At 45.7% G+C, this 1078836-nt stretch overlaps 1 protein-coding gene across 2 annotated transcripts; it reads left to right on the top strand.

Moving 5' to 3' along the window:
* The first annotated feature begins 224981 nt into the window (after positions 1-224981).
* LOC146812807 (alpha-2-macroglobulin-like protein 1) lies at positions 224982-972097 on the top strand. Of its 2 annotated transcripts, XM_085619917.1 has the most exons (40): positions 224984-225243; positions 250612-250795; positions 264718-264877; positions 308175-308227; positions 329649-329669; positions 333141-333300; positions 379134-379218; positions 433265-433385; positions 448832-448946; positions 451320-451429; positions 521125-521280; positions 521864-522094; positions 547006-547087; positions 609842-609984; positions 611751-611900; positions 643320-643445; positions 683965-684100; positions 699143-699230; positions 711313-711538; positions 715360-715489; positions 731191-731303; positions 744104-744155; positions 748344-748424; positions 748616-748792; positions 796949-797030; positions 828326-828482; positions 834479-834553; positions 835185-835356; positions 838264-838475; positions 880004-880219; positions 903371-903483; positions 910448-910538; positions 912086-912154; positions 922445-922547; positions 926037-926075; positions 949374-949406; positions 951232-951267; positions 953756-953788; positions 954317-954340; positions 970974-972097. In XM_085619917.1, the coding sequence occupies exons 1-38, from the start codon at positions 225161-225163 to the stop codon at positions 953767-953769; spliced, it is 4395 nt and encodes a 1464-aa protein (XP_085476043.1). In that variant the 5' UTR covers positions 224984-225160; the 3' UTR covers positions 953770-953788; positions 954317-954340; positions 970974-972097. The 2 variants fall into 2 exon arrangements, with proteins under 2 accessions (XP_085476044.1, XP_085476043.1); XM_085619918.1 differs by lacking the exons at positions 951232-951267; positions 953756-953788; positions 954317-954340; positions 970974-972097 and adding an exon at positions 949935-949987 and having other exon boundaries at positions 224982-225243.
* The last annotated feature ends 106739 nt before the right edge of the window (positions 972098-1078836 follow it).

The following is a 1078836-nucleotide window of genomic DNA, read 5'->3' as shown; positions in this document are numbered from 1 at the left end:
CCTTGACGAGACTATCACGTCATGAACCCCGCCCGCTAATGCAACGCCCGGCACAGAGCGGGGAAAGGGCGGGGCACTGAAGGGGTTAATGGGCTGGCCCACAAACTGGGAATGACTCCTCCTCCCCCTTGGTAAAAAGGAGGTCAAAGAGGCCCAACTGCCCAGCCACGGTTTGTGCAGGGAACAGCGGTGGGGGGATTTCGAGGGACGATGCAGAGGGAAAATTGATTATTTAATTTCCCCTCGGTATCGTCTCTCAAAACCCCCCACGCGAACCCACCACCCCACCGCTGTTACCTGCATGGACCGCAGCTGCATCTGCCTCCTGTAAGGCTGCTTAGGACCCCCCTGTGCCGCTGGCAGCATCTGAACAGCACAGACACGGCCCAAATGGGCCTCCATGCCAGGCGCGGCTCCTCGAGGGAGTGCTGTGGGGCGGTGTGGTGGGGGAGGGGGAGGGGCAGGGTGGGGGGTAGTAAACTCCGGCATACGGCCGACCGGAGTTAGGTACATAAATAAAGAAATAAAATGAATTACATTGCGCGCACTGCATCGCCATTTGCGTTGCAGCACGCACAATGTAATTCGTTTTATTTATTTATTTATGCACTTAACTCCGGTCAGTCGTATGCCGGAGTTTACTACCCCCCACCCTGCCCCTCCCCCGCCCCGCCCCACCGCACACCCACTAGGAGCCGCGACTGCTCCATGCATGCTCAGAAAAGCGGCCCACACCCGCGACTCAGATAACAGCACATTGCCCGACTTCATGCTTTACCAATCCGACCTTGGGCAGTGGTATTACATTTCTATGGTAAAAGATTGTACCCTGAACATTTTTTAGACAGGACCTGGTTAAATGCTTGTTGCCATAGGTTCATCCTTCGTTCCTCTAACTTGCACATTCTTAGGCCAGGTGTTCTCACTCTTGCTGAGGATTGTGTAGCAAGCCAAATTATGCTTCATCGATTGATTAGTGAGATGGCTGGAAGGCTTCTATTCGTTAATAAAAAACATATACTGTACAGTAAATGAAACACCCTCCATGGCAATATATGAATGGTAAATAACAGTTTGAGCAACACAACTCTCCCCTCATAAGTTGTGCAGAGTAGCATGATATGCTGAGGTGCTCAAACACCAGCCAATGGCATTTTGGTGACAACCCCGTCCACAAAGAAGACACCTATGGGAATACAGTCCCTTCACTTGAATAGTTAACTCTCTCACTGGGGTTAGAAGCCCAGAGGACATGTTTATAAATGGCACTAGTAGGAGCTTTTAAGAGGGTAGCAGAACCTGAAGGGTGACTTCAGTGTTGTTGATAAATGGCAACACAGAATGTCATAAATGTGAGCGAGCAATATAATGAGGTAGCTAATTGAAGGGTCAAAACAAATAACCTGAAGAACTGACGCTGGCTGTCAAAGTTGGGAATGCACAGCAAACCTGAAGGAAGGCGACTGACTATATCCACCACATACATGTATAGTACATGGGAAAATTGTTACCTACTCAATACACCAGATATCTGAGCTCCAAAAAGCACACAAATTGTCTGTCTTAAAGTGTTTTGTCGCCCTGTTGATTGCATCTCTTCTCTGATTTTTCACGCATGCCACTCCAGACCTGCTGCAGAGCATTGCATGACTGCATATCTGTATTGCATGTGGTGCACCCCAGCAAGGGGGGACCTGATCGACCAGCTATGTGTTCTATGTATAGCAAAAGCTTTGGACTGCTGATAAGAGTGCAAACACAATACACCATTATACGTTTTTTTGGAATACATTCAATGTTTTGCTTCATTGAATTCGTTGTCCAAACAAACCCAACCCAACTGACTGAAATTGTTTTACAGTAATGAGATAAGATGAAAAGTGGAAATGATATGCTGGAAGAAGAAAACCTATTCTCACAGTTACAGAAACTAAGGACAGTTGGCAATCTTCATGGCCCAGCCAAACAGAAAAAATAACATAACAAATTCAACATTGAAGAGACAACTCCATATTTTCTGACGTTCAACATTAAAGTAGAGCCTTTCTGGTTACGGAGCGCACCTAAAGTGCATGCCCAGCTCTGGTCAAGGGAAGCTTCCGTAATCCAGTACCAGGCCACGAGTCCACTAATGGTTATGTGTCTGAGTGGAGTTTCAAGTGTACAGGCCTTTTTACCTGTACACAAGAGTTGAGGGGACCTACCAGTCTCTCCACTACAGAACCAATCCCTCCTAACTAGGCCGTCCCATCAGCCATCGTATGTGGTGTACCATATGCCCCGTTACATATATGTGTGGTACAGGAACAGCCTGAATGCTGACGATTCGGTACTCAGTGTGTGGGCCTATACAAAATGTTTTTTTTCTGTTTCAGGCTGTCTTCATCCCCTGTGGAATTGACTGCCTACTGGCCCTGATTTCATCTTTCACATCACTGTAGCCGAAGCTTTCTGTACGGCATGGGGAAGTTCAAACTCTAGAAACTGTAGTGTGTTGTGCTTCATCCTCGCGCTGCACTCTGGCGTGAGGATGCCTCACGAGGTCAATGTATTTATTTAAATGAGGTTCCGGGATCGGATGCTGCTCAATTCGTTGCAGGGTTATGACAACGTTAAGTCAGTTGTCTGGATTCCTGTTGCGCAGCGGGAGCATCTGGTTGTGGGTGCTTACTAAAATTGGAATAAACTTCAAGCTCTCAGCCTGAAGAAGTCTCAGTACCTTTTATTTCATTACATTGACAACAAGCGGACGAAGAATCCACCCCAGCACCCACCAGCCAAGCTGTCCTTACTTTGCCACCTCCTGAATTGCTCTCGCTCCTGCCTTGCTGGCCTAATCCTGCTTCTTCGAGTTCCTGTCCTCAACTTGGATTTGGGTTCGACTCCTCCTCTTCGTCTTCAGCGTGTCTCCGCTGATTTGGCTTTTCGCGGACCCCCTGATGACGTCAGCTGCACTTCGGTGGTTGCCATAACCACGGGATCACACTTCGCGGCTTGCTCGACACGGATTGGAGCGTCGAGAGAACACCACACCTTTGTCTCTGCGCAAGCGTCGAGCGGCCATTTTGAACACTCCTGTTACTTAGCAACGCGTGTAAACACTTCCTTTAAGTTTACCAGAGCAGTAAGATACGCATTCCTATGCGGCTTCATTCCTTTGCATCTCCATGAAGGTAGGATCTAGCCTGCATTCTTCTGCGGTGACAGGCACACCTTTTACATTATATTTCAAAGGAATTTAAACCAGGTTACTTCATTCAGTCTGTGCAATATAACGGTGACAGGCACACCTTTCATTTTAATTTTTTATTTTTTAAGCCTGCACCTTTCACCCTTATGGATTATCACTCATCAACAGTTTGCACTTATTTATTTATTTCTTTTCACATTGTACTGCATTGGCATTCATAAGAAAGCGTTATTTTCGATTTTTAATGCTGTTAAACTTACCCAAATTTCCAACTCCGACTGGAGAGGCTGGTGATGCAGATCATTGGAATTCTTATAATGAGGCATTATCTCGTCTTGCAAATCATTATGATGAAGAGTCAAATATAATGCTAGAAAGACACAATCTTTTTAGGGGAAAACAACTTGAAGATGAGACAGTAGAAGAATATATTGCACAATTGAGAGTTTTAGCTTCAACTTGCGAATTTGAAGCAAATCCAGACATTTACATACGGGATCAATTTGTTTTTGCTTGCCACTCAAGAAAAATTCAAGAACACTTACTGAGTTGTAGGAAACCTACACTTCAAGAAACTATAGATATCGCCAAGAGCATCGAGAGGTCTATTACTACTTCCAAAGTTCTTCAAAATGATCAATCTTGCAGCTCTTTTAAAACGCCGTTACAAGATGTTACCAATTCAGTTAATGCTGTTAGCGCTAACAAACCTTTTAAACAAGTATTTAGAAAAACTAAAACTGTTTGTTATAGATGCGGATCTAAATCACACCTGGGAAATAATCCCATGTGTCCTGCCATTGGAAAGAGATGTGTATTATGTAAGAAAATAGGTCATTTTCAAACTTCATGTAGATCTGTTAAAAGACCTACCAGTATCAACAGTATTGAATACTCAGAAACTGTTGATGATTGTATAAATCATTTCCAGGATATGGATATGGTTGTCTCAATTGAATGTAAATCTATTTTTACCCCACATTTGGTGAAAGGTCCTTTAGGTATGGCATTCTTTGGTGACATAGAGATTCCTATCATGGCTGATTCTGGATCTCCAATTACTATATTGTCAGGCGTTATATTTTTGGAAAAATGGCAAGGATCAGTATCCTTATTTCAAACGGACGTCAACCCAAAAGCCTTTGGTGAGTTTGACATTGACATGCTGGGCTACTTTAATTCTAGGTTAGAATGTTTAGGAAGGTCTATTTTCACAAAAGTATATGTTGCAGTCATAGGACGCAACATCATTGGGTGGCAAGACCTTGCAAAAATGGGTCTTTATTTGATTCCAGGTTCCGAAAACCCAATCGCCCTTGGTGAACCCCCACAAGGTTATTCGCCTGCTGGTCTTAGAAATGTTCCACATCCCAGTACTGACTGTTTAAGTCTCACTGCCCACACTTCTGACATTAGGAAAATGTTGGATACATTTCCCAAACTGTTTTCAGATAAGTTGGGAACTGTTAAAGGTTTTCAACACCAAATCAGACTCAAGCCACAAGCCCAACCTGTCATTCACAAGGTGGGTCCTGTGCCCCTTAGTGCGAAGGATGAACTCAAGTCAGTTCTCAATTCTCTGTGTAATGATGGTGTTATTGCCCCTTCTGACTCTTCGGAGTGGGTTTCTCCCATCGTTATTGTCCGGAAAAAATCTGGAGAGGTCAGGTTATGTGCGGACTTGCGCACATTAAAGAAGAACATTTTGATCGACCGCCACCCTCTCCCCAAAATTCATGATCTTCTTGCCAACTTGAGGGGAGCAAAATGTTTTCAATCATTGACCTGCGCTCAGCCTACCATCAGGTACCATTAACGAAGGACTCACAAGAATTCACCATGTTTATTACACCTTTTGGGTTTTACAAGTACCTCAAATGTTCCTTTGGCCTGGCCTCCGCGGCCAGTGTTTTTCAGAAGATCATGGACAATCTTTTTCAGAACATGCCCGGAGTCCAGGCCTACCAAGATGACATTTTGGTCTTTTCAGATAAATGGGAATCACATTTGTCAAAGTTATCTTCAGTCTTATCCAAATTAGATGAGGCAGGTATGACTATCAGAGCTGACAAGTGTACATTTGGCACACAATTATTGGATTATTTGGGTCTTACCTTGTCCCCGGAAGGAATCATACCCAAAGTATCTCTTATTAAAGCCATCAGTCATGCTACCCCTCCAAAGGACAAAGATTTACTTTGATCCTTCTTGGGCCTAGCAGAATACTATGCCCGTTTTGTCAAAGGATATGCTCAAACAGTTGAGCCATTACGTGCCCTTTTAGGAAAAGGCTCCAAGTTTGATTGGTCTGAAGAAATTGCTTCTTCATTTGATCAAGTCAAAAAACTCATAATTGATGGGCCGGCTCTACATCCCTTTCATGACTCCTCTAGATGTTTCATAATGGTGAATGCCAGTCTAACGGGTCTGGGGGCTGTCTTGGGCCAATGGGTATCAGGAAAGGAGCACACCATAGCTTTTTCGTCAAGAATGCTCAAACCTTCCAAAACACATTATAGTACCATAGAACGCGAGTCCCTCGCATACGTCTGGGCTATCGATAAATTCAAAAATTACATTTGGGATTGCGAGTTTGATTTGTTCACGGATCATAAACCCCTCACACAATTGCTCAATGGTAATGGGCTTGGTAAAGCCTCAGCCAGACTTGTCAGACTTCTGTCCAAGTTACATGAATTTCATTTTTCTATTAAACATATTTCAGGGGGAAACAATTTCAGAGCGGAATGTCTTTCGCGCATGGCGTTTCAGAATCCCTCCGAAGTTGAGGCTGTTGAAGACATTGAATGTGTGGTCGCTGCTCTTGATGCCACCAAATTATGCCCCTGCATTTCTGAACAGTCGAGGTTTGAAGCTCATAATCAGGATGAAAATTTAAAATTAGTAACTGAATATATTGTCAAGGGTTGTCCAGAAAATAGGAAACTTTCTAATGAGTTGAGAGCATTTGCCATGGTTGCATCAGAATTATCTTTGGTTAATGGTTTAGTAATGAGACATGATTCTTTTGTACCTCCCTCCAGTCTCAGAAATTATATTAATCAATTTGAACACCAGGGTCATTTTGGAATTTCAAAGACTTCACAACTTATTAAGTCTCACTATTGGAGGCCATCTCTTGAATCTCAGGTCAAGTTTCACATTGACTCGTGCCCTGAATGTCTGTTATCTGACAAAAAATGGAAAGTTATGAACACGCCCTTACATCCTGTTCCTTTTCCCGAAAAACCTTGGGAGAAAGTTGGGCTAGACTTCTCTGGACCTTATGATGTTCTTTCCCATGACCTAAAATAGCTCATCTTGCTAATTGACTATCACTCTAAGTGGGTTTACCATATGTTCTGTGATTCAGCCAATTCCACTAATGCTGTTAAGTTTTTAAAAAATATATTTTTGGTAGAAGGTTCACCGTCCGTCATTGTTACAGACAATGGCACCCATTTCATTTCTGAGAAGTTTAGTTCATTCTTGGCTGAACGAGATGTTAAACATTTTAAAGTCGCTCTATATTCACTGACCTCAAATGGTTTAGTAGAAAGAGCGAACAGGCTGGTTAAAGATGCCATTCAAGCGGCCATTTCTTCTCATCAAGATGTACAAGATTTTCTTGAAGCTAAGTTGTGGTCTTATAACATTTCTCCGCATTGCACCACAGGTGTTTCTCCGTTTTCCCTATTAAGAAACAGGACTGCTCACACCAGTTTATGTCCCAATTGGTTACTTAGAAAGAACAACAAGAGGAGTGTTGGAAATCAAGAATTGGCATCCAAACTCTTAAAAAAACAAGATCTAATGAAGTCAGTGTTTGATTCTGCAAAAAAATTGATTTACTTGAATTAAAAATTGGTGATTGGGTTCTCATCAAAAATCCTAAAAAAGTAACTAAGGGTTTGTGGAAATGTTCCCCTCCAGTACAAGTCACCGGTGTCAGCAGAGGTTCAGCCTTACTTGGTGTTAAAGGATGGTGGAACAAAAGATCTCTGGTACATCTTTCTGTCTCACAGGCTCGCTTCTTACTTAATTTGAGCAAAAAGGAGTTTGAAAATTGTGACTGGTCTTTTTGGTTAAAAACCCCAACATCCGAATTTGCAAGTTCCTCCACATCCTGCATCCCAATTACACATTCCAACTTTAAAACCCCAACATTTGAAATTATAAGTTCTCCCACATCCTGTACTTTAGGTACACGTTCCAACTTGTCTGGTCCGTCCACTTCTGACACTGATGTGGTCAATGCTGACACCTATTCTTTACCACCGGAATTAGGTATTCGTTGCAGAAAATTACCTGCCAAATTGAACGATTACGTGTTATCTGATATGTCATTTGATGTTATTGCATTTCTCTTGTTTTACTTCCTGCATTATTTCTTGTTACATTTTTAATTGTCTTTATCTCCTTAAGTTATTGCTCTTCTTCCTTGTGAGGAGGGAGAAATTGTAGTGTGTTGTGCTTCATCCTCGCGCTGCACTCCGGCGCAAGGATGCCTCACGAGGTTAATGTATTTATTTAAATGAGGTTCCGGCATCGGATGCTGCTCAATGCGTTCCAGGGTTCTGACAACATTAAGTCAGTTGTCTGGAATCCTGGTGCGCAGCGGGAGCGTCTGGTTGTGGGTGCTTACTGAAATTGGAATAAACTTCAAGCTCTCAGCCTTAAGAAGTCTCAGTACCTTTTATTTCATTACAGAAACACAGTTATAACTCGATTGCAATAAATAACGCACCAACAGTCTATACCCCAGATGACACATTTGACAGCAGCACAAACCTGTGCAAGAGTTAATCTCGTCATCTCACTTGCATTGGGACACATGCAATGCACTGAATTTATTCTGGCATCTGAGTGACGTTTTGTCAAGAACTGTTTGACCCACATTAGAATTGCCCATCGTTTCTGCGGTTGTTTCTTCCAGGTAGGTGTCATTTTCCAACCTGACCTACTCAACTACATCTCCCATCGATTTCAGACTCTCCGGGGCTTCAGGGCGCATCCACAACTTAGATGTTCTGCTTTTCACGAGTAGGAATGTTAGCTGTGATAATCTCTATAACTGTCCACTCGTCTTGATTTTGGGAATTTGAACACATATATAGTGCTTCACTGTACATTCCAGCTGAAGGCCTGTGAACATTTCCAAAGCTCTTCCATGTAGGCAAGGACTATATACCCCAAATCCGTAACATATGTGTAAATATTCGCCTTCCCGTGGGTCAATTTGCGAGCCATAGAAATCACATGGAATCATTTTGAGTTTATCATTTGTCGAGCGTTCACTAGTGAACTCTCAACAATTGTCCCACTGCTCTTGTGATAGCCGTATGCCAACATCTGCATGTTATCACCTGCTTCCCTGAGTCCTGTGCATGAATATATTGGGTTTGCTCAGTATGGACGTGATTCAGCCTACATTAATGTGTGATCAGATTTTTCTGGATCCAGACATTCCACATTTACTTCAAAGCTTGAATAGATTGTTGGCAAATCTCTAACTAGGGGCCCGATTTGCACATTTGAAATATAGTGGTTGTTAATTTGCTAAACTTACAAAATTGCAATTAACGAATTTCAAAGTGGTAGACATGAATGTGCATTATGGCCATTTACCAGTTCCTTATGGTTTGCAATAGCTAATTTAGGATTCTCAAATTGCGAAGTGTGTCAAATTGTCGATCCTTAGTTCCAAATTGTCGATCCTTAGTTCCAAATTGTGAATGCTACATTGGAAGTGACTGATGACATCACAACCAGGAAATCCCGTTGGAGATGCACATTGCTGACCAGAAGAGCTGTGTGAGGGAGCCCTCAGGAGCATTTGGAACCCATTTTAAAATGGTGACGCAGGAGACAGCGAAAGAGGAGATGGTCCGAAAGTGAAAGCAGAATTTTTATGATGCAGAAGTGGAGATTTTTTCAAAGGATTGTGCCTTGCACAATGATCAGTGGTCTGGAAAGTAGCCCATCTCTTTGCAAGAGGCTACCAAGAAAATAATTTGTCTGGGAATTCAAGATAAAAATCGGTACTGTTGGGGTAACCCATTGCAGTATAGGGGAGATCAGGACGTGGTGGTATCACTTGAGTGGAACACAAAGGAGATGTTAGCCACCCCGCTCAGAGAAACAGTTGGCCCAGAAGGACCGAACAGGAGGATGACCTTCAACTGTGACACAATCAACACCACTAGAGGAACTTGTGGAATCCACAATAACACCTTATGGACTCATAGGAGTCAATAACATAGACACGTCAGCGGAACATCTGACAGATACAGTTCAGTGACATGCTCCTTCCCCTTTTTTTGTTAGGTATCTATATGTATACAGCAGGAACTTGCATGCAATACAATCATGTCTCAAGCATCTTGACAAGACAACATAGCTTCTTATTTCAATCCGGCCCGTACCTATATATGGACAGACACCAGATATCTTTATCCTTTTGGAAGTGTCAGAAATCATGAGGTGCTAGAGGAAGGTTCTCTGTTGGTGGCACTCTGCGCAGACATCTCTGCTCTACTGAGGTTTGCAAATCTATTGGTGACTCATCTAAGGTTCTCTCTTGGTGTCAGTGTGACAGACATCTCTGCTCTACTGAGGGTATGCAATCTATTGGGGACTCATCTAAGGTTTTCTCTCATTGTCAGAGTGACAGACATCTCTGCTGTACTAAGGGTATGCAAATCTATTGAGGACTCATTTAAGGTTCCCTCTTTGTGTCAGTGTGACAGACATCTCTGTTCTACTGAGGGTATCCAAATTATCAGAGTTGGTGTTACGGACATTTCTGCTCTACTGAGGGTATGCAAATCTATCAGGGCCTCATCTAAGGTTCTCTGTCAGTGTGACAGACATATCTGCTCTACTGAGGGTATGCAAATCTATTGGGGACTCATCTAAGGTTCTCTCTCGGTGTCAGTGTGACAGACATCTCTGCTCTACTGAGGGTATGTAAATCTATCAGGGACTCATCTAAGGTTCTTTCTTGGTGTCAGTGTGACAGACATCTCTGCTCTAGTGAGGGTATGCAAATCTATCAGGGACTCATCTAAGGTTCTCTCTCAGTGTCAGTGTGACAGACATCTCTGCTCTACTGAGGGTATGCAAATTTATCAGGGGCTCATCTAAGGTTCTTTCTCGGTGTCAGTGTGACAGACATCTCTGCTCTACTGAGGGTTTGCAAATCTATCAGTGACTCATCTAAGGTTCTCTCTCATTGTCAGTGTGACAGACATCTCTGCTCTACTGAGGGTATGCAAAACTATCGAGGACTCATCTAGGGTTCCCTCTTGGTGTCAGTGTTATAGACATCTCTGCTCTACTGAGGGTATGCAGGTCTATAGGGGACTAATCTAAGGTTCTCTCTCGGTGTCAGTGTGACAGACATCTCTGCTTTACTGAGGGTATGTGAGTCTATCGGGCCTCATCTAAGGTTCTCTGTCAGTGTGACAGACATCTCTGCTCTACTGAGGGTATGCAAATCTATCGAGACTCATCTAAGGTTCTCTCTCAGTGTCAGTGTGACAGACATCTCTGCTCTACTGAGGGTATGCAAATCTATTGGGGACTCATCTAAGGTTCCCACTCGGAGTCAGTGTGCCAAACATCTCTGCTCTACTGAGGGTATGCAAATCTATCGGGACTCATGTAAGGTTCTCTCTCAGGGTCAGTGCGACAGATATCTCTGCTCTATTGAGGGTATGCAAATCTTTCGGGGACTCATCTAAGGTTCCCACTCGGAGTCAGTGTGCCAAACATCTCTGCTCTACTGAGGGTATGCGAATCTATCGGGACTCATCTAAGGTTCTCTCTCAGTGTCAGTGTGACAGACATCTCTGCTCTACTGAGGGTATGCAAATCTATTGGGGACTCATCTAAGGTTCCCACGCGGAGTCAGTGCGACAGATATCTCTGCTCTATTGAGGATATGCAAATCTATTGGGGACTCATCTAAGGTTCCCACTCGGAGTCAGTGTGCCAAACATCTCTGCTCTACTGAGGGTATGCGAATCTATCGGGGACTCATCTAAGGTTCTCTCTCAGGGTCAGTGCGACAGATATCTCTGCTATATTGAGGGTATGCAAATCTATCGGGGACTCATCTAAGGTTCCCACTCAGAGTCAGTGTGCCAAACATCTCTGCTCTACTGAGGGTATGCGAATCTATCGGGGACTCATCTAAGGTTCTCCCTAAGGGTCAGTGCGACAGATATCTCTGCTCTATTGAGGGTATGCAAATCTATTGGGGACTCATCTAAGGTTCCCACTCGGAGTCAGTGTGCCAAACATCTCTGCTCTACTGAGGGTATGCAAATCTATCGGGACTCATCTAAGGTCCCTCCTCAGTATCAGTGTGACAGACATCTCTGCTCTACTGAGGGTATGTGAATCTATCAGGGACTCATCTAAGTTTCTCCCTCATTGTCAGTGTGACAGACATCTCTGCTCTATTGAGGGTATGCAAATCTATTGGGGACTTATCTAAGGTTCTTTCTCAGTGTCAGTGTTACAGAGTCAGACATCTCTGCTCTACTGAGGGTATGCAAATCTATTGGGGACTCATCGAAGGTTCCCACTCGGAGTCAGTGTTACAGACATCTCTGCTCTACTGAGGGTGTGCAAATCTATCAGGGACTCATCTAATGTTCTCTCTCACAGTCAATGTTACAGACATCTCTGCTCTACTGAGGGTAGGTGAATGTATCAGGACTCATCTAAGGTTCTCTATCAGTGTCAGTGTGACAGACATCTCTGCTCTACTGAGGGTATGCAAATCTATCGGGACTCATCTAAGGTTCTCTCTCAGTGTCAGTGTGACAGACATCTACGCTCTACTGAGGGTATGCGAATCTATCAGGGACCCATCTAAGGTTCTCTCTGAGTGTCAGTGTGACAGACAACTGTGCTCTACTGAGGGTATGGAAATCTATGAACGACTAATTAAAGTAATTCTCTCAGTGTCAGTGTGACAGACATCTCCACTCTACTGAGGGTATGCAAATCTAGGGGGGGTGGGTAATCAAAGTTTCACTCTCAGTGTCAGTGTGGCAGACATCTCTGCTCTATTGTTGGTATACGGATCTGGAGGTTACTAACCTAAGGTTCTCTTTCAGGGTCACTGTGGACAGACACCTCTGCTCTTTTGAGGGTATCTGAATGTTTGAGCACTAGTAGAAGGTTCTCTGTCGGTGGCAATGAGGTCAGACAGACTTTCTTTTTTAACTGTATCCAAGCCTGAGGGGCTCTCCCAGGAAGCTCCCACAAGGAGGCAGAGTGGTCAGACATCTCCTTATTTTAGGGTATCTGAATTTACCTGGCAGTAGTGTAAGGTTGTGCCACACAGGAATGTAGGCAGTCGTCTCTGCTCTTTCAAACATTATCCACATTTTTAGCACTTCCTAGTGGAATGTTCTTCCGTGTTAGGGATGGTGGGTCCCTGCTCGCCACTAAGTGTTCTATTCTATGAGAATTCACTTTGCACCTACAGTCTTGAGTGTATTTAATACGTAAAGGGGCGACTTGTTTTTTAATCGATTATCACAGACGTTGGATGTTGTGTGCATGTATAGCACCTCTGTCCTCGTGTTCCACCTGTCTTCATGTCCCCCCACCCCTTGTCCTGTAGCCCCCCCTCTGTCCTGACCTGGCTAGGTAGGAATGGAAGCACCTGTCGGCTGTCAAGGCAGCCTGCAGCAGGTGTAAGGCAGCTCTGATTGGTCGACGACTCCCTGGAGGATGGGAGGGAAGTATGTATTCGTCAGAAAGACTGCTGCGCGTGACGCCTGGAATGTAACAAAATATAGGTGCGGTACGAGAAGTATTTTTGCACAGGGAAGAATGTGGTGCACGAAGATGACAAGTGCCGGGTGTAACACTCAAAAGGACAGTAAGGTAGCTTAGGCGGTTGAGCAATTGCTGCAGAGGTCTGGCTGTCAACTGCAGTTCATGGCTTCGAATCTCTGCCTTTCACCCTCTCCAGGTCATAAACTCAGTATCATTCTGTGGGAAATACCACCTGCATTGGAAGCACCAAGCACTAATTCAGTTTGTGGGTAGTAAGTGGGCAGTTCTAATGACAGTAGGGGGTGGGGAAGGAGGTAGCAATATCTAGCGTGCACGGGAAGTGGTGAGGCCAATGTTGCTGGACATCAAGACGGAGGACAGGGGTAAGTAAAACTGTAAGGGACATTTTGTGAGGCATTGTCTGAGACCTACCTACCCTTTGGCAAATGCAGAAAGTAGGAAGTAGAATAGGTGCTCGTTATCAAATTATCTGCCTCCTAATGCAATTGCGACAGAAAAAAAGTGCAACTTTCACATTTTGGTATATCCCTAATTCACAACGCTGACTACGTGTACATTTCCCTCTGACGCGTAGGAAAAGCTTTTTTTGGATGCCTTATATCTTTAGCGCCGTTTGACAAATCTTCAAGAAACTTTCCCCCCCAAAAACTTTTTTTACATCTCAGCTTCTTCCTGGAAAGTTTCAGGGTGATTTGTCAAGCGGGGGCTGAGAAAAAGCGGGGGCCCAAAACATGTTTTCCCTTTTAATTTTTTTATAGGAACTTTAGCTACAGCTGCAGCACAAACAGCTAAACGGATTTACACCAAATTCGACAGAAAGCTAGAGCGTGGCCAAGAAAGGGTCCTTTTTGTGATTTTGTTGAAAAATCTTCAGTAGTTTTTGAGCAATTAAGGCTCAAAACCTTTGTATATTTCACACTGCAGAAGATCAGCGGGCAGACAGATCTTACGGTGATATCTGATTGGCTGCCACCACATCAACAAGGGTGTGGCGGCATCCATTTCAGTACTCTGGACTCAGTCCCGAGTCCTAAGAAAAAGGTTAAAAAAGATGTAAAGGTCCAGGTAGGCATCCCCTGAACTTCTAGGCCTGGTGGTGTGGTGCCAGAAAGACACCACCTAGAACCAAAACACTTTTTTTAAAACAATTTGCCGAAAATTCACGTAGGATCCACAAATTCAAGGAGGATCTGAAAATTAGCAAAGGATTTGCAAATCTGTAGCAAAATGTTAATAAAAGCATTGGCTCCCATGCTCTAAAGAATCACCCCCTTGGGTGGGCCAGGGCCTGGGGTGGGGCTGGAAAATATTCCTTTTGGGGAGGATGGGGCATGGGCCCCCTACCCAAGTCTCGAGGAAGACCTGGGGACCTCAATTTCCGAGGTTGTATTGTGAAATAAGGGGAGGGAGATATTCAGCCCCGCCTCCCCAAGCCTCAGTAGGCCCCAGGGACTCCATTTCATGGACAAATGGCAGTAATATGGAGAGAGGGCGCATGGCCTCACCTCCTCAAGCCTTTATAGGCCCAGCAGACCCCATCTCCTGGGGCTGAAGGTCACAAAAAAGGGAGAGGGGGCTGTGAGACCCCCTTCCCTGAGTCAGTAAAGGACCTGGGGACACGATCTTCCGGGGCCAGCTCAATGACAACGTCCCAGGGAGCCCACCCACGGGATAAAGTAGGTTCTCTGCATGCAGGAGCGCGGGCAGGAAAACTTATGTCTGCTCCTGCTCGGCTGGAGCATTTGTAAGTTCCAGCAGGGTGAAAGCAGACATGCCTTCCCTATCCACAGGACTGTGGGAAGGGAAGGCATATCTGCTCTTACTCAGCGTTAGCTGCTGGGTAGAAGCAGACATTTGTTTCCCTGCCCACCCTCCTGCGGGCAGGGAAACAAACATATACTCCCGCCCAGGGGGTGCAAACACAAACAGTTACTTCTGCCCAGCGGGAGCAATGCCAACTTCTGCAGCATGCAGGGAGCAGGCTAGCGCTGCGGGGGTCCCTGAAGCTCCCCCGCGGCTCCCATTGCATTGCTTAATGGGTGCTCTTGGTGGGCACCGGGGCACCCACCCAGAATGTGCAGAAACCTCAGGGGTGGAGTCCCTGGGGCTTAGTAAGGCTCAGGGAGGGAGCCTGTGCACCCCCTCCCTTTATTAAAGGAATTCAACCACAGGGCATTAGGTCCTTGGGGCATATTAAGGCTCGGGGAGGGTGCTTGCTCTTTCCTCCCCTTAATAAAGGAATCTGGCCCCAGGGAATGGGATACATGGGGCCTATTAAGACTTGGTGAGGGGAAATGTGTATCCCTCTCTCCTTAATAAAAAATAAATGTCCTGGGATGGGGTTCCCCGGGGGCCCGAAGTGGCTCACAAAGTGGGGTGGCGTGCCCTCCTCCCCTTTTAACAAAAAAAGGACCCAGGCTCGAAGTGGCTTGGGAGGTGGGCTGCACCAATGAGTTGGATGCAAAGCCTGGTTGCAGGCAGGGGCGCGAGTTATACTTACCTTAGAGGGTGCAAGTTATAGTTACCTTAGGGCATAAATTATAGTTTCTATAACTGGTGAATTTCAGTGTTCAGTAATAAGACACAATTTTGAGTAAAAAAGTGTGATGTTTATGAAAATCATGATTATATTTACACAATTTCTGTTAAGTAAAATTTTTATTCCCTTCATGCACAGCCAAAGTATGTGCACAGTGGGGGTATGGCATGTCAGGGGGCTAGTCCCTCCCGCCAACCTGAGCTGTGCTCGGCCTTTGGCTGTGTCCAGTTTGCATTTACTGGACTGGGAGAAGGGTTGTGCACAGGCTCTGGACATGGTCTTATGGCCGTGCTCAGTGAGGGTTGATTGGACTCCTGCAGCACTTGGCTGAAGGCCATGCACAGTGGGAACTGGACTTATGGTGGGTTGAATGCAGGGCCTCGCCACGGGTCAATCCCTGCAGTCAAACCCTGCGGTGCACGGCTGAACGCCTTGAGCAGAGGGGTTGCCCGTCCTCGGTGGGGTAGATGCAGGGCCTGGCTGGACACAGGGCCTGGCCAAAAGACATTACATATTATCTTACCGTTTACATTATGGATGACATCACAATGGATACAGTATCATTTGTTTTGTTTTGATAAGTGTTGTTATCTAAAAGTATGAGGGAGACAAGACACTTTCTCGCTACCCATGTTCATATAAAGCACCCTACAATCATAGCTGGGGGGATCCATACTTGAGCTCCCTACCCCCCCTTGATCAAAAGGAGAGAGAAAGTTGCCTAACGGCTAGAGTGGTTGACCCCAAAGCTAGGGAAAGGGGTTTGAGTCTCGGCAGGTGCGCTCAACATCCTGTGATTCTGGACAAATCACTTGGGTCCAGATGAACGACCATATTTTGCATGTGCAAACGGGTTTTCGACCCGTTTGAGCATGCAAAATGTCACAGGGCCATGAACAATTCCTAAATAGCGAGTCACAATTCATTTGTGACTTGCTATTTAGGAATTGCGAGTCGCTATTAGGAAGGGGCGTTCCCTTCCTAATAGCGACCCCAAAGCCATGTATGAATGTTTTGCAACCGTAATTACCGTTGCAAAACACTCGCAAATTACCACCCTCTTTAAGAGGGTGGAAATGCACTCGCAAAATGGAAGGGGTCCCCAGGGGACCCCTTGGCAAATGCAGGGGAAACATTTTTTTTAGGGGCAGGCAGTGGTCCCAGGAACCACTGTCTGCCTTTAAAAAATGAAACGAAAACGTTTCATTTTTTCTTTTTAAATGTATCCCATTTTCCTTTCAGGAAAATGGGCTGCATTTAAAAAAAAAAACTGCTTTAGTGAAAAGCGGTCCCAGAGATGTTGGTTTGCTCAGCCCAGCAGGCCACCATCCCTGGGAGGGCCAGCCATCCCCAATGGGGTCGCAAATTGCGAGTAGCTCATTAATATTCATGGGCCTTGCATTTTGCGACCCCATTGGGAATCACAGTCAGTGTCTCGGTCACTGTAGTACATTGTAAATTGCGCCTCGCAATTTGCGACTCGCAATCGAGCGCAAATTGCGAGACTTAATTTACAAGGGCCGTACATCTGCCCCAATATCTCTCTGTGCCTAACAAAATTAAGGTGTTCGCCTGTAACGCAACTGGTGCTCATGTAAAGCGCTCTGATACCTTCGGGTCGAGTTCGTGCTATATAAAAAATAAAACACAAAAAGCAAACCTTACACATACTTCTTACAATCAGAGGGAAGTTGGGGGCATTGTCATGACACACTATAATGATGAGCTGAAACGTTATAACCCCAACTTGTGGTGCAGGTTAAAAGGCCTCTACTCTAAGATGATAGATATGTGGCTACCAACCATCTGTTTTGTCTTGGATCGGTGGACACCAGGTTAAAAGGAATTCCCCTTTGGAGAGTCCCTACACTCCAGTAAAGGTCTAGAACTCTCCCTTGGTGCAACACCAACATTATAAACTAATGGCATTGGTCACATCTGCAGGACAGTGGAATTATGAAGTGGAAAACAGGGCAGCACATGGCTACTGTGCTAGGGACTTTCAATATGAGAGCCATGCTGTCCCCCATGAACCACCAGAGAACTCTGAAGGATGGGAGCTCTGGGGCCCACTAGCGACACAACTAAGAGTCCAGAAGAAAGAGCAAGCTGGGTCACCCCTGCAGGACCACCAACCCTTTTGGTAAGTTTGGGCATCTGTCAGTCCCCTACCAAACCCTGGGTGACTGCGGCTACTTCTTCTGCTTAATGTCTTAAGTTTAGAGATGCCATCTAGGAAGTCAGGTCCAGCCTGCTCCCACTGTCCTAAGTTTAGACATGCCATCTAGGAAGTCAGGTCCAGCCTGCTCCCACTGTCCTAAGTTTAGAGAAGCCATCTAGGAAGTCAGGTAAGGCCACGCCCCCTGTCCTAAGCTTAGAGAAGCCATCTAGGAAGTCAGGTACAGCCCAAGCCCACTGTCCTAAGCTTAGAGAAGCCATCTAGGAAGTCAGGTACAGCCCAAGCCCACTTTCCTAAGTTTAGAGAAGCCATCTAGGAAGTCAGGTAAGCCCACACCCCCTGTCGTAAGCTTAGAGAAGCCATCTAGGAAGTCAGGTAAGCCCACGCCCCCTGTCCTAAGCTTAGAGAAGCCATCTAGGAAGTCAGGTACAGCCCAAGCCCAATGTCCTAAGCTTAGACAAGCCATCTTGGAAGTCAGGCGCAGCCTGCTCCCACTGTCCTAAGTGCAGTGAAGTTTCTATGGCTGAATGCTAAATGGATATATTACCCACATGGCTGTAGATGTGCTATGACCCTACGCCTAGCCTTAGTGTGCTTTACCCCCGAAACGGATCTCACATTAGTTTCTCTTTAATTACAGTGCAATCGACACCCATATTGTATCACCTCAAATACGGGAACTTGGAATATCTGTGCCAGTGCTGAGTTGGAGGGAGTGGGTGTTGATACACCTCTCATGGACAGCTGAAGCTCTCTAGGTATGGCTTGTGCCTTAGAGGAAAAGCTGCACGGGGCAAAGCACCCTGGCACAGTCATCCCAATGGGTGGGATACACAGTGGAGCAGGACCAGTGAAGAGCATGTATATTATGGCACAATTTAAAACATCTTGCACCAGGAGTTATAATGATGGTTTCTGATATGGTTGACAATATCAGCTAAGGGTTCCCTAAGGCTGAAGACAGATATATTGGAGTGGGACAGAAAAACAAATCAATAAAGGACAGAACAACCCACCTCCAATACACGCCCTACATATAGAGTCAAAGGCAACAAATTTCTTTTATCAGGAATACATTTCTGTTTCTTGTCTTTATTTTTAAATACATAAATAATGTTTTGGAACAGTAACCTAAACAAATAATGCAACAGAAGCAACTGTCTCACCCTCATCAACTAAAACACTTCACACTCACAAGTTTTATACATACCATTCACCTCATGCACAACATCCTATAGCACAATAAAATGATGTTGTACAGTGCCTCTTCAATGTATCCAACATAAATCATAAGAAAAATGTCAAAGGAAAAAATATACTTATAAAAGAAATTTCCTCCAATCAATCAATCAATCAGGATTTATAAAGCACAGCAATCACCCGACAGGGCATCCAGGCACTTGCAGGTCCCGGAGGCTTATTCGAACAGTGAGGTCTTGAGGGCAAATCAGGATTCCGGAAGTGAAGTGATGGTCTGGAGCTGCGTGGGGAGGCTGTTCCAGGTCTTTGCTGCAATGTGCGAGAAGGAGCGCCCTCCACATCTGCATCAGTAGAGGCGGCGAGTATGGGCAAGTCAAAGGGAGGGAGAGCGTAATGCACTTGGCAATTGGCGTAAGTTCCAACTCAACTGCCCAGTGCGGAACTAATACATATAGAGATATTATTGGGCCTTATATACAATTACAGGACCATATAGGGCATCTTATTTATACAGTTTAGTACATATACTGTTTTTATATCTTACCAAACTGTATTCTACTCTCATGTCGAGGAGGCAGAAACACGGGTACTTATAGGGTTGACCCTAAAGTTTTAGAACATTTCAAATTTGAAACAATGCAAACCACTAAGGTGATCACCAATATATCAATAACGCCATATCTCGTCCTCTTCCAGGCTGAGACCAGCGCTAGACTAAGATGGAGCCTGCTTTCTGCAGGGACAAGGTCATTCAGGAAGAGTTTAGCATACACCAGGAATTACCTGAAAACTTGGAAGGGAAAAGACATTACAGAAGCCGAGGATGGGAGCAGGTTGGAACAGACAGCGATTGGAACACAGATCTAGCAAGAAAGACATTCAGCATCTCTTACCGAAGAAGAGTGCTGAGCTAGTCTCTATGCAAGAGGAACCAAGCCTCGGAACTCACCGGCACCCTCTGTAACAATCAGTGCTTAATTTGAGCTATGGTTTCCAGTGCTCAGCACCGGCACTTAATTATCAACACAGGTGCTTTCCATGAGCACCAGTTAAGGACACATTCATGTACAGGGAAAATAAGTGATTTGCCCAGCACCACAGAATGATGAGCCAGCACCGAGACTTGAACCTGGTTCTCCAGCTCTGAAGTCGGCAGCTCTGGCCATTATGCCACATACTGTCCCCACTTTCTAGACACATGTTTCCGGATATTATCCATCATCAGTAGACATAAAAAACAAAATGTATCTGGGGTTGCTGAGATAGCTGCCACAATCCTTTCAGGTCTCAGTACCTCTCACATGCGCACAGGTGCATCTCCAAAAGCTCGTCAGCTCAATGGCTCAAGGGAGCCTTTTCAAACAGAAGGGGGATGGGAGCACACTGCTTCACCTCCCAGCACAGTTCACCCCTTAGCATTATGGGAAATGCAACTGGTAACAATAGCTAAGAATTCAACATAAATCCAAAAAGGGGATGGAGCAAGTAGGTCACAGAACCTGAGCTCAAAGAAAAGAGGGCAGTGTCCCAAGAAACAAGAACAGGACTGGACATTAGGTATGCAGCTACATGAACACAGGACAGGAACTACACAAACCACAATGCATCAGGGCTGTCGTGTCGGAACCCAGTATAATCTGAAGCAAGGCGTGCAATGTGCTGGAAAGTTGTCATCTGTGAACAGGTCATAATGCAGGCCCCACAGGACCTTCCTGAGCAGCACCTGTTGCAGGATGGCAGAATCTTGACACAATTCAACAGGATGTGTGTAATGTCAGACTGGTCTTAAACTTCTGTGTCATCATTAACAACCACAAAATACAAAAAGACATGACTTTTTGGGCAAATTGCTCTTCATCTAAACCACCTGTTATAGGTTTCTTCAAGTAAAGTACACTAAAATTAATGATGCTAGACAGGTTCTACTGCTCGCATACATAAACCGTCTTCTCTTTTACGCCTGCCAAGTGTTCATCTTGCTTATGTGTGACATTCCATTGTTTGAATTTGTTTATGTGTGACATTTCATATCATGTGCGTGGCACTGTAAGTCACACTTCATCGCAAACTGATCAAGGGCTGTCTATATGGTTTTCTTAAAGATGAAACTGATTCCCTTTTCATGTTTACAGCTCCTCCATTGTTAGCATATAATGTTACGGTGTTCTCACCCATGAATTATGCTGTTGTTCTTTCATCCCTTTCACTTAACACTCTTTGCCATTCCTCCTCAGACAATGTCTCTTTTCACTTCCTTCAGTGTATGCTGTTTTCCATTTCTTCTCAGGCAGCTCTGTTTTTTTTATCTTTTTGTCTCCTCTTATACCTTTAGGTGATTTCTGTCCTGATCCCTCTCTGGTACTCTCTTTCCTCAATCATCTTTAGCCACGTTCTCTAGTCTCCATTTCTTGAGGTACCCATGGCCTCCCTCGGCTACCATAATTTGAATCAAGTGCCTTTCATCTCTACCAGACATGTTTTCTCGTATTCACCTTCAGTATCTCCCAGCCCCTCAGATACATTTACCCACCATCCTATAAAGGAACCCTCCAACTTCTAAAGGTTCTCTTTTCCATCATCTTCTACCCATCTCTGAGTATTCTTTTCCAGCTCCACAAGGCACTCGTCTCTTCCATACCCCCTGAAGAATGCTACTTGCCCCTCCTGCACTCCCCGCCTCCACCCTAATCATGTACTTCCTTCTCCGCCCCAGTCACGTGGCCTCTGTGGTCTTCTGGTTCCTTCTCCCTTACACCCTCATACACTCTGCCACCGCCCGCAGCATACTCTTCCGAGTACTCATGCTTAGGTAATGTTCCTCACCTTCGCTCACCCTCTGTCTAAATCTGGAATTGTAATTCACTACCCCCATCAGGTACATTTTCCACCATCCTCTATTGTACTGTTTCTGCTACCTTATAAATACAAACCTTTTTCCCTCTTCTATCCTTCTGCTATCCTTCCGAATCCAAATAACTGACTAACCTATCCGCCACTTAACATTTACTTGCATGTTTCACTATACTAATTCAACACTAGTCCTCTGTGGGTCCCGGAGTAGCGTGCTACTCGCCGAAAAAGCGCTTCGAGGCCTCGTCAGGGGTAGTAAGCACTATACAAATGCAATTACAATACAATACAATACCTCCTTGGGTACCTGCATCTCATTTGGTTACTCTGCATCCCACAGGGTGTCATCCACCTTCTCCTGGTACATTGTTCACATCACACCTCCCTTACCTCCCCTCCACAGCGCGGAGGACCACTTCTCCATCATCCCCTCACTTACCATCCATCCACCGGAAGTGTCCCCCCCTCAAACCCAACCCCTCTTCCTCTTTTCCTCCCGAGCTACCATGGCACTGCTTCTGTGCATCTGACACTGCTCTATGCATGCAGAATCCCTCTCCAGAGCTCCTCGCCCTTTTCTCTCTCTTCCTCTTCCGTTTCCTCTTTCTGTTCCTCTTCCTCTGTCTCATTCTCTTTCTTTGTATCTGTCCTAAATACATTACACCTTAGTATTACATGGAAATGCATGGTAAGCTGCCCCTCTGCAGAAAGCATTACACACCCATATAACCACAGCCAAATAAAGATTGGGGTGGATGAAAGTGGAAGCTGACATTAAGGGCTAAAGCTCGCGCATCTCTGCTTCTCTTTTGCTCTGTCCTCTTGGCTGTGCACTGACACTACTTGGGACCTCACTGTGGAAAGCTTCAACAGGCAAATTACATGCCCTTGATCTGATTTCACCCCCCGAGACTCGAGCCACAACAAGTAATAGCAGTCTGAGGGAGTGCAGCGAGGAAAGGGTCAGCCATTATCTCACATCCAGGCAGCAGAAAATGCAATTGTAAAACCATCAGCGTTTGGAAGCGGAGTCCCACGAATTATCCCCACCAGGAGTGAGTGTTACAGGCTGCCAGGGTGCACAGCAGCAGAGCTCTCATCATCTGCAGCGGGTCAGAGAAGTCTGATATATGCACGACTTCCTGCAGCTCCGTGCACAATTCACACGATGGAGATTTCCTGACCATAAATCAGACACTAGTACATGATTGTGGCAGCAGTTTTGCATCTCAACGCCACCTCTCCTTGGCCAGGGTTTCTAGGTATGTGCACCGGGCAGCTGAATGCTTGACCGCTTGTGCAGTTACATCTTGGCACTGATAACACCTCGAGCAATTCCTTAGGGGCAGAGAGGAGCTCTCAATGCGTGAGAATACATGTCTAACCCGAGATGCGTAGCACTTGTCAGGGCTAACCTACACATGTTCTTTTGTTTCCAGTATAGGAGTGAAGCGAAATGTATACCAAGAAGAGTGAGCCAAGTCTTACTTGTGTTGGAAAAGCTTACAATTGCCAGTGAGCTATTTAAGGCGCTTCCCTTTCCAACTCCCTATAAAGCCTCAGCCTTTGTAGAAAATATACTAGGGACCATGTTCTGTAAAGTTCACGGTTTGACTTCATTGTATAACACATTCCCTTTCTCCCTCCCTTCTGTTGTTAACCTCTGGTGTCATGAAGACACAGGCGCTATTGCACTCCAATGGATAAGTTTCTTGTACAATTGACTCTATAATGCTTCTGCGATTAGCAGTGATGGTTTACTCCTGGAGGAGGTGGGGGATTTGGAAAACAGATACCGTATGACACATGTAATTATAGTCAACTGTGTAGATTTACTGCAAGAATATTTCTTTTATTTACTTAGGTCACTTAGAATTGGTTTGTAAGCAACACACAAGATGTTCCTAGTCACTTTGAGCGATTAGGAGATTAGATACTACCCCAAACGCTATTACAGTGTTTGTGCTTTATGGCGCTATACTTAATGGGTACCTATAGCTAAGGTTCTTTTTTTTTTTTTTTTTTTGTGTCCTCATATTCAGCCCATTTGGAGCCACCCAGGCATTGGAGCGAGAAGAGAAGAGTAACACCGCCTCAGTGCACTGGATTTGTAAACTTTATCAACAGACAAGCTTACCGGTGCATCTCCTTCTCAAACACTAGCCGAGGGCGATATCCACTGTGGGACCCAATTGCTAGGCCAGAGAGGCAATAGCAACTCATCCATCCCCTGTATTTGGGAAAGAGGAAATCTGTCTAGGCAGGAAGGGCAATGAAATCATTGGACAGGGGGGGGGGGGGGGGGGAAATAAATAAAAACCCCGTCACCACTTCATAAGTTTCCAGAATTCCTGCTTCTTCTTACTTCCTGGTCTTATAAGGTCCATCCTGGATATCCTTAAGAAAGAAACCTACCAGTCTAAAAATTCCGGAGGCTTGGGGTCTTTCCATTTAATACAAATCTCTCTTCTTGCTATTAAGATGGCATAAAATAGCAGATGCTTGGGTGGACCAGCCAGATTGGGTATTAATCCAAAGAAAATCAGAGGAAAGTCAAGGGTAATAGATATCCCTAAAGAGCTAGACAAAACTTTCCCCACTTGGTACCAAAAGCTCGATAGAAGAGGGCAAGTCAGAAACATATGGACGTCTGATGCCGCTTCTTCACCGCATCTAGCACAGCACACAGGAAGATCTGCTGCAAATTTAGTTAGCCTCTGTGGTGAAAAATAGGCTCTATGGATCGTGAAGATGTGATTCCTTCTTAACCAAGCAGGTTTTACAATATCCCATAGTGTCTTGCACGAATTAAGCCACAGCAGCTCAAGGTCAACCTGTGGGATGCAGCTATTCCACAGTGAAGTTGGAAGTTTAAAGTCTCCGTCGATCTCTTCAAGAATAGTGCGATACCAAAAACCAACCTCTTTTCTAAATGGAGGTTTCTGCGTAGCCTGTGTCTCCAATTGTGTATCCCTACCTAAGATGTAGTTGCTTCTAATAGCATGATTTGTGGTGGCCCAGCTAGAGAGCTGGAGAAATTTGAACCTAGAGATAGAAAAGCCAGTATTTTCCCAGAGGGCCTCCCAAGGGATCAGTGAGCCCTCCACGAAAAGTTCACCCCACCTCGCTATACCGGCCACCCTCAGTGGTAAGGACAAACTATCCTTTAGGAACTCAGGTGTCCCAGGCGAGTCCCAGATTGGAGCTAGGTTCGAGAAGTACCCCATCTTCATTGCGGTTCGCATTTTAACCCAAGTTTTTAACAAACCCCATAAAACCTTTAGTCTAACTTTTTTTAAAAACTTGGGATCTCCATATTTAAATAGAAAGCCATCTTCGGAAAAACCACTCACTCTTAGCATAGACAGGAACATCAAACCCATACCGCTACTTGTTGGAACCTTTAGTAGCATCCGTGAATGGGCGAATTGGAAGGCCCAAGCATATATTTGCAGGTCTGGGGCTGCCAGGCCGCCCTTCTCTCTACGTCTTCTTATTTTCTTCCAGGCGATCCTGGACCCTCTAGAAGCCCAAATAAAGGTGTTAAGTTCACTCTGTATTTTTGCTAGAGGAGCACTCTCAAAAAATAAGGGGATACAATCAAAAAGAAAAGTAAACCTTGGTAAAATTGACATTTTGATCAAATTAACCCGACCCAACATAGACAGAGGTAAATTGGCCCACTTTTTCAATAGTTTTCTGGTTTCCTTTATAATTAATAATAAATTGTGAGAGGGGATCTTATCGATTTCATGAAGAACATGGACACCCAGATATCTCATATCAGTTTTTAAGGAAGGAAGATGGGAGTCTACATACATATTCCAGGCCATAATTTCCGTCTTCAAGGTGTTAATCTTATAGCCTGAAACAAATCCAAATTTCTGGGCTAGTTCGATAACAGCTGGGAACGCCGTATTTAAGTTGTCTGTCAAAATAAGGATGTCATCGGCATATAGCTAAGGTTCGACTAAGGTGCAAGGTCTGAGTGTCATATACACCATTTGTGAGTTCTTGGGTTTTGTTAGACCTGTCAGACGAAGTGTGGCCTTCCCCCAAACTTTTTGTCTCCCACCTCTATCGTTTCGGACCTTGTTTTTGCTGGCCTAAGGACTCTGAGCATTTTACCTCTGCTAAGCAGTGCTAAAGTGCATGTGCTCTCTCCTCTAAACATGGTAATAGTGGCTCATACCCAATGGCATATTTAATTTACTCATCAGTCCCTAGTAAAGTGGTACTATAAGGACCCAGGGCCTGTACAATATATGCTACTGATGGGCCTGCAACACTGATTGTGCCACCCACTGAAGTATTCCTTTAAACATGCCTCGGGCCTGCCATTGCAAAGCCTGTGTGTGCAGTTTAAACTGCCATTTCGAGATGGCAAAATAAATCTTTTGCCTGGCCCAAACCTTCCTTTTTCATACATGTAAGTCACCCCTAGGGTAGGCCCTAGATAGCCCAGAGGGCAGGGTGCAATGTTTTTAAAAACACAGGACCTGTACTTTTACATGTCCTAGTAGTGAAACACGCTTTCATTTGTTTTTCACTACTGCAAGGTCTATATCTCCCACAGGAAGATATAACTGATTCAAGATTGGTGTCTCTGGAATCCTAATTTGAAATTATAACTCCTGGTGAAGTCGGATTTTAAATTACAATTGTGAAAATCCCACTTTTAGAATGTTGGCATTTCCTTGCCTTAGCTATTTGGTGCATGCAGCCTGTCTTTGATCACATGACTGGTTGTAGTTGGCAGTTGTGCTTTGTGTATTACTCCTCGACAGCCACAAACAACGGGAGCTTACGTGTGACTGAGTGGGCCATCACTGTCAGGATGGGTGGGAGGAGCTAGGACCAGTCTCACTTACACCTAAATAGGCTGTGTCCTGTCTCCACACAAAGTGCTGCAAACCCCCTGCAGTTAGTCTGGAGCCAGGGCAGGGAATGCAGGGCACCAGTGCACTTCAAAGACATGCCTCTAGAAGCTTCTCCCCACTTCAAAGACACTACTGAGTATAATAGTATGACTCCAGACTCCACCACCAGTACACTTTTGGTCCTGTGGATACTCTGCTGGAAAGGACTGCTGTGCTGCTGAAGGACTGCTACTCTGCTGGACAGTACAAGCTCTGCTGACCTGCTTCTTGCTGCCTTTTTGCCTGGGTGAGAAGGACTTGACCTGCATCTGTTGAGCCCAGAACCCAGTGTGACTTTAAGGGCTAGATGGCTGGCCTCCTGAGTCAAAGCCTCATGGACATAGGGTTCCAACCACCTTGCATGTGCACCTGGGCTCTGCCATCTGCGAGTCTACCCTCCAAAGTGGTGCCACCCCAATGCTTTTTGGTGCTATCTCCAGCACAAACTTTATAATTTAATATCTCCATTTCTTCTATTTGCATGTTTGTCATTTTCGTCTTGTTTTATTTATTTAAAATGGCTCTATTGTTATAGATCAGCTGCGGGCACCTTCTTTTTTGTGGTGTGTTTTCACTTTCTTACTGTTTGAAGTGTTGCACTCACTTTATACATTGCCTCTGAGTTAAGTATGACTGCTCTGTGCCAAGCTACCAAGGGGGTGAGCACAGGCTAATTTGGGGTACCCTGAAAAGGACTGTGGTTGCTGCTTGACCAGGGCTTACACCCCAGTCAACCAACAACCCAATTTCTTACGCTGGTGTTCGGTAGTGAGGAGTTCGACTTGTGGTTGTGCAGAGTCATACAGTTATTTTGTGTTACATCACCACCCCACATAAATACGTAATACCAATTCATTTTTCAGTTCTTCTTGATTGGCTCCTCTCGTTTGTTTCATATGTACCCTCATTCCTACTACTGGCCTGTCTGAGACCATACCTGCAGCAATGGAGTTTGCTCTGGCCAACTTGGAAAGCTACACAGTGGCTGAGCTTAAACAGTTGTGCCAGGAAAGGAGACTACCAATGATGAGGGGCACAAAAACGTTGGAGCTTCAGAAAGCCCTGAGGGCCTGGACAGAGGTCCACCAGTTGATGGCAGCCACACAGGAGCAAGAGGATGAGGATGATATGGAGGATCAGGATCAAGACCAGGCTCATTCCCTGAATTGAATCCCTCTGCCAGAGCAGAAAGCAGTGTTTTATCACATGGCCTGTCCACCGAGGAGCTGGCAGACAGGAAGGCATAGAGGGAGTTTCAGTGGCAAATGGACAAATTAAAAATGGAAGAGAAACTTGCTTGGGGCAGCTGGTGGCTCATGAAAGGACCCTGAAAGAGCTGGAACTGAGGGCAAAACAAGCAGATTCCGGCAATGGTGGAAGCAATTCAATGGCGTCAGAAGGAGACAAAAAGGAAGGCATCCCCAAGGATTTGGAGCCCACTTATGTGGTGGGAGACGACATTGACAAGTGGTTTTCTGCCTATGAGGTAGCCCTGAGAGTGGACAAGATCCTAGAAGAGCATTGGTGGGGTAGTTTGTGGAACCACATTTCTACCTTAGGGTGGGACACGTTTCTTACTTTAGAGGTTGGCGACCAACCAGGTACACTCCCATGAAAGACATCTTGATTGCTTGGTTTGGACTGAACCCTGAAAAATACTGTGCAAGTTTCAGGAACAATCAGAAGCTACCCAGCCAGTCCTAGGTAGATTTTCTGGATTACTCCAGATAGACACTGAATAGTTGGGTGCGGGGCAGCAAAGTTAATTATTACAATGGGCTGTACAATCTGATTATGAGAGAGCACCTGCACAGTATTTGTTCTCCAGAGCTGAGCCAGCACCTAGTTGACCCCAGGAAGCTTGCTGAGGAGGTGTACTTCTGGGCTAGCACCAGAGTGTCAAAAAAGATATCTGGGGGACCCCCACAAGGGTGCTCAGGGGTCCCACCAGAAAGAAGAGTGGGGGGAGGACTTAAACATAAGGTGCTCTTTAATGGCAAAATAACTTTCAAAGGAATAGTGGTAACCAGTCCCAGTCCCAGTCCCAGTCTAAGAGGAAGGAGTTCTTTGATAAGCAGACAGGGAGGTTTGTACCCCAATGCCCGGTGTGCTATAAGTATGGGCATTCCAAGGGTGACTCCAAATGCCCCAAGAGACCACAGCCCCCACTGGTGGGCAGACACCTGGGTTGGTGAATGTAGCACTTGTTGAGGATGTAGTCCCAGTTAGCTTTGGGGAGCATAGCTTTGGGGAGCATCCAGAGGTGACCCTAGTTTCCCCGGGTAATAAGGAAAGGGTCCAAAAGCCCATATGCCTAAAAACACTTCTGTGTACAGGCAGTGGGTCATCATCAATGGGCAACGGGTGGAGGCTCTGAGAGACACAGGAGCCAGCAGGACTACTGTAAAGTGTCATCTGGTGTCCTCAGAGTAGGTTCTCTCTAACACATTCCACCAAGTCATAGTCACTGACAATCCTGAGAGCCATCTACTGGTGGCTCTTGTTCCCTTTCAGTGGGGGGTTCTCAGGTTCTCCAAAAGTAGCTGTTAGCCCTGCCATGCATGCAGATTGTCTGTTGGGTAACGACCTGGAGCACACTATCTAGAGAGAGGTAGAGCTCAGGTCACACTTGGAGATGTTGGGGTTGCCTGAATGGGTCTGTATGACCACACAGTCCATGGCTACCCAGAAAAGAAGTCAAGGGCGTCTGGAGCCTAGAACAATGACCAAGATCGCTGCCAAGAAAGAGAGTGGCAAGGGGCATGGGAAATCGGCTCCTGAAGTTCCCATGGTCTAGGTTGACAGGACACCTGGGAAGGATGCCCCCAAGCTAACCAGGGAGGAAATTTCCGCCATGAGTGACCTGCCTTAGCTTGCTGGTTGGAAAGTTAAGGGTGGGCCCACCAGGGAGGAATTCTGTAAGGCGCAGAAAGAGTAGCCCACTCTAGATGGCTTTAGGCGGCAAGCTGAGGCCCAGGCAACAGGTGAAACCTCTGGAGATCACCTGATCTTTTGGGAGCATGAACTCCTATACATAGTGAGCCTAAGGCTCCCCGATTTGGGGCACCCCTTGTGCTGATGGCCCCCCAGTGTTACAGGACCTTCCCACTGGGTTTGGCACATGACACACCCCTGGCAGGACATCTAGAGCAAGACAGGAATTTTACTAGGCTTGCTGCCCACTTCTATTGGCCCCGGATGAAGATGGTATCAGATGCACTCTGTAGGTCCTGTCCCACCTGCCAGGCCAGTGGAAAGTCAAAGAAAAAAAACTCAAGGTTCCCCTGTCCCTATTACCTGTCGTTGACACTCCATTTGAGAGGGTAGGCATCAACATTGTTGGACATTGGACCCCAAGACAGCTTTAGGTAACAGGTTCATCCTGGTCTTGGTGGACTATTTCACTATCTACTCACAGGCCAGCCCTCTGAGGTCGGTGACTGCTCCTGCAGTGGCCAGTGCCCTGACGGGGTCTTTTACCCATATGGGGCCCCAAAGAGGTAGTGCCTGACAGAGGTACTAACTTCATGGCAGGGAAAATGAAGTCCATGTGGGATGACTGTGGGGTTACTTATAAGTTCCCCACACCCCATTACCCTACGAAACCAACAGTCTTGTGGAGAGATTCAACAAAACCTTGAAGGGCATGATAATGGGAGTACCTGAGTCCATGAGGCATCAGTGGAATGTGCTCCTTCCGTGCCTTTTCTTTTCCTACAGGGTGGTGCCAAAGAAAAGAGTGAGGTTTAGTCCCTTTTGACTCCTCTATGGCCACCCTGTTAGGGGACCTCTTAGTATTGTAAAAGAGAGGTGGCAGCATGCTCCTAGGAAACCCCCTCAAAATGTAGTCAGCTACATGCTGGCCCTCCACAACCAGATGCACCACTTCTGGAAAAAGGCAAAAAGCAATCTTGAATTTGTTCAAGAAGTTATGAAACTCTATTAGTACTAGAAGGCCACTCTGGTAGACTTTCAGCCTGGCCAGAAGGTGTGGATTATGGAGTCTGTGGAACCCAGAGCTTGCCCGGATCGCTGGAGAGGTCCCTTCGAGGTGAAGGAGCAGAAGGGGGAATCCACCTGCTTGGTGGATCTCAAGACTCCTAGAAACTTCTTAAGGGTGCTCCATGTCGACTGCCTCACACCCTATTTTGAGAGGTCCAAAATGAGCATGTTCCTGGTGACAGATGAGGGACTGGAAGAGGAGAGCAAGCCTTTTGTCTGCCCTGGAACACGATGGGTCACTGACTTCTCTGTGCCAAGCTACCAGGGGAGTGAGCACAGACTAAACTGGGGTTTACTTACCCTGACAAGTTATGTGGTTGCTGATTGACCAGGGCTTACACCTCAGTCTACCAGCAACCCATTTTCTTAGTCTTATAATAATGTTTGTTTATTCCCACCAGTCAACAGGGCAGAGGTCTCAAACATGAGAATCAAATATGGCAAGTTTGCGCCAAAAGATCAGCTTTCTACAATTTTTTCTTGATGGCCATGGATACAAGGTTCAGTAATTCAGTAGGCGTGAGGACAGGTGACATTTTAAAAGTGTATAAGATGTGAAAAACCACACAATCCAATTTATAACATGAACCTAAAACGTTATATAGGGAATGCAAGGGCAATTCTCAAATACACAGCATCAATTTGATGGGGGCTCTAGGGGTTCCGCGGATCCTATAAACACATGAAACAGTTCAACGGGGAGACTAGTTAATGTACCAACTAGTCTCAAGTTAATGCGGGTGAACTAGATGCTGAGAGCACACACAAGGAAGGTCACTGGAGCTACAAAACTTTGTGTACCTATATGTTTTCACATTGGCAGGTTTTGGTCAAAAATGTTGGCTGGCAATTCAGTCATGGACTGAGGGCACCCACTCAACCCCCTGTGTCTACCAGTTGAGACTGACAACTTGTACTCAGACCTAAGGAGCCAACTGTGAATTGAAACAGTGATGTCTCTGGAAGCACATACATGTTGTCACGTTCACAGTGAAGAAGCATACAGCCTAAGGGAGAAATACACCCTGTTCACTGTGTACCCCATGGACACCTTAGACTCTGAACATGGACTCAATTACTCAAAATATGTCACACTACATACCTTTGGATAATAGGAAATACAAAACGTTATGGTATACTTCACAGGCGAGAGACCAGCAGACCGTCTTCTCTTCTGTGGTACAGGTAAAAAGGCCTGCAATCCTGAAAGTAGAAGGACTTGCTGCTAGTCATCATCTGTACCTGAGTCAGTTGCCATTCTCAACTGTTGATGGCAGAAGAGCCTCAACATCTGTCAAAAATCTCTGAAACTCCTGGAGCACCTCCTTTGAACTGGCAGTCTACTGGAGGGAGAAGAGGGAAGGAGAGGAAACACGAATAGGGGCTTGATGACCCGGCTTTCCACACCACATGAGGATTTCTGTGCCTACACTAAACACTCAGTAACTCATACACTGTTATAATGTGTTTCATATTGTGCCTGTGGGTTAATGAGGTGAGGGCATATGTTGTACGAGGTTCCTGTATTCCACTTATGTGGCACCGTGCACAGGTGTTGCACTCTGTCCATTTACCTATCCTGACACCTCTGCCACCTTCAAATGGTTGCCTGTCACTCTATCAAGATTTACTTTATTGACCTATCATAATATATTGTGTTTCCTTCATAGTCTACCACTACATTGTCATGCAGCAATATACTCACAATTCTTAACTCCACCCGTAATTACCTTGGGAAATAGTGGTTAGGTCAACTTAGTGGTTAGGTTGATGTGTCGATGCAGTACTATTGTCATGGGATATAATGTATGCGATATACTTGGGGTAAACCCCTTAACTTACTAAAGAGAGGGAACTGTCAGAGATGTTGCACAAACTACAAAAACAGGATGGTAGGGGAAGCTGGAGGAGAAACTTGAAGGCAAACTGCCTTCCTCTGTAACAAAGACTTGTCTTGCAAAAAACCTTTCCCTAAAAAGGGTTTCAAATCTGGAAGGTAACCCTAACTCTTGTAGGACTATCCCTGAATCAGAAACTGCTGAAATCTTTTAGCATACTCAGCTTTTCAACAGCAAATCACTTACAGAATTAGACACTTGTTTAGACTCGAAACCTAGAACCTGTAGCTCTGCTCTATTGTCGTAGCCTGGTTGTGGTGGTCTGCTTTAAAGGCTTTCTTGGCTGAATGACTACCCATCTGTCACCTCCATAGATGAATGATAGAGAGGAAGGCTTTGTCTGGAGTCCCCCAATTAATGTCCCCACTAATAAGATTAGTTTTGCCCCTAATAAAGCCTGACTCTTGAGAACTTCTGATGGATCAAGCCAAGGAGGGGGCTTCAGTGTCAGAAGGACAGTGGATGCTCTGGGTTATGCACCAGTTAAGAAATGAAGATTCAGGGATAATTGTAACTCTGTTTTCTTGGGTTTAGTGCCTTTCTGAAAGTAAAGTTGCACTAAGAACTAATATCTCTCCACCAATTCTCCAGCATGCACAGCAAGGAAGCTCAGCGCTCCCCACAACATTTTCGAAAACATGGTGGACATTCTTCCTAAAGTATCTTTAAAACTATTAATTTTCCTGCACAGTTTTCCAAATATGTCAGGCTCAAAAAACCCAAGGACTTTTAAAAGAGAAACATACAAATTCTTACTTTATTTCGGGAGCTAGCACTGTAACGTGGATTTTGTTTCCTTTTCAGCAGGAAATTACGTATGTGCCTAAAATCAAACTGTGGCGCTTCCTCAATATTACTTTTAGGGTGGGATGGGCTGAGGATGACACTGCCGGTCTAGCCATGATTTAGTTCCCCATCAGCCACAATTACTAGCCTATGCAGCAATAAGTCAGTAGCCCATCCAGCCATGCGTTAATCGCTTATCCGGACATGTGTCAGTTGCCCATCTAGTCATGAGTCAATCGCCCATCCAGCCATGCGTCAGTCGCCCATCTAGCCATTTCCTCAATCACCCATCCGGCCATGCGTGAGTTTCCCATCTAGCTATGTGTCAATCACCCATCGGGCCATTCGTGAGTTGCTCATCTAGCCATGCGTCAATTCCCCATGCAGCCGTGAGTCGGTCCCTCCAGCCTACCAGGAGTTGCCCTGAGTCCTGTATGGCCAATCCAGCTTGGCGACACTGATTTCTGTTGATGCTATTCCCAGTAGACCTGCAGTAGAATTCCTTTCTGAAGAGTTGGATAGGAGTGAGGTCAGCTGCATGGATAAACAAGTGTCTTACTGCCAGCTGGGCATCAGTGCATCTGTGGGCAAGTGCGTTCCATCGACAGTCTGACGGCACGCTCTGTCTTGAACACTATCTTATAGAGAGTTTCAGTTCTGCGACTGTAGAGCATCTCTATTTTGCTTGTACATTTTCTCATCAAATATGTGACGTGAATTCATTCTTTGCATTCCTCGGTTGCCTACTGTAAACAACATGAAATGTCTTATGTAATGAACTAGTGAGGTCACCTCCCACAATCTGTCAACTCTAGCTGAACAAGACTGCCCTTGGGGTGGGTCACATCATCCGTGTGGTGAGAGAAGAAATCAACACTCCCTACACAAGAATGCCTACATTTCTAATGGTTGTAATCACATCCTTAGTATGATGGATTTAAACAAACACCAGCCAAGGTAATAAGCTTGGGCTTTGTATAGCGAATGCACAAAGAGAGACTTAAAAATACTCTTCGCGTTGTTAGATTGTTGCTCCAAGTAGGAGTTACCTCCTAGACCAGTAGAAACGTGAAGGTCAACAAGTGACCGTTGCATTTTCAAATAAAAAGTCAAAATACAATTTGGATGATTTTATTACATTTTGACTAAAACAATTAAGATTTTCTTCAGCTATCAGCTGATAACTCTAGAGAATGTGATGTGGAAAATAGGAGAGGAAGCATTATATTTTTATTTCTGAACCGGAGACCTACATTCAATTTCCCAGCTTCTAAACTGCACTGTTTAAAAAACATATTTGTATTCATTTTTGTCATCTTAAACAGCACAGAAGAAGAACAGGTCACAACACGTTCCCAGCAGTAGGATACAATTTGTTAACAGCTTGTTGTCATATGGCATTATACATTTCGAGTTATCTATATGGGCTAAGCATTAGATTGATGCCGTATAATTGCTTTCGTGTTCTTAAAGATCACTGAGGTCTGATTGCTCTATCACCCCCCCCCCCCCCCCCTTCCCCTTTCAGGTTTAAAGTGCAATGTTATTAGTTTAATTTGTTTTTACACATACGAAACATATTGATTAACATGTTTCAACCGAGCAAAACACGCCAGGCACACATATAAATAAATGTCCTGTCTGAGCACATTACTGCACACGTGGGGGAAATTCATAGCTCCATGAGAAGTTACTAAGTTTTAAATGGGTAAAGAGAAGCACAGGTATTTTATCTTGGGTGCGAGTGAAAGGAAGCAGGAAGCAATGTTCTCACAGTGTGGGTGATTTAAAAGGACCAACACTGGCAGGTAAAGTCATGCCTCCATATTAGGTAAATCATGTATATCAGGCAGTCGCCCACACTAGGCCATTCACCCCATCAGGCACATTTACCCACATCAAGCACAAACACCTCTATGATGCTCAGCCACCTAGCTAGGTAGGTGCAGTCAGTTTATCAGCCCCAGACATACCTTTCAGGAAGTTATCCGCATTCACTGTCATAAACTCCATTAGGCACTTCTGTCAAAAACAAAATCCCTTTGGTCTCCTTTTAAAAACAGTACACTCAGTCACTAAGCATACACCATTCAAATCATCAGCGTTCATATGAAACCAAAAAGAAATTATATAAAAATTCTTTATTTTAGTATATAATTCTCCCGTAAACCTTTTTTACACGTAAGTGCAAATTCATAAAATCCACATAATCAATGTACATCAAATGATCACAAATAGATAAAAAAAAAAATTAAAAACAACACAATCTGAAAGACTGTGGTAATTAATTGGCAACATAAACACCAATCTTGTACAATCAGCACCCCAACTCTTGCAGTTAGATAAATGAAGGTCAACACTTTTTCATAGTTTCCTTTTCCTTAATGACCCATGAAGATGCTTAGATGCTAGATCAAAACACAGCGATGTGTTTCTGTGGAACAGTTTGATTCACCACCTTCTTCAGGCTTAATGTAACAAATCAATGTCTCCCCATATATCCGTTGTCAAAGTTACCACTGAGCAAAAGGGGGAATTGTATCTTCCTCTAATGTGGTGGTTTGACACCTCCAAATCACACCACACAGCCATTAGGGGTATAGCATATGCGTCCACCCTTAATTTTTCTTCCTTTTGTTGTTGGGTTTAAAGAGTTCGAGATTAAACAACCGTCGTCTGTTCCCTTCTTAAAAAACTTTTTTCATACACCGCCACTGGAGCTATGGTGAATGATTTCCTGCTTGGTAAGTACACCTCTTTATGGGCCCAAACGCTTCTCTAACACAGCTCATGGCATAGAGTATTGATAGATAACATGATAGAGCGCCATGTTATTCTGAAATTTGTAGGGGTGCATCATAATCACTTATTAGTTCGCACCCACATATTTAGTGGAGCCATATTAACGTGTGCCTTAGAATTGTATTACTAAAGTAGCCTTTATTAGAATAAATTCGAAACGTAACCATGTCATTTATGAAGCTTAATGAGGTAGTTAATTGAAATGTATTTTAGTTAATGCATAATGATTGGTTTTCGTGTAATGTGATGCATTAGGTTTAAACGTGCACCATATTAATGTCTGCACGTGTAGTTTGCTTATTCATATATGAAGTATAACGAAATCAATGCTTATGGAGTGACTATAGAAATGTGTGTTTACATTTTGTAAAGGCCTGATCGTGTATACGTTTAAGAGAAAGGCCTGTTCGTTTCTTATGTTAGCTAAATATTGTAGGCCGAAATGTTTCCCTTGGTAAGGCTTTGAGTTTCAGAGATGTAAGAAAATCTCAGAGAAGTGGAAAGTTTCTCATTCCCATGTTTCTGTTGCGGGTGCAATGACACCTGGCTCGTTAGAGAAACTAACCCTTTGTTTCAGGAGTTAGGATGGTATGAGAAGCCAATATGGGAGTATACTGGAACTCAGGGATGATACTTTTGGCGGAGAAGATGCCTGGGACCCAAGGACGAGTAAACCGTTGTTGGAAGGGAGACAAGTTTCACTGGAAAATCACTGGGAGAAGACCTGGCTGGAGAGGTGTGCCAGAGGGCGTGTTCTATGTTTTTGGGATTTTGAATTAGGGACAGTGTCCTGTGGGTTGAGCAGTTGAGGTCTAGATGGGAAGCTAGAAGGAGCATCTTAGAACGAGCTCTGACAAGTGAGTGTACTTCTGAGGAAGTCTTCACTTCTGACACCTTTTATCCTCTTGCCTGGGGAAGGGAAATGCTAAGTAGGGATGTCACCTTAGAGATAGAGTAGGGATATATTAACTGATTTTCTTTTAGGTTAATGACTTCTAAAATAGAGATTGGAGCAGTTATTGCCTGTCAAATGCTTCTTGAACTGACTATTCTCCTGTTTCTGACTCGTATGATACTCCTGCATAGGATATTTTTTGTATTAGTGCCCATTTATTTCCTTAACCTCGTGTTGAGGTGTTTGTATGTGCAGTTATTTTTGGCTTTATAATAAATCCATAAAATTTGAGATTTGGAGTCAGTGGTCCTTTAGAGTTTAAATTTTATTCTGTTGATTATGTACTAAAGGTTGGATTTCCAGAATAGAGTAGGTTGAGAGACCAGAGCTGGGAGGGGAATGAACGCAACGGAACACCTTGTCGAGAACCATTGAGAGGTGCCGTGAGGGCACGAATGTTAGATGTAGTGAGGTTGAAAGCAGAAGTGGATGAGATAATCAATGGGAATTTGCCTTTGGACAGGATCGAGACCTACGAACAAGAGGAGTTGCTCTTTTTAGCCAAGGATGTGACTCGTAAGGCAAGGACTGCACATGAGAAACTGACTGATTTGGCCAAGAAGTACGAGGTAGATCTATCTAAGACGAAGTAATTGCAAGGGAGCCATAGGTTACAGTAAAGTGACCAAGAACAGGAAGAGAAAAGGGTCATAGGACTGAGGACACACATCAGAGACCTAATTGTAGGGATGCGTGCATGGATCATGCTTGACAAATGGGAGGAAAGGTGGTCCAAGAAGATGAGTTCAAAAAGGACCGTAGGAGAGACGCCGCCTCCAGGCGGAGGGACGCTAGGCGTAGGGAATTACCCTTTACGAGAGGTACAAAATTGAGGGTATGTACATGTGCCTTGGAGTACGGGGGATTTGGCTGCATTTACGAACGATTTTCCTCGGCTGAGGGAGAAGCCTGTAGAATGGTACAAGCAGGGTGATCGCTTTGTCAAAATCTTAAAAGTATTGTGGATTGATTTGAACACGTTGTTCGACATCGTGGTTCCGGAAGACTTATGGTCTGCATGTAAGTTTGCTGTTGAATGGCCGACTTCTGAGCCAGAAAGAGATGCTGTCACGAATGGTCCGTCACCTATAGTCATGAAAAAGTTTGAGCAGGTGATTACATGGTGTTAGACCTGGCACCATTGGCGTGGGTCACCCTTCCATTTTTGTCTGTGCCTTAATGTGTTTTGTGTTGGTGTTAGCTGCTCAGGGCACTGTGCCACTGCCATCCAGTGCCACAGTGCAAGTGCTCCCTATGGTAAAATGTATTATGTGAATTGACTTCCACGTTTAGTTTATTTGGTTTACTATCAGTCCCTAGTAGAGTGCACCAGGGGTGCCAAGGGCTTGTATATCCAAATGCTGCTAGAGGGCTTGCAGCACTGGTTGTGCCACCCACCGAAGCAGCGGGGTAAAATGTGTCTAGGGTCTGCCACTGCAGAACCTGCGCGCGGTCTGGTACCGTCGCGCTGACTGAGCCAGTGTCCCCACTTGCCAGTCCCTAAACCTTCCCTTAACTACATGTTAGTCACCCCTCTGGTAGGCCTAAGCGCAGGGTGCATTGTAGGCATAAGGTAGGACATGCCCTGATGTGTGTGGCATGTCTTAATAGTGAATTACAGCCATTTTCGTTTTTCACTATTGAAGGCTACCTGCTCTCCATAGGCCAGAATGGGCTGCTGGGATCGCTACACGCTGTGACCCCAGTGGACTCAGAGAGCATGGTAGAAAGTCATGTTTAGTATGCCTGAACTCGGGATAATAAAATACATCTTTTAGTAAAGGTTATTTTAATATCCTGGGTTTGCAAATGCTACTTTTAGAAAGTTAGCCATTGCGTGCCTGACCATCTCAGTCCGCCTCTGCTGGGGGTGTGTGTTCTGCCTAGCAACAGTACAGGAGCAGGGCTGGGGGATTCCAGGAGACAGGTTGGCTGCCAGGTGGTGGGTAGAGAGATTACACCAGGATGGGTGGGAGGAGTACACCCTGACTCTTGAATAGACCTGTGCTCTGCCACCACAAAGCCGGCGCCGCCCTCTGTGGAGCGGCTGATGTCTCTGCCCTGCTGCTGAAAGGAACAAGCCGAGTCACCACAACAGAGTGCTCCAAAACTGGACTGAGCCAGGCCCAGGCCCCCTGGCGCTAAAGAACAAAAGAATCCCTGTATAAAAGTAGGAGCCTGGCTCCTAAGAAATCAGATCCAGATTGAACCACGAAGGAACTCTGCCCGACTAGAAGGACCTGGAAGAAGCTGAAGGAGGAGTAACTTTCCCTGACCTGAGGGACTGGCCTGCAGTAGGTGCCTTGCTGAGGAAGGAGAGGAAAAAGACTGAAAGAGACTTTTGCACTTTGTTCTTCAATTATCTCCAAGGGCTTGGAAGAAGAGCTTGCCCCCTGAACTGAACCCCAGGACCAGTGGGTTCACCGTGTCTCCGCTCGTCTGAGAACTCGAGCCGTGTGCTTTCTCCCGCCGGAATGCTCTGCGCACCTTGCCACCCCTCCTAGGGCCGTGACACCCAGAAGCCTGGCCGCCTCCCCTCGCCGAGAGCCCCGCTCTACCTGAGTCGCTCTGGACCCATCGAGGCTGGCCGCCCCGCTTCCCTGTCACCTGCCTGCCACTGGAGCGTGCCTGGTGCCCTCTCGCTCTCCCGCCGGATTTCTAACTGGGAAGTGAAATCAAGCCTCGGACGGCCGCCCGTACGTCGTAACGTATCCGGCCGCCCCGCTTCACCTCCCAGCCGGAGTCTGACCGTGCCGCCCTCCGCAGTGACCCCCCGCACAGTCCGTGTCGGAGGACCTGGGCCGCACCTGTCTACCGAGAGCCGCCCGCTGAATTCTTGATCCAGAAGACCCGTGAGTTGCAGAACCAGCATCTCCCCTGAAGACTCGTCCAAGCACATCGCACGTTCCCAGGTACAGTGAACTCTCTATCGGACTCGGGGTCCGCAACGTTCTGATTTCCCCGTATCACTGTACCCCGGGTGCACTGCGCATCATTGTGACTGGACCGACTCAACCGAGCCCTGTGAAGCGCTCGTGATCGAATAAGTTACCAAAGACAAGAACAGTGCCTAATTATCATCTTGTGGCTTCCATTTCGCAACCGTTATTGATGGTCTTGTACATGCCTGCGTAACAAAGAACCTTTTATATAAAGCATCCGTATTTTTGATACAACTTACGCCTGGTGTCCGTTTGTGGGGGATCGTTGTTATTTACTGTGTGTTATTATAAATGCTTAACCGACAGCGCCCTGAAGTTTAGCCCTGACTGCTCACGCCACACTACCTATAGGGTGAGCAGGGGTTGTTCTGAAGGGGTAATTCTCTCGCCCTGAATAGAAGAAGGGACCACTGCTTGTCACAAGTACCTACCTGTGCCAACTAGAGGTTCCCCATTCTAACATTGGTGGCAGCGGTGGGATCTCGAATTTGCATTTATGATTTACATACAGTGAATTATTGATCACCACATAGAGCAGACCTATAACGCAGCCACAGATTGATTGACAGTTGTTGCTAAAGAAGAATCTCCACCTTAAGGAACCATGCCTAGCTCAGTCAATTGAGGCGGAGCGTCCTCTGTATTCTCTGGAGTGGATGACATCGATTGGGAGCCCGAGGCACTGAGGAAGTGCACAAATGATGTCCTGAAGGGATATCTCTCCAAGTACAGAATCAAGCAAAGTGGACTAAGCAACAAGGATCAGTACGTGACAGCGCTGAGAGCCTGGCACGAATCAAAGTTCCCAGAGAATGCACGGGAGGTGATACCCCCCGAAGGTGTTTTTGAGCCTAGCAGAGGCCTGTCGCCCGAGGAGATGGCCGACAGGAGTGCTGCACGAGCACATGAGGTGGAGATGGCAAAACTGCAAATGGAGATGGAAAGGCAGAAACTGGCCATGGAGCATGAGGTAAAAATGAGGGAGTTGGATCTCAAGGCCAGGAGTTTAGACAACTCACCCTCTGGTGGCAGCAATTCAACAGAGTCAAGGGTGCACATTCCTAAAGATGTAGTCAAAGAATATTATAAGCAGGATGATATTGGGCAGTGGTTCAGGGCCTATGAAGTAGCCATGTCCTCCCACCGGGTCCCTGAGAAGGATTGGGGAGCGGGGTTGTGGGGAAGGTTCCTGAGTGAGGGGCGGGACACACTGCTAGACCTTCCCTCTGATGTCCACACATCCTATCCACACATGAAGGAGGCTCTTATGACAAGGTATGGGTTAACTCCTGAATTGTACAGGCAGAGGTTTAGGGATTGCACCAAGAAACCTGGTACCACTTATGTAGAATATGTGACCTTTTTTTGCAGAGCGCTGGATGGTTGGGTGAAGGGTAGCAAAGTGAATGATTACCAAGGGCTGTTTGATTTAATTGCATGGGAGCACTTGTCGGATAATTGTTTTCCTGAGCTACGCCAGCACCTGATCGATAGCAAGCTGTCCAACCCGAGGAAGCTTGCTGAGGAGGCGGACCGCTGGATCAGCACCAGGGTCCACTAGGGTCCCATGGGAGGCCCCGCCAAAGGTATTCAGGGTCCCCAGAAGAAGAGTGGGGGGGACAAGGGTAAGCAGAGGGAGTTCTACAGAGGGCCCCAAAGTAATTCCCAAGGGAACCAAGGGAAAGGTTCTCAGCCACCCCCACCCCCGAAGCAGACCGGGGCCCCGACAGGTAACCCTGTTCAAAGAGGGCCCCTCAGATGTTACAAGTGTAATAACCTGGGGCACATTTCCGTGGATCCCAAGTGCCCCCTGTATGGTAAACCAGCACCCTCTGGTGCTCCACCCCCCAAGCAGGTGAATAGTGTAGCCTTGGGGAGGGAGATAGATGTCCAAGGGGCGGGGGATCCCGTACAGATGACCCTAGTCTCATTAGGAGACAGTGAGATGGTCGCTGAGGCCCAGCTGCCCCCCAATACTCAAAAGTATGGGCAGTGGGTGACCATAAATGGCAAGAGGGTGGGGGCTCTTAGAGATACAGGAGCCAGTGTGACTGCTGTCAAGCAACACCTGGTGTCTCAAGAGCAGGTTGTCCCGCACGCATTCTGCCGTGTTGTCAACGCCGACAACACAGAGAGTCAGTGTCCAATGGCTCAGGTTCCCTTTGAGTGGGGGGGGTCTCTGGTACTCTGCAAGTGGCTGTGAGAGAGGCCATGCCTGTTGATTGTCTCCTAGGTAACGATTTGGAGAGCTCCCCTTGGGAAAAGGTGGAGAAGACAACTCACCTGCGGATGGTGGGCTTGCCTGATTGGGCGTGCGTGACCACCCGGTCGATGGCAGCCGGTAGGGGTGTTGAAGGAACCCTGGAGCCTGAGGGAGAGGCCCAGGAACCGGCCTTAGAGAGAGGGCAAAGGAGGCACGGGAATCCGGCTCCTGAAGTTCCCACGGCCCAGGAGGAAGCAGACCTTGAGGGGGATGCCCTGGAGCCTACCGGGGAACAGATAGCCGAACTGGGGGACCTGCCTGAGCTGACCCATTGGCAGCAAGAAGGAGGCCCCACCAGGGAGGAGTTCTGCAGGGAGCAGAAAGAGTGCCCCTCTCTAGAGGGTATGCGGCAGCAGGCTGCAGCCCAGGCCAATGGTGATCAGTCCGGAACTCACTTGATCTACTGGGAGAACGACCTCCTATACTCCGAGCCTAAGGTTGCTGAACCTGGGTCAGCCCATGCGCTGGTGGTACCCCAGAAGTTCAGAGCCTTCCTACTGGGGCTGGCTCACGACGTACCGTTAGCAGGACATTTGGGGCAGGACAAGACCTTTGAAAGGCTTGTCACCCACTTTTATTGGCCCCAAATGCGCAGGAGTTCTGACACTCACTGCAGGACATGCCAGACTTGCCAGGCAAGTGGCAAGAGTGGAAGGAAGCTGAGAGCTCCACTCCAACCTTTCCCTGTGGTCAGTACCCCATTCCAGCGGGTGGGGATTGACATTGTGGGGCCACTGGACCCCAAGACAGCCATGGGCAACAGGTTTATCCTGGTCTTGGTGGACCATGCCACCCGGTACCCTGAAGCCATCCCTCTGAGGACAGTGACGGCCCCCGTGGTGGGACGGGCACTGATGGGAATTTTCTCACGAGTAGGATTCCCTCTAGAGGTGGTGTCTGACAGGGGGACCAACTTCATATCGAAATATATGAAGTCCCTTTGGCAAGAGTGTGGTGTAACCTACAAGTTCACCACCCCTTACCATCCCCAAGGAAACGGGTTGGTTGAGCGCTTCAACCGAACCCTGAAGGGCATGATTATGGGTCTCGAGGAACCCATGAGGCGTAAGTGGGACGTCCTCTTACCATGCCTTCTCTTTGCGTACCGCGAGGTGCCACAAAAGTCTCTAGGGTTCAGTCCCTTTGAGCTTTTGTATGGCCACCCAGTACGAGGACCTCTTAGTCTGGTCAAGGAAGGCTGGGAGCAATCTCCCAGGAAACCTCCCCATAATGTATACAGTTACATGCTGGCTTTCCGGAACCAGACTAGGCGTTTCAGGCAACTTGCTGAGGCAAACCTGGAAGCCAGCCAGGAGGAAATGAAGCGGTGGTACGACCAGAACGCCACTCTGGTTGAGCTTCAACCTGGCCAAAAAGTGTGGGTCCTGGCCCCTGTGGAGCCTTTTGCACTCCAGGACAAGTGGACAGGACCCTTTGAGATTGTGGAGCGCAAGAGTTCTGTCACCTACTTGGTGAACTTGCGGTCTCCTAGGAACCCCTTAAGGGTCCTACATGTCAATCGACTGAAGCCCCACTTGGAGAGGTCCGAAGTGGGCATGCTCTTGGCCACCGATGATGGGACGGAAGAGGAGTCCGAGCCTCTTCCTGACCTCTTGGTAGCCTCAGAGCGAGACGGGTCAGTGGATGGAGTTAACCTCTCACCCACCCTGACCCCTGAGCAACGGGGTGACTGCCGCCAGCTGCTGGGGCAGTTCCCTGACCTGTTCTCCCTGGTTCCTGGTATCACAAATTGGTGCGTCCATGATGTAGATACAGGAGATAGCTTACCTGTGAAGCACAAGGCCTACCGGGTAACTGACAGGGTCAGAGCCTGCATCAAAGAGGAGGTCTCGAAGATGCTTGCTCTAGGGGTGGTTGAGTCCTCCAGCAGTCCTTGGGCCAGCCCAGTGGTCTTGGTCCCAAAGGCTGCAGCGCCGGGTGCCACGCCCGAACTCCGGTTCTGTGTGGACTACCGAGGACTCAACTCAGTCACGAAGACTGACGCGCACCCCATCCCCAGAGCTGATGAGCTCATCGATCGGTTAGGGGTTGCACGGTACCTCAGCACGTTTGATTTAACGTCTGGGTACTGGCAGATCGCCTTAACTGATGGGGCCAAAGAGAGGTCCGCATTCTCTACACCAGATGGGCATTACCAGTTCCGGGTGATGCCCTTTGGGATGAAGAATGCCCCTGCCACCTTCCAGAGGTTGGTCAACCAGGTGTTGGCTGGGCTGACCGAGTTCAGCACCGCCTACCTGGATGACATCGCAGTGTTCAGCGGCACATGGGAAGAGCACCTGCAACATCTCTGGGAAGTGTTGATGGCGCTGCGCAAGGCAGGCCTCACGATCAAGGCAAGCAAGTGTCAGGTCGGGCAGGGTTCAGTGGTGTACTTGGGACACCAAGTGGGGAGCGGCCAGGTGGCGCCCCTCCAACCCAAAGTGGAAACCATCCTGGCTTGGGAGCCCCCAAAGACCCAGACGGAGGTGAGGGCCTTTTTAGGACTCACAGGGTACTACAGGAGGTTTGTCAAGGGGTATGGCAGCATCGTTGCCCCCTTGACAGAGCTGACTTCGAAGAAGAAGCCCAGGAAAGTGATATGGACTGACACCTGTCAGAAAGCCTTCGACATCCTGAAAACTGCCATGTGCACGGCGCCCGTGCTCTTGGCTCCTGACTTCTCCAAAGAGTTCCTGGTGCAGACGGATGCATCAGAGCATGGTGTAGGGGCTGTTCTCTCACAGATCACTGAGGAGGGCTTTGACCAACCCGTAGCCTTTATTAGCAGGAGGCTACTTCCCCGGGAACAAAGGTGGAGTGCAATAGAACGAGAAGCATTTGCTGTGGTCTGGGCGCTGAAGAAGCTAAGACCCTACTTGTTTGGGTCTCACTTCCGGGTTCAGACTGACCACAGGCCCCTCAGATGGTTGATGCAAATGAGGGGTGAGAACCCAAAACTGTTGAGGTGGTCCATCTCCCTACAGGGTATGGACTTTACGGTGGAGCATCGCCCTGGCACAGATCACGCCAATGCTGACGGTCTGTCCAGGTTTTTCCGCCTTAGGGATGCAGAACTCCCTGGGGTAGGGTAGTTCTCCCCACTTTTCAGCTGGAGGGGACACGTGTTAGACCTGGCACCATTGGCGTGGGTCACCCTTCCATTTTTGTCTGTGCCTCAATGTGTTTTGTGTTGGTGTTAGCTGCTCAGGACACTGTGCCACTGCCATCCAGTGCCACAGTGCAAGTGCTCCCTATGGTAAAATGTATTATGTGAATTGACTTCCACGTTTAGTTTATTTGGTTTACTATCAGTCCCTAGTAGAGTGCACCAGGGGTGCCAAGGGCTTGTATATCCAAATGCTGCTAGAGGGCTTGCAGCACTGGTTGTGCCACCCACCGAAGCAGCGGGGTAAAATGTGTCTAGGGTCTGCCACTGCAGAACCTGCGCGCGGTCTGGTACCGTCGCGCTGACTGAGCCAGTGTCCCCACTTGTCAGTCCCTAAACCTTCCCTTAACTACATGTTAGTCACCCCTCTGGTAGGCCTAAGCGCAGGGTGCATTGTAGGCATAAGGTAGGACATGCCCTGATGTGTGTGGCATGTCTTAATAGTGAATTACAGCCATTTTCGTTTTTCACTATTGAAGGCTACCTGCTCTCCATAGGCCAGAATGGGCTGCTGGGATCGCTACACGCTGTGACCCCAGTGGACTCAGAGAGCATGGTAGAAAGTCATGTTTAGTATGCCTGAACTCGGGATAATAAAATACATCTTTTAGTAAAGGTTATTTTAATATCCTGGGTTTGCAAATGCTACTTTTAGAAAGTTAGCCTTTGCGTGCTGACCATCTCAGTCCGCCTCTGCTGGGGGTGTGTGTTCTGCCTAGCAACAGTACAGGAGCAGGGCTGGGGGATTCCAGGAGACAGGTTGGCTGCCAGGTGGTGGGTAGAGAGATTACACCAGGATGGGTGGGAGGAGTACACCCTGACTCTTGAATAGACCTGTGCTCTGCCACCACAAAGCCGGCGCCGCCCCCTGTGGAGCGGCTGATGTCTCTGCCCTGCTGCTGAAAGGAACAAGCCGAGTCACCACAACAGAGTGCTCCAAAACTGGACTGAGCCAGGCCCAGGCCCCCTGGCGCTAAAGAACAAAAGAATCCCTGTATAAAAGTAGGAGCCTGGCTCCTAAGAAATCAGATCCAGATTGAACCACGAAGGAACTCTGCCCGACTAGAAGGACCTGGAAGAAGCTGAAGGAGGAGTAACTTTCCCTGACCTGAGGGACTGGCCTGCAGTAGGTGCCTTGCTGAGGAAGGAGAGGAAAAAGACTGAAAGAGACTTTTGCACTTTGTTCTTCAACTATCTCCAAGGGCTTGGAAGAAGAGCTTGCCCCCTGAACTGAACCCCAGGACCAGTGGGTTCACCGTGTCTCCGCTCGTCTGAGAACTCGAGCCGTGTGCTTTCTCCCGCCGGAGTGCTCTGCGCACCTTGCCACCCCTCCTAGGGCCGTGACACCCAGAAGCCTGGCCGCCTCCCCTCGCCGAGAGCCCGGCTCTACCTGAGTCGCTCTGGACCCATCGAGGCTGGCCGCCCCGCTTCCCTGTCACCTGCCTGCCACTGGAGCGTGCCTGGTGCCCTCTCGCTCTCCCGCCGGATTTCTAACTGGGAAGTGAAATCAAGCCTCGGACGGCCGCCCGTACGTCGTAACGTATCCGGCCGCCCCGCTTCACCTCCCAGCCGGAGTCTGACCGTGCCGCCCTCCGCAGTGACCCCCCGCACAGTCCGTGTCGGAGGCCCTGGGCCGCACCTGTCTACCGAGAGCCGCCCGCTGAATTCTTGATCCGGAAGACCCGCGAGGTGCAGAACCAGCAATCTCCCCTGAAGACTCGTCCAAGCACATCGCACGTTCCCAGGTACAGTGAACTCTCTATCGGACTCGGGGTCCGCAACGTTCTGATTTCCCCGTATCACTGTACCCCGGGTGCACTGCGCATCATTGTGACTGGACCGACTCAACCGAGCCCTGTGAAGCGCTCGTGATCGAATAAGTTACCAAAGACAAGAACAGTGCCTAATTATCATCTTGTGGCTTCCATTTCGCAACCGTTATTGATGGTCTTGTACATGCCTGCGTAACAAAGAACCTTTTATATAAAGCATCCGTATTTTTGATACAACTTACGCCTGGTGTCCGTTTGTGGGGGATCGTTGTGATTTACTGTGTGTTATTATAAATGCTTAACCGACAGCGCCCTGAAGTTTAGCCCTGACTGCTCGCGCCACACTACCTATAGGGTGAGCAGGGGTTGTTCTGAAGGGGTAATTCTCTCGCCCTGAATAGAAGAAGGGACCACTGCTTGTCACAAGTACCTACCTGTGCCAACCAGAGGTTCCCCATTCTAACACATGGCTAAAATTGAAAATCTCGCCTCAGGATATTGATTGGGTTAAGATAGATTGGACAGTTCAAGAACCAAAAGAGATGGTGCACGAGTACTATGGACGCCTTTTGCAGGCCTTCAAACAGTACAGTACAGTGGATTAGAGGCCTTAGATTCGAAGGACATGGGACAGTTTGATTTGAAGTTTGTGTTGGGACTGAGGCCGGAGGTTAGTCTCATGATACAGCAACATTTGATCTGTTGGCAGAACAAACCGGTAGATGAAATCTTGCGGTATGCCAGATACTGCAGTGATGAGGTAGATTCGAAACATAGGAAGTTGAAAGATAAACTGATGCTTGTCCAAATGCAAACGGCCCAAGCTCAGCCTAATGGAGGGACGCTAGGAAGGAGACAGGGAAATAACCAAGGAGGAAACCAGAATGTGCAAGGTCAGGGAAAGGTAAAGTCTGTTGATCCCAAGACAGGGGTGGATGTGGTGACGTTGAAGAAGACCACTGCGTGTCATCTTTGTCACCAGATTGGACATTGGAAGCGCGAGTGTCCTTTGAACCTGATTAACCAAGTGCAGCAGTAAGTAGAGATAGTTCAGGTACCTGTACCTGAAGCGGTCCCTACAGTGACTAGACCAAGGTCGATGAAAGGGGGGACGTTCATTCCGCAGATACAAGTTCCACAGCCACCGAGGGTTCAGCAGGGAGCACGGACTTACCAACTGATGCCTCTGTTTGAAGGGTATGATGAGTTCAGCCCTGACCCGTTGGCATGACGGTGCCTGAGGGGGGAGGAAGACTGCACACTTGGAGCAGTCTTAGAGGTAGACCAGAGGGGACCATTTGTGGAAGCAGAGGTCGATGGTCACCTTACCACCTTTTTGGTTGATACTGGTGCTACCCGTTCTACTGTAAGATCAGCAGTAGTCCCTAACCTAACCCTCTCGGGACAATCGATCCAAGTTGTTGGAGTAGCGGACAAGAAAATGACTAGTCCTTTAACAGAGCCGATTCCTGTAAGAATAGGAACTTTCCGAGATTGACACTCGAGTCCAGTTTGCCTGTTAGGGAGAGATCTACTGTGCAAGTTAAACTGTGCCATCTATTGCACACCTAAGGGAGTTAAAGTACAAACAAAGGATGATGATGATGCAACCTTTAAAGTTGCTAATCAGCACTTGTGCATAGAAATGTACCCAGCGCTGACAGTGGAAGAGCTTACACTTGATCTGAGAGATTCTGTGTCACACGAGGTGTGGGACTTAACCGAAGAGGAAATTGGGTTGATCAAAGGTGTAGAGCCAGTGAAGATTCAGGTCAAGCAGAATGTAGAATTCCCTAGGACACCCCAGGACAATTTATCACCCAAGACTATTGCAGGGATCAAACCTGTAATCAAGTCCATAATCAAGCAGGGAATTTTGAAAGAGATTATGGGTAGTCTATGTAATTCACCTATCATGGGACTACAGAACCCGAGTGGGGAAATTCAGGATCATGCAGGACCTGCGAAAGGTCAACACGATAGTTGTTCCATGCTGTCCAGTGGTACCGAATCCATCTGTGATCCTGTTTCAGATTCCATGTGAAGCTGAGTGGTTTACGGTAATTGATCTTTGTCAATCATTCTTCTCGATTCCGCTCCATGAGGAAAGCCAATTTCTTTTTGCTTTCCGCCTGGAAAATTGTGTGTTAACGTGGTGTCGTGTCCCTCAAGGGTATACAGAGAGTCCATCGATCTTTAATCAGATCTTGAAAAAGAATCTTGAGAGTCTTGTGTTGCCGCAGAACTCAGTTCTCGTGCAATATATCCACGACTTGCTTATTGCGTCAGAAACGGAAGACGCTTGCAGGATCGATACTATCGCTCTACTGAATCATTTGGCAGAGAATGGACACAAAGTGTCTCCAAACAAATTGCAGTACTGTCTGTGTGAAGTGCAGTATTTGGGTCACAGGATTGAGAAGGGCAAGAGGAAGGTGTCACCAGATCGCATTGAGGCAATTAGGAACATGCCTGTGCCTACCACACAGAGGGAAGTCAGAATGTTCCTGGGGATGGTTGGCTATTGTCGCCAATGGATTCCCAACTTCTCCTTTGAAGCAAAGCCTTTGCAGCGGCTGATTCAGAAGGATGTGAGTTATCCTGTACCATGGGACAATGACTGTTTGATGTCGTTTCTAAAGTTGAGAGAGGCCATGTGTCGCACTCCAGCTTTGGGAATGCCTGATTACAACAAGGCTTTCTCGTTGGTCTGTTGCGAGAGAGAAGGTTGTGCATTGTCAGTTTTGACTCAGAATCATGGAGGTGTCCGTAGACCAGTTGCCTACTTTTCAGCTGCTTTAGATCCAGTAGCTTTTGCGTTGCCCGGATGTCTGAAATCCGTTGCTGCAACAGGTGTCAGCATTGAAAGGTGTGAGAGTATTGTCATGGGACATCCACTTACAGTTTATGTGCCACATTCAGTTAGGACCAAAACACAGCACCTCACGAACAACAGATTAACAGGCTATGAGCAAGTTATACTTGGTGCAGAAAATGTGACTTTGAAGAGGTGTTCTGTTTTGAATCCTGCGACATTGATGCCCACTCCAAATGCAGATGGTGAAGATTGTGAGGACCATGATGTGACTGAATTATGCACCAAACCGAGACCGGACATTGTTGATGAACCACTCCCTGACCCCGATGACATTTTTTTGGGGGAAGGTTCATGCTTAAGGGACAATGTTGGTCGACTGAGAGCAGCGTTTGCTGTATGTACCATCACTGGAGTGGTTGAAGCTGCTTGTCTAGAAGGAGTACACTCCGCACAGGTAGCTGAAATCATTGCTTTGACCCGTGCCTGTTTGGCTGCTGATCAGATTCGAATAACGATCTACACTGACAGTCAGTATGGGTTTGGTGTGGTTCATGATTTCGGGCAGTTATGGTCACAGAGAGGTTTCATGACATCTTCAGGTTCGCCCATCAGAAATGGGGAATATTTGAGACAGTTGTTGGAGGCATTACAGTGTCCTAAGGAAATTGTCAAATATTCTGCTCATGGGAAGGGGACTGATTTTGTTTCATTGGGTAATAACTATGCAGATGAAGTTGCCCGTTTATGTGCAGAACAGGGATGTATATTCACTGGAGGTTACACTGGAGAGAGCCAAGAAAGAACCAAGCTCAGCATGATGTTAGCCATGGCAGACACTTGGGAGGAATTAAAGCGATTGCAGGATTATGTTACCGATCAAGAACGAGATGGCTGGATAAGGTCAGAATGTGAGAAAGGAGATGTGGACGTGTGGGTCTCAAGTGATGGTCGAGCTGTGTTACCGGAAAGTTTGTTGAGCCCAATGACAAGGTTGATACATGGTGCAGTACATCTTGGCAGAGATGCGAAGGTGCGAGTGTTTAGACAGACATGGTACAATCCAAAGTTCCGTGCAGTTGCTGAAGCTGTATGTCAGAGGTGTGTTACGTGTCAACAGATGAATGCAGGAAAGAAGACTGCCGTTACTTTGAGTCACATTGGGAGGTCAGGAGGGCCTTTCAATAGGATGCCGTTGGATTTCATTGAGATGCCAAAATGTAATGGGTTGAGGTACATTCTAGTTGTGGTATGTGTTTTCTCAAGATGCGTGGAGGCTTACCCAACACGCAGATGTGACACACTCATTGTAGCTAAGCTATTGTTGAGGTAGCTTATCCCGAGGTTTGGCTTTCCAACCTCTTTGGAATCAGATAGAGGGACACATTTCCACAGTGAGATTATGAAGTTGCTCTGTGCTGCATTGAATGTGGATCAGAGGTTACATTGCAACTATCAACCAGAGGCTTCTGGGATTGTGGAGCAGGTTAATGGAACACTGAGAGCACGGATGGCAAAGGTGTGTACATCGACATCCCTGAAATGGCCTGATGCATTGCCTTTGGTTCTTATGAGTCTTCGCAGTGTTCCAGACAGGAGAACTGGCTTATCACCCCACGAGATTCTGATGGGGAGGGCAATGCGACTGCCAGCAATACCTGCTACCGCTTTAATTAGCATCACTGATGACTTGATTCTCGATTACTGCAAAGGACTGGCTGATGTGGTCCGTTCTGTGTCTCAGCAGGTGTAAGCAGCAACTGTTCCAGCCTCGAGTGACCTGTGCCACGACCTGTGTCCGGGAGATTGGGTGCTTGTTCGTAAGCACGTGAGAAAGAGTTGCCTAGATGTTCCGTGGCGTGGCCCGTACCAGGTAATACTGGTCACAAACACGGCAGTGAAGTGTGGAGGGTTGCCGAACTGGGTTCATGCCTCCCATACCTGCAGAGTTCCAGCACCCTTGGAAGAAACAGCCCCTCTTGTGAATGAAAATCCAGCTGAGGTGGCAGGGCTTTCTGAGAGGGCAAGTCAAGCTGTGAGGGTTGCTGACGCAGCTGGTTGTGCACCGGATCGAGCTGAAAGGGCTTGTGTCAATCAGAGTCCCGAATTTGACTCGGACAGAGAAAGTATTGCTGAGGGTGGAGTAGAGTCAAATTCAGCTGAAGAAGGAAGTGGTGCACAGGGTACCCAGAGGGAGAGCAGAAGTGCCGCGAGAGCAGAAGAGGTTTGTCCCACAAGTCAGAGGCGGCTGAACCTGAGGTTGGCACCTGAAAGAGATCTTGCCCTAGTTTCTGAGACGTTTGAATCCGAACAGAGTGACGAAGAATAAGCTTGAGGAGGTCTGAGAAGATCCAGGAGAGCAAGAGTGCCGTGTCAGAGATATGCCACCCCGGAGTGGACGTACGTTGTGACTGATGCCAGGAGTTCTGATTTCGGGGAGGTTGAGGTTCGTGACTGTGGTCAGCAAGACCTCGAATGTGAAAATAGACGTGGGATTGGTGGTCCCAGGTCTCAAAATCGAAGGAGTGCTGACCCTGACGGTTCCGAATCCCCCACTTCTGAGTAAAGTACGTGAACCGATACTGCAAAGATTGGTCTTTTCAACGTTTGGATTTAAGGCACCGACCCATTAGGTGATCATTCTTCATCTTGAACTTTTGCAGCATGTTTTAGAGATTCTGGGAGCTGGTCTTAATTTAGACTAAAGGTGAACTTTGTTGTAAATAAAAGTCTATAAAGAAGATAACCTAGGCCCGAGTGGAAGAAGAATAAACTTAGGGACTTTCCACAGAAAAGACAAGAGAAGGCTAGGGAAGTCTTTTTGTGGACTGTGTAAATAAGGAACTGAGATTGTCAGGGGATTTCCAGCTTCTCGAAGTATCATTCGAACTGGCTAGCAAGCGACATTCAGAGGAAAAAAGAGACTCTTAATTGTTTGCTGCTGAAACCAAGAACTTTTGAGAACTTTGAGAGATCATGGATGCTGGAAATACCCATCATAGATCCAAATTAGTAGTAGGTACACTTGTAGGTGGAGTGATAGTCTTTATAATCATCGTAGTTGTAGTTTCGTATATTGTTCCACATGAGCAGGGAGCTGAGGTACAGGGGACACCTACACCTACCTCTTTTAGCCAAAAGTAGGTCACCATAGGAGCTGAAAGAGCTTTACTAATCGAAGAGAGTCGTAGATTTCACATAGATTTGTCTAAAGGTGATTTTAAGCTTAATGCATATGCAAGGCTGCTATATGAGTACGTGGATGCGATGGATGCGAAGGACTGCTATGTATGTATGCAGTTACCTGCCTCAGTTGACGAGGGTATCAGATATCACCATCTTCCACTGACATCTGGAATTTCATGAAGTCTATTGCTTAGTATCTTTTACGAAAGAGGTAAGTTTGAGTATTTCTTTTCCAATTATGATGCAGTGCTTCCTGAAGTTCCAGCTTATAAGGACCTGAATAAGTATGACTATTATAAGTCAGAGGACAGACTTTGGAAATATTTCATACCGTCTTTGGAACTGGATACGGCTTATGCTCATCGGCATAACTTGACCTGTTCATTATCAGAGGTAGAAAAGAAATTTGTAGATCAAGTAGAAGATAGATATAGAAAACTAACACAGACACGAGACACAGGAGACAGTCCAGTAAATTGGACTGAAGAGGAAAGATCTCACAGAGCTAGAGGGAGTTATGGTCCTATAGCGTTGGACAAGGAGCAGAGAGGAAAGTTGTGTGTGAGAAGTTATCAGACCTACTATGAAAAAGTCCCGGTGGGTCAGAGTACATGTGATCATATTTTCATCATAGAAGATTCTGCTAAGAACTTTCTGCAAGGTTCTGTGCAAGTGATTCCAACTGTTTATTATGTGTGTGGAAAGAATGCCTATGTCAGGTTACCTGCGAATTGGTATGGTACGTGCTGTTTGGGAATTATTTTTCCGAAGATTTACCATGCAGAGGATTTGGAGCTTTTGGAGGATGGACATCATTCGAGAGGGAAGAGAGCCAAGAGTGCAGGAGCGGTGATTGGAGACATTTTTGGAGCAATGATACCGAGTTTGGATGTGGTTTTGAATGATGTGAAGATCAGACGATTGGCGACTGTAGTTGATGAGTTGTCAATGAATACGGCGAAGTCATTGATACTTGTGGATGGAGAGATGCTATCGATAAGGACAATGGTTTTAGATGTATTATTAGCAAAAGAGGGTGGAGTCTGTAAATTACTGAAGATCTAGGAATGTTGTACATATATTCCAGATAACAGCAAGGATCTGGAGAGATATATAAGCAACATTACTATGATCCACCATGATATAGAGGGTTTGGCTGAAGAGGGTGTGTGGGAGAAGGTTGGTAAAGGATTTAGTCAGGTGGGAAGGTGGTTTGCCAATCTGGGGAAAGGGTTCCTTGGCTTTGTGCTAAGACCACTCATCATTGTTGTGGTTTGTGGGGTTCATCAGAGCCTATAAGTGGTATAAGGGAAACAGAGTTGAGAGAGCTCTCAGAGCAAGTGAAATGCGAATGGCCAGAGCGCAGGACAGTCAATATCAGAATCTTAAGAATATGGAGAGACTCCGACGGGGGAGGATGGCAACAAGTACTGTTTAGGTCGGTTCTTTCTCCAAGGGAATTGTGAAATGGTGTGATGACACTAGTCATCAAAGGGGGGAACTGATAGAGCGCCATGTTATTCTGAAATTTGTAGGGGTTCATCATAATCACTGTTAGTTCGCACCCACATATTTAATGGAGCCATATTAACGTGTGCCTTAGAATTGTATTACTAAAGTAGCCTTTATTAGAACGAATTAGAAATGTAACCATGTCATTTATGAAGCTTAATGTGGTAGTTAATTGAAATGTATTTTAGTTAATGCATAATGATTGGTTTTCGTGTAATGTGATGCATTAGGTTTAAACGTGCACCATATTAAAGTCTGCATGAGGAGTTTGCTTATCCATATATGAAGTATAACAAAATCAATGCTTATGGAGTGACTATAGAAATGGGTGTTTAAATTGTGTAAAGGCCTGATCGTGTATACGTTTAAGAGAAAGGCCTGTTTGTTTCTTATGTTAGCTAAATATTGTAGGCCGAAATGTTTGCCTTGGTAAGGCTTTGAGTTTCAGAGATGTTAGAAAATCTCAGAGAAGTGGAAAGTTTCTCGTTCGCATGCTTCTGTTGCAGGTGCAAGGACACCTAGCTCGTTAGAGAAATTAACCCTTTGTTTCAGGAGTTAGGATGGTATGAGAAGCCAATATGGGAGTATACTGGAATGCAGGGATGATACTTTCGGCGGAGAAGGTGCCTGGGACCCAAGGAAGAGTAAACCGTCGTTGGAAGGGAGACAAGCTTCACTGGAAAATCACTGGGAGCAGACCTGTCTGGAGAGGTGTGCCGGAGGGCATGTTCTATGTTTTGGGGATTTTGAATTAGGGACAGTGCCCCGTGGGTTGAGCAGTTGAGGTCTAGATGGGAAGCTAGAAGGAGCATCTTAGAACGAGCTCTGACAAGTGAGTGTACTTCTGAGGAAGTCTTCACTTCTGACACCTTTTATCCTTTTGCCTGGGGAAGGGAAATGCTAAGTAGGGATGTCACCTTAGAGGTAGAGTAGGGATAGATTAGCTGATTTTCTTTTAGGTTAATGACTTCTAATATAGAGATTGGAGCTGTTATTGTCTGTCTAATGCTTCTTGAACTGACTATTCTCCTTATTCTGAGTCGGATGAGACTCCTGCGTAGGATCTTTTTTGTATTAGTGCCCATTTATTTCCTGAACCTCGTGCTGAGGTGCTTGTACGTGCAGTTATTTTTGGCTTTATAATAAATCCATAAAATTTGAGATTTGGAGTCAGTGGTCCTTTAGAGTTCAAATTGTATTCTGTTGATTATGTACTAAAGGTTGGATTTCCTCCCCTCTACACTATTTAGCAGATAAAAAGATCCTGGTGACCTGAGAGGATTCTTGGTGATGGTAAGGTAGATAAGAATCTGGCTTTATCAAACATATGGACTTCCTTGTGCGTCCAGCAGTTTTCAGGCAACAATAAAAATGTCAAGATAACTCTGGTGATTATTGCTATTGCGAGATCGTGTTTTGTCAAGTGGCAGTTTTGACTCACCATAAAGTAGTGCAGATGGATAATGTGCCTGCTGCCATGAACGTGTTACCATGCAGATCACAAAACTGAGTGTGCGTTACCTATGAGTAGCGCTATTAAACAAATGGGGAGCTATGGAGAAATGAGGGGCACTGGTGGAGAGTGGTAGTGATGGAAATTTCTGGAGAAGAAGATCATGGGGGGGCGCCTATAAAGACTGTCGCATGGGCGTCACCAGCGCTAATGCCGGCCCTGAGAGCAAGGCATTAGGTGTGTGAGAATGAATGAAAGTGATAGTGAGCATGTGGAAATGAGTGAATGACTGAATGTAAGTGACAATGAGTGAGAACGTGTTGTTAAGCTTTGGAATCTGTCATAGCCTGTAATTCCTGGCTTATAGAGACATCCATTGTTAAATGCTGTTGCTTGCAAACTGGAAACAAATTGTAGTAAGACAAGCACCAAAGGCCAAATACAGTGACAGGCATGCATAAGGTGATACTTGGTAATGGCACACCAGATCTAATACAGATTGGACACCCGTGGCAAAATGCTGCCGCTTGCATACTGGAGGACGTTTTTGGCATGGGGCACCAGTCTAAAACTCTGGCACATTGGAGTTAATTCTTGGCATATCAGAGGGCAACCTTGTGTATGCTAGAGGGCATTTATTACATTCATTACAAAACGCTGGCCCTGATTACTAGAGGTAGTTTTGTAACTTAAGGGTTACCCATATTATGTAGATGGCACAAATGGCAACATTACAGCACTGGCATAATGTATGTAATTTTTGCCTGGGGCACCAATGGTGTACGAGGGCACCCATGACAACACACTAGCACTGGCAAAATGTAGGTGATATTTCACATATCCAGGCATGTATAGGACATTTTGGAAAAAATGGGGTCAACTCTTGGATCATCAGATTTTATTAGCTGAGCCCATAATTAAAGGACCTGCATATTTATTGAGTACATTCTCAGAGCCATGGCTTTTGAGCAAATATAAGTGAAAGCTGTATTTTAGAATGCGCTTTTGACTAGGCTAAGGTGAAATGTATTAAACTGGAGTGTTCTCTTGTCATTTCAGTAACTGTTATGCAAAATTACACTATTACACCCCATTGGGTAATTATGCAACGTTTGCAGCAAAATATAATGGGAGCGATTTGAAATAATACAAATGGGCCAGAACTCAAATGGCTGTTTTTCACAGCAGTTCTGTTTTTTGCTTTATATTTTTTATATATTTTTTTTAGTTGCAAAATGGATGCAAGGATGCATTTTATGCTGAAGTACAGCACTAAATGCTGCATTTGGTTTTTGCAAAATTGTGTGTAATTCTGCATAATTTTGCATAATTCCCTAAAATGTCATATAATTACGCAAAATCAAATTATGCAAATTTCACACACACCTACTATTGACCCCATTGTTTTCAAAATATTCTCTGGGGGAGACCCAGCCCCCTCTCCCCCACCCCTAAAGGGTGGAAGAGGTGTGGCGCAGCGGCCAGGGCCTCTGACTCCGGAACCCAGGGGCTCACAGTTCGATCCCCGGCACCAGTGACAGATCAGCCCAGCACCATGTGACTCTGGTCAATAGTTTGCTTAATCTTTCAGAGGGCCCCCAGCACCTTGACACCTTTGGGTAATTGTTCACGCTTTACAAATTCTGGGCATTTAAACCTTCCTGAGAAGACATTAGTGCTGATTTCTTCGCTCACTTTCTGCAAGTCAGGGCAGGGTTTACGTCCCATCACTTACAAAGTTTACCAGCTGCCACTGTAAAAACAGAAGGTAAATAGTGCCTTGATGAGCCCTGGTTGTTTTTCTGCAGCTTAGACTGGGCCCAAGCAATATACTATAGGTTTTGTGAAATAACTAAAGTCAGCACTCTTCTGGTGAAATGTTTCATTGTTGCAAACCCATAAAAAATACGAATTAAAAAAAAACTTCCCCTCTGTGCTTTGCACGAGTGACACCCAGATCTCTTGACTGGGGGAGAATGTCTGCATTGTCAGCATTCCGTCCATCATTTGTTTGTTGTAATGCTTTTCGCCCTAAGTGGGATGGGTATTCCCAGACGTGGGACCCGTGCTCACTACGCCACTGGAGTCAAGCTATCCTGGCTGATGACGGCTGATAGCCAGAAACCAGTCCTAGGATGCTTGATTCCGGTCCAGGGAAGACATGGCTTGGCAGTTCGGGCTGGACTGTTCCCATGAGGCACAGGGTCAAGACTGATTTGCATATGGCCATGTCTAAACTGGGGTGGTGTAGTTGGCAAAAGAACGATGGATTTAACCCAGATCTCTTGACTGGGGGAGAATGTCTGCATTGTCAGCATTCCGTCCATCATTTGGTTGTTGTAATGCTTTTCGCCCTAAGTGGGATGGGTATTCCCAGACGTGGGACCCGTGCTCACTACGCCACTGGAGTCAAGCTATCCTGGCTGATGACGGCTGATAGCCAGAAACCGGTCCTAGGATGCTTGATTCCGGTCCAGGGAAGACATGGCTTGGCAGTTCGGGCTGGACTGTTCCCATGAGGCACAGGGTCAAGACTGATTTGCATATGGCCATGTCTAAACTGGGGTGTTGTAGTGGGCAAAAGAACGATGGATTTAACCCAGATCTCTTGACTGGGGGAGAATGTCTGCATTGTCAGCATTCCGTCCATCATTTGTTTGTTGTAATGCTTTTCGCCCTAAGTGGGATGGGTATTCCCAGACGTGGGACCCGTGCTCACTACGCCACTGGAGTCAAGCTATCCTGGCTGATGACGGCTGATAGCCAGAAACCGGTCCTAGGATGCTTGATTCCGGTCCAGGGAAGACATGGCTTGGCAGTTCGGGCTGGACTGTTCCCATGAGGCACAGGGTCAAGACTGATTTGCATATGGCCATGTCTAAACTGGGGTGGTGTAGTGGGCAAAAGAACGATGGATTTAACCCAGATCTCTTGACTGGGGGAGAATGTCTGCATTGTCAGCATTCCGTCCATCATTTGTTTGTTGTAATGCTTTGCACGAGTGACAGGGCCTTGCAAATGATCACAAATCAACAATACGGAACATTGCTACTTGCTACTTAGAGGCGCAAGACAGGGTTGCTCCCTATTCTCTCTCTTGCTTAATTTCTACATAGAGCCCCTACCACCTAAACAGCAGCCAATATTCCTCCTTTCTCTCATGAGGGTTGGGTAAAGAAGGTAGCATTATAGGCAGACAATCTTATGGTCTTCTCCTCAGATCTTGCAGTGGCCTTGCCGGCCATCTTACTGATAGCTTCAGAGTTTGGCAACGCGTCCGACTATTAAGGGAAAACAGTGGTCATGGTATGGAACCAGAGAAAGGAAAACCCACTAATCAAGAAGGAAATGAGATACTTGGGTGTAAAAATTGTGCAGGATATTAATGAAATTCCAGAAATAAACCTGTGTAAAATATTAAGAGAAACTGTACAGTTAATGAAGGGATGGGTACACCTAACCCTAACAATTCTTGGGCGGGTCAATCTGGTCAAGATAGTGATATTGCCAAAAATCCCTTTCCTATTCAATACGATTCCCCTGCATTTTGAGAAATCTTTGATTGATAAAATTCAACACGCAATAAACCAGTGGCGGCCAGTAAGTTTTAGGGGGTGGGGGACGGCCGGGTCACACTCACTTTCACACATACACATAACACTCGCAGCAATGCATTCACACACACACACTCACGCACGCACAGACACACACACAAACACATCCATTCACAACACTCTTCACCAAACATTCATACATAAATGCACACATTCACCAAACATTAATTTAAAAGAAAACAATCCCTTACCGTCAGCCAGCTCTGCCTTGGAGGTTCCAGGTGGCCTGAGACCGCTGCCTTCCCTCGAGGGAAGGCAGCAGTCCCAACCGCATCACAGAGTGGGATGGGGGTCAGTGAGACTGGTGACCCCACCCCACTCTGTGATGAAGTGTCACAGATTGACACTCGACCCTGGGCGCTTCATGGCTTAAAACAGAAGCACCCAGGTGAGAGGCAATCAGTGACGCTACCCCTCTTCACTGAGGAGAGGGCCTCAGGGACATTTGCTGAGCTGAGGACGTCACGCCCATAGGAGCTGTGACTTCCTCAGCCCAGCAAAGATCAGCTCAGGTAGCCAGGAGCCAGCACATTAGTGCATGCCTGGCTCCTGGTTGCCTGACCTGAAAATGAACAGTGTCTGTCAGCCTGACCTTTGTTCAGCCTGACAGTCACTGTTCCTGAGGGGCAAAAGGTGGAGGGGCGTGGCCCCTTAGCCCCAATGGACCGGCCGTGGCTGCAATAAACGCCTGTGTTTGAGCATATAAGGGATCAGGATTTCATGGAAAAAGCTGCAAAGAAGAAGTGAGATAGTCAATATTATGCTTGGCTTTTAAACTGACTAACTCCAGAATGCTTTTTAATACGCTGGATGGATCAGACATCGGGACCATGCTTATGGCAATGATAAAAGAAAGTAATATGGGTGTAGACAGGTTCCTTGTCAAATTTGGAGATCCAAAAATCTTCAACAAAAATCAAATTAAAAGTACTACAAGCACTGGCTAGAATGTGGTATACTATTAGACAATGGTAAAAATTAGACTATTATTCTTATTCAGCCCCTATTTTGGAATCTCCATGGACCCCGGAATGTCTTAAAAACAAGTTAGTGCTACCGATAAGGAATGCGGGTGTGCGTTAATGGGGAGATTTTACTCGAGACGGTAACTTTATACCATGGGATAAGTTAAATGAGTTGTTGGGGGCAAATTCTCCAAATTTTAATATTTGCAATTGAAAAGTTGTGAACAAAGCCGGAAGCTGCACTTGGGTATTCCTTGGAAGAACAGCTTGTGGCGAAACCCACAGGAAACAAGTAACTCTCTTTTAGGTTTTGGGAATTACAAGAGACCACGAAAAGCAGAAGAATTGTGTGGAAGATGCTTGCTGAGGGAGCAGGGGTTACAAAATACGTGGCAAGTATTGATGCATACATAACATTCCATTGTCAAGCCCGCTTCTTTAAGGAGAAATCACCTCTTTTCACTCCACAGGGCATACATAACACCTGAGAACCTGTCAAAGATGGGGAAAGGAAGACCTACTAATTGCCCAAAGTGTGTTCTAGAAAAGGCGACAGACGTTCACATGTTTCTGCAATGCCCTGGAATCATGACGTTTTGAGATGTATTGCGAAAGACCATTTCAGGTATTTTGGGTCTACATATTGAGGTAAGCCTTTCACTGATCATCTTTGGAGTGATTGAAGGCATTTCAGGACATTTAGAGATTTTCAGTTTTACTCTATTTTACTGGCAAGAAGAGATATCTGCTGGAAATGGGTTGGAGGTACCCCCCTCAAGTATGTAAGTAAGTAATTCATTTATAGAGTGCGCGAATGCCAAGGCGTCTCGTTGCTGAAAAGTAACGTGTAACAAGAACTGTTCCAGAGAGGGAAATATTTCATGTATGTTAGATGGGAATATCCAGGTCTTGAGCACTTTCCTGAACAGGAGTCTATTTGGTTGTAACCTAGTTACGACCGGCAGCGAATTCCAGAGCCTAGCTACCCGGTGGGAAAGGCTTCGCCCCCCCCCCCCATCTAGGCGTTTTAATTTTTGGGACCTGAACTGGTCCTTTTTTGGCTGATCTAAGGTCCCGCCGCAGGATGTGCTATAGAAAAAGGTTCTGTAAGTCCAACGATCCACCTCCGTATTATGCTTAAAACACCAGACACAGAGCTTTAAGTTGAATACGTTGATGGACTGGAAGCCAGTGAAGCTCCCCAATACTGTTGGAGATAGGATGGTATTTCAGGATGTTGAGCAGCACCTGCGCTGCGGCTTTCTGCAGAGAGTGAAGTTTTAATAGTTGCCGTTTGTCAATGCCAATAAAAAGCGCATTGCAGTAATCAATTCTAGAAAGAATTAAAGCGACTGCCACAGTTTTTCTGAGATCTAGAGGAATGAACGGAATAATTTTACGCAAAATCTTTAGGAGGAACAAACACGAGGAAGTCAGGAGATTAAACTGACCTGCGAAGTTATGCTGATCATCAAACATGACTCCTAAGTTTCTAACCTTATCAGTGGAGTCAGGACACCGCCCTGCCTCTGCTGGTTACCACAAGTGATTCCAAAGTGATGGTCCCTGACGAACTCCACAACCTCCATTTTATCTGTATTCAGTTTAAGATAATTTAGATGCATCAGCCCAATGAGTGTCATCGGCATAATAGACCAACGAGAAACTGTGTGCTTTGATCAGCTTAGCCAGAGGAGTAACGTAGATGTTAAACAGGGTCAGTGACAGAGTTGATCCTTGCGGAACTCAACACGGGAGAGAGAAAGCCTCAGATGTAAAGTTACCCCAGCAAACCTCTGTTCCCTGGATGTAAGAAAAGAGGACAGTAGGGTTAGAGCTATACCCTTGATTCCTATTGACTTCAGCCTCTGTGTTAGTACCCGATGTGTCACAGTATCAAACGCTTCTGAGAGGTCAAGTAAGATAAGGACGGCTCTTCCCCCACTGTCCAGCTGTTTACGTATCTGGATCCTTTTTGTTGATTTTGTGCCAGGTTTGGGTCATAGCAGGCGGCAATAAGCTGTGGGATGGTGCTTTTCTCTCCATATAGAGGAGTTTGAAGTAAACAGCCTTATGATTTGTCCATGTTAGGGGCAGGTTTTTGTCCAAGATATTATTAGGGTTATTCGTAATAATGCCATCCAATGTATGACAGGCCTTATGATTGGGGTCTGTGATAATCTGGGTCAGCCCAAAGCCCAAAGCCCGCCATATTGTCTAACAGAATGGATGTATCTGCACTGTTTTCATATTCCAGGTGAAAGTTAAAATCACAAAGTACTGTGAAGGTGGGGGAATCTAAAGATGATTCCATAAATATTTGCAGTGATTGTGTGAACAGGGCTCTAGGCCCTGGCGGCCTGTAGAGGAGTAGACCAGGCAATGACAGGGTTTTACAGATTTTAATATTAAAAGTCATAGGTTCTACTCCAAGATGCTGAATAGGGTCAAAAGTAGCCTTAAAGCAGGAGTGATATATGATAGCTATGCCGCCTCCCCTTTTACCTTCCCTGTCTACGTCAGCAAGTTCATTGCCTGCTGCTAGCGCTACACTTGGAGGGGTTAGGCTCCCTTTTTTAGATGTCTAGAATGGACTTACTAGGGAAAGATTCTAAGAAGAAAAGATTCTGGTCTCTGCTATTGAACTGGGCTAGGGTGTAGCGGAAAGTCATGGTTATCGAAGATGCAATGGATTTCATACCTTGCCTGGTGATTACACCTGTATAGCTCTCTTTTTGCTACGATGGCCCCCCTCCTCATTTGGTGCAGCTGCCGTTAATCGGAAAATCTGAGAGATGTACCCGCAGGGAGGTAATGTCTATTTCTGATGCCAGGCTGTTGGTCAGTTTTTCGCACTACTGGGCAAAGATACTAGACATTGGAACCTGAGATGAATGAGGACAAAAAAAAACAATACGGAACATTTTAAGCCATAACATAGTTCATATTCAGCATATGGCCTCTATCGATTGATACATGTGGCCATACATATTAGTCTTTTTTAAATCTCATCCTTGCGATTTATCAATACATTTCCTGCTCTGGTATGCAGTAGAGGAACTATTAGATTATGACAGTTATGGTATAAATGATTTTGGTTTGCTATTCTGTGTTGCGTGGCACTATATCTTATTCAGACAAACACTTAGGTCCTGATTGCGATGGCAGTCGGTCGGACTGCTGACTGCCATTGCAGCGGGCAGTAGACTGCCCGATAATGAATCGGCGGTCCCATCTGCCCAATTAGGATAAGACAGCCGTGCAGGCGGTTGGAATGTGCTTTTTTCTACTGCGGCTTGTGCTGCGACCCAGGAAAAGTGCCGCAGCACAAGCCTCAGTAGAAACAAGCATTTGCAATGCAATGGGTCTCGCATTACTGAAAGTTTAAGCTATTGGCGTTGCAAATAATGCAACGTCAGTAGCTCAAACTTTCAGTAATGGGAGACCTATTGCATTGCAAATGCTTGTTCTTTTTTTGTCCCTCTTGCCAGGTTATACCATTCCACCATCTACTCTAAATGCTGTGGATGGTCAGATGGCTTAAATCCGATGTCTCCTATTGCACCAGGCAGACAGAGAAAGTTTTACACCAACAGAGTACATTTTACTCTGTCGGCGTAAAATGTGCAGTCCATCCAACTTACGATTGGGTGGACGGACCTGGAGTTTGGCAGATGGGGTACTCTGTCTACATTGCAAAGGAGTGCCTGTCTGCCAAACTCACAATCAGCCCCAGAGGCCCACTTAATTTGAACAATTACCAACCCTGTTCCTCATGGGAGCAGTGCATCACAGACCTTGGTCATCTCATTCATTCACCCTGCGGCCCACTGCATTTGTATTTGTGAATTCTTTGATTCACACCTTCCGAATCTCACAGACTATACCACGCCCCTGGCAGTGAGAAGGCAGTCAGCAGGCAGTGCATCGACATCAGTGCTTATATGTGTGAAAAAATAAGTGCCAGCGCCCTCTTCAGGAGGCCACCGCAACTGCACCACCCATTCCCCATCAGTGCTGCCAATGGCAATACCAATACACTACTAACCATCACACTCCTACAAGTGTGACAATTCAAACAATTCCAAGCCCCCAAAGCTATAGTAATTGCTAGGGTATTAGTCATTTTTAATATATACTTAATTAATAAACAAGTATTGTGAGCTCAACTCTGAAGTACACAAACAGCACCACCATGTGGCAGACTGTCATAAATGCTGTGTTGACAATTAATTTCACGGACAGTCCGTAATTTCGTCCGTCTGTCCGTTGTCCGTGAAGGATTCTTTAACGGACGCCATTTGTCCGTAATTTTAACCGGGCACTGGTCGCACCACCCTAAAGCCGTCACAGCTTCCACCCACCTCCCCGCTTGACTCCGATGCTGGTGAGGTCTGGTGTAACAGACTCCGATGCAGTACCAAAGCTCAGATACCCAGAAGCACTGGAGAGGCACAGCAGGATGGCAACCCTCACACCTTCAGCCCTTGATGAGCTGTTAAGAGGTGCTTGAAGGTGACTGAGAGGGAGGGGCTGCAGCTTAGGAGAAGGGGCATCTATTCAGATGCAAACAGCCCTGAATGTGGCATGTCTCTGCAATTTAGAGGGGCTTCACACATTCCCTTTCTGCCCAGGGCCCCAAAAATCGTAGAACCGGCCCTGATTACACCGAGGCAGCACGTGGTTCTCTTCACAGAGCTTAATTACGGTTACTAAATTGTAAGCAAACCTTGGCTCTTCAAACATGCAGTCTATAATGTAATAAAATACAGAAATGGCACAATCGCACCCATACTGATTAACAAAGTATGGAGGACAATCAGTTAAATCAGTTCTCTTGGAGCATCTCCTGTAAGTACTGTACATCACAGTGGGGGATGGCAAAATGAACCTTTTAGAAAGAGAGCCTGTCATCTCGTTGACTTGTCCAGGAGGGGGTGAGGAGCCCTACCCCACCCTGGAAGAGACCAAGATGATACTAGAATACTGCATGCCCACCCCTGTGCCCACCCTGGTGGATCCTATTCCCCCTCCTGTAATGGCTCCTGCCCCCCCCCCCAGTAATGGCTCCTGTCCCCCCATGTGGTGGCTCCTGTCCCCCCTCCCCCGCCTGTGATGGCTCCTGTCCCCCCCCCCCACCCCCTCCCCCCGTGGTGGATCCTGTCTCCGCCCTGGGTGGCTTCTGTCCCAGCCCTGGAATGGCTCCTGCAGCGAGGGTGAAGTTCTTGATGGGCCTCTTCTCAAAAAGGCTCAGCTCAAAATTAATATGAAAGGGTGAGTGAGTAAGTGAAGAGATGGGTGGATGGCTGGATGAATTAGTGAAAGGGTGAATAGATGAATGAAAGAATGAATAGATGGATAATGAGAGAGGATGGATTGATGAGTGAGTGGAAGGATGGATGAGAGAAAAAGGTAAATAGCTGGATGTATGGGTGGAAGGGTAGCTGGATGGGTAAAAGGGTGGATGGATGAGTGAAAGGATGGATGAGTGAAAAGGTGGATGATGAGTGAGTGAGTGGGTGGATGGATGAGTGAAATGATGGATGGATTTATGAATTGATAAGTGCAAAGGTGAATGGATGGACGGATTAGTGAACGGGTGGATGTAAGGATGGATGAGTGAGTGAAAGGGAGGGTAGGTGGACAAAAGGATGAATAGATGAGTGAAGGAGTGAAAGGATAAATGGATGAGAGAAAGGATGGATGAGTGATAGGGTCAATGGATGGATTCATGAGTGGATGAGTAGATGGATGGGTGGGTGGATGGATGGATGGATGGATGGAAGGAAGGATGACTAAGTATAAGGGTCGATGGAGAGAGAAAGGGAGGATGGATGGATGACTGAAAGGGTGGAAGGATGAGTGACTGGGTGGATGGATGAGTAAGTGAAAGGATGGCTGGATGGGTGAACGGGTAAATGGCTGGATGGATGGGTAGAAGAGTGGATGGATGAGTGTACAGATGGATAGGGTGAAAGGTTGGATGGATGGATAATGGATGGATGAGTGAAAGGATGGATGAAGATATGGATGAGTGAAATGATAGATGGAAGGATACATGATGGATAGGTTTGCAAATGGTTAAATATGTTTGGATATGGCTGGGTTACTTATATACTATTGCGCAACCTCCTCTAATGTGTCTGTAAAACTTACCTATTGTCCTGAAGTTTTGTCCTGAATTTTGACCTCCTGTCCTGAATTTGTGTCCTGAATTTTGACCCTTTGTCCTGAATGTTTACACTCACTGTCCTGAATTTGCACCAAGGCCAGTTGGTCACCCTAGCGAGAACAGGGTGTTGAGAATGGATGTTAATCAAGCAGTGAAAGTGATGCTGCGTTCCGCAGTGAGCAGACAGACTCTCACGAGACAGTGTATGGATGCCCGTAGCCCTGTTAGATCAACAAGACAGAAGCTCTGTGTTAAAAGTAGTGGCTCGTGCAGCAAGCAATTAAAGGCATTCAGTAGCATTCTAAGTAAGATCTAAGTGCTATAAGAGTATAGCACTTCCAACATAATATTTCCAATGCATTATTCTACAGTTCACTTGTTTTCCTTCTTCCATACTTCTACAACGCATTATCATTTGGCTGGGGCTTTGCTGTCACATGACTTCATTTCGCAATTCATAACATGGAAAATGGAGAGCAAAAAGTATTCATATATTCATAGACAACAGCTTTGGTGCTGTGGAAGTGTACATGTAGATGCCCCTTTACAGAATACATGCTACAGACATATTGATTTATGTAGTATCTACGTGAAAGTGTGTGTGTTTAAAAAACATTAATGGCTGCTATTCAGTCTCTCAGCATCCACAATTAGGCAAATGAAGCAGAGCAGATAAAGCAGTGTCCACGCGGAAGCTGGGGTTACAGCTGGAGCCCTGTAATTCCACAGACATCAATATAGCTCCCAGCTCGTATGTCAGCGCTAGATAACTCCAAGGTAGTGCAGCACATGCATTCATCCATGCTGCTTATTACGCATCTTGTCACATAAGGCCACATGCCAGGGTCACTCACAAAATGTCCCGGGCCATGTCTTGAAGAAACGATGGGCAGGAAGCCCCAACCACTGCTGCCAATGTAGATGCCCAGGGTGGCGGCAAGGCTCCATGACCAGGACAGTCCCATGAGGTGCATGAGACCCTCGGAGCCGAGGAAGGCCATGCTGGCCCCCATGGCCAGCATCCTGACCCCGAAGGGAGAGGCGGCAAAGTTTAGTGCCAATGTTTGTCATGCCCTTGGAGCACCCTGAGAGAGAGAGTTGCTACCCACAGCCAATCACCGGAAGGGAGGCGATACTGCTGTCAAGGGAGCCCAGCAATGCAGCCCTGGAATGTGGGCCGTGATGCCTCCTCACATAGCTCATGGGACCACCACCTTCCCTGGTTAGGCAACCATTCTTACAACTAGTCACTCTCTGGCCAAACTGAGGAGAACCGCTACCAGCACCAACAAGAAGTAGGAGCAGCACGCCAAGGCGTGATATTGGTGTGAAAACAAATAAAGGAAAGCTTGAGTGGAGAAAGGAGGAGCTAGTTTAAAAGGGGAGGAACAGCTGACAAAAATATAATTGGGTGGGAGAAGTCCAGAGAAGCTATAGGTGTGGGTGTGAGGGTCTGTTGGCAAAGGAAAAAAGATAAAGGCACGCAAGCAGTGCACGAGTCCCTGCTCACTCCCGTGGCAATACTCCATGAGAGTGAACTTGCACCCACCATTAGCCATTTGCAGGCTCCAATTTTTAAAGGACACACACAACAGCCAATCCAAAGCATGGGAGGGGTCAGAACCCACAAAGTACAGACAACAGATCACCTAACAGCGCAAGCGCTGTTTAGACTCAACCTGAAAAGCACTTCGTGCACATACATGAATTGTGTGCCAGGGACAATGTGGTGCCTGGCACATGGTGCATGGATGTGTGGGGGGCACTACATATGCCCCCAAAGCCACTTAGCAGTTGCCCATGGGGTACGGGGGCCCAGCTTGGGGCCCCCAAAGTGCGTTTCTGTCTGCCTTTTCATGGCAGTCAGACTGCCATGAAAATGCAGTTGGGAAGGGACATCCTAATCCCTCTGGTGGCGCCTGAACAGGCACCACCTCTATTGAAGGGCTAGGATTCCAACCGCCGCTGCAATGAGATATTGGATCCTGTCAGAGGCGATGGTCTTTCCCCTTGACCTCTGCTTCCAAACAACTGCCTCCAAATGCGGTGGTTGGACCGATGGCCTGTATGTCGGTGGGACGGCCCCAGACGGCCCCACGGTGGCGATCCCACTGACATCGTAATTAGGCCCTTAATGTTTCATGTAATGCAAATAGAAATGAGTAGTGGTCCCCTGACATTTCATATGAGCACCCTAATATACGTGACATCAAAAACAGACATTTGTCTATGTTGTGTTATCATATTAATCATGCAGTCATTATGGAACTTAAGCGAGTTCAATAATTATAATGTAATCAGGGTTACGGTCATGTGATATCACTTACTGAGAAATTTTGGGTCAAAGGGCATGTCATGGCACTTCCTGTGATGTCATTAAAGTCAAAGGGTGTATGATGTCACTTCCCATACCCCTAATATTTTCGTGAATCGATGTCAATGCGGGAGTGATGCATACCAGGTGCAGGAGGAACATGTCTGTATGACCTTTGTCATCTTTGATACCTTGAGCCATTTCTGGTGTTTTTTTGGTGAGCCGCAGCAAAACTGGAAGCCCCAAAATGCTAACTTTTATTTGCTAAAAACAATACTTTATGAAGCTGAGTGCATGACATGGGGCATTTCTCAGTTTTGCACAAAGATGGATATTTAAAAACAAAATAAATACATAATTTTCCTCTTAACCTCTTCAGTGCCCATGACGAGCTGGACTCGTCATGGGCCGCGGTAGCGCTGTGCCCATGACGAGTCCAGCTCGTCATAGACCCCGCCCGCTAATGCAACGGCCGGCACAGGGCGGGGAAAGGGGCGGGCACTGAAGGGGTTAAGGAGAGGTGACATGTTTTGTTGTGGTCAAAATATACATTTCTTCTTTATGATATTTTGCCATTTTTGGGGTGTTTTATAGTTTTCTTTGATTGTTGGTGTCCTATGTTCAGAACAAAAAAAGTGTAAATTGGCAACATTTTCACATAATTATATTTAAAATGCTCCTCTGACCTCTATTCACTACAGTCGCAAAGGGTCTGTTGGGCATTTAAAAGATATCCAACGCCTTTTGTCTGACCCCAAGACCGAAATTATTTTGCACCGATACCAAAACAACAAAAACCGCAAGAATACAATCTAGAAATAATAGCCCATCTCATGTCGCTTATCATAGGCTACCTTGCATATTACATCCAATCTGCTTTAAAATATTCAACTGCTATTTTACAATATTGATAAAGCTAAACCATAAAAGGCTGTTCTTTCCACATGAGCCAGATGTATGAAATACTGGTCACAAATTGCCTGTGTTCAAACCGACCTAAGTACTAATGGGCTGGTTCACAAAATACCAAATTGTTTTGGGTCACAATCTGATCTGATGCATAAATATTCATGAGATAAGTTGCAAATTGCAACTCACTACGATTGGTGGCCATCACAGGGATGTTTGTCTCCTGGGTCTGCAGAGCCCCCATGATTGTGACTGCTTTTTATATCGGGTGTTTTAATATGCAGCCAACTTTCCTTAAAAGGAAACAGGGATGCATTCAAGATAGAAAGTTTTAAACTTTTTAATAGCTTGTTTGAGAGTAGACAGAGGTCCCCCAGACTTCTTCCTCCACTCCAACAAACGTGTCTTTTACATTCATAAAGTGGAAGAGTCCCGAGGGGGTCCTTTTGTTTTTGAGAATGGTGGTTGGGAGTCGCAAAAAAGTCATTGTCTGTCACAAATTATTGATACATATAGTGAATCGTTAGTTGGAAGGGATGGCCTACACATGCTCCATTTCAAATAGCTTCCTTGTCAACCAGTGTGTGATTTGGTAACCTGTTACTGAATCGCAAAATGGATTTAGGACATTCCAAAAAGCCGTTTAGCGTTAAAAAAAAACTCAGTGATTTGGCAAATCCCAGTGTTTGTGACCGCTAAATGGCTTTGCACACCTGCCACGAGTTCCTAAAATACAAGGTTTTCATGCATTTTACTGAAGGTATTGTTTTTGAAAAGGTGTTTCATGGGTAGAGCACTACACCTCTGTGAGAGCCAGAAATCTTTTCCAAATTCAAGGGCACCATAGGCGTGTAGATCATATCTTTCAATCAATCAATCAATCAATCATAGCATTTATATAGCGCACTACTCACCCCTGAGGGTCTCAAGGCACTGGGGGGTGGGGAATGCTGCTACTGCTCGAAGGGCCAGGTCTTGAGGAGTCGTCTGAAGTTTAGGAGGTCTTGGGTCTGCAGTAGTTGGGTCTTTCCGAACACTGTGGAGGGAGGTGCTGCCTGAACAAACTGAAGCAAAATTACTTTTTTTGGACTTTGACGTCATTAAATTTAGTGGTCACTCTGTTGTACAGAACGGCATTAACACAAAGGTCTTGCTAGTTAGGGGCCGTCTGAACCCCAGCAGAAGACTGTAATACTTGTGTTTGCATGCATTAGTGCATTAAAACCTGTTTTATTGGCTTTGCCAATGCTTGTTTTCATACATGATGAGAACACTTGTCCCTTCTTTCTTAAGAACAAAAAAACAATGGGTGTCAGGACCCAGTCCTGGAACACTTCTATTTCCACGTATTTCATTCAGTGAGCTGCTCTCTCTTCAAAGAGCAAAGGGGGTAATTTGTTTCCTGAATAGAGCTTTGGTAGGACTTTGTGTTTTGTAGTAACGTTTGGCGAATTTGACAATCTTTCCAACTGAAATAAAGTCTGAGGTTTGTCCCCTTGGTAACAACACGCCGTTATGGGTGCAATTTCCAACAAAAATTGATTTTTATTATAAATTTCCAAGAAATATATATAGCCTGCTTATTTTCCCTTTACAAAAAAAACTTTTGGCCGCATTTACCACTGGTTATGTTTCTTAAAACTTTAGCTAATCTGTGCTGCTTGTAAATGTTAACAAAATAAACCCCATGAAATGGATGAAGTTCAGCTTCCGACCCCTCTTAGATAGCGCCTACTGAGACAAGCTCCTCCCATATCAGAGCAGTGGTGAGGAGGGACACTTCATGCCACAGGCACAGCACTTCACTGGCAGGTGGGTGTCTGACGTAGGGTGACCAACTGGCCTTGGTGCAAATTCAGGACAGTGAGTGTAAAAATTTAGGACAAAGGGTCAAAATTCAGGACACAAATTCAGGACAGGAGGTCAAAATTCAGGACAAAACTTCAGGACAATAGGTAAGTTTTACAGACACATTAGAGGAGGTCGCGCAATAGTATATAAGTAACCCAGCCATATCCAAACATATTTAACCATTTGCAAACCTATCCATCATGTATCCTTCCATCTATCATTTCACTCATCCATATCTTCATCCATCCTTTCACTCATCCATCCATTATCCATCCATCCAACCTTTCACCCTATCCATCTGTACACTCATCCATCCACTCTTCTACCCATCCATCCAGCCATTTACCCGTTCACCCATCCAGCCATCCTTTCACTTACTCATCCATCCACCCAGTCACTCATCCTTCCACCCTTTCAGTCATCCATCCATCCTCCCTTTCTCTCTCCATCGACCCTTATACTTAGTCATCCTTCCTTCCATCCATCCATCCATCCATCCACCCACCCATCCATCTACTCATCCACTCATGAATCCATCCATTGACCCTATCACTCATCCATCCTTTCTCTCATCCATTTATCCTTTCACTCCTTCACTCATCTATTCATCCTTTTGTCCACCTACCCTCCCTTTCACTCACTCATCCATCCTTACATCCACCCGTTCACTAATCCGTCCATCCATTCACCTTTGCACTTATCAATTCATAAATCCATCCATCATTTCACTCATCCATCCACCCACTCACTCACTCATCATCCACCTTTTCACTCATCCATCCTTTCACTCATCCATCCACCCTTTTACCCATCCAGCTACCCTTCCACCCATACATCCAGCTATTTACCTTTTTCTCTCATCCATCCTTCCACTCACTCATCAATCCATCCTCTCTCATTATCCATCTATTCATTCTTTCATTCATCTATTCACCCTTTCACTAATTCATCCAGCCATCCACCCATCCCTTCACTTACTCACTCACCCTTTCATATTAATTTTGAGCTGAGCCTTTTTGAGAAGAGGCCCATCAAGAACTTCACCCTCGCTGCAGGAGCCATTCCAGGGCTGGGACAGAAGCCACCCAGGGCGGAGACAGGATCCACCACGGGGGGAGGGGGTGGGGGGGGGGGACAGGAGCCATCACAGGCGGGGGAGGGGGGACAGGAGCCACCACATGGGGGGACAGGAGCCATTACTGGGGGGGGCAGGAGCCATTACAGGAGGGGGAATAGGATCCACCAGGGTGGGCACAGGGGTGGGCATGCAGTATTCTAGTATCATCTTGGTCTCTTCCAGGGTGGGGTAGGGCTCCTCACCCCCTCCTGGACAAGTCAACGAGATGACAGGCTCTCTTTCTAAAAGGTTCATTTTGCCATCCCCCACTGTGATGTACAGTACTTACAGGAGATGCTCCAAGAGAACTGATTTAACTGATTGTCCTCCATACTTTGTTAATCAGTATGGGTGCGATTGTGCCATTTCTGTATTTTATTACATTATAGACTGCATGTTTGAAGAGCCAAGGTTTGCTTACAATTTAGTAACCGTAATTAAGCTCTGTGAAGAGAACCACGTGCTGCCTCGGTGTAATCAGGGCCGGTTCTACGATTTTTGGGGCCCTGGGCAGAAAGGGAATGTGTGAAGCCCCTCTAAATTGCAGAGACATGCCACATTCAGGGCTGTTTGCATCTGAATAGATGCCCCTTCTCCTAAGCTGCAGCCCCTCCCTCTCAGTCACCTTCAAGCACCTCTTAACAGCTCATCAAGGGCTGAAGGTGTGAGGGTTGCCATCCTGCTGTGCCTCTCCAGTGCTTCTGGGTATCTGAGCTTTGGTACTGCATCGGAGTCTGTTACACCAGACCTCACCAGCATCGGAGTCAAGCGGGGAGGTGGGTGGAAGCTGTGACGGCTTAGGGTGGTGCGACCGGTGCCGGTTAAAATGACGGACAAATGGCGTCCGTTAAAGAATCCTTCACGGACAACGGACACACGGACGAAATTACGGACTGTCCGTGAAATTTACGGACGGTTGGTCACCCTAGTCACTCTGACGTCACAGGCAAAGCATGGCTTTTCAACTCTTCTTATGCTGTCTCTTCACGCCTGCAGTTCTAGTGAGGAAACAAATACTTTAAAAGTCTCAGAATGCGACTATTATTTCTTGAAAAACTCAAACAAAGGTGAAAGTGTCTAAAAAGGCCTAGGGCCACTTAACAGCTATGAGCCGTGACTGCCCAACGCCGCCCAGAGCCTCGCCCTCCCCATGAGGCTTCTAGGCAGCTCTACCGGCCCAGCTATATGGCTGCAGTTTCCTCGTTCCGGGCCTTCCACCCATAGCTTTTCAATGATAAAAGGCCCGAAAAATAGGCCAGTAAGTGAGCAATGAGCTGCTAATGCTGCAGGACAGGGTTTGGCGTTCACCCACCCCAGAGGTCGAAGTCCTTTGAGCAGAGAGCCGAAGAACCCAAACCACCTCGCCCCTTTCTTTGAATAAACAAGGAAATTGAAGGAGAGTTAATTCGACTCTTGCAAAGTGTAAGGAATGAAGATCACAAGCCAAATGAAGTGAGGCAAAATGGAGCCCGCACCAATCTGAACCATTCTTCTGCTTGTGTGACAGTGAAGGTGGAAACAAGGTTTGAAAGCGAGCACATTGACTAAAATAGATTTTTTCGCCAGAGCAAAGCATGAAAAAAACATGTATTTGCTCTATTTTGTTGTTTTTACCTACTAAGGGAAATGCGGGCTGCCCCGGGTCCACGAAGGGGACCATCCTAAGAGGGCGGCCCCCCCTTAGTGCCACAAGATGGCACACGAGGCAGCCGCCCAGTATTTGCGACCCCATAAGGGTCCGCATGCCCGCGTCACTTCCGGGCAGGAGTAGGCGGGGGCGAGGTACATATATCTCTCCCGCCCACTGGGCGCCCTCTTTTCCCGCTGCCCTGACGCCGTTTAGACGTGCTGCGTTTGGCCCCCATGAGCTGTTCGTTGGTGAGTGCAGTTCCCCCCCCCCCCTTTTGTGGTTAGCGAGGCTGGGGCCGCGGTTCGCCATGGGGGGGAGAGGGCAGCTCCCGGGGTGCTTGGGCAGCGGCCCTCTCCCTTGGTCGTCTGGACAGAGAGGAGGCAAAGGGGGTACGGAGGCCCGAGGGTCACCTCTGCACACCCGGGCGTTTGCCGGGCCCAGGGGTAACCCCATGGGTTTCCAGGGTTGCAGGGTGGGGGAGGAGAGCGACGAGCCTCTCCGGTCCGCCTCCAAGTATGACTGAGCCTGTGTAGCGCTAGGCCAGGTACCTACCATGCGGGGTTCAGTGTGTGGGTAGGCCTGTGGTTTCTCAGTCAGGTGAGCCCTCTCCTCTCCAGTCTCACTGCCGGTAGCAGCCCTGATCTTCTCTCGGCTGGTCGCCTACGCCCGACGGGTATTGTAGGCTGCTGCCTGTCTGTCCAAGTGGGCCCCTTGACTAATAGGGCACGGCAGAGCACAGGCGGCACGAGTCTCAGCGCCGGTACATGTCCCGAAGCGGCAGTGGGTGATGTCTGCTAGCGTTGCTCAGTGCCGGTGTTTGAATGTAATGAGAGACAAAGGCGAGATTAGACCCACAGTCTTCACCGACTGAGCGGAGCTGATGGTGCCTTGCACTGTAATGTCACTCCCGCGTAGCACCCGCAGATCCTCTAGGGGCGCAGATTCAAGCTTAAAACCCCCAGGGCGGCACATGAGATCACACAACGGTGCCTTAGATGGCAGTCAGAGCTACCTTTCTTTGATGCCTGCTGATGCCCCCCCGCTGCACTCTCCAGGGTCCCAGTGGTGAACAACCCCCCTCTTATTTGCACGTGTTTGGGACGCAAATTTTATTAAGTTGAGGGGTACTCATCTTCATTTGGAAAGCATGATGGGCTCTTCTCATTGCGTATATTGATCGCCACTTAAATCAATCCGCCTTTTGCTGCCGATTTCTCCTTTCGTTGCATGTGTTGGACTGGAGGTGGGGCACTTGACCAGTGAGTGTGGCGGGTGGTGCTGCATTTAGGGTTAATATTACCATGGCCGTCTAGTAGGTTTAACTCGGGTACTGGGGAAACAAGTACAGGTCCATTAGGAGCCTGATCGGGCAGCACCGTCTGGTTACACCAGACTGCAATGCTGCATGTAGTCTTTGTCCCTCCCTGGAGTGGTTGCTCTGAGTGTTTGGCGCTTTCGTTGGGGGGCAGGAGAGCCTGGCGGCTTTGGCCCGGCTACACTTTGTGGGTCGGCGTCAACGGACATTGGTAAAAGGGATGCAGTGGAGCGCTTGGTATTGTGCTCCGTGCTCGGGTGACTCCTGAATCACCAGAGGAACCCCTTTTTGCTGCCTATGTTTGTGTTTGCCTCTGTTGGGGCCGAGGGGAATGCTGGTCTTGCAGGGCTCGCTCTCACATCCCTTGGGAGCCCTAGTAGTGGTCACGGTTGGCAGCGGGAGAGGCCGCCCCGAGTAGCCTCCACCGTGCTGTGGGGGAGGTGGCCAGTGCGGGAGTGGTCCCAAACGGCACGTGCTCCCTGGTGGGACAGGCTCGCGGACCAGTTGCCTGGCAGTATTAATTTTACCCTAGAGGGACTACCTCGTCCTTGGGAGGTGTTCGAGTGCCGGCGGAGTAGGGGGCTTTTGGCGTTGCATGCCTGGCAGGGTGTGCGCTTCGTCAGCGTGGCGCTGGAATGGATGTTGGAGTTGGTACCAGCTGGTTTCCGGTGGGTGGCCGGGGAACTGGGGTGAGGCCCAACATCTTGTGATCCTGTCTTGCTTTGGGGGGACTCGCCGGAGTGAGGCTTGGTGCGGTGGCTCATCGGCTTTCATTTTGATTGAGTTTCAGATGCGGAGTCGATCATCGCTCTGACGTTTAACGCAGTTGTTGATTTTCGAGATATAAGAGGTGCGACGCGTTCCCTTAATTCATTTAGGATCGCTGTCTATAGTTCACCAACTGATGGAGTCGTTAGCTGAGCTTAGAGCACAAATGCACCTCAGGACACAAGGGTTTCATCCAAGGGTCAAGCGCAATGGTGCAGCGGGGCACTGCATTAGTCGATCGCACCGGCGATGCATGTGAGTTCACGCTGGCATACAGAGGATGGCGTGCAGCCAGTGCTGCCGTCATTGGTGCTGTGGGTCACACCGGAGTCCCATCCTCGCCGTTATTGGGAGATAAAGGGGGGAGGGGGGGGCAAGCCGACCCAAGACCACTTTATTGTGTGTGAAAAAGGCCGCTTTATTGAAACAGGTGCATATCACAATGTCATCCCTTGGCCACTGCCTTACAGAACTAAAAACCTCACTATACAAGAATTTCCTGACCCCTTGTTCCTCCCCCCACCCCTACGATCCCCACATCATTTCCCTCATCCCACAAAATACAACATAACATTCCATAACCATAATATAACCCAATCCTACACAATCTAGCCTTTCCAAATCCTAAACTCCCCTGACCGTAATCCCTACCTGCCTTTGTGCTACTGTAACTAACCAACCTCTAATCTAAACTTATCCTACCTGGTTATCCTTTCCCTGTTCCTGCTCACAAACTACCTAACATATAACAACAAACTCCAGCCAATCCCGGCCAACTGTCAACCACCCCGCCACCCAGAAAAACGCGGGAGTGTAGGCGGATACGCCGCCTCCCCCCATTTTCTGCCCCCCCAATCCCCCTGCTGTTCTGCCTCTAACGGCGATAAACCCCCAACAACCGTGCTAACACCAACCGCAATTCCAACAGATACAGGTCCATGCCGAGCCTAGACAAGTGTACCCCATCATCCCTGAAAAAATCCTGCGAGTCGTAACGAATTTCCCTATGGGCAATCCTATCAATCCCTAAGTGCCGACAGAACCTCGCCATCTCCGTATTCAACTTTCTCCTAGCTTTGTCAACTGCCCCCGGATTGACCGCCCCTCTCCACATTCTCCGAGGGACAAACTCCATCCATACAACGGAACACCCTGCCCACTGAGCTTTGATGAAAGACAAATCCCTCTTCATTGCCCGCATCGGCTCCAAACCAGTCTCCCTAACCATATAGTTTTCCCCCAGATGTAACACCAACACATCCGGGCACCTGCCCGCCACCAACAGCCCGTTCAGCACCGACAACAACTCTTTCCACCGCATACCGCCCCGGCCCCGCCAAGCCACCGCGAATAAGTCTTTATTGAACCCCAAACTGGCTCCAAAGTAACTGGATCAGGCCTGGACCTGTGCCCGTTTCACAAATGAATGCCCCACAATCCAGCTGGACATCTCCCTGGCGAGGGGGACCCATAACCGAACCTGGAAAGAGAAACAAGGGTGAGACACAAGAAAAACACTGAATAACATGTTTTTTTTTTTTTTTTTTTTACTGAACACCTCCCCCAGCAACGCTGCACACATAACGCTGATAGCAATCCGATGACCACCTTCCCAGCTTCATAATGTCCCCTCGACCCCAACCCCTAGCATGAGCCTCTGATGCCGCCCCAATCCGAAAGGAATGCGTGCCAAACCCCTTCCCGTCGATCCCCATCCTACCCAGCGCTTTCCGCAGCACCGCTAACAGCTGGGAAGCCTTCACTCCCCGCCCATCCCCATGAGCAAAGACCAGACCTCCCAGATCCCCTGACCAGGATTTCCACCACAGCCCCCACCGAAAAGGACACACTGGCGATGAGCGCCCCCTTTTTAAAACCACCCATTTCCCTTTACCTTTCTGATCTGTTTTTACCTTTCGAAGCCAGATGCTAACCTCCTCTGTACTGAAAGAAACCTCCCCCCAAGACAAACCCCTCTAACCTTTGGACCCCAACAACTCTGAAACCCTAAATGCCCCGAAAAACATCCAAGACATGAGTGTAAAGAAAAGCATTGCTTCCCCTTCATCAAAACACACTCCAGGCAATACCATAAACACCCCTTCCAACAGTTCCCACGACAACGGTCTCCGCACACGAGAGGTACGCCCACACTCCCGCGCCCAGCCCTCCAAAATCTGTGCCCCCAGTTCACCCGCAGAGGGGGCGTAGCCCCACAACAGTTTCCCGACGAAGGAAATGCCCGCCAACCTCCCCACGATCGTGACTTCGTAAGCCCCTTCTCCACCAAGTCCAAGATAAACTGTATGACATCCTCCTGTCTAGCCTCCCCGGGTGCCCGCCGCCGTGCCCCTGAACGTAAAAACTCTTTCCATGCCGCTCGATACGCCGACCTCGTGGACTGTGCTAACGAGCCTAAAACCAGTTGCAACATCCGGTGTTGCCTACGTACCACAGCTGGTGCGGCATTCTAGTCGGGGTCACGTCCGTGTCTTCAGTGAGCCCACGGAATCTCCCCCACTGCGAACGAGACAAAGCATCCGCAATGTCATTGTCCACACCTGGAACATGCACCGCGCGAAAAGCAATATCATGCTTCAAACACCCCAACACGAACACTCTCAACAGCTTTAGAACCTGCTCATCTCTTGCCGACTGTCGATTGACCACATGCACCACTGCCATGTTGTCAATACTGAAGCTGACCTTCTTGTGGGCCAACAGCGCCCCCCACAGCGTTACGGCCACCACTAGGGGAAAACATTCCAAAAAGGCAATACTCCTGCCCCCATCCACCCATTCCGCGGGCCAGGGCTCCGCACACCACCTCCCCTGCCAGTACAGTCCAAAACCAGTGCTCCCTGCTGCGTCTGAGAAAATCTGTACGTCCCACACCATGTCCGCCTCCCTCAACAGAGGTATCCCGTTGAACTGATGCAAGAAAAACTGCCACATCCTCAAGTCCTCCCTCACCCCGGCTGACAGACGTACATGATGATGTGGGGGCCTCTGCCCCGCCAGTGCCCGCCCCAGTCGCCTACAGAACGTCCGCCCTACTCTGACCACCCTACAGGCAAAATTGAGATGGCCCAGCAGTACTTGAATGTCTCTAACCGTCACTTTTTGTTTTCCCAACACACTTGCCAGCAGCTCCAACATTTGCTGCTTTTTATCCGCAGGAAGGCGTGACTCCATCAAGCCTGAATCCAACTCAATGCCTAAAAACACCAGGGCCATGCCAGGTCCCATCGTTTTCTCTGGGGCCAGCGGCACACCCAGTTCCCTCATGATCTCATTGAAGCTGTCCAGAGCCTTCTGGCACTCCGTGGAGTCTGAGGTGCCCACAAAAAAGAAGTCATCCAGGTAGTGTGTAACTCCTTGGTGACCTGTCCGTTCCGTAAACAACCATTGTAGGAACGTGCTGAAACATTCAAAAAGTGCGCAAGACATTGAGCAGCCCATCTGCAAAGCTTTGTCCACGTACCAGTGACCGCCGAATTGTATTACCAACAAATCCCAGTCATCAGGGTGAACTGGAAGCAGCCGGAAAGCAGACTTTATGTCGCACTTTGCCATCTGCGCTGTTGCGCCCGCGGTCACCACCAGTGACATGGCAACGTCAACAGAAAAGTAAGATACAGTGGCCGCTCGTTCATCAATAAAATCATTGACCGATCCTCCTTTCGGCCAGGACAAATGTTGGATGAGGCGAAACTGCCCCTGCTCTTTTTTAGGCACCACTCCAATGGGTGACACAATCAAATTAGGCAACGGCCATTCCTGAAAGGGGCCCGCCATGCGGCCCTCCCGTAACTCCTTGTCAAGTTTAACCTGCACTACCTGAGAGTGCTCCCGCGCCGATTTCAAATTGTCTGCCCATCGCCGCACTCGAGGGCCCTCAAACCCCAATCTAAAACCCTCAACAAATCCCAAACTTAACCGTTCCGCAGCCTCCCTCACTGGGTACCCCTGTAAGGCCGCCAGCAAGTTCCCCACGTTAACTGGAGCACGAGCCCTTTGACCCAGGCCCCTTAGACCCCCGCCCCCCTCCCGACTGCTGTTGCTGTTGCTGGCCCCCAGCCTTAAAGGCTCCCGACTGCCACTGCTGACCTCCCTGCGACTGACCCTGGTCCCCCCAACAGTTAACCAGGGCATGTCGTTTCCCACATCTGGAGCATTCGTGCCTGAAACGGCAGTACTACCGTGTGCACAATCCTTTATTGTAATCCCAGCACGGGCCTTTCTCCCCTGCCTGTCCCCTGCCTGCTCCCCCCACCCCCACGCGGTGGAACCTCCTAGAAAGAGCCGATAAACGAGCGGGAGCCCGCTGGCCGTAAAAATAGTTTTTCCAGACCCCGCTAGACCCATAGTATGCTGCCACAAATCTGTATCCAGCTCGCCCCACTTCGCCTCCGTGTCCCAAGCCATGCGCGCCTGGAACTCCTCATCATACTGTGCCCAGGCATATCCACCCCCCGTAATCTGCGCCTTCCGTATGACATCCATGTATTTAAACATGGCCACTGACCTCTCTGGGAATTTCTCACAATACACACTAGCATATATAAGGAAAGCCGCTGTCCAGTTTTCAATTGTCAAGGGCACCTTAGGCCGCTTCGCCAATTCAAATTCCTCCTCCTTGGAACCCTCCTTCGCCCGCACTTCCCTGTGCAGTAGCTTAAGCATCTCCACGTACTCCCCTTTCCAAATCCGCTCCTTGGTAGCCAACATCAAATGTGCGCCCAAAGGCTTCGTAACCCCCATATACGGCAAACGTTTGATCTTCAGTTCTTTGCTTTCCAATTTTGTCTCTCCCTCTACCGTCTGCATCTCAACTGTCCCCTTCGTGTCCGTCACACACTCCCCGTCTTTGCCTTTCCCTCCCTTACCTGCTTCTTCCGTGCCAACCGCTACATCCACCACATACGCACCCTTGCGCAACCTTCCTCCCACCCCCCCCTCTTTGTCAGACCCCCCACCCCCACGGATACCATCACTGGACGCCTGAGCAAAGACCTATTACCTGGCATCCATCGCTCCTCCCTGTGTCCTGGCCAAGGGGCCGAGCTGGTCTCCCACCTCGATGTCCGACCTGTGGGCCTCGCCTGGCGTCGTGACACCTGCAAAACACTGGACACAGCATTACTCGGCCCCCCCGCCCCATCCTCTTCCACATCTCGCAACTCTCCCTCCTCCATACTATCCTCCTCATAATCAAGCTCTTCCTGCCTTGCCCCCCCAGCGCTCCCTGCTGGCGGGGCAGACTGAACCCTGCGTGAGAAAAACACATCCTCTCCGGCGCCGCTCTGTCGTTGTTGTCCCCCGGGGCGCTGCGACCCCGTGGGTGTTGGGGCCGGCGAGCCCGTCCCGGGCCTACTTGTGCCAGCCGTGCCGGGATCCCCCGCCAGTACTGGGCACGCCGCCCAAGGCTCCACCCTCCCTTCTCCTTGGTGCCTCCGGGCTGCTCCCAGCCCTACCAAGTCTTACAACAAACAAATGATGAACGGAATGCTGACAATGCATACATTCTCCCCCAGTCAAGAGATCTGGGTTAAATCCATCGTTCTTTTGCCCACTACACCACCCCAGTTTAGACATGGCCATATGCAAATCAGTCTTGACCCTGTGCCTCATGGGAACAGTCCAGCCCGAACTGCCAAGCCATGTCTTCCCTGGACCGGAATCAAGCATCCTAGGACCGGTTTCTGGCTATCAGCCGTCATCAGCCAGGATAGCTTGACTCCAGTGGCGTAGTGAGCACGGGTCCCACGTCTGGGAATACCCATCCCACTTAGGGCGAAAAGTTTTACAACAAACAAATGATGGACGGAATGCTGACAATGCAGACATTCTTCCCCAGTCAAGAGATCTGGGTTAAATCCATCGTTCTTTTGCCCACTACGCCACCCCAGTTCAGACATGGCCATATGCAAATCAGTCTTGACCCTGTGCCTCATGGGAACAGTCCAGAGAAGGTCTTCCCCGCCCCAGGACTCCCTGTAAACCCGCGTCACACGCTACCACACCCGCCGCCCTTACACCCCCACGGGCCGCGCTCCTGACATACGCGCGGCCCCCAACACTCACCTGCCCTCTAATCGCTTTCCGGGGGGGCGAACAAGCCGCGACGGCGGCCGCCACCCCAGCCGACGCGCGCCTCACCGGGCGCGCAGCCGCCACTGCCTCCGGGACAACCAGGTCCAGCCTCCCCGCCTCACTGAGCAGCCTCAGGGCTTCCACCACGCGATAATCACCACTCGCCATGTTCCTCGATCGCTGCTTGGCCTAACAACCACCTAATAAAACCTGACAAAGCATAAGACAAAAAACCCTCACAGGACAATGCGCTCCCAGCCACCAGGTCACCAAACCTAAAATCGTGGCTGGGTTAGCGCGAAACTACGATATATAATGCTTTTGGGCTATAACTTCAAAATTGGGCTACATTTGGGCTATTCCCCAAAATGGCAGCTCCGGCCACTTCCCCCCTCCCCCCTCCCAATCTGCCCGGGGGGCAGACCTCGCTGTGCTCGGCTGCCCCCCAAGCTCCCAGTCTGAGGAGGAGCTGGCGTGGTATACGTTTTGGGTGATTGCACGGGAGTGTGGCTGCAAGCATGTTGTAATGTTAAAGAGTCTGGTGTTTGTGATGTAACTTCAAAGGGGCGAGTTATAGATCCGGCACTGTCCGACCAGTTCACAACGGTAGTCGGGACTTCTGATAGTGGTGAGGTGAGCTTTCGCAGACCCGCTTTTTTTAGTCTAGTCAGGTGACTTTGGAATCTTTTGCCCTCTTTCAAATTCCTGTTGGTGATCTCCTCCTTGACTCAGGCCCACAGCGCAGCATTACTTAAGTGCTCGCTCTGGCAGTACAGTTGAGCAGGGTTGCAGTAAAGCCCAATATTACTTTATCAGCATCCCTTGCCCCGGGACGGTTGTAAGTGAGGGAGGTGGATAGGAAGGTTAACGTGAGGTGCTGTGAAGGACTTGAGGGTTGGGTGCTTGGGCATAACCATCCAATTTAGAGCTCACCCCCCCTTGTCACTGGTGGTATCTAACGGGCCAGCGGAGATTCTTCCCTATTCTCCTTGGCCTTTAGGTTGCCAGGGGCTATTCATGGCAGTGCATCAGTCTAGTCATGGTTGACTCAGGCCAGCGCAATTGCTTTCATGTGGGTGTCCTGCGGAAAAGTACAAGCACGCTGTAAATTGTATCTGTGCAGAGAAGAGATGAGGCCGGCACATGATGCGCTTCAATAAAGTTCTGCCTCCCTGGTTTGCTAAATAATTTTGGTTTGCGGTTAGCAGGCAAACAGACTCCTTCTCCTCTGTGGTAGCATCTTCGAAGGTTATGCAACAGAGGAATGCATCCCTTCACGCTGCATTCATTGGGCTGCGGCTCTTTGCTCAATCATTCTGTGTTAATTAGAAGCGTAAGGGGTCCTGACTGGACTACCTGATGATCGGGGACCAAATGGGATTAACCAGGGTTAGAATTGGTGAAGTTTAACCTGTGAGCACATGCTGCGTTAGCCTGTTACGTTAGTAGACTGAGAGCTAACGCCCAGGTGCGGAGCATTGCCGTCCGCTGCAAGTGAAATTTTGGGAAAGTACAACCTTACAGTTTTTACTGGGCTTAGAGGCTTAGTTAGTTGCTCGATATTTACTGAAAGTAATCAGGGAGCAGCGAATGAGCTTTTGCTCAGAGGCAGGCAGGCTTACAGGGGGCTTGGGAAGTTCCCAGGAGGGTCTCTGTCATGGAAGGCCAGGGTGACGCACCTAGGGGGTGACAGGACTGAAGCTGGGTCCGGCAACAAGTTGCCTCTATTCTGTGTAGTCATTGAGCATGGGTTGTCATACGATGCAGCAGCGATCCAAGAGGAACCATTAGAACGTGAGCGGCATCGAAATAACAATCTGCGGACATTGGATTTTCACATTTAGGTGACCAAACTACACACAGGGTTGGCAGTGAGCAGCCGGTTAGGTTTGTGAGTAAAACATCACAGCATTGGGTGGTGCACGTGTAGAATTCTTGGAGAAGGGTGGGCCATTGCAGGGAGTGAAAGCCAAATACTCATTGGGGCCAAACTCTCAGCAAACAAGGGGGAAGTTACCTTGACTGCAGCTTCAACTGGTTTGGCTCAATTAAAGTTTCTGGGGCTGAGTGGTTCCCACGGTGGTCAGATGCAATAGAGGGATACAGGACGAAGAGCCAGAACGGTGTGGCACACTAAGCCAGGAAAAGATTGCAGCTTCTTGTTTTAATCCATTGCCATGATAGTCTAACCATTCAGGCTAGAACTTTGGGACCACTGGGTGGCTCGACTAGGTACGTGTTAGTGTACAGAGGGGGACATGTGCGATTGGTGCAAGATAATTCCTCTCACTTCACCACGTGTCAGCCAGAGGTGGATGACTGGTACTTAGAGGAATATACTTTACTTAATCTATACTTTATTTAATCTATACTTCGTGTAATTTTGAAGGGACTATTGGCCTATTTTCTGACATACCCTTGTCCATTATTCATTCCCGCTCCCTCAGAGTTGAGTGTAACAGATTGTACCCTTCCCTGAAAGCACTGCGCTGAGCTGGCCCTAGGGTCCCTCTTAGGACTCAGCTGGCTATCTTACTACAGGATTGGTTATATCAATCATTTGGCATCATCGTATCCGACTCACATTTTACGTCTGGCCTTTGAGACCGTGTGACAGGGGGGAAGGGTCTTTCAAACTGTGCCTTTATTTTAGTTTATATATGGTATCTTTAAAAGAGGTCCTTTCATTTTGCTGTACTTCATGTGCCCAGTTAAATGCCACTTGATTTTCCGTCTCTTAAGGGACATTGTAGCTGCCTGCAATCCAAGTGCTTCATCGTGTGATGCTTTTCCGTACCAATCGGTCTGCAGATTTCCACACTAGGAACATGAACTCTCTATGCTACCTTAATAGCATTATCTGTTCGACAAATTCTTCTTTTAGTAAGAGAGCTCAGAGTGTTAAGGCGTGCACTGCAAGAATCTGTGGGTAACCATCAAATGTTTGCTTCCAAGGATTGTAAAGTTTATGAGATGGGTCATGATCTGCTGCAAAGCACTGTGCGTAATCTATAGGTCACAGATTTGAATACTAGTACATTTCCTAATGTGTTCTTGAATTTGGCATAGGGATCGAGGTGTTATCCTCAGGTCAAAGATCCTTTCCTAACAAGATAGCTCACTGGGGTATGTGCCTGCTGCAAACCCCATCTGTAAGGTTCAGTGCGTAAGTAGCTAGCTCAATCTTTCTTTCTTTGAGTGGGATAAAATTGGTACCAGTAAGATGCATTGCAATTAACAGATTTTATTAAGCATCAAGACAAAATTACGATTGTGCTGGGTGTGCTATGCACAGCTATTAGAGTAATGATTCCTCGACACCTGCACAACATCACACATATTGTGCATTCAAGGAGATGAAGGGTAAATAAGACTGGCAGGTCCCGCTGGGTGCCTGCCACCTGGCCACTTGCAGGTTGTTAATAGTGATCTCTAAGGGCATAGACGGGGTCTTGGCAAAGTAAACCTGGACCGATTCACCTTCGAGGGGGGTGTTTCCTACCTCATTTCACAGGATCACTCTTGGTTGGGTCTATCCAACGATCATCCCAATTAGTATGTAGTACTTCAAGATTTTGAACAGAGTCAAACAGGCAGGGGATTGACTTGGGGAGGCACAAAAGACAATTCCCCATGGGTACTGGACCATGTCGCAACATTGTTTCAATACAGTTGTATCAACAGTCCAGGGGAGGGGCCAACCTGTGGCCAGTAAATGGGATCGTACCTCAGCATAACCAGGGTGTGCACCGGTACCGCTACGCATCATCAGTCATAACCCTTAGTAGGATGGGGATTGGAGTCTGTTCAGTCTGTCCCCCTGTGCTCACCACCCCCTTGCCGGCTTCCTGGTATACACTAACAGAGCTTTGGCAGAGGGCCACTCACACCAAGGTTGGGTCAGAAGGAGGGTGACATAGCAGCGATAGATCGCTATCAGATGCGGAGGAACCTGCAGGCATTTGGAAAATAAAGGGCAGGCTAGTTGTGCTTATGATTTTCTCCATGGTCCCAATAGCCAAAGCATGGCCCCTGTTTGACACACCGGGATACCTCTAACAACCGCTGGCTTAGGAGCTACATCGCTAGCTTTAAAAGTCAGCCTGGCGGGTTGCGCTAGTTTGTCATGCCATATGAAGCAGAACACGGGGGTCAGGTGCGATGCCATGGCCTTACTGAGCCATGCAAGGGTAGATGGGTACAGTGCCAGGAACCGCGTGATCTCTGAAGCTAGCTATGGGCTATCAGCAGCGGAGTGCATCAGGCAGGGGGGCGAAGGGAATCCCAAGGTTTTTAAAGGTACAGCCGTCCACAGCAACCCCGGGGAGTGGCCGGAAGACAGGTTAAGGTATCATGTGCAGGCAAACCGGGAGTATTCCAAAGGCACACTGTGAGGCACCAGAGGTTTGATTAGGTGCAGTGGTATTGTGCAACTATATGCCAGCTGGAGTAGGTGTTTATACTGGTGTGCAGCGTTCAATAAAGGGTGTTAGCAACCTAGCATGCCTTTATTCTGCCAGGATCAAAGGTCTGGGTGAAGGGCTGCGCTAGAAACTGCAGCAAGCTACTGAGATAATTTGGTTGGGGGTCCCAGGCATGCGCTGGGACAGCTTGCTGTAGAAGCTGCAGCACGGACTGGGGGGGGGGGTGTCTCCCCTCCCAACAGTTTGGTCATACACCGGGGAGGCATGATTCTATTTTCCCGGGTAGGAGGGCACTGCGGCCAGTAATGAAATCCTCCTGGTGTAAGTTAGGCAACCTATGGTGGGCATGGGTGTTATGATGGGCAGAGATAACCCCACTGGGAGTGTGGCAAGGGGCTCGGTCAGAGGTTGCCAGGGATTCCTCACGCAGGAGAGTTTACAATGCCAGGCGCAGATTCGATGAACAGGGGGGTTTTGTCCATCATGGCCTGCTGCATGTTAAGTCCACTGGGAGTTTGAAAGAGGATGGGGCGCACCTGCCACAGTGGGAATAGACTTGTTTTGCTGGACCTGGGAGAGGCCCTGGAATCAGCAAGATGGAGGTGAAGACGCCTACCTTGGTGGAAAGCTCAGGCTGTGACGGTAGCCACATCCAGAGCTGTGGCAGAGTTACAGGGTGATCCAGAGGCTGTAAGGTACAGAAGGGTACCCTCTGCAGGAGCACAGTAAGGGTGCTAAAGCCAACTATCCCCAGGGAGGACCTCGCATTGGACCCTGGAACGCTCCGCCCCCCCCCCTTCTGAGGGGCGTGAGTAATGGGGTAGACTGGCGGTCCACCGGTGGGAGGGGTTAGCCCCTCCCCCAATCTGACAAACACCGATTGGATTGGCCACGGTGTAATTTGGCTCATCAGGTATCAGGCGGCGAGGGGCTGCCTGCCTTGGGATCGCCCGTAAGATAACCCACCATGTTGGCATTTGTTATACAAATAAACCTGTAGCAATTATCTCCACAAAAAAGGTGTCTTCTCTGTTTATTTCTCCAGGATACTGCTGTGGGGGGATGGGGAGTGTTGCCGATATTGGCACTAAGAGTGAATAGATTTTACACTTGAATAAGATGGAACAGTGTGCGAGTTTCAGTCAGTTAGCTCTTTGGAGTACCAATGCAGCACTAACAGTGCCGCTTGCTTCGCGTGGTTAACAATATTAACGGATCAGCTTTTCTGTTAAAAATGGCATAAGACGATGCGCTGGGCACGATGGCGGCTCAGAGGTAAGCCCCGCCGATTCACAGAACATAGGGAAAAAGTTTCTGACCGCTTTACGGCTTCATACTGCTTCCTTTTGGCTGGATTCCAGCTTCTATATACGGCGGCTCAACTTTTGTGAGGAGGGTGAGTTTTTCATCTCACTCCTCGGCTCCATATACAGCGATTTTGTTTTCCTGACGCGAGTGGCTGCCATTTTGTATGCGCGCCGCAAGTCTTGTGAGGGAAACACTTCATTTGTGGAAAACGAGTCATATGACAGTGTCTGGCAAGACACTGTTCTGTTTATGGCGGTTCTGCAGTAATGCCATATTGCCCCTCTACTCAACATTTATTTTACTTTATTTCCTCTTTTTTTAATATCTGAGACAAGCAAAGTACTGTGAAATAAGTTCATACTTTGCATTCTTCTTGCCCAAGTCTCAGTCCTGCTTCACATACTGCTTTAGTCTAAGGATGTTCACTGGCGCCTCACCTATTTCAAAGTCAATTGCTGTTAGTATTTTTTGCGCCTAGTTTGTTTCCTCTGCATTCTGCTCTTCTTCAATGATCATATATGGAAGAGGTGTGGCGCAGCGGCCAGGGTGCCTGACTCCGGACTAAGGGGTTCACGGTTCGATCACCGGCGGCAGGTTAGCCCAGCACCATGTGACTCTGGGCAATAGCTCGCTTAATCTTCCTGACGGCCCCCAGCGCTGGGACACCCCTTCGGAGGTAGCTGTGCGCTTTACAAATGCTGGTATTTCATTTCATATGTGACTCAACAAGCAGCCCTGTATGTATGTGTGGTCAATTTTTCAATCTTCCTTGATATAATGTTTAAAGTTTGAAGGAACATGAGATGTCGTCACCACCATCATTCCTTTGCTCAGCTTGTGTCTAATGGTGCAGCACTTCCTCAAGGGTGGTATTGTTAACCTTTTTGTATATTGCTTTCACTTTTACTACTCTGGTTCCTACTGAGGCTGAATAGCATTGGTCTTTTCATAAATGATTGGAACCTGAGAAAATGTAAATGGTCACACATTCACTGTGAGCTTGCTTTATACTAGAATTTTTTGTCTTCTGGGTTCTGGCTGCGTCATCCACCAATATTGTTCTTGAAACAGCTTCATATCCTCGTTGTGTCATACAACACTGAGCATCCCTTTTATGGGACGGACCTCTTTTATTACAAATCATCCTCGTCGACAAGTACATTTCGTCGAGATGGCTAGCGACTCACTTTCTCTTACGAAAGCTTCTTCATCTGGAGCTAAACCAAAAAGAGCCAAAAATGACCCTCCATCTCCGGTCCAGTCATCTTCTAATCCTGTCTTGGATTCAATTTTAGAATTAAATCGATTTTTATTGGCAGAACCCATGACAAGAAAATACAGTGCGTCATTACCTACAACCCACTGAGCCGGCGACCTCACGAACAAAGGACAGGATACAGAGCTTATGATTCATGAATCAACTAAATAGCTTATTAATACAGCATGTCGCCTACAACCCATCTTGGGCCGGCCGTGTTCAACATCGTAGAGCAAGAAATACTCTAATCACTATATGAAGGGAACAAGAGAAGGTTCTGTAGCGCCATTCGTGTGGAGATGACAGTGCTGCAAGGGGGCACCGTGGCTCATTTGAAGCGAGTAAGTCTGCTATTAACAAAAAAGGAATGGAACAAACCAAATTTCAAAACATATAAAACCACAGCCCTCCCCCACCCCCACTCCTCCTCTCTCCCAGTGAGCCCCCAGCAAGCGCAGATATCTACATATGGTCCAAAATGAAGGTTGCTAGTCCCCCAGGGAGTAAGTGAATTAGGTAGGGGTTGCACGTACTAGCCACCCTCCTTACTCTCAGGGATCAGCTTTAGAAGCCGTAAATAGGCGGGGCATGTTCGCTCCCGGAATTCCGAGGATAGGATTGTGATGAAGGTGGCCCAGACCTTAGGGTATTCCAGTTTGTCCCCAAGCATAGCCACAGACAATCGCTCCATGCACATGAGGGTCCCCAATTGGAGCAGCCATTGAGAATGGTATGGGATCCTGTCGGTCTTCCAGCCCGCTAGTATAACCCGGTGCGCGGCATTTAAAGCCAAGGCTATTTGCTTGCCTTTGACTGAGCGCACAGGGAAGGTCAGAGCATTGGGGAGTCCCAAGATAGTGTAGGCGGGGAATCTCGGGATAGTAGTGTCAAAGGCCCTGTCAATTTCGTCAAGGGTTTTGTCCCAGTATCGTGTAAGCTTTGGGCAATTCCACAGCAAATGAAGGAGGGTGCCCGGACTCCCGCAGCCACGCCAGCAGGGGCCATCGCTCTAAGAGTTCCATTTGATTAATCGAACCGGAGTATAATACCAGTAGGGTACAATTTTAAATGCGGTCTCTGTGTGACCCATGGAGTGTGCAAAATGGTGTGATCTATAAAAAATATCCTCCCACTCCTTATCTGAAAGGGTGCGGCCTATTTTTGCCTCCCACCACCTCTGTCCCGCGGAATGAGCCTCTTTAACTCCTTGTGCGAGGAAGGTGTAGAATTCTGAGATGAGCTTGCGGTCATTCTTTTTCAAAAGAAGCCACTTCTCAAATGGTAGCATCAGTCTGCTAACCAGGGTACACAAAAGGGGGCTAGATGTCCAATGCAACATTTGTGTGTGAAAAAAAAGATCCGACCCTGCAAGGCCATAGTCCTCCCGGAGCTCCTGAAAGGGAATATGGCCCCTCTGGTCGAACAACTGTCCCAGACGATTGCACCCGCCATCCACCCAAAGCGCCTATGCCCTTATGCATCCCGGGGGGAAATCAGGGTTAGAAAATATTGGAGACATGGGAGAGGGGAAAGTGGTAAGGTTTGCTGCTTTAACCACCCTGTCCCAGGCTAGCATGGTGGGGCGGGTGACTGGCAAAGAATAGAGTCCCCAGGAGCGTGCCGACCGAGGAAGCCAAACCTCCCTCCAGATATGTTGACCAGCCACTGTCTGATCCATGAATACCCAGTGCTTCTCCATCATGGGACGATTCCATTCTACAAGATATCGCAACAGCGAGGCCTGGAAGTAGGGTGTGAGGTTGGGCAAAGCCAAACTTTCTTTCTTACTTTGGGCGCTGTAGTAAAGATTTCTGTAGTCTGGGCGAGATGGGGCCCCAAATGAAGCATTCAATCTCCGTTTAGATGTGTGAGAGCACATTTGGCGTGGCCAGTAGTGGAAGGGTCTGGAAAAGATATAGGGCCCGAGGTAAGACATTCATTTTTATCCCAGCCAATCTACCCATCCATGACAGGGGTAGGTGCCGCCAATGGGCGAGATCTTTCCGGACAGAAAGTAGAATAGAATAGTTCGCTTCTGCGGTCTTATTCAGACTACTGTGCAGAACCAACCCCAGATACGTAATGCCCCCTGACACCCAGTCAAAGTCGAATTGGGCCTGCAAAGCATCCACGGTAGTGCGCTTCACAGTGAGGCTCAGCACTTGCGATTTCTGCAAGTTTATTTTAAACCAAGAGACCAGGCTGAAGGCTTGTAGATCTGCCACGATGGCGGCATAGAAGTTAAGGGATGTGCCAGAGAGAAAATTACATAGTCGACGAAGAGGCTAATTAAATGGCGATCAGCCCCAAATGGAACACCCTGCGCCTGCGGGTTGTCCCGGATCTGCTGAGCAAAGGGCTCCACATATAAGGTGAAGAGCAGTGGGGAGAGAGGACAGCTTTGTCTGGTGCCCCTCTCCACCGCAAAGTCCCACGAGAGTACGACATTGACCTGGACCTGTGTAGTAAGAGCACTGTAAATGCTTGCCACCTACCTGCGAAACAGGCCCTATGCCGAAGCGCTCTAGCGTGGCAAACAAATACGGCCAGTGCACCCAGTCAAAGGCCTTCTCTGCATCCACTGCCAGCAGAAGAGCCTCCTCCTTTGACCTATGCACCTTATCAATTAGGTGGCATATCCTTTTGGTGTTGTCCCCACACTGCCTACTCGGTATGAAACCCGACTGATCCGGATCGATCAAACCGGGCATGAGAGAATTTCATCTATGGACCAGGATACTCGAGAATAATCTATATTTAGCAGGGAAATCGGGCGGAATGAGCTGCAGAACACCGGGTCTTTCCCTGGTTTGGGGATGACGGATATCGTGACCTGGAGCATGGAAGTGGAGAGTGTGCCTGTGTCTGTAAATGACTTAAATGAGTTAAATAGTCAGGTGAGCAATGGTGCCAACTCTGCACAATAAGTCTTATAGAAAAGGGCACTAAAGCCATCCGGACCAGGTGCTTTCATGAGCTTCAGTCAAGGAATGGCAGAGACCACCTCTTCAATCCGAATGGGGGCCTCCAATCCGTCCGCCTTGGAAGCTGAAAGAGGGGTACCGCCGTGCCGTGTAGGCACTCAAGTGAATCCACAAGGGTGGGGGACTCGGCGGAGTAGAGGTTCGCATGAAAGGCCCGAAAGGCCGCAGCAATACCAGAATTATCCATTAGCTCCGACCCCTGGGCCTCCCAAACCACCTTCACTGCATAGGCCTGCTGCCGACTGCAGAGGCAATGCATAGCATATAACCGCCTCTGTTAGAGCCTACGTAATATTTATGTTTCAGCCGTAGCACTGCATATTCGGCTCTGTCCAGGTCCAAATGTTTCAGCTGGAGCCGCTTCCTCTCCAACTGACGCCATACTCAGGGACCACAAGTTTTTGGATGGCCTCAAGTTTCTTAACCCGATCTTCGAGTTCTTGATGCTTGTCCTATCTGATTTTATTATCATAGGCCGCCTTAGTGATGAGAGCCCCCCTCGCAACTAACTTAAGTGCCTCCCAAACAGAGGCCAAGGGTGTGGAGCCATCGTCGTTAAGTGCTAAATAGTCAGTCAGTGTGTGTCGGAGATCCTCCACCACTTGCGGGGGCTGCAAGAGTGAGTCTCATAGGTGCCAATGTGGAGGGGACAATTGTGCTGGCGAAAGGTGCAGCGTTAGGGAGATATGAGCATGATCCGATAGGGAGCGGGCCTCTATGGTAGAGGCCTGGGCACAGGCCCACACTGCTGGGAGACAAGAAAGTAGTCCAGACGGGCATATGTCTTATGGGCCGCAGAATAGAAGGAGTAATTGCTTTCGGCAGGGTGTTAGAAGCGCCATGCATCTTGAATTCCACAATCATCAAGCCATGCTCTCCCAGTCCCTTATATGGCTCCTGCGCTGCCTGTTCTGGAGCAAGAGCGATCTTCCCCTGCATCCATAACCAAGTTCAAATCCCCCCCCCACCACCACCAGGGAGTCCGGCGTGTGCAGCACCTCTGCCAAGGCATTCGGCAGGAATTTCTCTTGGTGGTCACTGGGGCAGTAGAGTGAAGCTTTTGTGATATTGGTGGACCCTATGTGTAATCACAGCGCAAGGAGGCGCCCCTTAATCACTGCCACTGTACCCACCACGGAGCCCCTGAAATGTTTGGAAAACAGAATGGCCACTCCCATTCTTATTTTACCCTGAGGACCAAAAATTCATGGGAAACCGTCTATGTTGCATGCGGTGTGTATAGCTGTGGAGAAGGTGAGTTTCTTGGAGTAGGCACACATCCCCTTGTGTATTTTCAAGCAAGGAGAGCACAGCTTTCCTTTAAGTGGGGTTGTTGAGGCCCTTGACAATAAAACTAACTACCTGGATTGCCATCAAAGGAAGAAAGGCCAACGGACGCTATGGTTAAGGCGGTGAGACCAGCAATGGGGGGGTGAAACCCATAGGGGACTGAGTGTAGACGTGCATGTGGACGAGCCATGTGAAAGGGACCCTGGATAGAAAGTTCACCGGAGAGAGGACCCACCCCACCCTACAACAAAAAAACAAACCCCATAACAGCAAAACAACACAAAGTCCAACATGGAAGCTGGGCAGATATCGAAGAGGACTGCCAGAGGAATGAGGGACATCCCCAGAAGGAAACGTAGCAACCCCCCTGTTCCCGCAGGACCCACAGAAACTGCTTTGGCCCAAAGGCACATTACCCTCAATCATTAGTGTCTAAAGATCCCCCTTCTGCGTCTGTCAAAGTCCGGAAAACAGCAGACCGTTCTTTGATGAGGGTGGCCGTGGCAGGGCGCAGGTGATCCAGATTTCGGCCACCTCGGGTCCTGGACCCCGGAGGCCGCCGTGTGCCCCGCTCCGCACATCTGGATGAGAAGGTAGGTCGTCAAGGGACAACTGCAATACCTTGCAGGCTTCGGACAGGGAACGGACCTGGTGCAACTTCCCCTCCAGACGGAAGATGAGGCGAAGGGGGTGGCCCCAAGCATATGATACACTCAGCGAGCGAAGATGGTTAGTAATGGGGCGGAAGTCCTTTCTCTTCTGGAGAGTGCTGGCCGCCAAGTTCTGGAAGAGCTGCGCTGTATGGTACCTGAAGTGGAGCGGTTGACTGGCATGGGCTGCTTTAAGGTTCTCCTTCACCGTATAGTTTTGGACACATTTCAGGCTGTCGGCAGGAAGGTGGTTCGACTGTCGAGATGGGCCAACTTGGTGGCAGCAGTCTATCTTAACTGAGGACTCCGCTGGGTTGCCCAAAACCGTGTGGAAGAGGTCCTGCACATAACCTACAAGGTCTTCCCCTTCTGCCCCCGTAGGGACCGCATGAATACGAATATTATTCTTCCGTGACCTATTCTCTAGGTCCTCGGAGTGTGTTTGAAGATCCAGCTGCTGATCCCGTAGCTGCAGGACTTCTTGTTGGAGCGCTTCGATCTCTTCATCCCTCGCAGTCGCAGAGCCCTCCAGGGCAGCAACATCGCTCTCCCACCACATCCACATCTCTCGGAACCTGCCGGAGATCCGCCTGTAAGTCTGTTTTGATGGCCAAAATATCCTCCCTTTGTGAGGCAAACAGGGACTCCAAGAAATCCCTAGTGACTGCACTGTCCGGGCCCTCCCCGCCGTGCGCTGCACCAGAGCCTGAGGCGTCCCCGTCACCCTCAGCAGGAGGTCCCGCACGGATCAGTCCTTTTGTTTTTGGCCGTAGCCATCGTGGGGTGAACAGGCAAGTCCAAAAAAGCGATGCGGAGGACCTTTAGAGAAGGGAGACGCAGGCGCTAGGTGGTTGTTGTTGAAGTGGGTGAACGCACCGGCCCACAAAAGGATTGCTGCAGTGTCTTAGTGCTGCGCAGGCTGCACCTCGCCCTTGCTGCTGGGAGGATCCGCACCACAACCCTCACTGCAGGCAGCGGCAGAAGCCAGTAGACTACAAACGAGTCCCAGGGCCGGCCGGCCCACCTCTGGGAGATGGCGGAGAAAGCTCTGCGGGACACCTATGTTACGGCTCCATCCGTCACTCCGCCACTCCACAGCACTGCGGGTAGATAGCTCCACCAGGGCGGCCGCTGCTCCGGACAATGTCCAACATGCCGCAAAGGCTCACCCCGGGCCAACCAGCGAAGCATGCAAAGGGGATCAATCGGGGACAGGAGGCTCCGGTAGGTTCCCGGTACAGCAGGCCTCACCTGTAATTAGGCCCCATGCAACTCTACCAGTTCTTGTGCATCCAGATGGCTAGTTTCGCGGACCCAGCACTCACAGTATCAGGGGACCTCCAAACCATCCCCAAAGGGTGCTGTTACCCGCCGAAAGCGCTGGTGTCCGCTGGTGAGACAGGTCTACGGGGGCCCTCCTTCAACCCACCGGCCTCAAGTATGCCACAACCGGATGTCTGGCAATTCAGGGTCCCTGGCAGGGCCGCAGGCAGGGTCGGGGGTCGTCGGATCTCTGCAGGGCACCCTCTCTGCGCCACAGTGGTCTGGGCTAGGCCCCTCTCACCGCAGAATGCCCAATCGATCTTCTCCAGTGGACCCGTGGGCTCGCGTACATGCCAGGCAATAGCGACCGCACCTCTGGTCCAGAGCTGAGTCCCTGCTCCTGCCCAGAGATGGCGTGGTGGGCAGGATGCAGGTGTGGGGTATTGCTCTTGGGCTCACAGTTGGTTTTGCGGTGAGAAGCCCTCCAGGGGACCGGCAACAGGAGCAGTTCAAAGTCGCCGTAGGCCCGAGGCTCCCCCTCAAGCTGCGTGACAGGTCCAGCCTCTCCCTTACTCTGGCACCGGAGCTGCAGGCCAATCAGAGATCATCCAAATGGGCAGCTACAGGTGAACAAGATGGCCCGCTGCTCACCACTTCATGCGCTCCGCCGAAACAAAGCCGCCGAGGAGTGCCATTGTTAATGCTGTAGGCCCAGCGGGAGTGGAGCTCAGGGAAAATACTTCCGCTCACTCCGCCATCTTGGCCACGCCCTCTTGGATTCAATTTTAGATGAACTTCGTGCATTAAAACCATTCATGACTGCCACCAATGAAAAACTGCAACTGATTGAGGACCGTTGGATCAACATGAAAGGTAAAATGTCCGAAATGGAACAGCATATAAGTAATCTTCAAGATGTGTCTACTAAAGTACCCTTACTGGAACAAGAAATTCATAAGCTCATGCTCCATACTGTGGATTTAGAAAATCGTAACAGAAGGAACAACCTTCGGCCGTATGGACTACCTGAAAATGTTGAGGGTCCAGATCTTCTTTCTTTCTTGAAGAAATGTTTGTCTGACCTTCTCAGCCTTCAATCTTCTACTACTCTCAATATCCAACGAGCACATCGTTTTGGTCGTCTTCAACCTCATTCTAACAAGCCGCGTGGCATTATAATGCTATTTCTTGAATTTCCTGACCTGATTCATGTATTAAAAGTTGTCAGGGAAAAACGCCATCTTGTCTGGTCTGGCCATAATATCTTCATCTCACAAGACCTTTCTAATGCTACCAATGCTAGACGCAAGGAATTTCTAGCTCTCCACCCACAACTAAGGTCTATGAACATTCGTTATGGCATCTTACATCCTTCTCTTTGTAAAATTACTTATGAAGGTGTATCTCGTTCATTTGAAGATCCTCTCAAACTAAAACAGTTTTAGCATTCTATTACCAGAATTCCTATGGACACAAATGCTCTGTGTTCTTGAAATGTTCAATGTTTCTTAATTTATTATATTGTTAATGCTTCACAATTCATTATTACTTCCTGTTCAGGTCTTTGTTGTACTTTATATTTTTATGATGGTTTATGCGGTTTAACTATCGTATCGTATAATATCTTACTTTTTCTTTTTACTACATTATCTTATTTTCTATATTTCTCTCACCTTTTTCTGTTCCATCTTTCTCCGTTGTTGCTCTTTTCTTTACATGCTGACATGCCCGATTCTTGCTTCTTCCTCTTTATAGTACAGATCTGGCTTTCTGTCCTTGATCTGTCCTTACTCTTCCTTTCTTCTTTTATTCTCTTTTCCTTTCCTCTCACTTTGTATCCTCTTTTTCATTTCCCCTTATTCATTTCTTTCTTCTCCCTATATATTTGTTTGTTTATTTTTTTTTATTCGTTTCCATATGTTCTTATTAATTTTATCATGTTGCCTATCATGACTAACGTCTTTTGTCTTCATGTTGTTTTTTTGCAGTTTGTCATCATTGTGATTATCCCCACGTCTCTTAAACATTGATATGTTTAATGTTGTAACGTGGAACCTTCGTGGTCTGGGTCACCCCGTTAAGTGTCAAAGCTTATTTTCTCACTTATCAAAGCTTAATTGCCAGATTGCTTTTTTGCAAGAAACCCATAGTTATGATGTTGAATCTCTCAAAATTAGGCGTCAATGGGTGGGTCATGTTGTTTTTTCTCCTGCTGTTAATCGTAAAGGTGGTGTTGCCATCCTCTGTCATAAATCTTTGAAATTGCAAATTATATCAACTGAAAATGATGTGAGTGGAAGATTGGTAATACTTCACGCCATGATTTATAATAAACTTTTCACCTTCTTTATTATCTACCGGCCGGCTAAATCTGACCGCTATTTTTGGCATGATATCAAACTAAATTATTTTCATTTTCTAACCCCAATATTATTGGTGCTGGAGATTTTAATAATTGTCTCGACCCCTTTTCTGACAGAAAATCTGATTGTAAGTTTAAATCAGATAAATCTCATAAAACTTTCCAATCTGCTATTGCCTCTCGTCCACTCTATGATGCTTGGAGGACTAGAAATCCTGAGAATTATGAATTTATATTCTATTCTAATGTTCATCACACTATGTCCCGTACTGATTATGTTTTAATTTTAAAACCTTTACTACCCTCGCTCCAATCCTCTGAGATTGGCTCAATTTTTATTTCTGACCACGCCCCAGTCTCAGTTTCGCTCGATTTGTCCCTTGCCACTTTCAAACAGGCTAGATGGAGATTTAATAACTCCCTATTATCCGATCAGACTTTTATTCTAAATGCTACTTCCTTTATACAACAACTTTTTCAATTACAAATCATGTAACACTTCTGTGCATAACAACTGGGTTGCCTTCAAAGCCTTGTTCAGAGCTTTTATCATCGCATGTACTGCTAATAAGAAAAAGCTATTGAACTCTTAGTACCTAACCTCCCTCAGTCATATTAGGACCCTTGAACATGCTTACTGCACTTCCAAATCCCCTGTTCATCTTCATGATTTCATTAAAGCTAATTCCAACTTAAACAAATTGGCTACAACTGATACCTGTAACATTCTACTCAAAATAAAATCTAAAATACCATGGGGGACAAAACAAAGCAGGCAAAATGATGGCTAATTATTTGAAAGTCAAATGAGAAAAGAAATCCATTGGCCGCATTCCTAATACTCTTACCAATACCCTACTATACTCTGATTCAGACATTGTTGAGGCCCTCATCCCGCTGATATAGATATTCAGTCATTTTTTGATGGTCTTCCCTCTCCATGTACTATTCCGGTTGCCACGTGTTAGACCTGGTACCATTGACATGGGTCTGCCTTCCTTTTTTTTTTGACGGATTGCCTCCTCTGTTTTTTTTATGTTTGCTGGTTTTGACGCTTTTGGCACTGCGCCACTGCTATCCAGTGCGCAGTGCAAGTGCTCCCTGAGAAAAGTAATGTTGAATTTGGGATTCCATGATTGGTATTTTGATTTACTGTCAGACCCTCGTATCATGCACAGGGGTGCCCTGGGCTTGTAATTCAAAAGCTACTGGTGGTCTCGCAGCACCGATTGTGCCACCTGCCGGAGTAGCCCGTAAAGTATGACTTGGGCCTGACAGCGCAGAGCGCCGTATGCAGCCTCTGCCGCTGTGTGACTCGGCGAGTGCAACCACTCGCCGGTCTGTGATCCTTCCCTTTGCAATATGTTAGTCACCCCTCCAGAAGGCCTGTGGGCAGGGTGTGTTGTATGTAGAAGGCAGGTCATGCCTTGGAGTGTGTGCCATGACCTGGTAGTGAATTACCCACGAGCGCGTTTTTCACTATTGCAAGGCTACCTGTTGCCCGTAGGCCAGACTGGGCAGTTTTGATTATAGCATCCTATAATCCTAACTGGCTCAGGGAACCCGGTAGAGAGTCGAGTTTAGTATGCCTGAACCCAGAATGGGAAGATGCATCTTTTAGGAAAGATGATTTTAACATTCTGTGTTTGAAAATACCTCTTTTAGAAAGACGGTATTTTCTTGCCTAACCATCCAACCTGCTTCTGCTAGAGTGTGTATTGTATTTCTGGGTTTGTGAATGACAGGGCTGGGGGGACCCCAGGAGGTAGGGCACGACGGCAATAGGCATGTCGTTGTGAGAGTGGTGGGATGAGCAGGCGCCTAGGTCTGAATAGAGCAGGGCCCTCTCTCCCGGTGCTGGCTCCACTTCCGGTGGAGCGTCTCAAGACCTTAGCCCGCCCGACAAAGGAGAAGAGCACACATGGTCGAAGGCACACGAAACTCATTTTGGTCTGGGCACAGGACCCTCTACCCTCGAGGACAAAGGGATGTATGAGTATAAATACTGGGGCCCTGACCCCAGAACTTTAGGATCACTTTGGGAACGAACAAGACGACCCTTTGCCGAGGAAGAGCACCCAGAGACCGCAGGAGTTGTACTGCCCCACTGCCAGAGCGCTGTAGTGGGTTGGCCTGTGCTGGTGTCTCTCATGCCAAGGAGAGCTAGAAAGGACCAAGGAGGAAAACTTTCATCATCTTGCTGAATATTCTCCAAGGGCTAGAGTCGAGCTAGCCTCCTGTTTGAAGACACCGGGATACCAATGAATTCACCTCTTCTGTTTGAGGGAGGGCTGGAACTGTGGTTTCAGCTGCTACAGAGGAACTCTACAACTCAAGCCAGCCAACGACGCCGCTTTCTGCAATGAGACCGTGGGCGCTGCTCCGACTCGCCCCGTAGACCGACGCCTGCCGCTGTGCTGCACCGGCTCTGAGATCACCATCTGGGCGGAGCCGACCATTGACAAGAGTAAACCAACATTTCACTGACTCGACGACATCAGCAACGACCTGTGGTGCCTGCACTGCCGTAACGTCACCTCCTCTCGGGTAAGGACCAAAACTGCCCCCCCCTGCCTGCATCCACATCCAGGGCCCCACCGCATTGCTTTCCCCTGAAGCAAGGAACTGACACTACTACGTGCCACACGACATCACAGCTCCCTGACGGCGAGAAGAGCCTTTGTCTGTTTTTCTGGAGGTACTGTCCCGAGAGAGTCTAGTTGTGCCTCCGGGCCCGACGCTGCACTCCTCGCAGGCAGGCTGTACCCCGAGAACTCTTTTGGGCATTGGAGCGATAACTCCTGTTGGGGTTATCTGTTGCAAGAGACAAAGAGACACTTGAAGCTAAAGCCTATTTTTGAGTAACCGTAAAGCATATTCGTACTGTGGAATCTTTTGCCTTTAAGGTCCTGTGTTAATTATATAAAGCTTCCTTATTTTTGATACATCCCGGTGTAGTGTCCGTTTGTAGTGATTCATCTATAATATCGTATGTGTTCACCAATGCTTAACACACTGCCTCTGAGATAAACCTGCCTGCTCCTGCCAAGCTACCAAGGGAGTGAGCAGGGATTATCTACAGCGTGTAACTCCCTTGCCCTGACATAGACGAAGGGTCCCTATTTGACAAAGGTGCATACTGTTGCCAATTAGAGACTCCGGGTTCTAACACCATAGCCCTCCCGGAAAAAGATATAACTCTTCAGGAGATTTTCAGATGCAATTAAATCCTTAAAAAGAGCTAAAGCTTCTGGCCCTGACGGCTTCTCTTTTAAACTTATATCCTCTTTTTCATCCATTTTTGCTCCACACTCACTCAAGCTCTTTACTTCCTTTCCATTACATTCTAAGCCTGAAGGTTCGTTTCTTGATGCTCTTATTGTTATCCTCCCTAAACCTGATAAAGATCTCTCCCTCTGTCATAATTATCGCCCAATCTCATTAATTAATTATGATTGTAAATTGTTTGCAAAACTTCTTGCCTCTAGGCTGGAAGGGGTTATTCCCCTACTCATTAAACCCGATCCGTCTGGCTTTGTAAAAGGCAGATAACACTAGAATGTTTTCAAATATTCTCACTTTGGGGAAATGTTCTCTTGGTCCTTTAGCTGCATTGATGCTAAAAAAAGCCTTTGACCGCATAAATTGGCAATTCATGTTTAAAACTCTTCAGCGGTTCGGATTTGGCCCCAAATTTATTTAATTCATGAAATTATTGTATTCTGATCCCCATGTATGTATATATGTTAATGGTTCTTTATCCCCTTATTTTAACTGTCACAGAGGAACTCGGCAAGGTTGTCCCCTCTCTCCGATCTTATTTCTTCTATGTCTTGAACCCCTTCTTGAACGTATTCGATAACTGGTTTTCACCACAATTTTCAAGAAATCAATTGTACCTGCTTATGCAGATGATATACTGATATACCTCTCTAAACCTTTAATTTCCTTACCTTCCCTCCTTCAGGAAATTGACTTATAATCTACAATATCAGGTTATAAACTAAATTGTTCTAAAACTGAAATCTTACCCTTAAATTCAATATGCTACCAATTCATGTTTCCTAATACTAACTTTAAATGGTGCCCATCTAAAATTAAGTATCTTGGCATGTGGTTTTCTTCTGCCATTTTCCAAACCCTTACCCATAACTTTAATAATTTGAAAATTCAAATTCAAAACTCACTCTCCTCATGGTCCCCCCTCCATCTATCTTGGTGGGGCAGACTAGATACCATTGAATTGATGATTGCACCGCTTATTCTATTTCTACTCTCTATGTTGCTCTTTAAAATTCCTAATAACTACTTTAATCAAATCAATTCCATTTGTACTAAATTTCTATGGAATAACAAGCCTGCCCGTATTGCTTTACTCAAATTAGTCAAATCAAAAAATGAAGGTGGTGTACGATTTCCCTATTTTAAACTGCACCACACTGCTTTTTTACTCAGACAAGTGTATGCACTTAACAGACAATACCACAATGTTCCGATACCTAGCTGGATCAATTTTGAACGTTCAACATTACATGACTTTATTTAATGATATTTGTTTCATGTCCAATTGTACCTTTATATCTAAACATCCATTTTAAAATATTCCCACCACTTGCTACCTTCACTATTTACGGATGGCTCTGATTTTTATCAAGCCCTCCTTGCATCTTCAATTTGGTACAATACATTTAATAATTCTGCCATTAATTCTTCTATTTCAAACACTGGAAATAAAAGAATATTTTGTATGTCCACCAACTTGTATCCAATAATTCTGTTGTATCTTTTAATATATTACAAGATTGTTACGATCTACCTTCTTCTTGTTTTTTTTAAAATTCTCAACTATCACAGGCACTTCAATCATTCATTTAAACCAAAAACGTTACTACCAATTGCACCCCATTTACTCAGTTAACTCCTTTACACAACATCTTCCCTGACTCTAATCCTAAAGCTTTCTCCATATACAAATGTTTATCCACCTCTATCTCTGTGAGACCTAAATCCCCATTTGAACTAGCTTGGGAACTAGGTCTTTCCATCACTCTCACATCTAAAAAATGGGCTAAATTATGGCATAAACTCTTTTCTACCTCTATAGCCGCTAACAGTACTCAATCTCTATTCTTTCTATACAACAGAGCTGAATGAAGCCATCTCCCATGGCAAGGGGGTCAATTTTAGTTTTTTACTGTCCCTTACAGCTGGGTTGTGCACGGGGGTTACAAACAGTAAAAAAAGGCTATATGACGGCCCATCCTAATTGGGCGGATGGACATATGGCTCATTCTCCAACTCTGTTGGACTGGGCCAGTAACAAGATTATGAAGCATAACATTACTTATCAACTTTTACATGCGTTCAGAAATCCCTCTCAAGACATTTTAGCAGGATGAATCACAATTGATGGATTTTAATACACTTTGGGCCAATCGATCTGAAAAGATGCAGAACTTTTGGCTCTAGTTTCTGAAAAAATCAGCAACAACTGCTGTACTCTAATAATACTGACCCAGTTGCATTGGTCTTAACCTAATAGCACTATTTGGGTGCCCACTTTTCCACCCCACAAGAGAATGTTGGAAAACGTTGCAATTGAGTTATATTTCTTTAGTCTGTTCCTACAGCATTTTCCAGTTCACAATACTGGTGTTAAACCACACTGAGCCAAATGAGTTCGGCTCAACCTAATAGACCTATTTGGTTGCCCTCTTTTCACCGCCCCCCCAAAAGAAAGTGTTGGAATTCCATGCAGTTTAAGCATATTTCTTTAGTTACTTAAGCTGTGGAATGTTTTACTTAAGATGGCATTGGAAGTGTATTTAACTAACAATCTTGTGCAACATGAATGAGTCACAAAATGGACATTTGGGGAAAAGCGTTCATTTCATAACAAGGGTTTTGCAGAAGGAGTGTCGAAAAAATGAGAAAAAGAACTCGAAAGGCTTAGACCAAATGGGAGCAATGATCGTGAAGAAAAGACAGAGCTGCAGACACACTAGGATCTTATGTGTTGCTGCAAGCAGGAATAGATAGACAATAGATAGGCCTGACAACCTGAATCCCCACCACATTTCCTTTTTTAGAAGCTCTTTCAGGCAAGAAGAAGGTACTCTTGGTCATAAATACCTACACTTAGTAATTTTAGTTTCTTGTGGACCCCTCCTGATAATTTAGCCCTATTCCATCCATTTCTTAAAGTATTAGAACGACCTGACTTCTCTACCCTTAATGGTCTGGGTCCTTCCAGGAGCGCAGTAATTGCTCCTTCAGATAAATTTACTTAGGAAGAATCTCAGAAGTCTAACTGTAAGCAGGGTGGAGATGAACAGTCTGATGCCTCACAGTGGCTCTCTCCGGCCTGTACATATATATTTTGAAGAGTGCACCATATGCCTAGCAGACATCACTGTTTGCTCTCAAAATACCTTGGTCCTGGGAAAGACCACTCCATCAACAAGGGTCTTTCTTCTTTCCTTCGACCTTGTCTTATTTTCTCTCTCATGGTCCCTGTTTTCTAACTCTCCTGTCCCTTCACCTACATTCACCATTCTGGAATTAACCATTTCTGGAGACTCCAGATCACAAAGAAGCACAGAAGTCTTCTCCTCTTCAACTAAACATGCACAGTTTCTCAGAAAACACTCCAAAAGATCTGGAACTTTGCCCCACCACCCATTAGGATGAACCCATTTTATGTCATTTCTAAGAAAGACTTTAAAGCACTGCTGTCTGAGCAACACTTCCTATTGTGATCACATCCAAGCCAGCCTCCAAAGATTGCTGAGAGTTGAGAGAATCAAAAGCCATGCACAGATGGGACTATTGCAGAAACATTGAGACTGTCTTTTACCAGTCATCAGTTTGACCTCCCTGTACTTATGCATCTGTACAACTCCTTCTTCTTTCATTTATAACACCAGTCCATACAAATGGACTTTGCTCTACCTTCCTGCACACAAGGGTGTTTTGAGTAGTTACTGATTTTAATGTATGTGTAGTATGTTACTGTACTCTGTTGTATGTACAGTTCTATTTACTATGTAGTATTGTGTAAAACACTCTGATAACCCTGGTTTGAGAATATGGGTTTGGTTCACACCAGTGGCTGCCAGCATGGCTCGTGGATGGGAGGGCGGGAGCTGGGGTCACGGGGGTGTCGTGCACAGGGGGGTGGGTGGGAGGATTGCACTTGTGCGAGGGAGTTTCACACAAAAAAAACAATAACTTTTTGTTGCCAGGTCCCTCGTCTCTGGTCCTGCTCTTCTGTTTTGACTTCAGGAACAGGAAGCAGGCAGCCAGGCTTCCTCCCCTATGCCAATTACAATGCTGCAATGAAGTGTTTTGATTGGTCTGAGCGCCGGCTGTAGGGATGGGCATGTTCGCCATGCAGGCTGTAGTGCGCATGACTGGTTTGGGCGGCCCGAGAGGGCAGACCAAACAGTCACTGCACACTTAGGAATGGGCAAACCACTCCTCCCCTGCCCTACTCAGTGAGCAGAGCAGCCCGCCCACCCGCAAAGGAAACATAAAATGATAATAACTTAAAGTTATTATCATTTTATATATTTCCTTTCCTTTCCACTGCAGATAAACAGTGGGGCAATGCTCCTCCGCCATAGCGGAGGGGCCGCCACTGGTTCACACTACAACAAACCACAAATAACCAAGTATTTTGGAATTGTTCACAAATACTCCACGAATGACATAGCTCCATGCATTATTCAGAAAGTGTTAAGCTATTTTGATAAAACTTCTATTTTTGTTAACAAAAAAGTCCATTAAGTGATATGTTTTAAAAGACTGAGACCTTCGTTTCTCACATGTTGTAATTTGTAGTTATTGTGACCTCAACTTTCACTGAAAGCTGTGTTTCATGATGTAATAAATATATAACTTGTATTTCACTTAGCGCACGCTGCAGGAGTTTTTGTGAATCTTCACCTCTGTAAATAATGAGTGCTCCATAGACAATTTGATGATACTCATTTTAGCAGTCACAGAGGATGAAATGTTGAAGTGGCATTGCTTCATTGCCTTAAAGATTACAAACAAATCCGTGCAGAAAGCACACTCCTAACACACATACCACTTTTAAACACATGCAAGTATTAGGAATTCTAAGTAGAATGATAAATGTAGTTGCAATCAGTGAGCGGATTCCTTTGCAGCATCCTTCAAACTCAATTGCCACTAACCTTTTTGGCCATCTGCAGACAGCCTTCCCCCCACCCCCCAACCCCCTTCCCCTGCAGCCTCAACCAAGCCGAAAGAACTATTGCCTAGTTGATAAAGATCTTCTGTCTCTGACAGAGAAAGGTTTTCTGCCCGACGGAGAAAGGAAATAGGTCTAGGCATTTCACCTCTTGCTGCTTCCTTGACAGAATTTGTGAATTAACATTGTAAAGGAGAATGAATGAATTTTCAGCCAAAAAAACAGCCAGTATTGTGGAGGTGCAACAGTGCTTAATTTGAGCCAGTGGTTTCTGGTGCTGCGTACGGCACTCAATTGTCAACACCGGCACTAATGAAGTCTGGCACATGGTGGCACAACAAAAGTTGTTTTTCAGTTAAATTTACATTGGAAATTACTAATAACTGATGCCCAAACCATTCTTATAGCTTTGGGGGCCCGTAATAGTCTGAAGTGTGACACTTGTGGGAGTGTGGTGGTTAGTAGTAGTGTTGGTACTGTCACCTGCAGCGCTGGCCAGGGAAATGGGTGGTGCAAGCTGCAGTGGCCTCCCGATGAGGGCCCCGGCACTTCATTTTTCACAAATTAAGCATTGAAAAGGAACAAGGCTTCCAGGCAGTGTTCTAGTTTTTGGTGCATGTCATTACTTAAAAAGTAGTGCATTTGCACCCATTTTCATGCAAGTGATAAGGGTGCAGATTTATGACACTTGTGAATTCACTAACATTCACAGTGGTAAGCTTGGAAGGACACGCCAGTCTCAGGTTTCCAAGCATACCTCAGAGAATGCCATGTAACATTTTTTGCACGCTACAATTTCCCTAGTGAAGAACAGCACCTAGCGTTCAATTCCAAACTGTGTAATGGCAGGAAACTGCAAAAGTACATATTTATTCCTATTTTTCTCCATGGGGAAACCATTTGATACTGTGAAGAAAACTCTTTCTGTAGCTTCCCTTTCCCACCCAAGAAAGAAGTCACTCCAGCCATTTGATGGAGTAAACCTCTGATGGTTTCTAGGGTGGGGAAGGTTGGAAATGCAGGCAAACTCAAAGATGTGAGTTTGTGAAGGCAGACAAGCTCAAAGTTTGTGGGTGTCAACAAACATTCTACAGGGAGTGGGAAGAACTCTGTGTTCTTCCCACTCCCTGTAGAATGTTTGTTGACACCACTTTTGAGTGGTACTTAATACTTTGGAACTATCTGCAATAGTGGTGGATAATTCTACAGTAGTAAATCTATTTACATTTGCCAGGTAGCCTTTGACAGAATCTGACAGTATTTGATGGAGCCATGACCGACCACAAATACAAGATTATGGATGTACATGGGTTTGTGAATCTAATCTAGATCAAGATGTTTACACTTTTGATGAAGCTGATTTGAAGGTTTTCAATAAAACTAGTTACTTATTGTCTTCCACTATTTTCTCATTGACTCTAAATTATGATAGGGATTCATGTACGACTGCACTTTCTGCGTCAGCTATAGTGCAAGCAATATCTGCTTTTGTCCTGTGACACCTGGCATCTCTCTTCCCAATGTGCAAAGTAGGTGTTCCAAGTAAGAGAGACTTCCTGCAACCCCTTTTAGTTGGCAGAAGAACAATATGCACTATCACTGCTTTTTCTCAGACATAAATTCTACACCTACAAAATAAAGGTATAAAATCTACCTGTTTCTGAATGTTTAAATATTTTATTGCCCATTAGACTAATCAGGGCACTAGCTGGGTAAGCGTTTTGGGATAAGAGAGATATATTTTGAAGTATTCCTAAGCTTAGAAGAGTAAGGAGTAAAACCAAACACAGACTGTTTTTCTTAATCAAGGGATAAGCGGGTTGGGGAAAATTCTTTTCCCAACCAACAGGAACTGTCGATCAAGATAATGGGATATGATTGCTGCAGTACATAGGTGTGTGGTTTTAAAGGTAGTTTAATACATGTCCTATGTAATGTAAACTCATCCAAATAGTCATAACGCCTAAGGCTTGGTATCAGGATACTAGCAAATTTTGTATTCAACACTACATCTGAATTTGCCCTCACTAATGCAAATAAAATATTTGTGTTACACAGGATATGCATATTAGAAAACTGACTTGGATATGGACAAGGGCGGTACCATGAGTAAAGCCTGTTCTCAAAGTAAAGAGCAAGATGTACTGAAAGAGAAAGCTAGAAAACACATGCTCTCGAGGGAGTGCTTGAATAAAAAGAAAAAAATAGTTCCCTGATGTCGAGCAAGGTGTGAAAAGATACAAGTCATTCAGTCTAAGGAATGATAAATAAGCTTTGCTCTAGGGGAGGGAACCCAAGAAAAGTAAGGAAGGCCAGAAAAAAAGATGCAAGCAAATGATATTGACAAGAAAGCCCACCTATGGTAATTAATGGACTGACACAAAGATAAATGTAGTATTGGTATTGTCCACAACAGATCTTCAACAACAGCTAAACGCTGTTTGGTCATGAGATCTAAAAAGGGTGAGGCCAAAGGGTATGCTAGTAGGATAACAGCAGGCTTCACCCCTGCTGTTTTTACTCCAATATCCAGCATACGAATAGTAGTTAGGAGGATAGGCCAGAACAATTGTTGACAAACAACTGAACCCATTAAACTGACAAAGCACGGAGACAGAAGATCCAATGAAAACTTTAAATGTGCTCTGGAACACAAGCAGGATACTTTGGAAGAGGATACTGAGGTTGTGGGAGGGGCTGAAGCGCATTCAGCTCAATGGGTGTTGTGTGCTTGGTAGGAGTTCATCATCTCCTTTATTTAATTATTGTTTATTTTTAAGCAGCTGAGTGTAGCAAGTGTGCGGCTTCAGAACGCCCAAGGACAAAGAGGGGTTGTTGAAAGGAAAGGACGTTTGGCTACAGAGGATATCATTTAGCAAATCAGTCAGGTACTGCCCCTGCTTGGTGCGTCTCACTTCAATAAATGGTTTAGAAGTAGTAGTGGTCTTACCTCTGTTCAATGGGCCATCATTGGCCTTTTATGGATCTTTCTGATTTTAGCCTATGTTTATGGGAGCTAACAGATTCCCTACAAGTGTCTTATACCCTGCCATGGAATATCTTTTGGAAGTGTGGCTGGATCTGGTTTTATAGAGGAGCTGAAACCATGACCTACTGTAACCAAATCTTTAAAATATGAAGAGTGGGTTTTGGCTTTGCAAATGCTATTGAACGTTTGATGTAGCAGTCAACTTCCAAAGTAGTGCTTGCATTGCTATGCATTATGGACAATTTTAAATCTCAAAAGTACTCTCAAGCATCACACATCAAATTATGTACCCTATTGATGCAGTGTATGCAAAAAGCTACTCTTCTAATTGTAGAAGACTTTTTAAAAGGTTTTAGTTAGAACTGAAAATGCAGGCCAGAACTGCCAGAACTGTTGGCTTTGCCTACTAAACCATTAGTAGCCTTGCTGCTTTTTGGTGCAGGGTTTTGCTTGCCTCTCATTCTCCATCCTTAAGGGTTTATCTCCAACGCTAATTTGTTCAATTCTGGGATGATGATCTTGATGTCTGTTTCTGATCTTAGGCTGATATGAGTCAGTCTATATTGGTCAATTAAGGTTTTCACGATTGTATGACCCCCCTCACCTTGAAGGTTTTCTGAGTTATGCTCAGCATCTTGAAGAAGACACTTTCTTCCAATGGAAGTCTATGCAAGGATAAACATGAGGGAGTTATGTGGCCTGAACTTTTCATACCAAAGCACTAGTCTCACTGGGGGATCTTCAATAAGTTAAAGTTGTTTCTTTACATTTTTGGTAAGCCTCTACCTCTCTGCAGCAGTCCTCGAGGCAATGTGCCCCTACAATATTGGCATTTAAATATCAATCTGCAACAATGTTGAGTGCAAGATATCGACTTATACAATATCGTCAAGTTTATATGAGTTACAATAGTAAATCTTCAGTCTCCTATGGTTGCTTACCTTCCCAATATTTTGTGCAAACCAATATCTTGCAGGCTGATATTTTTGATTCCATATTCTGGTATACAACCACTACAGGTTGATAAGACTAAGGCTTCTATTATGTCTATGATGTAGAGCATGGGTATAACTATTTGATGGATCATTTGCCTACCCTGATGCCCTACATACTGATGTATACTGAGAAGTTCCACACTGGGGATAATCATCCCTTCACTGACTATGATTGAAGCACAGGCATTACTTGCCCCTCCTCTACCCCAGAAAAGATAATCACCAGAAACAAAAGTAATGGAATGAAGAAGATAAAGAAACCACAAGTTAAAGCTGGTAAACTCAAGAAGGCCTACATCACCCACTACACTTTAGGATCCAACTGATTAAGTGCGGGATTATCGGCAGGCCCATCCACAGTCACCTCTAATCCAGCCGCCTGTACCCCTTGCCCGGAAAAACTGGCAGGGGGCTTCCTCCAGCTTAGATTTCCTTGGCAAGTGAAATATAAGTTCTGCTGGCTTCCCTCCTCATGACAAACATAGATATTACCATATCAGATCACCTTGAGGCAAGCCGGTTCCTAGAGAAACACCTGCACCCCTAGCTCTCTCAAGGACGTGATTATCTTCAAAAGTTTCCATTGGTGTTGAACAGTAGAATGACAAAAGGCTGGCCGCACAAAGAACTTAACAGAGTCAACAGTGACTGGGGTGGAGGACATAGCTCTAGAGTATACCTCTTTCCGGAGTATGAAATTATCTATGTGCAGGATGTGCAAGGTTATGAAGCTGGGTTGGCAGATGATGCGCCCACTGGATCTAGGAGTCCCAATCCCAATCTGAAAGTTCTAGGAAAGCTTTCTGGAAGAGCTCCACCAAGAACATCCTTGGATCTGGGAAAAGTAAACAGAATGTAAATCACTTGACTGGGGAAAGTTGCCATCCGGTGGGATAAAACTGTGATGTTTCACCGCTTAAATACTAATGTGCTATGTAGCGACTGGTGATATCATTGTTTGGGTGGGAGGAGCAGTAGTGGGTAGCTCAGCATCGAGCCACCATTTTTCCCCTCTTCTGAGGGTTTCCTGTTGCCATGTAATTTGTGTTTGATGCTTTTATCAGCAACATTATGGATGTTACTGTTCATATGTCAAGTGCCCTTTGAACGCTGCTGTTTGCTCTTTAAGATCCATGGAGTGACCTTTCTTTTTTTTTTTTTTTACAAACATCACAGTGACAACAAGGCTCTTTCAAGGGTGTTAAGTACTCATGAACCAATCAGTTCCCAAGATCTTTGCCCCATTTGAATGCATACACTGTGGCCACTTAAGTGCTAATCCCCATGTTTGGAATAACCCAATTATTGGGCAAACTTCTTTTGATTATGTGAAAAAGTGACGTGAAAGTGGTTATTAAAGTCAGCCTGTTGGTCTTCCCTAAATAATGCTTTCCATTTGCTGATCTTAGATCTTTTTTGGCATAATTGAAGACCCACTAGAGATATCCATGTGTCACTAGTTTCTTATCACATTACCCTGGTCATCATAACCAAGAGGATCTGAGAAAATATTTCTCACTCTGACTTAGTATTCAAAAGGTAGTTTTTCCACCAGGAGTTAGGGTGAAAACATCAGAAGTCGAACAAAGAGTTGTATAAAATGCATTAACTTTCCACACCCTTCAAGAACTGCAAGGGCAGTTGTTACTTTATTAGTTTATCATTTAATGAACGAATCAAAAGTCACCGATTCACAAATCTTTGTAAAGTACACATGGGATCAGGTTTGAAGGCGGGTACATAGTAATTATAAGATGCTACTCTCTTTTCACCCAGGGGAAAGTATTTCTCCAGGATCCAGAGTTCCATGAATCACCAGCATAAATGTGTGCCATTGAGCTGTCTGTCAGGATTGGCCAGGTGACATCCTCTAGATTGTTTAATGATTGTCAGGCAGGTTATAAGATACGCAGGTACCCTTACTCCACACTCCACAGAGCCCTTTCTCCTAAATTAGTTGCTTTATGGCTCCGATTTCTGTGTTCCCCGCAGTTGCGTAATCCCAAGATGGCCGCCTGAGATTAGTTTGCCAGTCTAGTGTTGGGGCTGTAATTCCACCGCAACTGTGCTTACGCTCGCTCACATTGTGCGCGGCACACTTCAACTGAAGTTTTCTGAGGGCTGGAAGTGCGTTCGGGTTTCGCTTCCACTCAGTTACAGAAAATCCCGTTTTTCGCCTGCATTTCTAGAGAACAGAATCCCTGAAGTAAGGCAGGCGTCAGAATTTTCCCTACCTGGAGTTTTGGTGAGAGAATTATTTTCTTTTGTGGTGGGAGTTGTTCGTGAGAGGAATTCTAACACCAGTTCGTAGTACAGTAAAGTTCAGGGGTATACAGAAGTTGCATTTCCTTGGAATTATGCTACCAGTAGGAGTAAACATTCAGCATTTATTCAGAGACAATAATAGACTTGCAATGCGACGTGGAGAGGAAGCTAATTAGAGAATTCCAAGTTAGCCTTCCATCATACAGAGCATTTCAATAGGACTACAGCATTTTGAGACACAAAACAAGAAGTCACAAGAGTTAGAAAACAGCATTACCAGTGAATAATTAATAGAGAAGAGACTATGGACATTTTAACATTGAAATTGAGTTTTTTGACTGGAGAGCCCGAACAATTCTTCAGCCAGTACAAGAATAACAGTTCATACTCAAGGAATAAGATTCAAGTAGATATAATTATATCTATATTCACTGAAAAAACCATAGGTTTCAGGGGCGTTATAGTTAGCTGGACATTTCCCTCGTACAAAACCCTAGAAATTCCCCTGTTAGCAGTGATGTCATTTGAGATGTCATCAGTGATGTCATCAGTGATGTCACTGTCCATGTCATGAGTGATGTAATATGTGACGTCATCAGCAGTGCATTGCGGGGGCGCGAGTTATAGTTAGCTGAACTAACTATAACAGGGGAATTTCTAGGGTTTTGTACGAGGGAAATGTCCAGCTAACTATAACACCCCTGAAACCTATGGTTTTTTCAGTGAATTTCTAAGGTTTTTTAAATGCCAATTCCTAAGTATAACGCCCCTGAAACCTTTGGTTTTTTCAGTGAATTTCAAAGGTTTTTTAAATGCTAATTCCTATCTATAACGTATCTCTAAAAGTATCATGTTTAATGATTTTCATTGGATTTCCATATTTTTCAAATTCAGTGTGTCAACTTCATTAATTATGTTTTTTGAAATTCTTTTTTATCACCATTTTTTTAAACTTATTTTTTCAATTAATTCTTTTAAAAAGTAAAAAATATCATTCGTTTTTATTGCGTTTTTCAAACATATTTTTTTATATTTTTAAAAATATTTTTTTAACTATATGTTCAAAACTTTATTTTATATATATTTTTTCCATGTTTTTGGATCCGCGCACCCTATGCGCACCGTTCTCGATCCCTACGCGATAGCATCCGCGCATGGTATGCATTGGGTATGTGTTTAGTGCGCGATCGCAATGCGACCGGTACGCGACTCCCAGCCTATACGCGACACGTTCGATGTACGTAACGCGACGTTTATGCGCTTCCGCGATGCGTCATCTGCTTCTATGACGCAGTAGGTGCGCGGATCCCGTGAAATATTTATCATTTAAAAAACACATATATATATGTATTTCATGTGAATATTAATTGAAGACAAACTCTAAACTAGTCTTAAAACGAATATATTTTTACATCTAATCCTATAATTTTTTTTAATTCAATTTCGCGGATGCGTGCTGGGTGCGTGCTGCCTAAGCGCAGGGTGCGCGGATCCCATGTGACCTGCAAAAAAAGAGAATTGATTGCTTCATTACACTTCCTCTTCTAACTATTGAAAGACCCCACCCAATTCAATCATTCTTCTTTGACCTTCTTTGGAGGAGCATCTCTTTGCAGAGAAGAAGATTTTTTTAGACTAAGTTTACACTTAGCTCTAACTTTTTTCAACTAAAAATGGCTTCAGGGCAGCAGGCATCACCTGCATCTCCTCATACATCTGAGGATGAATTTTTAGAGGAGGCACCACGCAAAGAATGTTTTTCTTCAGTGGTGTGGACATTTTTTACTTTTCCAGAGGGGCAGAATAAGACCAATGCCACCTTGGTCACATGCAAGATTTGCAAAAGAGTGCTGTCGCGAGGGGATCCTAACAAGAAATACTCGTGCGGCACGGCTAGTATGATGAAGCACCTAAGGACCCTTCATACAAACAATCTTGCACGAGAAGAGTGCACACGGATGAGAAACACTCCTGCTCCTGCGCCTTCCACCTCATCGCAGCCGAGCACTTCAAGAGTGCATCCATCAGCCCAAAATTTGGACATCCGTCCTCAATTTCATTATTTAAAAATGCTCTGCACTAAGTGCAATGCGACTTTGTGCTACGGTGAGCAGTCGATCGATCTGATCTGCCGCCGGCAAGAAAGTCACATTTGCTAGTTTAAAAAAATAAATAAATTATTGTTCCCTGGAGTTCATTGTTTGGTTCCTCCTGTTTTTTTTTTTGCAGAAAAACCAAAAAAATTTACAAATTGTTCAGAAAACCCCCCAAAAAATATAAAAGAAGAAAGTAGAAAAAAAAAGTTTTTGTAAGAACTAACTTTCCTGGTTTAAAAAAAGAGCTACATTTGTTAACTGCAGTGTGCTGTAGTACTTCCGAAGCACAGGGATGCAACATATGTACATAAATATGTTGCAAATCTATGCTTCTCGCTGCACGGCTGCTTAAACTGCAGCCATGTGGTGACAGAGGCACCCTTGCACCATAGTGCAAGGATATCTGTGTCATGTGCTGTTTGTTTTTGTGCAGGAAGACACACCTTCCTGCACAAAAACAATCAGTAAAGGCATTTTTCTCCTTCAATGTATGCTGAGCATTGTAGCATGCATTGAAGATATAAAAATGTGGAGAAATGAAAACAATTCTCCTTGTTGTGCTTTCCTACACCAATTTTAGAATGGTGCAGCATTCACACACATATCGAAATTTATAATTTCTCACAAATCTAGACATGTAACTTGTTCTATGAGTATTCAGTGCAATCATGCACAACAACACTTATAGAACACCCTTTCAACGCAAACTGGTGTGCATAATGAGGTTGTATTTACATGGAGTATAAAAAGTGCACAGAGTGCCTTTTCCTCTCTTTGTAAATATAAAAGAGTGTCTTGCGCAATAACTATGTTACAAAAAGTGACATATTTCCAGTTTTAAAATTCCTTGTGAATGATAGAAGGTAAGCACAAAGTTTTTTCTGCAAAGATGTTCAAAGAAGAATGATTGAAATGATTGCGGTCCTTCAATAGCTACGATGGGAAATATTATGAACCCCTCAAATCTCTTTTTTTGCAGGTCACATGATATCTGATTATGGTCAGATTTCAAAACTACAAAGGTATAAACAGAGTGTTTTTAGAAACGTGTTTCAACTTTGTAGCTTCTTGCAGACCTCCTCCTTCTGCATATTGAGACTTAGTTAAACTTACCTTCACAGTAATAGCAATAAAAAATGGTATACATTTTTTCCAGATTTTCATTGCAATCTAAATTTATATAAATTGCTTATTTTTAAATTTGGATCTATGAAAGAAAAGGAAAAAAAAATTATAACATGTAATAATAATTTTTTTGCAACACAGCATAATTTCCACAAAGTAATTTGTTTGCCTTTTTTGCTGTTCTCAGAATATATTGAATTTCACTAAAAATTGTGATTTCAATCGTACTCATCACTTAACAGCGGGAAAAAAAAAAACAATCAGAAAGATTGTTAAAAAAAAACCAACATGCTATTCTCAGCAAAATACCACAAGATACAAATCACAGATATATAAAATGCTTACGGCTAACAAAATTTTATAAGTTTAACTTACAAAAACTGTAAATGTTGTCGCTTTAAAATATTCACCGAATTGAAGGATGAATTTTTAGAGGAGGCACCACGCCCACAACCTTTTTCTTCAGTGCTGTGGAAATTTGTTACTTTTCCCGAGGGGCAAACAAAGATCAATGCCACCTTGGTCACGTGCAAGATTTGCAAAAGAGTTCTGTTGCGAGGGGATCCTAACAAGAAATACTCGTACGGCACGGCAAGTATGATGAAACACCTAAGGACCCTTCATCCAAACAATCTTGCACGAGAAGAGTGCAAACGGAAGAGAAACACTCCTGTTCTGTATCTGTAAAAAAGAATCACAAATAAATGTATATTAATAACTTTCAAATTTATACTATTCCATTACTGTACAAACACATTTTATATAAAAACTGACTAAGAAACTATAGCCCTGAACCACAAGTGTGACGATGGTTAAAACACTACATGCATAGTGCATACTACTTTGAAGCAGTTCATGCCCTAAAGCCTAACTCACTAAAAGACTGCATGCTAACTGACTGAATGATTACAGTACTATAAGGAGACACACTGGGTGAGTAACAGGGTGTTTGCTAGAAGTGTATGAATACTGACTGGGGAATTGAAGGTGTGAAAGACAACTGTGTAGGTGGTTAGAGGCCTGCATGCATAGTGAATAGGCATTTGCAGCAGTCTATGTGCTAAGTCCTGGCTCACTGCATGAGTACTTGGGAACTGACGGAATGATTAGAGTCCTGCAAAGAGAGTGCCTGGGTGAATTTTTAAGTGGTTGGCTTTTGACACAGAGAATGGATTAGTACTTGGTACTGAATGGGTCACTAGCGGAGTGCAGAGGGAGTGACAGGATGTTTGCTGGACTGTATGGATACTGACTAGGGAATTGAAGATGTGAAAGTGTATAGTATGTTAGAAGACTGCATGCATACTGCATAGACATTTGAAGCAGTCTATGTGGTAATGTATGGTTCACAACATGAGTACTTGAAAACTGACTAAATCATCAGACTACTGCTAGGACAGTGCTTGGGTAAAACTTTTAAATTTTTAGTTCTGGCACAGTGAAGAGAATAGTACATGGTACTGCACTTTAGTGTCAAACCCTGAATCATTTTATCAATGCATAAGCAAAGAATAGCTTCTAAAGCTACTAAAACTTGACAACATGACCGTTTTTAAAACAGTTATCTGTCAGAAAATACACGATGTTACCAAATGCTTCTATCACAATCCTTACCTAAATGCACACAGACTCACAGTGTGATTTTAGACAAGCAACACTATCCTAGGAGTTTACCAAAACTCATTCAGTAATCTAGAAGAGGTAAGGGTACTGCACACAATCTGCATATTTAAGTACAGCACATTAGTGTCAAAGCATGACTCATTTAATCAATGCAAAAGACTGGCTTCTAATGCTACTAAAACTTGACAACATGACAGGTTTTAAAAGAGTTATCTGCCAGAAAATATACGATGTTACCAAATGCTTCTCTCACAGTGGTTCCCAAATGCACACAGACTCACAGTGTGATTCTAGATAACAACCACTATACATAGGAGTTTACCAAAAATCATTCACTACTGTGGAAGTGATAAGGGAACTGCACACAATCTACATATTTCAGGACTGCACTTTTGTGTCAAATCCTGACTCATTTATTCAAAGCATAAGCAAAAACTGGCTTCTAATGCTGCTAAAACTTGACAACAAGACAGGTTTTAAAACAATTATCTCTCAGCAAATACACGATGTTACCAAATGCTTCTCTTACAGTGGTTCCCAAATGCACACAGACTCACAGTGTGATTCTAGACAAGCAACACTATCCCTAGCAGCTTACCAAAACTCCTTCACTACTGTGCAAGGGGTAAGGAGACTACACACAATCTACATATTAAAGTACCGCACATTAGTGTCAAAGCATGAATCATTTTATCAATGCATAAGCAAAGACGGGCTTTTAATGCTCCTAAAACTTGACAACATGACATGTTTTAAAAGAGTTATCTGTCACCAAATACACAATCTTACCAAATGCTTCTCTCACAGTGGTTCCCAAATGCACACAGACTCACAGTGTGATTCTAGACAACAACCACTATACCTAGGGGTTTACCAAAAATCATTCACTACTGTGGAAGTGGTAAGGGAACTGCACACAATCTTCATATTTCAGGACTGCACTTTTGTGTCAAAGCCTAACTCATTTAATCAACGCATAAGCAAAGATTGGCTTCTAATGCTACTAAAACTTGACAACATGACAGGTTTTAAAAAATGTTATCTGTCAGAAAATACACAATGTTACCAAATGCTTCTCTCACAGTGGTTCCCAAATGCACACAGACTCACAGTGTGATTCTAGACAAACAACACTATCCATTGCACTATACCAAAACACATTTCTTCATCTAGAAGGAGTACTACATTTTAGTATAGAAACATAACTCATTTCACAAATTCATAAACAATGACTGGTTTCTAATTCTACCAAAATATACAAACAGCACAGTTATCTGTCTGCAAACATATGAAAAACACAAATGCTTATCACAGAATGGTTTCTACATGCACAAACACCGTCAATAAGATTGTAGAGAAAAAAAGTACTCCCTACACTTTAGCAGGAGAAATACATTAGTCTGATAAAATCAAACTAGTCTACATACATCCCCTCACAATTAAATAACTCACCTTTCAAGTTGTTTTGTAGATTAAGAAGTATATCAGTCACACACCAGATTTATTTTACAGAATCTCTGCACTGTGCACCTCTCAGCAAAAACAAAGAATGGAAAAGTTTCCCTTTCATTTTCCACACATATACATGTAAACATCAAATCACAATCCTTCACATAAATTCAAAAGCAAACACATATATTTCTATTGGTTAAACATTTCAACCCTTTCCAAAGGAAATACATTTCAACCCTTCCCCCAATCTGCCTTCTGCCTGTTACCATAGAAACAGGTCATGGAACACTGCACTGAGCACACAGGTCACAAGTTCAGCACACAATGTTGCTAAACAAGACAGCAAGTGTGCTTGACTTTTCAACATATCAGCTTATCATATATAATGTTCCTTACAATCAGTTTTTGTTAACCAATAAGAATCATGCCTTTAAAAAACAGAAATATACACCCTACCTTTCAGTGTAGAAAGTTGTCATACAACCAATGATTTCTTGTCTTGTTTCAAAAAAAAATTCCTTGGATCCGCGCACCCATCGCGAGAGGATCCGTGCAGCAAACGCGATAGGATGCCCCAGGGGGTCCTTCTGGGACCCCCTAAGTACCTCTAGAGGGTCAGAGTATTTCCACTCTGCCCCCTTTATATGTTTTACACACTTATTCCCCTTGCTTCTTCAGCCTCGCTTCTACCGAGGCAGAAAATGGCCGCCAACAGTTCCTGGTTTCGAATGTAGACAGACACTCGACAGCCAATTAGCATTCAGCGTGCGATCAGGAGGGTGCGCGCTCGGTTCGGGGAGGGTGCTCTTACGGTGCAGGTAGGGTCCGCGGATCCTCCCCGGCCATAGATATCACAAACTTTTTTACCCTAATTTTCTCAGGAACTACTGAACAGAATCACACCATTTATGCAAAAGGCACGAGTCTGAACTGAGGACTACCTCTTAGCCAAATTTGTTGTCATTCCGTTCAGCGGTTCGGGCTGTAGCTGCGACAACAGATCCTACGGGAAATTGCATGGGGAAAAAACGTTTTGGGACCCCCCTTTTTTCTCGTCCCCTGCTTTGCGGATCACCGCGAAACTTTCAGGGTAAGAGCGGAGCGGAGCTGGCCAAAAGTTTGGAAAATTTCGCGAGGATTCATCAACCAGCGCCAGACTTATTGGGAATAGAATGTTGCTGATTTCCCATGGAAAACATGGAAAATAGGTCCTAACTAACTATATATATATATATATATATATATATATATATATATATATAATTGTACTTACCATCAACTGCATCAGTGTTCGTGTCTGAAAGACAAAGGAAGAAGAGTAAGAGGCAAAGAACAGAGGACCCTTCCGCTTGGGGTCGTGACTACATGGGCAACTGACTTTGTTTATTTTCCGAGGGATCGGATGTCCGCGACCCGCCACCCGGATGCTGAATCGAGTTGCTGCTGTCGGAATGAGGTCCAAGACTTCTTGGAGAGGCACAGGCACTGTCCTTATGTCTCCAGCATTGGTTCGGCTGGATGGGTTGGTTGGAGGTAGGGGGCCTAAGGTCGTTTATTCCCCGTAAGTCTGCTGAGCCTACCCTGCTGCATCGTAATACCTACCAGTTTGCTGCATTCTGGGAACTGCAGTTTTGACAATGGACTGTAACAACGCCCTGCAGGCAAACGTGATGCAGGTGTGCCCTTCACTATTTTGGTAGGGAGGAGTCTATGTAAATACACCTATCAGGAGTCTCAGCACTGAACTGTGGCATTTGAAGAAGGCGCTCAGCCGAAACCGGTCATGCCGTCCAGTCTTTAATAAACGACCAAAGGAAACCCCGCTGTGTCCTCTGATCTTTTCCCGAATGGAGGAGGTTTGGTGGCATATATATATATATATGTATATATATATAATATATATATATATATATGCAAAGAACTTCGTCTTCGAACTCCCATCCACGAGGAAAGACGACCACGGACCCAGAGAAATAAAGTGCAAGGTGTAATTTTATTTCATACGTGCACCTTGAACCACCATGACGCGTTTCGGCCTCAGCAAGGAGGCCTTGATCACATGACGCTTAGGGCGGAAGCCAGAGAATTTAAAGTGCAAGTGCAGTTAGACACGTGACCCACAGGCCAACAGACATAGAAAAAATACATGTGTAAGTAACATATCCCAAATATAAAAACCAGTACTGCGATTAGATTAACACTTGCATAAAAGCACATTATGACAAGTCCTGCAATTTATATTGGAAATGATCGTTACAAGCCCTGCCACTTCTTGCTAGAAGTTAAAGAAATCAATTTGCACAAATGCCTGGCGCAATCTGAAATTGTAAACGCCCCCCTCATTCTATTTTTAAAAGAAACAGCGGGGGGGGGGAAGAAAACTTTACAACTGTGCAAATTAATACATAATGCAACATTCAAACACAAGCTAATCCACTGGGTATTGATTAAAACATTCAGAGGAAATAATGATATTCAACGAACCCAATTGGTTTAAGTACAGAATGCGCTGGTTACATCACAATGTTTCCCTGAGTGAAAACAAAGGTGCAAAGCTTGGTAATGTGCAGACTATATTAAATGCGCTTTTCGGGCATAAGCAGGAAAAATAATCCTCATGGTGAGGTAACGTCATTTTTAGAAAAAAAACTATTCTCATAATAAAGTGCAAGTGCATAGTACAACCTGTGCAAAATATGCAAAATCAAAGCAATCGCAAATACCATATTTTCAGACAACGGAGGGAAAAGACAGCCCCATAATGTGGAAACTGTCACGAACAGGTTCCCGAGCCCGGAAATCCTAATATATTCCTTGTCTGATCTGCCTGTAGCTGGGTACTGTGTTGGTGAATTAATATAAATATAAATAAAAACGGGGGGGGGAAGAGGAGAATGATAGATAACTATCATAGGGCAGCTAAAGGTTTGAGATGCATTGTGAAAAGACCTTTACTGTGTACCTATAGAGTCCGCTAGAATCATTATCGCTAGACCCTCTTTTTAAGGGAAGACAAATCTACGATACTCCACTTGTCAACCCTATACCTCATTGACAGCTTGCACTGTCTAACTAAGGTACCAGTAAGTATCATAGGCAGGTGAATAAGTCTTCGCTAGAGTTGAGACCGTTCGGAGTTTTGGAGTCCAGCTCAAGAATGTACCTTGTTTCTAATTGTCTGAGCATGGACTCACGGTCACCACCTCGGCGGAGATGCGGGACAGCATCAATCACATAGTAGCTTAAGGATTCCAAGTTGTTACCATGGAAATCCTTGATGTGCCTCGCAACAGGATAAGTTGGATCACTGTTGCCTATTGCCCGTATGTGTTGGAGAATGCGCTTGTGGACCTGCAGCTTGGTGCTGCCCACATACTGCAGGCCACACACGCACTCCAACACATATACAGCAAATTCCGTCCTGCATGACAATTTCTTGGAAATTGGGGTTGGAACATCACAAAAAGGTGTAATATATGATGACTTGTTTTTTCCAAATTTGCAAGCTTTACAGCTTGCACATTTTAAAAACCCCTTGAAGCTCTGAAGCCAAGTACCGCTTGTTCTCACTTCCGGACTACTTTTGACCAGCATGTCATTCATAGACCGACATCTACGAAAGGTGATTGCTGGAAGTTTAGGCATCAGCTCCCCTAGAATTGGATCATTTTGGACCAGCGGCCAGTTTTTGTAAAAGATTGATCGCACCTTATTATGTTGACGATTAAATGTGGTGATCAATCTTGGTGGCTCTAAACTGGGGCCATCACGTTCAGGTGTTTGGGAGGAGGCCGGACGGTTACTGAGTGTCGCTGAGCGTGTGACCGAGTTGGCTTTATGAATTGCCAAATCAAGCACTTTGATAGAGTACCCTCTATTCAAGAACCGTTTCCTGCTTTCCAATTGAGCTGATGCACAGTCAACATCCCTGCTGCATATTCTTCTGATACGCAGCATTTCCCCATAGGGAATACTGCGTATCAGATGTTCGGGATGGTGACTGGAGGCGTGTAAGATGGTATTGCCTGCCGTTGCCTTGCGGTGTAACCTGGTCTCCAAGTGACTATCTCTAATGAAAACTTCTGTATCCAAGAAGTTGACGGAAACATTGCTTACGGAATCTGTAAAAATCAAGTTTAGACCATTCACATTGATGTTGTTGACAAACAGATGAGCTGAGATTTCAGAACCTTTCCATATTATAAACAAATCGTCAATATAACGATACCAGGCTATGATGTTATTCTTCATGATATGGTTATAGTGTACTTTGAGGACCTGCTCCTCCCACAGTCCCATATGTAAACAGGCATAACTGGGGGAGAAGCAGGCCCCCATCGCCACACCGCGCATCTGTTGGTAAACCTGGTTCTGGAATAAGAAAAAGTTATTATTTAAACACATCTGAATCATCTCACTAAGCATTTTACTATGCTGCGTCATGTGAACTGATTTAGTCCGTAAGAAATGTTCCACTGCCCTGATTCCATCCAAGTGATGGATACTGGTATACAGGGCTGTGACATCTAATGTCATCAAGAGATAGTCATCTTGCCAATCCACATTGCCAATTTTCCTCAAAAAATCCCCAGTGTCCTGCAGGTATGAAGGAAGACTCTTTACATGATCTTGGAGAAAGAAGTCGATGTAACAGGAAATGTTCTCCATCATGCTGGATCTTGCGGAGATAAGTGGTCTACCTGGGGGCTTAGCTGGATCTTTGTGCACCTTGGGAATTAGATAGAATATTGGGATCACCGGGTAGTTGGTTTTCAGAAACTTGAATTCATCGCCACTGAGTAGGCCAATACTTTTCCAGGACAGCAATTTGGCGTTCAATTCCTTCCAGGCACGGTTGACAACTTGCCAATCGCCCCGCTGATAGCAATTTCGATCGCTTAAGTGTTGGAGAGCTTCTGCCATATACATCGGTCTGGGCCAAAGGACAATGTTGCCCCCCTTGTCGGATTGCCGGATCACAGCATTGTCATTACTTTGGAGTTTCTTCATTAAACTACCAAAGCAGTTATTCTGTCTCTGACGTTGTTTTTGTGCCTGCAAAGTTGAAACATGCAATTTTTTGAGTTGTGAAGTAACCAGGTCGTTGTACACATCGATGTTATCATGTGTATATATATTATCTACTGGCGGTCGCCAGTAGATAGTTATAGTTAGGACCGAGTTTCCATAGGAAATCTCAAAATTCTATTTTGAATAACTTTGGCGCCGATTGACGAATCTTCGCGAAATTTTCAAAACTAATGGGGCGCTCCGCTCCTACCCTGAAAGTCTCGGGGTGATTCGTCAAGCGGGGGCCGAGAAAAAGGGGGGGTCCCAAAACGCGTTTTCCCCATGGATTTTTCCATAGGGACTTTAGTCGCAGCTACAGCCCGAACGGCTGAACAGAATTACGTGAAATTTGGCAGAGAGGTAGCCATAAGGTCCATGAAGTGCCTTTTGCAGGTTTGGTGTAAATCTGTTCAGTATTTTCTGAGAAAATAGCATTTAAATCAATATATATATCTATACGCGCGCAGCGTGCGCGCTGGGTGCGCGCACCTTGCCGTGCGTGAGCGCAATTCTGATTGGTTGTTAGATCTTAGTAAACATTCGAATCGGTCGAAACCAGGCAGTGTCGGCCGCCATTTTGTCTCTCGCACTCTGAGGGGGTGAAAAACTAATGTGGAGAACGTGAAAAGGGGGCAGCGTGGACACATCCCGACCCCCTAGCCGTGGTCAGGGGGTCCCAGAAGGACCCCCAAGGGCAAAAAAAAAAATTATATTTTTTTCGAAAAATCGCCGAGTGCGCGCACCCAGCGCGTACCATCCAAACGTAAAAAATTCTGTGAAGTTCGCGCAGCGTGCGCGCACTCCGCGTTTTTGTGGGAAAAAAAAGCACAGCACGAACTGCGTAAAGTGGGCGCACGGCCTGAACTGCGTAAAGAGGGCGCGCGATGCGTGAAGCGCACCGCGTGCCCACCGCGCGCGTACGGTGCGCGCGCCATGAAAAAGTTTTGTTTAAAAAAATATATTAATAAATACATAACTTAGCATTTAAAAAACCGTACAAATTCACTGAAAAAACCATAGGTTTCACACACGTTATAGTTAGGAATTAGCATTTAAAAAACCTTGCAAATTCACTTAAAAAACCATAGGTTTCACACATGTTATAGTTAGCTGGGCATTTCCTTCGAAAAAAAACAATGAAATTCCCCCGTTATAGTTAGTGCAGGCAACTATAACTCACGCGACCGCAATCCGCTGCTGATGACGTCAGATATTACATCACTGATGACATATGTGTCTTTCTGAAAAAAAAAAATTGTAATATAGGTATAGCTAAAAATTAATGGAAGAAGACATGGGTAAATAAGTGTCTAAATACAGTGATGTAATATCTGACGTCATCAGCAGCGGATTGCGGTCGCGTGAGTTATAGTTGCCTGCACTAACTATAACGGGGGAATTTCATTGTTTTTTTTCGAAGGAAATGCCCAGCTAACTATAACATGTGTGAAACCTATGTTTTTTTTTAAGTGAATATATATATATATCATCTGAGCGTACTGCTTCATCTAAATGATGCATTAAGACAACATACCAAATTCAATTATTTTTATAAAAATAATTTAATAACTAACTACAGTTGACCTAGTTTGAAACATGACAATAATGTGCAATTTAAGTTTTCATTGTTATTCTTTGTTCTTTACGAGAGTCAACCATCAGTTTTTCACTTACCTTAAGAACTCTTCTATGTCCTTTACTAACCTTGTGTCGCCAAGGCAACCACTTGTGCTTGATATGAGTGTTGAAAACTGAGATAGGACCGCAATTGAGTAAAATTAGGCAAGTGAGCAAGGCGGACTCGTCCGCCGAAACGCGTCTTGGTGTTGGAGCGTTGTTGTTGGAATAAACATCTTTGAAAGTATCCCACGGTGTCAGTGCCTGTTCTTAACGAAGACAAGCAGGATTGGACTCAAAATATATATATATATATATATATAATTGTACTTACCATCAACTGCATCAGTTTTCGTGTCTGAAAGACAAAGGAAGAAGAATAAGAGGCAAAGAACAGTTTAATCTTTCGCGAATAAAAGGAAAAACATAACATAAGTTTACAAGTGAGCTGAACACAGGTGAAATACAGGTAACTGAGGTTAGATAAGGGAGGTAGCAAAGTAAGTGCATATCATAGAAATTACATGAGTTCTCTTTTGCAGGAGTCTATAAGAGTGTTACATCACATTCAGTAGTGACAGGTCAAGACTGTAGATCACATAGTCACCCCAGAGAGCAGCACACCATTGTGGAAGGACAGGCAACAAAGGGAAAAGTAGTTCACAGTGAGTTTCAGTGTGTAGTTATAGTGTTTTCATAGTGTACTTTGTTACAGGAGTCAAAAAGGAGCGTAACTCGAGTCCGGTCCAGAAGAAGTGAAGCAGTGGCAGTCTCTCTTTTCTTCCCAATCCCCTTTCTCCCTCTTTGCTGCATGTGAGCATTGAAAGTTCCCAGTAGTGGAGTTGGTGATTGAGGAAATAATCATCTGCTCCTGTGGAAAATCAAAGTTCAGGTGTTTGGTACTTGACAGATTGAAGTGCCACTTACTCAAACTTCCTCCCGAGCAGAATGGCAGAGGGCAAAGATGTTAAGGCGTTGGTATCGGTATTAGATGGGATACAAAAGCAATTGAGTGATACCATGACGGAATAAGTCCCTTAGAGAAGAAGTTAGAAAGTCTAGTCAAGAAGCTCTCTAATTGCGTCAAAGATTTGAAGAATTTTCAGCTGGATCGAACCCAGTTTCTAAGGAAAATTTGTCACAGTCATTTACTCCGGCCCTCTCTGCTACTGAGTTGACTACTCAGGTTAGTCATGCAATCTCTCCAACTATTCCGTTAGCAGCTCCAGAGAGATTTAGTGGGGATCCCCATAAGGCTCAGATATTCCTCACCCAATGGTCTTTCCACTTTCTGTGTAGACCCATTATTTTTAAGGAGTATCAATCCAAGGTGGCCTTCATATTGTCCTACCTGAGTGGTGATGCATCAGCCTGGTCTATGCCTGTATTAAAGAACAATGATCACATTTTATATGAATTTGACAAATTCAAGAGAGAATTTTTGCGCATTTTCGACAGACTATCTAGCTCACAAACAACCGATAATGAGCTTTTAGACCTTAAGCAAAGTAATCGTGATTTGGTTGCTTATTTGGCCCAATTTAATAAATTAATTGTTGAGACTAATTGGCTGGGAGCCAAAAGGGCCGCTATCTTCTACAGAGGACTTAAAGATGAGTTAAAGGATGGGTTGGCTCAAATTCCAAAACGACCTACTGATGTCTCTGAGTTAATTGACCTAGTCTTGCAAGTAGACCAACGTCAATGCGAAAGAAGAAGTGAACGACTAAAAGATGTGAGCTATTTTCATCTGATTATTTCTGGTTTGATAAAATTTGGAAAATTGGAAGTGGATAAAATTTCAGTTAGGATCGATTCAGGAGCAACTGGTAACTTCTGTGATATTAGATTTGCCAAATCCTTAGGAATCCAATTTCACAAGAAGGAAAGGCCTGAATCTGTTTGTGCAGTTGATGGAACCAACCTTTCCTCGGGTCACTATGACACTGAGGAAATTACTTTGCAGGGGCCTGGTCATCATTTAAGTAGCTCAACTAACTATAACGTCCGATTTTCCCTGGTTTTGTATGAGTCAAATGTCCAACTAACTATAACACCCCTGAAAAGTAGGGTTTTTTCAGTAAACTTCTAAGGTTTTTTAAATGCTCATTTCTAACTATAACGTCCCTGAAACCTATTTTTTTTCAGTGAATTCCAAAGGTTTTTAAAATGCTAATTTCTAACTATAACGTCCTTGAAACCCATGGATTTATCAGTAAATTTCAAAGTACTATTGTGCTATTCATCATAAAAACTCTTTTCAAAGTTTAGCACTATGTACAATAAAATAAACCAAAAAACTGTTATGCAATGCAATGTATTACACAAATTACACTGTTACTTTTCTAAGACGACAACATAATTTAAGATTTACATAACATTTAATTTTTCCTTTATTTGCTGTTCTCAGATTCCACTTAACTTCACTATACAACGTGATGTCAATGTAGTATCATCACGAAACAGCGGGGAAAAAAACAATCAACTAAATTGTTGAAAAAAAACTCAGAATACATTATTTTCAATATCTGTACCTATAAGTGTTCCGCCTAACAATTTTTACATTGCATCCTTCTTCTACAGGATATCTTTCATTTATCTCAAGAACATTTTCAAAACGTACACTCATTTACTTCTCCTACAATATACAGAACAAATATGTAAACTATTTGCATTTCAATGCAATTATTTCCCAATGTACTATCAACCAGCACAAATAATAGTCCCAACACTAGTTATAATTAGTAATTGCTTCCAGTGCTCTCTGCTTTCTGTTCACATCTTCCCAATAGGCCGAATAATGTATTCAAAACTTTGGTTTGCAAAATATCCAATATGAATTAGCTAAAGCATGTTTACATCTTCCCAATAGGCCGACTTTCTAAAGCTTGTTTACCATGTTTCGTTAGCACACCAATTCTTATACCTTTGAGAATATTTCCATAATTTTCATCACTTGCTTGCCGCATATTCTTTATAAGTTGTTTATACTCAAAATTTACCACATGTTCACATTTACAATATTTCCCAAACATTTCCTAGTGTCTTCATGCACAAGTGTTTTAAGAACTGGTTGTCCTTTTACAGAAGTTAGTTGTAGTAGATCTCCAAATACAATAACATGTTTTCCTTCAAACAGAACATCTTAATCTGTTTTTAAAATCTGTTGCATTCTCAAGTGTACAAAGGAAAACATTAAGTTTGAGACCATGCTCACCTCATCAATGATTTAAAGTTCCATTTTCTTCAACACTCTTGACACTTCATAACAAGCATCTCCATACAGCTTCTGATATCAAATATGAATTAGCTAAAGCATGTTTACATCTTCCTAATAGGCCGAATGATGCGTTCAAAACTTTGGCTTCAAAAATATCAAATATGAATTTTGTTATTCGTAAGGCAATCTGGTTTTTTTTTCCAAGTGTGCATCATTGCAATATGTCCATCCTTTCTAACACTTTAAATACACGTTATAGTGTCCAGATGTTGTAGTAGGTCCAGCATGGAAGATAATAGCCACTGTTGTAAAAGTTCTTCCAGAAATAGATATTTGACTGGCAACAAAATGTTTAATTCTGGTTTTCAGTTTTCTTCCATTTGCTCTACAGCGTTGTAGCATTAAAATCAGATATTTTCCATATCTTTGAATGTGTAATGTAGATAACATATCTGATTTGCAATGAGAACATTTCTTCTCATAATTTGCTGCTTTTACTAATTTGTTAAAAGCTACAGATTTGCAGTCGGGTATTGTTAAGTTAATGAACACTGTTCACACTTATGATCCCATTTGTAACTTAGTTCAAATAAGTTTTCAATCTGTATTCCTTCATCTTCTAATACTCGAAGCACAAGCATTAGAAATTCCTGTGCATCTTGCTGTATATTAAGACTGAAGGTCAAAGAACCAGTACATATATCCAAGAGATGGCGACTACCACAAGCAGTATGGATTTTACTTCTGTCAGTTGTCAATTGTTGAAATACATTATGTAGTGCAGAACATGATCTTTTTTTGTGATTTCCCAAGATTTCATGATGAAGATCTTGTAAATGAAATACAACATTCAGAACTACATTAGCGTAACAGTTGATACCTGAACTATTTTCCAATTGGTATCCCACAACGTCAGCGACACGTTCCATTTTCTGTCTCTTTACACCTTTCCCTTTCTTTTCACTTTTTTTCAACCACACCTCACGTTTCTCATAAATGGAATATTCACCTAAATTTGGTGTATAAAATCTTCTCAAACAATTATATTCTCTTACACAATTTACATCAGCACTAATCTTGTTGTCATCAAAATCAATCAAATACAAACCAGACAATCTTCTTACTCAAGATAATGCAACATATGTCATTCCATCTTTGAACACAGTACTTCCAATATTTACCAAAGCACTGTCTATACTTAAACCTTGAGACTTATGAATAGTTACTGCATATGCTAAAGACAAAGGAAACTGTTTTCTGCAAACATACAAGTCTTTTCAAAGCAAAAAACGTACAGCACAACGCCCAATCTGTCTTACGTCTGTAATCTGATCAAATTATATTTTCAAGAATTCTATTCCATCTCTGTTCTGATACTTTACATAATCAACAACGTTCCCCATTGCTCCATTTACTAAACCTTCTTCTACATTCAAATTACGCCACAAAATCACCCAACAGTTTATACATACATCTAAAGTTTTTTCTAAGCCAGCAGTTTTAGATACAGACTTTTCAGACTTTAGTCTGTAGTTTCTTTGAAAGAAGAAGGGTAACTCCTTGGTGATCTATTTTATCAATAGCTTCAATGTGAATTATTTTTTGTTTTTCCAACTTCAGAAGCTCTTGATTAAATGAACAACACTCTTGCAATGTAGGCATTAGGCAAACTATGGACTTCTTTTGTCCAATGCTCTTATACATTACTTCATCTGCCGTGTTTTCAGTTGTAAACAAGTTTCATAGTAGCCGACTTTCTAAAGCTTGTTTACCATCTTTCGTTAGCACACCAATTCTTATATCTTTGAGAATATTTCCATAATTTTCATCACTTGCTTGCCGCATATTCTTTATAAGTTCTTTATACTCAAAACTTAACCACATGTTCACATTTACAATACTTCCCAAACATTTCCTAGTGTCTTCATGCACAATTGTTTTAAAAACTGGTTGTCCTTTTACAGAAGTTAGTTGTAGTAGATCTCCAAATACAATTAAATGTTTTCCTTCAAACAGAACATCGTAATCTGTTTTTAAAATCTGTCGCATTCTCAAGTGCACAAAGGAAAACATTAAGTTTGAGACCATGCTCACCTCATCAATGATTTAAAGTTCCATTTTCTTCAACACTCTTGACACTTCATAACAAGCATCTCCAGGCAGCTTCTGATATTCCAATTTATTATCATGTTCAACTGGTAGCATATATAATCTATGTAAAGTAATTCCTTTAATATTGTGTGCTGCTAATTCAGTGGGTGCTGTTACAATACAAGATACATGTGAATCTGTCATTTTTTGCAGATAACTGGTCAAAACTTTAATAAAAAAACTTTTACCTGTTCTAGCTTGACCATTGATGTACACAATATTAGGTTTAAATGATGAACATACACATTCTTTTTTTTCATGTAAAAAACCATGTTGTATCTGTTCTGTCACTTGTAGATATATTTCTTTCTGTTCAATATTTAGTTGATCTTGACTAGGTGGACCACATCTTTGCCTATCTTGAGAACTGTTGTTGGCTATTTCAGCTGCAATAGTCTTTTCTTGTTCAGTTTCATTTAACATTTGTATATATGTAGGGAAAATAATACATGCAAATATATCTTTACATGCATTAAATGAATCTTAATAGCAGTCCAAATGTCCAAGTAATTCACTTTTGCTACGCCAGGGCTTTAACAGTTGCAGATGTGCTAAATAGAAAAATTCTGTCTTATCTGGAGTTTCGCAACTGAGTTTTCTGTGGTTAATAAGATTTCCTTTGGCATGTTTTACTAAACAACCGTCACATCCAATTGCTGCATAATTTCCTTGTTTTATATTTGGTGTAACATTTTTTTTAAAGCTGCAATGTTGATGTATTTCAAACTAACCCTGGGCGTAGTTCGCGTAGCCGCGCTTCGCGAAGCTTCGCGAAGATGTCATTGCACTACGCGACCTTCGCGTAGCTTCGCGAACTTGCGTAGTTGCTTGTGGCAACCTGTTCGCGATGGCTTTTTCTTGTTCGCGAGCGCAGTAAGCATGTTCGGGGCGCTGTTTGCATGCTCGGGGGATATATCTCGCGATCTTACCAATGCGGTCGCCAATGGGCGTGGCCATCTTGTTTTTCTATTGTCCCGCCTGCTCGCGAGGCCTTATTTCCTGTTCCGGGTCGCGGATAGCGTGTTCGCGATGTGCATTGACGTGTTCAGGAGCGCATTTTACTTGTTTGCGATGAATAGTACATGTTCGCGAGAAATATCGTGCAAACTTACCCACGCGGTCGCGAATGGGCGCACCATCTTGTTTTTCACTATATGCTATGGTTCTGGGCCTACTTTGGTATCCTCCCTTTATCTTTGCCATCCTTTGTCTTTAAAACATTTTTTCTGACTTTTTTTAATTATTATCTATCTATCTCTTTCTTTGCCTAAGTTTATATTTTCCATTTTATTTCTACTTTTACTGTGTTTTTGTTACTTTTATAAAGTTCTTTCTATCTTCTTCCCCCTAACTTTTTTTCCCCTTCTAACTTTTCTTTTCCGTCTCCAACCCACCCCAGAGCCATGGCCAAGGGCACAGCAAGTCCCAGTGGCAAGGGCAAGGGACCTATAGGAGCACAGAAGGCCCGCCTGCCTTGCGGCAGAATGCGTCCTGCAGGGGTGCAGGCCCGGTAACTACTTGGGGAGGAGGAGGTGGCCGCCCTTGTTTTTTTTATCCAGCGCCACCTCCCCTTTGAACTTGGCAGCAGGCAGCAGGCCCGGCTCCGGCTACGCTACCCAGGAGCGGCACCGTCGGTGGGCGAAGGTGCGCCGGGCCGTGTTCCGGTGCTCTGGGGTCCGGCGCACCCACAATCAACTAGCCCACCGGTGGTCCGACATCCTGGACCGGGAGCAGGACCTGTTGGACCTGCTAGGTGTCAAGGTCGTCGGGCTTGGTGAGTAACTTATTGTGTATATTAAATTTGATGAACAACAAGATTACTGCTGCGTTGTGGAAATATGGATTTTTATAATCAGTTATGTCCCCTATCTTGGACCCCAACGGTTTCATGTATAAATCACAAATACATGTATGTTCCCTCCAGTTCCAGTTATGAAGACGCAAACACATGTGCGTCCACCGCCAACATGTCCTCTTTCAGATCCGCCATGAATGGGCCGGATACTCTATTCCTAAGTATGAAAGGCCACCGGCTTTATATGGTTCACTTCCCACATTTCTTACAGTCCAGGCGAGTAGGCCCTGATTCTGCCATCAAGCCTTTTCTGCCTTCTGCCTCTGAAAGCTCCAGTCTGAGCTCGCATCTGTATCCATGAACTTTGTCCTACTCCCTGTGCGGCTAACGGTGCCTGACTCGACCTGTCTGCTTGCCAAAAACTGTATTTCACCTTCAAGATTATCTGCTCTGCTCCGCTCTTCACCCAATGCATTCCTGTCTAGTAGTTTAAGTAAACATTCTTTCAGCTACCGAGCAAAAGGCCCGGCTTCTCTGTCTTTATGCAAGTAATTCATAGCCCTGTTACTATGGAAGATTTCTGCCCTCGCATCTAGTGTAGACACTTAGACGCTTGTACACGCACTAACAGTCAGTATAGTCAGTATAGAATAAGATTCTATCCTAAGAGACCTTTCTTTTTTGGATAACACAGTTCTTTAAACATAGGATGTTAGATATGATTTGGGATTAGGTTGACATAACCCCAGACTTCTGTCTCCACATGTAGAGCTAAATGTCAAGTCCCCTTCACCCCCTAGTTGCACGTCAATCACACGTCATGCTGCTGCGCGCGCATCTCTGCCAAATATTTCTGCTGACATTGCGAAATTCTTCCGTGGAACCACCCATTTATGACATCATATCCAATGACGTTCTTTAAGTTACGCCCAGTTACACCTATTTTAGTTACGCATGTATGTTCTTATCTTTATTATCAACTGTTACACCCCCTGCATCTGTTTCACTGTAATGCCTATTGTATAAAAATGATTACTTGTCAATAAAGTTTGTCCTTCACTTCCTGAACCTTCGTGGTGATGGAATATGGAGTCCATCAATTCGAATTGATTTTGGAATAAAGCCCGTTCCGAACCTCTAATACCACGGATTCTGCCTCTTATTTTACTGAGTTATTATTATAGATTTTCCGCATCAAATTAAGTTCCGGTAATTAAATTATTTACCACATAAATGGCGCCCGAACAGGGACACTTTCTCATCTCACGCGCCGGAGGTGCGTTGCAGGCCCGGTCTCCTGTCACAGCTGGACGGACAACAACGCGTACCCACAGGATTTCCTGTATCTCCCTCCTGCCCAGCGGGGGTAACTGAGGCTGCGATCAACACCCAGACGAGGCGGTGAGAAGTGCGAAGTATCCCGACCAGAGCCTAGCTGAGAGAGCAAGATCCGAGGTATACAGAGGCCCACCAGGTTCCGAAGTTCCGAAGTTCCGAAGTTCCGAAGTTTCGAGTCGAGTCCAGTCTGGTCCGAGTCCAGTTCAGTTCAGTTCCGAGGCCTTCCGTTCCGAGCTACCCGGTGAGTACCATTGTCGGGGAGGCGTTCTGACGTGCACATAGGTTGTGCCGGTCAAGACGGGTTTGGGTACACAAATCCGGTCTGCACTGTTTCAACAGTGTATCTGTACTGTTTAGCAGTATATCAAGTATGTCTAGTATATAATCCAGAATTACCTAGTTAGTGCCGAGTATCATGTTTAGTGACTAGTTCCCTAAATGGCCATCAGTGTTGTTCATTAAAGGTTAAATGTTAAAATGTTTTAAATACGTTCTGCATATTGTGGTGTGAATGACTGTTCATTATTGTGTTTTGTTGTATTAAACGTGTTCAGAATTAGGTATCAGATCAGAGCAGTTCTCAAAAATGCCGCTCTTTTCGAAATTAAGACAGATCAAAACTAGAAAAGGGGTACTCGAAGAAGCTGTTCCCATTCCTCCTAGGGACACTCCAGGGTACTTCATGTATCATAAACATGGCCTAGACGCCATATTATTTCTTGATTTATGGGTAGACTACACCAAGGAACTACCAGAAAGTCAGAGGTGGCCCGCAGCTGGGACCTGGGATGCAGATTGCATCGTGAAAGTAGAGGAAGAATTATGGAAAAAGAAAGCTAGACAATCACAGAAAGATGCCATTGAATTATGGCGTAAAGAATCGTATAGACGTACAGAAAAAGCACGTAGACAGGAAGAGAAGAGTAAGGAGAATTCAAATAAAGTTCGAGAAAATCTATTAATTGAAGAAGGTACTCGAGTAAAATCAGAACAAGTAGACAGACAACGAAATGCCCTTATGAATGGTATGTATCCTCTTCTGGCCGAAGGGTTACCTAAGGCTACTCCAGAGATACCAAAAGACTTGCCACCCCCATTGTTCCCGATAAAAGTACATCCCAAAGGGCATCCCAGAACCGCAGAAGATGTTTTTCTTTCCTCTTATTTAGACGACGCAGATCCCGAGTATGCTAATGCTGCGCCACATAGACCGCCTGCCGAGGGGGTTCAACGCCAAGACCCTCCTCCGTCTGTACCGCCGCAACAACAAACTCCGACACAAGTTCCGGCAAGCACATCTGTTTCTACAGCTGTACCCACATCTATGGTTGCTATATCACGTTCAACGAATCCTTTCACATCCAGCACCCCAGGTGGTGCTACAGGAGGTACAACAAACATTTTTTCCACGCCACCCAGAGTAAATAAACTTTCCTTTCAAGAATTAGCCCACCAACGTACGCCCAAACTAGTAACTCCCGACGCGCTTAAGGAACTTCTAATAGATTGTAGATATGACCCGGTGCCCGGAAAAGGGGACGAAATGCTGCTGGCATCATTACGTATCCGACGAGCTGCAATATATTTAGGAAGGCTACCAGGAATGACTACACATTTAGAAAATATATATCACTTTGTCCAGTCAGGACGAGATTCTGAAAGTATTAATAGAGCCTTGGAGTACCAGAAAGTGGAGATACAGGGGGAACTGTTACGTTTCCTCATAAATTGTGTGATCAGAAATCAAGACCGACCAGGGGTAAATCCGGAAGAAATGCAAATTCTTACCACATGGAGTCGGAATATATCAGAGGGGAGACATGATAAACGATCATGTATAGTAGCTATGTGCCGCAAGATCCGCAAAGAAGTAGAACGAATACACGAAGAAAGATTAGCAGTAGACGAGCCTGAACAAACCGAGGAGGAGGAAGAATTAGAACTACCCACAGGACAGTTAGAAACAATGGCCTATGTAGGTAGAGGGAAATATTGTAATAATACTAGATGCTTTACTGATCCGATACGTCCGATACGTCCAGATAATAACAGAAATTTCCAAAACCCTATAATAAATATACAGTCCCCCGAACATTCGTTCCAAGCCGCTGACAAATTACTCCGGGAACGAAGGGGTTATCATCTACTCGATTCTATGGACGAACAAGAATTAGCCAGGTCAGCCGTTCATTGGGTTGACAGTCCCGGAAAATATAGTGATGATACATTAGCGCACACGTTTTTGAACCTCAACCCCGATGAACAGCGTTTAGCTGGTATCTACATGATTCAACAACTCCTCGTACTATATAAAAGCCAACACTCCGATCCTGGTCCATTACCTAATATATTGACTGAATTACTCACGAATAAATGGAGAGGTTCAGGTACTGAGTTAATTAGAGAAATACTAGAATCCAGAAAGCAGTACATTCTTTTTGTATGTCCCGAACATGTCTCACTGCCCATAAAAGAAAGAACGACGTATTATATGGATCGACAGAATCCCTTACGCGAAGTGCACCCGATAAAAGGTGATGACAATCAGTTTAAACGTGTGTTTGTATACACACCCATATCTAAAATAGAACTATTAGAAATGAAGAAAGTGGTACCCAGTCATGACAAGGACCCAGCGGGTTTCCACCGTGAAATTAAAGACATGTTGCTCATGGGAGAATATACCTATCCCGACATTATGACAATATTGAAGGTATTAATGCCTGCGGGCATTTACGAAAAACTCAAGGAAAAGGACTGGGAGGTGGGAGACCAGAAGATAGATTGGACAGCATTAGAAAACGAAGAAAAAGCTCGAGGTCCAGGTTCAGGGCTTGGGGAAAAGACCAAAACACTACCAGGTTTACTAGTACAGGTACTGCCACGTTTATTAACTACGAAAAAGGAAGACTGGGGTGCAATCTCAGCCTGTAAACAAAAGCAAGATGAAGACACTAGTGATTTCTATGCCCGATTCGAAAAATGTTTTGGTATAAATAGTGGAATAAAAGCAAGTAGCGAATCGTATCCACATCTGTTTGTGACAAAATTAGTTGAAAATGCCCTGCCCCAAGTTAAGAATAGAGTATTGAAATTCGAGAGTACCTGGCAAGGTAACTCTCCGTCACAAATGTTACAAATGCTACAGTACCATCACAATAGAATTAGAGAAGAACAAGAACATGAACAAAGACGCATGAAAGACACAAAAATGAAAATGCTAGTTTCTCAGACAGTTCCAGCTGACGGTCATAAAAAGGGTATGACACAGTCTAATGTTTCAGCAGGTCCTGTAAAAGGGACATGCAACTACACGACACGACAGATGTACCAGACTGCACAGTATGACTATCCTGATTATCAACGATACTCATGAAACAGCCTAGAGAGGGAAGTTGGCTTACCCCTTATCGAGGTCCCTGTAGATCAAGAAGGACCTTATGTACACAGTGAACTATTAGGCCAAGATAGAAAATTTTTACTTGATACAGGGGCAAGCCGAACAACCATAAAACGTAGTGAAGTTCCAGGGGCACCCCTCTCAGGCTCACAGAATATTTCCCTTGGGTTTTCAGGAAAACCTATCATTAACGAAGTATCACAGCCTCTTCCCCTTACGATTGGTCCTTTGACACGAACTACAGATTTATTGCTTACTAAATCATGTCCAGAAAACCTGTTAGGTATAAAAACATTGAAAGCTCTAGGAGCTATAATATGTTGTTCTCCGGAAGGAGTAAGATTGTTTTTACGTGATTTCAAAGGGCACTATGTGTCCCGAGACATGGATCACCGACTGCAGACTTTACCCACATACTTATGGGCACAAGGCCCTACAGATGTTGGTTGCATGAACATTACACCATATCGAGTCACACTAAAGACAGGAGTGGTACTACCACGAATGCGACAATACAAGTTACCCCCAGATGCTGTAGTGGCTTTACTGCAAATCATTGACGAGCTTATTACCCAAGGAGTGGTTGTGGAAACCGACTCCAATATATGTAATTCCCCGATAATTCCGATTCTTAAACGAACTGATCCAAAAGCCCCGCCAGTATATCGATTGGTTATTGATCTGCGCGAATTAAATAAATGTATTGTACCACAATACCCCGTAGTTCCAGACATTTCTTCATTACTGACAGCCATTGATTCCGAAGCAACATTCTTTACTGTAATTGATCTCAAGAATGCCTTTTTCAGCGTCCCAATAGATCCGGAAAGCCAATACTTGTTCGGATTTAGTTTAAATGGACGAAGCTTTAAATTCACACGCGCACCTCAAGGATTCACAGAAAGCCCCAGCATCTATAGCCAAGCACTGAAACGAGAACTTGACAGTATCCACATGCCAGTCAACACTGCCCTGCTTCAATATGTCGATGATCTGCTGATCACCGCCCGAAGCGAACCTGAATGTGAAAAAGCCTCACTGACGGTTTTACATTTTTTGGCCGAAAAGGGGCACAAGGTGTCCCCTTCTAAGCTGCAATTCTGTGTCCAGCGAGTTGTTTACCTTGGTCACTCGCTGTCCAAGGAGGGAAGGCAGCTTACACCCGACCGCATACAGTTAATTGATAACATGTCAGTACCCAAGACACAAAAGGAGGTGCGGGCTTTTATAGGCCTCACTTCATATTGTAGGCAGTGGATCCCTCAGTATGCATTTCTAGCAAAACCACTCATTCAGTTGACAACACAGGAGGCAGCCACATCGACTGTCCTCCCTTGGACTCAGGAACATACACAAGCTTTTGAAAGCCTAAAGAAGGCTTTATGTCAAGCACCTGTCCTAGCAACACCATGTTACAGCAAACAGTTTACGCTCTTTGTTACAGAACGCGAAGGTACTGCTTTGTCAGTACTCACACAGGAACAAGCAGGATCACACAAACCATGTGCTTATTTTTCTAGTACATTAGATCCCGTAGCTCAGGCTCTGCCTGCGTGCCTGAAGTCAGTGGCAGCGACAGCTTTAGCAATCAGACAAAGCGATGCCATAGTGTTAGGACATCCATTGACAGTACAAGTACCACACGCAGTAGAGGTTCTCTTGAACCGCACACAAACACAACACTTGACTATAGCGAGACTCACCGGTTACGAACTAACATTGTTTCAGCCACACATAGAAATCAGACGTTGTAGTACATTGAATCCTGCCACACTTTTGCCAGTAAACGGAACAGACCCACTAGCACATGATTGTATTGAAGTTATTACTATCACGACGAAACCCAGACAAGACTTGACAGATATCCCATTGTCAGACCCAGACCTGACGTTGTATGTAGATGGTTCATGTATGAGAACAAGTACAGGAGAGCTAGTGGCCGCGTATGCCGTCACAACAGACACTGAAATCGTTGAAACAAATCGTATTAATACCTTGTCAGCTCAAGCAGCAGAGCTCATCGCTCTGACACAAGCCTGTATTCAAGCCACAAATAAGAATGTCAACACATACACAGATTCACGTTATGCATTCGGAGTCGTCCATGACTTCGGCGTGCTGTGGCGAGAGAGAGGTTATTTAACTTCTCACGGTGCCCACATTCAGCACGGACCCCTCATTCATGCCTTATTAGAAGCAATACATCTACCCGCTGCAATATCAATTATGAAATGTGAAGCTCATACGAAAGTTACTGATATCATTTCCCAAGGCAATGATCTAGCTGACAAAACAGCTAAACAGACTGCTCAAACTCACACATCTGACATGACAAAGACAATAGTTCCGACACCAACACATTGCATGATGGTTAAGGATCCCGCTCTTGACGTAATTGACATACAGACACATGCTACACCAGAAGAAATAAAGAAATGGACTGAATTAGGAGGGATCCAAACTGATCAGGGATGGATGACGAAGGAAAAATCTATATGGTTTCTTCCCGACTCAATGGTCCAAGTTATCATAAATACAATACATAGTCCAGCACACCTAGGAGAAAAGGCTATGCTAGACAGCATTCAACACATTTGGTTCAACAAACATTTACGAGCAGCAGCTAAACAAAAAGTCCGTACCTGTATGATCTGTTGTCAGTTTAACCCAGGTAAAAGCATTCCCGTAGAACAAGGTGGATTTCAGCCTCCTGATCACCCTTTTGAAGTCCTCCAGATGGATTATATCCAGATGGAACGATGTCGAGGATTCAAATATGTTCTTGTAGTTGTTTGTGCTCTTTCCCGTTGGACAGAGGCATACCCGGTTTCAGATTACACTGCCCCGACTACTGCCAAACAGTTAGTTCGAGAATTCTTCCCACGGTACGGTTTACCACGTGCTGTCTACTCAGACAACGGCCAGCCGTTCTCATCCGAACTAATGAAACACGTTTCACTTTTGTTAGGTTATCAATGGAGATTTCACTGTGTCCGACACCCCGAGGCAGCAGGTCTCGTGGAACGACATAATCAAACTCTGAAAATTAGATTGTCCAAAATATGTAGAGAGAAAGGTGTCGACTGGGTAGTAGCCTTACCAGTTGCACTCTTTTATATGAGAATGGTAGCACATTCTCGAACAGGGCTATCCCCGTATGAGGTGATCTTCGGTAGACCACCAAATATGTGGGGGACGCCTATACCTCGTAAAATAACTGACGTTGACTGTAATATGCTGACAGATTACCTGGCTTCCTTGATGTCTGCACTACAATCTTGTCGTTCACAGGTAGCTGCAGCCTTTCCCGACAACACCGAGGTGAAACCCCACGACGTAGTTCCGGGGGACCTGGTGTTAGTGAGGAACTTTGACCGGAAGTCTCAGCTGGATCCTAGGTGGAAATCGCCTCAACTCGTACTGTTAACCACGAGGACAGCCGTGAAGATCGAAGGTCGAAAAGGCTGGATACATTCAAGTCATATCAAGAAATTTCATGGACTACCATCCGATATAGAGACTAAACCCTGTATTTCCTCAAAGACAGACTCAAAGCTTCCTTTGGTTGAACAAACGAGCTCAGAACTATATAGACTAAAACTACGGTCCAATAAGTCAGACAATTTGATTGTTTAAGTCCTCTCCAAGGTGAATCGGTTGAATTTGTCTCTGACATGTATCCTCTGGACCGGAATAGAGAAAGAGATAATCAAATCCAGTTGAAAAAACATGCGTACTGTAAATCACTGCGTAGTCATTGCACAGTGACGTTATTAATTCTGTTTTTCTTATGTCTTTTAATAATTGCTACAAGTATATTATTGCACATATATTATCCTATTTTTAAACATGTTTATAATGTTACTGCTGAACATTCTTTTAGTGAATTTCCCCCGCATGAGTTGTCATATAGATTTGCGCTGCGCAATAACACTTTTATTAGTATGTTACATCATTCCCATCAGGCTAGCAATGCTACAAATTGTTGGATATGTGGCCGACTCCCTCCCTATCAGAACTATAAGGGAATTCTGCCTCTCTTTCCATATCCGTTCACACACAATGGCTCCTGTGGAGCATGGTTTAGTTTAATTAATTCCCTAGATTCGAATTCCGCAGTTTATCAAGACAACTGGGTTTGGGGAAACCTGAACTTAGTCTTGCTTAAAGTCTGTTACCCTAACAAGGAGGGACTTCCCAAAAGAACAGGAACTGATCTAGAAAATGAAGTATATGGATTAGGCAATTTCACGCTTAATCTCATGATCCTGAACGTTGAATCCGAAGCTGCACCAATTTTACCCGCTATGTCAGTATTTCCAGTTAAAGGTGAATTATGTATAAAAAAGAATGGCTCCATACACATGGGCCATAGTAAATGCATCACTGTAATAGAATTCAGTGATCAAGGCAAATCTACATTTAGAGCTTCTCGCCATTCCTACTTTGTATGTGGTCAGACTGCATATATACGTCTGCCTCTAGATTGGGATGGTACCTGTTACATCGGATTCCTTTTGCCACCTGTTTTCTTAGCTCCTCCTGATTATCACAGAAATACTCATTTAGTACACAATAGAGAACGGAGAGATCTCCCAATAGTCGACTACACTGAAACAGCATGGGAAAAATACACAGATTTCAATAAAGGTCTCTTTCCCTATATAGGTACAGTCACTAATAGTAAGCTGATACGTAGATTAACCAGAACCCTTGAAGCAGTAGTAAACGAAACTATTTCCGCCTTAGGCAATTTAACAGAAGAACAGTCTGCTATGCGGATTGTTGTGCTTCAAAATCGTCTTGTCCTTGACGTCATCCTGGCCGATAGGGGCGGAGCTTGTAGGGTCATCGGATCAAATTGTTGCATTTTCATACCAGAAAATTCGCCGTCAGTATATAAAGCCATAACTCGCCTTCATAAGATTGTAAGCCAGATACACCAGAATCCAGGCACCTGGACTTGGTCCGGTTGGTTTTGGAGTGTATTATCTACCTTTGGATGGAGGGTCCTATCCTTCCTAGGTATTGGTTTTCTCATACTATTCAGTTGCTGCTTATGCCTACAATGTGGACCAGCGATTTGTGGTCTGTGTGCCACATCGTGTATTCCACCACCAAGATTTCATTCATCCCGGAAGAAGAAAGAAGAACAAATGATGCTATATGAACAAATCAACGGATTGATGAAGATTGATATCTCTTAAGGGCAAGTAGGGGACAAGGAGGGAATGTGGAAATATGGATTTTTATGATCAGTTATGTCCCCTATCTTGGACCCCAACGGTTTCATGTATAAATCACAAATACATGTATGTTCCCTCCAGTTCCAGTTATGAAGACGCAAACACATGTGCGTCCACCGCCAACATGTCCTCTTTCAGATCCGCCATGAATGGGCCGGATACTCTATTCCTAAGTATGAAAGGCCACCGGCTTTATATGGTTCACTTCCCACATTTCTTACAGTCCAGGCGAGTAGGCCCTGATTCTGCCATCAAGCCTTTTCTGCCTTCTGCCTCTGAAAGCTCCAGTCTGAGCTCGCATCTGTATCCATGAACTTTGTCCTACTCCCTGTGCGGCTAACGGTGCCTGACTCGACCTGTCTGCTTGCCAAAAACTGTATTTCACCTTCAAGATTATCTGCTCTGCTCCGCTCTTCACCCAATGCATTCCTGTCTAGTAGTTTAAGTAAACATTCTTTCAGCTACCGAGCAAAAGGCCCGGCTTCTCTGTCTTTATGCAAGTAATTCATAGCCCTGTTACTATGGAAGATTTCTGCCCTCGCATCTAGTGTAGACACTTAGACGCTTGTACACGCACTAACAGTCAGTATAGTCAGTATAGAATAAGATTCAATCCTAAGAGACCTTTCTTTTTTGGATAACACAGTTCTTTAAACATAGGATGTTAGATATGATTTGGGATTAGGTTGACATAACCCCAGACTTCTGTCTCCACATGTAGAGCTAAATGTCAAGTCCCCTTCACCCCCTAGTTGCACGTCAATCACACGTCATGCTGCTGCGCGCGCATCTCTGCCAAATATTTCTGCTGACATTGCGAAATTCTTCCGTGGAACCACCCATTTATGACATCATATCCAATGACGTTCTTTAAGTTACGCCCAGTTACACCTATTTTAGTTACGCATGTATGTTCTTATCTTTATTATCAACTGTTACACCCCCTGCATCTGTTTCACTGTAATGCCTATTGTATAAAAATGATTACTTGTCAATAAAGTTTGTCCTTCACTTCCTGAACCTTCGTGGTGATGGAATATGGAGTCCATCAATTCGAATTGATTTTGGAATAAAGCCCGTTCCGAACCTCTAATACCACGGATTCTGCCTCTTATTTTACTGAGTTATTATTATAGATTTTCCGCATCAAATTAAGTTCCGGTAATTAAATTATTTACCACAGCGTGCCAAGTGTTGCTGGTAAATTAAGTTCCAAAAAGCAAAATGTTCTTTGATTTAAGGACCCAGGTGCTCGGTGGTACTCTTACTTGTTTGCAACTTAGTTTGCGCTAGCTTGTGCTGATGCTGAATATATAAGAGTTTATTTTACAGAACTGAAGTTAGGTAATGCGATTTATTAGAGAGACTCTAGTCCTTCCATTGTCCTACTGTGAAATAGTGGTGGATGGATATTGGATACTAGGTTTCGTTTGTTAGTATTAGTTAATAATTGTTTTATGCGGTCTGCGTGACGCCTCCTCTGTCACTGAGTGCTGCTTACCCCAGTCCTCCGTCGAACCTTTTGTACTTTGTTTAGTGAGTGGTAGGCTTAGCATGGTCAGTCAGTAGCAGAACTAGATCAGAATCATGCAACCAACCCACAATTTGTTGTATCTTCTATGTATGTATGCACTAATGTATGCATGTGTCCTCCATCTCATATATGCATTTGATGGCTGAAAAAAAATGGAAATGCAGACTTAGTGAACAATTGGCCCGTCTGGAATAGGTGGTGTAGGTCAGGTGGTACTTACTAGGCTTCATAGTATTTGTAATCAGAATGATTATGGAACACTGGAGTGTTCATAAATAAGTAGACGATCCGTGAATGCAGGAAGAAGCCAGTAGTTGATCCATCTGATTAGATAGTTCAATTTTATTGCAATAGTTGTTTCCTAAAATCTTGTTTGACTTATTTTTCCAAATGATTTATTATTATTTCTTTCACAGCACTCCTTAATGTTTGTCTCTTTCTTTATTATATTTTACATGATCATCAGCACCACCCAGGGGCAAGAAGACGGGGTCGGAGTCGGCGGGGGACCCACAGGAGGACCGCTCCTCTACCGAGGCTCCTGCTGCTGGCCCCAGTAAGTTCTCCAGTGGTTATATTGGCATTTATATTTCCCTAACTTTTACTGCGTCTTTTTTTTCCTAACTATAAATTATGGTTACACTTTCTAATTCCATTTTTACAAAAGCTTACTTCTTTGACCTTGACTATCTGTTTCCAAATTCTGTTTATCCCTGCCTCTAACTAAGTTGCTTCTAACTGCCTCTGCTATGACTCTCTGTACTACTACTACTATTACTATTATATTACTCTGTCTGTAGCGAAGCTTGCACAGCTGCCCACTCTTTATAGAAGGTTTTCTTTGGAATAATAAAACTCTGATTGACCAATAGCTCTAGCCACTGTGTCCTGTCCTTTGGGTTGTCCTCTTCAAGTCTTCTCAATGTTGAGGTTTTGACAATTACCACAAACAAAATGGCCAACCAGATATTTGACTAGTATTTTTGATCGGATAGTACATGATACTACTATTGTTTAGTGATTCTGCAGAGCCACATACAGAACTATGCACAACAAAATAGGATGTTGCTGATGGGAGGTTGGACCTTACTGATCACACCTCAGTCCAAAGAACCCAGGATCCCCTGACCAACTAGCTATAGTGTCTCACATTAGGGTCCCACTCCCGAACCCCCCCACGAATAAGGTACAAAATGTTGATGACGACTGAGACAGACAACCCAGAACATAATAATACCATTTTGCACACTCACTTGTGTTAGTCCACCCCACCACACCAAATACCACAGAGTCTATGTGTAAGTTCAAAAGGTTTATTTGAAACAAGTATCAAACTTTTTACATCGTTAATATGAAATTTATTTTACTACAGCCATAGTCAATCAGCCAGCAAAATGCCTAACATTAAAACAGTAAACATTTACAAGTGCATGACAACAAGAACAAGAGCCAAGATCTTTAGAATTCTGGAAGACCCCTCAACGTAGAACGTAGAAATACTGGTTACATAATCTTGCATCATAATATGTTCTGTAAATCTCTGGTTTGTAGAAGGGAATCATCCGCCTATTATATGAGAACAATGCTGCGAGTTAGCCGTTAGATAGGATACTGGTGAATGGAAGCATTTTGCAGTCATGGCAAAAATTGTAACATGTATGTGATGGCTGAGCAATATGAACTAAACAAACTCAATAAGTGTGATTTTTCCTACCTCGTCACTTGTACGCAACAGTCAACTGGCCTCAAAGGCATCTACTCTACTGCACATCTCACTAAGCTCGCAGGTATAATTAAATATGCGCCAAAAGAGTAGTAGTCGACAAGATGAATCTAAAACGGTTACACATGGCTCAGGCTAACTTTCAAAAGAGTAGAGTAGGACTAGATGACCCTAGGAAGTGGAACCATATCACCACTAGTGTCTGTCTACTGACTGTACATACTGTCTAGTGCTGATGTATGTTGTATTAACTTTTTTTCAATGTTCCAAGTGAACAACACTTAAAATAGGGGGAGGTTTCCAGGCATCTGAAAATTTGTGATGTTTTTTTATAGGCACACTACCATCCACCAGTGCCGTCAGGGCCAGCGATGCAGCCATTCCGGAGGGGGCAGGCGAAGTGGCGGCACCTGCAGACGAGACAGGGGGGGATGCAGCAGCAGTGGCTGGCGGCGGTAAGTTATATTCATTAATTCTTGACATTACTACTAGATGGAAGTGTGTTCACTATTTCACTGTACTGTACGACTTATTATTATACAACGGTTGAAGAAGACACCCTTTACTTAGCATTAGCAGCGTGATTAGAGTAACCAATGGCCTCTTCGATTTGACTCCAAAATCAGCTGTGTGAAGGTTTTATGGAGAAGACAAACTCAGATCAGATGACCTTGATGGATGTGTTGAACAAAGAGGGAAACAACTAAGGGTGGAAGGACGGGCGAGATAAATAATATGACTGACTGGAAGAGAAGGATATGTTGTTGGAAGCATGCATAGGTGGCTGATAGTAATCAGTTCAGATGCAAGGGTTGTTGAAGGATGGATAGAAGGTGAAAGAATACCTGCCTGGGTGGGCGACAAAGTATGGGTGGATAGTGCTAGATAGCAAAAATCAGCGTTGTTTTGGTTCAAATTCAAACTCAAAGCCAAGGCAAGCAAGGAAGGAGCGGATGCATGGGTGGTTGTTGGTGAAACCAACTAAGTATGAGAGATATAAAAAAGAAGGATAAACGTTTACTTGAATGGATGTATTCCTGGATGTACTATAGACAGTATAGGATTGGAAAGTTTCACTGGAGATTCTTACTTTGAAGAAAATGTAAAAGAAACTGCGCGACAGTAGCAAAGCCTAGGGGAATATAGGTAGTATTATCAGAATACAGTACACTTGCAGTAGTTTGCAAGCACGTCATATATATTTATATATATATACATTATCAAGCGGAAGCCCCTTCCTCCTACTCTGGGGACCACTCCCTACCTATTATTATTAATGTATTTTCGAATTGGGGCAGCCAGCCTGCAAAGGGTGGCCTATCTGTTGTTTATGGTTATGGTAAAGTACCCTCTGCAGTAGCGGTTGGTGGTGGGAGTGTTTGCGGGCGGTGACATGGGGAGGGGACGGGTGGGTGGCACTGGCGAGTAAACTGTGTATTACGGCCAAATACAGGTAATCAACATAAAAATAAATAACATTATTTTCAATGTGCGCGCTGCACCGCTGAATGCGATGCAGTGCATGCAACAATTTTATTTTATGTATTGTTTAATTACCTGTGATTGTCCTTAATCCATAGTTTACTATCCCCACCCTGCACCTTCCCACGCCACCGACTCACCGCCCGGCAGCACTCCCACCGACCGCTACTGGCCTGATGTCGTATCATATTAGCATCTATAATATGAATTTAAGCAATGATCTTTGGATCAGATAAATAATCAGCCTTTTTGTAGTACCCATGGCAGGGTGTAAGTGAAATTGTGCATGCCATTTGCCCCCATGTAACAGAGTATGGGCAGTGCCAACGGCCGTAAGGCGTCATACAAAAATATGAGCTTCCCCACCTGCAGACAGTAGTGGTAAATAAAACTAACGTGAGTCTGCATCATGTGGCTCATATCTATTTCTCTTGGGTGCAAGCTTAGCTGACTGAGCTGGCATGCCGTCTACAACAAGGTTGTGTAATTGGGCTAAACTACAGATAACACGACTGGTGTACCGGAGTACATAGTACGATTATATTTATAATGTCGGAAACTCCCACAAATGTTAGAGTCCAAGGAAGTAGGAGTAGAGATACTTACCACCAAATCACAAATGTTATGAACTGTGTTTGCTAGTGATACTGTGACACTATGTGTTGAATGATTTCAGTGTTAAGAGTATTGGCTACAACATGTTATTTTTCTTTCTTGATTCTAGATACTCCTTCCACACCAACAAAACCATCTCGGAAGGAGTTGGCCGCTAGGGCCCGGCGCCGTAAACTGGAAGCCATCTGTGAACATTATCGCCGGCTGGTGGCTCAGGTGGAGGAGGAGGAGGAGGCGGCTGCAGCTGCAGCCTCCTCCAATGCCCCGGGCCCCAGTCAGGCCCTGCCTCCACTTTCACGGCGCCGTGGTCCGGCAGCCGGCCGCCAGCGCCCATCTATTTCAAGCACTGCTGCCCCCCACCCTGCATGTAACTGCAGGGCATTTCGCTGCCAGCTGCTCCGCCGGGTGGCCCGCTTGGAGGAGAACCTGGAGGAGCGGGTAAAGATCCTGGTGGATAAACACCTCAAGGCCCGCCGACGATAGAGGACCTCGTCATTTGCCCCCTTTTTTAATTCCTTTTGTTGGTGGGTGGGTTTGTGGGTGTTGGGGATTTTTCCGGACATTTGGGACTTGCAACTATCGTTTTGGACATTGGTTGGGGTTAGGGAGGGGGGTGGGTTAGGTCAGGTCAGAGTGGGATAGTTTATTTTTGTTAGGGGTATTAAATATATACTATTATTTACTTATACGATGTTAATGTTTTGTGGTGGGTTACAGTTTTCCGAATTCAATCTAAGTTACATGGTTGTTTACTTTGTTTCCGTGCTGCTGCATGCCCACAGCCAGTGTTTGATTTAAAAGATCTGCCGATTTTGTAACACACAAACCGATAGATGCAGTACCCCTCACTGAGTTATTTTAATTGTCATAATAGTACTGTCAGTCTCTCCTCCTAGTCCATACCTCCCACAAAACGTATCTTACCTGCCATTGATGATGAAGTTCGGCACACTGATGGCTGCATGGTTGGTTTCCCAAATTAACGGACAAGATGCCATTATTGTGGTGGTAGTAGTAGACACTGGCAATAGCATTTGACAAAAGAAAGAAAAAGTCACTTGACTGAGAGACTGTGGGAGGAGTAGTAGAACAGAACACAAAGTAAACTACAGCATGGGTGGGCTAGCAGAAGAAGATCCTTGCACAGCCTCAGTTGAAATTCAATTAGTGTTGCTATCACCACATCTGCCCCAGCAAGCGTGTGATCAATTGGTGTACATAATGTAGTCATCACATCACACCTCAATATAAATCACACAGCCCGGGGGAAGAGGGTTAGGGATTGATGAATGGATGGGAAGTGGGGTTTTGGGAAAGGTTTGAGAAAGAAAAACAGACAGTATGCATGGACACAACAAAAGTAAAACACAATCTTGTAAGACGACCATGATCCATTATCAAAGAAATCAAAGTATAAAGTGAGAAAAAGCAAATGCATGCATGCTGAGGAAGAGAACTTGATGGTAACGATAATGAGTTGTACTTACTATACCTATTACCCAATGAGACAGTACAGTCAGGGAAGAAATTGAAATTTGCCTTGCCTGTCTGCCGCCCTCAGAGCTCAGACCGAACCCAATTACATGCTGTACCGGGCTTACTTTTATTTTTCAAGCAAGCAAAGGAAATTAAAAAATAGTTGTAGGGATCAATTACCAAACAAACCATAAGACACAGTCGTAATGATTGAAGAGAAAAAAGCAATCAAATAAATTTAAAGACGAATGATGAATGATACTAAAGTTACTGTATTATCCTGGTCCAAATGTGGAGTTGCATCATTATCGTCATTCCTCTTGGTCCTCCCTTCCATGGACACTCCGCACATCAATCTTGGGTACCACTGCCTGCCTGATGCGGATTGGTAAGGTAAGTGTGAGTCGTTTCTCCCACAATAGCACAGGTTAAAGGCCGGCCTGTAAGTGTAGATGGAAAAACAAACGGGGTATTAAAAAATTACTGCATTTAAAACAATAAACTCAATTACAGTGGAGTGCAAGACGAGAAGACAACACTCTGGAGAGAACACTTTCAGACTGAGGCAGATTGGATAGGATACATAAGTGTCTACTCTACAGCATTAAGGTACAACTACAACGGGACAGTACTCAGGAGCCAGCACAGCCACAGAACAGGAGAACCGCGGCACAGGCCAGGCACCCTACCCCTTACTTCCATTTTGAGCGAGCCAGAGAAATGTCATATGCACTGCAGCAACCGAGCATTTTCCAAATGAAGTGACTAAATCAATGCGCCACTGTCCCTCATACCACTACACTGTACTCCAGTCCACACCACTACACGTACATCTAGCCTAGGTCTGTGCTGTGGTTCTTGTTCAAACTGTTTACCTTTTAAGCCAGCCCATGAAACGCAGTTATTCCATCAATTTTCTCCGATCCAACTGACTGTGTGCAAAGATAGTATGCTCAGCAGCATCATGATGATGACCGTGTGGTACGTCTTCTCCAACACCAACTCAGTCTGTAGTGACTGATTAAGTTTAGAATATATTCCATATTACTAAATTGCAACAGATATTGGCCGGCACCTGCAATGGTAGGAGTACAATGTGGCTATTATTAAACAACAAGGAAACATTAACTGTCACCACACCAGAGTCACTTTTACTTTGTCTATAATATAAACTAGTTTAGTTCTACTTCATGCACAATTATTCGTAGTCAGCCAGCATCCAATGCAATGCATGCCACCATCATTCACAATAATCACTCATTACCTGTCTTGGTGTTCTCTTTGGCTGTCTGATCTGATGCCTGCCTAGCCTTCTGCCAGTCAGTGATGAGTTTCTTGCGGCTTGGAAACAAAATGGAATATAGATAGAGTCACGTTTCACTTCTTATGGAGGGACTGTTAGAGGCAACATGTATTGTACTATTCTCCATCTCCATCCAATGTCTGGCTTGCTTGAAATGTACTTAGGGAGAGTAAGGAAGATGGAGCAGGACCCTGAGGAGTGGAGTGGACAGTTATGCACAGATGTGCAACTCCAATAGGGAAATAAATAGAGGAGACTGTTGATGGATTTGTTGTGATTAGATTTTGAACCAGAAAAACAGATACACACAGTCACACACAAATAAAGGACGGGAAAACAATTTGTAAGCCTAGTTGTCAGGGAAGAGGAGCTCGTCCTCAAACTCTGGTGGTTCAGACAGTAGTACGTCTAACAATCCACTACTTATGTCATCGAAGTAGCTCTCCTCTTCCTGCTGTGATTCACGTATTTTGTACTCCGGTGGTATAAAGTGTTGATTCATTTTGATCATGGTTAACCTCTCAACGCTTTTGGGCGAGAGACTGGTCCTTTTGACAGTAACAATGGCCCCAGCAGCACTGAAAACACGCTCTGAAGAGACACTTGCAACAGGGCAATCCACATACATTATCGCCAGCCTGCTGAGCACTGGCCATTGGCTTCTTTTCCCATACCAATACACCAATGGGCTTTGCTCCATGAAGACCTCTGTTGTGTCATCTAGATAGGCCTGAACCATCTGCTCAATGTTCAGGGGTGCTCCGATTTCCTGGGCCTCTTTTGCCTTTGCATCAGTCATGGACGTACAATACCCTTTCCGTAGAAACCAATCACCTGCCGTTTTTTTTAATGTGCCTGATGATCCTGTTGGTGCTGTTGATGTTATTGCTGGCAGTGTTGTTGACTGCTGGGAGCCAAACGCACTGCTCTTGGCCTCTGAAGTAGAACTTGGCTCTGGGTGCCCTGCAGTACTTTTTATGCCCTGGGGGGGCGGGCCTCTAATTAAGATCCTTTCGTTTTCAAACTCAGTGGCTTCCTCAGCTATCAAAGTTTTGTACTGGGCAACATTCACTTCTGAAAAAGGAATTACTTCATTACTGCGCAGCAATAATTTGTAACGTGGATCCAAAATTGAGGCAGTAATGTAATGTGGATGTGACACAATGTTATTTTGAATCCATGTAATGTGAGATAAGTGAGCGGATAAGGTGTCTGCCAAATGATATGCGTCTACTTTGTCATCCAGACCTGCATACATTTCTGACACCTCCTTCAGCTCTTGCTCTAGCATGTACAACAATGGGATAGCTTGGCCCATAGTACAGTCCTCCCTGCTCACTTCACGCGTGAAGACCTCAAAAGGAAGTAGCATCTCTGTCAGGCATTTGACAAGGTCCCGTTGGGCCATCTCAACTCTCATGCCTTTCACAGTAGGATTCCCTGACCTTTTCATGACATAAGCATTAAGTGGTAATGTACTGCTCAAACAGACGCTCAAGCATGAATACGTTGAGTTCCAACGTGTTCGCACCTCCTGGATGAGTGCTTTGACTGGCATTTTATGCTCACGCTGAATGACCCTCAGCTGCTTCCGGGCTTTAAAAGAATGGTTGAAATGTGTGCATATTCTTCTGCAGGTGGTCAGTAAGCTGCTGACTTTGCTTTCATTTTTCAGAAAGTCTTGAACAACAATGTTAATGCAGTGTGCCAAACATGGCACCCTGAAATAGCCACCATCTTTCATGGCCCTAACTACATTACTGCCATTGTCCGTGGCAACAAAACCAATGGTAAGCCCGCTTGGTTGCAGCCACTCGAACACCTTGCTGTTAAACTCATCCAAAATGTTTGCAGCAGTATGAGATTTCTCCATAGCAAACATGGCTACAGTTGCATGTTTGCGAGTGTCTTTAAAAATCTCAGCGGTGTCAACAACACCGTCAGATATCTTATCTTTAACACCCGAAAAAGAGACCCAGTGTGCAGTGATGCACATGTAATCAGTGGCTTGGCAACTGGTCCACATGTTTGTTGTCAGGTGTATACTCTGAACAGCACTCTTTTTTAAGGCTTTTCCAAGCAATTCCAGCACGTCGTGATGTAGTGCTGGAACAGCAACTCTGGCGAAATAGTAGCGGCTGGGAACTTTCCATTTTGGGCAGATGGTGGTCACAAACTCAAGAAAACCCACCCCTTCAACAAAAGAAAAAGGGAGAAGGTCCAGTGCTAACATTTTTGCCAGCTTTGCATTGTACAAACGTGCTATTGGGTGGTTGCGTTCGTACTGCCCCTCCGGCCTACTAAACATGCTAAGAATGGTAGGCTGCATGGTATTCCTTCCTGTGGTCAACGTCGCACTTTTTGGGCCAGCAGTACTCCTTGGTGTCTCAGGCTGACTCTTACTCTTGTGCCAATGAGATGTGGCTGAGGATGTGGGCGTTTCCACTGCAGTGCTGGGGACAGGGCTACTTTGTGTACCACTACCACAGAGAATGTCTCCCTCTTCTTCCTGTTCCACCGGGAGCGGACTTTCTACTCGTTTATGCCCAACAGCAATGGTTCCAGTTTTGAAGCGACTAAGGTGCTCCTCCCACTGGATTGCGTGGTGTTTTTTCAGACGGGTCATTTGGCCTCCGGTACCATAGTTTGTACCAAGCTTACCACGACTAACAGAGGTATGACAAACGGAGCATATAGCAATGTTCTCCTCCTTTCCGCTAACCGTAAAGAAGTCCCACACTGGGGAGCTTAACTTTTGTCACCTGCTGGAGGTGCCACTCCCACTTCCAATGGCGGATGAACTGGAGGGTGTGTGTTGAATTTGACTCTGTGCAGGAGCACTACCTACTTCTGCTGAGGTGGTGCTTGTGCTGGATGTAGGACGCTGCCGGCCCTTTGCTAATGTAAATATGGAAGCTGGAGGTCGTGTTGGTGTTACCTGTGTTGGAGGTATGCGTGCTACATCCCTCGCAGCCATTTTGGATAGTGTAAAAATGTTGGTCTCCATCTCCTCAGGCCCGGGAGTGATGTTTGTGATGACTGGCTCATCATCATCATCATCATCATCCTGCTCTTCTACATCAACATCCATAAGTGTAAGGCTTTCTGGAACCTTCCTTTTCCCATGCCTGCTCTTGTGATGTGTTTCCCTCTCAGACTCAGTTTGTGGCTTCCAAGTGGCATCTAGATCATCAGAAGGGGGGCTTGGTGAAGAACTTGATGTACTACGAACCCTCCTTTTCCTTGCTGGGGATTTGGAAGCCAATGGAACTTCTAAAGGAGTGGCTTCCTCTTCTTCCTCTGCATGAGGCTCAATTTCCTGAACTGCCCCTACTTCGGGAGGAACAACAGCTACTATTGCGGGCGGTGGCTGCGGCTGTTGACCACTTATCTGCTGTGTTGATGATGTTCCCTCCTGCGTTGATTGTGTACTACTTTGAGATAGCGATAAGTTTAGTTCAGGCTCAGCATCACTGCTTTCCACCATAAGGCTGGCTACCTCTTCCACACTCATCTGCTTGGGCCTGAGTTGGTGGGTTGGGCCCACTGATGTGGAGGTGCTGCCCCCAGCTTGGCCCCCCGACACCGCTGCTGCAGGCGTCATTTTTGGTGTACCAAAAAAGGTTTTGGGAGGCACACCAGACTTAAGTAACACTTCCTTCTTCTTCTGTTCCTTCTTCTCCATGGCAACTTTCTTAGAACCGGAGGACCTGCTACCTGCTTTCTTTGGGGGCATCTTCAACAGATGTCAAAACAGCACTCAGTAGCACAAGTTGCAGAGATGCCTGGTCAGGTCACTCACACGTCACGTTGTGTACAGCAGCAGGACGTCGGTCTGGCACCACAACAGTGGATGATGATGACACACCTCCTCTGTCTTTTGTGCACCTAAAAGCAAAAAAGCCAGAAGAACATCAGTCAAAAGATCCATAATATAATATATAACTTATTAGTGTCTGGTGGGTGGTCATCACAATTATTAAACTAGTCCACAAGCTTGGAGGCCTATGCAAAAAGCACAATCCCTGCCTTCCTAAAATGGCCGCCACACACATGCACAGGCCACCCACCACAAATAACCAAAAAGTGATTACAAAGGACAGGAACGGGAAGTTTTAGTGTCTGTGGAACTTACCTCCTCTCATAAAAATATTTTGAAAAAAATAAAAGCTTCTCCGTGCTCCAAACCTACATCTCGAAGACAACCTGAGGAGTTTTTTTAGCAGAAATGCACAAACAAGCGTTTTCGAGAAGGATCTATGTTGCTCGCGAGATATTGTTTGCCAGATTGCAAAAGCTGCGTGTTCGGGATCGCGAACTGTACAAAAAGGCTTTATCGCGTGCGCGAACAAGCATATTGCGAGCATATTGCGAGCGCGAAAATGACGAAAACTGTAAGTCCGCGTTGTCGCGCTGTGCAGAGTTACCAAAAGTACGCGAGCTGAAGACCTAGGCTTACATACTGGCTAAAAAGCCCTATTTCTTTAACACACACCCAAAAAATGCTATTCCACCCCAAAAAACACCTTTTGCAATCAAATCCAAAGCCATCCATGGTGTAAAAGAAAATCAACAGACAACACAAACTGTAAATTTAAATAACGCACCAAAGATTTGAGGCTGACTACCTCTGGGCCTACTGACAGACTAGGCCACAAGCTTGGAACACTCAATGTAAGCCTATGGCAAAAGCACAATGCCAGCCTTAACAAAATGGCCGCAACACACATGGCCAGGAGGACACAACAACAAGCATAATCCAAGGGGAACAAAGAAAAGAAATACAGGCCTTTATGGAAAAAGAAGCACACACTACTAAACTACCACCACAAAATTGCCACAAGCCACATGGGCACTCACAGTCACAACAGGCCATGGAAAACAATGAACTGAAGCAGGCCTATAATATATGACCGGACAAAGGAGGCCTGCTAAACAACACAGCTTTAATACACAAATGAAAATGAACAGGGCTACGAAAGGATTGGAAAGAAGTTACACATCAAGCACACACATCCCACAAAGGTATTTCACACACACACCAACAGAGAAATACACCACAGCCACATTTAGCATTTCAAATAATCCTTTGCCATCCATGCCCTACATGATGTTGAAAATTCTACAGACACCATGAAACATGAACCCATGGGTACCCTACTGGCTGAAATTGCAGAGAAAAACAACTAGGCCCCTATTGAAAGCACAGGCCACCCGCCACAACAATAATTTTAAAAAACAATGAAAAAACCCAGAAAAATGTAGGTAATACAAATACAAGCCCCAATGAAACAAACACACCAATTCTCCAACTTACTTGTAGTAAATTAAATCTCAAATCAAAAAGTCCTCAAATAAATCCAATCCAATGGTATGAGCAGACAGACACAAAAAGTGATCCTTCCAGCTCCAAATCCAAATGAAAGTGAACAGCACATGCACAAAGCACTGGGAGGAGCCTGCTGGACAGGAACAGGAAGTTGTAGACTCAGGGGCACTTCCTTCCTCTTGAAAAAAAGAGCTAAAAAAATTAAAGGACTCCTCCTTACACAAAAGACTACAGCAAAATCACAATCTGAGGAGTTTTATGAGCTAAATGATCATTTTAGAGAAGGTTTTATGAAGATCGCGAGATATTCTTCGCCAGATTGTAGTTTTTGCATGTTCGGGATCGCGATCTTACCAAGACAGCCGCCGGAAGTCAGCTCGCGCTCCCGAATGACGTGTTCGCGTTCGCACACTCTCGCGGGATTGGGCAGCCATAGCACAAATCTCGTGGCGCTCGCGAACGGACAGAAAACCAAGTTGGCGATCGCAGAATCACGGTAAGACGTTACCGCTCGTGCGAGAATGAATATTGAGTGCGCGAGGAAGCAAAACTACTACGCTACACGCTAGATTGCGTAGCAATCTGCAACTTCGCGCTCTATGCGAATCGCGAAGTTGCCTAAACTTCGCAAGCTCCGCGAACGGAGCGTAGTTCAATGCCCAGGCTTATTTCATACAGCATAGCTCTTCCAGATGTGGACTCCTTTTGTGATAGTATGTATCCAACATATTAGTTTTCAGAATTTCTGTACTTTCTGGTTTATTCACTGCTAAGTATTCAATTTCTTCTAATGTTTTCAACACTCTATTTTGGATGCATGCAAGACCTAAACTTACCCAAATGATTCCTCGTGACTTTGAATAAAAACTGCAAGAGCACAAGCTATCCGAACATTCATAGGATCCAATTTCTCAGTGGGAAAGCATTTTCAAGATAAGGCTGTATAATTTTTTGCTAATGATCTTCTCTTGTGAAATTTCTTCCCACATTTCTTTCATCTCTGTCTTATCTGATTTTGTTATATATGATGTAATATAGTGTGCAACGGCAATTGAGTTGTCTGCCACATATTGCATTCCACATTTTCAAAATAACTGGAGTGTAGTCATTAATATACTTTGACTGTTCTGTTCTTTGTAAGTTGTACGTATTCTTCAGAGATTTCCGAGTTATTGTATGCCTTACAGCAGATAAAAAATGTTTTACTCTTCCTTTAGAAATTACTGGACATGGGAATCTAAAGTGACACTTGGTATAAAATTTTCCTTTAGACTTGTATTTGTGTCAACAGTACTTTCCACTGCGGTGACTTTGGAAATGTAAAACTTGTTATCTCAAGCTTTTTTCTCCTCCTTATCTTGGAATCTCACAGGTAACATACTGTTTGATGAAAGACAATACTGTTTCATCAGTATCCGTTCCAAATTTCAGAGCATTCCTTATCCATAATAGCGTGTGTATATGTGGAGCACCTCTCGCTTGATACTCTTTTGGCCAAAAAAAATCAATAACTTTTCCAAGAGGACAATTATTTTTATTGCAGAAAAAAGAAATCATAGTTTGAAACCTATGATTAAAATACCTGCACACATTTACAGGATCCAATGAACACAATTCTCCAGGTGTGTTCTTTTCAATATTTTTATATTAGAATTTGCTTCTCATAGAAATTCAAGTAAATCTTCCCATGCATACTCAGCACAGCTAAGTGTTACAAACCATGTTGGTGTACCTAAGTTTCTTAACATACCCTTAGGTTCACCATGAGGATGAAACCAATACTCATTGGTTCCACGTTGACATGCCATCAAATTAATTAACTGTGCTTCTAAATTTTCATCCGTTCAGTGAACTTTGTCCATTAATTCTTTGGCTGAAACAAGTGATTGATGAACTCTCATTTTAAGTATGTGGTTCACTGCATACAAAAGAGAAGACAAATCACTTTCAAACAAAAGATGAAATATATATGGAATGCACTGTCGAAATCTGTACTCTTCAGAGCATAATCTTGTTGAGCGATATTCTAAAGCTGGAATGCGTTCAGGTCGCTCATCAAAGCGTCTACCATTTCCAGTGGGGAACAGCTGTGGAAAACAACGATCCTCTAAGCTTTTCTCCCATACACTCATTGGAGTTCCCTTTGCTTTTTTCATTTGAAATAATTCAATACTGTTTCCTATTACTTCTTTTGAATGTAGAGGACATATTGTGTAATGTTCATAAATCTCTTCACTCCTCGACTTGTCCACTTTCTCTATTTGACCACTTGAAATTTCTGATTCATCTTCTAAACATATTACCTGTTCATCAACATTTACACTTTTATAATAAATATTGTTCTCTACAAGATATAACGTTGCTTTTTGAAGTTTATTAACATCTACAAACTCTTGCCATATTTTCCGACTCTTTGTTGGCACACGGTTTACTAGAATAACTACTGGCACATTTTCCTCTCTGTCTCCACCAACAGTTTCAATATTTTTCTTAAAATCTAAAGGTAAGTACACAACTCTTCCTTTCAGACCTCTTTGTAAATCTGTTGGTGGCAGTTTACCTGTTTTAGCCTTCATACGAATTATAGCTTGAAATAGGTGTACAGATTGAATAAGAACTGACTCATATGTATTCAAATCTGCCAGTTCCAATGGAATAGCTACTAATTCGAAATTGTTATGTACTCCTCTAGCTGGCATTTTGTTCTCTTCTAATTTGTTGTAACAATATTTACAAATTTGTTGATCAGTACCCAACTCCAATCAACCTTCCAACTAGTAAGCTCCAAATTGCTGCCACCTATCATTGTTCTCCTTTTCACTTTTTAAATGAACATTCCTAGTTTGACTTTTATGATGACTACGTTGACAACAAATGCAAACATAGTTTGGTTTTTCGGAACACACTGTCTTAAACGTTCTAATTTCTTCTCCTAACTGATCAATGCTAATCTCTTTCCCATATTGTTTAACATCTGCACATATCAAGCTTTCACTTTCTACACACTGCTGTTCTGAACCCAAAAAAACGAAACTCATTTACATTACACATTTTTTCTACATCTGATAAACAACCGTGTAAAAGAGCTCTGTTCAATTCACTTAAACATAATGCTGAAGTTTTTACATAGTACACTTTCCTTACAAACTTCCGCATTCCTGAGTGGTGTACTGCTAACATTCTTAAGTGATGAAAAGTACTTTTTACACATTTTTCTTGGAAAGACAAATCAGAGAATGTCCGTGCTTCTTAGTATATTGTCTTACCTTACATGGATCTAGTCCTTGGAACAACCTAATCTTCTGTTTAGCACTTTTATTTGCATATTGTCATAAAACATTTCACATTATGTCAATAGATTCCTGTCGAATACTGCAAATACTGCTACAAACCCTCTTATACACAGGAGCTTGTATGCGATTTCCTTGCACTTCTTCAGCTATTAATTCTTCTGCACTTCTAACAACTATTTCTTTAAGCTTTCTGTAAACCAAAATCTCCATCCTGGGAAGTGCATTATAAAAAATATGGTAATCTCTCCTAAGGTCATGAATTTATTGACCCTGGAGACTTACTGTTTTTATTTTCTAATGTTCCTGTGGGGCTGCAGAACTCACTGCAGCTCCTCACAACATTAAAAAAAATGTCAGACGTGCCCCTGCCAATTCTAGATACATTACCATAAAAATAGCCCTCAAAGGGCATTATGGGGCGTTCCTTGAAGAAGCAATAAATTATAAATTGGCAGCTGTGGCTGCTCATTTATTATTCACTTTTGCCCTTGTTTTGTATTTTTATTGTTTAGCAGGGTGCGGGGTAAGTCTCAAGGCCCCTGTGGGCCTGCCGGCTTACTGCTCTTGCAGGAGCCAGCACTTTGTTTTTTATTGGGTTTACCCGATGCACACCCGATGCACTCACGGCAGGTCCCTAGTTGAGGGCTGCAAGGGAGGCATAGGAACCCGCAGATCCCCCGGCTCCCCACATGCACCCAGATGGGGTTACCACATTTGGGGAGGGGACCATATGGCTCTTCACCTCTTTATAAAAATATCGGCCCGGGGATGAGGTTCCCAGGACATCTTAGAGGGTTGTGGAGCGTGGCCATGAACCCACTACCCTTACCATTGACTTAATCCCTACCTGACGCCCCACCTAGTCATGCTCCCTCAGTATCCCATAGCTCAAATACACCCACCCCAGGCCTATCCGATACACCACTAAATGTTATACATATCTATTATGACCCCCCAGCACCAACACAACTTCTACAACTTCTACTATACCCACCTCTCGAGACGTCAAACGGCGCGACCGCGGTATTAATATGCGCAGCCGTGTCTCTTCCAGGATTGAAACCCTTTCATGAAGCTTTTGCATTTGACTCATGAGGGACATCTAGTAACAACGAGTAGAACTGCAGCTTGATGTAATAATAATTTCAATGCTTTTGCATTTGACTTGTGAGGAACATCTAGTAACGACTAGTTGAACTGCAGCTCTTTGTAGAATTATTTTGATATTGGACACTATAATATTCACTGCCCGCTGCTAATCTCGTCCCACAATGCTTTGCAGGGCCTTTGGTTGGGATTGTATTTTTGCCAATAACTGTGCTTGGGGTGGTCCTAAGAGGATGGGACTACCACAGAATCGTTCAAGAAAATGTGCTTTTTGTTTTCAAGGCATCTGCTTGGTTCTCCCACTAGGTTAAGGAGGATCCCAAAATCATCAGCTCTCTCACTGCTTGCTAATTTATCATTTTCACTTTTGTGAAATGACTATATGTATTTTAGCATATAAAGACAGAAATACTTATTTTATCATAACGTGCACTGTGCAAGAAGCTGTTTGCAATTATTGTTCAGAGCAGACAAGCACACAGTGCTATCAGCTACGCACTACGCAGTTTGAGGAGTAGCTGAGCGTAGTTCAAGGGTGTACTTCGCATAGCTACGTGTAGTGCTACTACGCATACTATGCCCAGGGTTAGTTATAGTTAGTAACTAGTTTCCATAGGTAATGCAGTTTTTGGTTTGCTCATAACTTTGGCACGGTTTAATTAATTTTCATGACATTTTTCCGAAAAAGGTGCACTCTCGTTTCTAACTGTGCATGAAAAGTTTTGAGGTGACCTGTCAAGCGGGGACCATGAAAAAGGTGGAGATCAAACAAAGTGCTTTTCCCATGCAATCCCCCATAGGGATTTTGAATATGACTATAGCCCGAACTGCTGGACGGAATTGCACCAAATTTGGCAGAGAGGTAGCTGTTGGTACAGAGAGAGCCCTTTTTGTAATCTGGTGTAAATACATTCACTATTTGTGGAGTTATTAAAGAAAAAAGAAATACAGCTATCTAGGGATGCAGACCCTCCGCAGATCCTCGTGGTGGCTCTGCAAAGTTGTGCAACACCAGCAATGCCATGATTGGCTGCCCACAACCTGGCTGGGAGGTTTCAGCCACCATTTTAAGTATCGGTGAATGGTTCTGGGGCCTCAAAATGATTCTGCAACATGATTAAAGGGGTCAGGGTAGAGCTAGCCTGACACCATGGGTGTGTTAGAGGAGTGTCAGAGGGACCTATGTTACATACAAAATTGAGTATAGTGTGGTTTTCTTTCCCTTTGGGAATCCGTGGATCCCCTGTGTGGCTCAGTACAGCTCCCATGTAAATTCACAATGGATTCATGAATCTTGATGCACTTTGAAAGAAAAACCCTTTCAGACACCCACACAGGTACTCTCACATCCATTTACAGATCTGCCCAGACACGTAGGCACTCACACACCCACTAACACACCTACCCACTTTCAGACCCATTCACAAACCCCGATAGGCACTCACTCACTTGAAACACCTGCTCCTAGACCCACACAGACACTCACACACCCACTGACACACCCACTCAGACACTCACACACCCACTCATAGAGACTCTCACACCAACTCACAGATCCACTCAGACACTCACACACCCATGTAGGCACTCGTACAGCCACTCACAGAGCCAAACAGACCTACTTAGAGATTCACACTGGCACTCACACAACCACTCACATACTCACACAGGCACTCACACACCCACTGACTGGCCCACACAGATACTCACACACCCACTCACAGACCCAGATACTCACCCACCCACTCACAGACACCCACTCACAGACCCACTCACAGTGATGTTATCAGTAATGTCACTGACTATGTCATGAGTGATGTAATAAGTGAGGTAATAAACAGTGCATTGCTGGGCATTAGTTATAGTTAGCTCGGGTACCTATAACTGCTGAATTGCTATGGTTTTGTACATGTATAATCTGAGCCTAATTATAAAGTCCATGTGACTTTTGTTTTTTTCAGTGAATATATATATAAATATATAAATATATAAATGCACAGGAGGTTCAGCACTATGTACTATGGTTAGATCTCCAAGTACCTAATACTTTTGTATCGTTAACAGTTAACGAGTAAAATTCTGATAAAGCACACGACACATTAAACATATAAGTTTTTTTTCCTTTTTTCTTCTTTATTGATTTTGTATGAAGATTTCTTCCATGTCATATTTCATATTTTCATAGCCAACGCGTTTCGTCTCCCATGAGACTTCTTCAGGGCTATCAAAAGAGCATACACGAAAGAGTTTTAGAATTCAATGTTAGCATTCCTAAGCATTGTTTAAAAACATATTTTGATTCCTTCACATACAAATCTTTGCTTATAAAAGCATAGCAGCTCTATATAATTCTTCACTGACCATATCATTCATAAAGCATTTTGCATACACAGACAAAGGACCTGGTCTATAAAAACATTGGACAGCATTAGTATTATTATTTTTTAGTATTCAGTTGTTGTCTGAATTGATAATTTCCTCAATACATATCACGTCTTCCTTAGCACCTAAGTTTCTTAACTTGCAAGTATATAGCATCCTATTTACCTAAAGACCACATAGTGGTCAAGAGCTTTAGGGTTACAAAAAGCTTCACTTAAAAGTATAAAATACATAGTTTTGTTGTAATACAAATTCACATCCTCATTGTCAATATTCTGTACTCGATTTATATCTTGATTAACAATCATGAGAAAACCTTTGCATCACTATTGCATAATATTCTTTAAAATCATATTTGCTTGGCATACCTCAATGATATGGTGAATCTAATTCCTTTTTATCGTGTCGTTCTTTAGGGTATGGTTTCCAAAATTCAAGTATTATCTAAATCATAAAATAATCTGTAATGAGTATATCTATAGAGTCTTTCAATATTCAAGTCATATTTAGTGATACACTGAATTCATTTAGAGAATAAAAACATACCACATAATCATGTAGTTCTATTATTTAGAAAATATAAAAACATCAATTCTGTCTAAAAAGCTATAATACATAGCCTGTTATGATAAGCGATGCCATCATCACATTGTGGACTCATAATATTGTCAGACTGTCTTTAGCGAAATGACAATGAGATAGACACGTTACACAATAATCATGGAGACATCTCTCCTTAATCCCACTTGTTTACAAAATGAGCAAGAAGGGGGGACATTTTTCATATCCTCACTCCATACGAAATCATATTCGCATGCGCTAGACAATACCATCATTTTTTTCATGTATTCAAGAATAGAGTATAGTAGCGTGTTACGGGGAGTCATGAGCGCACAATCAAACATAAAAATCGTGCCTCTAGTGTCTACACCCCGCCCAACGTCGTGTAGGTTTAGAATACTCACAGCATTAGTCGCATTTACTTAAAAACAACAGAAACCGTATATGTATAAGCGGTTCTAATATTTAAAGCCTACAATTATATCGAGTCCATGTTTACATTTAAATTAAACAAACATATTTAGAAATGGACTGTGACTGCATACAGTCAGACATAGAGATCGTGTCTCATCCGTTTACATCCCACCTCATCCATATTTGTATAGGACGCTTGTGGGATCGGTTGAGTCTATTTCAAAGGACAGATACCGCATATATACGTTCGAACAAGTGCAGGAGAGTGTCTCCTCTTTTTAACCTACAACTATCCCAAGCCCATATAGCATTACAGTTTAAATGGAGAATCTCTATCTAATTAACTTACTTGCGACGATCTAGTAATCACCGACTTCGGACATGATTTCAGCGAAGGCCGTGTACATGTTAGCTACGGCTTTTTAAACCCGGCGCCAGGTGATATCGATGTCACATGACCTATGTCTCATTCAGAATGTTTGTTAAAGGTGTTGTTACAAATCCGTCGGCCATCTTGGAATGGTTAAAAGCACATAAGTTGTAAACACGATCATTTAGAGTTTATCGGTGAAAACTAAGCACAAAAAGAGGAGACACTCTCCTGCACTTGTTCGAACGTATATATGCGGTATCTGTCCTTTGAAATAGACTCAACCGATCCCACAAGCGTCCTATACAAATATGGATGAGGTGGGATGTAAACAGATGAGACACGATCTCTATGTCTGACTGTATGCAGTCACAGTCAATTTCTAAATATGTTTGTTTAATTTAAATGTAAACATGGACTCGATATAATTGTAGGCTTTAAATATTAGAACCGCTTATACATATACGGTTTCTGTTGTTTTTAAGTAAATGCGACTAATGCTGTGAGTATTCTAAACCTACACGACGTCGGGCGGGGTGTAGACACTAGAGGCACGATTTTTATGTTTGATTGTGCGCTCATGACTCCCCGTAACACGCTACTATACTCTATTCTTGAATACATGAAAAAAATGATGGTATTGTCTAGCGCATGCGAATATGATTTCGTATGGAGTGAGGATATGAAAAATGTCCCCCCTTCTTGCTCATTTTGTAAACAAGTGGGATTAAGGAGAGATGTCTCCATGATAATTGTGTAACGTGTCTATCTCATTGTCATTTCGCTAAAGACAGTCTGACAATATTATGAGTCCACAATGTGATGATGGCATCGCTTATCATAACAGGCTATGTATTATAGCTTTTTAGACAGAATTGATGTTTTTATATTTTCTAAATAATAGAACTACATGATTATGTGGTATGTTTTTATTCTCTAAATGAATTCAGTGTATCACTAAATATGACTTGAATATTGAAAGACTCTATAGATATACTCATTACAGATTATTTTATGATTTAGATAATACTTGAATTTTGGAAACCATACCCTAAAGAACGACACGATAAAAAGGAATTAGATTCACCATATCATTGAGGTATGCCAAGCAAATATGATTTTAAAGAATATTATGCAATAGTGATGCAAAGGTTTACTCATGATTGTTAATCAAGATATAAATCGAGTACAGAATATTGACAATGAGGATGTGAATTTGTATTACAACAAAACTATGTATTTTATACTTTTAAGTGAAGCTTTTTGTAACCCTAAAGCTCTTGACCACTATGTGGTCTTTAGGTAAATAGGATGCTATATACTTGCAAGTTAAGAAACTTAGGTGCTAAGGAAGACGTGATATGTATTGAGGAAATTATCAATTCAGACAACAACTGAATACTAAAAAATAATAATACTAATGCTGTCCAATGTTTTTATAGACCAGGTCCTTTGTCTGTGTATGCAAAATGCTTTATGAATGATATGGTCAGTGAAGAATTATATAGAGCTGCTATGCTTTTATAAGCAAAGATTTGTATGTGAAGGAATCAAAATATGTTTTTAAACAATGCTTAGGAATGCTAACATTGAATTCTAAAACTCTTTCGTGTATGCTCTTTTGATAGCCCTGAAGAAGTCTCATGGGAGACGAAACGCGTTGGCTATGAAAATATGAAATATGACATGGAAGAAATCTTCATACAAAATCAATAAAGAAGAAAAAAGGAAAAAAAACTTATATGTTTAATGTGTCGTGTGCTTTATCAGAATTTTACTCGTTAACTGTTAACGATACAAAAGTATTAGGTACTTGGAGATCTAACCATAGTACATAGTGCTGAACCTCCTGTGCATTTATATGTTGTTGTAGGACTTTGTCCTACATTATTGAGAGTAAAGAGGGTAGTACTCTCGGGTTTCGTGCACTATTTGAATTGTTTACGTTAACCACTAATATTTGTTTGGTGCGGTCCTAATCAGCCTCAACCCTCTCCCCTTGTATATATAAAATATATAAATATATATTGTACCAATCCTGAATTTCGGGCATGCAAAGACAGGCGCTGACACCGTGGGACGATGCATCAAAGAAATGTTTATTTCGAAAGGACGCCCAGACGCGTTGCGACGGGTAAAACCGCCTTGTTCACTACATCTGGTCCCTCTGTAGTGTTTACTTATATTTACAAATGCGAGGCACGAACCACCATGGTTGTCACAGCAAATCTCATCCTAGACATAAAAGAAATATCAGGTATGTCTAAACAATGTAACGAAAATTATGAATGCAATAGTTAAATAAGATACACTTTGCATGCATTGACAAATTGTATAAAATAGTAAAAAATGAAAAACGAAAAGTCCTATATGGAGAAACACCAATGCGTTTTGGCACTATTAGATATACCGTGTGTTAATTTGGATCTACATGGGATAGTGGAATGGTACACCAGTTTGAATTATGTAAGTACATACAAAGATGATTTAACACTTGGGTATACAGAAACCGGCTAACAAATGTTAAGCCAAATAAAGTTTCTAATATATCATGCTGAATTGGTGTTCATTATTATTGAAGCCCAAGTGGGCAGATAAGCAAGGTGTTCATAAGGTACTACGACTTGTCAAAACGAAAGAGAGACTTGGAAGGGTGTGTGCCAGAAAAATAAAGAGTGTTATAATAAAAGAGAAAGATCCACATGTTGCGGATCGGAACTCAGGAGCGAGATAAGCACACAGCTAGTAGACATTTGCGAGACTTTTCAAAGATGTACATTTAGCGCTTCGTCAGCATTCATCCCATTAGGGATCTTGCTGTCCAGAAGTATGATATATCTGGATTCAAGTCTTCTCAGATTCAATTGTCTGTTCCCTCCCCTTCTGTTTTTGGCAATGCTGTCAATTACAAAATAGGAAAGTTCTTCAATTCTGCCCTCATGATGTAAATTGATATGTCTCGCTACCGGATATGTCGGGTCGTCATTAGTGATGGCCCTTAGGTGCTGCAGTATCCGGACATGTACAGGATGTATCATACTACCTACATACATCTTATTGCAGGTACAGCGAAGGACATATACTGCGAAATCCGTTTTGCAAGAATAACTTCCCCGGATTTCAAAAGGGGTTTTTCTAAGGGGAAGAGGAATGGTTCTCGTGTTCACACCATGTTTACAGGCCTTACATTTTGAGCATTTCTGAAAGCCCCTCTGTGGTTTAAGCCAGGTACCCCCCTTGGGAAGTGCAGGTGCATTAGTTACCAGTTCTTGTTGCATACTCTTTGCCCTTCTGAACGTCAGTTGAGGGAATTTTGTACATGTTGGTCCTATTATAGGATCATTGCGCACTAAGGGCCAGTGTCTGTATAGGATCTTTCTTAAATTCATGTGGTAGGTGTTGTAACCAGTGATGAGTCTAGGTGTGTTGTCTATTGTCTTCGGTGTTTGTTGTTTACTATCCTTAAAGATTAATTCATCCCTTTTAAGTTTATCGCATTTCTGTTTCGCCAATCTCAATGTTTTATCCTTGTAACCCCTGTTCTTTAATCGTGTAAAGAGACTGTCCGTAGAGGTATTAAGACTGTCTTGGGTGCTACAATTGCGTTTCATCCTTAAACATTCAGCATAAGGAATGCTTTCTATAAGATTGCGGGGATGGAAACTGCTGGCGTGGAGGATAGTATTACCTGACGTAGGTTTCCTAAACGACCTTGATTGTATCTTTTGATTTTCTATGTACAATTCTAGATCCAAAAAGACAATGGACTCTTTGCTGGTGGCACATGTGAAATTAAGATTGAGAGAATTGTCGTTGATAACAGACACAAAGTCAATTGCGCTCTGTTCAGTGCCTTGCCACAAGATAAAGATGTCATCTATATATCTTTTATATAGAATGACATTGTTCATGAAGTAGCTTTCATGTCTCTTCATGAGTACCTGCTCCTCCCACCAGCCCATATGCAAATTAGCATAGCTGGGGGCGAAGCAGGTACCCATGGCAGTTCCCTGCATTTGCTTGTACAGTAGCCTATCAAAGATGAAGATATTATTTTCCAGACACCACTCCGCCATATGCAAAAGCATGAGTGCGTGATGATGTAACTCTATGTGTCTGGTGCCTAAGGAGTGGTTGAGTGCATTTAGGCCATCTTTGTGTCTGATACTTGTGTACATAAATATATATATATATATATATATATATATATATATATATATATATATATATATATATATATATATATTCACTTAAAAAACCATATGTTATAGTTAGGTGGATATTTCACTCGTAAAAAACCAATGAAATTCCCCCGTTATAGTTAGTTCAGATAACTATAACTCGCGCGCCCGCACTCCACTGCTCATGACGTCACATATTACATCACTCATGACATGGTCAGTGGCATCACTCATGACATCACTGATGACATCATCCTTGTGATAGAGTGGCGGTCGCGCGAGTTATAGTTATCTGAACTAACTATAACGGGGGAATTTCATTGGTTTTTTACGAGTGAAATATCCACCTAACTATAACATGTGTGAAACCTATGGTTTTTTAAGAGAATTTGCAAGGTTTTTTAAATGCTAATTCCTAACTATAACGGGTGTGAAACCTATGGTTTTTTCAGTAAATTTGTACGGTTTTTTAAATGCTAATTTATTTATGTATTATTATTTTTGTATATATTTATTTTGCAATAAACTACGTATTAAAATGTATTATTATTTTTTTTTTGGTTTTTCACCGTGTGCGCACAGTGCGCGCACCCCGCGATTTTTTTACAAATTTTTTTTTAAAAAATGTTCTGCCTTCGGGGTCCTTCAGGGACCCCCTGACAAAGGCTAGGGGGTCAGGAACTCTCTACCCTGCCCCCTTTTCACATTCGCCACCTTCCTTTTTCACTCTCGCACTGAAAACAAACAAAATGACGGCCGACACTTCCTGATTTCGACCGTTTAGAATGTTGACTAACATGTAACCACCAATCAGAATTACACTCGCGCACGTTAGGGTGCTCGCACGGTGCGCGCACGGTGTGCGCACGGTGCGTGCTTACAGATATTTATATGCTTTTAAATGCTATTTTCTCAGGAACTACTGAATAGATTGACACCAGACCTGCAAAAGGCACTTCCCTGACCTGAGGACTACCTCTCTGCCAAACTTCAAGTAATTCTGTTCAGCCGTTTGGGCTGTACCTTCGACTAAAGGTCCTATGGAAAAATGCATGGGGAAAATGCGTTTTGGGACCCCCCTTTTTTCTCGGCCCCGCTTGACGAATCACCCCGAGACTTTCAGGGTAGGAGCTGAACGGAGCGCCCCATTAGTTTTGAAAATTTCGCGAGCATTCGTCTACCGGCGCCAAAGTTATTCAAAATAGAATTTTCAGATTTCCTATGGAAACTCGGTCCTAACTATAACTATCTACTGGCGACCGCCAGTAGATAATATATGTATATATATATATATATATATATATATTACCTACTGGCGATAGCCAGTAGGTAGTTATAGTTAGGACCACGTTTCCATAGGAAAACCTCAACATTCTATTTTGAATAACTTTGGCGCCGGTCGACGAATCCTCGCAAATTTTTCAAAATAGGTGGGGCGCTACGCTCCGCTCCTACCCTGAAAGTCTCGGGGGGATCCGTCAAGCGGGGGCTGAGATAAAAGGGGGGTCCCAAAACGCGTTTTTCCCATGCATTTTTCCATAGGACCTTTAGAACGAGCTACAGCCCGAACGGCTGAACAGAATTACTCAAAATTTGGCAGAGAGGTAGTCCCTAGGTCAAGGAAGTGCCTTTTGTAGGTTTGGTGTAAATCTGTTCAGTAGATTCTGAGAAAATAGCCTTTAAATCAATATATATATCTGAGCCAGCTTACGGTACGCTTACCGTACGCTTACGGTAAGCGTACGGTGGCGTGCGCGAGCGCGATTCTGATTGGCTCTTAGATCTTAGTAAACATTCGAATCGGCCGAAACCAGGAAGCGGCGGCCGCCATTTTGTCTCTCGCACTGAGAGTGATTTTTAAAATATCAAGCCCAAAAACATGTAAAGGGGCTGTTTTGACAACTCCCTCCCACATAGTCATGTTGAGGGAGTCCCCAAACATCCCCCAAGTGCAAAAACGGTTTTATATTTTTTTTCGGCAATTTCGCGGGGTACGCTTACCGTACGCTTACCGTAAGCGTACGGTAAAAAAATAAAAATAAAAAAAACACTATCCACACTTACCCCACCCCCTGTGCTTTTGGTGGCCGAAGGCCACCAAATGTACAGGGCTTATGTTAAGGGCAAAAAACACTATCCACACTTACCCCACCCCCTGTGCTTTTGGTGGCCGAAGGCCACCAAATGTACAGGGCTTATTATAAGGGAAAAAAACTTAGCATTTAAAAAACCTTGCAAATTCACTGAAAAAACCATAGGTTTCACACATGTTATAGTTAGCGGAAATTTTACTGATAAAAAACCAGTGAAATTCCCCCGTTATAGTTAGCGCAGGCAACTATAACTCACGCGACTGCAATCTTCTGCTGATGACATATGTGTCTTTATGAAAAAAAAATATTTGTAATATATGTATAGCTAAAAATGTATGGAAGAAGACATGGGCAAATAAGTGTCTAAATACAGTATTAGCATCAGCAGAGGATTGCAGTCGCGTGAGTTATAGTTGCCTGCGCTAACTATAACGGGGGAATTTCACTGGTTTTTTATCAGTAAAATTTCCGCTAACTATAACATGTGTGAAACCTATGGTTTTTTCAGTGAATATATATATATATATCAACTTCCAAAATGTTCGCTTAGAAACCAGAGCCGCTTTCACAAAAACGATGCCACGGCCACAAAATCCTTCTCAGCGTGTTTTTATTCTTTAAAGCCTTATCACTCTACGCGTTTCGGAGAAACACCTCCTTGTTCACGAGTAAGAGCGAAGTGTAAAACACCTTCTTTTAACCATATCATGTGACACACCCAAAAATCATAGAAAGTGAAAACAGATTCTTTCGTGTTTAGACGTTCTTGGAGCTAGGAAGACAATTATTCAAAAAGCTCACAAGGTGTTTAGGGAATCGAAAAAGAGCATTATGGGGAGGAGCCTAGCGCTTGACCAAGATGGCCGCGTGAGCTTTGAGCTCCCGAGACCCTCGTGCCCTCCGTCGTCTATCCTGTATATAATCCTGTTTGTATGCATGGCATCGTGTAGATGACTTGTCAGGGAGGCGATCGATGCCACCCGAGGTCGAATCGCCCACCGGGAACCGGAGTTATGCATGGCGGAAGATTGAGGCCCATCTCCGAGGGATGCCAGGGGCTCGAGTTGGCAGGATGCCCGACCTCTAATTGAACAACAGCGGCCAGGCGAGGTGTGAACTGCCGGACGGAGGTCCCTATCCTTTCACTTTCACTTTCTCGCCCTTTGTCTGCCCAGCCCAGGGAGTGCTCGCGTCTGCTTTATTATCATTTGGACGCTCTGCATGCCACGCTGGCGACCCATCGTAAGACGAAGCACTCCTGCTCTCTCTCGCTGAGAGTGGGCAGTCCTGTTTGACCCGACTTGCTCGAGCCCACCATGTCGGGCAAAGCAGAGGTGGATCGGCCGAAGCCCAAGGCCACCAGGCGGGGAGCCTACACTCAAGCCAATAACATGGACCGCTATGCCCAGCAGAAGGGGTCACCGGGTGCACCGAGCCAGTCCCCGGATACACAGAAGACTGCTTCACCCTTGGCCCCGGAGCTCTCACTGCAGGATGTCATGGGTGCACTTGACGGGCTGCAGACTTCGATTGGGAGACAGTTTGATGCCCTGGCGCACAAAGTGGATACCATCTTGGTGGATGTTAATCTGATCCGCGCGGATTTGGGCAAAACAAATGAACGGGTCAAATCCCTGGACATCAAGACCACGGGCCTCGCCGATGATGTCTCGGACCTGCAGACCGAGGTCCGTAAGCTGCGGACCGAGCATGATCTCGCAGCCCGTCGGCTGGAGGACTTCGAGAGCTGGGCCAGGCGCAACAACGTGCGCGTTATCGGGGTCCCGGAGTCCTCGGACGAGATTTCAGTGGACCTGCTCGTGGAGGACTTGGTGCTCAATCATCTGCAGCCTAAGGGTCTAGGGAAGTTCTTCGCAGTTGAGCGGGCCCATAGAGTGCCTGGTGGGTGGCCCAAGGTGGGAGCCACACCGAGGCCGATCGTCGCCCGGCTCTTTCATTTTCGAGACCGGGACGCTATCCTGCAGGCCTCGAGGGTAACGGGCCCGGTCCCCTTCCAGAACGCGTCGGTGAATTTCTATCCTGACTTCACCCAGCAGGTACAGAGGCAGCGGCAGGGCTTCCTGGGGGTGAAGAGGAGGCTTCGGGAGAGGGATCTGAAATACGCCATGCTCTTCCCTGCCAGACTACGTGTGGTGTTTGAAGACCGAACATTCTTCTTTGAGTCGCCTGCCATGGCGGATGAATGGCTGGACGCTCTGCCTCGACGACGCACGGAAGAGGACACTGCCGTAGACGGGGACAGTGGCCGGGATGAACAAGGTTGATGTACTCGGAACCGGACTGACTCGGACTGACTTTAGATAATGACTTGCAGTAAATACGGAGGTTGTGGGAGGACGAGGGGAGCTCTTTCCTCCCTTAGGGTACTTTTTGTAGATTTTGGGTTTGGTAGGGCGACAGGCACACTGCAAGTTGGGGGGGCTTTGTAAGCTGCAGCAGGGGTGCAGGGTGGGGGGGGGTTCCGGGATTTTGGGGTTGTTGTTGGGGGGTTTGTTTCAGCAAGGCATAGTGATTATTTCCAGGACTGTTCCATGGGGGCTCTTCGGGTGTGGGGTGGGCCTCTTTACGTTTGGGGATGGGGGTAGGGGTTTAAGTGTTATAAGCTGGAATGTGAATGGTTTGGGGGATCGCATTAAGCGTGGGATTGTTTTGCAATTCTTGAAACGGTCATTGCCGGATGTCGCCCTGCTGCAGGAGACGCATCTTATAGGTAATACGTGCTATGCCCTGAATAGGAAGGGTTATAAATTCATAGCTCATTCGGGATTCTCCTCTGGGTCCAGGGGTGTGGGCATCCTAGTCAGAGCCTCGCTACCATTTGAGGTGGACTCCACCATTGTTGATGATAGGGGGAGGTTTGTGGCGGTGGCGGGGCGGTGGGAAGGAAGAACTTTGGTTTTAGTTTCGGTTTATGTCCCGCCGGCCCTGCAGGCCTCCACTTTCACAGATCTGGGTAGGGCCCTGCTGGATCTCCCGGGGGGTATGCTTGTAGTGGGAGGTGATTTCAACGCTGTTGGCTCCGGCCTACTGGATAGATACCCGCCCAGAGACACGGGGGGGGCTCAGAAGTGGCTTCCAGACTTTCTAGATACGCTTGGCCTGATAGACTGCTGGAGGCTCCGGCACCCCACACAGAGCCAATACACTTTCCACTCCGGGGCGCATGGTAGCCTTTCTAGGATTGACTACCTACTCACTCTGGCTGCGCATGCCTCATTGGTGTCTGAGGCCAGGCACATGGCGCGTGGTATATCTGACCATTCACCGGTGTGGGTCAGGCTGGATCTGGGTCGAGAGGGAGGGGGAAGGGTGGCCCCTATCAACCCTTGGTATTTCCGAGACCCCAAGATGCGCAGCGCGCTGGTAAAGACAGTAGATAATTTTTTCAAGGACAATCAGGGATCCGTGGACTCGGCAGTGTCGCTGTGGGAAGCATTTAAGACCATGCTGCGAGGGGAAGCCCTCTCCCTTGTAGTGGCTGCCAAGCGGCGGAGAGATGGCGAGGTTTTGCAGGTTGAGGAGGAGATCGCGGCTTTGGAGGGAGCGCTGGAGGAGGAGGTTACAGAGGCCTGACTGCATGAGCTGTGCTTGAAGCAATCCGAGTATAAGGACCTGGTGACGAATGCCGCTAAGACCCTCGGTAGGGAACAGCAGGGCCGTCTGTATGATGTTGGTGACAAGGCCGGGAAACTCCTGGCTTGGCTGGACAAAAAAGAACGGGTCAATAGAGTAGTGCCGGAGTTGACGGGAGAGGGGGGAGAGGTGATTGTGGAACCTGAGAGGATTGTGCAGTGTTTCTCGGACTATTTCCGTATGGTTTATGCCTCAGTGTCGGACAGGCCGCCCGAGGACTCGCGTGACCTCCTGCGTGATATTGCATTGCCCTGTCTCTCTGATATAGATAGGGACGATCTAGATGGTGACATAACGGTCGATGAGGTGGCGGGGGCTATCCGCGTGTTGAACTCGGGCAAGGCCTCGGGTCCGAACGGCTTGCCGGTCGACCTGTACAAGCTATTTCCGGATAGGGTTGCCCCTCACCTGCGCGCCATGTTCGTGGAGGCGCGGGGGAGTGGGGCCCTCCCGTTGGATCAGCGACTGGCGACGATTGTGGTTATACACAAAGAGGGCAAACCCCGAGATAAGTGCGCCTCATATAGGCCTATCTCACTCCTTAACGCAGAGCCGAAAATTCTGGCTAAAATCCTGGCGGCCCGGTTGATTAGGGTACTCGGTGACTTGGTCCATCCGGATCAATCCGGATTCATCCCGCACCGTAACACAGCGTTAAATCTTCGGCGCCTTCATGGTGTAATCGCCAGGGCGGGCACGCTGCGTGAACCAGCTATTGTGGCGTCTCTCGATGCCACGATGGCCTTTGACACGGTGGAATGGGCATATTTGTGGGCCGTGTTGACCAAGTTCGGCTTTGGCCACGGTTTTGTGAGCTGGGTGAGGTTGCTGTATGAGGGCCCTCTTGCGAGTGTGGTGGTAAATGGCCGGGCGTCGACTCCATTTCAGCTTGGGAAGGGTACTCGGCAAGGTTGTCCCCTGTCGCCATTGTTGTTCGCCCTCGCCCTTGAGCCGCTGGCTGCGTGGATACGCTGGCACCCGGATATACGGGGACTTAGATGGTCCCCTGAGCACGAGGACCTTATATCGCTCTATGCTGATGACATCCTGTTGTATCTTGCCTCACCCAAGAAATCACTTATAGTGGTCTGTGACGTACTCACATCTTTCGGTAGGAACTCGGGTCTCGTTATCAACTGGAGTAAATCGTATTTATATGTTCTTAGTGGCGAGGTTCCACCGATCCCTCGAACTTGTTCGATCCAGGTTGCTCAGCAGGGCTTCGTGTATCTGGGGATCTTTATCTCCATGGATTCTGCCGTGCGATATGAGAGGAACCTGCTCCCCCCCCTAGCGCGCCTGAGGCGGGATGTGGAGGGCTGGCGGAGGCTGCGGCTCTCCCTCGTTGGGCGTGCGGCCCTGTTCAAAATGATGTCTCTTCCCCGGTTCCTCTACGCACTGCAGAATACTTTGGATTGGGTACCGGCCAACTACTTTCGGGAGGTCGAAGGCCTCCAACGAGCGTTGCTGTGGGACGGGCGGCCGCGAATAGCTATTGCAAAGTTGACGCTCCCATGGTACGACGGGGGTATTGCGCTTCCAGACATCTGACGGTACTATTGGGCCACCCAGCTGAGTGCGATTAATCATGGGTTTTATGGCCCGGGCCTCAGCCCTGGGTATGCCATGGACAGGTGGTTGCTGCGTGGTGGTAACTATTACAGGGCGTTGTATTCGCGGTCCCTGGACTCGTCCCTCACGGGGCCCACTGGTGTGGCGGTGCGTGTGTGGTAGATGGCAACTGACTCGCTGGGCTGGAAGGATAGGCTCACCCTCGCTACCCCGCTGTTTGAATCTGAGAGATTGGGTAGGCTTTGGCACACAAAAGGCTTTGACAAATGGGACTTGATCGGCATCTCCAGGGTCGGAGATGTCCTGATTAAGGGGAGGGTGAAGTCCTTTGAAGAGTTGCAGAAGGAGTATGAGCTGGGGCCATCTGAGTTTTTCCGCTATATTCAGGTGCGTCACGCCCTCCGATCAGTCCTCATAGAGGGTGAGAAGGTGCCTGAGTCCTCTCCTTTGGAGGACCGGGTCCTTGATGGTCATATGCCCGAGAGCACGATCTCGCTCATCTATAAGAAACTGATCAACGTCCGGGCGGATATGCTTCTGGGGTTGAGGGACCAGTGGTCTAGGGATGGCCTCGAGTTGGATGACGAGGATTGGCAGTCTGCTGTTTCCTCTCCTAAGGAGGTTGCGATCCCGTCGCGTCTGAGGCTGGTGCAGCTTAAAATACTGCATTGAGTGTACGTGACGGGGCCAAGGCTGGTTCACATGGGATTCTCGGAGGACGGCCTATGCAGGAGGAGATGTGGTATGGTGGGTACTTTCCTGCATATCATTTGGGAATGTGGTGTCATCACGGAATTCTGGCGGAGAGTCCATGCAGTGATGGGGGAGGTGACGGGCTTGTCTCCTGAATGTCTGGGGGCCCACTGATCACAATGCGGCGCAGACCCAATGGGTGACTCTGGGTAACATGGTCGCTAAGAGAGATATAGCGCGATTGTGGGGATCCGTGGGCCCCCCCACATTGACCGCGTGGAAAGAAAATATGGACTGGAGTATGCTAAGGGAGAAGACGGTATATTGCGCTAGAGGCCGCCCTCGGAAGTGGCACGCCATCTGGGGGCGGTGGAACCAATACAGGGGGGGAATTTGTCTTGCCCCTGATCTGGATCCCCCCGAGGAACAGCTTTCCTCCTAACCTTCTTTCCAGCTCAGTATGGTTAATGGACTTCTTTGGCCTCTGCTGTCCCCCTTCTTCCTCTTTTCACGGTACTGTAAATGGTAGATGATTGGGGTCCTGCCTCCCCTGGGGGGCTATCACCATGGGCATTCAGTGTTCTTGCCTTGCTGGGGGTTGTTGTGTGTTTTGTGTTTATTTAAAAAATGGAATCTTTGCACTCCTCCTTCACTGTACTGTGGACGCGTCTCTGTTCCTCTTTACCGAAGCTGCCGAACCTCCGGGTTGTCGGCTGAATAGCTGTGTCCAGACTTTTGAAAATAAAGGTTTAAAAAAAAAAAAAAAAAAAAAAAAGAGCATTACATTTGTATTTTCATGCAATGATAAATCATTAATTAAATTATAATCTCAATCCGTGACTGTAATTTCATCTATTACAAAAATAAATGAATGTTAACTGCAAGTGCTAATGACTCAACGTTATATATTCATGATTACAGAATGTATCACATTGGCAATTCATTATGCCCAACCTCTTCAGTTCAGTGGAAGCAATCAAAATTTATCTCCAGCGTATATGATCGTAGAATTGATCGGGCTCATCAATCGGGATATGGTTAAAAGAAGGTGTTTTACAATTCGCTCTTATTCGTGAACAAGGAGGTGTTTCTCCGAAATGCATAGAGTGGTAAGGCTGTAAAGAAAAAAAACATGCTGAGAGGGATTTTGTGGCCACTATGTCCACCACCACCATGTCCACCACCTCCACCAACACCACATCCTCCCCCACCACCATGTCCACCACCACCACATCCACCACCACATCCACCACCACGTTCACCACCACCACATCCACCACCACCACCATGTCCACCACCACGTCCACCACCACCACGTCCACCACCACCACACCCACCACCATGTCCACAACCACCACCACATCCACCACATCCACCACCATGTCTACCACCACCAAATTCACCACCACCACATCCACCACTACTACATCCACCACCACCACGTCCACTTCCACCACCACCACAATGTCCACCACCACCACCACATCTACCACCACCACATCCACCACCACCATGTCCACCACCACCACCAAGTCCTCCATCCCCACATCTACCACCACCACCACGTCTGCCACCACCATGTCCACCACCACCACGTCCACCACCATGTCCACCACCACCACATCCTCCACCACCATGTCCTCCACATCCACCACCACGTCCACCACCACATCCACCACCACCAGGTCCACCACGTCCACCACCATATCTACCACCACCACCACATCCACCTCGTCCACCACATCCACTGCCATGTCCACCATCACCACCATGTCCACCACATCCACCACCACCACCACCATGTCCACCATGACCACATCCACCACCACCACGTCCACTACATGTCCACCACCACCACGTCCTCCACCACCACCATGTCCACCACCACCACCACTTCCACCCCACGATGTCCAGCACCACTACCATGTCCACCACCACCATGTCCACCACATCCACCACCACATCCACCACTTCTACCACTTCCACCACCATGTTCACCACCACCACCACATCCTCCACCACCTTGTCCACTACCACGTCCACCACCATGTCCACCACCGCCACCACATCCACCACCATGTCCACCACCACGTTCATCACCATGTCCACCCCCACCATTTCCATCACCACATCCACTACCACCACGTCCTCCTCCACCACCACCACATCCACCACCACCACCACATCCACCACATCTACCACATCCACCACCATGTCCACCACCACCATGTCCACCATCACATCTACCACCACCACATCCACCACCACCACATCCACCACCACCACCATGTCTACCACCACCACGTCCTCCTCCACCAGCATGTCCACCACCAGCACATCCACTACCACGTCCACCACTTCCACCACATCCACCACATCCACCAACCCCACATCCACCACCACCATGTCAACCACCACCACCATGTCCACCACCTCCACCACATCCACCACCACGTGCACCACCATGACATCCACCACCACCACATCCACCACCACGATGTCCATCACCTCCACCACGTCTACCTCCACCATGTGCAGCACCACCACCACCATGTCCACCACCACATCCACCACCCCCACCACATCCACCACATCCACCAACATGACATCCACCACCACCAACACGTCCACCACCACCATGTCCACCTCCTTCACCACCATGTCCACCACCTCCACTTACACCACCACCACCATGTCCACCACTACCACATCCACCACCACCATGTCCACTACCACCACGTCCACATCACCACGTCCAACACCATGTCCACCACCACCACATCCACCACCACCACCACGTCCACCACAACCACCATGTCCACCAACACATCCACCACCACAACCAAGTCCACCACCATATCCACCACCACCATGTCAACCACCACCAGCATGTCCACCACCACATCCACCACCACGTCCACCACCACCATGTCCACCACCACGTCCACCATGTCCACCACCATGTCCACCACCCCCACCATCACCACGTCCATCCCACCATATCCACCACCACCACGTCCTCTACCACCATGTCCTCCACCACCACATCCACCACCAGCACTTCCACCACCACCACATCCACCACCACCATTTCTAACACATCCACCACCACACCCACCACCACCCCATCCACCACCACCATGTCCACCACCACCACATCCACCATCACCACCATGTCCATGACCACTACCATGTCTACTATCACCACGTCCACTACCACTACATCCACCGCCATGTCCACCACATCCACCACCACTATATCCACCACTACCACCACGTCCACCACCACGTCCACCACCACCACATCGTCCACCACCACCACATCCTCCACTACCACCATGTCCACCACCACCACGTCCACCACCACTATATCCACCACCACCACCATGTCCACCACCATCACGTCCCCCACATCCACCACCACCACTTCCACCACCACTACACATCACCATCATGTTCACCACCACCACGTCCACCACCACCATGTCCACCACCACCACCATGTGCACTAGCAAGACGTCCACCACCACATCCACCACCACGTCCACCACCACCACCATGTCCACCTCCACCACATCTACCACCACCATGACGTCCAACACCACCACATCCACCACCACCATGTCCACCACATCCCCCACCACGACCACCATCACCACGTCCACTACCACATCCACCACCATGTCCACCACCACCATGTCCACCACCTCCACCTCCACCTCCACCACCACCACATCCTCCCCCACCACCATGTCCACCACCACCACATCCACCACCACATCCACCACCACCATGTCCACCACATCTACCACCACGTTCACCACCACCACATCCACCACCACCACCATGTCCACCACCACATCCACCACCACCACAATGTCCACCACCACCACACCCACCACCATGTCCACAACCACCACCACATCCATCACATCCACCACATCCACCACCATGTCCACCACCACCAAATTCACCACCACCACATCCACAACCACCACCACTACTACATCCACCACCACCACGTCCACTTCCACCACCACCACAATGTCCACCACCACCACCACATCTACCACCACCACATCCACCACCACCATGTCCACCACCACCACCAAGTCCTCCATCCCCACATCTACCACCACCATCACGTCTGCCACCACCACGTCCACCACCACCACGTCCACCACCATGTCCACCACCACCACATCCTCCACCACCATGTCCTCCACATCCACCACCACGTCCACCACCACATACACCACCACCAGGTCCACCACGTCCACCACCATATCTACCACCACCACCACATCCACCTCGTCCACCACATCCACTGCCATGTCCACCATCACCACCATGTCCACCACATCTACCACCACCACCACCATGTCCACCATGACCACATCCACCACCACCACGTCCACTACATGTCCACCACCACCACGTCCTCCACCACCACCATGTCCACCACCACCACCACTTCCACCCCACGATGTCCAGCACCACCACCATGTCCACCACCACCATGTCCACCACATCCACCACCACATCCACCACTTCTACCACTTCCACCACCATGTTCACCACCACCACCACATCCTCCACCACCTTGTCCACTACCACTTCCACCACCATGTCCACCACCGCCACCACATCCACCACCATGTCCACCACCACGTTCATCACCATGTCCACCCCCACCATTTCCATCACCACATGCACTACCACCACGTCCTCCACCACTACCACATCCACCACCACCACCACATCCACCACATCTACCACATCCACCACCATGTCTACCACCACCATGTCCACCATCACATCTACCACCACCACATCCACCACCACCACATCCACCACCACCACCATGTCTACCACCACCATGTCCTCCTCCACCAGCATGTCCACCACCAGCACATCCACTACCACGTCCACCACTTCCACCACATCCACCACATCCACCAACCCCACATCCACCACCACCATGTCAACCACCACCCCCATGTCCACCACCTCCACCACATCCACCACCACGTGCACCACCATGACATCCACCACCACCACATCTACCACCACGATGTCCATCACCTCCACCACGTCCACCTCCACCATGTGCAGCACCACCACCACCATGTCCACCACCACATCCACCACCCCCACCACAGCCACCACATCCACCAACATGACATCCACCACCACCAACACGTCCACCACCACCATGTCCACCTCCTTCACTACCACGTCCACCACCTCCACTTACACCACCACCACCATGTCCACCACTACCACATCCACCACCACCATGTCCACTACCACCACGTCCACATCACCACGTCCAACACCATGTCCACCACCACCACATCCACCACCACCACCACGTCCACCACAACCACCATGTCCACCAACACATCCACCACCACATCCACCACCACAACCAAGTCCACCACCATGTCCACCACCACCATGTCAACCACCACCACCATGTCCACCACCACATCCACCACCACCACCACGTCCACCACCACCATGTCCACCACCACGTCCACCATGTCCACCACCATGTCCACCACCCCCGCCATCACCACATCCACCCCACCACATCCACCACCACCACGTCCTCTACCACCATGTCCTCCACCACCACCACATCCACCACCAGCACTTCCACCACCACCACATCCACCACCACCATTTCTAACACATCCACCACCACACCCACCACCACCCCATCCACCACCACCATGTCCACCACATCACATCCACCATCACCACCATGTCTATGACCACTACCATGTCTACTACCACCACGTCCACCACCACTACATCCACCGCCATGTCCACCACATCCACCACCACTATATCCACCACTACCACCACGTCCACCACCACGTCCACCACCACCACATCGTCCACCACCACCACATCCTCTACTACCATCATGTCCACCACCACCACGTCCACCACCACTATATCCACCACCACCACCATGTCCACCACCATCACATCCCCCACATCCACCACCACCACTTCCACCACCACTACACATCACCATCATGTTCACCACCACCACGTCCACCACCACCATGTCCTCCACCACCACCATGTGCACTAGCAAGATGTCCACCACCACATCCACCACCACGTCCACCACCACCACCATGTCCACCTCCACCACATCTACCACCACCATGATGTCCAACACCACCACATCCACCACCACCATGTCCACCACATCCCCCACCACGACCACCACCACCACGTCCACTACCACATCCACCACCATGTCCACCACCACCATGTCCACCACCTCCACCTCCACCTCCACCACCACCACATCCTCCCCCACCACCATGTCCACCACCACCACATCCACCACCACATCCACCACCACCATGTCCACCACATCTACTACCACGTTCACCACCACCACATCCACCACCACCATGTCCACCACCACATCCACCACCACCACAATGTCCACCACCACCACACCCACCACCATGTCCACAACCACCACCACATCCATCACATCCACCACATCCACCACCATGTCCACCACCACCAAATTCACCACCACCACATCCACCACATCCACCACCACCACTACATCCACAACCACCACCACTACTACATCCACCACCACCATGTCCACCACCACCACTTCCACCACCACCACAATGTCCACCACCACCACCACATCTACCACCACCCCGTCCACCACCACCACCAAGTCCTCCATCACCACATCTACCACCACCACCACGTCTGCCACCATCCCATCCATCACCACCACGTCCACCACCATGTCCACCACCACCACATCCTCTACCATCATGTCCTCCACATCCACCACCATGTCCACCACCACATCCACCACCACCATATCCACCAACACCAGGTCCACCACGTCCACCACCATATCCACCACCACATCCAGCTCGTCCACCACCACCACATCCACCGCCATGTCCACCATCACCACCATGTCCACCACATCCACCACAACCACCATGTCCACCATGACCACGTCCACCACCACCACGTCCACTACATGTCCACCACCACCCCATCCTCAACCACCACCATGTCTACCACCACCACTTCCACCCCACCACGTCCAGCACCACCACCATGTCCACCACCACCATGTCCACCACATCCACCACCACATCCACCACTTCCACTGCCACCACATTCACCACCACCATGCTCACCACCACATCCACCACCACCTTGTCCACCACCACGTCCACCACCATGTCCACCACCACCATGTCTTCCACGACGTCCACTATCACATCCACCACCACCACATCCACTACCACCATATCCTCCACCACCACCACATCCACATACCACCATCATGTCCACCACATCTACCATATCCACCACCATGTCCGCCATCACATCCACCACCACCACATCCACTACCACCATGTCCTCCACCACCACCACATCCACACACCACCACCACGTCCACCACCACCACCACTTCTACCACCACCACGTCCTCCACCACCAGCATGTCCACCACTTCCTCCACATCCACCACCCCCACATCCACCACTACCACATCAACCACCACCACCATGTCCACCACCTCCACCACATTCACCACCATGTCATCCACCACCACCACATCCACAACCACGACGTCCATCACCTCCACCATGTCCACCACCACCATGTGCAGCACCACCACCACCATGTCCACCACCAAATCCACCACCAAAACCATGTCCACCATATCTACCAACATGACGTCCACCACCACTATATCCACCACAACCATGTCCACCTCCTTGTCCACCACCACCACCACCTCCACCACCACCACCATGTCCACCACCGCCACATCCACCACCACCATGTCCACTACCACCACCACCATGTCCACCACCACCACATCCACCACCACCACATCAACCATCACAACCATGTCCACCACCAACACGTCCACCACCACCACGTCCATCATCACCACGTACAACACCATGTCTACCACCACCACATCCACCACCACCACGTCCACCAACACCACCATGTCCACCAACACATCCACCACCACGTCCACCACCATCACTAAGTCTGCCACCATGTCCTCCACCACCACCACCACCACATCCACCACCACATCCACCACCATCATGTCCACCACCAGCATGTCCACCATGTCCACCACCATGTCCACCACCACCAACACCACCACATCCACCCCACCACATCCACCACCACCACGTCCTTCACCACCATGTTCTCCACCACCACCAAATCCACCACCACCACGTCTAATACATCCACCACCACACCCACCACCACCACATCGACCAACCCTGTTCATGACCACCACCACCATATCCAGCATCACCGCCATGTCCACAACCACTACCATGTCCACCACCACCATGTCCACCACAACTACATCCACCACCATGTCCACCACCATGTCCACCACATCCACCACCAACATTTCCACCACCACCACGTCCACCATCACCACATCCACCACCACATCGTCCACTACCACCACATCCTCCACTACCACCATGTCCACCACCACCATGTCCACCTCCTTCACCACCATGTCCATCACCACCACCACGTACACCACCACCACCATGTCCACCACTACCACATCCACCACCACCATGTCCACTACCACCACCACCACATCCACATCACCACGTCCAACACCATGTCCACCACCACCACGTCCACCACCACCACATCCACCACCACCACCATGTCCACCAACACATCCACCACCACCACCATGTCCACCACCACCACCAAGTCCACCACCATGTCCACCACCATGTCCACCACCACCATGTCAACCACCACCACCATGTCCACCACCACATCCACCACCACCACCATGTCCACTACCACCATGTCTACCATTTCCACCACCATGTCCACCACCACCGCCATCACCACATCCGCCCCACCACATCCACCATCACCACGTCCTCCACCACCATGTCCTCCACCACCACCACATCCACCACCACCACTTCCACCACCACCACATCCACCACCACCATGTCCATGACCACTACCATGTCCACCACCACCACGTCCACCACCACTACATCCACCGCCATGTCCACCACATCCACCACCACTATATCCACCACTACCACCATGTCCACCACCACATCCACCACATCGTCCACCACCACCACATCCTCCACTACCACCATGTCCACCACCACCACGTCCACCACAACTATATCCACCACCACCACCATGTCCACCACCATTACGTCCCCCACATCCACCACCAGATCCACCACCACCACTTCCACCACCACTACATCCATCACCATCATGTTCACCACCACCACGTCCACCACCACCATGTCCACCACCACCATCATGTGCACTAGCAAGACGTCCACCACATCCACCACCACCATAACGTCCAACACCACCACATCCACTGCCACCATATCCACCACATCCCCCATCACCACCACCACGTCCACCACCACCACGTCTACCACCACATCCACCACCACCACATCCACCAGCACCATCATCGCATCCACCACCAACACTACGTCTACCACTGCCATGTCCACCAACACCACATCCACCACCAAGTCCACCACCAACATGTCCACCACCTCCACATCCACCTCAACATCCACCACCAACATGTCCACCACCTCCACATCCACCTCAACATCCACCACCACCACCACATCCACCACCACATCAACCACCACCACCACATCCACCACCACCACCACATCCACCACCACGTCCACCACCACCATGTCCACCACCACCATGTCCACCACCACACCAACATCCACCACCATGTCCACCACCACCATGTCCACCACCACCACGTCCACCACATCCACCACCACCACCATGTCCACCACCATCATGTCCACCACCTCCACCTCCTCCACCACCACATCCTCCACCACCACCATGTCTACCACCAACACATCCACCACCACATCCACCACCACCATGTCCACCATATCCACCACCACGTTCACCACCACCATGTCCACCACCACCACCACCACCATGTCCACCACCACATCCACCACCACCACCATGTCCACCATCACCACACCCACCACCATGTCCACAACCACCACCACATCCACCACATCCACCACCATGTTCACCACCACCAAATTCACCACCACCACATCCACCACCACCACCACATCCACAACCACCACCACTACTACATCCACCACCACCACGTCCACCACCACTTCCACCACCACCACAATGTCCACCACCACCACCACATCTACCACCACCATGTCCACCACCACCATGTCCACCACCACCATGTCCACCACCACCATGTCCACCTTCACCACATCCATATCCACCACCACATCAACCACCACCACTACCACCACGTCCACCACCACCACCACATCCACCACCACGTCCACCACCACCATGTCTATCACCAACATGTTCACCACCACACCAACATCCACCACCATGTCTACCACCACCACGTCCACCACCACCACATCCACCACATCCACCACATCCACCACCACCACCATGTCCACCACCACCATGTCCACCACCTCCACCTCTACCACCACCACATCCTCCACCACCACCATGTCCACCACCACCACATCCACCACCACCATGTCTACCACATCCACCACCACGTTCACCACCACCACATCCACCACCACCACCATGTCCACCACCACATCCACCACCACCACAACGTCCACCACCACCACACCCACCACCATGTCCACAACCACCACCACATCCATCACATCCACCACATCCACCACCTTGTCCACCACCACCAAATTCACCACCACCACATCCATCACATCCACCACATCCACCACCACCACATCCACAACCACCACCACTACTACATCCACCATCACCATGTCCACCACCACCACTTCCACCACCACCACAATGTCCACCACCACCACATCTACCACCACCCCGTCCACCACCACCACCAAGTCCTCCATCACCATATCTACCACCACCACCACGTCTGTCACCACCACGTCCACCACAACCACGTCCACCACCACCACATCCTCCACCATCATGTCCTCCACATCCACCACCACCATGTCTACCATATCCACCACCAAGCCTGCCACCCCCACATCCACCAGCACTATCACCACGTCCACCACCACGTCTACCACCACCATGTCCACCAACACCACGTCCACCATCACCACCTCGTCCACCACCAACATGTCCACCATGTCCACCATATCCACCACCACGTTCACCACCACCATGTCCACCACCACCACCACCACCATGTCCATCACCATGTCCACCACCACCACCATGTCCATCTCCATGTCCACCATCACCACCACGTCCACCACCACCACACCCACCACCATGTTCACAACCACCACCACATCCACCACATCCACCACCATGTTCACCACCACCAAATTCACCACCACCACATCCACCACCACCACCACTTCCACCACCACCACCACATCTGCCACCACCGCGTCCACCACGTCCACCACCACCACGTCCACCACCACCATGTCCACCACCACCACATCCTCCACCACCATGTCCTCCACATCCACCACCACGTCCACCACCACATCCTCCACCACCAGGTCCACCACGTCCACCACCATATCCACCACCACCACCACATCCACCTCGTACACCACCACCACATCCACCGCCATGTCCATCACCACCATGTCTACCACATCCACCACCACGTCCACCATGACCACATCTACCACCATCACGTCCACTACATGTCCACCACCACTACGTCCTCCACCACCACCATGTCCACCACCACCACTTCTACCCCACCACGTCCAGCACCACCACCATGTCCACCACCACCATGTCCACCACATCCACCACCACATCCACCACTTCCATCACCACCACATCCACCACCACCATGTTCACCACCACCACCACATCCACCACCACCTTGTCCACCACCACGTCCACCACCATGTCCACAACCACCATGTCCACCACCACCAAGTCCACTATCACATCCACCACCATGTCCTCCACCGCCACCACATCCACCACCACCACCATGTCCACCACATCTACAATATCCACCACCGTGTCCACCATCACATCTACCACCACCACATCCACCACGTTCACCACCACCACGTCCACCACCACCACCATGTCTACCACCACCACATCCTCCACCACCAGCATGTCCACCACTTCCACCACATCCACCACCCCCACATCCACCACCACCACATCCATCACCTCCACCACGTCCACCACCACCATGTGCAATACCACCACCACCATGTCCACCACCACATCCACCACCACCACCATGTCTACCACATCCACCAACATGACATCCACCACCACCACGTCCACTACCACCATGTCCACCTCCTTGTCCACCACCACCAGCACATCCACCACCATGACCATGTCCACCACCACCACATCCACCACCACCATGTCCACTACCCCCACCACCACATCCACCACCACCACGTCCACCACCACCACATCAACCACCACAACCATGTCCACCACCAACACGTCCACCACCACCACATCCACCATCACCATGTACAACACCATGTCTATCACCACCACGTCCACCACCACTACATCCACCAATACCACCATGTCCATCAACACATCCACCACCACCACCACCACATCTACCACCACCACCACCAAGTCCACCACCATGTCCACCACCACCATGTCCACCACCACCACATCCATCACCACCACCACATCCACCACCACCATGTCCACCACCTCCACCATGTCCACCACCATGTCCATCACCACCACCACCACCATATCCACCCCACCACATCCACCACCACCACGTCCTCCACCACCATGTCCTCCACCACCACCACATCCACCACCACCACATCTAACACATCCACCACCACACCCACCACCACCACATCTACCACCACCATGTCCACCACCACCACCACCACATCCACCATCACCACCATGTCCACGACCACTACCATGTCCACCACCACTACGTCCACCACCACTTCCTCCACCACCATGTCCACTACCATGTCCACCACATCCACCACCACCACTTCCACCACCACCACCATGTCTACCACCACCACATCCACCACCACATCCACCACCACATCGTCCACCACCACCATGTCCACCACCACTATATCCACTACCACCACCATGTCCACCACCATCTTGTCCACCACATCCACCACCCCATCCACCACCACCACTTCCAACACCACTCCATCTATCACCATCATGTTCACCACCACCACCATGTCCACCACCATGTCCACCACCACCATGTCCACCACCACCACATCCATCACCACCACCACATCCACCACCACCATGTCCACCATATCCACCACCACGTTCACCACCACCATGTCCACCACCACCACCACCACCATGTCCACCACCACATCCACCACCACCACCATGTCCACCATCACCACACCCACCACCATGTCCACAACCACCACCACATCCACCACATCCACCACCATGTTCACCACCACCAAATTCACCACCACCACATCCACCACCACCACCACATCCACAACCACCACCACTACTACATCCACCACCACCACGTCCACCACCACTTCCACCACCACCACAATGTCCACCACCACCACCACATCTACCACCACCATGTCCACCACCACCATGTCCACCACCACCATGTCCACCACCACCATGTCCACCTTCACCACATCCATATCCACCACCACATCAACCACCACCACTACCACCACGTCCACCACCACCACCACATCCACCACCACGTCCACCACCACCATGTCTATCACCAACATGTTCACCACCACACCAACATCCACCACCATGTCTACCACCACCACGTCCACCACCACCACATCCACCACATCCACCACATCCACCACCACCACCATGTCCACCACCACCATGTCCACCACCTCCACCTCTACCACCACCACATCCTCCACCACCACCATGTCCACCACCACCACATCCACCACCACCATGTCTACCACATCCACCACCACGTTCACCACCACCACATCCACCACCACCACCATGTCCACCACCACATCCACCACCACCACAACGTCCACCACCACCACACCCACCACCATGTCCACAACCACCACCACATCCATCACATCCACCACATCCACCACCTTGTCCACCACCACCAAATTCACCACCACCACATCCATCACATCCACCACATCCACCACCACCACATCCACCACCACCACCACTACTACATCCACCATCACCATGTCCACCACCACCACTTCCACCACCACCACAATGTCCACCACCACCACATCTACCACCACCCCGTCCACCACCACCACCAAGTCCTCCATCACCATATCTACCACCACCACCACGTCTGTCACCACCACGTCCACCACAACCACGTCCACCACCACCACATCCTCCACCATCATGTCCTCCACATCCACCACCACCATGTCTACCATATCCACCACCAAGCCTGCCACCCCCACATCCACCAGCACTATCACCACGTCCACCACCACGTCTACCACCACCATGTCCACCAACACCACGTCCACCATCACCACCTCGTCCACCACCAACATGTCCACCATGTCCACCATATCCACCACCACGTTCACCACCACCATGTCCACCACCACCACCACCACCATGTCCATCACCATGTCCACCACCACCACCATGTCCATCTCCATGTCCACCATCACCACCACGTCCACCACCACCACACCCACCACCATGTTCACAACCACCACCACATCCACCACATCCACCACCATGTTCACCACCACCAAATTCACCACCACCACATCCACCACCACCACCACTTCCACCACCACCACCACATCTGCCACCACCGCGTCCACCACGTCCACCACCACCACGTCCACCACCACCATGTCCACCACCACCACATCCTCCACCACCATGTCCTCCACATCCACCACCACGTCCACCACCACATCCTCCACCACCAGGTCCACCACGTCCACCACCATATCCACCACCACCACCACATCCACCTCGTACACCACCACCACATCCACCGCCATGTCCATCACCACCATGTCTACCACATCCACCACCACGTCCACCATGACCACATCTACCACCATCACGTCCACTACATGTCCACCACCACTACGTCCTCCACCACCACCATGTCCACCACCACCACTTCTACCCCACCACGTCCAGCACCACCACCATGTCCACCACCACCATGTCCACCACATCCACCACCACATCCACCACTTCCATCACCACCACATCCACCACCACCATGTTCACCACCACCACCACATCCACCACCACCTTGTCCACCACCACGTCCACCACCATGTCCACAACCACCATGTCCACCACCACCAAGTCCACTATCACATCCACCACCATGTCCTCCACCGCCACCACATCCACCACCACCACCATGTCCACCACATCTACAATATCCACCACCGTGTCCACCATCACATCTACCACCACCACATCCACCACGTTCACCACCACCACGTCCACCACCACCACCATGTCTACCACCACCACATCCTCCACCACCAGCATGTCCACCACTTCCACCACATCCACCACCCCCACATCCACCACCACCACATCCATCACCTCCACCACGTCCACCACCACCATGTGCAATACCACCACCACCATGTCCACCACCACATCCACCACCACCACCATGTCTACCACATCCACCAACATGACATCCACCACCACCACGTCCACTACCACCATGTCCACCTCCTTGTCCACCACCACCAGCACATCCACCACCATGACCATGTCCACCACCACCACATCCACCACCACCATGTCCACTACCCCCACCACCACATCCACCACCACCACGTCCACCACCACCACATCAACCACCACAACCATGTCCACCACCAACACGTCCACCACCACCACATCCACCATCACCATGTACAACACCATGTCTATCACCACCACGTCCACCACCACCACATCCACCAATACCACCATGTCCATCAACACATCCACCACCACCACCACCACATCTACCACCACCACCACCAAGTCCACCACCATGTCCACCACCATGTCCACCACCACCATGTCCACCACCACCACATCCATCACCACCACCACATCCACCACCACCATGTCCACCACCTCCACCATGTCCACCACCATGTCCATCACCACCACCACCACCATATCCACCCCACCACATCCACCACCACCACGTCCTCCACCACCATGTCCTCCACCACCACCACATCCACCACCACCACATCTAACACATCCACCACCACACCCACCACCACCACATCTACCACCACCATGTCCACCACCACCACCACCACATCCACCATCACCACCATGTCCACGACCACTACCATGTCCACCACCACTACGTCCACCACCACTACCTCCACCACCATGTCCACTACCATGTCCACCACATCCACCACCACCACTTCCACCACCACCACCATGTCTACCACCACCACATCCACCACCACATCCACCACCACATCGTCCACCACCACCATGTCCACCACCACTATATCCACTACCACCACCATGTCCACCACCATCTTGTCCACCACATCCACCACCCCATCCACCACCACCACTTCCAACACCACTCCATCTATCACCATCATGTTCACCACCACCACCATGTCCACCACATGTCCACCACCACCATGTCCACCACCACCACATCCATCACCACCACCACATCCACCACCACCATGTCCACCACCTCCACCATGTCCACCACCATGTCCATCACCACCACCACCACCATATCCACCCCACCACATCCACCACCACCACGTCCTCCACCACCATGTCCTCCACCACCACCACATCCACCACCACCACATCTAACACATCCACCACCACACCCACCACCACCACATCTACCACCACCATGTCCACCACCACCACCACCACATCCACCATCACCACCATGTCCACGACCACTACCATGTCCACCACCACTACGTCCACCACCACTACCTCCACCACCATGTCCACTACCATGTCCACCACATCCACCACCACCACTTCCACCACCACCACCATGTCTACCACCACCACATCCACCACCACATCCACCACCACATCGTCCACCACCACCATGTCCACCACCACTATATCCACTACCACCACCATGTCCACCACCATCTTGTCCACCACATCCACCACCCCATCCACCACCACCACTTCCAACACCACTCCATCTATCACCATCATGTTCACCACCATCACCATGTCCACCACCACCATGTCCACCACCACCACCATGTGCACTAGCAAGACGTCCACCACCACCACCACATCCACCACCACGTCCACCACCACCACCATGTCCACCTCCACCACATCCACCACCACCACAACATCCAACACCACCACATCCACCACAAGCATGTCCACCACATCCACCACCACCACCACCACGTCCACCACCATCACGTCCGCCACCCCCACATCCACCAGCACTATCACCACGTCCACCACCACGTCTACCACCACCATGTCCACCAACACCATCTCCACCACCACCACCTCGTCCACCACCAACATGTCCACCACCTCCACATCCACCACCACATCCACCACCACCACATCCACCACCACATCAACCACCACCATGTCCACCACCACGTCCACCACCACCACCATGTCCACCACCACGTCCACCATCACCATGTCCACCACCACCATGTCCATCACCACACCAACATCCACCACCACGCCCACCACCATCACTTCCACCACCACCACCACATCCACCACCACCATGTCCACCACATCTACCACCATGTTCACCACCACCACATCCATCACCACCACATCCACTGCCATGTCCACCATCACCACCATGTCCACCACATCCACCACCAATACCACATCCACCATGACCACGTCTACCACATCCACTACATGTCCACCACCACGTACTCCACCACCACCATGTCCACCACCACCACTTCCACCCAACCACGTCCAGCACCACCACATGTCCACCACCACCATGTCCACCACATCCACCACTTCCACCGCCACAACATCCACCACCACCATGTCCACCACCACCACCACATCCACCACCACCTTTTCCACCACCACATCCACCACCATGTCCACCACCACCACGTCCACCACCACGTCCACTACCACAACCACCACCACCACGTCCACCACCACCACATCCTCCACCACCACCACATCCACCACCACCACCATGTCCACCATCACATCTACCACCACCACATCCACCACGTCCACCTCCACCACATCCACCACCACCATGTGCAGCACCACCACCACCATGTCCACCACCACATCCACCACCATGTCCACCACATCCACCAACATGATGTCCACCACCACCACCACATCCACCACCACCATGCCCACCTCCTTCACCACCACATCCACCACCACCACCACCACCACATCCACCACCACCACCATGTCCACCACCACCACATCCACCAACACCATGTCCACTACCACACCACCATGTCCACCACCACCACGTCCACCACCACGACATCAACCACTACAACCATGTCCACCACCAACACGTCCACCACCACCACATCCACCATCACCACATCCAACATCATGTCCACCAACACCACGTCCACCACCACCACGTCCACCACCACCACCATGTCTTCCAACATATCCACCACCACCACGTCCACCACCACCACCAAGTCCACCACCATGTCCACGACCACGTCCACCATCACTACGTCCACCACCACCATGTCCACCACCACCACCACATCCACCACCGCGTCCACCACCACCACCACGTCCACCACTACCATGTCTACCACCACCATGTCCACCATGTCCACCACCATGTCCACCACCACCACCACATCCACCCCACCACATCCACCACCACCATGTCCTCCACCACCATGTCCTCCACCACCACCACGTCCACCACACCACGTCCAACACCACATCCACCACCACCACGTCTAACACATCCACCACCACACCCACCACCACCACCATGTCCACCACCACCACATTCACCATCACCACCATGTCCACCACCACTACCATGTCCACCACCACCACGTCCACCATCACTACATCCACCACCATGTCCACCACCATGTCCACCACATCCACCACCACCATACCCACCACCACCACATCCACCACCACCACATCCACCACCACATCCACCACCACATTGTCCACCACCACCACATCCTCCACTACCACCATGTCCACCACCACCATGTCCACCACCACTATATCTACCACCAACACCATGTCCACCACCATCACGTCCACCACATCCACCACCACATCTACCATCACTACTTCCACCACCACTACATCCATCACCATCATGTTCACCACCATCACCACGTCCACCACCACCATGTCCACCACCACCACCATGTGCACTAGCAAGACATCCACCACCACCACCAAATCCACCACCATGTCCACCACCACCACCATGTCCACCTCCACCACATCCACCACCACCACATCCAACACCACCACATCCACCACCACCATGTCCACCACAACCACCACGTCCACCACCACCACGTCCACCACCACCACATCCACCAGCACCATCACCATGTCCACCACCACCACCACCATGTCCACCTACACCACCACCACCACCACCACCACGTCCACCAACATGTCCACCACCTCCACATCCACCACCACATCCACCCCACCACATCCACCACCACATCAACCACCACCATGTCCACCACCACCACATCCACCACGTCCACCACCACCATGTCCACCACCACACTAACATCCACCACCATGTCCACCACCACCACATCCACCACCACCACGTCTACCACATCCACCACCACCACCATGTCCACCACCATGTCCACCACAATGTCCACCACCACCATGTCCACCACCTTCACCTCCACCACCACCACATCCTCTACTACCACCATGTCCACCACCACCACATCCACCACTACCACATCCACCACCACCACGTTCACCGCCACCACTTCCACCACCCCCACCACCATGTCTACTTTCATGTCCACCACCACAACCACTTCCACCACCACCACATCCACCACTATGTCTATAACCACCACCATATCCACCACATCCACCACCACCATGTCCACTACCACTACGTCCTCCACCACCACCATTTCCACCACCACCACGTCCACCACCACCACATCTACCACCACCACTACATCCACCACCACCATGTCCACCACATCCACCACCATGTCCACCACCACCACATCCTCCACGACCACCACATCCACCACCACCATGTCCACCACCACCACCATGTCCTCCACCACCACAATGTCCACCACCTCCACGTCCACCACCACCACCACCACTGCATCCACCACCACATCCTTCACCACCACCATGTCCACCACATCCACCACCACCACCACATCCACCACCACCATGTCCACCACCATGTCCACCACCACCATGTCCATCACCTCCACCTCCACCACCACCACATCCTCCACCACCACCATGTCCACCACCACCACATCCACCACTACCACATCCACCACCACGTTCACCACCACCACTATCACCACCACCACCATGTCCACCTTCATGTCCACCACCACAACCACTTCCACCACCACCACATCCACCACCATGTCTATAACCACCACCACATCCACCACATCCACCACCACCATGTCCACCACCACTACGTCCTCCACCACCATCATTTCCACCACCACCACATCTACCACGTCTACCACCACTACATCCACCACCACCATGTCCACCACCACCATGTCCTCCACCACCACCATGTCCACCACGTCCACCACCACCACCACCGCATCCACCACCACGTCCTTCACCACCACCATGTCCACCACATCCACCACCACCACCACATCCACCACCACCATGTTCATCACCACCACCACATCCACCACCACCACCACCATATCTACCACCACCATCACATCTACCACCACCAAGTCCACAACCACAATAATTCACCACCACCACCACATCCACAACCAACACGTCCACCACCATGTCCGCCACCCCCATGTCCACCACCACCACATCCACCACTACCATCATGTCCACCAATACCACATCCACCACCACCACCACCAAGGCCACCACCATGTCCACCACCACCAACATTGTCCACCACCACCATGTCCAACACCATCCACCACCCGATCCCCCACCACATCAACCACCAGCACCATGTCCACCACCCCCATATCCACCACCACCACCATGTCCACCACCACCATGTCCACCCCTACCACCATGTCCACCACCACGGCCATGTTCACCACCACATCCACCACCACCATGTCCACCACATACACCATCATTTTCACCACCACCAAGTCCACCACCACCACATCTACCACCACCATGTCCTCCACCACCTCCATGGCCTCCATGTCTACCATCACCATGTCCACCACCATGTCCACCACCACATCCTCCACCACCACCATGTCCACCACCACCACATCCACCACCACCACCACATCCCCCACCACCATGTCCACCACCACCACCATGTCCATCACCACCACATCCTCCACCCCCACCACATCCACCACCACCACATCCACCACCACCACATCCACCACCTCCACCACATCCACAACCAACACATCCACTACCACCACGTCTGCCACCACCACCACCACATCTACCACCTCCACCACATCCACCACCACCACCACATCCAACACTACCACATCCACCACCACCATGTCCACCATATCCACCACGTCCACCACCACCACATCCACCACATCCACCAGCACCATCACCACATCCACCACCACCACCACCACGTCTACCACCACCATGTCCACCTACACCACACCCACCACCACGTCCACCAACATGTCCACCACCTCCACATCCACCACCGCATCCACCCCCACCACATCCACCACCACATCACCCACCACCATGTCCACCACCACCACATCCACCACGTCCACCACCACCATGTCCACCACCACCATGTCCACCACCACACTAACATCCACCACCATGTCTACTACCACCACATCCACCACCACCACGTCTACCACATCCACCACCACTACCATGTCCACCACCATGTCCACCACAATGTCCACCACCTCCACCACCACCACATCCTCCACCACCACCATGTCCACCACCACCACATCCACCACTACCACATCCACTACCACCACCACATCCAGCACCACCATGTCCACCACATCCACCGCCACGTTCACCACCACCACTTCCACCACCACCACATCCACCACCATGTCTATAACCACCACCTCATCCACCACATCCACCACCACCATGTCCACCACCACTACGTCCTCCACCACCACCATTTCCACCACCACCACGTCCACCACCACCACGTCTACCACCACCACTACATCCACCACCACCATGTCCACCACATCCACCACCATGTCCACCACCACCACATCCTCCACGACCACCACATCCACCACCACCATGTCCACCACCACCATGTCCTCCACCACCACCATGTCCACCACCTCCACGTCTACCACCACTGCATCCACCACCACGTCCTTCACCACCACCATGTCCACCACATCCACCACCACCACCACATCCACCACCACCATGTCCACCACCATGTCCAACACCACCATGTCTACCACCTCCACCTCCACCACCACCACATCCTCCACCACCACCATGTCCATCACCACCACATCCACCACTACCACATCCACCACCACCACCACATCCAGCACCACCATGTCTACCACATCCACCACCACATCCACCACCACCACGTCCACCACCACCACCATGTCCACCTTCATGTCCACCACCACAACCACTTCCACCACCACCACATCCACCACCATGTCTATAACCAACACCACATCCACCACATCCACCACCACCATGTCCGCCACCACTACGTCCTCCACCATCACCATTTCCACCACCACCATGTCCACCACCACCACGTCCACCACCACCACATCTACCACCACCACTACATCCACCACCACCATGTCCACCACATCCACCACCATGTCCACCACCACCACATCCTCCATGACCACCACATCCACCACCACCATGTCCACCACCACCATGTCCTCCACCACCACCATGTCCACCACCTCCACGTCCACCACCACCAACACCGCATCTACCACCACGTCCTTCACCACCACCTTGTCCACCACATCCACCACCACCACCATGTCCACCACCACCATGTCCACCACCATGTCCACCACTGCCATGTCCACCACCTCCACCTCCACCACCACCACATCCTCCACCACCACCATGTCCACCACCACCACATCCACCACATCCACCACCACATCCAGCACCACCATGTCCACCACATCCACTACCACGTTCACCACCACCTCATCCACCACCACCACCACCACCATGTCCACCTTCATGTCCACCACCACAACCACTTCCACCACCACCACATCCACCACCATGTCTATAACCACCACCACATCCACCACCACCATGTCCACCACCACTACGTCCTCCACCACCACCATTTCCACCACCACCACATCCACCACCACCACGTCTACCACCACCACTACATCCACCACCACCATGTCCACCACATCCACCACCATGTCCACCACCACCACATCCTCCACCACCACCACATCCACCACCACCATGTCCACCACCACCATGTCCTCCACCACCACCATGTCCACCACGTCCACCACCACCACCACTGCATCCACCACCACGTCCTTCACCACCACCATGTACACCACATCCACCACCACCACCACATCCATCACCACCATATCCACCACCACCACCACATCCACCACCACCACCACCACATCTACCACCACCATCACATCCACCACCACCACGTCCACCACCACAATAATTCACCACCACCACCACCTCCACAACCAACACGTCCACCACCACCACCATGTCTGCCACCCCCACGTCCACCACCACCACGTCCACCACTACCACCATGTCCACCAACACCACATCCACCACCACCACCACCATGGCCACCACCATGTCCACCACCACCAACATTGTCCACCACCACCATGTCCAACACCATCCACCACCCGATCCCCCACCACATCAACCACCAGCACCATGTCACCACCACCATATCCACCACCACCACCATGTCCACCACTACCAAGTCCACCACCACCACCATGTCCACCACCACGGCCATGTTCACCACCACATCTACCACCACCATGTCCACCACATACACCATCATGTTCACCACCACCAAGTCCACCACCACCACATCCACCACCACCATGTCCATCACCACCACCTCCACGGCCTCCATGTCTACCACCACCACCATGTCCACCACCATGTCCACCACCACATCCTCCACCACCACCATGTCCACCACCACTACATCCACCACCACCACCACCACATCCACCACCACCATGTCCACCACCTCCACCATATCCATCACCACCACATCCTCCACTCCCACCACATCCACCACCACCACATCCACCACCACCACATCCACCACCTCCACCACATCCACCACCACCACATCCACCACCACCACATCCACCACCACCACATCTACCACCACCACCATGTCCACCACCACTACCACATCCACCATCACCACCAAGGCTACCACCACGTCCCCCACCACCACCATGTCCACCACCATGTCCAACACCACCACATCCACCACCATGTCCACCACCACCACGTCCACCACCACCACATCCACCACCACAATGTCTACCACCACCACTATGTCCACACCACCACATCCACCACGTCCACCACCACCACCACATCCACCACCACCACATACACCACCACATCCTCCACCACCACGTCCACCACCACCACGTCCATCACCATCACCACCACATCCACCACCACCACCATCACGTCCACCACTACCACCACCTTCGACAGGTAAAGTGTCACTTGAGGGCAGGGGTAATAGGAGTGTGAACCCTGGCTGTAAATGGGACATTTAAGGATGCATTGGGTGCAAGAAGACGGGAATAGGGGCTAAAAGTATCACACCAGACCCAAGATACATTTTGAAGAGGCACAATGTCACAGGGGCGCCTGTAAAAGCACTCACAGCATTTCTACCTCACAGTGGCATACCTACACAAGCCATTCACTCGAAACAAGCATTGGCATAGCCAATAGGTCTCGCCTTTGGGACCTTATAAGTGTTTAGCCATGCAAGACTTGATGTTGTTGCACCAAGGATATTGTGCTAGATAACTAAACACTTAATAAGGTCCCAAAGATGAGACCTGTTGGCTATGCCAATGCTTGTTTTTTAGCATGGTGGCGTGTCGGGCACTGTGCAGTAGCTCTGGCTCCATTAACAAGATTTAATGACGCCCTGTGCCTGCCCCGGCCCACGGTACACTTAAAATATTTGATTTATTTGTATCACAATAGGCCGGCCGGCCACCCGCGGGCGCCTGGGGTTAAGTTGAAAGAAGGCCCTGCCCCTTGATGTATCACAATAGGGCTTGCGGCTGGCCCTGTTTGAAGTTAAAGGCCTTGCCCAGGGCCTCCCTTTTTTTTAAACTTAGTATATATCCTCCCTACTGCTAGTCACTGCTTAACAGTGGTGGGCTTTACTGGCTTCATAGTGGCTGAATAAATTCCATGTAAAGCAGGATGTTGTGTAGGGCAGGCAGGCAGCGCAGAGCGCGCAGATTTCTTTTCGATTGCCACGGCCATGCACACTCGCATCCCAGGAGCCATCATCAGCCCGAGGACGTTTTGAGTTTGAGAGGGCAGGCCAGGCACGCAGGCAGTAGCAGCACCAGGCAGGCCTACCTAGCTATATACGGCCCAGTCAGTTTAATAAATAAGGCAGTGCCTCGTAGCCCCGGACGCCCAGTTCATCACTAGGATAAATAACTGTAAGTACTAGGCAGGTCATTCCATGCGCTGCTTTTTTTTTTTGTTTGAGCCGAGTGTTGGCATGTTGGGCCCTGTGGTAGCTCCGGCAGCGTCTCCACAGATTTGATGACGCCAGTAATGTATGATGCACTCCACTGTGCCTGCTGCCCTCCCTGGCCTAGTAGCGGCTGCAGCTGGCCCACATACACATTTACTCACAAGAGGACCGGCCGGGGGTTAAAATAAGTTAAATAAAGGCTCTGCCCTTGAAGTATCCTCCCGCTGCATTCCTTTCCTAACAGTTCCTCTCAAGAGCGGCCAGTAAATAAAATGCCATGGTAAGATGTTAAATAAACTGGTTCATTGCCTTATTTTCTACCAGTCAGTAAGTAGTTGTGCACACCCCCGGCCGGCACACCACCTAATAAACTAGCCCAGAGACGTAAAGCTCTTTAATCGTGCCATTTGTGCTTGTAAATAAGTAGTTGTAATCGTGCCTTAATATATATTAAAGAAGACGATGTGCAAAAACAACTGACCAGAGTAGGTCTGTCAGCCTGCAGTGTCCTTCATTAATTTAATTTGTTATATTGCGCGACGTAGTGGCTTCCAACCCTAGTCTTGGTGGCGGGAGGGGCTGTGGGGTATGCTGGGGAACTAATGAATACCGCACGCCACCTGAGCATAATAGTATTTGATTTAACAGGAGGCCCCATAGATAGTGGACTCTTTGTGCCACTGGCTTGCTTGGATTCTTTATTTTTGGAGGAGACTGGCAAAGCTGGATTGTCTACAAAAGAAAAACCGGGGGCTTCATTAAGTTTATTTATGCGTCTTTTTTCTTCACTTTATTATTACTACCAGCCTAGTAGAAATAATAAACAGTGCAGAAAGAGTACCAGAAGCATGGTAGCAACAGGGAGGTCGGAGGTGAGGTGAAGAATAACTTAAGTTAGAAGAGGGTACTGAGGTAGGATAGGAAGCAGAGAAAGACAGAGGTAAAGAGGGGTGAGGTCAGATACAGAGAGAGAGATGACGAAGCAAGAGATGGGCAAGGAGAGAAGGGACAGGGTGTTGAGGGTGGGATAGGTAGAGAAAGACAATCAGAGTTAAAGGTAGGCAGGGGGGTGGGGTTGAGAGATTTACAGAGAAAAATAGAAGCAAGTAAGACAGAAGGAATACCGAGGAGGGCCTTGGGAAGTGGGGGCCAGATTAATTGCCCACTTTGCCTTAAAGAATCTGTGGGTAACATTGACAAACTACCCCAATTACATATACAATGTTGTGATCCTCATCCTCTCTTCGAATGCAAATGCCCTCCAGCCCAGTTGATGAGTTGATGAAATTTAAACCCTAGTAGCATCAGCCATGCATGAGTGCATTTGTAGTCTGTCAAGAGAAGGCTGCAGTGTTGTTTAGTGCTGTGCAGCAAGCAGCAGTATTTATGTACACACCTGTATGTTCATTATTGATTTATGACTTTTAAAGGTTTGCAAGCGCAGGTAATGCACATAAGGAGATGGCAGCACATGGCAGTGGTGGCAGGCTGGCCACAGCTTGTGATTCACACTTGAGAATCTTGCACTGCAGTCACTGCTTCATATATGTCATATAACTTCTAAGTGTTAGGGAAACTTGCACTCCTGTTCTCAAAGCTATACCTGTGTTATATGCTGCTAAAGCCAAAACGATTGTCTCTATGAGGGAGGGAGAGGGCCAAGGGGTGAGCCAGTGCCGGGTGCAAACAGGTGGAGCACGTGTGCAAATATGGGTAGGTTTCCCTCACACACACACACAGCTGTGTGTACAGGTGGCTGTGTGCATGTTGTCTGTGTGTGTTGGTTTGTGTCTGGCTCGGGTACTTTGAAGCTGAAATTTGAAAGAGAGCGTATGGCAAAAGCTATTAAAGCCTATATCTAATTCCCACAAGCCCAGCGGTTCTGCTGCCTCAAATTTCCATAGAGCCCTTTTTTTTACACTGTAACATTTAACATTTTCTGTATATGTGATACAATGTTTTTCTTCCAATCCTGACCCATCTTGCACTTGATACAATGAAATTCCACGTACTGGAATGCCGGGAGCTCCTTTTAGGACAATTGAATGCTGATGACTAGTAATGACTTGTATAGATTTACAGCATTCCAATATTTCCACTATTCCGGTGTTTGCCTATTGTTCCTTCCTTTGGTTTATGTTGTCACATAAGCTATGCCAAAGTTGTATCTTTGCTCTCATAGACTCTATTAAAAAGGGCTTACCCTACCCCAGTATTGTCCTTTCCCCAAATCGGCCCATACAGCACTTGAATTGTCCCTTTTTAATGCATTAGTGATTTTAGCTTAATTATTCCAAAATTGTGCTTTAAATGCACTTTTGATTTAATCTTTTTAGAAATGTTCACAGGGCAGGGGAACCTACTATCAAAACCTTACTATGTGGAAGGCTCCCTTGCTGAAATTCATCTGAATTTTCGCAATGCCAGTTAAGGATGTGGTTGGAGCTAATAGAGTAAGTGGGTGGAGCCAGTGGAGGAAGTGGGTGGAGCCAGAGAAAAGTAGATGTGGTCTCCGACAAACATTGGAGCACCTGCACTTCATATTTTATGAATTAAGCACTGCTGCCACTGTTTCCTTGTTCACAAATCAGCTGCTATCCAGGGAATATGGGGGTCTCCTCCCCCTGGTCCCACACCTGCCCGGCCTCCCAACACAGACCTGGGGGGACCGCTCCCCTCCTCACTGCCTACACTCCTTCATTCTGCCAATTTTCAAACAAAAAGCCACTTCGTCGGCGAACAGCTCGTTTTAGGGAGTAACGGAGCAGCTCCCTGCACAGAGCTTCTTCGGAGTGCAAACTTCAATTGGGTTATGCAGCAACCAGCAAGAAAGTCACTCATTCACTCTTGTGTTCACTTCAGAGCACGTGAAAACACCTTGGATTTGGGTATTATCTTAAACACTTGAAAACGAACACGGGCATTGCATCCTCCAGTCTTTCATTCGGGTCTTAACTTTGAGCCACACAGATCCAGTATCAAATTGTTGCATTTTTAATAGTAACACACTGTTTGTGGTGCCTAGAAGCAACAGCAATGGGCTATCTAATAAAAACTACATAATATTAGGGAACTGCGAATAACATTTGAGGGCTCCTAAAATCGGGCAGAGTTTACTTTTCTCAATGCTGTGCCTTCCTTCGCTACGGGTTTGGTTACATGTGTTGCAGTTTCAGTGCAGAACCCATTGCCCACACCTTGCAGGGTCGCTCTCTTACCGTTCACCTCCGGCGTGCAGCACAAAACACTATCCCTACAGTGAGCGGTGGGGTTACCAGGGGGTAGATTGTGTGATGGAGAGAGTGTGAATGCTGTGGTTTGTGTAAGTGTGTGAGTGAGTCAGAGAAAGTGTTTGTATGAGAGAGTGTGTTGTGTGTTTGTGAGTGAAAAAGAGCGTATGTGTGTGTGTTATAGTCATCTTACAAGCCTCACCATTGTTTATTACACATACCACTACTGTCTCTACTGGTGTCTGCACATGTTCATTTTGTATGTTAAAGGTCACTTCGGTGCTACTGGCAGCTGGAATAGATGACACTAGCCCTGTCCCATTTAACACTAACACCGTCTGGTCCTTGAGAGATGGGTGGGGTTTCACTTACAGCTGGTAGGGGAGGGGTCCTGGGGTCGCCGGGCGCTCGGTGCAGGGCAAGGGGAGCTGGAATATACCCAGGTGTGTCTGTGGCACCTTACACCGGTGGAAAAGGAGGGGAATAAATAATAAAGAGCCGGGGACAGGGGGGTGTAGGGGGTGTCCCGCCGTGCACATAGTAGCCTAGGAGCCCACCAGCTCACTTTGAAAGTCTGCCCCTCCTGTCCCAGAGTCTGATGCAAGGAAGTAAGGGCTGAGACTGGACCATGGGGCGATGAAGGCTCAGACTGAAGAGAGGCAGTGAGGGGCTGAGTATGGAGCGGGGCAGTGAGGGGATGAGAATAAAGAGGGACAGTGAGAAGGCTGAGTATTGAGAGGGGCAGTGAGGGGATGAGAATGGAAAGGAGCAGTGAGGAGCCGAGTATGGAGAGGGGCAGTGAGAGGGCTGAGATTGGAGCAGGGCAGGAGGGGTTGAGTCTGGACCAGGGGAGCGAGGAGGGCTCAGACTGGGGAGGGACAGTGAGGGATTGAGTGTGGAGTGAAGCTGTGAGGGTGTTGAATATAGAGCAGGGCAGTGTGGGGGTGAGTTTGGAGCGGGGCATTGATGGAGCTGAGTATGGTGCATGGATGTGAGGGGGCTGGGTATAGAGAGGGGCAGTGTGAGTGCTGAGATCGGAGCAGGGCAGGAGGGGCTGAGACTGGACCAGGGGGCGAGGAAGGCTCATATTGAGGAGGGACAGTCAAGAGTTAAGTGTGGACCCGAGCTGAGCTGTGAGGGGCTGAGTATGGAGCCGGACAGTGAGAAGGCAGTGAGGGCTCTGAGGCTGGACCAGGAGCAAGGAATGCTCAGACTGAAGAGTAGGAAAGTGGGGGGGCTGAATATGGCACAGGGCAGTGACTGGGCTGAGTATGGGTCAGGTCAGTGAGAGGCAGAGCCTGGACCAGTGGAGCAAGGAGGGCTTAGACTCAAGAGGGGCAGTAGTGAGGTTGGGAGTGTGGAGTTCAGTTGTAAGTGGTGAGTGTGCAGCAGGGCAGTAAGGGGCACAGTCTCGAATATGGCAGTGAAGGGTCAGAGTATGAAACAAGGCAGTGATGGGTGAGCGAGGAGCAGGGCGATAGTTTCAAAGTGGCTTGAAAGTGAGGGGGCAAAGCTCCAGTTAGTCACTGACAGGCACTCAGGTTATGTCGGTACAGTGAGGGTGAACTCACAGCAGGACAGTGAATAGGCGCTTGCATAGTCAACGAGGGCAGTGAGGACAGTGGCTGGGCCCAATGCAAATGTGCTTAAACCAGTTAAATCATTCGGCACAGTGTGTACAGAGGGTTTGGAGCACAAGAACAGGATTGAAGGGGGCCTGAAGCAGGGGTGAGAGAGCGGAGTGTAGAACAGGGCAGTTTTTTTCTGCAGATCTGTTGCCTCTTTCTGTACCCCTCTACCCTCTTTGTGCACCTCTCTTGCCTCTTTCTGCACCTCTCTTGCCTCTGTCTGCACACCTGTTCCCTCTTTCTGTACCCCTTTCACCTGTTTCTGCAACTCTCTTGCCTTTTTATGCACCTCACCTGCCTCTTTCTGCACTTCTATTGCCTTTTTCTGCACCTCTTGCTTCTTTCTGCACCTCTGTTGTCTTTTTCTGCACCCCTGTTGTCTCTTTCTGCACTCGTCTTCTCTCTTTCTGCACCTCTCTTGCTACATTCCGCACTTCTCGTGCTTCTTTCTGCACCTCTCTTGCTTCTTTCTGTACCCTTCATCCCTTTTTTGCATCCCTCTTGCCTCTTTCTGCTGTTCTCTTGACATTTTCTGTACCTCTCTTGCCTCTTTCTGCACCTCACTTGCCTTTGTGCACTTCTCTTGCTTCTTTCCACACCTCTGTTGCTTCTTTCAGCAATTCTCTTGCCTCTTTCTGCACTTCCCTTGCTTGTTTCTACACCTCTCTTGTATCTTTCTGCACCTCTGTTGCCTCTTTCTTCACCTCACTTGCTTCTTTCTGTAACCCTCTTGCCTATTTTTGCACTCCACTTTTCTCTTTCTGTACCTCTCTTGTGTCTGTCTGCACCCCTGTTCCCTCTTTCTGCACCTCACTTGCCTCTTTCTGCACATTTCCTGCCTGTTTCTGTACTTCTCTTGCGTCTTTATGTACCCATATTCCCTCTTTTTGCACCTCAATTGCTTCTTTCTGCTCCCCTCTTGCCTATTTTTGCACCCCTTTTTTCTCTTTCTGCACCTCTCTTGCTTCTTTCTGCACCCCTGTTGTGTCTTTCTGTACTCGTCTTCCCTCTTTCCGCACCTCTCTTGTTTCTTTCTGCACTTCTTTTGCTTCTTTCTGCACATCTCTTGCTTCTTTTTGTACCCTTCTTCCCTTTTTTGCATCCCTCTTGCCTCTTTCTGCTGTTTTCTTGCCATTTTCTGCACCTCTCTTGCCTCTTTCTGCACCTCACTTTCCTCTTTCTGCACTTCTCTTGCTTCTTTCAGCAATTCTCTTGCCTCTTTCTGCACTTTTCTTGCTAGTTTCTGCACCTCTGTTGCCTCTTTCTGCACTTCACTTGATTCTTTCTGCACCCCTCTTGCCTCTTTTTTGTGCCCCTTTTTTGTCTTCCTGCATCTCTCTTGCATCTTTCTGTACCCCTGTTCCCTCTTTCTGTACCTTTCCTGCCTGTTTCTGCACCTTTCTTGCCTCTTTCTGTACCTCTGTTGCTTCTTTCTGCACTTCTCTTGCTCTTTCTGCACTATTTGCGCCTCTTTCAGCACCTCTGTTGCTTCTTTTTGAACTTCTCTTTATTCTTTCTGCACCCCTCCTGCCTCTTTCTGTACTTGTCTTGCCTCTTTGTGCACCTCTCCTACTTTTTTCTGCACCCCTCTTGTCTCTTTTTGCACCTCTGTTGATTCTTTCTGCACTGCTCTTGCTTCTATCTACACCTCTTTTGAAAATTTCTGCATCCCTCTTGCCTCTTTCTGTACCCCTCTTCCGTCTTTCTGCACCTCTCTTGCCTCTGTCTGCACACCTGTTCCCTCTTTCTGCACCCCTTTTGCCTGTTTCTGCAACTCTCTTGCCTCTTTCTGCAGTTCTCTTGCCTCTTTCTGCAGCTCACTTGCCTCTTTCTGCACCCCTCTTCCCTCTTTCTGTACCTCTCTTGCCTCTTTATGCACCCGTGTTCATTTATGCACCTTTCCTACCTCTTTCTGCACCTCTCTTGCCTCTTTCTTCACCTCTGTTGATTCTTTCTGCATATCTCTTACTTCTTTCTGCACCTTTCTTCGTCTTTCTGGACTTCTGTTGCATCTTTCTGCATTTCTCTTGCTTCTTTCTCCGATTTTCTTCCTGTTTCTGCACATGTCCTACCTCTGTAGGAATAGTTAGAAATCAGAATTTGAAAAACCTTTGCAAAATTCACTGAAAAAAACATAGTTTTCAGGGGCGTTATAGTTAGGAATTAGCATTTAAAAAACCTTAGAACTTCACTGAAAAAAACATAGGTTTCAGGGACGTTATAGTTAGAAATAACTTTTTTAAAACCTTTGAAATTCACTGAAAAAACCATAGGTTTCAGGGACGTTATAGTTAGTTGGACATTTCACTCGAACAAAACCAGAGAAATTCATCTGTCATATTTAGGTGAGCTAGCTATAACTCGCGCCCCTGCAATGCACTGCTGATGACGTCACATATTACATCACTCATGACAGGGTCAGTGACATCACTGATGACATCACTGATGACATCTCAAATGACATCAATATATATTTTGCTCCACTTGCACTTTCAGTTCCACACTCAAGGGTGGGTGCTCGGTCCACGAGGGTGCTCTCGTATAACTTCTCCAGGCTTCCTCAACAAAAGACCAGCACTCACGGGGGCACGATATCCAATACTTTATTGGATCAGAAGTACGCTCAGACGCCTTTCAGCAATCTACCTTTGTCAATGTCAGTGAAACGCCGTTTTTGCTCTCTACATCAGTTTCAATTGCATCAGCATTATCAATAGAAAAAACTGACTTTCGTATCAATTTTGGGTGCCATTTATAAACATCCTTCCAAGTCAGTTTTGTTGACAATATATATATATATATATACACTTGTAAATGATTCAGCAGTGGAAATATAACCACCATACTTTGCACTCGCATTTTGGACTTGCTCCTTATGTAATGTTCATTGGTCTTGTTCCACTGCTTATTTTCACCATTGGCATGTGCTGTGAGGTCTTTTTTCTTCATGTGTTTATGAGCATTTACATTATGTTTGGGACAATATATATATATATATATATGTTTTTGATACAGTGCTAGGTATCTATATGTTGATTATTTTTTGTGCAGCATGATGACCTTAATATGCATATTATGAATATCGTTGCTATTTGCAAACATCTGCGGTTCATTTTTACTGATATGGGAACTTATGTGATTACTAATTGTGCATCTTTGACATTTTGTTTATTTACAAATATGGTTAGATATTATGCCATTTTTTGAATATTTATGACAAGGTTTTTTAGCATACTTATTGTATTTAAATTAATACTTAAATGCTTCATGTGTTTGCAGTGAAAAAGTATTTGACTTTACATGATTCCAAACAGAATTTACAATTCGATTTTGATTTATATATTTATATATTTTCTTCTTGAGCTATTAGTACTGTCGGTAGTTTCACGGCAATTTACCATGTGTTTTGAAGTCTGTTGTCCAGTTTTATGCACATAGTAGTTTTTTTCCAAAGGAATTTGTGCATGTGCTACAATTTAACTATGGTTGTCCCTGAGCACGTCATGTGATCAAGCTCGCGGATGCGAGCGAAACGCATCATGGCGGACACTATGTCCGATGAATATGTTGGATATATTTCATGCCGAATAAACTAATTTTTGCACTGAATCCGGATTCCTGTTGGTTCCTGATAGCCTGAGTGCATTGAAGAGGTCCTTGCCAGCTTTTCCCCGCCTGTGCTTGCTAGTGGCGGGGCTGGATTAGTTTTCTGATATATATATATCTACACACCACACACACACACATATATATATATATGTGTGTGTGTGTGGTGTGTATATATATATATATATATATATATATATATATATATATTCACTTAAAAAACCATAGGTTTCACACATGTTATAGTTAGCTTGACATTTCCCTCGTAAAAAAACAATGAAATTCCCCCGGTATAGTTAGTGCAGGCAACTATAACTCACGCGACCGCAATCCTCTGCTGATGACGTCAGATATTACATCACTGTATTTAGACACCTATTTACCCATGTCTTCTTCCATTAATCTTTAGTTATACATATATTACAAATATTTTTTTTCCAGAAAGACATATGTAATCAGTGATGTAATATCTGACGTCATCAGCAGAGGATTGCGGTCGCGTGAGTTATAGTTGCCTGCACTAACTATAACGGGGGAATTGCATTGGTTTTTTACGAGGGAAATGTCCAGCTAACTATAACATGTGTGAAACCTATGGTTTTTAAGTGAATTTGCAAGGTTTTTTAAATGCTAATTCCTAACTATAACGTGTGTGAAACCTGTGGTTTTTTAAGTGAATTTGTACGTTTTTTTAAATGCTAAGTTATGTATTTATTTATTCACGCACCGAGCACCCACGATGCGTTGTTCGTGCCGTGCGCGCACGGTTCCCGCACCACGCGCTTTTTCAAAAAAAAAAAATGTTTTTTTCAGCCTTGGGGGTCCTTCAGTGACCCCCCGACAAAGTCTAGGGGGTCAGGAACTGTCCACCCTGCCCCCTTTTCACGTTCTCCACCTTTGTTTTTCACTGCCTCAGACTGCGAGAGACAAAATGGCGGCCGACACTTCCTGATTTCGACCGATTCGAATGTTTACTGACATCTAACAACCAATCAGAATTGCGCTCGCGCACGTCACCGTGCGCGCACCGTGCGCGCACGGTGCGAGGCTATAGATATGTATGTACTTTTAACTGCAATTTTCTCAGGAACTAATGAACAGATTGACTCCAGATATGCAAAAGGCACATCCCTGACCTGAGGACTACCTCTTTGCCAAATTTAAAGTAATTCTGTTCAGCCGTTTGGGCTGTACCTTGGACTAAAGGTCCCTATGGAAAATTGCATGGGAAAAATGTGTTTTGGGACCCCCCTTTTTTCTCAGCCCCCACTTGACGAATCCCCCCGAGACTTTCAGGGTAGGAGCGGAGCAGAGTGCCCCACCTATTTTGAAAATTTCGCGAGGATTCATCACTCGGCGCCAAAGTTATTCCAAATAGAATGTTGCGGATTTCCTATGGAAACACGGTCCTAACTATAACTATCTACTGGCGACCGCCAGTAGATAATATATATATATATATATATATATATATATATATATATATATATATATATATATATATATATATATATATATATATATGTATTTATATTTTCCATTAAACCAAAGTTTGAAGATAAGTTATACTTAGAAAAACATAATTATTTATTTGTGTATAAAACTAAACTACACAAAACCTACAAATTCAAAAGTTGTAGTTATAACTTAAAGTTAAAATTTGTGCACCACCCAAAACGTAAAATAGCTTGCGCCCCTCCCTACACAATGCTGTGAACTCACTACACAGACTAAATTAACTAAAACTTGGCCCTCTGCCATGCACAGTATTTTCAGAATTGGTGTAATTTGAGATATCAGGAGTGTTGCTATGAATACCATGATTTAACGTAGTATAAGTGATGTAATATGAACGGGTACAAGCTGTGCATAGGGAAGGTGCAAATTATAGTTCATTAGTCTGTGTAACAAGTTCACAACACTGTGTTCGGAGGTTCTTGAGGTTCTCCTCTGCAAACCCTCTCTCCCTTTTCTGGGCTGAGCAGGAGCCCGCATTTAATCTTGGCCTTCTCAATGCTCTAGCAGTCAGGGATGGCTGCTCTGGAAGTGCTGGATCTCCCAAGGCTGGTCCAGAGGGTGCTCGGCACAGCCCGACTTGGGCTGATCACATCAAGATTGGTGCAGCAAAGCACAGAATGGGGTCAAGCAGGAGCTAAGCACTTGCATAGGTTGGATGGGAACCAAGACTTGAGGTTATGCTGCAGCTTCTCGATTCAGATGCAGCAGCTCAGGTCATGCTGCAGTGTCACGATGCAGGCATAGGCATTCAGGTCATGCCACAGCTTCACAATTTGGGCTTGGCTAATCAGGTCACACAAGATTCTCACCAGGAACCATTGTGGAGAATCTGACATCTGGACATGCAGATCACTATCCGTGGTCTTCCCCGTCTGCAGACACACCGCTTCAAGGGTCACACTGTACCTCACTCCTTCTCGATAGTCACTACTTCTGCAGGGTTGGCTGGCTCCTTCCCTCTATCAGCAGGCAGGCTGGTTTCTAGGTGCCCTGGATAGGTGAACAGCTCTTCAGGAAGTGGCAGACTCGAGTGATGTCCCCTCACCTCTGGAAAGCTGACTGTCAGGGAGAAACCATCTCTGGTTGTGCATCAGACCTTTGTGAATGCTCTGTAGACCACTCCCATTCTAGGTCATAGATAACCTGGAGCTGGAACTACAAGTGGGCCAATGGGTCCCATTTTTATACAGTGAAAGCAGACAGAAGATATATATCCCATGTCTGCATTTTCATAAATTTTTTTAAGTGGTTCTCCTTTCAAATGTGTCCTTTCCAGACTGCTCACTAGACACTGCCTTTGTGTAGGGTGATACTTCTCATGGCAGGGTGGTTTCCAGCCTAGTGAACTCACAACAGAGGCATTAAGAGGTCTGAAATTCAACACCCGGCTTTCACCAGTCAGACTGAAAGAGTGTGCAGGGAAAGACAAAAAACGGGATGTAAGAAATTGGGTATTGGTTGAGGGGGTGAAAATGCTATGAAGCAACAACCACAATGCTTATCAGGTTCAACCACATAGGTCACCAAATAAACCTGTGCTTAACTCTCTGAGAAGCTTGGAACAAAAGCAGTTAGCCTTAACTTAGAGGCAATGTGTAAAGTATTTATGCAATACATAAACAGTAATAAAGTAAAGCACAACAAAATTACACCAAAATGAATTAAATCTAATCAGTGAAACTGGAGTTATGTATTTTTGTACGTTTTTAGTGAAATTAAGTGCCTAAACGATCAAACCACCAACCCCGGGTATCTGGCCACACGAGACTGGCGCAAAGTCAAAAGTTAAGGCCAACTGTGTTGGAGCGCAGGTTTGATACATGAGGTGGATTGAGCCTGGTCTTGGCTTAGCTTTGGACTTCGATGAAATTTTGAAGAAAAGTCCAGGAGAAGGTGGAGTTCAGTGGTGCAAGGCAGCAGGCCTATCCGAGGAGGAGTGGTCGTAGTCGGGGAGTGCTGGATGAGATCTAGGTGAAGCCATCAACAATGGGATATCTAAGGGGTGAGTGATATGCATTAAAAAGGTAGGGTTAGGCCTGCAAAATGGTTAATTTGCTAGATTGAATTTGGAGTTTAAAACTGCACTGTAGACTGGCAGACCTGAGACATGTGCTACTTTAGTGAGTGGCACAATGAGTGCTACTGGCCCATTAGTAGCATTTAATGTACAGGGCCTAGAAACATAGAGTATCACTTTACTACGGATTTACAATTACATTAAATAAGCCAATCAGGTGTAGGCAATTTCACCATATTTAAGGGAGAACACAAGCACTTCAGGGCATGTTAGCGATGGTAAAGTGCACAGAGTCCTAATGTCAACAAAACAAATTCAGAAAACAGGAGGGGTGAAGGCAAAATGTATGAGGGGAGACACAGCAGAGAGGGCCAAGTCCAACACTGGGCCTCACCCAAAAGGTCCTCTTCACCTTGCGTAGCAGAGCCTGCAGTCCCCTCCTTGACCCCACCATCTACCAAATGAGTGTGACCCAGTGACACTAATCAGCAGCTCCTTGCTTAGCTAAACACTAATCATATTTCTAAAAGATCCTTTGCTACTTCCCCCTCCTTTCAGGTTCTCTGCCTCCGCCCTTCAGCTCCATGGACGTCAGCAAAACAATTCTACTGCCTGGGAGAACAGCACCACCCGCATCTTGTGCAAAAGGCCAGCATGAATGTAATTTAGGGATCGTGGCTGTGACCCCTGGCTTGCCACTTGCAACCCCTGGTGCTGCCTTTGCAACCCCTGTTTCAGAGGTCGCAAAGGCCGTGCTAAGCGCAGAATGTAAACAGCGTCCTGATTGGCACTGTTTACTTTCTGCAGCAGCTACAGGGAGCCAGGACAGGAAACTTTATTATATGGCACACATACATTCAGTGGTTTAATTCACACTCATAAGATAACAGAATAAAATAGGAAACAAGTAAAAAAAACATATTTTTAAACAGATTGTTGCCATGTTCTATTATGGCTACATGAAAAAGATGTTGTAACACAATATTACCCTTTGTGCTTCTTCTGTGCTAGTTTGTTGCAAATGATCATTTGCCAAAAGTATAGTTCACATTGAATATTGAGGGGGGTGGGGGGGGGCAGCGAGTCACACAAAAAATGTAGTAAAACTACACTCTGTTTTTTAAATCTACGATCAATAATAGTTTTACTACTATTTGGAACTCAAAAATTCTGTTTGGCATCCACATAAAAAGCTGCCGGTGTGGGTTTCCTTGGGAATTTATTCGGAACTCATGAAACCCATGTGCACTGTACAGAGGTCTCTGAGTCAGAGAATTTTAAAGAGATAGAATGGATTACCCTGTAAATGCACATTTTTTTTGTTTAATTTTTTGTACTGGGTAAAATATTTTTCCCCGTAGAGAAACCTCTTCCTCTACACCACCGTCAAATTTTGCAGTGATCCATTTCCACTCCCACCGTGCAAAGGGATTTATGCCAGCATTTGCCTGGAGTAAAAATATGACTTTTCCAGGCTGGAAAGGGTAATGATAGGAGTTGGAGAACACCTACAAATGTTTGTGAGTGTTCACAAACTTCCAAGGCAAACCACAATTTAGAACGCCAAGGAACAGTCTCAATTCCACCCCAGGTGGGATTTGCGGGTGTGGAGAGCTCCGCGCTCACAGTGTAGATCTCGCACCCATCAAAGAGCTTACATTTGCCAGGAATCCTTTTGTGAATTCCAGGCAGGCGTGAGGTACAATTGCAACCAAATTTACTTATGTGAATAGGGCAATGGTTCATAACAATTAATATAGGTGACAAGTGCTTTTGTTATTTTTTTATCTCTTTTTTTGCCTCTCCCTATGACTCATCATTACATTTCTCACATTGAGGAATACACTTGGCAAACCATTCTATCATGACAGTTTGTGGCAGAAATAATTTAGGTTCCTACCCTTGTGTGTTTTGTAGCCCTGTATTCTCCTCTTCAAACCAACATATCATTTTTCACATAAGGCAAAGAGGAATGGGTAATATTATATTCAAACATAATGTCAGCTCCTGAATTAAAATATAGGATATATCAAAAATGGGAATGTAGCTGTGTTGTGTTGGTATATTGATCCTGCAGTTATTATGGAACTTTAGCAATGTTAATTATTGTGATGTCATCTGCTTTTAGGTCATGTGACCGCTTCTTGGGAAGATTGAGGGTCAAAGGCCATGACATTGCTTCCTGTGATGTCAATGAGGTCAAAGGGTTTGTGATGTCACTTCTGCTACGACTAACATTTGGTGACAATGACGGTCATGCAGGGCAGGTCTGGAGCATCCAAAGGACAGGCCAAGGTCTTGGTACACAACCACTAGTTCAGTTAGAGAATAAGGCCAAAGCAAAAACCAGGATATCGGATACACACAGCCAGGCACTCAGGGCAAGGGAGCATGACTGTACACCACGCAGGGGACATTCCTACCCCAACAAGTGTCCTTTTTAAATAAACTAATACATGTAACTGGATCTGAATACTTCAGAGCAGCAGCAAATACCCACCATGAAGAAGCAAGATCAATGTGGACTAATGGATTATTAATGGAATGACAGTCGTTTAATATGATATCTGTTGCAATGGCCTATTGTGTCTCATTACTTTTGATGTACCTGTCTATGCCTATCATTTCGTTCATTCAACCCTATGTACAGCACTCTGATACACTTGGGTCATGTCCGCGCTTTAAAAAACACTAAAATAAAAAATAAAAAAAAAGTTACGTTTGTACTTTGTTTAAACAAATATTTGTATTTATATAAAACCTACATTTAATTCCTATAATATATATAGCATATATATATATATATATATAAATTCGCACCGGAGGGTGGGTCTTGTGATAGTTTCCCTGTCCGGTTTCCCTGATTTTGCTGACGCTACCGGAATAGTAACAAATTGGAAGCAGACGCAGCACCCGCGTGGATTAGTCGCGTTGGATGTCGTGGGACACGTTGTGCATTGACTTTCTATCTATTTAAATATGAACGAGTGGGAGACACAAAGAAGGAATGAGGCGCTATCCCTATTTGATGAAGGTCTAGATGATATCACTATCCCATCCACAACAAGCATTGGTGGTAACACAGCGGAATTCACTTTAAAGCAGAAATTATTTCAACTTGAAAAATTATCGAAAAGAGAAATAAACAAATGGTGGGAAATTACCTCATGAACTAACTACATAGAAGTGAATAGAGTGCCTAGAGGACTCAGAATTGCCATAATTCCAACCTATGAGAACCCGAATCCGGAACTATTGAAGGAATGGTCGTCGTTTATGGCAAAAACGTGCAAAGGCATGTTAGAGATGCTGGTCAAGTACGCCAAAATTGATTTGGAGACTACAAGAAAAGAATTATTAGAACTCAGAAAAGATCTTGAGAAATTGAACACTGATAAAGCAGTTATTGATTTTCAAAAACAACTGGTTGATAAATTAAAGACCTACGAAGACACCATAAAAGCCAAAAAACAGAGAAAATTCCTACGTGACAAAAAAGATTATGCTGAAGGTCGTATCCTAACATATGCGAAACGCTTTGATTGGGCACAAAGGAACTTACATACTATCCAACGGCAAAGGCAACAAGAACTGGTATCAACGGGTTCCAGCTCAGAACTAAGTTCGGATACAGAAGCTCAAAACATCCCTTTAGGAGCACGTCCCCTAACCTTCTTGCACGAGTTTCAAATTCTGAAACAGAGGAAGGATCAGGAAGAAAGACCACAAACCAAGAGAGGAAGGGGAAGAGGAAGAGGCGCAAAAAGAGGGAGAGGAGCAGGAACAAGAAAAGACTACGAGTAAAGAACAGACGTGGAGGTAGAAATAAATCAATATTTTTACCCTCAATCGTAGATGAGCAGACCAATAAATCAGTAATTAATCTGTCTTCAAAAAATATCACAGCGGAAGAAGTGGTGTTATTACAATTAGGGCTGTCTTTCTGCCCCACAACGGACATAAATTTTGTCAATACACGGATTGACCTGTTCCTATACATCCGTAAGCTAAAGCTAATGAAAATCTACAAAACAAATACCAAATCGAAAACACTGAAAATGGGCTGTACTTTAGATGAAGAAGATGTCAATCTCAATGTTGAAGATGCTAATCTTATTCTGAATATACATCAAATGGAAGAAGATGTTACAGACCTATCAGTAAAAGAGAAAAGCAAGATACTTATGAATGCAGGTTGTAGGCCAGATGCCACACACTGTACAGACCTAAGACCAAAGTCTAAATTCAATCCTAATGTCCCACACGATAACATTGAAACTTTTAACCAAACAATGATTTGGGAAATAAACAAACTGAGGGAACAAGGGAAAAAGAGAAAAGGTGACAATTTAACAATAACTCAAAGGAAGGCCCTAAGAGCTCTCTCGAATGACACCAGTATAATAATCAAACCCTCGGATAAGGGTGGCAACGTAGTCGTAATGGACATCGCCCAGTATAACCAAGAAGCGTTTAGACAATTAAACGATACCTCGTGCTATTAGGAGATAAACTGGGGGATTTATAAGGCATCAATTACGGATTACCATCGACTATTAGAGGGCTGGCGGAGGGATGGGCTCCTATCTACGGATGAGTTGGCATTTTTGAAAACGGAAAACCCACGTATTCCTTGCTTTTATCTGTTACCTAAGGTCCACAAGCATCCTACTAGACCACCGGGAAGACCGATCGTTTCATCAAATGGAGGACTATTGGAGAACACCGCAATTTACCTAGATCTCTTTCTTGCACCACATGTCATCAAATTACGATCATACTGCAGGGACAGTACGGATTTTCTACGCAGAATACATGACATTACATGGGAAAGTAACTATCATATGATAGCACTTGATGTGTGTTCCCTCTACACATCTATAGATCAACAGAAGGGTGTGGAGGCGTGCATGTATTTTTTGAAACAAAGACACATATCACTATGGGAACACACCCAAATGTTGGAAAAAATGATGCTTTTCTGTTTGGAGAAAAATATGTTTATTTTTGGTAAAACATTGTTTCGCCAAAAGTCGGGTACAGCGATGGGAACATCTTTCGCGCCCAGCCTAGCGAATCTTTTCCTAGGGTGGTGGGAGGAATGTATTGTATGGGTAGACGAGAATGAGCAGTATGTACAACACATCCCAATCTGGATCAGGTATATTGATGACCTGCTCCTGATTTGGGTGGTCCCCTAGATTTGGCTAAGGAATTCATAAATAAATTGGGGGACAATAATCTCAATTTGTCCTTTACACATTCCATCAGTACCTCACACTGTGAATTTCTGGATGTAGCCATCAACATAGAAAACAATCGAATAGTAACTACTCTTTTCCGCAAAGAAACCTCAGGGAACACCCTACTTCATGCAAACAGCAACCACCCCACACCACTCCGTAACAGCATTCCATTTGGAGAGTTCCTTCGGGCTCGAAGGAATTGTAACACCGAAAGTGGTTTTGCTAAAGAAAAACACACTATGGAAGTGAGATTCGAACAAAGAGGCTATCTGCCCAAAGTGATCTCAACAGCTGTTAAAAAAGTTGAGAATATTTCACGCAATGAGGCACTGTTCTCTTTACGAAAGAAAGGGGAGAAAGAGAAAGGGACAGTTATACCCAGGCTGATTACCACTTACAATAGCAGGTCGAACACTCTAAGATATCTCATGAAGAAACACTGGGGATTACTTGAATCTGACCCAATTATTGGTACTGAGATAGGTCCTGCTCCCTAAATAACATATAAAAAATCCAAGTCGCTTAAAGACCAACTTGTGCACAGCTATCAGAACACTCCAGAGAACATCACATGGCTAGGAACTGCCAGGGGTTTCAAGAAATGCGGCTCGTGCAAAGCATGTGAGCACAGCAAAAATTGTGACAGTTACATCGCAGGAAAAAAGAGAAAAATGATCAATAAATTTATAACCTGCACCAGTGACTATACCATCTATGTCCTGGAATGCCCCTGCGGTTTGAACTATGTGGGCAGCACGAAACTACAGCTTAAGACCCGCATTCTACAACACATGAGAGCTGTGACCAATATTGACCTCAATTACCCCGTAACGAGGCATTATCAAGAGAAACATCAGAGTAATGCCAAGTGGGTCAAATTCTATGGCATTGACAGGATCTTACCCCTCCAAAGAGGGGGAGATTGCGAGAAACTTCTAAGAATTACTGAGTCAAAGTACATCATTGAACTCAACACTAAGATCCCCAATGGGATGAATTATGGTGAAGAACTGGCCACCCATATAGGGATTTAGACTTTTCCTCTAATGTGTTCTCCTCATATTCATATGACATTTTTACACCTTTTCTTTTAATACCGGAGTCAAGGGCACAGTATAATAATGACCAGTGATGGTATTAGGTTGATATATTATTGTCTATCTCTAGCTAGGTTTAGCAGAATGATATGTTGCCCCAACCCTCCGGTGACATTTAGTTTTATCGCACTTAATTTCACTTTCTATTTTCACTGGGTGTATACATTGATATAGATTTTATTCTCACGATTCTCATCACGAACAGCTGATGGCCCCAGCCCCGTAATATCCCCTCTTCCTTCTTTTTTGTAAGCGGTAGAAGAATTTATCGCTGTAATATATTATCCATCCATTTAATTGGTTATTCAAATATATCCTTTCTATTATGAAATAATGCCGACATGATGTTGAGGCATTGGTCAATTATATGAATCTGTCACTTGAATAGAGTTGGGGTACATTACCCGGTGATCATTTAATTTATTTTAGCACAATGGTACTATGTGGGTACATTACCCTAGCACCCTAGGACTTCCCATTTTTTGTTTGGTTAATTATAAGGACAACAATTAATAAGTTGTGTCACATCCAGAAGATATTGCACCTTAATATGGATAACTTGTACTGTGACTTGTATTATTCCTGTCCTTTTCTATTGTAATTATTGTATATTCAGATGATTAGTGTATGATGTGACCAAATCTAAATGTTTATGATTTATAAGGAAAGTCTATGTAGTGAATCATTATATGTCACAATGTGAGTACGTTATTCCATGTACTCCGGGTACTTTTACCAGATTCATACATGAATTTGTGCTATTAGTGAGACATTGCATTAGGATGTCAATAGACAGTAATATAATTTTCGTTCTTCTAGAAAATTTCTGGTGGACTTGTAAATAATTGTATGAACATTATTATAATTATGAGTATGCTTTGAACATTATCATGGATTGTTTCAAATTACGAAAACGTACACAAATGAAATGTTTGACCGCGATAGTATTTCTTCACTGTCTATCAACCTTGACCTGTATTTCTAGGGGAATTGGGGCACGGGTCACTAACTTGACAAAGGCTTCGCCGTAACGCGTAGTTCTGTTCGTTTGAAACAATAATAAATTTATTGTTTTGTCCTGGGTGTGCCGCTGGATTATTTGCTGAGAATTCTCGGATTATATCCACACAAAGATATATATATATATATATATATATATATATATATATATATATATATATATATATATATATATATATATATATATATATATATATATATATATATATATATATATATATATATGTTATTATTTGTTAAATGTTAATTTATTATGAATGTATTTTTAAAAACGATCGGTTATTTAAATGTCTGTAAAAAGCATACATATTGTATTTAATCCTGCATTTATTTTTAAACTACAAAACACGTTTTAAAAACAAGTTTAACTTTTATTTTAAATTCAAATAATGTTATTTACACGTACATTTATATATTTGCTAATAATTTTGTAGTAATGAAGCCAATCCAAGTAGTGTTGAGTTGGTAGTTTATTAGCTACATACAGAGCAGAGAGACAGGACACACTCTGCCAACAGCTCCAGTCTGAATGTAATCACACATTCCCTGGTAACCATGTAAACATTCTAGAATACTAATACATCAGAGTGCAGGTAGGCTGCAGTATTAACAAATTACACATGTTACAATACAACATATCTTCTCTTCCTATAAAAAAAACAAAAAAAAAAATAAAATAAAATCACAACACAAATTCATACAAAGTTCATGACCTAAATCTAGCGGGCTTAAGAACTTTCCTTGAGCTCTTCCTCAATTGAATTTGATCACACACAGGAACAGAGCTACTTGACGGACAAGGAACCACAGCAGAATCCCGAACTTTAACCACTCTATTGAGGTTCCACCAATGTCCCCCGTCAACCATAACGGCATTACCAAGAATTTTGATGACTTTAACAGGACGACTAAATTTGCTGACACCCTTCTTAGCATGAATACCGCTTTTGATCTTAACAAAATCTCCTACTTCTAAAGAAGTCACTTTAACACCCTTGCGGGAATCAAACCAAACTTTTTGTTTGGACTGTGAAGCAGACAGATTCTCACTCACCATAGATAGTAAATGAGCAACATCTGATTCAGACCTAACCCATTTATTCATCCAAGCAGGTCTGAAACTGGAGTTGGGTTTACGTCCTCTTAACACCTCAAAGGGTGATATTTTTGTAGCAGAATGGGGCGTGGTTCTGTAAAACCAAACCATGGCATTAAGTGCTTTGCAAACATCATATCCACCAGCTCTAGCCCATTTAACACATTCTCCTACTACTCGATTCATCCTCTCCACCAAACCATTGCTCTGTGGGTGATAGAGTGAGCTCTTATGATGTTTTATCCCACAGTCTTTTAGAAAAGACGCCAATATTTTGTAGTAATGAAGCCAATCCAAGTAGTGTTGAGTTGGTAGTTTATTAGCTACATACAGAGCAGAGAGACAGGACACACTCTGCCAACAGCTCCAGTCTGAATGTAATCACACATTCCCTGGTAACCATGTAAACATTCTAGAATACTAATACATCAGAGTGCAGGTAGGCTGCAGTATTAACAAATTACACATGTTACAATACAACATAATCACAATATTTTAAGCCACAATATTTTTGCAAACAATATTTTGACATTGATAGTATGGTCCCACGATATTTTTCTAGTCGCTATAATAAATATAACCCCCCCTGGTTGAGCTGAAGGAACCACGTTTGAGTTGAGTGAGGTACACTCTGATTAAAACCCGTGAGGGTGGGGAGGGGCTCGAGAGTGCAGACTGTCTGTGGGCATCTGTGATACCTTGAAGGACATTGGGGCATATCAACAACAACCGGCGATAATTATCTCTAAGCGCACTTAGCGCTAGGATAATTATCGCCGGCTAGCGTGAATTTTTATCGCTGAGATAGCGTGCTATTAGCAACGCTTATCTCAATAGCGATAAAAATCCTCACGCTAACAGGCTAACGTGAGATTATCGCTGGAAACCCAGCGATAATCTCACGTTACCTTGTTGATAGGGACAGGCAAACTTAGCCATGATATCCTCCTTCCACAGGATATCATGGCTAAGTCAGAAAAATACCAGACGTAAAAAAGCAGCGTTAACCGCGGTTAGCGCTGCTTTTTTTGTCTCTAACAGGGTTAGCGATATTCTTGATAATAGGAGAAATGTCGCTTAGCGACATTTCTCCTATTATTTTACTCTGGAACGCCCCCTTTGCATCTCATTAGAGATGCAAGGGGAAGCGTAGAGTAAAAGGGTGCTAACATGCGAATTTGCATGTTAGCACCCTGTTGTTGATAGGGCGCTAGTTTTATCTCTGCTTTTTGGGCTTTTAAAGCCAAAAAAGCAGAGATAAAGCCCTTTTTGATATGCCCCATTGCTTTAGTAGCATTGAGTAATAGGGCAGGGATGGAAAACTCCATTCTCTTGGTCCGACCCAGCACCTCAAAAAGTACGCTAAGATTTCATAAAACCCCGCAGGCCAGGAATGCTGCCCTGGCTCTACAGAAAAAAAAAGGTGTGGGCTCTATTTATAGAAGTCAAGGCCAGGGGTTGTCAATCACTGTAAACTTTGTAAAGGATACCGAGGCAGGGGATGGGGTGAGGCGTCAGGGGTGGATGGAGGAATGCTGCTCGGGGATGATATAAGGGTGGTTTGGGGCAGTCATTCACAGAGACTAGCGAGTGGATTGGTGTTGTGCAAAAGGGATTCTGTGAAAGAGGGCAAGGAGATAGCGGGAGAAGAAAGAAAGACAGCCCTGGTCTGGAGTTCGAGCCCGCACACCTGCCTTTCAACGTGCTGAAGAGGGGCGCCCTCTAGAAAAACATGTGGGGGGTGGTGCCCCTGAAAGGCCTCCTCCTCCTCGTCTGCATGACGTTGGTCCTGGCGATTCAGCTACCCGACATCCCGTAAGTGACCCCCGATGTTATTGCACCCCGCTTCTCGTGCCTCCCGGGCGCCCCCACATTGTGTGTCAGAGAGAGAGAGAGAGAAATAGAGAGAGAAATAGAGAGAGAAATAGAAAGTGAGAGAGAAAGAGAGAGAAATAGGGAGAGAGAGAGAAAGAGAAAGAGAGAGAGAGGGAGAAAAGAGAGAGAGAGAGAGAGAGAGTGAAAGATAGAGAGAGAGCTCCCCTTGCCTAGGGGTCTCTTGTTACGTTGGAGCTGTGGGCAATTGTCCCCGATGCCCATGCATTAATATGTCTGTGTGTGTGACAAAGCTTCTATGTTACCTTTTCAGTTTTTTAACCTTGTCATCGCCACTGCACCTCAAGGGTATCTAGGAGTGGAGAGCGCCTAGGAAGGTTTCACACATTCACTCACGTCATGCCATGCTATACTATGCTGCTTTGAGCAGACGCTTGGTATGATACAGTCTGAATGGCTTGCTATAAAATAATACAGTGCAGTGTCACGGCATGTAGCGTTCCCTTTGCGTGTTATTTCACGGTATGCTATTGCTCTAGCCCCTCATTACGTCCCACAGCTGACAGTTTTTAGGTCGCGCGAGCCAAAGGCTCGAAGAGACATTTTATAACTGGGCTTTTCAAAGTGCTGCCGTGGCCTAAAGCTACAGTGCACGTGAACATGCACGCGCGCAGCCCCATGTGTCTTTCCTCCGTAGCGATCGTAATCACGATCACTTTCACTTTCGCGGGCTCCTCTGTTGCTGGTTTGTTGTTGTTTCCTTTCCTCTCAGAGGAGGTGAAAGATTCTGGGTGTTCGGGATGGGGTTGGGCAAATTTCAAAGCACGAACCAAACCAAAGCGTGTACTCACAATGCCGCAAATCGTGCGTGCAGGTACTTATAGGAACTACTGCGAAAAAGTCCATGTGCAATTCATGAATGATGTGGCTGCAAGGCTTCCATTACATATGACCCTGATAAATGCCAAGCATATTAAATATCAATACCATGAGCGGCATACGTGTTGATAGTTCATGGCGTCATGTAAAGCAACCAAGCCCCCTGCTGGGCACTGCTCGGCTGATCCTCTTTCCATAGCTCCTTAATCTGTATTCCCTTTCCATCAGCGCCATGAGTCTGGCATCTGCTGTGCCGCCACTGGCGCACTGTGCGTCTTTATTTGTTTGGTTTTAGCTCCCAATAATTGCTGCCGTTTCCACGGAGGATTTAAGCCGTGTTTGAAGCTGAAGTGTGATATGGAGTGTGCCCATGCTGCTGCGCTGCATGTGTCAGGAAATTCCTAGCATAAACTGACACTGCCTGTGAGTAAACATCTGCCATTGATTGACATTGGTTTGCCGGCTTCTCTCAGTTTGCTCACCCAAAAGTGACGATAACTTCTAAATACTTCCTCTGTAATAATCGCTCTGTTTTTCGCTGGGTTGAGTTAATGCTGCTGTCACCATAGAAGAGACAGGTCAGCATAAAATGTGGATGGTGGATGGCCATTTTGGTTTCACACAGTCAGTGAAGCAAACGGAGACAAATAGCCTGTGCTTATGGGGGCTGCACCGGGAGCCTACAGCAACATTCAAATCCGTGTTAAAGAAAAGGCAATGGAAGTCAGTCTTAATTTGTCTCCTTCCGTCATGTAACCTGAAAGAAATAGGACACCAATTTATAACCAGCATTTGCAATGCAATACGTCTCGCAGTTACACAAGTTAAGTATTGGCATTGTAAATGACAATGCCTTTTATTTGTTTTTAAAACGAAAACAAATATAAAAGGCATTGTTATTTGCAATGTCAATGGCTCAAACTCGCGTAAATGCGAGACCTATTGCATTGCAAATGCTTGTTCTGTTTAGGCTTATTCTATGTTGTCATCATTTTATGCTCAGCTGCATGTTGAAGAGGTGCAGCACTCTGATCTAAGGCGACTCTTAATCAATTTATGGGTTTTCCTGCCACCTAGTGACACGAGTAGAAAGTGCTCCCAAAAAACGGAAACGTCCGGCTTTGCTCGAAGATAGCGAGTGAAGAGAGCTGGGGCCTGACAGTGGCTCAGCTCAGGTACGGCACAGGAAAGAGACACAGGCACACAGGCTTGCTGTTCGCCGGTAACGTCACGTGCGACCTTGGCCCCTTTATTTTATACCCTCGGACCGAGGCCGGTCACGAGGGGTGCCGTGCGTATGCATAGCTAGGTAGAGGCCGGTGACACTCTACATCCCTCCTTTCCTTTAGCTGTAACTGATCTAACAGGGAAAGTGGAGATAAGTGGTGATAGAGAGGAGAGAAAAGAAAAGAAAGAAGATGGTGTAAAGTGGTGGGGGCGCTAGGCCCACATCCTTTATGAATGAGCACACAGACACCCAGGGCCGGACTGGGAACCAAAACCGGCCCTGGCAAAGTGCTTGGCTGCCCCCCCCCCCCCCCCCTATCCCCCCGGGGGTTGGGGGTGCCGCCGAGCTCTTTGCCAGGGCCGGTTTTCGGACGATTTTGTTTCAGGGCCGATTTTGTAGCTATGCTGCAAAAACGGCCCTGTAACAAAAACGGCCCCCAGGGGCCCAAAACCGGCCTCCACCCGTGTGGCGCACCGGGGGATTGCCCGGTGCCCGCTACGGCCAGTCCGGCCCTGCAGACACCAGATGTATAGTAGTTACTGGCTAGGAGCACGTGCGCTCGGCCCCTTTTATTATCAGGGTCACCTGACTGGTGACGCCTGTGGTGGGTGGGTGTTTAGTGTGTGTGACCAGCATCTAAAACACTAGACTGTATCCAGCAGGATACTACATCCCTCCCAACTTTGGATAAAAGGAAATACACGAAGTCCAACCTGTAAAGAAAACAGACACCCCAAAATAAATCACACGTGGCCTTATTTTCAGGCCGCAGTCCGTCGGTGTTGGTTTTCTTGGACCACCATTGTTCATGAATGTTCGGGTTCGTCTTGGCCAACTATTTGAGACCGACCAGGTCTATCAGTAACAATGTCTATGTACACGAGTCCTTCATCAGGATACTGGTAGCTGTGATGTGATCCACTCTGATGATTCTTGGCATGAGGTTTCCGCCTGGAGGTGAAGTGCTAGCTGTTCCAGTATCTTGACGGCCAAGATACTTCCGATTTGCCTCTCTCACTTGGGCACCTCTCTCACCGGCGCCTCCGTGTGGGCTTTCCTGCTGGGCGGTCATGAGACCGTGTGGACCGTGCGGGCTCCGCGTGGACCGCGCTAAGGCGTCGCTTCCGAACTGCCAACGGGACTCACCGCCTAGTCGCTCATGTGTCCGCCAGGGTGATGTTCCATCTCGGTGTCTTCACCTTCAGGCATCCGGTTCTGTGTCTTCCTCTCAGGGTTGCAGGGCAACAAGTCTCCGGCTGTGGCCTCAGTGTATCCTGCGCATGTCGAGGAGCTGCTGCCGATCATCTCTCCCACTCGGACTCCATTTCACTGGAATTCCGCTGAGGCCCCTTGCCCCTGGATTTCCACTTGACTGCGTGGGCTGTGCGGGCCTTCGTGTAGGCTGCGCGTAGGGGTCGCTTCAGAACTCCAAACAGGGCCACGGCCTAGTCTTACTTTATCCCAAGGGGTAGATCTACTAACGTCCGGTTGTGCTCTACTTCCGTATGCTGCAGGCTGACAGGGGTGCTCAGACGGTTCCTGGGCGGTCTGCCTTCTTGGACTCCGGTTGCCTGGAGTGTGTGGATTCCCTTAGGTGTTGTGCTGCTCCTTGATGGTGTTGATGACTTCACCATTCTTCTTTGATGGGGCAGTAGGTGGCGGTCCGATGTCTCGGGGCGTTCTCTTCTGTGATGATGCGAGTACTCTGCCCGATCACTTCGCCTCATTGTCCCTCGCACGCCTGTGTTGGTTGTCTGCCCGTGGCGCGGTGCCACTGTACCTTCCACCTTTGTAGGCTGACATCCTGTCATCCTCTTCTTTCTTCATGGCGTCTTGCCACTCACTCTCCTTCTCTTCTTTCCTTCCTTTGCGACGCGGTCTGGTCCTCTCGCATTCTTTCTCCTCCTAACCAGGCTTCTCCGTGTAGCGTGCACTCTACACGTTTCGCTCTGGTCTTGTCCCAGCAATGGGACACTGTCTTCTTTCCACTATGTGACTGGACCTGTCGTCGCGACCTTCTTCCTTTGATTCCTTCTAGCTACTAGTGACTGATATTTAATTTCTCGTCCGTCTCTTTCTGGTCCTCTTCGAGGACATCCTCTTCATCACTCACATCACTGACTTCTTCTCCATTCTTATGATCAGACCTCTTGTCAGGCCTCTCCTCTCTGACAACCATCGGCTGGTCGGCTTCTCTCCTTTGGCGACCATCTGGCTGGTCGGCTTCTTTTTTCCTTGGCGACCATCTGGCTGGTCGGCTTCTTCTCTTCACTGGCGACCATCTGTCTGGTCGGCTTCTTCTCTCCACTGGCAACCATTTGGCTGGTTGGCATCTTCTCTCCTCTGGTGACCATCTGGCTTTTCAGCTTCTTCTCTCCACTGGCGACCAGCTGGCTGGTCGGCTCCTTCTCCCTTTCCCGGGTCTTCATGCTTCTGGTGGCTCTCTCAACTACCTCTTCTTCTCCGCAATCACGTTGCTGTGGCGCGCTTCTGATGACGCTCATCCATTACCTTCCTAGGTGCACTCGCTGTGCGTTCCTCTACCTCCTTTGTTCCTGGAGCAGTGTCTGCTGTGCTTGCATGTCTTCGCACTTGCCGGGTGCTGAGCTCCTGAATCCTCGTTCGTTTGTCTGGTGGTGCTCCTTCTTCTTACTGCTGCAGCGACAACCTGTGGTCACTAGGTACCGCTGCGCTCCCTCTCGGCCTCAGCTCCGTGCTTCTGGTGGTCTGCGCCACCACTCCGTCGACCTGCTCCTGGTTACTCCCTTTTGCGCGCTCGTGTCTTCGCTCTGCTTTTCTTCTTAGGGTTCCTGTCGCTGTATCCCGTTAACTGCGGGGTACTTGCTTGCTGCAACTCTTGCAATGGCCCTGCTACGTTGTGGGGCTGTCTGTCTCTTGCCATCCTTCTGCGCTGTTTCTCCCTCGTACCATTAGCGCGTTCTTCTCAGTCGCCGCTTGTGGCTCTCCTCAGGCACTTGTGTACTCTCTTCCAATGCACCTCCTGTTCCTCATGTTAGCCTTCCATGCTCTGACATTTCCCCGAGAATTATAGCAGCCTGGAACAGCCTCTGAGCACTCTCAGTGCTCTCCTGTCACTGTTCTTGTTTAGCTGCACTTCCCTCGATCAGCAGGTGCAGTTCCACCAGTTTGTTACTAGGTGGCAGTGCTGCCTCTGCTGTCCTCTTTCCACTTTATTCGGCAGTTTCTACCAGGTTGCAGGCTCTGTGCTCCCTGTCCTCATGGGGGAGCACCTTCACCGATGGCTGCTGCTCACCACCCTCACCAGGACCCCTCCAGACTGCGGACCAGTTCACCTCGATGGGGTAAGTTTCTTGTGTACTTTGGCTGGGTGCTGCTCTCCGCGGGCCGGATGCTTCTTTAACTCTTGTGATCCCGGCTTGTGCTCATGTTGTCCCCACTGCACTCGGGTGAGCCTCAGCAGCTTTTGGGGGCACACGCAGGCGGTCAGGCATGACCGGAGGGTCTGGTGTGCTGCAGTGAGCCGCTTTGCATACATGTATATGTTAAATCCTTTCCGCCCCCCGCAGCAGGCCTTTCCTTCACGGGCCGCGCGAGGGGGGCTGGTGCTCACTTCGGCCGCCTGGGGGCACCTCGCGCTCATCTATTAATTAGCGCTACAATTCGCCTCCGATGCGCCTTTGATATGCCGCCTGCCACTGATTGGGGCACACGCATGCAGGCACCACTGGGGGGGCTGAGTGGCCTTGCCGGTGCATTTTATTTTACATCTTGGCGGCGCTGGCCGCCTGCAGTCACCTTCCGTGCTCGGCCCCTCGCAGCAGGCTCACTCATGCTACGGGCTGCGCGGGGCTGGAGCGGATACCAGTGTGTCACTTTACTCGGCCGGGGGCCACGCGCTGTCTCCTGCTGTCGCTCTCTGCCGCGGGTGGCATGCAGTCTTCTCGCTTCCTCACCCGCCGTCGCAGCTTCATATTCCTCACGCTGCGCGGCGTTGGGGAAGTGTCGGCGCTTCACCAATCTACTCGGCCACACCTTGGGGCTGCCCGCTCGCTTTCTCAGCTCTTCACGTACTTTCACCCCCCCCCCCGCTGCAGCCTTACATTACACGCTGCACTGCAGTGGGGAAAGGTCACTGCATGCTTTCTGCCGTCGCGGCGAGGTGGGCTCCCGTTCGCCTCGATGCACACTCGGGGCATGTCTCGCTTCCTCGTGGGGCTGAAGGTGCGGGGTGGGCTCCCGCTGACTTCCGACTGTGCAGGGTCACGTCCCTCGCGTTCCCCTTCGCACGGCTCCTCACCTTCGGCCGACGGGCCTTCTCATCCAAGCGGGTGGGCCCCGAGTGTTTCGCTTCACTTGCGGGGGTCACCTCGTCACGGCCGATGTGGGTGGCCTCCGATTGGCTTGCACTAATCTGGGGCCCTTCCCCACTGGGGGCACAGCGGCAGGCTCAACGGGGTCGGGGTGGGCACCCGACTTCCTCGCTTTCACCCTGGGGCACTTTGCACGCCCGCAGGTCTTCGCGGCTGTTAGACCTGGCACCTTGGCGTGAGTCTCCCTTCCACTTTTTGTCGCTGTGCCTCATGTGTTTTTATGGTGTTGGCCACTCAGAGCACTGTGCCACTGCCAACCAGTGCTGCAGTGCAAGTGCTCCCTATGTAAAATGTATATGTTGGTTGGATTCCATGATTGGCTTATTTGGTTTACTATCAGACCCCAGTAAAGTACACCAGCAGTGCCAGGGCGTGTAAATATAAATACCGCTGGTGGGCTTGCAGCACCGGTTGTGCCACCCACAGACGCGGCCTGGTAAAATATGACTAAGGTCTGCCATTGCAGAACCTGCGTGCAGTCTGGTACTGACATGCCGACTGGGCAAGTGCACACACTGGTCAGTCCCTAAACCTTCCCTTAATTTCATGTTAGTCACCCCTATGGTAGGCCCAAGGGCAGGGTGCATTGTAAGCATAAGGTAGGACAAGCCCTGATGTGTGTGGCATGTCCTAATAGTGAATTACAGCCATTTTCGTTTTTCACTATTGTAAGGCTACCCTGTTCTCATAGGCCAGAATGGGCTGTTAAGATTGTTACATCCTATGATCCTAACACGCCCAGGGAACATGGTAGAAACTCGAGTTTAGTATGCCTGAACTCAGAATAATAAGGTAATCTTTTAGTAAGGTTTATTTTAATATTCTGCGTTTGCAAATGCCACTTTTAGAAAGTTGGCATTTGCTTGCCTAACCATTTCAGCCCGCCTCTGCGTGATGTGTATCTGCTGTCTGGCTTGTGTGCGTGACAGGACTGGGGAGACCCAGATGGGCAGGGCTAGGTAGCCCGGTGGTGAATAGGAAGATTGACATATAGATGGGTGGAGGAGTACACCTGGACTCTGAATAGGACTGTGCTCTGCCACCACAATGCCGGCTCCGCCCCCTGTGGAGCGTCTGATGACTCTGCCCTGCACCCTGAAAGAAGAAGCCTGCATCGCGTCAACAAAGTGCTCCAGAACTGGACTGAACTAGGCAAGGGCCCCCCTGGCGTGGGAGAACAAAAGAAATGTAGTATAAATGTAGGAGCCCTGCTTCTAAGAAACTAGATCCTGTCCTGCCAAGAAGGAACCTCTGTCCGACGAGGAGGGACCAGGAAAGCTGCATGGAGGAGTACTGTCCCTGACCTGGGGGATTGGCCTGCAGTGGTTGCCTTGCTGCTGAATAAGAGGAAGAAAAGACTAAAGAAACTTTCATTTGACTTGTGCAAAAGATCTCCAAGGGCTTGTGAGTGAGCTTGCCCCCTGAACGAAGTCCCAGGACTAGTGGACTTCCCCGCATCTTCGACTCGAACTGCTGTGCACGTCTCGCGGATCGCAGCGAACCCCCTGCAAGCTGGTATCTCACTGTCTGGCCAGAACAAAGCGTCTGAGGCCCCTCTACGAGCTGTAGCTCGCACCACGAAGGAAGGTAACCCCGGCCTAAGTATCGCGACTCACAGGCCCCTATGAGCCCCAGTGCGCACCGTGACTGAAGGACATCGTCCCGTACCCCTTGCACCCCCCTCCGGACCGTACTGCCAACGTGCGCGCCTCTCCCCTGCTTTGGGAAGGGCTACGGTGCGTATGGTGGTCGCGTACGTCTCCTTGTCCGGTGCGTACTGTTCGTCTGTTGCCAGCAATTCTCCGAGTCAAGAGCCGCGATCCCGGTACGATGCGTACACAGCACCTGGAAGGAGAGAACCGTACCTTCGCACCGTCCCTGGAAGCCGCGCCCGCCCAAGGTCTAACGTACTGTAGTACGCGCCGCCCCCCCCCCGAGGACATCGCGTTGTACAGTCCGCTTGTTATCCGTTAAGTGTCCGTGTCAACCCAAAGATTCAAGGTACTGTGCCCGTTCGCACCGTAGGGTGGACGCTTCCTTTCCGAAGCACCTGCGGTGCGTATCTAAGACCCGTTCCCAAGCCTATGTCAGCCACGTACGAAGCGTACACTGAGGAACGAAGCGCAGAGACTATCTCGAACAAACGTTAAGCAAGAACTCTTTGTAAACAAGTATTGTGGTCTTTTTAAACGTAACTTTGGTCTTGTGCTAAGCCTGATAAGAGATTATAAATCATTATTTTTTATATATATCCCGGTGTGGAGTCCATTTGTGGAGGGTCACTGGATTACTGTGTGTGTGTTCACAAACGCTTAACCTAAACGCTCTGAGACAGGCCTTGTCAGCTCACGCCAAGCTACCTAGAGGGTGAGCAGGGGTTGGTGTTGGAGTGTGCCCCCGTTTCCCTGACTGGAAGAAGGACTCTCTGCTTGTCCCAAGTACCTAACTGTGCCAACCAGAGAATCCGGATTCTAACAGCGGCAGTGCGGGGTGGGCTCCCAGTCACCGTCTTTATCGGCTCACACTTCCCCCACCAGGAACCGGGGAAGTGAAGCCTCTGCACACGTGGGATAAGACCCACTCGTCTCCATTGTAAAGTGGTGGGGGCGCTAGGCCCACATACTTTATGAATGAGCACACAGACACCAGATGTATAGTAGTTAACTGGCCAGGAGCACGTGCGCTTGACCCCTTTTATTATCAGGGTCACCTGACTGATGACGCCTGTGGTGGGTGGGTGTTTAGTGTGCGTGACCAGCATCTAAAACACTAGACTGTATCCAGCAGGATAATACAGATGGTTTAAATGTGGAAGTGCTAAATGTTCACATAGTCTCTGACCTGAACTCCCAGCACTCTTCTCGCAAGTACAGTCACTTGACACGCATGGTCTCACAGCTTCTGGCTGGGTGCGGGGCTAGGCCTCAGCTGGTATCATTGACTGCGGGATAATATCTCGCCCTGGCTCGAGGTGACGCTGCTTCGACGCCCACCGGGGTCGTTGTCCTTGACTGGACTGGGCTGGCCTTCCCCTTGGCTGTCCTCTGTCTCCTGACAGGGTGACGGTGTTGGATGCTCCCGTGAACTGGGGATGGTTACTGCAGATAAGTCGGGGAGGACTTCTTCTTCCTCGGTTGTTGCCTGTTCCGTTCTTGGGCTGCCTGAGATCTCCTTGAACCACAATACGTTCCTCACCACAGTGTGCCATCCCCGTTGCGCGGTGACAATTGTGTCATTGACCTGTGTGACGACCAACTCCTCTGGTTCATATGGCGTACGGAACTTCCACCCTGGATGGTGATCCTTTAGGACCACTCGAGAGCCGACTCGTATTGAGGGTATTTTGGATCCTCGGGTGAGGGTGGCTTTGTCGTTGGTCTGTTGGCGTTTCTGTTGAGCTCGTTCCTGGTCGAGGTCTTGTGGTGTCCAGTTGGGGTCTTCAGGGATAAGATCCCTGGGTGGCCGCTTTAGAAGGAGCGATGCGGGAGCACACCCCGTGGTTGAGTGGGGTGTTTGCCGGTAGGTGAAGAGGAATTGGTGGAGGCAGGTCTCCGGGCTTGGTGCCAGTCCACCCCTATGCGTAATGCTCTGTTCAGAGTCCTCATGAACCGCTCAACCTCACCATTGGCTTGAGGCCACTGCGATGTGATCCACCGGTGTTGGATAGCCCGTTTCTGTAGAAAGTTCTGAAACTCCTGACCCTGGAAGGGTGGGCCATTGTCCGATTTAATTTCTTCCGTCAACCCAAAGATTGCGAAGATCTTCTCGAGCGCTGGCTGCACGTGTGTAAATGCTGTGGACAGCACTATGTCGACTACAGGAAACTTAGAGCATGAGTCGATGACCACTAGGGTGTGACGCCCATCAGGGAAGCTGCCAAAGTCAACATTCACCTTGGTCCATGGTGTGTCACAGGGTCCTTCCATGATGACCGGTGCAGGAGCCGGGTCCGCACCCATGATGGTGCAGGGGTGACAGGTCCTGACCTCTTCATCGACCATGCTGTCCATCCCTGGGAACCACACTTTGGTCCTGAGTCTGGCTTTCGTCTTTGCCACCTCTTGGTGTCCTTGATGTGCTAGGGTTACTAGTCGACGTTGCAGGTCCCTTGGGACGACGATCTTCTGGCCTCTGAGCACTAGCCCGGATCCCCCGATGCTGAGTTCATGCCTCACTCTCCAGATCTGTCTCCGGGCGTTCTGCTCTTCCTCAGTGAGTTCTGCCACCCCATCCAGGAATCAATGCCATCTTCCTGTTGTTAGGGCTTCCTTGACTGGTTGGAGAGTGGAGTCCAACTCTGTGGCGCCGCTCAGTTCCTCTTTAGTGACAGTCAGTGGGCAGGCATTGTCTTCAATCATTTGCACAAAAGCTTCAGTGCTCGGGCTGTCATCCTGTGCCTGACCAGTCTCTGCCCTTAGGGGATGCCTCAACAAGAAGTCAGCAGGGTTGTCCTACCCAGGGGCGGTACAGTAGTTGGAAGGAATATGCCTGCAGCTGCACTGCCCACTGCTCGATCCTCGGAGGTGCCAGCCTGTTGGATCCGCTGAACAATGGTATGAGAGGTTTGTGGTCCGTGATGACCCTGAAAGAGTGGCCACACAGGTAGAGGTGGAAATGTTGGAATGCCCAGCGGATGGCCAGGGCTTCGCGCTCTATCTGAGCGTATCTTATCTCTGTTGGCGACAGTGCACGGCTGGCGCATATATTCCATGTCGGTCTTCTTGTAGTAGCACTGCGCCTAGCCCCACCGGGCTCGCATTGACAACCACCTCTGTGTTTCGCTTGGGGTGAAAATAGGCCATTGTCGTTTGGTCAAGCAGGGCCTTTTTGATACTTTGGAACGCTGTCTCTTTCCGGGGTGTCCAGACCCATGGTGCCCCCGTTTTTGTTAGTTGTCTTAATGGTTCGGAGATTGTGGTGAGATTCGGGAGGAAGCGGCCACAGTAAGTTGCCATCCCTAGGAAACTCCTTATCGCAGTCGGGTTTTGAGGCACGGGTGCGTTCCTGATCGCTGCTGCCTTCCTGGGGTCCACTCGAAGTTCTTCTCTGGAGGAACACATTCCCTTAAAAAGTCTATGGATCCTTGGTAGAAGGCAAATTTCTTCCAGTGCCGGGTGAGGCCACAGTCGGCTAACCTTTGCAGTGTGGCCCTCAGCAGAATGTGGTGTTCTTCGAGGCTTTAAGGGTAGATCAGGATGTCGTCACTGAGATTTTTTACTCCGACGAGGCCAGACAGGGTTTCTTGAACTGCGTTATGAAATACCTCGGCCATGGACAACACCCGAAACTGAAGCAGCGTGTATCTTCTCAGGCCCACGTGCGTAGAAAAGGTGGTTATATATCTGCTTTCGGGAGCCAACTCTAGCTGATGGTAAGTTTCGAAAACCATTGGGCGCCATTCAAATCCGCCACAATGTCATCCAGCCGCTCCCTGCGAATGGCCTGATTGGGGAGTCTCATGTCTACGCATAAGCGAATGGCACCGGGTTGTTTCGGATTCAGCGCCACCACCAGCGGGGATACCCACGGACTGGGTCCAGACACTTTCTCAATCACTCCCATGTCTTCGAGATTCTGTAGTTTTTATTCCACCAGAGGGCGGAGGTGGATCGGTATCTGCCGGTGTCGAAGGGCACGCGGCTGGACGCTTTGGTCGATATGCAGTTTAACTTGGTAGTCCTTTAACTTGTCCAAACCCGTGAAGAGTTGAGGGAATTCTTTCAGCATGTCTTCAGCATGGTGTTCGTGTACTTGCTTGGCAAAGAACACAAGTTCTAGGTCTTCCGCCATGTAACAGCTTATCAGCGTGCCTTTTTCCCCTTCTGTGACATGGAACGTTGTCGTCACTGTGTTAGTGTCACTCGAGACTTCAACTTCCATCATGCCTCTCAGTGGTATGGGTTCAGTGCCACCATACGTGAAGATCCTGGCCTTGCTTGGAACCAGAGGTGGCTTGGGTCTGAGTTGGTCATATTGTTTAGAGTCCATTACATTCACCGATGCTCCGGTGTTGATGAGGGCTTGTATCGGGTATCCGTTAACACTGACGTGACACAGTGGGGGTGGGTGACCTTCCCTGCCGGGTCGGCCTGCGAATCAAATGACAAATATGTTGTCGTCGTCTTCATAGTACGCCATGCTAGTGGTGTTGGCTGTGGTGTCAGACTCCTCATGATCTTCCTGCGTGTGATTCCTGAGGCTCGCCTGGCACCCTCTGGGTGCGCCACCATGTGGTCTTTCACCACGCCCTTGACAGACGCTGGCATAGTGGTTGGCCTTGCCGCATTTTGCACACGCTTGTCCTCTAGCAGGGCACCTGTCTTGGTCTCTGTGGTCGAATAATCAGTACCCACACTTGCCACTGGGCCTGTTTACAGTGCCCCGTCGTTGATTTCCCATGGGCCGTCTTTGGATGATATCCACGGTCTCCTCCTTCACCCGCACCTGCTTCGTTGTGGTGGCCGCCAACGTGTTCCTTATCCGGACTGCCTCCATTTCTTCGGCGCACTGATCTGATAGCTCATGAGATCGGGCCAGTATCAGGATTTCATATATAGCGAGATCCCTGGCTGTCGCAAGATGAGGCGCCTCAGGGCGACAGACTTACAACCTGAAATCAGCTGAGCTCTGATTTCGTCGTTGTGATCTATTCCTGTGCATGTGGCCGCAAGTTTCCGAAGTCTGGCATAGAACATGTCCATCGTTTCTGTTTCTGTCTGTCGAGCCTGTCGTAACTTGAAGCGCTCATAATCGGAGTTCATCTGGGGATCGAAGTACATGTTTAGAGCTGTAATCGCGGCTTCATAATCATCATCAGTGCCGGTGTTAGGCAGGGACTCAAACAGTTCCTATAGTTCATCCTCTCCGAAATGCATGAGGAAGGAACGCTTCACTTTCCCATCATTCTCGCGGGTTCCGGTGAAGTAGTGATTCAGGCGTCCCACCCAGCGCTTCCATCGTGGTGCCGCTGTGGCTGGGTCTGTTAGCTGGCTGAATGGTGGCAGAGGTGTCACTGATGCATGCGAATGAGGAGCTGTGGGTGCCGGTACCTGCGCTGCTGGATCATCTCCCATGATGCTTCCCTGGTTTGTGCCAACACTCTCTGCTGAACAATGCCCCTGCCATTGAGAGTACCTTCTTTCATGTGTCTGCGCACCGATCCTCTCTCCTTCACAGCACGGCCTGTGACTTTGCAGAATGTCCTGGCCTGACTTGCGCTGCGTGAGGGCCGAGAGTCGCAGGGCAGTCTCTCACCTCCTTCCGTGTCTTCCACTCTGACTGTGTGCTCTTCTGCCCCCTGTTGAGAATCTCCCTCTTCTGTCCCTCAGGCAGCAGTGCTGGCGCTGTGCAGTGGCTGTGGTGGGGTACTCTAGGGCCTGTGAGGTGCTGAAGCGAGTCACGTGGCCTGTGAAGGTTGCTGTCTGGGCCCACACTGGGAGTCACGTGCACATGATGAGGGGCGCTCCTCCAGCTGCAGGAAACACATGTGGGGCCTCTGGGGTGAGCAGAGGCCTCACACTCAAAGCTGGTCCGTGTTGGACGCGGGATGCTATCTCCGTGGTGGCTACCTTGGAGGACGCCCGCTCGGGCATGTAACCACAGAGACGCTGGGCCAGCCCAGCACGCGTACGATGAGCGGCTCTGCGGATGCCCTGCCGCGGGCTGTGCGGCAGGGGCGCTGTCACTCACCAGTCCTCCCTCTGCCGATGCCGGGGATAGACGGAAGCACGGCCCATCTTAGGCAGCGCTGCCAGAGACAGGCGAGGGGTCAGCTGCAGAGCGTACACACCTCCCGGCCCTGGTGGGCTGTGTGTGAGCCACGGGACCAGGGCAGGGTTGCAGGCGAGGGTTCGGTACACACGCCCTCGTCGCCAGTGTAGAGAGCTGGGGCCTGACAGTGGCACAGCTCAGGTTCGGCCGTAAGTTCACGTACGACCTTGGCCCCTTTATTTTATACCCTTGGACCGCGCCCGGTCAAGAGGGGTGCCGTGCGTACGCATAGCTACGTAGAGGCCGGGTGGCACAGATAGGACGCACACATATGAGCCTCAGAGCATACGAGCACTCTCGCCAATTCCTTACATTAAACAACCACTGGCAAAGTAAATCGGTGTGGCTTTAATGTGCCAACATATAAACACATTCACGATTTCTGTCTACATGTGTGACATGCAGCAATGCACTTTATCTCAGTAAAGTCTGCTGAATTGACTTTGTCAAAGCTGGTAAAAATGGCAAAAAAGGATTGCTTTCTGTGGAGGAGATGACAAACTGAACGTGATAAACAGCGTGATGAAGGAGTGCACTTTTCAGATATAAAACCGTCTATTATGCCTTCCAAGGGCAGCACTTTCTGGAAGTCAAAATAATACAGCAAATAGCAAAAAGCATGAGATGGGAGAATATGACTCTCCTGGGCGGAGCTAAAGCACTATATATTTAGATTTTAAAGAATTGGTAATAACAGGTCGCAGAGTGTTTTGCGTTGTCAAGCCAGACCTAAAACAGAGCGAACTCTATGTGTTTTATGACCAATTGTTAAGGGGTGCTGGGAGGTTTCTGATAGTGGTAAGTGTCTATTGACTGAGACTAGCATTCCTGTGAAGGTAACTGTGTTTCCCTCTTACATCTTGGTACTTCCCAACCTCATCTTCTGGGCAGGGCCATGTATTGCACTACATTGGTATCTCATTTACATAATTCTACAAGCCTCTGATACGATGCAGAAGAGGCTGGTAGCATGCTAGTATCAGTGAATACTAGTCCCTAAAGACCCCCACCCCCCCTTCCAGGGCCATGTATTGTATTACATTGCAGTTTCATTTACATAATGCTGCAAGCCCTGATAAGATGCAGAAGAGGCTGGTAGCATGCTACTACCTGTCAGTACTACAGTCCCTAAAGACCTCCCCCAGGACCCTGTGGTATTGTTTTGATGTTGTGTGTGAAGACCAGAGTTGTTTTCGTTTCATGTTTTGTCCCTGTCCCTCTGCTTGCAATAGGAGGCAAAAGGACAGAGTGAATCAGGGCGCTTAAGCAGTAGATGGTGGTGTGTAGATGAACAGAAGGTTTTTGAGGGCCTTTGGGCCGAGGTGGGAAGTGCTTTGGTGTCTTGCTTCCTGCTTCTATGGCAGAGACTGCTTAAACCATGTTTCAGTAGGGTGGAACTGCTCCTTTGCCTGGGTGTGGGAGAAAAGCATTGGAAAAGATGCAAATGTGCATTAATGCAGATACATACCAAATTTAAACCACACTGGAAGTGCTCGGAGGTGAAGGACCTAACCCCTTCAGGGGAGGGTGGGTGCAGTCTTGCATCAACTATAGAATATGCACGGAATTCTACGCAGGAGTGGCCAAAAGCAAGCTATAGGAACTGGCATTACACAACCAGCCATAATACATTCCCCACAAGTCCACAGAGGAGAACCAAAAGAGTAGACAATATGGGATCAGACATAGTATGTTGTCAAAGATGTGTACCTAGGACTGGCACCGGAGCAACCCATTGGATTGGGTATTTTACAAATAGCCATGCTATGTGGTCTGACTCCACTCAGGGTTATTTCCTGAACCAGAGCTGAGCCTCCTGGGCGGCATTAGCAAAGGTAGAGGGTAAAGTCTCCTTTGGGGTTTTGAGAGTTTTATACCCCGAGCTGCAAACTGCTGGCTCTGGCTCACGATCATCATTGAAGATGCAAACTACTCTGTTCTCCATGTGGAGAGTGTTTGTTCCATTTGCTTAATGTCCTCATGAGGAATACATTTAATTGATAACAAGTCTGAAGATGTGAGGTGTTTCAATGTAGGGATATCCTTAATCAACCTCATTATGTTTCCTCTATTGAGGAGATCCTGCTGGCCCTGCGAAGTATGCTTAGGTGTTAATATAATCTGCCTATTTGGACTCTCTATTTGCTCTAAGTCTATTATAGATGATGGGGGGCGTTCTCCGCCTCTCTTAGTATAAGACTAGATCTTTGGGCTGCCGCCTTATCCTTTTGGAAGTTGGCATTTATAATTACCTGTTCAATTTCTACATGAATTGTTTGAGGGCGCCTTGGCTAGGCCATTTCTTGTGAATTCTTATAAAGATTATTACTTTCCGGGCAATACCTGGTCCTCCATGTAGGTGGCCTTCTGTTGTATGATTATCACTTTCATTGTTTATCGTCTGGTCAGCGTTGATTTTATCCGAGGCTGAATCGATGTATAGTTTCTCCTGTTTTGCCAAGGTGGTGCTCATGTCTATTTCTAGAGCCTGTGCCTGTTGCCCGGAAAGTTTTCTTTTTCTCATTCCCGGAATCTGGGCAGAACCAGTTTGTGTTTGTACATTACCCCGTACCTTCTACGGGGTGGTTATTGCTTCATTAATTGGTTGTGCGATATCTAGTGAGTCTAGCAGCGTAGACCTTTTCCTGTATTTCCTTATTATCCTTGTTCTGTATTTGATTTATTAAAATACCTTTACTGGATCTTGTTTCTCAAATGTAGATTAAAAAATTGGATACAATCCACTCAGTGGTGTAACTAGATGTTGTGCTGCCTGTGGCGGTCCCTGAGTTTGCCACCTGGCGGACACATTTAAAGGCGGGAGGGGGGGGTGGTGGTGCTGGCAATTCCTGCGACAGCCGCCCCACACAGCCACAGGTAAGAGCGGGGGGGGCCAACCCCCAAAAATCGTGCCGCCTGGGGTGCACCATTCCCCCGCCCCCACCTTGCTACTCCACTGAATGTACTACCAAGTTGGGTATCCTTTTGTTAGAAATGGGATTTCTGGTTGGCTAGGGCTTGCGCCAAAGCCAGACAGAAACCACCACTCTAGTCAGGGCTGGGGAGTTACACGCCAAAGATAACCCCTGCTCACCCCCTTGGTAGCTTGGCACGAGCAGACAGGCTTATCCCTGAGGCGATGTGTAAAGCGTTTGCGCGCGCACCCAGCAACAACACCCAAGGCCCACCACAAAGGAAACTCCACACAAGGTATTCTATAAAAATAGCCTTTGTATTATACACAACACATTAGATAAAAACACACACTTTACAAGGTGCCAACAGGCACGGGCAGAATTTACAAGGGATTATATATACAGGGGACAGGGCCACATGGACCACTGTCCGGAATCAGCACTTTGTAGAAATTAGCACTTAGAACATAGGAATAATATCACAGTAGCACAAAATAACATGTAGCACACAACCGGTAACTACTGGTATCAGAAAGTACCACCTACGCAACCCTAACCACCTTAGGAGAAATATTGCGCAGGGAATCAGGACCTCACTAGCACCACCTGTACTAGGAGAAAGCAAACAACCACCTAAGTATCACAATACCTGTAGGGGTAATAGAACGTTACACATGATGCATGAAAACATTCAGAGGTGTAGAGCAAAGGAAACACATGATGCATGAAAACATTCAGAGGTGTAGAGCAAAAGGAACACATGATTCATGAAAACATTCAGAGGTGTAGAGCAAAAGGAACACATGATGCATGAAAACATTCAGAGGTGTAGAGCAAAAGGAAACACATAAGCCACCACCTGTGGCAGTCCCTAGGCCAACTGGCCTTTGTCCAAGCTTAGGACGCTGTCTCAGGCAAGCTGCGCCAGCTGCGCCAGCCAAAGAGCAATTTCTTCCCAACCTAAACGTTGCAGCTGCCCACTAAGTGCTGGGCAGCTGTAGAATGAATCTCAGGCACTTTGCGTGCCTCTGGAGCCCTCTCTGGGCGCTGGCTATCAACAATGCCTTCGAGAGCCTTCGTGGCTGTGTACCCCCGATGCCCCACAACGTTGGAGCCTCGCTGGGCTCGAGAACAATGTGCCAACTTTTGGAGCCTCACTGGGCTCTCGCGAAGTACCCCCCCGGTCGTTGGAGCGTCAGCGCTCTAATATGGGCAAGCCCCCTCTCGTTGGAGCCTCACGGGGCTCGTGAGCACAGCCCCCTGCACCCCCCAGCACATGCGCGGAGTCCCCCAGCCCTCTCGACACTCACCGGCTGTTCGGGGGACTCCCGCGTCGTCTCCGATCCGATGGGGAGGCTCCGAGGCTTCTGGACACCGCGGAAGGGGCAGGCACCGACAACGTGCCTCGCGCCCCCTCCACACAAGCTCCGACCGTGCTCCTCCCTTCCTCTGGTCACCCGGGGCTCTCCCTCGCTCTCGGGAGCCCCGGTGGGAGACACACGCTTCCTCCGCTTCCAGACTCGCGCCGCGGCTTCGTTCTCGAGGCCCCGATCACGTGGGCCACACCCCCTCCCGCTGGACCAATCACAGCGCGGCAGGGGGATGACGCGACCGGGAACTCCGGGCTGCAGCGGTGATCGTTTCCGTGATAAGAGGGGTAGGCTCCCTCGATAAAGGCAATCTTTGGCGGGGCAAATGCCGGGTGGGCACCGGCCCTTAAAATACGAAAATAAGCGGGGTGGCACCCGTAAGCTGAAAAGCGCTCACAGCGCTATAAAGTCACGCACAGCGCTCCCAGCGCTGAAAAGCCCCACAAGCGCTCCCAGGCGCTACAAAGAGAGCCAGTCCAGCAAAACAGCGTTCTAAAGCCCATAAAGCGCTCCCAGGCGCTGCAGGTCAAAAAAAAGGTCCAGTAAGTCCATCTGGCATCCAGGGGCTGGGCAGGGCCCAGGGAGGCAAGCCTTCCCCTGGGCCCCAGCAGCAGCATGCCCCTGGTAGATTCGAGTTTGGAACAAGAACAAGAACATTTTGTAAGGGGACACAGCCCCTTTTTATACACGAAATCCCTTTGTTCTGGGTTCAGGGTGAGGGGGAAAACCAGTCGCAGCTGGTTGGAGAGCACCCTTGATGTGCTCAGCCCCTCACTCTATTCACTGGCAGGGCTAGGGTCATTAGACGCACCACAGGGGCCGGCGCCAGCATTGTGTGGGGGAAGCCCTGTCCTATTCAGGACCCAGGTACACTCCTCCCCAGCCATCAACATGCTACCTCCCCATTCACCACTGGGTGACTCCTCCTGACTCTGGGGAATTCCCTAGTCCGTCACCTGACCTCACCAGCCAATCATCAGACAAGCCACACATTTCAGACTGCACACTGAAGTGCCCACTTCTAGAAGTGGCACTTCCACACCAGGTACATGCACGCCGCACACATCATCGCGCAGCATTCACTCCCACGAGTCCGCACATACCAAACTCGGGCCTGCACACCCCACGCATCAGGAACTACTAGGGACACATACATTCCCCATGCATTCCTATGGGAGGGCAGGCCTATCTCACCACATGCACTCAGAGCACGCACGCACTTTACCCTGGGACACAGGGAAAGTGCGCAGGAACCAAACAAATCACCACACCAAGTCACCAATAAAAAGCAAAAAAGTTCAGGGGTGAACCTGCCAGAAGGGCCAAGTCCAACACAACCCCCTTCCAGCCAAAACGCAGGGCAGACCAATCACCACCGTGATGGTCTTCCCTGCTTGGGGCGATAGAACATGGACGCAGGCCCGCACTGCAGGGACACTCTCCGGTTCTACGCCATTCTCAATCAACATGGTTCCATCTGAAAAAAAAACAACCGCAAAGAACTCAGGCCCAACTAGGCTACCCCACTGGTACTGCCTAGTTGTCCACGGCCAGGACCAGGCCCTAGGCCACCCAGATACCACTGGGCCTTGCCAAACCCAGAGTGGGGGGTAGTAACCCCTGGCATACAAGCCATTCTCCACTCTCCCTCTCAGTGTAGTTCCCAACTACCACTGATCCTTCAACCTAGGGTCCGCACCCTCAGGCTGACCAGAGGTCACGGGCAAGAATGCCCCACCCTACCTCTACTTCTGTGGTTCCGCACCCTCCCAGGGAAGCACCCACCAGAACACAACTCTCCCACCAGTTTAGGACCTCTCTCCACCAACTGGTCTACCACCTGGGATCCAAGGGGTCAGAGGCGAGGACTCCCTCCCTCTGCACCCCCTTCCACTGTAGAGCAGGGTCTCTTCACTTAAGATGAGCCCCACCTGCCCTCAGGACTACAGCTGCCCTTACGTCCAGATCCGGAAACACCGACTACTGGCTCCCCAACCGAGGGACGTACCCTTTGGTCAGATGCCTGGCGAACCAGGACTTAACGAGGGTGACACATAACTAATGGGTCGTGTGACAGTCTGCCTGGCGCTGATCTCACTACCTCCTGTCCATCTGACAGTGCGTGCAGACCCCCCAGGACAGAAGTGGCGACACCACGGTCACTCAGTGGCGACACAGCCCTCCCGGCTGGTCCCTGACCTACTGGTTCCCACTGGGGAATCCCTCCCCCTCTCACCCCTCCCTCTGGACTTCTGCACCCTCCCAACTGGAGCGGTACCGCCAGACACCAGGACTACTGGAGCTCTGATTACAGACGCTCCACGTCCTCTAGACACTGGGAGATCCTCCTCAAGTGACCTATTGGTACAGCCTAGGCCCCCGACCTGATGTTCCCTAAAGAAACCATCCAGGCCCTGACACTGGGTTTCGGGCACCTGGAGACACGCAGTCCCACCCACTCCTTCTCCGCAGAGACAGGCCGTGAGCCCCTACACCGAGACCTAGCTGGGCTACTCTGAACCTCTTCCACCACGCTGGGCTGGAAGACACCTCAGCCACTACTTTTGGAATCACTCCCCAATGCAAGTTCCCTATCCCAGAGAACTCACACCCAATCAACCAGCAAGCTCCTTATTTCAGAGAACTCACATCATTCATCCACATACACACACCCCCCAGACTAGTAAGACAGTTTCTACCGCCCCTGATTTCTCAACCTGACCACCACGTGACACAGGTACTATTACTCTGGGAACTGGGAATGGGACTTCACATTCATCCAGCGCATTACACATTCATCCCCAAACCCCTCCCAAGACTGGTAAGACAGTTTCTACCGCCCCTGATTTCTCAACCTGACCACCACGTGACACAGGTACCACTACCCCGGGAACTGGAAATGGGAATACAAACACTGGACACACATCTGCTGCCACCACTGGATCCCACCCTCTGGTGAATCCAGAAAACACAATGCACTAAGGGGGATTATCTACCCTCCCGAGCTAGGGACACCTAACTCACAGTGCACAAGAACACATTTCCAAAGAAATGACATTTAAAAGCAAACTTTAAAACAATAATCCCTATACCATGTGATTTATCTAAATGCAGAGTTTTGTAGTGCGGCCAGTTGCCGCTGCGGTACAGCGCAAACGCAAGTCCAAATCCCACCGCTGATCACCAATGTTAGAAATGGGATTTCTGGTTGGCTAGGGCTTGCGCCAAAGCCAGACAGAAACCACCACTCTAGTCAGGGCTGGGGAGTTACACGCCAAAGATAACCCCTGCTCACCCCCTTGGTAGCTTGGCACGAGCAGACAGGCTTATCCCTGAGGCGATGTGTAAAGCGTTTGCGCGCGCACCCAGCAACAACACCCAAGGCCCACCACAAAGGAAACTCCACACAAGGTATTCTATAAAAATAGCCTTTGTATTATACACAACACATTAGATAAAAACACACAATTTACAAGGTGCCAACAGGCACGGGCAGAATTTACAAGGGATTATATATACAGGGGACAGGGCCACATGGACCACTGTCCGGAATCAGCACTTTGTAGAAATTAGCACTTAGAACATAGGAATAATATCACAGTAGCACAAAATAACATGTAGCACACAACCGGTAACTACTGGTATCAGAAAGTACCACCTACGCAACCCTAACCACCTTAGGAGAAATATTGCGCAGGGAATCAGGACCTCACTAGCACCACCTGTACTAGGAGAAAGCAAACAACCACCTAAGTATCACAATACCTGTAGGGGTAATAGAACGTTACACATGATGCATGAAAACATTCAGAGGTGTAGAGCAAAGGAAACACATGATGCATGAAAACATTCAGAGGTGTAGAGCAAAAGGAACACATGATGCATGAAAACATTCAGAGGTGTAGAGCAAAAGGAACACATGATGCATGAAAACATTCAGAGGTGTAGAGCAAAAGGAAACACATAAGCCACCACCTGTGGCAGTCCCTAGGCCAACTGGCCTTTGTCCAAGCTTAGGATGCTGTCTCAGGCAAGCTGCGCCAGCTGCGCCAGCCAAAGAGCAATTTCTTCCCAACCTAAACGTTGCAGCTGCCCACTAAGTGCTGGGCAGCTGTAGAATGAATCTCAGGCACTTTGCGTGCCTCTGGAGCCCTCTCTGGGCGCTGGCTATCAACAATGCCTTCGAGAGCCTTCGTGGCTCTGTACCCCCGATGCCCCACAACGTTGGAGCCTCGCTGGGCTCGAGAACAATGTGCCAACTTTTGGAGCCTCACTGGGCTCTCCCGAAGTACCCCCCCGGTCGTTGGAGCGTCAGCGCTCTAATATGGGCAAGCCCCCTCTCGTTGGAGCCTCACGGGGCTCGTGAGCACAGCCCCCTGCACCCCCCAGCACATGCGCGGAGTCCCCCAGCCCTCTCGACACTCACCGGCTGTTCGGGGGACTCCCGCGTCGTCTCCGATCCGATGGGGAGGCTCCGAGGCTTCTGGACACCGCGGAAGGGGCAGGCACCGACAACGTGCCTCGCGCCCCCTCCACACAAGCTCCGACCGTGCTCCTCCCTTCCTCTGGTCACCCGGGGCTCTCCCTCGCTCTCGGGAGCCCCGGTGGGAGACACACGCTTCCTCCGCTTCCAGACTCGCGCCGCGGCTTCGTTCTCGAGGCCCCGATCACGTGGGCCACACCCCCTCCCGCTGGACCAATCACAGCGCGGCAGGGGGATGACGCGACCGGGAACTCCGGGCTGCAGCGGTGATCGTTTCCGTGATAAGAGGGGTAGGCTCCCTCGATAAAGGCAATCTTTGGCGGGGCAAATGCCGGGTGGGCACCGGCCCTTAAAATACGAAAATAAGCGGGGTGGCACCCGTAAGCTGAAAAGCGCTCACAGCGCTATAAAGTCACGCACAGCGCTCCCAGCGCTGAAAAGCCCCACAAGCGCTCCCAGGCGCTACAAAGAGAGCCAGTCCAGCAAAACAGCGTTCTAAAGCCCATAAAGCGCTCCCAGGCGCTGCAGGTCAAAAAAAAGGTCCAGTAAGTCCATCTGGCATCCAGGGGCTGGGCAGGGCCCAGGGAGGCAAGCCTTCCCCTGGGCCCCAGCAGCAGCATGCCCCTGGTAGATTCGAGTTTGGAACAAGAACAAGAACATTTTGTAAGGGGACACAGCCCCTTTTTATACACGAAATCCCTTTGTTCTGGGTTCAGGGTGAGGGGGAAAACCAGTCGCAGCTGGTTGGAGAGCACCCTTGATGTGCTCAGCCCCTCACTCTATTCACTGGCAGGGCTAGGGTCATTAGACGCACCACAGGGGCCGGCGCCAGCATTGTGTGGGGGAAGCCCTGTCCTATTCAGGACCCAGGTACACTCCTCCCCAGCCATCAACATGCTACCTCCCCATTCACCACTGGGTGACTCCTCCTGACTCTGGGGAATTCCCTAGTCCGTCACCTGACCTCACCAGCCAATCATCAGACAAGCCACACATTTCAGACTGCACACTGAAGTGCCCACTTCTAGAAGTGGCACTTCCACACCAGGTACATGCACGCCGCACACATCATCGCGCAGCATTCACTCCCACGAGTCCGCACATACCAAACTCGGGCCTGCACACCCCACGCATCAGGAACTACTAGGGACACATACATTCCCCATGCATTCCTATGGGAGGGCAGGCCTATCTCACCACATGCACTCAGAGCACGCACGCACTTTACCCTGGGACACAGGGAAAGTGCGCAGGAACCAAACAAATCACCACACCAAGTCACCAATAAAAAGCAAAAAAGTTCAGGGGTGAACCTGCCAGAAGGGCCAAGTCCAACACCTTTCCTATGCACTGTAGATTTTTTCCAGCTTTTCTGGCACGTTTGTTCTGCCTCTTGGTCTGGAAAGGAATCATGAGCTTGTCTTTTTTGTTAGGTTGATTAATGGGTTGCAGCATTTGTTCATTAGTAATGGACATGCCTTCTAGGTGGCTGGTTGATTTGCTTATCGCCAACATTTGCAATGGCAGTGTTGTCAACTTTTGTTGGTTAGCATTCTGTTCAGTGGCAAGTCCAATGGGCATGATTATCGGAGTTTGACGTTTACTTTCTTTCAGGATACTCATTAAAATTGTTTGTACTGTACTAAATTTGTCAATAATTGAGCCACATACACACTCTGTTTGTGTTACTGCTCCGTACTCTCTTTTTTCCCTCTATCATTTGCTCCCTACGCCTTCTCCACTTGCTGTTCCTCTCCCATGCTTCATCTGTTTTCTAGAATACTTAATACTCACACTTTCCCTTCAAATTCCTTCTCGTTCCTTTTTACGTTCCCTCTTTGCAGAGTTTTATATAGTGCAAACTTGACCCGTATTGGGTATCAGAGCGGGTATCTCTTTCTCTGGGTCTCTGTCTGGGTCTCTGTCCATCGTTGTATTCATAACTTGGGTTAGCATGTGGTAATGGTAGGCTCCATTAGGAATGTTTGGGCTGTGGGGGTTCTTTGTGCTGTCAGTTGAGAGTTGTGGCTGGCATTGGGAGGTCACGCCGATGCAGGTTGAGTGAAGCTCATCTTAATATACAACATTTGTTTTCTTTACCACCTCATTACTACATCCATCTATCTTTATTTACTTCTTCCATTATGCTCCCTGTTCATCTCTAGTAACATCTCTCATTCCAGTCTCTATAAAACAGCCTGCCTCCCTTCCAAACTCCCTGTAAACCTCCACGAGTCCCCACATGTTGGCTCTCATGGTCCCCGGTTCATCTGTTCCAAACCATGGAGGTCAAGCTTGATCCGGTAGTAAAACGCCTTAAACACTGCTTGCCTCTCTCTCTCTCCCTTCATAGGACCTATGTAGTGGTCATCCCTGCAGCCCTCGACTACCCTTCCTCACAGGCAGTGTGTGTGAATGCCCGAGATGTCCACCAGCCCATGAATCTGACCGTCCAACTGAGCACACAACGTGGCAACTACAGGCTACTCAAGACTGAGCTCCAACCAGGCAAGCAGCTAGGCTGCACCAGGTTCACGGTGAGTGGTGCAGAGTGAGGAGCCCAGAAGAAAGTCCTTTCGGATTCTTTTTGCTATACAGAGAAGAACTCCATGTGGAGAGCGTTTGTTCCATTTGCTTCTTGTACTCATGAGGAATACATTTAATTGATAACAAGTCAGAATAAGTGATTTGTTTCAATGTAGGGATCTCCTTAATCAGTCTTTTTATGTTTCCTCTATTGAGGGGACTTAAGGTTTTAGGACTCCAGGGAGGTTTAATTGCCTGTGCGCCATTTTGGGTGACTGCATGTGGAGAGGGTTCCAGAAGATTGAAGGACCAGAATCTTGATGTGTCCAGGGGGTTTCGGGGTGATGAGCAGGCTGTGGTTGGCAGATGGTGAGTTTGTCTTGGGGTTTAGCAAAAACATGTTTGAGGTATATAGGAGAGGTTTTTGTGCAGGACTCTGTTTCTGCTAGATAGCTAGTCAGCCAGCCTGGTGTTGGTGAGGGAATATGGGTGTCCATCTAGGGAGGTTAAAGAGTGGAAATAAAGCAAAATGGATTACCTTGTAAATGGGGGAGAGTATGTTCTGTTGTGGGCTGGCTATGAGGCTGATACAATAGCTGACATTGCTCATAACCTGTGTGTTGCTTAGGGTTATGGAATGGGAGGTGAGGGCAGATCTTGAATATATTCATTGTTTGTTATCTGGCAGCTTTGGATGTAGTGCATAAGAAGGTTTATAGACTTGCATGAAGGTCAAGCAAGCTTTCTTATTATTTCCAGCAGAGTAGACTGCATAAGACAGCATAACTGGAAGAGAATGAGGTCAGAGAGTGGATTGTTGTAGTGTATAGGCAGAGCAAAGTAGGAGTTCAATTTTGGAGCAGTCCAGTGAATTCAAGCCACCCAATCATGTCTAGCTGTTAAACAAAGCAAGGTGCAAGACTGGAGTTAAGGAAATGTAAAAAGATATTTGAGTATCATTCAAAAAAAGTTACAGGGAAAGTCAAATGGATATATTGTGCTACCTGAATAATTGATGTGCAGGAATCAGAGACGTGGGACCCGAAGTGAGCCCCACGGGGACACCAACAGTTCCAACTGTTGAAGGTGTGGTGATGGCATACAAGGCTTGGTTGAAGAAGTAGGAAGAGAACTAGTGGAGTGCACCCCCTGTGGTGCCTCAGATGTGAAGTAATACAAGGAGGATGGGGCTATTGAATGCTGTCAAGGGTCTAGTACAATAGGGTTGAAGACGTTAGTACAATGTTAGTGGCGTAGATATAAATTCTATTATCAAATATTGAGAGGTACCCTTATACACGTAGGGGACAGGGTGCACTGCAGTAAGAACAAGAGGATGTCCCCTACTAATCAAAATCTAATTCTAATCACTGCATTCATGCGTCACTTAGAGACTCCCATATATTCACTATTCTCATCACACTGAACCCAAATATATGCAAAACATTTCTGATATTTATTTTAGTAATTCAATGTACATATACAAAAAGCAATTAAAATCATTAGAACGTTTTTTTTCTAAAAAAGTCATTCAGTTAAATTCCACTTTGCACATGATCTCCTATATCCCCTTCTTTTTATATCAATGTGCCGAATCAGTATAATAGGAGAAAACATACAGAACAGTCAATTTTCTTTGAAAAAGGCCTTTGACTTTTTCCAAGTCCAAATGAGCAAGAAAGAATAAACATGATTTCATAAAGAAATCACAAGTGCTATTCCAAAAGTTTATACAATAAAAAGTTGTCGACGCGGCATTTCGGTGGGCAGAAATCGATATACCACCTTCTTCAGAACTTTAGTAAATGACAACAATCATCTGTAAAAGATGTACATGAAACATAGTTACAAATAAAATATGTACACATAACATCTTTACATATACAAAGTTCAGTGACAAGGTTTATACTCGCACACAGATATAACTTCCCATTCAACCCAAAGTGCTAGATCTATTTTTTTATTTTTTATTTTTTGTAAGCCAATAACAGAAAGCAAGCAATTACAAACACACATGCACTAGAGGATAGGACACAATCAACCAAGCATACATATAGCCTCTATGATATCCTACTAACACTAGGGTCAGATATTCCCACATATCTATAACAAACCTAACTAGATACATTTTACTACATAAAAACCAAAGACATAGAGGGATAGGTACATAGATAATTCAGCATACCAAAACAAACAGCACGGAGATCATCTCTAAGCCGTTGTAGGTGCTAAATGATCGGCTAGAGCGCCTCAGATCTTAAGGCCCAATCTCCGTTTCTGTGGCCATTTAATAGCGCATAAACTAGATTCCAGCTTGCATATAGCATATAATCTTCCTCTCCACATTTCGAAGGTCGGTGGTTCTTTCTGCCGCCAAAGTGATGCAATGCATAATCTTGCCACAGCTATAAATCCTAAATACCTAAATGTATACATCTCCTGGGCAGGCATAGCATCTCCCATGACACCCAAGAGCATAACTGTTGGTGTAATCACAATCACAATCTGTGCCCCTGTAACCTCCGTCAAGAAAAGCTGCATCCTGTCTATCAGGTGTCTCAACTCAGGGAATGCAAAGAACATATGAACACTGTCAGCCTGAGCCATCCCACAACGAGTGCATTTGCCCTCATTTAAGCCACCCCATCGTGAAATTCTTGTGGGAGTATAGTATAAGTTAAACATAGTTTTATATTGTTGCGCTTTCAGGCTGGAGGAGATCAAAAGTTTATCAGCCAATGCAATAGAGTCATGTAAAATATTCCCTCCCTCAGACAGTGTGGTGTTCCATTTTGAATTCTGTGCCTCCAGATCATCATTTTGTATTTCAATAAAAGTTTGAAATAAAATACCAATCTTTCCACGCCTCCTAACTACTTCTAACAGATTCATTTTCTGAGCCAGTTGCGCAGCATCCCCTCTTTTTAGCAAATAGTCCCGGATCTGCAGATATTTAAAAAAGTTGGTTCTAAGAAGGTCAAATTCAGACATCAACGAAGAGTAGGGCCTAACACCCCTGCTATCCACTAAATCTCCCGAAGTCTGAATACCCTTTCGTCTCCATCCAGTCATAATGGCCTTGGAGAAGATAGAGGGAAGCAATACTGAAGAGGAGGTAGGTGTGTAAAAACGAAACCTGTCAATCTGCAAGTATCTCTGAATCTGGATCCATGCATTATGTGCAGCTTGAACTATCTTGAAACAGGTTTTTTTTTATAATAGCTGGGCTCAAGAATTTGAAAGTATCTCCTCTCTACTTCGGGGCCAAATAATATTTGGAAAATATGGGGGGATTCGTCTAGCTTAACCTCTCCTTTCCCAACCAGTAAGAATCACATTTGTTGAAGTAGACATGCCCAATAATAAAATGGGAAGTTAGGGACTGCCCAGCCCCCTCGAGATCGTGGAAGGGTCATGTACTTCATAGCTCACCGGGGTTTACCCTGAGCCCACAGAAAGCTACTACATATAGACTAATTTCTGAAGTTGGTTCCCTTTGAGCTCCAGGGGGACTGCCCTAAAATAATACAGGATCCTGGGTAAAATATTCATCTTTAAGACGTTACACTTTCTCACCATCGACAGGTGTAGACCTTCCATTCTGTATAACTTCCTTTTAATTTTCCGCACCATGGGGTCCCAGTTAAACAATACCATCTTATCCAGACATGCATTGATGCGCACCCCTAAGTATAACTCAAGAATCATTAAAGAGTGCTTGGTCTGTGCATATTACCTGTGTCTTGGTTAAATTTAACTTATAGCTGGATCTTTTCCCAAATAAAACTGCTAGCCGTTCAATCTCTGTCAGAGTCTTGGCTGGATCCGGCGTAGCTATCGCTATATCATCTGCATACGCTAGTATATTAACCCGCTCCTGCCCAGGCTGCATACTTAAGCTATTCTCCCGTAGGTTCAAGAACGTCGACAACTCCCTCTCTCTCAAAATATCACATTCCTTCCTCCTGTTTGCTTTAGAACATTTATTGGCTTATATACATTTTTTACCCCCAGCATCCCTCCCCCTGTTGCAGCCTTCCCCAGCCCAAACACACCGCCAACACCCTCACCAACACCTCCTCTGCCAACGGAGGCCCCCCCTGCCCACCCCAACATAGAGGCAAAAAGACCCATAGGTCTAAAGTGATGGAGAGCCCCCTAGACACACCTAACACTCCCCTCCGAATTCACCCAAACAGTGCAATATGAAAAGAAACTTATATTAAAGCACAACATAGATTAAAGCTAAGAAGCTAAGATCATATATGGACAGCTACTTCCATCTAACACTGACAATAACAAGTGTTGACCACTTTCCTTGTAAAAATTCCTTCGTTTTTATCTCAGATGTGAAGAATTTTGTCTTGTCCTTATATATTATCTTGAGTTTAGCTGGGTTTAAGAGGAATGCTTGAGCACCTTTGCCCTGAAAAGGATTAATTAACTGCCGAAGCTGCCATCTTTTTTCCACTGTTGCATGACAGTAATCGAAGTGAACAAAAAACTCAAACCCATCCTCCTTTCTCTGTCTATCTGGCCATGCCAAATCATACAAAGCCTGCCTAGAAAGATAATTTAAAGGGTAGATCAGTATTGCTCTAGGTCTCGGGGTAGAATGATTAGGTCCAGAGTAGTTGCTTTGCCAAAATGGGAACCGGTGGGCGCGTTGTACTTCTATGACCCATGATCACTGTGCTACTTCCGGGAAAGCTTCTGTAAAAAGTTCCACCACAAACTTTCGTGGATCCAAGCCTTCAACACCTTCAGGCACACCCAGAATTCTTAAATTGTTGCAGTGGAGACGGTTTTCCATATCCTCAAGCTTCCAAGCAATATCACCCTTCTGCATAGCCAGTGCATCTTTAGCCGCTTTCTGTACCATCATCTCATCCTCAACTGTAGAGATTCTGTTCTCTGCTTCAGAGATCCTTTCTGTGAATTTTGAACAGGACTTTGCTACCCGCCGGAGTGAATTCTGAAGCTTTCTGCAGGCACCTTGAGTTTTTTGGACTCTCCGTCCGGCTTTCATCTCTATGTGACATAATTGTCTTGTAGATAACAGCCAACGGGATATCACCTGAATGTTCTGGTGAGTTGCGCTATTCTTGTCTCAGTGTCCCCCCTGAACCTGTGCCTATTCCCTGATTAGTGAGGTTTGGCTTCTCCTGACCAGGAGAAATAACTGGTTCCATAGGTGCTCAAGATATCGATGATAAAAAAAATTCCGTACTGTCCCAGAGCCAGATGCCCTGATACGATTTCCCAGGGTCTCCTCCTCTGGATGAGTACTGCTGGTTTCGCTCCATCTACTGTTTGGAGACCCTGAGGGGCCATCGGACAGCTGCATAAACTCATCCCCCGATGAGTTTGGATGGTCTGACAGAGAAAAAAGTGGTCGCCTATATCTGTCTCCGGCAGCTCTAAGGCATTATTCCCATCCATTATTTGCGTTTTGCCACCAAGTGCATTAATAACCTCTGTCTCTGACCTAGTGAGACCAAAGTCTAGGGGTGCAGCCCCCAATATTGTCTTTCTCTGAATCTGTGATTCTCGCCCCCCAAGCCCATCCGTCCCTGAGGTCGACAGTGGGGGACCACACAGTGTATTTTCCTGCCCCCCCTGGGTCATTGTAGTCTCGACACTGAGTCCCGAGACCCCTACGCTCCCAGGGCTCACCTCATCTGGACATGTAGAAAGAGCAGCCTTTTCATATGAGCCTCCTTCCTGTCCAGTGTTCTGTCCCTTCCTTGCCACAAGGAAGATAGACGGGATAGTTCTTTTTCCGAGACCCGCGGATCCTGAAGCATTGCTGCTATCCATGACCGCTCCACGTCATTGTTTGACCTGGGCGGTTTCTGGGGCTTTGATCGGGGCAGTGGATTCCCCTACGACGCACGTCTTTCCCCCCTAGCATTCCTTGGCGGCATCCTGAGCCAAGCTGCTCCACGCCAGTTCCCAAACAAGAGTCGGTAAGGTCCCTGAGGGAGACGACACACCAGTCGTATACACGGGTCAGCAGTTTGAAGACCACACGCTGCTGAGCTATATACAGTAAGTAGGTCCCACAGCATTTCTTACAACATTTCTTACTGTCTATTTAGTTTTTTCTAAAGCATTTTTCCATAAGCCTCACTGCTGTGCTTTTCGTATGGGAGGTGAGGAGGTGATCAGTTACGGTGCTCTCTCAGCCAGCATATGGCTGCCATCTTGCCAGATCTATTTTTAAATGAGTTATCAACAAATTCAATCTTGCCTTCAATTATAGTTTAAATGTTTTTATTTTATTTTTTTAAAAATCAGAATTTTCTATGAGAAGAAGATGATTAATTACAGTTTATTATGATTGTCCAGGGTTAGCTCTTAATTACGTTCATGCTCCTTATCAGTGGTTGACTCTATAACAGTAAACCCTTTTCAGTATTCTACATTTTTTAGAAATGCATCAATTCTTAGACGTACCTATATCAACTTACCTCCTAATTGGTCTTTAGATCTTTGACCACAGGTGTATATGTAAATTAATCCCTCTACGGTCAACAGGGCCTGTAAAGTTTAACAAATCATGTCAGAAGGGCTAATTCCCTCTTGTCAATTATATGGATGTGCCCTCTTTTAAAAAAAACCCAGATCTAATGCTCACCTTCAATTAAAAGAACCTTTTCCAATTTTTTTGTTCTGATGTGGAAATGGTTAAGGATCACTTTAAAAGCAATTGCGTTGCAAAATCGCCAATTTTCTTTACTTTCTTGGCAGGTTGCACCGTTTTATAATCTAAGGAGATAGGCAAGTCCATATGTAATTTTAAGTCCAGACCCAAACGAGACTAGCCACTCATAATGACGTTAAATATATATTATTAAGAATATCACTATAGGTATGAAATTATTGCTTCATTGGACAAATACAAAAGCAAGGTTACCACCCATTTTGGCCTCTAGCATGATCTCACTTATATAAAATGTAGTTCATACCGCTGCTTCTGCCTCTATGGACCAAGATTATCAATACCTCTCTGATTCAAGAAATCATTCCTGAAAGCCTTAAATCTGGGCAGGTGTCACCCATCCTAAAGAAACCAACAGCAGACCATATGGACCTAAATAACGACCGCCTGATCTCTAATATCCCAACTCTAGCCAAACTCCTAGAAAAATGTGTACACAGCCAGCTGGGAAACCACATTGACCATTTCAACCTGCTCAACCAATACCAATCCGGCTTTCAAGCTGGGCACAGTACTGAATTGGCCATGACTCACATAATCGATGACGCACTAAAAAACCTTGATCAAACGAAGCCTGTCTGCTAATCCTTCTTGATCTCTCTTCGGCATTCGATACCGTCAAACATGACAATCTTCTGGACCTTCTAAAATATAGAATGGGCCTATCAGGATCAGTTCTAAATTGGTTCACCTCGTTCCTCCAAAATAGATCCCAAAGATTCAAGGTCAATCAATCCTTGTCTATGGCCGTCCCAGTCACTTTAGGCGTACCGCAGGGCTCATCTCTCTCGCCCACACTTTTCAACCTTTTCATGGAACCACTCACCAAAATTCTCAGTTCCTCAAACATCCACTATCACATTTACGCTGATGATACACAACTATACTTAAAGATCACCTCTCTGGACGATATCACAACTCTCAATTCAACTCTTCAAAAAACCCAGACTTGGCTGGCGGACAACCACTTGAAATTAAACACCCTCAAGACTGAATTCCTCCTCATCGCTCCTCCCAACCAAACTACCAACATCGAAGAATGGCTTAAACAACTATCAACGCTCAACTGTCAACCTCATATTGTTGACTCAGCAAAATCTCTGGATTAACACTTGACAGAAATCTAAATGTGCAGAAACATATTAGTGCTGCAACAAAAGGCACAAACATTCAGATAAACAGCTTCAGAAAATTAAAACCATTCCTTCCCGCACATGACTTCAAACTGGCAGCTCATGCATTAGTAATCCCAAGACTAGACTATGTGATTGCAACGCTTTGCGGTTTTCCCAGAACATCAACGGCCCCTCTAAGAGCCTCGCTCAACTCAGCGGCTAGGCTCATCATAGACTCACAAAGCCCTACATCACAATACTCCACGCTACTTGGCCCAGATGCTCTCCTGTCGCAACAGATCCTCCAGAAGTACCAGCAATCTTCTTCTGAACCCACAACGCTTTGCCAAAAAGAAAACACACAACCACACCTTATCTGGAATCGCTCCTAGGATTTGGAACGCACTGCCTCCGAAAACCAGACGGAATCCTTCTTTTACCTCTTTTAAAGAAGAAGTAAAATCCTCACTTTTAAGGAAATTCTCATGAAACATAGTACATATGGCCCTCAACTGATGTTTGTATCACAAGATTTAATTATGTAATCCTTTGTTCTTTTTGCTTCCTGCTTTGTACCCATGTAAATCGCTCTGATACCCGCAAGGGTCATATTCGCGCTACATAAAACCTTCAAAATAAATAAATTAATAAAAAATGTGTGCAGTTTAAAAATGATATGCAAATACTATACTAGGGCCCCCAAAGGTTTGCATACATTTGCATAATGCACAATTCCATCTTCATAGCCCCCTCGCTCTTAATCATGCCTGTAGTTTCTATGCATGGCTGCAGACACCTGGTAGAACTAACCCCTCGCTCGCTCCTATATTCTTAGTGACAATAAGGATTCAATATCGACTTCAAAAAAGCTACGTTTATAAATGTATCTCAGTTCGCTCCCCACATTTTTCTAGTGTGAATGGTGGCTTTATTTTTAAACCCACCGAGAGACAGACATATAAACAAAATACTCCAGTTAGTTATTTTTCTAAAAACTTGTTATCGAGGGCAGGATGCTAATTAAACGTAATCTCTGTCCCTCAGAACACAGTATATTATCTGAGCCTCCATTAATCATAAATAGCCCACGTATTTCATGAACATTCTTCACATTTTAGGTACAGACCCTGATAGTAATTTCTTAAAAAACACTCCCGGACTTACCTCGAGTGCTTGTTTAAACAGGACGCCCGTTCCCGCTCGTGTAATTCAATCGAGTGAAACCGAGTCTCACTCGTCATGCTCCCTTTATACGCGCGATCATCATTGCGGAAATAATGATCGATTATATATCACAGGTCACATTTAACTATACATGCAAATCCGCTTGTCTTTTTAGCAATTTAGGTAGCAATATTTGAATTGTGATACTAATTATTGTAATAAAATATGTAGGTTGCAAAAACATTCTTACATTTATGGACGTTATTATTCATATAAGTACAATTAATGAAATAAATATAGATAACAAAAAAGAGTTTATGACCATAATCTAATACCCCTTGCTGGCAGAAGTGATGTACATCCTCCTAATAATATAAGATTTTTTTAAGTCGCTAGCCATTAAAGTGGGTGACAATATTGGTTTGAAAATACCAAGTGTAATGAATAAGATAGCTAATATGGGTCCAAAAGGCAGAGACATGCTCACTATGTGACAATCTGAGATGAGCTGTTTTTAATATGTTAAAGAATGAGTATAAGTTTCAATAAAGTTTTGAATAAACTGGTCATAGTAAAACCTCTGTATTACGGCAGTGATTAGATAGCTGCGGACTTAGGTGATGAGAACTATAAAAGATAAGAATGATAAAATCGGCTTTATTAAAAAAATCCTTCTAAATTACCGTATATTTGCGATGTGTAAAATAATAAAGTATTAAAGTCACAAGAAAGTCCAATGTATGTAATATATGCCTTGTAATATGGCTTTTCTACCACTGGTGGTGTATATAAATACATTTTACAACGAATTTAAAGAAGCAACACACTCAGGGCCGGCTTTCGTGCTGGTGGTGCCCTGTGCGACAATGTCTTTTGGCAGCCCCCAATGACCACCTCTGCCACGGATTCCCTCACTAGCTCCCTTGAACAGTGCCTCTCAAGTCTCCATAATCACTGTCTCTCAGATTAATTTAGTGTTATAGCACCACTCATACCAGTGTAAGGTGTCAGAGCACTTTACACCACACACACACATTGCACAGAGACAATCATATGTGTGTAAATAAGTGTATAGGAAATGTTACATCAGACAGGACTACAAGGTGTGGTGTTAGAGCTACATGTCATCGATACTGGTGGCAATATAGTTTGAGTCCTTATCCTGGAAAAGCACAAATTTGGAATTTAAAACGTAAGATTATTGTTAGGGGTTCTCTTTCATAATAAGAGTTGTTTTCTACCCAAATGAACCTTTTTCACAAGATTAGAATGATGAAAGACTGGGCAAAAAAAAAATACATCTCGAACATATACCTTGCAGTTTGCATGCAGCTCTAGGATGACAGTTAATAGCTCAATGTTCTATATTAGGATTTTGACTTATAAATGACAAGTAACAAAAGGAGGTCTCTTCTAGAAGCGGTAACCCACTGACATTATTTGCTATTGTTTATTAGCATGGTACATGTTCTTAGCAGCAGGCATTTTAACCATCTGCACTACCCAAGGATGAGTCAAAACTTGCACTAGACAAACCTCCAGTCTCTTTCCAGGAAGACAATTAATCACCGGAGTTATCTTGGCATTTTAATTGATGTCTGAAAATTGCTGTAGGCCAGGAATACGGCAGCAGGTGCTTTTAAGATGATAGTATGCATTTTCAAAAACGACGCCCCCACCCCAAGTCAACGCCCGTTGTGATCGCACCGATCGCACCGCCCTAGAGCTGACTCTGAACCCGGCCCACACTACATTATGCCCTTTCCTTCACCCAGCGTGTTTAAATAAAGTTTCAATTGAATTTAAATTAGCAACACGTGATCAGACACGATCGGGCCCCCGCACGTATAAAGGGAGCATGAAGAGTGAGACTCGGTTTCATTCTATTGAATTACACAAGCGGGAACGGGCGTCCTGTTTAAACAAGCACTCGCTGTAAGTTTGGGAGTGTTTTTGAAGAAATTACTATTGGGGTCTGTACCTAAAATGTGAAGAATGTTCATGAAATACGTGGGCTATTTATGAGTAATGGAGGCTCAGATAATATACTGTGTTCTGAGGGACAGAGATGATGTTCAATTAGCATGAGTGTTGTAATTTACTAAAGTCCTGAAGAAGGTGGCATTTCAATTTCCGTCCACCGAAACGCCGCGTTGACAACTTTTTATTGAATAATCTTTTGGAATAGGACTTGTGATTTCTTTATGAAATCATGTTTATTCTTTCTTGCTCATTTGCACTTGGAAAAAGTCATAGGCCTTTTTCAAAGAAAATTGACTGTTCTGTATGTTTTCTCCTATTATACTGATTCAGCACATTGATGTAAAAAGAAGGGGATATAGGAGATCATGTGTCAAGTGGAATTTAACTGTATGACTTTTTAGAAAAAAATGTTATAATGTTGCATATATTTGGGCTCAGTGTGATGAGAATAGTGAATATATGGGAGTCTGTAAGTGATGCATGAATGCAGTGATTAGAATTAGATTTTGATTAGTAGGGGATATCCTCCTGTTTATAGACGTCAATTTTCCAAAATGCCAGAGGTAGCGGAAGTTGGAAAAACAAAGGTAGGACAGTAGACATGTGTCAAAAAATGAGTCAGTGTCCGCCTAGTGTACCAATTTGAACCTAGGACTGGTTATATTTTTGGCTTGTATATATTTGTTCGTTTTCACTGAGGTGTTGTATTTCTTTCACAAAAATGTTTTTATTATGTGCTGTATTTTTGTTTAAAATATGTTTTCAAATGTGATGACAAAGTGTGACTTAATAATGTGTCATTCCTTTTAAAGACATGTGTAATTGACTTGAAATGTCTTTTCAAAAAAACTAAATTAAGCTGAATAAAGCTTAAAAACGTTAGAATTAATAGTCTAAGGTTTATTGAGATTCAAATTGAATAACCTCCCTCGACACCTTATTTGTTTTTCCAATATATGGGTGGTCCAGTCCAGGGAGTCACGGACCTAAGCCTTGCTTGATCTTAACAGAGGTAGCGGAAGTGACATTGCATGCCATTTGACCTTTACTTTGATTCACACACACATGCTTACACATACTAACACATACTAACACATTCACACACCCCCGCGCACACAAATACACCCTCACCTGCAAGCATGCATTCAGCATACATTCAACACCATCTTTTACTTATCTTAGCTGCCAGACAGGGTCATATTCCAGCGAATGTACTCTATTTTTTATTACACTAATAGTGAATATTATTCACTATTTGTATAGTAAAAAAAAATTGACAGGTAAGTGGAGGTCCAACCAGCGTCAATTAGGAAAAGCTGCCTTTGTGTTCTAGGCACTGATTTTGCCACCTATGAGGCCAGTGGTCTCATCTGCCACCCCTGGTGGCCTCTAAGTACGTCCATTGTTAGTGGATCCGAGCTTTGGTCTACACAAGGGTGAGGGCAGTGTCAAGAACTTAAGCACCCATGGCATAGACACTCATCGGCTAGGCTGTAGTGCAAACAGCAAGGTGTGTTTGGGCACTGTATACCTCAGTTGAACATAAGATGCTGCAGGGTTTTTGAAAAGAACAATATATAGGGACATAGCTAGCGGGAGAGAAGACGGTCTGCACTTGGGTTTTTGAGAACTTCCACAACCACAGTTTTGAAACTTTGGGGGTAAGAGGTGGAGAGCAGAGAGTGGTTGACTAGTGAGGCCAGGCAGGCGAGAAAGGGAGTTTGATTTTTGGGGGCCGGAGGGGTTCTGTGGTGTACAAGGAAGCCTACTGTCTTGAGTATGCGAAAGGGATCAGGGAGGTCTGTAGGAGTGAGGAAACCACCTGACCACGTGGAAGGTGGATGGAGGAAGGGATCAGGGAGGTCTGTAGGAGTGAGGAAACCACCTGACCACGTGGAAGGTGGATGGAGGAAGGGAGCAGGGAGGTCTGTAGGAGTGAGGAAACCACCTGACCACGTGGAAGGTGGATGGAGGAAGGGATCAGGGAGGTCTGTAGGAGTGAGGAAACCACCTGACCACGTGGAAGGTGGATGGAGGAAGGGAGCAGGGAGGTCTGTAGGAGTGAGGAAACCACCTGACCACGTGGAAGGTGGATGGAGGAAGGGAGCAGGGAGGTCTGTAGGAGTGAGGAAACCACCTGACCACGTGGAAGGTGGATGGAGGAAGGGAGCAGGGAGGTCTGTAGGAGTGAGGAAACCACCTGACCACGTGGAAGGTGGATGGAGGAAGGGAGCAGGGAGGTCTGTAGGAGTGAGGAAACCACCTGACCACGTGGAAGGCGGATGGAGGAAGGGAGCAGGGAGGGGGTGCAGAGACAGTGTGGAGGCTTGTGCAAGTGGGGCAAACTGTGGGCAAGAAGTGGCAAAGGCAATGGTAGAAAAGCATGAGTCTGTTGTGGCAGTGTGTGGGGGTAATATTGTGGGCAAGGTGTTGGGGTATGAAGCAGGGGCATAGCTCCAGGGGGGGTGTTTAGAGTGTTACACCCCCCCTTAAAAATGCACTTTAACAAGATGTCCCAGCGTCATCGTTGGGAAATCTGAAGCTTACACCCCCCAATCATACTGACCAGCTACGCCCCTGGATGCAAACTGGGGGAATGGATATGTTTTTGAAAGCGTGTTGCTTTAGATGTCAGATTGCTGCTGCGAATACTTTGAGGGCAGCCTATGGGTTGCTCCAAAGCCTCATTTTACCCCCATGTGCGAAGGAGGAAGGTTTATAACTTTTCAAAGACTGGATGTTACTATGACTTGTACATATTGTTGACAGTGGAAGGATGAATGCTCACTGAGCCCCCCATGGGAATAGTACCTGTAAACCATGAATCACACACACCCCTCTGAAGCACATGCTGTGAACGGTCCACAGATCTATTGAGGCTTTCAGTATTTTGCCCCCATGTGCCCCACTAACCTCTGGCCACCCTTGTCATTCTTCCCCCGACCAGGTGCCAGAACCTCTGGGTGCGGAGGAGGTTGCCACAGTCCTGGTTCGGGTCGCCGATGTAATCCGACCCTTTGAGGAGAGTAAAAATGTTCTGATCCAGAGAAGGCAGAAAGGGACTTTCTTGCAGACTGACAAGCCTGCCTACAAGGCTGGACAGACAGGTGAGTGCACCCGACAGAGGCAATAATGATTTTTTATAATTCAAATCCAATGACACCAGTGGTCAGTGTGTTTCCATCCCTCCATTCCTCACCTCCATGCTGAGTGCACAGAGTTGGCACACAGTAACAAAAAAAATCTCCATATGAGCTAAAACAATGTGATAAAAAAAAGTAGAGATTCCCAATTTTCAGGAGGAATTATGACCTGCCTTTTAAATCACTCTGACATGCTTGATATTGACAAACAAGCGTAGATGGAGTGACAGTCTTGTACAAAGTAAACAATTGACAATCAATACAATTTTTATAACTGTAGGTGGAATGAAAGTATAACGACTGCATAAAATCCAGCATTCACTTCACCCGAAATCTTCTTTATTGGTTGCAATGTAAGGACAACAGCCTCAGTGTGGACTGTGACGTCACTTTCAATGTACTGGCCCTATTTGAGATTTTCATAGGGACTTCACATCTACAGCACCAGGGGAGCAGTTCCACACAGATTGTTTGCTGCCCCCGCAGTATAGTTTACTCTGCGGGATTGGAGGTTGCTTCAAAGTTTATTCCCACCCTTGATGGAGCGTGGTTCTTACTTCTTTACCATGTGGCTGTTCCTGGTAGTTTGAGGGTACAGGCCTCCTTACTTGCACCAGTAGGTGGTTAGTGTACTGACTCCCTCTATCAGCCTTCCTTACAAGTGTACATTTTTCTCTGTTTGTATGCTAAGATCCTGATTACAACCTGCTCGTTAAATTCAAACCGACGCTTAACTCCTGTTTGCACATGAGTCGGAATTACGTGTTTGGTTTTATTTAGTCCATCCGATAGTTATCGGATACGTTAATGACTTGAGGGGGCATATTTACAACAAACCGGCAGAGTGACGTGTTATGCCATAATTGGTAACGCCGCGCGCCAAACAGTTTCAAAATGCAAGGATGCGCCGTATTCACAAGAATGAGGCGAACCCTTGCGTTACCCCTAGCGCTAAAAAAGATACCTAGCGCCAGCGCAGACACTCTAGCGTCAGTTTGCTAAGGTGCCGGCGCTGCAGGAGCAATTGTTTATGTGCAGGAAAGGACACCATCCTGCATACAAACAATCTTTTCAGGCGATATTGCTCTATCTATGTGTGCTTTCTGCAGCCCATGTGGAAAGAGCAAAATAGGAGGAGAAATTAAATATTCCTCCTCGTATCGCCTGTTTAAGACCAGGTCTTCCCTGTGGGTATTTTTGGCACTGTCCCATACCTTGTAAATATGGTCAGCATAAAAAAGCAATGGGTATTGCTGCGTGTAGGACTTGGCCCTTTTTGGCTAAAGTACCTAAACGTTTTGCTTTCACCCTAGACCTTTTTTCTGACATGGTGTTGCCAACTTAGATGCTTTGGGCATTTTGCCACTGCTAACCAGTGTCAACGTGTAAGTGTTCCCTGTATAAAGTAATGGTAATTGGTTGTCCATGATTGGTATGTTTGCCTTACTAGTAAAGTCCCTAGTAAAGTGCACTATGTGTGCCTGGGCTGGTAATGCAAATGCTACTAGTGGGCCTGCAGCACTATTTGTGCCACCCACACAAGTAGCCTTAAAAGGGAACTCAGGCCTGCCATTGCGGAGTCTGCCTGCAGTTTGTGAAACTGCCATGTTGTTCTGTCAAGTGCACTCACTTGCCAGACCTTATCCTTCCCTATCTGTGCACCTCAGACACCCCTATGGTAGGTCTGGGGTACCCCCTGGACAGGGTGTAGTGCATGTGAAAGGTAGGACATTTACTAAGGTGTGTGTCATGTCCTGACAGTGAAATAATCTCCATTTAGTTTTTCACTGTGGAAAGGCCATCTTGCCCATAGGACAGAATCGGAAGGATGGGTAATATGTTTTCCAGCCTATCTTCCCAAAGGCTTAAGATGGAAAGGTGGAGTTTAGTATGCCTGAACTCACAATGTAATAACACATCTTTTTATGTAGGTGGTTTTTGCATTGTGTGTTCAGAAGCCACTGCGTTTTTGTGCTCTGACATTTCTGTGTGTCTCTGCCTGGCTGTGGATTGACTGTCTGGATTTGAAAGCGAAAGGATCTGGGGAATGTCTTGACCCAGGGGAGGAGGTGAGACAGCAACAGGATGACCTTCGTCTGGAGTGTAGGGGGAGGAGAAGCCCCTAGAGGTGAAGAGGCCTGGGTTGCTGCTATAAAACAATTGGGCCACCTCCTGCTGAGTGATTGAAGATCCGGACCCCCACTAATCAAAGGAAGAAAGGTGTCACTGGCAGGGAGGCACCCCGAACTGGTTTGAACAGTGGTCAGTACCCCCTGAAGCACAAAGACTTCAAAGCCATTGAGGGGTATAACTATGAGAGCTGAAGCTTTTGTGCTCTGACATTTCTGTGTGTCTCTGCCTGGCTGTGGATTGACTGTCTGGATTTGAAAGCGATAGGATCTGGGGAATGTCTTGACCCAGGGGAGGAGGTGAGACAGCAACAGGGTGACCTGCGTCTGGAGTGTAGGTGGAGGAGAAGCCCCTAGAGGTGAAGAGGCCTGGGTTGCTGCTATAAAACAATTGGGCCATCTCCTGCTGAGCGATTGAGGATCCGGACCCCCACTAATCAAAGGAAGAAAGGTGTCACTGGCAGGGAGGCACCCCGAACTGGTGTGAACAGTGGTCAGTGCCCCCTGAAGCACAAATACCTCAAAGCCATTGAGGGGTATAACTATGAGAGCTGAAGCCCCTGAACTTTGGAGAATGGCTTGATCAAGTGTGAACAAGACTGGAGCTACTTCGTGGTCAAAAGGATCTTTGCCAAGGAAGAAACAACTGAAGAGTCTGTGTGATCTGGGGCTGGCCTGCAGTTTGCTGTTTCAACCAAGGAAAGGCTAAAGGGACTTTGCTGTGTGCTGTGTCCCCCTGCTTGAAGCACTTTGCTGTGTGCTGTGTCCTGAAGTAACTATCCCCAGGGGCCTGAGGTGAGCTGGCTCCCTGTTCGGAAACACAGGAACACAAAAGTTTCCAAAGAAGACTCTCAGAGACACTGTGTGCGTGTGCTCTGTCTAGCCTGAGATCTCCGTAAGGCGTACCCTGTGATCATGGCACCTGGAGTCATAGTGTGTCTCAGAGAAGCTCTGTGCGTGTGCTCTGTCTAGCCAGAGACCCTCGAAGGAGTCGTCTTGTGATTGTGTGCACCGGAATCCAAGTGAGTCTCCTCGACGCTGTGTGCGTGTGCGTTGTGCACCGTGAGACCTTCGTGAAGATTTGCCTTGTTATCGTGTGCACTGGAATCTAAGTGAGTCTCATCGATGCTGTGTGCGTGTGCGTTGTGCACCGTGAGATTTTCGTGAGGATTTGCCTTGTTATCGTGTGCACCGGAATCCAAGTGAGTCTCATCACCGCTGTGTGCGGGTGCGTTGTGCACCGGGAAACCTTTGTGAGGATTTGCCTTGTTATCGTGTGCACCGGAGTAAAGTGAGTCTCGGCGACGCTGTGCGCGTGATCTTCGTGCAGCCGGAGACTTGTGTGTGGAGTGCCCAGTGATCGTGCAACCGGAGTGAAGGAAGATTCAGCGATGCTGAGTGCATGTGCTTTGTGGCAGCCTGAGATCTTCGTGGTTGAAGCGGCCCGAACCGGCAATCCCGGAGGAGATGAGTTGCCGGCCCGAGCCACCGTTGCCATTTCACAAAGCTGCATTGGAGGCCCAGCCACTGGACGAGGAGAGGAGAGTGAGTTCGTGTCCCCCACGTAACGTGTGTCGACTCCTGGGGCGGGGCACAGGCTCGGAGGGAGACGTTCTTGGCCGCTCTCTCGTGTTGAAAGCACGAGCCTTTGTTTCGGCTTGCGTCGTGGTCCGTATCGCCAAAGGAGTGGTGGTACACATCGTACTGCGTGGGGGGGCAACTGTGAGAGGCAGAGAGACCGCCTAAGGCCCGGTAATCGGGGCCTGAGTGTATTACACATTATTCCATTTCTGAAGAACGGAGCACCTGACTGTGGTATTACACATTGCATCATTTCTGTATAACGGAGAACCTGATTAGAGTATTACGCCTTGCATTATTCCTGCATACCGAACTACCTGATTAGTGTATGACACAGGGCATTTCTATCTGCATAACAAACTACCTGCTTGTCATATGACGCATTGCATTGTTTCTGAATACCGATCTACCTGATTAGCGTATTGCGCATTGCATTTCTCCTGTATAACAAATTACCTTATTAGAGTATACACATTGCCTTATTTTTGCAGAACGACATATCTGGTGGTTGTGTTACGCATCGCATTATTTGATCTTGCAAAGTTCCTGATTGTTGCGTTATGCATTGTATTCTTTTCATTGCAGAGTGTCTGATTGCTGCGTTATGCATTACAGTATTGTTACATTGCAAACATATCTGATTCGAGCATTACGACTGTATGATATGATTTTAGGAGTACAGGAGAATGTTTAGAAGTGCTCAGTGACATTGCCAGAACTTACAAGGGCTGGCTGGCCTAACAACCGGCCAGGAGGAATATTACACAAACTCATATGTTGGTTTTATATCGTGTGGTCTTATCGTATATCTTTTTACATAAAGTTTAAACTCGTTTTTACAAAAATTGTGTGGAGTCTGTTTGTGGAGTCATCATTGGATTATTGTGAGCATGGTTGCGAATACTTTACACATTTGCCTTGACGATATAGCTGGCTGCTCGTGCCGAGCTACCAAGGGGGTGAGCGGGGCTATCTAAAAAGGTGACCTTCCTTTCCCTGACGTTGGAACATGGGTCCCTACTTGGCCTAAGGTACCTACCTCAGTCAACCAGGGATCTCGGGTCTAACACCGAGGAACACCCACTGCAACACCCATTGCATCCCCTTTCACGATAAGTGCTGCATGAGCAGGGGAATTATTTACAAGACGGGGTAAAGCCACGTTAAGTGGCTTAACGCTGCCTTTTAAATAAGGTGAAGAAGTTAACGCCACCAGAACGTCACAAAAAGTGACATTCTGATGGCGTTAACTCCTTGTAAATTTGCCCCATCATTTCTTTAATTTTGGAAGGTCAATCTGCCAAAATTTAACAGGCAGAAGCGTTCGGTATTTATCGCATCATGCGGATTTTGTGCGTTAATCACCGAAGTCACCTGCTATTCCCCAGAAACTTCATAATAGGCGCCATCTATCACACCCGATAAATAATGAACCAAAAGGTATTGTTATTAACCAGGTGCAATAAATAGCACCTATACTTGTAATGGGACCCTATGTGTATGTGTTACTTGCTGTCTCAATGGCGCACATATGCTGTGCAAATGTTGACATCTGTGAGGAACTATTACTGTCGCACAAGATAGTGGTCCCCAATGTGAGGGAAAGGTCTGCCTGGCTTCTTCTGTCTTTGGATCCTGTCTGGCTTAGGGGATGGAATCCACATTCTGGGGCCGATTCCGATCGCAAAACATACCGACCGACACGGACCCGGAACGTAGACCGACCGACACGGACCGGTGGCGTACGACCCGTGCAGTACGATGCAACGCGTGTGAATTACAACTGACACGTCCGGAATATAAGCCGTATGACCGAGCCGGAGGGAAAATAGTGATCCGGCCGGAAAACCGACATGAGTTTCACCGACCGACATGATCCCGGAATGAACCCGACCGACACGTACCCGCGATGTCCGACCCACGCAGTACGATGCAATGCGTGTAAAACCAGACCGACTCGCACGGAGCCCAAGCCGCATGACCGACACGCACAGAAAACCGGGCCCACAAGTAATAGAGATCTCCGCGACCGACGCATATGAAACACAGAAGACAGGCAGCGTGAACGAGCTGGAGAATCCTGCACGAGCCAACATCAGCGTCCGTCTCGGTCAGAAGAACGTCTCCTTCATGCCTAGAAAACACAAAAGAAAAAAGAAAAAAAAGGACCAAACAAGCAATGACAAAGCCAATAAATATCACCAAAAAAAACCTGGGACAAAGACACACCCACAATTCCACCTATATAAAGGACATCAATCACTACCATGATCCTTTGCAAATAGGAAACACAGCCAGCAGCAAACACCATCACACAGCAACCACAGACACACTCACAAGTCACAACTCACCCATCACACAACTCACACACCATCAGAACCTCACCAAAAGCACTCACACATACAGCTAGATAAACCAACACTAACACACCCTCACTTGCACCCTCACACACACATCACTCACCACCACCACCCATCACCATGCCCCCAAAGAAGAATCCAAAGTTCACAGATAGTGAGTTAGAAGTGCTGGTAGACGAGATCATCCGAGTAGAGCCACATTTGTTTGGTACATTGGTCCAAAGAACCCCCGTGTCACAGAAAACAAAGATGTGGGCGAGGATTGTGTACAAGGTGAACGCAAAAGCACCAGCAAGGCGCACAAAGGACAATATCCAGAACAGGTGGTATGACGTGCGCAGGAGGGTCAAGAAACTCATTGAAAAAAATCACGCCTTGAGTCAGTGCACTGGCGGTGGCCCTCCTGCCAAACCAGTCTACTTCAGGACCTGGGAGGAGAAGGTGCGGGACATCCTACCACCAGAGAGCGTCCATGGTCTAACAGACATACCAGAGCCTGGTGAGTACACAAACAACATACCCAATATTGTGTGGCAAGGCGACAGTGAAACCATGCACCGCAAGCAAAGCCACAGTAACCAATAGATAATCATCCCAAAATGTGTATGCCAGTCAGACAAACACAATACCTGCCATCTCATGGTGACTTTGAATTGTGTTATGACATGTACCAACCTACAAACAAATAGAGCAAGGCAGTGGCAAAAAGCCAAATAAACACTGCCAGACAGTTTGCCACCACAAATTCGCTACCTCACAGTGCAGCTGACTGACAGGAAGGAATAGTGGAGATGCAGGTGAAGTGAGTGTATCCAAAAGCATGATGGGGTTTTTTAGTCACAGATAATGCTCCCCCTCAAAATTGGCCCATCAAGACCTCTCAGAAACATGCCCACATCACAGGGAGTGGAAAATGACTGAGAAGATGGCTGACACTGGGTCCTGCTGTGGGGAGCACAAGGCCCTGGTAGGGGTTGTGTGCAAATCAGAAGCAGGACACCACTGACTGTCATCCTGAAAGACAACTTACACACCCTCCAATGGAAGCACGTTTCATGGTGAGCTGTCTGGCCGGGTGGGAAGGCGGACTGACAGCTCTGACTATACTTACCAGCATGTGGAGACATCCCCCCCCTCAACACAAACTCCACACAACTCACCAGGTAGAATGCATTGACCCACACCTCAGTGAAATATCAGCAAAAGATACCCCGTACTGGGTGTTGCTGTGTGAAGCACAAGGGCTCTCTTTGGACTTGTAGGCAAACAAACACCAGGATTTCACAGTCAGCCATCTTGCCATTGCTGTCACACTCCCTCACAGGGAAGCAGAGTCAAGAGGAAGGAAGTATGGGCATGCTGGGAAGGGGGGTGTAGCCAAGAGCATGATGGGAGTTGCAGTCACAGACAATCCACACCCACTCACATGGCCCAGCAAGCTCACACTGACACATGCTCGCCCCACAGGGAGTGGGAAGGGACTGTCAAGATGTCTGACACTGGGCTCTGTTGTGGGGAGCACAAGGCCATGCTGGGAACTTGGCAACAACAAACACCAGGACTTCACAGTCAGCCATCTTGCCATTGCTGTCACACCCCCTCACAGGGAAGCAGAGTCAAGAGGGAGGAAGTATGGGCATGCTGGGAAGGGAGGTGTAGCTAAGAGCATGATGGGAGTTGCAGTCACAGATAATCCCCACCCACCCATATGGCCCAGCAAGCTCACACTGAAACATGCTCGACCCACAGGGAGTGGGAAGGGACTGAAAAGATGTCTGACACTGGGCCTGAGAAATGATGTGGCTGACAATCACACATATGCACTGACCAAACAAAACCCGGTTGCACACACAGCCATTGCAACCATATGTTCAAAATCATTGTCTCGGGATGCAGTGTCCAGGGGTGCCCCCTGGCCGGGCAGGGGAGGTGTGTCTTGCAGATGACAAATGAGCCATATATATGGTACATTGTACAAAACACACAGGAACTCACATATACATCATTGACAGGGGACATCTGACAGTGAATGGAATGGACACACCAATATAGCCGACACTATAGCATGGTCTCATTCACACTCGGTGCTGTTGTGAGCTGCATTCCACCCCTACATCATGCTGAAACATAGGCATCCTTCACACAACACACCACTCACTGACATAGACACTGTAGACACAAGGTCACACCTGGACAGCATTGGAGGAGACATGCTACTCACAGCAGCCAAACTGCAACACACACACCAATGGCCCTCACTGTCATGAACATTGAAAAGCCAGAGTGCTACCTTGCCCAATCCATGTCAACATGGGGAACATTGACAAGTCAAATCACATATGCACGTACAAAACTCAGCACCAGACTCGTTAACGATGGTGACATCATCACTTGTATGAAATGAGATGGGAAATAGGAACACTGGAAGAAAACACTTCCTCCAAAGAGATCACAGGCATACCGGACTGTGACCAGGTCGTACCAATACACCAATGTGGCACACAAACACTGGCAAACTCTGCTATCACACATGCCCCAATAGTACAACATATCTCCAGTGGAATAGCACGTATGTCCTTGTTAAAGCTCACATGTGTACAGGGATGACACACCTGTGTCAGCAACATGATGTCCCTTGAGTAGTAATGGTCATGTACAGACAAATCTATCCATGAGCTGGGTATGCACACACTTTGACATGCACATTGAAATGTTTCTTTATGCCTGGGCAATGTGCAACAACAATATCAATCTCTGTCCGTGACAAGCAGGAAAAAAGCAGTGTTCAGGCAGGCATCTGTTCGTACAGTAGAATATGTCATGTTTGTGAACCATTGATGCCTGTAGAAACATAACTTAAATTGTGTGTCTCTTCCAAACACAGGTGGTGCTGGGGACACAGCACCAAATGAAGAGGCTTCCCAGTCCCAGGCTCTGGTGGACACTGAGCTCTCTGGTTTGACTCTGTCTCTGTCCTCTTCGGATGACGACGAACAACCTGGCCCCTCCGGTGTGAGTCATCATGCAGCACCAGCAGCATCAACATCTGCACCCCCTGTACCCATGCCTCCAGCATTGGAAACCAACAGGGCACCCCCGCCAACACGGACAGACCAAGGCCACTGAACACCCACAGCACAGGTACACAGGACCCCCCGGAAGCTACAGGCAACACCACCAGCAACACCACCCAAGGGGTCCCAGTGTCACCTGTGTGGCTGCCGCTGGTCCTGCCCGTGTGGCTAGGGGTGCTGGGAGGGGTGGGAGGCAGAGGGCGCGCCTTACAGAGGGGTCTGGACTGCATGATGACCCCCAACTGGCAAGCATGATAGATGCGTACAAGGATAGCACTGGAGGATTCGGCCAGGTAGTGGGGATCCTCAAGGACATACAACAGAAACAGGCTGCCCACCATGCCCATATGGAGGTAAAGTGGGATGCCCTTACTGTGGTGCATCGGGACATACTCCAATGCCTCTTCCAGATCACCACAAACATGTCCACACCTCCCTGTGTGGCCACAACGTCTGTTGCAACACCATCTTCCAGTGCCACAGGGAGGGAGGAGGACTCTGGCGGAGAGTCCCCTGCACCGCAGAGGCCTGCACCTGAGGATCCCCCCCCCCAAGAGGAAGAGGGGTCGTCCGAAGAAGGACATGTGAGAGGCAGATGTCCCAGCACATCCCCCAGGGCCTCTAAACCTGTTCTGGACAATGTTCTTTGTGCGCAACCCGTTCACCTTGTCCAATCGCACACATCTCGCCCACATGACATGGAGGGTTCATATTGGTCCAATGTAGCAGATGACTCTGGACTTTACTCTGGACATTTCATCTACCAACACTTCCAACTCTAATGTGAACTTTGGATTAAAAAACCAATGAACAGCACCCACCATCCTGTGCACTTTCCCCACACATGTTCGAAAATAAACTCACCAGTACACCATACTTGCCTCTGTTGTGTTTCCAACTTGTCATGTGTCATGGAGATGTCGATCTGCTAAACAACACAGTGAATGCCAAATACTACAACAATGTGACCACCGTTAGGTGAGTCATGGTGATGTGACACATGTGAGGGAGACACACCACTATGGCAACACAACACATACTCACCATGGCCATGTTACTCATCCCACACAATGATGTTGACCTGCAACACATAGGTATGCACAGACACAACACCCATCCACAGTCAGTGGTAACAAGTCCACAGGTGAGGTAAGCAAATGTCACTCAGATGTGGGAAGACAGACAACGCACCCTAACAAAGCATAGAACAGGTTCATTACACATCAGCAACATGTTTATTCAAAAATAGTTGCAAGGCAATTGTACGTTACGGTGGACACACGGTCACACAGTGTCTGAGAATTTAAGTCCAGGGGTGTGTGGCACATCACTTGATGGCAATTGACTACTCCCACACTGGTGTTGGATTCTGGGTGTTGGGGGTCAGTGTTGACCAAACAACAGGCAAAGTACCCTGGGAAGGACAGACACAAGACACAGTCAAAAGCACAGCAGAACAGGAGAGAAATGCAATACACATGCACAAAACATGTCACAAGAAACCTACACAGAAACAAGTTAGCAGTACTACCCTATTGTGGAGTACACACCACCTGAATGGACACATCACTGCACGCATCCAGTCAAGTGGCACACAGACACACTCAGACAGCAACAGAGCAGCCACAACACACTCCAGGCTAACTCCATACATTGACATGACAACCCTGTAAACTCACATTCAGGTGAAGTTGTTGATGAGCTGTGAGCGGACGTCACCCTCATCTTCAGCATCACTGGCATTGTGGCCCAGGCTGGGATCCTCCACAGGTGGCAGTGGGCGGTCATCGTCATCCTGGATGAGAGGCACCTTCTACCGCATTGCCATGTTGTGTAGCATGCAGCATACAAGGATAATTTTGTACACCTTTGCAGGCTCATATGGGAGGGCCGCGAAAGCGGCTTTTCAGGAGGCCAAATGTCCGCTCACTCACCCTCCTGCTCCGACCATGTGCCTCATTGTAGCGCATCTTGGCTGGTGTCACAGGGTTCCTGAGAGGTGTCAGCAACCACGGCATGTTGGGGTATCCGGAGTCACCTACACACAAAAAATGAACAATTAGCTGAGTTTTGTAGGAGTGCAGAATACAACATTTCCAAACACACAATGGCAAACAGTCAGTACACACCGACAAGCTAGGCACGCTGATCTGGCATACGTGACATCAGCGTTGCAATGTGATTAATCCTCATTATGTAGGCATCATGCGCAGAACCAGGGAACCGTGCACACACATGTGTGATACACATGTCTGCAAGACATACCACCAGAGCATTGATCGAGTGGAAATGTTTCCTGTTCCGGTATGCCTGCTCATGTGCCTGTGGTGGTATCAGGGCCACATGTGTACCATCAATAGATCCGATGACGTTCGGCATGCTCCCCAGTGTATAAAAGGCATCCTTTATTTCAGGGAGTTCAGCTGGGCTAGGGAACTTGATGTACAGGTCAAGGAAATGCAACATCTCCTCCAAGACATTGCGTAGCACACGACTAAACATAGTTTGTGACATCCCACCTGCTGTAGCCACAGTGTACTGGAAGGTACCGGTAGCAAAGAAGTGCAGGGCTGCCATCACCTTCACCTCTGGGGTCAGTGCTGTAGGGTATGTCCGGCCAGGTAGCAGATGTGGCGCCAACTGCTCCGCCAACTCCTCAATCAGTGGCCTGGTGAAGTGGTACCGTCAGATGCAGTCGAGTTCCTGCATGGTTCCAAGGTCTGGGAATGGTCGATGGACAGCTGGTGCCCTGTAGAACAGAGATGCACAAAGGAAGATTGTCGGTTCATCCACCCATGTGGCCATGACCAGGCTCAATATCACATGATACATCATGACATTACACAATGTACTGAGGTGTATGCTGTAGGGCATGGAAACATATGTCACCTACATGACAATCACCTCACATCTCAATTCCACATGTCCACATAAGTCACATGTAGTACAATGGCCAATCATTGGGCTGTGTCACCCTACCTATGTACTGCTGTGACGTTACAAACACACACCACAGTGACAAGTGAGGCCTGATGTCTCCCAGGCATCACAGATCTTTGCCATGTACATACTCAGGGTCCCTGTATTGCCACATCAACACGGGCATGACATGGCGTATCACGTACATGCCACAAGGTAAGCGTGAGTCCCACAGTTAGTGACCACTGTTGTCACTGCAGGCCCTACATTTACGTCTCTTAGCTACACACACACCATCAAGGTTGCTGCACATACCACATGGATGTGGAGACTGTCTCCCATTGGGCACATTTGATCATCCACATCTGAGACACAACATGCACAAAGACTGTGAGTGCACATCAGAATTGTGGCAACAGGTCTCACTGTGACGTACATGCCATCACCCCCAGGACTCAGGGTGTATGTGACCTGTCCTAAACATATCCAACCTGCAACTGTGTCCATGACTCATGCCCATTACTGTACAGTTGCACATCACAGTGGTAATGTGCACAACACACAAAGGATTCTGCCCCCATGAACACGTGCACAGCCTGGGAGTGGCTGAACAAAAGTGCCACACAACAAACCAAATGTTGCCCCCCCAACACACAGGGAATGCAGCCTAACATGCCATGGGACACTGTGTGGCCAGTGCTGTAGTGTGGTAGGTGTGCCCATGTGTCCCTGGCAAGTAATTGTGTGTTGAAGCCATCAAATAGTCACACCAATGAGGTCCGACGCGGATGACAATGCGTACGCATTGCACGGTTCACGACCGAGACGTGCGTACGCTTTGCCAATGACTGCAATGAGATCTGACGCGGGTGACAATGCGAACGCATTGCACGGTTCATGACCGCCCCTGCGTACGCTTTGCCATTGACTGCAAAGAGGTCCGACGCGGGTGACAATGCATACGCATTGCACGGTTCATGACCGAGCCGTGCGTACGCTTTGCCATTGACTGCAATGAGGTCCGACGTGGGTGACTATCATGCATGCGCGTCAGGCAGGCATGTTCCGAGACAGGCGTACGCCTTGGCCATTGGATCGTAAGGAGACGGGTGCATTTGTATTTTCAAAATACGCGTTGTACAGTCAGTTGACCGATCCGTGCACACCCAATGGCTCTGGACTGTCATGGAGACGGATGCGGATTCAAAACTTGTACGAGTTGTGCGCTGGAAATTCAGTTGGATGCGTACAACAATGTTACAATTCCTAGGGTTTTATGAAGGTGAAGATTTGAACGATGCAGAAGACGTGTACGAGTCGTACATTTCCATGGATTGGCCAGATTCATAGAATGCAACCATGTTGGACCTATCACTGGGGACACATGGTACAGAGTCTGCCTCTGCAGCACAGATATAAAGCTGGCTGGCCCCCAGGGAGCTCACTTGCCTGCACTACATGCTACTGGACCACATCCCTGCTACCACTGCTGCTGTCTCTGCATCCTCTGGCTCCTGCTATGGCACGTACGCTGGAGAGGGCCCCAGCCTTCACTGAGTAGGAGAACCAGGCCCTGCTGGATGGGCTCCTTCCACAGTACAGCAAGCTGTATGGGAAACCAGGGAGCAGGTGAGTATGCAGTCCACTGCCTTCCTAATTATGCATGTTGTCTGACTAGCAGTACTAGCAGTGTATACACCAGTGGCAAGCATTCTCACTTTCATCCCCCAATGTGTGTAGGTACATGTAATGAACAGGTGTTCTGCTGCTAAAGTGCATTTGTGCTTGCTTAAACTTCCCAGGCATTGTTAACATGTCAGACATGCAGGGCATTTTCCTTTTCCATGGGTGCACTACCTGTGTCACTCATCTCCCTTTGTGATGATGACATGCATATCCCAATGCGTGCAACACAAATATGGGGCTTGTGTGTTAATGGACTTTTAACTTTGTCATCCTCACAGGTTGATGCCCACCAGAAGCAGGAGATATGGCTGACCATCGCCTGGGCAGTTCGTTCGGTGGGGGACTACAAGCGCCAGATCCACAACTGCCAGAAGAGGTGGCAGGACCTTCGGGGCTGGACCCGGAGGATCGCAAGAGTCCAACTGAAACTGTCACCTCCTCGCAGGAGGTGCGGACACCGGACCCTGAACCCCACATGCACAGGATCCTGGTTGTTGTCTTCCCGGACCTGGATAGGCAGCTGAAGGCCAGACAGCAGCAAGGAGGGGGGTAAGTCCATGCCTAATCTGTGTACTATGTCTGACATGCTAATTGCAGTCTTTTGGCCTGGTCACACTTCCACATTACCTAGGTCTTGTAGTCCAATACTCAGGTCCCTCAATTGTGTGATGCACCCTCCTCATCTGTTCCACAGGTGTGGTCCCTACAGTCTGTTGCTTGTGTCACTAGGGCACTGTGTCCCTGCAGTCAGCTATGCTTCAGCTTCCGGACAGCATCAGTTCCCGTGACTCTGTTGTGTGTTTCATGGGTGGGTCAATTGTTTACCCACTGCCTGGGATCCTACATGTGATCTGTGTGTGCCCTTGATATGTGTTCCAATTGCTGGTCTGACTCGCCACATGTGGCTGGGGTATTTCAAACAAACCCATGCAGCAGGGGACTCCAATTTGTGGGCCTCAGGAGTATGTATATCAAGTATGTCACACTTGCTTAGTCACCTGACTACTGTCCAGGGCCAAACACTGTTTCACGTAGACCTGGGCAGTCTTGCCTACTCAAGGGCATTCAGAAACACTCTGTTATGCCACTCCTGTGTATCAACTTACAGGTTGTGCTTAGTGACATGTGCTTTCAGGTGTCTGCCTCTGTGTCATTATGGTGTGGCTTCCTGTTACGTACAACTGGGGTGTTAATGATTTTGAGGGTCAGCAGGACATCTGAGATGTGACTGTGAGAGACAAGACCTGTGTGACATATAGGTGTGTGATCATTTGACAGCGCACAATGGTGTATGCAACTCTGCCCTTCAGGCAGATGGGTTACATGCACAGCAGACTGTGATGTGCTAATGTACAGGGAGTTGTGTTCGCAGAGACTCATATATCTCATTTGCATGATGTGGGGTCTTCTGGGTCCTGGATATGTTGTTTGCAGGGGATGGGCAAGTGCACTTGTCATCTGCAGAGTTTGCTTTACCCCTGAGCTATGATTGTGACACAGTGCAACTGTTGTTGTCTGGATGCCCTGCCCCTGTGACAGGAGACAGTGTTGAATGACTTTCCATGCATGCCAGTGCCATGGCATTTAACTTGCTATGAGTGATCCTGCATTGTGTTCAAGTGTGCTCCATGCACCCCCGTGTGGCATTGACTATCAGGACATGAGAACATCATAGTGTGTGTTGCTGGCATGCATCACAAGCATGTGAAATGAGTCTCTGCCCATCCCTTCATCCGGACACCTGTACTGAGTCAGTGGCAAGAGATGTGTTGTGTATATAGTGACATACTCCTACATGTTCACTTGCATGTCCAACTGATGTGTGGGTGGTGCATGTCAGCACATTGGGGTATTAGCATCCAGTGCTTTAAATGGGCCGGTACTCACCGGTACTGAGTACCGGCACCTACGATTTTTTTTGCCGTCAGTACCGGCACTTCTCTGTAGCCAGGGAAAGTACCGGTACCATGATCAGCACGGCAGGCGCAGATTACGTTTCTCTTTCAGTGCAGGGCAGATGCAGTTCTGCTTCCGAGGCGCTTGTAATGAGTTAATCTGTTTTAGTGACATAAATGCATTTGTCGTGTGCTTTGATATGTGCTGCAAATGGTACAGAAGTCATTATGTATGATCATATCTTGCTTTTAGACCCACCCCTAGCCCCGCCCACTTGCCACACCTCTATTTTAGTGAGTACCTGCATTTATTTTTTCCCATTTAAAGCACTGTTAGCATTCAACATGCAACAGACATATGGGTGCAAGTCCAGGAGGGATATGTGTGCCGTGGTTGATGGTGAGAATGACAATTGGCTTATTCTAAACAGTGTTGGCACTTTGAGCAGTGTTCAGCTGATGATGTCAGGCCTTGCCCTGTGATGTGATGTACTCACTGTGGTGTGTGAAGTCAGTGCAGGTGACTGATGTTGTTCTCTTTCTTCCTATTTCTATCCAGATACATCCACGGCCACAGGAGGGGACAGCTCCACGGACCAGGAGGAGCCACAGAGCCTGACTGGGACAGAAGGAGAGGAGTCGGGGGGACCCAGTGGCACGGAGGGCGAGTGGAGCCACACCGAGGAGTCCTCAGCACCATCCACCCCAGCTGAGGGCCACAGCAGCTCTGAGGATGACTCCCTTGTGGAGGCGGGTGTCAGCAGCCACCAAACGCAAGCTAGTGAGGCTGTCCCTGCCACCGCCCCCTCCACCACCATCACCACCCTCCCATTGGCTCCCATCCCAGAGGTCCGTGGAGGCTCCCGTGTTCGGGAGCATGTCTCCTTTGTGCCAGGCACCGCACCCCCTGCCCCTGTGTCCCCTGCTGCCCTGAGTGAGGATCTGTGGACTTACTTAGACAGATCCATGTAGGGCAGACATCAATGCTGAGTGTCCTCCATGCACACACCAGTCTGTTGATCCAACTGGTGTCGTTCATGGAGGGCATTTCATCGGGCATGTCTGCCCTATAGAGGACCAATCAGTCCGTGGCCTCCTCCCTGATGGCAGCAGTGTCCCTCCTCCAAAAGTCCCACACCCCTCCTACCCCTGCACCACCCACGATTCCTAGCACCCTACCTGTCCCAAGCACACACACACCTGCACATTCTCACAAAGCCACAGACACGGGCAGCACACAAACACCCAAACCAAGGTCTAGACGTACACACAAGCAAGCCCAGGGGACTGATACCACACTCACTGGGGATGGTTTGCAGACACACACACAGTCATCCACAACCACTCTGCAGTGCTCTGAAACCTCTCCCTCCCAGCCCCCTTCCCTTGCCTTGCCTCACCTGCAACCCCATCTCCACAGAAGCTCTTCCTCTGTGACCTTGGTCTCTTCCCCACTGATCCAGCAGATCCAGATTACAAGTGGAAGAGGAAGTCCCCACACACTGAGGGGAGTGCCCCTCACACCCGGACACCCTCCCCCAGGCGCAGTCAGACTGAGGTCCCCACCCGCAAGTCCCCCCGGAGCCGGAAGAGCAAGACCCCACCCCCGCCCCGCAGCTCCACGACGAAGTCTCCGTCCTCCATCCCCAAGGCCACCACTCCAGAGGTTCCCCCGCCACACCCTGCCCCGGGTTCCCCCACCCACAGATTTACCATCCCCAAAATGCTGAGGCCCTCCCCCCTACCACTTGCTCCTCCACACCTGGTCAGACGGTTAGTGCCATTGATGTGGGGACCGTATCCCCCCTCTGTCCAGCTGACCTCACCTGCACCCCATTCCGCTCACATGGATTTAGGCACTGCAGTGGAGTCCATGACCAGCCCCTCTGACTTTGGCACTGCAGTGGGGACCCAATCCACTCCATCTGACCTGCCCGCTGAATTTGTGCCGGCACCCACCCCATCTGACTTGTGCCCCACAGTTGTGACTGCACCCACCACTTCAGTCAGCTCCACTGCAGTTGCAAGTGACTCTCCTGCTTCCACCACCCCTTCACTGCCTCCTTCTGCTGTGCCCTGATCCTGTCCCTGCAGTGCCTGGCCTGCCCCCATGTATGCCCCTCCAAGGGGATGTCCCCTGTCCTTAGCAGTGCAGGCAAGCAATGTGTGACAGTTGTCACTCAAGTTCACTCCTTGTCATTTGATAATGGACTGGCCATTGTCCTTTGTTTTGAACGGACGTTTAAATTTTCATATGCTGACTAAAGCTGTTTTCTTTATCCTTGTGAACTTGATTTAGCTGTACATTAGGTTGATGATGTTTAGCATGACCTTGCACCTGTAATGCTTGATTTCCAATGTTGAATAATGAGGTGTTGATATGAGGTACTCCATGTGGTCCATGAGATATGTATCCTATTCTGGTCGGTATCCATGTCATCCTTTGCAGCTAACTGGGTGTGACATGATCAACAATTTGTGGACATTTTTGTGAACATTTCATTTGCATGGTCACATCAGTGGCTTGCACATATGCACTAATGATGTGCCTCCCATTGTCCAATTTGTCTATTTCCCTGACTTTGGGCGCATCACCACTGGACCTACAGGTGTGGGCATCATTGGTGTAGGAGCAACTGGGTCCTCGGTGCAACTTGCTGTACATATGTGTTGAGTATGTGCAGATGACTTAAGGGACACTCCCGTACCCAGGCTGTTGTGACCAGAGCCTTCATTGTGTGGTAAATGATGGCTGAATGACCAAGTGTTCTGCTGACATGACTGAGACGTGCTGTGACTATGTTTGGCACAGCTGGGCTTACACAGGAGTTGGGTCCCCTCAAGTGTGTTGGCAGTGTTCCCTTGATATGTTCCTGTTGTTTATGCTTGCTGTGTTCATCCCACAACTTTGCCATGGGCTACCAGATGTGTGGGTGCATGACACACTACTGTTAATTGGTGTTTCATCATTGGGATTTGTCAGTTCTGAGTGGTGATGATGTTGTCAGATGCAGATGGGACACAGTCAGGGGTCCCCAAGGCACTTGTTTGTTCGCAATATCATGTAGTTGTCCCTAGGTGATACCTTTCAGTGACTGAGAAATGTGTATGTGTGTGTGACTGCTCCCACTTGTCAGGTTCAGGGCTGCAATGTTTGCAGGTGTCAGCATGTGTGCCTTGTGGTTCGCCTCGGCTTCTGCATTGTCCTGGGACTGTGGCAGGTATTCTAAAGGTTACATGAGCTTTGACATCATGGCCATGTACCGCATACTGTGCAGTATGTCTGTCATTCACCAGGGTTGTGAACTGTCCTTGTGTGATGAGTCTGTGCACCTTAGTTCTTCCCAACAATCCTGTGTTTGTCATGGGTGCATGTGCAATGTCACCTGTCCATGTGGGCTTCACAGATGCACATTGGTGCAGTTCAGGGTGTGTGGTGTTGAGGGTGGACTGATGTAAATGTTTGCATGGATGGGCCCCTAGTTCCCGTTTGTCCATGGATGAGGGGCCATGCTGAGTGATTTGTGTTTGTGTAGATGTGATGTACGTTTGTGGCACAGGACACATGTCTGGGTTTCACAGTTTGTACGACATCTACCTTTCTCATCACAGTGGAGGTGTCATGCATGTTTGTGTCAACCCAATGTCTGGTCCCTGGGGGTAGTGCTGTTGTGTGTCAGTCTCTTGCTGTGTTAGTTTGTGTTCATTCCAGCTTGTGTCACATGTGTCTGTTGTGCTCCCTATCATCTCACAATGCCTGATTGCCCACTAAGGGGGTCCCAGTGATGGGTTACTTTTGTATGGCACTGTGTCCACATCTGTGTCACTGTGGTTCAGCCCCCCTCATGTGTTGTGTAGTTGCCTGGGGACACTGAGACACACACACACGTTGTGTCAGATGTGCAGTGTGAGGTTGCCTGTTTTTGCATCTGCACCAGTGCATTGGTATTGCTGTTGTGGGCCATTGTCTAGATGCTGTTTTTGTGATTTACCCTGCTGTCCCCGTGAGTCATATCACATCATTCTGCACATTCATCCTGGTTGTTAGGTGCCATTGCTGGCATGGAATGGGAGTTTGTGACCTGACACCTACAGTCTACACAGGCTGTTTTGATTTGTGTGTCTAGTTTTGAGATGTGTGTATGCTTTGTGATGATCAGTTCTGCTTTTGTGTCATTGTACACTGTATGCATTGTCAGCCCCCATGTGTGGTGCTTGTCTGCACATGGCCGAGAGTATGTTATGTTTTCACAGCACTGTTAGCCTCACCACATCTCTGTGGGTATGGGACACAACCACTAGTTTGCCACAAAAGTGTTTCATGTGTTGGGACCGGGAATCATACATAATGTTTGGCATTTGCAGCTTTGACCATGATGACACTTACCTTTTGGTCACTGTGATGAGGGGGGGTTTAGACCCCATCACCACAATGCTCGAAATTTGCTGCAGTTTGGAACCCCACACTTAACTTTTGTTCTACACATTGAGGGGGTGTTATTTTTACATTGACACAGTGCTATAGTGATGCTTGCCTTGTGTAGGCCACACTCATTTTTGGTCACACATGTGATGGTAGTTACATTGTATGTTCAAAGTCATAATCACTGTTGTGGGCATTTGTCACAGACTACACACTGTTGTCATGTTAGGGGGGTGTATTTTGCTGACATACCTAATGTTGGAGTATGATGGATGTGTGGCGTATCACCCATCCTATGGGTCGGGGTGGCAGTAGTGATGGGCAACAGGTCCAATATGGGTGGGGGTGGCAGGGGTGATGGCCAACAGGTCCCCTATGAGTGGGGGTGGCAGGGGTAATGGGCAACAGGTCCCCTATGGGTGGGGGTGGCAGTAGTGATGGGCAACAGGTCCACTATGGGTGGGGTGGCAGGGGTGATGGGCAACATAAGCCCTATGGGTGGGGGTGGCAGTAGTGCTGGGCAACAGGTCCCCTATGAGTGGGGGTGGCAGGGGTGATGGGCAACAGGTCCACTATGGGTGGGGGTGTCTGGCGCGTAGGAAGTACGCATCGTACTTGTCAGGGCCGAAACTGCTATGGACACTACTTCTGGATGATTCGGTACGGCGTTAGGAGTTACAGCTCGGACGGAGAATGGAGCTTGAGTCACAGCCTACGTGTCGGTCGGGATTTTGGCAGTTATGCACATCGTACTTCATCAACAGGACAGATCGGCTCCGTGTACTGGTCGGTCGCACGGTAAGGCTACGAACAGCTCTCGGAGAGCTGTCTGACCCGGATCGGAATCGACCCCTCTGACTCTGAATCTGTCCACAAAGAGACATGTGCGATTGCCTTGTCCAGAATACACTCTGTTCTGCCTGGCTAGAATTGCTTTTAAGTATTCACAAATTGTTGGGATGTATGTTTGTGATATCGCAATTCACTTCCCCCTTTACTGTTCGCCTCTCTATCCAGTTAAGATTGCACACAAAGATGATTCCTGCTCAGTTTCCCTGCAGATTCTAAAGGGGCATAACTTTAGGCTAGGTGCCTGCTCCCTCTCTGTGCCACTGGTATTGAATAGGTACTGGCCTAGTGGAGCCAGAACATTGAACTTTGGGAAGGACATTAGTACCATCAGATGAAGGAAAATAACACGACAGGAACAGAATCGTGTTGCTGTTCTCCTTGAGCCTGGGACTAAGCCTAATGCCACATGAAAAGACCAACGCTGATGCCCAGCACTTAGAACAGCAGGGGCAAGTACGCATTGTTCCTCATCAGACATTTACCGAGAATAATAGAGGAAAAAACACACAAAGGGGAAATGGGAATGGAGCAGGAGGAGAAACACTGAAAAACTGTTTCAAAGGGATAAAGCAGGACCCTGCAAGAGTGAGATAAAGGGACAGTGAGTGTCTGGTAGTGGATTGAGGAGGCATGCGGGCAACATTGTTATTTGGGTCATGACATTTAATATCACCTGCCACGTGCTGCTAGGCAGAGCTTGGGGCACCCCAAGTTCCTCGGGTTTCTTCCTTCAAGATTGGGGAGCTTTGGCTGTTTGGGCCAACATGTTATGGATGGATGAAAGCCCTCACAGTGCTAGGGAAGCTGTACCCACTGCCCAATTATCCTTTTCTGTACTTTCCATGCAGAGTACACAAGATCTTCCAGCTCAAAGAGGATACTCCACGTTTCTGTTTTGCTCTTACCACAGGAAGGGAATTAAGACAAAGTAAAAGTAATCAGGGAGACAGGGGAAAAGTTTGAGAAAACTGAGGCACAGCCCCAATGTAACTGTTTCCTATTCTGCCCAGCACAAACTCAAGCCATTTTGAGATATCTGGCCACCACATGTGCCCGAGACCCTCACAGGTGATTTGCCACGCTTTATATATGTTTGATTGATTAAATGCACACCCCTGTGACATCTTGCAATATCTCTTTCCCTTCCCCTGTGGTTGTCAGTGTTTAATTAGCGCCTGTAGTTCCCAGTGCTGGGCACCGGCACTTAATTGTCAGCACCGGGGCCTGTGACAGTCTTCTACAAAGTGGCACTGTCTTGCTAATTTAGAAATGACCACAACAACAGTTACTTATTAACTTAATATACACAAAAAAATGAATATTATCTGCCAGCCAAGCCATTCTTATAGCTTTAGGGGCCTAAAATAGTCAGAACTGTCACACTTGTAGGAGTGTGAATGTTAGTACTTGTGTTGTTACTATCATTGCTGGCACTGGCTGATGCAAAGTGTGGTGCAAGGTGCAGTAGCCTTCTGACAAGAGACCTGGCACTTATATTTGTGCAAATTAAGCACTGGTGGTTGTGCTCAAAGTTGCCTAATCAGAGGGGATCTTGCTCAGGAGGCCTGACCTGTCTTTACAATACACATCTTTCTGAGACCAGTTGTCGTTTCTTCCTTCCTCTTCAATGAAAAAATGGGCAGGGAATTGTGCTCTGCATTCGTTGTCTGAAGTTAGAATTTTGGAAGGTTGAAGTAGCATTGCAAGTAAGTAATTTAATAATTACTATAGTACTGATATGGAAGCAACACCGGAATTGCAAGCAGTCAGACCCAGTTTGCTGGAAGTTGTGACACCACGACCCTCCTTCCAAAGAACCCTGGGTAATTCCAGAGGGGCAGATGCCTTCTGTTACTGGGACCATCAGGATTACAAGATATAGGCCCCGATTCCAAAGGATATCTTACAATTTTGGAGTAAATCTACACTCGGATTTTGGGAAAAGACAACAAGTAGTAAACATACTCAAAAGTGTAAGTTACGTACAAGTGTAACTTCCACCTATATTTTGTGAAAAGAAAATGTAGTAAACTTACTCAAAAGTATAAATTACTTAAATGTGTATCCAACAGGCACTTTGATTAGGCGGAGACATGTCCATTACACTTTTTTGACTTGCATTGATATGAATGATGTTCTAAGTGGAACATATTTAAATCAATGTGGAGGGAGATAGAAGGAGCTGTGATCCATTCGGCTTCCAGCTAATCGTTCATAATCAAAGAGAATGGATCACTGGTACCTGTCACCAGGGTTCAGGTAGTTGTTTCCAATATTTGATAAAAAACCCTCATTCACGTAGAGCGGTTCGGTGGCGGTATATCTCGATTCTCCGCCTTGATTTAACTACGTGACAGCATAATCATAGGGTTTTCTCTCACGCTTCCTCCGCCCGGAGGGAACCACTGGATGTTACAGTAGTGATCAGAGAAAAAAATAAAAATACAAAATTAGTGAAGTGCTCATGTGATGTGAAAAATTGTCATGTTAAAAAGTTCCTCTTGCTGCCTGGTCTTAATTTTATTCCGTTCGGTGCAAGGGATCGGAGTACAATCTGGAGATGTGCAGATAGGGCATGTAAAGAGTCCACTGCACTTTTTAGTCTGAATAGTTGGTCGACATGTTTCAGCCCGTAAATTGCCCAGAAGGGTCAGGGGGCTTTCTTCAGGACCTCAGAAAAGAGTGATATGTGAAGGAAATGGGGAATATCCAGATCCGAGTTGGAAGTTCGAGTACTACTCGATTGAACTTTGAGAAGGATAATACCTATAGGGAGGAGAAAGAAAATAGCTGCACGGGTCCTCATTAGTCCAGGGAGGCTGAGGTCTTAGTATGAAGAAGCTATGTTAATTATACAAAAGCAAATAAAGATGGCAAATCTTTAAATACATTCTTTGTTGTTTGTATTTGCAAGTGAGGATTCGAACACACAGCAGTGTAGGGGTTTAAAAGGGGGTTTGAAATGGCTCGTCTTAGGCACATAAAGAAAGTAAAAAGGTTAACAAACATGCTGTTAACAACAACAATGGGAGACACGGCTAGGTTAGTTACGTGCACACTTACAAACAATTCTGCTTAATGCACAATCATAGATCTGTCAGGTCTGTCGTTAGTAATAATGAATCGAGTAAGTATTGTTAGGACAAATAGAACCTACAGGTAATCTATTATCATTCTTAACGGGTGTGCCGTGTTTGTTAAGAAGAAGACCTATCAAGACCAAATAGTAACCCATGAAATAAGCACAGTTTGTAAGTTATGCGTTAATGGTGTTGCATATGCCGATATTTGTCATGCGGCTATCAAGGAAGAACGTGCACATATAAAGTCCAGGTGCCGAAAGGCATATTGCTGGTTAATGCGGCAAAAAATTAAAAAAGTGTGTGCGTACCTTCGGAAGCTCCAGTTCAAAGCTTCGTCGGGAGGACAAGGGTGCGTATTACTGTGTGGGTAAATGGTGAGAGAATAGGGAAAAAGAAACAATATTTATCAAAAAAATATATAAAGGAAGGGGAATACAACGTTACGTGTCTTCTCCATAAGCTCCGGGTAGCAGCTTCTTCCTACCGCGAATCAGTAGCTAGCACGACTTGTGCTGACGCTGTCTTCCTGTTCCCGAGAAAGACTCGGAAGGCGGGGTTAAATGTCGGTATGTGTTCCGAAAACAGACTAGTAATGAGTGCATTACGGAGGATGTGTACTTAGAAAAGTTCAACAATTCCAATTTGAAAATTAAAAAATAGGATAAAAGTAGAAGTGAAAAAACAGATAGAGAGAGAAACTCATACCCACAGTGGTGCCACTGTTTAAGCACTCAATGGGGATTCGAGTCGTATCAGCTGTAGACAGAAGATCAGTATCACATTGGTGAAGTGATGCTTGTTGAGAAAGAAAAAGGGACTGATAATCTGAACACCAGATGTATAAACTGAATGACAGTATGTGCAGTGTATGCTGCATGTGAAGAAAAACCATCTGTTGTTCCAAGGGGAGGGGTGGAAGGGGGGGCAGCTGGGCAATTGCGGAGTTTCTGGCTCATGCTCGTATATCATTGTGATATGATGTCGGTTTTTTACTGGACATTCAACCACGGAATATCATCGTTAAGTCCCTTTTGATTGGTCTTTAGATGGTGCACCCATCTTTGTTCCTTTTCAAAGAGTAACTTCTCTGCCTTAGATGATGTTCAATCAATCAATCATGGAACTTATATCGCGCACTACTCACCCGTAAGGGTCTCAAGGCGCTTGGGGAAGGGGGTCTGCTACTGCTCGAACAGCCAGGTCTTGAGCTGTTTCCTGAAGGCCAGGTGGTCCTGGGTCATCCGCAGGTGGACGGGTAGGGAGTTCCAAGTCTTAGCTGCCAGGTAGGAGAATGACCTTCCTCCAGCGGTGGCTCTCTGGATGCGAGGGACGACGGCGAGGGCGAGGTTAGCGGAACGTAGCCGGCGGGTGGGCGTGTAGAAGGTGAGGCGGCTGTTGAGGTACCCTGGGCCTAGGTCGTGGAGGGACTTGTGTGCGTGGGTGAGGAGTCTGAACGTGATCCTCTTGTTGACAGGGAGCCAGTGCAGGTCTCTCAGGTGGCACGAGATGTGGCTGCGTCGGGGGACGTCCAGGATGAGTCGGGCGGAGGCGTTCTGGATACGCTGAAGTCTTTTCTGAAGCTTGGCTGTAGTACCGGCGTAGAGGGTGTTTCCGTAGTCTAGTCTGCTGGTGACGAGAGCGTGGGTGACCGTCTTCCTGGTCTCGGTCGGGATCCATCGGAAGATCTTTCGGAGCAAGCGGAGGTTGTGGAAGCAAGCTGAGGAGACGGCGTTGACTTGTCTGGTCATCGATAGGGAGGAATCCAGTATGACGCCCAAGTTGCGTGCGTGGTCCGTCGGTTCAGGTGCGGTGCCTAGTGCCGGGGGCCACCAGGAGTCGTCCCATGCGGAGGGTGATGGTCCCAGAATGAGGACTTCTGTCTTGTCCGTGTTCAGTTTCAGGCGGCTGATGTTCATCCATTCAGCGACGTCTGTCATCCCTTCGTGCAGGCTGGCTTTGGCGGTGTCGGGGTCTCTGGAGAGGGAGAGAATCAGCTGGGTGTCATCGGCGTAGGAAATGATGTTGAGGTTGTGTTGGCGTGCGATGGCAGCGAGGGGTTTCATGTAGATGTTGAAGAGAGTAGGGCTGAGCGACGATCCTTGCGGGACGCCGCAGATGACTTCGGTGGCCTCGGAGCGGAACGGAGGGAGGCGTACTCTCTGTGTTCTGCCGGAGAGGTATGAGATGATCCATTCCAGAGCCTTCCCTTGGATGCCGGTGTCGTTGAGGCGTTGGACTAGTGTGCGGTGGCAGACAGTGTCAAATGCTGCGGAGAGGTCTAGGAGGATGAGTGCCGCTGTTTCGCCGTTGTCGAGCAGGGCTCGGATGTCGTCGGTGGCTGCGATGAGGGCTGTCTCGGTGCTGTGGTTGGCTCTGAATCCGGACTGTGATGGGTCGAGGGATCCGTTCGTCTCGAGGAAGGCTGCCAGTTGCTTGTTGACGACCTTCTCGATGACTTTGGCCGGGAAAGGAAGGAGCGAGATGGGGCGGTAGTTCTTGAGGTCGGTCGGGTCCGCTGTTGGTTTCTTCAGCAGAGCGCTGAGTTCGGCGTGCTTCCAGCTCTCCGGGAAGGTTGCTGTGTTGAAGGAGGTGTTGATGATGTCTCGGAGGTGGGGTGCGATGGTAGAGGCTGCCTTGTTGAAGACATGATGGGGGCACGGGTCGGTCGGAGATCCGGAGTGGATGGTGTTCATCATGCGTGACGTGTCTTCGGGGGTCACCTCGGTCCATGTCTGGAGGGTGGCGGCGGGGCGCGAAGGTACAACCGATGGGTGCGGGGGTGAAATATCGAAGCTGTTGTGGATGTCGGCGATCTTGCGGTGGAAGTACGAGGCGAGGGAGTCGCAGAGGTCCTGTGAGGGAGTGATGTCGTTGTTGCCGGTGCTGGGGTTGGAGAACTCCTTGACGATGTTGAAGAGCTCCTTGCTGTCATGGGCGTTCTTGTCCAGTCGTTCCCGCAGAGATTTCTTCTTGGTGGTGCGGATGAGCTGGTGATGTCTGCGAGTGGCGAGTTTGAGTGCTGTTCTGTTGTCGGCGGTCTTGTTGAGGAGCCAGGCCTTCTCGAGGGTGCGGCAGGCCTTCTTGGAGTCCTTGAGTTCGTCGGTGAACCAGGGGGCCTTCTTGCTTCTGGGTCTGGAGGGGGGGTTCTTCAGTGGGGCGAGGTCGTCGGCACAGGAGGTCAGCCACTGCGTGAGGTCGAGGGCAGCTGTGTTAGGGTCCGTGGTCCTGGCAGGTGGGCTCTGGCTGAGGGAGGTGGCGAGCTGGTCGGCGGTGATCTTGCTCCAGTTTCTGTGGGGAGCCTGCTTCGGGTGATTGTGGACCGTGTTCTTTCTGAAGCTGAAATGGACGCAGCTGTGGTCGGTCCAGTGAAGTCCGGTGGAGTGGCTAAAGGTGACGTGCTTGCTGGACGAGAAGAGTGGGTCGAGCGTGTGGCCGGCGAAGTGGGTGGGGGTGTTGACCAGTTGCTGAAGTCCGAGGTTGGCGAGGTTATCCAGCAGGGCGGTGGTGTTGTGGTCATTGTTGTTCTCCAGGTGGAAGTTGAGGTCCCCGAGGAGGATGTAGTCGGCGGAGGGGAGGGCGTGAGGGCTGATGAAGTCGGCGATGTCTTCGCAGAACTGTGCGCGTGGTCCCGGGGGTCTGTAGATGAGGGTGCCTCTGAGGGTAGTCTTGGGGTCGGTGTGGATCTGGAAGTGCAGGTATTCGGCGGCGTTGAATACGTCGATGGAGTCAGTCGAGATGCGAATGGTGCTCTTGTGTACGATGGCGATGCCTCCTCCGGTCTGGTTGACGCGATCCTTCCTGATGATCTTGTAGCCGTCCGGGATGGCTATGGCGATGTCGGGGGCTGAAGAGTCGTTCATCCAGGTTTCCGTGAGGAAGGCGACGTCCGGAGATGCGGTGTCGAGGAGGTTCCAGAGTTCCACGGCGTGTCTGTGGACGGAGCGGGTGTTGAGCAGGATGCACTTGAGGTGGTTGCTGTTGTCCGTCTTGGTGGGCGTGGTGCTTGTTTGGAGGCAAGAGAAGTTGCAGGATCGGCAGGTGAAGGGTCCATGGGTGCGTCGCGGGGACGCTCGGTAGCATCCGGGGGCTCGGGCGGTTTTGAGTGCGATGAGCGTAGCGAAGTCGTAGATCCTGCGGGGGGGCTGGCGGGCGCGGGGACCAGGGAGTCTGGCGCTGGGCGCGGTCCAGGCGCGGACGGGCGCAGACGGGCTTACCTTTGGCGCACCTTCGGCGCTCAATCGGCGCTCCCGCTGCGCGCGTCCGCTGCGCGGTCGCGGAAGGGGCGTCATAAGTAGGAGCCCGGAGGGAGGGTCAGCAGGGAGGCGGGAGGCTGGGTAGCCAATGGGCAGTGAGGGGAGGCGGGACTGCGGGGACCGGAACAGGGAAGCGGGAGGAGGGGAAAGAGTGACCGGGGCAGTGGCGGCGGAAACGGCGAAAAAGAAGAAAAACAAGCAGGCAGCGAGCGGAGGCCGGTACCTGAGAGCGGCGGAAGGAGGTAAGTGGCGCCAACGGGGGTTGCAGTGGGTGAAAGGCAGCGGCAGGCGTAGGCAGCGGCAGGCGTAGGCAGCAGCAGGCGTAGGCAGCAGCAGGGGATAGGAGCGACCGCCTGTGGGTCACAGGGGGGTCACACTGACCAGCGCGGTGAGGATCCCTAAGTAGGAGCCCGGAGGGAGGGTCAGCAGGGAGGCGGGAGGCTGGGTAGCCAATGGGCAGTGAGGGGAGGCGGGACTGCGGGGACCGGAACAGGGAAGCGGGAGGAGGGGAAAGAGTGACCGGGGCAGTGGCGGCGGAAACGGCGAAAAAGAAGAAAAACAAGCAGGCAGCGAGCGGAGGCCGGTACCTGAGAGCGGCGGAAGGAGGTAAGTGGCGCCAACGGGGGTTGCAGTGGGTGAAAGGCAGCGGCAGGCGTAGGCAGCGGCAGGCGTAGGCAGCAGCAGGCGTAGGCAGCAGCAGGGGATAGGAGCGACCGCCTGTGGGTCACAGGGGGGTCACACTGACCAGCGCGGTGAGGATCCCTAAGTAGGAGCCCGGAGGGAGGGTCAGCAGGGAGGCGGGAGGCTGGGTAGCCAATGGGCAGTGAGGGGAGGCGGGACTGCGGGGACCGGAACAGGGAAGCGGGAGGAGGGGAAAGAGTGACCGGGGCAGTGGCGGCGGAAACGGCGAAAAAGAAGAAAAACAAGCAGGCAGCGAGCGGAGGCCGGTACCTGAGAGCGGCGGAAGGAGGTAAGTGGCGCCAACGGGGGTTGCAGTGGGTGAAAGGCAGCGGCAGGCGTAGGCAGCGGCAGGCGTAGGCAGCAGCAGGCGTAGGCAGCAGCAGGGGATAGGAGCGACCGCCTGTGGGTCACAGGGGGGTCAAGGTTTCAAGTATGATCCATTTGAGATCATTCACAGTATGTGGGTGGTCAATATAGTGACTGCTCATTTTCGTTGTTCCTCGTTTGCACTTCACGTTACTCCTGTGTTCGCAAATTCTTTGCTTGACTTTGCGACAAGTCATGCCGATGTATCTGAGATTACATGGGCAAGTGATCATGTAGATAGCGTTGGTCGTATTACAATTTGTGTGTTGTTTCATTGTCCAGATGAGTTTGGGTGTAAGTTCAATGGTTTTGGTAATTTCAGTCAAATTAGAAACGGAGCAATGTCCACACGGGAAATGACCGACCACTGGAGGTAAAGCCCATAGGGTATTAGTTACTGGACTGGACCTTGGTTCTGGTGGCCGTGTATGCACCAACATGTCTTTGTAGTTTCTTGTTTTTTTGTTGGCGAACTGTGGTTTTGGCCAGTCCAGGGAGCCTGATGTCAATATACGCCAATTTTTATTGATGATCTTCTTGACCGTGTTACTAACGATCCTATATGTAGTAACACAGGTCAGTTTGTCAGGTGCTGTGGTCTTAGGTGTCAAATCTAGAAGGCTCTCTCTCGGTTGATTTCTTGCCCTCTTCTGGCATTTGTTGATTGTTTTATCAGGGTAATCGCGTTTGGAAAGTTTTGTGCAAAGGTCCTGTGCTTGTATCTTGTATTCTTTGAGTTCACTGCAGTTCCGTTTTAAACGCAGGAACTGGCTATATGGCAGGTTTTCTCTCAGGGGACAGGGGTGGAAACTGTTATAAGAAAGGAGACTGTTTTTGGCAGTCGATTTGAAAAAGGTTTTGGTTTTAATGACGCTGTTTTCTACATAGATATTCAGGTCCATAAAGTCTAGTTGTTCCCTGTTGGCATTGTAAGTGAATTTGAGACATTGGTCTTGTGTATTCATCCAATTGTAGAAGTCTTGCAGGTTCTCTTCTGAGCCTTCCCAGAACATGATGACATCATCTATGTATCTTTTCCAAAAGCGGATCTTGGAAAGAAATGGGTTCCTGTCATTTTGTATGTGAGTGCTTTCAAAACTGCTCACCTAGAGGCCCGCCACACTCGGAGCAAAGGTACTTCCCATGGAAGTACCGTGGCATGGTTGGTAGAGTGTGCTGTCATATTCAAAATGGTACAAAAGGGGGTGGTGATGGACGGAGCATCAGAACCAATCAAACACTCACACCCAGTCAACAGATCTGGGTTTGATCCATCACCGTTCTTTAGCCCACTCTACCACCCCAGTTCAGACATGGCCATATGCAAATCAGTCTGACCCTGTGCCTCATGGGAACAGTCCAGCCCGAACTGCCAAGCCATGCCTTCCCTGGACCGGAAACAAGCTTCCTAGGACCGGTTTCTGGCATTTCAGCCGTCTTCAGCCAGGCTTGCTTGAATCCAGTGGCAAAGTGAGCAAGGGACTCACGTCTGAGCATACCCTGCCAACTTATGGCGAACAAAGCGGTACAAAAGGGGGTGGTGATGGACGGAGCATCAGAACCAATCAAACACTCACACCCAGTCAACAGATCTGGGTTTGATCCATCACCGTTCTTTAGCCCACTCTGCCACCCCAGTTCAGACATGGCCATATGCAAATCAGTCTGACCCTGTGCCTCATGGGAACAGTCCAGCCCGAACTGCCAAGCCATGCCTTCCCTGGACCGGAAACAAGCTTCCTAGGACCGGTTTCTGGCATTTCAGCCGTCTTCAGCCAGGCTTGCTTGTACCGCTTTGTTCGCCATAAGTTGGCAGGGTATGCTCAGACGTTGAGTCCCTTGCTCACCTTGCCACTGGATTCAAGCAAGCCTGGCTGAAGACGGCTGATATGCCAGAAACCGGTCCTAGGAAGCTTGTTTCCGGTCCAGGGAAGGCATGGCTTGGCAGTTCGGGCTGGACTGTTCCCATGAGGCACAGGGTCAGACTGATTTGCATATGGCCATGTCTGAACTGGGGTGGCATAGTGGGCTAAAGAACGGTGATGGATCAAACCCAGATCTGTTGACTGGGTGTGAGTGTTTGATTGGTTCTGATACTCCGTCCATCACCACCCCCTTTTGTACCGCTTTGTTCGCCATAAGTTGGCAGGGTATGCTCAGACGTTGAGTCCCTTGCTCACCTTGCCACTGGATTCAAGCAAGCCTGGCTGAAGACGGCTGAAATGCCAGAAACCGGTCCTAGGAAGCTTGTTTCCGGTCCAGGGAAGGCATGGCTTGGCAGTTCGGGCTGGACTGTTCCCATGAGGCACAGGGTCAGACTGATTTGCATATGGCCATGTCTGAACTGGGGTGGCATAGTGGGCTAAAGAACGGTGATGGATCAAACCCAGATCTGTTGACTGGGTGTGAGTGTTTGATTGGTTCTGATACTCCGTCCATCACCACCCCCTTTTGTACCGCTTTGTTCGCCATAAGTTGGCAGGGTATGCTCAGACGTTGAGTCCCTTGCTCACCTTGCCACTGGATTCAAGCAAGCCTGGCTGAAGACGGCTGATATGCCAGAAACTGGTCCTAGGAAGCTTGTTTCCGGTCCAGGGAAGGCATGGCTTGGCAGTTCGGGCTGGACTGTTCCCATGAGGCACAGGGTCAGACTGATTTGCATATGGCCATGTCTGAACTGGGGTGGCATAGTGGGCTAAAGAACGGTGATGGATCAAACCCAGATCTGTTGACTGGGTGTGAGTGTTTGATTGGTTCTGATACTCCGTCCATCACCACCCCCTTTTGTACCGCTTTGTTCGCCATAAGTTGGCAGGGTATGCTCAGACGTTGAGTCCCTTGCTCACCTTGCCACTGGATTCAAGCAAGCCTGGCTGAAGACGGCTGAAATGCCAGAAACCGGTCCTAGGAAGCTTGTTTCCGGTCCAGGGAAGGCATGGCTTGGCAGTTCGGGCTGGACTGTTCCCATGAGGCACAGGGTCAGACTGATTTGCATATGGCCATGTCTGAACTGGGGTGGCATAGTGGGCTAAAGAACGGTGATGGATCAAACCCAGATCTGTTGACTGGGTGTGAGTGTTTGATTGGTTCTGATACTCCGTCCATCACCACCCCCTTTTGTACCGTCATATTCAAAATAGTTTTCGGTGAGGGCCAGTCTGCAGCATTCCAACACAAAGTGTCTAGGTGTGTGGTATGGCCAGTATTGTTCAAAGAGTAGGTCTTCGAGGGTATTTAGAGTGGCTTCTTGTGGTAGACTCGTGTACAGACTTTCCACATCTAGTCCCACAAGTAACATGGTCTCGCTGGTGAAAGTCTGATCTTTCAGAAGATTAAGAAGATCACGGGTGTCTTTCAAATAGGTAGGCGTGCGTTGTACCATTGGTCTCAGGTATTGGTCAGCAAACTGAGAAAGGGGTTCAAGGACTGACCCAATGCCTGATACTATAGGGCGACCTGGTGGAGGATGTCTGGCCTTGTGTACCTTTGAGAGAGAGTAGAAGTAGGGTATTCGTGGGGAGTCAGTACGTAAGAAAGAGGCTTCATTCTTGGAGATCCAACTGTTGATCTCTGCTTCCTCTACCATTAGGTTGATGGTTCTTTGTAGTCTCAATGTAGGGTCTTCTTTTATTACTCTGTAGAATTATTTCCTGTCAGATAATAATTCGAGGCATTGTACGTTGTAACTTTCTTTATTTAGTATAACTATGCTTCCACCCTTATCCGCAGCTTTGATAATAATGTCCTTGTGTGATTTGAGTTCTTCCATGGCTTTCCTTTCTGTGGTGGTAGTATTCATAAAGGGTTTTTTGACTGGATTCTCAAGGTCGCTGATTTCCTTCATGATTGCTTGTTCAAAGGCCTGGATCTCTACAGGAATTTGATGGTTCATAGGGCAAAAGGTGGACTTAGGTCTCAAAGAAGTATCGCCTGTGTTGGGATTATCTTCTTTATTTTGGAAGAAGGCCTTCAATTTAAGAGTTCTGCAAAATTGGGCAACTTCACATTGTAATTTAAAAATATCAAGAGGTGGAGTGGGTACAAAGCCTAGTCCTTTATTGAGGACAGGTTCTTGTTCTTTTGAGAGGGTGATGTTGGAGAGGTTAAATATTAACGAGTCGTGCTGGTGCTTGGTTTTTCTTTGGTCATGTTGGACATGCTTCTGGTTAGTATTTGTCTCTCTTGGTCTGTCCACGTTACGCCTCTCCTTCTCCCTCTCTGGTTGGTTCGGCCTCTCTCTAAAAAAGGCGGCTGAGGTGTATAGGGTCCCATGTAAGGTCCTAGTTGTGGCGGTACTGTTTGGTATGGATTGATCCATCCTTGGTAGGCCGAACCAACCAGAGAGGGAGAAGGAGAGGCGTAACATGGACAGACCAAGAGAGACAAATACTAACCAGAAGCATGTCCAACATGACCAAAGAAAAAACAAGCACCAGCACGATTCGTTAATATTTAACCTCTCCAACATCACCCTCTCAAAAGAACAAGAATCTGTCCTCAATAAAGGACTAGGCTTTGAACCTACTCCACCTCTTGATATTTTTAAATTACAATGTGAAGTTGCCCAATTTTGCAGAACTCTTAAATTGGAGGCCTTCTTCCAAAATAAAGAAGATAATCCCAACACAGGCGATACTTCTTTGAGACCTAAGTCCACCTTTTGCCCTATGAACCATCAAATTCCTGTAGAGATCCAGGCCTTTGAACAAGCAATCATGAAGGAAATCAACGACCTTGAGAATCAAGTCAAAAAACCCTTTATGAATACTACCACCACAGAAAAGAAAGCCCTGGAAGAACTCAAATCACACAAGGTCATTATTATCAAACCTGCGGATAAGGGTGGAGGCATAGTTATACTAAATAAAGAAAGTTACAACGTACAATGCCTCGAGTTTTTATCTGACAGGAAATTCTACAGAGTAATAACAGAAGACCCTACATTGAGATTACAAAGAACCATCAACCTAATGGTAGAGGAAGCAGAGATCAACAGTTGGATCTCCAAGAATGAAGCCTCTTTCTTATGTACTGACTCCCCACGAATACCCTACTTCTACACTCTCCCGAAGGTACACAAGACCAGACATCCTCCACCAGGTCGCCCTATAGTATCAGGCATTGGGTCAGTCCTTGAACCCCTTTCTCAGTTTACTGACCAATACCTGAGACCAATGGTACAACGCACGCCTACCTATTTGAAAGACACCCGTGATCTTCTTAATCTTCTGAAAGATCAGACTTTCACCAGCGAGACCATGCTACTTGTGGGACTAGATGTGGAAAGTCTGTACACGAGTCTACCACAAGAAGCCACTCTAAATACCCTCGAAGAACTACTCTTTGAACAATACTGGCCATACCACACACCTCGACACTTTGTGTTGGAATGCTGCAGACTGGCCCTCACCGAAAACTATTTTGAATATGACGGCACACTCTACCAACAATGCCACGGTACTTCCATGGGAAGTACCTTTGCTCTGAGTGTGGCGGGCCTCTATGTGAGCAATTTTGAAAGCACTCACATACAAAATGACAGGAACCCATTTCTTTCCAAGATCCGCTTTTGGAAAAGATACATAGATGATGTCATCATGTTCTGGGAAGGCTCAGAAGAGAACCTGCAATCAATCAATCAATCATCGCATTTATATAGCGCACTACTCACCCAGAGGGTCTCAAGGCGCTGGGGGGTCCGCTACTGCTCGAACAGCCAAGTCTTGAGTTGCTTCCTGAAGGCGAAGTGGTCCTGGGTCTGGCGGGGGTGGGTGGGGAGGGAGTTCCATGTCTTGGCGGCGAGGTAGGAGAAGGATCGTCCCCCTGTGGTGGCTCTTCGGATGCGGGGGACGGCGGCGAGGGCGTGGCTGGTCGATCGAAGCTGGCGTTTGGGAGCGTAGAAGTTGAGGCGGCTGTTGAGGTATCCTGGGCCTTGGTTGTGTAGGGCTTTGTGTGCGTGGGTGAGGAGACGGAAGGTGATTCTCTTGTTGACCGGGAGCCAGTGCAGGTCTCTCAAGTGTCTGGAGATGTGGCTGCGACGGGGGATGTCCAGGATGAGTCGTGCTGAGGCGTTCTGGATCCGCTGGAGTCGCTTCTGGAGTTTGGCGGTGGTTCCAGCGTAGAGGGAGTTGCCGTAGTCCAGACGGCTGGTGACGAGGGCCTGGGCGACCGTCTTCCTGGTTTTGGTGGGGATCCACCGGAAGATCTTGCGTAGCATGCGCAAGATGTTGAAGCACGACGAGGAGACAGCGTTGACTTGTCTGGTCATGGAGAGGGAGGAGTCCAGGATGAAGCCCAGGTTGCGTGCGTGGTCTGTTGGTTTGGGTGCGCTGCCTAGGGTGGGGGGCCACCAGGAGTCGTCCCAAGCGGCGGGTGAGGATCCCAGGATGAGGACTTCCGTCTTGTCCGAGTTCAGTTTCAGGCGGCTGTTCTTCATCCATTCGGCTACCTCTTTCATCCCTTCGTGAAGGTTGGCTCTGGCGGTGGCGGGGTCGTTGGTGTGGGAGAGGATCAACTGGGTGTCGTCGGCGTAGGAGATGATGTTGAGGTTGTGCTGGCGTGCGATGTCTGTGAGGGGGCTCATGTAGACGTTGAAGAGAGTAGGACTGAGCGAGGAGCCTTGAGGAACGCCGCAGATGACTTCGGTGGCTTCAGATCTGAACGGAGGGAGGCGGACTCTCTGTGTCCTTCCGGCGAGGAAGGAGATGATCCACTCCAGTGCCTTTTCTTGGACTCCGACGTTGCTGAGGCGTTGTACTAGGGTACGGTGGCAGACAGTGTCGAAGGCCGCGGAGAGGTCGAGGAGGATGAGGGCCGCTGTTTCGCCGTTGTCGAGTAGCGCTCGGATGTCATCGGTGGCTGCGATCAGGGCGGTCTCGGTGCTGTGGTTGGCCCGGAAGCCAGACTGCGAGGGGTCGAGGGATCCGTTCGTCTCGAGGAAGGCGGCCAGCTGCTTGTTGACGGTCTTCTCGATGACTTTTGCGGGTAATGGGAGCAGCGAGATGGGGCGGTAGTTCTTGAGGTCGGTGGGGTCGGCCGATGGCTTCTTGAGTAGGGCGCTGAGTTCGGCGTGCTTCCAGCTCTCCGGGAAGGTAGCGGTGTCAAAGGAGGTGTTGATGATGTTCCGCAGGTGGGGTGCGATGACAGCGTCGGCCTTGTTGAAAACGTGATGAGGGCAGGGATCGGTCGGAGATCCGGAGTGTATGGAGTTCATCGTGCGGACGGTGTCTTCGGTGCTGATCGGGGTCCAGGCGCGGAGGGTGGTGGTGGGGGGTGGTGGTTCGGTCATGGCGTTCGTCGGTTGAGTGCTGAAGCTGTTGTGTATGTCCGCGATCTTGTTGTGGAAGTAGGAGGCGAGGGAGTTGCAGAGGTCTTGCGAAGGGGTGATGTCGATGTTACCGGCGTTGGGGTTGGAGAGCTCTTTGACGATGTTGAAGAGTTCCTTGCTGTTGTGTGCGCTGTTGTCCAGTCGTTCCTTGAATGCGGTTTTCTTGGTGGCGTGGATGAGTTGGTGGTGTTTTCGGGTGGCGAGCTTGAGGGCAGTCATGTTGTCCGGTGTTGGGTCTCTGCGCCAGGTTTTCTCGAGGGCTCGGCAGTTCTTCTTGGAGCTTTTGAGTTCGTCGGTGAACCAAGGGGCTCTCTTGCTACCGGGTCTGCTAGGCGGGTTCCTCAGGGGGGCGAGCTCGTCTGCGCAATCGCTGATCCACTTCGTGAGGTTGGTGGCCGCCTGGCTGGGGTTCATTGTGCTGGTGGACGGGTTCATGCTCAGGGAGGTCGCGAGCTGGTCGGCTGTGATCTTGTTCCAGCTCCTGTGTGCAACCTGTTGCTGGTGGTGGTGGATCGTGGTCCTGCCGAAGCGGAAGTGGACGCAGCTGTGGTCGGTCCAGTGGAGTCCGGTGGCGTGGCTGTAAGCGATGTCCTTGCTGGATGAGAAGACGGGGTCGAGTGTGTGTCCGGCGTAGTGGGTGGGGGTGGTGACCAGCTGCTTGAGTCCCAGGTCGGCGAGGTTGTCCAGCAGGGTGGTGGTGTCGCGGTCGTTGTTGTTCTCCAGGTGGAAGTTGAGGTCCCCTAGGAGGATGTAGTCAGCGGAGCAGAGGGCGTGTGGGCTGATGAAGTCGGCGATGTCTTCGCTTAATTGTGTGCGTTGTCCCGGGGGTCTGTAGATGAGGGTGCCTCTGAGGGTGGTCTTGGGGTTGATGTGGACTTGGAAGTGCAGGTGCTCGGCGGTTGCGAGGGTGTCGTCGGTGTTGGTCGTGATGCGGATGGTGTTCCTGTGGACGATGGCGATGCCTCCTCCGGTGTGGTTGATGCGGTCCCTTCGGATGATCTTGTAGCCGTCTGGGATGGCGATGGCGATGTCAGGCGCTGAGGAGGCGTTCATCCAGGTTTCCGTGAAGAAGGCGACGTCTGGGGCTGTGGTGTCGAGTAGGTTCCAGATCTCGATGGCGTGCCTGTGGACGGAGCGGGTGTTGAGCAGGATGCATTTCAGGTGGCTGCTGCTGTTGCTCGTCTTGGTCTTGGTTGGTGCAGGTGTAGTGCAGGTCCGGAAGCAGGTGAACTTGCAGGAGTTGTAGCAGAAGGGTCCGTGGGTGCGTCTCGGGCTGGCACGGTAGCAGCCCGGGAATCGGCCGGCGTTGAGTGCGTTGAGGGTGGCGGCGTCGTACGTCCAGCGGGCAGGCTGGGGTCTGCGGGGGCCAGGGGTCCTGGCACTGGGCACGGTCCAGGCGCGGACGGGCGTAGACGGGCTTACCTTTGGCGCACCTTCGGCGCTCAATCGGCGCTCCCGCTGCGTGCGTCCGCTGTGCGGTCGCTCTGGGGGAGTCATAAATCTGGAGCCTGGAGGGCGGGTCAGCTGGGAGGCGGGAGCGGGGCGGCCAATGGGCTGGAGGTGGGCGGGGCCGCAGGGAGGCAGCGGCGGGAATCGGCGATGACGGGCGGCTCAGCGGCGGCTGGGTCGCTCTGGCAGGCAGGCAGACAGGAAGGCGTTTGGCAGCAGGAGGGGTGACCCGGCCTCGTAGAAGGCACAGTGGTCACTCCTGAATCGCCAGCAGCGCTTCACTTAAATCTGGAGCCGGGAGGGCGGGTCAGCTGGGAGGCGGGAGCGGGGCGGCCAATGGGCTGGAGGTGGGCGGGGCCGCAGGGAGGCAGCGGCGGGAATCGGCGATGACGGGCGGCTCAGCGGCGGCTGGGTCGCTCTGGCAGGCAGGCAGACAGGAAGGCGTTTGGCAGCAGGAGGAGTGACCCGGCCTCGTAGAAGGCACAGTGGTCACTCCTGAATCGCCAGCAGCGCTTCACTTAAATCTGGAGCCGGGAGGGCGGGTCAGCTGGGAGGCAGGAGCGGGCGGCCAATGGGCTGGAGGTGGGCGGGGCCGCAGGGAGGCAGCGGGGGGAATCGGCGATGACGGGCGGCTCAGTGGCCGCTGGGTCGCTCTGGCAGGCAGGCAGACAGGAAGGCGTTTGGCAGCATGAGGGGTGACCCGGCCTCGTAGAAGGCACAGTGGTCACTGCAAGACTTCTACAATTGGATGAATACACAAGACCAATGTCTCAAATTCACTTACAATGCCAACAGGGAACAACTAGACTTTCTGGACCTGAATATCTATGTAGAAAACAACGTCATTAAAACCAAAGCCTTTTCAAACCGACTGCCAAAAACAGTCTCCTTTCTTATAACAGCTTCCAAGCCCGTCCCCTGAGAGAAAACCTGCCATATAGCCAGTTCCTGCGTTTAAAACGTAACTGCAGTGAACTCAAAGAATACAAGATACAAGCACAGGACCTTTGCATAAAACTTTCCAAACGCGATTACCCTCATAAAACAATCAACAAATGCCAGAAGAGGGCAAGAAATCAACCGAGAGAGAGCCTTCTAGATTTGACACCTAAGACCACAGCACCTGACAAACTGACCTGTGTTACTACATATAGCATCGTTAGTAACACGGTCAAGAAGATCATCAATAAAAATTGGCGTATATTGACATCAGGCTCCCTGGACTGGCCAAAACCACAGTTCGCCTACAAAGGAACAAGAAACTACAAAGACATGTTGGTCCATACACGGCCACCAGAACCAAGGTCCAGTCCAGTAACTAATACCCTATGGGCTTTACCTCCAGTGGTCGGTCATTTCCCGTGTGGACATTGCTCCGTTTCTAATTTGACTGAAATTACCAAAACCATTGAACTTACACCCAAACTCATCTGGACAATGAAACAACACACGAATTGTAATACGACCAACGCTATCTACATGATCACTTGCCCATGTAATCTCAGATACATCGGCATGACTTGTCGCAAAGTCAAGTAAAGAATTTGCGAACACAGGAGTAACGTGAAGTGCAAACGAGGAACAACGAAAATGAGCAGTCACTATATTGACCACCCACATACTCTGAATGATCTCAAATGGATCATACTTGAAACCTTGACCTCAACATCATCTAAGGCAGAGAAGTTACTCTTTGAAAAGGAACAAAGATGGGTGCACCATCTAAAGACCAATCAAAAGGGACTTAATGATGATATTCCGTGGTTGAATGTCCAGTAAAAAACCGACATCATATCACAATGATATACGAGCATGAGCCAGAAACTCCGCAATAGCCCAGCTGCCCCCCCTTCCACCCCTCCCCTTGGAACAACAGATGGTTTTTCTTCACATGCAGCATACACTGCACATACTGTCATTCAGTTTATACATCTGGTGTTCAGATTATCAGTCCCTTTTTCTTTCTGAACAAGCATCACTTCACCAATGTGATACTGATCTTCTGTCTACAGCTGATACGACTCGAATCCCCATTGAGTGCTTAAACAGTGGCACAACTGTGGGTATGAGTTTCTCTCTCTATCTGTTTTTTCACTTCTACTTTTATCCTATTTTTTAATTTTCAAATTGGAATTGTTGAACTTTTCGAAGTACACATCCTCCGTAATGCACTCATTACTAGTCTGTTTTCGGAACACATACCGACATTTAACCCCGCCTTCCGATTCTTTCTCGGGAACAGGAAGACAGCGTCAGCACAAGTCGAGCACAAGTCGTGCTAGCTACTGATTCGCGGTAGGAAGAAGCTGCTACCCGGAGCTAATGGAGAAGGCACGTAACGTTGCATTCCCCTTCCTTTATATATATTTTTTATAAATATTGTTTCTTTTTCCCTATTCTCTCACCATTTACCCCCACAGTAATACGCACCCTTGTCCTCCCGACGAAGCTTTGAACTGGAGCTTCCGAAGGTACGCACACTCGCGTTATTTTTTGCCGCATTAGCAAGCAATATGCTTTTCGGCAACCGGACTTTTTATGTGCACGTTCTTCCTTGATAGCCGCATGACAAATATCGGCATATGCAACACCATTAACGCATAACTTACAAACTGTGCTTATTTCGTGGGTTACTATTTGGTCTTGATACGTCTTCTTCTTAACAAACACGGCACACCCGTTAAGAATGATAATAGATTACCTGTAGGTTCTATTTGTCCTAACAATACTTACTCGATTCATTATTACTAATGACAGACCTGACAGATCTATGATTGTGCATTAAGCAGAACTGTTTGTAATTGTGCACGTAACTAACCTAGCCGGGTCTCCCATTTTTGTCGTTAACAGCATGTTTGTTAACCTTTTTATTTTCTTTATGTGCCTAAGATGAGCCATTTCAAACCCCCTTTTAAACCCCTACACTGCGGTGTGTTCGAATCCTCACTTGCAAATACAAACAACAAAGAATGTATTTAAAGATTTGCCATCTTTATTTGCTTTTGTATAATTAACATAGCTTCTTCATACTAAGCCCTCGGCCTCCCTGGACTAATGAGGACCCGTGCGTCTATTTTCTTTCTCCTCCCTATAGTTATTATCCTTCTCAAAGTTCAATCGAGTAGTACTCGAACTTCCAACTCGGATCTGGACATTCCCCATTTCCTTCACATAGCACTCTTTTCTGAGGTCCTGAAGAAAGCCCCCTGACCCTTCTGGGCAATTTACGGGCTGAAACATGTTGACCAACAATTCAGACTAAAAAGTGCATTGGACTCTTTACATGCCCTATCTGCACTTCTCCAGATTTTACTCCTATCCCTTGCACCGAACGGAATAAAATTAAAACCAGGCAGCAAGAGGAACTTTTTAACATAACAATTTTTCACATCACATGAGCACTTCACTAATTTTGTATTTTTATTTTTTTCTCTGATCACTACTGTAACATCCAGTGGTTCCCTCCAGGCGGAGGAAGCATGAGAGAAAACCCTATGATTATGCTGTCACGTAGTTAAATCAAGGCGGAGAATCAAGATATACCGCCACCGAACTGCTCTACGTGAATGAGGGTTTTTTATCAAATATTGGAAACAACTACCTGAACCCTGGTGATAGGTACCAGTGATCCATTCTCTTTGATTATGAAAGTTCTAAGTGGAACAACTACAAAATAAAGCCATCTTTGACTTCAAAATCAAGAGTCTCCATACGAAATAGGAAGCGTTGGCACGTCGGAGATACAGACACTGCTGCTTTCCAGTCGTAGTTATTCTATCAATTACTGCCCATCTCAGTACATATGTCAGCCACCAGATAAGTACACATGCTTTTGTGGTATACGGCACTGTAGAAAGGTAAATAAATGAAAGGTAAATGCAGAACCCTCCAAAGACATGGCTGAGTCTCTTTCTCCACTCGTTGAAGTGATGCCTCTGGAAGAGGCCAAAGACTGAATGGGCACAGACCAGTGCTGGAAAGCAGGGGGCTCCCTCCGGATCCGATTTTACTGGCTATTTATGAAGAAGGTCTGGGATTCTTTCCCTACTCATCCCAGTGTAGGGTGTCAGAGTGCTTTAATAAAACCTACAAGTGTGTAAATCAATGTACAGGAAATGATACATGAAACAATTGGGGTTATAATGTGTAGGAAATACATATTGTCCATACTTGTAGATATTGTCTGTTAAGAGTAAATGGTCGGGACAAACACAAAAGCCACAATATAAAACATAACCCAGTGATTGGGCTGTCTACACAAACAAGACGTTTTACTTCCCAAAGGAACCCTTCTTTGCAATCTCCGAATAACAGATTGAGAAATAAAACAATAAGGATCTAAACCCACAGCCTACAGTTTGCATGCAGCTCCTTGAAGTTGGTAAATAGATCATTGTGCTATATTAGAAGAACTAGAAGTAACAAAATCTAGGTGCCAAAAGCAGTGGCCCACTTACCTATCTACATAAAATAAAAATCTCTGATTTGCATGTTACACAGTGTTCTTTGCAGAAGGCACATGAGCCTTTTATGCTACTTTATGAATCATAACTTTAACTAGATAAAACACAGAACTCTCCCCGAACTGCCTCAACTAGACTTCTTACCTACAATCGCTTCAAAATTGCTGAGCACACAAACTTCTCTGCAGCAAGTGTCTTAACCTTGTAAAATATTTTTAAAAGCCCCCTCTTTGTGTCCGATTCACTAAACTAGAATAGATGTACTCTCACATGTGTCCTTGTTGCTGATTTCTTTGCAGCAGATTAAAAAAAAATGTATATGTTGACTATCAGACTCTACTTCTCAAGCTCCGCCCCTTGTGACTCCACCCTTTCCTCAGCCACACCACGACCCCCAGTTTATGGGTTGCTAGAGTAAATGCATACATGCCAACATTTCAGAAGAGGAAAGTGGAAGATTAAAAATAAATCAGGAGAACCAATCAACATCGGTAGTCTCCTGCACGAATCGGGTCTATTGGCATGCATGTAAATGTTTTCCAATTCCAGCACTGGCACAGACACTAAGCCGACCATGCATATAATATTGCACAGGCTAAACAACTGGCTCTGCCTAGAAAAGCTATAACCTGTGACTGCCAACAGACACGAACATTGAGATTGTCGTATCCTCTGAAGCGAGATCTAACTTTGCTCTCCCCTTCTTTCTCCAAACTGCAGTGAACTTCCGGTTGGTGACGCTAAATGATGACTTCATCCCTCAGGACGACAAGGTAAGGCCCTCGCGCATGCGCTCGTGGGCTGCTGAAGAAGCCTGCAAAGTGCTTCCTTCACAGTTGGGTTTATCGCTGTGCGGCTGAGCCTGATATAACATACTGCGTGACAACCCAACAGACATTACAGAGCATGGCAGGAGATGACACACAATAAGATGGCATGACACATAAAAGCTATAGAATTACACCAAACATTACTGCCAGCTGTCAAGTTTCCCAGGCCCATGCTTGACCAGTCAGACCAGTCCCACCTTTATCTTAGAATTTTTAGACTTGTAGTCTTATTTAAACCAGTGAAAAACCAGGACTAAAAGTCTCAGCTTTCAAAGAAAGAAACAGAGCTGGACTAACTCGTCACACATGCAACTGATACACTTGTCAGCCATAATAATGACATCACCTGTGTGGACAAGTTACCTGCAGCTCACATCTTGGTGGCAAAGAGATGCCACCTAGACTCCGCTCTCCATGAAGTGCTCTTAAAGAAAAGTGGGTGCTAAAACTTCCTAAATTTAGGTTTTTGGAGAAAAGAGCTGCAAACCCCTACTTCAAGCTGGAAAATTCTATCTCAAAACACTTTTTTTTCTAGAAACTGTGTCCACAGGTGATGAGGTGTCATGTTCTTCAACATGGCAGGATCACAATGTACTCAAGTGTAGAACCTCACAAAATTTCACCAACAGAATTTTAATTGTGTACATTCCTTGTTTGGATAGCCACAAATGATACAGACATTCAGAACATAATAGAGATGGACCAGTGTCTCGCTCTTTAACAACCTGAGACCCATGTCTGAAATCCGATATAAGCAACTCACTCTCATTTAATATCTAGAGACACCTCAACCATGAAAGCTTACTCATGGCCTGGGCACATTTGTCAGAGAGGCAACCATGAAGCCTTTCTTGGAATCCTGGGGCAGTCTGTGGCTATGCAGGGTCACGCTGGTGCTTATAGTCACCAAATTCTAGGGGCAGAGAAGAACAGCAATTTAAAGATGTGGATCATGTTCATATCAGTGTACTTGTAGACTGTCTTGTTCATGGAAGGAAAACATAGGACAGACCAGACTTCCTGTCTAGGCTAATAACCCACTGCCCCTCATAAATTAGTAGAATTTAAATGAATAAAGCGACTATTTAAGTGTCTCGTCTCCGAGAGGAGGAGTCTAAGTACCAAACTGAGGATAATTCAAAAACACTTTGCCAAATCTCTTGAAAAATGAACTTGCAAATCACAGAAAATGTTTTTGAAAAGCTATAATTCAAGAGCGATTTCTGTTCATTCTCAAAATGCTGTACTAAGGAGATCAGGGGCATTTAAAAAGTCCTCAAATTGTTTGAGTAACTTAGATTCGTCTCCCTTCAACATCATGACAGGGCAATAACTCTCCTTTGGTTTTAAAAGACAAGATGGTACAATTTCATGTGCACTGAAAGACTCATCTCTGAGAGTGGTAACATATCTAGTTGCTTTTAGAGCCATATAACATCAGATGATGAGTCAGACAAGTCACCTGAATCTAAATTTTCCATGATCACGGATGAGTATCTGATTATTGCGGCCCATTCCCTCAACGCCGCAGTTGCTCGTACCCAACAAAATAATATCACGGTTCTACTGTAAAAAGACTGCTTGTAATGCTGGGTCCTGTACCCAAGGAGCTTCTGAACTGCTCTTTTCTTTCAATTAGAGGTAAGAACAGAGAAGAAGGCTGGATCACTTGGTTGAGAAAATTACCAAGACCCTGTAGAGTTATCCAACTACAAGCCTAAATCTAAATCTTTTTTCTTCTAACGATCGTCGTCAGAGGGGCTACCTTTCCGTTGGTGGCCCACCTTGAACTTCATTGCCTATCTAATGCTAAAAGTCTAGTTTTTGTCAAGGAAGTAAGAATTGCTTTGTAGACACATGAATTTTTGGATGACGAAGAGGCCCCATGTTGATGTTGTTGAATCATTATCACCCTATACCACATCATTCTATTAGTTCAAATGGTGGACAAGGGCACCTCACATAGTGAGAATGTGGGTTGCCACCTTTCTGTCTGGTCACAGAAGGTTGTAGAACAGGGTAAAGGCATAAATGGAGGTCCACGAAGAACATTGCGTAGACACATTTTCAGAATATCCTCAAGACATACATTTATATACCTTGGGGCCTATTACTCTAAGTTTAATTTACACATGAGTAAATCTACATGTGTAGTTAATTTTACCACTTTGTAGTAATTTTACTGCTTTTGGCTATTCGTCATTTCCTAGTGTAAAGTTATTACAAAGTGTAGACTGACATGTCTCCATCCCCTGAGGTGGAGAATAATTTCCTTGTGTTAAGTTTCTATTAGTAACTTTTCATATGTAGGGGGGCTTAGCAAAGGTTTCCTCCACATCAGTGGAGATATCTCTGTAGTAAATTGGGGGAATTTTTAAAAGTTCATTAAACTTAACAAAATGGTAACATTATTTAAATTAATTCTGAATCCTATGCACATGCATGTATCAACATTACATTCCATTTTCAGTAATTGCACAAACAAAAAGAAGCGTCAATCGTGATTTTCCGTTCTTTGGGGCAGATTTACGTTCCCTGGCGCATCCCTGCAAATCAGCAGGGATGCGCCAGGGAAGATGAGTCACGCAAGTTTGTCCTTGCACCACCGCAGATGCGCCGCATTTACAATGCGGTGCATCGTGGCGCAAGAAGAAGCAGATGCGTGACGCATTTGCCGGCGTAAGGTTGGCGCAGTGCTGAAGTTGTGTCGCAAGCGCAACGCAACTCCAGCACTGTTTCAACCTGGCCTATCCCTAACATGGTGCATCACGCCTTACGCCTGCTTGAAGCAGGCGTAAGGATTTGACGCACCAGCGTCAGAAAAGTGACTGTGTGAAATCTTGTAGATTTCACTGCGTCACTTTTCCGAGGCTTTTTCCGATGTAACGCCCTCCCTGCATACATTAAACCTGACACAGGTTTAATGAGGCGCAGGGCTTTACAACGTGACTAGATGCGTCACGTTGTAAATCTGTCGCAGCATGGCGCTAGCTTTGCGCCGCCGCTGCGTCACAAAAGTGATGCAATGGCGGCGCAAAAGTGGCGAACGGGGCTTGTAAATCTGCCCCTCAGTGTTTTTACTTTTCGACAGCTAGCCAACACGTTTTCCGTTGATAGGGGATTACCCCATGACTTCTTCAGGACTAAAGAAACATTATAATACCGATATCAACAAAGGATTGTGTTCACATTGGTTCCAAACATGGTGAATTGACATTTCACCATTGTTTGGTCACCCATTCTGAAAATGTATACTGACAGAAAAATTTTGTGTCCCTTCCTGCAAGTTTAAACACAACCAACAACAATATTTTAATTCGTCCGTAGTATTCCAACCAAACCCCTAGCCTCCAATCAGCTGCCGCGAACACAGTCCTGTACATACCTGTCAGGAAGTACGCTGTTGTATTCACTACCTCCCGCGACCGTGTGGTAATCTGAAAGACCGTAAATGGAAGAGACGCCTTCAGCCCCAGTATTTATCTCCTATAATCCCGAAGCAGCTAGAGCGCTGACCTCTGACCTGCACAACTGCATGTACACAGTCTCTGACGTAAAAGCTCCCACTGTGTATCTTCTGTGTCCACCACAATAATGTATTCTTATGTCTGGCACCACACTTGGGGCCTCATGTAGGTAGCCAAATACCGGTCGGTAACGGCCGATTTTCGGTAATTATACCGTTACCGACCGGTATTTTGGCTATTGGTATGTAGGGGGTCAATTTCTGGAATCGGAATTTACCGATTTGGTAAAACTACCGAATCGGTAAAATTACCGAATCGGTAACGTTACCGATGTGGTAATTTTACCGATTCGGTAATTTTACCGAATCGGTAAATTCCGATTCCAGAAATGATATGTAGGGGGAGTGTGTGGGTGTGTTTAGGAGTCGGTATTTACCACCAACTTATAGTTGGTGGTAAATAATTAATGTATGTGTGTATGCATTTTGAAGCGCGTAGCAGTGTGCAATGTGGCATACATACATGCCCTTAGGGCATGTATGTGTGCCACATGTGCACACATGGCCGAATCAGGGGTGCAACAGGGTGTCAATGTGACACCCTGCCACCCTTGCATTTTCTCCACCATTACCGAATCGGTATTTACCGATTCGGTAATGAGGCATACCTTCCCATCAATGGGAAGGTATGCCTCATTACCGAATCGGTAAATACCGATTCGGTAATTACCGAATTGTAACGAATCGGTAAAAAATACCGACTCATTACCTACATACGAGTTACCACTTCTAAAATACCGATTCGGTAACGTTCGGTGTTTTAGAAGTGGTAACTGGTATGCTACCTACATGAGGCCCTTGCTATCTAAATCGATACGAAAATGTGCTCGGACCGTGTGAAATATATATATTTTTTTTAATAATTTTTGTTAGCATTTTGATATTTGAAAGCAAATCCACAGTTCACGACACATTATACATTGTTCGCAATCAGCTTGGTGCATAGGAGCATCACATATCTAGCATCATATACATTACAATTCCCAATCGACAGTGCAACCTATTGTCTGAATACGTTTTCTCTGTTTCTAGGATTATTTTAGTTTAATTATTATACTTGTGGTTATAACTGTGTCGTTTATATTGCTTTCATTTTCCAGGTCCGTACAGAATCCTGGTGCGCAGTCAGCAGTGTTCACTGATCATGTCCCACATATTTTCACTATGTGCTTAACAACTATGTAACAAACAGTTATATCAATTCCATGCCACTCATTCCTTGTCCGGGGTCCCCCTTACACCAGCCAGCATATGCCAGTCTTTACATCTATTCGCATCTGTCCGATCAGCTGAAGGCTGGGGAAAGAAGAAGGTGGCGCGAGGACGCTTGCAATCTCCAAAATATTAATAATTCCGGGCAGGGTCTTGCCTCCTCCACACTGCATGCCTTTCACATTGACTCTTAGAGGCTCGGTTGACTTTCCCTTGCTGCACCAAGAGGGGGAATAGGGAAGTGCTCAATCTAGTCTAACATTTGGAGTCCTTCACTATTGCTCCCTGCCTCATTGGAGTCTCTAGATTCCCAATTTCTCAGTATTTCTGCCCAGGGTTCAGCCAGGGGTTTACGCCATTTTGTTATCTTGTCTTCTCTTATCAGAGCCCTCTCCTCTGTCCTGGCCCAACTCGAGAGTTCCTGTTCCCAAATGTCTACCCTAGAGTTTCTCTTTGAATTCCATTTGTGAGCTATTTGTGCCCTTGCTAGCACTAAAGATAGGTCTATAAACCCATGCCCAAGCTCCAGGCCTTGGGAAGAGCCCAAGGAGGCATATCTCCGGATTGCATACAAGCTTGCGGGCGTGGACCCCGTTCAGAGTCTCTATTATCTTTAGCCAGTACTCTCGAACTCCTGTGCAGTTCCACATCATGTGTATCAAATTGGCATCTACTTCGTCACAGCGGGGAGCATGCCTTATCAATACTCCCATATATGACGTTAAGCCTGTGAGTTGTGAGATATGTCATATATAGAATGTTAAACTGTATACATTTAAAATTAGAATTCCGGGATATCTTTCCAATATGTTCTAGGGATTTTTTCCACTCTACATTCTCAACCTTTCCCAGGTTTCATTGTAAGTGCTTTTTAAGTCCAATAAGCCTTTCCTAGTCTCCACGTCATTTTCTGTAATTCTGTCTAGTGCCTGTATTTGTGTTTCTAGCTTCTGTAGTTCGTTATTTATTTCTCATCGGGCGCCTACTGTCTGCCCCATGCATTGTCTGCTGATCACCACCTTAAAAGAGTCCCACTCAATCAGTGAGGTAATAGCGGTGTCCTGATTGATCTAAAAATATTTTGAGATGGTGGTTGAAAGCTTCTTTTTAAAGCAATAATCCTCAAGTAGACCAGAGTCTAGTCCCCACAGGGGGATGGCTGCTCTCTCCAAGGTAGGAGCAAATCTCAATAGGATAGGGCTGTGGTCAGATATGGACCTCCCTAGATATTCTTTTTGTGTTTGAAATGCTTTATTGAAGAAAAAGTATAGTGAACAACAAAATACAGATCATATAAAGAACATTGTCATACAGAATCAAAAAGAGAAAAAATAGAGGATCATCATGTGTTAACATAAGAAGCCTGAGGGAAAATTAAAAAGCATTTTGTAACATTTTAAAGGCAACCAGGAGGAAAAGGGGGGAAGAGGAGAAAAAAGGAGGAGAAGGGAAGGAAGGGAAAGGAGAAAGAGAAAGGTAAATATGAGGCGTTAGGAGAAGAATAGATAAAGAGATCAGAGAAAAACTAGGTAGAATAGAAAGAGCAAATAAGCCAAGGGTAGGGAATAGTTGAAAGGCAGGAAAGAGAAATGCAAATGTAAAAGATATAAGAGGGGTAGAGGAAGAAGAAGAAGAAGAAGGACAGAGAAAGAGTCACTTATGGGGGTTTGAAATTCTCAGAGGATAAAGGAGAGATAGATTTCAGAGCCATGCGGTCAAGATATGCTGTGAGAGGTAACCAGAATAAATCTCTATTGAGGGTAGGAGTGGAGGCAGCAGCAAAACGAACATCAAGCCTGTGATAGTGACAGAGAGAATTCCACCAACATTGTATAGAGAGCTTAGAGAGATCCTTCCAATTAGAAGAAATATGTTGGAAAGCCAGAGCCAACATAAGATCTAATAGACCAGAGGAGCGAGAAGGAATATCAAGAGTGTCAGAGATACTACCTAAAAAAAGAAGAGGGATAGAGTATGGAATAGAGATAGAAAATAGTCGAGAGATATGAGACCACACCTGATCCCAAAGTGCTAGAACAGAAGGGCACAGAAAAAGTAAATGAAAAAGATCAGCATTAGGGGCAGAGCAGGTCCAACAGGTAGAGTCCTTATCAGGAGAAAAACGAGAAATAGAAACAGGAGAGAGATAAAGTCTATGATATAGAAAGAACATAGATTGAGTTAGTGAGGCGGAACGGGAAATTTTTAAGGACCTGGCCCAAACTTTGTCCCAAACAGCTATAGACCAGTCACAGCCCAAATCAAGCTCCCAAGCAAGTTCCAATTTAGATTTCGGGTGGGTCGGATTGGGGGAGGAGAAGAATTTATAAATAAGAGAGGCTTTAGGGAGAGTAGACAGGATCTGAAGAAGTGGGGAATGGGATACGGAAGAGGATGACAAGGGAAGTGAATAATAAACATCAAGTATGATGGCCATGAGGACAGTGAATCTGCGGAAAAAAGACTGGGGGCAGTGAAACAGAAGTCGGAATCGAGGAAAAGAACATGGGAGAAAACCATCGAAAAGTTGGTTAACCCACATCGGACCCTTTGATCTCCACACAGTCCAACAAATAGGACGATTATTGAGGAGAATAAGCGAATTGTACCAGATAGGGGAGGCCAAAGAGGAGTCACGAGAGACCGGGTCAGGACGGACCAGAGCGTGTAGAAGAGAAGAAGTGTGCTTGAACAGGGGTAGAGGAGTGGTTAAGTTCTTAGCAGAGAAATGTACAATTTCAGATAGAGAGAAAGGAGAGAGGAGTGAGCGTTCAATAGAGAGCCAAAGAGGAGCAAGAGGGGAGGGTGCAAGAACAAGCCAATTAGAAGCCTGACGGAGAGAAAAAGATTTATGATAGAGACGGAAATCCGGAAAGTTGACTCCGCCATTGGATTTCGGTTTACGAAGAGCAACTAGAGCAACTCTCGATTTTTTATGATTCCAGAGAAACTTAGAGAGACAGGAATCAATGCGTTTGAAATAGATATCAGGGATATGAATGGGGAGCATGGAAAGGATGTATATAAGAATGGGAGATATCATCATTTTGATCGAATCCAGCCGACCCCACCATGAGAGAAAGAGAGGATTCCAAGAAGAGAACAACTTATCGATACGGGATAATACAGCAGACATGTTCAACCGAATAGATGAAGGGATGGAGTTAGAGAACCAAATTCCAAGGTACTTAATTTTAGAGGAATTCCATGCAAAACCAGTGGTCGAAAACTGATGAGGGAGACAAAATTTAGTAAGAGGAAGAATCTCAGTTTTATCAGAGTTAATCTTGTAACCAGAAACTTGGGAAAAGGAGTTAAACTCAAGTAGTAAGGCCGGAATGGAATGGTCAGGGTCAGAAATAAACAAAAGAATGTCATCTGCATACGCAGAGAGTTTCAAATGAGTCTTGTCATAAGGGAAGCCAGAAATAGAAATGTTGTTTCTAATAGACGTAAGAAATGGCTCTAAAGCTAGAACAAAAAGTAGAGGGGACAAAGGGCAGCCCTGACGGACGCCACGCTGCAAGGGAAAATAGGGGGATAGCTGGCCATTAACTAAAACAGACGCTTTAGGGGAGGAATAAAGTAAAGAAACAAGAGAAATAAAATTAGGACCAAAACCGTGCCAACGCAAGGAGGCAAACAGAAAGGACCAATCTACTCTATCAAAAGCCTTCTCAGCATCAACCGAGATGGCAGCTAGAGAAATGTTGAGAGAAGGTCCCTTATTTAGAACATTGAGAAAAAGGCGGGAGTTATCCGAAGTGAGTCTGCCCTTTACAAATCCACACTGTTCCTTACCTATGAGATGTGGGAGGAAAGGATCTAAGCGCCGGGCAAGAAGTTTAGCAAATAATTTATAGTCTACATTAACAAGGGATATTGGGCGATAATTTTTACAGAATTGGGGGTCGCGACCCTCTTTAGGTATAAGGCAGATTGTAGCCTCGTGAAAAGTACCGGCAGCTGTGCCAGAGGTAAAGAAGGATTGGAAGAGGGAGAGAAGTTTAGGAAGCAGAAGATCTGAGAAATGCAGGTAGAACTCCACAGAGAAACCGTCCGGACCCGGAGATTTACCTTTGGTTAGAGATGTTAAGGCGCTATCCAGTTCGGTAATAGAAAGATCAAGTTCAAGATCAGGGAAGTTAAGATGAGAAGTGGAGGGGGCAGGAATTTTATCCAAGTAGGATTGAATAAGAGAGGCCGAAGGGGGGGACTCAGGAGTATAAAGAGATTGGTAGAACTGTTGAAATTGGGCGAGTATATCCTGCTCCTTATGCAAGAGAAGATTATCGGTGGAATATATCGAATCAATCAGATTACGCTCCTTGCGAGACTTAAGGTAGTTGGCCAAAAGTTTACCTGACCTGTTGCGACCTCCGTAGTAGCGGGCGCTGCTGCGAAGTAATATTGAGGAAGCGTTATCAGTAGTGATTTTGTTAAAATCGAGTTTGGCGCGTATAAGGTCTGGTAAAACCGTTTTAGTAGAAGAGGTGTAGAATTTATGCTCCAGGGATTTAATATGGGAGAGAAGGTCTTTCTGTTTCTTAAGGTAAGACTTCTTTTTCTTTGAGACAAAATCAATCACAAAACCGCGAGCGGTAGCCTTAAAAGAGTCCCAAATAACATGAGGGGGTAAAGAGGGATCAGAATTGAGTAGAAAAAATTCCGTAGCAAAGGAAAGAAAAGAAGAGGAAAAGAGGGGATCCAGGAGGAGAGAGTTATTGAAACGCCAGCGAGAAGATTTGGGATGAGGAGGGAGAAGATCAAGAACTGTGACAATGGGAGCATGGTCTGAGATAACTATCGGCTCTATAGACGAGGAAAGAAGATTTTGAGAAAGAGACTGAGAAAGGAAGATGTAGTCAATCCGAGAGAAAGAGGCATGAGGAGGTGAAAAGAAGGAATAGTCCAGAGAGTCAGGATGGGACAGTCTCCATGAGTCAAGAAGGTGAGATTTAGAAATGGTGTCAAGGAATTGTGTATGTGATTTGTGGGGGGTAAAGCGGGCAGAGGATTTGCGATCAAGAAACGGGTCAACAATTTGATTACAATCCCCCCCCAGAATGAACAGGGAATCACTGTATTGAAAACACTTAGAAGTTATTAGAGGCCAAAAATTACAATCAGGATGAGTGGGGCCATATACATTAAAAACAGTCAAGGACACAGAATTGATTAACAGCTTAACTAAGACCCAACGACCATCAGTATCATTCTCTTGAGAAAGAACTTTACATTTGAGCTTCTTGTGACACAAAATGGCCACCCCATTCTTTTTATTAGATGTAGGAGAAAATAAAACCGTTCCCACCCAGCCTCTCTTTAATTTAAGAGACTCCGCCTCAGAAAGATGAGTTTCTTGTAAAAGAACTAAATCAGGAGTATAAGAGGCTAGATGGGAAAGCACTCTCTGTCGTTTAATAGGGCTAACAAAACCTTTCACATTCCATGAGATAACTTTGAATTAAATAACAATAAAATGTGCAAGGAACAGAGAAAAGGCATAAAACCAAGAACGCCATAAAGGACAACAACAAATGAATGAGAGAAAAGAGCAAGACAAAAGAAAGTCAGGAGATACAGTAAGAGAAGAACAAAGAAAAGGGAAAGAGAAGAAAAGGGAGGAAAAAAGAAGTAGAAGAAGAGACAGTACATATCCAAAACGGATGACTGAGGAAAACATACCTGAAGGGGGAAGGGAGATGACAAGATGACGATGGGGTATGGGAGGATTCGACAAGAACGGCCTCCTAAGCCGGAGAGCAACACACCGCACCAGGACGGAATATGAGGAAGACGAATCGTATGATACGAAGAGGGATACAAGAGGGTTTATTGAATAATAATCTAAGGGAGGGAAAAAGAAACGTGTTATGCAAAAGTCATGGTGAGATAAACAGCACAAAAGCAGACATTATATGCAAAACAAAAAACCCAAACAACAACCATTATATAATCACATCAAGCAGAAGAAGAATCAAACCAAGGAGAGAAAAATTTCAGCAAAAACCTGTAAGGAGAAAAAACCAAACAGATAAATAATCAACCAGTAGGGGGATTGGATGTGTCCATGCCAGCATTGGTCTGAATGTGAATACAATTCTTAAGTTCAGCCGGATCTTGGAAAGTCCAGGTGTTGTTTTGATGAGTTACCTTGAAGGTACAGGGGTGAAAGAGGCCATATCTAGCTCCAATAGAGCGCAGAGGAGCACGAAGAGATAAGAATTCTTTTCTTCTGGCAGCAGTGACATTAGAGACATCCTGAGAGAGAAAAACTCTCTGACCCATCCAGGACACTTGGCGCTTCGCTCGAGCTGAAGAGAGGACCAGAAGGAGATCAGTAAACTTGAGGAAGAGGATGATGACCCCTCGCGGTTTGGTTGAGGAGGAGGAGCGAGGGCCAAGTCTATGGGTTCGTTGGATACTGAGAGAGGTAGTAGCGGGAAGGTCCAGGAGTTTCAGGAGGAAAGAGGAGAAAAACGTGACAGGATCATCTCCTTCCAGGGATTACGGCAGGCCGTAAACGCGTAGGTTGTTCCTCCTATTCCTGTTTTCCAAGTCTTCAGTGTGCTGTTGAAGGGCGAGAAGAGACTTTTCCAGAGAGGAGATGCGTTGAGAGTTTGACTGAATTTCTGGAACCTGCTGCTCCACAGAAGAAACACGAGCCTCCATAGTTGACCATTTAGCCTCAAAAAGCTGCATCTTAGTATTAGTCTCCTCCACGAACGGGCGCAAAGCGCGAATCTCCTCAAGTATCAACTCCATAGATATAGGGGGTGGAGATGACTCGGATGGAGGAGGAGAGGAGTCCTGCTTCAAGCGCTTAGGCAAGGAGGCAGGAGGAGAAGACTTGCTGGAGGTAAGTTGTGATGGAGAAGAACGGGTGGAGGATATTGTCGCCATTTGATCTGTGGAAGGAGGATGAGGAGAATGACCTGTTGATGAGGAAGAGGCGGAGGAAGGTGGAGTCTTCGAGGGCACAAAGACAAACTTTGGGTTGCGTAGCTTGCCCATAGAAGCCTAAACGTGCCAGTGACAGGAAGGCAAAGAAGCAAACCAACACAACGACCTGCACTCAAAAAGCAGAGAATGTCAATATGTCTGGTCTGAAGAGCCCAGCGGTCAGCAGAAGTAGTGAAGGACACCAGAAAAAATCATGAAGAAACCCCGGACCCAGAGGTAATGCAAGCAGATGTCAAAGAGTGTTTCCAGTAATAACAAGGAGGTCACCAGTGGGCGCGAAAGCCATGCGCACTAAGACTTGGTGAACATAATTGCAACAAAAAGGAACCAGCATAAAGACGCAATGATGATGGTATGAGTCTTACGCCTTGAAACTGAAGAAAGTTATCATTGAAGAGCACAGCGCATGTGGTAGGCTGCGAGGGGAGCATGAAGGCAGAGATCCCACAGGAAGGAGCGTCAACATGAGGAGTAAGTTGGAAGCATAGCGCACTGACAGGGCGCAAAACCCAAAGGAGAGGTCCTTAGTTGCTTAGAGTAAAGTCCAGTGACTGGAGGGAGAGCAGGAAGAGCATGTCTGTAGTCACCTCAGCGACGCGCGCACATCGCGCATATTACAAAATGGCGGTCGCGCTGAGGGACTTACATCGAGAGGCATGAATGGGCGAATAACTGCAGGAAAACGAAGTCTGGCAGTCACATCTTCAGCACAAAGTCATCCGGTTACAGGAGCCACAAAAAATCTGCCGAAATGATCGCGGATAACGGCAAAGAGATGAAAAGTCCTCCGCGGTACGGGAGAGCTCCGGTCTCAGGCGGCCATCTTGTTCGGCGTCCAAGCCACGTTCCCCCTCCCTAGATATTCTGAACCCTTCATGTTAGCCGTTAGTTTTCTGGGACAGAGAAACATGTCTAGTCTGGTGTGAGCCCATATAATGGTGATTAGTATGAGTATTCCCTACTTTGATTGTTTTGTAACCACCAAATATCTAGCAGTTCCCATCTGGACATTCAGTTACGCAGACTCATAGCCGTCGCAGCCGCTGTCGTATCTTTCAAGGGAGGCCTAGATCTGTCCATGGAGAGATCTATTACACAATTATAGTCTCCCCCCAGGATTATCTCATCTACCGCCAGCTCCGACAGCGGCCCAGACAATCGCTGGAGGAACTGCGTCTGATCCTGATTCGGGGCATATATACTTCCAATCGTGACCTCTCCCCCTCAATCTCCCTTTCACTAGGACAAAATCACCCTCTTTGTCTATGATTGTGTGTGTGGCCTGGAAGGGAGTTCCCGGCTTAATCCAGACAAGTGCTTCTCTGACATATGCTGAGTAAGTTGTCGCAAATAGCTGGCCACGCCATCTGCGCTCAAACCTATTGGTTTATTTTGTGGTCAGGTGCATTTCCTGGAGCCTCACTACCTGAGCCCCCCTTCGTCTAAGATAACTTATAATGTTATATCGTTTGGTGGAAGAACCCATGCCTCTAATATTCCAGGAAATCAACTTAAAGTCTTCTGCACCCGCCATTTGTAAAACCACATCCCGGTCACCCCCCTCCCCGCACCCCCAGCCCCCATCACATTACTTGAAAGAAGGGCCCCAGTGTAGCAAAGAGCAGCCCCAGAAACTATAAACTCCACAACCGAAGAGCGGACCGGCAATGGCCAGCTGCCCAAACCTGGAATCAAACATTAACACTCGTAGAACGCCGCAATCAGCTCCTCAGGCGGAACACTCTGATGAGGAAGGGGGGGGGTGAGACTTCACAGGAATACTGAGAACAGTAGTTATTGAGAGTAAAAAAAACAAAAAAACAAAGAGAGAGGACGTCGCTCCCGTCCCGGCTCTTCCATTCGCACTGGAGGCCGGTCATTGCCCGCCCCAGGAGGTTGTTGTAGCCGAGATGAGGTTAAGTCTAATCTCCCAGCCCCAATGACGATATTCCTCAGACTAATTCCCTGTCATATAATATCGCCTGCCGACCTTGGAGTGATATCCGGCAGTTCCGTGTCTGTCCCTGCGTTTACCTCCAAAGTCCGACGACCTCTTGAGCTGCTCCTATGACGAGCCCATATGCTTTCCCGAGGTCTGTGATTTCATCAGTGATGCAACAGCTTGTAGTGCGGCCTTCCTGTCTTGCTGTGTCTGCGATATCGTGGGGTTCTTTAGTGCACTCGGTTTCTTGGGTCGTTTGCATTTTAGGCCGTCTGTGTGTTTCGGCCTCCGAGGGTCCCGCTGTGGTTTAGGCAAGGGTGCACCCTTCCCATATGCCTCCAACCAAGTCCAGGTTTCCTCCGGGCTTTGGCAGAAGTGTGAGGATCAGTCTAATATGATGTGAAACTTCGCCGGGAAGATCAGAGTATTTTAGGCCCTCCTCTCACAGAGCCTTTTTTACTTCAATGAAGAATGCTCGCTGCACCTGCACAGGTGCTGTGAAATCTGGAAGCATTGATATCTTGCTGTTGTTTAGGATAAAGGGCCCATTGGTTCTAGACTGCTGTAGAATGGAGTCTCTGTCTTTAAAGTGTAGCAGTTTGGACACTACTGTTCTCAGAGGGCATCCCAGCGAGGGAAGGTGACCTGGCCCCTGGCGGGCCCTTTCTGTGGCAAAGAACTTGGAGAGGGAGTCCGGTGGCAGGACCTCTTTCAGCCATGTTTCTAAGAACGCAGTCATGTCTGCACCCTCAGTTCCTTCAGGAATTCCTACTATCCGTCTGTTACTCCTCCTATTCCTACCTTCTGCATCCTCAGCTTTACGTTCCAGTTCGGTCACTCTGGCTGTAAGCTCATTCAGCTGGATCTCTCCTGTTTTTTTGTTCTGGGACGAGTTCCTCCACTGTGTTCAGCCAGTTTCTTGTGTTCTGCGCGTAGTAGACCCAGACCCACTGATACTGCCCCTATATCTTGTTGGAGGACTCCCTTAGTGTCCGCTATGGCAGCAAGGACTTTGTCAAAGTGCAGGTGCAGCGCTTAGTCTGTGGTCGTTGGGTCTCTGCCATTGGTGTCGGGCGGGGCCAGAGAAGGCTCCCGCGTAGGAAGCTGTGTTGCTCCCGTCTTGCCCTTTTGTTTCAGTCTCACTGTGCTATGTTTCAGCGTGTTCCTGAGTCACAGGGGAGCTATCTCACTTGGCTCGCCAACAGCTGTATCTTCTCTTCGGCTGGTGTGTAGCCCTGTAGCACCTGGTTCCCCTGCCGTTCTACTTTTGGGGCCCTTTAAGCAGTTCACTTTGCGATTGCTCCTCTCATGCAGGTGGGCCAGGTCTAAAGGGTGGTTCCCTTGTCAGCGTACGCGGGCCTGCCTGGTGTCTCTCCTCAATAATAAGCATCCACTGATCTCAACTAGTGTGTCATATGGCTCCCTTTAGGCTCGTCTCATGCACAGCCCCAGTCTCTTAAGTCTCTTAAGTCTCTTGGCCCAGGCCTTCTATTGCTGTTACTTCCTTTCCCTTGCGCGTCCTGGGGGCTCAGTGTTTCTCGCTACTCTCGGACCCCTCAAAAGGCCAGAGCAATTGTTTGTGGCATTTCCCACCTCCACAGCTTCAGGGAAGCGGCCCTCCGTGTCCGAATCGGTTTGGCGTGTGCTCCAGTCGCCCCTGTACTGCGCTGTTTCTTGCCTTCCGAGTGCCCACTACACCCATGCCCCGAGTCCGCAGAGCCTGATTGCGTACCTCTCCTTCGTTTCAGGAGGAAGAGATTGCCTCCACTATGTCCCAGGCTCTCCTCACCATCCCTGCATCATCATGTCTTCAGGCCTTTGCTCACTGGGGATCTCCCTCTCCACTCAGAGGGAGTGCGTTTTCTGAAATTTCGGCCCCGGCACGCGGCCCTGTGCGTCCTTCCACTTGTTATTCTGATGTGTCACAGTTTCCCCAGGCAGGGTCCAGTGTCAGCCCGCTGCAGGATTCTGAAAGCCCCCGCTCCCGGCCAGGAACACCGCTGTCTCCAACCTCGCGGTCCGCCAGTGCGTCACTCAGGTCTTCTTGATGTGGGTCACACCGTTCACTCCCTCGGCCCTTCCTCCAGGGGTTCTGCTGTTGGCCCAGGAGTGGATTCCCCGTGGCTCCGGTCCGGTCCCGGAGTGTCTCCTCAGCCATGGGCGTAGGAAGTGTGGGGGACGCGGGGGATATATCCCCCCCAGATTTTGGAGTGGGGGGGACACGGGGGACAAGGGTGGGGGGGGCGAGGGGACAAAGGAATTTCCCCTCTCCCTTCTGTTATCGCAGGGCCATTAGCACGCGAAAGCGCTACCTAATGGCCCTGCACTTGACCTGCCTGGAGTCAGAGGCCACCCGCCCTCTGCCTTTTGTTATGCTGCAGGGAGGCTCAGCTGTTCTGGGAAGGGCAGAGAACGGAGAAAAAATAAACGCTGTCTCTTTTCCTTCATGGCAAGGACCGTGTCCACTACTCCTGATCTGCCTCTGGCGGCTGCCCTCCTCTCTTTATTCCTCCATCTCTTTCTGTCTCTGTGTCGCTCCTGCTTACGTGCTGATTTCAAGAGGCAGCTCTTAAGGTACTCTCTCTTGCCTCTCCTTTTCTTTATTTGTTCCCCTGTGAAATTGATCCAAAAAAGGCTGAACACTTTGGCTGTAAATGTCCTCATTTTCTGACCGTTTTCTATTGAAAAGAAAAACCTCGGAATGGAGAGAAAAAATAGTTAAATACCTAAATAAAGCAATACAGAGTGGACAGCAGACAGGCCAGACTGTTATTTACACCCACACACATTAGCGCCACTTTACAGAGTTTGCCAGTGAAAGCGCTACTTTCTTTTTATCTTCTTTCTTTGAACAACATTGTTTTCCCAGGGTGGGTAAGTGCGCCATTCCTAAAGGGACTGCAATACCTGGTTGATGGGTAGAGTGGAAACGTTTAATATGATCGTTTTCAACTTTTTAATTATTTTAGCTTATAATATGCGGCTCTGTGTTTGGGGATGTGGTCATTTTTAAACCAAAGTGTATACATTTTGAAAGGATATAAGCAATGGACATTGAAAGGGGTCCTTTCCTGGTCCTGTAGCCATGTCTTGAACTTTTCAGGCAAAATCACTTACTGATTTCTGAATAATGAGTTTAAAACCGTTAAGGTAACCATGTTTTTTTCTGATTACAGTTCACATGCTTTGCTTATTCTTGCATTCCCTATGAGTGTTTGCTTTTTCCAGGGTGTTATTCATTTTTTTCAGGCAGCATTTTACTGTTGTCTAGTGCATAATTTGAATTTAGTTGCAGCACAATTGAGTTGTGCTGAAGGCAGTGCGAGTTTCTCTCAGTGGGGCAGTATGGTGTTCAGTGTGGGAGAGAATGTGGCACTCTGGCCAGAGCTGCTGAATTTGGAACTGGAGAACCATGTTCAGACCTTCATGACCAGTTCACCATACCACACTCCTGACAGAGCTCATTCCGATGCTACACCTTAGAAGGCCCGATAGACCTTAGAAGCCCAGGTGTCTTAGCACCCGCAGGTGGACCTGTCCACCACAATCCATACTGCAGTTCACTTCCAGTCTTACGGGCAGGCATATGAAGAAGCACATCCTAGATCGACAGTGAATCTGTCACTGAGGTCACAAGACCCTTGAGGCCAGTCCACCTCACCCATTGGTACCTCCATTGGCCTTTTTCCAGCACTAGCAGTGCAACTTGCCAGGGGTTGGCAATGTAGGATTTGCATGCACATCAAACTTAGGGGGTGATTATAATGGCAGTGGGACCGCCACGTCACCCTGTCGGTGTGGCGGTCCCACCACCATTGGTGACTGCATCACAGCCCGCCATATTACAATGGCGGGTGGTTACCTGGCGGTCGGAAAAACCAACCACCACGCATCCGACGGGCTTCTTGAGCCCGCCGGTGTGGTGGAGGGGCTCGTGGTTCCTACAATGCTGGTGTTGCCTACCATGCACCGCAGCAGGGATTACGATGTCCCTTACCTGCCAGCTTATCAATGGCGGTTCACCTGCCATGGAAATGCTGGCGAAAGGGAAATTGGGGGCCTGTAGCAGGCCCCTTTACCCCTGGCCCCCAGATATGGGTCCTGGGGGGCATCTAAGATGCCCCACAACATATCACTGCACCATGTGGCAGGCACCGATATAATTACCATGTTCCTTTTTTTTTACTTTGCGGCGGATGATGCAGCCAGCAGCACCTGCTGCAATGTAAAAGATAGGCACTGCGAACACCGTAGTGGCAGTCGCATTGTAATGCCTTTAGTGGGGGCTCCACCTTGAAGGCCAGCGGTCCCATTCCCCGATTCGATGGCGGTGGTACTGAAGTCCGCCTGCCATCGTAGTCAGCCCCTAAGTTTGCATTTTATGAATATGATTCAGCGGGATATAAATTGATGTTTGCAATTTAATTGACTTTGGTTGGCCTCTTATCTATGAGATTTCCCTGTTGAATGTGCCTTTACATTATACATTTTCGGTTGTATGAATTGATTGCATACTACACTCTCCTAGAGGTATTAATTTGAGTGTCATTAGGAGTGTCTGGGACCAATTGTTTTCTTAGGAATTGTTTTCTTTACTAACCTTTGCAAAGGGCCCTAAACTTCACAGCAACACAAGTAGTAATTTGGGATCCGTTTGAGCTACAAAATTGTTTTGGAGGAAACCGTTAGATTATGCAGCAGATGATGTATTATGTGGCAAATATGATACAGCCATAGTTAAGTGGAAAACATTTTTCCACTTAATTTTGCCCCAACATTGTAGTTGATCAATTTGTAAGTTCCCCAAACCCAAAAGTCGAGTTTGGGCACAATTTGCACAGGGCTACTTTTAAACTGACCTCAGGCTTCAGCAGTGCACACATGCAAGCGTGGAAAGGGCTGCTGGTCTCTAAACTGCCATGCCTTATTATATTCTAGGGACTTAAAAGTAGTTCTAATCCCCCTGCCCTATTATGTACTAGGGCCTTATAGGAGAGGTCATGCCAATCATAGGGGTACCCTAACCCATAGTGCACCCTAGTGTATGTAGGTGTTTTCACTGTATTTTTAAGTGCCTCTTTCAGAATAGCACTGGCTGTTTAGGCAGAGGCCAGGGTCAGTCAGTCAGGTACCACCAGTACCAGTCAGCAAAAAGTTGAGGAGTGCCCAGGGCGGCTTTGCAACACTAGAGAAACACAAACTCAGAATGTAAAACATAACACCATGGTTGGGGGGTTCTCTTCAATATCAGAATTGATTTCTATCCTAATGAACCCATTTTCCAACATTAGGATAGGGAAAGACTGGGGAAAAATCATAACGTTCTAATCTATACATTGAAGTTTTTATGCAGCTCTTTGATGACGGTTAATAGCTCACTGTTCAATGTTAGGATTTTAACCTATAAACTTATAAACTTCAAATACCAAAATAATATCTCAGACAAAAGCAGTAACTCACTGACCTTTTGAATTAAAACTTTCACTAGACAAGCCTTCGATCCCTCTCAAAAAAAGAACATTAATCACCAAAGATATCTTCACATTTTTATTGTTGCCTGAAAATTGCTGGAGACCAAGAATGCAGCAGCAGGTACTTTTCAAACCATAATGCACTTGCAAACACGACGCCCCCACCCTAAGTCAGCGGCCTTTGTTTGCTTTGTGCATTAAGATGCAAGATTCATATATATGTTTTTTTTAAACATTTGGTCTCATTACTATATGAATGTAAATAACAATAAAGCATACATGCAAACTGTGACTACATGCCTGCTTTTCTCAATATTTCACTTCGAAAGTATGCAATTGTATTTGTTTAACGGGCGGTGATTTGTATAGGGTCACTGGAAAGTGCACAAGGTTGTCCCTGTCCCCCCCAGAATTTTAGTGTCTCCTACGCCCCTGTCCTCAGCTCCCGTTGATGCACCTCGGCTGGACCAGGCTTGCTTCTCAAGCAGCGGCGTCACCTCTCAGGGTCCCCAGCTCCCCGGACCACGTCCTCAAAATTCAGTCTTTCTTTGGCTGGAGAGATTTCTAGGGGACCGCAGCTGTGCTTTCAGCAGCACCAGATTCACAAACTTCTCCCTGGCTGTTGCGTTCGTTTTTGGGCTCTCGCGGCCCACTGTTCTTTCGGCCTCAGCAGGGCCTACCGTCGCTCCAGGTCACCTCCAGCTCCGATTTCCAAATTTCTTCGGTCCCTATCAGGCAGGGAGCTTTGGAGAGTGTACTTTGTCCCCTCTGGCAGGCAATTTTGCTCCGTGCCAGGGATAATTCCAGGATTATTGTCGGGCCGGGACGGGGCTCAAGGACTACACGTCCGCCATGCTGTTGCTCCCGGTCACGCCCCCCCTTCCGTGTGAAATATTTTAACACATTCTCCATTCATGTAATCCATTAAAAAGAACTTCATCAACTCCCACTGAAGTAAATCTTTTAGTGAGATCGTCCCTATATTTCCACAGCAACTGGAATGCTAACCTGCACCACCACGTGTCACAGTCTCCGACTGTGTCTCTTCTGTGTTCATTACTGTAATATTTTCCTAGGTCCTGCACCACACGTCATATCTAAATCAATGTGAAAGTGTGCTCGGTCTGTGTGATGCAATACATGCCATGGAATGTGTGGCACAGGGACAACACAAACAGTTTACTGCTCCAAGGTCAGGGATTTACACTCAGTGAGCCTGTGGTTGAAGGTCTAGGATTCACACTCAGTCAGTGAGACTATGCTCGAAGGTCTGAGATTCACACTCAGTCAGTGAGACGGTTCTTCAATGTCTTGGATTTATACTCACAGATTCACACTTAGTCAGTGAGTCTGTGCCAGAGGTCAGGGATTCACACTCATTTAGCGAGACTGCTTCAAGGTCAGGGAATCACACTCAGTGAGTGAGATGGTGCTCAAACGTATGGATTTACACTTAGTCAGTGAGATTGCGTTCAAAGATCTGGGATTCACACTTAGTCAATGAGGCTGCGCTTATTGGTCTGGGATTCATACTCAGTGAGTGAAACTGTGATTGAAGGTCAGGGATTCACACTCAGTGAGGTAGACTTTATCCAAAGATCTGGGATTCACACTCAGTCAGTGAGTTAGTGCTCGAAGGTCTGGGATTCACACTCAGTCAGTGATACTTCACTCAAAGATCTGGGATTCACACTCAGTCAGTGAGATAGTGCTCGAAGGTCTGGGATTCACACTCAGTCAGTGATACTGCACTCAAAGGCCTGGGATTCACACTTAGTCAGTGAGATGGTGCTCGAAGGTCTTGGATTCACACTCAGCCAGTGAGACTGTGCTCCAAGATGTAGGGCTCAAACAAGATAAGTGACTCTGTTGTTCAAGAAGTGAGACTTCCAGTGAGTGAAATTGGGCTTCAACAAGAGAGCCACACCCAATAAGTGAGACTGTGTTCCAAGACATAAGACTCACATCCATAGAGTCTGACCTTGATCAATTCTGCTGCTGCTCTGTCCTGCTCCACTCTTCCCCTCCCCCCTTGTGTTTCCCTCTTGTGCTTGCTTTCTGTTGCTTGCTGTTGTCGTACACACTGACTTGCTGCCCCTCTGCTCCCTGAGCTCTCAAATATTGAACTAGCATTACTTACTATAAAATTGCGAGAGGAGGGAGTTTGGTAAATGTAATAAGGAATGAGTATGGGGTGGAGTTCTGTTGTTTGATCTGCATTAACTGGTGCTCTCTTTTCCCTTGCAGTATCCCCTGATTATAGTAGAGGTATGTAGCAGAATCCTGTCTCATTCCAGCCTTTAGACTACAGGTAAGTATGTCACACCTTGTGTTTGTGCACTCTGGGCTACAACTAAGTGGTTATGGAGTCTCTCCTTGTGGTTTCTGATTCAACGGTAAGGGCTGTCTAATCCCATTCTCACAGTCCCTGGGATGCAAACAAGTGCCAGCAGTTTCTCCTCTACGAGTCGTATGGTTACGGGTAAGACTCATAAGGTCTTCTCTCTCAAGCGCTAGCTCAGGAGGACCCACTATGACAAAAATAGATGTGCTGTGGAATTTCAAAAGCTCTATAAAATCACATTCTGCTTCAATTACAATAGCTGAAAGTCCCTCTCTAGAGTTAACGTTATTCTCCTTTAAACCAAATGTCTGGAGAACAGATTTATTCACAAATAACATAAGTGAATGATATAGAATCTAAGAGAAGATGACTAGTTTTACTCTGTATACTCACAGGTAGGCAGAGAGCAATAGATAATTTGCCTAGCTTCGTTTGGAACTGACCCTTCCAAAGCCAAACTGAGAAAAAGGTCAATAGCGGCTGAAGAAATATAAGGATGAGTCACCACCACATGCCTTAAGTGTTAGATAGTCTTCATAAACACCTTGCAGACCATGGCATGGATATGTTAGGTATCTGTCTGTCTATCTATCTATCTATCTATCTATCTATCTATCTATCTATCTATCTATCTATCTATCTATCTATCTATCTATCTATCTATCTGTCTGTCTGTCTGTCTGTCTGTCTGTCTGTCTGTCTGTCTGTCTGTCTGTCTGTCTGTCTGTCTGTCTGTCTGTCTGTCTGTCTGTCTGTCTGCCTGCCTGCCTGCCTGCCTGCCTGCCTGCCTGCCTGCCTGTCTGTCTATTGTGGTTAGGACCACGTTTCCTTAGGAAAATAGGAGAAGCATTTTTTGTTTGCTTATGACTTTGCCACTGTTTGACGAATCTTCAAAACACTTTCCAAACAGTGTCTCATCCACCTCAGCTCCTTCCTGTAAAGTTTTGGGGTGATCCGAGAGAAAGGAGGGGACCCAAAATAAGTTTTCCCTATTAATTTTTCAATATAAAATAATAAGACATAGCTACAGCCTAAACAGCTCAACCATTGGATACCAAATTTGATAGAAAGCCATATCTTCGTCCAGAAAGTTTGTTCTATGTGATTTTGTGTAATTTCATTCAGTAGTTTTGGAGGCATTAAGCTTCAGCAAATACAGGTATTTAATGCCACAGAGGATCGGATCCCACAACAGACAGGCCTCAAAATAAGATCTGGTTGGCTATCACCACACAAATAAACATGTGGAGGTAGCCATTGTATGACTTGGGGCCTCTGTTCTGAAAAAAAATGAGCATTAAGAATGCTGTTTCCTGCTGTGGGCTTCCTGTATAGCGTTGCTATCAATCTCTGTGCATCTTTCCTTAATGATATGTCAGGGAATTCCAACTGTCTTTCACTTATCTTGTTGGTAAAAGCCAAATTAAAAGTATTGTTTATCTCATCCACAAAGAAGACTACTTCTGCCTTGCTGCCTTTCCATATCACAAATGAGCCGTCCATGAAAACGCACCCTTAATGTAATGTGCTGTGTCTCCTTTTCTATTGTTTTACCTCCAATCATCAGCTCCTCCTTCCAGCAGCCCATATGGAAATTTGCATAGCTGGGGGTGAAGCAGGGGCTCATTGCTGATCTTACTTGCTAAAAAATTTCTCCATTAAATAAAAAGATGTTTCTTGTCAGACCCCATTCTACCATTTCCAAAAGTATTTTATTGTACTCATATAGCTTATTAGGCCTAGCGCTCACAAAATGTTTTATTGTCTTCAACACATCTTTATATCTAACACTTGTGTATAATGATGTCACATCTAGTGTCATCAGCAGGATAGCATCTTCCCACTTTCTATCAAAACGTCTACGTAAAAAATCTGCACAATCCTTCATATAAGATGGTCGATTAACTACTAATGGGTTTAATAAGTAGTCTGGATATTTGGAAATGTTCTCAAACATACTGCCTTGGACGGCAATTATAGGGTAACTAGGTGGATTATTGACATTTTTGTGCACGTTAGGGATTAGGTAGAAAATAGGTAAATTAGGGTGGTCCTGCTTGAGGAATCTATATTCATCCCAGCTGAAAGGACCCTGATCTTTCCACTCATTTAGCTCTTTTTCAGAATCTTGTTTTTCCTCTGAGTATTCAGCCATGGTAATCTCTTTGGATCATTGCAGATCATTCACTTCTCATTTGCTTCTTTCATATGTCTATCCTTAGGCCATATGACAACATTTCAGCCTTTTTCTGAACCTCTAATACACAATTATGTCTGAGTTCTCAACTTTCTCAAAGTTTTAATATATTCTACTTGTTGTTTACTGTAATTCAACTTCTTCCTCAGAGAAACACACTGAATAGTTCTGAACTCTTTACTCATTATCTCTGAAAATATGTTAATAGTGTCCTTCGAGGTCTGTGGGATGCACCTCGATGTAGGTATAAACTTTATACCATCATCTGTATTCAGTGTTAAGAATTTAGACTTCAAAACCTCATCCACATCATGTATATTTTTGTCATGTTCCATTTCCAATTCATTCAAATCTTTTTAGAAATCAATATCTGAGACATGCATTTTACTTTTATTAACACTATGTGTATGTCCCATCAAACCTGTGTCTGCATTTTCTCTCTCTTTATGCATGTTCATAAGTTTAATTTTCTTTTTAACTTATAAAGATCCACCCTACTCTAGACATAATCAAAAGTGGGTTCCTGGCATAAGAACAGGCCTAGAGACAAAATCTGTGCTTTGCTGCCGTACACGTTTCTTCAGTTAAATTCAACTTCGTCCTTATAGCAGGAATTATTTTTGCTGTTACGTGTTATTTTCCCACTCTATTCTCCTCAGCTCCTTTTTTTACTTGGCATCTCCTTCTTTTGCTGTTGTGTGGGCTTTCCTCTGTCTGTGATTTGTTCTCTGGTCCTGCCTTAAAAAACGAAATTCATAATCTGTTGTGGTACACGTTGTTGTTCTAGATGCACCTCTACCGTGATCCTCTGACTCCCCTTCTGATCCTGTATCTGAACTCATGTCATTGATTAAGCTGCCAACTGGGGCCAAACATGGTGCTTTTTGACTAGACGGTATATGAATTGAAAAGGGACACCGTCAAGCATGACACTCCAGCAACTTGTCCAGCAATTTATGAAAGCCAGAAATGGAATAATATTGTATTGATTACAATATAATTGATTAAGAAATATTTTGGTTTATATATATGTATGTGTGTGTTTGTGCTCTCATCATCATTTCCTGTTGTAGGTTGCCCAACCAGTTTCCTCTGTGTCCCCTGGTTTGATTTATATGGCATATTTGTCATGTAGACCTCCCACTGGAAACTAGCATTCTCTTACTTCCTGTCTCTTTCTCATCATTCCTCTCTGCAGGACCCCAATGGGAACAGGATTGTGCAGTGGGTGAACGCGACCCCTCAACTAGGCATCACCGATCTCTCGTTCCCTCTGTCCTCAGAGCCAGCACTGGGCACCTACAACATCATGGTTTACCCTAACACAATTGCCTCCACTTTCACGGTGGAAGAATATGGTAAGCCGCTTGTGGCATACAATGTGGTCCACATGAGCCATTTGTCTGTGTGCTCATGCACAATGGTGAAATTCACTCTATGACCAACTGGATTATATACCTTTCTGTTCTGACACAGCCTTTAATTTGTATGTGTAATTAGCTCAAGGTAGATAAGAAGTATGCCTCAAAAGGCACTGTTTAATACAGTATAAACTTCATAGCACTACTCGTGAGAGGCACGCTATTGGTCAAAGAGCTATAGCTGCCTGCTCTCAGCTATCTCTGTTTATATATTTGATATACTGCACAATCCACTGATGCAGATTAACCACCATTGTTCAATTACAATTTGTTCATTGTTGCTGTCATGTTAACTGTCGTGGGCCCTATCTAACAAGAATTGTGAAAAGCAAAAATTGTTTTTGGTCCTAGATTTTTAGCTAGACCAACAACATTTTTATATGTAAAAAATGATAATTATGCATATCATAAAGTATACGTGTTTGTCAAAAAAATGCTGCATTGATGTTGGAACAGGATTTTTGTATATATGTGTGTATATATATATATATATATTACCTACTGGCGGTCGCCAGTAGGTAGTTATAGTTAGGACCCCTTTTCCATAGGAAATCCGCAACATTCTATTTTGAATAACTTTGGCGCCGGTCGATGAATCCTCGCGAATTTCTCAAAATAGGTGGGGCGCTACGCTCCGCTCCTACCCTGAAAGTCTCGGGGGGATTCGTCAAGCGGGGGCTGAGATAAAAGGGGGTCCCAAAACGCGTTTTTCCCATGCATTTTTCCAAAGGACCTTTAGACAGAGCTACAGCCCGAACGGCTGAACAGAATTACTAGAAATTTGGCAGAGAGGTAGTCCCTATGTCAAGGAAGTGCCTTTTGTAGGTTTGGTGTAAATCTGTTCAGTAGATTCTGAGAAAATAGCCTTTAAATCAATATATATATCTGAGCCCGCTTACGGTACGCTTACCGTACGCTTACCGTACGCGTACGGTGGCGTGCGCGAGCGCGATTCTGATTGGCTCTTAGATCTTAGTAAACATTCGAATCGGCCGAAACCAGGAAGCGGCGTCCGCCATTTTGTCTCTCGCACTGAGTGTTATTTATCAAACATGATGCCCAAAAACATGTTACGGGGCTGTTTTGACAACTCCCTCCCACATAGTCATGTTGAGGGAGTCCCCAAACATCCCCCAAGAGCAAAAACGGTTTTATTTTTTTTCCGGCAATTTCGCCGAGTACGCTTACCGTACGCTTACCGTAAGCGTACGGTAAAAAATAGAAATAAAAAAAACACTATCCACACTCACCCCACCCCCTGTGCTTTTGTTGGCCGTAGACCACCAAATGTACAGGGCTTATTACATCAGTAAAAAAACTATATTTTGGCAACATGAAATTATAAAATCGAAATAAAAAAAACACTATCCACATTGACCCCACCCCCTGTGCTTTTGGTGGCCGAAGGCCACCAAATGTACAGGGCTTATTAAAGTTGATAAAAACCGTGCACGGAACGCACTGCGTTAAGTGGGCGCGCACGCCTCGAATGGCGTAAAGTAACTTAGCATTTAAAAAACCGTACAAATTCACTGAAAAAACCATAGGTTTCACACACGTTATAGTTAGGAATTAGCATTTAAAAAACCTTGCAAATTCACTGAAAAAACCATAGGTTTCACACATGTTATAGTTAGCGGAAATTTTACTGCTAAAAAACCAATGAAATTGCCCCGTTATAGTTAGTGCTGGCAACTATAACTCACGCGACCGCAATCTTCTGCTGATGACATATGTGTCTTTTTAAAAAAAAATATTTGTAATATATGTATAGCTAAAAATGTATGGAAGAAGACATGGGCAAATAAGTGTCTAAATACAGTATTAGCATCAGCAGAGGATTGCGGTCGCGTGAGTTATAGTTGCCAGCACTAACTATAACGGGGCAATTTCATTGGTTTTTTATCAGTAAAATTTCCGCTAACTATAACATGTGTGAAACCTATGGTTTTTTCAGTGAATATATATATATATATATATATATATATATATATATATATTACAATCACCGTCACACTCCAATCCTGGCAGAAAAACACGGACACGGACCACAGGTTTCGCTGAGATGTTTTTAATCAGCAGTCGCCATTACGCATTTCAACTCCCACGGAGTCTTGTTCACATGACAATGCTGCGATAGTTTCTTTGCCTTTTAAAGTGACAGTGCATGAAAGGTGCATAGCGTGAAACAACGACAGTCATAGACACAGATAACATCTTTCATTTAGCAGTTCATTCTATGTTTGAAAAGTGCAGTTAGTTTGTAAAAACTTATGTCAAGCCACCATTGAGAACAGACGTAAACATTTATATAAATTAATAAATAAATAAATATATATATAAATATATAAATACAATGGCAACAGGTTAAAACCAAATATAAATCAATTGGCAATAAATTATAGCAGCAATTAGACCTCTGGGTAAAAAATGCAATTTGTTGATTTCTGTTGCATTTAATCCTATATATGGTATTCAAATGATAGAAGTAGGCACTTCAATGTGGAATCATTGAACTAGGTTATTAAATACATCTATTGGTCTTTATATTACGGTTTTCATTTCCTGTCAATGTAAAACATTACATCTTATTGTCTGTTGTATTTAAAACAGCAATAGGTTGAATACTAGATATTGATATTTATCAAAAACCCAAATATCTTGTATATCATTAATGTGGCTTAATGTGCCATTGTTGAATCATAGAGACTGTCTAATTAATGTGCTGTGAATAAATAAAAGTGTAAAAAAGGAAGGTAAAACATTTTTTTGTTTAAAAATCTATTATCTTGTTTTGACATCACCAATAGTTTTAAGAGAGGAATACCAATAAACTAGAGGTGCTGAGCAATATTTTGTACATTCAGATTAAAGACATATCTAGAAGATAGTCTTATGCTTAGTCTGAGAGAGTTAAATTGATTCAACATTGACTGTTCAAAAAAAGCTCAAATTGTTGAGGTGGTAGATCAAAGGAAGTTTAGACGGGGAAGTAGGTCATTGTGCATCTAGGGTATTTGTCAATATGTTCATTGGAAAATGTCAGGCAATGGATCAATTCAAAAAATATTCATAAACATTTAAAAAACAGGGATTATGTCCATCATATAAATAAATAAATACATAAAAAGTCATATAAATATCCAATTATATATACAGTTAAATATAGGTCCCCATGTCTTTAAAATGCTAAAAAAAGGAGAACAATTTGGTTCATCAAGTATTGAAAGGCGGTAACTGAAGTTTCATCCATGTAACAGTACAACAAAGTTATTAAAAATTGCAGTTAGTGGTAATCATATGCAAGTGTAAAGATCCTCAGTCACGTTTAACCCATTAGTCTCTTTAGAATCCATTAACAGAATATATTTGGTTTCAAGCTTACGTAGTGTTTCTTCTCTGTTTCCACCCCTGTGACTGGCTGGAACTGAATCTATAAGATAGTATTTTAGATGAACATTGTTGGAATTATGTTTGTCCCTAAAGTGTCTGGCCACAGGATAGGTGTTGTCCTGATTACTGATTGCTCGCAAGTGTTGTAAGATGCGTTTATGGGCCTGGAGTTTGGTGCTTCCAATGTATTGGAGGCCACATGGACAGACAAGAGCATACACTACAAATTCTGTTTTGCATGTAAGAAGTTTGTTGATTTTAAACTGCCTAGGGCCAAAGGGAGTTACATAAGTTGAAATGTTTGTTGCATGTTGGCAGGCTTTGCACACTTTACAATTAAAAAAAACTCTGTGTGTCGATAACCAGTTGCAATTGTCTAAGACATCGGAGTTAGTGTTAACTAGAATGTCTCTCATTGATTTAGCCCTACTGTAAGTGATGGTTATGTTGTTAGGTAAGACAGCTCCTATGATTGGATCATCTCAAACTAGTGGCCAGTTTCGTTGGAGGATGTTACGAATCTCTCTGTGCTGCTTGTTAAATTCCAGGATTACTCTGAAATTAGATTGTTCAGGCTATTGAGTGGCTAATTGTTGAGTGCCACTGGAATTGACTGCCTGTTTGCCGCATAGTAGATCTAGTCTTTCTACTTTCATTGGCTTAGCAATAGCGCTGTCAATTATTTTGGCTGTATAGCCTCTTGATAAAAAATCTGGCCTTACTTTCAGTTTGAGCTTGTTTAAGAGTCACAAGGTCACTGTTGACTCTTCTGAGTCTGAGCATTTCCCCATAGGGGATGCTATTGATAAGATGACGGGGGTGTGCACTACTAGCATGCAAGGTGGCATTGCCTGCTGTTTCTTTTCGATGCAGTTTTGTTTCTATTTTGTTGTTCTTGAAAATATTATTGTCTAAGCAAAAGGTTACCATATCAATAAGCATTTTGCTGTGTAGTGTCAAAAAATCGGATCTCTTGGATAGGTAATATTGGAGGGCATTCAGTCCATTTCTATGTTGTATACTTGTGTAAAGAGAGGTTACATCAAGAGTTATCAATAGGTAATTTTCCGGCCAGTTACACTTGTTCAGTTTGGTTAAAAAGTCATTAGTTTCCCGCACATATGATGGCAATGACTGGACATGTCCTTGCAAAAAGTAATCAACATATTGTGACGTATGTTGTAAAATACCATTGCGTGCTGAGATAATAGGTCTTCCTGGCGGATGTTCTGCATTTTTGTGTATTTTGGGGATAAAATAAATTGTAGGTATCACAGGATGTTCATTTTTCAGGAAGTTGTATTCATCACTGGTTATCAGGTTATGGGTTTTCCATGCATTGAGTTGAATATTGTAGTTTTTATATGTTTGCTTTAATTCCGCTCCATTGCTTTTAGAATAACAAGTGCGGTCTGATAGTTGTGACAATGCTTCCTTGGTGTACTCTTTTTATCCCAAATTACTATATTACCGCCTTTGTTCGCACTTCTGATTACAATAGAATTGTCACTTTCTAATCGAGTCGTTAATTTGTGATAGTTCATAATACGTTGGTTGACTTTATTCTTGGGATTTTCAACCATATAGTGTAGTTTTTTTATTTGCGTTGTAATTTGTTCATTGAAAATGTCAAGAGTCTCTGCCCATGATGGGATTAAAGGTCGATTTTTCCCGAAAGGGAGTTGGTTGGGGGGGCTCAGGATGTATACTGGTATTGGCTTGGGTTGTAGTTGTCTGTGTAACCTCAGTATTGCCCTCTTCCCATAAATCTTCAAGGTCTGATAATAACAATCTGTCGGTATCTGGAGCAACAGATACTATTTATTGTGGCTGACTTGAATATTGTGAGGTTTTGTTGGTGCTATCATTTTTGTTATTCATCATAAAGTATTTCTTGAGTTTCAACTTCCTGATGTATCGATATACATCCATTCTAGTTTTTACGTAGTTGAAATTGCTTTCTGGGCAATGTGATAGGCCCAATTTAAGAATTGTTCCTCTGCAAGAGTAAGATTGATTTTTGCCAAGTTAATAACAGTTTTGCTTTCAGTGTCAGTAAGATGATTGTTTAACGCCGGTTCCAACGACCCGTGGCCCTTCTTTTGGGTCTGGATGTGTAGCCTCCTCACGTTCCTCCTCTGTATGCGTTTGTGGGTTCTGTTCCCGATGCTTGTGTTTGTTGATTCCGTGGACGTAGAGTTGCCCTGCGGTCCATTACTAAAAAATGAAGTTCCTCACCGGGTGTTTTTATGTTTCCTGGGTTGGTTTGATTAAGATCCCTTAATTCAGAATCAGACCCACTCTCCGGGGCAGAACTTAAATCAGAGTTGGAAGTTTGCAAAGGCTGTTCGTCTATTCTAGACGTACTTGGCATTGGTTTATCACTTTTTTTTGTTGTATTCCTTCATGTTCCGAATGGCATCATATCTTTTGGAAAAAGTAAATATTTGGCCAAGTTCATAGTCTGTTTTGTCGCGTTGAAATTTGTATGCTTTGCGATCTTTGATTTTGTCCTCTTCCTTCTTTAAAAGGACAAGCATTTCTTTATGCAACTTTGCACTTTCATCACTCAAGCCAAGTTTCTGTATTTCATCATTGATTTTGTCAATCTGTTCAAGCAGAGCTGTTCTGTCAATGTCCGCATATTTAATTAATATCAAAATGAGTTTTCTTGATGACTCTAAATTACAATTGGCCCAATCTTGCATCATGGGGGGATTAGGATTGTCATAACTCGGTGCAATGAATATTCTCAATCCTTTCGGTACACGTCCCACATCAACATATCCTTGTAGTGATTTTGATTCCCACCATTTACTTTGTTCTTGGCGCATGCATTTCTCTAGCTGTTTAAATTTGTCTCTGATGTTGCTGGTATCGTTAATTTGGCTGCTTTATACCTTCTCTGTAGTCAAATGGACTGTTATTGAGTCACTGAATAGCTCACTTGCCGCTGCTTTGAGGTTGTGCATCGTGTTGTGTGACATGCTGTGATTTAGAATTAGGCTGGCGCTGATTACTCCTCGTGTGTTTGTTTTACGAGGGAGGGAGCACTAAGCCTTGAGCGAAATACCGTTCACTCCACTCTCTACCATATGTTGCCTACCTGAACTGCGGCCGGCGTCTTCCGGATCCTCCGATTCGGCGTCGCCGGCTGGGGTTGAGGCTTTACGGCTGTTGTTGGTGCCACGGGAGGGCCGACAGACATAACCCTCCTGGATTTCCAAAGGAATGCTCCCAGCCGTGACCGGAGAGCGTTGGGTTCTGTGTTTCGGCATCGGCCACTTGACGAACGGGGGTCCGTGTAGATCCAGGCAAAAACCTCTTGGATCATATATTACAATCACCATCACACTCCAATGCTGGCGGGAAAACACGGACACGGACCACAGGTTTCGCTGAGATGTTTTTAATCCAGCAGTCGCCATTACACGTTTCAACTAGCATCCTTTGATAAACTACAAAGGATCCAAAATGCCGCGGCACGGATTCTCACCAACACTCCGGCCAGATCATCGGCAAAGTTAGCCCTGAAGCACCTTCACTGGCTCCCAGTGAGAGAGCGAGTCAAATTTCAGGCTCTTTGCCTGTCCCATAAACTCTTGCAGGATAAAGGACCCCCATCCTTAAGAAATTCATTAGGCCCTACAAAGCTACACGCTCCCTTCGCTCTGACAATGAACACCTTATCACCACTTTCAGAGTGAAGAGGGCACGCAATGGCGGAAGGCGTTTCTCTGTAAACGCAGCCCGTCTGTGGAATGCCCTCCCCGTAATCTTAAGGTTGAACCAGATTACCTCCGTTTCAGAAAACTTCTAAAAACTCATTTGTTTCCTTAACTCTCTCCCTTACTTCAACCCCTTGATTGTCATGATCTTAGCGCTGGGATGCTTACGGGTTACTACGCGCTTTACAAAACCTCAAAACAAACAAAACAAACTACCACTGAGTCTTGTTCACATGACAACGCTGTGATAGTTTCTTTGCCTATTAAAGTGACAGTGCATGAAAGGTGCATAGCAAGAAACACCGACAGTCATAGCCATAGATAACATCTTTCATTTAGTAGTTCATTCTATGTTTGAAAAGTTCAGTTAGTTCGTAAACACTTATGTCAAGCCACCATTGAGAACAGATGTAAAAATGTATATAAATAAATAAATATCAAACCACAACTGCTCAGCAGACGAGGGTGCACTCTGGGGGTCGTGATCCTCCATGGGCGCCACCAGCACCTCGACCGGCGAGTATGCCTGACGCGTTTCGGAAAATATCCTTAATCATAGGCAAGACACTCTGCAGATTGAGCAGCTGCAAACTTTATTTGAAAATAGTTGCCCGCCAATGGGCTTCTGAATAGAAAGTCCCGCTCCCTTCTGGGACTCGTAGTATTGCAGCCAGTCTCTTTACCCCAATGGGCGGTATGAATCCATCACATCAGCCCTTCGTGGGCTGCGGGGCGTTAGTGGTGTCCACAATCCATGGTTCGACCTCCCTGCAACAGCGACGATGACATTCATCTCGCATCCTGCCCCCTTTCCATCTACGGGTGGTGCGACCCTCCGCGCCCGAAGCCGGCGCGTATTAACATCAAACCACAACTGCTCAGCAGACGAGGGTGCACTCTGGGGGTCGTGATCCTCCATGGGCGCCACTAACGCCCCGCAGCCCACGAAGGGCTGATGTGATGGATTCATACCGCTCATTGGGGTAAAGAGACTGGCTGCAATACTACGAGTCCCAGAAGGGAGCGGGACTTTCTATTCAGAAGCCCATTGGCGGGCAACTATTTTCAAATAAAGTTTGCAGCTGTTCAATCTGCAGAGTGTCTTGCCTATGATTAAGGATATTTTCCGAAACGTGTCAGGCATACTCGCCGGTCGAGGTGCTGGTGGCGCCCATGGAGGATCACGACCCCCAGAGTGCACCCTCGTCTGCTGAGCAGTTGTGGTTTGATGTTAATATGCGCCGGCTTCGGGCGCGGAGGGTCGCACCACCCGTAGATGGAAAGGGGGCAGGATGCGAGATGAATGTCATCGTCGCTGTTGCAGGGAGGTCGAACCATGGATTGTGGACGCCACTAACGCCCCGCAGCCCACGAAGGGCTGATGTGATGGATTCATACCGCCCATTGGGGTAAAGAGACTGGCTGCAATACTACGAGTCCCAGAACGGAGCGGGACTTTCTATTCAGAAGCCCATTGGCGGGCAACTATTTTCAAATAAAGTTTGCAGCTGTTCAATCTGCAGAGTGTCTTGCCTATGATTAAGGATATTTTCCGAAACGCGTCAGGCATACTCGCCGGTCGAGGTGCTGGTGGCGCCCATGGAGGATCACGACCCCCAGAGTGCACCCTCGTCTGCTGAGCAGTTGTGGTTTGATGTTAATACGCGCCGGCTTCGGGCGCGGAGGGTCGCACCACCCGTAGATGGAAAGGGGGCAGGATGCGAGATGAATGTCATCGTCGCTGTTGCAGGGAGGTCGAACCATGGATTGTGGACACCACTAACGCCCCGCAGCCCACGAAGGGCTGATGTGATGGATTCATACCGCCCATTGGGGTAAAGAGACTGGCTGCAATACTACGAGTCCCAGAAGGGAGCGGGACTTTCTATTCAGAAGCCCATTGGCGGGCAACTATTTTCAAATAAAGTTTGCAGCTGTTCAATCTGCAGAGTGTCTTGCCTATGATTAAGGATATTTTCCGAAATGCGTCAGGCATACTCGCCGGTCGAGGTGCTGGTGGCGCCCATGGAGGATCACGACCCCCAGAGTGCACCCTCGTCTGCTGAGCAGTTGTGGTTTGATGTTAATACGCGCCGGCTTCGGGCGCGGAGGTTCGCACCACCCGTAGATGGAAAGGGGGCAGGATGCGAGATGAATGTCATAGTCGCTGTTGCAGGGAGGTCGAACCATGGATTGTGGACGCCACTAACACCCCGCAGCCCACGAAGGGCTGATGTGATGGATTCATACCACCCATTGGGGTAAAGAGACTGGCTGCAATACTACGAGTCCCAGAAGGGAGCGGGACTTTCTATTCAGAAGCCCATTGGCGGGCAACTATTTTCAAATAAAGTTTGCAGCTGTTCAATCTGCAGAGTGTCTTGCCTATGATTAAGGATATTTTCCGAAACGCGTCAGGCATACTCACCGGTCGAGGTGCTGGTGGCGCCCATGGAGGATCACGACCCCCAGAGTGCACCCTCGTCTGCTGAGCAGTTGTGGTTTGATGTTAATACGCGCCGGCTTCAGGCGCGGAGGGTCGCACCACCCGTAGATGGAAAGGGGGCAGGATGCGAGATGAATGTCATCGTCGCTGTTGCAGGGAGGTCGAACCATGGATTGTGGACGCCACTAACGCCCCGCAGCCCACGAAGGGCTGATGTGATGGATTCATACCGCCCATTGGGGTAAAGAGACTGGCTGCAATACTACGAGTCCCAGAAGGGAGCGGGACTTTCTATTCAGAAGCCCATTGGCGGGCAACTATTTTCAAATAAAGTTTGCAGCTGTTCAATCTGCAGAGTGTCTTGCCTATGATTAAGGATATTTTCCGAAACCCGTCAGGCATACTCGCCGGTCGAGGTGCTGGTGGCGCCCATGGAGGATCACGACCCCCAGAGTGCACCCTCATCTGCTGAGCAGTTGTGGTTTGATGTTAATACGCGCCGGCTTCGGGCGCGGAGGGTCGCACCACCCGTAGATGGAAAGGGGGCAGGATGCGAGATGAATGTCATCGTCGCTGTTGCAGGGAGGTCGAACCATGGATTGTGGACGCCACTAACGCCCCGCAGCCCACGAAGGGCTGATGTGATGGATTCATACCGCCCATTGGGGTAAAGAGACTGGCTGCAATACTACGAGTCCCAGAAGGGAGCGGGACTTTCTATTCAGAAGCCCATTGGCGGGCAACTATTTTCAAATAAAGTTTGCAGCTGTTCAATCTGCAGAGTGTCTTGCCTATGATTAAGGATATTTTCCGAAACGCGTCAGGCATACTCGCCGGTCGAGGTGCTGGTGGCGCCCATGGAGGATCACGACCCCCAGAGTGCACCCTCGTCTGCTGAGCAGTTGTGGTTTGAAATAAATAAATATATATATATATAAATATATAAATACAATGGCAACAAGTTAAAACCAAATATAAATCAATTGGCAATAAATCATAGAAGCAATTAGACCTTTGGGTAAAAAATGCAATTTGTTGATTTCTGTTGCATTTAATCCTATATATGGTATTCAATTGATAGAAGTAGGCACTTAAATGTGGAATCATTGAACCAGGTTATTAAATACATCTATTGGTCTTTATATTACGATTTTCATTTCCTGTCGATGTAAAACTTGCCATCTTATTGTCTGTTGTATTTATCAAAAACCCAGATATCTTGTATCTCATTAATGTGGCTTAATGTGGCATAGTTGAATCATAGAGACTGTCTAATTATTAAGCTTTGTGCAAATGTGCTGTGAATAAATAAAAGTGTAAAAAGGAAGGAAAAACATTTTTTTGTTTAAAAATCTATTATCTTGTTTTGACATCACCAATAGTCTTAAGAGAGGAATACCTATAAACTAGAGGCGCTGAGCAATATTTCGTACATTCAGATTAAAGACATATCTAGAAGATAGTCTTATGCTTAGTCTGAGAAAGTTCAATTGATTCAACATTGGGTGTTCAAAAAAAGCTCAAATTTTTGAGGTGGTAGATCAAAGGAAGTTTAGACGGGGAAGTAGGTCATTGTGCCTCTAGGGGATTTGTCAATATGTTCATTGCAAAATGTCAGGCAATGGATCAATTCAAAAATTATTCATAAACATTTCAAAAACAGGGATTATGTCCATCATATAAATAAATACATAAAAAGTCATATAAATATGCAATTATATATATAGTTAAATATAGGTCCCCATATCTTTAAAATGTTAAAAAAAGGAGAACAATTCGGTTCATCAAGTATTGAAAGGCGGTAACTGAAGTTTCATCCATGTAACAGTACAACAAAGTTATTAAAAAGTGCAGTTAGTGGTAATCATATGCAAGTGTAAAGATCCTCAGTCACGTTTAACCCATTAGGCTGTTTAGAATCCATTAACAGAATATATTTGGTTTCAAGCTTACGTAGTGTTTCTTCTCTGTTTCCACCCCTGCGACTGGCTGGAACTGAATCTATAAGATAGTATTTTAGATTAACATTGTTGGATTTATGTTTGTCCCTAAAGTGTCTGGCCACAGGATAGGTGTTGTCCTGATTACTGATTGCTCGCAAGTGTTGTAAGATGCGTTTATGGGCCTGGAGTTTGGTGCTTCCAATGTATTGGAGGCCACATGGACAGACAAGAGCATACACTACAAATTCTGTTTTGCATGTAAGAAGTTTGTTAATTTTAAACTGCCTAGGGCCAAAGGGAGTTACATAAGTTGAAGTGTTTGTTGCATGTTGGCAGGCTTTGCACACTTTACATTTAAAAAAAACCCTGTGTGTCGAGAACCAGTTGCAATTGTCTAAGACATCGAGTTAGTGTTAACTAGAATGTCTCTCATTGACTTAGCCCTACTGTAAGTGATGGTTATGTTGTTAGGTAAGACAGCTCCTATGATTGGATCATCTAAAAACTAGTGGCCAGTTTCGTTGGAGGATGTTACGAATCTCTCTGTGCTGCTTGTTAAATTCCAGGATTACTCTGAAATTAGATTGTTCAGGCTTTTGAGTGGCTAATTGTTGAGTGCCACTGGAATTGACTGCCTGTTTGCCGCATAGTAGATCTAGTCTTTCTACTTTCATTGGCCTTGCAATAGCGCTGTCAATTATTTTGGCTGTATAGCCTCTTGATAAAAATCTGGCCTTACTTTCAGTTTGAGCTTGTTTAAGAGTCACAAGGTCACTGTTGACTCTTCTGAGTCTGAGCATTTCCCCATAGGGGATGCTATTGACAAGATGAGGGGGATGTGCGCCACTAGCATGCAAGGTGGCATTGCCTGCTGTTTCTTTTCGATGCAGTTTTGTTTCTATTTTGTTGTTCTTGATATAGACTTGCATATCCAAAAAGTTGACCGTCTCAGCACTGATTGTTGCTGTTAATTGTGCATTCAAAGAGTTGTCATTAAGGGCATTAATGAAATTAAGTGCGGACTGTTCTGATCCTGACCAGATAACAAAAAGATCATCAATATAATGTAGCCATACGATAATATTGTTTTGACATTCAAACTGAAAATTTATGTGGACTACCAGCTCCTCCCACCAGCCCATGTGCAGACATGCATAGCTGGGGGAGAAGCTGGCACCCATGGCTACGCCCCTGATTTGTTTAAAAAACATGTTATTAAACATAAAAATATTATTGTCTAAGCAAAAGGTTACCATATGAATAAGCATTTTGCTGTGTAGAGTTAAAAAATCTGATCTCTTGGATAGGTAATATTGGAGGGCATTCAGTCCATCTCTATGTTGTATACTTGTGTAAAGAGAGGTTACATCAAGAGTTATCAATAGGTAATTTTCCGGCCAGTCGCACTTGTTCAGTTTGGTTAAAAAGTCATTAGTGTCCCGCATATATGATGGCAATGACTGGACATGTCCTTGCAAAAAGTAATCAACATATTGTGACGTATGTTCTAAAATACCATTGCGTGCTGAGATAATAGATCTTCCTGGCGGATGTTCTGCTTTTTTGTGTATTTTGGGGATAAAATAAATTGTAGGTATCACAGGATGTTCATTTTTCAGGAAGTTGTATGCATCACTGGTTATCAGGTTATGGGTTTTCCATGCATTGAGTTGAATATTGTAGTTTTTATATGTTTGCTTTAATTCCGCTCCATTGCTTTTAGAATAACAAGTGCGGTCTGATAGTTGTGACAATGCTTCCTTGGTGTACTCTTTTTTATCCCAAATTACTATATTACCGCCTTTGTCCGCACTTCTGATTACAATAGAATTGTCACTTTCTAATCGAGTCGTTGATTTGTGATAGTTCATAATACGTTGGTTGACTTTATTCTTGGAATTTTCAACCTTATAGTGTAGTTTTTTTATTTGCGTTGTAATTTGTTCATTGAAAATGTCAAGAGTCTCTGCCCATGATGGGATTAAAGGTTGATTTTTCCCGAAAGGGAGTTGGTTGGGGGAGCTCAGGATGTATACTGGTATTGGCTTGGGTTGTTGTTGTCTGTGTAACCTCAGTATTGCCCTCTTCCCATAAATCTTCAAGATCTGATAATAACAATCTGTCGGTATCTGGAGCAACAGATACTATTTGTTGTGGCTGACTTGAATCTTGTGAGGTTTTGTTGGTGCTATCATTTTTGTTATTCATCATAAAGTACTTCTTGAGTTTCAACTTCCTGATGCATCGATATACATCCATTCTAGTTTTTACGTAGTTGAAATTGCTTTCTGGGCAATGTGATAGGGCCAATTTAAGAATTGTTCCTCTGCAAGAGTAAGACTGATTTTTGCCAAGTTAATAACAGTTTTGCTTTCAGTGTCAGTAAGATGATTGTTTAACGCCGGTTCCAACGACCCGTGGCCCTTCTTTTGGGTCTGGATGTGTAGCCTCCTCACGTTCCTCCTCTGTCTGCATTTGTGGGTTCTGGTCCCGATGCTTGTGTTTGTTGATTTCGTGGACGTAGAGTTGCCCTGCCGTCCATTACTAAAAAATGAAGTTCCTCACCGAGTGTTTTTTTGTTTCGTGGGTTGGTTTGATTAAGATCCCTTAATTCAGAATCAGACCCGCTCTCCGGGGCAGAACTTAAATCAGAGTTGGAAGTTTGCAAAGGCTGTTCGTCTATTCTAGACGCACTTGGCATTGGTTTATCACTTTTTTTTTAAATGTATTCCTTCATGTTACGAATGGCATCATATCTTTTGGAAAATGTAACTATTTGGTCGAGTTCATAGTCTGTTTTGTCGCGTTGAAATTTGTACGCTTTGCGATCTTTGATTTTGTCCTCTTCCTTCTTAAAAAGGACACGCATTTCTTTAAGCAACTTTGCACTTTCATCACTCAAGCCAAGTTTCTGTATTTCATCATTGATTTTGTCAGTCTGTTCAAGCAGAGCTGTTTTGTCAACGTCCGCATATTTAATTAATATCAAAATGAGTTTTCTTGATGACTCTAAATTACAATTGGCCCAATCTTGCATCATGAGGGGATTAGGATTGTCATAACTCGGGGCAATGAATATTCTCAATCCTTTCGGTACACGTCCCACATCAACATATCCTTGTAGCGATTTTGATTCCCACCATTTACTTTGTTCTTGGCGCATGCATTTCTCTAGCTGTTTAAATTTATCTCTGATGTTGCTGGTATCGTTAATTTGGCTGCTTTATACCTTCTCTGTAGTCAAATGGGCTGTTATTGAGTCACTGAATAGCTCACTTGCCGCTGCTTTGCGGTCGCGCATCGTGTCGTGCGACATGCTGTGATTTAGAATTAGGCTGGCGCTGATTACTCCTCGTGTGTTTGTTTTACAAGCGAGGGAGCACTAAGCCTTGAGCGAAATACCGTTCACCCCACTCTCTACCATATGTTGCATACCTGAACTGCGGCCGGCGTCTTCCGGATCCTCCGATTCGGTGTCGCCGGCTGGGGTTGAGGCTTTACGGCTGTTGTTGGTGCCAGGGGAGGGCCGACACACATAACCCTCCCGGATTTCCAAAGGAATGCTCCCAGCCGTGACCGGAGAGCGTTGGTTTTTGTGTTTCGGCGCCGGACACTTGACGAACGGGTGTCCGTGTAGATCCAGGCAAAAACCTCTTGGATCATTTATTACAATCACCGTCACACTCCAATGCTGGCGGGAAAACACGGACACGGACCACAGGTTTCGCTGAGATGTTTTTAATCAGCAGTCGCCATTACGCGTTTCAACTACCACTGAGTCTTGTTCACATGGCAACGCTGCGATAGTTTCTTTGCCTTTTAAAGTGACAGTGCATGAAAGATGCATAGCAAGAAACAACGACAGTCATAGACATAGATAACATCTTTCATTTAGTAGTTCATTCTATGTTTGAAAAGTGCAGTTAGTTTGTAAACACTTATGTCAAGCCACCATTGAGAACAGATGTAAAAATGTATATTAATAAATAAATATATATATATATATACATATTTAAAGACAATGGCAACAGGTTAAAACCAAATATAAATCAATTGGCAATAAATCATAGCAGCAATTAGACCTCTGGGTAAAAAATGCAATTTGTTATTTCTGTGGCATTTAATCCTATATATGGTATTCAATTGATAGAAGTAGGCACTTAAATGAGGAATCATTGAACCAGGTTATTAAATACATCTATTGGTCTTTATATTACGATTTTCATTTCCTGTCGATGTAAAACTTGACATCTTATTGTCTGTTGTATTTATCAAAAACCCAGATATCTTGTATTTCATTAATGTGGCTTAATGTGGCATAGTTGAATCATAGACACTGTCTAATTATTAAGCTTTGTGCAAATGACTGTGAATAAATAAAAGTGTAAAAAAGGAAGTAAAAGCATTTTTTTGTTTAAAAATCTATTATCTTGTTTTGACATCACCAATAGTCTTAAGAGAGGAATACCTATAAATTAGAGGCGCTGAGCAATTTTTCGTACATTCAGATTAAAGACATATCTAGAAGATAGTCTTATGCTTAGTCTGAGAAAGTTCAATTGATTCAACATTGGCTGTTCAAAAAAAGCTCAAATTGTTGAGGTGGTAGATCAAAGGAAGTTTAGACGGGGAAGTAGGTCATTGTGCCTCTAGGGGATTTGTCAATATGTTCAATGCAAAATGTCAGGCAATGGATCAATTCAAAAATTATTGATAAACATTTCAAAAACAGGGATTATGTCCATCATATAAATAAATACATAAAAAGTCATATAAATATGCAATTATATATATAGTTAAATATAGGTCCCCATATCTTTAAAATGTTAAAAAAAGGAGAACAATTCGGTTCATCAAGTATTAAAAGGCGGTAACTGAAGTTTCATCCATGTAACAGTACAACAAAGTTATTAAAACGTGCAGTTAATGGTAATGATATATCCACTCATACACCCATACAGCCACTCACATACTGTCAGTCACCCACAGAGCTACTCACACACCTACTCAGTCATCCATAGAGTCAATCACACAGCCACTTACTCACCTATAAAGTTATAAATACACACACTCACATATTCATACAGATACTAACACATACTTACTCACACATACAGTCACTCAAACAAACACACACTCGCCCATACAGGCACTATCACAATCCCGCACTCACACTTACAGTCATTCATATACTCCAACACTCACCTATACTGCCTTTCACATATACAGTTACTCACCCATATACCACTGATGCATCCATTCACTCACCGACACACACTCAGTCACCTATACAGCCCTTCACTTACACACTCACTAACCTATACAGCCACTGACTCACACACATACTCATCCTTGCAGGCAGTCATACACCCTCTCACCCAACCACACAGACACTCATACAGGTACTCACACAACAATCAATCACCCATACAGCCACTCACATACCCACTCACCAACCCATACTGCCACTTAGATATCAACTGACAGACTGATACAGACATTCACACAACTTAGTCACTCACCCATATATTCACTGAGACACCTAATCACTCAATTATTCAGTTATTTACCCACTGATTCACCAGCACACCTTGGTATATATATTTAACAGTAGTGAGTTTGTCAGAGGTGGAAATCCGCTCCCTGGCTCCAGGTCGCACTTAGCTGGAAAACACATATGTTTTCTTATCACAATCGTATCAACAGGTTCTTCATTGATTCAAAATTCAATCATCTGTAATCAATTATATTGACACCAATTTTTTTATTGGCTGATGAAATTCATGTAAACTTCTAAACTTGTATGAATACGACACACCTCTGACAGTTTGAACGTCTGACTGTCTGTGTTGTAGTTTGATCTGAGAGGTTAAAGGAACCTGGGGGACGCCAGAATTGGAGCGCTTGGACGCACACTTTAGATACCACTTTGGTCTGCTGTAGATGCGTGGAGGTATATTGGTTTATCGGCATTATTTCTATTTTTAAGGCGTATAGGAATGCGGTGTGGGCTGGTTTAATAGAAGAGTGCACAGTAGATCTCAGCACTTCCCGACTTCGGTGTTTCATTATTATCACTTTTATTAGTAATTTTGCTGGACGGTGGTGTGGCACTTTTCTTTATTATCTTTCTACACTGGTGGTACTTCTTGGTCGGCTGTCATACTACTTGATCTTTCAATTAACATTACTTAACATCTTTCCCGGACCTTAAGGGCTGGCTTTTGTTTTACGTAGAAGTGTTTGTTTGAATAACAACTATTTATTGCGTATATGATTTGCTTGTAGATTTCCCCTGACAAAGGGTGTCAGATACACCTGAAATGCATTGGGAATGACTTAACCCACGTTCACCAGAAATTGTGCATTATTGTTGAAACTGCACATTACTTTCAACTTTGCTTCAGGAATAAAGAAGCACAATGGAAATGATGGATGAAGTCATGGTTTCTTCTTTTTCTTTTTAAAAACATTGAAAGTATTTTTTGTTTGAACTGAGTGCATTGATTAATTTGGAGTTGAATGTTCATTTTGATAAGAGTTTGAACTAGAGGGCATCATAGCTGTTTTTCCGCAAGACTTTTAGAAAGTTGCCATTTTCTTAATTTTACCATTCTGTGCCTCTGCCTGTCTTTTCAATACACATCTGGGGTGGGTGACAGCTGGGATTTGTGCATTCCCTCTAGACAGTCACACACAAAGAGAGCAGTGGTGTGCCATTTACTTCCTGATGGCCCATCACCAGGCTGATGAGACTTACTGGGCTTAATGAATGGGAGGGAGGAGTTGATACTTGCACCTGAATAGGACTGTTTCTGTCCCCACACAGAGAACTTCATACACCCCTGTAGTGAGTCTTGAGCCAGGGAAGGAAGTGCACTTCATTTGAAGTCCTCCCCACTCCAGATGCGCAACTGGGTATAAGTACTGAACCCCTGACACCACCAACTCAGTACACTTCTGGACCTGTGGATACTCTGCCAGGAAAAAGAATTACTGTGCTGCCAGGAAGGACAGCCCGAGTGCTGAACTGCTTTGCTGTGTTGACCTGCTGACCTCTTGCATGGTAGTGAGAAGGACTGGACCTGCATCTCTACATCATATAACCAAAGTGACTCCAAGGGCTTGCTGGCTTGCAGTGGTGGCTGGTGGAATCTGAAACCAATAGGATTTAAGAGCAATTAATGAACTTTGGAACACATGCGAGCGAGCTGCAAATTTCGGAAGGTTTTTTCCCCGTGAGAACTTTTTTGAAAAGTGGTGTACAATTTTGCATTTTCCAGCAAAAAGTCTATAATAAATTAACCAGAAAGCACTTTTTTATAGGCATTTTTAAAGGAAAACATCAAACATATTGTACAGAATATCTAACTTTTCAATCTGCTAATTTGAGCGGTAGAGGTGGGAGAGACATTAAGAGGTCAAGCCAACAGCCTAGCTCTGGCTAAATTTGGAGTCCTTTTGGACTCTTGAGCCAAAATGAGCAATGCCCTCATGTGGCACCTGCCTACTACCCATGCTCTAATCTCATGTGCCAAGAGAGGGAGACAAAAAAAATAACTTTCAGTGTAAAATGGGGCAGTGAGAGAAAAATCCATCTAGTGGGTTACTGCTCAATGTAACACAAGAAAACCAAGGCTTCCCACTTAACCAAATAAGTTTGATCCTAGGCATTCGAGTCTGGCTGCAGCACTCAACTAGATCAGGAGGTCCCTGAAACCTCTCTATGCATGCATACAGAGCTGAGTGCAGTAATTACAAGGCACTACAATAAAAGTATAATGAAAAAATATGAAGAGAAGGCAGAGCAAAAGAGAAAAAGAAAATTGGCAGGAAATAAAAAGAAAGGACCTGCTAACAGAGAAAGAAGGAAATGGAGAGAAAGGATAAGAAAGGCATCTAGAAAGAAAAAAAATATGGAAGACTGAAGGTGGAAACAAGCACAAGAAAGCTAGAACAGGGACATGAAAAGAAAATTATTAAAAAAACACTAAAGAAGGCTCAACAGTGAAGAACTCCTCGCATCGTTGATAGCTGCCTGTACCTCATTAAATCCCCTCCACCATTTGGGCCTCCTGCTCCAAACTTCCACTCTCCCCTTAGGCCTGGCACACCGATTTACAGCAACCCAGCCAGCACAGACTCCAATTTAATCTGTAAATCCACCCTTTCCCATGTTGTCACAGGGTGCAATGGGATGAATGATGTTTGATGACCCCTCCCTACCTTGTGACGACATGGAAAAGAGAGGGACATCGGGTGCAAGGCAGCAATGAGTGGCACGCAGCCCCAGTCAGTAAAGGGATGAGGACCAAACTACCCGACTGCTTGGAAAACAATATGCTGCTGCACGTGATCCCTGGCCAGCTAGACAATATAGTTTACTGGCAGAGTGGCTCAATCCACCTCTCAATCCCATCCGGAACTCCTCACTCAGGCTAGGTATTTTTCCCTCTGCCTGGAAAAATACTTTTTGGCTCCAAATTCTGAAGAAACACAACGCTGACCCTGAAGTTGCCAGTAACTTCAGGCCTATTTCTCTTCTCTCAGCCCCGCTAAAATCTTGGAGAAACTGGCCCATCAGCAGTTGGCTGCCTTTATCGAAACCAATGAGCCTTTTGCATGACTCTCAGTCTGGCTTTCACATTGGCTACAGCACTAAATCTGCACTGATTGAGATGGCTGATTACATCCTCTGGGCGGAGGATGGAGGTCTGCGACCATGCTAGTAGTTCTCGACTTGTAGGCAGCGTTTGACACAGTGTCCCACACCATCTTGCTTGATAGAATTAAGCAAATAGGCATCCGTGAAATGGCGCTGGATTGGATCAACTCCTACCTCCACGGCTCCAATTGCTCCCTATCGAAGCTAGAGTCACCTTAAAGATCTCACCCATGCCCACAAGGCCCTCCATGACACCGTACCAGCATACCTGAACAGCTGAGTCAAATTACACGTACCCCAGAGGACCCTACTATCAGCCCAGGTCTCCTACGCCGTGGTTCCCCGCACCAGAAAGACCTGATTGGGAGGCCGCTCCTTCTCCTTCCTCGCAGCCCGAGCCTGGAACGCCCTTCCGCTCCACCTCAGACAAACAACAATCGCTCCCCATCTTCGTAAGAAACCTCAAAACCACTCTCTTCGATAGACCCCCCCTTGAGGGACTGGAGCCTGCTACCCCCCCCCAGTGCCTTGAGACCATTACAGGTGAGTAGTCGCGCTTAACAAATGCTTGATTTGATTTGATTTTGACGGCTGAGACCAACAAGTTTTTCTCCACCCTTTCATCTCTGATGTGAAACCACTCAGATGGGGGGTGCCTCAGGGCTCGGCCCTAAGCCCACTACTCTTTAACATCTATCTGACACCATTGGCAGAGCTCATCACAAAAATGGAGGCTAAGGTGATATCCTACGCGGATGACACCCTACTGATGTTCTCCTTCAGAGATGTGTTGTCATCAGTCTTTGACTCTTTCAGAGACTGTCTCAAAAGCATTGCAGTCTGCATGAGCAATTTTTTTTAAAGCTTAATGCCGATAAAATGGAGGTCTTCCTGTGCCGAAGGACTCGGTTAAGAACCTCGGGGTCCGGTGGGACAAAGACTTGTCCCTCTCCAATCATGTCCAGCATGTGTCTGCGTGCTGCTTTGGTAAGATGAAAACTATTAGAAAATTCATCCACTTCTTGCCAGAGGAATCCTGTAAAACGGTGGTGCTTGCCTTAGTCACATCGCACCTTGACTACCCCAACAGTCTTTACCTAGGCTTGCCTAGCGGCTTGATCCGAAGGCTGCAGATAGTGCAGAACGCGGCTGCAAGGATTGTCTGTAAGGTTCCACTCCGCCAGCATGTCTCTCCCCACCTCAGACAACTTCATTGGCTTCCCATTGCCAAGAGAATTGAATTCAAGACCCTTACGTTTGCATTTCGGGCCTACCAGGGCAGAGGACCTAACTATCTGAGGGAGAGACTTCGCCCTTACCAGCAGGGCAGATCTCTGAGGTCCAACCGTAAACGCTACCTCACCATTCCTCGTTTTGTTAAAGCGAGGGTGGGGGGTAGAACGTTTGAGGTGAGAGCTTCCAAATGCTGGAATGACTTGCCTCTTCATCTACGTGTGCTGCACTCTGAACTGGAGTTCAGAAAGGCCTTGAAGACCTAGCTGTTCAGGCATAGGGACTAGCACTTCACCTGCTCTGCTATGTTGTTTTCCACTTTAGCGCCGGGACATCTCAGCCGAGGTAGCTGTGCGCTCTATAAATGTCTTTATTATTATTATTATTACCAGGAGTTTGATGCCAAGGCAAACTGAATGACTTGGAACCGACGTATCGCCTACAGTCCTTCTGATCGACGTCTACGCATTGCCTTCAACCATTCTGCGCAGCTGCTTCTTGACGGTGACACTTCCTCCAAGAAGGTACTGTTTTCAGCAAGGCCAATGTGTGTCCTGTATCCGTCCCATGCTCCATCGCGTTTGGCTTGGCTTTTCAGATTTGACCCAGTCTAGCACGACCAGATAGCCCCAGTTAGCACTTTATGACTTTAAGCAGTATATTTTAAGACATTCTTTCAAAATTCATAATTCCGATTCAACGTATTGGAGTTTTGTCATTCTGGTCTTGTGTTGTTCATTAAATTAGGTGCACATTTTCTAACCTGGTGCAGATTCTTCTTGTGTGGTGTTGCACTGTTTTAAGTGTTGTACAAACACTTTACACATTGGTGCCGATTACGATCCGGTAAAAACCGGGTACGAACCGTCGGTCGGAGCGTATTCTCCGTCCGACTCGTACCCTGTTGTAAAACATTACAAACATGGAATTACGATTCGCACGGAAACACCATTTCCGTACGAATCGTAAAAAACACCGACCGACGAAAAAATGCATACGAATGTGATCCGGGAATGCTGCGACGTGACGTCGGGACGCTTCCAGGCAGCGTTTCACGACCCAGGAAGTACGATTCGAACCGACAGCAGTCCGGACGGCAATATTTTTACGGCACCCAAAAAGTGCTGGAAATGCGAAGTACGGCGTGAAACGACCAGAGTAGGTGGCCCGGTAAGCGCCGTACCCCCCCCAGCCCCCGCATGTACGCACCGTACCCCCCGTGTATGTACACCCGAGTACGTGTCGAACCCCCGTGTATGTACACCCGAGTACGTGTCGAACCCCCGTGTATGTACACCCGAGTACGTGTCGAACCCCCCGTGTATGTACACCCGAGTACGTGTCGAACCCCCCCGTGTATGTACACCCATGTACGTTCGAGTCGTACCCCCACCCGTGTATGTACGGTGCGTACCCCCAGCGCTATGCGCTGGGGGTACGCACCGTACATTCACGGGTGGGGGTACGACTCGAACGTACATGGGTGTACATACACGGGGGGGTTCGACACGTACTCGGGTGTACATACACGGGGGGGTTCGACACGTACAGTTCGACACGTACTCGGGTGTACATACACGGGGGGGTTCGACACGTACTCGGGTGTACATACACGGGGGGGTTCGACACGTCCTCGGGTGTACATACACGGGGGGGTTCGACACGTACAGTTCGACACGTACTCGGGTGTACATACACGGGGGGTTCGACACGTACTCGGGTGTACATACACGGGGGGTACGGCGCGTACATGCGGGGGCTGGGGGGGGTACGGCGCGTACATGCGGGGGCTGGGGGGGATACGGCGCGTACCGGGCACCTGTTTGGACGTCTCCATGGTTGCTATTGGAGTTCGGTGCGGACGGTCTTTTAACCATACGGTTGTACATTCGGACGCCCGGGACGGATCATGATTCCCCGGTCGGACTTCGCTTTTCACGTTCGTACGGTAAATCGTCCGAGGACGTGTCGGACACTTTTTCCGACCCGAGGACGTGTGGGGAATTATTCCCAATTCAACTCGTATGGGCTTTTTACCATGCGAATCGTGATTGCCAGTTTGTACGGCACTTGTACGATTCGTACGGTAAAAAGACCGGATACGAGTCGTACGGGAATTTTTTTTACCGGATCGTAATTGGCACCATTGTCTTTTAAGTTAAGCCTGACTGCTCTGTGCCAAGGTACCAGAGGAGAAGCACAGGTTAATTTAGGTTGTGCATCTGAGTTATCTTGAATAGGATCAGGGTTCCTACTTGGAAAGGGTGCATCCCTCTGCCAACCAGAAACCCAATTTATAACAATACCTTATTCAAGTCTTCTAAGAAATCCCCTGTCAACGGCACTGTAAAAGAAATTGACATACATGTGGTACCATACTAATTTTAACACACATAGGAGCTCATTATGATGGTGGTCAGGCGAGCGTCCGACCGCCATCGCTGCGGACAGTGGACCTTCTGACAAGACATCGGCAGTCCCACTGCCCAATTACAATGTGCCCGCAGGGCTGGCGAGTGGAAAAGTGCTCAATAACTCTGCATCTTGTTCCGCGGCCCTGGAAATTAACTAAAGCACAAGCCGCAGTGTTATTGAGCACTTTGTGCACATTCATGCACCGTGTGCCAGGCACCATGTAGCACTTGGCACATGGTGCATTAATGTGCATTAGGGCATTGGGGCCCTGCCTGGCGCCCCCAAAGTCCATTTCTTAGCCATGATCAGGCAGTCGAAAAGGGACATCGTAATCCTGACGGCAGTGCCTGAGCAGGTTCCATCTCCATTCAGGATCACGATTGAGTCTGCTCCCCCATCAGGAGCAGTAAATACTGTCAGAGGCGGTGTTCCGTCTCCCGACAGTCAAGGGTCCGAGCGCGTGCATTGTAATGTTGACTGTTAGTGGACCGCCACCGATGGCCTGTCGGTAGTGGTCCCACCGGCATCTTAATGATGCCCATAGTTAGCATTCTAGGTTTATCTTGGAGTATTGTGTGAGAATAGACTGCTTCCAGTTGATTTGTTTTGTGAGCAATCCAAAATGAAATCTGGTCTGGATTTGTAGGTGCTTGGCCCATGATTATTATTAAGAGTCTGTGGTCTAATTGCCTGCACTTCAGAATGCACCTGCTGAGGCAAGAACCATTGGTGCAGTTGCTGTTGATTGTAAAAAGTACCATCAAAGTCACATGTAAACAGTCTCTGACTGATTTAGTACATGTCTTAAATCTGGAGCAGGCAGACTTGCTGCCTCTGGATGTGGTGTATACCCAACCAATACAGGTCTAATAGCCTCTTCTTTTCTAAATAAAAAACCTATTCTGAACTACACAAGGGGGCTCATTACGATGTCAGGCGGAAAGCCTCCTCCCGACAGTCGGAATCTCCGAACCGCGTTGGAGCCCCCTGTACAATCCTTCACTGTGTGGAGGGCACCATGGGGTGCCTGCTACAGGGTGCAGGGCTGTACACACACACACACACACACACACACACACCATTTCTCCATAGGAGCCTGTGTTATGCCCGGATCTCGAGCATAACACAAGCTCCCATAGGAAACAATAGGAATCTGACCAAACAGTGTTTGGTCGCATCGTAATCCTGTGGTCGGAACCGCTGACTGCAAGTCGATAGGTCCCGATTACGAATTGGTGTTGGTCAGAGTATTTCCGCCTGACATTGTAATGAGACTCTAGGTATTTGTCCACCAAACTATGCTTGGTGTTCCTAAGGACTTAACGGGATTTCTAAGTCACAATAAGGTTTATAATTAGCAGATTTCACAGTACTTCTTTATGTATGAAAGTGGCCAGTGTTTAGATCTATAGGATGAAACTCCAGCCATGAGTAAAATAGTTCAAAGAGGTGTGCTGCATACTGCATTTACAACAAAAGTTAACTCGCCCTCATGTTAGGTAAACCCCTAGTCATTAGCTGATGTGTTACTGATGCCCTGAAGTTTACTTCTATTGGAACAGGTTGTGCCATTGTAAAAGAGATTCTGAATGAGATTCAAACCTGAACTTGAAATGGAGAATACCTTTTACTAGTTAAGCATGTGACAAACCCACAGAACAGAGGGAGCATGTGTCTAAAATGAGGGACGAAATCAATATTAAAATGGACGTTTTCTCAATTAGTAATAATTAGTCAAATCTTGTGTGTGTCATTCTAGATCATTCAGAGATCACACTTAAGAATATACTTCAATGACTTTTATTAAAATCAAAATGCAATTCTAGTACATATGTCTATAGTTGTAAAAACTAAGATTATAGTGGTGATAACAGAAATAGTAAACAGTAAATTAGCAAGAGTTGCAAAATTGAAACAATATTTTTATAATAGTGGTGATAATACCAATAATAAACAGAAGATTAGAAAAAATTGCAACAGTAAAACAATATTTTAGAGTTCCCTTCCTTCATGCCTCTATGTAAACTGAGTTAGCACCAAAAAGAGACTTCATAATTTTTTTTTAGGGGGCCTTGACTTTCACACGCATACCATAATGGAAGAGAGGTGGTTTCTTAAGAATCCAGTAAGGCCTGTCTGGCAGCTCAAATGTCTCTGCTCATGGCCTTTTAGAAGGCCTGAGTGAGCCCAACCACTCAGATTCCTAGAGATGTAAAAAGTGCTTTACATCAATATTCATTTGTATTTTGTTTAAGTGCTCTTTTGAGATTGTTCTGAAAATTACGGATCTTTTGTTAAATGTTATTAAAAACAACTATCAACATACACACCTATTTCTGATTCCTTGAATTATTGTTGACTATTTGGACTATTTACAAACATTAAACAATACAGAACATTGGTGACCTTTGAATTACATATAAAAGCAATTGCTAAACTATCAGATTGTACTGAAACAAACACTAAACAACATCCATGCCAGTGAAATTAAATGTAACATACATTTATAACAGAAAAATATGCACTCACATAAATGAATACATGAGATGCAGTGGGGCATACTTAAGCAGGGGAAATGTGAAGGCTACATTACCTTGTTATGGCAGGGAGTTTGTAGGGTAGAAATGCTTGTTGTCTCTCCAGCCACTCGAAAGTGTTTTGTGGTATGACTGGTGCTGCTGCTGATATTTTGATACTGCCATTAAGAGGTTAAACCCTCATCTGGTGTTCATTTTGGTAGTGGCTGATTTATATTGAGATTCTGAGAATTTCTCTTTCAGTCTACTCATTTCTAGGTCTCTACCTCCACTTTCATTGTTTGCATTTCCTCAACTGTGTGAGAATTTAAAATAGCACGCCTGCCTGTAAATAGAAGGATAATAATTTTTTGTTGAGCATCCTTTTTGAGGTTTTTGTGAGGTGCCAGGTTGATCTTCTCAACTCCAGCTCATAACAGCATTGTGAGATTGCTGGGTCTTCTGAATCTATTAATGTACTGATGACCTGGTTTGAGACTAGCAGGCTTATCTCCAGGACTTCCTGGAAATCTTTTAATTTTTCATAGCTACTAGGAAGAGACATGGCATTGGATGCAAACAGCACAGTCCTCCACCAAGATTTCTTTTGACAGTGTCAAGGGCACTTACTCTTTCCAAATGAAGTAATAGATGTGCCAGGTTCAGAAGAGTAACACCATTACTACTAGTGAATCCAGTAGAAATGTCCCTCTCAAGATAACAGTATCCTACTACACAAGCTTGTAGTTTTTTCTGCAACTTTGGGGCAGCTTTTTAGTGAGCAATAGTGCAAGAAAAGTAGAGGTCTCGCAGGAATTCTTGGATCCAGCATCTCCATAATATCTGACACCACTGTTGAAGAGGTCTTCAAAATGATGTTCAGAGTGGTTGTAGTTGGGCATACCCTTCAAGTGGAACATAATGGAGAGATTGTGGTGATCTAAGTGCACCCAGAGTCGTATGTGTGAGTGTTGATATCCATCTCAGTAAAGGAGGTGTCAGTGTGGTTCACTGACAGAATATCGACTACAAAAATATAGATGCTAAAACAATCGAGGTGAAAATAAAGAGTGCAAATAAAACAAATAAACTTTTCAAAAAATGTAACCACACAAACACATATATAAATATAATTATACATATATAAAAATATAAACTGATATTTTAATTAACAGTATAATTTAAAAAAATCCTTAATAGCATAATATTATTAAAAATATATGTGAACATATTTAAATATACCAAAAACATAAAACATTAAAAGAGAGAATCAATTTAATAAAATAAAAATTAAACACACATATTTTACAATTAAAGTTGCAAACAAAAAATATTGAAAATTATAATAATATTATTATAATAAATCAAACACATAATCATAAAATAAATTATTACAAATTAAAATAAATATATATACACTTCCCACCACATTAAAAATAATTTATTTTTCAACTAAATAAACATAATTACTCCCACCTAAAACAACACAACAGTAACAAAATATTTTACACCAGACAAAAATAAGATTTACTATTCTAACTACAATAAATATAAACTTACATAAATATAACATTACAAAATACTACAATTTACTATTTCCACTACACTTAACACAGCGCTAGAGATTATAATTAACAAAAAAAAAAGTAATTCCCACTCCAGTCAGTGCAACAGTAAGGAAAGTGCTGGATTGCCGAGGGGTAAAATGTACTATTCCCACTCCAGTCAGTGCAACAGTAGGGAAAGCGCTGCATTGCTGAGGGGTAAAATGTACTGTTTCCACTCCAGTCAGTGCTACGGTAGGGAAAGCGCTGGATTGCGGAGTGGTAAAGTTTACTACTCCCACTCCAGTAAGTACAACAGTAGGGAAAGTGTTGGATAACGGATGAATAAAACGTAGTATTCCCACTCCAGTGAGTGCAACAGTAGGGAAAGTGTTGGATAGCTGAGGGTTAAAATGAGTATTCCGAATTCCAGTGAGTGCAACAGTAGGGAAAGTGTTGGATAGCTGAGGGGTAAAATTTACTATTCCAACTACAGTCACTACAACAGTAGGGAAAGGAGTTCTGACTCCAGTTAGTGCAACAGTAGGGAAAGCGCTGAATTGCGGAGGGGTGAAACTTACTATGCCCACTCAGGTCAGTGCTACAGCAGGGAAAGGCTGGATTGTGAGGGGTAAAATTTACTATTCCCACTCCAGGCAGTACAACAGTAGGGAAAGTGTTGGATAGCGGAGGGGTAAAATGGTATATTCCCACCTCAGTTAGTTCAACATTAAAAGCAAATATTATGACTCGCTGCCATTACCTTTGGATATCGGAGCTGGTCTCTTCCCTGCCTGTGCTGCCCGAGTGGCGTGGACGCTGTGCTGATTCTGGGAAGGTCGCTGTGGAGGCTTACAAGACCGGGACTGCGAGGACCAGGGTGCCTGCCGGTTAGTTCATCCAGCACACCTGTTTCCTCTTCCCGGCCCCGCCTCCTGTAACTACATTACTTCTCGCGGCCCCCGCTTCGCGGGAGCCGCTCGCTGCCATTACCTTTGGATATCGGAGCTGGTCTCTTCCCTGCCTGTGCTGCCCGAGTGGCGTGGACGCTGTGCTGATTCTGGGGAGGTCGCTGTGGCGGCTTACAAGACCGGGACTGCGAGGACCAGGGTGCCTGCCGGTTAGTTCATCCAGCACACCTGTTTCCTCTTCCCGGCCCCGCCTCCTGCAACTACATTACTTCTCGCGGCCCCCGCTTCGCGGGAGCCGCTCGCTGCCATTACCTTTGGATATCGGAGCTGGTCGCTTCCCTGCCTGTGCTGCCCGAGTGGCGTGGACGCTGTGCTGATTCTGGGGAGGTCGCTGTGGAGGCTTACAAGACCGGGACTGCGAGGACCAGGGTGCCTGCCGGTTAGTTCATCCAGCACACCTGTTTCCTCTTCCCGGCCCCGCCTCCTGCAACTACATTACTTCTCGCGGCCCCCGCTTCGCGGGCGCCGCTCGCTGCCATTACCTTTGGATATCGGAGCTGGTCTCTTCCCTGCCTGTGCTGCCTGAGTGGCGTGGACGCTGTGCTGATTCTGGGGAGGTCGCTGTGGAGGCTTACAAGACTGGGACTGCGAGGACCAGGGTGCCTGCCGGTTAGTTCATCCAGCACACCTGTTTCCTCTTCCCGGCCCCGCCCCCTATTAGCCCCTTACATACTCTATAGGACTCCCGCCTATACGCGCCAGCGGGACGCGCCTGGGGCGAAGACCGGGCAAAGAGCGGGCCGTTTGAGGCCGTTCGAGCAAGGGCGAGTTAGGGCCTGGGCCTGTGTGGGCTGCCCATAGTCTTACCCATATTATCTGTAGTTCCCTGTTTCATCATGGCCACCAGAGAAACAAGGAGCAAGAGTGCTTTGGCGACTGGGAAGACATTAGGCACATTAGATACGTATTTTGCAAAAGCTGGGGCCCTACTTGTTGATGAGATCTCAATTCTTGAAAGACGTATTTCCCAAGAAATCGACTGGGTGAGGAGATCTTCTCTGGGTCCCCTTGCACATGCCACTACCCCCGTTAAATCACCTAACTGCACTTTACCATCTGCAGGGGGGGTTAATGGTTTGTCTGCTGTTTCGGATATTAATTGTTCTGTTATCTTTGCTAATGACCGGGACATTTCTGATAGTGCAGAACTTAGCTTACTACCTCTCCCATCTGGCAAGACTCCTATATCTCAAACTACTCCCTTGGTGGCTGCCTCGGACCCTAATACAAGTTCTAATAAGGATTTGACGCAGCAACTTCAGGGGAGGAAGGAGGGAGCCATTCCCAAAACGAAAAAAAGGGCCTATACGACAAGGGGGGAAAAACGCAAGGCCGACAAATCTAATTCTAAGTTTAGGGGAACCCACCAGGATCTAGCTAACAGAGGGCCTGTTCCTCCACAAAAAACCGGAGTTCTGATTTCTCATATTAGGGGGGAAAAATCGCCTAGCCTACACAGACCCGTAGGAGTGCACAATTCTATTTTTTCTGATTGTCGCACCCTATTGAGGGAACTGCTTATTCCCTTGGAAGATCGTCTGGCTAATATAGAAACCTGTTTAATTGATCTGCGCAAGGGATTACTGGGTATAGCTGCAGCTCAAAAAGTAGGCACATATGGAGCCGCTGGGGATTTTGTTGGGATATTGAATTTACCCACAAATCCTGTTATCTCGTCTTCTGCTATAACCACTCCATTAGTAAATGTTCCCCCAGTCCCCTTGTTAACAACTGCTCCCTCAAACACATGCAGTCAACAACTTTCGACACGATCTGCTAGTGGTCAGATTTTACCTGCTCCGGTTGTTAGAACCGGCAAGGAGAAATCATTAGATGAGGCAACTAATTTCTCAACTAGGCAATCTAGTTTCCCTAACTGGCGTACAGTGATAAATCTGCCTCCCGAGGCGGCAGCATATTCTTTTTTTTTTGAAGGGTGTTCCTATGCTCCATGGAAATGTGAGGGAATCTCACGAGTCTTTACACAATAAGGTCACTAGTTGGCTAAATATCCACAGGCCATTACCTCCAAACTCCAATGGAGAAATTCTTATGGTAAGAAGGGTCCCATGGATTGGTCAAACCGACAAGAAATGTGCGGGAGACTGTATAATTGTAAATTTTAGGAATCCCAACATTGTGCCGTATATCTGTAATTGGACTGGGAACACAGGTCTTACATCCATTGAAGTAGTCCACCTGTCATATTTTTATCCCATTACCTGTAATCCAATTCTGAATAATGATAATGGTTGGACACGGGTGGGCTCTGCTGGCGATGGTTTTAGACTAAGGTCTTCCTGTTATGTTCCCACTGCCAACTGCGGCAATCTCTTTCATCCTAATAGATACAGCTGTCTCGATCAGGTAGATTGACTTTATAAGGGACAGGGGCACGGGAGAGGTGAAATAGTCACTGCTACTCAATATTCTAGTGCCATCCATGGAGAGACTTTGATACCCTTTAAATCCAAAGGCTTAGGAACTAATCTACCCAAGAATGTACCATGCCCTACCTGTATTAATATCACATCGTCAGCCCCACTAGTTACTAAAATAGTTCCTATCGCTCAACCGACCTCGGAATTTTCTTTGCCCTGCCCGCCGGTTTCAATGCTGGATGTCACACCGGTGAATTCCGGCGGACGTGGCTCAGAAATGACTGACGATTCACTAAAGGTCCTCTCTTGGAATGTCGCTGGCATTGCCAATAAACTTGACACGAGCGACTGGGACTCTCTGATAGGTAACAGTGATATTTGTCTTTTTCAAGAGACTTGGGCGAGGGAACCACTGTGCAAAGCAGGATATGCAGTGTTTGAGGTGAATGCGAGTTGGTCTGGGAGAGGGAGGCCCTCTGGAGGCTTGGCGATCTGGGTGGCTAGTCACCTTGGGTGTACTGCGGAGAGTCTTCTGACTCTATCGCATGACATCCAGTGTGTTCTACTTAGGTGGCCTAATCGCCCTAATCTAGCAATTATTAATGTGTATTCCCGCCCTATTAGTCTGGCCACTGAATCCCCTACAATAGACGATCTCATGTGTTTTTTGGATAGTCTTCCCGGGGATTTCAGGATAGTGATGGGGGGTGACCTCAATTGCCATTTTGAGCCCCTGGAAGGACTTAAGGAAGACGCCCTTACAGTGGAAGATGATTTCTGGGGAGTCCCTCCCTGCCAATCTCCCTTTGTCAAAACATGGTCCCCTTTAGTAGTACAAATCCTGTCTTTAACGTTACATTTTTCGTTAAGGGCGTGTAATGGACGTACCGCCTCTGATACCCCTTCTGTATGTACCTTTAACAGGACGAATCAGGAGTCCAGGCTGGATTATATTTTTGTAGATATTGGTCTCTGGTCCAAGGTCGTGGACTTTAGAATAATACCTAGGACGGACAGTGACCATAATGCACTCGTATTGTACTTGGCACATTATAATGGTACCGCCCGACCATCTGGCACTGATACCATTCAAAATCCCGGGAATTTGTCTATAAGTTCTAATAGACGCAGGGTTAAATGAGGGAAATTGGTGAGCTCAGAGGAGTCTCTAAGTAAAATCTATCAGTTAGCACTTCCCAAATTCGAAGAACTGGACATTTTAATTATGCAGCCAAGAAACCTAGAATTTAATGAGAAACTAGCCCTAATTCACGAAGAACTAGTGGCCCTTCTAGGTGAGGTTTTTTATCCAGTGTGTCCCATAAGGAACATAAGAACTCGAATTCCAACTTGGTACAACTCATCTTGTAAAAAGATTAAGACCGAACTAATAAACTGCATCAAAAAAGGTTCGGATAAGCGCCAAGTGGTTGACCTCAGAAGGAAGTATAAGAAAGCCATGGCTGAAGCACGAGTGGCCTGGGACTGGAATAAATGGCAGGACCTCACTACAGCGCTTGAAGTGAAGGACCTGAGAAAATTCTGGTCCCTGGTAAATACTGGCATGGCAGACCCTAAAACGGCAATAGAGCCAAACATAGCAGCATCGGTCTGGGAGGCACATTTTGGTCAACTCTACCAAGAATCATCCTCAAATGGTGATGTTCGGGATGTGGCTTTCACCCCTGTCCAAGTTCCAGTACTGGACTTGGAATTTACTCTCTCTGAGGTGGTTAGTGCCATTGAGGCCCTGGCGAGGGGGAAGGCCCCAGGTCTCGATAGATTGCCTGGCGATCTTTTTCGGCTACACCCAGAGATTTGGGGCCCTTATTTTCTCACCCTTTTTAATTCCATCCTGGGTGGGATGGAGATTCCCAGTACCTGACAGGGGGCCGAGAAAGTACCTATTTTTAAAAAGGGCTCCCCCCTCCTTCCGGCCAACTATAGGCCGATAAGTCTTATAGATGTCCCCCAAAAAATCTATTCTCGCCTCCTTCTGAACCACCTCACAGAGTGGATGGAGGAAGATAAAATCCTCAGCCCCTTTCAAGCTGGCTTCAGGAAAAATGCGTCCACCATGGACCAGATCTTCTGTCTCGTTCTCCTTTACTGGAAAACTGTGAGTATCGAGAGGGGAAGGCTGTACATGGTGTTCGTGGACCTGAGGTCAGCTTTCGACCTGGTTCCTTGGAGGAAACTTTGGGAGACACTAATGGTGCTGGGTGTCCCGCCCCATTTACTAAATGCAATCATTAGGCTCCATGAAAACAATTTCGCACAGGTTAGGTATGGGAGGCTGGGCGCGCTGACATCTAAATTTCCGGTCCATAGAGGGGTTAGACAGGGCTGTGTCCTTGCACCAACCCTGTTTTGCCTATATGTCAACAATGTCATTGCCCATCTCGACAGTGTTATTGATAACGATGCCCCGTCTTTGGCTGGCAGGAGGGTACCCGTTATCATGTTTGCGGATGATACCCTCCTGTTGTCCAAATCTCCGATGGGGATTCAACGGATTTTAGATGGTTTTGGTCTCTTCTGTAGGCAATATGGCCTAGAAATTAATACAGGGAAGACCAAATTTATGATATTTAATCCATCCATGAAAACCAGACCCAATCCTTCCCTGGGCTTAGAAAAACTGGAGAGGGTGAAAACATTCCAGTATTTAGGGGTAACTTTGCAGGAGAATCTTTCATGGGAACCTCACGTTGTGACCAGCTGCGTAAAGCTTTCTCAACTTTCGGGGGGAATTTTAAAGGTGGCAAATTCCTCAACGTATAAACCTATCAGCCCGGCAGTTGAAATGTACAAAACTCAGGCCAAAGCAGCTGTATCATATGGAGGAGAACTCTGGGGGTTTAAAGCGGATACAGGAATTTCTAAGGTAGAAAATAACTTTTTGAGGCGACTCCTGGCCTTGCCCCGAGGGACACCCCTCGTCCCGCTAAGATTAGATTTGGGTTTACCTCCTATAAGAGACGACCTGCAATTAATGCCCCTAAGATTCTGGCATAGGCTCTGGTCAACTGCTGAGCTTGTATACTATAGAGAAGAGCTTGCACACGTAATGAACATGAACCTCCGCGACAAAATCCCGTGGTTAGCCTATGTAAAGAAAGAACTCTACCGGTGAGGACTCCCGGAACTATGGGAGTCCCCTGAACAAGGCTGTCGCAGGGTTTCATGCAAACGCCTTGTGGGCTTATTTAGGGAGAAATGTTTTGCTTCCCTGGTCTCTGTATCCAACAAAGGTACCTTAACTGATCGATTCTTGAATCTCAAGGATACATATCAGTTCGAAGGTTTTATGGACATTATTTTTCCTATTTTATCTAGAAAATTGTTCATACAATGGAGGCTAGGGACTCTCCCTATTAAATATTTTACTTATAATTGGTCAAATAAGAATGATAAAATCTGCCCAGGCTGTTGCACTCGCGATGAGGAAGAAATTCATATCTTGTTTTTCTGCTCAGCATATATCAGACCAAGAAAATACTGGCTAGTTCCCCTTTGCAGGAATCTGGGTATAAGGAGCCATTTGAATTCGTTCAGAATATTGAAAACGAGTACTGATCCCCACATAGTTTTTGCAGTTGCCAAATTCTGAACGGCTATGTGGCAGATAAGGTCCAAACTGCTTATTGTTTGCTCTGATTAATGAATTTCAATTGGGCTTTGTGTCTCTAATTTTTCGCATAATGGTTTTACTGATCATATCAAATGGGTTTTATTTATCTTAAGTGGATGTTTTTACTGATGTTGCATGATTATATCTTTTATGGCCTACTTGGCCGAAATAAAGAAAACTTGAATTGAATTGAAAATACAAAAATGAATTTCATACAAATTAATATTTTTATTTAGAAATTATTTATTAACAAAAACATTAATTATTACAGAAATTTGGTTTAGTTACTTCCCTCCCTATAACACCACAAAACTCAGAACCTGCACATAAAACATGATTTACACTATTAATCTAAATATTCATCAACAAATTCATTTTCATTAATTAAATACTAATTATTAATTAAATATAATCAATGTACTTCCCACAATATACCCACACAAAACACACAACACAATTAATTGTTAAATTAATAATAATTATTAATTTTAATACAATTATTGATTGCTTCAAATTGATTTAATTCCCACCCTTGCCCCTACAATAGCCAGAACCCACATCTAAATTGTAAAAAAATATATGTACTTGTACAATAACATGATTAATTTTCAATTAAACAAATATTATTAATTAAAAAACAAATTATAATAATTCATTAAAATTAATTAACTTCCCACCCTTTACGCCAATAATCCCCACAACCCGCACCTAAAATTAAACTTTAAAAACATTTTCAATTAAATAACAAATAGTATTTATTAACCAATTATAAATTAAGTAAAATGTATTTACTCCCCACCCTTTACCTCTATAAACCCAAAACCCACACCATAAAAAAAAAATTAATTAAACAATGAACATAGTTATCAATTAATTAATATTAATTATCAACTACTTATTAATGAATTAAAAATAAATTACTTCCCACCTTTTGCCCCTATTAACCCCACAACCCGCACCTAAAAAAAAGTAATTACACAATTACCATAATGAATTATGTTAATGTTAATGTTATCGCTACTTATAAAGTGCACTGTGACCCAACGGGTATCCTGGCGCTGAGAGACATGAGACATGTCAAGGACAACAGATACAAGACTGTGGTGCATTGGTGTTATACTCTAGGATACAGCCAGGTCTTTATTTTCTTTCTGAACTGCAGTAGATCTTCCATCTGTCGCAGATCCGTGGGGAGACTGTTTCAAAGCTGTTCAGCTGCAAAGCTAAAAGCTCGTCCCCTCAGTTTTGCTCTTCTGGTCACCCAGTTGGCCGAGGACGAACGGAGATTATGAATGGGAGCATACCAACCAAATTTGTTCTGCGACGGTTTGGGCCCCGTACCGTGCAGAATCTTGAACACAATACAGAGTGATTTAAATTGTATCCTCTGCAATATAGGGAGCCAATGGAGCTCCGCAAGGGCCTGGTATGCAGAGGCCCGCCGAGGTCTCATCAGAGTCAGCTTGGCCGCCACAGTCTGAATTCTTTGTCGTCTCCCAATTAAATACTTGGGGGACTCTAGCAGCAAGGCGTTACAGTAGTCCAGCCTGCTCATAATGACATTCCTTACCACCAGTACACGTGCCTGTGTTGGTAGCATTAGAGAATCTTCCGGAGTACCCTGTCGAGAGAGAAACTGTTCCCGACAGTCTTGTTGACTTGAGTTTTCAGAGTCATCTTCTCATTGAAACAGATTCCCAGGTTGCGAACCGTCTCAGAGGGAACAAGTGGTGTATAAGAAGGGATAGGCCAAAAGTCAGATGGAAGAGAATATGGCACTTTCCCACCAACACAGCAACTCTGTTTTGTCTGCATTACATTGCAGGGAATTATTTTTCAACCAGTGTACTACGTCCTGCATACAGGCATGGAAATTACCTAGAGTGGTAGACTGATCCCCCTCCAGAGATAGAATAAGCTGAGTATCGTCAGCATCATTCACCAGACCTATATCGTGGGACTTAATGACGGCCATCAGGGGACGCATGTACGTATTAAATAATATAGGACTGATCGCGGATCCCTGGGGGACCCCATGTCGAATCTCAGCGAACTTTGATTGATAGGGCGGTGGAGCTACTGCCTGACATCTATCGGACAGATAGGATTGCAGCCATTTCAACGCCACACCCACCACCCCAGCTCCTTCCAACCTTGCCAGAAGGACCTTGTGGTTGACCGTGTCGAATGGGGCAGACAGGTCCAGCAAGATCAGTATGGCTGATTCTCCCCTGTCTGCTCGCATTCGAAGATCGGCCAACACGATCACCAGAGCAGTCTCCGTCCCATGTCCTGGGCGGCAGCCGAATTGCATATCCTCCAGCGTATTATTAGCCTCCAGAAACTGGAATTATCAATTCATTAATTAATATTAATTGACATTCAATTATTAATTAATTACAAATAAATCAATTCCCACCCTTTACCCCTATTAGCCCTACAACCTGCACCTAAAAAATTACACAATAATCATAATTAATTATCAATTAATGGATTAATATTATTTAACAACTGCTTATTAATTAATAAAAAATAAATTACTTCCCACCTTTTACCCCTATAAACTCCCACAACCCGCCCATAAAATTTACCAAAACAAAATTAAAAGCACAATTAACTCCATTAAATATCAATTAAATATATATAATTAAATAAAAAATAATCATTAATTTATTATAATTAAATTACTTCCCACTCTATTCCCCTATAAACCCACAACCTGCTATGGAACTAAAAGACAGAATTTTATTAAATTAAATGTAATAACTACTAGAAATTTAACACATATATTAAAATATATAAACAATACTTATACAAATAAATTACAAGACATACATTTTTAAAATATATTCTAAAATACATAAAAATAATTTAAAAATCGATATTTTACACAACTATATTTTTGCAAATGATATTAATGACTTTTATATTTAAATCAATAGTACTTACCTTCAAATCGATATTCTTGACAACGGTATTCTTGCACTTGCAAAATTTCACTCCACAATATTTCATGTAGTTCGAATTTTTTCACCTCAATATTCTGTCTTATTACGGTCAGTGTGAGGTGCTTTTAAATGGAATCAGATCTGCAACATGTGACCTATGTGACATGCTTCCTGGGACCTGTAACAATGTTTTTGTGGAACTCAAAGTATCATGGCTTGAGGTCGAACACCCTCTGGTGGAAGCAATGGTGCTGTAATTGGATAAAGCGTTCTTGGCCAAAGTTTGTGTCTTCTCAATTGGGGAGAGTGTAGTCTGTGTGGGACCACATTAACTGGAGTAGGAAACCCAGTGATGTCCAAGCAGGAAGATTGCTTAACCACATGCTAAGCGTTGTGTACAGCAACATGCTGTGTGGCTGCACAAGCAGCAAGCAGTTTACGGAAAGCTTGCAATCTCTTGTAAGGTTTCAGCAAAGATGTAACAAGAAGGCCCTGTGAGTACAATCCAGTTTAATTTCTTGCAGTTCCATGGGCTTTAGAGCATGGCTAAAGAGAGTCTGAATGTATTTCTATGAATCTAAATAGTTATCTCTGTATTGATTGCTTGAATTCTTATGTTATTGTAGAATGAGTGGTTTTCCCCATCTTCATTTTTGGTAAATATATTTTCTTGTTGTTTTCCTATGGTATCCACTCTTCTGCCAATTCTTCCCGCTTTTGAGATGAGTACACCTGCTTAGCCTCCATGTGATTGATACAAGTCTTTGCCTTTTGCAGAGAGTGACCATGGTTAGTCTTCACTTCAGTGAGTCCTACAAAGGATCGCTATGCCCATTTACACTTCTGCATTAATAGATGTACATTTCCTCCTGTCAACAAGGCTTGAAGATCCGACTCAGGCAAGTCATAGTCACACTTCACTGTAAATGAAGATGAATCTCTACTATCTTCTGTCCCTGAGCTTTGGCCAGCCAGTAAGTCTTTGAAAAGGGCATTTTTAAATCCTTAATTTTGGCTGAATCCATTCTTAGGGCCCTATTAGGCTGGAGGGCGGACTTTAGTCCACCCGCCACCCTAGCAGTGTTGGGACCGGCTGCCAGCGGTGCGGCGGTCCCGCCCCGCTAATTAGGATGCAACCACCACCCTGGTGGTCGCAATCCGCATCTTTAACATTGCGGAGGGTGCTGCTGTAAGCAGCACCCGCCGCAATGCCAGAGAGGCATGTTGTGCATTGCCATGCCACCTTGAGCATGGCAATGTAGGGGGGTACCATAGGTACCCCCCAAGTGCAGCCCCCCAAACTCCCCCGGGGGCCCGCAATGGGCCCCGTAACACAAATCTGTATGCCTTTAAATGGCGGCATCGCGGCCATGCAAAGGCCGGTTTATGCTTGCAACCTAATCTGGTGGACAGTCCCTGCTAGGCACTGCCACCATTTTGGGCCCCCTGCACCGTCCGCCAGGCAATCGGAACGATTGTTGAGGCGGATGGTCATTGCGTACGCTGCGGACGCAGTCAAGTTTGATGGCAGAAGGACCGCCACCACAGGGTGGCAGTTGCCACCGCCGGCCTTTCGGTGGCGGTCCTTCTGCCATCCTAATAAGCCCTCTTTATGGTAAGTTAAGTAGATCACACAAAAGTTTTATTTCAAAACTATTACCCAAGGTTTTGCCCAGAAGTAGCCAGTGAATGCTCCCCATTGAGATTTTTCTTGATACACTTTAAAATGAATGAATTAGGCATGTTAGTCTTTTTCTTCAGCTGCGTAGTCAGCAAATCTTCATGCTTGAGTTCTCCGTCACTACAATATTTTGAATCAGCCGGCACCCTTCACCCAAGCATCGACAGTATATTCTTGTGTGGTCACCTCCAATGTTAATGTTTCCCTCTTATATTCCAACCATATCTGTCACTGAAGGGACGCTCCCACTCATCCTAGAATCCAGGCTGATCCAAGAGACTGCCATAGCTCAATCAGCTCTCATGCTGCATATGAACATTTGGCCAGCTGGTCAAGCGGCGTGAAGCTGTTTTGGAGGTCCTCGCCTATCCACAGGAAGATTGATTGGTGGAAGCAAATAACTAGAATATGATATGTGTAGGTAAAAGGCCCAATGATAGTTGCACTGTCAAGCCAGACCTGAAAATACATGCAGGCTATTAACTGCTCTCATCCCATCTGTGCTGCTGCCAGAAAAGAAACACCTATTTAGTTAGCCAAGACACTTTATTAACAAGCTAATGCAGCTGGATAAATAAAATGGTCACATGTGTGTGGAGGCTAATATTTCTTTTTGTGGAAGCACACAACCTCAGCCCAATCAAAACAAGTCCTTGTAGCTTCCAACATGTCGGTGGAGCTAAAGTCCTTCTCCTGGTGATACATCAAGCCAGACCATAACGAGTGAACCAAGCGTCATCACCGAAATGTATTTTAGCATATGCTATGGTAAAACTGCGGCCAGGCTTAATTCCTTTGTTTTTCACAATTGATTCTGTGCCTGTAGCTTGTGAGGAGTAACTGGTGTCTGCAGTACTTGCACTCGGAGGAGCATGAAACGTGTCACAAGCTGTCCATGTGGTTTAATATGCTGCACAACATACTACCCTCCTCCCCCAGGAACGGGCTTGGCTTGAGTAGTGCTGCAATTCTGAAGCGTCGCTATGGAATTTGGATATGTATTCTTGCAGCGTCTCAGAATCTCCTTAGCTTGTAAGGACATCTCCTTTGGGTGGCAAGACAATTTGGAGTGTATGCCACTATGCTGAGGCCAACCACATTTACCATCAATATACCAATTGCAATTTTCTGAAAAATTAAGCAGACGGCAGACATCAACTGGATGGTGCAAAAGAAGCATACTGCCAGCCACACAGGAGTATTCAGTAGCCTCCTAAGCTATTGAATGGAAGTGACGCTGTAGATTTCACTTAAATAACAAACTGGTGGATGCCCGAGGAGTAGTTTCCAGAAAAGAGCAGAAGGGAGAGAGAACTCCACCCAATGTAGCAACAAACAGGTGTGAAGGAGCCAGTAATAAGTACCTCCTAGCCAGTGACTATTTCGCACGTGCTTGCCTTAGCTGCACATTTCTACTCGCTTGTCGGCACGCTGTGCCCTCTACCAAACTTGCTCACTAGACAGAGATGAAAAAAAGGTCAGTTCATTTATAGCTATAGGGTACGCATCAGAAAGGTGTAGAGGCTTCTTCCATTAAGATCAGTATGATCTGGGGGCATCACCTTGGCTTGTAGACCCAACCCTGCACTTCGGTAGGTCACAGTCCCCGCACCTTACTCTACGCTTTGGTGGGCCGCAATCCCCGCACCTTACTCTGCGCTTCGGTGGGTCGCAATCCCCACGCCTTACTCTGTGCTTCGGTAGGCCGCAATTCCCGCACCTTACTCTGAGCTTCGGTAGGTCAATATCCCCGCACCTTACTCTGTGCTTTGGTAGGTCAATATCCCCGCACCTTACTCTGAGCTTCGGTAGGTCAATATCCCCGCACCTGACGCTGCACTTCAGTAGGTCAATATCCCCACACCTTACTCTTCGCTTTGGTAGGTCAAAATCCCTGCACCTTAATCGGCTTTCGGTAGGTCAATATCCCCGCACCTTACTCTGCGCTTTAGTAGGTCAATATCCCCGCACCTTACTCTGTGCTTTGGTAGGTTAATTACCATGCACCTTACTCTCTGCTTCGCTAGGTCACTATCCCCGCACCTTCCTCAGTGCTTCAGTAGGTCACTATCCCCGCACCTTACTCTGTGCTTTGGTAGGTCACTATCCCCGCACCTTACTTTGTGCTTCGTTAGGTCACTATCCACGCACCTTACTCTCTGTTTTGGTAGGTCACTATCATAAATGTTGGCATATGATTAATTATTAGGGTTGTTAGTCCCTCCTTAGTACCATCTTGTCTTCATTTGTAACCTCCCATGAGGACTGTCCCTTTTACTTCGTTTGTTACACCGTACGTCTTATTTTGTCAGTAAGCACTATTTTCTTTAATGAGTTTCACCTACTGCAGGTTCAACATGCTTTCCTGCAACATTCAGTGCGCCATGCACGCTTTCACTTTCCAAGAAGCCCGGGGCAATGCAAGAGGTCGTGCATTTACAAGAGTTTGAGCTATTGGCATGCCTTTTATTTATGTGTTAATTATCAAAACAGATAAATGATAGGCATTGTCATTTACAATGCCAATAGCTTAAACTCTCGCAAATGCTAAGCCTATTGCATTGCAAATGCTTGTTTTTATTTACCAGCAACTCACTCCACTTTGTTGAATAGGAATAAAGAGAAAAAATACTCAAAAGTGTAAATTACTTAAAAGTGTAAGTTACATTTGTGAATCAGACCTGTAACTTACACTTTTGAGTAATTTACACTATTGTGTAAGTTTATTGATACATTATTTTTTACATTCAAAATAGGGTATGAAAATATTTTATAATAAATATGTACTATTTTTATATATATATTTTTAAATCTTTTTTTAAATAAATTTATGGTAACAGACATAGAGATAAAGCAAAACAGTGGTCCCTAAAGGGGGAAGTGGGAACCTCTACTTCCTCTCAGAGAGTAATTTAGACCATCAGGAGAGTGGTTCCATTTCTCAAAGGGACAGTTTATTTTAATTTTCTTAACAAATAGATTACAATCATTGCAGTTTTATACATAAATTGATTTGTAAGTCAAAGGGTGATCTCAAATGGCGCAATAACGCATTGCAAGTGAAAAAAGTGAAGGTAAAGTGCATTGGTTGCTACACAATATTCATAAAATATTGACTGATCCAGGATGCATTTGTGGTTGTACACACTCTGACAAAGAGTGAAATGCTCCAGCAACCCATGCGTCAATAGCACTCAGAAAATGTCTTTGCATTCATCCTACACATTGGGCAGGTGCATCCCAAATCTACGTCCTGATGATGACCCTATCTAAATTGTATGCTTAGGGTCGAAACGTTCACTTGATACGATAATAGTGTACTGTTTTTATTTTGATTCTGGAGCATTTCACTCATTGTATACCAACCACCTATGCATTCTGGATCAGTCATTATGTTATGCACATATATTGTATACCCCCAACGCACTTTACCTTCTCTTATTTGCACTTGCACTACGTCATTGAGCCATTTAGGATCACCTTCTTATTACAAGTCGATAAGTATAAAACTGCAATGATTTTTTTGTATTTGTTAAAAAAAATTAATAAACTGTTCAATTGAGAAATGGAACTTATCTCCTGATAGTCTAAATTACTCACTTTGAGGAAGTAAAGGTTCGCACTTTCCACCTTTAGGGGCCACTGTTTTGCTTTTTTACTAGTTTACCCATGTCCCAGTGTCACTGGGTTGCCCAAGTTTTTTATACATATATGTGACTTAGAGAAACTGTTTCACCAACATATCTCCATTATATCAGCGCAAAAAACAGAATCATTGGGCTGTGCATTATATCATTTCAAGTGGATGAATTTTTAACAGTCCAATAAAACATATGTTGGTTATTATTCAACACCTAAAACCATTATTCTCTAATCAGTATAGAGTATGTAAAAACACCCCAAAAAATCACAGACGAAAGGAATCTTTGCACAACTATGCACCAAGAAAGGCTGCCACAAAGCAATGCAACAGGCATAGCCTTAATGATTTGTATGTATGATGTATTGAGAAGAAGGTGGAGGAGACATTCACACAAGTTGGCACTCCATAAGATGCAAGTTAGGGAACACAGGGCCATATTATCAAGATCAGCGTTAAAATTATCGCGGCTTTAGCGGAGGAAACTGCCGCTAAAGCGGCGATAATGGGCTTGATAATATGACCATATGAATATCCATAGAAGCCCATGTTCACAGCAGAACATGGGCTTCTATGGGAATTCACAAGGGCATATTATCAAGCCCATTATCGCCCCTTTAGCGGCAGTTTCCTGCCGCTAAAGCGGCGATAATTTTAACGCTGATCTTGATAATATGGCCCACAGTGATTTCAGGGAGAAGGCATCAGCAATATCTCTGTAGCTTCACATGTAAGCATCATTTTGATAGAGAGGATGAGAGTTGTCTTTGTTATGGCTCTAAAACTGTATTTTTATATTTGTATATATTTTTATATGGAATTCGTCTTTGTTATGGCTCTGTGAATGTGTTTTGGTACATCTGTTAACATGAAATTATATTCATTTAAATGTTTAACTATTTTAAATAATTTAATTTAATTCAAATTTATTTCCTATGGGGTTTCACGTTAATTCCCTACCTCCATTGTTTTCTGTGAGACGGCCTGGCAGTGACAGTGATTGGCCATAATGATGCTATAGCACTTACTTTTTTAAGTAGTAACATTTGGATTTTATGAATAAGCAAAAAGTAGTAAACGTGAAAGTGTAAATTACTCAAAAGTGTAAGTTACTTTTGTGAATCAGGCCCTTTGTGCTTTATATGACAGTAGCAAACGGGACGATCTGTTGCAAAAAGGGTTTTTTTGACTGATTTTAGCATTATTTCTAAAGTTAAGCAAACTAAATTTATAAATGGCCTGTTGTGAATATACATTCTAAATAAAAATGTATAAATACATATTTCTTTCTATACCTGTTTTCGTCTGGCACAGCTGCACCCAGAGGCATTAGAACACATAACAGAAAACTGTAGAATGAAATACATGTTCTAAGTTTTCATACATCGAGGCAGTAAATTGTTTATAACTGTTATTGACGATCCTACGATGCAGAGTAAAAGATGGGGAAAAACCTCTGCTAATGAATCACACTGCAAAAGTTAATTGATCACCTATTGGCTTTAATGGGCGACTAAATCAATGTTAGTGAATAACATTTTCAGTAGGTTCTGTAAATGCGTATTGATGTCTTAGTTAAGAGAGGTCAGTGTTTTTATTTCTTTGGAATTCCTTTTTGTATCAATTTGTGCTAAAATAAACAATAGCTATTGAATAACGGCACACACTGGGAAGACTAACTTGCCTTCTTCCACACAGTTTGCCCTAATGCTGTCAAACATTTCAGCTATCAATGTTGGATAATTTTATCTTCCTCTGCTTCAAAATTCCACTAGCCCTGAGGATAGCCCCCAGAAAAAACATGACATTTATTTGCAATGGTGTCAGCACAAAAAATATATATAACTCACGTATATGCACTATGAGTTTCTCACCATAACAGTATGTAGTAGAAAACTTTTAATAAGGCTTGAAAACATTTATGTGTCCCTACATGCAAAGGTACAAAAAAGAAGATGAGTCCCCTCCCCTATATGGAGTGAGGCGGCTGTCTGGGTTCAGACCAGATGGGATGCTGCTAGCAGGTGATTGTATGAGGGTAGCCAGTCAACCCACGCCTGTACTTTTCAATTTGATAGTTATCTCTATTTTAGCATGATAGTGCAGGCACCCAAAGTGTTACTGAACTACACTACAAGTCTGTGGAGACTGAGTATGGGGGGCACTTTCACATTTTTCAATCAATAACCACCACCTTTGAGGTGTCAATAACAGATCAATGGTTTTTAACTGCAATTTTGGTCGCAAACCATTGATACATGCATAACAGATTGCAATTAAGAGGGGACACCGCTTTCATGTTCCTTACCTCAAACAATCAATCAATCAGCCAGGTGCTTGTATAGTGCAACTACTCACCTGTACTTTGAAAAGACTTTTCTGACTCTCAAAATGGGTATAGTACATACCTAAAAGCCACTTTACGGTTGCAAAACCCTGCAATTTTGCAAACCGTTGGGTTTGCAATCGCAAATGGCCTGAGTTCCTTAAATTCCTTATCCAAGCCCCACATTAAGAAACTCGCCTCGCCTTCCTCTAGTGGCACTAACTTGTGGTAAACTAGAAAAGGATTGTATAGGTCTTGTTCGAGCAGGGTTCCTCTTTCAGATTCTCCCCTCTCTTGTTCCTCCAGTTCTTCCAAGGTTTGAAGTCACCTTCGTGGGACCCTCCTCTATCTCGGCCATGGATACGTCTGTCAGTTTTCGAGTCTGTGGCAGGTATGGAAAAATAGTGAAAGTATGTGAGTAGCCTGGAACACAGATGGTGCACTGTAGGTGGGAAGCTTAAGCAACCTGTTTGTAAATGTTGGCCATTACATCATTCTCTGACCTCCCTTCAAAAACCTGATCTCACCTTGCAGTTCCACATTTTCAGGGTGGGTCTGTGGGAAAAAATTGCCTAGTCCCCAAAATCAAAGGGGCCCACCTTTATGAACTGGATAGTAAAAAAAAGTGGCTCACCTTTATAAATCAGGCGACTCTTGACTTTTGCAGGGGCAGCTCCCCCGCTAAGGCGGAGGAGCCTCGTCCACTGCTTTTTGCATTGCAAAAAGGAAAAATAAAATGATAATAACAGAAATAATATTATCATTTGATTTTTCCCTGCTGAAGCCCGTTTTGGGGCGGGCTTGATTGTCATCACAGCCAACATCGGGAGGAGTGGTGAGTGCACTTAAGTGCGCATGAAGGTTTGGCCGGGCGTCTTGGGCTGACCAAACAGTCATGCGCACTTAGCATGTTCTCCATCCGGTTGTATTGCACAGCCTAGGTGGAGAACATGCATAGGCAGCCAGTCACTGTCCAAGTGCCGAACCACAGCGCTCAGACCTTTCGCGATGCTGCTGTCATGCTGGTCACAACAGCGTCATGATTGGTTAGGGGAGTCTAAGAGCCTGTGTACTTCCACTTCACAGAAGGAGAGGATGGAGGAGAGACGGCGGCCAGCCAGGTTGCCGGCCAGCAAGTGAGCAGTATTTTCTTTTTTTTAAAACTTCCCCTCCCTGCCTCACCACTATGGCACAGGTCCAGCCGCCAATGTTTTTAAGACACTCTGCCTGGGTGTTCTCTGAGGTGTGGGATGCTACATTTATTTTCGCTTGCTGTGGACAATGTGTGTAGTAATTAATATTCCAGAAATAGCGCTGCAAAATTCACTATGTTCCTTCCCACCAAAAAGAAACAAACATTGACACATTCCTGCTCTTCTGCACAGAAGCTGCAGTTGGTCCATCCACTGCATCCGATGTGAAAATAGCATCCACAGCTTGCACTGTTCTGCCTGTCACTGCTGCCTAGCGTTTGGTAAAGATATTTACTAACCCTGGGCGTAGTTTGCGAAGTAGCACTACGCGAAGCTACGCAAAGTGCACTTCGCACTACGCGAGCTATGCGTAGCACTTCGCGAACTGCGTAGTACCCTGTTCGCACTGTGCAAGATGCCGTTTTCAATGATTGCACAGTGCGGACAAGCATCCGGCACTGTGCTATCATTGAAAACGTCATCTTTGCACAGTGCTACCTGCAATTCGCATAGTGCGAAGTAGCGCAAACTTCGCAAACTACGCGAGCCTAGCATAGTGCTTTGCCCAGGCTTAATATTTACAACACCAGCCACAATACCAGCCTACCACACCACAAAACCTACCCCTACACTGACCTGTCAAACTGACCCATCTTGCACTGCCTGATTGTCCTACATGCCAGTCCGACCCTGCACATATTTGACTAAAAACCAACACCAGTACAATTTCCATCCTTTGTTTCAAACAATCTCGCACTAATGGGCTTCTTTAAAAAAACGTAATTTGCTAGGTAATAGATTTTCCAATTTCCTTTATTCAATGCCTTTGTGATAGTTCCCCCAATACACTTGAAACTTGCCTTTCATAACACTACACTGAAGTCACTGTTTTTATATCTGTCATATGCACTCTTATTGTTATTCTCACTGTATTTGCATGACTATTTGCTGTGCCTAATGTGGCCACCTCACCTATGAAGGCAAGCAGGAGCAGAAGTGTGTTCATGGGAAGGGAGCATGTTGGTGCACGCTATGTGTAAGCAGGGGTATTGTTAGGATAATCTGGTACGGATGATCGTACCTTATCGTTGGACTCGATTAGTTGCATGCGTGAAGGATTGACATGTCGGCTATAACTGTATGTCAATGATGTGCCGGAGAATCAAAAATGTGCTCCTATTAGAGAGACCTCAGTAGCCTAACAAGCAAAGTATTCCAGTTAGGGAGCATATGATGCATGCCTGTTTATTCACAAGTAGTCCAGTTTGTTCCTTTATGTGTTTTTGCCATTGAAGTCATGGTGAAAAGCTGGGGCCAGGCATTGTTAGCTGTGCTCATCTGTTCCAACACCGCATCACTCTAAAGGTATAACCCTAATTCTCAATCCAAGAAGGGATCTCAAACCCCAAGGCTAGCTCAGATGATATTACATAGTACCTATCAGCCATCCTCAGTTGAAATGGTATTGGCTTCTATTTGCATTACATAACCTTAGGTTTTCACCTCTGGCTCTGTAGAAAGCTTACAAACAAGTTACTTACCTTTGGATATATTCTTTCTGGTTAATGAAATAATCTGATGGATGTAATAGCTACAGATGATTCCTTACATAAATCTTGGTGTGAGGACGTTTTAAATAGCAGTACCTCATCTCCTGGATCACATGGCGCTGCTTGTTCCAGGGCTATTGTCACACAACTTCCGGAAAGTGACATTGCCACTACATGTAAGGCACCACATGCCAATGGTGTTGGTTCCTTTCACTTTTTCTGCACCCGCACAGATGCTTGCATGCAGAGGATGGAGCCACGAAAACAACTATAATATTAAAAAGTCAAATTCTTTTGTCATTCTCCAAAGAGAAAGCAGGAGGACAGTAAGGGATTTGATGGAAGCCATATCACCAATAGCAGAGAGCACTACCATTTTTCTAATGTATATCCACTTCCACAGATTCCTTAAATGAACCTCGCCCTCCCCCCAAGCATCCTTGAAGATCGAGGTTTGAGGAAATATTTATGGAGAATTATATGAGAAAATCTGAAACTGTTCCCATCTTCAGCTTCAAAGCAATTAGTGTTTTACCAGTGCATAGTGGACTAAGTGGTTTCTTGACTTAAATGATTTGAAACATCATACAAAAAGGCAAATGTAGCTGCCTTGGGCCTAGTCTTGTGGAGGAGGACTTCTTTCCATTAGCTCATAATAATGCCTCCAGATTGTCCTTCCAAGGTGGAAACTTGAAAATGTCCCAGAGAAGATTTGTTCTGCATACCCTCTAAGGAATCTGGACACTAATGGTGATCTGAACTAAGTCCTAAGTCTGGTGAACAGCTACACGTTGTGATGGTGAAGGTATTATTTTACTGTGCTACATTGAAACCTTCCTCGGCAAGTGACGCACCAAATCGAAAGTCGGTGTACTCTTCTCACTTACAGTGGATCCACCGATTCTTCACGACACCAAGAAGGGACGACTGTCCATGTGTTAGAGTATGTAGCCCCTTGATACAACAGAAAGATTCTACCACTTTGCAATATATCCCTCCTTGTTTGGAAAGCTATAGTGATGGTGGTGGGAAAATTGTGTTTAACCCAAAAATTTGTCATGGGAAACACTATGCGGCTGATTAGGATGGCGGTCGGAAAACCACCCCGACCGCCATGGAAGCGGAAAACAACCGCCCGCCTGTACTGTGGAAAAACCGGCAGCCAAATTAGGATCATCCGCCCAAAAACACCGACCGCGGTGGACGGGGCCAAGAAAAACCACCCGTAGCGGGCGGTGAGTGCCAATATCCTTCCGAGGCGGTCAGATACGCGGCGGAAAAACACAAACCCGCATCAAGCATAGCCGAGCCACCGCATGGGAAATTAGAATATCCCCGACGGTCCTGCGGTACGTACCGCTGTATCCGACTGCCACGGTTGCACACTGGGATGAATGGGAGAGCCAGCGGAAGAGCTACAGCACAGCCACCGCTGCGGAAGAACTGTGAAAAACATGGCGGACGAAGCCAAAAACCCACAATAAGGCTAAAAAGTGCACACAGCAAACTAGCCATGCCCCCCCAATACACAAAACACACCCCAATGACACAACCACATGGCAAAAAGAAAAATACATCTCCCAGGACAACACACACACCACACCTGACAGCAATACCCATTTGGACACACCCACATAGCTGAGTACAAAACCAGCCCCTTCCCTGACCACAATCCTTTGCAATACTCCAGGACAGAAGGGACACACACCCCAGGTTAAAGGAGAGGCAAAGAACACAACATCACTAGCCACACCTCATACAGCACCACCACCACTTCCACACCTGCACCACTAACCCCCTGCACATCACACACTATACACACCACAACCACACCCACTACTCACACCCCTGCACCCACAACCACTTTGCACACCACACACCATGGCAACACAGAAAATGCCCAAATTCACTGAGAGCGAGCTGAAGGTTATGGTAAATGAGATAGTCAGAGTGGAACCACAACTGTTTGGTACCCTAGTCCAACAGACACCATTAGCCACAAGGACACAAATGTGGGCAAGGATAGTCCAAAGGGTCAATGCAGTAGGGACCACCCCAAGATCCAAAAAGGAGATCGTGAAGCGGTGGCATGATCTGAAGAGGGTTGTCAAGGAGAGGAGAAGCAAGAACCGTGAGCTGGCTCAGAGGACTGGCGGGGGCCCTTCCATTCCATCAAAACCATTCACACCATGGGAGGAGAAAGTACTTGCCATACTGCATCCAGAGAGTCTCACAGGAGTAGCCAGGGAAGTGGAGGCTGGTAAGTACAAACAAATGACTTCCACCACACTGATATGTACTGCTATGCACAACTACAAAGCTATACCACCTTGGACAAATCCCATCCACCTGCACCACACACTCACAAAAACATGTCTCACAGATCCAACAATCACCCACTCCCATTCACCCTAAACATAGCTAACAACATTACCATGGGGTCATGAGTACAGGCAGACAGCACTTCAACTCCCAACAGGCCCCCTTGTCCCACAGCATCAGCAAGATGGAGCCCTCGCCCCCACCCAGAAGCAAGTGTCAGCCATTACATTACCCTCATCAAACGTACAGGTAGGCAGCCATCTCCCCTGGGAGGGTGCCTGTGGGTGGGAGGCCTGTACCACTACTCCTACCATGCACCCTGTCCCACACCTCAGCAGGATGGAGCCCTCCCCCACCCCACCCAGAAGCATTTGGAAGCCAATGCAGTACACCAAACAAACTTACAGGTAGGTAGCCATCTTCACATTGAGGGTGTGTGTAGGTGGGAGGTCTGTACCAATACTCCCACCATGCTCCCTGTCCCACACCTCAGCAGGATGGAGCCCTCCCCCACCCTACCCAGAAGCAGTTGGAAGCCATTGCAGTACACCAACCAAACTTACAGGTAGGGAGACATCTTCACATTGAGGGTGTTTGTGGGTGGGAGGCCTGTACCACTACTCCCACCATGCACTCTGTCCCACACCTCAGCAGGATGGAGCACTCCCCCACCCCACCTAGAAGCAGTTGGAAGCCATTGCAGTACACCAAACAAACTTACAGGTAGGTAGGCATATTATTCTGTCTTGTGACCCCACTGAGCAGCATGTAAGCCTCCACCACACACACACAGATGTGTCACATAACAAAGCCAAATGTGAGCACATTACAGGTAAGTAGGCAGTACATGCACCCACACATTCATCAAAAAAGAAATGGTGCCATATGACAACACCAGCCATCCCTGCACAAATATGTACACCTACCCCATTGCCACACACAGTGTGCACACAGGTAAGCTAAATAAACTGTCACAGCTACCAAAGTGTGACCCACCAATGCACATGTAGAATAAAGTCTGGGCACAATTATGCACAGCACCTATTGACATGTGCATCGCCATGGGGCAAGTGCAACAAGGACCATTCGAAAAACACAAAAGCATGTGTGGTGGTACAAATCAAGATAAGCACATGACAGGGCAAAGGTATGCAGGAGATGACAATGGCCAGTCCATGGCCAGATGTGATGCCTGCCAGGTTAGACAAATCAACAAAGAGTCCTCAATGAAAAACATGTTGTGCCAGTCCCTAGATGGCAACAGGTCCCAGTAATCATGACTTATGCATGGCTCACATGGTATGTCTTGACACCTCACACCATGGACCAGTAATGCATGTACCACTGCATATTCATATTGTTAGGATGCACAGTTGTGCACATAGTAAACAATGTGATGATCAGTCAATTGTGCTGTGTACAAAAAGTGAATGACACACAGCTAACACAAAGCTTGTGGGGTGCACTACAATGACCATTTTCCCATCTGATCCACAGGTGACCAAGAACTCACTGCAGAGGACAACACCAGCAACCTGCAGAGCCAGTCTCCACCACCGGTACATGGACTCTTGGATGTTGACTACCGGGATTCTCTGGATGATGAGCTCGAAGCCGGCCCATCTGGTGTGCCAGGGAGCAACAGGTCCCAGGACCCCATCGTCCCCACTACCACATCTATGGCAATAACAACTTTGCTGCAGACCGCTGCTGTTATGGCCTGTGTGGCCACCACCACCACCACCAGTGCTGCCTGCAACACCCTCCCTGTCCCAGAGGATGGCCACCCCACACCACCGATGGTGGAGGGCAGGGAGAGGATGCGGGTGCCCACAGTGGTGAGGCAACAGGTCCGTGGTAGCAGGGCAGGTGGGATGGGCAGGGTCACCCACAGACACCAGGAGGCTGGGACCCAATCCCTGGAACACATCACCAGAGTCCTTGGCGCATACGAACAGGCCCAGGGACGAACGGGCCAGTCTGGAGAACTGTTGCATGAGCTCATCCTGCTGATGAGGTCCATCGACACCCGCATGGGGCAAATTGTGGACCTCTTGGGCCAGCAAGTGGCGGTACTGAGGGACAGGCCTACGCCACAAACAACACCTCAACCTCCCTCAGGTGGGCCGCAGGATGACAGTTCACCATCCTCCCCTGCGCCCACAGAGAGGGGTGAGTCCTCAGACCCCACTAGCCCTGCAGCAGGGCCCCCCTGCCAAACGACGAAGGAGCCATCCTAAGAAGACCCTGGGAGTATCTGGAGGCCAAGCACCTGCCAGACGCCAGTCACGGAGTCAGCCATGATGGCAACCCTCTTCACCACTGCATTGACTTTTTGGATTGTCCTTCCCCACACTGCCTTGTGAATGGCATCTGTCTGTTGGACTGGGTCACCACATCAATGTGGTGACTACTCAATTATCTCATTTACCATTACTGTCAACTCACTGCTCCACCACCACCTCATTGGAAATGTACACCCCCTCACATTTCACCATTGCAAATAAAATATCCTTACACACATTTTGTTGTGTCTGCTCCGTCTTTATTGCAGGATGCACAGCCTTCAACAAGATCACAATATACCAGGAGTATGGGCTGTATGTAGGCAAGGAGAGGTCGAAGGCACCTAGGGAAACACAACAGAAAAACATTCACTGGTCTGGGTGTGGCATCACAGACATCACACAACACCTACCATCAGGATCATAGATTTTCACCACTAATAGGGATGGAGTGCTGTGACTGACTAGAAAACGACACGAGAAATGATTTGAGAGAGGGCCCCGACCTTGTTATAAATATCCAGCATTCACAAGAGGCAGAGATTGACACCCCTGGCGCACCTGTAGTAAAAAACAAAAACTTTTTATCCTGGAATATTGCAGGCTTAGCAAACAAATTCAAGGACCCGCTTTGGCTAAAATTTGTGAGGCAATTCCTTGTTATTAACCTCCAGGAAACTTGGTCAGTGGAATGTGATTTATTCCTGGAGGACTACAGGGCTTTTTTTGTGCCAGCTATCCCCTCAGCTGGGGGTAGACCCATGGGAGGATTAGTAACCTATATCTCCCTGAGAGTCGATTGTCAGATTCAGGTCATCTCATCCCCTAGCCCAGGTATATTGCCATTGATTTTAAATAGGGGAGACGAAAGTTGGGGAATAATTAATTTCTATAACTCCGCGACTTGCCCACCTGGTGTGAGTAATATAGCTACCTTGGGCACTCTTATTCATCAATCTTACGGTTCCATTCTTCACAACTTAACGGTTTCTGGGGATTTTAATATTCACCCGTACGGAAACCCCATGCTCACTGGAGTTTCCGAGCTGGGCTGTCCACGACTCAAGGGGTTCCATTTTGAACACTCTATACAAGGGGAGGCATTAAATAATCTGATGTGTGATCTGGACATGATGTGTACCATGACCATTTCGGACCCACTTCGTACTTTCCCTGTACCCACCTTTCACAGAAGAGGGAGGGGGTCATTCATCGATTATATTTTAATTTCCTCCTCCTCACATGCATTATTTAGTGGGTTTCATATTGAGGATAGTGTATTTAGTGATCACAACCCTCTATGTGTGTATCTGCAGGGACCACTGTCGGTCCAGATCAGTGGAGCTGTATCAACGGGAGTGCTTAAAGCAACGGACGGCTTACGCCGACTGAAATGGTCCCAGATTACTCAAGATAATTTTTACCGGAAGATAAGAGAATTGTGCGCCGTTGAGGTAGGGCTGTGTCTGGATGAAGGCTCTCCGCCAGGCGAGGTTATTAATGCCTGTGCATCTATTGTAAAAAAAGTTGGAAAGATCTTAAGTGTCCCGGGTGGCAGACGGGTGCACCATGGACCGAGTTGGTTTGATTCCCCTTGCTCTAAGGCCGCTAAAAAACTAAGGGAATCTTTGTCAGCAAATCCTCGAGATCCTGTATTGGTGCGAGTCTGCTGGAAGGAATACAAGGATTGCTTGGCAAAAAGGAAAGGTGACATGAAGGAAGAGGTCTGGAAGGAGTTGATTAACTCTAGTACCCTACGGAGTAGCTCCAGGTTCTGGAGCCTTGTGAATGGGCCTCTTTCTGCTCAGGAAAGAGTGATGGCTCTTGACTCCCATATAACGGAGGAGGAATGGGTGCTTCATTTTAAATCAATGTTTGAAAGTCCTATAGAGCTCCTCCCACAGGTTGGTCATGATATGAATGTCCCTGTAGTGAATTTTAAATTGGGTGAGGTGGTGGAAGGCATTTTAGGCTTAACAAGCAATAAAGTCCCAGGCCCGGACGGTATCCCCCCGGACTTATTTAAGTCTGACCCTTCTTTCTTGGCGCCAATACTCCTGGCAGTGTTTAATGCAGCCGCAAAAAATGGGTGCCCTGAGTCCTGGGCGACCTCGACAGTTGTCCCTGTTTTCAAGAAGGGGGACAGGAATAGCACTTATTGCTATAGGCCAATCTCCCTTCTTGATTCAGTGGTCAAGGTCGTGGGATGTGTACTCTTAGACAGATTGTCTAGCTGGGCAGAGAAGCATAAAATCTTATCAGATGTCCAGTTTGGCTTTCGCCCCAGGCATTCTACAGTGGCTCAATGCCTTCATCTCTCTTTGATATTGAGTAAATACACAGTTGCGCGCACGGGTACTGTATACCTTGCCTTCATGGACCTGTCCTCAGCTTTTGACTGTGTCAATAGGGTCAAGCTGTGGCAGGCCATGAGGGCAATGGGGGTGGAGAACAGTTTTGTGGACTTCTTGGAAGATCTGCATTGGCCATCCAAGGCCAATGTAAGGTTCTCCCAGGACCTCAGGGTCACCAGGGATTTGGATATCAAAAGGGGAGTAAGACAGGGGTGTATAATGGCTCAATTTTTATTCAATTTTTATATAAATGATCTGGACAAAGTATTAAGCAGTTTGGAGGTAGATTTCCCATACGTAGGGCGGCGTGGACTCCCTGTCCTACTGTACGCGGACGATGCCGTCCTCCTTGCTAGGACGGCATTGGGCCTTCAATCTCTGCTTGAGGCTTTCTCCAGCTTTATGTCGGATCGGGATCTGGCTATTAACAATACGAAATCTTATGTCATGCAAGTGGAATTGCACCCCAAAAAAACCTTCCATTTTAGGGTTGGCTCTTCCCCCATCCCCCGTACAAATGTTTTCTCTTATTTAGGGGTTCTCCTGAAGGATCAGTTACAATGGGGGCCCCAAATGACCAAGAACAGAGGGGCTATGGCCACGGCAAATGCGGCAATTTTTAATTTCGCCACAAAGATAGGGAGGAGACCAATAGGTGCCATGTTAAAGGTATATCAGGCTAAAAGCCTGGCTTTAGCCAGTTATGGGAGTGAAATTTGGGGTCACACTATAGTGAACTCGTTACAGGTGGCAGAGAACAAATTTCTTAAGCGCCTGTTGTGTTGTGCCCCGGAAAGCCTCTCTAACTTGGCGTCCCACGAAGAATTGGGGGTCCCGTACCTGAGTGACACCCTGGCCTCGCGCCTTCTTGTATTCTGGTTAAAATGCTGGTTGAATCGGGAGATAAACCTCACCCACACGATAATGAGAGAGTGCTTGACACTTGATAAAGCACTCCAAATTCCATGGCTTAATTATATTAAAAGAAGCCTGGAAGAGGTAGGTCACGTAGAGCTATTCTATAAGCCTGAAACTATCACCAAGAAGGATGTGGAACTAGTTAGGGTAGCCTATCTATCATTAAAGAAACTGGATAGGGACGAGCAGGAACTCAATAAAGTAAGTGTCCGGAGGTTTTTATTGCTCAAAACAACTCCACTTACTGAGCCTTACCTCCTAGGGTCCCTGTCCACACATGAGATGTTTCTTTTAACCAGGTTCCGGACAAACCTCTTTCATCTTCTGGTGGCTAGACCCAAGGGCTGTCACAGAGGACAAGTGTTAGCATCCTGTGGTTGCGACGGCCAGTCTCCACAGGATTTGCTGCACTTTATGTTCTTCTGCAAATTTTATTCAGTTCCACGGAAACATTTCCTGGTCCCTATTCTAAAGAAACTGAATTTTAGACAAGCTCGCCCAGCCCTCTTGTATTTACAACTACTGAACGAGGATTTTATATTTTTTGTTGTGGCTATTTAAAATCGATAATGAAATCAAGGGCTTGTATGGATGTATAACGTGGGAGTTGATGTTACTTTGGGCAGATAATAGCATGTTGGCCCAAGTCCCCTTTAGGGTGTAAAATGAAAAGCAGCCCTATTTTATTTTTTCTACAATGTTTCATTGAACGTTTGTTCCTCATGAATTAGTAGTTTTGCACACTCCGATCTTTCTGGCCCTTCTCTTTTATTAACATGAAATATCCCGGAGCTGGTTTGTTTTTTATGTCGTGTTTTAACATGTCTGATTTTATGTATATGTTGATCTGTAACTTTTATGGTTGCCCTTATGTAACCGAATAAAGTTTAATTTGATTTGACTTTACCATCAGGATAACCCAACATACACACGTCACAATGGGCAGCAAGTGTCAACATACTCGTCCTGTAGATGTTCCCAAATGACCTGTCCCAGAAACATTGCCAACCACTGCTTAGTCCACAACTGGCTGCTGTTACAATTCTCACATACCTCTTCACGACAAGAGCAATATCAGCAGACAATGGGTATGTTGTACAATGTCACCCACCGCCAAGTGAAGTAGCTGGTGACGAGCTGTTCACGCAGGTCAACACCTTCCTCCTCTCCACTATCCTCATCACTGGACACTGGCTGATTTGCAGGCTGGGGCCTTGGGTCCTCACCCTCATCCAGGAGCAGGGGAATCTCCTTGTGAATGGGTAGGTTGTGGAGCATGCAGCATGCCACTACAATCTGGCACACCTTCCCGGTTGAGTATGCCAGTGCACCTCCGGTCCCGTCCAGGCAGCGGAAACGTGACTTGAGCAGACCAAAAGTACGCTCCAGCTCCTCCCATGTGCCTCATTGTAGCGTACTTCAGCGGGGGTCCTGGGATTCCGCAGTGGGCTCAGCAACCAGGGACGGTTGGGATATGCAGAGTCACCTAGGGATGACAAACACAAATGCACATTGCAATGTCGCTGAGGCCCAGGGCAGCAGGTCACACACCCAGCACGCCATACTACTAGGCATACTCACCCACAATCCATGCACGCTCGGGGAGCAGATTAGCCATCAGCTGTGGACAATGCTGTTCCGCAGGATGTAGGACTCATGGGCCGAGATTGGGAATTTGGCACACACGTGGGAGATGATCATATCTGCCAAGCATACCACTTGCACATTTATGGAGTGGTAATGTTTGCAATTCCTGTAAATGTGCTCACTTGCCTGTGGTGGCAAAAGACCGACATGGGTGCAATCAATGGCACCAACGACATTGGGGATGTGTCCAAGGGGATAGAAGTCTCCCTTGACAGCTGGCAATTCTGCATCCCTGGGGAAATGGATGTATCTGTCCTTGTATATCATCATGACGGACAGTACATCACGCAGCACCACGCTGAACATCGGTTGTGACATCCCACCAGCACTGGCCACTCTGTCCTGGAACGATTCAGTGGCAAAAAAATGCAGGGCCGCCATCACCTTGTAAGTAGGGTTGAAAGCTGTTGGATATGCCCTGCGAGGCTGCAGGTGGGGCTCCAACAGGTCACAAAGGGTTTTCAGGGTGACTCTATCCAGCCGGCATTTCCGGATGATCGCAACATCCTCCATGTCCTGCAGCACCGTCAAGTGACAAATCAGATTTGGCCTCCTCCTATTTGAGATGAAAGTGGACACATGTCAATGCAATACATCATGAGATGGGCCCAGCATTTCGCGTTCTCGATGGCACAACAACAACAATGACTGCCATCAAAATTGAGTTACAGACCAGCTTCCATGTAGGGACATCTTCAGCTACACAAAAGGCACACTGGTCAACTTACACAAAACAGTAGCTCAAATAGCACCTTGGTCAATGTGAATGCACATAGGGATATGGCCACATTATACATGGGTACGCATTGGAGTATAGCATCCAGCACATGTGTAACAAATCAACCCCACTGTGTCCTACATAGCTGCTGTACCTGTCACACCTTCATGCATCATCTCAACATGGCACACCTCCACTACACAATGACCACAGTCGGCGCAGAAATGTCAAATGAGCAGACAGAAGAGGCCATGCAAAAAGGATCATCATACATTGAGCCAAGCATTGCTGTGATTGTCAATACACCCCAACACTTTGACATGTGTACACATTGTAGAGCCCAGGACAACACTGTCCTGCCTACCCAACCATCAAATCCATAAGTGACATGTGAGGGAGTACAGGCCAATAGACAAAGGCACATACACAAACATGGCATGCATAGTCACCAGTGGAGTAAATAGAACATTGGCATCGTGTGCACAATGATGTGCCATTGACCATGTGGGCCCTGTGCACTGTTGATGTTTGCCAGATGGTCAATTCTATTGTACGCCATCCATATCGTGGTAGCTACTGCCTGGCCCCGGCGCTGTGTCACCAGCACCCCCCATTCACACAAGCGTGGTAGAGATAGGCATGGAAACATGGGTAAATGGCGGTTGGCATGCTACGCCGCCTGAATCACGGTGCCTCGTGTCAATGTATGGCACCCATTTCGCGGTAGCTACCACCTGACCCCGGCGGTGTGTCACCAGCACCCCCCATTCACACAAGCGTGGTAGAGATAGGCATGGAGACATGGGTAAATGGCGGTTGGCATGCTCCGCCGCCTGAATCGCGGTGCCTCGTATCAATGTATGGCACCCATATCATGGTAGCTACCGCCTGGCCCCGGCGGTGTGTCACCAGCACCCCCCATTCACACAAGTGTGGTAGTGATAGGCATGTAGACATGGGTAAATGGCGGTTGCAATGCTCCACCATCCATATCGTGGTAGCTACCGCCTGGCCCCGGCGGTGAGTCATCACCATGGAGCTTGCCCTAGAGCCAATGGGAACCTTGATAGCGGTGGCATGATGCAATTTTGAAGATCGCGGTAGGCGTGCTCCACCACCGCGGAGGCGGTCATTGGATGCATTTGAAAGATGCACCATCGCGGTAATGCACACCGGGCCCCAGCAGTGTGTCACTGCCATGGAGCATGCCCTTACAGCCAAGGGGAACCTTGATAGCGGTGGCATGATGCAATTTTGAAGATTGTGGTAGGCGTGCTCCGCCACCGCGGAGGTGGTCATTGGATGCATTTGAAAGATGCACCATCGCAGTAGCGCACACCATGCCCCAGCGGTGTGTCACCGCCATGGAGCATGCCCTTACAGCCAATGGGAACCTTGATAGTGGTGGCATGATGTAATTTTGAAGATCACGGTAGGCGTGCTCCGCCACCGCGGAGGCGGCCATTGGATGCATTTGAAAGAGGCAGACCTGGACCACCAATTGCTGCAGCTTGGCACCTTAGTAATGACCCCAGGGGGCTATATATGTGTGGGAGTGAGCCTCACATTTCCACTGCTCCCAGAGCCTGAGACCCCTCACCTGCTGCTGCCTCCTGGGACTGCTGCCTGAGATCCCTCACCTGCTGCTGTCTCCTGGGACTGCTGCCTGAGACCCCTCACCTGCTGCTGCCTCCTGGGACTGCTGCCTGAGACCCCTCACCTGCTGCTGCCTCCTGGGTCTGCTGCCTGAGACCCCTCACCTGCTGCTTCCTCCAGGGATTGCTGCCAGAGACCCCTCACCTCCCAATTCCGCCGCTGTTGTCTCATGTCCACAGTGATGGCAAGGACAGAGAAGATCTGTGCCAGTCCCTTCACGAGCGAGGAGCTGGAGGTCCTGGTGGACAAGGTGCTCACACAGTACCTAAGGCTAGATGATGCCCCAAATGTCATGGTAAGTCATCAACAGTGGGTGGGTAGGGCAGGGGGGGCACACATGTAGTTGGAATGATGCAGTATGTGCCTGGGAGTGTGGGGTTGTGTCATGCACTGCCTGACATGCTGTCTCCAGGGGGAAGGTGTGTGTTACCAATGCCACAGGTTTGCCTGCCTGCACATGGATGTATGAGTGACCTGTGTTGTGTTGTCAGCCATACAGTGACGCAGAAGGTTGTTCATGCAGGAGTCAGGACAGTGATTGCTTGGCTGAATGGCTGTGTGTGTCCCTGTAGTCCATCTCAGTGTGAGCCCAGCTGGCCAGCACAGTACCCGTCCACAAAGACAAGGACACATCACTTCAGCCACAGAGTATTACGTCAGTCTTTTCTTCACATTGCACTCCTGCTATGGTCCATCTCAGCACAGTAGATTGCACACGACCGGCCATGTGAAGAGGATTTTGGATTTGTGAGATCATGTCCCTCAATGTGACATCCATGACACAGTCATCTATTCACAGGGCAGAGACATTGAGGGCTGCGCAGTCTTAGACACAGTGAGTCTACCCACAAACACAGGTTGACATGTGATGTATGTGTTGCTCAACCCAACAACGGACTGGAGATGTGGACAGGCTACATAGGTGTTTCAGTGCTGGCATCCTGCATGTGTGTGAGATGTGCAGGGACTGCGTTCCCCCTCACACGTGCATGCTTTTACATCAGCTTTTCCCATGCAGGTGTACCATGTGAGATGTACTCTAGTCTCTGATAGACATATCGTTGGATATGTGATGAGTTTGTATCTTGCTGCTATACTGATAGATGTCGGTACATGACACTGTGTCACTGATCATTTCTCCCTCTTGTCTCCCATGCCTGCAGCTCAAGGTACACCAACGTAAGGCCGTGTGGAGGGCCATTGCAGCGAAGGTGCATGCTCTGGGGGTCTCAAACCGATGGCGCACCCACTGCCACAAGAGATGGGACAACATCAGCCGGCTGGCAAAGAACGTGGCGGAGATCATCTTGGGGCTGCTTCCTTGCACTGGGCGTTTGGCACAGCGCAGCATGACTCCACTAATGGGGTGCATCTTGGCGGTGATACAGCCTGAGGTGGATGTATGTGTGAAGGAGCATCAGCAGCAAGCCAGGGGTGAGCATTTGGGGAGTCTGACTTTGGCTGAGAGTGGCTGCATGTGTACAGAGCCTGTGCCAGCGCTGGCCAATGTGATGTTGGTAGTGTGAGGCAGTGGCATGTAAGTGGCTGCTGGGCTGGGTGCCGGTGGCATGCATTTGCCCTACCTATACTTACAAAGGTGATTTGGATGCTGTGCATTCACATTACATTCTGAGTTGTGCTCTTTAGGTTTCTTCTGCATTGGGGTAGTCTTGGGAATCCCATGGGAGAGAACGGCAGTGTGACCGATCTGACTGTGCCTTCATCAATGCGTCCATTGCATGCACCCAGATTGGGGAGGCCTACACATCTGACAACAATGTGCACCATTCTATTGTCCCCAAAGTACAACATGGTGGGTGGCATGGTCTAATGTCCATTGTGCACTGTCATGTTGTAGCCTGTGTCTGTGTTGTCCCCTCCTGTTCCATCCAGATCTGTCATTGGCAACAAGTAGTGTGCCCCCATCATGTCCCTAGGTGTGCTCAGAGCTAGTTGTATGTCTGGTTGAACAGAGCCACAAGCAGGGTGTTGTGCTGTGTGGGCATCACATGGCTCACTCATGCCTGAGTTTCCAGTTGCCACGCACTGCTTGAGTCTATGTAGTGAGTTGGCACAATGTGATTGCATAGGGTGGTGTGCAACATGTAGATTTGGTCATCTTTTGTAATGCATTGCTTGCATATGTTTGTTCTGTCGCTGCCACTGACCTGACCCTACATCTCTCTCTCTCATGCAGCATCTCCTGTCGTCATGGAGGGACAGGAGACGGACACCAGTGGGATTGAAACTAGCACAATAGCTGCACAGGAGCCCAGTGACACAGATGTCACCAGCGCCTCAGTGGGGGACAGGAGTCTGCTGGAGGAATCCCAGCCTGAGAAGCAAAACATCACATCATTTGATGCCAGCAGGGATGCATCCATATTGGAGGGCACAGCGAACGTGGACTCTGCATCGTCTTCCACCACACAGCGGCCAGTGCCCACCCTCCCAGGCCACTTCCTCTGGTGCTGCCTGTGTCTGCCTCAGTAAGAGGGGAAGAGTGTCCTTCACGCCTGGCACCGCTGCCCCTGCCCCTGCCCCCCCTTCTGCCATCAGTGCTGAGTCTATGGACCTTTTGCACCAGCTGTGTGTAGGCCAGACAGCTCTCCTCAATGCCTTCATGGACCACAACAAGAAATAGGCCCAGGTGGTTGCTTTCATGGAGGGCATACATTCAGATGTGGGTGGGCTGCACCAGACAGTCCAGGCTTTGTCATCAACAGTGACGTCTGCCCTTCAACAGGCACATACTCACAGTCCAGCTCCGGTCCCTTTGTCCACCCCCCTGGCAGTGGCCACGTCTGATGATAGTGACCACGGTCCACATACATCCAAGTCACGATACAGCACACGAAGCACACAGCAGCAGCAACCCAAGCGGTCCCGGCCACAGACACCATCCCCACAGAAGACCAAAGCCACCCCAGAGTGCAGGGAGAAAAGCCGGTCATGCGACACCAGTGGACAAAAAGCAAAGCAGCAGACCTCAGGCACACATGCCTCAGAGGCATCCCCATCCAAGGACTCTCCGGCCCCTAAAGCATTGCGCAAAGAGAAGCATACAGTGTCTGTGCCCACCAAGGAGGTGGTGCATGCCAAGGGTACACCTAGGAAGGGCTCCAAGGCAGATTCACCCACCACCTCGACTCCCATTCCAAGTCCTGTGAAGAAGGGGCCGGAGGGCACTGTAGGGGTGACACCTAGTAAACAGCGGAAGGGGGGGCAGAGGCGAAGCTAGGCAAAGCGTTCCGCTGGGTCCAGCACATCACCAGAGGGGGTGCCAGCACCTGCACCTGATGCAGCTTTGGTGGTGAGTGTGCCTGTTGTGCCCACACCACTTCCCATTCATCCACAGTCAGACAAGCCATTTAGAATCCCCAAGAAGTGGAAAGGGGAAGCAGGGATCAAGAAATTGCAATGAAAAGTTGTAGTTGGTAGAAGTAAGGCTTTATTTGCGTGAGAAGAAATACAGAAACCCCATCCAGCAGCTGATGAAGAGCAACTGCTCACACAGTTCAAGTGGTGCTAGGCAACCCTCATCACATTCTAGAACAGGAGCTTGTAGCTGAGAAGGAGCAGAATACCACATCACCTCCCTCTTTATAAACAACAACATGAGAAATAAACAAAACAAAAAAAATAAAAATAAACAAAGAATATAGTATGCATAAAACATTCTAATCTCTAAATAGATAGAACATTGTATACAAAAGCACTAATAAACTAATCTTGGAAACGAATAGGCACCCGCTTTAGACGAAGTGGTCTTGAACTAATCTTGGGAGCAACAGAATCACGTTGAACTGCCCGTGAAGTGGAGCTCGCTCCACAATCTGAAATAGAAGAATGACATTTAGCAACCCTGTCTAAATTCCAAATCCTGTGATCAGTTGTTTTGATGGCATTCATAAACACCTTAATGACCCTTATGGGTTGGCTGTATTTTGACCCACCAGAGTTTCTCTTAGGCAACCTGATCTTAACCCAATCACCAACTTCAACAATCGTGTTCTTCACAGCTTTTCTCATAACTAACTTTCCTCTTCTCCATGTTATCTTTTTCTTTTTCGTTCCAGCCATCTGTGCAATCCATATCTTGATCCACAGACACTCTTTCATCTGAAACCCAAGAGGGGGCTACCTCCATGTTGGACTTGGCCCTTCTGGCAAGTTCACCCCTAGAACTTTTTGCATTATTCTAGCCTTTTCCCTATGGTGTATTAGTGATTTAGGCCACTAGGCGCTTTCACACTGTGTCCCAGTGGAAAGTGTGTGCGCTCTGGGTTACATTGAGTTAGACTGACCTGCCCTCCCAATGCATGGGGGATCTGAGTGACCATGTTAGTTCCTGATGCGTGGGGAGTGCAGGGCCGAGTTTGGTATGTGTGGACTCGTGTGATGAAATGCTGCGCGATGATGTGTGCGGCGTCAATGTACCTAGTGTGGAAGTGCCACTTCTAGAAGTGGGCATTTCTGTGTGCAGTGTGAGATGAGTGCCTTGTCTGGCGATTGGCTGCCTGAGGTCATGTGACGGGCTAGGGAATCCCCAGGGTCAGGAGGAGTCACCCAGTGGTGAATGGGGAGATCAGCAGCCAGATGGGTGGGAGGAGTACACCTGGGACCTGAATAAGGCTGGGCTTTCCCCACACAATGCTGGCTCCGCCCCCTGTGGTGCGACTGATGACCCTGGCCTGTCCTGTGAATAGGGAGAGGGGCTGAGCAAAATAAAGTGCTCAAGAACCAGTTGCATCTGGTTCGCCCCTCCCCTGCACCTTGAGACAAAGGCATTATGTGTATAAAAAGGGGCTGTGTCCCCTTACAAAATATTCTCTTTTTGGATCCTGACAGCGGGGGCTTGCTGCTGGTGGGGCCCAGGAGGGACCGCCATGGGGGCTACCTCCCTGGGCCCTACCTTGCCCCCTGGATGCCTTCAGGACCTTTTGGACCTTTTTGCTGGTCCCTTTACTCTGCCGAGTCTTGATGCTGCCTTTTTGCACCCTGAGGAGCGCTCCTGTTTTGGATCTGCAGCGCTGGGCTGCGATCGCCACCGAGGGAATCCCGACGTAGGGATTCCCCCATTCTGCCCGATGTATTGCGGGTGTCCACTCCGTGTTGGGAGTGCTGAGTGCAAATTATGGAGAGCGGGTGCCCACCCCACTCCCCTGCTATTTTTAATAGTGGGTGCCTACCCCACATGGCCGCTTTTCAATTATATTTAAATGCGGGTGCCCACCCCGCGTGCTATTATTAGAAGATCACCGCCGCAGCCCGCTCTGGAATAAGCCGGCCGGAGGCTGCCGATCGCAGTGCGGCCGAGGCGGAAGTCAGGCAATGATGTGCCTGGCGGCGGGCGGGACTTCTGGTTTTGCAGAGGAAGTCCCGCCGCCGCCTGCGAAGTCCCGGGAAGAGAAGGAATGGAGCCCACCCCGCGCTGGACTGCGCCGAGTGAAGAGAAGGAGGGCGGGAGCCCACCCCGCCTCCACGAGCCGAGAGATAAAGTCCCAGGTCCCAGGAGGGGGCCCGGGTGAAGATGGTAGCGCGGGGCTCCGAGGAGTGAGGGAAGCCCCGCGCCGCATGAGAAGTGCTGCCGGTCCTGCCTGCCGAGAGAAGAGCAGGGAGGAGACCCCGAGCAGCGCCGGTGAGTGGGGCTCGTGTGCGTAGTGCCTGGGAGAGGCACAGAGTCAGAGCGCCCCCATCTGGCAGAGGGCCGCTCCAACGCTTGAGGCCAGCATTACTTTTGGGGGCAAGTTCTTTTTGATTGGCGCAAGTTATCTCTAGAGCCTATGTGGCTCCAACGTGGGCATGTTGTGTTTAGGCCCTCCCCCACCCCCATGTGGGCACGATTGTTTCTCGAGCCTGCGTGGCTCCCACGGGCATAAGTATATTTAGAGTCTGAGTGGCTCCAACATGTGTGCAAGTTTGTTCTCCGAGCCTAGATGGCTCCAGTGGTTGGCGCATATGACTTTCAGGAGCCAGTGTGCTCCAGGGGACATGGTTATTTTCAGAGCCCGATGGCTCCAACGTTTGGGGGCCATATTTCATGTTAAAAGCGCCAGTGCGCTCCACAGTACTGGGGGACATGGTGTGTGTAGAGCCTAGGTGGCTCCAACGTTTTGGATATTGTTTCAGGGGCCATTGGGAGCCCATGCCTCCTATTTGCCTTTCCCAGCTGTGCAGCACTTAGTGCCAGCTGCAGCGTTTAGGCCCTGTTCTTGTCCCCAGCTGCCCAGCAAGTAGTGGGCAGTTGCTACGTTTAGGTTCTGGTGCGACCTGGACCCTAATGCGATTGAGGTGCTAACGTGATTGGGTGTTAGGAAATGTACTATGTAGAGCATGTTTTGCGCACCCTGTGTTTTATACCTCTGGATAGGATTTCTGCCTAGGAGGTTGTTTTACCTGTTTAGGTTGATGTTGGGGAGATTGTACTTCCCTGTGCGATGTACGCCCATAGTATAGTTATACGTATGTGGTTAGGTCTAATGCGTTAGACTAATGAGAAATTGCATAATGTGTTTATGCCCATGTGATGAATGCAGGATAGGTTTTATACCTGATGCTAGTGTGATGACGCTGAGGTCATTATTGCGCCAGTAGTTACTGGTTGTGCTCTACAGTATACTTTGTGTTTCCATTGGTATATGTTCTACATTTACTATTGGTGATTTGTGCTGATTCTGACAGTGGTCCATGTGGCCATGTCCTGTGTAAATAGTCCCTTGTAAAATTCTGCCCAGTGCCAGTTGGCACAGTGTAAATTGTGTGAATATTATCTAATGTGTTTTGGTATAATACAAAGGCTATTTTTATATATAACCTTGTGTGGAGTTTCTTTTGTGGTGGGCCTTGGGTGTTGTTGCTGGGTGCTCGCGCAAACGCTTTACACATTGCCTCCGGGATAAGCCTGACTGCTCGTGCCAAGCTACCAAGGGGGTGAGCAGGGGTTATCTTTGGCGTGTAACTCCCCAGCCCTGACTAGAGTGGTGGTTTCTGCCTGGCTTTGGCGCAAGCCCTAGCCAACCAGAAATCCCATTTGCCATACGACCCTTAAATAGCCTAAACAGAGATTTGCCTGTGGAGGAATGAGGCGTAAAGCGATATTCTCTCACTTTCTTCCTCACAGCAGCCTCCCAACAAACACCACAGGATCCGGCTTGCTGTATAGCTTCTTTAAGCACCTTGATAAATCTTTCAACAACTTCATTACTTTGAGGGTGATAAAGAGCAGACTTTTTGTGCTTAATACCCCTCATTGATAAGAAATCCTCAAACAACCGAGAGGTAAATTTTACCCCATTGTCAGAAAAAACTGACAGTGGAAAACCCTCTCTCTCAAAAAGCTCATCTAAACAATCTATTACAACAGAAGACTCTACAGAATTCACTATCTTTATTTCCAGCCACCATGAACACATGTCCAAGCATACAATGACATAGTGATCTTGCGACTTAAACTTCACAGGACCCAAGATGTCCAAAGAAATTTCCTTCCAAAGAGAAACAGCTTGCTCTCTAATAACCATAGGTTGCGTCCTACACTTGATTGATTTATCACAATTGGCACAGTCAGAACATTCACGCACAAGCCTTTCTATAAAAATGTCCAAGGCAGGCCACCAGTACACTTCCCTGATCCTTTCCTTAGTCTTGGCTATACCCATATGAGAGGCATGAGCACTTGCAACCAATTTCTCTCTGAGTACAGAAGGTGGAATGAGTTTACTTCCACGCATTAGCAGATTGTCCGCAACTGCCAACTCCTCTTTCACATTCCAAAACCCCTTCAAACTCTCAACACTCTTTCCGCACCAACCATTATTCACCATACAAATGACCTTTTGTAGAGATTGATCAGTAGAGAGATTTTCCTTCCATTCATCTTCCGAAATCACACCAGCAAAGCATTCATCTTCTTCACTCATATCATCATCCTCACCACTTAGTCTCGAAAGACAGTCAGCTAATACATTAAAGGAACCAGGTAAATACAAAAGTTCAAATTCAAACTCTTGAAGAGTAACCACCCACTTTCGAATGCGGTGTGAAATGAAATCTATCCCTTTCTTTGAAAAGACTTCTTTAAGCGGTTTGTGATCAGAAAGAACTTTAAATCTTTTCCCCCATAAAAATTTCCTTAACTTTTGCACAGCCCAGAAAACCGCTAATGCTGCTTTCTCTATGACAGAATAGTTGCATTCTGCACCCCTCAATGGCCTAGAAATGAACAAGATGGTCCTTTCCACATCATCTGCTTTCTGCAGCAAAACAGCTCCCAAACCAGTCGAACTTGCATCAATCATAAGTATTGAGGGCTTAGAAGGATCAAAACTACTAAAACATGGGGCATTTTTGAGGTGACTCTTAATATCAGTAAATTCTTTCTTGCAAGTTTGTGACCACTCAAACTCACACCCTTTTTTTAGCAAAGACCTCAGTGAGAAAGTCTTTCCTGCAAAATTCGGTATAAATTTATGATAGAACTCTGACATGCCAAGAAATTTAATGAGCTCATCCTTATTAGAAGGCGTACGTAATTTGACAGTAGATTCAACAAGATTTCTCTTTGGTTTGATCCCCTCTGCTGACACTAAGTGTCCAAGGTATTCAATTTCCTTAACATTGAATTTACACTAGAGGGGGCGTGGCTACGCAAGCCACGATGGTGGACGTGCATTGCTGAGGCTCCGTGCTCGGGCGCCTCTAACAGCTAATATCGAGCGTCACCGCGATCGACAAACGGACCCAGAAACATCGGAACCTGTCCGCATGGAGGTGCGGTGCATGCGGAGGCCCGAAGACACTCACAACTCCTGAGCAGGGCTTCCTTATACGGGGCCACCCGTGCCGCAGCCCGGATCTCAAAATGGGGCCGGGGGTCCTCTGAGCGGATCCAGTGGCAGTGCGAGGAGAGACCCAGGGACATTAATACACCACGCCCAGCCCGACTCGACATCCGGACGCCGTGGACCTGCAGCGAACCGGCGAAGGACTGCACAGAAAGCCACAGTGTAGGCGATTGTCGGCGTCCTTGACCCACCCGCCATCTTGACCTCTGTGCATCCGGCGCAAGCTAGAAGCGGGCCTCGACCCCCCCACTGGACATCCCAGGTACCCAGCGCAGCTTGCTCATAGGGGGACCGTGGGGAAGCAACGAATATTGGCGGGGACGGCGTGATCCGGGGGCCTTCTAACTATCCACATCGGACCCTGCCTGACCTCCACATGGCCACCCGTATAGCTCCATCGAACACCCTCGGTGAGGGCCCTGATCCGCAGCGACAGCCCCTCCAGAAGCACACGGGGGAGCTGACACACCGCGCCCGGTCCGCCCACCATCTGGACACAGCGGACCACCAGTGAACCCCCCCAGGGCCTCAAGGGACGCCGGAGATCGGTTAGGGCCAGCGCGACAGATCACAATACTGGAGAGCACCGGCACTCGGCGTGAGATGGTAGCGGGCTCTGAACTCCTCGCAGGACATTCCAGGTACCTGGCGTAGCTGGCGTATAGTGGGGTCAGGAGGGGACCACAACTTTCAGCAGGGGCAACACGATCCCAAGCTCCTCAACCACCCGAAAATGGACTTTGCCTGACTTTAATATGGCCGCCTGCATGATACCTGACTCCATAGCACACCCCCAGCGAGGGCCCTGATAATACAGCGACTGCAGAGATAGCCCCTCAACCTGCACGGGGCGAGCCCTCAACCCACTGGGGCGATGCATGTGACCCTCCGTTCGTACCACCGAGAGCACGTGCAGTCTTCACGAGGGCGGCCTAACGTTCGGAGCAAATCGCCCACAACCCCCTGCACCTGACAAAGGCGATCTCTATGCCTAGACCAGAGTGTGGGAACCGGAATACCAGCGAGGACTATCTCCTCCCGGGACACACTCCCGCCATCCACCGACACCGCAGGGCCCCGCTTCTCTTATTTGCTGACTCCCTGCACCTCTAAGGACTTGCAAGACCCATCCAGCAGCAACGCCCCCACACCACATAGGGCAAAGATGGGGAATCCAAAGCCTGCACAGCACAATGCAGTACCGGAAACCGCCCCGGAAAATATGCCGAAAGCCTCAAATTGGTCCCCCAGTACAGCACCTTCGCCGGACCTATCAATCTCGGACAAACTGGACAAAGTCCTCGCCGCCATCGAACTGTCCCGGTTATCTATAGAGGAAAGACTCGGTACATTGGCGACAGACGTTAACCTCCTCCGAGATGATCACCGTAAACTGGCTGACCGGGTGAGAACAGAGGAACGGGCGCTGGAGGAAATGCAGCCAACACTGAAGGAGCATCAGACGACGCTCCAAGGAATCCTCACCCGCTTATCTGCAGTGGAAGAGCACGCACAGGACATGGAAGGCCGCTCGCGACGCTGTAACATTCGGGTGCTGGGACTACCGGAGGGCGTCGAGGGAGCAAACCCCATAGACTATATGGACACATGGCTTAAATCCTTCACCCCAACATCAGACCGCACAGCGTTCTTCTCAATTGAACAAGCCCACAAGGTGCCCGCCCGAAAACCCCCACTTGGCGCAGCCCCCAGGCCGCTGCTAGCTAAATTCCTACACTTCCGGGACCGTGGTGCAGTACTCTGGGCGGCGCGACTGGCGGCGCCGCTACGGGTATAGAACAACCAGATAATGATCTTCCGGGACTATGTCCGAGCAGTGCAGTAGCAAAGATCCTCCTTCCTGGACGTAAAACGGAGACTGAGTGAAAATAACATTCAATATGCTCTGCTCTTCCCGGCCCGCCTCAAGATCCTCCACAAAGGCTCCTCCTTTTTCTTCACGACCGCAGAGGCCGCACATGATTGGGCAGACCAACACTGTAAGCGGGCACTCACCCCCAACGGGGCTCACCTCTCAAAACTTTCCGTGCTCGAAAACGCCCCATGAAACTCCACAACACCGAGACAAAAACGGCGATCGGCCTCCACGACTCGCCTGATCTAAAACAGATCATGAGGGAGAGGCGCGAAGCTTTGCAAGCAACAATTGACCTACGCTCCACTCAACGCTCGGAACCCATAGATCGGCCCCCGCATCTTTTCTCATCGGAAGGCGAAAACGACAGCGATGACACCACCTCGGGGGTTGACTCAGTGGCACCCCCCCACGCTACTCCACAAACGGCAGACGGACTATTGGATGGACAAGCCTCTCCTCTCTCACCTTGAAACAGTCCAGTAATACAGACTGCCAAACTGTATCCTTATGAGTAATGTCCATTACATGCCCACTGCCAAAAGAGTAGGGTTTGATACCCTGTAAGTGACGCACATTGATCCTTCTATATGCCCGTTTAGCGCACGGACTCGCACTTGCATGTCGCCACCCCCTATCATATAGAGCAGGTATCCCCCCCCCCAGTGTTACGGGAGGAAGTTTGGACACACCGTTTCCCGAACAATGAGTCCTTTGTATTGGGACTGTTTCCCGAACCCCTACACGTTGTTTACACCCCAGTTCATACAAGTCCCATTCCGCCATGGAACTCCACACCGTAGATCACCTGAGCGGCCAGGCTTACCCTTCACCTACTCTCCCCAGGCGCAGCGCATCCCTAGGAGACCACTTAATGACCTATCTAGTGGGCGCCTCACCCAACCCACACACAGCATAGATTGCTCATGGCAACGCTGACGAAAAACGCAGACATTAACATACTCACGCTGAATACACGCGGCCTACACACCCCACGTAAGCGCTACACGATCTATGCCTACGCGAAGCGGCAGAAAGCGTCCATCCTTCTCTTACAGGAAGCCCACCTCGACTTGACTGAAGCAGGCAAGCTACACGCAAAGTGGCGCGGCCTCATTTGTGCTACGACCTACTCATCATTTGCCCATGGGGCACTGGTCTGGGTCCGCCCAGTGACCCCATTCCGGGAGCTCAGACGGGTGGTGGACGGGGAGGGCAGATTCGCCCTACTAGAGGGACTCTTGGATGGTCAGTCTGTCCTTCTGGGAAGTGTGTATGCCCCGAACGTTGACCAGGACAAATTTTGGGACCGACTCACGAAAACCCTAGCCAAATTCACACATATACCCTGGATATTAGGGGGGGGACTACAATTGTATCCTGGACCCAGGACTGGACCGTTCCCACCCCCGCTCCCACACTCCCCCACTCACAGACAAATTGAGCGATTCAAGGCATGGGTCGACAACTGGTCGCTCACGGATGCATGGAGACTGCACCACCCTCAAACACGAATCTACTCCTTCCACTCCATCCCCCACAACTTACGAGTCCGGCTCGACCGTTTCCTATGTACGGCAACACTTCTCCCGCAAATGTCACTCAGATTATCTAGGTAGGTTTGTCTCAGATCATGATGCACATCTCCTAAGCCTTCAGTAGAGACCTCCACATCCCCCTGTCCCCACATGGCGCTTATCACGAGACTGCCTGACGGACCAAGTCTTCACGCACGAGCAACAACGTAGCATTCAAGAATACTTTACCCACAATACGGGGACCGCATCATCAATCCTAATTGAGTGGGACAACTTTAAAGTGGTGGCCTGTGGGGAATGTATTAAACAGAGAGCCGGGGCGAAGCCTACCCTGGAGCAGGCCCTTGACAAAGCGGAAAAGCGGCTAGCTACTGCCACTAAGGCCGCCGACCAGTCAGCGGCAGCGGCAACACAAATCGCCCAAGCCAAATCAGAGTACCAGGCAGAATGTGCGGACCTACGGCGTCACAACTTTCGGGCCTATGCGAGCCGAATGCATAAAGACCGCGACAAAACAGGCACACTGTTAGCGTGGCTAGCTAAACAAGACACGGAGGTGCGGCCCATCACCGCGATAATAAATTCTCACTGCACCCTGGTACAATCTCAGGACGAGATCCTCCAGGCATTCCATCAACATTACTCAGCAGTCTACAATAACCCCCTATCACTGGATCTAGAGGCAGTTAACCACTTCCTAAACCCCCTCCCCCTTCCCCAGATATCTGACACAGATAAGACAGATCTGGATGCGAAGATACAAACCACTGAGATTACACACGCTATACGAGCCCTAGCCCGTAACAAAGTGCACAAAGCCCCAGGTTTGGACGGGTTTTCACTCGAATACTATGCCACCTTTGCCTCCCAATTGACTCCCCGCTTATCGACAGTGCTGGACACAGCGCTACAATCCGGCGAACTGCCCAGATCCATAAGAGAATCGGTGATCGTAACCTTCCCGAAACCCAACCGTGATCCCCAGCTCCTAGCCTCCTATCGGCCCATCACGCTTCTTACAGCCGATTGTAAAATTCTAGGGAAAATCCTAGTGGATAGATACTCCCAAATTATACGCCCACTAGTGCATCCAGACCAGTGCGGATTCGTTCCGGGCAGGAATACTTCTCAGAACATACGCCGTCTTTTTCACATCCAGGATCACATTGGCGACCGCTTTCCCCGGGCGGCGTGCCTGGTCTTGGACCTTGAAAAGGCTTTCGATACCCTAACATGGCAGTTCCTCTTCCCAGTTCTCCGGCGAACTGGACTTGGCCCCACTCTCATAGCTTACACTCGCCTTCTCTATACCAAACTTCCCTCCCGGGTCCGCCTTGGACGCTACATCTCCCCGGAATTCATGATACATAGGGGCACACGACAAGGGTGCCCCCTCTCACCCCTATTATTCGCGCTCGCTGTTGAACCTTTAGCTATCCGTCTCCGCCGGGAGGGACAAGGTTGGGGCATCCCACTCGCTCGCAGACACCACGCATTGTGTATCTATGTATGCTGACGACCTTCTTATCTATATACGGGATATCACAGCGGATCTCACCCTACTCGAGACCGCCTTGACAAAATTTGCCAACGCCTCGGGCCTCAAAGTGAACTGGGACAAATCTATGGTGTATCCCCTCCACCCGAGCGCCCCCCCCCAGGAAATTTGGATTGGCGACCAGAAAATAAGTTGGACCGTGGAAGCCCCCTGATATCTTGGGATTCGCTTATACCACTCCCCCACCGACATCTTCGAGGGCAATCATCGTAGGGCACTCGCCAGTATACGATCCATAATTGGGTTCTGGCGGAGTCTCCCGCTGGCCCCGATCGGTCAGGTAGCCCTCGCAAAAACGACTGCTTTATTATTTTACCAACCTCCCAGTAATCCCGCCCCGATCCTTTTTTAAAGAATTGGACTCACTCCTTAGCTCTCTAATATGGGGTAAAGGACGACACAGGATTTCGCTGGCAAAACTAAAACTACCCAGGACACAGGGAGGCCTCGGCGCTCCATCATTCGAAGCCTATTTTCTGGCGGCGCAGCTTCAGTGGCTTTCTTACTGGATGGCAGATAGGTACACATCCGAAACATACACTGCCACGGACCGAGTGACAACACCAGAGTTGCGTCGCCTACTCATACCGGGATCCCGTCCCACAAGGACCTACCCCCTCCAAGTGGAAATAGCCCGGAAATGTGTCCAACGTATACACCACATGACATCAAACCATCCCCCATACACACCATTACTACCATTAGTAGGCTGGCCCAAACACACCCGTTTTTTTACTCCTGCCATGCTCCAGGAATGGACATCCAGAGACATTGCCGAAGCAGAAATATTATTCGAAGAGGGACAGCTTAGGCCGTACCAACAACTCGTGGACGACTATGACCTCCCCCCAGGTCAGTTCTTACTGCACTGCCAACTCCTCAGCCACTACCGACCGTACTACGACCTCACATTAGGGGAGCCCCCCACACACCCAGTTCTTCACACAATATTACGAATGGGAGCAGGCCGCCATATTACCACATGGTTGTACAAATCGATCAGGGAATTTGCACCTCCACTACTAGAACCCCTGCGGACTCTCTGGGAGAAGGAAGCGGGACGGTCATTTCACGACAATGAATGGGAGAGGGCGATTGAATTCCCCAAAAAAGTATCTAGGAACGCCCGTTTTAAGAATATACAATTTCACATTCTACATAGGGCTTATCTGACACCAGCACGCCTTCAGCGCTTCTACCCCGATAAGACTTTCCTTTGCCCTCGTTGTCAGGCGCAAGCGGCAGATTTTTACCATATGTTTTGGGCCTGCCCGGGTATCCAAGCCTATTGGTCGTCTATTCACACGATGCTTCGAGACCTCACCGGACTCACCCATTTAACCACCTGGAAGTGTTGTGCATTAGGCACAATCGGATGGAGGAAACGTCACAAAATACCCCTACGCTTTGTCTCCCTAGCCCACCTACTGTCCAAACGCTGTATAACTATGCACTGGCAATCCCCTTCGGGCCCCCCGATCGCAGCATGGGTGGGGGTGGTGCTTAAATGGGCTACAGCTGAGGATGACGCAGTGCGCGAAGAAGAAGCTGAAGGTATACGTAAAACCCCAATTTCTCTGGAATGGGCGCTCCTGCTACACCAATTCAAACAGTCCCGGTCCCAAGAGGACCCGATCACTGGCCGGCTACCCCCGACACCACACAGCTACCTACTGTGCATGCCTACATGGTAGGGGACCCCTCCCGATTACTCACGCCTCCCTAGGGATAGTCTTCCGCTCCCACTCACTCGACACACTGACCTATCCCCTGTACCTGCCCGCACACCCATATCTTCCTTAGCGAGATGCAGCTGAACCGCTGAGTAGATACCCGAGAAACCATGACATCTGTCTGGCCCAACCACCCAGAATCCCATGACGACCCCTAGTTTGGTCCTCACCCCCGGTTTTCTTTTTGGCAAACACCTGCTACAGCACATACAGCATCTACGCGAAATAGACGCAAATGTAAATGTCTATAATGATAATAGCTGATTTAGATGCACATGTACAATATTCATGCATACAGAATGCATATGCTCAACGACTGTAATAACAAATGCCAATAAAAAGAATTTACAAAAACATTGAATTTACACTTGTCAGGACGTAATGTTAGACCAGCATTTTGTAATTTACTTAAGACAGACCTCAACTCGGAATCATGTTCCTCTGCACTGGTTCCATAAACGAGCACATCATCTTGATAGACCTTTACACCCTTCAACTTTCAAAGAATGCCCTCCATCACCCTCTGAAAAACTGATGCAGCTGATATTAACCCAAAGGGCATTCTTAGAAACATAAAGGTGCCAAACGGTGGAATACGGTCGCTCTCCGCGCTAGCGGACGCGCTTTGCGGAAGCGCCTCGTTCAGCGCGGAGTCACGCCGAGTCAGCCCGTCCTGCAGCCCGTCCTCAGCGCGGAGTCACGCCGAGTCAGCCCGTCCTGCAGCCCGTCCTCAGCGCGGAGTCACGCCGAGTCAGCCCGTCCTGCAGCCCGTCCTCAGCGCGGAGTCACGCCGAGTCAGCCCGTCTGCGCCCGTCCTCAGCGCGGAGTCACGCCGAGTCAGCCCGTCCTGCAGCCCGTCCTCAGCGCGGAGTCACGCCGAGTCAGCCCGTCTGCGCCCGTCCTCAGCGCGGAGTCACGCCGAGTCAGCCCGTCTGCGCCCGTCCGCGCTGAGGACGGGCTGCAGGACGGGCTGTCCCTCATTATTATGCCCTTCGACAATCAGACTCAGGGTGGTCGTAAGTACATCTACTCTTCCACGACATTACTGTCTTTTCGACCTTGTACCCCCATATCTTGTTCCTTGTGCATTCTGCCTTGCCATTATTTCACTTGTGCTGGTTGTGGCTTCACTACTGGTAAAATGCAGCTCTCCAAGACACAGCAGAGCGTTAAGCACTATAGGGGAAAAAGAAAGCCCACCAAGGGCCCTATCACCTCCCCGTCCCCTCTCCATTTCTGGAGCCTAAATTGTAGATCGCTCCCTAGGAACAAACTAAACATCTTCGATTTTATCACTGAGGAATCACCTGACGCTCTGTTCCTGACCGAGACTTGGATTCAGGCCAGCTCGGGTCCGGACATTGCCGCAGCCGTCCCTCCTAACTATGTTGTGCTGCATCAGGACAGACCCTTAGGTAAAGGTGGTGGAATTGCTATCATTTATAAATCTATCTATCAATGTAAACTGGAACCTCTACATCTCCCAGGTAGTGAGGCTGCACTGTTCAAATTGACGATTAATCCTCGAATGATGCTCTCCGGTCTGCTAATTTATCGGCCGCCCGGAAATGCCGCACCTTGGATTCCCTCACTTATTGATTGCTTATCAGCAACACTACTAAAATCTAATAATTTCACCATTCTTGGTGATTTAAACATTCACTTCGATGATGTCAACAACCCCCTCAATAAAGTCCTTCTTTCTGACCTTGAGGTTTTTAACCTCAAACTCTGTAACTCTGGAGCCACTCATAATGCTGGCCATCTTTTGGATCCAATCATCTCTACTCTCTCATTTGACTGTACCCACTCTGCCCGCCCGCTTGTCTGGTCTGATCACTATGCGGTTCACTTTGTACTACCACCTGCTTTATACTCTGCCAGGGTCCATGCGGATGAAATTAAATCATCGTATCGCTGGGACAAGCTCAATATAGCCGATTTTAACCTGCGTCTAACTGAGTCTATTCCATCCTCCATCAATACTGACCAGAATCTGAATGTTTCCATCTCTGATTGGCTGACAGATGCAGTATCGACTCTTGTCCCTCAATCCAGGAGCAAACATAGATCCTTGCGCCCACCAGCACCCTGGTATTTAGAGGAGCTGAAAATCCAACGCTCCAAATGCAAAGCCCTGGAGAGGAAATGGAGGGCGTCCTATTCAGCTTCCTCTAAAGTGATCTACAAAGAAGAATTAAAACTCTATCATTCAAACTGCAAACGTGCTAAGGCCTCCTACACTGTTTACACAATCACTTCAGTGCAAAACTGTCCCCGAACTCTTTTTGCCACAGTTAAAAAACTCACAGGAGCTGATACTGTCCCCGCACTGCCGGCTTTAGATGCCACACAATGTAATGCCATTGCAGACTTTTTTGTATCTAAGGTTGAGGGCATCCATCAATCTCTTGCTTCCCTTCCCTCTCCAACTGATTCCTCTCTACACGGTCCGTATTGTAATACCTCCACCCCCCCCACTGAGTTTATTTTCAACTGGACACCATTTGACGACTCTTCTTTCCTATCCTGCTTAAAAAGCATCAGGTCTGGATCTCCGCGGGACCCAGTCCCCATGAAGATACTCAAACAACTTGACCTTGAACCACGAAGATTCCTAATGAGGCTATTAAACGTCTCGCTTACCGAATCTCGAGTGGAACAGGACTGGAAACATGCCATGGTCGTCCCCCTGCTTAAAAAATCTGGTGCTGACATCACAAATCTTGCCAACTTCAGGCCTATATCCCTGCTTCCAGCCTGTTCTAAAATCCTAGAACGCCATGTTAACACCCAGCTTAATGAGTTTGTTGAAAACATGGGATATCTCCATCCGTCCCAATCAGGCTTTCGCGCTAATTACTCCACCGAATCCGCACTCCTAGGGGTAACTGAGCGACTCCGACACGGTATGGATGGCGGTGAGACCTTTGCGCTGATTCTTCTTGACTTAAGCGCTGCTTTCGATACCGTGTCCCACTCCATCCTATTGGAGTCTCTCGGTTCCCTCGGTGTTGCTGGATCTGCGCTCGCCTGGGTGTCCTCATTTCTTAATGAGCGCACCTTTCAGGTTTTCTCAAACAAAGCTGAATCTGCGATTCATTCCTCTGCCTACGGCGTCCCCCAAGGGTCTATATTGAGCCCTCTGTTGTTCAATATTTACATCAGACCACTTGCTTCCATTGTAGAGGACGCCGGTCTGTCTATATACTCATACGCAGACGACACGCAGATTGTGTTCTCTTTGTCTAGCAGCAGGGCTCAGGACACCTCTGCCCTCAAAATCGGCCTCTCTCGCGTTGCAGCTTGGAATCAAATGCATCTGTTAAAGCTCAACGGAGACAAGACCGAGGTGATCATACTAGGCAAACAAAAAGATCTCTGGGGTCCACGACATTGGCCCAGTGACATGGGTCCTCTGCCTACCCCCGTGCCTGTTGCTCGCAACCTCGGTGTCCTAATCGACGACAAACTCTCGATGAGGCAGCAGGCAACTAAGGTCGCTGCGATCTGCTTTAACACCCTTCGCTGGTTGCAAAAGATCATATGGATGCTGCCTGAGTCCACTCGTAGAACTGTCGTACAGGCCCTTGTGATGTCCCATATCGACTATGGCAATGTGCTTTATCTAGGAGCAGATAAAGCTACAATCAATAAACTCCAGGTTGTACAGAACTCAGCCGCCCGCCTGCTGCGTAATGTCCCAAGGAGAATGTCCGCAATGCAGGCTCTACGTGACCTCCATTGGTTAAAAATCTCGGATCGAGTGGCCTTCAAAACTTTGTGCATCCTCTTCAAAATTCGCCAAGGCTCCGCTCCGGCCTACTTGCACAATCTTGCGCAGCCATATCAGCCTGGCCGCCTTTTGAGGTCATCCAATAGTGGCAATCTTGTGATTCCCAGAATCCGACTGGCAAAAATGGGAGGCCGTTCATTCGCATATCTGGGCCCCAAGATGTGGAATGCTCTCCCAATGGCGCTTAAAACAGAAACCAGTCTTCTGGCTTTCCGCAAAAAACTGAAGACCCTCCTGTTCTAGTTCCAGATTCCTCCGGTCTAGTGTCTCCCTCTTGCAATTACTTGTTTTCCGATTTCTCCTCCAGTCTATCCCTGGCGCCGGGAAACCCACTGCGGGTAGCTGCGCGCAATATAAGTTCAATAAAATAAATAAAAATAAATAAATAGTAAAGGTAGTGTACTCTTGACAAGAAGGATGTAACTTAACCTGGTGGTAAGCAGAGGTCAAATCCAGAGAGGAAAAGTGTTTCGCTCCCTCAAGGGAACAGAGCATCTCAGAGATGTTCGACAGAGGATAATGGTCAACAACCACTGCTCTATTAAGTTCCCTCAAGTCAATGCAGAGTCGAGCCTCTCCATTAGCCTTTCGAGCCATAACCACAGGAGAGACCCACTCAGTTGCCTCAACCTCTTGAATAATACCTTTCGCAAGCAGCATGTCAAGTTCCTTCCTTATACTATCCCTCACGTAGGGCCTCATGTAGGTAAATAAATTTTACCGGTTCTTAAATACCGAGCCGTACCGAATCGGTAAATTAGAATCGGTAAGTTATATGTAGGTAAAAATTCGGTAACAGTTACCGATTCGGTAACATTCGGTAATCACGAATCGGAATTCACCGAATCGGTAAATACCGAGGTGGTATTTACCGAATCGGAAAATACCGAGGTGGTATTTACCGAATCGGAAAATACCGAATCGGTATGTACGGATTCGGTAAATAAAATCACATGACTTGACGAAACAGCTAATCCTGTGCAACGACAGCCCACCCAACCAGGAAGTGCCCACACCCAGGCAGGTGTACATAATTAGCCGAAGTGGCCACACCCAGGCAGGTGTACATAATTAGCCGACCCTGGAGAGGCTTGGAGTGCAGAGGAGAGGCAGGGAGCCGTTGCATGTGCGAGCGGGTAAACGAACAGCATGTCCAGCCAGAGAACACAGAAAGACGGAGGGGAAAGGAGGAGGAAGCTGAAATTTAGCCCCAAGGAACTCCAGGTGCTGGTGGAGGAGGTGGTGAAGCAGCACCAGAAGCTGTTTGGAAGGCAATCCCTGCAAGTGCCTGAGGCGGAAAAGCGCAACATATGGCTGGCCATCCAGGCGCAGGTCAATGCTGTGGGAGTGACCCACAGGGACATTGAGGTCCTCAAAAAGCGCTGGTATGACCTGAGGATTGTAACCAAGAGGAAGATGGGCGACATCCAGAAGGAGGCCAGCCAGACCGGAGGTGGAACCAACAGGGCACCTGCCCTCACCGAACTGGAGGAGCTGGTGGCGGCCACAATCGAGCAAGAGAGCGTCGTGGGTCTTGGGGACGCCGACAGCTCTGCCAGAGCCGCAACACACCAAGGTAAGACGAAAGCACAGCAATGTAGCCCCCCCTACCCCTATCCCACATCCCCCATTGTGAAACGAGAATCACACTGCAGTCCACACGTGTCAGTGCAGACAGGCAATGCATTCCGGGAGATGTAGTCAGGGCAACACTAACCATGACGTAAATGTTACAGGGCAACAAGGCATGTCACGCACTCGAGGCACAAGGAGACAGAGGACATATTGGAATGTGAAATGATTGATTGTGACGCTTGCAATGCAGCCCTTTGGGGACACTGAGCCAATGTTGTATTTCTGTCCACAGATGTGACATCATGCAGGACAGGGCATGCTGCAGGAGAGACGGCACACCGGCCACAAATATCACCTCTAGCCAGCACAAGTTCAGACCAGGGAGCAGGCCCACTGGCAGCCGCACCACCAACACAGCCAGCCTCGCCGCACCCAGAGCCAGCATCACCTCACCGAGAGCCAGCATCACCTCACCGAGAGCCAGCATCACCACAACCAGAGCCAGCATCGCCACTCATGTTCGAATCACCGGCCACATCTCCGCTTGCAGGTGTGAGAATGAGGAGGCGTCCAGCAGCCAGGCTGCGAGCCTTAGACACCTCGTCAGACGACAGCATGGGCCCAGAAGACCGCACCGGGCCCCAGGAAGGGAGCCATGCCACTGTGCCCCACACCTTACAGGCAGCACAGACGGGAGCAAGAGGGCGCCGCAGGTCGCGTGTCCAGAGTCCACCAGCACCCACTGACGGCCATGGTGTCTTCTTGGGGCTCGAGGGCCAAATGTTGAAACAACAGCGCCTGCAATCAAAGGCAGTCATGTCAGTCCAGAGGCACATGCGGGTGATGAAGACAACATTAGTCAACATGGACAATAACATTAGCGGCATGGCTGCGGGCATTCGGGACATGTCCCAGTCAATCCAGCAGTTGTGCAGCAAATTAGATGCTGACATCGAAGCACGGCGCCGGGAACGCCAGAGAAGGGACACTACCAGCAGGGCACTCAACCGTCTGGCAACTGCGACTTCTCTACTGTGCCGGCGCTCTGTGACGATGCAGGAGGGCCTAACACAGTGCTGCAGCGACCTGTCTCGGGGGATGGTGCAGGTGACAAGTGCACTAGGGGTGCTATTGACTAGTCAGGCGTCGACAACTGCTGCAGGGGATGCTGCGGAGAGCATCGACACCAGCAGCAGCATCACACCCCCCGTCCCAGAAGCACGCAGGAGCAGCAGGCGGCTTGGGGTTGGCTCTAGTGAGGATGCACAGGCCGTGCAATCCACCACTGCAGCGCGTATGCGCAAACATTGATGTAGCCCTGCTAAGCCACTTCCCATTGGGTGACGTAACCCTGGACATACTCCTTGTATAGATGGTATATTGCCTGATTGGCCTGTTCATGTGTTCATGGCGTGGTGCCACATTAAAACTACGTCAGGACTTCTCACAACTCGCTGTGTCCCCTCACTTACTCAGAAATAGTTGCATGTGATCTCTGCCCGTCTCTCTCTCCCATCGATTGCAGTTGGCACTCTAGCTGCGTTGCCCTCTGGCTGGCCTGACTCATCCTCGTTGTCCTCAAAATATGTTAGTTCCACATCTGTACCTTTTTTCGTGGCAAGGTTGTGCAGCATTGCACAAGTGGCAATAATCTTGCAGCAGGTGATGGGTTTGTACTGGCGTGCGCCTCCGCTCTTGTGCAGGCAGCGGAACCTGCTCTTCAGTAGTCCAAACGTGCGCTCCACCACATTGCGTGTTGTTTTATGTGCCACGTTGTATCGTCTCTCACTCTGGGTTGCTGGGTGTAGGTAGGGAGTGAGGATGAATGACCGGCATGCATATGCACTGTCGCCTGGATGAGTAAAAGGGAACCATCAGTAACATGCCTCTATACACTATGATTTGCAGGTTTCAAGGGGCGTCACTGTTACTTACCTAGCAGGTATCCCTCTCCGAATTCTCCGGCACTCAGTCGTGTGTAGATCCCACTATTCTGGAAGATGTAAGAGTCGTGGGTGCTCCCAGGAAACTTTGCAACAATATCTGTGATGATGTTCCCTGCATCACAGATCACCTGCACATTGATGGAGTGGGTGGACTTCCTGTTCCTGTAGATGTGCTCTGTATCAGCTGGTGGACAGATTGGGATGTGTGTACCATCAATACAGCCGATGACATGGGGGAACTGTGCCATGTGATAAAAGTCTGTTTTTGTTTTCTGCAGTGCAGCCTGTGTGTTTGGGAAGCTTATGTAGTGGTGCATTCTCTGCATCATGGCATCCAGGAACTTCCTGAAGAAACGTGACAGGCAACTCTGGGATACCCCACCCACCGCAGCTATCACCACCTGATAACTGACGGATGCCAACAGATGTAGGCTGCAGAGCACCTGCACATGTGGGGGTATGGCGTGCGCCCTTCTTATTGGTTGGTCCAGGAGTGGGTGTAGGTCCCTGATTAAGTCCATGATGGTTTCGGGGTGTAGCCTGTACCTCTCATGTATCTCTGCATCAGTCAGCTGGAATAGTGTGATGCGCTGTCTGTAGATTTGTTCCTCCCGTCGCCACACCCTCAGTCCTGCTGCCTGTAGACGTAGGCGCCTTGCAATGACGTACATGGCGGCCATGTTGTCCACGCTGTTGCATTTTGGGATTGCCTATATGCATTGTTGATGGTTACCACCTGCTTTCAATCCGTGTTAATTACCGACTCTTATTTACCGATTTTCCTGGATTTCTTAATTACCGAGTGCTCCTACATGTCATTTTAAATTTTACCACTTCATATTTACCACTTCATGTTTACCGAATCGTTAATTATGTATTCGGTAAATCTGATTCGGTATTTTGGAATTCGGTAAATATGAATCGGTATTTACCGCCTCATATTTACCGAAAAGTGGTTTTTGGACTCCTACATCTCACTTGTCTGACTACCGGTCGGTAACGGCATTTTTACCGAAAATCGGCCGTTACCGACCGGTATTTGGCTACCTACATGAGGCCCCTAGTTTTTTAATACAAATCTCATACTCATTTAGAGACGCTGAGACACTGTCACTGAGTTCAGGTAGGTTTTCAAACACCTCTTGCCCCTCAGCTCCCAAACAGTGCATGAGTAGAGAAGTTTTCCTCTCCGCACTGAGGGAGGTACTACATACCCGCGCATAGTGAGCAAAGACCTTCTTCCTCTTTTGCCAAAGAAGAGGTGGTTCACCTGGGGAAGCAAGGAAGAATGGTGGTGCCGTAACATTTTGCATGATTGCACTAAAGAACAAGATTTAATAAGTAAGTAGTAAGTGAGGAAAAGTAATCTAACACAACAAAGATACAAAATGTGTACAAAGGCAAAGGTTGTAATAGCTGTGTGTGTCAGCGTAGTTATATAATGGGCAATATTCGACACTCACACTTGAAGTACATACAGCTGTGTGTGTTAGCATATCTTTTAATTTGCGTACAAAGGCACAGGTTGCAATAGCTGCAAGGTTGTAATAGCTGTGTGTGTCAGCGTAGTTCTATAATGGGCAATATTCGACACACGCACTTGAAGTACATTCAGCTGTGTGTGTCAGCGTATCCTTTAATCTGTGTGTAAAACCATGAGAACAGCTGTGCGTGTCAGCGCAGGTATAATGACACGCGTACCTAATGAATCAATTGCTGTGCGTGCCAGCGCATAAGCGTGTAAAGACCAGAACAGCTGTGCGTGTTAGCGCAAGTAAATCATTTAGGGAATCCGAAGTGTGACACGCAATCAACTGTGAGCATAAGCACTTACATTTTTAAGTCAGAATCTCAGTAACACTACTTAAGATGGCCACCACATAGTAACGTGATGACGTCACTGTTGGTGAAGAAATGAGTCTTCAATAGTGTCTACCATACCCGGTATCCATACACCTAAAATGTTTGCCGCGTGTATGCATGATGATGTTGTGGGCACGTGATGACGAGGAGCCAGGCAGCAAAATAAAGCAGGGCCCAAGATGGAGTGTAAAGAGAACTGGAAATCTTACTTTCTCAGAACATATGCGCACTGTCCCCCGGCCGCACAGAACGCTGTGCACATACCTCCAAGGCGCAGAAATCAACGCTAGCAGACCTGATGACAACGGTGTGAAGAAGGGTTTCACCAGGACAACGTCGACCTTTTCATCAAGGCTTGGCGCAGGAGCAGAGAATCTTTCCGTGTACAATTTCGAAGTCAGCTGTAGACAACTGGAGATTCTTTCTCTCTGTGCTTCCGAAGTCAGGAAACGATGTTCACCACAACAGGATATGAAGATAAGTAGGTGAGATGCTCTTTTATTTTTAAAGTTTCTGTTGGGGTCTCTGTCAGCACATGAGTAGCTCGTCGCCAAATGTGGAAGCAGGGATCAAGAAATTGCAATGAAAAGTTGTAGTTGGTAGAAGTAAGGCTTTATTTGCTTGAGAAGAAATACAGAAACCCCATCCAGCAGCTGATGAAGAGCAACTGCTCACACAGTTCAATTGGTGCTAGGCCACCCTCACCACATTCTAGAACAGGAGCTTGTAGCTGAGAAGGAGCAGGACACCACAGCACCCCTCCACAATCTCCCAGCCACACTGTGTCTCCCATCTGCATGAATCCACTTCCACGTGCCACTACACCACCTGGTCCAAGGAGCCCTCAGGCTTGTCAAACCACTGATAGCTCTACCTCAGCTGTTCCGCTCTCTCCCTGGTCAAGTGCCCCGACAGTCCTCGAGACACAGACAGCTCCCAGTCCGCCTGACAGCCAAGTCTGAGTGTTAGGCACCCTCACACCCCTGTCTCTCACACAGGTGGGCCTGTACTGCACATTGTTACCCCCTGACTGTGTTGCTGACCATGGAAAGGTACAGTCGCACACATTCCCTGTGCAGCTTCTCATGGACATACTCTGCACTTCGTTTTTGCCACTGGCCTTGTTGCTCTTTGCTGTGTTCAAGTATTCCCTGTGCAGCTTCTCATGGACATACTCTGCACCCTGAACTGGCCACTGGCCTTGCTGTTCTGCCCTTGCCTGTGCAGCTTCTCATGGACATACTCTGCACTTTGCCCTGCCAACTGGCCTTGTCATTCACTGCTGTGTGCGCCTTGCCTGTGCAGCTTCTCATAGACATACTCTGCACTTCGTTTTTGCCACTGGCCTTGTTGCTGTTTGCTGTGTTCAAGTATTCCCCGTGCAGCTTCTCATGGACATACTCTGCACCCTGAACTGGCCACCGGCCTTGCTGTTTTGCCCTTGCCTGTGCAGCTTCTCATGGACATACTCTGCACTTTGCCCTGCCAACTGGCCTTGTCATTCACTGCTGTGTGCCCCTTGCCTGTGCAGCTTCTCATAGACATACTCTGCACTTCGCTTTTGCCACTGGCCTTGTTGTTGTTTGCTGTGTTCAAGTATTCCCTGTGCAGCTTCTCATGGACATACTCTGCACCCTGAACTGGCCACTGGCCTTGCTGTTTTGCCCTTGCCTGTGCAGCTTCTCATGGACATACTCTGCACTTTGCCCTGCCATATGGCCTTGTCATTCACTGCTGTGTGCCCCTTGCCTGTGCAGATTCTCAAGGACATGCTCTGCATTTTGTGCCTTGTTCTTCTCTTCTCATGGTGCCTATCTGTTCAATAGTTGCTCAAGTTGTCTATTTTGTCAGTGTCCTTACTGAATAAAGTTATTTTGCTGTGTGTATATGGTTTACTATGCCACATGGTCTGTTTGCCACTTCAACATAGTCAATGTTTGGGCTCACATACTCTCTTTTTTTCAGGGGTGGCAGGGTCTTCAGTTCTTCCTGACCCAGATACTTGTGGTGGCAATGGTGTCAATTTACAATGGTTAGCAGTAGTCATTTGCTTATTTAGTTCATGTTGGCTATATTGTACACATGTCAGTTTGGGGGGCACTGCCAGCACAGAGTGGGTTTCTGCACACAGTATTGCAGGCAGGCTGGCCAGGGTCATCATGTATGTGTGTTCTTCCTTTATGTGTGCCCAGTGGTGTATGTGTGTGGTCATCTTGTGATGGCCAGTCATCCTAGTCCCATGCCTTACTTTCCATGTGTGCTCTTGGATGGTGAGGTAGTGTGCAGTGTGAAGGGGGTGGGTTTGTGGGGAGTGTTGATGTGTTCATGCCCCTGCATTGTCAACTACACACATGTGTCACCCACGAGTTGTGTGCCTGTTGTTTTGATTGCTCAGCCCTGTGGATGTGGTTGTATGCACATGTGTGAGATGTATGTTGTGCACTGTGCAGTGTGTTGGTGTGTCCTTGCAGTTCTGTCTGACTCCTACTTGTTGTTTTTGTCACTTGTGAGTATGCAGAGTGTGTGACTGGCAAGTCAGTGTTGTGTTTTGTTGCACATCCATGTGTTTTGTTGCTGTTTGTGGAGACTGTGCAGACCTGCTGTTCCACACTGCCATTGTGGTTGTTTTCTCATGCATTACTGTCACATGGTGCCTTCTTGCCTCCAGTGTGGCATATTGTGTGTGTTGACATCCCATCCCCTATCTGTGCTTTAGATGCCTACCCATTGTGGGTGTGCACTCCCTCTCTTTGTGTATGGTACACTCCTACCATGTCCCTACTGACATGCAGTACACTTCACTTCGGTGTCAGCTGTCCCCTTGGTTTACATGTATATGTGCCTCCCCATCATTTCATTTGTGACACTGTGCTTTGTGGTGCAGTTCTTTGGCCAGGGTCAATGTATCACTCAGGGCATTTCACCAATGGGTTGTATGTGATGTTCTTGTGCTGTTTTTCAGTCATGGTTGCTCCTATGCAGTTCAACTGTGTGTGCTGCCCAGTCCCCTGGTCAAGTTGTTTCCACCTTTGTGTCCCAGACTTGTGCATCTGTTGGTGTTGTGTTGGATGTGTGTGTGTTGGCTGTGTTGTTGCTTCACTTCCTGGGTGTGCCTTTGTCTTTGTGCTGTGCTGATTGGTGTTGTGTGGGTTGCTGTTCTGTCACTGATGTCTGGGTGTGGCTGGTAGGCTTGGTGTGTACACACTGCTTGTTGTACATGCAGTGCTGTGTGTGTATGTTGGCTTGTCATTGCCTGGTGTGTATCCCCTGATGTCCAGCTGTGTTTGCTATGTGTTTTTTCTGCCTGTGCATCTGTTGTTTGTTTGATGTGGCTGTGTTGTTCTGTGATGGTGCACTTCTTGTGTGTGTTGTGGTATGTTGTCTGTGCATTGTTCCTGAGTGATGAGGTTGTGCACTCCTGTTGTGTCTGTGTTCCCATTCTCTTTCCACAGTTTGGCTGTACAGGGCATGTCTGTTGTTGTTGTGGTTCTGTGTGTGTTTCTGTTGAGTTATGTGTTTGTGTGTTGTTTTTGTGCAGACATTTGTTGTGGCATCCCTGTGTGTGTGTAATGTTTGTGGCTACCCTCCAGGGTGTGTGGTTCTTTGTGTGTGTCTTGACTGCCAGCCTTCAGTGTGTTTGGCACTGGTGTTGTGTGCTGCTGGTGTGGGGGGGGGGGTATGTGTGTAGATTCCTACTGGTGTTTGTCAGTCATGGAGTGTGTCAATGGGCCCTGTGTGTAGTAGTGCTGGTGTACTCCTGTGAAGTAGTTGTATGGATGTGTGGCTGTTCACAGTTTGACTTCAGGGCCTTCCTGAAGAACCTAGGCCTTATGGGCCTGGCGGCGCAGGGTACGCCTTCATCTTCTGAGTTCACCTGCTTTGTTGAACAGAGACACAGGGCACTCTGTTAAGCGTAGAAGATCAGGTTTATTAGCTGCAGCTAAGTACAGTTGTCCCAGAAGTACACTCGGAATGTTCTTAGGAGACTGCCACTTTACTCCGTGGCGCACAATCTTTTATAGCACATAGATAGCATAAGATTAACAAAGAACACTCTCAATACATACATGGTTAACCAATGAGAAAAGTTTGAAAACAAGACATAACCAATGAGAAGAGTTTGAAAACAAGATACCAAGTAACCCAAAGCCTCTCCTCCAACCGTGTGTGTCACCCCTCCCCACAAGTCAATCAATGATAGTGTATTTACAGGTGGCAGGGCACATTTGTATGCCTTGGAGGACAGTTGTGAAATGAGAGAATACAAGTAGAGAATAGCGAAGGCCAGAAGATAAGATAAAGTCAGGAAAGAATGGTGCGAACCAACAAACAGTTGAGACAGGGATCAGTCGGACCAGACGGGGATTAGTGGACTCAGCCAGTCCCTGACATCAGTCTCGTAAACAGAGGCAGGAGGTTATTTTGACACGTCGCAGTGATCAGCAGAAAAACTTCATTTATTGTGCTGCCTGAGTGACGGCAACACAAAATGGTGGTGGGACACAAAATGGTGGCTAAATACAAGCGAGATCGAAAATCGAATTTCCTCATTCCTTTTATCCTTGTGCCTATACGTGGTTTGCCTTGCAGTCTTCCTGGGTTGTTGCACTGAGCTGTCTGTGATTTGAGTTCACTCACTGTGCCAGCCATGTGTGATTTGATGGTCTGAGGGTGTTGTTCTCTGTTCCTTGTCTTGCATGTGATGTACACATGCTTGTTGTGTGTCTCCATGGCCTTCCATTTGTGTGCAGCTCACTTTGGTTTCCCTATTTGTTGTGCTCCATTGGTGTTGGCATGTGGGGTGTGTATGTGTCTGTATGTCAGTCTGTGGTATGTATGTGTGACTGCAGGCTGTGTGTCCATTTGGATGTTAATTCCTTTTATGTGTTCATTTGGTGCTTGTCCTAATTTTTGTTTCCCTGAGTGTGGTGGTGTGTGTGTCTCCCTGGCCCTGTGCTACTGTGCTGTGTGTTGTGTGTTTCCTGTGCTGCCACTGCTGCGGTGACGTGACCGGGACATTGCTGCATGATGGCGGTAGCTGTGTGTCCAGGATGCAGAGGGGTGACTTGGCGGAAGGTGGGTGATGTGTGGGTGTCCTTGTGGATGTGTCCCTGTCCCCACCAGGGTGTCTGATGTGGATTTGGACCCTGTGTCTGTTGTGTGTTGTTTTTTTGCGTAACTGCGGCGGCGTCCGTGGTGGTCCATTAGTTTCTGGTAATGTAGCAGGTACAGCACCGGAAAGACATGTAGAGCAGGATCCATGGCAGTCGTGACCGGGTGGTGTGGAGCAGGGCGGACGTCATTCCACACGACGGAGGGTCTCCATTGGCTCCCACCGCCGCGGTTACGGGCGCACTTTGATGGCGGTGCGCGTCGCACTGCGGCGGTCGGGAAATGGGCTATGTTTGGCAAAACACTGCAGGGAGAGCCTATAGAGAATATAGTGTTAGATTGGGTTAAAGTAGTTGTTTTGCTTTCAGACCAGGAGAAGGTATATTTAAAGACCCGCTCGGGTCTTACTCACATGTCAAGGATGCTCACTCGCCAGGAATTACTTTCTCGTGGCTCCGTGGAAAGTCATTTGAGCGTTCGGAGCTCCTATTTATATTACCCGCACCGTGAAAAGCCCGCTAATCCCGGAAAAAGAACACTAGAGTTATATTTTTTCTCAAAGATGGCCGCCGGGGATGTGCTGTTTAGTTCATGAGGAAAAGTCATACATCTTTTTTTTCCACTAGCCAGGTAACTTTTAATCTGCACCACTATCCCTTTCTTTGAACCAACCACTCCTGCCTTTGCACCACACATAATCTTTTCACTTAACTAAGTGCTCCCGCGCCCACGTAGGTTGCAGCCTGCCCCGCCCCGTAGAGGGACGGGAAGATCCCCATGATGAAGCATGACACTGAGGAACTCTTAGTATGTGAGCGGTATTTTAAAACCACTTAGAGTTTGCCCGCCAACGCCCCAGGAAATGGGACCGCCCGCTATGTGTGCGGCGGTCCCGCATGTGCAATTAGGATGCGCCTGCCACACTGGCGGGCACATCCCACATTTTTTGCATTGCAGCGGGCGGTGCTGTCAGCAGCACCTGCCACAATCCAAACAAGCATTGGCATATCCAATAGGTCTCGCCTTTGGGACCTTGTAAGTGCTTAGCTATGCAACAGTTGCATAACTAAATACTTATAAGGTTCCAAAAGCGAGACCTATTGGCTATGCAAAGCGGTCGCGAAAGTAAAAGTGATCGCGATCAAACTTCAAAGCGGCTGTGCAGCAGCGAAAGTGAAAGTAATCACGGTAAAGCGCTGCGCGCGCGCCCGCGCACATGCACTGTAGCTCTAGGCTGGCCTGGTAGCACTTTTTGGAGCCCTCTCAATAAGTCTCGCCAGACCAGCGCATGCGCTGGGTCAGGCGAGACCTAAAAAGGCACTTGTGCATTTGCATGCACAACGTGACAGGCACCGCGTGGTGCCTGCCAAGTCATCCATGCAAATGGTACCCCCGATGTGCCCCCCACCCCACCAACATCTTGGGCCCCCAACTGAGGAATCTGCATGCCTTACCACGGAATGGCTGATTCCTGCTGACATTGTAATATTGATGGCGGTGTCTAGCAGACACCGCCACCATATTCAACCCTTTTCTGCTAGGTCGACTCGTCGACCGGGCAGAAAAGCGGCAGACGGTCTTCCCGTCCCCAGCAGTACCCCCCGCCAACATAATATGGCACGGGGGAATGGGAGGCGGACGGGGGATGATGTTGGGCGGATCGCCACCGCTATGCGGGCAGTGGCGATCCGCCCGACATCATAATAGACCCCATAGTGTTTCCCATGACAAATGTTTGGGTTAAACACAATTTTCCCAACACTATAGCTTTCCAAACAAGGAGGGATATACTGTAAAGTGGTAGAATCTTTTTGTTGTATTAAGGTTTCTAGAGGAGGACGATTCTACTTTCACCCCTCTTCATTCCCTCCTTTGTTTTTTTTTTGCTTGAACTGGCATCATGCCACTAGGAAAACATCCATCATCTCTAGAAGAAGGTCATAGGTTTGTAAAATCCAGCTCACAAGTGTGAGGCATGATGGTTTAAATTTGGATGGTTGGGATGAAGCAACTGGCTTTTGCTCTAAGTTGTTCTTTACCTGCCATCATCATCGGAGAGTGCTGCTGATCTGTATGAAATAAGTCTTAGCACCATGAACGCTTGGTCGAGTCCAAGGTGATCAGGGCCCAGTGTAATAAATGTTTCTGTTCAATGTTCTGAAGAACAATGGTTGAAGGAAAGGCACCAAGGAACGGAAATGCCTACTGCAGAGGGTCAGCGTCACCTACAGAATCTCTCTGGAGGCATGCAATGGATGCTTAGAGTACATGAAAATCACTGTTGTCCCATCTTGGTTTACCCTTATTGTATTTCCCCATTTAGCCAACTACACTTCACCATAGCACAGAAGGGTACAGTAGCAGAAGGATGACCTGTTCTCAAATGTACAACTGCCCCAAAGGCAACTGTCTGAATGGCGCGCCTTTAGCAATCCAGAGCCACCCAGCACGCCACTTAAAGCTGTCATTTTCTGGAAGTTTGTGTGCACAGTCCACATATGTTGCACCCTCTTCAGCAGTTCTCTGCCTCGCTTTTCACGTCAGGCTCTCTCATGCATCAGTTCATCAGGGCAACTGGATGTATGCGGCACCATGCATCTCCCTCCTTTCTATGCACGGCTCTAAGGAATCTTCTGCTGGAGACAATCCCGCGTCCTGGTCCAGTCAGTGTTTAGAATCAGTTCTGTAGTTGATGTTTGCTTACAAGTGGATACTGCCATCACTAAGGAGGCGCATGAGCATTCCAGAAAGCTAAGAGCCTGGTGCAAAGGACAAATTCAGAATTATCCTCCACAAGTGGTATGGTTGTGTGTGATTACTCATAGTTAGCACATTCTCTGTTGAAATGGGTTTGTGGAGAAGTAGCAACAGCAACAATACTTGAAGATTCACCTGGAGGTTTGCTTGGGATTACTTGCAATGGCTTGTTTTAAAACTGGGCATAGGTACATTGTTGAACGCCTTCACACTTGTGCACAAACAGGGCTAAGCATTTTAAATATTACTTACATATAGACCAGGACTTTCGCAACCCACCTAAATTCGGCTCGCAACACACCAGTGGGTCCCAACCTACAGTTTGGGAAGCGCTGTCCTACAGCCTTTCTGGACGAATATGCGACATTACATCAAGGTGTTTACACCGCGATACCTTTACAACGCAGGTATTAAAGCGCAAGTCGTTACAACGACTTGCGCTGGAGGGTGCTGGACTTAGGAATAGTATGATTTACTATTCCAACTCCAGCCTACGTTACAGTAGGGACGGTGTTGGAATAGTAAATCATACTATTCCTTGTCTTAGAGCGGCATCCAGTGCAAGTCATTGTAATGACTTGCGTTGTAATACCTGCGTTGTAGAGGTATTGCGGTGTAAACACCGCCATATAACTGATAGATCGCTTTCAGGACATCATCTCACACAGACAGTAGCTGCCTCTCAAGCAGCTTAGTTCTAATATCCATAGACTGTTAGTGCTAGGATATTTATTACTGATAATAAGAGAGAGTGTTTAAATATTTTGAGACTTTAATGGTAATGCAAACACTCCAGGTCCCCACACAGAGGTTCCTAGAGCAACTTTATTGGTTGAGATTTTGAGAACATGGCCAGTTTACGACTCTGTGTCAAGAGGTCCTACCTGCTGAAGACCTTTCATATTCCAAGAATATTGCGAAACTTTTTATCCGGTATAGAAATGTAAGGACAGCCCCCTTGAAACAGGTGCTGTTATCCTTGCTAAATATGGCACCTTCAAAGGAATATAGTTGCTCTCTGCAAACACAGATTCAGGGATTCTATTGGAAGGTCTAGTGCTTCTTCAATTGAGAGTTATTTAAGAGCTGCATTTTTGAACAGGGATGTATCAAGAATTAAAGCAATTGTTGTACTTCTTCACCTAAACCTCTACACGTTTATCATAATGTAACTTTTGTACAGCGCTTCATACTCAAATTGTTTAAAAGACTGCTGCATTTGTTAGGTATGGATGGTAGTGTGTGGGTTTACAGTATGGCATTGGTGAGCACTTAGGGGGATATTTACAATAAAATAGCGCAGCGTTGTGCCGCAAGCAATTTTGCTGCGCCGAGCTGCGTCATTTCAGAACGGGGGGATGTGCCGTATTTACAGGAATACAATGCACCCCTGTACTCTCGCCCTGCATCGTTGCTAAAATAGCAGCTGTGCGCCAGCACAGGCATCCTTGGGTGCCTGCGTTCCAGGGATGATTGTGTTTGTGCAGGAAGGAACACCTTCCTGCACAAAAACAATCATTAATGGTGTTTTGATCCTTCTATATGTGCTGCAGCAAGCAGCACACATAGAAAGAGCAAAAAACGAGGAGAAATACAAGTATTTCTCCTCGTGGCGCCACTTTAATGCCTCCCCTTGAGGGGTGTTAGTATTTGGTACTGCCTCATATTTACCAATCCTTGCAAATCTGGACCAGTGTCAAAAAACCATGGGTGTTGCTTCGAAACATCCACAGCAACACCCATGACACAACAAATACTGTATGAAAGATGGCCATATTTACAAGGTGCTGTGAATCCATACAAAGTGGCTTTGTCTGTCCTTGTAAATATGGTCCAGTAGACTTTGCCACCGGAGCGTCAAAGAAAATGACGCTCCGGTGGCGCTAGGGGTTTGTAAATATGCCCCCCAGTGTAGCGTGTGAGGCTAGGAGGGGTCTCCAATTATGCTGAAGCAAACCTGTAGTTGTGCTTAGGCTTGAAGTGAGGCAAAAGGAGTGTAAAGTGCTTGAGGATACATTGAAACTTCACTTGTCCAACACATGTATTAGTGGAGAATCAGGTGTGAGTGAACAGACCGACCTATACATATTTTTGGAGCTCCATGTGGTTGTGAAGGATCCATAATCTGTCTGATTGACTATGCCAACTCCTTATACTTCGGTATCCCAGCCTATCTTAACTACTGTTTACAATTGATACAGAACCAAGCAGCTAGGCTGATCTTGCTGGAAAACAAACACCAACACGTCTCCCCCCTTCTTAGGAAACTACATTGGCTACCCATATCACAAAGGTGCGCCTTTAAGATGGGCTGCATCATATTTAAATCTCTGAATGGCAAAAACCCTAAATTCATTGACAGCTTAATCACTAGATATATTCCTAATCGGAATCTGAGATCCACTCACTTGCACCTTCTGACAATCTCTTCTTTTAAACAGAAACGATTTGGCGGCTCTAGGTTTGCCTTCTTGGGCCCAAGGTACTGGAATTCTTTGCCCCTAGAGATCAAAAGCTGTACAAATATCACGACCTTCCGTAAATTGCAAAAAACATGGCTTTTCAAACAGGCATTCAACTAACCCACTGATTCATAATACCTTCGTCACCTATCCAAGAAGCGCCAAGAAACCAATCCGGTGTACGTGTGCTATACAAATCCATTATAACATAACATAACTGATAGAGATGCCAGAACCTGACAATCTGTACTGAGAATGATGGCCCAACCATTTCTTGAATGAAGAAAGTTTCAGAAGCAGGGCCAGTTGTGATCGGAGTCTGCGTTTTTGGCAGAAAGACAGTGCAAAGTTTGAAATGTAGAAAGAGTAGTCTAGGGCAGGGTGGGCAAGGTAGAGGGTCTGGTCCATGGGATAACAAGGTTGTCATGACCCTAATGCAAGGAAGGAAAATGTAACCCCCGGTTCCCTGTCAGATACTAAAGGACAGCCATAATTGGGGTGCAGTGGCACTCTAATGCTCATGATCCCCAGTAACGATAACTACACCCCTGAGCCTGAATGACTAACCAATTATTTGCACCTTTTGGCTTAGGTGATAGTGTGCCAAAAATAAAATGATATTAAAAACCCTTGTGTGCAAGAATGTTTGCTATAAGCAGCCCACACAGTCAGAGATGTCTTCCCCACTTAACTCTGGCTGGAGCATGTCTATAGTATCTTCTAGAGCAGAGGTGCCCAGCACAGATTCAGATCTATGCCTGACCTTTACAGTGACAGCTACATACATTTTATCTATTTATTTATTGTACCCTGGAAATGAGGCATCAATGCAAGCCCCAGGACCAATGTGGGTTACCCCTGACTTGAATATCCCTCTCCAATTACTTGCTCAGCAGAATCCATTCACCTCCACAATCACCAGAATGTATTCAGTTTCTCCTGATATTACCGCCTGATTTCAAGACCACTGATGTTACTCTGGTGCGTGACAAGAGCATGACATTCCTTTCCCATGCATTTACCAAGCTATTCCTGGGACAGGAATCAATCAATCAATCAATCAATCAAATAATTTGGAAAGTGCACTACTTACCCGCAAGGGTTTCAATGCGCTGAGGGTGGGGAGTGGGGGGGGGGGTGCTGTTGCTACTGGTCGAACAGCCATGTCTTGAGTCGTGGATCAGGAGCTTGAAGGAGATTCTTTTGTCGACGGGGAGCCAGTGCAGGTTCCTCAGGTGGGGGTGATGTGGTCGCGGCGCGGGACGTCGAGGATCAGGCGTGCAGAGGCATTCTGGATTCTTTGCAGTCTGTTGATGAGCTTGGTCGGGGCTCCGGCATAGAGGGCGTTTCCGTAGTCGAGTCTGCTGCTGACTAGGGCCTGGGTGACTGTTTTCCTTGTGTCTTTTGGGATCCATCTGTAGATCTTGCGGAGCATACGGAGGGTGTTGAAGCAGGTGGAGGAGACAGCGTTGACTTGTTTGGTCATGGTGAGTTTCGAGTCAAGGATGACTCCCAGGTTGCGTGTGTGGTTGGTAGGTGCGGGGGGTTTCCCCAGCGATGCGGGCCACCAGGAGTCGTCCCATGCTGAGGGGTTGGGCCCGAGGATGAGGATCTCCGTCTTGTCTGTGTTCAGCTTAAGGCAGCTATCCTCCATCCAGTCGGCGACGGCCTTCATTCCCTGGTGGAGGTTGGATTTGGCGGTGAGGGGGTCCTTGGTGAGGGAGAGGAACAGTTGCATGTTGTCGGCGTCGGAACGGGGGGAGGAGGACTCCCTGGGTTCTGCCGGAGAGGAAGGAGGAGGTCCAGTCCAGGGCCTTGTCTCGGATCCCTGCGTCGTGGAGTCGTGTGCGTAGTGTGCGGTGGCAGACGGTGTCGAAGGCGGGGAGAGGTCCAGAAGGATGAGGGCCACCATCTCGCCGTTGTCCAGTAGGATCCTGATGTTGTCTGTGGCGGCGATGAGGGTGGTCTCGGTGCTGTGGTTGCTGCGGAATCCTGACTGGGAGGGGTTCAGGATGCTGTTGTCTTCGAGGTAGCGGATGAGCTGGATATTGACTATCTTCTTGATGACCTTAGCTGGGAACGGAAGCAGGGAGATGGGCCGGAAGTTTTTGAGTTCGCTCGGGTCCGCCTTGGGTTTCTTCGGTAGGGCGTTGATCTCTGCGTGTTTCCAGCTCTCAGGTAAGGTCGCGGTCTCGAAGGAGAGGTTGATGATGTTGCGCAGGTGGGGTGCGATGGAGCTGCCGGCTTTGTTGAAGATGTGGTGAGGAAAAGGGTCGGACGGCGAGCCGGAGTGGATTGTGCCCATGGTCTTGATTGTGTCTTCGATGCTCACGTTGTCCCAGGTTGTCAGGGGGTTGTGGTCGGTGGGGTGTGGTGGGTCCGGCGTGTTGGGGCCTGTTAGGGTCGTCCGGGGGTTGAAGCTGTCGTGGATGTCGGCGATCTTGCGGTGGAAGAAGGTGGCGAGGGAGTCGCACAGGGCTTGTGACGGCGGGATGTCATTGGCGTTGGAGCTGGGGTTGGAGAGTTCCTTCACGACGTTGAAGAGCTCCTTGCTGTTGTGTGCGCTGTTGTCGAGGCAGTCTTTGAAGGAGGTCCTCTTGGCGGTCCTGATGAGGTGGTGGTGGTTGCGGATGGCGTCTTTGTGGGCTGCGCGGCTGCCCGGCGACTTCCCGCTGTCCCATATGTTCTCCAACTTCCAGCAGGTGCGCTTTGACGATAGGCGTTCCGGGGTGAACCAGTTGGCTCTCTTGCTGGTGTCTTTGAGGGTTTGTTTTTTCAGCGGGGCTAAGGTGTTGGCGCAGTTGTCCATCTAGTGTCTGAGGGTGCGCGCACCATCGTCGGGGTTGGAGGGGTTGGTCGGTGGGTTGAGTGCGAGGTTTGTCTGTAGTTGTACTTCGGTGATTTTGCCCCAGCGGCGACGGGGGATCTGTAGGGTGCGGTGATGTGCGACGGGTTTCCGGAAGGTGAAGTGGATGCAGTGGTGGTCGGTCCAGTTGGGTCCGGAGACGTGGCTGAAGGAGACGTGGGGGCTTGAGTTGAAGATGGCGTCGAGCGTGTGTCCGGCGATCTGGGTCGGCGTCGTGACGAGCTGTTCCAGTCCGAGGTTGGCGAGGTTGTCTATCAGGGTGGAGGAGTTGCTGTTGTTGTTGTTCTCCAGATCGAAGTTCAGGTCTCCGAGGAGGATGTAGTCGGTGGAGGTCAGTCCATGAGTGCTGATGAAGTCGGCAATGGCGTCGCAGAATTGTGGAAGGGGTCCGGGTGGTCTGTAGATGAGGGTGTCTCTTAGTGTGGTCTTGGGGTCCGTATGGATCTGGAAGTGCATGTGTTCGGCGGTGCTGAGAGTGTCGTCGGTGTTTGTTGAGACCCTGATGGTCTTTTTGTGGACGATGGAAATTCCTCCTCCGACTCCGTTGGTGCGGTCTCTGCGGGCGATCTTGTATCCGTCGGGGATGGCTATGGCGATATCTAGAAAGGAGGCTTCGTTCATCCAGGTCTCGGTCAGGAAGGCGACGTCTGGTGATGCGGTGTCGAGTAGGTCCCAGAGCTCGATGGCGTGGTTGCATGCGGAGCGGGTGTTGATCAGGATGCATCGGAGCTGGTTGTGTTCTGTCGTGGCGGGTGTCTCGGCATCTTCGATGCAGGAGAAGCTGCAGTTCCGGCAGGCGAAGGGACCATGGGTGAGCTTTGGGTGGCCCTGCAGCAGGGGAGGGTCCGTCCTGAGTTGAGAGCATTGAGGGTGCTGGCGTCGTATCGGAGGCGGTCTTCATGGCTGGTGTGGGGGTCAGGGGTTCTGGCGCTGGGCGCGGTCCAGGCGCAGACTGGCTTGCCTTAGGCGCGCCTTTGGCGCACCAGCGGCACAGCCGCGCAACGGCCACCATTTAAGGGGAGGTGGGAGGGAGGAGCAGCTGGGAGGCGGGAGGCGGGTGGCAGGGGGCAGCAAATGGGCACGGAGGGGGGCGGGGCCGCAGGGGATGCAGCGGCAGGAACGGGAGCGGCGAGGGGGGCGAGCAGGCACAACAGGGGGAACGGGATACAGAAGGCAAAAACGGGCAGCGGGCACAGAAGGAGCAAAAGGGCACACAAGAGCACGGGGAACAGAATGGGCAGCGGGGCACAGAAGGAACAAAAGGGCACACAGGAGCATGGGGAACAGAAGGCAAAAATGGGCAGCGGGCACAGAAGGAACAAAAGGGCACACAGAGCAGAAGAAAACGGTAATGGGGCAACAGGGCACTCAGAGAAACATACAAACCTAAGGCCACCACTGGCCACCAGGGATGAGGCGCAGGTGGTAGCCTGCGGGTGGAGGAGGGCCTCGACTTTGGCGGTAACAGCAGGAACGCAGGTGGAGCTGCAGCGGGGGGAGCGACCTACCTGGAAGGTCAAGGGTCGCTCTCCTCACCGCGCAGCGGCCGCCATTTAAGGGGAGGTGGGAGGGAGGAGCAGGCGGGAGGCGGGTGGCAGGGGGCAGCGAATGGGCACGGAGGGGGCGGGGCTGCAGGGGATGCAGCCACGGGAGCAGCGAGGGGGGCGAGCAGGCACAACAGGGGTCTTGGGGTACAGAAGGCAAAAACGGGCAGCGAGGCACAGACGGAGCAAAAGGGCACACAAGAGCACGGGGAACAGAAGGCAAAAATGGGCCTCAGGAGTAAAGAGGGTAACTCAGCTGCAACATATTAGACATTTTGGGATGCTATGCTTTGTGATTCCTAACACAATCTCTTTGGAACAGGTACACTTATGGCATGCCGGTGCACGGGACTATGAACGGGACGCTGTGCAATACACCTTATTACTACAGGTGGTTCCCCCCCCCCTCAAGTGAACCCGACTGCCCCACCTTTCAGGGTAAGGTGAGTATATCTGTTGGATATACCTAGTAGTTTATTCCCAAAGGAGAAAATGTACCCAGAGAATCTACAACCCCGAGAAAATAAAATGTAATCATGTAACTAATTAAGAAAACAGAGCAAGATAACCCAGGTGAAGATAATAGTGCTTCTGACGATCAGACTATTTTGGCAATCAATGCACAGAAGACCAAGGGAGAGGGCCTTGAACCTTAATATCCCAAAGAAGAATCTCTTTCCAGTTTTCACTTTTTGGGCCACATTATGAGTGCCCCTGATTTTTCCCCTTTTAGTTCATTCCTCCCCACCTCCCTTATGTGTTACCATTACAAGGGGTAATAGTTACTGCGACTTCAGTAGCCGCAGTCTCTGGGAGAAACAAAATGAGAGGTGTTGCTGCTGATCTCCTAATTGCAGCCAGGCTGGTAACTCCAGTTACCTGGAAGATCAGAATTACAGGGCACTTCAAATGATCCCCTTTCTTTTCAGGAGAACATGCAAGAAAGAGACAACAATGAGGGGCCTTTCTCAAGGAGTTGTGAATAGGAAATGGCGAGGGATACGCGAAGGACAAAAGGGACAAATGTGCAAAAATCTGATTCTCAAAAAATGCAGTGACTTTTGCAAATGAAATGACAATTTGCAAAACAACCTATGTACTAATAGGCCATTTAGCAAAAATCTGCAATCATTTTCTAAACAATATTTACAAAACAATATTTTTGCCAGACATTGTTTAGTCTACAATATTCTGATACATGTTGGTGTATGATGGTGGGTGTTGGAGTATAATGCTACATTGCAAAGCATAACTCTACAATTTACTAATGAGTAGAAGTATCTTTATGGCTTGGAAAATTGAAGAAAATGAGAGGAACAATTGTCAAAGAGATCAAAAATAGAACATTGAAATTTCAAGTCTGTGTACTCAAGGGTACAGAAGGTCAGCTACGGAAGGAAAAGTCTACGTTTGGAATTGTTTGAAGAGGGGGTGTCAGGTGTGTTCTGAAGTTGCATACTGGGGTTAGTTTCCTAAATTCATGTGTTAGAGACTTCCACACAGCGACTACTGCTCCAGTGAAGGGGTGCCATATTTGATAGGTCAGCCTTTAACCAATTTCCCTTATGCTAGAGGTTTAGAGGGCTCAAGCTGTGGCCACTGATACCTATGGTGCAGAATTGTGGGATCACAGTCATTTGGATGACCTGGAAGCGGCGGAGAATATTTTTCTAAGGGAGATGCTTAAAATCCCCCAAAGCTCCCCTTTATTTTTTAAGCATGACCTAGGGATTCAGTCTGTAGCCCAATTAATTCATCTGAGACCAATATTGCATTGGTTTCGAGTCTGGTCGACCCCAGAGTTGGCCAGTTATATAGAGGGACACAAGAATGTTCTAGCCAGGGCCCAGGGCAGGAGGAAGCTCCATGGTTGAGAACTTTGTAAAACAGTCTTGTTTTTTGTTAGGTCTTCAAGAGCACTGGCAAGATCCACACACTATTTTCCTAATTGCTATGAAAAAGCTGATGGCCACCTTCTGGAAACAGGAGAAGTTTGCACTGCTACATCAGGCAGACATGGGGAAGCTAACAAATTCTATATTGAATTCAAACCATTCCTGTCTTTTGAGAACTATTTGAATGAAATGTATTCCCCCTTTGCTAAAGCACAATATATCATGTTTAGTCTGTGGATTTTGCCACTAGCCACAGTCACAGCAAATTTGTAAAGATAACCACCAGGACAATAAATCATGCCCTGTATGTAGAAGAGCTGATGAAACGATAGATCATCTATTATTTTTGTGCCCGGAATATGGTAAACAGCGTAGTCAATGGATAGTCCCTTCATGTTGCTCCCTAGATATCAGATGCTACATGCTACAGGCTAGGGCTGAGAATATGTAGAGTTGATACGTCTCCAGTTGTAGGGTTCTCAATTGCTAACTACCTTGAGAGCATCTGGCCTATCTGGAGCATTATTTTATCTCTTTCCACTCCAACTCTAGTGTTAGCCTCCTCACTGACTGTAGACACTAAGGGGGTCATTAAGATGGCGGAGGGTCCGCCACCGCCAGCTGTGCGGTGGCGGTCCCTCCGCCATCGAATGGCTATTTCCCCCGCCATATTACGATGGCGGGGGGAATCGATGCGGCAAAGTGGTGGTCGCAAAGACCGCCTGCCACGGTTTGGTAAGGCGGCCCTTTTCCGACCGCCTTGTGGAACGAAAACATAGCCCAACATTGCGATATCCCTTTCCGCCAGTCTTTTCGCGGCGAGAAACCCGCCACGAAAAGCAAGGTGGAAACGGATTCAGGGTCTCGTAGCGGGCCCCCCTTCATCCCTGGGCCTTGGACAAGTGCACTGGGGGGCACCTACATATCCCTGCACCATGTGGCAGGCACCGCATAGTGCCTGCCACGTAGTGCAGGGTTATGCAAGTGCCTCATATTTGCATTGTGGCGGGAGTTGCTGAACGCATCCTCGCCACAATGCAAAGTATGGGCGATGCGACTGCCACAGTGGCGGTTGCATCTTAATTGGAGGTTGCGGGACCGCCGCCTTACAGACAGGCGGTCCCAGTGCCCGCTACGATGGCGGGCAGACTCAAGTCCGCCCGCCATCGTAATGAGGCCCTTAATATCGTTTTTTGCTAGGAGACTAGATTGTATGATAGTATAGTTTTTAAATCAGTGTTACTACTGATGTATTTTATGACTTTTTACTGTATTGTTTTAAAATAAAAATAATTGACAATTGAATATTTATCGGAACTGTGTTTTAATACTTTTATGGCCTATGACCATAATGAAGTATGCAAATGAAACAAGATTGGTCATTTTTTGTGGATGGCCCCGTGTGTGGCGGCACAGATGAGGTGATCCAAGCTTCCATAAAGAAGTCGTCAAATCTGTTTGCTAGGTGAGCAACATTGGCTGCAGAGTGGCATTCAGTGATTCGCCTTCTAAGGTGGGAGAAAGCGGTCTCTCTAGTTACAAAAGTCCACAGACTTTTATAGGGCTTTGAGCAAAGACTTTCATGCATTATGTGGGAATACATGATTCTCAGGGTTTGCACCAATGGGGAAAAAGTTAGAATAAAACGTTTTCTACAGAATACATTTGAGGATTCTCACAGGATAGTAATACATTGATATTCAACCATTCTCACAGTCTTTGCGGTAGAGTTAAGCTAGTGTATTGTTTTAACATAAGCCTGGGACAGTGGGAACTGTCCTTGATTCAGCACAATGAGAAACTTCTTTGAGAACACTTTCTGCTTAGTTAAGTAAACACTAGACATACTTTATTTAGAATGAGAACCAGCAGTTGTCATCACGTGATATATGGTGATGTTGAGGCAAGATGGTGGACAGTGTAAACACAACCAAATGATAGAATAAGCTCAGTTCCTAATGCTTTTTATTCACAGAAAATCGACTCTCACACTACAATGCATTTGAATGAAGGCCATGTATCTGAGTCCTGTAATGGCTGTCTCAACATGTGGTCCATATTGTGGCCCGCCAATTAAAAGGGTTCCTTTGGGACCCCCTGACATGCCCCTGTGCTCACCCTGGCCCTTTTATTTGTTTAAATCATTTTCAGAACGCAGGTACAATGTCCCCAAGTCTTGTAATGGCTGCCACAACATATTCTTTGTATTTTGGGCAGCTAATCAGGATTTAGTATACCACTTTAAATTAAGCATATCTGGACACCAACAGTCTAAATATACCTAACTTTTTAACCCCTTCATGCCGAACCCGAGCCATTCTTTCAATGATAATTTCTCAAAAATGGTTGAATGTATTTACAATGTCCGAGGCCTAGGATCCCTATTTCCTTTCCTTTCTTTTCTTCTAAGCGAGTGGACGACACTCTGCACACCTCCCTAGGAACAGTGTCCCCACCTTTTTGTATTTACATTGAATGAATTTACACCCAATCACAGTGTGGTGGAAGAAAAATATGAATGACACACCCACAGACAAATGGATGAAGTCTAGCTGAAACCCAAATATTTTATGCACGATTGTAGTGAAATCAGACGGTCTTGCCTATCACCAGACCTAAAATTCAGTTGGATGCTGGCTGCCAACCTCTTGCCTTTGCTAATGCTTTTATTGTAATGCTTTTGTAAATCTTTATTACAAATAGGGAGGGTTTAAAACTATGGAGGCTTGCAAAGACATATAGGTTGAGAGTCTTTCAAAGACAGATAGACAGATAATAGATAGATGATAGATAGATAGATAGATAGATAGATAGATAGATAGATAGATAGATAGATAGATAGATAGATAGATAGATAGATAGATAGATAGATAGATAGATAGATAGATAGATAGATAGATAGATAGATAGACATATGATAGATATATGATTAATAGACAGATAATAGATAGATGACTGATAGAAAGATACACAGATGCTGATAGAGGATAAATAGATAGATAGATAGACAGTTAGATAGAAAGATAGATAGATAGATAGATAGATAGATAGATAGATAGATAGATAGATAGATAGATAGATAGATAGATAGATAGATAGATAGATAGATAGATAGATAGATAGATAGATAGATAGATAGATAGATAGATAGATAGATAGATAGATAGATAGATAGACAGATAGATAGACAGATAGACAGATAGGTAGACAGATAGACAGATAGACATATAGATAGACAGAGACAGGTAGATAGACAGGAACAGGTAGATAGACAAACCAACATGATGGACAGACCAACATTACAGAGAGACAGACAAATATTTAGGCAGATACCCGTACCGAAGACCTTGCAAACTATACCGAAGACCTTGCAATGCATCCTCCTCAACGTCCGATCCCTCCACAAACACGCCACCAAAATCTGGGACTTCACGGACAGCACCACCCTGGACGTAGCGTTCTTCACCGAAACCTGGACCAGCACCATCTCGGGTCCAGACATCGCCATCGCCATTCGCCAAGGATACAAGATCTCCAGGAAGGACCGCCCCACCTGCCTGGGAGGAGGAATCGCCATCATCCACAAATCCACCCTCCGCCGGAGCACACTCCCTGACACAACCACAGACCTGATGGAAAACCTTCACTTCAAGATACTGACCAGCCCTACCACCACCCTCCGAGGAACCCTCATCTACCGACCCCCTGGACCACGCGGACCATTCACTAACTCCATCATGGACATCATCTCCCCGCATGCCATCGCATCCACCAATTACACCCTGCTGGGAGACCTCAACTTCCACCTCAACAACCAACTGGACCCCAACACCACATCCCTCCTGGACAACCTCCACAACATTGGACTCTGCAAAATCGTAGCCGAACCAACGCACTCAGCACGAGACCCCCTCGACCCCCTCTTTACAACAGGAAACTCCATCACCTTCAGCCACACCACCGAACTTCCGTCGACTGACCACCGATGCGTCCACTTCACCTTCAGAACACCCACCATCCACAGACACCAGCACCTGCTCCCACGAAGAAACTGGACCAGAATCACCGACGACTAGCTCACCTCCTCACTCAGCAACTCCACCCCAACCATCGCAGGAAACGACGACCCCAACACCTCAGTCCGAACCCTGCACAGATGGATCAACGACAGCGCCAAGACCATAGCCCCCCTCAAGAAAAACAACAACACCCATGCCAAGAAAGCCAGATGGTTTACCACCGAACTTCGAGAGTCCAGACGCACTTGCCGCCGCCTCGAAAAGGCCTGGAGGAACACCAGATCCACAGAAGCACACAACATCTTCATAGCCGCTACCAACGCCCACCACCAACTCATCAGAAAAACAAGAATAAAAGTGATTGAAGACAGAATCTCCACACACGCACACAAGAGCAAAGAACTCTTCAACATCATCAAGGAGTTCGCCCAACCCACCAGCGAATCGACGGACATTCCTCCCTCACAAGACCTCTGCGACAAACTCAGCACCTTCTTTCACCACAAAATCAAGAGCATCTACAACAACTTCGACGAAGACAACCAACACACTGAACCCCCGCCAACCACACCCGACACCCTGAAGCCAGCTATTGACAACTGGACAGCCCTCACCACTGAAGACACACTTAAGACAATGAAGTCAATCCACTCCAGGGCCCCCAAGGACCCCTGCCCCCACCACATCTTCAACAGAGCCACCGACACCATCTCACCCATACTCCGCCACACCATCAACCGCTCCCTGGCGACCGCCTCATTCCCCGATGACTGGAAACACGCCGAGGTCAACCCCCTCCTGAAGAAACCCTTGGCGGACCCCACCAACCTCAAAAACTACAGACCCATCTCCCTGCTCCCGTTGCCAGCTAAAGTCATCGAGAAAGCCATCAACAGCCAACTCGCACATTCATCGAAGAGCACAACATCCTCGACTCCTCCCAATCCGGCTTCAGAAAAAAACACAATACGGAAACCACCCTCCTCGCTGCAACAGACGACATCCGCACCCTACTGGACAAAGGAGAAACAGTAGCCCTCATCCTCCTCGACCACTCAGCGGTGTTCGACACAGTCTCTCACTGCACCCTAATACGCAGACTCCTCGACGAAGGAATCCAGGACAAGGCCCTCGAATGGATCCGCTCCTTCATCTCCAGCAGAACGCAGTAGGTCAGACTCCCCCCTTTCCTCTCGGACCCTACACCAACCACCTGCGGAGTCCCTCAGGGGTCCTCCTTCTGCCCTATGCTCTTCAATGTCTACATGGCTCCACTCGCTCCCATCGTCAGAACCTACGGACTCAACATCTTGTCATACGCAGACAACACCCAACTCATCCTCCCCCTATCCAAGAAACCCAACACTGCCAGACACAACTTTCAAGAAGGCATGGAAGCCGTCGCTAAATGGATGAAAAACAGCTGCCTACAACTAAATACCAACAAGACAGAAGTACTCATCATGGGCCCAAACCCCAATGCCTGGAATGACACCTGGTGGCCCCCCCACCCTCGGAAACCCACCCCCACAGGTCATGCACGCAACCAGGGAATCATCCTGGACTCCGAGCTCAAAATGGACCTCCAGATCAACTCCGTCTTGTCCTCCTGCTTCCACACCCTCCACCTCCTACGTAAGACTTTCAAATGGATCCCCCTTGAACACAGAAAGATCGCCATTCACGCAATGGTCACCAGCAGACTCGACTACGGCAACTCACTCTACGCTGTAATAAACAGCAATAAACCTAAACTGCAAGCTACAGAAAATCCAGAACGCCACCGCAAGACTGGTCCTCAACCTGCCAAAACAATGACACATCTCCCAGCACCTGCACACACTCCACTGGCTCCCCATCGAGGCCAGAGTCACCTTCAAGATGCTCACCCATGCACACAAGGCCCTCCATGACACCAGACCAGCATACTTGAACAGCCAACTCAATTTCCATGCACCCCAAAGGACCCTATGATCATCCCAGCTCTCCTACTCATGTTACCCCGCACAAGAAAGACCAGATCGGGAGGCCGCTCCTTCTGCTTCCTCGCGGCCAGAGCCTGGAATGGATTTCCGCTCCACCTCCGACAGACAACATCGCTTCCCATCTTCGCAAGAAACCTCAAAACCTAGCTCTTTGACAGACCCCCTCCTTGATGGACTGGAACCTGCCCCCCATCTCCCCACCCCCAGCACCTTGAGACCCTTATGGGTGAGTAGTCGCGCTTAACAACCGCCTGATTGATTGATTGATTGATTGATTGGGTAGATAGATAGATAGATAGATAGATAGATAGATAGATAGATAGATAGATAGATAGATAGATAGATAGATAGATAGATAGATAGATAGATAGATAGATAGATAGATAGATAGATAGATAGATAGATAGATAGATAGATAGATAGATAGATAGATAGATAGATAGAAGAGGAAATTGGAATAAAAGGCACAGCTTCAATTAGTTATATAATAGTTAAATGTCTCTATAAGCACTCACTAGAGCACTGAAAGCAGACTAGAATCCAGAAAAGCAGGGCATGCACACTGAAGTGGTTTACAAGTATAACTGTAGCCCTCAATTAAAATAGAGGCAAGCATGACATACTGGAGTGCAGTTCTACATGTAGTCAGATAAACAAATGCCACTTGTTAGACCTGGCACATTGGCATGAGTCTCCCTTCCATTTTTCGCTGTGCCTCATGTATTTTTTGCTGGTGGTAGCTGCTCAGGGTACTGTGCCAGTGCTGTCCAGTGCCACAGTGGAAGTGCTCCCTATTGTAAATTAATGTATGATTTGTGATTCCATGATTGGTTGGTTTGGTTTACTTGTCAGACCCTAGTACAGTGTAGCAGGAGTGCCCAGGGCTTGTAATCCAAATACTGCTGGTGGGCTTGCAGCACTGGTTGTGCCACCCACAGAAGCAGCCTGTAAACATGTGTCTAAGGTCTGCCATTGCAGAGCCGGCATGCAGTCTGGTACTGTCATGCTGACTGGGCAAGTGCACCCACTTGCCAGTCCCTAAACCTTCCCTTTTCTTCATATCAGACATCCCTATGGTAGGCCCAAGGGCAGGGCGCATTGTAAGGATAAGGTAGGATATGCCCTGGTGTGTGTGGCATGTTCTAATAGTGAATTACAGCCATTTGCGTTTTTCACTATTGCAAGGCTACCTGTTCTCCATAGGCCAGAATGGGCAATTTGGTTATTACATTTTATAATCCTAACTGACTCAGGGAACATGGTAGAAATTCGAATTTAGTATGCCTGAACTCAGGATGATAAAATACATCTTTTAGTAAAGTTGGTTTTAACATTCTGTGTTTGAAAATGCCACTTTTAGAAAGTAGGCATTTTCTTGTCTAACCATTCAAACCTGCCTCTGCTAGGCTGTGTGTATTCCTTTGTCTGGAGTTTGAGTGACAGGGCTGGGGAATTCCAGGAGACAGGGTGAAGTGTCCCAGTGGTGAATAGAGAGATCTGCATCCAGATGGGTGAGAGGAGTTGCACCTGGGACCTGAATAGGGCTGTGCCTGCCTTCCACAATGCTAGCTCCACCTCCTGGGGAGCGACTGATGTCTCTGCCCTGCACAGTGAATGAAGAGAAGGAATCCTGTCAACAAAGTGCTCCAGTGCTGTACTTGCCTTCCACAATGCTGGCTCCACCTCCTGTGGGGCGTCTAATGTTTCTGCCCTGCACTGTGAAAGGAAAGGAGAAGTCTGGTAAACAGAGTGCTCAGGAACTGGTTTGGACTGTTCAAAGGCCCCTCTGCCTTCAGAGAACAAAGCATTTCTGGGTATAAATATTGGGACCCTGATCCCAAGAAATTAGATCACTTTGGGAAAACAAGAAGAACCTCTGCTGAGGGAGGAACCAGAAGAAGCTGAGGAGGAAACTATCCCTGAAACTGGGGGATTGGCCTGCAGTGGTTGCCTTACTGCCAAAGAGAGGAGAAAGGAACTCTGTGTGTACTTTTGCTCAACTTGTGAAGGATCTCCAAGGACTTGGAAAAATGCTTGCCTCCTGCTGAAGTCTCAGGAACAACAGACTTCACCCCCCAGCTCCCCAGAGTTCTTTGGAAGTGGCTGCTGCTGTTGTTGGGCCTTCTGAGAGACTGCGTGTTGCAAGGAGCTGGAAGCGCGACTCAAGAAGAAGCGTGCCACAGTTGGAGCTGTTGTCGTCGCATCTCGTAAAGTGTGTCGCCGCTGCAGCATCGCATCGAGCGAAAGCGTCTCGCATCATCCAGGAAGAGTCTCGCCACGCCGAAGAAGCGTGTCGCCATCGCAGCCATCGTAACTGACGCATTGCACCGCATCAAGAGAAGAGTCTCGCATCGAGGAAGAAGCGTGTCGCCATCGCAGCCATCGTAGTTGTCGCATTGCACCTCATCAAGAAAAGCGCCTCGCATCCACGGAGAAGCGTGCCGCCGTCGGAGCCGCTGTCGTCGCATTGCGTAAAGGTGTGTCACCGCTGCAACATCGCATCGAGCGGAAGCGTCTCACAAAAGTCGGAGAAGAGTGCCGCTGCCAAAGCCGCTGTCGTCGCCTCGCGTAAAGGGTGTCGCCGCTGCAGCTGACGCATGGAGTCGAGTCTTCTCGCAACATCGGAGAAGCGTGCCGCATCTGGAAGATCTTCACGTCTTTATTTCTTTGTACCAAAAACTTTATCGCATCAACATCGTTGCAACACTTTCATTGCCCTGCGTGTCGCATCTAAAAGGTACATTGACTTAAAGTGTCGCATTTAAGAACTTAAGAGAACTAAGCAAAATCCTACCATCTAAAGTAACAGTATTGTGTGTTTTTGTCGTTTAATGGTCATGTGGTAAATCTATATAAAGAATACTTATTTTTTATATAAAACCTGTGTGGTGTCCATCTGTAGTGTTGTCACTTGGTTACTGTATGTGTTCACAAATGCTTTACACACTGCCTTCTGAGATAAGCCTGCCTGCTCGTGCCACGCTACCAAGGGGGTGAGCAGGGTTTATTTGAGGAGTGTACCCCCTTACCCTGACTAGAGGAGGAGGTCCCTATTGTCACAAGTGCATACCTGTGCCAACTAGAGACCCCCAAGTCTAACACCACTATAAAAGCAATTTACACCAACATTAGCAGGAGACAGTAACTGATAAAGGTGGAATGTGCCCTCTGTTCAACTCTTGTAGAAAGTGGCCTGCTATTACAGTAGGCTCTATAGACAAAGGCAACACTAAAGTAATAATAAACTAAAAACAAAAACTCTGGCACTGAAGGGAACTACCGATGTGCTCCTTGTGAAAGAACAAAATGCTGCCACTCAAAGTGAAGCCAGAAGTTGGCTGAAGTAAGTTGACCAATTGCCCCATGCTGTATGCCGTAGCAGATGGAAGCAACATGTAAATGACGCAACAACAGACCAATAGTTGAAAAGAGCTGGCTGAGAGCCCATTTAAGTAAGTATACTATCCATATTATTTTAGTAAAATCAAAAGGTCTTCACTAGTGCCAACCTGAAAAACCATGCTTTCTGAGTAAACTTCTTACTTTTTTGCAAATATGATTTAATTCTGGTCAGCCATTTCCAGAAACAATATTTCCTGTGGGAATTAGCATGGCAAGTCAAATGTTTGGGACCCCCACCCCCTTTTTTCTTGGTCCTGAATGAAGGATCATGCCCAGATCTCTGTACTGGGGTGAATGTATGACATTGTTCTGCATTCTGTCCATCAACTGTTGTTTTTGCATTTGTCACCCCGAGTGGGACGGGTATGCCAAGACGTGGGTCCTGTGCTCTCCATGCCACTGGAATCAAGCTATCCTGGCTGAAGAGGGGTGAAACCCCGAAACCGGTCATAGGATGCTTTTTTCCAGTCCAGGGAGGACCTGGCTTGGCAGTTCGGGCTGGACTGTTTCCATGAGGCACAGGGTCAAGACTGATTTGCATATGGATGGGTTCAAACTGGAATGGCATGGTGAGCAAAACAATGATGGATTTAGGCCCAGATCTCTGTACTGGGGTGAATGTATGACATTGTTTTGCATTCTGTCCATCAACTGTTGTTTTTGCATTTGTCACCCCGAGTGGGACGGGTATGCCCAGACGTGGATCCCGTGCTCTCCATGCCACTGGAATCAAGCTATCCTGGCTGAAGAGGGGTGAAACCCCGAAACGGGTCCTAGGATGCTTGTTTCCAGTCCAGAGAGGACCTGGCTTGGCAGTTCTGGCTGGACTGTTCCCATGAGGCACAGGGTCAAGACTGGCTGGGTTCAAACTGGAATGGCATGGTGAGCACAAAAACGATGGATTTAGGCCCAGATGTCTGTACTGGGGTGAATGTATGACATTGTTCTGCATTCTGTCCATCAACTGTTGTTTTTGCATTTGTCACCCCGAGTGGGACGGGTATGCCCAGACGTGGATCCCGTGCTCTCCATGCCACTGGAATCAAGCTATCCTGGCTGAAGAGGGGTGAAACCCCGAAACCGGTCCTAGAATGCTTGTTTCCAGTCCAGGGAGGACCTGGCTTGGCAGTTCGGGCTGGACTGTTCCCATGAGGCACAGGGTCAAGACTGAATTGCATATGGCTGGGTTCAAACTGGAATGGCATGGTAAGCAAAAAAATGATGAATTTAGGGCCAGACCTCTGTACTGGGGTGAATGTATGCCATTGTTCTGCATTCTGTCCATCAACTGTTGTTTTTGCATTTGTCACCCTGAGTGGGACGGGTATGCCCAGACGTGGGTCCCGTGCTCTCCATGTCACTGGAATCAAGCTATTCTGGCTGAAGAGGGGTGAAACCCCGACACCGTTCCTAGGATGCTTGTTTCCAGTCCAGGGAGGACCTGGCTTGGCAGTTCGGGCTGGACTGTTCCCATGAGGCACAGGGTTAAGACTGATTTGCATACGGCTGGGTTCAAACTGGAATGGCATGGTGAGCAAAAAAACGATGGATTTAGGCCCAGATCTCTGTACTGGGGTGAATGTATGACATTGTTCTGCATTCTGTCCATCAACTGTTGTTTTTGCATTTATCACCCTGAGTGCATTTGAAACTTTGAAGGAGCTGAGGAAGATTAATGTTTTTGGGGGGAAAATTTACTGGAAATTCATTATAAAGCCCCAAATTTATTTGCAAAACAAAAAATACTCTTCCTAAGGAAACTCTGATCTAACTAGAACTACACAGTGGGAGTTATACGTAAGGTAGAGTTCCTGCGGGAAGAAATGTGTTTGTTTTGCTAATAACTTTAGGGCTGTTTCACAAAATGTTCCAAAGAAAAGTTCATCCAAGTTTTCAGGTGATCCATCAAGTGGGGGCAGAGAAAAAAGTGTGGGGGGATTCGGGGTCCCAAAACACTTTCTCCCCAATGCAATTTACATAGGAATTTACAGCTGAACAGAATGAAACCAAATTTGTCAGAAAGCTAGATCTCTACTCAGAGAGAGTGTCTTTTGTGATTTGGTGTAAATCTGTTCTGCAGTTTAGAGAAATTAAGGGTAAAAATATAGCAGTATCCAGCACAGTTGGACTCCCACTGGAGTCTTGTGGTACAAAAACAGCAAAATATTCTGATTGTATAGACCCACGTGACTCAGATCTGTGATTGGCTAGCCACAACTTGAAGAGAAATGTTGTGGCCGCCATTACAGGTCTTTGGTTCTTGGTCCCCGAGTCCCTCCCCCCCAAAAAGTAAAAAAATATTAGGGGGCATGGAAGGGATACTGTGACCCCCTGGGGGGTCCTCCCTAGGAACTAATAAAGATTAGGATCGTCACGGTCCCACTGGACTTTCGCTGGAGCCAGCGTGGCCGCCGTGAGTCCGCCCGGGGGTTCTTGGCCGCAGGACCTGGCCACAGCCAGAGCCTGTGGTCAACCAACCGCTGCCCATAGCCGAAGGCAATGCACTGTGGAGTGTCGGCCACTGAAGTATTATAATAAGATCTTATTTTATGTAGAAATCACAGAATTAAACAGAGATTAAAGTGGAGTTATATGTAATTGAGGTAATAAAGGTTTTAACTTGCACTAAAAAAGCCTTAGAAATTCACTGAAAAGACAGTGGTTATAGTGGGGTTATACAATGATCTTCTAGTAATGAAAACACTACAGTTTTAAAACATGGGAATTCACCAGTTATACCGAACTGTCCTAAGTGTAACTTGCACCACTATGATGCACTGATTAAGATATCACATAGCACATCAATGATGATATATGAAATCTATGGCAATGCAAGGTATACTTATGTTAGTGAAGTAAAACTGGTGAATTTCAGTTTTTTTTGTTTAAAAACAGTATTGTTTCCATTATTAAAAGACCTACATATAACTCCACACTAACCTTTGTTGTTTAGTGAATATATATGTAGTACATATATATTCACAAACACATACACACATTCACCTGTACACAGAGAATGTGTAAATTAAAAGGAGTAACCCTAATAAGAAATATGTTGCACGAGTCATATTTGTACAATTATTTGAAACCGAGAGAAAGGCTAGTTCTAACAAAGGAGTTGTTTAGACATCAAAATGTCCTATTCACTTTGCCTACCACTATTGATTATTTTCTGTTCGTTTTCACTTTGGTTTTCTGTACAGTGTTTTTTCTTCCAGCATACATACCACTTGTCACAGTTGCTGCACTCTAAAAATAAAGGTTTTGCATCTCTCTTGTGACACGTAAGGTGCAAATTGTTGCCTCACATTACTCCTCCCCAGGGAGGCGTTCCATGGGTGGAGCGTGGTTGTTCCCATGAGTCCACCCATGGATTTCTTTTTTTAAAGCCTTTTTTATTACATAAACAACAAAGGACCTGGCAGCATATCCATGAGCGGATATGTATCATACCATTTCTGAAGGGTATCCAACTTAATATCCATGGATTTGTTAAATCACAGTGCCGAAATCTAGCAATAAAATCATTCTTGGGTACAATTCAATGTGGGGAAATATACAATGATTCCTCCCATCCCCCCCTACCCCACCATTACTCCTATAGTTCTCTCAAAGTCCTCTGTATTGAGTCAGTTTGCCCCAAATTTTATCCCACTTCTTCGGGCATCCCCTACCCTGCAACATCATTTTTTCGGGTGTGCAGACCACCCATGGATTTTGGCGCATTCCCAGATTTACCATTAGTGGTAGACCTGTAAATGTGTTGAAATGCTTCATCTCCCCAGGTGAGGTCTAACGAGGAGAAATATCTTTAATTCTCCTTCTTTTTTTTCCTTTCTGCAGCACACATAGGAGGAGGAAAATGCCTCTCTGATGATTGTGTTCCTTCCTGCACAAAAGCAAGACTACAAAGCAGGCACCCCTGCACCTTCACTCACGGGTGTCAGTGTTGGCGCCAGGCAGCCAAGGTGTGCCACAGGACAGCAATGCACTGTATAATGTTAAATGGGGAGCCTTCCTTACCTCTACCTTTCACACAGGGCAGCGCAGCAAGGTGGCTTGATGCATTGCGCTGTGGTAAAAAATGATAAATATGGGCAGTCGCGTTTAGTGTTGTCTCAGCAAGGAGTGGAAACATACAGCAAAAGTAAGAGCATTTAATTGGTCTTAATGACTTTACATTCTGTGTTCAGCCTGCAGGCAATCATTGTGATTAGCTGGCAGTTACATATGCAACTTTACAAAGAACTGCAATACCTTTACAAATCAGCCCTGCAAAGGCAGACCTCAGCGCCACTAGGTTGATTTTGAAAACTGACTTCTTTGATCAGGTGCAAAATGTTATGTTGTTGTTGTACCCCCTGTGGATATTATGGTTTGGCCAAAGAGCTAGCTTGCTCTCCACACCCCCCTTAGACCATGCTGGGTAGGGTGAGTATGTTGAAGAACTCTCTGAGTTCCCTCAATCAGAGATCAGGGGAAATAAACTTACAATGTGCTGCATTTGTACCTATAGAACTGAATGAAGTAAGACTGTAGGTGAAGATTCTGCCAGCTCTTTACATACTCTCTCCTTGACTCTTTACAGATGGAGCGTGATGGGTGCTTTTCCACCACAATGGATATATCCGTCAGTAGCAATGGCTTCTTGGTCCCCTTCCCATCCTTGGAAGCAAAGGCGACCCTGACCGAGGATGGAACAGGTAGGCAGTGCCGGAAAGCAAGCCCATGAGCTGACGATTAAAGACAGACAGACAGAGCAGCAGGTGTTCAAAGCAGCTGGCTCATCGCAGGTCTTCTGTATGATTTCCTTATACTTGATAATTGCAGAGAACTGGTGGTAAACCCAGGATATGGGGACAAAGATAGAGACAGAGAGATAATGCTGGAACCATTGTCAGGCAAAGAGCTAGAGACTTACCAGGGGAGTGAGACTCTAAGGGTGTGCGAGATAATAGACAAGTAGCTGGAAGGACCTAGGAGGATACTGAATATTAACTAATCCTCGAAGTAAGAGAGTTTGATAATAATTAAAGCACATAGGAGCTCAGGCAGGAAATCAGACAATGAAGCATACAGCCATGTGTTGTATACACTGAGCACTACAGACACTACTAGCTGACGAACAAGACCTGGGAAGACGTATATGATGCACAGGGCCCCTTGGCAGCTGCAACAAATAGGCAACACGTCTGTTGAAAAGAACAACCTCCTACTCTCCTACTCTGTAATTTGAGTTTGAGGAGTGTTCGCCATGGATAGTAAAAAGTACTCCATGTAAGCCAAGAGCCACGATGCACGGGTGAAGCAGACATATTGGAAAGTAAGGATTTCTAATCCATCACTCAACATAATCGAAACTAAAACCACGCAGTAAAAAGAATGAAACACTGAACACGAGCATACACAAGGAGTAACAGCTCTTTCATCCACCCCTCATCAGAAGGGAGCACCATTGAGTGCCATGACATCTAGGACTATATTTTCAGATGTCGAGCTGACTACTGGGATTGGCAAGTTTCCAAGTGCCTCCCACCTCTGGTGGGGGAATGTAAAGCACAGGTGGCATTTGTCATGGAGCTTTGTGGTAAAGTAAGGAAACTAGTTTTAAAACTCACATCTTCACCTTTTACAGTTGACAACTCAACCGAAAAACACATATCCCTCATGCTAAACAAATAAGCATGCATTTTTAGCTGTAGTGGTCTGTGAGTTTCAACTCTAAGGTAGTGGAGAATATTGTGAACTAATTCATAAAACTCATTTATGATAGCCAGTCAGTCAGTCAGTCAGTCAGTCAATTACTCTTGATTCGATTCTTTAAAATCATAAAAGACATGAAAAGTACATATATACAACATACGACATGAAAAAACACTCAGTTTCATATTTACAAAAATCGGTAGAAAACCTAATCAATTGATACAAAACAATTAATTGTTATTAAAATCCACTTAAAAAACTTAAAACAATTAATTGAGAGGGCTTTGCTTTTTGATCCTGATGGCTGCCACTAGAAAACTAGCCACTCAGAAAATAATGCGAGTGGACCCCAAGTGCTGAAGATAAATCAGTGCAGGCCTGACCTGAATAAAGCCAGCCTCTTTCAGTGTTGGTAACAAATATCTTTTCCTTATGTCCCTGTAGGTCTCACAAAACATAATAAAGTGCAAGGTGTCTTGTTGCGAAAATTTATCACAATTACAGGGGGGGCCTAGTTCAGGTTTTACCCAAGAAGGGTAACTGCCTAAAATCTGGTGGATCAAATTAAACCTATCATTTATGATAGCATTGCTTAGAAAATCATAAATAAAATAGCAAAATCAAGTTTTATGTGTAACTATGCATTAACCTCACTCAAAACATCTTTTTATTTTTACAAGAGGAAAAATACAAGACAGAGCAGAACCCAGTTGTATCGACACAAAAGCCAGGTGTTCCACAGTGGAGCAGCAGACAAGGGTGTCTCCTCTCTTTTTGAGTTCTAGCTAGACTTTCTCTATGGAGTGCCAACTAGGGTAAGCCAGTCATTCACTGGTGCTCAGGCCTAGTCCATCCCAATACTATTCAGAGGTTTCCCTTTCCCAGAACTTTGAGCAGTGTGGTGCTTTTTTTCCCTGTGAACATTCTTTGCAGCGGCAATATCATCCCACAGTTCCATGCCCTCAAACTCCAGCATGGTGGGCTTGCCTCAGCTACATAGAACTCGGCCCTCTTACCCAACTCCCAATGGCATGTGAGTATTGTAAACAATCCAATCAGATTTTGGATCTCCTGTATAAAAGCAGAATGAGTTGGGAAATCACCACCAGATGGATAAACACAAACATAGAAGACAGCACTGCTCTGAATATCTTCACTTGGGAATTAATATGTTACTTGTAAAGAAGAATTGGATTTTTCATTGTTGGCAGGAAGTTCATGAAGTCCCTCTCTGTCTACTTAACTATTTTTTTGAGAATGGACTAATGTAACTTTGAATTCTTCAGCAGATCTGAGGTCTTTTAGGAAAAAATGCTATCGTTCATCACTTGAGATTGCCCTTCAATCTCATATTGCTATTTCACCTCCTCCAGGCAACACGGCAGAAGCAGCCTGGAGTGTTCCAATATCGTATTTGGTTGCAAAAGTGGTCTTTCAAGAAGTGAACAGTTATTATATTCCTGGAGTACCCTTCACTGGACAGGTGAGACTTCGAGCCAGCGACATGCGCAAATGAAAGATGCGGAGGTGTGCATGGTGGGTTGGTAAGAAATAGAGGACATGAGAAAAGAAGACAGGTAAGTCAAGCTCATTGAGTAATACAGCACTTTGGGATTAATGGATAATTGATTGCACCACAATCTGAATACGGTTTTCAAGTAGTTTGCCAACTCTTTGCAATGAACACCACATTTGTGCTGCATGGGACCTTGTCCCTTTTAGCTTTCGGCTTATAGTGGCGACATTTTTCTCCTTCTAAAATTATTCAACTGGGAGACCAGGACAGCCTGAGGAGGCATGATGGGGTAGTGTGTTAGAGAGTGTGCAGGTGTTACATGGATGTTACATGTATGCAAAGAACATCTTACTAGATGCTGCTCTCAACACATGGTTATGCATCCACAAAGCCTAGGTTGGAGGCATGTTCTGCAAGCTGCCTAATGTGCCAAACATAAAGGGCAGCAGCTGGACAGTCGAATTCAGTACTCGGCAAAGAATGTCGAATTTGGGCTTCTTCTTTGAGTGCCAAACTGACGCCATGAGTTTCCAGAAAGGGAGGTTGCCTGACCTTGAAATATGCCCATTTCAAGATTGGTGCAGGGACAGAATATCAAGTAAAAAATATCGATTTGCACAAATATCGTGTCAAAAATATTGTGGGTCAAGAATATCGACAGACATATTCTCATGGTTAAGAATATCGATTTTAGTTAAATAATATTGATTAAAAAATATCGAAGTGATTAATATAATTTGCAAAAATACAGATGTTAAAAATATCGATTTTTTATTAATGTTATGTATTTTAGTATATATTTTAGATGTGTGTGATGTATGTATTTTTTGTATAAGAATTGTTTGTATTTTTATTATATGTGTTAAATTTTAGTAGTTATTACATCCGTAGCGGGTTGTGGGCATATAGGAAAATAGGGTGGGAAGTAATTTAATTATAGTAAATTTATCGATTATATTTAGTAGTCTTTTTGGGTTTTTTAGTTGAATTTTGTGTTTTTAGTTCCGTAGCGGGTTGTGGGTTTATTGGAGCATAGCGCGGTAACTGATTTAATTGTAGTAAATTTATTGAATGTATTTATCTGTTGAATTGAGATTTATAGTGTTAAATGTGTGCATTATTTTTTATTAATTATTTAATAATTAGTTGGTAATTAATTTAATGTAATTTATTGGCAATCAGTTATGTTGATTGTGCAATTAATTTTGGGTGTGTGCTGTTGAGTTTATCGGTGAAAATGGTGGGAAGGGTGGGAAGTAATTTGTTTTTAATTGATAAATTAATAATTAGTGGTAATTAAATTTAATTAATTAATTGGCAAATAATTATGTTAATTGTGTAATTAATTTTAGGTTTGTGTTGTGGTGTTTATTGGTGAAAATGGTGGGAAGGGTAGGAAGTCATTTATTTTTAATTAATTAAAATTAACAACTAATAAATAGTTGTTAATTTTAATTAATTAATCAGTAATTATTGAGGGTAAATTGTGTAATTATTTCAAGGTGTGTGTTGTTGTGTTTGTAGGTGTAAATGGTGGGAAGTAATTTATTTTTAATTGATGAATTAATATTTAGGTGCCGATTCCGATCCGGTAAAACCCGTGTACGAATCGTCGTACGGAGCGTTTTCTCTGTCCGACTCGTACCCGGGAAAAACACCTTACAAACTCGCTAGTACGATTCGTACAGAAATACCATTTCCGTTCGAGTCGTACAAAAGACCGACCGGCAAAAAAATACATACAAATCTGAATCTGGACGGCGCATACGCGACGTCCGGACGGAGTCAGGCAGCGTTTTACGGACCAGCAAGTACGATTCGTACCTACGTCACTCCGCACGCAGCATTTTTTACGGGAGTCAAAAACTGCCGGGAAATTGAGGACGACGCGAACAAGGAGCACCGGTACGCGACGGACAGCCATGGACCCCAACCTACGCGTCATCCCGGCCCTCATAGCCTACGACCTTGTGTTCAGAAACCGACGCAGACGCCGCAGAAGGTCAGAAAAACCCCCAGGGGCAAAGGGGGGGTGCAAGGGGCAGGAAACATAACCCACACCCCACAAAAAACAAATATATCCTGCACAATAATTACCTCCATGGTCTGGTCACTTCGGGGGGGCGTGTCCACCAATCCCACGTCCCGCCACAACGGAAGTGGACGTGGACGTGTACCAGTCAGCACCACAATGGTGGTACGGGACGTTCCCACGCCCCTCAGAGCGTGGGTACGGGCCGTACCACCATTGCAGTGGGGATGTAGGGGTACGCGTGGTACGGCCCGTACCCACGCCCCCAGGGCGTGGGTACGGTCCCTACACGCGTACCCCTACATCACCGCCACAATGGTGGGTACGGCCCGTACCACGCGTACCCCTACATCACCACTGCAATGGTGATACGGCCCGTACCCACGCTCTGGGGGGCGTGGGTACGGTCCGTACCACCATTGTGGCAGTGATGTAGGGGTACGCGTGAATGGACCATACCCACGCGCCCAGAGCGTGGGTACGGGCCGTACCACGCGTACCCCTACTTCACCGCCACAATGGTGGTACGGCCCATACCCACGCCCCCCAGAGCGTGGGTATGGGCCGTACCACGCGTACCCCTAGGTCACCGCCACAATGGTGGTACGGCCCGTACCCACGCCCCCAGAGCATGTGTACGGGCCGTACCACGCATACCCCTACAGCCCCATTACATGATGGATACAAGGCGTACACACGCCACGGATGTAGGTGTACGGCTTGGTGCAGCACATCAGCTGAAAATTGGGGGTGGTGTATGCCCAGGACAGCAGTGTACCACAGCAAGGGCGCAAGTGGGTGGGTGGGCGGGTGCAGAGGACTCCCAGCAGTGGACAGGGACATGTGAGGGGTGGGTGCCCATCACTCCCAGCAGTGGACAGAGACATGGGGGTGGGTGCAGAGGACTCCCAGCAGTGGACAGAGACATGGGGGGGTGCAGAGGAATACCAGTAGTGGACAGAGACATGGGGGTGGGTACAGAGGACTCCCAGCAGTGGACAGAGACATGGGGGTGGGTGCAGAGGACTCCCAGCAGTGGACAGAGACATGGGGGTGGGTGCAGAGGACTCCCAGCAGTGGACACAGACATGGGGGTGGGTGCAGACGACTCCCAGCAGTGGACACAGACATGGGGGTGTGTACATCATTATCAGATGACCACAACTCCATGGGTGTATGTACACATCCATAACTTTGGACAATGATGATAGTGCCATAACAACACATCACTGACAGCAGTGTCCCACTCCCAGGAGGATGGATGTCCTTCCCCCACTGCATGACACACCACATGTGGGTGTGAGGACAAATAACATATGCATACCCACCCCTGGCAGATGCAGCACAATACACACACTGAGATCATGCCACAAGACTGTATAGTCATGTCAATGCCTACTAAACTAAGAGAGCCAAAGGCAACACACATTGTCACGCACATCCCAGGAATGATAGGAATGTATAGGTGCTGGGCCAGCCACCAAGATGTTGTCTCTCATGGAAGGAATAGGGTGGACTTCCCACAGATACAATGCCCACAATTGTGAGTCAGGTGTACAAATACCCACCAGAACAAGTCCCATATGTGTGCTAGGCTGGGATTACACACATGCATTGTGTGGAAAAGGGACAATTTCTCCATGAAGGCATGGCAAAATACTCTATACACAAGTACAGTGAGTACCAAGGATGGCACAGACGATGCAGCCGGAGACATTGCTGAGCAGGCATGGCCAGAGTTGAAGGGATCCATCACCAACAAAGGAAATGTAGACACAGGGCAACACAACAATTGTGCAACTTTCTGCAGGGAAGATGTCATGTGCCACAGAGGAAGGAACACTCCTTGGGACAATGTCTCCAAACACATAGAGCATACACCACAAAGATTCTTTGCAGAGACCTTGTGATGGTACGCAGATACCAGGTTCCAACCCATGAGCAGCAGACTACAACATTTCCCTGAAACATAACACATGCCGACAACCCCAACTCCTGTAGCAGCAGTATCAACATCAATACCTGAAATGCAAGACTTTTCAAACGAAAATAGAAAATGCTTTATTCTGCATGAAAATAATAATGTGTAAACAAAACTATTCACAAAGGCCAATGGCCAGTCCATATAATCAGCCCTTGGGGGGGGGGGATACATGGCCATGCGTCTCCCCTAGATTGTCTGCACAACAGAAGACTCAGTGTCGTCGACTGGGGGGGGGGCATCATGTGGGGAAGGACCAGGCACCGCAGGGACAGGAGGGGGAAGGGTAGGTGTGGTGGGTGCAGGGACGGACGACTCCACCACAGGGGGTGGGACTGTGCCAAAGGTGGAGGCGAGCCCGGCGCTGCACACTTCTGCCAGTTCTTCAAGCGTCTCCCCTGCACCTGGAGAAACAACAGGCCCCAAGGAGGGGGGGGATCAGAGGGATGGGTTGCAGCGCTACTTGGGGAGGTGGTGGACAGGCTGGGGGACTTAACTCCCCTACCCGTGGAGTGCCTTGACCGTTTGCGGCCATGTGAACTAGTGGGGCTGAGGCCCAGCCCAGCAAAGTAGGCCTCCTTCCCTGAATCTGGGGCAGGGGAGCCAAGGGGAGTGACATCGGAGGGACTGGGGAGTGAGTCATGTGGACGAGGACTGTGGCTGCGTGCCTGCCTGTGTGCCCCAGACCCAGTGGGTGTGCCTGCTTCCCCCTGAGTGTGCGTGTCAGGAGGTGTGCGCTTGCCCTTACGTGGTGGTGTGCTGCTTGTGTCTGGTGGGGTGCGTGTGTGTGGATGTCTTGGTGTGCTTGGGACAGGCATGGGTGTGGGACTTGTGGATGGGGCAGGGGTAGGGGGGGGGGCGCAGCGCTGCAGGTGACTCGCTACTGCCATCAGTGACGACTCCAGGGACCTCAGCAACATGCGTTGGTCAGACATCGCTGATGACATGCCCTCCATGTACGACACCATCTGGGTCAGCAGTCTGGTGTGGCCATGGAGGACAGTCAGGATCGATGTATGCCCAACGTGCAACTGCCGCTGAATGTTCACAGACTCGGCAGTGAGGGCAGCAGGGGGAACAGGGGCAGGGGGTGCGGTGCCTGGCACGAAGGAGACATGTGGTCGCCTAGCACGGACAGAAGGGACCCGAGCAAGTGTGAGGGCAGTGATGGGAATGGAGGGGGCGGTGACGGATTGAGTGCTGCTGCCAGCTGTTTGAGCAGCCTCCGCCCCCTCAGGGAGTTCAGCCTCGGACCCGTCAGCCTCGTAGTCAGTGTTGGTACTGGGCAGGTCCTCCGCCTCACTCCCCTCGCCCTCCGTGCCACTAGATTCCGCCGACTCCTCAGCAGTGGTGGCACCAGTGCTCGATCCCTCCTCAACGTCCGTGCCGGTGTCTCCCTCGTTGTCCTCCGATGATGCTGTGGGCAAGGTGAAGAGACAGCAAAAAATCAGTCACCTGTATACATCTGACACATGAGTCCAAACAAAATAGGCAACAGTGCATAACAGGAAAGGCATCATGAGTAACATCTAGGATACTCCCCACATATGTAGGCCCTGCACTCTCCAGTTGGTTGACCCACCATGCCACTTTGAAAAAATGATCATTAGGACACAACAGCAAATAACTTGAAATCCCAAGATCCTGAGAAGCTAGTGTCTGGGATCAGTTGAGCACAGCAAGACTATGAAGGCATGCCACCTCTACTACACTGTGAACCCAACAGTAATGTCGCACCCAAGGCCAAATACCACATGCCAATGCAGAAGGTGTCCCCACCGCCGAGACCTGTGAGTACTTAGGAAACCCAAAGGAATACATTGTGATTCCTGGAGAATCACAACCCTTTACACAATGGACATGTCTAGAATGTGTGAATGTGCCACTTTGTGAACAGAACACACATGTGTCTGTATAACAGAAGTCACACAAGGAGGTGCACACCAAACTACATGTACACAGTCATTGTCTGAGCTGCCAGACTCATTCAAATAAGCCGCTGTTAGCCACAAATGGGGTATCATAAGTACATATACATGGCACCACGGTGGTCTGGGTGACTTGACACTCGTAAGTTGGCATCGGCAACAACCAAGGACTAACCCAAATGCAACCACACTGTGGGAACATGGATATGTATGAAGTCTAAACAAGTTTTGTTCAAACTGTGCCTTACATTAAAATGTGCCAGCGGCTCCCAGGAAAGTGTAAAGGTGGTGTCTTGTGCACTTCCTTGGGAGACATCTTTCATGCAGGCACATTATTGTCCTTCACAACAAAACAACAAGGTCAAGCATATGAAACATTGAGAGATGTTGACAGGTGTAGTGATTGGCAAGGGACAATATCTCTGAGTAACAACTTGAATAATTGTCATTTGTCACACGGCTATCCGTCACCTGATTACACAGTTGGCTACACATATGACCTACTGACTGTCATCTGGAGTGGCACACATGTCCACACCCAGGAAAATGCATAAGCTAATGGGCCTGCAATTGTTTAGCAAAAAAGCCTAGCTGTACTGTGGGTTCCCCCTCATGGCAAGCCAGAATATACCCACAGATGTCAGCACACAAAGTCACAACTGTGTAGCATCTGAACCACACACAGGTGGCAAAAATGTACAAGCAGGATACATGATTGTCACAAACTGACACAGGCAATGTAGCACGAACATTAAGCACTGGCCAACATCACGGGGGCACTGCACGATGACTTTCTGTACTGCGAATCATCACACACAAGTCAGAACTGGCAATGAAACATCAAGGTTGAACATGTACGCCCCTCCCGCACACACCCACCCATACCTGAGTCAATGTGACTGATAACGATCAAGAAGTGACACCTCTTATTCAGGGTTACAATAACTGTGCTTGAAAACTAGCTTCATGAACACGACATCACCTTGTAGGGCTGCCAAAACATATTGGTCACAAACAAAAATCAACAGATTGTTGTGAATAGCCACACAGGCACTGCCCAGTGTGAGTATGCACAAGCAAACTGGTGTATCCCTGTCCAGTGGGCAAATGTATCACACATGTTAAAACTACTACCTAGGCCAGGGAACAATGCCACAGCGGCAGAGTCATGCTGAACCCACAGTGAATGTGCACAGTGTTGGATGACACACATGAGTAGGAGGGCAGGCTGTGTCAGGGGACTGTAGTGGGCACACTGCTCCATGGGCCTGGAATGAGCTGGCTGTTACAGGAGCAACCGTCCCGGCACTATGCATATGTCTCACTAATGCATATCATGTCTGAGGCCACAACATTGGTAATGCATGCTGCAAGTTTGTTCATTTGAACCCTCACACTCCTATGTTGAGACTCAGCATCAGTGCCAACAATTATGCACCCCCAAATGACTGAACAGGACAGGTCACAGGCAGACCACCCCACACATGATGCTGAAAGCATTGTGCACCTTGATAAACTGGCAGCCTAGATGACCATGTGCAATAGTGATAACACACAGACCAGGTAACACATGTCAAGGAGGGGAAGGTAGGAAGAACAGCACAGGTTGACTTTGGGGAACAGGATATGCACTGCACATATATAGCCTGGCAGTGTATCCAGACGACTGAGCAGCTCCAAAAGCTGGCGACACACAACAAACACACATGTACCTACCCCATTCCTGCTGCTGTAACTCCTGTCTCCGCCTATCCAGGTCAGGGAATACCACCGCCAGGACACGCCGCATCTGGTGGGTCAGGCGCCGGCGCCCGCCATGCTTGCGAGGAGGTGAGTCCTTCAGCATGACCCGGGCGATCCTCCGGGTCCAGCACCGGATGTCCTGCCATCTCTTCCTCACTTGTGGCAGGCGCCGACTGCGACCCTCCACCGATTGCACAGCCTTGACGGCTTCCTTCCAGATCTTCCCCTTGTGGTAGGGGGATACCTGTGTGTATGACAAAGTGGGACAACATCACTACACCTGCACCATGTCACAGAGAGACACATTTGAACATCTTAGATTTGTTGATCAGGGCATAGTATGCAGGCAAGTAATAGCACCTTAGTCATAGGGACTTTTTCCACTGTGGATGCTCCAATGCACTACATGGCATTGTAAGTGCACAGGTGGCATGAGGGGTGCGAAACAATCCCTGATCATGGCACACACTGTGCATCCCAAGCAACACAAGGCTGATGGACAGCACCGCAAATCAGTCACATGCCCCAGGCCACTGACGAAACCTCAGCAGAGTACACAGACACACACTGGCACACATCAATCACCTGCCATTGGCAACAGCAGATGCAAACTCTGCACATGTGCCACTTGCCAGGGGGGGGTCACAGGTGTGGGGCTAGTTCAGCAAGTCAGACACACAGCACGGCTTACTTCACACATCAGATGGATTGAGCAGTTGCCTCCTCCATGCAGCTGTGGTGCAACACTCCACATAGACACTCACCCACATGCCAACAAACATTCACACACATCAATGTCCAGGGGGCATACACATCATTTGGACACTCTCACCACTGTCACCACAGCTCCACTCAACTCTCACACACATCTGTGTGACCACTGAATCACCGCAGGACAATAGAACAAGAATGCCCAAGAGGATTAGGATGGCGGAATGTGCCATGAACTATGCAGTGAATGTCACAGTAAGCACAATGCAAGTGAGGAGTGCACACATGAACTACATCAAGCCCTGCATGAGAGACATAAGCCATCCCCCCCCCCCTGGGACCCACTACAACCAACATTGCATGTCTGTCACACCTGGCCACAATGCCAGAAGTGACAGACACAATAAAGGCAAAGGTAGTGTAGTCAGCACTCACCTGCGCCCCTGGTCGGCCAAACAGCATGGGGTACTGTGGGAGAATCACATCCAGCAGGGCCTGGTTCTCCTCCTGGGTGAAAGGCTGGGCCTTCTCCACAGTCCTTGACATGGTGCCAGAGGGAGACAATACAGCAGCAGTTGTATCGACTGACATGTTGTGCAGGCAATTGCCCTCTCATTGGTTCTGCCTCCCTTATATCTGCCTTGCTGGCCTATTTCATTTACAGGAGTACAGATTGATTGGTCAGACTCATTTGCATCCTACGTTTCCTTCAATCCCTTTAAACATACACCAGTGACAGCCTTTGCATCTTTCGATTTTGCAGCATCATGTCAAGTCAACAACTACTTTGCAACAATGTTAAATGTGGCCAACTGCTTTTTCCAGACCACATGATGTAAAATTTTGAACGTGAAACTCGGTATCCATGACAACCAGCATGCATTTAGGCTCTAATACTTGTCCCTCATGTGTCCCCATTGTAATTCTAAATTTCCCACACAGGTACGGCGCGTTTCACATGTACCCCTAGGGCACCATCACTACAGTGATACGGCCCGTACTCACGCGTGTACAGGCCGTACACGCGTGAGTACGTGCCTATCACTATAGTTGTGGGTATCGTAGGTCCGAGTGATACGGTCCATACTCACGCGTGTACGTGCCGTACACGCGTGAGTACGTGCCTATCACTATAGTTGTGGGTACCGCAGGTCCGAGTGATACGGTCCGTACTCACGCGTGTACGGGCCGTACACGCGTGAGTACATGCCTATCACTATAGTTGTGTTTCTGTAGGTCCGAGTGATACGGTCCATACTCACGCGTGTATGGGCCGTACATGCGTGAGTACATGCCTATCACTATAGTTGAGTAACTGTAGGTCCGAGTGATACGGTCCGTACTCACGCGTGTACGGGCCGTACACGCGTGAGTACGTGCCTATCACTATAGTGACAACCAGCACGATGTGACTATGTCATGTGTGCGTCATGTGTTCCCATGAGCTTTCCGTTGGTGTTACGTCAACACCATCTGCTGTTGCAGCATCCAACATGTGTCTGTGTGCATATGTGCATGACACACATATACGCACACCATGCCACATGTGGACTCACACGTTACATGTGTCATGATGGTTCGAAGATGACTTCCTGACATGAGGCAATATCTGCGTTCTCTCAATGTCTGTGTCATCAGTGTGTTATCTGTCCTTTTCCAGATGACATGTGACCTGTGCGTCTAGACTCCCGCCAGCTGTCTGTATGAGATGACATCCTTCAAATGCTGATATGTGGATGTCTGTCACTCATGTAATGTGCCTGGCTTGTCACTTACACTGGCCCACAGCTATTTTAATGGCATGTCACGTCAACATTGCCATGCAACTATTGTGGCTGGCTCTTCGTAGGAGTATCACCTGGCTGGCCTACGTGTCCTGGATGTATTGCACAGCCCAGACTCTGTATTAAGCAGATGTGTATTAGCTGTTGAACATGTGCTCACTTCAGTGACATTGGTGTGGTAATGTATTCACTCTTCGTTATTCCTTCCAAATCTCTGCAGGGCACCGCCTCTCCCCAGACGAATGCCAGACCTGGATGCCATGCGTGAACGTGAGTGCATACGCAGATACCGTTTCTCCCAAGAGTTGATAGAGGACTTGACCCGCCGGCTTGCACCACACCTCCAACCACAACACAGGTATCCTACAGCTCTGACCCCCAAGATGAAGGTGATTGCAGCCCTACATTTTTTTGTCACCGGCACGTTTCAATTGACCATAGCTGATGTCGGTGGCATGTCCCAGACAATGTTCAGCCATGTCCTGCATGATGTTATAGAAGCCATGTTGGTGCACCTGGATGAATTCATCCATTTTCCCACTCGTGAGCAGTTGACAGGTGTCAAGGGTGAGTTATATGCCCTGGGAGGGATGCCTCATGTAATTGGGGCCATTGATGGGACACATGTGGCTTTGGTACCACAACAGGCACAGGAGGTAGCCTATAGAAACAGAAAACATTACCACTCCATTAATGCCCTTGTGGTGTGTCTTGCTAACATGCTGATTTCCCATGTCTGTTCCCGTTTTCCAGGGTCCGCACACAATGCATACATCATGAGGCGTAGCAGGGTGCCAGAAATGATGCTCCAGCTGCACGGGGAACGAACATGTCTTGTTGGTGGGTATACTCTGTTAGTCCTGTGTTCAGTGCTATCTTTGTATCTTACGGCATCTCCTGACCCACTTCTTCACATGATGTTTCCATGTAGGGGACTCTGGCTATCCCAACATGCCATGGCTGATGACGCCTCTCCGCAACCCCAGAACAGCCGCAGAACACCGGTACAACGACACCCATGGGCAGACGAGGTGCGTTATTGAGAGGACGTTTGGACTCTTGAAGAGCAGATTCCGGTGCCTCCACAAGACCGGCAGCGCACTCCCATATGCCCCGGTGAAGGTCTGCAAAATCTTCATTGTGTGCTTCATGCTGCACAACATGGCAGTGGAGAAAGCTGTGCCACTCATCCTGGATCCGGATGAGCTGGATCATCCACCCGTGGAGGATGAAGGGCTCGGGCACGGGGCAAGTGAGGATGATGATGAGGATGAGGATGAAGACATCCGGAGTCAGCTTATCCGCAACTTCTTCTCATGATGGTGAGTCCCTGTGTCTCATTGTGCACTCTTTGAGCCTTGTGTGGCATGTGTTGCAATGTGTGTGTCGAGCTGACTGTGTGCTAAGTGACTTGTAGGTGTGTTCTGATGTGTCATTCAAGTGATGAAGTCATTCCACACATATTAGAAGGGACACTAAATTTTTTAAGGGCATGGTGACAACATCATTCCTGTAGAGTACATGTACATGTCTGAGGATTACTTGCTCTTCGCTGACTTGTTGTGTGTCTGGCCTCCCCAGGTTCTTGCGGCTGTCGTCTGCTCATGTCATCATTGCCCTCCTGCTATTCCTCATGAGTATTGCAACGTGTGCTGGATCGGAGTTACATGCACAGACATGGTGAAAAGTCATTTTGGGTAAGGCATTTTGTGGGTGGTACGTGTTTGTGATATGTGGGAACTGCTCCTGCGCATGTTGTGTTACCATGCATACATGTCGACTTACCATGGGCCACATGACGTGTTGCATGGCTCCCATGAATTGATAGTCACCCTTCCTGACAGTCATCTGTGATGGTTTGTGGATTCTGATGAAGGCATCAATGTGTGTATAACGTCCCTCAGAAGCATACGGGATGCTAATGGTGGACATAGTGTGGGACATCCCCATATGAGGCTCAATGGGGAATTGCAGACTCTCCGTGTGCAGTAAGGGGTGTTAGGCTCAACCCCTTCACTTATGTGCCAGCTCAGTAGGATTTACCACATCTGTGTGTTGAAAGGGGTGTCCAGTGTAGGTCACACATGGTCAGCCAAATGACCTGTGAGTCTGTTCCAATGGATGCATTTCCATTAGTGTGAGGCTGAGTAATAAAGGTGTTCGTCACATTCCAAGGTGCCTCATCTCTGTCAATGCAGGTCTCTTGCCACTTTGCATGCGGCATATCTGGCATAGTTGTGGAAGATTATGCATAGGAGTCCATGTGTATTTTAGCAACATGCATGCAGTTGCTCATGGATTAGGCTCCCTATTGGGCTTGAAGTACATGGTCGTGTATGTATTTTAGCATGTTGGTCCACACAATGGGCCATCAACAGCTGCTGAGGGTGTGTCTCCTGTGTGCAGGTCGGCCTTCAGTTTCCTGATCCGGTGTCATGCTTCTTTGGTGATTGTGCATGCATTGTCTCTGAGTGTGCCATGTGACACTGGACACTCCTTACTTTACACACGCGCCTGTTGCCTTTGTCCTTCTGACATCCTAGTCTTTGTGTGCAAATTCTGTCATTTTGCAAGGAGATGCCGCCTGCTGCTGCGGCCCCTGCAGCAAGGGCCCACGGAGTATCCAGATTTGGCAACACACACGCCTCCAAGATGCTCCTCACTTCCTCCCTCCACCCATTCATTTGGCGGTCCTCAGCTTGTCTATGCCACTGTTGCCGCCACGCGGTGCCACAGGCTGGTCCATCAGCACATGCAAGGTGCACATTGCACCACCGTCCTGTCCTTGCATAACCCACATCACACTACAGTCTGATGTATCAGCCACACTCCGAGCTATGTCCATCCGCACATCTAACGCCGCTGTCAGACATACCCTGGGCACACACACAACACCTTTGCATGCTGAGTGTGCAACTCCAACTGCCTACACTGCGCTGCCCCGCCTTCCAGGCCCTGTCAAACCAACCAGGTCACGTCCCTAATACTCCCCACAGGCTCTGTAGCCCAGCAAGGGCATGGGAGTGGGACTCAAGGCTTCAGCATGTAGTATGGTGTCATCTTCTGGGACATGGCACAGGTATCATCTCTCAGCATGTCAATCTACAGAGTGTCCAGGACCCCCCTCTCCCCCATCACATGCGCACAGCACCTCATCAGCAGCTCGTATGCCATTGACAGCCAGGTGCTCCTCACCCTCAACAAAGACACAGACATTGGCAGTTCCATCATTCAAGTATGCATGAGATCCATTGATGAATGGCTGAACACGAGCCACCTGAGGCTGGACTTGTACAGGACTGAGGTGATCATCTGAGGATTGTCCCCTTCCAGCTGGGTCAAGTGCCTGTGTCCCACCTGCAAGAGCCCTGCACAAGCACCCAGTGGCCACACACACAAGATGGTGTGCATCATGTTTGGCTCGCTCACATATGCCATGCTAGTCCACAGCATCTGTACCTCATGCTGCAAAGCCCTCTGCATTATGCACATGATCCACAGATGGATCCACTCCAAGACAAGACAGACCATCCCCCAGGTCCATGACAACATCCGTGTCAAATACTGCCCTGCCCTCTATGGAGCAAGTACATCCCAACTCCCAGGAAAATGGTCCACTTCCAGGGGGCATCTGCACACCTTAGGTTCAACACCCTGCTCCCCAGCCGCCTCACCGTCCCCCATAGATAGCTGCAATGGATCACTGTCTGCTGCAGTATGACCTCCACACTCCCCACCCACACTCAGGAGGCAGTCCACAACCCCGACCCCAAACCAACCTTGTACGTCTGTCATCCTTGATCCCGTTGGGCCATCTCCGTGCATCCAACCTTGCCCTGGCCACCGTTCTTCACATCCACCGTACTCCAGCATACAGGACATTGTTCTCCCACCTGGCCACACATACCTGGGACTCCCTCCCCGGGAACCTCCACATGAGCCATGACCTCTACGCCTTGATGATAATCTCCCAAATAGGTCTCTCCGCACAGTTTAGCAAGCACCCCCTCAGCAGCCAGAGGCCATCACAGGTGAGTGTTGTGCTTCATGCCTACATTAATTTATACCTTGTGACCCATGTGTGTCCTGTACCAGACTCTGATCCCAGGGTATGGATGGCTGGAGTTAGTTCAACACTCAGGCATAGTTAGACATTTCCACACACATATGTCGTTGAATAATGCAAAATGACAGTAACGTCTCATGACCAAAGTGATATATTTATTTGCGGTGGGGTACGTGTTTTGGTAGATGATATTAGGTGCTCTACCGGGGAAATAGAATCCAAAGTTCACAGGGGGAGATGGTATCCTTGGCATTGGAAGTCATCAGAGTCCAGGGCACAGTGTTGGTCATCATTGGTCAGACTGTGACCAGCAAGTCCATGTGGCATAGAATGTCATTGGATGAGGTGCTGCTGTTGCGCAAGAGGGCCAGGTGCCAGGCCAGGTGACCTGGGAGATGTGGATGTTCTGCTGACTCTCACGGTCTTTTCCGTGGACGACCCACCTTCCTCCGGGGACCCTCAGATGCAGGCCTTGACGATGCTTGGGACGCTCCGTCAGACGAATCCTCCTCCTCCTCCTCCCTCCCTGTGTCTGGTGCTGGTCTACACCTTGTTGCACAGGGAGGGTTGGCCATGCTTTGGGCGATCTGACGGAGTGATTGGCTCATGTCCCTGTGCACCGCCAGGAGCTCAGCCAGTCTTGCCTCCATCCGTCCTTGGTGTTGTTCATGACTGGCATGATGCTCGACAGCAGGTTCTTTATCTCATCGAGGGTCCCCTGCATCTCTGAGAGTCTGGACACGACCTGGTTGATGCCTCTGGTGTCACGCCGGTATGAGTCCAGGATGTTGTGTATGTGTGACATATCGGTGTTATGAGCTGGCTGGTCAGGTTCGCGCCTCTGCTTGCCTCCACTTCCACCACCCCTGCCCACTTGAGCCTGGCCTGCCGTTGTGGGCACATCGGGTCTACGGGACCCGCGAGGGATGGCATTTGCAGGGTTGCCTGCCTCCTCCTGGGTGCCCGGAGAACCTTGTCCCTCCTGGTCAGACTGGCTCTGTTGTTCAGTGTGAGCAGGGCTCCTGGGTGTGTCCTGGGATGTGGCAGGAATGGGGGGGGGTTGGCACAGATGTACCTGACGCAGGTGCTGCAGGGGCTTGGGCACCAGAGGGTCCAGGTTGGTCGGGGTCATCCACGGAGTGGTGAGAGTCGTCGCTGCCGGTGTGATCGTCTTCACGCGGAGCCTGGGACAGTGATTCTTCCCCCCAGTGTTAGGGGGAGACCGACGACGTTGCCCTGTGTGTGAGAGAGAGACAATGTTAATGGTGTTTCATGCGACATCTATGTTTCATACATATTCAAGTTGACACAGTTCCTCCAGGTAGTTGGATGTGCCTAGCATTCCTCTCAATGTCCACTTGGGGAAGGGTATGTTGCGGGGGACAGATTGGGATGTTCTCTTGAGTGTTTGATCTGTAGATTGTTGGCACTGATGCTTATTTGGCTCTGGATTGGTCTTGTTGTGTCACATGTCCATTGTGGGAGTGTGTAAATCCCTTGCCTGCCCCGGGTTTGTGTGCTTGTGTTAGGGGGGGGTGTGACCGGGCCTGCTGTTGTGTGTAGTGTGAGTTGTCATTGGGTCTCCCAGGTGATGTGTCTGTCCCCTCATGGTGCATGCTGGCATGACAGTGTGTGAGTTCCTGTGCTAGATACCTGTGCTTGTGGAGTTGTTGTTTGAGTGTACAGTGGTCCCAGGAGGGCCTTGTGCTGCATACAGCAGGGCCCAGTGTCAGCTACCTTGTCAGTAGTTTGCCAGTCCCTGTGCATTGTGCATGGGTATGTACCTATGCCATATGGGCTGAGGGCATTGGTGTCTGTGTCTCATTTCCACAATGTGTTGTGTGTGGCCCACCCTTCCAGCCTCCCGGACACCCAGTCTTGTGTTTGTGGTTGTTGTAGCCTTGGACATGGCCTTGCCTTGATTTGTGAAGGGTGCATGGAGACGTTAGTGGCATGAGCGTGGTTTTTGAGTGTGGTTGTGTGCGGTGAGTGGTTGGGGGAAGTTGCGTGCATTTGGTGTATATGTGGTGTGGACCCCATTGCCCCCATGTTACGTAAGTTGTTTGTGTACTCACCAGGCTCTGTGACTCCTTCGACTCCGTGTACTCCCACCGGCGGTAGCAGGGCCATCACATTCTCCTCCCAGGGATGGTAGTGTGCGGGTCTGCGGGGCGGCCCACCTCCAGTGATGTTACTCTGTGCATATTCTTCGTTCATTTTCCTCTTGACCGCTTTGCGCAGATCGTACCACCTGGCTTGGCATTCATGCCTGGTCCTTGTGATGGGCGCAACAGCATTCACCTTATCGACAATCCTCTGCCACATGGCAGATTTTTCAGATTTGCTGGTCTGTCTGACCAATGTTCCAAACAGCTGTGGCTCGACTCTGATGACTTTGTTGACAAGGAGGTCCAGCACTTTGGATACTTGTCTGTGGGCATGGTGTGGGGTGTGGGTATGGATGGTTGTGAGTGTGTGGGTGTGAATGTGACGGTGTGTGTGTGAATGTGGAGAGGGGGATGTTTGTGGAGGAGGTTGTGTGAAGGTGTGTGAGTGAAGGTGTAGTGAAGGTATGAGTAATGTGGAGTTGTTTCTCTGTGGGGTCTGTCAGCAGTGGGTCTGTTGCAAAGGCTCATGGGTTGTGTGTGTTGGCCCTTTTTATTGGTCAATTTTTGGGTGTGGCTGTGTTTGAATTTTGGTGGGTGTGTTATAAGAGGTGGTTGTGATTTGGGGCCTCTGTTTGCCTGTTTGGATGTGCCAGCTCAGTCATTGAGATGTATTTTGTCTTGTACATGTGTTTTGTGGTGTTGTGCGAATCAAATTGACCCTCCTTGTGCTGTCTTACAGTGTCCTGGTTTTGTATGTGGCCTTTTTCGCGTAGGTACGATCCGTACATACGCGATGCTGGGTGAGGGTGCTGGGGTACGGTGTTGGAGTGCGGCGCGTACATGCAGTGCGGGTATGTGCGTACACGTGCGGCCCTGGGGTACGGCGCAAACATGCGGAGGTACAACGCGTACATGCGGGGGTGATGCGCGTACATGGGGGAAGGCGCGTACATGGGGGTACAACACGTACAGGTGCGGGGCTGGGGTTCAGTGCGGACAGGGGGGGTACGGAGCGTACATGGGGGGTACGTCGCGTACATGGGGGTGGTGTACGGTGCTGACATATTTGGGGGTGGGGGGCTGTTCGGCTCATACACGGGCATGAGTTTACCCGTGTACATGTGTGCTACTGCGTTGGCTCCGTACGGTCCATTTTACGCGCGATTGTGTATCCGGACGGACGGTCGGGATGGTACTTGCGCGCTCGGACTTGTGTTTTACAATTTGCATGTCAAAATGTCCGGCTCACTCTCATACACTTTTCCAGACGATATTCGGACGTACAAACTTTCCAACGCACTCTCGTACACTTTTCCCGACGCTAATCGTAGATATTTTTCACATACGAATCGTACTTGCCCGTTTGTACGGTACTCGTATGACTCGTACGTAAAAAAATACGGATACGGGTCGTACGCAAATTATTTTTAACGGATCGGAATCGACACCTTAGTTGTTAATTAATTAAAATCAATTAATAAGTAATTCATAATGGTAATTGTGTAATTCATTGTAGGCGTGTGTTGTGCATTTTATGGTGTTAAAGAATGCGTATTCAATGATTGTTTATAATTCCTATGATTAATAATACTTTTAAAATTCACTATTAATTATGTTAATTATGGAAATAATTGTAAATAAAAATGTTGATTTTTTTTTCATTGGTGTGGTGTAGGAAATAATATAAATACCTTTATGTTTTAAATATTTTTTTTGTTTGTTAATATTTGCTTTTTTTAAATAAATATTGTTTATAAGCGTATTTATTTATTTATTTTAGATAATAGTTGTACCTTTTTCTATATATATAATGTCAATGTTTCATATATATAATAGGATATGTTTAAAATAATGTTTATTTATTTTTAAGATTATTTTGATTTTTAAAATTGTTTAAATGTTATTAGTAATTTATACCCCTCTGCTATCCAACACTATCCCTGCAGTTGAACTCACTGGTGTGGCAATAGTAATTTTTACCCCTCTGCTATCCAACACTTTCTCTACTGTTTCACTCACTGGAGTGGGAATAGTAATTTTTACCCCTCTACCACCCAACACTTCCCCTTCTGTTGCACTCATTGGAGTGGGAATCGTAATTTTTACCCCTCCGTTGTCCAACACTTTTCCTACTGTTGCACTCGCTGGAGTGGGAATAGTAATTTCTACCCGTCCGCCATCCAGCACTTTCTCTACTGTTGCACTCATTGGAGTGGGAATAGTACATTTTACCCCTCCGCTATCCAGCACTTTCCGTACTGTTGCACTCTTTGGAGTGGGAATAATATTTTTTACCCACTCCGCTATCCAATACTTTCCACACTGTTGCACTCACTGGAGTGGGAACAGTAATTTTTACCCCTCCGCTATCCAGCATTTTCCCTACTGTTGCATTCACTGGAGTGGGAATAGTAATTTTTACCCCTCACCTATCCATCACTTTCCCTACTGTTGCACTCACTGGAATGGGAATAGTAATTTTTACCCCTCCGCCATCCAGCACTTTTCCTGCTGTTGCACTCATTGGAGTGAGAATACTAATTTGTACTTCTCCCCTATCCAGCACTTTCACTACTGTTGCAGTCATTGGAGTGGGAATGGTAATTTTCACCCCTCCGCTATCCAACACTTTCCCAACTGTTGCACTCTTTGGAATGGTAATAGTAATTTTTACACCTGCGCTATCCAATACCTTTCCTACTGTTGCACTCTTTGGAGTGGGAATAATAATGTTTACGCCTCCGCTATCAAATTCCTTCCCTATTGTTGCACTCACTGGAGTGGGAATAGTAATTTTTACCCCTCCGCTATCCAATACTTTCCCTACTGTTGCACTCACTGGAGTGGGAATAGCATTTTTTACCCCTCTGCTATCCAACACTTTCTCTACTGTTGCACTCACTGGAGAGGAAATAGTGATTTTCATCCCTCCGCTATCCAATACTTTCCCTACCGTTGCACTCACTGGAGAGGGAATAGTAATTTTTATGCCTCCGCAATCCAACACTTTCCCAACTGTTGCACTCACTAGAGTGGGAATAGTAATTTGTACCCCTCCGCTATCCAATACTTTCCCCACTGTTGCACTCACTGGAGTGGGAATAGTAATGTTTACCCCTCCGCTATCCAGCACTTTCCCTACTGTTGCATTCACTGGAGAGGGAATAGTAATTTTTACCCCTCCGCTATCCAACACTTTACATACTATTGCACTCACTGGAGTAGGAAAAGTAATTTTTAATCCTCCACCATCCAGCACTTTCCCTACTGTTGCACTCATTGGAATGAGAATAGTAATTTGTGCTCCTCCGCTATCCAGCACTTTCACTATGGTTGCACTCATTGGAGTGGGAAGAGTAATGTATACCCCTCCGCTATCCAATATCTTCCCTACTGTTGCACTCACTGGAGTGGGAATAGGAATTTTTACACCTCCTCTAGCCAGCACTGTCCCTACTGTTGCATTCACTGGAGTCTAAATAGTGATTTTGACTCCTCTGCTATCCAATACTTTCCCTACCGTTGCACTCACTAGAGTGAGAATTGTAATTTTTAGCCTTCCTCTATCAAACACTTTCCCTAACGTTGCATTCACTGGAGTGGGAATAGTCATTTTTACCCCTCTGCCATCCTGCACTTCCCCTACTGTTGCACTTATTGGAGTGGGAATAGTAATTTTTACCCCTCCGCTATCCAGCACTTTCCCTTCTGTTACATTCACAGGAGTGGGAATAGTAATTTGTACCCCTCCGCTAGCCAACACTTTTCCTACTATTGCACTCACTGGAGTGGGAATAGTAATTTTTATCCCTCTGCTATCCAACACTTTCCCTACTGTTGCAACCACTGGAGTGGGAATAGTAATTTGTACCCCTCTGCCATCCAGCACTTCCCCTTCTGTTGCACTTATTGGAGTGGGAATTGTAATTTTTACCCCTCTGTTATCCAACACTTTCGCTACTATTGCACTCACTGGAGTGGGAATAGTAATTTTTACCCCTCCGCTATCCAGCGCTTTCCCTACTGGAGTGGGAATAGTATTTTTCACGCCTCCGCTAACCAACACTTTCCCAACTGTTGCACTCTTTGGAGTGGGAATAGTAATGTTTACCCCTCCGCTATCCAATAACTTCCCTACTGTTGCACTCACTGGCGTGGGAATAGTAATTTTTACACCTCCGCTATCCAATACTTTCCCTACTGTTGCACTCACTGGAGTGGGAATAGTATTTTTTACCCCTCTGCTATCCAATACTTTCCCTACTATTGCACTCACTGGAGTGGGAATAGTAATTTGTACCCCTCCGCTATCCAATACTTTCCCCACTGTTGCACTCACTGGAGTGGGAATAGTAATGTTTACCCCTCCGCTATCCAGCACTTTCCCTACTGTTGCATTCACTGGAGAGGGAATAGTAATTTTTACCCCTCCGCTATCCAACACTTTACATACTATTGCACTCACTGGAGTAGGAAAAGTAATTTTTAATCCTCCACCATCCAGCACTTTCCCTACTGTTGCACTCATTGGAATGAGAATAGTAATTTGTGCTCCTCCGCTATCCAGCACTTTCACTATGGTTGCACTCATTGGAGTGGGAAGAGTAATGTATACCCCTCCGCTATCCAATATCTTCCCTACTGTTGCACTCACTGGAGTGGGAATAGGAATTTTTACACCTCCTCTATCCAGCACTGTCCCTACTGTTGCATTCACTGGAGTCTAAATAGTGATTTTGACTCCTCTGCTATCCAATACTTTCCCTACCGTTGCACTCACTAGAGTGAGAATTGTAATTTTTAGCCTTCCTCTATCAAACACTTTCCCTAACGTTGCATTCACTGGAGTGGGAATAGTCATTTTTACCCCTCTGCCATCCTGCACTTCCCCTACTGTTGCACTTATTGGAGTGGGAATAGTAATTTTTACCCCTCCGCTATCCAGCACTTTCCCTTCTGTTACATTCACAGGAGTGGGAATAGTAATTTGTACCCCTCCGCTAGCCAACACTTTTCCTACTATTGCACTCACTGGAGTGGGAATAGTAATTTTTATCCCTCTGCTATCCAACACTTTCCCTACTGTTGCAACCACTGGAGTGGGAATAGTAATTTGTACCCCTCTGCCATCCAGCACTTCCCCTTCTGTTGCACTTATTGGAGTGGGAATTGTAATTTTTACCCCTCTGTTATCCAACACTTTCGCTACTATTGCACTCACTGGAGTGGGAATAGTAATTTTTACCCCTCCGCTATCCAGCGCTTTCCCTACTGGAGTGGGAATAGTATTTTTCACGCCTCCGCTAACCAACACTTTCCCAACTGTTGCACTCTTTGGAGTGGGAATAGTAATGTTTACCCCTCCGCTATCCAATAACTTCCCTACTGTTGCACTCACTGGCGTGGGAATAGTAATTTTTACACCTCCGCTATCCAATACTTTTCCTACTGTTGCACTCACTGGAGTGGGAATAGTATTTTTTACCCCTCTGCTATCCAATACTTTCCCTACTATTGCACTCACTGGAGTGGTAATAGTAATTCTTACCCCTCCGCTATCCAATACTTTCCCTACCGTTGCATTCACTGGAGTGGGAATAGTAATTTTTACCCCTCTGCTATCCAACACTTTCACTACTGTTGCAACCACTGGAGTGGGGATAGTAATTTGTACCCCTCTGCCATCCAGCACTTCCCCTTCTGTTGCACTTATTGGAGTGGGAATAGTAATTTTTACCCCTCTGCTATCCAACACTTTCCCTACTGTTGCACTCACTGGAGTGGGAATAGTATTTTTTACCCCTCTGCTATCCAACACTTTCCCTACTGTTGCACTCACTGGAGTGGGAATAGTATTTTTTACCCCTCTGTTATCCAACACTTTCCCTACTATTGCACTCACTGGAGTGGGAATAGTAATTTTTACCCCTCCACTATCCAGCACTTTCCCTACTGTTTCATTCAGTGGAGTGGGAATAGTAATTTGTACCCCTCCGCTAGCCAACACTTTCCCTACTGTTGCACTTACTGGAGTGGGAATAGTAATTTTTACCCCTTTGCCATCCAGCACTTCCCCTACTGTTGCACTCTTTGGAGTGGGAGTAGTTACGTTTACCCCTCTGCTATCAAATGCCTTCCCTACGGTTGCACTCACTGGAGTGGGAATAGTAATTTTTATGAAAAGCTAGAACAGAAGTTGCGCACTCAAAATTTCTCCAGGTCAATATTTTAAGCAAAATTAGTTGGTGCAAACGAATTAATCCCCCTGAGTAGGGAATTCAAATCGTAGATAATGATAGCACGTTCCTGAATAGGAAAATGTCTTTCGTTTTGCACTCAATCTCAGAGATGTGATCTCTTTTGTGAAATTAAACTCAGGTAAATCGGAATTTATTCAAGTATAACTTGAGTTTATTAACCGTTGTTCAAAGTTAATGAAGTCAAAGAATTGTATTCATTCTTTATCAATGCATCATATATCCAACTGCCCAATGCATTTCGGGCTTTTTTAAGCCCTTCTTCAGGGGCGGTACTCTGAAAGGATAAGGTATAGGGTTCAGTATATATATACATTTTATAAACACTCAATGGAAAAGAACAATTTTTATCCAAACAATTATACAGTAGATTTTGATTGTAACAAACATGATCATGTTGAAACAGTATTAAAAGTAATACGTTCGTAATAAGTAAAAAAAACACAATGCCAATGTTGGTAATTACCAAAATGGAGGTACACTACACATCAAAGTGATGTGAAAATATCCACTTGTTTTACATGTTAAAACAACATACTGTGATGTGCATTTACCAAGGTCATAGGAAATAGTGAAGCCGAAATGGACCAAGAAAGTTTGGGTGGTAGTGTAAGTAAAAAAATTAAATGGAAAAATGAAAATGCCATATAGGACAAAGTAATGTGGTGTGTTTTTGCCAAAATTGTAGGAAAAAGTAAAGACGAAATAAAAAGAAAAATCTGGATGGTGGTGTGGGTAACAAAAATACATACAGCGTGGGGCCTTTTAAAAGAATACAATCACTATCTGACAAGTAACGGAAGATTAAACTTACAGTTGGTATGGTGATGTATAGATTCTCCTGAACCCGGGAGAATCAAATCGGAAACGCTCCGGTAAGTGTAATGGATGGTAATCATGTGATATATAGACATGTGATAAGGAAAAGTGCGGGAAAAAGAGAACTACAAAGAAAACAGACTTGTAGTTCCAAGAGGTAATCATGTGATATGTGATAAAGAAAAATGCGGGAAAAGCAGAACTACAAAGAAAACAGACTTGTAGTTCCAAAAGGTCAATAAAGTTTAGTGAAACTACACGTGCAAACAAAATATAAAATAATAAACAAAAGTGAGTGCAGTTAAATCTGTAAAGGAATTAGGCCAAAAGTAAAAAGAAAAATGGAATAGACAGCGTGTGACACCGAAGAAACACATGTAATTCGAGTGATTCGAACCAAAAGCGATAGTTCAAAAAATGTAAGATATTACCAAATCCTGGAGCTTGTAAGGGAGCGTCAATGTAATAGTGCAATAGTACATGTGTATAAGATGAAATTAGTAAGTAAAATAAAATAAAATAACTGTAAGGTTCAACATGAACTGTAAAGTTACACAAGGTACTAGGGTACCACAAGTCGGGTGGAAAGTTCAAATCTCCAATTTAAGGTGAATAAAGGAGACCTTAGTTACAGAAAACAGCCCAGATCATAACGCTCGTTGAGACCTTTCGGATGTATGGAATTCAGCTTGTGGATCCAAAATATTTCTCTTTGTAATAGATATTTACTATTGTCACGACCCCTCAGCTGGGGAATCTGTTCAAGAACCAAAAATCGCAGTTGACAGATGTTATGCTGATGCTGGTGAAAATGAGTTGCGATTGGTGATTTCGTCTGTTTGGTACGTATATTGCTTTTGTGTTCATTGATCCGTATACGGATTTTTCTCTCAGTTTTGCCCACATAAACCAAACCACATGGACATTTCAACATGTAAATGAGATTCTGACTATTACATGTGGCTGTAACCTTGAGTTTGATCGTGTTACCTTGTGAAGGATGTTGGATGTTGGTACCTTTGATGATAGAGTTACAGTTACCACAGTTGAGACATGGTAAAGTACCTTTGAAAGAGCTGGTAGTGAGTTCATCAGCTTTAGACAATATTTGTTTGATGTTGCGTGATCTTTGGTAAGCAAATCTAGGTGATATTTCAAAAATGTTATTGAAATCCATTTCCATGCTTAACATAGGCCAATACCTGAGGATGGTTTTTTTTATGTTGAAACTTTGTGTGGAAAATTTTGATACAAATGTCATTCGTTGATCTGAAGTTTTTGGTGGTTTGGGTGAAAGAAGCATCTGTCGGGTAGATTTGTTAGACTTCAATATGGCGCTGTCAAGAACTTTGGTAGGATATTTTCGTTGTTCAAATTTGGAAATGCAAGCGGATTTGCTTGATTCAAACAATTCATTGGTACTTGAGATTCTTTTCAATCGTAGTAGTTGTGAGTAGGGCAAATGATTCTTGAGAGATGGTTGGTGGAAACTGTGAAAGTGCAGGAGATTATTGCGGTCAGTAGGTTTAGTGTAAACCTCAGTGGTGAGGTTTCCTTGGTATAATGTGACCTTGGTATCCAGGAATGTTATCGATTCTTTGTTTATTCAGTGAGTGAATTGAATTCATCGGTCAACTGTATTAAGTGATTCAATTAATGATTCCAGATGATCAATTGATCCATTCCATAAGATAAAAATGTCATCAATGTATCTTTTATAAAGGGTAAGATGTTGGGTCCACTCGTGTTTGCAAAGTATGTTGTCTATTTCAAAACGGTGCATAAAGAGGTTCGCGTATGTTGGGGCGGCACAATTGCCCATGGAAGTTCCGGAGCATTGAATGTAAAATGTTCCTGCCCATTCGAAGTAGCTGTGATAAAGGGTGAAATGCATGAGTTCCATCAGAAATACTTTGAGATTCTCTGGTTTGTCTGTGGTCATCAGAAATGACTCGATTGCCTCAATGCCTTTATCATGGGGTATGGAAGTGTAAAGTGAGTTTACATCAATGGTACATAGGACGGTTTCCATGGTTATCAAATTTTGAATGGACTCCAGGATATTGAGAAAATCAGTAGTGTCCTTAATGTAGGTAGTCATCGACTGAACAGAAGCTTGTAGATGTTTGTCCAAGTATTTCCCTACGGGTTCATGTAGTGAGTTCACTGTAGACACAATGGGTCTGAATGGCGGTCTTGTGGCGTTTTTGTGCATTTTGGGGAGCATATGGATATAGGGTGTAGATGGGTTGCTTTTGATCAGATATGTTTTGTCTTCGTCGTTGATGACACCCTGTTCTAAAGCTGTATTAACGATGGTTTTTAGCACAATCATGAAATCATTGGTTGGATCCGTTGGGGTGGGCATGTATGTATCTGAATTGTTGACGTGATCATTTACATTTTTAGTGTAAAAGATGGTATCCATAATGACCAGTGCTCCACCTTTATCGGCTTGACGTATGGTAATCTCTGGTTTGTTTGCTAATTCTTTTAAGGCTTGTTGTTCCTTTTTGGTTATGTTAGAGTATGCCTTTTTGTTATGGTAGCCAATTTTTTTGAGTTCTTTATTAACGATTGTTTCGTAGGCATCCAATACTTTATGACTCATGGGTGCTGTGAAGGTGCTCCTGTTGCGAAGTCCCATTAGGGTGTTCTTCCGTGGTACATCTGGAATGTTAAGGATGTTTCGAAAGTAGTGTTTAAGTCTCAGTAGACGCATGAATTTAAAGAAACTTATATCAGTTTCTAATTGATTGGAATGGTAAGTGGGAACAAAGGAGGTTCCTTTTTGAAGTGTAGCAATCTGGAGTTGTGTAAGATTATAAGAAGAGATGTTTATCACGAGGTTTTCTGACTGCGCGTACTCTTGGCCACTGATTTTGTTGATGTTTTTCCTCCTGGATCTCCGGGTGGCCTTGTGCCTGCCTCTAAAAAATGAGATTGTCCCGAACTGCTGGTTGTTGGGCCTTCACTGGCTGTGTGCTGTGGGTCTCCTGTCTCTGTTGATCTAAGATTTGGTTGTGAAGTTTGGGGTGCTCTGGTTGCCTTATCTCTACTGGATGAGTCATCGGAAGATGTAGTGTCTATATCCGATCTTTGTCCTGTGTGTTGACGTTGTTGTCTTTTGTAAGCATAGGCTTCTGCCCATGTGTAGACCTCTCCTAATTTATAATCCGTACTGTCACGTTTAAATTTTCGTGTTTTCCTTTCATTAATCTCTTTAGTATATTCGTCAAGTTGTTTGTTAAGATCTGCAAGTGTTGCATTCCAATCAATGTCAGAGATTTTACTAGAAATTTCTTCACGAAGTTCATCAATTTCTTTCTGAAGGTCTACAAGAAGTTTGGATAACTCTTCTACTATTAATAATATTAGATCCAGTGAACACTTATTGAGTATTGCTTCCCATTTTTCTGTGAACCGTGGATTGTTTTTGCATAGAGTCGATTTAAGGGCTATTCTTAACCCTCTTGGGATCCTTTGTACCTTGTGGTAACGTATTAATGTGCTTGCATGGAGCTTGAGTGCAAAACGAAAGACATTTTCCTATTCAGGAACGTGCTATCATTATCTACGATTTGAATTCCCTACTCAGGGGGATTAATTCGTTTGCACCAACTAATTTTGCTTAAAATATTGACCTGGAGAAATTTTGAGTGCGCAACTTCTGTTCTAGCTTTTCATATGAGTCCCCTTTCCTGAGTGACACGGAAAGCGCACCAACATATAAATGGATGAAGAAGAGAATACCTCTGAACGAAGAACACAAACGTTCACGTATACAAATGAAGACACTCAACGCATTTATGCACTCTTTGAGGATACCACAGGGTCCAGTCACAGTACAACAACTGTTCAATCTAACATCAGACAGTTACTATATACCTCCAAACGAGCCATCAACCAAAAGCTCCATGCAAGCACATTAATACGTTACCACAAGGTACAAAGGATCCCAAGAGGGTTAAGAATAGCCCTTAAATCGACTCTATGCAAAAACAATCCACGGTTCACAGAAAAATGGGAAGCAATACTCAATAAGTGTTCACTGGATCTAATATTATTAATAGTAGAAGAGTTATCCAAACTTCTTGTAGACCTTCAGAAAGAAATTGATGAACTTCGTGAAGAAATTTCTAGTAAAATCTCTGACATTGATTGGAATGCAATACTTGCAGATCTTAACAAACAACTTGACGAATATACTAAAGAGATTAATGAAAGGAAAACACGAAAATTTAAACGTGACAGTACGGATTATAAATTAGGAGAGGTCTACACATGGGCAGAAGCCTATGCTTACAAAAGACAACAACGTCAACACACAGGACAAAGATCGGATATAGACACTACATCTTCCGATGACTCATCCAGTAGAGATAAGACAACCAGAGCACCCCAAACTTCACAACCAAATCTTAGATCAACAGAGACAGGAGACCCACAGCACACAGCCAGTGAAGGCCCAACAACCAGCAGTTCGGGACAATCTCATTTTTTAGAGGCAGGCACAAGGCCACCCGGAGATCCAGGAGGAAAAACATCAACAAAATCAGTGGCCAAGAGTACGCGCAGTCAGAAAACCTCGTGATAAACATCTCTTCTTATAATCTTACACAACTCCAGATTGCTACACTTCAAAAAGGAACCTCCTTTGTTCCCACTTACCATTCCAATCAATTAGAAACTGATATAAGTTTCTTTAAATTCATGCGTCTACTGAGACTTAAACACTACTTTCGAAACATCCTTAACATTCCAGATGTACCACGGAAGAACACCCTAATGGGACTTCGCAACAGGAGCACCTTCACAGCACCCATGAGTCATAAAGTATTGGATGCCTACGAAACAATCGTTAATAAAGAACTCAAAAAAATTGGCTACCATAACAAAAAGGCATACTCTAACATAACCAAAAAGGAACAACAAGCCTTAAAAGAATTAGCAAACAAACCAGAGATTACCATACGTCAAGCCGATAAAGGTGGAGCACTGGTCATTATGGATACCATCTTTTACACTAAAAATGTAAATGATCACGTCAACAATTCAGATACATACATGCCCACCCCAACGGATCCAACCAATGATTTCATGATTGTGCTAAAAACCATCGTTAATACAGCTTTAGAACAGGGTGTCATCAACGACGAAGACAAAACATATCTGATCAAAAGCAACCCATCTACACCCTATATCTATATGCTCCCCAAAATGCACAAAAACGCCACAAGACCGCCATTCAGACCCATTGTGTCTACAGTGAACTCACTACATGAACCCGTAGGGAAATACTTGGACAAACATCTACAAGCTTCTGTTCAGTCGATGACTACCTACATTAAGGACACTACTGATTTTCTCAATATCCTGGAGTCCATTCAAAATTTGATAACCATGGAAACCGTCCTATGTACCACTGATGTAAACTCACTTTACACTTCCATACCCCATGATAAAGGCATTGAGGCAATCGAGTCATTTCTGATGACCACAGACAAACCAGAGAATCTCAAAGTATTTCTGATGGAACTCATGCATTTCACCCTTTATCACAGCTACTTCGAATGGGCAGGAACATTTTACATTCAATGCTCCGGAACTTCCATGGGCAATTGTGCCGCCCCAACATACGCGAACCTCTTTATGCACCGTTTTGAAATACACAACATACTTTGCAAACACGAGTGGACCCAACATCTTACCCTTTATAAAAGATACATTGATGACATTTTTATCTTATGGAATGGCTCAATTGATCATCTGGAATCATTAATTGAATCACTTAATACAGTTGACCAACGAATTCAATTCACTCACTGTATAAACAAAGAATCGATAACATTCCTGGATACCAAGGTCACATTATACCAAGGAAACCTCACCACTGAGGTTTACACTAAACCTACTGACCGCAATAATCTCCTGCACTTTCACAGTTTCCACCAACCATCTCTCAAGAATCATTTGCCCTACTCACAACTACTACGATTGAAAAGAATCTCAAGTATCAATGAATTGTTTGAATCAAGCAAATCCGCTTGCATTTCCAAATTTGAACAGCGAAAATATCCTACCAAAGTTCTTGACAGCGCCATATTGAAGTCTAACAAATCTACCCGACAGATGCTTCTTTCACCCAAACCACCAAAAACTTCAGATCAACGAATGACATTTGTGTCAAAATTTTCCACACAAAGTTTCAACATAAAAAAAACCATCCTCAGGTATTGGCCTATGTTAAGCATGGAAATGGATTTCAATAACATTTTTGAAATATCACCTAGATTTGCTTACCAAAGATCACGCAACATCAAACAAATATTGTCTAAAGCTGATGAACTCACTACCAGCTCTTTCAAAGGTACTTTACCATGTCTCAACTGTGGTAACTGTAACTCTATCATCAAAGGTACCAACATCCAACATCCTTCACAAGGTAATACGATCAAACTCAAGGTTACAGCCACATGTAATAGTCAGAATCTCATTTACATGTTGAAATGTCCATGTGGTTTGGTTTATGTGGGCAAAACTGAGAGAAAAATCCGTATACGGATCAATGAACACAAAAGCAATATACGTACCAAACAGACGAAATCACCAATCGCAACTCATTTTCACCAGCATCAGCATAACATCTGTCAACTGCGATTTTTGGTTCTTGAACAGATTCCCCAGCTGAGGGGTCGTGACAATAGTAAATATCTATTACAAAGAGAAATATTTTGGATCCACAAGCTGAATTCCATACATCCGAAAGGTCTCAACGAGCGTTATGATCTGGGCTGTTTTCTGTAACTAAGGTCTCCTTTATTCACCTTAAATTGGAGATTTGAACTTTCCCTAGTACCTTGTGTAACTTTACAGTTCATGTTGAACCTTACAGTTATTTTATTTTATTTTACTTACTAATTTCATCTTATACACATGTACTATTGCACTATTACATTGACGCTCCCTTACAAGCTCCAGGATTTGGTAATATCTTACATTTTTTGAACTATCGCTTTTGGTTCGAATCACTCGAATTACATGTGTTTCTTCGGTGTCACACGCTGTCTATTCCATTTTTCTTTTTACTTTTGGCCTAATTCCTTTACAGATTTAACTGCACTCACTTTTGTTTATTATTTTATATTTTGTTTGCACGTGTAGTTTCACTAAACTTTATTGACCTTTTGGAACTACAAGTCTGTTTTCTTTGTAGTTCTCCTTTTCCCGCATTTTTCTTTATCACATATCACATGATTACCTCTTGGAACTACAAGTCTGTTTTCTTTGTAGTTCTCTTTTTCCCGCACTTTTCCTTATCACATGTCTATATATCACATGATTACCATCCATTACACTTACCGGAGCGTTTCCGATTTGATTCTCCCGGGTTCAGGAGAATCTATACATCACCATACCAACTGTAAGTTTGATCTTCCGTTACTTGTCAGATAGTGATTGTATTCTTTTAAAAGGCCCCACGCTGTATGTATTTTTGTTACCCACACCACCATCCAGATTTTTCTTTTTATTTCGTCTTTACTTTTTCCTACAATTTTGGCAAAAACACACCACATTACTTTGTCCTATATGGCATTTTCATTTTTCCATTTAATTTTTTTACTTACACTACCACCCAAACTTTCTTGGTCCATTTCGGCTTCACTATTTCCTATGACCTTGGTAAATGCACATCACAGTATGTTGTTTTAACATGTAAAACAAGTGGATATTTTCACATCACTTTGATGTGTAGTGTACCTCCATTTTGGTAATTACCAACATTGGCATTGTGTTTTTTTTACTTATTACGAACGTATTACTTTTAATACTGTTTCAACATGATCATGTTTGTTACAATCAAAATCTACTGTATAATTGTTTGGATAAAAATTGTTCTTTTCCATTGAGTGTTTATAAAATGTATATATATACTGAACCCTATACCTTATCCTTTCAGAGTACCGCCCCTGAAGAAGGGCTTAAAAAAGCCCGAAATGCATTGGGCAGTTGGATATATGATGCATTGATAAAGAATGAATACAATTCTTTGACTTCATTAACTTTGAACAACGGTTAATAAACTCAAGTTATACTTGAATAAATTCCGATTTACCTGAGTTTAATTTCACAAAAGAGATCACATCTCTGAGATTGAGTGCAAAACGAAAGACATTTTCCTATTCAGGAACGTGCTATCATTATCTACGAATAGTAATTTTTACCCCTCCTCTATCCAGCGCTTTCCCTACTGTTGCAACCACTGGAGTGGGAAAAGTAATTTGTACCCCTCCGCTATCCAATACTTTCCCTACTGTTGCACTCACTGGAGTGGGAACAGTAATTTTTACCCCTCCGCTATGCAGCATTTTCGCTACTGTTGCATTCACTGGAGTGGGGATAGTAATTTTTACCCCTCAGCTATCCATCACTTTCCCTACTGTTGCACTCACTGGAATGGGAATAGTAATTTTTACCCCTCCGCCATCCAGCCCTCTCCCTGCTGTTGCACTCATTGGAGTGAGAATACTAATTTGTACTTCTCCCCTATCCAGCACTTTCACTACTGTTGCAGTCATTGGAGTGGGAATGGTAATTTTCACCCCTCCGCTATCCAACACTTTCCCAACTGTTGCACTCTTTGGAGTGGTAATAGTAATTTTTACACCTGCGCTATCCAATACCTTTCCTACTGTTGCATTCACTGGAGTGGGAAGAGTAATTTTTACCCCTCCGCTATCCAGCGCTTTACCTACTGTTGCATTCACTGGATTGGGAATAGTAATTTTTACCCCTCCACTATCCAATACTTTCCCTACTATTGCACTCACTGGAGTGGGAATAGCATTTTTTACCCCTCTGCTATCCAACACTTTCTCTACTGTTGCACTCACTGAAGAGGAAATAGTGATTTTCACCCCTCCGCTATCCAATACTTTCCCTACCGTTGCACTCACTGGAGTGGGAATAGTAATTTTTACGCCTCCGCAATCCAACACTTTCCCAACTGTTGCACTCACTAGAGTGGGAATAGTAATTTTTACCCCTCCTCTATCCAATACTTTCCCCACTGTTGCACTCACTGGAGTGGGAATAGTAATGTTTACCCCTCCGCTATCCAGCACTTTCCCTACTGTTGCATTCACTGGAGAGGGAATAGTAATTTTTACCCCTCCGCTATCCAACACTTTACATACTATTGCACTCACTGGAGTGGGAATAGTAATTTTTACTCCTCCACCATCCAGCACTTTCCCTACTGTTGCACTCATTGGATTGAGAATAGTAATTTGTGCTCCTCCGCTATCCAGCACTTTCACTATGGTTGCACTCATTGGAGTGGGAAGAGTAATGTATACCCCTCCGCTATCCAATATCTTCCCTACTGTTGCACTCACTGGAGTGGGAATAGGAATTTTTACACCTCCTCTATCCAGCACTGTCCCTACTGTTGCATTCACTGGAGTCTAAATAGTGATTTTGACTCCTCTGCTATCCAATACTTTCCCTACCGTTGCACTCACTAGAGTGGGAATTGTAATTTTTACCCCTCCTCTATCAAACACTTTCCCTAACATTGCACTCACTGGAGTGGGAATAGTAATTTTTACCCCTCTGCCATCCAGCACTTCCCCTACTGTTGCACTTATTGGAGTGGGAATAGTTATTTTTACCCCTCCGCTATCCAATACATTCCCCACTGTTGCACTCACTGGAGTGGGAATAGTAATTTTTACCCCTCCGCTATCCAGCACTTTCCCTTCTGTTACATTCACAGGAGTGGGAATAGTAATTTGTACCCCTCCGCTAGCCAACACTTTTCCTACTATTGCACTCACTGGAGTGGGAATAGTAATTTTTACCCCTCTGCTATCCAACACTTTCCCTACTGTTGCACTCACTGGAATGGGAATAGTAATTTTTACCCCTCCGCCATCCAGCACTTTCCCTGCTGTTGCACTCATTGGAGTGAGAATACTAATTTGTACTTCTCCCCTATCCAGCACTTTCACTACTGTTGCAGTCATTGGAGTGGGAATGGTAATTTTCACCCCTCCGCTATCCAACACTTTCCCAAATGTTGCACTCTTTGGAGTGGTAATAGTAATTTTTACACCTGCGCTATCCAATACCTTTCCTACTGTTGCATTCACTGGAGTGGGAAGAGTAATTTTTACCCCTCCGCTATCCAATACTTTCCCTACTGTTGCACTCACTGGAGTGGGAATAGTAATTTTTACCCCTCCGCTATCCAATACTTTCCCTACTGTTGCACTCACTGGAGTGGGATTAGCTTTTTTTACCCCTCTGCTATCCAACAGTTTCTCTACTGTTGCACTCACTGGAGAGGAAATAGTGATTTTCACCCCTCCGCTATCCAATACTTTCCCTACCGTTGCACTCACTGGAGTGGGAATAGTAATTTTTATGCCTCCGCAATCCAACACTTTCCCAACTGTTGCACTCACTAGAGTGGGAATATTAATTTTTACCCTTTCCGCTATCCAATACTTTCCCCACTGTTGCACTCACTGGAGTGGGAATAGTAATGTTTACCCCTCCGCTATCCAGCACTTTCCCTACTGTTGCATTCACTGGAGAGGGAATAGTAATTTTTACCCCTCCGCTATCCAACACTTTACATACTATTGCACTCACTGGAGTGGGAATAGTAATTTTTACTCCTCCACCATCCAGCACTTTCCCTACTGTTGCACTCATTGGAATGAGAATAGTAATTTGTGGTCCTCCTCTATCCAGCACTTTCACTACGGTTGCACTCATTGGAGTGGGAAGAGTAATGTATACCCCTCCGCTATCCAATATCTTCCCTACTGTTGCACTCACTGGAGTGGGAATAGGAATTTTACACCTCCTCTATCCAGCACTGTCCCTACTGTTGCATTCACTGGAGTCTAAATAGTGATTTTGACTCCTCTACTATCCAATACGTTCCCTACCGTTGCACTCACTAGAGTGGGAATTGTAATTTTTACTCCTCCTCTATCAAACACTTTCCCTAACGTTGCACTCACTGGAGTGGGAATAGTAATTTTTACCCCTCTGCCATCCAGCACTTCCCCTACTGTTGCACTTATTGGAGTGGGGATAGTAATTTTTACCCGTCCGCTATCCACTACATTCCCCACTGTTGCACTCACTGGAGTGGGAATAGTAATTTTTACCCCTCCGCTATCCAGCAATTTCCCTTCTGTTACATTCACAGGAGTGGGAATAGTAATTTGTACCCCTCTGCTAGCCAACACTTTTCCTACTATTGCACTCACTGGAGTGGGAATAATAATTTTTACCCCTCTGCTATCCAACACTTTCCCTACTGTTGCAACCACTGGAGTGGGAATAGTAATTTGTACCCCTCTGCCATCCAGCACTTCCCCTTCTGTTGCACTTATTGGAGTGGAAATAGTAATTTTTACCCCTCTGTTATCCAACACTTTCCCTACTATTGCACTCACTGGAGTGGAAATAGTAATTTTTACCCCTCCGCTATCCAGCGCTTTCCCTACTGTTGCACTCACTGGAGTGGGAATAGTATTTTTCACGCCTCCGCTAACCAACACTTTCCCAACTGTTGCATTCTTTGGAGTGGGAATAGTAGTGTTTACCCCTCCGCTATCCAATACCTTCCCTACTGTGTCACTCACTGGCGTGGGAATAGTAATTTTTACACCTCCGCTATCCAATACTTTCCCTACTGTTGCACTCACTGGAGTGGGAATAGCATTTTTTACCCCTCTGCTATCAAATACTTTCCCTACTATTGCACTCACTGGAGTGGTAATAGTAATTCTTACCCCTCCGCTATCCAATACTTTCCCTACCGTTGCATTCACTGGAGTGGGAATAGTAATTTTTACCCCTCTGCTATCCAACACCCTCCCTACTGTTGCAACCACTGGAGTGGGGATAGTAATTTGTACCCCTCTGCCATCCAGCACTTCCCCTTCTGTTGCACTTATTGGAGTGGGAATAGTAATTTTTACCCCTCTGTTATCCAACACTTTCCCTACTATTGCACTCACTGGAGTGGGAATAGTAATTTTTACCCCTCCGCTATCCAGCGCTTTCCCTACTGTTGCATACACTGGAGTGGGAATAGTAATTTTTACCCTTCTGCTATCCAATACTTTCCCTACTGTTGCACTCACTGGAGTGGGAATAGTATTTTTTACTCCTCTGTTATCCATCACTTACCCTACTATTGCACTCACTGGAGTGGGAATAGTAATTTTTACCCCTCCGCTATCCAGCACTTTCCCTACTGTTTCATTCAGTGGAGTGGGAATAGTAATTTGTACCCCTCTGCTAGCCAACACTTTCCCTACTGTTGCACTCACTGGAGTGGGAATAGTAGTTTTTACCCCTTTGCCATCCAGCACTTCCCCTACTTTTGCACTCTTTGGAGTGGGAATAGTTATGTTTACCCCTCCGCTATCAAATACCTTCCCTACGGTTGCACTCACTGGAGTGGGAATCGTAATTTTTACCCCTCCTCTATCCAGCGCTTTCCCTACTGTTGCAGTCACTGGAGTGGGAAAAGTAATTTGTACCCTTCCGCTATCCAATACTTTCCCTACTGTTGCATTCACTGGAGTGGGAATAGTAATTTTTACCCCTCTGCCATCCAGCACTTCCCCTACTGTTGCACTTATTGGAGTGGGAATAGTAATGTTTACCCCTCCGCTATCCAATACTTTTCCCACTGTTGCACTCACTGGAGTGTGAATAGTAATATTTACCCCTCCGCTATCCAGCAGTTTCCCTACTGTTGCATTCACTGGAGTGGGAATAGTAATGTTTACCCCTCCGCTATCCAACACTTTCCCTACTGTTGCACTCAATGGAGTGGGAATAGCAATTTTTACCCCTCGGTCAACCAGCACTTTCCCTACTGTTGCACTCATTGGAGTGAGAATAGTAATTTGTACTCCTCCGCTATCCTGCACTTTCACTACGGTTGCACTCATTGGAGTGGGAATAGTAATTTTTACCCCTCTGCTATCCAACACTTTCCCTACTGTTGCACTCTTTGGAGTGGGAATAATAATGTTTACGCCTCCGCTATCAAATTCCTTCCCTATTGTTGCACTCACTGGAGTGGGAATAGTAATTTTTACCCCTCCGCTATCCAATACTTTCCCCACTGCTGCACTCACTGGAGTGGGAATAGTAATTTTTAACCCTCCGCTATCCAGTACTTTCCCTACTGTTGCATTCACTGGAGTAGGAATTGTAATTTGTACCCCTCCGCTAGCCCAAAATTTCCCTACTGTTGCACTCACTGGAGTGGGAATAGTAATTTTTACCCCTCGGCCAACCAGCACTTTCCCTAGTGTTGCACTCACTGGAGTGAGAATAGTAATTTTTACTCCTCCGCTATCCAGCACTTTCACTACGGTCGCACTCATTGGAGTGGGAATAGTAATTTTGAACCCTCTTTTCTCCAGCATTTTCCCTATTGTTGCACTCACTGGAGTGGGAATAGTATTTTTCACGCCTCAGCTATCCAACACTTTCCCTACTGTTGCACTCTTTGGAGTGGGAATAGTAATGTTTACCCCTTCGCTATCAAATACCTTCCCTACTGTTGCACTCACTGGAGTGGGAATAGTAATTTTTACCCCTCCGCTATCCAATACTTTCCCTACTGTTGCATTCACTGGAGTAGGAATTGTAATTTGTACCCCTCCGCTAGCCAAAACTTTCCCTACTGTTGCACTCACTGGAGTGGGAATAGTAATTTTTACCCCTCTGCTATCCAACACTTTCCCTACTATCGCACTCACTAGAGTTGGAATAGTAATGTTTGCCTCTCCACTATCCAACACTTTCCCTACTGTTGCACTCACTGGAGTTGGTATAGTAAATTAAATTATTCCGCTTTCCAAGATTTTCCCTACTGTTGTATTTATTGTATTGTGAAATGTATGTTTAATAATTTTTTATAGTTAAGTGTTTGAATTAATAATAAAATGGTCATTTTTTTATTTTAAATTATTGATATATGTATATATTTTATTTTTATTTTATTCAAAAGTTTAAAAATTAAATAAAGATAATAGTTAATAAATTATTTTAAAGTAAATATATTTATATGTATAAAATATTTTGTGTGTTTATATGTGTTTTATATTAAGTTTATTTTTTATATTTAATTAAAATATATATTAAATGTAATTAATTTGTTAAAGATAATGTTAAAAAATATACAAATTTAACAACTATTTTAAAATGTATTTATATTTTTTTAAATCGATATTTTTTACATCTATATTTTTAACTTCAATATTTTTGATTCAATGTTTTTGTACTTACCTGTTAAGGTACTGGAGTCGATATTTTTTTAGTCAACATGTTTTTTTGATATTCAGAACATCGATTTTTTTAACATCGATGTTCTGTCAGTGATCCTTCAAGATGGTGGTCCCTCTGCAGAATGATCTCCGAAGTCCAATCCAAGATCAAGTGCACTGTTTTCCTGTGATGTCGGTTCCTGTTTGAATCATATATAAGGAGGCATTTCCAAGTGATGGATGTATCACCAGACATTTGTTCTCTTATTTTTCCATTTATTTCTTCAAACTCTTGCTACTATTGTTGTCTCCGATTTTTACTTTTAGCAGTTGTAACTTCTGAATTTTACTTCTGATTTCACCTTCTTGCTTTTTCCTCGTCGCTGGTGTCAGGAGGAGTTTGATGCTTTGCTAATAACTATCATATCAGTCTTCTTCAATCAAGAGCTATACCATTGCCATTTTTGTCCTCCTCTCTAAGAATCACTTAGTGAGACATTTGGCTCCTTTAACATACACTTCTTAGTGCAGGATGGCATTGTTGCTACTGGGAGAAGTCACGCTTTCCGCAGGCAATCAGAAAGAGGACTGGATAGACCTTTCCAGCCAGTCCTTGACGACGTGTTGCATTTTCCCCATGGTTCTCACCTCAATGGTGATGCAGATATGATGTGAAACTTCTAGTTCTGCATAGGATTGCAGTGGTAGAACCACTGACTGTTGGAGAGGAGCTCCTAGTGGGTGTTCATGTCGTTCATCCTCACAATGAATCATGTTCTTTACAATTGGCCTGCATTGATTTCTGGAAGTAGTCATGCTGTGAGGCATGTTCATTTATCAAGCACTCCTTATGCTTTAAAATGCCTAGCGTCCTGCCAGAGCATTTTGATCTCAGCTGTTAGATGCCCTTGCCTTGCACCCAGGCTTCCTGTGGGTTGTTGTTCAGGTCTAAAAGCTTTCCAATAATCCATGTCTGGGTTTTCCACCGTCCAGTGTATCTGGATCATAATCTGGCTTGGAAGCAATGTGGATACCACAAGGGAACTGAAATGTTAGGGGGATACAGCATGCTCTGAGCTATTGCCTTATTGTTTGATCATAGAAGTAAGTGGATTCTTGAGTACTGGCTTCTGAGCATTTCTTTGCACTCAGTACTAATGTTTACATCTGGGTGTGAGGGGACACACCAGTAAGAGGGTGGACTGATCATGGATGCAAAATCGCTGGTTTGGCAGTGGTTTTCGCAGAGGTAACGGAGTACCCTGTCCGCCAAACCTTTGGTCTGTCTGACTTATTTAGAGGCAGGCGGACCATAACATTTCCATCATCGGAGCGAGTGGGAAGCCTATTTGAACTTCGTCCAACAGCCTGACAGAGTATGATCTGTCAGAGGAAGGACACTACACAGGAAAAACCTGGTGGTGAGGGATAGATACAAAAAAAAATTACCCCCACATGCTGGAAAAAGGCTAAAAATGTATTTTGGGGTGGTCATTATTTTTTTGTTTTTCTAAACAAACTCTCACTTTGGGCCACGGTGGCCATCACTGCACATTGACAGGAACTGCCTTGATGTTTATTTATTTCAATGTACAGAGATGATCGTTGGGCCAGCATTTATCTCTAAATTTGACAGTAGTATGTCAAGATGGCAAATGTAATGTCCTCTGGCAACCTGACACATGGACTACCATCCATAAGACTCTAAATCAGTCCCTTTGTGTGCCACTATGGTCGGTTTAATGCAAAAGAAAAAAACTTTAACTATTGTTTCAGAGTCTATGAAACAAATTAGTATTGTAGTCTTCACACATTGCACCCACTAACTCCTAATCCCTTTCATTAAGTGAATGGCACTGACCAAGAAGAGTCATGTAGTGCACCGCAGGGAGTTGTCCACTCTGAGCCATAGGGCTCATGGCAGGATTTGTCCGGTAAGAATGGCTCATGGATGTAGAGTTCAGATGGATGACAGAAAATTTAGAGAGCAGATTACAAGGTGTCAGAAGAAATCTACAAAAAGATATACAATGAGACAGAGGGAGTAGATATTGTTAAGGAATAATGTAAAGAACTTTCCCTGCGGAGGCTTCAGGAAGGCGCATTAGCAGAAGCTACACCGAGGCCCTCATTACAAGTGGTGCAGTGTTTGGTGCAGTAATTATCGCACCTAGTAAGGACCGACACTGGTGTCTACGGAAATTACCAAATACAATCATTTTGTGGTCTGTTGCCAGTTTTACGGCACAAAGTCCCCACATACCTGTACTTACCGGGCATTGTTCCCTCCTTGAATTCCCGCAGGTTTGACCAGAAGAAATTTATAGCACAAGGTAATTACTAGGGGCCGCATTATACATGCAGTGCATTTTCCTTCATTGCGCTGGGCACAACTTTTAAAAGGTGTCCCCGTGCAATGAAGGATAGTGTGCCATATTATAATGAATGAGAGCAGCCGCGAACTCGTGCAGCCCTGGGGGCAGCGCATTCATGTGAAAAACGGAGCAGCTGCTTTGAAGCTGCTCTGTGTTTTCCCAGTGCAGGTGGCAACCCGCCTGCACTTTTATGGATTAAGGGGCATAATAACAAGGGCTTTATCTCCGCTTTTTTGGCTTTAAAAGCCAAAGAAGCAGGGATAAAAATATCGCCCTATCAACAAAAGGGTGCTAACATGCAAAATCGCTTGTTAGCACCCTTTTTCACTACGCTTCTCTAATGAGATGCAAAGTGGGCGTTCCAGAGCAAAATAATAGGAGAAATGTCGCTTATCAAGCTTCACACAAACCCTATTAGAGACAAAAAAAGCAGCGCTACCACGGCTAACGCTGCTTTTTTACGTCTGCTAATTTTCAGATTTAGCCATGTAATCCAATGGGAGGTGGATTACATGGCTAAATCCACCATGGGCTATCAACAAGGATATCCCTATCCTTGTAGTTTTATCGCTGCATTACCAGCGATACCTCTCAAAATGCCGCTATCGCTGGATTTTTTATCGCCTAGGCGGTTAGCTTTGTTAATAACGCGATAACCAGGCGATATTATCCAGCGATAGCGGGCGTTAAAAATATTAACGCTAAGTGCCCTTAGCGTTAATTTTCCCTGTTCCTTGTTAATATGCCCCTAAATCTTTTTATTGATCGCCTGCACTTTTAAAGGGGGTTAGAGATCCCCTTGTAGGCAGGTGCAGTCAATGACTGCACCCTTCTGCAAGGGGATGACTGGGATGTCCATGGGACCCACTGTCCCCCCTCCAGAGGGCCTCTCTCAGGGGACCTTTTAGGTGGCACACTGTCAGTGCGCCTCCTGAGAGCTTCTGTGTCTCTATGCCCATGTCTCTAATACAGCGCGTGCAAAGAGGCAACGGGATATCCTCATTTGCATGTGGCACGCCCCCATGTAAATGAGGGAACGGCCCCTTACGAAAGCGCTGGCGCTTTAGGTGCACCAGCGCTATCGGCATTACAGAAGGAGCCGCACAAGCGTCTGCGGCCCCTTCTGCAATACCACAGTGCCCTGGGGGCGCGCAAAATAGAAGCAAACACCCATTGCCCCCACAGGGCACAAGGTGTGATAAACATTGCAGCAGTTACATTTGCAATCCTCGTGCAAACAGGTGCTGTGCATATTGAGGGTGGAAAAGCTGGGGCTGTGTTACGGAAACTTTGCACTAATACAAAAACTGGGCCAATGTGTTTTCACCATTTATCCAACTGGACTAGACAACAACTGATTTTACTCCTGTCCATACTAATGGAAGTTTTTATGCCAGTTGAGGCATCAATGTTGTTTACCTTACCAATATCTGCAACTTGACATTGCATTTTTTATAAGCCCTCACATCTCTCCCAGAGACTGAAATTCGTTTGGGGACAGAGCAATTTTTTCTGCCCATTTTCATATGCAGGAGAATCTTTTCACCCCTCCCTATATTTTTCTTAAACTCTTCAGGCCATTAGAGGTTATTCTTTCAGAAAGCCTGGTTGCCAAAGTTATTGTCTGTAAATATTACTTACTCTAAGAATACATCTAATTCAATCATTCATTTTCAGGAGCAACTCATACCTACTCACAGAAAACTCTTCGTGAATTGCGTCCATCTGTTCAAAATACAGCAGCCCATACGTGTTTGCACTTACAGGTGCAGATCAGAGGTGTGCAATAGTAATTGTGCCTGCTTAGCTGCTGACATTTTGAGTACAAAAATAACAAGTGGATAATGGGTAGGACGCTGAGTAGGCACACCCATATTTGTTCATTGACCTGATCAGCTCTGACTGGGGTCTCAGTCAGGAATTTCTACTCTGCTGCAGCTGGAAAAGCCTCCCTGGCCTGCTGATGTGTGTTCTGTGTAGCTTGTGAGACCAGCAGTTGATGCATGCACCCATGCCACAGGCCTGTACCTAACACAGCTCTGAATGGGGCCTCCCCTGAGGAAGGGAAGCCTTCCAAGGGCTGCAGATCACTGTCCCTTCAGTGCCTGAATATCGGGCCCGTGGGGCTCAGGCCTGCCACAGTGCTGACTGAGTGCAGCTTAGCTTCCTACAGAGCAGGGGTGCCCTCTCTGGGCCTTCGCAACTCCGCAACTGGTGTAAAGAGCTGTGCCCTTCCGGACACCTTGCTGGGACCCGCCCAGTATTTTCTACTCTACTCAGGTAGGGCTTCTCAGGGCTCTTGCTGGGGCTTGTTGAACCTTGTCTCCCAGGAGCAGCCAGTGTCTGTAGCCCTGGCCTCAGCTGGGTCCCCAGGGAGATCTTATCTCAACTCAATGCCCAGAGGAGCATGACAGTCCTCCTTCCTGGTCTGGTACCACTCTGTCTTGGGTAAGGACTGGGGATGCCACCCCAGCGCATTGGTCCAGGGTGCATTCAACCTTCCTGAAATCGAGGCCTTGGGAAATTTAGGAGACTTTTCAACCATGTATCAACAGCTGGACGGACGCCACTACCCCAGTGCAAGGCAATCTTCCTTTTCGCCAACAAAAATGCTATGGCAGTAACCCGCGGATCCCTCTTTGAACATCTTTAACGTATCCCAGTAGAGCCACAAGAAGATCAGGGGCGAGTGTAACATCTATCATCAGTGGCAAATGGGAGAAGATCTTAGCCCAGAATGCCCCGATATGTGTGCATGCCCACGCCAAATGCGCAAAATCTGCCTCGTCAAAATGACATTGAGACATTCAGAGGCCTCCCGGGGTCAATTTTAACCAAAGCACTTGGTGTAGTGTACGCCCTTTGTAAAAGGTTATAGTGAAGGAGGTTCTGCCTATGGCTGGGAGAGACCACTTTCGTCTGAGTACAACAATAGTACCATACTTTGTCAGGTAGGGGGCGGCCAAGGTCCCGTTCCCAGGATGTTCTAATTTTTCCAGGTGTGGTAAAGCCTGGAGACTAGATGCCCTCCATCTGTATCAGTTACCATTAGTGTCAAGGGGAAAAAGTTGTCAGGGGGCAGTGATAGGAGAGTAATTTCTGCTTACAGTGCGCTATAGAGACGCAGCAGGACAATATGGTCCATGGATGTGGCATGCGCAAAACGGGTATCGTCAGCATGAGAGAGGACATGCCTGTTGGCGGAAAGGTCCCCAAACATATATAAGACGTGAAGCAGTAGGGTACACTGTACCATTGTTTCTATGGTTATTGGAAGCCATGGATTATTAGCCAGAGGAAGAGCGGGTGAATGTAGGAGTTGTCCCCCTAAGAGCAAGCGGAGCTTATGCAATGCCCAGCTGATAGTTGAGTGTTTGGATGTCAGAAGTGTCCAACGCGATACCACCCGGTAGCACAGCCTGCAGAGGCACCTCACCTACCTGATTCCATTCAGGTTTTGCTTAAGGGAGATGGGCGTCCGGATGATACCAGTGATATGCAAATTGACATTGGGCAGCGAGATGGAATAGTTGAAAGTTTGGTACCCCCTAAATCCACCACGATCATACAGAACCACCAACATGCTCCATTTGATCCGAGGTTGATGGCCGGCCCAAATGAGCCTCAACAAGAGGCTTCTCAAAGTGGCAAAGAAATTATTGGTGGGAGGGATGGGTATGTTAAAAAATAAATGTAAAAACCAGGGTAGAACCAACATTTTAATGATGGTGATACGGCCCGCCATGGACAGAGGGAGTCAAAGCCATCATTCTGTTTGGGTGGACAGCTTATCATTGGCCGGACATAATACATGCGGATCATCTGTTCCCTTTTTAGATGCAGGATAATGCCCAAATGTTTAGTGGCTCTGTCGCACCATTATAGGCGATAGTCACTTGATACAGGTGAAGCACTGTCAGTGAGCGGGAACAGTTCCCACTTGCCCAATTCATGTGGAGACCACAGAAAACGCCGAAACACATGACCACCCGAACAATGGGCGCTAGATGATCTGTAGGATGACAGATAGACATCAAAATATCATCCACATAAAAAGAGAGCAGCAGGGGTCCAGGGCAAAAATGCAAACCTCAATGCATATGTTTCTCTTGTAACTGGTGGACCAGAGGATCCATTATTATAATAAATAGGAGTGGTGGCAGTGGACATCCCTGTCTGGTCACCCTGGTAATTGTACAGGGATCCAAAAGGGAACCATTGGCCCGCAGGCGGGCTACGGGGATGGAATACAATAGTATAATAAGTGATATAAACACATGGGTTATTCCCAACTTAGGCAAAGTCGCTTGGAAGAAAGGCCATTCGAAAGAGTTGAATGCTGTGTTTGCATCTAACAGGGCCACACCTGCCTGTATGTCTGGGGATATCCTATTGCATACGTTCAGGGCTGTTGATCTGTGAGGAACAAAGCCAGTTTGCATCAGCTAGATAATCTTGTCCATTAACAGCGATATTCGCACTGTGATGACCTTGGCCAGTGTTTTATTGTCCGAATTTAGTAGTGAGAATGGGCGATGGGAGGGACTGAGCTGCTGATCCTTGCCTGGCTTTAGTAATAAAGTATTCACTGCCTCTCATAGCGAAGGAGGGAGGGCCCGGCCTTGAAAGCCTCGGCATGCATCTCAATGAGATGCGGTGCCAGAATGTGTTTTTGGGCTTTGTAAAAGGCTGCTGTGAACCAATCCTGGATCCATTCAAGGAATCCATCACCTGGATGATCTCCTCGCAAGAGATAGTCTTGCTCAAACATTGCCATTGGCCACCTGTCAGCCAAGTGCCCTGCCAGTGCAGTGGTGTCCTCGCTCGCTCCCAATGTGCAGAGATGCATGTAATACCTAAGAAGTTCACATAGAATACCCTGATTATCAGTTACTTGACCACCATTAGCATGTACCCACTGGCACGGCTTGGAAGCAGGATTCTTGCCAGTGCGCGACCCAGGTGTTCCCTCTCCCCATATTGTTGGGCTCTTGCATACTTCCACGAATATGGCGTCTACCTCTCTACCAGATCACACAACTCCTCGATTAGTGTTCCACGACGGTGCAATTGAGGCCTGGGCCACTGTAAGGACTCTTTACGATCAATGTCGTACAGTTTATTTCCTATATGGGTTAGATGGTTACATACATCCTGCAGCACTGCAGAATGTTTGGAAATACACTCCCCGCGTCTATATGCCTTGGAGGGATCCCACAGCATAGCCTGCTGGGCAACAGAACAGAACCAGCGTGAAGTACTCGGTGACTGAATCCCTACATTGAGACCGAAACACCTCATCAAGCGGAGCAGTGCATGGAAAGCATCTGGCCTCCCTCATACGATACCCCAGGACCACTCATACATGGGAGATGATGTACCTCTACAAACCATGGGGCGGTGGTTGCAGAGAGTAGTCAATAATCTATGTGAGTGCAGACCATAGAATGTTTACCCAAAAGCAGTAGCATGTTTCAAGTGCCATGCATGTCACAAGGTATATGTGCTGCTGATGTCCCGAAGGATTCGAAGTGACTGGGATTTGGGACCCCCGCCACCAGAACGAGAAGGTCAGCATCAACCCAACCCCAGTAGGGACGAAAATTCTTGGAAAAAGTTGGAGAAGTCTACATTCGGGGCATGCATGTTACTAGGAGGAGGCAGTGGCCTGCTTTAGTGCCTGTAACTATTACATATCTCCTATTGTCATCAATGAAGCTGGCGGTGTGGTGGAATGGGATAACTTTGTGAATGAGGACGCAAGCTCTACATGAGTATGTGCTGTAGCCGGAAAATAATCTGTGGGGCCCCCAGGCGGATATAAATGTAGAGGATTTCCGAGGTGAAAGATGCGTCTCTTGCAGGAAGTTTATTTTTATTTTGTGTTTCGTAAGATATGACATCACCTGTTTGCCCTTGCAAGAATTATTTAGGCCTCTGATATTCAGGATAGAAAAGGGAGTTCGGCTATATGAGCTCATCCCCTTGCTGTGTTGCCTTCTAAAGATACGTAGATAAGAAAGTATGCATGTGATAATGGTGTATGCCTTTGCCAGATAAGCTATTGTGACTAACATAAAAAAAAACCTGTCCTGACATCTGGCCCACTGACCCCTCCCAGACTGGACAGAAAACCACCCAGTGAAACCTGTAACACTTTGCGGGGTGGGCAGCATTACCTCAAATAGGGCCCATTGGGCAAGTGATACCTGATGGAGAAAACATGATAACAGGCTATATAAGAACAACATATCAACATCATACTGGGAAGCAGGGGATGATAGTTTCTTCAGGGGTAAACCCAGGAGCTACCAAGTATTGACTTTTAGGGTGTGAAAGGGAGTGTGACAGAGAGAGCCGGCAGTCTGGTGGGAAGAGGCCTGCACTCGTTGAGGCATGTACATCAGGAGGAAATCATTCTGGTGTAGCGCACCCAGGTGATGATTTCTCCTTGCTGAGTTGCTTGTAAAAGACCATGGCATCCACCAAGTTTTTGAAGAATCAAGCTTTCCCGTTTTGGTCAACTTCGGAGGCGGGCCGGAAAGAGCAATGCCATATTTCTATCCTTGCTTACGCAGAAGGGCCTTGGCATTCGTAAACTTATGTCTGGTCTCCGATACCACCATCTTAAAATCCAGAAACAAGGAAACGGTAAAGCCTTGAAATTGTAACAACCATGTTCTCGTATCATACAAAGTGCTGTGTCCCAGTCCCTACAGTTAAGCAGGTGGGCAATAATAGGGCAGAGAAGGGGCACCAGGCGGTGGGCACCGGCCAAGAGATCCATGGGCTCTCTCAACCACGAATGTGTAAGTGAAAGTTTGGCGGTCAAAAAGGTCTGTAAGTAAATGTTCTACAAACTGATTCAGGTGGCCCATCTCTGTAAATGCCCATAACGCAGATATTGTTGCGCCAGGATCTTACTTCCAGGTCTTCATTTTTCATAGCAACTGTCTTTAAAAGTAGTTCCAGTTTTTCTAATCGCTTAGAAACTGCTGTAGCACCGTCCTCTAGGCCAGATATGCGTTTCTCCACATTGTTCACCGTATGCTCTGTCAGTCTAGACATTCGCCCATTTGTTCAAGCATCAATTAAACAGAAGCATGCACTAAGTCCCACCATTATAGAAGCTGTGCCAGTCATTTTCCCTGCATTTGTGCCCCCACTACGCCCCCACCATGTCCGATGGAGGATGCGGTCAAGCAGTCCTGCTACCTTAGGCCTCTCTAAGGGCAGCTCACACTTTTTGGGATCTCAAAACATGCCACATTCACCCGGGTGTCACACCCTGCATTCCCGATGGGTAGAGATGGCACTTTTTTGCCAAAATCAGCTTAATATGCCCCATCGGAGCCAGTACTTCACAGTTAAGCAGCCATCTTGGTTGCTGGCGTGGCCACGCCCCCAGTCATAAAAAGTGAATCTGTTTTGGGGGACAGCACTGCAATGCCTAGATGTTACAGAATTTGGTAGATCTGAACTGATTGGAAGACAGGGCAAGTAAGAATCCAGCCAAATAACACCGTACAGATGGCAATATGATTATCAGTTCCAACAGCAGCCAGAGGTGTAACAAGCCCGAATGTGATCAGGAGACAGGTCGAAGGCCCTAGAATGATGTGGCAAACATGCCAGAAAGACTCTACAGCAGAGCAAGGAATAGCACAACAAAGGGGAAATGAATACAAGACTAATCTAGGGAACCAAAAATTGAAGAAAAATAACAAATGTGAGAGATGCAACAACAACTGCAGCAGTATGCACGAGCCCACAGGCTGGCTATCCAAAGCTCCTTGGCACAGAGCTATGATTACAGTTTAGGAGGGATTCTGAGTTAGCTGCGTTCATTTGTAATCCCACAGACGATAGTTCCCACATACACCAAAAGCCTGACTTACTAGGGAGGAATCATGGTTTTTACTCTTACTTTTTACTCAGTTCTCTACGGGCACAGGATTCCCCCACACACAGAAGCATATCAGAAACACTATATCCCTTTCTTTTTTTACTCAAAAGCAATTTATTCAACTTTTTATTCAGTTCCGGAGTTAGAGGGACATCACACTTCTTTGCTATAAATGTAAAACCTTTTCCTTTTGAAAACTTGAGAAGTTTTTGGGAATTTTGTTAGCAACTTGCAGTACACACAAATATTCAATTTTCAGGTTAATCCTTTATGTTTTTTGCATCCCCTATTTTCTTTGGATTTGTTGGAATGGGGAATGGTCTTCTGCATGCCTTTGGAGAGAGAGTGGCCCCCTTCGATTCGCTGTGGCAAGCTGTAAACCTCAGCACAATTGAGCATCATGCAAGCTCACTAGAAGTATCTTTCTTCAACCCAAATTGAGACCCAAAGCAGGGATCTTTGGTTGCAGGACCAGTCCATGGAAATCTTCTTTTATGTGATCATGACTACTGGGTGACCTGCAGACCTCACCTATGTGTTTAAACATGTTCTGCATGTCGCCTGCAACTGGGTCCTTTGGAACATTTGTGTGTCTAAAGGATTCTTGTGGAGTGTATACGACATGTGGCTGTAGCCACAATGGGTTCTATTTTGTGTGAATACAATCAATCAATCAATCATAGCATTTATAAAGCGCACTACTCACCCGTGAGGGTCTCAAGGTGCTGGGGGGGGGGGGGAACGCTGCTACTGTTAGAAGAACCAGGTTTTGAGGAGTCTCCTGAAGGTTAGGAGTTCTTCAGTCTGCCGCAGGTGGATGGGGAGGGTTTTCCATGTCTTGGTGTTGACGTGGGAGAATGATCTGCCGCCGGCGGTCACTCTTCGGATGCGGGGTGTGATGTGGTTGCGGCGAGGGATGTCGAGGATCAGGCGTGCGGAGGCGTTCTGGATGCGTTGGAGCCGTTTCAGAAGTTTGGCCGGGGCTCCTGCGTAGAGTGTGTTGCCGTAGTCCAGTCTACTGCTGACGAGGGCCTGGGTGACCGTCCTTCTGGTTTCGGTGGGGATCCACTTGAAGATCCTGCGAAGCATGCGGAGGGTGTTGAAGCAAGAGGAGGAGACGGCGTTGACCTGTTTCTGCATGGAGAGAGTGGAGTCGAGGATGATCCCTAGCTTGCGTGCATCGTCGGTGGGTGTAGGGGGGTGCTCCTAGTGCAGTCAGCCACCAGGAATCATCCCAGGCTGAGGGGGTGGGTCCGAGGATGAGGACCTCCATCTTGTCCGAGTTCAGCTTCAATCGGCTGCTTCTCATCCAGTCGGCGACGGCCCTCATCCCTTTGTGGAGGTTGGTTTTGGCGATGTGGGGGTCTTTGTGAGGGAGAGAATCAGCTGGGTGTCGTCGGCGTATGAGATAAGGTTGAGGTCATGCCGTCATGCGACGTGGACGAGCGGTGCCATGTAGATGTTGAACAACGTTGGGCTGAGGGATGAGCCTTGGGGTATGCCGCAGATGATCTCTGTGGCTTCGGAGCGGAAGGGGGGGAGGTGCACGCTCTGAGTTCTGCCGGAGAGGAAAGAGGTGGTCCAGTCCAAGGCCTTCTCTTGGATTCCAGCATTGTGGAGGCATGTTCTTAGTGTGCGGTGGCAGACCGCGTCGAAGGCGGCTGACAGGTCCAGGAGGATGAGGGCCGTGGTTTCTCCGTTGTCAAGCAGGGTCCTGATGTCATCCGTGGCGGCGATGAGGGCAGTTTCGGTGCTGTGGTTGCTGCAGAACCCGGACTGGGACGGGTCCAGGATGTTGTTCTCTTCGAGTGACACCTAAGATGGAGGATTTGAGCAGGCCCAGACAGCAGATGTGAATTTAAAGACTCTTCCATGACATTCCAGAGATGCTTTGCAGAGGGTAGACAGAGGAGCATTAAGTAAATGGCACACAGGAAACCGAGACAGAGGACCGCAGCGGCTCCTCCATATGGGGCGCCAGGGTGTCGAACCACCAACTCGCTCTGCCACTAACTGCTTCTACTTTTGCAGCTATTAAATGAAAACAAACAAGTTCACGGATCATTGATTGCATGTAAAAGCTGTAATGAGGGGGCGGTGCTTGCTCGCGACCAAGATGGCCGCTTGAGCGCATAGCTCCATAATAACGCCACATTATCCATCATATAGTTGCTCCCTGAGGCGTGAAGCAGGCACCGCAGTGACAGAATCGGCGATCGGAACCTGTGGGGAGCGGAACGCCGTTACTCCGACTCCTGCGCGACACTGTGCGGTGGAGTGCGATCCAGCCTACTGCGGTGAGGACAACTGGGCCTGAATCCCCAGGCTGTAGCTATTGCTGCAGCTGCTCTCCCACCCACATCGTTGTGGCTAAGTGCGGTGCCCTGTGGCCGACGACGAGACACGTCCTTCCCCCTGCCCGACTGAGTTCGTACCTTCGCACTTGCTATACTGGCTGCTGATAGATACCTCCGCTGGCTACCTGAGAGGTATATTGTGCGCGGGGCTTTGGTGACGACCGCCAGCCCGCGCTCTGGCTCCTGCTGTCATCGCTGTTGTGCCAGAGGGAAAGCCGGCTTGGGAGGCCTGACGGAGCCTGGGGGCTGCTGTGGACACCTGAGGGATCTGCACCTGTGTCTGCAGTATTGACCCACGACATTCCCGGGGGCCGGATTGCCGGCCAGGTACGACCCCGGGTCCAAGCTGAGGAGGGCACGCATCCACCATTTTTATCTGCCGGCACCCTGCCTCGCCCTTGTTGCCGCCTGCTGAGAGTGCTAGGTAAGTGATGCTGCCCCTGCAAGATTTATAGGCTGGACCAAAGGATGTGGTAGAGACCGCAGTCCTCCCTGCTGCTACTATATGGTGGGTCGCCTGATTTCTTCCTCCTGGGACGTGCCGGAGGCGAATCCTGGTCCGGGCTGCCCTGTTTGCGGTCTGCTGTCTACGGCTGCTGTTTCGCTTGACCCCTATTCTCCTTCTGGCATACGATTGGCTCTGCCTGGGGATAGCGTGTCCCCTCCTCCTCTGGTGGGCCGCAGCTGGTGAGGAGCTGCTCTGCCACTTCGCCCCCGGATTGTGTCACTGTGCCCTTGCCTTACACCGGAGTGAAGTGAGACACCAAGCATGGGCAAAGTCGACAGAATGCAGCCGAAGATCACCTTCGACCAGAAGAGAGATAAGGGGCGTGAGGTGGTCATTGAGGAAGACGAGAACACGCAGGATTTGCCCCATGAAGAGCCAGTAGGAGACATATGAACTATGCTGGCGCCAATGGAGAAGGGCCTGCAGAGTAGCCTCTCAGTGCTGGGCTCCAAGATGGATTCTCTCTCCTACCGTATGGACAGAATGTCCGAGCGACTGGACAAGCACCCACAGCGATTGGATATGGTAGAACGCCTTACCACAGAGGTCGAAGAAGCGCAAGTAACACTAGATGTGGGCCACAAGCAGTTGGCAAAAGTCATGCGAGTCCTGCAGAACAAGACAGAGGACTTGGAGGCGCGCTCGAGGCGGCGCAATCTTAGGATCACAGGCCTTCCGGAGTCCACCCCAACTGGAAACATGGAACAGTTCATAGATAAGTTGTTAGTTTCTCTCCTTGGGCAGGAGATCTTTTCATCCATGTTTGTTGTCGAGCGGGCACAACACTCTTTGGGCCCGCGTCCGATGCCCGGGGCGCCCCCGAGGCCCATCATCGCAAAGCTTCTTAACTACCGCGACAGAGACTCTGCACTTCGAGCGGCCAGGGACAAACAGCCACTTCAATTTGAGGGCTTTACTATCTCGCTATTCCCTGAATTTACTTTCAAGGTCCAAGAAGCACGTCGACAATTCACCCCTTTGAAGAAGCAACTAAGAGAAAACAATATTGACTATGCGATGCTCTACCCCGTCAGACTCCGGATTAATCGTCAGGGCCAGTCACATATTTTTACAGACCCAAAGGCCCTACAGAGGGCCATGAAATACTGGGCTAGAGACAACCAGCACAGCCAGGCTCGTCCTCTTCTGGATGAGGCATCGGGAGAAGTTCCGGAGGAGCAGGACTGATGATGCGACTCTGATCCATGCAGATAAGATGATTATTGCTGGGGTTGGAAGGGGAAATTACAAGGCATCTTGGACGGTTTTGCTGAAATGCTGTTTGTTCACGCCTTATATACTTGGTACTGTCACTGTTCAGGATTTACGGGCGCTCTGATGTGATGCGGGAGAGGGAGGTCACCAGATTCTGCCTTTTTGTGGCCATGATTAGTCCTTTAATACGTTGAATGGGGGAGGGGTTTTATTGTATAATTCCTGCCTCAGGAGTTCTCAATCCGTAGGTGGTATGAGGGGCGGAGACCAGTTGTGGTTTCTTTCAGTTTATGTATGGGAAGCGTGCCACCTCTGCCCACGAGTGTTATGCACAATGGGGGTATCATTTTGGGAGTGTGGGAGGGATGGGTCCTCCTTGCGTTCTATTCACTGCTGTATCTGTTGTTATCCTATGATGTTACGCAGGAGGTCTGTCTGCCAGTTAATCGTCTAGGCTGGGTTGGTGTTGGTCTGGCGTGGGTGGGGGGTGGAGTGGGAAGGTGCCTGAAGATGCGCAGCACTGCTAGGAGACACTACACACATTGCACAGGAACGATGCTTATACCGGTATTTTATGTCTGACAATTGCGATATTGATGTGATGGGTTCTGTCGCTACTAATCACACTCCCCGCAGGGTTGAAACACAGGGCACTGTACGTGCACTTACATTGAATGTGCGTGGTCTTAATGACCACAGGAAACTATGGAAAGTATTGGCATACGTGCACAAGCATGATATTAATATCGCAACCTTGCAGGAAACCCACCTACCTCTCTCCAGCCCGCTACATAGTAGCAGAGGTTTGCAAGGGAATACTCATGCTGCTGGCTTCACTACACACTCCAGGGGAGTACTCACATGGGTTCACCCTAAGTCTTCCTTCACACTGCAGCCCCTACATACTGATGTTAATGGCAGATTTCTGGTATCTAGTTGTCAGGGTAGGGGGCTGGATCTACTGGTTATTAATGTGCATGGGCCTAACTATGATAACTCAGACTTTTTTTTACAAATGTGTTCAGTAGAGTGCAGGCTCTTGAGTGTAAGTAGCAACTATGGAGTGGGGATTTCAATTTAGTTATGAACCCGGAATGTGACCGCTCAGGGGGACAGTCTATACGAGTCACTGCCTCAGCTCGTACTCCCGCTGCATCTATGATACGTGCAGACTTACGTGATGTATGGAGATAGCGTTTCCCTGACAAAGGGGGTTTCACATGTTATTCGGCATTCCATGACTTGCACACATGTATTGATTACTGGGTAGCCTCCAGACAGCTGTTCAATCAGGTGCGAACTTGTGAGGTGCTTGCACGTACGTTTTCGGACCATTCCCCGATTTTGGTCGTTATTGACACTCCCTCAGGGAAAATTCCTCCTTACACCTGGAGGTTTTCTCCATATTCACTTCTGGACGAGGTATTCAAGGCAGAACTAGCAGACGCAATTGAGACATATTTTGACAAAAATGTGGGCTCAGTAGAGAACTTCCAGGTGGTGTGGGAGGCATTTAAAGTCTATATTCGAGGGGTCACGATGCCAAGCACTCTGGAGTTTTTAAAGTGCTGCGTAGAAGGTTGACTAACTTAAAGGCCGCACTGACTGACCTAGAGACACGGCTGCAACTCGGTGCTGAGGATTGGGTGATGGCAGAATTCAAGACCCAATTGGAAGAATTTCAAGAAACAGCTGATGCTGAAATTAAAAATCTCTGCAAATATGCCACGGCACGTATTTATGGTAAGGACGAAAGACCAAGCAGGGTGCTTGCACAACTACTGCGGACCAGCCTTGACCGATCTGGGGTTACCATTCTGAATTCTACAGAGGGAGTGGCGCTAACAGATGACCATGCCATAGCAGAGCGGTTTTGGCAGTTTTATTCATTGTTGTACTCTTCGCGTGGCACAGGCTCTGAGGCTGAAATATTAGATTACTTGTCTCATATTAACCTGCCATAGCTGACTGACACACATCGCGAGTTTTTGATGCGGCCAATAGAGAGAGAGGAAATTCTTCCTGCGTTATCTACTATGAGAGCCGGTGGTGCCCCCGGAATAGATGGCCAAACGTGGCATTTTACAAGGCGTTCCTGGACCTCTTACTGCCACACCTGTCTGCTCTATTCGATGATATGTGCGTATCAGGCTCAATGCCGCCCTCTATGAGAGAGGCGGTAATTGTGGGCATTTTAAAACCAGGAAAACCGCCTGAGGAATGTTCGTCATATCGTCCCCTTTCACTCCTCAACGTTGATACCAAGATCTTTGCAAAGATTTTGGCCAAACGACTGGTGCCCCTGGTCCCTCTCCTAGTCACGCCGGAACAGGCGGGGTTTGTCCCAGGACGTAACATCACTTATAATTTATGTACAGTGTTTGGGGCACTACAACACACCGTCCCGGAGTCGGGCGCGGTATTTCTCGATATGGAGAAGGCATTTGACTCTGTTGAATGACCTTTCATGAGGCAGGTACTGGTGCCTATGGGCTTTGGACCGGTCTTTCTGCAGTTGCTGGGAGTACTCTATTGCTCGCCTTCGGCACGTATTAAAATTGGTGACTTAGTAACGGAACCGATATTTATTTCACGGGGTACGAGACGCGGCTGTCCGCTCTCTCCGATTCTCTACACGCTAGTAGCGGAGCCCTTAGCCTGTGTGTTGCAAGAGTATCATGGAAATAAGGGCATTTGCATCCCTGGATATAATCTCATAGGGCCCGATTCACAGAACTAATTTAAGACAAAATCCTAAACTTACTACTTTTGGTATTCACAGAAGTTAGGATTTTGTCTTAAGTTTGTCTTAAGACAAACTTAAGACAGACTTAAGACAGTCTTAAGACAGACTTAAGACAGACTTAAGACAGACTTAAGACAGTCTTAAGACAGACTTAAGACAAACTTAAGACAGACTTAAGACAGACTTAAGTTAGGATTTTGTCTTAAGTTTGTCTTAAGTTTGTCTTAAGTCTGTCTTAAGTCTGTCTTAAGTCTGTCTTAAGTTTGTCTTAAGTCTGTCTTAAGACTGTCTTAAGTCTGTCTTAAGACTGTCTTAAAAACGTCTTAAGTTTGTCTTAAGACAAACTTAAGACAAAATCCTAACTTCTGTGAATACCAAAAGTAGTAAGTTAAGGATTTTGTCTTAAGCTAGTTCTGTGAATCGGCCCCATCGTCTCGGCCTATGCTGATGACACGCTTCTGTATGTGCGTGATCCTGAACGACATCTCTCCTTGGTACTGCGGGAGATGGTGCTTTTTGGGGGAGTCTTCGGTCTACAGGTTAATTGGTCCAAATCTCTTGTTTCCCCCCTCACACCATCTACGACAGAATTTGACCTGGACTACCCACTTCAATGGACGACGGACTCATTGAGGTATCTTGGAATACAAGTGCACTCCGATTCGGAGGTGGTCTTTAGGGACAATTATGGTGTATTAGTGGGTAAACTGGAAGACGATATAGACCGTTGGATTCGTTTACCATTGACTCTGCTAGGTAGAATTTCAATAATGAAAATGGTAATTTTCACTCTATTCCTGTTCCTCTTTACAAACATCTCGATGGTCCTCCCGGTATATTCTTAAAGAAACTCACAACTCTGATGGTCAAATTAGCTTTGGCAGGAAAACAGCCAAGAGTCAAGTGGCAAATTCTCACCCTACCTTACCACATGGGTGGGTTGGGGCGCCGATCTTCGATCATTATTATAGAGCCGTGCAATGCGCCCACGCTTAGCTCTGGATACACGGCTCACCTGATATCCCTCACCTACACATTGAGCGGGAGGTAGCTGCCCGAGCCCGCTACCCATGTTGCTCTTCGCGCCTACAGATTGCAGGACTGGCATTCTAGATTTGATTAACGCAACTAATCATGCCTGGCATCATCTTCCGAAGTTGCAGGCTGGGGCTCTGCTGTATTCACCTTTGGCGCCCCTTGATTGGTGCCACTGGTTGTCGCCATGTAGAGATAGGGGTGTCGTCCGTGTGCTTAATTGCATTGGGGTCAATATTACAGGTGACTTGTTCGATAGCGGAATCATGAAGGACTGCGACTCCGTTGCTGAGGGGGGAAATGTGCCCTCACTCCTATCCAAGTTTCAATATCATAGGACAAGACACGTATTACTGCAGCTGCTAGGCACTGACCTGACTGAGCCGCCGGAGGTGACTGCACTCTCCCTGATCATAAAAACGCAAGCCATGACGGGAATGTTCTCTAAGATTTACAAACAAGCTATGTCATATAGAGCGAACCACTACACTAAATCTCGTTTAGCCTGGCAATTTGACCTGAATACGGAAATAGATGACGACATGTGGGTATACTGCTGCCTCAACACAAAACGAGTTTCCCTTAATGGTAGGCACCGTCTAATACACTTTAAGTTCCTAAATAGGGTCTATTATACCCCAGAAAGACTATGTAGATATGGGCACCGTGAAAGCTCACAATGCAGTGAACAAGTAGCTGATTTTGCACATCTAGCATGTCTCTGCCCGGGGGTGGCTAAGTTTTGGAGACAGGTGTTCTTGGAATTGACAGCTATAACTGGGCGGGAGCTTCCATTGGACCCGCTTTTGGGCTTCTCGAAACCTTTGCCTAAGGGGCTGCACAGGTTAGTAGACATGGGACTACTCATGGCAAAGCGGAGGGTGACCATTTGCTGGTCAAGGGGCCCTCTACCTACATTGACCCAATGGTAATCTGACATGTTATATTGCGCAACACAAATAGAAAATGTCAGTGATCTCATGCCCCCCGCAATAGACCCAAGAATTTCTCAACACTATACAATACATATAGGGCCAATAAAAATAGTGAGGGAGGGGGCTTACCGAGAGATGTACAGATGTAATTATTTTGTCTCGATCCAGCTATTCCTATGCTACAACTCGGAGAGAGTAAGTTGTCCTTGGTAGAATGCTATGAGTGCGAGTAGGGGAGTGAGTTACAGTTGTTATGTAACTGACAGTAGGTATATCCAAGAACTGTCCTCCTGTTTCTTGCCTGAGGGTATATTACCCTCGTATCAACTGATAACTGCCTGGTGTTTTATCCTGTTGCACTTTGAACCTTCAGTGGCTTTTTTTACTCATCTGCCATTGTGTTGCCATGATAATTGTAATGTGTCTGCAGCCTGTTGTACTGCTCGCATCTGGTGCTCCTTTGTTCTTGTTTAAATGCAATAATGTAATCAATAAAAATAAAAAAAAAGCTGTAATGTCATGTTGGCAGCAGAATGGGGCTCCTACGTGTACTACCTGTACTGTGCATGTGTCAGGCAGGGAACATTACATCTCACACAGTCACAGCATATATATCTGACATGCTGCACTTGCGTCACAAAGTGCAGTATGTCAGAACATGGAGCTTCAGAGCTTGTCAATCATACGCCCTCTTACTCTGACAGACTTTGGAATAGAGAAAACATGTCTACCTCCACCTCTATTCAGGAGTCTGATAGAGTAGAAGCTCATGGTACTGGCTCTGGCGTGCTTCCTAGGTAGGAGATGGAAGAGTGGGGAATCATGAACTATGCGAGCTGGAAGAAGACTGCCAAAGGCAAGTCTCAGGTTTCACAGCATGAACTGTGCTTCAGTTCTTTTCCTCGTTTATGAAATGAACGAACTCGAGTAGCGACAGGAGAATGCCTTACATTGTGTTCTAGGGCAAGAGAGAAAAGAAGAAGAGAATAGTTTCAGATTTCGACGTGTTCTCATCAGCCTGGAGGTGGGATTGTGGGAATGCCTATAAATGCATTGCAGAGAGAAGCCTGATTTACAGTGTAGCTTTTAAAGACCCTGCTGTGCATTTGTGACAATAGTGTCAAAGAACCCACATTTAAAAGCGGAGTTACTCAGAATGACAAGTGTATATCCACAGGCAACAGATGTAGAAGGAAAGCCATGGGCTCCAAATCTAGCCAGGAAAATGCCCTTCCATCCACCAAAAGACAGCAACAACTGGGGTGACTGATGACCCCGCCTTTAACTAGGCCACAGTACTGCCTCTACCGCACTGATAACTGGGCCTCTGTCCACGGAAAAGTAACCAGCTCTGCACAGGAGACAAATATGTTTCTTAAACTGGAGTGGCAATGAAAAGACTGCATGAGGGCACCAGAATGCTTTCTATGCAATACACAGTATCAGGCAAATGTATGTGGTGAGTGGCTTTCTTTGCTTCTGACTATCATTTCCCAGAAATACTGGGGCAAATATATCCATTACACTTCTAGTCTTGGAGGCTGTAACTCAGGTTGATGAACCCAGTCATTAAAGTTATTTAAATACTATTCAGAACTGCACTGTTGTGGGTTGAGTTGAGTTTAAAGCAGCAGCGGCTCCTCTATGGGGTGAAAGCGCATCAACCCACCCCCTCACTCTGCCACTAACTGCTTTAACTTTTACAGCTATTGCATGAACACAAACAATCTCACGGACCACTTGTTTGCAAGTAAAAGCTGTAATGTCAGGTTGGCAGCAGAGGAGGGCTCCACTACTTGTATTGCGCTTGTGTCTAGCAGGGGCTGTTCAGGGCACCGGGCGTTTCCCCGGTGGGCAGCCAGGGTGTGGGCCAGTTTTCAGCCCCTGCTGGGCCGGTTTTGTTACCGGGGTTCCATAGCGGCCCCCTGTTACAAAATCGGCTGACACCAGCCCTAGCAAACAGCTCGGCTGCACCCCCCCCTCCCCTCCCAGGGGGGCCGGCCGAGCAGTTTGCCAGGGCAGGTTTCTGTTCCCTGTCTGGCCCTGGGGCTCTTACTCAACTTAACATAAAGGCTGTGTTTACGCGCCACCTATTTCAGAGGTCACAGCTGCCACCGGAGGACCCCTTTGAAGCTGCGTCGTTTCTACCCACTCTTTCCTGGCCTGATGTTCTCTGGAAAGTCCAAAGGATGACAGTTAGTTAAGTGAAGAGCCTCCATTTCGTGGTGCTTTTGTATTTAGATTTATAAAACTCTACAGTGAAACCATCCAACCAGACCATAAAGGAGGCCCACAAGCAGCCAGAACTATGGCCCACACTGATCCATCAGAATCAGCCATTCTGGCACTGCAGATTGTCCTACAGGCCAGGTTGACACTGGTTGGTGACTCCGCTAATGTAGATTTTCCTAGTAACATATGAAGAAAAGTCTTAATTTTATTAAAAACAAGTAGATGAGAATTATGCCATTCTAATCTTGCTTTATTCGAATAGCAGCAGTCAAGAACGTAAAAGAACTACAAATCCCATGAGGCTTGGGAATAAAAAGACAATGGGAACCAAACAGTAGTAGTACAGTGTACCAATCAGGGCCAAGGGGCCCCTCATTATTCCTAACTTAACTGCAAGAATCCTTCTTTTCTTATGCGAGAAGTTAAGAGTAGGTATTGAACATAGGCACTATCATTAACACAATTGAAATAGCTAAGACAAAAAAAAAACATCTTGAACAAAGTCAAAAATCCGGTCCAGACAGAAGGGAAATAACAGTGGAAGGATGGGGCAGGTTAGGAACTGTTTCCTCTGTAGCATTCTTGGACGGAGAGTTGCAGAAGCTTCTTATGTGGATGCAGGTGTTGGAGTAGATGATACTGTTAGGATGAGCAAAACACAGAATTATACAGTGTTGCAGAGGGATAATACTTGCCTCTGTGTCTTTAATAAAAGGTAGACTTTCCTTCATAATTTATTAGGGAAAGCTACATCTTATGGCAAGACTGGAGCTTAAAAGCATATTAATGCTCCACAGTAAGATGGTTTAGGATAGAAATCGCAAAGAGTACCATCATTAAACGAGTCAGCTGATCTCAGAATGTCCTCTAAACGAGAACCCGCCCAAAGGCTTTGGAAGCCATGGCTCCACGGAAAGAATGGGCTCCAAAAATGGAGGTGTCCATTCTAACGAGGGACATAATCCATTTACTCATCGGGCAGCAGTGGGGAAGGAGACCGGTTTGTGGGGTATTCTGAAAGAAATGAGGAGTTGAGTGTCAGAGGACGTTCTGAGATGGATGATTTTTTGTTCATAAGTTTTGAGACAATTTCCCATGCATAGCTTGGGTAGATTGGGAAAAAAACAGAACTCATACTAGCTTTGGTATGCTTCTTGATGTTGAAGAGAATACCTGTGGAAGTGAAATGGCGAAGTGAGCAAATTTTTTTTTTCTGACCAAGATATAATAGCAAAACCACATTGACATTCTATAATTCCATGCACTTTGGAATAGGGGATTACAAACTGTTACTCCCTTCGGTAGTCAACAGATGAGAGTGTGTACTCTGATAGGTTTTCCATTGCCATGTGGGTGGTTCATGGAGATTGCGGAACTGTAAAGGTTAACCGTAAGATAAGTTTTGCCTGCGCTAGCTGGAAACGCAAAAAAATCTGCTATTAAAGTGATGTCTGCTGAAAAGGGATCAGTAGATTCTCCCCAGAAACCAGCTAGACCAAACAGACCAGACTGATTTGTAAGCTGTGCTAGTTCCTGGGACCCAGAATTTGTTGATATACTGAGAAGCTTCTGCTGAAATGCCTGGACAAGGTTGGGAAGACCCACTGCATTCCAGGCAGAGAGGGAAAGAATGTTGTTCAAAATTAGGTTGTGGACGTGGCCCTCCAGATCCAGAAGGAGGTCCGAAAATGATAGGAAGAGAATGGGGAAGTCTATTGCAAGTTCTAGGAGGAGAGGATTCCATAACTGGTAGCCAAAAAGTGACAACTATTATTTAAATGGCGTTCTGAGGAAGAACCTGAGCTAGTACTCTGTTGATCATGAGGAAGGTTGGAAAGGCTTAATTGGTTGTCTGCAGCCAATCCTGAATAAAAGCATCTGTTGCTAATGCTAATGGATCCGGACTGCAACTGAAAAACTGAGAAAGATGAGAGTTCAGTCAGGACGCAAAGAGGTCAAATTGGAAAGGTCCCCATTTGTGATATAGCATATTGAAAACAGAGGGATAGAGTCTCCAGTCAGCATAATTGTGAAGAGTGCCAGTCTGCTATGGTGTTGAGATTGCCTGGCAAAAATTCTGTGCAAACTGAATGTTTTGTGAAGACAAAATTCCAAGTTTCCCAGCTCCACTAGGGGTTTGGATTTGGTGCCACCGATGTAATTTATGTATCTTACTGCTGAAAGATTGTCCATCCGAAGAAGAATGGAACATTGAACCCTGTTTTCTGCTAAACGTTTGCTGGCAAAGGAGCCTGCAGCATCTCTACACAGGGACAATTCTTCAGTATCAGTGGGTGCGTTATCCAACCTGGCAGTTTCAGATATATAAAGGATATGTGATGGCAAGCCAGCAATGTCCAACATTTTGTTCTGGCAAGTAGGTCAGGCCTCATTGACTCCTTTCCAAGGATCCTTGCTATATTTCGAGTTAAATTATTGGGATCAATTGTTGGGATAGACGTAATCTGGAAAGGGATGAAAGGTCTGGGCCACTCAGATTTTAGTTTTGTTCTTGTTTGTTTAATGGTAAACAGAGTCTGGCAGAAATACATTCCCCCTTGTGAAACAATGGGAGCCACTCCGTGGAGTTGGGATAATTAATTAATTTGGGGTTAAACATGGGTTGCCCTTAGGCATCCAATATTGTTTTGGAATAAAAGGGATCCTCAGAGGTGGAAGCAAGTTTCCTTTTCCTTGCTTGAGAACCTGACCAGAAGTTAGGGTCATCCCCCCAATGTGATCATTATTAGTTTTGGAGTCACCCTTGTAATCTGTATCCTGGATATTGGATATTACAATTTTTGAATTACTGTTCACTAACTTTTTTATTTTGTTTTTGCGTTTAACCGTGGAAATATTCCCCACCTTAGAAGGAGGCTTTGGAGGAACTTTGTCCTCGAACCCACGTGAGGAATCCTCATCAGTCAATAGCGCTGTAGTATTTTTTGACCCGCCATTTGTTTTGTCTGAGATGATGGTTGGGTCACCATGGCATTGCGGTTTCTGCTTTCCCCTGCAAATAGCGCCAAATTAGATTAGGGAATTAAATTGAGAGCAGTATTTACAAATGTTGTCACATTGTTCATAGGAGCTGAAACATCTTGAGCCACAGAGGGTTGTATAGAGTCATAAATTAATATTAAAATCTTAATTATCGTTATTGTCCTTAAATAATGAAGAATTGCCCGCTTACTTGGTGATAATTATATTAGAAATATGTGAAAATGGGCTGAAGAGAGGTTAGAAATATGTGCGAAGTGAAGGAGTTAGCAGGGAAAATGCAGTCAAAAAAGGTCTCCACCCAGAGGGAGGAGATGCGTAGGCCTGGCAACGAGAAGCGATTATGGGAGTCAGAAAGCATAGGCCATGCCCCCAGGGTGGGTCACAAAGGCTTTGAGGTAAGGAAACTTCCACCAGCCAGGATGTTCTGCGAAGCAGACACTCAGGTCTCCGAGAGCAACAGAAACAAGTTTGTGGAGGCATTCAATTCAATTCAAAAGTCTTTATTTCGATTTTCAATCATAAAAGACATCATTAAAATATTTGACAGTTTTAAAAGAAAAAAAGGGATTCTTTCAGGAGGGATATTATGTAAAAGAATTCATAACATTGTTTAAAAACCACACCAGAACTGTGTTACAAAATTCTAAACCGACCCATATAATAAAAAAAAGTTGAATCCATCATGGAGTGTAACATGCTTATTAACATCAGTTATAAGTACACATCCCATTATAAGTCAAACATTTAAAATGTTTAAAAGGCTTATGATATAGAAGGGGGCTATGCAAATGGAATCTAAAATATTCACAAAAAGCGTAATTTACGTGCACGGATTATCCACATCCAATGAAGGATTTTTGCAACAGCAATAATCACAGGTTGGGAGGTGTTAGTTTTAAGAAGCCGCAAAGCCTCACCGCCTGCCCGAAGGCCCAGCTGTAAAAAATAGGTTTAAGCCAGGACCGCCTAGGATCTTTATACTCTGGACAAATAAATAAAATATGCCCAATACTTTCCCGTTGTGTAGGACAGAAAGGACAACTAGGGTCAAGGCCTTTTCTCCATTTAGCAACGAAGGAATTAATAGGTAGTGTGCCCACCCTAAATTGATGGTATCTCTTTCTGTCCTCCACAACAGTAATACAGTCCCAATAGCTTTCAAACACAGGCGAGTCTTTAAGTTCCATAAAATCCGCAGTTAGTGACGGACCAATACATGAACCAAATCTTTTCACTGAGACCATACTCCAGTATAGATCTCTTAAGGTTTTCCTAGGGGGGAAGGTATGTGCTGTTGGGTCTTCCCATAGACTGGCTAGGCCCATGGCGGAGTAAATTACCTTAACCTCCCGCATCCAGGGAATGATTTGCGCCTTATCTGCTCCTCTGACATCCATAAATGCCCGAGCATACTGTGAGAGATCTGGGGTAACCCACAGTCTCCTCCAGTATGCCACTGGTCTGTATCGGGCCATATCCTCCAAACGTTGGACACCTAGGTCATAGAAAAGGGGGATCAGCGGGGTTGATACAGGAAGACCTGTGATTACTCGTAAAAACTTATTTTGGGCCCTAGTCAGCAGGGTGAGGTTACTGAATCCCCACAATTCCGCCCCGTAAAGAATTGCTGTTCCTATCTTTGCATCGTAAATTTTGAGTGCTGGTATTATTGGCCTAGTATGTGAGAGGTGAAGCTCTTTTATTAATGCTCCAGTTAGCTGTGCATGTTTTGTAACCAGCTGAGCAGTGTGCGGTTTCCAATCTAGTTTTGATGCAAGGGTTATACCCAGGTACGAAAAAACCTTAGTCTGTTCTAATTTGACCCCGTCCATTTGCACATTTTCTCTTATATATTTAGACTTGTGAAGGACCATGAACTTGGTCTTACTTACATTTACTATAAGCCCATGGTCCTTGCAGAAAACCTCGAATACATCAATGGCTTTTTGTAAACCCTGTTGTGTCTTTGAGATTAATAGAGTGTCATCTGCAAACATCAACAGGGGGATCAACTTACCATCCAGCTTGGGAGCGTCGGTGGGGTGTTGCTCGAAGTAGTTGATCACCCTGTTGATGTATAATGAGAAAAGGGTCGGGGCTAGTACGCACCCTTGGCGTACTCCCCTAGCGATGGGAAACTTATCTGCCCGATTGGTTCCATCTAACTTGGGCAAAGTTGTCCTCGTGGAGCTTCATTAAGAAGGTCAAGATGTCAAGTGGCATACCTTGATCTTTGAAAACTGCCCACATTTTTGCTCGTGGAACCAAATCAAACGCTGATTTGAGGTCAACGAAAGCCGCAAATAACATACTCTCCCCCAACAAAACCACCCGCCAATAAATTAAAAGAAACCTAAAAACTTGGTCTATAGTGCTTGTGTGACTGCGGAATCCTGCCTGAAGTGGTGACAATACTTCCTCCTCCTCAATCCACCCTTGGATTCTCTGCAGGACAAGCCTTGCGACCACCTTCTGTATGCAGTCTATCAAACTTATGGGCCTATAGTTTCCTGGATCTGAGCGCTCCCCCTTTTTATAGATCGGTATGATCTCAGCGCCCTTCCAGGTATTCGGTATGGGTGATCCATTGGCGATACCGTTAGCTAGACATTGAATGTATGGTGCCCAAAGCTCCTTATCTTGCATAAACAAATCAGCTGGGACAGAGTCCAGTCCTGGTGCTCTACCCCTGGGGATGGTATTCAGTTCCTTTCTCACCTCGATTATCTCGAAGTTTAAGGGGATTATATCCTTACTGAAGGGGGTGGGATCTTTACTAATCTCGCCAACCGTTTCAAAAGCTGCAAACTGGGAATGCGTAATGAGAAACCCAGAGGTTAGGCGAAACATAGTTTATTGGTTCTTCCCTTTGTATCCCCCGCCCCACTTAACCATATCCCAAAAGGTGCACATTGTTCGTTCTTTGCTAGCAGAGTGAAGGTCCCTCCAATAATCCTTGTCCCAGGCAAGTTTAGCATCGTATTGGGCCTTTTTGTAAGCAACACGGGCACTCTTAACACGATCTCTATCTTTAGTTTTCACTGCCTCAGTCAAGGCCTGGTACGCAGCCCTACACGACTTCCCGTGATTCTCCTTTCTAAGTGGCCTTTTAGGTTTGGTATAAGCCTTTTTCGTAAAAAAAGACCCTAAGTTGATTAAAAAAAATTGTATGAATCGGGTTTACATTTGCAATAACCTCCTCTTGGGTAATACAATTTTGTAGGGCAATTGTCGCCGTGATGGTCAAATCCCTCATGGTTATTATCTGACTCTCAATCCTTAAACAGTTTGCCCATTTAATACGTCTTGTATCATTTGATAGGACAATGTCAGCCTTTACAGGAGAATCCTCCTGACAGAGAGATTTAAATAACTTAAATGATAGAAGTATGGGGTCATGATCACTTTCAACCCTTTCCACTACCATCATGTCCTTGATACTGGGCCAGTTCTCTTTATTGGTAACTGTATAGTCAATGCGGCTTTTCCGTAGACCATTTTTAAACGTAAAAGCCCCATGTTTATCAGAAGCAGATCTACCATTGATTGCTCGTAGCCCCTGTCCGACACATAGAACCTTTAACTGGAGTGCGGCCTCTGTCCATTTTTTAATAGGCAGAAGTGTCAGCTGGGGAATATTCAATGTACGGTCTTCTTCTAGGGTAAGATCAACATCATTACTGTCTAGAGGTTCGAAACAGCAATTAAAATCGCCCGCAACTATAATATTACCTTTTTTGCAATATATCTCGAGGAGTACATCTAATTCTTCAACAGTGTTTGAAGCCTTGCTCCCCGGCATCCCTCTTGCATGAACATTAAACACAAAAAGGTCCTTCGATCCAGGACATTGAACTTGAATTAATAATATGTCGTTGCTTTTTTAATCCAATTGTTTAACATTATACCTGCTATCTTGTCTAACCCATGTTAAGAGTCCACCCTTTGCTCTACCACGGAGGCTAGGAATAGCAGGAACATTAAAGCTAAGGTATCCTGGTCTAAATTCTAATGCATTCAACCAGGTTTCCTGGAGTAGTATTAGGTCCTTGCTATCAAGAAAAGTTAACCAGTCTGGTGACACTGCCTTATTTCTAAACCCTGCCACATTTCAAGAGACCAATAATGAGAAAGCAGAATCAACATCCCTATTTTGGGTACCATTTAAGTCAACATCCTGTGGGCCTCCACTTACTTTTCCCCCTAATTGGAAAACCTCTTGCATCGGACTATTGATATCAGTTAGTCCACTTGTCGGAGCTTTATCTATCAATACAGGGGGAATTGTTTCATGTGGACCTATTCCAGAAGCTAGACTCACTCTATGGGGGTTAACTGTGTTAATTCCTTGTAGGTCCTGATCTTGTCCGTGTAAGAGTCAGTCATTAGTATCCAGTGAGCTAAGAACCTCAAATCTATTACTCACTGGTGTAAAACTAATATATGGGTCAACCCGAATGACATGGTCTCTTCTGCTAATGGCGGCAGTATTACTAGGTGGGTACCCCAATGGTAGTATATTGATACGATCTTGATGTATCCTTAGTGATCCTGCCTGCCTCAGAATATGATCTACCAATTGGGGGGAACCAAAGTTCCCAACAACACAATCTCCCTCCATACCCTTCCTAGTCTTTCCCACCCCGTCCACCCTTCTTACCATCTTAAAGTTGTTAAAAATATGTTCACCTAACACTGTTCTGTTGTTCAAAAAATTGAGTACTTTATTTTTAAGTGTAGACCAATGCTCCTCTTTGCCATCAAAAGTTTTGGGGACATTTGCCAAAATGATGGAATACGGGCACGACTCTGGGGGGAGGTGGAGAGTTGTTTCTTTCAGGGGAATGTAATCTGTATGGTGTAAGCTACCCCTGAGACCCCCACAACCAAGCTTTGCTCTACTAACTGAAGTTGGAATGTTTGGTGGTTGTGTCGCCTGAGCGACTATAGGTTCTATGGGTTCACTCGAGCTAGTGGCTGTAAGTATGGGCGTGGGGGCACTGCCAGAGCGTGCTTCTGTCGGTTTTGTCCCAATCGTGGGCGCCTGTTGGCTTAATACATGTCTTTCAAGGACTTTTAGTCTGCAATCGATTAAATCGAGTTTGTCCATCACTGGGTTGATAAGTGCCTTTAGGCGCTCCTCCATATTCCCTATAAATTCTGACAATTTATTACCCTCCGTAGAATTATCTGTTACAGGTGTAATTAAATTACCCCCTCCTTGAGTCTTGGGATGGTTTTCCTGATTCGTTAAACTTTCTGTTTGACTACCCAGCCCAAATGTAAAAAAAAAATTCCTAGCTTGTTTCGCATTTTGCCTACTTTCCTTTGGAGCACTATTCGCCTTCCGTTTCCCCAGCAGATCTTTAGCTCTAATGTCGAGTACAGCCCGTGACTGCCTAGTGCGTGTATTGGGAGGTGAAGGGGGGGGACTGGATATAAATGAACAGGAAGTGTTTGTTGTGTGTAACACTGATGTCAAGACATCACTAGAGGGTATGATTGGGACTTGTGGGGGTTGGAGGGGACTCTGGATGACTCCTATTGATTCTATAGTTGGTATCTGAAATTGGGTTGTGGCCAAGTGGATCGAGTGATAACCTCCTCTCTACTAGTTCTATCTCCTTGGCCACAACTGTTTCTGCCCGTTTAAGAAAAGCATCCAATGTCCCTACACCCCCTGCTCCACCCCCCCTTTAGAAGTAACGATACCTTTGGCCATGTGGCGGGTAGAAGATTACCATTGGTAAGAAGAGAATCCTGCCACACTATAGTCAACAAATTATTAACACTAGACAACTACTCAGGTCAATCAATACCTTGCGGCTCACTTAGCGATAATTTGAGTCCTGAGTCCTGCTAGAAATGTCAGAGGGCTGGCCCAGCCTGGCCTCTTCTGGCCCCTGATGGCCACAGATGGCCCGCCCTTTGCCCGGGCTTAGCCCAGCGCGTCCCGCGCGCGTCCTCGCGGGACGAGGGACCAGACGGGCTTTAAGCGCCTCCTGGCACGTGGAGATGATGCGTCCTGCCCCTGGGTATCCTGGGGCTTGTAGTCAGGATCAACAGACCGGTCCCACCAAAGAAAACAGCAACACCAGGGACTCAGCCCCAGACGGGCTTTAAGCGCCTCCTGGCGCGTGGAGATGATGCGTCCTGCCCCTGGGTATCCTGGGGCTTGTAGTCAGGATCAGCAGACCGGTCCCACCAAAGAAAACAGCAACACCAGGGACTCAGCCCCAGACGGGCTTTAAGCGCCTCCTGGCGCGTGGAGATGATGCGTCCTGCCCCTGGGTATCCTGGGGCTTGTAGTCAGGATCAGCAGACCGGTCCCACCAAAGAAAACAGCAATTCAACAACCAGGGAGCTGGGCACTGTATTAGGTAAAGGTCATCACGTTGTGCCACAGATAATGGTGGGCGCAACCAACAGAGTGAAAAAATATGGAAGGAGAGCTTACGCGCATGCGGCGTTCAGAAGGGAAATAATAGAACGTACAGAAGTAATAACAATAACGACATTAATATAACTTCATGAAAAACATTGGAATATGTAAAATATAGTTATGCAAGATGTAAGAAATTATAATAATACTTATCTTGACTGTGAGCAGTAAAAAGAAAATAGGGCTGCTTGCAGTCAAGCAGGGTATAATAAGGAGCTCATTGGCTTAACGTGTTCAAACTCTTTATCAAGGACAGAAAGTTGCCAAGTTAGTGCACCCCGACTGAGGGAAGGGTGCTCACTTATTTGGGGAATTAAATGCTAACTTTATAATGAGCTATACTGAAAGATCTCCCATAGTAAATCACTGTTCCCCCTCATGGTGCCAAGAACCACTGCACTTTACTGGCACAGACTGGCCCCAGATTACCACGGGTACTCTTTAGTACCTAATGAATGCCCTCTGAATATTCACAGTGACAAGGTTATGTGTTAGATAGTCATAAAGTGCTTCCTTTTTGTAAACTAAAGTACTGGCTGAACAGTAAATAGTTTTATTGTTATAGGATGTTTGTTAATTTCTGAGTCTAATCCCACAACACCTCCCTCAGGGAACCATGGACTGATCAACTTCACTACTTTGATGGTCAAGTGCTAAAGGGATGCACTCGGTGCTTCAGTTTGGGTCCAACACTGAGGTTAAGCCCCTCAAAGCCAGGGGTAAATAGCTCTGAATGACAAAACCAGAGCCTGAGTCCAAAATTCCTTGACTGCCCTGGACCGCCTGAAAAAAATCTCACTATTTGTTGTAAGGAAAAGGCCCTTTTACATTTTGGGGGAAGGTTAAAGCAGCTGAATTCTGGATAGGGATTCCACCTTAGTAAATTAGTAAAGGTGGACATTTGTATTGTTATATTGTAAAAACCCTCCCTCCTCTGCAACCACAGCCTGTGCTGGGCCTGGTGGCTTGAGAAAGGTGAAAGCAGAGCTGGCAGCAAATCAACCTTTATTTGAGAGGAACCCATCAAATAGTTTAAAAATATGAACTTATCCGTCTTGATGTTATAGCACTCTCATCTCTGACTTTATTAGCCTAGCCTCACTTGTAGCTGTTTTGCAAAAGGCGCACCCCACCATCCATATGCATCTCCTCGTCTTTTTGTAGGTGAAGGTGGTGGATGTCAGTGGAGCTGCCCTGCCAGAACAAGGTGTCACACTTGAGGGAAATGGTGTATCAGAACATCACACCACTGACAACGAAGGGCTGATCGCCTTCTCCCTAGACACTTCCAGCTGGGGCAACTCTGAAGTCCATCTACAGGTATGCCCACAGAACGAAAGATCAGATCAAAGTATTTAAGGGTTCACTAAACTTTCTAGAAGACTTAGAAGTCAAAACACCACTGCATTGTTTATCCAACCATAAGGATGTTTAATTTGTGATGTTGAAGGTGACGTTGGAGACCACAGGTAAGACAATGCACTGGATTAGAGCTGCTGAAGAGGGAAAGGAGCCCCTAACACAGTAAGTGAGTCTTGGCACAAAGGCAAGAGAATGTCTAACATCATGGCAGCCGAGGTTACAGTCACATTTTAATGTGAAGAGGGTCAGTGCTGGTGCAAAAGGAAGACTATCTCTGACATCATTTGGGAATAATGGGTCAGTTCTCTGTAAGAGGGAGGAGTGTCAATATACAATGGAAAGGGGTGACTAACCCAAGTAGTGTCCTCGTAAACTTACTGTTAACTAACTATCATTCCAAGTCAGACCTTTTCCCTATTTCTGCAATCTCTCTCCATCTTCCCAAAGTGTACTGCTTTCACCTAAATACCTCCTTCTATATCCTGGTTGTCTGAATCTTTCTAATTCTTACTCAGTCAATGTTACAATCCTTCCTTCGCAGGCGACCGTCGACCATGTTTCATCTGGCTACGAATGGGGAGTCACCCAGATGTACTATGATAATGCCTATCACTACATATTGCCCCTCTACTCCAGTGTCAGGAGCTGGATGAAGATCCATGCATCTATGGGCACTTTGCCATGCAGCCAGGCCCAGGACATCCGTGTGAGCTATGAGCTTGATCCCGAGGACCTCAGACCGTATACCAGACACATGGAGTTCTATTATTATGTAAGCACTAATGGAGGGGAGTAGCTAGTCATTGACCAAGTTTAGCGTGGATTCTTCAAGGGGGTACAAAGAAAATGGGAGTCCTAAAACACATTTTGGCATTTTCTATAGACATTGTACTCCTATGTTGCACAAAAACTGCTGAACGGATTTGCATTAAAATAATATAGATTATGGTCTGTAGGCAATTCTTGTGGGTAGTACAGGTAAGTGGGTTAAGTATTTATCAACTTATAAGGTATCATAAATTAGTGATATCTGTTGTTGCTCTGATGTTACTGTATTTCAGTAAACTACCGCAGTACCTAGAACTGACCAGGCATTATGTGATTGGCTAATGACTGCCTTTACAAAAGTTGATGGCAGCCATGTTGTTTTAATGCCACCTTCCCTGTGTTTGGGGCTAGGCTTAGATATCGGTAAGTATTACGTTTTATATTTTCCCCTACATCTGACCACTTAATTAAAGTAATAACAGGTAGGGAAAAATATATATAGTTTCAGTTAATTTAAAAAAAAGTTCACATAGTGCCCCAGAACTACCAAGAAGGTACTATTAAAAAATAATATATGTAAAACAAACACTGTAATACACTATATTTCACAAATGTAGTGTACTACAGTGTATTTTTTATTTTGTACATATTTAATTCTTTATAAAAGAAAAGAGTATCACAGAAAGTCAGAGATATTACTGTGCAACTTAAAAAGAGTTCAACAAAAAGGCACATTTCTTTAATAAAAAGGTACCTTCTAGGTAGAAGCTCAGTCCTCCAAAAACTTTTAAAAAATATATAGAAAACTATAAATTAATTTCACAATCTATTAACACGTTAATACAGTGGTAATAGGTAGGAATGATAATAAGACCTACTACTTACCTGTAGTTAGGGGCCCAAACTAAAAAACACAGGTAAAGTGTATGTCTGCCTTTTAATTTTTAAAGGCAGCCATTAGCCAATTATATGCTGGCTTCTCATCAGCATATACAGTGGTATATTGTGAAGTTACTGCGGTATACCATGGCACAATATATAACTAAGGGCCAGATATATTATTGTATTCCGTTATCCTTGCGGCATGCATAGTCTCACATGGGCAACACAATACTTAGGTCACATTTACAAAGCAACACAAGCCCATCATGCTTGACTCTGCTTTTCTTGGTAAATCTGCGGAAACACAAGGTAGTGCAAATTGCTCTCTTGCGTTAATCTGCAATTCATATTGCATTCATGACAAATTTTATGTACATTCATATGCCACCCCATTCTATGCCGCTCTGCTGTATGCCACTCCAGTCTACAACAGTCTACTGTATGCTACTCTACTCTACACTATTCCACTCTACACCACTTCGCTGTATGCCACTCCTCTCCATGCTATTCCACTGTACGTCACTCCACTGTTTGCTGCTCCACTCTGCACTATTCAACTCTATGCCACTCTAATGTATGCTGCTCCACTGTATGCCTAATCCACTGTATGCCTATTGCACTGTATGCCAATCCACTCTAAGCCACTCCCCTGCACACCACGCCATAACACTCTACGCTACACAACTCGACTGCAGTGTACACCACTCTACTCCAGTCTATGCCACTCTACTCCAGTCTACACCACTCCACTCCATTCTGTGCCACTCCAATCTGTGCCACTCAAGTCTATGCTACGCCACTCAAGTCTACGCCACTCGAGTCTATGCCACTCTCTCCACGCCAACCCACTTTATGCCACTCCACTGTACGCCATTTCACTCCACTCCTATTCCACTCCACTCGTATTTCACTCTATGCCTATTCCACTCGACGCCTATTTCACAGTAGGCCACTCCACGCTTCTCTACTATACGCCACTCCAATCTATGCTATTCCATTGTATGCTACTCCAGTGTACACTACTCCACTCTATGCTATTTCACTATAGGCTCCTTCACTCTAAGCTATTCTACTCTGTGCCACTCCCCTCTATGCCTATTCCACTACGCCACTCCCCTCCATGCAACTTAAATCTATGCTATTCCATTGTATGCCACTGCAGTGTACACTACTCCACTCTATGCCACTCACTGTACACCACTCCACTGTACTCTATTCCACTCTACGCCACTCCACTCCACTCCACTCCACTCTACAACACTCCACTTTACACCACTCCACTCTATTCCACTCCACTGTACAACACTCCACTTTACACCACTCCACTCTATTCTACTTCACTCTACACCATTCCAGTGCATGCCACTCCACTCTGCCTCTCTATGCCACTCTGCTCTACGACACTCCACTCTACCGCACTAGACTCTATGCAACTTCCCTCTACTTTAGGACACTCCACTGTAAGCTATTCTACTGAATGACACTCAATTGTACACTACTACACTCCACGCCACTCCACTGTATGCCACTCTACACCACTCAACTATTATTCCACTGTACGCCACTAAACTATGTCACTCCACTGTATGCCATGCCACTCCACTGTACACTGATGCATCGTACACCAGTCAACTCTATACTATTCTACTGCATGCAGCTCCACTATGTGCCACTCCACTCTTTTCTATCCCACTCTACCCCACTCAACGCCACTCCAGTATATGCTACTCCACTCTACGCTATTCCACTGTATGCCACTCCAATGTACGCTTCTCCACGACACTCTATTGTATACTATTCCATTCAACTCTACTTGACTGTACGACACTCCAGTCAAGGCCGCTCCACTAGACACCACTGCACTGCCACTTCACTGTACGTGACTCCACTCTACGCTATTCCACTCTATGTGATTTCACTGTATAACATTCCACTCTTCACTATTTCACTGTATGCTGCTACACTCCATGCCACTTCAATCTATGGTATTCCATTGTATACCACTCCACTGTTTGCTACTCCAGTCTATGCCACTCTACTGTACGGCACTCCACTCTACGCTATTCCACTATATCCTATTCACCTCTTCCCCACTACACTCTGAGCTACTCCAGTCTATGCTACTCTAATGTATGAAACTCTACTCTATTCTACTCTACTCTACTCAATTGCACTCTATGTCACTCTGCTGTACAACACTTCACTCTACGCTTTTCCACTGTATGTCACTGCACTAATTATAATAATGACACATTTTATAAAGCGCTGGTTATTCCAACTGGAGTGTACCCATAGCAGGATTGCCCTCCAGAGCCTAGTGGAGAGCCGAGAATCACAATCTGAATGAGAAAAAAAAAGCATAACTAAGAGACTAAGTTAGAAACATATCAGATGGACCAGGAAAGTGCGGCCTCTTGGAGCAATGAAGCTTTAGTTCAGTCTAAACAACTATGTTTTGAGATCATTCTGGAATGTTGTTTCTGAGAGTTTTTGTCCCAAATGAAGGGGCTGTATGCTACTCCACTGTATGCAACTCACTCTACTCCGCTCTACTCTGTCCTACTGTACACCACTCCACTGTACGATATTCAACTATATACGACTTCACTACACAAGCCTCTCCAGTGTACTCCACACACTCAACGGTGCACTATTCTATTGGATGCATTTTCACTCTACGCTATTCCACTGTGTGCCACTCTACTGTACACTGCTCAACTATACACGACTCGACTATACACTTATCTGGTGTATGCTACTCCACTCTATTTTACACCACTCCACTATACCACTCTACTGTGCCTCACAAAACTTTATGCCCTGACACTGTATGCAACGATACTCTATGATACGACACTCTATGACATGACACTGTACAACACTACACTCTATGCCACTGCAGTCTATGACTCTTGAGTCTACAGAGCTCCATGAGTTTTTATTCCAGTGTACAACACTCTACGCCCTCCACTGTACTAAATTCTACTCTACCCTATCCTACCACCCGTACAACACTGTACTCTACTTTATGGCACTATTCAACACTGTAGTCCACTGTATGCCCCTCTACCGAACTTTACCCTACTCTACAACACTATGACACTCTCTTTATGCCACTCGGCCAGAATTTACTCATATCTACTCTATAAAACACCACTCAACTCTACTCAACTCTACTCCACCACAACACTATGCCACTCCACTAAAAGGCACGGAATGCCACTCAACTCTACAACACTCTATGCCACTCCACTGTACCACACGCTGCTCTTTTCTATCTCACTATGCTCTACAACACTATACTCCACTATATGCCACTCCACTTCATGATAGTTTCCCACACACTACGATCCGTCATACCAGTCCACTGAATGACACTTTACACCACTCCACTCTATGACACTTTACTTCGCTCCATGCTATCCACTACACTGTACTCCACTCCACAGCACTGTACTATACGGGATGCCACTCTGCTATATGACACTTAAGTTAATTCTATGCTACGCCACTCAACTCCACTCTACACCACTGTGCAACACTCCAATCTATGCCGCTGCACTCTACAACACTCTAATCTACGAAAGTGCACTCTACAACACTTTACGCCACTGTACAAAACTGTACTACACTTTATCCCTCTACTCTCCACTGTACAGCACTTGACTCCACTCTGTGCCACAGTGTGACACTCTGCTTAACTCTATGCCACTCTACTCCACTGTAAGACACTACGCAACGACTTCCATGCCACTCCACCTGATGCTACTCCACTGTACTCCCAGAACCTATCCCTCTGTACTACACTGTATAACACTCTAGCACACACCATGCCCCTCATCTCTACCACATGCCACTCCACTATATGACACAGCACTCCACTCTACGACACTCTCCTACCCTGTTCGACACTGTATCACTGTATGACACACCACCTTATGACACTCTGCTATATGATACTACACTGTGCGATACGGATCCTCACTTCCACTCTACTGTACAACACTCCACTATTCTGAACTGTATGACACTATAGTAAACTGCACTCCACTCCATGCCACTATATTGTACAACACTCTTCATCACTTTATGTCACTGTGCAACACTATACTAGACAACACTCCACTCCACGACACTGCAATCAACAACACCCCACTGGATGACGCTCAGCTGTACTGACATGCCACTCCATTGTTCAATACACCACTCCACTCCACGATACTCAACTTCATTATATGCCACAACACGCCACTCAACTCTCGAAAAGCTGACATCTGGCGGAGAGTCTTTGGCTGTGAGTTGGACCAGAGTCCTAGGCTTTCACTGTTTTTGACTGGCAGAGGTATGGGAGACTGCTTCCAGTAGCCATGTTGCTGCTGACACAGAAAGTGTCTAGACAGGAAGTGCCTACCGGAATTGGCCCCAGAAAAGGTCTGAGGGCAAAAAACATCTGACATGACTTCTGAGAGCTCAGTTGGAACTTTGAGTTAAAAAATAAGACTAAGGACCAAACCAACTGTAGATAACTGGGGATCCCGGAAGGAGCCAAAGAAAAACAAGAAGCACTGGAATGGCTTGAGATAAGCAACCAATGAAGAGAAGAAGACTGAAGATTACTGGAGGAGCTAAGGAAGGAATGGAGAGCTGGAACACACCACAGGAGACCTGAAGCATTACGATGCAAGGAATGATTGGAAAACCCTGCCTCATATATGTCCAGGACAGGATTATATCAAAGGATTGCGTACATCCTGTTGGAAGAAATGGACAAGGCTCTATCTTGGAACAGGCAGTATTTCCTATCCCACAAATCCTCTCCAGAGGATTCTGGGAAGAAGGAGAAGAAACGTGCTTGATGCCAAGACTATCTCCCAACATGTCCCCAAAGAGGGGGTTGCCGTTCAAGACAGCTGCTACGGTCTGGCCGCCTTGAGGTAAGTGTGTTTAGGGATGCGATGGCCCACCGTTACCTCAGAGGTCCCTCCGGCTCCCACAGGAGTACGTGTTACACCCGCTGTTAGAAGCTGGCTGTCGAGAGGTGCAATAGGATGCCCCTCTCTAGAAGGTCTGGATTTATCCAGTCATCTACGGAAGAAGTGACAAACCAGAACCAGATCATGAATAAAAGAAGCATCTTCCCAAGACCGTTCACTAGGAGGTTACCATTCCCAAGTGGATCAAAAAGTGGAGTTCCCCTGGAAAGATGCGAAAATCACATATCTCCTGAACCTCAAACTCAGGTTCATCTCCACCTAAAATAGGAGGAGGCAGAGTAAGTAATCGTTGAAAGATATTGAGGCGGTAAGGTTTCAATTGGATCACTGACAAAATATCGAGGTAAAAAATAACAATGGCAAAAATATTGAAAAAAAATATAGAATGCAGAAATATCGACTCCCTATACTTAAACAGGTAAGTACAAAAATATTGAATAAAAAATATCGAGGTAAAAAATATATATGATTTAAAAATATAGATAACATAAAATAAAATATATTCAATATTAATATTATCTTTAACAACATAAATTACATTTAATATATATTTGAACTAAATATAAATAAATAAACTTAAAGTAAAAAAACATGAACACACACATAATATTTGATACATATACATATATTTACTTAAAATAATTTATTAACTATCATCTTTATTTAATTCATAAACTTATCAATTATATAAAAATAAAATATATACATTTATCAATTATTTAAAATTGAAAATATTTATTTTATAATTCAAACATTTAACTATAAAAAAATAATTAAACTTACATTTCACAATACAACAGTAGGGAAAATGTTGGATAGCGGAATAATTAATTTTACTATTCCAACTCCAGTGGGTGAAACAGTAGAGAAAGTGTTGGATAGCGTAAGGGTAAAAATTACTATTTCCACTCCAGTGAGTTCAACAGTAGGGAAAGTATTGGATAGCGTACGAGTAAAAATTACTATTCCCACTCCAATGAGTGCAACAGTAGGGAAAGTATTGGATAGCAGAGGGGTAAAAATTACTATTCCCACTCCAAAGAGTGCAACAGTAGGGAAAGTATTGGATAGCGGAGAGGTAAAAATTACTATTCCCACTCCAAAAAGTTCAACAATAGGGAAAGTGTTGGATAGCGGAGGGGTAAATATTACTATTCCCACTCCAGTAACTGCAACAGTAGGGAAAGTTCTGGATGTCCGAGGGTAAAAAATTACTATTCCCACTCCAGTGAGTGCAACAGTAGAGAAAGTTTTGGATAGCGGAGGGGTAAAAATTACTATTCCCATCCAGTGAGTGCGACAGTAGTGAAAGTATTGGATAGCGGAGTGGTAAAAATTACTATTCCCACTCCAGTGAGTGCAACAGTAGGGGGAGTATTGGATAGCGGTGTGGTAAAAATTACTATTCCCACTCCAGTGAGTGCAACAGTAGTGAAAGTATTGGATATCGGAGGGATAAACATTACTATTCCCACTCCAGTGATTGAAAAAGTAGGGGAAGTGTTGGATAGCAGGGGGTAAAGATTACTACAAAACAATTAAACAATTTTTAAAATTAATATCATCTTAAAAATAAATAAACAATATTTTAAAACTACTAATTAATTAATTTAAATTAATTAACAGCTGAATATTAATTCATCAATTAAAAATTAATTACTTCCCACCCTTCCCAACATTTACACTTATCAACTCAACAACACACACCTAAAATGTATTACACAATTACCATCATTAATTACTAATTAATTCAAATTAATTGTTAACAACTAATCATTAATTCATTTATTTACCATTTTCACCTATAAACACCACGGCACACACCTAAAATTAATTACCGAATTAACATAATTACTTGCCAATTAATTAATTTAAATAAATTAACAACTATTCCCCTATAAACCCACAACCCGCTACAGAAATAAAAACAGTAAAATAGACTTTTAAAAAAATTAACTGCTACAAATTAATCAATACATTTATTATAATTAAATTACTTCCCCCCCATTCCCCTATAAAGCCACAACCCGCGACAGAACTAAAAACGCAAAATTCTAACAAAAATAAATTAATTACTACTAACATTTTAACACATGTAATTCAAATACAAATAATTCTTATACAAAAAATACATGCATCACACACATATAACATATATACTAAAAAACATAACATTACTAAAAAATCGATATTTTTAACAACTATATTTTTGCAAACAATATTAAACCTTTTGATATTTTTAACATCAATATTACTTACCTAATATTGATTTTGTTGACCATGATATTTTGTCCGTCGATATTCTTGACCCACGATATTTTTTCCACGATATTTGTGCAAGTCGATATTTCTTACTTGATATTCTGTCTCTGCACCGTTTCAAATAAGAGACATGAAGGACAGGATGGATTTTCTAACGAAGAGGCAGGTGAATGCTGTAGGCTTGTTGATTGATGACTTGAACAATCTTGAAAAGGCCTAACAATCTCAACATTAATTTATTATGGGAGAGGTGAGGCAGAAAGAACTTGGATGAAACCAGACTTTGGGGCATATATAAAGGCCCCAATCGCCACCGGCCAGAGCGTCACTTTTTTTGACCCTCCAATGGCATAGCAGCATTCCCCATTTGTACAAGGTGACACTAAGCCACCTTGTAAATATGCCCCTTTTCGACGCAGTCCTCTGAAGCATAGGGGAGTGCGGTGGGTGTTGAAGTCAGCGTTCCACCGCAACACCTATTGCTTTTTGACACTGCCCCAGGTTTACAAGGCTGGGGCAGTGCCAAAAACTAAAGCCAGGGAATACCTGGTCTTAGAAAGGTGATACAAGAAGAAATTAATCATTTCGCCTCGTTTTGTGCTCTTTCTATGTGTGCTGCGTATTGCAGCACACATAGAAAGAGCAAATCGCCATTATTGATGTGTTCCGTCCTGCACATAAACAATCGCCACTTCAGCGCAGGTACTCTTGCAACATGCCGGCAGGGTGCCTGCACTGGCGCTAGGCAGTTCTGTTAGGGCCAAAACTAGGGGAACACAGGGATGTGCTGTATTCTTGTGAATACAGTGCATCCCTGCGGTTTAAAAATGTCAGAGCGTGGGGTTGCCAAATTTGGTGTAACACCGCCTTCCAACATGTTTTGGCAAATATGCCCCTTTGTCTCCAATCTTGTAGGAAGGGAGATGCTGCAAGAATCCTCATCAAGCTGCATCCGTTGTTTAGGTGCATGACTGACTGGACATTGTGTGAACTCTGGATTGCAGAAGGACAAGCCAGAGGATGAAAGCTTTGGAGACAGGAAAATGGCGAGGATTGAGCAGTGCTATGGATGGAATTATTGTAGGAAAACCTGCCATGGCTAAAAAGGATGACACCTCAAGTTGAGTGGAATTACAGAAACAGCTGAGGGTACTGTTTTAACCCTATGTTCAGCCGTTCGGTTTGACCATTAGTCTTGGGGTGGAAACTAGAGAAAAAGGCCACTTCCATTTGAAGAGATTTAGAAAAAGATTTCCAAAAGCAGGAAAACTACTGAGGACCTTGACCAAAAACTACAGAACATGCAAGTGAAAGATTTCTTGGGAAAAGATTTGTCACATATTTTGCAGAGGGGTACTTTTCAAAGGCAATTAAAATTGCTATTTTGAAGAAGTAGTAGAGTGACCATAATAACCTGATTCCATTCTGAAGGAAGGAGTGCCATGATGAAATCAGTAGAAATAGTATGCCACTGTTCTGGTGGAACAGGAAGGGGTGCAAAAGTTCTGAAGAAATAGGAATACAAGGATTTTCCCTGAGAGCAGGTTGGACAGGATCCAATGTATAGTTTGGCATCACGTGGAAAGTTGGCCACCAAAAAGAGTGAAGAATGAGCTCCAACGTAGATTTAATTTTCTTATGGCCAGGAACAGGGGAGTCATGACACATCTTGAAGACTTCAACTCACAGATTTGTAGATGTAATGAAAAAGGGTCTTACCCTGAAAGACAAGATTCTCCTTCTTATGAACAGAGCCACACAAGGTGTCCCATTCTTTTTTGTGAACTGAGGAATAACTGGCTTGAACTCTGACAAGAAATGGCCATGCCACTCCAATGATATTTTGAGGTAAAAGAATATATTGACCAAAACATGAAAGGGCTTCAGGATATCTACATGAAAGGTCATTAGCCAGAATATTTCTGAACCAGGAATGTGCTTGATGATAAAGTCATAATGATTAAAGCAGTAAGCCCATCAAGCTTGTCAACTGTTTCGGCACTGCTTATCCCGAGACATTGCGGTGGTCAGTGCAAAGTTTGAAGGGTTCTGGAGCTCCCAATAAGAAATGCCTGTATTCTGAGCAAGACTTCTTCATAGCTAAAAGTTATCTTTCTAGAACTGAGTAATTCTTCTCAGAATCTGACAGAATATAGAGCGATAGAATACAGGATGTTCTAATCCTTCATCTTCTTGGAGCTGAAGAAGAACGGCTCCAATAGCTCCATCAGAGACATCAGTCTTAATGATAAACATCTTTGTTGGATCAGGGTGGTGTAAGATGGGAGCTTGAGTAAAGACTTGTTTTAGATACTAGGAGACTTCCTCAGCTAAAGAGTCATATTAAAATCTGTGGCCCAGCATGTGTTGTTTAAGAACACAAGTGTTGTTGCTGCTTAACTGGGTAAAATTGTCGATGGACTGATGGTAGAAATAGACTAGACTAAGAAAGCATTGGGTTTCCTTGACGCTTGCGAGAGATGGCCAATCCAGAATGGCTGAAGCAGTACATGTATCCTTGGAAAACCAAGTACTATTTATGCGAAAACCTAAGTAATCAACTTCAGACTGGTAAAATTCACATTTTTGAAGCTTGCAATAGCATTGATTTTTTGCGCTGTCTAGTTTACACTTGTCAGACATGCTTGTGATGCAACTGAGGATCTTTTGAGAAGATAAGAAGATTGTCAAAGTATTCTACGACAAATTGATTGAGTATATCTGAGAAGACGAGATCCATAAAAATGCTGAAATATGGATGGTGCATTACTTAAGCCAAAGGGCATAACCCGATATTCAAAGTAACCTAATGGAGTCGGAAAGTCTGTCTTGCATTCGCCTCCTTCTGTCATTCAGGGAAGGTGGTAAGCTCTTCAAAGATCTAGTTTGGTGAATGTTTTAGCATTCCTTAATGATTCTAAAATGCCCTTGATTAAAGCAAGGGGATATCTATCCTTTATGGTGACATTGTTCAAGACTCTGAAGTCTACGTGTGGTCTCAGATCTTTGGTCTTTTAAGGAACAAGGAAGAGTGACGTCCCAGGAGGAGAAGTAGACCTGGTTATAAGGATGTTGTGTAGGTATTCTTACAGATATTGCCTTATGTTTTCCTTTTCAGATTCAGTTAGAAAATATACCCTTTCAAATGGAACAGTTGCTCCAGGTTCAATAGGAATGGCACTATCAAACTCTCAATGAGAATGCAGGGATATTTCCTTAGGTTTCTCAAAGAGGGCAGAAAAAGAACAGTATTGAACGGGAACTCCATGGAGAAGGTTGATCATTCCAGAGTCTTGTGCTGAAACCATTTCCTTAGGGATACAGTAGTTAACCGAAGAATAGAATGTGTTGAGAGAATTGTGAAGATAAGGATATAGGTATGGTTTCCCAATTGATAAATGAGTCATGACAAGTCAACCAAGGAACACCCAGAATTGTAATGTGATTTGGAGATGAAATTTGGTCAAAAGAAACAGTTTCCTTATGTTTTCCAAAGGTTATCCTTAGTGGTACGGTCATCTCCTTAACTGGTCCAAGATTTAGGGGAATACCATTGTCAGTCTAATCCTGTTCAGGGGACTCTTTAGCAATCCTTGTTCCTGGCCGAACCCTCATATAGGTACAGACAACTTGCACCACAGTCTAGTAATGGATTCTTTCTCTCTTGCTGTCAGATCCAAAAACACTAATAACAGAAAAAGTGGAACTAGAGTATCACCTGATACTCCAAAAAAAGGGACTTAAGATATACCTGTTATTCTAGCATATGGATCAACCAAGCCTGTTCCTGTGTGTCCTTTCTCTGCTGCTATGCAAAGCACCCCAGTATCCAACTGAGGTTACATTGAAAATCCCTAAAAAGTAATTGAAAAATTGACATTTTTACAACTATTACCATCCTGCCATTAAGGTGCCGATTCCGATCCTGTAAAACCCGGATACGAACCGTCGTACGGAGCGTTTTCTCCATCCGACTCGTACCCGGGAAAACCACCTTACAAACCTGCAAGTACGATTCGTACAGAAATACCATTTCCGTACGAATCGTAAAAAACACAGACCGCCTAAAATATACCCACAATTCCGATCCGGGACACCGCGTACGTGACGTCCGGACGGCGTCAGGCAGCGTTTTACGAACCAGGAAGTACGATTTGTGCCTACGTCACTCCGCACGTACAATATTTTACGGCAGCCAAAAACTGCCGGGAAATTGAGGAGGACGCGAGGAAGGAGCACCTGTACGCGACGGACAGCCGTGGACCCCATCCTACATGTCGTCCCGGCCCTCATAGCCTACGACCTGGTGCACAGGAACCGCCGCAGACGCCGCAGAAGGTCAGAACAACACCCAGGGGGAAAGGTGGGGGGCAGGGGCAGGAAACACAACCCCCACCCAAGGCAAAATGTATACATGCCCTGTACATACCGTACCTCGGGGGTCTGGTCACTCGGGGGGGGGGGCGTGTCCACCAAGGCCTGCGTCCCGCCACAACGGAAGAGGACGTGGACGCGTCCCATCACCACAACAATTGTGGTACGCACCATATGAGGGGTGGGTGCAGAGGACCCCCGGCAGTGCCCAGACATATGAGGGGTGGATGCAGAGGACCCCCAGCAGTGCCCAGACATATGAGGGGTGGGTGCCTATCACTCCCAGCAGTACCCAGACATATGAGGGGTGGGTGCCTATCACTCTCAGCAGTGCCCAGACATATGAGGGGTGGGTGCAGAGGCCTGCGTCCCGCCACAACGGAAGAGGACGTGGCCGCGTCCCGTCACCACAACAATTGTGGTACGCACCGTATCTACGCCTTAAGAGCGTGGGTATGGGTCGTACCACACCTACTCCTACGTCACCCCAACATTGGGGGTACGGCCCGTAACCAGGCCTTAAGAGCGTGGGTATGGGTCGTACCACACCTACCCCTACGTCACCCCAACAATGGTGGTACGGCCGGTACCCACGTTCTGTAGGCCTGGGTAGGGGCCGTACCCCTACGGCACCCCAACAATGGTGGTATGGCCCGTACCCACGCTCTTCAGGCCTGGGTACGGGCCGTACCACCATTGTTGGGGTGACGTAGGGGTATGCGTGGTGTGACCTGTACCCACGCTCTGAAGGCCTGGGTACGGGCCGTACCCCTACGTAACGCCAACAATGTTGGTACGGCCCGTACCCAGGCCTGAAGAGCGTGGGTACGGGTCGCACCACGTGTACCCCTACCTCACCCCAAAAATGGTGGTACGGCCCGTACCCAGGCCTGAAGAGCGTAGGTACGGGTCGCACCACGCGTACCCCTACGTCACCCCAACAATGGTGGTACGGCCCGTACCCAGGCCTGAAGATCATGGGTACGGGCCGTACCACCATTGTTGGGGTGACGTAGGGGTAGGCATGGTACGGCCCGTAACCACGTCCTGTAGGCCTGGGTACGGGCCGTACCACTACGTCACCCCAACATTGGGGGTACGGCCCGTACCCACGGTCTTCAGGCCTGGGTACGGGCGGTACCACCATTGTTGGGGTGACGTAGGGGTAGGCGTGGTACGACCCGTACCCACGCTCTGAAGGCCTGGGTACGGGCCGTACCCCTACGTCACCTCAACAATGGTGGTACGGCCCGTACCCACGTTCTGTAGGCCTGGGTACAGGCCGTACCCCTACGTCACCCCAACATTGGGGGTACGGCCCGTACCCAGGCCTACAGAACATGGGTACGGGCTGTACCACCATTGTTGGTGTGACGTAGGGGTAGGCGTGGTATGGCCCGTACCCACGTTCTGTAGGCCTGGGTACGGGCCGTACCCCTACGTCACCCCAACATTGGGGGTACGGCCCGTACCCACGGTCTTCAGGCCTGGGTACGGGCCGTACCACCATTGTTAGGGTGACGTAGGGGTGGGCGTGGTACGACCCGTATCCACGCTCTTAAGGCCGGGGTATGGGCCATACCACCATTGTTGGGGTGACGTAGGGGTAGGCGTGGTACGACCCGTACCCACGCTCTGAAGGCCTGGGTACGGGCCGTACCCCTACGTCACCTCAACAATGGTGGTACGGCCCGTACCCACGTTCTGTAGGCCTGGGTACAGGCCGTACCCCTACGTCACCCCAACATTGGGGGTACGGCCCGTACCCAGGCCTACAGAACATGGGTACGGGCCGTACCACCATTGTTGGGGTGACGTAGGGGTAGGCATGGTACGGCCCGTAACCACGTTCTGTAGGCCTGGGTACGGGCCGTACCACTACGTCACCCCAACATTGGGGGTACGGCCCGTACCCACGGTCTTCAGGCCTGGGTACGGGCCGTACCACCATTGTTGCGGTGACGTAGGGGTAGGCGTGGTACGACCCGTACCCACGCTCTGAAGGCCTGGGTACGGGCCGTACCCCTACGTCACCTCAACAATGGTGGTACGGCCCGTACCCACGTTCTGTAGGCCTGGGTACAGGCCGTACCCCTACGTCACCCCAACATTGGGGGTACGGCCCGTACCCAGGCCTACAGAACATGGGTACGGGCCGTACCACCATTGTTGGGGTGATGTAGGGGTAGGCGTGGTACGGCCCGTACCCACGTTCTGTAGGCCTGGGTACGGGCCGTACCCCTACGTCACCCCAACATTGGGGGTACGGCCCGTACCCACGGGCTTCAGGCCTGGGTACGGGCCGTACCACCATTGTTAGGGTGACGTAGGGGTGGGCGTGGTACGACCCGTACCCACGCTCTTAAGGCCTGGGTACGGGCCATACCACCATTGTTGGGGTGACGTAGGGGTAGGCGTGGTACGACCCGTACCCACGCTCTGAAGGCCTGGGTACGGGCCGTACCCCTACGTCACCTCAACAATGGTGGTACGGCCCGTACCCACGTTCTGTAGGCCTGGGTACAGGCCGTACCCCTACGTCATCCCAACATTGGGGGTACGGCCCGTACCCAGGCCTACAGAACATGGGTACGGGCCGTACCACCATTGTTGGGGTGACGTAGGGGTACGGCCCGTACCCAGGCCTACAGAACGTGGGTAAAGGGCAGTACCACGCCTACCCCTACGTCACCCCAACATTGGGGGTACGGGCCGTACCCACGCTCTTCAGGCCTGGGTATGGGCCGTACCACCATTGTTGGGGTGATGTAGGGGTAGGCGTGGTACGACCCGTACCCACGCTCTGAAGGCCTGGGTACGGGCCGTACCCCTACGTCACCCCAACAATGGTGGTACGGCCTGTACCCACGTTCTGTAGGCCTGGGTACGGGCCGTACCCCTACGTCACCCCAACATTGGGGGTACGGCCCGTACCCAGGCCTGAAGAGCGTGGGTACGGGCCGTACCACCATTGTTGTGGTGACGTAGGGGTACACGTGGTGCGACCCGTACCCACGCTCTGAAGGCCTGGGTACGGGCCGTACCCCTATGGCACCCCAACATTTGGGGTACGGCCCGTACCCAGGCCTGAAGAGCGTGTGGGCGGGTGGGTGGGTGTCGTGCTACGATCCACATCAGTGGACAGAGACATAAGGGTCGGTGCCTATCACTCCCAGCAGTGCCCAGACATATGAGGGGTGGGTGCAGAGGACCTCCAGCAGTGCCCAGAAATATGAGGGGTGGGTACAGAGGACCCCCAGCAGTGCCCAGACATATGAGGGGTGGGTGCCTATCACTACCAGCAGTGCCCAGACATATGAGGGGTGGGTGCCTATCACCCTCAGCAGTGCCCAGACATATGAGGGGTGGGTGCAGAGGACCCCCAGCAGTGCCCAGACATATGAGGGGTGGGTGCAGAGGACCCCCAGCAGTGCCCAGACATATGAGGGGTGGGTGCCTATCACTCCCAGCAGTGCCCAGACATCTGAGGGGTGGGTGCAGAGGACTCCCAGCAGTGCCCAGACATCTGAGGGGTGGGTGCAGAGGACCCCCAGCAGTGGCCAGACATATGAGGGGTGGGTGTCTATCACTCCCAGCAGTGCCCAGACATATGAGGGGTGGGTGGCTATCACTCCCAGCAGTGCCCAGACATATGAGGGGTGGGTGCAGAGGACTCCCAGCAGTGCCCAGACATATGAGGGGTGGGTGCCTATCACCCCCAGCAGTGCCCAGACATACGAGGAGTGGGTGCAGAGGACCCCCAGCAGTGCCCAGACATATGAGGGGTGGGTGCAGAGGCCTCCCAGCAGTGGACAGAGACATGGGGGTGCGTACATCATCCTCCCATTAGCAAAACTCCAAAGGGTGCGTGAAGGCATCCACAATGTGCGACTATGTTGAGAGTGCCATGACAACACATCACTAACAGCAGTGTCCCACTCCCATGAGGATGGATGTCCTTCCCAAACTGCATGACATACCACATGTGGGTGTGATGACAAATTACACATGCATACCCACCCCTGGCGGTGGCAGCACAATACACACACTGAGATCATGCAACAAGACTGTATCCTCATGTTAAACCCCACTCAACTAAGAGAGCCTAAGGGAACACACACGGTCACCCACATTCCAGGACTGATAGGAATGTACAGGTGCTGGGGCAGCCAACAATTTGTTGCCTCCCATGGAGGGAAAAGGGTGGAGTACCCACAGATACAATGCCCACAATTGTCAGTCAGGTGCCCAAATACCCTGCAGAACAAGTAACACATGTGTGCTAGGCTGGGAGTACACACATGCATAGTGCGGAAAAGGGTCCATGTCCACATTAAGCCATGGCAACATACTCCATACACAAGTACAGTGACTACCAAGGATGGCACAGACGATGCAGGCGGAGACATTGCTGAGCAGGCATGGGCAAAGTTGAAGGGATCCCTCACACAGCAAGGAAATGTAGACACAGGTCAGCACAACAATTGGGAAACACCCTGCAGGGAAGAAGTCAGGTGCCACAGAGGAAGGAACACTCCTTGGGACAATGTCACCATACAGTAAGAGCTTACATGACCAAAGATTATTTGCAGAGACCTTGTGATGGCACGCAGATACCAGGGTCTTCCCCATGAGCAGCACACTACAACATTTCCCAGACACCTAACACATTATCACCACCCCAACTCAGGGAGCAGCAGCACCAACAGCAATACCAGAAAAGCATTCGTGTGCAAATGAAAAACAAAATGCTTTATTCAGCATAAAAAATGATTGGATTTGAAATGTCCACTATATACAAGGCCCACAGGCCAGTCCATATTTGAATTCCGGGGGGGGGACACACTGGGACGCGTCTCCCCTAGCTTGCCTGAACAGTTCAGAGTTCCTTTTCATCCACGGGTGGGGGGGCATCATGTGGGGGGGAAGGACCAGGCACCGCAGGGACAGGCGGGGCAAGGGTAGGTGTTGTGGGTGCAGGGACGGACGACTCCTCCACAGGGGGTGGGACAGCGCTAAAAGTGGTGGTTAGGATGGCGCTGCACACGGTTGCAAGGTCTCCCAGCGTCTCCCCTGCACCCGAAGGAACCACAGGCCCCAAGGAGGGGGGGGTCGGAGGGATGGGTTGCAGCGCTACTGGGGGAGGGTGTGGACAGGGGGGGACTCAACTCCCCTGCCTGGGGACTTCCTCGACCGCTTGCACGGTGGTGTCACACTGGGGCTGAGGGACTGACTGGCCATGAAGGACTCTTTGTCCGACTATTGGGCAGGGGAGCTAAGGGGAGTGGTTTTGGAGGAAGTGGGTTGTGAGGACTGCGGACTCCCACTGTGGCTGCGTGGCTGCCGTTTGCCCCCCGACCCAGTGGGTGTGCCTACTTCCCCCTGTGTGTGCGTGACTGGAGGTGTGCGCTTGGCCTTCCCTGTTGGTGTGCTGCCTGTGTCTGGTGGGGTGCGTGCATGGGGATGTCTGGGTGTGCTTGGGACAGGCATGTGAGTGGGAAGTGTGGATGGTGCAGGGGTAGGGGGGGACGGAGCACTGCAGGAGACCCACTGCTGCCGTCAGTGACGAGTCCATGGACCTCAGCAACATCCATTGGTCAGACATCGCTGCTGACATGCCCTCCATGTACGACACCATCTGTGTCAGCAGTCTGGTGTGGCCATGGAGGACATTAAGCAGTGATGTCTGACCAACCTGCAACTTCCGCAGGATGTCCACAGACTCGGCATTGACGGCAGCAGGGGAGACAGGGGCAGGGGGTGCGGTGCCTGGAACGAAGGAGACATGTGGTCGCCTAGCCCAGACAGAAGGGACCCGAGCAAGTGGGAGGGCGGTGATGGGAATGGAGGGGGCGGCGAGAGATGTACTGCTGCTTTCATCTGTGGGAGCAGCCTCCGCCCCCTCTGGGAGCTCAGCCTCGGACCCGTCAGCGTCATAGTCGGTGTTGGGACTGGACAGGTCCTCCGCCTGACTCCCCTCGCCCTCCGTGCCACTTGCTGCGCCAGACTCCCCAGCACTGGTGGCACCGGTGCTGGATCCCTCCTCCACGTCCGTGCCGGTGTCTCCCTCGGTGTCCCCCGATGATGCTGTGGGCAAGGTGAAGAGACAGGAAATAATCAGACACCTGTATACATATGACTCATGAGTCCAAACTACATAGGTCACAGTGCATAGCATGAAAAGCATCATGAGTAACATCTACAATACTACGCACATATGTAGGCCCTGCACTACACAGTTGGTTGACCCACCATGCCACTTTGAAACAATGGAGAGCATGACACCACAGCGAAGCACTTGATATCGAATTATACAGAGAAGCTAGTGTCTGTGGACAATCGAGCACAGCATCTGGACCACACACCGTTGCCAAAAATGGATGAGCAGGAACCATGTCTTTTAACTTTTGACACATGCTGCAAAGCACAAACATTGAACCCTGCACAACATGACTGGGTCAATACTTGTTGAGTGTCTGTTCCGACTATCATCACACACAGGCCAGACCTGGCAAGGAGACATAAGCTTTGGACAAGTAGGCCTTGCCCGCACAAACCCCCCCCTACCTGAGACAATGTGATTGAGACAGAGGAAGGACTTACACCTCTTAATCAGGGATCACAAAAATGGGCTCCATTAAATTCTAATTGCACTATAACTACCCCTTGTGGGGCTGACCACACATATTATTGACAAACAACCATCATCAGATAGTTGTACACAGACACACAGGCACTGGCCAGTGTGAGGATGCACAAGCCACATTGGGTCACCCTGTACAGTGTACACATGTAGCACAGTTTACGTAAATACAAATGAGGCCAGGGTACAATGCCACAGAGGCCAACCTATGCTGAAGACACTGAGAATGTCCACAGTGTTGGATGACACACATGATTCCTAGGAAAAGGTGTCTCAGGGGACTGTAGTGGCCACACTGCTCCATGGTCCTGGATAGATCTGACTGCAACAGGAGCAACCGTCCCCGCACTATGCCTATCTCCCCCTCATGCACATCATGTCTGGGACCACCACATCGGTCATGCATGCTGCAAGGCAGTTCATTTTAAGCCTCACACTCCTATGTTGAGACTCTGCATCAGTGCCAACAATCATGGACCCCCAAATGACTGAACTGGACAGGGCACAGGCAAGGTCCCAACACATGTCACAGACCACCCCCACACATGATGCTGCAAGAATTGGGCACTTGGATTAACTGCCAGCCTAGATTACCTTGTGCAAGAGTGACTACACACAGACCAGGGAACACATGTCAAGGAGGGGAAGGGAGGAAGAACAGGACCGGTTGACTTTGGGGAACAGGATATGCACTGCACATATACACCCTGGCAGTGTATCCAGGCGAATGAGCACTTCCAAAAGCTGGTGACACACAACAAACACACATGTACCTACCCCTTTCCTGCTGCTGCTTCTCATGTAACCGCCTATCCATGTCAGGGAAGACCATCGCCAAGACACGCTTCATTTGGTGGGTCTGGCGCCGGCGCCCGCCGTGTTTGCGTGGAGGTGAGTTCCCCAGCAGGACCCGGGCGATCCTCCTGGTCCAGCACCGGATATCCTGCCCACGTTTCCTCACCTGGGCCAGGCGCCGACTGCAACCCTCCACCGACCTCACGGCCCTGACGGCCAGCTTCCATATCTCCCCCTTGGCATAGGCGGCTACCTGTGAGGATGACAAAGTGAGACAACATCCATACACCTGCTCCATGTCACAGAGACACACATTAGAACAATTGGGCTTGTTTGAAGAGGGCATAGTATGCAGCCAACTCATTGCACCTTTGTCATAGGGACATTATCCTCTGGGGAAGGCCAAATGCACTACGTGGCATTTAAAGTACACAGGTGGCATGAGGGGTGCGACAGAATCAATGATCAAGGCTCACACTGTGAATCACAAGCAACACCAGGATTATGGACAGCACCTCAAAGCAGTCACATGCCCCAGGCCACTGACGCAACCTCAGCGGAGTACACAGACACACACAGGCACAGGACAATCACCTGTCATTGGCAACTGCGGGTACAAACATCACTCTGCACATGTGCCACTTGACTGGGGGAGTCACAGGTGTGGGGCTAGCTCAGCACGTCAGACACACAGCACGGCTCCCTGCTCACATCAGATGGGTAGGGCATATGTGAAGTGAAGTGAGGGGTTTTTATAGAGCGCGTCTGCTGCCCGCGGGCGTCCAAGCGCTGGTAGTGGAAGGGGACTCTGAGGAGGGGCCGGGAGAGAACAGGGAGGATATGTGAGAGGGGGCAGGAGAAGATTAGTTTCTGAATAAAAATGTTTTCAGTTCTTTGCGGAAGTGACAGAGGGTGGGGTTGGATCTAAGTGAAAAGGGAAGAGAGCTCCAGAGTTTGGCAGCATTCAGAGAAAAGGATCTACCACCTACTCTAGCTCTTTTAATCCTTGGGACTACGGCGAAAAAAGCATTGGTGGAACGAAGGGTTTTACCGGGACAGTAAGGGGTGAGAAGTGAGTGATTGATCTCTGGGCTTACTCTATGAAATGCTTGATGCGATATGCAGAGGGCTTTGAACTTTATTCTCTCTCTGACTGGGAGCCAGTGGAGAGATCTGATCCCTGCCTTGACTGACTGTCTGCGAGGGATCTGGAGAAGAGTGCGGGCAGCACAATTCTGTGTTCTCTGCAGTTTTTCCAACACATACTCTGGAGCTCCTAAGTATAGAGCATTGTTGAAATCCAGCCTAGATTGTACAAGGCCTTGAATAACCACCTGCTTGGCTTCAAAGGGTAATATTGGCAGGATTTTTTTCAACATTCGGATAATCCCGAAGCAGGTTGCAGCTGTTTTCGTTGCCTGAGTATTTAGTGTGAGTTTGTTATCTAACCATACTCCTAGGCTTTTTATATCTTCCTTCGGTATTGGCATTGGTCCTAGACTTGCGGGCCATAGCTGGTCATGAGAGGTGAGAGGAGAGGGGCCGAGAATCATTATCTCGGTCTTATCACCGTTAAGTTTTAAGGATGACTTTGTCATCCAACTTTTGACATCCTCCATGCATGCTACCAGATTAGATTGGGGGAGCGCACTGCTTTTCTGTGTCAGGGAGACCACCAGCTGTGTGTCGTCCGCATACGATATGATTTTGATACCGTATTTTTGGACGACCCCTGCCAGTGGCCTCATGTACACATTAAACAGCGTGGGACTCAATGAAGAGCCCTGGGGCACGCCGCAGTTTAGGAGTCGGCTTGTGGAGTAAGAATCGCCATCAAAGACCTGAAAGGTTCTGTTGCTGAGAAATGAACTCAGCCAATCGAGGGCATTTCCTGAAATGCCAAGATCAAAGAGTCGGGATAGCAGGGTTTTGTGGCATACTGTGTCAAATGCCACGCTTAGAACGAGGAGGATGCATGGAGGAGGATCCTCCATGCAGCTGGGGTGCAACACTCCACATAGACACTCACCCACATGACAGGGGACTTACACACACACCAATGTCCAGGGGCCGTACACATCATTTGGACACTATCACCACAGGTACACTCAACTCACACACATCTGTGGGTACAGTCACCTGTCACACTCGGGGGACCACAGAATCACATCAGGACTATAGAAACAACATTACCAAGAGGATTAGCCAGGCTGAATGTGGCATGCACCATGCAGTGATTGTCACAGTAAGCACAATGCAAGTGAGGAGTGCAGATATGAACCACATCAGGCTCTGCATGGGAGACATAAGGCATTCCCCCCCTGGGACCCACCATGAACAACATTGCATGTCTGTCACACCTGGACACAATACCAGAAGTGACAGACACACAAAAGGGGCACAGTCAAAGCTAGTGGAGTCAGCACTCATCTGCTCCCCTGGTCTCCCATACAGGCAGGGGTACTGTGGGAGGATGACGTCCAGCAACGCCTCATTCTCCTCTTGGGTGAATGGCTGGGCCCTCTCCACAGACCTGGACATTGTGCCATGGGAATCACAAGCAGCAGCAGTGGTGTGGAATGAAAGGTTGTGCAGGCAAGTGCTCTTTCATGGGTCCTGGCTGCCTTATATCTACCTTGCTGGGCTGTTTCATTTACAGGAGTACAGAGTGATTGGTCAATCTCATTTGCATCCTACGTTTCCTCCAATCCCTTTAAACCTACCCCAGTGAGGGCCTTTGCATGGTTCAAAATTTGAGCATGATGTCAAGTCAACAACCACTTTGCAACATAGTATATTGTCTCCAACCAACTTTTGCTAGCCACCTGATGCAAAATTTTGAACTGGAAACTCGGTCTCCATGACAACCAGCATGCATTTAGGCCCTTCTACTTGTCCCTCATGTGTCCCCTATGTAATTTCACTATCCACACACAGGTACGGTGCGTTCCACACGTACACCTAGGGCACCCCTACTCCAGTGATACGGTCCGTACACGCGTGTGTAGGGCCCGTATCACTTTGGTAGTGTTGGCGTAGGCGTACGCCATTGTGATACGGGCCGTACACGCGTGTGTAGGGCCCGTAGCACTATGGCGTACGCCTACGGCAACACTACCATAGTGCTACGGGCCCTACACACGCGGGTACGGCCCGTAGCACTAGGGTAGTGTTGCCGTAGGCGTACGCCATAGTGCTACGGACCGTACATACGCGGGTACGGCCCGTATCTCTATGGCGTACGCCTACGCCAACACTACCCTAGTGCTGCGGGCCGTACCCGCGTGTGTAGGGCCCGTAGCACTATGGTAGTGTTGCCGTAGGCGTACGCCATAGTGCTACGGGCCGTACATACGTGGGTACAGCCCGTATCTCTATGGCGTACGCCTATGCCAACACTACCCTAGTGCTACGGGCCGTACCCGCGTGAGTAGGGCCCGTAGCACTATGGTAGTGTTGCCGTAAGCGTATGCCATAGTGCTACGGGCCGTACATACGCGGGTACGGCCCGTATCTCTATGGCGTACGCCTACGCCAACACTACCCTAGTGCTACGGGCCGTACCCGCGTGTGTAGGGCCCGTAGCACTATGGTAGTGTTGCCGTAGGTGTATGCCATAGTGCTACGGTCCGTACATAAGCGATGCTGGGTGAGAGTGCTGGGGTACGGTGTTGGGATACGGTGCGTACAGGTGCGGGGCTGTGCTACGGTGTTGGGGTACGGTGCATACAGGTACGGGGCTGGGCTACGGTGTTGGGGTACTGTGCGTACAGGTACGGGGCTGGGCTATGATGTTGGGGTATGGTGCGTACAGGTACGGGGCTGGGCTACGGTGTTGGGGTATGGTGCATACAGGTACGGGGCTGGGAGACAGGCCTGGGGTGCGGCGCGTACAGGTGGGGGGCTGGGGTATGGTCCTGGGGTACGGGGCATACAGGTGCAGGGCTGGGAGACGGGCCTGTGGTGCGGCCCATACAGGTGCGGGGCTGTGCTACGGTGTTGGGGTACGGTGCGGAGGGGGGGTACGGTGCTGACATACGGGGGTACGGTGCTGACATGTGCGGGGTGAGGGGGGCTGTACGACTTGTATTCGGGCACAAGTTTACCCATGTACATGTAGGCTACAGCGTTCGCTCCGTACGGGGCCTTTTACATGCGGTTGTGTATTCGGATGGGCGGTACGGATCGTACTTGCGCGCTCGGACTTCTGTTTTACGATTTGCACGTAAAAATGTCCGGCTCCCTATCGGACACTTTTACCGACGCTATTCGGACGTAAATATTTACGGCTCCCTCTTGGACCATTTTCCCGACGCCATTCGTATGTATGTTTCACGTACAAATCGTACTTCGCCGTTTGTACGGTACTTTTACAATTCGTACGTAAAAAAACGACGGATACGAGTCGGACTGTAAATTTTTTTAACGGATCGGAATCGGCACCTAGGTGTTTAAATTCTCTAAAAATCAGCCAGTGACAAAAACTAATCGAAGCACCCTTCAGCACCTGTTATCATATAAGGGTGTTGTCTGTACTATGCATTACCTGTGATGGCCGACTTTTATAAATGTTTGAAAAGAAATTGATATGTCACAAATAAGTCACTATTTTTTAGGTTCCATGTTCACTGGGGATACATTGCACTGTTTTTCTGAAAAATTGCATTTATATTTACATAAACATCTAATGTTCATATCATATAATGAGTAGTGTATGGTTTTTCTCCTTTGAATATCGACCTAACCCTTACAAATACTGTGATTTCGCATTCTAGTATTATTATGAGTTACATTGTTCCACAGGAACCACTGTTTCTGTTAATACAATACTTACTCTGGTTCCTCGTGAGTAGGGTCTCCCTTGTTTCCTTTTTCCGAGTGATTGTGAAAGAGCACCCCGCGGAGTGATGTGATATTTGCATTACCTATAACTATTTCTCTTCTCACCCTATTTTATTCCCACAGATCATAGGGAGGAATGGGGTAATTTACAATGGCTTCACATCCCTGTCCGTCAACAAGGAGGACTGCAATGGGAATAATCAATGTAAGTATATTCTGTAAATGGAAGGTTGGTGATGCTCCCAGTAGCTCACAAACTGCTCGTTGGAGAAGCCTGATTTAGAGCCAGACACACTGAAGTCAGAGGAGAACAACAGATGAAGTTTAAGGGGATGGAAGAGATAGATAAGAGCTAAAGGGAGAGACAGAGTGAGCTATAGTCAATGAGTTCCGAGATGCTATAAAATTAGTAATGAAGTCCTATTTGGATGATTTGCACTTTGAGGAAATTCGTGAAGATCTCTGAGAATTTTTCACCTTGCATTCCTATGACCAAAAAGTTACAGGCTGAAATCAATGGGAACCCTGAACATTTTATGTATCATTTCATAAAAGGGAGATGCTCATATGAGTTTATTTATTTATTCCGAATTGTTACTCGGCTAATCTACAGCCAATCATGCTATGGTTAGAACGAGTGATAGTTAATGCTTCACGGGGTTAGAAATACAGCTGTGAGGCTGGCTGGGGATAGAGATCTAGTTGTTTTCTGAGATATCTCAGCAGTGGAACCAGAGAGCACTCGTGACTTCTTGAGCGAGAGAGAGAAAGTTTTTGAAAGATGCAATTTTGAGGTGAGCTAGAGACTGGGAATCCTAAAACAAGCTTACATTAACTAGAGATAGTTTCAAGGCATTGGATGAGCCCAAGACATGGAGTGGTGCACCACCCGTTAAGTGAAGATAGTTTTTCAATAAAGCATAAAGTCTTGATTAGGTTGTCTCAATAGACCCTTTATTTTCATCAGAATCCAAGTACAGAAAATTGCCAGCCAACGCGTTTCGTTCATATGCAATGAACTTCTTCAGGGCAGGGAAGTGCGGTCACAGCGTCCGCCGTTGTCTGTAACTGTACTCTGCTGGAGTTTCAAGGCATTGTAAGATTAGAAACAATGTATTTAGGGTCTTAGATTGGCTCAACAGTGAGATATTGCTGCAAAGAATATGCTGAGGCATACAGTTGTCAGAGAGACAGTGTTAAGGTGTCTCCTAAGTAAAGGCAAATATCACTTAACCATCCAAAGGCTAGGGTGAGAAATACCGCTAGGCTTAGGTTAAGAAAGAACACCTGTGATATCTGGGCCAAACATTCATTTAGATAGGGCTTTGACACATTTGTTCTTAAATATATTGATGTCCTTGTTGAATACTTAATGCCTACCAATTCTGTGATTATGGTTAGGTATAGGCTTTTGGATCAGTATTTCTGAAATGAAAGATCTTCAGTAATAGTCTTAAAAGTTTGAATAATTCCTGGCTCTGCACTGAAACCTGAAACACTTATCATCATTACATATTCCATACAAGAAACAAGTGTGAAAAGTGTAGGGTTATTACATGTATACACATCAATATACACTCATAATAGCCTATTAAAGGCTACAATTTCTAACTTTTTTAAATGTTTCAGTTAACCAAATATTGGGCCTGACTTAGATCTTGACGGATGGGTTACTCCGTCACATAAATGACGGATAGCCCGTCTGCCGAAATATAAATCTCATAGGATATAATGGGATTTATATTTCGGCAGACAGGATATCCGTCACCATTGTGATGGAGTAACCCGTTCGCCAAGATCTAAATCAGACGCAGAATGTTTTCAATAAAGCAACAATGCAGCACCTAAAACGAACCTGGTGCCAAAGACACCATAATCAAACCTACAGAAGTAAAATGGAAAATTAATCCTGACAGGCTACACTATTTGCAAAGTTGAAAATATTCACCTCCACTTTGAGAATACAGCAGATTCCAGGTCCAGGAGCTTTCCATATTCCATCATGCTTGGCAGTGACAGTGGCCTCAAAGTGTCTGTTCTTTTTTTCTGCCTCGTGAGAGTGGGATCTTGCAATACCTTAGAATGTGTTTAACCATGTTTTTATGAAAAATCCCTCAGAGCTTGTACTTTTGTACAGCAGTCATCACCTTTGCCCTGTATGCAGTGTTTTCTATCATTTTTCTCAGTGTGTAGCAGCCCATTCAGACGCATGCCTTTGCTTTTCCTGAAGTGTCCTTTATGTAGAAAGAAGAAGAAGGCTGCTTCAGACGCACACCATATGTGTAGTCTGACTTTCAGGATGCCACATGATGAAAAAGTTTCAAGTAGGCACTATGATGTCTAAAAGGATCCATAAGCATTGAGAAAAAAGTAGACTGAGTGGAAAATAGGAAGATCTCAGATCTAAAGAGGCCATGAAGGAATGGTAGAGGGGTGACAGGAAAGATGTTTCTTCCACTGTAACTATGGCCTCACTCATAAAGGGCTCACACAGAGGAAGAGCCATGGAGAAAAAGAGGAGAAAGGAGGAAAGAGATAAGCATCAGCATTCCCATCACTCCTAACATCACCATTCCCATTTGATGTTATTAATTTCGACATTGGTGCAAATATATCGCCTAGCTTTTATCTTCTGCGACATTCGCTGTCAAGAAAGTCATCAATATCAAGCCTCTCCAAGTAAGCACTGTTGACATCACACCACTAGAAGTCACCTGTACACGCAATGCCACATTACTCATTTTCGCATAAATTCACATCATGATACGTGATGGCAACCTATTATTTGACAGTGCCTCAAGATCTTTTGCAGTTGAGAAAGAAAGGAATGCCCTCCCTTCTACTTGCTGGATTTCCAGCACGTTCTGCTCCGTTCCCTCCTTTACATATCCCACAGTATTCTGCTGCTTCCCTCATTCTTTGAATGAATGACTGGTACTTATAAAGCACACAGCTACCCCAGCAGGAGTGTCCCGGCACTAACGGTTCTCATTTGGCTGCCCTAATGGAAGTCTTAGCTCTTAAAAAGCCATGTTTTCAGCAGTTTCTTGAAGTGGGTGAGATCAGTAGATGCTCTCGGGGCCACCGGTAGTTTGTTCCATGCTTGGGCTCCAAGGAAGCCGAAGGACCTACCACCTCGGCGTACCAGGCGTGTTTTGAGGATGTAGGCCAAATTAGCGGAGGATGATCTCAGTGCTCTAGTAGGTGTGTAGCGGCTGGCTCGCTTTCTGAGGTAGCTGGCGCCCATGCAATGGAAGGCTTTGAAGAAAATTACCATGGCCTTGAATTTTATCCCCTTCCTCACTGGAAGCCAATGTAAGGCCTTGAGATGAGGGGTCATATGCAACCTAGGTTTCAGTCTGAGAATCGCCCTGGCTGCTGAATTTTGCACTACCTGAAGGCACTTAAGAAGGTTGTCCCAGATAAAGGGCATTAGCATAGTCCAATCTGGACGTGACCAGCACCTGCACCACTGTCTTCCTGGAATCTGGATGGAGAAGCGGAAGGAATTTTCTCAACATCCGCAGTAAAAACAAAACAGGTTCCCACCAGGGCCTGAACCTGGGACGAAAGCTCATTATCAATGTAGATAACCAGGTTCTTGACTGTAGATTAGGCAGCACAGGGAGGGGAGCATTCGGCGGGCCACCATTGGCTCCAATTGTCCACAGAGGGCTGGCCGAAGAAGACAATCTCAGATTTATCAGGATTGCACTTGAACTGGTTCTCCTTCAGCCATCTAAAAACCTTTGTGAGGCAAGATCTCTTTGTATCCCCCTTGAAGTCTGTGCCTTTGTCGCATGTGAAAATCAGCTGAGTATCATCAGCGTAAGAAATTATTTTAGTGCCATGTGCCTCGGCCAGGGATGCTAGAGGCGACATGTATAAATTAGAAAGAGATGGACTTAAGGAGGAACTTTGCGGGACTCCAACCATCTGCTTTCCTTTCCATCTTTTTACACATCTTCCACTATCCTGCTCCCCTCTCATACACACAATCCCATTCTCTCCTGCCTGCATCCTTTCCCTCACCTTTTACATGTCTCTTACTAAAATTCTCATCTTAAATGTTGTCCCCTCTTCTGTTCTCTCTGCTATACTTTCAATCCCCTTTAATTGCCCCCGACTACCATGCTCCTCTATCTTACACACTGTCCCCCCAGGCAAATTGCATCACCTCTAGGCAATTCTCAAAATTACGTCATGAATGCCATTTTGCAAAACAGTGCTCACAAAAGGGGCTATTGAAACTCCATCCTCATTTAGGACTTGGCCTCTGTGAGAAGTTGGCCTGGCATATGCTGGTCACTAGTTATAGTGGCCACCTTGCACCAGTCCAATTCGACTCTTATGGTAGATAGGTTTAAGACAACCTTTTAAAGAAAGCTATCCTAGTGGTAGCTGTGGAGAGCAGCCTTCAGGCTAAGTCTCTGAGGAATGTAAAGCAGCTTGTGTTACCTTATAATCTCTTGAATTACCAAATGAAAGGACACCACACAGGTATACATATCAAATGTATATGTATTTATTTCTAGACACACTCTACTAATCTCTTTATGAGATTAGAAGTCAGGGACACATTCAAATATCAACGTTTCACAATAAGTTAAGCACAAATATGGCTGGGGCCCTAGGGGCGTACCAGACCATATACTAAAAAAGAGGTTTAGGAAAGTTGACTTGCAGAGGGACAAGGCCTAGGGCCTGTATAATCGCTGGGGCTTCACTAATCCACCCAAGGCAGGTAAGTAAAAGACCCACGGGAGACGTGTGCAGTGTGAGAACACAGCCGCGGGTTCCCTATTGATTTCAATGGAGCAAGTCGCGGTTGGATTTTTAAAGTTTTAGGGTACTTCGAGGAAGTCTACAAGCAAGCCACTTACAAGGTAAGTATTTCGAGGGCCAACACACACTAGGGCACTGGAGTGCACGAGTTGCCTCACCCAGGGAAGCCGGGTGCATAGGTGTCTTTTGGTGTCGGGTTGCGTCGCTGTTTTCTATGGAAGCCAAAGAAGATCTGCTGCTTGCGATGACTGAAGAAGTGTCCGGTGGAATCCAAGGCTGGATTCAAGATGAAGATGACCTGAAAGCAGAAGGGACAGTGTTCACAGTCACTTGCCAGTGACCCGTGGCCAGGAAGATAGATGCCCACGGAAGTCGGGTGATTTCAGGTGATCAAGCGTGTTTTGACTCTTCGCTCATGAGGACCAGGAGGCATCGACGATGACCAGCAGCTGGATTCGGAGTGTCCCACGATGTTTGCAGCTTACTGAGGTGTCGGCAACCAGATTGGAGCCAACAAGCTTTGGCAACAGCAAGTCTTGTGTAAAGTGAATAAAGTGAATGGTGCAGACCAGCAAGGTCTGAGGAACTCACCTAGTGAAGGTGAGTGTGGGCAGGCCTGGAGCAACCAGAAGAGCCCTTTGGTTTGATCAGAAAGTCTTCAGGGGACCCACAAGCCAACAGGCAAGGAATTGTGAAGATGCCTCATGAGGAAATGCGTTACAGGAGCCCATGGTCACTCGGGATAGGGTAGGCCTCCGATTTTCGGTGCACAACCTCCTGGAGGCTTGGGCCACATATGGTCTAAAGCACAAGTTCGTAGAACGTCGAGAAAGGGTTGCACTCGACAATAGTGCACCGTACCCGGGTATTGCTGTTCCTCGTCACTCGTGGGGTTCACTCGCCTCAGCTCTGCTGGCGACTCACAATGGCCATTGAGAAGTCAGGAAATCCACTGCCGGGGCTGCAGGGACTTCGAACTCCAGTGGGAGCGGGAAAGTTTGCGACCATTGATTAGAGTTTTTGGTGCCTGCCAAGCAGGGGAGTCACTCCTTGACTCGAAGGGAGATTCTTCCATTTCCCAAAGGTAGTGGAACGTCGAAGGGCCAGGATTCTTCTTGTAAAGCGTTGTCCAGGGATCTCTAGTTTGAAATGGCAAGGGTTCCCTACCTTATACTAAAAGAAAGCTTTTTTTAAAATTTTATTTTTTTGCATCTTTTATATAGCGCAAACTCGACCCAAATGTATTGGAGCACTGTACATGAGCACAATATATACATTACATATTCAGGCACGGGGAGATTAAGTGATTTGCCCAGAATCACAGGATGTGGATGCGACCTCGAGGCTCGCACCCTGGTTTCCTGCACCAAAGTCGGCAGTTTAAGCCGACGGACCACATCCTGGGAGGGTCAGGGTAGGGGGTGGTTACACCCACTTCCCTTTGTCCAGTTTCACGCCGGAGCAGGGACAGGTTGCCCCTGAACCGGTTTGAGCTGGCATATGCACAGAGGAGCCTACTGCTCCCCCAGGGCAGGACTTCAAAGCACTCTAGGAGTGCACCCACCCATCCCCAATACACTAAATCCTGTCTGGAAGGTGGTGACACCTCCCTGTGACAGGATGCCTATTGTTGGGCCTCCTCCACTGCGAGTTTCAGTCAGCAGCAGGAGGGCAGCCCAGTGTCTGTGCTGGTGGCATCCATTTTGTGATGCCAGGGCTCTTTCAGATTTCTACCGTGTTTCCACAGTGGGTACATGTCATCCCCTCTAGAAGGGTGGGATCATACTCCCACACCAGTTACTGGTGTGGGGGTATGATTCCAAGTTGTTTGACACCAAACACGACATGTTTTGATGCAGTCATTCCAAAGTTAGCATTTACCGGGAGGTTATAATGCACTTAAGAGTATATGGTTTAACCGCACCCACAAACAGCCACAGAGAATAGACTCTGCCAGCTGCAGAGGGGTCCTGCTCATGCAAAGGCACCCCCTCACATTGTAAACCAAGCACCCTGCCCTCAGGATTGATAGGGACTGCCTTAGGGGTGACTGATAGGTTTATATGTGGGTGTATGGTGAGATATAGGAACCTATACCTCAGTGAGGAGTGCTAACACTACCTCACCCAGGCTGCAGTAGCAGGCCTGCGGTGTCAGATTTAGTCTGCTTCCCAGGGGTGGCATAATACTTGCTTCAGCCCCTGGCAGGCCTGTGAAATACCTATGCCCTAGGTACCTAACGGCTCATAGGGTACCACAGTATCCAATCACTAGTGCATCTAATATGCACACCAGTCAATTAAGGGAGTAAGCAGGTAGGCTGGGGTCCTGTACAGCAGGATCCCAGCCAGACTAGCCAAAAACCATTCAAACTCCAGGAAAAAAGTGGGGTAACCATGCCGTCAGATTCCACCTTCCTACATACCCCCCCCCCCCCCCCCCCCCGAACGAAAGGAGATAAGGCTAACCATGTCCAGATAAGCCTTTATTTCCTGAGTGGCCATATAAGGAAGAACCTGCACTAGCATGGTTGCTCCCTGTCTCATGGTCCACTTGGGATATCCTACCCCAAGGGGTTTTAGAGTTTCTACAAAGTCTGGGGAAATTACCTGTATTGGGTTTTGGTACAGAAGCAGGCTGGTGGGGTGTCTGAGTCTGGAAGTGAGGCCCTATTTGGGGTGGTCTCAACCTCCTCAGGACACTGGTCACCATGGAAGCCTTTCTGTCCATGACTGTGTCATATCTGGCCCTAAGGGTCAACCTCTGGCTGCCTACAGCTGGTGGTTGGGTCCCTCTGGTTAGAATAGTGGAGGGTACTGGAATGTTTGGGGCAACTATGCCCCAGGTTTCCCTGTGCCCAACAAAGTCCATCTGGGGAGTACCTGTACCTAGGGGTAAGGGGGATCCCTCAGTTTGTAGAGGAATATTCACCTGGCTAGAACTACTCTGCTGGGTGTCCCTAATCTGCTGATGAGGGGGATCCTCTGGACAGGGGCCCCCTAAGGGTCCACTGACCTCCCTGACCTCTGCAGCCCTGGGCTGACTGAGGCAGGGTAGAGAGTGGCAGGATACCTGCTCCATACGGGGTACCACCTTGGAAGGATCCCCTGCCATCAGAGCTGTGGCCAGGCCATGCCTGACCACTTCTGGGGCAGTTACTTCACAAGGGGCAGGATCAGTTCCCTTAGAAAGCTGACCCTTACCTTTAGTCTGGTGGGGGGAGGACTGTTCCTCACCTACTATGGTCTCTGTTTGTGTGGAGTGATCCATTATTTCAGGCTTCACTCCCCTTAATTTCTCCTGGGGTGGAGGTGAGGCCCTCAGGGTCTCATCCATCCTCTCAGGGATACCTAACATTCTTAAATGGGCATTGTGATCTACCTCAGCCCAGGCTGAGATTTCCAGATCATTCCCCAGTAGACAATCTATTGGCAAGGTTGGGGAAACTGCCAGTCTCTTTGGGCCAGTGACCCCTCCCCAGCTGAGATTTACCACTGCCATGAGATGGTCTGTCCTAATTCCATCAACATTGGTCACCTGGTACCTAAATTCAGGTAAGAGCTGTTCTTGGGGCACTAGTCTCCAAGTCACCATGGTGACACTAGACCCTGTGTCCCTGTAGGCCACAGCCTTCTGACCATTGATCATGGGCTCTTGTCTGTACCTGCCCAAAGTATTGGGACTCATGGTAAAGTTGGCAAACCCCATGCCACCATCAAAGACTAGAGTTCCTTGTGTAGGGGACCTGGTTGGGCCAGAGTCCACCTGAGTTCCCCAAGAAAACCCAACTAAGTTTTTGGGTGCACTCCCACCACCTGGGGGATTTCTACTGGTGGTAACAGGAGGTGTTGAAGTTGCAATGGGAGGAACAATTTCTTTATTGCCTTTCTTTGGACAGCTGGAGTCAGTTTTCCAGTGGCCAGGTTGCTTGCACACTTGGCAATATGGTTTCTTATTGGAAGAGGAAGGATTTTGGGACCCACCCCCAGAACTGGATTTTTGGGGACCTTCTGAGAACTTTTCTGTTTTATTATCCCCAACTTTCTCTTTGGGCTTAGTGGAATCTTTCTTCTGGTCACCACCTTGGTTCTTGGGCCTCACCCTGGTTCTGACCAATTTGTCTGCCTTCTTTCCCAATTCTTGGGGAGAGGTCAGATCAGAGTCCACCAGGTACTGGTTTAAGAGTTGGTTTTGACAATTGTTAAGGATCTGCTCTCTCATAATCAAATTATACAATCCTTTAAAGTCAGTTGCTCTACTGCCAACTATCCAACCCTCCAGAGCCTTGGTAGCACAATCTACAAAGTCCACCCAGTCCTGTGTCTGTGCCTTCTGGGTATCTCTGAACTTCAACCTGTACTGTTCAGTGGTTAAGCCAAACCCATCTATTAATGCACTCTTCAGGACTTCATAATAATCAGCATCCTCTTCTCTAACAGTGAGGAGCTTGTCTCTACCTTTATCTGAAAAGGAGAGCCACAAGATTGCTGCCCACTGTTTCTAGGGGACCTGTTGTACTCTACAGGCCCTCTCCATAGCAGTTATCCATTTGTGGATATCATCCCCACTCTGGTAGGGAGGAAACAACCATGGACAGGTTCCTATGGTCTGGAATATAATCTCTGACTCTAGGGACACTGTTGCTGCCAACAGGGGGTTCTAACCCGTCTTTTCTCGAAGCTCTCTGGAGCTCAAAGGCTTCTCTATCTAAGGCCAACTGCTTGGTTCTGAGGGCAAGCCTTGCTTCCTCATACTGCAGCAGTTTGTACCTTCTTTCAGAGGAGGTCTCCCTTCTAGGAAGGTATGAGTTCCTCTGCTGGACAGATTCTCTGCCAGAGTGAAATGAGTGGTCAGAGTCCCTAGAAAGGGACCTAGGCCTCTCCTCCACTCTGTCAGTTCTCTTAGGGAGAATTCCTCTGTCCTGTTCAGACCCATGTGGGTCCGGTCCTTCAACCACAGAGTCCAGGTCATCTTGATTTTTATCATCTGACCCACAGACTATAGCTGACCCACCCCCTGATTCAGACCCCTTAGCTCCTAGAGCGAATCTAAGGTCATCTGTGGTCAACAGATCTATCGGGCCTAGTGTGGAGGGACTCTCTCCTAGCTTCAGGTGTCTTGCAACACACATGGCTTTCAAGTCTAAGAAAGTCATGTCCTTATACTGAGGCTGGGTGGACCCACTGGCTCCATCCCTTGAGGACGATCTAGTGCTATGCAGTGTTGCACTACCTACACTAGTTTGTGGCCTACTGATCCTAGCTTGAGCTATAGCAAGGGTGTGGTATCCATTCACAAACAGCTCTAAGTTCAGTAGAACATATTGATACTAAGCTTGACTTTTATATGTACCTTGAGTACCTTTAGTGGTTTCCAGTTAGTAATTCAAATAGAGATTTTCTGGTAAAACAATGGCAAGCTGGAATCCCACACGCTGCACACCAATGTGAGAAGTTGGCCTGGCATATGCTGGTCACTAGTTATAGTGGCCACCTTGCACCAGTCCAATTCGACTCTTATGATAGATAGGTTTAAGACAACCTTTAAAGGAAGCTATCCTAGTGGTAGCTGTGGAGAGCAGCCTTCAGGCTAAGTCTCTGAGGAATGTAAAGCAGCTTGTTTTACTTTATAATCTCTTGAATTACCCAAATGAAAGGACACCACACAGGTATATATATCAAATATATATGTATTTATTTCTAGACACACTCTACTAATCTCTTTATGAGATTAGAAGTCAGGAACACATTCAAATATCAACGTTTCACAATAAGTTAAGCACAAATATGGCTGGGGCCCTAGGGGCGTACCAGACCATATACTAAAAAAGAGGTTTAGGAAAGTCGACTTGCAGAGGGACAAGGTCTAGGGCCTGTGGAATCGCTGGGGCTTCACTAATCCACCCAAGGCAGGTAAGTAAAAGACCCACGGGAGACGTGTGCAGTGTGAGAACACAGCCGCGGGTTCCCTATTGATTTCAATGGAGCAAGTCGCGGTTGGATTTTTAAAGTTTTAGGGTGCTTCGAGGAAGTCTACAAGCAAGCCACTTACAAGGTAAGTAATTTGAGGGCCAACACACAATAGGGCATCGAAGTGCACGAGTTGCCTCACCCAGGGAAGCCGGATGCATAGGTGTCTTTTGGTGTCGGGTCGCGTCGCTGTTTTCTATGGAAGCCAAAGAAGATCTGCTGCTTGCGAAGACTGAAGAAGTGTCCGGTGGAATCCAAGGCTGGATTTAAGATGAAGATGACTTGAAAGCAGAAGGGACAGTGTTCAAAGTCACTTGCCTGTGACCCGGGGCCAGGAAGATGGATGCCCACGGAAGTCGGGTGATTTCAGGTGATCAAGGGTGTTTTGACTCTTCGCTTACGAGAACCAGGAGGCATCGACGATGACCAGCTGCTGGATTCGAAGTATCCCACAATGTCTGCAGCTTACTGAGGTATCGGCAACCAAATTAGAGCCAACAAGCCTTGGCAACAGCAAGTCTTGTGGAAAGTGAATAAAGTCAATGGTGCAGACCAGCAAGGTCTGAGTGACACACCCAGCGAGGGTGAGTGAGGGCAGGCCTGGAGCAACCAGAAGAGTCCTTTGGTTTGATCAGAAAGGTTTCAGGGGACCCACAAGCCAACAGGCAAGGGATTGTGAAGACCCCTCATGAGGAAATGCTTTACAGGAGCCCACGGTCACTCGGGACAGGGTAGGCCTCTGATTTTCGGTGCACCACCTGCTGGACACTTGGGCCAGATATGATCTAAAGCACAAGTTCGTAGAACATCGTGAAGGGGTTGCACTCGACAATAGTGCAAGGTACTCAGGTATTGCTGTTTCTCGTCACTCGTGGGGTCCACTCTCCTCAGCTCTGCTGGGAACTCACAATGGTCATCAAGAAGTCAGGAAATTTACTTCCGGGGCTGCAGGGACTTCGGACTCCAGCGGGAGTGGGAAAGTTTGCGACCGTTGTTTAGAGTTTTTGGTGCCTGCCAAGCAGGGGAGTCACTCCTTGACTCCAAGGGAGATTCTTCCGTCTTCCAAAGGTAGTGGAACGTCGAAGGGCCAGGATTCTTCTTGTAAAGCGTCATCCAGGGATATATAGTTTGCAATGGCAAGGGTTCCCTATCTTATACTAAAAGAAAGGGAGTAACTAGCTTTTTGACCACTCCTCTGGGAGGAGCCAAACTGTTCACTAATTTGGGGTCCATGTCACTGCTGGGTAAGCACAATATGTTGGAAAAAGCAGCCCAGGAGTCTCCGCCAGCATTAGGATGCTGGATATCGGCCCAACCGGGACCAACTCTTTTCAGGCCGAGGGGCCACAACCATCCAGCGGGAAGTAGAGCACTAGTTGTCAATGGTCACTGGCTTTAGAGCTGTCTGCACCTTCGTGCTGTAGGTATTGGAGAAGTTGTGCGCGTTTCTCCCGGCTATCGGCTTCGATTGGTTTATTTAGCTTCTTTGGCCCCCTTATGGACGAATGCCGCACTCGGTGACCCTAATGGGATGGTTAATGGGTCAGGGACCTGGAGGGTAAGGTCTGCCTCAGGTCTGGCATTTCTGGTATTGCGTGGGCATCGGCGAGAGTGCGAACTGTTCTGACCTCCTCCTTCCATGCAGGCGGAAAGGGTGGCCCCACTTCTAGCGGATCACCTGGGTTCGAACAAAATCAGTTAGCGGCTTCAGAGCCCTGCGGCGTTGCAACGTTGTTGGAGATAGGTCTTGTTAAAGCCCGGTCTTATATCCTCCAAAGTTGATGGTTCTCACATCTCTAGTCCTCAACATTATTGTTTCCTTCTGGTTATAGTAGTGTAGACAAGTGAGTATGTCCTGAAGTTGGTCTGGGGTCGTCACTAGCCTCCCTTCGCGTTGTGTCCAGTCTAGCTTTATTACTTGCTCTTGTAGTGCATGTGCCACGTGCTTGAACAGCTGGATCACAAACGCCTCAAGGTCTCCCTAGATGACCTGGGCCGGCACACCCTTTATTTGAATATTGGAGCGTCAAGAATGGTTCTCCAAGTCCTCAATCTGGTACCACAGTTCTGCATTCTGGTCACGTAGCTCCAGGAGCTCCCGATGGTGACCCTCTACCTCCTCCTCATGGGCATCGTGGTTCTGTTCCACTGAGTCTAACCTTTGGTCGAGGGCGGCAACATCCTTTCTAAGCCCCTTGATATCTGTGGCAATGTTTCGCTTCTGTTCTGCAAAGTCCTTATAAAGGGTGCCAAACAAGCGCTCCATGAAAGCCTGCATCAAGGGGGACTCCCTTGATCCTCTGTGTCCCGTGAGGCATCTGTCTTTTTTGTGGTCGAGCGGGCGAAGATGTCCTTCACTGAGGGGTCTTTTTTTCTGTTGTAGGTGTGTGGACATCTCTGCCCTAGAGCTGTTCCACAAGGTCCACAAGGCAGCTCAGCCCCAGGACACTGCTTCCAGCCCCAGTGTGCTCAATTGTGGGGTGGGGGTCGGCTCACCAGGTGTGCGCCACAGAAGGCCGTAACTCAGGGCCCTCGCCTCCAGCTCCAACAATAAAGCCCATGGGGGAGTGGTTAGATTATTTAGGCCCAAGTGGGCTGGTAGTCACCGGTAGTGGAGTGGCCCAGGCCCGGTAGCTCGCAGATTGGACTTCCCACACGTCATAGTGAAAGGCGTCACTCTCATCGTGTAGGCCCTTCCCCGGCCTACCCGGTTGCTCTTCAGGGCTCAAGGCCTCCCGCCCCTTCTCAGTGTTAGTAGTCCTCCCCCGCGGGGGACTCAAGAAAGAGGGAGGGGCCAGCTGCGGGTGCCACACCGGGCGCTGCACCATGTCTTTTGGGAGGTAACGGGGAGAGCCAGGCACCGCACGGCTGCGCGGCAGATCAATGCGGGCCGGTGCCAGTCGCGGGCCGCAGTATGCCCAGTATATGTGCCCTCGCCTCGAGGACTGGACTCTGCAGTCGACGGCTGTTCCCGCGGACCCGGCAGCCCCAGGCAGCCCCAGGCAGTCCTGTCGCAGAACGGGGCACTCAGTCTGGCCCAACAGCCTCAGCCCCCAGTAACGGCCCGGCCGCTGACCACAGGTAGATGGAAGAGCGGGCGGCCCGGCTCCTCATGTGCCTCTCAACTCAGTCGGCAGCCTCCCCACCTCCACACCCCAGAGCCGCACTCACTGCCTAGGATGATTTCTGAGAGGGAGCGGAGTCGGCGTCCTCCTGCTAGTCCTCCCGGCTGTGGCTCATAGGGCCGTTGGCTGGGCCGCTGCACGTCTCCTCACAGGCAGCATCAGGTCCGGGCTCAGCGTGCTCTGCAGGACACACCCACTCCAATCACCGGGCCCGTTTTTCACCCTCGCTCCGCCTCAGCCCCCCAGAGTCCTCCCGCTCACCAGCCACCCTCAGGGAGTCTCCCGTACCATAGCCGGATGCCAGTGCCCAGCGGAGGAATGGTTTCGGTACTGTGAGTCGGCAGAGCTCTGAGATGCACGTCTTACACCTCGGCCATCTTGGACATGCCCCTGCTCCACATTTCTGTTGCTGTATGTCCACCCCGCTGGTCATTTTTAAGAACCGATACGTCCACCCCAACAGGATCCCATGTGAACCCAGGGCCTCACCCAAACAGGTCCATGGAATAAGGAAAACTGGCATGTTTGCCTGGTTGAATTGCTCTCTGATGCAGAATTCATATAGTACTTCATACCCCTGAAAAGATTGCAAAGTGCTCAGATTTTCAATGGGATCCCTTTTTGAAGTGCATAGTTGAATAAAGTATTGGACATAGCTTGACCTAGGTGTTGAGTGAGGGGAGTGAGATTTTTAGACATACTTTAAACATGATACAGAAGATGCTTTTGTTTTTAAGCAGGAGGTGATGCTGAGAGTGTGAGTTGTTCCACGCACTGACTAACCTACAGTGCAAAGTCCACAACAATGTAGCTAGAAACCATATTGTATTGCATGACAGGGTAGTAGGTGTGGTGGGAATGTAAATCAGAAGCATAAAAACACATATACAAATCAATAAGAGTATTGTAACCATATCAGAAACAAAACAAGCCATGCTAATTGTACATCTTAGAAATGCTAAGATTGTGGTAGCAAGTCTGAGAATTCCTCCACTAGATGTAATGAGCACAGAGGACAGAGTCTGCAGTTTCTGTTCCACAGAGCAAGATGGCGTTAGTGTGATCTCTCGCCACTCAGCCGCGTAGGAGTGCATTGGCAGTCAGCTACGTTGCCTGGTCACAGAATGCAGTGTCTGAAGGCACGGGTAATACATCTGGAAACCCAACTCTGCTGCCAAATCGTTCTGGGAGTCTCGGCTGTCAGACATGGCTGTTTGTCTTCCCCGGGGTAAAAGTCTCGGGACGCCTTCGCTTGCCGGCTGGTTATCATATTCCTGGCTCGCATCGAGACTCTATCCAGCTTTAAGCGGCGGCAGAGGCGGAGCATGTCGACTCGGGGAGCAAGAGGCTCCAAATCCAAGACTATTGCTGTCAGTGCTGGACAGAGAGAAGCTGAGGGGCCGGATACCACCTCTAAAGGTAAACACGATACGGGGGGTCCCAAAAAGACAGCAGGAAGACTTGGGGGAGGAGGAGTGCCAAAGGAGGGCTCTCAGTCATCCATCGCCAAATATTTCACTACCGCTAAATTACCGCCCCCTACTCCTGAAATTGCACTGCTTCCAGAGGGTGATTCTGGCGACTCACTGCTGATAGAAAAAGGGAATTTTAATTCACTGTAACTGGGCGAATCCACAAAAGAAAATCCTGCCCCTGGCGCAAAGGGTTTTATCGATATTATCAAACCGGCAGACCCCCCCTGGCCCCGTTAAACAGTAATACACCTCTGCTTCAGTTTCTAGCTTTAAAAAGCTGGAACCTAATCCTCAAATTACTGGAGCTACAAACCACCCCAAAAGTATGGAACACAACCTGGGGTCCCTGGTTCCCCAGACTCCCGAATCAACTGGCGAACAATTCTTTTCTGTGTGAGGATTGCTTGATTAGAGCAAGTGATGATGATTTCTCTAATAACAATATGGAAAGACCACGCACACCAATTGTTGAATTGAATTTATACCAGTTAGGGCGTGCTGTAGAGGAAAGCGTCTCCTAAACCAGGACGCAAGAATGAATGAGAATTTGCACTAATCCAAATGAGTAGTGTCCCTCTAAGCACAGCCAAAGGGCAACGAAGTTGCAGGGTAAGTCGCAAAGTAGTGCAGAGTTTCAAAGAAAGTTCCAATATGCAATTTTATTAACAAATGTCTGATCAATGTTCAATTCCTCGTTACATTCACGGGATTGTAGATTAGACACAAAGGTTCAACACAGGACTTTTTTAACATGCGCTCAATGCATTTCGGGTCACGCACGACCCTTCATCAGGAGAAGTCCTAAAAGAATCCAAAAGGAGAGTTTTAACGACCTGCTCGAATGTATGGATAACAGTAAGTGAAAAAAAGTCCACCAGTTTAAAAAAAGATCCGAAATGGAGTGACGGTGAAAGTGAAGAAAACGTAGTTGGCGGTAGAGAGAACGGAGACCCACAGAGGAATCCCAAAAGTGATTTGTTAAAAGAAAAAACAACCAAGAAATGATTAGTTGATCCTATAATAAGAGTGTGTGTAAAGCGATGTTTAGAATCGATAAGAACTTCGGGTCAACCCGTTATGGAGAACCGCTTGTGAAAAGGAAAAAAATTACGTGATACGCTATAAGAAGCCCAATAACATGTGTTTGAAAACAAAGCATACCTGAAAGTTGAGTAATCAAAAGTTTCAAACGTCCGAAAGACGAACAGAATATACGCGTGTAGTCTAACACCAACAGCTGTAGTGGATAGTAAAGAGAAAAAAGGAACACGCTAATAACCGTTGCGTGAGAAGAGAAAGCGAAAAGGAGTTAAATGATAAATAATCCTAGCGGCAGCCATATTGAAATGGAGTCCTAACATAATGATGTTAATACAATGATAATATAATGGTAACAAGAGGAAGGTAAAGGGGCTAAGAGAAGTTTTGAAAACATTAAAAGTAAGACAGAAAAAGGTGAGAGGGCTGGAGGGGTTTTGAAACAATAAAAAGACGAAAAAATATACGAAGACAAAAACAAAAGTTTACTGATAGTGTAAACAAATTGGAAGAAAACAAGTAAATAAAGTTATTTAAATTGAGACAAAAAAACGCGAATGAAAAACAAATTGATGGTCAGGAGTGTGAAGAAAAATGAAAAGATCAAGCAGGTAAATGGAACATAGAGAGTTCATGGGAACTGAAAAAAAAATGAAATGAAACTCAATACAGATAATACAAATAATATTGTGTTGACATAAATAGGAAAACAACAAGTATGTGATATTCCAAGGGACTAGGTTGTACAGAGCAATGATTATAAGAAACAACTGAGTTCGACGCGGTCATTGAGTCCATGTGGGACCAGGGCATTCATTTTATAGATCCAAACCGTTTCTCTCTGGAGAAGAAACTTGCGATTGTCTCTGTGATCTTTAATGGGTACCACCTCGCATACCAAAAATCTCAATTGGCTGATGTTGTGGCTCTTGGCAAGAAAGTGCATCGCTATTGTGGATTTGGTGTTCTTGTTGCGGATGTTGCTTTTGTGTTCCGTTAATCGTACCTTAATTTTTCTCTCAGTCTTGCCAATGATTAGGCCACACGGGCACTTGAGCATGTAAACAAGGTTTTTGGAGTCACATGTTGCCGTGACATGTAACTTGATGTTATAACCCTGTGTAGGGTGCTGAGTTGAGTTGCCTTGGATAATGTTATTACAATGGCCACAGTTATGGCAGGGAATTGTACCCTTAAGAGAACCAACTGAATCATTAGACGATTGAAATTGTAAAAGTTCCATCAAATTCTTGCCCCTTTCGTATGCAAAAATTGGTCTTTCCAAAAATGTGTCTTTGAAGTCAGGTTCAATTTGTAACATTGGCCAAAAAATTCAATGGCTTCCATACCAAGATTGTGAGGGATAGAAGTGTACAAAGAAGTTACATCTATGGTACAAAAAAGTGTATTCGTATCCCACTTGATGTCACTTTGTTGGATAATATTAAAAAAATGAGTAGTGTCTCGTACATAGGTTGACATTTGTTGCACAAAAGGTTGGAGATGTCGATCAAGGTATTTGCCTATGGGTTCATGCAATGAACCACATGTAGAGACGATCGGTCTCATTGGTGGATCAGTGAGACTCTTATGAATCTTGGGTAGCATTCTCAAAGATGGACGTGTCGGGAAATTCTGGGTAAAGAATCTACGTTCTTTCTCTCCAATGGTTCCACAATTGGCCAATGTTACAAATTGAACCTGACTTCAAAGACACATTTTTGGAAAGACCAATTTTTGCATACGAAAGGGGCAAGAATTTGATGGAACTTTTACAATTTCAATCGTCTAATGATTCAGTTGGTTCTCATAAGGGTACAATTCCCTGCCATAACTGTGGCCATTGTAATAACATTATCCAAGGCAACTCAACTCAGCACCCTACACAGGGTTATAACATCAAGTTACATGTCACGGCAACATGTGACTCCAAAAACCTTGTTTACATGCTCAAGTGCCCGTGTGGCCTAATATACATTGGCAAGACTGAGAGAAAAATTAAGGTACGATTAACGGAACACAAAAGCAACATCCGCAACAAGAACACCAAATCCACAATAGCGATGCACTTTCTTGCCAAGAGCCACAACATCAGCCAATTGAGATTTTTGGTATGCGAGGTGGTACCCATTAAAGATCACAGAGACAATCGCAAGTTTCTTCTCCAGAGAGAAACGGTTTGGATATATAAAATGAATGCCCTGGTCCCACATGGACTCAATGACCGCGTCGAACTCAGTTGTTTCTTATAATCATTGCTCTGTACAACCTAGTCCCTTGGAATATCACATACTTGTTGTTTTCCTATTTATGTCAACACAATATTATTTGTATTATCTGTATTGAGTTTCATTTCATTTTTTTTTCAGTTCCCATGAACTCTCTATGTTCCATTTACCTGCTTGATCTTTTCATTTTTCTTCACACTCCTGACCATCAATTTGTTTTTCATTCGCGTTTTTTTGTCTCAATTTAAATAACTTTATTTACTTGTTTTCTTCCAATTTGTTTACACTATCAGTAAACTTTTGTTTTTGTCTTCGTATATTTTTTCGTCTTTTTATTGTTTCAAAACCCCTCCAGCCCTCTCACCTTTTTCTGTCTTACTTTTAATGTTTTCAAAACTTCTCTTAGCCCCTTTACCTTCCTCTTGTTACCATTATATTATCATTGTATTAACATCATTATGTTAGGACTCCATTTCAATATGGCTGCCGCTAGGATTATTTATCATTTAACTCCTTTTCGCTTTCTCTTCTCACGCAACGGTTATTAGCGTGTTCCTTTTTTCTCTTTACTATCCACTACAGCTGTTGGTGTTAGACTACACGCGTATATGCTGTTCGTCTTTCGGACGTTTGAAACTTTTGATTACTCAACTTTCAGGTATGCTTTGTTTTCAAACACATGTTATTGGGCTTCTTATAGCGTATCACGTAATTTTTTTCCTTTTCACAAGCGGTTCTCCATAACGGGTTGACCCGAAGTTCTTATCGATTCTAAACATCGCTTTACACACACTCTTATTATAGGATCAACTAATCATTTCTTGGTTGTTTTTTCTTTTAACAAATCACTTTTGGGATTCCTCTGTGGGTCTCCGTTCTCTCTACCGCCAACTACGTTTTCTTCACTTTCACCGTCACTCCATTTCGGATCTTTTTTTAAACTGGTGGACTTTTTTTCACTTACTGTTATCCATACATTCGAGCAGGTCGTTAAAACTCTCCTTTTGGATTCTTTTAGGACTTCTCCTGATGAAGGGTCGTGCGTGACCCGAAATGCATTGAGCGCATGTTAAAAAAGTCCTGTGTTGAACCTTTGTGTCTAATCTACAATCCCGTGAATGTAACGAGGAATTGAACATTGATCAGACATTTGTTAATAAAATTGCATATTGGAACTTTCTTTGAAACTCTGCACTACTTTGCGACTTACCCTGCAACTTCGTTGCCCTTTGGCTATGCTTAGAGGGACACTACTCATTTGGATTAGTGCAAATTCTCATTCTCTAATAACAATGACAGTAATCCCTCCAAACACACAGAGACGGTTCAGCTCCAGACGAGGTCACGCAACAAGTCAAAACGACGTAGCCATTTCAAGTGGGATTATTCAGACTCTCAGCTTTCTTTTTCCCACGGAGAGGAGATTTTGAAAACCTCACACTCAGAAAATCCAAGAGCCGTACCTGAAACTTCAGAAGAGCCCTCTTTAACTTCCATTTTGGCCTCTATAAAGCAGTTCAGAAAGAGGTCTGCTCTGACAGTCGCTTTGCCAAAGGGGCCGCCAAAAGACTCAGCAATTGGGTTACCATGGTGGAAGGTCGTACAGAAAATTTAGAAACTGAAGTAACCGCCTTAAAAGATCAAGGGTCTCCCCAAGCTGCATGTCTGACAGACTTAATGACAAAGATGGAAGAGCAGGAGAACAGACAACACCGGAATAACCTCCGCCTACTAGGGATCCCTGAAGGGGTTGAAGGGGACGATCCACGGCGCTTCATTGTTAAACTCCTGCGAGATGTCTTTCCCGACTGGAATTAGGATCATGAGGTGCAGCGGGCACACCGCTTCCCTTTCAACTTAAAGAAGCGACACAATGGCAGCAGTTAAAGCAGAGAAAAGCCTAGGGCCTTTCTGGTGTTTTTTGGGAATATTTTGCTTAGACAGTTGGTCTATGATCAGGCCTGTCCCAATTCTCAGAAGGGCCCTAACGGGGTGTTGTTTTTCGCCAAACCTGATCTTTGTCACGCCACAGTGGAGCAGAGGTGGCGCCTTTCCCAGCTAATCGCCCCTTACCAGCAGCAAGGCACCCAGTGTTTCCTAATGAACCTGGCCAGACTGAAGGTTATTTTGAATGGGTCTTCTCGTACCTTTTTATCAGAGATTAAGGCAGAGGAGTTTCTTGGGGAAGTCAAGGCCAGAAAGGGGAATAGTTAGTCAGCACCCTAGTCGATAAAGATTAACACTTTCAGTATATGCTGGTCCCCTCCTCTTTTCTATTTTTCTTTTTTCTTTTTTCTCACTATCTACTTCTGGGGTGGATAGCTTGAGGGCTTGACAGGCTACCTAATGGGAGCTCCTCTCTCATAATTGCGGGCTATACCTTAAAATCCTTAGCAGATAAACACAGCTTGGATGGGCGGCAGGAACTCACATTTGACGACCATCACTCAGGGCTTTCCTGATTGCTCTATTTTTGGGGTGCGGTGGGTTGGGGAGGGGTGTTGTTCAAGTAGAACTGAGGCGGGGGAACAATGGGTGCTAACCATATTTTTGCTTTAGTTATTCTGAGAATGAACCTAGAGGTAAAAAGTGCAAATGGAAAAAAATATATATATAATGTGTGTGTTGGAGAAGGAAAAATAATTTTCTATGCATTGCAAACAGGACAATGATTTCTTTTATGCCCAGACGGGTGGCGTAGTTCTTGACAGATCTCAGATTTGCTTTGACTGTATTTCATATGTAATTTGTATGTTGTCTAATCTCGGGAAATATGGTCAAGCATTAATATGAATAAAATAACTAATCTGAGAATTGTATCAGTAAACATCTGCGGTTTGAATGATGCTCAGAAGAGGCAGAAGGTGGCACAGGGGCTGCGCCTGCTGGGAACCGACATTGTTGGCCTCCAGAAAACCCACATCAGGGATCACAGAAACATCTTCTGAATTCATTGGGGTATAGAGTAATCAGGGGAACATCTCAAGGAGCACTGGTGAAAGGTGTGGGGATTATGGTCCAAAAGAATCATCCACTTAAAGTTACACGGGGGAAATCTGACTCTCTTGGAAGATGGGTAATAGCAGAATGCTGTTTACCACCTGATTTTTCTTTTATTTTATGTTTCATCTATGGAAGCAATACTGATGATCCCGGGGTAATCAACTGGATCGCAGGAGAATTAGTCCACTGGCCTCTCCCAGTTATCATCTGTGGTGATCTTAATATGAATTTTCCAAGTAATTGGAGAGCTAACAACCAGTGGAAATATACAGGCAGGAAGCCAAAATTATATCAGGCCTTAATAAACTTAATGCACACTCATGGGCTAAGCGATGTGTGAGCTAATTTAAAACTGAAGCAACCAGGTTTTACGTATTATTCAGCCCCGCACTTCTCTTTAGCAAGGTTGGTTTATTTTCTGGCTTTATCATCACTGATATGGGACTGTACTATTGATACAGCCCCGTGATTTATGTTGGACCACAATCCACTCATCTTAAACATGGGGTTGGGTTCCTGTGGAGAAATCTCGTCCTGGAGCTTCGAAAGAGCACTCTGGATCCAGGAGTTCCTCGAGATAAACATAGGGTCTGCACCTGTCACTGTGGTATGGGACACACTGAAAGAGTGTATCCGCAGTGAGACCTTACGGTACTCCATTTGGAAAAGTAAACAAAAAAACAGCACAGATCCTGAAGCTACAAGACAAGATGGCTAAGGCGGAAGAAAAATTAACTGAGGCAGCTCAGTTGGGGGCTCAAATTGAAGCAGCACAGCTCGAAGTGGTAGCCATCAAAGCCGAAATTGGGTCGATATTTGCAGAGAAAGTCACTGCAAAATGGGCCTCTGCTTGTGAAAAAACCTATGAGTGTAGTGAGCTTATCGACCATCAATGGTCATCAGAACCAGGCGGAAGGTCTCCTCTAACGAGATACTCTCAATACAAGTCTCTACGGGGGAGACCACTAATGACCCTATTGAAATTCAAGGGGTATTTCGAGAGTTTTATAAAGGCTTATACACAGAGGAAAATATTAGTTTACCAGGTTCCAGAGAGACAGAGATTTTCAACTATCTGAACGCAGTCTTGCTGACTCAACTCAGCCCGGAAGACCATGATCAATTAGAAAATCCTCCATCATGGGAAGAAATTGCCCTAGCAAACCTACCAGATGGTAAAGCGGCTTTTTTAGACTGCATCCCTGTGGAATTCTATAAAAAAAATTCCCTTCAAATAAAAGACCTGTTTACAACACTGGTAGTTTCCCTCTTTAATAGGGCCCCTCCACCCGTTTCATACTCATCTGCTAAGATTGTAATCTTTCCAAAGAAAGATAAGTCTTGTGGAAATTAGTTCATATCGCCGATCAAGCTCATTAACTGTGATTCTAAAGTTTACTCAAAAATCTTCACTTCCATATTATCTTTCAGAATTGAACACCTTGGTGCCGATTCTGATCCTATAAAACCCGGATACGAACCGTCGTACGGAGCGTTTTCTCCGTCCGACTCGTACCTGGGAAAACCACCTTACAAACCCGCAAGTACGATTCGTACAGAAATACAATTTCCGTACGAATCGTAAAAAACACTGACCGGCTAAAATATACCCACAATTCCGATCCGGGACACCGCGTACGTGACGTCCGGACGGAGTCAGGCAGCGTTTTACGAACCAGCAAGTACGATTCGTGCCTACGTCACCCCGCACGGATAATATTTTACGGCAGCCAAAAACTGCCGGGAAATTGAGGAGGACGCGAGGAAGGAGCCCCTGTACGCAACGGACAGCCATGGACCCCATCCTACGTGTCATCCCGGCCCTCATAGCCTACGACCTGATGCACAGGAACCAACGCAGATGCCGCAGAAGATCAGAACAACATCCAGGGGCAAAGGTAGGGGGCAGGGGCAGGAAACATAACCTCCACCCAAGGCAAAATGTATACATGCCCTGTACATACCGTACCTCCAGGGTCTGGTCACCTTGGGGGGGGGCATGTCCACCACGGCCTGCGTCCCGCCACAACGGAAGTGGACGTGGACGCGTCCCGTCACCACAACAATTGTGGTACGCACTGTACCCACGCCTTAAGAGCGTGGGTACGGGTCGTACTATGCCTACCCCTGCATCACCCCAACAATGGTGGTACAGCCCGTACCCACGTTTGAAAGGCCTGGGTACGGGACGGACCCCTACGGCACCCCAACATTGGGAGTACGGCCCGTACCCAGGCCTGAAGAGCGTGGGTACGGGCCGTACCACCATTGTTGGGGTGACGTAGGGGTACGGCCCGTACCCAGGCCTGAAGAGCGTGGGTACAGGTCGTACCACGCCTACTCCTACGTCACCCCAACAATGGTGGTACGACCCGTACCCACGCTCTTCAGGTCTGGGTATGGGCCGTACCCCCAATGTTGGGGTGCTGTAGGGGTACGGCCCGTACCCAGGCCTTCAGACCGTGGTTACGGGTCGCACCACGCGTACCCCTACGTCTCCCCAAGAATGGTGGTACGGCCCGTACCCAGGCCTTCAGAATGTGTGTACGGGCCGTACCAACATTGTTGGGGTGCCGTAGGGGTACGGACGGTACCCAGGCCTACAGAACGTGGGTACGGGCCGTACCACCATTGTTGGGGTGACGTAGGGGTAGGCGTGGTACGACCCGTACCCACGCTCTGCAGGCTTGGGTACGGGCCGTACCCCTACGGCACCCCAACAATGGTGGTACGGCCCGTACACACGTTCTGTAGGCCTGGGTACGTGCCGTACCCCTACGGCACCCCAACATTGGGGGTACGGCCCGTACCCAGGCCTGAAGAGCGTGGGTACGAGTCGTACCACCATTGTTGGGGTGACGTAGAGGTAGGCGCGGTGCGACCCGTACCCATGCTCTGAAGGCCTGGGTACGGGCCGTACCCCTACGGCACCCCAACAATGTTGGTACGGCCCGTACACATGTTCTGAAGGCCTGGGTACGGGCCGTACCACCATTCTTGGGGAGACATAGGGGTACGCGTGGTGCGGCCCGTAACCACGCTCTGAAGGCCTGGGTACGGGCCGTACCCCTACGGCACCCCAACATTGGGGGTTCGGCCCGTATCCAGGCCTTCAGAGTGTGTGGGCGGGTGGGTGGGTGTCGTGCTATGATCCACATCAGTGGACAGAGACATAGGGGTGGGTGCCTATCACTCCCAGCAGTGCCCAGACATCTGAGGGGTGGGTGCAGAGGACTCCCAGCAGTGCCCAGACATATGAGGGGTGGGTGCCTATCACTCCCAGCAGTGCCCAGACATATGAGGGGTGGGTGCAGAGGACTCCCAGCAGTGCCCAGACATATGAGGGGTGGGTGCCCATCACTCCCAGCAGTGCCTAGACACATGAGGGGTGGGTGCAGAGGACTCCCAGCAGTGCCCAGACATATGAGGGCTGGGTGCCTATCACTCCCAGCAGTGCCCAGACATCTGAGGGGTGGGTGCAGAGGACTCCCAGCAGTGCCCAGACATATGAGGGGTGGGTGCCTATCACTCCCAGCAGCGCCCAGACACATGAGGGGTGGGTGCCTTTCACTCCCAGCAGGTCCAGACATATGAGGGGATGGTGCCTATCACTCCCAGCAGTGCCCAGACATATGAGGGGTGGGTGCAGAGGACCCCCAGCAGTGCCCAGACATATGAGGGGTGGGTGCAGAGGACTCCCAGCAGTGCCCAGACATATGAGGGGTGGGTGCAGAGGACTCCCAGCAGTGCCCAGACATCTGAGGGGTGGGTGCAGAGGACTCCCAGCAGTGCCCAGACATATGAGGGGTGGGTGCCTATCACTCCCAGCAGTGCCCAGACATATGAGGGGTGGGTGCAGAGGACTCCAAACAGTGCCCAGACATATGAGGGGTGGGTGCCCATCACTCCCAGCAGTGCCCAGACACATGAGGGGTGAGTGCCTATCACTCCCATCAGTGCCCAGACATATGAGGGGTGGGTGCAGAGGACATCTGAGGGGTGGGTGCAGAGGACCTCCAGCAGTGCCCAGACATATGAGGGGTGGGTGCAGAGGACCCCCAGCAGTGCCCAGACATATGAGGGGTGGGTGCAGAGGACCCCCAGCAGTGCCCAGACATATGAGGGGTGGGTGCAGAGGACTCCCAGCAGTGCCCAGACATCTGAGGGGTGGGTGCAGAGGACTCCCAGCAGTGCCCAGACATATGAGGGTTGGGTGCAGAGGACCCCCAGCAGTGGACAGAGACATGGGGGTGTGTACATCATCCTCCCATGAGCAAAACTTCATGGGTGCATGAAGGCATCCACAATGTGCGACTATGTTGAGAGTGCCATGACAACACATCACTGACAGCAGTGTCCCACTCCCATGAGAATGGATGTCCTTCCCCCACTGCATGACACGCCACATGTGGGTGTGATGACAAATTACACATGCATACCCACCCCTGGCGGTGGCAGCACAATACACACACTGAGATCATGCACCAAGACTGTATCCTCATGTTAAAACCCACTAAACTAAGAGAGCCTAAGGGAACACACACGGTCACCCACATTCCAGGACTGATAGGAAAGTACAGGTGCTGGGGCAGCCAACAAGTTGTTGCCTCCCATGGAGGGAAAAGGGTGGAGTACCAACAGATACAATGCCCACAATTGTCAGTCAGGTGCCCAAATACCCTGCAGAACAAGTAACACATGTGTGCTAGGTTGGGAGTACACACATGCATAGTGCGGAAAAGGGACCATGTCCACATGAAGCCAAGGCAACATACTCCTTACACAAGAACAGTGACTACCAAGGATGGCACAGACGATGCAGGCGGAGACATTGCTTAGCAGGCATGGGCAAAGTTGAAGGGATCCCTCACACAGCAAGGAAATGTAGACACAGGTCAGCACAACAATTGGGAAACACCCTGTAGGGAAGAAGTCAGGTGCCACAGAGGAAGGAACACTCCTTGGGACAATGTCACCATACAGTAAGAGCTTACATGACCAAAGATTATTTGCAGAGACCTTGTGATGGCACGCAGATACCAGGGTCCTCCCCAGGAGCAGCACACTACAACATTTCCCAGACACCTAACACATTATCACCACCCCAACTCAGGGAGCAGCAGCACCAACAGCAATACCAGAAAAGCATTTGTGTGCAAATGAAAAACAAAATGCTTTAATCAGCATACAAAATGATTTGATTTGAAATGTCCACTATATACAAGGCCCATAGGCCAGTCCATATGCGAATTCCTGGGGGGGGGGGGGGAGACATTGGGACGTGTCTCCCCTAGCTTGCCTGCACAGTTCAGAGTTCCTTTTCATCCACAGGGGGGGGGGGGGCATCATGTGGGGGGGAGGACCAGGCACCACAGGGACAGGAGGGGCAAGGGTAGATGTTGTGGGTGCAGGGACGGATGACTCCACCACAGGGGATGGGGCAGCGCCAAAGGTGGTTGTTAGGATGGCGCTGCACACTGTTGCAAGGTCTCCCAGCGTCTCCCCTGCACCCGAAGGAACCACAGGCCCCAAGGAGGGAGGGAGGGGTCGGAGGGATGGGTTGCAGCGCTACTGGGGGAGTGTTTGGACAGGGGGGGGGACTCAACTCCCCTGCCTGGGGATTTCCTCGACCGCTTGCACGGTGGTGTCACACTGGGGCTGAGGGACTGACTGGCCATGAAGGACTCTTTGTCCGACTGTTGGGCAGGGGAGCTAAGGGGAGTGGTTTTGGAGGAGGTGGGTCGTGAGGACTGCGGACTCCCACTGTGGCTGCGTGGCTGCCAATTGCCCCCCGACCCAGTGAGTGTGCCTACTTCCTCCTGTGTGTGCGTGACAGGAGGTGTGCGCTTGGCCTTCCCTGTTGGTGTGCTGCCTGTGTCTGGTGGGGTGCATGCATGGGGATGTCTGGTTGTGCTTGGGACAGGCATGGGAGAGGGAAGTGTGGATGGTGCAGGGGTAGGGGGGGACGGAGCACTGCAGGAGACCCACTGCTGCCGTCAGTGACGAGTCCATGGACCTCAGCAACATCCGTTGGTCAGACATCGCTGCTGACATGCCCTCCATGTACGACACCATCTGTGTCAGCAGTCTGGTGTGGCCATGGAGGACATTAAGCAGCGATGTCTGCCCAACCTGCAACTGCCGCAGGATGTCCACAGACTCGGCATTGATGGCAGCAGGGGAGACAGGGGCAGGGGGTGCGGTGCCTGGCACGTAGGAGACATGTTGCCTAGCACGGACAGAAGGGACCCGAGCAAGTGGGAGGGTGGTGATGGGAATGGAGGGGGCGGCGAGAGATGTACTGCTGCTTTCAGCTGTGGGAGCAGCCTCCGCCCCCTCTGGGAGCTCAGCCTCGGACCCGTCAGCGTCATAGTCGGTGTTGGGACTGGACAGGTCCTCCGCCTGACTCCCCTCGCCCTCCGTGCCACTTGCTGCACCAGACTCCCCAGCACTGGTGGCACCGGTGCTGGATCCCTCCTCCACGTCCGTGCCGGTGTCTCCCTCGGTGTCCACCGACGATGCTGTGGGCAGGGTGAAGAGACAGGAAATAATCAGACACCTTTATACATATGACACATGAGTCCAAACTACATAGGTCACAGTGCATAGCATGAAAAGCATCATGAGTAACATCTACAATACTACGCACATATGTAGGCCCTGCACTACACAGTTGGTTGACCCACCATGCCACTTTGAAACAATGGAGAGCATGACACAACAGCAAAGAACTTGATATCGAATTATACAGAGAAGCTAGTGTCTGTGGACAATCGAGCACAGCATCTGGACCACACACCGTTGCCAAAAAAGGATGAGCAGGAACCATGTCTTTTAACTTTTGACACATGCTGCAAAGCACAAACATTAAACCCTGCACAACATGACTGGGTCAATACTTGTTGAGTGCCTGTTCAGGCTATCATCACACACAGGCCAGACCTGGCAAGGAGACATAAGGTTTGGACATGTAGGCCTTGCCCGCACAACCCCCCCCCCCTACCTGAGACAATGTGATTGAGACAGAGGAAGGACTTACACCTCTTAATCAGGGATCACAAAAATGGGCTCCATTAAATCCTAATTGCACTCTAACTAGCCCTCGTGGGGCTGACCACACATATTATTGACAAACAACCATCATCAAACAGTTGTACACAGACACACAGGCACTGGCCAGTGTGAGGATGCACAAGCCAAATTGGGTCACCCTGTACAGTGGACACATGTAGCACAGTTTACGTAAATACAAATGAGGCCAGGGTACAATGCCACAGAGGCCAATCTATGCTGAAGACAGTGAGAATGTCCACAGTGTTGGATGACACACATGATTCCTAGGAAAAGGTGTCTCAGGGGCCTGTAGTGGCCACACTGCTCCATGGTCCTGGATAGATCTGACTGCAACAGGGGCAACCGTCCCCGCACTATGCATATCTCCCCCTCATGCACATCATGTCTGAGGCCACAACATCGGTCATGCATGCTGCAAGGCAGTTCATTTTAAGCCTCACACTCCTATGTTGAGACTCTGCATCAGTGCCAACAATCATGGACCCCCAAATGACTGAACTGGACAGGGCACAGGCAAGGTCCCAACACATGTCACAGACCACCCCCACACATGGTGCTGCAAGCATTGGGCACTTGGATTAACTGCCAGCCTAGATTACCTTGTGCAAGAGTGACTACACACAGACCAGGGAACACATGTCAAGGAGGGGAAGGGAGGAAGAACAGGACCGGTTGACTTTGGGGAACAGGATATGCACTGCACATATAAACCCTGGCAGTGTATCCAGGCGACTGAGCACTTCCAAAAGCTGGTGACACACAACAAACACACATGTACCTACCCCCTTCCTGCTTCTGCTTCTCCTGTAACCGCCTATCCATGTCAGAGAAGACCACCGCCAGGACACGCCTTATTTGGTGGGTCAGGCGCTGGCGCCCGCCGTGTTTGCGTGGAGGTGAGTTCCCCAGCAGGACCCGGGCGATCCTCCTGGTCCAGCACCGGACGTCCTACCAGCATTTCCATTTCCTCACCTGGGCCAGGCGCCGACTGCGACCCTTCACCGGCCTCACGGCCCTGACGGCCCGCTTCCATATCTCCCCCTTGGCGTAGGCGGCTACCTGTGAGGATGACAAAGTGAGACAACATCAATACACCTGCTCCATGTCACAGAGACACACATTAGAACAATTAGGCTTGTTTGAACAGGGCATAGTATGCAGCCAACTCATTGCACCTTTGTCATAGGGACATTATCCTCTCTGGAAGGCCAAATGCACTACGTGGCATTTAAAGTACACAGGTGGCATGAGGGGTGCGACAGAATCAATGATCATGGCTCACACTGTGCATCACAAGCAACACCAGGATTATGGACAGCACCTCAAAGCAGTCACATGCCCCAGGCCACTGACGCAACCTCAGCGGAGTACACAGACACACACAGGCACAGGACAATCACCTGCCATTGGCAACTGCGGGTACAAACATCATTCTGCACATGTGCCACTTGACTGGGGGGAGTCACAGGTGTGGGGCTAGCTCAGCAGGTCAGACACACAGCACGGCTCCCTGCTCACATCAGATGGGTAGGGCATATGCATCCTCCATGCCGCTGGGGTGCAACACTCCACATAGACACTCACCCACATGACAGGGGACTTACACACACATCAATGTCCAGGGGCCGTACACATCATTTGGACACTATCATCACAGGTACACTCAACTCACACACATCTGTGGGTACAGTCACCTGTCACACTGGGGGACCACAGAATCACATCAGGACTATAGAAACAACATTCCCAAGAGGATTAGCCAGGCTGAATGTGGCATGCACCATGCAGTGATTGTCACAGTAAGCACAATGCAAGTGAGGAGTGCAGATATGAACCACATCATACTCTGCATGGGAGACATAAGGCATTCCCCCCCCTGGGACCCACCATGAACAACATTGCATGTCTGTCACACCTGGACACAATGCCAGAAGTGACAGACACAAAAAAGGGGCACAGTCAAAGCTAGTGGAGTCAGCACTCACCTGCTCCCCTGGTCTCCCATACAGGCAGGGGTACTGTGGGAGGATGACATCCAGCAACGCCTCATTCTCCTCTTGGGTGAAAGGCTGGGCCCTCTCCACAGACCTGGACATGGTGCCAGAGGAATCACAAGCAGCAGCAGTGGTGTGGAATGAAAGGTTGTGCAGGCAAGTGCTCTCTCATGGGTCCTGGCTGCCTTTTATCTCCCTTGCTGGGCTGTTTCATTTACAGGAGTACAGAGTGATTGGTCAATCTCATTTGCATCCTACGTTTCCTCCAATCCCTTTAAACCTACCCCAGTGAGAGCCTTTGCATGGTTCAAAATTTGAGCATGATGTCAAGTCAACAACCACTTTGCAACATAGTATATTGTCTCCAACCGACTTTTGCTGGCCACCTGATGAAAAATGTTGAACTGAAAACTCGGTCTCCATGACAACCAGCATGCATTTAGGCCCTTATACTTGTCCCTCATGTGTCCCCTATGCAATTTCACTACCCACACACAGGTACGGTGCGTTCCACACGTACCCCTAGGGCACCACTACTCCAGTGATACGGTCCGTACACGCATGTGTAGGGTCCGTATCACTATGGTAGTGTTGCCGTTGGCGTACACCATAGTGAAACGGTCCGTAAATGCGTGTGTAGGGCCCGTAGCACTATGGTAGTGTTGCCGTAGGCGTACGCCATAGTGATACGGTCCGTACACGCGTGTGTAGGGCCCGTAGCACTATGGCGTACGCCTACGGCAACACTACCATAGTGCTACGGGCCCTACATACGCGGGTACGAGCCGTAGCACTATGGTAGTGTTGGCGTAGGCGTATGCCATAGTGCTACTGGCCGTACATATGCAGGTATGGCCCGTATCTCTATGGCGTACGCCTACGCCAACACTACCATAGTGCTACGGGCCATACGCACGCGGGTACGGCCCGCCGTACCCGCGTATGTACGGGCAGTAGCACTATGGCGTACGCCTACGCCAACACTACCATAGTGCTACGGACCGTACACACGTACGTGTACACACTGGTCCTATCCCTATGGTAGTGTTGGCGCAGGCGTACACCATAGTGCTACGGGCCGTACATACGCGGGTACGGCCCGTATCTCTATGGCGTACGCCTACGCCAACACTACCATAGTGCTACGGGCCGTACCCGCGTGAGTACGGCCCGTAGCACTATGGTAGTGTTGGCGTAGGCGTACGCCATAGTGCTACGGGCCGTACATACGCGGGTACGGCCCGTATCTCTATGGCATACGCCTACGCCAACACTACCATAGGGATAGGACCAGTGTGTACACGTACGTGTGTACGGTCCGTACACACACACGCGTACTCCTACCCAAAGCCCATATAGTGAGACGACCATACTCACGCCCTCAGAGCGTGTGTACGGTGCGTTTCACAGCTTACACTGGTGATAGGAGGCGCACAGGAAAGGAATGGAGGTGTCTGACTCGCACAAGGATGGACATCAAGTCATTGTTAATGCAGTGCATCATGTGTAGGGCCTAGGTGTGTCAGGCAGTGATCTGGCACATGTCTCCTCATGTTTTAACCCAATAGTTGTGTGATGACCTGTGTACACATGTCATGTGTGATGGGGCACCATGTGGCGCACTTCCCCTTCACACCTTTTACATGTGTGCATGTAGTTTAAACTTGTCAAGCGCTGCATCACTGGCATGGCACAGTCCCCAACACCTGCAACTGTCCCCTGATGCCAGATGATGACACCTGACATCTCACTACCAGCGTGCCACGATGTGACTATGTCATGTGTGTGTCATGTGTTCCCATGATCTTGCTGTTGGTGTTCCGTCAACGGCATCTGCTGTAGCTGCATCCAACATGTGTCTGTGTGTAGATACCCATGTCACACTATTACGCACACCAGGACACATGTGGAATAACACATAACGTGTGTCTGTATGCATCTAACAGGGACTTGCGAGCTTAGGACATATCTGCGTAGTCTCAATGTCTGTGTGATCATTTTTGACATGTACCCCTTCATGGCAAGGTGTGTGGTCTGTCCATTTTCCATGACATGTGACCTGTGCGTCTAGCTTGCCGGCAGCTGTCTGTATGAGCTGACATCCTTCAAATCCACATATGTGGATGTATGTCACTCCTGTAATGTGTCTGGCTGTTCACTCACACTGGCCCACAGCTACTTTCATGGCATGGCATGTAGACCTTGACAATCCATGTTTGTAGCTGGCTCTTGGTAGGAGTATCACCTGGCTGGCATACGTGTGCAGGATGTATTGCACAGACCAGACTCTGTATGTGGCATATGTGTATTAGCTGTTGAACATGTGCTCAGTTCATTGACATTGGTGTAGTAATGTACTCAAACTTCGTTATTCCTTCCAATTTTCTGCAGGGCACCGCCTCTCCCCCGACCAATGCCAGACTTGGCTGCCATGAGGGAACGTGACTGCATACGCCGCTACAGATTCCCCCAACGGTTATTTGTGGACCTGACAAACAGGCTGGCACCACACCTCCAACCGTGACACAGTTATTCGACTGCGCTGACCCCCAAGATGAAGGTGATGTCAGCCCTACATTTCTTTGCCACCGGTACGTTTCAATTGACCATAGCTGATGTGGGTGGCATGTCTCAGACCATGTTCAGCCGTGTCCTGCATGATGTTTTAGAAGCCATGTTGGAGCACCTGGATGAATTCATCCATTTTACAACTCGTGAGCAGTTGACAGGTATCAAGGGTGAGTTCTATGCCCTGGGAGGGATGCCCCATGTAATTGGGTCCATTGATGGGACACATGTGGCTTTGGTACCACCACAGGCACAGGAGGTAGCCTTCCGTAACCGTACACATTACCACTCCATTAATGCCCTTGTGGTGTGTCTTGCTAACATGGTGATTTCCCATGTCTGTGCACGTTTTCCAGGGTCAGCACACGATGCCTACATCATGAGGCGTAGCAGGGTGCCAGAAATGATGCTGCAGCTGCACAACGAACAAGCATGTCTTGTTGGTGAGTAGACTCTGTTTGTCCAGTATTCAGCGGTATCTCAGTATGTGACGGCATCTCCTGACCCACTTCTTTACATGATGTTTCCATGTAGGGGACTCTGGCTATCCCAACATTCCATGGTTGGTGACGCCTCTCCGCAACCCGAGAACAGCTGCAGATCACCGTTACAACAACGCCCATGGGCAGACCAGGCGAGTGATTGAGAGGACGTTTGGCCTCCTGAAGAGCCGATTCCGGTGCCTCCACAAGACCGGCGGGTCCCTCCCATATGCACCGGTGAAGGTCTGCAAAATCTTCCTCGTGTGCTGCATGCTGCACAACATCCTGGATCCCGATGAGCAGGAACATCCACCCGTGGAGGATGACGGCCTTGGTCACGAGGCAAGTGAGGAGGAAGAGGAGGAGGACATCCGGAGTCAGCTCATACGCAACTTCTTCTCATAATGGTGAGTCCCTGGGTCTGAGTGTGCACGCTTGGAGCCTTGTGTGGCATGTGTTGCAATGTGTGTGTCCAGCTGACTGTATGCTAAGTGACTTTGAGGTGTGTGCTGATGTGTCACTCGAGTGCTGATGTCATTCCACACATTTTAGCTGACACACTCAATTGACAACTAGCATGGTGTCAACCTTATTCATGTAGAGTACATGACCATGCATGCAGATGACTATGTTTTTCCTGACTTCTTGTGTGTCTCTCATCCCCAGGTAGTTGCACATGCTGTCTGCTCGTGGCATCGTTGTGCTCCTGCTATTCCTCATGAGTAATGCAACGTGTGCTGAATCAGCGTTACATGCATGGACATGGTGAAAATTCTCCTTTGGGTAAGGATTTCAGCAAGGCTTTTTGGGTGTGGTAGTTGTTTGTAATGTGTGGGCACTGCTCCTGTGCAGGTTTTGTTACTATGCATACATGTCGACTCACCATGGGGCACATGACATGTGGGATGACTCACATGAATTGATAGTCACACTTCGTGACAGTCATCTGTTATGGGATTGTGGTGTGTGATGAAGGCATCAATGTGTGTACAACTTCCCTCGGAAACATACGGGAGGCTACGGGTGGACATATTGAGGTACATCCCCATATGATGCTCAATGGGGAATTGCAGCCTCTCCGTGTGCAGCAGGGGATGTTTGGCTCAACCCCTTCACTTGTGTGCCAGTACAATGGATTTACAGCATCTGTGGTGCAAAGGGGGTGTCCGGTGTAGGTCCCACATGTTAATCCAATAGACCTGTGAGTCTGTTAATGTTGATGCTTTTGCATAGGTGTGAGCCTGAGTAATAAAGGTGTTCCTCAGCCTCCAAGGTGCCTCATCTCTGTCAATGCAGGTCTCTTGCCACTGTGCATGCAGTATCTCTGGCATGGTTGCCAAGGATTGTGCATAGGAGTCTATGTGTAGATTAGAAACCTGCATGCTGTTCTTCATGTATTTGATTCTCTATTGTGCATGATGTCCATGGCTGTGTATGTGTTTTGGCATGTTAGTCCCCCCCAACGGGCCGTCAACACCTTCTGGGGTGTGTTTCCTGTGCGCAGCTCGGCCTTAAGTTTCATGATCCGGTGTCAGTCATCTTTGGTGATTGTGCATCCTTTGTCTCTGGGTGTGCCATTGAAAACCGGTAAGTCCTTCCTTGACATACACCTGTTGCAGTAGTCCTTTCTGACATCGTAGTCTTTGTGTGGATATTGTGGCATAGTTCCCAGGCCATGCCGCCTGCTGTTGCAGCCACTGCAGCAAGGGCACACGTAGTATCCAGATTTGGCAACACACACACATCAAAGGTGCTCCTCCCTTCCTCCCTCAACACATTAATTTGGCTGTCTTCAGCTTGTCTGTGCCACAGTTGCGGCCACGCGGTACCAAAGGCTGGACCATCTGCACATGCAACGTGCACATTGCACGACCCTCAGGTCCTTGCATGACCCACATCACACTACAGTCTGATGTTGCAGCCACCCTCCAAGCAACGTCCATCTACACATCTCCCGCCTGCTCTCAGGCATGCACTAAGCGCACACACAACACCTTTGCATGATGAGTGTGCAACTCCGCTGCCACACCTTCCAGGACCTGTCACACCCACCAGGTCATGTCCCTCCTACTCCCCACCGGCTCTGTACCCCTGCAAGGCCATGGGAGTGGGACTCAAGGCTTCTGCATGTAGTATGCTTTCGTCGTGAGGCACATGGCACAGGTATCATCTCTCAGCGTGTCAATCTACAATGTGTCCAGGACCCCCCTGTTAGACGGACCGGGAGGGTCGGCCGAGGACAAGGGGAGAGGTCTCCGGGGAGAGCCGTCTCCAGCGATCGTACAGATGAATAACTTCCCCCCCACAGATATACACCACACAAGGATAGGATTTAACGTTCTTTATAGGTGATTTCTTAAGGTACGATGAAATGGTACAAGGAGGTCTGGACTCAGGGGTCCCCTCGATTCTAGTCTCTTGGGTTGGGAAAAGGGGGTAGCGGGACAGTCTGGTTACCAATCTGGTAGCTGAGATGGTATGGTGGATAGCTCACAATCCTCGAGCTCGGTGTTCTAGCTTGGACGGGCCGCGGCAGCGCCAGCAGGTCCCGGTGAAGGTGGTCGTTACACGGTCCGCTGCAGCGCCAGCAGGTCCCGATGAAGGTGGTCGTTACACGGTCCGCGGCAGCGCCAGCAGGTCCCGATGAAGGTGGTCGTTACAACGGTCCGCGGCAGCGCCAGCAGGTCCCGACGAGGATGGATGATGCAGAAGGCCGCGGCAGCGCCAGCAGGCAGGACGATATTTCACAAGGCAGGGCTACGGCAGCGCCAGTAGTCCGTCAAGGCTGAGTTCTTCTCGGTGTCTCTCGACTCCAGGATACAACTGCCTTCCTGCTCTGGAGCTGCCCTAGTTATAGGTCTGGCGCCCTTTGATGTCCGGACCCTCGCACTTGGAGGTCGGGGGGTCCGGGATGAGGGAGTTCAGACACCCAGCAGGGGGTGGAGCCAGCGCCTGGGGGAGCTGGAGGGCGATCGGCACCTGGCGGGGGAGAGCCATCGACACTTCTTTCTCCCATTGACCTGCCAAGTGGTCCGTTCACCTCCTGGGTGGATGGTGGTGCCGGGATGTCGGGGCCGGGCCAGGCCCAGGGTTAGGGTCGAGCTGAGGCCACGCGGCCTCGTGGCGCAGTGTCCAAGATGGCGGCTGATCCAGCCGGGGGAGCCGGTAGTGGTTCGGCCCCATGATACATGGCTGTCCAGGGGCAGGAGTTCCGTTGGGAGACGGGGTGCGGGTTGCCCTTGTGGGTAACACCTGGGAGTCCGGGGCTTGGGCCTTGTCATGCGGGGAGGGAGCAAGCCCTTCATGTGGCCTGTCCAACATGTGTCCCCCCCAGCTGAAGGCGGGGAGAGTCACCCATCCTCTTGGGGACTCTCCTCGTCGAGGCGGAAAAAGCGTGACAGGCCATCTGCGTTGGCGTGGTCTTGGCCCGGTCGATGTTCCACAGTGAAGTCCATCCCCTGCAGGGAGATGGACCAGCGCAATAGTTTTGGGTTTTCCCCCCGCCTCTGCATTAGCCACTGCAGGGGTCGATGATCGGTTTGCACCCGGAAGTGGGTACCGAAGAGATAGGGCCGGAGCTTTTTGAGGGCCCACACTACTGCGAAGGCCTCCCTCTCGATTGTGCTCCAGTGCTGTTCTCGGGCCAGGAGGCGTCTGCTGATGAAGGCCACCGGCTGGTCAAGACCCTCGGGGTTCAGCTGGGAGAGAACCGCCCCGATGCCGTGGTCGGAGGCGTCCGTTTGCACAATGAATTCCCGACTGTAATCGGGGGCCTGGAGCACAGGGGCGGTGCACAGGGCGGCTTTCAGTTTCTCGAAGGCCGCTTGACAGTCGGGGGTCCAGTTAATCTTCTTCGGGTGGTTTTTGGACGTGAGACCCGTGAGGGGCCCCACAATGCTGCCATAGTCCTTCACGAACCGCCGGTAGTAGCCGGTGAGTCGCAAGAAGGCTCGGACCTCGGTCTGCGTGACTGGGGGTTGCCAGGACTGGATGGCAGCAATTTTGAGTTGCAGAGGGGCCACCAGACCACTTCCCACCTGGTGTCCGAGGTAGGTCACGGACCCCTGACCAATTTGGCACTTGCCGGCCTTGATTGTGAGGCCGGCCCGCTGGAGGGCTTGTAGGACCTCTCGGAGGTGGTGGAGGTGGTCGGACCAGTGGCGGCTGTATACAGCGATGTCGTCCAGGTAGGCGGCGCTGAACTCTTCGAGCCCCGCCAAGACCTGGTTCACTAGACGCTGAAATGTAGCTGGGGCATTCTTCATGCCGAAGGGCATGACCTTGAAGTGGTAGTGGCCATCGGGGGTAGAAAAGGCGGACCGTTCTTGGGCCCGGGGTGTGAGACCGATCTGCCAGTAGCCCGCTGTCAGGTCGAAGATGCTGAGGTAGCGGGCAGCCCCCATGCGGTCGATCAATTCATCCGCTCGGGGAATGGGATGAGCGTCGGTCCTGGTGACAGCGTTCAAGCCCCGATAGTCGACGCAGAATCGGAGTTCAGGAGTGGTGCCGGGGGCAGCGGCTTTGGGGACCAGCACGACCGGGCTGGCCCAGGGGCTGTCCGAGGGCTCGATGACCCCGAGCGTGAGCATCTTGGACACTTCCTCTTGGATGCAGGCCCGCACCCGATCTGGTACGCGGTAGGCCCGGTGTCGGATAGGGGGACTGTCCCCAGTGTCCACGTCGTGCAAGCACCAGGGGGTGATCCCTGGGGTGAGGGAAAACAGAGTAGCAAACTGCATCAGGAGGTCCCGGCAGCCCTGTCGTTGCTCTGGGGTGAGGGCATCGGAGAGCCGGACCCCGTCCACGGAACCGTCTTTCTCCTGAGTCTTCAGGAGATCAGGGAGAGGCTCGGAGTCTTCTTCCGCCCCACTGTCTGTAGCCATCAGGAGGCTGAGTTCCGAGCGCACAAAGTGGGGTTTGAGTCTGTTGGTGTGGAGGACCCGGAGGGGGTTCCGGGGAGACTCCATATCGATGAGATAGGTGACGGGGCTCTTGCGTTCGACCACTTTGAAGGGCCCCGTCCACTTGTCTTGCAAGGCACATGGTTCGGTGGGGGACATCACCCACACTTGTTGACCAGGTTCGAATTCGACGGAGGAGGCATTCTGATCGTACCATTTTTTCATGTCCTCCTGACTGGCCTCAAGATTCGCTTTTGCCATTTCCCTGAACCGCCGGGTCTGATTGCGTAGTGCCAGGAGGTACTTGAAGACGTCTGGAGGGGTCTTAGGGGGGCCATCTCCCAACCTTCTTTGACTAGGCTGAGGGGCCCTCGCACAGGGTACCCGTACAGGAGTTCGAAAGGGCTAAAACCGAGGGACTTCTGGGGAACTTCTCGATAGGCGAAGAGGAGGCACGGAAGTAGTACATCCCACTGGCGACGGAGGGGCTCTTCCAATCCCCCAATCATTCCCTTGAGTGTGCGGTTGAATCGCTCAACTAGTCCGTTCCCTTGAGGATGATAGGGGGTCGTGAATCGGTAGGTGACCCCGCACTGTTGCCAGAGGGACTTCATATATTTCGAGATAAAGTTTGTGCCTCGGTCGCTGACGACTTCTCGGGGGAAGCCCACCCGGGAGAAGATCCCCATTAGGGCCCGGCCGACCACCGGAGCTGTTACAGTTCGCAGGGGCACAGCCTCGGGGTAGCGGGTGGCGTGGTCCACCAGTACCAGGATGAACCGATGTCCTTGTGCTGTGCGGGGGTCCAGGGGCCCCACAATGTCTTTTCCTACCCTCTCGAACGGGGTGGTGACCACTGGGAAGGGTTGCAGAGGTGCTTTGAGCTTGCGGCCGCTCTTCCCGCTGGCCTGGCATGTGGGGCAGGACCGGCAGTGGTTGAGGACGTCGTTTCGCATCCTCGGCCAGAAAAAGTGGGTCACCAGGCGACTGTAGGTTTTGTCCTGGCCCAGGTGTCCAGCCAGGGGGACATCGTGGGCCAAATTTAGCAGGAAGTCTCTGAAACGGAGGGGCACCACCAGCACTCGACTGGCCCCTAACTCCGCGATTCTTTGTTCACTGTATAACAGCTCGTTATCCCAATAGACCCAATGGGCTCCGGTGGAGTCCCCTGCGCTCTGGGCGATGGCTTGCTGGCGGAGTCCCTCGAGGGAGGGACAGGTCTTCTGCTCCTGGCGGAACTGTTCCTGGGTGGGCCCCCCTTCTTGACGCCACTGAGCCAGGCCGGGAAGGTCCTGGGGCTGGGCGACCCCTTCGGGGGTTGGCTCTGGGGGGTCGGTATAGTCGGTGTCCTCTACTGGAGCGATCGGGGGAGGAGGTGCAGGCCATTCTGGTTCTACTGGTCGGGGGATGGCACGGGCGGCCATGGACCGGGTGGTTACGCACGCCCAGTCCGGGAGGCCCAGCATCCCCAGGTGCTCTCTTCTTTCGACAGCAGCCCACGGGGAACTCTCAAGATCATTCCCCAGGAGACAGTCCACGGGGGCATCATCCCGGACCGTCACCTTCAACATGCCGGAGACCCCTCCCCATTCGAAGGGGACGCAGGCCACCCGACATAGACTCTCGGAATTGTCGGCTGAGCGGACGGGGCAGAGAATGTTCGGCAGGATCTGCTCTGGTTTTACCAGGTGACAGCGGACGGCCGTCACACTGGCCCCTGTGTCACGTAGGGCTTCGGCCCGGCGCCCATTAATGTTCACCCACTGGCTATATTTTCTGGTGTTGGCGGGTAGGGGAGCCCGCGGGACCATGTCTTTTCCCCCTAGGCACGCTAGAACCATGGCGGCCGGTTCCCACTCTTGTTGTGCCTGCTCATATTCTTCTTGTTCCTCGGAGATTTGTTCTCCCCCCAGGGCGGCGGCAGCTACCTGGCGGGGTTTTGGCGTTTGGTTCTGCGGGCAGTTCGGGTCATTGGCGTAGTGGCCGACTCGCTGGCATCGGTGACACGTGACGTTGGCTCGGAACCCCGGGTGCATCGGGGGGTTTTCCCGGCCGGCCGGGGGCGGGGTGCTGGCCGCGGGAGTGGCCGGGACGGTGTCTCTCCCTCGCCCCTGGCCTCCTCCTCCTCCTCGGGGACGGTGCTGACCTTGGTTGTTCCGGTTTTGCTCGTGTGGCCCTCTCCGGCCCACTCGGGTGCTTTCCCACCGGTCAGCTTCGGCGGCGAGTTGCCGTGGGTCAGTCAATTTACTGTCGAGGAGGTGCTGCCTGAGCTCGACGAAGCAGTTGTTAGACAGGTGCTCCCACACCATGAGATTAAAAAGTTGCTCGTAGGTCGTTACGTGGCTTCCCTTGATCCAACCCTCGAAGGCTCGGCTGAAATAGTTGACATATTCCACCCAAGTTGTACCCGGGATCCGGGTGCAGTCTCGGAACCTCTGGCGGTACATTTCGGGTGTGAGCCCATATCGGGTGAGGAGGGCAGCCTTCATGTGGTCATAGGATGACATCTGATGGTCTGGGAGCTGCAGTAGGGCATCGCGGCCTTCGTTGACGAACCTCCCCCATAGGCCGGCTCCCCAGTCACTCCGATCGATCCGGTGGGAGGTCATGGCGATCTCGTAGGCTTTGAACCACTGTTGTATGTCGTCCTCTCGGACATACTCTCGGACAACATCCTTGGGGATGTGGACTTTCTTTTCGGTTGCTCCCGGGGTGCGCGGTCGCTCAGGCACCTCCGGTTCTTTGTTCTGCTTCCGTAGTTCTATTTCTGCCAGTTTGCGCTCGTGTTCGAATGTTAGTCTTTTTTCTTTGAGCTCTCTCTGCCTCTGTTTTTCTTCCCGTTCTTCTCGGAGCCGCAGATGTTCTAGGTTCAGTTTTTGCTCGGCTAATTTTAGTTCACCGTCCATTTTGAGTCGTGCCATTTCCAACTCATGTAATCTGTTTTTTTCTCTTTCTTGGATCTCTTCCTGCGAGAGGCCCGTTCCTCGCTCCTCGGGAGCCGTGGCGTTCCTCTCCGATGCTGCACCGTTTTGGTCTGGGGATCCGGCGACCCCGGTTTCCGCCCACGACTCAATGGCGTGCTTAAAATCGTCTTTGGTACTCAGGCCGGTGGTAGCAATGCCCAGTTCCATGCAGAATTGTTTCAGTTCACGATGGCTATACTCTTCCAATTTATCCATCTGGAATTTCTCGGTGGATCCGCTCTCTTTGGTTGACATCGTGGTTTTGTCGTGGGGTGAGGTACTCTCTGTACGATTACGCGTTGATTCGGATCGCGCCGCTGGCCACCAATGTTAGACGGACCGGGAGGGTCGGCCGAGGACAAGGGGAGAGGTCTCCGGGGAGAGCCGTCTCCAGCGATCGTACAGATGAATAACTTCCCCCCCACAGATATACACCAAACAAGGATAGGATTTAACGTTCTTTATAGGTGATTTCTTAAGGTACGATGAAATGGTACAAGGAGGTCTGGACTCAGGGGTCCCCTCGATTCTAGTCTCTTGGGTTGGGAAAAGGGGGTAGCGGGACAGTCTGGTTACCAATCTGGTAGCTGAGATGGTATGGTGGATAGCTCACAATCCTCGAGCTCGGTGTTCTAGCTTGGACGGGCCGCGGCAGCGCCAGCAGGTCCCGGTGAAGGTGGTCGTTACACGGCCCGCGGCAGCGCCAGCAGGTCCCGATGAAGGTGGTCGTTATACGGTCCGCGGCAGCGCCAGCAGGTCCCGATGAAGGTGGTCGTTACAACGGTCCGCGGCAGCGCCAGCAGGTCCCGACGAGGATGGATGATGCAGAAGGCCGCGGCAGCGCCAGCAGGCAGGATGATATTTCACAAGGCAGGGCTACGGCAGCGCCAGTAGTCCATCAAGGCTGAGTTCTTCTCGGTGTCTCTCGACTCCAGGATACAACTGCCTTCCTGCTCTGGAGCTGCCCTAGTTATAGGTCTGGCGCCCTTTGATGTCCGGACCCTCGCACTTGGAGGTCGGGGGGTCCGGGATGAGGGAGTCCAGACACCCAGCAGGGGGTGGAGCCAGCACCTGGGGGAGCTGGAGGGCGATCGGCACCTGGCGGGGGAGAGCCATCGACACTTCTTTCTCCCATTGACCTGCCAAGTGGTCCGTTCACCTCCTGGGTGGATGGTGGTGCCGGGATGTCGGGGCCGGGCCAGGCCCAGGGTTAGGGTCGAGCTGAGGCCACGCGGCCTCGTGGCGCAGTGTCCAAGATGGCGGCTGATCCGGCCGGGGGAGCCGGTAGTGGTTCGGCCCCATGATACATGGCTGTCCGGGGGCAGGAGTTCCGTTGGGAGGCGGGCCTTGTCATGCGGGGAGGGAGCAAGCCCTTCATGTGGCCTGTCCAACACCCCCTATCCACCATCACATGCACACACGACCTCATCATCAACTCGTATGCCATTGACAGCCAGGCGCTCCTCACCCTCACCAAGGACGCAGACATTTCCAGTTCCAATATTCAAGATTGTATGAGATCCATAGATGAATGGCAGAACAGCAACCACCTGAGGCTGGACTTGTACAGGACTGAGGTCAACATCTGAGAATTGTCTCCTTACAGCTGTGTCAACTGCTTGTGTCCCACCCACAGAAGCCCTGCACAGGCACCCAGTGTCCACGCACACAAGATGTTGTGCATCATGGATTGCTTGCTGACATTTGCCATGGTAATCACCAGCATCTGTACAGCACACTGCAACACCCTCAGCATTATGCACATGATCCCCAGATAGATCCACTCCAAGGTAAGACGGACCATCCCCCAGGTCCACGACAAGATCCGTGCCAAATACTGCCCTGCCCTCTACGGAGCAGCCACATCCAAAATCCAGGGACACTTGTCCACATCCAGGCTGCAGCTGCACACCTCAGCGTCAACATCCCGCGCCCCAGCCACATCACCGTCCAGCAGAGATAGCTGCAATGGATCACTGTGTGCTGCAGGATGACCTTCAGACTCCTCACCCACACTCAGGAGGCAGGCCACAACCCTGACCCAAAACCAACCTTGTACCACTGTCATCCGAGACCCCATAATGCCATCTCCGTGCATCCAACCTTGACCTGGCCACCATTCTTCAGATCCACCGTACTCCTGCATGCAGGACATAGTGATCCCACCTGGGAACACATACCTGGGACTCCCTCCCCGGGAACCTCCAAATGAGGCATGACCTCTACGCCTTAGTGTTACTCTTCCAAATAGGTGTGTCCTCACAGTTTCCCTAGCACCCCTTCAGCAGCTTGAGGCCATCACAGGTGAGTATTGTGCTCCATGTCTGCATTGAATGATAACTTGTGACCCATGTGTGTCCTGTACCAGACTCAGATCCCAGGGTATGGATGGGTGGAGATGGTTCAACACTCAGGCATAGTTAGACATTTACACACACATATGTTGTGGACTAATGCCAAATGACAGCAACATCTCATGAGAAGAAAAAAAGAATTTATTTTTGGTGGGGTGAGTCTTTTGGTAGATGTGCTAAGGTGCTCTACCGGGTGCATAGAATCCAAAGTTCACAGGGGGAGATGACTTCCTTGTCAGTTGGAGTCATCAGAGTCCAGACCACAGTGTTGGTCATCATTGGTCAGACTGTGACCAGCAAGTCCATGTGGCAGAGAATGTCATTGGGTGAGGTGCTGCTGTTGCGCCAGAGGTCCAGGTGCCAGGCCAGGTGACCTGGGAGATGTGGATGGTCCGCTGACTCTCACGGTCTTTTCCGTGGATGACCCACCTTCCTCACGGGACCCTCAGATGCAAGCCTTGATGATGCTTGTGATGCTCCGTCGGACAAATCCTCCTCCTCCTCCCTCCCTGTGGCTGATGGTGGTCTTCGCTTGGTGGCACAGGGAGGAGTGCCCATGTTGTCGGCGATCCAACGGAGTGAACGGCTCATGTCCGTTTGCACCGCCAGGAGCTCAGCCAGTCTTGCCTCCATCTGTCCTTGGTGTTATTGTTGACTGGCATGTTGCTCGGCCTGCAGGTTCTTCATCTCGTCGAGGGTCCCCTTGATGTCTGTGAGGCTCGACACAACCTGGCTGATGCCCCTGGTGTCACGCAGGTATGTGTCCAGGATGTGGCGCATGTGTGCCATACCGGTTCCCTCAGCTGGCTGGTCAGGTTCTCGCCTCTGCCTGCCTCCACTCCCACCACCCCTGCCCACACGAGCCTGGCCTGCCGTTGTGGGCACATCAGGTCTACGGGACCCCTGAGGGATGGCATTAGCGTGGTCGTCTGTCTCCTCCTGGGTGCCCGGAGAACCTTGTCCCTCCTGGTCAGACTGGCTGTGTTGTTCAGTGCGAGCAGGGCTCCTGGGTGTCTCCTGGGATGTGGCAGGAATGTGGGTGGTGGTTGGCACAGATGTACCTGACGCATGTGCTGCAGGGGCTTGGGCACCAGAGGGGCCAGGTTGGTCGGGGTCATCCACGGAGTGGTGGGAGTCGTCGCTGCCGGTGGGATCATCTTCACGCTGAGCCTGGGACTGTGATTGTTCCCCCCCATTGTTGGGGGGAGGTCGATGACGTTGCCCTGTGTGTGAGAGAGAGACAATGTTAATGCTGTTTCATGCCACATCCATGTGTCATACATATTCAAGTAGTCACAGTTCCTCCAGGTGGTTGGATGTGCCTAGCATTCCTCTCAATGTACACTTGGGGATGGGTATGTTGCGGGGGACAGATTAGTATGTGCTCCTGAGTGTTTGCCAGTAGATTTTTGGCTGGGATGCTTATTTGGCTATGGATTGGTCTTGTTGTCTCACATGTCCATTGTGAGAGTGGGTAAGTCTGTTGCCTGCCCCGGGGGTGTGTGCTTGTGTGAGGGGGGGTGTGTGACCAGGCCTGCTGTTGGGTGTAGTGTGATTTCTCATTGGGTCTCCCAGGTGATGTTTCTGTCCCCTCATGGTGCATGCTGGCATGACAGTGTGTGTGAGTTCCTGTGCTGGGTATGTGAGCTAGTGGAGTTGTTGTTTGAGTGTACAGTGGCCACAGGAGGGCCTTGTGCTGCCTACAGCAGGGCCAAGTGTGAGCTACCTTGTCAGTACTTTGCCAGTCCCTGTGCATTGGGCATGGTGCATGGGTATGTACCTAGGCCATATGGGCTGTGGGCATTGGTGTCTGGTTCTGAGTTGCACAATGTGTTGTGTGAGCCCCACCCTCCCAGCATCCCGGACATCCAGTCTTGGCTTTGTGGTTGGTGTGGCCTGGGACATGGCATTGCCTTTATTTGTGAATGGGGCATGGAGACGTTAGTGGCATGAGTGTGGTTTTTGGGTGTGGTTGTGTGCGGTGAGGGCTTGGGGGTAGTCGCATGCATTTGGTGTATTTGTGGTGTGGATGCCATTCCCCCCATGTTACGTGAGTTGTTTGTGTACTCACCAGGCTCTGCGACTCCTTCGACTCCGTGTACTCCCACCGGCGGAAGCGTGGCCATCACCTTCTCCTCCCAGGGATGGTAATGTATGGGTCTGCGGGGCAGCCCACCTCCAGTGATGTTACTCTGGGCGTATTCCTCGTTCATTTTCCTCTTGACTGCCCGGCGCAGATCGTACCACCTGGCTTGGCATTCATGCCTGGTCCTTCGGATGGGCGCAACAGCATACACCTTATCGACGATCCTCTGCCACAGGCTGGTTTTTTGGGCTATGCTGGTCTGTCTGACCAATGTTCCAAACAGCTGTGGCTCGACTCTGATGACTTCGTTGACAAGGAGCTCCAGCTCCGCCGTTGTGAACTTTGGATTCTTGTCTGTGGGCATGGTGTGGGGTGTGGGTGTTGATGGTTGTGGGTGTGTGGGTGTGAATGTGACGGTGTTTGTGTGAAGGTGAAGAGGGGGTGTTTGTGAAGGAGGTTGTGTGAAGGTGTGTAAGTTAAGGTGTAGTTAAGGTGTGAGTAAGGTGCAGTTGTTTGTCTGTGGTGTCTGTGAGCAGTGGGTCTGTTGCAAAGGCTCATGTGTTGTGTGTGTGGGCCCTTTTTATTGGTCCATTTGTGGGTGTGGCTGTGTTTGAATGTGTGGTGGGTGTGTTATATGAGGTGGTTGTGATTTAGGGCCTCTGTTTGCCTGTTTGGATGTGCTAGGTCAGTCATAGAGATGTATTTTGTCATGTTGACGTGTTTTGTGGTGTTGTGCGAGTCAAATTGACCCTCCTTGTGCTGTTTTACAGTGTCCTGGTCTGTACGAGTCTTTTTCGCGTAGGTACGGTCCGTACATACGCGATGCTGGGTGAGGGTGCTGGGGTACGGTGTGGGGTACAGTGCATACAGGTGCGGGGCTGTGCTACGGTGTTGGGGTGCGGCACGTACAGGTGCGGGCTGTGCTACGGTGTTGGGGTGCGGCGCGTACAGGTGCGGGCTGTGCTACGGTGTTGGGGTACGGTGCGTACAGGTACGGGGCTGGGCTACGGTGTTGGGGTACGGTGCGTACAGGTACGGGGCTGGGCTACGGTGTTGGGGTACGGTGCGTACAGGTACGGGGCTTTGCTACGGTGTTGGGGTACGGTGCGTACAGGTACGGGGCTGGGCTACGATGTTGGGGTATGGTGCGTACAGGTACAGGGCTGGGCTACGATGTTGGGGTACTGTGCGTACAGGTACGGGGCTGGGAGACGGGCCTGGGGTGCGGCGCGTACAAGTGGGGGGCTGGGGTACGGTCCTGGGGTACGGGGCGTACAGGTGCGGGCCTGTGCTAGGGTGTTGGGGTAATGTGCGTACAGGCACGGGGCTGTGCTACGGTGTTGGGGTACGGTGCGTACAGGTACGGGGCTGGGCTACGGTGTTGGGGTACGGTGCGTACAGGTACAGGACTGGGCTACGGTGTTGGGGTACGGTGCGTACAGGTACAGGGCTGGGCTACGATGTTGGGGTACGGTGCGTACAGGTGCGGGGCTGGGAGACGGGCCTGGGGTGCGGAGCGTACAGGTGCGGGCTGTGCTACGGTGTTGGGGTATGGTGCGTACAGGTGCGGGCCTGTGCTAGGGTGTTGGGGTAATGTGCGTACAGAAGCGGGGCTGTGCTACGGTGTTGGGGTACGGTGCGTACAGGTACGGGGCTGGGGTACGGTGTTGGGGTACGGTGCGTACAGGTACGGGGCTGGGAGACGGGCCTGGGGTGCGGCACGTACAGGTGGGGGCTGGGGTACGGTCCTGGGGTACAGGGCATACAGGTGCGGGGCTGGGAGATGGGCCTGGGGTGCGGAGCGTACAGGTGCGGGCTGTGCTACGGTGTTGGGATACGGTGCGGAGGGGGGGTATGGTGCTGACATACGGGTTATGGTGCTGACATGTGCGGTGTGAGGGGGGCTGTACGACTCGTATCCGGGCACAAGTTTACCCGTGTACATGTAGGCTACAGCGTTCGCTCCGTACGGGGTCTTTTACATGCGGTTGTGTATTCGGACGGGCAGTACGAATCGTACTTGCGCGCTCGGACTTCTGTTTTACGATTTGCACGTAAAAATGTCCGGCTCTCTATCGGACACTTTTCCCGACGGTATTCGGACGTAAAAATGTATGGCTCCCTCTTGGACCATTTTCCCGACGCAATTCGTATGTATTTTTCACGTACGAATCGTACTTCGCAGTTTTTACGGTACTTGTACGATTCGTACGTAAAAATATACGGATACGATTCATACGCAATTTTTTTTTCACGGATCGGAATCGGCACCTTTGTGTCCAAGTGGCAACATGGGTTCATTCCTAAAAAAAAGGTATTACGGAACATATTTGGCGGACCATCACCTTGTTTGACGCTGCTCAGGTTTCAGGAGACCCAATTGCGTTAATCTTACTTGATGCTGAAAAAGCATTTGATCTTGTCTCCCGGAAATTTCTCTGGGGCGTCATGAGGAAGATGCAGTTTGGTTCCAAGGCGATTCAAGATGTGCAGGCCTTATATTTAAATCCCAAAGCCAGAATCCCAATAAATGGGAAACTAACAGAGCCGATCGAGATATCACGGGGTACTCGGCAGGGCTGCCCCTGTTCTCCGCTGCTCTTTGCGATATACATAGATCCCTTCATCAAGAAAATCAAAAACAACCAAGAAATTCTGGCTGTGAGCAGATATGGTCTGGATACTAAAACCATGGCCTATGCCGATGATCTTGCCTTGGTTACTCCGAACCCTGAGACAGCTATCTTAGCCATAGAACAGGAAGCTCAAGAGTATGGGAAGATCTCTGGATATGCACTCAACAAAGGAAAGACACAGATAATCTTAAATAAGGAAATTACGTGGACAGATAGCAGGGTTGTTCAAAAGGCTAAATACTTAAGGGTAAACATCATGGCCGACATCGAGCTAATCGTTAGCAATAATCTGAACCCGCTGGCAGTCAAAACAAAGAAAGCCCTTAATCGGATCAATAATCTGCACCTGACCATAGTGGGGCAGTGTAACGTCCTTAAGATGATTTTCTTTCCCAAACTGCACTTTTTGTTTAGGGCTAGCCCCTGGAATTCAGTAAGATAATGCTTCAGGGATTTGAACAACTTTTTTCTCGATTTGTCTGGGCATACTCTCAGTCGAGGAGATATTTTACGTTTTTATCCCTTACTCGGGAAAGAGGGGGGTGGGCGCTCCGCAATGTGAAGCGCTACTACTGGGCCACGGTCTTGCAGAATTGCATTTTTTTACTGCATGAACAACCACCTTTCACAAAAACAACAGGGCTCCCGTCTCCCCTCAAATTATTACTTAGGGCTGAAGTCCGGGACTGCCTATGGCGACAGTTAGAATACGGATACTACAAGCGGGTCGGATTCAAGACCTTGCTGGGCGCTTTTAGGGTCTTTTCTAATCTACACAAAATTTTAGGCTTGGATAGACTGAACTTTTATACTCCTACAAATAATAATGCTAACCTGCGTGCAATCTTCGGGAGATCATATTTTCAAAACTGGCACAAAGCGGGCATACTAAAACTAGGAGATTTGATTTCTACTGAAGGAATCCGGCCCTTCATTGATCTTTGGACTCAATTCAACCTGAGCCATAGTGAGGCCTTCAAATACTTTGCCATTAGGGACTTCTTGGCACGCAAGTCTGGCTGGCCAGTAGGTTTTACTCAAATTGTCTTCATTGACAAGCTAAATTATCCTACTTTGCCCCGCATTGAGTTTATATACTCTGCACTGAATAGCCAATTGCCTGACAACATGGCTAAGACTGCAAGTAAATGGCAACAAAAATTGGATACTTCCAACAATATTTTCATTCTTGCTATGCGAGCAGCCCTGAGCGACCTGCTATCCGCCAAATTGCAGGCACAGTTTTACAAAACTGGCTTCTTCTTGAACATCACACCCAGCAGAATCGCAAAATGGGGGACAGGTAAAGGAACTTTCTGACCTAGATGTGCGGAATTTAGTGCTGACTCTGTTCATATGTTTTCCACCTGCATAAAACTTGAGCAACTACTTAACAAAATACAGAACTTCCTAAAGGTAGTCTTATCACGTGATATTCTGCTAACCCCCACTACTATCTTACTGGGTATACAAGATAGGATTGACAGGAAGAGCGGTGGGGCATTAATTTTTGTGGCTATGACTATTCTTAGGATTTCTATAACTTCTGTCTGGATAAACCCAAATCCTCCTTTATTTTCCCAATGGTTGGCCTGATTGGTAGCAACATGCAATCTGGAGAAGGCTATCTATGCTAAATAAGGCATCCAGGCAAAAAAGAAGGGATTAGCCATTTGGGAACCTCTATCCAGGTGGCTCAATCAGGCGAACTCCTAGGGCTTCCTCTCATTATCAATGTTGCACCAAAATTTGTTCAAATGTTTTTTGTTTACAGACATAGGGGCATACTCTCAAGAATGTGTGTTAAACATCGCAAATTTAGTTTAACACAACTTTGCACATCGCAGTCTATCGTGGGAAAGCAACACTGTGTCAATGTGGAATTCTCAACCCGGCGGCACCATGCGATACTTCCACCATAACGTGACAAATGACCGCATTAAAACCAACGTGACGCCGAAGAAATGTGAAACACCAACGCAAAAAAGTGGCTATGACGCCAATCATGATACAAAAATCAGCGAGAACCATCCAAAAGCCTGCAATCCCCACGCGACATGCGGGGAAATGCACTACAAAATGTGAAAAAAAACACATACAAAAGCCAAACAACAGTGAAGCACAATGGAGTCAGCCGGAGCAAGTGCAGAGGACAATCAGAACCCCACAAGCACCCCTGAGGACCAGCCTGGGTCTTCGGGGTCAGGGAAGGGCAAGGTGAAGAAGAATAGGAAGAAAAGGTTCAGTCCGCAGGAAAGCAGGATCCTGATAACGGAGCTGATAGAACACCATTAACTACTGTTTGTCACCTCCACTGTGTCACTGGCAACTAAAAATTGAATATGGCAGACCATCGTGGACAAGGTGAATGCAGTCGGAGTGCTGGAGAGGTCAATGGACGAGGTGAAGAGGCACTGGAATGATGTCAAGCGCAAAACCAAGCAGAAACTCGCAAACAACCATAAGGCAGCAATGCAGACTGGAGGTGGCTGCCCAGCGCCACAGGAGGAGCTGGACGAAATGGAGGAAATGGTGTCCACAGTCATCAGTGGGGAGACGGTTGCAGGAGTTGGGGACCTGGACACTGCTCAACAGGACCGGACAGCAGCAGGGTGAATAATGAACAGGGACTGGGGGAAGGGGGGAGATGGGCCCAATGGCACACATGCACAATTAAGCACAGCACATCATCAGACAAACCATGCCCCAGACCCCCAAATGCCACCAAGATACCAATGCACCCACGAATGCCACATCCCAGCACTGTAGAAGCACAGAAGGCAGAGGCACACCGCATGTAAGGAATCAGGGGCAGCCAACTCAGAGCTGCAGGGCGACTCCCCCAAAAAGCGGCACACACATCACATGCAGAGCACAACAACATTGACAATGATGTGGCACAATCCGCAACACATCCACAACAGAACAGGGGCACAACTGGTCCTGCTTGTGTGCAGTAACTGGCCAATCACATATGGCAACGCAGGGAAATGTGAGTTGACAATGTACAAGTACAATCACACATGGATCACTGACGAAATATCGAGAAGGAGAATATCGAATTGCCAAAATATCGAGGTAAAAATATAGAATGCCAAAATATCGAAGCCCTATCTCCAAACAGGTAAGTACAAAAATATAGAATCCAAAATATTGTTGTAAAAAATATAGTTAGTCAAAATATCGAATTTTTTAAATGTCTTAAAATTAATGTAAAATTAATGAAATAATACATATAATTAACTGAAACGTACTTAAAAATACTTGAATAACTTTAAAATTAATGTAAGTCAAAAAAAATAATTAATACATGTATATTAACGTAATATTAATTAAAAATATGCAATATTTTTGCATAGGCTAGCGGGCGGGTAAAATTTACTATTACCATTCCAGTAAGTGCAATATTATGTCTGTTTACCTCACACATCCGTGAAGTGGTCAAAATGTCCACTATCCCACATCACAGAGGCAGCTCCCCACAAACAGTCACAATGTACACTGTCACTCAGTCTGCATGCAAACATGTTCAATGCGTCAACATACATGTGAACACAATGTTAAACTGCTACTCCCGTTCACATTGCAGAGGGAAATTCAACACCTTCTGCAGAGCAGTCAAAACCTCTCTTCTCTGATGACGAAGAGGACAACCAGACCTTCGACTCCGACGCCCTCCAACAGCTCGTGGAGAGCCTCTGCAGCCCACTTCCAGGAGCAGGTCGGCCCAGCTGCTACGAGGAGAACCCACCACCTGCACAGTACCTACAGCAGGCAGCACCCACCACCACGGCTGCCTCCCAGGACCTCCAATACCAACACATGGCCTTCCAACTCCGTGTGTTGGGGTGCCAGGAGAAGCTAGCCTAACAGATGCAGGTGGGGTTCGACCGCATGGCAAATAAACTAGATGCCATTCGTGGGTGGCTAAGTCCCAGCAGTGACCACTCACGGTCCTTAATGGACACTGACAGTCCACTCCATGCTCTCCAACGAACCATGTCCGACAAGAATGACTGTCCAGTCATAGTGGCTCCAGAGAGCTCCCCTGGGAGTTGGGACTCATGCGGAGGCTCATGGAGGACAGGGAGCGTAAGCGTGCAGAAACAACGGCTGACATGGCTGCACACGAGCGAGAGGTGGCTGGGTCCCTCAATGCCATAAAGAACATCCTAATGGCATTGCTGCCACAAGGCCTGGCGTAGATGCATACTGCTGCTACCCCTCCATCCACATCCCTGCCCACTGATGTGTCAGTTCCACACAATGCAGCAGACATTCCATCTCCGGCACCTGCAGTGTCACTGCCACACAGTGCTGGAGACAGAACACCACCACTCACATGTAAGGCACCTGAAACAGCAGAGGACGAAGATGCGGATGGATCTGGCCTCGTGGTCATAGCCTTGTGGTCATAAGGAAGCGGTAGCATCCATGTCCGCCATATGGCCTGTTACTGCTTGGTTCTGCCCTCAGCATCATTCCCTTCCAGTGTCCCCGATGCATTCTGGGACATTCACCTTGGACCTCGACATGGACTGCCATAGTCGTTTTGCTCACCCATGACACAGATATCCGACTGCGGACTGAACTCCTCCACTACTGAGGAATATGTCATTCACAGAGGGACTCTGGCTGGCCCGCCACGGTCCGACGCTGTAAGGTGGGCTTTGCATGGCCCTGTACTGCTCCACATACATCACTCCATTGAATGTGCATTAAACATTCATTTTCACAACGATGTGTCATGTCTATGATCTTGCAAGTGTGGAGGCATGAATGCATGTAGGGTCAATAATTGCACCTTACGTCCATGTTGCTCATGTTGTGGGACTTGGGTCATAGGGTGACACATTGCCGGTTGCGTGCCGGGTGGTGCCGACACTAGAAAGAGGAAACACGCATTTGTTACTTCCTTGTCCTGGCTAGAACGGAAGCACGCACAGCCCTGGGGTCGTTGCTCACACCCTTATGCTGGCCTGGCATACGCCAGGCCAGCCCACTCCGCTCACGCCCACAGGGGACGACGACAATGCTACATGTCCCAGGTCTTCCCTGTGGGGATCTGCTGCTCACAGGTCTAGTTGTCCGCATGCCACGGTCACTCCCTCACGGCTGGTTCTCACCCACACCACACCCATTCGGCGTCACAGGACATGTTACCGAGCCAATAAAAAGGGCCTGGGGCACGTGCTGGACGGCATTTCCACTCTCCAAATGGGTGTCTCCGTGTGGGTATCATTTAGGCATGAGGGCCTAGGGCCCTGCCGTGTCACATTGCCCAGTGCCAAGGGTGACATGATGGCGTCCGCACCACAGGACTCAATCATAAAGGATCCATGGCTTGCGGTGCACAGACTTTGTGGCACCGGTTGCACTGCGGCAGGCACAGGCACACAGCCACAGGACGGTGTCTTTTGGTACACTGAGGTAGGGGCACCTTCAGTGCTGAGCGGGTATGCAGCCTGCGATGATGCGCCATCTGGGCGTTCCGGAATGGTGGCATTGGTGTGAGCTCTGCTGGATCGCAGTGTAGGCCTGAGCCAGCGGGCAGTGCGTGCCTCCTGCCATGTGGCGTTGCCTCACAGTTCACATAGTTAGTGGCACCTATTGGGCTGAGCGGGTGTGCAGCCTGCGATGATGCCCTGTGCACTGATGTGTCCTCTGCAATTGTGAAATCAAGACCCAGAATCATGTGTGTGACCTGGTGGCCCACGGTGCGTGGCTGCATTATGTGGATGGTGCCATGTTCGTGGGCCACGGTCTTGGAGAACCAACTGGCAAGTGATGGGCCCTCTTGGAGACACGCCGGTGTCGGAAGGTGAGCAGTGAGGCCTGGTTGCGCATGGACAGGCAGTCTCCACTGGGCGGCGGGAGGGGCTGGGGTGCAGCAGCCTGTGTGTGCAGGGGCGGGCAAGCGATGATGGCATGTGCTACTGTCTAAACTCTGCCATTCATGTCTCTGGCAACTGTTTCAGATGAGTGACCTGGGGGACTACAGTGTGCACCGGCACGTGGTTGGAGACACACTGGTGGCTGCAGGTGAGCAGTGGGGCCTGGGTCCGCAGTGTCAGCACTCCCTCTTTCTCTTTCTCTCTCCCTCTCTCTTTCTCTCTGTCTCTCTCCCTCTCTCTTTCTATCTCACTCTCCCTTTCTCTCTCTTGTTCTCTCCCTCTCTTCCTCTCTGTCTCTCTCCCTCTCTCTTTCTATCTCCCTCTCTCTTTCTCACTCCCTCTCTTTCTCTCTCTTTTTCTCTCCCTCTCTCTTTTTCTCTCCCTCTCTATATTTCTCTCCCTCTCTCCCTCTCTGTCCTTTGATGGGCGCATGACACACCTCCTTATCTGTCTTTCTGTCTTGCAGGCTGTGACTTACGGAATGCCCGGAGAAGACATGCAGTGACTCTTCATGATTGTTTTTATTTGTTTCATCTGTAATAAAGGTTTTGTTTTGGTTATATGATGCGGATGTGTGTTTCAATTTTTGTGGCCACGCCTGTCTGTTGGGTGTTGTGTTTGTGCGACTTCAGGTGAATTGTTTGGTTTCATGGGGTTGATGTGCATTCTCCTTGTGAGGGGTGGGGGGTGGTGGGGTCCGAGGGGGGCTATGTGTTGTTTCCCTCTTGGGGCCCCAGGCTGCATGTTCAGTTGCTCGGTTGCATCTGTTGTTCTTCATGTTTGGCTATGAGCTGTGCTCCCTTGGCTGCAGCCGGTTGTCGTCCGACTTTGCACCAGGTCAGAGCAGGTGTTATTTCCTGCTGCTAATGCGCCTTATTGCATTTTTTGTGTTCTTATCGCAGATCGGACTGGTCGTTGAGAATTTTGTGGTGTGGTGTTGTCACTGCTTTTTGCTCGAGAACGCCTACTCTGCATCTCATTAGCGATAGTTGCTGGGGTAATCCGTGGCAATGTCTTTTGCAGATGCAATCGGTGGAAAACTGGTTATGTCGGCTGTTTGCTCCGGCTTGAGAATATGGCCCTTAGTTCTTTATTAATTCTGTATGCCATAGAATGTCTGCGATTTTTGCACAAGAGGCACAATGCACTTTATTACTAACAGTCTTTTAGAGATGGCACTATCATGATCATGGTCCAAAAAAAGCTATGCACTGGCATTTTATGCTTTCAGTGCTTTCTGTTTTAACAGTTGATATGATGTTTGCATAACTAATTCGCTTTTCTCTCTGTGTTTTCTTTTGAGGATGTCAAATCGCGATCACTGCTTTAAGAAAATTGGTTTTCCCTGCTGCTGTAAAAACTCTTTGTTCTAGATTAGAGGGTCGGGGTGGGGGCAACGCTGTTTTGAATTACTCTACTTTTGCTTTTGTATTGCATATCTATAAAAATAAATTTAAAAAAAGGGGGAAAACAGGAGAAAAAAAATAGATGTAATGAACACGATTTTAAAAAGGTAAAGGGATGAACACAAAATTCTTTAACATTGAATGGTCTGTGGTTAGTAAAGGGGAACACATTTATTAGGCTCAATGAAGTATATGTTTCGACACTATATTTGCCACTTAGGTACAGTGCAGCTACATGTGTCTTCAAATGTCCCCATTTATGGTCACATTTAGGTGTCGATTCCGATCCTGTAAAACCCGGGTACGAATGGTCGTACGGAGCGTATTCTCCGTACGACTCGTACCCGGGAAATCCACCGTACAAACCAGCAAGTACGATCCGTACAGAAGTACCATTTCCGTAGGAATCGTACAAAACACCGTACGGCTAAAAAATGCATACAAGTCTGATCCTGGACAGCGCGTACGCGACGTCTGCACGGAGTCAGGCAGCGTTTTACGGACCAGCAAGTACGATTCGTACCCACAGCACTCCGCACGGCTATTTTTTTACGGGAGCCAAAAAGTGCCGGAAAAGCTAAGTACGCTGCGATGCACGACGAAAAGGGGGCCCGGTACGTGACGTACCCCCACCGGCGTATGTACGCACCGTACCCCAGGCGTACCCCCCACCAGCGTATGTACGCACCTTACCCCAGGCGTACCCCCGACCCGCGTATGTACGCAACGTACCCCAGGTGTTCCCCAATCCTCGCGTATGTACGGCCCGTACATACGCGAGGATTGGGGTACGCCTGGGGTACGGTGCGTACATATGCGAGGTTTGGGGTACGCCTGGGGTGCAGTGCGTACATACGCGGGTGGGGGGTACGCCTGGGGTACGGTGCGTACATACGCGGGTGGGGGTACACCTGGGGGGCAGTACGACTCGTACCCCGGGCACAAGTGTACCCGGGGTAGGGGTCGTACAAAGTTTGCTCCGTACTGGACATTTTCCATACGCTTGTGCATTCGGAACACCAGTACGGATCGGACTTGTGCGCTCGGACTTCTGTTTTACGACTCATACGTAAAAGTGTCCGGGGACGTCTCGTAGACTTCTCCCGCAGTGATTCGTATGTATTTTTCACGTACAAATCGTACTTCGCCGTTTGTACGGGACTTGTACGATTCGTACGTAAAAAAATACGGATACGAGTCGTACGGTAAATCTTTTTGACGGATCGGAATCGGCACCTTAATGTAAATATCCATGAGTGACATTATGGGGCAGATTTATGTTGGACTTGCGCTAATTTTATGCCGCCGTTGCGTCACTTGTGACGCAGCGGCGGCGTAAACCCTGCGCCACGTTGCGCCCGATTTACTTCGTGACGCATCTATGGAGATGCGTCACGGTGTAAAGCCCTACGCCACATGAAACCTGCGTCAGGTTTCATGTGGGCATTTCTACGCAGGGGGGGCGTTCCGTCGCAGGAACGCCCATGAAAAGTGACTCAGTGAAATCTACAAGATTTCACTGATTCACTTTTCCAACACTGATGCGTCAAAACCCGGCGTAAGGCTTGACGCACCATGTTACAGATAGGGCAAGATGGAAGAGTGCTGGAGTTGCGTGTCACAACTTTACGCCCCAGATGCGACACACATCTGTTTATTCCTGCGCCATGATGCATGGGTGGCGCAAGGGTAAACTTGAGTGCCGCATCTTTCCTGGCGCATCCCTGCTGATTTGCAGAGATGCGCTAGGCAACATAAATCTGCCCCTATGTTGTGCAAATGTGGCACATTCTTTTCCATGAAAGCACATGTTGTTTTATAATGCTTTCAAAGAAATTCAATGACATGAAAAAGCATGCAAAAAAAACATCAAATGAAAAAATGGCCTAATGCTTCCAAAACTGGAATGACTTTCCAGGTGAAGTCACTGGGGCCGATTGTGCTGCATCCACAGAAGCAGGTGCGGGCCCTGCTGTGGCTGTCCGTATAGAAATCTCCCACATCCACAAAAGTGGGTTGCAGCAATTGTATTCGGGATGATATGCAGAAACGCAGTGGTGTAGATAGCGCTAACCCCGTGAGCCCTTAAGTGCTATATGCAGCAATATGGCTAAAAGCTTTATTTTTGACCAGCAGTTTTTGTTTCAGTCACATTGTGTTAGATAAGCCTCCTGCCTCTCTACAGACAGAAATACGTTGTTTAAATTACCACCTTCTTTTGTACTTGGATAGGTAAAAAAAACACACACACAGATGCTTATTCGCAACCTGACATTGCCCAAAATTAAATGTAACATTTGAAGCTGAAAACTTTCCATTTAGTGTATAGCTTTCAGCCAACGAAGGAATCACTTTTCTTTGCTTCCATCCATGACCTCTTTATTGTGGCGCCAGCTATTCTCCAAGGAGAGAAAGCAGTTTTCACACTGGTCCTGTCCTTTAGGGCATGTAAGGGCGTGCCCGCTGCCCTGACCCTCTGTGCCCTGGAAGAAAGAAGGCTGCGCCAAGGCGTGGCCAAGGCAGAAGTTCAGTTTACTACATTACGGTTCATCTTGCAGCCATAATAGTGAAAAGAAAAGGCTCATCAACAAACGACAAAATGATGGGAGGAATGCTTAACTTCATAAAAGCCGGGTCTGGTGGCTCAGTGGACTAATGCTCCACAGCAGAGGCCTGTGTATGACCTCATGGTCACAGGTGCAAATCCTGGTGGGTAAACTCAGCCTTTCATCCATCTGAGGTCGATAAAACGAGTACCATTGAGTTGGTTAACAATAAACATCTGTTATTCAGCGCCAAGAGACATGCTTGAATGTGTGCTTTACAAATAGACATGTTATGTTATGTTAGCTGCTTGCAGTGGTTCTGGGCAGTACACCAAACCACAGTTTTTCATCCACTATACCATTCTAGACAATGAAATCAGTCTTAGTCCTGCTCCACTAGGAGCACTCCAGCCCCAGGCCACGTCCTGGCAAAAAGTAATAGAAGCAAGCCCCAATTGGTTTCTGCCGATTTAGGCCTTATAATTGAGGTATAGTTTGAACTGTGTGGCACAGTGAGTTCAGGTCCCACATCTGGGCATACCTGTTACATTTAGGACATCTACTACAAAAAACAACAAAGTGATTTGAGAAATGCTGGAGTTAATCTTAATAACTGAGGATTGCTCTGGGCCGTATTCCAGGCCATCGTTGTTCATCTTTTAAGCCATACTAGACACAGACAAGCATTATGCAAATCAGTCATGGTCCTGCTCCAATAGGAAACATCCAGTCTAAACTGCAAGGACCTGGCAACAGGTGACCATACTCCCCATAATCACGGATTTTTCAATTGTTTCTGAAAGCATGTTTTGTGGAACCCCTTTTTCTGATATTTTGTCTAGGGGCAAGGATGTGATGCAACAGCCAGAGCTCATGACTGTGGAGCTGGGAAACCAATTCTTGGTGTTTGCTCAACATCCTGTGATTCTGGGCAAATCATTTAATCTCCCTGTGCTTACAAAAAATTAATGTGTGCCTGTGTAATGTCAAAGAGGCTCCTGTAAAGTGCACCAATACCTTTGGGTCATGGTCGCTCTATATGAAACTGCAGAAAATGTATTACAAAATGTTGTGAGCACTCCTGGTTTCAGGTACTGCTCAAGACTAGAAGTGGAGCACAACCTAAGGATGGCAGAAGCAAGAATCCATCCACACATTGACTGTCTCTGTGGAGAAAAAGAGGCACACCCCTCACCTGTGTTTTGGGAGTGTTTTTACTAATCTATCTTACATTTTGTGTTTTATGTGAAAAATAAAGCACCAATTTAATTTTTGGTGCAAATTGTTTCTTGGAGACTTTTCATTTGATCTTTATATTAAGCACAAGAACTACAAATCTTCAGTTTACTAAACACTCTTACTTTATTTAATATAATTTGCCCTATATGCCCTGGGCTCTGCAGGAGGGAATGGCCATCAATGAGGCAGATTACCAGCTTCCAGAACTTTTTTGTCAGGTGGTGGTGGTGGTGGGGAGGGGGGCTCGACATGTAAAAAGGTTTATATGGGGGGGCTCAGCCGACAAACGTTTGAAGACCTCTGCCCAGAGCATCCCCAGACTGAGTTTGGCCTATTTAAGCCTCGTTGATGAGGTAAAGCTTGAGTTCAGTGGCTCAATGAGCACAAGACCCATATGTGGGCTCACGTGTCACACTTATGGTGGCAGAGGATAGACTGGGATTCATTTAGCACACACTAGATCAGGCGCTAAGTAATTGTCTGTATCTCTAATCTCCCGGGACAGAGATCATGGCCATCACTGGCTGATAAGAAAAAGGTTAACCGCCCTGCCTGTCTTCCTCATCTTGAGTAACATGAGGATACTTTCTTAGATCATATGGGTCGGTACCAAAAAAAACATTTGGAGAATGAATAAGGGACCCCTTTGCTTGATTTCAGCATAAGCCATGGAGGAGCATTTTCAATTATAATAATTCACTCTTTCACTCCATTATGGTAGTAATGAGAAATCACTCTACTGCTTCAATACTGACTCTTAAGGTTCATTCTCGTGTGGGTCAAATGGCTTTTAGATATATCTTTGACTAGACCTCTTCATAGAAGACTCTATTGCTTTATTGTGTTTCCTGGTTGTATCCCTTATATACTGAGGGTACAGCTGTGTATGGATGTGCTTGCTACCCTATTCTATATTATCACTATCAATTAAGCGCCTTTGATTCGGAACAAATATTTACTAATGTTACTAATTTTAGGTCATAGACATCTTCATTGAAGTAATAAAGGACCTATCGTCCTCCCTGTTTTTTGTTTCTTAACCCCTTTTGTGCTGTGCACATTTTCGCCCTATGCGGGCGATTTACATAGTGGGCGGGATTTGGATGGCCTCCGGCTGTCCTCCGCACATGCCCACCGGGGGCCGTCATGCGCACCGAAAAGGTTAAGGGATAAAGTGGAGCAGTATCAAGACTGCAGTATATTCTCAAAAGAATAGACTGCCTTAGGCAACTCTGGGAGCTGAGCTTGAGGGATATGGAAACTGCTAGATTCTTAGAGGGACATTGTTTTTTTCAACTTTGTGAATGGTGCTGCCTATCAGGCTGCATTTTTCCCTTTCACTGCATGTTTGTTATGGCTTCCTAAACAGCAGTATCTATTTAGGTGTTGCAGTATAGTTTGACTTAAAACCTTTTATTTGGGAGGCTGAAGCACTTAAAGGTTTAGAGTCTGTGTCCCTTGATAAGCTGTCATGGGTGTTTATCTGTGTTGTTTCTCGAATATGAACTATCTTGAAAAAACAAAATACAAGAGGCGTTTGACAAAACAGGAAAAGTTTGTTTTATTAAACGCTTTGGCCGGGAGACAGTTCCAGAAGTGGGATCTGCCGCTGCCTCACTGTACAATCAATCTGAGAGGTATTTTATACAGTTCAATGGGTATCATAAAATGGTTCTCATGATCCTTTTTTGGTATGGAGTGTGAACCACTGTCTTTGGAGTCATAAATAAGGCCTTGGATAAGGAATCCAAGTGGGCCTCGACCTGGCGTGGACAAAATGCAGCCAGTGGGTAACGTGTCCAGATGTCCGGCAAGGTGGGGGGGGCGCATGATCACTCCGTTTACTGTGTGTGCTTTGGTCTGATTGACAATGTGTTCTGAGCTTTATGCAGCATCTGGCTTTATGGTGTTTTGGGAACCCGCGCACCCTTACCCTTCCAGCAATGTATACTTTATTGGACCCAACCTCCCTGGACCAGTGTGTTGTCCCTGCACTTATCAGTGGGATTGATCTGAGTTTCCGGTTCGCACATTTGTCTGTCACCTATGTGCCACCCCAACTGTGACCTGTCAATCAGTAACCTCAGGCCTAGGTCTCAGAGCCTGCCTGATCATGTATTTCTGAGTCGGGGTTGATGGACAGTGCATGATGGGTAAATTCGGAAATAGAGATGCAATTTTGTTCTTATACATGAATGTGTTGTTATTTACATCGACATTGACTTTTTCAAGATTAAAATTGTTAAAAAATGCTAGATTTTTCACCCTTTTTATTTCTATGAATTATGCTTTGATAAATGTTCCTGGATTTCTACACGCATCTGTGAATTATTCTAATTTTTGTGACTTCAGTGAAGATTTCTACAATGTGGATTCAAGATCAAAAGGAACTAACCTTTTCTAATGCATAGGATTAGGACCTGAGATCGTTCTATGTAGGACTAGAGTTAGGGAATATAAATCATTTAGAAGTTAGAAATTAGGTTATAAATTTGGGATAGGTTGTTCTAATGGGATATGGTTAGCTATAGAAATGAAGCCTTGAATTTGAGACAAGGCTAAGTTCAGTCAACGTCTTCAAGACATAGACTGAGAAGGTTACGTTTAGAGAGAGATTTGGTATAATTTATTTGCAAACATGCCTATTCTTCTCACTCTGTCAAGTCTTCCATCGCTTGGTGCAAGATAAGAATATGCACAAGGGACAGGGTTGATGTTAGGGTTACTGATTAATTGAATGGCGATAGGAAGACTACATATTGTTAAAGATAGGGTAACAGATCACAGAAACGAGGGAATGTTTTCAGACATGTTAGATGTTGGGTTTTGAGTAAGACTGATATGGGTTAGGAATGGTTTCTTTTGGCGCTTTATATGGGCTAGAGTTCTGCTTTGGTTTAGAAGATTTGTTTGGAGAGAAAGTAAAGGCTCAACAGAGAGCAATGTCTAAGGCAGCAGTTAGCGTTGTTAGCTGTAGTTGGAACTGAGATATGATAAGTGGTTAGAGAGAGCCTGTCAAACCTAGAAGAGCTGGGTACAAAGTTGACCTGGGTTTATAGATCAAGTTGGGAGTGTTTATGTTGAAGAGAGATAGTGGAATTATCCCAAGATCAACATTTGAAAAAGTTATGTTTGTAACAAAGTTATATCACATTTCGAACTGACCATCAACCTTTCTTTCAATCTGTGTCAGTACAAGGATCCTTCACCATTGCTGTGACCATCAACCACCTCTATGCCCCGATAGTCCGGCTGTTGGTATTTGCACTGTTTCCCAATGGAGGGATCACAGCTGACACTGTTGACCTAAATATATTCTTGTGCTTCAAGAACAAGGTCAGTGTTAGATGGAAGGGGCACTATTTCTTTCTGTTTTCCTTTATTTGCTTATTTCTTTGTTGTGCATGGGTCTCATTGAGAGCTGCTATCATTTATATTTATTTCATTTTCTAAACCTGATAACTCACTGCTATGATGTAGCAGCAGTTGATAACACAACTTGTTACCCACTGTTGCTATGTCATAAAGGCCTTCAAAGCTAGGGTGACTGGGCTCTCTGAGAGCCTGTTAGTGCAGCTCTGCTTGTCTGCTTTTACTGAAAGCAGAAAGCACAGACGTAGGAGGAGACAAGAAAGGAGAGAACGTTGGTTGAGGACGGCAGGTTTATTTATTTATTTTATTTTATTTTACAAGTTTTTTATACCGCTGGCTAGACCCAGAGGTATCAGAGCGCTTTACATAAGGATAATTAAAGCACAGGAAAAAAAACAATGTTATGGTAAATCGTAGGAGGGAGGGGGAGGAAAGGAGACAAAGCAGGGAGACGAGAAGAACTGTGCCAAATGTCTGGCAGGGTATGTGATGGTCAAGGGGGTGTGCCTGGGCCAATCTCCTCTATAGCTGTCTAGCAGCTCCACCGGGCATCAGCCATGTTGCTCAGGTCTCAGCGGTCAGGAAAAATAAAAATAACAGTTTTGCATAGTTACATTAGATACAGTAGCATAGTGAAACATAGAATAACATGTCCCAATAGAGGATGGGGGAAGAGGGAGATGGGATTTGGAACATGGGGCTGGGAAGCAGGTCAATTCTGGCAGACCAGCAGTGAAGGAACAGTACATCATGAAGGCCCAAAAAGCTAGAGTGAAAGGGAGAATAGCACAGGTGGAGTCACATAGTCATTAAGTCCTGCGCCAAATTCAATCAGTGCGTTGGGTGAGACAAGAGAGACCCATAAGTGGACAATCAAGTCTGAGGGGAGAGAGCGTCCCAGTGGCAGGTAAGGTATTTTTTTATTTATGATAGGGAGGAAAGGCCATGTTATGTAAGGCTCCTCAATTACTCCTCTACACCTGCGCAGTAGTTGAAGGCAGGAACAGAAGATTTTAGTGACATAAAGTTATAGATGGTTAAAAAGTGAATTACAGAGATGCTTGTGACCTCAAGGTTCTCAGTGACATCATAGACAGCTTGTATGCTCTTGTCTATTTGATGTCACTCAACCCCCTTGGGAAAACACATCCACATTATTCACTGTTACCGATCTATAACACTAAATTTTCGTTGTTTTCCTATTATTTTTCCTAGTTAATTCTATCTTTATTCTTTTGTCTCTTTTTTCCTTTCATGTTTGATTGTATTTTTCTTGTTGATTTCCTACTGTTTATTTGTTCGTCTCCAGTGTAACATTTGTGCAATTATATGTTTCTAGCCCCTATTACTCCACTGTACCATTTGTTTCATTTTATCTTCTTAGCTTCTTGTAATTGTTTTTTTTCCTATCTTTCTTTTGCCTGTAGGGCATTTATTTTGACCATACTTTTCTTCCATACCCCTCTATGATCATTTGTCTTTTTTATTTATTTCTACTGCAGTTCAAATATGTATGCTCTTTTTGTATCTCTGTATCCTGTTGCCTGATGATTCTTTCTGTTTCACCATTCTTCCCCTCTTTCCCACATCTTTTGATCCTAATCTCTTCGCCTTTTCAACTTTGTGAGGTTACTCTTTATCCTTCAGTTTTTCAACTCTCTCATTTTGGTCTCTATCCTTCTTTACTCTCTCCTCCTACTATGTTGTATTGACACTGAGTGCCTTGACAGGTGGAGTTGGCCTTTTCTGCGCCTGAGGACTTGCCTGGATCAGATGTGACTGTCCAACTTAAGGCAGCCCCTAATTCCATCTGTGCACTTCGTGCTGTCGACCAGAGTGTCCTGCTAATGAGGCCGGAGACAGAACTTTCCAGCAAGATGGTGAGTGAAATTAAATGTGCCCTCAAACAAAATTCCATTCTGGCCTGAGTACAGGGCTATCCCAAACAAACTTATGTCCTTAGCCCTGCTGTTTGGAAGGATGCCTCAACATTATTCATGAGTATCTCAAGCCTCTAAAAATCAAGGTATAGAAATGACCCAACCTCTAATGTCACTTTATTGTACACCCAACTTTGACTACTAGCATGAATGATGGCAACATTGATATTTGGAAGCTAAATGCTGAGGAATATTCTACCTGATACTTGCAAAAGTGGCTTAGAAGGAAATTGGCTTCCTTACCCCTTTCTGATTAAAAGAGTTAGGTCTCATGTTTCTCAAGCTCACCTAGCTTGGATGTGAGGCAACCACATGCCTGTTTCTCCGTTTAGAGCGTGACATCTCTTTTCAGCTCTCATAGTTCTTTAAGGCGTGCAAGACTGGAAGAACATGTACAACCTGTGTTTCTTCTTGTTCAATATCCTAATACCAGAAGAAGGATATCTGTTCGATTGAGCATGATTTGTGACTGAAATAATTGGTGAAAAGAGTAACACACCAACAGAAGCAGCTACAAATATGTTCCTAACTTTTAAGAAAAGTTCAAAAAATCAAAAGGACGTCCTTAGAAGACAAGTAAATACAAAATCCTAAAAGGAAACAGAGGCCCAGATTTACTTATAATTCACGCTGCAGCGCACCATCCAAATGTTCTCCAATGCCCAAAGTAAGTCTTCCAAGTCATGTCTTTAACCTATTTATTTTAAAAGTAGTGGTTGAAGGAAGGTTGAACTTCAATTGCACATACAGGAGTAGCAGGAATTTCTGAAATATAAACCTTTAGTAATGGAATCTCATGTCTCTTTGCAAAAGCTTTAAAAAGCTTCCATTAGCATAATTCTGGTTTTACCTTAACCACTAAGTAATAGCTGAAGCACCAAGTTACCATTGTAACCATACCGGAGTGGGATTGATCAGCACTAAGGTCATGATTTAGAGTTTAGCAGACAGGGTACTCCATAGTAAAAGAGGTATAGTACTCTTTCTGCCACATCCTCGGTCCAGCTGGCTCATTTAGGGATGAATGTGCCTCAACCTTCCTCCTACTCCCTGACGGAGTAGTGGCCGTCAGAGAAAGTGCATTGCACTGCAGACTCTATTTAGGGCGGACTGTTTAATGTCTTTTTATTCCTGTCCAGGAAAAAGCTAGAGATGAGAGTGTGCTGCCATTGGTTTTTCATTTTTTAGACATAAACTGCTACTATTTGGAGTTTGTTTCTGAAAATCAAAAAAGTGTCAAAAGTATGGTGAACTGCCATCAGAAATGAAAGTGGCTGTCCACCAAACATTTTGTACACTGAAAGAAGCTACTATGATGGCAGTTCCTTTCAATGTACAGAGATGACTGCTGGGCCAGCGGTCATATCTAAATTTGGTGGATAGTACTTGTAGGAAAGTAGGATCTGCTTCTTATGGTTACCCCCACTTTTTGCTTGATGTTCTACTGTTTTTGACTAGTCTGACTGGGATGCTGCTAATCAGGACCCCAGCCTATCTGCTTTCTCCCTAAATTGGTTATGTTATGTACTAGGTACACCCCAGATTGGATACTGGGCAACCCTTGTCATTCCCTAGTACATGGTACCCATGTACCCAGGGCATGGGTACCCCTGAGGCCTTCCAGGGGCTGGAGCATGTATTGTGTCAACCCTGGTAGACCACTCAAAATGGAACTACAGGCCTGTCTTTGCAGTCTATGTAAGTTGGTGCTTCCACCACTTATGAATGTTAGAGGTTTGTTATATCTAAAGGTCACTGCACTTAAAACCTATAAGTCACCCCTATAGCAAGCCTTGACAATCCTGAAGGCAGGGTGCTTGGTTCTAAGTGAGAGGGTGCCCCTGCATGAGCAGGACACCCCTGCAGCCTACAGAGTCCATTCAACCGGGTTGTCAGTGAAGCAGCCATACATATAGGTAGAGCTGCATTATACAACCGCGTACAATGTTTATCTCGAGAACGGCTGCACCAAACCCCACCGTGTTTGGTGTCAAACATCTTGGAATCATACCTCCACACCGGTAACCGGTGTGGGAGGTATGATTCCTCCCCTCAGAAGCAACCTTCGTTGGGCCCCTGGTATTCCCGGTACCAGCCTTCCAATCCTGGGCAGCACAAAATGGTTGCGGCCGACCAGAGACACATTTCTGCCCTCCTGCTGCTGAGCCAAGCTCGAGCAGGGGAAGGCAGGCCAATAGGCATTCTGTCACAAGGAGGTGTGACCACCTCCCAGACACGATTTAGTGTATTAGGACTGGGCGGGTTCACTTGCCAGTGCCTAAAAGTCTGCATGGGGACACATTTGGTGTACCCGTGCATAGTCCAGTTTAAACCAGTCCTTGGAGCCAGTGGCTCCCGTTCTGGCGTGAAACTAGACAAAGGACATGGGAGTAACCTCCCCATTGTCTAAACCCTCCCACTGGAGGGTCCTCTGAATCTTGCCTACCCTCTTCCGTGGGTAAATAAGGGCTTACCTGACTGTAGGACCTTAGATTCGATGTGGACAAGATTCTGAACCAGAAACCACTGAATTTCGACCGTCTGGACACTCTGGACTTCGATGGACTTCGTTTGGGCCCATCTTCATCTCCCGCTCAGTCTGAAGCATCGTCTGTGCCCGTGCACCGTACAGGATCTGTGCCGGACCTGTGGAGCATCAAGGACAACCAAAGACATCTCCCTTGGAGTGAAGGAGTCACTCCCCTGCATCCGCAGGCACCTCAACGCAACTGTCCCGTCTGCTGACCCTGAGCTCCTACGAATTCCAAAGGCTCTAGCAACACAGGAGGTGAGGCCCGAGGCGAGGTCAGAATCCCTCTTGGGGGCTACATCACCTGAACCCCTGTGCACTGCATACATTTGCAAGTGCATATGCTTGTTAGCATTTCTGAACAAGTGAATTGGGCTCTGAGTAACCCCAACCTCTGGAACCATTTGCTACCAAGAACTCTGGCATCCTCGCACCGAGTGCTCTGTGGGTTGCTGTTTAGTGGAAGCGCTCAAGGTCCTCATGCGACTCCTGTGCCTCCGTGTCCATTTGGGGGTCAGCTTTGCTTTCCTTGGGCTACCCTGGTTGCTCCAGGCTTGCCCTGACTCCCCTGTGCTTGATGAGTCTCCTGGAACTTGCTGGTCCGAACCATACATATCCTTGACCTTCTGCGTGGGTTGCCTCTACCAAGGCTTGTTGGTGCGCCTGCCGTGCACCGACCCCTCAGCACTCGACATCCTTTGTGAGACAGCTCGTACCCCACTCCTGATCGTCCTTGACGTCTCCTGGTCCCCACAGCTGCAGAGTCTAGAACTCCAGCAACGCACCTGAAGCACCCAACATCGGTGGGCATTCTTCTATCTGGCCTCTGGTCACTCCTGAGTGACCCAGACTCTGTCCCCTCTGCTTTCAGTTTCTTCTCAACAAGAATCCATCCTTAGATTCCAAGGGACACTTCTCTTCCTTCCTTCTTCCAGCAGCACGTTCTTGAAGTTCCCCATTGAGATTGACTGCGGTTTCCGATGCCATTTCAGACCTATGCACCTGGCTTCCCTTTGATAGGTAACTCCGGTACTTCGGTACCCACGGGTGGGGTGGCTCTCCAACCTTCCAGTATCCACGGTATTTCCTCAAAGTCCACTGGGAGGGGTCCTTGAACTTTAAAACTTTAACCGCAACTTGCACATAGACTTGTACGGAGCATGTGGTCGTGTTCCCACACTGCACCCGTCCTCTGTGGGGTCCCGACTTACTCACCTTTGGTGGTTCCTTGGGGTCCCAGCATTTCGATGTCCTCTCGACTGTCTTGACCCGAGTCGTGGTTCTTATAACACTTGTTTAGTTATGGTTTGGTCCCCCCCTGGGGCCCATTGTGTATTTGTGCTATTACTGTCCTTTCTGTGCTTAAGTATTGTGTGCTTTGTGACTATCTCCGGGTAGGAGCTAGTGTGTCGTACTAGATAGTGTTATATTAATAAATACATATTTTAATAACTACTTTGTGGTTCTCTTTTCATTTAACCAATACAATAAGATTGCATTCTGGTAAAACAAGCTGCTTAACATTCCTTCAAGACTAAGTGGTCTCCACAGCTACCACTTGGATAGCTTTCTAAGGTTATCTTTGACCTCTCAAATCACCAAAAGGGTTGTTTGGACTGGTGCACGATGCCCACTTTCATTAGTGGACAGCATATACCAGGCCAACTTCTCACAGTAGTCCTTTCAGGATACCAGAGGTAATGTCCTCCACCAGCCTGACAGACGGAGTAACCCAACCAAACCGTAAATTAGGGCCTAGGTCAACTGCCTACATTAGTTTTGTTAATTAAGAATCTCTCAACTTCAGGTAGAGGGTAAAATCATTTTACATGGGTCAGAAAATCAGATAGCTACAACGAGAATGACGGGGAAGGGGCAGGGACACAAATTTGTTTAAAAAAATTAAACACTGGAATTTTGGATGTTAATTCATTACTTGTTTCCATTATCACCAGTAATCAATTGTCTGAGTGTAAATTTAATAACACTTGTAACAAATGGTCAGGGATATTCAAGTTCTTTATTTTTAGTCAAATTTTGGATGATCCTCTTGTTCAAAAGCACAACTAATATCCACATACTGTTTTATATGTACTCGCATATTTTTTCACACAGGAGCTGTAGAGATAAAATATCGTCAATTGTTAAACAATGAGCTCAAAATGCAACTTGATCAGCTGGTAACCGTTTGTTTTGAATAACCCATGTCTCCAGATGGTGTAGAGCGACTTTAGCAAACCCTTTCCCACTTGTTTCCATCAATGGATAGGGTGATGATTCAATGGATTAGGCTTATCCCCGTTTCTATATACCTTTATAATTTGACTTTCTTCCAATGAATCTGGAATTTGGTTGAACATGATACATGAGGTTAAATGTGGTTGAAATAGTCTGGCTAATAAAAAAGGGGCAAGTTTGAAGATTGTAACTTGAGTCTCTTCTAGACTCTGGACCCAGGAATTATTAATCGCTATTATGATATTAGCTGTCATGTCATTTGTGATTTGTTCAGTAGATAATAATGGTGACTTAAATAGTTCAAATGAAATATCATAATTTTGATACAACTTGTTAAAGTGAGCACACTAGATAGATTCATGTAATTGAATATTTGTCACAGTGGGCAAATAAAGTAAAAGGCTCGATTCATCAGGCAGGAGGGTTTGCAGTACCGCTGTAACATCAATAAATGGGGTCAATGCCACAGCCATACTCGGAAGATACAAAATATTCTTTGGAATCCTATCAACAATTTGCCCAAGATATATTGTGATAAAGACATGAAGATTTCAATGCGATCCTCAGTGAGGAAATGATGGTTTCAGATGAGGTCATCAGTGTGGCAACTGAGACAGGTGCATTAGCCCCCTTTGGTTCTTTTCATAACGTGGTCTTAAGAAGATTGCCCTGGCACATTCCAGCTACTACAATGCTGTATCTGATGTTTGCAAAGAGATTCTAAACACTTCATTGACCTCAACATAAACAACATCAGAGGCTGTCATATCAGCATGGAAGACCAGCTACAGGAAGAGGAGACCAACTATCTGTGGCCTCAGGTTACTCTTCTGGCGAGACCTACACTATTCCCCTCTCCCCTGTCTGCCATTTCAGAAGGGCAATATCACCGAAAATCTATAAGAGTGGCAACTGATCACAAATAAAAGATGGGTGGCGAATGCTGTGCAACATGTTTTGTCTGTCACAACCCGCCTCCATTGGCGATTCCACTAAAGCAGGGGATCCAGTTAGGGTTGCTTATAGCAGGAGTTCAGCGTCTTGTTTATGAAGCAAAGGAATGCAAATGTTTTTTTTCCTGTTACTTTCTAGTTCACAAAACTGACAAAGCAAATTTCTTGACTCATTCATGACCTGAAAACAGCCAATAAAAGGATAAATAAAGCAAGGTTTAGGATGCTGTCCCTTAAATAGATCTAATTTTAAATGTATCAGGGACATTTGATGTGTCCCTTAGACCGTATGAATGCATATTTCTATATCCCAAAGAAGAAGCAGAAGCAAAAGTCACTAAGGTTTTGAAGAGCCACTGATCACTGCGAATACAAATCACTGCTATTGATCCTTTGATCAGCACTGAGGGTCTTCTGTAAGTGAATGGCAGCTATGACTACACACAAGAGAGTAAAAAAGTGTTTGTTGGCCATATCTCAACAACTGGGCATCCAAGCCTCAATTGTTCGGTTAACAATCCAACAATAGCAGTCTCGACCCTTCGCTGTCTGGCCTTGCATGTCAGTCAAGGAAGGTAGGCATGAATCCCACTTCAATACATCCATTACCTGTAGACAGTACTGGACATTCAAAATGCAAGACTGTATACATCAGAGGACAGACTGACTTATTTTGGCCAGAAATGTCTGAATAGAAATATTGTGATACCTTAATTTCGTTGACACAATATGGAGTGCAGAAATGTCGAAAGGTAAGTGTGCATAGTGGAAGTATAGATTTACTATTCTTAACTCCATATCTATGCACCTTTACTTTAGTGTGTGTGTATGGTCAAGTTGCATATATGTGGAGTCAGGCAAAGAAAATCCATACATACCTTTATTACATTTTGACCCTTGATATTTTGTCCACGGTATTAATGTCCCACAATGTTTCCTACTCAATAGGCAGGGTGTACACCTAAGCTGACGGAGTCTTAACATTGACCAAGTCCTCTACATAGATGTTTAAGTCAGAACTTTCTTTGACATCAATTCCGATTTCAGTAACAGTTCAGAAGTGGATGAAGCATGTCATGATGCTGAACATATTTATGGCAAATAAAGGCTTCCCTTATACTCACACCATTTTCCAGATTTCTCTACCATGGGTTTCTGTTTTTTCGAGGTAGACTTTACTGAGGAAGAGGGTGAACTTCCCTCTAGTCTTTTCCGCTTTCTTTTTTATGGCTGCCTTTTTGTATTTCTTTTACTTTTACAAAGTGAGGACTTCTCTGTTGAGTGGGCATCAGGTAGGCACAGAGCCTTTAAGGATATTTTGCCGGTTTCTAACAGTAAGGGAGTATGGGACATAACAAAGCTATCTTTTAAGGAACATTTGAAGTCAAAACAGGTTCATCTTTCCCAGCAAAGTCTCTCTGAGACAAAAATATAAAGAAAAACACAAAATAAACGCCAAAAAAGCATTGTTTTAAATTCCGATAATGTTCCAAGGTCAGAGCTCAGTCTTTGGGGTTCTTGCCTTGAAGGAGCGTAAAAAGAATGGAGCGACAACTAACTTTCCCTTCTTCCCATTTACCGACCGGTACACACAGGCATTTTCTGCCAACAGAGCGTAAGCTACCATGTTTGATTTCCACATTCATCATGAAAAATGTGGTACTTTACATCTGTGCGGATGGATACCCCACTCAGCAGAGGAAACGTTCAAAGATAAAACTACCTCCTGACAGATTTCCGTGAATCCTGTGATTTGAGTACATCTCAGCACTAGGGGTGGGCGGAATTTGCGGAATTAACCTTCGCAAATTATCGCGAGAATGTTTAAAATTATCGCAAACAAGCAGAAATATCGCAAAGATGCGGAAGTTTTTTTCCGGCATGTTCGCGAGATTTTCTGCATGGTTGCGGGTCGCCAACTTACCCATGTGGTTGCTTGCGGGCGCGGCCATCTTGTTTTGAGTTGTTCTCGCGGTGCATGATCGCGAGAAGAAAGACGTGATCGCGCGACGCATGACGTCACTGCGGGCGCGAACTGTCGCGAGACAGCGCAAATGGCTAAAAACAATACAACATCTCATGGAGAACGCGACCGGATCAAGAAAACTTGTCGGCGAACGCAGGGATTCAGGTAAGGCGATCGCGCGCGCGCGAGAATGTATCATTTTACAGCGCGAGCAAGAAACAAATTATCGCCAAGCTGCGGAAACCGGAATTTTTGACATTTTCGCGCTCTCCGCGGAACGCAAAAATGTCAAATTATCGCAATTTCCGCGAACGGAACGAAATTTTTGCCCAGGCCTACTCAGCACCTTTCATACCTGTAGTGTCCTGTAAACATTAAAAATGTGGCTACACAACCAATATTACATCAACTTTACATACGCTAAAACAAGAACATTTTCTGCCAATGGTAAATGTCCTACTATCCTGAAACAGGCGCGGGCCGAATGGAGCGCGCTGCCATTATGGCGGTCGCACCCGTCCCCGGCATCCGCAAGGGGGGGTGGGGAGGGTGACGCGCGCGTTTTTTTCTCGCCTCCCCCCCCCCCACGTCAGTCCAATAGGTGAGGGTTGTTAGGGACGCCGGAAGCACTTCAGTGCTTCCGGTGCAGAAACGTTTGGTGGGCGTCCAGGCTGACCGGTCTCAGCCGGTCGGCCTGGGCCCCCTCCTTAAAAGAGGCGGTGAGGAGCAGAACGGTCTCTTGTTCTTGCTCCTCACCTTTAGGTTCCCCCCGGGTCGGCTGCGGGCCCGCAATGCTAGCTTTTTCTTTTGCCCACCCACCATCCCCTAAGGCATAGCAAGGTTAGGTAGTAGCATAAATAAAGCGCAAAGGCGAATTTCCTTTTTTAATTAGATTTTGTCGTATTTTAGAGTGTCTCTGGTCAGGCGGTAAGGTCATGAGGGGTAAGCATAGTCTTCGGTCCTCAACGGTCAGCACCATAGAATTCCAGGGGGCAGTGACAGCCGGTAGGTAGGCTGTCAGGGTGCGGGGGCCGGGGGAGTCCTCCTTCCCAGTGGGCCTGGGGCCACACCCGCACGCGCATGCGCATTAAGGCGCCGCTATGCAGAAGTCTGCTGCCCCCATGTAATGGAATGTAAGGCACAGGGCGTAGGGGGGGCCCGGTGGAAAGTATCCATCCGATAAGCTGTAACCCCCTGCGCAACCTTATCAGTATAGGGGTCCGGGGGAGCTGCCAGTCATTGACTTTACCGTAGGCTCTAGAGGGGACACGCAGAAAGTAAATAACATGTTTTTGATAGATTTACGGCAGGAGTGTCTTGTGTATTAGACTGTGTTAAGGTTAGGCGTGAATATCTGATTGAAAATGTAGCTGTAAATGTATCCGCATAAAGTTTTTTGTATAAATAATGTTTTTCTTAAATTTGTTTGTTAAATGTTAATAAATACGGCGAGGGTGGGGTTACTCCCCCCTAATCCCCCCTAATCCAAAAATGTATAAATATATCTGTGTGGACTCACAAGTGTTTACATTGAAGGTGAGGGAGGTGTTATCCATAATCGCAGGGTCGGTTCGTTTAGAGTTCTAGAGTAGGGGACATGGGTAAGTACCAGACCATATGCATTCCAACACTTGATAAAAATGGTATCCCACATGTGTGGTGGAGCAAAAAGTACAGAAGAGGGAGTAAAACTGCAACATTATCACGGGGGTGTTGACTTGACATGGCAGAGTTTTTGCTTATTTCTTTTCTATGTTATATGCTCCCCCAAACATGCTGGGTGTAAGACATTTTTTGTTGGCGTTAAATCTGGTAAATGTGAGGAATCTGTGGTTTACCTATATTTTGATATTTGCTGGGAAATATGCATAAAACACATGGAGTGTGTTTTATCCCCAAGTAATATCTTTCTTCATTCTTCTTGGTCTTCCAAAATTGTCTGGGATTGGTAGGGATCCCTTGCTACTCAGCACCTCATGCCAAAAAACTTCAGCCATCCCACATGGGAAATGCATTTGTAACCGACAATCAAAAATTCGCTTCATAGCCTAGTTTGATAAACTGCCATTTTTTCTAATTTCTCTCCAGTAGTACACCATTCCTCACGTTTTGTTTTGGAAGTCTAGAAATGTATAATGCTTATTACACCTTTGCTGACATCACACTTTGCTGCTTAGAAGTCGATGTCTAGCTCCAGCAGCGGCCGGCACAGGTAACATCAATGGGGTGGGCCGGGGCGGGGGCAGGGGGCGGGGGCTAGGCAATAGAACACGGGATAGGGAAAGTAAATTAAATAAAATCATCTACCTTGCGCTTGCCACATTGCCGACTTGGCGATCCGGCGAGCACAAGGTAAGTGGTTTTATTTATTTTTTTATTTTACTTTCCCTATCCAGTCGTCTGTCGACTTCCCATCCGACCTGCCCTACCGCTGGTATCTGCGCCCGCTGTGCCTGTCTAGTTCTCCAAAACTCATAGAACATAAAAAACTGAAACAAAAAAAATAGGGCTACTTATAGATTACTGTCTAATACAAACGAAAGTAATATATGGTATTAGTGAGAAAAATATGCAGTCTTCCAAATTGATGATGATATATAAACTGACTTCTTATTCTTAGTGAACCATAAGTCATTTCCAGTTCTCATGTTTAATATTCAGTCCCCACCAGGCATTGGAAGATATATTAATCACCATTTTCCTATTCATAGTAATGGATTTGATAGCAGAAGAATTTAGTAAATCAAATAATGTACCATCTATATACGAGAGTGGAAATGAAATGAGTGAAGATGAGCCGATAATAATTTCATATGTAATGGGATGATCAATATACTTCTTTTTAGATTTTACACACCCCACCTGAGGCCAACAGTTACACATAACTGGACATTCAAATAACATGTGTATCAATGATCCTTGTTCAGTTTTACAATTCCAACAGAAAGGTTTGTCAATTAACTTTACATTACACAGCTTAACAGGAGCCCAGTAAGTAAATGATTGAATATAAAAGCATTGGTCTGGCTGATGGAGGACAGAATGCAATATGAAATATTACATGACCATATGTTTTTCGTAAGGAATAGTTATTATTTAAGATGGGATTCCCAAAAGCACTGATCCTTGACAACGTGATAAACTTAGCAAAAATTACTTTTCTATATGTTTTAGAAGCACTATAACTGCTTTTTCTATGTATACCAAAGAACAACTCCATGCCTGAACACTGAGAATCTGGTATTGAACTATTGTTAGTATTGGGATTCGCATTACACAATGTAATATATCAATGGTTTTCGAAATCGGGGATCTGATGTTTAGATTGTAATTCAGAAAATGATAAAATCATAGTACTAAGGCAAATATCTGCTATATAACATATCCCAGCATGAATCCATGTTTCCCAACAAGAGACTAGGATAATTAGTTTAATCCAAAAATATACCTTCTTAGAAAATATAGGTCTATTACCAAATGTTGTATCCAGACTTAATATAGTGTTTTTAGTAGAATTAAGGATTGGAGAAGAAAACGTGTCTTTTAAGAGCCATAGTAATAATTGCTAGTAAAGGGAATGGTGCTGCAATATTTATTTCAAGTAAAATTGAAGTGGGTGTTATGTGAGAATTCAGATTTAAAAAACATAAAACACTTTGCACAATCAAAAAGGAGGCATGGTATTTTTGAAATCAGAAACACCTAAACCTCTGTCTAATTCATCAGTTTTCAAATGCCTGCATTTGATACGTGGAGTCTTATTATTTCAAATAAATTCAGTAAGGGTTTTATTAATATCGCTAAAAAAGAAGAAGGAAATGTTACAGGCAAAATTGATAATAGATATAACACGTGTGGGGCTATTTCCATTTTAATTGTATCTTCATATGGTATTTCAATGGTATTGTATGCTGACGACACCCAACTGGTATTCTCTCTAACCCAAGGATGGGACCCAAAACCCCTGCATTGGAACTTTGTCTTGAGAGAATAGCAAGCTGGATGTCAGAATCCTGACTCAAACTCAATTGGGAGAAAACTAAGCTCATGCTACTAGACAACAACACCATTCCCCAACTGGACCAAGGCTGACCAGATAGCTTAAGCACTCCCCCCGCCTCCAAGGCAGTTATTAAGAGCCTGGAGTTATCATTGACAAAACATTGAGGGGCTCATTTATGAGCCCCTGCGTCACTTTTGCGCCACCGGTGCGTCACTTTTTGTGACGCACCAGTGGCGTAAAACATGCGCCATGATGCCCCATATTTACAAAGTGACGCATCTACCTAGATGCGTCACTTTGTAAACCCCTGCGCTACATTATACCTGCGTCAGGTATAATGTATGCAGGGTGTGCGTTCCCACGTAAGTAAGCATCGTAGAAGTGACGCAGTGAAATGTACGAGATTTCACTGCGCCACTTCTAGGGTGCAAATGCGTCAATATCTTGCGCCTGCCTCACAGCAGGCGTAAGACTGACGCAGGCCCTTTCACATGGGGCTTGCCCCATGTGAAAGGACACATTGCTGGAGTTGCGTCACTTTTGTGACACACTCCAGCAATGCGTCACTTTTGCGCCTACAGATACGTCAGAAATACTGACGTATCTGTGACTCCTTGCGACATGATGCGTCATACTGTAAATATGACGCATCATTGGAGTCGCAGGGAGGGCTCAGTGAAAAGTGACGCATCACTGTTTTCACGCAGTGATGCGTCACTTTTCATAAATGAGGCCCTAAGCATGGAAGCCTGGGCCACAAAACTCTCCGTATGCTGCTACTGCTTTGTTAAAATACTCCGAAAATATTATACCTGCTCCCCGTCCTATTCATTATTTAGGCATTATTTTTTTCCCGTCTAATAACGGGAATTAGAACATTGGAATGTGGAGCACTCCATTGTAGACAATGGAGTGCTCTGTGCTTCTACGGGCCGGTAAAGGCCCGCAGAGCAACATTCCAATGTTTTACAAAAGCCTCTCGAAGCTCGAGGGGATTTAAATATCCTCGAGCTTCGAGAAGCCTTTGTTTAATTTGTTAGAACATTCTGCCCTCTAGTGGCAGAATGTTCTAATAGCCTTATAGCCCTTCGTAGCAGGGCCATACCGTTATTAAAGTCCCGCTGCTTTTGTTAAAGTCCCTCGCCTTCGGCTCGGGCCTTTAACGCTGCAGCGGGCCTTTAATAGCCGGTATAGCCCGCTACAGATAGCCATGATCTATAATAAAACAATTAAAAAAACTACCAAAAAATCGCCTTAATTCTTCACTACAATGATAAATTGAGGGAAGCCCATTTATCTAATTGGTCCATAATTTTAGTTAATACGTTTTTGCAATTGAAATCAATTGTATTTTTTATAGTACTTAAAATAAATACCAAGATATTTGAGAGCTGTGTTATTGCAAAAGATGTCTTTGCCATGTAACATATCAGCAGTGCAAAAATATTTAAAGGAAATAATTTAGTTTTATGAATATTTAAGGTTTATCTAGATACTGAGGCATGCCCATCAATAATATCTGTGATATTATGCACAGGAATAGTATGCAGAGTGTTGTAACATACATTGAACATTTCCAATTAATGTTATCAAAGACTATTTCAGCATCTAATGCTAATATGCCAACAGGGCATTTACATTTCTTATGGTAAGATAACGTGTGGCAAAATAATCTAGTGTTGTGTGGAGATAGGCTACCTTTCAGGAAACCAGTCTGATCAGGGTGAATAATGTTATATGTAATTAAAGAAAGTCTGGTTGCTAAAATTATAGCATACAGTTTACAATCCTAATTGACTAGTGAAATGCGGTGATAATTAGGAAGTAATGAGGGATCTTTGTCTGGTTTAAGAAGAACAATGATTGTTGGTTCATCAAATGAACCTTCCACAACAGCTTTACGTGTGAATTTCTACACCAGTGAGAGTAGGAGAGGGGAGAGTTGATTCGTACAGGCTTTATAAAATTCTGTTGAAATACCATCAGGACCTGACTTTTTTTGCAATATGATATCTAACGGCGTTGGAGACCTCCTCCATGGTAAAAGGAGCACCAAGAATACTTCTGTCAGAGGGTGGCTAGGACAGTAATTTGCAATTGAGTAGGAAGAGCCCCCACGCATCCGCAGAACCAGAGCAGGCGGAAGAGCCTTCTCCTACGTCGCAGCAAAGACCTGGAACGAGCTCCCAGACAACATTAGGCGCTCCCCCACTCTGCACACCTTCAGGAGGAGCCTCAAGACCTGGCTCTTCGACTGATTCAGAGATGCACCCTACCCCCCCCCCCCCCAGCGCCTTGAGACCCTCACGGGTGAGTTGCGAGCTTTATAAAACCCCTGATTGATTGATTGATTGAGTACCAGATACCTTCAACAGTAATTAGGCCAAAGCAAGGGATTGCTGATTCTGCTTATTTTCAGCATGCGTGATTCAAAACACTATAGGTTTCCCATCAGGTTTGGCAGGCTACCCGCTCCACCTGTTGTGTAGCCCGAATTCATCAGTATACCTTATTAGGGAATAATCCTAGGCTTCCACCTTCTCTCCAAGAAAGTTTTTTTAGCTGCTGGGGCATGCTAAAATTCAGCATCTGGGCCAAACCTTTAAAAACATATTTTTTTAATCCTTTCTGGGTTTGAGTCGGGACTCTAGGCTTCCCTAAATTGGGACTTTTGGCTATCTGCAATTATGTACCTTTGTGCAGCAGCTACCGGTCTGCAAACTCAGTATGAACCACAATGAGTTCTTGGAAGGTTTTATTAAAATCAAGAAACGTGACATTGTGGTGGTGATAGGGGCTTGTGAATATGCCCCTATTACCACCACAATGTCACTTTCAGTGACGTTGTGGTGGCGATAGGGGCCTCGCCTTATTTACAAGGCAACGTTAAGCCACTTAACGTAGCTTAACGATGCCTTGTGAATAAGGCCCCTTTCACGCTGTGTTTAGCATGAAAGGGGCGTGCAGTGGGTGCTGTTTTTGGTGTTCCACCGCAACACCCATTGATTTTAACGCTGCACCCTATTCACAAGGGCAGCGTAAATAGGAGGCAGCGCCAAAATTGAGGCCAGGAAAACCCTGGTCTTAAGTTGGCGAAACGAGGAGAAATGCTTTATTTCTTCTCGTTTGTGCTTTTTCCATGTGTGCTGCCTTGTGCAGCACAATTGGAAAATGCAAAATGCCATGGTTTGTGTATGTACAGGAAGATGTCCCTTCCTGTACATAAACAAACCTTTCTTTCAAATGCCATTTTGTAACTTACATGTATGCAGCACACATGTAAGTTACAAACTGGCATTTTAGGTTTGTTTATGTGCAGGAAGGGACACCTTCCTGTACATAAACAAACCTCCCTGCTTGCAGACACCCTTGCACTCTGGTGCAAGGGTGCCTGCGTTGGCGTTAAGTCGTGAGACTTAGGGCCATCGCAGGGGGAAACGCAAGGCTGCACCCTATCCTTGTGAATAGGGTGCAGCCTCGCGCTTCCGAAGTGGCAGAGAGAGGCGTTAAGCCAAGGAGGCTATCGCCTCTCATCGCCCCTTCCTTGCTAATATGCCCCATAGTTTTTACTTGATTCTTGGGCCTCAGGAGGGCATCGGTAATCGATTTGAGCAGCTTGCTGCTAAGTGTCCTGACACCTGCAGTGCAATGTGTCTGTGGCTGAGATACAATGCATCAATATGCTGTCGCAGGATGCTCCTAATGTCTTTACAACTTAAAGCACATTCCTTTAAATTCCTAAACGATACATATTCCACACCCCTTAAGCTGTACAAATGGGACATGCAGGAAACATCGCCATGTTTTAGATGTGGGATTTTTGGAGGAGGATACAGTGCATATTTTCGCAACCTGTGATCCTATTTTACTATTCTGGCACAAAGTATTTGCTCTAATGGATCAACTTTGCAAGATTAACCCCTGACCCTAATAAAGTTCTGTGTGGCTGCAAAGGGAAGCTCTGGATCCTTTATCACTGTGGCAGGAGCTAATATTCCTGTGCGGACTGGAGCTTGCAATTATCGACATAAGCTCATGAAAATGTGGGAACTGGTCAAGGGTGCCCTGTCAGAAATTATACCAGGGTGTGATGGGATGATATGATTCATGTATATAGGTTCAAGAGACCTGTTTTATTTTCTAAAAGAACTTTTTTATCGGTCACATTCATACATATTTTTTGTATTTATGTATGTTTGATGGTTCCCCAATATGTGCCATTTATTTGCCTTTTCACTTGAAATATATCTGCCTCTGTATGTGCTATTTTGGTGGAAGATATAAATGAATCTTTACTCTTTAATAACAAAAGAAAGATTATCCCATACGCAATCAGGACTATACAGAGGTTTATTATAAAGGTGTGAATAAAAGGTCTGAGGCAGAGTAGCAGTTTCTATGGCAGAGAGAAATCGATGACTATTTGAATTATGTGCAGCATATATCTGATGTGTATCTTTTTTGATTTAGAACTAATTATCAAATGTATTGCCAGATTTGTTTGCTGTAAAATTAAAGTAAATTTATTACTTGCAAATAAAAAGTCCTGCTCTTTTACTGAGCAAAGTGTTGCATTCATAGCACAAGTTTTGGAAATGTGTAATTACTTGAATGTCTGACGATGACAAAAACAGCTTTTCGGTTTTGGAAATGTGTTGTTCTAGACTATTAAGTTTTAAGTTGAAAATGTAACTCTCACATGCCATAATAGAGATATCCATCCCTCTGCTATGAGCCTTAAAAGCATCCCAGTGAGTAATGTAAGAAGTGTCCTGTGGCTGATTATTATGGTTGGGATCACTGACATAATTTTGAAACCAACAATATTGTGTAACAACAATACCGTGTCAAAAATATTGTTTCCCTGTTCTTACAATGGTAAGTACAAAAGTATCAAAAAATATTGTTTCACATAAATATCATTAAAAACATACAAAAATATAGTTTAAAAAACACATATATATCTATATAGTTTAAAACATTAAATCCTAAATATTTTAATACACACCATTAATATAAAGTTAATTAAATAAATCTCACTAATATTTAATACTATTATCTAAATATATACGTATAGAAACACATACATATGTATATATGTTTATTATCTACTGGCGGTCGCCATTAGATAGTTATAGTTAGGACCTAGTTTCCATAGGAAAAGCGTTTTTTCTTTTCCCAATAACTTTGGCGCCGGATGATTAATTTTCGCGAATTTTTCAAAACTAGTGGGGTGCTCCGGTCACCTCCTATCCTGAAAGTTTCGGGGTGATTCGTCGAGTGGGGGCCGAAAAAAAGGGGGGTCCCAAAACGCGTTTTCCCCATGTTATTTCCCACAGGAAAGTTTAGACACGGCTACAGCCCGAACTGCTGAACGGAATTACACCAAATTTGGCAAAATGGTAGCCTTTGGTTCAGAATGCGCCCTTTTTTTTAAATGGTGTAAACCCGTTCAGTAGTTCCTGAAACACATATGTCTAGAGATTTACAGCACTAACCTGCACCAACTTTGGTGAAATACTACAGCTAATATTCAAGAAAGCATTTACTGTGAACTGCATTTATCATAATGCTAAGGGGCGAACTGTGCTGTGTGGTGACGCAGTGTACTCCCATGCTCCATCTGCCTGGACCAAGAGTGTTGGGCTCCTGCTCAGGGAAACTGCTGTTGGAATATATATATATATATATGTATATATATATATATATATATATATTTATATATATATATATATATATATATATATTTATATATTTATATATATATTACGTGAAACATAGAAAAATATTAACAGCAATTCAATTTCAAAACATTACATAAATTACTAAACAAATAAAAAAAGTCATGTGCAAAAATTTTTGGGAGACAATTAGAAATATAAACAAATACACCAGTTGTGCGAACAAGTTCTCAATCTGCTTAAATAATGCTTGCAGTCCTAGTGAAGCTCTGGATGCTTTTTCCACCACTACAAGCACGGTGTTAGAGTTTGCTAGCCTCCAACTATGAGCCAAGCCCTTATCTGGACCCAAAAGGTTTGATAAATTATGCTCCTAAGCTTCTAGAGACTTAAGAAGGACGCTAAATATAACACCCAGAATTCTGCTTATATTGTGACCTGTTAGAGGAAATTCAAGTGCTAAGTTAACTGACAGAAGAAAGCCTTCAGGGACGCAGCCAGGGAATATTTGCTAGACCCTAGCTGCCTTAAAAACTGCGCAAAATTATTTTGGGGTATCATCAATCAACCAGGCTTGGCCCTAGATGATGCTCCTTCTTTATTGCACCATATAGCTGTGGAGGAATGGGTCTTCCATTCAGAAGGGGTTTACTTACAATGGTGGGTTTGAATCTTCCCTTCACAATGGATGGAGTAAGTAAGGGCATATATTGGGATTGACTAAAAGTAAGGTACCAGGGCCTGACAGGATTCCATCTGATTTCTATCCGATATCTGGGATCCGATTTTGACATACACGCTAAACGCTGCAGTCAGGGTGGGCCTCTCTGAATCTTGGGCTACTTCTTTCATTGTTCTGCTTTTTGAAAAAGGCAATAGGGATAACCTCTAATGTTACAGACCGATCTCTCTGATCAATTCTGTGGTGAAGGTCACAGGACGTGGCCTCCTGGATAGACTCGTCCTGGGCTGAAGAACATATCGTCATCTCTGATCTACAGTTTGGGTTCAGGCCTAGTAGATCGACCGTCTACGAGTACCAAAACATATATATGATTCTGAACAAATAAACAGTGGCTCATAAAGGTTCCTTCCATCTTGTATTCATGGAACTCACCACGCCCTTTGACTGGTTAAACCGAGACAAACTATGAAGGATCATTTTAGACATGGAGGTTGACTGGGACCTCCATGCCCATACTGTAGCGTCTGTTAGATACAACAGTGACTCGAACTGTACACGCAGCTTTGAAACTAACAAGGGGGGTCAGACAGTAGTGCATTCTTACCCCCTTTCTATTCACATTGTATATTTATAGCTTGAACAGGTCCTAGTGAACGCTTGGGCAGGTTGACTGCAGTTAGGAGGCCAGTCGATGCCAGTCTTGCTTAGGGAAGTCAGTGCTGTATTAATGCCAAGAATTGCTATGGGTCTCCAAGACCTCCTTTAACGCCTTTTAATGCGGGTTTTATGGGCAACTAGACCTATGCATTAACATTGGTAAATCCCATGTTGTGGTGGTAGGCCCTAGCTTCACAAAACAAAAACGTTTAAGGTGGGGAAACAGGTCTTATCTCAGGTCAATGCCTTCTCATATTAAATGGCGTCATGTTTGACGCAGGGATGTGTTCGACTACCCTGCTAAATGGGAAAAAGCCTGTCCTAATAAGGGCTAACATGGCAGTGTGATGGTTTGCCTCTAGATTGGGCAGGAATCCGATCAGGGCCCTAGTGCCAGTATACCTGGCAAAATGTGGTTTGAGAGCCTATTATGGGAGTGACATTTGGGGATATGTCAAGCACGACTCTCTACAAGTAATAGAAAACAAATTCTTCAGGCAACTACTTAGTGTCCCTCAATGCATTCCCTCCGACGTGGTTCATTAAGAATTAGGGGCTAGGTTTCTTATGGATACTATAGCCTTGCGCCTCCTCCTATGCTGGGTAGGCAATTGAATCAAGGGGGGATCCCAGCTAAATAAAGAGGTTTTGATTGTTTATCTCCTGATTACACACACCGTATTCCTTAGTTTAAATATATCAAGGCAAATTTTCAGAGTCTAGGAGGGGTGGAGCTCTTCAGTAACCCTAGAGGGTTCATTAAGGCTGGCCATAATTGGGTAAGTGGAAAGTTTCAGCAGCAGACGTTATTGGATAGGGAGTATGTGGCTCTACAAAAGCCGTCAGGCAAGGATATGCTTTGTTGAAAACCACCCAATTTACAGATTCCTACCTCACCATTGTAACCTCTAACCATGGTCGGTACCTGCCAGGGGTTTAGGCTAAACTTGTTACCACAGTTGCTAGCATCCCCACAGTGATGGCAGGATGTTCATTCATTAGCACCCTGTGGCTGCACCCAAGTGTCTCCGCAGGACATGATGCACTTTGTTATGTTCTGTAGATATTTTAAAGTCCCCAGGAAAGTTTAGATTGTCTCCCTTTTAAAGGCCCATCAGTTCAAACAAGTTGAACTGCTCTTTTGTTTTTACAGTTGCTTTCTGGTGATATTATTTTTAATGTTGGTAGTTTTTCAAAGGCTGTCTTGTGACTTAGGAATTCAATGGGCCACTGAATGCATTTATGTAAACTAGGCTATGTCAGAGACTTCCTGTTTGCAAGTCTGTTTGAATTTGTTTTGTAGGTGTGCATGTATTTATTGTAGTATTGCACTTATTGTCATTCTTTTATGCTAACCAAATAAAGCGTATTTGATTTGATAAACCTATACTATAAAACTAAAATGATAAACAAATATCAATATTAAATATAATTAAACAATATAAGGAAATGTCTTTGAGTCTGGGAATAATACATACACTGTTCCCTTTCCAATTTATGCAACAGTAGAGAAATTGTAGAATGTTCGATGGGTTAAACATATTATTTCCACTCCAAACAGTACAACAGTAGGGAAAGTGGTAGACTTCGGAGAAGAGTTTCCACTCCAGTCTGCGCAACAGTTGCGAAAGTGTTGGAATTCGAAGGAGTTAAATTTACTATTCTCACTCCAGTCTGTGCGACAGTAGAGAAAGCAGTGGACATCAGAGGGGTAGTATTTACAATTTCCATTTCAGTCTGTGCAACAATAGGTAAAGCGTTGGACTTTGGAGGGGTAAGATTTCCTATTCCTACTCCAGTCTATCAACAATAGGGAAAGCGCTTTACATATTTGCATAACCAAACACATTCAGAAAATACATAAAACTCTCAATATAAACATTATTACTTAACACAAAATGTATATGTATCTTTTAAATAAAATAATAATTAACCAATTTGCTAAATTCATAAATAATGCAATAATTTTCAATGTAAAAAAAATGGTTATTTGATTATTACTTAATTAACTTGCCACCCTAAACCCCTACAAGCCTAGCAAGCAACATGTAACTAACTAAAGTAAATGAATATAAAACAATTTACATAATTGATAATCAATTAAAAACGATTTTATAATTATAAATAAATTGTTAATTAATAAATAGTTAGTTAACTTCCCACCTAAGAACCTTACAAACCAGCAGCCACACCTTAAAATATAACTGATATATATATATATAGATATAACTTCATATACATATTTATTAATCAATTAACATATAGGTGCCGATTCCGAACCGGTAAAACCCGGGTACGAATCGGCGTACGGAGCGTTTTCTCCGTACGACTCGTACCCGGTAAATAACCCGTACAAACTAGCAAGTACGATTCGTACGGAAACCTGTTTCCGTACGAATCGTAGAAAAGACCGTACGGCTAAAAAACACGTACAAATGTGATCCGGGACAGCACGAACGTGACATTCGCACGGAGTCAGGCAGCGTTTTACGGACCAGCAAGTACGATTCGTACCCACAGCACTCCGCACGGCAATATTTTTACGGGAGTCAAAAAGTGCCGGAAAAGCTAAGTACGTCACGATGCGTGAGGAATAGGGGGCCCGGTACGCACCGTACCCCAGCGCTACATGTACGCACCATACCCCCAGACCCCTCACCGCATGTATGCACCGTACACCCCCACCGCATGTACGCACCGTACCCCAGCACCACATGTACTCACCGTACTCCCAGCGCGTAGCGCTTGGGGTACGGTGAGTACATGCGGTGGGGGTGTACGGTGCGTACATGCGGTGCTGGGGTATGGTGCGTACATGCGGTGGAGGTGTATGGTGCATACATGCGGTGGGGTGTAGGGTACGTACATGCAGTGGGGGTGTACGGTGCCTACATGTGGTGCTGGGGTACGGTGCGTACATGCGGTGGGGGGCTGGGGGTACGGTGTGGATGTATGCGGGAGGGGTGGGAGGCTGGGGGCGGCTGTACGACTCGTACCCCTCGCCCAGGTGTACCCGGGGTAGGCGTGGTACACAGTTCGCTCCGTACGGGACGTTTTACATACGAATGTGTCTTCGGAACGACGGTACGGATCGTACTTGTGCGCTCGGACTTCAGTTTTACGAATCGTACGTAAAACTGTCCGGGGACGTGTCATAGACTTTTCCCGAGGTCATTTGCATGTATTTTTACGGTACGAATCGTACTTGGCCGTTCGTACGGGACTTGTACGATTCGTACGTAACAATATACGGATACGAGTCGTACGGGAATTTTTTTTGACGGATCGGAATCGGCACCATAATGTTGCAATAATAATTATTTGTAAAATATTATGTAATTAACTTCTCACCCTATACCCCTACAAAATCTAGCAACCCAAAACTAAAATATAAGTAAAATAATTCAGTATTACATAATGTGCATGATTAATAATCACTGCAATAAATAATAATTGAGAATTATTACTTAATTACCTTCCCACCCTATACCACTATAAACCTAGTATCCCGCACCTAAAATATAACTACGATATATGATTATCACACAATTGACAAAATTTATAATTGATTAAATGCTTAATTAAAAATTAATTGTTGATTATTTATTACCTAATTAACCTTCCATCCTATTCGCCTACAAACATAGCAACCCACACCTAAAATAGTATTAATTATTAAAATGAGTATTACATAATATGCATATTAATATGAATCAAATACTTACTGAGAAATTATTAACAAATTGATTAATTATTACGTAATTAACTTTTCAACCTATTCTCTACATACCCAACTACCCAGTACTACACTATTAAGTCACAATTAAAATAAAAGTTCAAAATCAATTAAAATCACAAAGTGTATTAAAAAAAAAAGTACAGTTACACAAACAATAACACATACAATGAATATATGAATTAAAAGACAAGAACATTATTTTAAGAATACATTCTTTACAATTATATTATTGAAAACGATATTAACAACAATAATATTCTTACCTAAGACTTAACAAAAAAACTTATATTCTTGACAACAATATTTCTGCATCATGGTTTTTTTGTATCACAATATTTATGGCTTAGGTTCAGAATACTTTCTTCACGGTTATGCCATAAAAGCAGCAGTACAATTTACTCAATTAGAAACATGTAATCATCCTTACAGTTACCATGATGATTTAAATTCCATTTTAGAATTTATAAAAATACAGGTCAGAATATTTATATTTCAGTATCCCAATGTTGAAAACTCGATATTTTGTTTACAGTGACAATAGTGAAATCCAGAGATGAGGCTCATGAAGCAGGAGATGGAGAGAAGCTATTCAGATAATTTAATAGTGATGAGTCCAACTTTTTTCCTGATTTTGATAGGAGGTTTTCTGGTGCAGAGAAGTTAAACATTTTTATTCATCCACTTTTTTGCCCTGGAAAGACAGTTTCTTAGAGATGTGATGTCTTGTACGTTCAATAAATTCAGCTACTGAGCGTTGCCAGCATCCTGATGAATGCTCACACCAAGCCGATCTGTGTAAACGTTAAAAAGATCTGAGGCAAAGATTGATCTTGGTGAAATCCCACATGGTAAATTTGACGGTCCAGGTGTGTGGTTCCTAATACTTACTGGGAGTTACCTGTTTCTCAGGGAAGAGAGAACCAATTTAGGACATTTCCTGTAAATCTCATGTGGTGTAATTATTTTGCTATGTTCTGCTTTGTCAAATGCTGCAGTTTGGTTGATGAGAACCATTAGACATGTTTCACCATTGTTGAGGATGTGGTGTACGTTCTTTAATACTTTTAGGAAAGCGGATTTAATACTGTTCCATGACCTAAAGCCAGATTGATGACTATCTAGAAGACTATCTTTGCATATGTGAGAGATCAGCTGTTCTGCTATAATTCTAGCACTAGCTCTACGAAGTCACAGAAGATGATAGATTGGTTTAAAGTCAGCTGTGTTTAAGGAATCAAAATTTTGGTTTGTTGAGAATCGTGTGATTTGACTGTTTTTTAAACATGAAGGAAAGTTTGTTGAGTGAGTGATGCATGTATTAGCTTACTCATACACAGCAGTATGCAACGTCTTAAGTAAACTCTCTTTTGCACTTCTGTTTCTCTGATGATAAAAAAAGGAAAATACATTGATGTTTTTGTTGTTATTTTAATCCCCTCCAGATACAATGTAGAGCAGAGAAGGGTAGTTTTGATTGTTTTCAGTTTTAAAATCTTTTGCAGAGAAAATATATACAGCAAGATACAGAGACGATACAAATCAGATGACATGGACAGTGGAACACCTACATTCAAAAAGATTATTTGTGATGCAGACTGTGATACATGTCTGAACATGGAAGTGCAAAAGGAAAATATTGAAGGCAAAGGATAACCAAAAGAATACTGGAATAGGAAACTGAAATCAGGAATAAACGTCCGATGGTTGGTTGGCAGCCTCTTCACCGTCTAGCGCTTCTTTCTTAGTATTTTCAGTGTCCATGCTGGTGGTAACGTTGAGCATGTTGGACCTAGATATAGACTGCAACACTGAGTTAATGGCTCACAATATTGTTAGTTCATAAACTCTGAAAGGTAGGCGCAGAAGACCAGTTCACAAATAAAGAGGCAGCCCACAGGCTCTTTAATAGATGGGCAGCACACTGACCTAGAAATTATTAGGTGGTTCAGTAGCTCAGAAATGGATAGGTAGCAGAGCAGTGTAGAAATGGAAACGTAGGTCACTACATCAAAAAAAGATTGGCTACCCATTGGCTGTGAAGCAGTGTAGCAGGGTCAAAGGTTATGTCATATCAGTTCTGCTACCATTGGCATTTGGGTTAATTGGTGCCCATGACTTTATGTTACCTTCAAGGTGCAATGCCAAATTTCAATTCTGGTTTGAAGTGATGCAGCCTATCTGACTCCATTTCACTAATTTCCTTTGCTTTAAAAAAAAATGGATTTAGGAAACATAATATCTTAGTTTGGGCAAGTAGCAATTTTGCTTCGATTTGCTTCCTTTAAAAAGAAAAATCTCATGATATTCTGTCAACGCAGCCTACAGATAGGCTTGGAAAGGTATACGCATGCCATATAAACATATATATATTTGTTTAGATAAAAGCTGGTTTCTATTTTGTAAGTGTTCCTTGATCTTGCACATGAGTGGCACTGGTCAATATTTATGACTTTAATAAAGGTTCACATGATGGAGAACTAAAAGTGCAAGTTTGATTTCCCTTACATCTGCAGAGGTAGCTAGCTCACAGGCCCATCAAAGTCATGCATCTCCCAATGAGAATTTGGACAGCAGTTAAAAATTACTCAAGGGGTGGAAGACAGTCCAGAAGATCTCAAGTCACCAATCAATATGATCAACAGGGGGAATGGGTAGGAATTTCAACAATTGACTGATGCTTAATAATGGCAAATTATATTTCAGTACAAAAAGAGTCCTCTCAACAAAACATGACCATTTAATAATAGCATCTAAACATATCTGAGATCAGTGCACCTTCAGTAAGATAAATTGAAGAGTTATAGTAATTTTTGGTTGCATTTCAGTCCTTGAGTTGTTAAGAGTTAAATGTGAAGTGTAGGAAGCTATCTCTATATATAGGGTAGTAAAATTAAATACACTGTGCAGAGGGTCCAGTGGATCCCCAATTAGTATACAGAGGTAAAAGCAGATAGTCATAGTGCTCTTTTTGTGGTAGTGTGGGCGAGCAGTTAGGCTTATCAGAGGGTTGTGCTAAGCATTTGTCGGCACACACAGAGGCAAGAAATGAGCCCCACACTCACGAATAAATCAGAGACCAATTTGTAGAAAAATACAAGTATCTTTATATATGTTTCGAGAAGCAAGACTTCAAAATACAGGATAAATACTTTGTTAAGTTTTAGTAATTCGAATGAGAATTGCAATTCTTCAGTATTTTAGCACAGGGCAGAAAACATCGTTAAACATTTACCATCGCTGTCAGTGGAGAAAGAAATGGGTTAGCATCATTGGTTTCAGAGAAAGTAATGAGTTAGATAGGGATGTATCACCAACACATTTAGCGTTGTGGTCAATGGAAGCAACACTCCGAGTAGTTTCGGCTGACCACTGTAACATGGGATTTCAGAGGCACTTCTTCTCTGGAGGGATGAAGGCCTTGGGGGACCCAGGACTTGGGTACAGCAGGAAGTTTTGAGTTACCTGGATCAAAAGTACCAGAGGTCGACGAAGGTGGTATCGATCGTCACTGGCAGCGGTCGGGCCGCGGGTGTGCTGCAGGTCAGTCCGTCGCAGTGGGGCGGTCGTGCCCAAGTTGCGGTAGTCATGCACTAGACACCACCAGGAATTGGGTGCAGGCTCACAGGAGCTGGGCTGTTTTCAGTGTCAGTCGCAGGTGCTGTGAGGAGCCCTCTTCCCAGCAGGTGCATTGAAGGGGTCAGTCACTGAACTGGTGATCAACAAGCCTTGGTTGCTACAACTGGTATGCTCGTGGTGAGTAGCATCGACACGGCCCGTGCTGGTACTCGCCACATTGAGATCTTTGCCATTGGATTGGCAGGAACTAGCACCTTTAGCCCAAAGGGGAGGTTCTTGGCAATTTGTCGAAGGCCAGAGCGACTACAGGGTTTTTTTAGATGCCTCGCAGGTTTCAGGTTAAGACAGCAGGTCACAATTGTCTAGTCCTTCAGTGGCAGGCAGGGTTTGGCACCAATTTCTCTGCAGCAGTGCTTAGTTCTTGGAACAGCAGCAAGTCTCCCATTTCTTCTTTACGTCCATCGAATCTGAAATCAAGGTCTCGGGGGGCCACCTAAATACTCAATCTCAGAATGTACTGGATATTGTAGGGGCACCTCTGCTCATGCAGAGGTGTCCTCACACAAGGCATAGTGCATCCTACATTATGGCCATTAAGGCTTACCACAGCTGTGACTTACCAATATCTTGTGTAGTGCTGTGAGGCATGGCACACAGGGCTGTGTGCCATGTCGACTCTTCAGTTTACCTGCATTCAGACACGTAGTCTGCAATAGCAGCACTGCATAGCCTGAGTGAGAGGTCCCGCGGGTGGCACAATTCCTGCTTCAGCCCAACAGGACCCTCTTCAACACCAATGCCCATGGTACTAGGAGTGGTGACAATCGTGGTGCAGTTTTAGGGAAAGAGATCTGGCACTGGGAACCTGGTGGGCAGGGACCCAGTGCATTTACAGTTTATAATCTTATCAGGCAAAAAGGTGGGGGCTAACCATGTGAAAAGAAGCACTTTCCTACAGAAAGTAAGAGGATGGCTGAGTTGACGGGGCCCTGACTGGGTCACTAGTGCCCAGTCACTGTACTACCCTTTTTTCCTATAGTCTCCAAGTCACCTCCACTACAAAGTAGCATGTATCAAGTGAAAACATTTAAAACAAAAATAACTTTGACACACTCTGCAACATGAAATTCAGCAGGAGACTTTTTGAGAGTGGAATTGCAGTGCAAAAATACAAGGAATCAATAATAAAAACCTCCCAATCAAGTACAAAATTTCTGGCTGACGCTGGTGAAGATTCAGTCAACAAGCCAGAAAACATTTGTCAAGACATAGCAGCATGTCTACACTGCAAATGATGATATCAAGATACTGGCAGACCCACCAGAGAGTAACCGCCTCTTCTACTGCAACTGGTGGAGTCCAGTAAAGGTAGTTACCCTTCAGTCATCTATGTCAAAAAGTGTTATGTAAAGCCATGGAGGCTGAAGGTACATGCTCACATAGATGTTTTAATATTGGCAATAGACACGCTTTACACTGTAAGCCTTCATCTAGCTTTATAAGGTACAAAATCTCCACTTAACCACCTTTGACCATCCACCCAGAACCCAGTGGCAAAGACGGAAATCACTGAATTACAGGACAAACAGCCCAGTGACTAAATCCTCCCTTTTGAAGGATTTTCCCTTTACATTTTCCCCAGAATGCAGCAGCCCAATCCTGAATGGCCATCTACTTGCCACACCATACATCTATGTGCAGCACTTTCCTGCTGAAACTGCCCCCAAGGCATCTCTATCCCTCTCTTTTGATGTCAGCGTCTTTGAGGAAGGATTGACAGACTCATAGTCCCCTTAGCTCCAATGTGCACAAAATCAACTATACATAACAATAGTCATTCCTGCAGCTACTCAAAGGGATCAGCACAGGGAGGTGTGCAGGGAGGTGTGTGGTGGAGGACTTCATATCTTGAAAACTTCTTATGTTGGCATGGGCAGGAAGCAACTGGACATGCCTTGTAGTAGTTCATTGTGGCCACATACACTTTCGTTCTGTAGGCAGAATGGTTTTTATGGTACCCATATAGTGCATTGACTGGGCTTTGGCCTCTCACCTGCTTGAGTTGAAGGCAGAGTTCAATGCTGGATCTACCCTTCCACAAGAGCAGCTCTTTTTGCCATGAAAATGGTAAGCTTTTGGGCACATTGGTTGTCCACTAGCAGAGTACAGCATGGTACTTGTACTTGAACAGGCTCCCAATTCAAGTAGGATTATTACTCATTGATTTACCCCTCATCTGTGATGTCAGCGGGGATCATGTCCCAAGCTAACAGTCATCCTAATCTCTCTTCACTGGGTTAAGGGACATAGCCGAACTGTGAAGAATTTGCCGATTTTGTCATGGATAAGACTATTATGATCAAAACTGAATTACGCTCTGCCCTTGATCACCTGTCGATCAGTCACTGATCACCCTCTGTCCCAAAGGCTGGGACATCACTGACCCTGCGCTGCCCTACCTCCTCAACACAATGCATCCTGGAGTCTGTTCCAAACCTTGGATGAATGCACTTTACGCAAAATGCTGTCGACTTTGAAACCTTCCAATCACTACAACAACCCTCTGCCATAAACCTTTTCCCGGAAGTGAGATCCTCCTTACAATCACCTTAGACTTCGATCGTCAATGAATCACTTCGACAAGGTGCTATTCCGGACTGCCTGAAATCGGGCCAAGTTACCCCAATTCTGAAGAAACCTTCTGCGGATGCCACAGACCTTCATAACTTTTGCCCAATCACTAACATCCCCACCTTGGCAAAGCTCCTAGAGAACTGTGTGCTCGCCCAACTCTGCAACCACATTAACCATTTCCAACTCCTGGACCAATGCCAATCTGGATTCCGCCCGGGCCATAGTACAGAGTCTGCGATAATCCACATTGTCAATGATTCGCTAAGAATGTTGGACCATAATGAGTCATGCCTATTGATCCTTCTTGACCTTTCATCAGCATTCGATACTGTCAAACACGATAATCTAATTGACCTCCTAAAGTACATGATGGAGTTGTCTGGGCCTGTTCTTAACTGGTTCTCTTCATTCCTTCAGAACAGATCCCAAAGCTTCAAGGTGAACCAATACCTATCCCATCCTGCTCCGGTCACTTTGGGGGTTCCCCAGGATTCAGCGCTTTCCCCCACGCTCTTTAACCTGATCATTGAGCCTTTGACAGAAATTACGAAATTATCCAGCATTCACTATCACATATATGCGGATGATACCCAACTATACCTGAAGATCGCCTCCCCTGAGGACATTCAGTCTCTCAACTCAGTCCTGCAGGAAACACAAAGCTGGCTGACAGGTAACCACCTGAAGCTTAATGCTCTAAAAACGGAATTCCTCCTAATCTCACCCCTCAAATAATCCCAGGTCATGGAGCAATGGTTAAATCAGTTTACTGCTCTTAATTGTAGACTTCAGCTCGTTGATTTGGCATCCTCTCTGGGTATTATATTTGACAAAAGTCTGAACATTAGTTCCCTCACCAAAGGGGCGAACTTCCAATTCAGCATCCTGAGAAAACTCAAACCCTATCTTCCTGCTCATGACCTAAAGGTTGCAGTGCAAGCATTAGTGATCTCAAAGCTGGACTATGGGGGCGCAACGATGTGCGGCTTGCCCAGAGTGAATATGGCTCCTTTTAGGGTTGCCCTCATTTTGGCTGCTAGGCCCATAACTGGCACTAAAAAATACAACCATATTTCTCCGGACTTGCTGGCCCTGAATTGGCTTCCATATGAAGCTCGGATACAGCAAAAAATTGCATGTGTGGCACACAAAGCCATCCACTTCAAGACCCCGCTTTAATCGCTCAGAAGTTGGAGCTCTCATGTGGTTCGAGAGCCTCCAGAAGCGCCAGCACCCTATTGCTCAAACCACAAAAATTCAAGAAAAAAAAGACCTACAATCGTGCCTTTTCAGATATGGCTCTGAGGATCTGGAACAACCTTTCCCCCAAAGTCAGGGTGAACCCTTCCACTGCCTTCCTCAAAAAAGAAGTCAAAGGGCTCTTGATGAAGACATTTCTGCCTCAGTCAGGCCTCTCCATTAGTCACTGGCGCAATAGACGTTGATTTTGGGCCCAGCTGCCTGGCTGATTAGAATGTCGGACATTGTATGATTGTGAATTTTTCACTTTATTGATTCTGTTTTGTTTGCTTGTACACTTCTTGATGCATAAACTGTAAAGCGCTCTGATACCCTCGGTGGTCATGTTCGCACTATATAAAACTTTCTAAATAAATATATAAATGAGTGTGATGTCAAGAAATCCAATGCAGCTTCTTCCAAATGGACACCAAAAACACAGAAAAGGTCGCTACTTAACTGACTCTTACTGGGAACAAAAGGGCAAAATATTACCTTACTGTGCAATGTATCCTTTAGATTCATATCACAGTCACTGAACACGATGTTAATCCTTATACCCCATTGACTTTCGCAGATTTTTCCTATTTAAGACCAAAATGATCCTCTACTGATATCACCTACAGTTTGCATCAAGAGAAAACCTCAAATAACACATTTATTCTTGTTCCCGTATCTTTATATGCAATTGTACTCAATGACTTCCTGCCCTGAATAATATGCAAATGCGGTTTAATAATTTGTATTCTCATTAATCTCTTTAATTTATTGTTATTGACATTTCAGATGCAATCCAGCAGTTCAGAAAGAAATTTACCAAAAAGCTTGAGCCAGTTTGATTAAACAGTCTGAGCTCCAGGAAATAGAGACTTAATGAAATTGATTTAAAAAATAAAAAAAATCTCCTGGCAGCCCAGCCTACATTTGTAGGTTACAGACCAAGTTCTAGATGGAGGGACTAAACCGGTGTTGCCATGGAAAGGAAAAAAGCATTCTTAAGGCCTTTGCTATCCAAAAGCGAGAAGATTAAGTTGCTACTCAACATCATAGCATGGAAGCCATTCAATATATAGGAATACTTTTGCTTCTATTGGCTTTCTTATGGACTGCCATTTAAACAGTAAAAGCAGACTAAAGCTCTCATGAACAAAATAGCTTTTTCTGAAAACATGTCCCAAATTTTCCCACAGCATAAAATTCAGAATGCATACAAATTTAATTCAGCAGGAAGTAAACGTGTCCCTGAAAAAGTAAAAGTTATGTTAACTGCATCATCTTCTTCCTTCAGAAAAGGTGTTGTTATGCCTTCATCACTTCATAAACTCTGGAGAACCTTCATCCTACTCCAAGAACTCCATGCCAACAAGTCAAGCCACTGTGTCTATGATTAACTTTTTACATTCTAAAATAGTGTTATGATGCTTATGTGACTTTGTGTCACCCCATCTGTCTCCGCAGGTATATGACTTGTTCCATGGAATGGATCGATATGGATATCCGTATCAAGTCTATGAGTCGTATGACGATTCATGTCCATACTATGGCTACTCTATACCATCTTTGGACGTCTACAGTCTGTTTCAGGTAGGACCTCCATTCTTTTCATGACTTATTTCCACCAATGTACAACATCAAGATATCAGACCTGCCATCCTACAACTAAATGTCATCATGTGAAGATGGGGACTGGCCTGCCAAGAGCAAATTAGTAGACACCCTGCCCTCAACAAATACCCCCAAAACCTCTCCAAAAGTACCAAAACAAAGGGTGGCAGAGGCTGCCGCCAATGTCTTGGGATGTTTTTACACCCCTTAAATGGACATCGGCTGCTTACAGCCTGTTAAAATGAGCTGATAAGCCACTTTGTGAAGTAGTTTTCAGCTAATTTTACCTGCCACTGTGTGATTTCGGCTCCTAACCGGGTGATTGTGTGAAGGGAGCCAAAATCGTGGGACACACGGTGGCACCATATGAGTTGGCACATCTGAGATATCTAAGGCAACCAAAACCAAAGTAGGTTGAGGCCTCTGTCTGGGTGCAACAACAATTCTGCACACAAATGAACTTTTTACTTCATAGGTAACCAAAAAAGCACAGTAGTTGGGAGTATAGATCACAAATAAATAGATGGGTCCCTGTGGTCTGCAGAGTGGGTGGTTGGGAAAGTTTATTGTTCTGAGGATGAATGGATGGTGGCTAGATGTGGCAGTGAATGTATGGGTGAGCAGATGGTGGCTATATAGACAGAGTCTTTTGAATGAAACAACTACGTTGAAAGTGTCAGTCGGCATGCTAGTGATACAGATCAGGGTATAAAAAATATGCCCACTACCACGGATAGAGTAATCTCACAGTTACACGCACATGCATTCATCATACGCTAGGGCCCATTTCACTAACATACGCTCAAATACTCTACCAGCAATAAACCTGTGGGAAGAAAACTCCTAAAGCACCCTGCATCTATATCTAGGCGATAGGACCTGAATAGTGGTTATCTAACATAATATAAACAATCTATAAACAATGATCAATAATGTACTCAATAATTGACAAGGAAAGAAACATTCAACACCATGTTTAAAAGTTATATTGCTTTATCTAAAATTAGTCAAAATAAATCAGAATAAATCATTTCTCATAGTTACCTATTCTAACTAAGTGTCAGAACGAGTCAGGACCAGTCTCTTGGTAAAGTCTTTCAGGACAGGGTCCTCAGCATCAGTCCTCAGCAACGCAAGTTCATGCGGCACAAGGCGACGAAAGAGAGTGGGGAGAGCCCTCCCTAAGCTAACAGATTTTATAATGGAAAATACAATGGAAACTCACATAAATTCGACAAATAAAACTGTATCACTGAGCAGAACGAGAAGGAAGAGATGTAACTTTTGCAACATCTTGAAATCTCTGCTCAGGAAAAGTCACAATACACAAATCACGGAACAGGAACCAAGAAATAGAAACTATTAAAGTATCCATCTCGTTCATTTCCCTCGGCAACCCGGCTTCAGCACAATGTTCATTTCAGAAGCTCTTTTGTTCACCAAGGACAAATCATTTCTTTTGGAGATCCTCCAAACTGCTGATGTCCTCATGGAAAGTTTTATAGAAGGACTACGGTCAGTTGTCTCCAACCAAATTCCAGCAGGGGTCTCCCTTGTCACATCACAGATTGCCTGCGCCAGAGCTCAGCCAGGCTTCAAAATGTTTTCAGCCATTTCACAAAGGCCTTCATAGGCCACAATAGACCATCTTTAATTAAAGAGACAAAATAAAGATTACTACATCATAATGATTAAACAGTGTTAATCCCACTAATACCCTTATGTGTATGCATTTATCTAGCTTTGCGACATAAAAAGCATTAATTCAGACAGCGTTTTGTGCCCAAAATAAATAGCACACAGCAACGTTTAAACATGAAAACTTGCACGTTATTGTAAATACAAAAACAGCATATTTAGGCTAACCCTCGTGTAACCTTCTCTTGTGTTAGGACAAACAAGTTGATAAGTAAAAACACACTTGCACAAGACAAATAATTAGTTGTTAATTATTAATAAATTAATAAAACGCATAGACATGCCAGAGCTTCAAAAGGCCCAGAATTTTCTAACAGAAAACTCTGCTCCAGCAATCCCCCCTTTGGTGATTTTATCACCAAATAAACCCCAAAAAAAAAATAGTGGAAAATTTAGTCCCATTTTAGGAGAAATCAGAAATGTCTTTTCCCCTTACACAAAATTATACACCAGTCACTCTTTCATCATCTCTCTTAGGGCCTCATGTAGGTAGCATACCAGTTACCACTTCTAAAATACCGAACGTTACCGAATCGGTATTTTAGAAGTGGTAACTCGTATGTAGGTAATGAGTCGGTATTTTTTACCGATTCGTTACAATTCGGTAATTACCGAATCGGTATTTACCGATTCGGTAATGAGGCATACCTTCCCATTGAGGGGAAGGTATGCCTCATTACCGAATCGGTAAATACCGATTCGGTAATGGTGGAGAACAAGCAAGGGTGGCAGGGTGTCACATTGACACCCTGTTGCACCCCTGATTCGGCCATGTGTGCACATGTGGCACACATACATGCCCTAAGGGCATGTATGTATGCCACATTGCACACTGCTACGCGCTTCAAAATGCCCATACACATACATTAATTATTTACCACCAACTATAAGTTGGTGGTAAATACCGACTCTTAACAACACCCACACACTCCCCCTACATCTCGATTTTGGTTTCGGAATTTACCGAATCGGTAAAATTACCGAATCGGACAAGTTACCGATTCGGTAACATTACCGATTCGGTATTATTACCGATTCGGTAATTTTACCGATTCGGTAAATTCCGAAACCAAAAATTGTCCCCCTACATACCAATAGCCAAAATACCGGTCGGTAACGGTATAATTACCGAAAATCGGCCGTTACCGACCGGTATTTGGCTACCTACATGAGGCCCTAAGTTTCTAAATAAACACTCTCCCTCAATTCTTCTAATTCAATCTCTTCTGGTTCTCTTTTCGAATTCTTGTTTTTCTTTACATCTTTCAATTTCTCTTTCTTCTCTTTCCCTCTCCTGTTTTTACAACACACACACACTAATCTTAGTATCAGTAAAGCAACAATTATACAAGACAACGGAAACAATATTCTACCTATAATAGTACTACCTATTTTTGCAAAACAAAATCCTTAACAGCTATCATCTTATTAGCTAGTTTAGTCCATAAACTCCCAGTTTCAAGTGGTACTAAATCTTCATGCAAATCTGTAATATTTTTGATATAGACCTTCAGGTCTTTACTTTCGTCAGGAATGTAAGTGCAACAATGTTGAACTTTCAAAATTCCACAAACTCCACCCTCCTTGGCCAAAAGAATATCAAGGGCAAGTCGATTTTGCATAGACATGGCACGTACGGCACTTAACTCCGTATTTACCAAAAGAAATCCTCCTGCGGTATTTGTCGATAAACGATCAACCACTGTGGACAATTTCCGAATTCCATAAGCATTTAAAGAAATTCCCACTGCTGGAATCAAAACCCCAAAAATATCACCCACTATTTCAGACCAAGTTTCTCTCTTAAAACGTTTTAATAGGTTAATATCCTCTACATCACTTATTTTATCTGTATGAAAAATCTTTGGGAAAACCAAACCCACATAACATGTGCCATACCAATGGTCAGGCAACTTGTAATAAGCCTTGTTCCCACACACATAGTACACTCCTGGAAAAATTGTATCTTCTCCACCTCTGAAACCCCAACCAGTCGCAACGAAGTATGTATCATGGCACTCACTAGTCCCCACAAAATATGTATCATATTGGGATCTCCTTCTGGTAATGCATAGTTTACCCTTCTGCGGTGCATCTAGAGCCAAAGTTGGACTAGCCCCATTTCTCAACTCTTTTCCCATCTCAATGTCCCAAATTGTCTCACTCACTTTATATTTTCCCGCTTTCTCATGCATGTTCACTCTCCTTTCCTCTACCATATCCAGAAAAGCTTTCTCCTCATCTTTCAAACTGCAAGTTAAATTATTCTTAAAAATGTAATCTAATGTTAGTCCTTTTTCTTCAATAAAAATCTCACCAAAAGTGTTAGCTTCTTTAGCTGGATTCAGCTCTTTGTTCATTGGCAAGTGCCCAAAAATACTATCTCTGTTAGACATCTTATAATCTATTTTCCCTAACAAATAAAAAACACTACTTAAAATACTACAAGAAATACCATATGTAGCCGGTAAATGGTGATAAGTAACACCCTCTGAAACAGATGCAGGTAACTGCATGCAGACATAGCAATCCCTCACTTCCATTGTCTTCACATATTCATATAACAGTTTAGAAAAAACATTACTAGAAAAATTATTAATTGACCTATCCTTGTGTATGTAACTACTACTTCTAATTGGAACTACTTTTTGTGAATTCTTCTCTATATTAGTCATGTTTTCTGTGTCCATCCCAAATTCAACCTTAAAAGTAACTAATAAAACTAAAACACCCCATAGAAGCATGAATAATCCAGTACAACAGCAGCACATCTTGCACCATCTTTTAAAGAAGGCACATCTATTTTGATTATTCTCTATGTTAGCCATTCTGCTTCAACTTCTACTACTCCACTACTGAAATTAGGATTTTTCAAATTCCCAACGTTTGTTCCAAACTCTTCAGTTTCTCCAATGATCTTTCTGTTCGCTCAGTCCAAGTGACCTTCTTTTACTCAGTTTGGATACTCATCATTTTTCACTCCAATTTCTTCAACATCAAATTGTATCAGATCTCCAACATTCAAATCCTCAGTATCTGACTCTTCTCCAATGTCAGTCAAGAGTACTTTCAGGATTTCACCAGTATCTTCCTCAACCACTTCTCTCAAGACCACTTCCGGATTATCTTGAGTCACTGTTTCTTCTTTTCCTTCTTCAGACAGTGTCACATAAGACCATTCCGGTGATCTGTACTTTTGGTTGGGTCTTTTAACTCTTTTTATTTCTACTGGTTCTTTTGTTTTCCTTAATTCTTCTTCCTCAGCTCTCGAAGTTTGACTTGATACTTCATTCACTTGTTCAGCTTTTGATGAATTTGCTCTTATTATTCTGTATTTCACCCTTTTAACTTGGTTGTTAGGCCAACGATCTCCTTTCACAACCTTTTTCGGCTTTACTTCTTTAACATTTCTTTCTCCAATCGAAGTTCTCTTTCTCAGAACTCGACCCTCTGTTTGTTCATTCTCATCATCCGATTCTGTCTCAATTGCCTCCTGCTTTCGTTTCTTAGCAGTTTTCTTTTCTTCCACAGATTCTTTCACCACTATTTGAGACTTCCCTACTTCTGTCCCTCCTCGGGTCTCCGACACGCAATCTTCTTGCTGTCTACTTGTCCCTTCACCTAGCTCCTCATCAATGTTCCCTACACCTCCTCGGGGGTCTTCCGCAATCTGTCCCTCTCTATCTTTTTCTGACCCTGTTTCCTCAAAAATAATCTCAAGTGGTTCTTCAATCTCCTCCTCTTCTGATTCAGGAGTAGTCTCTGTGTGTTTTCTCTTTTCTTTTCTTTTTCCTCCACTGCTACTCGAAACTTCAGGCTTTTCTACAGAATCTGATCTTCCCTCTGATACTTGCAGTGAATCCCTTGAAGCTCTCTCTGCTTCTCTTCTCACTGATTCCGTATCTTCAGGATCTTCACCATCACTGGAATCTGACTCTTCATAATACTCTTCGCCAGTCCCCTCTCTCGGGCTTGGAATTCTCAGAGTATGACTTGCATGTACCCAGTGTCTCACTCCAGCACACTTTACTGCAGTCGTTGTAGTCAGAATAACTTGTCTCGGCCTTCCCCACCTTGGAATCAAGCAATTTCTCCTTCTGTGCACCTTAATCCTCACCCAGTCTCCTGGACTTAGATCATGGGCTTGCTTCTTCTCAAGTGTGGTAGCTTCTTCTCCAACCTGGTGAAACACAGAATGAACTGCGTCAGCCAGGCCTTTACAGTAATCCAAAATCATGTCATCAGTTATTGTCATCAATTTATTCACAGGCACGAATGCATGGCGCATTGCACGTCCCATAATGATTTCATGCGGACTCAAACCTGTAGTTCTATCTGGAGTAGATCTCATAGTCATCAAGACTAGAGGCAGAACATCTGGCCATTTCATGCCAGTGGCTAAACACATTTTTCCGATTCTGTTTTTGATTGTGCCATTAATTTGCTCAACCACACCAGAAGCCTCTGGTCGGTATGCACAATGTAGCTTCTGCTGTATTTTTAATGCTTCACAAATCAAACCAATGAGTTCATTTTGAAAATGTCTACCTCTGTCAGACTCAACTGTAACTGGAAACCCGAACCTAGGAATCAACTCCCTCAATAGTAATTTTGCCACTGTCAATCCATCATTTCTTCTAGTCGGGTAAGCTTCCACCCACCTTGAAAACAAACAGACTACCACTAGAACATATCTCAGTCTGTTCACTTGGGGCATTTCAATGAAATCAATTTGCATTCTTGTGAAAGGACCTCCTTCTCTGCCAATTGTCCCTAGACTCACCACTGTCTTTTTCCCAGTGTTAAATTGCTGACAAATCAAACACCTTTGACAGATGCTCTCCGCAATTGTCCTAAACTTTGCATTGTACCATGTTTGCTTAAAGGACCTAATCATCGCGTCCCTCCCCAGATGTCCCTGGCCATGATAAATCCTTGCCATTGACGACAAAATTGAGTTTGGCATCACTGGTCTGCCATCCCTGTAGACCCAAACATGGTCTGTTTCTCTTGGAGCACATCCTGCCTTAACCCAATCTTGTTTCTCTTCTTCTCCTGCCTCATCTTGTAACTGTTTCACTTCATCCCACGTTTCTAGGACATTAGTAAACATCACAGAAAGAAAAGACATTTCTTCCTTCTCTCTTTCCCTGTTAATTGACAGATTCATCTTCGCGCAATATTGCGCCACATCGTTAGCATACCTGTTGCCAACAGTGATAAAATCCTCTCCTGAAACATGTGCTGCACATTTTACAACTGCTAACTCCTTAGGCAGCTGTATCGCCTCAAGCAATTTTCCAATCAGCTCAGCATTCTTTATCGGAGTTCCACCCTATGTCAAGAAACCTCTTTGCAGCCACAGTTGGCCAAAATCATGCACCACTCCAAATCCATACTGACTATCAGTCAACACAGTTGTTCTCAAATCTTTCCCAATTTCACAAGCTTTTGTCAATGCCACTAATTCAGCAACTTGCGCAGATTTTACTCCTTTCAATGGTGATGCTTCCATAACCTCTGAAACTTTGCACACTGCATATGCTGCACATAGCACACCATTATCATTTCTCAGGCATGATCCATCCACAAACAACACATGGTCATTCTCTGGTAAGGGAACATCCTTGATATCCGGTCTTGGTTTCGTACAGTACTCAAGCACATCTAAACAATCATGATCATCTTCCATCTTTATACCCACATTCTCAATATCCGGCAAAAGTGTCGCTGGATTCACATTCGTACATCTCTCAAGAGTCACATTTGATGCTCCCAGAATCACTTTTTCATATTTAGTCAGCCGACTATTTGACATATGCTGAGTTCTGCTTCTTGTCAAAAGAATTGCCACATTGTGAGGTACGAATACCCTTACAGGATACCCCATTATGATTCCCTCACTTTGTTCCAGGCTTCTGCATGTTGCAGCCACAGATTTTAGACAACCCGGTAACCCCACAGCTACAGGGTCAAGTGTCGATGAGAAGTACGCAATAGGCCTTCTCAATTGCCCATGTTTCTGGATTAACACTGAAAGTGCACATCCATTTCTCTCACTGCAGTACAGTTCAAATTCTTTTTCATAGTCTGGCATACCCAGAGCTGGAGCTTCACACATTTTTGTTTTGAGCTCTTCAAATGCTGCCATTTGTTCTGCATCCAGATCCAATGGATCTGTCATATCACTTTTTGTCAATTTAATCAATGGCTTTGCTATCAGGGAAAAATTAATTATCCACTGACGACAATATTCCACCATTCCCAGGAACATTCTCACTTCTCTCTGGGTTTTTGGAGCTTTCATTTCTCTGATTATTTTGATCCTGTCAGTAGTCACTTTTCTCAGACCTTTCTCAATATTATGTCCAAGATAATGCACATCTTTCTTGCAAAACTGCAATTTGGCTGGAGATACCTTTAACCCTCCATCTCCCAGATGATTCAGTAAAGCTATGGTATCTACTTCACAAGCCTCACGTGTCTTTGATGCCACAAGTAGGTCATCAATATATTGCACTAGTACTGAGTTTTCAGGCATGATCAAACTTTCCAACGATTTCTTCAATAACTGATTGAATATCGAAGGACTCTCCGTATACCCCTGTGGGATACGACACCATGCTAAAATACGCTGGCCAAACCTAAATGCAAAAATCGGCTGGCTGTCATGATGCAATGGAATTGAAAAGAACGCATGACACAAATCAATCACTGTATACCACTCAGCATCATGTGGAATTTGATACAGAATCACTGATGGATTTGGCACGATGGGACAACATGCCACCACAATCTGATTAATTTTTCTCAGGTCCTGCACGATCCTGAACTTGCCATTAGGCTTCTTCAGCCCCATTATCGGTGAATTACACGGACTACTCAGTAATTCTCTCAGAACTCCTTGCTGAATAATTTTCTCAATTATAGGAGTTATCCCTTCAATTATTTCTGGTGTCATTTTGTACTGAGGAATGTTAGGATATGTAATTCCCTCTTTCACTGCAATCTTTACTGGATCTACATTATTCATCAATCCCACATCCTCTCCAGTAAAATCCCAAACTATTCTTTTCACTGTGTCTCTCAGCTCTTGAGGCAGATCCTCCGGATTAAACACTGGAAATGCACTAATTAATTCACTCTCTCTATTTTCCAGAGTCATTCGGTAGAAAACATCATCATCTGGTGTTTCAAAAGCTATTCCATCCGGTGTACAGAAAATTGTGCAGTTCATCTTACATAATAAGTCCCTACCTAATAGGTTCACTGGACTCGTGTCACAAACAATAAATCTGTGCATGTCTGAAAATTTCCCTATCTGTACTCTCACTGGTTCAGTAAGACGTGTTCTGATTTGTGTATTGGCTACACCAACTACTTGGATTGCTTCATCCGAGAGAGGAAGATTTCTAACATCTGTTGACCTGACAGTTGATCTTGTCGCACCTGTGTCTACCAAAAAAGTAACACTCTCCTCATTTATTTTCCCATCCACAAATGGTCCTGCCTGGTCTATTTCTAGAGTTGCACCAAGTATGCACTCTTCTTCCTCTCCTCGGCACCGTCAATGATCACCCTCAGACTCACTCCCTTCACTCTTTAACAAGTACTGCTGTACCTTGTTAGTACGTCTTGGTTTGTTTACCTGCTCATCATTGAAGAATCCTGAATCCTGACTGTACTTCTGTACCCCTCTATTCTGCGGCAAAGGCGGTTTTGGCTCTTGACTCTGCTGCTGTCTCACAACTTTCTGCTGTTGTTGTTGCTGGTTATTCCCTTCATTCTGCACCTGTTGATTTAAGGATTTACCCTCATTTAATGGTGGATTAGGACATTCAGATCTCCAATGTCCCAGTTGGCCACAATTGTGACACGGGAACTTCTTTTTGGCTTCCTCAAGACTTCCTCTTCCCTTTCCTGCAAATCTTGGTCTATTCCCTGTATTATTTCCTGGATTATTTGCCTGTTCCACTAACTGTGCTTCTTGTCTTTCTGCAACTTTCACTTGTGCCCACATTGCTTTTTCTTTCAGCTTTCTTTGTTTTGCTTCAATTTCATCACTGAAATATTTTGCATGCCTCAGAATCTCATCTACTTTCTTACTCTGCCAATCCACTGTGTGTTCACGAATTCTCTCACCAATTTCAGGTCTAAGACCATATACAAATCGGTATACAAAATGACTCAAATCCTTGTCACCCAGGTGTTCATCTCCACTGAATTGTTTAAAAGCCAGTATCAGCCTTTCGTAAAAAGCATGAACTGATTCTTTTGCTTCCTGTTGTGTTCGATCTATTTTAACCCAGTCTGTCTCTTTTGGAGGAACTTTACTTTTCAGGTATACCATCACCTGCTCATACTTCCTCATCACTTCTGGATCTGGTGCCCCTGTTCTTGAATCTCTTGGATATTCTTCAGTAGGCCAACTCACAACTATTTTACACTCAGTCCACAAGTCTGCTGGAACAATTATATCAAACAGACTATTCAGGTCAACCCACAGCACTTTTGACAATTTCACAAACCTGTCTACCTGCCTATACCACTCGACGGGCTTTTCTCTCAATTGAGGGAAATCATTCGTAAATGATAAAATATCCTGTCTGGTCCATGGAACATGTACATATCCTCCTCCAGGTATTTCTCTCATGGGAAACTGCTCCACTGGTTTCTCTTTTTCTCTCACTGGAAATGCTGAGTAAGTTGTTCTATCTTCAGATTCCTCTCTCTTCTTATACCACCTATCCTTCCACTTTTCCACGTCACCCCATCTTCGCAATAATGCCACCATTTCCTTAATCTGTCCTGTTCTACCAGAAGTATTCAAATTCTCTATGTCCTTCTCTGTAAAATCCATCCTGTACGTTTTCTGTAATGCCTTTACTTTATCAATGTCAACTCCTTGCTCATTTGCTATCGCTCTCAATCTATCATGTGTATTTCTTGCTCTCCATGTTATGCTCTTGCACATAAACATTAATTCACCATCATGATGACTTTTCAGGATTTCTGTTGGAACTGTTCCTGTCACAAGCTCTTCTAATTCTATACGTAATTTAACCACATCAATAACTTGTGAATCTTTATCCTTTTTCTGAAGAACCTTCATCCAGTCGTTTAAATCGTCAACTGTTATTTCTGCAGTTTTCCTCACTGGAACCACTCTTTTCTGCGGTTCTAAAATTGGCATTCGTGAACAACTAGGTTCACTAACATCCATTAATTCACTACCTGTGTCATGTCTTATTTGTCTCAGGTCATTTCTCCCTGTTCTTTTATCTGAATCTCCTGAAGAACCAGCTGAATTTGTCAAATCATTTGCAATATATGGAACTACCAGTCCATTTTCACCTGCTCTCTGTCTGTCAAACATAGGAATAACCGGACCTATAGTTACAGGTACCGTAACAGCTTCCAGATTCATCGTTAACTCTCTAATTTTCTCAGTCAGTTCTGTTGTCGTCTTCGCTAATTGTCTGGCATTTTCCCTACTACCTCGATTCTCTTTCTCTCTGAAAGAACCACTACCTCTTGATTCAGGTGTCATCTTTTCTTTCTCAACTGTATCTCTTATCGGAGAAACAACTGGTGTACTCTCATCTGGTTCTGATCTATATGGAGGTGGTCTCTTGTAAATCATGTCATTTAAAACCTCATCTTCATACTCTCCATATCTTCTCCTATCTGACTCAGAAACCCTTTCTTCTGAAGGAGCAGAAGCTTCTACTGTTCTCATAGGATATAATCCTTCTGACATATTAGCATCTCGCCACCTTTTCATTCGATCATGATGTGTTTCACGATCATGTCTCCTCCCAAACATATATCTGTACTGTCCTCCAGTTCTCTGTCTTTCTCGATTAAGAACTTCTTCTTCCCATTCCACTAAAGCCTCGAACTGTGTAGGTCTCGGCTTCGGGTCCAGATGGGCCATCTTTTCCCGTAAATTTCTTAACACGGCCAGATTAAATGAACCATGTTCTGGAAATGCTAGAACACCATCTTCTTTAGTATAGCCAACCCAATTCTGCAACCATATACAGGTATGTAATCCATATTTCGCAACCATAAAGGATGCAGGCGTTTTCGCTGGAGGTAGTAACTCACCCTCTCTTGTCTTAACCTCTTTATCCTTACTAAACCACTTCTTAACCTTTCCAAAGAATGTCTTTTTCTTTTTCTCTTCTTGGTAATACATTTTAGCGAGCACTTATTAAACTCTCTACTTTTCTAGGTTGAAAACTCAATTCTCACTAACGCACCAGTCCTGGAGCGTCTACGTCACTAAGTAGCTCTTCCAATCCCTGCGCGACTCACACTAACGCACCAATCCTAGCGCGAACCCTATTCTGAGTCACTATCCAATCAGTGCGTGAACCTTCTGACGTCAGCAGCCGCTGCAGTCTCTGTCTCCTGTCTCTGTCACTCGTCTACCCCTCCTTTACAAAAACTCTCAGTAGACTTCGTGTGTCAAAATTTCTACAAAATCTATTAGTTACAACATAAAAACATCTCCATTGTCTGCTTCGCTAACCACAGAATAGTAAAAGAGTGTCTATTTCTCAAGAGTCAACAACTTTACATACATCTCATAACTGTTTCCTCTAGGACGTATCCAAAGAGTCTTACAATCAATAAATGTATATGCATTCACGCACATTCATACGAGAAAAATATAGTACATACACACAGAATCCTGCTTCTTGAGAACAGCGCACAATCTGCCTCTATACAGAATTATAACTCACAACAACTAAGCAGCTTACCTCTGCCCAGTCCTGCAAACAAGCTCAGGGAATACCTATTACTCCTCCCGCAATAAGCTTTAACGGCAATCCTTACGGATCCCTGGGACTTAAGACCAGAGTTTCACAGATAACCTTCACTATGATACACACTCCTTATATACCAGAAATTTCTAATAGTAACATACAATGTCACTGATTCCGAACCCAGACAATGTGAACGCGCAACTTCAATTGTCACACGTAATTCCTTACAATCCCGTCTTTCCCGAGAGCAGCATATACACCTTCCTCTGCCCTACTACGGAACTGTTTCCAGCTTCCAAGTTCCAGAAGCACTACATATAACTCAACATTACGACTCCAACATACAATATTAGTACATATACCAACAACATCAAAATAAATCAATAATCAATAAGCTAATTTACAAGCAATCTTATCTTATCAGATCAAGACAACCATCTAACCATCCTCTGCTACCAGAGAAATTGATACAGATCAGGGTATAAAAAATATGCCCACTACCACGGATAGAGTAATCTCACAGTTACACGCACATGCATTCATCATACGCTAGGGCCCATTTCACTAACATACGCTCAAATACTCTACCAGCAATAAACCTGTGGGAAGAAAACTCCTAAAGCACCCTGCATCTATATCTAGGCGATAGGACCTGAATAGTGGTTATCTAACATAATATAAACAATCTATAAACAATGATCAATAATGTACTCAATAATTGACAAGGAAAGAAACATTCAACACCATGTTTAAAAGTTATATTGCTTTATCTAAAATTAGTCAAAATAAATCAGAATAAATCATTTCTCATAGTTACCTATTCTAACTAAGTGTCAGAACGAGTCAGGACCAGTCTCTTGGTAAAGTCTTTCAGGACAGGGTCCTCAGCATCAGTCCTCAGCAACGCAAGTTCATGCGGCACAAGGCGACGAAAGAGAGTGGGGAGAGCCCTCCCTAAGCTAACAGATTTTATAATGGAAAATACAATGGAAACTCACATAAATTCGACAAATAAAACTGTATCACTGAGCAGAACGAGAAGGAAGAGATGTAACTTTTGCAACATCTTGAAATCTCCGCTCAGGAAAAGTCACAATACACAAATCACGGAACAGGAACCAAGAAATAGAAACTATTAAAGTATCCATCTCGTTCATTTCCCTCGGCAACCCGGCTTCAGCACAATGTTCATTTCAGAAGCTCTTTTGTTCACCAAGGACAAATCATTTCTTTTGGAGATCCTCCAAACTGCTGATGTCCTCATGGAAAGTTTTATAGAAGGACTACGGTCAGTTGTCTCCAACCAAATTCCAGCAGGGGTCTCCCTTGTCACATCACAGATTGCCTGCGCCAGAGCTCAGCCAGGCTTCAAAATGTTTTCAGCCATTTCACAAAGGCCTTCATAGGCCACAATAGACCATCTTTAATTAAAGAGACAAAATAAAGATTACTACATCATAATGATTAAACAGTGTTAATCCCACTAATACCCTTATGTGTATGCATTTATCTAGCTTTGCGACATAAAAAGCATTAATTCAGACAGCGTTTTGTGCCCAAAATAAATAGCACACAGCAACGTTTAAACATGAAAACTTGCACGTTATTGTAAATACAAAAACAGCATATTTAGGCTAACCCTCGTGTAACCTTCTCTTGTGTTAGGACAAACAAGTTGATAAGTAAAAACACACTTGCACAAGACAAATAATTAGTTGTTAATTATTAATAAATTAATAAAACGCATAGACATGCCAGAGCTTCAAAAGGCCCAGAATTTTCTAACAGAAAACTCTGCTCCAGCACTAGTTGTGGCAGAATGGATGGAAGTTGGGGTCTGTAGGAAAATATTTCTACCGGATGTGTGGATGATGTGAGTAGCTGCCTTGGTGAATTCGTGGGTGGCTAAAACTACTTGATATGATGAGAAGATAGCTGAATGTCTATGTCTGTATGCATTGACGTGCGGGGCTGGCTGATGATTTGTCTTGGTGGTAGAGTAAGTGGTGGATTAAGGAAGGTGTCAGGGACTTAATTGGCTATTGGGGTTGATAAACAGATGGATATAAGTGGGTGGGTGGAGGATAGATATGAATGTGGATGGGGATTGTTTGAATAGGTGAGTCAAAATATGTTGCTTGTAGGTTAGGTTTGTGGAATGCTGGATTGGTGAGAGTGCATTGATGGTTAACTGATGGATGAATGGATACGTTGGTGGATCAGTAAGTTGCCAGATGGCTTATGATGATGATGACCTTTCTAAACAACGTCAGACTTCTGGACCCTATCAGATTCTGCGAGGAGTGGCACAGTCTGACGTTATGTTCAAATACAGATGTCACAACATGACCTTAGATGCATTTGAGTCATGTCACCTTTCTGGGGTGACATCACTGTTTGATATAGGGTCCCAGGAGTGATGTCAAGTTTCTGGAATTTTGGTACAGTGAGTAAATGTGATGCTAGTCAACACAAATTCACCAAAAGGCATCTTGGCACCAGAACTGGAGAAATGGCTCAAACAAATGCAAATAGACAAATTCAAGAGATGAGTCTTTAGGCTCTTTGAAAGGAGGTCAGATTTGTACTGCTGTGCAGAGATGGAGTGGAGCCATGCCAGGTGTGGAATGGCAGACCTCTAAAGAGCTTAGCGGGATAGATACTCCAAAGAGTTGAAATGAGCTTCAGTGTCTTCAAGACTTCAAATGTAGGCCTGCAGGGTGCAAAGAACTATTCATTCTTGCTGCCGGATGCCTGACACTTGATTTCTACTGCTGATTACTAGCAGCAGTTAACTCAGATTGCAGCAGTGAGACGTCAGGTGAGACAGTGATCATATGGATTTGAGGATATAGACATAAACTGGATGCAGTGCTCCCAGGGATCAAACGCTCCTATTTGGGATTGGCGCTAGGCCAGACTGGCTGTAACGGGCACCGGGCATTTTCCATGGGAAGCTGGAAGGGTGGGTGCTGGTTTTACAGCTGTGGGAGCCGGTTTTGTTACTGAGGGCTGGTTTTACAGCAGTACTGCACTATCTGCCCCCTGGAACTAAAACAGCAGTGCTCACACTTGCAACCCCCCCCTGCTTCCAGGGACTGATCCGACAAAAATAAAAATGCCAGGGCTGCTTTGGGTTCCCAGTCCAACCCAGGATAGGCTCTGCTCCATGTTTCACCACCATAGTATGGGGCTGCCATATTCCCTGGTCTATAAACATTGATTGAGATAGGCCACTCTAGAGACGACATGGTAGACTTACACTGCCACAATTATGATGCCCTCCAAGACTGCAAATCAGCAAAACAGAGACAGATGAAACAGATAACAGCTGAATCAAGTGATGGAAGATATTGAAGGAACCTACTGCCAATAAAAAGCTAACCTTCCATGCAATGCAATGCAGCAGGGCAACTTTTTGCACTGTGTGAAAGGGAGAAAACAGAAATTCACCATATCACCCACTAAGACGTGGCACATTTCTTTTCTCTCATAGTGCTGACACTTCAAGCAGCCTGGCAGCAACACTGACATCCTTGCTTCACGATTCAAGGGTGTCTGGCAGGGCCGGACTGGGAATCAAAACCGGCCCTGGCAAAGTGCTCGGCGGGCCGGTTTTTGGCCGATTTGGTTACAGGGCCGATTTTGCAGCTATGCTGCAAAAACGGCCCTGTGACAAAACCGGCCCCCAGGGGCCCAAAACCGACCCCACCCGTGCGGCGCACCGGGGGATTACCTGGTGCCCGCTACGGCCAGTCCGGCCCTGGTGTCTGGGTTATGGGCAGGATTGTTTGTGTGCAGGAATATTTTCCTGCACAAAAACAGTCCTTATAGGCATATTCTTCTTTGTGTGTGTGTTTTGCAAAATGCAGCACACACAGAAAGAGGAAGCAACAAGGAGAAATGAAAATATTTCTCCTTGTGATGCCTCTCTCAGGTAGGAGCACATTTCTGGCACAAACCCAGGTTTATGGCCTTTAGTAAACTTCACAGTGTACAGCAACTCAGTGCATGGTTGTGTGTTGGCTTTACTTTTTCTTTTTTTACAAACCATGCAGGGTGAAGCAAATCATCCCTTGTCTGGCTTTGTAAATCTCGTTTAGTATTTTGGGTCATGGCTGTGCCAAAAAAGTAGCGCTACCATGACACAAAATGTTAGTAGATCTTGGCTTACGTAGACTTGCATTTTGTGAGTAGCCCATTGAAATCTCTTTGAAAATATTCTCACAAGCGATACAATGACAGCAACAATATACATTTGGAAGTGGGGTAAAGTTCTGATGGAAGAAACCAACCTCCAGTATGTTCTGTCTCATAAATAAGCACTTCTTGTAATTCATTAATGTCAGGAAAGAAGACCCTAGGTAATTGCTATTCTCCTGAAGCCAGAGCTAGCCAAAAAATAGACACTGAAGTTTCTGAAATTAAGATGGCCATGGATTCACTATTGAGTGACCAAAAAAGCATCAAAACAGTAATTAGTACTTCAGGATTCTCCACCACAGAAACTAATCAATAGTTGAAAATAATTTGCAGTAAATTCAGTACATTCAGAACGCAGCCTAGATAAATGGGGAAACAAATCAGATGTTCTTGAATCCAAAGTCTTTGAGCTTCTAGACTGATAAAGAATCTTTGGAGCCTCCAAAAGAAACACATGAACAGTGGAAATAGCAGCAATATTTTGGGGTTATCAAATCAGAAGAAGAAAATAATAAGATGACATTTCTTTCCATGTTCATACCATAAATTGAGTCCTGGATTTCAGACCACCCATAGATTTCCAGTTTATACATAGAGTTCGCACAAGGAAACAAATCGCTGAAGAAACAATGTTATTGCTCCTTTGTTGTGTCCCCAACAGACATGTCCCATATTGCAGACATCTATGAAAAATGGCCCTTACTTGCATAAAGGACACAAGGTCTCCTTTGAAGCTGATGTTTCCCAGGGAACAAATAAACTAAGCATTCCTTGCATTGTGACCAAAAAATAATGCTGCTGACCATCAACAGTAAATGAGAGAATTCCACGGCCCTAATAAATTGAAGAGGATAAAAAACCTAAAAACAACACTTATGGAAATTGAAGCAACCCTGCAAGGAGACAACATCACTACAAACAACGTCCACAAACTTAAATCAATACCCTTTGTGATACCACACAACTGTACTACATGCACAGAGACAATGAAAGAGGCCATTTTAAGCATATTACAGAAGGGGCCTCACAATCATCTATGGACCTCTCTTAGGGGCATATGTATCAAGCTAATTTTTACTCGCAAACGCTGCGAATCGCAAAATACAGCGTTTGCGAGTAAAAATTCGCAAAACGGGATGTATTAGGCAAAATCCCATCGCAAAATTAAGGAATTGCTAATTTAGCGATTTCTTAATTTTGCGTAATCATTTAAGAAATCGCACATTGCGATTTCTTAAATGATATGTAAAAAGCACCCAAGTTGTGCGAATTATCCTTAAGAAATCGCAAATTACCACCAACTTCCAGTTGGTGGTAATTTGCGATTTCCTTTCAAAATGCACTATTTTTAATTTTGCAAAGTGCCACGTGACGCTCATACATGCCCTTAGGGCATGTATGTGCGCCATATGCACACACATGCTCATTTCAGGGGTGCATCAGGGTGTCATCATGACACCCTTGCACCTTTGAAATTATTCTCAAATAGCGATTAGCAAATTGCGAATTCGCTATTTGAGAATTACTTCCCATTCATTCCTATGGGTCTCCTGGCCCATAGAAATGAATGGCCAGGTATTCCTTAATTGCGATTTCGCAATTTGCTAATCGCAATTAAGGAATTTTAAGAAATCGCAAAAAGTTTGCGAATTTTTAAATACATCCCGTTTTGCAATTCTCAAATAGCGATTCCTTAACAATCGCTATTTGAGAATCGCAAATGGTGATGTTGATACATATGCCCCTTAGGTACCAAAGTACCCCGGGGTTGCACAAATCTGGCAACAAATGTTTGTTTGCACTCATGGGGCAGTTTCTATAACAAGCAGGGCATAGCATAGTCCGTAACATTCAGGGATATGAATATCAAAGTTCCCAGATAAAAAAGCAGTGGACTGCAGATTGGAGAGGTGAGATGTCCAAGGTTTGGGATAGGCTTGAGGAACAGGGTCAGTACTGAATTGCAGTATGTGGGCCTCTGTCTAGAGTGGCACAGTGGGAAAAACAAGATGGATTGGAATGCTACCCCGAGCGATTGCCACTTGTTAAATGTTTTGTAAGCATTCATCACAGTAATATGCCTGGAAACATGAGACTGGCACAGCTTTCCAAGTCTGCTACTGCCAATGTTTGTGAATCTCAAAAACAAGTACATTTGCATACACTTATGGGTGCAGAAGTACTACTTTTTTGGTAAAACAGTCACTGCATATATGTTTAAGATCCCGATCCAAAAAATGAACAAGTTAAAACCTCTCATTGAGAATCAGAACAGCATAAAAAAAACAACACAGACATTGCAGATCTGACTCAGGGCCCCCGCACCTGCCAGGTGAAGATATGCCCCTACGCATCCTATCTGGGCCTAGTAGTTCTCCCTGGGGATTAATGACTATGGTCATATACAACAAAATGACCTGGTGTCCATGCCCTGAGATGTCTTTTCTTCACTGCACCCACACTTTTTCGCCTCTTTTACAAGAAACCTTGATGTTAGAGTTGTTAGATCGCTTCATGTGGGCAGGTCTCCATGGAACTAGTCCTTATATTTTACAAATATTTTTAACAAACAGCTGAAAACCAGAGTCGCAAATAGAGGAGGGCAGGCAGGCAAATTTGTAGGGCAAGCCGAACCTAAGCTGAGCCAGGGATATGACTTGGCTATAACAGTTCATGCATAAGCCGAGCCGTGAAAACGTTTGACATGCATATCCTGCAACACATATAATGTAAGAATGAAGTACAATCTCTTCATATTTCAAAAAAGTGCATTTCTTTAACATGTGTATAGACAGACATTTATTAAAAGTGAAAGGATTTTGTTTTTTAGAATCATTCATGACCGGCCCCCCAGTGACAATGCCATTAGGGAACTAAGAGTCAAGGCACTAATCTTGTAAACCCTGATTGTGGCCTAGATTCTTTTCATAGAATGTCTATTAAATGGATTATAAGAGGTAATTTGCAGAGTACATACTGAATCCAAATATTTAAAAGTGCTCTCATATGTGATAGTAAAGAAAAAGGAGACTCTGTGAAATAAAATATATGTGCCTAGGACTACACAATTGGGACAAGCACGGAAGCCGATATTGATTCCAGGTTATCTATTTTCACATTTTGAAATTCAAGCACTAGATGTGTGTGTGTGTGTATATATATATATTACCTACCTCGCCAGTAGGTAGTTATAGTTAGGACCTAGTTTCCATAGGAAAAGCGTTTTTTCTTTTCCCAATAACTTTGGCGCCGGTTGACGAAACTTCGCGAAATTCTCAAAACTTGTGGGGCGCTCCGATCAGTTCCTGTCTTAAAAGTTGCGGGGGGATTCGTCAAGTGGGGGCAGAGGAAAAAGGGACATCCCAAAATGCGTTTTTCCCATGTAATTATCCATAGAAAATTTTAGACAAAGCTACAGCCCGAACTGCTGAACGGAATTACACCAAATTTGGCAAAAAGGTAGGTCTTGGTTCCAAAAGATCCCTTTTTGTTAAATGGTGTAAATCCGTTCAGTAGTTTCTGAGAAATTAGAAAAAGAAAAAATATTGAGATCTGGGGCAGCGGTGGGTCCACGAACCCTCCCGAGCATGAGCTTCACTATGATTGGCTGCCAACACTCCAAACCAGGAAGTGTTGGCAGCCATCTTGTGACTCGGTAGAACCGAGTAACAAGAAAACAGTGAAACACAGTGAAAAAATAAGAAAAGGGGGCGGGGTAAGAAAGATAAGCCGGCTCAGGGGGTACCACAAGGACCACCAGGGCCCAAAAAAAAGCTTTTTGAAAAATAGTTTCGGTGGAAATTGTGTTGGGGTCGCGAATCCCGCCCAAAAAATTTAATAAAAACAAGGGACGGGCTCCCGCGCTTCGTTATTGTTGAGCCCCCGGGTGGGCAGGTCCCAGGGGCATGCACCAATTTTATTGCGGGGGCCCCCGCAGCCCCGGGGACTGCCACCTCCCCGGGGCTTCAATAAACAACCGCGGGGGGGCAGGCAGCCCTCCCGCAGCCCCAGGGACTGCCACCTCCCCAGGGCTCTTTCTTAAATTAGAACATGTGCGGGGGGCTCGAGCCCCCCCACACGCCCCGGGGGCCACCACCTGCCCAGGGCACTCTGAATTTAAAATCGAGGGTCTGTTACGGACCCCCAAGCCCCAGCGACCACCATTTCCCTGGGGCTTTTCAAACGTTGGGAGGGGGGCCGTGTCACCCCCCTCCTGGAGCCCTTGATGCCCCTGGGGACCGCCACCTCCCAGGGCCGGCTCCTGCAGTGTCCCGGGGTGCCCACCCCCGGACACTGCTGCTTGCAATGACAGGGCGGGAACCGTGGGGCTCCCACCCTGTCATTGCAAACTCTGCTTTGCTTCATTGAAGCGAGAGCAGGGAAACCTGCTCTCGCTTAAATGAAGCAAAGCAGGATTGCTTTTCCACAACTGGAGCTGCATGTCAGCAGCACCCCTTGTGGAAAAGCAATGCTTGCTCCCGCAGGAAGCGGAGAGCCGGCGGGACAGTGGGGGCATTGGGGCTCCCCCCACGGTCCCCAACCATGAGGTCCGGCCCCAGGGGATGAGGTTGCCAGGGCCAGATGTGGCCCAGGAGGGGGGACATGCGGCCCCCCCACCGAGATAACATAAAGAAACAACAAAAGATCGGCCCTGGGGGATGGGGTCCATGATGCCAGAAGTGGCCTGGTCGGGGGGCCACTCGGCTCCCCTCCCCAATAAGATTAAAAAAAATAATAAGGAAAAACTGACCCCGGGGATGGGGTCCCCAGGGCCATAATTGGCCTTAGGAGGGGGGCCACACAGCCTCCCTCCAAATAAGAAAAAAAAGAAAAGGAAATTCTGCTAATTTCCATGGGTATGGGGTCCCTGGGGCCATAATTCGGGAGGAGGGCCCCCACTCACTTAAAAAAAAAAAATTATCAATAAAAAAAGAGGGTGGTCAGGCCCCAGGGGATGGGGTCCCCGGGGCTATATTTGGCCTCTTGCGGGGGGTCACACAGCCCCCCTCCTGTTATTTGTTTTTAAAAAAGGGGTCAGTCCCTGGGGATGGGGTAAAAAAGGGGGGTACACAGCCCCCTTCTACAAAAGCTGGCATCGCACAGGAGGCCCAGCCCCTTCCCTGCAGCACTCTGTAAACACGCCCCCTGGCGTTTTGTAAATTGGGGAATTAATTCCCCTTGAATACTGAAGGTCCCTGGGGGCCAACTAGCCCACCAAGTACCTCCAGTCTGCGCCAGGGAGCTGTGTTACAGAGAGGTGGTCCAAGGCCACGCCCCCTTTTTACACCACTCTGCAACGCAGCTCTGTGGTGCTTACCGGGGGTACCTGAGGGCTAGTTGGCCCCCAGGGACCCACAGGATTCAAGGGGACTTATTCCCCCAACTTAGAACGCGCCTGGGGGCGCATTAGCACAGTGGTATAGGGAGGGGGCGGGCCTGATATGTCAAATGTGCAAAGACAGCCCCATGCGCGTTGTAAATTGGGGGATGAAGTCCCCATGAATCGTGAGTGTCCCCGGGGGCCAACTAATCCACCAGATACCTCCAGTAAGGGCCATAGAGCGGTGTTTCAGAGAGGTGGTCTGAGGCCAACCCTTTTAACACCTCTCTGTAACGCAGCTCAGTGGTGCTGAATGGAGGTATCTTGGAGCCTAGTTGGACTCCAGAGACCCTCAAGATTCAAGGGGACTTTATTACCCAACTTAGAACGTGCCAGGGGGCGCATTTGCAGAGTGCTGCAGGGAGGGGGCGGGGCTTGATATGTCAAGTGTGCAAACACAGGCCCTGGCGTGTTGTATATTGGGGGATTAAGTCCACTTGAATCCTGAGGGTCCCTGGGGGCCAACTAGCCCACCAGGTACCTCCAGTAAGCACCATAGAGCTGTGTTTCCGAGAGGTGGTCTGAGGCCACGCCCCTTTTAACACCTCTCTGCAACGCAGCTCAGTGGCGTTTAATGGAGGTACCTGGTGACCTAGTTGGACCCCATGGACCCTCAGGATTCAAAGAGACTTAATCCTCCAACTTAGAATGGGGGCGCGCGTTTGCAGAGTGCTGTAGGGAGGGGGTGGGGCCTGATATAACAAGTTAGCAATCCTGCTGTGAGGGACTTACTGGAGGTAATAAAAGGGGTAGTTGGCCCCCAAGGTTGAGTTTGGAGGCTAACTATCCCTCCTGTTACTTCTGCGAAATGCTAAAGTGTGTATGAAGGCCACGCTCACCTTTCTCCACCACTCTGAAAACGCCACTGCTATGTTATAGTTAGAAATTAGCATTTCAAAAACCTTTGAAATTCACTGAAATACACATAGGTTTCAGGGACGTTATAGTTAGAAAATAGCATTTAAAAAATCCATTGAAATTCACTGAAAAAAACATAGATTTCAGGCACGTTATAGTTAGAAATTAGCATTTAAAAAATCTTAGAAATTCACTGAAAAAACCATAGGTTTCAGGTACGTTATAGTCAGTTGGAAATTTCTCTTGTACAAAACCATAGAAATTACCCCGTTATAGTTAGTTCAGCTACTATAAGTATCGCACCCGCAATGCACTTCTGTCACATATTACATCATTCATGACATGGTCAGTGACATCACTGATGACATCACTGATGACATCTCAAATCACATCACTGATGACATCATCCACGTGAAAATCTGATGCACCTCCTCACACTCTAATATACGCTTTGATACAGCCATTGTAAAATACAGATTACCATTTTCTAAACCATCGACGCACCAATACCAGTTACTACATACACACTCACTGATTCCTATGTCTACACACACATCTATTCATTCACCCATACAATCACTCATACATGCAGTCACTCATCAATACAACACTATCGTAAGCACTCATACACCTATACAGACACTCACACACCACCACTCATCCATGGAGTTACTCACACACCTAGTCAGTCACACTTCCATTTACTGACCTATACATTTATACACACACCACATCACTTATTCAAACAGAAACAAATGCATACTTACTCTCTTATACAATCACTGATACAAGTACACACTTATCCATACAGCCACTCTCACAATCACTCACTCTCATGTATAGTCATTGATATACTCCAACTCTCACATACACTGCCTTTTACATATGTAGTTGCTTGGACATGTACCACTGAGACATCCATTCTCTCACCAACACACCCATGCACACATTCACCCACCCATACAGCTGTTTGCACATGCACTCTTGAACCCATACACCCAGTAAATCAACCACCTCCACATCTATGCACAGAGTCACACACCTCCCACCCACCCACACACACACTCAGGCACCCATACAAGCACTCAGGCAAACAATCAATAGCCCATATAGACACTCATGTAGCTACTGACCAACCCATGCAGCAGCTTACACAACAACAGACGTACTGATAAAGACATTCGCACAGTTTAGTCACTAACCCATGCATTCAGTAAGACACGTTTAATCACGTACCTATACAGTCAGTCACGCACCTACAAAATCCTCCATCCACACACATACACCCACTCATTCTTCAAAACACCTTGGCATATATATATATAAAACATATTTAAACTTTACAGAAACACACAGTCACTGGATGATGTCATCAGTGATGTCATTTGAGATGTCATCAGTGATGTCACTGACCATGTCATGAATGATGTAATATGTGACATCATCAGAAGTGCATTGCAGGTGCATGAGTTATAGTTAGCTGAACTAACTATAACAGGGGAATTTCTATGATTTTGTACGAGAGAACTGCCCAACTAACTATAATGTCCCTAAACCTGAAACCTGTTGTTTTCAGTGAAAAAAACCCATCATATATATATATATATATATATATATATCAAAATCCAAACGCTGTCTCCCACTTCCACACGGCGAGGAAGAAAGCACACGGACACCAACTCGTGCTTCGAAGATTTTAATGAGCGTTCACACCCACATAGCACGCCATTATAGATATTCACTGAAAAAACCATAGGTTTCACACACGTTATAGTTAGGAATTAGCATTTAAAAAACCTTGCAAATTCACTTAAAAAACCATAGGTTTCACACATATTATAGTTAGCTGGGCATTTCACTCGTGAAAAACCATTGAAATTCCCCCGTTATAGTTAGTGCAGGCAACTATAACTCACGCGACCGCAATCCTCTGCTGATGCTAATACTGTATTTAGACACTTATTTACCCACGTCTTCTTCCATTAATTTTTAGCTATACATATATTACAAATATTTTTTTTTCAGAAAGACACATATGTCATCAGTGATGTAATATCTGACGTCATCAGCAGAGGATTGCGGTCGCGTGAGTTATAAATAATAAATTTTTGCCCTTGGGGGTCCTTCTGGGACCCCCTGACCAAGGCTAGGGGGTCAGGAACTGTCCACCTTGCCCCCTTTTCACGTTCTCCACCTTTGTTTTTCACCCCCTCAGACTGCGAGAGACAAAATGGCGGCCGACACTTCCTGGTTTCGACCGATTCGAATGTTTACTAAGATCTAACAACCAATCAGAATCGCGCTCGCGCACGGCAGCGTGCGCGTACGGTAAGTTTTACCGTATGCGCACGGTGCGCGCCTATAGATATATATATTGATTTAAATGCTATTTTCTCAGGAAATACTGAACAGATTTACACCAGACCTGCAAAAGGCACATCCCTGACCTGAGGACTACCTCTCTGCCAAATTTCAAGTAATTCTGTTCAGCCGTTCGGGCTGTAGCTTGGACTAAAAGTCCTATGGAAAAATGCATGGGGAAAACGTGTTTTAGGACCCCCCCTCTTTCTCAGCCCCCGCTTGACAAATCCCCCCGAGACTTTCAGGGAAGGAGAGGAGCGGAGCGCTCCACCTATTTTGAAAATTTCACGAGGATTCGTCAATCGCGCCAAAGTTATTCAAAATATAATGTTGCGGATTTCCTATGGAAACACGATCCTAAATATAACTATCTACTGGCGACCGCCAGTAGATAATATATATATATATATATATATAAATATATATATATATATATATATATATATATATATATATATCCTACTGTATTGGACATTTTTCCAATACAGGGCCATCCATCTGGACATTGCACACCTTGCCTGGGTAATTAGGACTCATATGGTCTTTCCCCCTAGCAAAGCCCATCCCGACATGGTGAACTCTGGGATCTGTAGTTTATGCCTCAAAACTACAGTAGGCGTGTCATCAGGTGATCGTGGGGTGGAGCTCCCCATCCAATGGGAGCGCAGCCGGAGGTTTAAAGGTGTGGGTGGAACTGTGCCGTGTTTGCAGTGGCATCTGAGGAAGGCGGTGGAGCGCCGAAATGCATTATGCCCAGTGTCCTAATAAAGGCTTCCAACAGGATTCCCACATGTGGCCTCTTGCTTCTCTGCACTGGAGAGGTTTGGTTTGGATATTTGCACGCTGGCCAGGGGCGTGCTGAAGAGGCCCCGTTCCATCAAGAGGCTGGAGCATTGCTGGTTCAGCTGTTGCTGTTTTTGCTTTCACCAAGGGATTGGTAGCTCCGCCCTGCCTCGAAGTGCAGGCAAGGGAAAGGGCTTCTGCCGGGAGCAGCTCGCGACTTCACGAGGTGGCGGGAATCATTGTATCCCGTCCCCTGGCCCGCCTGCCATCTGCACGAGGGGCTGGAACGTCAGTGGGGACCCAAGGAAGCCCGCGGACATTTTTCCAATACAGGGCCATCTATCTGGACATTGCACACCTTGCCTGATTAATTAGGACTAATATGGTCTTTTCCCCTAGCACAGCCCATCTCGACATGGTGAACTCTGGGATCTGTAATTTATGCCTCAAAACTACAGTGGAAAAGGATATGGTCCCAGAACATACATAAAATTGAAGATCTGAGCAAAGTCAGCAGAATAACAATTGCAACCAATAAAGCATATCAAAGTGTTATTTAATCACACTTGAGACAGGCACATGAATGCATGTAAAAAACACATTTACAAAAGTGCAGGGTGCCACAGGGAAGGGGAGGGTGTGATGAGTTAGGTAGGGTAATAGGATAAGTGACATATAAACATTCGTAACGGTTGTACAAATCAATTGCTGTGCACGTTGCTATCGTGCCAAATAATCAGAATGAAAGTCAATCATAAGCAGAATTGAGTGATCAGCCTAAAGAGCCATATACAAGTAAAAATACACAGTGCTCAATGCACTATTGTAGGTACTGGCGTAGTGAAATTTCGACGTTTCGACCCCTCATCAAGGGTAGGATGATTTGATCCTTACGAGTGGGGTCTTCCTCAGGACAGAGAGGATGGTGAAACTGGAAGGGTAGGCACCTATAAAAACATTGGATCAGTATTAAAAGGGGTAGCGAAGCCATGCAGAATAGAACAGCGAGGCTGGAAATGGAAAGGCATTGCCATAATTACCAATTGAGAGAAAGGACATCTAATCAGTGTCAGCTTGGCGTCCGAAGGCGCAAGGGCAAAAAGGCTCCAAAGACAGGTGGGAGTGATAAACACCTATAACAAATTAAAGGTGACAATGGAATCATTCGAGTAACAATTCATTGGATAAGTTGGGTATAACTCCCTGAAAATGGGAACTTACAATTTTTAGTTGAACCACAAAGGAGGAATTGATTGCTCCATCATTACACACCGCAACGTAGATCGGTGTGTTAGAGTGAAATAAATCACTTAGAAATCAGCCTCTATAAATAAATGGAGAGGGGTGCTCTTTTAGTGAAAAACCTAATAGGTAATCCAAAACTAGAGAAATAAAGAAATAAACTGCCACAAGGACCTGGTCCCCCAGCCTATCATCCGTGTGTTAGGTAGTTATATAGTGGAGCGAGAGAATCAGTGAAGCGAGCGCTACATCGGAATTATTAAAAATGAATAAACAATGGAAAAGTGAACCGTCGTTGAGGACAGGTATCGCTTGCACGTTAAGAAAAGAAAAATCATCAGTTAACAAAAACAGCAAAATAAAAATAAAACGTGTAGGAAATCTTAAATCGTTTTAACCCAATAGAACGGAGGTAGGTGGCGTGGTTCCCGTTAAGCAATTGCTTAATATGAATTCAAGGGAAACACTTGTTTATATGGGAGCAAGCTATTCGTGTGAAAAATAAACGAGAGTATGCATCGATCGAGTTGGGCCAAGTTGAACGAAGGGAAGAGGAGAGGTTCCCCTACCTTTAGACGGTGTCCGTGTCATCAGCACTCGAATCTGACAAAACACTGAAACCGCGGAACGGCTGCCTCATATGGAGAACGCTGCCGCCGCGTGACGTTAGAACGGGTGCAGACGCTAGATGCTGTCCGTGACGGTACAATGGAAGAAAGACATCCCGGGTACTTCGTCGGTAAAACTAATAGTTAAAAAAATAATGCGATTGCAGTCATAGTCTGGAATTAAATGGATATGACTCGCAATAGTATCTCAGACAAAAGGGATGTTATTCATGAATTTATGGAGTGAAACGTGACTCAAGGAGTTAAACGCTCGATCGGAGTGATCGGAAAGTAAATGTAATCAACCAGGGGATGCTCTAAATGGAGAAAAAATCTATACATTATAAGAACGCATAAATGTGAAAAATACAAAACATAAAACGAAGCATAATTTGTATGGGAAATGCATAGTTTGTAACAAAACAAGTGAACTTATGTAGATTGATATTTTCTTAATGGCCGGTTAGAATGCAGCAAAGACAAATGGTGGATTCTTCTAGAGAGAAAACAACCAAATTATCATATATACATGGTGTACACTAATCGTTATGCATATGGTGGGCAAAAGGTCAGGACGTTCAAAAATGACAGCAGGTTGGCAGCTGAAATTCTTTTAAAGAGAAAACAGTCAAATTATCATATAAACATGGTGTACACTATTCATATGCATATGATGATCAAAAGGACAAGACGTTCAAAAATGACATTGACAGCAGGTTATGAGCTGAAACACCAGAAGAAAAAGAACAGTGTTCACTAATTGCTGAGAATAGCTAGTTGGGCATTACTGGGGTCTTGTTCGTTTAAGCCCGTTAGAATAGTATCAAATCGAATCATCATTTTAGACTCTCTAATGAGAAGGATAGAGGATATATTGCCTCCCCTGGGTCCCAGTTCGGTTTTCTCCAAAACAATCCATTGCATTTCATCTGGGCGATGTCCCAGTTGGTGATAATGTTCAACCAGAGGTGCACCTGTCACATTGCATCTTATACTACTTTGGTGTTGCAGAATTCTTGCTTTTACTTTCTGCTGTGTCTGGCCGATGTATAGTTGGCCACATGGGCACAGAATCCCATAGATGACGTTACTGGAATTACAGTTTGTATGTGATTGCAATGTAATGGTCTGTTGTTTGTATTCAAAATTTTTTGATTGCATAGTTGTGGGGCACGCTTTACATGACCCACATTTGAAATGACCTATGATTGGTGGTAGATTCCAGAGCGACTGGATAGTCGGTTCAACTGGGTCCTCAAGGAAGGAATGCACCACATGATCCTTAATGCTCATCGCTTTCTTAAAAGAATGCATCGTGTACCGATGCATTCTTTTAAGAAAGCGATGAGCATTAAGGATCATGTGGGTCATGTAAAGCGTGCCCCACAACTATGCAATCAAAACATTTTGAATACAAACAACAGACCATTACATTGCAATCACATACAAACTGTAATTTGATTTGATACTATTCTAACGGGCTTAAACGAACAAGACCCCAGTAAAACTAGCTATTCTCAGCAATTAGTGAACACTGTTCTTTTTCTTCTGGTGTTTCAGCTCATAACCTGCTGTCAATGTCATTTTTGAACGTCTTGTCCTTTTGATCATCATATGCATATGAATAGTGTACACCATGTTTATATAATAATTTGACTGTTTTCTCTTTAAAAGAATTTCAGCTGCCAACCTGCTGTCATTTTTGAACGTCCTGACCTTTTGCCCACCATATGCATAACGATTAGTGTACACCATGTATATATGATAATTTGGTTGTTTTCTCTCTAGAAGAATCCACCATTTGTCTTTGCTGCATTCTAACCGGCCATTAAGAAAATATCAATCTACATAAGTTCACTTGTTTTGTTACAAACTATGCATTTCCAATACAAATTATGCTTCGTTTTATGTTTTGTATTTTTCACATTTATGCGTTCTTATAATGTATAGATTTTTTCTCCATTTAGAGCATCCCCTGGTTGATTACATTTACTTTCCGATCACTCCGATCGAGCGTTTAACTCCTTGAGTCACGTTTCACTCCATAAATTCATGAATAACATCCCTTTTGTCTGAGATACTATTGCGAGTCATATCCATTTAATTCCAGACTATGACTGCAATCGCATTATTTTTTTAACTATTAGTTTTACCGACGAAGTACCTGGGATGTCTTTCTTCCATTGTACCGTCACGGACAGCATCTAGCGTCTGCACCCGTTCTAACGTCACGCGGCGGCAGCGTTCTCCATATGAGGCAGCCGTTCCGCGGTTTCAGTGTTTTGTCAGATTCGAGTGCTGATGACACGGACACCGTCTAAAGGTAGGGGAACCTCTCCTCTTCCCTTCGTTCAACTTGGCCCAACTCGATCAATGCATACTCTCGTTTATTTTTCACACGAATAGCTTGCTCCCATATAAACAAGTGTTTCCCTTGAATTCATATTAAGCAATTGCTTAACGGGAACCACGCCACCTACCTCCGTTCTATTGGGTTAAAACGATTTAAGATTTCCTACACGTTTTATTTTTATTTTGCTGTTTTTGTTAACTGATGATTTTTCTTTTCTTAACGTGCAAGCGATACCTGTCCTCAACGACGGTTCACTTTTCCATTGTTTATTCATTTTTAATAATTCCGATGTAGCGCTCGCTTCACTGATTCTCTCGCTCCACTATATAACTACCTAACACACGGATGATAGGCTGGGGGACCAGGTCCTTGTGGCAGTTTATTTCTTTATTTCTCTAGTTTTGGATTACCTATTAGGTTTTTCACTAAAAGAGCACCCCTCTCCATTTATTTATAGAGGCTGATTTCTAAGTGATTTATTTCACTCTAACACACCGATCTACGTTGCGGCATGTAATGATGGAACAATCAATTCCTCCTTTGTGGTTCAACTAAAAATTGTAAGTTCCCATTTTCAGGGAGTTATACCCAACTTATCCAATGAATTGTTACTCGAATGATTCCATTGTCACCTTTAATTTGTTATAGGTGTTTATCACTCCCACCTGTCTTTGGAGCCTTTTTGCCCTTGCGCCTTCGGACGCCAAGCTGACACTGATTAGATGTCCTTTCTCTCAATTGGTAATTATGGCAATGCCTTTCCATTTCCAGCCTCGCTGTTCTATTCTGCTTGGCTTCGCTACCCCTTTTAATACTGATCCAATGTTTTTATAGGTGCCTACCCTTCCGGTTTCACCATCCTCTCTGTCCTGAGGAAGACCCCACTCGTAAGGATCAAATCATCCTACCCTTGATGAGGGGTCGAAACGTCGACATTTCACTACGCCAGTACCTACAATAGTGCATTGAGCACTGTGTATTTTTACTTGTATATGGCTCTTTAGGCTGATCACTCAATTCTGCTTATGATTGACTTTCATTCTGATTATTTGGCACGATAGCAACGTGCACAGCAATTGATTTGTACAACCGTTACGAATGTTTATATGTCACTTATCCTATTACCCTACCTAACTCATCACACCCTCCCCTTCCCTGTGGCACCCTGCACTTTTGTAAATGTGTTTTTTACATGCATTCATGTGCCTGTCTCAAGTGTGATTAAATAACACTTTGATATGCTTTATTGGTTGCAATTGTTATTCTGCTGACTTTGCTCAGATCTTCAATTTTATGTATGTTCTGGGACCATATCCTTTTCTACTGTTTGTTACCCAGGTCCCAGAGACTATTGGGTTTGCCCTTTGTTCTAACTCTTTCAAAACTACAGTGGGCATGTCATCAGGTGATCCTGGGGTGGAGCTCCCCATCCAATGGGAGCGCAGCCGGAGGTTTAAAGGTGTGGGTGGAACTGTGCCGTGTTTGCAGTGGCATCTGAGGAAGGCGATGGAGCGCCGAAATGCATTATACCCAGTGTCCTAATAAAGGCTTCCAACAGGATTCCCCTGTGTGGCCTCTTGCTTCTCTGCACTGGAGGGGTTTGGTTTGGATATTTGCACGCTGGCCCGGGGGTGTGCTGAAGAGGCCCCATTCCATCAAGAGGCTACAGCATCGCTGGTTCAGCTGTTGCTGTTTTTGCTTTCACCAAGGGATTGGTAGCTCTGGTCCGCCTCGAAGTGCAGACAAGGGAAAGGGCTTCTGCCGGGAGCTGCTCGTGACTTCACGAGGTGGCGGGAATCATTGGATCCTTTCCCATGGCCCGCATGCCATCTGCACGAGTGGCTTGAACGTCAGTGGGGACCCAAGGAGGCCTGCGGACATTTTTCCAATATAGGGTGTTCCATCTGGACATTGCACACCTTGCCCGGGTAATTAGGACTAATATGGTCTTTCCCCCTAACACAGCCCATCCCGACATGGTGAACTCTGGCATCTATAGTTTATGCCTCAAAACTACAGTGGGAGTGTCATCAGGTGATCGTGGGGTGGAGCTCCCCATCCAATGGGAGGGCAGCCGGAGGTTTAAAGGTGTGGGTGGAACTGTGGCGTGTTTGCAGTGGCATCTGAGGAAGGCGATGGAGCGCCGAAATGCATTATGCCCAGTGTCCTAATAAAGGCTTCCAACAGGATTTCCCCGTGTGGCCTTTTGCTTCTCTGCAGTGGAGGGGTTTGGTTTGGATATTTGCACGCTGGCCAGGGGAGTGCTGAAGAGGCCCCATTCCATCAAGAGGCCGGAGCATTGCTGGTTCAGCTGTTGCTGTTTTTGCTTTCACCAAGGGATTGGTAGCTCCGGCCCGCCTCGAAGTGCAGACAAGGGAAAGGGCTTCTGCCAGGAGCAGCTTGTGACTTCACGAGGTGGCGGGAATCATTGTATCCTGTCCCATGGCACCTGCCATCTGCATGAGGGGCTGGAACATCAGTGGGGACCCAAGGAGGCCCGCGGACATTTTTTCAATACAGGGCCATCCATTTGGATATTGCACACCTTGCCCGGGTAATTAGGACTAATATGGTCTTTCCCCCTAGCACAGCCCATCCCAACATGGTGAACTCTGGGATCTGTAATTTATGCCTCAAAACTACAGTGGGCGTGTCATCAGGTGATCGTGGGGTGGAGCTCCCCATCCAATGGGAGCGCAGCCGGAGGTTTAAAGGTGTGGGTGGAACTGTGCCGTGTTTGCAGTGGCATCTGAGGAAGGCGATGGAGCGCCAAAATGCATTATACCCAGTGTCCTAATAAAGGCTTCCAACAGGATTCCCCTGTGTGGCCTCTTGCTGCTCTGCACTGGAGGGCTTTGGTTTGGATATATTTGGTCACCAGTAGGTATTTATAGGTAGGACCTATTATCCATAGGAAAAGTGTTTTTTTATAATTTGCTAATATCTTTAGCGCTGGTTGATGAATCCTCACGAAAATTTCAAAACTAATGGCCTTTTCTGGTCCCCTTTTGCCTTAAAAGTTTGGGGGTGATTCGTCAAGCGAGGGCCTAGAAAAAAGGGGGGTCCCAAAACGTGTTTCCCCCATGTTAATTTCCATAGGAATTTTAGAACAGGCTTGTTAGAAATGGGATTTCTGGTTGGCTAGGACTTGCGCCAAAGCCAGGCAGAAACCACCACTCTAGCCAGGGCAAGGAAGTTACATGCCAAAGATAACCCCTGCTCACCCCCTTGGTAGCTTGGCACGAGCAGTCAGGCTTATCCCGGTGGCAATGTGTAAAGCGTTTGCGCGCGCACCCAGCAAAACACCCAAGGCCCACCACAAAAGAAACTCCACACAAGGTATTATATAAAAATAGCCTTTGTATTATACCAAAACACATTAGATAATATTCACACAATTTACACTGTGCCAACTGGCACTGGGCAGAATTTTACAAGGGGTATATGTACAGGCGACAGGGCCACATGGACCACTGTCAGGAATTAGCACTTTTAGAACTTAGCACTTAAAACATAGGATATAAAATTACTGTAGCACAAAATAACACATGTAGCACACAACCAGTAACTACTGGTAACAGGTAAGTACCACCTACGCAACCCTAACCACCTTAGGAAAATGTCACGCAGGGAACCAGGACCTCACTAGCACCACCTGTACTAAGGAGAATAACCACCTAAGTATCACAATACCTGTAGGGGTAGAAGCACATTACACATGATGCATCACAACACATTCAGAGGTGTAGGTAAGGAACAATAGCGCAAAACTCACATTAGCCACCACCTGTGGCAGTCCCTAGGCCAACTGGCCTCGTTGGAGCTAGGACACCCTGGGTCCCAGTGTCAGGGGCCTAAACGGAGCAGCTGCCCACGAAGTGCTGGGCAGCTGTAGGACAATGATGGGGGCCAACGCTGGAGCCTTGCAGGCTCTGGCCAACTGACTGTCCCCTGAGCCCCTCTGGGCTCTAAGCAAAGGACTGGCCCCTTGGAGCCTCGCTGGGCTCAAACAACAAGAAATGCCCTGTCGTTGGAGCGACCTCTGCGCTCAACAATCTGCCTCCGTAACGGCGGAGCCTCAGGGCTCTAAACAAATATTCACCCCGTTGTTGGAGCCTCACAGGCTCTAAACAACCAATGCGTGACGTTGGAGTTGCAGGGGGGGGGAGGCACCGGCCAGGCCCTTCACACACCCCCCTCCTCCGGTCTGACACGAAGCCCCACTCACCGGACTGACGCGAGGCTCCTCCGGTTGGGTCTTCTCTCTTCTTGAAGACCTGCAGGGCTCCCTCCACACACGGGAGCCCTGCGCGAGGAGCCGCCGCCGCCGCCGTCCTCACTCCCCCGGTCTTCTTCTGCTCGCAGGAGCGCGGGGTAGGCTCCCGTCTGCTTCCTGCTGTTGGGGTCAGGCTCTGCCCACGATCAGGGCTTCCCGGACTGCTTCCGGGTCACCGAGGGCAGCGCGGCGGCCCTGGAGGCTTTGGCGCCGGCAACATGGGGTAGGCTCCCGTTCTTGAATACAGAATGCGGGGTGGGCTCCCGCGGCAGGCACAAGTATGTGGGGTGGACTCCCGCACTTTAAATAAATAGATAAGCGGGGTGGGCACCCGCGGTAGACATACATATGCGGGGTGGGCTCCCGCCAAATAAAGGCAATAAGACTGCGGGGTGGGCACCCGCTTTAGATCTCGGCCAAAACGGGGGAATCCTTACGTCGGGGTTCCCCTCATGAATTATCATAGCGCTGCTGGCCACAATGAAGGCGCTCTTCAGAGAAAGCGCTTCTCGATGCTGGGGTCCCAAATAAAGCGCTCCTAGCGCTATAAGTCAAATAAAAACGCTTCCAGGTGCTTAGGGGAGAATAAAAAAGAAAGTCCAGCAAAGTTCTCCTCTGTATACAGCAAGGCAGGGGGGGGAAAGGCTGGGCCCAGAGCCAGCTCACTGGGCCTCCAGGCAGGGAGGTAGTCCAAGTGGCGGTCCTCTGGCCCAACAACAGCAGCAGCCCCCTCAGGCAGGATCCTGGAAGAGAACAAATTGTAAGGAGACACAGCCCCTTCTTATACAGTGAAACCCTTTGTCTTGGTTCAGGGTGAGGGGGAAAACCAGTCGCAGCTGGTTGGGGAGCACCCTTGATGTGCTCAGCCCCTCACTCTATTCACTGGCAGGGCTAGGGTCATCATTCGCACCACAGGGGGCGGAGCCAGCATTGTGTGGGGAAATCCCAGCCCTATTCACAGGACCCAGGTGCACCACTCCCTCACATCACACATGCTGATCTCAACACTCACCACCGGGGCAGACCCATCCAGACTCCTGGAGCCTGGCTCACCAGCCAACTCCAGCCAATCACGTGTCAGCACCTTTACAGCACACGCACAGCCATGTCTAGAAGTGGCACTTCCACACTAGACACATACACCCTGCATACATCATTGCTCAGCATTCCATCACACGAGTCCGCACATACCAGACTCGACCCTGCACACCCCACGCATCAGAAACTACCAGGGACACATACATTCCCCATGCATTCCTATGGGAGGGCAGGCCTATCTCACCACATGCACTCAGAGTGCGCACGCAGTTTACTCTGGGACACAGGGAAAGTGCGCAGAAACCAAAAATCACTACCACCAGGTCACCAGTAAAAGCAAAAGGTTTAGGGGTGAACCTGCCAGAAGGGCCAAGTCCAACAAGGCTACAGCCCGAACTGCTGAACGGAATTACACCAATTTTGCCAAAAAGGTAGCTCTTGGTTCAGAAAGTGACCTTTTTTAAAATGGTGTAAATCAGTTCAGTAGTCCCAGAGAAATTTTTTAAAAATTTAAATATCGATATCTGTGCACCGAGGAGGATTCGTGAACCCTCCGTGGCACGAGCTTCACTCTGATTGGCTGCCAACACTCTAAACCAGAATGTGTTGGCAGCCAAAGTTAAAAAAGGTGAAAAACAAGAAAAGGGGGCAGGGTAGAAGCACCCTGACCCCCTAGGCCAGATCAGGGGGTCCCTCAAGTACCCCAACGCCCAAAAGAAGCATTTTTTATTAATTTCGGCCAAATTTGCGTTGGGTGCGTGAATTCGGCCTAAATTATAAATAAAAAAACAAGCGCGGTCTCCTGCGCTTCGTTTGTTAAAAATCCCCTGGGTGGGCCAGTGCCTGGGGCAATTCTAAATTATGGTGTGGGTGCCCGTTGGGGCCCCCACAGCCCCGGGGACCACCACCTCCCCATGGCTTTATAATTTATGCGCTGGGTACACATGGCCCCCCGCAGCCCCGGGGACCACCACCTCCCCGGGGCTTTATTAAAATTGGGTGGGGAGGCCTTGCATGCCCCCCAATCCCAGGGGACTGCCACCTCCCTGGGTCTGTAACTAATAATTAGTGTGGGAGACTCACGCCCCCCCCCACTGCCCAAGGAAACACCACCTCCTCAGGGCTATTTACATGTTGGAGGGGGGCCGCCCCTCGCAGAGCCCTCAATGGCCCTGGGGACTGCCACCCTCTAGGGCAGGCTCCTGCAATGTACTGGAGTGCCCACCCTCAGGACATTGCTGTTTGCTATGGCATTGTTGGAGCATGGCTCCCACTCTGTCATAGCAAACCCTACTTTGCTTTGTTGAAGAGCGAGCAGGAAACCTGCTCTAGCTTCAACGAAGCAAAGCAGGTTGCTTTTGGACAAGTGGAGCTGCATGTCAGCGGCTCCCCTTGTCCAAAAGCAATGCCGGCTCCCGCAGGAGGCGGGGAGCCGGCTGGGTAGTGTGGGGGCATTGGGGCTCCCCCCACGGTCCCCAACGCTGAGGGCCGGCCCTGGGGGATGGGGTCTCAGGGGCCAGAAGTGGCCCATGAGGGGGGCCTCTCGGCCCCCCTCTCCTTTATATTTTGTTTTTTAAAAGAGGCCATGCCCCCGGGGATGGGGTCCCCGGGGCCAATAGTTGCTCGGGAGGGGGGGCCACTCAGCCCCCTTCCCCTTTCATTATTTTTTTTAAAAGAGGCCAGCCCCGGGGGAGGGGGTCCCTCGGGCCAAAAGTGGCCTAGGGAAGGGGGGCCACGTGGCCCCCCTTCTCAATAAATATTTTCATAAAAAAAGAGGCCAAGCCCGGGGTATGGGGTCCCCGGAGCCAAAAGTGGTTCAGGAAAGAGGCGGGGCACACTGCCCCCCTTCCCTATTAATATATTTTAAAAAAAGGAGGCCATGCCCCGGAGGATGGGATCCCCGGAGCTGAAATCGTCTTTGGGAGGGGGGGCGCGCAGCCCCCTTCCCGTTTTTTTTTTGTTTTTTTTAAAGGGTTAGGGACAGGCGGATGGGGTCCCCAGGGCCCCAAAATAGATAAAGAAGGGGGGCACACATCCCCCTTCTAAAAATATATATAAAAAACTCCGCATTTTGCCAGAGGCCCCGCCCCATCCCTGCACCACTCTGCAAATGCGCCCCCTGGCGCGTTCTAAGTTGGGGAATTAAGTCCCCTTAAATACTGAGGGTCCCTGGGGGCCAACTAGCCTGCCAGGCACTGCCAGTAAGCGCCACACAGCTGGATTGCAGAGAGGTGGTTTGAGGCCACACCCCTTTGTACACCACTCTGCAAATGTGCCTCTTGGCATACTGCTGGTGGGGCGATGAGGTCCTCTTGTGTCCTGAAGACCTCAGGACACAAGTGAACTTCATCCCCCAATGAAGTCCAGAGGACCTCAGGACACAAGTGGACTTCATCCCCCAATGAAGTCTGCATTTCTCTTGTTTCTTTCAGCACATTTCTTCCTCTTTCTGCACATGTCCTACCTCTGTAGGCATAGTTAGAAATTAGCATTTAAAAAACCTTTCAAATTTACTGAAAAAACAATAGGTTTCAGGGACATTATAGTTAGAAATTAGCATTTAAAAAACCTCTGAAATCCACTGAAAAAAACATAGGTTTCAGGCATGTTATAGTTAGAAATCAGCATTTAAAAAACCTTTGAAATTCACTGAAAAAAACATAGGTTTCATGGACATTATAGTTAGTTGGACATTTCACTCGTACGAAACCAGTGAAATTCGGCTGTTATAGTTAGTTCAGCTAACTATAACTCGCGCCCTCGCAATGCACTGCTAATAATGTCACATATTACATCATTCATGACATGATCAGTGATATCACTAATATAATCACTGATGACATCTCAGATGACATCACTGATGACATCATCCAGTGGCTGTGTGTTTCTGTAAAGTTTAAATATGTCCTGGTGTTTTCCTGTCCTGAAGAAGACCCGCCAGGATGCTTTTTTTAGTCACGCTTACGTCAGGGTCAAAACATCGATGTTCCATATCGGTCCAGTCTCACCGGGTCCTCTGGGTTTAAACTGCAGAACAATTTCGCACTCTACCAGAGACACTTATCTGACCAATATACTGGCTGCATCAAAGAATTACTCCTTTATATAATTTGTACATAGAATATATGTTCTGTTTTCACCTATGTGTATGACACTTTGTCACCCATGTCACTTACTTTTTTTCCTTTTATTCATCATCACCTTGTTTTTACTGAAATGATGACAGCCGCATGAAAAATTTGATTCAGAGAAAGAGTAAATTCTTACGACTGCATAAATTGCTGGCCTCATGTGTTCCAGCTCACTCTCATGTGCAAATTTTGCGTCTATCTCACATTCTGTTTATGATTTATTCTGGAGTGTATAAGCAATTTTCTTACCTGACGGAATCATTGTAGCTTTTTTGTATAGATACCCAGGTTCTGAGGGACACAGGGTTACCCCATTGTTATTATATACAACCCCTGGCTTACAGCAGCAGCAGGCTGCTATTTACTTCAGAGAGCACTAACATTCAGAAAGAAATTAAATAAATGTGGAAGCTTTTATTTACAAGCTAACTGAGGTAAAGGAAAATAAACAAATAAAGTATTTTGCTCCATCTAACCACCCACTAAGCCCATTTCTCATTTTGCACACATGTATGCGGCCCTCAGGTTCACCACAGACTGCTGGGAAAATGTTTGCATCTATGTTTTAGAGCAAAGGGGTAGTTTGAAGTCTGGTGCCTGCAGATCTTGCAGTCAGACTTAGGCCTCCTGTTCTAGTGCCACTGCTCGTTGTAGGTTCCAAGTCTAGAAAAGGTGAAGGCAAGCCATACGGACGCCAAATGAAATCACGGAAGTTGAGAAAATTCTGTTCCGCAGAGGCTGACGGAACGTGGTCTCTATGAACGAGATATCAGGGTCATAACTATGGTCCAGGACACTGTGAAGTGTACCCACCATGACTAGCTACCAATAAAAATACAAAACTGGTCCTTTCTATATTGGGGAAGGAGCAACAAAGCCCGTCTAATGACCGACTGACTATAAAGGACATTATTCCACACCTGATTAGGATGAATCAAGGAGTCTAATTGGTTGTACAGACAACGGTTCTAAAGAGGGACACATATTGAGTCTTAAAAAAGGTGGTCGCTATTCGTACAATACCACCGAAACGCGTCAATGCACGGGACAGACTAAATCCATTGAGCATGTTGGCATAATTGATGAAAAAGTTTGTCTTAATCAGATGCCCTTTTTGATTACACACGTGGTTTAGTTTACGAATTACAAATAAGTGAATTGTCGTATATGTTCTGTCCCTTTTATCGTCTCTTTTTTAATCTATTTTTATAATTGTTCTCCAGCCACTGGACCTCATAGTATATAAATATTTGTACTGTTATAAAATACAGGCTGATTTTGTAATTGGACCCTATGGGTCTTTTGACCCTTGTGAGACAATTTAACTATTTTGTGAAAGCTCTATATTTATGAAATGGTTTTTTATGTATGAATTGATTTTTTGAATCTATAGTGAAGTCATATTGTACATTATTTGTAATAAACATTCTACTTTTTTCCACTATTTGTGTATTTGTAGCACCACCACTATTGAGTAGGGGGCTTTAGGGTGTTTACATGAAGCATGTATGAATGTGGTATTGATTGGAGAAAAGGATGTGAGTGATACAAAAACCAAAGGGAATATCAATTCCACATTCCAAGAATGATGTGCTAGACTTCTATTAGGACCTCGAGTGATGTCAAAGTCATGTCAGGTGCATTCCTTACCACTTAATGACATAATTAACAGAAATTAACATTAACAGCAATGTTTGATACACCTTGAAAACAACCGTAAACGTGATGCATGGACTCAACAGAGACATATAGTATGGTTCATTAATTCTTGTTACTGTTTTCTGCGATACAGGATGTCGGTTTGAAGGTTTTCACGAACTCCAACATACATAAACCCATCATTTGCAAAAATGAAAATGCATATTATATGAAGTCAATGGTGCAAGACCCAGCATTGCCTACGGCGCAAGAAAACTCAGTCTTGGGAGGTGAGTAATGTGCTTCTCTGTTTACATTTTCAAACGAAGCCATTTTTCGAGGGTAGGCACAGAAAAGATCCCCCTGCATCCTCACTGTATCCCTGATTAAAAGGCCCCCCTTCCTACAGAAATGTCCTGTCCTACAACATTGTATTCTTGCATGGGAGAAGGGGCTTTTCACGCACGTCACAGCATCTGAAAGCGTCACTGCATTGAAGAAAGAGTACCCCAGAAATATTAATCCTTCACTCTCACTACATGACTGTGTGGCTACAAATAACATTACCATGCGTTCCTATCCTTCTATCTCACAGCATCACTGCATGAAAAAAGAACATCCTCATGCTTTCCTATCTTTCTTCATCACTGCATGTCAAAAAACACATCCCCAGGCATTCCTATCCTGCTATCTCACTGCATCACTGCATTAAAAAAGACCACGCCTAGGCTTCGCTATCCTTCTACCTCACTGCATCACTGTATGTCAAAAAGAGCATCCACAGGCATTCTTCTCCTGCTATCTCAGTGCATCACTGCATTAAAAAAGACCTTGCTAGGCTTGCCTATCCTTTTACCTCACTGCATCACTGCATGTCAAAAAGAGCATCCCCAGGCATTTCTATCCTGCTATCTCACTGCATCACTGACTTAAAAAAGACCATGCCCATGCTTTCCTATCCTTCTATCTCACTGCATCACTGCATGTAAAAAAACACCCCCCAGTCATTCCTATTCTGATATCTCACTGCATTCAAAAAGACCATGGCCAGGCTCTCCTATCCTTCTACCTCACTGCATCACTGCATGTCAAAAAGAGCATCCCCCAGCATTTATATCCTTCTATCTCACTGCATCACTGCATGGAGCAAAGAGCTTCGCCACACTTTCCTATTCTTGTATCTCACTGTATCACTGCATGTCACAAAGAGCATCCCCAGGCATTTATATCCTTCTATCTCACTGTATCACTGCATGGAGCAAAAAGCATCCCGGGCATTTCTATCATTCTAGCTCACTGTATCACTGCATGTCACAAAGAGCATCCCCATGTATTTCTATCCTTCTCACTGCATCACTGCATGTCAAAAAGAGCATCCCCAGGCATTTCTATCCTGCTATCTCACTGCATCACTGACTTAAAAAAGACCATGCCCATGCTTTCCTATCCTTCTATCTCTCTGCATCACTGCATGTAAAAAAACACCCCCCAGTCATTCCTATTCTGATATCTCACTGTATTTAAAAAGACCAGGGCCAGGCTCTCCTATCCTTCTACCTCACTGCATCACTGCATGTCAAAAAGAGCATCCCCCAGCATTTATATCCTTCTATCTCACTGCATCACTGCATGGAGCAAAGAGCTTCGCCACACTTTCATATTCTTGTATCTCACTGTATCACTGCATGTCACAAAGAGCATCCCCAGGCATTTATATCCTTCTATCTCACTGTATCACTGCATGGAGCAAAAAGCATCCCAGGCATTTCTATCATTCTAGCTCACTGTATCACTGCATGTCACAAAGAGCATCCCCATGTATTTCTATCCTTCTCACTGCATCACTGCATGTCAAAAAGAGCATCCCCAGGCATTTCTATCCTGCTATCTCACTGCATCACTGACTTAAAAAAGACCATGCCCATGCTTTCCTATCCTTCTATCTCACTGCATCACTGCATGTAAAAAAACACCCCCCAGTCATTCCTATTCTGATATCTCACTGCATTTAAAAAGACCATGGCCAGGCTCTCCTATCCTTCTACCTCACTGCATCACTGCATGTCAAAAAGAGCATCCCCCAGCATTTATATCCTTCTATCTCACTGCATCACTGCATGTCAGAAAGAGCATCCCCAGGCATTTATATCCTTCTATCTCACTGTATCACTGCATGGAGCAAAAAGCATCCCGGGCATTTCTATCATTCTAGCTCACTGTATCACTGCATGTCACAAAGAGCATCCCCATGTATTTCTATCCTTCTCACTGCATCACTGCATGGAACAAAGAACATGCCCAGGCATTTCTATCCTTCTATATCACTGCATCACTGTATGTCAAACAGAGCATCCCCAGGCATATCTATCCTTCTACCTCACTGTCTCTCTTCATGGAGCAAAGCGCATCCTGAGGCATTTCTATCCTTCTATCTCACTGTATCACTGCATGGAGCAAAGAGCATCCCCAGGCATTACTATCCTTGTATCTCACTGTATCACTGCTTGGTGCAAATAGCATCCCCATGCATTTCTATCCATCTCTCTCGCTGTATCACTGCATGGAGCAAAGAGCATCCCCATGCATTTCTATCCATCTCTCTCGCTGTATCACTGCATGGAGTAAAGAGCATCCCCAGACATTTCTATCCTTCTATCTCGCTGTATCACTGCATGGAGCAAAGAGCATACTCACGCTTTCCTATCCTTCTACCTCAATGTATCACTGCATGTAAAAAAGAGCATCCCCAGGCATTTCTATCCTTCTATCTCACTGCATCACTGCATGGAACAAAGGAAATGCCCAGGCATTTCTATCCTTCTATATCACTGCATCACTGCATGTCAAAAAGAGCATCCCCAGGCATTTCTATCCTTCTACCTCACTGCATCACTGCACATCAAAAAGAGCATCCCCAGGCATTGCTATCCTTCTACCTCACTGCATCACTGCATGGAGCAAAAAGCATCCCCAGGCATTTCTATCCTTCTATCTCAACTGCATCACTGCATGGAGGAAAGAGCATCCCCAGGCATTTCTCTCCTTGTATCTCACTGTATCACTGCATGGAGGAAAGAGCATCCCCATGCATTGCTATCCTTCTATCTCACTGTATCACTGCTTGGAGCAAAGAACATGCTCAGGCATTTCTATTCCCTTATAGTTCTTTTTCAGGGGTCCCCACTGATAATCATAAACACTGAATAGTTCCTCAATTAATGTTTCCATTCCAGTGTCCCTGCCAAATGGGCTTTTGGTGGTGAGCAGAGTGACATTCAGGATTGACAAGACTGTGACTTCAGTCGCCTCTTTCACTTCTGCTGCAATAAAATGCTGCAGTGCCTCTCAAGGCTCCTCAATGGTGAAGGATCTAGACATCACTAGATCCAGAACATTGGAGGTGTTTGCTTCATTCTGTAAATATTCCATCTTTGACGCTGGCTGGCTGAAATCTGTATAAACAGTTTTCAAATTGCTGGTTAGGCTAATTTGTTTTATCAGGTTCACTTAACATAGCATGCTCATCTTTCAAGTTTTGATTGACCTGCACCACACATCTCTCACTGTTTTATCTAGGTGACTGCTAGACTCCTCCAAAGTCCTTGGCCACCAAAATGCTGCGAGGCGTTCTGTAAGTCCTCTATTCTCACCATAATCAGGGTCTTTGAGTTATTATTACTTCAAGCATGGTACCCTTCTCTACCATCTCACCTCCCGGTTCACAGAGTGTTGAGGATTTGGTTAATAGGAATTCCCTCACATCTTTAACACATCATTTTTCTTCTTATGGAGGACTCTTTATTTGAAAATTTTATTCAACAGGGCAACATCCCTGCCCACAGTTGCCCTGATTCAGGTTGTTCAGGAAAGCTCCATCTTCATGGTCAAATGAAATAAAGCAATCACTCCCGCAATCACCCAGTGTCTTCATTGTCCTTACTGTCCCTTCTGAGACACGATGAACACCAGCCAGAGTCTTCTCTAATTCTAGTTTTATTATCGAAGACAGGAATGCCCAAACAAAGCATCCCGAGAGAGTGCTATGAGAGCTCTCTATAGGAGCACTGCCATCTTGATAGTTTGTCAGCCACCAAGGAAGGTGGATGTCCTGGGGCTGGTATAGGATGCCAAACTACATTCCAATGTCAGAAAAGCACCTGCCTTGGACTTGGCCTAGGCTTGTACCACCACCCTCCTGGCCAAATGAATATGGCTGTTGACAATGCATGCGATTATATCGCATGCCATTACAACGCGGACATTACAACAACCGCTTTGTTAGTGTGCATACCATTACATCGCAAATCATTACAACGACTTGCTGTAGGGGGCGCGCTGGACTTATGAATAGTATTATTTACTATTCTTACTCCACTTTGCGCATCAGCAGGGAAGATGTTGGCTTTTAAATCCAATACCAGAGTTCCCCCTACAGCAAGTCGTTGTAATGACTTGTGATGTAATGGTATGCATACTAACAACGTGGTCTTTGTAACGACTGCATTGTAAATGGCATGCGATCTAATTGCATGCGTTGTCAACAGCCATATTCATGTGGCCAGGAGGGTGGTGGGACAAGCGTATGGCAAGTCCAAGGCAGGTGCTTTTCTGACATTGGAATATAGTTTGGCATCCTATATCGGCATTGTAATGGCATGCGTTGTGGAGACAGAGTTGTGAATGCTGCTTTCCGGCCACATTGCTGTTTAGGCTATTTCACTCAAATACATTTCCACACCTTAGAAGTTTGCTGTCGCTCAAAATATTTTAGTATTTGAGTGCAAATCAATCATTTTCATTACAATAAATAGTTTTAGTATTTTGCTTTTCGTAAGGCATGCCTTCATTGGTCATAAAATGTTCTTCCAGTGGAAGCAAGAAAGCTACAACTTACCAACATGGCCTTGGAATGATGTGTATTGCTCACTCAAATCAACCACACCAGTGACCACAATGTTTCAAAATTTCAAGCAGAAAACTGAAGGACAGAGAAAAAATCCATGTATATGGGTTGACAGCGGAAAGACAATATCTGGAAGCAACATTTGGATGGTCTGGTGTGCAAGGAGAAGGCCTGCTCTACCTGCTCTGTTACCCATCTCTCTGAGGACTTCCCTACAGACAGATCCAGGAAGAGATCGCACTGCAAAAAGCCACAATTTGGAGTATGACATCAAAGAGTATGGCATCAAGGACAGGTGCAGCTATTACATGTTCCTTGTCTAGGGATGCCTTGCCATTGAAATGCCACCCATGTTTAGGTGACCCAGGCACTCAATGTCGAAGGAGGCATAACTTCAAAACCCAACTAGATGTTGAAAAACACATGACTTATGTCATTATTACTTTTACATCTGTCTGCACTGTGGACTTCCAGTCTCCTCAGATCTGCAGGATTCAAGGACATACTCCCCCACTAAAGAGGTTAACTTTCCACTTGTAGAGATTTCTAATTCCTATGTCCAGCTCCACCATCTTCTCATCACCATCAGCTGTAACCTCAGCACCTCCTCAGATTTCAACCTTGCCAACTCTATATAAGGCGATTCCAGTTCTGTCAATTCCATTGTCTGTATCTTTGCATCCTTCTAATCCAAAAGGCCTATACTCTATGCAGAAGCCTCTCACTCCACATCACCACCATTCCAGTTGCCACTTCAGGCATTCTTCTAAAAAGAGGTGGCATATCTATTCTCTCACATTTCCACAACAACATGTTTTTCTTCAACACCTTTTATCATGAGCAAAGGGTACTTTTTATCCGACTTTTACAGATTTCCCACTAGACTCAAAAAACAAGAAGTTGATTCTGGGAGGCAGGAATGTTTGCTGCACATCTGGGGTGTTTCTGAAAACTGCTTGTGCCACTACAGTTTTGGGCATATATGGCAGTGCTCTCTTGTTCTCTATTCAACAATTTTGAGGGACTTTACCAGAAGCAGACAAACTTAATTCTAAACGATTCTCAAGGAAGACATGATGGTAGCAAGCAAGGAATAGATGAAGTGGCAGACTTATCAGACCTAGCTGTTCATAGATATAGCCATGGCTTGAACAAGTAGACATCTTCCTGGCTTAATATAACAGGCTTGAACATCACATTATCGATTTGCATTTATCATTAAGCAAATTGTTTGGGAGCCACACAGAACATGAAAAGCGGTGTATGAAAGTGGAATCAATAGGACTTAACAAAATAAATTATTACTGAAAGAATAATTTTAGATTCCAGGATTGAAGGGTTTATCATTAGAGGGTTAAAACTTTCAGTGGCTCCTAACAGTAACAACAAATGCAGTGTTACCAGCAAAGATGTCCTTACAGGGAAGAAGTGGACAAACGCACCTGCAGTGCTGGCAGGCCCCGCAATTAGGGCAAAAATGTGACTTCTGTCTTGAATATTTCACCTCTTCTGTAGCTCACTCTGGTAGAGGAAAGCCTCTTGTTCCATCTTCAAGAGTGATACAATAAATATAAAACTTATATGAGAGATGACTACTATGCAGCGTGGCTACTCTTTCAGGTTCAACAGCTCCCCATTTTCAAAACCTCTAAATAAGATGTTTCCATTCCAACAAGAAAGGTTGCACCCTTCTGGAGAAGTAGATTGTGAAAAGGTCCCCAAAAAATAAAGAGCATGTTTTCCTGCTATTTCTTGGTGTGAAGAAGGGGCCAAGCCAGCACTTCAGATTCATTCCAAACTTGATTTTGTCAAACAAATGAATCAAGAAAGAAACATTCAAGATGTTTGCCGTACATCAAATCGACCCCCAAGTTCCACAAAAGGGATTAGATATGTACTGTACACTTCCAAGATGTGTATTTCCTTTTCCCAGCTGTGCTCAGATATCAGCCTTTAATCCAAACACGTTCTTTTCAATGAGGTCAAGTCGGAAAGCCCATGTAGTAACAAAAGACATACCCTCACCAATGCAGATATAACGTAATTTAATTGCTAGCAGCAATAAAAAAATGAGTAGCAGTACTATTTTAAAACCATGGGTGATTTCCCATAACAGCTGCTAAATTAAAGAATAACCAGTCATTAACATAAGAGTACAGTCATCTAAAAAATATTCTCTTACGCCCCTTTCAAATTGTTGCAGTAGACCCTGTGATGGCTTTCACAACCAACAACAGGAGGACAGACGATTCGGGTAATGTAGCAGTATACTCTATTCTGCATGCAAAGTCTTACTGATCTCAAGAGCTACAGCCTTTTATAGCGAATACATTGTCAGTCCTTCTAATTGATCCAGTGTGTAGACATTGACATGGGCATTCTGTTTGCCTCTAGACTTCGGTGATGTGGCTGTATGACCATTTCAATCAGATGTTAATTACCCATTTAAAGCTTCAACTTTTCACAATGCATTCTCTTCTTGTCCTGTAGAACCAATTTAGTGCTCCTAGCATTAAAACACACGCTTCCATCCATATCAGTGATGCATCTATCCAGGGTGCTCTGTTGACTCAGGAAATGTTCCCCAAATGTGGTTGACTCCTTCAGGGAAAAAAACCTCCAGCAATATAGCTTGCTTACTATCAAAGCCTTTGGTAGAATATATTCTAGCTAATGCTACATCTTTAAGATGCTTTCACCAAATGCAGCATGTCTTCAAATTTGCACACATGCATCAACTAAGCTAAGTTACATCTCATGTATCACCGAGATTCGTGCACATACACAGTGACCACTTCTAATTCAAGATGTTGCTGTACAGAATGAAGTCAGCCCAGAATAGCTTTTTAGAGTGCATATTCATCATAGATGTACCTCTACAGAGGAACAAGCTTTTGCCTTAACATATTTCTATGAGTGGCTTCTCTCTACTCCGCAACAAATTAATCATAACTTTCGGATGATAAGCAAGGGCCTTCTGCAACTGACCGGGCCATTCAACTATGTTCTGTCCATTCCATCCGTTATCTAGGAGCAACTCTGGACACCCATAAAGCAAATATGTTTCGTTTGGAGAAGATTATATTTCCTGTTGCATGAAATGTCTCTGTTTCCAAAGAATGCCACACCTGATGGCTCTCCAAATGTAATCCCTATTGGGATCAAGAGCATTGTTCAGTTTCTTTGTCCCGCAAGCTACTCAACATATTAGGCTGCATCACTCCACTGTGTCTGGAAGACTAGTGGTGCCAATGCTTCTGTAATTCAGAAGATAAGCTGCCCCTTTCCCACCCAGTGATCTAGTCATTTCCTCAGTGGTGTCATCCCAAACAAATGTTGCACAGTCAATTCCAGCTACTTCTTCCATGAAAGGCAACACTAATGTGTTATCTTTAGGTTCAGTGAGGGTGTTTCAAAAGGAGTAGCCTTGTCATGTAAATCTAGTGGATCTCAGAGTGGCTCACCTCCCTACCAGCCAATAAGTTGAATTCCTGGTTAGTTTAAACAGGTATTATAACAACAATCCATCAGGAGATGTCCCTTAGCCAAGGATTTGCAAATTATTACAGCTCTACTTCCGCGGGTGTAAGATGCAAAGGCCGGTGCTCTCAGCAAAACCAATCCATAAAAACCACAAGTTTGTTCCATAGAACACAGTACAGCACAATGTCTTCCATGACTATTGTTTTCCATCAATACAGCACTTCAAAGATGCAGGAAAAAAGGCTCATTCTTCACTGTCAGGTACTTCCACCCATGTTCACAGGGGACTGCTCTTTTCATTGATTGATGGGAAGTTTCAGTATGCCCTTTAATGGATACCCTTGATACTGTCTGTCATCCTCAAGCTAACATAGTCCAGAGCCAGGATGATCCTCAGAGGCCTGAAATTGACCAGCCAGTGGTTGTTCACTGATCACCCTCACCTATGGGAATGACCACATAGATGGTTACTGTCAATCTTCTTCACAAGTTCTAATGTCAGATCCTGAAACTCAACTTTACAGTATTGAGCGTCGTGGCCCGGCTCTTGAACTCATGTAGTATGAACATTTAAACCTCCCTCATGAGTGTATGGATATTTTGAGGAAAGCAAAGTACCCATCTGCTACGTTCACTAGTGCTTTCTACTCATTCAAGCGGAAGAGGTTCTACATCTTTTGCATATAAAAAACATTGACTCAACCAGGTGTCAAGAAGACACCGCCATCCTGACTTGGCAAAGTCAGAGTTGCCATTATCCTAAATAAATGTACATGACAGAGCCATTAGTGAATACAGGACATATTCATCAGAAGACACAAGCCTCATTTTTTAAGAACTTCCTATAGAGGAATAGGAAAGGTAGTTCTTTCAGCACTCAATGTTCCTTCCCTTTACACTAATCATCAGTCACTCATTACAGCATGTCTCTTAAAAAGCTGAGCACAGCAGCAGATTGGGAGGAGGCCGCAGGTATGGGGAAATGGCAGGCTGTAGTGGAGTTGTCCCAACCACCTCAGCATGCAGGGTTAGTGAGACCTTCATATTAGGACAAGGTTGTGATGGGGACACATTTTCTTCCCTAGGAAGAATAAGATATCCTTGTCTACCAGTCTATGTTGCTGCCAACTTTCATCCAGGGCCATTTCTCTCTAGCAGAAAGGTTTTTGCACACATTTTACATTATGATGGGGCTAAAATTGTACCTTGACTTAACAAACAACATTCAGAAGACCAAATATTTTTTGTGAAGTATGGGTTGCAGTTTACAGATAAATCTACGTTTAAACAATCTGTTTCTAATCCCCCAGCAGAATTAAGAGGTTTACTGTACACTGGGCAGATCCTAAGTCACTTTACAAAAAGAACTTCCGTCACTAAAGGACACGATGTGAGACTGGTGGATGTGCTTCTTTTAAGAGTTGTGTATTTTTTGAAGCCCAAGGGCTGCTGCCTCTCTAGCTTCAAGGACCCTATTTTATTTTTCCTTTAAGCAACATTTGTAAAATAGTTTTTTCTGGTCACTTTTATGAATTTAGTGACTTTTCATTATTGTAACTGCCTTTTTTAAAAAAAATAAAAACATGTGGCCAATATAACCTGCAGAAAGACTTACAAAAATACATTTTTATTTTATAAATAGGTTTTTGTTTAAGTTTTAATATTTTTTATTGTTTTTTCAAAATACAGAAACATTCATGTAAAGTGATCAGCAGGCAGTAACATATCGATGGGAATCTAATGGATAGGTCAAAGCAGAGAATAATATGACACTGGAATGTGATACAGAAGACCATGCACTAAGCATTGTCAGCTAGAGAGTGGGAAGAATTGGCATAGTGTATGAGTCAACAAATTAAGCCCATCGGAGGCATGAGATACTGATAGTTAGTTGAAAGACAATGGAGAGGGTATTGGGGAGCAGGGGGAATAGATAGATTCAAGGGATGAAGGGTGCAGTTTATATGTATGTCTAGATTTTAGGGTGATTTCCTTGCTTCATCATTTGGTTTATCACAAGGATAACTATTCTGACATGTATCTTGTTGTCAGGGTGGCTACTTCACTTCTTCAAAGAAGTGGCGGTCTTTGTTAGTCAGGAGGTTTAATGATATTGGAGGTGTAATTCAAGAAGGCGATAAGGTGGGCCGCGGTGGTGATCAGATTTGAGAGTGAAGAAATGTATTTGCAGTGCTGCTTTGAATCTTGTATTATCATAAAATATAATATCACCTTTGAGAATAGGACAGTGAGTTACAATCCTTTCAACTTTATGTGATTTTCTAAAGAGCATTTGCATCCCACACCTCCAAAAGATTAGCTTCAGCATTGCTTATTGATGGATAAGCATTCGACGTTTGTTGAAAGAGTTCTACAAGTGAGATGCATGAGTTTGGAGTGATAAAGTTGAAAATAGTGTTTGCGACTGCATTTGAAATGTGCCCGTTTTTCGGTTGGATTCATTGCGGGGTTAACATGAGTTGATGTGTATCAGGTCAGTCTTTCAAATCTTGTTTGTTGACCATAATGTTTGGTGGAGAACAAAATATATTAATTGCATGATAAAGGAAGATTTAGCACATTGATGGGCCATTTTAGTAACATGAGAGGTGATGTGAAGTGTGTCAAAAACACTTTGGTTTAGGTAGTGGTGATTATTGTTTCCACCTAAAATGAAGAAGATATATCTGCACATGTTTAATTGTACACGCACGTCTTGGGAGATAATTGGGAGCTTTTAATGTAGGATTGCTTGATGGTGAAGATTACTCTCTCCAGCCATTGTTTTCAGAAGGGATGTTAGTGGCCATTTTAAGGTCACACTTTAATCATATAGAAGAATGTAGCTGGTTAATTTAAGTTTGACCAAGGGTCTTTTAGTATTGGTATTTTTTTTGTTTTTGGTAGCGTTGGGGATAACAAAATTGTGATCCACCTTTTGGCTATTGACTGTTGCATAAACAGTTAATGTAGAGGGCCAATAAAGACAGCCTACAGGGTTACCACTGGATGTATTTAAAGTCTGTTAGTTGAAGTCTACCAGAAGAAGGTCAGCTCAATTCTGCTTGTGTAGTGATAGGTAATATAGTGAAGGGATTTAAGCCATCATTTTCTTATGCAAATTGGAGGATTTCAAGTTAAGTTATCGGAAGAATTATGGTTAAATATTATTCAAAACACGGACAGCATTTCTAGAATAATTATGGTGATCATCATCATCTTAACTGTGCTTATCCCGACGGCGGCATTCCCGGGCCTCAACATCATCCTCAAAGCTGATTCCCATCTTGGGCAAGATGTGCTGGTGCTCTAGCCTCACCCGGAGCTCTTGCCATAGCTGGAGCCCCTACCCAGTTTTCTGGTGTTCCTGGCCCTGACACTGTGGCAACCTTTACCCAAGTCATGCTCCACTTCTTATGCTTCGTCCCAGCTCCCTATAGTATGCCTTGGGCCCCCAGATACCTCTGGATTCCATGAATGCATATCCTATCCAAATGGCTGTCCACTCCTTTGCTTCTCCTTCTGATGCCATTTCAGCCATATTAGCTGAAATATTCTTACTAAATGAATCGCCAATTGCTCCGGCACCGGTGTTGGCACCTGCTCAACTCTCCCAGTGCTGATCTCAGATTTGACTTTGAAAATTCCATATACTGAAGCCATTTTGGTGAATGCCAGTTATCAGGTTAAGGCATGCTTCAACGATGAGCTTCTTAGCAAGCATTCTCATTAATAAATCGTAAGGAATGAATGATAGTTTTTATAAAGTGCTCAAATGCCCATGGTCATCTTGGCATTGAAGCAAGAAACTTGCACAACTTGTGCTCACATGGGAGAGATTTCTGACCCTGATTTGATGCCATTGAGGTGGCTCATATTGTCTATCAGGGCAGTGATGACTGTGGCGAACCTGAGAATCTTCCATCCTCTAGCATGGATTATAGCATTGATTTAGCACTTCAAAATGCCTATCGGAATACACATCTCTTGAGACGGACCTTGATTATAACTCTGACCTGCCTATTGCGGTATATTCTTTCATGGCTTTACGATAGCTCAAGTTTTGGAATTTCCGTTACCTGTGATGGAATCTAAGGTTAATCTTTTTACAACTCTTCCGCTGTCTTCTTTATGTGCTTCAACACCATTCTTGTCCTTGATTGATGGATCCTTTTTGGCTGCAACAAACCAGCTTCTGTCTAAGCAGTTAACTGCCAGAATTTCCTTCACCACTGGCTATCACGTTTATGCCCTGAATTTAGCCAGGATTCAGAAGTTATCTGAGTTTATAAGTAAAAAGTCTTCTAAGTTCTTCGGTTCTGCACCTTGTTGCATGCAGCACTGTGTCAGAGGCAATTCTGTGGAATCAACAGTGTAGCTCCACATTTTCCACACCGGTGGAGCCTTTTGTGGGGTAGGGGTCAAAGGTAGGCAATAGATGGCACAGAGTGCAGGCAGTTGTGGTTAGTCTCCACGATACCTCATGATGGTGCATGGAATTGCAAACGTACGCTTCATTTTTGTGGTAACAGGGGTACCATGAATCCCAGTTGGGAGAGGAGGTCTTCCATATACAGTGGCCAATTCAAAATGGTGATCACTCCATTGAAAGCTATGATAACTATGATAACCAATTACTGCCCTATCTTTCTCCTTCCCTATCTGGCCAAGATATTGGAAGCTTATGTCACAGGTTGTCTCACTGACTTCTTGGAGAAATCAGAATTTCTTGATTCTCATCAAGCAGGCTTCCGCCCGGCACACTCGACCAAGGCGGTAATCCTTACAGTATTAGATACCCTCCGTGGTGAGGCTGATAGTGGTTCCTCACAGGCCCTCGTCCTGCTTGATCTCTCCGCTGCCTTTGACACGGTCGACCACTCTCTTTTGGTCAACCGTGTCAGGGGCGCTGGAATCCCAGGACCTGCCTTAAGCTGGATCAACTCTTTTTTGGAAAATTGCTCCCAGGCAGTTCGCACTGCTCAGTTCACTGCCCCTAGAGTCAAAATCTCTTCTGGAGTCCCTCAGGGCTCCTCCCTTTCTCCCCTGTTGTTTAATCTTTACCTCCCCCCACTTGTCCGAGCCCTGAGTGAGCGCAAAGTCTGCACTTTCAATTATGCAGATGATTTTCAACTCATCTTCTCCATTAGTAATTCTTCTGAGTCGATCCATGCTTTTCAATCCACCATGTTGTTCATCAGTCAATGGATGAACGAGAACCATCTGAAACTTAATCCAGACAAAACTGAGCTAATTCTAACTGGTGGCATTGATAAAATTCCTTGGGGACCCCATTTCTGGCCCCGAGAGCTGGGCCAGTCCCTGTTCTTTCTAGCTCGGCTAAAAGCCTTGGGGTGGTCATCAGTCAAGATCTTACTCTGGAGCCCCATATTAGATCTGTGATCTCCACCTGTTTTTTTCAACTCCGAAAAATAAAGAAGATCTGTAAATTTCTCACTCACGATGCTCAGATACAGGTGATTATTGCCTTGGTCATGTCACATGTCGACTACGCCAAATCATTATATTTTGGCATCCCTCTCGATCTCTTAAAATGCTTACAGATGGTACAAAACCAGGCAGTGCGTCTGATTACTCACCAGCCTCGGCATCATCACATCACCCCCCTCTTGAAGTAACTTCATTGACTGCCGGTTGCTCAGCGGTGTGCCTTTAAGATTGGATGTCTTATTTTTAAGTCACTCAACGGTAACAGCCCGAAATTCGTCAACAACATGATTAATAAATATGCTCCCACACGTAACCTTCGCTCAGCGCACAAAAATCTTCTTCTTATTCCCCCTTTTAGACTGAAGCGCACCGGTGGTGCCAGGTTTTCCACCTTGGCCCCCCTCCTTTTGGAATTCCCTCCCATATGAAATCCGTTTCTCCACCAATCTCCTCGGTTTCAGAAATCTCTTAAAAACCTGGCTGTTTCGACAGGCTTTCTAAATTCTTTCTCAGGGACCTGGATGTCTACCTAACCAGCGCCATGAAACCTCCCCGGTGTACGTGCGCTCTACAAATTCCTATTGACATGACATGACATCTTCTAAATGCAACCTGTAGCAGTCTCTTTCTATGAACTGAGTGCCTGTTCAGACACATCAACGGGAGTGTTACCATGGGCAAGACTCACCAGTATGCATTCGTCCACTGAGGGAAGGGTGGGAGGTATTATAATTCTGGAAATACACAGGGAAAAGAGAGAGACCTTAGTGGGAGCAAAGAGGAGAGGTCACACAAGTAGAAAGGATTGGAATCAGGCAAATAGCTGATGGAAGGAGAGGTCACTTGTAGTAAAATAGCCCCCTATGCTTTCCAGTGCGAGCACTCTATTGGAAGGTGGATGATACACCATTAGCGAAGGGAATAAATACTACACTGGGATGAGCCAAGATGTGACTGATAAACTCTCAAGCCAATGGCTGAAAGAGGCTGGTCCAAAAAAGCTGGTGGTTCAAAGAGAAACCAGGTGTGATAATTAGTGACGTAAATATAAGAAGCCTATGTGCCAGAAAGATGCATATGCACTAGGTGCTTTAGCATTCTGTTAGAGTGACACTATTTTGTGGGAGAAGTGAAGCTTATTTTCAGTCTGGTGTGTGATACAGTACATTTGCCAACCAATAATAAGGGGGACAGAAGGGCTAAACGTATTGGCCTCACCCAGTGGTAATATTTTCTATCTTACTCTTCCAGGAATAACACATCACCCCAGGTGTCTCTAAGCTTGTATCTCTTTCATTCATTGCATGTGTTAAAGAACATTGTCGGGACGGATTTATATGATATTGCTCTTGATTTCTGAATAATGAATCTTTACCAGCATTTCTACCTTTTTATCTCACGGTATCTGCAATAAATATCACTCGGTTAGTACAAGTCACAAAGGCATGATTCTTACCATGAATGCAATTTGACTATTTACATATTATCTCCTCAGGGAATGTAAATGTAGCTCCGTCCAGCATCGAGGACAAAGTAAGGCAGTACTTCCCAGAGACATGGATCTGGGATCTTTACCATGTTGGGTAAGAGGTTTGATGTTTCCCTTCCTTGGTGGATGATTGTGGCATTTCTCAATATTTCTTAAGATCCTCAAACAGTTTGGCATACCATACAAAGGGGCAATCCAGTTAGTCTCTCATACACTTAGGGGCCGATTCCGATGTTAAACGGACCGGAGTCAGGAACTGGAACCAAACGACCTCTTGTCGTCAGTTCCAGACCTGTTCGGTTGCAATCCTATACTTAACAATGGGAGCATGAATTCCGAATGGAATGCATGTTCGCATCATTAAAGTGCAGAGGTGCAGTTCATCCCTGCACACGGTGGCATGCACCCCAAGGTGCCTGCCACCGGGTGCAGGGATCAACAGGGGCGCACAATTGGTGCCTCCCTCGGCTGCCATTCCGTGGCCTAGCACCCCTGCTAGGGGCCCCCAAAGACAGTTTCCCACTGCTTTTGTGTGTTGGAAACGCTGGCCCAGAAAGGCAGTCGGAAACTGCCATCGTACTCCGTCGGCCGGACAGAGCTGGTCAGGGGAGTACTGAAGGGTTTCCGAACCCGTCGAAAGCCAGCGGAAAACTGAGTCAGAATCCAAACGGGCAGGTCCGATGCGGGTAGGCTGGCCCCAACCGAGGGTCGGAGCCATTCCTAATTGCATCGGAATCGGGCCCTTAGTGTTTTAATGTATGGTGACACACAATAAACAAGCATTGAAAAGATCATATGTTTCTGCATGCTGACCTGTTGGCTTTGCCACTGCTTGTTTTAGGATCTGATGAGCAACTATTTATGATTGCATCATTTTTATTGAAGCCCCACCATAAAGCAGTACATTGCATTGGGGAGAGGAGTTGGCTAATGGCCAGGGCGGTCAACCTTGAATCTTGGGAACCGGGTTTGAGTCTCGGCAGTGACGCTGAACATCCTGTGATTGTGGGCAAATCACTTAATCTCCCCGTGCCTAACAAATATGAATGTGTCCTCATGTAACGCAACTGGTGCTATGTAAAGCGCTCTGATACCCGATACCGGGCCAAGTTCGCGCTATATAAAACTTCGAAAACAAAAACATTTTATGAGAGTTCCACCCTCTCATGTGGAAGTACCCACCCAGGAAGAGTTCTATTAGTGCTTGGTGGAGCTTGGAGGTGTTTTGTATAAAAACACTGCCAGGACTACGGCAAGAGTGCATGGAGGCACGGAAGTCCCCGTCGATGAAAATCGGAGATTATCCAAATCTCTGGGAAAGGTAATTGGACCAATCCCTGCGGGTAGCTATTTGCTGATGAGAAGCTGCCCTGCGGTTTGGGCGAGGGGCAAAGAAGACTGATAATACAAACTATTATCTGGAGCTGCAGATTGAAGGGGGATATAGCCCATTCAGGGCAGAGGCGCATGACATTTTTTTGATAATACATGCAAGATGGCGCCCGGAATAGCATAGTGATTCACTAACCCTCCTCTCCTCCCTCTAGACCGGAACTGACACGGTGATTGAACACCACATAAAAGAGAATCTGCAGGAAACAAGTCTTGTATCTGTACGAGCATTGGAAAAGGCAACCACCGAAACGCGTCTGCTCTTGGAATAAAATTCAAGAATCCTGAAGCCCCGTGAGTGCTCATCTTTCTTTTTGAAGTTGGAGCGTACATTTTATGAGAGTTCCACCCACTCATGTGGAAGCATCCACCCAGGAAGAGTTCTATAAGTGCTTGGTGGAGTTTGGAGCTGTTTTGTATAAAGACACTGCCAGAACGGCCGCAAGAGTGCATAGAGGCACGGAGGTCCCCATTGATGAAATTTGGAGATTATCCAAATCTCTGGGAAAGGTAATTGGACCAATCCCTGCGGGTAGCTATTTGCTGATGAGAAGCTGCCTTGCAGTTTGGGCGAGGGGCAAAGAAGACTGATAATACAAACTATTGTGTGGAGCTGCAGATTGAAGGGGGATATACCCCATTCAAGGCAGAGGTGCATGAAAAAACTTTTATCAATACATGCAAGATGGCGCCCGGAATAGCATAGTGAATCACTAACCCTCCTCTCCTCTCTCAAGACCAGAACTGACGCGGTGATTGAACACCACATAAAAGAGACTCTGCAGGAAACACGTCTTGTATCTGTACGAGCATTGAAAAAGACAACCGCTGAAACGCGTCTGCTCTTGGAATAAAATTAATGAATCCTGAAACCCTGTGAGTGCTCATCTTGCTTTTGGAAGTCGGAGCGTACATTTTACGAGAATTCCACCCTCTCATGTGGAAGCAACCGCCCAGGAAGAGTTCTATAAGTGCTTGGTGGAGCTTGGAGCTGTTTTTTATAAAGACACTGCCAGAACTGCCGCAAGAGTGCATGGAGGCACGGAGGTCCCAGTCGATAAAATTCAGAGATTATCCAAATCTCTGGGAAAGGTAATTGGACCAATCCCTGTGGGTAGCTATTTGCCGATGAGAAGCTGCCTTGCGGTTTGGGCGAGGGGCAAAGGAGACTATTAATACAAACTATTGTGTGTATTAAAGGGGGATATAGCCCATTAAGGGCAGAGGTGCATGAAAAAACATGCAAGATGGCAACTGGAATAGCATAGTGAATCACTAACCCTCCTCTCCTCTCTCTAGACCTTAACTGACACAGTGATTGAACACCACATAGAAGAGAGTCTGCAGGAAACACGTCTTGTATCTGTACGAGCATTAAAAAAGGCAACCGCTGAAAACGAGTCTGCTCTTGAAATAAAATTATTGAATTCTGAAACCCAGTGATTTTTCACCTTTCTATTATATATATATATATATATATATATATATATATATATATATATATATATAAACAGACATATATATATGTGTGTGTGTATATATATATATATACACAATCTATGAGGAAACACTTAAGATCCTTTGGGTTATTATTATGCCACTCATTGAAATGGCGAGCCACTGGATAGGCAGGATCATTGTTTTTGAGCGCGCGTATGTGCTGGAGTACCCGCTTATGTCCCTGTAAAATTGTACTTCCAATATATCTGAGTTTACATGGGCACTCCAGCACATACACCACATGATCTGTTTTGCAATTTAAAACTTTTTTGATTTGTCTATCCGGGCTGCCAAAGGGGGTTGAATAGCTGGTTGTTGACACCCCTTGCTGGCAGGCCTTACATGATTTGCATTTATGAAACCCCAATCTTTGATTTAACCAGGTTGTCTTAACTGGAGGACGACAGGGATCATTGTCAACTAAGGTATCTTTCATTGAAACGTTCCTCCTATAGGTAATGGAGGGCCGTTTAGGGACTGTCATGCCTATGATTGGATCCTGTTTTATTAGATACCAATTCTTGTTGATAATGTTTCGTACTCCTGCTTCCTGTCAGTTATATTCCAGAATAAATCTGAAACTGTTTGGGGTTTCAATATGCATGAGCTTCTTGGGCTTCTCTTTCAATAGGGCATCCCTTTGTTTCAGGTTACTGTTTGCAAGGGCTGTCGCTAGACATTTGTTGCTGTAACCTCTTTTCTTGAATCTAGCTAAACATTCCAATTGAGCAGTTTCAAAATCTTTACTGTCACTGCATATTCGCTTTATGCGTAGTAGCTCGCCATAAGGTATACTTTGTATTAGATGTTTTGGGTGCGAGCTGCTTGCATGCAAAATTGCATTTCCTGCTGTCGGTTTTCTGTGCAAATTGGTCTCAAGTTTACCCTGCTTAATGTAAACTTCAACATCCAAAAACACTTTGCTATTTTGGCTAATATTAGCAGTGAAACTCAAATTCAAATCATTGGTATTGATTGTATAAATGAACATGACCGCTTCATTCTTTGAACCATGCCAAACCAAGAACAAATCATCAATGAATCTCCACCAACATTTAACATGATTGGACATGACCTCAGAATAATTCTCCATGAGGACCAGCTCCTCCCACCAGCCCATGTGTAAACACGCATAGCTGGGAGAGAAGCTGGCTCCCATGGCTACTCCTCGTGATTGTTGATATAAAGTATTTTAGAACATGAATATATTGTTTGTTAAACATATTTCAACCATGTTGATCAACATCCTGGTATGGTCAGCATAGTATGGCCCTCTTCTAGATAGATAAAATTGTAAAGCTCTTAAACCATCCATATGTTTGATAGATGTGTAAAGTGAGGCCACATCGAGTGTAATTAAAAGGTAATCATCTTGCCAGGGGAAGTTAATCATTTTGGCCAAGAAGTCCCCTGTGTCTTTGATATATGAGGCCAGTTTGTGAACATGTTCCTGTAGAAAAAAGTCTATGTATATTGAGGTGTTCTCAAACATGCTATTTCTGGCCTGCCAGGCGGGTTTGTTTCATCTTTATGTACTTTTGGAATAAAGTACATGATTGGGATTGTTGGATTTGCATTCCATAAAAATGTATATTTATCTGTAGTTATTAGACCAATATCTCGCCAACTCATGAGTTTCAATTTATATGTTGAGTAAACCGTATTTAGAGTCATTTTATTGCTATTGCAGTAACATGATTTATCATTAAGTTGCCGCATTGCCTCTTTTACATAGTCATCTCTTTTCCAAAGTACCACGTTGCCACCCTTATCCGCATTTCTGATTACTATATTCTTATCATTTTTTAGTCTTGTCATCAGTTGGTGGTTTTGAAGCTCTTTTTTATTTTTTATGGACTTATTTTTTGCTTTATCTATTCTCCTGTTCAAATTTTTTAGGTCATTGATAACTTGTTCCTGAAAGACATCAATTGTATCCTTGATCATAAGTGGATAAAAAGTGGAGGGTGGCTTGAATGGTGTTTGACACTGCTTGGTTTATGTTAATATTGAGTCCTCATCTTTGCCTTTACTTCCATGATTGCCTTCATGAATTAGATCATATAGGATCTCCACCATGTTTTGTGATTCCTTGTCATTTAAAACCTTAGTGCGCTCTTCATATATTGGTTGAATGTTACTGGCTGCACTAGTGTCAATATTATCTAATTTAGAAGGTTTTGCATGGGCATGGAATTTTTGAAGCTTTAATTCTCTTACGCTTTTGTATACATCCACTCGTGATTTCGCATAATTAAATGAACTTTCGAGGCAGAAGGATAGACCCAAAGCCAGAAGTTGTTTTTCTGCAGCATTTAGCACAAAATCTGTTAGATTGATGACAGTTTTGTCATTAACTGCATCCGCATTGATGGGTCTTATTTTTTCCAAAATTTCTTCTGCTGCCGTTTTGGTTGCTTTTTGTTTATTCCTTCTTCTGCTTGCCTTCCTTCTCTCCCTCCGTTTTCTGTTTCGTTTCGATGTGGATTCACTTGCTGTTTTCTTGGCCTGAGCGATTGGAGGCGCTCCCTGCATAAAAAATCCACTTTCTGGGTTAGGGAGTGTCTGCGAGTTGCTGGGGGTTTTGCTTTTCTGCGGGCTTCAACTTCTGACCCACTTTCCACCGCCGAGCTTCCATCTGATGCAGAGGTCAATTCTGATTGCAGGTTTTCACCTCCTATTCCTTGAACCAAGTTTTGTGTCATGCCTGTTGTATCTGCTTTTAGAGGGTCAAATTTTTTTGCAAATGTAAATATCCTTCCATATTCGTAATCACACCGATCCCGGTGGAATTTGAAGGCTTTGCGCTCCCTTATGACGTCTTCCTCTTTTTTTAAATGTTTTTTCATGTCCATTTTCAGTTTTTCGATTTCTTCCTGCTGTTCTATTGTCTCGAGATCTTTATTTAATTTATCAATTTCATCAGCCAACTTTATACAATATTTTTCAGCATACTTGACCACAATGAATAGTAATTTACGTGATGATTCCAAGTTCGCTTCGGCCCATTCCCGCATCATCTCGCGATAAGTATCCTTAGACCGCGGGGAACTCTCCCCACATCTATATACCTTTGCAATTCCTTCGCCTCCCACCAACGTTTTTGCTCAGTTCTCATAAGCTTCTCCAATTGTTTAAATTTTTCTTTTATACCAGCATTTTTGGCCATTGCTGATGGTTTCTGGGAAATTGAGTCCTTTGTCGTCGCTAAACATAGCTGCCGCTGCTTCCTCCCTTTCTCTGAGCGCGTCAGATGCCATGGTTACGTTTGTGAGCTTGATCTATTTATTGAAATAATGCGGTGGTTTGTAATTTCACGGCTCGTTAGAGAAATCTCCTGTCACTACACTGTAGCTTAGCCGTTACTTGCAAACTTTGAATCGCTCTGTGCCCAACTCGGAGTATTAATCACAGGGCTCAAACCGCAACCCACAACACCGGTAACGCGTAAGCCGCGTCCTCCGACGCATCCCTTGCTTACCTGCATGAATGCGGGATGTCCGATTTCTGCTCCTGTAGCGCTCACTCTGTTGGGGGGATGATTTGCCGGTATTCCTTACGGATTCTAAGCAATGCACGTTGCCGGGCAATGGCTCCTTTGTAGCAGGTTAGCCCAATTAGCAGAGGAGTCCGTGTTCAAGGCAGGAGGAGTCCAAACCTGCCTTTGTATATTGCGAAGCACTCCTTAACAGTTGCACCTTCTCACTGGTAGCACTGAATAGAGCACGGACCACAGGATTCATAAAAATACCGCTTCGTTTATTTGGTCTCCTCACAAACACATAGCGGCAGTCATTACGCAATTCGTCCCTCCCAGGGGACTTGATCACATGACGCGCATCAACCATTGGCCTTTCATTGTTAAAGGTTACACTTTTTTTTCCTCCTTGTTCCTTTTTTTAAAACTGATATGCTCAGTTTTTTTCATTTTTTAACCACGTGATTACAAATTTACAGTGCCAGTGCTTAACACAACAGCCTACCTCATAAAATAAAGATAAGAATATACAATTCAATGACCAAATGACATCTAGTTCATACTGGCTTGTTATTTGCAGTAAGGTTCATTGTTAAATGTATATATATATACATATACATAAAAAACATGTAAATAAATACCCATATTTGCATAAAAGTCTCATCCCTAATGGGTTATTAGTTATTGCAATCAATTTAACTATTCATTGTTTACATATCTAAAACATATAAATATATAAATAAATAAATACATACATGAATAAGACAATAATAGGATAAATCCGTTTTGATGGTTCCTATAAACCATTAAAATTATTAGATTGCTTGATCATTTTTTTTAACCTAAGGTAATTCTTCAAAAGCCTAGACACATTTGGTCTGTCATTATCATCATCTAATCTCATGTTTTGTGATTTATTGTGGGATAAATCCCTGTTTTTTATTAATGTCACAAAGGACATGGCTGGTTGTGCAAATGGCTCTGTGCAAAAGATAATGCTTTATAAAGTGCTTGAAAAAAGTGAATAGTGCCTAATAAATAGATAAAAATGGTGATTAAAAATTCATGGGAGGGTATTTTCTTATATATATATATATATATATATATATATATATATATATATATATATATATATATATATATATATAGAGAGAGAGATATTCACTGAAAGAACCATAGGTTGCAGGGACGTTTTAGTTAGAAATTAGCATTTAAAAAACCTTAGAAATTCAATGAAAAAACCACACGTTTCAGGGACGTCACAGTTAGTTGGACATTTCACTCGTACAAAACCAGAGAAATTCATGCGTTATAGTTAGTTGAGCAAACTATAACTCGCGCCCCGCAATGCACTGCTGATGACGTCACATATTACATCACTCGTGACATGGTCAGTGACATCACTGATGACATCTCAAATGACATCACTGATGACATCGTCCAGAGCCTGGGTGATTTTTAAAAGTTTAAGAATATTATATATAAATACGCAAAGGTGTATTGAAGAATGAGTGGGTGTATGAGTGTCTGAATGGATGATTTAGTGGGTGCGTGACTGACTGACTGCATAAGCGAGTGATTAAACGTGTCTTAGTGAATGCATGGGTGAATGACTAATCTATGTGAGTGTCTGTATCAGTCTGTCAGTTGTTATGTAAGTGGCTGCATGGGTTTGTGAGTAGCTAAATAAATGTCTATATGGGTTGATAATTGGTTGCCTGAGTACCTGTATGGGTGCCTGAGTATCTGTGTGTGTGGGTGGGGGTGTAACTCCCTGCATGGACGTATGAGTGGGTGAATCAGTGGGTGTATGGGTTCATGAGTGCATCTGTGAGGGGCTGTATGGGTGAGTGAGTGTGCGTGTGGCTGTGTTAGTGAGTGAATATATGTCTCAGTGGTATATGTGTGAGTAACTACATATGTGAAAGGCAGTATATGTGAGTGTTGGAGTATATAACTGACTATATGTGAGAGTGAGTGATTGTGAGAGTGGCTGTATGGATGAGTGTATGCTTGTGTCAGTGATTGTATAAGAGAGTAAGTATGTGTAAGTATCTGTATGAATAACTAAGGTGGTGTGTGTATAACTGGATTGGTGAATAAATACCACTGTAATTCAGTCTTTGGGTGACTGACTAGGTGTGTGAATATCACCGTGGATGAGTGGCAGTATGTAAGTGTCTGTATGGGTGAATGAGTGTATATATAGGATGCTCTATTGATGAGTGACTGCGTGTATGAGTGAGTGCATCAGTGAGTGAGTGGATGTGTGTAGACCTATGAATCAGTGAGTCGGTATGTACTAACTGGTATTGGTGTGTCTATGGTTTCAAGAACGGTAGTCTGCATTTTAGAGTGCGTGTATGAAAGGTTATATTAGGGTGCGAGGAGGTGCATCAGATATTAAGTGGGTGATGTCATCAGTGAAGCCATTTGAGATGTCATCAGTGATATTATTGACTATGTCATGAGTGATGTAATATGTGACGTCATCAGCAGTGCATTGCGGGGGCATGAGTTATAGTTAGCTCAACTAACTATAACGGCCAAATTACTCTGGTCTTGTACGAGTGAAATGGCCAAATAACTACAACATCCCTGAAACCTATGGTTTTTTTCAGTGAATTTCTAAGGTTTTTTAAATGCTAATTTCTAACTATAATGTAGTTGTCGTGTTTGCAGAGTGGTGCAGAAAGAGGGCTGGGCCTCTGACGAGCGCTCAGGAATTCCGCTGCGTCGGTCTTACAGGATGTACCAGGAGGGCTTCTTCACCTCCAAAGTCCCTCAGGAGTAAAGTTTACAGACTGTTGGGCAAAGGAGGCATGGCCTGCTATGAGAACTTAGCAATGCTGCTGTGTGGGACTTACTGGAGGTAATAGGAGGGGTAGTTGGCTCTAAAGGTTGTCCTTGGGGACAACCACCCCTCCTATTACTGTCAGTAAGTCCCACACAGTGGGATTGCTAAGAGATCTTCAAAGGCCACGCCCCTCTTTCTCCACCACTCTGCAAACGCACCTCTTGGCACACTACGGGATGGGGATGAAGTCCACTTTACCTTGGCACAAGGGTGCCTGAGTTTGCGCAAGGCAGCACTTTTTGTGCGCCGGAGCAAGGAGAGGAAAGCAATGTACCATGTTACAAACAAAATATTAAATATGGTGCATTCCTCCCCTCTCCCTTTCTCACAGTGCAGCAAAGTGTATTTCTGCATTGTATTGCTTGAATATTAGATAAATCTGGGCCTAAGTGTAACAGATTAATGTTATCCTTTTATAGCATTGTGATCTGGTAGGTCAGTTCAGATACTGAAGTCACACTGGACAATCCGGAGGGGTGATAAAGAACCATTGGTGCAATAATAGTAGTCATAGAGGGCATAGTGAAGCAGAGTTAATAGGTAGAAAAGAGAAGATTGTGAAAAGTCACTGCTGAAGAAGTATTCAAAGGTTAATATAAGAACCAAAGGTATGACCCTATGGATCCTCGCAAGCAGGTTCAGTTTTAGTGGCAGTGCTTAATTTGAGCTGGTGGTTTCCGATGCTCGGCACCAGCATTTACTTCGTGTCTGGTGCTCGGCACCGGCACTTAATTGTCATCACCACTCTTATGACACTCAGCTACATGGTGGCGCTGCTCATCTAATTTAGAGATGAGCAGAAAAACGGTGGTTTATGAATACAATGTACATTAAAAAATAGTCATACCTGCCTCTCCAGCCATTCCTTTAGCTTTGAGGACCTGGAATAATCTGAATTGTTGCACTTGCAGGCAAGAGAGATGGTTAGGAGTTGTTTTGGTACGGTTATTGGCAGCGATGACGGGGCAATGGGTTGTGCAAGCTGCTGTGGCCTCCTCGTCAGGGCCCTGGCACATATTAATTTACAAATAAAGCACTGCTTAGTGCTAATGGTGCCAGGTGTGATGATGTTTGTTGGCTCCACCCCATGATCTTCTTTATGCATCCCTCACTACCATTCTCCTAAAAGTGCCCCTTATCACTTGTTTTTCAAATTTAATTTATTTTATAACACTATCCATCCCGAAGTAGGGTGTCAGTGCTCTTTATACACACAAATATTATACAGAGACAATGGATCATGCAAGTATGCAAATCAATTTATAGGAAAATGTACATAAGACATTGAGGGTTACAAGGGGTAGGAGTTACATATTGTCCAGACAGGTAGGCGTTATATGTTAAGAGGGCACAGTCTGGAGAAACACAAAAATGGTCTTTAAAATGTCATGCTAAGGTTGGGGTTGTCTGTACTAATAGCAATATGTTACTACTCAAAGGAACCATTTCTAGCAACCTTAGAATAACAAAGTCCTGGGAAAAATAACAATAAGGTTCTGAACCTAGGCCATGCAGTTTGCATGCAGGTCTTTGAGGCTGGTTCATAGCTCGCTGTGGTATATTGGAAGGATTGTAATGTATGACTTGCTAGTCACAAAATCTCTGTGGTGAAAGTAACTCACTCCACTATTTACATAAACCACGAATTTGAGATCTGCTTCTTTTGTTGTACTTTGCAGCAAGAACGTTATCCATTAGTGCTCATTTACAATGAGGCATAACTGTGACTTGAGAAAACATGGATCTCTCCAGCTAAGTTCATAAATCACCAGTGTTATTAACATTTTTATTATTGCCTGACAATGAGCTATGCAGCAAGTGTCTTTAACCCCGTAAGATATTTTCAAATGCAGCGCCCCCACACCTTGGTGCCCGTGCTATGGCACCCGTCGCACTGCCTTAAAGGCAGCACTGATCGCAAGCCTTATGTTTAGTCACTTCAGGAGGGTAATCTTGAAGCCCTGTGAGATTACTGTGTATACAATTAAGCTTACAATATTAGTAAGCCAGGTTTCAGTGATTAGGAGGAGTTCATGTCTAATGAACAAGATCTGGGTTCTGGTAACAATTAAAGGACATAGATGGAGGGCCTTTGCAAAGAATTTGCAGGGACAGCCTTGGAACAGCTTCTCAGCTCTTTACAAGTAAACAAATTGAGAGATATAACAAAACTCTCAAAGAAATGGTGTCAGGGCTAGAGAAACCTCTTTGGAGGAACTGGGTCACACTATTACCCTATGTTTGTAATTGCTTGCGAGTAAAAACCTTGGGTGGAAAGAGGTCAGGCCTACTTGCGCTGTTTTACTTCATCCAGCCAATTGTTCATTGATAAAGTGGGGCTAAGAAAGAAAAGCAGATTCCCTTCAAAGTACAACATGTCACACAAGGATAGGGAGAGGCCAATGAGTAACCTTTTAATACAATTCATTGTGTATAAGTATATCTTTACATATGTGCTAATTCCAGAAACAACGTAGGTTCTGCAGGTATAACAATAGTCTATCTGTGATATCATATTATTTATTCATACAATTGACTACATGTAAGCTCCTCATGGTTTAACTTTTCTCCATAGCTACTTGCAGTTCAGATTGGCATGGGCTCTCACCTCCAGTGTGGTTGTGGTAGAGCAGGTTGTTGATCCTGCCATTCGTTGTTAGTCCACTTTAGTAATGGCTATATATTGTTGGAGAACTATAAATTAGTTATCTGTTGATACCTTTTGCGTGGTCTGCCTGTGATTGAGCCAATCATTACACTTTCAAACCCTTTAATATTGTTAAACCACTCAACTGTTGTAAGATTGGGAGACCTCTATCCTTGTTCCACATGTGCGGCCGCCATCTATGATGGTACAGTTTGGGATATCTTGTAAAAACTCTTACTGCCTTGAACATACCTGCTTTATTATACAATTTCCACTGTTGACTTAATTTTCTGCATTCTTAGCCCTTCAGGTTATCAGAACTTCTCTTTCACTCTCCCGGACACCATCACTGAGTGGAAAGCCATGGGCTTCTGCACTTCGAAGACCGGCTTTGGACTCTTGCCTACAGTATCGATAACAGCCTTCAAGCCCTTCTTCGTTGAGCTGACTCTGCCCTACTCTGTTGTGCGAGGAGAGAGGTTCAGCCTTAAGGCCACTGTGTTCAACCACTTGGAAGGCTGCGTCAGTGTAAGTTGCGGTGGGGAGATGGACTGAGGGGGTTAAAGGTGAGCTGCATGCTTAAGGCTAGACCGGCTGATCAGAAGGAGGTAAAGCATGCATGGCTGGTGGCTAGCTTTGGGTGAGGGGTAGAGGAGATAAGATGGGAGTAGGGATAAAGTCTGCATACTGGGCCTGCTGAAGTTAAGCTAAGTAGTGACACACCACTTACAAACTAACTCCAACCATGTAACCTCTTACCTTTCTTCACTTTACTTGACATTCAATTGCCCACTTCTACACCCAACAGACTATTTACTAGCTCAACCACTGAATAATTCTACCCATTCATTTAGACAGGTAACGACCAGCCAAACACAACAGCATAGCATCTATCAGAAGCATTCACCCATTTGACCATTTACTGCTTCACTGCATCAGTCACAAGCCTACTTTCACTGTTTCACTCATTCACTAAAGCAGTCACCCGTTTCTTCAGCCAAACTTCCACTGAACACACACACCAGTAAACTATTTCTCTGTGTCACAACTATTTACCTACTCACTCTTTCACCTAGCTACTCTCTAACCCACTGTTGAATCTCTATACCCTGCAAACCTTTCAGATTCTCATCCACTTAACTTGCTGTTTTGATCATCCTTTAGTGCAGCCACTAACCACACTCATGAACACACCCACTCAATGTCTCTTAATGTGCAAGTGGAAAATCTAGGCACTGAAAAACTCACCTGATAACTATGATAATTTTTCATCTAATCACTTATCCACTTAGTCAATAACTCAACCACTGCCTTATACAAGAATCAGTTGACTTACTTAGTCACTCTTTCCCCAGTAAAATCACCAACTAATACAACCACAAGCCTACACTAATAAAAATGTATCCACTCCCTCACCCAACAATCCACTCACTAAACAACTGGCATACTCAAACTCACCAGCCTTTTCAGCAATCACCCATACACTTACAATTTAAACCATCGAATGAGAAGTGCACACTGTGGGCTTGCAGACCAAACCACAGATTCATGTACACACCTAAATACCCATCAATCCCTGCTTTTCCGGTCAACGTAGCATTCACGCTCATGGACATACACTCTATCATCATTCATCTATTTGTTTGATTTTGAGGTCACGCATGAATCGATGTGTGTACGTCTCTCTAGTAATATTATTTGCTGTTTGTTGCAGTAGAACATGGAGGTTCAAATGCGATCAAGCATAAACATTGAATAACCTTTTCTAACACTACACAAAGTCTACAAGGTTTCCACCACACACAATCTGACTCTGTGGTGTGTGTGGCTCTTTCCCAATTAGGCCAGTTAATACATGTACAGAATTAACAGTTTATGTTTTCTCTTATTGGTATGGCTGACCAGATTATTTTTTGGGCTGAGCTGATGACAACCAGGAAAGTACGGCTGAAACCTTTTCTGTTAATGACCGCCATACGCTCTTGGCCCACAGCAAACATCCCTACTTGCCAGGTTCTCTGAAATGCGGGTGGGGTTGCTACAGAGTCAATTCCTCTAAAATGGCAACCAAAAGTCATTCTCATTAGAGGCATAGCAGCTGTTCCCTGCACCCAAATACAAGAATGCATAATGCCCCTGCCTTTCTATTAGGCCCTGTTGCCACTGATCCCTGCATAATGGATGCTGTCTCAATCTCTAGCCTCTCTTGGGAAACCACATCTTGGCTCCTGACATCCAAAACCAGGTGCAGACTCCCAGACCCTTCATGATTCTCCTTCAAGGGATCGTCATTGATGGTCATATGGCATAAGTGGTCCTGTCCAACTGTAGTCTCCCAGACCCTTCATGATTCTCCTTCAAGGGATCTTCATTAATAGCGATATGGCATAAGTCAAAAGAGGTCCTACCCACCTCTGGTATCCAGACCACTTTCTAAAATCCATTTGAATTTCAAAACGTTTCCTTAAAAATGCACAATTTAATAGGAAGAATAATTTTAGATGCCTATCTGCAGTAAGGGTTGCAATATTTTGCTTATTTGTGTATTTAATCCAATATAAAGTAAATTTAAAAGTCCCTTGCCTAAAAACTGATTGTAAAACGTTTCTTTCACAAACCTTATGTAAAAGGCAAAGGAAATAAAACAGGGGTAGTGTAACCAAATAGGCTGCATCCTGCAGAGATTGTAGATCTACACTGTGTCACAAATATCCTATAATGCCCTATAGTGGGAGGTAGCTCTGTAAATTTTTTATGAGCCTGAGGATCCTGTTTGAACCATGATCACAAGTGGGTTGATCTTTTCAGATACCTTCATAAACCCTTGTTTGTCCACAGGTCGAAATTATAAGATGGGTTTTATTTACCATACCTAGTAATTACCAGGTGTGTTAGATTTTAGCAGGTCAAACTTGCTTGAATTTAACAGGGGAATAGTGTAGGTATTTCCCATACCATGTGGATTTTAGTGTGATAGGCCTCGACTGAAATACAAGGGTGGCGATTCCGATCCTGGAAAAACCGGGTACGAACCGTCGGTCAGAGCATTTTCACCGTCCGACTCGTACCCGGTAAAAAAAACCTACGAACTTGCAAGTACGATTCGTACGGAAACACCATTTCCGTACGAATCGGAAAAAACACCGACCGACTGTAAAAACACATACCAATGTGATCCGGGACAGCTCCGACGTGACGTCGGGACGCATGCAGGCTGCATTTCACGAACCAGGAAGTACGAATCGTACCAACACCAGTCTGGACGGCAATTTTTTTACGGCACCCAAAAAGTGCCGGAAAAGCGAAGTACGTCACGATGCGAGCGGAATTGGGGGCCCGGTACGCGCCGTATACCCCAGCCCCCGTAAGTACGTGCCGTACCCCCACCCCAGCCTCCGCATGTACGCTCCGTACCCCCACCCCAGCCCCCGCATGTACGCGCCGTCCCCACACCCCAGCCCCCGCATGTACGCGCCGTCCCCCCACCCATGTATGTACGGCGCGTACCCCCACCCCCGTAGGTATGGTGCATACCCCCACCCCCGTAGGTACGGCGCGGACCCCACCCCCGTAGGTACGGCGCAGACCCCCAGGGGTCCGCGCCGTACCTACGGGGGTGGGGGTACACGCCGTACATACACGGGTGGGGGTACGTCCCGTACATACATGGGTGGGGGTATGCGCCGTACCTACGGGGGTGGGGGTATGCGCCGTACATACATGGGTGGGGGTACGTCCCGTACATACATGGGTGGGGGTACGCGCCTTACCTACGGGGGTGGGGGTACGCTCCATTTCTACACGGGTGGGGTGGGGGTTCGGCGCGTCCATCCGTGGGGGGGCTGGGTTCGGCGCGTACATACATGGGCTGGGGGGGGGTGTTCGTCGCGTATGCGGGCACATGTCTCCATGGTTGCTATTGCAGTTCGGTCCGTACTGTGTTTTTTCCATACGGTTGTAACTTCGGACGCACCGTATGGATCGTACTTGCGCGCTCGGACTTCGGTTTTCACATTTGTACGTAAAATCGTCCGGGGACGTGTCGGACACGTTTTCCGACCCGAGGACGTGTGGGGGAATTTTCCCACTGCGATTCGTATGGACTTTTTCCCATGCAAATCGTACTTGCCAGTTTGTACGGTACTTGTACGATTCGTACGGAAAAAAATCCGGATACGAGTCGTACGGGGAATTTTTCTAACGGATCGGAATCGGCACCTAAGCGTGCACACTGATCTAGCCTCCTTGTAGAGCGCAGACTGTGGACCTCATAATTTCTCCGTGTGGGCACATTGTACTCACAAACTTTTTTGTGCACACTAACAACACTCTTCCTCTCTCCTTTGCAGATCAATGCTGTTCTAGCACCGCCCCAAGGTGATTTTGAGATCTTATTTTGCTTTGACTGCGAGTACACTGCCTGTCTGTGCAGCCAAGACTCAGAGACCTTCTTCTGGAATGTTCGACCATCTAGCATAGGTAAGGGAAACCAGCCTAAGAATACTTTGCAGATATAAGGCAACAGATGTGGTTGGATGGGTCGAGAAGGTTGGGAAGTCGTCGCCGCAGTCTGAGCTAGAGAGACTGTCATTCTCACACCTACCAGAGAATTCACTACATTTATATACCCTACATTGGCAGGGTGACCACTACACCCACCTATCCTGTTCACAGAGTATTGGCAAATGACACAGATTATTCTCTCTTATAGAAAGTGAGCCAGTGATATTGCCCTTCAGTAGAGGTAACTGTTAAAGAGATCTGCAATTAGCTTTTGGGCCCCAGGTTAAAACCCCTCATGGGCAGACTCACCCAATTGTAGTTAAGTTATCGAGTAAGCATGGGCCATCCCACTGGGTACCAGTAGCAATCATTATCCTAATTTTTCAGTGGGTGTTCAGTTTGTGGCGTGCAGCTTATGAATGACTAATGCAATATGTTAGATTTGGGGGGCTCTAGTTGGCACAGGTATGCACTTGTGACAAATAGGGACCTCCTCCTCTAGTCAGGGTAAGGGGGTACACTCCTGAAATAACCCCTGCTCACCCCCTTGGTAGCTTGGCAAGAGCAGACAGGCTTATCTCAGAGGCAGTGTGTAAAGCATTTGTGAACACATACAGTAACCAAATGACAACACTACAGATGGACACCACACAAGTTTTATATCAAAAATAAGTATTCTTTATATAGATTTATCACAAGACCATTAAACGACAAAAACACACAATACTGTTACTTTAGATGGTAGAATTTAGCTTAGTTCTCTTAAGTTCTTAAATGCGACACTTTAAGTCAATGTACCTTTTAGATGCGACACGCAGGGCAACGAAAGTGTTGCAACGATGTTGATGCGTTGAAGATTTTGGTGCAAAGAAATAAAGACGAGAAGATCTTCCAGATGCGGCACGCTTCTCCGATGTTGCGAGAAGACTCGACTCGATGCTTCAGCTGCAGCGGCAACACCCTTTACGCGATGCGACGACAGCGGCCTTGGCAGCAGCACTCTTCTCCAACGTTTGCGAGACGCTTCCGCTCGATGCGGTACAATGCGACAACTACGATGGCTGCGATGGCGACACGCTTCTTTCTCGATGCGAGCCTCTTCTCTTGATGCGGTGCAATGCGTCAGCTACGATGGCTGTGATGGCGACACGCTTCTTTGGCGTTGCGAGACACTTCCTTGATGATGCGAGATGCTTCCGCTCGATGCGAGGCTGCAGCGGCGACACCCTTTACGCGATGCGACAACAACAGCTCCGACAGCGGCACGCTTCTCCTTCTTGAGTCGCGCTTCCAGCTCCTTGCGACACGCAGTCCCTCAGAAGGCCCAAAACAGCAGCAGGCACTTCCAAAGAACTCTGGGGAGCTGGGGGTTGAAGTCTGGTGTTCCTGAGACTTCAGCAGGAGGCAAGCTCTTTTCCAAGCCATTGGAGATCCTTCACAAGTTGAGCAATAGTACACACAAAGTTCCTTTCTCCTCTCTTTGGCAGTAGGCAACCACTGCAGGCCAATCCCCCAGTTTCAGGGATAGTTTCCTTCACAGCTTCTTCTGGTTCCTCTCCTCAGCAGAGTTTCTTCTTGTTTCCCAAAGTGATCTAAGTTCTTGGGATCAGGGTCCCAATATTTATACCCCAAAATCCTTTGTCCTCTGAGGGTAGAGGGGCCTTTGCCCAGTCCATACCAGTTCTGGAGCACTCTGTTTGCATGACTCCTTCTTTCCTTTCACAGTGCAGGGCAGAAACATCAGACGCCCCACAGGAGGTGGAGCCAGCATTGTGGAGGGAAAGCACAGCCCTATTCAGGTCCCAGGTGCAACTCCTCCCACCCATCTAGATGCAGATCTCTCTATTCACCACTGGGACACCTCACCCTGTCTCCTGGAATTACCCAGCCCTGTCACTCAAACTCCAGACAAGGAATACACAACCTAGCAGAGGCAGGTTTGAATGGTTAGACAAGAAAATACCTACTTTCTAAAAGTGGTATTTTCAAACACAGAATGTTAAAACAAACTTCACTAAAAGATGTATTTTAATGAGATAAATGAAATTACAAATTATATTAAATGGAAAAAATAGGAATATGTAAACTATAGTATTTTCTGAAAACACATACAATCTTATATATCTATATATATATATATATATTCACTGAAAAAAACATAGGTTTCAGGGACGTTATAGTTAGTTGGACATTTTACACGTACAAATCCAGAGAGATTCGGCCAGTAAAGTTAGTTGAGCTAACTACAACTCATGCCGCCGCAATGCACTGCTGATGATGTCACATATTACATCACTCATGACATGGTCAGTGACATCACTCATGACATCACTGATGACATCTCAAATGATATCACTGATGACTTCATCCGCTTAATATCTGATGCACCTCCTCACACCCTAATATAAACTTTCATACACCCACTCTAAAATACAGACTACCATTCTCGAAACATAGACACACCAATACCAGTTAGTACATACTCACCCACTGTTTCATAGGTCTACACATATCCCCTCACTCACCCATACAGCCACTCATACATGCAGTCACTCACCAATACAGCCACTAATACATGCACTCATACACCTATACAGATACTCACACACCACCACTCACCCATAGTTATTCACACACCAAGTCAGTAATCCAAAGACTCAATCACACTGCCATTTACTCACCAATACAGTTATACACTCACCACCTCACTTATTCATACAAATACTAACACATGCTGACACAAGCACACACTCATCAATACAGCCACTCTCACAATCACTCACTCTCACATATAGTCAGTTATATACTCCAACACTCACATATACTGCCTTTCACATATGTTGTTACACACATACCACTGAGACATCCAGTCACTCACCAACACGGCCATACCCCCCTACCCTCCCACACAGACACTCAGGCACCCATACAGGTACTCAGACAACCAATCATTAACCCATATAGATACTCATGTAGCTACTCACCGACCCATGCAGCCACTTACACACCAACTGACAGACTGATGCAGACATTCACACAGATTAGCATTCACTAAGACATGTTTAATAACTCACTTATATAGTCAGTCATGCACCCACTAAATCATCCATTCAGATGCTCATACACCAACTCATTCTTCAATACACCTTGTGATAGATATATATAATTTGTAAACATTTAAGAAACACTTAGTCACTGGATGATATCATCAGTGATGTCATTTGAGATGTCATTTGATATGTCATCAGTGATTTAACTGACCATGTCATGAGTGATGTAATATGTGACATCATCAGCAGTGCATTGCGGGGGCGCAAGTTATAGTTAGCTCAACTAACTAAAACGGCCAAATTTCTCTGGTTTTGTACGAGTGAAATGTCCAACTAACTATAACGTTCCTGAAACCTATGGATTTTTCAGTGAATATCTAAGGTTTTTTAAAATGCTAATTATTAACTATAATGTCCCTGAAACTAGTGTTTTTTTCAGTGAATTTCAAAGATTTTTTAAATGCTAATTTCTAACTATAACGTCCCTGAAACCTATGGTTTTTTCAGTGAATATCAAAGGTTTTATAAATGCTAATTTACAACTATAACCTCCCTGAAACCTATGTTTTTTTCAGGGAATTTCTCAGTTTTTTTAACTGCTAAATACTAACTATAACGTCCCTGAAACCCATGTTTTTTTCAATTAATTTCTAAGGCTTTTTAAATACTAAGTACTAACTATAATGTAGTAGTAGTGTTTGTAGAGTGGTGCAGAAAGGGGGCTGGGCCTCTGACCAGTGCTCAGAAATTCCGCTGCATAGGACTTACAGGAGGTACTAGGAGGGCTTCTTGGCCCCCAAATTCCCTCAGGAGTAAAGTGGACTTCATCCCCCAACCTGTAGTGTGCCAGGAGGCACATTTTCAGAGTGGTGGAAAAGAGGTAGCGTGGCCTCCAAAGACCTCTTAGCAATCCCACTGTATGGGACTTACTGGAGGACAACCTTGGGGGGCCAACTACCCCTCCTATTACCTCCAGTAGGTCTCACACAGCAGGGTTGCTAAGTTTTCATAGCCGGCCATGCCCCCTTTGCCCACCACTCTGCAAACATACTCCCAGGCGCATTGTTGGATGGAGATTGAAGTCTCCTTCGCTGCTGGGGGTGCTTAGGGGCCAACTAGCCTACCTGACACCTCCAGTAAGCCCCAGATAGTGGGATTGCTGAGAGGTGGACACAGGCCACGCCCCCTTTCTGCACCACTCTGCAAACGCGATTCCTGGTGCACTCGTGGTTGGGGGATGAAGTCCTCTTGCCTCCTGAGGGTCCCTGGGGGCCAACTAGCCCTCCTGTTATCTCTAGTAAGCCCCAAACAGCTGGATTGCTGAAGGTGTTCCGAGGCCACTCCCCCTTTTTACACCACTCTGCAAACGCGCCTCCTGGCGCACTGCTGCTCAAGGGATGAAGTCCACTTAAGTCCTAAGTTCCTCGGGACACAAGAGGACCTCATTGCCCCACCAGAAGTGTGCTAAGAGGGGCATTTGCAGAGTGGTGCAAAAAGGGGCGTGGCCTCGGACCACCTCTCAGCAATACCACTTTCAAGACAGGAGCTGACCGGAGCGCCCCATTAATTTTGAAAATTTCGCAAAGGTTTGTGAACCGGAACCAAAGATATCGGCAAAAGAAAAAAACGCTTTTTGAAAAGAAACAAGGTCCTAACTTTAACTACCTACTGGTGCCCGCTAGTAGGTAATATATATATATATATATATATATATATATATCGCCAGTAGTTAGTTATAGTTAGGACCCTGTTTCCATAGGAAATCCGCAACATTCTATTTGGAATAACTTTGGCGCCGGTCGACGAATCCCCGCGAAATTTTCAAAACTAATGGGGCGCTACGCTCCGCTCCTACCCTGAAAGTCTCGGGGGGATTTGTCAAGTGGGGGCTGAGAAAAAAGGGGGGTCCCAAAACGCGTTTTCCCCATGCATTTTTCCATAGGACATTTAGACACAGCTACAGCCCGAACGGCTGAACAGAATTACTTGTAATTTGGCAGAGAGGTAGTCCTCAGGTCAAGGAAGTGCCTTTTGTAGGTCTGGTGTAAATCTGTTCAGTAGTTCCTGAGAAAATAGCATTTAAATCAATATATATATCTGTAAGCGCGCTCCGAGCGCACACCGTAAGCTTACCGTACGCGTACGGTGCCGTGCGCGAGCACGATTCTGATTGGCTGTTAGATCTTAGTAAACATTCGAATCGGTCGAAACCAGGAAGTGTCGGCCGCCATTTTCTTTCGCACTCTGAGGGGTGGAGGAAAAACAAAGTTGGATATCATAAAAAGGGGGCAGGCTAGACAGCTCCTAACCACCTAGCCTTGGTTATGGTGTGCCAGAAGGCCATCCAAGGCCAAAAAATAATTTTTTTTTTTTTTTAAAAACGCCGAATACACTTACCGTACGCGTACGGTAAAAATGTAATAAAAAAAAAAATCCATATTTTCCCCCCCCGTGTGCAAAAGGTGCCCGCTGGCCACCTTTTGTGCATGGCATTTTACTTATCAAAAATTTAATAGAAAACATTTCACAACGAAGCGCATAATATGTCCTCCGTGTGCGGACGGTGCGCGAAGGGCATCGTGCGTACATGGCCCATCCAGCGTAACGTGGGCACGCGGTGCGCGTAGTGCACCGCGTGCCCACCGTGCGTGCACGGCACTAACTGCGTTAAGTGGGAGCGCGGTGCGCGAAGCGTACCGCGTGCTCACTGTGCGCGCACGGAACGAACTGCGTGAAGTGGGCGCGCACGGCACGAACGGCGTAAAGTAACTTAGCATTTAAAAAAACGTACAAATTCACTGAAAAAACCATAGGTTTCACACACGTTATAGTTAGGAATTAGCATTTAAAAAACCTTGCAAATTCACTGAAAAAACCATAGGTTTCACACAAGTTATAGTTAGCTGTACATTTCACTCGTAAAAAACCAATGAAATTCCACGTTATAGTTAGTGCAGGCAACTATAACTCACGCGACCGCAATCCTCTGCTGATGCTAATACTGTATTTAGACACTTATTTGCCCATGTCTTCTTCCATTAAATTTTAGCTATACATATATTACAAATATTTTTAGTTATAGTTGCCTGCACTAACTATAACGTGGAATTTCATTGGTTTTTTACGAGTGAACTGTACAGCTAACTATAACTTGTGTGAAACCTATGGTTTTTTCAGTGATATATATATATATATATATATACATACATATACATATATATATATATATTCATTCAGAAAACTCGTCCTACGTTTTCGTATATATGAAAGGACGAGAGCAGACCCAACTCTTTTGCTGATTATTCTTTATTCCATAATCACCATGCCGCCATGACACGTTTCGGCCGATCAATGGCCTTGATTTCATGACAGCGCCTAGGGGTGGAGGTTCCCCTTTTAAAGTGACTGTGCACACATAGCAGTAATAGACATAGAAAACATAAATCATTGCTTTCATTAATACATGCTTAAATGCATTTATGTTGATATAATATCTACATTCATTAAATACTAGGATAAAAACAATGTTAAATCAACATGGCTAAAATCCAGATTGATATGATAAGATGCATGTATAAATACATAGAATCCACTGTTTACCACATTTTTGACGTCCAGCAGTTGATACCGTCCATTGTTCTGCTATTTCAATAATAAAGTGACTATTGCAAAAACGTACCCCCTATCCCTTTGTGCAAGTCTATATACTATCTACATGTGCAAAAATGTACAATTGAAATTTAGTGCAAACATTAATTAATTAAACACCCAGCAGCAATAAAGTATTGGCTATATAGATATATATTTTTATATAGATATATTGACCACCAATCAAAAATAACGCTGCACTCGCCTGCGATATGTCCTAGGACTTTTTAGAGTCATAAAGCAACTCAGCCCAGCACTCCCACCTACGCGTTTCGACCACACTGGTCTTGATCACCGTAAACAATTAGTCCATCATTGCTTTCACCTTTTATACCTCTCTCCCACTTAGTCCATTAAGAGGCATTGTGGGAATGGTAGCTTTCACAAGTTCTGCTCAAAGTGAATTACATAAAAACAATTCAAGATTCAAGTGATTCAACATATTATTCAACAAAAGTAATCAAGTGTTGTACTCCAAGTATATCATGAAGTAATGAGGACCTAGGTATTTTTATCAAATGTTTTCGTCAGTATTAATTCAATTATTTTTTCAATTGTATTTTGGGGCTGGAATGCATGAATTGTAATGTAGTATTTTGTAGTATTTGACGATGTCTAAACTCAAATCGATATATACAAATTTGTACGTAAATTAAAACTAGCGACATTTTTTGCAAAATCAAACATCAGAGGAGAAGTCACTGACATTGACTATAATTCCACTGCTGTTAACCCTTCAACAGAATTGACAATTTCTGAAATAACAGCATATGACTTAATGCATAATCTTGGTGATGACAACATGACAGAATCACAGATACTAGAAGTAATGGCCATTGAAACAGGGAAACATATGGGTACCAAATTCAAAACCAAATCAAATTTTTGTCCAGCCCTACATCCCGGTAACAGATTGATACGTTCCATGATCTAGTGGTCTCTGAGCTAGAAAAAATGGAGAAAGTAAAACATGGCTATAGAAAGGAAAATCTTTCACAAGAGGAGCGCCAAGCAATGATTGAACTTAAGAAAAATGATTTAATAGAAATCAAGCCAGCTGACAAATGAGGCAATATAGTGATTTTAGACAGAGATGAATATATATGGGAAGTGATGCGACAATTAAATGTTGATACAAACTACAAGAGATTAAAGAGTAATACAACAATGAGCTTACGGTAGATCTTAACAGCAGACTTGTGGAATGGTATAAAAGGGGCACGCTGAGTGATCAAGAAATGCAATTTTTATAAAATTATAGTCCCATCGGACCTACCATATACTTTCTACCGAAAGTTCATAAAACTCTGACAAGACCTTCAGGTAGACCCAGTATCTTTAGCTGTGGGTCTCTATATGAAAATATTGCTACCTATGTGGACCATTTCCTGGTACCAATTGTGTTGACATTAAGTTCATATATTAAGGATACTGGTGATTTCTTAAGCGTCCTTACGGACACCGATTGGCAAAATGGGTATCGACTCGTTACGATTGATGTGACTTCACTTTATACATCAATTAGTCATGAAATTGGCCTAAGGACAATCAGATACTTTTTGAAGCAAAGACCAATCGAGGAACTACAGAATACACAAATGTTGTTGGAGATGATTGAACTGTGCCTAAGAAATTACATCTTTATTTTTAATCATGCCTTCTATTCCCACATCTGCTGCACTGCCTTTGGAGTTTCTTTCTCTCCAAGGTATGCCAACCTTATGATGGGTTGGTGGGAGAAGACCATAGTTTGGAGAGAGGAAAATGAACAATACATGGCAAAAATAGCCCTATGGCTTAGATTCAAAAACAATTTATTTTTTATTTGGAATGGGACTGTAACAGAATATATGGAATACTTCTCAAGACTTAACAACAATGAAGTGGGTCTGAAATTCACATGTAACACCAGCACTAGTGGAATACAATTTCTGGACACAACTGTATACATTGACAACAATATAATACAGACCACAGTATTTCGCAAACCAACATCCACCAACAACATCCTCCATGGCTCAAGCTTTCACCCGAACTCATTGACTAAGAGTATCCCCTATGTGGAATTCATAAGAATGAAGAGAAAAAATAAGGAGATGGAATCCACATTTAAGAGCATAACAAGAAGATTCACACGTAGAGGATACAAACATAGTGACATCCAACACGGTGAAGAAAAAGCGAGATCCCTAACACAAGACAGACCCTTGTGAACAAAGGAAATAATCCTTGATAGAGATGAAGGAATGAGCATGATGCTTACCTTCAGCAAAGAGAGTTACAAAATCAAAAGTGTTCTGGACAAGTATTGGAATGTGCTAAAGAAAGAACCGGATATTGGTGAAGAACTAGGGACAAGGCCAAAAATAACATTTAGAAAAGCACCTTCATTGTCAGATAACCTGGTTAATAGTCACTTTACAATTAAAAAATCTGGAAATTGGCTAGAGAATCAACAGAAAGGATTTACTAAATGCAGCAATTGCAAAGTAGGCAGAAACATCAAAAAGCTTGAAGATCCAAGAGGAAAAGTTTGTATGATAAATGAGAAGATCACTTGTGATTCAGTATATGCAGTCTATCTGATTCAGTGTTTCTGTAGTAAGAGATACATTTGCAGTACAATATGTCCATTGAAAAAACATATCTTGGAACACATAAGAGCGATACAGAACTAAGACACTAATTACACAATTGCAAAACATATGCAAAACATATGCTCATGTATGAAGGAAAGAATTGGTAAATATACCATATTCTGGAATAGACACTCCCACAAAATCAGAGGGGTGGAGACAGAACTCTCAAATGAAGACGGTTAGAGTCACAACTCATCATCAGGTCTAAGACCAAAACCCCTTCAAGCCTGAATGGGGACGAAGAAATGTACATTCGCTTATAAAGGAACATTTTACCTCACTTCTGACTTCTTCAGAACATCATATGGGGTAACAGACTGAGTAATCCAGAATCAATAACGTCGGGGGATACATGTGTAAACAACGTGGACTCAAGAACAAATACATACTTGTTGCATAATATGACACTTAGTCAGCACATACAAATATGACACTTGGGGGCCGATTCCGATCCTGGAAAAACCGGGTACGAATCGTCGGACGGAGCGTTTTCTCCGTCCGACTCGTACCCAGGAAAAATACCTTACAAACATGCAAGTACGATTCGTACGGAAACACCATTTCCGTACGAATCGCAAAAACCACTGACCGACAAAACACATACCCACAATTCCGATCCAGGACACCGCGGACGTGACGTCCGGACGGAGTCAGGCAGCGTTTCACGAACCAGCAAGTACGATCTGTGCCCACGTCACTCCGCACGGATAATATTTTACGGCAGCCAAAAACTGCCGGGAAATCAGGACAATGCGCAGAAGGAGCACCTGTACATGCCGTACCCCCAGCCCCCTGTAGGTACGCACCGTACCCCCAGCCCCCCGTAGGTATGCACCATACCCCCAGCCCCCCGTAGGTACGTGCCGTACCCCAGCCCCCGTAGGTACGTGCCGTACCCCGAGCCCCCTGTAGGTACGCGCCGTACCCCCAGCCCCCATAGGTACGGAGCGTACCCCCACCCCCGTAGGTACGGAGCGTACCCCCACCCCTGTAGGTACAGAGCGTACCCCCACCCCCATGCTGGGGGTCTGCACCACACCGTACCTTCGGGGGTGGGAGTACGCTCCGTACCTACAGGGGTGGGGGTCTGCACCGTACCTACGGGGGTGGGGGTACGCTCCATACCTACGGGGGTGGGGGTACGCTCCGTACCTACGGGGGTGGGGGGCACTCCGTACCTACGGGTGTGGGGGTCCGCACCGTACCTATGGGGGTGGGGGTACGCTCTGTACCTACGGGGGTGGGGGTCCGCACCGTACCTACGGGGGTGGGGGTACGCTCCGTACCTACGGGGGTGGTGGTACGCTCCGTACCTACGGGGTTGGGGGTACGCTCTGTACCTACGGGGGTGGGGGTACACTCCGTACCTACAGGGGTGGGGGTATGCTCCGTACCTACGGGGGTTGGGGTACACTCTGTACCAAGGGGGGTGGTGTGGGGGTATGGCGCGTACAGGTATGGGTGCTCGGGTACGGCGTGTACATGGGGGGGCTGGGGGTACGGCGCGTACTTGGGGGGGTGGGCTGGGGGGGTGTTCGGCGCATATGCGGGCACATGTTTGGAGGTCTCCATGGTTGCTATGGGATTTCGCTCCGTACGGTGTTTTTTCCATACGGTTGTGCATTCGGACGGACGGGACGGATCGTACTTGTGCGCTCGGACTTCAGTTTACCGATTCGTACGTAAAACTGTCCGGGGACGTGTCGGACACTTTTTCCGACCGGAGGACGTGTCGGGGAATTTTCCCAATGCGATTCGTATGGATTTTTTAACATACGAATCGTACTTGCCAGTTTGTACGGGACTTGTACGATTCGTACGTAAAAAAATCCGGATACGATTCGTACGGGGAATATTTTTAACGGATCGGAATCGGCACCTTAGTTTATATCAATTATATGCACCCCACACTTCAAATCCTTTTATTAGAAATGGTAGGGACCACAACAGAGGGTGCATTAAATAGATTCTTAGTCGTAAAGCAGTGTAAATGAGCAACAACATGAGGTATGAATATAATACTACATTACAATTCATCTATTCCCACTCGAAAATACAATTGAAAAAATAATTTAATTAATAATGTCGAAAACATTTGATAAAAATCCTTAGGTCCTTATTATTTCATGATATACTTAGAGTACAACACTTGATTACTTTTGTTGAATAATATATTGAATCACTTGAATCTTGAATTGTTTTTATGTAATTCACTTCGAGCAGAACTTGTGAAAACTACCATTTCCACAATGCCTCTTAAAGCACTAAGTGGGAGAGAGGTAGAAAAGGCGAAAGCAATGATGGACTAATTGTTTACGGTGATCAAGACCAGTGTGGTCGAAACACGTAGGTGGGAGTGCTGGGCTGAGTTGCTTTATGACTCAATAAAGTACTTGGACATGTTGTAGGCAAGTACAGTGTTATTTTCCGATTGTTGGTCAATAATTTGCAGGGGTCCACCCCTCACGAGTGCACCAACTGTGCAAAGTGCGCCCTTCATTTATGGACTAATTTGATGAGTAAAAAAAATATAGATATGCACACACACACACACACACACAAATCACTCATGGCACACACACACACATCACTCATACCATGTTAAATGACATCATTGATGATATCACTGATGTGGATAAAGTGCCCAAGTCTTGGAGAAATGGTGGCCACAGTATTTGTCTCTGGGTTATGGACAGCCACGTGGCAAGCCAATCAGATTGCTCAGTGCCACAGGGCTGGTACCAGTCCTGCAGTACTGAAAGGGCAGCCGGGAAGAAAACCTCCCTCAGCCAATAAGTGGGATTTATTGTACAGTAGGACTCCCTGTGGTCCAAGTCCCTCTGAACTTCCTCAGTGCCTTTGCTTATGATAAAGACCGTCCAGAGGTTAGTTCCTCAGCCACAACACTATTTCAATGTTCCCCAACAGACACCACGCCAAGTGCTGGCTCACCAACAACTCCCATTGCCATCAACCTAACAGCTTCTACCTCCCCCAGTGCTGCCTACGCAACCTTCGCTGCAAGGACAAGCAACATTGCCAGAACCTCCAACACCCCAGTACATGATATGGAGGAGAAACTGCAGAGTGAAAAGGAGAGGGAGAAGAAGAAGAAAAGACAGTACCTAGGAGAAGAGAATGGGGATCATCAGAAAGATAGCTAATGATGACATTATGTTACTTCAGAGCGAAAGAAACACTCCAGCATCTCAAGCCACTTTCAGATGTTATTTGGTGTCCCTTCCACTCTTTATTGGAGATGGCATATAACTACTTTGAACTACCATTGGAGGTGGTGGATCAGCCGAGATTCATCTGTTTCTTTCAAGAGCTGCTATAAAGTATAAAGTCTATTCCTATCTAGACTACACATAAAAGAAATTGTGAAGCTAAAGAAAATGCCATTATTGTTGTGGCAGCACAAAGAAGGTCCACAAATCCGGTCCTGTGAAACTTTGCTCCTCACAAAAAGAGACAGGTGTATAGAAAACCTGGGACACTGGGCTAGGTTGATGGCAACAACCTCAATATCCTCAATAAAGGTAGCTAACTCCTTGGTTATTTTCAGGTAGTATAACCACCAGATTTGGAACATTATCTAACCACACGTCATTTTCATACCAGATTACCTAGACCTCTTTGGCATTATCTAAAACAAAAAAATGTTTGCAAGTATTTACTGACAACCATGCTTAAAATGCAATATATTTTCAATTACATGGTTGGACATCATAGCCTATGCCTTTCTGCGGTCCCTCCCTAACTCCATGGTCCTGCAGAAGGAGATGGCAGAGTCATGTTTCCTGACACTCATAGCCCAGCCCCAGCAAGGCCACACCCGTACTGATACATCAATCTGATGTGACTATTTTGTTGCCAACCAATTGCTCTGACGATCCATCCCAATCTCCTTTCCAGACACAAAGAACGGTTTTACATCATGACCAGCAGTTGCTGAACTACAGGGTGTGGTTCCTGATCAACTATAATCTGGTCATTTGTTCAGTCTGCAGGCCGACACTTGCACAGGCCTGTGCCCCTTCTAAAACTAAATCATACCACCTTAAGTGGAAGAAGATCTTATTTGGTTGCCCACCTAAAGGCCTTAATTCTGTTTTAGTACAGCCGCATCCTGTTCTGCTGTAGTGCATTTGGCTCAAAAAAGCCTGAAGTATGCCTCAAGGTCCACCTGGCTGTGATATGCAAGTTCAGTATAACACCAATTGTCTATCTTTCTTATCTGAGATGATCCTCAAAGAGTTCATGAAATTCTTCTTCCAAGGCTTTTCTCTAGTCTGACAGCCCCCAGTACCCTTGGAATTGAACACCATGATCAGACAGGTGATGTTACCTCCTTTTGAGCCTGTCAATTGAGCAGCAATAAGTACCTCTTGTAAGTCAGCACTCCTTTTTCGTCTGATATCATCAAGAAGATTGAGTGAGCTCCAGGCTTTCATAACAACTGATACATATTTGCGCTTTACGAGACATAAGGTGACACTGTGTACCAATCTAAGGGTCTGATTTAGATCTTGACGGATGGGTTACTCTGTCACAACATTGACGTATATCCCGTCCGTCAAAATATAAATCCCACTATATCCTATGGGATTTATATTTCGGCAGATGGGATACCCGTCACCGTTGTGACAGAGTAACCCATCCGCCAAGATCTAAATAAGGCCTTCAGTCTTTTGACAAACGTGCTGTTGGACTTTCATTGAATGGGCCTGTCATGCTTTGCTCTTTCTTTCCATATCCTTTGATATCAGCTGAAAGAGCATTACATACATTGGATGTGCTTAAATGCATAAACTTTAATATTGACAGAACTAAGGGCCATAAATACAACCATTTCCTTTTGTGACCCGCAATGTGCACATTTTAGTGACTTGAAATTTGCCATCCGCAAATGGAAATGTACTAATGTGACTCAGACACATTTTGTGATTCACAATGGGGTCGCAAATTACCTGCCTCATCAGTATTCATGAGGCAAGTCGCAATTTGAGACCCATTGAAAATGGGCAATAACACAGTGATGGTGGCCTGCTGGAGACCCCCATGTCTGTGTTTGCTTTTTAAATAATGCAACTATTTTTAAAAAATGCAGCCCGTTTTCCTTAATGGAAAAACGGGCTGCATTTTTAAAACAAAAATGAATCATTTTAGTTTCATTTAGTTCCAAAGGTCCACTGCCTGCTCTTAAAAAAAAATTTCACTGCCAATCATAAATGGGAAGCGGTCCCGTTTGTGAGTGGCTTACCACCAACTTTAAGTAGGCAGTAAACTGCGATTGTTTTGTAACCACATTCCGGTCGCACAACAATTGTATATGCCCTTGTGACTCGCTATTAGGAAGGGATACCCTTGGGACGTCACTTCCTAATGGCAATTTGAAAACCCTATTTTGAGAATCGGTTACAGGTTACTGACTCACAAAATTGGGTTGATACATGCTACAGGCCATTTTAACTGTCGCAAACAGCCTGATTCCCCGCTTGCAACCGCAAAAACCTGTCCTACATGTGGCCCTTAAGACTTGAGAACATTTGATCAGCACTTTTGGTTGCTCAGACCAGGGCTGCCCTATGTCAAAACAAGGGATTGCCCAGGGACTCTCAGCTTTCTTCACTTTTTGCCACAAGAAAGTTAAACACTCCCTGGGTCTAACGTGACTGCACTCTCCCGCAGAAGATTATCATCAATAGGGGCATTCTATACAGAAGTGCCCTTCCCTGACATTTGTAAGCATCTACATGGCAGAAGAAGCTACTGCTTATCAAGCATACTATCTGGGCTTGAATAGTGCAAGAGATGCCTCAGTGGGCCAACTGTTCATTAAAAGTTAGCCTGCTTATTACATATGTCTATTTGACTACTTGCTGTTCTGATTCACACAGGTAAATCTATGAAAGATCCAATTCTGATAAAGAAATGAGTTACCTGTATATACAGTTCTCCAGCATTTATAGACATAGATTCACATCTAATCGTCCTTTCTCTCTGGAGAGAGGCTCGCTATCTATTTGCTTATGTCCAACACTGTTTTAATAGGAAATCTGAACTAAGTGGCCCGTGGGTGTGGCATGCACAGCACATTTAACTCATTTGTTGACTTTTGGGCTGTTTCAAATGATGTGAATAGGCTACTAAATAAACGCGGTTTATTTAAGAGGGTTAAAGATACCGAGCCGGATGACAGTGAATGATGCAATCATATTGATCTTTGAAAGATACCGAATTGGAAAACCGAAGTTACAGGTAAGTAGCTAATTTCTTTTCTTTTACAAGTTTCAGCCTCTTTGTTTTAACTTTAGCTGGTTTGTTTTACCTTTAGGTGAGGTGAACTTCACAGTCAGCGTTGAAGCTGTGGGCCTCTGCGGGCCGCAGGATATCGCCCTGCCTGAGAAAGGACGCAAGGACACCCTTATCAAGTCTCTGATCGTCCGGGTCAGTGTTTTTTTTACTTCACTAAGGGAATACGGTATGCAGAAGTGGAACAGAGAGAGCGGGTGGTTGATAAGTTAGGAGTGAGCTACCATAGAGTGTGCTGAGTGATAGTCATGTGCTGCTGAGTACGAAGTGATCATACATGGAAGGTGCGACTGGACCACACATTAGCGGTGAGGAGGTTCGTAGCTGGGATGAGTGTACAGGTAAGGGTCATACATAGTATTGTGAATCTGAGATGAGGATTAGATGTGGTGCTTGAGTAAGGACTCAGTGAAGTTGAGCGAGGTGGAGAGTTTTGTATGTTGATTAATGTTTGAACAGGTCTGAGTGTGTATGCCAATGTGTATGGGAATCTATTATTAGTGGTATGAAGGTTTTCCTACTTTTATATACATGCCCCTTCGTGTGTGAACTTGGAGGTCAACATACATTGTTCTTCTCTTTATATATGTTTGTGCATGCAAATCTATTTATGTTTGGCTATGTATTGTTTAGTGTATGACCAATTCTGTGTTATTAAACAGGGTGTTTATTAGTTCAAAATTGCATGGGCTCATATATGGTGCATATTGGTTTATAATAGCCAAAGAGGTGTGGTGCAGCGGCCAGAGTGGCTGACTCTGGAGCATGGGGATCCCCTTCGATCTCTTGCACTGGCGGCAGCTCAGCTCAGCATCATGTGACTTTGAGCAATAGCTTACTTAATCTCCCCGATGACCCCCAGTGCCTTGAAACCCTTAAGGGAGTGATATGTTCGTGCTTTACAAATAGGAATGATTTATTATTATTGTAGTGATTCATGTAGCAAATGCATTGGTTTATTATGAAACACATTGGATGCGCCTGTGTGCATTCTAAACCGAGTCACCCCTATTATGTTGGTTTGCATGTTGGGTTGCCACCTGCCCAGTATGGTAGTGGCTCAGCTGGTATTTTAATGCCATGGTGGCTAAAAAATATAAACAAATCAGCCAAACCTGGCATTTTTTTCACTATTTGAAATGTGGCCTTACCATAGGAAAGACAAATAAAATACTTCAAAACTATTTAAGAGTTGTTTAACCCATCCACAAATGATTATCAAATCTTTAGAGGCAGAATTACCATGCTAAAAAAGAACAGAGGAATTTACAAAAAACATTCTCCAGAACCTGCTTCAGAGCTTCTAAGAATTTGAAAACATGAAGAAATGACTGGTGTGTTTCTCTCAAAAAGGCGAAGACCCTATTTGCATGTATTATGTTGGCTTTTATTCAGGAACACTGGGTATGGGATGAATACCTTGGTCAAAGCAGAGTTAAGCTATTTGCCCACATTGACCAGCATGTTAGTTTATGTGAGAAACCATAAGGTTTTAGAAGTGTGTTTTATAAACAAAACACATAGATTTATATTCCCAAAATACTTATTTATATCAATAGCACATGGCCTTTGTCTGGATTGTGACCGGTTGTATCTCATAATATTGAGTTTTTAAAATTGGCCTACAATAAAATGCTGTCCTGATAATTGACTAGGACTCAGTATCAAGGTCAGTAAACATAGGTAAGAACAGATTTACTTGTCATACGCTGCATGTCAGTATCTTTAAAAGGTATACCATCAAGGTACGGGGACAAAGATTTAAGTAGAGCAAATCTGCACTTGACGTGGTGATACGTTCATAGTCGATAATCTACACATCGTATTAATGCAGGGCGTTAAAAAAACCTTATTAAAATTCAGTATTATTTTACTTTCTGATTTTAAACCTCATCTTTGCATTGCACTTTAAAAATTACATCCTCTCTCACCTGCTGCTCGAGCGGGACCCCCCTCGCCTTACGCCTCACCATACGCCATCTTGGGACAGGCTGGAAAGGCTGTAGCCAGGCGCCATATTGCTAGGGGCACCTGGACCACAAGGGGATAGGACATAAAAGAGGCCAAATGCTAGCGCGCGCAGCGGGCGCGCTGACGGCGCGCCGGAGGCGCACCAGAGGCAAGCCCGTCTGCGCCCGTCCGCGCCCCGGACGAGCATAGGACGACTCAGGACCTAGCTACCGGCGTTAAGGTAGGCCGCCATTACACCAGATCACAGCTCTTAGAGATAGGGGGCAGGATGGGCTACACCGCACCCACTCAGATTAAGACCGCCACACAACTCCCTAACCCAGGAAAAAGGACAGGCAATAGACATCTGAAGGAGCCGAGCACCCTTAACTGCGCACTGCTGAATTGCAGATCCTTAGTCAAGCACCACACTGAAATTGCACTATTAATAGAAGATCTGCTGTTGGATGCGCTCTTCCTCACAGAAACATGGGCTAGGGCAGATACAGTAGTGGAGATCGGCTCTGCCTGTCCCGAGGGCTGTAAGTTCTTACATAAACCCAGACAGGGAAGCAAGGGAGGAGGGGTGGGGTTAATTTACAGAGAGAAATATCGTCCCATCCTGTTACAAACGGAAGTGTTGGAGGGGATTGAAGCAATGGCCTTCTCATTTCAAGGTGACAGAGGGAACTTATTCACAGGCCTGCTCTGTTATCGCCCTCCAGGGCTGTATACCCCGATGTAACCCCTCCTGAGTATAATTACCAATCTGGCACTCACACATTCCAAAATGATTGTCCAGGGTGATTTTAATTGGCGGGAGAATGCAAGCACAAAGAGCAAGCTGCGGGACTTGACGTCCACCTGCTATGGCCTTGGACTTCATCAATTAGTCACATCTCCCACTCATCAAAAAGGTCATATACTGGATCTTCTGTTTGCCAACAAGGCGGAGGCCGAGCTTACAAATGTTCGCCCGCTTATCTGGACAGACCATTATTGTATTCAGTTCAAGATACTGCTAACAGCTACCTCCTCCCAACCTGAAGCCACGGCAGCGTTCAGAGAGGGCAGAAACTGGATCAAAGTGACCAAAACAGGATCATTACTGACCCATCCCACAGTCAGTCTTTTTTTAGCCTCTAGATCGGTGGAGGCAAACTATAATGCCTACCATAAGTTCATCACCAACGAGCTGGACCTTCTAATCCCGAAAAAGAAGATAAGAGTCAGGAGCAGGCCATCCGCGCCCTGGTATGACGATGATCTGCGACTGCTAAGACAGCTCTGTAGGCAGGCCGAAAGGAAATGGAGGAAGGGGCTCCTTGCCAGGGACAAGATGGCGCTGAGGTCCGCTCAGAGCAGATACAAGCAGCTTATCATGGACTGCAAAGCGAGTTTCTATGCCAACTCCATAGCGCTTGCCCCAAATGGGGCGAGGGAACTGTTTAGAATAGTGAAATCCTTGTCGGCCCCAAGCTGCCTTGAAAATAAAGTTGTACCTTCAAAGAGGCTATGCGACGAGATTGCCACCTATTTCAAGGAGAAGGTGACGAAGATAACCGATCACTTTAGGGGCACTGACAGAGTGGCCGACGACTCTGGTAAGGGGATGGCCCACGAGAGGCCAGGCAGGGCTTGTTCTCTGACCCTCTTCCCACCTTTCTCGGATGAGTCGTTTGCTAAGACGGCACACAGCATCTCGTCAGGCTCTCCCCTTGACCCTCTGCCCCAGAAGGCTTGGAAGCTATATGGCCACCCGACCTTCCCCTGGTTGCGTCAGATCTGCAACCAGTCGCTGGAAGAGGGCATGGTCCGGGACAGCTGGAAACAGGCTGTTGTTTCCCCCCTTATTAAAAAACCAACTCTGGACCCAACTGTTCCTGCCAGCTTTCGGCCTATCTCTCTCCTCCCGTTCCCTATCAAAATCTTAGAGAAGGCGGTGAGTAGGTCCCTCTCGAACTACCTAAAGGCCAACCTTCTGCTGGACAAGGACCAGTTCGGCTTCCGCCCATGCCACGGAACCGAGTCTGCATTAGTCACCATGCTGGACTCGATGCGGATGCGGGCTGACACAGGGAGCACCGCTGTTCTGGTGCTCCTGGATCTGTCAGCCGCATTCGATACCGTGAGTCATAAAATTCTGTTGGGACGGTTGATGGAGGCTGGGGTGGGGGGCCAGGTATTACAGTGCTTCGCTCCTACTTAGCGGGGAGACACCAAATGGTGACTATGGGTCCTTTTGCCTCAGAGAACACACCTGTGGACTTTGGAGTTCCACAGGGTTCCAGCATCAGCCCCATTCTGTTCAATATATACTTGCAGCCGCTATTTTCCATCATCAAAGCGTTCGGGGTGGAGCTGATCAACTATGCAGATGATACTCAACTGGCCTTCTCCCTGGAAGGAAAACGGGCAGTTCCTCTGGAGCAGTTCCAAAGCTGCATGAGGCAGACTACGGACTGGCTGTGGAGAAACTGCCTACAGCTCAACGGAGATAAGACCGAGCTGCTGCTCTACGCACCAACAAAACAGATTCAACATCTGCCAGTGGATTTTAGGCTCGCTCCGGACGCGGCCCCACTGATACCAGCTAGCACAGTACGGAATCTCGGGGTTTTATTTGATAATAACCTCCAGCTGGACTCACAGGCTAGTAAAACATCCAGTACCTGTTTTGGTTTGCTGCGACTTCTACGCCGAATCCTTCTGCTGCTGCCTGCCGACTCTCGCAACACGGTCGTCAGGAGCACCATTCTCAGCAGATTGGATTACTGTAACTCTCTGTACCTCGGAGCCCCCAATACACTCTGCAGGGGCTACAGAGAGTTCAGTCAGCCGCTGCCAAGTTGGCACTTGGTCGCAAGTTTGACTCATCCTCCACTCAGGCACTGAGAGAATTACACTGGCTACCTGTCAGAGAGAGGGTCCTTTTCAAGTCTCTCTGCCTGGTTCATAAGGCAGTTCAGGGAACAGGCCCGATCCTACTCCAGGAGAGATTCTCATGGTACTCCCCCGTAAGGCAGCTGCGGTCATCCAAGGCCAACCTGCTGGCACAGCCCAGCTTCAAACGGGCTAGGCTGGGAGGGAGGGCCTTTAGGGTGGTTGGGGCTCAAAGCTGGAATGCGCTCCCTCCCGAACTCAGACAAATGCAGTCACTGGTGGAATTCAGATGGAGCCTTAAGACCTGGCTTTTCCCAGCAGCATGATGTCCCCGACTTTGCCCCCTTAAGCGCTAAAACATCTCGTCTGGTCAGAGCGCCTGGATATCCGTAGGGTCACAGCTTTCTCGCGCTATATAAATATTCATACAATACAATACAATACAATACATTGCCTTTTATGGTTTGATGCAAAATGTAGTCTTCAGGAAAAATCTAGTAGAACAAGGTGGTTGACGGACACATCAAGCTGCGATACGTTATCCATGTAAATGTACTCAGAAACGTGGCTAGCTCACACTTTGCGCAGAACCAATAAGGATAACAGAAACTCTCTTAGAAAAGTGCTCCAGGGAACAAAATGGGAACTGCCACCCACGTCCCAAACAACCTCTGTGACCAAAGGACATAGAGTATACACAATAGACAAAGTTATTGCTCCCGAGCAGAAGAATATTTGATATTCACAAATGAACCATATCAGGTCAGTCCAATAAATTCCCAAAGACAAGGTGTGCTCAAAAGAAGTTTTCTTCTTTATTTTCTTCTTTTTCATTCGTTCTTGTCAAAGCCGTAGTTACATTATACAAGCAAGAATATTGGTTGTAGATAACATCGCCAAAAGTAGCCGACACGTGTTTCGTCTCGGGGAAATTCACCTGACGACTTCCTCGGGGCTACAACAACAAATTATACAGTACTTAGATAATATCCAAACAGTACGCTCAATGTTCTTAAACTCGAGCCCTTTGTGTGAAGGTGAAATTTGAAAAGTGAATATAGACCAAAGACCAAAAAGCACCAAGAAAAAATCACCCAGTGATCAGGAAACAGCACACACATAGTGGTCGCAAAAAGGAAGGATTATAGTGTCCTAAGTGACATGGAGCTGCATGAGCCACCTAAGCGGTTCACATAGACTATTAAAATGCTGGTTCTAATAGGACAAGCAGCCAACTCTAAATTTCATCACGAGGTGAAGACAACCTCTGTTTGTATATAATCCTAACTGTTGTAAACATTACAAAAAATCACCACTCACCAAGCATAAAAATCTCTGAAGGAGAATTCACCACATTCCAGGTAATACCTGTGTGTGGTCTCGTATAGTATGAGTCTACAGAGGAGGGAAGAATAAGAAAGTACCATATATAAGTACAAGATATCACAATATATAGAATTGGAATCCCTAATATAATTAGGGAGTGGTGACGGTCTCCAAAAACAATGGTGGAGACATAAGTTATTCACCCTACCTTGATATATATCACCATCAAGTAATACATCTACAATGACATTTATAAAAAGCCAAGCCATTCCGAATTAGTTCTAAGTTAAATCCATTAAAACTAAGGGTCATTCCGACAAGGTAAACCATATTAGTTACCTAAAAGGCATGTAAACAAAACATATCTTGCAACCTTCTGACTGTCTCCATGGATAACATATCTAAAGACAAAAAGGCAAAAGAAAATATATATGTATTTTAAAGTCAATTAGAGTGTAAAGATATCTTCATTGCCCATCAGTCCACGGGCCCTAATCAAATAGAAAATATCCTCTACTACTATCAAAACACGCAATAGGTATATAGTATAACAAATAGAAGAGTTATTTACTACATGCAGGATTTTTAGTTAATCCAAAACATACCTGAATTTAAAATCAATAAAAGATTACCTTGAACGGACTCGCAGTATGGTCCAAATAAGTATAAGTAAAATTATTTTCTAGAACCAGAAGCAGAAAATGACAAGAATTTAGTCATATCGACCGAATCGAATCTTATTGAAAAGATATTAAAAATTGGAGCGTCAAAAGGCTCATCATCTATAAGAAAAAGTATTTTAGCCAAAAGCCCCATGAATTATCACCAGTTTGCAAGTCCGTCTAAAATATGCTGGCCCGCAAGCCATATTAAGTAACAAACCCCTCAAACATTACAGGGTCTGTAATTATCTTCGTTATGCAGTACAAATCACTTATGGATTGTCCCAAACGCACCCAATATCAAAAGGGCTACTCCCCCCTTTTAAGTAAAAACTGTGTGTTTAGGAATAGTTCTTTTTTTTTTTTATTAGACACAAGGGGCGGCATATCCTAATAAAATTATCGTATAAAGACACCCATCCACTAAATACTAACATGGGTGCCGTACAACTGAATATAACATAGTTCATTTCACGCCCTAGTAAGTCGCCAAAAGAAATGACCCCCTATCGTATTCGGGCACAGTCATAATCTAATAAGAGATAGAACTTAACATTTATTAGTGCATCAGAACTTACCACAGAGGAGAGTTCTTCCGCCGTCAGTAGGATTTCTAATATCTGTAAAAACCCGAACATACTGACTCTCCCGTATTTATACCAGAAACCAGCAAGCGGAATCTGCTTGTCTCTGACAGTAAGAACAGACTAAAAAGTCCTTCGGCTGATAAGAGGCGGCCCTCTTAAAATAGTGTAAAGGCACAATATATTAAATTACTGTGCTAGAAGTTATTACCTAAAATGGCACATCTGTTTAGTATAGTCTTTCACTATTATTAACTATAGCCGTAGGTAAATTCAATAATCAATAAAAAATAGGACAAACTGTCTATTCCTTTATAGCATGACGCAAACGTCATTTTACATACATCCCAGAAGTTATTGAATTAAAATTCTTTTTGGAGACTATTGGCTTAACGCCAACAGCAAAGGCGGACCAAAAGGTCCTTCGACTAATAGAACGGCGGCCATCTTAAAATAGTGTCAGGGCACAATATATTAGGATACTATGCTGGAAGTTATTTCCTCAAACGGCACATCATTGCACAAACCGGTATAAGTTTCTTTATTTAATATAGTAGAACACTATTGGTAACTATAGTCATCGGTATATACAATAATTACTAGAAAAAAGACGAGCTACCTATTCTTATGGGGCGCGATGCAGAAGTCATTTTACATAAGTCCCTGAGATTATTGGACTTCTTCTTAGAGGCTATTGGCTTAAAGATCACATCTCGGCAATTAAATGGATAATATTCCAATATCACAAATACCACAATCTGTGCAAACCTTCTAAAAAGTGTCTATATAAATTCAAAACACATTCTAATCTGATAATAATCACTCACTTGACCAGTTCGAGGCCCGAATACGACCTCCTATACTAAATGTCAATGAGTAAAAAAGGGATCACATTAAGTATTCCTTTCTGCCTATAGTTGGCTGAAAGCTACTAAAATACTCAATACCATATGAGTCTAATATTTCTCATATGTCAGAAAGTGCGAACAGTGGGCGTACACTGGTCTGGCCTCAAAGGGTTAACCATGCCTACTTAAACCTTTGTTAGATAAAGGAGGATGCAAGGCAGGCGATGGTTTGCCTTCAGGGGCTGCTTCCTCTGATGTGCTGTGAAAGTTAAGGGTGCTGCATCACTTCTCATTTGCTGTAACTTATTACAAGTAATACAGACTTAATTTTTATATTATTGATAATGTTAGGCAAAACATGAACAATTACATTGTCAAACACCAGATGTATGCACCCATGATATTGTACCAGAATATTGTGGCTAAAATATTGTATCTTAAATATAGTGTACCAAAATATTTTGCCACTGGCATTCATAATGGAAAATCTACACCAAATGAAGACGATTTTTTTAGTTGATTATGTTTAGCCACAATATTTTTGTTACACAATATTAAGGCAGCAGTATTCTGACATACAACCTTTGCAGGAACACACTGAATAGCTGCACAGTTGTTTGAAATGGGCAAAGTTGTATGTGGTCATTGATTGGCATTCTACCAAGCATCTTAAGATACATGTAACTTTAAAGATCACCTGCATGGGCCAGTTGATTCATTAGTGATCTATGTTGGCGCTCCACCAAAGACCCCTCTGAACAAACTGCCTTCAAATCAGCCCTCAGAGAGTAGCACCAATGCTTCAAAGACACAAATCAAGACTTCTTCACAGACCGCATCGAAGCAAGTGCCAACCACTCTAAGGAACTCTTCAAAAGCGTCAGAGAATTCTCCTGCCCGGCAGCCACTGAGAACACGGTCCGCCCTTCCCAAGAACTCTGTGACACCTTGCCAGACTACTTCTACAGCAAAATAGCCACCATCTACAACAACGTTGACCTCCAACCCCCTGACCTTAACAACCTCTACCCTCCAACTGACACCAGCCACCCAATCACTGCTTGGACCCCACTTATCACACAGACCACCGCAGATATCATGCCCTCCATCCACTTCAGGGCACCCTTGGACCCTTGCGCCCACCTTTTTTTCAACCTCAGCACATTAGATCAGCACCAAACTCACCAACATCCTGAACGCCTCCATCACCACTGTGGTCTTCCCCAACAAATGGACACACGCTGAGGTCAGACCTCTACTGAAGAAACCAACGGCTGACCCGAGCAAACACAAAAATGACTGCCACATCATACTGCTCCTGTTCCCAGCTAAAGTTCTCGAGAAGACTTTTCACTGACTACTCACTGAAAACCTAGAAAAAACAACCTACTCGACTCCTCTCAATCCAGCTTCCAATCTAACCACAGCACTGAGACCACCGACGCCATTAGATCCAGACTCGACAGAGGTGAAGCAGCAGCCCTAATCCTCCTCGACCATTCAGTAGAATTCAACACCCTATCACACCACACCCTCATTGACAGAGTCAACCGCATTGGCGTCTGGGGGAAGCCCTCAAATGGATTGCATCCTTCCTCACAGGCCGAACTCAGAGAATCCATATACCACCCTTCACCTCAGAACCAAAAAGCATAATCTGCGGCGTACCCCAAGGATCATCCCTCAGCCCCACCCTGTTCAACACCTACATGACACACCTCGCTGACATAGTCAAAACCCACGCACTCAACATAATTTCCTACGCAGACGACATCCAAGTTATCCTCTCGCTCACGGAAGACCCTTCCACCACAGAAAGAACTTCCACCAGAACTCCATGACAATGTTTATCGACTGGTTGAGGACCTTAAAGTCAATACCGCAAAGACGGAGGTGATGATCTTTGGGAACAACACCTCAGCGCGGGACGGCTCCTGGTGGTCCCAGGAGCTTGGACACACACCGATAGACCGCGCCCACAAACTCAGCATCATCATTGACAGAATATTCACCATGAAGTGCCAAATCAATGCAGTCACCTCTTCCTGCTTCCACACCCACCGCATGCTCCGAAAATTCTTCAGACTTATACACATCAAAACCAGAAAGACTGTCACCCAGGCCGTCGCCACCAGCCGACTAGAATATGGAAACACACTCTACACAGGCATCAACACCCAACCCCATCAGAGACTATAGACCATACAGAACGCAGCAGCCCGTCATGTCCTCAACCTCCCCAAAGTGACCCACATCCCCCCACCTCAGGAAACTCCAATGGCTCCACGTCCAAAAGAGATGCCAGTTTAAGATTCTAATAGACGCCTACAAGGCCATGGACCAGTATACATCAACCACTGGACAACTAGGCTCCGCCACCCTGGTCCTTGCACACATACCCCACATCTACCGAAGCTACAGCAGCGTTCGTCCCTTCTCCTACCTCACCACCAAGGCCTGGAAGGACCTACCCCTCCATCAACTACTGATGGATAATCCTAAAGATGTTAGAGAATGCCTTAGTTTTAGGTGGTAACAGTGATCCAATTGAAATTTGTGGAGAAGATGTTACATCCTCCATTAAAAGATTTTTTTACTGCTGGAGAATCTGTAAATTGAATTACTGCCACCCTACAGGTAGTACAAGTTTGTTTGGTCAGCAGATTCTCCAGTGGCAGAAAATTCCTCAGATGGAGGACTTACCACTATTATTTGATAGGCAGTTTGCACTCAAATCTAAATAAGACCCTCTAGCGTCATTTGTGTGACACAACCTTGTTCAACCAGCCTCTTTAATAAAGCTTTGAGATTCCATAATCCATGAAACTCAAATGAAATCTTCGAGATAAGAAAGAAGAAAAGTAAGGAAAAACTGATTTTAAAGCTGATTTTAATGTGATTATTGGAGTCAGAATAAAGACAAAACCATTACTAATTTTAGTTATACCAAAAATTGAATACTAAAATATTGAAATAAGATCTATTTAGGGTCATAAAGGAATAGATGATTTAATTCCCATTTGAAATGATTCGGAGGGCAATTTAGGGTGGTCAAAAACTGAAAAATGCATTGCCTATGACCAAGTATGCATTTTATGTCTGTTTCCGAGCCGTTATTGCGGTACAGATGTTGATGAAACAAAAACAAAAAAACAAGAATCAGTTGTTTTCAGGCAGGTAAAGTTTACTGGCAACCTACAAAATATCTACAGAAAATGAATAGAGGTGGCAGACTGAGAAGTGACAGGTGTAAGCAATGCCAATTCATTTCTATATAAACATTTTAAATCGTAAACTATGGAAAATTGTTTTGATTGGTTACTAGCCATAATGCAGAAGAAAACAGTGGAGGCGTACAGCATACTCTTAAATATTTGGGTTGCATGGTAACTATTTTGCAACTTCTAAAGTATACTTTGAAAATTCAAACCAAATAACACTATTAAAACATAAGCTTTCATATCTTAACTAATAGCATAAGGTTATTCACTGCTGGTGGTTAAGAGCCAGTGTTTCATTGGACGTCACTACTATCAAGACATAATGAAACTGGGCCTGCAGCTTCCAGCAGTGACCCACAGAGAGACTGGTAAACCTGATTAAAACAAGGCTCGTGCTGTTCTTTAACCAGTATGTATGTCTTAAACACAAATGCTACTCAGTGACCATTTAAAACATATGCACTAGGATTTTGTGCACACAAATCAGTAGTAAATGCTATAAAAACAGAATATTATGTATGTGAACAACCAGAATAGTGTGCTACTTGCCTAAAAGCGCTGCAACGCCTCATAAAGGGTAGCAAGCGCTATATAAATGCAAACTTTTCATACTGCAAAGGGTATATATGGGCACAGCGTTCACGCCATGCCCTGTAAATTCTGTACACAGGTCATGTCTTTGCAAAGGCTCCATAGCACATGCCTTATTTGTAGTGTGCATAGTTATGGACCGTGCACTGTGTCTAAAGCACACTGGCTGACCACTGGCCCTGCCCTGTGTGTGGAGGTGAAGCATGTAGTATGCAGTAGAAATGGCCACAATTCATAGCTGAATGTGGGCATGCCATATACGTACTATGCATAGACCACGACTGTATGTGGGTGTGCCTTGCGTGTACTATGCACATGGCATGACAGCTGTTCGTTCCATTTTCATATTGAACACATCAATACAAAGAATGTCAATGGAGATGTCGTTGCTAATTCCTTCAGTTATGTTGCAGCCCTTGCTTGCTGTGTACTGTGCACAGAGCACAGATAAGGACAAATATGTGCAAAACATGCACATCAATGGAATCAATGTTGCTGTAAAGTGTGCTGTCATATATAAGGATTTATTAATTTCTGTATTCCATTACATATTTTTTGTTGAAGAGATGTCAAGGTTCGGGTTCCATACCTTGCAAAGATATGATAGCAAATTCATATGTGACTAAACATGTCATACATCTTTGTAAATATATGCATGTGTGCATATACATTAATTTGAATGTTTAGTTGTGAGTGTATTTGAGTGTTTTCTTTGTGTGTAATTCTCTTTAACGGTATGCTTGATTGAGTATATATTTGCTAGTGGAGGAACAGAATCTCTTTCTCACTCTTTCATCATCTTTTCTGCCACTTCCACACTCCCCCTTCTTTGCTAACTACACTTTGATTCTCATTTTCTCTCCCCAACAGGCTGAGGGAATAGCTCAAGAGAAGTCTCGAAACCTCATGCTTTGTCTTAATGGTAAGAACGGGGACAGAGATGCGCCAGGTTCACATCACAGGGCGAGTTATTATCAGTATCACAGCACGTCATGAATAGCAGAACATTGTGATATAAAGGCTGCAAACTGCACATATGATAACTGTGATCTCTTTGTCATAAACCCCAACATCTCATGATATCATATCTCACCACACTCTGCAGCACTCTGCTGCCTCTCCTGTGTGGTTTCTTGGCCCAGTCCCTACTTTCTTCACGGTGCCTCCTCCTGACCTATTGGGCCAAAGGCTGATAGTATCTATACCCCACTACTCTGCTTCTCCACAGTGTTTTTCCACTTTCTGACTCCCTTCCCAGCCTATACCTTGCTTTATAGTGCTCTCCATTCTTGTGCCTCCTTGAGTCTTCCTGCTATCTCTCACCCTGACGTGATCCTGCTCATCCTCCCACATGTTCCTCCGTGGTCCGCTCATCCCCTACAATTTTGGGGCCTGATGCACGACCGTGGAAATAGCGCCACGCAAATTGTGAGTTTTTTGCGCTATTTCCAATATACAACAGTATATTTCACACTGTTAGCAATTCCCAATGGGGTCGCAAATTGAGAGGCTCATGAATATTAATGAGCCTCTCGCAATTTGCGACCCCATTAGGAATGGCAGGCACTCCCAGGGATGGTGGCCTGCTGGGCTCAGCAGACCACCATGTCTGGGACTGCTTTTAAATAAAGCAGTTTTTTTTTTTTAATGCAGCCCGTTTTCCTTAAAGGAAAATGGAATGCATTTCCCTGGGACCACTGCCTGACCTTAAAAAATATTTTCCCCTGCATTTGAAAACGGGAAGGGGTCCCCTAAGGACCCCTTCCCTTTTGCAAGTGCATTACCACCGTCTTGAAGAGGGTGGTAATTTGCGAGTGTTTTGCGCCCACAATTGCGGACGCAAAACATTCTTACATAGGGTTGCGCTCGCTATTAGGAAAGGAATGCCCCTTCCTAATATCGAGTCGCAAAAGCCTATTTTGCAAGTTGCAAAAAAATGCTACTCGCAAAATAGGGTTTGTACATTCCCCATGCTGTTTTTGCATGCGCAAACGTGTTCTCAAACCCGTTTGTGGAAGCAAAAATGGTCGTACATCTGGCCTTTGGTCTTGTCCTCAATGGTCTCCACGTGCTCCCAGGGCTTTTTGGTCCTCACCCTTCCGTTCTCCTTCTCACTCTGCTTTTCTTGACTCACCTTTTTACTTCCTGGCTTGCATTCCTGGAGCTCCTATTACCCTGGCTGCATTTATCACTGGACCGCATTACTTTGTTATTATTTATCTCTGCTTCAGGAGTTTTGGACCAGTGGAGGAGAGAAAATATCTTTGCCTAGAAATAGCTAATCTCAGCAGGATATCCTTTTATAGGCATGTGGTTCATGTGGGAAGAAAGGGTTATTTGTGGATGACCCACATGCTGACTGCGTGTACTGCCTATATCAATACCATAAACACAAGGATTCTAAAATATGCTGAAAGTTTACACTTTACAGCAAAATGATAGAGAAGGCTGATTGCTCAGATTGCTACAGAAAATCAGAAAGCCAGTGACCAACTCTGTTCTGATGAGCAGTCCTCCCAGAGCACCTCCCTTTAAAAAGAATGAGCACTTAAGTGTCTGATAGATGGGAGAGAAGTACATGAGAAGTCGTCATCTCAGTCAAGCATCTACCTCAGAAGAATCCCTCATAACAGCTACATAAATTCCAACAGTATATCAAATAGGTGGACAAAGTTGTCTCCAGAGGCACAACACAAGACCAAAGACAATTCAAAACCACGAACAACGGCCCGATCAACTACCTCTCCTATAACAAACCCAGATGTCACCTGTCCATCTGCTTTGACTGCACCATCAGCATTGATTTTGTTGGTGGTTCTAGCTGTCAAAGCCTCATCAGCATCTGCCCCATCATCGACAATTCAAAAACCACCTTCTATGATGGCACTAACAGACATACTATTAACAGTTACCATTGTCAGTGTTTCTTTTATCAGCACAATTATTGCTAACTCCATCGTCAAAGTCACAGAAGATAAAGGCTGTTCCTTTACTCCCAGTTCATACTAAATGGTCATTGCTTCCTGAGGATACATCACCAGTAAAATTCTACCGCAGTTTCCCATGACGATCCTGTAGCCTGATAAGGATTTCAAGGCTGGCGGGCATACCGAAGCTGCCATCAGCCCCAACTAACTTACAGTAAAATGCCATGAAGGAGGATATTGAGTATAGTCAATATAGACATGATCTACAGGAATAGGACAGGCAGAGGTGTGATAAGAAGGAAGAATCCCACTCAGGTAGAGCCATCATTAATGCAGTAGATACTATGACATATGCTATGAAGAGCCTCACTACCACGGTCCACCACTGTTGAGCATCCCTGTAGAGCTCATTAATGACCTTCAATGGGTGATGTAACCTATGATAGACTCCCTCCTGCACATCTGGGGGTTGTGCTTTAGCCTCAGTCACCTCCACTTCTGCCAGTGCCACCACAGCCTGCTGCTGTTCCCTTACCCCCACCTCCACCCTTGCCAAGACACATTCCACAAGTGGAGACCAATTCCGTCTCTGTGGGCGATGACGAGGAAGAGGAAAGAGAACTTCTCTAGCAACCACAAGCCACAATGGATGACAATGTGATCTGGCAACCATTGCATCCCCCGCCGCATGCAAACGCTCCTTCAGATGATCATTCCCATTTTTCCTTAGTAGCGAAGGTATTGAAGCATTTAAACCCGGCTGGCACCAGTCAGACTGTTTCATCTATGATTTTAAGGAGCCAACCAGAAAATAAATGAAATTGATCCCCATTATGGATCATATCTGGAAGGAAGTAGTCAGTATAACACAGACAGGAGCCTCCATGTGGCCATGGTCTCCAGGCTCAATGAAAAAAACCGGTCCCCAACCATACTCCTCGATGCCTCGTTGGGCATTCCAAGGCAACTCTGTAGTGATGCAAGCTGCACAATTCCACTTCAGAAATCCAAACTGCCCTTGCACAGCCCGACTGCACAGGAAATGAGGCAAACTGGGCAACTTTGGAAAGAGAATTTCCACTCTGGCAGTGATGCCCATTAAAACTGCAAACTCTATGGTTTTCGTTGGCAGCTACACCAAATGTGTGGGAGACATTGCCCCATACCTTGTTGTACATCCCGAAGGAAAGAATGAAGAAGTTGTCTTTCTACAGGAAAGGGAGAGTGCTTCTGTGGATGTGACAGACAATGTTCTAGATGTGACAAGGACTAGACTTCGGGAGGGGACAGGTGCTTTAGTCCTTTGATGGCAAGGGTGAATTTGTTCCTCTTCATTCAGTCCAGAAGTGCAACATCGGCGGCAGACATATCTTTGGAAGGCACGTGGACCATGCCCTGCAGTTAGTAATACTGGACACTGATACAGCTTCCTGTTTGCAAATGGTTACCACCAATTTTGAATTGGTGGTAAAATATTATCAATTGAATTATGATTGCAAAACATTAATAAAAGAGCTAAAGAATGTGAATTTGGAAGGGGCGTCCTTTACATGCTGTTTCCAAATACTGATGCTCTATTTATTCTAAAACCCGAATTATGATTCAGTAACATCATACCGAGTTGCAATTCGGGTTCGGTTTACTTAAAATTTAAACAAGCCATTTTGCGGTTGAAAAGTATCAAAGTTGACCTTTGCAACCTTAAAATCGCTTTCTACATCAGGCCCCTAGTCACAGAAAGTGGTCACAATTTACCAGCTGACTTTTGCAACATTATATTACTTTGCACAGAACCTATGTACAAATGATTAGTTCACAAAATAAGGAATTGGGGTGGATCACAATCCAACATCCTTCATTAATATTAATTCCAAATTATGTCTATTTGGTGATATTCACAGACATATGTTGAGTATATAAGAAAAATGGCTTCCACATTCACAAACCTACTGATATAACAATTCGGAGGGCCACCATGCCTCTGCACCATCGCTTAATTTCGTATGCAAGATCACCCTTCACATATCTTCAAATTTCTCCATTAGATCATTTGATATATGATATTTATTTTTTTAAAGCCATGTTGTAGATATCCTATAACCATTAATCGTAAGCAGTAATTTTATCTGTTTTCCGTTTTAGGATTTGTGTCTTTAAAATGTGTTGTGGTTTCTTCCCTGTAGGGTCTTCCATTTCACAGGAGATCTCGCTGGCTCTCCCTGATATTGTCTCAGGGTCTCAAAAGGCACACATCTATGTCTTTGGTAAGAGGGTCTTTAATTTTCTCTAAATAAGTGTATGCTTCACGACTACACAGCACAAACCCGATCTGAAAGATGGTCAGTGATAGAATTGGTACTGAGACTGAGTTCCTTTTAATTCACCAGTTTTCAGAGCAGTCCAAGTGCTTAGATATTTTTATGATACTTTTTCTAAAGTGGTTCTAAATTTCCAGGTGACATCATGGGTTCGGCTTTGCAGAACCTCAACTATCTAATCCAGATGCCTTACGGTTGCGGGGAGCAGAACATGCTAACATTTGCCCCCCTCATCTACGTCCTGCAGTACCTGAAAAGAACTGGGCAGCTGACTGATGACATCTGGACACAGGCATACACTTACCTGCAGACAGGTGAGTTGTGAGCACTGTCTGCTGCTGGCCATGATCACTATGTGGCCTAGCTGGGAATAGGCTATGCAGACAGATCCATTCTCCAGCACCTCCAGGGTGTGAGTGTGTTTGTGTTTGTGTGTCTTTCACTATGCACCAGTGGCTGTCTTCCATTAGAAAACCAGTTAATGACATACTCTGGCCAGTGTGCTTTAATGTTGCATCAATGTTTGAATCCCATGGGATTAGAAATTTGGGGCATAGTCACAAAGATAAATCTGCACATGTTTATTTGCTACTAATTAATTTTATTTTACATTCTTGAGTAACTTTACTACTTTGAACTATTTGCAAACTCCGAAAGTAAAGTGTCTCAAAAGTGACGACTTAAGTCTCCGACTCGTGAAACGGAAGGTGGGGGAGCAACATTTACCAGTGGAAAGTTACTACTGTCAAAAATGAGATTTAGAAAGCCTAGCACCCCACATGACTATCACTATTACAGCCTCCAATAGAAAATAATGGAGGTACCAACTTCACACAGAACCCCAAACGAAATAATGTTAAACTAAATGAAAACTATTTTGACCTTTTAACTATATATATCTATATATATATATATATATATATATATATATATATATATATATATTACTCACACAGAAGTCCGGTAATCCGGGGCTTTGCTGCGTAGCGGAATCCGGTATTCCGTAAAATAAAGCTGATACTTTTCTCTGTTACAAGAAAGAAGCTAAGGCCACTCCAAGATGCTGAAATCTGTTAATTTCATAACAGACAGCCTCCTACCGACGCGTTTCGCCTTTACGGCTTGTTCACGGTCAACAAGCCGTAAAGGTGAAACGCGTCGGTAGGACAAGATTGACAAAGCCGAAACTTGTCTCTTGTGTCTCGGGTCGAGGGTGACCTGTTTTAATAAAAAGAAGCAGCATACCGACAGCCTGATGTCCGTGCCTTCTTTTGATGGAGTAGGTGGTTTGTGTATATATATATATATATATATATATATATATATATATATATATATATATATATATACGACAATCCAGCTCCCTCAGATGCAAATCCAACGAAGAAGGCACGGACGCAGGAGAGTAGGATTAAGGCTTCTTTTTTAATGAATATATATATAGCAACCAAAACCAGTCTCCCCAGAAGAAACCGAGATCATGAGGATAATTTATACACAGAAATTATTTCAGCTTTTTAAATAACTATATACATATATATATATATATATGGAGGCGGTATAAATACATGCTTCCAATGATGCCTCCTTCTTTCTCCTGTGCTGGTGTGTGTACGCCTGTGAGCAAGGAGTTGATAACTCCAAAACGCTTTAGGCTGAAAAAATTGTTCCTAAGTCAAAGGAAAGCCGTCTTGCCTTCCCACACGCTGCTTCGGAGTGCGTCCTCGAATCGAAGGAACTTTGTTTTCAAAATATCATGGCGGCTGTCCAAGCCGCGAAGACGCACCACCTTTGGCGAAGGGGCCACGGAGACACAGAACAGTGCGCAGTCTCCTGGTGGTGGAATCAGCAGGCACAATTATGGCAATGTCTGAACTTCGGGGGCCCACTAGAGGGCAATATTAAAGACTGTATTCTGTCTCATACTATCGCAGGACCCCCTGTGGTTACTAATGAGAAGGGGTACTGGGCCTACTTAGGCAACAATGTACGAGCATTCTGCACCGGCAGAACGTACCTGTCGCCCACTGGAGGGCAGTATAAATACATACTTCCAATGATGCCTCCTTCTTTCTCCTGTGCTGGTGTGTGTACACCTGTGAGCATGGAGTTGATAACTCCGAAACGCGTTAGGCTGAATAAATTGTTCCGAAGTCAAAGCAAAGCCGTCTTGCCTTCACCCACGCTGCTTCGGAGTGCGTCCTCGAATCGAAAGAACTTTGTTTTGAAAAAAATAATATATATATATGTATATATATATATATATATATATATATATATATGAATTCAAACCTTGTTTCGCGATATCCTCTGCCTCAGATTGGTGGCGGGCTACCGGCAAGGGCGCGACCCTTATTAAACCGTCAATCAATCCTTTGCTTGAAAAAGATTGCGCTGAGCCCCAATTTAGTTGATAACAGCGTGCTTTATTCGATCAGGTTTGCCACAAACCTGATCGAATAAAGCACGCTGTTATCAACTAAATTGGGGCTCGGCGCAATCTTTTTCAAGCAAAGGATTGATTGACGGATATATATATATATATATATATATATATATATTGTATTTCAAAGGCTCTGCATTCGGATAAGCACTCGACAGCAGAATAGAAGAAAACTTCATTTTTTCATGGCATATTGAAGGTCGCTCTAATCCGTCATTGTTACTCCTAGCCAACGCGTTTCAGAGCTGTCTGCTCCTTCCTCTTGGGCAATGGAATTGCGGATTTGCAAGGCTCCTGGTAGTCCCATGATTCAGCTTGCTAAAGTAGTCGCCGTTTCAGGTGTGCGCACTTAGTAGTTTTCGCGCATTCGCAATGTATGCTGGGACATGCAGTTGTTGCTTGCTACACTCTTCACCCATAGTGGGCTCCGCAGCTTCATTATATTTTCAAAGTCTCACAGTGATTAAGTACGCATCCTCTGTGATTAAAAAGCACTCAGTGTGCTCCGGATTCGAATTTCCTTCATGAGTAAAGCCATCTGCTGTGCCTCTTCAGCACGATAAATCCCTGCTGGCGGCCCCTCTCTTTCAACAGGTGGTGGTACTCCCATGACGAAGCTGTCGTGCAAATTAATTGTATTTCAAAGGCTCTGCATTCGGATAAGCACTCGACAGCAGAATAGAAGAAAACTTCATTTATTCATGGCATATTGAAGGTCGCTCTAATCCGTCATTGTTCCTCCTAGCCAACGCGTTTCAGAGCTGTCTGCTCCTTCCTCTTGGGCAATGGAATTGCGGATTTGCAAGGCTCCTGGTAGTCCCATGATTCAGCTTGCTGAAGTAGTCGCCGTTTCAGGTGTGCGCACTTAGTAGTTTTCGCGCATTCGCAATGTATGCTGGGACATGCAGTTGTTGCTTGCAATATATGGTGAAATAGCACGTTACAAAATGTCTGCCCTAAAGGAGAGCTCAAAGAGTGATACAATGTGTCACTCCTCATTTTCACTGATGGACAGGGAGCGATCCCCTCTCTCGATGTCGATGATACTTTATTGGTTGATTTAAAATGACAAAGAAATGTGAACCCTACCGACATTGACAAAGGCGTGTAGCCGAAACGCGTCTGTCGGGTGTTTTCTTGCCCTGTGGCTAAATAAATTATATGAATATATTTCCCCTGGAGTGCGCCTCATTTACGATCCGAGATTGGATCAACGACTAGGAATAATTCACGCGTCTCACCAACGCGGAGGTTGGAGCACCCGTGCCGTGAGAGAAGCAGCTGGTGAACGTATGGGAAAAAAAATAAAAAAAAAATATATATAACTATATATATATATACATATATATATATATATATATATATATATATATATATATATATATATATATATATATATATATATATATATATATATATATATATATATATATATATATATGTTTTCAAAGTTACCCCTTCAGGTGAAGTGCACACTCGGGATCGCTCCTTCATTACAGGTAGGTTTTCAGCCACAACCTCTTAGCTTCAGCCAACGCGTTTCGGGCAGGAATCCCTCTTTTATTTCATGAAAACAAATTAATGACCAGCCCTTGGTCACGGAGGAGCACCACCGCCTGTGCCTCGTGGCTCCGTGTGCTATTGGAATTGGTCGGCTACGCGGAAGATGTAATTCCTGTGTGGCCGCTGCTACATCGGAGTTCCACCCCCGGAGCCACGCGGGTCCGCTTGCTGTTTGCATTGTACAGTTTGAGTGGAGCGGGAGATGCCGAATATATTGTACAGTGAGGTGGACAGCACACATTGATCCCATTTTGATTGTTTATAGGAGTGACTCTGACGACGCCCACATGGGTTAGCTATATTGTGCACTACCAGTCCCAGAATGCATTGGGTGATTATCAACATGCTGATTCTTAAAATAAAAGAGGGATTTTACTGGCAGTGCTTTCTAGTCGTCACCTTCACTTATGGCCCATGAAGAAGGGCGTTCCTGCCCGAAACGCGTTGGCTGAAGCTAAGAGGTTGTGGCTGAAAACCTACCTGTAATGAAGGAGCGATCCCGAGTGCGCACTTCACCTGAAGGGGTAACTTTGAAAACAAATTAGTGACCAGCCCTTGGTCACGGAGGAGCACCACCGCCTGTGCCTCGTGGGTCCGTGTGCTATTGGAATTGGTCGGCTACGCGGAAGAGGTAATTCCTGTGTGGCCGCTGCTACATCGAAGTTCCACCCCCGGAGCCACACGTGTCCGCTTGCTGTTTGCATTGTACAGTTTGAGTGGAGTGGGAGATGCCGAATATATTGTACAGTGAGGTGGACAGCACACATTGATCCCATTTTGATTGTTTATAGGAGTGACTCTGACGACGCCCACATGGGTTAGCTATATTGTGCACTGCCAGTCCCAGAATGCATTGGGTGATTATCAACATGCTGATTCTTGAAATAAAAGAGGGATGATCACTTTGAAGCTTTGATTCACACTGTACTTTGCTGACAAGTTGGGTCTTAATAAAAGGATTTATCGCATCTGCCTGAGGCTTCCTTTCATCGGGGCGACCCTTTTGTTGTGGAATTTTAGCGGCTACAGTCCGGCCACGAAGGGAAGCCCGCTGCCCTAAAAGCGGACCCGTGCTGAATTCAAGATTGTGACGGCGCACCAGGGAGGCAGCATTCCGAGACTCTACTACAAAGCAGGGCAGAGCTTTCTGGCATGACTAATGCTTCAACCCACTTGGGTTTTAAAAACTGTGCAATTTCTGCAAAGATTCAAGGCACTCACTGGAGCTTTATACCCTTGCACTACAGGTCCCAGAAGGCTGTATTGCCACACCCACTGGGGCGGGGCCCTGAAAGATAAAACGTGCGAGGTAGCATGTCGAACTTTGATGCAGTTTCACAGCCATTGAGAAAGGGAACCGGAGTTCCCGAAACGCGTTTGGCAATTGATCACTTTGAAGCTTTGATTCACACTGTACTTTGCTGGCAAGTTGGGTCTTAATAAAAGGATTTATTGCATCTGCCTGAGGCTTCCTTTCATCGGGGCGACCCTTTTGTTGTGGAATTTTAGCGGCTACAGTCCGGCCGCGAAGGGAAGCCCGCTGCCCTAAAAGCGGACCCGTGCTGACATCAAGATGGTGACGGCGCACCAGGGAGGCAGCATTCCGAGACTCTACTACAAAGCAGGGCAGAGCTTTCTGGCGTGACTAATGCTTCAACCCACTTGGGTTTTAAAAACTGTGCAATTTCTGCAAAGATTCGAGGCACTCACTGGAGGTTTATACCCTTGCACTACAGGTCCCAGAAGGCTGTATTGCCACACCCACTGGGGCGGGGCCCCGGAAGATAAAACGTGCAAGGTAGCATGTCGAACTTTGATGCAGTTTCACAGCCATTGAGAAAGGGAACCGGAGTTCCCGAAACGCGTTTGGCAATTGATCACTTTGAAGCTTTGATTTACACTGTACTTTGCTGGCAAGTTGGGTCTTAATAAAAGGATTTATCGCATCTGCCTGAGGCTTCCTTTCATCGGGGCGACCCTTTTGTTGTGGAATTTTAGCGGCTACAGTCCGGCCGCGGAGGGAAGCCCGCTGCCCTAAAAGCGGACCCGTGCTGACATCAAGATGGTGACGGCGCACCAGGGAGGCAGCATTCCGAGACTCTACTACAAAGCAGGGCAGAGCTTTCTGGCGTGACTAATGCTTCAACCCACTTGGGTTTTAAAAACTGTGCAATTTCTGCAAAGATTTGAGGCACTCACTGGAGGTTTTTACCCTTGCACTACATGTCCCAGAAGGCTGTATTGCCACACCCACTGGGGCGGGGCCCTGGAAAATAAAACGTGCAAGGTAGCATGTCAAACTTTGATGCAATTTCACAGCCATTGAGAAAGGGAACCGGAGTTCCCAAAACACGTTTGGCAATTGATCACTTTGAAGCTTTGATTCACACTGTACTTTGCTGGCAAGTTGGGTCTTAATAAAAGGATTTATCACATCTGCCTGAGGCTTCCTTTCATCGGGGCGACCCTTTTGTTGTGATATACATATATATATATTCACTTAAAAAAACCATAGGTTTCACACATGTTATAGTTAGCTGGGCATTTCCCTCGTAAAAAACCAATGAAATTCCCCCGTTATAGTTAGTGCAGGCAACTATAACTCACGCGACCGCAATCCGCTGCTGATGACGTCAGATATTACATCACTGTATTTAGACACTTATTTACCCATGTCTTCTTCCATTCATCTTTAGCTATACATATATTACATTTTTTTTTTTTTTAGAAAGACACATATGTCATCAGTGATGTAATATCTGACGTCATCAGCAGCGGATTGCGGTCGCGTGAGTTATAGTTGCCTGCACTAACTATAACGGGGGAATTTCATTGGTTTTTTACGAGGGAAATGCCCAGCTAACTATAACATGTGTGAAACCTATGGTTTTTTAAGTGAATTTGCAAGGTTTTTTAAATGCTAATTCCTAACTATAACGTGTGTGAAACCTATGGTTTTTTCAGTGAATTTGTACGGTTTTTTAAATGCTAAGTTTTTTTTTTTTTCTTTTAATGGATTTTTTGCCGTGCGCGTACGGTAAGCTTATGCTACGCGCTCCGTACGTCATAAGTACGGTGCGCTTACGTGGTACGTACGTGATGTACGTACGCATGCGTACTTCTTCTGCAACGCGTACACGCATGCGCGTTGCGCAGAACCAACGTCGCGGTTACGCAGGTGCGTGTAATGCGCATGCGCGAGTGCGTCATATGTACGCGCTCCGTAAGCGCTCCGTAAGCGTCACGTTTGCGCATGCGTACTTGTTTATGAGAGCGTAGCGTAAGCTTACGGAGCGCGCACGATAGGTCATGTGATCCACAAAGAACACTTTTCATTGGTTTAAACTACTTTCAGTTCCAGAAACTTCCAACACCACACCCATTCCCCTCATTACTGCTTGAGATCCCCTAGGAGAAGGAGCTGAATTGGCATTGAGATACAATGGCAGAACAGCAGACCTCTTCTGAGAGTGAGGCTAGCAGCACCATCATCATACAGAGAAGGAGGAAATAAAAGAATTATTTTGTATGGGAGTATTTTACTTTTCCAGAGGGGCAGAAAAAGGTCAATGCTCCATTGGTCACTTGCACACTTTGTGACCGTGTTTTATCTAGAGGAAATCCAAGGAAGAAGTATTCCTTTGGAAATCACTCTATGATGAGACACCTTAGGGATAAACATCCCAGGACCTTTGCTCGACATACTGGAGAAAACTCTTCAGTAAGTCACCAGAGCCCAACCTCGGAAGCTCAGCCGAGTACATCATCGGCAGCTCAGCTGAGCCCTTCCTCTGAGGTGGGAGCATCACCTTCTTCAGCTCCTCTGGACATTAACCCTCGATTTCGGAGGGTTTCAATGAGGTGTACAACGTGTTGTGGTCTTATTGTTTTTGGGGAGACCAGTATTTCCCTTATTAACAATAAGATAGACCAGCACGTTTGTAGACGCTCATAATATTCCCATTCTTTCTTTCCTCTATCCCTGTATTAACCCAACGGCTCTTTTAAGAGCCAACCTTACCTCACAATTTTTTGTATTTTTTTTTAAGCTTTCTTTTTCAAATTTTTTTTTTGCCGTGCGCGCACAGTACGCGTAATCGTTACGCGAAGTTCGCAGAATTTTCCATTTACGCCGTACGCGTACGCTACGCGCACTCCGCGATTTTTCGAAAAAAAATTAAAATACATTTTTGCCCTTGGGGGCCCTTCTGGGACCCCCTGACCAAGGCTAGGGGGTCAGGAACTGTCCAGCCTGCCCCCTTTTCACGTTATCCACCTTTGTTTTTCACCCCCCCTCACAGTGCGAGAGACAAAATGGCGGCCGACACTTCCTGGTTTCGACCGATTCGAATGTTTACTAAGATCTAACAACCAATCAGAATCGCGCTCGTGCACGGCGGCGTGCGCGTACGGTAAGCTTACGGTACGCGGTCGGAGCACGCCTATAGATATATATATTGATTTACATGCTATTTTCTCAGGAAATACTAAACAGATTTACACGAGACCTTCAAAAGGCACATCCCTGACCTGAGGGCTACCTCTCTGCCAAATTTCAAGTAATTCTGTTCAGCCGTTCGGGCTGTAGCTCGGACTAAAGGTCCTATGGAAAAATGCATGGGGAAAACGCGTTTTGGGACCCCCACCTTTTTCTCAGCCCCCGCTTGACGAATCCCCCCGAGACTTTCAGGGAAGGAGCGGAGCGGAGCGCCCCACCTATTTTGAGAATTTCGCGAGGATTCGTCAATCGGCGCCAAAGTTATTCCAAATAGAATGTTGCGGATTTCCTATGGAAACACGGTCCTAACTATAACTATCTACTGGCGACCGCCAGTAGATAAAAGGAGCGGAGCGGAGCGCCCCACCTATTTTGAGAATTTCGCGAGGATTCGTCAATCGGCGCCAAAGTTATTCCAAATAGAATGTTGCGGATTTCCTATGGAAACACGGTCCTAACTATAACTATCTACTGGCGACCGCCAGTAGATAATATATATTACCTACTGGTGCTCACTGTGCGCGCACGGTGCGCGAAGCGCACCGTGCGCGCACGGAACGAACGGCGTTAAGTGGGCGCGCACGCCACAAATGGCGTAAAGTAACTTAGCATTTAAAAAACCGTACAAATTCACTGAAACAACCATAGGTTTCACACACGTTATAGTTAGGAATTAGCATTTAAAAAACCTTGCAAATTCACTGAGAAAACCATAGGTTTCACACATGTTATAGTTAGATGGACATTTTACTGATAAAAAACCAATGAAATTCCCCCGTTATAGTTACTGTAGGCAACTATAACTCACGCGACCGTAATCCTCTGCTGATGACATATGTGTCTTTATGAAAAAAAAATATTTGTAATATATGTATAGCTAAAATTTAATGGAAGAAGTCATGGGCAAATAAGTGTCTAAATACAGTATTAGCATCAGCAGAGGATTGCGGTCGCGTGAGTTATAGTTGCCTACAGTAACTATAACGGGGGAATTTCATTGGTTTTTTATCAGTAAAATGTCCAGCTAACTATAACATGTGTGAAACCTATGTTTTTTTCGGTGAATATATATATGTATATACTCAACTCCTCGGTATTGTGGTCCTCACCAAGAATAGCTGAGCCCAGATTCGTCAGCGTGAATCAAATAGTTTATTAGTTAAATGGCAAAATCGCCCAAAATATATATATATATATCGCACACGTTGTCTGGAGACATCCACTTGTGATTAGGACAGACAAACGTGGACCCAAAGTTCTTTGTGCAACATTTTTTATTTGTTGCCCTGCATCGCCGCCATTACGCGTTTCAGCCCCACCTGGGCCTTGATATATATATATATATATATATATATATATATATATAAATTCACTGAAAAAACCATAGGTTTCAGGCACTTTGTAGTTAGAAATTAGCATTCAAAAAAACATACAAATTCACTGAAAAAAACGTAGGTTTCAGGAACGTTATAGTTAGTTGGACATTTCACTTGTATAAAACCATAGAAATTCCGGCATTATAGTTAGTTCAGCTAACTATAACTTGCGCCCCCACAGTGCACTGCTGATGACGTCTCATATTACATCATTCATGACATGGTCAGTGACATCACTGATGGCATCACTGATGACATGTCAAATGACATCACTGATGACATCACTGATGACATTAACCATGTCAAAATCTGATGCACCTCCTTACACCTAAATATAACCTTTGATACACCCACTCTAAAATACAGACTACCATTTTTGAAAAAATAGACACATCAATACCAGTTTCTAAATACGCACTGACTGATTCCTAGGTCTACACACACATCCACTCATTCACCCATACAGTTACTCATACATGCAGTAACTCATCAATATACCGCTATCATATGCACTCATGCACCTATACAGACACACACACTGCCACATATCCAGAGTTACTCACACACCTAGTCAGTCATGCAAAGAATCAATCATACTTCCATTAACTCACCTATACAGTTTTACAGACACCACCTCACTTATTCATAGAGATACTAACACGTAATTACTCTCTTATAGACTCAATGATACAAATACACACTCATCCATGTAGCCAATCTCACAATTACGGACTCTCACATATAGTTATTTATATACACCATCACTCAGATATGCTGCCTTTTTCATATGTAGTTACTTGCACATGTACCACTGAGACATCCATTCACTCACCAACACACCAATACACCCACTCACCCACCCATACAGATGTTTCCACATGCACTCTTTTACCCATACACCCAGTGAATCAAGCATTCACACATCTATGCAGAGAGTCACACACCTCCCACCCACCCACACACACACTCAGGCATCCATACAATACTCAGACAAGCAATCAATAACCCATATAGACACTCTTGCAACTACTCACCAACCCATGCAGCAGCTTACACAACAACAGACAGACTGATACAGACTTTCACTCAGTTTATTCACTAACCCATGCATTCAGTAAGAAACATTTAATCACTCACTTAAACAGTCAGTCACGTACCTACTAAATCCTCCATACACATACTTATACACACACTCATGCTTCAATACAGATTGGCGTATATATAAAACAAATGTAAACTTTACAGAAACACACAGTCACTGGATGATGTCATCTGTGATGTCATCAGTGATGTCATTTGACATGTCATCAGTGATGTCATCAGTGATGTCACTGACCATGTCATGAATGAAGTAATATGTGACGTCATCAGCAGTGCATTGCGGGGGCACGAGCTATAGTTAGCTGAACTAACTATAACGCCGGAATTTCTATGGTTTTATACAAGTGAAATGTCCAACTAACTTTAACGTTCCTGAAACCTATGGTTTATTCAGTGAATATATATATCTATATTCACTTAAAAAACCATAGGTTTCACACATGTTATAGTTAGCTGGACATTTCACTCGTAAAAAACCAATGAAATTCCCCTGTTATAGTTAGTTCAGGTAACTATGACTCACGCGACCGCAATCCACTGCTGATGACGTCAGATATTACATCACTGTATTTAGACACTTATTTGCCCATTCATTCTTCCATTAACCTTTAGATATACATATATAAAAAATATTTATTTTACAGAAAGACACATATTCACTAGATGATGTCATCAGTGATGTAATATCTGACGTCATCAGCAGTGTATTGCGGTCGCGTGAGTTATAGTTACCTGAACTAACTATAACGGGGGAATTTCATTGGTTTTTTACGAGTGAAATGTCCAGCTAACTATAACATGTGTGAAACCTATGGTTTTTTAAGTGAATTTGCAAGGTTTTTTAAATGCTAATTCCTAACTATAACATGTGTGAAAGTTATGGTTTTTTAAGTGAATTTGTACGGTTTTTTAAATTCTAATTTATATATGTATTATTTTTTTTCTCCATATATTTATTTTACAATAAACTACCTATGTATATAGTTACAGATTGACTGTATCCTGTAATTTGGAATGGCTCAGCTTTTTTTTTTTAATTTGGATAAAGTTGAACAGCATAGTTAATATCTTCTATAAAATGATAAACAGTTAACAAAGTTTTTTTTTTAAGGGCTTTTCACCGTGCGTGCACGGTGCGTGCACCCTGCGATTTTTGCAAAAAAAATAAAATGTTTTTTTACACCCTTCGGGGTCCTTCAGGGACCCCCTGACAAAGGCTAGGGGTCAGAAACTCTCTATCCTGCCCCCTTTTCACGTTCTTATATGTTTTTTTTAATTTTTATAGGTTTTTCACTGTGCGCGCACCCCCGCGATTTAAAAAAAAAAAATAATGTTTTTTTCACTCTTCGGGGTCCTTCTGTGACCCCCTGACAAAGGCTAGGGGGTCAGGAACTCTCTACCCTGCCCCCTTTTCACGTTCTCCACCATTCCTTTTCAGTGCGACAGATAAAATGGCGTCCGACACTTCCTGATTTCGACCGATTCGAATGTTGACTGACATCTAACAAACAATCAGAATTACGCTCGCGCACGGCACCGTGCGCCTCTATAGATATTTATGTACTTTTAAATGCAATTTTCTCAGGAAATACTGAACAGATTGACTCCATATATGCAAAAGGCACTTCCCTGACCTGAGGACTACCTCTTTGCCAAATTTCAAGTAATTCTGTTCAGCCGTTCGGGTTGTACCTTCGACTAAAGGTTCTATGGGAAAATGCATGGGGAAAACGCGTTTTGGGACCCCCCTTTTTTCACGGCCCCCGCTTGACGAATCACCCCGAGACTTTCAGGGTAGGAGCTGAGCGGAGCGCCCCATTAGTTTTGAAAATTTCGCGAGGATTCGTCAACCGGCGCCAAAGTTATTCAAAATAGAATTTTCAGATTTCCTATGGAAACACGGTCCTAACTATAACTATCTACTGGCGACCGCCAGTAGATAATATCTATATATATCTATATATCTGCAGTCGAATTGGAGGTTTCTCCCGGTCAACCATGGAGGTTGTCAATCATATATTGATGGGAAAAGCATACAGTCTTTAACCTGCGGGGATTTACCGAAATGAAAACAGCAGTAGTGACGAGGGACAGAGAAACTGTTCAGTGGCATCCCTTTTGGAGAGATCAGCAGTGATTCAAGAAAGGACAGTAAAAACCCAGCCAGCACGGAATATGTGAGTAGGCAATTTCGTTTTCTACCATGTGAGAAATAATGCAGCATGTGTTCATTGGAGAACTAAAGAACTGTGAATAACTGAAAAACGAATTGTCCACCATTGAATTCAAACCATTGAAGTGCATACCAAGATGGCAGCCATTGACTTCAGGAAAGGAACAACGACTGGCCATAGTCCTTTTTTGCTGCTGATGGCACCATTCCCAATTTAAAAATAACTTTATTGAAACACACGCAACTTTGTGGTGCACTGTGGCAGAGCACTGAAGAAGGCAGCACGCCGAAATGCATTTGCTCATTTATGTTATTAAAACTACAGTGTCCCGTGAGTGCTCCGCGTCCGAGCCTTCATTTTTACCGTGATCTCACCCTTCACGTTTGCGGAAAAGAGGCACCTGTCTAGAGTTCGGCAGAACAGGGTGAAAACTGGAGCTTTGATTTATACCTGCCAGAACCACTGCAGTCGAATTGGAGGTTTCTCCCGGTCAACCGTGGAGGTTGTCAATCATATATTGATGGGAAAAGCATACAGTCTTTAACCTGCGGGGATTTACCGAAATGAAAACAGCAGTAGTGACGAGGGACAGAGAAACTGTTCAGTGGCATCCCTTTTGGAGAGATCAGCAGTGATTCAAGAAAGGACAGTAAAAACCCAGCCAGCACGGAATATGTGAGTAGGCAATTTCGTTTTCTACCAGGTGAGAAATAATGCAGCATGTGTTCATTGGAGAACTAAAGAACTGTGAATAACTGAAAAACGAATTGTCCACCATTGAATTCAAACCATTGAAGTGCATACCAAGATGGCAGCCATTGACTTCAGGAAAGGAACAACGACTGGCCATAGTCCTTTTTTGCTGCTGATGGCACCATTCCCAATTTAAAAATAACTTTATTGAAACACACGCAACTTTGTGGTGCACTGTGGCAGAGCACTGAAGAAGGCAGCACGCCGAAATGCATTTGCTCATTTATGTTATTAAAACTACAGTGTCCCATGAGTGCTCCGCGTCCGAGCCTTCATTTTTACCGTGATCTCACCCTTCACGTTTGCGGAAAAGAGGCACCCGTCCAGAGTTCGGCAGAACAGGGTGAAAACTGGAGCTTTGATTTATACCTGCCAGAACCACTGCAGTCGAATTGGAGGTTTCTCCTGGTCAACCATGGAGGTTGTCAATCCTATATTGATGGGAAAAGCATACAGTCTTTAACCTGCGGGGATTTACCGAAATGAAAACAGCAGTAGTGACGAGGGACAGAGAAACTGTTCAGTGGCATCCCTTTTGGAGAGATCAGCAGTGATTCAAGAAAGGACAGTAAAAACCCAGCCAGCACGGAATATGTGAGTAGGCAATTTCGTTTTCTACCATGTGAGAAATAATGCAGCATGTGTTCATTGGAGAATTAAAGAACTGTGAATAACTGAAAAACGAATTGTCCACCATTGAATTCAAACCATTGAAGTGCATACCAAGATGGCAGCCAGTGACTTCAGGAAAGGAACAACGACTGGCCATAGTCCTTTTTTGCTGCTGATGGAGAGATCAGCAGTGATTCAAGAAAGGACAGTAAAAACCCAGCCAGCACGGAATATGTGAGTAGGCAATTTCGTTTTCTACCCTGAAACCTATGGTTTTTTTCAGTGAATTTCTAAGGTTTTTTAAATGCTAATTCCTAACTATAACGTACCTGAAACCTATGGTTTTTTCTATGAATTTCAAAGGTTTTTTAAATGCTAATTTCTAACTATGCCTACAGAGATAGGACATGTGAAGAAAGAAGAAAAAACGCACAGAAAGAAAAAAAAGAAATGCAGAAAGAAGCAACAGAAGTCCTCAAAGACGAAGAAAAGTGCAGGAAGAAGGATAACGTGCAGAAAGAACAAACAGAAGAGCAGAAAGAAGCCTTGTTGCAAAATCATCCTGTACCCTCAACTTTTTCAGACGGATACTGGTGGTAACTGAGTCTGACTAACCAGTCCTAGAGCCAGTGCTATGTTAAAAGACACTCAGAATACAGTGAAAACGTCTACATACACTATGGAATACTATGCGTTGGGGTCCCCCTGTGATCAGCATGACCTCCTCTGTAAGCCCCTAGTATATAATAGGGCAGGGGATTAAAACTACCTCTCAAAACGCGCCACAGGACGTGTTTGCACACGTCACCTCAGGCCCCGTACCCTCCCTTCACCACTGTGTAAACACGCCCTGTGGCCGTTTTTAGTTGGGAGATTAAGTTGATTTGAATCCTGAGGGTCCCTAGGGTCCAACTAGCCCACTAGGTACCTCCAGTAAGCGCCACAGAGCTGCGTTGCAGAGAGGTGTAAAAAGTGGCACGGCCTGGACCACCTCTCTGCAACACTCAGTGGCGCTGGCGCTGGCTCAGTGGCGCTTACTGGAAGCACCTGGTGGGCTAGTTAGCCCCCAGGGGCCCTCAGGATTGAAGGGGATTATTTCGCCAACTTAAAACGCGCCATAGGGCGTGTTTGCACACGTCACCTCAGGCCCCGTCCCCTCCCTTCCCCACTGTGTAAACACGCCCTGTGGCCGTTTTTTAAGTTGGGAGATTAATTCCCCTTGAATCCTGAGGATCCCTAGGGGCAAAATAGCCCACTAGGTAAGTCCAGTAAGCGCCATTGCAGAGAGGTGTAAAAAGGGGCACGGCCTGCACCACCTCTCTGCAACGCAGAGCAGTGGTGCTTACTGGAAGCACCTGGTGGGCTAGTCGGCCCCCAGGGTCTCTCAGGATTGAAAGGGAATTATTTCCCCAACTTAAAACGCGCCACAGGGCGTGTTTGCACACGTCACCTCAGGCCCAGTCCCCTCCCTTCACCACTGTGTAAACGCGCCCTGTGGCCGTTCTAAGTTGAGAGATTAAGTCCCCTTGAATCCTAAGGGTCCCTAGGGTCAAACTAGCCCACTAGGTACCTCCAGTAAGCGCCACAGAGCTGCGTTGCAGAGAGGTGTAAAAAGTGGCACGGCCTGGACCACCTCTCTGCAACACAGCTCAATGGCTCTTACTGGAAGCACCTGGTGGGCTAGTTAGCCCCCAGGGGCCCTCAGGATTGAAGGGGAATTATTTCGCCAACTTAAAACGCGCCATGGGGCGTGTTTGCACACGTCACCTCAGGCTCCGTCCCCTCCCTTCCCCACTGTGTAAACACGCCCTGTGGCCGTTTTTTAAGTTGGGAGATTAAGTCCCCTTGAATCCTGAGGATCCCTAGGGGCAAAATAGCCCACTAGGTACGTCCAGTAAGCGCCATTGCAGAGAGGTGTAAAAAGGGGCACGGCCTGCACCACCTCTCTGCAACGCAGAGCAGTGGCGCTTACTGGAGGCACCTGGTGGGCTAGTCGGCCCCCAGGGTCCCTCAGGATTGAAAGGGAATTATTTCCCCAACTTAAAACGCGCCACAGGGCGTGTTTGCACACGTCACCTCAGGCCCAATCCCCTCCTTTCACCACTGTGTAAACGCGCCCTGTGGCCGTTCTAAGTTGAGAGATTAAGTCCCCTTGAATCCTAAGGGTCCCTAGGGTCAAACTAGCCCACTAGGTACCTCCAGTAAGCGCCACAGAGCTGCGTTGCATAGAGGTGTAAAAAGGGGTGTGGCCTCAGAACACCTGTCTGCAACGCAGCTCCCTGGCGCAGACTGGTGATACCTGTTGGGCTAGTTGACCCTCAGTATTGAAGGGGAATTAATTCCCCAACTTACAACTGGCCAGGGGGCGCGTTTGCAGAGTGCTGCAAGGAGGGGGCATGGCCTCCGGCGCGATGCCGGTCTTTTATTTATTTATTTATTTTAAGAAGGAGGGCTGTGTGGCCCCCCTTCTTTTTCTAATTTACTGGCCCTGGGGACCCCATCCCCCAGGGCCTGCACCCTAATTTTTTTTGTCAAAAAAAATAAATTTGGCCCTCCCAAAGGCCTTAATCGGCCCCGGGATCCCAACCCTCGGGTCATGGCCTTTTTTTGTTTTTTAATTCTTTAGGAGGGGGCTGCATTGTCCCCCTCCTCAGGCCACTTATGGCCCCGGGGACCCCATCCCCCGGGGCCGGCCTTTGTTTTTTATTATTTTAAAAAAATATATATTTAGAGAAACACCTAGGACATGCTGGACAAACCATATGTACCTATCACCATGACGATTTGCGTGATATTCATTAAAATGCGACTATGCATAGAATGAATCCACATGGAATGTATTTACACCGCTAGTGAAGCTCTGACGTGTATGACGCCCTACCGTGCCTAATCCTGGCGCCCCCGCCGGTGGGTACTCTCCAAGTAGACACCCTTGTCGTTTATTTATACAAACATGGGTAGCTATTGACGGGCACATTTAATATACACGCACACCAAGTCATTCAAAGGGGACTCCACAAAAATTCGACCAAACTATGCAAGAAACCCCCCTCACGGTTAATAAAACACACATCCACCGCCGGATGTGTAATACTTTTCATTTTACTCTCTGGAAAGGAGAAAAACCTCACTTGAGAGTCACAGCGTGCTCCTGGCTGAGCTCAATGCTGTGTTACACCCACCAGTGCCCGCCGAGTGCCTCACACCTCTGTGTTGTATTCCACCAGCTAGTGCGTATGCTATGACACTCTCTAGCCCATGTGCACTGTAACACCACCCCGTGAATATGTCATGCCACACTTGCCTTCGCACGGGTTATATTGCCCCATCTAATGTGCCTTCCTCGATGCCTATGTTATAATGCACAGCGCTATGCCATACATATTACAATCTGGGATCCATATCTTTGTCACAGAGCATATGCAACGTTACACTCCCCAGCACATATTTTATATTACAACTTTAGAGACTAGTTAGGCTACACAACACTGCCATGTGCATATTACACTCCAAGGCGCATATCGCCTGTGCTATCTCGTGCTCTCCAATGAATCTATCATTGCGCACAATGTATTGCATATTATATTTCACGCCCCGGTTCATCTTATATCACACTTTTTTGTGCATAGTTTATACCATATACCATATCTAATTTTCATTTTCAATCGTGCTCTCAGGACTATGTTCTATATAACACTGCATCCACCTACCGCTTTCACGGGCATTACATTTTGCGGTGGGGGGTGGAGGGTCAGGGGGTGTTTCTGGCAAATGAGCCCGGAGTCACAGTCACAAACGTCCTATTCTTCCTGAATAAAAGTGAGATTATGCTGCATACTTGTTCATATTTTAAGTAGTTCGCACAGACACACATTTTAAAAACAATAAAGTTCCTAATACCCACCTTCTCTGAACAGGTAGCTTGCTGCCCCATCCACCTCTTCCCTATCCTCTTTTGTCTGAATCCATGGACTAGCCTCCTCCCTCCTGCCATGCATGGTTTGATGTGCTGTCACTGCCCTCCATTTAGCATGATGTACCAGTCCACTCCTCCTGCCCTCCATTGCCCAATTCTTTGGCCCATCATTGACCTCCTGCTTAGCCTCTGTGCTTACATTGCTGCCCCTATTCTCCTTCCCCCTGCCCTCTGATGTGTTTGTGCATGCCCCTGCTCCATCCTTTTTGCCCACCATGTTCCATGGACCTGCCACTCCTATCTACTCTGAGTGTTCTGTTGAGCTGCCACTCCCCTCCCACCTGCCTAGCATTGTCAGATGACTGTAACCTGTCCACATGCCATGCCCTTATCCCCTTCCTCCTGTCCTCCATGGTCCATTTTACTGCCACACCCTTCTGCACTCCCTGGTCTGTTGTGCTGCAACTGCTCCTCCTGCCTGCCCCACGCGGTCTGTTGTGAGGCCCCTTCCCCTGAACTCTCTTGTCTGTGCCCAGGTCATGACCCTCCCTTCTATCCTCCATGGTCCTTTGTGCATGCCCCTGCACCCTCCTTCTTGCCCATCGAAGCCATTGTGCTGTCACTAATCCTCCCGCTTGCCATGCATGGTCTTCTGTGCTACCATGGCCCCTCCCACCTTCCCTGTGTGGTCAGCTAGCTGCCCCTGACCCCCTCCCACCTTCCCTCAATGGTCTGTGTATATGCCATCATAGTCTCACTGTTGCTCTCCATGGTGTGTCTTGTTTCTAGTGCCGATCCTGCCTGATCTCCATGGTCATCTTGCTGCTCCTGCCCTGCCCCCTTACCCCCAGCTCTCTGTTTCCATGTCCAGACCCCTATTCCCTCCCTCCTGGCTTGTCTGTTCCATTGTAATGCCCCTGATCCGTCCCTCCTGCCCTTTATTGTCTGTTATGCTGCAGCCTTCTCTCCTGTCTGTCCATTATGGTCAGCTAGCTACCATTGCCTCTTTCCCCTCTGTTCTCTGTTGTCCATGTGCATGGTCCTGTCCCCTCCCTATTGCTTTCTATGGATTGTTGTGCTGCACTCCCGTCCCGCATGCGCTGTGTGGTGTATTGTGCTGCTGCAAACCCTGATGCCTGACCTGTAGGGTCAGTTTGGTGAACCTCTCCATGTCCCTCCTGTCCTCTGTTATCCCAGTCCATATCCCTACCCCAATTCCTCCTGCCTACCATGATCCAATGTACCACACTTGCGAACAGTTTGAACATGGTAAGAGGGAGATTTTGAAAAAAAACTGGGGTATTGATTTTCCCCTTTGAGTTACATTGAAAAAGAGGAGATTGTAGACAGGAGACAGATCAAATAAAGCCCATTTGAGCTTAAAAACATTGGACGTTTCCTGGCTGAAATGGGTCTGTTGGCATGTATGGTTGTACTACCACTGCCTCTTCCTTCTGCCCACAATGGACTATTATATTGCCACAGCCTCTCTTGCCAGTCCTGTATTGTTGGTTTGTTGGCCCTGCCCCCATTTCCACTGCCCTCCATAGTCTGTTGTGCTGCCACTGCCCTTCCTGCCTGCCCAGTGTGGTCAAATTGTTGCATCTGCACTCTCCTACCTGCCTTCAATTTTCAGAGTCCGTGCCCCTGGCCTTTGCCTCTCAACAGTATCCCAATGAACAACTAGATTGCTAACACTCTATATTTATTACAAAAGTGTGGAACGTCTGACGTCATCTTGATGTGATCAAAACTGTAATACCTAGAGTATTTCCTTTAGAAATTACATATATGAGAGGGTCTTATTTGCATCAAAATTATGGTTAGTGCTCTAAAAACTAAAATGAGGACATATTTTCTGAGTTTTCAAATAGCGACAAAGATTTTTTAAATTATTTGTAATCTTTATGTTTTTTTATCCAGTTGACCACTTGATTAAATGTTGCACCTAGGGGAGAGGATGTGGTGTTACTTCAAGAGCTGCAGACTTTGCAACTGGGGAACCAGGTTGGAGTTTCTGCTTCAGCTCAACATTCTGTGATTCTGGTCAAATCACTTAATCTCCCCATGGCTACAACCAAAATGAATTTGATCTTGTGTGATGTAACCAATGCTCATGTAAAGCACTCCAATACCTGACTAGTCTGCACTATAAAAAAAACTGCAAATACACAAAAAATAAGTGTTTTGCACACTTCTGTCATTGGGCTATACTTGGGCTACATCTGGGTGATATTTGGGCTACATTTGGGCTCTTTTGTCTCTGGTGGCCATCTTGGGAGATTTATTTGTTATGAAGTTTCCTAATTTCCTCATTTACTGCAGTTTCCTCAGTGGGAATACTTTCAGTTTTTTATTTTGGTTCCATCAAGAAGGCATTCAGATGTGTCACACATTTGCAATAAATTCGGAATGTTAGCACTCTAGTTGCTCATTAGATCACTGAAGTAAAGCTACTGCTCACCAGGGAAGTCTGCTGCTGGTATTCAAAGTGCATGTTTCAGTCTGCATGTCAGATTTTTTTATGAAATAGAAGAGGATTTGAGAAGTCAAAATGTGCCCTAATTTTTCTTTCTGCAGCACTAATCATAATTTCTATGGCAAAATGAACCCCCTCATTTTGTTCCTTTGTAAATTAAATGTTTTAAGTGTTACCACTTTATTCCAATCAAGATGGCTTCAGGTGTGCCATACTTTTGTCATAAGTAAGACTGTTAGCGCTCTAGTTATTCGTTAGAACACTCTGGGACATTCTGGCATTGGGCTATACTTGAGCTACATCTGGATGATATTTGGGCTACATTTGGGCTCTTTTGTCTCTGGTGGCCATTTTGGGAGACTTATTTGTTATGATGTTTCCTAATTTCCTCATTTACTACAGTCTCCTCAGTAGGAAATACTTTCAGTTTTTTACTTTGATTCCATCAAGAAGGCATTCAGATGTGTCACACATTTGCAATAAATTCGGAATGTTAGCACTCTAGTTGCTCATTAGATCACTGAAGTAAAGCTACTGCTCACCAGGGAAGTCTGCTGCTGGTATTCAAAGTGCATGTTTCAGTCTGCATGTCAGATTTTTTTTATGAAATAGAAGAGGATTTGAGAAGTCAAAATGTGCCCTAATTTTTCTTTCTGCAGCACTAATCATAATTTCTATGGCAAAATGAACCCCCTCATTTTGTTCCTTTGTAAATTAAATGTTTTAAGTGTTACCACTTTATTCCAATCAAGATGGCTTCAGGTGTGCCATACTTTTGTCATAAGTAAGACTGTTAGCGCTCTAGTTATTCGTTAGAACACTCTGGGACATTCTGGCATTGGGCTATACTTGAGCTACATCTGGGTGATATTTGGGCTACATTTGGGCTCTTTTGTCTCTGGTGGCCATTTTGGGAGACTTATTTGTTATGATGTTTCCTAATTTCCTCATTTACTACAGTCTCCTCAGTAGGAAATACTTTCAGTTTTTTACTTTGATTCCATCAAGAAGGCATTCAGATGTGTCACACATTTGCCATAACTTCAGAATGTTAGCACTCTAGTTGCTTATTAGATCACTGTAGGAAAGCTACTGCTCACCAGGGAAGTCTGCTGTTGGTATTGAAAGTGCATGTTTCAGTCTGCATGTCAGAATTTTTTAATTAAATAGAAGAGGACTTGAGAAGTCACTCAAAATGTGCCCTAATTTTTCTTTCTGCAGCACTGATCATATTTTCTATGGCAAAATGAACCCCCTCATTTTGTTCCTTTTTAAATGAAATGTTTTAAGAGTTACCACTTTATTCCAACCAAGATGGCTTCAGGTGTGCCATACGTTTGTCATAAGTAGGACTGTTAGCGCTCTAGTTGTTCTTTAGAACACTCTGGGAAGCTGCAGTAGAACACAAAGGAATCAACTGACAGTCTCTGCCCTTGTTGTATGTACATGTTTTACTGAGAATGTCAGACTTCATTCTCACATGACTGAGAAAGATAATGTTAATTTACAGAAAATATGCTCTCAGTTTAGCTTATAGATCACCTTCCAAACCTCTGTGGGAAAAGCATGAGAAGATATATTTCTCTCAAACATGATTCATGATATCACAGCAGAAGGCTTTTTCACATGGTAAAATCACCTTAGAACACAACACAATTCAAACAATGAGTATGGTAACATCAACAAATGATTTATAATGTAACTAAAGTCTTAAAACCTTCTACTAACTGCAATGCTTTTTAATGAGGTGCTATCATGTATATTGGTCCCAAGATGGCTGCCAACACTTCTTGGATGAAGTGCTGACAGCCAATCAGATCTCACGATGAGATGTGTGGTTAGGCTCCGCCCAGATATATATGTGATTTTACTTTTGATTTTCTCAGGAACTACTGAACGGATTTACACCATTTAAGCAAAAGGCACGAGTCTGAACTGAGGACTACCTCTTTGCCAAATTTGGTGTAATTCCGTTCAGCACTTCTGGCTGTACCTTCGACTAAAGGTCCTATGGGAAAATGCATGGGAAAAACGCGTTTTGGGACCCCCCTTTTTTCTCAGCCCCCGCTTGACGAATCACCCCGAGACTTTCAGGGTAGGAGCTGAGCGGAGCGCCCCATTAGTTATGAAAATTTCACGAAGATAAGTCAACCGGCGCCAAAGTTATTCAAAATAGAATTTTCAGATTTCCTATGGGAACTCGGTCCTAACTATAACTATGTACTGGCGACCGCCAGTAGATAATATATATATATATATATCTATATATATATATATATATATATAGATATATATATATATATATATTACCTACTGGCGGTCGCCAGTAGGTAGTTATAGTTAGGACCACGTTTCCATAGGAAAACCTCAACATTCTATTTTGAATAACTTTGGCGCCGGTCGACGAATCCTCGCGAATTTCTCAAAATAGGTGGGGCGCTACGCTCCGCTCCTACCCTGAAAGTCTCGGGGGGATCCGTCAAGCGGGGGCTGAGATAAAAGGGGGGTCCCAAAACGCGTTTTTCCCATGCATTTTTCCATAGGACCTTTAGAACGAGCTACAGCCCGAACGGCTGAACAGAATTACTCAAAATTTGGCAGAGAGGTAGTCCCTAGGTCAAGGAAGTGCCTTTTGTAGGTCTGGTGTAAATCTGTTCAGTATTTCCGGAGAAAATAGCATTTAAAAGCATATATATATATATATGCGCGCAGGGTGCGCGCACCGTGCGAGCACCGTGCGAGCACCCTAACGTGCGCGAGCGTAATTCTGATTGGTGGTTACATGTTAGTCAACGTTCGAATCGGTCGAAATCAGGAAGTGTCAGCCGCCATTTTGTTTGTTTTCAGTGCGAGAGTGAAAAAGGAAGGTGGCGAACGTGAAAAGGGGGCAGGGTAGAGAGTTCCTGACCCCCTAGCCTTTGTCAGGGGGTCCCTGAAGGACCCCGAAGGCAAAAAAAAAAATTTTTTTTTTTTTAAAATCGCGGGGGTGCGCGCACAGTGCGCGCACCCTGAAAAACACAAAAAAAAAATTATTTTTTTTTGAAAAAAAAAAAAATAATTCGCAGGGTGAAAACCAAAAAAAAAAATAATAATAATTTTTAATACGTAGTTTATTGTAAAATAAATATATAAAAAATAATACATAAATAAATTAGCATTTAAAAAACCGTACAAATTCACTGAAAAAACCATAGGTTTCACACACGTTATAGTTAGGAATTAGCATTTAAAAAACCTTGCTAATTCACTGAAAAAACCATAGGTTTCACACATGTTATAGTTAGCTGGACATTTTACTGATAAAAAACCAATGAAATTCCCCCGTTATAGTTACTGTAGGCAACTATAACTCACGCGACCGTAATCCTCTGCTGATGACATATGTGTCTTTATGAAAAAAAAATATTTGTAATATATGTATAGCTAAAATTTAATGGAAGAAGACATGGGCAAATAAGTGTCTAAATACAGTATTAGCATCAGCAGAGGATTGCAGTCGCGTGAGTTATAGTTGCCTACAGTAACTATAACGGGGGAATTTCATTGGTTTTTTATCAGTAAAATGTCCAGCTATCTATAACATGTGTGAAACCTATGGTTTTTTCAGTGAATATATATATAGATAGATATAGATATAGATATAGATATATATATATATATATATTCAGTGAATTAACCAAAGGTTAAAGAAATGATTTATTTTGATGAAATGTTCCATAAGAAGATAACTTTTTAAACTCTAAAAACCACAGAAATTCACCAGTTATAGTTACGGTTATCTCAAGATTCTATAACTCACGCTGTAAGGTAACTATAACTTGCACCCCACGATATGCAATTTTCTCTTCAATTTCATTGCAAATGTTGCAAGGATATATTCAATTATGTCATAGAAGATGTCATGAGTGATGTAATATTTGGGGTAATTAGCAGTGCATGGCGAGGACACCATCACCTAGGGCCTTTTTTTGAAGAGGAGGGGACCACATGGCCCCACACCTTGAGCTTTATCAGGCCCTGGGGACCCCATCCACCAGGGCCATTTTTATGTTTAAACTGGTGGGAGGCTGCGTGCCCTCATCAGGCCCTGGGGACCCCCATCCCCCAGGGCCTTATGCAATGGATATGCAGAGATTAAATTACAAGATGGGATAACAAAAACGAAGATCAGACACCAAAGATGTTCAAATTCACTGTGTGATAAGTAAGATCAAAAAAGAACAAAATATAATAGTGAAACCCTCTGACAAGGGAGGCAATGTTGTTATTTGTTGGACATGATCTCTATAAAAATGAAGAATTGAGCCAGTTAAACAACAGAGAATGCTATAAAAGATGTCATCAGTGATGTCATGAGTGATGTCACTGACTATGTCATGAGTGATGTAATATGTGACGTCATCAGCAGTGCATTGCGGGCGCGCGAGTTATAGTTAGCTGAACTAACTATAACGGGGGAATTTCTATGGTTTTGCACGAGTGAAAAGTCCAGCTAACTATAACGCCCCTGAAACCTATGGTTTTTTCAGTGAATTTCAAAGGTTTTTTAAATGCTAATTCCTAACTATGCCTACAGAGATAGGACATGTGAAGAAAGAAGAAAAAATGCACAGAAAGAAAAAAAAGAAATGCAGAAAGAAGCAACAGAAGTCCTCAAAGACGAAGAAAAGTGCAGGAAGAAGGATAACGTGCAGAAAAAACAAACAGAAGAGCAGAAAGAAGCCTTGATGCAAAATCATCCTGTACCCTCAACTTTTTCAGACGGATACTGGTGGTAACTGAGTCTGAATAACCAGTCCTAGAGCCTGTGCTATGTTAAAAGACACTCAGAATACAGTGAAAACGCCTACATACACTATTGAACACTATGCGTTGGGGTCCCCCTGTGATCAGCATGACCTCCTCTGTAAGCCCCTAGTATATAATAGCGCAGGGGATTAAAACTACCTCTCAAAACGCGCCACAGGACGTGTTTGCACACGTCACCTCAGGCCCCGTCCCCTCCCTTCCCCACTGTGTAAACACGCCCTGTGGCCATTTTAAGTTGGGAGATTAAGTCCCCTTGAATCCTGAGGGTCCCTAGGGTCCAACTAGACCACTAGGTACCTCCAGTAAGTGCCACAGAGCTGCGTTGCAGAGAGATGTAAAAAGGGGTACGGCCTGACCACCTCTCTGCAACGCAGCGCAGTAGCGCTTACTGGAAGCACCTGGTGGGCTAGTTGGCCCCCAGGGTCCCTCAGGATTGAAGGGGAATTATTTCCCCAACTTAAAACGTGCCACAGGGCTTGTTTGCACACGTTAACTCAGGCCCCGTACCCTCCCTTCACCACTGTATAAACACGCCCTGTGCCCATTTTTAGTTGGGAGATTAAGTTCATTTGAATCCTGAGGGTCCCTAGGATCTAACTAGCCCACTAAGTACCTCCAGTAAGCGCCACAGAGCTGCGTTGCAGAGAGGTGTAAAAAGTAGCACGGCCTGGACCACCTCTCTGCAACACAGCTCAGTGGCGCTTACTGGAAGCACCTGGTGGGCTAGTTAGCCCCCAGGGGCCCTCAGGATTGAAGGGGAATTATTTCCCCAACTTAAAACGCGCCATAGGGCGTGTTTGCACACGTCACCTCAGGCCCCGTCCCCACCCTTGCCCACTGTGTAAACACGCCCTGTGGCCATTTTTTAAGTTGGGAGATTAAGTCCCCTTGAATCCTGAGAATCCCTAGGGGCAAAATAGCCCACTAGGTACGTCCAGTAAGCGCCATTGCAGTGAGGTGTAAAAAGGGGCACGGCCTGCACCACCTCTCTGCAACGCAGAGCAGTGGCGCTTACTGGAAGCACCTGGTGGGCTTGTCGGCCCCCAGGGTCCCTCAGGATTGAAAGGGAATTATTTCCCCAACTTAAAACGCGCCACAGGGCGTGTTTGCACACGTCACCTCAGGCCCAGTCCCCTCCCTTCACCACTGTGTAAACGCGCCCTGTGGCCGTTCTAAGTCGAGAGATTAAGTCCCCTTGAATCCTAAGGGTCCCTAGGGTCAAACTAGCCCACTAGGTACCTCCAGTAAGCGCCACAGAGCTGCGTTGCATAGAGGTGTAAAAAGGGGTGTGGCCTCAGAACACCTGTCTGCAACTCAGCTCCCTGGCGCAAACTGGAGATACCTGTTGGGCTAGTTGGCCCTCAGGGACCCTCAGTATTGAAGGGGAATTAATTCCCCAACTTACAACTGGCCAGGGGGCGGGTTTGCAGAGTGCTGCAAGGAGGGCGCATTGGCCTCCGGCGCGATGCCGGTCTTTTATTTATTTATTTATTTTTAAGAAGGAGGGCTGTGTGGCCCCCCTTCTTTTTCTAATTTACTGGCCCTGGGGACCCCATCCCCCAGGGCCTGCACCCTAATTATTTTTGTCGAAAAAAATTAATTTGGATCTCCCAAGGCCTTTATCGGCCCCGGGGATCTCAACCCTCGGGTCATGGCCTTTTTTTGTTTTTTAATTCTTTAGGAGGGGGCTGCGTTGCCCCCCTCCTCAGGCCACTTATGGCCCCGGGGACCCCATCCCCCGGGGCCGGCCTTTGTTTTTTATTATTTTTTAAAAATATATATTTAGAGAAACACCTAGGACATGCTGGACAAACCATATGTACCTATCACCATGACGATTTGCGTGATATTCATTAAAAGACGACTATGCATAGAATGAATCCACATGGAATGTATTTACACCGCTAGTGAAGCTCTGACGTGTCTGACGCCCTACCGTGCCTAATCCCGGCGCCCCCGCCGGTGGGTACTCTCCAAGTAGACACCCTTGTCGTTTATTTATACAAACATGGGTAGCTATTGACGGGCACATTTAATATACACGCACACCAAGCCATTCAAAGGGGACTCAACAAAAATTCGACCAAACTATGCAAGAAACCCCCCTCACGGTTAATAAAACACACATCCACCGCCGGATGTGTAATACTTTTTATTTTACTCTCTGGAAAGGAGACAAACCTCACTTGAGAGTCACAGCGTGCTCCTGGCTGAGCCCAATGCTGTTACACCCACCAGTGCCCGCCGAGTGCCTCACACCTCTGTGTTGTATTCCACCAGCTAGTGCGTATGCTATGACACTCTCTAGCCCATGTGCACTGTAACACCACCCCGTGAATATGTCATGCCACACTGGCCTTCGCACGGGTTATATTGCCCCATCTAACGTGCCTTCCTCGATGCCTATGTTATAATGCACAGCGCTATGCCATACATATTACAATCTGGGATCCATATCTTTGTCACAGTGCATATGCAACGTTACACTCCCCAGCACATATTTTATATTACAACTTTAGAGACTAGTTAGGTTACACAACACTGCCCTGTGCATATTACACTCCAAGGCGCATATCGCATAGCACGCGCTAGTGCCTGTGCTATCTTGCGCTCTCCAATGAATCTGTCATTGCGCACAATGTATTGCATATTATATTTCACGCCCCGGTTCATCTTATATCACACTTTTTGGTGCATAGCTTATACCATATACCATATCTAATTTTCATTTTCAATCGTGCTCTCAGGACTATGTTCTATATAACACTGCATCCACCTACCCTTTTCACGGGCATTACATTTTGCGATGGGGGGTGGAGGGTCAGTGGGTGTTTCTGCCAAGTGAGCCCGGAGTCAGTCACAAACGTCCTCTTCTTCCTGAATAAAAGTGAGATTATGCTGCATACTTGTTCATATTTTAAGTAGTTCGCACAGACACACATTTTAAAAACAATAAAGTTCCTAATACCCACCTTCTCTGAACAGTTAGCTTGCTGCCCCATCCACCTCCTCCCTATCCTCTGTTGTCTGAATCCATGGACTAGCCTCCTCCCTCCTGCCATGCATGGTTTTATGTGCTGCCACTGCCCTCCATTTAGCATGATGTACCAGTCCACTCCTCCTGCCCTCCATTGCCCAATTCTATGGCCCATCATTGACCTCCTGCTTAGACTCTGCGCTTAGATTGCTGCCCCTATTCTCCTTCCCCCTGCCCTCCGATGTCTTTGTGCATGCCCCTGCTCCATCCTTTTTGCCCACCATGTTCCATGGACCTGCCACTCCTATCTACTCTGAGTGGTCTGTTGAGCGGCCACTCCCCTCCCACCTGCCTAGCATTGTCAGATGACTGTAACCTGTCCCTGCCACCTCCACCCTGCCTGTCCACATGCCATGCCCCTATCCCCTTCCTCCTGTCCTCCATGGTCCATTTTACTGCCACACCCTTCTGCCCTCCCTGGTCTGTTGTGCTGCAACTGCTCCTCCTGCCTGCTCCGCGCGGTCTGTTGTGAGGCCCCTTCCCCTGAACTCTCTTGTCTGTGCCCAGGTCATGACCCTCCCTTCTATCCTCCATGGTCCTTTGTGCATGCCCCTGCACCCTCCTTCTTGCCCATCATAGCCATTGTGCTGCCACTAACCCTCCCGCTTGCCATGCATGGTCTTCTGTGCTACCATGGCCCCTCCCACCTTTCCTGTGTGGTCAGCTAGCTGCCCCTGACCCCCTCCCACCTTCCCTCAATGGTCTGTGTATATGCCATCATAGTCTCACTGTTGCTCTCCATGGTGTGTCTTGTTTCTAGTGCCGATCCTGCCTGATCTCCATGGTCATCTTGCTGCTCCTGCCCTGCCCCCTTACCCCCAGCCCTCTGTTTTTTATCCAGTTGACCACTTGATTAAATGTTGCACCTAGGGGAGAGGATGTGGTGTTACTTCCAGAGCTGCAGACTTTGCAACTGGGGAACCAGGTTGGAGTTTCTGCTTCAGCTCAACATTCTATGATTCTGGTCAAATCACTTAATCTCCCCATGGCTACAACCAAAATGAATTTGATCTTGTGTGATGTAACCAATGCTCATGTAAAGCACTCCAATACCTGACTAGTCTGCACTATATAAAACTTCAAATACACAAAAAATAAGTGTTTTGCACACTTCTGTCATTGGGCTATACTTGGGCTACATCTGGGTGATATTTGGGCTACATTTGGGCTCTTTTGTCTCTGGTGCCCTAATTTTTCTTTCTGCAGCACTAATCATAATTTCAATGGCAAAATGAACCCCCTCATTTTGTTCCTTTGTAAATTAAATGTTTTAGGTGTTACCACTTTATTCCAATCAAGATGGCTTCAGGTGTGCCATACTTTTATCATAAGTAAGACTGTTAGCGCTCTAGTTATTCGTTAGAACACTCTGGGACATTCTGGCATTGGGCTATACGTGGGCTACATCTGGGTGATATTTGGGCTACATTTGGGCTCTTTTGTCTCTGGTGGCCATTTTGGGAGACTTATTTGTTATGATGTTTCCTAATTTCCTCATTTACTACAGTCTCCTCAGTAGGAAATACTTTCAGTTTTTTACTTTGATTCCATCAAGAAGGCATTCAGATGTGTCACACATTTGCCATAAATTCAGAATGTTAGCACTCTAGTTGCTTATTAGATCACTGTAGGAAAGCTACTGCTCACCAGGGAAGTCTGCTGCTGGTATTGAAAGTGCATGTTTCAGTCTGCATGTCAGAATTTTTTAATTAAATAGAAGAGGACTTGAGAAGTCACTCAAAATGTGCCCTAATTTTTCTTTCTGCAGCACTGATCATACTTTCTATGGCAAAATGAACCCCCTCATTTTGTTCATTTTTAAATGAAATGTTTTAAGAGTTACCACTTTATTCCAACCAAGATGGCTTCAGGTGTGCCATACGTTTGTCATAAGTAGGACTGTTAGCGCTCTAGTTGTTCTTTAGAACACTCTGGGAAGCTGCAGTAGAACACAAAGGAATCAACTGACAGTCTCTGCCATTGTTGGATGTACATGTTTTACTGAGAATGTCAGATTTCATTCTCACATGACTCAGAAAGATAATGTTAATTTACAGAAAATATGCTCTCAGTTTAGCTTATAGATCACCTTCCAAACCTCTGTGAGAAAAGCATGAGAAAATAGTTTTCTCTCAAACATGATTCATGATATCACAGCAGAAGGCTTTTTCACATGGTAAAATCGCCTTAGAACACACCACAATTCCTTAAATGAGAATGATACCATCAACAAATGATTTATAATGTAACTAAAGTCTTAAAACCTTCTATTAACTGCAATGCTTTTTAATGAGGTGCTATCATGTATATTGGTCCCAAGATGGCTGCCAACACTTCTTGGATGAAGTGCTGACAGCCAATCAGATCTCACAATGAGATGTGTGGTTAGGCTCCGCTCAGATATATATGTGATTTTACTTTTGATTTTCTCAGGAACTACTGAACGGATTTACACCATTTAAGCAAAAGGCACGAGTCTGAACTGAGGACTACCTCTTTGCCAAATTTGGTGTAATTCCATTCAGCACTTCGGGCTGTACCTTCGACTAAAGGTCCTATGGGAAAATGCATGGGGAAAACGCGTTTTGGGACCCCCCTTTTTTCTCAGCCCCCGCTTGACGAATCACCCCGAGACTTTCAGGGTAGGAGCTGAGCGGAGCGCCCCATTAGTTTTGAAAATTTCACGAAGATAAGTCAACCGGCGCCAAAGTTATTCAAAATAGAATTTTCAGATTTCCTATGGGAACTCGGTCCTAACTATAACTATCTACTGGCGACCGCCAGTAGATAATATATAATTATATATATATAGTTTTTTAATTAATGCGTGTTATTATTAGCTTTATTATGCCAGTTTCCACATAATATCATTGATGACAATAAGGGCTGGGAGATTTAGTTAGTCATGATACTGGGTATCTATGGCTGCGTGTAGAATGACTATGGATTATTAACGAATAGCAGCGTGTTCACATTTACATTCTGGTCTGATTGTATATTATAGTAGTATTCACTACGTATTAAGTGACATATTTTAATGGTGTTTGACCAATAATGCACTAGCACTCTGAGGTCCTCTATAGAATATCGGCTAGTACCCCCACATTTTTGTCTGAAGTCCAGAGGAGGAAAGTCCATGGCTGCTCTGGGAACAAAAGCCTGGAACTACTTACCTACTCACCTGAGACTTATACAGACAGAATCTATTTTTAAGAAAAAATTGAAAACTTGGATATTTACAGTTCCAGAAAGTTTGGCCCTTTCTCTTATCTAATCCATCCAATACAGTGACATTAGTGACTACTTTCCTCTGACACTTGCCCTCAGTCAAGATGCTCCATTGGAGTGAAAGCCTGCGCTTTATAAATGTCATCATTCATTCATTCATTCATTCACTTTATGTCCAAATCAGTCTTCAGTTGACTATCTTTACAATGTTAAACGTCCGTTTCTATTTGTCATCTTTGTGTATTTACAATATTGTTTAAGTACACAGCCCTAAATCATCAACACTGACTCTATTTAACTGTGATTTTGTGTATTTGCACATAATCTGGCGTTTCCTGCAATTTTTGCAGTCATGCCTGTTGGGGTAAAAAATCATCTATGTAAGCACTTGCACTTTTTGCTGCATATTTGCACTTTATCAGCCATTTTGAGATTTTACCTATTTGCACATTTATGAAAACTTGGATTTCATAAGCACTTGATACTGCATATTTGCATTCCATTATTCATTGTACATTTTGCGTATTTGCACATTCGAGGTGCTGTTTACATCATGTCATGACGACTGTTGGGGCTATTTGCATCTCAAAATATGCATTTATAATTGTATCTAATATCTGTACCCAACTCCATTCACACGTCTTTGATTATTTCAGGGTGAACATCTTTGTGTAGCTCTATAAGTTTACTTACTATTTATATATTAGGATGTGATCTTTCAATACATGTTCCAGTCTGTTTTTTGTTTTCACTTACGTGGCGATGTTGTTTTCAGAGCCATTAGTGCACATTTTGTTATTTATTTGGTTTCCTGATTATGTGGCGCATCATGAGATCAAGCTCGCGTGTGGTGAGCGAAACGCCTCATGGCAGGCACTATGCCTGTATAATTTGTGGATTATCTTCTAATAAATCTACACTACTTTCTTCATTACATTTGAGCTGTATTAACCTCTTCAATGCCCGTGACGAGCTGGTCTCGTCATGGGCCGCGGTCGCGCTGTGCCCATGACGAGACCAGCTCGTCATAAACCCCGCCCGCTAATACAACGGCCGGCACAGGGCGGGGAAAGGGGCGGGCACTGAAGGGGTTAAGTCTTCTTTGGAGATTACTGAGGTCCGTGCCTGAGTGTTCTGCCAGGATTGGCAGGCAGGAAGTTGGTGCGATATGTGTGTATGTATATATATATATATATATATATATATATATATATATATATTATCTACTGGCGGTCGCCAGTAGATAGTTATAGTTACAACCTAGTTTCCATAGGAAATCTCAAAATTCTATTTTGAATAACTTTGGCGCCGGTTGACGAATCCTCGCGAAATGTTCAAAACTAATGGGGCGCTCCGCTCAGCTCCTACCCTGAAAGTCTCGGGGTCATTCGTCAAGCAGGGGCCGAGAAAAAAGGGGGGTCCCAAAACGCGTTTTCCCCATGTTATTTTCCATAGGACCTTTAGACACAGCTACAGCCCTAACGGCTGAACAGAATTACGTGAAATTTGGCAGAGAGGTAGCCATAAGGTCAAGGAAGTGCCTTTTGCAGGTCTGGTGTAAATCTGTTCAGTATTTCCTGAGAAAATAGCATTTAAAAGAATATCAATATCTATACGCGCGCAGCATGCGCGCACTGTGCGCGCACCCTGCCGTGCGCGAGCGCAATTCTGATTGGTTGTTAGATGTCGGTAAACATTCGAATCGGTCGAAACCAGGAAGTGTCGGCCGCCATTTTGTCTCTCGCGGTCCGAGGGGGTGAAAAACAAAGGTGGAGAACATGAAAAGGGGGCAGAGTGGACAGTTCCTGACCCCCTAGCCTTGGTCAGGGGGTCACAGAAGGACCCCCAAGGGAGAAAAAAACCAATTATTTTTTACAAAAAAAATCGCGAGGTGCGCGCACCCTGCGCGCACTGCGAGCCACGGGTGCTCGGTGCACGAAGCACACTGAGCGCACACAGTGCGCGCAGGCTGCGCGAAGCGCACCATGCGCGCAGGGTGCGCGCACCTCGCGATATTTTTTTAAAAAAACATTTCACGGTGCGCCCACGGTGAAAAACCTGAAAAAAAAAAATGTCATAAATACATAACTTAGCATTTAAAAAAACATACAAATTCAAAGAAAAAACCATAGGTTTCACACACGTTATAGTTACGAATTAGCATTTAAAAAACCTTTCAAATTCACTCAGATATTACATCACTGATGACATATGTGTCTTTCTGAAAAATAAATATTTGTAATATATGTATAGCTAAAGATTAATGGAAGAAGACATGGGTAAATAAGTGTCTAAATACAGTGATGTAATATCTGACGTCATCAGCAGAGGATTGCGGTCGCGTGAGTTATAGTTGCCTGCACTAACTATAACGGGGTAATTTCATTGGTTTTTTACGAGTGAAATGTCCAGCTAACTATAACATGTGTGAAACCTATGGTTTTTTAAGTGAATTTGAAAGGTTTTTTAAATGCTAATTCGTAACTATAACGTGTGTGAAACCTATGGTTTTTTCTTTGAATTTGTATGTTTTTTTAAATGCTAAGTTATGTATTTATGACATTTTTTTTTTTCAGGTTTTTCACCGTGGGCGCACTGGTTTTATAAGTGAATATATATATATATATATATATATATATATATATATATATATATATATATATATATATATTCAGTGAAGGAGACTATAACTCTTGCCTTAAGGTAATTATAACTCGCGCCCCACCTTATACAGTTTTCTCATCAATTTCTTTGCAAATGTTGCAGGGATATTTTCAATTATGTCATAGAAGATGTCATGAGTGATGTAATATTTGGGGTAATTAGCAGTGGACGGCAAGGACGCTATCACCCAGGGACTTTTTTTTAAAGGGGAGGGGGCCAGATGGCCCCAATCCTTGAGCTTTGTCAGGCCCTAGGGACCCCATCCACCAGGGCCGTTTTTTTGTTTAAACTTGAGGGAGGCTACGTGGCCTCATCGGGCCCTGGGGACCCCCATCCCCCAGGGCCATATGAGTTTTAAAGGGTAGGGGGTCCGCATAGCCCCTCCTCCCTGAGCCTATTATGGCCCTGGGGGATGGGGATATTATTTCAAGGTTCGTGCCCTGGGGCTCACTTAGGGTACCCACCATACAAACGTTGGGGCTGCAGTGGGAACTCAAGGGTCCCCGTGGCCCTATTAGGCTCCCTGCATGCTTGGGAAGCCAGCATTGCTCATACCCGCAGGGAGCAGCTTTTTAAGCTGCTTTCCAGGGCTGGAGAAATATCTTGATCTGTTTCCCTGCCTGCTTCAGTGTGGGCAGGCAAAAACATCACATGTCTGCTCCCAGCTGATGGGAGCATTTTTAAATCTCCTGCCTCTGGGAACATATTTTGGGGCCGATTATGATGTCGGGCAGAGTCCTATTGTTCCCTATGTGAGCTCATGTTGTGCCCGACAACGCAGTCTCCTATGGGGAAATGGGGTGTGTGTGTAAAACCCTGTCGCGGGCACCCCATTGTGCCTGCCACACAGTGCAGGGTATTCTAGGGGGTCCTTTAGGTACCCCCTTGACCACCAACCATAGCCTTGCTAGGGGCCCCCAAAGTCACTTTCCAACAGCCTTTTCATGTCGGACAGGCCAACTCGGAAAGGCTGTTAGAAATCAACATCATAATCGGTCGGTCGGAAATGATGTCCACAGTGGTGCATGATGAGGTTCTGGCAGACACGAATATTCCAAGAGCCAGTCGAAACAGATTCAGAATGACCGACCGGTTTATGTTCCAACCGCGAACATCGTAATCATTCGATCGGAATGTAAAACGGCCAAGTCGGTCGGAAGGGTTCCGACACGGTCGAGGAGGTTCTGACTGTCGGGAGGAGGCTTTCTGCCCAACATCATAATCAGCCCCTCTGTGTTCACTCCTGTTTGGCAGGGGGTTTAAAAAAGCTCCTGCAAGGCGGTTGAAAATACAAGTTTTCCTTGTGGGGTTGGTTCCACGGGACACAGCATGTGAGCCTGCTTCAGGGGATGGGGTCCCTGGGTCAATATTGGCTGAGCGAGGAGGGCCGTGCGGCCTCTACTTCCCTTAAAATATTATACCCCGGGCATGGGGTCCCCAGGGCCAAATACAGCCTGGGGAGGGAGATAGCATGCCCCTCACCTTGAAATTTACTCAGGACCCTGGGGGATGGGGTAACCGGGGATGAAAATGGCCTGGGGACCCCCCCTACCCTAATAAATTAGATTTGGCCCCAAGGAATGGGGTACCCAAGGCCAAAAATACCTCAGGAGGGAGGATCATGCTCCCCCTCTCCAAAAAAAACATGCGGCATCCCCCTCGGCCCTTGCCCGCCCTGGATGTTCTAAATGGGAGCACAGGAGCTTGTGTTTAAAATAGTTTTTAAATGTTGCCCACAAATTTGGGAATTCTTCATGAATATGTGGCAACATTTAAAAAAAATCCTTCTTCCCCGGGTGGGGTCCCTCTGAGACCCCACCACCAGGCCTCTGGGGGTAAGAGTATCCTTACCCTGTCCCCTTATAGCTTCTTTCCCACAGTGCGTGGTCTTACAGGGGATCCCTCTGTACCCCCACGGACCCCAGATGAAGCGGGGCCTGCTAGGGGCCCCCAAAGTCAGTTAGTTTTGGACAGACCGAGTCAGAAAGGCTGTCAGAATCCGACATCGTTATCAGTCGGTCTGGAACACTATCCCTAGAGCTGTATGAATAGCCTTCGACCGACTCGGATTCTCCGATTGCCGGTCGGAACCGATTTGGAATGACTGAACAGTTCCCCTTCCGACCGGGAGCATCGTAATCTATCGGTCGGAATTGTTTCCAACCGAGTCGGGCGGATGGGTTCCGACACGGTCTAGGAAAATCCGACTGTTGGTTGGAGCCTATCCGCATGACATCGTAATCAGGCCCCAAATATTTTAACATTTTTTATATTTAATATACATAAAAATTTACTTTAGATGGGAATTTTTTGAATAATACATAAAAAAATAATGTATTTACAATTGAATAGATTTAAACTTATTAAAAAAATTAGTTAATAGTGCTGTCACATTTTTTATTTTGTTCTAGATTTAAAATAAACCTATACAATTTATTTGTTCTACAAATTGTTCTACATTTGAAATAAATATATAAAAATAATTGACGCTAATATTTAACTTAAACATAATTGTATCCATTTTTTCAAGTTTAATAAACTTTTTATGTTTTCTCTATACTTTACCATAGAGAGCTCTTCACCCTGGTGTCAGAGATCTACCATTGGTAATAATAATAATAATAATAATATTATAATAATAATAATCCACATTTATAACGCGCGAACAATCACCCGTAAGGGTCTCTAGGCGCTATCGGGAAGATTAAGCAAGCTTTTGTCGAGAGTCACATGGTGCTGGACTAATCTGCCACCGGCACCGGGGATCGAACCGTGAGCCCCAGATTTCGAAGTCAGTCGCCCTGGCCGCGGCGCCACACCTCTTCCCTGTAGTGTAGGTGAAAATAAAAAAGTTTATTAAGCTTGAAATGTTTTTTACAATTATTTGTCTGGTTCTCACATAACAGCCATTCGGATGGTTCAGACTTTCACTGCAGGAGATTCAGAATCAGTAAAATTATCCATTTCTCACAAAAATATGTTAACAAATATATTTTTTAATTCATCCAAAGTTTCAAAATGCATCTTTTCTATTCAATAAAGTACATTATGCTGCGAATTAGGATTGTATAGTTAGTGAAAACATATTGAATATAGTTTTCCTATTGCCATATCTTTCACCTTGCACCACACTTCATAAGTTGGATACCTTATACCCTGAAGTGTGATTATGTGAGCACAGATTAATGGGACTGATGGGAAAACTTTCTTTGTAAAAATGCTTTTATGTGAAGTATTAGTGTAAGGAAACTTTATATATTTATTTTTGATGTAGAACAAAATTTTATCGTATTAGCATTAGTAACCTAATTGTAATGTAAAATATATTTATTTTGAATATATTAAATTAAATTAAAAATATTTTCCTGAACTTTACATTTAAAAAATCCAACCTAAAGTGAAAAAATATATTCTTTCATGATGTAGTAAAATTAATAACATTGAAATATAGAATCTATTAAAAGTTAATTACTTATAGTTGAAAAAAACAATGCTACTGTAATTGTTCTAATTCAAAAACAGTTATTATCACATTTTAAAATAAAATAATAAATGTTTTATTTTTAGAGAATTCTTTAAACATTCAATTAAAAGTATTTATATTTTTAACCAGTTTAAATAATTTAATTTAATACAAATTCCAATGTTGTTTTATTTTAATTCCTTACCTCAATTGTTTTCCATGGGAGTGCATTGGTCGACCTTATGCTGCACTGGGTATACCCTACCTCAGAGCTGGAGTACATTTACTACTCTTTTGGGTTGTTTTGGTTGTAGTAAGTTTAAAAGTGCAGTTTGTGAACAGCAATGGGCTTACTCTCTTGTGGGTTGGTGCATGTCCCTCTCTAACACTCCTTCAACACTTCATTATTCCTCCCTAAACGTCTTCTATTTTGTAGTAATTCTTCCTCTTTTCCCAGCCACTCCCCTGATACCTCCCACATTTACTTATAAGTAGTAAACTTACATGTGTGAGGTTCTCCCCACTGAAAATGTAGGAGAGGTGGAGGTGGAGATTTACACTTGTATATTTATGAATTGCCTTTTGCAATAAGTAGTAGTACTGTAGTACAACTTTCCATGCTACAATATTGAGTTTGTTTATTATATCTATAGTTTCCCACAGATTACTGACCTTATCAGAATCCTCGTTCCTGGTAACATTACTCCTAGAAGTAGCTCCCAAGCACCAGTAGGTGGTGCCACAAGGCTCCATTTACAGCTCCACATGCAGCCGAAATTGCATCAGAGGGTATTTATGATGCCGTCTGGCACACTGGTATCAGTTCCTGTCTTGTCCATGAGATCTTCAATATTAGTTATAAGCCATAAATTACCCTGACCATGTGTGGGATAACAAACTACACATTCAACATACTTTTCTTTTACAAAAGTATATTTTGAGAGCAAATTAAACTTTCTAACAATGTATTGTCAAATTAAATTTATTTTCTTCAAATAGAAGCCACTTTTAAAATTAAAAGTGTTACTGCATTAAGAAAAGTAACTTTCACCAACCCCTTTTAAAGAAAAAGTGAATACTTAACCTGTATTCCATCATGCCCTGTCACTAACAGTGAGGCCAGCTCGTGTTTCTATGTCCTGCTGACAGGATCGTTGACCACTGAGTTCAGCCTTTTGTTAGTTTTTTTTAGGGAAAACCTTTCCAGTCCTTTGAAACATGAATACTTGACGTCTTTTAAGTCTAAAAGTTACATTTTCCTTGTTTTTTTAAGGGAGTTCTATATATTTTTATGGGTTCATTGGTAGGAAAAAATCTGGACAGACTCATGCAATGTCTTAATTGTTTACCTCCTGGATTCCCATCAACCAGATGAATTTTCAGGAGGATTTTTAAGAACACATGGCAAATCCAGTCACATTTTTGGCTGGAAGACCAAGTACATGCTTTAAGATTTAACTGAAGGAAGGTCTAAGGGGCTGGTAGAGTGGCTCCCTCTTATTTAGCTCAGGCCATCACCTCAACAGATTCCCTGAGAGAGTGAGATTTGGAGAAATATTTTGAGGTGAAGGATGCATGTGCTCCCACTTAATGTCAAGGTCCATGGCTTTGAAGACCGGTTCTGCAGGCGCATGCTCGCTGTCATGAACAGGAATGCTGCTGAGACACCTGTTGGTGTGAAAGGTAGCAAAAGTGGTGTTCAAGCACTCATGAATGTCAAAACATCACTCAATGTCGATGAACGTAGAATTTGCATCTTTCAGCAGTATGGCTGTGTAAGCTAAAAAAAGAGAAAGGTTCTAGATACATCAGGCTCAGAGTATTCCTGAGTGTATTTACCAACACAACTTTCTACTCCTAGTGTAAGTCTGTCTCCGCTTCCCTGTCCTTAATAGCTCCTGAAGCACAATCCATCACACCTCTTTTTCTCATTCTTTCTACTGGAGATCCATTGCCTACTGCAGCTCCTCAACCAGTGATTTCTCCATTGCACCTTTAGCGCTTCTCTGTGTCTGAGGAAATCTCAAAATTCTAGAAGATGACTCAAGGCTCCAAATAATCCCTCCAGAATGTATAGGTATCAGTTTTGGCATTCCAGACATTCATGTACTACTCAGTATTCCTGTTCAAGGGCTTGTTTTCATTCTTCCTTTTCTTCACTTCAAAGCTACTTGCCACCATTGATGAAGTATCATTCTTCTATGATTTCCCAATAGATGACATCATTACATTCATGTAAGAGCTAATCAAAGAGGCTGTGAAGCTTAGCATCACAATAACAAAACCTTAAATGGCAATGCCTGTTAACTTTGAGATGCTGCACCATAGCTGTTCCTCAACACTTTAACCTCTGATCCCAGGATTACTGGGACCAGCAAAGGAGATATTCATAATGCCAGCTTCGGCTAGGTCTGACTAAGCCAGGCTGCAAAAGGTCCATTTTCCATTTTCTTCATGGAGATCCTCGGCCTCACTCAGTCATAGTCTCTGCAGCAAGAAACCATCATCCTACTTCCCCAGCTTCCACTGCTCCTACTGAAATGGGAATTCGGATGACTGATGCTGTGGGACGTCAGCAACTGCAATGAAAACAGCTATTGCTACTGCTTTACTCTGCAGGTATGGCTATGTTTATGGAATTCTCTGCAGCACTTTGCTGAAATGTTTCTTAGATAGGGCAGAGGAGACCTTCAAGAGGTAGTGCAGGAAGGTATCTAACCCGGTCATCAGTTTAGTGCGTCATATTTCAGCAATATTGGGATGCATGGCATTGTGTTTTTTCCTGATTCCACATGCACGACTAAGGAAATCATCAACCAATCAATTAGTGGTGCCAGTTTTCAACAGCTGGAAAGACTAGCTGACTCTCAGACAGGCTATAATCCAGTCTCTTTCTTGGTGGTCAGATTTGAAAAGAGATGTTTTATCATAGTCTGTAGCTATGGATCCCTCCTTTCTAGGATAAGGAGCACACATGGATTCCATTCAAGTGAAAAGGTCAAGGTCATAGAAAGAGAAATCCTACCATACCAGACTCCAATTAGCTCTCAAGTAATTCCTTCCAGCTGTCATATCAAACTCCTTGGTGAATCAAATGGACAACATGACAATAACTGACAACCCAAATAAGGATGGACTCTTTACATAGTTCTGTAGTATTTAGGGAGCCATGTGGAATTTGGGGATTCTCATTAGCAGCTAGTTACCATAGTGTAATCCAGAAAGGACTAGTGATTGGACCACCTTTTTGAAATCTTGAGGAGGGAGCAAATGCTTCATTCAACAAAGGGATCTAATTTTAAATTGAGCTCCTTTAGCCAAGTTGTTTTTGTGGTATTGAAGAAACATGTTCTTTTCTGATTGGAAGCCTAGAAGTTGATTGCAGTTAAGGATGGTGGGCTGGCAGCTGATCATGTCAGTGGTATATACTGCAGAGTAGTGTTGTTGGGGGGAGATCAGTAAGAATTTCATGTTCAAGGGGTTCTAGAGCATGAGTGAAAAATTCTATGTCCTAGGGTGTGGTAACTTTCAGGAACCGTTGGGTTTTGTTGGCACAGAAATGGTATTGGAGTTGTTAAGGAGGGCACCCAGAAGTTCCATGTATAGGTTGAAAAGAGATGAGGAGAGGATGGATCCTTGTAGGGCCCAGTGCTGGAGTGGAATAAGATTGAGGTGGAATTTAGAAATGTTATGGTTTGGAAGTGGTTGCCCAGGTGTGAGACTAACCAATTTAGCACTGTTCCTCTCAAACCCATTCTGCATTCAAGAGTTTTAAGAAGGCTCAGATGGTTGATGTTGTAAAATGCCAAAAAGATATGGAGATGGTTGAGGAAGCATGAGACACTGTTATCCAAGATAATAAGAATATCATCAACAATTTGAAACCATTGCCCTGTCGGTGCTGAAGACTGCTCTGCGACCTGATTGAAACTAGTCAAGTAAATTGTTGTTGTAAAGGAATTGTTCCAGTTGGCTATCAACACCTTTCAAATACCTTAGGCAAAAAGGGAAGATTCAATACTGGACTGTATTAGTTTACATTTTCTGGGACAGAACCTAGCTTTTTGAGGTGTGGGATTACTTCACCAATTTTTAGGATATTCTGTATGATGTCTTTTGACAGAAAGGCCTTGATAAATTTGTCTAAAATGTCACAATAGTAGTACTCAAATTTGTTTGTGATGGTGGTCAAGACGGGACTTATGCAGTGGTGGAATGTTTTCAGTTTGGGAATGGTTCTACGGAGGTCTAATGCATTACTACTTCGATTCTGTCCAGGTGCGTATTTCTGAGTTTGATCACAAATGAAGGAAGTGCATTGATTCAAGTTGAGAAAAAGGTCAATCTTCTCAGTTTTGTCCTCAAATAGGATGGCAAAGGTCTTGCAAATTGTTTGAGGGCTATTGTCAGGTAGGGTTAATAGTGTGTGATTTAATGACTGTCTGACTAAATCAAATAGTTTTTATGTTGATAGGTGGCTGAGGTTGATCTCTGATCCAATGTACAAGACTTTGGGCCTGATTTAGATCTTGACGGACAGGTTACTCCATCACAAGTTATATCCTGAATTTCAGCTAATGGGATATCAGTCACCAGTGTGACAGCGTAACCCGTCAGCCAAGATCTAAACCAGGCCTTTTGGTTTTATAGACATATTTCGTGAGGTTTTCGACAGTGGGTATTTTACACCTTCTTTCTACTAATCTCAGGGTCTTCCTATCAAGAGTCAATTGTAAGGAGGCCCACTGAGCAGAGGGAATTGGTTTGATTTGTTTCAGGTTTAATAGGGCTGTTTCATTAATGATAAGGGATATGGAAGTTTGATATTGATTTGTCTTGTTGTGAGCCCTTGAGATGTTGGAATAGCGCCAAGTGATGAACAGATACTCATAGACAGGTCCATGAGGTTGATATCACTGTAGTCAGTCAACAATATAGGTGGTTTTACTTTGATTTGGTCCTCATTAGCTGTCACAAAGTCCAGGATGGAGACTATTTTATGGGTAGGAGAGGTGGACAATTGGAAGAGAACATCGTTTGGAGGAAAATGGTCAACTTAGAGACATAGGAATCACTTTCTGCTCCCCAATGCAGTTTGCGGTCACCAAGGAAGATGGGATTTGAATGAGAGAATAGTTTCTCAAGGATAAGCTATGTGATTAGTTCTACAAAGGGTGGATTGCCCAGGGGTGGCTGATAGATGAGATGGAACCTAAGCGTGTTGCATCCATTGTTTAAATTTTTATTGTGAGGCATTGATAAGTGGGGAAGTTAGTCATTGTAATTGTTTAGCACTGGATTTAGTTTTTGTGGCTGATTGCATCTCTATGTGCTCTTTTCTTAGTTCTGAGAAGCTATCCAGATTTTCTTCCAAAGGTAGTGTGGTGACAAATGTCCATGTTAATCAAACGATTTCCCTTCCAACATTTTTCTAAAGCCATTTGTCTGCTTCAGAGAGGCCGTTACCTTCTTTGGAAGTTAAAAGGGTACTGAAGTTCTACTTAGAAAGAATTATGGAAATTGGACAATCAAGTCATCTTTTTGTCACCACATCCCATTTGTGCGCATTTAGCCACTTCAAAAAAGGGTAGATTTAGATTGTTTCTTGATTTCTTTTATAGCATCATATTGCTATCTAAGCATTTTCTAGTATGCCTTTAGCCCATTCTGCTGGGTGAAGGCAGCTACCACTGCATTGCTAAGGAATGTATCAACTTCAGAAATGTGTAAAGTGACCACACGGAGGTCTCTACATACATTTACTATATATTATTTTCTTGATTCAGATTCAAGGACTGATGTCCACATGCACCAAGCCTTCTTACTGAATCTTTTTGATTAGAGTGGTTTTATTTTCTCTGTTGCTATCTTTGCCTTTAAAATAGATGGGCTTGCTATTTTGTTTAGCTCGTGTGAGTACTAATGAGGATCCCCTGAATGACTTAAGTGTAATCCTAATTCTCCTCCTGGGGAATAATCATTAAAGGCATAAACAAGTCTCCCTGCCTCTTAGAGAAGGGAGAGAAACAATAACTAGTGTTCTCTCATGATCCTTGATTCCTGTAAAAAAATAACTGTCCTTACTGCTACTGACTGGGCATGATGGGATACTGGTGGAGTGCTCTTTCTTAAAGAAGCAGTGTCAGTTTTTCAGTCTTATTTGTAGCCTACATAGCTACATTGCCCTTCTTTTCTATCACGATTCCTTTTTAAAAGGTCTTTAGGGCTCTCTAAGGTTCTAGGATGACTAATATGATCTCCAGTGCTGCTCTGTTCTTTGGACTGCATCTCTCTGTAGTGGGCAAATCATGTGCCTGAATCAGGGTCTTTTGGACTGCGATGAGATGATGCTCCCTCAGGGCAAGTCTGTGACCTCCCAGGAGGTCCATGGTTTGCATTGGAGATGGATACCTGCTCTCCTCCTTGGCCAGCAAGATGGTGGCACCAATTTGAACCTGCTAAAGAGGGTTCCAGAATGGCTCATTTTTGCCTGAGTCAATCCTCTGAGAGCCTTGGAAGTCCAATGTGCTCCAGGAGACCTGGCACAGGGGATAGTCCTTTCAGAGATCGAGCAGTTGTGGCTCAAGATGTGGAGAGGACTGGAGTTGAGGTGTGGCTGAGAGGAAATATGATGGGTGGACCCCAACCATTTAATTCTCCAGAGTGTTGAAAACTGAATCACCAGGGTGGCTGAGTACCCTGCCTGCCAAATTATTGGTCTGTCTGGCCAATTTTGAGTCCGGTGGACCACCAGGTTTACACCGAGACAGTTACATTTTCTCCTTTTGCATAAACTTTCATCCAACGACTCATGGTAGTATAGGCCAGCTGTTGTAAGCCTGCTGACTGACCGCCCTATTTAGAGTAAGTGGTCAGATGGCTTGTTTTTTTTACTGTCCGTCAGCACCCCAGGACCAAAACTATCTTAGCAGTGAGGAACAGTAAAAGTAAAAAATGTACAGCTCACATTTTGGGAAACAACTCACATGGTGTTGGGGCCATTAGTTTATATTTTTCAAAAAACAAATTCCTGCTGTCAGAGTTTGTTTTTGGAAAGTGAAAACGTTTAAAAGTTTGTTGTAAGCAAACAATAATAATTAATAACTTGTTCTTTTTTCGTGCCTTATAGGTGCAAATCCAGATTTCTCCTTATTTTTTTCAAAATATTTGGAATATTTTGAATATCCACCTACGCTTGATAAGCAGAGTTGGTCAAATGTCACCCCTAATGTATTTGAACTCTCTCATCATTTTAGTAAACAGAGATACCTGTTCAATCCTAATTTCATTGGCACTGGGATTACAGTCCCTTGACATGTGATTCCTTTATCTCCATTCACTCAAAGGTGATCAGGGAGGAGTATGCTCAAATTGTTTTTCACCCAGGCTCATAAGGATCCCCCAAAGCTGTCCCTTTCCCCACCCTTGGGTAGAATACCCTTGATATGCCAACAGTGATGTTTCAGTGCACGGAGGGGGATGATATGATCACTGATAACCTCGAACGCCCTTATAATATTCCAAATGTATTGACTCCATATAGTGTAAAGTATTTGCATCTTGTGGTCCAGCCTTAGCCACTGCCAATGCTATGAGCTTCTTTGAGCCATATTTGCCCATGCCGTGTGGGGAACGGCAGAAATAGCTACAAGTAGCCATCCTTCTGAACCTCTTAGGTGCTTATTTTTCTGAACTTTTTAGGTATGATCTTGATGCTACCAAACTAATTCTGAAATGTGGATTAGACTTGGCTGACTCTATGGCATGTTCTACGACAAAAGCAAGGATGTTGTGCAGGCTCGCATGGATGCATTCAAAGGGATTTTCCAAAAGTTTCCAGACAGCATTGATGGATATGCCATTTGATGGAGAGAAACTGCTTGGAGGAAAGAGACTGCCCCTTGGAGAGGTTTCAAATAGCCACTCTTCGGCATGCTCCCTAGAACTTGTCTCTTCAGCAAAAATGTTTCACCAGCAGTTCCTTCAACTTTGTCACTTTTTAAGCTCCCACTATTCCTGGCACAGAAAATCTTCTTATCCAGCACAGACTAGGCATCAATTATTTGTCTTCTTTCACATGAAGGGGTGATCAAACATTCAGCAGTAACTTCTCCAGTCCTACTCCCTTTTGCTGACTCAGCTGTTGCAGAGTTGCTCAAATGTGTCCTTAATTATCCTCCAACTTTCAGTCAGGGGAATGTGCCTCCATCTTGGAGATGGAGGTTTGACCTTGTTGCAGAAAGAGACCATTGAAATGGGGTCCATGGAGGAGAGGGTGTGGGATTTACATCGTCAGGGTTCCCAGGAAGGACAGGGGCCTTATCCCATTCTGAATTTGAGTCTTTTTTAAAATTGTATTCATTCGTCCTTCAGTCCAAGATACTGTCCCCGAGTCAAGTTCTATTGACCTTGAATGCACCCCATTGCAAGGTGATTTGAGATCTCCTGGGTGCCTATTTTATCACCCCCATCCTCCAAGCCACAGCCATTATCTATGTGTCATGTTGAGTTCTTATCACTATCAATTCAGGAGTCTGTCTTTTGACCTCAAGATCACACTATGGGTTTACACTAAAGTGCTGGCAGTACTGGCAGATTCCCTTGAGAGACTGAGGGTCACTGATTGGGGGTCACCAAATTTCATTAAAAGGATGACAGGCTGGGGAAGGTAAGTTTACCCAGTTAGATTCAGGCAACTTATCATGCACCATGGCCAAGCTCCATTGCCTCAGCTTCTCTTGTAGTCAATAGATGTCACACCTGACTCTGATTGACCTTTCCCTGGATATGGCCTGCAGGAAGTATTTTATTCCTCAGAGGATCTGGGGCATTCTAAGTAATATCCTTAAGTCCAGTGCCCATTTGAGACCTTAAACAACTCCTCCTTTTGGGCCAAATGGCGGCATGCATTTTCATGGTACTATAGGTGTGGTGAATAAGGTCTCTCTGGTGCTGCCTTGTGTGTTAGTGGCCCCGGCATCAGCAAAGTTTCTTTGCTCAGGTTGTGCCCTCTGCTCTGCACCCTGTCCTTTCCTCCTTGTAGTTTCCTGTCGGATGCCTTCTGTCTCCAGTGGAGATCTTAGAACCCATTCTCAAAGGTAAACTTACACATGAATAAATCTACTCGTGTACGTTTAGTCATACATTTTTCAGTAATTTTACTACTTTTGTCTATTCACCATCTCCAAGCATAAATTCACCGAAAAGTGTAGATGAACAAATCCTCACCCCCTGAAACATGAGGTGCAGTCAGTAAAAACATCATATGCAATAGTAAAGTTACCACTAGTAATGACTTTACAACATATTTGATACTCCCCATACATGGCGGAGACCTTTACAGTCGGAGATCTCCCTATGATAAAATACTGGGAAAATTCATTAAAGTAAAACATTTATATATATATATATATATATATATATATATATATATATATATATACTGAAAAAACCATAGGTTTCACACATGTTATAGTTAGCTGTACATTTCACTCGTAAAAAAGCAATGAAATTCCGCCGTTATAGTTAGTGCAGGCAACTATAACTCACGCGACCGCAATCCTCTGCTGATGCTAATACTGTATTTAGACACTTATTTGCCCATGTCTTCTTCCATTAAATTTTAGCTATACATATATTACAAATATTTTTTTTTCATAAAGACACATATGTCATCAGCAGAAGATTGCGGTCGCGTGAGTTATAGTTGCCTGCACTAACTATAACGGGGGAATTTCATTGTTTTTTTACGAGTGAAATGTACAGCTAACTATAACATGTGTGAAACCTATGGTTTTTTCAGTGAATTTGCAAGGTTTTTTAAATGCTAATTCCTAACTATAACGTGTGTGAAACCTATGGTTTTTTCAGTGAATTTGTACGGTTTTTTAAATGCTAAGTTACTTTACGCCATTCGTGGCGTGCGCGCCCAGTTAACGCAGTTCGTTCCGTGCGCGCACCGCGCGCCCACTTTACGCAGTTAGTGCCGTGCACGCACGGTGGTCACGCGGTGCGCTGCGCGCACCGCGTGCCCACGTTATGCGGGATGGGCCATGTACGTAAGTAGGTAAGTAACTTATTAGCCTTTCTTGTCCAGGAAAAAAAACAATGTCATGCTTTACGTGAGTGGCCAGTGCCACTGGTGGACCTGTTTTTGATTTCTAAAGGACTCAGTAAAATACCATACTCTGTCTGCACAGGTCACTTTAGCAGGATTTTCTGGCTCCTCTGCATCTTCTAATAGTGGAAACTAACACAGCAATGCCACCCTAAGGTCGAGAGGCAGGCACCAGGGTTCTTGCTGGACAGCTCAAGTAAAGTGTCTGAACATAAACATAATCATTTTCTCCTGCAGGATACCAACAGGAGCTGAACTACAAGCATGATGACGGCTCCTACAGTGCCTTTGGGAACAGCGATGACTCTGGTAGCACCTGGTGAGTAAACATAGATAGGGTAACTGTGTGCAAGTGCCTTTCTACAGCATGTTTCTGCATGCCTTCTGCAGTCTCTGCTGCTGTTAATTCATTCAGTAGCTTTTGCATGAAGGAGGGTCCCTAACTCGGTGAGTAAAGAAATGAAATAGAGCTTTAAAGATACCTTGCCAACTCCTTCAACAGACTGGTTCTTTTTTTTTTGTTCTATTTCTATTTTTTTTTCTTCTTGTTTCTGTCATTCTAGTGTTTCCTCCTCAATGTTTCAGTCATCTCTAAATTCAACAGATGGTGGCCCATCAGGGTGACAGAGGTAATGCCTTCCTCCTCCCTTAAAGATGGCGTACAGTCTGTCAAACCTGGTTGGGTAATGGAACATACCAAATTAACTTTTGTTTGTGGACCCAGAGAAGGCTCTTTTTAGGCAGATTAAGCTTCCAGACTGAACAGTTCAGATATAATGGATGCTGCCATGGACAGGTGGGGGTTAAAATATTAAGAAACTATTAGCCAAAGGTCTATGGGTGCAGTACAAGATGGCTATGGCTTCATCTTCCCTATCACCTTATATATGGTGCCAACTGGCACCTGGTGTAACTTACTGAATTTCTGCACCCTTCTACTCAAGACCAGATCTTCTCTCTATGGCTTCCAAATTAGATTCCTCAGCAGATCAAATGTCTCTAAATAAGATTCCGGGGTTTAAACACTGTAGGACATTTTGTGAAAACAAGTCCTTACTGGATCCCTATGACATCCGTTTGTGGTGTCTTGGATCTAACAGTGACCCACCTGCAACTCTTGCACCCCCAAAGCCACCTGGGAGTGTTAGGCCAAACTATTTTTGTCACAGGCCCACAAGGACACCCTAGCATGGTGTCTCTCACTTCCTTCAGGTAAGTTACCAGATAGGAAATAATCCCTTAAAGGGTCACACCACAAAAAAGCAGAAACAATTCAATAAAACGTTTTATTCGCCTTCTTCCTCGAGTAAATGGTCCTGCTCAGACCTTTATGTAAACCTCATGCTATTCTCTGAGGCTGGTCATTTCTTCTTATTCCAATTCTGAAAAACACGAAGCCATTGACCAGGATGGACATTTGCAGGATGACCTGGCTATGCTCGGGTCCACTTTCCAAGGCTGGGCCCATCATTGGGAGCTTGATGATGCTAGCTCCTCTGACGATGCCACCAGGATCCATGCCTCTACAAGCTCCCGTTTTGGTTCAACTTCCAAGGAAGAATCTGTCTATCATGGCACCAACCCTTGTGTCTTTGGTACTACCTATGACATCATCACCAGCACAATACTTCCAGGTAATATTAGTTTCTCTTCAGTTTTCAAAATCGACAGACATTATCCAGGTGGGTAAGGCAATGATGATGTTTCCTTGGCAGAACACAGTCATAGGGCTCAAAGATTCAACAGAATCAGATTTTGGAAGCTGAAAACTTCCTACCTGCTTACAATATGGATTCTGGATTATACTGACACCTACAAAACACTAGCGGCCTTGACAGATATCTTGAAGGTAGAATCCCTTGTCCATCTATGCCTCTTTGCGAATATAGCTGTTCTTTTTCATCTGTGGCATAGAAAGCAGTAGAAAATTGCATTGGACCACTTTTGCGAAAAAAAGTCTGACTTCCTAACTGCAATCCAGCAGCCATCCTCAGCAGTTGCAGAACTCTTGCTCCTAGTCAATGAGGCACTTTTGAAGAAGGGGGTGCTAGCGAGCCCATGGCAAGATGGCCGCACCTTTGTGTGGCTTTGCCAGCCGTGGACTCTCATCCCACATTACCCTCGGAATGGATCATCATCCGTTGCAGTAAAATTAATAAACACCCGGAGCAGCATGTGCGGACTCAAGCAAGACTACAATTATGACAGTGTCAGCCTGTTAACCATGTGATCCTACGCCAAGAGCGCTGGTGGCATGGGCAGTGCAGTTCCGGGACAGCGGCCTGACGACAGGCGCTTTGCTGGTTGGTGGGGAGGCTCGCTGGAGACCTGCGGTGGAGCGGCTTGGAGGAGTGGGAGATGGAGACCTCCTCACCTGCGGGGTGACACTTGGCCGTTGAGCCGAGAGGGCGATCAGGAAGGCCTGCTGGAGACTGCTGATCTCCCCAGAAAGCTTGGATCGGCTCCAAGTGCCAAGACAACGAGCATGAAATGTGCATTAACTTGAGCCCTAGCTGAGGGCCTGAACTGCAGTTGTGCTCACAGATGTCTCCTGCGCCTGGAGGCTGTTTGTAACTATGGAGGAGCCGATGGTGCTTGATAGGTCTGACTACAGAAAAGGAGGCTGTTCAGTGGGCGAGTCCTGGGTGATTGGTAAGCCAAATAGAACCTGGGTGTTAGAATGTGTGCCCTGGCTTAGAAAAAACATTGTACCGCCTGATATTTCTGCTCTGCCTTACATTGTGAGCTCCTGGTGGAGCCTGATTTAGTCTGGGAGGGCCTGCGCTGTAGCTGAGAGCTGAATCTGGTGGCATATCCAGGAGGTGACTGAGGATGCGCACTGGCCTGCTGGACCAAACGTTTATCATCCTGTCCAGACTGTGGCCTGCCCTCAGGACCTGACTCAAGCTCTGGTACATTGATATAGCTGGCTGGTATAATGGGGAAAGCCGGCAAATCACAATACCATCGCAACTTCGAGTCTTGTTGCATTTCCTGACTCCAAAATATGCAGTCAGACACAGAGCAGGAGACCCAACTGCCGGAGCCTCCACTACTTGAAACCAGATGACAATGCAGCAGAACCTGCAGGCTTTCGATGGAAAGATAGACACTCTGACTCTGCCGCTGGATAATGTCGCTGCAAAGCTGGATAAACAGGCCACACGCATAACAGCAGAAGAGCAACGTATCTCATCTGTAGAAGATGAGTCGCACAACACTGCAACTAAATGCCTTAATATGGAGAAAATACTAGAGGTAATACAGGCAAAAAACAAAGACCTGGAAACGTGATCGCTACGCAATAATCTTCGCATAGTAGGAGTCCCGGAGACTACCAACACTGGCCTCCTAGAGGACTACATAGAAACAATGCTGAAAGACATATTTGGTTCAGAACAGCTCTCCACAGTACAGATTGTCAAAAGAGCACACAGATAGCTTACCACGAGACCACCACCAGGCACCGCTCCCAGGCCCATCATCGCCAGGCTGTTGAATTACCAGGATAATGTACTCCGTCTGTCTTGAGACAAGCAGATTTTAAAAAATGTAGGTTATGAAGTGGCCTTCTTCCCCAATTTCACTATGGCAGTCCAGGTGGCACGCAGAAAATTCACTTCTGTCAAGAGAAAACTACGCACAGCCAATATCCCTTCTGCGATGCTATACCCAGCCCGTCTCCGGATTGAATACGAGGTTAAACCAAGATTCTTTCCCATGCCAAGGGCTGCCTCAGAGTTTCTGAAAAATATCCAGCGACCCCAACCCAGCCCGTCGCACTCTACATCTCCACCTCATACGGAGTGACATGTGTAACTCAAGCACGCCATCGAACTCTGGGACGTGCTCGACTCATCCTCCCCTGACGTTGCCTTCCTGATGGAGACCGGAGACCTGGATGAACCCCTCATCGGCACCCGATGTTGCAATAGCCATCCCGGATGGCTACAAGATCGTCCGCAGGGACAGCACCAACAGACCGGGAGGAGGAATCGTCTGAACACCCTCAGAATCTCGACCAACACCGAAGACACCCTCAGCACCGCCGAACACCTGCACTTTCAGATCCACATCGATCCCAACACCATCCTCAGAGGAACCCTTGTCTACAGACCCCCCGCACAGTTCAGCAACTCCTTCACAGACGTCGTCAGCCCGCACGCCTTGGCCTCCACAGACTACATCCTCCTTGGAGACTTGAACTTCCACCTCGAGAACGCCACCGACAGCAACTCCACCACCCTGCTCGCCAACCTCGGACTCAAACAGCTTGTCAAGGCACCCACCCACTCTGCCGGACACACACTCGACCCCATCTTTACCACCAGCATCCACATCACCTTCAGCCACACCACCGAACTCCACTGGACCGACCACCTCTGCATCCACTTCTCCTTCGAGAAAAACACTGCACACAACCACCCGCAACGAATCCCCCACAGCAGCTGGAACAAGGTCACTGAACACCAGCTAATCACCACCCTCGCCCGAGACCCACCAACCGATCACATTGACACCGACACAGCTGTCCGCAACCTTAGGCAATGGATCAACAACGGCGCCAACACTCTCGCCCCAATTAAGAAACCCTCAAAGAGGCGCACCGACAGAAGGGCCATCTGGTTCACCACCGACCTTCAGGCATCCAAGCAGACCTGCTGAAAACTCGAGAAGAAGTGGCGTCACGAACAGACCCCGGACAACCATGAAGCCCTCAAGAGCGCCAGCCGCAGGCACCACCAACTCATTCGAATTGCCAAAGGACCTCCTTCAAGGAACGCATCGACAACAACGCACACAACAGCAAAGAGCTCTTCAACATCGTGAAGGAACCCGCCAACCCCAGCTCCTGCTCTAACGACATCCCGCCGTCACAAGACCTCTGCGACTCTCTAGCCACCTTCTTCCACCACAAGATCATAGACATCCACAACAGCTTCAACACTCAGACCCCCCCGACAGCCTCCTACACATCAGACTCACCGCCAACCAGTCACACCGGCCTCCTGCTCTCCTGGAACCACGTCAATGATGAAGACACCATCAAAACCATGAACGCCATCCACTCCGACTCACCGCCAGACCCCTGCTCTCACCACATCTTCAACAAAGCGAGCTCCATCATCGCACCCCAACTCCGGAAGATCTTCAACAGCTCCTTCGAGACCGCCACCTTCCCAGAGAGCTGGAAACACGCAGAGATCAATGCCCTACTCAAGAAACCCTAGGCGGACCCTAAGGACCTCAAGAACTTCTGGCCCATCTCCCTGCTCCCGTTTCCGGCGAAAGTCATCGAGAAGATTGTCAACAGACAACTGACCCGTTTCCTCAAAGAGAACAACACACTGGACTCAACCCAATCCGGATTCCGCAGCAACCACAGCACCGAAACTGCCCTCATTTCCGCCACCGACGACATCAGGACCCTGCTGGACAACAGCAAAACCGTGGCCCTCATCCTCCTAGACCTCTCGGCCGCCTTCGACACCATCTGCCACCACACCGTTCGCACACGCCTCAACAACGCAGGGATCCGCGAAAAAGCCCTGGACTGGATCACCTCCTTCCTCACCGACAGAACCCAGAGAGTCCGCCTCCCTCCATTCCGATCCAAATCCACCAAGGTCACCTGCGGCGTACCCCAATGATCATCCCTCAGCCCGACCCTTTTTAACGTTTACATGGCACCACTCACCAACATCGCATACAGAACGCCTCCGCAAGCCACCGTTCCATGCATCCACCGAACGACCACCAGCGGCAGATCCGTCTCCCACCTCGGCACCAAGACATGGAAGACCCTCCCCATCCACCTGCGACAGACCCGGGACCTGCTGACCTTCAGGAGACTCCTCAAGACCTGGCTGTTCGAGCAGAAGCAGCTCCCCCCCTTAGCGCCTTGAGACCCTCGCGGGTGAGTAGTGCGCTCTACAAATGCTTGATTGATTGATTGATTGTAAGTGGCAGTACAAAGAACTGTAAGTAGAACATGGTAGAGCATAGTACTGCCTAATGTCTAAATACTGAAACATTGCAGTAGACTCAGTCCTCTGCCATATGAATCGATATATATCAAATCAATGGAGCGCTGCTGCCTAGAACTCGCTGAATCTCCATGATGCCTTATTCAGACTCGGAACTGAACTGAAGAGTCTAGCAAGTTAATTGATACGGCTGCGGACCACTACGGCATGATAACACAATCTGAGGTATCACTCAGTTATCCCCCAGAGCTTTTCCATCAATCCACATATGACTTCTTTGTCTCCAGCCACCCCGCGCTGCAGGATATACTTCTGGCCTCCAGCTGTCCCTACGAGGGTATACACTAACTGTTATTTTTAGAATGAATGTGATAACTTTGAGAGTTAGCAGTGTATGGTCAATGTCTCTGTTTTTGTTGTTATGTTATGCAGGGAATTTCTTTGGCATGATTGGCATGCTGAAATGGGTGGTGGGGCTTGGGGGCCATTTATTACATGCTTTTGTTACAGTAAATCATTAAAACCTACATTTCTATACCACACAAGCCCAGATAATATGCTTCCATGATGCGTTGCAAGTCTATACGTCACCAATGCGACACATACGCTGGGTCGGGTTAGACTTTTAATTTGGAATGTACATGGGTTAAATAACTCCCCAAAAATCTTGCCTATTTGGATAGGCACTAGTATTAATGCAAGAAACACATCTTACATAGGCGAGTGATTTACAGGTGAGCTCTGAGTGGGCCACAGTGAGAGCAACCTCTTCATACTCATCTTACTCTGTGGGTGTTCTCATACTGATAAAAAAGGGACTACCATTCACGCTCACCCACACGAAATCAGATGGAAAATGACAATACACACTAATACAGGGCAGCCTATGCGGCGAAACAGTCACCATTATTAATACATATGGGCCGAATGTTGATGATCCTGACTTTTATTGCAAGTTACAGAGGATGTTGTACACCCTGCAACCGGTAATATTACTTTGGGGCGGGGATCTCAACACATACTTAGACCCTACACTGGACCAAAATGCTATGACTGACTGGATGGGTAAACAATCCTCCATGATTGTCCGTGATATAATGGAGGCACATGACTTAGTTGACATATGGAGAGTGCGGCACACAATTACTAAAGAGTGCACCTATATCTCCTCAGTGCTGGACTATTGGTTAATATCAAGAGAACTTAACACATGGGTTGAGACGGTCCTACATCTACCTAGGATATTTTCGGATCATTTGTTGGTATTACTAGACATGTCAATTCCCACACATTGCCCACTGTAATTTCATTGGAGAATACAGACCTCTTCTTTATTATATCCAGTCTTTAGAGATGAGGTGCAGGAAGCCATCCTTCATTAGTTCCTAAATACATTATGGAAAGCATTCAAATTCACTATAAGGGGAACATGTATGGGGTTACAGGTAGGAGTCCCTTAGATCCAGGATGCTCACCATAGAAAGTTTGCTACAGGGGCTGGAGAGATGATATGAGGCGCAACACACACTTACCATGTTAACAGAAATCAGAGAGTTGGTCTCTGAATACAACGAGATCGCAGCACAGGAAGTGAAGCACAGGTTTAGACGTTGGGTGGTGAGATCTTACGGAGAGGGCGGGAGACAAGGCCTTAGTGTGGCTGCTAAGATAAAAGAGCAGCAAACACAGGCACATATTGTGGGACTCAAAACATGCGATGGGAGGACATGCTACAACACGCCGATATACTGGCTCAATTCGTGGAATATTACTCAGATCTTTATGGACCGGGTGAGGCTACATCTGCAGCTGAAATGGCCACCTACTTAGATGAGCTAACACAGGCGTGGCTTTTCCCAGGGCAACAGGAGTTTCCTTGTGCAACCTATTATAGTGGAGAAGGTGCGGGAAGCTATTAATTCATTACCAGATGGGAAAGCATTGTGTAGTGATGGGATACACAGTTAATTCTATAAAGAGTATGAAGACCTTCTGGCATCGCACCTCCGTGAGATGTCCATAGAAGCCTATGAGAAACAAAGACTGCCCCCAAACTTTTGTGAAGCACTTACTGTTACACTTTTAAGGCCAGGCAATAACCCAGTACGATGTGACTCATATAGACCGCTGTCACTTTTGAATATAGATACCAAGCTCCTGGCAAACATTATAGTGACCTGGCTGCTGCCGCTTCTACCCACACTGGTGCTACTCGATCAATCCGGATTCGTATCGGAATGGTCAACTTCACAAAACCTGCGAAACCTATTCGCGATCCTGCAAAAACTGAACCCCTCCCTTAAAGCGGCAGCTGTTCTGCTTGATGCAGGAAAAGCCTTTGATTCCATACAATGGAACTATATATGTTCGATGTGCTCCACCGCATGGGTATGTCCAGATGTTTACTCGATGAATAGGTTTGCTACATCAAGACCCTGTGGCTAGAGTGGGCTTCAATAACAATACACCATACCTGAAACAGATATGCAGGGGCACGCAACAGGGCTGTCCCTTATCGCCCTTGTTGTTTGTGATTGCACTGGAGACCCTTGCGTGTAGACTAGGACAAAGACACGCAGCAGGATTAGACAACATCCACTCGCCATTTCATTATAAGCGGACGACATGGTACTTTATGTCCGCAACTAAGACACGCAGCTGTCCTCTCTGATACGCAAATATATAAAGTAAGAGAGACACTCTGGTCTCAGAATTAACTGGGATAAATCAACCATATCCCCCATGATGACAAGCACTGTGCCACACGCGCTTGATTTTTCCACATGAGTGGAGAGAGGAACCAGTCAAGAATCTGGGGGTTTGGATCCATAGAGATCTCGAGATTGTTCTCAGGGAGAACTATGGCCAGGCAATCTCCAGACTGGAGATACAAGTGGCGCAGTGGATACAATTGCCTTTTGTTGGACTTGGCCCTTCTTGGCAGGTTCACCCCTGAACTTTTTGCCTTAAGCTCTGACATGGTGGTAGTGATTTTAGGCCTCTCGGTACTTTAGCACTGTAGCCCAGTATAAAGTGTGAGCGCGCTCTCAGTGCGTGTGGTGAGATTGACCTGCCCCCCCATAGGAATGCATGCGAGATCCCATTTCTAACACCCCTGTCACTAGTAGACAGAGTGGCGGTAATGAAGATGGTTGTCCTACCTCGCTTACTCTATCTGTTTGTCAATGAACCACTCAACCTAAACAAAGCCTTCTTTCATACTCTGCACTCCCATTTAACCATGCTGGCTTGGGCGGGCAAGCATCCCCACTGTAGTGGGGGGACACTGACCAGGCGACATGCGCAGGCAGGGTTTGGTGCCCCAGATATGTACCTATACTATTTATGCACGCAGGTGCACTTTGTCCACAACTGGTACACCCCCAGCATCTTCCATACTTAACAATTGAAGCAGATGACACTCACCCCACACTGCTAACCGCCCTTCTGCCACGTTCACAACGGATGGTTGCTAGAACAGAAATGAATACAATTAATAGCACTATCAAAGCCTAGCAAAAACTGGCAGCGCTGTAAGGGAAGGTGCCGATGTATGCCCCAGATATCTTTGTTACACAGGAGCACAAAGCCCTGGATATTCTAGCAGAGGTTGGCCTAGTTATGATTGGAGGTATATCAGAAGGGTACATTTATATCCCTAGACACTGTTTTATTACACCTTGACAGTACCCTCCTCCTATGGTTCATGTATCACAGACTTCGTGAGGCACTCAAAACACTCTACCCGCAGGACCCAGATGCACCACCAGTGCTGGGAATGCTTCAGGCCATGCTTACCAGTACCTCCCACAAAAGGTTAATCACTGGATTGTATAACACCACTCAGTCAGTCTCCCCCCAATCAGATCAGACACATAGATAAATGGAATAAAGTATTGGACTCTCCGATCACGCTGAAAGACTCGGAATATTGTTGTGCACTCACTGGCTGACTCACGACTAATTGCAATTTATGAATCATACATTTCAAATACCTGCAGCAACTATATTACACCCCACACCAGCTATGGCCTGCGGGTGTTTGCTGACTGTATGCGGTGTGGCCCATCTGGTGCTGATTATGCATTTGGCATGGTGATGCAAGAAGGTACAATGCTTCTGTGCACAAGTTACCTAGGCTCTATCAGCAATGGTGATGGAACCATAGCTTGCACCCCACAAATCTGTATCTTAGGACTTATCACAGACCTACAACCCTCGATCCGTAAGCTTGTGGCGATTACACTATTACTAGCAGAGAGAAAGATGGCTCAAAACTGGATTGGGGGGGGGAGACAAGCACCAGAATTTGATCAGTGGCTGATAGATTTATCGTAGCGCAAAGACCACTTAGACATATATGCAGAAGAACTACCAGTAGCTTTGAGGCCCAAAGACATATGGTCTCTGTTTATGACGTCACTAACAGCACAGTTGCATGATGGCCCACCGGACTTGCTAGTCCTTCCCTGAAGTGTAATTGTGCCGTGTTTGCAAATCATGAGGTATTAGTGAGGTAGGGCTTAACACTGTGCTGGAAATGCAATATATGAGTTGTGATGATACTGTGGATGTAATATTGCATGTTTTATACTAAAAATATGAAGAAAGAAATGATTTTAAAAAATGAGGCGCTCTTGGAGCGTGTTCTGACTACCTGGTAGAAATAGTTTTTGAGCCCGGCAGAGTCTGCTAGTCAAACCTTATCTGCCAGGTTGAATCTACATGCTTTACCTAGGAACCCTTCAGCCTGTGAATTGAATTTAGTTTTTTCTCTATAGGCAGAAAAGTTTTGGTTGAGGGAGCAATGACAATAACAAGTGCCTTCTTGGCTGTTAATTGGTGAAGATCCCTGTAATCAGACTTCCTGAGTACAGGAAGTAACTTCTCAGATCTGCTCAGTGATGCTTTGGATACATTCAAGCAGATTTTGAAATGCGGGCTGATTTCCACAGATTTTGTGTCTCAGTCCATAGCCAGAGCACTTGCTTTGCACAGTTATGTCTGGATGCATTCCAAAGGCTTTTCAGGAGGTGTCCAAACACACCTAATTTACATATTCTTTGATGGTGAGCTTCTTTTCTAGTAGAGCCTCACTCATCACTTCTTCCTGGAACTTTTTAAAACAGTTGTGCCACAGTGTGCTTGCTCAGCCCTACTTCCCTTCCAAGGCAGTTCCACCCATCGTATAGATACTTCTGTGGCTCTTACAGAGAACAGTGCTTATAGCAACATCAGCTTTCCTATCCTCTTTAGCTGCCCTCGTCAACCACATTTCTTCTTTTGTGGCAGGGCTGTACATAAGAAATGTCAGTAAGACTAGCAGCTGTAGCTTCAGACTCTGCTGCCTGAAACCCTATTTGACTCCCCCCCCCCCCTCTGTTGCCAGTGCCAGATGAAGGTCTCCCATTTAACCGCCAATTGGGAGATGATAACGATGGATCACTGCATACTTCATCTTATCTCCTGCCAGGAAGAGATCTCTGACATATACCTCGATCTTCAGGGTCAAGGTTCTTTTCATGCTGAACAAAGAAGAAGAATGGGGCATGGTAGTTTATTCCCTTTAGTTCTTTTTTCCCCCAAGAAAGATGGAGGCCTCTGACCTATTCTGGTCCTATGGCTTTTAAATCTCTTAATTCAGAAGGACAAGTTCAAAATGTTATCCCTAAGTAAGATTCTGTTGGCCCTAAGTGTGAAACATTGACTGGTGTCCATGGAACTCTAGTTTGCCTACTTTTAAATGACATTTTGCTGCACTTACAAACGTAACCTTTGATTCACAGTGAGGTCTCAGTACTCTCAGTTTGTGATTCTGCCATTAAGTGTGAAGACTGTCACTCAAGGGGTGTGCTGACCCTGGTGGCAACTTTGCTCAGGTGGTCGGGAGTCCATGTATTTTTTATAATTGGACGACTGGCTGGTGAACACAGAACCACCTGTGCTAGTCTCAGAAATCAAAAAACATCTTGAAAATAGCAATACACTCCTGCACACCTTTGGCTTTGCCTTTATTTCCTAGAAGTCCTACCTCATCCCCCACAGAGGTTGATTGGAGTAGTGCTAGATGCAATTCATACAGAGGCTTTTCGAGCTCCACGGAGGTCTGTAGCGATTCTGGATATGATTTCTAAATCAGGTTTAGATCCCAGTTATGCAAGTCCTATAGCTGTTAGGCTGCATGGTTTTGTGCATTCTGTTCGTCCCGCACTCCAGATGCGGAATGAGGGCCTGTCGGTGGCCCCTGAGGTGGCAATGGCTAAATGATGTTTTCCTTTGTTTTTGCAAAACCTGCATTGATGGTTGCGTTCCCAACACTCTTGTTGGATCATCCATTCAGCTCTTACAGTTACTGTCGTCTGTGGTTATAGACCCACCCTCGATTTAGTGGAATGCCTAAATGGGCGACATGATGGTGTTGCAGCGTGGAATACAAAATCCCTCTCTCCGTCACAGACCAAAGATCTCACAAACACACTCAATCAATACATTCACTGGTGGGGCCCATAACACCAACATTCATTCTCTATCAGTCTGCTTTTCTAGAGAGGTGATTGTTCCATCCGCTGAAATGAAAGAAAATACCCTTTTGACCCTAATGAGCAATAAATCCACCTAACCTTCTTTAACTCATTTGGCCCTAAATTCCACTTCTGGTATCCCTCTCATAGTTTGGTCGTGGATCAGCTAGTTGCTGGTTTAAGTGATTCTCTAATCCTCTATTCCCTTTGCATTAATACATTTCATAAATCAAACAACCCGACTCAATTCTGTAATAGATCAAATCAATCTTTATCTAATTAATCGAGATTAAATCATTGGTTATTCAAGCAGTCGACCATCATATTTACCTATTCTGGCTAATTGTCGTCCTCTAAGTCAAATTCAGTCGTTCCGTCACTCTATGCCCTTTTTATTCAAGAGTTCAGTTCATCAGGAAGTTGGGCATCAGCTCAGTCCGTCAAAGATTCAGGGAAACAGCTGTCCAGCAGTGTCACCGTCCTCTCCCTCAGCATAACATCAGGAAATCAAAAAGCACTCCCTCCAACCTCACTATTCTATCATAATTTATAGGGAAAATCGACATAATATTGTAGCAAATATTGGTTTTCGCATCCCCTGATTGGCTAGTCCATGATCGTATGACAGGTTCCCACAAAAGTAATGTCTCTTAGCTCATCGGTCTTGATCGTTTCGGTTTAAAAAAGTCGCCTTATTGTTCTTTTGGAGAATTGGCTTGTTTCTCAGGGCGTCCTTGGTGGGTACAGTCTGGTTAGGGTCAAGAGGAGGCCACTGTTGCTGGCGTTAGCGTAGGCGAACTTCACTCAGAACCTCATGAAGCAGCTCATGTCACGTCAAATACAGAGGGCGGCCATTTTTCGATAGGCCCGAATGGAGAACTTAAGCAAAGAAACACAAAAACGTAATTAATACATAGAAATTACAAATAAAATGTTATTCCCTCGCTAATACCCATATGTGTGCGTATTTATCTAGCAAAAAGCAACACTTAATGCGGGTTATACTTACTTTATATAACACAAATCACAAATACACCACGAAAGCAACATATACCATGCAATATTCTAATTGTCTATCATTAGTATGCGTACATATTTTAATTAACGTATTAATTAGGCCATGCAAATGCAAATCCCACGTGTAATTTATATATTAGTAAGGTTGGTAAGTATCCACAGCAAATCAATTAATAAGATTACTATTAGTTAATTAATCAATTAAGGAGAGGGTATACAAACATTTTAAATTACCCGCTCCTAGCAATCCAACATTTTTGTTCTCTTTTATGGAAATGTTCAAAATGTGTTCTTGCTCTTATTCATAATTCAGTTTCCCCTAATTCTTCTCTTTTTGTTGTTTTATACATACTCTGCTTCCATTCTTCCAATTCTATCTCTTTAAATGCTCTCTCTCCTGTTCCTTGTCTTTCCTCCTTAGATTTTCTCTTTTTGATCTTTTCTTAGTTTTCTTATTTTTACAAAAAATACACCTAACCTTATCACTAATATTATGAAAATCACAAATGTTAGTGGAAACAATATTTTACCAATAAAGGTACTACCTAACTTAACTAAGAAATTTTTAATAGCTGATATCTTCTTTCCAATCTTTTCCCAAACACCTTCAACCTCCAGTGGTGTAATTTCGTCATGCAATTCTGTAATATTTTTAATGTAAATTTTCAGATCTTTACTTTCATCAGGAATGTAAGTACAACAATGTGGAACTTTCAGCATTCCACAGACTCCACCCTCTTTTGTCAATAGTATATCAAGGGCAAGTCGATTTTGCATTACCATAGCACACATGGCAATCATTTCAGTGTTTACCAATAAGAATCCTCTAGCGGTGCTTGTTGACAAGCGATCCACTACTGTTGATAATCTTCTAATTTTGTTTGCATTCAGAGATATTCCCACTGCTGGTATCAATGCTCCAAAAATGTCACCCACAATTTCTGCCCAAGATTCTCTTTTACTACGTACTAAATGATTAAGCTATGTACACCATCTTCTCCTCTATCCATGTGAAAGATTTTTGGAAAAAACAGGCCTACGTAACATGTGCCATACCAATGGTCTGGCAAACGATAATATGCCCTGTTCCCACAAATGAAATACAGTCCAGGGAAAACTGTATCTCTTCCACTTTTAAATCCCCATCCACCCATGATTCGGTATGTATCATGGCACTCACTATTACCTAAAAAGTAATTATCATATACAGTTTGATTTCTTCTAATGCACAATTTCCCTTTCTGAGGCCAATCTAATGCCAGAGTTGGATTAGTTTCACTCTTCAAATGTTTTTCCATTTCTACATCCCAGACAGTTTTCTCCACTTTTCCTTCTGAAGCCTTTCTTTGCATTTTCAGTCTCCTTTCCTCGACCATGTCTAAGAATGTCTTTTCCTCTTTCTTCAAACTGCAAGTCAAATTGTTGTTAAATATGTATTCTAAGTTAGTTCTTTAGTTTCTAAGAAAAAATCACCTAATACTTTAGCAGGTTTTACCTTATTTAGTTTGTTATTAGCAGGTACTTGCGCAAAAATGTTATCTACATCTGAAAAATAATATTCTAATTTTCCCATCTGATAAAATAAACTAGCTATTACACTACATGTCATTCCATACGTTGCTGGAAGGTGATGATAAGTCACTCCCTCTGACACAGATGCAGGTAACTGCATGCAAACGTAGCAGTCCCTTACGTCCATTGTCTTTACGTATTCATACAATAATTTTGAAAACACATTATTAGAAAAATCATTGATAGACCTGTCTTTATGTAAATAATTATTATCTATTCTAGTCGGAACTAACTTTTGAATCTTCCCTATATTAGTTATGTTTTCATTATGTCCTTCTAGTGTGTCGATAGTAACCTTGAAAGAAATTAGAAGAGCAAGTATGCTCCACAGAAGCATTAATAATCCTGTACAACAACAACACATTTTACACCATCTTTTCATGAATGTACATCTACCTTTGCTACTATCTATGTTAGCCATCTTTGCTAAAATGGACTGTGTCTTTTGACTTAGCCTCTTTCACTTCACAACTAGTTTTTCTAACCTAAGGCTCTAAACACCTATCTGGTTCTACCAGTTTCTACGTTTTACTTAGTTTATTATTTTCTGCATCAACAGCTTTCTGGTTCTATTCAGTTTGGCATCTCATCATTCTTTGCCTCCTTCTCGTAATCCGGATACAGAATTTCCTGAACTTCTGCTTCTTCTTCTCCAATGTTGGACAAGAGAACTCTCAGGATTTCTGACTCTTCCTCTTCTTTAACCACTTTCAGTACAGTCTCCTCTGGATTTCCTTGACTATCTGCCTCTTCTCCATTTTCAGGCAGAGCCACATACGTCCATTCTGGCGACTTATACTTCTGGTTAGCCTTCCTGGTTCTTTTACCTTCTTTATTCAGAATTGTTTCTTCTTCTTTCGATTTTTCTTGACTGGTCACTTCATTCACCTGTTCAGCCCTTGGTGAAGTCACTCGTGTCAGCCGATATCTCAATTTCTTTATTTTATTTGGCCCTACATCATCCTTTGCAACTCTTTTCAGTGTACCTCCTTTGTTGTTCTTTTCATCTCTCCAAGCTCTCTTTCTTAGGACTCGACCTTCAGGTATTTCATTTTCGCTTTCTTCTGACTCTGTCTCAACTTGCTTTTTCTTTCCAACGACTTCTTCTTCCACCACTTGTTTTGTTTTCCCTACTACTGTCCCTCCTCGGGTCTCCGACACGCAATCTTCCTGCTGACTACTTGTCCCTTCACCTAACTAGATGTTGCAGTTCCCTACACCTCCTCGGGAGTCTTCCACAGAAATCTGTCCCTCTCTCTCTGTACCTGTCCCTTGTTCACTTAAATCTGTTATTTCAGGTGGAATTTCTCTCAGTCTTTCATCTGGTACTTCCTTTTCCCGAATTTCTTTTACTGCTTCTTCATTATCTTTTCCTTTCTTCTTTCTATGTCCTTTTCTAGGGCCTTGTGTCCCTTGTTCGATTTCAGAATCTGAACTGGGGACCAATGCTAGACTTGGTTCTGTTGCCCCCCTTATAGAGTTTTCTTGTGTTTTTAACTCTTCTTCATCTGACTCAGTTCTTGACTCTGATTCATCGTAATATTCTTTTTCTGTGCTGTCCACTGGATTTGGTATCCTCAAAGTATGACTGGCATGGATCCAGTTTTTCAGTCCAGCACACTTCACAGCTGTTGTCGTGGTTAGAATGACTTGTCTTGGTTTTCCCCACCTTGGAACCAAACAGTTTATTTTTCTGTGGACTTTTATCCTTACCCAGTCTCCTGGGCTCAGATCATGGGCTGGCTTCTTTTCAAGGGTGGTGGCATCCGCTCCAACCTGATGAAACACAGAATGAACTGCGTCAGCCAGGTTTTTTACAGTATTCCAATACCATGTCATCAGTTATAGTCATCAGCTTGTTGACTGGTATAAAAACGTGCCTCATGGTGCGTCCCATGATTATTTCATGAGGACTTAACCCTGTAGTTCTGTCTGGAATTGATCTAATAATCATGAGTACTAGAGGCAAGACATCAGGCCATTTCATACGTGTGGCCAAACACATTTTCCCAATTCTATTTTTGATAGTACCATTCATCTGCTCCACCACACCAGAAGCCTCTGGTCGGCAGGCACAATGTAGTTTTTGTTGTACATTTAATGCTTCACAAATCAATTTTACAATCTCATTATGGAAATGTCCTCCTCTGTCTGATTCAATGGTCACTGGGAACCCAAACCTAGGGATGAACTCTCTCAGAAGTAGATTTGCCACTGTCATCCCATCATTTCTTCTTGTTGGAAATGCATCCACCCACCTAGAGAACAGGCAGACCATAACCAAAACATACCTCAATCTGTTACAGGGAGGCATTTCAATGAAATCCACCTGCATCCTGGTAAATGGCCCTCCTTCTCGGCCTATTGTTCCTAGACTCACTACTGTCTTTCTCCCAGGATTGTATTGCTGACATATTAGGCATCTCTGACATAGACTTTCTGCGACAAGTCTAAACTTTGGATTGTACCAGGTCTGCTTAAATGACCTGATCATACCATCTCTCACTATGTGTCCCTGGCCATGATACATCCGTGCCATGGTAGACATCATGCTATCAGGCATAACTGGTCTTCCATCTCGATAGACCCACACATGATCCTTTTCCCTTGGTGCACATCCTGCTTTTACCCACTGTTTCATTTCCTCATCGCCTGCCTCTTCCTGCAATTGTCTTACTTCTTCCCAAGTTCCCACAATGTTAGTAAACATCAAGGAGCAAGAAAACTGTAGTATCCTGCATGTTATATTGTAAGGTGTTTTACCAGCCCTGCTCTGCCAGTGCCTGGGCTCTGACTCATTAGAATGTTGAAGTCATGATGTGCCTAGAAATGTTGGGACTGAGAGAGGCAGAGTGACAGTTGGTCATGGGCTGAGCAGCTGCCTGGCAGCTCCTGGTAGGGCTCTGAACTACAACATATCTACATGATGTCCTGCACCTTTTTACTTGTTATCTTCATGGAATAAAGCATCCTGAAATTCTACCTTCCTGAGTGGACCTTCATTACTACAAAAACATTTCCCTTTCCTTAGCCCGATTGACAGAATTCTGATTGCGTGGCAATATTGTGCCATGTCATTGGCGTATCTATTTCCTGTGGTGATGTAATCGCCACCTTGACTATAAGCAGCACATTTCACAACAGCCAATTGTCTAGGCAGCTGTATCGCCTCAAGCAACTTTCCAACCACTTCAGCATTCTTAATAGGGGTTCCACTTGAGGTCACGAAACCTCTTTGTAGCCATAGTTGGCCAAAATCATGGACAACCCCGAAGCCATACTGGCTGTCAGTTATCACAGTCACTCTCACACTTTTCCCGATCTTACATGCTCTTGTTAAGGCCACTAATTCCGCTACTTGTGCTGATTTTACTCCTTTCAGATAGGATGCTTCCAACACTGCTGCAACTGTGCATACTGCATATGCTGCACTTAGCACTCCTTCATCTGTTCTCAAACATGACCCATCAACAAACATCACAAAATCACTTTCTGGCAAAGGTACATCTTTTATATCTGGTTGTGGTTTTGTGCAGTAATCAAGCACATCCAGACAATCATGATCGGCTTCATCTCTTACCTCCACATTCTCAGCATCAGGTAACAATGTTGCAGGATTCACATTCAAACATCTCGCCAGGCTTACATTAGTTGCACCTAACATGACCTTTTCATACTTAGTCAGCCGACTGTGGGTCATATACTGAGTACGACTCCTTGTTAAAAGGATCGCCACATCATGAGGTACAAACACTTTCAATGGATATCCCATCACAATTCCTTCACTATGTTCCAAGCTTCGACATGTTGCGGCTACTGCTTTCAAACACCCAGGTAAAGCTACAGCTACTGGGTCGAGCATTGATGAAAAATATGCAATTGGTCTCCTCATCTTTGCATGCTTCTGTATCAACACAGAGAGTGCACATCCGTTTCTCTCACTGCAATACAACTCAAACTCTTTCTCATAATCAGGCATACCTAATGCAGGTGCTTCACACAATCCATCTCTCAATCGTTTGAATGCTGCCAATTCTTCTTTGTTCAACTCAATGGGATCTTTCACATCACTTCTCGTCAGTTGTACCAAAGGTTTTGCTATCAAGGAGAAGTTACTAATCCACTGACGGCAGTACCCTACCATTCCCAGAAACATTCTCACCTCTCTTTGAGTCATGGGGGCTCTCATTCCTTTTATGATTCTGATTCTGTCTATTGTTATTTTCCTCAGTCCTTCTCAATTTTATGTCCTAAGTACTGTACTTTTTTTTTACAAAACTGCAAATTTGATGGTGACACCTCAGTCCTCCATCTGCCAAATGATTCAACAATGCTATAGTGTCTACCTCACAGGCTTCACGTGTTTTTCGACGCCACCAAAAGATCGTCGATGTATTGAACCAACACTGAGTTTTCGGGCATTTCTGGACTTTCCAAAGACTTCTTCAATAGCTGATTAAAGATTGAGGGGCTTTCTGTATACCCCTGTGGGATTCGGCACCAAGCCAAAATACGCTCGCCAAAACGAAATGCAAAAATTTGCTGACTGTCATGGTGTAATGGAATAGAAAAGAAAGCATGGCATAGATCAATTACGGTATACCACTCTGCATCATGGGGAATCTGATATAAAATCACTGATGGATTTGGTAAAATGGGGCAACATGACAACAATTTTATTCACTTTTCTCAGGTCTTGCACTATTCTAAATTTCCCATTAGGCTTTTTCAGTCCCATTATTGGCGAATTACATGGACTGCTCATTATTTCTCTCAAAATTCCTTGTTTGATCATTTTCTCAATTATTGGAGTTACTCCTTCAATTATCTCAGGTGTCAATTTATATTGAGGGACATTTGGATAGGTTACTCCTTCCTCTACAGTTATTTTTATTGGGTCTACATTTCTCATCAGTCCTACATCTTCTCCAGTGAAATCCCAAACTTCTGCTTTTACAGACTGCTTTAATTCTTTAGGTAGTTCATCAGGATTGAATACAGCATATGTTTCAGTAACCTCACTTTCTTGATTAGCCATTGTCATTTTATATAATACATCATCATCTGGTGTTTCAAATGCTGTTCCATCCGGAGTACAAAATATAGTTCAATTCATTTTGCACAACAGGTCCCTACCTAACAAATTCACAGGACTGGTGTCGCACACGACAAAGCGGTGCATTTCTGAAAATTTCCCTATACTAACTTTTACTGGTTCTGTAAGGTATGTTTTTATCTGTCTGTTGGATACACCAACTACTTGGATTGTTTCATCCGAGAGAGGAAGATTCTTAACATCAGCTGATCTAACAGTTGATCGAGTAGCGCCAGTGTCCACTAGGAAAGTAATATTTTCATAATTAACCTTCCAATCTACAAATGGTCCTGTCTGGTCTACTTCTAGAGTTGCGCCAAGTACGCACTGTTCTTCCTCCCTTCGGCACCGTCAATAGCTTTCTTCTGAGTCACTTTCATCGCGTTGCAGCCAATACTGCGAAATAGCGCGAGCGCGTGGCAGCTTATTTACCTGTTCTTCATTGTAGAATCCCGATTCGCTACTATACTTCTGAGAGTTTCTGCGCTGCGGGAAAGGCGGTTTTGGCACCTGATTCTGTGGGGTAACAACCTGCTGCTGTTGCTGCAGTTAACCACTCACCTCATTCTGCACCTGTGGATTCAATGATGGATTTTCATTGTTAGTACTCGGAGGAAATTTACACTCGGATTTCCAATGCCTTATCCTACCGCAATTATGGCATGGGAACTTCTTTTTAGCTTCTTCTATATTGCCTTTCCCCTTTCCAGGACCAAATCTCGGTTTATTTCCTGTGTTATTTGCTTGTTCTACTAATCGAGCCTCCTGCCTCTCCGCTACTTTTACCTGTGCTCACATAGCCTTTTCTTTCAATTATCGCTGTTTTGCCTCAATCTCATCACTGAAATATTTAGCATGTCTCAGTACTTCATCTATTTTCTTATTTTGCCAATCAACAGTATGTTGTTTTATCATTTAACCAATTTCTGGACGTAACCCATACGCAAATCTCTATACGAAATGGCTCAAATCCTTCTCACTCAGGTTCTCGTCTCCACTGAACTGTTTAAAAGCTAGAATCATTCTTTCATAGTATGCATGTACGGACTCCTTACTTTCTTGATGTGTTCGGTCAATTTTTACCCAGTCTGTCTCTTTAGGAGGTACCTTATTTTTCAAAAATGCCATAACCTGTTCATATTTCTTCATTACCTCAGGGTCTGGAGCTCCTGTTTTGGGATCCCTAGGGTATTCTTGAGTTGGCCAAGTGATCATCAACTTGCACTCTGTCCATAAATCTGCTGGCACTATTATGTCAAATAGACTATTCAAATCAATCCATAATACTTTGGACAATTTTAAAAATCTGTCTACCTGCCGGTACCACTCGACGGGCTTTTCGCGCAGTCGAGGGAAATCATTCGTAAAAGACAAAATATCCTGTCTTGTCCAAGGAACGTGTACGTATCCTCCTCCTGGAATTTCTCTCATGGGGCATTCTGTCACTACTTTTCCTTTTTCTCTTACAGGGAATGCTGAAAATGTCTTATCTGAGGCATCATCACGCTTTCTATACCACCTGCTTCTCCATTTATCCACATCTCCCCATTTTCTCAATAAGATAATTATTTCCTTAATTTGACCCATCCGTCCTGTGGTGTTCAGATTTTCAATATCTTTTTCAGTGAAATCAATTCGATAGGGTTTTTGCAAAGCCTTTACCTTTTCAATGTCTATTCCCATTTCATTTGCTACTTCTTCTAACCTTTCATGTAAGTATTTCGCTCTCCATGTCACACTTTTACACAAGAATAGTAATTCCTCATCCTGGTAAGTTTTCTCAGTAGGGATAGTTCCTACTATTAACTCTTTTAATACCATTCGTAATTTGGCCACATCAATTGATTGGGATTCTTTATCTTTTCTCTGCAAACTTCTTAACCAACCTTCTGTAGATGGTCCTACTGGTTTATCGATGCTACCTTGTTCTGAATTCCTTTGTGGTTCTAATAGTGATTCTACCGCCATTCTACTCTTTTCAGCATAATTCTGACTTATGAATGGATTATTTGAGACACTTGGTTCGATCATACTTATTGTCTGTCTCCATGGATTCTCATTTAGACCCAATTGTGGCTGTTCAACCTGTTTATGGCTCGTATAAGGAACTGTTAAGCAATGTTCGCTATCTTTTTGTTTATCGAAAATGGGCATTACTGGACCTATGGTTACTGGAACTGTTACAGCTTCTAGATTTTTGGTCAACTCTCTTATTTTCTCTGTTAATTCTAGAGTAGTTTTTGCCAATTCTGCTGAATTCTCACCATTTACTCTACTTTCTGACTTCTTTTCTACCTCTCTAATGGAGTTGCTCTTTTCTAAATCTGGTGACAAAGTCTCGGTCTTGATAATTCGTAACGTTTCTTTCATTGGGGCGCTTGGTGTCAACATTTCTGGTTCTGGTCGATACGGTGATGGATTTTTATAAAACACATCATCAAGAACATCATCTTCCGATTCACTCACTCCATACCCTCTTGATTCCACATTATGCCTCTTTTCTGCACACTTTCTTCCTTCATTTTCTCCTACAGTTCTTACGGGAAACACACCCTCAGTCATACTCGCATTCCGCCATCTATTCATTCGGTCATCATGAGTCTCATGTCCATATGACCTGCCAAACAGATACCTATATCCTCTACCATTTCTTTGTCTCTCTCGTTCATGCATTTCGTCTTCCCACTCCGTCAATGCTTCAAATTGTGTCGGCCTAGGTCTTGGTTCTAAATACATTATTTTCTCTCTCAAATTTCTCAAGACAGCCAAATTAAAGGAACCATGTTCTGGAAACGCCAGGACTCCATCGTCCTTGGTATATTTTACCCAATTATCTAACCAAATACAAGTATGATATCCATATTTTGCAATCATAATGGATGCGGGAGTTTTCGGTGGAGGAAGTAACTGTCCTTCCCTAGTTTTGACCGGTTTGTCCTTCTTAAACCACTTCTTCATCCTACCAAACCATGTCTTTTTCTCTTTTTCTGGTGGATCGTAATAAATTTTCCTGTTTTCCGTGTATCACTAGTCTCTCTTTACAACTGTACTGCTGTTCTGTCCAATCGCAGTGCGATTCTCACTAACGCACCAATCAGGGGCGTCTACGTCACTGTCACAATCCTCAAATCCCAGCGCGACTCACACTATCGTACCAATAGGGAGCGTTTATGTCACCCTGTATTTCTCCACTCCTAGCGCGGTGTACACTAACGCGCCAATCCGGAGCGCTTCACGCTTCTGACCAGCTATCCAATCCCAGCACGGTCGTTCTGATGTCAACAGCCGCTGCAGCAGCTTCTGCTCCTGCTCCTGCTGACCCCTCCTTTACAAAATCCGCTCAGTAAGTTTGTTTCAATTTCTACAATCCTGTTAGTAACAACACAAAAACATCTCCATTGTCCGCTTCGCTAACCAAAGAATAGTACTAGACCTTTCTCACGAGAATTCCGTCTTTTCCGAGAGCAGCGCTTACCTCTGCCCTACTACGGAATCGTTACTTCCGTTGATAAAGTAGCACATCCCTCTACCTTACCCTTCTAACGAGCATCAACCAACCGCTTCTCTAGAATTAAGACACCTAGTTGGAGACCCAATGCTCCTCAGAAATAATACTAGAGTTTCGCAGTTAATTGGAATGCCTTTTCATACACCTACTGTCAGACAGAAAATGTAGTACATTCACAAAGAATTCTGTCTTTCTCGAGAACAGCGCTTACCTCTGCCCTACTACAGAATTATAACATTCGCTAACAAAGCAGCGCTTCCCTCTACATTGTCCTTCTAGCAAGCTCAGAGAACACCTGCTACCTTTTCAGTGATAAGCATTATCTGAATGCCATTTGGAATCCTGGTACCTAAGACCAAAATTTCACAGGTAACCTTTGCTATCATACATGCGTCTTTCATTCAGAAATGTCACTAATGGCAACACACGACGATGCTACCGAATCGAACCCAGACAATGCGCCGTGCAACTTCAATCGCTACACGTTTTCCCCTGTGTACCTACAGGGTAACAACAATTCCGTCTTTCCCGAGAGCAGCGCTTACCTCTGCTCTACTACGGAACCGTTACAAACTTCCGACTTCCTACATCCCAGAAGCCGTGCTAACAACACAAAACTCAACGCGACTCAACATAGAGTGTTAGTACATAAACCAATACCAATCAATAATCAATAAGCAATGTACAAGCAATAATCACTAAACCAAAACAATAACTAACCATAACTCTGCTACCAGAAAAACTGTTGCAGCGTGGAATACAAAATCTCTCTCTCTGTCACAGACCAAAGATCTCACAAACACACTCAATCAATACATTCACTGGTGGGGCCCATAACACCAACATTCATTCTCTATCAGTCTTCTTTTCTAGAGAGGTGATTGTTCCATCCGCTGAAATGAAAGGAAATACCCTTTTGACCCTAATGAGCAATAAATCCACCTAACCTTCTTTAACTCATTTGGCCCTAAATTCCACTTCTGGTATCCCTCTCATAGTTTGGTCGTGGATCAGCTAGTTGCTGGTTTAAGTGATTCTCTAATCCTCTATTTCCTTTGCATTAATACATTTCATAAATAAAACAACCCGACTCAATTCTGTAATAGATCAAATCAATCTTTATCTAATTAATGCAGATTAAATCATTGGTTATTCAAGCAGTCGACCATCATATTTACCTATTCTGGCTAATTGTCGACCTCTAAGTCAAATTCAGTCGTTCTGTCACTCTATGCCCTTTTTATTCAAGAGTTCAGTTCATCAGGAAGTTGGGCATCAGCTCAGTCCGTCAAAGATTCAGGGAAACAGCTGTCCAGCAGTGTCACCGTCCTCTCCGTCAGCATAACATCAGAAAATCAAAAAGCACTCCCTCCAACCTCATTATTCTATCATAATTTATAGAGAAAATCAACATAATATTGTAGCAAATATTGGTTTTCGCATCCCCTGATTGGTTAGTCCATGATCGTATGACAGGTTCCCACAAAAGTAATGTCTCTTAGCTCATCGGTCTTGATCGTTCCGGTTTAAAAAAGTCGCCTTATTGTTCTTTTGGAGAATTGGCTTGTTTCCCAGGGCGTCCTTGGTGGGTACAGTCTGGTTAGGGTCATGAGGAGGCCACTGTTGCTGGCGTTAGCGCAGGCGCACTTCACTCAGAACCTCATGAAGCAGCTCATGTCACGTCAAATACAGAGGGCGGCCATTTTTCGATAGGCCCGAATGGACAACTTAAGCAAAGAAACACAAAAACCTAATTAATATATAGAAATGACTAATAAAATGTTATTCCCTCGCTAATACCCATATATGTGTGTATATATCTAGCAAAAACCAACACTTAATGCGGGTTATACTTACTTTATATAACACAAATACACCACGAAAACAACATATACCATGCAATATTCTAATTGTCTATCATTAGTATGCGTACATATTTTAATCAACGTATTAATTAGGCCATGCAAATGCAAATCCCACGTGTAATTCATATATTAGTAAGGTTGGTAAGTATCCACAGCAAATCAATTAATAAGATTACTATTAGTTAATTAATCAATTAATATAAACATGCAAAAATGGAGAGGGTATACAAAATTTTTTAATTACCTGCTCCAGCAATGGCACAGGGTCTTTGGTTCGCATTGGACATGGAGATATTTTCTCATTACATCGGACATAGAGATATTTCCACTTTTTTTTTACTGCACGGTACTAGTTAAGTCTAGAGCTGACACCATTAGTCCAGGATATCTCTCTAAATCTGATTTACATGCGTGCAAGCTCCAAGGTTGCTCCGAAGCACTTTTTGTTCAGATTTGCCAATCCCATGCTACATTCCTTACATGTTAAATTTAAGTCCTAATAGATCTTTAACTCCATTGGCGGGCCTTCAGTAAATGATATGCAACCTGAACTTCATGGGTATTTTTCTATATGGAATAAACAGTCACTGCCCAAAGTTCCCAGGGATGACCCTGGTTTCAGTCTCATTTAGAATGTGCTCACCAATAATTTTACCTGGGCTTGCCTAAATATTTTCTGGAGACACACGAGGAATTTAATATTCCATGTTTTCAGTTTTTGTAAAGAGCTGCAAATTATACATTTACAAAGATTTTGAACCCTTCTTAACTCAGTGATAGCCTCCAATTTATATAAATATCCCTCATTTAACATGTCATTTTTTCATCAACTTTATATGAGTACTATAGAAGATTCCTTAATTAAATGGGTCAGAAAAAGCTTCTTAGAGCTCGCTATGGCTATTAATCAATCTCTTTTTGGATCCACTTACTAGGGCACATCAAGTTACCACCATCATCAAATTCTAAGTACATCAATAATTCTCTATATTTGACTTGTACTCAACCTAAGATCATTAGATGTAAGTCTGAAGGGGGCGGATGCAATCTGTGCCCCTCTGTGCCACTTTAAAAACTTAGATTAAGTTCATATGTTTGCTCCTTTTCCTAACCTTTTACTCTATTTGCTATAGAGCTTTACAAGAATGTCCTGGGTCCTTATTTATTTACCATTTATAAAGCGCCTGGTTACACCCACCGGTGGGTCCCCACCCTAGGATTCTAACCCCCCCCCCAAAAAGAAGGGAGAGATGAAAAAGAGAAGGTGCGAATAAGCCTGAAGCTAAGATGAGAAAGACAATAGGATGAGGCAGGCTAAACAGTCCCAATTTGAGTGCGGAAAAGCCAGGTTTTTAGTCCTTTCTGTAGGTTCTAATCTCAGATTAGGGGGCAAGGCATTCCACGTTTTGGCCCCTAGATAGCTAAAGGACCAGGCTCCCATCCTGGCTGCTGGCCATCTGAACTCTTGGCACCTTTACGAGGTGAGCCACTACAGATCTTAAACTACTTGAAGGTGTGCAGGGTGTAATCATAGATCGCAGGTAGCTCAGGCGTTGTTCATCAAGATTCTGTGGCAATAGCACATAATCCTCTTCTCCACTAGCAGCCAGTGAAGAGCAGTCAGAGCTTTAGAGGTAGATGCTCCTCTCGAGAGATTAGGGACCATTTATGAGTTGGTTATTCACAGTTTTCTCAATATTTTTGGCGAATAATGGTAAAAGTGAGATGGAACCTAGATTCTCTAGTTGCATGGGATCAGCAGAGGGTTTTTTTTCTGCAGGGGGAGTACTATCGCATGCTTCCATTTTTGCGGGATTTCGCAAAGCAAAAGGACAGAGAAATCAGCTGTTGTACATGAGGGAGAATAGTCTCTATCCTTTGCATCAACATTTTAGGTGGAGCTGTATCTAGATGGGATCCTGACTTATTGCTCATAGTCAGGCTCTTCAAGTCTTCCAAAGAGGGGGTCCTAAATTCATTGAGACTGTTCTCAATTGGAGATTCGTCAAAAAAGGTATCTAGATTAATGCAGCTGCGAGCTTTTACCGCAAAGATGTCATATATCCTAGCTACTTTAGAAGCAAAGAAGGAAGCAATCTTATTGCAATTTTCTAAAGATGATGGAACTGGGGCTGCCACATGTTCTAGAGAAAACAGGGAATTAAGGAGAGAGAACAGTTCTTTGGAAGAATTATTAGCATTCTAAATTTTATGATAAAAAAACACTGATTTGCCGCTCTATAGCACGCTGATGATGCTGGGAATCACCACTACAGTCCACAATAACTTTATTTTCATGGCAGTCTGGATTGCCCACCTACAAATAGCCCACCATTGGCGGATACTACTCTTCCGGATCCTTATTCCTGAGTGCAAAAACTCATTGACATTTACACCTTTGGGATGCGGATGCATCTGCTACATCATACTCCAAAAGTTGTGTGGTGGAGATCGTCCTACGATAATGTATAGAGAAAAGTAGACATTTCATTAAACTTGAGAACAATTACTAAAAACATATGTTAAATATTTATGTAGATTAATTGCATATATTTATTTTTAATATAAATTAAAATAGAATAGAGAACGGAATCTATAGCATTATTAACTTAACTTTAATTTAAAATGTAATTATTTAATGTACAGAATTATTTAAAAGTAATTTAATTTTGTTTTGATAACAAATATTTTTTCTTAATTTCTTAATTCACAAAAGGGTATTCTTTTTTTTATCAACAGAAAAAAAAAGAATACCCTTTTGTGAATTCAGAAATTAAGAAAAAGTATTTATCAAAACAAAATTAAATTACTTTTAAATAATTCTATACAATAAATTAGCTGGAGTGCATTTACTACTGTTTTGGGTCCATTTTAATGCTCATTTGCGTGGAAGACACTTTTCTAGCCATAAGTTGCCTAAAATCTGGCTCCCCCTACGACTCGGGCCCTGCCTCACTTTCAGCTCGTGGGGCGAAGGCTATCGCCCCACTAGTGCATTAATTGTTTAATATGTCCCTGACATCGGATAAGATGCCCTTGGTTTGGTAACAAGCTAAAATGTTACCACTGCTGAAAAAACCACAGCAGATCCAAATGATCCAATAAAGTATCGACCCATCTCCCTTCTCCCAGCCCTAGCGAAAGTACTTGAAAAAGATGTTAATCAACAGATCGCCGCACATTTAGAAAGCAGTAATCTGTTGCATTCAAGTCAATCTGGCTTCTGACCTGACCACAGTACTGAGTCAGTGTTACCGGAAGTACTTGATTCCATCCGCCTTTGTACTGACAGAGGTGACAGAGCGCTGCTGGTGTTACTCGACCTATCAGCAGTGTTCAACACTATATCTCACTCCACCCTCCTAGCTCGTATACTGGCAATGGGGATAACAGGGTTGGCATGGCAGTGACTTGATTGTTTTTTGGAAGCCAGAGGTCAAGAGGTCTGGTGCAACCCTTTTTCCGCCACCTCCCCCAAGCATAAGGTTGGAGTGCCACAGGGCTCAGCTCTGAGCCCAACACTTTTTAATATCTACCTTTTTCCCTTGGCCCCCTTGGTGGAACTCTGGGGTGCACAAATAGTGTCATATTCTGATGACACCCAACTCCTTATCTCCTGGGGGAAGGATAAGGCCTTCCTGGGGGAGAAAATCCAATAGTGCCTGAATGCAACATTTAGTTGGTTATCAAATAACCAACTCAAATGTAACGAGGGTAAGACTGAGCTAATTTTCTTTGGCCCGGAGGCCAAGACATCTTGGGAAACTTTCTGGCCAAAGGATGCCCCCTATCCTCTATTAACAAGTCATGCAGTAAAAAACCTGGGCTTTAAATTCGATGAGCAACTATCATTTCACACTCACATCAACTCTGTGGTGGGTATGGGCTTTGCCCTCCTTCGTGTCCTTAGGAAATCTTTTTCTCTCCTCTCTTTTCATGGCTAGACAACAGGTGACTCAGGCCTTGATTACCTCAAGACTGGACTATGGAAATAGTCTGTACGCAGGGTTGCCCAAATACCTGATAGACAGGCTACAGTTAGTTAAGAACGCAACAGCACATACCATCTTTGGGCTCCCACACCTCTCAAATGTCTCCAGTCTCTTTCATAGCCTACACTGGCTTCCAGTCAGGGAAAGGATCACTTTTAAAATATTGCTTTTAACCCAGAAAGCACTTTACGGTACAGGTCCTGGATATCTTCAAGATAAAATCAACCTTCGCTCAGGAAATCTCTGTCCGGCCATAGTCCCTCGGATTAAGAAGGCGAGGGCAGGGGACAGATCCTTCTCATTTCTAGGCCCCTCTCTCTGGAATGAGCTGCCATTGATGCTCAGGGCCATAAAGGAAATACCGATTTTCCGGAAAAAAATTAGGACTTGGCTCTTTCCTCAGCTTAGGCTCTTCTCTTTTCCTGCCTGCAGACAGCTCCTTCGCTATAGCGCCAGTGCTCTCCTCGGAATACTAGCTGCCCTTTATAAATCACCTACATACATACATACATTTTGGCTGTAGTTACATACAAATGCAGTTTGTGAATAGTAATGGGCTTACTTACTTTTGAGGGTGAGTGCATGTCCCTTCCTAACCCCCTCTTTAAGCCGCCTAAACCCCTCCTTACTCCGCCCTGAACGCCTCCCATGTTGTAGTAATTATGCACCTTTTCAAGACACTTCCCTTGGTAAACTTACATGTGTGATGCTTCCCCAAAGAGTAGAAAGTAGAGGTTGCGTTTTACACTTGTAGGCTTGTGAATTGCATTTGGTAGTAAGTAGGATTGCTACTGTAGTATTACTTTACATATTACAAAATGAAGTTTATGAATCGTGCCCTAGCATGTTTTCTTCTTTGATTTAATGATTCTTGTAAAAATGTTTATGCAAAAAAGTGTTCTGTGTATCTTGCATACATAGAGATATTCTACTGTTTATGGATTTATGAAAAATATCAGTGACAGATAAATAAGGTTACAGGTGAGTAACATTTCCATGTATGTTTTCTGTTTGTTGAGGCCGTCAAAACTTGCTAAAAAGGGACAAAGTGCACAGCCATTATGTAAGGAGTTCTTCTACATGGTAGGTGCTGCTGTTGTAGCCTTCCTGTGTTCATAATCTCTGCCAATGTGTACTCATACATCTAATTCACTGGTCCATTGCCGTGTTTGAGTTTGAAAATATGGTCACTCTAATTACAAAATATGCAATAAATCTTGTTTACGTTAAATACCAGATAACAATACAACTGCTTTCAGTATTATTAATACAGAGTTTTTAGTATTAATACTATGTATAGATGTAGATATCATTCGGTTTCACTTATGTGCTCTTATAATGATCCATTACAATTCTCTCCTCTTTACTTTATCTGTCTGTACCCATATCTCTATTTCTCTTTCTATATCGCCTCTCTTTGGTCTTTGCCAACTCTCCATTGCTTTCTCTTTTTTCCGTTTGCCTCATTCCCATCACCACCTTTCATATGCCTGTTCTCTACTTAATTTGTTGTCTCACTCTAAAACTCCTTTTTTCAAATTCCCCTCTCTCCTCTCTCATTCTCTTTATTTGCCCATCACTCCTTATCGTTCCCTCTCTTTATCACTCCCTCTTTTTCTCTCCTCTACCCTTCACTGACCTTTCCATACACTCCATCAATTCTACCCTCTTTCTCTCTTATATTGCTTTCCTCCTCTCCGTCTCTCTCTCTTGACTTTTTCTTAACACTTGCTCTGAAACTCCTTTTCACTTTTCCCTATTTCTTTCTTCCCTTCACTCATTTTTATATCTCTCTCTCATTTCTCCTCCTCTCTCTCTGTCTGTCTTTCTCACACATTCTGTCTTATTATTTACTTGTTCCCCCACCCTTTTTCTCTTGATCACTATTTTTCTATATATCTCCACTTTCTCTCTCCTTTGGGCTCTTTTTGATTGACTCTTTGCCTATCTTTACTTTTATTCCTCCCACTTCTTACTGTTTTACTCATTTTCCCCTCCTGTTCCTGATTCCCCCTCATCATTTGCTCCTCTCCCTCTCCTTCTTTTCTTGTTTCTAGGCTGACGGCATTTGTGGCCAAGTGCTTTGCTCAAGCTGAAGAATTCATCTCTGTAGACAATAATGTGACTGCTTTGGCAGTCAATTGGCTGCAACAACACCAGTCCCAAGATGGCTGCTTTGAGAATGTGGGCATGCTTTACCACACAACCATGAAGGTATGGTCAATATTTTCAGGCATGACTCCATGACCCTAATTCTACATCAGAACTGCTGTTTATCAAGCTGCAGAAGGAAAGAAGCTCCAACTCTTAGACAGAAAGCTAACCCAACAACCCTACTTCGTGGGCATTTAGGCAATACAAGGAAAGGGCTAAATGTTATGTCCTGCCACTGTGGATGCAATTGTTACGTCCCTAGGGCTGGACTTGCCAAAGGGCATGCAGGCTATTTTGCCCCTGTCACTAAACCCACCATGTCTAAGGACACTGGGTAGTGTGGTAAAGGAGAACCATCCGAGCCATCCCCTAGTGCCAGGGATCTTAGTATTAGTCCTTGTCTTTCAATCTTTCTCTCCGAGGGCCCCCCTTTTTCTCACCTAAGAATGAAGGGTAATATTTCTCTTCAACTCTAAAGCACCTTCTGTGTATGATTTTCCTTGACTATTGTTATGTTATGGTCCCAGTGTTTGATTAACCATAACTGGCCAATTTTAGTAGCTTTGAGACATGATTTTAGCGTAACCATGTTGTCCCTTAACATATTTTTTTTCAGTTATATTTTTAGGCTTTCTTATTTTTTGGGGATTACAGGTAGCTTTTTAGCTCATTGGTGAGCATGAAAAATATAGCATTGAAAATTTACTGTGGATGGTATTTATGTAGTCGGTATAATGAACCTGGTTTTCTAGCATTGGATATTTCAGAGATTCACATGATTGAATCATCCCCATCATCGATCTGGGAGTCTTATGGTAGTCATAAAGAAGCAGTGCAATGTCAAAGACAATCTGAAGGCTTTAACTTGCTTACATTAGAAACCATCCTTAGAAAAGACCCAAACTTTAGCCAGCCAGGAGAACCCACAATAAACATCACTCCCCTACCACCTCTGCCAGAGGAACCCTTGCCTCAGATTCCCACAACTCATTGTGTGGAAACAGAGTCCCTGGAACTCTGCTTAGATTACTGCAGATTTATAGATATTTCTATGTAATGCATATATTTCCTTCAAAATACATCTCTATCCCATCCTAGCACAGTTTCCAGTTGGTTCTTTTAGGAGAGTGGACAAACCATGTCTGTTTTTTGCAGGAAGCGCCTTTTCAGGCCTTGGGGACCAATTAGAAGGCAAGGCTCCATTCTGAGGATCCTCATAAGGAATGGATCTATTGTGTCAACCCTTCCCACAAGGCAAAGGACTGAAAGATATGTTGGATCTCTTCAACCAGAACCTTCAAGTACGGTGAGGGTAGACTTTCAATGCTGCTGCAAAAAACACAGAGTCAATGATACACCTACTTCAGGATGGTTCATAAGGTCCATCAGTTAGGACATGATCCAAAAGGGTTAATTTGGAGTACATGCAATCCATGAAATCCTATCCAGAGGAGTCTTTGCCAACCTCCAGAGAGCCATCTATGAAAATCCCTAAGAAAGCAGACAGGAAAACTGCCAAGGTCCATCATCTGAGGTGCTAGAGCCCTTTGACTAAACCCACTTCAGACAGTCCCACACTGTTAAAGAAAAAGCCTCTGGGGGTGATAACAAAAGGTGACAAAAATGCTGATGGCAGCATTGTCGGCATAACCAGTGTCAGTGACACAGAAGAGCACACCGTCTTCAATACCATTGATGAAGAAACCACATAGGTCCCCATCGATGATACCAATTCCATCAATGACAGCATCAGTGACTCCGTCAAAAATTACCTTGACATCAATGTCACCTGGAATGATGACCCCATTGACAACATCCCCTTTGAAGATGGCCCTGTCAGCAAAGGCCACGTTGATGGCACTGTTAACCGCCATACCAACATCAAAAGATCCATTAACAAAGCAACAGGCAAAGACCTCTAAACTCAGTCTGATTTCTGACAACAAAATCACAACATCTCTGCTGCCTGAACACACCTCGCTGAGTAAAGTGCCATGATGCCACCTCAGAGCCTCTCAGATACAGAGAAATCAGAGGCAGGCGGATCCTGTAGTACTGGCAACAGTCCAATACTCTTGAAAGTCAAGTTCCAGGACCCACATGATTATAATTAGGAAGAGGCGGCTAATCTGCCACAAAGTACCAGAGTAGTAGAAGAAGATACAGTATTCCTTACCATACATGGGCAGAGCATCTGGATGACGAAAGACGGCATAATGATTATGATCCTTTTCAAAAGGAACATCAGTAACTGGAGAAGTTAAGGGCTTTCAACAAATTCTGTCTGAATACTATGCATCGTTTCTAGATACCCCAAGGGGTACACCTGACCAATAACCTGCCAGTCTGTCACCACCACCCCTCTCACAGCCACAAACTCATCCTTCTTCACCAGTATGGAGTCCTGTTTTACCTACCAAGACAGTGTCCTGTGGCAAATCCTCCATTTCAAGCTCTACTTTCAACTATGTCAAATACTTATAACTGCGGCACATGATGACAGATACTCAGATGAGGATCAGGAAGAAGGAGAAGTACATGACAAGGACCAGAGTAGGGAAAACTGCATTCTACAGATCTCTATGGCATCTACATCACCGCCACCCGACTCACCACTGGCCGAAATTGTAAGCTTTTATGCCTTAATAGAGAGAGATTAGATTAGATTTGATTTGTCACTTCCCAGTATGGAAATAGATTATGAAAGTGAATTAGTGAAAGTAATGAAAATTCCCGCTACAGTGGCATTAGTTACACTGTGACCGATCAGAAACACAAGACACAAGAGGACACCATGGACCCTTGCAAGCTTGGTTGGTCATCTCCTGGCAGACTATGTGGTAATGTAAGCTGCACGAAGGAGATCTAGGAACCCAACTTCACCTTTCAAACACCTCTCAAGACAAAGAAGGTAGAAAGCTGGGAAGGATTTGGAAGTGGATAACTGCCATGTCTGCAACAACGATCACAGAAGCCAACTCACTACCAATACTAGCCAGATACAACAGCCAGATGCTGTAAAACTTTGAACCCCCCTTGCATTTCCTTCTAGATATTGAAAGAGCAGAAGTAAAAGCAATACCGCATCAGGGTGAGAAGGACTCTTCAGTGATAACATACTCAGCAAAGGACGTTGCGTCAATAGGATTCAGACAATATCCTGGGGCTACAGTATTGCATAGAAAAGGCTGGGTAGGATCCCCATTGTTTAGACCATCGTGCCACAGTGGGATTCTATGTAAGCCTTTCAACTGAGAATGATTATTTATCAGGAATCCCAGCTAGAGACCAACCCTCATACAGAGGGAGATATCAAACCTATTGATACCAGCTGTACCAGATACCACAACAACCTTACTGCCAACAGTACTCTCGACAGCACTAGGGGGGCCCACCTCCAGAGGCCTGCCAGAAGCAGGCACCATGGGAGAAAGGGAGCAATCAGTCCAGATCGCAAAACAACTCCAGAAGACACTGTCTTAAGGCACTGGCTACAACATTCACCCCATCATCAGTGTTCCACGTGAGGGAAAAGATCTCCGCTTACTACAAAGAATGAACCACCACCACAATGGACCATGGAGTCCTATATTTAGTGAAGCATATGCTTTATCTAGCATTATCCTGCCCCATTTCCCATATCAGGCTCATGCACTGAAATCATTTTTGTACCCTTATGCTACATAATCTGAGGTATGGTGGCCTCTCAGGGGAGTGCTGTTCACTGTTCATTCGCCTGACTTGCTGAACTTTGGGGTTTTGCTAGGGATTTGTAAGGGCCTTTAACGTGGCCTTGTTTAAAGTCTTCCAGAATTGGTTTAACATTGCCCTGCTTTTCTACAACTAACATGGAACTCCCATCTTGACAAACTGGGTGATTCAAGCATGTGAATGAATGAACGATATCAGCGTTGGGTAGCTATATTTACAGGTTAGTAACTTTTTCCTTCCTGTGTAATAGTGATCACTGTTTGCATGCTGGCTATCAACATTTAAGGATTCCCATCCCAACATATGTAAATTATTTTGACCAGTAACCTGCAGCCTAGACCCTGTGTTGGTAAATTTAATTATCTTCATGTCAAATTTGTTGTAAATTTGTCTATTTGGATGGGCTGGCTTTTGGAACCAAATTAATACGCTGATGTTGTATATATACCTCCAAAATGTTACACCCATAGAACTTTTGAACCCAAAGTTTAATCAGTACGAAGTGTGGAACAAATGGTCACAGGCAAATGTGTCAATCTTCAAGTCATTAATGAAACACAAAATGACATTCCTATGCAAGTCCCAATGTAACCAGAACTACAGAGGATAGAGCGATCACCCACGATATGTATTAATTAGTGCCTCATGGAACTGGAGATAGGAGAGATCTTCTACCATGCATTTTGGGCTACCCACATGGTAAGGGTTTAGGGGCCAATGAGTGGGGCTAGCAGGGATTTTGGTTATAACCCAGTGTGCAGGATAGCATCTTTAACAAAAGCATGCATACCTGAAGGCTGTAGTCTTTTGTTGGAGAATGGGTAGATCATGGGGAGATAGCTGAAATAGGAAGTGTAACTACTGACTTATTTTAGGTAGGTTTACAGAGATTAGTCAGCCATATGTCATCCAATATGTTTATTTTGACCCTTAAGGCATTGCAGGCGGCAGGCTGGCCGGGCTGTCAAAGTCCTCCTTGACTGGGTCCTGCACCTGCAATGTCAAGAGCTGCTCTGTGTGGTAGCTGAGCAAGAGTGACCCAGCAACAGTAAGTCAGTGAGAGGGCGCCAGTTTCTGAGGCAATAAGCAATTGCTCACCTTACAAAGGTTGCTGCGATAGTGTGCTCACTGTGTGGGAGAGTGCAGTAGGCAGGTAGGTAGGAAGCACCTGGTTGACGCACCTGCGCTCAGTGTGTGGTACAGAGACCTGCGATGACTGTGAGCAGCATTTCCAGCATCTCTAAAACAACTTGTTACTCTCTACTGAAGATGGTCAACAATTGTGAAACACATGTCTAGAGATACACAGCACTGACTGAATGAAACAATGTGGATAATGAAGGGCTTACTGAAGTGGTACCATGCACTGCATGTACACAAATGCATCTGAGTGAACTAAGTGCTGGGATGTGAGGCAGTCTGCTCCTTCCTCCTTTGTTTGGGAAGGCTTAGTCATGGTCTTCAGCAACACATCCATCTTCTATACCCATCTTCTGCAACCAGAAGACAACAATGTTTGCACATCTTGCTATGTTATTTCACCTGTTACCAACATATGCACCAAGGTTCAGCTTCAGAACATTGTGGTGAGGAATATTACTTTTTTAGTTTGAAGTTGATTTGCAAAAACATTGACATTTCTGGAAAAAAGATGTCATTTCCTCCCGCAAACTGATGTTGTCGTCTTTAGTAGAATATCCATCTTCTGCTTTGCGATTCCACTTGTATACCACCTGTGATCAGCGAACAGCGCCACCTCACCTTTTACAATGTTTTCTGTAGCTAACCAGAACAGCACATCTACCTCAGTATATTTTATTCCTTATGTAACCTGTATAGCAGCACATCTGCTGCCTGCAGTGTTATTCCACCCCAAGGCTAATCCACAGCATCAAAGCCACCTCTACAATTGTACATCACAGCATGGCCAATCCACGGCAGCGCATCCCGCTTCTGCAGTGGTACACCACCCATGGCTAATACACAGCAGCAAATCCACCTTCTGCAATTGTATTCCATCCCATGGTCAATACACAGCAGGACAACCACCTTCTGCAATGGCACCCCACCCCATGGACAATCTACAGCAGCACATCCACCTTCTACAGTGGTGCTCCTCCCCATGGCCAATCCACAGCAGAACAGCCACCCTCTGCAATGGCACTCCAGCGCATGGCCAATCCACAGCAGCACATCCACCTTGTGCACTGGTGCACCTCCCCATGGCCAATACACCGCAACACAGCCATTTTCTACAAAGGTATTCCACTGTTTCCTGGGTCATAGGTCATTTCCCTTGAATGAAGCTGGGACAGACCCATACTCCTTCCCTCTCTGTTTCACAGGGTGGTGTTGATGATGATGTCTCTCTCTCAGCCTACATCACCTCTGCCCTCCTGGAACTGGGATTTCCGCTTCAAGTGAGTGTGTCATGCTGCATGCACAACTATCTCTATCTCTCATCTCTCTTCCTCCATTCTCCTCTACTCCTTCAATTGCTATAATTTCAACTCCACCCTCTTTTTTGGCTCTCTCCAAAGCACATCTGCTTATTTTCCTCTTTGCATTTGCTCACCTATCCCTCTCCCTGATACATATCTGTTGCTTTTGTGTTTCATCTGTCTCTTCTCCGTGTTATTTTCCCACTCCCTTCATTTGTTCCCTTGGCCTTGCCTCCATGTTTTTTCTTCCTTCCTTTCACCTTCCTTGCATTCTTCATTCTTTCTTCCTTCCACCTTTTCTTTCATCCTTCCTTCTTTCTGTCCTCCTTCCCTTCATCTATCCATCCATTGTGCTACCTTGCTTCCTGGTACTTCATTCCATCCTTCTCCCTCCCTTGTTTTATCCCTTCATCCCTTGGTCCCTTCTTTCATTTGCCCCATTATTTCTTCCCTCCTACTTTCCTATTTTTCTTTCCACAATCCCTTGCTTACATACTCCTTTGTATCTTCTCTAGAGTCTTCACCTTCTTTCTGCATTGCTCTGGCACTCCCTTTCTCCCTTCTTTCCTTTGAACGGCACCCTGCCTGACACCCAGCTTCCTCCTCACAGGCACCCATGATGGTGAATGGACTGCAATGTGTGAGGAACAGATACCAAGGAGAACCGGGCATTACCAGCGTCTATACCCTCGCACTTCTCTTCTACACCTTCACCCTGGCCGGTGATGACTCAGTCCGGGGGGAGCTGGCCGAAAAACTAGAGGCTCTGGCTATTCACTCAGGTATTGGCCTTTTCACTCTTACCTTTCTCCTCCAGTGCAAATCTGCCCTGTAGGTAACCTGCCAGGCTATAATGGTGGACTCACCTTGTATCTCGTGTAAATGGAACAGGCTCAAACAGGGAGAAGGATTTTTTTGCTGTGCTGGGGCTACCCTAGAAAAAGGGAATGATGAGTGTAAATGGTACCCACCTGTTCTACACAGGAGGCTGCACCTCAAACTGCGCATGTGCAAAGAGCTTGAGTATCTTTGATCAACTGTACCTCCTTTCTGTCTCTGTGTAGAATTAACCAGGTGAAAATGGTGCGTCCCCTATAGTGTATGCGGCTGTTCCTTCGTGCGGCATCACTTCCTCTCATGTTTTGGAGTAGTTAACTAAGTCTTCCTGTGGTCCCCTCCCTCTAGAGCAGAAGCTGCACAAACATTCTCAGATCAACAAACACCTGCATAATGTTCTAATCATGCGTAGCTGAAGTGCGTGGCATGTGTTGCTTGTTTGTCCAGTATTTCCAGCTGTGTTATAGTGCACCAGTGTGAGGCGTTACAAGTGATGTTGTGAGCATGGAGATGGCCAACAATGTGCACACCTCTGTATTGCCGGATGTAAGCAGGGTAGCAGGATTAATGTCTTGTATTTGATGTAAATATGTGTGTGTTCTAACGTATGTCTTAGCATGCCTTGCTGCTTCGTGGCAGGTTGGATAGCTCACATGCTAGTAGGCATCTACATAGGCCCATTCATACAAGTATTAACATGCTCAAAAGGTGTGCAGCCATTTTGAAATAGGGTTACTGCCAAATGACTGAAATAAAAGTTGGAGCAGCAATAAGAGTTAGTGAACTGAGCAGGTCTTATTCAGTCAATCAATTTCTTTCCCTCCTCTACCCTTCTCAATCCAAATAACAGACTAACATATCCACCACTCAAATTACTTTCATATTTCACTATATTAATTCACCACCAATCCTTTATGGGTTCCGGAGTAGCATGCTACTCACTGAAAAAGTGTTTAAACACCTCATCAGGGGTAGTAAGCACTATACAATTGCAATTACAATACAATACAATACACTTTTATGGAGGCGAGAAAGCACCTAATGCAGAAGTTATACCAAGTCCACAAGCTACCAGTTGGAGAGCAATCAAAGCAAAGCTAGACATGCACACGGTATTAAAATCCCAGAATATACACATTCCTAAGTAGAAAGAGGTTACAATTTGAGTAGGGGTTTGAGCCACAAGCTCTTCTTATACTTCCAAAGACAGCATTTTGCAGAATGGAAGAGCCTTAGTTGGGGCATGGCTCAAACCCTAGCCAGACTGGCAAATGTGAGTAGGATGCACAAAGTGCATGGTAGGCTGCTCTCCTGGCAGAACAAGACTGAGCCAGCATACCTCATTTGACCCCCCTCACCCTCATCCCTCCATGCAAACCCCAAACATTCTCTTAAGTCAGAGGTTCTTTGTATTTCCTGATTACATAATGTGGCATCCTCATGCCCTGCTAAAATGTCCTCTCAGACACTTTCACTGTCACTTTACAAATAACTCACACTTGTGCGGTGAAGTAGATTTACTCCAATTAAGTGCTGGAATTGTAAAAACCATTACTTCGGGAGCCCATACATTGGATATTAAGGTGTGGCAGGTAAAAGGGGAGGAGTAATGAGGGAACAGTCATGAGAACTGGCACCTGAGAGTCAACTTTTACTTTTTAAAATATGCGCCGAACGAAATTGGCAACAAGGACAAACGTGACTGTAGATCTGTTCTGTTGTACTTAATTGGTCACATAGAGACTGCATTTTTAAATATCTTACAAGGTTAAAGCCCCTGCTGCAGAGATCTTAGTTTGTCCAGTAATTTTCAGTGTATAATAATAAGGATATGATAACTCAAGTGGTCAATGCACATGCCGGAGAGATCTGGGTTTTACTTCGAAGAATGTCGTGGCTAAATCAAGTGGGTGCTAAGAAGATGGCTCGTGCCCTGCCTTCTTTGATGGCACTTCAAAGAGTGTCCAAAAAAAGTGATACAGTCTGGATTCTCATATACGTTGAAGTGAAACAACATGTAGTCCACTGAGTTGGTATGACCATGGGTTCAAGGGCACCAGCAGGGGTAAGTTGGTGGTTGGTGTCTGCCCTCCAGACAGGCACTCTTGTCACCAGAGTTAAGTTTCCGTCACAGAGACAGTAGTTTATTCAGCAGGAGGTAATAGACCACTAAGCAGCTTTCACACCAGCAGCCAGCATAGAAAGCCTGGAGCCAGACCAGGAGTTTAACTTCCCAAAGAGCCCATGGCAGACCACATGACATGGGACACAAGATAAACTGGAAGACAACTGTAGTAGGGAACTTCAACAACTTGCCAGAAGCAGTAAGGGATTGGGCGGACATACTCAGTTGATTTGAAAGGGAATGCCTTGAGTTGGAGTTGAACCAAGATCACCTGATCAAGATTTTCTAGCCAGGTGGCAAACCAAACCTGTATCTCTTTGACATCAACATCAACCACAAATGCTGATACTATGCCACCAGCCATGTACTGACGGGGTCCTCTGTTCACACTTTTCATTGTCTCCCCATTATCTCAAGAGTGCTGTGAAAATTGAGCTGAGGACCGCGCCTTGTCATTTTGAAAGCCCAATAATGGCCCCCACAATTTTGGTTCATGGAGCTCATTCTCCTCTCAGAAGCACCACAGATCCACACAACACCATCTATGAACTTACTGTCTCATTATTTTGTTAGATTATGATCACTCGTGTGCTGTGTGAGGCGCTTCAGCAGATTAGGCGAAAGGCAGCTGAGGCAGTGATGGATGCTCTTGATATAGCAATGCTGCTTTATACTTGCAAATTCTCGGAAAATAAAAATGCATGTCTGACTTCTTGCCCTTTTACAGATGGACAGACACACTGGGCATATACTCCCCAGACCCCGTCTGACTCTTTCTGGAGTCAGCCCGAAACAGCAGATTTCGAGACCACGGCCTACATCTTGTTGGGGTACCTCTCCATAGAGGACTGGTCGCAGATTGACATCAGCAATGTGGTGGCCATCGTGAGCTGGCTCTCCAGGCAGCAAAATGCCTATGGGGGCTTTTCCTCCACACAGGTAACATCTCGCCTGCTGCCTAATGGAGAAAGAGTTTAACACAGTTTCTGGATAGCAGGGTGTTGATGCTGATGTAGTGCATTAATCATTTCCTATATCTGTCATGCACAGTGATGTCATCAATGATGTCATGTCAGCTGTCATTAGTGATGTTATCAATAATGTCATAGAGCATGTTATGAGTGATGTAATATGTGAGGTCATAAGCAGTGCATGGCGAGGGCTCAAGTTATAGTTAATTAGGTTAACTATAACTGGTGATGTTCAGTGGTGTTTTGAGTTAAAATGTTATGTTTTTACTGAACTTTTCACCTAACTATAACGTCACTTTAAGCTTTGCCTTTTCAGTGAATTTATGAGTTTTTTTTTAAGGTAAAGTAAGATATTATTTCCATACCTATCTCTGCCAACCCCCCACTGCGAATGGCCTTTTCCCATGTGCGGCATGGGTTTGGCTACAGGGCCTGGCCTGTCACCTGGTTCTGCACCTAAGCAGCCACAGCTAGCCGACCCGCCAACCACGCATGGTGGTAGGCTGTACACAGTGTGAGGTTTGCCAGAGAACCTGACACAGCCCACACTAGATTAAAACACCGTGACACACACAGGTTTTGTACAGGCCCTGCATGGCCAAGTCCCACTGTGTGCACCAATCCCTCTTACTCCTCTACCCCACAAGGATATGATTAATTTTGTTGTAAAACTTTTCTGTACAGTTGTACTCCTACAATACCGAGACCAAGTGTGACCTCCATGGTACAGCAAGACAATGCAAGCTCCAGTGGAAGTACCATGGAACTCACGGGTGGGTCGTGCTGGGTCCCGTGCAAGTACCATGACATCTGCAGTCTGAAATTTTGTAATATATTTTCTGGCCTCTGGGTGGGGGAGGTCCCACCAGTTGCTCCTCATAAGTTCCAGGGGTTCAGGACTCCCCTACTCTTCCATCTTATTTTTTTTACTAGTTGAGGATCCAGGAATGAGTCCCTGTGTCCTGTAATGATGGCTGCAACCTTTTTCTTCAGGTTGCAGCCAACCAATTAGATAGTTTGGTCTTAATAGTCCTGCTGAACCGCAGTGGCAGACAGGAGAAATATTCTTTCAGCAAACAGAAACCCTTATATTTTAAATAGCATGGGATTCCCGCAGGGCCAACATTCCAGCTATACCTATATTTTAACCCCCCTTCATGATCACCCCGAGCACCTCTTTAAATGCGAACTCCTCATAAACGGCTTAATGCATTTACAACAAATAGGGAAAAGCATGGATTGTTTTTTCTGCATTGTTTGCCAACATTTCCTATGAGAGCCTCTCGGCCTACTCTTGATGGATTACCTCAAAGCGTCTTGTGAAGAAGCTTAGGTGGATTCAATTTTTTGGGGAAAGTTCCATGACGTCTTGTGAAACGGCACCAAAGTTAAAATATATCTATATATATATATGTGTTCACTGAAAAAAAAAACGAAGGTTAAAGTAATGTTATAGTTAGGTTAATTTGTGAGTGAGAACATTAACATTTTGAACTAAAAAAAACACAGAAATTAATCAGTTCTAGTTAGCAGCTCTAGCCCCCGCCATGCACTGCTTATGAACTCACATATGACATCACTCATCATGACTTGTTCTATGACATCTCCAATGACATCACTGATGACATCATCCAAACTTGTTTTGTACACATTGCTCTCTTTATAAATGGCTAAAGCTTTAGAGCTCTAAATTTAAGTACAAAATAACTCAGAAGAATATGAGTCATGATAAATGCCTCAAAAAGGAGGAGGAACCAAGAGCTTTTTAATGAGGTCCTGCACCGTGCTCCGAGGAATAGAGAACAAAACCAAGGGATGCAGTTCCTCTAGGGAAAAGGGGGGGGTTTATTTGGAAGGGGGAGAGCGATTAGTCTCTATAGAATGACCTCACACACCTAGCAAGGTGTCATGCTTCATCATAGGGCTGTGCTCCTCGTCGGGCCGGCGCTGCAATGCCCGACGGGCTCCCGCGAAGGGGCTCTTTTTCGGAGATCTTTTTTAGAGACAGCCGTATGGGTGCGTGGGGGTCAGTGCAACGAGTGTAGTGAGTGGTGGTGTAGTGAGTTAAAATAGGTATGGTATTGCCAGACAATGAACCATTTTATTCTGATGGTATACCAGCCTAGGTAAAAACAAGTGATCCCAAGGGATTATAATGATCCCTAGGGAGATCAGAAGGTCGACATGTTTCTTGCTCTATGCCCATACGGGTCGGTGGCAATTCATCAGGACCAGGTGAGAAAGTGCTCAAAAGAATATATAATAAACTCTACTACATAATTGGTGATGCAAAAATTATAAATACATCACCATGCAAATCCATTGGGTCCCTAAGAGGAGTGGACCCGTTGTTGCGGTACCCCCTGGGGGCCAGAAATTGTTGTACGGGTTCGCCTGGAGGCCATAGAGCACTCGCCAGATTGTGGGCGCATGCACGGCCGGAATCCTACTGCGGCTCAGGCTACCACGCACCCATACGGCTGTCTCTAAAAAAGATCTCCGAAAAAGAGCCCCTTCGCGGGAGCCCGTCGGGCATTGCAGCGCCGGCCCGACGAGGAGCACAGCCCTATGATGAAGAATGACACCTTGCTAGGTGTGTGAGGGCATTCTATAGAGACTAATCGCTCTCCCCCCTTCCAAATAAACCCCCCCCTTTTCCCTAGAGGAACTGCATCCCTTGGTTTTGTTCATGATAAATGCCACCAGAGAAACAACTCTCTTAGCTGAAGAAAGTGTGGGTTGTGTACCACATTGACCATATACTATACACTTCATGGGTAGCGTAGTTCACATTAACAATCAACAACAGATATATGGGAAGCCCTCATTGGATACAGTATTCAATCTTTAAACACCTGTTCAGAGCAAGGCGAGTTCCTAAAAATATTGAACATTTCTTTCAAAACAACGCCATAGTATGGACAGCTTTTATCTGTATCAAACCCCTGTCAGTCACTGAACTTACATTGAGAAATATAGTTGATATAAGTAGACAAGTGAATACTGTAAACAATATTCACTCTATGGAGACAATTTATTCTGTACCAGACTGTTTGTGGACAGTGAAACTCTCATGACAAATACATTATAGAGTAATACAAATTAGCTGCTAAGCACAGTGTACACTCTATGTAAAACTTGTCCAAAGAGCGACTATTCACTTAAAATAACCAAAGTCTGAAGGTGCTAAAGATCATACTACCTGTATCCTTCATACTGTGGTACAAGCTTTACAGATAGACCTTCTTCTGAAGCAAAACAAGCACATGTACATAGGTTAATTCCTGGTGCACACAGTCTTATTTGTTCCATAGAAATTGTCATGGTGAGATGATTCTGTCTATTAACTCAAGGCTGCTTGCAATTGTTAGTATGTAGTAGGCAAACTTGTGTGGAACGTGCAGAACATAAGTTGTCAACTGTCACCTGTACACAGAGTTACTCTTCAGTGCAAAGATTTATAATGTGATCAATACCTCTACAAAACTATGACACTGATGACGCTGGATTCTTATCTACCTTACCATCACCAAGAATCCTCTCAGGGCGCCAGGATCTTTTTATCTGCTAAATAGTGCAGAGGGGAGGAAATCAAATTTTAACACATAATAAATAAATCTAAATCAATCTCTAAAAGGACCACTGACTCCGAATCTTCAATTTTGGGAATTTATTACAACCAAGAATAACTGTACATACAAACACCTCAGTATAAGGTGAAGAAAATAAATGGGAAGGAATACAAAAGTAATCCTACGCAGGAGAGTCATCCGACTCAGAATAAGAAGAATAATCAATTCCATTAACATCAGAAATGCGAAAATTACTCCAGTCTCTACATTGGAAGTCATTAGCTTGAAAAAAAATCAGTTAGCCTAGCCCTACTCTATCTCGAAGGTGACATCCCTACTTAACATATTCCCTTCCAGGCAAGAGAGTAAAAAGGTGTCAGAAGTGAAGACTTCCTTAGAAGTGCACTCACTTAGTCAGAGCTCACTCTCAGATGCTCCTTCTAGCTCCCCATCTAAGCCTCAACTGTTCAACCCTCGGGGCACTGTCCCTAATACAAAATCCCAAAAACATAAAACACGCCCTCTGGCACACCTCTTCAGCCAGGTCTTCTTCCAGTACTTTTCCAGTGAAACTTGTATACCATCCAGCGACCGTTATCTTGACCTTGGGTCCCAGGCACCTGCTTCTGCCGAAAGTATCATCCTTAAATTCCGGTGTACTCCCATATTGGCTTCTCGTGCCATCCTGATTCCTAAAACAAAGGCCTAGTCTCTCTAACGAGCTAAGTGTCCTTGCACCTGCAACAGAAAAATGGGAACAAGAAACTTTCACTCCTCTAAGATTTTCTAACATCCTGAAACCCAAAGCCTTACCAAGGGAAATCATTTTCGGCCTACAGCATTTAGCTAACATAAGAAATGAACAGGCCTTTCTCTTTAAACGTATATCTGATCAGGCCTTTACACAGTTTAAACCCACACTTCTAAAATCACATTATAAGCATTAACTTTGTTGCACTTTATATATGAATAAGCAAACTACATGTGCAGACTTTTTAATATGATGCACGGTTAAACCTAATACACTGCATTACATGGAAACCGATCATTATGCGTTGTGCGGCTTCAATTTCTGGGCAACCTTTGGACATGTTTACACGGCAGCTCCGGCCGTGGAAGCGACGCACCTCCTGTAAATCGAAGAAAGGACCGGCCGGGGGATAACGCACCCTCTGCATCGGCGCTGAAGGCTCACTAATTTGGCACACTGTACCCCGTCTGGGGCCCACTGGAGGGCTACTTAAACAAATCCTGAATTGTGGCATGGGGACTGGACCCACTGGAGGGTTTAAAATGCCTAAACAGACTACATTCCCCAGCATGCAGTGTTGAATGTAAAACGTGACACCGCGAGCACACCGGAGGCTAATTGTAATAAATCAAGCATCGCAGAGGGAGTGTAGCGGCGAAGAAACTCCTTCCCCATGTCGGCCTCTGAGGAGATGCACAAAAGCATTGAAACGCGTCAGGCCAAAGGATTGAACTACTAGAGGGGAAACAATGTGCTAGAAAAATAAAGGTTTGTCACCTACCTTTTCAGCGGTGTGCGGCTTCAATTTCTGGGCAACCTTTGGACATATATATATAGATATATATATATTACCTACTGGCAGTCGCCAGTAGGTAGTTATAGTTAGGACCTATTTTCCATAGGAAATCCGCAACATTCTATTTGGAATAACGTTGGCGCCGATTGACGAATCTTCGCAAAATGTTCCAAACTTTTGGCCAGCTCCTGTCTGCTCCTATCCTGAAAATTTCACGGTGATTCGTCAAGCGGGGGCTGAGAAAAATGGGGGGTCCCAAAACGCGTTTTCCCCATGCATTTTCCCATAGGACCTGTTGACGCAGCTACAGCCCGAACTGCTGAACAGACTTACACCAAATTTGACAAAGAGGTAGTCCTCAGTTCAGACTCGTGCCTTTTGCTTAAATGGTGTAAATCCGTTCAGTATTTCCTGAGAAAATTAGAGTTAAAAAGATAGATATATCTGGGCGAAGCCTAACCACACATCTCATCGTGAGATCTGATTGGCTGTCAGTACTTCATCCAAGAAGTGTTGGCAGCCATCTTGGGACCAATATACATGATTGCACCTCATTAAAAAGCATTGCAGTTAATAGAAGGTTTTAAGACTTTAGTTACATTATAAATCATTTGTTGATGGTACCATACTCATTTTAGGAATTGTGGTGTGTTCTAAGGTGATCTTACCATGTGAAAAAGCCTTCTGCTGTGATATCATGAATCATGTTTGAGAGAAAACTATTTTCTCATACTTTTCCCACAGAGGTTTGGAAGGTGATCTATAAGCTAAACTGAGAGCATATTTTCTGTAAATTCACATTATCTTTCTCAGTCATGTGAGAATGAAGTCTGACATTCTCAGTAAAACATGTACATCCAACAAGGGCAGAGACTGTCAGTTGATTCCTTTGTGTTCTACTGCAGCTTCCCAGAGTATTCTAAAGAACAACTAGAGCGCTAACAGTCTTACTTATGACAAAAGTATGGCACACCTGAAGCCATCTTGATTGGAATAAAGTGGTAACACTTAAAACATTTAATTTACAACGGAACAAAATGAGGAGGTTCATTTTGCAATAGAAAGTATGATTAGTGCTGCAGAAAGAAAAATTAGGGCACATTTTGACTTCTCAAATCCTCTTCTATTTCATAAACAAAATTCTGACATGTAGACTGAAACATGCACTTTGAATACCAGCAGCAGACTTCCCTGGTGAGCAGTAGCTTTACTACAGTTATCTAATGAGCAACTAGAGTGCTAACATTCAGAATTTATGGCAAATGTGTGACACATCTGAATGCCTTCTTGATGGAACCAAAGTAAAAAACTGAAAGTATTTCCTACTGAGGAGACTGCAGTAAATGAGGGAATTAGGAAACTTCATAACAGATAAGTCTCCCAAAATGGCCACCAGAGACAAAAGAGCCCAAATATAGCCCAAATATGACCCAGATGTAGCCCAAGTATAGCCCAATGACAGAATGTCCCAGAGTGTTCTAACGAACAACTAGAGCGCTAACTGTCTTACTTATGACAAAAGTATGGCACGCCTGAAGCCATCTTGATTGGAATAAAGTGGTAACACTTAAAACATTTAATTTACAAAGGAACAAAATGAGGGGTTCATTTCGCCATAGAAATTATGATTAGTGCTGCAGAAAGAAAAATTAGAGCACATTTTGACTTCTCAAATCCTCTTCTATTTCATAAACAAAATTCTGACATGCAGACTGAAACATGCACTTTAAAAACCAGCAGCAGACTTCCCTGGTGAGCAGTAGCTTTACTACAGTGATCTAATGAGCAACTAGAGTGCTAACATTCAGAATTTATGGCAAATGTGTGACATATCTGAATACCTTCTTGATGGAATCAAAGTAAAAAACTGAAAGCATTTCCTACTGAGGAGACTGCAGTAAATGAGGAAATTAGGAAACTTCATAACAAATAAATCTCCCAAGATGGCCACCAGAGACAAAAGAGCCCAAATGGAGCACAAATATCACCCCGATGTAGCCCACATGTAGCCCAATGACAGAAGTGTGCAAAACACTTATTTTTTGTGTATTTGCAGTTTTATATAGTGCAGACCTGTCAGGTATTGGAGTGCTTTACATGAGCATTGGTTACATCACACAAGATCAAATTCATTTTGGTTGTAGACATGGGGAGATTTAGGGGCATATTAACAAGCCAGGTGATAAAATTATCGCCGCTTTAGCGGCAGAAAACTGCTGCTAAAACGGCGATAATGGGCTTGATAATATGCTCTATGGAATTCCAATTGAAACCCATGTTAGATGTGAAGGACATCTAACATGGTTTTCAATTGGAATTCCATAGAGCATATTATCAAGCCCATTATCGCCGTTTTGGCGGCAGTTTTCTGCCGCTAAAGCGGCGATAATTTTATCGCCTGGCTTGTTATTATGCCCCTAAGTGATTTGACCAGAATCACAGAATGTTGAGCTGAAGCAGAAACTCCAACCTGGTTCCCCAGTTGCAAAGTCTACAGCTCTGGAAGTAATACCACATCCTCTCCCCTGGGTGCAACATTTAATCAAGTGGTCAACTGGATAAAAAAACATAAAGATTACAAATAATTTAAAAGTTCTTTGTCGCTATTTGAAAACTCAGAAAATATGTCCTCATTTTAGTTTTTTAGAACACTAACCATAATTTTGATGCAAATAAGACCCTCTCATATATGTAATTTCTAAAGGAAATGCTCTAGGTATTACAGTTTTGATTACATCAAGATGACCTCAGGCGTTCTACACTTTTGTAATAAATATAGATGTTAGCAATCTAGTTGTTCATTGGGATACTGTTGAGAGGCAGAGGCCAGGGGCACAGACTCTGAAAATTGAAGGCAGGTAGTAGAGTGCAGAGGCAACAATTTGACCACACTGGGCAGGCAGGAAGGGCAGTGGCAGCACAACAGACTATGGAGGGCAGTGGAAAGGGGGGCAGGGGCAAAAAACAAACAATACAGGACTGGCAAGAGAGGCTGTGGCAATATAATAGACCATTGTGGGCAGAAGGAAGAGGCAGTGGTAGTACAACCATACATGCCAACAGACCCGTTTCAGCCAGGAAACGTCCAATGTTTTTAAGCTCAAAGGGGCTTTATTTGATCTGTCTCCTGTCTACAATTTCCTCTTTTTCAATGTAACTCAAAGGGGAAAATCAATACCCCAGTTTTTTTTCAAAATCTGCCTCTTACCAAGTTCAAAATGTTCGCTAGTATGGTACATTGGATCATGGTAGGCAGGAGGAATTGGGGTAGGGACATGGACTCGGATAACAAAGGACAGGAGGGGCATGGAGAGGTGCACCAAACTGACCCTACAAGGCAGGCATCAGGGTTTGCAGCAGCACAATACACCACACAGGGCATGCGGGATGGGAGTGCAGCACAACAATCCATAGAAAGCAAAAGGGAGGGGACAGGACCATGCACATGGACAACAGAGAACAGAGGGGAAAGAGTCAATGGTAGCTAGCTGACCATAATGGACAGACAGGAGAGAAAGCTGCAGCATAACAGACCATAAAGGTCAGGAGGGACGGATCAGGGGCATTCCAATGGAACAGACAAGCCAGGAGGGAGGGAATAGGGGTCTGCACATGGAAACAGAGGGCTGGGGGCAAGGGGGCAGGGCAGGAGCAGCAAGATGACCATGGAGGTCAGGCAGGATGAGCACTAGAAACAAGACACAACAGTGAGACTATGATGGCATACACACAGACCATGGAGGGAAGGTGGGAGGGGGTCAGGGGCAGCTAGCTGACCAAACAGGGAAGGTGGGAGGGGCCATGGCAGCACAGAAGACCATGCATGGCAAGCGGGAGGATTAGTGGCAGCACAATGGCTATGATGGGCAAGAAGGAGGGTGCAGGGGCATGCACAAAGGACCATGGAGGATAGAAGGGAGGGTCAGGACCTGGGCACAGACAAGAGAGTTCAGGGGAAGGAGCCTCAAAACAGACCGCACGGGGCAGGCTTGAGGAGCAGTTGCAGGACAACAGACCAGGGAGGGCAGAAGGGTGTGACAGTAAAATGGACCATGGAGGACAGGAGGAAGGGGATAGGGGCATGGCATGTGGACAGGCAGGGTGGAGGTGGCAGGGACAGGTTACAGTCATCTGACAATGCTAGGCAGATGGGAGGGGAGTGGCAGCTCAACAGAACACTCAGAGTAGATAGGAGTGGCAGGTCCATAGAACATGGTGGTCAAAAATGATGGAGCAGGGGCATGCACAAAGACATTGGAGGGCAGGGGGAAGGAGAATAGGGGCAGCAAGCTAAGCACAGAGGCTAAGCAGGAGGTCAATGATGGGCCATAGAATTGGGCAATGGAGGGCAGGAGGAGTGGACTGGTACATCATGCTAAATGGAGGGCAGTGGCAGCACATCAGACCATGCATGGCAGGAGGGAGGAGGCTAGTCCATGGATTCAGACAACAGAGGATAGGGAGGAGGTGGATGGGGCAGCAAGCTAACTGTTCAGAGAAGGTGGGTATTAGGAACTTTATTGTTTTTAAAATGTGTGTCTGTGCGAACTACTTAAAATATGAACAAGTATGCAGCAAAATCTCACTTTTATTCAGGAAGAAGAGGACGTTTGTGACTGTGACTCTGGGCTCACTTGGCAGAAACACCCCCTGACCCTCCACCCCATCGCAAAATGTAATGTCCGTGAAAAGGGTAGGTGGACGCAGTGTTATATAGAACATAGTCCTGAGAGCACGATTGAAAATGAAAACTAGATATAGTATATGGTATAAACTATGCACCAAAAAGTGTGATATAAGATGAACCGGGGCGTGAAATATAATATGCAAAACATTGTGCGCAATGACAGATTCATTGGAGAGCGCGAGATAGCACACGCACTAGCGCGTGCAATGCGATATGCGCCTTGGAGTGTAATATGCACAGGGCAGTGTTGTGTAACCTAACTAGTCTCTAAAGTTGTAATATAAAATATGTGCTGGGGAGTGTAACGTTGCATATGCACTGTGACAAAGATATGGATCCCAGATTGTAATATGTATGGCATAGCGCTGTGCGTTATAACATAGGCATCGAGGAAGGCACGTTAGATGGGGCAATATAACCAGTGCGAAGGCAAGTGTGGCATGACATATTCACGGGGTGGTGTTACAGTGCACATGGGCTAGAGAGTGTCATAGCATACGCACTAGCTGGTGGAATACAACACAGAGGTGTGTGGCACTCGGCGGGCACTGGTGGGTGTAACACAGCATTGGGCTCAGCCAGGAGCACGCTGTGACTCTCAAGTGAGGTTCGTCTCCTTTACAGAGAGTAAAATAAAAAGTATTACACATCCGGCGGTGGATGTGTCTTTTATTAACAGTGAGGGGGGTTTCTTGCATAGTTTGGTCGAATTTTTGTCGAATCCCCTTTGAATGGCTTGGTGTGCATGTGTATTAAATGTGCCGTCAATAGCTACCCATGTTTGTATAAATAAACGACAAGGGTGTCTACTTGGAGAGTACCCACCGGCGGGGGCGCCAGAATTAGGCACGGTAGGGTGTCAGACACGTCAGAGCTTCACTAGCGGTGTAAATACATTTCACGTGGATTAATTGTATGCATAGTCGCCTTTAATGAATATCACGCAAATCGTCATGGTGATAGGTACATACGGGTTGTCCAGCATGTCCTAGGTGTTTCTATAAATATATATTTTTTTAAATAATAAAAAACAAAGGCCGGCCCCGGGGGATGGGGTCCCCGGGGCCATAAGTGGCCTGAGGAGGGGGGCAACGCAGCCCCCCTCCTAAAGAATGTAAGAAAAAAAAGACAATGACCCGGGGGTTGGGGTCCCTGGGGCCGATGAAGGCCTTGGGAGGGCCAAAGGGTGCAGGCCCTGGGGGATGGGGTCCCCAGGGCCAATAAATTAGAGAAAGAAGGGGGGCCACACAGCCCTCCTTCTTAAAAAAATAAAACAAATAAAAGACCGGCATCACGCCGGAGGCCACGCCCCCTCCTTGCAGCACTCTGCAAACGCGCCCCCTGGCCAGTTGTAATTTGGGGACTTAATTCCCCTTCAATACTGAGGGTCCCTGAGGACCAACTAGCCCAACAGGTATCTCCAGTATGCGCCAGGGTGCTGCATTGCAGACAGGTGTTCTGAGGCCACGCTCCTTTTTACACCTCTATGCAACGCAGCTCTGTGGTGCTTACTGGAGGTACCTAGTGTGCTAGTTTGACCCTAGAGACCCTTAGGATTCAAGGGGACTTAATCTCTCAACTTAGAACGGCCACAGGGTGTGTTTACCCAGTGGTGAAGGGAGGGGACGGGGCCTGAGGTGACGTGTGCAAACACGCCCTGTGGCGCGTTTTAAGTTGGGGAAATAATTCCCTTTCAATCCTGAGGGACCCTGGGGGCCAACTAGCCCACCAGGTGCTTCCAGTAAGCGCCACTGCTCTGCGTTGCAGAGAGGTGGTCCAGGCCGTGCCACTTTTTACACCTCTCTGCAACGCAGCTCTGTGGCGCTTACTGGAGGTACCTAGTGGGCTAGTTGGACCCTAGGGGCCCTCAGAATTCAAATGAACTTAACCTCCCAAATAAAAACGGCCACAGGGCGTGTTTACACAGTGGTGAAGGGAGGGGACGGGGCCTGAGTTAACGTGTGCAAACACGCCCTGTGGCACGTTTTAAGTTGGGGAAATAATTCCCCTTCAATCCTGAGGGAGCCTAGGGGCCAACTAGCCCACCAGGTGCTTTCAGTAAGCGCCACTGCGCTGCGTTGCAGAGAGGTGGTCTAGGCCGTGCCCCTTTTTACATCTCTCTGCAACGCAGCTTTGTGGCGCTTACTGGAGGTACCTAGTGGTCTAGTTGGACCATCAGGATTCAAGGGGACTTAATCTCCCAACTTAAAACAGCCACAGGGCGTGTGTTTACACCGTGGGGAAGGAAGGGGACGGGGCCTGAGGTTACGTGTGCAAACACGCCCTGTGGCGCGTTTTAAGAGGTAGTTTTAATCCCCTGCCCTATTATATACTAGGGGCTTACAGAGGAGGTCATGCTAATCACAGGGGGACCCCAACACATAGTGTTCCCTAGTGTATGTAGGTGTTTTCACTGTATTCTGAGTGTCTTTTAACATAGCACTGGCTCTAGGACTGGTTAGTCAGACTCAGTTACCACCAGTATCCGTCTGAAAAAAGTTGAGGGTACAGGATGATTTTGCAACAAGGCTTCTTTCTGCTCTTCTGTTTGTTCTTTCTGCACGTTATCCTTCTTCCTGTACTTTTCTTCGTCTTTGAGGACTTCTGTTGCTTCTTTCTGCATTTCTTTATTTTCTTTCTGTGCGTTTTTTCTTCTTTCTTCACATGTCCTATCTCTGTAGGCATAGTTAGAAATTAGCATTTAAAAAACCTTAGAAATTCACTGAAAAAACCATAGGTTTCAGGGGCGTTATAGTTAGCTGGACTTTTCACTCGTACAAAACCATTGAAATTCCCCCGTTATAGTTAGTTCAGCTAACTATAACTCACGCGCCCGCAATGCACTGCTGATGACGTCACATATTACATCACTCATGACATGGTCAGGGACATCACTCATGACATCACTGATGACATCTCAAATGACATCCTGAAACCTATGGTTTTTTCAGTGAATTTCTAAGGTTTTTTAAATGCTAATTCCTAACTATAACGTTCCTGAAACCTATGGTTTCTTCAGTGAATATATATATATATATATATTTACATTAATAGTCACTGTGAGGCCCCAGTTGAAGGTGTAAAGCCGAAATGTTTCGTGCCAATTGTGGGGGTTTTCCGTTCAGCGTTTTTTGCGGTAGCGCTATTTAAAGAAGTCTAGTGAAAATGCATGGGGATTTTGTGTTTTGGGACCCTCCCCTTTTTGCTCACCCCAAAACTTTCCATCCACAAACTAGGCAAACAAGAGCACTTTTAGGGAAAGTTTAGTGGAGATTTGTCAAACAGTACGAAAGTTTTTTAGCAACACAAAAAACGCATTTTTTATTGAAAAGCGGACCTAACTATAACTACACAGTGGTGACTGGTATATTTGTATAGAAAATGCATTTTTTGAGTTGTAAGGACTTTGACCCAGTTTGAAAAAACTTCACAAAACTTTCCAAAAGTGCTCTTATTTGCCTAGTTTCTGCATGGAAATTTTTGGGGTGATCCGTCAAGGGAGGGCGGTGTGGGGGGCAGGAAAAAGGCAACTTGTTCAGGGTGTGCATGTGCCTTTGTACCTGTATTGCTGCGGTACTTTCTTGCACAATAAATCTAAGGCAAATACTTTGGAATGAGCTTTCTTTTCTGACGCAAGAGGTTTGTGGGCTTTGATTAATTTTTGGCACTCTCACGGACTGGTGCACTGCTGCCGACAGGGCTGGGGACCTCGTGGGACTGGTAGAGTTTATATATATATATATTCACTGAAAAAACCATAGGTTTCACACACGTTATAGTTACGAATTAGCATTTAAAAAACCTTGCAAATTCACTTAAAAAACCATAGGTTTCACACATGTTATAGTTAGCTGGACATTTCACTCGTAAAAAACCAATGAAATTCCCCCGTTATAGTTACTGCAGGCAACTATAACTCACGCGACCGCAATCCTCTGCTGATGACGTCAGATATTACATCACTGTATTTAGACACTTATTTACCCATGTCTTCTTCCATTAATCTTTAGCTATACATATATTACAAATATTTATTTTTCATAAAGACACATATGTCATCAGTGATGTAATATCTGACGTCATCAGCAGAGGATTGCGGTCGCGTGAGTTATAGTTGCCTGCAGTAACTATAACGGGGGAATTTCATTGGTTTTTTACGAGTGAAATGTCCAGCTAACTATAACATGTGTGAAACCTATGGTTTTTTAAGTGAATTTGCAAGGTTTTTTAAATGCTAATTCGTAACTATAACGTGTGTGAAACCTATGGTTTTTTCAGTGAATTTGTACGGTTTTTTAAATGCTAAGTTATGTATTTATTAATTATTTATTTTTTTCAGGTTTTTCACTGTGCGCGCACCGTGAATTTTTTTTTCTTTTTTAAAAATCGCGAGGTGCGCGCACCCTGCGCGCACGGTGCACTTCGCGCACCGTGCGTGCACTGTGGGCGCTCGGTGCGCTTCACGCACCGAGCACCCACGGTTCGCAGTTCATGCCGTGCACGCAGGGTGAGCGCACCTCACGATTTAAAAAAAATAAAAAAGATTGTTTTTTTCTCCCTTTGGGGGTCCTTCTGTGACCCCCTGACCAAGGCTAGGGGGTCAGGAACTGTACACTCTTCCCCCTTTTCACATTCTCCACCTTTTTTTTTTACCCCCTCAGACTGCGAGACACAAAATGGCGCCCGACACTTCCTGGTTTCGACCGATTCGAATGTTTACTGACATCTAACAACCAATTAGAATTGCGCTCGCGCACGGCAGGGTGCGCGCACCGTGCGCGCACGGTGCGCGCGTATAGATATTGATATGCTTTTAAATGCTATTTTCTCAGGAAATACTGAACAGATTTACACCAGACCTACAAAAGGCACTTCCTTGACCTTATGGCTACCTCTCTGCCAAATTTCACGTAATTCTGTTCAGCCGTTCGGGCTGTAGCTGTGTCTAAAGGTCCTATGGAAAATAACATGGGGAAAACGCGTTTTGGGACCCCCCTTTTTTCTCGGCCCCCGCTTGACGAATCACCCCGAGACTTTCAGGGTAGGAGCTGAGCGGAGCGCCCCATTAGTTTTGAGAAATTCGCGAGGATTCGTCAACCGGCGCCAAAGTTATTCAAAATAGAATTTTGAGATTTCCTATGGAAACTAGGTTGTAACTATAACTATCTACTGGCGACCGCCAGTAGATAATATATATATATATATATATATATATATATATATATATATATATATATATATATATATATATATATATATATATATATATATATATATATATATATATATATATATAGATATATATATATATATATATATATCGCAAAACCATTGACGCGGCACTCAGGAGGGAATGTTCAAATTGCTAAACATATACTTACACCAGAAGAAGAGTCTGCATTGAATAAAGCATTATCCTTTTGCCCAGAGAGCGACTTTGATCATACACAAGTGAGAATTGATCTATATAAACACATACGCAAATTTAAACTTGCTAAAGTTCATGCTAATCGAATAACCAAAGAAACTGTGAATACACATACGGAAATGGATGGTCCTGCCTTAAACTCTGACCAACAATCAGTATCGATCAAGTATCAGACCTGAAAAATATCTTTGATCTTCTATATGACTTAAATGAAAATGATGTGACAGAAGAACACGTCCTGGAACATTTCGCAATTGAAACGGATAAAAGAGTAGATAGCAGATTAAAAAGAAAATCAAAATACTGCCCTGCTCTGCCACCTGGGAATCGCTTTGATCAATTTAGTGAGGCAATAGTTGAAGAACTAGAAAATGTCTCAAATGTAAGAAATGGGAATCAAAGAGAAAACCTGAGTAAGAAGGAACGAGAAGCAATCAAAAACTTGATGGAAAACAAAGAATTAATGATAAAACCTGCGGATAAAGGTGGAAATACCGTACTCTTGAACACTCAAGACTATCTGGATGAAGCCTACAGACAGTTAAACGATAATACCAATTACGGTAGAATCACTAATAACCCAATGAATAGAATGGTGTGTGATTTGAGTGAAAAATTGATTAAATGGCACAATGAGAATTTGATTAGTTAAGAAGAATTAAAATTCTTGATGAACGAATTTCCAGTAATTCCAACCATATTTTTCTTGCCAAAAATCCATAAAACCCTCAATCACCCACCAGGCAGGCCAATTGTATCCTCATGCAATTCATTGTATGAGAACATCTCGGAATATGTAGATCGTTTCCTTGCTCCAATAGCCCGTAGCATGAGTTCCTATATTAGGGACACTGGGGACTTTTTACGAATTTTAAATGGCATTTCTTGGAACAGTCAATTCCTGTTGATAACCATAGATGTAGTATCACTGTACACATCAATACAACACTAAGTAGGACTAAAAGCATGTAGCTATTTTCTTAAACAAAGAAAAATCTCGGAGATGAAACATACATAAATGTTCTGTTTTAACAAAGAACTTTTTAGACAGATGTGTGGAACAGCAATGGGCATTTCTTTTTCTTCGAACTATGCTAACATCACTATGGGGTGGTGGGAAAAGACAATGGCCTGGGATACGGACAACCAAGATGATCTGGACAGGATCATACTATGGGTTTGTTACATAGACGACTTGTTTTTAATATGGAATGGAACTAAAGAGGAATTCCAGGATTACTATAACAAGCTGAGTAACAATCAAGTTGATCTATCTTTTACGTACAATATGAGTAGAACTGAGATCCATTTCCTTGATACTCTAATATACATCTAAAACTATCAAATACACTCAACGCTTTATAGGAAAGAGACAGCCACAAATAGCATCTTGCATGGAACTAGTTTCCACCCCAAACCCCTAATGGATAGTATTCCCTATGGGGAGTTTATGTGGCTGAAACGTAACTGCTCACAACCTGAGGACGCAGAAGAAAAAATCCAAGAATCCATGGAGAGACTGAAACAGAGAGGTTATAGGGATTCTACCCTGAAGAAAACCAAAAAGAGAATCGATCTTAAGACAAGAGCCGACACTTTAACACCAAAGCCGAAACACGAAGACAATGACAAGGAGCAAGTTCCAAGGTTTATCACCACCTCTAGCAAAGAAAGGGGTATAATTATGAGCAAAATCAGAAAACATTGCCATTTGATTGCAAAAGATCCAGATATAGGAAAATTGATCAGTTCAAAACCAACTGTGACATACAGAAAAACCAAATCTCTAAAAGACATGCTTGTAAGAAGCCACTTCGTACAAAAAGAAGAAACAAATTGGCTAGCGGATCAACGAAATGAGTTCTCAAAATGCAACTCATGTAAGGCATGTAAAATTGATAAGTATCAAAGAAACATCATTGAACCAAATGGGAACACAATAATACTAAATAAAAAAATAACATGCACTACGAAATTTGTGATTTATGTCATCGAGTGTATCTGTGGACAAAAATATGTTTGCAGCACTATCTGCCCGCTGAAAAAACGCATTCTCGAGCACATTTGAGCAGTTAAAAACAAAGACATTTCATATGCAACTGCAAAACATATGATCTTATGCCAGAACGGAAACTGGCGAGCAATGTGCTACTATGGAATTGATACCATCATGCCAAATGAACATGGCGGAAATAGAACTAAAAAGTTGCGCCAACTCGAATCCCGTTACATTATTAGACTTAAGACCAAGTCCCCGAGAGGCATGAATAATGACGAGGAACTGTTTGTACACCTGGAGTGACCATCTATACATTGGACAAACAGGATATTGATGAACTTCTTGGACCTTTTAAACCTATACTAGGACAACAGTAAATCCCTTTAAATGAGTTTTCCGCAGGAGGAGGAACGCGCACTACGCACCTTGCACTTTGCACTTTCTCCAGAGGCCCTGACCTAAAGGCACCCAGCACTTTGACCCTGGTCCCTGGGCAGCAGTGAAATTGACGGCGGCGGTCCCGCTTCGCGGGAGACCGCAGGAGGAGGAACGCGCACTACGCACCTTGCACTTTGCACTTTCTCCAGAGGCCCTGACCTAAAGGCACCCAGCACTTTGGCCCTGGTCCTTGGGCGGCAGTGAAATTGACGGCGGCGGTCCCGCTTCGCGGGACGCGCGCGGGCGCGCCCGGGCCAAGACCGGGCCAAGACAGGCCCGTCTTAGCCCGTCATAGCCAGGCATAGACTGGGCTGGGCCTATGACTTTGGATTTTGGCCTTTCAACAATTGAACATCCTCGTCCTGCCAGCTAAGTGGTTGTTATGCTGCTTGTTATTAAATGCTTGATTGTATGTTTGATAGAAATCACTGTTTAGTTTTGGCCCGGAGGTGCATGCTAAATTGCTTACTTGTTTCTCGATATTAGTATTCTTTTAACATTATTTGTTGGAGAAACTTGAGTTTATCTGAGCTCCTACCTTGTGGCATTGCTCTTCCTTATTGTCTGTTTTATCATACTCTAGCCTTATAGTCTCCCCTACACAGATTTCCCACAATGGTTAAGAGAAAAGCCGTAAGTTCCCAGACTAAGAAACAGACAAAAGCGGGGGAGGGACCTTGCGCCTCTATTCTAAATTATCTAACGGGCGCGATGGGAGCCCTGGAGGAGCAAATAGTGTCGGTTGAAGAAGCCATCTCCCGCGATGGCACGGTTGTCACAGTCTGCTCAGGGGACTTACCGGTGAACCATAGTAATCAATCGGTGGCTGACCATATTGTGTCGAGTAATGGGTGTGTACAAGACATTTCAGATCAACTATCTTTTTCCGAACAGGACGTTGAACTACAACCACCCTCCAAACGATCAAAAAACCCAATCACAAACTCATGCTTAGCGGTAGAATCAACATCAAGGGCTAAAGTTAACCTACCTAAACCCGGTCCCAAGGGAACTAAAAAGCCCCCTGTAAAAAAATCTAAAAAAGCATCGTGTGAATTGGAATTAACTTCGTCCCATAAACCACCCCAGGCTAGTTTATTAGCAATTCAAACTAAGCTAGAGGCAATGGATACCTTTATTAGGGATTCCCTTAGTAACATCTCCACAAGGCTTGGTGTAATCAAAGAGATTATATCTAAACATCCTGAACACGCGATTACTCCCGAAGCGCTGACATCTAACTCTACCGTATCCATTAACCGGCCAAATAAAGACAAGGCTGAGATCACATCTAGATCTAACAACACACAGCCGAATAACAATAGACATCCTGATGTGTGTGCACCTTCATTGCAGGGTAGCACCTCAAATCATTTACATCAAAGGCAAACCCTGGCAGACCACAATATTGGTGACGCTAGTAGACACAATATAGCACTAGCTGTAAACCCTGTGCCTGCACAAACTGCCCCTTTCCTCGACTTACCGCCTCCCGCGACACCCTACACTGTGATTCTAACCAACGTGCCAAAACTTAGAGTAGACCAGCATGAACCCTGGTAGGAGTTAAGAAATAAATCCTTAGCGTGGCTGGGTTCTAGGATCGGTGAAACAGGCAGACTGTTTGTGGAATTCAAAATGGTAAGAAGGGTGGGATGGGTTGGAAGAGATTCTAAAATTTTGCCAGGTGATTGCGTGGTTTTGAGCTTTAAGACACCTCAATTTGTCCAATGGATCTTGGGCTCTATGGAATATCACTCACTGATCCCAGGCAATATTGGTGTGGTTCCCCTGGGTTTCTTTTATAAGCCTGGTGCCCTAGGAAAAAGAGCTCCAAATAAAGACTACGGCTACTCATATCCTATACATACATACAATCGATTTGAGTCCTTGCCCTCTCTAGAAGATGTAGATTGGCATAGTAGACTGGCCAAGCGAGGGGACAATTTGGACCAATCACCTGGGGTGGCGCCATCTACTAGGACAGATGAAACTTGTATGGCACTCCTCGATAATAACGTACGGCGAATTGACATGGCTCGTACTATACTTTCCCGTCCTGTTTTAGTGGGTAGATCAAGCTCAGACTCAACAATTCCCAAAACTACCCTAGCATCTGATATCATGACCTTGGGTCCCCAAACTTGTATGTCCCAGTTGTCACCTCTGAAAATTGTGGGACAGGACTGTGAGGGGGAGAATGCAAGTTAAAGGTCTTCAAATTGCTTACTGGAATGTAGCAGGATTGAAATCAAAATTGTCAAATGGTATCTGGCTGGACCTCATACGGAATTTCGATATTCTTTGTCTACAGGAAACTTGGCTTGTGGAAACAGTTCATCTGGCTGGATTTAGAACTTTTTTTACACCAGCAGTTTCATCCTCTTCCAGTAGAGCAAAAGGTGGCCTTTGTGTTTATATTTCCAACTTATTGAACTTTGATAAATGTAATTTTTTTTACGGCCCCCATTATCAAATTATTGGTCTTACCTGTGATCTTCATTTGAAATTGATAGTAGTAAATTTTTATAATAATGTTCCTCAGCCACTATTTGTAAGCACCTTAAAAACCCTCTTAGAAAAGCTGGAGTGGATTCAGGACTCCCAGGACAAGGATGCAGTCCTTTTGTGGGGGGGAGATTTTATGTGAACACACAGGTAAAGGGTTATGTGGTCTAATTCATGATCATAATGATGAAGACTGTTTGCCACATTTTGCACACACAATCCAAGGAGAGTTACTTAATGACGTTTTATCAACATTGGACCTGGGTTTTTGTAACATGTTAACTACCCCTTCAACTGCGTTCTCTCCAACATTTAATGGTCGTGGTGCCTCTTCCACAATAGATTTTATATTGTTACACAATAGACACTCCTCTAGAGTTATGAATTTTTATACACATGACCTAGCCCTAAGTGACCATTTCCCACAAAGTACATGTCTGATGATTAAGTGCCATCCATCTGGTAAGAGGGGTAGAGATCTTAACAACATTGATAACATCAAACTCACCAGACAGAATGGATACGTACTAAGTTGGGAACGAGTTAATCCTGAAGAATTTTTGGGTACATTAGCCCGAGATTGTTATAGTAATATTGTAAACTGTCTACAAGATCCGGGCGATTATAGAGCCATTATGGAGAATTTCTTAATAATAGGAACAACTATTAAAAAGGCTCTCTTTGTTGAATCTGACAAAAGTAAGGCTATAAAGTCTGGGTGGTTTGACCACATATGCACTAAAGCATATTCAAAGCTGAAGCAAGTGCTACATGCCAATCCTAAAAACTCAATTGATGTTTCTAATGGTAGGAGGGAATATAAAATCGCTTTGAAAAATAGGAAATTAGAACTAAAAAAGTTACTGTGGTCAGCTCTTCAGGAAGCGGCCTTATCGAAAGATTCGGCGGCCTTCTGGAAGGCCGTCAATGCCCCATTCCTAATTAATCAGAATAGGGCTAACATCGAGATTGCAATACCTGAAAAGGAATGGATTAGTCATTATATGCAGCTCTATAGTTGTCCTATCAACACTGAAGACGCCCCAGGACTAGTGGATTTTGAGAAGTCCCCGCAGGGTGCAGAATCCGCAATTCATCTGGTATTTGAGCTCCACGAGGTAAATGAGGCTATTTTGGCTAGTCAATGGGGCAAGGCACCAGGCCCGGATGGCATCCCTGCAGACCTTTTTAAATGTAATCCTGATCTATGGGGACCTCTTTTAACCCTACTTTTTAATGCCTCTAGAGCGTTAAGTCTTCCTCCTACCTGGTTAGTCTCTATTTTAGTTCCCATTTTTAAGAAAGGTGACAGAGCTAACCCGGCATGCTATCGTCCAATTTCCCTGTTAGACTCTTCTATGAAAATTGCTGGTCGAGTGGTTCTAAATAGATTACAAGAATGGGCTGAAGACACGGGGATTTTAAGCGACACTCAATATGGATTTCGCAAGGGTATGGGGACAGCGGACCAGAGCCTTAATTTAAATCTTTTAATTAGTAAGTATACGGCAGCAAAAAGGGGCAATTTATACTTAGCCTTCGTCGATTTATCTTCAGCATTCGACTGTGTCGTCCATGACAAGCTATGGGCAATTTTAGAAGACTTAGGTGTGGATATCCCTTTAATTTCTTTTCTTAAACAGCTCTACGCAGGGGCCAAGGCAAGGGTGAGGTACGGGACTGAGGGTCAATGTACTACTGATTTTAGGATAGGAAAGGGAGTGAGACAGGGTTGTGTTCTCGCTCCCTTCCTTTTTAATCTATATATTAATGGTTTAGGTAAATATTTAGTACACAATTGTATTGACCTTCCTCAAATAGAATCTAGACCCGTTCCGGCTCTACTATATGCTGATGATGCCGTGTTAATGGCCCGTACTCCCCTTGCCCTACAACGTGTTGTCACTGCTTTTGAGAATTATATGTCTAATTTGGGACTCACTATTAATGTTACTAAAACCTTTGCTATGTCTTGTGGTATTAGTCAGAGCAGGATCCCTAAGACCATGTTTGTATATGACAAACCTATAGAGTACACTAAATCATTTGCCTACTTGGGCATTTTATTTGATAATAAATTGAGTTGGCAACAAGCTGTGAAAGCTAGGAGGATCCTGTTCGTTAGAACAGTGACTGCCCTACATAATTTTAGTAAAAAGTTGGGCAGAAGGCCCCCACATGAATTGCTAAAAATTTATAATGCAAAATGCATCTCTGTTGCCACCTATGGAGCTGGTGTTTGGGGGATCGTTGATGTCACTATTTTACAGATGGTGGAAAACAAATTTTTAAGGTTTTTATTGGCGGTTCCAGAGTCCATCTCAACTTACTCATGCCACGTAGAACTAGGAATTGGTTATTTAGAAGACATTATTAAAATACAACCAATACTCGAGTGGCATAGGATTTGGACTTCGGATAATCTGGCTCTGAACCGTTCCATAATTCTTGACCTTTTAAACTTGGAAGGGGTCTCAAAGATCAGATGGCTAACATATATCAAATCATTCTGTGGCAAATTGGATCATTGCGAGTTTTATGACAACCCCACAACCTTGGCTCGGATAGCGAGAAAAGATCTGAAAAAACTGTGCTTGGACTATCTAAATGACTGCAGATTGGCCTTTGAACTGAGGAAAACATCGGTCCAGAGCCACCAGCTGATTTCTACTCATTTATCAATTCAACCGTATATAAAAATAGTAGATAGTGACTTTGATAGGTTTCTGTTAGTTCATTTTCGCCTGGGAATTATTCACAGGCTACTAAGTTTTCCGGAACGGAATGACTGGTCCAAACAATTATGCAACTGTCCTTGCGACGATATCTCGACTCAATCTACACTGCATGTTGTACTTCTGTGTAAATTCTATTCTATTCCTAGGAAAAGATGGATTTTGCCAGTCTTGAAATTGTTTGGTCTCTGGCACTGCCGACCTGCACTTATTGCCCTGCAAATGTTAGATACAGTCTTTGTTGTAGCTTCAGTTAATGCTTTTTTAAAATTCATCTTCAAATCAAGGAACCAGTTGTTAATGTAGACATTTTTTGTGTTTTTAACTTGAATTGTGTTATCCATGCTTTTATGATTATTGATTTTAATCGAATAAAGCTGCATTTGATTTGATTTGATTTGAGTTTTCTTCACCTTTTTTCTTCCTTTTCCCCATTTTCTCATTTTTTTCTCTTCTCTTCCCTACTTAAATATGTGATATATAGAAAATAGATAGATTGAATGAAATACATGACAGGTACTAGCCCTTCTTTAAAAGGAAATAATATCTTTCCCTCTTTTCTCCTTTTTTTTTTTTCCTTTTTGTTCCCCTTCCTTTTCTTTGTCCTTGTCTTTTCTTTTTTTCTTCTTTCTTTTTTCTTTTTTCTTTGTTCTTTTGTCCTGTTCCCTGTTTTCTACCTCATTTGTCTGCTGATTTACCTCATATTAATAACATCTCATAAGAATCATGTAAGATGAGACAATTGCCACAAAATGTACTTGTCAACAATAATTAATTAACATTCTTGTACTAGACAAATGAGAACTATATAGAAATAATTGTGATATTATAAAAGATAATAATGAATTTATCTGGTACTATACCAATGAATTATAAATCCTCCGATGAACAACTGTCTTGTAAATAACAGTAAAACTGACTCCTTTCATGTAAAAATGTAAATATACAATTTTAAAGCACTACAACTCCCATAATGCCGCATTAAGGCCACATGGGCGTATATATAGTGTAACTGAGAAAGGACTCACTGACCGTGAGCAAGTCCGTCAGAGGGCCAAAACGCGTTGGTTGAGCTGTGCAGAAATAAATGCAATTTGAACATTCCCTCCTGAGTGCTGCATCAATGGTTTTGCGAAGTGGAAATTCGGGGCCAGAATCCGGCCCGTGCGCAGAGCACTTGCTGCGAGTGTGCGCCAGAGTTTAGGATCACTTTGTTGACATATATATATATATATATGTATATATATATATATATATATATATATATATATATATATATATATATATATATTCACTGAAAAAATCATAGGTTTCATGCACGTTATAGTTAGGAATTGGCATTTAAAAAACCTTTGAAATTCACTGAAAAAACCAAAGGTTTCAGGGGCGTTATAGTTAGGAATTGGCATTTAAAAACCTTAGAAATTCACTGAAAAAACCATAGGTTTCAGGAGTGTTATAGTTAGCTGGACATTTCCCTCGTACAAAACCATTGAAATTCCCCTGTTATAGTTAGTTCAGCTAACTATAACTCGCGCCCCGCAATGCACTGCTGATGATGTCACATATTACACCACTCATGACATGGTCAGTGACATCACTGATGACATCACTGATGACATCTCAAATTACATCACTGATGACATCACTGATGACATCATCCATGTGATAAATTACTGCATCTTCTCACACCCTAATTTAACCGTTGATACACGAACTCAAAATTTCAGACGTCCATTCTCAAAACCATAGGTACTCCAATACCAATAACTACATACCCACTTATTAACTCTTAGGTCTACATACACCTCCACTCATTCACATGTACAGTCACTCATACTTACAGTCACTCCGTACAAGACTATCATATGCATTTATACACCTACATAGACACTCACACACCACCAATCATCCATAGAGGTACTGTCACACCTAGTCAGTCATGCAACAAATAATTAATCACACTCCCATTTACTCACCTATGCAGTTATACACACTCAAGTTCACTTACTCATAAAAATAGTACCACATTCTTACGCTCTTATACAATCATTGATACAAGCACACACTCATCCATACAGCCACTCTCACAATCTCACACTCTCACATATACCCACCTATATACTCTTACATGCATATATACTGCCTTTCACATATGTAGTTAGTCACAAATGTACCACTGAGATATACATTCAATCCCTAACACACCCATACATACACTCACTCAACCATACAGTTCATCACAGATGCACTCTTAAAACCATGCACCCATAGAATCACCCACTCACACATCTATGCACAGAGTCACACACAGCCTACCCACACAAACACTCAGGCACCCATACAGATATTCAGACAACCAATCGATAACCCATATAGACACTCATATAGCTATTCACAAAACCATGCAGCCACTTATACACCAACAGACAGAAACATACAGACATTCACACAGTTTAGTCACTAGTCTGCAGTAAGATACATTTAATGACTCACTTATAGAGTCAGTTACGCACCTAGAAAATCATCCATTCACACACTTGTACAGCCACTCATTCTTCCACAGGCCTTTCACTATAAATATATAAAACATATTTAAAATTTACAGAAACACACAGTCACTGGATGATGTCATGAGTGATGTCATCAGTGATGTCATTTGAGATGTCATCAGTGATGTCATGAGTGATGTCACTGACCATGTCATGAGTGATGTATTATGTGACGTAATCAGCAGTGCATTGTGGGGGCGCGAGTTATAGTTAGCTGAACTAACTATAACAGGGGAATTTCAATGGTTTTGTACGAGGGAAATGTCCAGCTAACTATAACACCCCTGAAACCTATGGTTTTTTCATTGAATTTCTAAGGTTTTTTAAATGCCAATTCCTAACTATAACGCCCCTGAAACCTTTGGTTTCTTCAGTGAATTTCAAAGGTTTTTTAAATGCCAATTCCTAACTATAACGTGCATGAAACCTATGGTTTTTTCAGTGAATTTCAAAGGTTTTTTAAATGCTAATTCCTATCTATAACTTATCTCTGAAGATATCATGAAAAGCATTCTTTTTTAAAAGTAGGGTGCACATTAGTTTTGTGGAAAAGCATCTTTGTGATTGGTTAAGAAAAAGCAGTTTCAACGTGGAGTACATATCATAGGATAAACTTTGCTCAGCTCAACCACACCTGCTACTTGCATTTGGAAGGCACTGTTCGAACTTAAAACAATTGTCAAATTTTAACCTGCACGTGTCATTAAATGTTCAAGAAAATGTTACAAAAAAATATCGTAAAGTTTTAAAAAATTGATGAACTTTTAACCTGCATGCGTTGTAGAATGTTCTAGAAAGTGTGTTGATAGAATACGTTGCACTTCTGACTTCTATGTGTTGTTGAATATTAAAAAAACGGTTCATATGGAAAATAAAAAGAAACCAATAGAGAAGTTTTGAAACCTAAAAGAATCAAGGAACTATTCTAATTTATTCTTTACATGTATTTATGTGTGCAGCAACACAATTATAGACACAACAGCACCAGGAAGAGGAAGAAGCAGGGAGTGGGGGGATGAGGGGAGATGGGCAGAATGGCACACATGCACAATTAAGTACAGCACAAGTCTAGACAAACAATGGCCAAAATGAAACACACCAACAAGGAGCACAAGTCACACAACCCGCCAACATCACACCACTGAACGAGCATAGAAGTGAAAACCACGCTGCATTCATACAGGATGTGTACAAAGGCCAGTCGTTGGTGTTGTGGGATGTCTGCGACCGTGGTCATCATGGATGAGATGCCCAGCATGTGGCACATGGTCGAATTCACTGTGTGTTATGTTGCCAAACGGCTGCTCCTCCCTCCCACGAGCCCCCACACTTTTGTACGGTGAGCTGATGTATCTCGTGCACTCGTACGGCACGCCATTGTAATGCCTATTTGCGCATGTCCTGCTACATTCCAACAACAACATCACAGTGCCGTTTGGAGTTGGTACATGCCACTTTACAACATCGACTGCTGCGGCTCTTGTAACAGGCCACACCAGAACACAGAGACACACTTACCGCACTTCCTGTCCGTGGCACCCCGTTACCCTTGCCGGATAGGCACACCCCTCCACTGACCTGTGAACCCCAGACCAGCACACGCCAGTTGTGCATGCAGGAGGATGCGTACGTAGCTACACATCCAAGCTCACTGCCAACGCTGAGGTGACAGCACACTGTGATGTTGCAGGGCTTGTGCCTATCATGCTAATTTAATGACCATAGGGACACACTTACTAAGATATGGGTTTGGGGGGCATTGGCAGTCCTGGAGTTGTTGAGATGAGTCTTCTGGCCCTCATGGGTATCCCTGTATCATGCTCATTGACTTTATGGCACCTGTGGGTGTTCTGGTGTGGCTCTTGGTTGTGTTCCCTTTCATGGTGCAGGTAGTTGTCCTGCTTACCACCAGCAGAAAGCAGGTGTAAAATCCCTGGTGCTAACGTGTCTTATCGCCGGAATTTGTTTCGCATTGCAATTAGTGTGAAAGTTGTGATGTGATTTTTTTCGTATGCAGAACAATATACGAACTGAGCAGTGTATCTCGTCAAGATCCAGCACCTGACGCACTATTCCCAATCAATATAAATACAATGAGATTTCTTAATAGATTTCGTGTGTACACTGTAAGTGCAGCCAATACCTCAGTGCAATACAATACAGGATTTTAGTATTTAGAATAAATCGCAAAGGTGCACCTCATGTCTTTTTGCACGGGAACGGCTACTCTCCATTTCATTATCAGCACTTTAACGGAAGTAAAGTTGAGATAAATCTAACACACTATTCAGAAGTTGGTGCAAACTACAGATATCACTAGTATTCCAGCGATAAGTGCCCCAAAATGTAACACCATGGTGGACTCCATCAAATAACAGTAATAAGAACAAGAAAGAGTCACACAGCAGTTAAGAGAACAACCAAAAACATTATTAATTTTTTTTTCAAACTTTATTTTTTATAATAATAAATATATAAACGATAAACTATTTTCATCTTTATATTTTTATTAACATAAATATAAACAATAAACTAATAAACAAAATGTAACAACAATAATACAAAACAACAAAGCAGAACACTCCTGTGGGAACCACGGATGTCGACGACAGACCTGGAAAATCAAAAAGATTGTTAAAAAAAAAACAACATGGTATTCTTAACAAAATACCACAAGAAACAAATCACAGATATATAAAATGTATACAGCTAACAACATTTTATAATTTTAACTTACTGTAATGTTGCCGCTTTAAAATATTTACCGAATCTGAGGAAATTGTTTTGCAGAAGGCACCACGCCCACAACGTTTTTCATCAGTGGTGAAGAAATTTTTAATTTTTTCCAAGGGGCAAACAAAGACCAATGCCACCTTCTTCATTCGCAAGATTTGCCAAAGAGTTCTGTTACGAGGGGATCCTAACAAAAAATACTCGTGCGGCACAGCAAGTATGATGAAACACCTAAGGACCCTTCATCCAAACAATCTTACACGAGAAGAGTGCAAACAGATGAGAAACATTCCTGTTCTGTATCTGTAAAAAAGAATCACAAATAAATGTATATTAATAACTTTCAAATTTATACTGTTCCATTACTGTACAAACACATTTTATATAAAAACTGACTAAGAAACTATAGCCCTGAACCACAAGTGTGACGATCGTTAAAACACTACATGCATAGTGCATACTACTTTGAAGCAGTTCATGCCCTAAAGCCTACCTCACTAAAATAATACATGCTAACTGACTAAATGATTACAGTACTATAAGGAGACACACTGGGTGAGTGACAGGGTGTTTGCTAGAAGAGTATGAATACTAACTAGAGAATTGAAGGTGTGAAAGACAACTGTGTAGGTGATTAGAGGCCTGCATCAATACTGCATAGGCATTTAAATCAGTCCATGTGCTAAGGCCTGGCTCACTGCATGACTACTTGGGTACTGACTGAATGATTAGAGTACAGCAAGGAGAGTGCCTAGGCGAATTTATAAGTGCTAGGATTTTCGCACAGGGAATGGATTAGTACTTGGTACTGAATGAGTCACTAGAGGAGTGCAAAGGCAGTCACAAGTGCTGAACTGTATGGATACTGACTAGGAAATTGAAAGTGTGAAAGACAAGTGTCTAGGTGGTTAGAAGACTGCATGCATAGTGCATAGGAGTTTGAAGCAGTCCATGTGCTAAGGCCTGGCTCAGTGTATGAATACTTAGGCACTGACTGAATGATTAGAGTACTGCAAAGATAGTATCTTGGTGAATTTATAAGTGTTTGGGTTTTAGCACAGTGAATTGATTAGTACATGGTGCTGAATGGGTCACTAGAGGACTGCAAAGGGAGTGACAGGGTATTTCCTGGAAGTGTATGGATACTGACTAGGGAATTGAAGGTGTAAAAGACAAGTGTATAGTATGTTAGAACACTACATGCATACTGCATAGACATTTGAAGCAGTCTATTTGGTACTTAGAAACTGACTAAAAAAATCAGACTACTTCTAGGACAGTGCTTAGATAAAACTTTTAAATTTTCAGTTCTGCCACAGTGAACAGAATAGTACATGGTACTGCACCTTAGTGTCAAACCCTGACTCATTTTATCAATGCATAAGCAAAGACTAGCTTCTAATGCTACTAAAACTTGACAACATGAGAGGTTTTAAATTAGTTATCTGTCACCAAATACATGATGTTACCAAATGCCTCTCTCACAGTGGTTCTCAAATGCACACAGACTCACAGTGTGATTCTAGACAAGCACCACTATCCCTAGGAGTTTACCAAAACTCATTCACTGCAGTGGAAGTGGTAAGCGAACTGCACACAATCTTCATATTTCAGGACTGCACTTTTATGTCAAAGCCTGACTCATATAATCAAAGCATAAGCAAAGACTGGCTTCTAATGCTACTAAAACTTCACAACATGACCGGTTTTAAAACAGGTATATGTCAGCAAATACACAATGTTACCAAATGCTTCTCTCACAATCCTTACCCAAATGCACACAGACTCACAGTGTGATTTTAGACAAGCAACACTATCCTAGGAGTTTACCAACACTCATTCACTACTCTGGAAGAGTTAATGGTACTGCACACAATCTACATATTTAAGTACACCACATCAGTGTCAAAGCCTGACTCATTTAATCAACGCATAAGCAAAGACTGGATTCTAATCCTACTAAAACTTCACAACATGACACATTTTAAAACAGTTATCTATCAGCAAATACATGATGTTACCAAATGCTTCTCTCACAGTGATCCCAAATACACACTAACTCACAGTGTGATTCTAGACAAGCACCACTATCCCTATGAGTTTACCAAAACACATTCACTACAGTGCAAGTGGTAAGGGAACTGCACACAATCTACATATTTCACAACTGCAATTTACTGTCAATGCCTGACTCATATAATGAAAGCATAAGCCATAACTGTCTTCTAATGCTACTAAAACTTGACAACATAACATGTTTTACAACACTTATCTGTCAGCAAATACACGATGTTACCAAACACTTCTCTCACAGTGGTTCCCAAATGCACACAGACTCACAGTGTGATTCTAGACAAACAACACTATCCCTAGGAGTTTTCTCAAAACTCATTCACTACAGTGGAAGTGGTAAAGGAACTGCATACAATCTACATATTTCACAACTACACTTTAATGTCAATGCCTGACTAATTTAATCAACGCATAAGCAAAGACTGGCTTCTAATGCTACTAAAACTTGACAACATGACAGGTTTTAAAACAGTTATCTGTCAGTAAATACACGATGTTACCAAATGCTTCTCTCACAATACTTACCCAAATGCACACAGACTCACAGTGTGATTTTAGACAATCAACACTATCCTAGGACTTTACCAAAACTCATTCAATACTGTGGAAGGGGTAAGGGGACTGCACACAATCTACATATTTAAGTACAGCACATCAGTGTTAAGGCATGACTCATTTAATCAACATATAAGCAAAGACTGGATTCTAATGCTACTAAAACTTCACATGATGACAGATTTTAAAACAGTTATCTGTCAACAAATACATGATGTTACCAAATGATTCTCTCACACTGATCCCAAATACACACTAACTCACAGTGTGATTCTAGACAAGCACCACTATCCCTATGAGTTTACCAAAACTCATTCACTACTCTGGAAGAGTTAATGGTACTGTACACAATCTACATATTTAAGTACACCACATCAGTGTCAAAGCATGACTCATTTAATCAACGCATAAGCAAAGACTGGATTCTAATGCTACTAAAACTTGACAACATGACGTTTTCAAACAGTTTTCTGTCAGCAAATACACGATGTTACCAAACGCTTCTTTCACAGTGGTTCCCAAATGCACAAAGACTCACAGTGTGATTCTAGACAAGCACCACTATCCCTAGGAGTTTACCAAAACTCATTCACTACAGTGGAAGAGGTAAGGGAACTGCACACAATCTACATATTTCACGACTGCACTTTAATGTCAACGCCTGACTAATTTAATCAACACATAAGCAAACACTGGATTCTAATGGTACTAAAACTTGACAACATGACAGGTTTCAAAACAGTTTTCTCTCAGCAAATACATTATGTTACCAAACACTTCTCTCACAGTGGTTCCCAAATGCACACAGACTCACAGTGTGATTCTAGACAAGCACCACTATCCCTAGGAGTTTACCAAAACTCATTCACTACACTGGAAGTGATAAGGGAACTGCACACAATCTACATATTTCACGACTGCACTTTAGTGTCGATGCCTGACTCATTTAATCAACACATAAGCAAAGACTGGCTTCTAATGCTACTAAAACTTGACAACATGACCGGTTTTAAAAGAGCTCTCTGTTAGAAAATACACAATGTTACCCAATCCTTCTCTCACAGTGGTTCCCAAATGCACACACACTCACAGTGTGATTCTAGACAAGCACCACTATCCCTTGCACTATACCAAAACACATTTCTTCATCTACAAGGAGTACTACATTTTACTGCAGAAACATAACTGATTTCACAAATTCATAAACAATGACTGGTTCCTAATTCTACCAAAATATAAAAACTGCATAGTTATCTGTCTACAAACACATGAAAAAAACAAATCCTTATCACAAAATGGTTTCCACATGCACACACACTGTCAATAAGATTGTAGAGAAAAAAAAGTACTCCCTACACTTTAGCAGGAAAAATACATTAGTCTGATTAAAATCAAAATAGTCTACATACATCCCCTCACAATTAAATAACTCATCTTTCAAGTTGTTTTGTAGATTAGGAAGTATATCAGTCACTCACCATATTTTCTTTTACATAATCTCTGCACTGTGCACCTCTCAGCAAAAGCAAAGAATGAAAAAGTTTCCCTTTCATTTTCCACACATATACATGTAAACATCAAATCACAATCCTTCGCACATAAACTCAAAAGCAAACACACATTTCTATTGGTTAAACATTTCAACCCTTTCCAACTGAAATACATTTCAACCCTTCCCGCAATCTGCCTTCTGCCTGTTACCATAGATACAGCTCATGGAACACTGCACTGAGCTCACAGGTCACAAGTTTAGCACACAATGTTCCTACACAAGGCAGGAAGTGTGCTTGACTTTTCAACATATCAGCTTATCATATATAATGTTCCTTACAATCTGTTTTTGTTAACCAATAACAATCATACCTTTAAAAAACAAAAATATACACCCTACCTTTCAGTGTAGAAAGTTGTTATACAGCCAATGATTTCTTGTCGTTTTTCAAAAAACGTTGCCGTGGATCCGCGCACCCACCGCGAGAGAATCCGTGCATCCAACGCGATAGGATGCGCGCACCGTGTGCGCATTTTGCCGCTTTTTGTTTTTTTTTTAAAAGGGGGGCCACAGGGAGTCGTTCTAGGACCCCTTAAGCAGATCTAGAGGGTCAGAATATTTCCACTCTGCCCCCTTTATATCTTTTCCACACTTATTCCCCTTCCATCTTCAGCCTCGCTTCTACCGAGGGAGAAAATGGCCGCGAACAGTTCCTGGTTTCGAATGTAGAGAGACGCTCGACAGCCAATTAGCATTCAGCGCGCTATCGTGAGGGTGCGCGCTCGGTTCGGGGAGGGTGCGCTTACGGTGCGGGTACGGTCCGCGGATCCTCCGCAGCCATAGATATCACTAACTTTTTTACCCGAATTTTCTCAGGAACTACTGAACAGATTCACACCATATATGCAAAAGGCACGAGTCCGAACTGAGGACTACCTCTTTGCCAGATTTGGTGTTATTCCGTTCAGCGGTTCGGGCTGTAGCTGCGACAACAGATCCTATGGGAAATTGCATGGGGAAAACGCGTTTTGGGACCCCCTTTTTTCTCGCCCCCCGCTTCACGGATCACCGCAAAACTTTCAGGGTAGGAGCGGAGCGGAGCTGGCCAAAAGTTTGGAGAATTTCGCGAAGATTCGTCAATCGGCGCCAAAGGTATTCCCAATAGAATGTTGCGGATTTCCTGTAGAAAATAGGTCCTAAATATAATGATCTACTGGCGACCGCCAGTAGATAATACATATATATATATATAGAGGCACTGTGTAAAGGTGCGTGATCCTCGCGGTTCGAACCTAAGCCGCTATTATATGCCAAAATCTTCTCCTTGGGAGAAATCAGGGTCGCACTCCAGTTTGGTCAGTTTGTAGAAGTTTTATTTTAGTATACCATCAGCAATTAATTCAATGAAGTTTAAAGAAACATTCAAACAGAGTGGAATCAAAACTCTTTCAAACAGGGCGGGATAATGAAAACAAATCAACATTATCAGGTCGACTTTCACATGTGTCCATGGCAAGGGCTGCATCAGTTCCTGCAAACCAACGACACAATGGTCATTCACAAAAAATGATTTTTTTCTTTTTATGTTTTTAGTCTTTTTTTCCCCCCAAGTTGAGTTGAACTTCATTGAATTAATTGCTTATATATAAAAAATCATCGGACTACAACTCCCATAAGTCAATGGAGTGAGTCCTGATGGGAACAGGAAATGAGGTAATTAGCATTTCCTTTGAAAGTTTTTTTCTTTATTTAAAACCAACCACGTGATGTGCAAAAAATTAACCGTGAACAAGGTATTGGGAATACCGAAACGCGTTGGTTTGGAGACCTGTGTGTCTGGCACGATTGCTGATGGTATTCTAAAATAAAACTTCTACAAACTGACCAAACTGGAGTGCGACCCTGATTTCTCCCAAGGAGAAGATTTTGGTATATATATATATATATATATATATATATATATATATATATATATATATATATATATATATATATATATATATATATATATATATATATATATTTATTTATTTATTTATTTATTTATTTATTTATTTATTTATATATATATATATATATATATATATATATTCACTGAAAAAACCATAGGTTTCACACATGTTATAGTTAGCTGGACATTTTACTGATAAAAAACCAATGAAATTCCCCCGTTATAGTTACTGTAGGCAACTATAACTCACGCGACCGTAATCCTCTGCTGATGCTAATACTGTATTTAGACACTTATTTGCCCATGTCTTCTTCCATTAAATTTTAGCTATACATATATTACAAATATTTTTTTTTCATAAAGACACATATGTCATCAGTAGAGGATTACGGTCGCGTGAGTTATAGTTGCCTACAGTAACTATAACGGGGGAATTTCATTGGTTTTTTATCAGTAAAATGTCCAGCTAACTATAACATGTGTGAAACCTATGGTTTTTTCAGTGAATTTGCAAGGTTTTTTAAATGCTAATTCCTAACTATAACGTGTGTGAAACCTATGGTTTTTTCAGTGAATTTGTACGGTTTTTTAAATGCTAAGTTACTTTACGCCATTTGTGGCGTGCGCGCCCACTTAACGCAGTTCGTTCCGTGCGCGCACCGTGCGCGCACAGTGAGCACGCGGTGCGCTTCGCGCACCGCGTGCCCATGTTACGCTACATGGGCCATGAACGCACGATGCGCTTCGCGCACCGTGCGCACATGGAGGAAATATGATGAGCATCGCTGTGATAGGTAAAATATGTGTTAGGTTTAATTGTAATAAGCCATGCACAAAAGGTGCCCATTGGGCACCTTTTGCACACGGGGTGGGGAGAATGTGGATATTTCTTTTTTTTTTTTTTTAATTTATTACCGTACGCGTACGGTAAGCGTAATCGGCGAAATTAAAATTGCCTTTTTTCCCTTGGGGGATCGTTGGGGACTCCCTGGACATGGCTAGGTGCTTGGGAGCTGTCTAAACAGCCCCTTTACATGTTTAGGGGCTTTGTTTTTCAACCCCCTGTCAGAGTGCGAGAGAGAAAATGGCGGCCGCCGCTTCCTGGTTTCGACCGATTCGAATGTTTACTAAGATCTAAGGGCCAATCAGAATCGCGCTCGCGCACGTCACCGTACGCGTACGGTAAGCGCACCGTAAGCGCACCATAAGCTGGCTCAGATATATATATTGATTTAAAGGCTATTTCCTCAGAATCTACTGAACAGATTTACACCAAACCTACAAAAGGCACTTCCTTGACCTGAGGACTACCTCTCTGCCAAATTTCAAGTAATTCTGTTCAGCCGTTCGGGCTGTAGCTGTGTCTAAAGGTCCTATGGAAAAATGCATGGGAAAAACGCGTTTTGGGACCCCCCTTTTATCTCAGCCCCCGCTTGACGAATCCCCCCGAGACTTTCAGGGTAGGAGCGGAGCGTAGCGCCCCACCTATTTTGAAAAATTCGCGAGTATTCGTCAACCGGCGCCAAAGTTATTCAAAATAGAATGTTGCGGATTTCCTATGGAAAGGTGGTCCTAACTATAACTATCTACTGGCGACCGCCAGTAGATAATATATAACATTTTTTTTACATTAATAGAGGGCCAGTTGAAGGCATGGAGCCGAAATGCATCAGTCGTTACTAATTTTTATATCTTGAAATAAATTTACTGGTAACCTTCGCCCACGTATTGGTTTTGAGCATTATCCTTTGGCGTTGTCAACACACCACAGATTGATCCATACCAGTACCGCTGCATTACAAGTTGGGGAGAAGGGCAGCGTTAGGACGTATATGCCTGGAGGATTGGAGGTGGCATGTACTACAGCAGATTACTGCGTAGAGGGCTCCGGTTTGCCTTTGATGATGGGCTACACCTGGGACAGCAAGCCAAGAATATAAAAAAATATAAAAAGAACACAACCAATGTGGACCCTTTGAGGGGTTTGAATTTTATCTGAGACACCAAAGTATTTGTTCCCAATTGGAATGCTCATTGAAGGGCATTATAATGAAGCCTGGGCGTTAGCAGGCATAGTGCCTCTGCACGTATTTCCACAGAGTTTGAAAAAAAGCTCTGTGGAAATACGCTATGCTCCCCCCTCCCAAATTAATACATTTAAAAAAAAGAAGGCACTTATCTGCGTGGATGCCTCCTCCTCTGCCTGGCTGCTCTCCTTCCTGCTCCTCGCCGTCCTTCTCCTATGAAAAAACACTATGTTGTGAGTAGATGGGATTATTGTGATGGCAGAATCTTTATACTTGGTATTGTCAGAGGTGGGGCAAAGATAACATTGTACACTGTGCACTAGGAACTGCTGCTTGGTGTGGTTTACTTCTCCCTCGGCTTTGGTGGACAAGTAATGAGCGTATCATCCTGGCATCAGGCAATATTGAGTTTATTCTGGGGCCCACATTATATTGTCTCTGATTATTTCATCTTGCAGGGAGTTCTTCTGCATAGATTCTCTGATATAATTATTCTAGGTAGGGGAATACTAAATTATTCCCACCATATGGTCAGAAATAGGTACCTCAAAGATCTTTGATTTCTCCAGGTGGAGGTGATGTGCAAATATCTCGCCAGACAAAACAGGCATTGAGAAATTGCTGTCAACCATCAAACACTACTTTCTGCAAAATGAGGTATTGGTTGGGTCACAGGTTACATTATTGAATGCATTTAGGAAGTTGATTTATAGTCAGGCAATTTCATGCACGTCTGCGTCAGGCAGATTCCAAGCTTCTCAAGCTTGTTGGGGCAGGGTGAATATTTACTATCAAGTGATCCTGAAGTGGGCAACCATCTAGCGCTTAGGAGCCTGGGGTATCAGCTATTACTGTAACCAATTTCTCTAAGCCGGAAAAGACTCCTAGAAAGGGGAAAGAAAGCTGGCAAACTGTGCATGGATGTCAAATTTGGATATTTGGTAGCTAGGGGAACTGGCCACTACTGATGGTAGCCTGGTGCAGGAGAATATGGATAGTGTGCACACTTTTGCAGATTACTTTCGATTTCTATATGCTAGGGTGTGCTACACATTTGGTTAGAACAGAAGTCTGCTAAATTATTCTGCAGAGATGCAAGCGTTTTCACCTATTTGGGGCTCATGAATGCCTCAGTAGTTGTAGTACGGAAGGGAGGGCTTCCAAACAAATAGGTTCTCTGGTGATTTCAGTTCTCTCCACTGACCATAGATTGTATGGTATAGTGCAGAATCACCTGCCTTGATGTCCATGTGATTTTAGGGACACACAACCTGTCCCTTTTGGTCTACTAGTGCCAGATGAAAGCCCCCAGACAAGCCTATGTTCCTTGAGGTTGATAACCCCCTCGCAAAAAAATATAAATAAACTTCTTTATAGATAGTATTCCCAGGAGCAGCTTTGTCATCCACCAAATATGAGTAATTTCCTTCAATGACACACTCAAAGAACTCTTCATTACTACCTGTAGCGAAGATGACCAAGATTCCATCACCCAATAGGAGCACCTTAATTTTAAGTCGATTTTTTGATATTACTTGTTCTTTGAAATAGTGATTTGTTCAAAAGAAAAAAATATGTGAAATTCATAAATAAACTTCACCTGTAAGAAGTGTTCCTTAAAAAACTATTACCGCGGAAGTCAAGGGCTACACTTCCCCCATAATGACTATTTGTGCTTTTTTTAATTGTTCAAGATCCCATCACTGACTGTCCCTTCTGCTCCAACTTCATCATCAGCACATCCCTTGATGACTATTTTGTCAACAACATGCTCGCTGTCAACTAACCCTTTATCGGTGACACCAACAACTCTGACTATATTATTGCACACAAGTTCACTGTTGATGACCATTCTGCTTAATAATTTTACCTATCCATATCACCCGTAAGCCTCTTTGTCAAACATTAGGTGACAATTACAATGATGAGGGTCCTAAAGATTACACAAAAAAAGTGCAAGAATTGCGGGAGTCCTACTCTTATAATGATAGTAACCAAGGAGGTTTAGTGGATAATCTTTGGTGGATTTTGTTTTCTTGATAGAGTACATGAAAAATCCTCTGTCTACTGGTTAAATGTATCTATATCTGAACATTTATTTCAAATTTCGAGAAATTGCCCAAAAGGGAAGTTCTTCCTAATGGTACTTGAACAGAAGCTGTTGAACTGGATTAACAAGTTTCTATTGGTCGTTTCAGTGTGTACTTCACTCATCAGTGTCCCTTTAATAGATGTAAAATGTAAGTCCATGAACTCGATCTCGGAGTGACTCATGATTGCGGTAAAGCTAAGGTTAGTATTTTCCTTGTTGAGCCAGTCAAGAAACTGTTGTACATTATCTTCCTCCCCTTGCCATAGGACAAGAATGCCATCTGAATTATTTTCCACAGTGATGTACTTGTGAGATTTAAGCTTGTTTTCTTTTGCACTACCACTTGTACAAATGCATGGACAAAAAGGTTTGCCAGGCTTGGAGCAAAATCCCAGCTCATTTGTAAATAGTCTTTTCCCCCTTCATTTAACACAAATATTTATCAAAGCTATTTCGGCACATTCTAACAAAATTGTATTAGATGTCATAGATCCCTTGTTCCTCTATGGAGTTATAACATTTTTATAAGATGACTCTCAGAGAGATACTTATGAATAGTACTTGTACATTTAATGAAAGCAGAAAGAGTTTCTTTTGAATGTATGGCCTTTCCCTGACGAGACTGGGTACCTCTTTGGTTTCTTGTTAAAAGGTGGACATTGGTAATATTTATGGTCTAAAGAAGAAGCTGCAAAATGTAAATAGAGGTTCTAATATTAAGCCAATGCCTGGCGCAATGAGACTTACTGGGAGAAAGGATAATCCCTTGTGAATCTTCAGTAAGAGGACATTGTGAAAGATCCCCTATTTATCCTCTATCTGGAAGTCTGCATCTTGTATTGATATCCATCCTGGAATCTCACCTTCATTGACCAACCTTCTTGTATAGTGTGCCTTAGTTCTGCCTTAGGATCCTTATCCAAAATCCTGTACTCTTCTCACCCAAGAGTAATCTTAAACATTCAACTCTGTAAGCCACAGAGACCATTAAAACAGCAGCTCCTCCCTCGTCAACAGATTTCATGATGATGTCACTACCAGCCTCATCAAGGTATCTTTTTCTCCTTTGATCATGTTTATGAAAGCCCATTTTTGATTTAATTCAATCCTTTCAGTGGCCTGTAGGACAACGTTTTGAATGTGATGACCCGGGAAACATTTGTTTAGGTAGATGTACATTCCTTAAGCCTGTATTGCCTGGTTCCTTTTTCAGGCAAAGCTGGTTTGCAGTGAAGTAAAACTGAAGGCTAATGGTACAGCCACAATACTCTCCAGACTGGACTATGCTAGCTCCCTATACCTTGGTGCCAACAGAGCAGAGATACTTCGCCTACAAAGTGCACAAAACGCGTCGGTCGGGACACTCCTCCGCCTGCCAAAAACATGTTCCACTACTTGCTCCATTCGTAGATTGCACTGGCTGCCGGTGGAGAAACGTATCCAATTTAAAACTCTTTGTATTGCTCATAGAATTATGATCCTTCAATCTCCCTATATTCTGGCCAGTCTTCTTGTGCCCTACATACCCACCTGCCAGCTGTGCTCCATGGATCAGCATCTGGCGGTTGTCCCCTGGGTTAAGAGAACACGGGCTGGAGGGTGCTCTTTTTGCGTTCTCGCTCCAAAACGTTGGAACTCCCTCCCGGTAAATATTAGGAGCATCCAAAATCATTCACTCTTCGGCAAAGCCATCAAAACCCATCTCTTTCTTGCATAACTGTCCTTCGTGGGTCTCCTGGTTTGCCAATGACAGTGACATTGTAGCGCTGGGATGCCCTGTTGCTGGGGCGGCTGCGCACTCTACAAAAACTTATAACATAATATAACAGAAAAAGTCTTGCATGGGTCCTTTCTAGGTGGCCTAATATGGCTTGTGATAAATAATCAATAATATTGATTAACCAGTTGAGCTCTCCAGAGACTCCTTGTTGCATATGGAATCCTGAGTCCATTGTTCTTGTTCTTAATCTCTTTTCCCATATTTGTTTCCTGCTTCAGCTTTTCCTACTGCCTCTTCCAGAAACATAATGTTGTCTTCATTCTGAAAGTCTCTGCATGCTGGTTTTTTATTGTTTTTTTTTTTGCAGAGTTTTATATAGCGCGAACTTGACCCGAATCCAATCAGGTATCAGAGCGCTTTACATAGCACCAGTTACGTTACATGAGGACACACATTCATTTTTTGTTAGGCAAGGCCCCTTGATACTGGTCCTCCGATGACAGTCCTGGAATTTTTTCATCGCTTCTTCCAATCATATAAATCCAATCTTGTTACGGACATTTCTTCTTGTGCCATTGGTTCAAACATGCGTTAGATGTTGTCTGCGTGTGATGTTCACTTACACTTATGTGAAAGTGGTCTCATGGCTGATAATATGTTGGAGTTACAGCTTTTGTTCACAGACTAAAGACGAGCATACGCATAGGATTTCTGGAAAAATCTTTGTTGGGAATACTGGAGTAAGTTGTGATTCATGCTTTCCTCTTTTGTTTGTCTTTTTTGCGACATTGCTAATAAAGCTTGTCTTTTATTGTTGTTGGTACGTTTTTGCCCTGAATAGTCTTTGAATTATATTGTTGCTTACATGCAAAATCTTCTGCCTCTGATAAAATTATGTATATCTGAGCAAATTCGTTCAAATGGCCAAAAGCAAAGTTCTTCTTAGGGGTTCTTGGAAGTGAGCTGTTAAATTGGAGTAGAATGTTTCTATCAGTTGTTTCTGTGTGTACTTGACTTATCCACTATGCAATATTTTGCTGTGTACAACTTATAAATTTACAAGTTGCAATGCATGTTCAGACTCCTTTTCATAACACTGTCCTGTGAGGGTGCAATTTAGTCTGCTAATGCAGTCTGTTCAGGAGCAGGGCCCTATTCCCAGCTTTCATACTGTAGTAGCCCTAAATGCTGCTTCATTATGGGATTCTTTTTAGGGCCACACAAAGTAGCATAACCACTACCAAACACTTTCCCAATCAGAAAGTCAGACATTGTTTGTGAGTTTTTTAAATTGATCAACAAATTACATGGGTAGCATTTATTCATTAAACACGCTGTTCTTCAGTCATTCCACAGTTTTAAGTATGTTTTCATTTCTTGACTGCAGGACACAGTTGTGGCACTACAAGCACTAGCCAAGTATGCTGCCCTGATGTACAGCGACAAGCCATCGGCGACAGTGCAAGTCACAGGACCAGACAGGTTCTTTCGAAAATTCACTGTTGAAGAGGAAAACCGTTTAGTGTTCCAAAGGGAGAGTCTACCATTAGTTCCAGGGGATTACACAGTGTCAGCCGAAGGAAGCGGGTGTGTGTTTGTGCAGGTAAGTGATACCTAGGAAAGGCCTACAGCGACTTTCCTGTTGCCTGCCTCCTTATATCCTCCTCGAATTTGCATCATCAGGTTCTGCAAATCCAATGACAATCATTCAAGTAGGGACAGCAATTGGAAAAACCTACATATCAAGTAGCTTCTTGGGGCCAGTGGAAAACTGGACATTTTGCACATGGATGTAAATCTGTAACTCTTTTCCCTGAAGACTCTGCTGAAAACTACTGAAGATTGAATTGCTTAAGGTCAATGGGTAATTCACTGGTTATGGGCCCAGTGTTGATCTTGGCGGTGAGGGAACTGCATCGCACAAGCAACGGAGTACCCTCTTTGCTAAACTGAAGGCCCACCTTCCTCATTTAGGGTTGGGGAGACCTTCATTATGTCGACGACAGAGACGACTCCATCTCTGCCGCTGACATAAACCTCTGATGGCCAGATAGAGTAAGAATCATCAGAAGTTTCACCATATGTCCACCCACCCAGTTTAGGGTGGACAAACACATGGTCATTTTTCACTGCCCATCACCGCCAGGTAAAATGTGGCAGTAAGGGGTTGTGAAAACGACAAAATGCCCCATTGCCATCGGAGAAAACTCCCATGGCAAGAGGGCATTGTTTTTTTTATTTTATGAAATAAAATTTCACTTCGGGTTTCTGTTTTGGAAAATAAAAAAAATTGTAAGTTTTCCGTACAGCTCTGTCATATTGACACAGCAGTCCATCAAGCTTACACTGCATTGACAGGAACCTCTGTGACACCGGTCCCTGCCAATCTTAAAGATGACAGCTGGACAGGTGGCTATTTAAAAATTTAGAAGACATGTACTTCAATAGGGCAAAAGAGTACTTTACTCTGTTGCCCTGATGGAGTAAAACCTCATTTTCTAAACTCTAAATTGGGCCCGAGGTGTACTCTCTTTTTTAGGAATGCTGCAGGGATTATCTTAAAGACCAAGTCCTTCCCTGACACCTCAGTTGAATGCAGTTTATCTCATATCTCCACATTACTTTGGGCTCTTCTATGGCCTAACACCTACACTCTGTAGACTTTTCACATCTTGCCCCACCAGGTCACTTCTGGCTAAGTAGATTAAGACAATTTTGCCAGTGTGCACTCGTGGTTATGGCTGAATAAGCAAATAGAATCAAGTTTTAATCACTGTGCATCCTTGCCAGTACGCCGTGTCCAAAGGCGCCAACTTAACAGAGCGACAAGTGTGCTGGAAGGGAGAGTCCCTCCAAGCTGGCTGGATCACGTATCCAATAACCCAAAAATTTATTAACAGCTTTAGTGCAATTTCATTCAGTTCATACACTTTAAACCGTTGTTCAAACTTCTTTTTTTTAATTTATTCAATGAATTTGTGGCATTACATCAGTGGTTCCTTGGTAGCCAAATCATACTCAGTTGAAAACCAAAATCATATATCCCAATGCATTTCTGGTCTGAGCATGACCCTTTAATAGGGGTCACTTCAATGAGTTCTGAAGAATGAATTAAACAGAATTATTTATTTATTTATTTATTAAGACGTTTTATATAGCGCTGGCCAGACCCGAGGGTATCGGAGTGTTTTACAGCAGATTCGAGCAGGAATCACAAAAAAAGGCATAGGTATACATATTGGTTCATAAAGCCCGGCGTGCTGAGCAACATTGAGGTAAGGAAATCCTGAGATAACCTCAATGAGTGCACAATGTCTTGGGCTGAACTTCATTTGGGGAGGGGGAATGAGGAAGGGATCGGAGAGAGGGGAAGAGGAAGGTCTTGGTGAAACATTGTCAGGAGGTTACAGAGTGTAGGCTTGTGCGTTTCGATGTTCGGTGGCGTTTCTCGGTTCAGGAAGGCACGGTTGAAGAAGAGGTCTTTTAGGAGTCTTTTGAATTTTACAAAGGAAGGGATAGTCCTGATATCAGCTGGGATGGAGTTCCAGATTTTGGGTGCGTTTCCAGCAAATGATTGTGTAGCGTTTTTTTTTTTACGTGTTTTCATGGAGATGAGTAGTAGGTTGTTGGAGCTCCTGAGGTTTCTTGTCTGCCCGGTTTTCTTGAGTTTGGAGGCCAGGTAGTCTGGTTTCCTTGTGTGCAGGTCTTTGTGCATGAGGCAGACAGTTCTAAAGCTGAGAGCCATTTTAGTTCTCTGAGTGCGGGTGATATGTGATCAAATTTCTTAACTCCGGTTATCATTCTGGCAGCAGCATTGAGAGTTGTTTTGAGGGGGGCTAGGTGGGATTTTGCTGTACCGGTGAGGACAGCATTCCCATAGTCGAGTCTAGATAGCACCAGTGATTGGGTGGCTTGCTTGAGGTCCTTGTGGAATAAAGGGTTTTATTTTGTTGAGTAGCTTTGGATTGAGAAAGGCACTCTTTGCAGAGATCTTAATGTGTTTGGCCATGGTCAATTTTGGGTCTAGGGTGATTCCAAGTGATTTTACAGAGTTAGCCAGGGTGGGATTACCATTGAGAGCATCAATTTATTTTTGCCATTCTACGATTTGAGGGTTTTCTTCTTTGTTGGAGATGAGGAGGATTTCAGTGTTGTCTTGGTTGAGTTTGAGGTGGTTTGTTGATAGCCAGTGTTGGACTTCTGTGAGAGTGTTGTCAAATCTCTGAATGTCATCAATGGAGGAGGTTTCCAGGTAGGACAGGGTGTCATCTGCATATAGGTGGAAGGGGATGTTGTTTTTTTTTAGTAGGGTGGTGAGGGGTTCCATGTATATGTTGAACAGTTGAGGGGAAAGCACTAAGCCTTGGGGGACACCTCTGCTTACGGGGTGTAGGTCCGATGTAAAGGTTTTAATTTTTATCCTTTGGGAGCGGTTGTGTAGGAAGGAGGAGAACCAGTGTAGGACCACCTCATCAGTACCTACTCTATCCTGGAAAGCCTTGATGAGTAGCTTGTGATAGACCGTGTCAAAGGCTGCCGAAAGGTCCAGTGGGATGAGTAGGCAGCATTGGTCAGTATCTAGAGGCTTGTGGATGTCGTCCACGATGTTAAGGATCGCGGTTTTGGTGCTACAGCCTTTTCTAAAGCCCGATTGGTGGGGATTTAGCAGGTTGATGTTGTCCATGTGCTGAGTCAGTTGTAGGAGAACGCATTTTTCGAGGATTTTGGATAGTAGGGGGACATTGGAAACGGGTCTGAAGTTGTTCAGATCGTTGGTGTCAATGCCTGGTTTTTTCAGTAGTGGCGTGACTTGGCCGACTTTGAGGCAGTCTGGTATGATGCCAGTTTTCAAGGAGCTGTTTATGATCTCGCACCAGAATGGGGCAAGGGAGAGTTTCAGCTTTTTGGTCAATTGAGTGGGTATAGGATCAAGGATGTGAGATGCGGGTTTGGAGGAGGAGATCAGTTTAAGAATCTCAGATTCAGGTATGGAGTTGAAGGATTTCCAGGCTTTCGTGGGGGGCTTGCGTGTGCTGGTTTCGATCTCTGAGGTTGGGCTTTTGCAGGAGGGATTGAGGTTGATGTCTAGTGAGAGCTCAATTTTGGTGATTTTGTCGTCGAAGAAGTTGTCGAAGTTGTCACACAGGTCTTTGGAGGCCTGGACTAGGGTTGCAGAGGGCTTGTTGCCTGATGATGTTAAAGAGTTCTTTGGGTCTGTTTTTTTCTCGTTGTCCAGAGCGGTGCAGAAAAAGGTGGATTTTTCGTTGTTGATGTGTATTTTGTATTTCCTTCGGGCTGCTTTGAGTTGTTCGTGAAGGCTTGTAGAAGGGTTGTTCCTCCATAGTTGCTCTGTGGCTCTAAGTTGTCTCCTTTCAGCGTTGATGTCCGTGTTGAACCAGGATCTGGATGGAATGTTCCTGGTTTTTTTTTAATTTCAGGGGGGCTAGTTGGTCTAGGATGGACATCATAGTTGTGTTGTAGTGGGAGGTGAGTTCCATTGTGGAGAGGCCATCTGGAGAGATAGGCAGGAGCGAGCTTATCTTTTCTTCTAGGTCGACCATATTGATCTGTGTTAGATTTCTCATCCATTTGGGGGAATCTGAGATGGAAGGTTGGTGTGCGATCAGTTGAGTGATGTGGAATAGTATTATGTGATGGTCGGTGCAGTCAACAGGCAGGATGCGGTCTATTGTGACTGTGTCGCGTTAGACGATGATGCCATCTAGGATTGCTCCTTTGTGATGGGTCTCATCTGAGCAGTGTTGGGTAAGGTTTTTGCTGTGTAATAGCTCATTCAGATAATAGATTAGTGAGTTGTTTTTATCATTCCAGTGTAGGTTGAGATCTCCCACAATTAGGTTACTGGTGTCTCGGAGTGAGCAGTGGGCAACCAGGTCAGACAGGTGTTCAGAAGATTTTTCAAAAACAGTCTAATGGTTATTACTATCTAACCAGCATTAATAATGTCATCATTAGCTTGTGACAATCGTGCAGCCTATTAAAAAAGGTAAAGCACCGAGAACCAGTTACAAACTGTCAAACAAAAGGTTCAGTGGAAAATGAGAAAGCATGCTTGCCATGATTGGATTGATGTGCTATTAAAAACCGTACTACGAAACGTGCAGAACCAAGCAAAACAGTGCTCTAGATCCGTGAAAGTGTCTTAACGAAGGCCAGATAAGAGTGAACAACGGATACGATACGTGATGTTCAGAACTCATGCTGGTGCTCGTGTACAAAGAAACTGGGTCTGTTAAACCAAGAGTCTAAATACGCCGGGGTGATAAGGTGATCCCACTGCTTGAACCGTGATGGCATTACGTGCACATTCAAACAATCGCTCGTGGCAAAGATAAAAATATCTCATTAGACTGGTAAAAAATTAGGCTATAACATAAAATTGAGAGCGAAAAATCATTCGTGCCAGAAACTAAAAAGTGCTGAGTTTACCGGAACGGTGAAAAGATCCCACATGAGCACCAGTACACGTTCTGAACATGATGTATTGTATCCGTTGTCACTCTTATCTGGCCTTCGTTAAGACACTTTCACAGATCTCGAGCACTGTTTTCCTTGGTCTGCTTGTTTCGTAGTACGGTTTTTAATAGTACATCAATGCAATCATGGTGAGCATGCTTTCACATTTTCCACTGAACCTTTTGTTTGACAGTTTGTAACAAGTTATTCGGTGCTTTACCTTTTTTTATAGGCTGCACGATTGTCAGAAGCTAATGATGACATTATTAATGCTGGTTAGATAGTAATAACCAGTGGACTGTTCTTGAAAAGTCTTCTGTTTCATTATTGTTTCAGAACTCATTGAAGTGACCCCTGATGAGGGGTCATGCTCAGACCCGAAATGCATTGGGATATATGATTTTGGTTTTCAACGACGTATGCAAAACTTGTTAGGCGCTGCTACCTACCACTTGTACTCTATAGTCCTGACTGGCTTGGATTTTCTTGGTAAATGGCCGGCTGGCCGGGTGGTTGGGGGGCCCCATGCTGCCCAAATGGCTGATTTCAAAGGCAAGAAAGACAACAACCTGCATGACATACTAAAGCTCTTCACCAGTGCCTCTTCCAAAGAGGCCTTCCTTTACCCCAGCCAAAGAAGACAATGGACAAGATGTCGCCCCGATTACATGGACCTTGCTGGAATCCCTCTTTGACTCCATCAAGACTAACCTACAAATGATAAAAAAGTGCCTGTCACAAAAACTACAGGACATGAGACGTGACCTGCGCTCACTAGGAAACAGAGTGTCCACCCAGGAAGACAGCGAGACTGCAGGAATGCCAAGGAGACCTCTAAGCCCATGCAAAAGACCTTGAAAACAGGTCACAACAGAATAGTATTAGACTGTGGGGGGTGCCAACCTGAACTGAGAGCATGGACATTGCGGGCTACACAAGAGCCCTAATCCTGCAAGTCAATCACATAATGCCTTCGCTCTAGAGAGACCTCTTATGGCTAGGAATTCCCGTTTAGGGTCATCTGCCGCTGGGAGGGCTAGCTGCACCAGCCTCAAGAGACTCTGAGGCTTGTGGATTCCTGAGCCTGAGGCCGGAGTCTGGTCAACGTTAGCCTATGTGGGCCTTGGGTGGGCATCTTTGTGGGCCTCGTATTCGCACTGGCCCTTGAAAACAACTAGGGGCTTGCGCCCACATTCAAGCATGATTGCACATGAGCACAGGGAGGTCCTGGATAAACTCTCACAAAAAACAGGAAGCAGCTTCGAGCAGCTCTGAGACTCCTCCTGATGCACCCCCAGACAACATGTTAAGTTGTGGAAGGCCTCTCTCCACCCTGACTTGCAAGATGGGCAGGGGGTTCGTAGAATTGACTTCTTCATCCACTGGTAGGCATTCTCTATGTTCTAGACTTGATATTCTGTTCTCCATTTACTATGGACTTCACTGTGGTGATACTAGTTTTGCTTTTTGTTGGAAAATGTTTGTATTTGACACTAGGCTACCCAGACTGCATGCTGCTAGTCAACAAGGACCTGCAACGCATACTTGTACATGGAGGTCTCTGGCTCCCCCCCGCACAATGCAAATCCCAAGGTCCAACACATTACCATCCGTTTCATTCACTCGTGATGGAAATCAAAGTTCTTAGCCCCAATGTCAGAGGCTGCAATATTGTGTCTCCAGGAGCGCTGTGGAAGCAACATATGCCTGCTCTAGGAGACACACTTGGTATTGAGAGATTAAATATGAATGAAATCTTGATGGTTCCCCCAACAATTCTGGTCCTCAGGGATGGTAAAAAAAGAGGGGTGGCCATTCTTCTCTCCCAGGGCTTAAGATTAGAAGTGCTAGGGAAACGTGCTGAAATTATTTATTGCCTATTGGCATATCATATTCCCTTTCATTCACAATATCTGCTATATGTACTCCCAACGAAAAACAGAAACGATTTATTGAGAAGGCACTATTAGATACATACTCTTCAGTCCCTGGATGCAACTGTTCTGGTGGGCGGCGAATTCAATCTAATGTTGAATAATGAATTAGATTGATTGGGCCAGCAGTTCGGTCTTACCAGAGTGCCCTGAGCAAAAGGTCTGAGGTGGCTGAAAGATCTTTGGAGGCGCTCCTACCCCAGAGACCAGGACCACACATTTTATTCCGAGGCACACAAGACTTATGAATGCATAGAGTACTTTCTGGGCACCCCTGCTATTCAGACCCTAGTCCTAGAGGTGGGCATAGTTCCCATGTCATTATCCGACCAAGCCACCATTACACTAGCAAAGCGGACGGATGGTGCACGCTCGGCCCCCTATGCCTGAACGCTACGAGACAGTCTCATCCAAAACACAAACAATATCAAGACCTTAAACACTGCCTACACTGCATACCTACAGAACAACAACACTGGAGAGCTGGCCAAGGACACGCTTTGAAATGCACTGAATGCAGTATTCAGAGGGGATCCAATCGCCCTATTGGCTCAAAATTGCAGACTGAGGAGAGAAAAATGAACACAAACAGGAAAGTAACTCAAGACAATCCATGAGCACACAGGTGCCTCCGGGATATGGAGCCAGCAAGACAAGGCATGCACACAGCTCAAATGCTTGGACCTCGTCAGGGTGGAATACACTCATATGCACCTTAAGCACAAATTTTACACTGGTGGCAATAAATGTGTCAGGTTGCTAGCACAGTGTCTGTTCTGAGAGGCAATACGAAAGCATAGGTAAGAACAGGAATGGGAGTAGGGAGGAAATCATGGAGGACAGACAAATATCGGGTGTATTTCAGGAGTTTTACCAATCACTATGCTCTGATGAGACTATCCCTCAATGATGACACTATCCTCACATACTTAGATAAGGCCCAAATAAAAAGGTTTTCCATTGCATAAGCACAGAAAATAGAGGGGCCGATAAGACTCTAAGAGGTGATCTCAACAATAGCTTGTCTGAAACCGCTAAAATCCAGACCCAGGTGGATTCTCACCTCTATTTTACATAACATTCTACCACGTCCTGGCCCCAGTATTCACCATAGTATTTAATACCTTTACTGACACAGGGACACTCATCTAGCTTATGCTCGAAGCCTCCATCAGGGTATTCTCCAAGACCGGAAAAGACAAAAATGCTCTGTATTTCATATAGGCCAATCTTCCTCCTCAATATTGATGCAAAACTCTTTATGAACATCCTAGCAACCAGACTTAACTCATACATGCCCGGCCTGATTGAGCCTGACTATGCAGGCTTCATCACTACCTAACACTGCAAGGACAATACCAAACGCATGCTACATATCATCAAGTAGGTCCATTGATTCAAAAGGGAGGCTCTCCTGCTAACAGGAGATGCAGAAAACGCACTGAACAGAGTTCACTGGCCCTATCTAATTGCTATCCTAGTGCTTGGGATTTAGAGACAGATTCTGCCACTGGATCTGGAGTTTCTACATCTCTTCATGGGCCAGGGTGATGGTGAATGGGGTCTCCTCCGATTTACTCCCTATACGAAGAGGAACATGTTAGGGATGTTCACTATCAGCACTATTGTTGGCACTCTACATGGACCCATTCGCACAGAGAATCAGGTTGACCCTAATATTGTTTGGATCCAGTTAAGGGGTGCAACTCATACCATCAGCTTATATACAGATGACATGATTCTGATGCTTGTCAATCCTCTGTCTTCCCTACCTGCCCTGGTGGCAGAGCGGCGTACATTTTGAACACTCTCGGTTCAAGGTCAGCCTACAAAAATCACTTATACTCCATCTGCCAGTACCTCAACACCACAAAACACAGTTTTGTGCCCAATACCCCATAGAGTGGGCTGACACTCAAATCCCCAACTTGGGGGTCCACCGCGTGCCCTCTAGGGCTCAGACTGCTGATATCAACTACCAAAATCTTTTTACTGAAGTGCGATTCGAACTTATGAAGTGGCGTCATCTCCACTTCTTCTAGCTGGGCGGGGTGGCCGCAATAAAAATAACTATACTGCCCAAGATCCTGTACATGTTCCAGACCCTTGCGTTGGTGACCCCCCACAACTCCCTGAAAACATTGCAGCTGGCAATCAGAAAATTCATTTGGGACAGAAGTAAGCCATGCATGCAAAGGAGGCTCACCTATAGACCAAATGGGGAGGGGGCCTAGGGATCTCTCACATAACCCAATACTTACAGGATACCCAACTCTGGGCTTTGGTGGGTAGGTTAGAGCCTCCTCCGAAAAGTATTGGTGGTTCCTATACCAGTCAGTGGCTGGTACACACATATGGAAAGTTCCTTGGCTACCACAAAAATAGGCATGGGGATTATATTCCTCCCCATCACAAGAACTGCCCTTAGAGCACTGGCAAAGTTGCGGCACCAGAGGCTTACCTACTTTTCCCTCCCCCATGATGAAAATAATAGAAAAACAATTAAAGTAAATAAAATATATTAAACAACCTAACTTTTAAATTATTTATGCTAAAATATCTTTGAAAGATTTCCAGGATGAACTCACATGTAATAAGCTATATGCAATGAAAAATCACTAAAAATTAAATAAATTAAAGCAATTTAAGTACAGTATTCTAATTACAATCCTACAAACTTTCGTGAAAATGCACAATATCTGAGAAACTAGGATGTCAATTTACTATCGTAATCCAAACTAACAAACATTGAGTAAGTTGTAAAATGTACTGTACTAGCTCCAGTCTAATAAACACTGGGGAAAGTGCACACATTCAGTGGTGTGGGATCTACTTTTCTAACTCTAGTTTTAAAAATAGTAGGGAATGTGTACACCTGGGGCTGCAGTACAGGTCAAATTTACAATTCTAACTCGAGTCATGCAAAAATTGGGGAAAGCGCGTACAATTGGGAATGGGAGGAGAGACCAATTTTTCTACTCTAACTCCAGTCCAATTCATATTGGGGAAAATATATAGATTGGGGGGCATACATACTGTTCTAACTCCAGTCTAACAAACATTGGAGAGGTGGTCAGATTTACTGTGCTCTCTCCTAACAAATATAGGGGAAAATGCAATATTCATTGAGGTGGGGTCTATAGTTTGATGGAATACAAAATGTGGAAAGACACTGTAAAATTAGGTTCCTCTGAGGACTCGGCACCTGTTCATCTGCTAGCTCTAGATCACACGCCATATAGGGAGCAGTTCATCTATGGAGTTGCACCATCCCACACTAGTTTGTGGCTTCTTTGCCAGCAGTTGCCTCTTTTTTAGGAGAAAAGTACCAATATGAATCCAAGGGAGACATGGAATTCAAGAGAGCTTATTAAGTGATCAGCTCCTTCTTCATCTGGGTATTTTCTCTGTGCGCAGGATGGTAAGATCCCCAGAAAACGTTTCTTTGAAAAAAAAACATTAACATGGAGGCACTGGTTTCCTTATTTTGTACTTTAGTAGCCCAATTATACACAAAAAGCTTTTAACAGCAAACCCATTGTTTTTGGAGTTTTTGTGATAAAACACAAAATAGAAAACCTATCCTTTAACATCAATTTTGAACAGTCCAAAGTAGATATTGCATCTTTTAGAATTTCCAAAGTTACACCTTTTACATTATGCCTTGCATGGTGAGTCAGGCTGCTGTTTCTTCCAGCACATTGAGATGCCTTGGTTAACACAGCAACCTATTCCACAAGGCTGTTTTTTTTAACTTTAATTTTTTGCTTAAGTTCTCACGAGGTGATGAAGTGAGCTAAAGAATGATGATGATTAAACACAGATCTGTGACTGGGGGTGAGTGTCAGACAAGTTTCAGAGCCGTGTCCATCATCTCCTTGTGTTTGCTTTGTTCACCCCAAGTTGGCAGGGTATGTCCAGACGTGGGTCCCATGCTCACTTTGCCACTGGATTCAAGCTAACCTGGCTGATGATGGGTGAAACTCCGAAACTGGTCCCAGGATGCTTGTTTCCGGTCCAGGGAAGACCTGGCTTGGCAGTTTGGGTTGGGCTGTTCCCATGAGGAACAGAATTGAGATTGATTTGCATATGGCTGGGTCTGAACTGGGGTGGTGAAGTGAGCTAAAGAATGATGATGGATTTAACCCAGATCTGTGACTGGGGGTGAGTCGCTGAAAAGTTTCAGGGCTCCATCCATCATCTCCTTGTGTTTGCTTTGTTCGCCCTAAGTTGGAAGGGTATGCCCAATTGTGGGTCCTATGCTCATTTTGCCACTGGATTCAACCTAGCCTGGCTGATGATGGGTGAAACCCCAAAACTGGTCCCAGGATGCTTGTTTCCGGTCCAGGGAAGATCTGGCTTGGGAGTATGGGCTGGACTGTTCCCATGAGGAACAGGGTCAAGACAGATTTGTATATGACTAGGTTCTGAACTGGACCGGCGAAGTGAGCTAAAGAACGATGATGGATTAAATCCAGATCTGTGACTGGGGGTGAGTGTCAGAAAAGTTATAGCGCTCAGTCCATCATCTCCTTGTGTTTGCTAAGTTCTCTCTGTGTCATAGATACATATCATGTCGTTTTACATGGATAAATACTCAATTGCATTTGTGAGAGGCACCTTATACGTTGTATGAATCATTCACATTTATACAGTAACATACATGCTGGGCTTTGGTGCAGGGACATTCGTTACAGCGCAGTTTGGGTATGGTTCATCGTTGAACCTATTAGCCCAGTGTCATTAGTCTTTGTTACCAGCGTACTGTAACCTGTCCAGTACAGAGATAATGGCATTTGTGTTCATTGGGTTTCTCCTGTAGAGTCCCGCTCCCTCAGGTACTCCCTCAGAGGTTGACAAAAATCTCTAGGCCTGGATGTGAGAGGCTGTAATGCAACGAAGAGTTCACTATTGGTATCACAGTACATCAAACTTTTAATCCATTTTTCTACAGTTGGTGTGCACTTGCTTCCCCAGTGTAGGGCAAGCTTCCTTTTTGCAAGAAGCAATGCTATTGCTACAAACCTACGTGATGCTTTAAGTATATTAGTGACATGTCCCAGTAATGCCAGCAGTGGGGATGGCTCTAGTTGAAGTTGTGTTATTTATGTAAGTTCTGATATGAAGCTATCTTACCACAGGACCAGGTCATGTGTGCAAAATCCGCGGCAAGTGTGTGACACTTAGGGCAATGGGAGAATCGGGCAGGATCAACGTGAGCCATCAGTGCTGGTGTGGTGTAGGTTCTTTGCAGGAATTTATAGTGTATTAGTTGATGACACTGATTGCAGGACACCAAGTTAGTTTGAGTACAACATTCTTGCTAGATTTTATATGTGAGTGGGTGCCCCAGATCTGCCTCCCATGCTGCTATCAGCCTGGTGTCTCGTACCCGCATGAGCTCTAAACATACACTATACAGCCTAGAGATGAGGTGGTCTCCATCTATGTCTGCGATGAGCAGTGTGAGTGGTGCAAAATGATCCGATTCTATTGGGTATGTCGGTATTCTATCCCTAAGAGCAACCTATAGCCGGTTTAAGACAAAATGATTGAGGTAAGGGGCATCTCAAAAATGAGTGTCTTTCGTGTGGGAGAAGGCATGGCCATTAGGAAAAGGTCACCAAATGTGTGTATGGCATATCGTTGAAGGGTGCATTGCACCAATGGTTCTTGTGTGATGGGTAACCATGGGTTAGCCCCCAATAGGAATGCCTGCAAATATGGTATCATACCATACGTCATTTTGAGTAGTCTCATCCATGCCCAACTGGTAGTGGATACAATTTGAACATCTTTTCAGTCTTGTGACAGGCCAGGTGGCAGTAGAGCTCTTAATATCCTGGGGGTCGCAAGGTCCGTCTTTGGCTTAGCTTAAGGGATGCCTTCATCCAGGTGATACCAATGCCAAGCTTAGCTGCGCTATGTGACCAAGTAGTAAAGATGGATATTTGGGACTCCAAATCCTCCTCACTTGTATGGGAGGACAAGAGTATTCCAGCTAATGCGGGGCTGTTCCCCCAAATGAGATTTGTCAAGAGCATTCAAATTTGAGCAAAAAAACATTTGTTAAGGGAACAAGAATGTTGTTGAACAGATAAAGGAGCTTGGGGAGAACCACCATTTTAATGATGGCTTTATGCCCAGCTATAGATAATGGGAGCTAGAGCCATCTATCTATCCTGGCACCAAACTTGTCCACCACTGGCCTATAGTTGAGCCGCAGTACCTGTTCTTTGTACCTGTGCATGTATATCCCCAAGTACTTAGTCTCTGCCCCACACCAGGTCAATGGGAACTCGCCGCATGTTCGATCTTTTACTTCTGTCAATGGGAAGATCTCTTATTTTTTCCAGCTTGTGTGTAGCCCAGAGAGAGTTCCAAAGTGCGCCACTTTGCTTAGGAGTGGTGGAAGGTTAACAGCCGGGTGCCTCACATAAAGCACAATGTCATTCGCATACAATGTTACTGATAAGGGGCCGGTCTTAAACTGAAGCCCCAATTAAAGTATTTTTTCTGTAGATCCCACACCAGGGGATCCATTGCTATTATAAAAAGGAGTAGCAACAAAGGGCAGCCCTGCCTAGTTCCACGGACAATGGGGAATGACTCCATCAATGTGCCATTAAGCCTGATGTGTGCTGTTGGTAGTGTATATAGCAAGCATATGAGAGACGTAAATCTCACAAGAAGTTTCAGTTCCTGCAGTGTGGCATGCAGAAAGGGCCACTCCAAGGAGTCAAAGGGCTTTTTGGCACCCAATAATGCCGCCACAGCCGGGAATGTAGGGGCTATCCTATGGAGTACGCAGTAGATCTGTGTGGTCTGAAGCCTGCTTGCTTTGGTGATATTATCTACCCTATGAGTAGAGCCAGCCGGGTCGCTATCATCTTGGCCTATAGGAGCCACATTGTAATGGGTCCTTCCTGGGCTTCAGAAGTAGAGTTATGACCGCTTCTCTGCATATAGGAGGGAGTGCACCCACTGTCAGAGCCTCTGCGTACACGTCCAGGAGATATGCCATGAGTAGGTGTTTGTACGCCTTATAGAAGGCACCAGAGAATCCATCATGGCGGGGTGCCTTGGTATCATCCATAGCACCTATATCTTTTATGATTGCCTCGATAGTGAAAGGCTCGCTCAGGAACTGCTGATAGTCAGCCAGTAGGTCCGTCTGTCTGGTCAAGTAGTCCGGGGCACTGCACATGGGCTGCATACGATCTAAAGCCAACAGGTCTCTCTCCAACCAGGACAGTGTGCGCAGGATGTCCCTCAGTGTTCCCGCTTGTTTGTAGATACAGACTTCCCTTCTGTAATATGCCTTGAAGGCCTCACACAAGGTGGCTTGTGATGAGACTAATCCCTTATTGAGCTCGAGATGGTCTATTATCACTGTACGGAGTTCTGCCTGAAATACAGCGTCATGTAATGTCATGTTAGGGAATCGCCACTGCCACTCAACCGCTCCCACTGCAGGGACATGCATAGTCAAAAACACTGGTGAATGAGCCGATAACGTATGGGGGAGGTGTCTGATATCTAAGATCCATGGTATGAGGGTGCTCGATAGGAGCCAGTAATCTAGAGGTGTCCACGTGTCATGTTGCATCGAGTGGTGTGTATAAACGTATTCTTGGGGGCGCTGCTGTAGCTATACATTCATCAGTGCATATGCATCGCACAGAGCCTTGCAAGACTTTGCGTGATTGGGGTTTGTTGATGGGGCCATGGCAGTACAATATAGCTTTGGGTCCAGTAGGATATTAAGATCGCCCTGAGGAAAATGTGGTCTGTGTCTACTAAGTCTATTTGCAATTGTAAGCACTGATAAAAATTGGGGTCATCCACATTTGGGGAATATACGTTGACTAGTAGAATATATTGTCCCATTAGATGACCTGCAACCAGCAGATATAGCCCATGTGCATCAGTTAGTGTGGACATGTGCTTAAAAGGTAGGGTCTTGCGTATTAGTATGGAGACACCTCGTGAGTAGGAGCTATAGTTAGAGAAGAAGCGATGAGATCCCCAGGTAGAGGTAAATGTAGGTTGGCCGGTGGGTGCTAACTGCGTTTCCTGCAGAAACACGATATTGACCATATGTCGACGAGCGTACTGTAACACCTGTCTGCAGCTATGTGAGTTGTTTAGCCACCTCACGTTACAGGTCATGAACATGATGTCTGCATAGGGTCTAACATGAGCTTGATGTAACATACAATGTAACTGTTATATACTGCAGTATGTAACAATAAAGGCAATAGATCATGAGACCAAGAGTGTAGAAAAAGAAAACCATGTATAAGAACAGCTCCTAATATTCCCAACCCCCTTCCATACATGGCAGCTGTCTGCCAAGTACAACCCTCACATAACAAATTTTCCAACTTCAAAGCTCCCGCTAGCCATAAATGGCTGCAAAGTAGTATACGTGTGAACACCATAGATGGGTGGCAACGCCACATTGAGTCCCCACATCCTGCAGGAGAAAAGTTATAAGGAGTGTTCTACAGCTGCATTCCATTCACATCCCTTTGCAAAGGAAATGTCAGTATGATTGCAATGTTATTTAACCACTACAGTAGAGACATGAAGCCATGCACCTTTCCACGGTCAGCCAAATGGCAATAGGTCTACGCTGGCACTGGGGTGGATATCCGGTGGTGATCTCCCAGGGGATTCCCTTCGGGAGGTCTGCTGTTTCCCAGAGAATTGTCTGCAAAACGTTTGCACGTTCGTAGGGCTGTCAAAGATACGCGGTTGGCCATTTAGAGTCCACTTTGGGGTGGGCCGGGTAGATCATGCTGTATCGGAGGCTCAGGTTTTGAAGTGTGGCCTTTACTCCTGTGCACTTTCGTCAGGCCTCCTAGACATGTATCATGAAGTCCGGGAACGTGGATATTGTGGATTCTTGCCAGCTTAGTGGACCTTTTTCTCTTGCCAGCCTTAAGACAGTGTCTCAGTCCCTGAAATTCTATAGCCTTGCAATTATTGGCCTGGGAGGGCAGCCAGGGTTAGGGCATGGTCCGAGCGATCGGTAAGAGCCTTCAACTACAAATGTGGCCGTGAAGGATTCCCCGCCAAACAGGTCTATCAACAAGCATTCGGCGAATTGATCCATACGTCCAGTATTTGTGAATTCTGGAACACCTAAAATGCGTAAGTTATTCCGGCTGCTTTGTGCCTCCAAGTCTTCGTTTTTCATGTCTATCGTTTTCTCTAGTTTCTCGAGCCTGTCCAGTTTTTTGGCTGTCTGAGCTGCTCCATCTTCGATGTTCGATATTCTACCTTCTGCCATATCCAGTCTGAGATTGTGCCGATCGATGCGCTCCCCCATCATGTCTAGCCGCCTATGAAGTGCATCAAATCTTCCGTCTGGTGCCTTGAAACCTGATCTCAATTCTGCCATCAGTGCATCCATGCCCTACGGCAGGTCTCCATCCACCGCACTCTGTGCAGCACTCACAGCCATCTTCTGGTTCTGTGTCGTACTTTGGTTCTTCACTGTGTCAAAGGGTAATCAGCGCTGTTTAGGGTCTCTGCGTGCCATCCTCAACTGAGCATATGCATGCTCTCCACCTCGCCCAGGACTGAGCGAGGTCTCGTCCATTCTCCGCTGCGCCTTTATCAGCACCTCGATATGACTGCTGGCACCGCACCCCAGTGGCTGCTCACTTGGCACCTTTCCAGAGACTCAAGGGCTGTGTAGGCCTCAGTACGCACCCCTCATTCAGCTCAGTGAGTGGGGGCTTGGGTAAATCCAGTGGTTTCTATAGGGGCCTCAGGGGAGCAGGGTCCGATAGTCATTTTCCACCATGGGGAGCAATGATGGAGCAGCCCAGAGCAGACTCTCTATGACCCTATTCGTTGGCCCAGCTTCCTGTGTCAATCGGTAGGCACCCCCCGGTCCTGAACTGAGACTCCGTCGGGAGGCGCTACTGGTAGACTGGCCAGGAAGACAGGCAAGTTTAGCACGGAGAAGGGAGGTAGGTGCAGGGAAAGGTGCAGGCAGCGGGATGGCCTGGCGCAGTCCGGCGGGCCCGAGTCGCAAGGCTCACCTGTGACCCCTGTCACCACGGTGCCTCCGGCGAGTTGGCCCGGGCCACCCATACCTCTTGGACGGTCGCAGCTCCAGTTAATATCCCTCCATTCGATTCTGCCGCAGCTCCGGCCGATGTCCCGCAGGCAGGATCCAGCAGTTTGGCTCACTTCATCATCTCCGCAGTCGAACTCGCAATCGAAGAGGAGGGGCCCACACAGGTCTGCGCCCCACTTCTGCAGGTGATATGCAATGCCGGAGTGCTCCGGGGGCATCTCCACACCGCCTCTTCTCTACCGCTCCGTCCAGGCACTGCAGGCCATTGTTGCGTCATCGAACTAGGCCGCAGTTCGGCCCGACTCCTGCATCCAAATGCCAGCGGTCCTGTAACACCGCTCCTCTGCCCCCAGTGTGTATAAAATCTTGGGATGTGTGCCAGTGTAGTGGGCGAAGCGTTAATATGCAGGGACATCAGCCAATGAGCCCGATTTGGCTCGGATTCGCAGGGATGTAGACGGAGCTTCAACTCTGCGCGTCCATTACAGTCAGTGGCTTGGCCACGGCTGTTTTTGACTGAAATTTCTATTTCTGATCGGAAGTTTTGCTATCACACCACATCTTTCAGTATATGACCTTATATAACAGAAAGAAGTTCTGGATGGATTAGCTGACTCTTCTTTCTAGAGCCTAACTCAAAAAGAGGTGTACAATTTATCTGGAGATGCCATAAAAAAGGCTAAGTTGCAGTTGTGGACATCGCCTTAAAGCAAAGCAGCAGAAAAATGGACATGTGCCATCAGACTCACTCACCTCCAGGCAGGACAAGGGAGCAAGCATCCTTGCCTAATGCCCTGGGCGTGACCAGTCATGATCTCCTCATGGTGACCCCGACATTCCATTATGTCTTGTGTGTTCTCAGTCAATTTGAGGCATTCAAATTTGATGTTGTCAGAAATTGCTCACACTACCCCCTTTCAAGATCTGTCTTGATGTTGAGTAACTTGGTGTCCTCTGGGGTTCACCCCCAGTGCTCTTGTTTTCGAGGGGTCATTTCTTGAGATCCATTGTGCATTCTATGAAGAGAATCAGGTGGGTTAACTTACTTCCTCTCTGAGGCCAGCTTTAGACTTGCTTGAGGAACCTCTGCCCATTCTATCTACTACATACAACCCTCATATCAACAATCAAACAGTCCACCCATCTAGGAGGTAGCACAACCTTCATCTGAGGAACCTTTCTTCCAATGCCTGCCTTAGTGCAATTCCTGGTCCACCAGTAAAAGAATACCGGTTGTGGCATAGCCATAAGAGATGTAGAAGCACTAATATGACAGATCCTCCAAGGAAGAAGCAAAGAAAGAACATCACTTAAAGTAGCAGAGGTCTCCTAAATCAGCATTCACCCAAAATCGTCTTCTCTTTCATCCTTGTTCTTTACTGCTCAGAGGCACTGAGATAAGTGCCTGAGGAGGTAATTTAGACCTCTGCAGGTGGCCCTCCTGCCTGCTAGGTTAAGGGAGTCCATGGCCTCTGATCCCTTATGGAGAGGACTGCCCATCATATTTCACAATCCCAGCATGCCGGGCATGGATTTCACTACCTTCACGGCATCCACCATTATGGTAGAAGCTAGAAAAGCAGAGAGTAGTTTACTAATCTGGCACTATGTTTTGGTGCCCCTTGGCAAACTATTTTGTTTATCTAAAGCGAAAAAAAAACAATGGCCCTGATGTGCAGGGAGTTTTTTCCCAGCATGGTTGGCCATTAATTGATTGATTTCACTGCAGAGCACCTCTGTTCCTAGCATGACAGTCACTGGAAGGGAAATCTATTTACTGATATCCCACTACAAATAGGGCAGAATGACTGTCACTGTGTCCTGGCGGTCCAGCGGTGGCTAGCCATCGAGTCAGTGGTTTCCAATGCACAAGGGGCCACCCATACCTCTCGGACGGTCGCAGCTCCAGTTAGTATCCCTCCATTCGAGTCTGCCACAGCTCTGGCTGATGTCCCGCAGGCAGGATCCAGCAGTTTGGCTCACTTCATCCCTCCGCAGCCTCTCTCCGCAGTCGAACTCGCAAGCGAAGAGGAGGGGCCCACACAGGTCTGCGCTCCACTTCTGCAGCGGTGGCTAGCCATCGGGTCAATGGTTTCCAATGCACAAGGCAGCCAGAGCAGAACATTTGGTGAAAAAAGATGGGTTACAATGCTACTCTGAGCAATTGCCAGTGAGTAGACTATTTGCAAGCATTTCTCCAATCACCTTTTTAGTTTTCGATGCCTGACATGGTGAGGCTCCACCCTCAGACACCCTCTGGTTCCCCCCTCTAAAAGTGCATGGTTGAATACAAATTTGGTGGACATGACATCACCTAATGTTTGGAAGATGCCCAGCACCCACCAAACTCAAAATGACACCATTATATTATTTTTTCTGACACTAGTGTTTGCTTAAGGTTGCACTTACCGAACTCAGATCACTCTCTTGACACAAATGTTCTTGCACTTGTGAGGATTTCCCTTTTGGATATGAGGATCAGCAGTCGTTCAGGCTACATAGAGCCACACCCTCTGACGACAGTTTCTGCTGTGAGCGGTGCTCATCCTTTACAATCTCCATGGGAGTTCCAGAGGGCGGCGCAAGTGCCACATGCCATACTCTTGAGGTTTATAACATGGGTGCATGGTAGTGTAAGTTCTCCATCAGTGGATCTTTCAGAAATTCAGATGCTGGAACATTTTCCCATCTTCAGACTGGACTGAGAACGCTTGGTAGTTAGTTATGATTGCAGTGCAAACATATACATACATTTAAAAAAACAGTGAATCAAACATTGAATAAGTGTAGCCTATCCACTATTTTATGACCCAAGCTCTGACCATGGAGATGGAGAAACTAAGATCTTCAACACTCTACAGAGGTGCCAACTGCTAGGTTTTCTACAGCATGTCAAGCTGGCAAAAGGGAGTCTTCAGACCTCTGCTCCTTCTTCCAAATCTGTGTTTGACTTTAAACCTGATGGGCAGCCTTTTTCTCTGGGATCTTCTTCACCCCCATTTGCAGGCGTTAAGCAATTCATGCTCCTCTTGTGCATGGGTGGCTGAGCCTTGAGCCTTTATTATGGGTGACTCACTTGAAAGATGACTCCTCAGGTCATAAGCTTCACATGGAGCAACAAATATATCCATGAGAGATCTTCACAGTTATTATGTATTGCCTTCATAAATCTGGCCATTCAACTGAGGATTGTGACATTTGTCAAACATAGAAACATCTCCAACCCTCTAGGACAGAGATGGTGACCTCTTGACCCTTGAAAGCCTCTTCTCCCAGTGCAGTCAAGGGTTTTACCCAGTCTCTTACTCATCCTCAACATATCTGGCGAATAGTATTCAATTTTTAATCAAAGGGCAAGTTACAGTTATTCAAAAATATCTCTCATATATATTCTTCAGTCTATCAATGGAGACTTCTGCTATATGCCTTTTTCCGCATTCCTTACATCTGCAGCACTAAGAGTATCTCAAACCTATGGTAAATTGTGAGCATAAAGAGAGAAAATGAGAGATAGGTTGAAGTGCAGAGTGTAGTATGATATTCATAACTTTACAATGTTGAGGATGTACCTAGTACTTTGCTTTGAGAACACTATGGATGGCCGCAAGTGCTACAGAGTGGGTAGTACCCAAGTGCGAGCAAAGCATTGCAAGTTAAGAGATTGTCAGATTTCCTGCTTTCGGGAAATGTCTTGAAGGACAATGTCACCAATGGTTTTCTTTGCTACATTCTCTGTAGACAAAGGGAAAGTGGTGTGAAAGAGTATTTTTTTTCTCCAAATTTGTCCTGTATTTTGCACGTTTATTGAATGTGTTAATTGAGCCCAGTTCTTTGACAAAGGGGTAGATTATCGACTACTCACATAATGAAAGTCTCCTTTGTAGGTTCAGGAATATCTTTATTATCACTGAATTCAGTTTTCCATCATGGTATTTCCTCTGATATAAAAAGTAGCAAGGGAATAAAAAAAACATTTCTGCATTATTTTATTAAAAATCCAATTAGCCAAACCATACAAAATAATGTATATGCGACTGCAAGCTTCACATGAGCAATGTTTTTTAAAGTAACAGGAAATAGGTCTTCGATACATATTCTGAGATTGAGTAAATTTGTTCCTGTCACTTTATAAGCCCTGGAAACTGCCCTATCTCACCACACAGAGCAGGATGTCAGTCAAGTACTTAAATTTCTCTGCTCACAGAGCAACGATCCTGAACACTGCTGTCTTGTTCCTGAGGTTGTTTTTGACTGCAGTTATTTTCTTCACGATTATGCATTCACCCAGTGTCTTAGGACATCTACAGTTTTCAACAGGGGTCAATGGGACTGTTTTCTTCCGCCGCTGCACCTAAAAGAAGCTGGTCTGGTGCCCCAAGAAACACAGGGATGGCTACTGAAAGGAAGATCACCATATTAACGAGTGCCCTCGTGAGAACCATCCCAGGATATAAAACCTATTCAGATAAGACCCCACGAAGGTTGCTTTAGAAGAGTTTTTTAGTGAGGGCATCCCTTAAAGGATCACCAGTCATCACAACCCCCTAAAAGATAACACTTTAGCCCAGATACAGGCTCCATAACAGATTGGCGGTTCTGCCTTCCTGTATACCAGACTCTCTTCTACCATGATTTTCACTAATGGGTGACCTGGTGAGTTTTTATGAAGTCCTCTACAGGGCTGCCCAGAAGATAACCATAGGTACCATCCATCAATCCTACTTCGCAAATATTGGTCATTTATAGACACTCCAGATGGAGCAATAGGCAAGATATAATGCGTCTCTAGATCCTGAGCATCTGGCCCTAATCACTGACACATTTCTTACAATATTTTTTATTTGACTTTTTATGAGAAGTCAAGAGAAATTCAGAGAAGCAGATACAGAGTTTACATTTCTCAAGCTAATCCAGTTATAGACTCTCAAGAGGTGGTTTTCCACATGAGGGAGTGGGCTGCCTCTGAAATGCATCAATACTTTTGTTGAGAATCCTTTACTTTATTAAGAAATAAATAAAGGAAAATGTTTAAGAGTGAGGCAATGTAACAGCTACATTCCAATATAATCATTTGTTAGTGAAATTTAAACAATCCATTAGCCCACATGATCTAGTTCACACAAATTTTAACAAATATTAATTTTGTAGTGACCTGTCCGCGTAAAGGGAGTCCAACAATTTTAGATATGTCCATTTTATCCCCCCCTTTGAAGTGACCATAAGTGAAGATATAGGGAATAAATGTGTTGCTTCTCTGTGGAAATTGCTCTATCGTGAGTTCTTTAGTAGATAAGCATAAGAAACCCACTTCTGTGTGGATTAACTAAAGCTCATTTGTGATAACATAAAAAACAAACATTGACAGAGCCAGACCCAGCAGGTGTGAATGCACTTGATTATAGGTGCATATGCACACTGCAACACCACAACTACAGGCACACAGATGTATGGATGCGTGCACATGCAGATATCAAACATAACTGTACACACCTGCCCACAGACTACACACACAAGCAGGCACCCCCCACACTTTGAGGCATACCCAGGTACATCCACTGTCTGTTGGGTGCTTCTATTAAGTCAGGTTCTCCCTTCTTTTTCATTTATTTAAATATAGATGATTTTCTATATGACTAAGTATTTCTGAATTAATATCTGTGTTTGGGAGCATGTGAATTTTCGCATCTTTGCTTGTATTTGCATGTCTATTTTAGTATATATGTGTGTGTTTGTGTGTGTGTTTTGGTGTATGTGTATCTGTGTGTTTAAGTGCAACTATGCAGCACCCTGTCCCGATCTATGTGTCGATTATGTGTCTTGGTGGCTGTATGTTTGTGTCTGTGTGTTTCTCTGTCTTCGTATGCATTTGTTTGTTCACATGTGTTGACGTGCCTGCCAGTATGTCTTTGTGTGTGGTGGTGTATGTACATCCCTGTGTATCTCTGCATACATGTGTATTCATATATAGATGTATGTGGGTTTACATGCTTGTATGTAAGTTTCTCTGTATGGCTTTGTGTATGTGTCTGTGTGAGTGCCACTTTGTTCTGCCTGTATGCCTCTGTTGTGTGTGCGTGAGCTGTGTGTGAAATGTTTCAATGTGTCTTTATGTGTCTGGTCTTAGACGTAGGGGAGAGTTGAATTTGCATTAACATTGTCTATTGTGACACTCACTTTATGTCCATGCGGATACAAAACCTTGTTCTGCCTGCTTCACGGATGACTGTCACTTCTTCTCTTCACACAGGTGATATTGTCATATAACACCCTGACTCATAACATTCGTCCAGCTTTTTACATCACGGTGGAGGCCTTCTTGACTGATGCAACAGGAAATCTCTTCTTCACCATCTATTTAAGGTAAGGGTTCTTGTCAAACCTCCTGTGTCTTGTATGCGTCTCACTACTTCTCTCTCTTACTGCCACTGTTGGCCGTGTGACTGACTTGAAAACCACTCCTATCAAGCATGCAGATCTTTCTTGTGAGGGATTATTATGCTGTAACATGGACCACCTCCAGAGATTTATTCAACATCCACCAGTCACTCTGGTATGTTGTCCTGCTCGCCTTTCTTGCAGGTTTGTTCGTAATTCCCTGCTCCAAACAGGTAGACTCCAAAAAATGCCATCAATCTGAGAATTATTTAGCCCCTAAGTGTAGCCACATCTCCAAGTTTGAGTCCTGCCCCATCTTAGTATGTCACCAATGGCCACCTCTAGTTCCTGTTTGATCCACCAACAGGCATGGTACCAGAATATTATAGTCTAATTATTGTTTGATATAAATATCTTCTCATCCATCTTGTTTAACAAAAATATCGTGCGATTTGAATTAATAATAGATCATCTATACCCAATATCTTATTTTTGTCAATATTTAGGGGACAATTTTTATGTCACACAGTATTTTTGCATGCAACATTCTTACTTCCAATCACTTCTAGGAGGGGTGTGTTTATCGGTTCTCATTCCTCAACTGAAGAAATTGCCTCCCTCTGATTCACATACCTTGTACAGAAGGCTTCAAATGATCCGTTGCATACTGTAAGCATTCTTAGCAGCTGAACCTTACAAGACTTGGTCATTGTGTCTGGCAAGTTGCCATCTAATGAGTTTTTGTTCTTTCTATCTTGGTATTTATTTGAGATTGATGGAAAAGGGCATTTTCCTTGCAATGTTCAAAGAAGGAACTGGTACTGAAGAAGGCCCATTACTCTACCATAGGATGGGAAAATGCTACATTTAATTGACTAATATGCAGTGCTTGTTTTGACCTGTTAGAAGCCCACGAGCTCATTTGGAAATGATGACAATTTGAACAGAGTTTCACCAGTTGCTAGTTTCACCCTGATAGTTTGGCTTTTTTCAGTGAAGCTAGTAATTCAGAGAGGTATGGTAACTCCCTTTAATGCCCTCCATCAGAATTACTGGAGCACTGAGAATGAGACTCGCTGAGTTCAAATGGAAACATTTCAAACTAACATTAGCCATTTTAGCTGCAATCAGCTTTTTTCAGCTGAGGGGTTTCTAAAATAGGTCCTAGACTGTATCTACATTCCTTAACCATTTCCAAGTGTGAGCCATTTATACTTCTGATAAACCCATTAGAGTTATCCCAAGACACCATACTTTGGCCCTGTGATTAATGTAAATGTTCGGAGGTTTACTTTAAACAGCCATCATCAAAGACTAGTGCAGCGGGCCTGTTGAAGTGTTGTCTGGAAGATTTTCATCATTCACATGGCTTATAACTTGACATAAAATGCCAATCAACAAAAAGATTCTTCTTTCTTTTTTTTAAGTTCTCTTGTGTTTTTTTTTTAACAAGAACACCTTTATTTCCATGAGTGGAATCAAGGCTGCCCTTTACTATAACTATGTACATTTATTGAAGCCACCCTGTCAAACTCAATGCCTTCATCATATATTACTTTGATTGATCCCCTTGTCTTACAATGTTCGGCTTTCTCCACTTCTTTTTACCCTCTAAACCTTCTTTTGTGACAAACTTCCTCTTTCAGACACTACCTAGACCCTGCTAGCACTAGCACATCAGCAATTCATATTGCAACCTTCAAAACCAACATGTGAGCTTGAGAGGCTATCATTCCTACTCATATAAGGCAGATTTCCAAAAGAATTCATCTGAGCTTCACTTGATCTCTGATCCTGCACAAGTATAGGGATGACAACATGTCCATCCTGTAATAAGAAATCACTTGCAGCTCACTACGAAAGGGTAGAGAGTTACTAGTTGCAACAAAAACATCAGTATTTAAGGAAACATTCTTTGTACAGTTATTCGTACTGCCCGGCCGAACACAAAGTACTTTAGTCAGCAGTAACTGGGTGCCACCAGTTCTATATGTGAGTTGAGTACCGAATGAAGTCATACTACCACCTCACACCCCTATTTCCTTCCTACAGAAGAAAGGAAAGCTACACTATTGTATCCCCTTCTTTGTCTATGATGATGTTTGAGAACAACCGTCCAATTCTGCAAGTCCTGATATTGGTCTTGCCCCATAATAGTATTTGAGATGCAATCTCTAACAGTGGCCCTTCTGGAATCCAGTCATTAGATAATGGACCCAGAGTTCTGTATGAAAGTTGTGACTAATGTCTCGATAATATGGTCCTTACCATGACAATAAATCCTGTGATGCAGTTGACAAAAGGCTTTGGAGCTGTTCCTAACAGTGTCTATCTCCTGGAATCGTACATACAATCAGGGATTACTCATTACCCCCAAATCATTTGGGAAACAACACAGAGGTAGATTGACTTTGCACCAGAATAGAGTTCCACTTATCCCTTTTACTGATTGGACTTGATCAGCAATTACCACTACTTTTTTTTAGAAGGACAAATATAGTAGAGTTATTTATTCAGACCTGCTCAGGATGGGGTGGGGACTTCCATTCCATGTGGGCTAGCTCTCCTCATCTGATCCACGGCCATCCTGATCCACCACTGGCACAACCTCACTAAACTTAACGTCAGTACCTTGTCTTTGCTTAGAGGGCTGCCCTCTCATCCTACATGAAACCTCATCAAGGTGATGATATATACTGGTACTTGAGATGTATCAAAAACATGATGTCATTGTCCCAAGCCTTCAGCTTCAAGCCTTCTGCTCCTTCTCAACTTCCACATTCTCTGGCCAGCCCACTCCCATTCTGTGCTCAAAGCTCAGCTTGTCAAGTTCAGTCATTAGCTCCATCTTCCTTGCTTATTTGCCCCCACTTGCTCTTTCATTTATTTTAACCTAGAGTGTTCTCCAGTCTCCACTGCATTAGTGCACTGAAATTTCATGTATTCACCTTTAGGTGCCACCTGTGGGACCGTGAACGGCGAGGCAGACTTTTCCCAATATATGGACCAAACCAGAACTATGAAAATATTCTTTTGTTGTTTCACCAATACAGCAAACAGCGGGGTGTCAATCAAACATGTCTTACAATCTAATACTAAGCCATGCCTTGCCACCAAGTTTCAGACCCAATTGGGGCTATTCATAAAGCTGACTTACGCTTGTGTGTAAAAGAGTTATTAAATAAAATATGCTTTCTTTTTTAGATATTTTTCAACAATTAATTATGTTCTTTTATATTTTAACTATTTTAAATATTTAAATTTAGTTTAACATTATTTCCTATGGGATTTTATTTTAAGTCCCCACCACCATTATTTTCTATGGGAGGGTGCTGCAGTGCCAGTGGTTGGCCATGTGTGGTGTTGGACATTCTCCAGCTCTAAGCTGGAGTAATTTACTATTGTTGTGGGTCCCTTTTTTGCTGTTTTAACTTTAGAAGAGCAGTTTGTGAATAGCAACGGGCTTTCTCTTTTGTGGGTGAGTGCAGTCGCTCCCTAACCCCCTCCCATTTAGTAGTAAGAATGCCACTTTTTCCAGCCACTCCCCTGGCCCTCCTATGTTTACTCTGAAGTAGTAAACTTGTATGTGTGATGCTCTCCCCATAAAAAAGATGGGTGATGCTGAGGTGGAGATTTGCACTCGTAGTTTGTAAATAGCATTTTGTAGTACTTTAGTAGTATTGTTGCAGTACTTCTCATTGTACTTCACAATGCAATTTGTGAATAGGCCACACAGTTTTGTCTTGCCTCTCAATAAGCACCTTCATTCGGACGATGGGGGTCTGAGCTTTGCCTCTCCCATAATTCACATGGCTTTGAGGTGAGCCCTTTTGGACTGGGTGCAAAGGTTGAACTCCTCTCATCTTTACATAGTGTTCCCTTACCCACAAGTTCAATGAGAATTGTTCACAAAATTCAAATGGACATGTTTGATTCTAAGTTCTCGCTCTGAATTTGCAAATTAACATAGGTATGTTTGGGTTTCTTTCCTCTGTTTTGGAGAGCAAACAACTTCAGGCAATCCTCTGTTCTTCATCGTTGGATCTTCATTGATAGTCATAAATGCTAGGATAATTCCTTGTAGCATGTAGGCCACTCAAAATACTTTAATTTCATAGATAAGCGAAAGGCTGAAAAGTCAAGCATTCCTGCGGCAGAAAATTACCCTTTCGAGTTTGTCAAAAGCTTATCAAAGGCAATGTTTCCTAATTGATTTTTAAATGTTTTAGATTACTAAAAAGCGAAATCCCTCAACAAAATTACTTTACAACACCTTTAAGTGCAACCTTTTCCCTGGACACATGTCAAGACAAACATGACTAAAACGAGATGGCCTAGAACAGCATTCTGACCCTTTAAGACTCCAGGAGTTCCTGTGTCCCATGGTGCGCAGCACTGGTAGTTTATGTAGAAAGTCACAGCCTTTTCTGGCTTGGGATTGTGGGATCTTGGTATACTTGTAGGTCCTCTAACTCATTTTCTGAAGTTACTTTTTGGAATTCACCCTATGTTTTTCATCCCAAAGAAGCTTTTGAAAGTTTTTTTTTGCCATTTTCCCTTACATTTTTTAGTCAATGTACCTTCTCTTTTTGAGAAGTGCCCCTTTTCTGTGATAATAAAAGGCTGCTACAGACAGTCACCAAATGTGTGTGTTCTTTGTTGTGGATTCTCACGCTACTAAAGGGTAAAACTAGTTCCACAATGCCCACCTGGGCTCTCAAAAAGAAGAAGGACATCAGGTGGAGAGGAAATTGGAGAAAATGCATGTCCAAGAAAGCCAGAGAGAAAGGCAAAAAGGCTCCCATTGAAGGATCTGCTTCCAGTGAAACAGTATCCTCCTTCTCAAAGAACTCTTGCAGACAGAGCTGCAAGGAAAAGAGGAGGAGTAAGAAAAAAAAGAAGATACCGTAATTCCTGGCACTACCATTTGACGTTGATCACCTTGACATAAGCAAAAGGCACAACTTCACCTTGTTCTCCATTGAGTCCAGGATCCATCTCAACATCAAAGCATCAGTGTCATTCGGTATCAAGTGAATCTTGAACGCCGAGAAATTCAAGTCTGATCATCCCATTCTCTGATACACTTGATGTCATACCATTTGGCATCACTGCATTATATAAAATTACATTGTTTGGCATCACATACACTGTCATCGAGTCACTCAGTACTGACCTGTTCTTCAGATGGAGACTCGGAAATGCCGACAGACTAAAACTCATCCATGTAGGGACCCCAGTGCATCTGGGGCCTTTAGGCTTAACCATTCCATCAGAAGGTTCCATTGAAAGCTCTTCAGGTGCCTACCGTTCTGGATCCAAGATCTATTTTGGTGTTGCTGATTTGGAGAGAACTCCTTCTCCTCAATATTCACCTATGCCAGCACTGATTTCATCTGCAGAAGTGCCTCCTACTCCTCTTTTAGGTGGCTTGAACTTAGATTAGCCTCATTGTAAACACAGATTAATGGGGACTCTGTCTGTATTTCCTGATGGACCTAATAGGGGCTGAGATGATGGGGATACCTCCTCTTTGTATATGTGAACTTCTTTGACAGAATATGCATTAGTTCTGTGCTGCTGTGTGCTTTTCACTCATCTCACCGCAGGTGCACTCTTCTCACTTCTGGTCAGTCTCAGTGTGAAACATGCTACATTGAACTGAGAGCTTGGGTAATTAAAAACAAGGTACAAACAGAAGGAACATGAAGAGACAGATTGCACAGAGACAAAGCACAAACAGAATGTGTGCATTTATGCATGCCAGTATTTGCATGTGTTTGGCACATCAAAGCCAGACCAATTGCCTTTGACAATTCTTGTTTTAGAATCGTCTTGAATTGGCTGGCTAGCTTTTTCTGTTTCCTAAACTATTTTTAAACAAATCTTGCAGTGTTTGCCTCATGCATTCCTTACTATCACTTGAGCGCTAATAATCTCATTCTTCACTTGAGCAACTAATGATCCATTTAACGCATCTCTGAAAAATAAGTTTGAGGTTCCTTGAATGATGCTACAGTCTTACAGTTGTTCCAGGAATGATGCACCATTTTAGCATTCCAGGGTAATGTCAGAGAGCTATGCTGGCTTGTTGGAGTCATGTCAACCACAGGTTTCTTGAGTCACTCCTCATTCCGAGTGCTTATGATGATGATGTCACTGTCTGACTTCAGTATGCAAAACTGATGTTGTAGTCTGGCATTAGGATCCTAGAATGATGCTTTAATCTGAGGTCAGGCTCTGTGAATGATTTCCCAATCTCAGGTCTGGTTTTTCTGGTAAGTGATGTCACATTCTGGCTCCCAGGTCTTGGAGTTTTGTCACAGTCTGAGGCATAAATCCTGGATTGGTGACACAGTGTCAGGTCAGGTTCCTGAGGGGGTTTCATGGTCTGGAGCAGGTTCCTGACGTAGAGATTTTGGTGTGGCGCAGGTTCCTGGAGTGGGGTTTCTGTACTATTAAAGTCTTATATTGCAGTAGTGAAGTACTCTCATGCATTCAGAGCAATTATTTCTAGCAAGGGAGTAGCAACTGCTACCACGGACATGCTCTTTAGTGCCCTTTGCAATGCATTTGCTACCACTGGGCACTGGCCATCAAGACAACAAGAGGAATCTAAACTAAGTAGGACTCTTAACAGCCATAGAGAATGCCCCTCGTTGTCCCTCTTCTACCCCTTAGCAGCATATACAAGGCTATCAAGGAGCTGAGGGAGGGACAAATGGTCAATATTGTGACATAACCGGCATTAAAGCGAGCATGGTGTTATAGCAGCTACCCCTAGCATTCTGGTGAGTAACATCAATGATGTCACTTTTTTTCAGGTTTCTAACAGTGATGTCTCAGCAATCAATAGGAAGGTGGGATTTGAAAAAATGAGAGTTGAAAGTATCAGAGTATAGGGGGAAAGTTATTGAAAGAAGGTGAATTTATTTGCTTTCCTTCACAGCTACAATGGCTCCCGGCATGAAACAAACATGGTGTTGATTGAGATTCAAATGCCATCTGGGTTCTCCCCACCAGTACTGGTAAAAGACCAGGTAAGAAACTTCAAGAATCTGCATGAACTATTCTGGGTACTGCAGAGGCCAATGCACAGACGCCTAAAACATTATGGTCTCATCAGGCTACACCAGCAACTGAATAATGTGAATATGCTAATCTCAATTAAATATATTATTTTATCCTGTTTTCAATTTAAACCTATAATAACTGATAAAACCCCATTAAAAGAAACACTGCTCAACACCAGCACAACCAAAAACTAAAAAGCATTAAAAATAGGAAAGTGAGAGACAGTGATCCATTTTTATTTCTTCTTGAATGGGCCAAACTAATGTAACTTTGATAGACAAGGTAGCAGCAACAAAGACTGATCCAAGAGTATTCTGCTTGAGTTTTGTTGTCACTAAAATATTGTTTCTTCTTTCTTTTGTTTCATCCAGTTTTGTGCACTTGGATTGCATGTGCAGGGTTTATATCTGTGTTGTAGGACTTCAAATTATTTTATACACTGTAGAGAGTCTGGAAACATTAAAACCATTTTTAATTTTTTGCGTTGTATAATTATTTCACTGATTAATGAAATGACTGGCTCATAAGATTCTTGGCCAACATGTACAATCCCATGCTATTTCCCAACAGACACAGAATGGGTAAAACTCTTCAATACATCAGCTCCCTTTTTTAGCAGTCAGTATTGATAACAGGTCACCTGCCAAACACCCCAAGCTTTACACATTCAGTGCAAGGTGTAGTGACAGGCACTTGCATAAGGGGTAGTGATAAAAACATCACACAAGACTTTCCATTTAAAAAACGCAATTCTTAGCTGCAAGATGTTCCATTGTTATGTGTGATACCTTCAGGTAATCCTGCCTTTTTACCCAACTGCACTTTATTTGTGGGGTTTTGAGACAATAGTTACAATGTTCAGAGCAAGATTTCCATCACCAGAATACAATGTGGTGTCACTGGTGGTCAGGACTGATTTAAAGTGAGACCTTTGCCATGGGAAATCCATAACAAATAAACACTGAAAACAGAAAGCCCACATATATAGTTACAGAACTAATTTGTACTAATTTTGTAGGCCTGAAAAGGATGAAAGTCGTGTTGAGGTCTGCTAGAATTAGAACCTAGAGAAATAGGGATGCAGGCAGGTTGTGGGACAAGGGTTAGAGGTGGGGAGAGCAGTGTGCTTCAACCCCCACTTGTTTCTTCCATGTCCCCTACAGCAGAACCAACATCCCTTTGAATAAGGCTGTACCTGTGCATACCTTCTTCAAGAAGTATATGGTTCAGCATACCCTGTCAGCGTTAACTCTATAAAATTCCTGACATCAAACTGGCATTAGTACAGCTGTGACATCTAGTTGTCATTCAGTAAATGGTAGTACTGTATTCCTGGGGGGAGCAGAAGTAAGCACATTCAGCAGTTATAAAGTGTGTGAAATGTAGAGTAACATTGCACTTATGTCCACCGACAAGCTAGGGTAAACTGTGCTGCAGTAGTACCACCCAACACATCCATAGAAACAAATGTCAGTAAAATAATGTTCGACCATTTTTTTTGTCTCATCCACAGCTCATGGGGAATGAATTTGTGAAACGAGTAGAACTGTCCGTCAACTCCGTCACCATCTACCTACTGAAAGTGAGTCAAATTCTGCTGTGAGAGTTGGTATCAATAGCAGTGGGAAGAGAAAATATGTTAAGTTGCATACTTTTTACCATTAAAAGTTCACAAAAGTTCACAAATTACTCCCAGGTTTGGACTCCTCCTCAAACACTGGCATAAGAAGTACCCCGATTATGTTAAAAAAGAGCCTACATTAAGCACCCGTGGGGTTTTAATTCATGATAACGTCTCAGGGCCTGATTCACAAACGTATTTTGGCTACTCACAAAATCCGAGGGTAAGTTACACTTTTGGAGAAAATTCACACTTGCATTTTGTGAAATGCCAAAACGTAGTAGGCTTACTCAAAAGTGTAAATTACTCAAAACTGTAAGTTTCCTTTGTGAATCAGATCCATAGGCTGTATCTGACTGAGCACATACAATACTCACGTAAATGTTGATTTTTCTGGTTTTCCTCATGTGCCACCACTTTTGACTCTACATGCTATAGTACAGCAAAGCTGAGACAATCCTCATCCGTTCGCATTGGCCATGAACAATGGTGGTACACATATTTTCTGCAACTGCCCTTTTTGCCACGCAGGAGCCTTCACTCAGACGGGATCTCCTCCACAGGATGTGTAACCGACCCAGCTTTACATCATTGACCTAAGTACCTGGCTTTAGAGTACTTTCAAATACACTAGCTTTGGCTTTCCAAATTTCTGTACGTGCATACTGCAAGAACCCAAACATTCTTCTACAAAATCTTGAGCACATGCCACCACGAAAATGTACTGCCATATCTTTACCTATCTAAATTCCCCCTGCAGTTTGAATTCATTAAAATACATTTGGCTACAATCACCACCTACTGGAAATGTTATTCACAGGCATCTTTTTCACCTTTCCAGTGTTAAAAGGTTTCCCAGAGGCATTTAGGAAAGTATTTTCTCTGACTTGAAGACCCTTACCTTCCTGAACATAGTCTTTTCAAAGTTAATGGGTCTTCATTTTGAGACAGTGACAAGAAGTGGTTCCCAAACACCTAACCTGGAAAGAAGTTCTTCTTCTGACTTTAATGTCCATTAGGAGGACAACTGGCCTCCAAGCTCTATGTACCAAATATTCTTACAGTTCTCCCTTATAGTGACATCTCGCTAAGGACTCATCCTTGTTTTTCATGCTGAAGTAATTTCTGTTTTCTACATGAGTTGGCTATTTCCATTCCACTGTTTCTCCATCACAGCGTGCTTTCTTTAATGAGAAACGGGTTGAGCGTTATTACAGAACTGAGGGCCTTATTTAGTTTGGTTTGCAGACTTTTGGTATAGCATGCTATAGCTATAGAATATGGCTGTAGGCTATAAGGAACTTGTTATTCGACGGACGGGATATCTGTCACGTTTGTGATGGAGCTACCCTGTCTCTTCAACTCGAAATCAGGCCATAAATGCAAGGGAAACAGCTCCTCATTAATGAAGGATCTGTTCAGTTTGAGATAATAGCTTATAAACAGTCCATAGCTGGAGGGATGCAATCTTCATCATACTGTGGCTCTCATAAGAGTTAGCAAGCATTTGCAATGCAATCGGTCTCGCCTTTGGGACCTTATATGAATTTAGATTTGCAGCACATAAGCCTGGGTGCTGAAAAATGTACTGTTCTTTAACATGGAGGGAAAGTAAGCACCAAACTACATGACACACCAGGTATGGGAACACATAGAGAGAAATATTGCTTTTCAGCGGAAAATGGTATAGGCCAAAGCTCTGTTTTTAATATAAAATCAGGGCCTTTGGTGGTCATATCACTGAAAATACAGGATTTGAAAATAATATTATTGTCTGCAGGTGCTTGTGGAAGACAATTTGTATGGACTGGAATCTAGAGAATACTAAAGTGATTCTGGTATTTTACTGACCTCTGCTGGTCGTTTTTTATCAAAAAAGTTAAATAGAGGCAGTTGCCAGAAAAATAAAAAAAAGAAAGTACCTCAGCAGAAAGCAATTCTGGTATTTTACTGACCTCTACTGGTCGTTTTATATCAAGACAGTTAAATAGAGGCAGTTGAACAGAAAAAAAAGTCCCTAGGCGGAAGCAGACAAGTCCTAGGGCTGATCTCCAGAGCCCACAAAGTACAAACACATATAGGTATACACTGAAGTATATACAAGAGGTCTTGAATGCTCGACCGAAAAAGCTGTCATGTATGGCTCTCACTGAGAGCTATCAGCTTGAATGCCACATTCTAAATTTGATAATTCACTGCTGTGAAGTAGCATCGTGGGTTCCAGACCTCATAACTCACTTTTGCTACATCATGTAGGAATTCCAGTCTCGCTTGGCTGGGCTCCGTGAGAGCCTGTCCGAGCAGCGCTGGAATGCAGGTAGCACCACTTCTGTAGGAGAGAGAATGGAAAGCACAGAGAGTGGTGGGGAAGTGTGCTGTGAGTTCAGGTTTTTTAACATTTGGGACACGGTGGAGTGGCTATGATATGTATGGCTCCCCCATTGCTCCTTTGCCCTTGCTTATTAGTTGAAAGCAGGGGTAGTTGATTTGCGGGGGCCATACATAACTTACAAATATAGATTGGTAACAATGAGCCATGAGGATGTTTTTCACCTTAGGGTTCTGAGTGACATTGTAGATAACTGCAGCTTCGCTCTTGTTGTCACTCAGAAACCCTCGGAGAAAAGCATCCCCATGATTCAAAGTTACCCATCTGTAAATCTATATTTAATACTACCTGAGTGTGCACTTTTCTCTCCATCGAGCAACCTGCTGAAGATGTATCCTCATAAGACTTGAGCTGTTAATCTCATGTGATGGAGTGCTCAGTGCCAAAGATGTTGTACTTATCTGGACAATATTCTCAAACCTGTTCCCTCTGTGCTTCCTGGCAGAAAACATTGAAAGTAACATTATTGGGTGGGAGACCTTATGTCTAAACAGGACCCCACGATTCTTTGTCAGTGCCTGATGGCTGCAAAAATGGCCATTATGACATTGTGAACAAAAACAAGCTCACTCACTGATTGCTCGCTGGTATGAGTGGTCTTGGAGTTCTTTAGCTCCGGATGCTGGGATTCCCTAGTATTGGTACAGATGACATGTCTTGCTTTTTGCTTTTCATCTCCTCAGTCCTCCTGTGTTTTGATGACAATTTGTGGGTCAGACATACCTACTGGTTGTCTTTGGCCAGACAACCCACTTTCTAGATCTTCATTGATTATGTAGTGCCTGAATATGCCTGAGTCTGCCTAGGTACTTAGAAACAACACTGGAGAAATAGTATTAGACCTCACATGTTATGTATACTTTACCTGACTGTGTGTATGTTTGTGGGTTCTGTATGTGTGTGTCCTGGAAGCAGGTGGAACCAATATGACGTGTGCCGCCCTTGGTATCCAGGACGTTAGGGAGGCTGGCAGTTACATAGAAGTCTCTTTGACTTGGACCTTGGTTTTAGGAACTTGGGGTGCTGTTTTGTGATGGTTAAGATTGCCTCCAGCACACATAGCAGGAACACAAACAGTGTTTTGTAACTTATGCCAATAGATGCAATACAGCAAGTCATTTTACAGGAGCTTGAATTGCATGTGACATACCTGTACAGGCTGAAGGGAGTGTGCAGTTGTATAAAGAAGGCTCAGATTAATTGCCTGGGTTATGCCTTTGTTGGATTCCCTCCTCCAATTTGCCACTGTCACCCTGAATTCATAGATGTATTTTCTATGCTTTTCTTCTTCTGGGTTTAACACTGACCAGTTGCAGCAGGTGAAGTTTTCTTCTGCATGTTACAACCTCCGTTGTGGCTTTCCTCGAGACTGGGGCAGGAGGGGCAAGAGGTTCTAGTTTCATCATCATCATAGTCTTTATTCGAATTAAAAATAATTCATACAAGACACAAACATATACATAAGACAACAGTATAAAATCCAATTCGCTAAAGCTATACAAAATTTTAACAATAAATAATTAAAAACAGTTTTAAATTGGGAATTAAACATATCAATTGACTACAGATGAAGCAAAATATTTAGAAAAAAGTGGAAGGAAATAAAACAGCTGGACAATACAGCGTCCCGGGATAGAACCCTATGGAGGTGGCGCCTCTGTTCCCCGTATAACGTTACATCTTAGGGACCATGCCCGTCCCAGATATTTAGCTAAGGTGATTGAGTGGACTGGAAAAGTGCTTGTGCTTAGAATCCTAACAGCGACAGCAGAACTCCTTGTGCCCAATAATTTGCACAAAGGAGTGAGCCACCGTCGTCTGGGATTCACATAAACAGGGCAAACAAACAAAAAGTGGGCAATAGATTCTTTTGTGTCACCACAACCAGGACAAGTATCTTTGACTGTACCAAACCACCCACTAGTTAGAGACCTGAGTGGTAAGGAACCTGCTCTAAGTTGGAAATAAAGTTTCCTGTCCCTAGGTGAGGTGATCAAATCCCAATAGGGTTCAAAAAGTGGAGTGGCCTTTGCCTCCAGAAAACAACTAGTCATCGAAGAGGAGGCAGAGTCACTCCACACCCTATGGTCTACCTTCTCCCAATAAAGCTTTTTCAAAAGCTTCCTAGCGGGAAAGGCAGCAATAGCGGGGTCGCTCCATAGATCTGTCAGTCCCAAATCTGCCAAAGTTTCCCGGAGATTCCTGAGCCACCCTATCTTATGAAACTTGTCGGCCTGCATTACATCCATGATGCCCATTGCATATGGCCGAAGCTCAGGCGTAGTCCACAGTCTCCTCCAGTATAAGACTGGACGGAGTTTGGCCAAATCCTTGAGGGCCTTTCTTCCTAAGTCGTAGCGCAGTGGGACCAAAGGTGTGCTTTGTGGGAGACCTGTTATACAGCGAAAGAATTTGTTTTCAACAACTGTAAGAATCGTTAATACGTCAAAACCCCAGAGCTCTGCCCCATACAACACTGCACTAAGGGCCTTTGCCTCATAAACCTGGAGCACGGGCTTGACCGGCTTGGTGGATGATTTTTTATGCTCTTTGATCAATGTTCCCGTGATCTGAGAGAGTTTCAGCGCAGAAATCTCCAGGTGTCTATTCCACTTATTGTTATCTGACACGTGGATGCCCAAATAGGCAAAGTTATTTACCTCCTCGAGGACTTGGCTATTCATTGTAAGTTTACCTGTTCTATAGCTTGGGTGCGGGTTGAATGTCATAAGCTTGGTCTTGGTCACATTGACCTCCAGTCCATGTTTGTTACAAAAATCTTCAAAGACTTTCAAAGCCCTTTGCATGCCACTTGGAGTTTTTGATACTATAAGGGTGTCGTCGGCAAACATTAGTATTGGGATAGGGACTCCAGCCAACTTTGGAGCATCGGTACTGGTTTGAAGCATAAAGTCAACTATGCCATTAATATATAAAGAGAAGAGTGTAGGCGCCATGGCACACCCTTGGCGCACACCACGCTCTACTGGAAACTCGGGGGTTGTGTCCCCCAGGCCTCCCCATTGTATTTTGGCAAAATTAGGTTCGTGGAGCCTCCTGATTAGAGTCAGGAGTTCCATAGGAAGGCCACGTTTTGCTAGTACCCTCCACAGTTGTTCACGGGGGACAAGGTCAAAGGCTGCTCTTAGATCTACGAAAGTGACATAGAGACTGCCTTTGCCTAACGTGACTGTCTTCCAAAGCAGTTGTTCAAAGCGGAACACCTGGTCCACGGTGCTGGTAAATTTTCTGAAACCTGCTTGGAGATTAGAAAGGATCTGATTATCTTCTATCCAGACCAGTAGCTCATTCAGTACCATCCTCCCAATAACTTTTTGAATAGTATCAATAAGGCTAATAGGCCTATAGTTTCCTGGGAGGGTTTTATCACCCTTTTTGTGAATAGGAATTATGATAGCACCCCCCCCACGATTTAGGTACAGGGGCACCTTCAGCCACAGCATTGGCCAGGAGAGCAATATACTTACTCCAGAGTATCTTGTTGTTAAGGAAAAGGTCAGATGGGACCCCATCTGCCCCTGGTGCCCGCCCGGCGGCTACACGAGCCAAAGCAGCTAAAACGTCCTTCGGACTAAAAGGGCCAGGTGAATAGAAAACATATGGGGTTGTCCTCAAGCAACTGTAGAGGGGGTCACATGCGTATTGAGGTTTAAAGTACCCCAGCCAATCTTCTTGGGTGACATGATTTGAAGGTTTTTCGGGGGAACCACCTCTGTTCCACTTGATCACATTCCAGAACAGTCTGGTGTCCCTGGCATAACAAGCCTCCTTCAGATCTAGCCAAAAAGATTCGTCCCATCTTTTCTTTGCTTTATCTATACACTTCTTATACGAGGACCTGGCTAGCTGAATGTATACCCTGTTTCCACTAGAAACAGCTAGTGAAAGAGTACTTCTAGCGCATTTACATTCATTATCATACCACCTCAATTGCTTGCGCAGTGGCTTATTGCCCTTGTTGAGTGGTTTGAGAAAAAAAACGCGCAGGCCTTCGAAGAAGGATTCATGTATTCTGGTAACTAGGTCACTGTTACCATTGTCATTCAAAGCGTCCTCCAACCTCGAAATGGTTGCGGTAAGCTCAGTGTCAATACTAGCAATGGTTGTGGGATTGGTCATTACCTGGGACCACTTTAACCTCCGCATGTCGTTGGACACAACACATCCACTGGAAACCATAAGTGTCTCCTCACATCTCGAATGATCTCTTCCCCACCAACTGTGGGAGACACAAATAGGATTGTGGTCGCTCTCTAATCTTATCTCGACCACCATGTCAATGAGTTTACACCACATGCTCAATCCACAAAGCACATAATCTATCCTGCTCATTGAGCGGCCATTGTCAAAGGTTGAAGCTCCCATCCTATCCCCTGGGGTCCTACCATTCAGGGCCCTTAGGCCCCTCTCGAGGCAGAGTGTATTTACCTGCACTGCTACCGAAGACCATCTTTTAATGGGAGAGAGTGAGAGTGCTGGGATGCCTCATAAACTATCCTCTTCGGGATCAAGGCCACTTTCTAGGTCAGGATCTAATAAGGGTTCGAATGTGACATTGAAGTCTCCTGCGACAATCAAGTCTCTGTTACATGATTCAGTTTCTATAAGGCTAACCAAGGTATCCAACACCCTTGACGTTTTCCCTCTTGTGCCACGGAGGTATAGATTATAAATATCCAAACTACCCCCGTGGTCAAGAGTTAATCGTAGTAATTGAATATCTGGGGAGCCCGTGTCAATCGTAACGGCGCTCGGGAATAAATCCTGGCGAGCCCAGATAATTAGTCCGCCCATTGGACGCCCGAACGGACCTTGGGTGGCTGGGACGTGAAAATTTAAATAACCCAACAGACACTGAGCCTCACAGGCCCATGTTTCCTGGAGGAGACAAACATCATATTTACTCATAAAACTAACCCATTCTGGTGAATCTAGTTTGGTCTTAATACCAGCTAGATTCCAAGACAACAGGGACCCTTGCTTAATAGTGGGTGGTGTCATGTGAGATGGAGCTATCTGGCTTTCTACCCTTCCCCTGATGCCCATTCTACAATTAGGCGGCGAAGGGGCCCTGGAGATTAAAAGTGGTCCTATCAAATCTGGGGGGACAGCATCATATTCGGCCGTAAGTATGCTTTCATTGGCCCTCAACTTCTTAGGGGATAAAACGTGTGTCGCAGAGTGGGTTTGTCAATAATTGAAGCCCTTGTTGTAGAAAAATTTTAAATTGTGGGCCTCTATCCCCGTTCTTGGTCCGTATGTTGGGTACTCCGTAATAAACCTTGGTAGGCGTGCATCCTCGAAATTAACGATGATGCAGTCTCCCTGGGTGGTTTTAGGTTGGGGGCCTACCCATTGTACTCTTCTGACAAATAGAATCCACCCATTGAAATGAGTAGGGATTGGTCTGTGTATATTCAGCCAATGGCTCGTTTTGTTTTTTAATTGGTGAAAGGATTCAAATTTGCCAGTAGGGAGTTCAGGGACACCAGTTAAGATCACAACATAAGGTAGTGATTCAGGGGGAAGATGTATTTGCGTTGGGGATGCTCTGGGCGGAGTGCCTGGGGTAGGTAACTCAGTAGCTGTTCTCGTACCCACAGATTTCATAGGGTTTATAGCCGGGGCTACTTTACTTGTACAACCCTCCCGCCCAGGTAGCTGATGGATAACTGACATCCCCTCCCCCCCTTGTGACCCAGATGGCTGACTCGTGTTTGTGAATTGTGAGGGCAGGGCTTTGCCTAGGGCTATGCCTGCATCAGTTGTAACCGGGCGTTTGTCTGTTGGAGACGGCATGGGGTTTGTAGAACTTGTACCATAGTGGCAATTACTTTTACCAATGTCCCTTGTGGCCAGCTTAACAACATTCTTAAGTGAACAAAAATTGTCCAGAATAGTTTGTTCAAGTTTGTCCACCTTTTCTACAACTGTTTTTATCCTTTCTAGTAGGGGTAAAATTAAGGAGCGAACGGTATGTTCTAGCTGGGAAAGCATATCATTGCCATTGGGCAAGGGGGGAGAGGGTGCAATTACATCTGCTGGTGTAGGACAGGCTGGAGAATTAAAAGAGTCAGAAGTCAAAGTATTACTAGTAGGTTTTGGAATTTTCGCCTGCCTGTCACCGTCAGTTACCCCAGCCCTTTTCCTTTTGTGGTGCACTGGTCTAAAAGGTTTCCCCCCTGCCCTGGTCTGTGGTCGAGTGGTTTTAGGTTTAAGTGTTACCACAGATTCCGCTGCTGAAGCCAAATCCGTCATCACTGGAGATTGTGATAACCTCCCAGGAGGTGATAGCAAATTTTCTGGAGATACAATCTCAATGTGGGAAGAAACAACCCCCCGTGTATGGTCTGTATGTTTGCTTGGTGACTTGGCAAGTGCCAACGGGCCCAGGGAAGAACGTCTAGCAAACTTAGGATCAATAGAGAGGCGCCTTTCGGTAATAGCGATTTCTTGCTCAAGTACCGAGACAGCTCGGGTGATGAATTGGTCCATGGTGCCAGACACAGTTGAAGGGACCGCAACACGTTTCCCCATTCCAGGCATTTTTCACGCGGCAAGTGGGGTCCCACAGAAAGTAACAGGATAGCGCAAATGTCAAAAGTTATGCTGCGAGTATTCCAAACGTTCGATAAATGTACTCACTGTACAGGGGGGTGGCCCAGCCCGGCCTCTTCCGGCCCCGGACGGCCACAGACGGTCCCGCCCTTGTCCCGGGCTTCGCCCGGCACGTCCCGCGCGCGTCCCGCGACACGGCCCTCAGCTGTTCTTATGTGCGCCTCCTGGCGCTGGCGCTGCGTTCAATGAGCGCGCCGCCGCTAGTGCTGCCGGGAGATGGAGTCCCGGAGCGGCGACGCTGACTCTGGCACGGTTTGACTCTTGGCGGTGGCGGTAGCAGCAATGGCGTGTACCGAAGTTTTCCAGGCTGTCCAGGTAGGTTTCTCAGCTCCCCCCCGCTCTGCCGCCCTCAGCTGTTCTTATGTGCGCCTCCTGGCGCTGGCGCTGCGTTCAATGAGCGCGCCGCCACTAGTGCTGCCGGGAGATGGAGTACCGGAGCGGCGACGCTGACTCTGGCACGGTTTGACTCTTGGCGGTGGCGGTAGCAGCAATGGCGTGTACCGAAGTTTTCCAGGCTGTCCAGGTAGGTTTCTCAGCTCCCCCCCGCTCTGCCGCCCTCAGCTGTTCTTATGTGCGCCTCCTGGCGCTGGCGCTGCGTTCAATGAGCGCGCCGCCGCTAGTGCTGCCGGGAGATGGAGTCCCGGAGCGGCGACGCTGACTCTGGCACGGTTTGACTCTTGGCGGTGGCGGTAGCAGCAATGGCGTGTACCGAAGTTTTCCAGGCTGTCCAGGTAGGTTTCTCAGCTCCCCCCTAAACCACAAGAAGATGTAAAGCAGTCTCTACACACTTAGGTTAGGGTTTTGTGTTTTCGCGTTGGCAGAGCCTGCCTCACTTACAGACCAGTTATGACAAAAGACGGTTCTAGTTTCATTTATGGAGTACAAAGAATGTAACTAAATATTAGCACCTGCTTTCATTTCACACTCCTTTTCATACTATGTGCATGGTTGCTCATTTGTGCCAATCCATGTGACTTTAGTAGGTTAGCGTTGGCATTAATACGTGCTTGCATTGTTCCCACCCTGAACCGCCCATGCGCCATACATTATAGGTGCTTCCATGCTACTCTCCAGCCTCTAGTGGCATAAAATTGATCTATGCAGTTGTTTGCAGTGTTTTACTTTGCGTGATTGTTAAACGTTGGTTTGCTCAGACGTCACCTCTCTCCCAGCCTCTCCTGTTGACTTCTCTCCATCTTCTCATCCTTTCTCTCCCCCTGCAGATGGATAGCAGTGCACACACATACTCTTTCACAGCCAATCAGGTGGAAGTGGTGGACGACCGTCAGCCAGCACTAGTGAAGGTGTATGATTACTACGAGCCAGGTGAGCTCCAGCCCAAACAGAGGATCGAGGTGTCTTAAGACCTTGGGGAATGACCCTGATGGGGCCCAGGAAATGGAGGGTCCAGACTGGGATCATGTCATGTTAAACTGTGTAGGATGTTTCAAGCCTCAGGGGGTAATTTCTAAGCCTGGGCAAAGCACTACGCTACACTCTCGTAGTTTGCAAAGTTTGCGCTACTTCGCACTACGCGAATTGAACATAGCACAGTGCAAACACGCGTAGCGTAGTGTTGCGTAGTGCTGCGGTCATTTTTTGCTTGCTCGCGGTCCTCAACGTCAAGTTGGCGACCGCGAGCAAGCAAAATGACATCCCGGCGAGACTTTTTCCTTGTTCGCGATCAGCAACATCATGTTGGCGATCGCGAGCATGGAAAATAAACCTCCCGGTGAGATTCCCAACGCGAGGAGGTCAGGTTTCTCATTGCGAGTGGTCGCGTATGCTCGCAACCGCTCGCAATGAGAAACTACCAGTTCGCGTTGAGAAAGCTGCCGCTCGAGTAAAAATCTACTTGAGCAGCAGAAAACTACAGCTCGCACTGTGCAAGATGCCGTTTTCAATGATTGCACAGTGCCGGTTGCTTGTCAGCACTGTGCAATCTTTGAAAACGACATCTTGCACAGTGCGAACAAGGTACTACGCAGTTCGCGAAGTGCTACGCGTAGCTTGCGTAGTGCGAAGTGCACTTTGCGTAGCTACGCAAAGCGCTACTTCGCGAACTACGCCCAGGGTTAGTCATTTCTGTCCATTTTATGGGGCTGAACGATAAGATCAAAGGACAAGCAAGACTTTAAACCAGGCCTCATGGCCCTAGAAATTGTAGAAATGTGGGTAATTTTGTGTTACTCCTGTGAAGCAATAACCCCCGAATTACACGATTGCACTCGCTTACGTAATTGTTTGTCATTTTAGACAAAAATGCCTCCACAAGAGCACAGGAACAGCTGCTGCTGTTCATCTACAGTTGCATCTCGCAGTATTTTCTTGGCGCAAAATGTATCCTCGGGTCTATTTGAGTGTGAAGGTACATTTTGTGCTAAGAAAATAGCACTAAATGCAGAGTTGGGCTTCATGTGAAATCCCCCGTCATCTCATCTCATTTCCTGTCATTTTGTGTAAATACACAACAGCACATTGTGCAAGTTACACCCACCCTTACTTTGAGCAGCCCTTTGTGCAAAAGTTCAGTCTTCCAGATCAATGAAATCCTGCACAGTATTCAGTTGTGAGTGACTTCCAATGAAGCATTGCTAACGCTGCAAGGGTTCTGCATCCGGTGAGTGAACATTTATACCAAGGAGGAGCCCCAATGACGAGATGCAACAGTGTAAGATCTGGATGGGAGCTGCTTTGGTATTTTGATTCTCAGGAAGTGTTGCCAGTTTGAGTAAAACAAAATGGAGGAACTGTCCTAACACATTGGCGAGGGCACAAATGTTCTCCTGGTGGTGGAGCAGCTGTAGTTTTTTGAATATGTAAAGTTTTCATTGCATTTTTTATTTTTTTAATTTTTTTATTTCAACGTGTTTTATTCATTTTTTTTACACGAACACATTAGCAATTCTGTTACAGGGTTAGCATAGGTTGCACCAAGCGCAGCTTGTGCATCAGTGTATTTAAACATTATGTCACGTTTGTTTCGCTATCCCCATTTTAAGGGGCTTTCTGGACTCTGTCTGCAATCCTAATGAGTTATGTCATAGAAAATGCATTACTTTTAAAGTTGCACAAGAGAGTAGGCGCCATTCAAACTAGTCACCTTTCAGTTGATTATTACTGTATTTGGGTGCTAAACTGGTACTAATCAGGTGAACAATTGGTCCAGACTGTGTTAACATGTGTAAAAGCGAGAAAATTCAGAAGTAATACTATCTTAAAATGTGCAACATTATGCTGCATAATTTGCCTTTCTGGACATAATTGATTCCACTCTGTGGCATCATTTGGTCCTCCTCTGTAGCATACTTGCAGTGGACCTCACCAGGGACCACTTCAGACATTTCAGAAATAAATCTAGAAGAGTCATGACTGATGCCTTCACACTGAGTTCTGTCAAGGAGGGGGCGATTGTCTTGTCTGATCACTGTGGAAATGGCAGCATCCCCAGTGTATATTGATGACATCACAGTGTGCGGGCGATGCGCAGACATCCTCACACTTGTCGGTCTTGAGAGATAGTGGAAGCATTTGCACTGTGAGCATCATTATGAGAGGTAGCCAGGAGATTCGTGGTGTGAACATCAGAGTTTTACCAATAAACAACGAAGCCAGTGTATAATAAGGGGGCACTCAAATCAATGTGGTACATCAATCAATCGAGCCACAAACCTCAGATTCCCTGTGAACCGTTATGTTCATTTGGAATATGCTTGGCAACAACAGAATAATACCCAGTGGGTATGAAAAGCCCTCACTCACCAACCTGGTCGGTGACATGCTTCATCATCGGGCTTCCACTGGGACGACCGAATGTCATCCCAGTGTGCTGCGACGCCAGGTTACTGCGGAGCTGGGTTGGTTGTGTGGGGAAAGTGAATTTAAAATAACCAATTAAGTCAAAAAAGAAACTTTATTAATTTTGCTTAAAAGGCAAGAAATAAAAAGGAGTGAGGGTCAAAAAAATAGAAGACCTGGTTCACTCCGTGGCGGTCAACATGTTTCTGCCTCAGAGATTGTTAATCGGGCATTCGTCAGGACCCGGGCCCGGCAGCAAGAGGCTGTTTAGGCATAACGCGGGTTGAGAGCAGCAAGGGCGGTGTGCCATATTGCTCCTACCCCCCTACCGGGACCCATGAGGCTTCCAACGGACAGGCCTCGTTAGTAAACTCGTTCCTCTCCCCACATTAACTTATCTGGCGGAGGTCACACTATTTAGTGTGCTTTTTTTGATTTTTCACACATTAGCCCACGGTTGGGTGTACCTTAGAGCGTGCACACCACCGGGTCTACGCACATCCCCCCCTGGTCCTGACGAATGCCCGATTAACAATCTCTGAGGCAGAAACATGTTGACCGCCACGGAGTGAACCAGGTCTTCTATTTTTTTGACCCTCACTCCTTTTTATTTCTTGCCTTTTAAGCAAAATTAATAAAGTTTCTTTTTTGACTTAATTGGTTATTTTAAATTCACTTTCCCCACACAACCAACCCAGCTCCGCAGTAACCTGGCGTCGCAGCACACTGGGATGACAAGGACGTGCACAGACCCCTTCCGCGCGAGCGCAGGGTAGACAGCGGCATCATGGGTATTGCCCAAATGTATATCCTGTGTGAAATGAGAGTTTAAAGTATTTCTTCCATGTATATGGTTGGGGCAATGCTTGAATGTGTATTTTCAGTCCTCTGGGACAACGAACCTGAGGTATAAGTGGTGGGGATGGGAGGGGTGGGGGCTAAGAGAGTGCTTCTTAATATAGTCTTCTTTCTGTCAAACAGTGGGTAAATTAGACTTTTTTAAATCTTTTGTTTCAGGAGAATACGCTGAAGTTCTGTATACACCCATCATTGAAAGTAAGAGGCGCTGTATATTACCGACAGACTTCTAAGCACATTAAAAACGTATTCTGTGAAGACATAACTGCTAACTTGTACAAGGTTTGATAGTGTCTGCTATACGGCACATCACTTGGTGCCGTTCAGTTTATAATCTGTGCAAGATGAACATGTTTATACTATCGGAGACGTCAGTCCCGCTGTCAGTAAATGTATAATCTATGAGAGTGTCAGCTCATGGTGCCTAGACATTTGGACTAAGCAGTGACTACCCCAGCAACCAGTGAGTACTTTTGAACAGTAAAAATGTCTATAATGATCAGGTCTTGGCTACAGACAACCTTCTGTAGTCATGCCTTCTGCTTCCAATGCATAACACACACTGAGAGTGTGCTTCGGGTCCTGCCCTTGCTCCTGACTGGTTGTTTTCTTCTCTGTCTCAGTTGTCTGTTCTTGATTTGATGGTTTTCCTCCCTATTCATGAGTTTATCCTGCCCAGAAGAAATTATGTCTCAAAGGGTTCTAACTGGATGAGTTCAATCCTTCCAAAAGATACTTCAGATAATCCTTTTTGTTTGCTTTTGGGTACATCATGGGAGCGCATGTATTTCCTTACTCACTCTCTCTTTTTGGGTTATTGCACCTGTATACTTTCTTTCCTCAACACCCCACCCTAATGCTTTCTGCCCCACTCACCGCCCCACTCTCCATCCTGCAGGGCTTGATTTTAAATAGTTATTTCTTCATTTTTTTTCTAGGGCCAGAAAGCTCTGTGGTCACTGTTATTTTATTTTATTAACATGGAACTAGGACAGTAAATTAACAAACATTTGCAAAGCCAATAGGTCTGGCTTAGAACTGCAAGAACCTGGATGCTTCCATCCAAGTAGTCACGCATTCATCCATTCATAGTCACTCATCCATGCATTCACTCGTCATCCATGCACGCAGTCACTCATCTTCATATCGAGCATCTATTTATGCATCCACACACTCATTCTTCAACTCACCCGTTTGCACATTATCAATATCTTACATGCAAACTCATCAATAAATGCCGAAGAATGTTCAGTTATCAATCGGACCAATTGAGTTTGTTGCTAGTCTGTGAAGGGTTCTGGTTCTGTGGGGCCACCCTGCTGAAAATAGGAAATGTACCTTTGCTTCAATCTCTTGAATTTCTCTTGAATTTAAAAAAACCAATGTACTTGATAGAATGTCACCAACGTTTTTGTAATTATTGAACAGTAGATAAACTGGATGAAAAGAGCATCTCTCTATCGTATGCTCCTGAATATCGAACTCACAATATCGCTTGAACAGAATATTGAGGACAGAATATGAAAAAACAGGTAAGTAATGCTAGATTTTCTATACCTAAGTCCACCTATATGTATCCACGCGGTACATATACCTTCAAGGTACATAGATGTGGAGTTAGGAAATGTACTTCCCTATATGCACTTACCTTTTAATATTTTGTCCTTCGATATTCTGTCGTCAGTAATCTTATACCACAATATTATTGGTGTCGATATTCGGAAGTACAATCCATCTCTAGGCACTCTGCATAAACACAGAAGAATCTCCTAATAAACTTGCACAGATCCAAACCTCTTCTTAACCGGGTAGTCTGAGAAGGAAGATAAAACAAATTATTAGAAAGAAGCTTTTTCTGTTCTGTCCTCTTTCCCAGTGCACCATGAGGGTACCGAAATACCTAGGGCCTTATTACGATGTCGGGCAGATGCGACACCATTGTGGAAAAGGAACCACCTGCCCTTAGGTCGAAAGTTTCGGACATCCCATTTTGGATGTGACCACCCATAGGACGGTTGGAATCATCAATTTGTCAATGGAAACTTGTGCGGCAGGTAGAAAAGGCCTGGATCACAAGCTTACATTGAAAAATGGATTTTATCAAACATCCCTGCACTGTGTGGCAGGCACCATGTGCTGCCTGCCACATGCTGCGGGAATATTTAGGGGGGCACCATATATGCCCTCATGCCGAAATGCAGAGGTCCAGAAGGGAAGGGGCCCTGCTAGGGGACCCCAATGTTGCTTTCCTACAGCCTTTCCATGTCAGAAACACTGGCATGGAATGGTTGTCGAAAACCGACATCATAATCCTGACGGTGGAGGTGCCGTCAGTAAGGGATTGTGAACTGTTTCCGACACACCGTTGATCCGTCTTTTGTCATAACTGGTCTGTAAGTGAGGCAGGCTCTGCCAACGCGAAAACACAAAACCCTAACCTAAGTGTGTAGAGACTGCTGTACATCTTCTTGTGGTTTAAATTGTGTTTTGGGAGTGTGTGTAGCACTTGTTTTGGGGTGGGAAGAGAAGTTTTGATAAGTGGGCAAAAAACATTATTTAGTGGCTTTATATTGGAACCTACCGTCAGGATTGAACAGGAACCGCAAAGTGTGTATTGGGCCAGTCTGCCACCAAGGAGATTGTGAGCTGAACAACGTCTCCCTTCGTCCCTCTGCACACCAGTTTCAGGCTCAGTGATTGGGCTAGAGTCTCCTGAGCAGTCCTTCCAACTCCCCTCTCACCTTGCACAGCCCCCTAAGTTTCAGGTACGAGCCCTAAGGTAGCATCTCTATTTTGCACCTAGCTTCTGTGAACCCTGAGCAGCCCAGAGAGCAAGAACAAAGAAAAGGTGGTAAGAGCATGCACTGTCTGCTATGCAATTCAGGGACGACTGCTGTGGTAAATAAGTTGTGGCGCAGTGGGAGGTGGGAGGGGGTGGGAAGAAGGACAGACAAAAAAAGAAAAAACTACTTACCTCTAGACGCCACCTCTCCTCCGTCCTCTTCTGTCTCCCGACAGCACACAGGCTCCCAAACTCCCCTAAGCCAATCACAACACTGCTTCCATGCTGGTAATAGTATTGCCAGCATGACAGCAGCATGATTGGTCTGAGTGGCATGGCCACAATGCCCAGAAGGCATATTTTGCCCTAACTTCTCTATGCAACAACTTGAAAACTTCCAAATTATGTTGCAGCCATCCAGTGTACCCCCAGTGGTTTTGTTATGCCCATGTTTGGTAACGTTTTTACTTTAATCTCTTTGCTCTCTTTTTTTTTCTTTGTCATTCTCCTCTCCTTTTTGGTCCTTTTTTTTTTCCTCAGTCACTTTTTTGGCCTCCTTCTCTTTCTTTTCTTCGCCTGCCTAGGCATCTGCCCCTTCTGTGCTGGCCGCTTGTCCCGACACATACCTACCTTTGTGCAACCTCACACCCACAAGATCTCACCTTTTTTGCATTCCCACCAACCCTTTTTGAAACCATCTCCAACGTATTGCTGACATCAGCCTTCTTACCATGCCTTAAGGTTGAGGTCAGTGCTGGAACCTGCAGTCCCAGCAGCAGCCTTTTCTCCAGTACTCTCTCATTTGTAGCTTCCACTGATTTCCATTTTTTTGCCGCCTGCAAAACACCAACTTCTGCTGTTGCTTCATGTCCCTTGCCCTTCCATTCTGCCTCATCCTCCCCCCACTAATTCCCATCTTCTCTACCATTGCCATGCCCGTTAACCAATTCCCTTCTTCCAATTATTCCCATCACACTCCAACGCTGACATTTCCCCATATAGTTCCTTGTCCCATTGTATTCCCACTCATCCCCAGCATCTTGCTACCCCACATACGACCATCACTACATATGCATTGTCCATGTTTTGTTGCTCCACGTTAGGAGGCCCCCTTAAACCATCTCTATCTTCCCACTTCATGGTTCACCTTTGTTGTCGGCCACCTGCATGCTTCCATGGCCTCCCTTCCTCCTAGGGTGTATGACCCACACCAAGCTCTCCCAGCTATCGTTGTTCATTGCTTTTATCCACCGGCGAGTTGTTGTCCCAGAGGTCCAGGGTGCTAGAGGAACTATACTCCCTAAAACCCCCTTCTCTATGTAATCTGGTAGCCAAACCTATTTCCCTCTATTCAATTTACTCAGATTTTTTTAACAGCACATCTGCCTCTGTAAATGTCCATTCCCCATCTATGTCCTTCCCTTACTTCTCCTCACTTATCCTATTGCCCCGGCTATTCCCTGCTCTCTGCTGCCTTCCCCTTCCTAGAATAACAATTCCTCAAGGCTTTCCAAGGACTTTTGGGCTCTTTTCTTCCCCTTCCACCCTCCTAATCCCTTCCCTCTCCTTAGCCTCCCCTTACTTCCTCCACTCCATTCTAGCATAGTGTCTATTAAACCCAATGCTTGTCCAGCCCCAGACCTTGCAGACGAGGAACACCGTCCTTTTTCTATTTCCATTGCCCTCCCAGCCCGCCCCTGTGCTAATGTCACACACTAAAGCGACGTCTTATGAGCCTGGGCAGAATGTGTTACTATGTTGAGTGCTCTCTCCTTACCCAACCGCCATCACCAGAGGCAGACTGTCACTCAAGAGGGCGCAACATGCCTTGGGTCACGCATGTGGTGCCAACGCAACTTGTCCTGCTTTCAAATGGTGTGCCCCACACAAGACTACTATGAGTGAGTCACCTACTTTCACAGGGCGCTCCATAAATCCTTCCTGCACATGTCCCACGGGGGCCTTTGACAGTCACCCGCTCTCTTGTTCTTTGGCCATGCCTCAGCCTCTGGCTTCTCCTTTGTTAACCAGAGCAGCAAGCGAGCAGCACCACTGCCCTTACCTCCTCGGCTGACCTATGCGAGGGGATGTGCCCATCCCAGTCTCGTCTCTTTCCAAACCCTGGGCACCATTAAATCTTCTCTACCCACCTCTCTGATGATTTGCAAAGCTTCCTTAATACCCTTCTCCCCCTCCATAGTTGACCTGCTTCATCCTACCTCAAACTGCTGACACTTTTCAGAAATTGATCCAAATTACCCTTCCTACACATCCTTGGTAAAAGTGGCAGCACAGAGGTGGGCATCCCACTGAACCCTTAAAACCCTGCCCACCAGTTGTTCCGCACCAATTACTGATTTTGATGTCCCCTGGGATGAACCACCAGCCCAGAAATTCCCGAGGGGCACACCTCGGCTGTCGGGTTCCATCCAACCTCCCATTGGCCATGAAAGGCTCAGGTGTACATATAGCTTGTATGGCGGGCGGTTCCACAAGGCTAAACAGAACTTAAAAGTCAACTAACCCATTAGTCTCCCTGCTGCTGCACACATACAATCTGATAACAAGAAAATCACCACCACAAACACCCCCAAAGGCAACGCCATAAGGCTGGCGAAGGAGTTCAGGAGCTAAAGAAAGGGATTATTTTGCGTGTCTTGCTGGTGCTGGCACTACAACACACCGATGGATGAAGATAGCAGACTGAATGCCCCTCTGTGTATATATGCATGTATATGTAAGTATTTATTTTAATTAAGAATTTTGGGGTGAAAAATTGTCTTGGCTAGGGGTAGACCTAAAAATGGCTGCCAATCACCATGATGCATGTGCATGCATGCGACATGACTAGGGCTTACCCATGCATAATGCTGCATGGCAGTCATCTTGGAATGCATTTTGACCCATGTGTACTCATGCTGGTTCAAGCAAGCATTGGTAAAGCCAGTAGCTCAGCAATTTAAAGTCAAAATCTATGGACGTTGCCAATGCTGGTTTTGAGCAAAGTCCCTGTCTTGCACTTGGGGGATGAGTTCATACTTTTTAGTGTTATTCATTCATGCTAATTATGTCTCCTATCTAGGTGAGCCCAGAAAGAACATACGTCTCACTAGAGCAGTGTCCCGAAAGTTGCGTGCGGGAGCACTTTTAGTGGAAACGCTCTGTCAATTGGGCAGAACACCTTCTAATTGGAGGGCAACTGCTATCACTCAGCAGTGGGGCATCCTACTTGGCAAACCTTGAAAAGGCCCTCAAGTAATGTTCTCTTTAATTTAACTTCACCGTGTGCAGCGAGAAGCCCTTTGTGTGCATGCATCAGCTGACCATGTGCAAAAGGCGCTCCGGGTAAGCTAGCTGCAGGGTTGTGAGCAAAGAAGGTCTGGTCCTACTAGGCCATTTTTATTCTTCGTGTAAAATGTAACAATTATAAGGTACGTTTTGCAAAATGTTTTCCAAAATAGATTTTATTGTACACAAATAACTTTACACATCATAAAACAGGCACACTTCTCCAAAATAACAAAGCGTTTTTGAGCTTCCTACCCAATAAACATTTATTTTTCACATAGCTCTACCTTTGTTACTAAAAATGTCAATTTCCTAATATGTCTTGCTATGAGTCACAGAAATATATTAAATGCTGAAAATAAAACCAAACACACCAAAAGTAACAAAGTATATTTTATTTAGCTCACACTGTGAGCTGAATTCTAGGCACTCCTGCTCTGGGACTCATCACAATGATGGAGGAAAGGAATGTAAGCATTATTCCCTATGTGAAGCGTCTAGAGACTAACACAGCAACCTAGAAGGTTGTGGACTGGGGCTAACCCTTTACATTTGCATACCCTGTTAACTTGGGATAGGTCACATTAAAAAGATGCAATCTCCTTGCAGATGAGCGCTGTAGTGCTAAATGTCCTTTAAACAACTACAATTTAAATACCTGGAAAATGACAAACATTATCATCAGCTTGTCATAAATGGCCTTCATTCCATTCTCGGACTCCTTAAAATGAATGCTATTAGAACTTAAAATCAGTGACAGTAAAGAATAACTTGCAGTTTGATGGTCTGTAAGTGCCACTACACCTCTATCAAATACACAGGGACAGGGCGAGGCTTGCTGAAGAGTTTGAGGGTGACACTTGAGATATGGGACTCTGCTCCCTGAACCCGGTGCTCCATAGTCCAAGTTCTAACCACATGGCTCACAACACCCACATACAAATACATTCTCTGCTTTACATATGCGATGCAACAATATTTCGAATTGTGGAGATTCATATCCGCCTGCACAGAGCTTCATTACAAGTTGCGCGTTGTTTTAGGAAGTAATACGTCACTACAGATACCCCCGGGTGCTGCATTTACCCTGTGCAGTATTTCCGCCCCAAGACTGAGTTCCGCACTGAAGATTAAGGATGCTACTGAAATATTTCATGTTTTCTTATTTTTTAGCTGGGGGAAGGTAGGAATGTGCTGTATTTTCCCTGCACAAATTCTGTCACTCTTTTTCATTTATTACCCAAAGGAACAGCAACATTTAGATTATGAATCAAGTAAATTATACTGAATTATCACAGTCACACACCTGTCAGAAGCCAGAATTCACACAGCTCTGTCGATGCTCCTCAGACTTCAAGCTGCACATGTTCTCCACCTCTGTTTATACCTCAGCCACCAGCCATCTTGTTCTCTTCAGTCAGCAGTCACACTGCTTCACCAATGTCATTCCTCACTTCAAACTGCATTCTCACACCACTGACTTTCACCTCTATCACAGGGCTGACTTCAGCCTGCATTCCTACCACTCCACTGATGCGTCATTGTCATAGGGCTGACCGCCTCCTGCATTCAAACAGCTCCACAAGTACGTCATTGTCACAGGGCTGACTTCAGTCTGCATTCATGCATCTCCACTGATGCGTCATTGTCACAGGGCTGACTTCAGCCTGCATGCATGCATCTCCACTGATGCGTCATTCTCACAGGACTGACTTCAGCCTGCATTTCTACCGCTCCACTGATGCGTCATTGTCACAAGGCTGACTTCAGCCTCCATTCATACAGCTCCACTGATGGGTCATTGTTACAAGTCTGACTTTATCCTGCATTCAAACAGCTCCACAGATACGTCATTGTCACAGGGCTGACTTCAGTCTGCATTCATGCATCTCCACTGATGCGTCATTCTCACGGGACTGACTTCAGCCTGCATTTCTACCGCTCCACAGATGGATCATTGTCACAGGGCTGACTTCAGCCTGCATTCGTGAAGCTCCACTGAATCGTCATTGTCACAGGGCTGACTTCAGCCTGCATTCAGGCAGCTCCACTGATGCATCCTTGTCACAGGGCTGACTTCAGCCTGCATTCATACAGTTCCACAGATGGATCATTGTCACAGGGCTGACTTCAGCATGCATTCATACAGCTCCACAGAAGGATCATTGTCACAGGGCTGACTTCAGCCTGCATTTATACAGCTCCACAGAAGCGTATTTGTCACAGGGCTGTTTTCACCCCACATTCATACAGCTCCACAGATGTGTCATTGTTACAGGGCTGTCTTCAGCCTGCATTTATAGCTCTCCACTGTTGCATCATTGTCACAGGGCTGACTTCAGCCTGCATTTATACAGCTCCACAGAAGCGTAATTGTCACAGGGCTGACCTCAGCCCGCATTCATACAGCTCGACAGATGTGTCATTGTCACAGGGATGTCTTCAGACTGCATTCCTAGCTCTCCACTGATGCGTCATTGTTACATGGCTGATTTCAGCCTGCATTCATACAGCTCCACTGATGGGTCATTGTCACTAGGCTGACTTCAGCCTGCATTCATATAGCTCCACTGATGTGTCATTGTCACAGGGCTGACTTCAGCCTGCATTCATACAGCTCCACTGATGCATCATTGTCACAGGGCTCACTTTAGCCTGCATTCCTACAGCTCTACAGATGGATCATTGTCACAGGGATGACTTCAGCCTGCATTCATACAGCTCCACTGATGGATAATTGTCACCGGGCTGACTTCAGCCCGCATTCATACATCTCCACTGATGTGTAATTGTCACAAGGCTGACTTCAGCTTGCATTCATACAGCTCCACTGATGCGTTATTGTCAGAGGGATGACTTCAGCCTGCATTCATACAGCTGCACTGATGGGTCATTGTCACAGGGCTGTCTTCAGCCTGCATTCCTAGCTCTCCAGTGTTGCGTCATTGTCACAGGGCTGACTTCAGCTTTTATTCATACAACTCCACTGATGAGCCATTGTCACAGGGCTGACTTTAGCCCGCATTCGTACAGTTCCACTGATGGGCCATTGTCATAGGGGTGACTTCAGCATGCATTCATGCAGCTCCACTGATGTGTCAATGTCATAGGGATGGCTTTAGCCTGCATTCATACAGCTCCACAGATGGATCATTGTCACAGGGCTGACTTCAGCCTGCATTCATTCAGCTCCACTGATGGATCTTTGTCACAGGGCTGACTTCAGCCAGAATTTGTACAGCTCCACTGAATCGTCATTGTCACGAGGCTGACTTTAGCCTGCATTCATACAGCGCCGCTGAAGCGTCATTGTCACAGGGCTGACTTCAGCGTGCATTCATACAGCTCCACTGATGTATCATGACCACAGGGCTGACTTCAGTCTGCATTCCAATAGCTCCACTGATGCGTCAGAGTCACAGGTCTGACCTCAGCTTTCATTCCTACAGCTCCACTGATGCGTCATTGTCACTTGGCTGACTTCAGCCTGCATTCATACAGCTCCACTGATTGGCCATTGTCATAGGGGTGACTTCAGCCTGCATTCATGCAGCTCCACTGATGCGTCATTGTCATAGGGATGGCTTTAGCCTGCATTCATACAGCTCCACAGATGGATCATTGTCACAGGGCTGACTTCAGCCTGCATTCATACAGCTCCACTGATGAATCTTTGTCACAGGACTGACTTCAGCATGCATTCGTACAGCTCCACTGAATCATCATTGTCACAGGGCTGACTTAAGCCTGCATTCATATAGCGCCGCTGATGCGTCATTGTAACAGGGCTGACTTCAGCCTGCATTCATACAGCTCCACTGATGCATTATTGTCACAGGGCTCACTTTAGCCTGCATTCCTACAGCTCTACAGATGGATCATTGTCACAGGGATGACTTCAGCCTGCATTCATACAGTTCCACTGATAGATAATTGTCACCGGGCTGACTTCAGCCCGCATTCATACATCTCCACTGATGTGTCATTGTCACAAGGCTGACTTCAGCATGCATTCATGCAGCTCCACTGATGTTTCAATGTCAGAGGGATGGCTTTAGCCTGCATTCATACAGCACCACTGATGGATCATTGTCACAGGGCTGACTTCAGCCTGCATTCATACAGCTCCACTGATGGATCTTTGTCACAGGGTTGACTTCAGCCAGAATTTGTACAGCTCCACTGAATCGTCATTGTCATGGGGCTGACTTTAGACTGCATTCATACAGCGCCGCTGAAGCGTCATTGTCACAGGACTGACTTCAGCGTGCATTCATACAGCTCCACTGATGTATTATGACCACAGGGCTGACTTCAGTCTGCATTCCAATAGCTCCACTGACGCGTCAGAGTCACAGGTCTGACCTCAGCTTGCATTCCTACAGCTCCACTGATGCGTCATTGTCACTAGGCTGACTTCATCCTGCATTCATACAGCTCCACTGATTGGCCATTGTCATAGGGGTGACTTCAGCCTGCATTCATGCAGCTCCACGGATGCGTCATAGTCATAGGGATGGCTTTAGCCTGCATTCATACAGCTCCACAGATGGATCATTGTCACAGAGCTGACTTCAGCCTGCATTCATACAGCTCCACTGATGAATCTTTGTCACAGGACTGACTTCAGCATGCATTCGTACAGCTCCACTGAATCGTCATTGTCACAGGGCTGACTTAAGCCTGCATTCATATAGCGCCGCAGATGCGTCATTGTCACAGGGCTGACTTCAGCCTGCATTCATACAGCTCCACTGATGCATTATTGTCACAGGGCTCACTTTAGCCTGCATTCCTACAGCTCTACAGATGGATCATTGTCACAGGGATGACTTCAGCCTGCATTCATACAGTTCCACTGATGGATAATTGTCACCGGGCTGACTTTAGCCCGCATTCATACATCTCCACTGATGTGTCATTGTCACAAGGCTGACTTCAGCCTGCATTCATACAGCTCCACTGATGCGTTATTGTCAGAGGGATGACTTCAGCCTGCATTCATACAGCTCCACTGATGGGTCATTGTCACAGGGCTGTCTTCAGCCTGCATTCCTAGCTCTCCAGTGTTGCGTCATTGTCACAGGGCTGACTTCAGCTTTTATTCATACAACTCCACTGATGAGCCATTGTCACAGGGCTGACTTTAGCCCGCATTCGTACAGTTCCACTGATGGGCCATTGTCATAGGGGTGACTTCAGCATGCATTCATGCAGCTCCACTGATGTGTCAATGTCATAGGGATGGCTTTAGCCTGCATTCATACAGCTCCACAGATGGATCATTGTCACAGGGCTGACTTCAGCCTGCATTCATTCAGCTCCACTGATGGATCTTTGTCACAGGGCTGACTTCAGCCAGAATTTGTACAGCTCCACTGAATCGTCATTGTCAAGGGGCTGACTTTAGCCTGCATTCATACAGCGCCGCTGAAGCGTCATTGTCACAGGGCTGACTTCAGCGTGCATTCATACAGCTCCACTGATGTATCATGACCACAGGGCTGACTTCAGTCTGCATTCCTACAGCTCCACTGATGCGTCATTGTCACTTGGCTGACTTCAGCCTGCATTCATAAAGCTCCACTGATTGGCCATTGTCATAGGGGTGACTTCAGCCTGCATTCATGCAGCTCCACTGATGCGTCATTGTCATAGGGATGGCTTTAGCCTGCATTCATACAGCTCCACAGATGGATAATTGTCACAGGGCTGACTTCAGCCTGCATTCATACAGCTCCACTGATGAATCTTTGTCACAGGACTGACTTCAGCATGCATTCGTACAGCTCCACTGAATCGTCATTGTCACAGGGCTGACTTAAGCCTGCATTCATACAGCACCACTGATGCGTCATTGTCACAGGGCTGACTTCAGCCTGCATTCATACAGCTTCACTGATGCATCATTGTCACAGGGCTCACTTTAGCCTGCATTCCTACAGCTCTACAGATGGATCATTGTCACAGGGTTGACTTCAGCCTGCATTCATACAGCTCCACTGATGGATAATTGTCACCGGGCTGACTTCAGCCCGCATTCATACATCTCCACTGATGTGTAATTGTCACAAGGCTGACTTCAGCTTGCATTCATACAGCTCCACTGATGCGTTATTGTCAGAGGGATGACTTCAGCCTGCATTCATACAGCTGCACTGATGGGTCATTGTCACAGGGCTGTCTTCAGCCTGCATTCCTAGCTCTCCAGTGTTGCGTCATTGTCACAGGGCTGACTTCAGCTTTTATTCATACAACTCCACTGATGAGCCATTGTCACAGGGCTGACTTTAGCCCGCATTCGTACAGTTCCACTGATGGGCCATTGTCATAGGGGTGACTTCAGCATGCATTCATGCAGCTCCACTGATGTGTCAATGTCATAGGGATGGCTTTAGCCTGCATTCATACAGCTCCACAGATGGATCATTGTCACAGGGCTGACTTCAGCCTGCATTCATTCAGCTCCACTGATGGATCTTTGTCACAGGGCTGACTTCAGCCAGAATTTGTACAGCTCCACTGAATCGTCATTGTCACGAGGCTGACTTTAGCCTGCATTCATACAGCGCCGCTGAAGCGTCATTGTCACAGGGCTGACTTCAGCGTGCATTCATACAGCTCCACTGATGTATCATGACCACAGGGCTGACTTCAGTCTGCATTCCAATAGCTCCACTGATGCGTCAGAGTCACAGGTCTGACCTCAGCTTTCATTCCTACAGCTCCACTGATGCGTCATTGTCACTTGGCTGACTTCAGCCTGCATTCATACAGCTCCACTGATTGGCCATTGTCATAGGGGTGACTTCAGCCTGCATTCATGCAGCTCCACTGATGCGTCATTGTCATAGGGATGGCTTTAGCCTGCATTCATACAGCTCCACAGATGGATCATTGTCACAGGGCTGACTTCAGCCTGCATTCATACAGCTCCACTGATGAATCTTTGTCACAGGACTGACTTCAGCATGCATTCGTACAGCTCCACTGAATCATCATTGTCACAGGGCTGACTTAAGCCTGCATTCATATAGCGCCGCTGATGCGTCATTGTAACAGGGCTGACTTCAGCCTGCATTCATACAGCTCCACTGATGCATTATTGTCACAGGGCTCACTTTAGCCTGCATTCCTACAGCTCTACAGATGGATCATTGTCACAGGGATGACTTCAGCCTGCATTCATACAGTTCCACTGATAGATAATTGTCACCGGGCTGACTTCAGCCCGCATTCATACATCTCCACTGATGTGTCATTGTCACAAGGCTGACTTCAGCATGCATTCATGCAGCTCCACTGATGTTTCAATGTCAGAGGGATGGCTTTAGCCTGCATTCATACAGCACCACTGATGGATCATTGTCACAGGGCTGACTTCAGCCTGCATTCATACAGCTCCACTGATGGATCTTTGTCACAGGGTTGACTTCAGCCAGAATTTGTACAGCTCCACTGAATCGTCATTGTCATGGGGCTGACTTTAGACTGCATTCATACAGCGCCGCTGAAGCGTCATTGTCACAGGGCTGACTTCAGCGTGCATTCATACAGCTCCACTGATGTATTATGACCACAGGGCTGACTTCAGTCTGCATTCCAATAGCTCCACTGACGCGTCAGAGTCACAGGTCTGACCTCAGCTTGCATTCCTACAGCTCCACTGATGCGTCATTGTCACTAGGCTGACTTCATCCTGCATTCATACAGCTCCACTGATTGGCCATTGTCATAGGGGTGACTTCAGCCTGCATTCATGCAGCTCCACGGATGCGTCATAGTCATAGGGATGGCTTTAGCCTGCATTCATACAGCTCCACAGATGGATCATTGTCACAGAGCTGACTTCAGCCTGCATTCATACAGCTCCACTGATGAATCTTTGTCACAGGACTGACTTCAGCATGCATTCGTACAGCTCCACTGAATCGTCATTGTCACAGGGCTGACTTAAGCCTGCATTCATATAGCGCCGCAGATGCGTCATTGTCACAGGGCTGACTTCAGCCTGCATTCATACAGCTCCACTGATGCATTATTGTCACAGGGCTCACTTTAGCCTGCATTCCTACAGCTCTACAGATGGATCATTGTCACAGGGATGACTTCAGCCTGCATTCATACAGTTCCACTGATGGATAATTGTCACCGGGCTGACTTTAGCCCGCATTCATACATCTCCACTGATGTGTCATTGTCACAAGGCTGACTTCAGCCTGCATTCATACAGCTCCACTGATGCGTTATTGTCAGAGGGATGACTTCAGCCTGCATTCATACAGCTCCACTGATGGGTCATTGTCACAGGGCTGTCTTCAGCCTGCATTCCTAGCTCTCCAGTGTTGCGTCATTGTCACAGGGCTGACTTCAGCTTTTATTCATACAACTCCACTGATGAGCCATTGTCACAGGGCTGACTTTAGCCCGCATTCGTACAGTTCCACTGATGGGCCATTGTCATAGGGGTGACTTCAGCATGCATTCATGCAGCTCCACTGATGTGTCAATGTCATAGGGATGGCTTTAGCCTGCATTCATACAGCTCCACAGATGGATCATTGTCACAGGGCTGACTTCAGCCTGCATTCATTCAGCTCCACTGATGGATCTTTGTCACAGGGCTGACTTCAGCCAGAATTTGTACAGCTCCACTGAATCGTCATTGTCAAGGGGCTGACTTTAGCCTGCATTCATACAGCGCCGCTGAAGCGTCATTGTCACAGGGCTGACTTCAGCGTGCATTCATACAGCTCCACTGATGTATCATGACCACAGGGCTGACTTCAGTCTGCATTCCTACAGCTCCACTGATGCGTCATTGTCACTTGGCTGACTTCAGCCTGCATTCATAAAGCTCCACTGATTGGCCATTGTCATAGGGGTGACTTCAGCCTGCATTCATGCAGCTCCACTGATGCGTCATTGTCATAGGGATGGCTTTAGCCTGCATTCATACAGCTCCACAGATGGATAATTGTCACAGGGCTGACTTCAGCCTGCATTCATACAGCTCCACTGATGAATCTTTGTCACAGGACTGACTTCAGCATGCATTCGTACAGCTCCACTGAATCGTCATTGTCACAGGGCTGACTTAAGCCTGCATTCATACAGCACCACTGATGCGTCATTGTCACAGGGCTGACTTCAGCCTGCATTCATACAGCTTCACTGATGCATCATTGTCACAGGGCTCACTTTAGCCTGCATTCCTACAGCTCTACAGATGGATCATTGTCACAGGGTTGACTTCAGCCTGCATTCATACAGCTCCACTGATGGATAATTGTCACCGGGCTGACTTCAGCCCGCATTCATACATCTCCACTGATGTGTCATTGTCACAAGGCTGACTTCAGCCTGCATTCATACAGCTCCACTGATGCGTTATTGTCATAGGGATGACTTCAGCCTGCATTCATACAGCTCCACTGATGGGTCATGACCACAGGGCTGACTTCAGTCTGCATTCCAATAGCTCCACTGATGCGTCAGAGTCACAGGTCTGACCTCAGCTTGCATTCATACAGCTCCACTGATGAATCTTTGTCACAGGACTGACTTCAGCATGCGTTCGTACAGCTCCACTGAATCGTCATTGTCACAGGGCTGACCTAAGCCTGCATTCATATAGCGCCGCTGATGCGTCATTGTCACAGGGCTGACTTCAGCCTGCATTCATACAGCTCCACTGATGCATTATTGTCACAGGGCTCACTTTAGCCTGCATTCCTACAGCTCTACAGATGGATCATTGTCACAGGGATGACTTCAGCCTGCATTCATACAGTTCCACTGATGGATAATTGTCACCGGGCTGACTTCAGCCCGCATTCATACATCTCCACTGATGTGTCATTGTCACAAGGCTGACTTCAGCACGCATTCATGCAGCTCCACTGATGTTTCAATGTCATAGGGATGGCTTTAGCCTGCATTCATACAGCTCCACAGATGGATCATTGTCACAGGGCTGACTTCAGCCTGCATTCATACAGCTCCACTGATGGATCTTTGTCACAGGGTTGACTTCAGCCAGAATTTGTACAGCTCCACTGAAACGTCATTGTCACGGGGCTGACTTTAGCCTGCATTCATACAGCGCCGCTGAAGCGTCATTGTCACAGGGCTGACTTCAGCGTGCATTCATACAGCTCCACTGATGTATCATGACCACAGGGCTGACTTCAGTCTGCATTCCAATAGCTCCACTGATGCGTCAGAGTCACAGGTCTGACCTCAGCTTGCATTCCTACAGCTCCACTGATGCGTCATTGTCACAGGGCTGACTTCAGCCTGCATTCATTCAGCTCCACTGATGGATCTTTGTCACAGGGCTGACTTCAGCCAGAATTTGTACAGCTCCACTGAATCGTCATCGTCACGGGGATGACTTTAGCCTGCATTCATACACCGCTGCTGAAGCGTCATTGTCACAGGGCTGACTTCAGCGTGCATTCATACAGCTCCACTGATGTGTCATGACCACAGGGCTGACTTCAGTCTGCATTCCTACAGCTCCACTGATGCGTCATTGTCACTTGGCTGACTTCAGCCTGCATTCATAAAGCTCCACTGATTGGCCATTGTCATAGGGGTGACTTCAGCCTGCATTCATGCAGCTCCACTGATCCGTCATTGTCATAGGGATGGCTTTAGCCTGCATTCATACAGCTCCACAGATGGATCATTGTCACAGGGCTGACTTCAGCCTGCATTCATACAGCTCCACTGATGAATCTTTGTCACAGGACTGACTTCAGCATGCATTCGTACAGCTCCACTGAATTGTCATTGTCACAGGGCTGACTTAAGCCTGCATTCATACAGCACCACTGATGCGTCATTGTCACAGGGCTGACTTCAGCCTGCATCCATACAGCTCCACTGATGCATCATTGTCACAGGGCTCACTTTAGCCTGCATTCCCACAGCTCTACAGATGGATCATTGTCACAGGGTTGACTTCAGCCTGCATTCATACAGCTCCACTGATGGATAATTGTCACCGGGCTGACTTCAGCCCGCATTCATACATCTCCACTGATGTGTCATTGTCACAAGGCTGACTTCAGCCTGCATTCATACAGCTCCACTGATGCGTTATTGTCATAGGGATGACTTCAGCCTGCATTCATACAGTTCCACTGATGGATAATTGTCACCGGGCTGACTTTAGCCCGCATTCATACATCTCCACTGATGTGTCATTGTCACAAGGCTGACTTCAGCCTGCATTCATACAGCTCCACTGATGCGTTATTGTCAGAGGGATGACTTCAGCCTGCATTCATACAGCTCCACTGATGGGTCATTGTCACAGGGCTGTCTTCAGCCTGCATTCCTAGCTCTCCAGTGTTGCGTCATTGTCACAGGGCTGACTTCAGCTTTTATTCATACAACTCCACTGATGAGCCATTGTCACAGGGCTGACTTTAGCCCGCATTCGTACAGTTCCACTGATTGGCCATTGTCATAGGGGTGACTTCAGCATGCATTCATGCAGCTCCACTGATGTGTCAATGTCATAGGGATGGCTTTAGCCTGCATTCATACAGCTCCACAGATGGATCATTGTCACAGGGCTGACTTCAGCCTGCATTCATTCAGATCCACTGATGGATCTTTGTCACAGGGCTGACTTCAGCCAGAATTTGTACAGCTCCACTGAATCGTCATTGTCAAGGGGCTGACTTTAGCCTGCATTCATACAGCGCCGCTGAAGCGTCATTGTCACAGGGCTGACTTCAGCGTGCATTCATACAGCTCCACTGATGTATCATGATGACAGGGCTGACTTCAGTCTGCATTCCTACAGCTCCACTGATGCGTCATTGTCACTTGGCTGACTTCAGCCTGCATTCATAAAGCTCCACTGATTGGCCATTGTCATAGGGGTGACTTCAGCCTGCATTCATGCAGCTCCACTGATGCGTCATTGTCATAGGGATGGCTTTAGCCTGCATTCATACAGCTCCACAGATGGATCATTGTCACAGGGCTGACTTCAGCCTGCATTCATACAGCTCCACTGATGAATCTTTGTCACAGGACTGACTTCAGCATGCATTCGTACAGCTCCACTGAATCGTCATTGTCACAGGGCTGACTTAAGCCTGCATTCATACAGCACCACTGATGCGTCATTGTCACAGGGCTGACTTCAGCCTGCATTCATACAGCTCCACTGATGCATCATTGTCACAGGGCTCACTTTAGCCTGCATTCCTACAGCTCTACAGATGGATCATTGTCACAGGGTTGACTTCAGCCTGCATTCATACAGCTCCACTGATGGATAATTGTCACAGGGCTGACTTCAGCCCGCATTCATACATCTCCACTGATGTGTCATTGTCACAAGGCTGACTTCAGCCTGCATTCATACAGCTCCACTGATGTGTTATTGTCATAGGGATAACTTCAGCCTGCATTCATACAGCTCCACTGATGGGTCATGACCACAGGGCTGACTTCAGTCTGCATTCCAATAGCTCCACTGATGCGTCAGAGTCACAGGTCTGACCTCAGCTTGCATTCATACAGCTCCACTGATGAATCTTTGTCACAGGACTGACTTCAGCATGCATTCGTACAGCTCCACTGAATCGTCATTGTCACAGGGCTGACCTAAGCCTGCATTCATATAGCGCCGCTGATGCGTCATTGTCACAGGGCTGACTTCAGCCTGCATTCATACAGCTCCACTGATGCATTATTGTCACAGGGCTCACTTTAGCCTGCATTCCTACAGCTCTACAGATGGATCATTGTCACAGGGATGACTTCAGCCTGCATTCATACAGTTCCACTGATGGATAATTGTCACCGGGCTGACTTCAGCCCGCATTCATACATCTCCACTGATGTGTCATTGTCACAAGGCTGACTTCAGCATGCATTCATGCAGCTCCACTGATGTTTCAATGTCATAGGGATGGCTTTAGCCTGCATTCATACAGCTCCACAGATGGATCATTGTCACAGGGCTGACTTCAGCCTGCATTCATACAGCTCCACTGATGGATCTTTGTCACAGGGTTGACTTCAGACAGAATTTGTACAGCTCCACTGAATCGTCATTGTCACGGGGCTGACTTTAGCCTGCATTCATACAGCGCCGCTGAAGCGTCATTGTCACAGGGCTGACTTCAGCGTGCATTCATACAGCTCCACTGATGTATCATGACCACAGGGCTGACTTCAGTCTGCATTCCAATAGCTCCACTGATGCGTCAGAGTCACAGGTCTGACCTCAGCTTGCATTCCTACAGCTCCACTGATGTGTCATTGTCACAGGGCTGACTTCAGCCTGCATTCATTCAGCTCCACTGATGGATCTTTGTCACAGGGCTGACTTCAGCCAGAATTTGTACAGCTCCACTGAATCGTCATTGTCACGGGGATGACTTTAGCCTGCATTCATATAGCGCTGCTGAAGCGTCATTGTCACAGGGCTGACTTCAGCGTGCATTCATACAGCTCCACTGATGTATCATGACCACAGGGCTGACTTCAGTCTGCATTCCTACAGCTCCACTGATGCGTCATTGTCACTTGGCTGACTTCAGCCTGCATTCATAAAGCTCCACTGATTGGCCATTGTCATAGGGGTGACTTCAGCCTGCATTCATGCAGCTCCACTGATGCGTCATTGTCATAGGGATGGCTTTAGCCTGCATTCATACAGCTCCACAGATGGATCATTGTCACAGGGCTGACTTCAGCGTGCATTCATACAGCTCCACTGATGAATCTTTGTCACAGGACTGACTTCAGCATGCATTCGTACAGCTCCACTGAATCGTCATTGTCACAGGGCTGACTTAAGCCTGCATTCATACAGTATCACTGATGCGTCATTGTCACAGGGCTGACTTCAGCCTGCATTCATACAGCTCCACTGATGCATCATTATATATTATTACAAGAGACACATATCTCTACTACTCGACTGTCTGATTTCTCTATGTTTAGGTCATGGGCTTCCTATTGGGGTTTTTCCTCATCCACTGCTTCACATAGAGGGACAGCCATATTCTTGAATAAGAAACTACAGGCCGAGGTAGTGAAATTTGAAACAGATTGAGATGGACGTTGGTGTTGGATAACATGCACCCTCAAACAAATTTCTACACCAATCACATTTGTGAATTTTTATGCACCTATTGAAGATCAGTCACAAGTCTATGAAGAATTGTTTCAGTCCTTGATCCTGGTCTCAGGTGATATCATAATGGGGGGTGATTTTAATATTCTTATGAACCCCCTAATTGATTCTTCAGGGTCAAGGAAAAGGCAGATGAAACCTAGATCTTTTAAAATAGTACAGCAATATAGCGCAACATTAAACTTACATGATCCTTGGCGGGTGGCTTACCCTTCTAAGAAATCTTATTCGTGCTGGTCGGGCAGATTTCAATCCTCATCTCAAATTGATTTTTTTTTGGTCTCTTGTAGGCTTTGTTTTAACCATCAGGCATTCCTACCCAATGGCTTTTCTGATCATGCTATGCTGACTTTACAGATGGGGGTAGCTGAAGATGTCAAATGTCCTAAATGGTGGTCCCTGAACCGGCAATATCTGCTGGAAGAAGACTGGATAGGTTCCGTGGCACTGGAAATTAAATGCTTTCTGACACGAAATGTTGAGACGGCATCATTAGCTGTAATATGGGACACACTTAAGGCCTTTTTTCGGGGCTTAGCTATCGGGAAAGAGGCCGACCACATTAAAAAGATAAAAAAAGATCTGGAAAATAAAGTTCAAACCCTATATGCTTCTGTTCTGAATAATCCTTCTCCAACTAATCAAGATCTCTTGGTCCAGGCGAAACATGAACTTAGCTCCAACTACTATGATCAAAGTGAGGTATTGTTCCAGAAATCTAATCAAACAATCTACGAGCAGAGTAATTTTACTGGCAGGTTCCTAGCGTGGCAGGCTAAGGAACAAGCCACTTCCAATCTGATTAAAAGAATAAAATGCCCCTTATCAGGCACATGTTTTGAAGATCCAGCTAAAATAGCTGAAATAATGGTCCAACATTATGGCTCTATTTATAGCTTCGAGCAAAATGTAGATATGAGCTCTCTAAAAAAACATCTACTTGAGAATGATCTACCAAACCTTTCTGAGACTGAATATATCGGTATGAAAGGACCTTTTACGATGGAAGAGCTAGAAGGCATAATTAAAAATGTGCCAAATGGAAAGGCCTGTGGCCCGGATGGACTTCCACCCGAATTGTATATGGTTTTTTTAAGCTCATTTGCAGAATTTTTTTTCCAATTAATAAACTCTATGTTAGAAGGTGGCGAGGTGCCAGAATCCTTCCTTCAAGGGAATATAGTGAGTTTTCCAAAGAAAGGGAAAAATATTGAAGATCCAAATTCCTATAGACCAATAACATTACTTAATTCGGACTACAAGATTTTGACCAAGCTTCTGTCCCTTCGATTTAATAAACACGCTGCGAACTTGATACATAGTGACCAAAATGGTTTCATCGCAGGGAGACAATTAGCCACCAATACGCATTATTTGGCGGAAGCACTTGATTATTTGGAGATTTATAAAACACCTGCCTTGGTGATGTTATTTGACGCCGAAAAGGCTTTTGATTTAGTGGTATGGGAGACCCTATTTATGATCTTAGACCATTTCGGCATCCCCAGCAAAATCTTGTCCCTGATCCAGCGACTATATGGCAATGCGGAAGCCAATATAATTATTAACACCTCAATAGCTGGTCAGGTTAAAGTGAAACGTGGTACGCGACAGGGGTGCCCCTTGTCGCCAGTTCTTTTTGCGTTTTTTATTGAGCCATTGGCGGCCGCAATAAGGAACTGTCCAGTAATTTCTCCCCCAATTCCATCAATGTCAAAACTGAAGCTTTATGCTGACGACATAATGCTCCTGATTAAGCCAGAGATGGAAATTCAAACTAGAGTTTTTCAATTGTTTGAGGCTTTCGAGACATTAGGGGGATATCGTATTAACAAAATTAAAACTGAAATTATTCAATGTGGCGGGGTGACCAGCGATTTACATATAGAAATTCGATTTTGTATTAATTCTAACCCAAAAAGATATCTCGGGGTGTATTTTTCGAATTTAGTCTCCGATCTGTACCATTTGAATTATGTGCCGCTAATTCGGAAAACTCAAGCTTTGCTGTTGCGCTGGAGCTCTCTTCCCATTTCGATTTTAGGGAGAGTTGCACTTATTAAAATGTCAGTCTTACCTCTTTTTAATTTTTTATTTTTAACTATTCCATGCACCTTATCAAGTTTTTTTTTTTCTAAAATAGAGTCAATGTTTACCACGTTTCTATGGGCAAAGAAATCTTCACGTATTGCACTAAGCACCTTATACGAGAAGAAGGAGGGCTAGCGCTTCCAAATCTTAAGGATTACTATTATGCATATTTTGCACAATATTTATCGAGATTTAAGCCTCCCCACTAGTACATTTTTTCATTAATAGTTTTATGGATCTTATGCTTAAAGAAAATCAGATTCAATCACCGCTTAGGTATAAGTGCCTCCATTGGGTATTCAAAAAATGACAAGCACTGTTTAAGAGATATTCTATCCCGGCCATTAACTGAGGTACTCTTTTGGCGGGGATACTCCCCTTAGCCGGGATCGTATCCTCTACCGAACTTACGTTAAAATGGGCTATGATAGGATTCCGCCAAGTAGGTGATTTTCTGCAAAATGGTCAATGGCTATCTAAGCATGAAATTTTACAGCGAGCTCCGAATGATTTTATTCTATTGGGATCTTATAATATGTTATACAAATTTTTCTCAGATTTAGATATTTCCCAATTGAATGGGTCAAGCCAGTTAATCAATGATCTACTATTAGTAGCATCTGACAGGAAACCGGGTCAGTGGAAACAATGCTTAACCTCGGTTAAGAGTTTGGATCTTGCACAGAAAGCAATAAAAAAATGGTCTGACCAGGAGGATGTTGAAATTTCTATGAATGTTTGGATGACGATTAATAGATTAAATTTTAACACACTTAGAGGTGCAAATTGGCGTAGGATGCTTTTTTTCAGTAAAGGTTTTAGCAATCGTTTTCTAAATCTGGATGTATTTTACTTCTTGCATATGCATTGTGTTTTGAATTTCGGGTTGATATCTTTTATTTTCTTTCATGTATCAGATGTGTAAATGTAATCTGTTTTTAGACTTCACTAAAAAATAAAAAAATAAAAAGTGAGGTTACTCCAAAGGTGTTTGTTTTATACTCACAATTTGCATATTGGGCAAGTTCTCCTTTAATGAGTTTGGAAGAAAACATGCAGCCATAACGTCTAAAAATGTTATTTCTTTTTCCTGTCTGTTATGGGTAAATCTAAGAATTGTATTCACCTGTTTCTGAAATAATTTTCTTCTTTTTCCCTTCAGTGCCCTCAGATGAAATATCTACCAAAGGCAACGGTGAGTACTACTAAAGAGTGAAAAATGTCTGCAACATTTGAAAGATTTACTGTCTGTTTGTCACTCTTTTCAAGCAAATTCACAATCCCACATTAAAATGGTTGTGGAGGGGTCCCGACCTCTCAGTGACCTTGTTGACTAGCCATCCTCAGGCACAGGACAATGTACAAGGGACGATAACCCATGGGATGCCCAGTGGCAGGCCAGTGATGCCAAAGTTTGAACAGTGGTGCAAGGAGCATCTATGCTTCCAAATCTCTCTCCATACAAAGGAACAACCCTGGGTCTTCATAGTGAACTATTCCCAGTTTATCACCATGCTGTGGGAGTGGATATTTATCTAGTAGGTTTCACAAGCTGTGCTCAAACTCAGAGATAAACACATGATTCCTGATCAAACATGTTAAATTGAATTGTGTAATTTCTATCTACTCTTTAAATTGTGAATGCATCTTCAGCCTGCAAGCCTACAAATCTCATTGTTTTATTCAACTGTTCTGAAATATTTTTCTTTTTTTTACCTTTCAGTGCCCACAACTACCACATCCAGCAGTGAGCACTTTTGATAAGTGAACATTTTCTGTAATATAGAAAAGAATTTAGGGTGGTATTGTCACTCTTTGAGCAAATTCACAACCCCGTATTAAAATAGGATGTAGGGGGTTCATACCGCTCGGTAACCCTGTTGAATACCCATCCTCGGGCACAGGACAATATACAAAGGAACAGCCCAGAGTGTTAACAGTGAACTGCCCTGAACTAAGGAAGTTTTACACCATGAAGTGTCAGTGATATTCCATCCAGCAGAGTTCCAGTGATCCGCTTAAACGCAGAGCTAAGCTTGAGGCGCCCTGATCGACTAAGTTAAGGAGAGTTGTGTAACTTGAGTCTACTCTTTGAATTGTGAATTCTCCTTCTGCCTGTAGATCCCCCATCACTGTGCCCGTAGATTCAATGAGTCCTGTTTCTGCTGTAGAATGTCATTAATAGTATTCCCCCATGTCCTCTTTCAGCAGCATGCCAGGACACTTCGCTCTTCTACGGTCCCTTAACTAAGTGGATCTTAATGCCGCTTGGTGAAAAAATATTAAGTGTGGTCCCTGCCTGCTGATGTTCTCCACTTTTGACAGCGTAAAATGCTGTCTCACTGCAAGCAGATGGTGCAACCCTGCACGTGAGGGAGATAGACTCCTGATCTGGGAACTTGATGCAGAGTTTTCAGCTGTAATGAGAAGCTTCTTTGAGCCAATTCACACATCATCTAATCAGATACTGTCATAGAAGATGGGCACCCAGACGCCATTAAATCAACCAAGAGCATTGGAGCAAGCCAAGCTTTAGCCTTAAAGGCTCCATACCCAGGATTTGAAAAATACAGAGTGCCTCACAACAAATGCAAGCTTTATGTGTAGTTGTTCTTCTAACCAGACTCTCCATCCACCGGCTATCTTCTCTCAACCGCCTATTCAGTCTGGAAAAACACTTGGATATTACATTTTCCATCAAATCCATTTGGAAGTCATTTACAATATCTGATCAGTTGTTTATTTTCATTGTCACCACAGAAAAGGATCTCTGTTGGCTAACACACTCTCCTTGTTTTTTTCATGCAATGTTGCTTTCTCTTTTAACAATTCCGATTTCTCCGAAATTATTTGTTTCATCCTCTTGGTTTGATGCTGGTCAGATTCTGCTTTAACGAGTCTAGAAGAAAACATGTATCCCTAACATCTAAAGATGTTATTTATTTTTCCTTATATGTTATGTGTAAAACTGATTGTTTTAATCATCTGTAATGAAATATTTTTCTTCTTTTTCCCTTCAGCGCCACCCGTAGAGGAAGAAACTACCACAAGCAGCGGTGAGTACTTCTGAAAAGTGAAAACTGTTGTTATATGAAAATAAGTTAGGGTCTCATAGTGACTCTTTTCGAGCAAATTCAGAGCCCACATTAAGATGGGGTTTGGGGTCTGTACCTCTCAGTGACTCTGTTGACAACTCATCCTCGGGGACAGGGCGGTTTACGAGGCCGCTCACTCATGGATGCCCAGAGTCAGCGAGTGATACCGCAGTTTGAACACTGGTGCAAACTGCAACTATGTTTCCAAATTTCTCTCCATACAAAGGGACAGCCCTGGGTCTCCATTGGGAAATGCACTCAACTGAGGCAGTTTTCCACCATGAAGAGACAGACGATTTTCATCACGTAAATTTCGAGAGCAGTGTTCAAACTCAGAGCTAAACTTAAGGAACCTTGATGGATTAAGTTAAGGAGAGATCTGTAACTTGACCCCACTCTTTGAACTGAGAATTATCCATCAGTCTGCAAGAGCCCCTATCACTGTGACCTTGGGGCCATATGTATCAAGCAAAATTGCGATTGCAAATGCCGAAATTCGCCGAATTTCGGCGTTTGCGATTGCAATTTTGCTAAGTGGTATGTATGAAGGCAAATCTGCATGCAAAATAAGGAATCGCAAAATTTGCGATTCCTTATTGTGCAATTGCATTTAAGGAATCGCAAATTTTGCGATTCTTTAAATGCAATGTAGGAAGCACCAAAAAAGTGCAATTTGGCCTTAAGGAATCGCAAATTACCACCAACTACAGGCTGGTGGTAATTTGCGATTTCTTTCAAAAATGCATATTTTTGCATCTTTCAAAGTAGCATGTGGCGCACACACATGCCCTTAGGGCATGTATGTGCGCCACATGTGGACCCATGCTCATTTCAGGGGTGCAACAGGGTGTCCTTTTGCCACCCTGGCACACTTGGAATTGCATTCTCAATTTGCGATTCTCTAATTGAGAATCGCAAATTGAGAATGTCTTCCCATTCATTCCTATGGGCCTCTAGGCCCATAGGAATGAATGGGGAGGTATTCCTTAATTGCGAATTGCAATTTGCATATCGCAATTAAGGAATATGTAGGATTCGCAAAATTATTTGCAAATCCTACATACATAGCATTTTGCGATTCTCAAATAGCGATTCTCTAAAAATTGCTATTTGAGAATCGCAAAACCAAAGTTTCATACATATGGCCCTTAGACTCACAGAGCCACTATCACTGTGACCTTAGAGTCACAGAGTCCTCTTCGCTGTGACCTCAGAGTCACAGAGTCCTCTTCACTGTGACCTCAGAGTCACAGAGTCCTCATCACTGTGACCTCAGAGTCACAGAGTAATCATCACTGTGACCTCAGAGTCACAGAGTCCGTATCACTGTGACCTCAGAGTCACAGAGCCCCTATCACTGTGACCTCAGAGTCACAGAGTCCCAGAGACAGCAGTCAGTGAAACAGTACTGCATTGCCTGTATAACTAAGGTGAGCTTCATTACTGATTTATTTTAATGTATGTCTTATATGTACTATTTTGATCATCGACATTCACAGCTGTGAATCTATAAAAACCTACATTGTTCGAGAAGAAAATAGTTTATCTTAAACTACAGTCCTCCTACTTTGCTATCTTCCATGTATTCTCACTGGCCTCCCCACCGATCCAGGTATGAGGCCTAATTCTGTATATGTATTCATTAATTCAATTATTTATGCATTTTTATATAGCGGGTACTTTACCTAAAGGTGTCAGAGTGCTTTGCAATAGAGCGAAGTAAATTACAAAAGGAGTTAGGAGTAACATTGTAGTAGGTGACACTACTTATATCTACGACAGTTACTCATGGTGAGAGTTACAGATTAATAAATTACATATTCACTCAAGATTACATTTTAAGAAAAGTATATTGCTTAACTATCTGTGAGCATGTGAACAGCTCAGCTTTTGTGGTGAGCTGGAGCTCAGTTTCTTGCAAATAGATTGCCCAGAGTTCAGGTCCCCTAATTAGGTAGATAGACAGCACATAGTCTATGCAAGTTTTCAATGTTTTTTAATGTACGGAAGTACGGCTCTATTAACAATAACTATTGAGGATTCACAAAACTATTCACCCACATGAATCCCTGAAACATACCACAGTTAGAGAACTACATGGAGTTACATATGTGTTTCTAATCCTTTTTTCTTTTTTCATTATTTGAAAAGATTGCTTTTTGGAACTGTTACCATTTTACTTTCACCTCCTCAATATTTATTCTTTTGATCCACTCTTTTTGAATTTTTCATGCAATGTTCCCTTATCTTTTAAAAAGTGAGGTTACTCCAAAGGTGTTTGTAATATCCTCACAATTTGCATATTGGGCAAGTTCTCCTTTAATGAGTTGGGAAAAAACATGCAACCATACACATTTAAAAATGTTATTTCTTTTTCTTGTCTGTTATGGATAAATCTAAGTATATTATTCATCGGTCTCTGAAATCATTTTCTTCTTTTTCCCTTCAGTGCCCTTAGATTAAATATCTACCAAAGGCAACGGTGAGTACTACTAAAGAGTGAAAAATGTCTGCAACATTTGAAAGATTTACTGTCTGTTTGTAACTCTTTTCAAGCAACTTCACAAACCCACATTAAAATGGTGGTGGAGGGGTCCCAACCTCTCAGTGACCTTGTTGATTAGCCATCCTCAGGCACAGGACAATGTATGAGGGATGATAACCCATGGGATGCCCAGTGGCAGGCCAGTGATGCCAACGTTTGAACAGTGGTGCAAGGAGCATCTATGCTTCCAAATCTCTCTCTATACAAAGGAACAACCCTGGGTCTTCATAGTGAACTGTTCCCAGTTTGCCACCATGCTGTGGGAGTGGATTTTTATATAGTAGGTTTCTCAAGCTCTGCTCAAACTCAGAGATAAATTCATGACTGCGTGATCAAACATGTTAAGTTGAATTGTGTAACTTCTATCTACTGTTTAAATTGTGAATGCGTCTTCAGCCTGCAAGCCTACAAATCTCATTGTTTTATTCAACTGTTCTGAAATATTTGTCTTTTTTTACCTTTCAGCGCCCACAACTACCACACCCAGCAGTGAGTACTTTTGATAAGTGATCATTTTCTGTAATATACAAAAGAATTTAGGGTGGTATTGTCACTATTTGAGCAAATTCACAACCCCTTGTTAAAATAGGATGTAGGGACTCATACCACTTGACAGTGTAAAATGCTGTCTCATTGCAAGCAGATGGTGCAACCCTGCAAGTGAGGGAGATAGACTCCTGATCTGGGAACTTGATGCAGTCTTTTTAGCTGTAATGAGAAGCTTCTTTGAGCCAATTCATACATCATCTAATCAGATACTGTCATAGAAGATGGGCACCCTGACGCCATTAAATCAACCAAGAGCATTGGAGCAAGCCAAGCTTTAGCCTTTAAGGCTCCATACCCAGGATTTGAAAAATACAGAGTGCCTCACAACAAATGCAATCTTTATTTTGAGGTGTACTTCTTCTTTCATTCAAACCAGACGCTCCATCTACCGACTATCTCCCCTAAACCTCCTATTCAGTCTGGAAAAACAATTTAGACATTACATTTTCCCTCAAATTCTGCAATTTCAGTTGGAAGTCATTCAGAATATCTGATCAGATGTGTTTACATTGTTAGAAAAAAGGATCTCTGTTGTCTAATGCACTCTCCTTGATTTTTTGATGTAATGTTGTTTTCTCTTTTAACAATTCAGATTTCTCCGAAATTATTTGTTTCAACTTCATGATTTAGATGTCGGGCAGATTCTCTTTCAATGAGTCTGGAAGAAAACATGTAGCCATGACAACTAAAGATGTTATTTATTTTTCCTTATATGTTAGGGGTAAATCTGATTGTTTTGATCACCTGTTCTCAAATATTTTTCTTCTTTTTAGGTCTCGCCTAGCGATGCAGCACGAATGTGCTGCCATCGCTTTGCGAGGCATGCAGTATACACTGTAGTGTGGAAGCTTCGGGGAAGCTCCGCCCACTCTCTGCCAATTGGCTTTTGTCTTAAACGCTGCCTTCCAATTGATTTGAGGCTTGTAAGTCCCTCCTCAGTCATCATTTGTATCCTTCCACAACTACTGGCCCCTTTACTCCTAACACTATTTTCTTTTAGGTCTCGCCTAGCGATGCAGCACGAATGTGCTGCCATCCCTTTGCGAGGCATGCAGTATACACTGTAGTGTGGAAGCTACGTGGAAACTCGCCCACTCTCTGCCCATTGGTTTTTGTCTTAAATGCTGCCTTCCGATTGCTTTGAGGCTTGTTAGTCCCTCGTCAGTCATCATTTGTTTCCTTTCATGACTACTGGCCCCTTTACTCGTAACACTATTTTCTTCCCTGTGTCTCCCCACAGCCCCCTCCCCTCCCCCTCCCTCAGTCTGTGACTTCTCGCCCCCCGTCCCCCCACTCCCGTTTGTGTCTTTTTGTGTCTTCAATGCAATAGGACTAGTGTAATTCACGATGTGCTTTGTTTACATTTAGCGCGCCGTGCCACTGGTCCGACTCCCTGTCGCTGTCTCAAACCATGGGGGAGGCTGGCCAGTTATCATCGATAAAGAAGGAGCAGGGAGGGCAGCCCATTGTTTAGCACCTTTGCCACTGCGCCCCGCCATTGCAGTCAAAGGACGCCCCTGCTGAGAGACCGGAGGCAAAAGAGTCGACCTCCGAACAGTCAGCCAGTGCCGCCGGTCCGCTGAGGGAGCCGTGACCCAAAACGCTTGCTCGAAAATCCTCACATGTTTAGTAACTCGAGGACTGGCTGCGGGAGAGGTTAGAGCGGTGGATTCACTTGGACGCAATCTTGCCCCGCATATTATGCCTCAGAGTAAAGTTGATTGATTGATTGAAACATAGACTAGGAATATGATGGAACTGAGAAATATGAAAGATAAAATACCAGTAACAACATCCATTGGTGCGCTGCGAATTGACTTTTCAATAGATCATCGGCAGCATTTTTGCTCACTGTTATCTTTGATATGCTTATGATACCATGTCCGTGCACTGGGATCTCTCCATATCACCAATCATTTTTACTTCTGGAACCCCAATTTGGTGATTCAACAACATCTTGATGTCTCCCTGCCTACAGAACACGTTGGCTTCCTTGCAAGGGCAAGGTGTTTGAAATCAGCGTGAGGCCAGATGAATGTAGAGGGCCCCCTTACAGTCCATGGGGGAAGGGGTGGAGGCTAAGATTTTGTTACCCCACTGACGCATTGGTGTAACTTGGAACAGCATGCATGCTGTGTTCATCCCACATTATTCCTCTGTGGTGTCACCCAACACAGAATTGACGACAGAAGATTTACGCGCATATTTGAGTTAGCACTTATTCTGTGACTTAATAAAACACCCAGCAAAGACTTCCACGTGCGATATTTAGAGGTATAAGCTCGCAATTACTGCGTCACTCATAACAAGCTGCTTCGATTTTAGAATGGTTGGGGTGCTGTACTGTACAGAGCTACCAGTGCCAGTTTTAATTCTGAAGTTTGTAGAATGGGTTCCATGACCCCCCTCTGCAAAATGTAAGAGCGTTTACAAGTTAGAACATTATTTAAACTGCGCAATTTCTTGTATGGCTTGGAGTTCAAGCCGCTCATGCATACAGATGACTTAAATCCATACAAACAGAAAACTCTGGAGGTGTAAAAGCCAGACCTAATGTCGTTGCCAGTGCTTGTTCAACCTTGACATTCCAGCGAAGGTTAGCCCGATCTCAAACCATAACAAGTTTCGCAGATCATATTTGTTTCGCATATCATATTTCAAGTTCAGCTCGTGTCTTTCTCGAGTACAGAACACGCTTCTGTTTCAGTCTAACTATTGCTCATGATCAGTTTCAGTTTCATACCACACTGTTCTTCACCTCCACATTCCTCTGCTGCTCCACGTCCCTGACAAAGTAACACAAGCATTTGCAAAGCTAGCTTGTCCGACTTATGCTGCCAGCCTTTTGACTTTGTCAATGCATTAGCTTTGTTAATGCATATAGGTTTTTGTAAAACTTTATTGTTTGGGACTAACAGTTACCTTAACCCCTTTCCATAGCACCCCACTGAGAACAAATGCTCTTTTCATCTGGTTATAGGTATAGCAGTTGTGTAAGGCTATATGAGAAGAGTTAATATAATACCTAGGACAATGTGCTGCATGGCTAAATACTTTTAAGATCCTAAAGGCGAGACCGTTGCATTGCAAATGCTTGTTCCCTTCAGCGCTCGTAGATGAAGAAACTACCACAAGCAGCGGTGAGTACTGAAAAGGGAAAAATACTGTTATATGAACAAAAGTTAGGATTTCATAGTGACTCTTCGAGCAAATTGAGAGCTGCACATTAAAATGAGGCAGGAGGTATGTACCTCTCAGTGGCTCTGTTGACTACTTCGCCCCAGGGACAGAGCGATTTAAGAGGCTGATCACTCATGGGAGGCCTAAAGTCAGCGAGTGATACTTCAGTTTGAAGAGTCGTGCAAACGGCAACTATAGCCCTCATTACAATGTCGGTTGGACGAGCGTCCGACCGACGTTGTTTCTGGATATAGACTGCCTGACAAGTAGTTGGTGGTCCCGACATCCGGATTATGATTTAACAGCCGTGTAGGCGGTCAGAAAAATACCTTTTTGCATTGAGGCTTGTGCTGCAGCCTGGAAGGGCCCCAGCGCAAGCCTCAATGCTAAAAGGCATGTTTAGAAACATCACTGCACCACATGCCAGGCACCACGTGGTGCCTGGCACAGTGTGCATGGATGTTTCGGGGGGCACCTCATGTGCCCCTGGACTCCATAGCAGAGGCCTATGGTGGACGGGGGCCCTGCTAGGCCCCCTAAAATCCCTTTTGGTCTGCCTTTTCATGGCGGGGGGACCGCCATAAAAAGGTTGAAGGAAAGTGACATTGTAATCCCAGCGGCGGTGCCTGCGCAGGCACATCCACCATTCAGGGATTACCTGTCCGACTGCTGCCCTGATAGGATCTTTGATCCAGTTGGAGGAGGCGGTCTTTCCTCCCGTCCCGCAATTATCCAACCTCCGGCATCGTAATCCGGCAGTCGGACCGCGGTCCTGAATTTCGTAATCCTGCAGTCGAACCGCAGCCTTGAATGTCGTACGGACCACCACCGATGGCCAGTCGGTGGCAGACCGTATGACATCGTAATCAAACCCGATGTTTCCAAATTTCTCTTTATACAAAGGAACAGCCCTGGGTCACCAATGAGAACTGCAGTCAACTGAGGCAGTTTTATACCATGAAGTGACAGAGGATTTTCAACCCGTTCGTTTCAAGAGCAGTGTTCAAACTCAGAGCTAAACTTAAGTCCCCTGGATGGATTAAGTTAATGAGAGATCTGTAACTTGATTCCAGTCTTTGAACTGTGAATTATCCTTCAGTCTCCAAAAGTCCTAATCACTGTGACCTTAGACTCACAGAGTCTAAGGTCACAGACCTTACTGTGATCTTCATTACTGTTTTATTTGAATGTTTATCCCACATGTGCTGTTCTGATCAGCGTTATTCATGGCTGTGAATCTATTAAAAGCTACAATGTTGGAGAAGAAATAGTTTATCTTAACCTACAGTCCTCCAACTTTGCTATCTTCCATGTATTCCCACTAGCCACCCCACGCTCCAGGAATGGGTCTTAATTCTGTATATTGCTTAATTATCTTTAAACATATGAAAAACTCAGGTTATGTGGCAAGCTGGAGCTCAGTTTCTTTTGATTACCCAGAGTTCAGGTTACCTAATTAGGTAGATAGACAGCACATAGTCGTGGCCTGTATTCAATATTCTTTTTAGTTTACGGAAACTGCTCTATAAACATTAACTATTGAGGATTCACAAAACTGAAAAGCCCTCAATGGGTCTGCTTTCCCCAGAGAGTGTTAACACTGTAATTGGTCTGACTCTCTTGAATTTTCTGAACTCTGCCAAGGTGAGATATTGGAGGGCATCTAAGGAATGAGCTCTTTGACTTTCATCGGCTCTTTCAATAGTGAGTTTTCCTTCGGCCCACAAGAGCCCCTATCACCGTGATGTTAGACTCGTGATAAGTGAATCAACTGTTAAAGAACCACTCATGGAATCCATTTTCTCCTTGCTGTCTCACAGCTTATTATGGATACCTATTCTGAGGAGCATAGAAACAGGACCATCTTTAGGGCAGTGCAACCGGTGCAGCTGCACCTGGTGCTGACTTTGGTGGGGGGTGCTGTGTTTAGAAATAACTTATGGTTTTAAAAGCAGTGAACTTCCTTGTGCCTCAAGCAGTTTCAAGCAACAATAAAAATGTCAAGATGAGTCTGGTGATTAATTCTCCTACTGGTGAGACATTGGAATTTTGTCTAGTGGCAGATTTGACTCATGCTAAAGTAGAGCAGAGGGATAATGCGCCTGCTGCAAAGAACGTGAATGTGTACCATGCTGATCACACGAACTGAGCGTGAGTGAACTATGAGTAGTGATATTAAAAAATGAAATGCATGTCAGGGAGGGACTATGGAGAGATGAGGAGCACTGAGAAGGGTAATGAGGAAATTCGTGGAGAAGAAGGTCACGGGGTGGTGCCAAAAAAAGGCTCTTGCAAAATTGTTCAGGAAACCTTTCCCCAGAACCAGTGGCTCTGGAACTAGTGGTGCGGGGTGGTGCAGCAGTATACCCAGAATAACCTTGCAGGAGTTCAAATGAAAATGTTCAATACAGAGTCCTTTTTATTTTGGTTTTATATTTTATCTTGTAGCATTTGCTGTGCATTCAAACACAGTAGTCAAATGCATGCCATGTCATCTGCTCATTATTCTGTTTTTTAACACAGAGACTAGTGTTTGCCTTTTCCCTTCTGTATTTGCAACAAAGTCACAATTCTTAAGGACAACAGAGTGTGTGAAAGGAGAAGGCTGCAATTTGGCAATTATTTCCTATCACACACAAAAATTGAAAACTTTTAATCAAATCTTATATTTACTTTCTTCATGTCATCCCATTTTGAGACCATGCACAGTTATCCAGTTCTTCCTACTATGACAATGGTGTTGCTAGTAGTGATAATTTCAACATCTAGGGCCAGAGAACTTCAGGCCCTTATATTTTACCCATGCCTCACACTTTTCTACCAGGTCAAGCTGGTCTTCCACACCTGCTGAGTATTCGTCCACAAGTGGTTTTCACTGTTCATATGAGCCAGCCTATCACCATTGTATCTTCCTCTGCTCCTCCTCGTCCCGCCTAGGGAAAGATTTCTTTCATAGACAATTTCATGCATACTGTTTCCAACTTTACCAGCTGCACTTAACAGGACAAAGTGGATAATCAACTCATTGTGGCCTTTGCCAGACCCAAGAAGGATAACAAAGTCACTATAGGTACTTACCCACCCACACTCTGCGCAAACAGGACCCAACACCCCCTCTATCACACTCACACAGTCGTGCAACCACCCACACCATACTCCACACTTGCATGCATACTCCTTAACACTCATTGACTCACCAAACACGCCACAGATATCTGGTACCTGCTGCATGACAAAACCTCTAACCAATTTTTCCTCATGAAAACCTGGGTCAGCCCTACATTGTCACCTGCCATCTCTACAGACATCTCCACTTGCTACAAGATTGCCAGGCAAGACAGACCGACAAGCCCGGAGACAGAATTGCCATCATCAACGAGAACACCATCAGCTGCAAAGCATCCACGGACACGTCATCCTCTAACATGAAACACCTGTTGGTCAAGCTCCACGTCACAGCCAACTTCACCCTAAGCTGCACTCTTGTCTAGAGACCACCAGGTCCATGCATCACTTCACCGACACCATAACGGACTTCATTGCACCACATGCCCTCTATTCTAACAATTACATCCCACTTGGAGACCTGAACATCCACCTGGAAGACCACAAAAACCCCAACTCAAGAGCAAGAGCACTCATTGAAGGCCTTGGAAACCTGGGCCTCGCCCAATGAGAAAAGGGACCTACCCATGTTGCCGGACACCACCTGGACCCTATTTTCACCAACTTCAACAACATCTAAGTGGAAAACACCAAACCAGTCCCATGAACAGACAACTCAGTAGTTAGGTTCAGCATCCCCCACCTGGTCAAACAAACGCGCAACATCGTCATACTAGCCAGTCGAAACTGGAACAGCATCATTGACAAACACTGGAACACCTCTCTCAACACCCACCACACTGAACACACCAACAACCTCCCCAAATCATCAAGAATTTCAACAATTGGATCACCTCCTGCAACAACTCCTTGCTTATCCTCAAACACAGCAATACAATGAGATCCAGACCCCATGCCAGTTGATACACAGAGGATTCACACTAATTAAATGCCAGTGCAAACAACTGGAGTGCAGAACAAGAGTGAGCCTTTACCATGCAGATCACAGAACTGAGTGTGAGTAAACTACGAGTGGTGCTTGAAATGCATGTCAGAGAGAGACTATGGAGAGATGAGGGGCACTGTTGAAGGGTGGTAGTGAGGGGATTTGTGGAGAAGGAGGTCATGGGGTAGAGGGGGTGCCAAAATAATTGTCACACCGGGCTCAACCAGTGCCGTGCATAGAAAGCACAAGGCATCTCACTAGGGAGAAGAATCTCTTTGATACAGGACCAGACTGGGGAACCAGAAGCAGCCCTGGAAAAATGCTTAAACTAGCCCACTCCTTTTCTACCCTCTCCCTGTCTCTCTCTTTCCATCATCCCTCTTTCTGCTTCCATGATCTTGTGCTTTCTCTTCCTTCCTCTCCTCTCTGTCTGCTGAAATTATTCTCAGCAGCTGAGGACTTAGGCACCAGCAGGTGCCCTGGAATTTCAAAAGCCTCTAATGCTCCAGCCTACCAGGAAAATGCCAGATGCAGTGAAAGGCCAGTCCGGCTCTGCTTTGATATACTTTCCAATAAATGGCTTTTAAATTTGTTGTCATTTATGAGGCTCTACCAGAACTTTTGCGCTGCCGGAACATCACTTTTTTGATGTTCCTGCGGCGCAATGTGCCACTAGCATATTTATAAGGCCATGTAAAGCCATGTTATTTGACTTTTTATGGCCTTATAAATATGTGCCCCTTTCACGCAGAAAACTGTGTGAAAGGGACGTTCCATGGGTGTTGCTGGGGGCGTTCCCAGCAACATTCATGGCTTTTTGACACTTCCCCAGATTTACGAGAAATCATAAGTTTGAGGCAGCGGCAAAAAAGTACACCCCCTTAGGGGAGGTGTAAGGGAGGCACAATGAGGAGAAATATATTTTCTGCAGCACACATAGAAATAGGGAAAAGCCTCTTGTGATTGTTTTAGTGCAGGAAGGTTTTCCTTCATGCACAAAAATAATCATCCCCACAATGCAGGCTCCCTTGCACCATGGTGCAAAGTGCCTGCGTTGGCGCACGGCAGCCCATTTTTCTCTCTGCAGATGGGCTCAAAATATGACAATAAGCGTTCACTCTCCCCTATTTCCCTCAATTAAAAAAATATAGTAAGAGAGTAAAGTGCTCTTTTAGAGTTTGGTGGGAGCAGGACCTCTCCTGGAAACCAGTGGATGTCCATTTACTATATCACCATATATACACACAAATGTTTACTGATCGTGTGAGGGATGGACATGCAATCGCTCCACAGAAAGCACACAAGGTCTTTCAAAACTTTATGAAAGAAAGGTTTAGTGTTAATAAAAACAACATGTCTCTTCAAGAAACACATGAACAAAATAATACCTCAGTAGAATGCTCTATTGGAACAATAGGCTGGAAAGTCTTGATTCCCTGCCAAGGTGGTTGATGTTGTACTAGAGCTTGCAAGATTGTAGAATAATTACTTAGGCTAACCGCAAAAGCTCCAAACAAGCAGCATTCCCCCTATGGCAACATTTGCAAAAAGCAACAAAAGTTTAGTTCAAAGCTCTTTACCTTGGCAGCTGCTATAAAGAAAATGGATAATGCATTTTGAATGAAGTTGGTGGTCTGTTGATTATAAATATCACCGATATTATGGACGAGGCTTTAGTTGATTTTGTGAAGTCAATAAAAAGATCTGGAACACGTTTGAGTAAAAAAATGTTCGTCAAAAGACTTGTAAAATGTGAAAAGCCCATAGAATTGTCTGTTACAAGAAACAGGTTCTATTTCGTCAACCATATAAATTAAGAATATCAAAAATACCGCAACTGAAGAATAGTCAGATTTTGATATTTATGACACTTAAGGACAAAGGACTTCCCTTTACAGTTCAGTAAGCCATAAATATTGTTTGTATGACAGAAAACATTGGTTGCATCTCCATGATGGATCTGGCAAGCTTGAGGAACACAGTTAGCAATTTTACCGCAATTGAAGAATAGTCAGAAATTGCTAAAACTAGACAGAACTGTGTTCCTCAAGCTTGCCAGAAGGTTCTTACATCTGGCCCATGGTGAATAGAGTTTGTATAAACAGGCAATGCTTCTGTTCTTTAATGTTATCTGAAGGGAAATACATCTTGATTTAATTCCACAGCAAAGTTTATTGCACAACAAATCCTAATGCTCTTTTCAAAAAGAGGTCTATGTTGTAAAACATATTAATGTGTGGAGATGCTAAGAGAATATAGTGTCCCGCTCTCTATTTCGCACGAAGGATTGAAATAGTTTATTACATAACAGGTTATATGCTCTTTTAAAGGTAGCAGAATTTTGAACCATCACAAAGAAGACTATGAAGTGAAAATATTAAATCAATTCTTCAATAAAAGAATATCATAGGTTGAGTATATCTTATCCTTTATGAACTATAAAAGAAGTAGTATTATGTTCGAGGCATATGAGCTGCACATCTCACACTTGCATTAGATTGCCATCTGGTGTTGGACTCGGATGCTTGCACCTTGTTGTTGTCTTGGAAGAAGTCTTTGCAGTCACGAGATAGGTGACTCCTCCCTTGGACGATAGTGCGCATGGGCATCGACTGCATCCTTAGATTGTTTTTTCCGCCATTGGGTTCGGATGCAACTTTTGCACTCCGGTTCGAAATCTTCATTTCAAACTTTTTCGCCACACAAAACTTCCAGAAACTCTTCGGTTTCACATCGAACATCTTCATCTTTGACGCGCCTTTCATCGGCTTGATTCCGGTCGTCGATGAGGGCTGCTGGGCCTATCCACGCCGTAAGGCATACGGCTCATGGAAAAGACGCCATTCAAGAAATGCCCCCAGTGTGGAGCAAAGTTCCCACACAGTGACCATCACAAAGTCTGCAACCTGTGCCTATCACCTGAACCCGACGAGTCCAGCTGTCCAGCCTGCACATCCTTTCGATCGAAGAAGACTATTCAAGATCGAAGGGCTCGACGTCACATCATGGCGCAGAGATCAGCTCCGGAACCAGAGGACATCTTCGACGAAGGCCCGGATGTCCCGGAAGAAGATTCTGAAGATCTCGAAATCGTGTCAGAGGCAGACGACTCAGACGACCCCATCACTCCTGATCAACGAGTGAGAACTACCGCCCCTGCCCCTACCCCACCACCAAAACCGAAGACACTGGTCAAGACTTTGCCTGTTGGCCACAGTTGCGATCGAAAACACACTTCAGAAGCACCGCCCCGGGCCCGGCTCCGAAGAAAAAAGACAAGCCTTCCGGTAGCTCGGGCCCGAGCAAACCTCATGTAATTGTCCCGCCGGCGGCTTCTGCACTGAAGCCAAAGGAACACTCGTCTCCAAAATCGGTTTGGACTCCTTCCACCTCCAAAGACAAATCGGCCCGAAAAAGCTTGAGGTCCGTGGATAAGCCGGCTTTGGACACTTCCAAGCCTAAAGATCCAGCTTCGGATCCTAAACCAAGATCCTCGGATCCAAAAGACAAGTCTAAGGACTCTACCATGCCTCCTAAGGCCAAAGTCCATAAAAACCAACACCAGCCCCGCTCGAAACCGAATAAATCTGTAACGAAGGCGGTTCCCTAGGAAAGGAACTTTTTCATCCGGATCCTGTCGATCCTAGACAGAAAAAGATTTATATTAACCCTGAAACAGGACATGTTTCAAACTTGGAAGTGTCACAGTGGCTGTCATCTACGATCGAGCACCATCTTCCTTTATGCACCAGGCATCCCCTTGTGCACCTGCCCCCTGCCCCTTGGTTCACGCAGGACCTTAAAATAATGAAGGATAAGTGTAAACACCTGGAAAGGTGTTGGAGGAAAACCTACTCAGTGGATAGCAAATTAACTTATAGGTTAGCTCTAAAACACTATCACCTAGCCTGTAGGATAACGAAAGGGATCTTTATCTCTGACTCCATTTCTAAGGCCAGCAATCGCCCTAAGGCCCTTTTCTCTATGATAAAGAAGCTGGCAGGGGCTGACACTTCCCCTGCCCCTCCGACACTTGAGGAATCCCAATGCAATGAGATCGCTGACTTCTTCACCACCAAAGTTGAAACTATCCACAATTCCCTGGCAGCTAGTTTGCCACTGCCTAGAAGTGAGTCTTCTCCCACTACCCATGGTGAGATCCCTTCTCCCAAGGAAGTGATCTCTGACTGGCCTCTATTGGATCGATAGTCTTTTCGCCTTTGCCTCTCTAAGGTGAAATCTGGCTCCCCTCTAGATCCTATGCCTCCTACCATTCTTGGCCAGCTCGCACCTGCTCCCCTCCTTGTGGTTCAAGAATTGCTTAACGCTTCTCTTTGGGAGTCCACAGTTCCCGTAGAATGGAAGAGGGCTATGGTGATCCCTCTCCTGAAAAAACTTGGGGCGGATCCTAAAATTTTTGCTAACTTTCGGCCTATTTCCCTGCTACCCATGTTCTCAAAAATCCTGGAGAAACATGTTAACACTCATCTGACTGCCCATGTGGAGGCAACAGGCTATCTCCATTCTTCTCAGTCAGGCTTCCGCACTCACTTCTCTACGGAAACTGCCCTATTGGGGGTTACAGAGATTCTACGTGCTTGATTGGATCAAGGCGAAACCATGGCGCTGATCCTGCTTGATTTGAGCGCCGCCTTTGATACGGTGTCCCATTCTATTCTTCTCACCGCATTAAAAAATGCTGGGGTGGCTGGGTCTGCTTTGACCTGGCTATCCTCATTCTTGGGTCAGCGCTCATTTCAGGTCTGCTCATCAAGTTGCTCCTCCTCTATTCGCGCATCTGCTTATGGGGTTCCCCAGGGATCCACGTTAAACCCTATGCTTTTTAACATCTACGTGCGACCCCTGGCCTCGATTGTGGAGGAAGCAGGACTATCCCTCTATTCTTACGCGGACGACACGCAGATTATTTTTTCCCTATCCTCAAACAAGGAGTGCTCCTTTTCAACATTACAGGAGGGACTTGGTCGCGTGGCAGAATGGATGCAGATGAATCTACTAAAACTCAACGGCGATAAAACCGAGGTAGTCATATTGGGCAAGGATAAACATCTCTGGGGCCTGAACCACTGGCCCTTGGTAATGGGCCCACTACCCCAACCTGTTACGCATGTACGCAATCTGGGCTTCCTGCTGGACGATTCTCTATCTATGCGTCAACAAGCGGTCAGCATTTCAGCCACCTGTTTTACCATCTTAAGTTGGCTTCGAAAAATCCTCTGGCTGCTTCCCGTTTCAACCAGACGTACTGTGGTCCAAGCACTTGTCACATCCCGCCTTGACTATGGTAATGTACTTTATCTGGGTTGTAGCCAAGAGGTACAAAAGAAGCTCCAGTTGGTGCAAAATTCTGCCGCCCGGCTCCTTTGCAAGGTCCCTAAAAGATCTTCCATCTCTCCTAGTCTTCGGGACTTACATTGGCTGCGTATAGAGAGCCGTATTAAATTCAAGGCTCTCTGCTTTATGTTTAAAATCAAACAAGGCCTGGCACCTTTGTACTTGCGTTCACTTGTCCATCCCTATGCCCCTTCCCGATCCCTTAGATCAGCGTCTCAGGGTAACTATGTGATCCCCAGATTTAGACTGGTTAGAATGGGCGGTCGCTCCTTCTCTCACCTTGCTCCTAAGCTTTGGAATTCTCTCCCTGTCTCTTTAAAATTGCAACCCACCTTTACACAGTTCCGTAGGGGTCTGAAAACTTGGCTCTTCTCTCAATAAACAGCTATCTCAGTTTGGCCTTTTCCATCTTTGGCGCCGGGAGACCCCATGGTGGGTAGCTGCGCGCCTTATAAATTTATTTATAATACAATACAATACAATGTCACAGCTGTGCCATGTAGGAAGAGGAAGTTAGACACAGCACCTGCCCCTCCAGTGCCTGTGAAGAAGAAGGACTCTGCTACATCACCTATGCCTTCTTCTTCTCCTGTACTTCCTTCTAACCCACCTCCTCTCTCTAAATCTATTACACCACCTCTGCCTGTAACTTCTCCACCACATACACCAGCTCCAGATGATGATGGTGATGACCCAGGGGTGGGGGGTGACCCAAATGACCCGTTCACAGATCCAGACGATCCACCACAAGATGATTGGGAGTACCCTGTCCCAACAGATCTACCAGATCTCCCAAGCCTCCAGCCATACCCCTCAAAACCATCTCCCCCAGACGATAATCTTGGTTTTGGACAATTACTTAATAGGGCTGCCGTTAACCACGGCGTCACAATGCACTCAGACACAGCAGAGGAGGACTTCCTTTTGGATACATTCGAACCGTCCCAAAAGACAGTGCAAATATTACCAATGATCAAAGGAGTCATTAAGCATGCCCTTGAAGTGTTCAAAGATCCCGTACGTGCCAGGATTCTTAACCCTAGAATTGATAAAAAATATAGACCTGCCCCTGAAGATCCTGCTTACATTAGGGGACAGCTGCCTTTGGATTCTCTAGTAGTTTCCAATGCTAGAAAGCGCGCCAACTCACAAATCTCTGGGGATGTGCCACCCCCGATAAAGAATCCAAATTACTGGACGCTTCTGACAAAAGGGTAGCTGTCCAGGCAGCCAATCACTGGCGCATAGCCAACACGCAAGCGCTGTTGGCTAGATATGATAGGGCCCACTATGACCAACTGGAAAACCCTATTACAACATTTGCCTGACCAATATAAAACCCAAGCAAATGATCTCATCTTTTCTTTCCTCATGTGGGGCCAACCAGACATTGATCTGTTCGCAACACACGAAAACGTAAAATGCCCAACCTTCGCCGCCAGGTTACCACACCCATTGTCCAAGTTCAATGCGATATGGATGAACTGGTCAGGCAAATTTGCATACGCTTTTCCACCACTCCCACTGATTCCACAAGTGGTACGCAAGCTCCAACAACAGTCTCTCAAACTAATGTTAGTAGCTCCCACATGGGCTCGCCAACCGTGGTTCACAACACTGTTGGAACTCTCACTAGTTACGCACCAAAAACTACGCCTGTCCCCATCCCTGCTAACGCAGAACCATGGAGAGATCAGACATCCAGGTCCAGGTCAGCTGAATCTGGCGATCTGGCTCCTGAAGTCCTAGAGTTCAGTTACCTTAACCTACCACCGGACTGTATGAACATCATTACAGAAGCCAGACGCCCTACTACTAGAGCTTGCTATGCTGCAAAATCGAAAAGATTTTCCATTTACTGTACCAACAACCATATTGATACACTGGATGCCTCCATCCAGAATATCATTTGCTACATACTGCACTTGCAAAGATGTAACCTAGCATATTCATCCATACGTTTATATCTTGCAGCACTTGCTGCTTATCTGCAAAACAGACAACACTTGTCACTTTTTAGTCCATGCAATTAAAGCCTTCATGGAGGGCCTCAAAAGAATCATTCCTCCTAGGTTACCACCCTCTCCAGTGTGGAATCTAAATATTGTTCTTACTAGGCTCATGGGACCCCCATTTGAACCTTTACATAAATGCGAACTGCAGTTCCTCACATGGAAAGTGTCTTTCCTTATTGCCATCACCTCTCTTAGATGAGTAAGTGAGATCCAGGCTTTAACCATACAAGAACCATTCTTACAATTACATCGTAACAAGGTGGTTCTCAGGACAAACCCCAAATTTCTTCCTAAGTCATCTCTCCATTTCATTTTAACCAATCAGTGGAGTTACCAGTGTTTTTTCCAAACCCGGACTCCGTAGCGGAGAGAGCTCTACGCACCCTAGATGTAAAAAGAGCCCTGCTTTATTACATTGAGAGAACCAAATCATTTCGCGAAACAAAACAACTGTTCGTAGCTTTCTCCCCGCCTCATAAGGGTAATCCCATCTCCAAGGCTGGGATTGCAAGGTGGATCGTTAAATGTATCCAAATATGCTACCAAAAAGCAAAACGCACATTAACAATTCCCCCTAGGGCGCATTCCACGCGTAAACTAGGGGCCTCTATGGCATTCTTAGGGAACATTCCCCTAGAAGACATTTGTAAGGCAGCAACATGGTCTACAACACACACCTTCACGAAATACTATTGTGTTGATGTGCAAGCCAAGCAGCAAGCTTCCGTGGGCCAAGCTGTTCTTAAAACTCTCTTTCAAACTACTACAACCGATACAGGTGACCACCGCTAGGAGAGATACTGCTGTACAGTCTATGCAAGTGTGAGGCCTGCAGCTCATATGCCTCGAACGGAAAATGCTACTTACCAGTAGGCATCTGTTCTTGGCATGTAGAGCTGCAGATCCACACACGCCCACCCACCTCCCCAGGACCTGTATCTGTTTCAGTTCTATCTTACTTAGATATACACACATGGACATCTTTTTCTTTCTACTAACTCCATCATTTCCCATCATGGCGAAAAACAATCTAAGAATGGAGTCGATGCCCATGCGCACTATCGTCCAAGGGAGGAGTCACCTATCTTGTGACTATAAAGACTTCTTCCAAGACAACAACAAGGTGCAAGCATCCGAGCCCAACACCAGATGGCGATCTAATGCAAGTGTGAGGATCTGCAGCTCTACATGCCAAGAACAGATGCATACTGGTAAGTAGCACTTTCCTTATCACCAGTGCAGATTTGGAAGAAGGTTGGTTAGGTCAAAAGGAATTTGATTTTCTGAATAAAAAATGCTCATGGTTTCTTATCATCTATGTCTTGCGTAAAATTCATTAAAGACATCAATCATCCTCTTTGCCGCCATATAGTTCTGGGATGTGGCTCAGTCAGTAATTGAAGTATACAAAAAAGTGATGGATGGAATGTTTGAATTAATTTCACGATCCAACAATGTGTTCGAATGCTACCCCCAGCGTTTGTCAGCTTTAGGGCTCTCTCTAGTCACTTACAATGAACACAAAATGTAGTAAGATTCAAATGCGGTAGGGCATTATCTAGCTAGCAGTTAACTGTCACTCTACATATACATATATATGTTGTAGCAAGGTCACACAAAAACACATTGCAAAGCTAGAAATGTAACACATAGACCATCGGAAAACTTGGCAGCCCTGAGAGTGTCAGTGGCCATTCGTCCCTAAGCTGTGAGCAGACCTACTGCAGAACGAACCACAGTCTATGATGCATCCAGGGATGCAGAGAGCAGTGTCTCAGTTTCATGTGTCCCATGCCGAAAGATGTCCGAAACGCAATGTTCCCACAGGAATAGTCATCTCAACAGGGCTAGTAATCACGGAGCCAGGAAGCAACAAACTACAACATGACAGAGTTGGAACAGCTTATGTTGGCTTGGAGTTTGACAATTCTATGTGTCTGACTTTGTTCCTGTGTTTTTTTATTCCCATCAGATATCGAAGGATAACCAGGACTGATGTATGATTGTGGACCTTGGACCCCATCAGTTTCCTTTATTTCTCGTCTCTTTGTCTGCTCTTCAAGTTGTAGCATTACTTCACAACACAATGTTGATACAACCTACCTTTGGAGACACTGGCCACCTACCTCTATGCACAACAAGCTGTTTAGTCACAGGGGACACTGCTGTCGTTTTATAGAAATAAGAATATTATAGGGGGCACAACTCAGAGATGCTGGTGGATCAAAGACCAATGGAAGGGTGGAAGAGGATTTGTTTGGTACACCAGTCCTCAAACTTACCAAGTACAAGCAAATATTTGGTGTAAGCGGTTCATTAATACCGCTATGATCACCCTCTCAGTGGTGTCGCTGCTAGCCCACTACAGTATAAGATGAGAGGGCTCCTTTGATGGATGTGATGAGTGTTAGCAGTGAAGGTATGCTATAGAAATGCAGAACCCAGACTGTACAGGGTCTGGTCCAGCCAAGCTGAATGTAATGTCTGAACAGCATGAGCCCATGATGAAGTATGAGGAGGAGGTGGAAAAAACTTTGTCTAGCATTTAGAGGCTGCTGACTGTGAAACATGAAGAACTATGCTAGAACACTAGCTTCTATTCAACATCCTGTAATTCTCAGCAAATCACCCAATCTTCCTGTGCTGCAAAAATGTGTACTACAAGCTGTCTCTTATAAATTGTTCTAACGCCCTTTGGCCAGGCTTGTGCTACTAAAAAATGCAAATAATAAAATGTGGGCATGGTTTAATGAATATGAGGGAGAAGATCCAACATTGTCCTTTGTTCATTTACTTGTCTGTTGGTGGTGGTTTCCTTTTTAGGTCTCGCTGAGTCAGCGCGCATGCGCTGCTGGAGAGACTTTAGTGAGGGCTTTAAAAAAATGCTACCGCCGGCTACAGCTCGCAGTGCATGTGCGCTTCAGCAGAGGCGCCATATGGCGTGATTACTGCTGCACGCGCACCACTCGCGCACATGCACTGCAAGCTGTGGCCGGCGGTACCATTTGTAGCTTGCTAATCGCGGCACCAGTGCCGGTGCCGCGATTATAGCAAAAGTAAAGAAATAGAAACTAACATCTATTTCTTTACTTTTGCTATTATCGCGGCACCCGCGCTTTACTTTTAATGTTAAAAATAAAGCGCTGGTGCCGCGATTATAGCAAAAGTAAAGAAATAGAAACAAACATCTATTTCTTTACTTTTGCTATAATCGGGGCACCCGCGCTTTACTTTTAATGTTAAAAGTAAAGCTCCGGTGCCGCGATTAGAAAGAAAGCAAGCATTGGCATAGCCAATAGGTCTCGCCTTTGGGACCTTATAAGTGTTTAGCCATGCAACAGTTGCATAACTAAATACTTATAAAGTCCCAAAAGCGAGACCTATTGGCTATGCCAATGCTTGTTATGTTTTGTACCTTGTATTGCTTCTGGATTTGCTTGACGGTTTGATGGTTTTTAATGTCTTTGTTCTAAAAAAAATTCATACTGCTTTAAAAAAATTTCAATAAAAAATGCTAGCATATCACTAACTATGTACCACTCATGGGTCCATATATGTACTGTGTGGTGTATGATGACTAGAATGTGAGATTTGGAGTAACCAGATATGGCACGTTCAATAAGCGGGAGTGATTAAAAAAACGAGTCTGATGGAGCTGCAACCTGTTAAATTCATGCAGAGAACCCAATCAGGTTTATTTTTGTGCACAAATACATGAGCATGTAACCTGCTCAGCAGAGGCTGCAAAGGTGACCCACACACAACAGCTTTGAGGCACTCCCACTTTTCCTACCTGTCATGGAAGGCCAATGAAATAATTGCATTATTGAAAATATAAATAGAAATATAACACGCAACTTGAATTGCACTACTGTACAATGGTATTGCACATAGTGTAAGTAAAGAAAACTAAGAATGTTACAATTTGGGATTACACTCTGGTGTCCTGGTGGTTTAGGACTGTAGGAGGTACTTTGAATCACTAACGCAGTGGTTGGGAAATAGTCACTCCAGTCTTTGCTCCCTTCTGCTTGTAGGCTTTCTGCCCAGGACCATTTTTCTCCTTCTTGGTAGGGTCCAGCTTGCACCCCATCTTGATGGTACTAGGTGCCTGAAAGAAAACAAGCATTGGCAATGCCAATTGGTCTTGGCATATTAATGGGTTTAGTGGTGTAGTTGCTATTATAAATATATTAATATACTGTGTTTAGTATCAGATGAATAAGTTAGCAGGTTAGCAATGATTTAGAAGTAGCAGAATAGTAATGCAGCAGTTTTAGTAGTAAAGCAGTTACAGCATGAGCAATAGAGTAGTGATAGCAGTTAAGTTACCAGGAGAGCAGTGATAAAAGTTAGCAAGAGAGTATTAATAGTAGTGTTAGTAAAACAGTAGTGATAGTAGAGCACAGACATGCCTGCCAGGGGAGGCCTACCGGCCAGTGCACACACACGCAGGGCCGCAGAGGCCCGCAGGGCCAAATGGGTACTCACTGTTACAGGCTCACGCACCGTCACGATGGTTGAGGCAGCGGCAGCGCTCCTCTGTAATGCACCTGGTCATCTCATGGAATCAATGCAGGCAATCAGCGTTGCAGCAGCAGGCTGGTCAACCATGACTCCACGGCTTCTATAGTAGTGAATGGGATGCAGTTAGTCGGGTTTGTTCAGCACGTCGTCTGGCTCCCTCCAGGGCGAGCAGTTAATGGTGCACAATTAAAGATGTGCCCACTGAGCTCATAATTACATCTGCGGGAGCGGCGGTCCCTGTCAGAAGCCCACCGCGGCCCCCTGGGGCAAGTCGCCGCGCAGAGCGGGAAGCTGGGTAGGCCACAGCGCGAACTCCCCCGTTAGGCCCCGGCTCCACAGCAGAGAGTTGCATCCGACTTGGGCTTCAGTCAGGCAGGCCCGGGTCGTCTCTTCGCCACTGCACCGCACTACCAGTCAGCAGTCCCAGGTACAGCTCCGAACGCCCCACAGATACTCCACCGGTCCGCGGCCGAACGCCTCAGCTAGGATATGTTCCTCGACCAAGTGTGGCTTAGGGAAGAAGTCACAGCGATGGCCCGAAGTCCCCGCTGGTGTGACCAGCAGGCAGGGCTGGGTTCGGCCGTGTGTGCCCTGGGGAAGTGTGATACCAGGCGCGGTTTGTGCTACGGGCGGATCCGGAGCTCCGGAGTAAGCTTGCGTTGTGCAGTAAAGCAGGATGGCAAGCAACATTGAGCAGAAAGCAATAATAAAAAATAAAAAAGTTCTGCCAACCAACTATTCAAAAATGAAAAAATGAAAGTGCAAGGAACCCATACTTAGACGGTGTCCTTCTGCCTACAGAGTAAGACTTTTGGCGCGCATGGGCACGATGTAAAGCATCACGCGCATGCGACAGTCTGGACAGGTTAGGCAAAAGAAAGTGCAAATGCAGGCAACCAATCATATGAAAAAAAAGCATTTACACAAATGCAATAGGACTCGTATTTATGCAAGTCCTTTTGCATTGTAAACAACAATGTGGGCGCCGAAGAAGGCAGGAACGAGAGTGGATGGGGGGTTGGTAGTGGCCAGAGAGTCACAGATTGCGGGAGGGAACAGGGGGAGGCAGGGGAGCAAAAGAGTTGCTGAAATAAAGGGGCTGATAGCCATGGAAGGATAAACATGACGGCATGGCAGTAAGGAGGCGGGACTAATACGCCGGCAACCAATCAGAATGCAGCATTTCAGATTTGAGCCAATCAAAAGCATGGGCAGAAAGTGGGCGGAGCTTCCCCCACACTACTGTATGCAGCATCTCTCAACGAGACAACACATGCGCTGCCTAGCCGAGTCCTAAAAAGACACTCTTGAGAGAAGAAATGTGGACGATGGAAGACCATCCTTTTGGTATTGATTTGCAAAGGCTTAATAAAAGGATGAGTTATTGAGGATGCACTTACGGCTTAAAATAAACATCAGTCATAGGGCTATGCTGGTTCCATACAGGGCTATGAGATATGTAGATTAAAGAAAGATGTGTGGTACCAATATCAAGATGTTTTGGACAACAGCCACAGAGCACATACTCTGGAGTCTATACTGCTGCATTGTGTGCTCAGCCTCAAACTTTAGACTTTAGTTTTGTATGGTATATGTGGTGTGTGTTAGTTATAGTTAGTGATGAGTTGCTAGTGAAAAATTTGATTTTCAACAATATATCTTTGTATCAGAGTCAGTACAGCTTGGTATGCCATATGGACTTCAAATTTGAGTGCCAGTAACAAGTATGAGGCAGCATTCTGCACTACTGGGAAATGATGAATAAAACATTCAGGAAGACCCAACTATAGAGAGTTTCTTTAGCATAGAGTAAAACATAACTTTATGTTAGTCAGCATCCTCTGCATAGATCCTAGCAGTGAGGACAGCATCCTTCAGATAACCCAAAGCAGGCCCTGTGGTTTATGTTTAATGAAGGGACCAGAGTAAGCTCTTTGTCCAAATGAAACCCCATATTTCAAACCACTGGCAGATAGATTAGATGGGGCCACCACTCATTCCGATAACCACTTAGGGCTAGAAGCAGGGATGTGACCACTCTGACAGAGGCAAATATGCAGTGAGGCAGTGGGTGTCCAACACAGCCAGACTTGTATGCACACCACCCCTCACTCTAATACATACTCAGGGCTGGACTTCGGGATGTAAATGCTCTGATGTAGGCAAAGGTGCAGTGAGTCAGTAGCCATCTAATACAAGCACAAGTTCATTCACACCGCAACTCACACAGATATGCCCTCAAAGCCACACTCAGGGACAAGAACAATCTAATGAAGGCACAAGCTTACGCACACCACCACTCAGTCCGATATTTACTCAGTTCTAGACTGAGGGATATGAATACTCCAACAGAGGAAGAGGTGCATTGAGCCAGTGGCATCCAACATAGGCACCTGTGTACACACACTGCTTTTCAATTTGATACAACCTCAGGGCTTGATTCAGGGATACCAACACTATGGTGGAGGCAAAGTGGGCATCTAAGACGAGCACAATTTTAGGCACACTGCCACTCACTCCGATACACACTTCTGGCTACACTCAGGAATGTAGACACTCTAATAAAGGCAAAAGTGCATGGCGGAAGTTGCCATCCAATATCGGTAACCCTGGGCGTAGTTCGTGAAGTAGCACTACGCGAAGCTACGCAAAGTGCACTTCTCACTACGCGAGCTACGCGTAGCACTTCGCGGACTGCGTAGTAGCCTGTTCGCACTGTGCAAGATGCCGTTTTCAGTGATTGCACAGTGCGGACAAGCATCCGGCACTGTGCAATCATTGAGAACGGCATCTTGCACAGTGCGAGCTGTAGTTTTCTGCCGCTCGAGTAGATTTTTACTCGAGTGGCAGCTTTCTCAACGCAGACTGGTAGTTTCTCATCGTGAGCGGTCGCGAGCATACGCGACCACTCGCAATGAGAAACCTGAGCTCGCATTGAGAATCTCGCCGGGATGTTTATTTTCCACGCTCGCGATCGGCAACTTGATGTTGCTGATCGCGAACAAGGAAAAAGTCTCGCCGGGATGTCATTTTGCTTGCTCGCGGTCGCCAACTTGATGTTGAGGACCGCGAGTAAGCAAAAAATGACCGCTGCACTACGCAACACTATGCTACGCATGTTTGCACTGTGCTACGCGCAATTCGCGTAGTGCCAAGTAGCGCAAACCACGCGAGCGTGGCGTAGTGCTTTGCCCAGGCTTAAATATCGGCACAAGTTTATGTACACCATCACTCACTCTGATACACTTTCAGAGCAAGACTCAGGTATATAAACACTCCAATAGAGGCAAAGGTGCAGCGAGTTTGTGGACATCCAACATAGGCACAAGTTTACACGCACCATCACTAACTCAGAATTTTATGGATGCAGCTTACTAAGTGAAGAAAGGTGAAATGATGTGAAAAAGGAAATAAACAAATGATTCTGAAGTGTATCTTTTGACCCGTCACACTATTTTTGTACAGATTTTAAATTTAAAACTCTGTTAAAAACTTTGAAATATCCTATTTAAAAACACATTTAAAAGCTGAGCTATGTTTCTGGCTCAAACGCAGAAAACCATTGACATTTACCAGTTATGATCATGTTGCAAACCATAACTTAAGCCGACCTCCTGCATTTTGAATTACATCACGCATGACATCAAAGATCATATCATAAGTAATAACAAGTATTATTACATCATTTATGATATCACCTTTGACATTGCTACTTGAACGATAACTTGCCCCTCCCCTTGCGTTGTGTATGAAGCAGAAAAAACTGGTTCTGTTGGGAATAAACTTGGTTTAAAAGACACTAAATGTGTTCAAAGGACTATTGAAAAAAGTGTACTTAATCACAGGTATACACACACATATAAAGCATTACTTTGAAAGACACCAAATGATTTTCTTTTTCACTGTATTTAAATGCACATGATTATTGTTACAGTATAGGACTGACCAAAGAACAATACATGGAATCACAACATACTTAGTGATCAATAGTGCACAATAACATAAACAATCAACACAAAATTGACGTCAGAAACACATATATGTACTTTAAACAAAAATACAATTAAAACAATGATGGTCCAAAATTAGTAGCATATAGCACCACAATATGTATCCCTAAATATTTGAATGGTGGAATTGCATGGATCAATCAGGCAGGTAACGTCGACGTTTCGACCCTAAGATAACGTGTAGATTTGTACGCATTGATGTCGGGTCTTCATCAGGACAACAACAAACGGGTCAGTCTGTAATTACAAAACGTATAATCAAAACCTATATGTGTGTATTTGTACTTGTTCTAAAGTCAGCGTTGGGCTAATGCTCACCTGAGGACTAGGAAAGAATAGTTTATCCTTGTGTCGCATACGGTGTAGTCAATCAAATTCTCACTGCGCCAGGTCAATATATTCTGTAATAGATAACGCAACTTTACCCTCATGGATGATCTACTATGTATTCATTGCCCATATCGTGGTTCAACAATATCAGTCACATACCTTACGATGTCCCTGCACGGGGAACAGTACCGTCAAGGCGATCAATCAACTCTACAAATAAACGTATTAAATCCTCGTTAGTAACCTGATAAGTAGAAAAATTAATTGAATAACCAACGATTGAATAAGCGCCTTTGCACGATCCCTGAATTACAACCTTGGAATGATATCCAAACCACATGTTTGCTTATTTAATGATAAAAACTGCCTCGAGTGGGCTGGCTACAGTGCCCCTTACACATGAAAAAATATCGACCTAGTCAGAAGGTATTATCAATTTCCTAACTGTGCCAACTTACAGATAAATATGTTGTTAAAGAACTGCTCTAAACTCAATAGCCTCGAATATGTGGGGCCCGTGCTCTAAATAACTCTGAAATTAACCAAAACGAAAAAAGAAAACGAACGGCCTAAATCACAAAAACTGCTGGAAGCGTGAATCTGCCTAATAAGTTACTTACTTGGAGCACAATAAATCTGCTTCCAATCCCTCACAATCCGGACAAGAAATGGCCAACCGCGGAGGCGCCATTAGCTGGTTTTATAAACGTGCGCGAGAGTTACACGTCAGCTCCTTGGAAAACAAGGCATAGATCGTAATTGGTGTCCGTGACACGGACCGGAATTACTTATAAAACATGAACTGGATCCAGTATCGTCATAGCCTTGACACCAGGCAACCGGATATAAAAACGAGAGCATGTATCTACTTGAAGTATGAAATCAATAGCGGCCCAAATGGAGCACAACATAAAGAAGATATTCTCATTGAAGGGACCGTAAATAAATACCCTCGGCACTGAGTTCCCGATGAATAACTCGCCATAGAGTGATTCACAGAAAGGATGCACAATGAAAAGCTTCTCTAGAGTGTTTTCAGTACGGACAGCGACATGTATGCAACAATATGCGTGGCATGATCGTGTCCAGAATTGCGATCGAAAAAACTGAGACTTAGTATTGTTAACTCACAATTTCAATTACAAGTGACTTATCAACGATGATTATACTGAGTGAGTAGTGGGCCCAAATAAAGGCGGAACGCATTGGAGTGGGACATAAACGACAAAGGGAACATGAAAAATCATGACGCGAAGGCGTTATCTGTCAAGATCCATCCATGCTTACATAGTCATATTGGTATAGTGTAATGAATCTGTTATGAAGGACTAACAAACCCTCCTATTTTGATAACGAGAGGATTACATTAGTACTATTCACAACATTAGAGAGCATTGAATACAGCTTGAATCCTTTCAGTTGTTGGATTAAAGATAAGAAAAAAGCTGTATTAAGGCAAAGCTCAAGTACAAGAATAGATTCACAATATAGGTTGTATACACCTATAATTTACTCATTTGAATATAGGTCTCCTCGTGTTCATTGAGCCCATGATTGACTGACTCAAGGACGTGTATCCAACGACATTCCTTATAGTTAAGGGAGCCGACAACATTACCACTCCTCTGATGTAAAACAATTTTTTCAATGACCCACCATTCAAATTGTTCATGAGTATGGCCCAAACTAGTGTAGTGTTCCACAAGGGGAGCTCCTTGTGTCTTACATTTTATTCTACTTAGATGCTGGAAAATTCTGTTCTTCACGTTTTTGGGTCGTTTGCCCTACGTAAATCAGGGAACATGCCGTTATACGGTATCTGGAAATAGCTTTACCCATCGGGGTAAAACTTATGGCCTTGATCAATTTACGAACTGTAGTAGCCAAAATGTCATCTATGCAATCAGATGCCCATGTTCCCTGATTTACGTAGGGCAAACGACCCAAAAAGTCGTTGTAGTGGCACCCATTGGTTGGTAGGGTGCAACCTCCACCCCAATTTCTTCGAAGCCTAGACATATCATACCTGGGGTGATGAGTTCTGCGATACATTTAGGGAGATTCTATCTGGCAGTAAATGGTACCGAGATGAATATGTACAACATTTTAAAAAGTGGAAACATTTTTTTAAGTAAACACTCACCTCACGTCTTGCACCCTTCAATACAGTCCCCTGCTGTGTTTCAGGGCAGCTGGCTTCACGCAGATCAGCAGGCACAAAACCCACTGTCTTCTCGGCTGTTTTCCTGAAGCTTAGCTGTTCCCCCTCTGCATTGCTTCCCAACAGACCACCCACAACAGCGCACAGGGGGCTCTATTACATGCTATTCTATCACTTCACAAGTGCGTGCATGTAGTAAAATGCTGAGTAAATATATGTCATTTTTTAGGTCTCGCCTGAGCCAGCGCTTTAGCGCTGCTCTCGCGAGAGCTTTTGTAAACGGGGGATTTGGAAGTGCAAACTAGTGCTTTCAGGCCACCAACTAAAGTGCATGTGCGCCGGACGCGCGCACCCTTTGGCAGCCTGCGTGATCATTTCGCGGCCGCTTTGATGTTCTCAGTGAGCCGCGCGGCCGCTGAGAACATCAAAGCGGCCGCGAAAGTGCACACCATTTGCCACCCCCTCCCTTATCCCACTTCCTGCTTGTTTTACTTATAGCGCGAGGAGCTGTCTATCCCTAGCGTGCGCTTCAACGTTCCTCCCCCACCACAGAGTGTGACTCGTGGCCGCGCGTCTTCCACAACTCCCGGGCTTGTTATTGGTAGTAGCAGCACACTATGCTTGCTTTCACTTTCGCTTAATAGGCGTCAGCTTAACTTTTAAATATACCCCCCTCCCCCTGCCAGTCAATGCACAGACGCCACACAAAGCAGGCGCTGGGTTAATTATAGAAATCTCTGGATACTTCCTCCATTGTCCCATCCCTCCCCAATCCATGTCCTTCGTTTAGCTTGGTTTTTTTGTATGTATGCGGTGTCCACTTCATGGTGTGTGCGTTTTTTTGCCATGCTGGGGCAGCTCTCACACTCCGTGAAACTCTCCTCTGCAGTACACACACGGCGCTGCCTCTCCAGTTTCAGCCAGTGCTCCTGCAGCTGCCCAGCACCCGCCTTCACCACTTTCATGTCGAGGGGGAGGAGAAGGAATTGGTGCACCTCCATAAGGCGCGGTCACATCGTGATCAAACTAAAAAGTACACACAGAAGACTGTTGCATGCATAGCATTATTTTTTTATTTATATTGAATTTGTTTATATTGAATTAACATTGTTAAAAAATATTTGGTTACTTTGAGCCTCTCACCTAGCTGCATGCATGAGAACGGACTGCAGGAGAATGAAAGCTATTGTCAGTGCTTTGCAGACTGACGTGTTAACTTTCAGAAAGTCGTTTGGCACTACCAGTTGTCTGTAGAGCTCAAACTGCGTTACTTGGGTGTTCGAACCCCGGCGAAGGCAAGTTATGTCCAAGTCAGGCACGTCAGAGATTTTTACAATACTGTCTGGCGGTAATTAGGTTAAATGCATGAGCATGCTTTTTGTTATGCACTGGAAAAATACTTGAAGACACATTGCCGCTCTTTCTTCGTGATGAATATGACTCGTCATTTTCTAATTGTAAATATGAGTGTTATGCATTCACAGCATATTTATCTGAAGCCATGTAATGGAACATTCTGAATGCAAAAAGTAGTACCCGTCTAAACTAGCATTCAGAAGAATGAAAGGTCAAGCTTGCCACACCTTAGTTTTTAAACTGCCCTGCAGATGTCATACAGGTGGTCATTCACGTAGGGTAGTATTTGTGGTTAATTCAAGAAAGGCTGTCACTCTTCCCTTCAACAAAAGAGGATAGCAAACCTGTAACAATGAACTAAATGCAAAGTAGAAATTCAGGGTTGTTGGTGTACTCAGTGTGCGAGAGATTGAGACTGAGAAAGCTGCTCTAGCTCCTGAGCTTGGACCGGATCCCTTAGGATTCCCATAGATACCCCACCACCAGATTCCACACGATTCTTCATTGACACTCCCTCGTGTAGGGACAGGTTCTTAAAACATGACATTTTAGTGCTATATTTGAATTACGTTTCTCCAACTCCGGCCTACCCACACATATGTTTAGATAAAGCAGTGCCCAAATTCTGCACAAGGGCCAGCTCACTACTGGACAACACACTGCCACATTGCAACCAGCCAACACTAACTTATTCAAGGCTTGCCTTCAGATAAGATCAACGATTGAGCTGGGCAGGTGGAAAAAGCTGCCCCTCACTTCAGTTTTTTCAATGCTTTTTTAAAAATGGACGATGTGCAATGATGCAAACCTGTGCATGTGTGGTGACTCATGCGCACATATTCATCATCACGCTGTGGCTTTTTTTGCTGATACCATTCTGTACTGGCAAACAGGCATTTATTTTCCTTCTTGGTCTTCTCTGTGCGAACTAGAGAGCACATCTAAACAGCCATTCTCAGTCTGTTTTCTATCCATCTTTGCCATCAAGTTTCCAGTGCTTGACGTCTTACATAAATAATAATTTTTAAAAAATTACAACGCCAGTAGCACAAACTCGCATTATATAAATAATCACTCCACTGCATAAAAAAAAAAAAACGCAAGTGATAAAAAAATGGTCATTTACATTGCCAATAGCTCTCACTTTTTCAAATGCGAGACCTATTGCATTGCAAATGCTTGTTTTTTTTTATCCTTTTCATTGCCTTTCCTGTGACGCGAAAGTTCTATCGTTACTGCTCTTTCAACCATCCCTTCTTTAATCGTTGTGACTGCTGCACCTTCTGTAATTGTGCACACTGACCAAACAGGTCAGGCACTAGGACCGGCCTGAGTGGGGACCAGGGCGGGCGGAAAGGGAGGAGCAGAGGGCTAGGGACGGCAGTTAGCCGTTAGCCCTGGACGAGGAAGGAACCAAATAAAGGAGCTGAGCAGTGAGAACCCTGTGTCCGTGTCTCCTCTTTCCACGGAGATCCTACAACTGGCGACGAAGGGTTTCGAGCTTTCACGTGTGCGTGAAGCCATTTGCGGGACACGTCTGCCGTGTGACCCCCGTGAGTAAGAAAAAAAAAGGGACCGAAGCTCGCCCTGCGTGTGGGGCTGGGAGCGCGATGACAGAAGTGCCCACCGGGAGCCCACCCCGGCGGCGACTGGCCTGGAGCTGCTCGCCGTGCGTGTGGAGCTGGAGCGCGACGACAGAAGTGCCCACCGGGAGTCCACCCCGGCGGCAACAAATCCGGAGCTCGCCCCGCGTGTGGAGGCTAGAGCATTGGTAAATGCAACAGAAGTAACCAATAAGCATTGGCAAAGGAAACAGAAGACGTAAACAAACATTGGCAAATGCAACAGAAGCAACAAACAAGCATCGGTAAAGGCAACGGAAGTAACAAACAAGCATTGGCAAATGCAACAGAAGTAACAAACAAGCACTGGCGAGTGCAACAAAACTATCAAACAAGCACTGGCGAGTGTAACAGGCGCAACAAACAAGCACTGACGATTGCAACAAATAGTATAAACAAGCACTGGCGAGTGTAACGGAGAGCAAACAAAGTCTGTAAAAGCAATCAGCAATAACAGTTGAACAATGCCCGACCCAGCTCCCACTAGCATGTTTGGAGCCTCATTCCTGCGCCGCCCCGAGCCCCTCGTTCTTGAATCGGGTGAGGGCATGGGTCCGCGATGGCAAGAATGGATAGAAGATTTCAAGGACTTCATAAAAGCGTCCAAGGTGACGGACCTTGAAGAACAACTGTTTGCCCTCAAGAACCTGATTGGCAAGGAAGTTGGACGAATCATAAAAGAACTGCTTGCTGAGTCCTCTGGTGCCTATGACAAAGTTTGCGAAGCACTAAATAGCAAGTTCCTACACAAAAGGAACGTTGACTACGAGCGGTACACATTCAATCTGGCTGCGCAAGAGAAAGGTGAGCAAATGGGGGTGTTCGTCACACGTCTGAGACGACTGGCGCGATACTGTGATTTTGACAAGTTTTCAACTGAAGACGCCCTTCGGCTGAGAGTCATAGAAGGTTTCCTCTCTGAACCACTGAGACGCAAATTGCTCAAGAGAAGCTACTCGCTGGAAGAGATTGAAGAGATGACGAGAGTAGATGAACAAGCCAATGAACATGCGAAGAAAATAGAAGCCGGGAAAGGTGAGAGACGGGAACAAGCATTCAGGATGCAGTCTCAGCAAATGCATGGAAGATCCCCACCACAGGTGCGTCCCTCCAGATCCAAGAAACATCACCACCAGTCAAGCAAAGGACACAAAGGCAGAACCCGCACCAAGGAACGATCAGACAGACAACACAAATGTTACAGATGCGGCTACGACTTCCCACATGCCGATGCATGCCCAGCACTAGGACAACAATGCCGGAAGTGTGGTAGAGACAACCACTTTGAAAGCATGTGCGGGGCGATACCCAAAGGTGATCAAAAGAAAAGGCACCGGCAACATCAACCTTCAAGCAGTCGTCACCATGTCAGAGCAGTCCAGGATAGACGAGACTCATCCACTGGGTCGTCACAATCCAGCTGCCACTCTTGCAGGACATATCAATCATCAGAGAATCCCGATCCACATCACCCATCTCTCAAGACCGAAAGGAATATATTTATTGTGTAGCCGACCCTGATCGGCTGAAAGAGTACCCGCGATTGGACATCAGAATTGGTGCTCACCCCACCAAGTTCGTGCTAGACAGTGGGGCATCACTAAACTTCTTGCCCGTAACGGAATACCAACGAATGAAATCACCTCCCAAGCTGGATAACGCACATGTAGGAGTATACACGTGGATGTCCAAAAAGCCACTAATGTGTCTTGGGAAATTTGCAACCGAACTGTCGTACCAAGATTGCACAATATCAGCCTACATCCATGTCATCGAGGGGCCTGAGGCCGACTGCCTCCTGAGCCTGGCCAACACAGAACGACTGAAACTGGTTGACATCTTATACCGAGTGGCTGACAAACCAGCTATCATCCAAAAGTTCCCCAAGCTCTTTCAAGGCCTGGGAAAAATGAAGGACTGCCAAATAAGACTGCACATAAATGAACAAATCACACCGGTAGCACAGCATCACCGGAAAATCCCGTTTCACCTGCAAGAAGCCGTGGAGAAGGAGCTCCAAGATCTACTGGAAGCAGATATCATAGAAAGAACAGATGGACCAGCCCCCTGGGTCTCCCCGGTGGTGGTAGTCCAGAAGAAAGGGGAAACCAGCCGAGTCCGCCTATGTGTGGATATGAGGGCGCCCAACATGGCGATAGAGAGAGAGAGACATCCAGGCCCTCACATCAGTGACATGATCACTTCACTCTACGGAGCCAAGATATTTTCAAAACTAGACCTCAACAAAGGATACCACTAGCTAGAATTGCATGAAAGGTCAAGATATATCACGACATTCTCGACACACCTCGGGCTATTCAGATACAAAAGACTAAGTTTCGGAGTGTCATCAGCAGCGGAAATATTCCAAGAGGCAATCAGGAGAACAATACATCACATTCCACACGTCCTAAACTACAGCGACGACATCCTCGTATATGGAGCAACGACTCAAGAACACGACAAAGCACTAGATCAGGTCTGTCATGCACTCATGGAAGCCAACCTCACACTCAACCAAGACAAGTGTGAATTTCACAAACCAACGTTGAAATTTTTCGGCCACATATTCTCTGGAAGTGGCATGAAACCAGACCCAGAAAAGGTAGCAGCGCTAAACGACACACCAAGCCCAGATGACGTGGGCGATGTACGATCGTTCCTAGGCATGGCCAGCTACTGTTCCAGATATATACCTGACTACGCCACGTTAAGTTACCCTCTGAGGATGCTCACCAAGCAAGGACAACCTTTTCAGTGGTCCACCCAATGTGAAGGGGCGTTCCGAGAGATCAAAAGAACCGTAGAGTCGGCCAAAAATTTGGCTTACTTCAATCCAAAAAAGAAAACAGAGATAACAGTGGACGCCAGCCCTGTAGGACTAGGAGCCATCCTAGCACAATATGAGAGAGAAGAAGATCAGCGACACATAGTAGCGTACGCCAGCAGAAGTCTAACAGACACGGAGAGAGAGTATTCACAGCCAGAAAAAGAAAGCCTGGCCATTGTCTGGGCATGTGAACACTTCCACATCTTCATCTTTGGGAAACACTTTACACTAGTGACCGACCATCAAGCCTTGACCACAATTTTTGGAAACCCGCGAGCAAAAATGCCACCAAGAATAGAGCGATGGGGCCTCCGGCTCCAGGAATACACGTACACCATCATTCACAAGCCAGGAAAAGCTGCAAACCCCGCAGACTACATGTCCCGGCACCCCATCAGATCTAGCAAATCAGAACAATCAATCACGGACGAATACATTCACTTCGTAGTAGACCAAGCGAGACCTCTGGCTGTTCCACTGGAAGCCATTTGTGAAGCGACGCAAACAGATGCCACCCTGCAAGAGGTGAAACGTCGGATTCAAACCAACAGCTGGAGACACAGATCTGGCAATCATTTACATGGACCATTTCGAGGGATTGTTTATTTTCAACAACAATCCCTTTCCCGACCGGATCAACCTGTGGAAACGGTATATCGACGATATACTGATGATTTGGAATGGTGATTCTACTGACCTGGCTACCTTCCATAATTGGCTTAACCAATGTAACAACAACATTCAATTTACGATACAGTCTGACAGCAAAGAACTAGCTTTCCTTGACATTAAGATTTATTGTGAGGACAACAAACTGCATGCTACACTATATCGCAAACCGGCCGAGCGCAATTCACTACTTAGATATAACAGCCATCACCCACGTGGCTTGAGAGACAATCTACCGGTGGGTCAATTCCTGAGGATTCGCAGGAATTGTACTAAAAAGGAGGATTACATGGTTGAATCTGAAGATCTAAGCAACCGATTGCTAACAAGAGGTTACCCGAAGAGACTGGTGAAGAAGGCACGAAAAAGGGCTTGGTTCAACCCTCGAGAGACCCTATTGACACCCAAGGACAAGCAAGACATGTCGTTACAGAGAATGATTTGTGTTACTACTTTTTCCACAAGAAGCAATGCAATCAAGAAAGTAATAAACAAACATTGGAGCTTGGTAGCAGATGACATTGACCAACCCAATCCACCAATGCACTCCTTCAAAAAGGCCATGAGCGTCAAGGACCATGTAGTTCACTCCTTTCTGGAGACTGTAACAAAACCAACAATTCAAGAACTCTGGAACCTTCCACCAGTAATTGGACATTTCAAATGTGGACACTGCAAGGCCTGTGACACCACGAATACCACTAAAATCTTTGTCTATAAAGAACACTCAATTACTTTAAGTTCACTTACCAACGGCAATTCGGTCAATGTGATCTATGGCATAACTTGCCCCTGCGGGTTACTCTACATTGGTCAAACACAACAAAAAGTCAAATCCAGAATTCTGCAACATCATAGTAGGATCCATTGCACCGTAGCAAGGGCCCCCCTGGTTGAGCACTGCGGTCTGAAAAATCACAATCCAGAAGATTTACAATGGTTGGTGCTTGAAAAAGTGAGACTGGGACCGAGAGGTGGCAATCTATCTGCCATTCTGAATGTGAGGGAATCAAAATGGATGATACGCTTGGATACAATAGCCAATGGGCTAAACGAGTTGGATGGCAGCAATGCACAACTAGCGTGCCTTCGAACCTGAATTCATGCACTGTCATCCTTAGGGTATCTGGGAATTAAATGACCCTCCTCTCTTTCTTGGTTCTTAATCTGTTCACGTATTGATATCCTCTTAATCAGAACATTCCTGACCTGAATACGTATGCATGAGTGCTGGTTAATAAGATCTTTCTTTCTCCAACTTGTGTATTGAATCAACGCTAATTAGTTATTCATCGGATATCTAATGTATTTTTCATTACTATTAAATGGTATCTTAATCGTTTAACACGCATTTTATTGTGTTGCCATTTTCTGCAGTGATGTTTTTTCGTTTTCTCTGGTACATTTGTTAATTAAGAGCTGCCCGCACGATGGCCCGAATTTTTGTTTAACTATTGTCTAGCTTTTACCTGACTTATGATTGGGATGCCCTTGATTGGTGGTAATACTCCCATATTATTCAGGGATTCCATACACATTACTCCCATACCATTCAGGGAACTTGTACACATTTACTGGCACCGAACCCGACCTCTTAGTCTTTTTTCCATTGTACTACCTAAACCGGCATCTAGCGGCAGCACGGTAACGGGGATCACGTGTTGTCCCGCGTCTCCCGTCAAATACACTTGGACGGTGGGCTCGCGCGCTCCTTCTCAGTTACGGAGTGAGATCAGACAACGAGGGTGAGTCTTGCTCCCTGGGTTTTCCTACTTTACGGTAATGGATTCTTACAAATAGCCAACAGGTTAAATTTGACTATAAGCGATCTAGATCGCTGTATCGCGCAGCTAACGTAGTACTATGATTTCAACCACAGCGCGATAATTTCATCGGGGTTTTTCACTTTTCCAAAGCAAATCACCTTGAGCACTGTCCCCAGTTGACTTATTTTGGAAAGCGTTATCGCAGTGTTGTTACTCTGATCACGGCGCTATAGCTTTACCGCCTTTTCTAATTTTAATTCGTTAACAAGTCACCCCGAGCACAGGCTCTATTGAACTTAGTTTGGGCAATGGATAGGGGTATACCTTTACAATCGCCCATGTGGCATGATATGCCCCACGTCCTTGTGTGACTTTTTTAATTTGCTGCAGGGTCTGTAGCTTTGGTTTTTAATCCTCCTCCTTTATTTTTAGATTCACTCTTCTACAGGGATCCAGCGGAGGCTCAGCTCCGTCTTTCGCCCCAGTCCGTGTATCACTTTCCACGGCTTTATCCAGGCCGATTTTGGACTGCTTTTGAATTTATCCGACAGGGGATTTCTCCCTGAGGCAGAGTCAGTTTATGCCAACCCCCCCCCCCCCTAGAATTTACATTGGATCTCTACATTTTGGGAGACTGCTTTACTAATGATTACCCTAATTTTTTAGGTGGCCATCACTCTCTCCATTCGTACCGTTGGGAGGCTTTGCACCCCTTTTCTCTGACGACATACTGCGCCTTAGAACCCTGCCAAAAGGCAGACACGGTAATTCCTTGAAACTTTAAGTTTTTCGCGTTCCCTTAGATGTGTTGATATTAATTATATGCCTTACACTCGTTTCATTTGATTTCCATAGGTGCCCTCCATCCTTCCCACACGCACCCCTGTCCTGAGGAAGACCCCATTTTGTAAGGTCCTAGTGAACACCTACACGAACCAAGGGGTCGAAACGTCGACACAACATAACTGCCAGTATTATCACCAGTACATGGTGCACTGTGATTCTCATTATACATGGCGAAAGTTCATTTGTTTGTATTATATCGTGTGATTGGATCTATGTAAAACATGTAGCATTGACAAAATAATGCAGACCAATTTGATTGTTATTAAGTGGATATACCGCTGTTTTCACAATTCCCTCAATTCCACACTCAATCACTGACCTTCCCTTCCCTTCCCCCTCCTCCCTTTTTGGGCACATCTACTATATCTTGTTGAATAAGATTTTGCTTAATAGAGTAATCTAATGTATGACAATTGTAGTTCAGTGTGATTAAACAACACTTGAACTTTCTTCAGTTTTTTGTCTAAGTGTTTATTGATGTTTGTTTTATATGGTTTGTTCTGTGCTGGGATCATTCTTTCTATACTGGAGACACACGCAAAGCAGTGAACAAAACGACCAAGAAATGGCGGCATTCACACATGTCCACGACGAACTGTCAATAGCGGCAAACGGTCTCGTCCTAAGAGACACCAGAATAGTGATCCCACGACAACTCAGACAAGGGGTCATCAATTTAGCACATGAAGGGCACTGGGGCAAAGTAGCCACAAAAAGAGCACTCCGTGAAAGAGTCTGGTTTCCGACACTAGACCTGATGGTAGAGACAACCCTGAAAGACTGCCCGCAATGTCAACTGGTGAGCCATCCGGATCCTCCTGCACCACTACAAATGTCTCCACTACCGGAGGGTGTCTGGCAACACATTGCCATTGACTTCTTTGGGCCAATAAAATCGGGCCAATATGTCCCGAGTACTCCAGATTCCCCATCGCACAACTGTGTTCATCAACGAAAGCATCGAGTACCATGCCGATACTAGAGGAGGTCTTAGCCGCATGGGGCATTCCCCTAGTGGTGAAGTCAGATAACGGGCCTCCATTCAACAGACATGACTTTGCTGATTTTGCTCAACACCTCAACTTCAAGCACCGCAAGATCACACCATTATGGCCTCAGGCCAACGGAATGGTCGAACGCTTCATGTCCACGATCAAGAAAGCCATTCAGCAAGCAGAACTCACCGGAAAGAGCCTTCAGATGGCACTCAATGGGGTACTACGAGCGTACCGAAACACGCCTCATTCCACCACAGGCAAATGTCCTGCCACTCTCATGCTGGGACGCCCAGTGCGCACCAGACTACCAATGATGACTATGGCAGCGAACGAACAGTATCCCGACTCTGACCATGAGGAGATGGCAGCCAGAGACAAGATAAAGAAAGAAAAGATGAAGGATTATGCTGATGAACGGCGACGTGCTACGCCCCCTCAAATACAAGAAGGAGACTGGGTGTTTGCACGACAAAAGCAGCCCCGGAAGACTGATAGCAAGTACCATGAGGTTCCGCTGAAGGTGATACAACAGAAAGGAACTATGATCACTGCAGAGACCGACGGAAGAAGACTTACCAGGAACGTGACGTACTTTAAAAAGTGTGGACCCAACATTAAGGAACTACTGACTGAACTGAAAATGGAGAAGCGAGAACCAGAGACACTGCCCCACCACAGTCAGGCATTGATGGAAAAGGCCGACGAGAACGAGCGTGACAATCCTGAACTCCAGTCAAGCCCCAGACGGGTCATCACAAAACTGTCTCGCCCTATTGAGGTTCATATTTTGTTTTTATTTACAGAGGGGGAGATGTAATGGTGCACACTGACCAAACAGGTCAGGCACTAGGACCGGCCTGAGTGGGGACCAGGGCGGGCGGAAAGGGAGGAGCAGAGGGCTAGGGACGGCAGTTAGCCGTTAGCCCTGGACGAGGAAGGAACCAAATAAAGGAGCTGAGTAGTGAGAACTCTGTGTCCGTGTCTCCTCTTTCCACAGAGATCCTACACCTTCTTGCCACTTGAGGGCGCTGCAGTGTTGCATATTAACTGCGAACTGGGGTGGGATCAAAGGGCCGCAACATAAATTACCACAAAACGAATTGTCTTCAGAGTGGACTGCAGACCAGCTGCTCTTACATTACCGTCTAGACAATCGCCTTCCTTACCTCCGCGGCATACATTTGCACAGTGAGGCGCTCAGTTTCTTTGTGGTATAAATTTGGGTTAAATATGAGAAAATAGATGTCGGCATAGAAAGCAGTGTTGTTACTGCGCCATGAAATACAGTAATCCTGTCATGACTATCCCGCAACTGCAAAGGCAGAAAAACACACGGAAACATCTTTTCTACGCGTTATTCCTAGGGTGACCAACCGTCCGTAAATTTCACGGACAGTCCGTAATTTTGGTCGTCTGTCCGTTGTCCGTGAAGGATTCTTTAACGGACGCCATTTGTCCGTAATTTTAACCGGGCACCGATCGCACCACCATAAAGCTGGCACAGCTTCCACCCACCTCCCTGCTTGACTCCGATGCTGTTGAGGTCGGGTGTAACAGACTCCGATACAGTACCAAAGCTCAGATACCAGCAGCATTGGAGAGGCACAGCGGGATGGCTACCCTCACACCTTCCGCCCTTGATGAGCTGCTAAGAGGTGCTTGAAGGTGACTGAGAGGGGGGGGGGCTGCAGCTTCAGGAGCAGGGGCATCTATTCAGATGCAAACTGCCCTGAATGCGTCATATCTCTGCAATTTAGAGGGGCCTCACACATTCCCTTCCTGCCCAGGGCCCCAAACATCCTAGAACCGGCCCTGATTACCCCGAGGCAGCACGTGGTTCTCTTCACAGAGCTTAATTACTGTAAAATTGTAAGCAAACCTCGGTTCTTCAAACATGCAGTCTCTAATGTAATAAAATAAAGAAATGGCACAATCGCAGCGACACTGATTAACACAGTATGGAGGGCAATCAGTTAAATCAGTTCTCTTGGAATATCTCCTTTAAGTACTGTACATCACAGTGGGGGATGGCAAAACTAACATTTTAGAAAGAGAACCTGTCGTCTTGTTGTCTTGTCCAGGAGGGGATGAGGAGCCCTACCCCACCCTGGAAGAGACCCAGATGATACTGCATGCCCACCCCTGTGCCCACCTTGGTGGATCATGTTCCCCCTCCTGTGATGGCTCCTGCCCCCACCCCCAGTGATGGCGCCTGTCCCCCATGTGGTGGCTCCTGCCCCCCCTTCCCCCCCGGCCGGTGATGGCTCCTGTCCTCCCCCCTGTGGTGGATCCTGTCACCGCCCTGGGTGGTTTCTGTCCCAGTCCTGGAATGGCTTCTGCAGCGAGGGTGAAGTTCTTGATGGGCCTCTTCTCTAAAAGGCTCAGCTCAAAAGTAAAATGAAAAGGTGAGTGAGTGAGTAAGTGAAGGGATGGGTGGATGGTTTGATGAATTAGTGATAGGTTGAATGGATGAATGAAAGATTGAATAGATGGATAATGAGAGCGTATGGATGGATTGATGAGTGGAAGGATGGATGAGAGAAAAGGTAAATAGCTGGATGTATGGGTCGAAGGGTAGCTGGATGGGTAAAAGGGTGGATGGATGTGTGAAAGGATGGATGAGTGAAAAGGTGGATGATGAGTGGGTGGATGGATGAGTGAAATGATGGATGGATTGATGAATTGATAAGTGCAAGGGTGAATGGCTGGACGGATGAGTGAAAGGGTGGATGTAAGGATGGATGAGTGAGTGCAAGGGAGGGTAGGTGGACAAAAGGATGAATAGATGAGTGAAGGAGTGAAAGGATAAATGGATGAGAAAAAGGTGGATGAGTGATCGGGTCAATGGATGGATTCATGAGTGGATGAGTAGATGGATGGGTGGGTGGGTGGATGGATGGAAGGAAGGATGGCTAAGTGAAAGGGTCGATGGAGAGAGAAAGGGAGGATGGATGGATGGCTGAAAGGGTGGATGGGTGGAAGGATGAGTGACTGGATGGATGGATGAGTAAGTGAAAGGATGGCTGGATGGGTGAAAGGGTAAATGGATGGATGAGTGAATGGATGGATGAAGTGATGGATGAGTGAAATGATAAATGGAAGGACACATGATGGATAGGTTTGCCAATGGTTGAATATGTTTGGATATGGCTGGGCTTACATATATACTATTGCGCGACCTCCTCTGATGTGTCTGTAAAACTTACCTATTGTCCTGAAGTTTTGTCCTGAATTTTGACCTCCTGTCCTGAATTTGTGTCCTAATTTTGCCCCTTTGTCCTGAATTTTTACACTCACCGTCCAGAATTTGCACCAATGCCAGTTGGTCACCCTAGTTATTCCCCATTTACATCTTTGTAGTAAAATCATGGTTCATGATCCGGTTAATGCAGTTACAAGAATTGTGGTATTGGGGCAAATAGCAAGACGTGCTCTAAATGAAGGTATGTGATGTTCAGCGAGGGCCTTACTACAACTGACCTATTAAATTGCAACCCCTACACAAACTCCTGCGCAGGGACAGCAGTGGAAGTGGTGTGAAGTTTACTGTACCTGCAATTATCAGGTTGGTACCAATTCTCTTTGGCCGGTTAAACCTTTCGAAATATAATTAGAAGAAAAGACTCGTGTTGCCTGGACACGAGAGGGGTGGTGCATTACGCACCTAAATACACGTTATTCCACAAATAGTTAAAATAGGCGTTAATTATCAAATCCACATTTGCTTAAGTTCCCTTCTGTGCTCTAATTTGAACTGTTTAGAAACAGGGTGTTCTCTGACTGATATGATGTAACTACATAAACAATCTGACCTTTCATTTTGTTGACTTTTCTGCCTGTCAGGGGCTCAAAGGGTTTCCTCTGTTTAAATGTTGCTGTCTCCCCTGAAGGTCTCTGCAGCTAAGTCAGCAAACATTTTTGCAATGAGGCAGGTACGTGGGCACATTTTATTTAATGATGTTATTGTAGATCCTGTTACCCATATCCCACAGTCCCCTACGAAGTGAGACAGGAGAGTATTGGCACAAGCCCTGGTGCGCAACAGGAATGGGCTTATCAGGCCTACGTGTTGTTGTGTGCAGAGCAGTGAACCCCAAGTGCAGCATACACCTAACACTACTACCATAGTACATCTGCCTCCCGCTGGACATCCCGGGAACTTAAAAAAACAATCACGTCTCCCCCAGTAATGACAGAAACAGACCATGTGTGCTAGACCTCTTGACTAATGAATTACAGGGAGATGGGTACCTGGTAGCACCCCTGCAGAAACCTTCCATACAACTGTAGAAGAACCACAGAATACGGTGTACCCCTTGCAGATTTTCAAAACATAAATAAAAGGCATTGTCATTTACAATGTCAATAGCTCAAACTCTCGCAAATGCGAGACCTATTGCATTGCAAATACTTGTTTTACTGGGTAACTAGTATTGCTGTCAAGGGGCCTTAACCCCTTCGCCGCGGCACGAATTCCGCCGCGGCGCTGGGGGGGTTTGGGGTCAGCACGGTGCCGCCATGCTCATGATGGAACCACGCCGTCATGAGTCACGGGCGAGCTGTGCTCATGACGGAGGGGTTCCGTCACGACTCCGCCCACTTGCATTGTTCGCCCACACAGGCGGGGAATCAGTGCCGCGTGGGCGGAGCAGCCGCCAACGGCCGCAGCATGACGGAACAACTCCGTCATGAGCACAGCGCGCCCGTGGCTCATGACGGAGTGGTTCCGTCATGAGCGGGCAAGGGGTTAAGAGCTTTCTAATTGCCTCACTGTCAGGCTGCTTCCTCTAATGTTTACTCTTGTCTCGCTTGAAGTTCTCTCCTCCCCCTTCCCTCCGCTTGCTACCTCCGAGCAGAGTCTCCCCTCCTGGCTCCGGGACGTGGGCTGTGCTCTCTGGGAACCCTGCTCCTCGCAGAGGCGCTCTCCAGAGATCGCGCTGGTGCCAGAGTGCTCCTAGCCTGTACGGAAATCTGGAGATTTCACGGCAGGCCGGTGGCTCCCAGAGGCAAGTAGGGCTGGGGTGGGGACAGATGGATGACAGCCGGAGCCTGACGACGTGTGACTGACTCTGCTTCAGCTCTCCCTGCCTGCCAGATGGTTTGAAATCTTTCTAAACCCCCATAACAAGCAAGAGAGGCCAGGAGCAGTGCATTCTGGGGTGTTTTGACTGCGTTGCTCGACACCATTCAGTGTATTTTTAGCACTGCATTGCAACTGAAGTTTTTAGGGGAATGTCTGTGGGTTTGTATAGCAAGCATCCTTGTCTGTTCTTGGCACTGAACCATTATTTCCCTGTGGATTCTTTTTTGGAGATTTTATAATGAGATGCTCTGCCCACTGGGCTTATCCCATTCTGTTGTTTAATACTCGGTGGCGGCTACAGTAAATAAACAAGCATTGGCATAGCCAATAGGTCTCGCCTTTGGGACCTTATAAGTGTTTAGCCATGCAACAGTTGATGTTGTTGCACCAAGGATATTGTGCTGCATAACGAAATACTTATAAGGTACCAAAAGCGAGACCTATTGGCTATGCCAGTGCTTGTTATTAGAAGATTTCGAAATCCTATCCCTTGGGTCCAGTTTATGAATCCCACAATAAATAATTTCTTAATATTTATTTCAATGCTGGGGAGTACATTTTAGGCCCCCACAGGAGTCTGCGGGGTCAGAGTGGGTTCTTTTTTTCCCCCAACATAGTGCTCAGTGCGCTATCTTAGGTAATGGTGGCCACAATAAAAAAAAAAATCTTTGATAACAAACCTATCAGAGCATGGCTGATTACCAAACCCACAGCCAGATTCCGGAATAAACAGTGGACAATGGAGAAAAAACACTCTCGCCCAGTGGAGTCGCTTTTATTATTTTTGGGGGGGATTTGCTAATTCTTTTTGAATTTGTAAGTGCACCAAGGATCTGTAAATTACAGTCTAGACATCTCTAGAATGTGAGCTTTTCATGCCCGCACAGGAACCCGTTTTAAATGCTACAGTCTGAAAACTGCTGTACTGATTTACGCCAATCCAGGTAAAGGACTACTTTAACTAAAGGGATATAAACATGCCAAGCTGTTTTTTCTATATTGAGGAGCAAAGGATTTTATGAGATTAAAATGGGAACTACATGAAAAATGCCATGAAGACTCTGTTTTTTGTCAAGTTATTATGAAAACAAAAAAATGACTTTTCAATGGAAGTTCTGTGCTAACCTGAACTAGGCACGTGCAATCACCACCTTTGTAATCTATCTATCTATCTATCTATCTATCTATCTATCTATCTATCTATCTATCTATCTATCTATCTATCTATCTATCTATCTATCTATCTATCTATCTATCTATCTATCTATCTATCTATCTATCTATCTATCTATCTATCTATCTATCTATCTATCCAACTATCCATCTCTCTGTGTTTACATCTTCCAAGGTAGGAGAACGCAATTATTAAAAAAGGGGGGGTTGAGATATATATATATATATATATATATATATATATATATATATATATATATATATATATATATATATATATATACACATAATGCATAATTATCAATAAATATTTCATTTGAAATTATATTTAAAAAAATTAACAATATATTTATGAATTTGTTTAAAAATACAAAGGTTAAATTCAATTCAACTGGTAACTGCATTTTAAATATAACATGGAGAATTCTATAATATTGAAAAAGTAATCAAATGTAATTTAATTTACCTTAATTTATTGTATTTGTGTTAAGTGTGACAAAGGCTTGTGTAGCCGAAACGCATCAATGAACCAGTACTTTAATGAATAAACTTGGTTGTCCGTGAGTGCTGGTGTTGACCTCCTTCATGTGAGGATTGGTGGATGTGATGAGCGGGACTGCACCTGTTGCCATTTACTGGTGTTGTTAGGTGTTAGTGGCCACATTTTGCATGTTGGAGACATATATAGATATCTAGATCGAAAAGCATCTGTTTCTAGTTGCCAAACAGAATACCCGTGAAACGTATACTGCATTGATGTGGCTGTTTCCTTGGGCGCCTGCCAGTAGGTAGTTATAGATAGGACCTAGCTTACATAGTAAAAAGCGACTTGCTTATAACTTTGTAACCAAAAGACAATGTCTCAACCAGTAATCATTTAGGGGGGCAAGTGCTAGGATTTATTCTCTTGAATTCTGGGCCTCATTCTTCTTTCTCTTTATACACCAGTACTCTCAATAAAGTAACCTTCTCCTGATGATGATCTGGAATTGAACAGGTCGAAACGCTGTCGACTATTCAGCGTATACTTGGCGTCACTGTGGTCTACTTAAACAGCCCTAACGGAGAAATCCTTATTCTGTATATAATCCTTATTGTTTCGTTGACCTCTATTTCAATCTCTGTATATATTCTTTACAGCGCTCACGCTGTTCTTCACTCCTTTGTGTCACTGCGCCAATCACTATCACTAGCACGTTCAGTGCACAATTGTGTGTTCTGGTTACTCTTGCATAAACTGTATTATAGTGTCGATATAACTACTTACAAAAAAGAATTGACTTCCTAATGAAATCTTTTGTGGTCTCCTTTCTTCCTTTCCTGAGTGATTGTTACTCTCCAAGTACTTGCCCCCTTAAATAATTACCAGTTGAGATGTTGTCTTTTGGTTACAAACTCCACCCGGTTCTCTGCTGGGTTAACGGGTTTACTCCTGCTCTTCGATTCCATTGCTTATAACTTTGACACGTTTGACGAATCTTAACGAAATTTTCCAAAAAGAGGTGTCCTCCTAATTCTAGATGTGCATGGAAAGTTTTGGTGTATTCCGTCAAGCGGGTGTCAAGAAAAAGGAGGACTAAAAAACAAGTGCGTTTCCCATGTAAAAATGTAAATGTAAAAATGTAAATTGATACTTGTATAGCGCACTACTCACCCGCAAGGGTCTCAAGGCGCTTGTACGAATACCGCTGTGGAACCCATCCTGGCTTTCCCTGTGAGGCGTCCACTCCTGGGCACCCCCAAGGTGGAGGCCAGGCATCCTTAGCGTTGTGGGGGCCGTTGTGGAGATTAAGCAAGCTATTGCCCAGAGTTGCAGAGTGGGACTCCATGATTGGAATGGCACCGAAGCGAGAATTATCAGGTCCGTGGAATTTTTGAGCCCAAGACCCGCCGAGGCGGGGAATTGAACCCTGGTCCCGGGCTAGACCTCTGCATCAGGGTCGGCCGCTCTAATCATTGAGCCACACTTCTCCACCTATCGAAATTTTAGACACGACTACAGCCCGAACTGTTTAACGGAATTACTCCAAATCTGGCAGAAAGCTAGCTTTTGGTCCAAAACAGGCCTTTTTTGTTATTTGGTGGAAATCAGTTCAGTAGTTTTGGAGATATTAAAGGAAAAATAAATTTGTATATATGAGCAGAGCTTAAGCACAGATCTCATGGTGAGATCTGAATGGCGGTCAGCACTTTAACCAGGAAGTGCTTGCAGCCATCTTAGGACCAATATACATACTAGCACCCCATTGAATTTCATTGTAGTGAATGGCAGGTTTAGAGGGTCACAAAAAGGAGCCGGTATAAAGGGTGATAACAGATTTTAGTTGAAATATAAATTATTTGTTGGTCATTCCATACTAATTTTAGGAATTGTGGTGTGTTCTAAGGTGATTTTACACTGTGAAAAATGCTGACTTTCTGCTGAGATTTTATTAATCATGTTTGAGAGAAAACTGTTTTCTTTTGATTTTCTCATAGAGGTTATGAAAGGTGCTCCAGAAGCTAAAATGAGAGCATATTTTTTATCAATTCTATGCCAGGACTGGAGGTGAGGATTATGCATATCTTTCATCACTTTATTAACTCAGCAGCCTTTAAAGAACATATTAAAGAAAAAACAACACAGACTACATATCCCATGAACCATAGGGGTATGAGTCTCCATAGTAAGTAACCATAGTCCAATCCAGGGGTATATAACTGTATGATGTCCCTTCCTGTTCCTTTTTCTTCACTGCTTATCATTTAAGTCACTACCTTTCATCACTGTCTTATTTCCTTGCTATATATTGTTGTAGCGATAGCTATTTACTGTGCTCTAGCGTTTTATTACATCTTTTACGCTGATAGCGTTTATTATAGCTTTTTATACGAGCGGTAGGCACTTTAGCCCGAGTGCACTTCCCGGTCCCTTACGGGTCCTGAAGGGGTGCTGTTGCGTGCCGTCTTCATTTCTGCCAGGCTCGATACTGCCTAGTGAGATGGCTTAATTCAAGCACTCTCACTGGCAGCACATGAGAGTCTGGGGAGAATGCAGATTTTCCACATTTAGAAATGGGTAGAAAATCATTATTTTAATAAAGGCATGGAGGCTAATATTATGCATCATCCCTTTTATTGCTCCCCAGACAGCAGCAACAAACAAGCAATAGAATTAGAACACGTCCAACTTCTAGAACTCTGAACATGCTTATATACATAGAACTGGCAGCCATCTTCCTCTTTGGGTGCTGCGAATAAATAAAAAATCCAGAGTCTCTTATTAAAACAAAATTTCATCCTCCTCTTGATACTTTCTTCCAAACTTCAGCATTTGATAAATTCTTCTTCTTTAACCTGCATAATAAAAAACAAGCCATTAATAATTTGGGAGGGAACTGAGGAGGGATAATATTAGCCTCCGTGCCTTTATTAAAATCATGATTTTCTACCCATTTCTAAATGTGGAAAATCTGCATTTTACATCAAGGCCCGGCGGCCAATATTATGCGTGTTCAAAGTTTATCTAAAACTCTATCTAACACATTTTCCACAGGTTTAAAATAGAACCTCTTAAACGTAGATTCATTACTCCAATCTGCAGCCTTCGTAATTCCACCTAAACTAAAACCTCTCATAAATGCCTTAGTTGCCATAGCCTCTCTAACAGAGTGAGCTCCAAAAACACTAATATCCACTCCTGCTCTGAACATCACCTCTCTCACCCACCTAGCCAATGTAGCCGATGACACAGCCCTAAAAGGTTTCTTATAAGAAACTAAAAGTTGTGAACAACCACCTTGCCTCAAAGATAAAGTCCTCCTTTCATATTCTCTCAGACACCGCACCACACACAAATTTTCATTTCCATCCAAATGTGGGTAAAAAATTGTCTTAGACATGGTCTTTGTTCTTTTCCTTAACTCAAAGCACACACCCTCTGGCTGATAACACCTAGAATCCACCTCTAATGCTCTAATATCAGAAACTCTTCTACGTGAAACCAAACAAAGAAGTATAGCCATCTTCCATGATAAAAATGTAATATCCAAAGACATATTACTTCCCCAACTATCTAACTCTTTCAAAACCAAAGAAACATCCCAAAGCACACCATACTTTGCTTTAGGAGGTAAAGCCATCCTTACACTCTTAATTAACCTTCCAACCAACACATTTTGTCCTACCGGCAGACCATTCACCAAAATATGTCCTGCAGAAATTGCAGATCTGCTTACATTCACAGTATTGTAGGCTAAACCAATCTTAAACAATTCTGACAAATAGTTAACCACCTCCACTACAGGAGCTGATACGGAATCCAAATTCCTCTTGACACACCAATCAGACCATCTTCTCCAAGCTGATCTATAAACCTTTGTCGTTCCCTTTGACCATGATTCAGCGATAAGATCCTCAGCCTCCTTCGATAATCCATGCACTGCCATATTCTCCTGAAATCAGCCACGCCACCAACCTTAACTGTCCCCTCACAACTAAATCGTGAACATTCCCCTCTGGATCCAGAACTATGTCCCTCAAATTCAATAACAACACCGGGTCCTCTATCAACAAGTCCATCATATCTGGAAACCACTCTTGAGCGCTCCAGAATGTCGTTAAAATTACCATCTCTGCTTTCTCTCTCCTGATTTTCATCTCCAACCATTTTGTCAGTATTGTAATTCCGCCATTTTACAATATACGCAAACAGCCAGGAGTCTCAATACCTGCCCTGCAATTATAATAGTTGCAGAACCAGTATCATAAATCATTGCAAACATATGCACTACCATTTAGAGCATACATTTGTGGGTCATCCATACCAATGACGCCCTGTATGAGCATATTTCATCATTAGTGGTTCACATTGAAAGCGTCTAAGTGTCAATCGTGAACCAATCACTGCCATCTAGCCCTGAATGGGCAAAGTACAGATCAAATGGATAACAGGATGCCCAATAAATTAGACTCATTAATGCCCTGGATGGGCTAGTAGTGCGTTTTCTAATAATGCTACCCAGATAAATTCATGCACATATACAATTCTTATCCAGAGATATTTATTCCTCTTATTTTTGCCCCTTAATAACTTAGGGGCTGATAAGGATGGGGGCGCAGGCACATCTGCGGTGCTGGCGGAAAATGCCATTTTACGCACTCCATCGGCAGTCGTGGCGTCCACCGTATTATGATGGGCATAGATAGTGCATTTCCTGTCGGCTGCTGTGTTTCAGGTTCTGCCAGAAATCCCCTTCCCCACCGGTAGCGGATGGAGCCAATACAGAGGCACTGCCGTGAGGAACGAAGTTACGCCCGCCGGTCGAATCATGATGCCTCAAACAGCCCATCACACCGCAGCAGAGAATCCGGCCATTCGGAGATGGCGGTGGCAATACTGCGGCTAGCTCCATATGTTCCTGACCACTGGGAAAACAGCAGTCTTAGGCCTTTCCGCAGCAAATCCGACCACCACGGACGGATTTTCAGCTTTTCCGATGGTGTATCCTGGAATCGAGCCACCGCAGTAGGAATCTTAAGGCTGTGCATCCTAATCTGACCGCCGGTTTTTCCACGGTCCCTGCGGATGGTACTTTTCCGCTACAACGGCGGTTGGGATGCTTTGCCGCCCGCCATCCTAATCAGCCCCTTAGCACCCATTTCACGAATCTCCACAAAACTTTGCAGAAGTATTGCCCCCTATATATTGGCAGAGGATGGAAAGTTTTACAATGTTTGGTGAAGAGGGCGCAAAGTGAAAAAGGTGGTCTCAAAACAGATTTGGACCCCAATGCATTCTACGTAGTCTTTATGTATTGGACGTTGCGGCAAAACGGCTGAACAGATTGTAATGACATTTCACAGCAATATACATTAGGCCATATAAATGATCCTTTTGGTATTGAAAGTGATGTTATGAAGTGGTTATGAAGTTAAAACAGCAAAGCAAAAACTTAGTGATATCTTTAGCACAAAACTACTAAAAGTAGCAAGGAAGTCCACAATTTAAGCTAGACTGCATATGTAAAGTTTCACTACATGAACAACTGAAAGATCCATTTGTGGTCACATTCTAATGGAAACCAATAAACAAATACATAACAAATAGAATACATTTTAATCTACATATGCTTTCTTTGCATGCTCTCTGCTTCACTATATAAAAGTGTGCCTCTGCCTCACAAAATAAAAATATGCTCAACAAGCTAAACAAAATCAATCTTTCTTATGCACTCTCGTGCAACAAAATGGAAAAGTAACCTACCAGTGAGCAACACAAACTACTATATGAAGGACATGATAATTGGCACTAGGAAAAAAAAATATTCTCAATTTTTATGATAACAATGATTAGCTTTTATTCACTCTGGGCTTCATATGTCGCACAATACTACTAAAAGGCGCACTACATGTGTAAAGTTTAAAATTACTACATGAACTAAGAGACCGATTTATGGTCACATGATTATGTAAACCAATAAACAAATACATAACAGATATAATAGATAGAAACAAAGATGTCTCATTAAATCTGATTGCTACTCTATAGTTATAGTTAGGATTCATTTTTGCTCCTTTATATCGTTCCACTCATTTGACGAATCACCACAACACTCCAGACCTATAGCATTTTGGACAGGTTGTAATGATGTAATTTTTGTGGTGAATTGTTAAAGGGGAGACAAATAAAAAAGGGGCGGTCTCAAAGCACGTTTTTCCACTAATGATTTTCCATACACTGCTGTATTCGATATAGTGTGAATACAGCTGAACTGATTTACATGAAATTTGGTATGACTATGGTGTGCAGATGATCCTTTTTGGCAAAAGAAGGTAAGTAGGGTAAGCATTTTTAAGTTATAAGGCATTTAAACTTAGGGATATCTGTGACCGAGATACTTTTCAGAATTTTGCGAAATTTCAAGAAACTAAAACAGTACTGATTGGATAATGACTGCCTTTACAAAACTTTAAGGCAGCCATGTTGATTTAAGTCCACTTTGCCAATATTCTTGGTTTGGGCCTTAGATATAGTTAAGGATTAGATTTTCTATTTTACCTACCAATTACCACTTTAGTAAAGTGGCAATAGGTGGTAGGGAACAATAAATATATATCTCTATATATTGTACAAAAATGATACAGAGTACTGCGGTACTACCTAGGAAGTATTGTGGTACTTAAAAAATATATATATCTTACAAATTAAAAAAAACATGCTAATACACTATATTTTACAAATAAAGTGTACTACAGTGTATATATCAATTTTAACATTTCTAATTCTGTAAAGAAAGTGTATGGAGGACCATAAGAATACCTTAAAAAATACAGTGGAAATGCCACACACCGGAAACTTATTTAAAAATAAGGAGAACAAAATGAAATACATTTCCCTACCTATTACCACTTTAATAAAGTTTAATGTTTTTCACTACACTTTGTGTGTGCTCTGTATTAGGGCCTTAAATATAGGGAAATTCTAGGTTTTATTATAGTTCCCTACCAATTACTACTTTAATAAAGTGACACTAGGTAGGGAACTTTATTAAAGTGGTAATAGGCAGGGAACTATAATAAAACCTAGACTTTCTCTATATCTAAGGCCGTAACACAGAACAGACGCAAAGTGTAGTGAAAAACAATATTATGCCTAATCATTTTTTATCAGCCATTACCCAATTATATACTTGATTACACAAAGTTACTGCGGTATATCATGGCCCAAAATATAATTAAGGCCTAGCTGTATTATTTCATTGCAGTACCCTTGGGTCAAGCATGGTGTCGCATGGGCAACACAATCCTTAAGTCCAATTTACAAAGCAAAGCAAGGCCACAATGCATGGCCCTGTGTTGATTGATAAATCTGGAGATTTGCAAGGAAGTGCAATCCGCTGTTTTGCGTTACCCTGCACACCGTAATCTACATTGTGGCTGAATTTCACATACATCCGTATGCCACTCCACTATACACCACCACACTATACAGCACACCACTCTTCTCCATTCTACTCAGCGACACTCCACTATACGTCACTTCGCTGTTCCTCTCAACACCACTACACTCTATTCCTTTCCTCTGTACGAGATTGCACTTTACGCCACTCTACTCCACTCTACTCTATTACACTGTACGCTGCTACACTCTATGTTCTTACACTGTACCCTATGGTACTCCACTCAGTGCCACTCCAATGTATGGCACTCCACTCTACGCCACTTCCTTGTATGCTATTCCATTGGACGCCACGCCTCTCCACGGAATATTTTACACTCTACCCAACTCTACTGAATGCAACTCCAGTCTATACCACTCTACTGTATGCTACTCCGCTATACTCTACAACACTTCACTTTACATCAGTCCACTCTATGCTATCACACTGTACACAACTCCATTCTACGCCACTTTGGTGTACGCAACTCCACTATATGCTACTTGACTATATGCTATTCCACCTAACCCCATTCCACTGTACGTCACTCCACTCTATGATATTCCAATGTAGGACAATCCAATGTACAACACTTCACAATACGCTATTCCACTCTACACCACTCCATTGTACACTATTCCATTGTATGCCTGTAGGAAGGTGGAATCTGACTAATGGTTGCCCCCAACTTTTTGCCTGGTGTTTGAGTGGTTTTTGACTAGTCTGGCTGGGATCCTGCTATCCAGGACCCCAGACTATCTGCTTTCTCCTTAAAACTGATGTGAGTACCTTAGGTACAACCCAATTGGATGCTGAGGATACCCTACCAGGCCCTTGTAGATGGTACCCTAGGTACCCAGGGCATGGGTCCCTCAGTAGGTCTACCAGGGCTGCGGCACTTATTGTGCCACCCTGGGACAGCCATACAAACTGACACCACCAGGTCACTACTGTAGTCTGGGTAAGGTGGTGCTAGCACCCCTTACAGGGATATAGGTACCCTATATCCCACCCTATTACAACACATATACTCTCATAGGTCACCCCTATAGCAGGCCTTGGTAATCCTACATGGCAGGGTGCTGAGGTATGTGTGAGGGGGGACCCCTACCTGAGTAGGGCCCCTCTGCAACCTTCGTAAAAACATTGCTGGGTTGTTTGTAGTGTAGCCATACCATATACTCTTAACCGCATTATAAGTCTATCGTGATAGCGTGATAACTTGAGAATGGCTACACAGAACCATATCGTGTTTGGTGTCAAACATGTAGGAATCATACCCCCAGTCCAGCCATGGGCATGAGGGTACGATTCCCTCCTGCTAGAGGGGCGATATGGGAGAAGCGGCAGAATTTAGACAACAATTTAAAAGTGCGCACGTAGTACAAAATGGATGCTACCAGCCACCCTCACGACTCTGGCTGCCTGTTGCTGGGGAAAACCCCAGCCTCGGCAGCTGGACAATAGGGCTCCTGTGGCAGGGAGGTGCCAGCACCTCCCCAGACAGGATATGTGGATTGGACCTGGGTGGGTGCACCATATGATGCCTTTCAGAGTTGCACGTAGGCTGCTGCAGCGCCTACATTCTGCATACACCGCCTGGAACTGGTTCAGGGGCATCCTGCCCCTCGCCCAGGTGGGAAACACACAAAGGTGAGTGGGTGTAGCCACCCTTTCCCGCCTCAACTCTCATTGGTAGGCTCTGACCTGGACCCTCCCCATATCTTCTCGATAAAGGTGAATACTGTGTCCCCAGAGCCTCAGATTAATCTTGGACTTCACAGACTTGACTTTCGACGAGCTACTGCCCAGCTGACTGAAGAAATCTCCCTTGGGGTAAAGGAGTTACCCCCCTGCTTGGCAGGCACCTGAAACACTGCAAGTGACCCGGTTGGAACTTCGCTGCTCCTACAGACTTTGTCAACTCCCAGCAACCTTGCGGTGGGTTTCCTGAGCATCCTAGAGACCAGTGAGTGTGCACAGCAAGTCTGAGCACCGTGGACCACGTGGGTGCCGAGATCCCCAATACCCCAGGACACCAGGTACCTCTTGGATAGCACACGACCCTGACCAGTGGGGAAGTTGTGCTTTGACCCATTATTGAACCAACCTCTCAGCAGCAACTGTGCCAAAGATCAGCGCCCTAGCCCCCTCCGGTGGCCCGTGGGCTCCCTTTTACGCACTCCAAATGGCTGCCTCCCGGGGTCCCTTGTCCCTCGACTGGTGGGCCCTAACGGAAGTCAATCTCAACATTTAAGAGTTCCCCTTGTTTCTCCAGGCCTGCTCTACAGTCTCCTTGAAGGAGACCTCTTACAGACCTCGTGGGTCTGCACCAGTAGCTGATTTGTTCATCTTGCATGGGTTGCGGTTGCCAAGGCTTAGTGGATCCAATCCGGACACTAATACCGCAGCGACCCTCATCCATTGTGGGACAGTCGTCCTCCAGAAGCTGGCCTTCCTTGAAACCTCCCGGAGCTCGTGGCTGCAGATCCAAGCTACACCTCTTTCCACTTGAAGCACCCGACATTGAAGGGCTCTTTCCTTTGAGCTCCCTGGTCACTGTGCCGTGACCCAGACTCTGTCCCCTCTGCTTTCAGGTTCTCCTCTACAAGATATACAACTTCATTCTTCACGACATCATCAACGCTTTTGGCTAGCAGCAGTTTTGTACATTTTCCCATTGAAAATCAGCCCGCGATCTGACATCGAAAACGACCTATGCACCCGGCTTCCCTGGGGCAGGTAACAGTGGTATCTCGGTACTCTCGTGGTAGTGGGCTCCTCAAAAGCTTAACTCTAAGCCCTTGACTTTGAACGCCTGCTAGAAGTGTCTTTAATCTTTTAAAATCAAACCGAGACATTCTCCATAGGCTATAATAGAGATCCCGATAGCAGCTATTTCCACTGCACGCGCCTCCCGTGGGTCCCCTTCATCATTACCTGGGGTGAATTCTTAAGGGGCCAGCGATCCTAAATGCCCTAGGCATTGTCTGTAGAATTGTCGTGGTTCTTATACCAATTTTTTAATATATGGTTTGGTCCCCCTCTGGGGCCCTGTGATTCCAGTGCTATTTATTGTATCTATCAATGCTTGTTTGATTTGTAACTTTGCCTATAGCCTCATAAAGAGACTTGTGGGATTCTGTTTAGAATAAATACATATATTTTATATATATACCTGTGTGCACTACTCTTCCATTTGGTCATTCAAGAGGTTATCTATGGTAAAACAATAAGCTTAACACTCCTTCAAGACTTTGCCTGAAGGCTGCTCTCCACAGCTACCACTAGGATAGCTTTCTTTAAAGGTTGTCTTTAACCTATCACCTTAAGAGTCGAACTGGACTGGTGCAAGGTGGCCACTACAACTAGTGACCAGCATATGCCAGGCCAACTTCTCACAATGCCAATCCAATCTAGAACACTCCACTGTATGCTATTTCATTGTATGCCACTACACTGTATGATACTCCATCCTACGCCCCTCCAATGTATGCCACTCCACTCTACGCCACTCCAGTCTATACCACTCTACTGTATGCTACTCCGCTATACTCTACAACACTTCACTTTACATCAGTCCACTCTATGCTATCACACTGTACACAACTCCATTCTACGCCATTTTGGTGTACGCAACTCCACTATATGCTACTTGACTAAATGCTATTCCACCTAACCCCATTCCACTGTACGTCACTCCACTCTATGATATTCCAATGTAGGACAATCCAATGTACAACACTTCACAGTACGCTATTCCACTCTACACCACTCCATTGTACACTATTCCATTGTATGCCTGTAGGAAGGTGGAATCTGACTAATGGTTGCCCCCAACTTTTTGCCTGGTATTTGAGTGGTTTTTGACTAGTCTGGCTGGGATCGTGCTATCCAGGACCCCAGCCTATCTGCTTTCTCCTTAAAACTGATGTGAGTACCTTAGGTACAACCCAATTGGATGCTGAGGATACCCTACCAGGCCCTTGTAGATGGTACCCTAGGTACCCAGGGCATGGGTCCCTCAGTAGGTCTACCAGGGCTGCGGCACTTATTGTGCCACCCTGGGACAGCCATACAAACTGACACCACCAGGTCACTACTGTAGTCTGGGTAAGGTGGTGCTAGCACCCCTTACAGGGATATAGGTACCCTATATCCCACCCTATTACAACACATATACTCTCATAGGTCACCCCTATTGCAGGCCTTGGTAATCCTACATGGCAGGGTGCTGAGGTATGTGTGAGGGGGGACTCCTACCTGAGTAGGGCCCCTCTGCAACCTTCGTAAAAACATTGCTGGGTTGTTTGTAGTGTAGCCATACCATATACTCTTAACCGCATTATAAGTCTATCGTGATAGCGTGATAACTTGAGAATGGCTACACAGAACCATATCGTGTTTGGTGTCAAACATGTAGGAATCATACCCCCAGTCCAGCCATGGGCATGAGGGTACGATTCCCTCCTGCGAGAGGGGCGATATGGGAGAAGCTGCAGAATTTAGACAACAATTTAAAAGTGTGCACGTAGTACAAAATGGATGCTACCAGCCACCCACACGACTCTGGCTGCCTGTTGCTGGGGAAAACCCCAGCCTCGGCAGCTGGACAATAGGGCTCCTGTGGCAGGGAGGTGCCAGCACATCCCCAGACAGGATATGTGGATTGGACCTGGGTGGGTGCACCATATCATGCCTTTCAGAGTTGCACGTAGGCTGCTGCAGCGCCTACATTCTGCATACACCGCCTGGAACCGGTTCAGGGGCATCCTGCCCCTTGCCCAGGTGGGAAACACACAAAGGGGAGTGGGTGTAGCCACCCTTTCCCGCCTCAACTCTCATTGGTAGGCTCTGACCTGGACCCTCCCCATATCTTCTCGATAAAGGTGAATACTGTGTCCCCAGAGCCTCAGATTAATCTTGGACTTCACAGACTTGACCTTCGACGAGCTGCTGCCCAGCTGACTGAAGAAATCTCCCTTGGGGTAAAGGAGTTACCCCCCTGCTTGGCAGGCACCTGAAACACTGCAAGTGACCCGGTTGGAACTTCGCTGCTCCTACAGACTTTGTCGACTCCCAGCAACCTTGAGGTGGGTTTCCTGAGCATCCTAGAGACCAGTGAGTGTGCACAGCAAGTCTGAGCACCGTGGACCGCATGGGTGCCGAGATCTCCAATACCCCAGGACACCGGGTACCTCTTGGATAGCACACGACCCTGACCAGTGGGGAAGTTGTGCTTTGGCCCATTATTGAGCCAACCTCTCAGCAGCAACTGTGCCAAAGATCAGTGCCCTAGCCCCCTCCGGTGGCCCGTGGGCTCTCTTTTATGCACTCCAAATTGCTGCCTCCCGCGGTCCCTTGTCCCTCGACTGGTGGGCCCTAGCAGAAGTCAATCTCAACATTTAAGAGTTCCCCTTGTTTCTCCAGGCCAGCTCTACAGTCTCCTTGAAGGAGACCTCTTACAGACCTCGTGGGTCTGCACCAGTAGCTGATTTGTTCATCTTGCATGGGTTGCGGTTGCCAAGGCTTAGTGGATCCAATCCAGACACTAATACCGCAGCGACCCTCATCCGTTGTGGGATAGTTGCCCTCCAGAAGCTGGCCTTCCTTGAAACCTCCCGGAGCTTGTGGCTGCAGATCCAAGCTACACCTCTTTCCACTTGAAGCACCCGACATTGAAGGGCTCTTTCCTTTGAGCTCCCTGGTCACTGTGCCGTGACCCAGACTCTGTCCCCTCTGCTTTCAGGTTCTCCTCTACAAGATCTACAACTTCATTCTTCACGACATCATCGACGCTTTTGGCTAGCAGCAGTTTTGTACATTTTCCCATTGAAAATCAGCCCGCGACCTGACATCGAAAACGACCTATGCACCCGGCTTCCCTGGGGCAGGTAACAGTGGTATCTCGGTACTCTCGTGGTAGTGGGCTCCTCAAAAGCTTAACTCTAAGCCCTTGACTTTGAACGCCTGCTAGAAGTGTCTTTAATCTTTTAAAATCAAACCGAGACATTCTCCATAGGCTATAATAGAGATCCCAATAGCAGCTATTTCCACTGCACGCGCCTCCCGTGGGTCCCCTTCATCATTACCTGGGGTGGATTCTTAAGGGGCCAGCGATCCTAAATGCCCTAGGCATTGTCTGTAGAATTGTCGTGGTTCTTATACCAATTTTTTAATATATGGTTTGGTCCCCCTCTGGGGCCCTGTGATTCCAGTGCTATTTATTGTATCTATCAATGCTTGTTTGAATTGTAACTTTGCCTATAGCCTCATAAAGAGACTTGTGGGATTCTGTTTAGAATAAATACATATATTTTATATATATACCTGTGTGCACTACTCTTCCGTTTGGTCATTCAAGAGGTTATCTATGGTAAAACAATAAGCTAAACACTCCTTCAAGACTTTGCCTGAAGGCTGCTCTCCACAGCTACCACTAGGATAGCTTTCTTTAAAGGTTGTCTTTAACCTATCACCTTAAGAGTCGAACTGGACTGGTGCAAGGTGGCCACTACAACTAGTGACCAGCATATGCCAGGCCAACTTCTCACAATGCCAATCCAATCTAGAACACTCCACTGTATGCTATTTCATTGTATGCCACTACACTGTATGATACTCCATCCTACGCCCCTCCAATGTATGCCACTCCACTCTACGCCACTCCATTCTATGATTTCCATTGGACCCCACTCCACTGTATGCCACTCTGCTGTATGATATTACACACTACACCACTCCAGTTTGAATCACTCCAGTCTGCACCACTCCACTGTACGCCACTGCACTGTATGCTACTTCACTATACACCATTCCACTCTGCCCTACTCCACTCTATGCTATTCCACTGTATGGCACTCCTCTATACCCTGCTCCACTCTACGCAACTCCATTGTACGTCACTCCACTCTAGCCCACTCCATTCTACGCTAGCCCTTTGGACACCACTCCACTCTACTTCACTCCACTGTATGCTATTACATTCTATCCCACTTCACTCTACTCCACTCCAGTCTACACCACTCCACTGCATGCCCCTCCACTGCATGCTATTCCATTGTTTGCCACTCCACTGTACTCCACTCCATGCTATTCCACTGTATGCTACTCCACTCCACTGCACTCCACTCCATTGTACACTATTACACTGCATGCAACTTCAATCTTCGTCACTTTATTGTATGGTATTCCACTCATCTGTTCACAGTCCATTCTGTACTATACTGTACACCACTCCACTGTATGCTATTACACTCTACCCCACTACACTGTACGCCACTTCAGTCTACCCCACTCCACTGCTACACCACTCCACTGTACCCCACTCCACTGTACACTACTACACTATAGGCTATTACACTCTATGCCACTCCACTCTTTGCTATTTCCCTCTATGCCTAATACACTCTATGACACTCCAGTGTATGCTTTTCCACTGTATTCTACTACACTACTACACTCTACATCACTCCAGTGTGCTCTCCTCCATGCTATATAACTCCACTCTAAAAAACTTTACTACACGTTACGCCACTCTACTCTATTCTGTCCCCATACAATCCACTGTCCAAATTTGTACTCAACTCTATGCCCGTACACTCTACTGTACTCCACTCTACGGCAGCTTCCAACACTGTACGACACAGCAATCCACTGTAATGTATGAGATGCCCCTCCAATCTATAAGTTTCCTCGACTTTATGCTATGCCACTTCAACGTACACCACTACACTCTACGCTAATCCACCTCATTGTATGCCACTCTACGCTAATCCACTATACCTTACCTCACTCTATGCCACTCCACTGTACACCACTCCACTCTACACTTCTCCAGTCTATGCCACTTTGCTGCGTGGCCCCCTACCTTTTTTTATTATATTTGGCCCCGGGGCCGGGATCCCAGGGGCCTGCAGCCAATCCCACTCTACGCATGACCAGAGACATGTTGTCTAGCGTCATCAGTGGCGTAGAGTGGATGGATAGAGAGTAGAGTAGAGTGTCATTGGGAGGCATGGAGTGTAGGTACAATGTTGTAGAGCGGAGTTGAATACAGTGGAGTATAGTGTTGGACAGTAGTGCCGTGTAGAGTGGAGTATGGCACTGTGGTGTAGATTGGGATAAAGTGTAACGTAAAGGAATATTTTAGTACCATATGTAAGCCACCCCGTTTACCCCCCACCACCACTGTCGCTCATGGCATTTCACACTACAAAATAGTATACATTGCCAAGGCCATAATAACTTACTTTTTGGGCATTTTGCATAATTTCCAAAAGAAAAATCATGAACTTTGCACAGGCCTAGTAATATTGCATTCTATACATACATTTACAAGATGCTAAGTGGGTTAGAAAACTAGAAGCAAAGCTGTTGTTCCTAAAAAAGTCCGTCATAAATTTTTTGTGTAACACTTACTCCTTCAGGCCCACCTCGTAGGGTGGCACTACCAAAGCTTCATTAAATTTTTAGTGAATAGTCGGCAGATTAGTTTATTGAAAGTGAAGTGTTTAAAGGTTTATGTTCATGACAATGCTTAGTAGTTAAAACAACAGAGGAATTTGTGGCTATAAACCAGAATAACATGCCTTAAATATTATCTGACAAAAATATTGTTTACAAAAATATTGCCCCGCTGGAGTTAATAATATATAAAATATACACTTAATGCACCATTTTTTTTGTAAACAATGTTTAGGCCATAAATGTGTATGTTAGAAAATATTTTGTTATCAATATTCTGACATACAACCAAGAACACACTGTTTTGGAAGTTGTGGTACGAGACTTTTATTTTCTGGTTTGATACTCCATTCTTATTCCTTCTTTCCACTGTGGAGCATGAAAAAAGGAAGTGGCTTCAGGCCACAAGGTTTTACCATGTGTAGTGGCAGAGGCCCTTCTACCGCTGAGGCTGCAGCCACCCCACTACGAGCCATATAGAAGCCATTGCTGCAAAACGTTTTCCAGATCCAGTCTGGTGTGGAGAACATTCAATGGTGAGGAAATTGAGGGGAAGGCGGAGTAACAATAAAAAATAGTTTTACTGAATTCAAGAGCGTAATCATCTAGCTATTGTTAAAGTCTACTGAAAAAAATATTTGTAAATCTCTTTTCACAATAAGAGGATTTTCGTCAATGGATTAATAAGGTATAACCTCAATCAGAAGAGGTAAGTCATGCTTCGGTCTTACTCACTCACAGGTACCTTCACTCTGTAGGCTTCGATCCACACCTGCCTCCTCCACATCTTCTCAAAGTCTCCCAAGCTCATATTTCTCTTCTGCTTCAGAACCTGTCTCCTGCTCGCCCCATCATCTACTGAACCCACATAGCGTGCCTCCCTGAAACTGGCTCTGTTGTAGAAAAGACAAGCTACACCTCGATACGATAATACCAAATGGAAATATTAGATCTGTGATTACTCTTGTAATCTAGATCGTATTGTTCAAACTAGCCAACATAAATATTAACCATACCAGGTGTTAGTATAGCACCCATAGACTTCTTGGAAATTTGCCATAAAAGTTGGCCCCCAAATTGAAAAAATTCTCACTCAAAAAATGTAATGCATTGGTGAGATGTAAATCAGTGAATAAAAGTCAGCGCTCTCTCTCTACAGCCTTTGAAGTGGCCATCTGAAGCCATAGATATGTACAATGACTATACATCAAGGTCCACAGGAATCGCATTAAAGAGCGGGGTTTTGGTAGTATGAAGGATATCCATGTTATTCCTTAATGTAAGAAAGTTCTTCCCATGAGGTGTCTGTGGCTATCACTGACGGTATGAAGGATATCCATGCTATCCCTAATATAAGAAGCTTCTGTGTCTTCCCATAAGTTGTCCAAGGGTGTCTTTGATAGTATGAAGGATATCCATGCTATCCCTAATGCAAGAAGGTTCTGTTCCTTTCCTCCAGGTTTCCGTGGCTGTCACTGATGGTTTGAAGGATATCTATGCTATCCCTTATATAATAAGGTTCTGTGCCATCCCATCAGGTGCCCACGGCTGTCTTTGATAGTATGAAGGATATCCATGCTACCCCTAATGTAAAAAGGTTCTGTGTCCTCCCGTGTGGTGCCCATGGCTGTCTTTGATAGTATGAAGGATATCTATGCTACCCCTAATGTAAGAAGGTTCTGTGTCCTCCCGTGAGGTGCCCATGGCTGTCTTTGATAGTATGAATGATATCCATGCTGTCCCTAATGTAAGAAGGTTCTGTGTCTTCGCTTGAGGTGTCCACGGCTGTCTTTGATAGTATGAAGGATATCTATGCTATCTCTAATGTAAGAAGGTTTAGTGTCTTCCCATGAGGTGTCCATGGACGCCTTTGATAGTATGAAGGATATCCATTCTATTTCTTTCTTCCCATGAGGTGCCCACGGCTGTCTTTGATAGTATGAAGGAAATCCAGGCTATCCCTCATGCAAGAAGGTTCTGTTTCTTCCCACATGGAGTCCATGGCTGTCACTGATGTTTTGAAGGATATCTATGCTATACCTAATATAAGAAGGTTCTGTTTTATTCCACGAGGTATCCGTGGCTGTCAATGATGATATGAAGGATATCCATGCTATCCCTAATATAAGAAGGTTCTGTATCTTCCCATGAGGTGTCCATGGCTGTCTTTGATAGTATGAAGGATATCCATGCTTTCACTAATGTAAGAAGGTTTAGTGTCTTCCCATGAGGTGTTCATGGGCGTCTTTGATAGTATGAAGGATATCCATTCTATTTCTTTCTTACCATGAGGTGCCCACGGCTGTCTTTGATAGTATGAATGATATCCATGCTATCCCTAATGTAAGAAGGTTCTGTGTCTTCCCATGAGGTGTCCGCAGCTGTCTTTGATAGTATGAAGGATATCTATGGTATACCTAATATAAGAAGGTTCTGTATCTTCCCATGAGTTGTCCACGGCTGTCTTTGATAGTATGAAGGATATCCATGCTACCCCTAATGTAAGTATGTTCTGTTTGTTCCCACTGGTAGTCCTTTGCTGTCACTGATGGTATGAAGGATATCCATGCTATCCGTAATATAATAAGGTTCTGTGTCTTCCCATGAGGTGTCCATGGCTGCCTTTGATAGTATGAAGGATATCCATGCTTTCACTAATGTAAGAAGGTTTAGTGTCTTCCCATGAGGTTTCCATGGGCGTCTTTGATAGTCGGAAGGATATCCAGTCTATTTCTTTCTTACCATGAGGTGCCCACGGCTGTCTTTGATAGTATGAAGGAAATCCAGGCTATCCCTAATGCAAGAAGGTTCTGTTTCTTCCCACGAGGTGTCTGTTGCTGTCACTGATGGTTTGAAGGATATCTATGCTATCCCTAATATAAGAAGGTTCTGTATCTTCCCATGAGGTGTCCATGGCTGTCTTTGATAGTATGAAGGATATCCATGCTTTCACTAATGTAAGAAGGTTTAGTGTCTTCCAATGAGGTGTCCATGGGCGTCTTTGATAGTATGAAGGATATCCATTCTATTTCTTTCTTACCATGAGGTGCCCACGGCTGTCTTTGATAGTATGAATGATATCCATGCTATCCCTAATGTAAGAAGGTTCTGTGTCTTCCCATGAGGTGTCCACAGCTGTCTTTGATAGTATGAAGGATATCTATGCTATACCTAATATAAGAAGGTTCTGTATCTTCCCATGAGGTGTCCACGGCTGTCTTTGATAGTATGAAGGATATCCATTCTACCCCTAATGTAAGAATGTTCTGTTTGTTCTCACTGGGAGTCCTTTGCTGTCACTGATGGTATGAAGGATATCCATGCTATCTGTAATATAATAAGGTTCTGTGTCTTCCCATGAGGTGCCCACGGCTGTCTTTGATAGTATGAAGGAAATCCAGGTTATCCCTAATGCAAGAAGGTTTTGTTTCTTCCCACAAGGTGTCTGCTGCTGTCACTGATGGTTTGAAGGATATCCATGCTATCCGTAATATAAGAAGGTTCTGTGTCTTCCCATGAGGTGTCCATGGCTGTCTTTGATAGTATGAAGGATATCCATGCTATCCGTAATATAAGAAGGTTCTGTGTCTTCCCATGAGGTGTCCATGGCTGTCTTTGATAGTATGAAGTATATCCATGCTTTCACTAATGTAAGAAGGTTTATTGTCTTCCCATGAGGTGTCTATGGGCGTCTTTGATAGTATGAAGGATATCCATTCTATTTCTTTCTTCTGATGAGGTGTCCATGGCTGTCTTTGATAGTATGAAGGAAATCCAGGCTATTCCTAATGCAAGAAGGTTCTGTTTCTTCCCACGAGGTGTCTGTTGCTGTCACTGATGGTTTGAAGGATATCTATGCTATCCCTAATATAAGAAGGTTCTGTATCTTCCCATGAGGTGGCCATGGCTGTCTTTGATAGTATGAAGGATATCCATGCTTTCACTAATGTAAGAAGGTTCAGTGTCTTCCCATGAGGTGTCCATGGGCGTCTTTGATAGTATGAAGAATATCCATTCTATTTCTTTCTTACCATGAGGTGCCCACGGCTGTCTTTGATAGTATGAATGATATCCATGCTATCCCTAATGTAAGAAGGTTCTGTGTCTTCCCATGAGGTGTCCACAGCTGTCTTTGATAGTATGAAGGATATCTATGCTATACCTAATATAAGAAGGTTCTGTATATTCCCATGAGGTGTCCACGGCTGTCTTTGATAGTATGAAGGATATCCATTCTACCCCTAATGTAAGAATGTTCTGATTGTTCTCACTGGGAGTCCTTTGCTGTCACTGATGGTATGAAGGATATCCATGCTATCCGTAATATAATAAGGTTCTGTGTCTTCCCATGAGGTGCCCACGGCTGTCTTTGATAGTATGAAGGAAATCCAGGTTATCCCTAATGCAAGAAGGTTCGGTTTCTTCCCACAAGGTGTCTGTTGCTGTCACTGATGTGAGGAAATATGAATTTTGTGATCAGTTATGTCCCCTATCGTAGACCCCAACGGCTCCATGCACATGCTATACGTACATGTATGTTCCCTCCTGCTCCAGTTTTGAAGACGCAAATATATGTGCGTCCACCGTCAATATGTCCTCTTTCAGATCCACCATGAATGGGTCAGATATTCCTTTTCTAAGTATGAAAGGCCACCGACTTTATGTGGTTCACTTTCCACATTTTTACAGATTCAGGCGAGTAGGCCCGAATTCTGTCATCAAGCCTTTTCCTGTCTTCTGCCTCTGAAAGCTCCAGTCTGAGCCTGCATCTGTGACCATGAACTTTGTCTCACTCCCTGCGCGGCTAACGGTGCCTGATCCAGCCCGTCGCCTGCCAAGAACTGTATTTCACCTTCAAGATTATCTCCTCCGCCCCTCATCCGATGCATTCCTGTCTAGCAGTTTAGGTAAACATTCCTCCAGCTACCGTGCAAAGAGGCCAGGCCTCGCTGTCCTCATACAAGTAATTCATAGCCCTGTTACCATGGAATATTCCTACCCCCTCGCATATAGTGTAGACACTTAGACGCTTGTACACGCACTAGTCAGTATAGTCAGTATAGAATAAGATTCTATCCTAAGAGACCTCTCTTTTTGGATAACACAGTTCTTTAAACATAGGATATTAGATATGATTTGGGATTAGGTTGACATAACCCCAGACTTCTGTCTCCACATGTAGAGCTAAATGTCAAGTCCTTTCTCCCTCTAGTTACACGTCAATCACACGTCATGCGGCTGCGCACGCATCTCTGCCAAATATTTCTGCTGACATTGCAGGATTCTCTTATGGATCCACCCACTTATGACATCATGAATGCTGACGTTGTCTAGTTACGCCTATTTTAGTTACGCATGCATAGTTTATTCTTCTTATCAGTTGATACGCCTACTGCATCTGTTTTACTGTAATGCCTTTTCTATAAAAATGATTACTTGTCAATAATATATGCCCTTCCTTCCTGAACTTTCGTGGTGATGGAATAGAACGCCTACAATTTAAATTGTATTCCTTTGTATAGGAATAAAAGCCTTTTTAAACCTCTAATACCACGGATTCTGCCTCTCATTTTACTGAGTTATTTTTAATAGACTTTACCGCATAAAAAATAGTACCGGTAACGAAATATTTACCACATAAATTGGCGCCCGAATAGGGACACTTTCTCATCTCACGCGCCGGCGGTGCGTTGCAGGCCCGGTCTCCTGCCACAGCTGAACGGACAAAAACGCGTACCCGCAGGATTTCCTGTATCTCCCTCCGGCCAAGCGGGGACGACTGAGGCTGCGATCAACACCCAGACGAGGCGGTGAGAAGTGCGAAGTATCCCGACCAGAGCCTAGCTGAGAGAGCAAGATCCGAGGTATACAGAGACCCGCCAGGTTCCGAAGTTCCGAGTCCAGTCCGGTCCAGTCCAGTTTCAGTTCCGTTCCGAGGCCTTCCGTTCCGAGCTACCCGGTGAGTACCATTACCGGGGAGGCATTTAACGTGCACATAGTCTGTGCCGGTCAAGACGGGTTTGGGTACACAAATCCGGTCTGCACTGTTTTAGCAGTGTATCTGTACTGTTTAGCAGTATATATAGTATGTTTTGCGTATAAATAAGATAAATAAGTATTATCTAGTGTCAGTATAATGTCAGTAACTAGTTTTCTATTAGTTATCATTGTTCGTAAAACTGTTAAGTGTTAAATGTTTCAAATACGTTCTATATACTGTGGTGTGAATGACTGTTCATTATTGTGTTTTTATAAAGTGTGTCCCAGTCATAAGGTCTAAAAATGCCGCTCTTCTCGAAATTAAGACAGATCAAAACTAGAAAAGGAGTACTCGAAGAAGCTGTTCCCATCCCACCGAGGGACACTCCAGGGTACTTTATGTATCATAAGCATGGCCTAGATGCCGTATTATTTCTTGATTTATGGGTGGACTACACCAAAGAATTACCAGAGAGTCAGAGATGGCCCGCAGCGGGGACCTGGGATGCAGATTGCATCATGAGAGTAGAAGAAGAATTATGGAAAAAGAAAGCCAGACAGTCACAGAAAGATGCCATTGAATTATGGCGTAAAGAATCATATAGACGTACAGAAAAAGCACTCAGACAGGAAGAGAAAGGTAGAGAGAATTCAAATAAAACCCGAGAAAATCTATTACTTGAGGAAGGTACCCGAGTAAAATCAGAACAAGTAGACAGACAAAGAAACGCTCTTATGAATGGTATGTATCCACTGCTGGCCGAAGGGTTACCTAAGGCTACTCCGGAAATACCAAAAGACTTGCCACCTCCATTGTTTCCGATAAAAGCACATCCCAAGGGGCATCCTAGAACCGCACAAGATGTTTTCCTTTCCTCCTATTTAGATGACGCAGCTCCCGAGTATGCTAATACCGCACCACATAGACCGCTTGCCGATGATGCTCATCGCCAAAATTCTCCGTCTGTACCTCCACAACAACCAGCTTCGACACACATTCCGACAAACACATCTGTTTCTACAGTTTTTCCCGCAACGACGGTTGCTGTCTCACCTTCAACAAATCCTTTTACGTCCAGCACCCCAGACGGTGCTATAGGAGGTACGACAGACATTTTTTCTACACCACCCAGAGGAGATAAATTTTCCCTTAGAGAATTAGCACACCAACGTACGCCCAAACTAGCAACCCCCGACATGCTCAAGGAACTTCTAGTAGATTGTAGATATGATCCTGTACCCGGTAAACGGGACGAAATGCTGCTGTCATCATTACGTATTCGACGAGCTGCAATATATTTAACGAAGCTACCAGGAATGGCTACACATTTAGAAAATATATATCACTTTGTCCAGTCAGGACGAGGTCCTGAAAGTATTAGCAGAGCCATGGAGTACCAGAAAGTGGAGGTACAGGGACAACTGTTACGTTTCCTCATAAACTGTGTAATCAGAAATCAAGACCGGCCAGGGGTAAATCCGGAAGAAATGCAAAAACTTGTCACTTGGGGTAAGAATATATCAGAAGGAAGACATGATAAACTGTTATGTATAGTAGTTATGTACCGAAAGATCCGTAAAGAAGTAGAACGAATACACGAAGAAAGATTAGAGGTAGACCCTACTGACCTAAACAGAGAGGAGGGGGAGCAAGAATCAGACCAAGCAGATACAATAGCTTATGTAGGTAGAGGAAGATCCCATAATAATACCAGAGGTTTTAACGACCAAATACGTCCAATACGTCCAGAATGTAATAGACATCTTCCAAACCCTATGCTAAATACAAAATCCCCTGAACACTTATTCCAAGCCGCTGATAAATTACTCCGAGATCGAAGGGGGTACCACGTGCTCAATTCCATGGACGAACAAGAATTAGCCAGGTCAGCAGTACAATGGGCTGACAGTCCCGGCGAATACAATGATGATGTACTTGCACACACGTTTCTGAATCTAGACCCATTTGTACAGCGTTTGGCTAGTATATACATGATTCAACACCTCCTTATATTATATAAAAACCAACACTCCGATCCAGGACCCTTACCTGACATATTGACAGAACTACTCACGAACATATGGAGAGGGTTAGGTACTGATTTGATTAAGGAAATTCTAGAATCCCGAAACCAATATTTAAATTTCGTATGCCCAGAACACGTTCCAGTTCCCATCATGGGGAGAAAAATGTATCACATAGATAGACAGAATCCGTTACGCGAAGTACACCCAATTAGAGGTGCCGATGATAATTTTACACGCGTGTTTGTATACACGCCTATAACTAAACTGGAATTATTAGAAATGAAGAAAGTAGTACCTAGTCATGACAAGGACCCAGCAGGTTTCCACCGTGAGATAAAAGACATGTTACTCATGGGAGAGTATACCTACCCTGATATTATGAAAATATTAAAGGTCCTATTACCCGCCGGTGTCTATGAGAAACTCAAAGAAAAGGAATGGGAGGTGGGAGACCAAAAGATAGATTGGACAGCATTAGAACGAAGAAAAGGCCCGAGCTGCAGGAGCAGGGCTTGGGGATAAGACTACAGCATTAGCAGGATTACTAATACAGGTACTGCCACGTTTATTAACTACGAAAAAGGAAGACTGGGGTGCAATCTCAGCCTGTAAACAAAAACCAGATGAATACACTAGTGATTTCTATTCCCGATTTGAAAAATGTTTTAGTATAAATAGTGGTATAAAAGCCAGTAGTGAGTCATATCCACATCTGTTTGTGACAAAATTAGTTGAAAATTCTCTGCTACAAGTCAAGAATAGAGTATTGAAATTCGAAAGTACCTGGCAAGGTAATACCCCATCACAGATGCTACAGATGTTACAATATCACCACAATAGAATTAGAGAAGAACAAGAACATGAACAAAGACGTATGAAAGATACAAAAATGAAAATGCTTGTTGCACAATCAGTTCCAGCCGATAGTCACCAAAAGGGTGATTCCGCAAGTCCTGCGAAAGGGACATGCAACTACTGTAAACAACCAGGTCATTATATACACGATTGTCCAGTCCTGAAACATAATATTGCCACAGGTAGAACACATGAGAGACCACGTCCACCTAGACAGGATCAGAATCAACAACTAATGCCTCAGCAGGCACAACCTAGGTTAGCCCCGCAACAACTAGCTCCGCAACAGGCAGCTCCACAACAGATCGTAGCACCACCACAAGCGCAGCCTGTCGCTGCAACACAAGCAACAACACAACAGATGTATCAGTACGCACAAACAGATTATCCCGATTATCAACGATACTCATGAGATAGCCTAGAGAGGGAAGTTGGCTTACCCCTTATAGAGGTTCCTGTAGACCAAGAGGGACCTTATGTACATAGTGAACTATTAGGGGAAGACAGAAAATGTTTACTTGATACAGGGGCAAGCAGAACAACTATAAGACGCAGTGAAGTTCCAGGGGCACCCCTCTCAGGCTCCCAAAATATTTCCCTTGGATTCTCAGGAAAACCTATAATTAATGACGTAACACAACCTCTTCCACTTACAGTCGGTCCATTAACACGTACTACAGATTTATTGCTTACTAAATCATGTCCAGAAAACTTGTTAGGTATAAAAACATTGAAAGCTCTAGGAGCCATAATATGTTGCTCTCCGGAAGGAGTACGACTATTTTTACGTGACTTTAAAGGTCACTACGTATCCAGAGACATGGATCACCGACTGCAGAATTTACCTACACATTTATGGGCCCAAGGCCCCACTGATGTTGGTTGCATGAACATTACACCATATCGAGTTACACTGAAATCAGGAGTGGTACTACCACGAATGCGACAATACAAGTTACCACCAGATGCTGTAGTGGCTTTACTGCAAATCATTGACGAGCTTATTGCCCAAGGAGTGGTTGTCGAAACAGACTCCAATGTATGCAATTCCCCGATAATTCCGATTCTTAAAAGAACGGATCCAAAAGCACCACCAGTATACCGATTGGTTATTGATCTGCGCGAATTAAATAAATGCATTGTACCACAATACCCTGTGGTCCCAGATATCTCCTCATTACTCACAGCTATTGACTCAGAAGCAACGTTTTTTACTGTAATTGATCTCAAGAATGCTTTCTTTAGTGTCCCAATTGATCCAGAAAGTCAATACTTATTCGGTTTTAGTTTAAATGGATGAAGTTTTAAATTCACACGCGCACCTCAAGGATTTACAGAAAGCCCCAGCATCTATAGCCAAGCACTGAAACGAGAACTTGACAGTATTCACATGCCAGTTAACACTGCCTTGCTTCAATATGTCGATGATCTGCTGATCACCGCCCGAAGCGAACATGAATGTGAAAAAGCGTCACTGACGGTTTTAAAATTTCTGGCCGACAAGGGGCACAAGGTGTCTCCTTCCAAGCTGCAATTCTGTGTCCAGCGAGTTGTTTATCTTGGGCACTCGCTGTCCAAGGAGGGAAGGCAGCTTACACCCGACCGCATCCAGTTAATTGCTAACATGCCACCACCCAAGACACAAAAGGAGGTGCGGGCTTTTATAGGCCTCACTTCATACTGTAGGCAGTGGATCCCTCAATATGCATTTCTAGCAAAACCACTCATCCAGTTGACAACACAGGAGGCAGCCACATCGACTGTCCTCCCTTGGACTCAGGAACATACACATGCCTTTGAAAGCTTAAAGAAAGCTTTATGTCAAGCACCTGTCCTAGCAACACCATGTTACAGTAAACAGTTTACACTCTTTGTTACAGAACGCGAAGGTACTGCTTTGTCAGTACTCACTCAGGAACAAGCAGGATCACACAAACCGTGTGCTTATTTCTCTAGTACATTAGATCCAGTAGCTCAGGCACTTCCAGCGTGCCTGAAATCAGTGGCAGCAACAGCTTTAGCAATCAGACAAAGCGATACCATAGTGTTAGGACATCAATTGACAGTACAAGTACCACACGCAGTAGAGGTTCTCTTGAACCGCACACAAACACAACACTTGACTATAGCAAGACTCACCGGTTACGAATTAACATTGTTTCAGCCACACATAGAAATCAGACGTTGTAATACGTTAAATCCTGCCACACTGTTACCAGTAGGCGGAACAGATCCATTGGCACATGATTGTGTCGAAGTCATTACTATCACGACGAAACCCAGACAAGACTTGACAGATATCCCTTTGACAGATCCAGACTTGACATTATATGTAGATGGGTCATGTATGAGAACAAGTACAGGAGAGTTAGTGGCCGCCTACGCAGTCACAACAGACACTGAAGTCATTGAAACAAATTGTATTAACACTTTGTCAGCTCAAGCAGCAGAGCTCATCGCTCTGACACAAGCCTGTATTCAAGCCACAAATAAAAAAGTTAACATATACACAGATTCACGTTATGCATTCGGAGTCGTCCATGACTTCGGCGTACTGTGGCGAGAGAGAGGTTATTTAACTTCTCACGGTGCCCACATCCAACACGGACCCCTCATTCAAGCCCTATTAGACGCGATTCATTTACCTACTGCAATATCGATTATGAAATGCAAAGTCCACACAAAAGTTACCGATATCATTTCTCAGGGTAATGACCTAGCTGACATAACAGCTAAACAGACTGCTCAGAATCAGACTCTCACAACTGACGTGACAAAGACAATAGTCCTGACACCAACGCATTGCATGACAGTTAAGGATCCCGCCCTTGATGTAATTGACATACAGACACATGCTACACCAGAAGAAATAAAGAAATGGACTGAATTAGGAGGGATCCAAACAGATCAAGGATGGATGACGAAGGAAAAATCTATATGGTTTCTTCCCGACTCAATGGTCCAAGTCATCATTAATACTATACATAGTCCAGCGCACCTAGGAGAAAAAGCTATGCTAGACAGCATTCAACACATTTGGTTCAACAAACACTTGCGAGCCTCAGCGAAACAAAAAGTTCGTACCTGTATGATATGTTGTCAGTTTAATCCAGGTAAAAGCATCCCCGTAGAGCAGGGTGGATTCCAAACTCCCGATCACCCTTTTGAAGTCCTCCAGATGGATTATATCCAGATGGAACGATGTCGAGGATTCAAATATGTTCTCGTAGTTGTCTGTGCTCTTTCCCGTTGGACAGAAGCATACCCGGTTTCAGATTACACTGCCCCGACTACTGCCAAACAGTTAGTTCGAGAATTCTTCCCACGGTACGGTTTACCACGTGTTGTCTACTCAGATAACGGCCAGCCGTTCTCATCCGAACTAATGAAACACGTTTCCCTTCTATTAGGATATCAATGGAAATTTCACTGTGTCCGACATCCCGAGGCGGCAGGTCTCGTGGAACGTCATAATCAAACTCTGAAAATTAGATTGTCCAAAATATGTAGAGAAAAAGGAGTCGATTGGATAGTAGCTTTACCAGTTGCGCTCTTTTACATGAGAATGGTAGCACATTCTCGAACAGGGCTATCCCCGTATGAGGTGATCTTCGGTAGACCACCAAATATGTGGGGGACGCCTATACCTCGTAAAATAACTGACGTTGACTGTAATATGCTGACAGATTACCTGGCTTCTTTGATGTCTGCACTACAATCTTGTCGTTCACAGGTATCCGCAGCTTTTCCCGACAATACTGAGGTGAAACCCCATGACGTGGTTCCTGGGGATCTGGTTTTAGTCAGGAATTTCGACCGGAAGACCCAACTGGATCCTAGGTGGAAGTCACCGAAGTTGGTTTTACTTACCACAAGGACAGCTGTGAAAATAGAGGGAAGAAAAGGGTGGTTGCACTCGAGTCATATCAAAAAATTTTATGGACTACCATCCAGCGTAGAGACTCAACCCTGTATTCCCTCACAAACAGACTCAAAGCTCCCCTTGGTTGAGCAATCGAACTCAGAACTGTATAAACTAAAATTGAGGTCCAGTAAGTCAGACAATTTGATTGTTTAAGTCCTCTCCAAGGTGAATCGGTTGAATTTGTCTCTGACATGTATCCTCTGGACCGGAATAGAGAAAGAAATAATCAAATGCTGCTCAAGAAGCATGCGTATTGTAAATCATTTCGTAGTCATTGTACAGTAACATTATTAATTTTGTTTTTTCTAAGTCTTTTGATCATCATTGTCAGCATCCTATTACATATGTATTATTACCCTGTTCCTAAACATGCTTATAATATAACTGCAGAACATTCTTTTAGTGAATTACCTCCACATGAATTGTCTTATGGATTTGCGCTGCGCAACAACACTTTCATTAGTATGCTACATCATTCCCATCAAACCAGCAATGCCACAAATTGTTGGATATGTGGCCGACTCCCTCCCTATCAGAACTATAAGGGAGTTTTGCCCCTCTTTCCCTATCCGTTCACACACAATGGCTCCTGTGGAGCATGGTTTAGTTTGATTAATTCCCTAGATTCGAACTCCGCAGTTTATCAAGACAACTGGGTATGGGGAAACCTGAACTTAGTTTTGCTTAAAGTCTGCTACCCTAACAAGGAGGGACTTCCCAAAAGAACAGGAACTGATCTAGAAAATGAAGTATATGGATTAGGTAATTTTACACTTAACCTCATGATCCTGAACGTTGAATCTGAAGCTACACCAATCTTGCCCGCCATGTCCGTATTCCCAGTAAAAGGGGAACTATGTATAAAAAAGAATGGCTCCATACACATGGGCCATAGTAAATGCACCACTGTAATAAAATTCAGTGATCAAGGCAAGTCTACATTTAGAGCTTCTCGTCATTCCTACTTCATATGTGGCCAGACTGCATATATACGTCTACCTTTAGATTGGGACGGTACCTGTTACATAGCATTCCTCCTACCACCTGTTTTCCTAGCTCCTCCTGATTATCACAGAAATACCCATTTAGTACATTTAATACACAATAGACAGCAGAGAGATCTCCCAATTGTTGATTACACTGAAACAGCATGGGAAAAATACACAGATTTCAATAAAGGTTTCTTTCCTTATATAGGTACAGTCACTAATAGTAAGCTGATACGTAGATTAACCAGAACCCTTGAAGCAGTAGTGAACGAAACTATTTCCGCCTTAGGCAATTTAACAGAAGAGCAGTCTGCTATGCGGATTGTTGTGCTTCAAAATCGTCTTGTCCTTGACGTCATCCTAGCTGATAGGGGCGGAGCTTGTAGGGTCATCGGATCAAGTTGTTGCATTTTCATACCAGAAAATTCGCCGTCAGTATACAAGGCCATAACTCGCCTTCATAAGATTGTAAGCCAGATACACAAGAGTCCAGGCACCTGGACTTGGTCCGGTTGGTTCTGGGGCGTATTGTCAGCCTGGGGATGGAGAATGCTCTCCTTCCTAGGTATTGGCTTTCTCATACTATTCAGTTGCTGCTTATGTTTACAATGTGGGCCAGCGATTTGTGGTCTGTGTGCCACCTCGTGTATCCCACATCCAAGTTTTCGTTCGAGATCCCGGAAGAAGAAAGAAGAACAAATGATGTTATATGAACAGATCGATGGATTGATGAAGATCGATATCTCCTAAGGGTCCGAAGGGGACAAGGAGGGAATGAGGAAATATGAATTTTGTGATCAGTTATGTCCCCTATCGTAGACCCCAACGGCTCCATGCACATGCTATACGTACATGTATGTTCCCTCCTGCTCCAGTTTTGAAGACGCAAATATATGTGCGTCCACCGTCAATATGTCCTCTTTCAGATCCACCATGAATGGGTCAGATATTCCTTTTCTAAGTATGAAAGGCCACCGACTTTATGTGGTTCACTTTCCACATTTTTACAGATTCAGGCGAGTAGGCCCGAATTCTGTCATCAAGCCTTTTCCTGTCTTCTGCCTCTGAAAGCTCCAGTCTGAGCCTGCATCTGTGACCATGAACTTTGTCTCACTCCCTGCGCGGCTAACGGTGCCTGATCCAGCCCGTCGCCTGCCAAGAACTGTATTTCACCTTCAAGATTATCTCCTCCGCCCCTCATCCGATGCATTCCTGTCTAGCAGTTTAGGTAAACATTCCTCCAGCTACCGTGCAAAGAGGCCAGGCCTCGCTGTCCTCATACAAGTAATTCATAGCCCTGTTACCATGGAATATTCCTACCCCCTCGCATATAGTGTAGACACTTAGACGCTTGTACACGCACTAGTCAGTATAGTCAGTATAGAATAAGATTCTATCCTAAGAGACCTCTCTTTTTGGATAACACAGTTCTTTAAACATAGGATATTAGATATGATTTGGGATTAGGTTGACATAACCCCAGACTTCTGTCTCCACATGTAGAGCTAAATGTCAAGTCCTTTCTCCCTCTAGTTACACGTCAATCACACGTCATGCGGCTGCGCACGCATCTCTGCCAAATATTTCTGCTGACATTGCAGGATTCTCTTATGGATCCACCCACTTATGACATCATGTATGCTGACGTTGTCTAGTTACGCCTATTTTAGTTACGCATGCATAGTTTATTCTTCTTATCAGTTGATACGCCTACTGCATCTGTTTTACTGTAATGCCTTTTCTATAAAAATGATTACCTGTCAATAATATATGCCCTTCCTTCCTGAACTTTCGTGGTGATGGAATAGAACGCCTACAATTTAAATTGTATTCCTTTGTATAGGAATAAAAGCCTTTTTAAACCTCTAATACCACGGATTCTGCCTCTCATTTTACTGAGTTATTTTTAATAGACTTTACCGCATAAAAAATAGTACCGGTAACGAAATATTTACCACAGATGGTTTGAAGGATATCCATGCTATCCGTAATATAAGAAGGTTCTGTGTCTTCCCATGAGGTGTCCATGGCTGTCTTTGATAGTATGAAGGATATCCATGCTTTCACTAATGTAAGAAGGTTTAGTGTCTTCCCATGAGGTGTCTATGGGCGTCTTTGATAGTATGAAGGATATCCATTCTATTTCTTTCTTCCCATGAGGTGTCCATGGCTGTCTTTGATAGTATGAAGGAAATCCAGGCTATCCCTAATGCAAGAAGATTCTGTTTCTTCCCACGAGGTGTCGGTTGCTGTCACTGATGGTTTGAAGGATATCTATGCTATCCCTAATGTAAGAAGGTTCTGTGTCTTCCCATGAGGTGTCCACGGCTGTCTTTGATAGTATGAAGGATATGCAGACTGTCCCTAATGTAAGAAGGTTTTGTGTCTTCCCATGACATAATGTGTCCATGGACGTCTTTGATAGTATGAAGGATATCATTTCTATTTCTTTCTTACAATGAGGTGTCCACAGCTGCCTTTGATAGCATGAAGAATATCCAGGCTATCCCTAATGTACGCAGGTTATTTTCCTTCCCATGACGTGTCCACGGCTGTCTTTCCCACAGATGAGTGGATTGATTGAGCCCTTTCATCATAACGTTGCACTCATGAGTTAGACACATCACGAAGGGCCTGATTTAGAAATTGGTGGAGGGAATACTCCATCACAAACGTGACATATATCCAGTCCGCCGCATTACGATCCCATAGGATAGAATGTGATCGTAATATGGCGGACGGGATAGCCATCATGTTTGTGACGGAGTGTTCCCCTCTTCCGAATTCTAAATCAGGCCCTAAGTGATGCAATTAAGAATGTATTCCTTTTACATTATTCTCTTATTAAGTCTGTGGTAGGATTCTCTTCACTAAAAGCTATATTTTGTGTTGTTTTTTCAACCCAGGTTCTATTTTATGTTGTCGATATTACTATGAGGGGGATGCTGGGAAGCTTTTCCCTCATACTCCTTAATTAGACACCCCAGCAGAAAATTGAAGACCTTCAGCCGAACCTTTCTCCTTCAGACACTCTGCTTGCATCTGGATACTTCCAGCATCACCTTGCCCTCCATTACCCACAGATGTTAGGTAAACACCTCTGGTCTGCCATTAGAAATTTTTGGTGTGCCCCAAAGAAACCTCCAGTATGCCCTCAGAGAATACCATCATACTCTCAGAGACTAAAATTAAGGGTACGGAACCAACATTAATTAATATGGCCTGCACCACTCACAGGCCATTTCATGTTGCTTTTACCTTTTGGGGCATAACTAATATCACAAGTAAATGTGGGCACGTACATGGGTTGCTGAACATACTAGCATCTACAAGTGATGCTGCCTGGGCTGTGGACAGCTCCCTTCGGTCCATAGACATAATGAGGGCCAATAATGTGGCTGACGGTGCTCGAGAGACTCTCTCACAGGCACAGTGCAAAGATAGGAAAGAGGTAGAATTCTCCCTTCAACCAGTGCAGGCACCAATGACTCCTCAGAGGAGGAGGAAATGGACTCTTCTCCTCCATGCACCCTTCTGTCTGCCACAATCCAACCTCTAAAGAAAAATAGAGCCTCATTTCTTAACTAAACTCAAAATTATTATTTTCCAATGGTTTTACATTGGGATGGTCCTAAGTCAACCTCTGTGTAAAATGTTAAATCATGGGGTATGATACTAGAATAGTATCGTAAAAGTTAATATATTCTAGAATAAACTTTGAATGCATACAGCGAAAACAGTGCAGTGGGATTTGTAAGACACAGGGCCGTATTCACAAAGGCAAATTTACATATGCATATTTACTCATATGTAAATGTATTCTTGCACTTACATATAGGCTTACCTATATTCTCCCACTGAATCCAGGTGGTGAAGACATCTAACATCAGATTTTAAGAGTGAAAAGTTACTACTAGTAACTTTTCACATGTAAGCAAAGCAGGTGCAGATCTGCCTATAATAAAGTACAGGAAAAATTAATACCTTTTAAAATGTTTATATAAAATGTTTCATAGGAAAATAAAATTGAAAATTAATTTAAAATAATTATCAATAACCTAGACTAATACAAAAATGTTGCAGCACTTTAAATCATTAAAGTACACATTTATTAAATACTTAAATAATTAAAATGTATACATTATTTTAAACATAATTATTTAAACGAAATGCAAAACAAATCCCACCACACTAGGATATTTAAATCATGTTTTCTCAATTTAACTGAATGTTATTTGGTAAATTGATGTAAATTATTTTTCATTTTTAATGAAAATGAAAAAGTTTAATGTAATTATTATTATTTTTTTTTTTAACCAACTTTTATTGATTTTAATGGTCGTGCAAAAGTCCATACACAGCTTATTCGCCTACAACCATAACGGCCGGCAGCGGGTGACTACTCATTGTCAGGAGCAAAGGCACATAAAGGAGCACAAGTAACATCACCTATAGCCCAGAAACCAGTCCCCATAGAGACAGTTACTCACAGAGTCTCCCGCCTTAGCGGCGTCATGCCCTCAGTAATCCTCCCGCCCAGCAACCCTGCATAAACTGTTCATAGGGGGCAGGAAACTCCTGGCTAATAGTATATCACAATTGTCACGGGCCAGCTGGGCAGGTAGCGTTAGGGCAAGACTGCAATGGCGCCCCACTCGTGCAATGCAACAGTCATAACTTATTATAGCGAATATCGCACAGGAGATGCGCTGTATAAGTCCAGTAACTTTCATCAATGATGTACAGGGTATAATGCAATTCGGCTTCCGACAGACCTTCCACTGCCAGAGCAACTAGGGATTGAGCACTCTACCCCCAATATCCAACAGCCATGCCAGGGCAGAAATACCGCCCCAGTCCCTGCATCAAAGATTGCCAATGCGGCGACCAATCAACCAGGGGGACAGAACAAGGGAAAAGGGAAGGGGAGAACCAGTGTAAGAGGCAATAATCGTGGCGGGGAGGAAGGGGTGTGCGCTCTATTGTCATCGTCAGGTGGGGGCTACGGGTTTTAGTCTGCTAACAGCAGGGTCCTCTCCCTTCCAGGCACACAGTCGCTAGGGACTTATATTATACACCCCCCGCAGGTTTCCAGAACCCCCCCCGGATCCGTGGGATCCAGCACGTCATCAAAGAGCTTCAGGGCTCGAAGCCGTGGCGGCTGCAGACGAGCATGTTCTAGCCGCCCCAGTTGATCAACCAAAGGCTTCCAGAGCATCTTATATTTGGCGTCTCGGAGCTGCAGACGCGCCGTGAGAGACTCCATCGCCACCACATGCCACAGACGAGTAAACCACACGTTTACGGAGGGCGACTCCGGTTTCTTCCAGTAAAGGGCTACCGTTTGTTTTGCAGCGCCCAGCATGTGGAGACTAAGGTGCCGATCGCGGCCAGTCATGGCTCTCAGGGTTGCTGGTCTAATGCCCAGAAGGACCACCAGCGGATCCTCCGGAAGGGGGTACCCGAGTACCTTTTTTACATGGCTGAGGACCTCTTTCCAAAAGATTTTCAGAAGCGGGCATGTCCACCAAATATGTATGAAGTCTCCCTGTGCCTGGGTGCATCGCCAGCACAGGGGGGATGAGTTGGGAAACATTTTGTGAAGTCTGGCGGGGGTGTAGTACCATTGGGTCATTGCTTTGTAAGCCGATTCCTGTTGGGGAATGCTACACAGGATTTTGGGGATGTCGCCCCAGAGCCGGGCCCATTGGGCAGGGGTAACGCCTGAGCCAGTAGAGGGTTGCCATCTCGATTGGTATGGGTGGGGGTCCAGCCGGTGCGAGTGCTGCAGCACCTTATATATGCGAGATATTAGCCCCTTGTAGTTGCCGAAGTCGCGCGCTAGCTGTTTGAACTGCGTGTAGGGTCGCGTGGCCGCCGGCGTCAGGGACGAGCCCTGTATCCAGTGACGCAGTTGTATATACTGGTATTTGTCACCGTCTAGGAGCCCGAACTCCTGCTTGCACTGAGCAAAGGTTTTGAGAGAGTCACCGAGAAACAGGTCCCGTATCGTCCTGCATCCCGACTCCGTCCAGTTCGCGAAGTGAGGTGGTCGACATGCCGGCGGGAATTGCGGATTTCGCGCAATCGGGGTGTGCGGGGATGGAAAGGTGGTCAGGCCCCTGCTCACCGCCACTTTATCCCAGATCTCCAGGACCGTTTTGGTAGGGACGGCCATGTAAGCGCTACGATGACGAGCCGCTCAGGGAAGCCGAGCATGGTCCCATAGCGGGCGACAGGTGACTGCCCTATCCATGTGGAACCACACCTTCTCACTCTCCCACGCCCCCCACTCCAGGACACAGCGGAGATGCGACGCCCAGTAGTATTCGAGAAGGTTAGGGCAGGCCAGGCCACCCCTATCCCGAGGGAGGCTCAAAATTCTATTCGAAAACCGCGGTTTCTTTCCCCCCCAAACAAATGCGTTGAGCTCGCGTTGGAGCCCCTGTATTTGATGCTCCGGAATCGGAGTTGGCAGTGTTTGAAACAGATAGAGGACCTTTGGCAATATCGACATCTTCACTGTGTTGAGTCGGCCCAGCCAAGAGAGCGGCAAGGCCCTCCACGCCTGTAGGTCAGCTAGGACAGAGAGTTTGTATTCCTGCCAATTGGCTTGCGTCCAGGTGGCCAGGTCTGAAGTCAAGTTAAGACCCAGGTATCGCACTGACGCGTCCGCCCACTGGTATGGGGCCGAAGCTTGGATCGCCGGAAGCTCTCCGGCCGGGATCGAAATATTGAGGGCCCAGGACTTGGCATGATTAATTTTGAGCCCGGAGGCGCGTTCGTAGGTTCGGAGTAGCGAGTGCACCGCCGGCAGTGAGCGTAGGGGCTCGGAAAGGGTGAGCAGGAGATCGTCTGCAAAGAGAGCGATCTTGTGCTGCACTCCGCGCAGAGGTATACCGCAGATATCAGGGGACCGCCGAATCATAATGGCCAGGGGCTCCACCACCAGGGCGAACAGCAGGGGCGACAGAGGACAGCCCTGCCGGGTGCCTCTACAGATGGGGAAGGGTTGCGTGAGCTGGCCGTTGACTCGTACCCTGGCGACCGGCGAAATATACGGGGCCATAATGCGCGCCACCCTCTTAGGGCCCAGGCCCACTTTCCGCAGCACTGCTCGGAGAAAAGTCCAGTCCACCCGGTCGAACTCTTTTTCAGCGTCGAGTGACAACAGGCAGGCCGGGATCCTCCAGTGCTTAGCCTTCCCAACGATATGCGCAATACGCCGTACATTATCCGCGCCCTGGCGTTGATGGATAAACCCCACCTGATCGGGCTCAACGAGATTAGGTAGGTGAGGGCTAAGTCGCTTAGCCAGGATTTTGGTGTAGAGTTTTAAATCGGTGTTCAACAGGGCGATGGGCCGGTAAGAGGAGCACAGCGTATGGTCCTTCCCGGGTTTCGGGATGAGGGTTATGTCGGCCATTGCCATGTCTGCCGAGGGCCCTACCGACTCCGCGAAGGAATTAAAGAGGCGCAGAAGGTACGGCTGCAATTGCGGCAAAAAGGCGCGGAAGAACGACACCGGGAGCCCGTCCGGGCCGGGCGTTTTGCCAAGCGGGAGGTCGCGCAGGGCGCCAGCCAGTTCTGCCGGAGTAATAGAGTCCTCCAGGAGCCCGGATTGATGCTCGCTCAACGGGTCCCAGTGGCAAGAGTCCAAGGCCTCCGCAACCAGCTCCGCCGCAGGGGAGTCGCCAGTATAGAGGGCCGCATAGTAGTCGCGAAACGTTTGGAGCTTCGCCGGTTCCGCAACGGCCCAGGACCCGTCCGCCTTCTGTAGTTTCGCGATATGCGCCGTCGCTGCCCGCGTCCGCAAGCGTCGATGTAATTATTTTTAAAAGCAATTTAACCCCTCCAATTTTTTAGTATCATCCATTTTCCGACGACTCCCTAGTCCCTCACAATTACTACAAAAACGTATACTTATGTGAACATTTTTTCCATTTTGGCAAAGACCTCCCCATAGAAACAAGTATTTGCAATGCAATCGGTCTCGCCTTTGGGACTTTATATGTATTTAGCTATGCAGCACATTAGCCTGGGTGCTGAAACCTCTACTGTTCCTTAACATGGTGGAAAGGAAGCACCAAACTGCGTGATACACCAGGTATGGGAACACATGGAGAGAAATATTGCCTTTCAGCGGGAAATGGTATAGTCCAAAGCTCTGTTTTTAATATAAAAGCAGGGCCTTCGGTGGTCATATCACTGAAAATACAAGATTTGAAAAAAATATTATTGTCTACGGGTGCTTGTGCAAGACAATTTTTTATGGACTGGAATCTAGAGAATGCTAAAGTGATTCTGGTATTTTACTGACCTCTGCTGGTCCTTTTCTATCAAGAAAGTTAAATAGAGGCAGTTGCCAGAAAAATTTAAAAAAGAAAGTCCCTCAGCAGAAAGCAATTCTGGTACATTACTGACCTCTGCTGGTCGTTTTCTATCAAGACAGTTAAATAGAGGTAGTTGAACAGAAAAAAAGTCCCTAAGCGGAAGCAGACCAATCCTAGGGATGATCTCCAGAGCCCACAAAGTACATACACATATAAGTATATACTAAAGTATATACTAATAAAGTATATACTAAATTATATACAAGAGATCTCGGATGCTCGACCTAAAAATACGAGAGGCTAAGAGATATCTGCTAGTAGTTTAGTGAATAGCATTGTGTAGTATATCAGTGCTACTGTAGGATTACTTCACATACTACAAAATGCAGTTTTTGATAGGCCGCAGAGTGTGGTCGGTGTACAATGCACTCAATGCATTAGGCGCTGTAGGGTCACCGCAGTTGCACCCAGTGTCCCAGTCTTAAATCACATTTGTTGTTTCCGTCATCCAAATCATGCGAGGAGGATGGCGTGTTGGTATTTTAGACTTACCCCCAGGTAGCCTTACTGGAAGTGACAAAGCTCACCTTAAGCCGGTGTGGCTGCAGAGAAGCCTCGCCTCTGTCTTCTCAGAATCATTCCAATCAGTCAGTCATCTGATTCAGGTGAGTGTGAAAACGAGTTTTGGGTTCTAAATTTAGCTCATGCTGTTTCTTAAGTTCACTGCTGATGTGTCATTTGGCGCCATCAGAAAATAATGCTCTTTCTACAAGTTTGTGCACGTGCTGAAGGAGCTACAGAGCTCTATGCCTTTGATGATTTGCAAAAACTACTTTTAAGAACCATTTTTTACCTTGAGGGTTCACTCTGCTGATGCCTGACTTTCATATTTTTCCAGTGAGGTCCTTTCAGACATTGCATCATTTCATGTATGACACTTGAGCGTGACACTTCGGTGAAACCGTATTATTATGTTTTTCATTAGTTCTCCACATAGTTGAAAGTGTGATCAAGGAAGGTCTACTCCTTAGAGAGGGATTCTAAAGTCGCAACTTTAGCATCCTCACGGGGGCGCTGGACCACTCGGCATCCACCCTCCAGCCACAGCCAATGTCCTACTCACCGTTAAGGATGGGCTATTTACACCTGGATCGCTTACACTCACACCTATCACAAGACTTTTTAAACTTCAGAATCCACTTGAGCAGATAGAGTAATATTATTTTTAATATCAACATGAACTGAATTTATTCAAAAGATCCGGGGTAGCAGAAGTGACATCACAACACACCATTTGACCTTTACGTTCACTCACTCACACATGCTTACACTCACAATCACACATACTCTGTCTTACATAAGCACACTCTTACTTGCACACAACTTACATTTAACATGTTACTTACCTCTGCTGCCAGAGAGGGTCATATTCCAGCTAATTGTACATTTTTATTACACTAATAGTAAATAATGTACTAATATTCACTATCAGTGTGATTTAAAAAAAATGACACTAGCTAAGGAGATTGGAGGCCCAAGTTATGTCCATAAGGACGAGCTGCCCCAGTGTTCCAGGCACTTATTTTGCCACCTCCGAGGCTAGGGGTCGCAAAGGCAGTGCCAGGGGTCGCATGGAGGCAAGTCAAGGGTTGCAGCTGCGACCCCTGGCAACCCCTAAAAAACATCCATGAATATCAAGGCGCATGTGATCGGCAAATGCATTTATAGCAATAATGGCAAATCATCCTATTGAAAGCACTTTTTCAAGTCTCCTGGCGTATTTTTTAGTGGTTTAAAAGTATTATTGTCCTTCTTATGTTAATACAAACCCAGGAGCATAGACAGCCGGCACTTAGTCCTTCCTAGGCAGACATTATCAGCACGGTACTAAAGCATTACGCTCGCTGCCAAGCGCTATATGGGTTGTTAAAAGCCCGCTTGCCAAATTATAGCCCGCGGGTGAGGGCCTATAAGGAGGGAGAGGGCCTTTAACAATCAATATAACTCGAGGCCGAAGGGCTACCACGCCTTTAGAACATTCTATCCCCTTAGGGTAAAATGTTCTAACATAAGCAGGCATACACAGAAAAATAGGCATTCCAGCATCTTGCCCAACCAAATTGGCCACCCAATCTTGTGTCAAAATGGCGGGTGTCTCCCATCACCGTGCTAAAATAAATTGAGGTAGTGCCACACTGAGGGCTGAAGAGGTGACAGTCAGTATACAGTGGCTGACATGGATGAATGTTTAGCACAGTAACTCTTCCTGTGACAGTGAAACACTGTCTCACGGCCTTTGGATGTGGCATGTGCTCTGGTGTGTGGTACTGTGGCTTTTACAAGCCACAGAGGCCTGCTGAATTAGATTGCCTGTCTGCATATCTTGCAAGCATGCTGGCAAAAACTGGACCTGCTCATTCCAGTCTGCACCAGGAGGCCTGAGACAAGCTAGACAATGGTGGGCGGAGGGGTCAATATAAACAGAATATGAACAAGCATTGGCAAAGAAAATAGGTCTGGCCTCAATGTGCTAATGCATGTAATACAAGGCATGCACAACTGTGCGCAAAATATTTGTGGCGTGTCAAAGTGTTCCCTGTTGCATGATTTGGCGAGCACAAAACAGGGTGCAGACACAGGAGGCACAAAAGAGGCAGACATCAGTAGTCTGTGAACTCCCTAAGTTCAGAGGGTATGCCAAGGCCTGGGTCACGTGCTTGGTGCACCCCAGACTCAAGCTGTGCCTCAGTTATGGCACCCAACGTGTCACAATCAGTCTGGGGTTGGTAGTGTTCCCATTCCGAAGGCACATGGCTCAGCAGTTGGGACTGCATTCTTCTTATTAGAACAGAACAGTGATTGGTTTGCATATGGCTTGTCCCTGTCTTTAGTGCGATGGTCACAAATGGGATCCATGCTGGTGTCCCTTCTTTCCTTATAACTGTTGTTACTGCTTGTTCACAAGGCAGCTGTTGTGGTCACTGCGGTGGCTGCATCTGCGGTCTCTGCTGTTGTTACAGCTGCTAATGTGGTCCATGCTGCTGTGACAACTGTTGTTACTGCCGTTGTTCCTGCCAATTGTGATGGCTATGTATCTTTGCTGTTGTTACAGCTGTGGTCACTGGTGTTGTGACTGGCATGTGGCTGCTGCAGTCACTCATGTGGTCCCTGATACAGGTACTGTTGTGGTGGAAGCCATTGTCATTGCTGATGTGTTTGCAACTATTGTTGCAGGTGCTCTTGCTACTGTGGCGGTGGACACATTGGTCTTGCTGCTTTGGTCCCTTCTTTAGTGGAAGCTCGTGCCATTGCTACTGTTGCCACTGAGGTGGAATTTCTGGTTGATGTTTTGTTTGATGCTGTGATCCCCGCTGGTGTTCTTGATATCATTACAGCAGTGGTGTTTGTTGTGGTTCCTGCTGTTGTGGAAGCTCATGCATTTCTCCCTGCTATGTTTACAAATGTGGTCCCTCATATTGCCTCTGCTTTGTTGGCTTCATTTACTGTCGTAATACCTATCCGTGGTGGCAGCTGTGCTCCCTGCTGAGGTTACAGCAGTCAAGCTGGTGTTGTTACTGCTGTGTAATAACTGTTGTTGACCCTGTCATGTTAGCAGCTCTGGTCCCTGCTGTGAACTCTACTTTTGTGGTTGTTCTGTTCATTGCTGATATTGACAGATGTTTTCCTTCTGTGGTCATTGATTTTATTCCTGCTGTAGTCCCCGTTGTGTTCAAAGTTGTGGTTCATGATGTGGTCTGAGCTGCTGTGAATACTATTTTCCCTGACATGGTGGCGGCTATGGTCTCTGGGCTGTGGTGGGAGATGTCTTCCCATTTGTAGTGGCAGGTGTGGTCTCTGGGCTGTGGTGGGAGCTGTCTTCCCATTTGTAGTGGCAGCTCTGGTCTCTGGGCTGTGGTGGGAGCTGTCTTCCCATTTGTAGTGGCAGCTGTGGTCTCTGGGCTGTGGTGGGAACTGTCTTCCCATTTGTAGTGGCAGCTCTGGTCTCTGGGCTGTGGTGGGAGCTGTCTTCCCATTTGTAGTGGCAGCTCTGGTCTCTGGGCTGTGGTGGGAGCTGTCTTCCCATTTGTAGTGGCAGCTGTGGTCTCTGGGCTGTGGTGGGAACTGTCTTCCCATTTGTAGTGGCAGCTGTGGTCTCTGGACTGTGGTGGGAGCTGTCTTCCCATTTGTAGTGGCAGCTGTGGTCTCTGGGCTGTGGTGGGAGCTGTCTTCCCATTTGTAGTGGCAGCTCTGGTCTCTGGGCTGTGGTGGAAGCTGTCTTCCCATTTGTAGTGGCAGCTGTGGTCTCTGGGCTGTGGTGGAAGCTGTCTTCCCATTTGTAGTGGCAGCTGTGGTCTCTGGGCTGTGGTGAGAACTGTCTTCCCATTTGTAGTGGCAGCTGTGGTCTCTGGGGTGTGGTGGGAGCTGTTTTCCCATTTGTAGTGGCAGCTCTGGTCTCTGGGCTGTTGTGGGAGCTGTCTTCCCATTTGTAGTGGCAGCTGTGGTCCATGCTTTGCTACCATCGGAGCTGTTGATGCTACTGAGGTAGCGGCTGAAGGCACAATAGTTGTGATTAGTGTAGAGGTTTCTCCTGCTGTGGAGGCCTTTGCTGTAGTTGAAGCAATTGTGAATGCTGTTGTTGCTGCTATGATGGTAGCCGTGGATGATTCTGTGGTCTCTACTGTTGCTACAGCTTTGGTTACTGTGAGGGAGACTGCCATGGAAATCCTGGGATAGTTGAGGGAGGGAGGTGGGTCATCTGGAGGTAAGAATTGATCAACTAGGTTGCCAGAATGGCAAATGAGTATCTCCGAAGAACTGTTGGCAGTGTTTGAAGGTATTCTGGTGTCTAATGACTTCCTGGGGTGTTTTAATATGAATTGAGGACTTGCCACTAAAAGGCTTAGTGATATGCACTGATCATCTGGGTTGGCAGACTGCTGACTGAGAACGTCTGAGGGCCTGCTGCACTGCCTGGAGGTATGCTGGGAGTGTCCAAGGGACCTCGGGTGTATCCAAAGACTAGCTGGGATGACCCAATGTGGATTGAAGTAATAATGTCCACGTAGGAGTGTTTAAAGGTCAGCTGAGCCTTAAGGTCACTAAGGGCATAATAAGAATCTGTAGCTAGTCCAGAGTGTCCAGGCGCGTAGCTAGGGGGGGGCGGTGGGGGCGGACCGCCCCAGGCGGCACTGTATTTAGGGCGGCCGCTCGGCACTGGTGGCCCGTTGCGGCTGCGGCGGCTTTTATAATTTATTTAGGGACACAGTGTGTCACAAAATAAATTATAAAGTCCGCCGCGGCCGCAACGGCGCGCGCGGCCGGGCGGCCCAGTTTTGAAGAGTGTACTGTGCAAGCAGCGCGCTGCGCACTGCGCGCACCTCACCTACCTGGTTGTAGTGCTGAGTGCGCCAGTGCGTCAGCGCCTGTTGCTGCATTGCAATCCGCACCATGACGTTGACGCTACATTTTTGCCGGGCCCTCGCTATGGGAGCGTAGCGGTGACGCGTCACGCGCTTCACCACTACGCACTCTCGTGAGGGTTGATCGACGTTTTGCCTGGGTCGCGTCGGAGTCCTGGGCAGCAGGGTCCTGTGCATTGGAGTTCTGTGCGGAAACTGAAGACACTAGTCTGCATCGGCATACTTGCCCTTGCTTTTTGGAGGTTCCTGGATCGTGTCTGGGTTCCAGGTTCCTGTGTGGCCGGAGGTTCCTGAATTGAGTGGGAGATCCCTGTGCGGCCGCAGGTTCCTGAACAGCGCCGGAGTCCCTTGTATGGCGTTGGTATCGGGTGAGACAATTATATTTGTGCAATCTGCCTTTTTGTTGTTTCCGTCGTTTCCCTTGCTGCACACAATTTGATTTATTTGAAGTCAGGTAGGACCCTGTAGGCAGGTTCTCTTGTTGTGCATATTTAGTTCTTTTGCTCACCTGATTCTCTCCTCTCTGCGCTGGTGCCAGTAATTTTTTTTTTTTTTTGCTCTTATTTATTGTTTTGGTATTGGGTTATCTTTCCGTTCCTGTGGATTAACAGGCCTTACTGGGGCCCGTTTTTCTTTCGTGTTCTATTTTATTTTACAACCTTCATTATTTCAGAGAGATAAGGGGCACTGGTGGATGGTGGCAGTGAGGGAGTCCAAGGAGGAGGTCATGAGGGGGAGGGGCTATGGGGAGATGAGGGGCACTTGTGGCGTGAGGCAGTGAGGCAATCTGAGGAGGAGGTCACTAGGGGGGCCATGGAGGGACGAGGGGCACTGTTGGAAGGTGGTAGTAAAGGTATTTACGGAGAAAGAGGTTATTAGTGTGGCGCCAAAAAAGACTTTCGCATCAGCCTGTCATGGCCTTTCTGTTTTTAGGTCGAGGGACCATCCGGTCTGCCGAAGGCAGAACCGGAAGTCCGGAGATTTAATGTTTCTCAGAGTGGCTATTTAGGCCGCCTCTCTTTTTAGCTCTCCTCCATTGGCTGGCTTCCTAAACGGAAAATAGGCTCCGTCTTTTTCAGATTCGGGGGCGTGTTCCGTGCTGTTCTTTCCACTTTTTAGCCACGCCCTTTTTGGGCTTGTTTTTCTCTCCTCCTGCCAATGGCAAGAGGAGAGAAAAAGAAACACGCCCCGAATCCTAAACCGCCGCTGCGTTTCTCTGAGGCATTTCTGCTTCACCTCGGAGAAAGGCAGCGGTGTGCTTCTTATTGTGTGTTCAATTGAAATAAACTCGGTTTTCTTTTGTAGTTAAGGGTGTTTTCTATTGACGGGTATTTGTGTGGAGTTTGACTGGGGAAAGTGCCTCCGTATTCAAATGGGTGCCTAAAAAGAGCGATCTCTGCGCCGGGCACACGCATTTCGCATGTCCGTAGTGAGGGGGGCGGATGGTAAATACTTTGTGAACGTGAAAAGCCCCCCCCCCCCCTCCTGATCTATCTCACTCCCAAATATGTAAAAAAATAACTTCCAGAATCTTGAACGACAAAGACTCCGTAACCCTTTTGCGTCCTACATTGCGCATTTTTTAATACACATTAAAATGCAGTCATTTAATATCCTAGAGTCTGTGTGCGTAGTTTATGCAGGGTGCACACACCGCAGTGTCCACGAATCCCAGCAGTGTGCGCGTGTACGTGCGCGCGCTGTCTGTTGAACCAGCCCCTGTGTGAGACCATCTCAGTGCCATCCTCGTTGCGGGCCATAGCTACCCACCTCTGCCACGCTCTGACCCGGCCCCAAAGAGGCGCGAGCGGGGAGTGTGCGTGGGGGCAGAGGGTGCCGGGCCGTCTGCTGACCGGTTGCTGTCACTGTGTGTTCATCCTCCCGGAGCACGGCATTCCAGAAACGGTTGCGTCAGGGGTGTTGGGAGAACGTGACGTTCATAAGCATCAAACATGTTTCTTCTTAAGTGTGAAATCCCCCGACATTTTTCTGTGTTTTGAGTGTTCTTTGAATAGAATAAATGGTGATGTTTCCTAATTTGTGATTTGTTGTCTGTTGCTCTCCAGCATAGTTTGGGATGAAAAGGAAAGTGCAGTATTGTCTCGAATAGGGGAGCTGCCTTTTGCAAGCTTCAGGACTGTCTCTTCCGCTCTGATCTAACACTATGCCTGATGGACTTTCCTTTTCACGGTGTTACGTTAGTGCGTTCTGCAGCTCAGGGTGCATTTGGATAGACAGACGGAGCACTTGTATATGACACGTGTTTTTACGGTACTCATTCGAAGTTGGAAATTACAAATGTGTTAACATATCTCGGAGTTTCGGGCAATTGGGCGCTTGTTTTATTTGTAATGTGTTTCATTAGCGTGGGTTATGTTTGAGAAGAACATGGCTGTCTTTGTAAACTCCTACCCGACACATATTATATATACACCATGTTTACTAAACCTCACTAGGTCTGGCGCGAGCCTTGCCAAGACCGGGGCAGTTCTTTTATAATGCCTTTCGATCCCCAAGGAATGTTGCCCCGGTACCGTTTACTGTTTAATGCGTGGTTTTACATATACCTTACAATGCACTCTAAATAAACCAGAATGCACACCTTCATTAAATACTAACACATTCTATAAAATATGTGCAAGTGCATTTCGTCGTTGTTTATTTGCGTGCACTTTTCACAGAGATTTATTTAATTTTAACAGCGCTTATAACGTGCACAGATTTCTAGGTTATTATACGTACATACCAAACAGGAACAGTACGAAGACTTTAAATTTTAATTGTGCTGCATAGAAAATTTAGCGCCTTACGTAGACTTTATATTTTGATTGTGCTGCCGCCATTAATGTTAGCGCCAATTCATTGCACAGCACACCTCCCCCCTCCACCCACTGCCATAATGCTGAGTAATGGCAGGCTAGCCTGTATTTGTGATATGTTGTTTATTTCCGTGCACTTTTCACAGAGATTTATTTAATTTTAACAGCGCTTTTAACGTGCACAGATTTCAAGGTTATTATACGTACATACCAAATAGGAACAGTACCACTCTGCTTACATCTCACTACCTCACAACATCACTCTCCCTCACTACATCACTGTTTCACTACCTCACTCTCTCTCACTACATAACTCTCTCTACCTCACTACTCCACTCTCTCACTACCTCACTATCTCACAACTTCTCTCTCTCAAAACATCACTACCTCACTCTCTAGCTCACAACTTCACTCTCTCTCACTCACTACCTCAATCACTCTCTATCTCACTACCTCACTCTTTCTATCTCACTAACTCACTTTCACTCTCTCTTTCACTACCTCTCTCTCTATCTCACTACATCACAACATCACTCTATGCTTATATATCACTACCTCACAACATCCCTCTCCCTCACTACCTCACTCTTTCACTACCTCACTCTCTCTATCTCACTACCTCACTCTCTATCTACCTCACTCTCTATCTCACTACCTCACTCTCAATCTACCTCACTCTCTCTCACTACCTCACTCTCTATTTCAAAACCTCACTCTCTCTCTCTATCTCACTACCTCACTCTCTATATGCTAATGCAATAGGTATCACATATGCAAAAAAAAAGCTAATGCCAATAGAAATGACAATGCCATTTATTTAGGGATACAAAAATGATAAAAAAATAATGAGCAAAACCAATAGCTCTACCTATAATATTGCCGAGACCATTGCATTGTAAATGCTTGTTGTTTATTTAATTAGCAGTTGGGTCATAAGGGCTACTGTGGAACATACTTTAAAGTGCATGCTAATTATATTTACTGCTATATTCAATGTTTTAAGTTTGAAGGTGATTTTACTAATGTTTTTACCGGGAAAAAGCAAAGTGGAGCCCGATGGTGCCTGATATGGGGCTGGGGCCCAAGGTCAGCTGTGAGATAAGGTGCACTGGAAAGAGGAGAAGTGGATAATCAAGCCTGGTTGGGAGAGCGTTGCCGAGTCCGGGGTCAGGTGGAGGTAGTAATGAAGAGGGATTCTCCCTGAAGGCTCGCACAGAGGGAGCCTGTAAGGGAGTGCGTTGCAGAGTCCGGGGTCAGGTGGAGGTAGTAATGAAGAGGGATCCTCCATGAAGGCTCAAACAGATGGAGCCTGAGTAGTATCACTTGCCTGATACTCCCACCTCAGAAACCTCATCTTCCCATCAAAGGAACATTACATGGAAAGTGATAATATTTAGAAAGAGATTTGGAAAAGAGTGAGTTTTACTGGTCCTATTTTTCTTGTTTCTTCTGAATATTCAAGGAGTGCCGCAGCGCCGGAACAGTTTGTCCCGGGTCTTGGATAGAGTTGAACAAGTTCCCATGGCCCCCACAACTGTGTTTAAGGATTGTGATCATAATGTGTCGCCCCTCCCTGTATTTTAGCTTTGGGCCCCCAGGCAGGCTGTGCACCATGTGTGTGCTCAGGCTGCTGTGAAGGAGAGATGCACTATTACAAGCTGGTTTTGGGTACCAAGAGCACATGTCTTTTCATTCCCAGGGAGTTGGTTGCTGCTGCTTGGAAGTAATGACAGGGAGCGACCCCTGGTTGTTGCCTTTGGGCCACCAGAGTGGGCTTTGTATCCGGTCTGTGTTGGCAAGGTGGAGCTGACTTACCCCTTTGTGCTGCGTTTAGTTTTAAGGGCACACAGTGAGTCATTCCCTGTGAATAATTAATTTGCTGTTTTTGAAAGATAAAGTATCACAGGCTTCGACACTGTTAAGTTGGTTTTGGGTCCACAGAGCACATCACGTTTGTGCAGGTCCCCACTGCTTTAATGGGGGGGACCATGATGTATGGTCATTTAATGTCAGCTGTAGATGAAGGTTACATGAACAGTGTCCTGTATGTGCATGTTTGCATTGTGTTGAGGGGATTACCAGGTAATTGTTCACGCAGCTCTCTGATGGATGTCACATGCGGTTTTTCTGAGTCCCCAAATAGATCATGCAGTCTGTGTGTTCTCTTTTGTACTGCCAGTCACCGGTGTATTCAACTGTGTAGCCTTGGACCGTGTCATGTATGTGCATGTAACTTGCATGATCAAGGTAACTATTAGCGGCGATACTACGTGTCTCTCGGACCTATTTGAAGTGCATGCCCCCCCCCCCCGGGGGGGGCGGCAATCTGAGGGATAGCCCCGGGCGCCACAAGCTCTAGCTACGCCACTGAGAGTGTCTGAGGGTAAGCTAGAGTTGTTATGAAGGGTGGTCTGAGGGATCTCTGTGGGCCTTTGTGGGGTGTCATACTTCATACCAAGGCACCCTGGAACCAAAGTACCTCAGGATGTTGGAGGACTAGATGGGTGTGCTCTGGTAGACAACTAAGAGCATCTAAAGGTGAGATGGCTGCCTCTGGGCGCTATCTGGTGATGGCTGGGAGTCAGTTGGATTGTCTGAGAACCTCTGTGACAAGAGACTGGTGATGTTTAAAATCCAGCAGAGAGTGCTTGAAGCAGGGCTGTAAAAGGCGTGGGGAGGCACCAGATAATATTTCTCCAACCTGTGATAACTTCAGGTCTGTGATTAATTTGTAGCTTCAGAAAGACAGCTAGGGCTTAAAAAATCATAAACCACCCTTTCTTCTGACCTTGGCCTGTGCCGACAAGGAATGTCTCTACAAGAACCAATGTTATTTAAAATGTATTGTTGAGCTGGGCCCTGCTGAAGCCTGGGCACTTTCAGTTTCACCTTCAACCCGTAGTACTTTATGGAAGCCCTGCTGCCTAGGCACACCACACGCGGCTAAAGTATGAAATGAACTTTGCACAGTATGATTTTTGTTGGCCCTATTTAAGATGGGAAAGGTGAAATGTTAAGTTTAGGAATGCACACGCTGTTGACTGAAAAGCCTGGGCTGGTTGCTTACAGGCATGTTAGTTGGCGTGTCTATGCAAGACCTTCTCTGCAGACTTCCATCACAACCAGAGAAGTGTGGAGTGCTTGGCCAATGAGCTGGGATTTTTTTTTATGTATGTAACATGTCAGAATAGACTTGCATGTTCAATGGGTAATTCAGTCTATGTGTAAGTAAGAGAGCCAGACTGGGGCTTGTGCACTGCATGCTCCTTGAATCTTTGTTGCTGTTTTCTGCAGCTGTTAGTCTGAATACTGTTTTATTAGGTATTGTGATTGGACATATTGATAATGTAGCATAATGTCAAGTCATTTGCATGTGTTTGATCCAATCAGATGTAATGCATTATAAAGGTAGAATGTTGTACCTTAGTGGGCAGCCGCTTGCTGGATAAAACAGAGATGCAAGGGAATGCTATTTCAATTGCTGGTGGTGTAAGAGACCAGGTGCAGGTCACATCCACAGGTCTTGGCATGGTTTCTACTTTGCTGCACCCATCACATAACACACATTTCTCAAGAAAACACCCAAAAAAAATGCTGTGTTCTTTAGTGGATGGGGAGCACTCCAGCAATAAAACACTGTTTCTGCCAAATTTAACTGATTTGCACAGGGACAGCTTAAGGATTTTGGGGTTCCCAGACCAAGCATAATTTGGAGCCCCCTGCTCAGAACAACTCTGAGTTCCTTATCTGCCATCAGTTTACACCCTCAACCACTTCGTTGTATTATTGACAACACTCTCCGGTGGTCCCCAGAGATAACAGGGAAAGGTATGTGTACGTACACATACCTTTCCCTGTTATCTCTGGGGACCAGTTCTTGTTGATTAATTATACTTATACCTAGGGGAATTGAACTGTTTCTCTTTTTTCTTCCTCCCTCTCTTATTGATTCTTAGAACACTCTCCGTTGGCCAGCGCACATCTGGGGCCAGCAGTAGATCAAACGGGTTCTCTCTGGGTGGCCAACACCCAGGTTATCAGTCTGAACCAGCCAGTTGCATGTGGTGCTGTGGACTGGTGTCTCACCTTCTGGGTCTGTGCATACAGAGGGTATTTCTTTGTTTACTGCACTCTAGTTCCAGATATGTGAGGAATAGGGACTCTATCCCGTGTCACTAGGCTGCGATGGCACCATCCCAGCAGTGGCTCCATCTGGATGGTGCAATCACGGAGGGATTGTTTAACTCCTCACTGCGCATGAACACACAGCCCGCCCGACACCCAAGCAGAAAGACTTGCCGTGTCACCAATCCTTCTACCCCCAATCCATGTTGTTAGACTGTAGCTAGTGTGTCAGAGCCATACGGGTACACAATACTGAGGGATGCTTTTGTGTACTGCACTGCCTGTGTTGTGAGCAAAAGGTAACCCGAGTCAGCTGTGATCGCACCACCTGGGAGCACCCCAAAAGGACAATGCAATCACAGAGGAACCACACCATGCCGATCTTTATTCTCTTTATTGCACATTAAGTGTCACATGCTGAATATAGACAAAGGCAGTGCAGCAAAGCTGTCTATGCCCTCTAAAAGGTTTATAAGCTTGATGTATGAAACCAGGATAAAATAGCTCTTTTCTTTAAGTCTCTCTGGGGCATATCAGCAACAACCGGCGATAATTATCGCTAAGCGCACTTAGCGCTAGGATAATTATCGCCGGCTAGCGTGGATTTTTATCGCTGAGCTAGCGTGCTATTAGCAACGCTTATCTCAAAAGCGATAAAGATCCTAGCGCTAACTGCCTAACGTGAGATTATCGCTGGAAACCGAAAACGGCCGCAAAAGCGGCGATAATTCTATCGCCTCGCCTTGCTGATATGCCCCATAATCTCTCAGGCAGGGGCTGGACTGACAGTACAGCCTGGGCTGGCTCTGTAAAAGAATGTAAGTGAACAAACTGGTTATTTTCTTTACCTCTAGACAGTGTGGTAGCTGTCCTGAAAGGTTAATGCGGGGGCCCTTTTAAAAGTGGGGACTGTGAGCCAGAGCCCACTTTGCCCTTACTTAAACATCTCTAGATTTGTCTGGTCTGAGTGGCTAACCCATTAGGACCAAGTGCTCCTGTCACAACAAGCTTCCTGTCATACAATGCCTAGGCCCTGTGGGGGAAAGTTTACAATGTTTCTGCAGCTTGCATTCGGTATGTTAAATGCTTAAAATCAATACAAATTGGTTGGAAAATAAAGTGAATGGTTGAGCCAGATAATTTTGGTCAGATGGAATGCTCTTAAGAACCAGGTGGCCATAATGTTTTATAAAGCATATTTGACAATTTTATAGAATCAGCCCTATTTCCCTAGTAGCTTTACACTAAAATTGTGCAGGTGGACAAGCCTGAAGAGCCTTTCCAGTCTGTAGATGATTTGGTGCTGCTGTGGGGTCACACATGTCACCGCTTTCAACCTTTTATTTCTAGGGTATCCTTTCAATATATATTCATTTGTAAAGGTACGTATTTAACTATCTTATAGGTGCTGTGACTTGGTTTTTAAAGGCAGTGCTCCATTGTTTTATTGACACTCTGTCTGTATGTGCTTTGCTGGGTTTCACAAATGCTAGGATTGGAAAGAAGGGTAGACGCGCTCGGGGCTTCTGTAGTAGAACCAACAGCATAGATCAGCATGTAAACATAGAAGAAAGACGTTAAAGAGAAGGGAAGGTTGGCTTGACTGGACAATATTTTTGGGTAGATGAAATAACACAGCGAAGCACCAGTTATAGTAAAACAGGCCACGTCACTAAAGGGGCCTGTGCAGCAAAACATGGCGCTCAAAATGAGCATGCTGAGGAGAATTTGAAACTCATGCTACTGCTATCACAACAAAAACAAAAGCATTGGCTTTAGATAGTCCATGCAAGAGCATGAAACAAGATACTTACAAATTGCTAAAGTTGAAACTTAACTGCAGATTCCTATTGTTTATCTTACTAGCACTAACATGGCATGTATTTGTTCACACCAATTCTTTTTTAGAAAGATTTCAAAAGAAAAATGTAGCTGTTCGAGGCATATGAGCTGCAGATTGTACACTATGCATAGATCGCCATCTGGTGTTGGGCTCGGATGTCTGCATGTTGATTTTGTCTTCAAAGAAGTGTTGCAGTCACGAGACCGGTGACTCCTCCTTCGGGGGACAATGCGCATGGGCATCGACTCCATCATTAGATTGTTTTTTTCCGCCATCGGGTTTGGATGTGACTTGCTGCACTCTGGGTTGGTGTCATTATCGAACCCCCTTTTGACGCGCAATCACACTTAACCGACGGTATTGTCTCGATCGCGTACCTTCAACGCGCACCCTCGACTACTTTCGAATAACTTCGATGCCTGTGGACTTTGACGCGTGCCGCTGGGCCTACCCGCGCCGGTAGAGACGGACATCGAAGGAACAGACTCCCTTTAAGAAATGTCCACAGTGTGGTGCTAAGTTTCCACACTCGAACCTCCATCCTGTTTGCAATCTGTGCCTCTCTCCAGAACATCGAGAGGACGATTGTGAGGCTTGTCTCTCCTTCAAGTCCAAGAAGACCATCCGGGATCGTCAAACTCGACACCACGAGATGTCCTGAGGCACAGGTTCCATTTTGGACATCTTCCATCCAGGTCCCGATAGCCTTCTGGAGCCAGTACAGGAAGAACAGGTACCGGACTCCGAAGCAGACGGAAAGCCATCTTCGGCACCAAAAGCTCAGTTGTACGAGTTGCCGCCACCTCCGCCGGCATGGGAAAACATTTGGCACCAAAATGAGCAAAAGATCCCTTGACACCGAAACAGCCGGATAAGGCATCTACACCGAAGCACCCCGTTAAGACACCAGCACCGAAGCAGCCAGATAAAACCTCGGCTCGAAGCACACAGAGAAAACTTCGACACCGAAGCACACAGAAAAGACCTCCGCACCAAAAACTTCAGAGCCAAGAACATTAACAGACAAAACTCCTATAAATAAGCCTCCTAAACAAACGCCTCCAGAGCCGAAACAACCCGCACCGAGGGCCTCGGAACCAGGGAAAGCTTCTGTACCGGACACTGTCCAAAAACATCCAAAAACAGTTTCCAAGGAGAAATCTTTGAGGTCGAAGAAACCTATCAATCCAGAGGAGCTTTTCTTTTTCCGATCTGAGACAAACTACCATCTTTATTCACCCAAAGACTGGTCAAATAGTCACCAAGCTATCTACAAAGAGGAAACCAGAACATTTGCCACATGCTCCAGTTCCTCCAAAGAAATTACACATAGCTACTAATACCTCACCACCACCTTCACCTCCACCAGCAGTTAACCCTAAATTACTCATTTTGCCAGCACACTCTCCACAACCAGAGGATAGCGATGATTCACATGGGGATGGGCAAGAAGATGAAGATGTAGTACCATTAGACTCTGAAGATCCTGATGATACACCACAAGATCCAGACCCATGGCATGATTATGATACTGATCCTGATCTAACCAATGATCTGGATTTCTACCCCTCAAAACCATCCCCGCCAGATGACAATGTGGGTTTTGCCCAGCTCATCAATAGGGCCGCCACATACCATAAGGTCAAACTACATTCAGATCCTGTAGAGGAGGATTTTCTACTGGAGACTTTTGACCAACCACAAAACTCTATTCAAAGACCCGGTTAGAGCTAGGGTTCTTAACCTCTGAGTAGATAAGAAATACAAAGCAGCTCCCACTGGCCCTATATACATCAAGGGCCAACTTCCCTTAGATTTGCTGGTTGTAGCCAATGCACACAAGAGGGCAAACTCTCAGGGGTCAGGTGACACACCACCTTTTGGTAAGGAATCTAAATTATTAGACGCATCAGGTAAACGTATGGCGTCTCAAGCTGCAAACTCATGGAGAATAGCAAACACTCAAGCCCTTCTAGCAAGATACGATAGGGCCCACTATGATGAGCTGGAAAAGCTCATTCAATATCTACCTCAGGAATATTAGGACAAAGCTAGTGACCTTATACAGGAAGGGAAACTGATAATCAATACATCCATCAAATGCGCGCTCGACGCAGCAGACACTGCGTCCCGTGCAATAAACACCAGTGTTTTGCTGCGCAGACACGCCTGGCTCAGGGTACCTGGATTTAAGCAGGAGGTACAAAATACCATCCTTAATCAACCTTTTGATCAGGAGCACCTATTTGGGCCTGCAGTAGACGCATCTTTAGAAAAGATTAAGAAAGACACGGAGACCGCAAAGTCTATGGAAGCCTTGCAGTTCCCATCTGCAAGAAGTTTCTTTTGTCGTTCTTTCTATAGAGCAGGTTCCAAGACAAATACGTCAGAACACCTGTCCTCATCCTATAAAAGCCCCAACCAGAGATCCTTTTCCAGGGGATACAATAGAGGAGGTTACAGAGAAAACAACAACAAGGGTAGAGGCAGGGGTAACAACACCCGCAACTTTCCTAATAACAAACAGTGACTTCCCTGCGCATCCCCCCGATCATCCCATTCCTGTCGGGGGACGCCTCTCACAGCTCCTGCATGTCTGGAATTCAATCACAACAGACAAGTGGGTAAGAAAAATTATGCAGTATGGTTGTTGCCTGGAACTCACTTCTACGCCTCCCAACATTCCTCCAAAACAGTGTCCAATGTCAACAGAACACCTAACGTTCCTCAAACAAGAGGTCTTAGCAATGTTTCAAAAACATGCAATAGAGCCGGTTCCTGTGCCTCATCAGTGCACAGGGTTCTATTCCCTCAATTTTCTAATCCCAAAAAAAGGACGGCTCTCTCAGGCCAATACTGGACCTCAGACCGCTCAACTCTTACATTCAATCAGACCACTTCCACATGGTCACTTTACAACAAGTGCTTCCACTACTTCACCAAGGCGACTTTCTTTCCACTCTAGATCTAAAGGACGCCTACTTCCACATTCCCATTCACCCAGCTCACAGGACATCTGAGGTTTGTGGTAGATGGTCAACACTACCAGTTCAAGGTTCTCTCATTTGGAGTTACCACAGCGCCCAGAGTTTTCACCAAGTGCCTCGCAGTGGTTGTAGCCCATCTGAGAAGACAACAAATTCATGTCTTCCCTTATCTAGACAATTGGCTCATAAAAGCAAGCTCCAACAACAGCAATGTTCAACACACACTCCGTACAATTGCTTCACAGTCTGGGATTCACAATAAATCTAGGCAAATCCCATCTTCTACCGTCAACAATACAACAATATCTAGGAGCTACCGTAAATACTTCCACAGCCCTAGCATATCCCAATCCAGTCAGGGTAAGTGCCATACAAATGCTAGTTCAAAGATTTCAGCCACAACACTCACTACCAGCAAGAGTGTTCATGCAACCAATAGGAATGATGGCCTCCTGCATTTTTCTCGTTCCTCATGCAAGACTACAAATGCGTCCACTACAAGAGTGTCTAGCACGTCAGTGGAACAAGGCTCAAGGTCAGCTAACAGATCTGGTGTTAGTGGACGACCGCACCCATCGTTCTCTGCAGTGGTGGACCACAAAAAACCTTTCCAAAGGGCGGTCGTTCCTCGAGCCAGTGCCACAGATAGTGCTAACGACAGATACATCGCTCACCGGCTGGGGAGCACATCTTCCAACCCATACCGTTCAAGGGATATGGACCCCCCAACAAAAACAATTTCACATCAACTATCTGGAATTGTTAGCAATCTCTCTAGCTTTGAAGTCTTTTTAACCGCAACTGCTAGGGAAAGCTGTCCTAATCTGTACAGACAACATGACAGAGATGTATTACATACAAAAGCAAGGGGACACACACTCTCTCCAGCTATCCCACCTGGCGCAGAGCATCTGGAGATGGGCCATTCCGAGGAAGATATACCTCCTAGCAGAACACCTACCAGGGGTACACAATCAGGTTGCGGATCTGCTTAGCTGTCAAACACAACAGATCCTCAAATGGGAACTTCATCCTCAAGTTCTTCTTCCATTCTTAAACATGCGGGGACACCCAGAAATAGATCTGTTTGCCACACACCAAAACACAAAATGCCCAAGCTTCGCATCCAGGTATCCACACCCATTGTCCAAAGGCAATGTGCTATGGATGAATTGGTCAGGCAAATTTGTTTGCGCTTTTCCGCCTCTCCCACTCATTCCATTACTAGTGAGGAAACTCCAACAACATTCCCTCACAATGATCCTAGTTGCTCCAACATGGGCAAGGCAACCATGGTTCACAACTCTGCTGGAACTATCAGTAGTACCACATCAAAAGCTTCACCTCTCACCCAAGCTTCTCACTCAGAACCATGGAGAGATAAGACACCCAGATCCCAACCAGCTCAACCTTGCGATCTGGCTCCTGAAATCCTAGAGTTTGGTTACCTTAATATCCCGCCAGACTGTATGAACATTATCAAAGAAGCTAGACCCCCTACCACAAGGGTATGCTATGCAGCAAAATGGAAAAGGTTCATCATTTATTGCTCACACAACAAGATCAACCCACTAGATGCTTCCATTCAAAACATCATCTGTTACCTCTTGCATCTACAGCAATGTAACCTAGCGTATACGTCCATAAGGTTACATCTAGCTGCTATAGCAGCCTACCTACAAAACAGGCAACATTTGTTTTTATTTAGGGTTCCCGCTATCAAAGCTTTTATGGAAGGGCTTAAAAGAATAATTCCACCAAGAGCTCCACCCTCTCCGGTGAGGAATCTCAATGTAATCCTCACCAGACTAATGGGTCCTCCTTTTGAACCTCTCAGCAAATGTGAACTACAGTTCCTCACTTAGAAAGCAGCTTTTTTGGTCGCTATCACATCTCTCAGAAGAGTGAGTGAACTCCAGGCATTAACCATACAAGAATAATTTTTACAGATCCATCATAACAAAGTTGTTCTTAGAACAAACCCAACATTTTTACCCAAAGTAGTATCTGCCTTTCACCTGAACCAGTCTGTTGAACTACCAGTATTCTTCCCTCAACCAGACTCAGTGGCAGAAAGAGCTCTACACACCTTAGATGTTAAAAGAGCCATACTTTACTACATTGAAAGAACAAAATCCTTTAGGAAAACCAAACAGGTTTTTGTAGCTTTCTCCCCACCTCATAATGGCAATCCTATATCCAAAACAGAAATTGCAAGGTGGATTGGAAAATGCATACAAATGTGCTACCTTAAGCCAAATGAACATTAACCATTCCCCCTAGAGCTCATTCTACGCGCAAACTAGGGACTTCTATGACATTCTTAGGGAACATTCCCCTAGATGACATATGTAAAGCAGCAACTTGGGCCACACCACACACCTTCACAAAACACTATTGTGTAGATGTGCAGACAAAACAACAAGCTAGTGTGGGCCAGGCTGTATTAAAAACACTATTTCAAACTACTGCAACAGATACAGGTAGCCACCGCTAAGGAGGATACTGCTGTATAGTCTATGCATAGTATACAATCTGCAGCTCATATGCCTCGAACGGAAAATGCTACTTACCAGAATAACCCTGGGCGTAGTTCGCGAAGTAGCGCTACGCGTAGCTACACAAAGTGCACTTTGCACTATGCGTAGCATTACGCGAACTGCGTAGTGCGCTGTTCGCGATGATTGCACAGTGCCGGATGCTTGTCCGCACTGTGCAATCATTGAAAACGGCATCTTGCACAGTGCGAGCTGTTGTTTTCTGCCGCTCGAGTAGATTTGTACTCGAGCAGCAGCTTTCTCAACGCGGACTGGTAGTTTCTCATTGTGAGAGGTCGCGAGCATACGCGACCACTCGCAATGAGAAACCTGACCTCCCCGCATTGAGAATCTCGCCGGGAGGTTTATTTTCCACGCTTGCGATCGGCAACTTGATGTTGCTGATCGTGAACGAGGAAAAAGTCTTGCCGGGATGTCATTTTGCTTGCTCGCGGTCGCCAACTTGACGTTGAGGACCACGAGCAAGCAAAAAATGACCGCTGCACTACGCTACGCTATGCTATGCTACACGTGTTTGCACTTTGCTACGTGCAATTCGCATAGTGCGAAGCAGCGCAAACTTCGCAAACTACACGAGCGTAGCGTAGTGCTTTGCCCAGGCTTAGAATGCATCTGTTCTTGGCATGTAGCGCTGCAGAGTTGTACACGCCCACCCACCTCTCCGGATACCTTTATCTGTTCCAGTATTATCTTATTTAGATACATCACTCATGGACATCTTTCTACTTCTTACTACTCCAGCTAACCCTAAGTGGCAAAAACAATCTAATGATGGAGCCGATGCCCATGCGCATTGTCCACCGAAGGAGGAGTCACCAGTCTCGTGACTGCAAAACTTCTTCGAAGACAAAAACAAGATGCAGACATCCGAGCCCAACACCGGATAGCGATCTATGCATAGTGTACAACTCTGCATCTCTACATGCCAAGAACAGATGAATACTGGTAAGTAGCATTTTCCTTCTCACATGTGATGTATATTCACTGACATATTTTAATTAAATGCTTTAAGAGAGCTCAAGTCACCATTTAAGTGATATTTGTATCACTTTGGCCTAATGTTGTTAAAAGTTCACAATATTATGTAAATTAGCCATTACAGTCGACCATGTTTTTGTGATTTGATAATCAATACATTTGAATCAACTGCTCCTCATTTTGCTTGTCAAACACTTGACCCACTCCTGTGCCCAGCACAAGGATATTTTATATGAATTGCCTCCCATGTGCAGTCCACCAATTCTGGCTACGCCCCGAGTCATGGCCTCAGTGGGAAGCTGTACCTCCGCATTTGGGCCATCCCACCCAGGGGTCCATGCCCTGGATACTCTTGTTTCACATTCATGATCAGAGAATATCCGGGACGTGGCAGAGGGTTTTATATGAACAGATTCCTCTCAATTGTGTGTACCCTTGTGATTGCCATTCCTTTATTTCAGGTAATTAGTGTGCAGTTGGACATGGTTTGAAACTGTTTGATGGTCCACATGGCCCTCATCCAATATAGTAAGTAAATATACTTTATTCGAATTCAAAATTCATGAAGTCATAAAAGCAGCAGGTTCATTACAAAGGCAAGTATAAAAATTTTAAAATACATACAAAGTTACTCTAAAAATTGATTAAACTTTTCCTTTTCCTTATAATACTTTTTAAAAAAACCCAGCATGATTGACACACTATATTCATCGTTTAGAGAAACTAAAAACAATAAGGCTGGGCGACTTTGTCTCCATGAACCAAGTTTTTTTAAAAATGGCTTAATCCATCGTGATCTTTCGAACGAATAAAATTTACAAAAACAGATTACGTGCAAAGTGGATTGAGTGGACAAATTATCGCACGGGCAGTTACAGAGTTTTCTAGCCCAGTCATTTGCTGTGGGAAAAGTAACTAGTCGAAAGAAAACATCAAACCTAAGTCTAGTTAGTAAGTATCGGTCAAAACCCTCTTGACACCAAATTAGATAAGGCTGGATGGAATAGGAGACTAGTGTAAATTGATGTCGCTGTACAAGTATCTTGTTTAATTCTACACCAAGTCTAAGTGATTCTACATGATGCCAGCACAACTCCTTCAAGGCCTTGCCAGTAATCCTAGACATTAGCTCAGGTTGATGGTAAAACTCAGGTCTACCAAGGTCCCTGGTGAAGTTGCGTATATACTTCAACCAGGGTATCCAATATATCAATTAAGCCCCAGGGAGGTGGTAGTCCCCTGGGCCATTAATGGCTCCTGGTGGGGCCACGCTGCCACCTTCCTTTCAAATTGCAGGGCCTGCCCTAGAGAGGTGGTGGTGGCCATGGCCGAATATGGCCGGGGAGGGGAGGCCACATGGCCCCCCTCTAATTAACTAGTGAAGGTGGTCCACTGAAGAGCCTTAAGAATGTGGTCGATGCGGGTCCACGCAGGTCCACGTGGGTCCACGCGGCCCTTTTCCAATATATTAATTAAGCCCTATGGGGTGGTGGTCCCCTGGGCTCTTTAAAACCTCAGGAGGGGGGTCTTTTTTTTTTTAGCAAACCCAAAAAGCTGACTATGGAAAAGCACACCTAACTATTATATATATGTGTGTGTGTTTATATATATATATATATCACAACAGGACCTCTCACTTCAGAAAGGAATGAGTCACACTCCTCACGGGATTTACGATTTTCTTTTAATTAAAACGCTGGCAAATTTCTTTTCCTTATGCATTTCGGTCAAAGGACAGCTACAGCATCAAGGCTGACAAACACATCCACAAAACGATTGCGCATACTTATAGTTTTTTCCCCTTGGTGGGCGCCTCAGTAGGCTGCGCACTCGAGCATGCTGGTACATGTGGTGTATTCACAGTCTACAATTATTACCCTCCAGTGGGTGATGCTGGTTTAGTTAATTAATGCGCTTTACTTACATCACCGTCGCTCCTTTGCAACCCATTTTTAAGGTGCCAGAGTCCTTTACCAAAGTTCAGTCTTTGGCGGCGCCTGCTGCCCAGTCGCTTTAGCCACAAACACACACGGTCCAATTTCGGGCAGTTCTTGGCGTTCTTTGATCAGGCGGTGCGTCACTCACGGTGGGACCAAGCGGTTTAACATCAACGAAGCAAAGCAGGATTACCTTTGAGCAAGGGGAGCTGCATGTGAGCAGCTCCGCTTGCTCAAAAGCAATGCTGGCTCCCGCAGGAGGCGGGAAGCCAGCTTGGACCTTGGGACATTGGGACTCCCCCCACGGTATCCAATGCTAAGGGCCGTCCCCGGGGATGGGGTCCCTGGGGCCAGAAGTGGCCCTCCCTTTATTAAAAAAAACAAATGTCCGGGCCCCAGGGGATGGGGTCCCCTGGGTGGAAATCGGCTTGCGGAGGGGGGGGGCCACACGGCACGCTCCTTTAAAAAATAATAAGTATATAATTGTGAAGCCCCAGGGGTTGCGGTCCCTGGGGCTAGAAGTGGCCTGGGACGGGGGCCACGCGGCATCCCCTCCAGAATTAAAAAAAACTAAAAAAAGAGGCAATGCCCCGGGGGATGGGGTCCCCGGGGCAGATATTTCCCTCGGGAGGGGGGACACTCGGCCCTCTTCCATTAAAAGTTAAAAACAATTTATATGTGGCCATGCCCCATGGGATGGGTTTCCCCGGGGCCGAAATTGGCCTTGGGAGGGGGGGGGCGCTCGTCCCCCTTCCTTTGTTTTCTTTTAAAATGTGGCAGGTCCTAGGGGATGGGGTCCAAAAAAGATGGAAAGAAGGGGAGCCACACAGCCCCCCTTCTAACAACATTTTTTTTAAAGCCAGCATCTCGCCTGGATGACCCGCCCCCTCCCTGCAGCACTCTGAAAATGCGCCCCCTGGCACGTTCTAAGTTGGGGAATTAAGCCCTCTTGAATACTGAGGGTCCCTGGGGGCCAACTAGCCCACCAGGTACCTCCAGTAAGCGCCACACAGCTGGATTGCAGAGAGGTGGTCTGAGCCTGAGGCCACGCCCCTTTTTACACCAATCTGCAAACCCACCTCTTGGCACACTGCTGGTGGGGCGATGAGGTCCTCTTGTGTCCTGAGGACCTCAGGACACAAGTGGAATTCATCCCCCGAGCAGCAGTGCGCCAGGAGCTGCACTTGCAGAGTGGTGTAACTAGGGGGCGTGGCCTTTGAACACTCTCAGCAATCCAGCTGTATGAAGTTAACTGGAGGAAACAGGAGGGCCAGTTGGCCCCCAGGCACCCTCAGGAGGAAAGGGGGCGTGGCCTGTGTCCTCCTCTCAGCAATCCCACTGTGTGGGGCTTACTGGAGTTAAGAGGTAGGCTAGTTGGTCCATAAAGGACCCCTAGCAGCAAAGGGGATTTCAATCCCCATCCAAGAGCGCATCATGGAGTGCGTTTGCAGAGTGGTGGGCAAAGGGGGCATGACCTGCTAAAAGAATTTATCAATCCTGCTGTGTGGGACTTACTGAAGGTAATGGGAGGGCTAGCTGGCCCCCCAAGGATGTCCTTGAGGGCCAACTACCCCTCTTGTTACCTCCAGTAAGTCCCACACCGTGGGTTTGCTAAAACGTCTTCGGAGGCCATGCCCCCTTTCTCCACCATTCTGCAAACGCGCTTCCTGGCAGACTACGGGATGGGGGATAAAGTCCAATTTACTCCTGAGGGACTTTGGGGGCCAAGAAGCCCTCTTGCTACCTCCTTTAAATCCTATGCAGCAGAATTCCTGAGAGCTGGTCAGAGGCCCAGCACCCTTTCTCCACCACAAACGTGACCACTAGTTAAAGAAGTGTTTGCAATGTAATAGGTTTCGCATTTGCGAGAGTTAGAGCTATTGGCGTTGTAAATGTAAAAGTTGTTTACTAAGGTTTTTTGGAGTGGAGTGGATATACGTTGTATGTAGTGGAATTATGTGGTATGTGGTGCAGTGAAATTATGTGGATAAAAAGTATGTGGTATTTAGTGTACAGGAATTATGTAGAGTGAGATTATCAGTTTCTGGAGAGTAATTATGCGGTATGGTAGACTGTGTTGTGGAGTGGTAACCTCAGGTTTTGTCTTCCTCGTTTCCATTGAAGCTCAACTATGAACTCACTGAGACAAAAAAGAAGGAATCACTGAGGAGCACTTGTGGACCTAGTCAGAGGTAAGAGCAGGGCCATTGGAATTATGCAACTGTTTGGCTGCACCGACCTTCGCACAGTTATACATTTTCTTCATTAGCAACATAATTCATCATCTGCTCCCTAATATGCAGATTTGAACAAAAAAAGCTTTGTTTCTAGCTCAAACGGCCAGAACGTTACCAAAAATGCAGCGACAAGTGTTACAGCATGGTGGAAGGACCTTTTCAAACCTAGAATGGTCACCTGTTACTGTTGGCTAAATGTTGGTGTTAAATTGGTACTAATGGTGTGCAAGCCACTCTTGTTTCCTTCTGCCCTCTCTTGCCTCTTTCTGCATTTCTGCTGCTTCTTTCTGCACATTTCTTTCTTTTTCTGCACTTCTCTTGCCTCTTTCTGCAAATCTCTTCTACTTTCTGCACCTCTCTTCCCTCTTTCTGCACATCTGTTGCCGCTTTCTGCGCCTCATTTGCTTCTTTCTGTACCCCTCTTGCCTCTTTCTGCACCCTTCTTCCCTCTTTCTGCACCTCTCTTGCTTTTTTCTGTACCGCTCTTACGTCTTTCTGTACCACTTTTGCCTCTTTCTGCACCTGTTACTTCTTTCTGTGCTACTTTTCCTTCTTTCTGCACCTCTCTTGCTTCTTTCTGCACCTCACTTGCTTCTTTCAGCACCTCTGTTGCTTTTTTCTGCATTTCTCTTGCCTCTTTCTGCACCACACTTGCCTCTTTCAGCACCTCTGTTGGTTCTTTCTGCACTGCTCTTGGTTTTGACTGCACTTCACTTGCCTCTTTTTGCACTTCTCTTCTTCTTTCTACACCTCTGTTTCTTCTTTCAGCACTTCTCTTGCCTCTTTTTGCACTGCTCCTCCTTCTTCTGTACCCCTCTGGCCTCTTTCTGTACCTCTCTTGCTTCTTTGTGTACCCCTCCTACCTTTTTATGCATCCCTCTTGCCTCTTTTTGCACCTCTGTTGGTTCTTTCTGCACTGCTCTTGCTGCTTTGTGCACCACTCTTGCGTCTATTTCTGCACCCCTCTTTTCTCTTTCTGCACCTCTCTTGCCTCTTTCTGCACCCCTGTTCCATCTTTCTGCACCTTTCCTGCCTGTTTCAACACCTCTCTTGCGTCTTTCTGTACCTCTGTTGCCTCTTTCTGCACTTCACTTACTTCTTTTTGCACCTTTCTTGCCTCTTTCAGCACCTCTGTTGCTTCTTTCCACACCACTCCTGCCTCTTTCTTCACCCCTCTTCCCTCTTACTGCACCACTCTTACCGCTGTCTGTACCTCTGTTGCTTATTTCTGCACTTCTCTTGCCTCTTTCTGCACCCTTCGTGCCTCTTTCAGAACCTCTGTTGTTTCTTTCTGCACTTCTCTTAGTTCTTTCTGTACTGCTCTTGCATATTTCTGCATCCCTCTTGCCTCTTTGAGCACCTCTTTTGCTTCTTTCTGCACTTCTCTCTCCTCTTTTTACACCGCTCTTTCCTCTTTCTTCACCTCTCTTGCTTCTTTCTGCACCTCACTTGCCTCTTTCAGCACCTCACTTGCCTCTTTCAGCACCTCTGTTGCTTTTCCCAGCAGATCTCTTGCCTCTTACTGCACCTCACTTGCGTCTTTCAGCACATCTGTTGCTCTTTTCTGGAGATCTCTTGCCCCTTTCTGCACTCCTCTTTTCTCTTTCTGTACCTTTCTTGCCCTTTTCTGCACCGCTGTTCCCTGTTTCTGCACCTTCCCTGCCTGTTTCTGCACATCTCTTGCCTCTTTCTCTACCTATGTTGCCTCTGCACTTCTCTTGATCTTTCTGTACCCTTTGTGTCTCTTTCAGCACCTCTGTTGGTTCTTTCTGCAACTGTTTTTGCTTCTTTCAGCAATTCTCTAGCCTCTATGCTCACTTTTCTTCCTTCTTTCTGCACCCCTCTGGGCTCATTCTGTCCCCCTCCTACCTTTTTCTGGAACCCGCTTGACTTTTTTTGCACCTCTGTTGGTTCATTCTGCACCACTCTTGCTTCTTTCTGCACATCACTTGCCTCTTTCTGCACTTCTCTTGCTTCTTTCTACACCTCTGTTGCTTCTTTCAGCAATTCTCTTGCCTCTTTCTGCACTTCTCTTGCTTGTTTCTGCACCTCTTTTGCAAATGTCTGTATCCCACTTGCCTCTTTCTGCACCCTCTTCCCTATTTATCCACCTCTCTTGCTTCTTTCTGCACTGCTCTTGCTTCTTTCTGCACTGCTCTTGCTTCTTTCTGTACCTCTCTTGCAAAGTCCTGTATCCCTCTCTTGCCTGTTTCTGCACCCCTGTTACCTCTTTCTGCACCTTTCTTGCCTGTTTCTGCACCTCTCTTGCCTCTTTCGTCACCACTGCTGCTTCTTTCTGCACTTCTCTTGCCTCTTTCTGCACCTATGACTTAGAAGTAGTTTTAATCCCCCTGCCCTATTATGTACTAGGGCCAGGGCTTTAAGTGGGCCGTGTCTCACCGGGTCTGAGCACCGGCAGTTTTTTTAATGCTGCCTCAAAACGGGTCTCTATCGGGCTCTGTTCTGTACCCTGGCACAGGCGGTCTCTTTTTTTTCCGGACTGCAGTGACAGCAGGCACATCGATGTGCGCGTGGTGAGCATTGTAGAGGAGGGGAAATCCTTTAAAGAGAGTCAGTTTCTCTCTGGATTTCCCTTCTCTTTGTGAAACACAGGAACAACAACATTGTTGTGGTGTCACCAGGGCTTTAAGTGGAAGTTTTTTTAATGTTATATACAAGCCATAGTTGCTACTCATTTATACTATGCAACTAACAACAATTGACAAAGCCAACAGTCCTGACTGTAGGTGTGACTTGTTGTATCGTATATCAGGACGCAATGACAGGAACAGCAAAATACAAGTCAGGTGGCACACTGTGCTAAACACAGATTTTTAGTTTACGTGTTTTTAAGCCACGACCTTAATTACATTGACCACGCCCCTTTGAGAGACCCCCCAGTTGTTTCATCCCACTTAAAGCCCTGACTAGGGCCTTACAGGGGAAATCATGCCAGTCACAGGGGTACCCCAACCCATAGTGTACCCTAGTGTATGTAGGTGTTTTCACTGTATTCTAAGTGTCTTTCAGGATAGCACTGGCTCCGGGCCTGGTTATTAAGAGTCAGTTACCACCAGTACCAGTCAGCAAAAAGTTGGGGGCACAGGATGACTTTGCAACAAGGCCTCTTTCTGCACCTCTGTTGGTTCTTTTTGCAAATCACTTGCTTCTTTCTGCACCTTTCTTAGTCTCTCTGGACTTCTGTTGCCTCTTTCTGCATTTTTCTTGCTTCTTTCTGCACTTTCCCTTCCTCTTCCGGCACATATTCTACCTCTGTAGGAATAGTTGGAAATTATCATTTAAAAAACCTTTGAAATTCACTGAAAAAAACATAGGTTTCAGGGACGTTATAGTTACAAATTAGCTTTTTAAAAACCTTAGAAATTCACTGAAAAAAACACAGGTTTCAGGGACGTTATAGTTAGTTGGACATTTCACTCGTACAAAACAAGAGAAATTCGGCCGTTATAGGTAGTTGAGCTAACTATAACTCGCCCCCCGCAATGCACTGCTGATGACCTCACATATGACATCATTCATGACATGGTCAGTGACATCACTGATGACATCTCTAATGACATCACTGATGACATCACTGATTACATCATCCACGTTATAATCTGATGCACCTCCTCACACCCTAATATAACCTTTGATATACCCACTCTGAAATACAGACTACCATTTTCGAAACCATCGACACACCAATACAAGTCCCACTCACTGATTCCTAGATCTACAAACGCATCCACTCATTCACTCATACAGTCACTCATACAGGCAGTCACTCATCAATACAGCACTATTATAAGCACTCATAAACCTATACAGACACTCAAACACCGCCACTCATCCATTGAGTTACTCACACACCTAGTCAGTCATGCAAAGAATCAATCACACTCCCATTTACTCACCTATACAGTTATGCACACACCACCTCACTTATTCATACAGATGCTAACACATACTTACTCTTTTATTCAATCACTGATACAAGCACACACTCAGTCATACAGCCATTCTCACAATCACTCACTCTCACATATAGTCATTTATATACTCCAACACTCACATATACGGCCTTTCATGAATGGAGTTACTCACACATGTACCACTGAGACATCCATTCACTCACCAACACACTCATAAACACACACTCACCCACCCATACAGACCAACACAGATGCACTCTTGAACCCATACACCCAGTGAATCACCCAATTACACATCTATGCACAGAGTCACACACCCTCAACCCACCCACACAGACACTCAGGCACCCATACACATACTCAGACAATCAATCAATAACCCATATAGACACTCATTTTGCTACTCACCAACCCATGCAACCGCTTACACACCAACTGACAGACTGATACAGACATTTACACAAATTAGTCACTAACCCATGCATTCATTAGGACACGTTTAATCACTCACATATACAGTCAGAAACGCACTAAATCATCCATTCAGACACTTATACACCCACTCCTTCTTCAATACACCTTGGCATATATAAATATATATATATTTTTTGTTAAAATTTGTTTTTGGGGATTTAGCATTTCATGTTACACTTTAACACATAATATTGGTATAGTATATTGACATGTGGTTGCAGACATATGAGAAATGACTGTACAGAATACAATGTACATTGTTACTGCATATCAAACACTATAGACTAGGCACAGTAAAAAATTCTGGGAGGGACCCCCTTGCCAGACTCCGTTTTGTAGTAGTATTCTTTCTAGAACCTGGCTGGGTTAGTTTCCCATGAGCATTGATTGATGTTTTATCCCCACATTTACCTTTTTATGATATCACAGATAATTTTGCATGAATGCGTTCCCGTTTGAGAGTCATCGGGTACTGAAATGCCGATGAAGAAGCAAAACTATTAAGTTGGGGGTGAACTGGGGAAGGTGTTGGGGAGCTGCCGGAATGTATGTCTGTGAGATCAATTGTGTGGATGGTTGTGTTTCCATTTCACAGTACGTTGTCATGCGTGTGGGGGGGCCGTGGTGAATCATACTGGCGTAGTTGTTGAGACCACCTGATGTGGCCCTGACATAGCTCTGGCCTTAGGTGTGTGTCTGGGCTCTGTCTTGTACTATCTACTGTCGGTCCTGTGGGGGATAGGGGTGGAGTATGAGATTGAGAGGCTACAGGTGATTCCGTAAGCACTGTTTCATGTGTGAATTGATATAATAATTGCGCCCACTCCAGAGATATGGGATGTTTACGTATTTCCTTCACTTCCTCATCTCTCAACACCTCTTCTTCCACCACACCCCACTTTTTTCATGGTGCCTACCCTGGCTGCTTGGGGGGTCCCGTCGGGGCCCACCAGTGCATGGCTATTCTCCTTTTTGCTAAGAGAATGGCTAGGGATGCAAAGCAGCAGGTTGGACTACGGCAACGCCCTCTACGCAGGAGCCTCGACCAAACTCCTGAAACGACTACAACGAATACATAACGCCTCTGCATGCCTCATCCTCGACATCTCTCGCCGCAGTCACATCACACCCCACCTGAGAGTCCTGCACTGGCTCCCCGTCAACAAGAGGATCACCTTCAAGCTCCTCATCCACGCACACAAGGCACTCCACAACACCAGACCCACATACCTCAACAGCCGACTCACCTTCTACACCCCAAACTGCCAGCTCTGCTCCACCAACCTCGCCCTCACCACCATCCCCGGCATCCAAAGAGCAACCTCCGGTGACAGATCATTCACCCACCTCGCTGCCAAGACCTGGAACACCCACCCCATCCACCTGCGGCAGACCCAGGACCTGCTAACCTTCAGGAGACTTCTCAAGACCTGGCTGTTCGAGCAGTAGCAGCACCCCCCCAGCGCCCTGAGACCATCACGGGTGAGTAGTGCACTTTACAAATAATTGATTGATTGATTGATATGGGTTTATGAGTGCATATATCAGCACCTGCATTGATGAGTGACTGTGATTATGAGTGATTGCATGGGTTAGTGAGTGGTTGTGTGTGTAGACCTATGAATCAGTGAGTGGGTATGTACTAACTGCTATTGGTGTCACTATGGTTTTGAAAATGGTAGTCTGTATTTTAGAGTGGGAGTATGAAAGGTTATATTAGGGTGTGAGGGGGTGCATTAGATATTAATTTGACGGTGTCATCAATGATGTCATTACTGATGTCATTTGAGATGTCATCAGTGATGTCATCAGTGATGTCACACTGACCATGTCATGAGTGATGTAATATGTGACGTGATCAGTAGTGCACTGCAGGGCCCAAGTTATAGTTAGCTCAGAATTTCTCTGGTTTTGTACAAGTGAAATGAAAGCCTAACTATAACGTACCTGAAACCTGTGTTTTTTTCAGTGAATATCTTAGGGTTTTTTAAATGCTAATTCTTAACTATAACGTCCCTGAAACCTGTGTTTTTTTCTGTGAATTCCTAAGGTCCTTTAAATGCTAATTACTAACTGTAACATGCCTGAAACCTGTGTTTTTTCAGTGAATATATATATATATCTGCATATGCACTTTTTGGGTTTGCTAATATCTTTGGTACAGTTTGATGAATCTTCACAAAACTTTCCCCAAAAAGTTTCATCAACCTCAGGTCTCAGGATGATCTGTCAAGCGGGAGAGGACACAATTAAACACAGCTAAAGCCAAAGCGCCTAAATGGAATTACACCAAATGTTGGCAGAAGCTAGATCTTGGTCCAGAAATTGTGCTTTTCATTTTCTGGTGTAGTCTATTCAGCAGTTTTTGAGAAATGAAGGTTCAAAATTTGTGTACATTTCAGGTTGTAGAGGATCCACAGATCAAACAGATCCAAAGATGTGATCTGATTGACTGCCACCACATCAACCAAAGATGTGTCAGCAACCATTTCAGGACTCGGGGACTCAGTTCTCTGTCGCACAAAAAGGTTTGAAAAACATATGAGGCAGAGCTGGAATACCATGCCCCCCTAAGCCTGATGGGGCCAAAAGCTTTTATTTGATATCAGAGGATCCATGGACATGGACATTGTTGTTCCGGATTAAGCCACTGGTCACTCGCAGTTATTTGTCTCACCGTTTATTATTATTGAGCTTCCTTGCCGAATGTATTGATAGTGATCTGTTCTGATGTAGAGTGAGGTCGGCGGAAGTTGTAATATTCAGAAAACCAATAAATTACGTTTAAAAAAAAAAATAAAAAAAAATCCGGTATCCATGGAGCTGATAAAAAAACATGCAGGATTCTACCCTTTTTAAGTATGTTATATTGTGTTTTGGGAGAGGACATGTGGACCCTATCCTTTGGAACTGCTTTTATTTAAATGGGGTGGGGGTCATGAGGCTCCCTATCCAAGATATTTGTAGGCCCCAGGGAACACCATCCACAGGGCTAATTACTTTTTTAGGAAAGAGGTGCCTCCTCTTTACCTAACCTCATTTAGGCCTCAGGGACCCCCAGGGCTGAGTTTTAAGTTTTGGGAAGGGGGCATGCTGCTTGCCTCCTCCAGTTGTGATTCGCCCCAGGGACCCCTTCCCCAGGGCCAGGTACTGCTGCAGGTGTCCCAGGGACCCCAAACCCTAGGATACTGTGCCCCCTGCCCGTAAGAGTGTGGGCAGGGAATGTAAACTTTAGTCTCAGCCCACACTCTACTGGGCAAGGAAAAGAACGTTGCTGTTGCCCAGGCAAGAGTACAGAAATAAGCTGCTCCCGCCTGGGTGCGAGCACAGTAGTGGAGCCGTCTCCTAGCACCAAGCAGGATGGGGTTGGATGGGGACAAGGCAGAGGACGTGAGGGTCTTAGGGCTCCCCCTGCCGTCCTCAATGTTAGCTACATTGTGGGTGCCCTGGGTGGGGACCGGGGAACCCACTGTAAAAACAAATGCTGGTTTATGCCAGCACCTGGTATGTTGCTGGTTGGGGGTGTCGGTGGCCACAGGGGTCTCAGGGCTACCCCCCTCTGCATCCAAGGATTGGCCTTGTTGTGGGTTTCCTGGGTGGGCAACAGGACCCCCACTGTAGAAAACAAATGCCGGCCCCCACCGGCACCATGCATGGGCTGCATGGACCTCGCGCGGACATAGGAGCACTCATACCAATAAAAAGAAAACAACAAAAAAAGAATATTAAATGAGTGTCAGGAACCACTCATTTATTATTCACTGCTCTGTGCAGGGAGCACCCCATAATTTGTTGGGGCTTTTTAAAAATATATTTTTTCTTTCTGGTGGTGCCCCTAGAAGGGGCTGGGGGCTCCACCAACCATTTTTTTGGTAATGTTGTGCAGGGCAGCAGGAAGTGCATCAGCCCCTCATAAACATTACAAAAAACACAGTAAGTCTCCTGGGTTATCTGTTCCATGACACAAGGAGATCTAACCATATCTTTTTAAAACACCCCAACCTGAGGCTGTATGATCTTTAGCTGGAGTGCAGGGCTCCTTGTGGAGGGTTCTAGGCTTGCATTTTGTTCCCTAAAAAAACCTCAAAGACATTATTAGTTTTTTTTGTAAGGCTTATTGAACTTGTTATATGACAATTACTTTTACTAAACATTGCAATGTGTGAATTTATAAAATATACATTTGATTATAGCATTCGGTGACTTTTTGAAAAAGACACTTAGGGCCCGATTACAACTTTCGGTGGTACGCATCGCTGCCAGAATACAACTTAAAAGTGGTGGCAGGTGGGCGGCGTGGCCGTCCCACAGCACTGCCTCTTTCAAAGGAGGTGGTGCCTTTGAAAAAGGCAATGCAATGGGAATGCGACACAAGGTTCCTGCACGGTATGGAATGTATATAAGATCTCATGGAAAATGTGTGCTGATTTGAGCTTTCTGGAGCATTAAAATATAATTTCTATGACAAAAAGAAACACTTATTTTGTTCAATATCATCCATAGGAATTGCTTTCAGTTTTATAGCTTTGATTCCATCAAGATGCCATTCCGGTGTGCAACACATTTGTCATAAATACACAGTTTGAATGTGTTATTTGTTCTTTACAGCACTCTGGTGAAGGTGCATAAGAACATTGGACAATCAACTGTCTAGCTGCTGCTCGTGTTGAAAGTATATGATTCACACAGCATTCCAGACTTTTTTTTATATTGATGAGGAAGATATTTGAGAATTTATAGACAATGTTTCTACGACAATATGAAACTCCTAATTTCATTCATTTTTAGAGGAAATGCTATCAGTTTTACATCTTTGTTTCCAACAAAATGGCATTCAGGTGTGCCACATTTTTGTCAAAGGTACAAAATGTTAGCGCTCTAGTTGTTCATTAGACCACTATGGTGAAGCTGCAGTAGAACACTGGAGAATCAACTGACAGGCTGGCTCTGGTCAGCGGCAGCCGCTCCATTAGAGCGGAGGAGCGCTGCCCCCGTCACCACCAGCAAATAAAATGGGTTTTAAATCCATTTTATTATCATTTTATTGTAATCCCCAGGGCTCTGACTAGTCTTTGGGACTGGCCCAGGGGATGACACTGCTGGTGGGAAAGTGGTGGGCAGTCCATTCACTGCGCATGAGGTGTTTGGCCGGCTGGCCCAGGCCGGCCAAACACCTCATGCACAGTGAAGCTCTCTCCAACCCCAGCTGCTTTGCTGGGGCTGGAGAGAGCAGGTACAGGCTCCCAGTCTGCCTGGGAACGCAAGTTGCCGGCTCTCAGGCCAATCCTGATGCTGCTTTCCTGCAGCGTTAGGAATGGCCACCATGCATTCTGGGAGCCTGTGCCCAGAACCAGGAAAAGCGCGATGCGACGGGAGATGGTGGCTTCGTGATGCTAAGTTAAAAAAAACAATTGTCCCCGACCTCCCACGTCCCACCTCCGTCTTCTCTCCTCCAACCCGGCTCACCTGCCACTTTGGCAGAAGACGGGCCGCTACTGCCGGTGGTCGTTGGAAGCACATGTTTTATTCAGCACACCAGAAATTTTTTCTGACAATGTGTCCCCTAATTTTAGCTTTCTTAAGAACTAGCTATGATTTCTGGACAAAATGAACTCCTATAAGAAATTGGGTCGTTGGTTGACTTAGGTGTGAGCCCCGGTCAACCACGCCACAGTCCCTTGCAGGGTGAACCCCAAAACGTCACTAAATTAACCTGTGCTTAGTCCTGGGTAGTCTGGCACAAAAGCAGTCATGCTTAACTTAGAGGCAGTGTATAAAGTATGTATGCACCACCCAAACAGTAATAAAGTAAAAAACACAATGCAAGAAAACCTATGTAGAAAAATAGCTTATACTTTAATAATTTGTTTGCCACAAAAAACAAAACCCAATAAGTAAAACAAGAGATATTGATTTTAAAAGATTTAAGTGAAAATAACTCCAAAAAGCACAATTCACCAACAAGGGACATCTGGTCACGCTGAACTGGGACAAAGTCATATTCAGGCCAACTGTGATGGAGTGTGGGCTGACTACAAGGACCAGCATTGGCCTACTGAGCAAAAGTACCTTACTCCGGGTTTCATCAATGACAAGGATGTTGTCAACGATGAGGATGAGAACCTCAGACAAGGCAATGCGCCGGTGTCGACCCACTTGGCGGTGGTAATGCTCTGGTTCTGGTCATGCAGTAGCATTGATGCGTTGGCTCCGATGAATGGGTTACTGCGATGCAGTGTTCCAACATTGTCATCGAGGCTGTCGTCGAAGGAGATGCGAGGACCTTGCTTTGAGTAGGAGCATCGCGCAATGATGGCTACGACAGTGATGGGGTGTTTCCGGGCTACGCTATAGCAATGATGCGCTAGTTCTGGTCCACGCAACAGTGTTGATTCCGATACGCGCGGTGGCTGCAATGCGTTGGTGCTGACCTACGCAGTGATGGTGATGGGCTGGTTCTGTTCTCCGCAGCAGCGGTGATGCTACTACTGGTTCTACTGAAACAAGCAACTTAGGCCCATTTCCAATGTTTCCAGGACTGGGGTGGCACCACTTGGGAGGGCAGACTCACAGATGGAAGAGTCCAAGTGCAGAAGCAGGACAGTTGAAAGTCTTTTATGTCCCTGAGACTTGAGATCAGGAGGCCAGCCAACTAGCCCTTCGATTCACTCTGGGTTCTGGGGACAAGTGATGCAGGTCCAGTCCTTCTGCCCCAGGCAAGGAGGGTAGCTGGCAACAGGTCAACACAGCAAGGGAGCAGTTTTTCTAGAGCAGCAGTCCAGCAGAGTGGCAGTCCTTCAGCAGATAGCAGTTCTTCTTCCTGGCAGAGTATCCACAGGTCCAGAGGTGTACTGAAGTGGTGGGGTCTGAGGGTGAGTTCCTATACCCAGTGGTGACTTTTGAGTGGGCAAGACTTCAAAGAATCAGTCAATCAATCATGGGTTTGTTGAGCGCGACTATTCACCTGTAAGGGTCTCAAGGCCTTGGGGGGGGGGGAGGGGAGGCGCAGGGTCCTGTCCATCAAGGAGGAGGTCTATCGAAGAACCATGTCTTGAGGTCCCTCGTGAAGTTGGGGAGTGATGTCATCTGTCTGAGGTGGAGCGGGAGGGCATTCCAAGCTCTGGCCGCGAGGAAGGAGAAGGAGCGGCCTCCCGATCTGGACTTCGTGGTGCGAGGCACCGTGGCGTGGGAGAGCTGGGCTGATCGTAGGGTCCTTTGGGGTGCATGGAATGTGAGTCCGCTATTCAGGTGTGCTGGTCCGGTATTGCGGAGGGATTTCTGTGCTTGGGTGAGAATCTTGAAGGTGATTCTTGTCTCGATGGGGAGCCAGTGTAGTGTGCGCAGGTGCTGGATGATGTGGCATTGTCGTGGCCGATTGAGGAATTAGTCTGGCAGCGGCATTCTGGATGTTTTGAAGTTTGCGGGTGAGGTTTTTGTTGATTCCGGTGTAGAGTGTGTTGCCGTAGTCAAGTCTGCTGGTGACGACGGCATGTGTGGCGGTCTTTCTGTGTTTGAGGGGGATCCATTTGAAGGTCTTGCATAGGAGGCAGAGGGTATGGAAGCAGGAGGATGCGACCGTGTCTTAGAAGTGCACAGAAGTCCTTCCTTCCTGCCCTGGCTCCAGCCTCACTACAGAGGGGTATGCAGCCCTTTGTGTGCGGACAGGACTCAGCCTATTCTGACGTAAGTAAGGCCCTCCCATCCTGCCAGACTGGCCCATCAAGCCACACCGAACCTTCCATTGCTTGTGGCTGGTTAGAGGGAATGCACAAAGCACAGCTGTCATTCTTTCCAGATGTGCATGAGAGACAGGCTGCAGGCAAACAGGGCTAAGAGCAGGAAAAATGACAACTTTCTAAAAGTGGCATTTTCAAAATGTTAATAATAAAATTGACTTTGCCTTCAAAGATGGTTTACCATTACAATTCCGTAGGTACCAAACATAACAGATCTACCTTCTCTCAATTAGGAATTACAGCTTTTTAAATGTAAGAATGAATCCCCACAGTTATCCTATGAGAGGGGTAGGCCTCAAAGAAGTGAAAATCAATTTGGGAGTTTTTCACTACCAGGACATTTAAAACTTAAAAGTGCATGTCCTACCTTTTAATTATACAACACCCTGCTCTATGCCCAGCCGTGGGTCCTGTGATCACTACGCCACCGGTTTCAAGCTATCCTGGCTGATGAGGGGTAATACCCTGAAACCGGTCCCAGGATGCTTGTTTTCCGGTCCAGGGAGGACCTGGCCTGGCAGTTCGGGCTGGACTGTTTCCATGGCGAACAGGGTCAAGACTGATTTGCATATACCTGGGTCTAAACCAGAAAGGCGTAGCTAGCCCAATAACTATGGAATAAACCCAGATCTGTGACTGGGGGTGAATGTTTCACAATGTTCTACATTCCGTCCATCTTCTTTTTGTGTTGCAAGGGGTTTTAAATGCCAAATCGACATGGTATTGTAACACTGCATTCAAGCTGCAATGTCAGGCCTGGGGCAAGGTTCAGAGTACTTATTAGGTGGGTGGTGCAGTAAGTGCTGCAGGCCCACTGTTGTAATTTGATTTATAGGCCTTGGGTATATGATACAGTACTCCACGAGAGACTTACAAGCATATTGAATATGCCAATTGGGTTTATCCCAATCAAACCATGTTTAGGGGAGTTAGCACAAGCACTTAGCAAAGGTTAGCAGTGGTAAAGTCCCAAGGCCAACAAAAATGAATTTAGCAGTATTGGAGGCAAGCAGACAGCAAGTTTGGGGAAAGACCATGCTAAGGCTGACATGTCTAACAACCCCCTCCATTCATTAATTTCTAAAGAAAATGCTTTCAGTTTTACAACTTTAATTCTATCATAATGGCATATTTATCTTTAATACAGAATGTTAGCACTGTAGTGGTTCATTAAAACACTTTAGTGAAGGTGCAGTGGAATACATGTTTTACTCAGAATATCAGTCTTTTTTCTCACATGGCTGAGGAAGATAGTGTGAGCTTATAAAATGTGCTCTCATTTTAGCTTCTGTAGCACCTTCCATAACCTTTACGAAAAAATCGAGCAAGATTATCAGCCTTTTTCACAAGGTAAAATCACATTAGACCCCACGACAATTCTCAAAATTAGTATGGTAACACTAACATATGTGTATATTGTGAATACAATCTGTTATCACCCTTTGTGTGTTCCTTTTTCTGACCCACAAGAACAGGCTTTCACTACAATGCATTTCAATGATGAAGATGTTCCTGAGTCCTTTAATGATTGGCAACACACGTTGTCCATGTTGTCGCCAGTCTGTCAAGGAAGTGCCTCTCACACGTCTCTGGGAGCCGGTTGTGTTCCCCTTGCCCTCTTATATATTTATTAATTCATTTTCAGGTCTCAGGGACAATGTCCCTGGATCCTGTAATTGCTACCAAAACACATTGGGGCAGATTTATGAGCCCCTTGCGCCACTTTTGCGTCACTTTTAACATGGGAAAAGTGAGGCAAAAGTGGCGCAAGGGGCTCATAAATCTGCCCCATTGTTCGTGTTTTGGCCAACTAATTAGTACTGACTAATCCCCTTTAAATTGGTCAGTCAGAGCATATAAAGATGCCATCGATTCAGATATCACAGAACTTTTTACACAGATTTCTTGAAAACTACTGAATGAATTTACAACAAATAATGAAAAGCTTGTTTTCTTCTTAAAGTTTTAAACTTGTGCCAAATTTGGTGTAATCCCTTTCACTCTTTTTTCTGTGTCAGAAATTTAATTTTCCAATGGGAATTACAATGGAAAATCGATGCTTTGGGACACCCCTTTTTCTTGACCCCCATTGGGCGAATCAGCACCAAACTTTCAATGAAGGAGCCGAAGTGGATTCACTTTATTGGGGGAAAATGTTATGCCGATTCATTGAACATTACAAAAGTCAAAAAGAAAATAGAAGATAACTTTGTTATGGAAACTCTGACTTAACTATAGATATTCTGGCACTATCACTGGTAGATAAATATATCTATATGTATGTCTATATCTTTGTGTTACACTGTGCGGTTGCCACTGTGCAGTTACTGATATAGGCCTGGGTGGAGTTTGCAGAGTCGCGCTATGCGGAACTCTGCAAATTGCCTGAAAAACTCCGCCATTCTACGTGGATTTCAACGAGCGGTGGAGTCCGGTATGTTGCACTGTTTGCACTGATTTTTAGCGCCAAGAGTTTCTCCCTTGCTGTAAAATCAGCACAAATGGCATCACATGGAGAACCAGAGGACGCTGCTTCTTTCTGCATCTCTAATTGATTTCCTACTCAAGTGGCAGCTTCCTCAACGTGAACCGCAGATTTCTCAACACACATGTTAGTGACCTGTCGTGACCACACACATTCAGAAATCTCACCAGGAGACGGTCTAGCGCGCGATTTCTCTCACTTGCGCTTGATGTCTTAATGTTGGTGAGCCACACGAGAGAAAAAACTCTGCTCTGCATCTCTTCGCAAGAGTTTTCCAAGACACTGCACTCCGAGCAGAGTGGGCAAAACTCTGCAAACTCTTCTGTCGGAGCTGAATTTTTCACCCACCCCTAATTGATATGTCAGAGTTTCCATAGGAAGAGTGTTTTTCGTTTTTTGCTAAACCTTTGGCACCATTTGACGAATTCAAAATTACACCAAATTTGGTCAAAAGTAAGAACTTTATTCAGAAGGTGGGTTTTTTGTGATGTGGTGAAAGTCCTTTCAGCCATTTTTGAGAAGTTTGTGTGTAAGTAGGTGCTTGAGGTGGTCATAAGGGGATGAAAGTTTGGATTTCTGAATTGCTGGTCTCCTGTCAGGTCTTTAGTACCGCTGGCAAAGTATCAGTACCTCGGTACAGATTCAATCAATCAATCAAAGCATTTGTATAGCGCGCTACTCACCCGGAGGGTCTCAAGGCGCTTGGGGGAGGGGGGTCCGCTACTGCTCGAACAGCCAGGTCTTGAGTTGCTTCCTGAAGGAGAGGTGGCCTTGGGTCAGGCGGAGGTGGATGGGGAGGGAGTTCCACGTCTTGGCAGCCAGGTAGGAGAAGGATCTTCCTCCCGTTGTGGCTCTTCGGATGCGGGGGATGGCGGCAAGGGCGTGGCTGGTCGATTGAAGCTGGCGGGTGGGAGTGTAGAAGGTCAAGCGGTCGTTGAGGTATCTTGGGCCTTGGTTGTGGAGAGATTTGTGTGCGTGGGTGAGGAGTCGGAACGTGATTCTCTTGCTAACGGGGAGCCAGTGCAGGTTTCTCAGGTGTACGGAGATGTGGCTGTGTCGGGAATGTCCAGGATGAGGCGTGCTGAGGCGTTCTGGATGTGCTGGAGTCGTTTCTGGAGTTTGGCTGTGGTTCCGGCGTAGAGGGAGTTGCCGTAGTCCAGTCGGCTGGTGACGAGGGCCTGGGTGACCGTCTTCTTGGTTTCGGTGGGGATCCACCGGAAGATCTTACGTAGCATGCGTAGGATGTTGAAGCATGATGCGGAGACGGCGTTGACTTGTCTGGTCATGGAGAGGGAGGAGTCCAGGATGAAGCCCAGGTTGCGTGCGTGGTCTGTTGGTTTGGGTGCGCTGCCAAGGGCAGGGGGCCACGAGGAGTAATCCCAGGCAGAGGGTGATGATCCCAGGATGAGGACTTCCGTCTTATCTGAGTTCAGTTTCAGGCGGCTGTTCATCATCCACTCGGCTACGTCTTTCATCCCTTCGTGTAGGTTGGTTCTGGCGGTGGCGGGGTCGTTGGTGAGGGAGAGGATCACCTGGGTGTCGTCGGCGTAGGAGATGATGTTGAGGTTGTGTTGGCGTGCGATGGCTGCGAGGGGGCTCATGTAGACGTTGAAGAGGGTGGGGCTGAGTGATGATCCTTGTGGTACGCCGCAGATGACTTCGGTGGCCTCGGATCTGAACGGGGGGAGGCAGACTCTCTGTTTTCTTCTGGCGAGGAAGGAGATGATCCATTCCAGTGCCTTTTCCTGGATACCGATGTTGTTGACGCGCTGAACTAGGGTGCGGTGGCAGACCGTGTCGAACGCCGCGGAGAGGTCCAGGAGGATGAGGGCCGTTGTTTCCCTGTTGTCGAGCAAGGCTCGGATGTCGTCGGTGGCTGCGATGAGGGCGGTCTCGGTGCTGTGGTTGGCCCGGAAGCCGGACTGCGAGTGGTCGAGGGATCCATTTGTCTCGAGGAAGGCGGCCAGTTGTCTATTGACGGTCTTCTCGATGACTTTGGCTGGAAAAGGAAGGAGCGAGATGGGGCGGTAGTTTTTGAGGTCGGTGGGGTCCGCTGATGGTTTCTTCAATAGGGCGCTGAGTTCGGCGTGCTTCCAGCTCTCTGGGAAGGTGGTGGTGTCGAAGGAGGCGTTGATGATGTCCCGCAGGTGGGGTGCGATGACGGAGTCGGCCTTGTTGAAGACGTGGTGAGGGAAGGGGTCGGTTGGTGATCCGGAGTGGATGGAGTTCATCGTGCGGATGGTGTCTTCGGTGTTGACCGGGGTCCAGGCGCGGAGGGTGGTGGTGGGGGGCGTTGTTCCGGTCGTAGGGTGCGTCGGCTGTGTGCTGAAACTGTTGTGTATGTCTGCGATCTTGCTGTGGAAGAACGAGGCGAGCGAGTTGCAGAGGTCTTGCGAGGGTGTGATGTCGTTGTTTCCGGCGCTAGGGTTCGAGAGCTCTTTGACGATGTTGAAGAGTTCCTTGCTGTTGTGGGCGTTATTGTCCAGTCATTCCTTGAATGCGGTTTTCTTGGTGGCGTGGATCAGCTGGTGATGTCTTCGAGTGGCGAGCTTGAGGGTGGTCATGTTGTCCGTAGTTGGTTCTCTGCGCCAGGCTTTCTCGAGGGCCCGGCAGTTCTTCTTGGAGCTCTTGAGTTCGTTGGTAAACCAGGAGGCTTTCTTGGTGCCGGGTCTGGCGGGGGGGAGCTTCAGTGGAGCGAGGTCGTCTGCGCAGTTGCTGATCCATCTCGTGAGGTTGTTGGCGGCTTGGTTGGGGTTCGCTGAGCTGGCGGGAGGGTTCTGGCTCAGGGATGTGGTGAGCTGGTCGGCAGTGATCTTGTGCGGGGGACCAGTTGCGGGTGGTGGTGAGTCGTGGTCCTTCTGAAGCTGAAGTGGACGCAGCTGTGGTCTGTCCAGTGGAGTCCGGTGGCGTGGCTGAAGGCGATGTCCTTGCTGGAGGGTAAAACGGGGCCAAGCATGTGGCCGGCGTAGTGGGTGGGGGTGGTCACCAGTTGCTTGAGTCCGAGGTTGGCGAGGTTGTCCAGCAGGGTGGTGGTGTTGCGGTCGTTGTTGTTCTCCAGGTGGAAGTTGAGGTCCCCGAGGAGGATGTAGTCAGCGGAGGGGAGGGCGTGCGGGCTGATGAAGTCGGCGATGTCTTCGCTAAATTGTGTGCGAGGTCCCGGGGGTCTGTAGATGAGGGTGCCTCTGAGGGTGGTCTTGGGGTCGGTGTGGATCTGGAAGTGCTGGTGTTCGGCGGCTGTGAGGGTGTCTTCGGAGTTGGTCGTGATGCGGATGGTGTTCTTGTGGACGATGGCGATGCCTCCTCCAGTCTGGTTGGCGCGGTCCCTCTGGGTGATCTTGTATCCGTCCGGGATGGCGATGGCGATGTCGGGTGCTGAGGAGGCGTTCATCCAGGTTTCCGTGAGGAAGGCGACGTCTGGAGATGTGGTGTCGAGGAGTTCCAGAGTTCTACGGCGTGCCTGTGGACGGAGCGAGTGTTGAGCAGGATGCACTTCAGGTGGTTGCTGCTGGTGCTCGTCTTGGCGGGTGCGGTGCAGGTCCGGATGCAGGAGAACTTGCAGGATTGGCAGGTGAAGGGTCCGTGGGTGCGTCTTGGGGTGGCTCGGTGGCAGCCGGGGATCCGGCCGGTGTTGAGTGCATTGAGGGTGGCGGCGTCGTAAGTCTGGCGAGTGTGCTGGCATCTTCGGGGGCCAGGGGTCTGGCGCTGCGCGCGGTCCAGGCGTGGACGGGCGCAGACGGGCTTACCTTTGGCGCGCCTTTGGTGCACAATCGGCGCGCCTGCTGCATGTGAACGCTGCGCGTGCGTGGGGGCGACATAAGAAGGTAGCCGGAGGGAGGGTCAGCTGGGTGGCGGGAGCGGGTCGCCCAATGGGCTGGCGGGGGGCGGGGCCGCATGGAGGCAGCGGCGGGAAAGTCTGGTGCGGGCGGGCGGCTCAGCGGCGGCTGGGTCGCCCTAGGCGAGTGCTGGTGAGTGCTGGGGCACAGGAGCAAGGAGGCAGCAGGAGGAGCGAGGGGTCGACCAGGCCTAAGCAAGGCTCAGCGGTCGATTGATCTGATTGGCTGGTGCGACCTAGGGTAAATGCTGATGCCACCATTACAAGAATTGTGGACTTTGTGCCCATGACCTGAACTTGTAAAAAAACATATAAGGGGCAACGTAAGTATACATTGACTCAAGCACTTGTAGGGGGAGCCAGAGAGACCAGCACAGAAGCCAAAATGAAAAGAAATGTGTTCTTTGGGGTACTGTGGTGCTCCAGCGGGTGCAGGCATAGCCCTCTTGTGAGGTATCACGATAATCATGCAGTACCTGCTACTCAAGCTTCAACCCATGGCACCGCAGTACCATGCAATCTTCACTTGGGGAAGCTTGCACCTTACAGTGCTAATAAAGGAGTGAAGCTTGTGCAGCAGGTACCATGGCAGTATTGTGATACC

Source organism: Triturus cristatus, chromosome 7 (assembly GCF_964204655.1).
Source record: "Triturus cristatus chromosome 7, aTriCri1.1, whole genome shotgun sequence".
Taxonomy (NCBI): domain Eukaryota; kingdom Metazoa; phylum Chordata; class Amphibia; order Caudata; family Salamandridae; genus Triturus; species Triturus cristatus.
Note: the sequence above shows the minus strand (reverse complement) of the source record. Positions and strands in the feature narration are given on the sequence as shown.

Excerpts from the sequence above, each read along its gene's own strand:
- LOC146812807 (XM_085619917.1), top strand. The coding sequence starts at position 225,161 with ATGTGGGGGGTGGTGCCCCTGAAAGGCCTCCTCCTCCTCGTCTGCATG. Across the intron at positions 308,228-329,648 it reads TCATCCCTCAGGACGACAAG|TATCCCCTGATTATAGTAGA; the intron begins GTAAGGCCCTCG and ends TTTCCCTTGCAG. Across the intron at positions 797,031-828,325 it reads GATGACTCTGGTAGCACCTG|GCTGACGGCATTTGTGGCCA; the intron begins GTGAGTAAACAT and ends TCTTGTTTCTAG.